The 1153433-nt window shown below is 43.7% G+C and overlaps 2 protein-coding genes and 1 long non-coding RNA gene across 3 annotated transcripts; 2 read left to right on the top strand and 1 right to left on the bottom strand.

The window, feature by feature from the left end:
- Positions 1-197150: 197150 nt before the first annotated feature.
- DNMT3A (DNA methyltransferase 3 alpha) lies at positions 197151-1003187 on the top strand. The gene is made up of 23 exons (XM_030198633.1): positions 197151-197268; positions 207515-207737; positions 415440-415544; positions 532764-533136; positions 616894-616940; positions 674915-675061; positions 814601-814813; positions 826162-826320; positions 831638-831745; positions 838073-838229; positions 843339-843485; positions 889347-889391; positions 907129-907208; positions 907604-907716; positions 937547-937730; positions 937966-938050; positions 950519-950664; positions 953337-953427; positions 968239-968387; positions 976799-976884; positions 982363-982432; positions 994312-994430; positions 1002333-1003187. The coding sequence occupies exons 2-23, from the start codon at positions 207666-207668 to the stop codon at positions 1002472-1002474; spliced, it is 2838 nt and encodes a 945-aa protein (XP_030054493.1). The 5' UTR covers positions 197151-197268; positions 207515-207665; the 3' UTR covers positions 1002475-1003187.
- Positions 355833-367611, bottom strand: LOC115467002. Its single transcript, XR_003941630.1, has 3 exons — positions 367600-367611; positions 357031-357037; positions 355833-355914 (listed from the first exon to the last, which is right to left on the bottom strand). It is a non-coding gene; the product is annotated as an uncharacterized LOC115467002 (long non-coding RNA).
- Positions 1003188-1032834: 29647 nt separating the features above from the next.
- Positions 1032835-1129214, top strand: LOC115467000 (DNA (cytosine-5)-methyltransferase 3A-like). The gene is given in 15 exon segments (XM_030198631.1): positions 1032835-1032933; positions 1033337-1033489; positions 1037375-1037419; positions 1046055-1046134; positions 1046890-1047002; positions 1056327-1056510; positions 1057383-1057467; positions 1074308-1074453; positions 1077465-1077555; positions 1088250-1088408; positions 1096385-1096440; positions 1096442-1096470; positions 1107617-1107686; positions 1125751-1125869; positions 1128416-1129214. Coding segments are annotated over 15 exon segments (1491 nt in total). The 5' UTR covers positions 1032835-1032914; the 3' UTR covers positions 1128558-1129214.
- The last annotated feature ends 24219 nt before the right edge of the window (positions 1129215-1153433 follow it).

Here is a 1153433-nt window from a genome sequence, read left to right as displayed (position 1 = left end):
ACTGTAGCATAAAGGACTTGGCTAGTGACCCACCTTTGAAGCTTTCCTGGCGCCCAAGGAAAGGACAGTAACACAATTCTGGAACAGGACACATCCAATCACACACACCATAATCACTATTAAAATTACCTGCAATACCTGTGTTCCTAAACTGGATAACCATGAGAACAGCCAAGAAAAATCCCAGTTGTCACTGTCCCTTTTAGTATGTAATTGAGCTACTGCCTCTTGTGCTTTAGCCACTATGGCATCCATCTCTGCGGTGTTGCCAGAAATGTAAGTACAACACTCATCCCCTATGAAAACGCACACTACTCTCTTGGCCATAAGCACATAATCTAAAGATGCTCTTTTGCAGGGCAACTAGCTGTAGCTGCTTGGTCCTTTCAGACAGTTGAGCAGCCCCTGAAAGATGTAATTCATGGCCTTTTCCAAAATGAAAGACAACCTTCTCACCATTGAACAATTTTAGCCACTCCATACATAGAGGGGGCCAATATTCAGACCGCAGGAGGCAGCCCGGCTAACTCCCACGGTTGGCGGTGATACCAGATATTCAATGCCAGGCCATTTCTGATGGACCAGCTTTGAATATCTGGTTTAATTTTGGCCAGTTTAAATTTAACTGGCGAAGCCAATATTCAGCGTTGGCCAAAGTTAAGTTTAAACCGGACAAAGATAGGCTTGGGTACCTGCTCAAAATAGCTGCAACAGAAATGCCCAAACACAAAATAACCCCAACAACAACAAAAACAGACAAAATAGTACATGGCAAATCCGCTCCTGACAAAAGGGCCTGTCATAGTTTGGCCCTGACAAATGACCCCCCCCCCCCCCCGACAAAAAGGCCTGCCTCTGAGTATTTTACCTGTTCTGCTCCTGCTGCTGCAACTGTGTGTCTTTCTGACTCCCACTGCTACTTTGAGCTGAAGTATGTCTCCCCTTTGCCACCCCAGTTTCAGTGCTCACTGTCCAGAATGTCTCCCTCTTCCTTCTGCCTGCCCTCTGCGGTCCAGCATCTCTCTTGTCCTTCCCTCCCCCCCCCCCCCCAACAATCCTCCAACGTTCCTGTGGGCCACCAGCAGCATCAACGAGGAAAACAAGCTGCTTTGGCCAGCTCTGGAAGCATTCCTTTTGTTGTGTCCCGTATCATCTGATAGAACTTACTATGTCCTCATAAACAGGACACAACAGAGAGAACGCTTCTGGGGCCAGCCGAAACAGCTTGTTGATGCTGCCGGTGGCTCACAGGAACGTTGGAGGATTTCTTGGAGGAGGGAGGGGAGATACCGGATGCAGAGGGTCAGCAGGAGGAAGAGGGAGAGACATACTGGACTATATTGGGAGGTGGGTAGGAAGTAAGGGCAAGAGATGCATTTCCAGACCATGGGAAGGGAAGAAAGGGAGAGAGATGCCAGAATGCAGGAAAGGGGTTAGTAGGATAGAGATGACAGAACATGGGAGTGGGGAGAGAAAGATGTTGCACTGGAGAGGGAGTTGAAGGAAGAGAGAGCTCAGATGAGGAAGTGGGAGATAGAGGGGCAGAACAGATGCTGGACTCCCAGAAGGAGGGAGGCAAGAGTTTTTACGACGGGCTGTTTTGTTACAGGGACTATTTTGTTACAAGGCTATTTTGTGTGGGCTATTTTGTCCAGGCTATTATGTCGGGGTGCTGACGGTTACATTGTACAATATAATCAGTTAGCCACTAAGTGCTGACTGGGAATATTAAGCGGGAGACAATCAGCTACCTCTCACTGAATATTTGTGGATAGCTGGTTAAGCGCTATTTAACTGGCCAGTAGGAAATGCCTACTGTAGCCGAATGTATTTATTTTATTTATTATTAGGATTTATTTACCACCTTTTTGAAGGAATTCACTCAAGGCAGTGTACAGTAAGAATAAATCAAACATGAGCAATAGACAATTACAGCAGTAAAAATATTCAAATAACAATATAAAGGATGGCATATGAATGTACACTGCTTCAATAGTCTTCAGACTTGCAGTTTTCTTTTACATTTAGGTATAGTAGGTATTTTTCTGTCTCTGGAGGGCTCATGATTAAAAAAAAATTACAAAGACCCTTAGGAGGATTTGAACCAGGGTCCCCTAACGCGTAGTCCAGTGCTTTAACCATTAGACTATTCCATATAGGTGTAGCTGTAGGCATTTTATAACTTAAATGTCCATAATTTCTGAAGTGGTCACAAAGCCCAGTATCCCTTGTTGGTTTCACATTTGGGGAAAGGAGGGGGACAGACAACACTGGGGGATTAATCAGTAAGAGCACTTTTCTCTAACCTGGACGTGCTAAGTACCAGTTCTAAATAACAAAAACATCTCTTCCCCTTCTGAAGTCAGAATTGGATGTCCATATTTTGGCCCCTCCCTAGTCTCACCCAAAACATGCCCAGACCAAACCCCCTTGCCATAAGGACGTACTGCAAGATGTCCATAAAATTTGCATTTGGACATCCATGTAATGTGGATGTCTAAATGCTGGTTTTCAGATGTGAAAAACATGAATCGAGCTTCTAAAAGAAGGGCCTTAATCTCCTTAGAATCTTGAGGACTTTCCAGGTTGATAGTTGCTTCCACCCTTTTTGTCTTTGGGTCATTCCCTCATTTCCAATGAGTTGTCCTAGGAATTCCTGCCTGAACTGGCATTTTTCTTTAATTTCAATCCTGACACCACTATTGTTTTGAAATACCTTCTTTTGCAGTTGGTGGTTATGTTCCTTGGGTTTGGTCCCATAGATTTCCATCTCATCCACATTGATTACTATGGAACTCTTTTACTAAGCTGCGTTAGTGGAGCTACATTACCACACGCTAACTGGTTAATCCATGGATACCGTGTAAGCCCTTGTCATTTATAAAATAGGTGGCAGTAAGTGCTCATGTACTAATTTTAAATAATAGCCACGTGCCAACATCAACATCAGTGCATGACCATTAATGCAAAAAAATGGACCCCCCCCCCCCCATTTTTATGGCTGCAGTGAAAATGGCCTTAGCACATGGGAAAGACCCACATAAGGGCATGCTAAGGCCACTTTTTACCACAGCTTTGTAAAAGAACTTCTGTACCAGAATGTGCAGCTATCTTGTGCTGGATTACAGGGCCGCCGAGATGGAGGGGGGGGGGCAAAATTTCTCTCCCTCTCCTGCTCCCAGGCCGCCGGCGCCGCAGTCCCCAGTCTCCACCTGCCTACCCTCAGCTCCCTCGACAGCCCCTTTCTGTCTGTCACCGGGCCCCCTGCATTTAAAAAAAAATCTCTAAATCAGCAGCGCAGCACCAAGTGGCAGATCGCCTCAGGCTTTCCCTCACTGTGTCCCGCCCTCATCTGATTTCCGTGAGGGCAGGGCACAGTGAGGGAAGGCCCTAGGCAATCTGCCACTTTCACACAGACGCATGGCGCTGTGCTGCCGATTTATAGATTTTTTTTAATGCAGGGGGTCCACTGGCAGACAGAAGGGGCCTGTCGAGGGAGTTGAGGGTAGGCAGATGGAGATTGGGGACTGCGGCGCTGGCGGCCTGGGAGCAGGAGAGGGAAGTGACAGCAGTAGCGATTGGGGGGGAGGGAGGTGACAGCAGTAGCGATTGGGGGTGGCGGGGAGGGCCTTGCCTTGGACTCAGCTCAGTCTCTCGGCGGGCCTAACCTCAGAAGTTGAAATTACACCAAATAGGAATCTGGAAGCAGTAACATCCACATGGAGTTATGAACATAATCAATATGACACTTTCCCCTTCTAATGACGTCTGCCAAAATCCACCAGCTGCATCAAGTTTGGAAACAACAGTTCCTTGTGTCAGCTTGGGTGTTCTCTCTTCTAGCATGGCTAGGATGAATTTCTCTTTTCACATTTTTATTAAGTTTTGTCAGGCAGATTCTTCTGTTTACTTTGGTCACTGGAATCATATTTGCACACCACTCATTTGATTCAGTTACTTTTTCAGTCGTGCCAGCGATTTCCTTGCATTTCAACTCTGCCTTGACCTTCTGTAGCAGTCGTATCGTGATATTATGGGGGATTATTATACTATAAGGTTCTGTTCCATGTTCTATGACCCCCTGCAAGAGTCCCATCATACTAAAGACATTAAAGAGGTAATTCCATAAAGAGCTGCCTAAAGTTAGCAGGCACATAATTGCTGGTATTCTAGTCATTTAGGGTCCCTTTTACAAAGGCAGGCTGAAAAATGGCCTGTGGTAGTGTAGATGTTTGTTTTGGGCATACACAGAATAATTTTTCAGCGCACCTGTAAAAAATGCCTTTTTAACATTTTTGCCAAAAATGTACATGCGGCAAAATGAAAATTGTTGTGCGGCCATTTTAGGTCTGGGATGCGCGGCAACCGGGCCATAATGACCTACATGCGTCAAATGCCACTTGGTGCGTGCCCAGTATGTGCATCCGAAAAAAATGTTATTTTTCATCCGCGTGTATTGGACGCGCGCCAAAAATTAAATTACCGCAAGAGCCACGCAGTAGCCGGGCAGTAACTCCATTTTGGCATGCATTGGGCACGCATTGACGCTTATGCAGCTTAGTAAAAGGGTGTGCATGTTGACTCATAAGCATTTAAATGACTAGCATAGAAGTCAAAACATATAGTTTGAAGGTGGGTGTCCCCATGAGTGCAGCACGGACAAACATTAGGGAAGGACACTGTAACAAGACTTCCTTAGGAGTCTCCAGGAGCCCTGAAGGAGCTGATACGAGACTGAGACCATTTTTCCTTGATTCTGCCTGTATGTAGTTGCTGTTGCTAGCTGGCCCATTTTTGCCTGAAGAATCCAAGTTTAAATATACCCCTTTGGCTCAGAACTTACATTCTAGTCTGGATTGACTTCTTAAGTAAGAGTGGAGTGCACAGTGAGTGAATTAACTCCAGCATGAGCTGGTCATGGCCCTGATATCCCTACAAACTGTTTAACTTACTAAAAAGTAATCCTCCCCAAGTATTTGGCCAAAAAGAAGAGTTACATCTGCATATGTTTTAAAAAGGTAGTCATTTGAGTTAGGGCTTTACTTATGGAATTAATGGAGTAATTGTCCTTAATCCTCCCATGTCTTACAAATTAAAAACAAAACAAAACACAACTGGTAGTTAATTGGCAGCAATTACATGTATAGTTTGTAAAATGATCCCATTAGGAGGGTCATTCTTTAACAGGGTTCTTCCTAAAGGTACTGATAATGACATCTATTTGAAGCATTTCTATAAAGAAAAGTAGGCACCTGTTTTCTTGACAGAATACTAGTGCAAGGAGCCTGTCACTTGCATGCACTAAGGCACAATTACATATATCATCCCTATAGCTGATAGAAATGCCTACACCTAGATATTAGCATAAACGCATCTAAATGCTAAAATTTCTTTCAATAATTTATGCACATTCTTGTACACTCTGGCCATGTTCTCTCCAAACTCTGTACACACAGACATCCACTGGCAAAATACACACCTCTGTAAGAAGTCATTGTTCTGCCCCCCCCCTCCAAACACACACACACACACACACACACACACACACACCTGTGTGTGACAAGTTTACTTTCAGTCTGTATTGTACTGTACTGACAGACTTAAGCTAATATAAGCTGATTCCTGATTTGGTCCTCTAACATCTATACTTATAGGTTAAATATTGCATGTGACCCCTTCTCGCCAGTCTCCTAGAGCCCTGCCTTGTTGACACCTCACCCAGGTAAAGTATTTGACCCTATTGATCGTCCAGAGCCCCTAGCATTTTGGGCAGTGCTCTGTATCCCTCTCCCTGGGGAGAAAATGTCTTGGCTTCCAGCATGGCAAGTAAGGTCACACAAGCCTCCTTCTCTCCTGCCCCTGCAAATCCATCACCTTTTCACTGGTTTGACATTCATCAACTTCAGCATTCATCTGCATATGCTCCTACAGAGACCCTGCAGCAAATTCAGCATCTCATCCTGTCAGTGGCTGTTGAACAATTAAATTAGACAGACTCATCCTGCCTGGACAGAACTCTGGTTTCAACCTTGTGCATACGCATACATTAAATTGCTTGTCTTTACTTATCTGTATTAAACATTTGGAAACTAAGAGGTTGAGTTTCCTCTGTGAATGTTGGACTGGTTTAGTTAATTGTTGAATATTGCAATGGGAAAAGGCAGTATGAGAACAGCATAGTTATTTATGCATGTGTAAGTGGCCACTTACATATGTAAATGACTAGAACACTCTCATTTACATGCCTTCCTACTGTCTAAAAGTAGGCGGCTCCTTATAGTATTACCCCCTATGGACTAGATTGTGTAAATGGTGCCCAAATTTGTGCATCAAAAAATGTGCACTGAGCGCTATCCTATAAATAGTGCTCCGAGTTGGGCATCATTTATAGAATAGCGTGTAGTGCCGGGATCCGTGCTTGATGATTTACACCAACTGAAACCTGGTGTAAATCCTTGTGCATAAATTAAGCGTGGATCCCCCAAATTCTATAATATTGCACACATCTTTAGTGAGGTCTTTTACAAAGGCGCGCTAGCTTTTTTAGCGTGCGCTAAGTTTTAGTAGATACTAAACGCTAGAGGTTGAAATAAATATATTCCAGTTTTATTAACATTTTAATGCACAATTTTATTGGTTTACAATCTATATGTTTACTTATAACAATATATTTTATGTCCAAATTTGAATACAAAATGTTAAATGCCTTTTTACAGTTTCTTAGTTGTTTATGATTGTTTCAACAGTATCTTTTACTTGTAGAGTTTACTGTTTGACCCCTGATGTAGACGCTCTTGAGCCGTGTCGGGTCTTTTATTCATCACAAATGAAGGCTGTTGGATTCATATCTCCAGTGGTGATTCGTCTTTGGTCAGCCTCAACTTTTTCCTGCTGTACTAAGCGTGTGCTTATTTTTAGCACACGCTAAAAATGCTAGGGTGTCTTTGTGAAAGGACCCCTTCATGAAAGTCCCTGACCCACCCATGTCCCTTCCATGGCCCCACCCATTTTAGTTACACCCTAAAAAATTTGCATTCAAATCTTTACAGAATACTGTGGAGCAAGATGCACATGCAAATCCAAATTGTTGACAACACCAATAATTGCTAAGTGGCTCATTAATCAATTCAATTATGTGCTCAAATTGGGCATGTGACCAGATTTGTGACCGTGATTTTTAGTGCCATTTATAGAATCCGGTCATATATGTCTAAATGCTGGTACTTAAACATATAAGGTGTGAATTGCCACTTCCGCATATAGGTACTGGCACTTTTATGTGGAAGCTGTCAAGCTGATGCTGCACTTTTTGTGAAGAAAAAAAACATATTTGCAAAATGGCTGCACCCACTGTACATTCTGGCAAATGCATGCGTACACTTTCCTCCCTTTATACATATTTTACAAAGGGTTCCATGTTCAGTAGAGCCTTTTGTAAAATATCACCAGAATCTTGTATGTCCCAACTTGGATATTCCAGTTCCTTCCTTAACATTCTATGCAAAATGGGCCTTCATGTCTGATCTGTGCTTCTTAACATTTATTTATTTATTTATTTTTACATAATCCCACATTAGGGTATGGAGGTATGAGGACATTCATGCTTAGAGGAAGTCTCTAGAAAGTAAATAGTCAAAGAGGTAGGATTAGTTGATGATTGAAGCTTATTTCTTTGAGGTTGCTTTTTAAACCTGTACCAAATTATTACTTCACCCACAGAGTGCTTCCTCAGATGGGCACTCATTAGGCTTCACTCCTTGCAGCTGGCCCCACTATGCTAACTTAAAGAACCACACCAGATGTTTTCTCTGTGATTCTTGTCTGTCTTCTTACATTGTAAGCTTCAAAAGCAGGGATTGTCTGTCATATGTGTCCGTAAAGTGCTGCTTACACCTGGTAATGCTAGACAAATGATAATAATAGCTCTGAAGAAGTCAGGAATGTAAATCCTTACATTCAAGGGTGCAGACAGTTTGTCCCTGGTGACTTGCTGCTATTCATTAACCCGCTTTCAGAGGTAAAGCAGGTGCATTGTATAGCTATGTGCTCTCCCTATCCTAAGCAAAATCCTTTCAGCAACCAAAAACATTTCTGGTCTTTCAGAATGTGTGCATAACTGGTAAACTTTGAACCCTAATAAGCATATTCTCTGCCCCTGCAGACAGGTGCTACTGATAACTCACTATTTATAGAAGACTACATTGGTTTAAGTGTTCTGTGGAGCAAAGTGTGTGGGGCTATGTGGAATCTAATATAATTCTATAACAAAGCAAAAATACTCACCCTGGCCCAGCTTTCTTTTACTCATTCAAATGTTTTTTTATATTTGGCACAGTTTACCTGGGCATATCAAAGAACTGTCTAATCTATAATGACTTTCTAATCTGAAAAAAACAACCCAGGAATAAACCCCACAATGACAGGTTTCTTTCCAATGTCATAAGAACATAAGAATAGCCATACTGGCTCAGACCAGTGGTCCATATCGCCCAGTTTCCTGTTCCAACAGTGACCAATCCAGGTCACAAGTATCTAGCAAATAGTAGCAAAGTTCCATGCTACCAAACCCTGGGAAAGCAGTGGCTTCCCCATGTCTGTCTCAATAGCAGACTATTAACTTTTCCTCCAGTAACTTGTCAAAACCTTTTTTTAAACCCAGATACGCTAACTGTTACCACATCCTCCAGCAATGAGTTCCAGAGCTTAATTATTTGTTGGGTGAAAAAATATTTCCTCCTATTTGTTTTAAAAGTATTTCCATATAACTTCATTGCATGTCCCCTAGTCCTTCTACTTTTCGAAAGAGTAAAAAATGAATTCACTTCTACGCCACTCAGGATTTTGTAGATCTCAATCATATCTCCCCTCAGCCATCTCTTTTCCAAGCTGAAGAGCCCTAACCTCTTTAGCCTTTTGTCATATGGGAAGAGTTCCAACTCCTTTATCATTTTGGTAGCTCTTTGAATCTTTTCTAATTCCTCTATATCAGTTTTGAGATACGGCGACCAGAACTGAACACAATACTCAAGGTGAGGTCGTACCATGGAGCAATACAGAGGCATTATAGTATTCTTGATCTTATTTTCCATCCCTTTCCTAATAATTCCTAGCATCCTGTTTGTTTTTTTGGCCATCACTGCACACTGGGCAGAAGATTTCAGCCTATTGTCTTCAATAGAAATCAAACAAAATAAAACATGGAAAAGAAAATAAGATGATACCTTTTTTATTGGACATAACTTAATACATTTCTTGATTAGCTTTCGAAGGTTGCCCTTCTTCCTCAGATCGGAAATAAACAAATGTGCTAGCTGACAGTGTATATAAGTGAAAACATTCAAGCATTACTATGACAGTCTGACAGGGTGGGAGGAGGGGGGTGGGTAGGAAGTATGCATGGGGACATCAAAGCATATCATTGATATTCTAACAGGGTGGGTGTGGATAGGTGAGGGGAGGGTGATCAACAGAGAGCCTATTGTCTACAACTACAACTAGATCTTTTTATTGGGTGCTGACCCCCAAGTTAGCATCTGGTAACTGTGATTTGGATTTTTCTACCCAACGTGCATCACTTTGCATGTGTCATTAGATTTCAGTATTTTCCCCAGTGTCATTAGCTATCAGGCACCAGTTAGCCTTGAAGATGTGAACTGTGGTTTAGAAGGTAGCGGCCTTTCAGGCAGAAATATTCTGCCTCTTGAGGGTATGCTCTAGCCAGCCCATGCCTAGCTTTGTCTTGTATTTCTGGTAATCATGGTTGTTCTTCCCTGACTGGCCTAGTTAGAAACCAGCTCAGGGCAGGTTTGAATATTTCTGCCCCACCTGTGGGCTTGTTTCCTGTTGCTTCAGTGTTGTTCTTGTCCAGTTGTTTTCTAAATAAATAAATACATATAAAATTAAAACAAAGCAAAATTAAATTTATAAAAACAGCAAGAAGCAAAATGAAAACCCTGCAAACAACACAGCAAACTAAATGAATTGATTTTTTTTTTGCCAGCACATCCATAAAGGAAAGTAGACGCCAACAGTCCTTTATAGAATAGGCTCTTATGGAATTGCCCTGCATGTGACATTCAACATATGTATTTTTTTCAAAATGCTACAGTCAGCATTTTAAGAAATGGGGTTCACTGCTGCCATTAAATATTGTTCCGCTTATTAGCAAATGGAGTATACAAAAAACATTAAAGTCCCAATAAGGCTATGTGTTGGCATATTGACTATACCAGGGGTATATAGACAGCTCAGTCTATATTCATAAATCTGGTGAATGGCTAAATAGCCAGCGAAAAACAACTGCACAAACCTGAATCCACATTTTAAAACCCCATAAGATATCTGTATATTATATGCATATCCTGAGACAAGTATCCGCATATGCAAACACATACTGGCCCCAAAATGGCACTATTTAAAATTGATATGGCTGCCATACAACTTGATAGTAATTAGAGGGAGAGATACCCAATCAGCAAATCATACAAAATACAAAATACAAGGGGTTCTCTTATAAACAGTAAGCAAACATGGAGAGTGTTCAAGGAGAAAAAGCCTCGAGAAGCTCCTAGATGTACATTACAATCTTGCAGGAGCAGGACTTCTTCATCATCGGTAAAATCCTCCTTTCATTTACAAAAACAGCCTGCTGAATAAATGCAATCCAAAATCAATTCACAGAACCTAGCTTTGGCTGCTGGGTCTCTTCCTTCAGAAAATCTATTTGAACAGACCGTGATCAACAGTGGCCATCGTTTCGAATAACTGCATCAGGATCACAGGCCAGAAGAATCTGTGGGAGAGAGAGAGATAAAATTTTCAAAAATGGCATTTCTTTTCATACCAAATCCTCCAGTCTTCTTTAATTACTTAAATTCCGTTAAAATAAGCCGATGGAGGCTGCAGAGACAACTTCCTGGAAATGGCAACCCTCTATAAAGGTCATGGTGGCCAGTCAGTAATTTTTTTTTAATTTAAGTTTTTATTACAAACAAGTAGTAAGAAACATATCAATTTAACAATTGTCACATATCAAATCAAGTTATAACAATATTTTTATAGAGTCACCAGAGATCTTAAACATTTGGGGACAGTAGGTTGTATGGCTGTCAATGTTGGGCTTCCACCCCCCCCCCCCAAACAAATTACATTATCCAAAAAATTATTACGTGCTGCAAGCAAATCAGGCTTGAACCAATGACCAACAGTGCTCTGAGTTGGTTTACAGGTAACTGTTTTTACCATTAGGCTACAGCTCTACATAGGTACTACTGAGGATATTGCTTCCTTGCTGCCACCAGGACCAGATTAACACCATATTGAGCCCCAGGGCTGTGCCAACACGGTAAATGGGGTAAGCATGGCAGGGGGGCGCCGTCCTCTGGGGGGCACCACCACACCATGCTTACCTCGCCCTCCCGCTCCCATTGCCCAACTGCCCGCCCTCTTCTCTCCAGCAAGATCCCTTTCCTTTTTTTTCTCCTTTTAAATTTACCTCAGTCCGGCAGCGCAGCGTCAGTGAAGGAGGCGGTGCTCCCGATGTGTCTAGCCTTCCCTTCGCTCAGTGTCCCACCTTCTTCTGACGTCAAGAAATGATGTCAGAAGAAGGCGGGACGCTGAGCGAAGGGAAGGCTAGACACGTCGGGAGCGCCGCCTATTTCACTGACGCTGCGCCTGTGCTGCCGGACGGAGGTAAATTTAAAAGAAAAAGGAAAGGAATGTTGGGGGGAGGAGAAGAGGGCGGGCAGTTGGGACATGGCAGCGGAAGTGCAGGGGAGAGAGGAGCATGGATGCGAGGGCAGGGTTCGTGGAAGGGAGAGAGGGGAATTGCTGGACAGGGATGAATGGAGGGGGCAGGGGACAGAGGAGCATGGATGGGAGGGCAGGGCTCAGGGAGAGAGGGGAATTGCTGGATAGGGATGAATGGAGGGGACAGAGGAGCATGGATGGGAGGGCAGGGCTCAGGGAGAGAGGAGAAATTGCTTAATATGGATGGATGGAGGTGGGCAGGGGACAGAGAAGCTTGGATGGACATGGATGGGATTGCAGGGCCCAGGGAGAAATTGCTTAATATGGATGGATGGAGGTGGGCAGGGGATAGAGGAGCATGGATGGGATTGCAGGGCCCAGGGAGAGAGGAGAAATTGCTTAATATGGATAGATGGAGGTGGGCAGGGGACAGAGGAGCATGGATGGACATGGATGAGATTGCAGGGCCCAGGGAGAGAGGAGAAATTGCTTAATATGGATGGATGGAGGTGGGCAGGGGACAGAGGAGCATGGATGGGCATGGATGGGAGGGCAGGGCTCAGGGAGAGAGGAGAAATTGCTGGACATAGAGGGGAGGGAAAAGAGATGAAGGAGATGCAATGAGGGAAAAGGAAGCGAGGAGAAAAACTGCACATGGATGAAGAAAATAGGCAGAAGCTGAGGACCAGAAATGAAGAGGAAAGGAAAGAAATAAATGGAAAGGAAGCCCTGGAAATGGAGTTAAGAGGACAGATAGCAGCAGAATCAGATACTGGGCCAGCATGATCAGAAAAAGAAAGTCACCAGACAACGAAGGTAGAAAAAAAATCATTTTATTTTCATTTTAGTGTTTGGAATATGTTCACTTTGAGAATTTACATCTGCAATCTTATTTTGCAATGTATAGCAATTTGTTTCTAAGAATATTGCTGACAATTCCTGTCAGTGTGGCAAGTGGTGAGCGATCATTTTCTTTCACGGGGAGGGGGGGGGGGCGCCAGAGACCCTAGGCACGGCCCTGTTGAGCCCTAGGCAAACATATTTGTGACCTCCCTCCTAACCAGGGTGCCCCATCCCCCACCATCATTTCACCTCTCCAGAAGTACCAGAGGAAAGTCCATAGCCTAGCTGTGGGTACAATAGCAGCAACAGTTTGTGAGTGAGCAATGGGACTATTCTAGCACATGCTTTGAATGGAGAGACTTAATAGGTAGACATGGAGAGCTGTCAAGTTACCCAGTTCCAGGAGGGAAATTCTGAGCCAGACCTGGATTTTTGCAACCCTATCTTGGTACATTATGGGACCTGAAGTGCTGATTTCTGTTGGTGGTATCACACTACAAATAGAATACTGACTTGGGATCTAAGTTGAAAAACATGACTGGCCAAAGAGTCTCCCTCTGCAATAGTGGGCTGGGAAGCTGGGCAAGTCATTTTCACTCTCTATTGTCCAACCTTTTCCTCAGTTGACAACAGACCCTTCATACTTCCCCCCCATTCTTTAGTCCTACTTTTCATCAATCTCCTCTCCTCCCCGCCCCAGAACACTCACTGGTTCCACTGGTTCTCTCCAAAGACCCTGTGCAGCCTACAGAGCTCAGTGTTGCGAGGTAGTCATGGAAAACCAAGTTTGTTTTGCTTAAAAAACGAGGCCAAAATAAGCAATTTCAGTTCAAAAATAAGCCCAATTTTTTTTGTGTGTTGTGATGTTTAATCATATGCTAAAACAGTCTTTTGTGGTATGTAGGAACATTCTCTTAAAACAAAAAAACTGGGAAATCACCCACAGAGATAATTCAATGTATAAACTACTAATGCCTGAAGCAGTCTGCTGAGAATGAGTCCTTAGTGTCTGAGGTTCATGAGTGGCTCAAGGACACTTGCAGCATAAGGCAAGGTGTGGTATAAGATGGCGCTCCTCCCCAGAGAGTGACGTGGGGACAAAGATTAATCCCCATTCCCTCCCTGCAACCAAAAATATTTTCCCATCCCCACCCCATCCCCGCAATCAAGCAGACTTTATAATTCTATTCCTTCACCATCCTCGCATTCTCCATCACCATCCCCACGTCTTAATTTTCTTCCCTGCATCTCCCCACTCAAAGCTGAAAGGGAGATTTTATGCAATTTTCTGGGTCTTTCAAGCATTGGAAATAAACAACTTATGCATATAGTTCAAAAGACAAATTACAAAGTCACCTGCTGATATAGTTCATTTTTTTTAATCCATGAAGAAACAGTAAATCGTTGATTTAAAAAAATGATGATAAATAGCTGGCTAGCTTGGCTTGGCTGGCATACTTGCTGGGCTGGCTGGCTTACTTACTTGCTGGCTGGCTTTCCTAGCAGGGCTTGGCAGGCTAGCTGGGCTGGCTTGGCTTGGCTAGCTGGCTAAGCTGACTTGCCTGGCTTGCTAACTGTCTGGTTTGGCTGGCTGTCTAGGCTTGGGTGGCTTGCCTCTTCGGGGCTGGCTAGCATGCTGGTTGGCTTGCTAGCTGGCTGGCTGGCCTCTTCAGGGCTGGCTGGCTTGCTGGGCTGGCTTGGCTGGTTTGCTGGCTACAAATAAAACTGGAATCATAACTCCAGTGGCTTGCTGGGTTGGCTGGCTAGCTGGCTAGCTGGGCTGGCTTGCTGGCCACAATAATACTGGGATCATAACTCCAGTGGCTTGCTGGGCTGGCTTGCTAGCTCTCTGTGCTTAGCTGACTTGACTCTTCGGGGCTGGCTGACTTGCTGTCCACAATAACACTGGAATCATAACTTTATAATATTCAGTGCTGAAACTAATTTTCCACAATTAGTTGTTAGTAGGATACGTAGGAACATAACATAAGTATATCAATTTCACGTTCTCTGAATCTATGTCAGTCAATCATAACGTCCAAGACATCATTATCATCAGTATTGTCTGCATTGTCGCAATACATATTTTAATTAAAACACTGCAGCATGCGGCTGGTTGGCATGAAGTTGGTAGAGCAAATACCCTGGCATTTCATTCTATAACAGACTTGCAATATTCCTGAAAGTGTTGCATTGTTCACGTGATTCCTTGTCTTAGACTTTATTATATTAAATTGAGAGAAGACCCTCTCAACATCTGCATTGCTGAGAGGCAGAGATAAGAGTGACAGAGCAAATAATGCCAACTTCCCATATGCACGCTTACCACTGGAGTTTTTGTAGTTGTAAGCGTCAGTCCAAAGAGCTTCCAGATTTGTGTCATTAGCCATCTTCCATTGCACTAGGCTGACCGATTTATACTGAATGTCTAGCAGTCAAATGTCGCCTTTGAATAGCCTACATAAGTACATAAGTATTGCCATACTGGGAAAGACCAAAGGTCCATCAAGCCCAGCATCCTGTTTCCAACAGTGACCAATCCAGATCACAAATACCTGGCAAGATCCCAAAAAAGTACAAAACATTGTATACTGCTTATCCCAGAAATAGTGGATTTTCCCCAAGTCCATTTAATAACGGTCCATGGACTTTTCCTTTAGGAAGCCGTTCAAACCTTTTTTAAACTCCGCTAAGCTAACTGCCTTTACCAAATTCTCTGGCAACGAATTCCAGAGTTTAATTACACGTTGAGTGAAGAAAACGTTTCTCCGATTGACAAGCTCAAAAGAATAAAGAGGCTGTTTTACTTGAGACAGTATTTTAGAAGGGCTGAAAGATGTCAACGATCTCCACAGTTTGATGTTCTGTGGGAGCCTGTTCAATATTTGCTTTGTGGCCTCAATCATGAACCCCATGCAACGGTTCTTTACATCCAGCACTTTGGTTTGATCGAGCTTCAGCTCTTGAAGTGAGAAATGGAAAACTGTTCCGAAGTCAACTGCTGATAAAGGTAGGAAAAGAGATGTGTCAGCCAGATTCACAACAGCAAGATCTTTGTCGGATGATGGCAGATATGCCAGGATCATGAACCGTGACACTAAAGAGCGAAAGAATCACAAAATCATTACCAGATTCCAATTGAAACAGCTTGTTAATTCTGTAAAACTGCTGCACTATTGGTGTCAGAAACTGCAGGTATAGCTTGTTGACAGGATCATTGTACATGTTTGACAAAAGCTCAGCATTATAACATTTCTCCTTGACTTTGCACAGGTTAAAGTGAAGTTTTAGTTCATCTCATTGAGACAGAACACATTCACAGCAGTTATACATAGACAACCACCTGGTGTTGGATAGTTGAACAAGTCTAAATGAGTCTTGTCCATCGTTTATTATCCTGTATAAGCTTGCATAATCTCTCTGTCATTGGGCACTGTGGGAAAACCAAGAATATGATCATCCGACTAAACACTCTAGATGCTGAGGCGATTTTTCTACAGCTTTGCTCTTGCATTGCTAAAGCAAATGGCACACGCGTTTAACCAGCTGTAATTCAGAGTTAGCTTGTTTTAGGATGGTGTAAACCGAATGCTGTTTGCCAACCATAACATTGCATCCGTCAGTTCCTATCCCAATACTCTTGCTGAAATTAGTGTTCAGCTTTCTCAGAAATTCCAGAACTGAAGAGGCAAGAGCGTCAGCTGTTTCATCTTGCAGATTAATTAGGCCGGGAAAAGAAGAAACAATTTTGCTTAAGGCCCTGCTAAAGTAGCTCACAGCAGACAAAAGTAGAGGCTGACTAAGGACGAATCACCACTGGAGATATATAGTCAGCCTCTTCTTTTGCCTGCTGTGATTCGTCGTCGTAGAGGGAGATGGCGAACGCCTCTATGGTACTATGTAAGCCACATTGAGCCTGCAAATAGGTGGGAAAATGTGGGATACAAATGTAACAAATAAATAAATAAAAATAAATAAAATCCCCTGCTTTGTTCTTTGGTTCTAAAGTAGCTCAGGACAACACAGAGTTGTTTTGTTGAACCTATGTCTGTACTCTCATCTGTAATCAAAATATATGATGCTTTATTGACATCATTCACAAGTTCTTCAAGTAAACAGGGAGCGATCACAATGCAAATTAAGGCCCTGCACTTTGTTCTGTGTAGCTTGATGTCTCTCTTATGCATAGCAGCTGTCAACTCGCATAAGTGATCAACAGTGGATATTGCACAGTGACAGGCTACAAAACAAGTGTAGTTCATTTCCTGCTGGTGCATGGCTGCATTCCATTTCACTCTAGTAACGCCATAATTTCTAAGTCACATAGACGAGCAAGCAGCTGAATTTTTCACGTGTTTGTCCATTTTTGTATATTGAAGGAGATTTGCATGATGTGTAAGAATTTTGCATCTACAAAACTTGCACATGGCCTTACAGTCATTGCCAAGATACAGCAAAAAAGCACCAAGAGCCTTCAGAAACGGGACACAGTTCCTTTAATTGTAGAAGTCAAGAATGAAGGGACCTTTTTGCTCTCAACGCATCAAGTAAATGCTTGACCAAGTGATTGGAAGCCTTTCTTACTTTATAAGAAAGAAGTTTGGTTGCTGTGCACAGTTTTCATTGTATGTCAGAATAATTTGACCCCTGACGCAGGCGCCGTGTGCCGAAACACGGCCCGTGTCGGGTCCATCTTTGAAACTTGACTTTTAAAGGAACTGTGTCTTGTTTCCGAAGGCTCTTGGTGCTTTTTTGCTGTATCTTGGACTTGTTCTGTGCTTTGGACCCACTCTGTATTGCTTACTGTCATTGCCGACAGCAGGTTGAATTCAAGCTTTTAATTCGCGATCCTCTTCCCATGCCTTGCAATACCATTTGCCATACTTAGACCATTCGTTACTTTAGTCATGGAGACCTGCTGGAGTTATGATCCCAGTGTTATTGTGGCACAGTAATAGTCCTAGTGCCTGTATAGCAGATGGGCTCTGCCCCCTTATAGTGCTCTTTTCTTCTCACCTTACGCTATATAGTATAGTGGCTTGGTGCTGACATTTGTCCGTTTTTTTTCTCCTTTACTGCAACGTTTGGTTTTCTGTCCCTTCAGGCTTGTTCTTTCAGCATTTCTCTGTCCCTGGAAGACATGCTGATGGGCTGATTCCCTATTTCAGTTATCACCTATGGCTAGTGCAGCAGCGTTATAGGTTCTATTACTGCATTCCTTCACTCTCCATGTGCAGTGGCTGTATTAGCCAGAGACCCTCTTCCCCTCACCATGTGGTACGATGCCAGATTAGCAGGCCACAAAGACAAGTCTTTGTCTCCTGCTGACTTTACCTGAAGAAAGAGCTGATGGGATGGGAGGACATATGAGAAGTGGAAAGACAGTGGTGAAGGCTGAAAGGAGCTATAAAAATGGCTACTGATCTTTATGTGAGCAGAGTAAATAAAAGCAAGAGAAAAAGGAAATTGATATGGGTCTCCAAACAAGTGGCTGAGAAAATAAAGGCAAAAGAATTGGTGTTCATGAAATACAGAAAAACTCAAGAAGAAGAACACAGAAAAGAATACCAGATGAAACTGAAAGAAGCCAAGAGAGATATACATCTGGCGAAAGCACAAGGACAAATGGCTAGAAATATAAAGACGGGAGACAATAATTTTTCCAGGTATTTAGTGAATGGTGGAAGGCTAAAAAATGGATTATGAGACTGAAAGATGCTGTGGACCACTATTTGGAGAGTGATGAGAGTACTAAGCAAATACTTCTGTTCTGTGTTCACAAAAGAAAATCCTGGAGAAGGACCATGATCAGCTGGCAAATGTACATATGAGAATGGAGTAGATATTGAAACATTCATGGAAGGAAGTGTTTATGAACACCTTGAAAAATTGGAGGTGGACAAAGCCATGGGACCAGAGGAGATCCATCCCAGGATATTGAGATATAGAGAAGTTCTACCCATTGGCTTATAAACTGGTGGTGTTGTGTAGAAATGGGAAGCAGGAAAGTGGCTAGTGGTGGTTTTGAAACAATTTCTCAATGTGGAAATTATCAAGCGATCATACTGTCTGGATTTAGAAGTTTTGGCTTGCCACTTGAGTAACTCTATGTTGCCAGCTCAATAACTTGTATCCTGTTTTTGCCTAAGTTTAGTGACTCTTTTTATGATCTCATTTTCCACAATTCTACCTTTTCTACATATAATCTTTTGTTGGGGGATTGTAACCTTCATTTAGAGGATAATGTTCCAGTACCTGAGGCAACACATGTGAAGGGTCATCAGTTAGATTTGGTTGCCCTGTTGGTCCTTTGATGATCTTTCGGATGAGACATGACTAGTTCTTTGTGTTCTGATCATTTATGCATTCTTTTGTACTTAATTGGAAACCGCTTCAGGTAAAGCAGTTGGTCAAAACCTACATAGTAGGGGGGTGGTTGAGTAGTCTGTTTTTTGGGTTAAATTTGATGAGTGTAGCAGAAATTGGGGTGTTTTTGATTTCACAGATCAATGGTGGGATTTAAGTAAAGAGATATTAGATGAAATTGCTCCAGTACGGGTGCGAACGAAACGGTCCAAGTATTCTGCCAAGTGGTTTAATGCTATACTTCACATGACGATGTGTGCTGCCATTTCCAGATTAATGACAAGAAAGAGGAAACGGCAGCACAAATCGTCATATGAAGTATAGCTCGACAAACAAACAGAAGTAGAATATCAGATGTCAATATGGATTTCCCTGAAGAAGCCCGCTGAAGTTTATGGGTGAAATGGGACCTGTTGGCAGCATAGATCATTAAGAGAGATAATTCAAAATAAGTTGGATATTTGACGTCTTGGCATTGATGCTGATATATATTATTTGTAATACTTGAAGTAAAAGATTGCAATATACAAGAGTGCGATATACAAGCTATACTCATTGAAAGTTTAAGATAAGAAAAGAGGAAAAGAAAACAAAATAGAGGGTTTTAAAGAGAGGCTGGTCAGCGAGTCTGTGAATACAATAATATTCAGACCGCCGATGTACAGAGGCATTTTCCTTCTTTAAAAATTCCTTTTCCTCAAGAAAAGAGATAATATGATTATTCAATTTATTCATTTTGAGAAAATAAAAAAATAATATATTTTGAAAAAATCTCCGTAGTTAAGATACAATTTATAATAAATGTACATAGTAGAAAAAAACCCACTGATTCGTTGTGATTGGTTTCAAATTGAGGTGGTTTAGTTCTTCAGATTTCTGATATTTGAGACACGACGTGTAACAGTTGAGATACTGAGGTCATGGAACAGTGCAAATCTGGCGCAAGCGTGTTACATGAAACAGAAAAAACAAGCAGACATAGTGCTGATGGAAAATGTGGTTGGAAGCAACAGTTAGGGGAACTCCAGAATAACAATTGAATGCCTGAACATAAGACATGTGAACATGTTTTAAGCCAAGTCCTCAGTGTGTATAAATATAACTGTAATTTCAGCAGAAGGGGGGGGGGGGGGGCAGATTTCTCTAACTGGTGAATCAGGTAGTGGCAGTCTTTCCCCCATCTAACCTTTTCTCTTTGCATTTGTCTTGCTTAACTTTGGATCTCTAACTTGTTTTATTTCTTACTCCTATCATAATAAACAAGTAATTGCTTATCACAGCTTTAATTATTTTTTTTCTAAGCTACTAAGTAATTTTGGTATAGTAATTTGTAAATAAGATTTTGGTATCCCTCAGTGGGTAGGTTTTTGCTGTTGGAAAGTAGTGTGGCTCCCTTTGGGGGAAGGCATTACTACCCCCTATCACTCACAAGCATTGTTTAAACCAGTTCGTGAACTCACTGACATTATGAATGTTTACTGGTTTCTCAGGTCCCAAAGCCGTCAGCAGTTCAACTAGCACATTATTTTCAGGAAGGTGTTGTCCATTTGGAGTCAGTCGGATGGTGTTTAGGAGGATGTTATTTCGTGGTGATAGAGTTTGGTCTGACTTTGGTCCAGTGAATGGGATGCATATGAATGTTCTTTATAATAAATATGTGAAATCTTACTGTTTGTTGGATAATTGCTCTCCTGCTGTAACGTGGGCGGCTTCACCAGGATTTTGACAGTTGCTTTCAACTGGATTGAGTCTCTATTATCTGTTGGACAGTTTCTGTCAGAGTGGGGAGATATTAATATTACTCCACTAATGAAGGATGCAAAGGGTTCTCGGGCTTTGGTCTCCAATTATAGGCCAGTGGCATCTATCCTACTGTGTGTAAAACTCATGGAGGGGATAGTCACTGCATAATTATCTTAATATATTGACAAGCATAACATCTTGCATAATACCCAATCGGGTTTTCAGTCTCTTTATAGTTTAGAGGTATAGTAGGGTCTCTGTTAGACACAGTGCATCTTTGACTGAGTGAAGGGAAGAAGGCTTTGATCCTTCAGTTTGACCTTTCATCTGCCTTTGATTTGGTTGATTTTGATGTATTACTGGGAATTCTCAACAGTATAGGTGTTATGGCTGAGTGTTATCTTGGTTTTGGGGCCTCTTTTGGTATCTAGATGGTATAGGGTTCTTATTGGATTGGACTCTTCAGAGAGTTAGAATATTCCCTGTGGATATCCCTTTTATCACCCTTACTTTTTAATTTGTATGTTCAATCTTTCGACTTTGCCTCCAATCGCTATGCAGATAATATCACTGGACTTCTTCCGGTGTTAAAACGCTCTGATCATTTGACAATGTATTAGTCCAAAGTTCATTGGTTGCCGGTGGCTGCTCATGTTGTTTTAAATTAGCCTGTTTTGATGTACTAAAGTATCTCATGGTTAGCTCCTTCATATCTAACAAATTGTTTGTTTTGTCCATTTTAATGCATGAGACCTGATCATTTAATCTGTTTCTTATCCATCTTTAAAGGGAAAATAAGGAAGAAAATTATAAATTCTTTAATATCTTCAGGCTCTCAAAGTGGGTAAAGATATACAGGCATCAAGCTATGGACATTTTACACATTGGCTCAAGACACATTTGTTTTTGAAGTTTAATAGAGAATGACTGTTAGCTTTTGCTATCCATGTACTTTGTATTTCTGGATTGTTCAGATTTATTGTTTGTAACCCGCATCAAACCATGAGACATTAAGGGCTATAAAAATAAACTTATGTACTACAGTTGCGGTAGAATTGCTGGACTTTGCAGGCCGTTCTTTCCAGCTGATTGTTCTTCAGGACCGAAAAACAAGCGTTACCGTTAATCATCAGGAATACCATTTTGTAGCATCACTGTGAGTTTAGGTATTTTTTAAAGATTCCATTTGTTTCTTGACTCTGCAGGGTGAATTGGTTAATCAAAGATCTTTTGTGCTGATGCGTAACTTGCACTGTATTAGCAGTATTTTTCAGAACAGCATTTTCGGCTTTTGGTACAGTTTGTTGGTGAGCTTGCTGGACTATTGTAATCTTATCTATTGAATTGTCCTAAGAATTCTGCGCTTGAGTTTGATTTTTTATTTTTAAAATTTGATCATATTTCAGCCTTTTATATCAAAAATGCACTGGCTGCCGATGCCAGCTCGAGTTATTTTAAAATGTTGCCATTTATTTTATAAGATCCTTTTTTGTTTGGCACCTTCTTATTTGGTGGATTGTCTGTTTTTGTCATCTAGATCTCAGAGAATCTGTAATTTGTTTACTTATCCTCCTATAAGAGGTAGGAAAAGGCTGAACTATGTAGAATATCAGTTGGCATTCCAAGTGACTAGATAGGGAAAAGAAATTTTGGGGTTGTTGTTAACTGCTAAGGGGTATTTGGATTTTAGAAAACATTTGAAAACCCATCTGTTTCAAACATTGTTTGTAGAAGGCAGTGATCTTCCGATAGGTGGGCTTTGGTTCTTTCTGTCTTCTATTGTAAATGTTTTTAACTGTATTTTCTGGTTATAAACCAGTGTCTTTACTGTAATCCACATTGAACTGCAAGGTATTTGTGGAATTTAAGAATAAAGTTATGTTATGTTATTTATGCTATGCTATGTTATGTTATGAGTTTAATGAATCCTTGGAGATGGGAGAGGTTCCATAGGATTGGAGAAGAGAAGATGGGGTCCCTCTTCACAAAAGTGGTGACAGAGAGAAGCAGGCACTACAGGTCAATAGCTTAACTTCAGTTATTAGAAAAGATATGGAAGCATTGCTGAAGAAAAGGATATGAATTTCCTTGAATCCATGGATTACATGATCCAGGCAACATGATTTTACCAAAAAGTAATCATGCCAAACAATGTAGGCATTGAATTCTTTGATCCAGAGAATTGGATTGAGGACATGTGCTAGATGTAGAGTACTTGTATTTCAGCAAAGCCTTTGACATGGTTCCTTACACGGAGGCTCTTGATAAACTTGACAGCAGTGGCCGTACCAGGGGGGCGGGTGGGGGCGGTCCACCCCGGGTGCACGCCACTGGGGGGTGCCGTGGCGCACGCCTGCTGCGAGAGTTCGCTAACTTCTCTCGTTCGCTGCAACTCCCTCTGCCCCGGAACAAGTTACTTCCTGTTCCGGGGCAGAGGGAGCTGCAGCGAACGAGCAAGTTAGTAAACTCACAGCAGGCGCGCGCTGCGGCACCCCCCCCCCAGCGCATGCACCCTGGGGGCTCTTTTGCAGGGGGGTCTTCACTGGGGGGGGTCCATGCTGCCGTGGGGGGGGGGCGCTGCACCGGGGCGGGGTGCCGCCCCGGGTGTCCACCCCCCTAGGAACGCCACTGCTTACAGGCTGAGTTAGGACCCAAATTGTAAACTGGATTAAGAAATTGGTTGACAGACAGAACGCCAGAGGGTAGTGGTCAATGGATTCACTTGGAGAAGGGAAGAATGAGTAGTGTAGTGTCTCAAGGATTGGTGATGGGGCTGATTCTGTTTAATATATTTGTGAGCGATATTGCCGAAGGGTTAGAAGGGTTTGCTGATGATACAATGATTTGTAATAGGGTGTAACACCCCAGAGGGGATCTGCAAAAGTTAGAATGGGTCTAGAATCGTTTGGCAGTTAAAATTTAATGCAAAAGAAGTGCAGAGTGATGCATTTGGGGAGTAGAAATCCAAGGGAGCCATATGTCCTAGGAAGTGAGAGGCTGATATGCACGACAGGGAGAGAGACTTTGAGGTGATAGTGTCCAAGGATCTGGAGTCAACAAAACAGTGTGACAAGGCTTGATGTAATCAGAAGGATGCATCGATAGAGGTGTAACCAGCAGAAGAAAGGAGGTATTGATGCCCTGTACAAGTCATTGATGAGGCCCTACCTGGAGTATTGTGTTCAGTTTTGGAGGCTGTATCTGCTAAGGGTGCAAAAAAGACTTGAAATGGTCCACAAAAGACTGGAAGACCTGAATATGTATACCCTAGAGGAAAGAAGGGGCAGGGGAAATATGATACAGACATTTAAATACTTGAAAGATATTAATATAGAAACAGCTCTTTTCCAGAGAAAGGGAAATGGTAAAACTAGAGGACATGAACTGAGGTTTCGGGGTGGTAGACTTAGAAATAATGTAAGGAAATTATTTTTCATGGAGAGGGTGGTTGATGTCTGGAATGCCATCCCGAGGGAGGTGGTAGAGACAAAAACGGTGATGGAATTCAAAAAGGTATGGGATGAACACAGAGAATCTCTAATGAGAACATGGATGGTATATATATAAAAAAAACTTAAATGGTTTCATGTGTGTGGATGTGTCAAGTGGTACTTAGATGGCAACTCCAGCTGTGAAGGCCAGTGACTGGCAGATTTGTATGGTCTGTGTCCCATATATGGCAATCTGGTTTAGGATGGTTTGGAAAGGGCTTAAATGGCAACTCCAGTAGTTGAAACGTAAGGACAGTGCCGGGAGGACTTCTACAGTGTGACAAATCAGTGGGTTTTAAGCCTGTAAACTGTATTATTTCTTGAAGTGTATTTCTCTATTTTGGCCAGCAGGTGGTGCATGCTGTTCCCTCTTTAGTTAACACAGATAAGAGGTAACCTGCTGTAATGTGGCCAGCTATTTTTAAAACTTGTTGTTCTGGGCTCTGATTGGCCCAGGAGCTCAAATTCATCTAGGGATTTTTCTCCAGTCTGAGCTTGGAAGTAGAGAGAGAAAGACCTCTTTACTGAGACCCTGTGAGCAGTTATATTCTGTAACCTGTGAGCAGCTATGTTTCCTGTACTTCTCAGGCACTATTCAGGTAGTGAACAAATGTTTAGATAGCTTTATAATTGATCCATATACAGTTACCTGTTATTATGTGCTGTTTTTGTTCCATCTGTTTTAATGATTTACTGTTCAATATTTTTATGACAGTAAACATTTTTAGTTTATTGCCTCTGCTTGTCTAGACTGATTAAGAATCCTGGTGGTTTGTGTGTTGGGTCTGTGAGTGCTTTCTGGGAACTGTGGGACTACTGGGAGTGTGGCCCTCAGTAGTCTGGATATCACTGGGGATAATTTGAGAGCGGGAGACTCACCCAGAGGCAGTTGATACCCAGTCAGTGGGAGGAGGGTGCAAATGTAGAGCACAAGCCGCAGGTGCAGGTGAACCTGAGCTGTGCTGGGGATAGACCTAAGTGGCCGTGGGGTAGCCCCAGGCGGGTGGCTAAACATTTTGTGGCATACGGTCTATGTCCCAGAAATGCCAGGGAAGGACTATGATCATATTCATTGTTGGTTTGGCCATGAATCAATGATGAGCGTGACTGCTGGGCAGACTGGATGGACCATTCAGGACTTTATTTGCCGTCATTTACTATGTTACAAGAAAACTTCCCCTAGTCTAATTGTTAGACTACAGTTTCACTCTAAGAGATGTCTCCTCTTACTATTATAAGTCACTGGCAGGGGAGCTGTCGTTTTTTCCAGAACTGCTAAGGTAAGAATAAGGTCAAAACTCTGTTATTTTAGGAGGACCACTAGAAGTCACTGCAGGTCTTTAAGGGAGCATAACCCCATGGTCTCTGCACATGTATTTGCATAGTTGGCATCTCATTATTACTTAAAGGGGTCATCAATTTGATGTACTGCCTTTCTGTGGTACAACCAAAATTGTTTACGTTTACTATATACAGGTACTTTCTCTATCCCTAGTGGGCTAACAATCTGAGTTTTGTACCAACTTGGGACAATGGAGAGTTCAGTGACTTGCTTAGGGTCACAAAGGGAATGGGTTTTGATATACTGCCTTTCCATGGTTATAATCAAAGCAATTTATGTATTACATACAGGTACTTATTTTGTACCTCCCTTCCTTCTCTCTCTCTCAGCTCTGGTACTGCAGGGTGGGACCAGAGCTGAGAGAGAGAGAGAAGGGAAAACTGAACTAAGTGCCGAGCCTGCACGCTTTTTACCGTTGCTGCTGCCATAACCCCGACGAGGTAAGTCAAGATGACTTTTAAAATTCAGAGGGAGGGGGCCGGGAACTCAAAGGGAGGGAGAAAGGGAGGGACGACGACTCTGGAACTCGGAGGGACGGACGACAACCCTGGAACTCGGAGGGGGGGGATGACCCTGGAACTGGGAGGGAGGGAGGGGGACCCTGGAACTGGGAGGGAGGGAGGACCCTGAAACTCGGACGGAGGGAGGGGGGGACCCTGGAACTCAGAGGGAGAGAGGGGGGGCCTGGAAATCAGAGGGAGGGGGAGGGAAAGGAGAGAGGAGAGAGGGAGGGAGGGGGGCCTGGAACTCGAAGGGAGGGAGGGAGGGAGGGAGGTGGGCCTGGAACTGGAGGGACTGGAACTGGGAGGGAGGGGGCCTGGAACTCGGAGGGAGGTGGAGGTGGACGAGGGAGGGAGATAGGGGAGGGGGAGAGGACAGGGGAGGGATAGAGGGAGGAGGGACAGGGAGGGAGGGACAGGGGAGGGGGGATGTATCACCTGTAAAAAAAATATTTCAGCACCCCAATCATTTTGATAAGTTGGCTCATATGCAGGGAACTATTTTAGATCTAGTCCTCATTGGAGTACAGGGCATGGTACAAGAGGTAACAGTGTTGGATCTGCTGGGAAACAGTGATCATAACATGATCAAATTTGAGCTGATATCTGGAGTGAAGTCACTAAGGAAATCTACTGTAGAGGCATTTAATTTTCAAAAGAGTGACTAAGACAAAATAAGGAAAATGGTTAAAAAGAAGCTAAAAGGATCAGCCGCAAAGGTTAGGACTTTAAATCAGGTGTGCAAGTTGTTTAAAAATATCATCGTGGAAGTCCAGACTAGTTATATTCCATGTAGGGCCGCCGAGAGGGGGAGGCAGGGGGGGCAAAATTCCCCAGGGCCCGGCATCCAAGGGGGCCCCACCCGGCGTTAGCATTACTCTGTGTGGCAGCGCCGCAGAGCAGAGTACTTCTTTCCTGCCGTGTCCAAACAGCCTCTTTGGACGCAGCAGGAAGGAAGGAAGGACTCTGCTCTGTGGTGCTGCCACACACAGGAACAGCAGAGCAATGCTAGCACCGGGCCCTGGGGAAGTTTGCTGTGCACAGTGACAGTCTGGAGCAGGAGTGCAGGACAAGTAAGTGGGGCGGCGGCGGGGCGAGTGGTGGGCCCTCCCAGAAAGGGGGTGGGCCCGCCTGGAGAGGGGAGTGGGCCCGGAAGGGGCCAGGCCCAGGGGGGTGTTTGCCCCGGGCCCTAATTCCATATATTAACAAAGGTGGAAAGAAGAGCAAATGACAGCCATCATGGTTAAAAGGTATAGTGAAAAAGGCTGTTAGAGCTAAATGAACATTCTTCAAAGAATGGAAAAAGGATCTGAATAAGGAAAATAAGAAGCAACATATAAGAACTGTCAAACTAGATGCAAAGATTTGATAAAGAAGGCTAAAAGAGAATATGAAGAAAATCTTACTGTAGAGACAAAAATTCATAGTAACATCTTTTTCAGGTGCATCAGAAGCAGAAAGCCTGTGAGGCAATCTATGGAACCTTAGATCATAAAGGACCAAAAGGGGCATGCAGGGAGGATAAGGCCATAGTGGAGAGATTGAATGAATTTTTTGCTTTGGTCTTCACAGAAGAAGATGTAAGAGATCTATTTGTAACGGAAATGGTTTTCAAGGGTGACAATGTGGAGAAACTGAAAGAAATCTCAGTGAACCTGGAAGACATACTGAGCAAATTGACGTTAAAGAGTGATAAATCACCTGGACCAAATGGTATACACCCCAGGGTACTGAAAGAACTCAAACATGAAATAGCTGATCTGCTGTTAGTGATCTGTAACCTGTCGTTAAAATCATCAGTAGCACCTGAAGATTGAAGGGTGGACAATGTAATGGCAATTTTTAAAAGGGTTCCAGGGGTGGTCAGGGAAATTACAGACTAGTAAATTTGATGTCAGTGATGGACAAAGTAGTGGAAACTATTATAAAGAATAAAATTACAGAATACATAGACAAACATGGTTTCATGGGACAGAATCCGCATGGTTTCAGCTAAGGGAAGTCTTTCCTCACCAATTTGCTTCATTTCTTTGAAGGTGTAAATAAACATGTGGCTAAAGGCGAGCCAGTTGATGTAGTGTACCTAGATTTTCAGAAAGCTTTTGACAAAGTTCCTCATGAGAGACTCCTGAGAAAATTAAAAAGTCATGGGATAGGAGGCAATGTTCTGTTGTGGATTAGGAATTGGTTATTGGACAGAAAACAGGCCATTTCTTTCAATGGAGGAGTGTGAATATTGGAGTGCCGCAGGGATCTGTTCTGGGACCATATTTATAAATGATCTGGAAATCAGAACGACAAGTGAAGTGATTACATTTGCAGATGACACAAAGCTATTCAAAGTTGTCAAAACACATGCAGATTGTAAAAAATTGCAGGAGACCTTAGGAAACGGAAAACTGGGCATCCAAATGGCAGCTAAAATTTAATGTGGACAAATGCAAAGTGATGCACATTGGGAAGAATAATCTGAATCACAGTTACCTGATGCTAGGGTCCTCCTTAGGCGTCAGCGCTCAAAAAAAAGATCTAGGTGTCATTGTAGACAACATGCTGAAATCATCTGCCTAGTGTGTGGCAGCGGTCAAAAATGCAAACAGGATGCTAGGAATTATTAGAAAAGGGACGCAAAATAAGGCCAAGAATATTATAATGCCTCTCTGTCGCTCCATGGTGCAACCTCACCTTGACTACTGCATTCAATTCTGGACATCGTATCTCAAAAAAGATATAGTGGAATCAGAAAAGGTTCAAAGAGAGCAACTAAAATGATAAAGGGGATGGAACGCCTCTCGTATAAGGAAATCTAAAGAGTTTAGGGCTCTTCAACTCGGAAAAGAGACGGATGAGGGGAGATATGATTGAGGTCTACAAAATCCTGAGTGGTGTAGAATGAGTAGAAGTAAATCGATATTTTACTCAGTCAAAAAGTACAAAGACTAGGGGACACCCCATCCCCGTAGGTTCTGTCTCCGACCCCACTCCGTGCCTGCAGGCCCTGTCTCCGTCCCCTCCTCATCACCACAGGTTCTGTCCCCATCCCGCCCCATCGGCTCTGTCCTCATCTGCCGAAGCCTTGAACACTTATGATTTTATATTTAAATCATATTAAAGTATAATAACAGGAACAATATGCTGTGCGACTGTTGTGTATAAATTACAAATAGAAAACAATAACAACAAGCAGCTATAATAACCCTCCTCCCCACCACCACCCTCTACCATTCCAACCACAACAATAGCTGATTTCTACTACCCTAAGGAATCCTATCCACCCTGTTAAAATGTCCAGGGGTGCAAAATACAACGCGTTCTGTATGCCCTAGAGGGGAGAAATATGCCCTATGAAGCACTATTATGATTTTTAAATCTGTGGATGAATAAGAAGTCAGCAACAATCTCAGGATTCAATCTAGCTCTCCCATCTTCCGCAGTCCTTCCTGCAATAGAAATGTCTTCTTAGAAGATGTGCTGGTAGCAGGATGTACAGGATCCCCCATGCAAATTTTGATAGTTCTGGCCAGCATGTTTGCTTGTTTTTTCCAAAAAAATCAAAATATCATTGTAGGCATCACTAAAACATAAATAATAGTCCAGATAAAGATAAAGAAGACTGTTTTGGTTGATGTATCACGGAGTGTTTTGCAACATATAAGCATTACATTGCCCCGGGGCTTGCATTGTTCTCTGCATCTGACACCAGTGCTCACGCCATCCTACGGATAAGATTGTCCCCTTTCAGACTCTACAAGAGCGCTTTTTGCTACGATCATACAGCTAAGTAGCCATTTCTTTTTATTGTTTTTTCTTTTTTTGTTAATTTTTGGTATTGGAATGGAGGTAGGGTGTGCGGTGATGCTGGAATGGTGTCTTTACATATCTGCAGCTTTCGGGTTGATGTAAAGCACCCAAAAAAAACTGAGCACAATTCACTATATACAAATACTGTTTTATTTGTGTACATTTGAGTTTATATTATTGTTTTTTTTTTTAAATAAATAATATATTTGCATTTTGGTTTCTGTTACATCAAGAGATTAAATTAAGGCTGTAAGATTTCAGTCTTCACACATATAGCCCTGGATTTTTTTTTTGTTTTAACATTTGTACACCATGATTTCCCACTCATGGCAGGCTCAATGTGGCTTACATATTATATACAGATACTTATTTGTACCTGGGGCAATGGAGGGTTAAGTGACTTGCTCTGAAGTGGGAATTGAACTCAGTTCCTTAGGACCAAAGTCCACCACCCTAACCACTAGGTCACTCCATATGATGCTCAATTTGTGTGCACAATTTAATTGAGTAATAAGCCAATTAGCACCAATAATTGGGCTCCAGCAATAAGTTATTGGCGTGAGGAGTTGGAGCTTCTATACTTATAAATAAGATTTTTGCCTGTTTCTGCTGAGAAATACCTGTTTGACTTGAATTGAGTATCTGAGTCCACATACTGTGTGTGGTCTCAGATACTCAAGAGGAGAGTATATGAACTGTAACAACCTTTTTCAGCCTCCTGGAAAACTTTCCAGTACCAGCTCACACCCAGAAAACAATATTATGTACCTGGCCCCCTCTCATGCTCTGAAGAGAACACTAGAGTGACCCCATAAAGGTCAGGGCTTTGCAGTTATTTACACACGTAGGTGGCCACATGTGGAAAAATGACTTTATAAAATTATTCCTACACTTGTTTTCATTTATTCCTTGATAAGCAACACATTATTCATCCCTGGATTACTTATGCTAGCATCATTCACTGTCTTTTTGCACACTGTTTGCCCACTGAAGGATTGCTTCTACATTATTGTGAAGCTTAGCTCTGAGTTTGGCCTGTTGGATGACTCAGTGCTATTGCCATGCGGAGGGACTTGAGTTTGGTTTCTAGCTTCACCAGGCCTAGGGCTGTTACAAAAAGAGCAATCAGAGCCCCAGTCAGAGTGAGGGAGTCATTGCACAATAGCAATATCTACTGACCAGATTACAGAGGTCCAGGGCGACTGTCATAGCAAACACTGGACTAAAGTAATTGGGTGAAATAAAATAAGCTGAAGGGAGGAAGATAGTTTCTGCAATTAGAAAACAAAATTCCATTCACACATATTTAATACAGTATTAGTTACTCCTAGAATAGCTAATCAAGAGTGAATACCTTCCAAAGAAGGATTATTTTTCACATTCACTTTGCAATGCAAATGCAAACAGAAAGTGAGCCTAATGGAAAGCTGCACTTGGTCTAAAATTATCAGCGTAGACAGAATGGTAATCGATGGTGAACAGAATGTGTTGTTTACATATAGAGACACCCACTTGGACTTTGATCTCTTAAAGCCTACTAATGGCAGAATGTGCTCTGTTTTTCAACCAGAAAATATAACAATAAAGGTGCAGCCAATGGATTAAGCTATCCTAGCAACATCTACCCTGAGAAACTTGTTATTTACTGTACTTGCAGATGAAAATGATGGGGGACAATTAAAGAATATCTTCAAGCACCTTAAAACAAAAATATGAATTACAAAGACACTGCTGGAAAAAGTTACATGCAAGCAAGTGTACAAACCAGTTTCCTTGTCTATTAGATTGTAAGCTCTTTGAGCAGGGACTGTCTTTCTTCTATGTTTGTGCAGCGCTGCGTACGCCTTGTAGCGCTGTAGAAATGCTAAATAGTAGTAGTAGTAGTAGTAGTAGTACTGTTGGCAGTTTGGTCATTAGAGAATATACTGTAGATCAGTGTTTCTCAACCCAATCCTCTGGCCACACCCAGTCAGTCAGGTTTTCAGAATATCTACAATGAATATGCATGAGATAGATTTGCATATACAAAGGAGGCAGTGCATGCAAGTCTCTCTCATGCATATTCATTGTGGATATTCTGAAACCCTGACTGACTGGGTGTGTCCTGAGGACTGGGTTGAGAAGCACTGCTGTAGACCACTGAGTGGCTGGTGGGCTGAGGACTGCATGGCAGTGGCCAGGGCCCACCCACTTAGGGTTCAGGCCCACCCAACAGTAGCACACGTTAGTGGTAGCTGGTGGGGATCCCCAGCTCCACCAGCTGAAGACCTTCCCCTGATGGTATGAAAAATGCTACTGTCCTTGATACTGTCACCTGTGCATGCTCAGTCTTCAGCGCATGCCTGCTGCAGACTGTCAAGGTGGAAAGAAGCGTTTTCTCACCAGCTGAGATATTTTTTTTGGGTGGTGGTGCGGGGGGGGGGGGGGGAGAAGAACACTTGGTGCCCACCCAAAATCTGTTGTCTGGCTACGCCCCTGCTGCATGGTAACTTGTCTGCCTGGTACAAAGATAGTGGTCTTCACATATCACCTATATAGGATTATAGAGAGTGCTGGGGATAGCCTGTCTGCACTGTTGTGGTATATGTGGGTATCAGAAACAAAGGAAGATGGAAGAGGCTTTTAGGTAGAAAATTGAAATCCAGAATTACCACAATAGCATTCTCAGAAATATTCCCCATTCCATGTGCAGGACTCCAGAGCAAGCTGGTGCAAGGAAGAGGGCTTTAGGGTTGTTAGGAACTAGGAAATATATTAGGGAGGGGAAGTCTATTCAAAAAGGGTAAATTCATCTTAACAAGGTTGGAACTTGGCTCTTTTAAACTACTAACTGAGCGAAAGTTGACAGATTCATAGGAGCACAATGGTTCAGACTTAGCTACCATCAAAGTATGTTAGCACAATGAGAAAGTAAAGTTACATTATCTTGATTAGATGCTGACCAAATTTTGGTTTTTGTTTTGACGCTGAAACCGGCCTGAAATCGGTATTCAGCCTTGTTTCAGTTTTAGCTGAAAATGCCGGTGAATTTTTGGCTGAAATGAAAACATTATGCTGTGTTCCCATGGCGCACTGTCTCTCCCCTCTCCCCCCCAAGGCAGGAGCAGGTTCCACTCCCTCGTCACTCCTTTCCCCCCCAGACCCACCCATAGGCCTACCTTACAGTTTCTAGTGGTCTACTGTCATATTTGGGGCAGGAGTGATCCCCAGCTGCTCCTGTCCATGCTAGCTCCACAACCTCTAGCGACAGTCTTATGAGACTGCCTTTGCAGGTTGTGGCAGCCATTTTAACAGTGGAAACAGCATGGGCAGGAGTGACTGGGGATTGATCTGGCTCCAACTATGCCACTAGACCACCCGCAATCATGTTAGTCCTAGAGGGCCCTAAGGTTGGAGGAGAGGGGTCGGGGGGGGGGGGGGTACTCCTGTTTGGGATCAGGGCAGGCTAGACTGGGTTATAGCACTGATCTGGGTCAGTAGCAGGCAATTTCAGCTTTGGACAATACTGAGCAGTGAATTTCGAGCAGTGGCTGCCAAATCTTTCTTGGAGGATCCTTAGCCAATCGTTAGGATTTCCACAATGAATATGCATGCAAGACATTTGCATGCAAAAGAGGCAGTGCATGCAGATCAATTTCATGAAAACCTGACTGACTGTGAGTCCCCCAGGACAGGTTTGGAAACCATTTATCTAAAGCATTAATAAGGCAAACAGGAAAAAGAATTTGAAAAGAAACTTGCCATAGAGACAAAAATTCTTAATGAAAACTTCTTTAGGTACATTCAGAACACTCTACTGTACGTGAATAGTGGTTAGGGTGGTGGACTTTGGTCCTGGGAAACTGTGGAACTGAGTTCAATTCCCACTTCAGGCACAGGCAGCTCCTTGTGACTCTGGGCAAGTCACTTAACCCTCCATTGCCTCATGTAAGCCACATTGAGCCTGCCATGAGTGGGAAAGTGCGGGGTACAAAAAAAAAAAATCTGCAAGCTCATTTCCAGTAAAACATAGCCGGTTAAGTGTGATATTCAGCCTTAAGCAGCTATGAAGACCACATAAAGATAAGACTGCATTTTATGTGGTCCTACTTATGCTGTTATCAACCATTTAAGTGCTGAAAATCGGCCGTTAACCAGCTAAGTGCTGACTCCATTCCCAGAACACTCCCACAATAACCAATTTTGGCTTGGGCACTAACCAGGCATTTTCATCGGTACTATCCGATTTGGTATCACTGAAAATGCCTGGTTAGTCCTGGACAGGCAATTTAAATGGCAAAAAGCCTCTCCTGGCTGTTTAAATCATTTTGAATATTGAGCTCAAAATGTCATCTTTTTTTTCTGTCCATTTTCATTTGTTAATGACATAAAACAACATGAATATGTTGTTGACATTTCTTATGTTCTTTCAAACAAGTGCACATCCCTAGAGCATAACTGATTTTGCAAAGGATTCCAACTTGCTGGCATTACAGCTGCTACAAAAGGACAAACACTGAACTCACCTGTCTTTTGGGACTGCTTGTGTTCATGGTGACTGCAGGATAGCTGAGTGCAGGTCCTTGGTTCCTTGTCATTTCTGTCCATGCAGATGTGTCTGTGCCAAACTTTTATTCCCTCACTGTATCTTATCCCTCTCATTTACCTCTCCACCCCCTTCCCTGCAAACCTCCTATCCACACCATTTCCCAAATCTTCTCAATCTGAATCCTTCTTACCCTCCATTTGTGTGTCCTTCCTGCCCCATTGTGTGTCGGTCTGGGTGTGTCCTGCATTCTCATAGTTCCAACTTCTGTGCATTTGTGAGTGTGATTGTGTCTGTCTGTGTTTGTATTTGTGTCCCTGGGCCTCTGGCTGAGTGTATGTGTGTGTATGTGTGATCTGCTAGATTATCAGTGGTGGGTTACACAGTGTGCTGGTGGTAGGAGGCAGGAGTCATGAGTAGCATGAATGCATGGACCATCCTGCATGAGGCATACAGAGAAGAGAGGAAAGCCACAGGGAGGCATCCCCAACACAGGATATATAGGCCAAGGACACAGTTCCTAGACTTCACAAATGAACAGTGCCTCACCAGATTATGCTTCAGTAACAATGCCATCTACCATCTGTGCCAAGAGCTACAGCTTTTCCTCTGCTGCACCATACATACACATGCGTACACACCTAAAGGTCACCACAGCCCTTGCCATTTTCAACCACTGGAAGTTTCCAGTCTGCACTGGATATCAAAGTGGACCTCAGTCAGTCTGCCATTTCTCATGGCCTTTCTTAGCTTTCTCTCACACTGTGCAGCACAAGCACCAACCTATGGCCTGGTGCTATGAAATGGCCCATTTTCCATCTATCCTGGGGGTCAAAGACACACACACATGCCCATTGAGCCCCCATGTGGGAGGGAGAAAGGCTTTTCACTCCCTCAACTTGCAGGTGGTCTGCAACACCCAGGGTAAAATAACAGGTGTCTTCCCCAGATTCCCAGGATCTTGTCACAATGCATACATTCTCTCACACTCTGGAATCTATGAGAGCAGCTAGATCACTGACAGTTGACTGTGTGGTAAGCCCTGTACTACCCCTCACTCACACCTCTGCTTGCATAAGTGATGAAGTCCCTGTGCCCTCACAAAGCTCAAACATATACCCTCATGCATCCTTGTAATTCCTGCTCCCAAAAGCTCACAGCCTCTTTCTCACCTTATGACTGTTTGCTTCTTTCCATCCCACACAAGTGATAAGGGCTAAAGGAAGTAGCTCATAACCCCCATAGTGGCAACCCACACTGATGCTAAAGAGCACTTTAATAGGCCCCTTGCCAGACCAGACCTATATCATCTAAAGGGCATTTGGTTTGCTCCAAAGCTGCTCTGAAACTACTTCTGGTGTCTGGACCAATCTAGAGCAGTTAGCTTAGCAGGATTTTTTTAAAAACAGTTTGGACAAAAGTTCCTACAAGAAAAGCCCATAAACCATTATGAAGATGGACTTGGGAAAATTCACTGCTTATTCCAGGATAAGCAGTATAAAATCTGTTTTTTCCTTTTTTGGGATCTTGCAGATATTTGTGATCTGAATTGGTCACTGTTGGAAACAAGATACTGGTCTTGATGGACCTTCGGTCTGAGCCAGTATGGCAATGTGATATTACAACCTCTTCCCCCTTCCCCTTTCCCATCCCCAGTTACACCCTCTAGCCCAGGACTTCTCAACCCAGTCCTCAGGGCACACCATGTTCCATTGTGTTTTCAGGATATTCACCATGAATAAACATGAGATTGATTGGCATGCACTTCCTCCTTGGTATGCAAATCTATCTCATGCATATTCATTGTGGATATCCAGAAAACCTGATGGGACTTGGTGTACCCCAAGGACTGAGTTGAGAAGGCCTTCTCTAGCCTGTGCAAATCTCTGCTTCTACCACATTCTGGGGTGTCTGTGCTCTCAAAGGAGCTCAGGGACACATCATCTGGCAGCCCAGCATGTCATGCAGCCTGATGGAAGTCAGGGAATGCCATGGGGCCCTCAGCTGCACTGGAGTGCATGGGCTAAGCCTGTGATGATGGAGGGTCACACAGCTGACTGCAGGAGCAGGCAGCAAAGAGGCTGAGTTGATGTCAGGTTGGATTTGAAGACCCACCTTCTCACTGGTGCATTCTGATGAGTGCCAACAGCTGGTGGTCTTCCTGAAGGTACCATGGAGACAGGTGGCAGGCCAGTGGAGTGGGTGGTCTGGTGGCACTGCTGGTCTCTCATCTCCTCACATAGGACCAGGACCTCATGGGTGAGGGATTGCATCCCATTCAGTATCTGTTCACTCAGTGCTATCTGTTTTTCTTACAGGGCAACCTGATATTCTATGAGTGCCAGTATTCACTCTTGGAGCTCAAACTTCCTTTCTCTTTAGATGAGAAGTTGTTAATTTTGCTCCATAACCTCTGCTACACACCTCACTGGTTCCTGGCTAATATGCTCTACATGCTGGTATTTCTCTCTGACAGCGCCTATGGCACATTCTGCTGGCTCAATGTTGTCCTCGGAAGTTGAAGGGGACAATATAACCACAGCTGACTCCTCATCTGCACCCTCCAACTCTAATGTCTCTAGCCTCCTCATTATGGTGCTCCTCAGGTGGCACATGATTTTCTTCTCCCGTTGATGGACCTCCTTTGTCTTTGGATGGGTGCCTATTGTCAGTCCTTTCATGGCTGCTCGAACCATTGCTTCATCTGTTGGTAAGGAAACAGTAACACACTATGAATATCTAATTGCCTTTGGTCTCTACACAGGGGTGTGCTGGTAAATTTTTAACAACAGGCTCTTTCTCAGGACGTAGCCAGCTCTGCAGTTGGAAGGGCCAGGGGTGGCCGGGGGGGGGGGGGGGGAGCAACACTTGCCTCTCTATCCTCCCTCCCTTCGTGCGGGCATGCTAGGCATACCTTTGCTGGCAGCCAATAAATGGACTGCCACCACTCCCAACGTCTTGCTCTGAGCAGCATGCTGGAACTTCTCTCACATGCTCGAGAAGTCTCAGCCTGCTGCTCAGAGCTGGAAACAAGGAGCGGGGAGCAGCAGCAGTCTATTTACTTGGCTGGCAGGGCTCAGCATCCCCACCAGCAAAGTAAAAGAGAATTCAGCAGGGGGCCCAAGCCCACATTTTGGGAGCCAGTTGTTAAAGTAGCCATGGAGGGCCCTACTTTAACAACCGGCTCCCAAAATTCTCAAAAAATTAACAACCGGCTCTTGCGAGCCTGTGAGAGCCTGTGAGAGCCTGCTCCAGCACACCACTGTCTCTACACCAGCATTCTTATTTGTTTCATCAAGGTTTTGGAACTTAGATGTCTGATCACTGCCTGGTAAATAGGAGGTAGTCTTGCTTACAGCAGTGATGTTTCTCTGTATCTCCACTGTTTTACTGATTTTCTCTATCATTTCTCTTCTTGATATTGTAGTTCCTCTATTTTTTGTTTTAGCGATATCGAAAAGTTGTAAACTGCTTAGATAGGCTTCTCCCGAGCAGTATATTATGTTAACAATAAACTTGAAACTTCTTCAGTCCTTTCCTGGAGGCACACCTACCCAGTGATAATTGTGACTATCCCAATGAGTAGATGTGCTCCTAGAAGAGGCTTGACAAGCACTGTCTCAGCACACTATAGAACCCAAGATGTGCCAGCCACAGACCCTCTCCTCTGTCTCTAACTATACAGAGCATGTGTCAAGATGCATATATCACATAATGTGATGGAGTACATGGCTGTAGCCTGCTACCTGGCCAAACAACAGTTATCATGTGGTCCCATACCATCCTACTCACCTGCATGGCCACTGGTCTGCAGCCCAGGGGTCTGTGCTGGGGTCACTGCTTTTTAACATATTTATAAGTGATCAAGAGATGGGAATAATGAGTGAGGTTATTATATTTGCTGATGACACAAAGTTATTCAAAGTTGTTAATCACAAGAGGATTGTGAAAAATTGCAAGAGGACCTTTCGAGACTGGGAGACTGGACATCCAGATGGCAGATGACATTTAATGTGAGCAAGTGCAAAGTGATAAATGTGGGAAAGAGGAACCCAAACTATAGCTACCATGTTTCCCAGAAAAAAAAGACTTCCTCCGAAATAAGACCTAGTAGCGATTTTGCTACATTTGTAAATATAAGGCCTCCCCCCGAAAATAAGACCTAGCAAACTTTTTTTTGCAGCAGGGCCGCCGAGAGCCGAACAAGACTGCCCCCCGCCCCCCACCCGAGGTCACCCCCCCACCTGAGGTCGCCGGGCCCCCCCTCCACCCACCCTCCGTCACTCCAGAACTAACCTTAAACTCCTTTCACCTTCGCAACGCAAGTTCCCACCAGCAAGCAGCAGCAGGGCAGACCTCTCCTTCCTTCCATGCCCCGCCCTCGCCTGACTGATTGTCTACTTCCATTCTCTTTTTCACTTCCCTTTCTTCTACTACTATGTAGACTGTGAGCCACCTAGCTGGCATCGCTAATAGGTGGGATAGAAAACACTGAATAAACTTGAAACTTGATAAACAGCAGAAAATCTGTTTTATTGTTCTGGGATATTGCCAGGTACTTGCAACCTGGATTGGCCACTGTTGGAAATAGGATATTGGGCTTGATGGACCTTTGGTCTATCCCAGTAAGGTAACTCTTATATTCTTATTAAAAACAATAAAACACTTTAACAATCAAACTTGTACAATGCACTTTGTAAAAAGAAAAGGTTTTAGCTTTCCAAGAAAGCTCATATAATCGGTTTCAAGTTTCACAGTCAAAACTACAGTATTCCATCTTATAGCTGCTTGGTAAGAGATTGTGGAAGATTTTTTTTTTCATTTTTTAATTTTTATGGAGGTACAGCAAAGACAGAGCAACAAGACAAAGCAACAGCTCCATAGTATAAAAGAAACAATGCAGCATATAACAATTGAATATAGCCACAAAACCTAACACCTTTCATTGAAGGAAAATTAAGTAACAACAAGAAAATTTATTTCAAATGTCTGAAGAACTAAACCACCTCAATTTGAAACCAATCACACTAATCAGTGGTTTTTCCTATTATGTAAATTTATTGTAGATTGTATCTTAACTATAGAGATTTTTTCAAAAAAATTTATTTTTTTATTTTTTATTTTTATTTACTCAAAGTTTTTTAATTGAATAATCATATTATCTCTTACTTGAGGAAATGGAATTTTTAAAGAGGAAACATGCCTCTGTACGTTGGTGGTATGAATATTATTGTATTCACAGACTCGCTGACCGGCCTCTCTTCATTGGCAAAAAAAACCCCTCTTTTTTTGTTTTCTTTTCCTCTTTTCTTTTCTTAAACTTCAACAAGTATAGCTTGTATTATGTAACTTGTGTATCACAATTTTTCAAAATACTGCAAATAATATCAGGATCAATGTCAAAGACGTCAAAATATCAACTTATCTTTGAATTATCTTCACATGATGATCTGTGTCTCCAACGGGTCCCATTTTGCCCATAAGTTTCAGTGGGCTTCTTCAGGGAAAACTATATTGATGTCTGATATTCTACTTCTTTATTTCTCGAGCTATACTTAACATGCCGATATATAAAACCAAAGAATCTCTGACGCTATCGCATTGCTTACAACTCACATTGCCAAATACACTGGTAAAACCTATTAGCTGTCAGGGTTCCATAAAGCAACCCGATATCTAACAGTTGATATTTTGACATCTTTGACATTGATACTGATATTATTTGCAACCCCTAACAAAAACTCTCCCGACTTAATAGCCACTGTCAAAACGGCCTGCCCTCAATATAGCCCCTGACAAATTAGACCCCCGACAAAAGGGCTTGATCAGGCTGCCCAGAATATGGCCTCTGACAAAGTAACCCAAACAGTAACAGACAGGGGGAGTCTGGGGAGAACTTACCTTGTGGCACACTGCAAGAGGATCTGCCCAAATCTACTTGTAGAGGATCCCTGTATTCGAGGAGAACTGATCACCAGCCAACCCCCGGAAGTCTTATGTCTGGCTTGTCTCTGCCACGTCCCGTCTATGCGGTAACAGGAAGTAGTAGTAGAGATAAGAGTTCTGGGTTCGGCTGGTGATAAGTTTTCTTCAAATACAGGAAGTCTGCTGAAGTCTTTGCTTTGAGCTAAAGTTTGTAATGCTAATTTTATAGGTAATAATGATAAAATTGATTTTAGATTAAGAGTTCCAACATAGTCTATTTGGGTAAATGCTTTTGTTAATATAAACAGACATGTTGGAACTCTTAACTAATACTAGTTTTATTACTATTACCTACAATACCGACAAGCTCATTGTCTGTAGCCACAGTTGTCTGAGGAAATAAAACCTTAGAAAGTGATCTAAGCATTGTGGTTGCTTATGTGAGCAATAAGGCTTACATTTTCACTAGTGTAATTAAATATCAGAATTATATTTCTCATGATATCATCTTTGATTAATACAGTAATATGCAATGGTAAGACTATGAAAATGATGACAATATTGTTTTGTTTTTTTAATTAGCATGTTGATGGAAGAATAGTTTCCTTAAACAGAACAGATCATGAATACCAGTTGGCAGCTATAGAATTTTATTTATATATGCTTTATACAATGCAATGCTGGTTGGAGCCTTTATCAGTGAAGATTTCACTTGCAGTTTATCATCTTTTTTGTGATGTGTTATTTTTTTCTAGGGGGCTATTTTGTTAAGAGGGCTATTTCATCTAGGGGCAATTTTGTCAAGGGTTATTTTGTGGGAGGAGTCATTTTGTCTAGGGCTATTTTATTCTGGGCCATTTTGTCAATGGCTATTTTGTCAGGGCTATTATGTCGAGGTGCCTTCCCTACTGAGAGAGCTTTCCCAAAGTACTGATGAGTGGGATGTTCCACTGGACAAGCATGGGAGAAATGGAAAGATTCTCTAAAGACCCTTGAACAACTGCATATCCAATTTACTTACAACCCTGCAGCCCTCAGTACCCGCCTCTCACAAAGAAATTGCATCTTAATTTCATCAACCAGCTGATGAAAGAATGGATACCTACCATCAACGTGCCATCAGAGAAACAGAACTGCAAATTATCAATGATAGCTTGGCAGTGGCGTAGCAAGGGCGGGGCGGTGGGGGCGGTCTGCCCCGGGTGTCCGCGGGTGGGGGGTGCTCCGTCGCGTCTCTCTCCTGCCACTGCCTGCCTTTTTTTTTTTTAATCCGTGCAGCCACGCAGGCAGCGCTTCGCGTCTGCCCTGCGTGTGCTGTGAAAGAAGTAAATCGTCAGCGCTGGTTTTGGGGCTTCCCTCGATGTCCCGCCCTCGAGGAAATAGGAAGTTACTTCACAAGAGGGCGGGACATCGAGGGAAGGCCCGAAGCCAGCGCTGGCGATTTACTTCTTTCACAGCAGCACACACAGGGCAGACGCGAAGCGCTGCCTGCGTGGCTGCACAGATTTTAAAAAAAAAGAAAAAGGCAGGCGGTGGCAGGAGAAGAGGGCTCTGTGGCTTCAATGGAGGGGGGGACGGGACTAGGTCAGGGGGGAGTTCAGAGGGGAGAGGGGGTGGGTGCTCAGAGGGGAGAATGGGGATTGGAGAGGGGGTGGGGGAGTTCAGAGGAGGGGTGCTCAGAGGGGAGAAGGGGATTGGAGAGGGTGGGGTGCTCAGAGGGGATTGGGGAGGGTGGGGGAGCTCAGAAGGGTACTCAGAGGTGAGAAGGGGATTGGGGAGGGGTGGGGGTGCTCAGAGGGGATAAGGGGACTGGGGAGGGAAGTGCTCATGGGAGAAGGGGTCTGAAACTGGAACTGGGGGCTGAAAAGGGGCAGGGGCTGAAACTGTGGGGACTGGGGGCTTTAAAGGGGACAGGGAGAACTGGCTGGGGCTGAAGCTCGGGACTGGTGAGAGAAAAGGGCTGGGGTTGAAACTAGGGGCTGAAAAGGGGACAGGGAGAAGTGGCTGGGGGCTGAAGCCCAGGACTGATGGGAGAAAAGGGCTGGGGACTGGTGGGATAGTGGGGCTGAAAAGGGTGGCAGGTGGGAGATGTGGGCTGGAACTGGAACTAGGTGCAGGTGGAAAGAGGGGGCTGAAAAGAGGGGGCAGAGAAAGGGGACAGACCCTGGATGGAAGGGGGGAGCGTGAGGGAGGGCAGACCCTGGATGGATGGGAGAGGGAGGGCAGACGGATCGAAGGGGCAGAGAGAAAGGGCAGATGGTGGGTGGAAGGGGGAGAGAGAAAGAGGGCAGATGGTGGATGGAAGGGGCAGAGAGAGAAGGCAGACACTGGATGGAAGGGACATTAGAGAGGGCAGACACTGGATTTCAGAGAAAGAGCGAAGACAGATGCTGGATGGAAGGAAGACAGTGAAAAGAAGATGAGGAAAGCAGAAACCAGAGACAACAAACTGTAAATAAAATATATATTTTTTTTATTTTTTTGCTTTAGGGTATAGTATTGTATCTGTGTTTATGTGTTAATAAATGTTTATAAATAGAACATATAAATAAGGTAATCATTTTATTGGACTAATTTTTAATACATTTTGACTTAACTTTCAGAGAACAAAACCCCCTTCCTCAGGTCAGGATAGGATACTATAACAGCACTATACTGTATTGACCTGAGGAAGGAGGTTTTGGCCTCTGAAAGCTAAATGTATTAGTCCAATAAAATGGTATTTTATTTTCTATATTTGTTTTATTTCTATTTGTTAATTTGTAAAGTGATCGGATTTGTTAGTTTTTTCAAATTTTATATTTTGCACAGTACTAGAGGACATTTTCTGTTTCTGTGGTGTTGCATTGTATGCAGAGTCTGGCATCGGGGGTTCAGTTTAATTTTTGTCTAAATAGAAAGTTTATGATTACTTATTCTATAGTGGATTAGGGTGTATCTGTGTTTGTGAAAAAGACATGGCTTTCGGTTGGCATTGACTGTGCAGGATCGACGATCTGTACTAATCTGTCTGGTTTCATTTTACAATAGGTGAATTGATGTTCTAGTGCTCACTGTAGCGTTTAAGATGCTTGTGTGACTTTTAGAAATGACTGCTTATGGTATGGTAGAATTGCGCTATAGGTCCTGAGTGTTTTGTATTCTCGGTATGCTTAGTACTGGATTTGGGGGGGGGGGGTGTTAAAAAATGACCAGCCCCGGGTGTCAACTATCCTAGCTACGCCACTGTAGCTTGGCACCATCTGATTACTTCAACACAAGATTTCCCTGGAAGACAAGGAACTTCTTCAGCAGAACCATCACTGAGTCAGCGATCCAAACCAAGAAGAGATGAGGACTCTGTGGACCACTGTCCACTCCAGAGACTCAAAGACGTTTCTCTCTCTTTTGTGTTGTTTGTTGTTTTTGTTGTCTGTCTGTCTCTCATTTCAGCTCCTGCAAGACTGCAAGAGAAGTCACCAGAGCAAAAGCAATTCAGAAACAAGCAAGACGTTGCCAAGTTTAAGTTTCAGAAATAATTGGACTTTTGCAAGCTTAATGTTTATAGTTTTGAGAAGATAAATGTTGGTATCTACTGATACCAGGCAGGGAGTGTTCTGCCCCCATATTCATGGAGGCAGGGTATATTGTGATGTATATTTAATATGAGTATTATTTGTATTTAATTGCATTGTTTGTGTAATAGATAGCACTGTGTATTGACTGCTTTTCCTATAGTTTGAAGTTCCTGTGAATGACTCCTTGTGAGCTTTCCCTATTGGCTGTTAGCTCTGTGCTAGGGCCAGTCCTCCCTTTCTGCCCCCCTGTGGGCTGTGAGAGTCCAGTCTTCCTAGAATGCTTTTGTGATCAGCAGCTGTTCTAGGGTCTGATCCCTCCTTAATCTACTGTAATTCCATCAAGATTTTTTATCATCATTCCAAGTTATCTCCTCGTCTACTGGTGAAGCTTCTGCTTGGGTATGGTTTATGCTGGCTGTTTAAGCTACACTATACTTTGTCTAGAACAAGTATACCTTGCCTAGAACAGTACACATTTATTTACAGATTTAACTGAGCTGGGCCTATGGTCAGGTGGGAATATCTTGAAAAAGTCCTTTCTGTTGCCTTGAAAATGTATATTGCAGAATTTGAGAAGCCCAGACCCACCCACAGTGATAGCATGGAAGAACAAATTATATAATTTATTGAAACTGGAGCATCAAGATGCTCAAAAAGGTTTCCCAAAAAGCTGGTGAACCTTTCAACAGACCTGGTGCTCTGGGAGAGACTGCCTTATAGGGCCCGCAGTTTGTTGCTAAATTTGTAATTTTTGAGCACTGGGGGTGAGCCGGTGAGGTAGGCTTTGGCACCCTTAAGCTTCAACCCCTTCCCACAGTGCCTCACCACCCTCCCCTTTAATCTAGCTCTGAAGAAGGGGTAGGAGTAGTAATAAAACTTAGCTAATGTTCCAGCTGACTTTCTAGCTGACATTTCATATTGTCCTAACAGTTCATATAGAAAAGAAAAGATCCTTTTGAGTTGCTGAGAGAAGACCTTATTCTATAAGAGTTAACACACAGTCCACCTTATAATCGAAAGAGAAAAACGCCTAGATTTCGACCCAAATCGGGAGATAGACGTTTATCTCACAAAAACGAATAAATCGGTATAATCGAAAGCCGATTTTGGACGTTTTCAACTGCACTCCGTCGCAGATGCGGACAAAGCTGATGGGGGCGTGTCAGAGGTGTGGCGAAGGTGGAACTGGGGCGTGGTTATCAGCCGAGGAGAGATGTATGCGTTAGGGCGATAATCGAAAAAATTAAGGCGTTTTTAGCGAACATTTAGGACACTTTTGTTGGACCCTTTTTTCACATGAACAGGTCCCAAAAAAGTGCACTAAATGACCAGATGACCATCGGAGGGAATCGGGGATGACCTCCCCTGACTCCCCCAGTGGTCACTAACCCCCTCCCACCACAAAAAATGATGTTTCACAACTTTTTATTTTCACCCTCAAATGTCATACCCACCTCCCTGGCAGCAGTATGCAGGTCCCTGGAGCAGTTGTTAGGGGGTGCAGTGGACTTCAGGCAGGTAGACCCAGGCCCATCCCCCCCTACCTGTTACAATTGTGCTGCTTAATGCTTAGTCGTCCAACCCCCCCAAACCCACTGTACCCACATGTAGGTGCCCCTCTTCACCCCTTAGGGCTATAGTAATGGTGTAGACTTGTGGGCAGTGGGTTTTGAGGGGCATTTGGGGGGCTCAACACACAAGGGAAGGGTGCTATGCACCTGGGAGCTCTTTTACCTTTTTTTTGTTTTTGTAAAAGTGCCCCCTAGGGTGCCCGGTTGGTGTCCTGGCACGTGAGGGGGACCAGTGCACTACGACTCCTGGCCCCTCCCATGAACAAATGCCTTGGATTTATTCGTTTTTGAGCTGGGCGCTTTCATTTTCCATTATCACTGAAAAACAAAAACGCCCAGCTCATAAATTGTCAAATAAAACATGGATGTCTATTTTTTTTCGAAAATACGGTTCGGTCCGCCCCTTCACAGACCCGTTCTCGGAGATAAACGCCCATGGAGATAGACGTTTTTGTTCGATTATGCCCCTCAGTGTATTACAATTTAAGTTTCAAGTTTATAGTACTTGATATACCACATAACAAAAATATCTAGGCGGTTTACTATAAAGTTAAAATGGTTAAAAGAAAAGAACTCCAAAAAAAAAAAAAAGAAAAAGAAAAGAACTCCATTTATCCAAATAGGAGAGAAGAGCATAATAAAATTATAGTTCTGCTATCTCAGTGCACTTATTCTCACTGAAAATATAAGTGGTATTTAGGTTTGATACTATTGCTAAAGATTGTGAAATGTGTTCATGTTATATTTTGCAACCTCACTTTTACTAAATCTGGGTATTTATCCTGCATTCATGTATTTCCTTCATCCTAAGAAACCAAATAAAATCTGTTTAAGAATCACCTCATTTGGTTGCCCAGTTCTTGAGAGAAACCATTTACACTCTCTTCTTACTTTTTATTCCAGCACCAGCCCTTCACCCCAGCCTCCAGGAAACATTAAGGGATTGCCCATAATAATAGTAAGGAGAGGTGGTGTCTTTGTTGTGCCTCACCCAGCAGAAAGGATTAGTGTCCTGAAGTGAAGGGAAGCCTGGAACACTGACTCCACCTTTGTTAGCACACAAGGACCATGTTAAGATGTATTTTTTTTTTACCTTCATGCCTTGAGGTCTTCCAGTCTCCAGATTTAACTAACATAAATAATTTCAGTGTCTCTCTATTCATCCATAAAATCAGAGCTGTTACTGATGATTTGTAAAGGAACTGGATGATAAAGCTGGAAAGTGCAGGTGTTTAAACAACACAGCATGGATCAGATAACAGAATAGCAGTGTTTCTTATTAAACTAAACTGGAACTGGTTCTTCATTTTTTCACATTGTCCTTACATTGGGACCTACTGACCTTTGTAAAATTCCCTAGTTAACTAGTTAACTAGACAAACATTGCAGGGATTTCAAGTTGCTGATTAGCTACCATACTTATGAACTCCAAAGGGTCCAATCGGATAAGTTTGGCCACAATGGTTGATCCATGAAGAAGGCAATATAATGCACCTATCAGCGTGCAAGTATTTGAATACATATTTTCTTTTTGATCCGAGTACAATGAACCTACCTTTGTGCAAATTAACTTTTTGTTCTCTTAGCAAATAAACAGTGGTCCTACTGATAATACCAAACTATGGTCCCATGGCACTTATTATAGTAATGTAAAAAAACATCAGAAAAATTAATCTGCAAATTGTAAAAAGAAGTCCCTGATGTTATTACTAATAATGCTATTTAATCTTTCATGCACTACTTCATACAAAACTGCTTTATAGACAGCACAGCCCTTACCAGGGGCAGACTGACCATTGGGACAATAGGGCAGTGCCCAAGGGCCCACAGCAATAGAGGACACTCTCCAGTAGCCTCCATCTAATTTAATCACTTTTAATAGGTGGTTAGGAGCTCATGGCCCTTATTGCCCAGATCACTGTCAGTCTAACCCTGGTCCTTACAATAGGAATAATTAGTATGATGGTGATTCATGCAGTGATAAAGACCCTGGCCTGCAATCTCAGAGTTTATGTTGTATAGTCTCATAGTACATGATGGTTTTCTACCACTTTGGGTAGATAAGCAGATCAATTTGTGTATTTAAACTAAACACAGCTCCACTCCATGTCTTTATTTGAACCTCTTAACTCTATTTTTATCACTGTGCTCTATTTCTGTATAGTACTGACCTCCATATCCACTGGTAGGCCATACCAAGTATCCACCACCCTTTCAGCAAAGTAATTCCTCATCGCCTCTGAATTTATCCTGTTTCTTGGTCTTGAATAGATTGTAAGCTCTGTCGAGAAGTGACTGTCTCTTACATTTTCACGCTAATTCTTTAAAAGTTACTACTAAATTTAATTGAATAATGAGCTAATTAGCTCTAATTGGCTTTTTAACAAGCAATTATTGGCATTAATTAGATTTAATTGAAATCTACGCACATAAATTTAGGTGTGGGATACACACCAAACTTTTATGTGTGAGTCAAAAAAGGGAGTGTGGAAATGGAAGGGTCATGGGCAGATCAGATGTATTCCTTTAAGTTATGCACATAGTTAGAAGACAAGGGCATCCATGCCTCAATTTACGCACGGTTATTTGCACCATGTTTTAGTTGGTGCAAATGGCCACACCTAAATTTAGGCACAATTTCCGGGCATAAGCGCTATTCTATAACCACACCTAACTTTAAGCATGTTTTATAGAATAGCACTTTTTCAGTGCCGATATTTTTGGCTCCATATTTAGAATTTACCCCTTTGTGTACAGTGCTGCATACATCTATTAGTGCTATAGAAATGATTAGTAGTAGTAGTAACATACAGGAAAGGAAGATTATAGTAGAAAAAGATCAGTTGGCTCATCCAGTCTGCATGGCTATTGTTCTTATATTTTGCTAAGGATATATCCTAGCTGTCAGCTATAGAGGTATAGGGAGTCCATTGTGTTTTCCACTATAATAAATAGATATTCCTATTTCAATGACTCTAATGGCTTCTGCTAGTTCTAAAGTCACCTACATAACATAAGAATACCCATAATAGGTCAGACCAAGGGTCCATCTAGCCCAGTACCAGGTTTCCAACAGTGGCCAATGCAGGTAACAAGTATACGGCAGAAACCCAAATAGTAGCAACATTCCATGCTATTAATCCCAGGGCAAGCAGTGGCTTCCTCATGTGTAATTCAGTAGTAGACTATGGACTTTTCCTCCAGGACCTTGTCCATACCTTTTTTAATCCAGATATACTAATTGCTGTTACCAATCCCAGGGCAAGCAGTGGCTTTTCTCCCTGTCTATTTCAATAGCAAAGCAGACTATGGACTTTTCCTCCAAGACCTTGTCCAAACCTTTTTTTAAACCCAGATATGCTAACTGCTGTTACTATATCCTCTGGCAACAAGTTCCAGAGCTTAACTATTAGTTGAGTTAAAAATTATTTCCTCCAATATGTTTTAAAAATATTTCCATATATTTCATTGAATGTCCCCTAGTCTTTGTACTTTTTGAAAGAGTAAAAAATTGATTCACTTTTATCCGTTCTACACTCAGGATTTTGTAGATCTCACTCATATCGTCCCTCAGTCGTCTCTTTTCCAAGATGAAGTGCTTAACCTCTTTAGCCTTTCCTCATATGAGAGGAGTTCCATCCCCTTTATCATTTTGGTTTCTCTTTGAACCTTTTCTACATAAGTACATAAGTAATGCCACACTGGGAAAAGACCAAGGGTCCATCGAGCCCAGCATCCTGTCCACGACAGCGGCCAATCCAGGCCAAGGGCACCTGGCAAGCTTCCCAAACGTACAAACATTCTATACATGTTATTCCGTATCCGTTTTGAGATACAGCGACCAGAATTGAACACAATATTGAAGGTGAGGTGACACCATTTATTTATTTAGATCATTTATACCCCACCTATTACCACATAAAGCAGCCCCTAAGCGGCTTACAATGAACTAAAGAAGCAGTTACAATGACAGTAGAAAGGGACCGGAGAAAGAAGGGAAGGGAAGGGAATATTAATACAATAATCAGATAAGTGGCAAGGAATGGAGCGATTCAGAGGCATTATAGTATTCTTGGTCTTATTTACCATCCCTTTTCCTAATAATTCCTAGCATCCTGTTTGCTTTTTTTGGCCGCCACCACACACTGGGCAGAAGATTTCTGCCTATTGTCTTCAATGACACCTAGATCTTTTACTTGGGTGCTGGCTCCCAAACTGGATCCTAGCATCAGGTAACTATGATTTGGATTATTCTTCTCAATGTGCATCACTTTGCATTTGTCCACATTAAATTTCATCTGCCATTTGGATGCCCAGTCTTCCAATTTCCTAAGGTCTTCCTGCAATTTTTCACAGTCCGTGTGTTTTAACAACTTTTAAATAGTTGTGTGTCATCTGCAAATTTAATCAGTTCACTTGTCATTCTGATTTCCAGATCATTTATAAATATGTTAAATAGCACCAGTCTCAGTAGCAATCCCTGGGGCAATCAATTATTCACCCTCCTCCACTGAGAGATTTGACCATTTAACCCTATCCTCTGTTTTCTATCCATCAACCAATTCATAATCCACAACAGAACATTACCTGCTATCTCATGGGGTTTACATTTTCTCAGGAGCCTCTCATGGGGAATTTTGTTAAACGCTTTTTGAAAATCTAGATACACTACATCAACTGGCTCACCTTTATCGACATGTTCATTCACGCCTTCAAAGAAATGAAACAAATTGGTGAGGCAAGACTTCCCTTGACTGAACCCATACTGACTCAGTCCCATTAAATCATGTTTGTCTATGTGTTCTGTAATTTTATTCTTTATAATAGTTTCCACTATTTTGCCTGGCACTGAAGTCAGGTTTACTAGTCTATAATTTCCCAGATCACCCCGGAATCCTTTTTAAAAATCTGCGTTATATTGGCCACCAACCAATCTTCAGGTACTACCAACGATTTTAACAAAACGTTACAAATCGCTAACAGCAGATCAGCAATTTCATGTTTGAGTTCTTTCAGTACCCTAAGGTGCATTCCATCCAATCCAGGTAATTTGCTACTCTAATTTGTCGATTTGGCTCAGTACATCTTCCAGGTTTACCAAGATTTCTTTCAGTTCCTCCACATTATCACCCTTGAAAACCATTTCTGGAACAGGCAGATCTCTTACATCTTCTTCCGTAAAGACCAAAGCAAAGAATTCATTCAGTGTCTCTGCTATGGCCTTGTCCTCCCTGAGTGCCCCTTTTGCTCTTTTATAATCTAATGGTCCCTCAGATTCCCTCACAGGCTTTCTGCTTCTGATGTACCTGAAAAAGTTGTTGCTGTGAGTTTTTGCCTCTGTGGTAAGTTTCTCTTCATATTCTCTTTTAGCCTTTTTTATCAATGCTTTGCATCTAACTTGCCACTGCTTATGTTGCTTCTTATTTTGTTCATTCGGGTCCTTTTTCCATTCTTTGAAGGATGTTCTTTTGGCTTTAATAATCTCTTTCACTTCATCTTTTAACCATAGTAACATAGTAAATGATGACAGATAAAGACCTGTATGGTCCATCCGGTTTGCCCAAAAAGATAAACCGATTTTACATGATATGCGATACTTTATATGTATACCCGAGTTTGATTTGTCCTTGCCATTCTCAGGGCACAGACCGTAGAAGTCTGACAAGCACTGTTCTTGTACTAAAAGTTCTGAAGCTAACCATGTTGGCTGTAGTTTGCTGTTCTGTCCATCTTTATAAATACATCTGATCTGAGCTTCCAAGATGGTATTTTTAAACAACATTCATGCCTGATTTAAAGTCCTAACCTTTGCAGCTGATCCTTTTAACTTCTTTTTGAACATTTTCCATATTTTATCATAGTTGCCCTTTTGAAAATTAAATGTCGCACAGTAGAATTTCTTTGTAGCTTTACTCCAGTTATTAGCTCATATTTGATCATGTTATGATCACTGTTTCCCAGCGGACCTAACACCATTACTTCTGGTACTGTGCCCTGCATTCCACTAAGGACTAAATGTAATCTAGCCTGCTCTTTTGTCAGTTCCTGGACCTGTTGCTCCAAGAAACAGTCATTTATTATATCTAGGAATTTTACCTCCATAGGGCTTTCTGATGTCACATTTATCCAGCCAATATTGGAGTAATTGAAATCATAAGATGTCTCCAAAGGGGTAAAAGTGGAAAACAACTCAATAACTACAAAACGTCCACTCTTTTCCAATGTGAGACAAAAGACAGACCACCAAAAAGTGAAGGAAAAAAACCTCAGTATATGACGAGCTAAACACACACAGCAAATAGCTTTTTTTTTTAATAGTATCAGCTCACATTAATCATTGTTGAAAGCTGATTTCACCAGGGAAAACAAAAAATATAAAGGTAGTCAAATCTTTAGCAATCACACTGGGAAAAATGTCAGCAGCATTTCAAACACAGCACACTACAATCAGATCATCTCAGTCACCAGGTCTCTCAGGAATACTTATCTTACTCTGCTGTAGAATTCTTGCAATCTCGACAGGAGTACCCTGTCTCACCATAAGGCATCTTCAGGGGATACTTCCAAACTGGAACACAGCTGCTCACAATGAAGCCACTCTATGGCTCAAAATGGCTGTGGAACACCAAAAGACACTGAGCTTTTGAACTCAGCATCATGATGTCATCAGAAATCGAAACATTCACTCATAGGAAACCTTTTCATTCGAGGGCAAAATTCAAGTCTTTAGGGATTACTAAAGTCATCATGATAGAGCACTTCAGAGTCTTTGAGGGGAGCACTCTGAGTTGTGGGTGGACTGAGATCATTGGAGCCGACTCTGTGGGTGCTGTGGGTGCTTGAGCACCCCCAATATTGAGAAAATTCCTTGTATGTGTCCAGGGAGGGGTCATTTCTATTGGGCTTAGCACCCCCAATAATTTTGAAAAGTTGGCTCCTATGACTGAGATCCAGCCCAGAGGGTGTGTGTATGGAATAAGTTGCAGAGGGAAATGTTTCTTGTGGATGATTGACAGTAGAGGTGAAGTTTAAAGGTAATAAAAGCTCTTGTCTGAGCACATGGTCTTTTGTTGCCTTCACCCCCGCCAGGACCCTAGGAGGAGAGGGGGTATCCTGGAAAAGCCAGATAACCTAAAGCTGAATTAAGGGGGAGTTGTTTCAGCCAAAGGAATTAACTGGTTGAGAAGAGTACTCTGGGTGCGCAAGGGGAGCCCAGCTCACGAGCAGGAACAGGAAAGAGCCTGTACAAGGCCAGAGGGTGCAGCTTGTTGAGGTGCAGCTCTGTAGGAGAGGACAGACAAGGAGGTCTGATCCTGGAGGAGTTTGCTGATGACAACCAATACTATCAGCATGTCCTTGGATTATATAGCCAGTCTGTAGATATTTCAGGATTGCTGTAAGAAAATCATTCAATTAGTAGAGGTAATGGTGCTGGGGCCGCTTGATAACAGTGATCATAATATCATCGGATTTGATATTAGCTTTGAAGTAAGTATACATAGGAAATCAAGTACATTAGCGTTTAACTTTAAAAAAGGAGACTATGATAAAATGAGAAGAACAGTAAAAAATAAAACTTAGAGGAGCGGCTGCGAGGGTCAAAAATTTACATCAGGCGTGGATGCTCTTCAAAAACACAATCCTGGAAGCCCAGGCCAAATATATTCCGCGTATTAAAAAAGGAGGACGGAAGACCAAACGACAGCCGGCATGGTTAAAAAGTGAGGTGAAGGAAACTATTAGAGCTAAAAGAAAATCTTTCACAAAATGGAAGAAGGAACCGACTGAAAATAATAAGAAACATCATAAGGAATGTCAAGTCAAATGCAAAGCGCTAATAAGGAAGGCTAAGAGGGACTTCAAAAAAAAGATTGCGTGGAAGGCAAAAACACATAGTAAAATTTTTTTTAGGTATATTAAAAGCAGGAAGCTGGTACTGGTATGCACAGTTATAGGCATTGATAATAAGGACCATCAAATAGCCCCTGATGCAGCCCTGCTGGGTGAAACACAGCCTGTGTCCGGCATTTTATTTTAGATATTTTAGATGTTTTTTTATCAATAAAATCTATTTTGGATTTTCTACTGATCTGCTGTGTTGTCTTCCATCTTGGAGTTTGCGGATCGTCTGCCTTGCTGTTTCCCGTGACAGCAGTATGCAGGTCCCTGGAGCAGTTTTAGTGGGTGCAGTAAACTTCAGACAGGCGGACCCAGCCCCATCCCTCCCTACGTGTTATGTTTGTGGAGGAAACAGCGAGCTCTCCAAAACCCACCAGAAACCCACTGTACCCACATCTAGGTATCCCCCTTCACCTGTAAGGGCTATGGTAGTGGTGTACAGTTGGGGTAGTGGGTTTTGTGGGCTTTTAGGTGGCTCAGCACACAAGGTAAGGGAGCTATGTTCCTGGGAACATTTTATGAAGTCCACTGCAGTGCCTCCTAGGGTGCTCGGTTGGTGTCCTGGCATGTCAGGGGGACCAGTGCACTACGAATGCTGGCTCTTCCCATGACCAAATGGCTTGCATTTGGTTGTTTTTGAGATGGACATCCTTGGTTTCGACAATCGCCGAAAATCAGAAACGTTCATGTCTAGGGACGACCAAATCTAGGGACGACCAAATTTAAGGATATGGACGACCCTGACGGTATTTTCAAAATGAAAGATGGACATCCATCTTGTTTTGAAAATACGGGTTTCCATGCCCTTTGCGAGCACGTTCAAATCAAAACTTGGACGTCCCTTTCGAAAATGCCCCTCTGTGTGCAATTCTGGTCGCCACATTTCAAAAAAGATATAGTGGAATTAGAAAAGGTACAGAGAAGGGCAACGAAAATGATAAAGGGGATGGGATGACTTCCCTATGAGGAAAGGTTGAAAAGGCTTGGTCTGTTCAGCTTGGAGAAAAGACGGCTGAAGGGAGATATGATATAGGTATATAAAATACTGAGTGCAGTGGAACAGGTAGCCGTGAATTGCTTGTTCACTCTTTCCAAAAACACTAGGACTAGGGGGCATGCAACGAAGCTACAAAGTAGTAAATTTAAAGAGAATCGGAGAAAATATTTCTTCACTCAACGTGTAATTAAACTCTGGAATTCGTTGCCACAGAATGTGGTAAAAGCACCTAGCGTTGTTTAAAAAAGATTTGGATAGCTTCCTAAAAGAAAAGTCCATAAACCATTATTAAAATGGACTTGGGAAAATCCACTGCTTATTTCTGGGATAAGCAGCATAAAATGCAGTGTACTGTTTTTGAGATCTTGCCAAGTACTTGTGACCTGGATTGGCCACTGTTAGAAACAGGATACTGGGCTTGATGGACCTTCGGTCTGTCCCAGTATGGCAATACTTATGTACTTATGAGATGGAGCATTATATTTATGGTATATAAATTTTTTGTTGTGTTCTGATATGATGTATCTTTATTTTTTGATTATATTTTATTATATTTGTTGACTTACAGTGGTGGAAATAAGTATTTGATCCCTTGCTGATTTTGTAAGTTTGCCCACTGACAAAGACATGAGCAGCCCATAATTGAAGGGTAGGTTATTAGTAACAGTGAGAGAATGCACATCACAAATTAAATCCGGAAAATCACATTGTGGAAAGTATATGAATTTATTTGCATTCTGCAGAGGGAAATAAGTATTTAATCCCTCTGGCAAACAAGACCTAATACTTGGTGGCAAAACCCTTGTTGGCAAGCACAGCGGTCAGACGTCTTCTGTAGTTGATGATGAGGTTTGCACACATGTCAGGAGGAATTTTGGTCCACTCCTCTTTGCAGATCATCTCTAAATCATTAAGAGTTCTGGGCTGTCGCTTGGCAACTCGCAGCTTCAGCTCCCTCCATAAGTTTTCAATGGGATTAAGGTCTGGTGACTGGCTAGGCCACTCCATGACCCTAATGTGCTTCTTCCTGAGCCACTCCTTTGTTGCCTTGGCTGTATGTTTTGGGTCATTGTCGTGCTGGAAGACCCAGCCACGACCCATTTTTAAGGCCCTGGCGGAGGGAAGGAGGTTGTCACTCAGAATTGTACGGTACATGGCCCCATCCATTCTCCCATTGATGCGGTGAAGTAGTCCTGTGCCCTTAGCAGAGAAACACCCCCAAAACATAACATTTCCACCTCCATGCTTGACAGTGGGGACGGTGTTCTTTGGGTCATAGGCAGCATTTCTCTTCCTCCAAACACGGCGAGTTGAGTTCATGCCAAAGAGCTCAATTTTTGTCTCATCTGACCACAGCACCTTCTCCCAATCACTCTCGGCATCATCCAGGTGTTCACTGGCAAACTTCAGACGGGCCGTCACATGTGCCTTCCGGAGCAGGGGGACCTTGCGGGCACTGCAGGATTGCAATCCGTTATGTCGTAATGTGTTACCAATGGTTTTCGTGGTGACAGTGGTCCCAGCTGCCTTGAGATCATTGACAAGTTCCTCCCTTGTAGTTGTAGGCTGATTTCTAACCTTCCTCATGATCAAGGATACCCCACGAGGTGAGATTTTGCGTGGAGCCCCAGATCTTTGTCGATTGACAGTCATTTTGTACTTCTTCCATTTTCTTACTATGGCACCAACAGTTGTCTCCTTCTCGCCCAGCGTCTTACTGATGGTTTTGTAGCCCATTCCAGCCTTGTGCAGGTGTATGATCTTGTCCCTGACATCCTTAGACAGCTCCTTGCTCTTGGCCATTTTGTAGAGGTTAGAGTCTGACTGATTCACTGAGTCTGTGGACAGGTGTCTTTCATACAGGTGACCATTGCCGACAGCTGTCTGTCATGCAGGTAACGAGTTGATTTGGAGCATCTACCTGGTCTGTAGGGGCCAGATCTCTTACTGGTTGGTGGGGGATCAAATACTTATTTCCCTCTGCAGAATGCAAATAAATTCATATACTTTCCACAATGTGATTTTCCGGATTTAATTTGTGATGTGCTATCTCTCACTGTTACCAATAACCTACCCTTCAATTATGGGCTGCTCATGTCTTTGTCAGTGGGCAAACTTACAAAATCAGCAAGGGATCAAATACTTATTTCCACCACTGTATTTGCCAACAAGTACTATTGGATTATGTGGGTAATAAAAATCTAATATAATAAAACGCACCGTGAACGTTCTGAAGACAACGTTCTGAAGTCACTCAAACACTTCCTGAAGGGTTCGTGGATTCATGGTGTGAAGCCACCCAGCCGTCTCTGCCCCGCCCTCGCGTCAAACGTCATGACGTCAAGGGTGGGAAAAAAAACGGATCGCGAGGGCAGAAAAAAAAACAAACAAACTGATCGCACCCACGCACGGTGCATTTTAGTATATTAGATTTACCTCCATGGTGGCGGTTCCGGCAGCGCAGCGTCAGGGAAGGAGGTGGCGCTCCCGACGTCTCTAGCCTTCCCTTCGCTGTGTTCCGCCTTCTTCTGACGTCAAGGATGACGTCAGAAGAAGGCGGAACAAAGCGAAGGGAAAGCTAGACGTCGGGAGCGCCGCCTCCTTCCCTGACGCTGCGCTGCCGGAACCGCCACCACGGAGGTAAATTTAAAAAGAAAAACAAAAGAAAAGGGATGTTGGGGGGAGAGAAGAGGGTGGGCAGTAAAGTTGAACAATGGGAGCAGGAGGGCAGGGGAGAAACGACAGCATGGATGTGAAGGGGGGGCATGGATGCGAAGGGGGGGGGGAAGAAGAGGGCGGGCCAGGCTGGGACATGGGAGAGAGAGGAGCATGGATGCGAGGGGGGGGTCATGGAAGGAAGAGAGGGGAATTGCTGGAAAAGGAAGAATGGAGGGGGCAGGGGACAGAGGAGCATGGATGGGCATGGATTGGGAGGGCAGGGCTCAGGAAGAGAGGGGAATTGCTGGAAAGGGAAGAATGGAGGGGGCAGGGGACAGAGAAACATGGATGGGCATGGATTGGGAGGGCAGGGCTCAGGGAGAGAGGGGAATTGCTGGAAAGGGATGAATGGAGGGGGCAGGGGACAGAGGAGCATGGATGGGCATGGATTGGGAGGGCAGGGCTCAGGGAGAGAGGGGAATTGCTGGATAAGGATGAATGGAGGGGACAGATGGGCATGGATGGATATGAATTGCAGGGCAGGGCTCAGGGAGAGAGGGGAATTGCTGAATAGGGATGAATGGAGGGGGCAGGTGACAGAGGAGCATGGATGGGCATGGATTGGGAGGGCAGGGCTCAGGGAGAGAGGGGAATTGCTGGATAGGGATGAATGGAGGGGACAGATGGGCATAGATGGATATGGATTGCAGGGCAGGGCTCAGGGAGAGAAGGGAATTGCTGGAGAGGGATGAATGGAGGGGGCAGGTGACAGAGGAGCATGGATTGGGAGGGCAGGGCTCAGGGAGAGAGGGGAATTGCTGGAAATGGATGAATGGAGGGGGCAGGGGACAGATGAGCATGGATTGGGATGGCAGGGCTCACACTCTCTCTCTCATATACAATGTCTTTCTGACTCTCACTCTCACACACTCTGTCTCACACTGTATCACATTCACTCTCTATGTGTCACACAGCCACTCACACACTCCCTTGGTCTCATACACTCACTCTCACAGAGAATCTGTGTCTCACACACACTCTCTCTCTCGCACACACACACACACTCTCTCTCACACTGTGTCTCACATACACACTTGCACACACTCTCATTCTCACACACACACTCTCTCACAAACACACTCACACCCAGACTCACTCTCTCTCTCTCTCTCACACACACACACACTCACACTTTCACTCTGTCTCTCACACAGTCACTCTCACATACACTCTCCCAAACATACACACTCCGAGGAAAACCTTGCTAGCGCCCGTTTCATTTGTGTCAGAAACGGGCCTTTTTTACTAGTCTTAAATAAATAAACAAAACAAGGAGTGTTTTCTTGGGATGGAGGCGATGGAGTTGGTGATTCAGAGACATCCCCCTGTTTTGAAACTTACAAGGTGTTCAGATATGTGCTGCTGCAGGCCTGATTCACAATACTCACACTGTCCACAAATACATGTAGTTGGCAGCAGTGCAACAGAAGTAAAGTGATAACTCTTACTCTCTAGCTGAATTTGCATGGGTCCAGGTCATCATACAGGACACGAGTCAGTTTTGATTTTGTTCTGCTCTTTGTAGGAACTTGTTTAAGTTTCCTGTGTTAGGGAAAGCAGAGAACACAAGCTGTTTTTGTAGAAGTCAAAAAATTATTTGACCATGAAAAAGACTTTCTTATTTAAGAAATGTCATGACGCCTGAGACTTTCTCCTGTTTATTTATTTATTTTTATTTATTTGTTACATTTGTACCCCACATTTTCCCACCTATTTGCAGGCTCAATGTGGCTTACATAGTACTGTAATGGTGTTCGCCAAGTCGGTTGATAACAAATACAAGGTTATATTGTTGTCGCAAGAGGTAGGTGTGTATCAGGCAACATGAGGGTCGAAGGGAGTGATGATTGTATATTGTCCAGTACAATCATTGGTTATGCTGTGTTCCTGGGTGTGGGGATTTATGGTGGATCGGTGGGGTAGGCCTTTTGAAGAGGTTGGTTTTTAGTGGTTTCCTGAAGTTTAGATGGTCTTGGATTGTTTTCACAGCTTTTGGGAGTCAATTCCATAGTTGTGCACTAATGTATGAGAAGCAGGATGCGTAGGTTGTTTTGTATTTAAGTCCTTTGCAATTTGGTGTAATGTAGGTTTAGGTATGATCGTGATGATCTGATTCTGTTTCTGGTTGGTAGATCTATGAAATTTTGTTTATTTTTTGTTAACCACTTTCAGCTGTATTTTATAGGGAAGATGGGATGTACAAGAGAAATGATTAGATTAAGTTGTATAAATAAAATTTACATGTATTAAAGAAATTGGACAACAATTGTGCAGCAAGGAAGGGATCTTTGCCAAGTTTTCTACATCCACAATCAGCACGTTAGTAAATGAGCTTCCTACAGCACCTGTGGGGAAAAATATCATGATAAACCTCATGTAGTTGGGGCACTAATCAACAAAAGCCAGTTCCAGGGCTATTATTTTTTTGTTTAGGGGCATCTTTTTAGTTGCTTGCCTAATTTCATTGTCAGATATTGGTTCCTCCAACTGCTTGCGCTATATAAATGAAAGAAAGAAAGGGATGTCAAGAAATTTTGCAAATCAACCTCAGAATAGTACTCATGGAAAAGCTGGGTTTATCTTATTCTGAAACACTGGTGAGTCATTAAAGACTGTACTTTATCTCTACTTTGTTTGGCTTTCAAATATTGAGCTAAAAGGTGCCAGCTTTTATTTCATTCATGATACTATATTGCTTTCTGGCAGAATAAAGGGAGCACGACTTCCTGCCTAAGCAACTAATTATACTTGTATTTCAGTTGCTGTAGCCTAAGCAATGTATTGTTCTTGGGTGATCTAATGTTCCTCCACAGATTTTTATCTCCTTATCTTCTCAAATCCTGCACTAGATTCTATGGGGCTGATATTGTGGGTAGAAGCTGCTCCTACCTGATTAAGTCTCCCCTCACTGGGCCCATAGCCAGAATTTCAGTGGCTTTATCTATGTAATACTACTAAAAATCTGAACAGACTGTCTCCACCCAATCCTGGTAGTGCTGTGGCGATCTGGGAACAAAGCCTGAGCGGAGTTTCCATTTACCTGGTTAAAGAGGATTTTCAGTTTATGAACTGGATAACTGTCCAGATAAAGTTAGGACAGCAGAAGGTACCAGTACCAGTCTCAAATTTATTTATTTTAAAACTTATTGTCAGACTTTCTAGGGCAACCTGGATTTGTGAGCCCTTGGGCCACTGCCGAGGAGCGGCAGGAAAACCACCCCAAACAGGAGACCAGGCAGAACTCAGATGGGCTGATAGGAGCTGCAGCTGATGTAGAGCAGACTGGAACAGGTAAGGCAGGAACGGCTAGGCTTCACCTGCGCTTGACCGCCAGAGGTTGAGCCCCCGGGTGCGGGCGGCTGGCAGGACTATGACTCAGAAGGGAAAACCCAGAACTGCAGGGTCCAGCAGGCGGCCAGCAAACAGACAAGTAGCCCAGGAAACCAGCAGGAACAGAGGCAGGCAGTAACAGTAGAATACTCCAGGAACCAAGTGGGGTCAGAGGCAAGCAGCAAATAGTAGAATACTCCAGGAACCAAGCAGGGTCAAAGGCAGGCAGCAAACAGTAGAATACTCCAGCAAACAGGCAGGGTCAAAGGCAGGATAAGAAGTAACAAGGTAGCACTGCAACAACTCTCACCGATGAGAAACTCATCAGACGACTTCTGTTGCAAAGGCAAACCAGAAAATTTCTGGGTGCCTGATAAAGGCAATCCCAGCTGAGGTCACAAATAAGGGTGAGGCTTGATTGCAGGAACAGCAGAGCACGGCTTGGCAAGATCCAGGAACGGACTAGCCTGGACTGGACCAGATTTCAGGATTTTCCCCCAGGCTTCAGGATTTACACATAGACTTGGCGTGGCTGGAGGAACACCAAAGCAAGTCCAACCGGGAACATAGTCACAATCGTGACACTTATATCCTGCCTAAATATCCAGTTGGGTTCCAGATAAACATCTTTTAAAGATGCAGTCTCCAGAATTGTTCACAATATTCTAAAGGACCTGTTTACTAAGGCGCATTAGCATTTTTAACACACCTACAATTAGCGCACGCACTAACCATGTAGGTGCCTATAGGGATATTGTAGGCATGTACACAGTTAATGCACATACATGGTTAACGCACGTTAAAAACATTAAAGTGCCTATAACTCGGTTTAGTAAACAGGGCCCTAAATGAGATCTCACCAGAGTCTTATACATGTGCATCATCACCTTCTTTTTCCTATTGGTCATTTCTCTCCCTATGCACCCAAGCATCCTTCTAGTTTTTGCTGTCACCTTTTCTACCTGTTTAGCCATCTTAAGATCATCACATATGATCACACCCAAGTCCCGCTCTTCTTTTGTGCACAAAAGTTCATCACCTCCTAAACTGTACCATTCCTTCCGGTTTTTGCAGCCTAGATGCATGACCCTGCATTTTTTAGCATTAAATCTTAGCTGCAAAATTCCAGGCCATTCCTCTAGCTTTGCTAAGTCCTTCCTCATGTTATCCACACCATCAGGGGTGTCTACCCTATTGCAGATTTTGGTATCATCTACAAAGAGGCAATCCTTACCAGATAGCCCTTCAGCAATATCACTTACAAAAATGTTAAAAATAACCGGCCGTGGGCAGTGGGAGGGTAAGAATTTCAGGGAAGTCACTAAGACAACAAAGGCTGGGATTACCAGCCTGGTGGGCAGATTTGGGAAGCACCAGCCCTATTGGGCAGGGCCAGGAGTTATTAAAATAGGTTGTATTGAGAAACTGTGGTCTTTGGGTGCCCACCCCCGCCGTGACCCATTGTACCGAGGGGGAAGTCCTGCAAGTAAAAGAGGTCTGCAGTGTGCAGTGACTGTAATCCCTGCCACAGGGCAGAGGGAGCCTGTGGTTGGTTCCCGATCTGGAAACAAGAAGGAGTGCCTGGGAGAAAAGACACCTTGGATAGAAGAAGTGGGAGCAGGAGAGTCTCACTTCTGTTGGTCTTTCTCTGATATTCAAAGCGATTCGAGATGGGACAGGGATAAGGAAAATCACGATGATATTAAGGCTGAGAATAGTTTAGTATTTAAAGTCTCTGTTAGAATTTCATATAAAAGCTGTTTTAGAATGTAGTTTAGCATTTAAAGTTGCTGTTTTAGATTTTACTATAATATCAGTTTAGAGTTTATCTAGCAATTAAAAGAAAGCCTCTATTTAGTGTTTATTAGGCCCATAGATAACTGGGTGGCTGCTGGATGTAAGCATCACTTGGTTACTTCCTGGTCTGGTACAAAGGTGGCAGACCTTACATATCATCTAGATAAGATTTTAGATAGTGCTGAGGAGGAGCTGGCTGTCTTGATACATGTGGGTAGCAATGATATAAGAACATGTGGTAAGGAGGTTCTAGAAGCCAAATTTAGAGCCAGATGCACAAAGGTCCCATTAAGGATCCGTCTGCGTTTCCAAATCGTTAAAAATTTACCAATTTAGAAACACAGAGGGATTCACTAAGACAATCGCGTGCAAACAGGCAGATTGGCAAAACCCGCCCGGTTGCCCGGTCATATCCTCAAAAAGGGGACATGTCCGGGTAAATCCGGACATACGGTAACCCGAACTCCGGTGGCAGTCAACAAAACACTGATCACTGCTGGTTGAATATTGGGCCTTAGAGTATTTAGCAATAAGGGGTCCTTTCACTAAGCTGTGCTGAAAAGTGGCTGGCAGTAGAGTTAGCGTGTGGGTTTCCCGCAGCCATAAAAACCCTTGTTTTCAATGGAAGCAGTAAATGGTCGTGCGCTAATAAAAACCTTGGCGCATGGCCATTTACTGTCTGAGCCCTTACCGTCTCCTGTTTAGGAGGCTGTAAGGGCTCTCGTACTACTCACACGATAATCGGGTGGCATAAAGCAATGTCCGTCTGTTGCTAATATATCTGAAAACGTTTTTGCTATGAGTTTTCACCTCTATAGCAAGTTTCTTTTCAAATTCTTTTTTTTTTTTTAATATTATTTTGGCTGTAATAGCTTCTTTCACCTCTCCTTATAACCATGCTAGCAGATGTTTGGCTTTCTACTGCTTTTTTTTTGAAACTTAGAATACAACTGGTCTAACATTCCAAGATGGTGTTTTTAAACAATACTTAATGTACCCCAAAAACATTTGTTTTGAAAATAAGGAACACACCCCACTGATGTCAATAGGCCCAGGGAACATGCAGGCTGAGCTGCAGCACCAGGTTGCATAGGCAGCATCCTGCCTGAGTTTAGTGTTGTGTTTAGCTCAGTGGGACTCATCACAGTAAGAGAAGGGCTGGGCTTTTGGATTTAGCTCACATTCAGGTATTTTCCTACTCCAGAAGGGCTTATGACCTAAGGGCCCTGTTTGCTAAGGCGTGCTAGCATTTTTAGCACACACTAATGCCAGAGACACCCATATATTCCTATGGGTGTCTCTAGCGTTAGCGCACGCTAAAAATGCTAGCGCACCTACAGTACAGCTAAGTAAACAGGGCCCTAAGTTTGTACCTGAGGCAATGAAGGGATAAGTGACTTGCCCAAAATTATGAGACACCACAGTGGGATTTGAACCAAGCTTCCCTGGCTCTCAGCCCATTGCTCTAATCATTAGGCTATTCCCGTGTTGGCTCCAGATTGCTTCTGCCTGAAGAATTGCACAATTCATCCACAGAACCTTGGATTAGTGTCAGGGGATCTACCCAGTAGGTCCTAAAGCTTACTGGCCCAGTATTGGAAGGGGCAAGAGATAATTAACCAAGGTCAAAACCTATCCTAGTCAGCAGCCAACTACTATGACCATCTCTTTCTCCTCCCCATTAACAAAGCCATTCTGCTAGGAAAAATTCCAACATAATAAAAAGCAAAACTAACTGATAAGATCTGAAAACTTCACAACCTTTTATTTACTTGAATTAACGTTCACGTGACCACTCCAGCTGCAAGAAGGATAGTTTGATTCTATTTGATGATTTCGTAGAACCAAAAATATGGCAGCTTAATGTTATACTGAACACACAGTTTGACTTTAATAATGTAGTATCAATGGCTAATCTGTTACATTCATCAGTCTGGAGATTATTAATGATGCTGAACATTCTTCTCACGCAAGTATCACTGCTCGGACCTGCAAAAACATGTTACACGATCATTTGTAGATTTGGTGCCTCAGTGTGTTGAAGAAACTTTGCTCCATTTATCAGCATTCATTAGCTCATCTTGGTTTGCAATGATTGCTTAAGCTGCTATGTGCCAAGGCCTACATATATTTTCCTTATGGAGTTGCTCTTGAATGCCAAACAATTCGTTTAGGGGCCCTTTTATTAAGTGACGGTCAAAGGGGGCCTGCGCTAGTGTCAGCGTGTGTTTTTGATGCGTGCTGAGGCCTTGCGGTATGTGAACCATTTACTGCACAGCCATTTCAGGGGGGAGCCCTTATTGCCACCCACTGAGGTGGCGGTAAGGGCTCCTGCGCTAACCTGATGGCAACCAGGCAGCGTGCAGCACTGCCCGATTACCGCCAGGTAAACACCGGCACTACAAAAATAGAAAATGTTTTTGTAGTGCCAGAAATGGCACGCATGAGAGGTGGGAGCTACCACCAGGCAGGGCCAACGAGAGACTGGGCCGGGCTCGGGGCAGGGCCGCCCCCGGGGCCCCCCCTGAGGTCACCGCCGCTCCCCCTCCCCCCCCAAGGTCGCCGCCGCCACTCCCCCCCTTCCACCACCGGGCCGGGCCACCTGCATTGAAATCACAGCGCCCCTCACCTCCATGTGAAAGCACTGCAGGCAGCAGGGCAGCAGATCGCCTCCCTTCAGTACTTCTTGTGTCCCGCCCTTGTGAAAGTTACTTCATATGAGGGCAGGACACAGGGAGGAAAGGAGGCCCGAAGGGAGGCGATCTGCTGCCCTGCTACCTGCAGCGCTTTCACACGGAGGTGAGAGGCGCTGTGATTTCAATGCAGGGGGCCCGGCCTGGTGGCAGATGGTCGACGACGGAGGGCGGGTAGGACTGCGGCGCCGGGCCCCCCTTGGAGGCCCGTGCCCGGGGAATTTTGTCCCCCCTGCCCCCCCCCCTCAGTGGCTATGCCACCAGGCTGTTGTGGTAGCCCAGTGGGAGCTCCTGTTTGGTCTTACCGTTGCTTAGTACAAGGGCCCCTTATAGTGTACAGAGCTTCAACAGAGGGCAACCTATTCTGATGTGAAAGGCAGATAAATTCATAAAAGATGATTAGGAGTGGCCTAATGGTTAGTGCAGTGGATTGCAGACCTGGAGAACCAGGTTCAGTTCCCACTACTGCCTGACAGCAGTTGGTTGAGATCCTGGGGAACCAAGTTCAATTCCTTCTGCAGACCTGTGTCCCTGGGCAAGTCATCTATCCTTAATTGCCCCAGGTACAATATATAACTTAGACTGTGAGCCCATTAGAGACAGTGCAAAGTACCTGTAATAGAAATTGTAAACCACATGTCCCCTCAGGGATCACGTATGATATATCAAACGCTAAAAATAAAAGATGATCTGTTAAACCGTTTCTAACATGGTCCAAGGCCCTGAATAACTTCTAAAGCTTCTGTTTAAACTTTTTGTACTTCCCATCCATAGTAACATAGTAACATAGTAGATGACGGCAGAAAAAGACCTGCACGGTCCATCTAGTCTTACCTTGATTTGTACCTGTCTTTTTCAGGGCACAGTCTGTCCAGCAGTATTTCCCGCCTCCCAAGCACCAGTCCCGCCTCCCATCACCGGCTCTGGCACAGACCCCGTATAAGTCTGCCCTCCCCTATCCTAGCCTCTCAACCACCAACCCCTCTTCCCCCCGCCACCCAATTTCAGCTAAGCTTCTGTGGATCCATTCCTTCTGCACAGGATTCCTTTATGCCTATCCCACGCATGTTTGAATTCCGTTACCATTTTCATGTCCACCACCTCCCGCGGGAGGGCATTCCAAGCGTTCACCACCCTCTCCGTGAAGAAATACTTCCTGACATCTTTCCTGAGTCTGCCCCCCTTCAATCTCATTTCATGTCCTCTCGTCTACCGCCTTCCCATCTCCGGAAAAGATTCGTTTGCGGATTAATACCTTTCAAATATTTGAACGTCTGTATCATATCACCCCTGTTCCTCCTTTCCTCCAGAGTATACATGTTCAGGTCAGCAAGTCTCTCTTCATACGTCTTGGAACGCAACTCCCATACCATCCTCGTAGCTTTTCTTTGTACCGCTTCCATTTTTGAAACATCCTTCGCAAGGTATGGCCTCCAAAACTGAACACAATACTCCAGGTGGGGCCTCACCAACGTCTTATACAGGGGCATTAAAACCTCCTTTCTTCTGCTGGTCACACCTCTCTCTATACAGCCTAGCAACCTTCTCGCTATGGCCACCGCCTTGTCGCACTGTTTCATCGCCTTCAGGTCCTCAGATACTATCACCCCAAGATCCCTCTCCCCGTCCCTGTCTATCATCCTCACAGTGATTCAATGTTTGTCTAGCTGTGAATCCACAGAACACACCCATCTGCCTGCTCTTCAATTGAACCCTCAATTGTCTATAACATTAAAAGCACCAATTGCTGACAGAAGAGAGCAGTAAAAATATATGCAACCCTCTGCCATTATTGGTGTTTTGCTTATTGCATCTTCTTGGTCCAATATGACCAAATACATTATTTTATTGTAAACTTTAGGAGCAATTTGCAGTAAAACTTTCACTGCAATCCAGTTAAAAAAAGATCAGATCAGATGCTGACATCTGACAGGGATGTGACACAAGACTTTGCAGTAGTCCTTGTCCACAAAATCAAAGCATTCTTTTATTTAGTCAACCTCTTTGTACTTGTAGAGAAATGGCTGAAGGTATTAATGACTAATGCTTTGAAGCTAATTTTCTTTAAACTGTGTTTCATACTGTTGGACATGATGTGGCCTTCATCATTTTTCCATTTACCTTAGATAGCTTTTGAAAGACAGAACAGTGTGTTCCATAATTCACCAGTACGTTGTCTGCCCCATAAGTGACCCTTTTATGGGTGGAGTCTGGGCGGATCATGGGCAGGACGCACATATAGCTCTGGAATCGAGGTGCAAGCATTTACTCCAGCTCTATGGCTACCATAAGTGTTCATGCCTAAATACAAAGGACTTAAATATAAATCAATATATGCATCCAGCTTCTCCTACGTCAGCTCACAACTGTGGAATGCACTAACAAAGGCCTTAAAAACAATGCACAATTTACTATCCTTCCGGAAGTTACTAAAGACCAACCTGTCCGAGAAGACATATCATATTGAGCCATCACAAATGACCTAACATCAAAACCTCATTAGAACCAGATGATACCGTATTCTCTACACCTGATTGCATCAATTAATTTGTCACCTATGAACATTAACACACTACCCCCTTATCTATTATGCCTGTAATGAACTGCTTATCCAATCTACTTTATAATTTACTTCTAACATTTATGAACTTTACTTTACTTTGTATTTCTCACTCTGGAAATGGCGATCGCCATCATGGAATAATGTAAGCCACATTGAGCCTGCAAAGAGGTGGGGTAATGTGGGATACAAATGTAACAAATAAATAAATGTGCATGTATTTACCTGGATAAGCTAGCATTCTGCAATGGAAAGTAGACACCTCCTTTCTTTTGTAGAATATGCTCCAATTATGCACCCTCTAGACCAGCCATTCCCAACCCTGTCCTTGTGGCACACCTAGTCCTATCGGGTTTACAGGATATCCATAATGAATATTCATAAGGTAGATTTGCATGCACTTGAGGCAGTGTATACAAATCTATCTCATGCACACCAGATCCACCAGATCTCCAGCCCCCGTGAACTTGTGTCGGGGGGTTGGAAGGACTGGAGGTCGGCCAAACCTCCAGACCCCATGTCACTGATTTGGGGTGAAGTTGTGGGGACATTAGGCCACCATGGCCTTGGTGTTTGGGGTCTGGTGGTCCCACAGACCTCCAGCCCCTATGTTTGACAGGTCTGGGCTTTTGACAAAGATAACAGCATGCATAATTTGCATGCTATTATCTCTGATCATAGGGGCGGTAATGCCCCCTGCTGTTCTAGCGCTATTTCTAGAGCACTGTTTGGAACAGTGCAGGGCTTTTGATCATCTGGGCATCAGAGCATTTGTGTCCAGCACCATCATCCTTGGCCAGAGAGGTACCAGTGATGCAGAAAAGCAGGATGAGGAAGAAGAGGTGATGGAGACAAAAGATCTGGCATTCTACACAGCTCATGTAGGACATCAATAGTTCACCTAATAGTTATTGGGTTGGTATGAAGATGTGCAGTTCGTAATCATTTTTCTCTACACAAAGTAAATATTTTGATAAATATTTTACAAATTATAAACTTTACAAAACAATCATTACATGCATTGTAATTTGCAGAAAGGGCAATTTAAATACACAGCAATTATTAATGTACCATCAGAATAAATTCTAGCTGAACAAGATATCAATTACATAATTTCTCACAGCTGTCAAATTGCATATGGCATAAACATATATGCCAGACTGGAATCTGTAACAGTGAGATTCTGTTTCATGAAAAGGATGAATTATTATATGGTACATAAGTGGTTCTTTTCCAAAAAAAATACTGGTGCACATGCCAGTCTGGCACAAACTTTACACAACTAGGCAATGGCGTAGCCAGACCTATCATTTTGAGTGGTCTCACAGTTAAGATGGGTGGGCCTTCCAAAATTCCCCTCCCGTTGTTCTGCATCTCTCTCCCTCTCCTCTGACCCCATATACAGTATTGCCCCCCCCCCCACCACTACCTCATCATCTTCGCTGGTGCAGCAGCAGCACAACTTTGTTGCCTGCGCTGGCCTCACAGGCTTCCCTCTGCTGTATCCAGGAAACAGGAAGTGATATCAGTGAGGGTGGGGTGCAGCAGAGGGAAACCTGTGGAGCAGATGCTGGCAGAGGAAGTGTGTTGTTCCTTTGCCGATGAAGATGCTATGGTAGAGCAGAAAGGGAGGGGGAGCTGCCGGGCCACAGGAGGGGAATGCCAGATCCAGGGATGAGAGAGAGCAGAGCGAGGTGGCTGTCACTGAACGTTTTTGGTGGGCCATTCAAGGTGGGCCTGTGCCCACCCAGGCCCACCTCTAGCTATGCCAATGCACCTATGGGCTCTTCAACTAAGCTGTGCTAAAAAGGGCCATGCACTCTGATTAGTGTGTGGCTTTCCCCATGCGCTGAGTCCACTTTTAGCACAACTGTAAAATTGCCACATTTCCATTTTTCTATTAATGGCCAGCATTAATTTCAAAATTGGCACGTGGCCATTAGCGCATGAGCCACGACATCTATTTAGTAGGCGGAAAGGGCTCACGCGCTAACCATGCACTCATTGGTTGGAGTACAGCAATGTAGCTATGCTAAGTGATTAGTGTTGGGCATGCCTACTCTCCACCCCCAAACATGTCTCCAACACTAAAAAAACCATAGTATTTTGTAGCTCGGGGATGTGTGCACAGATGCCTGAACTACCACAGGGCACCTGAGTGCGCTGCACGGTAGTTCATTTTGGCATATGGAAAGCATGCAATAGTGCTTACTGCCACTTAGTAAAAGGACCCCCAAGTAAGCTTTGTTTAGGAGTGCTACTTTTCACTGATAGTGAATATTTATCTATTTACAAAACCTTGAAATCTTGCGTTTCTCTTCACAGTCCTACAATAGAGATAGTATCCCCCAGAAATATGAATCCATTTATTTCCTTTTCTCTCAAACTATACAGCACAGCTCCTGTTTACTTATTTCTAGCCTTTTCCTACCTAAAATGTTTTTTAAAACATGCTTAGCATGTTTTAACATGGAACTTTTCTAAGTGCTAAGCTCATATTTAATGTGTCAGTAAAATAAGGGTATTTTTCTTTTTTCTTTTTGTTGTCATTAGTGTGTAGCAACTGCAAATAATTAACACAGGAGCACTTATCACCTCCTATTTAGGAGGTGCTAAAAGTATTTTTGAAAAATAAATAATGCACGCTTAGTGCACAAGAAATGGCAAATTACTGAAAAATGCTTTAAGGAGCTCAGGCGATAAGCATTTTTCCACACGCTGAGCCTTTTAGTATAAGGGCCCCTATATAACTACTGTATATGGCATGCATATGTAAAGGAGTTAACCCTAAAGTAGAAGACTCAGAATTATATTTTGATGCTACCAGATGACATGACACACTGGGGTAAATTGTTCAGTGGGAGAGGAACTGCATTAAAAAAATACAGATAACTTATCCTTACATTTACTCAGATTTTTACCAAAGCTATATGCTTCAAGTCTGAATGCTGAAAATGCAAGCATAACTTTATACAGATAAATTATCCATCTAAGTTATCCTTGCTATTTCTGTCAGACTTGACAGGAGCAACTAAATATCATTGCTTTCCATGAAGCTTTCTGGCCCTACCCTTGGCATACCTCTAATCTTTTTCTACTTTAAGGGGTTATTTTATAAAGTCACGTAAACCGCTCTTATAAACAGCAGCAGGCATTAAAGTACTAGTGATGAACACGCTTACTTGTACTGTAAGAATTACCGGGGGAGCGTTCTGGACAGAGAATAGGTGGAGTTGTAAAGTATGTACATTGATTATGAAATATGCTAACCAATGCCCATACTCTTCATCTGGATACTCATACTTACAGTGGCAGAACAACAGCAATATTCAGCGCCAACACCCATGTAGCTAACTAGGCATGTTGGATCGCATAAAAAGCAGTCCTAAGTTTGCCCGATTAGCTATTTGGGGGCCAGCACTGAATATCGGCAGGTACCCATATAACTTCCAGTACCGGCCAGCACGTTTCTGATGTCTTCTCCTTCCTTCCCTCCCCTCTGCCAGGTCTGATCATCACTCCATCCCTCCTTCACAAGTAAGCACCCCCCTACCACCCATCTCTTTACAAGTAAAGACCTCCCTCCCAGCTTCCTAGATAAGTCAAGACCCCCTCCCAGTTCCCCCCAACAGGTCGACTCCCTCTCTTCCTCCCCCCCCCCCCCGAGAAGTCATGATCCCCCTCCAAGCCTCCCAACAAGTCAAAAACCTTCCCTCCCAGCCCCTTAACAAGTAAAGCCCTCTACTCCCACCCACCCTCAGTCTTCAAAGATATTTGTGCTTAGCCTTTGACAGTCCTTATTTCCTTCATGTGGTAATGCTTTCTCACTACTACTGGACCCACACTAGAATGCATCCAGTGCTCTATGGATACCAAAACTGTACTTAGTGAGTTGCCATATAGCACTAGATGCATACTTGAAGGAGGTGCAATCTTTTGGAAGAAATAGGAGGTTGCTTTGGTTCATGGGACTGAGGGAAGATGGCAGGTGTGAAAATGAGTGTCACTGTATAATCGCAGATGATGGCACCACTTGACTTTTCCCTCTAGGCAACAGGACAAGAGTGTATCCACGGGTGAGCTTGAGTTGGCCGCCTGGGCCTATCCACCTTTGCCTCAGGCCCATCCAGAAGCCAGGTACAGTATCCATGTAGCTGGCAGGGATCCCCAAGCTCTACCAGCTGAAGAAATCCAGAGCTTGTGCCTCCAGTCAGTAAAATTCAGCCATCAGTTTCAACCATTTGAGCTGTCAATATCAACACCACAAGCATGCTTAGCTCAGCACATGCTCAGTTCTTGTGTGGAACTGAGCATGCTCACAGTGCCAGTGTCTGACTGCCACTCAAGGTGCTGCAACTAACTGCTGAGCTTTCTTCAGCTGGCATGGTTCGGGGATTCCCAGCCAGCTAAGTTACTTTCATTTTAAATTAATGGAGGAGCAGAGGAGGCAGAGGAAATGAGGAGCCTAGTGCCCACCCAAGTTAACGGTTGTCAACCCTGCTCAACCCTGCTCTCTAAAAAAAAAGCTCATGTCTGGCCACACTGTTGCTACTAGATTACTTGCCTCCCACTCACTGGCTGAAATGGTGCCAACACAAGAGTATATTTAGTGCTAGGGTTGGCGTTTCTAACTCAGAAGAGCCCTGGGAGAGGTTAAATGCAATCAGAATGAACACAAGAGATGAACTCTCCAAGCCAAAAAAAAGACAAACGGAACAAAAATGATTCTTTTTGAAAACACAGTTTCATTCAGCAGCAGAAATGCACTTTGTTTTTTAGAAGATAATTTAAAACACTTTGCTTTGATTTAGACTAATGCACTGTTTGCCTTGTACCCACAATGATCACGTGCTTCCCCCACAATAAGGGGAAAAGCAGAACACCCCCAGGGAAGGGAAGAAAGAAAGAAAATTGGAACAAAAATCACAACTGCACACACAGTCAATTGCTTTTCTTTGAAAAAAAAGTGAGATATTGGTGGTCACACCTGGTGCTTCTGAAACTTGGAGACGTAAATCTCTCATACAAACACATTTATTTATTGGGATTTATTAACCGTTTTTATGAAGAGATTCACCCATTGCTAGTAAACCTTCTGTTGGTTGGGACTAATACATGGAATGGCTGCCCTCTGACCCTGCATGTGGAGGAAGACTTTGGGATCTTTTACTAAAAATACAGTAAGCATGAATTAGTGCGTGGTACATATTAGAGCTGCACGAGAGAGCATGCAAATGCACATTCTAACTATATATCTTGGAATGGGACAGGAAATGGAAAGGTTATGGATGGGGAATGGGTGTAGACTGTACCTTGCAGTTAGTACACGGTAAGTGCATCAATGTTGTCACTGCATTTGTTGCATGGTAAGGCGGTCATTGTGATGTACATAAACCAGTACTTAAAAGTTTATCTTGCATTAATGTCTAAGTTCACATTTACAATGCCAGGATGTGCATGTTAAAACCCAAGCATGTGCAAATAGCAAGGGGGTGTGGTCTGGCCATGTTTGGGGTGGGATTAGGGCACGCTTAGAAGATACACATTTATTCCCCATTTCAGAAGGGAATAAATGCTGTCCTAACAGATCGGCATCAGGATTTCCACCTGCTACCAAGCATGTTTAGGTCTTGCAAACTGCTTCAAATGAGCAGCACTCCGCTGGAGGGGATTAGGGGAGGTTGCCTCCTCCAAGAAATCAAGCTGTCAAGTAATACCAGTATTTTTGTGACAGAGTCAGGAAATACACTTTTTATTTCTAAACTGGCTAAGATAAACATGTATGTGCCGGTTTTCAGATTTTCTATTTTTTTTTTCTAAAATGGATGTTTATACCAACCGCACTTGCAGCATAAATGCCCATTTCTCTGTATTTAGAACAGCCCCTATATCAGCAAATTCTGTTCTAAAATACTTGTGGAATTTGTATGTGTGTGTGTTTTGTGAGGATGCAGGAAATGTCCCCATATTACTGCACAAAATGTGGAGTTACTGTGTGATAATTTGGGCACTTACTATGCGGTAAGTGCAAACCTTTATAACATTTAGTAAAAGGGCCTCTTTGTATCACTTCTGGTTCATTGGGTCTGTGCTGAAATCATTGGTTTTATCCTAAATTAAGCTGACAGTTCCTCTAGACAGTGAACAAGGGTAGTTGCAGCCCAGTCTTTTTGAGAGTGGCAGGGTCTCCTCTACAGCCTCCCTTACCATCCACACCCTTCCCAGCCTTTTGTACTGTAAACCCCACCCTCCCTCTTATCCTTTGCCTTCTATCTTCTCATGTTCCAAATGTTTTACAGAAGACATTTCAGTTAATGAGAGTAACAGGCCTTGGACAGGACTCGCAGCAGTTTTACTCACTAACATTAAGGTATTTGACCAGAAGAGTATCCTTCTTCTGGTCAAATATAGTAAAGGGAACTGTGCACCTGACCCTTGCTTCACACTTTATTTTTAACAACTTCTCCACCCCATTCTAGAGTAGCTCAGAGATTTTTAAGTGTATCTCCTAGCAGAGGGTATTTTCTTTCCCCTCTTGAAATTGCAGTTTTAGCTCCTATTCTGAAAAAGCATACTTGGATCCCTTATTTATTTAATATCCCACATATCCCCATAGATCAGGTTCAGTGTAGCTAACAACTTATTGTGATTAACAGTACAAAGGTGATGCGGGATAGTATACTTAGTAGTAATAACAAAATAATGAGGATTGAGTATTTACATATGTAATATGGAAATGAATAATATATGAAAACATACTATGTTACCATGTATGTTACTATAGGCCAATCACAAAGTTGCCTTTGCTGAATCGGGGATATTCTATAAAGAAGGCATCAGCATGTGTGTAAGTGACTGGAATACTGCCATATATATGTGATGCAGTGCTTTTTTGTGCGGGTATGCGCCGGTACAGCATACTGGCACCTTTTTTGTGAGGTCCAGCTCACCTGCCCACTCCCTTCCATTCGTGCACCTGTGCTTCCTCCTTTGAAATCTTTTGTTTACCCCAAAGTCACGGCGAACCGGCAGTGAAAGCAGCAGGCAGGCAGGGCTCGACTCCTCTTCGCTTTCCCTTCCCTCTCAGCACGTCCCGCCTTCCTCTAATGTAATTTCCTTTCCGTGAGGGCAGGATGCGCTGAGAGGGAAGGGAAGCGACGAGGAGGCAAGCCTGCCTGCTGCTTTCACTGCCGGTTCGCCGTGACTTCAGGTAAACAGAAGATTTCAAGGCAGGGAGCAAGGGTGCATGAACGGAAAGTCGGGGAGCTGAGGGCGGACAGGTGGGGCTGGGGTTTGAACGATCTCGGGGGCAGGTGGAGGCTGGGGCGAGTCAGTGGACATGGAAGGGAGGGGAAGGATAGGGGCAAAGAGAATCACTGGACATGGAGGGGAGGGAAGGACAGGTGAGAGAGGAGAATTGCTGGACATGGATAGGAGGGGAGGGGAGGGGAGAGAGGAGAATTGCTGGACATGGATGGGAGGGGAGGGCAGGGAAGAGAGAATTGCTGGACATGAATAGGAGGGGAGAGCAGGGGAGAAAGGAGAATCGCATGGACATGGATTTGAGGGGAAGGCAGGGAAGAGAGAATTGCTGGACATGGATAGGAGGGGAGGGCAGGGGAGAGAGGAGAATTGCTGGACATGGATGGGAGGGCAGAGGACAGAGGAGACATGCTGGACATGGATGGGAGGGGAGGGCAGGGAAGAGAGAATTGCTGGACATGGATGGGAGGGGAGGCAGGGGAGAGAGGAGAATCACTGGACATGGATTGGCAGGGGAGGACAGGGGGCAGAGGAGAATCACTGGACATGGATGAGAGGGGAGGACAGGGGAGAGAGGAGACATACTGGACATGATAGTAGGTCATCAAAGAGAGATTCGCTGGACATGGATGGAAGGAGAAGGCAGTGGGAGAATCGTTGGACATGAATTAGGGGAGGGAAGGGGAGAGAGGAGAATTGTTGGACATGGGAGAGGAGGGCAGGGGAGAGAGGAGACATGCTGGACATGGATGGAGAGGAGGGAAGACAGGAAAGAGATGCACATGGATGGGAGAGGAGGGCAGGGGAGAGAAGAGAAATGCTAGGATGGAGAGGAGAGCAGGAGATAGAGGAGAATTGCTGGACATGGATGGATGGAGAGTTGGCGGGAGAGAGGAGAAATGCTGGACTTGGATGGAGGAGAGGGGAGAGAGAATTATTGCTTTATATGGATACAGGGAGGGAAGAGAGAGGAGAAATGCTGGACATGGATGGAGGAGAGGAGAGAGGAGAAGTGCTGGACATGGATGGAGGGGAGGAAAGAAAAAGAAGAAGATGCACATGGATGGAGATGAGGGAAAGGGAAGAGAGGAGAAAAACTGCACATGGATGGAGAAAATAGGCAAAAGCTGGATCCACGTTATACCTCCTCCAGTCAATTCCACGGAGGAGGACCCAGCTTTTATTATGGATGTAGGGCAAGAAAATGAAGAAGAAAGGAGGAAAGTAAAGAAATAAATGGAAAGGAAGCCCTGGAAACGGTGTTAAGAGAACAGATAGAGAGCAGCAGAATCAGAGTCTGGGACCAATATGGATAGAAAAAGGGAAAGGGAAATGGGACTTGATATACTGCCTTTCTGTGATATTTTGCAACTACATTCAAAGTGGTTTACATATATACAGGTACTTATTTTGTACCTGGGGCAATGAAGGGTTAGGTGACTTGCCCACAGTCACAAGGAGCTGCAGTGGGAATCAAACCCAGTTCCCCAGGATCAAAGACCACTGCACTAACCACTAGGCTACTCCTCCACCAAAGACAACAAAGGTAGAAAAAATAATTTTGTTTTCATTTTAGTGTTTGGAATATGTCCAATTTGAGAATTTACATCGGCTGTCTTATTTTGCACTGGGCATACTGGAGCTGTAACAGCTTACAGAAATTATTTATAATGAAAAAAAATCACGTTATTTTTTCTCCTATACTCAGGGCCGTGCCTAGGGTCTCTGGCGCCCCCCTGCAGACTATCAGTTGGTGCCCCCCCCCCATGAAAATGATCGCTCACCACTTGCCACACTGACAGGAATTGTCAGCAATATTCTTAGAAACAAATTGCTATACATTGCAAAATAAGATAGCAGATGTAAATTCTCAAAGTGGACATATTCCAAACACTAAAATAAAAATAAAATGATTTTTTTTCTACCTTTGTTGTCTGGTGACTTTCTTTTTCTGATCATGCTGGCCCAGTATCTGATTCTGCTGCTATCTGTCCTCTTAATTCCGTTTCCAGAGCTTCCTTTCCATTTATTTCTTTACTTTCTTCCTTTCTTCTTCATTTCTTGCTCTATATCCCCTGCCTCCTCCATTCATCCCTATCCAGCAATTCCCCTCTCTCCCTGAGCCCTGCATTCCATATCCATCCATGCCCATCTGTCCCCTGCCCCCTCCATTCATCCCTATCCAGCAATTCCCCTCTCTCCCTGAGCCCTGCAATTCATATCCATCCATGTCCATCTGTCCCCTGCCTCCTCCATTCATCTCTATCCAGCAATTCCCCTCTCTCCCTGAGTGCTGCAATCCATATCCATCCATGCCCATCTGTCCCATGCTCCCTCCATTCATCCCTATCCAGCAATTCCCCTCTCTTCCTGAGTCCTGCAATCCATATCCATCCATGCCCATCTGTCCCCTGCCCCCTCCATTCATCACTATCCAGAAATTCCCCTCTCTCCCTGAGCCCTGCAATCCATATCCATCCATGCCCATTTGTCCCCTGCCCCTCCATTCATCTCTATCCAGCAATTCCCCTCTCTCCCTGAGCCCTGCAATTCATATCCATCCATGCCCATCTGTCCCCTCCCCCCTCCAATCATCTCTATCCAGCAATTCCCCTCTCTCCCATCCATGCTCCTCTCTCCCCTCCCATCCATGCTCCTCTCTCTCCCCTGCCCTCCCGCTCCCATGTCCCACTGACTGCCGGCGCCCTCTTCTCCCCCCCCCCCCCCCAAGATCCCTTTCCTTTTTTTTTCTTTTAAATTTACCTCCGTCCAGCAGCACAGTGTTAGTGAAGGAGGTGGCGCTCCCGTCGTCTCTAGCCAGCCTTCCCTTCGCTCAGTGTCCCGCCTTCTTCTGACGTCATTTCCTTGACGTCAGAAGAAGGCGGAACACTGAGCGAAGGGAAGGCTGGCTAGAGACGTCGGGAGCGCCGCCTCCTTCACTAACACTGTGCTGCCGAACGGAGGTAAATTTAAAAGAAAAAAAAAGGAAAGGGATCTTGGGGAGGGGGAGAAGGGGGCGCCGGCAGGCAGTTGGGACATGGGAGTGGGAGGGAGAGGTAAGCACGGTGTGGCGGCGCCCCCCCAGAGGACGGCGCTCCCCTGCCATGCTTACCTTGTTTACCATGTCGGCACGGCCCTGCCTATACTAATATAATATTTTCAATGATGTCTGTTTATATACGCCATGGCTGGTATAAGGGATGTGGCTAATGTGGGTGTGGCTATCATAGGGGTGGAGCCATATGTGGTGACCCCGCCCATAATGAGTACTGGCACCTTTTTTTCTACAAAAAAAGCACTGTGTGTATGAACACACCTAGGCCTAAATTCTATAAATGGCGCCTAAAAAATCAGCCTGGAAAAAAATAGCACTTAGCGCTATTCTATAAATGGCACTTAAAGTTAAGTGCTGGTTATAGAATAGCGCGTCAATGAAACCTGATCTGCCCATGACAGTCTCATGGCCACACCCCCTTTTTGGACCCACACGTAACATTACGTGCAGATCCATGCCTAAATTTACAATTGTAAATTTTAATTAAATCCAATTAGCACCAATAATTTCTTAAGATCTCAATTAGCGGCGCTAATTGGCTCATTATTAAATTAAATTGAACACGCAAATTAGGTGCATGGAATAACAATAAATGTGATGACACATAGTTTGAAGACGGGCAAACACATGGGCAGAGTCTGGGTGGATTTGTTTGAAGTACAAAAGAACACATCAGCCACAATCTAATAATTCAAACAACACAGGACTATTTCAACATCATTCATCGCTATCCCACCCAAAACTGCTAAAAGCTCATGTTCATGTTTTCTTTCATTAACTTTTAGCTGTTTTGGGCAGGATAGCGACGAGTGATAAGTTGAATAGTCCAGAGTTGCTTGAATGATTAGATCGCAGCTGATTGCAAGTGAAGCAAATCTGTGTTTTATACAAACAGAAATTCTTCAGACTCCTGATGCAGGCCTAATAGCCGAAACATGGCCATGTCGAGTCATTAGAGGCAGGGGCGTAGCCACGGGTGGGCCTGGGCGGGCCTGGGCCCACCCATTTTCATCCCAGGCCCACCCAGCAGAAAACCAGCCAGGCAGCCACTATCCCTCCTCTGTTAGTTGTTGCGGCTTCAGCAGCGAACGAAGCAGCTCAGCAGAGAATGAAGTTGCAGCATCGGAAGATCCATGGCAGAGGAAATCAGCTGGGGATTCATTCTACTGCAGCGCGGGACCAGCCTCATACCCGCTAACAGCTTTGCAGCGTCCCGACTCCAAGTCCGCCCCTTAAGACACAAACTTCCTGTTTCTCTGTATCGGAAACAGGCCATTTGTGTCTTAAGTGGCGGGACTTGGAGTTGGGACGCTGCAAAGCTGTTAGCGGGTACGAGGCTGGTCCCGCACTGCAGTAGAATGAATCCCCAGCTGATTTCCTCTGCCATGGATCTTCCGATGCTGCAACTTCTGCTGAGCTGCTTCGTTCGCTGCTGAAGTTGTATGAGGGAAGGAATGGATGAGATCCTTGCCATGGGGAGGGATAGGTCATAGAGAGGGGGTACTGGGCATGAGGGAAGGAATGGGGGAGATCCTGGCCACACTGGATCACGGGAGAGGGGGCAAGAGGAAAGAGAGAAGTGACAGGAAGATGCTGGGAGGGGTGAAGGGTGGGGAGAAGAGAGGGAGCAGATGCTGGGCTAGAAGGGTGGAGGGAAAGAGACACTGGGAAAGGTGGAACCATGTGGGGGAGGCCAAGGGGGTGGCAAGGAAATGAACGCGAGGAGGATGGTGATTACAGGGGAAAGAAATACAAATGTTAATAATAATAATAATAATGGGGAATAGATTGAAGATGGAAGGGAATGGATGGCTGGGGAAGTAGAGAGATGGGGACTAGGAGAACTAGTGGGTGAAAAGGAAATGGAAATCTGACAGGTATCTGCAAAGTAAAACAAAGGAAAAGGGGTTAGGATAAAATTTGGGTGGACAGAGAGCAGAAAAGAAAAAAAAGAGAGGAAAGAGCTAAAATGGAAAGGTCAATATGTCAGAGGCAAGTGAAGTGAGGGAATGGAACAAGAGAGGAGAAATAGACAAATGGACAGAAGCTGCTTGAAGGAGAAATAGCAGAAAGATAGGAAAGTTCAAAGGAGAAACTGGATCAACATGATGGAAAAAGAAAATGACCAGACAACAAAGGTAGAAAAGGCATTTTATTTTGAATCTTAACTGAAATATGATAGCTTGAGAAATGTGCATAGTGGATGTCACTTTATTGTGTTCAGTAGAAAAAGACATATATTTCTATTTTTATTTCTCCACTGTTGCAGTATGGTATCCGGCTAGTTGCCAGCCACCAATTCCTGCTTGGACAGTTCCCTCCTAGGACGTTTCCCCAAGGTGGAAAATTCCCTCCTAGGTCTGTTCCCTCCTGGCTCGTTCTTACTGGCATGTAGTTTTGTCTTTTTGTGTTGATGTTTTGCTGGGGGGGGGGGGGGTTTCTTATGCATCGTATTTTTTTTTTATGAGGAGTGTCATTGCATGTCATGGATGTGTTGGAAATATTTTGTGTAAGTTTTTATATATAATATTTTATGCTCTGTATTAATTTGGATTTTGGCTTATTTTAATTTTTTTGGTGTGGTGTGGTGTGGCGTGTTAAAGGTAATATTTGAGTGTGTGTGGAGGGGGGGAGGGCATGCCCCCCCCCCAAAAAAAAACCACTATCTGGAAGAGGAAAGGGAAAGAGATAAATTTAAGACTGTGATGTTTCATGATTGTTAAGGGTGGGAATTATACTCCCTGGAGCAGTGGGAATTGTTTAGGTAGTAATTGTCCTAGGTGCGAACTGACCTAGAACCTGCAGTATATGCCAAGGTTCCCAGTTCAATTTTTGTCTACATATTTTTATTTCTAATTTGTGATCACTTGTTCTGTATTTGGTGAGGGTCTGTTGGTGTGATTGCAATGGCAGGTGGGGAGATTGGGGGGAGAAAGGGAGAAGAGGGAATTGGGGGGGGGGGGGGGACCTTGTTTATTTTCTGCCCTGGGCCCTAGCATGTCAAACACCAGTCCTGACCTTTGCTGTGGCTGGAGGGGATCCCTAATCCCCATAAGCTGAAGTGCTCCTCTGACGGCAGCCAAAACTTCCTTCTACTAAGCTTAGCAGGCGGCGGTAACTACTACTACTATAAATCATTTCTATAGCGCTACCAGTCGTACGCAGCGCTTCACATCCTCGAGTCACCAATAACTAAGCATGCCTTGGGTGCCAACATCAGTAGCTCAAGCAGCCTGCCAAGCTTGGTAAAATGGAGTTCTTCAGAGGAAATCAGCTCATAGTGCTTGGGGATCCTCATGAGCTAAAGTGTTTCTGTTTCTATTTTGAGTTGGGAGGTGTTGGGGGAGAGGTGGAGAATAGGGGGAGGAAGGAGGCAGGACAGAGAGAACATTTTGTGCCCACCCACTTTGGGCTCAGGCCCACCCAAAATTGGCTGTCTGGCTACGCCACTGATTAGAGGATAAGTAACAGGCTGTCCTTTGCAAAGGACTCAAATACAAATCAACATATGCATCCAGCTTTTCCTACATAAGCACATAACTGTGGAATGCATTACCAAAAGCCGTGAAAACAACATATGACCACCTAAACTTCTGGAAATCACTAAAAACTAACCTGTTTAAAAAGGCGTACCCTACCGACCCTACTTAAATACCTGAACCCCGCAACACAATGAAACCAAAGCACTTAATGGACTTAACATAACTCTTCCGCTCTACGGTTCCCTAATGTGTCTGTTCCACATGAACCTTATTCTGCCACAACATCACTTTGTATTTGGCAAATGCCTCTCTGGTACTATGTAAGCCACATTGAGCCTGCAAATAGGTGGGAAAATGTGGGATACAAATGTAACAAATAAATAAATACATCTCCAGTATCTTTGCCTGTTTTAGACCTATTTGTGCAGTATCCTTCTTCCGTGCTGTGGCCAGAGTCTGGGTGGACCTGTATGGCTGGTGTAAATGGTCGCACCTAAATTATATGCACCTAGGGGCCCTTTTGCTAAACCAGGTGGGCACTAATGTGTAGCTAATGCAACAAAAATGGCTTAACGCGGGACACACTAAAATGCTTGCTAAGCATAGTAACATAGTAAGTGACGGCAGATAAAGACTTGAACAGTCCATCCACTCTGCCCAACAGTCACACTCATTATCAATTCATGATTAAATCAACAGTGAATGTGATATTACAGTGGTTCCCAAACCTGGTCCTGGAGGCACCCCTGCCAGTCAGGTTTTCAGGCTATCCACAATAAATATTCATGTGAGTGATTTGCATACACAGCCTTCACTGGAAGGAATGTGAACAAACCAATTTAAAGTACATAAGATTGAAAAGTCCATTGAACCCAATAATTTATACCTCAGCTTAAAACAATAAATAATGCAAGATGATAAAAACATTAAAATTGTTCTAACTAAATAATGCAGTTAGCTGTAGAAATGAACATTGAGTCTGCAATTAGAAAACACGCTGGTAGATATTCAGCCAGTGACACTCGATGTTTATTTAAACATTGACTGTCACCAGCTAGATTAGCCGGGCAATGCTTATAATTGGTTTGTGTTTTATATACATTGTTTTATTTGATCCATTTATTTTATTGTTATGCTGATTTGACAGTGTCCCCTGAGACAGCCCTGTATCAGGTAAAACATTCTTAAGATTCTGACCTTCAATAAATGGTTTGGACCCTGATCACGTTCAATCTGCTGCTGTCTCTAGTCTCTGCTTTGTTTCTTGGAATTATGAAGGCCAAGACTTGTGAAAGCAGAAAAAGCCTAAATATTATTGTTTATTTGCTTTAAACATGTACAGTGCTGGCTGATACTCACAGATCAAACAAAAAAGAAGCAAAAACTGGGCCTTCAGGATTGAGAAAAAATGCAGTCCTTTAATATCATAAATACCCGACACGGGCCGTGTTTCGGCGTACAAACGCCTGCATCAGGGGTCTCCCAACATAGCTATGTTGGGAGACCCCTGATGCAGGCGTTTGTACGCCGAAACACGGCCCGTGTCGGGTATTTATGATATTAAAAGACTGCATTTTTTCTCAATCCTGAAGGCCCAGTTTTTGCTTCTTTTTTGTTTGCTTTGTTGTACTTGTATGCTGTTTTCCCTCTCTTTTGTGACTGTGATACTCACAGATGCCTTAGGAGAATTTTAGTTAAAGGAACACTATCTTCCGAAGATTTAAAAGAGGACTGCCCTGGAGGTTTGTGTTCATTCTCTTTTTTGCCTGCATTGGAACTGGACCAGCAGCGTAATTGAGACTCAATAAGGATATATTGAACTCAGCTGTGAATTTGACCTGAAACACTTTATTTGAAACTTTGATGACGGATACGTGTGGGGGTTTTTTATTACTTTTGAACTGAAGCGGCTGTAATGCCTACCAGCCAAGAGGGTTTAAAAGCCTAAAAATGTTCAGGAGTCTTGCTCCCTTGGATTAAAATTTGTGGTGAACTGACTGCTTAAAATACCATTGTGCACAACCCAGAGGATCCTCAAGGACACACCTGCCAGGAGAAGCCCATCACTGGGGCATCTAAGGAAGAAGCAACACTAAGCATGACAGTGTATAAACGTACTTGTACATTGGGAGACATTCCTGGGGGCATGTTTGCACAGGGAGTACACCTACATGCATATCTTTGGATTTCCTAAATTATATGCATAGATTTACTTTACATTGGAAAATTACCACAGAAAAATCAGTGGCACATTTGTGCACACACTTTTTCACAGGCAAATGTTTCCTTTTAAAAACTGTGCAAAGTCAGCATGCCAGAATTACCTGATATGTGCAGTTTGAACGTTTAATATTCACACTGAGAGAGATGTAACAAATCCTAGCTGTCACAGTTTTTTTTTAAATAATCTTTATTAACAAACACAAGAAATACTTATTCAGTATTGAAGGTCCTAGATTTCAAAAGAACTAGCTTTGCCAAGATGGGGGAATTTCTCAAGGAAGAATGAGTTGCATGGGAACAGCTGAAGGAAGTAGAACATCAGTGGGCAAAACTGAAAGGAGCTATTTTAAAGGTGACAAAGCTTTATATTAGAAAATTACATAAAAGTAAGAGGAAAAGAAGGCTGTTCTGGTTCTCAAATGTAATAGCTGAAAAGGTAAGGGAAAGGAGGTTAACCTTCATACATTACAAGATGACTCAGAAAGAGGAAGGCAGGCAAAAATATCTGGAAAAGCTAAGAGAAGCTGGAAAAACTGTCAGGAAAGCAAAGAGACAAATGGAAGAAAAGATAGCAAATATGGTAAAATTAGGGACAAACAAAAAAAACAGCACGACGGGCCTTTAAAAATGGAACACAGTTCTTTAATGAATGAGCCTTGACAAAAAGACCCGACATGGGCCGTGTTTCGGTGACTAGCACCTGCGTCAGGGGTCACAGTGATGACGTGGAAAACTTGGGGAATAACTCGAATATATTCCTCTACAATATATTATTCCTTACCCCACGTCTCATGTAGTAAAAGCTACAAAGCACCAAGGCACTTTCACTTTCTGTATCAAAATGAGACGTGGGGTAAGGAATAATATATTGTAGAGGAATATATTCGAGTTATTCCCCAAGTTTTCCACGTCATCTCTGTGACCCCTGACGCAGGTGCTAGTCACCGAAACACGGCCCGTGTCGGGTCTTTTTGTCAGGGCTCATTCATTAAAGAACTGTGTTCCATTTTTAAAGGCCCGTGGTGCTGTTTTTTTTGTTTGGACTTTAGTTTCTACTTTGTTCCCTCTCTTTTGTTATATAAAATTAGGGACAAGACATTTTTTTTAGATGTGTAAGTGACAGCAGGAAGTTCCATAATAGCATTGTGAGGCTCAAGGCTGAGGAGGAGGACTATATAGAAGCTGATAAGGATAAAGGTGAACTGCTTAACAGTTATTTCTGTTCTGTGTTCACAAATGAAAGGCCGGGGCAGGACTGCAGAAAACAAATGCTAATGGGGATGAATATATGGTAGACCTAGACCAATTCTCAGAAGATTGTGTTCAGGAGGAGCTAGCTAAACTAAAAGTAGACAAAGTGATGGAGCCTGATGGGATACATCCGAGGGTACGCAAGGAATTCGGAGAAGTTCTGGCAGCTCTGCTGTCTGAACTCTTCAATGCTTCCTTAGAGTCTAGATTGGTCCTGGAGGACTACTACTACTACTACTTAGCATTTCTATAGCGCTGCCAGGGTTACGCAGCGCTGTACAAGTTTAAACACGGGGAGGGACAGTCCCTGCTCAAGAGAGCTTACAATCTAACGGTAACAGACTACGTAGTCAGTGTAGGTAACAGGAATGGGGAAGGTGGTTAGGCGCCAAAAGCAAGGGAGAAGAGATGGGCCTTGAGTAAGGACTTGAAGATGGGCAGGGAGGGCGCATGGCGTAAGGGCTCAGGAAGTCTGTTCCAGGCATAAGGTGCTGCGAGGCAGAAGGGGCGGAGTCTGGAGTTAGCGGTGGTGGAGAAGGGTACAGATAGGAGTGATTTGTCCTGAGAGCGGAGGTTACGGGTGGGAACATACGGGGAGAGGAGGGTAGAGAGGTAATGGGGGGCAGCAGATTGAGTGCACTTGAAGGTCAATAGGAGAAGCTTGAACTGTATACGGTAGTGGATTGGGAGCCAGTGAAGCGACTTGAGGAGAGGGGTGATATGAGAGTATCGGTTCACGCGGTAGATAAGACGTGCGGCGGAATTTTGGACAGATTGAAGGGGGGATAGGTGGCTAAGCGGGAGGCCAGCGAGGAGAAAGTTGCAAAAGTCAAGACGAGAGGTAACGAGCGAGTGGACGAGGGTTCAGGTGGTCTGTTCAGAGAGGAATGGGCGAATTTTGCTAATATTATAGAGGAAGAAGCGACAGGTCTTAGCTGTCTGCTGGATATGGGCAGAGAAGGAGAGGGAGGAATCGAAGATGACTCCGAGATTGCATGCTGAAGAGACGGGGAGGATGAGGGTGTTGTCAACAGAGACGGAAAGTGGGGGAAGAGGAGAAGAGGGTTTGGGTGGAAAGATAAGGAGCTCAGTCTTTGCCATGTTCAGTTTCAGATGCTGGTTGGACATCCAGGCAGCGATGTCGGAAAGGCAGGCTGAAACTTTGGCCTGGGTTTCAACTGTGATGTCGGGAGTGGAGAGGTAAAGCTGGGTGTCATCGGCATAGAGATGGTACTGGAAACCATGTGATGAGATCAACGAGCCTAGGGAAGAGGTGTATATCGAGAAGAGAAGTGGTCCAAGGACAGATCCTTGAGGAACCCCAACAGAGAGCGGGACGGGGGTGGAAGAGGAGCCATTAGAGGATACTCTGAAGGTGCGTTGGGAAAGATACGAGGAGAACCAGGAGAGGACGGAGCCCTGGAACCCAAATGAGGACAGTGTGTCAAGAAGTAAATTATGATTGACGGTATCAAAGGCGGCGGATAGGTCGACGAGGATGAGGATGGAATAATGGCCTTTGGATTTGGCGAGGAACAGGTCATTGCAGACTTTAGAGAGTGCTGTTTCTGTCGAGTGTAGTGGGCGAAAGCCAGATTGAAGCGGGTCGAGGACAGCCTGAGAGGAGAGGAAGACAAGGCAATGGCTGTGGACAGCACGTTCAAGTAATTTGGAGAGGAAGGGTAGAAGGGAGATGGGGCGGTAGTTGGAGGGACAGGTGGGGTCAAGTGATGGTTTTTTGAGAAGTGGTATGACTACTGCGTGCTTGAAGGTGTCAGGGACAGTAGCAGTGGAGAGAGAGAGGTTGAGGATGTGACAGATTGAGGGGTTAACTGTAGGAGAGATGTTGGTAAGCAGATTGGTGGGAATGGGATCCGAGGAACAGGTGGTGCACTTAGAGGAAGAAAGAAGGCGAGCAGTTTCCTCTTCGGTGATCTCAGGGAAGGAGGAAAAGGAGGCCAGGTTAGGTTGGTTGAGGGAGTGGGTTAAGAAGTCACAGGGAGGAGAAGGCTTGGAAGTGAATTCAAGGTTAATCTTCTGCACTTTATCGCGGAAGTGGTCAGCTAGTGTTTGAGGAGAGAGTGGGGGGGGGGGGGGGTGGGAGCGGAGGGTACTTTGAGTAGGGAGTTGAGGGTGGCGAAGAGGCGACGAGGGTTGGAGCCAAGAGAATTGGTTAATTGAGAATAATATTCCTGTTTGGCAAGGAATAGGGAGGACTGGAAGGAGGATAGCATGAATTTGTAATGGGTGAAGTCTGATAGGGTGCGAGATTTCCTCCAGAGTCGTTCAGCAGATCGGGTGCAGGATCGAAGGTAACGGATGCAAGGGGTTAACCAGGGCTGAGGATTAGTGCACTTAGTGGGGCGAGAGACATATGGTGCTAGGGTATCCAGAGCAGTGGAGAGAGTTTCATTGTAGGTAGAGACAGCCGTGTCGACAGATTCAGAAGACGAGATGGAAGGGAAGAGATTGGAGATGTGAGAGGATAGAGTAGGGGGGTCGACAGCTTGGAGATTCCTGAAGGCCGTGGTTATGGTTGGGCGAGGTTGAGGGGGAGGGTGATGAAGTGTGAGGGTGATTAGGTGATGATCTGAGATAGGAAGGACTGAGGTGCAGAAATTGGAAGGTGAGCAGAAAGAGAAGAGAACGAGGTCGAGACAATGGCCATCACGGTGAGTAGGGGTGGTGGAGCATAGTCGGAGGTTAAAGGAGGATATCAGAGTGAGGAATTTAGAAGCGTAGGAATTGGATGGGTTGTCAACGTGAATGTTTAAATCACCAAGAATGAGGGATGGAGATGCGGGATCAAGAAAGACGGTGAGCCAAGCGTCGAAGTCAGTAAGGAATGAAGAGAGGGGCTTGTCAGGGGGGGCGGTAGATGACTGCAACTCTGAGTGGTAATGGGTAGAATAGCCGGATGGAGTGAGCTTCGAAGGACGAGAAGCAGTGAGACTGCGGTGGGAGGAGGGGTTGGAAACTACAGGAGGGTGAGAGAAGTAGCCCGACGCCTCCACCGCGGCCATCTGGGCGGGGAGTGTGGGAGAAGAGATAGCCTCCATGACAGAGGGCCACGACTGAGGCAGAGTCATCAGGGGAGAGCCAGGTTTCAGTTAGGGCAAGCAATTGGAGGGAACGAGGGAACGAGGACTGGAGAAGGGTGAATGTGGTACCTCTGCACAACAGTGGAAGTACAGAGGAGGTTGTGACGGGTCAATCTGAACTCAGTGGCGAGTAAACTAATGGAAACACTTCTAAAGCGGAGGGATGTGATGTTTCTTGAATCGAATGGATCCGAGGCAGCATGGTTTCACTAGTGGCAGGTCTTGTCAGACAAATCTGATTGATTTTGTTTGACTGGGTGACCAAACAGTTGGATATGGGAGGGGTGCCTGATGTGGTGTACTTGGATTTTAGCAAAGCCTTTGACACAGTTTCGCATAGGCAACTAATAAATAAACTGAGTGCCCTCAATATGGGACCTAAAGAGGGGCATAATCGAATGGGGTGCCCAAGTTTTCATGAGGGTGTCCTCGCAGGATGGCCCCGTAAAGGAGCAGGGCAACCCGTATTATCGAAACAAGATGGGCATCCATCTTTCATTTCAATAATACGGTCGGGGATGCCCAAATCATGAAATTTAGGTCAACCTTAGAGATGGTCATCCTTAGGTCGTTTTTGAGATGGTCGTCCCCGGTTTTCGGCAATAATGGAAACTAAGGATGCCCATCTCAAAAATGGCCAAATCCAAGCCATTTGGTTATGGGAGGAGCCAGCATTCGTAGTGCACTGGTCCCCTTGACATGCCAGAACACCAACTGGGCACCCTAGGGGGCACTGCAGTGGACTTCAGAAAAAGGTCCCAGGTACATAGCTCCCTTACCCTGAGTGCTGAGCCCCCCAACCCCCCCCCCCCCAAACCCACAACTGTACACCATTACCATAGCCCTTGGGGATGAAGGGGGGCACCTACATTTGGGTACAGTGGGTTTCTGGTGGGTTTTGGAGGGCTCACATTTACCACCACAAGTGTAACAGGTAGGGGGTTCTGGCAGCCAACAGGACTTAAGAGAGAACCTGGGCACTGAAGGGACAGCAGGAGAGAGCGTAATCTAGGCTGGACTGAGAACTAAGCAGACAGGGATCAGTTGGAATGAGGTCCCGGCCAAAAGACAAGCTTGGCAGTAAGCAGAAGACAGTATCAGGTTCAGACAAAGCTTCAGAATGAGCAGAGAACGAGAACAATCACACCTGAGCGCTCCACACAAAGTTGTAGCTGAGGCCCTGAACTTAGGAGTGACCCATCCTAAAAGGAGAAGGCGTCTGATGTCAAACCCAGGAAGGAAAGCAAAAAAAACCGCCCCCCCCCCCCCCCCCCCCCCGCGATAGCTAGCAGGAATGAATAGGGCGTGAACAGAAGCATTCAAGAAGGGAGGGACCCGGCGGAGAAAACCGCCGGCAACAATGAAACCCACAGTAAACCCGCGGTGGCAGAGAGAACCGCCAGCAGCAAGCGCAGCCTGCCACTGCATGCCTGCAACAGTTGAGAAGTGGCTAAGTAATCCTGCATCTGTTGTATCTCCCAAGTTCACGTGTGCTGCATGTGCTGTGTCTTCTGCGCCCCCCTGGTGCTGTGACAAAAAGGACCCCTATATTAGAATAAAGCTCTGACTTACTGGGCATCCCTCAGTTCAATGCATTTTGGTTCCTGCAGTGTAGACGTCTAATGGAAGAAACAAGATTGCAAGCAGAACTAACTAGAAATTACTGATTCATATACTACAATACATTTGTCAACAAAAGTAGAAGAAAACCCCAGTGGTGAAGCTATAAGTACCTTCCAGAGGACTGTGGTTTTCATGTTGCAGTGAAAACTTACTGTAACCCCTTAATTATAGAGAGTCAGGCCATTTTCTCATTAAAATAATGAGTTAATATGCTGTTAAATCATTTTAATGTGGGTCATTCTGTGATACTGTAATGAGGTTTTAGTGTATGTGGTCCAGTGAATTTCATAATGCAGAAAAGTCATTTATAGTGATCTTTAGAGTATGTTTGCTGTGGTGAAGTGTCATCTATTTCTATAAAAAGGTAACTCTCTGGAAAAGGAACTTGTTTCCAGAGGGAGATTCCCCCCCCCCCCCATTCTATAAATGACTCTTTAAATCGTGTTGCAAATTTAGGCATGTGCCCAATTCACGTCCACAATTTTATTGAATTACAAACCGATAATTGGGCCTTAACAATCAATTATCGGTCCTAATTGGCATTAATTAAAATCTATGTGTGCAAATTTACGCACACATAGATTTTAATTAATGAATAACTTTTATGTGTGGATCAACCATGGGTTGGTCATGAGTGGACCCAGGGACATTCTTGGAACTTATGCACATTGTTATAGAATAACGGGTATCAAAAATTAATTTAGGAGCAGGGATTTGCACCAATGTTTCTTTGGCGTAAATGGTCGCACATAAATGTAATCACAGTTCCCAGCAGTTAGCACTGTTCTATAAATGGTGCCTAACTTTGAGCACTGTTTATAGAATAGCATGTAGCGCTTTTCTTCGGTGCGAACCTTTTGGCGCTACTTATAGAGCGTAGTCCTTTATGCCACTCTTGGTTTTAAGACTTGTGTAGTAGTCAGATAAAATTCTGTTCAAGACTTCTGTGAGACCTTTGTTACCTTGACAACCAGAAAGTGATCCAGGCCATGTTTTGCTGAAAGACTGGATGGCTGAGTGCAGAGTAGGGGGCAGGGAAGCCAGGAGGTAGCTGTCAAATGCTTTTCTTTAACTGAGCAAGAACAAAAACTGAAGGGATATGCTGGGAATGAAAGGAGTCTGCTGCCTGTTTGTGAAATCTGCCTAACACACCCTCATGTTTCAATGTATTGTGGTATTTGCAGTCTCGTTACTTCCATCTAATAACCACTACCCAGTGGCGTTCCTAGAGGGGCTGACACCCGGGGCAGATCACCGATGCGCCCCGCCCCCCGGGTGCAGCGTGACACCCCCCCAGCGAAAGAACCCCCCCCCCCCGAGTGCATGCTGCTGGGGGGGGGGGGGGGGTGCCGCGCGCCTGTCCGCTTCGTTTGTTTCCATGCTCCCTCTGCCCCGGAACAGGAAGTAACCTGTTCCGGGGCAGAGGGAGCACAGAACAAACGTAGCGGACAGGTGCGCAACATCCCCCCCAGCGGTGTGCACCCGGGGTGGACCGCCCCCACCGCCCCCCCCCTTGGTGCGCCACTGCCACTACCACAACTGCCAGCATGCAGCGAGAGGGGAGGTCCAAAGGCCAGAGCTGATCTAGTTTCCCTTTCATAACTGGGTCACTTTGTTAATCTGTTGCTGCTTTTTATATGAAAAAGGGCAGAAATCTCATGAAATTCATTTCTAAAATGAAGCACATTAGGTTCTTATTTGAAGAGTACTAATTGCCTCACTTTTTTTTTTTAGTTCAAATGTATTTATTAAATTTTCAAAAAATATAATCAAGTATACAAAGTATACAAGTTTACAAAAACCAAAAAATAAACAATCATAGACAAGATATACAGGAAGTTCCATACATTGCAATATCACTAAATATGTAGTGCCATTTCAAAACGTTTAGAAATTGTAAGTTATACAGGTTCACTTATCATAAAATCAGACAAAAGGAGCAACAAGATCCCAAAATTTCACAGAACAAGTTCTTAATCTTAATTTTGACAAAATTTGGATACTTGGTCCCATGCTTTATGGAACAAATGCATAGAATTGTTACGTTCAGCTAAGATTTTTTCATATTTAAGAATCATACATACAGTAGCCCACCAAAAGCAAAAAGAAGCCAATTTATGGTTTTTCTAATTGTTTATAATAGTGGAGATTGCTAAGGCTAATAACGTGTCAAATAATTTATAGTTACACTTATGAACTGTTTGCTTTAACCCTGCAGAATGAAATATTATAAGATGAAATGTAAGAGGAAAACTCAAATGAAAAATAGCACATATTCTATCCCAAACTGATGTCCAGAAAGCTTGGAGATCAGGACAAGAAAAACACACATGTTCTAATGTACCTATGCCACTATTCATAGGCGCCCCGTATAAGAGGCTTGGGGAGGCTAAGTCTCCCCAGCCCAATTGTGGACTTCCGTTTTGTGACCCGCCCGCCCTCCGCGCGCATGTGTTATCTTTTTTACTTCTGTGGCAGCGACGTGATGTCTCTTCCATGGAGCATACGGAGGTAAGCTCCACCCGTGGCAGCGACGTGACGTCGCTTCCATGGAGAGTACGGAGGTAAGCTCCGCCCGTGGCAGTGACGTGACGTCGCTTCCACGGAGATGGAGGTAAGCTCCGCCCCCTTTAGCCTCCCCAAAACAGTTGGCTACCGACCGTCTATGCCACTATTACAAGACCAGCACAAGTTAGATGAAGCAGAATCCACCTTATGTTGTTTGACTGGGGTCCATAATGCTTTGTGTGCTAATAGAAAGAGAGATTGCAATATGGGAGCCGAAGCAATAGGTTTCATGTATTGCCTCATTTTTGAAGGAATGGACACATTTAGACATGTAAAAAAAGGTGAAGCCTCGGTCCAGTGTGTTCCAGTCCAGCGGGTTCCGGTCCCGTGGGTTCCGCTCCAGTGTGTTCCAGTCCAGCGGGTTTCACTCCTGTATGTTCCAGTCCAGTGGGGCCACTCCAGTGTGTTCCAGTCCAGTGGGCTCCACTCCAGTGCGCACCCGTCCGGTGCATTCCAGTTCCGTGTATTCCTGTGTAGAACTCCAGTCCGGGGTTCCGGTCCAGTCTTGTCTCACCTCTACCTTGAAGGTGATCTTGCCTGCCACTGCCGCTCCACGGTAGTGGCCCAAGGACTCACGAACCCAGTGCTCCCGGGGAAGAAGCCTGATAGTATGCCAAGGTCCTCGAGCACTCGACATGCACACAGTTCAAAAGAGGCGTGGTTATGGTGGGGAAATGGGTGTTTCATGGGCATTCCATAATTTACAAGTGTAGTTATAGAATATGACCCAGTGCACGTAAATCTACATGCAGGGATTTACACCACATTTTTGTTGGTGTAAATGGAGGCACGTACTTTTAGACGCTGCAATATCAACTAAGCGTGTTCTACATACTGCACCTAAATCTAGGTGCCGCTTATAGAATATGCTTAGGCAGAAATGTTTACCGTGCAGATTTTTTTGGCACCTTATATAAAATCTGGCCCTAACTGACTAATTAGTTTACATGCACATCTGGGATCCGCACCCAAATTTGGGTGACCTATATAGAATCCAGGGGACATTGTATTCACATAAAATTTACCCAGACAGAGTGGAAACATTCCAGAGGGTGGCATGGGAGTTAGGAGTTAGTATTTACATGCATACTTTATACAATATGCAGATGCATTAGGCTGGGAGATTTGAGTATGTTCAAGATCAGGTGGAAAAAAATATGCCCATTAATTCTCTGGGGTTAATTTCCAAGTGGAAGAACACACTCACTCTCGTTTCAAAAGTTTGCCAGTGCCTGCAGAGGAAAAAATCTGCATATACTGCTTACATGTGTGCACAGTTATAAAATTGCCCTCTGAGAGGACAATTTTTGAAAGCCATTTACTTAGATAAGTACCAATTTACTAGACTGTCTAAAATAATCCACCCATAACTTGCCTGAAAGTATGCGCAGATTTCCTTGGCATTTCAAGGGGGTGTGTTCAGGTCAGAGGAGAAAAACAATGCGTGTAGATTGCATTTTCAGATTTATATGCTATTTTCCATTGAGAAAGTATTGATGTTTATGCTTATTTACTGCTTTCCATAACACCTTTTGTAGTAATAGCAAAGCACTTTGCAGTGAATAACCATGACGAGGAACAGGAAGCAAACAGAAGATAAGGAAATAGAAAAGGAACTTCATTTAGTAATAACAGATTCAAATACAATTTCAAAGGGAAAGTGTATGCACACACATATGGTATTAATATTCAAACAATACAGTCAGCATTGTTTTTATAAACACCAGCCACAGCATTTAAATATCATATATATATATATTCACCAACTATCCATTGAGTTAGGTGAAATACCCATGCAGTGGCCTGGCAGTATCTGAATAGTGGCAGGGTAGTCTGTTAGAATTTTCAGCAGTACCACTGGACAGTGCTATCAATGGATAGTCAGTGATATTCAGCCTCATCTGGATAGCTATGCAAATTAATTAATGCTGCCCTGGCTGTTACAAAAAGGCTATCCTAACTTAAACTGGATGTCGGCTGAATATCACAGCTATCTGTAAAGCTGTGGTCTCTACGGATACTCAGCTCGACTCATGATATGAATGGGAACTCTGAATATGTGTATGATATTTAAATGCTGTGGCTGGTGTTTATAAAAGAATGCTGACTGTGTTGTTTGAATATTAATACCATATGTGTGTGCCCACATTTCTCTTTGAAAACTGTATTTGAATCTGTTATTAGTGAATTTAAAGAATTCAAGAAAATTCACGGATAGAGCACTTATCTATATAGCAGCTGCTGCTACAATGCTTTTGAATATCAGATCAATTCTTTCCCATGGACATTATCCCTCTACTTGTATAATCTTTCATGCACAAACACTGTAGTAAAAGCTCACGATTCAAAGTATTAAAAGCAGCAGCAATGTCAAGAGTGACTATCAGATAGTCCACACACTTATCGCCGCATCTCAAGAAAGATATAGTAGAACTGGAAAAAGTGCAGCGAAGGGCGACTAAAATGATAGCGGGGATGGGACGACTTCCCTATGAAGAAAGACTAAGGAGGCTAGGGCTATTCAGCTTGGAGAAGAGACGGCTGAGGGGAGACATGATAGAGGTATATAAAATAATGAGTGGAGTGGAACAGGTGGATGTGAAGCGTCTGTTCACGCTTTCCAAAAATACTAGGACTAGGGGGCATGCGATGAAACTACAGTGTAGTAAATTTAAAACAAATCGGAGAAAATTTTTCTTCACCCAACGTGTAATTAAACTCTGGAATTCGTTGCCGGAGAAAGTGGTGAAGGCGGTTAGCTTAGCAGAGTTTAAAAAGGGGTTGGACGGATTCCTAAAGGACAAGTCCATAAACCGCTACTAAACGGACTTGGAAAAATCCAAAATTCCAGGAATAACATGTATAGAATGTTTGTACGTTTGGGAAGCTTGCCAGGTGCCCTTGGCCTGGATTGGCCGCTGTCGTGGACAGGATGCTGGGCTCGATGGACCCTTGGTCTTTTCCCAGTATGGCATTACTTATGTACTTATGTACTTATCGAACCCTTAACATATGGAATCAAATACAGATAATAACAGGGTTTTAGTGTTATGTTTAAGGTAAAAAAAACTGGTAAAGATCAAGAACTCCACATTATGGCTGCCACTCAACGGGAAGTGCTTTTCTCTATCTGGTCCTATAATTGTAGTCTAACTTGAAAATCACATAGAGGGAGATTTTCGATATGACATCAAAATCCAAATTTGGACATTTTGCAGAAAATGACCAAAATTCCAGTAGCGAACATGGTCATTTCAAAACCAGAAAAACATTAACTTTTTGTTTTGAAAATGGCCATTTGCTAGATGTTTTTGGGCTCAGTGCATCTATCTTTTTGGACCATTAAAAAAAAAAAACATCCAAGGGAAAAATGCACAAAAAAAAGCCATTGGGATGTATGGAGGGCCAGCATTCTTAGTAGACTGGCCACACAGACATCCCAGCACAGCAGTGGGGCACTCTAGGGGGTCACTGCAGTGGACTTCATATAAAAGGTCCCAGGTACACATCTCACCATTGCCCTCTTTTATTGTATTGTGAGCCCTCCAAAACCCACCAAAGACGTGGAGGGGCATAATCGAACGCGAACGCCTATCTCCATGGGCATCTATGTCCAAAAACGGGTACGTGAAGAGGCGGGACAGACTGTATTTTTGAAAAAATGGACGTTTTCAGCTGGGCGTTTGGTTTTTTTTTTAGCGATAATGGAAACTAAAAATGCCCAGCTCAAAAACATCCTAATCCAAGCCATTTGGTCATGGGAGGGGCCACAATTCGTAGTACACTTGCCCCCCCCCCCCTGACATGCCATGACACCAACTGGGCACCCTAGAGATCAGTGCGGTGGACTTCAGACAACGCTCCCACATGCATAGCTCCCTTACCACGGGTGCTGAGCACCCAACCCCCCTCCCCTAAAACCCACTACCCACAAATGTACAACACTACCATAGCTCTTAGGGGTGAAGGGGGCACCTACATGTGGGTACAGTGGGTTTTGCAGACCTCCCATTTACCAGCACAAGTGTTACAGGTAGGGGGGAGATGGGCCTGGGTCCGCCTGGCTGAAGTGCACTGCGGTACCCACTAAAAGTGCTCCAGGGACCTGCATACACGCAGGCCTCTAGGACTTGTTGCTGCTATATAACATTGGCACACCAGTTTACACCTGAAGACTAATCTCTCCGAAAACGTTCTTTATTGGAATAAGCACGTTTACTCACAGTTAACTGCAGATCAGAGGTTGTGCCCCACTGGCAACGAGTCTCCGTGGTACTGAGATTAGCAGTAGGTCAGAGCTGGCAGAATGTTGTACAATGCCCTCTTTCAGCCACATTCAAGGTAAGAACTAAGTTCTGTAGCGTGGCTAACACGTGAAAGGGATCTAAAACTGGCTTACAAAAATGGCCACTACCTCATGAACTACCGGAAACAAAACAGGGCACACTCTGACCCAGTAAGCAGGGGGAAAAGCACCATGGGAGTAGAGCCTACCAACTACCAACATCGTGAGCAATTGCCACAAGCTAGTGGAATCGCGGAGCCCAATACCCTACACCCACCACAATGCATTGCTGATGTGACTCTGCAGTGCCCTTAACAGAAAAGCTGTCACACTCATCCGAGAGCCATATCAGAACCAGGGAAAGGCTGTCACAGGATAGAACACATTCTGCTGTCATGGAGGTGGATTCGGCATTTGAGGCTGGCATAGAGACTGGAAAAAAGTTATTAAAGTGGTTTTTTTTTGGTGGGAGGGGGTTAGTGACCACTGGGGGAGTCTGGGGAGGTCATCCCCAATTCCCTCCAGTGGTCATCTGGTCAGTTGGGGCACTTTTTTGGCACCTGTTCGTGAAAAAAAAGGGTCCAAAAAAAGTGACCCAAAATCGCGGTAAAAACGCCTTTTTTTTCGATTATCAGCTAAAGACGCCCATCTCTCCTCGGCCGATAACCACGCCCCAGTTCCGCCTTCACCATGCCTCCAACACGCCCCCGTCAACTTTACCCATTTCCGCGACGGATTGCAGTTGGAAACGCCCAAAATCGGCTTTCGATTATACCGATTTGGGCGCCCACAGGAGAAAGACGCCCATCTCCCGATTTGGGTCGCAATATAGGCGTTTTTCTCTTTCGATTATAAGCTGGCTACTGTACCCAACTATACACCACTATAATAGCCCTTATACCTAGACATGTCACCTATATGTGGGTACACTAGGGTTTTGGTGGGTTCTGGAGGGCTCACACTTTCCAACACAAGTGTAACAGATAGAGTAAGTTATGATCCTGGGTCCCCTTCTCTACAGTGCACTGCACCAACCACTAGGCTACTCCAGTGACCTGCTCTCAGCTCTAATAGAACGGGCCATAACTTCTGAAGCTGTCAAAGATGCTGGTATGTAATGTTTCTTTCACATCTTTGGGGGGTGAAAGGGAGTCAGTGATCACTGGGGGAGTAAGGGGGAGTCATGCCTTAATCCCTCCAGTGGTCATTTAGGGTTCCTTTTTGTGACTTAGTTGTGATCGAAACAGTTCTAGACCAAAACATCTAACTTTTAGCTCTGGATGTTTTTGCTGTGTTCCATTATGGCAGAAAAATGTCCAAGTTTTGGGAACGTCCACATCCCGCCCCCCCCCCCCCCCCCCCAACATGCCCCCTTGCAATTTGGATGCACTGCATTCAAACTACATAAAAAACGTCTTAAAAATTAGTTTTGAAAATAGCAATTTGGAAGTTTTGGCAAAAAAAACTCCTCCACCTACCGCTTTGTGCCACTTTATGGATGTTTTTCTGTTTTTATTTATTTATTTATTTATTTATTTATTTATAGCCATTTAAATTTTTACAAGTAGAGAAAACTTGCAATGAAATACAGAGAAAGTAACATTAAAGGAAAATCATTACACTTAAGTTGTAAAACTACTCTCTTCCTTAGACCACAAAAAAGAAATCAAAGCGGGGGGGGGGGGGGGGGGGGGTGGTAGAGTAAGGATAAGGAGATCACATATCTTGAAGAACAAAATGAGGAAAATGATTTTAACCTGCGTATTCCCACATTAATTATTAACTTAAATCAGTTGGTCCCATCGGTCCGCTGGGTAGCTTCTTCATATCGAAGAAAGTCCGTAGTTGATTTGGTTCAAAGAAAACATACTTATTGCCCAAGAAACGCACTAAACATTTGCATGGATATGCTAATAAAAAAATGCTCCTAAAGCCTTTGTTTCCTCTCTAAGGGCCAGAAACCGCTTCCTCCTTTCCTGTGTGACATTTGCCACGTCTGGATAGATCCATACTCTTTGTCCACAAAATGGTATCGAAGAGATTTTAAAATATAGTCTCATCACTGGGTTTAAGATCCTGTTTGAATACAAATGAAACAATGTTCCACGAGTGGATACTTCAGTCAATGAATCTTCTAACAATGCAGACAGGTCAAGGATCCCAGGTTCAGTTCCCTATGATTGAGGTAAATTCCCAGAATTTACAGGTTCCACTCCTTTTTGAGCGGGAAGTGGTAGATAATATATTTTATTACATGGAGGAATAGCTGATGAGGGAATTTTCAAAATTTCCCCTAAATATTTTTTAAAGAAACCCGGTAGGGGTCATTCCTGTTGATCTGGGAAAGTTCAATACTCTCAAAGTTAAGCGTCTATTATAATTCTCCATTTGTTCTATTTTCCGGTAAGTTGCCAATTTATCTTTTACCAAAGCGTTCGTTGTGAGTTTTATATTTTTAACCTCCGTCTGTGTCTGTAGAACTTGATTTGCTGTTTTGATTTTAACATTCTCCAAAGATTCAGTTAAATTGTCCATTTTACTTACAAGTAAAGTCGTGTCTTGGCCCGATTTAGTAACTGCAACCGTTAAATCCTGAATTGCCTTCCAGATGGATTCCAATGTAGCCTCCACGGGAGATTCAGACTCCAAGTTGGTATTCACTGTGGGTTTAGGAGCTACACCGCCGATCTGGATCCTGCTGTTAATGAACTCCATTTCAGCTCGTACTCCTATCTCACTCCTAAACAACGCAGGGCATGGTGGTGGGTTAAGTTCTGGAAACGATAGAGTTGTTTCTAGGCCCTGGAGAGTCGATGCTCCTTCGTCGACGCTCTGCACGGGACTCGCCAAACCAGCTGTCTGTGGGCGACTCGTCGCATAGCGGTCTAATGTAGTGTCTGACTGAATTTTTGTATGTGCAGAACTGTAAATATGTCACCTCTTGAAACTGAAAATTATGAGTAGAGTGGAATGGTTAAACATGATCAGTTGTTTACTCTTTCAAAAAGTACAAAGTGTACTGGACACACCAGAGATGTAGCCATGGGTGGGCTCGGGTAAGCCATGGCCCACTCAATTAGAGGACAGCATTCCATAGTGGTGCACCCTTAGCAGTAGCTGATGGGGATATTCATGCCTTGCCAGTTTAAGAATTCCCCCTTATGGTGTCGAAAACAATGCTGCCACCTTGGCAGTTGGAGGCAGCTCCCTGAGTTGCCAGCACCCGCACCCACACATGCTCAGTTTTGCACCATGATATTAATAAGTAGTACATTTAAAACAAATTTGAGAAAATATTTTTATTTTCACTGAATACATAATTAAGCTCTGCAACTTGTTGCCGGAGGAACTGGCAAAGTTAGCATAGCTGGGTTTGAAAGAAATTTGGACCGATTACTGGACGAAAAGTCTATAAACTGTTATTAAGATAAACCTGGGAAAATTCACTGTTTATGCCTGGCCGTAAGCAACACAGAATTGGTCTACTTGTTGGGATCCTGCCAAGTACTAGTGACTTGGATTGGCCACTGCTGGAAACAAGATAATGGCTTGATCAACCTTTAGGGATGTAGTTATCAATGTGGCCTACCATTAAGATGTCATATTTTACCACTAACTTATGCTATTCTAGCTCAGGTCCCATTTTATGCGATGAGACCTACTTAAATAATAATTGAGGTTAACAGTAAAAAAAAAAATAAGCCTTAATGGTAGCCCATATTGATAACAACCCCCTCCCCCTGTCTGACTGTATCGTAGGCTTCAGCGAAAATGGATTGTTAATAATAAAGAATAAGGGTGGATAAGCGATGGTAGATCTAAGGCGAGATGAGTTAAACGCAATAGAGGAGTCATCTAGTGGTTACAGCAGCAGCCTGCTATTCAGGGAAGCCAACGATTATGTCTTCCTGATGCTCCTTGTGATCCAGCAGATAGCCAAGACCTGTCGCTTCTTCCTCTTTAACATCAGCAAAATTCGCCCTTTCCTCTCTGAACACACCACCCAAACTCTCGTCCACGCTCTCATTACCTCTCGCCTGGACTACTGCAACTTACTCCTCACCGGCCTCCCACTTAGCCATCTATCCCCCCTTCAATCTGTTCAGAACTCTGCTGCACGTCTCATATTCCGCCAGAACCGATATACTCATATCACCCCTCTCCTCAGGTCACTTCACTGGCTTCCGATCAGATACCGCATTCAATTCAAGCTTCTCCTTCTTACCTACAAATGCACTCAGTCTGCTGCCCCTCACTCATAGGCGTAGTTTGACTGTTTCATTTGGGGGGGCAAAGATGGGGCGGAGCATATTAGCATATTAATTTGCATATATATATATATATGCAAATGAATATGCTAATATGGAGGAAGGAAGGAAGGGAAAAAGAGCTGCCTTTTTTTTGGGAATAACTATAATGAATATGTATGAGATATCAAGCCAGCTCTTTCTCCTTCCCTTCCTTCTTGCACTCCCTCTTCCTCTCCAGTAGTATTTCCACACCCCCTTTCCCATACTATGCCTGTGTTGACCTTAGAAATGCATAGTACTGCATTTCTACATATAGAGCCTGAGGAGGCAAAATGGCTGACAATTAACAGTAAATAGTTTCTTACCTTACAAAGTAATGTCTTCAGATGGGTAGTTAGTTCCATGAGCTACAGGAATGAACCTCACATAAATCAGAGTGCGCTGCTTGGTGATTATCTCAGTCTCCGATGTATTGCCATTTTATTTGGTGTAACAATAACAACAACGAATAAATAGTGAAAGAAAAAACAAAATTTAACTTAATGTAAACGCAGTCGTCTTTCTTTCCTGTTGGCATAAACATCCACAATCTTCTCTGGATCTAGCTTTGCTGTTAAGTCCGCTTCAATGTGAAGAAGAGCCAAAGCTGAAAATCTATCTTCTTTCATAGTTGAACGCATCCAATTTCTAATCCGTCTCATTGCTGAAAAACTTCGTTCTGATGTAGCTGTTCCAACAGGGAATGTTACCGCTAACTGAATGAGTTTGTAGTAGTTAGGATATATTATTGGAGTCACTTCTTCTTGAAGTCTTTCAAAGGTGACTGGAGTTTGAGAATTGTTAAGAATATGCATTTCTGCAGCCACTAGATTAGGATTTATTTTTAGAAGATCTCCATATTTCTGTAAGAGTGGATGGATGCCAGTTTTGTCACACCTTAAAACAGAGTCACAGGCTTCAGCAATTTTCATTGATTCTTTTGAGAATCGTCTGTCTAATTCAGAAACTATGGCATCTAAAACAGGGAAGTACAACTGCTCACGCCACCTAGTTCTTTCTGTGGTTGATGTAGTTTGTGTTTCATCTTTACTTAATGTCTGCTCTTTGTGTTCTCTTTGACCCAGAGTTGTTGTAACAAAGAAATCGGTAAGAGCTACTGAGGTTTTACAAGCTCTTTTTCTTTTTGTAGAATCCTCATCTGATACTGCAATGTTGTGACTTTGACAGAATGACATGATTTCTTTCCATATATCATTCCAATCATCAGCTTGTCTGCATTTCTCAAAGTGTGTTTTCAGTTTTTCTATGAGAGAGGAAGCTTTTCCAAGTGTGATATCAGTGCTCTGAAGTCCTTTATGGGCAACATGGATAATCTTCATTATGTCTTCAAAGATAATCAAACATGCAATGAATGATACCGTAGTCATGTGCTGATAAAGGCCACTTGCTTCCACAGACCACTTTTCACCTTTTTCTGTCAGATCTTTTAGACAATTCATGATGGCAGCATATTGTGTTTTAACTGCAAAAACACTTCTCCACTTATGTGCCCAGCGTGTTTCACTTGGTTGCACAATCTCTTTCTGCTTTAGACCTAATGATTTCTGCATGTCAATAAACTTTTGATGATTGGTCGGCTCAGCAAAGACAGAGTAAAGTTTATCAAGTACAGTTAGAAATCGCACAATACTACGATTTACTCTGCAGCATTCTACAAGCACTAAGTTGAGTTTATGTGCCATGCAATGAATGTATACTGCAAACTGGTGGTCTTCTTTCATTCGCTGCTGTACTCCGGTCACATGTCCTGACATAACACAAGCACCATCATAAGACTGGGCAACAATTGGAGTATTTTGCATACCACTTGTTTCTAAACCTCTCTTGATGGCAGTATAAATCCCATCTGCATTTCGGGAAGATGAGCAATCAATAAAGCATAGAAATCTCTCTTTAATCTGAAGTTTCTCTGCATATCTGATACAAACAGAAAGCTGTTCTGTCTTAAAAGACCTGGCCTCATCTGCCATTATCGCAAAGAAGCCTGTTTCATTCACTGCCTCTACAATTTGTTTGCAAACTAGATCTGCACAAATCTGAACAATTTCATTTTGAAATTCTGGGCTTGTGTAACTAAAATAACAGTCCTGCATTTTTTGGAAACTTGTATCATAGTTTGAAAAAAAATCACAGAATTCACGATAAATTCCTTTAAAATTGGAATCTCTTCCCTCTTCATGGCCTCGGAAAGGTAACCCAAGTTTTGAAAGTAATTTAATAATATCACACACCTTGCAGAGGTAATCCCTGTTTCTCCGGACTGCATTCTTATGACTCTCTGAAAGCTTTGCTGCTACTGATCCAGCCTTTTCACTCTGTTTGAAGCACTGCCACTTCTCCATGTTTTTCACATGTATCTGAGAAGATCCATGCTTTGTCAGTTTTTCTGAGATTTTCTTCCAATCTCGCACACCTGTTTTGATGAATGAGTCTTCAGCATAGGCTGTTTCTGCCTGGAAGTGTCGACAGGGAAAGCAGAATGCAGCATCTTGCTGGATGGAGTATTCAACCCAGGGGAATTTTGCATAATGGAAAAATGAATATGAACGGTTATACTTCCCAAACATTCTTTTCGGAAAATCATGCAGATGTGGTTGATTTGGTCCATTACATTTTTCTCCAAGGTCTGAAGCAGCAGCTGGGCTTCTTATATCAACTGTACTTGTACTCGGTGCATCTAAGGAGAGTAGCACTGATGTGGAAGCAGCCAGGACTTGCTCTGAAGTTGATGCTAAATGCTCATGGGAATCAAGAACTGGTAGTTCAGCACTTGCTTTCACAAAAAACTTTCTAATATCCATTTGCAAAGTCACAGTCACACCCTAAAAAAAACATTAATTTTGATGTCACTGTGGTAACAACAATATAAATTTAATTTTAATCTTTTCTATCATCTTTATAAACACTAGGCTTCCCAAGGCAGATTACAACTAGACAATTGCAAAATCACACCCTAAAAAAACTGGAGAGAAAGAGGGGTGCACCCAACCAAAACGGTGTTAGAGATCTGGCCATCTGGATTTATTTATTTTCTCCATGGGTAGGCAGTGCCTCACAAGATGGAGGAGAAATTCTCCTCCTTCTTGAAAGGCACTGCCTACCCAACAAAAATAGTGTTAAGTACTAGTAGACTAAAGATGGACCAATAAAGAACAACAACGTGGATGCAGGCAGCAGGTTTGCTAGAGCTAGGCATGAAGATTATTATTTTAAAAACATTTGAAGTCACAAGAAAAATCCAAGCTTTCATACAATATACTAACCTTAGATGGGATTAAAACAGAAATAATAATCCTTAATAATATAAGGCAATGCCCAAGTGGGAGGGCTCAACCTCCTCCATTTGAACGCCAGAGAGTGTACATATGTTATATCCAAGAAGAAGAACACAAACACTCTCTGCTGTTGAAAGAGAGAAAAGAACAATAACCCATCAAGATTGTCCCTCCCAAGGTGTTGGGTAGGGAAGGAATTGCTAGAAGTCTGGGCAACCCCTTCTTTGCCAAATGAACAGGTGAGGTGTGATTGATTTACTGATTGAATATTCTGCCTTATTGAAAAAGCATAAAGGCAGATCACAATACATACAATAATTTTGCTTAATAATGGGGCCTATACCTGAAAAAGTGACTTGTATAGTAAGCAGCTCTAATTTAATTGTACAACAATGAAAAGGATTACAATCATTAAGAGCTTCACTTCACCATCATTAGTGGAACCCTCCATTGCCCCATGTAAGCCGCATTGAGCCTGCCATGAGTGGGAAAGCGTGGGGTACAAATGTGAGCAAAGGGAGTGCCACTGTAGTACAGTTGAAAACATCTTAAAGTCACAAGAAAAATCCAAATCTCCCTCTCCTCCAACAAGATGGAGGCACAAAACCACACGTGCACAGGTTTACTAGGGCTGTAGAGGCATTATTATTTTAACATTATTTAAAGTCACAAGAAAAATCCAAATCTCCCTCTCCTCCAACAAGATGGAGGCACAAAACCACACGTGCAGGCAGCAGGTTTACTAGGGCTGTAGAGGCATTATTATTTTAACATTATTTAAAGTCACAAGAAAAATCCAAATCTCCCTCTCCTCCAACAAGATGGAGGCACAAAACCACACGTGCAGGCAGCAGGTTTACTAGGGCTGTAGAGGCATTATTATTTTAACATTATTTAAAGTCACAAGAAAAATCCAAATCTCCCTCTCCTCCAACAAGATGGAGGCACAAAACCACACGTGCAGGCAGCAGGTTTACTAGGGCTGTAGAGGCATTATTTTTTAACAATGATTTATAACTTAGAAGTAAAAAAAAAAAAAATTCTCCTCCCTCCACCTGGTTTGCTAGGGCTAGCCTAGCCATGAAGATTATTAAACATTTCAAATTCTTATTCTAACTTAGAACGAGTTACCAGAAGTCACAAAGAAAAAAATCCAAATCTCTCCTCTAACAAGATGGCGACGGCAGCGCGGGGGAGTGGAAAAAAAAAAGAGATTTAATGGTTTACCACATCTTCTTCCTTCCTTACTGTGGACGAGGCTCACTTCCAGCCAGCCCAGCACAAACTTAAACGAAGGAGCCAAGGAGGCTTGATGCAGGCAGCGGCGAACAGTAAACCACCAAACAGGCAGGCTCGACTCCCCTCGACTCCGTCCTTCCTTCGCTTCCTGCCCTCTCAGCGTCCCGCCCAACAGGAAATGACATCACTAGAAGGCGGGACGCAGACGCAGAGAGGGCAGGGAAGCGAAGGACGGAGTTCAGCCTGCCTTTTACTGCGACTTCGTCTTCGGGATGGACCAGTGGTAAGTCGTTGCGTTTGCTGTTCGCGTTTGTGTTTGGAGGGCACTGCCCCCCCTCGCCCCCCCCAGTCTACGCCTATGCCCTCACTATCTTTCTACCCTCATCTCCCCTTACGTTCCCGCCCGTAACCTCCGTTCACAGGATAAATCCCTCCTCTCAGTACCCTTCTCCACCACCGCCAACTCCAGGCTCCGCTCATTCTGCCTCGCCTCACCCTATGCTTGGAACAACCTTCCTGAGCCCTTAAGCCAAGCCCCCTCCCTGCCCGTCTTCAAGTCTTTGCTTAAAGCCCACCTCTTCAATGCTGCGTTCGGCACCTAACCCTTACCGTTCAGTGAATCCAGACTGCCCCAATTTGACTGCCCCTATCGGACCGACCGTTCACTTGTCTATTAGATTGTAAGCTCTTTGAGCAGGGACTGTCTCTCTTTGTTAAATTGTACAGTGCTGCCTAACCCTAGTAGCGCTCTAGAAACGTTAAGTAGTATCTTGGACAAGTCATTTCACCCTCGGTTGTTTCAGGTACAAGGTTAGGACTAGATTGATTAAAGTGTGTTAGTGCACATCAGTGCTCTTAAAACATCCTTATTAATAGATACCACTGCATAAAATGGAGCTTGCAGTAAATAACACACAGCAATGTTTCAACGTGCCAGTTGTGATCAACTCTCTGGCTACACTGTCTGATGTACGTCATAGCGGCAGCGAGCTTTGTCGCAGTTCCTGTCTTCCACAAGATCAGCATCCAGGAGCACCACAAGAATACAGAATCAGATTGTGGCAGAACACTGAATAGAAAACAAATGAACAAGCTGTTAAAACATTCTTCTTATTTCTTGATTTAGTTGTTATCATAGGTCAAACATCTGTTGATTTGTGGATTTTGATTTTAGTGAATGGTAGCACAGCAGCACCTTTTAGCAAATCTAACCCTGTTGCTAGATTTGAGCTACCAATGAAAAGATATAAGTGAAATCTAAATAAGTAATAATAAAATGAAGTACACATTAGGTAATGAAAAAGGAAAAAAAAGTTATCCACAGAGTGGTCACTTTGGTCATTGGAAAGCAAAGGCAGTACTGGGTGAACTTGTATGGTCTGTGCCCTGATCGTGGCTGGATAGATTTGAATGGGCAGGAATGGAGATTTTCAAGATCATCGATAACACCATCAAAAGTTTTAGAACAAGGACAGTTCCGGGCAGACTTATACGGTCTATGCCCTGAAAATAGCATGGATAAATCAAGATCAGGTATACATATATTTTATCAACTTATACCTTATTTAATGAGTTTACCTTCTCGGGCAGACTGGATGGACTGTACAAGTCTTTATCTGCCATCATCTACTATGATGCAACTGCAATCAGGTTCACTGTCTAAATCCTTTACGTGGACAGATAATAATTTAGTAAAGAAAGTGAAGACTCAGGCCAAGAGCATGGACCTCACTCCATCAGGAAAGGAATTGTGAAGATTCATCAGCTAAAATTTATGGTGCTAGTAAGCTTCAGGGTGGCAGAAAAATCTTACACGCCTGAGTCATCTTCTTAATCTCCTCTTGCCAATGCTCATATGGTGGCAGTATGGTCCATCAGCCAGGATGATCCCACAGGAAATGGAAAACACCACAGTTGGGAAGTCAGGCTAGGACAAGTACCACTTCCTTTTTCTGTAGCCTCCATTTGCTCCCTACCATTCATCTTAATTAGTTCAAGCACTTCATTTGGTGTGCTTTGCTGGTTTAGGGTGTTACTTGTTTAAATTACAAGACTGATGCTGATGGGTTTGGATTTTTAAATGCAGTGGGGCCAGTGCATTCAGATCTTATGAATATTCATTGTGGCATCATGAAAACCTGACTGGCTGGGGTGCCTCCAGGACCAGGTTTGGGAACCACTGCCATATGGCCTATCTAGTCTGCCCATTGATAAATCTACTCTCCCTTTCATTTCCTTAGAGATCCTATTTACTTGTCCCAAAATTTCATGAATTCAGATACAGTTTTCATCTCCACCACCTCCATCAGAAGGCCATTCCATGAATTCACCAACCTTTCTGTGAAGTATGTCCTTAGGTTACTTCTGAGACTATCCCCTTTCACCTTCATCCTATGCCCCCTCATTCCAGACCTTCCTTTCGATTGAAAGAGACTCACCTCCTTTGCATTTTGTGTCTATTTTGACTGTATTGTTTTTATTGTTGTACACTGCTTTGGATGGCTACACTAAGGAAGCAGTATAAACAATTTCTTAAATAAATTAACCAATAAAGTTCTGCATTTAAGACACATTGACTTCAGTAAAAGGGGGAGCTGGTGGAGTGGGAGGAAATAAGGGAAGTGGAAAAACAGTGGGCTAAACTGAAAGGGATTATAAAAAGGGTTACTGATCTTTATGTAAGGAAAGTAAATAAAAACAAGAGGAAAAGGAAACCAATATGGTTCACCAATTAAATCACTACAAAAATCAATGCAACAGAAGTAACATTCATAAAATACAGAAGATCACAAAAAAAAAAAGAAACACAAACAAGAATACCTTGTAAAACTGAAAGAGTCAAAGAAAGAGATCAGGATAGCAATACCATGGACAGAAGTAAAATGGCTAAAGATTGAAAGCAGCGTGTCAATACATTTTTTAGGTATATTGGGGAAAGAAGGAAGGCCAGGAGTGGAATTAGGAGATTTAAAGGTGCTGAGAGCAGATGTGTGGAAAGTGATGAGGGAAAAACAGAAATGCTCAACTAATATTTCTGTTCAGTATTCATGGAATTAAAACCTGGAGCACATCCTCAGAGGATTTGCAAAGATATATAGGAATATGGGGATGGTATAGATACAAACCATTCATATAAGATAGTGTTTATGAACAAGTCGTTAGTGAGACCACACTTGGAGCGATGGTGTAGCCATGGGTTGGCCTGGCTAGCAGGGGTCCAACCAGTTTCAATTTGGGACACCCAGCAGCACACATCATTAGTGTAACTGGCAGGGATCCCCAAGCCCCACCAGCTGAAGAGTCCTCTCTGAAGCCCCCCCCCCCCCCCCCCCGAGCTGTCTCAACCCTGGTGTTAAAGCAATTGTTACCTTCTGTTTAGTCTCCTATATTTTGATTGTCTCCTTTCCCAATTTCCTTTTTGTGGTCTAAGGAGGGATTTATTTTTATATGAGATATTTTTTTCCTGTATTCAATTATTGCCTGTATTCTGTTTTCAAGAGTTGTCTTGATAATTGTTTATAAATTAATAAATATAAAATTTTAAAAAGCCTCCATTCTGGATAGCCAACCAGATAAAGCTAGGACATCTTTTTTGGTTAGCAGACTGAATATTGCATTACCTCCACTTCCACCCACAAACCACCCCAACATTATCTGGAGAGTGTCAAGGCAATCTGTAAAGATATTCAGCAGTGCTATTCATATAATGCTGCTAATTAGCCTAGTCAGCAGTACTTATCTGCTAACCACAGGCCAACAGTTATTTAGCTTGACTCCTTAATTGGCTTGTCCTGGAAGTGCAGTTTTCTCAAATCCGCCATCTGACATTTACACAAAGCAGTGGTAAAACTGGCATTTACACAGGTAAATGTCAACATGTATACATGCAAAACCCTGAACAATGCCACTCTTTTTGGATTTTTCATTCACTAAAATAGCTGTTCCAGCGAGCCATACTCCAAAAATATATACTTAAGTACATAAGTGTTGCCTTGCTGGGACAGACCGAAGATCCATCAAGCCCAGCACCCTGTTTCCATCAGTGGCCAATCCAGATTACAAGTACCTGGCAAGGTCCCAAAACAGTACAATACATTGTATGCTGCTTATCCTAGAAATAAGCAGGGGATTTTCCCCAAGTCCATCTTAATAATGGCTTATTGACTTTTCTTTTAGGTAGCTATCTAAACCTTTTTTAAACGCCACTAAGCTAACTGCTTTTACCACATTCCAGAGTCTAATTACACATTGAATGAAGAAATATTTTTTCCGATTTGTTTTAAATTTTTTACTTAGTAGCTTCATTGCATGCCCCCTAGTCCTAGTATTTTGGAAACAGTAAACAAGTGATTCATGTCTACCTGTTCTGTTCCACTCCACTCATTATTTTTTAAACCTCTATCATATCTCCCCTCAGCCATCTTTTCTCCAAGCTAAAGAACCCTAGCCGTTTTAGCCTTTCTTCATAGGGAAGTCGACCCATCCCCTTTATCATTTTTGTCGCCCTTCTCTGTACCTTTTCTAACTCCAAGACATCTACTACTGCACTTCCTTACACTCACAGGCAGATGATCAAAAGCAAACGCCGGCACTAGAGGCTGTTAGCGCCATACTAGGGCTGGCGTTTGCTACCGACCCATGATCAGAGCCCTCGAGTATGTGAAACAACGCTCTTGAGGGCTCAGTGCAAGTAGCATGCAAATGCATGCTAATCAGCGCTTAACGCATTCATCCTCAATGATCAGCGACCAGCGTGCCAAAGATTGGGTCGCTGGCCGCGACAAACCCTACGCCAGCTCCAAGCTGGCGTTAGGGTTTGCAGATCATTGGGGAGGAATAGTGAGCCCTGTCCAGCATACATTTGCATGCTGGCAGGCCCCCATTCCCCCCAATGACATAAACCACCCCCCCCAGCGACAGGGGACTGGAGGTCCAGTGGACCTCCGGTCCCCCCGATGATCCCACACCCCCAGGTTCAGGGAGGGCTGGAGATCCAGTGGGTCCAGTGGGTCTTCAGCCCCCCCCAACCCCCCAGTAAATGGTCCCTGGTGGTCCAGTGGGCGCCGACCAAGTCCCCCCCCCAGCGACAGGGGGGCTGGAGGTCCGCTGGACCACTGGTCCCCCCTCTCCAACCCAACCCCCAGCATTGGCAAGGGTCCCTGTGTGATGGATCTGTCACTCCATCCGCCGCCCGCCCCCCTACCTTGGTTGGAGGAGGGATGCTGCCTGCCTCCCTCCTCTTCCTTCGACGCCGCAATATGGCGGCACTCAGCCCTGCCCAGCGCATTCTGGGATGCGCTGGGCAGGGCTACACCCCATATAAGGATGTCATTGGGGTTGCTTGGTCGGCACCCACTGGACCACCATTTGCTGGGGGGTTGGGGGGGGCTTGAGACCCACCGGATCTCCAGCCCTCCTTGAACCTGGGGGGATCGGAGGTCCACCGGACCTCCAGCTCCCATTGCTCGGGGCAGGGGTAGTCAGGGCCTGGTGGTCCCATGGACCTCCAGCCCCTGTGTTTGACAGGTTTGGGCTTTTGACAGCCCAGACCTGTCAAACAAGTGTGGGAGGATTGTGCTGAGCGCATGCTCAGGCACAATTCTCCCGCACTTCTACCCCATGATCAGAGATAATTGCGCTGCTTAAATTTGCATGCATTATCTCTGATCATAGGTCTAATAGCGCCTCGCGCTGTTCCAGCACTATTTTAGAGCGCTGTTTGAAACAGCGCTGGGCTTTTGATCATCTGGGCATCAGTGAGCCTTTTGTAAAGTACCCAGGAAATAGTGAACGTCCCAACTTAGAAAGCCCTTTTCTGAGCTAGATGTCCTATGCAATATTTGCCTTATTAAGTTCTATACAAAGGATCCTCTATATTTAGAATTCTCCAACATTTCATGCACTACCCTCAGCTTCTGCACTCTGCTTAGTAGCTCTAGTTAAATGTCACTCTGAAACAACTTTCAGACACTAGATGGGAGTACAGAATTGAAAAAATGAAAGATTTTAGTGGAAGCTTAGAGAAATAAAGTGCCAGAAGAATTCATGAAGGAAACAGAAATAAAGCACTAGAAGAGATTGATGAAGGAAAGAGAGGAGATTTGACTGTTCAGAGTGAAATGTCATTCCTTTTGGATGTGTTAAAAGCAGGGTCTCAACCTTTTTTGGTTTCCGTACCACCTTAACTAATCAATGAAACTATCACATCCTTTTCCTAAACCATGTGACCACTAGTGACTAGCGCTGGTACTCAAATGCCAGGCTACCCTTCAGGGGTGTGGTGATCAGACAATTGAAAAGGTACCGGTACTCAGTACCCCAAATACCCCCTCAAAAAAATCCCTGCTGTTAGCCAATAACAGTACAGACTGCTAACATGTCACTAAAATTTCAGTACCACACAGATATACTACCAATAACTGTCCTAATAACTATCTTCACTCTATCTAGAAAGTTTCAAAAAATTACCTCAGATTTCAAGACCCTTCTCTGCACTCCGATTGACCTCTTCCTGCACGTCTTGGGAGCGGGGGCACCACTGGTTAAGAACCCCTGTGTTATGATCTTTTAATGTTGATGCATTACTTGTTCCATGCTATGACATTCTGATGAAGATAAACATTTACATATGTGTGTGCATGGTCCAATATGTACAAAGCAATTGGGTTTGAATTAGTACTTATGAGACTGAAGGCCTTAGAATAGGAATTGGATATTCTCCCACATTTCAAGGACAAATGACACAGAAGTAAGAAGGACATGTTCAGCTAAGAAGTGGAAGATGATTTAACTAAATTGTTTCTTCACACACTGGTTGACATGACTGCAAGACCAAAACTTTGGCTTCCTCTATATCAAGGATGTCCAAACCCAGAGGGCCACAAATAAATCAAGTTTTTGCATATCCCTAATGAATATGCATGCTGTATATTTTGATAAGTCTCAAGTTACTTACAAATATATTTTTTTAAACTCTCACTTTTAATTACAAAAATTTGGTATTACCTCCAAATAATCAAAATGTAACACTAATAATATGTTTCCCCCACTCCTACCAAACATACAGTGGGGGAAATAAGTATTTGATCCCTTGCTGATTTTGTAAGTTTGCCCACTGACAAAGACATGAGCAGCCCATAATTGAAGGGTAGGTTATTGGTAACAGTGAGAGATAGCACATCACAAATTAAATCCGGAAAATCACATTGTGGAAAGTATATGAATTTATTTGCATTCTGCAGAGGGAAATAAGTATTTGATCCCCCACCAACCAGTAAGAGATCTGGCCCCTACAGACCAGGTAGATGCTCCAAATCAACTCGTTACCTGCATGACAGACAGCTGTCGGCAATGGTCACCTGTATGAAAGACACCTGTCCACAGACTCAGTGAATCAGTCAGACTCTAACCTCTACAAAATGGCCAAGAGCAAGGAGCTGTCTAAGGATGTCAGGGACAAGATCATACACCTGCACAAGGCTGGAATGGGCTACAAAACCATCAGTAAGACGCTGGGCGAGAAGGAGACAACTGTTGGTGCCATAGTAAGAAAATGGAAGAAGTACAAAATGACTGTCAATCGACAAAGATCTGGGGCTCCACGCAAAATCTCACCTCGTGGGGTATCCTTGATCATGAGGAAGGTTAGAAATCAGCCTACAACTACAAGGGGGGAACTTGTCAATGATCTCAAGGCAGCTGGGACCACTGTCACCACGAAAACCATTGGTAACACATTACGACATAACGGATTGCAATCCTGCAGTGCCCGCAAGGTCCCCCTGCTCCGGAAGGCACATGTGACGGCCCGTCTGAAGTTTGCCAGTGAACACCTGGATGATGCCGAGAGTGATTGGGAGAAGGTGCTGTGGTCAGATGAGACAAAAATTGAGCTCTTTGGCATGAACTCAACTCGCCGTGTTTGGAGGAAGAGAAATGCTGCCTATGACCCAAAGAACACCATCCCCACTGTCAAGCATGGAGGTGGAAATGTTATGTTTTGGGGGTGTTTCTCTGCTAAGGGCACAGGACTACTTCACCGCATCAATGGGAGAATGGATGGGGCCATGTACCGTACAATTCTGAGTGACAACCTCCTTCCCTCCGCCAGGGCCTTAAAAATGGGTCGTGGCTGGGTCTTCCAGCACGACAATGACCCAAAACATACAGCCAAGGCAACAAAGGAGTGGCTCAGGAAGAAGCACATTAGGGTCATGGAGTGGCCTAGCCAGTCACCAGACCTTAATCCCATTGAAAACTTATGGAGGGAGCTGAAGATGCGAGTTGCCAAGCGACAGCCCAGAACTCTTAATGATTTAGAGATGATCTGCAAAGAGGAGTGGACCAAAATTCCTCCTGACATGTGTGCAAACCTCATCATCAACTACAGAAGACGTCTGACCGCTGTGCTTGCCAACAAGGGTTTTGCCACCAAGTATTAGGTCTTGTTTGCCAGAGGGATTAAATACTTATTTCCCTCTGCAGAATGCAAATAAATTCATATACTTTCCACAATGTGATTTTCCGGATTTAATTTGTGATGTGCTATCTCTCACTGTTACCAATAACCTACCCTTCAATTATGGGCTGCTCATGTCTTTGTCAGTGGGCAAACTTACAAAATCAGCAAGGGATCAAATACTTATTTCCCCCACTGTACATAAAATCTCCACTTATCTTGTATGTCCACTCTGTTGGAATCCCCCAAATCTGCTCACGATATTCAACACTGTTATTCCAATGAGTCAGCACCTTCCCACTTGTGCAGAGGAAATAAAAATATATTTGGTACATCTTCCTAGTAGTCCAATTAATGCTGCTGATGTCAGTTCCAAAATCCTTACAATGTCTGTTTGCGCCACTGCAAGTCCCCCTATTTAATCCAAAGTGTCGTCAGTTTAAACCACATCTCTGATGGGTCTCTCCTCTTCCAGCAGCTCTAGTGAACTCTCTCTATTGCTGACGATTCCACACAGAGTGTCAGAAACTCTCTCTTAACTTTATACAGATACGGTCTCAACGTTGGCCATGTTTCGCTTAATGCTTCATCAGGAGACCACTCTACAAAACAACAAGACTTCAACCTATCTAACATTTAATATCACCTAATAATAAAAATAGTAATAACACATATCAACAACACATACCCACTTGAGGATCTCACTGTTTTCATAAGCGTCCATTGTCAAAAGACGTTAACATATGTGCAGTGGAACCTTCTCTTAAATTTTAGAGGGATTTATGTCATCAACAATAAGTCCTAATTAACCAATAGCAGACTCTAATCAACCACCTTGTTCAGACCCTTCAAAGTGGCTGTGTTCCACATAAAAATCAATCGTTGCTCTTGAAAAAACAATTACTTTGGACATAACCACCCCTAATGGGCTGTATTCGCATGAAGACCAAAACTTTCTCTATTTGTCCTTTCTCCTTGCTCCTCTGTTCTATTCCCTCACATATGTCTCTGACATATTTATCGTTCCCTTTTAGCCCTTTCCTCCCTTTCTATTCTGCCTTTCTGTCCATTCAAATTTCACCCTCCAGTTTTCCAACTCCTTCTTTTTACTTTTCACATATCTATCAACTTGCTATCTCCTGCCTAGTGGTTAGTGCAGTGGACTTTGATCCTGGGGAACTGAGTTTGATTCCCACTGCAGCTCCTTGTGACTCTGGGGAAGTCACTTAACCCTCCATTGCCCCTGGTACAAAATAAGTACCTGAATATATGTAAACTGCTTTGAATGTAGTTGCAAAAACCTCAGAAAGGCGGTATATCAAGTCCCATTTCCCCTTCTCTCAGTCCCTAACTCTCACATTTCTGATCTCACTTCTTCCTCATAATCCTATTCCCTTCCGTCACCCCCATTACCACATTTTCACCCTCTATACTCACCACTCTACTCTCACATATCTCCTTGACAACCTCTCTTGGCCTCTCCCACATGTTGATCAGTATTTCCCCGCCCTCCACCTTTGTAACTCAGCATCTCATCTCTCTCTCCTTCATTCAGCCCCATACTGTTGTAGCCCAACATCTTCCCTCTCTCTCCACCCCAATTCACTTATAGCTAAACTTCTCCCTCCCCCAATATTTGTAGCCTATCATCTCCCTGTCCCCTCTTCATTCCCCACTAAGGAATGGGACTTGATATACCGCCTTTCTGTGGTTACAAAGCAGTTTACATATTGTATATAGATACTTATTTTGTACCTGGGGCAATGGAGGGTGAAGTGAATTGCCCAGAGTCACATGGAGCTGCAGTGGGAATTGAACCCAGTTCCCCAGGATCAAAGTCTGCTGTACTCACCACTAGGCTACTCCTCCACTCCAATAGTGCAGCTGCTCTCCTTTCTGGACAACAATATAGCTTCTCCTTTTTTTCTCTCTCCTTCTCCCCCATAGTCAGCATCCCCCTCTCTACCCCTTTCTTCTCCTTCCCCTCATAGAATCTCCCCCTCTCTCCACTCCATTTCCTCCTCCCTCTCTCCCATTTTTCTCTTCTCTCCCAATAGTCAGCATCTCCCCACTCTTTCCCACTTCATATCTACTGTGCTTCCCCGAAAATAAGACATCCTCTGAAAATAAGACCTAGTAGAGGTTTTGCTGAATTGCTAAATATAAGGCCTCCCCCGAAAGTAAGACCTAGCAAAGTTTTTGTTTGGAAGCATACCCGCCCAGGGCCGGTCTTAAGCCGAGGCGACCGAGGCGGCCGCATAGGGTCTCGCGCTTCAGGGGGCCCCGCGCGGCACGCCTCAGTCAGCCTCCTTCGTCTCGATTCCCGGCGCTCTGGCAGTAATTAAATATACCTCCATTGCAAGCAGCTTGGCAGAGTCAGTGAAAACGCTGTCTGACGTCCCACCAGCCTTCCCTTCGCTCGTTCGTTCCCTCTCAGTGTCCCGCCCCCAAGGAAATGACGTCAGAAGAAGGCACTGAGGGAACGAACGAGCGAAGGGAAGGCTGGTGGGACATCAGACAGCGTTTTCACTGATGCTGCCAAGCTGCCTGCAACGGAGGTAAATTTTGCTAGTGAACTTAAATGTTTATCCATAGTGTGGCAGATTTTTTTTCCTCTTTCTTTTAAACATGGCTCTGACCTTGTTCAAACTCAGACTCCCTATGACATAGGCAGTCGATCAAAGTTTGCAACAGTTTGCTTGGGATGAGGTGCCGATCCGAAACTACAACAAGGGACAGCAGGCCTGCCCTTAAGAAATAATCCGTTCAAAAGGCAGCCATTAGCAAACGGAAAACCTGATCATGCCAACAGGAGGTGAAACAGGCTAGAGAGCTGTCTCCCAGGGTGATTTTTTTGCCTTACTGTGAAACAGCTGCTGGCAGGTTGGTCTCATCTCCATCCCATCCCCTTTTCACCTTAACATATCTGAGTAGCCCCTATGCACCTGGAAATCTCAGGGATCAGTGATCACCAATGATTCTGCTAGGTCTGATTGGTGTCATAGTAACATAGTAGATGACGGCAGAAAAAGACCTGCACGGTCCATCCAGTCTGCCCAACAAGATAACTCATATTTGCTGCTTTTTGTGTATACCCTATTTTGATTTGTACCTGTGCTCTTCAGGGCACAGACCGTATAAGTCTGCCCAGCACTATCCCCGCCTCCCAACCACCGGCTCTGGCACAAACATAGGTTTATGTCCCTAACCATAAATATATAATTTTAATAAATAAATGTATTTTAGTCAAGATGCAGAGATTTCAGGGAGCTGCCTGGATCGGAAAAGGAATGGTTTAAAAATTAACATTTTCAGTTGTGCTTTTTGATGGTTTGGGGTGGAGGAGTGAAGCTGAAATCAGAAGATGCCATCGCCCCTTTCTCCATTGCTGCTGGGTTTTATGTGAGTGATAGCTAGGAACTTACCCAGGTTGTGGTTTCCAGTTAGAAATTAGGACTGGTCAGCATGGACTAGGGGCCCTGCTTACTGGTCCTGGACAACCTGTACATGAGATTTTCATTCTTCTCTGGCTGCCAACCCTGCAGTTCGTTTCCTGCTTGGTGGGTTAGGCAAAATGGAAGCTGTGACTTGGAGTTCTGTAGTCCGGGATAAGGACAGGGGCAGGAGTGTTGTTCAAAGACAAGTTTTATGGCATGGTGTAACTCACTGCTTAGTGTTCTTAAGGTAGAAAAGATTAAACACAAATTTTGAAGGAAAATTTGTGACCTGTATATAATCTTCCTCTTCTCAAGTAAACCTATAAGTCATTTTGGATATAGGGGTATGTCCTTAAACCTCCTGTTTATCTTGACTAGAAATTCTTGATAGGATTCACAGTTTGTCTGGTTATGCTGGTTTGTGATGACAACTACTGTACAGTATATAATAAATGTTCTTTTTTTTTTTGTTCAACAATAAATGTGAATTCTTCTTCATGAAAAAATAAGACATCCCCTGAAAATAAGACCTAGCGCATCTTTGGGAGCAAAAATTAATATAAGACACTGTCTTATTGGGGGAGAAACAGGGTAGAATCCTGCTGTCTCTTCTCTCCACTTGTCCTCTTCTCCCTGTCCAGCATTTATCATCTCCCAACCAGTGGTTCAATATTTCTCCTTCTCCTCCTTCCCCACCCCACCCATTGGTTCAGCTGTTCTCCTTCTTCCCCCCACCCACCTTGGTCCAGCTTTTACTCATTCTTTACCTCACACCCACCATTGGTCCAGTTTTTACTCCTTCTTTACTCCATCCATCAACTAGCAGTCCATCTTTGCTCCTTCTTCACCTCCCCCCCCCACCCACCACTGGTCCAGCTTTTCTCCTTCTCCCCCTCCCACACCCCACCCACCATTGATCCAGCTTTTCTCCTTCTCCCTCCCTCCCCTACCTACTGTAATACCTATTCACTTACCCACCATTGGTCCTGCATTTCTCCTTTCCCCCATCCCCACTCACCATCAGTCCTGCATTTCTTCTCCCTCCCCCCCACCACCCTCCACAATCAGGCTTCTCTCCCTTTTGCTCCTTCTCTAATGCACAATGGCATCCCTCCCTCCGTCTCACCACCCCACCCCTCTACCTTTTCAAAGATGTCTTCTTGTTTTAGAAGTTGCTGACAGTGAGCAGTGATTCACAACGTGCTGCTCATGCCGACATCGGAGCCTTCTCTCTAACTTTCCCACCTGTGTGGAAACAGGAAGTTACGTCAGACAGAAGGCTCTGATGTTAGCATGAGCAGCTCGTTGTGAATCGTTGCTCACTGCCAGCAACCTCTAAAACAGAAAGACAGCTTTGAAATGGTATGGGGGTGGGGTGATGAGAGGGAGGAAGGGATGCCATCAGGCATAGGAGCCGACTCTATGGGTGCTGTGGGTGCTTGAGCACCCCAATATTGAGAAAATTCCTTGAATGTGTCCAAGGAACGGTTATTTCCACTGGGCTTAGCACCCCCAATAATTTTGAAAAGTTGGCTCCTATGCCATCAGGCATTAGAGAAAGAACAAAAGGGAGAAACCGACCGTTGGGGGGGGGGGGGGGAAGTCATAGCTGGTGATGTTACTTCATGAGCTCAAAAATGTGCTAGGATGCCGTTCCGTTCCATTCTGGCACAAATTAAGTCCTGGACTCCTGAGAGAATCTCTTGGGAAGGCTTCAGGACTTAAAGCCATGGAAGCTAAGAACCAGCACTAAGGGTAAGCACCTGTAGAAACCTTGCCCTGACTTGAGTGCTGGGAGCTTGCTGTGTTTGTGACTGCTGGTCTAATGAACATAAGGAAGTACCCTTTCTCAGGAGTTAAACTGGAATCCAGTGGGAGAAAAGAAAAGGTGACGATTAGAGTTTAATTTTGCTGCTAAGAAGCTTATACTTCAGTTAAATATTTGTTTGGCTTTGAAACCAGCTGTGTTATTTTTGCCTCCACACTCTGAGTTTCTGACATTGAAGACGTTTGTGTAGAAATACAATAAAAAGCACTTGTTTGGTTACTTGGAAAACCTGGAGTGGCTCATTTTACTTCCATTGACTGAACTCTGGAAAAGATTCTAGTGGTGATTAACAGGAACAGGTGCTCCAGTGCAGTGCTCCTCACTATCACCATCATAATATTCATTAGGGATATCCTGAAAACTGACAGGTTTGTAGACCTTCAGAATGGCAGTTAACTCTTTTACTCTATATCAGTTCATCATTACATTATATATAGGGTTCAAACAAAAAAACAGCACCACGGGCCTTTAAAATGGAACAAAGTTCTTTAATGAATGAGCCTTGACCCGACACGGGCCGTGTTTCGGTGACTAGCACCTGCGTCAGGGGTCTACATAAAATACAAAACATAGAAATAATATATTTTTAAAAATTGTTAACATATAATGAATAAAACCAAGAATTAAAAATAATATTTAGACTCATCAAGCATACATATATAAGCCTATATAAACACCTAAAGCATTTAATATTTTAACATTGCATTTAATAATTTAACATTCTCATATATTATTATATAGTAATTTGAAAATAAATGGATAAATAATCAAAACAAAAATGGTAATGGTAACTCACCACAGTGATGACGTGGAAAACTTGGGGAATAACTCGAATATTTTCATCTACAATATTCCTTACTTTTGTTTTGATTATTTATCCATTTATTTTCAAATTACTATATAATAATATATGAGAATGTTAAATTATTAAATGCAATGTTAAAATATTAAATGCTTTAGGTGTTTATATAGGCTTATATATGTATGCTTGATGAGTCTAAATATTATTTTTAATTCTTGGTTTTATTCATTATATGTTAACAATTTTTAAAAATATATTATTTCTATGTTTTGTATTTTATGTAGACCCCTGACGCAGGTGCTAGTCACCGAAACACGGCCCGTGTCGGGTCAAGGCTCATTCATTAAAGAACTTTGTTCCATTTTAAAGGCCCGTGGTGCTGTTTTTTTGTTTGGACTTTAGTTTGTACTTTGTTCCCTCTCTTATATTATATATAGGGTTACCATATGGCTCCAGAAAAAGGAAGACACATTGATCCAGTCCGGGTTTTGCTTCCATTGAACGCAATGGAAGTAAAACCCAGACTGGCTCAATCTGTCCTCCTTTTTCTGGAGCCATATGGTAACCCTAATTATATAGCTCTATTTGACCTTATGAAACACTGTAATAACCTTTACTTGTTGACTGATGCAGAAGGGCATTTTTGAAAGCAGGCATCCAGCTCATAATGTCCAAAATGGATGGCCATCTCACATGTATTTTCCAACAGGAAATACATCAGGATTTCCTGTTCAATATTTGCCTTGCCAAAAAAGAGGACATCAATAGCCATGCCCCCTCCCCACCCAGCCATGCCCTCACCTTCACCCCCATGCCACACAGTTACCTTGATTTCCCCCCCCCCCCCCCAAAAAAAAGCCTCCCTCACCCTCTACCCACTACTCCCTATCCACATTCCATCTATGATCCACCTCCCCTACCTTATCGTGCCCTGGTGATCTAGTGGCCTTTTCGGGGCAGGAAAGGACCCCACTCTTTCCTGCCCACCGGCGCTGCTTCAAAATGGCTGCTGAGACTTCAAGCAGTGTGACCTCGCCAGACTTCACTTTCAGGTGAGAAGGAGGACAGCAACCACTGGGGGATTAAGGAAGTGTCATGCCCATGCCAGTTCTGATCTCAAAATGGCTGCTGGGACCTCCTGCGGCAGTCTTGTGAGGCTGCTGCAGGAAGTCATGGTAGCCATTTTGACTGAGGAACCAGTGGGGGCAGGAGCGACTGGGGTTTGCTCCTGTCCAGAAGAGGCCACTAGACTATCAGGGCATTTAAGGTAAGCCTGAGGAGGGCCTTTGGGTGGTGGGAGAGTAGAGGTGTTGGGGTGGCCAGCCTGGCCCAAAAGGACCCACTCTTTGGCAGTGCTCGTGGTGGGTGGGGGAAACAGAGAGTGGTTACAGAGAAGGGGGTTTGGTTTGAGCTGAAAATGTATTGGCATTCTCAGCTGAAACTGAAGAATGACTGAACCTGGATTTTGGACCATTTTCCATGCTGGAGCCAAAACTGGAATTCGGTTAACTTCTAATTAGGGACAGGTCTGGGAACCTATTTTAGAAAGGCACATAGACACCTATATTGTCTCTTACAAAACAGGCATTTTAAAAATTATTTTAGATGACCTGTTATGAAATTATCCTCAATGTACATGTATCTACAAAATTGAATATTTAAAGTATGATTGATGGCCAAGTCTGTATAATTGCAGGATTGCGCTGGGAAGAGTGGGGTTGGGATAGTCATGGTTACTCATTTTAATTATGAAAAGTTTGATGGGGGGCACCTAGGGGCATGAATGATAACTGTGAGGTGCACAAGGCTGAAGGTTTGTCTATGGCACCTAATATCCTTGCACCAGCCTTGCTTGGAAATTCACTTTAATCATACCAATAGCATCCAATACAATTGGAATAATTTTTGTATATTACCACCACATTTCCTTGGTCTCTAATGCATTTGTTTGTACTTGAGGATCTTCTCTTTCTCCCCACATACTACAGAATAGTCACTTGGTACTGATACTTTTAGTTGTAAAGCTATTCATGTATGCTTCTCTTTTATTACAATATCTGCCATTCTTGCACTGAGCTTGGAATGTCCCAAGAATTCACAACTGCCTTCTCCACAATTCTGTGAGAGTCATTATCTCTGTTTTTCTGGCAAAGCACTGTTCTAGTGTTTACATAGCTTCCAGTGGATGAGAAGTACCACATTACTATACCTTTCCACACAGAGATTTTTAGACGTCAGCATGTTGCAACCAGTACTCTATGGTGTCCTGCATGGCTCAAATTTAGCAATGAGAACCAGAGAAGCAGATGAGAAGAACACAACCTGATATGCAGCCATTCTCCTCCTGTTCTTCCGCTTGTGTTGAGCGCCGTGGAGGGAGAGAACCCAGAGAAAATGAATGGAACTAGCTAGGCAGTGCACTCAAGGGGTAGGGGAGAGCTCATGGAGCAAGGAGCAAGACAGAGGAAATGAAAGAGACAAGCTGAGAAGGGACTGCCCATGGTTGCTGGGAGGGGTGTGTGTGCAAAAGTTACAGGGGACAGGAGAAAGAGGAGAGAAGGGGAGCAAACCAGGGGTGCCACTGGTGAAGTATGGGGATACTATGGGGTGGGGTCAAGTCGCAGGAGGAATGTGAACGATTACAGGAGGACCTTGCGAGACTGGGAGAATGGGCGTGCAAGTGGCAGATGAAGTTCAATGTTGACAAGTGCAAAGTGATGCATGTGGGTAAGAGGAACCCGAATTATAGCTACGTCTTGCAAGGTTCCGCGTTAGGAGTTACGGATCAAGAAAGGGATCTGGGTGTCGTCGTCGATGATACGCTGAAACCTTCTGCTCAGTGTGCTGCTGCGGCTAGGAAAGCGAATAGAATGTTGGGTGTTATTAGGAAGGGTATGGAGTCCAGGTGTGCGGATGTTATAATGCCGTTGTATCGCTCCATGGTGCGACCGCACCTGGAGTATTGTGTTCAGTACTGGTCTCCGTATCTCAAAAAAGATATAGTAGAATTGGAAAAGGTACAGCGAAGGGCGACGAAAATGATAGTGGGGATGGGACGACTTTCCTATGAAGAGAGGCTGAGAAGGCTAGGGCTTTTCAGCTTGGAGAAGAGACGGCTGAGGGGAGATATGATAGAAGTGTATAAAATAATGAGTGGAATGGATCGGGTGGATGTGAAGCGACTGTTCACGCTATCCAAAAATACTAGGACTAGAGGGCATGAGTTGAAGCTACAGTGTGGTAAATTTAAAACGAATCGGAGAAAATTTTTCTTCACCCAACGTGTAATTAGACTCTGGAATTCGTTGCCGGAGAACGTGGTACGGGCGGTTAGCTTGACGGAGTTTAAAAAGGGGTTAGATAGATTCCTAAAGGACAAGTCCATAGACCGCTATTAAATGGACTTGGAAAAATTCCGCATTTTTAGGTATAACTTGTCTGGAATGTTTTTACGTTTGGGGAGCGTGCCAGGTGCCCTTGACCTGGATTGGCCACTGTCGGTGACAGGATGCTGGGCTAGATGGACCTTTGGTCTTTCCCAGTATGGCACTACTTATGTACTTATGTGTATGTATGTGCCAAAAGGGGTATGAAGATAAAGGAGGGGATTCACAAGGAGCTGTGGGGAGAGTGTGTGTAGAGTTGGGATGGGTTTGAGAGAACTATGATAATGTGATTGCTGGGCAGGTTGAGAAAACTATGGTGGGGTTTGTGTCTGGATAGGGGGGCAAAGATTGACTGAGAACAATGGTGGGTGTGTGCTGGGGGGATCTGTGTGCGTTAAGAGAAGGTAGAGAGAAAGTTCATGGTGTTTTTTCAGAGAGTGGGGTTGACAGAGAGATATAGGATATAAGTGCACTGGAAGAGATGAAGGGAGAAGCTTAGGAAAGGTTTCAAACTTATAAGAGAGTGAAATGCTGGGGGAGTGGAGAATCAAGCCTAAGCTGCTAGACAGCATAGATGGTGTCTGTCCTGGGCATGGAAAAACCAGACATTTTTGCTGGAGGAAATCTATGTAAAAATATTACAAATAAAAAAATGCAGAATTAAAAAAAAAAGCTGCAGAATTCCCCCCAGGGGTGCAGCTTCTTCCATTCACTTCCTCTGGGCACCCTCCCTCCCTGAAGTTCAACACAAATGGAGAAGCAGGAAATTGTAGAGCCCCATGGTTCAAATTCAGAATTCGGCCTGGCATGTAGTCGTTCTTCTCCTGTGAACTAAAACTAAACAAAAATAAATTGGTGTTGTAGGCTTTGCCTATACCAGAGCTTTCAAAACTGCAGATCGGGACACCAGAGAAGCCTATTAAAGGTATTTGCAGTGCCTTGGGACATAGGATAACAGTGCCACCAATGCCTATTACTTGACCTACTATAAATGGCCAGCAAAGGTCTTTTGAACCATGGAATTGTGAACCTGTGCCTTTTTAAGTACTGTTGAATTTCTAGCATTCAAACATAGTAAGACTTCCTTATCTAAATGAAAGTTATTTTTTGTATAAGTGAATGTAACTCGCCTTGAGCTACTGCTGTAAAAGGTGAGAGCAAAATCTAAAATAAATAATGTTTTTTTCTTGAAAAAAAAGTCACTATACTGCTTTTACAGAATCAAGCCTCCAAGCACTTGTAAACTACTTACACAGAACAAGTAGGCTGCCGATAAAATAAAGAACAAATGTGGATTGAACAGCAGTAAAGAAAAAAGGAGTGTGGTTTTAAAGTGGAGGCTCCTTTGAATTGGGACAATCTGTTTATTTATTTAAAATACCTATAGCCCTTCTACTAACTATGGTTCTAAGAAGCTTATTATATAAGATACGAAATAATAAAGACTGCTGAGTCCAATGTACATCAAGATATAGAATAGATTTCCTAATGTAACCAATGGCTAATGCATTAAGAAAGTAATATTATAAGGGGGCACCCGGTTAAAGCACCTTTTAACAGGGCCGCCGAGAGACTGGGCCAGGCCCAGGGCAAGGCCGCCCCTGTAGCCCCCCCCCCCCCGAGGCCGCTGCGCCGCAGTACCCAGTCTCCACCCGCCCACCCCTGGCCCCGTTGACAGCTCCCCTCCGTCCACCACCAGGCTGGGCCCCCTGCATTCAAATCACATCACTTCACCTCCGTGAGAAAGCACAGCAGCAGCATATTGCCTCCCTTCAGGCCTTCCCACCCTGTGTCCCACCTAGTTTTACAGCGACTATGATATGGCCCCAATTTCCTTAGAGTGCTCCCACCACTCAGCACCATATTAATGGCACCTTAACACCCAGTTTCAGCTTGCATAGGGGTACCAGGTAGGGATGCCCTCTTTCACCTCTGCTTTTCACGATGGCCCTTGAGCCATTTGTTTGGGCGTTGAGGATCGTGGAGGGGATAGAGGGGATCACCATTGGTCCAGTGAGTCATAAAATTGCTCTGTATGCAGATGATACCATGTTGATGTCGTCTAATTTGCAGAGCTCTCTTCCTTCTTTTATGTCTTTATGCCAACAGTATATTTTTGTATCAGGGTATAAACTGAATGTATCTAAGTCTGTGTTGATGCCAATTAACCTCTCAGATTTGGTTGTTCAACACCTTCAGACTTTGGTACCTTTTGTGTGGCAATTCCAGGGCATGCGATACTTAGGGGTTACTCTCCCTCCTCGTGTCTCTTACCTCTAAGATTCACTACCCCAAGGCTCTGGACCTTAGTAAAGAAGAGCTCAATAACTGGCATCACCTCTACAAATTGCTAAATGTGAGGATAAATATGATAAAGATAAAGTGGCACCTTGTCTCCTCTATTTGTTTATGGCAGCCCCATGTCCTGTACCTGATCAATTGTTTGAAGAGCTGCACTGTAGAATTTCTAAATTCATATGGACGGGTAGGCCCCCCAGAATCTCTCTCAAGTCACTGATGCAGCCTGTTGCCAAAGGAGGCCTAGCCTTGCCAAATCTGAAATTATACTACTGGGCGGCAAATATACGCACTGGATAGCCATGGAGCAGTTAGCGGTGTTGCCTCAGCATATCAGTATTATCCCTTTCACGGATCTATCCCACACACTCCATCTCCTCACAGACTATCCTATTCCTGGGTCAACTGTGCAGGTTTGGAACCGGATTATTGCAATATTCAACCAGAACTTTCTTCTTTGATAGACATTCGAACTTCTTCTCTATTTTCTCTGATGCAGAGCTGTGGTACCTAGTTTGACTAGCTCCAGGCCAATGAGTTAATACGAGTGATTCATTTTCTATGGAATAGGTCCTTGCTCACAAGTGCTCAAATCATGGACTGCTGCTCGGTGCTCCCGAACCCTTTTGCCCTTTATCAGCTTCTCCATTTTCTAAACTCAAATCGGGCTGTTTTTACTCGGAAGTTGCATCTTATAGAATTCACACTGTGGAAGTCACCTAATTTGAAGGGCATTATCTCTTGCTTCTATCAAGTGCTATTGATTGGACGAAGTAGTCCTAAGGACTCATTTTACCAACAATGGGAAGCCGAGGTGGCCCAGCCCTTCCCAGAAGACAAATGGGGAAAAATTATCCTGGCCAACAGGAAGGTGGCTACAGCAGTTTCACATTAAGACTCACAATACAAGATACTACGTAGAGTATATATCGCTCCCTACAAACTGCAAAAGTTTAGTTCTGAGACCACCTCTCTATGTTGGAGACAGTGTGGAGCACTGAGCACATTCCGGCATATGTAGTAGGACCGTGCTAAGATTCAGTACTTATGGGACGCAATCTGGCTGGTTGGTGGCCGTATATCATCTGCTAACTATGCTCATAGTTATGAGTTGGCCATGTTGCATTTACAGATTGAGGACACAATTCAGATTCTGAATAGAACGCATCTTTTCTCTTTCTTACTTCTGGCAGCCCGACTGATCCTAGCAATGTGCTGGAAGCAACCATATCCTCCCCATGGTGCTAGAATGGATTACCAAACTTCATCATATTATTGAGGGAGAGAGGTTTCGAGCAATACTGCAGGGTCATCTGAACAGGTGGGAGAAGCGATGGATGCCTTTAACTACATTTTTTGCCTCATATTCTACCACCTGGGGATTCTCCTTGACTTAACATGCCCTGGATTTCACTGATGGGGTTTTTTTTTTTGTTATATTTGTACCCCACTCATGGCAGGCTCAATGCGGCTTACATGGGGCAATGGAGGGTTAAGTGACTTGCCCAAAGTCACAAGGAGCTGCCTGTGCCTGAAGTGGGAATTGAACTCAGTTCCTCAGTTCCCCAGGAACAAAGTCCACCACCCTAACCACTAGGCCACTCCTCCACTTTCATTCCTCTGTTGTGATCTGTATGTCTCTGCAGATAATTCCTCCCCATCCCTCTTTTTTTTCCCCCTTAGGGATCTATTGACACTTTGCTGAGAGGTGTTTGATACTGTGTTTTTTTTTTTCTTGTTCTCTTATTGTTGAAGTTGGACTGGCTGTTTTTCTAAGCCTTTACAGCTAGATATGGTAGTGTTCTTATTTTTGTGTGTTGTATAAAATAAAACTTTAATAAAAAGTGAATTATAAAAATAAATTTAAGTAGACTGCTATAACCCTTTGTTGCTGAATTCAATTTTTTAAAAAGTGTGCAAACAAAGGGAAAGGAGCTCATTTATACTGCCACCGACAGGGAAAAATCCTTTATATTTATTTATTTACTTGTTACATTTGTATCCTACATTTTCCCACCTATTTGCAGGCTCAATGTGGCTTACACATCGCCAAGTCCGGTATGGAAACGAATATGTGGCTGTTTTTCATCATCACTCCTACCCTTTATATTTTATAAATGAGTGCAAAAACAATATGGGCCCTGTTTCTAAGACGCAGTAGCGTTTTTAGTATGCATCTAAAATTAGCGTGTGCTAAATGCTAGAGACACGCATATATTCCTATAGGTGTCTTTAGTGTTTAGTACACGCTAATTTTTAGCATGTGCTAAAAATGTTAGTACGCCCTTAGCGCTGCTTAGTAAACAGGGCCCTAAATGTCCCAAATTAGAAATATTTCTAATAGTACACATCTTAAAATAACATGCTGGCTGGATGGATTTCATTAAGGATCTCTTTTATCAAGCCGTGCTAGTGGCTCCCGATGCAGTAATGCCAACAAAGCCCATTCACTTTGAATGACCTCTGTCGGCATTGCCACACAGGAATCACTAGTGCGGCTTGATGAAAGAGACCCTAAACTTGCAAGTTCACTTTCATCCATTATCAAAACCTCTTAACAGGCTATCAAACATAGTCAGCATACAATAGAGTCTTAGATCCTAATTTTATCCAGATAGTTATCCAGTCAGAGGACTGAAAATGGCCACTAACTGGAAAAATGGCAGGCATGAGCAATTTAGCGGGCCAAGATATGTTTACTAAGCCACGAGGCAGTCAGGGGTGTAGCCAGACTTCAGCGGGAGGGGGGACCAGAGTCCGAGGTGAGGGGGCACATTTTAGCCCCCCACCCCCGGTGCCACCACCCCCCCCCCCCCGCCATTGCTGAAACCCCCCGCCACCAACTTTGACCCCCCCCGCCATTGCTGAACCCCCGCCACCAACTTTGACCCCCCCCCCTGCCACCGACCTGCCCGACCCCCCCTCCCTTGCAAGGCTTCGTTCTGTTTTTGTGAGTCTGACGTCCTGCACGTACAACGTGCAGGACGTCAGACTAGAACAAAGCCTTGCGCGGGATTGGAAAGAAGAGGACCTCGGCTCAGCTGGCGGGGGTTGGGGTCCCCCGCCAGCAAAGGTAGGCGATGGTGGGTTGGCGGCGGGAGAGGGGGTTAGGTGGGTCAGTGGCAGGGGGTCCAGGGGCAAATCTACGGGGGCCCAGACCCCCGTGGCCCCATACTAGTTACGCCACTGGAGGCAATGCTAACACAGCCCATTCAAAGTTAATAGGCCGTGTCGGCATTAGTGTACTGACAGCAGCTAGCGTGACTTAGTAAACAAGGGAGTAAGCATGTTACAGGTGCTTCTGCCATTTCCTACACCTTATCCTTCATCAGTCACTGACATGACTCAAAAATTGTAGAGTTTGGTTTCAATCATGCAACATGTACAGAATTTCCAGGTGTGACTCATAATCCAATTCTATCACCAAGATGTTGTTCAAATATACCACTGCCTTTGGTAGTTCCTTGTTTTGGAGCAGAAGCCACCCCAAAAGGCAAGAAGGTGCCTGGTTGTTGTGTGGAAATTGTTGACAACTCCCCTGATTACTTAGGGGCCCTTTTACAAAAGCTTAGCATGTGCTAATGGATAATGGTGCATGCTAAATGCTGCAAGTCCTATTTTATACCTTTGGGCCATGTGGCACTTAGTGCACGTTAATGTCTGTTAGTCAGAGGCATAGCTAGGTGGGAAGCAAGAAGAGCAAGTGCTCCCCCAAACAAACTTTGAATAAAATGGCAACTATGTGGATCAGCCCTCCAGCTTCACACCAGGGGCGTATCTGGACTCCGGCGGTAGGGGGGGCCAGAGCCAGAGAGAGGGGGCACATTTTAGCGCCCCCCCCCCGCCGCCGCCGCCCCCACCGCCGAGCCCCCACCGCCACCAATGACTTAGTCTCTCCACCCCCCTCCCGCCGCCAACCCTCCCCCGCTGCCGTTCTTACTTTTGCTGGCGGGGGACCCCAACCCCCGCCAGCCGAGGTCTGCTTCCACCTGCCGCTGCCTTCAAAACTTCTTCTTCAGCCGGCGGGGGACCCCAAACCCCCGCCAGCCGCCCCGCGCTGTTTAAAATTCATCTTCGGCCTCCGTGGCCGTGCTGCTGGGATAGGCGGCGCTGTTGAAATCCACTTCGGAGTCTGACGTCGTTGTACGTTGTACGTGCTGCGACGTCAGACTCCGAAGTGGATTTCAACAGCGCCGCCTATCCCAGCAGCACGGCCACGGAGGCCGAAGATGAATTTTAAACAGCGCGGGGCGGCTGGCGGGGGTTTGGGGTCCCCCGCCGGCTGAAGAAGAAGTTTTGAAGGCAGCGGCAGGTGGAAGCAGACCTCGGCTGGCGGGGGTTGGGGTCCCCCGCCAGCAAAAGTAAGAACGGCAGCGGGGGAGGGTTGATGGCGGTAGGGGGGTCCAGGGCAAAATCTGCGGGGGCCCAGGCCCCTGAGGCCCCACGCAGATACGCCCCTGCTTCACACTGACACCTATTTTGCAAAAGGTCTGCTCCCTCTGACATCATAACCTGGCCATGCTTCATCCAATATTGCTGTGCTTCGAGAGCAGTAGGTTGAGAACCAGGGAAGCCAGAGTTCAAATTCTACTTCTGTCACTGGCACTAGTTGTGACCTAGGATAGGTTACTTTCATCTTCAAACAATAAAATTTCCACTGTAATTGTTCAAAACTGTTGTTGTTTTGTTTTTATAATTATATTTAACCTTTAAACAGTGTTACAGAAGGGGAAAAAGCCTCAGAATCCCAGGCCATTTACCTCTTGACTCAAGGGAAAATCATCTCATCGGCTAAAAAATACTTTCTATATATAAGCACACAAAGAAAATAAAGTGCAAGAAAACTTTTTATTTATCTTGTGAGTGTGAAAATAAATTTACACAATTGTCTCACTGATGGAGGCCAGCGTTTTGCTACACAGCTGCATCAGGGAGAGCACGGTAGAAATAGAATGCCCCACTAAAATATTATGGTCCTTTATCCTTGATGAAGCTATCTAGCAAAATGCTGGCCACTGTCACTGGGACAATTGTGTAGCTTTATTTTCACATGGAGAAGATAAGTAGAAAGTTTTCTTCCAATTATTTTCTTTGGGGCCCTTTTACCAAACAGCAGTAAAAAGTGGCCTTAGCTCCCGTATGTTGGTCATTCCCTCATGCTAAAGCTATTTTTACTGCTGGGGTAAAATGATTGATTTTCCAATTTTTAGTATTAATGGCCACACGTTAATTTTCCAATTAGTGTGTGGCCATTAGCAAGTGAGCCCCTCAGCCACCTATTTTGTAGGTGATAGGGACTCATGCACTAAACCTATGCTAATCAGATAGTGCATGGCAATGCCTACACACCAGTGGCGTAGCTATGGGGAGGCCTTGGGGGCCTGGGCCCCCAAAATTAGATCTGGGGCCCCTAGTTTGGCTGGCGGGGATCCTCAACCCCTACCAGCTGACACCTTTCTCCAGCGCTGTTCTCTGGGCATTGGCTGCCCTGCTGCCTCTTACATTTTGTGCATGCTCAGTATTAATTCTAGGCACCCTGTTAAAGAATTGCCCTTCATATGTCAACTGTAAACTCAGCAACAGGTCCAGCAGGCTGTCACTGTCTGCTATGACACTTAGCAGTAGCAAAGAACAAGCAATTAATAAGGTCTTGTATAAAGTCACACAGGAGTCAATATTTAGCTGGCATTGTCCCTGGCTTCAGTTAAGCACTGCCTCTGGTGTTTAGCTTAATCCATATATACAGTGCCATTATCCATAAAGGTTGTTGTGTTGACTATACATATTGGCAGGAATTAACTGCAATGGCACTATGTATTTAGTTTAGGCCTACTATTCAGCAGGAAAATGGAGCAGCAAACAACAAGCAACAGACCAAGACGCTTAGACGTTTTGGATTTTATCATCAGTTTTAAATGTTGTTGTCAATTAAAAGATCAATGTTATTTGGCACATTTAAGCATTTAAAATGGAGTCTCAGAGCTTTAAAAGCATTTTCACACACTATATCCATGTAAATTTGTGGTCTAAGGCAGTTTTAGAATGCCAGTTTTTGTTTTTAGTTGTTTTTTTTAACCTTTTTATTTGACAACCTTTGACCTCTGCTGAATATTTTTAAGCTAAAATCCTAAACAGTATGGCAAATTCTTCAGTTTTGCCTATGGAGGTGAAATATTGCTGTTCTCAATTGAAAGTGCTGTTTGACACAAAATGTCTGGTAACTATGAGTAGTCTTCCAAATCCTAATATTGTTTATCTGATTTTTATGGTCTTATCACTTTAGTTTTATGCAGCTCAGTCATTAAGAAATTTTATATACCTGTTTTTAGGCTGTTTTGGATGCACAATTGCAAATAAGGGGGAGGCCAATTTTAACCCCCTTTTAGGTATGTATCCTTTTTGGTGCTTTTTTTTGTTGTTCCTCTGTATTCAAAATGACTCTATCTGTGGTGAATGTAATGATGATGATTTGCCTAGTTATTGATATCACTCTAGTCTGCTGCTTTCTGCACTTTGAGTCCATATGCACTTTTTACACACTGATTGATGCAGTTTATTTTCTTGTTGTTTTGCATCATTTTCTTATTCACTTTCCTTGTACCATTTTTATCACAATATTTTCTGTCTGACCATTTTTATGGATATTATATTGGAATTTACTTTGAAATAATTTATTTGCATGTTTTATTGATTCTAATCTAATTGAATCGAATCATGAATTTGTAGACTGCACTAGTCCCAATGACAGGTTCAAGGCGGTTAACAAAATGACAATATGAGGAATTACAGTGAAATAAATACAAAGGATACAAATTAGAATTTATCAAAAAATGTTTTTTATGTAAATTTATATAATTTGTCTCTGAACAAATTTGCAGGGGAAGAGTGTTCCAAATGGAGCTTACACAATACGAAAACAATGCCTTGAGCTGGCGTTTAAGATAAATTCCCTTGATTGATGGAAATTTCAATAGAAAGTAATTACATAATCTGGAAAAAGAAAAGTACATATTAGAAAATGTCTGAATGAGTAAAATAGATGTATTATCATATAAAACTAGAAACATCAAACAAACTGATTTGAAAACAATTTGTGCCTTTACAGGAAGCCAATGGAGCTTTTGGTAGTAAGAGGAGATTCCGTCAAATTTTCTCAAACGAAAGATCAAACATACTGCTGTATTTTGAATCAGCTGCATTTTGTATAGTAGCTTGGCATTTAGCCCAATATACAAGGAATTACAATAGCCCTGAAGAGAAGACACCAAAATGTGATGCTGAAAAACACACAAAAAAATAAGCGCAGTTGCCTCATGAGAAAAAAGTACGTATTGTAAAGGGGCCCACTTCCTCCACTCTGGGTTGGGGCCAGCAGCCCTGTTAGGGTCACATGTTTCCAGCAAAGAACCAGACTTCCATATGGACTTAAGACCAAAGTGCTTTATTCTCAATTCAGTTCCACTCTCAAAATTGAAATGCAGTTCACAAACAGGGTTCAGGCCAGGTTCCAAACTCCAGCTGACATTCAGTTCCTTAACAGTTCAGACCCACTTCCTTTGCATTACCTTCCCCTCTCCCTCAGAAGGGCTTAGTCAAAGTTCAGCCTGCTGTTCTATACATCCCAATAATTCAACCCTTTCACAGTGTCTTCAAAGGAAACCATTACTTACATAGTAACATAGTAGATGACGGCAGAAAAAGACCTGCATGGTCCATCCAGTCTGCCCATGACAAACTCATATGTGTATACCTTACCTTGAATTTGTACCTGTCCTTTTCAGGGCACAGACCATATAAGTCTGCCCAGCAGTATTTCCCGCCTCCCAACCACCAGTCCCGCCTCCCATCACCGGCTCTGTTACAGACCGTATAAGTCTGCCCTCCCCTATCCTCGCCTCCCAACCACCACCCCCTCTTCCCCCCAACTGCTCCACCACCCAATTTCAGCTAAGCTTCTGAGGATCCATTCCTTCTGCACAGGATTCCTCTATGCATATCCCACGCATGTTTAAACTCCGTTACCGTTTTCATCTCCACCACCTCCCGCGGTGCCCTTTGTCCTCTTCACAGCACCCGGAAGACCCTGTACCAAACAGGGCTGGCAGCATTCCTCCTACCTCACAGCACCACACCCCTGTGGCCCCTCACACTGCCTTCATGTGCTGGACAGGGCTACATTTACCACTCCAGGGCAGCTTACTCTTCCCCCTCAGGGAAGATCCAGTGGCAGGCCCTTCCTGTCCTCCACCTACTCCATGGTAGCTTCTCTCTCACTCAGTTTCCTCTCCCTCCTGGTGGCTGGGAGCCACCCAGAAATCTCTCCCCCTCTCACAGCTGGAGGGAATTATATACCGGAGATGCAGCTAAAGGACTGAGCTTCACCTCCCCTTTTCCCTCAAGTGGAGAAGGGAGTAACTGGCTCCCCTAGCACTGAGCCACTGCTCCCCCTGCTGGGGTTGGAAATCCGTTCCACCCTTTTGGGGCTACCCTCCTCTCTCCTGCTTGTAAGGGCTTCTGGGAACCGTAGTTCAGGGATTAGCTGCTTCTCTGTGGGGCCCCGAATGATAGCTTTGTCACAGCATCCACAAACTTTTAATCTGTGAATCATAAGAACAGAATCAAGTATCACTCCCAAAACTCTCGATTCTTTCTCTACCTTTAAATTTTCCCATCTGCCAAAGGTATTAAAGTAGGAATAGTTAACAGGCAATTGGTAAACCAAAGAACCTTTGTCTTGATAGAGTTGAGTTCAAGAATATTTTCTGAAGCCCAGTATTAATTTTAATGATACAATTAGAAACAGAAGTAAAAGTATCTTCTAAGGAAGAATTAACAGGTGACAGCATCTAGATGTCATCAGCGTATGAAAATAGATGAATACCATCAGCAAAGGTATGAATATGTTATACAACATAGGGAAAGACCACCTCCTGACCTCGATGGTATTTTAATAGCGAGGAAGAAGTAATCAGGAGGAAAGCATTGTGAGAAGTAAACATTATAGCCATCTTTAATTTGTTTAAAATCTTTACTTTTGTTTGAATTTTCTGTTTGAAATGTGGTGGATATATGGGATGGAATGCTATAGCTAAGTGCCAAGGAACATTGGCAAGATTCCAGAAGATATGGCAACCCCTATCCAGGTCCTTATGGAGATTACTTCAGGGAGTTTTTCCAGAAGCAGGATGAAGATTTTCAAGATCTTGCACCATTCACACCTTGGATTTTATTAGTTTATGTTACTGGATTTTATTTTAATAGATTTGATTAGAGTTGAAGGTTGAAGAATTATAGCCATTCTTTAGCCAAATTTCAGTTATGCATCTGATCCATCTCCCTAATACAGCACCCTTCTTTGTATATTCTGTACTGAATAATATATATTTTATTTGAGGAGGAGCATAAGGAGGACCTCTTTATGTGTTTTCCCATGTGAGCAAATGTAGGATCCTTTGATGTGCTGGCACAGTTTATAGCTTGGTGTAAATTGGTCTTTTTTAACTTCAATTTGGAGTTTGCATTACACTAATTTTTGTTCCAGATGTGGTCAGAAAGCCAACAATGCAGAGCTGGGAATATCTCTTTCAGTACTTCATCTTCCTGGAGTAGTGGATGCAGGCCTTTTATGATTTTTCTCATTTTTTTTTCCAGCTCTGGATTGTATGTCACTAGTGTAATAACTCACGTCAAAGCAAAATGTGCAGCTAACTGGTGTTTGGGATTTCTTAGCGTGGTAGTTTCTTCCGCTCAGTCAGAAAGAATCTACTTCGAGCTGTGATTCCATAAGTCTTCATTCACATTCACATGTAGATTTTGCCTACATTTTATATCCTCATCCCAATTAGCCTATTTGAGTCATTATGGGGACAGTCCTTTGCTGAGGGCTATGCATGAAGGCTCCTCTCAGAATCCTGAAGTCATGAGCCCTCAACCCAGCGATTGGGCATCACTGTTAGATGGATAGGAGGTCCCCCTCCCCCAGGAAACTTTGAAAAATACCTCCGTGACATCCCTAGTCACAGTTGGCCTGTGAATGGAGTGAGTGGAAGACCTGACTTGGAAATTGAACCCAGGTCCCCCATATAAGAGCGCCCAACACTAACACTGAGCCAGCCCCAGCTAAGTTTTTGTTAAAATTCATAACAATGAAGACTCTGTCATCCATTCGGCAACTCACCTACTTCCTTTTCAATCATTTCCAGTGCAAGCAGGGACTGTGAACACACTTCCCAGATATAGGGGCCCTTTTATTAAAGCGCGTAGGTGCCTATGTGTGTCCAACATGCATCAATTTGGAACTACCGTGTGCCCCGGGTGGTAATTCCATTTTTTACATATGTCCAATACGCGCGTCTGAAAATATTTTTTTTATTTTTTACCATGTGGCGCTAACTGTGAGGTAATCGGCAGTGTATGCGCACTGACAATTACCACTTGGTTAATGCATGAGACCCTACCACTAAGTCAATGGCTGACGGTAAGGCCTCAGGCCCAAAATGGATGCATGCCAATTTTTATTTTGCTGCACATCCATTTTCAGCCAAAAAAAGGCCTTTTTTTCAGGCGAGCTGAAAAATGGACCTGCACACGTCCAATACATGCGCCTACAACAGCGCAGGCCATTTTTCGGTGCACCTTAGTAAAAGGACCCCATAAAGTACTATCACTAGCTGGAAACCATCTGAGAAATAATCACAGAAAAAGTTAGCCTTCATAACTAATATCATTGTCTAGTAATTTCCCTTCCAATTGTGTCTGCCTTCTAGAATGAAAACTTGTGTGAAAGTGTTTACAATTTCTGTTGTCTGTCATTGCTTAGTTTCAGTATTTTTAGATTGTGACAGAGAAGCATAGGTACAGACACTTCAGCTCTTTGTGGGTTTGTTTTAATTGTGAGTATTCTAGGGACATAAAATACCCAATGTACCTGAATGTACACCACTCCAATAGCCTTCAGGCTTGCAGGTTTCTTATATACCACCTGTATGCCCAAAGGCTATTGAAGCAATATTTTTTTTTAAATCTCTTAAGGGCTCACAATTTTTTTTAAAAAAACAAACAAAGACCTACAGGGGGATTTGAACCAGGGTCCACAGGCTTGCAACCCCATGCTCTAACCATTATGCAACTCCTTTATTCCACATGGAGACCTATTGAGAAACCAATTTTTAAAAAGTTTTAGTACCATGAACATCAATCCTGAAGCAGTCACAGAACTTTGATATCCCTTGCCAGTTTCACATTTGGGGGAGGGAAAGGCACAGCAACCACTGAGGAATTAAGGAGGTGACTTGTCTTAATCTCTCCAGTGGACAGCTGCTCCATCAGAGCACCTTTTTGTAATCTGGAAATGTCAGTACGAGGTCTAAATAACAACATTCATTTTTTGGACATAGTGGTCCCTTCCCATTCTGAAATCAGAGTTGGACCTCCATATTGTGGCCCTTCAATTATCCCACCCAAAACACCCCCAGACCATGCCCCCTTGCCATAAGAACATACTGCAGTTTTAGATGTCCATATCCCAGCTTTATAAAATCAGGTTTTGGATGTCCACGAAATATGGATGTCTAAATGTCAGGTTTCAGATGTCAAACACATGAATAGAGCTTCTAAAATAAGGGTCATTATGTGCCTTCTTCTTGGAAGGGTTTATCCTCTAGGGCTACCAGCTGGCTACAGATTCTCCTTACATTGCTGGATTTACCCTATTGCATGCAGGGACTTGTAGTTCTGATTTCCCATCTGCATTCCCTATGAAAACAAAGACTACAAAGGGTAGTTACTTACCTGTAACAGGTGTTCTCCGAAGACAGCAGGCTGCATATTCTCACAAGTGGGTGACGCTACGTCAGCCCCGGAGGATTTTAAAGCAAAATCTAAAAATCTCTTCTACGGCGTTCCGTCGCGCGAGCGATCGCACTGCGCATGTGCGCACACCTCTTCCCGCTCGCTGTGCAGACACGCCCCTCAGTTAAATCCAAAAGATGGAGGAGACAACTCCAAAAGGGGAGGTGGGAGGGTTTGTGAGAATATGCAGCCTGCTGTCTTCGGAGAACACCTGTTACAGGTAAGTAACTACCCTTTCTCCAAAGACAAGCAGGCTGATATTCTCACAAGTGGGGTATCCCTAGCTTCCAGGCTTACACAACACAACAAATAGTGGTCAATTGAGTCTCGCAACGGCGAGGCCAGAATAAAAATTGACCTGAAAGAAGAAACATCTAAATGAGTGTAGCCTGGAACAGAACAAAAGTGGGCCTAGGAGGGTTGGAGTTGGATTCTAGACCCCAGAGAAGTTCTGCAGCCCCGACTGCCCAAACCGACTGACGCGTCGGCTATCCTGCTGAAGGCAGTAGTGAGATGTGAATGTATGGACTGATGACCACGCCGCAGCTTTGCAGATCTCTTCAATAGTGACTGATCTTAGATGAGCCACCGACTCAGCCATGGCTCTAATTTTGTGAGCCGTGACATGGCCCTCCAGAGTCAGTCCAGTTTGGACAAGAATGAAGGAGATGCAATCTGCTAGCCAAGAAGAAATGATGCGGTTTCCGACAGCAACTGGCATTAAAAGAAATAAACAACTGGGCGGACCGTCCGAGAGAGCTCGTCTGCTCCACGCAACAAGTGCGCAGCTTGCTTTCGCCAGGGCTTGTAAGATGAGGGAGAAAGAATGTTGGCAAGACAATTGACTGGATCAGCTGGTACTCTGATACCAGCGCCAGTAAGAACTTTGTCTGCATGCGGAGAACTACTCTGTTAGATGAGAAGTAAGGTAAGGCGCTTGAGCTACTAGAGTCTGAAGCTCTCCGACCTTACGAGTTGAAGGAACAGCCACTAAGGAAAACGACCTGCCAGGTCCAATACTTCAGATGGCAGGAATCCAGTGGCCCAAATTGAGCTTGCAGCAGCTGGATGAAAACGACATTGAGACCCCAAGATACTGGATAAGGAGTGATAGGGGCTCTGACCGAAGCAAAAGAGCCAACTGTCAAAATTATTGGGGGTGCTAAACCCAACAGAAATAACCCCCCCTAGACAAATACAAGGAATTCTCTCAATATTGGGGGAGAAATAAACCTCTCATGAAGTGGACAGCTAAAGGCTGACCTTTTACACGTTGATGATAAGCTCTTATTGCACGAAGATGAATACTGACAGAGTTGGTCTTGAGACCAGTCTCAGACAGGTGTAGAAAGAACTGAAGCAAGGTCTGTATAAGACAAGAGGCAGGATCTAGGGCCTTGCTGTCACACCAGACGGCAAATCTCTTCCATGAAAAAGAATAACACCTCTTTGTGAGATCTTTTCTGGAAGCAAGCAAGAGTCGGGAGACACTCTCTGGAAGACTCAACGAAACCCACACTCTCAACATCCAGACCGTGTGAGTCAGAGATTGGAGGTTGGGATGTAGAAGTGCCCCCTCGTTCTGCGCAATGAGAGCTGGAAAACATTCCAACTCCAGAAGAAGAGGGAATCCTATCTGACGCAGCTAGAAAGGAGCAATCAGAATCATGGCTCCACAATCTTGCTTGAGAATCAGCAAAGTCTTTTCCACCAGATGTATGGGAGGATACGCATATAGAAAACCTGTCCCCCAAAGAAGGAGAAAGGCATCCGATGGTAGCCTGCCGTGAACCTGCAGCCTGGAACAGAACTGAGGGACTTTGTGATTGGACTAAGTAGCAAAAAGATCCACTGAGTGGGTATCTCACTTCTGGAAGATGTTTCGAACTATAGGCATGCTCAACAACCATGACTGTAGCATTATCTTGCTCAGCCTGTCGGCCAGACTGCTGTTTACGCCAACTAGATGAGTGGCTTGGAGAAAACATGCCGCGTTGGCGGGCCCACCGCTACATCCGCATGGCATCCTGACTCAGAGGGCAAGATCCAGTACTCCTTTGTTATCAAGTACATCACAATCCGATTGTTTGGTTGAATTAAAATAATTTGGTTGGATAGCCAGGAGGGATGCAACCTTTGTCAGCAGCTTTTGACTGAGTAAGTTGGACGGGACGCCTCAGAATCAAAATGGAGAGAATTAACCACCTCTGAGGGGAATTCAGAAGACTGGCGAACAGTTGGGTCACATCCTCTAGATACCCTAAACTTGATATCTCTGGGAAGCTAGGATGCACTGAGCGGATGTCATGTGGAAAAGTGCCATGGGAGTTACGTGAACTGTGGAAGCCATGTGTCTAGAAGTCTCAATATTTACTGTGCTGTAATCTGTTGAGACGGGCAATCATCGTGTTAAGGGAACACATGCACTCCCAGTCCATGAAGATACGCTGCAACAACAGCTAGGCACTAGGAAAAACAAGCTCTGGATGCAAAGAGAATATAAGTATCCTGTAAGTCCAGAGAGCATAACCAATCGTTTTCCTGAAGTATGGGAAGAAGGATGCCCAGGGAAAGCATCCTGAACCAAAATCTGTTTAGGCCCCTTATGTCTATGATGGAACGCAACCCACAAGGAAGGACCTGGAATAGAATCTCAACCCTTCTTGCCCTGGTGGAACGGGCTCGACTGCATTGGCGCTGAGAAAGGCGGAGAGTTCCTCTGCAAGCACTCACTTTTGATGGAAGCTAAAGGATTAAGCTCCCAATGAACAATGTGGAGGGTTTGATTCCCGATTGAGAATGTATCCTAACCGGACTATTTGAAAAAACCCACCGGTTGGAGGATAAAAGAAGTCACCTTTGGTGGAGAAAATTTAAACTTCCCCCCCGACAGGCAGGTTGGCCGGTACGGACATTTTTTTTTTTTTTTTTTAGTGGCTATGCTGAATTGGAGCCAGTCAAAAACCCCTCTCTGGTTCCTGCGGAATAGCTGCAGGGGCCTGATTAGGTGCACGCCGCTGACTAGAACGAGCGTGCTGAGGCATAGCCTGAACCGGCTGACGAGAAGTAGGAGTATAGGTACGACCCCTTAAGGCACAAGGAAAACTACTCTTCTGAACTTCCGAGATGAGGAAGTGTATGCACAGCATATCTACAATTTTCTGCTGAGTCTCTTCCTCCAGGTGAGAGGCACACAGTCATGAGAGTCTGCGCATCACTGTACCTAGAGCAGAAATCTAGGTGTTACAGTACATTACAAGTGTCGAAAATGCCCTTGGACAGGAACCTGCGACACACCGTGTGCTACCTGACCACTTGGTGAAAAGGTTTAGCCTACTCCGGTGGGAATGCTCGTAAAGATCTGGCAGGACTTAATTGTGGACGCGATCATGCCAGCCTGGTACGCCATTCTCCAAAAGAGGCTAAGGATGTATGCTCTGGCCCTAGGGGCGCCGAAGCAAGTTCTTAGAACTCCTATCTGTTCTGAGTGGCAGAAGACTCAGGAGAAGATGGTAGTCCAGGACCTCGAGCATCTGGGCATTGGGCTGATTCACAATCTCCACTGTAAAGTCAAGACAGATAGATCTAGAGGATTCTCAACAGAGAAAACCCCATGACCTTCATGTTCATCAGATGAACCATCATTGAACTGAGCTAACCACTCAAACCGAGCAGCTCAGATCCAAACGCGACCGATATGGAGGCGCGGTAAGGTCTACGACGGGGTCGAGAAGTTGCCCTAGTAGGCCGCGAACACCCCTACCAGAGGCAGCATCGGTGAAGGAGACCAGGTGAAAAGCTAGATGCCGCAGGAGGCGGTAGCGCCCATGGCATCCAATGGTATCCATGGTCCCGAAGCCAAGGACAAAATCTGGAAATGTAAGGGAATCGAAACCAGACTGCCAGATGACTTCCATAACAGAGATGTGACCGATGGTACCGATAGAACCCATGGCATCGACGGTACCGATGATACAGATGGTACCGATGACCCCCGGTACCAATGGTACCCATGGTACTTGGTACCGATGATAGTCATGATATCTGGTATCGATGGTACCCATGACATGTGGTACCGATGGTACCCATGATATCCGGCACCATCAGCACCGACGGTACCGATGGTACACATGGTACCGACGGTACTCATGACACCCCGGTACCAATGGCACCCATGGCACTGATGGTACCTGGTCATGATATCTGGTATCGATGGTACTCATGTACCGACGGTATCCATGATACCTGATACCCATGGTATCCATGGTACCGACGATACCCGATACCGATGGTACCCATGGTACTCGGTACCGATGGGCGATGATACCTGGTACCGATGGTCGATGGTGCCCATGATACCTGGTGCCGATGGTGCTCCTGGTACCGATACTCCTCGGTACCGACGCACCGATAATATTCGGCACCGACGGTACCCATGGCACCGATGGTACTCGGTACCGACGGCACCCATTGTACCGATGATACTCGGTACCGACGGTACCCATGGTACCGAAGATACTCGGTACCGACGCCGATGGTATCCACGGCACCGATGATACCCGGTACCGATGGCACTGTTGATACCTGGTACCGGTGTATCGACGTCCAATGCCAGGATACCTCCTTTTGATATTCGGCACCGATGGTACCCATGGCACCGATGGTACTCGGTACCGACGGCACCCATGGTACCGATGATACTCGGTACCGACGGTACCCATGGTACCGAAGATACTCGGTACCGACGGTACCTATGACACCCTGTACCGATGGTATCCACGGCACCGATGATACCCGGTACCGATGGCACTGTTGATACCTGGTACCGGTGTATCGACGTCCAATGCCAGGATACCTCCATAACAGAGGGAGCAACGCTCTCGGCACCGACTGATGTCTGAAGCCCGGATACCTCCATAACAGAGGGAGCAAAGCTCTGGGCACCGATGGTACCGACACCCGCTGATGCGCCCGAATGACCTGCCAAGCAGGAGGCGCCGAGGCAGGTGGAGACCTACTCGATGCATAACTATACCCAGCGTGCATCGGTCTCTGTCGGACTCCAGAATGATCTCCTTTGGGCATCCCTGGCAAAGTAGAATACGTCTCGTCTTTGAGACACTACTTGCGCTTCACAGGGAGATGATCCGGCCCAAGACACATCCTCCGATGCGCCCGAATGACCTGCAGAGCAGGAGGCGCCGAGGCAGGTGGAGACTCACTTCAAAGGTTACACCACTGATTTTGTGTCACCAGGTTGCCCATTCAGTGGCTGACCAGGGATGCACCTGCTTAGGTTCCTGTTTTTTTCCTGTGACATACACCTTCACCACTTGTGGGACTTAAGGACAGTGGTGTGCTGAAGCAGGCTCTCACAGCTCTGGAGAGCCATTTGTAAAGTTTTAATAAATGGACCTAAAAATGTGGGCTTGTTTAGTTTGCTGGCGAGAGAGAGCCCACAGATAACAATATACCAGCACTTTTATAAGAAAAAAGAAAAAGAGAAGCTTATATGCTTTGTTTTCCTTTCAGGCACAGCCCCTTGTGACTCTGGCAATTACTTAACTTTTCCTTGCCCCAGGTACAAAAAGTACCTGTAAATATAAGCCACAATGAGCCTGCCATGAAAGAGTACAAATGAAAAAATAAAGAACACCCAAAAGGGTAAAATAAAAAAAGAGATTTTACTCCGAGGACCTGAAGAAAACACGAAGCACTAACGAACTCCGTGTCTCCTCAGACGCGGAAAAAGAAAAACTGAGGGGCGTGTCTGCACAGCGAGCGGGAAGAGGTGTGCGCACATGCGCAGTGCGATCGCTTGCGCGACGGAACGCCGTAGAAGAGATTTTTAGATTTTGCTTTAAAATCCTCCGGGGCTGACGTGGCGTCACCCACTTGTGAGAATATCAGCCTGCTTGTCTTTGGAGAAGTTCATGTATGCAGCAAGTAAACCCAGGACTGGATCAACCCTGTCAGATGAATCTGGGGTCGTTTGGCAAGCCTACCATCCTTGTTCTCTGGTGAGGTTTTGCCTAGCCTTCTGTCATAGTGATTTTATGAAGGTTGAAGCATAGTTTCCTCTGAAACCCTGGAGAGATTGCAGCAAGTGCAGAGGGTAGAAAATGGTGTCTTCTGAGGTCTTAGATATAAGTCAGGAAGATTTAAGACCCCCCACCCATCTTTCTTTATCTAAAATCAGATTAAAGTAGCCACTCTGGATGTCTTGGCTTGCCATATAAATTCCCTGATGATGGTTTCATAATGGTTTTCATCCTATCTGGTGAGCCAAAGAGGCACTACCTGCATGGGATAAAATAATATGGGTAACAATAACATCACCATTTTCACTAGAGCTATTCTTCTCAGCATCAACAATGGTAGATCCTGCCATTGACAGCAAAGCATCCTGATTTTGTCTGTTATCCGTCACATTTTTTGTATATGTATTGAAAGCTGGGGCTTTCAATAAATCCCAAGGTGCTTCAGTAGGTTGGGCATTGATTTATTGTAATTGATTTGGAGCCCCAGGGACTCTATTATCATATTCATAATAGTGTTCAAGGTACAGCATGTTATCTGCATATAAACGAATGCAACATTCTCTTCTTACAATTTAAATATCCTTTAATCCCTTCTCCTGTTATATCTTAGCTGCCAAAGATTTTATGGTAACTAAAAACAACTACTACTACTATTACTTAACATTTCTAGAGCGCTACTAGGGTTACGCAGCGCTGTACAGTTTAACAAAGAAGGACAGTCCCTGCTCGAAGGAGCTTACAATCTAAAGGACGAAACGTCAAGTTTGGGCAGTCTAGATTTCCTGAATAGAGGTATGATGGTTAGGTGCTGAAGGCAACATTGAAGAGGTGGGCTTTGAGCAAGGATTTGAAGATAGGCAGGGAGGAGGTTTGGCGAATGGGCTCAGGGAGTTTATTCCAGGCATGGGGTGAGGCGAGGTAGAAAGGGCGGAGCCTGGAGTTGGCGGTGGTGGAGAAGGGTACTGAAAGGAGGGATTTGTCTTGAGAGCGGAGGTTACGGGTAGGAACATAGGGGGAGATGAGGGTAGAGAGGTAGGGAGGGGCTGCAGATCGAGTGCATTTGTAGGTCAGTAGGAGAAGCTTGAACTGTATGCAGTACCTAATCTGAAGCCAGTGAAGTGACTTGAGGAGAGGGGTGATATGAGTATATCAGTCCAGGCGGAAGATAAGACGTGCAACAGAGTTCTGAACGGACTGAAGGGGGGATAGATGGCTAAGCGGGAGGCCAGTGAGGAGTAGGTTGCAGTAGTCAAGGCGAGAGGTAATGAGAGAGTGGATGAGAGTTCGGGTGGTGTGCTCAGAGAGGAAAGGGCGAATTTTGCTAATGTTATAGAGGAAGAAGCGACAGGTCTTGGCTATCTGCTGGATATGCTCAGAGAAGGAGAGGGAGGAGTCAAAGATGACTCCGAGGTTGCGAGCAGATGAGACGGGGAGAATGAGGGTGTTATCAACTGAGATAGAGAGTGGAGGGAGAGGAGAAGTGGGTTTGGGTGGGAAGACAATAAGCTCGGTCTTGGCCACATTCAGTTTCAGTTTCAGGGTGACAGCAAGCAACATTGTCAGGTTCCTTAACAGAGCTCAAAGTAAGGGATAGGTCTGCCAATGAGCCGAATCTTGGCTGTTGGGTGCATATACAATATCTTCACCTAATGAACAGATTCTCCAGTGAATCCAAATTGATTGAGTCCCCCAAAAAGATATTGCCAAGAGATTTTGTCAAAAAGCTTTTTCAGCATCTAAATTAACAGTAGCTGCCTGTCAATCTTTACCTTTATATAACTGTAATGCTACCAGGACTTTATGCAGGTTCTTGGAAGCAAAGTTCCCCTGGAATGAACCAAACTTGATCTTTGTGGATAAGTGCCAGTAGAAAACTATTTAATCTATGTGCCAGACAGTACTGCCACCATAACTTTCAGATCCTGATTTAAACGCAAGATTGGCCTATAAGGCTCTAGTTGGTCCAACAGTGTTCCTGGTTTTGGTAGCACTATAATATTAATTTTAATTTTGTGAGGGTCCCAACACTTTCAAACCTAGCAACCCATTACATATCTCCTATATAGATATAGTCAAAATGTTGTAAAATTCTGGGCCGAGGCCATCAGGACCTGGAGTCTTAGCCAATTTAGAACTCTTAATTGCCACCTTATAAGAAATGATCAAACAAAAAGGGGAAGAAACAAAAATAATATGTGGCAATAGAGGATTGCCCCTGTGGACCATCATTAAAAGCAGGGCATGGTGGGTACTAGGTTTTCCTTACCTCAGCCTCTTCCTCCCCTTCAAAGCCAAAAGGGGAGGATGATTTTGAAGAAGGGGGCCCTATTCCTCTCCCCCTGCTGCCCCAGGGCTATCCCAGCTTCAGCTCCCCCAGCCACTGCTTCATGCTGGTGCCATTGGAGTTCCTCCAAGGTAGGCCCTGGCATCTGGGCTGGAGCATCTGTGGGCAGAAAAAAGGTTGCTACAGTGGAATCATTCTGAGACAGTGGCGTTCCTATGTACACAGAACTACAACATACAGAGATACACATCTCAGAGCAAGTTTTAAAGCAACGCATACTGGTCCCTTGGGGTCCAGTATAGGCAACCTAGATACTTTGGAGTGCCCTCTTTTAAGGTGTAACAGTTGTCCTTACAACAGAAACTGATTTTGTCCCTGACATAGGCACCTGTTGCCGAAACAATTCTGCAGCCATCAAAAGCTTCTTTTGGGCACATTTCATTTCATCACACGGATTACGGTTACCATATGGCTCCAGAAAAAGGAGAACAGGTTGAGCCAGTCTGGGTTTTACTTCCATTGCTTTCAATGAAAACAAAACCCGGACTGGATCAATGTGTCCTCCTTTTTCTGGAGCCATATGGTAACCCTAACATGGGCCATTTCTCTGTGAGATGGATAGAGTATGGAATGAGGTATCATTGAGGGTTTGAGGCTATCAGGACCAGGTTTTACTAAATAGCTACATCTTTGGAGATTATGTCCAGATTATGGGCTTCATCAATTCTCTAAAGCCTCATTTCTTTTTTTTTTTTTCTTTCTTTTTTTTATTTTATATTTATATTTTCACATAATAATCAAGAATATTCTTGCTAAAGAAAAGATACAGAAAAAGGAAAGAAAAAGATTAACAATATATCCACACTTATAGAAAACCTACATATAGAAATGCCTTTTTATACTACTACAGTTTTCACAACCCTTTGCTCAAAAGAAACCTGCCCTACTGGCAGGTACAAATCAAGGTAAGGTACAAATCAAGGGCAGACTTATATGGTCTGTGCCCTGAAAAAGACAGGTACAAATCAAGGGCAGACTTATACGGTCTGTGATGGAGATGGGAGGCGGGACTGGTGGTTGAGAGGCGGGGAAACTGCTGGGCAGACTTATACGGTCTGTGCCCTGAAAACGACAGGTACAAATCAAGGTAAGGTATAAACATATGAGTTTATCTTGTTGGGCAGACTGGATGGACCGTGCGGGTCTTTTTCTGCCGTCATCTACTATGTTACTATCCTGCTTATAATCGAACGAAAAAAACGCCCAAGAGTCGACCTAAATCGGGAGATGGACGTTAATCTCACAAAAACGAGTAAATCCATATAATTGAAAGCAATGTTTCAGTGCGTCCGTGTCGCTCGTACGTGGACGTAAAAACGTCCAAATAAGAGGCGTGTCGGGGGCGTGTTAGGGGCGGTGATACGACGTGGACGGGTACAACGTATAACGAATAGCGAAAGGGCTCTGGTTGGGCGGGAAGATGGGCGTAATATGATGGACCCGAAATAAAAGCGACCAGAGCAAGGAGGAAATCGTCTTTAGACCCATTAGCGATTGTGTGTAGTTGGAGAGTGGCGATATTGTTGGTGGAAGAGCTGAAGTGGTGGTTGCAGAGAGAAAGCCGAGCGTGTTGAGTACCTGTGACGGTCGTCTGTGTGCCCTGCCTCTTTTTGTGTCTTACCCTTTCACCGTTCCTTACTCCTACTCCTTTGCTCCATCGCCCCCTTCCCCTCCCCCTATCCCTCCCCATTCACTCTTCCCACGTGTATACTCTATTCCCTGACCTCCGTTTGTCTCTGTGTGCCTGTACTGTTTGGCGAGTGAGTGGCCAGAGGGCGTGGTGGCTGGAAGTGACAGATCTGTGTGTGTTGCTGTTTGTTTGACTACTAGTCCTAATACTTGCACTGGTGGTGGGGATATGGATGCACTTAATGCACTTGTGGCATGCATGCTACACGAAGAGGCCACCCACCGCAGGAGGTATTCACGGCCCCGAGTGTTTAGGCCCCGCACCACCTTCCTACAACTCACTGACCAGCAGTGTCTAACAAGGTTCAGGTTTGATAGGGCCACCATTCGTCAGCTGTGTGAGCAGCTGAACCCCCTCCTTCAGCCCCAGACACGTAGGAGTAACCCCATCCCTGCCCACCTCAAAATCACTTCCGCTCTCTCTGTCCTGGCCACTGGCAGTTTTCAATCCGTATTAGCTGCTAACACAGGCCTCACCCAGGCTTCTATTTCACACTGTCTCACCCAGTTCCTGGATGCCTTCATAACTCACACCTCACACTACATCACTTTCCCCACCACCCCCCAGGCCCTGCACAACAACATGGCCGCCTTCTATGCTGTTGCTAGATTCCCCTCGGTCATCGGTGTGATAGACTGCACACACGTAGCCCTCAGACCCCCCCGGGCACACGAAGCCACCTACAGAAATAGGAAGGCATTTCATTCTATGAACATGCAAGTTGTATGTGATGCCCAGGGGGAGATATTAGACGTGTGTGCCAGGTACCCCGGCTCCAGCCACGATGCCTACATCCTACAGCACTCGGGCATCTTCCGCAGGTTCGAGCGAGGGGAGTTCATTGGTGGATGGCTACTAGGTAAGTGCAACATGCATGTACCACCCATACTAGACCTCCTCCACTGGGCAACCCTCCGCCCTGGCTTCCTCCACCACAACCCACTATCCAAATCCCCCCGCCCCCCCTGTACCTGCTCCAAGCGATACACACTCATCTATCTCATTCTGCTTTTCCGCAAAGGTGACCGAGGCTACCCGCAGAGGACATGGCTTATGACCCCCCTGATCCACCCACAACCAGGGCCAGAAGAAACCTACAACAGGAAACATCGCAGCACCCGGGGGATCATTGAGCGCACCTTTGGTTTATTGAAAAACCGCTTCCGCTGTCTGGACCGGTCTGGAGGAGAGCTGCTCTACAGTCCAGAAAAGGTGGCCAAGATCTTTGTGGCGTGCTGTATGTTACACAATTTGGCCCAGCGCAGAGGACAGCCTCTCCCAGAGGAGCCACAGCCACCACCAGAAGAGGCCCCAGATGAGCTGGAAGAGGAGCCCCCTCCACCCCCAGCCCACAGAGCAGAGCTCAATGCCTACCAGCTTGGCGTAAGAGCAAGACAAAGACTCATTGAAACAAGTTTTAGGTGAATGTAAGTGAACATTTATTTTGTACATACAGTGCATATGTGTTTGGTCAACCCCACCACCACCACCACCACCACCCCCCTCCCACACCCACCCCCCTCCCACCAACCCTCACCCTACAGCATGTCCCATCATTTTCCCCTTCCCTTCCCCCGTCCCCTCCTACCCCTCCCACGCCCTTCCTTTGCAGCTGGTGCTGCATGGGAAGTCTCTTCTGAGCTGCTGCTCCCAGTGTCCTCCTCCGTATCCCCACGGCAGCCTGCGGCTTCGGCTGCACCGTGGAAATCGGGCCACCTTCTTGCTTCTAGTGGTCTGGCCACAGGACCCAGAATGGGAGCAGATTTCGCGGGTGCTGCAGGAGTGGGTGCGGAGGCTGAGGAGCGCAATGCCCACCTCTTAGCTGGTGGTTGCTGGTGGTCAGTGGAGGAGGATGTTGATGGCAGGGGCTGCTCCAGCAGCACGGGGGCTGGAGTAGGCGCGGTGCCCTGAGGGCGCAGGTGTTGGATGCTCTGCTCCAGCCGTCTCAGTTGCTGGAGCACCTCCTGGTGGCCTTCACGGTGCGCCTGGAGGAGTTCCTGGTGTGCTCGCTGCTGTGCCTCCAGTGCTTGGCGCTGCAGCTCCAGTTTCTGCTGCCGGTACTCCTCCAAGCGCACGTTGTGGCGGAGTAGCTCCGTGGCCAGCCGCAGGAGTTGCCTCCTTTGGCCAGATGGCCTCTGGCGGGGAGCTGGGCCCTCCTCCTCCTCCTCAACAAAGTCCTCCGGTGCTGGAGGTGCGGCCTCTGCTGGTGCAGGTGGTGGTGGTGGTGGCAGAGGCTGGACAGCTGGTGCAGGTGGTGGTGGTGGCTGGACAGCTGGTGCAGGTGGTGGTGGTGGTGGCAGAGGCTGGACAGCTGGTGCAGGTGGTGGTGGTGGCTGGACAGCTGGTGCAGGTGGTGGTGGTGGTGGCAGAGGCTGGACAGCTGGTGCAGGTGGTGGTGGACGCAGAGGATGCATAGCTGGTGCAGGTGGTGGAGGCTGGACTGCTGGTGCTGCAGGCTGTGGAGGTTGAGGCTGGACGGATGGTGTAGGGCGTTGGCCTTGCAGGCCACTAGGGCCGGCCTCCTCCGAGTCTTCACCTGTATAGCACAAGAGTGAGGAATAGTGTTGGTGCAAATAACCCACTTTTGTCTTTCAGCATTCATATACATTGGTATGTCCCCCAACCTGATGACCCAGCAAAGAGATGGTGAGGAGGAATGGAATTGACACGGGTACGAAAGAGAGAGCCCCGCAGGCAGCTGGGTAGAGGTGGTGGATGAGCAGCCAAGAGAAGGACACCACTCACAACGTTGTGCTTAAGCTGTTAGTTGTATAAATGTTAAATTGAACAACATTGCAGCATGTGTTGTGTTACTACTGACTTGCTAAACTGCATAGAACTGCTTTATGACCCCCATTACAGGCTCCTTCAGTTGAATGCATGTGGCCCACACTCAGTAGAGCACAGAGGTCACAGGAGGAACTAGGCACAGGTTGGTAATGGGAAAATAGAGGAGTAGTAGGGAAGGACGGCCCCCAAAGTTCTGCCACAGTAGTAACCTACACACACCCATAGGAGCCAACTGGAAAGTAGTATTGGGGGTGCTAAGCCCAGTGACCAACCCTCCTCCCTGCACAGCTACATGATCTTTCCTCATTATTGGGGGTGCTCACACACACACACAGCACCCACCCTGTCCACCCTGTCTGCTTGCTCCTATAACACACATGACCACTACCACTACTCAAATAGAGCTTACAATTAATTCAATAAATATGGGCACACAGGACAGGTAAGAGGAAACCCAATGACAACGGTTGGGATAGGGAGTAAGGGTAGAGAGCTAGGGAGTAGGGGTTACCAGGTCACAACAGCATCATAAAGGTGGGCTGTTAATATACATAAAGACAGCCAGAGATACTCCCCCCCCCCCACACCTACCTCCCTCCTCCTGCCCCCCACTCCTCACCTCCCTCCCCCTGACCCCAACACAAGTGTAGTGCAGCACAACAGATACCCCAACTGCATAATGAAACACCTACCTGAGTCCTCAGCCTGGCCCGAGGTGTCCATGGAGCCAATCCCGTGGATGCCCTCCTGGGGTAGGAGGGAGTACACCATCAGCTCCATTGGTGTAAGGTTGGCAGTGTCATTGCCTGGGGGATTGGCCCCCGCCTTCCTCCGAACATCCCTCCTCAGCTTCCGCCACTTCCTCTTGCAGTCCTCCACGTCTCTCCCAGCATGGAAGACAGCATTCAGGCTGTCCCGTACTGCCTCCCATTCCCGCTGCTTTACTGTTGCTGCCAGCCTCTGCCCTGTGGGAGCAAACAGACTCCGGTGCCGCTGTACAATTTCTTGCACCAGGAGCTCCACCTCTGCCTCGAGAAAATTACCCTTCCGGGTCGGCGGCATGCGTGGTGGCATTGTACCAATGGGGTTTTCGAAAATACGGAGTGGGCGTTTATATAGGCGCCAAGAACGCCCATTGAGACGGGGGAATAGGCGTTTCTGATTTGGGCGCTACTTTTTCAATTATACACATAATTCCTAAGCGTGCCCAGCTGAGATAGCGATTAGGAACACATGCTTTCGATTATGAGTAGATAAGTATGGGCGTCTCCACCTGCCTTCCCTTTCTTCATTGCCATTTTACCTGCCATTTCCTGCACTTAGACCTTGCCCGATGTTCGTAATAATCAGTTACAGGGTTTTACCCTCACTTATATGAAGGTATGTGTTTAGCAATGTATGCTTGGGTACACCTGTGTATTTAGGGGGGGGGGGGGGAAATTATTGTTGGCCCTCAGCCACCACGCCTTCCGTTTCCTGTCTTCCACATCCCCTGATGCTCCCTTTCTTTCTCCCATTCTCTCTGCCTAGTTGTAGCAGGCAGTGTGTGGGGGCCACGAATTTAGTACAGTCGGCCCAAATCAAACACCCCTCGGTGAGGGTCATTTCAATCAGGGAGATGTGCAGCTAATGTTCCAGAAGATAAAAGGCGCACTACACAGTCTTGAAACAGACGTTCATGGTAAGCTGTCATTTGTCTGCCACCTCTTCTCTTTGTGCTCATAGTCAAGGAGTGTGCATTCACTGTATGTATGTAGTCTGGAGTCAGATGTTAGGTAGCTCTCTTTTCACCAGGTTCCTGTGCACTGTACTGTGGGGTTGGCAGGTCCTCAGTGGTGTGGGCCAGCTGTTGGAGGTGCTGTATTGGTTCCCGGTAGCTTCCATCTTCCTTGTTTATGTGGTGTACCCCAGTCCCCATTTATGAAGTGGCCACCCATTCTCAAGGTCCATAGGCGGGGGAGGGGAGAATGATTAATGCAATGGATGTGTATAGCACATTATGGAACACCTTCCTAAATTGCTCCATAGGTAGTAGGGTAGGGAACATGCACATTACATTGTTTTTAATCGGTAGCCTGGACAAAATGATCGAGGTGGCTACAGGTAGTGCCACTGAGGCCTATGACGTGGTGGTGAGGGAGAGGGGTGTGTGTACAGGTACCAACCCAAAGTAACTGGTGGTGGCTAAAACCTGGTGGCTGCTGTGGCCTAGTGGTTAGAGCACCAGCCTTATAATCATAAGGTTGCTGGTTCAAATCCCACCTAAGGCAAGTCACTTCAGAGACAAAGTTTGACACAAACCCAGAATGCTTGAATGTAACACACCTTGATCGACTACTGGAGAAAGTGTCATCACAGCTGCAAATAATGAGCACCATTTTTTTGTGCCCTTCCCTAACACAAAGTATTACATTGCAACTGTGATGAAGTAACCATCCATCTATTGGGTTTCCCATTGTTTCCCTTTTGCTCCTCAGTATTATATACCATAGCTGATGTATTCAATGTGAAAATATGAGCCAGCTGTTTGTAGGTCCTTCTTGGCCCCCCCCCCCCCCCCCACCAATGTGGCTTGTGGGTACGGATATGTGTCCATCAGACAGCAAACACTGTGTATGTGGTACCTGGAGTTATGTGGAAGTGTGTACCTGGCAGATCACACCTGGTACACTATTAATCTCTTATTGATGGCACTCTGTATTGTGGGTCAGTATGGTGGAGGGGAGGGAGGAAGGGAGAGAGAGATGCTGGCTGGCCATTTTTATTCATGAACACAAATATCCATCCAGCCTCCCTGGCCCAACCCCCCTGCACATATGGCCATGCAGGTTGGAATGAACAGGTGGCGTTCTGTCTGGCCAACATTCTCAGACATACATCACCTTCTCATTCACACAGCACATTTAATGCTATGCATATTGCTGCCTCCTTCCTCTCAACTCAACAGCACCATTTGGTGATATGTAATGCACAAGGGAGACAAACACACACACACACCCTGATAGTTATATTATAACAGAAACATTTATTTCCCCCCCACCCCCACCCCTACAAAATAAGCCCCAACAATGCCCTCCTCCCCCCCACAACTCCCCACACACCCCAACAATTCCCTCCCCCACCCCCCACAGAACCCCCAACATTTCCCTCCCCCCACACACACAACCCCAACATTTCCCTCCCCCCACACACACAACCCCAACAATTCCCTCCCCCCACACACACAACCCCAACAATTCCCTCCCCCCACACGCACAACCCCAACAGGCCCCCCCTATTTAAATTAAGGGCGGCCACGCCCTCTTAGTAAGGCCCTCTGTAGCAGGGCAATGAGCAGCCCCAGCAGTACCCTTAGTGGGCCCTGGAGCTGCTCATTGCCCTGCCGTAGGGCTGTCACCTCCTGCAGCAGCTGGTGCTGGCCAACTAGAAGTTGCTGCTGGCCAACTATAAGTTGCTGCTGGCCATCTACCAGCTGCTGCAGGAGGCGCACCACAGTGGCAGGCCCAAAGGCTGGAGGTGGGCCAGGGGACACGGAAGAAGATGGCCCAGGGGATGGAGGTGGGCCAGGGGACACGGAAGCTGGCCCAGGGGATGGAGGTGGGCCAGGGGACACGGAAGCTGGCCCAGGGGATGGAGGTGGGCCAGGCGATGGCGCTGCAGGTGGGGAGGGGTCCTCATGAATGTCCTCCTCATCTATGATGAGGACTCCCTCCTCCGAGTCCTCCGAGTCCTCCTGGTGGGCCGCCTCCTGGCCTGGCTGCTGCTCCTCCTCCTCCTCCTCCTGGTGCCCCTTCTCCTGCTCCTCCTCCTCCTGCTCCTCCTGCTCCTATTCCTCCTCCTCCTCCTCCTGCTCCTCCTCCTCCTCCTCCTGGAGGTGGTGGCCCTCCTCATCCTCCCGCTCACCTTCCTGCTGGTGGAGCCCTGTGTATGTAAAAGGAGTGTGATTGAGATCAGTGCATACACCATGGCTTGCATAGTGCAGTAGCTGGGTGGCGTGAGGCAGGGGATGGGGCAGGGTGTGGTAAGGCGTAGCCTATGCCCATGGGGAATGAGCTGCATCAGATGACATGAAACAGAACCCTGGACCCTCCTCTGACACACACCACGCAGGACATGTTGCCATACCAAATTCATTGCTGACCAGCATGTTTGCATTGTGAGATGCAACGAGGGGTTGATGGGCAGTTGTTGTAGGAGTTATTGGGGGGGGGCAGTGGGAAGGGTGTTGAGCACAATTCTTTTATGTGATTTAGGCCATAACATGCAGTAAAAGTAGGGCCTCAGGCAGCTGTACCAGGACACAGTAATCAGCCACCACAATAAGGGGAATAGTAAAGTGTGGCATATCATCTCATTCATCTCGGGGGGATGGTCGGACGTTGCAAGCACGCTCATGGGAGAACCCCTGCAACCTGCATCCTTGATCTGGGACAGATATGGTATTACTAGGTGGCTATTAGGCACATGGGAAGTGATATTGTACAACACATTTGCTTTATTCATGAAATGTATGTAGTAATCTGTATACAGGTGTCCTGTTTTTGAATACTTACGGCGAGCCCTGAGGTGCCTTCGCACCGCCCGGATGACGTCGGGCCTCTCCCGCCTCACCCTGCGGAACCGCCTCCGCAGGGACTCGAGGTCCCGGTGGACTCCAAAGCGTCTGTAAGATATAAGTTTGGAGAGCAGGGGTCAGGGGTGTTGGTCCTTTTTGTCCTCTGCACACATTCATTTGCTATTCACATACCAGAGAGAGAGGGTCTACAGTGTTGGGGGGGGGGGGGCACCTCCATTGGTAGTGAATCATAGGAGCCACCTTTTTTCCATTTTGGGGGGTGGAACCCCCAGTGGAGATGACCCCTCCCTCCATACATATTTGATATTGGGGGTGGGGTGGTGAAGCACCCACAGCAGCCACCGAGTTGGTTCCTATGCAGATGATGCCAGAGAGGTGGGCATGAGGCCAGACAGTACCGTTTGTATACATTATAATGTATGCTTGTTAAACTACTTTATATGTGTTATCATGACCATGTTATAAAGTATGGTATAGGTTTCATTGGTCTCATGCTTCCACTATTCGGAGGCTCCAAAGAGGGGTTGGAAAATGTGGCCTTCACATAACTAACGAAATTGTCACATAACACTAATAGCAAATGTCACATACCTAACCTAACGAAATACATTCTTGTAGGGATGTGGGAATGGTGGTCGTTTCAATAACATACAGATTATTAGTGATTGTGCATGTTCCTATATTACTCATGATCCTTGCATGGACACTCCAGTTACTGCTGGTAACATTGATGACGGAGCTGTTATATGTGTAGGTACAGGAGGGGAGGGGGGTTGGGCCATAACCTTACCTCTCTAACCTTTCCCGGATGCGGGACCAGGCTCGCATGGCCTGCAGCCTGGGGGGCAGGTGATGGTGCTGAATGAAGAGCCTGTGCCGGTGCCTTACACACAGCCGCACCAGCATCAGGCTCTCCTCCTGCCGGAAGTTGGGTTCCCTTCGTTGTGCCATTTTTCCACGTGTTGGAAAAGAAGTGCCTTATATAGACGACCTTGCGTGAGGGACGTCGTTTCACGCACAGCTCCATATATGGATGACCATTCCATATATGGCCCCTATCAGCACGTGGACGCCCTCGTAAGCATAGACGTCTTTGACGTGCACATGCCTGCAGGAGTGTGAAACGTGGCTTCTATAGATGAGTATGACGCACCCCACCCGACCCTTTTCACATATACACAATATACATTTACTGCATGTTCAGTAGGTGTACAGTGCATGCAGATCCGCACATTCAGATGGGCACATATGATGAATGTATGGGTGGAGCAGCATGATATGTCTGTAGTTGACACATATATGCGTTCGTCATATATTTCCGTACCTGGATGGCCTGAACAACATGTACTGTACTTGCGATACACCTATGTACATTATTTTACACACCACGTGATTTGGTCGTTTGCACCTGCAATAGTCGACCGTGTTAGGGCGCCCAATTTAGTCACGCTTATGCGCTCGTCATTTGATTGTTTTCTTACAGGGATAATCGATTATCGAAAAACGCCCACACTATTTTTCCATTATACAGGTCTATTTTTGGACGTTATCGTAAGAACGCCCTAATTCGTACTTGGACGATCTTTCCATTTTGCCCCTCTATGTATATATCCATCATATTACAACGTTATATAAAAAGGAAATAAGTAATCTTTCTGATCTCTAGTCCACTAATAGTATGAGGGACAAGGCACAATACCATGAAAACTATTCACTTAATTAAGTAAGAAAAATAGAAGAGAAACTAGACCCTTTATACTTGCTACGGAGTAGATGATGTTATTAATACAGTCCTTGAGTCTAGAAAGGAGGTTAGATGTGCTGAGTCAAAAAATACATATTTAACCAAATTAACTTTCAGAACACATTTACAAGGAAAATTTAACCAAAAAAAAACTCCCAATTGTAATTCCCTAGGGCAAAGCTTAAAAAATAATTACCGCCGCTTTTGGGTTGTTCTTGCCACATCTGGAAACACTCTAATCTTATAGTTCATGAAAAGTTCTTCTCTGTGTCAGAAAAATTGCTTTAGAACCCAATCTCGATCGGGCTACAACACAAATGTTACTATTAATGTTGCCGGTTTAACACCCTGCTCATCCTCTTCAATCAGTTGTGTAAGATTTAAGGTATCAAAAGAGACATCACCTCCTTCCACCATAGGTTGATTAGTATCTTTCTTTTTATATGGTAACAAATAATATATCTTAGAAACTGGCAGATATGCATTTTCAGGAATCTTCAATATCTCCTGTAGGTATTTTTTAAAGGTAATGAGCGGAGCTATTGCTGGCTTTTTAGGAAAATGTATCAAACATAGAGTATTAGCTCTTTGTTTGTTTTCCAGATTTTCAATTTTATATTGCAAAAGTTTATTTTCTTTCATAAGACTCATCTGAGCTTGCAGAAGATTTTCTATTTTACCCTTATTGGGTTCAATATTTTTGTCAACAGTTTTAACTTTTGTTTCAAGTACAGTTATTTTTCCTAAAGAAGCCATAGAACATTGGCTTACTGAAATCAGTTTTTGTGAGAAAGAGGTTTCCAAACCCAGAAGGGCTTCCCATATAGTATCAAGAGTAATCTTCTGAGGTTTTTGAGGCAAATAAGACTTACTGAGAGCTATAGTTTCAAACTCCTTCCCCTCCAAGGATTGTTCCTCTCCTACCAATTTACAATCCAGCTTAACGCTGGGTTCTGCCTGTATCTGCACTTCCTGGCTGGAAAATGCTGATGCTCCTTTATCGTGACCTGCCTCCACTGAGCGGTGTCCTCCACGAGCGTCATCGCACGGGGGCTCCAGCGCACGCTGCAGGTCCAACGTCGACATAGGAGATGGACTCCGAAGATCTGGGCTAAGCAAGATGTCGACCTCAAGCTGAGGTAGTGGGTCTCCTTCCACCACTGCCTCCAGCAGCAAGGAATCTTGCCCTGAGATTCTTCCAGTTGCAGTGTAGCGGTCCATCGGTCTGACCCTCGGTGCAGCAGGTGTTGCGGGGCCAACACGCTGCTTACCCTTCCTCTTAGGCATACTGGTAAGAAAAACGCTTAAACTAGGAAAAAGATTGGGGTAGGAGAGAGAGACGCTTCTTGAGTTCTCTTCAAGAAGCCATCTTGTCCTCCTAAAGCCTCATTTCACCGACTTAAATACAGCCCTTGATTCTATTGCTACATAGTTAGCTTCATAGGGTATGAAACTCAACCTTACGAAATCTAAGGCAGTGTGAATTTCCAGATGCCCTCTTTTGCCAACGATTCATCCTCAGCACACTCCTATTTAGATTTTAGGAAAAACATCAAAACTTGGGGGCTATTTTACAAAGGTATGTAGGCGCCTATGCGCGTCCAATTGGCAATACTGGCCAGCTACTACATGCCCCGGGCGGTAATTCCATTTTTGGCGCACACCCAAAACACACGGTAGAAAATATTTTCTATTTTCTATCACAGGGCCCTTACCTGGCAGTAATCGGCAGTTGGCGCACGCTTACAACCCAGTTAGTGCATGAAACCTTACCGCTAAGTCAATGGGTGGCATTAAGCTCTCAGACCGAAAATGGATGCACGCTAGTTTTCATTTTGCTGCACATCCATTTTTCAGCATATTAAATAAAATCCCCCTTTTTACAGGTGCGCTCAGGAAATGGACCAGCGCATGTCCAAAATACGTGCCTACATCAGTGCAGGCCACTTTTGGGCATGCCTTAGTAAAAGGGCCCCTTGCCAGCTTATTTTTGAAAGAGAAGGCCGGCCATCTTCCGACACAAATAGGGAGATGGCCGGCCATCTCTTAAGGCCGGCGAAATCAGCATAATCGAAAGTTGATGTTGGCCGGCCTCAACTGCAGTCCGTCGCGGAGCCAGCCAAACTTCAAGGGGGCGTGTCGACAGGGTACAGAAGGCGGGATGGGGGCGTGCTTAAGAAGGGGAAGGGTAAGTTCAGAGGTCTCTGCTTATCTGGAGACAGTGGCAAATGGGGACTCCAGCTGGCTGATGGTTCCCAGGGCTAAGCTGCCTGATGCTGTGGGGACAGAACAGACAGCATAAAAGTCAGTTTCCCAGATGTTTAGGATTCTTGGCTGATGATAAGCCACCTCCCCTTCAGCAATGTTAAGGCAACGTTGAGAGTCCAAAATGGTGTCACTCTCCCCAAGAGAAAACTACCCAGGTGGAGAACTCTGAAATCCCATGGGGTATAGTAAAGGCAAAAGGATGGTGTGAAAAGGACCATGGACTCCAGAAATGAGAAAAGGAAACTTGATACTTTTTAAAATGTATTGATCGAAGACAGGTACCGTGTTTCGGCCTGGAGTCTGCTTCAGGATTCTTTTGATAATTAATTTTTTAAAGTAGCAAGTTTCCTTTTCTCATTTCTGGAGTCCATGATTCTTTTCCCACAATTCTTTTGCCATCATTCTCCCCAAAACATTTTCATGTGTGAGCCATTATCAAAACAAAAACGTTTATCCCCCAAACATCTAAGTGCCTGCAGCTGATAGATCTAAAGTGCCCAATAAAAACTTGCATCTTGGGATTTTCAAACCTCATAAGAATATAAGAATAGGCATACTAGGTCAGGCCAGTGATCCATCTAGCCTAGTGTCCTGCTTCCAGCAGTGAACAATTCCAGTCACAAGTGCCAGACAGAATCCCAAATAATAGTAGCAAGATTCATGCTACTGGTCCCAGGGACAAGCAGCGCCTTTCCTCATGTGTATCTCAATAGCAGACTATGGACTTTTTCTCCAGGAACTTGTCCAAACATTTTTTAAAACCCAGATACACTAACCGCTGATACCACATCCTGTGGCAACGAGTTCCAGAGCTTAACTATTCATTGAGTGCAAAAATATTTCCTCCTGTTCGTTGTAAAAGTAGTATCATGTAACTTCCTTGAGTGTCCCCTAGTCTTTTTACTTTTTTGAAAGAGTAAAAAATCGATTAACACAAGCCCCCCTGTTTACTAAGCCACGCTAGCAGCTGCCATGTGCTAATGCTGTCACAGCCCATTCACTTTGAATTGGTTGTGTTGGCATCACCACGCAACTTAGTAAATGGGGGGGGGGGGGGGGGTAAGCATTTTATAGACCTCTATCATATCCCCCCTCTTTTCCAAGCTGAACAGTCCTAACCTCTTAAGCCTTTCCTCATATGAGAGGAGTTCCATCCCCTTAATCATTTTGGTCACCCTTCTTTGAACCTTTTCTAATTTTTCCATATCTTTTTAAGATACGGCAACCAGAATTGCACACAATACTCAAGGTGTGGTCACACCATACAGCAATATAGAGGCATTATTACTACTACTACTACTATTTAGCATTTCTATAGCGCTACAAGGCATACGCAGCGCTGTACAAACATAGAAGAAAGACAGTCCCTGCTCAAAGAGCTTACAATCTAATAGACAAAAAATAAATAAAGTAAGCAAATCAAATCAATTAATGTGAACGGGAAGGAAGAGAGGAGGGTAGGTGGAGGCGAGTGGTTACAAGTGGTTACGAGTCAAAAGCAATGTTAAAGAGGTGGGTTTTCAGTCTAGATTTAAAGGTGGCCAAGGATGGGGCAAGACGTAGGGGCTCAGGAAGTTTATTCCAGGCGTAGGGTGCAGCGAGATAGAAGGCGCGAAGTCTGGAGTTGGTAGTAGTGGAGAAGGGAACCGATAAGAAGGATTTATCCATGGAGCGGAGTGCACGGGAAGGGGTGTAGGGAAGGACGAGTGTGGAGAGATACTGGGGAGCAGTATCTCTATCCCTTTCCTAATAATTCCTAGCATCTTGTTTGCTTTTTTAGCTGTCCCCACACTCTGGGCAAAAGATTTCAGCATATTGTCTATAATGACACCTAGATCTCTTTTTTGGGAGCTGACTCCACAGCCCACACTTGCAATTGCATCCAAAAAGAAGGCCCCTAGCAGGACATCCATTTTCAGTGATACTGAGATAGAGCTGCTAGTGAAGGAGGTAGTGGCACACCATGCCAATCTGTTTGCTCCCAAGGGGCAAACTCTCTGTGCGTACACCAAGCAAAAGGAATGGGTGACAATAGCCCACAGACTTAATGCCATCCACTACACAAATTGATATATAGAGGACATCAAAAGGAAATGGAGGCAGCTGAAGAGGTTTGTCAAGCACAAGGCTGGAGCCAACCCGCCAGATTTGTCAAGAGCAAGGCTAGAGCCAACCCGCCGGATGCAGACCTTGTGAACCTCACTCCTATAGAGCACATGGTGTACGGGGTCCTTCTCAAGGAGAACATCCAGGGCCTGGGAACCCAGGAAACCTCCACACAGGCTGTACAATCAGGTAAGGTTTGTGGAATAAAAATGTTCTGGCTGCTCTCTCTATTTCACCCTGTCTCCAGCAAGCTTGTACAGTGTGGGGGACTGATCGGACACCCATCTATACTACAAGTTCTCAGAGTGGTGGGGGGAGAAGAGGAAGGTTCAGTAGACTACAAGTAGAAAGGCTGGTGATCAGGGGCCATGTTCCCACAAATCAGCATGGAGTAGAGGTTAGTAACTAGGTTTGAGAGCCCTTGGATCACCAGTTCAAGTCCTGCTGTGTCTGTCATTTTTTTTTGGGGGGGGGCTTCTTCCCCTCCCCTTCCCCCTCAGTCCATCACCAATCTGTAGCTATTCCTGCTTTCAAGGCATCTGTGCTCACTCTGCTCTCCAGACCATCCCACGACACTATCCTTTTTCCTTTACTACCTGATTATGTGGCTGTCTGGCATCATGGTTTCTGAGGTCCATAGTGCACCATACCCCTTGGATCCTGCAGTGTAGAACATGGAGGCATACTTTGTGTGGTTGCATGACAATGGCAGTTCTCATCGCTTGTGGTATATGAGGGCACATGAAGTGATAGGTTCAGAAAGGCTGCAACAGACTGACAGGTTAGCTAGTGCAACAGACACATTTCTTCTACTTTCCCTATGCAGGCAAAGACTCTGAGTCAGAGGCAGAGGTTGGAACCAGCAGCCAGCAGGCAGTGCAGGCGCCTCAGGTGGAGAAGGGGAGTCAGTGGCAGCAAATGAAACACAGGAGGGTACTGTGCCAGCAGAAGAGCCCGCTGAAGACACCAGCCAAGAGCTGCCTGCAGAGGAGGAAGATGAAGATCAATTACTGGTTGAACCCACACACCCCCTGCCCAGAAATGCCAGGGGGTGTGTGGGCTGAGGAGCCAGAAGAGGAGACACAGCTAGCCCGTAGGGGACCGTCCAACCACAGGTGGTAGATTGTGCAGCTGGCCAACAAACTCCTGGCCCAAAATGTGCAGCTGGCTGACTACCTTTGCCAGAAGCTATAGCTTCTTCATGAGAGGGTTCAGGGTCAGCAGCAGAGGCTCCAAGCACAGGATGACTGCCTGCAGGTGCTACATACCATACAGCAGGAGAGTAAGAATGCTAGACACAATATGTGGTTGCAGCTTCCGGGGATCCAGCGAGATCTGCATGATTACACAGAGGCCTTGTCCAGCACATTGCTCACTCAGCAGGCATGTGACCCTCCCGGTGAGGCTAGAATTCCAGCAGCACCACCCTCCACACCAGCTGAAAGTGGCACCAGTACCCACACCATTCAGCCCACCTTCACAGCAACTTCTCAGCTCCAGCATCCTAGTGGGTGCAGCTGGGACTCATAGGACCCCAGGCCAGTGGGTCTATCTTGCAGCCAGGTCCCTCTGGGGCAGTATACACTGGGCCGGAATACCATGAGGCAGCAGAAGCAGCTGTATCTCTTGACGCCTCTGAGGGCAGTGGTTGCCCCATAGGGGAGGACTTGGACACTGTGTTTGCACCTGTAAGACCTGGACCATCCTCAGCAGCTAGAGGGAAGGTTGAGAGAGGTGGTCTCCAAAAGGGAGGGGGAGGGGGAAGGGGAGGGGGAAGATGAGGTAGGGCTGTGAGGCAAATACCATGTTGTGATGGTGTGTGCTGGGGGAGGAGGTGTGCTGGGGAGAAGAGAATGTGCTGGGGCAGTGGCGTACCAAGGGGGGGCGGTGGGGGCGGTCCGCCCCGGGTGCCAGTGGGTGGGGGGTGCTCCGCTCCCGCCGCCTCCTGTGGCCGTTCCCGCGGCGCCGCACATTAAAAAAAAACCGGCGAAGCAGCGTCGCAGGCAGCGCCCCTCGTGCCCTGCTTGTAAAAAAAAAAATCAAATCTCCTTCCTTCTCCTCCTCGTCTTGACGTCGACTCGGGCCTTCCAATCAATTTGATTGGAAGGCCCGAGTTGACGTCAAGACGTCAAGACAAGGAGAAGGAAGGAGATATGATTTTTTTTTACAAGCAGGGCACGAGGCGCTGCCTGTGACGCTGCTTCGCCGGTTTTAACGGAACTGAGGTGGGGAAGGAGAGGGGCAAAAGGGACTCAGGTGGGGGTGTTCAGAGGGGAGAAGGGGACTGGGGTGGGGGTCTCAGACAGGGGAGGGGAGAAGGGGACTGGGGTGGGGATCTCAGAGGGGAGAAGGGGAGGGGAGAAGGGGACTGGGGTGGTGGTGTTCAGAGGGGAAAAGGGGAGGGGAGAAGGGGACTGGGGTGGGGGTCTCAGAGGGGGGAAGGGGAGGGGAGAAGGGGACTGGGGTGGGGTGTTCAGAGGGGAGAAGGGGACTGGGGTGGGGATCTCAGATGGGAGGGGGAGGGGAGAAGGGGACTGGGGTGGGGATCTCAGAGGGGAGAAGGGAAGGGGAGGGGAGAAGGGGACTGGGGTGGGGGTGTTCAGAGGAGAGAAGGGGACTGGGGTGGGGGTCTCAGACAGGGGAGGGGAGAAGGGGACTGTGGTGGGGGGCTCAGACAGGAGAAGGGGAGGGGAGAAGGGGACTGGGTGGGGGTGTTCAGAGGGGAGAAGGGGGCTGGAACTGGGGGCTGAAAAAAGGGGCAGAGAGAGAGAGGGGACAGATCCTAGATGGAAGGGGGAGCGAGAGGGAGGGCAGACCCTGGATGGATGGGAGAGGGAGGGCAAATGGTGGATTGAAGGGGCAGAGAGAAAGGGCAGACAGTGGAGTGGATGGAAGGGAAAGGGCAGACAGTGAATGGAAGGGGCAGAGATAGAGGGCAGGTGTGGCTGGAAGGAGCAGGGAGAGAGGGCAGACATTGGATGGAAGGGACGGCAGAGAGGGCAGACACTGGATGGCAGAGAGAGAGAGAGAGAGTGAAGACAGATGCTGGATGGAAGGAAGACGGTGAAAAGAAGATGAGGAAAGCAGAAACCAGAGACAACAAACTGTAAATAAAATATTTTTTTTTTTTTTTTTGCTTTAGGATAAAGTATTGTAGATGTGTTAAATGTTTATAATAAAACATGTAAATAAGGTAATCTTTTTATTGGACTAATTTTAATACATTTTGACTAACTTTCGGAGAACAAAACCCCCTTCCTCAGGTCAGGATAGGATACTGTAACAGCACTATACTGTACTGACCCGAGGACGGAGGTTTTGGCCTCTGAAAGCTAAATGTATTAGTCCAATAAAATGGTATTATTTTACTTTCTATATTTGTTTTAATTCTATTTGTTAATTTGTAAAGTGGTGATTGGTACTTGTTAGGTTTTTTCAAATTTACATCTGCTGTCTTTATATTTTGCACAGTACTAGGGGACAGTTTCTGTTTCTGTGGTGTTGCATTGTATGCAGAGTCTGGCATTGGGGGTTCAGTTTAATTTTTGTCTAAATAGAAAGTTTATGATTACTTATTCTATAGTGGATTAGGGTGTATCTGTGTTTGTGAAAAAGACATGGCTTTCAGTTGGCATTGACTGTGCAAGATCTACGATCTGTACTATTCTGTCTGGTTTCGTTTTACAATAGGTGAATTGATGTTCTAGTGCTCACTGCAGTGTTTAAGATGCTTTCCTTTTCCTTGTGTGACTCATAGAAATTACTGCTTATGGTATGGTAGAATTGCTCTATAGGTCCTGAGTGTTTTGTATTCTCGGCATGCCTAGTACTGGATTTGGGGGGGGGGGGGGGTGTTAAAAAATGACCGGCCCCGGGTGTCAACTACCCTAGGTACGCCACTGTGCTGGGGGGAGTGCTGGGGGAGGTGTGGCGGTGTGCTGGTGGGAGGTGTGTGCTGGGAGAGGAGGTGGGGGAAGGGGAGGATAGGGTGGGGTTGGATAGAATAAGATATGATAAGCACAAATAAATACTGCACTGACCTTTACTGGAAATTGGTCTGTATAAGTCTTTGTCTGGCACAGACCCCCAGCTGGTATGGTCCCTGGTCAACTCTGTGAGTATGGGGGGAGGGGGTTTTCATCCTGCCTGCTGCTGCTGCTGCTACTGCTATGTGTTCTCTAGATGGGGCTGTCTTTGTTGCAGTACAGCATGCAACAGGCCATGAACATCTAGACAACCTTTTCTGCACTGTTTTTCAGCTGGCCAAAGGTGTGCTCAATGATGGTGCAGATGTTCTTGTGGCTCTTGTTATATTCCTCCTCTGCCTCATTTTGGGGGGTGATCAATGGGAGTCATTAGCCAGGTTCACGGGGAGTAGCTGTGCAGGGTACAGACATGGGTGTGTATTTATATTTGGACCTTGTGGAGTGAGGATCATAAGTATGGGATCTGGTGGCATATTTATGGAGGTAGGGTGGTGACATAAGGGGAGGAGTGGGTTAAGTATCCCAGTACTGCCTACCTAGGAGCCAGACGCCGGTGAGCTCCCTTCGGTCAAACCTGTGGTAGATTCCAGAATGCTGCAGGACATATGCATCTTGGTTGGACTCCGGGTACCAGGCATACACGTCCACAATCTCTCCCTGGGCATCACACACAACCTGCATGGTCATGGAGTGATATGTTTTCCTGTTTCTATAGGTCTCCTCATGTGCCCAGGGGGTCTGAGTGCAACCTATGTGCAGCTGATGATGCCAATGACTGAGGGGAAATGGTCTATGGCATAGAACTGAGCCATGTTTTTCTGGAGGGCATGGGTGGTAGTGAAGAATGTGGTATAGTGTGAGGTGTGGATGAGGAAGGCACTGAGGAACTGGGCAAGACAGTTGGAGATAGCAGGCTGGGTGAGGAAGAAGAAGAAAAGTGGGACGACAACCACGGACTCCAGAGATGAGAGAGATAACCTTGATATTCTAGAAAGATTTATTATTCAAAGACTCGACACAGTACTGTTTCAGCCTGTGGCCTGCTTCAGGAGTCTGTGAGAAATCAATGGGTAATAAAGTGTTCAAAATCATATCTTTTCAATGCAATAATACAAAGAGTGGGTCTTTAAAAAGACCTTTGTTGCAGTACACAGTGAAGTAGATGGTCTCGACGTCTCCTATTCGAACAGTCCGCATGTGTTTTAACAACCTTGAATAGTTTTGTGTCATCTGCAAATTTAATCACCTCACTCATCATTCCAATTTATATATCAATTATAAATATATTAATAGCACCAGTCCCAATACTGATCCCTGCGGTACTCCACTGTTCACCCTCCTCCATTGACAGAAATGGCCATTTAACCCTACCCTCTGTTTTCTGTCCAATAACCAATTTCTAATCCACACCAGAACCTTGCCTCCTATACTATGACTCTTTAATTTTCTCAGGAGTCTCTCATGAAGAACTTTATCTACTTCATTGTCTTCACTGACTGACAATGCCTTATTAGGTACTACTTTGATAAGGCTTCCACACACCACTGTGACCAGCTACAACCCCTCCTCCAGGCCAGGATATGCAGGAATAATCTGGTGCCAGTCCACCTTAAGTTAACTGCCTCCCTTGCCTTTCTTGCCACTGGCACTTTTCAGTAGGTGCCAGCCTCTTTTTCACAAACCCAACAATTCTACTCTCCAACTCAGCAAAATCACAAATGGATCCAAAGACAAGTTTGGTCTTGAGCTAGTCACTTTTAAATCAGGTATAATTCACTATGAGGTGCATAATTGAACGGGGCGCCCAAGTTTCCCTGAGGGCGACCTCGCAGGACGGTGCCGCAAAGGGGCGGGGAAACCCGTATTATCGAACAAGATGGGCGGCCATCTTTCATTTCGATAATACGGTCGGGGTCGCCAAAATTTCCACATTTAGGTTGACCTTAGAGATGGTCGTCCCTAGAGATGGTCATCCCCCATTTTCGATGATAATGGAAACCAAGGACTCCCATCTCAGAAACGACCAAATCCAAGCCATTTGGTCATGGGAGGAGCCAGCATTCATAGTGCACTGGTCCCCCTGACATGCCAGGACACCAACTGGGCACCCTAGGGGGCACTACAGTGGACTTCAGAAAAAGCTCCCAGGTGCATAGCTCCCTTACCTTGTGTGCTGAGCCCCCCCCCCCCCAAAAAAAAAAAAACCCACTCCCCACAACTGTACACCACTACCATAGCCCTTAGGGATGAAGGGGGCACATAGATGTGGGTCAAGTGGGTTTCTGGTGGGTTTTGGAGAGCTCACATTTACCACCACAAGTTTAGCAGGTGAGGAGGATGGGCCTGGGTCCGCCTGCCTGAAGTGCACTGCAGTACCTACTAAAACTGCTCCAGGGACCTGCATATTGCTGTCATGGAGCTGGGTATGATATTTGAGGCTGGAAAAAATATTTTAACATTTTTCTTTTAGGGTGGGAGGGGGTTAGTGACCACTGGGGGAGTAGGGGAAGGTCATCCTCGATTCCCTCCGGTGGTCATCTGGTCATTTAGGGCACATTTTTGTGGCTTGATTGTAAAAAGAAAAGAACCAAGTAATGTCGTCCAAGTGTTCGTCAGGGACGCCCTTTTTTTTCCATTATCATCCAAGGTCGCCCATATGTTAAGCACGCCCCAGTCCAGCCTTCGCTCGGCTTCCGGCACACCCCTGGGAACTTTGGTCATCCCCACAATGGAAAGCAGTTGAGGGCGCCCAAAATCGGCTTTCGATTATGCCAATTTGGGCGACCCTGGGAGAAGGATGCCCATCTCCTGATTTGTGTCGAAAGATGGGCACCCTTCTCTTTCGAAAATGAGCCATGTTTTTTCTTTTCAGCACATGCAAATCATTTTGCTATCTGTTATTGCGAAAATAAAAAAAAACATGCATCACGTAACATTGCCCATCTCACACTCCCAAAACGCTGACTCTCAAAACGCTTTTCTCTGGGCGAACATTGGACTTATACATTTTTTTGTTTGATTATATGGTTTAAATGTTTTCCTGTAAGAAACACATCCATCTGTTTGTTGTGCCATTTTTTGCATTTTTTTTTCTTTTGAAAATTAGACGCTTTATGTTTTATACCTTTGTTTTATGTTTATTTTCATATTTTTTAAAGCTGTCTTGGGTGTTTTTGTAAGGGTAGGCAACATATCTAAATCAAATAAAATCCTCTACCAATCAATAATCAGCAACAAAAGTAAACATTCATGTAAATCTATTACAGAATGGCTGAAGAAAGAGATTTTGACCTCCTTTTAAAAGCTGTGCTACCGATTAGTGATGTGCTGAATGCGAAGAATCCCATGGGAATAGAATGGGTTTCTTCGCATTCAGCACACCGCTAATTGGTAGCGCAGCTTTGTAAAAGGAACCCTTTATATTTTGAACTGGCAAAGTCCCAACCTAAAACCTATCAGAAAAGTTTATTTATTTTATTTATTTATTTATTTTTATTACATTTGTATCCCACATTATCCAACTATTTGCAGGCTCAATGTGGCTTACAGTGTTATTATGACGTTGTGGCAAGGCCTGAGTCCTGGAAGGAAGCCTTCAGAGGTAAAGGTTCTGTATAGAAGACTAGGCCAAAATTCTTCAACAGCTACAGGAAATGTTCAGTTGAAGTTAGTGCTACACATGAGGCTCTACCAGTTACTGAATGAAGGGTTCACATATATTACACAAGAATACTTATTGTTGAATCTCTTTGTTGCATAAATAATCAAAATATATTCCTTTGTATGAGTTACTTATTCAGTAGGTTTACTCTTCTCTGTCATGAGGGTTTAGATTTGGATCAAATCATGTTTTGATTATAAATTATGATAAAATATAGACCATCCTAGGGGGTTTACAGACTTTTTCTCAGCACTGTTTTTTTTTTTTAATGTAAAATCCCCTTGCCCAGGGCCTCCCTGACTGTTATGTGGCAAGGAGCCACACTTGAGTGTTGCAAAGTACTGATAGTCCTGAATATCAGTTTTCTTCAGTGGGTAATGGCTCATGCTGCAGGGCTCAAAGGGGATCACTCTCTCAGTTTCTCAGTAAAAGTCTTCACATACCAATTGTTGTTCCAAACTAAACAAGGTTTATGGAAGAATGAAACAAAGTTTCAGCAGTAGAAATATCAGTAAAGACAGCTGGTATAGTTCAATAGCTCAGAGTACTAAAAAGTAGCACGTTCAAGTGTTAAGGCAGCAAAATTCCCAATGCATAGATTTTACTGTCATTTGAAACAGGAAAACTGAGACATCCCTTGGCTTCCCTTGTCTCCTTCTCCTCATCAGAAACCTTTGAAATAATTTTTTCTCACAATTAAATTGAGAGCATGGATGCAGTCTCCTGGACAAATTCCTCTACCTTTTCACTCTGGGGATGAAAATTTCTCTGAGGCTTTGATCTTTCCTAGATCCATTCTGAACTTTGAGTCATACCACAGGTGAGAGACAACCAACCCTCTCTCCCAGCACAGAAGGAAAGCAATCTGTTCTTCTTCCAACTGGTTAGAGAGCCACAGCCTCCTGCCTCTCTCTAGCTCCCTGGATTATGTCACCCCCTCTAATGACTTCTGGAGTCAACTAAATAGACTTTTGGTTAGAAGGCTCTTCCCTGTAGGGGTGGGCTATGAGTATCGTACAAAACTAGCTATGCTTTCCTGAAACCTTCCATTACTGGAATCTTCCCAATTTATTGTATGGAGAAGCCTAATGGGCTTTACAGAAACAACACCAACTGGAGTACATGTACTCTTATTCCTGGAGCCCTAAGGAGTGCCCCAAGCCCCAGAAGCCTTAAAGCAATCCTTCCTTCTGTCAAAAGAATCCCTGGGAAACACATAGGTTGCATGATGTCCCTTCTGCTCCCTCATGCATCCTCTAGTCATGCTGTAATATGGAAGGAGGTTAAATACACATACACTCCCATGTGCTACACATGGTCTTATTTCTTTTCCAGAGGTGATATCGGTTATGTGTGTCACAGAAGAACAAGGAGAAGGACCAGGCACCTCATGATGAAGACAAGAAGTGAGGAGATGCTGTCTATTTCCAAAATATACGTGGAGGGGCATAATCGAACGCTTATCTCCATGGGCGTCTATGTCCGAAAACGGGTACGTGAAGAGGCGGGACAGACCGTATTTTCGAAAAAATGGACGTTTTTCAGCTGGGCGTTTGGTATTTTTAGCGATAATGAAAACTAAAAATGCCCAGCTCAAAAACGTCCTAATCCGAGCCATTTGGTCATGGGAGGGGCCAGGATTCATAGTACACTTGCCCCCCTGACATGCCAGAACACCAACTGGGCACCCTAGAGGTCAGTGCGGTGGACTTCAGACAACGCTCCCACATGCATAGCTCCCTTACCACGGGTGCTGAGCCCCCAACCCCCCTCCCCCAAAACCCACTACCCACAAATGTACAACACTACCATAGCTCTTAGGGGTGAAGGGGGCACCTACATGTGGGTACAGTGGGTTTTGCAGACCTCCCATTTACCAGCACAAGTGTTACAGGTAGGGGGGGATGGGCCTGGGTCCGCCTGGCTGAAGTGCACTGCGGTACCCACTAAAAGTGCTCCAGGGACCTGCATACACACAGGCCTCTAGGACTTGTTGCTGCTATATAAAATTGGCACACCAGTTGACACCTGAAGACTAATCTCTCCGAAAACGTCCTTTATTAGAATAAGCACGCTTACTCACAGTTAGCTGCAGATCAGAGGTTGTGCCCCACTGGCAACGAGTCTCCCTGGTACTGAGATGAGCAGTAGGTCAGAGCTGGCAGAATGCTGTACCATGCCCTCTTTCAGCCACATTCAAGGTAAGAACTAAGTTCTGTAGCGTGGCTAACACGTGAAAGGGATCTAAAAGTGGCTTACAAAAATGGCCACTACCTCATGGACTACCGGAAACAAAACAGGGCACACTCTGACCCAGTAAGCAGGAGGAAAAGCACCATGGGAGTAGGGCCTACCAACTACCAACATCGTGAGCATTTGCCACAAGCTAGTGGAATCACGGAGCCCAATACCCTACACCCACCACAATGCATTGCTGATGTGACTCTGCAGTGCCCTTAACAGAAAAGGTGTCACACTCACCCGAGAGCCACATCAGAACCAGGGAAAGGCTGTCACAGGATAGAACACATTCTGCTGTCATGGAGGTGGGTACGGCATTTGAGGCTGGCATAGAGGCTGGAAAAAAAGTTTGTAAAGTGGGGTTTTTTGGGGGAGAGGGGGTTAGTGACCACTGGGGGAGTCTGGGGAGGTCATCCCCAATTCCCTCCAGTGGTCATCTGGTCAGTTGGGGCACTTTTTTGGGACCTGTTCGTGAAAAAAAAGGGTCCAAAAAAAGTTACCCAAATCGTGGTAAAAACACCTTTTTTTTCGATTATCAGCTAAAGACGCCCATCTCTCCTCGGCCGATAACCACGCCCCAGTTCCGCCTTCACCACGCCTCTGACACGCCCCTGTCAACTTTACCCGTTTCCGCAATGGATTGCAGTTGGAAACGCCCAAAATCGGCTTTCGATTATACCGATTTGGGCGCCCACGGGAGAAAGACGCCCTTCTCCCGATTTGGGTCGCAATATAGGCGTTTTTCTCTTTTGATTATAAGCTGGATAGTAACATAGTAGATGACGGCATAAAAAGACCTGCATGGTCCATCTAGTCTGCCCAACAAGATAAACTCATATGTGCTACTTCTTGTATATACCTTACCTTGATTTGTATCTGACATTTTCCGGGCACAGACCGTAGAAGTCTTGCCCAGCACTAGCCCCGCCTCCCTAACACCAGCCCTGCCCAATCTCAGCTAACCTTCTGAGGATCCATTCCTTCTGAACAAGATTCCTTTATGCTCATCCCACGCATGCTTGAATTCCGCTACCGTTTTCATCTCCACCACCTCCTGCGGGAGGGCATTCCAAGTATCTACCACTCTCTCCGTGAAAAAATACTTCCTGACATTTTTCTTGAGTCTGCCCCCCTTCAATCTCATATCATGTCCTCTAGTTGTACCGCCTTCCCATCTACGGAAAAGGTTCGTTTGCGGATTAATACCTTTCAAATATTTGAACGTCTGTAACATATCACCCCTGTTTCTCTTTTCCTCCAGGGTATACATGTTCAAGTCAGCAAGTCTCTCCTCATACATCTTGTAACGCAAATCCCATACCATTCTAGTAGCTTTTCTTTGCACCGCTTCAATTCTTTTTACATCCTTAGCAAGGTATGGCCTCCAAAACTGAACACAATACTCCAGGTGGGGCCTCACCAACGACTTATACAGGGGCATTAAAACCTCTTTTCTTCTGCTGGTCACACCTCTCTCTATACAGCCTAGCAACCTTCTCGCTATGGCCACACTGTTTCGTCGCCTTCAGATCCTCAGATACTATCACCCCAAGATCCGTCTCCCCGTCCATACCTATCAGACTCTCCCCGCCTAACACATACATCTCCAGTGGATTTCTAATCCCTAAGTGCATCACTTTGCATTTCTTCGCATTGAATTTTAATTGCCAAACCTTAGACCATTCTTCTAGCTTCTGCAGATCCTTTTTCATGTTTTCCACTCCCTCCCTGGCGTCCACTCTGTTGCAAATCTTAGTATCGTCCGCAGAAAGGCAAACTTTACCTTCTAACCCTTCAGCAATGTCACTCACAAATATATTGAACAGAATCGGCCCCAGCACCGATCCCTGAGGCACTCCACTACTCACCTTCCCCTCCTCTGAGCGAATTACATTAACCACCACCCTCTGATTTCTGTCCATCAACCAGTTCCTAATCCAGTTAACCACTTCAGGTCCTATCTTCAGCCTGTACAGTTTATTCAAGAGCCTCCTGTGGGGAACAGTGTCAAAAGCTTTGCTGAAATCTAAGTAGATTACGTCCATAGCACGTCCTTGATTCAATTCTCCAGTCACCCAGTCAAAGAATTCAATTAGATTCGTTTGACACGATTTCCCTTTGGTAAAACCATGTTGTTTCGGATCTTGCAAGTTACTGGCTTCCAGGAAATTCACTATCCTGTCCTTCAGCATCGCTTCCATTACTTTTCCAATAACCGAAGTGAGGCTTACCAGCCTGTAGTTTCATACCAGCATAACATAACTTGAATGCAAGACCCGACATGGCCGTATTTCAGCAACAATGATGCCTGCATCAGGGGTCATGAAAGCTCTCAACAAGAATCATCAGCTAACCAGTCTCAATTTTCCAAACAGAAAATGGTAAGTCTTCAAGAATGCCAAACCAAATAATAATGTGAAAACGCAATCAAGTTTTGATGACCCCTGATGCAGGCATCACTGTTGCCGAAACACAGCCGTGTCGGGTCTTGCACTCGTTATGTCATGCTGGTTGAATAAAGCCTACTGTCTTGGAAATAGATAGCATCTCTTCACTGTTTGTGGTCTTCCGGTTATGTGTGTCAACCATAAGCACATAAGCATCACCATAATGGGACAGACTAAAGGTCCATCAAGCCTAATATCCTGTTTCCAAAAGTGGACAATCCAGGTCACAAGTACTTGGCAAGATTCCAAAACAGAAAAAACAGATTTTATGCTGCTTATCTCATGTATAATTAGTGTATTTTCCCAACTTCATCTTAATAATGATTTAGGAATTTTTCTTTTAAGAAATTATCCAACCCTTTTTTAAACCCTGCTAAGCTAACTACTTTTACCACATTCTCTGGCAATGAATTCCAGAGTTTAATTACTTGTTGAGTGAAGAAATATTTTCTCCAATTCATTTTAAATGTACTACTTTGTAGCTTCTTTGAGTGCCCCCTAGTCCTAGTACTTTTGGAAAGAGAAAACAAGCAATTCATATCTACCCATTCCACTCCACTCGGTATTTTATAAACCTCTATGATATCTCCTCTCAGCCATCTCTTCTCCAAGCTGAAGAGCCCTAGCTGCTTTAGCTTTTCCTCATAGGGAAGCCGTCCCATCCCCTTTATCATTTTTGTCACTCTTCTCTGTACCTTTTCTAATTCCATTATTGGGCTCATTTTCGAAAATGAAGGACGCCCATCTTTCAACATAAATCGGAAGATGGGCGTCCTTCTCACAGGGTCATCCAAATCGGTATAATCAAAAGCTGATTTTGGACATCCCCAACTGCACTCCATCACAGGGATGGCCAAAGTTCAAGGGGATGTAGCGAAGGTGGGACTTGGGTGTGCCTAACACCAGGACGTCCTCGACCCATAATCAAAAGAAACAAGGATGTCCCTGATGAACACTTGGATGACTTTACCTGGTCGTGTGTTTCTTAAGACCAAGGCACAAAAAGGTGTCTGAAATGACCAGATGACCACCGGACAGAATCAGGGATGACCTTACCTTACTCCCCCAGTGGTCACTAACCCCCTCCCACCCTCAAAAAACATCTTTAAAAATATTGATTGCCAACCTCTATGCCATCCTCAGATGTCATACTCAGGTCCATCACAGCAGTATGCAAGTACCTGGAGCAGTTTTAGTGGGTGCAGTGCACTTCAGGCAGGTGGACCCAGGCCCATACCCCCCCCCCCCCCCCCACCTGTTACATTTGTGGAGGAAACAGCGAACCCTCCAAGACCCACCAGAAACCCACTGTACACACATCTAGGTGCCCCCTTCACCCGTAAGGGCTATTGTAGTGGTGTACAGTTGTGGGTAGTGGGTTTTGGGGGGCTCCGAACACAAGGTAAGGGAGCTATGTACCTGAGAGCAATTTATGAAGTCCACTGCAGTGCCCCCTAGGGTGCTCGGTTGGTGTCCTGGCATGTCAGGGGGACCAGTGCACTAGAAATGCTGGCTCCTCCCATGACCAAATGGCTTGCATTTGGTGGTTTCTGAAATGGACATCCTTGGTTTCCATTATCACCGAAAATCAGAAACGACCAAGTCCAGGGACAACCATCTCTAAAGACGACCAAATTTCAGGATTTGGGCATCTCTGACCATATTATCGAAAAGAAAGATGGATGTCCATCTTGTTTCGAAAATACGGGTTTCCCCGCCCCTTGATGGGGACGTTTTGCGAGGATGTCCAAATCAAAACAAGGACATCCCTTTCGATTATGCCCCTTCACATCTTTTTTGAGATGTGGTGACCAGAATTGCACAAAGTATTCAAGGTATGGTCGAACCATGGAGCGATACAAAGGCATTATAACATTCTCAGTTTTGTTTTCCATTCTTTTCCTAATAATTCCTTACATTCTATTTGCTTTCTTTGCTGCCGCAGCACATTGAGTAAAGGGTTTCAACGTATCATCAACAATAACACCTAGGTCCTTTTCATGGACAGTGACTCCTAATGTGGAACTTTGCATCACATAACTATGGTTTGGGTTACTCTTTCCTATATGCATCAGTTTGCACTTGCTCACATTAAACATCATCTGCCATTTGGATGCTCAGTCTCCCAGTCTCATGAGGTTCTCTTGTAATTTTTCACAATTCTCTTGCAATTTAACAACTTTGAATAACTTTGTGTCATCAGCATATTTAATTACCTCACTAGTTATTTCCTCAGGAGTCTTTGTTAAATGCCTTTTGAAAATCCAAATACACAATATTGACCAGCTCACTTTTATCCACATGCTTATTCACCCCTTCAAAGAAATGTAATAGATTGGTGAGGCTTTTGAGCTTACTTTCGAAAGAGATCGCCGGCCATCTTCCGACACAAATCGGGAGATGGCTGGCGATCTCCTGATCCCGGCCAAATCAGTATAATCAAAAGCCAATTTTAGCCGGCCCCAATTGCTTTTCGTCGTGGAGCCAGCCAACCTTCAAGGGAGGGTACAGAAGGCACTACGGGGGGGGGGGGGGGGGGGACGAGGGCGTGGTTATGAGATAGCCGGCTTCACCCCATAATGGAAAAAAGATGGCCAGCTCAGACGAGCATTTCACCGGCTGCATTTGATCCATTTATTTTTAGGTCCAAGTCACAAAAAAGTGCCCCAATTGATCAGATGACCACCGGAGGAAATCGGGGATCACCTCCCCTTACTCCCCCAGTGGTCACCAACCCCCTCCCATCCAAAAAAAAAAAAATTTTGACAGCCTGTATGCCAGCCTGAAATGTCATACCCAGCTCCATGACAGCAGTATGCAGATCCCTGGAGCAGTATTTAGTGGGTGCAGTGCACTTCAGGCAGGTGTCCAGCCCCCCCCCCCCCCCCCCACCTGTTCCACTTGTGGTGGATAATGTTGAGCCCTCCAAAAAACCCCAAAACCCACTGTACCCACATGTAGGTGCCCCCTTCACCCCTAAGGGCTATGGCAATGGTTGTGGGGAGTGGGGTTTGAGGGGGATTTGGGGGGCTCAGTGCCCAAGGTAAGGGAGCTATGCACCTGGGAGCTATTTTTTTTTTAATTTCTAGAAGTGCCCCCTAGGGTGCCCGGTTGGTGTCCTGGCATGTGAGGGGGGCCAGTGCACTACAAATGCTGGCTCCTCCCATGACCAAATGCCTTCCATTTCGCCGGGTTTGAGATGGCCGATCCTGGTTTCCATTATGGCTGAAAAACGAACCCGGCCATCTCCTCTACACCCGGCAATCGATTTAGCTGGCCCCAACCGTATTTTGAAAATACAGTTGGCTACGCCCCCTTGCGGAGCCAGCCCCAAAAATGGCCGGCCATCTATTTGGCCGGCGCCATTTGATTATGCCCCTCTTTGTCTCATTAATCCATGCTTATGTATTTGATCTATAATTTTGTTCTTTATAATAGTCTCTACCATTTTGCCCGGCACCAAAGTCAGGCTCACCGGTCTATAATTTCCCAGATCACCTCTGGAACCCTTTTTAAAAATCTGCATTACATTGACCAACCTCCAATCTTCCAGTACCACACTTGATTTTTATAGATAAATTACATATTACTAACAATAGCTCTGCAAGTTCATTTTTCAATTCTGTCAGTACTCTGGGATATATATCATTTGGTCCAGGCAATTTGCTACTCTTTCAGTTTGTCAAATTACTCCATTACATCTTCCATGTTTACAGAGATTTGTTTCAGTTTCTCTGACTCGTCAAGTTTGAATACCATTTCTGGCACCGGTATCTCTCCCACATCTTCCTTGGTGAAGAGTGAAGCAAAGAATTCATTTAATCTCTCTGTTATGGCCTTTTCTTCCCTGATTACCCATTTTATCCCTCAGTCATCTAGCGGTCCAGCTGATTCTTTTGGCGGCTTCTTGCTTCTAATATACCTAAAAAAAATTATTATTTTTTTGCCTCCAACTCAATCTTCTTTTCAAAGTCTCTCTTTGCCTTCCTTATCAGCACTTTACATTTGACTTGCCATTTCTTATGCTGTTTCCTATTACTTTTAGTCAGATCCTTCTTTCATTTTCTGAAGGATTTTCTTTTAGCTCTAATAGCTTCCTTTAACTCACTTTTTAACCATGCTGGCTATTGTTTGTCCTTCCTTCCTCCTTTAATATGTGGAATATGTCTGGTCTGGACTTCCAGGATGGTATTTTGAACAGTTTAGGTTTGAGGGAAGTGCTACTCCTAGATATTTAAAGGAATCAACTGTCCATTTTAAGGGAAAATTGTCTCCCCAAAGACCTCTCATGTCTGGGTGTATTGCCATGGACTCAGATTCTCAGATTTATTTAAATTCACTAAAAATGAACTGTGAAAGAACCCTCATGTAGATGGATAAGAGGTCTATACAGCTTCCTATGCACTAGTACACCATCTGAAAAGGTCATAGTCTCAAGTTCCCAAGCCCCCCCCCCCCCCCCCCATGCCTGTTTTCCTATTTTATTCTCTTGAATATTTCTCAGCAGGAGTTCCAATGACAGAATAGCTTTGCTGCTTGCCCCACTGTAAATAGAACCCTGACCAGCTAAAACCATTTACAATAACCTCTGCCCTAAAGTTACAGAATTTCCATTGCTTTCAAGATGTTTCCACCTATACCAAATTTTCACAACACTGAGAACATATAGTCCCAGCCTTTCTCAGTGTCAAAGTTCACCGGTAATGGTGGGGTCCTTGCTCTTTTGCAGTTTCCAACCAAAGCTGTAATTTTGTAGATTTGTTGCATGATGCCCCTGTCTTAAAAACCCTAGTCTTGACTCAGGTGTAGCTAAAACTAATCAACCTGCCATGATCTTTGCCAGTAGTTGAAATTTAAAATTTAGCAAAGAGATAAGTCTATATGATTCTAACTTTAGTGGATCTTTGCTGCTTTTAGGAATTAAAGGGGCCCTTTTACTAAAGTTTAGCGAAGGCTAAATGTCATGAAGCCCATTTTATATAGGGGTTTCTTAACAGCTAGTACATGCTAAGCTTGAATAAAAATGACCCAAAGTGATTAGTAACTTATTTATATTGTAGGCAGTGTTGTTTGTCCAGTGGCAGAGCTGAACATTGTTTCCAGGCCCTTTAAAATTCACCCCTAAATTCATTTGTTTTTAAATGTGCTTCCTGCTTTAATAACTTTAGGTTGTCTTCCTAGGACAATGGCTCAGGTATTTTACAAGTCTTGGCCACGTAGAATAGTCAGAGGAATGGTATTTCTCTTCGCTGAGTCCAATTTGTTGATGAGTATCAAGTAGAGTTGTGCAGGCCAAGAAATTTAGTTTTGTTTAGTTTCCTGTATCATTTAAGTGATTTTATATTTGCATTTTTCATTTTTTTTTCATTTCACGGGCAATGTCATCAAAAGTGTACATTGTTGCTCGAAAGTGCGCCCTATTCATGAAATTTCCCCCAAATTCCCCCCCCCCATTTTTAATTATTAGGGCATACTGTTAATTAATACTGTGCAGTATTGATGACAGGAAAAAAAACATTTCTGTTTTTTTACTGTCATTTTGGCATAAAAACAGCTTATTTTAATTGTCTTTGCTCTAGGATGTAAAATGCATTGATCATTCTAGCCTCCTAAAATGCCTTCCACCACCCAATTCTCTAGCTTTGTATGCTTTTCACTTGGGAAACAGGCATGGTCTTTCCATTCAAACTCTGCTGTCTCTGTCCTAGATTGTGATTCCTGCTAAAGTTCATATGGAATAACAGAAATCTTTTATATAAATAAGTTTTTAGCATTAGTGCTTCTCCCAATATTTAAAGGATAAGCCAGCATCCTATAGCATATATATGTTTACCTCCACTAGAATGGGGTTTTTACTTACAGTTGCTCCGTTTTGTTCAGGTTTGTACCGCACTGTTTTCTTACGTCCAGTGTTCTGTTCCTTTAGTTACATTTTCATTTCCTTTCCTGTATATTCTCTGCCAGTTCTATATGGATTATTTGTTGTTTTCATTAACATTTATTGCTGCTCACCGCCACAAACTCCTGCTAATTTCCAAGCATCTTGCTTTTCTGCTTCATGAAACGTGTAACAGGATAACCGAAGCAGTCATCAACGAAGGTCACTGGGTACTTGTTTTGCTTTCATACAGGATTCCTCATCAGTCTTCACATATCACTGTGGATGATTTCTTGCAGATGCATGGTCCTCTTTCAGATATTTTTGGGAAGTGGGGTCTGTGTATCCTTTGCTTTTTACTCAAAATATATGTCCGTCACAATGACATCTTTTTGTCCTTTGTTAAGTTTGTTCTTGCAAGCACTTTTATGCCTTCTGGGTTTCTCTACTAAACACCTGTGTCATAAGTCAATGCACTTATTATAGCAAGCTTGAAAGTAACTTTAGCTTGTTCATTCTTGCAGATAAGTTTATACAGCTTTCATCCAAAACTCCTCAGGCTAAACTTCTTTTCTCTCCTTAATGGTGCATTCGATTCTTTGAAATTACACTGTAAGACCATTGTGAGCAAGGTGTTTCACCAACTTTAGACTTCTTTCTTGGTGTGGAAAATATAGGACCTATAACCTACACTCTCTACCTTCATATTTTTTCCAACTGCCAGAAAGATCCTGTCATTCATGCTGAAGGCAATTTCTGTAAAGGGCATTTCATCACTTATGTGGCTTGTTGTTCCTGAGTCAAATACAGCTTCACTCATATGCCTCCAATTTCTATATAGTGCGACTTGGTGTAACTGCCCATGAGTACATAAGAATAATACTGGGTCAGACCAATGCTCCATCTAGCCCAGTCCAACAGTGGCCAATCCAGGTCACAAGTACCTGACTGAAACCCAATTAGTGGTAACATTCCATGCTACCAATCCCAGGTGTGAGAGTGCAGGTGAAAGGGGATCTGGGAAGGCACGAAGAAAGGGGGTACAGGGTGCCCTTTTCATCTAGCCAAGGTGGGTAGTAATACCATACCATCACTGTATCCTGTGACTGGAATTCATGCTGTCTTGCCCTCTTTGTCATAAAAGAGCTTCTGTTGCTTCTGAGCCTTTTCTAAATAATCCCAGCCTAAACTAGGCATATTTTCTATTTTTTCCTTTAATTGCTGGATTTATTCTACTACTGAGCAAGCATGTCTGTCTTGTCCTGTTCATGCCTCTTGTACCACCTCCAAGAGGTTTCAAGGTTTTCAGTTGTACCTAAGCTTAAATGAGAAGAATCCAAGAGAAGCCTGGAAAACATCTCTAGCAGCAAACAGGATCAGAGTATCCCAATATTTTATGTTATCAATAATACATTTTTAAATCATTTGAAACAGGATTTGATTGAACTACTGCACAAGTCCATCGAGCTGAGGATGACAGGCCACGGTCTTCAAATGCCTGATCTTAATAACTTCTACACATCCTCTATGAGCTTTGCTAAGAAATTGGTCTCCTGGTCTGTCAGAAGCTCCCTAGGAAACCCAACCTGACAATATATAGCAAGCAATTCACGGGTAATTACCCGATCCAAGGTTGATCATAGGCGCAGCATAGTCAATCATAATGAGAACGTATTAATAACCAGCAGCACTGCAATCTAAAGGGCCTATAATGTCTACAACCACAAGGTCCATTGGCTGCTAAATTAAAAGGAGAGGAATTAGCTTTTCTCTGGGAGTTGTGGTGGCACTCTTCAACACTCCAAACAGGACCGACAATAGTCCTTGACCTCTTGGTAGATTCAGGGTCAGAAACATTGCTGTAAAATCTGGTCAGTGGTCCCATATTCCCAAAGGTAACCAGAGGGTAACACACACAATAACAGTAAATGACGGCAGATAAAGACCGGCACAGTCCATCCAGTCTGTCCAACAAAAGGTGGCCAGAGCTACACCCATATCTCTGGCCCCAGTCACTCATGATTAAATGCTGGTTGTCAAGTCTCTACCATGCCAACCTTATAGGTAGCCAAACAAGATGAGGATGAAATGTGGTTATAATCAAGACTCCAAGTGTTACTAACATGAGCCAGTGCCAACAAGATTTTTCTGAATATATGTAGTTCTACTAGTTGTCTATGCTGTCTTTATCCCTTCTTATCCTCTATGCATATAACAAATTATTTATTTTAACAAAATGAGGGTACTGCTTTCTTCTAATATCATCTTTCCCAACAACTTTCTCCAGATTTCTTGAAATTGTAGGTCCCCTGCCTATTTTTCCTGAAATAGAGGAAATCACTTTAAAACTTCCTCTCCTAAGACCTCTATTTTCCCTGGTAGAATCAAGCCTTTTCATTTCTCAGTTATCCTGAAAGATTTGCTTTTTCTAGTTTTCCTGGAGTCCTCTATTGCATCTTGTTTAGCAAACAGAAAGATCTTGCCCAACTTGAGCTCTTCTGCCTCAGAGTTAGAGTATTCTCAAGATCTAGTGGAGACCCGGTCATCTCTTGGAAATAGAATTCCTTCCATACCTAACCGGTCCCTTTTAAGAATTAATGGGAATGGTAGTTGTTCAACCACCACTATCTTTAGAAGATGAGTGCTCCCTTCCCAAGCTACTCCTAACTCATATGTAGGCTACTATCTCCATAACACACCTCACATCCACCGCAGTCCATGGTGCGACCGCACTTCGAATATTGTGTTCAATTCTGGTCGCTGCATCTCAAAAAAGATATAGTGGAATTAGAAAATGTACAAAGAAGGGCGACGAAAATGATAAAGGGGATGGAACGACTTCCCTATGAGGAAAGGCTAAAGCGGTTAGGGCTCTTCAGCTTGGAGAAAAGACAGCTGAGGGGAAATATGATAGAGATCTATAAAATAATGAGTGGAGTGGAACGGGTAGACATGAATCGTTTGTTTACTCTTTCCAAAAATATTAGGACCAGGGGGCATGTGATGAAGCTACAAAGCAGTAAATTTAATATGAATCGGAGAAAATTTTCGTCACTCGACGTGTAATTAAACTCTGAATTCATTGCTAAGCGGTTAGCTTAGTGGGGTTTAAAAAAGGTATGGACAGCTTCCTAAAGGAAAAGTCCATAGACCAGTATTAAATTGACTTGGGGAAAATCCACTGCTATTACTGGGATAAGCAGCATAAAATGTATTGAAAGTTTTCGGGATCTTGCCAGGTATTTGTGACCTGGATTGGCCACTATTGGAAACAAGATGCTGGGCTTGATGGACCTTTGGTCTGTCCCAGTGTGGTAATACTTATGTACTTATTTAAGTTTTCCTTCCTCATGCCTGAATTTTAGGCACTTCACTAGGGGCCCTGATATAAGGGACTGGTTACTTCCAGTGTCTAACAAAGCTTCCATTATGACCCCAGCAACCCATATCCCTCTTTTCGCTGACTTTTCTATCTATTCCTGACTAAAGGGTTGACCAATCCCTATCCATTAAATGTAACAGTCGATATGTGGACAATCTCTTTAAAAGTGTCCCTCTTCTACATATTTGAAACACCAATAATTGGGAGAACAAGGTTTCCTACTTTGGTTTTCCCTTATCCCCTCAGGTTTCCCCTTCAGTGGCTCCAAGGACTGAGAAAATCAGCAGTATTTCCTTGAGGCCTCAGACTCTTACTTGGGTTGTTTTTCTACACCCTTCCCTGAAAAAAGGCTTGGGGCTCTCCTTAGAGTAAATCTCTTCTTATTGTTCTCCTACCCTTCTGCTTCTATAATTTTTTCTGCTAACATGATTGCTTCTGCTAAACATATGGGGCTCTGCCAGGTGAGCTATAGCTTCAAAAGTCAGGGAAAGATATTTAACGATTGCTCTAAGACTATTTCTTTAGCTGACTGCTTTTCTGGTTCAAACCAGCAGGAAGTAAAGTCCAAACACTGTTGAGCCACTACTCTTGGCCAGTCCACTTTTTGAAAGGTCTTAAATCTGAACTTTCTTTGAAAACTTTCCTGTGTAAGGCATAACCTATCCAGAATAGCCATATTTATTTCATTATAATTCAATGCTTTTGTAGCATCTAGAGCCCTTTATGCAGGCTGAGCTTTCCCATTTAAAAATGGTGCCAATCTAATTGCCCACTGTTCCAAAGACCAGCCCAGAGACTCTGCAATCTATTCAAAAGTCACTAAAAATGCTTCAGGGTCATTTCTAGTCCCGGTTTATGAAGGTCAAACTCCAGGCCTAGACTCTAAGAAGGTCCCCTCAGTTTCAGGTGTAAGTCCCACCTTACTCTTTCATTAGGCCTCTCAACTATGTCTTCTGGCTAGAAGGTTCTGGATTTCCCTGGTATGAGCTTCCAGAAGCTGGATTAAGGACGGCTGCTGATAGGCATAACTGAAGATCCAATGCCTCTTGTTGATTCTGCAGCTGTTGCACTTCATAAAGGCCTCTGATGCCATGGTCCTGCAAAGACAAATCAGATCAATCCAAGCGTGGACCACACAGACTCCACTCCCTTCTCTCTTTGCAGCTAGTTCCCTCCCTGAGGTACCCTTACCTCCTACCCAACTTCTCACTGCAGTGTCCTCTGATACTCACTTAATCCTCCTGGTTGAGGTACATTTACCTTAGTTTTCTGGATTAGAGCACCTTCCCAGAGGTTTCCATGATCCTGGCTTCTTTCTACTAGTCCAACTGCATCTTCTCTCGGGTGGTTCTGTGATCCCATTCCTTACATCACTTGTAAAATTTCTACCATCTCCGCACTGTCACCTGCTGGCTCCTTTCTTGAGTAGAGTCCTCGAAACAGGCAGTTCCTCTTTGACTGGGAAGAAGAAAGTCTCTTATGCAAAAAAGCAATTTGTCCTTGAAGACCCAGTGACCTTCTCTGAACCCCACTTAGTTCTGAAATAAGTCCGAAGTATATGGTCAGGTATTCTCTGGAGGACCCAGCAACATCAAGTTCCTTTTCCTCAGAATCACAGTTCAAGTCAATAATAGTTCAAATACCAGTTCACAAAAATAAGAAAACACACACAGGAGTTCTCCTTTATGCTATACTATCAGAGACTTATTACCAACTTTCTTAATCAAGATTCAAGGTGAGTTGCATCTGTTAAATAAAAAACTGATACAATCAGCCAGGAATTAACACATGACTGTAAAATACAGATAAATAAAAGAAATCACAACCCCCCCCCCCCAACCTAGGAAACAAATAAGTCTTCAGAGCTTTCTGAAATAATAAATAACTACTCATTGAACGCAGCTCTGAATGAAGATTATTCCTATGATGAACAGTTGAGAAGAAAAAAGTGAGAAAAAGCAGCTTTAAATCTTCAAATTCTACAAACAGTGCAAAAATACAACCAAGAAATATAGGGTCACACCATAAAGTGGCCTGCCCACCTGCCTTCACCTTCATAGCTTCAACTGCCAGCTACCATCTCCCGTTGCAGTTATAAGTCATGCAAAGTCCAACAGAAAAACAATCTTTTATTTGATCAGGTCTTGGTCCAGTATTTTATTTATTTGGATTTTGCTCACACCTTTTTCAGTAGTAGCTCAAGGTGAGTTACATTCAGGTACACTAGATATTTCTCTGTAGCAAGAGGGCTCACAATCTAAGTTTGCACCTGCGGCAATGGAGAGTTAAGTGACTTACCCAAGATCACAAAGAGCAGCAGTGGGATTTGCACTGTCCATCTCTGGATGTCAAGACAGGTGCTCTAACCACTAGGCCACTCCTACTCTTCCACTCATAGTTTGCAGCTATGCTCTCTTCAGCCTTCCAGAGAGGAAGACCCAGGTCTGCTCTGACTTCTCTCTTTCATACGGCTGTAGACTCCTTCTCTGGGTTTTACATTAGGCCCTGAATGCATGGTCCTGCTTGTGTGCTCAGCCCATTCCAATTTCCTACCTTTCTCTCCAGAAATTGATTTTATGATTAGGGTTTCTTCCTAGCCCTCTTCTTTGCTTTCCTGTTCAGGGGCTGATTTTATATTTCTAGTTTTCATCCTTGCCTTTTCTGGAACTAACTGCCAATACCTTGGTGACAGAATATACACTATCATTGCAACTTACTAACCTTTTTTTTTTTTTTTAAGGAAATGCTAGTCACGCTTATCAATCAGGTTTTAGGGCTGGAATTAGTACAGACATCTCTTCTGTCTATGGTAAATAGAATTTCAGAGTTGGTATAGATTCAGATAGAGATATCATCATGGCCTCCTTAGATGCAGCATTTGACTTGTTGGATCATCAAATTCTGCTTTTCAAATTGGAAGCTATTGGGATGAGGGGAACTGTTTTGTGCTGGTTTCAGGTTGTTGGGTTTTTTTCTTGGGGGGGGGGGGGTTGACAAATTGATCCTATCAAGTTTTTTGGAATTCTACCCTCTCCCAGGCTTAACCAATGTTGAGCAAGACTCCCCAGGGCTCCATCTTGTCCCCATCTCTATTTAATTTCTTTTTTTTTATTCTGTATTTATATTTTGAAACAAAATATATAGCTTAAACCTGTTTAAAGAAACACAACGCACAGCGTTTGAGCATCCTGAGAAATTCCACAGAAAATGGGATGGGAGGCGGAGTTAAGATGGTCTCACGAACCTAAACGCTGATAGATCTGTGCGTTGGTTTTTCTGAATGCTGTTGCCTGAACCAATATGCTGCATACGAAATGGAAAGGAGCAGTGAAGCCCGTACCCTTCGTGATCCAAACTTCAATTCCTGTACAGCTTACCATCGAGTGATATATGCTCAGGACCTCTTTGAATGAATCCAGAGTTTGAGTGCCTGCTGCATAGAAAAACGAAGGAGCATCAAAAAGCTTAGGCCTGAAATATTCTATTTTCCCTCTGGCCTGCAACACATCCTCATGTCCAACAGAAGCAAAGGATGGTGTTCTGATGAAGTCAGCTGCGGAAGTTGCTGCCGGCATCTCAGTGGAGGAGGCCCAACCTTGCGTGGTAACTGCTGATGATCTCAGTGCCAATCTTTGACCCTGAGTAGTGTGACGCTGGATAGCATCTGGCGAGTTTTGACCAAGTTGGAGGCAACGATGTCTAAGACTTTGGCTGATGTTTCAGCCCTTGTGAGTAAAATTGAATTCTTAATGACTAATATGGAAAATGTTAAGCTTCAGTTCACAACACAGATTCAACAAGTAAAAGAAGATTTGAAAAAAAAACCCAAGAGGTGACTGATGCCTAGGAAAGGACAAAAAGATGATGCATAGAAAGGTTGAACAGTTGGAAAATTATAATAGGAGATTAAATTTACATATACTAAATTTCCATAATCTGAGAGGTATGGCTCCATTGGATATTCTGAAGAAATATTTGGAGGATGTTTAGCATTATTCCTTACAACATATTCACCCTATTAATAAAATTGACTTCTTGCCTGTTTCCTCTAATGCTGGAAGTAATAATTCTCAGGAAATAATTCAAAGGGAAAAACAGATATAGAACAATGATAGGGATTTAAGTAATTTAACAGCTTTTCTGGAAACTTCTGTAGTAAAAGTTGTGAGATGAGCAACCTTACTTGTAGCATTTGTTTTTGAGCAAGATCTGAATTCTCTTCTTCCTCTGTATTTTTTAAAATCTCTGGAATTGTTTTTTTGGTCAGAAAGTTTGATGTTACTAAGACAACTCAAGAAAGAAGAAAGGCTTTTTTAGCCATGCAACAACAAGTTAGAGAATTAGGAGAGTCCTTTCTACCTGAGTTATCCTTGCAAATGTGTTGCATGTTATGTTGGAGTCAAGTATAATTTTTTTGCGCTTGAACTAAACTCCTCTGTAGATATGGAGAGGTTATCAGTGGCTGTCACTTGATAGTTACAGATTGTAATTAGATGAGGAGGTTTGATTGTGTGGAGGAGTAGCCTAGTGGTTAGTACGGTGAACTTTGATCCTGGGAAACTGAGTTTAATTCCCACTGCAGCTCCTTGTGACTCTGGGCAAATCACTTAACCCTCCATTGCCCCTGGTACATAATAAGTACCTGAATATATGTAAACCACTTTGAATGTAGTTGCAAAAACCTCAGAAAGGTGGTATATCAAGTCCCATTTCCCTTTAATAGCCTTTCTTTAATTTTATCCACTTATTTGCTACTCCTAGGTTTCCTTACTCCATAACTTACTTATGATCTACAAAAAAAAAGAAAGAATTGTTTCTTTTCTTTACTAATAATCCAATTTGTTGGTTTTATTTCATTTATTTTTATCTTTGTATGTGTGTGTGTGCTTGTGCAAGACCTCCAAGTGGTTTTTTTTTTCATATGCTGGAGATATTTAACTTTTATATAGTTTTGAACCCTCTCAACCTGACTTGACACAATTTAATCATTGCCATGATGCTATTGCTACTTTGTTTGAGGAACATAAGCTTATGCTTTATGACTGGGGCAGACTGACCATTGGGACAATAGCACAGCGTCCGAGGGCCCACAACAGTAGGGGCCCACTCTATCCTAGTTTCCATCTAGTTTAATCACTTTTGATAGGTGGCTAGGGACCCATGACCCTTAGAGCCTGGCAGCCCAGATCAATGTCAGTCCACCCCTACTTTATTGTTAACTAGGAAAAAAGGCCCGTTTCTGACACAAATGAAACGGGCGCTAGCAAGGTTTTCCTTGGAGTGTGTGTGTTTTACAGAGTGTGTGTGAGAGTGAGTGTGTGATAGAGAGTGAATATGTGAGTGTGTGTGACAGAGAGAGTGACACTGGGTGCGAGAGTGTGTGTGTGTGTGAGAATGAGAGTGTGTGCCAGGGGCCCCCCTCCCTCCCTCCCTCCCAGTTCCAGGGGTTTCCCCCCTCCCTCCCTCCCAGTTGCAGGGTTGGCCCTCTCCCCTCCCTCCCAGTTTCAGGGTCACCCCCTCCCTCCCTCCCAGTTCCTGGGTCTGCCCGCCCCCTCCAAGTTCCAGCACACGCCCCCCCTCCAAGTTCCAGGGTCCGGCCCCCCTACAAGTGCCAGGGTCCATCCCCCTCCCTCCCACCCACCCAGTTCCAGGGTTGTTGCCCCCCTCTTCCCCCCCCCACTCCAGCCACCCTGCGATGTTTAACTGCAAAATTAGGGAGCTGTGTAGTGTAATAAAACGCACCTGCAACATTGTGAAGCTGACTCTGTGTCTTCACTGAAGTGAAGGGTTCGTAAGGTTCGTCATATTCATTAGTCTGTCACCATCTCTCTCGCCCCCGCCCTCGCACCTCTGATAGGTCCGCTGCCCTCAATGTCATCACGTTTTGATGCGAGGGTGGGGCCGAGAGAGATGGTGACAGACTGACGAATCTGACGAACCTTACGAACCCTTCACTTCAGTGAAGCCACGGAGTCAGCTTCAAAACGTTGGAGGTGCTTTTTATTATAGTAGAGATATGGAAACGACTGAGGCTATCTGGATTCTTTGTGGATCCGTGATGTCTATTATTATGGGATCTAGAATCCAAGACTGTCCCTTATCTTTGAAGGATAGGGTTAAGGTTTTATATACTGGATTCCCCTCTCCTTTTTGAATATTATGTCTCCTCTTTTGAGCATTCATCTTTTGTTTCTTTGTGGAAGTTCAAGGATGGAAGTTTGTTTGGGGGGGGGTTTGGGGGGTGGGGGGGGATTTGTATCAGGAAAAACTTCAGTGCCTTTTACTTGCCCTGATCTTAAACCACATGGATTACTGTAACTATTTACTGTTGAGTATAAAAGGATCATTATTGAAACACTTCGAATTATTCAAAATATTGTGGTTTGCCTTCATTATGGGGTTAATAAATATTCTCTTATTACTCCTTTACTTTACAACCAGCATTGGTTTCTAGTCACTATCTTTAAAGATTTTTGTTAATACTTCAAGGGCCTCTTTTACAAAGCCACACTACTGATTCCCAGTGCGGCAAATGAGAGGAAGCCCATTCAATTCCTCTCATTTGCCGCACGGGAATTGCTAGCGCAGCTTTGTACAAGAAGTCTCATGTTTTTATAGAAGACAGCCTCAGTATCTGGCTTCACTTTTATACCCTTATTCATCTGGTCGTCCCATTTGGTCTGGGTTAATCTGTTCTCTGTTCTTGCTTTGGTCATTTGTAGTGAAGCAGCTCAAAAGCCTGCTTCCATATAAACAGCCCCATACTTTGGAATAGATTACCTCCAGATGTTCGGATAAAAGCAAAAATGTAACAAATCTTTAAAAATGTGATTATTTCCATGCGCGTTTATTGACTACCTTTAAAAGTTGGGTCTTAACTAACTGACTTATCCTCTAGATACTGGAGGCTCAGACCTTACTGCTTTTGGCTGTTTCTTGTGTGGAATTTTGTTCAGAAGGAATGGATCCTCAGAAGCTTAGCGGAGATTGGGTGGCAGAGCCGGTGGTGGGAGTCGGGGCTCGTGTTTGGGAGGTGGGGCTAGTGCTGGGCAGACTTCTACGGTCTGTGCCCTGAAAATGGCAGATACAAATCAAGGTCAGGTATACACATAAAGTAGCACATATGAGTTTATCTTGTTGGGCAGATTGGATGGACCATGCAGGTCTTTCTCTGCCGCCATCTACTATGGTACTATGTTACTAGCACGCTTATTTTTGAAAGAGAAGGACGCCCTGATAGGGAAGCCATCCCATCCCCTGTATCATCTTTGTTGCCCTTCTCTGCACCTTTTTCAATTCCACTATGTCTTTTTTGAGGTGTGGCGACCAGAATTGAACACAATACTCGAGGCGCGGTCGCACCATGGAGCTATACAACAGCAGAATAACTTATTGTATTATAAAAGCTGTGCACAAATGTTTTAGACACACCCACATACTCCACCCATTTGTACACTCTTTGCAGATACATACTATATCACTCATGTTCTATCTTTTAAAATAGTGCAGAGTGCACATAGGCATGTAACTGCACACACCCACGTTATAGAATTGCCTTCACGTTTGTACTTGAGGTAATGGAGGGTTAAGTGACTTTTCCAAGATCACAAGAAGCCACAACATAGGCACCTACTTGAACTTCCTACCTAGGAGACTTGTTATAAAATTACCCTTTTTTGCTGATTTCAACAGATTGAAAATAATAGAAAAGTAAATACAGCACATGCAAAAGTTTAGGCAATGTTCCATTTGTTTCACTTCTACCTGTTTTTTACAAGTAATTAATAATGCCCACAAAATTAGTGGCTAATTAAGTCTTTAATTAGTCAGTTAAAGACAATTCTACAATGGAACAAATACTCTGATCTTTCTAACCTCTCAACTTGTGGTTATTGTTCTGTCTACTTTCAAATCCATAGGCTCCTCTTAGCAGCTATCCAGAAAATGAAGATAACTCGCTCTTAGAAAACAGGATAAAGATATAAAAAATCTCTCATTCAGCAATTTCAACTGTCAGAAATATTGTTAAGAAATGAGTCTATCTTGTTGGGCAGACTTGATGGACCGTACGGGTCTTTATCTGCTGGCAAGATCTGAATGATAAAGAAAATTCTTTAATAGCACTGCTGGAAAATGGAACAGATTTGCAAAACTGAACCCCCAGCTCATTGAAAATAACATGCTGAAAAACTGAGCTGAAACTGGAGTAGTTGTGGCCAGGTCCACAGTACAGCAAATCATTGCTTTTACACAGCAATGATTTGCATGGTAGAGTTGTCAGAATGAAACTTTTTCTATGACCTCAACACAAAAGTCATCTAAAGTATGCAAAGGAAACTCTGATAAGCCTAAACTTTTTGGAACAAAATTATTTGGACTGAATCACTGGTTAAACAAAAATGTAACTGTATGGCTACAATGATACAAGATACATTTGGAGAAAAAAAGAAGCATTTAAAGAAAAAAAACCCTTGCTGACCACTAAGCATAGGGGTGGATCTATTATACTTTGAGGTTGTGTAGCAGCCAGCTGCACAGAAAATAATATGCAGATTAAAAAATGGGTTCAGCTAAATACGAACATAAAGCTAATGCCCTACAGTCATTGAAAAATGTGAAACTGGAAAGAGGTTGAATATTTCAGCAGGACAATGATCTGAAACACACATTAAAATCAACCATGAAGTATTTACAGGAAAGAAAGATCAGTGCTTTGGAACAACCTCCATAGTCCTCAGACTTAAATATTATTTGAAACTTACAGTATGAGAAGATCTCAAACATGCAGTGCATGCAAGCAGAGCTGATATTTTTGAGCTACAAGATTCCTGCAAAGAACAGTGGGGGGAAAAAATTCCAAAAGCAGGAACAGAAAGAATATTAGCTGGCTGTAGGTAAAGTTTGAAGGCTCTTATTCCTGACAAAGATGGCATTACAATGCACTGTTTGAAAGGGTGTTCAAACCTGCCATATTCACGTTATCAAAGGAAGTGGGAACGGGAGGGGGGGTTCTTATTTTGAACCTGTGATACTGCAAATAAATAGTCATTATGCATTAAAATTTGCAGAAAGATCCTGTTATTAACTTTCTATGTAGAGGTTGTGTCAGTTTCTGTGCTCTTATGAATTAATTGAAACCTTCAGTGTGACCAGAGGTGCCTAAACTGTAACTCTATATGACTCATTTCTTCTCTCCTGCTCCCACATACTTAGTAGCTACATCTTTTCTTCATCTGAATAGTCATCAGGACAAGCTTCCTGGAAAAATAAAACACGTAAGCTGGGGCGGACTGACAGGGATCTGGGCCCCCGGGCAAAAGGAGGATCCTGGGCCCCTCCCCTGGGTCCCATATCCACCCCCTCCATCTCCCTGGATCCAACATCTTTCCCTCCCCCTTCCAAATTCATCATCTCTCCCTCTCATTCTTTCTCCCTTCCTCGATGCACTATCTCTGCCCCCTCCGCAGCTTAATGTATTTAAAGTACTTTGTTTAGTGTTTAAATTTTTAGATGGTATCTACCCTGAAGATGGCTTCCAGTTGGTGAACCTGTTAAAATTTAGAGAAATTGCTAGGAGTTGCAGTTTTACTTGCTGTTAGCTCTCCTGTCTGTCAGGGGTATACGACTGAAAACTGTTTTTTTCTAAATCTTTTTTGCTGCAGTACAATATTGGAATAAACTTCCTTCTGAGCTTCGACTATTAGATAACTATTTCTTGTTCCATAAAGCCCTAAAAACGTATATATTTACTTGATATTGGGGGGGGGGGGGTTAGTTTGGAATTTTGTACATTGTAACTCGCCTTGCATCTAATTTAAGAGAGCTGGCGAGTAATAAATCCCTATTAACATAATATAATATGTTAACATAACACAACAGCTTCACCATCTCTGCCTCTCTCTGCAGCTACACCATCTCTGCCCCTCCCTCCCTTCCCCAGATCCAACATCTCTCCCCCTCCCAAGGCCAGCATCTCCCCCTCTCTCCTCTCTGTTCTTGGATCTGGCTCTCTGACCTCGCATTTACTTCAAAAGTTCCTTTCTGCATACAGGGCCCTGGCTGTCTGCCACTGACCAGAACCTCTCCCATGGCCCACCCCTGCAGAAGCAGGAAGTTATGTCGGAAAGGGGCAGGCCACAACGGAGAGAAGGTTCCAGTCAGCGACAAACAGCTAAGGCCCTGTATGGAGAAAGGGACTTTTGAGGTAAATGGGGAGGGGTGAGAGAGGGGAAGTACCAGACCCAGGAATGGAGGGGAGACAGATGTCAGTAGGAATGTGGGGAGGAGGTATTGGGCCCCTCAGCTGCACTGGGCCCTCGGGCACTGTCCAATTACCTGAATGGTCAGTCTGCCCCTGCACTTGAGGTACCTCTATGGTCTTTCATAGTTTGCTGTGCCACCTGAGGTGGTCTGATTACATGCTTGCTTTTAACATGCCCATATTAATGCAAAAAGAACATAAGACAATTCATGCTGAGGTAGACCAAGGTTCTTCGAGTCTCTTGTCTCTGACAGTGGCCAGTCTAGGTCACAAATATCTGGCAGATCCCAAATGTAGACCTATTTTTCATAGCTCATTTCCATGGCTAAGCAATGGATCTCCTAAAGGTACCTGGTTAATCATTTTATTGACTTTTCCTTCAGGAACTTTTCCAAACCTCTTTTGAACTTTGCTATGTCAGCAGCCTTGACCATATCCTCTGGTAACAGATCCCACAGAGTAATTATGCACTGCATGAAACAACAACAACAAAACATTCCATGATTCATCTCTAGTCTGTTGGTCATTCATTTCATGGATTATCCTCTTGTTTTTGTTTTTTGTGCTGTTTGAATATGTTTATGTTTATTCATTTATAACCCACCTTTATCCAAGACAGGAAACAAAGCTACAAACATAATTAAAACATACACTACAAAAACAGTTAAATAACTGTTCCCTAAATAACTTTTCCACCCCACTCGATTTTATAAACTTCTATCATGTCCCCCTGAGCTATCTTTTTCTCCAAGCTGAAAAGCCCTAACCTGTTTAGCCTTTCTTCATATCTCCTTTATCATTTTTTTTTTACCCTTCACTGACATTTTTCTAGGTGCACTATATTCTTTTTGAGATTAGGTGACCAGAACTGCACATAACATACTAGGTGTGGTCACACCAGGGACCTATATAGAGGCTTAATGATAGTCTTAATTTTGTTTTTCATCCTTGTTTGGAAAATCCCTAACATTCTACTTACTTATTTAGCAGCTGAGGCATACTGAGTTTAAGATTTCAATAGATTGTCCACCATGATGCCTGGGGATTGGGTGAGGAGGCTCTGGGATGCAGGACTTGGGAGCGGATATTTAAGGTACCGCCTCTGGGGGAGCAGGGCCTTTTCCTGCTCCTTAGAGGTGGCTCTTTTCCCACCCACCTTCCCTGAAGGCCACAGGAGACTGAAGGGAGAGGTTTATATAGCTTGTGTCTAAGGGATGCAGCCAACATCACATCTTGAGGAGAAGGATGCCCGAGCTATGGGGCTGCAGCTCATCTGGCGATGATCACTTAGTGGTAAGCTAAGTGAAGAAGGGTCAGGTGACCCGGATTAGGTAAGGCATGGAGGACCATGCTTTACCCTTGCCCTAGCTACTCAAGGTGGGGTGGAAAGGTTGTAAGGTTAGTGAATTGTTAAGTATTTTAAGATAGCTTGAAAAATTGTGTTTTGACTTTTGAAATGTTAAACTTGTTAGGTTAATAAAACAAAGCTGCAGCCTATTCTATTTTACTATACTTCCTGTTGTAGTAGGGGTGCAGGTCCCAGCTCCAGGCGTTAATGTATTGTGGCCCTGCTGATCTGGAGTGTTACTACCATGTAATGTGAGTGTTAAACATCTGCTTTAGTGCTAACAAGAATATCCCTTAAATCTATAATCTTATGCCCCATTTTCATGCTTAGCATACAAAATTGCACATGCAGGTTATAGAACACTGCCAGTTGTGTGCATAACTTAAGTGTTAAATTAAGCGCTAATTGGAATTAATCAATAATTGACTATAACTGGATTTAATTTGTCCTAATTGCACTAATTTGCAATTAGGCATGTGACTGCACTTGGTATTTTATAACCTTGGCACATAATTTTTAGAGCACAAGACTGCCAGGGGTGTGGACATGGGAGGGGCATTGGCAGGTCAGGGGTGTGCCTAGGACTTACTAAGGTTATAGAATACTGTTAGTTTTATTTATTTATTACATTTGTATCCCACATTTTCCCACCTATTTGCAGGCTCAATGTGGTTTACATAGTACCGTAGAGGCGATCGCCAATACTGGTATGAACAAATACAGAGTGAGGTTGTGGTAAAGTAAAGGTCAAATATAGAAATCCTGTTCTAGATCACGCAAGTGCTGATTAGGAAAAGAAGGCAACAAATAAAGGAAAAACTGGGTTTTTCATCATTCAAACATCTAGCAAATATGATTAATATGAAAGCATCTCTCACCCCTTATCCTACATCAGGATCTTAATCATTGACCTAGGCTAAGTGCTCGTGCCTAAAGTTAGACATGTAACTGCAGACTTATGCTAGTATTGTATTGTTTAAGGTAACTTAAGCCACATCCACGAGCAAGAATGCAAAGCTAAATATTTGTAAGATGGACATATCTCAGTCACAACTATGCTCCTGAAGGAGCTGTTAGTGAAAAAGTGGCACTCTGTTGAGTTGTCCAATATGACTTTTTGGCATTTTTCAAGACGTGTCCTATTTTTAATATCCAAAGCACATATATTTGCTATACGAGAAAACTGAAAAACAGAGAAAAATTTGCTATAAATAAACCTGTTATATAAGGAAGTTTTTTTAAAAGACTGAAGAAGAAGTTTGCTTACCTTATAGACCCTCATCACAATAATGTAGAATGCTAGGCTACTGAAGTATTTTTCTTCCAGTTCATATTACTTGTCGTAGAACTATTGAGTATTCTATAACAGCAATTACAGACATAATATCATAATAAAATTTGCACTTAGCACATACACTTTAGGTGCTTCATTTTAGGTGACATTCTGAGAGTTAATAAGTTCATACATCTCCAATATATGCAGGCTCATCTGGGGGAACATTCATTGGGGATATCCAGGGGGAAAAATGATTTCTGTCCCTCTAAGATTGAATGCAGAATACTTGATATATGGTATGTTTTTTTCACTAAGGGAGAAAGAGCAGCGGGAAGTTGGCCATGGGCTCAAGAGACAAGGAAAACATTCTGATTATTCTTTAAAAGTCTGTATTTGTTGTAGAATTGACACAGTACTGTGTTTCGGCCACACGCCTGCCTCAGGAGTCTTCTAGATCTTACTCAATATGCAAAAATCCTGATGAACATTGTATTTTGGTGGTGATGAGAAAGCCTGGTCTTTAAAAAGATCTGGGTAATGTACAAGTGTTTCCACAGGAGGTAGTCGTGGTACCGAAAAGTAGCTACAGTGTTCATCAGGATTTTTTTGTATATCGAGTAAGATCTAGAAGACTCCTAAGGCAGACCTGTGGCCAAAACACAGTACTGTGTTGAGTCTTCAACAAATAAAGAATCAGACTGTTATCTCTTGAGCCCATGGTTGACTTACCACTGCTCTTTTTCCCTTGTGCATCATTTATGGGAATCCAGCATTCCTCCAACTAGGTGGATTTATTTTGAATGTTTTTTTTTATTAACTAAAGCATGCATTTCTCTTGGAGAATTGGTAAGCATAGTGGACCCTAGGGCACTGGTTCCCAAACCTGGTCTTGGAGGCACCCCTGCTAGTCAGGCTTTCATGATATCCACAATGAATATTCATGAGAGAGATTTGCATGCAGTAGAGGCAGTGCATGCAAATCTCTCTCATGAATATTTCATTGTGGATATCCTAAAAACCTGACTGGCTGGGGTGCCTCCAGGACCAGGTTTGGGAACCACTGCCCTAGGCGTTGTTGTCAGACTCCTGCTCCAGGATCCAGCATTAGAGGTGAGCATCCCATAAACTGTACCTTGCTGTATCTATAGATGCAGGAAGGTATTACTTTTTAACAATGGATGAGCACTAGGAACTGTCAAGCTCCAGCCTTTACTATGCAGCTAGGGGGCCTTTTTACTAAAGGGTCAGCACGTGGCAACAGACTTGCCAGGTGACAATGGAACTACCACTGGGCTACCTCAGGAGCCCGGCTTTAGTTCCTACCCAGCATGTGCCATTTCCAGCGCTATAAAAATATTTTATTTATTTATTTATTGCATTTGTACCCCACATTATGCCACCTATTTGCAGGCTCAATGTGGCTTACAGAGTGTTGTTATGGCATCGTCATGACAGGATCTAGATACAATCAATATTAAGCAGAAGATGAAGAGGGATAAGAGAAGGAAGGGTTATGTAGGGTGTTCTATTTTTGTAGCACCGGTGCTTACCCAGCGGTAATCGAGCAGCACGGGAGACCTTACTCTCACCTCAATGGTGGCAGTAAGTGCTCCCCTCCAAATGGCTGCAGGCATGGCCAGTTCTTTTCGAGAAAAAAAAAAGACAACCTTTAGCAGCTGCGGTAAAAGGGGGCCTCAGCGTGCGTCAAAAACACACACTGCTAGTGCAGGCCCCCTTTTACCGCAGCTTAGTAAAAGGACTCCCTAGTTAGCAAAGGTTAGCGTGGGTTTGTGTCTGCGCCGGTATTTTGTGCAGGGGAATCCCTTAGTCTGGAGGGCGCTAGGACCTGCCAGGCGCCGGTTTCTGCCTGTCCGCGGCTGGGTGCAGCGCAGCGCAGTGCAGTGCGAGCGGAGCTGCTGGAGGAGGCCTCGCCGGCCGGGGAGAAGGAAAGGAAAGGAAAGGAGGAGAGGAAGGTGGAGAACAGGGGAAGAGAGAGAGGAGGAGAAGCGAAGTGAAGGCGACAGAAGAAAAGAGAAGACCCCGGGAGATTTACATTGTCCAAAAGGTGCAGGCCTGGGACCGGCAGAGGGTAATTAGCGCTTCTCCCAAACTCTGCCGCCTGGCACGATCTCTAGCCCTTCAGATCGGAGGGAGGGGGCTACCTCCCCGGTTCCGATCCATGCACAGGTCTGGGTGGGGGGCTGGGCATGGACGGGAAAGCCTAGTATCCGTCATGGTTGCAGAAAAAAAAAACCCCGCTTGCAGTGGTGCTTTTTTTTTCTCCCGCTCTCCTAATTCTGCATGCTTAGAGAGAACGGTGCCTATCTCTATTCTGACGTTATATATCCACTCTTGCACATAGTGCCCTTCCGTGTTCTATTATTTTGCAAACATATTCTGGGGTGAAGCTGTTTGATTTCGTCTATATGCAGAGCCCCCCTCCCCTCCCCTTCTTGTTACATGCATGTACTTGAACTTGAGACAGCAGCTGTCCCTGGGGGTATGGTGGCTGGAGCTAGAGGAGGCCGTGGACTGGTTGAACTCTTAATACGATCATCGGGCACAGGGTCTGGCATGATCGCCTGGCAGACGAGGGCGGGGAGCGAATATCCTTAGCCGCAGTCCTCATATTTTTATGTCTACACGCAGATCATCTTTTGTAGGCGCCTCTTAAGTTTTTCTGAACTGCTGGATGTGTGTTTACTGCATTACACATTGAAAGTTCTTTGGTTATATTTGAATGCCTGAAAAAAAGGCTGGGCCACATGAGTTCAGAGCGCAAAAAAAATCTTAGCGAAAGGAAGCCACAAAATGGTAGAAAGCTTGGGAGGGGGTCTCAAAGTGAAGCAGGAATCGCTCTCCTCCTTTCTCCACACACACACACACAGCAGAATGGATGGTGTTATAGGAAGAGAGAGGCGGGGAGCCAGACCTGGACAGGCTTACGCCTTCAGGATATCCCTGACCCCAGGGGTGATGTTAAATATAAAACAGAGAAAACAATATATTGAAAATATGCTGGGGCCAAGGGCAAAAATTTGGGAGGAAGCCCCAAAACACACCAGCAGGGTGTGCTTCTTTCATATTCAGGTACACTTGAGTCCCTCTGGCATGGGGGCCAGGGAATCGGGATGTTGTCCTGTCTGTACCCCCTAATGCCGGCCCTGCTGAGCCTAGGAGCACGGGGAGGGCATTAGACAGGATCATTGGAGCCTCAGAGGGTCAGAGTGTCAGTGCCCAACTCATTGCTGCCGCGAATACTGTCCTTCCTGAGGATGCGGGATGGGTCTTCTGAGGGGGGGGGGGGGGGGGGGAGAGAGAGAGAATTGCCGCTGCAAAAGTTTGGGGTATGTTGCATGCAGAATTTCAGGCCCCTTGCTTCTGTGTTTATTTTAAGGAGGCGTATAGAGATGAAGGGGGGGGGGGTATTGTACGTTTCTGTTATATTTTCGCAGTCCATTTTGGACTAATAATGGGGAAGGGTGGTTAGTGTAGGTAGAACTGAGGAGGATAACCGTTCCATTTAATCGCTAGGAATGAGGGGGTGTATGTCTGTGTTTGGACGGATACAGTGAATATTTGTCTGCAGTGTGCTTATTTCTATACAGACTAGGAGGTGTTTAACAATCCTGGTGGCTTGATGCTCGCAGCAGGATTTTTTTTAACCAGCTGTGGCGATATATATGTGGGTGTATTTGGATTTGTGTACAGAATGTACATGTTTATCTATGTGTATGTATGGGCGTGTATTTGTTTTGTGTGCAATGTGTTTTCAGACATGTGTGTGTGTGGTACGTCTGTATCTAGGACTGTGCATGTCATTGGTTTATGCAAGGCATAACCCTCTTTAGCTATAGATGAAGATAACAGAAGGTGTTAACGCCTGTTAACGTATTTTTCCCTAAATATTTTCAGTGCAACCATTGTTTTCTACAGTTCATTACAATTGCTTGAATTAAAATAATAATAATAATAATAAAAATGCAGAACAGGGGTCTGGGGCGAGAAAGTGGAGGTCAGCAGTATAGTAACAGTTAAAAGCCCTGAACGGAAAACCCGTGGTTTTCCCCATAAATTTTCTCCTATAAATGGAATTCTCCTTGATTTTTCTTTTCGGAAAGAGGGAAGGAGACACACGTCTGTTTATGAGCTCTGTGGTAAGGCAGAAGAGGTGATGTATGTGTGGGATTGTTGGGGGGAGGGAAAGAGAAAAGGAAAGGGGTGGAATGTGCCGAAAGCCCTTAGGTAGGGTTTTTTTTTTTTTTTTAACACGATTCCGCTCATTCCTCCGAAATGCAGCGTCGAGAAGCTCTGTTTTTGTAAGGACGACAGAGACCTTTCCCTGCAGGTTGTAATTCCCCCCTCTGATTCGGATTATTAGCAGGGTGGAGTGTAGACATGTCCTTGAACGCCTCTCCCGTGAAGGGCATGTAAGGAAAGGCAGGCAGTGCTCTATAATGCAGGAGTGGAGTGGAATGGAGGCTGTAGCCAACCTGTCTCTTGCCTTCTGAATCACGAAACCAATAACAGTGCAAGGGAGGCTGGCTCTGCAAAGTGCGAGCAGTACTGTTGAGGTGTCCCCTGAATCTGTGCGATTTGCTTAGGTGGGCTTGCCTCGGCACACTTCTACAGACCATACCCCACTTTTCAACTCTGCCCCCCCCCCCCCCCCACACACACACAGAGATCTGTGACACTGTACTTTTAGCTCAGTTGCATCAACGTATTCAGTGCATTCTCGCCCATTACTGCAGGCTTGCCTTTTCGCAGCTTCCTGCAAGGGTCTGTCTACATTGTTACAGCCAGGACTTACAGACAGAACATTTGGAGAGGCAGAAGAGACAAGAGGGGAGTGGGGCACTGCATAGCAAGCTGGCATCAGAACTACCACGGAGGCGCATTTCTGCGCAAGTGCCATCAGACGCATATCGTCTTGTCTGTCATTCTGTCTCCCCCCCCTCCCCCCCAAATCCGGTGTTGCTTCTGAAATGCGCCCCGACTGTAAAGAAATGTGCACAGTTCAAACTGCGACTGTTTCCGCTCTGTGCTGGCTCGCAACAGCGTCCATTTTCCACACTGAGCCGAATTTATCATGGAGACAGAGTCTTTGCAGCCAGGCTGCAGTGCCTGTCCTTTCAGAGCAGAGGAAATCGAGAAAGGAAATTGCAGGCTAATTTTCCTCTCTGCATTGTCTTGAGAAAACATGGATTGGGAATCAGGAGATAGAAACCAAAGTGTTTGAAAATAGGTGCAAAACTTGAATAAATGCCAGTCCCCATTATACCAAAGAGGCCACAGAGCAACTGCTGTAGGGGTCTAATGTGTTGAGTGTTATGGGGAGATAACGCCTGGCCTATAGGGATCTTACATATAAAGGTCTTCTCAAACACCTCTGCACAAATCTAGAGGAAGTGATATAAATTATTTGACTTACTAATTATTTTAATAAATGATAAAGACATTTTAAGTAAATGGGGTTTGTGCCCTTTAAAATCTAGAACCTGCCGAATTGAATGGATCTGTAGCTGGCTGTGATATGTTGCTACTATCTGGGTTTCTGCCAGGTACTTGTGACCTGGATTGGCCACAGCTGGAAGCAGGATACTGGGTTAGACGGACCATTGGTCTGACTCAGTATGACTATTCTTATGTGTAGCCAGGCCACCTCTTACCTCCTCATTCCTGCCTTTATGCTGGCATCTTTGAATGGGAGAACAGGGTGTGTGCAGCTGGTCTGTGGCCCACAGAATTTTGTTGGTTTGTCTTTTACTTTTCGGTAGAATGTACTTTATTCATATTCCCCTTCTAGTAACTTGAACCCATTTAATAAAAGTAAAATTGCCTGTTTTGCTGCAATGCAAAAATAGCACCATTCCCCCCCCCACACACACACACTCTTTCCCCCCCCCCCTGATGTTTTAATGACATGTTTTACAACAAAACCACATTGCTGGTAAATAAAACATTATCATCTTTATTTAAAACCTCCTTTCCATCAAGGTAGTAGTACCCAAGGCAAGATTCAGATGTTCACACCAAAGTAGTATAAAATATCGGCAGACCTACATACTGCAACTCTCATATCCAATTTTTACCACAACCCCTATATACTATGTCAGGGGTTTTCAGTCCAGCCCTTGAGAATCTCAAACCTATCTGACTTTGAGGATATCGACAATGACTATAAATGACCTACAGTGGAGACAGTACATATAGCTCTACCCCATACAGGATATCCTGGAAACTTGACTAGAGGTACTGGAGGACCATCTGAAAACTATACACAACTTACCCAGATACTGTAGACTCATCCAGCTTACATCAAAACATCTAGATTCTATATGAAACTGCAAAGTCTCCCCTCACACCAAAGCATCCATCCTCTGTGCAACTAATCTTTCACCAAAGCACCAATATACTTCCATTATGTAAAACTATTTACACTATACTGTTAATAGTATAAATTATTTGCCAACAGCCTCCTAAATGCCCTTATTCAAAAATATATTTATCCGCATGTTACAAAAAAAATACACGAACCTGGAAGAGCCTTCATTTCTAAAGTTTTTGTTTTTTTTAATGATGGGGGTTCTTCCGTTCTAGCATTGATAGAACTGTAACAGTTCCTTTCCATTTTGCAGTGAAAATCCCAGCATAAAACGGAGAACGGGGGGGGGGGGGGGGGGGGGGGTGGAAAGACGTAGGCAGCTTATTTCAACCAACATTGCTCATTTTACAAAAGTCAGTGAGCTCTTCACCATGAGAAGTGGAGCTGACCTCCCCGTTTTGTGTTAACAGAGGGAAACGTGCTTTCAGTGTCTCTGTACCCATTCCTGTTACTCAGTTCAAGGCGTCCTAATGGGAGCTTTTTTCCCCTTCAAATACACTGTCCACAGAGAAGCCTGACATGCAGACAATATAGGTGACACATAAGGGGAGATATGCATAGCCTCTGCCACTGCTCCAATTATGCGCTATTCTGGGGTTAAATACATGCAGTGAGGTTTGCAGTGAGCACTGTTTCGCCGGGTTTTGTTTCGTTTATATTGTGAGACAGTCTTAAGTGTATACCGCTAAAATTGACTGCAACGGTATGTATTCGAGAAATCTTATCATTCACATATTATAAAACTAAGGACGATATTTCAAATGGTTGCAGAGGAGTGAAATAAAACAGATAACGTCTTTTATTGGTGTGCTCTAGACTAAATCCTTAGAGTTTTGAACTTTTTTTCACGCCTAAACTTTAAATGATAAGCTGAATATGTAACCAACAAATTCAAAAATTCTATTTTACTGTTTAACGAAGGCCAGGAAGTAAAAGAAAGATGAAAATTGTGAGTACTGGGAAATCAAATGATACCACTTCCTGTGACGTCTGGTATGATTTAAGTGGAGGTGTATTGTCTCTCCCTCCTGTCATCTCTAGATCTGCCCCCTCCCCCAACCGTGTGTTTCCTCTTTCAGCATTTGGCAGAGTTGGTGAGAGAAATTGATGCAGCTTGCTCCGAACCTTTGTTGCTTGAAAAGGAAAGTAACTTTCTCATCATAGTGGCCACAGCAATATGAAAGCATTTACTGTAATAGTGGAAGCTATGGAGGTGTACACACACACACACACACGATCATAGTATTTCTCCCTGCCCTAAGGTGTACCTGCTTCTGTAGTGTACCCTTGTAATCTGATGTACTGACCAAGATGGCTCCAAAGCAAAGTAACTTCGCATGAAAAGTTGTCTTTGCAGCATAACTTTCTGTGAAAAGTTGTCTTTGCAGCATCAGTGTGAAGCATCTTGATGGTAGGAGTGGGGAAGTTATACTATTAGCTCCTGGTTTGTCAGCAGTATGCCTCATCACAAGAAACCTATTTCCAACGCCTCTGCTGCTTTGCAGATCATCCCATACAGGTTAGACGAGGTGGGGGCTGTATGTCCTCTCCATGCCTTTTTGAAACAGTCTGTAAGGGTCACTGTGTTCTTAAATCCATGAGTAAGAGATAAGTGTTCTCCCTATTTTAAGCTGCGGTGCAGTGCGGTGATGTGTAAGCAGTGAGTCTGAATAAGTTTATGTAGGTGCTGGTGTGCTGTCAGACCAAAGCTTTCTTTAAATGCTGGCTTCGGGAGTTAGTAATTGCCACCTTAGACAACTGAGCTCTGACGGGCCCTTGAGGACTCTGTAGCTGTTTGATAGATACTTACTGTAGTTCTTTTCCAGACCAGGGCTGAGAAATCATTTTCTGAAAAGGCAAGCTCCTTGGTTGCTATCCTGGGAAACAAGGAGATCTACAGTTGGTAAGATAATTAGCATCAGCGATTTTATGTGCAACGTCTTTGCATAGACAGCTCGATTGTGTTTCTGTTATTGTTGTTTACCTAAACCAAACAGATCTGCTTTAATAAGTTGTGGTGGTGTACAGACACCCCTGTTAGTTTAGGTGCACAGTGCAAGGGGGGGGGGGGGTATTTCTGAACCCCACCAGTTATTTAACTAAATCGTTCTGTTATCATGTAGCCAACGTTTACACAACGTGGGTTTGCTGGCATGAAAAGGAGCTTAATGAACATCTGTTAAAAATAATAGGGTGTTTAAAGAACAAAATTGTGTGTGTTGCTCAAATGTTGAAGACATCTTTTCTTAAGAGAGGTAAGAGGTTTTATGAAGGAAAATGTTGGATCAGCTTCAAATAACAACATAATCTTTGAAAAATAAGATGATAATGAATCTGTAAACAGCAGTGCTTTTGGAAAATCCTGTTTTGGAAATTCTTTGCGGTCTCCGTGTTTCTTGAATTAAGTGGTTATGTTTAATCAGATTGGCCCAGAAATAACATCCTAATAGTCCTTAAACGGTAATATGTACTGTAGAAGTGGACATTATAGCTCTGCCTGAACATTCTCTTTTTTTTTTTAAGCTGATTTATTAGGAGAAAAACAGCCTGAGCATTTCAGGCTCTGCCTTCCCTATACATTGCAAAAAGCTTTTATTATATTACTTTGTTACTTCTTGAAATAATTTAATGCCTGGATTTGTAAAAATGTTTTTACTAAAACCCATATTTTACTAATACATTTTTCTTATGGCGATTTAGAATGAATGAGACAAAAAAAAAATAAAAAGAAGGAACGAGAGCGGAAAAGCTTGAGAGGGCAAACAGAAGAAGGACAGAACTTTCAGGATACTACCCACACCATATTGTTCCTGTATTTTTTTAAAGGGGGGAGTGGGTGACCTAAAAAAATGTGCTTTCAAATGGAGCTATAAGGTTTCCAAATAAAGATATATCATGGATATTCATTTACCTTATGCAGACTGACAGAAAGAAGCCCATTTTCAATATGATTAAACAAAACAAAACAAAAAAACCTGTGCATTGGGCAAGTGAAATGACTTCACAGCTGTTTGAGGTGCAAAAGATGCAAGAAACAAGAAATGTACTGCAAATGGAAAGCTGTAGAAAAGAAAAAGTTTTGCCAAGGACATCCTACCCCCATGGCTAATGCGGGCAGAATTTTCCATAGCAACAGGTGTTCAACCTTCTGTGACAGGCTGGCCCTGCCCTGAATGCGCGGGAAGAGGAGGGGGCGAAGGAGAACTGTGGCCGCGTGTCTGAGGGGGTGGGCGTGGCAGCCAGGGGCTGCTATGCAGCAGTCCTGGCCGGCGCGAGGGGTCTTGGAGCGCCAAGCTGATACTGATTGCTGAGATTTTAGGCGTGTGGGCGGGGCAGCTGTGCCTTTTCCCCGTAAATTCCTCAAAACTTAAGAACAACTGGGTGACATTTTGAATTTTGCACTGCATTAAAGCATTCTGGTTAGACCACTTGAATGCACCACAATAAAGATTAATAATTTATTGGACTAGTTTAATACATTTTTTACTAGCTTTCCTGAGAGATTATTAGATCAGCAGAGCAAAGGAAGGCAATACTAGATTCGCTGCCCACAGCTAGTCAAGAAATGTAAGGCCAATAAAAAGATGTCACTTTTACATTTTGGTTTCTATATATTCATATTTATTTCAGTACACTCAAATATCAATATAAAATGTGTACAGTAAATATTTCATGTGGTGGTCAGTTTCCAGTAGTTGTATGTTCAATGGATGTTTCACCTCTTGTTATTTCCATCTCCAGATGCTAAAATGATTAGTTGCGTGAGAACCTGCCTACTTGTGTGTATATTTCTGAGAGAATGTATGGATGTGAGTGTGCTTGTGAGAGTGGGATGTGCTATGTAGTAGAACGAATGTGTGCTAGGCCTGTGTGTGTGTCATACGTTTTGTTAGAACGAATGTCTATATGTGCGTTAGGGCCTGTATGTGTGTGTCTCGCGTTTTGTGTGTCTATGATACATAACATAGTGAATGCATAACATAGTGAATATCTCTGATGTCTGGGCTTTTGAGTGAACATAAGCAAATAATTTCTTGCACGCATTTTTGGCCCTCCCAACATTTGCCCCCCACATAATACATTCCCGCGGAGTAAGAAGCACGCAGCGCAGCAGTAGGATGGAGAGACAAGAGGAATGTCACAAGACGGCTCTTACGCGTAAAAGAAAGCAATCAAAAACAGTCAAATCACTGCAGTGCGGACATTTTCTTTTTGTTCTTTTATTACTTTGCTTTTTCTAAAGTGAAATTATTTTGAGAGGGGGGGGGGCGGTGGTGGTTTGTTTTTGGCGGGGTGAGCGGTCGCGCGGGGCCCTGAGCAGAATTCCCGCCCACCCGCTGCCTTTAGTTCTCCCCACTGTGAGGAGGGAGCGGCGTTGCGGGCCGGCGGATTCCTGCAAAGAGCACTCGTAACACTGAGCTTGGGAGGGGTTTGCACTAAGCTCATCTGCCCCCAGACCTCCCCAGCCCCAGAACCAAAAGTACCGCAAACAAAAGCAAACCAAAGAAGCAATTATTCATTTATAGTAAATATATATATGTATACATCTAATGAAACTAATAACATCAGCGCATTGATGTTGCTGTTGATTATATCTTTATCATTGGGGAATTTAAGTGGGGGTAATCGAGGAATGGTGTTGAGGGGTGGAAGAAAAGGAAAATAAAGGAGAGGTGAAAGAAAAAAAAAAAAGAGGACAAAAATGTGTTTCTGGCTCTGTGTCAAAACCCGCCATGTTCTGTATCCTTTAGCGAAGGCGACACCAGAGGGAAATTCAGCCGAGAGGAGACAGGGGGAGAGTATGAGTCATTGCTAGGTGTACACAGGCTTTTCATGTGTGTCCTTTTGCCATTTTTCGTCTCGGAGATAATATGTTGCAGGATAAAGGACAGAAGAAATCTCAGAATCAGGAGGAAGCAGGAAAGGAAGCGCAGAGACAAGGGCGCTGCTGTTAATAAGCAGACGACGTTTTTTGAAGGGGGGTGGGCGGGGGTGCAAGGTTCGCTTAAAACAATTTATTGGCCTCAATATCCAGACAGAAGACAGAAAACAAACATATAGTACTGTCTGTAAAAGGCAATTTTTGTAATGAAAAGGCAGCGCCTCCTTTGCCTGCTTGCAGCCTCTATAAACAGCCTTGTCTGAGGGGCGATCTATGCTTCAGCCTGTCTGCCCACGTTCATTTACTTTCTGTTGTCCCTTTACCCCCTCTGCCTGTACTGTGTCTTCAGGGCCTCCTTCTATCAACAATATGGGTATGATATCCTTTTTTCCGTCAGTCTCTGTTGAGCCGTTTCCTCCATAGCCTCCCCTTTGATACTGAGTCAGATTGTCACCATTTCCCTACCACTGTGACGTCCACCCTTTAGCCTCCCAATTTCTTTTTTTAATATCTTTCTCCTTCCCAGGCTGAATCTAACGGTTCCTTTACTTCATCTAGACTGGAATATTTCCTTTTCCCCTTCCTCTGGGTCTGACTGTCCATTGCTTCCTGAGTTGCGCACAGTTTCCTAAAGGACAAGTCCATAAACCACTACTAAATGGATTTGGGAAAAATCCACAATTCCAGGAATAACATGTACAGAATGTTTGTTCGTTTGGGAAGCTTGCCAGGTGCCCTTGGCCTGGATTGGCCGCTGTTGTGGATAGGATGCTGGGCTCAATGGACCCTTGGTCTTTTCCCAGTGTGGCATTACTTATGTACTTATATGCCCTGTAAAATAAATAAATAATCGTAATCATACTAATAAAGCTGCACCCCATGTTTTCTTCGGTCTTACTATTGAAAACTGAAAGGAAAGGAATTGGTGATCTAACAGTGCTGTGATGGATATGTTCAGGAGTGTTGGTTGCCTTGAGTTTGAAAGACATTGGAAGTAATTGAATTTGTTGGGAATCCCACCATCCTGATTTCATTTTCTTCTTCATCTTTTTTTTTTTTTTGTAGGTCAGAACGAAGAAGTTTGGAAAGAAAGCAGGGCATACAGAGAAAGAAAATCTTCCAGCTGGTGCTTTAAAATATATATATAGTTTTCATTTTATTTGTTGTTTTTACTTATTTTGAATATAATATAAGCTTTTAAGATAATCCTTTCTTCATGATGCCGTCCAATGGCACCATTGACACCAGCAGCCCCACTCTGGAGAGAGAAATTGTCCAGATACATACGGTAAGACACATTTTATTTTATTTGTTTTCATTTGACAGGAGAACAAATTCACTGACAAAAAAATTCTTCTTCTGTTCTTCCTCCTCCGCCCCACCCCCCCCCCAAAAAAAATAAAGGCAATTATTCTTTTTCAATTCTTGTGCTCTTTTCTTTCTCCACTTCTTGCAGGGTTCTTCTCACTCCTTCCCTCTTTCCTATTTTCTTTTCCCTTCTTCTTGATGCTTTTCTTCTTCCTCCTCTCTCGCTCTCTGTTGCAAAACGTTTGTTTTCCTTTTCCCCTGTATCTTCAGCTTTCTCTTATTTCTTTTTTTTTCTTCTCTTCCTCATCAGAAATGGAATGTGCAGGGAAACAGAATTCTGATCATGGACACAGTTTCTGGTGTTGCTAAAATAAGAGCAAGCCCAAGAGATGTCATGATTATTGATGGGCACAAGTTAGGACGGTGAAGCTTCTTTAGAGCAGGTGTGTAGTGAGAGAAGCCAGATCTGGTCTTTAGTCTGACAGATGAATGAGGAGGACTGGAACTGAGAGGGGTGATTTGCAGTAAGGCCAGAGCAGAAGGTACAATAGACCTCAGCTGAAATTTATCTTTTCCTTCACTCCTTGGCAACTAAGAATGCTTTGTTGAATTCTTTTACTGTATTTGATCCACCTTCTCCCCTGGAGGTGCATCAGTCTGGCACAATTCAGTTAGCCAGGTGATTACCAGTTTTCAGAAGCTTCTTCTCTCGATTCTATTAAGTGTCTGTAACACATGCATCTCATTCTCTACCACATCACTCTGTATTTGTTTCATCACCAGAGGCGGCTTACACCTCACGGTAATATGTAAGCCACATTGAGCCTGCAAATAGGTGGGAAAATGTGGGGTACAAATGCAACAAATAAATAAATAAAATAATCACTAAGAGGCCCTTTTACAAAGCTGCAGCAAAGCGTGGCCTTAGCGTGCCCTTATGCGGGTCTCTCCCACACAGGGAGGCCACTTTTTGCCATGGCTGGAAAATGGACGATTTTCTGTTTTCGGCATCCAGTCTTATCACCACCCATTTTGTGGGGAGTTAGGGCTCATGCACTAATCACACAGCACACAGCAATGTGGCTGCGATAACTGATTAGCACAGACACATCCACTCTTTACCCCCCAGACACACCCCCTCAGCCAAAAAATAAAATAAAATTTTTAGTGCATAGGTAGCGTGCAGACATCAGGATTTTACCATGGGACACCTTGGTGCACCCGTCCCCGGTAAGCCCTTTTATGCTGTGGTAGGCAGTGGTGACCCTACCATTAGGCCACCTGAGGCAGGGGCCACAGGCAGCACTCTTTTGGAGTGGCATCCACTCCTATGCCCGCCATGCTCTGGCACCCCCCCCCCCCTCCCTCACCAAATTTGCCTTTTCTTGCTTTCCAAAAGTCAGGGCGGCAGCAGTTCCCATATGTTACCCTGTCGCTGACCCCGTTTCTCTTACTGCCCGCCTCCATGATGTACTTCCTGTTTCGTGGGCTACAGTAGAAAGAAGAGGCCGGGGCTGGTGGCAGGGCAGCGTATGGGAACCGCTGCCGCCTCGACTTTTGGAAAGCCAGAAAAGAAGGTAAATTTGGGGAAGGAAGGGGGGGATGCCAGACTGAGGGGAGGGGTGTGGATTGTAGCCATCCCCTTGCCTCAGGCAGCAGACTGTCTTGAGCTGCTCCTGGCGGCAAGCATGTATTAGTGCATACCGCAGCATGGTAAAAGGAGGTTGTTGGACATTTTCTTTTTTCACAGTTGCAGAACTGGTTGGTATACAGTGAGGGGCATAATCGAACGGGGGCGCCCATATCTAAGGGCGCCCATCTCCGGGGACGGCCCCGGGAAGGGGCAGTGCCATCCGTATTATCGAACAAGATGGGCGGCCATCATTTGTTTCGATAATACAGTCGGGGCCGGCCAAATCTCAACATTTAGGTCAACCTTAGAGATGGTCGACCTAAATGTTGAGATTGCTGGACTTAGAGATGGCCAGCCTCGGTTTTCGCTGATAATGGAAACCGAGGCCGGCCATCTCAAAACCGGCCAAATCCAAGCCATTTGGTCGTGGGAGGAACCAGCATTTGTAGTGCACTGGTCCCCCTCACATGCCAGGACACCAACCGGGCACCCTAGGGGGCACTGCAGTGGACTTCATTAATTGCTACCAGGTACATAGCTCCCTTCCCTTGGGTGCAGAGCCCCCCAAATCCCCCCCAAAAAAACTCACTCCCCACAATTGTACACCACTACTCTTACGGGTGAAGGGGGGCACCTACATGTGGGTACAGTGGGTTTCGGGTGGGTTTTGGAGGGCGCACATTTACCACCACAAGTGTAACGGGGGGATGGGCCTGGGTCCGCCTACCTGAAGTGCACTGCACCCACTAAAACTGCTCCAGGGTCCTGCATACTGCTGTCATGGAGCTGGGTATGACATTTCAGGCTGGCAAAAAATGTTTTTAATTTGTTTTTTTTTTTAGGGTGGGAGGGGGTTGGTGACCACTGGGGGAGTAAGGGGAGGTCATCTCCAATTCCCTCCGGTGGTCATCTGGTCAGTTTGGACACCTTTTTGAGGCTTAGTCCTGAAAATAAATGGACCAAGTAAAGTTGGCCAAATGCTCATCAGGGCCGCCCTTCTTTTTTCCATTATCGTCCGAGGACGGCCATGTGTTAACCACACCCCGTCCCGCCTTCGCTACGCTTCTGACACGCTCCCTTAAACGTTCGCCGCTCCTGCGATGGACTGCAGTTGAGGGGGGCCAAAATTGCCTTTCGATTATGCTGATTTGGCCGCACCTGAGAGAAGGGTGCCCATCTCCCGATTTGTGTCAGAAGATGGGCGCACTTCTCTTTCGAAAATGAGCAGGAGGGTCTTTTAACTTCCTCCTAGGGAGAACAGACAGGTAGTCAAGAAAAGGTCAGGCTTGTGTAACTTTTTCCTTTTCTTTTTCTTTCAACCTCTCTAACCTATGTTACCATGAAGACTTAAGATTTTGCTACTGTTTAGGCAGTGTTTCCTCACCTTATCAAGCCTAAGACATGCCCACATTAATAAAAAATGTTATGCAGCACCCACATTCTCCACACAGCTGTCAGTGAAGATATGGAGAGGACACATATTGTTAAAAGAAAAGTTAAAGAAGTGCTGAAAGCCCTTCCAGAAGCTGGAAGGAATCAAAGAAGGAGGTTCATAGGGAGGAAGGACATGGAGGAGATGCTGTGTGCAGAGCATGTACTGCACAAAGCACAGCCCAGGTATTAATGCCCTGCACAGTGCCATTAATTTCCACCTCCTGAGGCTCATACTGCTGTTAGGAAGCAGAGCCATGTGTGATCACATGTGGTCAGGAAAGAGCACCCGGACATTTAAAAGCCACATCTGGTTCCTCTTTCCATGAGATGCTGAGAGCTCAGCCCATGTGCTATTCTGGATCAGAGTTTCAGGCAGTGGTGACTTTTCCTTTGGCACACCTGATTGGAACATGGTTAGGAGAGAAGTTAAACAGAGCTGAGTGAGATGGCAGGAACTGTGTAGAGCAGATCAGAGATGGAATCATGGCATGATGAAAGTAAGTTTTTTGCGATCAGTATTTTTGCAAGTTAAAAATAACATGATATGACATTTGGTATCCAATTTATTTTATTTTATTCATTATGGAAAACTGATATAGTTTGGCTTTAGTTAGCTGATGCCATTTTCAGTATCTGCAGGTTTTAATGCCTGAAATCATATTAAATTAGTCTGGGAGGAAGAGAAAATGGATGACTGAAGGAAATTGGTTCAGGGTTTCAAGATATTTCACCAGTTCAAATTTGGCTTTAGCCAACAGGGCCTTGGTCTTCTCTCCCAGTCCTCGAGGTCCACCAGTGGATCAGGTTTTCAGGATATCCCTCATGAATAATCATGAGAGAGATTTGCATGCCTACTATCGCCATTGTACACCAAATGTCTTTCATGAATATTCATGAGGGGTATCCTGAAAACCTGACTTATTGGTGACCGTCAAGGACTAGGAGTGAAGACAAAGCAATAGGAACTTAAAAAGATAGCCTATGTGAAGCGGTTGGTAGCTCAAATCCAGTTACCACATTACTTTAAAAAATGAATCTACATTCTCAGTTTTACACTGATACCATTGTTGGCACGTCAGCAGAGTCCAGATCTGGCACGGAGGGATGTAGTCAGCCATTTTGGGACGGGTCTGAACCCAAAGTGGGTGGGCATGAGAACCCCACCACTCACCCAGCATTTCTACCTAACCCCCCCACACATGTGATCAGGAATCTCTTAACTCCATTCCCCAACCTCCAGTATCTTTTACATCTTGTAGCTCTTTGCCTACAGTGAGAAGTGACTTGTACCTGCTGTACTCTGGCCTTTAGCCATAATTCTCACATAACTTCCAGTTCCTGGTCCCGTGAACAGGAAGCTGGGGTCAGAGGGAAGGTTCGGGGTCAGCACACAGTCACTGCTTACTACCAGTTAAGAACTGAAGGATTTAAAAGGTACCAGGATTTGGGAGTACTTATGTTCTTATGAGTTAAAAGACCCCCAATTACCTGGGAGGGAGGGAGAGTAGGGAGAGATGCCAGGAGTCTTCAGCTGGCAGAGCTTGGGGACCCTGACAGTCACATCATGGCTGTGCCGCTTCTGAATTGACCTGAGGTCAAATCAGGTGGGCCTGTGCCAGCCCGGGCCCACCCTTCGCTGCACCACTGTCACAGACATAGAGATCATGTTACCTTTTCACCCTGAAAGGTGGTTCTGTCTCCTCTTTCCCTTTTTCCTTCCCCATCCCCCTCCTAAATCAAGCTTGCACTGCTTCTGCCTGTGTTGCACCTCTTCTGTGGATAAAGTGAGGACTCCGTTTTCCAGTGCTGTCAGTCTAGCCCCTTTTGAGAACACTAAATTTACTATAAAAATAAATTCAAAACAGGAAGTAACATCAGAAGGCGGAAGCCAGCAGGGGAAGGCTCCAGAGTAGGCCTATAGGGCTCCTCCTATTGCTTCAAGGTAGAGAGATGTAGTGGGGAGGGGGAGGAAAACAAAATACAGGACCCACAAGGGGGGACAGTGCGGGGGGGGACAGGACTGGAGCTGAATGGGACAGAGGTGCTGGACCTGCGGGAGGGAGGGGGCTGGAGCTAAAGGGGACAGAGGAGGTGGATTCGCAGGAGGAGAGGGCTTGAGCTGAAGGGAAGGGCAGAGGTACTGGTCCATGGGGGGGGGGGGGGGGGGCTGGATGGGAAGGAGAGAAGGGAGAGAGGTGCCAGAGTCCCATGGGGGGGGGGGGGGGAGCTAGAGGCAGACGAATCTGATTGATTTTTTTTGACTGGGTGACCAAACAGTTGGATGTGGGAGGGATGCTAGATGTGGTGTACTTGGATTTTAGCAAAGCCTTTGACACGGTCCCACAGAGGTGACTGATAACTAAACTGAGTGCCCTCGGTATGGGACCTAAAATGACTGACTGGGTTAAAAACTGGTTAAATGGGAGGAGACAGAGGGTAATGGTAAATGGAGCTTGCTCTGAGGAAAAGGATGTTATCAGTGGCGTACCGCAGGGGTCGGTCTTTGGGCCAGCTCTTTTTAACATCTTTGTGAGTGACATTGTGGAAGGACTGTCTGGTAAGGTTTGTCTCTTTGCGGATGATACCAAGCTCTGTAATAGGGTGGACACCCTTGAGGGTATAGATGGCATGAGGAAGGATCTAATGAAGCTTGAAGAATGGTCCAAAAATTGGCAACTAAGATTTAATGCTAAGAAATGCAGGGTCATGCACTTGGGTTACAAGAATCCAAGGGAACAGTACAGTATAGTGGGTGAAGTGCTTCTGTGTACAAAAGAAGATCAGGTCTTGGAGGTGATTGTGTCTGATGACTTTAAGATGACCAAAGCTGCACCGCCGAGACCGAGCGGTGAAATGGGGTCAATGGGAGAACCTCAAGTGGATCCTTTGGAGGTTAGCGGCAGCCCCATCGGCTACTCAACTCCGGGAGGTTTGTCATCTGGTGAGAGGACGGGAGGCATTGATTCCTTGCCCTCCTCCCCCCAGGAAGTCTCACTCAGTGGAATCGGCGTGAAGAGTAGACCGTCAGCTGTTACTTTGGAAGCCCTCTGGGAAGTGATTCAGACTATCAATTCGTCCCTACTTCAATTAACTAACTCATTTAATTCTGAAGTTAAGGATTTAAAAGTATCTCAACAAACGATGGAATCGAGGGCGAAGGAGCAGGAAAGAAAATGTGAGTCAAATTTGCAAGAAATTAAGAACTTACAAACTGTTGTTGCCAATATGACAATTGAGAAAGATTTGACTCATAGAAAAATTGAATTTTTTGATAACCAACTTAGGCGCAATAACTTGAGATTTTTAAATTTCCCTAAGACTCCTCTAATATCACCTATGGAAATGCTGAAAAAATATTTCCTTGAAGTGCTTGGTATTCCTAAAGAAGCTATACCTACAATTATAAAAGCTTTTTATATTACAGGAGCTAGTTTAGCTCGAACAGAAGTTCCGGAATTGAATGTCTCACAATTATTAGAAACATCTTTAGAGACGATAACAGAGCGTACGACTCTCCTTGCTTCTTTTGCATTCGAGACAGATAGAAATCATGTTTTCAGACTATATTTCAGACCCAGGCCCACCCAATTTCAGCTCTGGCCCGCCCACCCACTCTTCCAGGGGCAGTGACATAAGAGACGGGAGGAGCCTGCAGAGCCAGCAGCCAATGCTTCGAGGCTGCCTGCGGTGCCGCGTTTTTTAAAAACATTTTTTCTCGTAGCGTTGGCGCTCAGCTCAGTCAGCTGAGCGCTTCTTCTTTTTGTAGCGCCAGCCCTGCTGCTCATCAGGAAAAGCAGCAGTGGCCGGCAATGGGAGCTGGGGCTGGTGGGCCTGAATCGGGAGAGGGAAAACGGATGGCAGGATGGGGAGAAAGAGGAAAAACGGAAGGCTGGGGAGAGAAAGAGGGAAAACAGATGGGAGGATGGCAGAGAAAGAGGGAAAACGGAAGGATGGGGAGAGAAAGAGGGAAAACAGATGGGAGGATGGCAGAGAAAGAGGGAAAACGGAAGGATGGGGAGAGAAAGAGGGAAAACAGATGGGAGGATGGCAGAGAAAGGGAAAACAGATGGAAGGATGGGGAGAGAAAGAGGGAAAACGGAAGGATAGGGAGAGAAAGAGGGAAAACAGATGGAAGGATGGCAGAGAAAGAGGGAAAACGGAAGGATAGGGAGAGAAAGTGGGAAAACAGATGGAAGGATGGCAGAGAAAGAGGGAAAACAGATGGAAGGATGGGGAGAGAAAGAGGGAAAACAGACAGAAGGATGGGGAGAGAGACACTGGATGGAAGGATGGGGAGAGAAAGAGGGGAGATGGATGAAAGGATGCAGAGAAAAAGGGGAGAGACTGGAAGGATGTGGAGAGAGAAGGGACACTGAACAGAAAAGGGTAGAGAGATAGACACGGGTTAGAAGGAGGGAGAGAGACATTAGATGGAAAGATCAGGAGAGAGGGTAGATGGGTAGAAGGATGGGGAGAGAAAGAGGGAAGACGCTGGATGGAAGGGTAGGGAGAAAGAGGTGACACGATGGAAGGATGCAGAAAGAAAGAGGGGAGACTATTGGAAGGATGGGGAGAGAGAGGGGAGACACTGGAAGGATGGGAAGAGAAAGAAGAGAGCTGCTGCATGGGGATTAGTGAAAGATTGGAGAATAAGAGGAAGGGGCATGGGGAGAACAAGGGTGAGAAAAAGATGAAAAGCCATAAGTAGATGAAGGAAATTAAAGAATGGATAGTAAGAATGAATTAAATCTGGACACAGAGAGAGGCAGAAAAATATTGAAGAAAGCAAAGAAAAAGGAGAGAAAAATGACAAATGGCCAGGAAACCCTGGCAGAAGAGTTAAGCGAAAACGAAGGAAAGCAGAATCTAGAGACTGGGAGCAATACAATGAGAAAAAGTAAATGGCCATACAACAAAGGTAAAGAAAATAATTTTATTTTTAATTTAGGATAAAGTAATATGGTGTTAATAAAGTTTCAGAGACCAATACTTCCTTCCTTAGGTCAGGAGAGGATACCGTAACAGCATTATACTGACCTGAGGCAGGAGGTTTTGGCCTCTGAAAGCTCACTGAAAAGGATTAGGCTATTAAATAAATTGTCTGAAATCTGATGCACTGAAAAGCAGCACTTTACCCTGTGTGACAAATGCATCTGAGTGTGACTAAATTTTGCTGGGGGGCGGAGGGGTACAGAGAAAATTTTGTGCCCACCCACTTTGGGTTCAGGCCCACCCAAAATTGGCAGTCTGGCTACGCCACTGCTTCAGACATATCGCAACCCAGTTTTTTGGATCAAAAATACAAATTTTTCCTGATCTCAGTAAAAAACTACTCAGAGGAGGAGAAGGGAATTTCTGGGACTTAGGTCTCGGGTTCTCTCCCTTGGTGGTACTTTCAAATTGAAATTTGCCTGTAGATGTATTATTTCCTTGAATACTGTATACTATGTATTTTTTGAACCAGATAAACTGCGGCAGTTTATAGTTGCTAAAGAAAGTGGTGGCGAAAGGAAGTCGGTCACACCAGAAGGGAGCTGAAACCGCTAGCAGGGAATGGTCTCTACCCTCATAATTGAACTGTTTAAAGAGTTCTTTTGAATTTGTGTTTATAATTTCCTTGTATCTTGACCAAATTATTGTGGACTAAGTAACAATATAATGTATATGCTGGAAGAGAGGTGGGAGAGAGGGGATATGATAGAGACGTTTAAATACCTCTTTGGTATTAATGTACAGGAGGTGAGTGTTTTTCAAATGAAGGGAAACTGGACTGAGAGGGCATAGGATGAAGATAAGAGGAAATATGCTTAGGAAGAATCTATGGAAATACTCTTTCACGGAAAGTTTGGTGGAAGCATGGAATGGCCTCCCGGCACATGGGATCCCTTAGGTCAGTGATGGCGAACCTATGGCACGCATGCCACAGAGGGCACGCAGAGCCCTCTCTGTTGGCATGCGCGCCCAGTCGCCAGGGCCGCCGAGAGGGGGGAAAGTCACAGGCAGCCTCGCAATTTGCTCTGCTCCTCTGCGTGCGTGCCGTGTGGGTGGTTGGTGTGGCCAGCGGCGCCATCCTATGCTGTACTACGGGGAGCGGGGCTAGTGCCTGCTGCTCTTCCTCCGGCTGGGTCGCGTCATGGGTCAGGAAGGAAGTGGAGTAGAGTCAATATGCCAGGAGACTCTGAATCAGGAGGCTCTGAATCAATCGTCAGATCTGGGAACGTCGATTGTTCCGGATCCCCAAGCAACAGTAGCGGGTTCATCTCTACCTGCGGGAGAGCTGAGTACCACGGAAAGTGAGCAGGAGGTGGTTTCTTCAGCTCAGGAGCAGGTATCTTCTCCACAATGTCCTTTTCTTTTTGCTAAGCCTTCTGAAGTGACCAAAACAGCCCTTACATATCACTTGCTTGACTTGAAAATTATATATATACAGTTCTCAGTTGCCCACTTGCACATTACTCCACAGTAACTCGGAGGGAGGGAGAGAGGGGACCCTGTGGAACTCAGAGGGAGGGAGAGAGGGGACCCTGTGGAACTGGGAGGGAGGGGGGATCCTGTGGAACTGGGAGGGAGGGGGGACCCTGGAACTCGGAGGGAGGGAGGACCCTGGAACTCGGAGGGAGGGAGGGAGGGAGGGAGGGAGGTAGGAAGGACCCTGGAACTTGGAGGGAGAGAGGACCCAGGAACTCGGAGGGAGGGAGGACCCTGGAACTCGGAGGGAGGTGGGGGGGGACGAGGGAGGGAGGTGAAGGGGTGACGAGGGGGAGGGGAGACGAGGGTGAGGGGAGGGGGAATGGCACTTTGCGATAAATAATTAGATTTTGGGTTGCTGTTTGGGCACTCGGTCTCTGAAAGGTTCACCATCACTGCCTTAGGTGAAGGAAGAGTTAGTGGTTGCTGAGGAAGGGCAGACTGGATGGGCCTTTTGGCTGTCTGCCATCATGTTTCTGTTGTCCCCTTAGTTCTTGCACAGCTTCTGCATGTGGTTTTGAAGTGCTGAAGTATACAGCAGATGGATATATACGAACAGAATTAGTGTTTAAAAGTAAGTACACTATGTACCTATATATGAAAATGCTAATTATGACAGATTGAAATGGGTATTTTTAAAAAAATGATCTTATATTAGAGTGGGTGGTTCAACAATTGTACTGAATCACGTTTCCCACATACCCAGAGTTTCTTTTCTCTTGCCAATATATTTGTCTGACTCAGCATTCATGGGTGCATGGAGCACCTGCAATGTGGCTGTTAAAAAACTGGGATTGAGACTTTTCAGTAAGCTTCCCTGCATGTTGGCATCTGCAGTAATAAAGGTCATCTATCTAAGAGATACATTCACACAAATCAGAACAGGCCATTACAACTTCTGTATCTGAGAAAAATCTGTACAGAGGGAGTTTGGGTAGATGACAGTTTATATAACCCAACTAGGACACTAGTGTTTTCTCAACAAAAATAGGGGAAATTATTTTGTGATTGAATGTGGTGTAAGTTTTGCTGCAAAGCAAAATTGGTACAGACTTTTAATGAACTGGTTTAATGGGGTGTGATTTATGAATGGATTCTCTCATAGGCACAGAAAGACAGAATGTCTTTAATAAGTACATAAGTATTGCCATACTGGGACAGACCATAGGTCCATCAAGCCCAGCATCCTGTTTCCAACAGTGGCCAATCCAGGTCACAAATAATTGGCAAGATCCCAAAAAAGTACAAAACATTTTATGCTGCTTATCCCAGAAATAGTGGATTTTCCCCAAGTCCAATTTAATAATGGTCTGTGGACTTTTCCTTTAGGAAGCCGTCCACACCTTTTTTAAACTCTGCCAAGCTAACCGCCTTTACCACACTCTCTGGCAACGAATTCCAGAGTTGAATTACACGTTGAGTGAAGAAACGTTTTCTCTGATTCATTTTAAATTTACTACTTTGTAGTTTCAAACAAATCTAATCAAACAAAATGAATTTAAAACGAATCGGAGAAAATAAACTAGACCCATAGGTATTAAGTAGGAAAATGGCTACTACCACTACTACTAATCATTTCTATAGCGCTACTAGATGTACGCAGCGCTACATGAAGAGACAGTCCCTGCTCGACAGAGCTTACAATCTAATTAGGACAGACAAACAGGACAAATAAGAGATAAGGGAATTGCTAAGGTGGGGATGATAAAATAAGGGTACTGAACAAGTGAGTAAGGGTTAGGCGTTAAAAGCACATAGACCTATGGTGAATCGATAGCAGTAATATTAGTAGTCTTACTAAAAGTGCTCCAAGAGGGGTAAATAGGAACTTGGTTTAATATCAGCTCCAGAGGTGACGCGTCCACTATCACATTGCCTCAGCTCCATATTGTAACATTTTGGAAGCACTCAAATTTTGCCACGAATTCTTCTGTGTAAGCTTAGCTTATGCCTAACTCTGAGATCAGAGCAAAGTGCCTTCTTCCTTTTAGTCAACGTATGTGTTTCCTCTGGAAAGTACCATTTGTCCTCTGGCTTATCAATGGTGTCACAACAATATCTTTAGCAATTACAGTGGAATTTTTGAACATGAAAGATTGTGGCACTTCCTTCTGAAGCCTCATAAGGTAGATTTAGTAGTAGCAGCATAGAAATCTTTGAAAGCTTCCATAACAGTTCGCTTGCCAGTGGAAAGATGTGTTCCATAAAATCTATAATTAAAAGGATATAAACCCTGGAATGTCACTTTACTCTTCAAGCTTGCTTTGTATGTGCTTGAAATCAAGAAACAGATTTGAAAACTGATAGTGCTTTTGCTTTGTAATGAGAATTCATAGGTTGCCGGCTTAACATTAAAGAGTGCTATTGTTGGCAGATTGGCACTGGAGTATAGTAGTTAGATTGCCAAAACTGGTGGCACTGAGTGATCTGGAGTGAGTTGCTCTATCTCATTGTCCACAACTTGAGTTGCAAGGTCTCTGGAAAATGAATCTTATGCAGAGTTTAGCAGTAAACCTGATAAGATTGAGTAGATGATGAAAAGCAACTGGAACATTTTAAGGATGGAGAAATATTTGAGAACCTGTTTGAACAAAAGTCAATATTCAGAAGAACAAATAATTGAGGAATCATTTGATGCTGGATCATTTGATCTTCTTCCCTTACTGAACTATTCACCAATTTTCTCCCTACACCAAGAGGAACCTTGCAGGAAGTACCTGCTGCCAGGGGCATAGCTAGGTGGGATGCAAGGGGAGCAGCTGCTCCCCCATACAGTTTTTAAATAAAATGGCGTCTATGCAGATCAGCCCTTCAGCTTTTCACTGACCCTTGTTTTACAAAAGGTCTGTTCCCCCTGACATCAAAATCTGGCTATGCTTCTGCCTGCTGCATGCACTGCTCCATAGGTAGCTGAGATCAACCTGACATCCACAGCAGGCACAGTCTACAATTTGTGTATGGCTAAATTCCCTTCAGAGGTGGGGAGGAGGCACTCAAACCTCCAGGCTAAGCCAAGTCTCTAAATTGCTTGGATCAGCTAATTCACCCCCCTAGCTATAACATCAGAGTTTTGACCCCTTAGAAGGGTAATACAAATCCTTCAGGGCTAGGTAGCTTTTCGTCTGGGAGGGTGAGTCTCCAAGTATAACATTCACTGTATTTCTATCTTGGCTCCTCTTTTTAGATATGAATATACATTTTTTATGTTTAAACAATTTTTATTGAACAAGCAATAAAACATTACAATCATAAGCCTTTGACAGTTGTTCAATTTTCCATTCCATCGACTCCCTCCACCCCCTTGGGAAACCCGAATCCCACATATATATTATATGTATAGGACAAGAATAACAAAATTCAAATATTAGAACAGCAAACCCATCAGAGCCTAAGTGGAGAAGGCCTGGATTCTTAGACCCTCCTCCATCGATACCTAGTAGTCCTATAAATTAAACAATTCTTACTAATCTGACTATCACACAATACCTTCACCAAACTGACATCCGTGAATATACATTTTTAAAGACAGACATTTTAGAAACTGCAGGGTCATATGTTTGTGGCATATCTTTTGATCCGGAGTTTTGTATGTCAGTGGGATAAACAGAAATTTTTTAAAGTATGAGAAACAATGGAATAAATACCCTGTTTTTGATTTTTGAAAAGGTTTCAGATTTGGTTAATCGTAGCTGTATGTGTATTTATTACTTAAGAGAAAGCAAGTAAGAGAACATTAACTAGGAAACTCTATAAATGTGCCTAACATTTGGTGTTAATTAGGTGCCCAGCTTTCTGTGCGGAAACACTTTTTAACGTATGCAAAATGCCGAAATGGGACTGAAATGGCAGATCGGCATGCAAATACACTTACACGCCCAGTTATAGGATAGCACCCAAGTGTATTCGTATATAGCAGCAAAAGGGGCATAGTTATGGGAGGTGCATGGGCAGGTCTGGGGCGTTCCAGAAAATTGCCTGCAGTTTTATACAGTACCACAGATGTGCACCAGGATTTACACCAAAACCTGGTATAATTCCTTGCGCCCAAAGCTGGGTGTGGAATTTGGCTTCAGCGCGAACACGTCCAGCCAAATAAATGTGTCCTATCAACAAAGGACTTAGTAATAATATTCAGTGGATCAATATGGTGGTATTTTTCCGTCTTAGAGTAAAAACTTAGATAAGCATACGGAGCACACCTTCTTAAGCATGGCTGTGACCATTGCATTCTTAATATTTACGATGGGCACTAATAATTATCAGCACTAATTGACATTAATAAAAAATTTACATGGACATTTTTAGGTGCCAGGATTCACGTGTAAATTTTACATACGGATCAAAAAATGGGGCAAGGCCATGGGAGAGGCATGGGCGGATTGTGGGTATTTCTGGAATTTACATGCAGTTTTATAGCCTAAAGGAGATCTTCCCATAATTTACTTGGTGTAAATTTCACCTCTAAAATTGGTGGCAGATCCTGGCACCAAACACTATTATATAAACAGTGCCTAACTCTGAGCGCGGTTTATAGAATAGCGCTTAGTGTGAAATTTTATCGGCGCCATATGTAGAATTTTGGCCATTATGTAGGTTCTCAGTCTCAACCAAAAGACAAGAGACCTCAGCACAGTTCCTACTTTTAGACCTTAGCCAGAAAGTAGATGTTTCACCCTGAGGGTTGATATAGTAGAAGAGAGACTTTTTTGAATATAAGAATTTTTGTGTCTTAAATCTATTTTGTATATTTGTAATGATGCCTTGCATTTTTAATTTGCTTATTTCTACATTCCAATATGTTGGTATACATTTAAACAAGCCTTTGTATGTTCCTATAGAGCATTTATGTACATATACCCTCTTATTCTATAATCTTTTGCACACAGTTTTATGCATAGCACCATGTTAATTGACAAATTATCTGCTAATTGGCTTAACACAAATTATTGTAGATAATTGGAGTTAATTGGTATCAATTGACACTAATTTACAGATAACTGCGTTATGGCACTTAGAATTCTCTAACCTCAGCATGCAAATTCTATAGCACTTAACTGCAAGGGGGTGTGGGCATGTGAGATACATGCATGGCTCAGGGGCATGCCCAGCATTTATGTACTAAGGTTATAGAATACCAATTGTTTAATGTGCAATTGTAACATTGTAAGCAACAGTGCCTAAATCTTGGCACATAAATGCTGACTTTTGCTGGTATTCTATAATGTCAATTACTTGCGTAATTGCTGACATAGAATTTGTGCTAAGCACGTAGCATCCTGGTACCTAACCTTAGGAGACCTGTACAGTATTACCCCCATAACCCCTACTCCACTTGATGGATGAACGCAGGTTTAGGGGGAGCTTAGAAGGTATTAAGCAACCCTTGCTCCAGGTGTCCTTGCCTAGCAGAAGGGAAGGCCCTTAGACTTTTGGGAAATCCTCTTGCTAAGTCCCAGCTGAACTTTTGGGATCTTGCCAGGTACTTGTGATCTGGATTGGCCAATGTTGGAAACAGGATACTGGGTGTGATGGACCTTCTGTCTGTCCCAGTATGGCAATGCTTATGTTCTTATATTAAAGATACCACACAGAAGGCTGTGGTTGTTCCTGAGGAACAAAATACTTATTTGGGTATTGGATACAGATGAATAACTTGACAAATGAATGACACCTTAGGATCTGGTGCAATCCATACATAAAATCAAAAGTCAACCAATCCAAAAATACACAATGTAGCTGTCGCACAGTAGGGGTTTCTTCACTATCAATACAGTAGCAAGACATTTGTTTGGGTGCCCTGAAACGGCGCAGGGAGCTTGTAAGTTGTACATGCAATTGGGAGTCACACCTGTTTTCCACCCATGCTCCGCCCCCTTGCATTTACACACTAAGGCAGTTGTGCACTTATGTTATAGAATACCATTGTGCACATAGCTTGTACTTCTGTGCATATGTGAACAGTATACATACATATGTGCTAGTATTCTATAACATACATGCACAATGGCACTGTTATAGAATGATGGGGTTTCTGTTCAGTAGAAGAGTTGTTTTCCTTTTCCTAATAGTACTGCAGATCTTGCTGAATCCCTTTTAGACAGAACTTCTGTGGTTAATTCCACTTGTTTGGCAGCCCTTCCTCTGACTTCCAATAGACGTGATTCTTTGATGATACAAACAAGCATATGCCACGACCTTTGCATACAAAAGTACACAGTGCTGGAATGCACTACCTAAAACCCTGAAAACCACGAACAATCTAACCTGCTTCCGCAAAGCTTTGAAAACGCATCTCTTTAACAAAGCTTACAAAAGTCTCCATCAATGATACAACTCTTCCCCCAATTCACCCAAACACATCTAAACACCTCTCATATAATCTACCCAAGCATCCGCCCAACTACCACCTCTCTTACCTCTGCTTTTGATCAATTGTATTTAAATTAGGCACTGTCTTTATCATAACCTACTCTGTAAGCCACATTGAGCCTGCAAAAAGGTGGGATAATGTGGGGTACAAATGCAATAAATAATAATAAATACATGTGGAGCATGGATCTACCCCTCCTTTCACCAGTTTTAGCCTCTGGTCTTCTCACAATTTAAGAGTTCAGTGAACTAAACTAATTCAGTAGCTTCAGTTTGCCCCTTTCCTGCAACACCATGGAGCATAGACACCAACATTTCAAAATGATTGAGGGTGCCAAACACAATACAAATTACCCTTTTCTGGACACAATGAAATAGCTTGCTCAGTGCTGAGGGTGCTCAGCATCCACAGACCCAGTGACACGTTGACACCTAAGCCCTGGAAGTGGGTGAAAGTAACAAAGGTCTGCAAGGGTAATCCAGTTATGGCAACAGTTGTAAATACAAGTTAAAATTGAATAGTTTTTGCCTTCCGTGGAAAATTTACTATTTGAGACCTCTGCTCAAAGCTTCCAGTTTATTTTATTATCCTGAACCATGCAATAACAATGATGATAATATAGACTGGAAACTGCAGAAGTAGTTCCTAATGAACTGCAGTTACTACTACTACTACTATTACTACAACTTATCATTTCTATAGTGCTACTAGATGTACACAGTTGAGCCTTGGCTGCTTCATTTTTCATATCTTTGCCATTGCCTCCCCTTACCACAGTTGTAAACTATGATTGTAAGCTAATATTAACAAAAAGGAACAGGAGAAAGCACTCTGCAATGTAAACATAGGCAAGAATGAACAGCAGAAGCGGTCCAGAGAAGGAGAGAACAAACATGGATTTGCTAGTGCTACATGCACTTTTATCGGATATCGACCCTTGAATAATGACATAATTCGGCCATGTTTTGGCAGAAAGCCTTCCTCAGGAGTCTAAAACCATATACAAACAAAGAAATAAATATTAGCCGTTCACTTTCTGCTACCCTGACAGTGTTCCTTTAACAGTAGTAGTAGCTGTGTCACTAGTGAGGCTGAGTCATGAATCTTCAAAGAAAGGCAGACACTTAGATAAATCTATTGTGAACTGCCTTGGGTGAATCTGTTCATAAAGGCATTTTACCACATTTTAATGAATAAATAAATGTTTCCCTTTGAGGGAGTTACCCCTGTGATCAGTTAGCTGGGACATGGGAACAAAATGGGTAACTTGGAAATATGGGTTACTGAGGTTTTGGTAAAGAGACAGATAGCTACCGTCAGTTGGAAAAGTTGCTGTGTGGACTGTGAAGGTGTGTGTGAGCAAATGAGAGAGAGAGAGAGAATGAGAACATGAAGGAGCATGAGTAAGAAAGACTCCTTTGATGCCAAAAAAATGGCAAGTGAGTAAACTATTGTGGTATGGAAATCTCATGTGGTCTGTGTTTTGCATTTGTTGCAGTTGATTGGTTTCTTCTCTTCAAGTCATCAAAGTGGTTAGAAGGGAAGGCCACTTTTCGATTGCCAGGCCTAGCTTGTGCTTCCCAGGAGATTCAAAGGAGTCAGCATTCACAACCCCTAGTGAAAGGGAGTCTCAGCCATTGTTCAACTTTACACCTAGAAGGTGATTCTCAAGGAAGGCGCCAATATTTAGGCTCCAAGAATGCACATAAATGACCAGAGTACTGACATATATGCAGGTACATATGCCCATATTCCCGCTATGCGCCATTCTATAAGATGGCATCTAAATGCAATGGTGCACAGTTTGAAGATGGGTGTATACATGGGCAGAGACTGAATAGAGCATGCAAGGGTTGCACAGTTATGTGGGTAAATTATAGAATATGAATAACTTATGCGCGGGCTGTAGCACGTCCATGGCTGGTGTAAGTGGTCATGTCTAAATTATACACATGCGGTTGTGATACTATGCTAGTATACTATAAAGGACAGTTGGTGCTTACCTTCCTTTCTAGAATAGAGTCCAAATAGGCATCTTCTTGGTGGGTAAAAATAGACACAATTATAGAATTCCTCTCATAGGAAGTAATTCTAGAATTGGGTGCCTGGTAGGAGCCAATTCCATAAAGGAACATAGGCACCGACATTCCTTTTTAGAATACTAAAATTACCATGAAAATATGTACCTGTAAGTTAGGTGCAAGCACTTATGCCAGCCAGAGAGCTGGTTTAAATACTTGCTCTTGTCCCAGAGATACATGTATAACTTATAGTCTAATTCTATAAATTATGCGAATCCCGCTCATGCTCTACCCAGATTCCGCTCATTTGTACACATACCTGTAAAAAAAACAAAAAAGAGCACTACAGTATGTAAGATAATGCATGTCTTTACAGAATAGTGCTTAGGCATAATTTTGTGCACACATATATGTCAATATGCCATTATTCTAAAGCAAAACATACGTAATCAGTGCGTACTTTATAAAACTACCCTGCTTGTGCCCGGAGACAGGGCTTCAGAAGGTTCTGTGGCCTGTGGCCCCTTGGCCAAGAACTTTCACTGCAGTGGCTGTTCAAGGCAAAATCCCTCCATTACCTCCTTGATTTGGGCACCTTAGCCAGGCCAAAAAAATAATAACAGCTTAAAAAAAAAGGATATCAAGCAAACAAGTTCCCAACTTGATAATAAAATATAAATATAACAATCACTCAACAAAGGAATTGAAGATACAGTTTTCCAGGAACACATGGCCTTACTTTGCTTTTAAAATCAGCTTACCTCAGGAAGGAGTACAGCACTTCCAGCTGTACTGTATAACTAGGTCTTATGATGTTAGGGTATTATTTTTGTCAAAGTTTAGAACCTGAGAAGGATTCAGAGATTAAAACAACAGCAACTCCCTATGCCTGCCAGTACAGAGGTTTCTGTGTTGAAATCACTTTGCTGCCATGGCTACCAAGAGCAGAAGGAAGTCACTGCTATTGGCAACTCTGAATCTAGTTGGTCTTCAAGCTTTGCCAAAAACAGTTCACAAAAATCACAGGCCCTCTATATGACTAAGAGATCAGTGGCGTAGCTACGAGTGGCCCTGGGTGGGCACAGGCCCACCAATTCTTGACTCAGGCTCACCCAACATCAACACCCCACATCAACATCTCTCTTCGAGGGTGTCCCGGCATCTGCCCGCCCATTGCTGAACCCCGTCCCTCCCCAGTGTACCTTACAGGCACCCTGGCTCCTGCAGTGATTCATTTATTGCTGCCTGTGCCAGCCCTGCAGGCTTCCATCGGCCGGGTCCCGCCCTCGCTTTCATTATTTCCTGTCTGGTGGGACCTGGCCGATGGAAGCCTGTATAGCCAGCACAGGCAGCAATAATTGAATCACTACAGGCACCGGAGACACCTGTAAGGTACACCAGGGAGGGATGGGGTTCAGCGGTGGACAGGCAGATGCCAGGATGCAGTGGAGGAGGAGAGATGTTCATGTCGGGTAGATGAAAAAAAATCTATAATTTTTAAAAATATCTCTGGGGATGGGGGCTGTGGAGTGCCATGCTGTGCCATGGAAGGGCCCGTGTAAGTTAGCTCTGGGCCCATCCAAAATATTGGGTCTGGCTATGCCACTGTAAGAGATATAATACTGTAACACGTAGATACCAACATGGAAAAAGGTGAAAGACTCCAGCTTAAGAAGTAAGATGTTCTTAGTTATGGCCCTTATACAGTGGAATAATTAAGGAGCTTTTTATTTATTTATTATATACTGCCTACATGCCATCATCAAAGCAGTGTACATCCAGATACAGTAGGCATTTTTCTGTTCTTGGAGGGTTTACAATCTAAGTTTTTGCACTTGAGGCAATGGAGGCTTAAATGATTTGCCCAAGATCGCAAGGAGCTGCAGTAGAATTTGAACTGTGTTCCCCTGGTTCTTGACCCACTGCTGTAACCATTAGGCTACAGGAAGGAAACAGATTTCATATGTTCCAAAAGTTGGCAAAGATCTGTTTCTTATGGGCTAAGTTAAATAATAGAGTTGCAGGTGGGAGGGGATGTCTGCCAACGCAGTATGATCATTGCGAAGGGCAGCTAAGGTCAGTTTTGTAGAGCATATATGTCTAAATATGCTTTAATGCTTTTCTGAATGTTTTATTTGTAAACCACCTTGATTAAACATTTTCATTGTTATTGGCAATATATAACAGTTTAATAAACATAGAGATACATGTGTGTAACAGAAAAACTTCCTAAGCTTCTTTTATTCCACTTTACTGTTCACATACAGCCTTTCTGTGCAATTGAAAACCAAAACAAAATTTTACAAGCTTGAAAGTTTTGAAGCTCATGCTCCAAATCTGACTCTGCCCTACAGTGTGGTAATGGAGGTTGGGTCTGCCTGTCCTTCAGTGGTCAAGCAGTGTCTTCTGCATTACTTTTAGGGGGAAGGACAAAAGGTCCTATCTTTAGGGGTCTGGGGCTCTTTCTCCACAGGAGTCCAACAGAAGGAGAAGGGTTGCAGGAGTCCAGGCGTTGGCACAGGGAGCAGCCTGAGAGCAGATGTTCTGAAGCCTGACTAGGCTATATTTATTTATTTATTGCATTTGTATCCCACCTTTTCCCACCTATTTGCAGGCTCAAAGTGGCTTACATAGTTTTGTAACACAATTATTCTTGGATGTCAGGTACAATTATTGTAGTACAGAGGTTAGTTAATATAGCACTGGAAGAGCTGATTTCATAAAACAGTTAGGGAAATCTATTGAAGGGGAGGTAGAAGTGGAAGAGACCCATGAGGGCAGGCAACTAGTGGTGTCCTTCTATGTTAAATTGTACAGCGCTGCGTAACCCTAGTAGCGCTTTAGAAATGTCAAGTAGTAGTAGTAGTAGTAGTGTTACTAGGATTCAGTGATCCACCAAAAGAAAAATTAAGTTGGGTCCCTATAACATCATGTAGGTTTTCATGCAAAGGGTAACGTTGATGGGGCCAGTTGCTGACAGTGATCATAACACAATGAAATTTCTGATATATTCACCAAGGGAGGATCTTAAGGAAAATTGCTGCAGTAGAATTTAACTCTAAAAAAGGGAGACTAGAATAAAAAGAGGACATTAGCAACAAAAAACCAAAAGGAGTATTTTTAAACTTAAAAATTTACATGTATCATGGACACTTTTAAAAATACTATTTTAAAAGCCCAGACCAAATGTAGTCCACGCATTAGAAAAGGTTGAAAGAAGACCAAACAACTGCCAGTGTGGTTTAATGGTTTAATGGTGAGATGAAAGAGACAAAACAAAAAATAACCTCTTTTAAACAATGGATAGCAGATCCAAATGAAGAAAATAGGAAAAACATCAACACTAAAACCATAACATAAAAACTAGAAAAAATAAGTTCTTTCTATCTGTTTTACTGTGGAGGACATTGGGGAGATGGCCCACACCTGAAGGAATGGAACTGAAGCAATTCACGGTGAGCCTGAAATAATAGCAAACTGACAAACTAAAGAGTAACAAATTGCCAGGACTGAATAATTTATACCACAGAGTTCTTAACTCAAAAGTGAAATTGCAGACCTATTACTACTGATCTGTAATCTATCATTAAAATCAACTACAGTATCAGAGCTCCAGTGGTGGTCCTGGAAACAACAGGCTGGTGAGCCTGATGTTGGTGCTGGACAAAACAGTAGAAGCTATTCTAAAAAACAAAAATACTCGCCATATGGATAAACTTGGCTTAAGTGAGGTTTTCCTTTGCCAATGTGCTAGATTTTTTAAAGATGTTGAAATGTGAATATTAGTGAGCCAATTAGTATAGTGTATCTGGATTTTCAGAAGGCACTGGACAAAGTCCCCCTTGAGAGACTCCTTAGGAAACTGAAAAGCCATGGGATGGGAGGCAGTACTGTATTTTGGATTAGAAACTGGTCATAAGAGAGGAAACAGAGAGTAGAACTAAGCAGTCCATCTGACAAAGGTAAATAGTGTTGTGCCTAAGGGATCTGTATTGGGATCACTGCTGTTTAACATATTTATAGGTGATCTGGAACAGAGAACAATGAGTAGGTGATTAAATTTGTAGGTACCACACAGTTATTCAAAGTTTTAAAATCAATAGTAGATTGTGTGGGGCTTCAGAAGAATCTTGTGAGGCCAGGGGATTGGACATCTAAATGATGAAATTTAATATGGACAAGTTCAAAATAATGCACAAAGGAGAAATAATCCTAACTGTAGGTACATGATCCTGGGTTTCATATTAGAAGTCTCCTCCCCCCTCTCCCACAGGACTATATATTGGTATCCTCAATGTGTGACTGCAGTCAAAAAAGCAAATAGGGATTATTTGGAAAGGAATGGAGAACAAAATGGAGACTATTATAAGGCCTATGTATCAATCCATGTTGCAATCATAAGTTGAGTTCTGCCTTTTCTTCATAGGGAGCCATTCTATCCCATTGCTCATTTGTCATATCCTTCTCTGTACCTCTTCCAGCTGTTGCTATTTATTATTTTTTTATTTGTGAGATGGGGTGACCAGAATTGCACACAGTACTCAAGGTGCAGTCACACTGTGAAACCATACGGAAGAATTATGATACGCACAGTGTTTTCAATTCCTTATTTCCTTTATGAATCATTTACAACCAGTGGCATAGCAACGACTGAATGAGCCCCAGGTAGAAAAATTAAGATGGTCCCCTATAAAACCACCTCTCCCAAAGTAGTGTGTGTGTGTGTTGGGGGGGGGGGGGAATCCTTTTAGAGCTCTAGTCAAGGAGCAGAAGGGGGTGGGTATAGAATGTGTGGAAATTAAGGGGTATCTGTGATACCATGTGTATTTGTGAATATTAGGGGTAGCAGTGTGTGCAGGACTGGAGTTTTAGAATATTGTGCGGGGTATACATGGGGTATTTATGGAGGTATGTAAGACAGTAGGGTTGCATGCTGTGTCTGTGCTGTGGGTAAGACACCTGAAGTATGGAATAGGCTTGGGGGCACAGTGGTAATGTGATGTGCAGGGGTGTGTGTGCGTGCAATCAAGGAGAGAGTTCTAGGGTATGTAGTGAAGGCATGAGGTAGGCCTAGTCTGAGAAGGACTTCTGAGGTGGTGACATGGGATGAGGGGTGTCTGAGGTGGGTGTGCAGGGAGGGGAGGTGTCCAAAATGGGACAGCAGGGTGAGTTTAGGAAATAATCCCCCACCATTTCCCCTTTCTCATGGGGCCCATAGAACATTTGTATGATCTGAGAATTGGGAGGAGGTGAGCATGTCACATACCTCTTACTTCTAGCAGTGCTGCTGCTGTGCCACCTTCCAATTCCAGTCTTACGATCCAAAGTAAGAATCTCATTCCTACTGTGTAGCAAGGTAGTGGTGGAATCACAGTGTAGAGCTGCTTTGCTACATCAAGACCTGGATGACTTCCCAGCATTGATGGAACCATGAATTACTTTACATCAGGAAATTCTAGAGGAGAATGCCAGGCAATCTGTCTGTAATCTGAAATTGAGCCAAAACTGGGTCATGCAGCAAGACAACATTCAAGTAAATCTAGTACAGAATGACTGAAGAATAACAGATTTTGTGTTTTGGATTTACCATGTCAAAGTTCTGTTCTAAATCATATTACAATGTTGTGGCAAGACCTGGCATGAGCTATTCATGCAAGGAAGTTCTGCAGTGTCACAGAGTTGAAAGTGTACTGTGTAAAAGCATGAGCCAACATTCCTCAAGGGTGATGCAAGAAACTAATCAACAGTTATAGGAAGCATTTAGTTGAAGCTATTGGTGCTCAAGGATGTACCACCAGTTACTGAATAAAGGATTCACATACTTTTTCAGCGAAAGATACTTAAGGGCATAATTATCAACATGGGCTTCCTTTAGGAACTATTAAACCACTGATTTGTGCTATGTTATTACAGGTCCCATTTTATGCAATGAGACCTACGTACTAATAACCTGGGTTAACAGTAAAATAACATGTATTAACAGTAGCCCATGTTGATAATTTCCCCCTCAGACACTTATTTTAGAAGCCCTGTTCACAATTTACATGTGGAAAAACCAAAAGAAAAAATCCTCCCGTAGTCAGGTCAAACAAGAAAAAAGGGGAATGGAAGGAGCCAATAGCCACAAGACAAGATGTAAAAACAGGCTCACTTTATTCACAAGTGGTCAATCTTCTTCAAGAACAAAAGATAGTGTACAGAAGGTGCTCCAATTAATACAAACGACCCAACACTGTAGTGTTTTAGCAAAATTATAGCCTTCCTCTGGGGTCCTATTATGAGGTACAGAAGAGCGTGTACTCTACCAAACAAACAGCATATGTATCACTTAAGCAAACTCTCATGTTGACTCCCTATGGTTCAGTTGTCACACCATTCTGTGGATCGAGACGCCATTCTTCACTTGCGGCCAGTTTGAAAGCTCCCCTGTGTCTTAGGCAACTGCACTAACCATTAGCGTACTCTTTTTGGGCAGTGCTCAACAGGAGGGATTAAGAGAGGTCATACCCTTAATCCTTTTTTATTCTCCCAGAATTGATTGTGCCAAATGATTGTGGGCTCTGAACTTATCTAGGAGCATTTTTTGACACTTATAAGTCTAGATTCTGATTTACCAACTTACACATATAAGTGCTGACATTTAGATATATATGTTGCCTAATTGCCTCCCTTGTATGGTAAACAGACCCCACCCAGTGCATTCCATGATGCACCAGTTGGGGCGGGGCACTGCATTTTGGAAATAATGGGGTCTGGAGGCAGGAGCGAGTGGCCATTGTTCATCACTTTCAAGGTATGGGGGCTGGGGGGCCCTGGGTTGGGGTGGGGGTCCTGCTAGACTACCTGTGCAATTTGTGACTGGGGGGAGGGAAGAGAAAGGGAGGGGAGGGGTCTTTCCAGGTGGGGACCACAGACCACCGATGCTATTTAACATATTTATAAATGATATGAAAATTGCAATGACGAGCAAGGTGATTACATTTGGAGATGACACAAAACTAATCAAGGTTGTTAAAACACATGTGGACTGTGAAAAATTGCAGGAAGACCTTAGGAAATTGGAAAACTGGGCATCCAACTGGCAGATGAAATGTAATGTGGACATTGCAAAGTGATGCACATTGGAAAGATAGTTACCTGATGCTGGTGTCCACCTTGGGGGTCAGCACCCAAGAAAAATATCTATGTGTTGTTGTAGCTAATACATTGAAATCTGCTCAGTGTTTGGCGGCGGCCAAAAAAGCAAACAGGATGCTAGGAATTTTTAGGAAAGGGATGGTAAATAAGACCAAAAATACTATAATGCCTCTGTATCACTTCGTGGTGCGACCTTGAGTATTGCGTTCAGTTCTGGTCGCTGTATCTCAAAAAAGATATAGCAGAATTAGAAAAGGTTCAAAGAAGAGCAACCAAAATGATAAAGGGGATGGAACTGCTCTCGAATGAGGACGGGCTAAAGAAGTTAGGGCTCTTCAGCTTGGAAAAGAGATGGATGAAGGGAGCTATGACTGAGGTTTACAAAATCCTGAGTGGTGTAGAATAAGTAGAAGTAAATTGATTTTTTACTCATTCCACAAGTACAAGGACTAGGGGACACTCAAGGAAGTTACATGGAAATACTTTTAAAACAAATAGGAGGAAATATTTTTTTACTCAACAAATAGTTAAGCTCTGGAACTCTTTGCCGGAGGATGTGGTAACAGCAGTTAGCGTATCTGGGTTTAAAAAAGGTTTGGAGAAATTCCTGGAGGAAAAGTCCATAATTGCTATTGAGACAGACATGGGAAGTAACTGCTTGCCCTGGTATTTCTAGTATGGAGTGTTGCCACAATTTCGTACTTGTGACCTGGCTTGCCCACTGATTGGAAAACAGGATACTGGGCTAGATGGACCACTGGTCTGACCCAGAATGGCTTCTCTTATGTTCTTATGTTCTAGCTTGGCAGTATTGTACAACATATACCACCTATAGGTACCACATACGGATAAGTGTATTCCATTGAGGTGGGTTATCAATATGGTTTTTTTTCAACCCAGCACTATCTTTATGCTCCACATCTGTCTGCTTTCAAAAGTTATTTTTCACATACACTTCATGCACCACACATAATGAATGCAGGTTTAATATTACTGTTAGCCCCACATTGCCCATTTTAACATGAGGTTGAGATGTTGTCTTTTTTATGTTCCTTTTAAGGTTTACATATTGGACAGAACATTTTTTACTTTCTTCTTTTAATAGAGTTATCACCAATCTTAATATTATATGAGATGGTTTCAAATATATGTGCATTTTTAACAAATGTTTGTCTATTACACACGCATGTTTTGTATGACCATGTTTGGGAGGCATGCTCAGTGCAATATGTTTTTCATGTGTACATAGGTTGTTTTAGAGTTTCATTTTATTTTACTGTAATTATTTATTCATAACTATGTATTCATACATTATATTTTTACGGTCTTGTGACCCCTGATCCAGGCGGCCTTCCACCGAAACACAGGCCCCTGTCAGGTCCTTTACCTTTTGGTGCCTAACAGGGGCGTAGACATATACTCAATTTTGGGTGGTCCTGGGTCCAAGATGGGTGGGCAGAACTCCGCCTTGTCCCACAAGTGATTTGGTCTCTTCTCTCTCAGCTGCGTGCCATATGGTCTCTCAAACATCCCCCCTCCCCCGCATACCTTTTAAATAGCAGATCTTTGCCTGCAGCGAGAAGCGACTGATACATACTGCTCTCACCGGCCCCACAGCCTTCCCTCTGATGCAACTTCTTGTTTCTGCATAGGCGGGAATACATCAGAGGGAAGGCTGTGGGGCCGGTGAGAGCAGTATGTATCAGTCGCTTCTCGCTGCAGGCAAAGATCTGCTATTTAAAAGGTATGCAGGAGGGACAGCTGTTAGGAGTTTTCAGCTGGTGGGGCTTGGGGATATCTGCCAGCCACATCATAGCTGTGCTGCTACTGGGTGGGCTTGAGCCCAAAGTGGGTGGGCCTAGGCCCACCCGGGCCCACCCTTGGCTACGCCACTGGTGCCTAATAATAAGTTTGCTTTGGATTTCTCTGGGCTTGAGAGTCTTGTGTCACCCTCTACTTCCCTTTGGTTCTTATTGCTTTTCATAGAGGGCATCTTCCTTTTTCTCTACGTGTGGTGACAAAGCTCTGCTTCCGGCATAAGAAGAATAGCTAAGTGTTTGATGCACTGCCAGCCTCTTTTTAAGCACACTCCAGGAAGCAGGAAAGAGGGAGGGAAAAGGAGGAAGTTTATTTACTGGATAGCTCTCCCCTAAGGCTACAGTGTTCTACTGGTTGCTACAGTGATTGTTACCTAATATATTTTTTTCTTTTTGACCCAGCATACTTTCTTGCTACTATTTTTTCTGGTTCTACTGAAAACAGGCTGGAATCTGGGTTCCCCCTCTCTTCCTAAATACACAGGTGCTGATGTTCAAAAGTACCGCTGTTAACCTCCAGGTTTGTGCACACATTATTGTGTGCAGAATGCTCAAATGCTTTCAGTGCAGGCGCTGAAACTAATAAGCATAGACCACATTTAAATGCAGTCATTAATTACGCCACAGCTTTGTTCCAAAAAAAAAAAAAATGTTACTCGTGTGTTTAGCATAGGAAACTTTTCACCAGGTTCAGGGCACTGTTAGAAAGCTTGGTTGTGCGGCACTCTTTCTCTCCCTCCAACCCAACCATCCTGCACCGGATTTCCCTCCCAGGGTCTAATGGCCTCCACCTCTGGGCCCCTTTTGAGCATCAGCCCCGACACTCCCAACTGCTCCTTTCTCCAAACCTACAAAACAAATGCTCTGGTGGTCTAGTGGCCCCCTCCCCCTCCCATGTCTGTCTCAATAGCAAATTATGGACTTTTCCTCCAGGAATTTCTCCAAACCTTTTTTAAACCCAGATACGCTAACTGCTGTTACCACATCCTCCGGCAAAGAGTTCCAGAGCTTAACTATTCGTTGAGTGAAAAAATATTTCCTCCTATTTGTTTTAAAAGTATTTCCATGTAACTTCCTTGAGTGTCCCCTAGTCCTTGTACTTGTGGAATGAGTAAAAAATCAATTTACTTCTACTTATTCTACACCACTCAGGATTTTGTAGACCTCAGTCATAGCTCCCTTCATCCATCTCTTTTCCAAGCTGAAGAGCCCTAACTTCTTTAGCCTTTCCTCATACGAGAGGAATTCCATCCCCTTTATCATTTTGGTTGCTCTTCTTTGAACCTTTTCTAATTCTGCTATATCTTTTTTGAGATACAGCGACCAGAACTGAACGCAATACTCAAGGTTGCACCACGAAGTGATACAGAGGCATTATAGTATTTTTGGTCTTATTTACCATCCCTTTCCTAAAGATTCCTAGCATCCTGTGCTTTTTTGGCCGCCGCCAAACACTGAACAGATTTCAATGTATTAGCTACAACAACACATAGATATTTTTCTTGGGTGCTGACCCTCAAGGTGGACACTAGCATCAGGTAACTATCTTTCCAATGTGCATCACTTTGCAATGTCCACATTACACTTCATCTGCCATTTGGATGCCCAGTTTTCCAATTTCCTAAGGTCTTCCTGCAATTTTTCACAGTCCACATGTGTTTTAACAACCTTGATTAGTTTTGTGTCATCTCCAAATGTAATTACCTTGCTTGTCATTGCAATTTTCATATCATTTATAAATATGTTAAATAGCATCGGTTCCATTACAGATCCCTGCGGCACTCTACTCTCCTCCCTTGAGAAAAATGGCCATTTAACCCTACCCTCTGTTTTCTGTCCAATAACCAATTCCTAATCCATTCCAGAACATTGCCTCCTATCCCATGACTCTTTAATTTTCTCAGGAGTCTCTGTGGAGGAACTTTGTCAAAAGTGTTCTGAAAATCTAGATACATTGCATCAACCGGTTCACCTTTATCCACATGTTTATTCACACCTTCAAAGAAATGAAGCAAATTTGTGAGGTAAAACTTTCCTTGGCTGAGCCCATGCTGGCCTTGTCCCATTAAACCATGTTTATTTATGCATTCCAAAATTTTATTCCACTATTTTACCAGGCACTGATGTCAGGCATACAGGTCTGTAATTTCCCAGATGGAGGCGTGGCCTAGTGGTTAGGGTGGTGGACTTTGGTCCTGAGGAACTGAGTTCAATTCCCGGCACAGGCAGCTCCTTGTGACTCTGGGCAAGTCACTTAACCCTCCATTGCCTGCCGCATTGAGCCTGCCATGAGTGGGGAAAAAGCACGGGGTACAAATGTAACAAAAATAAAGATCACCCCTGGAACCCTTTCTAAAAATCGGTGTTACATTGACTACCCTCCAATCTTCAGGTACTTCGGACAATTTTTGTGACAGGTTACATATTACTAACATCAGATTAGCAATTTCATGATTGAGTTCTTTGAATACCCTTGGACGTATGCCATCTGTTCCAGATGATTTACTACTCTTTAATATGTTGATTTGGCTCAGTATGTCTTCGAGGTTCACTAAGATTTCTTTCAATTTCTTTGCATCATCAGCTTTGAAAACCATTTCTGGTACAGGCAGATCTCTTACATCTTCTGTAAAGACCGGAGCAAAAAATTAATTCTGTTTCTCCGCTGTGGCCTTATCCTCCCTGAGTGCCCCTATTGCTCCTTTGTGATCTAATGGTCCCATGGATTTCCTTGCAGGCTTCTGCTTCTGATGTACCTGAAAAAGTTGTTGCTGTGAGTTTTAGCCTCTGCAGCAAGTTTGTCTTCATATTCTCTTTTAGCCTTCTTTGTCAATATTTTTCATCTGACTTGCCAGTGTTTATGGTGTTTCTTATTCATTCTTTGAAGGACATTCTTTTGGTTGTAATAGCCTCTTTCAATTCACCTTTTAACTATGCTGGCCGTTGTTTTCACTTCTTTCCACCTTTCAAATACATGGAATGTATCTGGTCTGTGCTTCCAAGATGGTATTTTTGTACAACGTCAATGCCTGATTTAGTGGCCTAACATTTGCAACTGATACTTTTATCTTCTTTTTAACCATTTTCCTCATTTTATTATAGTCGCCCTTTCAAAAATTGAATGCAGCTACAGTAGATTTCCTTTGTGGCTTCATTCCAGATAGCAGCTCAAACTTGATCATGTTATGACCTCTGTTGTCCAGGGGACACAACACCATTACCTCTCGTACTAAGCCCTACATGCCACCAAGGACTAGATCTAAAATGGAGTTCTCTTCACTTGAAAGGATGACCCTAAACTGACAATTCCTATCAGTATAGCTGTATCCAATGTTGCCCTTCAATGAACTGTTAAAGTTTTGGGAGTAATCTTAGATCAAAATCTAAATTTTAGGCCACAAATATCTACAATTGTATGTTCCTGTTTCTTCAAATTCTGTATGCTTTGTTCCATTAGACATCTATTTATGCAAGGAGCTCTTCATGTATTGATTCATGCTTTTATTATTAGTAAACTTGACTATCATAACACACTCCTACATTGCATCCACACTTCTGATTCATGACGTAGATCATTCAGAATTTAGTGGTAAAGCTTATCACCAACTCTTGTAAATTTGATCATGTGACTCCTTTATTGTATCAAGAACATTGGCTACCAGTTGCACATAGGATAACCTATAAGATCCTAGTACTTACCCATAAAATCTATCATTCAGAACAACTGTTACATCTCTCCCGATTTCTAATATCCTACACTCCCTCTCAGTCTCTTAGGTCATCACAACAAAATCATTTAATAATTCTTTCCAATCCCAGATTTTTAGTTTATTGGCCCCTACTTCAATGAATTCCAAGCCAACATCTCTAAGGCTGGAACTTTCCCACTCAACATTTAAAACAGCCCTAAAGACATTTCTATTTCAAGATGCATAACTTGCGTGAGTTATTTGGCTTTTCCCCCTGCCTTTAACCCTCCGAGGATCAGGACATCAGCTACCACCTTCTTGCCACCTGTGGCCTGTTTTATTCTTTTAGTACTTTGCCTATCTACTATTAATAATTGTAGTTCCCTTCTTGTTTTTATCTCAGTATTTTATTACTGTGTTGTAAACTGCTCAGATGGCTGGCTCATGGGCTGTATATCACGATGTAAATAAACTTGAAACTTGAGACTGTTGCAATCCTCGGTATTGATCCAGTGTGACCAAACCTTGAATGATGTGTGCTGTTCTGATCTCCACACCTGAAAAAAAGATAGAACTAGAGAAAAAAGTCCAATGAAGTCATTACAAGGATGTATTGGCTCCATTATGAAGAAAGACTAAACAGGTTGGGACTCTTCACCTTGGAGAATATGCCTTTATGTCTTAGAGGTTTATAAAATTATGTATGGAATGGAAAACATTAACAAGGAATGGTTATTTACACCATGACATAGTACTAGGAGTAGACAATACTCCATGAAACTTACTAGTTGCAGATTTATAACAAATATTTTTCAATTAATGCACAGTGGAATTTGTCATAAAATGTGGTTAAGTATAGTAGTATAGCTAAGTTTAAAAAGTCTGGAGAAGTTTCTGGAGGACAAGTCTATCAATAACAGGTAGCCTTGGGTGTCTCTCTTTCTTCTGGGAGAGGGCAATATGCAATGTGCTTTTCTATTGAGATCTGCCAGGTACTGTTCCCCAGATTCTATAAACGTGTGTGCTAAGAAAAGCTTAGCATGGAACTTTGCATGCACATTACAGCATAAAGGCATTTATGTGAGCAAATTAATTATTTAATTGGCTTTACCAAGCAATGATTATTAATTATTGCTGTTAATGTCCACTAATTAGCACTAATTGGCATTTTTGCAAGTATATGCCCTTAGTTGTGATGCTGTAAAGTCCATGCTCTAAATCCAGCGCATGCAATAGCAAGGTGGGAGAAGCATGGTGGGCCATGGATTAGCACGTGGACTTTATAGAATAGTAGCATTTACATGTCCAAGTGGCATCAAATTAGGCATGCCCATTTACGCCTGCCCTAGAGCAGGCGTAAGTGGGATTGCCTAAAGTTAGGTGCACCTCTCACACACATACTAGTATTCTATAAGGGCAATTGCATGCACAGTTGCCCTTATAGAATTCATTGTTAGCACATTCTGTTCTGGCACCTAAGTTGAGGCATCCTTTTGAAAATTTACTCTTGTATGTCCTGGTGGCCCAGACTGGCCACTGTTAAAGACAGGATGCTTGTCTCAATATGCCATTGGTCTGGCCAGCATGGTATTTCCTAAGGCAGGGATGAAATGGCGCCCCCAGCCCCCCAGCATCACGCCCCCCCCCACTCCTTCCTGCCCCCCCCCCCAGTCACAGTCTAGCATCTCTCCCCCTTCCATCCTGAGCCTACCTTCTTTTTTATTGCTGCTGTTTTCAAAAGTCGGAGGCAGCAGTGATCTCCATTCGCTGCCTTGTCGCTGGAACCGCTGTCTCCTCTGTACTGCAGCCCACCTCTGAGGAAGCAGGAAGTTATGTTAGTGAGGCAGGCCGCAGTACAGGAGACGCCGGTTCCAGCAGGACAGTGTATGGGGATCGCTGCTGCTGGCGACTTTTGAAAACCAAAGAAAAAGAGGTAGGTTATGGAGGGGCATTGAGCTAGGAAGGGGGAAACATGCTGCTCCATAATTAGTGCTGCCTGAGGTCCCTGCCTCTGTTGGCCTAATGGTAGGGCCGCCACTTTTCCCATCCCCCAACACACTCCTCCTTATAACAGTAGCTGTTGATATCACTCAAACTGCTGGATTCCTAAGCGTGGCGATAACATGAGTCTGGAGTGTGTTATATAATAGTATACACCACTACTTTTATCTCCATCATAATAGTATCTGTTCATTGATAATCTTACAAGGCTCACTGAAGGAACATGGTCTTTGATTTCGTGAGCAAGACAGGTCACATACAGAGATAATAATGCAGCGTTCCTTAAAGTACTTTCTAACAGCAATGAATCACATAAATTGCCATTCTTTAGGCATCTCGGTGAGTCACTCCCAGGCTTACAACAACCCGAGGGGGAAAAAAATGAAACAAGACAATAGAAAGGTTTAACAACTTGCCTTGGCTAAATATTCCTTGGGCATTTGCTGATCTAGCAGACATATATTTGGCATCCTGAGCACTGGTTAGTCATTTTGTTCTCTCAAGTCAGGTGTTGAACAATAGTGAGAAAAGGTCTTTTCAACAAGGTGGGATCATCAAAATTGAGTTGTTAATGAGACATTTTCAGTTAGAATTGGTTGGTCTGAGGTCACTATCAGGTTATAGCATGATGCTGGTGATGTGGCAGACTGCCTGTTGGAAGGAAGAAACAGAATTTCTCACCACACTGTCCTAGCAGCTTGGTAGAGAGATGTAAATCCTTCCCTTTCAGGACCTGATGGTTCAGTGAATCACTGAATGGATACAGTGTTTTTTCTCCTCTTATGTCACTGGGTCACATTCATGTCACATTAGTTTTAAGTGAAGGTCATTTTGCATGTGGAAACAGTTGGCTCATGAGAAATGAGGGTGTGATCTTTGACTAGCTCATAGTGGACGGATTTTGCACCTCTTGAGAAACCCACAGTAAAGCTGGCGATGTTAATTGGCAGTGCCTGTAAAGAAGCCAAGCAATGAATGGGCACAGGAATTCACATGCTCCCTTAACCCAAACCGCGGTCTAAAATGAGGACAAAGAGAAGCTTGCGCTACTGCTGTTTGTGTTGTATTGGTTCTGAGGATAGACAACTTCTGTTTCCATTAATGACTTGATCTGGTATCTTTTGTGAGCATTAGAATAGACTTGCAAAAGAAGTGACATGTCTAGCATTCTTGGTGTGAGAGGGACATTACTACTACTACTACTTATCATTTCTATAGCGCTACTAGACGTACGCAGTGCTGCACACTTGAACATGAAGAGACAGTCCCTGCTCAACAGAGCTTACAATCTTATTAGGACAGACAAACAGGACAAACAAGAGATAAGGGAATATTAAACTGAGGATGATAAAATAAGGGTTCTGAACAAGTGAATAAGGGTTAGGAGTTAAAAGCATCAAAAAAGTGGGCTTTTAGCTTAGATTTGAAGACGGCCAGAGATGGAGCTTGACGTACCGGCTCAGGAAGTCTATTCCAGGCATATGGTGCAGCAAGATAAAAGGAACGGAGTCTGGAGTTAGCAGTGGAGGAGAAGGGTGCAGATAAGAGAGATTTACCCAGTGAACGGAGTTCCCTGGGAGGAATGTATGGAGAGAAGAGTGGAGAGGTACTGAGGAGCTGCAGAGTGAATGCACTTATAAGTCAATAGGAGGAGTTTGAACTGTATGTGAAAATGGATAGGAAGCCAGTGAAGTGACTTGAGGAGAGGGCTATTCTCTGAGGACAAGCAGGCTGCTTGTTCTCACGATTTGGCCCAGGATCGGAAATTTTTGCTAGCAAAATCTCAAAAAATCTTCCAGAGTCTTCTGGCACGCACTGCGCATGCGCAGACCGGTTTCCCACCCGTCACGTAAGTAAGTCCTTCAGTGCTTTTTTCTCCACGTCTGAGGTGACACAGCTTTCGTTTTCGTTGTGTTTCTCTCGGCCCAGGAAGAGTCTCTGCGCGATTGTTTAGTTTTTTCTTTTCTTCTTCTTTTATTCTTTCTACAAAATTGAAAAAAACAAAACTAGAGTAGTTCCTTTATTTTCTTAGTTTTAGTCACTACTTTTAAGTTTCTTTTCTTTTTGCCGTGGCCGTTTTTTTTAGGCTGCGCGGTCGGGTTATTTCCCTTTTTGTGCCTTTTTAATTGGCATAATCGCATCCTTTAATTTCGCAGATGCCATTTTTCCGTCTATGTCATCGAGGACACCCAGTGGCTTTAAGCGTTGTACTAAGTGCAACCGGACCATCTCGGGTACCGACCCCCACGCGTGGTGTCTCCAGTGCCTTGGGCCAGATCATCTTCCAGCTGCTTGTAAGCTGTGCCCTTTGATGAAAAAACGGACCCAAGTGTCTTGGGAGGCTCAACGAGAAAAACGTTTTGCAGATCGGTCTGGTCCTTCGACGTTGGCATCGGCATCGGTACCGAGGTTGGCAGCGTCGATGTCGAGGGAAGCATCGACTTCGAGAGCACAGGTAATGGCTGCCAAATGACCACATCGCGCTGGGAGCAGTGAGGCATTGAGTGGGTCTCCACCTGTCTCGAGGCCTACTGCTATGCAGGCTCCCCGGGACCGCCCTTTGTCGGACCCGGCCCCGAGGAGGAGTGAGGATTCCACGTCCTCCTCTTCAGTACCGAGGAGTCTCGATGACGGGCGTCGAGCGAAGGCGAAGAAGCACCGTCATCTATCTCCTTCCATGCACGGTACCGAGAGCTCCGGGGAGCTGAGGGATTCGGCGCCGAGAGGACCGCTCACCCTCTATACTGGAGGTGCTGATGCGTCGGTCTTCTGGCAGCCTGGTACCGGCTCTCGAGCCCACACAGATTCTGCCACCGGCTCCTGCACCGGCCCCGCAGCCTTTTCCAATGGCAGCACTTAACAAGCACATCAGGGCCCTTCCAGAGCTTCTGGAGGGATTGCTGCGCCAGTCTGCTTCACTGCCAGGGTTGCTTGCGCCTTCTGCACCTTCGGTTGAAGCGGCATCTGGTCCTTCGCCTGGGGTGAAGAGGATTAATACACAGTTGGTTTCAATGGAGGTTTTTGACCAGTGATTAAATCATCACTAAAGAGTAACACTCTTACCCGGTATACTAAGTGTCTGGGTTGTCATTTCATGCAAATTCTGAGGTCTCCTCCTCCTTGACAATACGTTGTGTGAATCTGGTCTGTCCATTTAGTACTGAAGTGCTTACTTGTTTTGTTTGTGGACAATTGTGGCCATTATTTTTTGTAATAAGTGTTGTATGTCACAGACAGACAAAGTCCACAGGGAAGCCAAAAAGGAAAGGCACCCGTTTACCAGCTTCATATACCTATATTATTTTGTCTGCTGAGTAGACAGCCCTCTGATGAAAAGGGAATTACATTGTTGGAGCCCAGCTGTACTAGTAGTAGGAAAATGTGTGTTTACAGAGATTATGGGCAACATGAATTGTGGTTAATTATTAAATTTAACCCCCTGTTTACAAGGCCATGCTAGCGGCTGCCGGTGCAGTAATGCCAACACAGCAGCCGCTAGTGCAGCTTTGTAAACAGGGGAGTCAGTTTGCTTGCATTGTTTTTTCATTGTTCTGCTGTGTTATTCCATGAGTAAACAGGGTCTCGGAAAAAGTTTTTTAGTAGTCTATTAAGGCAGTGCTTGAAATAATTTGATATGGAATTGGTGATACTATTGAACAGGAGCAAGACCAATTCAGCCTAAAAGAGGTTTATATATGGAGTGCTGTTTATAATTGAGCAATAGTATTTTTTTTTTGTTTTTAGTTTTGTAACTCGCTTCAGACTTTATTGGTAAACCATGCAATTAATACTGGTAAATAAATAGAAATATTAATTGGCACAGAGGGGCATAATCGAACGGCGCCGGCCAAATAGATGCCCGGCCATCTATTTTGGCGGCGCCACAAAGAGCTGTCTGGAACCGTATTATCGAAAAATGCTGACTTTAAATCTTATTTGCTTCACAAAAACCTTTACTAATTCTTATGAAATGCTATGAAGCAGCTATTTTCAAACATAAAATAAAGTTGAGCACTTATCTTTTCCTTGCTTTTTAGAAATATTTTGTAAAAATTAAACATTATATTTCTATATTAGTTTAACTGGATTCCTCCTCATCTGTTTGGTGACCTTATGCTTTGGAGTCCTTTATGGTGATCCTCTTACCATTGTCTAAATTAGTAGGTGGCCACTAGCACTTGAGCCCTTACTGGTATCTATTTAGTAGGTGGAAAAGGCTCACATGCTAACCATATGCTAATCGGTTGGCATGCGGCAATGCAGCTGTGCTAACTGATTAGTGCTAGATATGCCTAATCTCCACACCACAAGCACACCCCCGGTGTATTTTTTAGCACTGAGGAAGCGTGCAAAGATGCCTGAACTACTGCAGGGTGCCTGAGCGTGCCCGGCAGTAGTGCATTATGGCGTGCAGGAAGCACATGTTAGTGTTTATTGCCGCTTAGTAAAAGGACCCCTAAGTTTGGCTGAAAATATGGCACAAATTTAGGAGCTTGGATTTTTTGAATATTAGTTCTATAATTCCTTGGTTTTATTTCTTATCATCAGTCCTAAAAAACCTTCTCATATGCTTTATATTATTTAATCATTCAAAAGTGCTCACCTCAAAATATATAAATTTTACCATTGAAACGCCCCATTCATGGCGCTTCCTTGGGTCCAAGGTCTGAGTGAGTGGACAGCCACTTCAACAGGCAGATTCCCTCAGATCCTTTCACTTCACAGTTGATGCGTGGTGCCTCCACCTGGGAAAAAGAAGTGGTTAGTGGGTTCAGAGACCCTCTTCTCCTCCCGGGAACTCAGTCTCTGCTTCAGTTCTCCTGTGGGATGCAAGCCCTTAGTCCCACGGCACTTTCCAAGATTAAATCACTCCACAGTCCAGTAATATATATGAAAAACAACTGGAACTTATATTAACTTCTGCAACCAGAAGTTCAGACAGTTCAAACCAGTGAAATAAATAACAATTCAATATAAATGACTTGATTTCCAAAAGTGTGGTCAATGTAGAAGGTAAATTTTCTCTTAATCTTAGTGATTAAATTTAATACTCATTGTATACTCTGAATTTCTTGCATTTGTATGAATATGAATGTAAATATTGAAAATGCATAAATAAAAGTAAAAAAAAAATAAATGACTTGATTTTAGTAGAGTATTTACAAGAATACAGATCAGAAATATATACACTTTGTACAATGCCTCTCCTTGTCCATCCCTTCCAATTGACAATCTAACCCACACGGGCTGTGTTGTTCCTGTGTACAGGTTCTGGACTCGGGTGCCCAGGTTCTACTATGAGATGGAATTCTCCCCAGTTCCCCATCTCCAGCTCCTGGACATGACTCCCTTGACCCAAGCTCCAGAGCTCCAGACAGTCTCTGTCCATCTGGACTATGACTTGTCTCCTTTTCTCAAATCCACAGGTTGTTAATTCTTAAACAGGGACTCCCCTTACTCCACACTGGTCTCTGGCAGGGGAATTTTGTACAGTCAAGAGACCATGTGCAAGCACATGGTAATCCTTTTATCACCTCTAACTCCTCCCAACATGTCACTCATCCCCTTTGCTTCACCATCTTGATGCATTTTATTTCCTAACCAGTCCCCTAAGGCTGGGCTTAGTTCCCACCCAGGGACCTCCAGGATATTCCCCCCAGTGACCTTCTACCAGGACTCTATCCGCTCAGTAACCCCATGCAAAGTTTATGCACTTAGATGCATTAGGTGCCAAATCCAGCACATGGTAAGTGCAAAGCTTGTGCAGGAGATGCACCCTACCTAAAATGGCTGCATAGTGTGGGTAATAAATATTTAAATAAATAAAAGTTTGCTGCACAGGTTATTTGCAACTGTATGTAGCACTGTGCAGGTCTACTCAAAAATAAATAAATAAAAACATTAAAAACTCCCACAGTAGCACCCTCAACATCTCTCCCCCCCCTAATCCGCCCTCCCTTTCCAAAGTCAGAACCCCCAACATCACCAAGATGTGATGCCCCTGGCATCCCCCTAACACCTGAATCCCCTGAGACATCCCCCCCCCCCCCCACAGAATTCAATCCCCATGGCATCCCGCTGATATGATCCTCCTTGCAACATCCCCTGATCTGATGCCACTGGCTCAAACCCATCCTCTGATGTCTAAAACCCTACTCTCAGGCCTAATATGATCCTCCTTGGAACATCCCCAGATCCGATCTCCCTGGCCCAAATCCTCTAATGTCTAAAACTCCACCCTCAAGCCTAAGCACCCCTCCTGAGACTGATCCCCTGTACCCTAAGACTAATCTGGGGGTCACCATTAGTAGTCCAGTGGAACAAGCGGGAATGCCCCCTCTCTGCTGCTTCGCGAGACTGCACCAGGATCCAAAATGACATAAATGTTTAGAATACTAGCATTTCTGCACATATTTGCATAAGTGCTGGCAGGGTGCCTAGGTGCTATCCTGCAAATCCCTACTTAACTTACAAAGCATGTATTTGCAAGGGGACGTACACAGGTAACTTACAGAGTTACACAAGTCCCTGCAACATCACCTAAACATTAGGTGTGCCAATGCCAGGTTACACTCGTTTTCTATAACAGAACCTCGATGCCTAGATTCTGTTGTAGAACAGGCTCCTATTGCCTGCCTTGGGGCACCTAAATGCAGGTGCCCAGTTATAGAATTGCCTCCACCCCCTTAGTGACTTGCATAAATGTAAAGGTAAAAGTTAGAGTTATGGATATGATATACCATCTTTTGTGATGCAACCAAAGTGGTTTACATGTTATATAGAAGTAATTTCTCTGTCCCTATTGGGCTCACAATTCTTTTTTTTGAGATTGGCCAGAGTTGGAGATAGGTGGCTGGGCTTAAGTGACCTTTGTTCTGATCCAGCATAGCATTTCTTATGCTCTTATTGGAGTGGAGGAATAGTCTAGTGGTTAGTGCAGCAGACTTTGCTCCTGGGGAACTGAGTTCCCGCTGCAGCTCCTTGTGAATCTGGGCAAGTCACTTAACCCTCCATTTCCCCAGGTACAAATAAGTACCTGTATATACTATGTAAACCACTTTGAATGTAATTGCAAAAACCACAGAAAGGTAGTATATCAATTTTCCTTTCCCTTATATTTTTATCATTGGATTGAGGGTTTTCAGAAAGCAATGAAGAAGCATATTTTTGCTGATGTTTTCACCACGTGTCCTAGGATATTGTTTATCTACGAAGGTGGAGACAAGCCTGTCAAAGATCTGAAAATCAGTAGAAGATTTATTTTTTTTAAATAGTCTTAGATATGGTGGCTCAGACTGTTGGCAACAGATTTGAACAGATTCAGCACCACAGTAAATATTTTCATTTTCTCTGTGACATCAAGAATCTGAAAGACATTTTTCAGGAATTGTGAGACTCCTCAGCAAGCTTTGACTGATGTAAAGTTAAAGCATGTAAACACAGATGGATTGGAACTTTGTGACAAACACACCATTTTAAGACCCTTTGTGAAGCCCAATTTGATATTAATTTATGTATTGAACTATGTACTTAGAAAGGAATTTGCCCCTGGGGCCAGCCTAGTAGATCAGTGGTAGTGTTCCGTGCTACCTTGCAGGAAAAGTTGAGTATGATTCCCAGAACAGAACTTTGCTACCCAGAAGGCTGGGGATTCCTTGTAGGTAGTGCTCCCTGAGTAGGAAGGGAAAACTTTGCCATCATTTAATTCATTAATTTGTTTGTTTGTTTGTTTATTTTCAGACTTGTATCCCACATTAATCCAAAGGGGTAACAATTAAAACATATATAAAATCTTATGAAAACAACTAGACAGATCACAAACACAGATTTCTTCATCATAAAAACTGTTACAATCACTTAAACATCTGAAAATATTTCATTTCTCAAAAAAAGCCTTAAAATAATGGGTCTTCAATAACTTTTTTAATTGTGGAATACTATTACATAATCTCAGATGACTTGGAAAGCCATCCCACAGAACTGGTCCAGCAACCGAGAAGGTTTGTGCTCTAGTGTCAGCATAATGAAAAGCCATAGGTGATAGTAAACACAGTTGCTGCAATCTCTCAGAATTCCAAGGAACGATTAGGATTATACAATTTCAGAATAGTACTAAAATATGCAGGAACATTTGCATAAACCCGCTGATGAATTAGCACAAGAACTTTAAACATAGCATGGTGCATAACAGGCAACCAGTGCAAATGTTTTAGAACAGGGGAGATATGTGCTGATTTCGATACTCCAGAAATTAACCGCGCTGCCGCATTCTGGATGACCTGCAGAGCCTGGAATCTAGCAGATGACAACCCTAAATACAGTGAATTACAGTAATCAATTTTTGCTAGGACCAGGCTCTGCACGATCATCCTGAAATCAGACGACGGAATTATACCCTTCAATTTACTCAATACCAACAAATAAGAAAAAAACAGATGAAATGACATTATCAACTTAGTTTTGCATAGAAAGATTTTCATCTGGGAACACCCCTAAATTTTGAACCACAGTTTAATAGTGACATCTAGCAGACAGAAGCAGAGATCATAGTTCCGTGCTTTAAAGGGAACATTGTAGTGTGACTTCTAGCCAAAAACTATCACTATAAAGGTTAATTGAAAAGGAGGAACAGGGATATAATATACAAATAAAATACCCTGAGTAGTTACAGATGATGGCTCATGGTGCTTGGTCCAAATAAGCTGGAAGGAGATGGAGAAGGAGAAGGAAGAAACTACCAGGCCAAAAAATGATAAAATGAATTTGTTCCTATTGTTGCCATTTCATATGGCAGTGGTTCCCAAACCTGGTCCTGGAGGCACCCCAGCCACTCAGGTTTTTAGGATATCCATAATGAATATTCATGAGAGAGATTTGGTGTTCTGATCTCATCCCATGATTTTCAGTATCACGTTTATGCTGATGACTCCCAGATTTACCTCTCCACACCAGAAGTTTCAGCAGGAATCCAGGACAAAGTATCAGTCTGATTGTCTGACATTGATGCCTGGATGTCTCACCACCATCTGAAACTAAACATGACCAAGACCAAGCTTCTTATCTTTCCCCCTAAACTCACCTCTCCTCTTCCCCCATTCTCTATCTCTAGGAATACCATGCTCATCCTCCCTGTTTCATCAGCTTGTAACCTTGGGGTCATCTTTGACTTCTCTCTCTCTTTCTCTGCACATATCCAACAGGCTGCTAAAACCTGTCATTTCTTTCTCTTTAATATCACCAAAATGCATCTCTTCCTTTCTGAGCACACTACCAAAACCCTTATCCACACTCTTATCATCTCTCACTTAGACTACTGCAACTTGCTTCTCACAGGTCTCCCACTAAGCCTTCTCTCTTCCCTTCAATCTGTTCAAAAGTCTGCTGCACGACTTATATTCCGCCAGTGTCGCTATGCTCATAGTAGCCCTCTCCTCAAGTCACTTCATTGGCTCCCTATCTGTTTCTGCATACAGTTCTCTTACTGACTTACAAGTGCATTCACTCTGTAGCTCCTCAATACCTCACCACTCTTATCTCTCCCTACACTCCTCCCCGGGAACTCCATTCATTGTGTAAATTTCTCTTATCTGTACCCTTCTCCTCCACTGCCAACTCCAAACTCTGTTCCTTTTATCTTGCTGCACCGTATGCCTGGAACAGACTTCCTGAGTCGGGACGTCAAGCTCCACCTGTGGCTGTCTTCAAATCTAGGCTAAAAGCCCACCTTTTTGAAGCTGCTTTTAACTCATTGTGTCATTCCCACCTTAAGTAATACCCTTGTCCCTTATATGTCCTATTTGTCCTGATTAGATTGTAAGCTCTGTCGAACAGGGACTGTCTCTTACATGTTCAAATGTATAGTGTTGCGTACGTCTAGTAACGCTATGGAAATGGTAAATAATAGTAGTAGTAGTAATAGAGTATTCATTGTAGATATCCTGAAAACCTGATTGGTTGGGGTGCCTGCAGGACCAGGTTTTGGAACCACTGGCATATGGCATTCTGCTGACATTGCTAATCACCAATGCATTAACAATCAATGATTTTAAAAGTGGTAAGAGTGAAAAACAGGTTGTGTGCTACTCCGATCTAAGAACAGATTGAGGGAGAAGGGAAGTGCAATACATTTAATTGAACATGATGTTACAATGGACATTGAATTAAGCTCATTCCCATAGGACAATAGTTATAACCTGAGTTGCTATAAAGTAGTGTGTCGCAAAGCAGAAGGAGATATGTTGCGAGCTAGCCACATATCTTGTTTTCTGTGCCATGGCTGAGTACACGAGTGCTTCTGCTGCTGGTGTCGCTAGGATTATGGCTGAAGAGTGGAGTGCTGGTGTTGCTGGAGCTGGCACTTCCACAGCAGTGCTCAGGCAGCAGAAATTAGTTGCGTTCCAACCCAAGATCTAGCAACATGCCACACTTCAACTGAGTTCCAGCAACACTAGCAGGCGTGTTGCTATACTCAGCCGTGGAGACACCAGCGGCAGGCGTGCTTCTGCAGAAAATTCAGACAGCACAGGTCTGAGTGCTGCTGCAGGAGTGTTGGGTCCAGCAATAGCAGTGCTCCATTTTTAAGCTGCGATGCTGGCGACATCAGCAAAAGGAGTGCTCCTGTACTCAGCCGCAACGTTACGAGTGGCAGGAGCACCCCTGAGGTCTTCTGCATACAAGAGGAAACAGCATGGGAACTTGGGGTCCATGTGTCTGCTGCATGACTGACATCTGTCTGATGCATCTTTTGTTGGTAGTGACATGAGAACTGCAACACCTGTATGGGCTCTAAAGTCTTGTGAAGCTTTTCTCTTTTTGAACACAGTGGCAGTGGCAGCAGTAAGACAGAGAGAGATGTTGGAGCACAGAGAGGAAGAGGGAGAGAGATAGGATGCTGCTATCTAACTAGAGAGGGGAGAGAGAGGGAAAATGCTGGCAGAGCAGGAGGTGGAGATTCTGGGCCACAGGAAGGGAGGAGAGAGTTTGGAAGTGCTGGGCTACAAGGGAGGGGAGTGGAGAAAGAGAGAAAGTGGAGATGTTGGGTACAAGGGAGTGGAGAGAGAGAGAAAAAGAGTTTGGAGATGCTGTGCTATAAGGAGGGATGAAGAGAGAGAGTGGAGATGCTGAGCTACATAAAGGTGCAGGGAGGGGGCAGGAAATGACTATGGTGGAAGAGAAAGAGGGGAAATTGTAGACTGTGGGGATGGAGGAGAAGGATAAGGTGGTGGAGAGATGCTGAACTGCAGGGCAGCATGAGACAAAGGGAAGATGCTGGACATAGTGGGACCATATGGAAGAGTCAAAGGAGATGAGAATGTTGATTACAGAGGATCAGAATGTGATAATGGGGAGTCGATAAATGTCAGAAAGGAATATGAGGCCAGGAAAATGGGAGAGCGAGGGAAGGTGGGCTAGGCAGGAGGTCAGAGAAGGAGATGGAAAAATTAAAAAGGTAGGTTACAGATAGATGAAAGGTTAAAAAGGAGACAGACTGGTGGGTAAGAAGGAAAGTTACATTTGAGTGCATAGAGAGGCAAAAAGAAAGAAACAGGAAAATTAAAAAGGCAAGATCAATATGTCAGAGTTGGATGTAGAAAGGGAATGGAAGAAATGGCAAATAGATAGCAAGTACTGGACAGTTATTTGGTTGACCATTCTCTTTTGCTGTTTTGTCTTCAGGAACTGGGCCTCTGTTACACTGTACTTAGCTGGTTTGTTTCTTATCTTCACAGTTGCTCCTGCCAGGTTTTGTCTGGGCACACTCTTTCTTTCACCTAACATCTTCATTGCAGAGTACTTTGTGACTTCTTATTAGCTCCCATCCTTTTCAGCATTTTTCTTGCCCCTCTCCCTTTACTTATTCTGTCCTTCAGCGGCAGTCCATACCTCTAGAATAATAGGGGTTAGATAGAAATAAGAAAGACTCGCTTAAGGAAAAATTGCACATAGAGTTAAAAAGGGTGCAGAAAAATGATCTCAACTAGAGTAAGAGTGGATAAGCAAAGGGAATCCAAATAGGATTTGGAGAGTCCACAGTCTCTGCGCTTAACAATAAACACCAACTTTTGCAGTTCTCTCCTTTGAGACAGCAGCCAGGTCCAACATGCTCTGCTGAGTGTTGGGAAGCCACCAAATAATGGAAATGGAATAGGGAAATGGAACAGAGGAGTAAGCAGTAGAGACAGGTGTGCACTGCAGGAGGTGAGGGAACAGTCAAAGGTGTCCGCCTAAAGCAGCAAAATTCATGTGCCAGCCTTTACAAATTAGAAAACTTTCCAGAAATTGTTTAATGTTAAACCATTACCTGGTGACAAGTAAAACGGATGATTAGGATCTTAATTACAGTTAGACTAATGCACTATATTCCACAGTAAAACTAAATGTTATAGTTTTTTTGAAAGTCTATTTAATTAAAAAGCACTATTTTGTATGTAATTGCTTAATTTTATTAGCTGCTATTTAATTGTATTAGTTTAGTTGCAGAATATTTCAAAGGTCAAAATGACAAAGAAGCCATTGCTGCAGAAAATTATTTTAATAGCACAGATGGATTGCAAAAAGAGATCATCTATGAAGGCAAAATACATTTTAAATTTAATGCTGAGAGATCAAAAACAGTCTCTGTGGGGAAAGACAATTCAGAGTAAAGCAACATAACCAGAATACAGCTTAAAAATATATCTATATCTGTATCTATCTATCAGGCATGTCTTTTCTACCTAAAAGATAGATTTTAGACACATGGGGCCCTTTTACTAAGCAGTGTTATAGGCGCATTAACATTTTTCTCCGAGGACAAGCAGGCTGCTTGTTCTCACTGATGGGTGACGTCCACGGCAGCCCCTCCAATCGGAATCCTTACTAGCAAAGTCCTTTGCTAGTCCTCGCGCACCCGCGCGCACCGCGCATGCGCGGCCGTCTTCCCGCCCGAAACCGGCTCGAGCCTGCCAGTCTTCTTTCGTCCGCACTCGGTACGGCTGTGTTTTTTGCCGTGTCGAGCCCCGGAGAGTCGACCTCGCGCGTCCGTTGTTTAATCGACGTGTTTTTTCTTCGGAAAAGTTCCAAAATAGTTCGGAAAGTACTCCAAAAACCCCCTTGGGTTTCGTTTGCCCCTTCCCGTACTTCCAGTCTTTGCCCCGGTAAGTTTTCTTTCGTCGTCGGGGTAGGCCTCTTTTCGGCCTCGGTCGAGATTTTCTCCCTTAAAGTTTTTGGTGCTCAAATTCGTCATTTCGGATTTTGATTTCGCCGGCGTGATTTTTCCGCCCATGACATCGAAGCCTTCCAGCGGCTTCAAGAAGTGCACCCAGTGCGCCCGGGTAATCTCGCTCACTGATAGGCACTCGTCGTGTCTTCAGTGTCTGGGGGCCGAGCACCGTCCTCAGAACTGTAGTCTGTGTTCCCTGTTACAAAGGCGGACTCAGGTAGCGAGATTGGCCCAGTGGAACGTTTTGTTCTCGGGCTCTTCGTCGGCATCGGCACCGGGGGCATCGAGTGCATCGACGTCGTCAGCGTCCAGACCTTCATCCTCGGCCGCCAGTGCATCGAGTGCATCGAGGCATCGGCCCTCTGCATCGGCGCCGAGACATCGGATAGCTGCATCGACGTCGGTGGTACCGGGACCTCGTCTGCTGATGTCGTCGGACGGTGGTGCATCGTCAGGAGTGCAGGTGAGGGCTGTCCATTCCCCTGCTGGTGGCGGTGAGCCTTCGGGTGGGTCTCCCCCTACCCTGAGGGCTCCTGCGGTACAGCCCCCCCGAGATCGACTTCCTTCGACCTCGGCCCCGAGGAAGCGACGGCTGGATTCTACGTCCTCCTCGTCGGTGCCGGGGAGCTCCGGTGACATGCTTTGGAAGAAGTCGAAGAAGCATCGACACCGGTCACCTCCCCGCGTCGGCACCGAGAGCTCTGGGTCGCCGAGGGAGTCGGCACCCAGCAGGCATCGGCACCGAGAGGACCGCTCACCCTCTGTTCAGGAGGTGTCGATGCGCTCCACTCTGGACAGCCCGGAACAGCCTCCACGCCCGGAACAGGTTCTGACGTCGACGCCTGCATCGACCCTCCATGCCTTTCTCTGCAGCCGCTCTGAACGAGAGCCTCCGGGCCGTTCTCCCAGAGATTCTGGGAGAGCTGTTGCGCCCTACCCCTCCGGTACCGGTGGTGCTTGCGCCTCCGGTACCGTCGAGCGTGGCGCCGGCTGGCCCATCGCCCGGGGTGAGGTCCCCGACGTCGGTACCGCGTGCGGTGCCGGCAGCGGCCACCTCCCAGGAAGGCTCCCCGACTACGTCGGCGGAGGGAGCTTCGCCGATGCGGGCGAGGGAGTCTACCTCTCGACGCCCCCATCGTGGACGTGGCTCCACTGAGTCGAGCCGGGCGAGGTTGCAGACACAGGTCCGTGAACTTGTGTCTGACACCGAGGGTGAGGCCTCGTGGGAAGAGGAAGAAGACCCCAGATATTTCTCTGACGAGGAGTCTGAGGGTCTTCCTTCCGATCCCACTCCCTCTCCTGAGAGACAGCTTTCTCCTCCCGAGAGTCTGTCTTTTGCTTCCTTTGTCCGGGAGATGTCTACGGCCATCCCCTTCCCGGTGGTTGTGGAGGACGAGCCCAGGGCTGAAATGTTTGAGCTCCTGGACTATCCTTCTCCACCTAAGGAAGCGTCCACTGTTCCCTTGCACCATGTCCTGAAAAAGACATTGCTTGCGAACTGGACCAAGCCACTAAGTAATCCCCACATCCCCAAGAAGATCGAGTCCCAGTACCGGATCCATGGGGACCCAGAGCTGATGCGCACTCAGTTGCCTCACGACTCTGGAGTTGTGGATCTGGCCCTAAAGAAGGCTAAGAGTTCTAGGGAGCATGCTTCGGCGCCCCCGGGCAAAGACTCTAGAACCTTAGACTCCTTTGGGAGGAAGGCCTACCATTCCTCTATGCTCGTGGCCAAAATCCAGTCTTACCAGCTCTACACGAGCATACACATGTGGAACAATGTGCGGCAGTTGGCGGGCTTGGTTGATGCTCTCCCCCCTGAGCAAGCCAAGCCTTTTCAGGAGGTGGTCAGGCAGCTGAAGGCGTGCAGAAAATTCCTGGCCAGAGGGGTGTATGACACCTTTGATGTTGCGTCCAGGGCCGCTGCTCAAGGTGTGGTGATGCGCAGGCTGTCATGGCTGCGTGCCTCCGACCTGGAGAATAGACTCCAGCAGCGGATTGCGGACTCACCTTGCCGTGCGGACAATATTTTTGGAGAGAAGGTCGAGCAGGTGGTAGAGCATCTCCACCAGCGGGATACCGCATTCGACAAGTTCTCCCGCCGGCAGCCTTCAGCATCTACCTCTACAGGTAGAAGATTTTTTGGGGGAAGGAGGACTGTTCCCTACTCTTCTGGCAAGCGTAGGTACAATCCCCCTTCTCGACAGCCTGCGGCCCAGGCTAAGCCCCAGCGCGCTCGCTCTCGTCAGCAGCGTGCGCCTCAGCAAGGCCCCGCGGCTCCCCAGCAAATGCAAGGGGCGAGCTTTTGACTGGCTCCAGCAGAGCATAGCCGACATCCAAGTGTCAGTGCCGGGCGACCTGCCAGTCGGAGGGAGGTTGAAAGTTTTTCACCAAAGGTGGCCTCTCATAACCTCCGATCAGTGGGTTCTGCAAATAGTCCGGCAAGGATACACCCTCAATTTGGCCTCAAAACCTCCAAATTGCCCACCGGGAGCTCAGTCTTACAGCTTCCAGCACAAGCAGGTACTTGCAGAGGAACTCTCCGCCCTTCTCAGCGCCAATGCGGTCGAGCCCGTGCCATCCGGGCAAGAAGGGCTGGGATTCTATTCCAGGTACTTCCTTGTGGAAAAGAAAACAGGGGGGATGCGTCCCATCCTAGACCTAAGGGCCCTGAACAAATATCTGGTCAAAGAAAAGTTCAGGATGCTTTCCATGGGCACCCTACTTCCCATGATTCAGGAAAACGATTGGCTATGCTCTCTGGACTTGAAGGATGCCTACACACACATCCCGATACTGCCAGCTCACAGACAGTATCTGCGATTTCAGCTGGGCACACGTCACTTCCAGTACTGTGTGCTACCCTTTGGGCTCGCCTCTGCGCCCAGGGTGTTCACAAAGTGCCTGGCTGTAGTAGCAGCGGCACTTCGCAGGCTGGGGGTGCACGTGTTCCCATATCTCGACGATTGGCTGGTGAAGAACACGTCCGAGGCAGGAGCCCTGCAGTCCATGCAGATGACTATTCGCCTCCTGGAGCTACTGGGGTTTGTAATAAATTACCCAAAGTCCCATCTTCTCCCAGTGCAGAGACTCGAATTCATAGGAGCTCTGCTGGATTCTCGGACGGCTCGCGCCTATCTCCCAGAGACGAGAGCCAACAACTTGTTGTCCCTCGTCTCGCGGGTGCGAGCGTCCCAGCAGATCACAGCTCGGCAGATGTTGAGATTGCTGGGCCACATGGCCTCCACAGTTCATGTGACTCCCATGGCCCGCCTTCACATGAGATCTGCTCAATGGACCCTAGCTTCCCAGTGGTTTCAAGCTGCTGGGGATCTAGAAGACGTGATCCACCTGTCCACGAGTTTTCTCGAATCCCTGTATTGGTGGACGATTTGGTCCAATCTGACTCTGGGACGTCCTTTCCAAATTCCTCAGCCACAAAAAGTGCTGACCACGGATGCGTCTCTCCTGGGATGGGGAGCTCATGTCGATGGGCTTCACACCCAAGGAAGCTGGTCCCTCCAGGAACGCGGTCTACAGATCAATCTCCTGGAGTTGCGAGCGATCTGGAACGCTCTGAAGGCTTTCAGAGATCGGCTGTCCCACCAAATTATCCAAATTCAGACAGACAACCAGGTTGCCATGTACTATGTCAACAAGCAGGGGGGCACCGGATCTCGCCTCCTGTGTCAGGAAGCCGTCAGCATGTGGCTCTGGGCTCGCCGTCTCGGCATGGTGCTCCAAGCCACATATCTGGCAGGTGTAAACAACAGTCTGGCCGACAGACTGAGCAGGATTATGCAACCTCACGAGTGGTCGCTCAACTCCAGAGTGGTGCGCCAGATCTTCCAAGCGTGGGGCACCCCCTTGGTGGATCTCTTCGCATCTCGAGTGAACCACAAAGTCCCTCAGTTCTGTTCCAGGCTTCAGGCCCCCGGCAGACTGGCATCGGATGCCTTCCTCCTGGATTGGGGGGAGGGCCTGCTGTATGCTTATCCTCCCATTCCTCTGGTGGGGAAGACTTTGTTGAAACTCAAGCAAGACCGAGGCACCATGATTCTGATTGCTCCTTTTTGGCCGCGTCAGATCTGGTTCCCTCTTCTTCTGGAGTTATCCTCCGAAGAACCGTGGAGATTGGAGTGTTTTCCGACCCTCATCACGCAGGACGAAGGGGCTCTTCTGCATCCCAGCCTCCGGTCCCTGGCTCTCACGGCCTGGATGTTGAGAGCGTAGACTTTGCCTCTTTGGGTCTGTCAGAGGGTGTCTCCCGCGTCTTGCTTGCTTCCAGGAAAGATTCCACTAAGAGGAGTTACTTCTTTCTGTGGAGGAGGTTTGCCGTCTGGTGTGACAGCAAGGCCCTAGCTCCTCGCTCTTGTCCTACACAGACCCTGCTTGAATACCTTCTGCACTTGTCTGAGTCTGGTCTCAAGACCAACTCTGTAAGAGTTCACCTTAGCGCAATCAGTGCATACCATTACCATGTGGAAGGTAAGCCGATCTCAGGACAGCCTTTAGTTGTTCGCTTCATGAGAGGTTTGCTTTTGTCAAAGCCCCCTGTCAAGCCTCCTACAGTGTCATGGGATCTCAATGTCGTTCTCACCCAGCTGATGAAACCTCCTTTTGAGCCACTGAATTCCTGCCATCTGAAGTACTTGACCTGGAAGGTCATTTTCTTGGTGGCAGTTACTTCAGCTCGTAGAGTCAGTGAGCTTCAGGCCCTGGTAGCCCAGGCCCCTTACACCAAATTTCATCATAACAGAGTAGTCCTCCGCACTCACCCTAAGTTCTTGCCAAAGGTCGTGTCGGAGTTCCATCTGAACCAGTCAATTGTCTTGCCAACATTCTTTCCCCGTCCTCATTCCTGCCCTGCTGAACGTCAGCTGCACACATTGGACTGCAAGAGAGCATTGGCCTTCTACCTGGAGCGGACACAGCCCCACAGACAGTCCGCCCAATTGTTTGTTTCTTTTGATCCCAATAGGAGGGGAGTGGCTGTAGGGAAACGCACCATATCCAATTGGCTAGCAGATTGCATTTCCTTCACTTACGCCCAGGCGGGGCTTGCTCTTGAGGGTCATGTCACGGCTCATAATGTTAGAGCCATGGCTGCGTCGGTAGCCCACTTGAAGTCAGCCTCCATTGAAGAAATTTGCAAAGCTGCGACGTGGTCATCTGTCCACACATTCACATCTCATTACTGCCTGCAGCAGGATACCCGACGCGACAGTCGGTTCGGGCAGTCAGTTCTTCAGAACCTGTTTGGGCTTTAGGATCCAACTCCACCCCCCGAGGGCCCTGTTTGTTCTGTTCCAGGCTACACTCTCAGTTAGTTGGTAAATTTTTTAGGTCAATCTCAGTTATGTCCTCGCCGTTGCGAGGCCCTATTGACCATGGTTGTTGTTTTGAGTGAGCCTGGGGGCTAGGGATACCCCATCAGTGAGAACAAGCAGCCTGCTTGTCCTCGGAGAAAGCGAATGCTACATACCTGTAGAAGGTATTCTCCGAGGACAGCAGGCTGATTGTTCTCACAAACCCGCCCGCCTCCCCTTTGGAGTTGTGTCTTCCCTTGTATTTGTATTGCTACATACTGGACTGGCAGGCTCGAGCCGGTTTCGGGCGGGAAGACGGCCGCGCATGCGCGGTGCGTGCGGGTGCGCGAGGACTAGCAAAGGACTTTGCTAGTAAGGATTCCGATTGGAGGGGCTGCCGTGGACGTCACCCATCAGTGAGAACAATCAGCCTGCTGTCCTCGGAGAATACCTTCTACAGGTATGTAGCATTCGCTTAAATGCACGTTAACCATGTACGCGCGTTAACCAGGTACGTGCCTACAATATCCCTATAGGTGCCTACATGGTTAGCGCATGGTTAGGCATGCTAAAAACAGCAACGCACCTTAGTAAACAGGGCCCACAGTTTCATGTCTAATTGATAGTAAAGAAATAACAGCTTGCAAAGATTTCTCAAACCACCTCTTGTTTTTAAGCTTTGGATATAGAGTCAACACATAGCAATGTCTCAAGGTGTACCACTTCTACTCATTTTGAGCACCACCTCATGTTAGTGGTTTAAAAAATATATATAACCAATCCTTCTACTGTGTAAGAGTAATTAAATTATTATTACTTAAGCAATTTTATTTTTTTTGCAAAAACATTGAATATACCTTGCTCATTCCAACATTGTCTTCTGTCAGAGGTGTTCAGTGAAACATTAATAAAACAGGCATAATAACATTTTCAAACATCCCCTTCATTCTATACAGGACTCCACTAATTCTCAATCTCTTTTCTCTGAATGGCTTTCCAACGTTTACAGAATACAAAATAATCAGATTCCTTTCTTATCACTTCAATAATGTGTTCCTTAACTGTGAGCCCACCCGAAAAAAGTCTGCATGTACGTAGTCACCAACCTAATCTTCATCAGCTAGTGGCAAAGTTAACAGAACTTGAATGTGAGATCTCAATGTTTCTTTTTTGGCAAATATTCTTTACTATTGTGCTCAAAAACAATGGGGATTCCTCTTGCAGTGCCCCGTGAACCTGGGATATAATGGTAGAACACATGTATCATATTTTGAACTACCTGCAGAATCTTTATCTATTTTTGAAGGAGCTTGATAACAACCTATTGCAGTAATCCAAAATGAGCAACACCAGAAGTTTATACCAATATTCTCAGATCTCCTGGGACAATCAAGTATTTTATTACAAATAAGCCTTGATTTGCAAAAGACCAAACATACCACTTTCAACGTATACCTTTTCATGGATAGCTGACTATCCACCATAACTCCCAAGTTCCTTACTTTTTGCTAATGCCATAGCCCTCCTCCCGAAACAGGAATTCCAGCCTGACCTATCAATCTCATTACATCCCAACACCAGTGTCTTAGTTTTATCCAAATTCACCACAAAGGAATTTTCTGGAATCATTCTTGCAGGATTGGAATTATTTTCCCTATTCTTAATATCACTGTCACATTGAATTCTTCATCTTTCTTACTCCTTATCCCTAATTGTATGTCATCAGCATATAATCTAACCATAATATCCAAGTAAAGGAAAAACATGATAGAAAGATATTAAATAATACCGGCACTTTCACTGGTGATGAAAACCATTCAAAAATCCTATTATCTGAATTTATTTGTAGTTCGTGATCCATGAGTAAAGTGGTGTGGTAGCCGAATTAGTCCACTTTTAAAGGTAGTAAATAAAAATAAAACAAAACATAAAAAATAAATAAAATGATACCTTTTTATTGGATTAATTTAATATATTTTTTGATTAGCTTTTGAAGGTAACCCTTCTTTTCTGATCTGAAGAAAGGCTACCTTCGAAAGCTAATCAAAAAATATATTGTTAGTCCAATAAAGAAGGTATCATTTTCTTTCCTTTTCTATGTTTTGTGTTATTTCTATTTATTACCTTGATCCATGAGAAAAGCTGAAAAACAATCCAACATCTGTCTGCTACAACCCTAGCATAAAAATAAATCATAACTAACCATGTCAGATGCCAAAGAGATGTACAACAGTTTCACAGAAAACCTCTCTCTCCCATCCATACCCCTCAAACTGGAATCTATAACCCACCTTTATCCAGAGCGCGGTACCAAATATACATTCATAAAATACATAAATCACACAGACCTAAAAACACAACAAAATATTACAATGAAACCTACTTCATAGTCCATAAGAAGGCAGCAAGAAGGTCTCAAGCACGACCTTAAACTTAACCAGCAGTAACATTCCAACTGAAACTGAACACTGAGAAAACACACTGCCTTATCCTCTCCTCTCAACATAATAAGTATAAACCCACAACAATAAGCACCCCAGGACACACCCTCCCTATCTCAGACAGCCTAAAAATACTCAGAGTCACACTCAACCGCAACCTTACTCTCGAGAGCCAAGTAAGCTCTGTAATAAAGAAAAGGTTCTATTCAATGTGGAAACTCAAACGAGTAAAACCTTTCTTTCCAAGGGAAACTTTTCGAAATCTAATACAATCAATGGTCCTAAGTCATGCAGACTATTGCAGCGGTATCTATGCGGGATGTAGAGAACAACTCACGAAAAAACTCCAGACCACCCAAAACACTGCAGCCAAACTGATATATATAGTAAAACCCGATTCGAAAGTGCCAAACCCCTCCGAGAAAAGCTGCATTGGCTCCCAATCAAAGAACAGATCATCTTCAAAATCTGCACTTTGGTCCACAAAATTATATATGGAGTAGTTCAAGGATACATGATAGACCTTATAGATCTACCATTAAGAAACAGTATAGGATCATCACGATCCTACCTAAACCTACATTACCCAAACTGCAAAGGACTTAAATACAAAACAACTTACGCGTCCGGCTTCTCCTACATAAGCACACAACTATGGAACAGACTCCCTAAAGCTGTGAAAACAATCCATGACCACCTGAACTTCAGGAAATCACTAAAAACCAACCTCTTCAAAAAGGCCTACCCCAATGATCCAATGTAAACCCTTCACCCAGCAACACAGCATGACCAATGATCATACTGGACAATATACAATCTTCATTACCTTCAACCCTGTACAACTACCTCATTCAATCACTATATAACCTTGTATTTGTTATCAATCGACCTGGCGAATGCCTTGATGGTACTATGTAAGCCACATTGAGCCTACAAATAGGTGTGAAAATGTGGGGTACAAATGTAACACATAAATAAATAAAAAGCCAGACACATCAAGTGTGCCATCAATTGACACTTAAACGCCAACAAATGGGTCTCATGTTTCAGTCCAGTTGGCAATTTATTGCATTCGAGAGGCCCAGCAATCAAAAAAGTTCCTTTTCTGGTCATATATAGATGAAAATGGTTCAAGGCAGGCACAACTAAATTGCCTTTAAAAGATTTTAAACCCCTTTATCAGAGAAAAGAGATGTGAACTTAACTGTCATTTTGGAAAATTCAGAAATTAGAGATAGTTATATTATTAGTGACTTTCGTCTTTGATTTAGATAGGAACAATGTTTTGAAATTGTATTTCCGACACATGGCTGATAGTTTTTTGGGTTCAAAGATTAATATATTTCCTGACATATCAAGGGAATCGCAGACTAGGAGGCGTGAATTCTTGGCTTTTAAGCCAGGAATCATTGCCCTAGGTGGGACCTTCCTAGTGTGATTCCCTTGTAAGTGTTTTATTTCCTTATTACTTATTTGTTGAACCTAAGAAATTACAAGAGTTTGTGGAGTTGAAGGAACAGATGAAGAACCCTCTGTAGCAACTTTCTTTAGTTACCACTGTACCGGCTGCAATTACCGATTAACCTTCCTCCCTCAGAAAATGTGAATTGTAAGATTAACCATTTTGAGTTTTTCTTATTTCTTTGAGATTGTTTTCCTGATCTTGGATCTCCCAATTGTGGACAATTATATGATATATATTGATGAGATAAAATGTTTTCTTTTTCCTTTATATTAATTTCTGTTTTTCCTTACATTTATGTGATAAATGTGAATGTAATTAAGTAAAATGATAAATAAAAAAATAATAATAATAAAAAAAAAAAGATTTAAACCCAGAGTTTAAGGATCCAGCTCAACAAATGAAGACTTTAAAATCTATCTTTGAAATTTGAGACAATATCCCCTCCATTCTATAATAGATTGGCTAAAGTTAGGTGCTAATCTGTGCATGTAAGTTATTGATTCTAGTACTTACACATGAAATTGTTATAGTGGAAAACATGAAAAAAGATCTGCAGAAGCTAGAATAATGGTCTAATGTTTGGCAATTAAAATTCAATGCAAAGAAGTGCAAAGTGATGCACGTAAGGAATAGAAATCCATGGGAGACGTATGTGTTAGGCGGTGAGAGTCTGATATGAACAGACAAGGAGAGGGGATCTTGGGGTGATAGTATCTGAGGATCTGAAGGTGACAAAACAGTGTGATAAGGCGGTGGCCGCAGCCAGAAGGATGCTTGGCTGTATAGAGAGAGGTGTAACCAGCAGAAGAAAGAAGGTGTCGATGCCCCTCTAAAGTCATTAGTGAGGCCCTACCTGGAGTATTGTGTTCAGTTTTGGAGGTCTTGCAAAGACTTGAAGCGGTGCAAAGAAAAGCTACAAAAATGGTATGGGATTTGCGTTACAAGACATACGAGGAAAGACTTACTGACCTGAACATGTATACCCTGGAGGAAAAGAGAAACGCGGGAGATATGATACAGATGTTCAAATATTTGAAAGGTATTAATACACAAACAAACCTTTTCCAGAGACGGGAAGGCGGTAGAACTAGAGGACAAGAATTGAGGTTGAAGGGGGGCAGACTCAGGAAAAATGTCAGGAAGTATTTTTTCACGGAGAGGGTGGTGAATACTTGGAATGCCCTCCCGCGGGAGGTGGTGGAGATGAAAACAGTAACGGAATTAAAAAATGCGTGGGATAAGTCTGTACCCTGAAAATGACATGGACAAATCAAGGTCAGGTATACATATAAAGTAGCACATACAATGAGTTTATCTTGTTGGGCAGACTGGATAGGCCGTAGAGGTCTTTATCTGCCATCATCTACTATGTTACTATGTTCCAGAGGCTTATCTGCCTCAAATGTTTTTCTCACTACCTTGAACTCCTTCTCTCTCTTACTGCCTTGGTATACTGGAATTCAAATGTCAGTACACAGTGGTAAAACACTTGACATGTTAATCCCCCTCTCCAGGCCCCCTACAAAACAGTATCCAAGATTTGTCCCTTTAGATGGTTTGATGACCTCACTACTTGACTCTAACTCAAGGCATAGCTGTCAAAAACTCATCTGAACAATTCCCCTCACTGTCCTCATTTCCTACATTAAAATTCTCAAGAGCGGAGTAGTGTAGTCAACAGGACACTTCCACAAAAGACCAAGTGGACAATGACAATTTAAAAATGTTTATTCCATAAAAGATTTCAAAAGACCCATAACCAACATTGGGTAAGAAGCTGCCTGTAATGTGGCCAAGTACTCCACCATCTCCATCAATGAAGACTCATCAGATCCTGGGTGTCTATAAACTACTCCTACAACCAGAAACTGTGGATTCCCTCAGTAAAGCCAGAGAGCAATAAGGATCTTATATTCATGAGCCTATAACTCCTAAAAATAAGCAGCACTCCCCTTCCCTTCCCTCAACAGCTGATTATTTCAAACTTTTGCATTCATTTAGGGGCATCCCATATGAATGGGTAAGTTAGAGAAGTGAGGATGGACATGGAAGTTTGTATATTTTGGGAAAGAGGAATAAAGGCAAGTATTCAAATGTGAGAGCTTTCATAAAGTTCAGCATTTTTACTTGATCAATATTTGCCCAGATGTCTCATCTGCTTGGCCTTGCGGCCCACTGTCACCTATCCAGCTGGAGCCATAACATCATATATCTTCATTTTCAGCAGTCCAGGTGTTTTTCCTTTCCTCTTTTTTTTTTTAACAAGCTTCCTCTCTTAATCCAGCCATAGCAGCACCAGTCCTCTGACTGAGAGGCACAAATTGTGGTCTCTTCAGGGACATAATCCACATAATCCTATTACTTCAAACTGTTCGAATTTTACCACTCCAGTTATAATTAAGTGTACTGCTACCCTTATCCTACTCTGTATTGCTCACTAGAAGCTGTAGTCCCATCCCCGGAGACTTATCAGCCTCATTGGGATTACTTCTCTCTATATGCCACTATATATTTGTCCCAGAGTTGTATTCCCTTTTCCGGAACCTTATCAGCTTCCTTGCACCTACTGTCACTCTATTTTCCACTCTGTATATATTCCCGGAGTTGGTACTCTCCTCTCCGCAACCTGAAAGCCACATTGAGCCTACTGCTATGCGGGAAAATGTGGGATACAAATGTAATAAATAAATAAATTAATTAATTAATGAACAAACATGGTGCAAGTGCACACTTGAGCTAGTCAGTAGGTTTTGTATTGTGCAGTGCCATCCCTCCTGGGTGCTGTGACTGCTGCCAGTGTTTTATCTCTGGACCCCGAAGGCATAAGCGAGGAAACCATGTACACAGCAGGCTTATCCAATTTCAGTCCTCGAGCGTGGCAAACAGCCCAGATTTTCCTGATATCCTTAATGAATATACATGAGAGACAGTTGCATACAGTGGAGGTAGTGGGCATGAAATGTCTCTTGTGCATACTTATTCTGAATATCCTGAAAAACCTGGCCTTTTTGTGGCCCTTGGGGACTAAATGTAGATAGGCCTGATACACAGAATTTGAATATAGGTTTCCTGTCAACCACATGTTAATATGTTGTGCTGCTACTGTTGCAGCCCCCAGTATTCTGCCTCCATTTTTTGACAGAAAAATAATTAAAACATTTTGAAATAATTTTTAATTGGATAAACAAGAATTATACTGTACCTATATAGTAATAGTTAATTATTATGTACTAGCAAAGAGTGACCTCCTCACTCCATATTTTAAGGTAATCACTGGATGCTTTGTTGAGAAACAGCTGTTTTCCAACTGGCTGCACCTAGTAATTGCAGTATGGCTAATTGCTAACAGGTGAAGGGCAGCATGCGCATCAGACTAATTCTCAACCTTTCTTCTGATGTGACACACCTGACAGACAACATTCATGTATGTGACACACCAAACATTATGATTCACAACTGAACAAAGCATGCCTAAATATTTCATTGTTTAACTGTGTTTAGTATGAATTTGTCTATCTCATATCAAAAGCTGTGTGCAGCACATCGTCCCAGATTTCTCACTTGTCATACAACAAGACAAATATATATTCAAATTCTGGTGTCACCTCAGTAACAGTGTCACAAAATCCCTCCACCTTTGTCCAGCTATGTTATTGTGCACCCTCAACCCTCGATCGCAGTATCACACAGTAGTTTATCTCCACTAAAATACACTGTGAGGAAAAGAGAAATTCATAGAATGTATACCAGAAAAAGAAAGTCACTAAACTATTCACAACAGCCTGTATTCTGCAAAACCTAGAAATCTGCAAAACAGCAGTAAACCTCAGTGGGACAGAGATGTGTATTTCTGGAGCTGGTCTGAACATCTTTTTTTTCAGCATGAGAAAAAATTTCTTGGGCTAAATATCTCAGATACTTGACTATGTATGCAACTCAGGAACTTGGAAAAACAGAGCCTAATATAACTTTACTGACAGAAACAAATAGACCATTTTATTTTAATTTTACTGGCCTGGCCATTTTCTCCTGTGCCTTTTGGATTCTAGCCCAAGCAGAACAGGCCTCTACTGGGGTTATGCTGTTCAAAGATTTTATTCACATCTACCCAAGAGGTTTTTCTCCCACTTTAATTATCTACAAATTCCATATAATGCAGTTTTCACAGCTGCAATTGTTGGCCAGGGACCAAATAACATGGCTTTCTCCACACAACCCAGTATGCCTGCACTCTGAATATGGCCTCTAGGTGTCACTGTGTGCAACGGTTGAAACTTCTTCCTCACTAGGGGTGCTGTTTATCTTGAGAAGCAGAAGCTTAGCTTAGGAATCAAATTGAGATCTCCTACATGACTGCTGCTAAGCCGGAATGCTTGCCCTAACAACTACATTTAAACCCTGAAGTGTATGGCATAACTAAAACTGTCAGAGCTACTTATACAAAGATATAAAAAAAAGAAGCTTGATCTAATCTCTCTTCTTCCCTCTCCATTGATTTCTTGTCCATTATACATCAATTTTCTATTTTTCTTTAGCATGTATTTTCTACACAGTTTTTCTGCCATTTCCACATAGCTGAGGGAACTATCCTTCCATCTCTTATCTGCCCTGTGACATCTGACAGCAGAACTCACAAGCTCTGCACACCTTATTCTAGAATCGTTTCTTCTCAGAGGTGACCAGATTAAGGGGCCCTCTGACTAAGCCACGTAGGCGCCTACACGGGCCCAATGAGCGCCAATTTAGAACTACCGCCTGGCTACCGCGTGGCCCAGGTGGTAATTTCATCTTTTTCACGTGTCCACTACGCGCTGACAATTACCACCCGGTTAACGTGTGAGACTTTACCGCTAAGTCAGTGGGTGGCGGCAAGATCTCAGGCCCAAAATGGATGCACGCCAATTTTTATTTTGCCATATGTCCATTTTTGGCCAAAAAAAAAGGGCCATTTTTCAGGGCACCTTAGTAAAAAGACCCCTATGTAAAGAAATTCACAGTGCTGTACAGGATCTCCTGTTTTTTAAGGTCTATGGGCTATGCCACATCCTAATAGTGATGGGGTTGATAGCTGTGTGCTACCAGTATATCCCCTAGCAACAAAAAGTGGGCACTAAACGATATATCCAATACACTCATGATGATCAGATATAAAGAAGGAAGGGAGAGAAGACTGGAAAATAACTAAGAAAACATAGAGGGGCATAATCAAACGTGAACGCCTATCTCCATGGGCGTCTATGTCCGAAAACGAGTACGTGAAGAGGCGGGACAGACTGTATTTTCGAAAAAATGGACATTTTTCAGCTGGGCATTTGTTTTTTTTAGCGGTAATGGAAACTAAAAACGCCCAGCTCAAAAACGTCCTAATCCGAGCCATTTGGTCGTGGGAGGGGCCACGATTCGTAGTACACTCACCCCCCTGACATGCCAGGACACCAACTGGGCACTCTAGAGGTCAGTGCGGTGGACTTCAGTCAACGCTCCCACATGCATAGCTCCCTTACCACGGGTGCTGAGCACCCAACCCCCCTCCCCCAAAACCCACTACCCACAAATGTACAACACTACTATAGCTCTTAGGGGTGAAGGGGGCACCTACATGTGGGTTTTGGAGGCCTCCCATTTACCAGCACAAGTGTTACAGGTAGGGGGGGATGGGCCTGGGTCCACCTGGCTGAAGTGCACTGCGGTACCCACTAAAAGTGCTCCGGGGACCTGCATACACGCAGGCCTCTAGGACTTGTTGCTGCTATATAACATTGGCACACCAGTTGACACCTGAAGATAATCTCTCCGAAAACGTCCTTTATTGGAATAAGCACGCTTACTCACAGTTAACTGCAGATCAGAGGTTGTGCCCCACTGGCAACGAGTCTCCCTAGTACTGAGATTAGCAGTAGGTCAGAGCTGGCAGAATGGTGTACAATGCCCTCTTTCAGCCACATTCAAGGTAAGAACTAAGTTCTGTAACGTGGCTAACATGTGAAAGGGATCTAAAACTGGCTTACAAAAATGGCCACTACCTCATGGACTACCGGAAACAAAACAGGGCACACTCTGACCCAGTAAGCAGGGGGAAAAGCACCATGGGAGTAGAGCCTACCAACTACCAACATCGTGAGCATTTGCCACAAGCTAGTGGAATCACGGAGCCCAATACCCTACACCCACCACAATGCATTGCTGATGTGACTCTGCAGTGAGCATAACAGAAAAGGTGTCACACTCACCCGAGAGCCACATCAGAACAAGGGAAAGGCTGTCACAGGATAGAACACATTCTGCTGTCATGGAGGTGGGTACGGCATTTGAGGCTGGCATAAAGGCTGGAAAAAAAGTTTTTAAAGTGGTTTTTTTTGGTGGGAGGGGGTTAGTGACCACTGGGGGAGTCCAGGTAGGTCATCCCCGATTCCCTCCAGTGGTCATCTGGTCAGTTGGGGCACTTTTGTGGGACCTGCTCGTGAAAAAAAAGGGTCCAAAAAAAGTGACCCAAAATCGTGGTAAAAACGCCTTTATTTCCGATTATCAGCTAAACACGCCCATTTCTCCTCAGCCGATAACTACGCCCCAGTTCTGCCTTCAAGACGCCTCCGACACGCCCCCGTCAACTTTACACGTTTCCACGATGGATTGCAGTTGGAAACGCCCAAAATCGGCGTTTGATTATACCGATTTGGGCGCCCACGGGGGAAAGACGCCCATCTCCCAATTTGGGTCGCAATATAGGCGTTCTTCTCTTTCGATTATAAGCAGGATAATGTTTTTAAACAAGTCAACACAATGGACTGGTAGTTAGCCTCCTATACTAGCAAGTGATAGATCTAGGTTTCTTCATGAAAAAAGTTTCATGTAGAATTTCATTTTGACTTAATGAATATGGTACATAAGAGCAAAAGAACTGTTATACTGGGTCAGACCAAAGGTCCATCAAACCTAATATCCTGTTTTTAACAGTGACCAATCAATGTTATCACCACCTAGCAAGATCCCAAAGAATATTTATAACTTGTGACTCATAAAGAATACAAAAGGGTTCCTTGGCATTTTTTCTATGGGAACTGCCATGGAACTGGATGCTTCTAAAGTAGCATATCTCATATCAGATTGACACTGAGGAGGTTTATTATATTCTATGTCCATTTGGGGGATAATTTTATAACAGTACATCTATATGAGAAGTGGTTAACAAGATGGTAGTAGAATGATGATGAGACACTAGTAGGGTGCATACAATTGCACAGTCACAATGTGGCCACGTTTTGGCAGATGCCTACATCAGGGATGTAGTTTCTACTGTATGTGCTGTATTGCCATACAGATAGTAATGACACCAAGTGCTAGCATCTGAGAGAACTTTTTAAGAAGCATAGTCTAGTTGACTGATGGCATCCTTGGAGCATGTTAGAAAGGATCAAGAGGCTTTGTGTACATTGGGAAAAGGATCGGGCGCATATTTTATAACCTACGTGCATACTTCATGATTCTAGCTGAGCTCTGCCCAAATTATCCCAGAAAACACGTACACCTGGGACGTATGACAGTACATGCTCTCTTATCACTGCATGTATTTTATATATGAGGTAATTTTATTAGAGGTGTTTCATGTGATTACAATTGAGCTTACACACAAAAAAAACCCGTTATAAGATTTTCCCCAGAGGGGGAAGTGGTTGGTAACATTTACATGCTGATTATGTACATAAATGTTTGGAATAATAACATTATTTGCGCACATTTAAATGCCTGAATTTCAGCTAAACATTATTCTGTAAATATGCACATACCTTACATAGTATGTACTGTACAAGTAAGCATATACATAGTCAGAGTCTGGGCAGAGCATGGTTGAGACTCACATTTATGTGCACAACTTATAGGATAATATGTTACTTGTGTGTCTCTAGCATTTAAGCATGAGCATTTGAACCAGATCTGTGCCTGCCATACATGCTCACGCCTAAATTATAACAGTAGCGTATCCAGACCTATTATTTTGGGTGGGTCCACAGTTAAGTTGGATGGACCCTCCCAAACTATCCCCCCCTCCTTTATCCTGCATCTTGCTCCCTCGCCTCCACCCCCAGGTCTAGCATTTGCCACCCGCGTCCTGGCAACTCCCTCCCCCACCAGGGTACCTCATCCATGAGTGGCAGCAGCAGTTCGCATCTGCTGCCTACTCCAGCCCCATAGGTTTCCTTCTGCTGCATTCTACCAGAGACAAAACAGGAAGTGACATAAGCGAGAGTGGGATGTGGCAGAGGGAAGCCTGCAGGACTGGCGCAGGCAGCAGATGTGTGTTGCTGCCCTTGCCTGAAATGGTGATGAAGTACACTGGGAATGGAGTGTTTTAAAGAAAGGGGGAGTTGCCGGGCCATGGGTAGGCGAGTGGGGGCAAATGCCGGATCCACATGAGGAGGAGAGGGAGAGAGGGGAAGCAAGGCATGCTGAATTGTCATGGGTGGGCCTGAGCCAAGAATGAGTGGGCTTGTGCCCACCCAGGCCCACTCATAGCTACATCACTGAATTATAGATGCATTTCTCCCCAGTTACACTGCTAGCCTATAAAGGAAAGTACATAAGTACATAAGTAATGCCATACTGGGAAAAGACCAAAGGCCCATCAAGCCCAGCATCCTGTCCACGACAGCGGCCAATCCAGGTCAAGGGCACCTGGCAGCTTCCCAAACGTACAAACATTCTATACATGTTATTCCCGAAATAGTGCCTACTTATTTTCCTTTATAGCATAGGTGCCACTTAGAATTCCTCATTAGGGTTGCCCAAAGTTAGGCACTGGGATGCAGCACACTAAGCGCAAGTTCCATATTGGCAATTGTGTGCACAATTGACATTATAGAACACTTGCATAAGTGTTCAGTTATGTGCCTAACTGTAGGTGTCAGCACTTAGCTCAATGGCTGGTATAAATGCTTTTGCCTAACTTCTGTCAGTTAAGTGCTTAACTGCTAGTATTCTGTAACGTGTGCACATAAGTGCTGGGCATGCTCCTTCTAGATCCACACCCCCTCACAGTTCCACACTATGGATTTTGCGTGCTAAATTTCTTGAATCACAACTAAGGTCAGTTACATACATAACTGCTAATTACCAACAATTAACACCAATGATAGCCAATAATTGGTTGTTAATGCCAATTAACAGCTAATTATTAAAGTATGTTATGTGCATAACTAGCGCTATTCTAGAACTCACACATGCATAGAATTGTGTGCGCACATTTACAGAATGAGAGGGATAGTGTTTATCTTTTGTAGAAGGAGCCCTTCACATTTTAACTAGGTAGACTACTAGACACCATTTTGGGTCAGATTCTATATAAGGCGCCTAAAAAATCCACACAGTAAACATTTCTAACTAAGTGTATTCTATAAGTGGTGCCTAGATTTAGTTGCGGTACGTAGAATATGCTTAGTTGATACTCCAGCACCTAAAACTATGCACTTCCAATTACATCAGTGAAAAAGTGGCGTAAATCCCTGCATGTACATTTACATGCACTGGACCATATTCTATAACTATTCGCGTAAATTTTGGAACGCTCACAGAATTCCCTTTTCCCCTCTCATTGCCACACCCCTTTTGAACTGCACACATTAGAATTTAGGCGTAGTTGAGTACAGAATGTGCTTAGCAAGTTGTTTGCGTAAATTCTAATTATTGCCAATTAGTGCTCATTATTGTTTGTTGGGTGCTGTTATCAATGCTGATTAACTTGTTAAACCAACTATGTTATGCATATAGCTATAGAATACACCTGGATTTACACGCAGATCTCTAGGCGCGCTATGCAGAATCCAGCAGTTTGGTGAAATATACTTAGTGCATCTGGCCCATAGATATTCATAATTTTTGCAAGTTCAGTCTCACCGCCAAATGCCTGGTGGTTTGTGGTATGCTTAGCACCCATCTTTACAGATGGTGACCTTCTCCTTTAGTATCAGATCTCTGGGAAAAATAAAGTTAATAATGTTCTGTTCTGATTTTGCTTTTACTCTGACACTAGCTCTTGTTAGGTAACAAGAAGGAGTTGCTATTCTAAAGAGTGGGAAAATCCCGGCCAATAAATATAGCTTATCACTGGACTTTAGAACCACAGTTCAACCATTTGAGGAATCAGGCCAGGTAGGCTGTGACTAGAGAAACTGGCATATGCTTTGAAATCTGCTAGCAAGTATGACCTAATCTGGGAGCACTGTCTTGGTTTTATGATGAACCATAATGGGTACTGAGTTCCTTCATTCACTGTTTAATAACATGCTTACTCTTTCTAGATTTATGGCTTTGGCACTGGTTGTGTTGCCTGCTGGTGCTGCTTACTGTATTTTGTCTTCAGATTCCTCAAATAAGGAGCTGGAATAAATATAGAGGAAGTTTTCATTAAAAAAAAAATTAAGGTGGCTTTATCTGATTGGGCGAGGGGAAGAGGGTTCAGTCTTCTTATTGTAGATAGACAAAAACAGCAGTGGTAGCAGTAAATTAAAGAACTGACTGAATTGTGAAAAAAGAGTGTTAAAATTGGTAATATTAAATGAAAGATTATTTATTTATTTAGCTTGAGTGCCCCACAATGTTAGAAAATCTAGCAAATTTAAAAGCAATAACAGATAAAAAAAAACCTCATAAAATCAGAAAACAGAATTACACAGCAACAGTAGAAAATAAAATTATTTATTTATATTTTGCTCACACCTTTTTCATTAGTAGGTTAGGTGAGTTACATTCAGGTGTACTGGATATTTCTCTGTCCCAGGAGGGCTCACAATCTAAGTCTGTACCTGAGGCAATGGAGGGTTAAGTGACTTGCCCAAGCTCATAAGGAGCAGCAGTGGGATTTGAACTGGCCACCTCTGGATTGCAAGACTGGTGCTCTAATCACTAGGCCACTCCTCCACTCCCTTTTACTAAGGTGTGGCCAAATGTGGCCTGCGCTGGTGTAGATGCGTGTTTTGGACACGCGCTGGTCCATTTCCTGAGTGTACCTGGAAAAGGGGATTTTTTTAAATGTGCTAGAAAGTGAACATGCGGCAAAATTAAAACTAGCGTGCATCCATTTTCAGCCTGAGACCTTAACACCACCCATTGATTTAGCATTAAGGTCTCACACGCTAACCGGGCGGTAAGCATGCAGCATGCACCAACTGCCGATTACCACCATGCCAAAAATGGAATTACTGCCCGGTGCATGTGATAGCCAGGCAGTACTGCCAATTTGACATGCGTTGGATGTGCCTAGGTGCCTACGTGCCTTTGTAAAAGGGTCCCTCAGTTTTTAAAAATCCCAATCCTGAACTGGAAATATTTAAAAAATTTATTTACCTGCTATTATTGGATTGAGATGCTTATTCATACAGCAGTGATATAATTCCAGACTTAACAAAGTATCACAGAGATGTGATGAGATGCTCAATTTGGAAGGAAACTTTCAGCCCATGAATTGTGGTACTTGAAAACCTGATTTTTCCATTTGAAATGTGTGCTACAGGCAACAAAATGCATCACAATGTGGAGAAGTGGTTAAAAAATCTTCAACAGAGACCCCCCCCAAAAAAACCTCCCTGTGGAAAATGGCTCCTATGTGGAGGGGCATTTTCAATATGACATTTAACTCCGATTTTGGATTTTTGTGAAAAATGTCCAAAAATCCAGTAGTGATCATGGCCATTTTCAAACCAGAAAAACATCCAGCTTTTTGTTTCAAAAATAGCCATTTGCTAGATGTTTTGTGCTCAATGCATGTATCTTTTAGGACCATTTTCGGGGAAAAAAAAGAAGTCCAAGGAAAAAATGCACAAAAACAAGCCAGTGGGATGTATGGGGGACAGCATTCTTAGTAGACTAGCTACATAGACATCCCAGCAGAGCAGTGGAGTATTTCTTTTTTTTTTTCATGTCTGTTGAAATGATCATTTCACCCCCACCCCCTTTTCATCAACCATCACTGGCTTTTCATTTCTCAATGCATTCAGTACAAGATCCTTACACTACACATTTATTTATTTATTTATTGCTTATATCCCACATTTTCCCACTCATGCAGGCGCAATGTGGCTTACAGAGAATTAAATTAAGAGTACAAACATCAGCAGTCCACCGTACCTTACATTTGTACCCCACCCTTTCCCACTCATGGCAGGCTCAATGCGGCTTACATATTGTATACAGGTACTTATTTGTACCTGGGGCAATGGAGGGTTAAGTGACTTGCCCAGAGTCACAAGGAGCTGCCTGTGCCTGAAGTGGGAATCAAACTGAGTTCCTCAGTTCCCCAGGACCAAAGTCCACCACCCTAACCACTAGGCCACTCCTCCACTAATCTTCGACTAGGTGAGGTGCTGGTGTTGAACAGTCCAACTTACAGATCATTTCCCCCACCCTTTCTGCTCTTACCTTCCCTATTATAACCTGACTCCCTGTTTTCAAATTTCCTAGCTATCCCTTTCAATTACATTGTAGTTCTTTTTCCTCTTTTTGTTTCTTGATATTTTCATTGATTATAAACCGCTTTGATTCTAGTTCTGAAAGGCAGCATATCATGTTTTTAATAAACATAAATGTAAACAAATTCTTTGGGGTTTGTTTGTTGTTTTTATTCATTGCCATTATTTATACACATTCAAGTGGCCTAACATCAAAGTCACACTGCTTTAAATTGCATCCCTAAATTTCAGCACATTCTTGCACACTGCAGTTGTATTCAAATACAAATGTGCTTGCAGGGGTGCTTTTCTAACTTTTTGTGCAATGAGCAATGCTCTGAAGAATTATTTACTGTTTTACTTCACTGAAGGCCAATCAGTTTGGGCTGTCCCTGATAAAAGTCTGGCTTGGCAAACCAAAACGAAACAGTCTTTGGGAAGATTTAACACATACTTTCTCTGGATAGAGTGCTTGGCTGTAACTGCATGCATGCCTGTTTAGGGAATTGCTTTAGTGCTACAAGGATTTTGCTACAAATGTTCAAATTGATTATGATTTTGTAAGTTTGTATGGGGTACCATTAACCTGTGTAACATTAACCTGTCTGTTTTTCTTAGATGATTTTAATGTGGACCTGTTATTCTGGATCTTTGATCTGCATTTGATTTGTAGAATAAACATGTTGATTCATTTCATAATTGCCAGTTTGGTATCCTGCAGTGTTGTAACTATGTGCTTTGTGTACCAGCTCTTGGTGGATTTACTGAAATAATCCAACTAAAAATAAAAGATTAATTAGTTCATTGCACTTCATTTCATGCTAACATATTTTTTTGTGGTAAGATATGTCAAACATACGGGGGCCCTTTTACTAAGCTGCATAGGCACCTACATGCACCCAATGCATGTACCCAATGCATAAGGGCTACCAGATGGCCCTTATGGTAAATTCATTTTTGACGCACGCCGGAAAGTAATTTTTATTTTCTGGCATGTGGCAGAAACTAGGCGGTTAATGTGTGAGACCTTACCGCTAAGTCAATGGCTGGCGGTAAGGTCTCAGACCCAAAATGGGCGTGCTCCAATTTCTACTTTGCCGCATGTCCATTCTCGGCAAAAATTTAGAAAAGGCCTTTTTTTACAGGCTTGCTGAAAAATAGATCTGCATGCACTCAAAACACGTGCCTACACTAGCGCAGCCCATTTTTCAGTGCACCTTAGTAAAAGGACCCCACAATGTTCAAAAGTGTTGGTGCCTAGCTTTGAAGTGTGGCGCCTAAACCAGCACCTTTGAAAATGGAGTAGGGTGAATGCCTTCATTCACAAGCACCTGTCTTCTTTTTCTTTTATATCCAACATTTCCCTCCCCCCATCCTCGACTCATTTCAGCCTTCAATCATGGGCCACAAACAGCAGCTCCCTCCAAAACCTTGATAAAACGGTTCCTACAATTGACCATGACCATGTGGATGGTCATTCTTTTAACAGGTGCCTAGGCTTTACTGCTTCACATTCAAAAATCCAATATTTTTCATGCCATGTTAACATTTTTACTGTGAAATCTCACATGTGTGAGGATTTGTGCTGATTTATAGTGGATCAAGTTCCAGTCACTAGACAGGGATGTTAACATGGCATGACAATATTGGATGTCTGAATGCAAAGCAGCAAAGCCTCCTGGCCTAGACGATAATATTGAGTGGAATAAAATTATCTAAAAGTCATGAGAGAAGCATTTGGTTTCTGTTTTTCCATGGCCACAGTGATTTATATATCTGGTCTATTGAATCCTTTTTACATGATTTCTGTGTCTTTATTGAGCCTTTTCTATTTTGACACATGCTGCGTAAACATTTAAAAATGTGCTTGGAAGCAAGCAATCTTGATTTTGGAGTGAGCAGCTAACAGTAATGTACACAGCAGGAGGAAGGTGGAAACTGTAGCGCACTGTTCCTTGAACGGAGGAGAAAGTGTAGCATGCTGACCCCTGAAGCAGGTTTTTCGAAACTTGATTGAGTTTATTTCAGCAGCTGCAGCTCTATTTGGAAACTGTGCAGTGGTTTAAATTGCCATTTTAAAAGGTCTTTGCATGACCTGGGATAAGTACTTTTGCTAAGCCTTCTTTGCTGTTTTTTAAAACTACCTTTTTGCTTGATGTTAATAACATTTTTACTGCAATATAAAATGGTCAGATTTTAAAAAATTAGAATAATGAGACTGATGACTAAAAGAGTAAGTTGTATTAAACAGCTTTTCAGTGGTTGTATTGGAGTTCTGTTTTTTGATGGTTCCATTTCTCTATCTTGATTATATATAGGGTATATTTGGTTGGAATCTGTTTTTAAAAGGCACCATATGCGCCTTTATAACTGCTCTTACTGCCAATACAAGGGTTAAAGTTTTTTCAATTAGTCACTTAATATAACAATCAAAAACATCCGCATCAAGTCCACATTCTTTCAACATTTCATGCCTCAAGTAGAGTTTCGTTGCTAATAAACGTGAAGTGAAGATTGGTTTTGTCAGCCATAATTGAAATTGGTGTTGCATTATCTTCATTGGACTATCAAACTATTTATAATGGATATGAGATAAGAGCAGCTGGACACAGAATATGGTTGGATTATATCGATGATGCCATCTGGAGATTTGATGCTCGTTGGAGTAGAACAATAGCCATTGAGTTTACTTCAGTATTACTGGAGTGAAGAATATCAAGATCTGTTAAAGATTTAAATGGAACTTTTCAAACTAATTAGACAACTAGTATCCAGTTGTTATACTGATTGATGTTTTGTGATGAACCCCATTTGAGATTACATCTGCTCTTGTTTTGATGTAAAATAAACAGAGTGAAGCATATTAAGTTTATATTGTGTTATGTATACAATATAATGATTATAGTAATAATTTAGAGAATTGAAAGGTCACATATGTTTTTGATTTATACCTACTCTGAGACAAATATAATAACGTGTGTGTGCTAGAAATAATACGTGCATATGTATATACCCCTAGATTCTAAATAGTGTGCCAAAATCTAAACATATTCCATAACAACATGTGTAACTTAACTGGCATAACAACCTAGGTTTTCCATGTGGCACTGAATAGCATTTGCACTATTTCTTCTGGCCTCTACAAGACTTTACGTCAGCCCTGTATATTCAGAGAGTTAAACCTGGGACTGCTAGTTATCAAAAAAACAAACTCTTAATCCTTAATCTCAATTCTTTTTTTTTAATCCAATTGATGACAACATAAAACACAAGTCAGTCGCTTACAGTTGTGTTGAGGTGGATTAGGGATTCTGTATATACAGACTGAATTTGTGTCTACAATGAGCCTCTCTCCAGAGAGAAAGAACTGTCAGTACCTAGTAATTTGGATATTGAAATCAACAGGCACAACAGCTGCACAGATAACTATAAGCAGCCACACATAGCAGTGAAAATTCACTATACCTTTCTACCCTGAGAGGATAAAAAACATGACTTTTTGCAACTGAGCCACCAGACTAGCCCAGCCAGCTAATTCCCCCTCACCCCGTTTTCATTGGTCTTAATTTTGTCAAATTAGCTGCCTGTTCTTTGTCTCTTTTAATAGTAAAATGGTGTGGTAGCCACATTAGTCCACTTTTAAAGGCAATAAATAGAAATAAACCAAGACACAGGAAAGAAAATAAGATGATACCTTTTTTTTATTAGACTAACTTATATAATTTGTGATCTGAAGAAGAAGGGTTACCTTCAAAAACTAACCAAAAAATGTATTAAGATGGTCCATGATTTTATAAAATTCTATCATATCCCCTTTCACACATGATGACTCTTTTCCGGACTGAACAGCCATAACCTGTTATCCTTTCTTCCAGTGGCGTAGTCACAGGTGGGCCTGGGTGGGCCAGGGCCCACCCACTTTGGACTCAGGCCCACCAAAAATTGTGACACTCTTGCAATGGCTGGTGAGTATTCCCAAACCTTGCCAGCTGAAGATTTTCTGTCCTTGGGCAGCCAGTGCTCTTCCAAATGTCAGCCAGCAGCACTTGCCTTGAGCTGACACGAAGACTGGCCCTTCTGCACATGCTCAGTTTTCACACATGCAAAAGCACTGAGCATGCATGGCCTGCCAGCAGCAGCATCAGTTTGAGGCAAGTGCTGCCGGCTGCCATTTGGAAGAGTGCTGGCTGCTCAAGTAGTAGTAGGAAATCTTCAGCTGGCAGAGTTTAGGGACCCCACCAGCTCAAGTATTTAATATTTGGGGTTTGTGGGCAGGGAGGGGTGGAGAGAAGAGCAAACTGGAGGGGCTGGTGGGGGGGGGGGATTCCATGCCCACCCACCTTGGGCTCAGGCCCACCCAAAATTGGCTATCTGGCTACGCCCCTGCTTTCTTCATAAGGGAGGTTCATTTTTGTTGGCCTTTTGTAAACTTCTTTTTAGTTTTGCTTTATCCTTATTGAGATAGGGGTGACCAGAACTGCACCCAGTACTGAAGATCTGGTCACAGAAGCACAAAAAAATTATCAGTTTCATTATCTATTCCTTTGACTAATTCTAATATAAACTATTTGCTTGTTATGGCATGTGGTATACTGGACTGAAAATGTTATCTTATTGTTCACAGTGACTCCAAGTTCTTTGCCTTGGATAGTGACTCCTAAACTATTTTATCTGTAGTTTGGATTACTTTTCCCTACGTGTATCACTTTGCACTTACATTTCACCTGCTTGAATAACAGAGTTTAAAATGTGTAAAGCCATCCATGACACGACATTTTTAGGTTCACATGAAAGTATTACTTGTCAGTAGGGCAGCCTCAGTCACTTCACCACTGTACCAAATTTATAATTCAAATGCACCACAAGAAAAACCTCACTCATTGGCCTTCACTCTCACTCTTTGGGATAGGTCACCCTTGGCACCACTGTATTCTGGTCCAGCCTCTTTCTTCCTTCCCCTCCCCTGGACCAGCAGCTTCCTTACCCCCACCCCTCACTGCTTCCAGCGAAAAATAAAAATAAAAGATTAAATAAAGCAGTATAAAAGTGTGGACCTACTGTTTAGATTGCACCACTGACGAGTCTGCTGGTCTCACTCCCTTCTGATGTGGGCTTCCTGTTTCAGAATGACAGAACTAGCACAGCCATCAGCAGCATGGCCTAGAGACAATGGTTCCACACATTAATGCTTTTTTTTTTCCTGCAGAAAGTGGCTTGGTTGGCAGGGGGCTAAGAAAGTTGTGCCACTGTGTTGGCAGGAAGTGGTGGGGAGTGCCCATCAACAAAGATTTCCCCAGAGCCCCATAGGTGGTTAAAGTGGCTTTAGTCTCAGTACGCACCATTGAGACAATATGCTATTGATCCTTCTCTGTTTTCCACACTCACCATTTAGTCTGTTTCCTGTCTTTTAACCAGTCTTTTTAATTTCTGAGAATTCTCTCAGAAGGGATTTTGTTAATTGTCTTCTGAAATTTGAAATACATCAACCTGCTCATCTCTATCCATGTTTGTTTATATCTTCAAAAATATTGGTAAGATCCATCTTCCCATTGCTAAACCATGCTGACATATTCCCATTAAGCCATGTGTATCTGTATGGTCTGTAATTTTGTTTTAGAAAAAACTTTTGTCATTTTGTTGGCACTGACATCAGGCTCAACATGTTGTAGTTTCCTAGATTACCCTGGAGCCAGGGACATAGCTACCATTGTGCGAACCCAGCAAAATACCCAGGACCACCTAATAGTTGGGTGTTGCTTGCAGTGGCGTAGCCACAGGGGGCTTTGGAGGCTTGCCTCCCCCCCAGTTTGGGTTTGGGCCCCCTCAAAGTCTGATGGTTTGGCTGCCGGGGGTCCCCAAGCCCTGCCAGCAGAAGCTTTTCTGTGGTGATATTTATCACTCTGTCTGTCCTGCTTTTCCCCTCCCCTATGTGCATGCTCAGAAGCTCCCACTTGCTCAATTTCACTAAAACTAAGCATATGCATAGGAGAGGGAGAAAGCAGGCAGCACAGAGGTGAGTATCGCTGCAGGAAAGCTTCTGCTGGCAGGACTTAGGGACCCATGCCAGCCTAGTTATGTGTGGTTGCAGCAGAGGTCAAGAGTGGCGGGGAGGCAGGGCAAAATGTGCCCCCACACACACTTTGGGCTTATGCCCCCTCCCAAATTGAGGTCTGGCTACACCACTGTTCACCTGCTGTTACACCCTTCACCTACCTGATCTAGCATATCCCCTTGCAGGTCCTAGCATTTCTCCCCTCTCCCCCCCCCCCCCCCCAGGACTGGTATCCCCCTGTGGTAATTGGCTGGCAGAAGCAGCACAATAAACAAACTGCCTACCAGCATTGGAGCCGACTCTGTGGGTGCTGTGGGTGCTTGAGCACCCCCAATATTGAGAAAAATCCTTGTATGTGTCCAGGAAGGGGTTATTTCCATTGGGCTTAGCACCCCCAATAATTTTGAAAAGTTGGCTCCTATGCCTACCAGTGTCACCAGGGCCTTTCTTCTGCCGCTCTTGCCCATAGGTAGTGCCATCAGAAAGGCAGGACATGACAATGTAAAGGTCCTGGTAGCACCAGTAGGCAGGCTGTTTATTGTGTTGCCTCTGCTGTTTAGAGAGATGCCAGGACCCACAGGGGGGTGGAGAAGGGCGAAACTGCACCTGCATGGGGGGACAAGAGGGGTTAGAGAGATGCAGGGGCAGAGGAAGAGAGAGATACCAGGCCTGTGTATGTGTGTGGGGGGGGGGGGGAGGCAGAGTCCCGTGGAAGAAAAAATGAGAGATAATGCTAGACCCATGGGGGTAGAGTGGAGGGAAGAGATAGAGAGAGAAACTAGAAAGGAAAGGGGGGAACAATGCTGGACCCTAGAGTAAGTAGAAGGTAAAGACAGAGAGATTGAGGGGGACCCACAAGACCTTGAGGGGAAGAGAGGGAGAGAATGATGCTAGACTGTTCAGAGGAGCAGGGAGAGGGAAGAGAGAGAGAGAGAGAGAGATGGGCCTGAGTGGGAGGAGGGGAAGAGAGAGGCAACAATCTAGATAAGTAAATCACTGAAGACACATCTCTTCAACAAGGCATACTACAATGATCTATAATAGGAATTTGCAGCACATCACCATTTACCTGTTATTCTGAACGTTATCTCATACCTGATTGCTTAATTCTATTATGTTATCCATGTTCTTTATGTAACACCAATTGTATCTTTTACTCTGGAATGGCGAATGCCATGACGGAACATTGTAAGCCACATTGAGCCTGCAAATAGGTGGGAAAATGTGGGATACAAATGCAATAAATAAATAAGTAGAGGGAAAGGGACACAGAGAAAAGATGGGGGGGATGGGGGCACATCTGTTCCTCATGTACTATGACTGATCAAGGGTTTTTACTAAAGCTTAGTGCACACTAATGGACATTAGTGTTCACTAAGTGTCATGCAGGGCTGTAGCTATGGGTGGGCCTGGGTAGGCTAAGGCCTAACCAAGCTTGGCTCAGGCCCACCCAGTCTTTTGTGACCCTTTTCATTCTCCCACCATGCAGCATGAGATCCCTCCCGTTGAACCTCGCCGGGTACGCGCTAATAAACAACCAAGGCAGAGGCCGGGACTGTGGCTCTCTGCCTGCCACTACTGCTTCCTGTGCCAGCCCAGAAGTTTACCTCAGAAGAGGCAGGACCAGCACAGGAAACAATAGTGGCAGGCAGAGAGACGAGGTCTCGTGCCTCTGCCTTGGTTGTTTATTAACGCGGACCCAGCGAAGTGCAACGGGAGGGATCTCGTGCTGCATGGCGGGCGGATGAAAGGGAAGAGAGAAACGTGGCGAGGGGAAAGTGGTGTGAGTGCGCCGCTGCTCCGGTTTATCCCATCTCATGAGGTAAGAGTGAGAGCCCCGGCGTTAGCCACCATGAGTAGCTTGGCAGTAATGGTCCTCGCCCTGTTCGGTTGTGTCCTTGATTTGTGCCCCCAGCTGGGCCCACCGTCCTTATCCCATTAGATGCTTGGTCTCCCAGGGTGCGGCCTCCTCCTTTTCCCTCGGTTCTCCACTTCCCGGGGGGGGGGGGGGGAAGTATGTTGGTGGGTTTCTGGGCAAGGATGGGCTCAGTGCCAAGATTAAAATAATAATTTTAAAAAAGGTTGTATGTTTTATGTTGGGTGGGGGTGGTCTCTGCAGCGCCCAAGATATGTTTTATATTTAATGCTGGTTTGCTTCAGGGTGGAGGGAGGGAGAGGTTGGGAAGAACTGAGTAGGTGCCAGACTACGGGGGAATAGGTAGAGGTAGAACAAGGCTGATGCTAGGCTACAGGGAGAGGTGGGGGAATTACGGTAGAGCTGATGCCTAGCTGCAGGGATAGATGGTGGGGAAGGGAAGGATAGGGCTGATGCTGGGCTATGTGGATGGATGGTGGAAAAAAGAAGGAAAGGGTAGGGCTGATGCTGGGATATGACCTATAAGTGCATTCACTCTACCGCTCCCCAGTACCTCTCCACTCTTGTCTCTCCCTATACCCCCCTTGGGTACCCCGTTCTTTGGATAAATCTCTCTTGTCTGTCCCCTTCTCCTCTACTGCTAATTCTAGACTCCGTTCCTTTTATCTCGCTGCACCTCATGCCTGCAATAGACTTCCCGAGCCTGTACGTCTAGCCCCGTCTTTGGCCGTTTTCAAATCCAGGCTAAAAGCCCACCTCTTTAACGCTGCTTTTGACTCCTAACCACTACTCATGTCCCCTGTACCCTTTTATCCTCACCTCTTTAATTCCATTACCTCTTAGTTGTTCTGTCTGTTTGCTTGTCCTATTTAGATTGTGAGCTCTTTGAGCAGAGACTGTCTTTTCATGTTTGGTGTACAGCGCTGAGTATGCCTTGTAGCTCTTTAGAAGTGATAAGTAGTAGTAGAATTGGGGGGTAAGGAAGGGCAGAGAAGGGCTGATGCCGGACTATAGGACAATTTTTAATTTTTGGTCCTCTATTCTGTAATTGATGAGGGTTGGTATGTGTTCTGCATGTGACCGAGGTGAGAGATTCTGCTGGCATGTGTATTGCTGCTATATATATTCTCCTCTTCCTTTATAAAAGTACTGCTGTTGGTATTCGTGTTCAGAATTGGTGTTAAGGAGCTTCTTTGCAGGCTTTAGTGTTACTTCATAAAGTACCTGGCAGTGAAGGAATTTTGTATTGCTATTATTGAGGTGCTAACAGAATTTGAATACATTTTTCCTATGTAATTATATTGCAGGCTCCTACCATGTGTGTTGAGAAGTTTGCCGTTGTAGTAGACTTATGTATGGTCAATTTTAAGATAAGTGATAATGTAATCATATTTAAAAATATCAATGTTCCATGAAATATGTATGGTTATGTTGATACAGGGCAGCTGTTGGGCAGACTACTTAGAAATCCATTATCAAGTGCATTATTTTGTAGTATCACAAGAAACACTACTATATACATACATAGTGCCCACCCATATTAGTTCTGGGCCCACCCAAAATCTCAGGTCTGGCTATGCGACTGGTGTCATGTGTCTCATAGGTATAAAATAGAATGTGTAGCATTTGCTTTGATAAAAGGACCTCTACATGATAGGTTGCAGGTAACTAGTAACAAATTAGCAATTGAATGTTTGGGTTCTTCAAAACTTTAGGCTGCATACCATCCTGTCCTGGTAATTTGATATTCTTTCATTTTACTGTATTATACGTTCTAGATTTAGAATAATTTGCTTTAGTGAATCCAAATCATTACTGTCAAAGAAGATTTCTGGCGTGGGTATGATCCAAACACCCTCCTCATTAAAGACTAAGGCAAAGAATTCATTTAGGCTTTTTGGTATTACTTTATCTTTCCTAAACGCTTCTTTTACCCTTTGGTCATTCAGGAGTCCAGCTGACCCCCTTGTTTTGAATGTATTTGAAAAAGATTTGGTATTAGTTTTGTCTCTACAGGAAGGTTCATTTCAAAGCCTTTCTTGACCTGTTTATTACTGTTTTACATCTAATTTGCCAGTGCTTATGCTAATTTGTAGTTTTTCTCATTTGGGTCTGCTTTCTATTTTCTTGAAAGATGCTCTTTTGACTTTTATTACCTGTTTCATCTCCCATTAAATCATACTGGCAATAATTTGCCCCCGATATTCAACGCTATTTAACCAATCAGCAGTAGCCACTGGCCGCTTAAATAACATTTAATCGTCTAACTGCAAATATTCAGTGGAAAATAACCAGTTATCTCTGCTAAATATTTGTGGTTAGTGTTTACCCCCAGATCCTATATAGTGTGGCTTGAGTTGCACGTGAAATTCAGGTCATATTCTGTATTACGCACGTAACTTAATTATCTTAACAAGGCAATGAGTGCCAATAATTGCCAATTAACAGGCAATTATTGACACTAATTGTCTTCAATTAGAATTTACATGCACAACTTGCTAAGCGTATTCTATAAAGTGATGCGCATAAATTCTAATGTGTGCTGCCAAAAGGGGGCTTGGCCATGAATGTGGAATGTGTGCATTGTGGGTGTTACTAAAAATTATGCGCATTGTTATAGAATACACCCGCTCCGTGCCTAACTTAGTCACCAGCATTTACACCAAGTTTTACTTGGCATAAATTCCTGCAACTTGATTTAGTCACATGGACAGGCCCTAGGTTTATTCTATAAAGCACGCCTAAATTTAGGAGCGGTTTATAGATTATGCCTAGGCGTAATTTTTTTTGGCACCATATAAAATCTAGCACATAGCAGCTAACTGGTGACATAGCCCGTTAGCGCTGATATTCAATGCTGGGTTTAGCGGTTAAATAGGACTACATAAATAGCAGTACTATCTTTAACCGCTAGGAACTTAACCAGCTAGCGCAGAATATTGACCTAACTGGTTAAGTTCCGGTGGCCAAAAGTGAAAGCAGATATTCATAGAAACAGAGAAAAATGTAGGCAGATAAAGACCATATGGCCTATCCAGTCTGCACATCCATGCCATCTAGTCTCCCTATCACTCCCTTAGAGATCCTATGTACTTGTCCCAAGCTCTCTTGAACTCAAATACTGTTTTTGTCTCCACCACTTCCACCGGGAGGCCGTTCCATGAATTTAACACCCTTTCCATGAAGTATTTCCTCAGGTTACTTCTGAGTCTATCCCCTTTCACCTTCATCCTGTGCCCCTTCGTTCCAGAGCTTCCTTTCAGTTGAAAGACTCGCCTCCTGTGCATTTATGCTGCATAGATATTTAAATATCTCTATCATATCTCCCCTCTCCCACTTTTCTTCCAGAGTATGCATATTGAAGACTGTTCCCATATGCTTTATAATGACGACCACTAACCATTGTAGTAGTCACCCTCTGGACTGACTCCATCCTGTTTATATAATTTTGAGGGTGCGGTCTCCAGAATTGTTCACTATATTCCTATGGCCCTTTTACAAAGGTGCACCAAAAACTGGCCTGCAACAGTAAGGGCATGTGTTTTTGGCATGCACTGGACCTTAATTGTAACAAATCTGGAAGAAAGGGATTTTTTTTAATTGGCCAGAAAATGGACATGTGGCAAAATGAAAACCAGCATGCATCCATTTTCGGCCTGAGACCTTACCGCCACCCATTGACTTAGCAGTAAGGTCTCACATGCTACCCGGGTGTTAAGCATGTAGCGTGCACCAACTGCCGTTTACCACTGGGTAGACGCCCCACAGTGGTCCTGGAGCTGCCATTGTGCTGAATCACTACACGTAGCCCTGATGAATGAGAAGTTCCTCCCCCCCCCCCCCCCCCCCAGCAGTAGCCACACCAAAGTCCTCATGTTTATATAAGATTTTGTTAATATCAGCAAGCTCCAAAGGGGTATAGATTTTTTGGTAGATATTTCCCCCTCCCTTCTCTGCTGTGAAGACAGCAGTAACAGCAGGTGGTGCAAAGGACAGAGTGTTATTTTTAAGTACAACCAAGAAAGAAGACTGGGTATTGTCCTAGAAGATACAGGCCTTAGTACAACCTAGGAATGAGTGGAGGTGTGCCCTGGTAGAGTCTTGTGAAATAACTCTTAATTTCAGTTGATCAGCTATCATTATACCGGACAAATCTGTGTTTAATTATTCTCAAGATGTTAGTCTTTATTGTGTACTTGCCAGAGGAAATAGAGGCATCAGGAAAGAGCAGTTGGCATTATATACTGAAGAGTTATCTATTGTGGAACATGAAGTGGAGGGCATGCAGCCAGCAAATTTTGCTTTGATTCAGGATATAAGTTTAACTCAGGGGCAATGTCTTCAAATGGGATAGTTCTGCGCATGCATAAACAATGATATGCGAAATATGATCTCATTCTCTCAAATTTACTGCTAACTTTTGTTGTACTTGCATCGAGGAGTTCATAAGATATAACACGTATAAGCAATCTCTCAAGGTGTGCTTGGAAATTATTTTAAATCACGCCTCTAGCATCCAATATGATGGGAAATATTTCTGTATCTTTCTATCACATTTGGTTGGCCTCTGTATTGATTAGTACATGACCTACAGGTGGCTTGAGGTCTTTCAAAATCAGGCAAGGGGCCATGACTTGAGACTGGTGAGTTCTTTTTCTTTGCATACCAACTTACTGGAGATTTGTCTATGCTCTTTGTATCCTTACTCTACCCTCCATGAACAATGTGTATTATCTTTTTCAGGAGGAGGAAAAGCTAGATAGATACAGGCATGGAATAAGAGGGTCCCTGTCAACTGCCTCTGTATAACCTAGATCATATGGGGCTTCTGGACAGATCTGTTCCAGATAAATATGATGTTTTTATAGGATAAGAATTTAATCTTAGTTTTTTTTCCACAATAATTTTTTTTTGTGTCTGGAAATATGGATCTTTCCTGATGTGTCTAGAAGCACACAATAGTTTTGTAAAGAGTTTGTTGCATTGTGCCAGGTCCTCAAAGCCACTGGTGCACAAATATGTCTTAGATATCCATGTAAGCTCTTAGTTAAGATTGAAGGAATTATACATATTTTTGATCTTAAGCAATTAAAAATATTTATCAGTTCTAAACAGAACTTTTGACCTGCGTAAGCTGTGGGAAGTTTCGATTTATAACCTGGGCTAACTTCTGTTGAACTGGTGATGGAGTTTTAAGTCATGGTAGGTTTATTTTCCTGGGTATAACTTTACTTTTTTTCCCCCTTTGCTTCTGATTATGCTTTTCTCTCCAGTTTGTGGGCTAATGTGTATGGATTCCACTAAATACTTTGGTATGGGTCTCATTTATTTTGTATAATTGAGGTCTCTAATTGGATTTCCTTATAAACTGATCTTGTCAATGTTTGCTAATTTAGCATAAATAAAAAGGTAGAAAAACGTTGATTTAAACTTAATGCTAATGAAAGACAGCAAATGTAGTTTAAATGTTGTCTCTGCCTAAACAAATTCCCGTGCCTGTCAGGGTAGTGACACCATACAAAGAATCAAACAGGTCATGATCTGAGGAGAGGAAGCTCAAACAAAATGAATCATGTACACTCCACTCATACTTTCTTTGATCATTAATCACCTGGATTACGGCAATGCTCTGGTTCCAAGCAATGAAATCTCCTTAATCAATACAGCTAATACAGAATACAACAGTTAAGCTATTATTCACAGCCAAGAAGATTGACCATGCAGCACTGAACAACTTTGGCTCCCTATCACATACAGGATTAGGTTGAAGGTCTTAATACTTACACACTCCCCAGTTTCCTATCAAGCTGGTCTTATCCTGTATCTTGTAGCAGTCCAGTCTACCCAACAAGATAAACTCATAGCATAAGATATGATGTGATACTACATATGCTTACTTCATCTTGATTTGCCCATGCCATTTTCAGGACACAGACCATAGAAGTCTACCTGGTACTCGCCTTATTCTCCAACTACTGAAGCTGTCATCGAAGCTCACTCCAGCCCATCCAAATCTCTCCAGCCATGATCAGGGCACAGACCGTAGAAGTCTGCCCAGCACTGGCCTTGTTCTCCAATTACTGAAGCTGAATCTGTCCAGCCATGATCAGATCAAAGACTGTAGAAGTCTGCCCAGCACTGGCTTTTCTTCTCAATTACTGGTGCTGCCATGTAATCACTGTTACGCTTCTCAATTACTGATGTTGCCATCTATCCTTCCATACAGAATCCCTTTGTATTATTCCAATGCATTTTTTAATCCTGTTATTATTTTTTTTTGTTACATTTGTACCCCGCGCTTTCCCACTCATGGCAGGCTCTATGTGGAAGGCAATGGAGGGTTAAGTGACTTGCCCAGAGTCACAAGGAGCTGCCTGTGCCGGGAATCGAACTCAGTTCCTCAGGACCAAAGTCCACCACCCTAACCACTAGGCCACTCCTCCACCACCTCCCATGGGAGGGCATTCCAGGCATCTACCACCCTCTCCATGAAAAAGTACTTCCTGACTTTATTCCTGAGTTGGCCCCCCTGCAGTCTAAATTCATGTCCTCTACTTCTACCACCTTCTCATTTCTGGAAAAGGTTTGTTTGTAGATTAATACCTTTCAAGTATTTGAATGTCGGTATCATATCACTCCTGTCTCTCCTTTCCTCCAGGGTGTACATCTTCAGGTCATTGAGACTCTCCTCATACATCTTGTAACGCAAACCCCATATTATTTTTGTCACTTTTCTCTGAACGGCTTCAAATCTTTTTACGTCCTTAGCAAGATGTGGCCTGCAAAACAGAACACAATATTCCAAGTGGGACCTCACCAACAACTTGTACAGGGGTATCAACACCTCCCTTCTGCTGGTTATACCCCCCCCCCCCCCCCATGCAGCTTAGCATCCTTCTGACCATGGCCAGCACCTTGTCACATTGTTTCGTCACCTTGAGATCCTCAGACATCATCACTCGAAGTTCTCTCTCTTGAGCTGTGCTCATCAATCTCTCTTTTCCTGTCTCATATATCTTCTTTGGATTTCTGCACTTCTTTGCATTAAATTTTAACTGCCATGTCTTTGGCCATTCTTCTAATTTTTGGAGATCTCTTTTCATGGTTTCTACTCGCTCCAGGGTATCCACTTTATTGACTATCTTTGTGTCATCCACAACAAGGCAAACTTTTCCTTCTAACCCTTCAGCAATGTCTCTCACAAATATATTAAAGAGAATCGTCCCCAGTACCAACCCCTGAGGAACTCCACTACTCACCTTCCTTTCCTCCGATGAATTCCATTTACCAACACTCTCTGTCACCTGTCAGTCAACCAGACTTTTATATGTCAAAATGTGTTCACTGTTTTTCCAGTGTTAAGCTGTGCTGCTATTTTGTCAGTCTCCACTGCATCCAGCATCAATTTATGCCACTGATTTATATCTAGCGGGTTATTCTCTCTGCATGTAATATGAATGCACTTCTGAGTTAGTGCCAATGTCAGGTCTTTGATGTATTTCTATGCAGTTGTCATTCCACTACTGAGCCCTGTTTGACATAGTTTTACAGACAGTTGTAAATTGTGTTCACTATTATGGTCAGCTTCCCAGTATTTAATTGCCAAAGTGTAAAGATCTTCTAGCAACTCTACAAATAATGCCACAGTGATCCCTCAACTGACCTACATTTCAAATACATTGGAGACTGAACAGTTCTCACCTTGTAACCCCTATGAGGAGTGATCATAATGCTATGGAGGGTTTAAATTGTGTTTTTTTTACATAGATTGGCAGAGCTAATTTAATTGCTGCTCTAATTTTTTCTTCATACCACTACCCTAAATGTCTTCCTTTAGTACCGCTAACTAGTTCTTTACTGTGTCCACTGTTTTCTTTTGTCTCTTCAATCAATACAATTTTATAAAACAAAGACAAGAACATTACTCAAGAAATTCATTATCTTGCATAAGGAGTCCAGATTTCTCTTTATCTGAGTGGTGCCTCCTGGGTCCTTGTTCTCCTTTGCCACAAATATTCAGGGACTGCATGTGAGGACTTGTGTTTGGGCAGGTGAGTTGGGATGTGCTCTTCTGAATGCTACTGGGTCATATGTGCCCTGTCCACATGTGATATCCTCTCCCTATCCCTTTCCCAGCCCCATTCCTATCCAGCTCTGGCGCATCTAATCAAACCCATGTGTGCCACTGTTTTGCATGGATTCAGTTTCAGAAACATCAACTTCTCTTACATATCCTATCTAATGCTCTCCTCCCTACTCTGCCTCTCTGTTGCCATTTATCTCTCTGGGGAGTGATACTTGCCTGTTGAATCTTTTTTGCAGCCTTTCCCAGGCCCTCCTCATTAGCAGGTGGTTCCTCCCCTGGCCAGGCAGAGGGAACAATTTGTGTTCCCATCCCAGTAACAGCCTGGCCTGGAGGAGGGTGTCAGCAGGTCCAAACGTCAGCAGTCTGGTGACAATAACCATTTTGCAAATGTCACCACACTTGCAAAATCAATGCATACATCGCATATTTCTGGTATTTGAATTCCAGTGCTATTAAATGTGTATATTTTGATACTGTTTCACAGTAGTTATATTATTTTCAATTTACTGTTTTCGTTTACCTCATTTATTGTATTTATGTTTATTCTTGGTTATTTTACTATTGTTATACTGTTAACAAAATTGTAAGTTTTATGTTAAACTGTACCTGCTGTACACTACCTTGGGTTAATCTCTTCATAAAAGCAGTTAATAAATTCCAGTAAATAAATAAAATAAATATATGCACATGCAGCAATGCACAGTGATCACTGGATGGCCCATCACATATAAGCATGTACATTTGTTACAGTATATGCGCCTCTTCTGTAAAAGTTGTGTTTGCCTGTGCACCCTTTAAAGAATACATGCATATTTTTTGGCGCTGCCCTTTAGGTGCCCTGTTTAACTGAGTGTTGTTTATATAATTGCCCTTCATGTATTTAATGTTGGGTCTGGGAACAAGTGATAAAATTTTGAACTATAATAAGCAATCATTAAATAATATGACTATGTTATGCAAATTAATTTTTGTGTCAGGTTCTTGTATTAATGTTTGCATAAATTCATGGGCATAAATGCAGAAAGACTACAGCTGCATTTCACTGAGGCTGAGTTAAGTTTTGCACAGAAATGTCATTTTACCTTTCATCAACTTTACTTTCACCTGCTGTATCAGAATTTGTTTGTTACACACCATTGTGATCTTGATCACATTGCACAGTTTTTGGGGCACACCTCACCAGTCAGGTTTTTGGGATATCTGTAATGTATATGCATGCGATAGATTTTTATACAACGGAGACAGTACATACAAATCTATCTCATTTGCATCTTAATTGGGAAAAATACTTTTTTTTTCAGAAATCAACAAGCAGAGTCAGATCAAGGGATAGTGGCTCCCTAAGCCAAATTGCATTGGCGGCACTCACCCCCACCCCATTACATTGCCTCTGGCATTCCCTCCCTCTATCCCCTCCCATGGGTTCAGTATCTCTCCTTCTCTTAGGCTGACATATCTCCCCTCCCCCAGTCCAGTCTCTGTTGCCCCCTCCTCTGCCAGACCCGTGGGAAAGGGGGGAAGGGGAGAGACTGGACTGGGGGGGGGGGGAAGAAAAGGTTTAACCTGTAGACCAGGTGAGCTCAGAGGCTGGGTACTTTTGCACTCTTAAGCACTGGCGCCTTGGGCCAGAGCCTCACCTAGTCCAATGGTTAAGCTGGCTCTGTCAACAAGTCTAAAGTTCTCCCTGAAGTCTTACAGAAAATGTGAATATATTCTCCAGCTCTGGAAAACATGCTTGCATTTTTAGCCAGCTTAATCAATAGCCCTCACCCAGAGCTTCCCAAACTGTGTTTTGGGATCTCAAATGAGGTCACACAATCTGCCTTTGGGGACACGACCTGGGTGAGCTGTGCATCATTATTTTGCATCTTTAGGGAGGGTCACACAATTTTATTTGGCCACAGTCATTGGGTAACAGCCACAAAAAGATTGGGAAGCACTGCCCTAACCACTAATGGGATGTTAGCCGTAAGTAATGAACAGAGGCATGAAAGGGAAGTGAAACATTTATTTTTTTCATTTATTTGTATTTATCACATTCTTGTTCATTAGTAGCGTACAGCAAGTGGCAAATGCATTAAGAGGGAAAGTTATCAAGCTACTTTATGGCTCTAAGTCATGTTATTTGCCCCTTAACACGTTAGAGAAACTAACATGACTTAAATTACCATAACACAGTGATAACTAAGTCAACATGGGCTGCATAGTAATGAGATGCAAAACATGCAAATGCATTTAAAGCAGCTAATTATTATGTAAATTCAATAATGTGACACATCCCTCCCCCATCCCCCAAACTGCACCCACAAATTTGTGTTATAACTGGAAAAATAACCTCAGTGAAACGTTGGTGTTATTTTACCATCCTAGGAGCATCAGGCCTCAGAGTGTAGCCTGATGCTCCAGAGCCGCATCTTAAAAGGGCTGCAGGTGCCCCGATCAGCATCCACAGTCCTCCTGATGACATCCCCCCCACCCCTTAATGGACCCACCACGACCCCCAAGGACCTATTGGCCCATACCTGGTGGTGTAGTGGGTCCCTGGGAGGAGAAATCCCCCATGCTTCTGTCCTTGCCAGTGCCACCTCCCAATTACAGATTGTAGTGGTGCTGTGCATCTCAAGGGGAAGGGGAAGACATCTTAATGTTGAGATTAACAAGTTAAATATTGTTTGCAATACCATTGGTTATAAAAGATTTTCCCAAGACTGCATCAGAGTTTGAGCATGAATGACTATAACCTGCACAGAGTGGCGAGTGCAGCTTCATCTTGTTGGGCTGAATGGATGGATTGTGCAGGTCTTTACCTGCCATCATTTACTGTATTACCATGTTACTGTGTAAATGCCTGGAATCTTACACCTAGTTTATTCTAGGGCTCTGCAGTCTCCAGACTTGAAAACAAACATTCTGTAATTCAAAATTCTAAACAACTGTATACGATGATTCTAGAGAAAATTGGAGTCTTTGTAGATTGTGTGGATACCTTTCATTGGCTCAGCATAAGAATTGCACTGAGATGATACTGTACATGAGCCTTCAGGATCAGTGAAGCATGGCACATCTGAAGAAGAGACCTGTGCAGTCTTGTGAGCTTGGGTGTGAAAGTGTCATCAGCTAATTCTGAATGCCAAGGTAGTGAAAGTTAACAAAGCCTGCAGAGTACAAAAATAAACAGCAGTGAAATCTAGTGGATATTAATGATAAGGAGAGTATAAAATGCCTCATTTCTTTATTCAGTTAATAAACAGAGTATTTAATGTGTTGAAAATGGAGCTTTTATGTTTTAGAGAATTTGATTGTTCAGTGATCTCTCACCATCCTCAGATTTATGGAGTAAGCATTCCTATTAAGAAGTCATTTAGGAATCTAGGAGTGGTTTTTGGATCATAAGGGTTCCTTTCAACTCCATATAGCTAAGGTGGCTCAAAATGTCTATTATAAGCTCCGTTTGGTGAAAGTATAAATCCCATTTGGAGGAAAGGCCCAGTGATCTGTTATGCAAACTCTAGTAATATGTTTTTTAGACTATTGAGGCTTTCTGCTTTAAGTTGCAAATTATCCAAAATCCGGTCATTCGAATACTGACTGGGCTTAGGGTAAGGGAATAAGTCTGCCCTGCTTTGATTAAGCTTCATTGGCTTTTTTTTAAATAAAAGAATACATGCAATTTACACTCCTAGTCCTGACATTTAGGAAGTAATTTCTTAAACCTTTTTGGCATGTAAAGGACTAGCTTCTGTATATCACGCCTAAATATTCGGCACCGAAATGAAGTTCGCTTACGTGTATTCTATAAAGGGCACCTTAATTTAGGCGTACTTTATAGATTAAGCCTAAATTTCTGCGCAGTTTATAGAATACACCAAGTGCCGGTCTACGCAACTAAATTTAGTCGCAGACAACTGCATAAATCGCGATGCCTAAATTATGTGCAGAGTGGGTGTATTCTATAACAATGTGCATAGATTTTAGAAACACCCATGACCCGCTCATGGCCATGCCCACTTTTCAACTATGCGACTTAGAATTTACGCACAGCACGTTATAGTATATGCTTAGACAGTTTTGCACATAAATTCTAATTAATGCCAATTAGTGCTGATAATTGGTTCTTAGCATCCAATTGTCAGCGCTGATTAGCTTGTTAACCAACTAGCTTATGTGCATTGTTATGGAATACGCTTTGATTTCCGCATGGAAATCTCAGCATGATATATAGAATCTTGTGGGAAATGCTGATTTATGCACATAAAAGGCCTCTACTTTATAGAGTAGACACGTACATGAGAACAGTTTGCGCATATGTATGTTCTTTATATGTTAATATTTTTATATTTGCTTTTGAGCAGGCATACATAAGTACATAAGTAATGCCACACTGGGAAAAGACCAAGGATCCATCGATCCCAGCATCCTGTCCACGACAGCGGCCAATCCAGGCCAAGGGCACCTGACAAGCTTCCCAAACGTACAAACATTCTATACATGTTATTCCCGGAATTTGTGGATTTTTCCCAAGTCCATTTAGTAGCAGTTTATGGACTTGTCCTTTAGGAAACCGTCTAACCTTTTTTAAAACTCTGCCAAGCTAACCGCCTTCACCACGTTCTCCGGCAACGAATTCCAGAGTTTAATTACACATTGGGTGAAGAAATATTTTCTCTGATTTGTTTTAAATTTACTACAATGTAGTTTCATCGCATGCCCCCTAGTCCTAGTATTTTTGGAAAGCGTGAATAGACGCTTCACATCCACCTGTTCCACTCCACTCATTATTTTATATACCTCTATCACTGTAGATTCCATACAGGGCTAGATTCAGTAAATAGCGCCCAAATTTGGAACCTGGGAAAAATTGACGCTCAATGCTATTCTATAAAGGGCACTCTGGGATGAGCGTCCTTTATGAATAGTGCATAGCATCAATTCCCACGGCTAAAATAAGGTGCCAGAACGTATGCCTTCTGAAACCAGGCTTGATTACTATAATGCGCTTTACGCCAGATATTCTCAGTCATCTTTAAAACGTTTACAAAATTTGCAGAATACAGCTGCAAGATCGATCTGTGGAAGACATATGTTTGATTATGTCACTCCTTTGCTAAAGTTTTGTTCCAGATTATCTGGTGGAGTTATTTACTGGAGGAACAATGGTTCGTCCCCTTAGATCTAAAGATCATTGTTTGCTGTAGTTTCCTTCTATAAAGTATGCGAAGTATAAGTCCTATCATAACTCCAGTTTTATCTACTGCTCATTGCAATAGTGGAACTCTCTCCCTTTGGAGTTGAGATTGGTTGAATCTTATTTATGCTTTTGTAAATTGTTAAAGGCTTCTCTGTTTTTCATTTATTTAATGTAATTTTGTGCTTATGGTATTGAGATAATTCTGATTGGTCTATGTATAACCATGTTTATTGTATTTTTTCCTAGTGATGGCCTAGTTTTTTAATTTAATTTGTAATTCGCATTGAACCTTAGTTGGTATATAGCGGAATATAAATTCTGTTGTATTGTATTGTATAAATCCTGGCATGCAAGTTGGGCACGAAATCCCTCCCCCCTCCAATTCTCTAACACTGTGCATAACTTTTGGGAACACCTATGACCTACTCATGCCCCTCCCATGTCCGCTTTTGGGTTGTGTTGATTGTTGATTGTTAGCAGCAAATTATTGAGAGTTAATGGCTCATTAAGTAATTTATGTGCATGCGCAACTTAGCATCGTGCTCTTTATAGAATCCGAGGGATAACGCTGATGTTGGGATCCAAGATATTTGACTGCGTTATAAGTGAATGTGCATTATATTGGGTCTATAGTGTAATATTCCTGCTGCTAAGTCATTTCAGTTGGCTGAGACACGAGCAGGCCTTCTCTTTGGCAGCCCTTTTCTCTGAATTAGCCTGCCAAATAATATTCAGCTTGAGACGAATCTCCTCCAGTTTCAAGGTTCAAGTTTATCTTTATTTTGGTATATATCATCTATTGGGAAAAGTCTAAGTGGTTAACAAATCAAGGGGTGGTATATCAAGTCCCATTTCCCTTATTTCCCCCTTTTTACTAATCCGCACTAAATAGTGGCCTGTGCTATTTTTAATGCATGAGTTTCCTGCTCGCTGAGGCTACTTTTAGTGTGGCTATAAACTGGCAGAAATTTATTTTTCTTCCATTAATGGCCATGTGCCCATGGGCAGAGAGTAGGTGTGCCTGTGCTAATTGCGTAGTGCGGGCATATTAATGGAGTAATGGTCAAACGCTAATGGGGAAATTAGCATGTGGCCATCACAAAAAAATGGCATGGCAGCCATTTTAGTGTCATACGGAAAACCCATGTGCTCACACCATTGCCAGCCACTTTTTAGCACAGCTTGGTAAAAGGACCCCTTGGATTGGTGGAATATAAATGTATTAAATAAATAAACCTAAAAGTTTTCCTTCACATTTATAATGTCACATTCTTCATACTGTAATCATTTTTGGAAAGCCGCAGGTCTAGGAGAAATTTCATGTGTTTCTTTATACCATACTAGCCGTTGAGCCCGTTAAAACGGGCTGGTGGGTCGCCACCCCCTCCCCGTGAGTTCGCCGCCCCCACCGCCCCTCCACCAGGCCCGTCTCTTCGCTATTCAACTTACATCTCTGCAGCAGGCAGAGATCAGCTGAGCTCCCGTCGGCCTTCCTTCTCTGTCTGTGTCCCGCCCTGTGTGACGTAACATCAGTGAGGGCAGGACACAGGCAAGGAAGGAAGGCCAACGGCAGCTCAGCTGATCTGCCTGCTGCGGAGATGTAAGTTGAATAGCAAAGAGACGGCCAGGTGGAGGGGTGGCGGCAGCGGCGACTCCGGGGGGGGGGGTAGCGGTGGCGACCTCGGTGGTTCCCTCCCCTTAGCGCAGTTTCCCTCTCTGTCCTGCCCCCCCCCCCCGTCATCTCGTACTGACGTGGGGGCGGGACAGACAGGGAAGTCTCTACTGCGCATTTGTGAGTGAGTACGGTCACTTGCCGTTTATATGTTTGATACACTGTCTGATAAGTTACTGATGTATGTTTTGATGCTTCTTAGACAGAAGAGTAATTGTTCATTTAGGGATTGATTCATCCTCATTCAAGACTTAGAAGAGTTTCTGACAAAAAAATAATTTGCCACCATGTGCAAATAGAAATAATTTTTACATCAATTTGAAAAATATTGCCAGGAGGCCTGCTTATCTCAGCAACTCAGAATAAAACCAATTGTCATGCTTAATACATTTTTTAGCTTCATCACAGTGTGTGTGAGTCCCTTTATCCCTTTTAGGGCATGCCAGTTGCTCTGCTGATGTCAGTGACATCTGGAATTGGGCGAGGAAGTTCCTGAAATAGAATCAGGTGGCAGTCGGCACTGTCACAGAACAAACAGAGAGGTTCTTTTACTAAAGCTTAGCTCGAGTTATCTGCAGCATGGCCCATAGAAATAAAATGGGCCCTGCTGCAGATAACTTTAGCTAAGCTTTAGTAAAAAAAAAAAAAAAAAAAAACCCAGAGAGACCTACAGGGTAGCAGGAACAGACAATAAAGGAAGGTGAAACATCAGTTGGCACAACATTTTGAGTAATATCAGGTTTAAGAAGATGGAGGCTTCTCTGGTGTGTGACAAGGCAAGCCCCAGAGATTCCCCAGTGAAGCAGTTGAGCCCAGAACCATGGAGTGGGAGAATTCAAAGGTTACATTGGGCTTACCGCCACTTAGTAAAAGGGGCCCTAAGTTATGTACATTGTTATGAAATACACTTTGATTTCCATGTGGAAATCTCTGCGCAATATATAGAATCCTGGGGAATATGCTAAAATAATAGATAATATAGAACATATTGTAAAAATCTCTAAAAAAAAAAAAAAAAAGACCAGTGGAGGAGTGGCCTAGTGGTTAGGTTGGTGGACTTTGGTCCTGGGGAATTGAGGAACTGAGTTTAATTCCCACTTTAGGCACAGGCAGCTCCTTTTGACTCTGGGCAAGTCACTTAACCCTCCATTGCCCCATGTAAGCCACATTGAGCCTGCCATGAGTGGGAAAGCACGGGGTACAAATGTAACAAAAAAAATACTCAGGGACAGCAAGTGTCCTGAAGGCTATAGAAATGGACACATGTCCAATTCTAAATTAAGTTCATGTGGAGTCACTGTATTATATTCAAAAATAGAATGTTGTTCTTCTCTTAAAAGAATAGAGTCTGCATCTCCCCCTCTCCATCTCTATTTGATAAACTTCAAAACAAAGAACTGCAAGTCATCAACAGTATGGTTCTTCAAATGTCAATGTTCAGCAAGTGGTGCAGAACTAACATTACGTGAGATATAGCTTCTTTGTTCTATAACTCGCGTTTTCACCCTATGCTTTGTTTTGCCAATGTACAACAGTGGACATGGGCAGTGAATCATATAGACAACTTGAGCAGTGATGCAGCTGCTGGAATGGTTTAACAGTCTGTCCCATGACTGGATAAATGAAAGTGGTGATGTCCTTACTATGTCTGCATACTGTGCAGTACCCACAAGGTACCCTCTACAGTACATGATGATGTATAACATCATCATGTATTGTAGAGGGTAAAGTGGAGGAAACCAATCTTTCCTTAATATTTCTGTTACGGGAAAAGGCTATGATGAGCCTTTTATTCTTGAAGCAGGCATGTGTTTTTAAAATATGTCAGTTCTTCAATATAATTTTCTTGATGTCCTGTGCAAGAGCAGAGAATCATAGGGTACAGATGACATCAGGTTGTTGTCTTATGCCTTTATGGGATAATAAACTCTTCCTGCACTGAGCACATTCTTTCTCTCGTCCTTTATTAATACACTCTTTTGGTTAGCCACGCTGGGCAAAATAGGTACTCATAGAACCTGCTCAACTGGAAACCAATGAAGCCATTGCAATAAAGGTGAAACATTCTCATATCGTGATGACTGAAAAATCAAATGCGCCACAGCATTCTATATCAGCTGTAGGGCTTTTATTTGACCAGCAGGAAGCCCCAGATACAATGCATTTAATTAGTCAAGACCGCTCAGCACCATATTCTGAACCATCAACCTAAAGTCCTCCCCCCGGAATGAACAACTTCACCTACTCAGTTTTAAAAAGGAGTGCTTAATCACCACACACACCTGTTGTTTAACACCCAAGCTTGCATTGGGGGCAACACTGAGAACAGTCACTTGCTGCACAACCAAGACCTCCTGATCACCAAGCACTACCGCTCTTGGGAAGCTAGGCACACCAGAACGAGAAACCACCATCACCTCCACTTTTCCTGCATTCAACACTAACCTATTATCCTCCATCCAGCTGGCCACTACTGCAAATATCATATTCAACTGGCTGACTGCCACATCAGAATAGTGAGTGCTCTACTAGCTCTTTTGTGAATAAGCACTAGTATTCTGTATATTTATTTTATTTATTTATTTATTTATTTATGCATTATTATATTCCACTATTACCCCAAAACAAGTTTTGGTTCAAAGTCTACATATGTAGTATCGCATCGTACCTTATGCTATGAGTTTATCTTGTTGGACACACTGGATCGACGGTATAGGTCTTTATCTGCCATTATCTACTATGTTACTAAGGAGCTCATTTTCAAAAGAGAAAAATGTCCCAAAAGTGGCATAAATCTGCATTTGGATATTTTCTCAGAAAAACATTGAAATTGCTACTGTCAAAACCAATTTTTAGACGTTTTTCTATGAAGTCCATGAGAAGTGTGTTCAAATCACAAGGGGCGTGTCAAGTGTGTGTTAAGGTTGGGATCTGGGCATTCCTAATGCTTGGACGTTTTTCAGCCATAATGGAACAAAACAAAACTGTCCAGGACTAAAACTAAGACGTTTTGAGCTAGACCTGTTTTTATAATGAATAAGGCACAAAAAGGTGCCCTAAATGACCACTGGAGGGAATCAGGGATGATCTCCCCTTTCTCCCCCAGTGGTCACTAACCCCCACCCCCCAAGAATGTGATTTAAAACATTACTTGCCAGCCTCAGATGTTATATGCAGGTCCCTTAGAACAGCATATGGGTCCCTGGACTAGTCTAGTGGTGGGTGCAGTGCACTTCAGACAGGTGGCCCATACCTCCCCCTACCTGTTACGTTTTTTTTTGCAAAACATCCAAAGTAATATAGCTTAGGAAATTGACCCCTGAGATTGTAAATCTACTGAGGCAGGAAAAATAACATCTTAACCTTTCTGTAATGGATCTTGATCTGTCTATGTAAAGGTGTGAGCTAAATATAAAAAAATAGAGAAAATTTCAGATTACTGCAAATAGATTCCTGTCCTATTTTTTGTGCTAATGTTTGCTTAAAATGAAATTTTGATGCAAACAAAACATTAACTACACATCACTGCGATATAGTTACGCTGCACACAAAAATATGTTTTTTGCCGTTCATAGACTTCGCCTTCTATATGAGAATTGATCTACTATAAATTATGCAAAAGGACAAAAAGAGCTTAGCCATTATCAGGGCTTCTAGCTTTGTGGCAGTTTAGAGTAAGAATAAATTCTGCAGCAGTGCACGTGGAATTCTGCAGCTGAAAACAGTTATGTGAATTTCACAAAATATGTTCCCTCTAACTGGTGAAAACATAAGTACATAAGTATTGCCGTACTGGGAAAGACCAAAGGTCCATCAAGCCCAGCATCCTGTTTCCAACAGTGGCCAATCCTCAAGGTCACAAATACCTGGCAAGATCCCAAAAAAGTAAAAAACATTTTATACTGCTTATCCCAGAAATAGTGGATTTTCCCCAAGTCCATTTAATAATGGTCTATGGACTTTTCCTTTAGGAAGCCGTCCAAACCTTTTTTAAACTCTGCTAAGCTAACCACCTTTACCACATTCTCTGGCAACGAATTCTAGAGTTTAATTACACATTGAGTGAAGAAATGTTTTCTCCAATTCGTTTTTAAATTTACTACATTTGTAGCTTCATCGCTTGCCCCCTAGTTCCTAGTATTTTTGGAAAGCGTAACAGACGCTTCACATCTACCCATTCAACTCCACTCATTATTTTATAGACCTCTATCATATCTCCCCTCAACCGCCTTTTCTCCAAGCTGAAGAGCCCTAGCCGCTTTAGCCTTTCCTGATAGGGAAGTCGTCCCATCCCCTTTACCATTTTCGTCGCCCTTCTCTGCACCTTTCTAATTCCACTATCAGGCTTATTTTCGAAAGAGAAGGGTGCCCATCTTTCGACACAAATCGGGAGATGGGCGTCCTTCTCTCAGGGTCGCCCAAATCGGCATAATCGAAAGCGGATTTTGGTCATCCCCAACTGCTTCCCGTCACGGGGATGACCAAAGTTCCCGAGGGCATGTTGGAGGCGTAGAGAAGGCGGGACTGGGGCGCGCCTAACAGATGGGCGTCCTTGAGCGATAATGGAAAAAAGAAGGGCATCCCTGACAAGCACTTGGCTGACTTTACTTGGTCCATTTTTTCTTACGACCAAGCCTCAAAAAGGTGCCCAAACTAACCAGATGACCACTGGAGGGAATCGGGGATGACCTCCCCTGACTCCCCCAGTGGTGACTAACCCCCTCCCACCTGAAAAACACTTTAAAACTTTTTTTGCTAGCCTCAAATATCATACTCAGGTCCATCGCAGCAGTATGCAGGTCCCTGGGGGGGGGGAGGTGTGTGTGTGTCAACGGAGGCATAGCAAAGGCGTGGACATCCTTCTTTCAAACATTTTCGACCTCCTGAACTATCCCCCCCCCCCCCCCCACTGGGACGGCCAAATTTCAAAGGAGTGGAGTGGAGAAGTAGCCTAGTGGTTAGAGCACTGGTCTTAATCCAGAGGGTGGCCAGTTTCAAATCTCACTGCTGTTACTTGTGATCCAAATCCAAATAAATAAGGAGGGTGTCAGAGGCATAGCAAAAGCATGGATGTCCTTCTCACATGAAACACCCACATTTTGGACATATTCAACTGCCCGTCGCAGGGACGGAGGCATAGCGAAGGCACCTAACACTTGGACGTCCTTCACCCATACTTTAAAAAGAAAAAAAGACATCAGGGAGCACTTGGACGTTTTCACCTGGACTTGTGCTTTTTGAAGGTTGTAGACTGCAATTTATTTAAGGTTGTAGATGGCTATTATACACGCAGCTTGTCTGCATGTATGAAGCCGTCTTTGGCATGCGCAGAGCAGCCACGCATAACGTTTGGCTGTTCTGCACTGGCTTCCCCTCCTTAGGAAGGAAATCATGTGCAAATGAGCTAACAGCGAGCAGCTTATTTGCATGCGATTTCCTTCATGCATGCCTGTTCCTTTCCGAATCACTAAGGGATCGGTAAGAGAAGGGCTTTTTCTGTTCAGTTAGTGCATCAGTTAGTCCACTGCAGTGCCCCCTAGGGTGCCCGGTTGGTGTCCTGGCATGTCAGGGGGACCAGTGCACTACAAATGCTGGCTCCTCCCATGACCAAATGAGTTGGATTTGGTAATTTTTGAGATGGGCGTCCTCGGTTTCCATTATGGCCGAAAACCGGGGACGACCATCTCAACATTTATGTCGACCATCTGTAAGGTCGACCTAAATGTTAAACTGGGCGTCTCCGACCATATTATCGAAACGAAAGATGGCCGCCCATTCTTGGTTTCGATAATACGGGTTTCCCCGCCCCTTCGCGGGGACGTCCTGCGAGGATGCCCTCAGGGAAAACAGGGCGCCCCGTTCGATTATGCCCCTCCACATCTTTTTTGAGATGCGGCATCCAAAATTGAACACAATATTCGAGGTGCGGTCGCACCATGGAGCGATACAGAGGCATTATAACATCCTCATTTTTGTTTTCCATTCCTTTCCTAATAATACCTAACATTCTATTTGCTTTCTTAGCCACAGCAGCACACTGAGCAGAAGGTTTCAATGTATCATCAACAATGACACCTAGATCCCTTTCTTGGACTCCTAACGTGGAACCTTGCATGTTGTAGCTATAATTCGGGTTCCTCTTTCCCACATGCATCACTTTGCACTTGCTCACATTAAACATCATCTGCCATTTAGATGCCTAGTCTCCCAGTCTCTTAAAGTCCTCTTGTAATTTTTCACAATCCTCCCGCAATTTAATGACTTTGAATAACTTTGTGTCATCAGCAAATTTAATACCTCACTAGTTACTCCTATCTCTAGGTCATTTATAAATATGTTAAAAAGCAGCGGTCTCAGCACAGACCCCTGCGGAACCCCACTAACTACCCTTTTCCATTGAAAATACTGACCATTTAACCCTACTCTCTGTTTTCTATCTTTTTCCAGTTTTAATCCACAGTAGAACACTACCTCCTATCCCATGACTCTCCAATTTCCTCTAGAATCTTTCATGAGGTACTTTGTCAAACGCCTTCTGAAAATCCAGATACACAATATCAACCGGCTCACCTTTATCTACATGTTTGTTCACCCCTTCAAAGAAATGTAGTGGATTGGTGAGGCAAGATTTCCCTTCACTAAATCCATGTTGTCTTTGTCTCATTAATCTATGCTTTTGAATATGCTCAGTAATTTTGTTCTTAATAACAGTCTCTACCATTTTGCCTGGCACCGACGTCAGACTCACCGGTCTATAATTTCCCGGATCTCCTCTGGAACATACTGCATATAGAAGGATTTCTTTTCCTGAATGGTTTTAAAAGTCATTATTTAAACATTTATAGATAAGCAAATGATATTGTATGTGACTATTAAATGCTATTCTGTTAATAACTTATTATACTATTAATGTAAATCTTAAGGGCAGGTAGATTTTAGGGGACAATATTCAAATCAATTCAAGCAGGCAGGAGAGACTCCTGCCTATTATAATTGCACTCCGTGGGCCAGCCAGCAGTATTAACACTTAACTGGGTGGTGCCACTAAACATCTGCACTAACCAGTCTTGTAAAATCCAGCCATTAGAAGGGTGTTCTAGGGCAGAGTCGAAGAGCAGTTGGCAGGTATGTGGGTATCAGTGATAGACAGTGCTGGTGTCCATATAGCTACGTGGGCAAATAGAACCGCACAAATAGCAGTCCTAACTTTGCCAGCTTGGATATGTGGGTGCCAACACTGAATATTGACTGGCACCTGCATAGCTTCCAATTTGCAGCCAGAATCTTGTCTGTGTTCCCCTCCCCCATCATACCCCCCTCAGGCCAGAATTGACCACTCACTGCCCCCACTATCCAAATACAGCACAAGAGATCAGGGTAACCATTTTGAGGCTGAAGCTGCATGGGCAGGAGCAAGTTAGCATCGTTCTTGCCCTGAAGGTAGACCTGGGGGGAGAGACATTTTGAGGGTTGGGGTGCTCCCGGAAGGCCTGCTCAACTTGGCAGAGGGAACCAGGAAGGAGCACTTTTCTTGAGGGGGGAATTAGAATCAAGGGCAGGGAGGGGAGAGGTTACAAATTCCCTGATGTGGGTCCCGACTGACTATCAACCAGGACCCACAAAAGTCCCTGCAGCCACCCAGGAGCAGTCCAGTCAGGCCCTGATATTCAATGTCATGCCTCGACATGGCCCAGCATTCAGTATCCAGTTCTAATTTAGCCAGCAAGGTTAGAAAAGACTGTGCTGAGTTATTTTTCAGATATTTTTTAAGAATCCTGAACTCTGGATTAATTCAGGAAGTAATTTTGAAAAACGTTAGGTGACAGGTACAGTTACACATATAACCTGCCATATACGCACAGCTGTTGAGTTTAGAAAAGGCATTACTTATTGTGTACACAGCGATATGCTGTCTATGAAGGGAAAGGAGGTGTTCTGGGCATTCTTTTCATAATAGAAATTACAGTCAAACTTGATGGTAGGATAATATCCATTAAGTTCCTCCACAAATTGGAGTAACTCAGCCAGTAGTATTCCGTAACAAAAATGTCATCTATGTAACTCCCCCAGTATACAACCTTATTGTACCCTGGTGTAGGATAACCACACCTGATTCACTTCTACCTCATTTCATTGAGCCTGCAAATAGGTGGGAAAATGTGGGATATAAATGTAACAAATAAATAAATAAAATAAATAATACACATATACATTATAGAATATAGATTACATCTTGGTACTTTTACCTGCTGGCATGTACACATGCTCTAAATCACATGTAACCCCTGACTAACTTGTGTTTCAAGACCTGGGGCATGGAGGAGTGCTTGATGAAGGAGATTCGCTCACCTCCATGAGTAGCAGATCCACCTCTGTAATAGATCTGATCAAGGCTACGTTCTTTCCTGCTATTGTGCATGCACATTTATGAGATATGTTTCGTATTTTCATCAGTGCTGCTATATACGTGTATATACATATATTTGACCTCACTATAAGAATTTAGGATACTACGATATTTAGAACAATTTGTAAAATCACAGGATAAACAGGTATAGAGCCATATTTGACCCCCATGTTAAATCACTTATTATTTGTGTGTGTATTTCAATAAAATGGCCCAGTCTTTTCAGCAAAATGCCACATGCACAGGTATAAGAACACAGAACATAAGAATAGCCATACTGGGTCAGACCAAAGGTCCATCTAGCCCAGTATCCTGTTTTCAACAGTGGCGAATCCAGGTCAAAAGTACCTGGCAGAATCCCAAATAGTAGGAACATTCCATGCAACCAATCCCGGGGCAAGCAGTGGCCTCCCCATGTCTGACTCAACAGAAGACTATGGACGTTTCCTCCAGGAACTTGTCCAAACCTTTTTAAAACCCAGATACACACTAACCGCTGTTACCACATCCTCTGGCAATGAGCTCCAGAGCTTAACTATTCACTGAGTGAAAAATATCTCCCCCTATTTGTTTTTTAAAAATTTCCCACATACAGTAACTTCATTGAGGGATCCTTTTACTAAGGTGTGATGAAAAATGGCCTGCGTTAGTGTAGACGCGTGTTTTGGGCGCGCATAGAATTATTTTTCAGCACACCTACAAAAAATGCATTTTTTAATTTTTGCTGAAAACGGACGTGCGGCAAAATGAAAATTGGGTCTGAGACCTTACTGCCAGCCATTGACCTAGCAGTAAAGTCTCACTCGGTAACTGGGTGGTAATGACCTATGTGTGCCAAATGCTACTTGGGGCGCGTCCAATACACGCAACAGAAAATAAAAATTATTTTTCAGTCACGCGTATCAGCTGTGTGCCAAAAATGAAATTATTGCAAGTGCCACGTGGTAGCCGCGCGGTAACTCCATTTTGGTGTGTGTTGGGCATGGATAGATGCTTACGCGTCTTAGTAAAAGGGCCCCCTGAGTGTCCCCTAGCCTTTGTACTTTTTGAAAGAGTGAAAATTCTATTTGTAAATTCTATTCTACACCACTCAGGATTTTGTAGACCTCAATCATATCCACCCCCTCAGCTGTCAGATATCTTTATCTAGTGCTATATATATATTCTAAAATCTTTGGCATTGGTTGAACATTTTATAAAGTGTTTTCCTACTTTTCTGCAACCTGACTTAAGTGTCGCTTTTAGTGCTTAGCCTACTTTTATATAATTATCCTCTCACAGCCCAATATACATGTATATCCAGGAAGATTTTCCAATAAATGGCACTTAAGTGGATAGTGCCACTGAATATTGTCCCTGACCACCGCGACACTGTCCGGTTAGTGCCAGAGCAATCCAGGGGCAGAGCTTGGGCGGAGCTGGCACGTAACCAGGTAGCACTGATATACAGTGGTGGAAATAAGTATTTGATCCCTTGCTGATTTTGTAAGTTTGCCCACTGACAAAGACATGAGCAGCCCATAATTGAAGGGTAGGTTATTGGTAACAGTGAGAGATAGCACATCACAAATTAAATCCGGAAAATCACATTGTGGAAAGTATATGAATTTATTTGCATTCTGCAGAGGGAAATAAGTATTTGATCCCCCACCAACCAGTAAGAGATCTGGCCCCTACAGACCAGGTAGATGCTCCAAATCAACTCGTTACCTGCATGACAGACAGCTGTCGGCAATGGTCACCTGTATGAAAGACACCTGTCCACAGACTCAGTGAATCAGTCAGACTCTAACCTCTACAAAATGGCCAAGAGCAAGGAGCTGTCTAAGGATGTCAGGGACAAGATCATACACCTGCACAAGGCTGGAATGGGCTACAAAACCATCAGTAAGACGCTGGGCGAGAAGGAGACAACTGTTGGTGCCATAGTAAGAAAATGGAAGAAGTACAAAATGACTGTCAATCGACAAAGATCTGGGGCTCCACGCAAAATCTCACCTCGTGGGGTATCCTTGATCATGAGGAAGGTTAGAAATCAGCCTACAACTACAAGGGAGGAACTTGTCAATGATCTCAAGGCAGCTGGGACCACTGTCACCACGAAAACCATTGGTAACACATTACGACATAACGGATTGCAATCCTGCAGTGCCCGCAAGGTCCCCCTGCTCCGGAAGGCACATGTGACGGCCCGTCTGAAGTTTGCCAGTGAACACCTGGATGATGCCGAGAGTGATTGGGAGAAGGTGCTGTGGTCAGATGAGACAAAAATTGAGCTCTTTGGCATGAACTCAACTCGCCGTGTTTGGAGGAAGAGAAATGCTGCCTATGACCCAAAGAACACCGTCCCCACTGTCAAGCATGGAGGTGGAAATGTTATGTTTTGGGGGTGTTTCTCTGCTAAGGGCACAGGACTACTTCACCGCATCAATGGGAGAATGGATGGGGCCATGTACCGTACAATTCTGAGTGACAACCTCCTTCCCTCCGCCAGGGCCTTAAAAATGGGTCGTAGCTGGGTCTTCCAGCACGACAATGACCCAAAACATACAGCCAAGGCAACAAAGGAGTGGCTCAGGAAGAAGCACATTAGGGTCATGGAGTGGCCTAGCCAGTCACCAGACCTTAATCCCATTGAAAACTTATGGAGGGAGCTGAAGCTGCGAGTTGCCAAGCGACAGCCCAGAACTCTTAATGATTTAGAGATGATCTGCAAAGAGGAGTGGACCAAAATTCCTCCTGACATGTGTGCAAACCTCATCATCAACTACAGAAGACGTCTGACCGCTGTGCTTGCCAACAAGGGTTTTGCCACCAAGTATTAGGTCTTGTTTGCCAGAGGGATTAAATACTTATTTCCCTCTGCAGAATGCAAATAAATTCATATACTTTCCACAATGTGATTTTCCGGATTTAATTTGTGATGTGCTATCTCTCACTGTTACCAATAACCTACCCTTCAATTATGGGCTGCTCATGTCTTTGTCAGTGGGCAAACTTACAAAATCAGCAAGGGATCAAATACTTATTTCCACCACTGTATAGGGAGGAAGTTGTCAGCGTGGGCTACTCTTAATTTGGGTTATTTTAGCACAGAATCTCATTGCATAAAATGAGAACCCGTGCTAAACTAACCCGACTTCTGGTATAACAACTTAACAGTAGCCCACATTGATAACTTCTCCCCTCAGTCCACTAACCAGTTAAGAAAGAGCATAAAGTTAAGGCAGCAGACAGGCTGAACATATAACTCCAGTGCTGAAAAAGCACTGGCTGCCAGTGAAATATAGGATACAGTGCAAGGTTTTGTCTGTTGTTCATCAAGTTTTGTATGGGAAAGCGCCATGGTATTTTATGAATGCCTTGCATGTTTATCATCCCACAAGGATGTTGAGATCAGAGGCTGCGATGCGGCTCAATGTGCAGATTATGGGTAAGGTCCGCTATGCTCGCACAAAAGCTTCAGCCGTTTCAGTGGTTGGTCCACTGATTTGGAACAAGTTAGCAGAACAGCTGCATTTATGTGCAAGTCGGTTCAATTTAGAAAGCTGTTAAAAACTGTTTTGTTTTGTGGAAGCTTTTTTTCTGAGGGATGTACATTATGTTATTCTGTAATGTTATCCAGTTTTAAGGTACAAGGACAGGATGTCAGAAAGATAAGGTATGTTTGGTACTAATGAGGTTGGTTGAGTCTTGTTTTTAATGTTTTTTTTATTGTGTATGTTTTGTTGTGAGCTCTTTAGGTTTAAATGTGTTATACATTTTTAAAATAAATATACCCAGATATTCAGTGCCAGAGACCCAGACATGGTCCAGGATTAAATATCTGAGCTTAATTCAGCCCACTGTTGACAGCGGCTGAATATTAGGTCCTCAATACTTAATTAATGTTCAGTATTCAAGCCCACTGCAAGGGTATTAGGCTTCCTAGGTAAACCTTTTGTTTTTTGCCCACCAAGATTTTGATAATTAACAGTTATGATCAGCCCCAATGCATTCCTCTCAAAAAGATCCTATAAAAATGCATAACTGGACATCACGAGGTCAATACTGAGCCAGTGACAATTAGAGTTTTTCTAAATGCTGACCGTCGCTAGCAAAGTTAGACCTGGATATTCAATGCTGGTGATGTCCAGGTACCAGCTTTGAATATCTGAGTACGTGCAGTCACCTGGAAGCTAACCGGGCACCAGCCGATGCTCAGACTGGTGCCCAGTTAGTTTGGTGAATAAAGCTAGGACACCCTTTTTGCTTACTCAGGACCTCTTTTACAAAGTCGCGCTACCGATTCTCAGTGTGGCAAATGAGAGGAAGCCCATTCAATTCCTGTGGGCTTCCTCTCATTTGCCGTGTGGGAATCGCTAGCGTGGTTTTGTAAAAGAAGCCCTCAACCAGTTAGCAGACTGAATATCACTGCTAACTAGTTAAGTGCGGGCTGCACCCAAGCTCCTCCCCAGCACTAACCAGATAATGCCTGGGTGGTCACAGGCAATATTTATTTTTTTATTTATTTGTTGCATTTGTATCCCACATTTTCCCACCTATTTGCAGGCTCAATGTGGCTTACATGGTACCGTGAGGCGATTGCCTTTCCGGTGTGACAAATACAGAGTGATATTATGGTATAATAAAGTGCGTGTGTGACAGACACATAAGGGAATAGAAAGGAGGGAAGCGTTAAGTTATGTCCAGTTCGAGTATTAGTATCGTGTTGCAGGATTCAGGTATTTAAGTTGGAATCGTTAGGGTGCCTTTTTGACCAGATAGTCTTTAGTGATTTCCGAAGTTTGGTAGGTCATACGTGTTTTCGTGGTGATTGGTAGGTGCGTTCCAAAGTTGCGTGCTTATATAGGATAAGCTGGATGCGTAGGTTGATTTGTATTTGAGTCCTTTGCAGCTTGGGTGGTGAAGGTTTAGGTATGAGCATGTTGATCTTGTTGTGTTTCTGGTTGGTAGGTCTATGACAGTAATACCCACTTAAGTGTCACTGGATATTGCTGGATGGCCAGCTCAGTGGGGTTTAGCCTGTTAAACCCTTTTGAATATTGACCCACCATACTTTTAAATATTTTAGATTCAGATAACATTACTGACATGCAAATTTTAAATGCATTACCAAACTAATACATTTTCTGGTTGGTAGAGATAAAAATAGACAGAAGGAGACAACTTACAAAGTAATAGTAACAACAGTAAAATAACGTTATATACAGAGAGGTCAGTAACAAGAAAAATTGCAAGTATTAAACTCTGTTTCGTGTATATACATAACGAACACAGTTTTCAAAAGCTATTAACCTGGGTAAGTGAAAACTATCCTCCCTCCCTACAGGTCCAAGTATGTGCTGATGGTTCTTTGTGTGCCTTTCTAGTTTTGTTGCTTGATTTGACTATAGTAGCTGTTTGCCGACCTCATCGAAGCTACCACCCTAGGTGATTGCCTGGTTTGCCTTATGGTTAAGCGAGCCTTTCGGCAGTCATGTTAAACTGCACATTATAAACAATACATACTTTTCATTAGTTCTACATATCCTAAGGGCCATAAGGTGATTTATTCTTCTATCAATGCAGTGATCCATCTAATTGCTATGAGAGGCCTGAAGAAGGATATCTAATTGGCAAGTCATATGTGGCCCACGGGCCAGCCCGTCAGCTAGATGAGTGGCAGAAATAAGAGTAGCCAGTGACAGCGTGGTTAGTATTGGGCAGGTAGGCTTGCGTTTCTCTGTACAGGATGTCCATTTAAAATTTCTGCCTTGTATATATTTGGGTTGCCTTTGGTTTATACACATCTCCTTAGATATCATGGTCCAGGAGTTAGTTGCAGTACTCAAAATAATTTAGCCACTTTAATACTATACAGATATGTTATTGCAGCAATTATAATTATAACAGTATAATATCATCATCATCTGTTTGGGAGTTTTTGGGTGCAGATTGTGTGTATTGGCTGCTTTGGTATATTTAATTGCAAGGGTTGTTTTTATTTTCAGGTTTTTTAAAAAATGTGTTTATTATTTTTAGTAGCTTGAGGTGAATTACATTTGCGTACACCACGTGTTGAGAAAAGCAATTTTTATTACTTACCACAATACAGATACAATCTATGATTTTCTCAATGGGAGAACGGAACTACTACACAACAAGTGTTCGCCGCCCTCACTTCTCCAAAGTAATACTCTGATCAAGCTGCTTATATACTAAATTGACAAGCTAACATCCCTTTACTTATGCAAGTACTTTCCACAGAGGTCCATACAGTTCTCCTTTTTCCCAGGATCTATTTCTCTTATGTTATTCCCTTAGGTTGTTAAACCACGTTATCTTGTTTATGAGGTTTTTATGACTTTCTTTCTCTGAAATGCCTGCACCCCTTTTGGTACTTCTCTTTTCCCAGAACAAAGGGTGTCTTCAGCATCTCATAAGTTTCTAAGTCACACAGGCTAGTTAACTGTTTATTCTTTTAGGCCCTGGTCTTAAGACTCATAGTTGTGCCCATATTCTACATTGCCATGCAGCCATTTCAGAAGGAGCACTTACCCCACACATTGAGGTGGCAGTAAGGCTCCCGCGCTAACCCAGCAGTAACTCAATTGCCACCATGCTGGGGGGTGGGAAGTATGCCGGGCTCCTGTGGTTTCCCAGCGGTAGCTCCGGATTGACGTACAATCCCATTGCCACACGCCAACCCTTTAGTAAAAGGGCCCCTAAGTGACTTGGCTAAGATCCAAGGAGCAGCAGAAGGATTTGAACTTGAAACTTGACTTCCCTTGTTGTTAGCCTAGTGCTCTAACCAATAAGCTACTCCTCCCTTGCTTATGTTTCACTATTGTTTCATGTTCCTGTTTTGCTAATTTTACATGCATCATTTTATTGTTCTTGCTTGTGCCTTGTTTTGAGCACTCAAAAGAGAAATCAAGTAATAAATATTTAAATTAAATAGATTTATTTTTTGAATGAATCATTCTTACTTTGCATCACCCATGCTACTAAAGAATGTGAGTTAGAAACAGCAAATTTCTGCAGTACTCTTGGACATGTCTCTGAGTGAACCTTCTCAAGCGTCTAATGAGCACATGTGGAAAAGAAAAATGGAGAGTAAATAAATACAACATTAGCTGATATTTTCAATAAGCTTTTTCTCCAGGCTGTTATGTGTTCTGTATTTGGGGGAAAACATTTATACATATTGGTACTGTGTACATAAAAGAAGCCATCAACATTAGTCAAAACATGCCATAGACGAGGGGTGTATGACAGCTTGTGCTGAAGTTGTATGAGATGTGTCTTCTCCTGAACAAACTGCATGTTACTGTCAGTGCGCAAATGAGAAATAGAACTCCTCATTACATGTGCCTTGCTGGAAGCAGACAGAGCTAATGCTTGAGCTCCCCTGTTACTACAATTTATATTGGTTGCACAGAAAATAGCCTTGTGCATGCTGTATTTTGATGCCATTCTTCAAACAGTTCATTTTCTTGCTAGCTTCTCTTCACTTTTTATTTATTTTCATATTTTACATTCTTCTATTTTTTATTTTTGTTACAGTTGTACCCCGCGCTTTCCCACTCATGGCAGGCTCAATGCGGCTTACATGGGGTAATGGAGGGTTAAGTGACACTTTTACTAAGCTGTGGTAAAGGGGCCCTGGGCTTGCAAAAGTGGCCATTTTTTTGCTGCATGCCAGGGCCCCTTTTACCGCAGTGGGTAAAAAAACACCCGTGCGGTAAGTTTTCACTTGCTGCACAGCCATTTCAGAGGGAGCCATGATCGCCACCCATTGAGGGCACTGCCCGATTACCGCCGGATAACCCGCTAGCGTTATTATTTTCCTGGAAAATCTGCTAGTGCAGGAAGAAATAGAATTCAGTAGCTGAGTTGCTGTTATATTACACAAACCACCTGACAACAATCTGGAAAAATAATTTTCTTTCAGCAAGGGTAAGAATAATCTGGTCTCTCTTCTTCCTCACTTCAAGGACTTGGGCAAGGTGTCCTTTCCTCCTTCCTTTGCATCTCTTCCTAACAAATACTGCAGTAGCACAGGGAAGAAAAATTCTAAAATCTCTCTCTCTTCAGGGTGTGGGAGGCAGAAAGGGAATTCTCATATAGGAGGGGAGAGACAGGAAAAGAGATTTAGTGCTGGACAGGAGGAAGATCGAGGCAGTATTATGGAGAGTAGGTGGACAGAGAGCAAATTCCAGGCCCTAGATTAATTCTTCTATAATCAGTTTGACTCCTGTGTCAGCAAGCCCATGAGCATCTGGTCAAAAGTTCACCAGTTCCAGCTGCTGGAAGTCTGTGGTGATAGACAGCAGAGAAGTTCAGACTAGTGCTACCTTAGCCTGCAGTCTCTCAGCTACAGCAGCAGGGGCAAAATGTCCATGGGTACAGCTGGTGCGATTCACTTAGGGGAAGGCTGGTGTTATGGGCTGTCAAACAAGGCAATTGCCCTGGGTTCTCTTGTCACAGGGGATCCCAAGCCTACTTCAAGTAGAAGAAAGCATTGACTACAGGTGGTCTTTGGCCCTCTCCTCAGTTTTTGCCCAAGGCCCCTGAATGTCTATCACAAGCCCTGCTTGGGGGGGGGGGGGGGGGGGGGGATAGCCATGGGTATAATGGTCCCATGAGCCAGAACTACCACATGAAAAGAACTAGCAGTTGCAGTCTATTTGGGGCTGCTGTTAGAACAAGAACTGCACTGGGGCACTTGTTTTCCTTGTTCTGCCACAGTACAGGACAGTACTGTGCTGCAGGCTATGAGCATATGGGGGAGGGATTAGTGTGGTTTCCCTAGGTATTCAAGAAACAGGTTTGTTTTCTAGCTTACCCTCTCCCTAAGTCACAGCTTGTTCCACTGTACATGCCAGAAAATCTGCCCTGTGTTTCTGGGGAGGGGTTTCAGTTACTGCATGCAGACATAAGTACGTGAGTATGACACAGAACATGTAAAATATCGATAGCTGTGTATAATGTTGCACCTGCCAGCCACCTCTGTACCGCACCCAAATCTCCAATATTTAACAGGAGATAGCAGTCCGCAATTAATGGCAACTGACAGGGACCTACAGCAGCTGCTCAGCAGTCTCCAGGTGCTACAGTCCTCTGGGTTACAGCATGGTGTGTCACAGATGCCTCTTCTAGTTTGCCATTTCTCTGACAGGCATCCCTCAGTAAATTACAATTATAATATCGCTGACAAAGAAAAGCTAAATGCTCAGGATCTCTTTCATCCTGCATGGCCAAAGCAGCATAGACACAAAACAGTGCTGCGTACGTCTAGTAGCGCTATAGAAATGATAAGTAGTAGTAGTAGTAGTAGTAAAAGGATGGGCAGGCCCATGTAGTCTACCTAATTTTATTCCTGATATATAGTCATAGACCCAAAATGATCTCTCTGGCTTTTCTTCATTTCTTTGCACCTAGGGATCCTCTTTTCTCAGTCCACGCTTCCTTGAATTTGGTTACTAAGGATGTACATTCAGTTTTCAGTTCTGAAAATTGTATGCAAATAAAGAACAATGCACTAAGGGGCCCTTTTACTAAGCCTACGCGCGCCCAACATGCACCAATTCAGAACTACCGCCCGGCTACTGAATGGCCCAGGCAGTAATTTCATTTTTTACGTGTGCCAGAAAATACATTTTATTTTCCAGAGCATGGCGCTAACCGAGTAGTAATTGGCATTGTACGCATGATGACGATTACTACCCGGTTAATGCCTGAGACCTTACCACTAAGTGAATGGGTGGCGGTAAGGTCTCAGGCCCAAAATGGATGCACGCCAATTTTCATTTTGCCGCACGACCCATTTTCGGTATAAAAAAAGGCCTTTTTTGTAGATGCACTGAAATATGGACCTGCACACATCCAATACACACATCTACATCAACGCAGGCCACTTTTCGACGCACCTTAGTAAAAGGATCCCTGAGTCTACTGTACAAGCACATAGCCACTCAATTAATACACATAACGGTGGCTAAAGGTGAGCCGGTTGATATTGTGTATCTGGATTTTCAGAAGGCATTTGACAAAGTACCTCATGAAAGACTCCAAAGGAAATTGGAGAGTCATGGGATAGGAGGTAATGTTCTATTGTGGATTAAAAACTGGTTAAAAGATAGAAAACAGAGAGTAGGGTTAAATGGTCAGTATTCTCAATGGAGAAGGGTAGTTAGTGGGGTTCCGCAGGGGTCTGTGCTGGGACCACTGCTTTTTAACATATTTATAAATGACCTAGAGATGGGAGTAACTAGTGAGGTAATTAAATTTGCTGACGACACAAAGTTATTCAAAGTCATTAAATCGCGGGAGGACTGTGAAAAATTACAAGAGGACCTTACGAGACTGGGAGACTGGGTGTCTAAATGGCAGATGACATTTAATGTGAGCAAGTGCAAAGTGATGCATGTGGGAAAGAGGAACCTGAATTATAGCTACGTCATGCAAGGTTCCACGTTAGGAGTCACAGACCAAGAAAGGGATCTAGGTGTCGTCGTTGATGATACGTTGAAACCTTCTGCTCAGTGTGCTGCTGCGGCTAAGAAAGCAAAAAACCGCCGAGAGACTAGGCCGGGCCCAGGGCAAGGCCGCCCCGCCTCCGCTCCCCCCGCTGCTGCCGCCCCCTTCGCTCCCCCCGCCGCTGCAGTCCCCAGTCTCACCTGCCTGCCTCCACGGCTCCGGGCCCCCTTCATTCAAAGCGGCAGTTGCAGATCACGTCTCTTCTGGCCTTCCCTCCCTGTTTCCCGCCCTCGTCTGATGTAACTTCTGGTTTCCGCGAGGGTGGGACACAGGGAGGGAAGGCCAGAAAAGAGGCGATCTGCGCCTGCCGCTTTGATTGAAGGGAGCCCGGAGCTGTGGAGGCAGGCAGGTGAGACCAGGGACTACAGTGCCGGCGGCCTGATCCCGGGCGCACTGAAGCCCCTTTTTACCACAGCTGGTAAAAGGGAAGTCTCGCTTTCCTACAGGAAATGGCCGGGCAGCAAGTAAAGCACTTGCTACATGGCCATTTCGGGCGGAAGCCCTTACCGCCACTCATTGAGGTGACGGTAAGGTCTTCCGCGTTAACCCAGCGGTAACCCGGCAGCACGCGCGGCATTGCCCGATTACCACCGGGTACACTCCAGTGCTACAAAAATAAATACACTTTTGTAGCACCAGAAATACACTTTTGATGCGCGCTAGGGATGGGAAGTAACTCTAGGCTGCTGCGGTAGCCTGGTAGTACTTCCTGTATAGTGAGCTATAAACCTGCGTTGGGCTTACTGCCACTTAGTAAAAGGAGCCCTTAATGTGGGAGCACTCACTGCCTCCTATTTCGCAGGTGCTAAGTGTTTCCATGTTAAGCTTGCATTATTTTTATTTATTTATTTATTTATTTATTTATTGCATTTGTATCCCACATTTTCCCACCTATTTGCAGGCTCAATGTGGCTTACAGAGTTTGGTTATGACATAATCATTCCATGATATCATTATCCTGTTAGTGCATACTAATCAGAACACACTAGCTGGATAATGCTTCCATGCCCATTCTCCACCCATGGTTGGCCTCCTTCCAAATAAAAAAAATTTTTAAATGTGTGACTAGCTCATGCTAATAGGCAAATTACCACAACATGCTTTTTTAACATGTTTTGTGATAATCCATTTTTGGTGCACTAACCCACTAGGGCTTAATGCCCTTTAGTAAAAGGATCACCTATGCATCTTTATAAAATAATAACCTAAGTAGGCATCTGCTTGTCCTGTTAAACACAGCATCCCCTTAAAAAATCACCCTCTTTCTTTTTATATCTGTTGCAGTTTATAAAAATAGAAGAACATTATTTTGTAGAGAGCAAGAAAGAACATATTATAGAAACATCAGATCCAAATATGTAGTAAATCAAATATTGATATATTATTTTATAAGTCCTTTTTCCAAAGCACTCAAACTGGGGAACAAAATGACTACAATAAAACATCAATAATCATAATAATTAGAGTTCATAAAAATACAAGAATTATTATTGGTGCAGAGCAGAGCTAGAATGCTTTACTTTACTACCCAACATACATAAATATTATGTACAAGTTCTGTATCACCTCAGTAACAGCAAGACAAGCTCCATCCACTGCCAGTAAACAACCCTGCAAAAAAGACATTCAGAACCTTACCATACCGTGCCATAACATTAACTCCCAGGACTCAACAGAAACAACCCTCCCTAGGAAAAGGTAGCACTGAAAATATTACAACAGCTCAAAAACAATAATACATCTCCTATTGGGAAAAAAGGACCAGTGGGACTACTACAGATGTTCATAAAGAAATCACACACTAGCAGAACACACTAGCAGAACACCTCACAGGCAGAACACAGGTAGACCTTCACCAAATAAGCCTAGGGACAATACATTAAAAACAAACACATAGATAGATAAAAACTAAAATGGAAAGCCCTAGAAATTGGATTATTTTAGCAGTGGGACCCTGAAGAAAGAAGCAGCAATGCATTTTGTCCTGTACAGAGTAAAATTCATACATTAAAAACAAACACATAGATAGATAAAAACTAAAATGGAAAGCCCTAGAAATTGGATTATTTAGCAGTGGGACCCTGAAGAAAGAAGCAGCAATGCATTTTGTCCTGTACAGAGTAAAATTCAATGATATAAGAAATGCACATTCCCAAAAGCTCGCATTAAAATATTATGTTTGCTCCCACAGTCCCTCAGTTCTTAAATTCTCAAATCCAACCCTTCATTTCAATAATTTTTATCTCTTAGTGTCCTCAGTTGTGCACATTACCAAGATTACTGAATGGCAATGGTTCCTGCACACCTTTCTTCATCGGTACACTTTATCCACCCTTTTTTTAAACTTATTTAGCACTATTCTTCACTTTTATATTTTTTAATTATCAATACTCATCTTTGAAAAATACATCAAGCTCAGGGGTTGATGTTACTGCCCGACATGCATGTTTAGCACTTAACAGGGCTGCTTCAAGGACTGCCCCCTACAAAAAATCATACACAAAAATTAACTTCAACGATATGGTGACAGAGACATATATTTAACTGCTCACATCACCCCACCGTTCTAAAGCTGACATTACAACTACTTAAAATGCAAAACTTCGTTTGATCCTTTTATTTTTCTAATCAAATTGGTTCTGGTCTCTTTTTCTTTCTGCGTTCCCTTGTTGGTCTTTTTCTAAGTCATTTTCCAAGGTCTCTTTTCCATTTTCTCTTCCAAGTGGAGGAGTAGCCTAGTGGTTACTGCAGTGGACTTTGATCCTGCAGAACAGAGTTCAATTCCTACTGCAGCTCCTTGTGACTCTGGGTGAGTCATTTAACCCTCCATTGCCCATGGTACAAAATAAGTACCTATAAACCACTTTGAATGTAGTTGCAAAAACCTCAGAAAGGTGGTATATCAAGTCCCATTTCCCTTTACCTTTCTCCCCTCCATCTCTCTTTGACAATGATCTTTCATCCAATTTCTTGATTTCCCTAGTCTGCTTCTCTATCTTTTCTTAATTTTTCAATCTACTTCTCTATCCACCTACAGCTAAAATGTACGCCTCTTCCCCTTTCTCTTTAATCTCCCTCTTATTTATCTACATATTTATGACATTTATATCCCACATTAAACATGAATTGGGTTGAAACCTGGGAGCATTAAAAATGTTTTTCCTGTGTGTAGATCAAAAGAGAAAGATGGTTTGTGAGAACTTGCTTCTTTTGTTTTGCGGTATATTATAAAAATGCACTTAATATTGTTTATTGAGAGAGATTCAATAATGAGGGCAGAAGTCCAGAGTCAGTCTAAATGTGCCAACATTTTCCAGTTCTGTGATATATATTTATTTCTTCTTTAAGTCTGTTTGGTTGTAAAAGATATGCTTTTTTTGAGGGGGGTGGGGGGAGTTCGTCTTTGTCTCCCGGCTGTGTGTTTGTATATAGATGAGTCCCGGGAATAATGATGGCTAAGGGAAAGCAGCAATAGAACAGATGGAGCTGAATGACACTTATGTTTTCCAAATGGTGATGCATAGCTTGATGAGATGTTCTTGTTATAAGACCTGAGTAAATCATTTCTTAGCTTCTTGTTTAAAATTAACCAAGGAGGAACAAATCTGGTGGAGGGAAAATGAGTCAGCATGAGTTCAGCAAACAAAATCTAGCCTTACAACTATTAGCTGGTTGATATTCAGCAAAAGTTAACCAAGTTGACACCAAGCTTCCTGATATAATTTGATAACAGCATTTTCTCAGTTATTACCCCAATGCGAGCACAATTATAATGTTAATTAATACGTTTTGGATGTTACTGAATTCTATATTCTGTCTCGCTGTATTTTCAGTTTTGGCACAGTATAAGTCATCACAAGAACAAAATATAAGAAAACCAATGGACTGCATTAGGGGCCTATAGCCCATTTAGTTATGTTTAAACAAATGAGAGATCTGCATGAAAGAAAATATTTATTTTTATTATTTTGACTTATGAAAACCACTTGTCCCTGAAACATGCTCAAAACAGAATAATCCATTTGTACAAAAGAAATGAGGTGAAGATGTGATTCCATGTGCCCCAATCAAAGGAGAGTTTAATTTTACTTCCAATCTTTATAACACCAGACTTCCCAAGGCAGATTACAACAGTTAAGATGAACCCATCAATAAACAGGATATCCTCACTGAAATTTGGCCATGCATTACTGTATGTATAGAACAGTGTAGAAAAATGAGCAGAAATTACAGCCTTTATTAGTGCTGTTTCCACCAGCTACAATAATTTTTGAAGCTGTTTTAGTGATATTCAGTTTTGATTTCATGATATTTATATCTACATATGGGAAGATTTCAAATAAACTAAAAAGCTGTGAAATAAGTTTTAAAAAATCTTTTGTCCTCCACCTTTTAAGGCACTGCCTATCCAACTTGTAATAATCTTTTAATCTTTTACTATTGTTTTCAATAGTGTTTGCTATTGTTTTGGGTGAACCTGTGTGGTGGCAAGCTGCCCCTACTGCCAGTAAGCTCCACCTACTGGCTTCAACACATATAATGGGATCGATAGCTTCGAACTGTCTCCTCTTCTCAATCTAACCTCCTTGGTTTTATCAATGTACCAGAGAATTGTTTCTATTGTTTGTTTGTTTTTAATAAGACAGTACATGGACAATGGGGAACTGAGGAACTGATTTCGATTCCCACTTCAGGCACAGGCAGCTCCTTGTGGCGATAATGGCTCCCTCTGAAATGGTCGCGCAGCAAGTGAAAACTTACCGCACGGGTGTTTTTTTACCCACTGCAGTAAAAGGGGCCCTGGCATGCAGCAAAAAAATGGCCACTTTTGCAAGCCCAGGGCCCCTTTACCACAGCTTAGTAAAAGGGCCCCTAAAGCCAGAATTCATGGGACAGGACCAGCTATGACTCCAAAAAAAAGCACAGTCCGTTCCAGGTGTGTGTTTTGCACCAATAAAGGTTTACGTAAAGTCTTTAAATATTTGGGGACCCTTTTACCAAGCTGCTGTAAGCACAAACACATAGTTACCACAGTTTAGAATGGCATTCTGCAGGGCGAGTTCAGGCGGCCCACGGTAAGTTGCAAATGTGCGCACACTACTCACATACTAGAATATAATTTTTATTTTTTAGCTAAGGGGGAGTGTCTGGGGGTGGAGAGTGGGCATTTTGCTCTAATCAGTTGTTGTTAGTGACCTCAGTGACAACTCGTTTCACAAGAGCAATCTAATCTGCATAAGACTCGCCTTACTCATCGGTCACAAAACCAATGTTCTACCCTTTAATTCCTTTATGATATTCAAAATATTTAAATGTTTACTTCCACAAATACCATTTGTACTTATTTTTACTAATATTAAAAAAAGCTTAGCTTTTGTAAGAGTCCAAATTGCAGATCCTCTGCCTAACATTTTACACAGAATATTAAGTAAACATTTGAGAGCAGTGGAAGGTACTACTACTACTACTACTACTTAACATTTCTAGAGCGCTACTAGGGTTACGCAGCGCTGTACAATTTAACAAAGAGAGACAATCCCTGCTCAAAGAGCTTACAATCTAATAGACATGTGAACGGTCGGTCCGATAGGGGCAGTCAAATTGGGGCAGTCTGGATTCATATCAGCAGGAGACCTGCTCGGCGCTCAGAAGGCACTGTCTCCTCTGCAGGTTCACTCATATTCTCAGGGAAGGCCTGTTCTAGTTTATTTAATTACCTTTATCATTTTACTTTCCGTTTTCCAGTGGGTAGTTGACATAAAGATGTGTTAGCTATCTGTCTAATTAAAATATGAAGGCCACCTATTTTCTGTACACCAAGGAGATAAGTTTATAAAGATTTTCTGCATTTAAAGTATGTTTTACACATGGAAAATGGCTTGTATAAAATTATATGGGGGCTATAAGCACATACAGCTATACCTGATGATAAGACTGCATGTACTTACGCATGCACTGCGCAAAAGCATACCTGTAGGCGCGGCTTGGGCCGTGAAGGGGCAGAGTTAGAGTTTACAAGTGTATATGTTTTTTGATTTAGTCTCACTTTGTAGCAGTATTACCATATGGTATGCAATAGCATGTACATACAAAATAATATAAAAAGAGGAGCCCGATGAAAGAAGTGCTATGCCACTGGGCAATAGAAATGTGGTTGCCTGAAAACTGTGGTTTTTACTGAGGGTATTCTTAAGAAAAAGTAAGAAAAAAAGTAAATCACTTCAGTGTACTGGTTAATAGTGTGGGTTTAAATCATTGCTAGCTATTTTCAGTCTTGGGTTTTGTACAATATATTGGCAATCAGGTACGCACCTTGAAGCAGCTGGGGCTTACAGCCTAGCGAAACATGGTCCGTGTAGGCAGCGGATCTGCAATTTGAACGCTTACAAAAGCTAATTCTACCCTTTTTTATATTAGGAAAAATAAGTACAAATGGTATTTGTGGAATTAAACATTTAAATATTTTGACCATCATAAAGGAATTAAAGGGTAGAAAATTGGTGTTGTGACTGATGAGGAATAAGGCGAGTCATGGGCAAGATTGTTCATTTGAACGTAAAGTCACTAACAACAACAGACTGTTATGTGTGCTGAGTGCTTGAATTTTTGTTAATGGCCATGCACTTAATGGCAACATTAGCACATGAGTACAGAAAGGCAGTGATCTGCAAACAGTTGCAGCAGGATACAACACAGAGCATTACCTCTAAAACCAAATTCAATCCTCAAACTCAGCACTCTCCAGACAGAGCAGCAGCACTTCTCCTTCCCAGTAATTCAGCAGAATCTGATTCGGGGGGGGGGGGGGGGGGGGGGAGTGTACATAGCCTGCACCAGGAGACCCAAAATCAGACTAGTACAAAGAGGCAGGAAAGGAGACACAGATACAATGGATGATCATGGAAAAGTGGGGCCCAGGGAACACATGTGAAGGTAGGGAAAATGATGATAGAGGTGCTGGATCATAACAAATTAAGTGAGCAGGTGAGATTGCAAAATATGCTGCATTGTATGTGTAAGTGGAGGAGTATACTGGGACCTTGGACAACTTGCCCACTTTAATGGGTGGGAAATATATGGGGATGAGTGGATGGGAGAAAACAACCTATTGGAGAAATATTTTTATTATATTTAGCTCACACCTTTTCAATATACTGCCAACATGCAACAAAGGGTCAACAAAATGGACCAGCAGGTCAACATTGGGCATGGGAGGGATGATTCAAGCAACATATTTATGATGTAATGTTTGGCAGCACCTTATCACCACCATGGGCACTGACCTGTGGGGTACCACAAGGATCTATACTGTCACCTATTCTGTTTAATATCTACCTCAATCCACTAGCAGAGCTGATTAGGTCAATGGACACTCAGTTCTACATCTACGCGGATTATATGCATCTACTCATACCCACTGAATCTGACTTACCTACAGCCATGAATAAACTGATTCTCCGAGGACAAGCAGGCTGATATTCTCACATGTGGGTGACGTCACGTCGGCCCCGGAGGATTTTCAGTAAAAAATCTACAGAAGTCTCTTCTGGAGCGTTCCACCGCGCGTGGCGCTCGAACTGCGCATGCGTGCACATAGTTTCCCACCCGTCGCACGGTCACACTCCTCAGTTCTTTCTTTTCCGCGTCTGAGGAGACACGGAGTTCTGTCAAGCGCTTCGTGTTTTTCCCAGCCTTCGGAGTGGAAGTTCTCTTCAAACGAGTTTGTTTTACCCTTTTGGGTGTTGTTTAAAAAAAAAAAAAAAAACCTTTACTCTCGTAGTTTTTTCGTTTTTCTAAGTTTCCTTTCTTTTTTCGTGCGACCGTTCTTAGGTCGCTCGACCGGGTATTTTTCCCCTTTTTTTGTGTGTCTCTTTTTCTGACACAGTCGCGTCCTTTGATTTTGCGGAGGCGATTTTTCCCGCGATGTCATCGAAGACGCCCAGCGGCTTCAAGCCATACGCCCGCTGCAACCGGACCACCTCTGGCACTGATCCGCACTCATGGCGCCTTCAGTGCCTTGGGCCCGACCATCTTCAGGAAAATGAAAAAGCGCACTCAACTTTCTCGAGAGGCCCAAAGAGAAAAGCTTTTTGGGTCCGGTACCTCGACGTCGGCGTCGACATCAGTACCGTCGATGTCAAGAGCAGCATTGGCATCGGGAGACCGGGTACAGGCTGCCAAGAGACCGATGCACACTGGGAGCAGTGATGCATCGAGCGGGTCTCCCCCCCGAGACCGACCTCTATCGGACCCGGCCCCGAGGAAGCGTGTGGATTCCATGTCTTCCTCACCGGTACTGAGGAGTCTTGATGATGGGTGTCGGGTGAAGGCCAAGAAGCACCGTCATCGTTCTCCTTCTCGACACGGTACCGTGAGCTCCGGGTCATCGAAGCATTCGGTACCTGAGAAGCGTCGGTGCCGAGAGGATCGCTCTCCCTCTGTTATGGAGGTATCGACGCGCAGGTCGTCTGGCAGCCCGGTACCGGCTCCCCAGCCTCTGCAGATTCTGCCTCTGACGCCCACACCGGCACCGCAGCCTTCCCCGACAGCTTCTGTAGATGAGCGCATCAAGGCTATTTTTCCAGATTTCATGGTAGCAGTGCTGCAACATTTGCGCCCGGCACCGGAGGTACCAGTACCTGCCGGTGGTGAGGTCGCCTTCTCCGGTACCGCTTCCAGTATCGGAGCCGGCTGCCTCCCGGGTCGACTCTCCATTGCCTTCGGTGGAGGAAACTTCACCGGAGTCTCCTGGGGAGTCGACTTCTTGACACCGTCATCGAGGTCACCGCACCTCTATGTCGAGACAGGCTCGGATCCGGGCTGCTCTTTCTGAGTTACTAGCCCCATCCGATGATGGCTCATCTGATGAAGATGGGGGTCATGGAGTTTTCTCTGCCGAGGATTCTCTAGGTCTTCCGTCTGATTCGACCCCCTCGCCTCAGAGACAGCTCTCCCCTCCGGAGAGCTTGTCTTTTTCATCTTTTGTGCGGGAAATTTATTTTTATTTTTTATTTTTGTTACATTTGTACCCCGTGCTTTCCCACTCATGGCAGGCTCAATGCGGCAGGCAATGGAGGGTTAAGTGACTTGCCCAGAGTCACAAGGAGCTGCCTGTGCCGGGAATCGAACTCAGTTCCTCAGTTCCCCAGGACCAAAGTCCACCACCCTAACCACTAGGCCATTCCCTTCCCTGTGGAGACTGTGGATGAGCCCAGGGCCAAGATGCTCGAGGTCCCGGATTATCCATCTCCACCTAAGTCTTCTACCACAGCTCCTTTTCACGATACACTCAGGGAAGTGCTGATGAGGAACTGGGAGAAGCCTCTTTCTTGTCCAACTATCCCCAAAAAGTCTGAATCCCAGTATCGGATCCACGGGGAACCCAGTTTCGTCCGGCCTCAGTTGCCTCATGACTCTGCGGTGGTGGATTCCACTCTCAGAAGAGCTAAGAGTTCTAGGAACTTTGCCTCGGCGCCCCCGGGGCGAGAACATAGAACCTTAGATTCTTTTGGGAGGAAGGCGTATCAGGCTGGCATGCTCGCTTCCAAAATTCAGTCCTACCAGCTCTTTACGAGCATTCATTTGCGGAACTCAGTGCGGCAGCTTGAGAGTTTGGTTGATGCACTTCCACCGGAGCAGACCGAGCCTTTTCGCCAAGTGGTCAGGCAGCAGAAGGCGTGTCGCAAGTTCCTGTCCAGGGGCATTTACAACACTTGCGATGTGACATCCAGATTTTCTGCTATGGGTATAGTGATGCGCAGACTCTCATGGCTGCGTGCCTGTAACCTGGAGGAGAGAACTCAGCAGAAAAATGCGGATATCCCTTGCCGGGGGGGATCATCTTTTCGGTGAGAAGGTCAAAGAGTTGATTGATCATCTCTATCAGCGTGATAATGCTATGGATTCTGTCTCCCGCCGGGTGCCTTCTGCATCCGTTTCCTCTTCTAGGAAGTTTTTTAAAGGGAAGAGAAGTGCGCCTTACGCCTCTAGGGGCCGTAAGTACACTCCTACTTCTCGACAGCCGGTTCAGGCTCTGCCACAGCAGGCTCGTTCTCGTCAACAGCGTGCACCTAAACAGGCCCCTGCAGCTCCCCAGCAAAAATCAGGGACAGGTTTTTGACTGGCTCCAGTTGAGCATAGCCACCATAAATGTGTCCATGCTGGTCGATCTGCCTGTCAGGGGGAGGTTAAAATTTTTTCACCAAAGGTGGTCTCTGATAACCTCCGATTGGTGGGTTCTTCAAATTCTCCGGTTAAGATACACCCTCAATCTGGAAACCAAACCTCCAAATTGCCCACCGGGAGTTCAATCCTTCAGCTCCCAACACAAGCAGGTACTTACAGAGGAACTCTCCGCCCTTCTCAGCGCCAATGCGGTCGAGCCCGTTCCACCAGGGCAAGAAGGGCTGGGATTCTATTCCAGGTACTTCCTTGTAGAAAAGAAAACAGGGGGGATGCGTCCCATCCTAGACCTAAGGGCCCTGAACAAATATCTGGTTCGAGAAAAGGTCAGGATGCTTTCCCTGGGCACCCTTCTCCCCATGATTCAGGAAAACGATTGGCTATGCTCTCTGGACTTAAAGGACGCTTACACTCACATTTCGATACTTCCAGCTCACAGGAAGTATCTGCGGTTTCGGCTGGGAACGCAGCACTTTCAGTACTGTGTGCTTGCCTTTTGCTTGGCGTCTGCGCCCAGGGTATTTACCAAGTACCTGGCAGTCGTTGCAGCGTCTCTACGCAGACTGGGAGTACATGTGTTGCCTTATCTGGATGATTGGCTGGTGAAGAGCACCTCCCAGGCAGGAGCTTTACAGTCCATGCAGATGACTATTCAAGTGCTGGAGCTACTAGGGTTTGTCATCAATTACCCAAAGTCCCATCTCAACCCAGCTGTACGAAGACAGCTTGTGCCTACCTTCCCGAGCCAAGAGTGGACAACCTTCTGTCTCTAGTCTCCAGGGTTCAAGTGTCTCAGCAGATCACGGCTCGGCAGATGTTGAGACTTCTGGGGCACATGGCTTCCACAGTTCATGTAACTCCCATGGCACGTCTTCACATGAGATCGGCTCAGTGGACCCTAACTTCCCAGTGGTTTCAAGATGCAGGGAATCTAGAAGATGTGATCCAGCTGTTCATCGACTTTCGGAATTCACTTCAGTGGTGGACAATTCGATCCAATCTGGTTTTGGGATGCCCATTCCAAATTCCTCAGCCACAAAAAGTGCTGACGATGGATGCATCCCTCCTCGGGTGGGGAGCGCATGTAGATGGGCTTCACACTCAAGGAGCTTGGTCCCTTCAGGAAAAGCGTCTTCAGATCAACCTCCTGGAGTTGCGAGCGATCTGAAACGCTCTAAAGGCTTTCAGAGATCGGTTATCCAACCAAATTATTCTGATTCAAACAGACAATCAGGTTGCAATGTACTACACAAACAAGCAAGGGGGCACTAGATCTCGCCCTTTGTGTCAGGAGGCCATGCAGATGTGGCTTTGAGCTCGTCAACACGGCATGTTTCTACAAGCCGTTTATCTGGCCGGTGTAAACAACAGTCTGGCCGACAGATTGCGCAGGATAATGCAACCTCACCAGTGGTCACTGAACATGGCTGTTGCCAGGAAGATCTTCCAAGCATGGGGCACCCCCTCGGTGGATCGTTTTGCCACTCAATTCAATCAGAAGGTCCCTCAGTTCTGTTCCAGACTACAGGCCCATGGCAGGCTAGCGTCAGATGCCTTTCTCCTTCATTGAGGGACAGGCCTTCTGTACGCGTATCCTCCCATACCTCTGGTGGGGAAGACTTTGCTGAAACTCAAGCAAGACCGCGGAACCATGATTCTGATTACGCCTTTCTGGCCACGTCAGATCTGGTTCCCTCTTCTTCTGGGAGGTGTCCCTCCTGAAGTACCGTGGAGATTGGAGTGTTTTCCAACCCTCATTACTCAGAATGAGGGGGCGTTCTAGGTCCCTAACCTCCAGTCTCTGGCTCTCGGACGGCGCTGGATGTGAGAGCTTAGAATTTGCCTCCTTGGTCTTTCTGAGGGTGTCTCCCGAGTCTTGCTTGCTTCCAGGAAAGATTCCACTAAAAGATGTTACTCTTTTAAATGGAAGAGGTGTGCCGTCTGGGCTGTGACAGCAGGGCCCTAGATTCCTTTTTCATGTCCTACACAGACCTTGCTTGAGTACCTTTACATTTTTCAGAGTCTGGTCTTAAGACCAACTCCGTAAGAGTTCACCTTAGTGCGATTAGTGCTTACCATCAACGTGTAGAAAGTCAGCTTATCTCTGACAGCCTTTAGTTGTTCGCTTTATGAGAGTTTGCTTTTGTCAAAGCCCCCTGTCAAACCTCCTCCAGTGTCATGGGATCTCAATGTGTTCTCACCCAGCTGATGAACCCCCCTTTCAAGCCACTGAATTCCTGCCATCTGAAGTACTTGACCTGGAAGGTCATTTTCTTGGTGGCTGTTACTTCAGCTCATAGGGTCAGGTGAGCTTCAGGTCCTAGTAGTTCATGCTCCTACCTTAAATTTCATCAAAACAGAGTAGTTCCTCCGCACGCACCCTAAGTTTCTTGCCAAAGGTGGTGTTGGAGTTCCATCTGAACCAGTCAATTGTCTTGCCAACATTTTTTCCCCGTCCTTATGCAAGTCCTGGCGAAAGCAAGCTGCACACTTTGGACTACAAATAGCATTTGGCCTTTTACTGTGAGTGGACACGCCCCTACAGACAGTCCGCCCAGTTGTTTATTTCTTTTAATCCCAACAAGAGGGGAGTTGCTGTCGGGAAACGCACCATATCTAATTGGCTAGGAGATTGCATTTCCTTCACTTACGCCCAAGCTGGGCTGACTTTAGAGGGCCATGTCACGGCTCATAATGTTAGAGCCATGGCTACGCCAGTTGCTCATCTCAGGTCAGCCACTATTGAAGAGATCTGCAAGGCTGCGACGTGGTCATCCGTCCACACATTCACATCTCATTCAGAGGCGTAGCCAGGTTTTGAGGTTAGGGGGAGCAGACTTTTAGGCCCCGTTTGGTGTCGGATAGGCAGCAGTGCCGATGTTGTTGCTTTGGTGCCATGGCTGTGACCAGCAATGATTTAACACAGACTGCCTCTGCTGTGTCCTGCCTATGAGGAAAACAGGAAGTTACATCAGGAGGCCAGACACAGCAGATGTCCAGACTGTGGGAGCAGTGCAGCCGGTCTTCTTAACTAGACGTAAAAAATATTTCAAATTCTGACCATCACCCAGGGACAGCACACACACTCCTTCCACTACTAGACACTTTTTTTAAATCAGATGGGCTTTTGTTTGTATGGTGACTCTACAGGATGTGGAGACCACTAGTCTGAGCATTTTACTTTGGGTGACAAGGCCACCAAGTCAGCCCTTGCCCAGAGCCTTCCTTCAAATAGGGCCAGATACTTTCTGAAATAACACAAATCCTGAAGATGACACTCAAAACCTATTACTGAAAACTAACACACCATAACGCCCTAACCCACCTATGAAAAGAAGGATAAGAAATATTATACTGGGCCTTAGAGCACCAATACACCGGCTACTGGGAAACTGGAACAAGCTAGACCTTTCCTACACAGACACTATATGCTAGCACAGGGGTGGGCAGCCTCAGTCCTCAAGGGCAGCAAGCCAGTCAAATTGTCAGGATTTCCCCAATGAATATGCATGAGATCTGTTTGCATGCACTGACTCCATTGTATACAAATAGATCTCATGCATATTCATTGGAGAAATCCTGAAAATCTGTCCACTCCTGTGCTAGCAGAATCCTTCATCTCAGAATATGGACAGCCTCTTTCACCTGTTATAAAATAGGGGACCCCAAAAAAAACCTGCAGACAAAACCTGAAATGGATACCCTCAAGAAAGCCAGACTCTTTAAGCAGGGCAATATTGATAAGAGAGAAGCAGAAATTAATTTTCTCCTGTACTTGTACTTTATAAAATACATTTAACAAAGCAGGCACATCTCAGTCCTTAAAAGTATTAAATAAAAAACATTTTTTTCTACCTTTGTAGTCTGGGATTTTTAATTTTCTAATTAAGCTGGTTTCCATCTCTTTTCCATGAGTCAGTCTTCTCCAGAATTCTTTTCCAGGTTGATCTTTCCATTTTTTTTGTTACATTTGTACCCCGCGCTTTCCCACTCATGGCAGGCTCAATGTGGCTTACATATTGTATACAGGTACTTATTTTCTGTACCTTTCTTGTCTAGCCATTTACTTTTTCTAATTGTGTTGGTCCCAGTCTCTTGATTCTGCATTCCTTTGTCTTCTCTTAACTCTCTTGCCAGGGTTTCCTGTTCATTTGTAATTTTTCTCTCCTTTTCTTTGTTTTCTTCAATTTATTTTTCTGTCTCACTCTCTGTCCAGATTTAATTAATTCTTACTATCCATTCTTTAATTTCCCTCTTTTTACTTAATCTACCTATCCCTTTTCATCTTTTTCTCACTTTTGTTCTCCCCATGCCCCTTCCTCTTATTCTCCAGTCTTTCATTAACTCTATCCTCTCCCCCTTTCTCTCCCCATCCTATTAGTGTCTCTCCCTCTCTGTGCATCCAGCATCTCCTCTTTCTCTCCCTAACCTTCCATCCAGCACCTTCCCTCTTTCTCTCCTACCCTTACATCCAGTGTCATCCCTCTTTCTCTCTCCATCCTTCCACCTATTAATCTCTCCCAATCCTTCCATCCATTGTCTCCCTCTATCTCCCCTTCCTTCTAGACAGTTATCTCTCTACCCTTTTCCATTCAGCATGTCTTCTCTCTCCCCCCCATCCTACCAGTGGCTTTCCTCTTTCTCTTCCTACCCTTCCATCCAGCGTCTTCCCTCTTTCTGCTCCCTCCTTCCAGCATTTTCCTTCTTTCTCCCTCCTTTCATACAGCATTTCTCCAGCTAAGGTCTCCCCCAGTTTCTCTCCAGCAGCTTCTCTCTCTTTCTCCTGCCATTTTCCATGTCCCCTCCTTCTGTTCCCCATCTTTCTACTCATCTCTCTCTCTCTCTCTCTCTGTACCCCTCTTCCATCTAGCATTTTTCCTCTTTCACCCTCCTTTCATCCAGCATTTCTCCTCTTTGTCTCTCCATCTGACCAGTCAGGGTATCACCCTTGTTCCCCTTTCTTCTCCCCAGCAGCCTGTCTCTCCCCTGCTCTTTTCCATGTCCCCTCTTTCTCTCCCCATCTCTCTCTGGCTCTCCCCTGCTCTTTTCCATGTTCCCTCTTTCTCTGGCTCTCCCCTGCTGTTTCCATGTCCCCTCTTTCTCTCCCCTGCTCTTTTCCATGTTCTCTCTCCATCTCTCTCTCTCTCTCTCTCTCTCTCTCTCTCTCTCTCCCCTGCTCTTTTCCATGTCCCCTCTCTCCCCATCTCTCGCTCTCTCTCTGTACTCTCCAGCGTCCTCTTCTTTTTTTCTCTCCCCTCTGCTCTCTCGGACTCCCTTCCCCTACCAGCCACGTTTCCTCTCTCACTCTGGACCTCTGAAGCAGGAGCAGCAGCAGCGTCAACACAAGAAGAAAAACAAGCGCGGGGCCGCACCGCTACAGGCATGCGCTGTCGGCTCTCCCATCCTCTGCCCCACTGACGTCAATTTTCCATTCCGGGGGCAGAGGACAGGCAGAGCCGACAGCGCATGCCTGCAGCGGCGCGGCCCCGTGCTTGTTTTTCTTCTTATGCTGGCTGAACTGAAGTGGCGGCTCGGCAAAGCGCCTGTTTTTGTTCCTGCCGCTGCTCAACAGAGAAGCGGCATGCAGCAGTGGAGTTCAGCAGGAGACCGGGATATGACCCGCTAAAGCAGGATGCAGGAGACTTGGCAGGGCTGTGCATTGGGCGGGACTGCCCTGGAGGACTCAGACAGATCAGCTGACGTGCAGCGGCGCAACTTTGACCGGCGTCGTCATCGAGCGAGGCACGCTGAGCGCAGCTTCAAATTTCAGCGGAACGAAGGTGGAGATGTAGGATCATGGATGGGCGGGCCTGGAGGGAGGGAGGCAGACAAGCAGAAAGCGGCACAAACCAATTAGTGAAGGGCAGGTCAGGGATGGGAAAGCAAGCTCGCGGTTCCTTCAGGGACTGGAAAGGCACTTAAATGGCACATAGGCGCCATTTTCTTTGAAAATCTGTTTGGGGGAGAAACCACTCCCCCTGCGCCCCACCTAACTACGCCACTGATCTCACTACTGCCTTCAGCAGGATAGCCGACGCGACAGTCGGTTTGGACAGTCGGTGCTGCAGATTTTGTTTGGGGTTTAGAATCCAACCCCAACCCTCCTAGGCCCATTTTTCTTCTGTTCCAGGCAGCACTCTCAGTTAGATGTTTCTTGTTTCAGGTCAATTTTTGTTATGTCCTCGCCGTTGCGAGGCCCAATTGACCACTGTTTGTTGTGTTGAGTGAGCCTGGGGGCTAGGGATACCCCACATGTGAGAATATCAGCCTGCTTGTCCTCGAAGAAAGCGAAGTTTCTTACCTGAAGCAGGTATTCTCCAAGGACAGCAGGCTGGATATTCTCACAAACCCTCCCACCTCCCCTTTGGAGTTGTTTTTCCGTTTAACTATTGGATTCAACTGAGGAGCGTGACCGCGCGATGGGCGGGAAACTACGTGCGCGCCACGCGCGGTGGAACACTCCAGAAGAGACTTCTGTAGATTTTTTACTGAAAATCCGGGGCCAACGTGACGTCACCCACATGTGAGAATATCCAGCCTGCTGTCCTCGGAGAATACCTGCTTCAGGTAAGAAACTTCGCTTTACCTGTCTAACATCAATTCAAGAATGGGCAAAGTACAACAAACTTTGCCTGAACTCAAGTAAAACCGAGCTTCTCTGGATCCCTAACACAAGTACCTGATATCAAAATCTCTTTTGGGAAGTATGAACTCGCCTCAAATCACAAGTCAGGAACCTTGGAATACAGTTAGATTCAACACTTATTCCCCAAATCAAAGCAACCTTCAAGAGCTGCTTCTACTATTTGTGACAACTACACTGCCTCTCTCCTTACATCGAGAAGGAAAACTTTATCTCAGTTGTACATGCCATGATAACATCAAGACTGGATTACTGTAATGCACTCTACAATGGTCTGCACCAGCTCCAATTGATTCAGAACGCTGCAGCATGACTCACAGGAGGTTGCAAGTGACATGACCACATCACACCATTTTTCAAAAACTTCATTGGCTACCAGTACAATACAAGGCTACATTTAAAACTCTATGTTTGATCTTCAAGGCCCTTAAAGAAAATGGCCCCAAGTACTTGAAGAATAGGATGACCCTCTACACACCTCCAAGGACACTAATGGACTCCCAAGGGGTATCCCTAACCACATCCTCTCCAAATGACATTACACGATATGATACCCGCAAGCGAGCCTTCTCTGGAGCAGCTCTCACACTCTGGAATGTACTCCCTGAAAGGCTTCGCTTAACATAAGACTATCTATACTTCAGGAAGCAGGTGAAACCTTGGCTGTTGAACCAGGCCTTTAATGGAAGACCTAGCTGAGATAACATTTAATCATCTCTCTGACCTCATGTGCAACTTTCTTTAAATTAGTCACCTTATTTTCTAACTCCTCTGACCCTCTTACCTATCTATATGTTCCATCTTTGCTTATACCCTACACTGTCTATTAAAATGCTCTATTACATATCATGTTGACATTGTAAGTAGTATACTAGCAGGCTTATTTTCGAAAGAGAAAGATGCCCATATTTCGACCCAAATCGGGAGATGGGCGCCTTTCTCTCATAGGTGCCCAAATCAGTATAATCAAAAGCCGATTTTGGGCGCCTCCAACTGCAGTCTGTCGCGGGAACGGACAAAGTTGACAGGGGCGTGTCAGAGGCGTGGTGAAGGCGGGACTGGGGCGTGTTTATCGGCCGAGGAGAGATGGGCACGCTCGGCCGATAATGGAATAAAGAAGGGCGCCAGAAGCGAGAATTTGGGTCACTTTTTCTGGACCCTTTTTTTCACGAACAAGTCCCCAAAAAGTGCCCCAACTGCCCAGATGACCACCAGAGGGAATCGGGGATGACCTCCCCTGACTCTCCCAGTGGTCACTAACCCCCTCCCACCAAAAAAAAGAACTTTAAAAACTTTTTTTTGTCCAGCCTGTATGCCAGCCTCAAATGTCATACCCAGCTCCATCACAGCAGTATGCAGGTCCCTGGAGCACTTGTTAGTGGGTGCAGTGGACTTCAGGCAGGCAGACCCAGGCCCACCCCCCACCCCCACCTGTTACACTTGTGGTGGTAAATGTGAGCCCTCCAAAACCCACACGAAACCCACTGTATGCACATGTGGGTGCCCCCCCCTTCACCCCTTAGGGCTATGGTAGTGGTGTATAGTTGTGGGGAGTGGGTTTTGGAGGGCTCAGCACCCAAGGTAAGGGAGCTATGCACCTGGGAGCAATTTGTGAAGTCCACTGCAGTGCCCCCTAGGGTGCCCGGTTGGTGTCCTGGCATGTCAGGGGGGCCAGTGCACTATGAATTCTGGCTCCTCCCATGACCAAAGGGCTTGGATTTGGTCATTTTTGAAATGGGCGTTCTCGGTTTCCATTATGGCCGAAAACCGGGGACGACCATCTCTAAGGTCAACAATCTCAACATTTACGTCGACCATCTCTAAGGTCGACCTAAATGTTGAGATTTGGGCGTCCCCGACCGTATTATCGAAATGAAAGATGGATGCCCATCTTGTTTCGATTATATGGGTTTCCCCGCCCCTTTGCGGGAACATCCTTAGAGATGGGCGCCCTTAGAGATGGTCGTCCCCCTTCGATTATGCCCCTCCATGTGTGAAGACTACACACAATCCACCTAATTCTATAAAAGACACCAAAAATTGCATGCACAAATGTGGATACATGGCCAATTTGGGTGCACTATTTAATTGAATAACAAGCTAATTAGTGCCAATACATTTAGCTGGCCTTTACACACGTAAATGTAGGTACAGGATCCACACCTGAATTTTACACGCAATCTGAAAAAGGCTGTGTGGAAATGGGAGGAGCATGGGCAGAACGGGGGCGGTCCTAGCATTTACGTGCCTTGTTATATAATAAGGGGGGGATATTGACTAATTTAGGCACATACATTTACACCATGTTTGGGCATGCAATATAATTATTTAATGAGCCAATTAGCGTCATGAGACTACATCAGCAAGACGAGTTGCCCTGTCTTGGCTGGGTCAGAATTTTGAATCCTATAGCACATATTCAACAGTGGTGGCGCAATCTTTGCATGTTTTTTTACTTTGGTTTTGGTTCACGGTCCACATAACAGAGGACTCTGGAGGAAGGCTTGAAAGGTGAAACACAGCCTATATTGAGTCCAGGCTTCTCTGGGACTGTGTATTTGGATTCAGGACTTTGTATGTATACGATTGTGGATAAAGATCATATTTACTGACTCCTTGGATCATCCTTGGTCACTTCCACGCCTGTGGTTTTTCATTTTAATTATTAAGACCTGGCATGACTGGAAACAGTCCTGGTTTTACCTCGCTGCATGTATCCTGATCTGGTGATGCTTTTCTTACACCTGCACAGGACTGACACTGTTTCCTGTGTGATGTTCTTCTGCTCTGCAGGGTAGGCTGCTTCCTCCTGCTGCTCTTGAAATGGATTGGACTCCTGATCCTATTTAATTAGTTACCAGAGCTCAGTCCTGTCCTATTTTGAGCCCTCCACCCACCACACAATGTTATTATGTTATTATGTGTTCATTTAATAAAGATCTAGCAGAACTAGAAAACATACAGAGAAGAGCAGCAAACATGATTAATAGTTGGAACTGCTCACTTGTTAAGAGGCTAGGGCTTTTCAGCTTGGTGAAAAGACGACTAAGAGGGGCTATGATAGAGGTTTAGAAAATCATGAGTGATGTGGAACAAGTTAACAGAGAATTGATATTGAACCATTCCTAATAGCACTAGGATTAGGGGATATTCCATGATTTAAAAAACAAATTTAAGAAAGTGCTTTTTCAGTCAACACATAATTAAGTTGAGGAGTTTGTTGTGGAAGGATGTGCTCAAGATTAATAGCATATTAAGGGTCCAGACTTGTAAGGTGGAACCTCTACCTCACACTCCATCCCACATTTATTTATTTATTTATTTTGTGACTTTTATATCCCACATTACCCCAAACAAGTTTCAGTTCAATGTGGCTTACAATAAACAGTATAGGATACATAACAAAGAATAATGCATAAGAAAGTAATTTGTTGTAAGAATCCAATTTTACAATACAGTATTATAAACATACTTGGATAGCTATGGATGTTTAACATTTAGAAAATCTATTATGATTGAGAAATTGTACATGAAGCAAAGAGAAAGTTAATGGTAAATAGAGTAATAACCAATTCAGATAATAATTAATTGCTTGAGATATGGTCATTCTTTGTGAGGGTTTGTTTGAATAGGAACTATTTGAGGATTTTGCGGAATTTAGTATATTCCTGTATATTTCTTATTTTGGGTGGTAAGGAGTTCCACCATTTGGTTCCTAGGTACCAGAGTGGAAAGTTTTGTAGATCCCTTTTTTGCAATTTGGGAGGTGTAGTCTGAGATAGTTTCTTGCCTCATATTTAGTGTTTCTTTGAGGTAAGTTTATTAATGGTACTATATAGTCTGGAGTTGTGCCATTTAGTATTTGAAAGGTAAGGTACATAATTTGAAGGTGATTCTCGCTTTGATGGGAAGCCAGTGTAATTTGAATAATAAAGGGGAGGCACTTTTAAAACAAAAGATTTTGTATATGAACCTGGCTGCAGTGTTTTGAGCTGTTTGGAGTTTTTTCAACAGGTACTCCTTACAGCCAGCATATATGGCATTACAATAATCAAATTAGGATAATGTTACATACATAAAATCTTATGAATCATGACAGGGAACCATTTCTGTTTTAATTCGGAAGTTATCACCTACATTATTATTTTGTAACATTTGGATTGTGACGTTATCCTACATGAGTGCAGTTTTAATAGTAGACTAACACACTTTAAATCTTTATTTATTCTCATTGCAAAACAATGAACAATCTCCCCAGAGTCAGTTTCCCTTGCAAGTAATATATTAAGGTAGTAAATGGCAGATTATAAAAAACAACAACAAAAAAAACACCCTACTAGCCAGGCTGCTCCATTATTTTATCCCCATAACTAAGAATACCTCTAACCTGCTAGCCACTGAGTGTGACCACCAGCAAAAGTTCACCCTATCTTTTCATCTTCCTGGGCATTCAACCTTCTTAAGTAGAACATACAAAATAAAGGACAGTTCTATAACTATTTGACTATGGTTACAAGCCCCTTGTGTACATAAATGCATAGAAAAGTATCTCTTAGCATGTTAGTACTCCAAGCGCTATTCTATAAGGGTGTGCATAAGTACTATAGTGCATAAATACAGGGGGGACTTCAACTTACCCCAATTCCTAAGGACCCGAAGAAAAAAGCAAATATCAGTGCTAAACTACGTCCGTTGCTTCTATCCCGCTTCTAATTAAAGTAATGGAAAGTATAGTCACTAATTAGCTTACATGTTACTTGAAAAAAATTCAATATTCTTCATGAATCACAATCTGGTTTCCGCACCCAACATAGCACTGAAACAGTTTTGATTACTCTGTTGTCCAATTTTAAAAAAGCAATCTCTGTTGGCAAAAATATACTTCTGCTGCAATTTGATTTGTCCAGTGCATTCGACATGGTTGACCATAACATCCTTATCAGTATATTAGATAAATTCAGTATCGGTGGCAATGTACTTAGTTGGGTCAAGGAATTCCTATCTTCCAGGACTTATCAAAGTCAAGGTGAACTCCACTATTTCCCCTCCTTGGAAGCCCATCTGGGTGTTCCGCAAGGTTCTCCATTATCTCCAACGCTCTTCAACATAATGATGATTCCTCTCGCAAATGCATTATCCAAGCATGGCCTCAATCCTTTTATTTATGCTGATGATGTACCATATCCATTCCTTTTAAGGTCCTCTTTGTCTGAAATTTCTGGCACAATCCAAAACAGTTTTTCCATTATTGAATCCTGGGCAAATGTGTTTCAATTTAAACTCAACAAGGATAAAACTCAATGTATTGTTTTTTCTTCACAATATAACAAGTCAATTCCCAAAGAACTGGTTACTCCTGATTATACCCTCCCAATCTCGAACAGTCTGAAAATTCTTGGGGTCACGTTGGTTAGCCATCTGTCACTTGATAGTCAAGTTAAGCAGATTATGAAAAAAATGTTCTTATCATTGTGGAAGCTTAAACGCATCAAACAACTCCTGCCAAGAGATATATTTCGAACCCTGATGCATTCATTGGTGCTAAGCCACATCGATTACTGCAGTGGGTTGTATGCTGGCTGTACACACTATATTCTGAAGAAGCACCAGACGGTTCAAAACACCGCGGCCAGGCTTATCTTTGGAAAAACTCGCTTTGATAGTGCGCGGCCTCTCCGTGAGCGTCTTCACTGGCTACCCATCAAAGACCGTATTGAATTCAAAATCTGCGCCTTAACACATAAGATCATTTACGGAGAAGCACCAGTTTACATGTGTGATTTGATAGATTTACCTCCCAGAAATTCATCGGTGTCATCTCGTACTTATCTCCTGCACTATCCTTCCTGCAGGAATCTAAAGTACAAGACAATCTACGCTTCTTCCTTTTCATTCATCAGCCCGCACTCCTGGAATGCTTTGCCGAGACTACTGAAAGAGACATCGGATCACCGAACATTTAAAACATTACTAAAGACTTATTTGTTAAGTACAGCTTGTCCCAAAGACCTCATTACTTTTTAATCCCCTATTTCCATTTTGACTGATTTCCCGTTTTTTGCCTTCTGTCTGCTTCCCTTTTCTTGTTCCTGTTTTCCTATCCGTATTCTCCTATTTAGCTGCTTTTGTTACTGTATTTGTTAATTTTCTATAATTATTATATCCTGCTGTATTATGTTTTGATGTATTAACTTTGTTAGCCACATTGAGCCCATACTAGCTGGGAAAATGTGTGATATAAGTGAACTAAATAAATAAATAAATAAATAAATAAACTTTTGAGTGACTTCTGGTCTCATTGGCCACTAAATCAAACCATACAGTCTGATGATTAATGGTACTCAGGTACGCACCTACCCAGCCAGCCATTAGTAATGTGTTTTCCCTTCAGAAGAACTATTGCCTCTTTCCTTGTGGGTTTCATTACCATGTGTCTGAGGAGGACCTTGTGAAGAGAGTCCAGGATCTCTCTTCTTCTGACCAGTTATGCAGACTGGTTGAACTCTCTCCTACCAACACCACTTCTCCCTTTTCCATTGTTTGGATGTCCTCATCTAGATCTCACTCCAGTTCTTCCATCTGTGTTACATGTCTGTAAACCACAATGGCATAGTAGGATGTATCATCACCACTTTCTAGAATGATCCAGAGTGTTTTTTTTAACATAGAAAGCTATCTCTTCTCTTTTTCTGCCATTGCTATCCTTTCTGAACAGATTATAGCATGGTTTATTGAATTCATTAAACCACATCTCGTAATTGCAGTAATATGGTATGACTGCCTCTGCCATAATAGCTTCCAGATCTGGAACACAGATTATGAGAATTTATGCTCATAGCTTTCCAGCTGTTTTTCCTCTCTTTTTCTATATTCTCTAGCATTAGGTTATCCTGTTGGTTGACAGTATGATCCATGCTATTTGCATTTTCTTTCTACTGTATTAGTTAGCTTCTTGGGGATGACAGGTTGATTCAATGGGCATCCATCAAATATGTTTATTTTTTAGTTTAAAAACTGGCAAGGGTATGAAGTGGATATGTCTCCTAAGATCTTTTTCCTCCCATATACAGATGTAGGCCTATATGGCCCCCATCCCCCAACATACTGACCCCCCCCCCCCCCCCAGCAGAGACCTAAGTTCTCCCTTGATTTTTTTAACTCTGTACTACTGTGACTCTATTTCTTGCCAGATCATTGGTCTGCAAGTGCAATATAATGTCCCCTTCCAAGCCTTTTTTTCTTTACCTATAATGCTAAGGATCCATTTAGTGTTGCTGCTAACTGATGATCCTGATAGGCATTTTAACTTTCTCTTTCCCTTCAAATTTATTCCTGAGTTAATTCTTTGATAGGAGAGTTTTTTGTTCTTATGAGATCTTTCTGCATTTTCAGTAGGTTTTTGTAAATAGAGCATATCATTCTCTAACTCTTTTGTCACTTTTATGGGGTTTTTTTTTCTGAAATATTGTTTCCTGTGCCTTGAAAGTAATTTGTATGGGTGTAAGCTGAGGGGGATTCATCAACATTACATGTTCTATATTACCAAAACCCACCGCACCTCATCAGTTTCCAGGTTTTGGGATCTTTTGTCAGAGGGGGAAGCAGATTTTCTGGATTTTATATGTGGAGGGAAGCAAGTCTAACTGGTTTATGCATTGCAGAGAACTTAAAACAGATGGTTCAAGTTCCAAGGTTCCAAATTGACTGCCTAAGGACTAAAGCCCCACAGTTGTTGCAGCTAATAAATGCCATTGTGTGATATCTTGTTATCCTTGGAATAGTATATTTTATTTATCTTGGAATATCATTAATAATTTGAGACTCCCAAATCCTTTACTTTTTCCTTAGTTTCATTCAACAAAGTATTAGAGAGCTTCTACCTTGTCCCCTGGAAATCTATATGGGAAAAACAGAAAGTAGGATGGATGAATGTGCCATAGGTGGATGGGACTCTTAGTGAAATACAGCTCTCTAAATATAAGTGTCTACTAGGCCAATAGAACTGAGCCATTATTAAGATGGACTTGGGAAAATCCAACAGCTTATTTCTAGGATAAGCAGCATAAAATCTGTTTTACTGTTTGGGGATCTTGCCAGGTACTTGTGACCTGGATTGGCCACTGTTGGAAACAGGATACTGGGCTTGATGAACCTTTGGTCTGTCCCAGTATGGCAACGCTTATGTGCTTAGCTTTGTTAGCTAATTTGATTAGTAAGACTGAAACAATACCAGTCAGGCAGATTTAAAATTAAAGGAAGATCTCTTTGCTATTTACCTGGTAAAACATCTTTTAAAAATACATTGCAAATACTAAACAAAACAATACAATACAAAAAGAAAATACATTGCAAAATATCAAGCATAGCTGTTTAAAACATTACTGGGAATGGAGGTGTAGCCTAGTGGTTAGGACAACTGGCTAAAAACCAGGAAATTCAGGATTCAAATCCTGTGTCTCCTGTTGGTTCTTGTGATTTTCAGCAAGTCACTATGTCCTCCAGTGCCTTAGGTTTAATTAGATTATAAGTCTACTTTGGCAGAGAAATAATTGTGTATCTGATTGTAGCTCATTCTGAGCTCAGACTTGAAAAGTGCAAGGATAATAGCATAGTAGATGATGACAGATAAACTCATAGCATAATATATGGTGTGGTACTACACAGGGATGTAGCCAGACTTCAGCGGGAGGGGGGTCCAGAGCCCGAGGTGAGGGGCACATTTTACCCCCCCCCCCCCCCGGCGCCACCGACCCGCCCCAGCCATTATCGACCCCCCTGCTGCCGCCAACTTTGACGACCCCCCCTCCCGCTGCCAACCCTCCTCTGCCGTCGTCTACCTTTGCTGGCGGGGGACCTCAATCCCCGCCAGCCGAGGAGGTCCTCTTCTTCCCGCGAAGGCTTTGTTCTGTTTCTGACATCCTGCACATTGTACGTGCAGGACGTCAGACTCACAGAAACAGAACGAAGCCTGGCAGGACGTCAGAAACAGAACGAAGCCTTCGTGGGAAGAAGAGGACCTCCTCGGCTGGCTGGGATTGGGGTCCCCTGCCAGCAAAGGTAGCCCACGGCGATGGCGGGGGAGGGTTGGCGGCGGGAGGGGGGTCGAGAGGGTCATCGGCAAGGGGGTCCAGGGCCAAATCTACGGGGGCCCAAGCCCCCCCTGGCCCCACGCCACTGATACTACATATGTGTACTCAATATTGATTTGTCCCTGTTGTTTTCAGGGCACAGACCGTAGAAGTCTGCCCAACTCTGGCCTTGCTCTTCAACTACTGAAGTTGTCATTGAAGCCCTTTTTGTAAAGCTTAGCATGCACTAAGTGCCACGTAGCCCATAGGTATAAAATAGGACATGCAGCATTTAGCATGTGCTAATTTTGTTAGTGTACACTAAGCTTTATTAAAAGGGCCCCTAAATCTTGAAACCTGATTTGTAATTGCTAAATGAACCAAGGGAACAAAAGGCCAGAAATGTCCCTCATTTGTGATCAGCCACTGAAAAAGGGCCAACTAAGGGCATCTTTTACTAAGGCATGCTCACGTTTTTAGCGCAGGCTAAAATTGTGGGTGTGCTAAACGTTAGAGATGCCCATAGGAATACATTGGCGTCTCTTAACGTTTGGCGTACCCACAATTTTAGCCTGCACCAAAAAACGTGAGCACGCCTTAGTAAAAGACCCTCTAATACTTTATTCAGTTCTTTTAACCTGAGGTTTTGCTAGGACAATAGAATTTAACTTTTTGAATTAACTCAGTTTGTGAAACAGAAAAAATACCAAATAGACAGCATTAAAATTAAAGAAAAATCTCTCTGCTATATCCAAGCAAAGCAATTTAAAAAGAGGGAAAATACTGCAAATACCAGCTGTTATTTCTGAAGTAAACAGGGAAGGAATCCTTAATTAAAATCTACTGGATATTTCCAAAGACCAATATGAGCCATTCTGAGAGAAATGATTCTGAGCTTGATGCACCACAGGTTTAAGCCAGCAGGACAATTCATAGATTCTTATTTTAGAAATGATCATTTCAGTAACAAAATATTTGTATTTATCAGTGGCGTAGCTATGGGAGGGCCACAGAGGCCTGCCCCCCCCCCCTCCAATTGCTTTGGTGCAGCATGGGTAGGGCATCACCATTTTGAAGATGATATGCTGAGGCAGAAGTGAGAGAATGTCACTACTGCCTCCTTTAAAGTACGGGTCTGAGGGAGGCCTGGGCAAGGAGTTCGAGGGGGGGGGGGGTCCCCAAGAGATACCAGGGACATTTTTGTATGTTAGATGAGGTCAGGCTAGCGGGAGTGAGAGGGAGAGAAGGGAGCCACTGAACATCAAGGCAATTTAAGGTATGGGGTCTGGGGGGACAGGGCAAGGGATTGTGAGGTGGGGGTGGGTGTCACTAGACACCAGGTACTTTGGAGGTGCAGAGGAGGGGAGCTACTGGACTGCTGGGGTGAGTTGTTTTTTTTTTTAATATTAGGACAAGGGGGAGTCAGGAGAGGTTGGACAGAGGGAAGGGAGGTCAGGGACAATGATTGCCATCAACATTTTTTTAAAGTTGTCACCCTTTGTGTTGGTACTGGAGCCAATCACTGTTTGGGCACTGATAGGAAGGGTGACATTTTGCAGTGAGCTGTGGGTTACTGTTGTGATTTTAACATGGTGGTAATTTGCATGCCCACTGCTTATAGCTTGTTATGGTAGTTTTTGAGCAATAGTTTCACAGTAGAACCGTGTGCTGAGCTGGCTTTCTGCATGGGCCCTTTAGAGCCTGTTCTAAAATACATGAAAAAAAATGGACATTTATACTCTGGTTACAAGTGGAATGAACACCATTTTTAGAAAAATAAATGTCTAGAATATCAGTGGGTCAAAACAGGAACATTTATATTAGCCATTTTAAAACATAATGTTTATTTTCCTGATATTGTCACAGAGCCTGTTATCCCTTGCCAGTTTGGCTTTTGTGGGGGGACATCAAACATTCCCCTAATCCCTGTAGTAGAGTGCACTTCAAAAGGAGCATTTATCTGCAACCTAGAGGTACTAGGAAGCAGGTGTAAATCCCGATGTTGATCTGTTAGAACACAGACATTCATTTCCCTTGTGAAATGGAGAGTAAATGTTCATTTTTTATGCCCACCATAGTAACATAGTAAATGACGGCAGATAAAGACCTGTACGGTCCATCCAGTCTGCCCAACAAGGTAAACTCATTTTACATGGTATGTGATACATTATATGTATACCTGTTTGATTTGTCTTTGTCATTCTCTGGGCACAGATCGTAGAAGTCTGCCCAGCACTGTTCTTGTACTAAAAGTTCTGAAGCTAATGTCAAAGCTCCTTAAAATTTACACTCAAGCCCATCCATATCTGTTCAGTCACGATCAGGGCATAGACCTTAGAAGTCTGCCCAGCACAGGTTTTGCTTCCCAAATACCAGTGTTGCCACTCCGCTAAGATTCTGCAGATCCATTCCTTCTAAACAGGATTCCTTTGTGTTTATCCCACGCATGTTTGAATTCCATTACCGTTTTCATCTCCACCACGTCCCGCAGGAGGGCATTCCACGTATCCACCACCCTCTCCATGAAAAGCGTATGCCCAAAACACATCCAGACCACACTCCCTTTCCATTTGCATGTTCTTCAGTTTTACATGTGTATATACCGGCTTTGTAATATCAGACATTGATGCAAGGTAAATGGTTAAGAGCAGGTTTATGCACATCTAAAACACAAATGATGCTTCTAAAACAAGAACCTATATGAATGTTTTATCATATTATCTCTCTTTGCTCTTCTCTATTGTATATATCTAGATTATTATGCCTCTTGTCATAATTAACAAGTAGGCAAATTAATTGCTGCCTCTGGTGATTCAGTGGACTTTGTGATACACAAAATATTTGTTTTCTAGCATCTAAAGTATTGTATCTGAATCTGTTATTTGTATTCTTGATCTCATTCCATGCATGATGTGCCATATGATATGAGCAACATTTACACTGTATAAATGTAGATTCTGGAAAGCAAACAATGACCAGGATCAGCTCCAGAGCAAACATCATTTGCCATTATTTTGAAATAACCCACTCAGCAATTGGAACACACAGATTAACTGAAAAACACATACCAAGTTCTCTTTAGATAAAAAATTTATTCTCTTTGCAGCTAGAAAGATAGGATCTGATGGCTGATATACTTCTGGGGCCATTTTCATTACTTTCCCTGATACTGCAGATAATGTTTGATCTCAGGGGGGAGAGGGGAACGGGGATTGCTTTGCTTCCCTACCACCAAGGATCCCATCTCAGACCTTCTGGAATTATGTTATTGAGTTTGCTCCTGCCACTTCCACTGGAAAGCTGTTTCATGCATCCACCACATTTTATCTAAAGAAATACAGTAAAGTTGATTATCCAATGTAAACGGGACTGGCAGGTTGTTGGATAACTGAAAAGTCGAATAATACAGAAAAAGTGAATAAGAGATAAAATAGAAGTGTTTTAAATGCATGTTTTGAAAGAGGAAGCAGTAAAAAAGAGTTTAAAACTTAGGGGTCTGTTTACGAAGCAGCATTAATGGTTGTTCATGCTGTAGTGCCGACACAGCCCATTCAAAGTGAAAGGGCTAGCATATGCATAGCCGCTAGCACAGCTTAGTAAACCAGAGCAATGTGCCCAAGAATCTTATCTAGCGCTGCTACTTTTTTATTAAAGGTGATGCCAGGAAAGAGAAAAAGAAACCCGCGCGCATCTCAATGACAATGTTGTGATGTCACCGAGGTATATCAGATAACCCAGAACATCAGATAAGCGAAGGTCGAATAAGCGATACTGTACTGTAGCTCCTTATATTACTTCCCAGTCTGCCCCCAAGAAATATTTGCCTTTGCTGCATTATTTCTACCCTCCATGTATCATTTCTTTCTTTCTGGTATTTCAGGTTAGGAGAAAAGGGAGAGGTTTCTGTCTCTTTAATTGTGAATTCATATATTAGCTATAGCAGCCCTTCTCGCCATAGAAGAACTGCATATCACCCTTTGTGATAAAGGCTTTTCTTAATCAGAAGTTTTCATGTCTGCAGAAGAGACTCTTATTTTCTTGGATGTCACAATTAAACACAATAGTGAAAAAAATAGCAAAATCTTATTTTTATTGCCTTTTTCTCCCATGGCATGTACTCCCACTACATGTAGCTCCCTTACCATGTCTTCACTTTGAAGGGAGACTGTGGTTACATATCCATTCTCAAGAAGGAAGAAAGATTTGCTTTTTGGCCCCGAGTATGATGATCTTATTAGTAGTGGGGACTTCAGGATGAAAGTAGGCTAGTATTGAAACAGGCAGGACTGCAGGAGAGGGCACCCAAGGTACAGCAACAGGGTGAACCCTCTGGTGCTGGCAGCCACCAGGCTTTAGGTGCACAAAACTGGAACCAAAGGTGTGGTAGAGGACACAGGAAAACAGAACACACAAGCAACTAATGAAAAAACAAGGATAGGTACAAGGCTAGATTGCAGCAAGGAAACAGGATCAAGAACAAGACAGAGACATAAGGAATCCAGATCGCGGCAAGGAAACAGGATTAGAAACAAGGCAGAGACATAAGAAATCTGGATCTAGAATGCAGCAAGACCACAACAGGATATGGCTAGAGAGGTAAGAACAAAGCATTGCTTTGAAGGTAAATAAAGTCTGATCATGTACACATATCTACAACAAGATGGCCACCCAAGAGGAAGAGAAAGACAAGATACAGGTAGGAACCACTACACCGATTAGAATAAAATGGGTGCCAGTGGTAAAGGTAGTACACAACCCAACCTGTCTTCCTGCACATGTGAGACCAAGACCCATGGAGTCAAGCATCCTGTATCCAACAGTGGGCAGTGTGGGTCACAAGTACCCAGAAGATTCCAAAAAATAGATCTATCTTCTCATAGCTGTTTTCCAGGGATGAGCAATGGCTGTCCCAAGTCTATTTATGGAATATTTTACACGGCACCTGTCCAAACTTCTTTTGTACCCCATTATGTTAGTCACCTTGGCCACATCCTCTAGCAACAGATTCCACAGCTTGATTATGCACTGCATGAAAAAAAATTTTTTTCCATGTTTTGTTTTCAATATAATGATCATGTCCTCTTGTTTTTGTTTGAAAAGTGAAACAACTGTTTTTCCTGTTTAACCAGTCCACCCCCACTCACGATTTTTTTATTTTTTATTTTATTTTTATTCATTTATATATTACACAACTCAAAAAGAGATGATACAGCAACTGGAAAATACTAACAAACCAATTATCCACATTAACATTAGGCTGAAATAAAATATAACACTTTCGACCATTATAATAAGGCAAGCAATTATGATCCAAGAAAATGAAAATAATCATATTAATATACTTAGGAAAAAATACTAGTTACTGCTATCCAGCTATCTTCCTCCAGCCTATCATGCAATGTGCTATCTGTTAGTTGACAATTACATTTACCTCTTCTTTATAACAAAAATTCTTCTGTTTAGGATCAAAAAACTGAAATTGCTTAGATTGAAACAATACTCGACATATGCAAGGAAATTTAAGTACAAAATTAGCCCCTAGAGCCAGAGTCCTCGGACACAGCCAAAAAGGCCATGCGCCTTTTCTGTGTTTCTCTAGACAAATCAGGATAAATTCTTATTTTAGATCCTAAGAACAGAGAGTCTGAGTCAGTGTCTAAAGGAAAGTCTCAGAACAGCATCTCGATCCATCTCCAGGGCAAAAGAAACCACCAGAGTAGTTCTCTGAGTAATAACTTCTAGTGAGGATTCTAAAAAAGATGTCAGGTTCATACAGAGGGGCATAATCAAACGCGAACGCCCATCTCCATGGGCGTCTATGTCCGATAGCGGGTATGTGAAGAGGCGGGACAGACCGTATTATCGAAAAAGATGGGCGTCCATCTTTCGTTTCGAAAATACAGTTTAGACGGACCAAATGCCATGGATTTGGTCCCTTCTGAGATGGGCGGGTTTTTTTAGCGATAATGGAAACTAGAAATGCCCAGCTCAGAAACATCCCAATCCAAGCCATTTGGTCGTGGGAGGGACAAATGTACAACACTACCATTTCTCTTAGGGGTGAAGGGGGCAACTACATGTGGGTACAGTGGGTTTTAGAGGCCTCCCATTTACCATCACAAGTGTTACAGGTGGAGGGGGGATGGGCCTGGGTCTGCTTGCCTGAAGTGCACTGCAGTACCCACTAAAAGTGCTCCAGGGACAGGACTTGTTGCTGGTGTATAACCTTGGCACAGCAGTTCACACCTGAAGACTAATCTCGCTGAAAACGTCCTTTATTTGAATAAGTACCTTTACTCACAGTTAACTGCAGATCAGAGGTTGTGCCCCACTGGCAACGAGTCTCGCTGGTACTGAGATTAGCAGTAGGTCCGAGATGGCAAAATGGTGTACAATGCCCTTTTTCAGCAACATTCAAGGTAAGAACTAAGTGCTGTAACGTGGCTAACACATGAAAGGGATCTAAAAGTGTCTTATACAAATGGCCACTGCCTCATGGACTACTGGAAACAAAACAGAGCACACTCTGACCCAGTAAGCAGAGGGAAAAGCACCATGGGAGTAGAGCCTACTAACTACCAACATCGTGAGCATTTAACACAAGCTAGTGAATCACGGAGCCCAATACCCTACACCCACCACAATGCATTGCTGATGTGACTCTACAGTGCCCTTAACAGAAAAGGTGTCACACTCACCCGAGACCCTCATCAGAACCAGGGAAAGGCTGTCAGAGGATAGAACTCATTCTGCTGTCATGAAGGTGGGTTCGGCATTTGAGGCTGGCATACAGGCTGGGAAAAAAGTTTGTAAAGTGTTTTTTTTTTGTGGGAGGGGGTTAGTGACCACTGGGGGAGTCAGGATAGGTCATCCCCGATTCCCTCCAGTGGTCATCTGGTCAGTTGGGGCACTTTTGTGGGACTTGGACCTGAAAAAAAAGGGTCCAAATAAAGCGGACCAAATTCTCGTTAAAAACGCCCTTCTTGTTTTGATTATCAGCTAAAGACGCCCATCTCTCCTCGGGCGATAACCACGCCCCAATCCCACCCTTGCCACGCCTCCGACACCCCCCGTGATCTTTGTTCGTCTCTGTGACGGACTGCAGTTGATGATGCCAACAATCGGGTTTCGATTATACCGATTTGGGCGCCCACAGGAAACGGACGCCCATCTCCCGATTTGGGTCGAAATATGGGCGTCTTTCTCTTTTGAAAATAAGCTGGACCATCTCCTAATTGGGGTTGAGAAGTTCCACCAACTGATTTTATATTACTTTGTAAATATTGTGCCCGAACTATAGGAGGCAGTGAGTCACTTGGCATCCCTAAAATTTCAACCAAATATTTCTTTATCATATCTACTGATGTTATTAAAGGTGGTCTGGGAAAATTGGTTAGTCTCAAATTGAGTTTTCTAGATTCGTTCTCCAAATATTCTAATCGACGAAAGGTAAAATTCCTCTCCCTAAATGAGACTTGTCCCAAAGTTTCCAGTGTTTGTAATTTTTTATCTAGTTGTTTCACTTCAGAAGATTATTGGGCAGTTGTCTGTGCCTGAATAAGGACTGCTTCAGACAGTACCTTAATTTCAGCAGTATTTTTAGTAGTCAATAATTGCAAAGAACATTGTAAAGTAAATGTCAAATCCCAGAGTGACTCCATTGTCACTACGGCAGGTTTTACTGAAGCCCCCAAAGAAAGGACAGGAGGGGTAGCGTTAAGAATCTGGTTCAGAGTACTCACTATCTGTAAAGGCAAAGTTTGTACAGCAAGTTGTTCTTCCACCAAGCCATTCTTAACTGTTTCTCTCGGCATGGGCAGGTTCCTTCCCTGCGCGCTTGGCTCCGCTTCATTTGGAAGCTGAGCCGCAGGACTTATTTCCATACCATTCCCTCCTGGCTGTGGGGGAGCTGCACGCTGGACGGGGATCAGAGAAACCCCGTCGACACTGCTGGCCAACGCGGACGTGTTGGCTCCGATAGCAGGGGAGGAAGCTTATCTGGGTCCAGTCGTCAGCCCAAACTGTTCCAGCGTCGGCTGCTGTGAAAGATGGGTCCCGGTGGGGGATTGAAGGATAATCCTGCACCTTTCCTCTCCTTTTCCCCATCACACAGGGGGTTCAGAGACCTTTCGCAGCAGTAGTTTATAGTATGTCTGGGTACTTCTGAAGCTGTAACCCACTACGCCACCATCTTGGATCCAAATCCCCACTCACGATTTTATAAACTTCCCTCTCTACTGTCTTGTTCTCCAAACTGAACAACCTTAACCTGTTTAGCATCTCTTCATAAGGGAGCTGTTCTATCCCTTTTAATAACTCTTCTCTAACCTTTTCTAGTTCCTCTATATCCTTTTTGAGATGGTGTGACCAGAACTGTACAACAGTACTCAAGGTGCAGTCATACCAGGGAACTGTGTAAAGGTATAATGATATTCTCAGTTTTGTTTTCTATCTCTTTCTAAGTAATCCCTAGCATTCTATTTGTATTTTTAGCAGCTGTGGCTCACTGGGCTAAAAATTTCAATGTATTGTCCACATAGGCACACGGTATAAGAGGCTTGGGAGGCTAAGCCTCCCCAGCCCAACCGCTGCCCCTACCCCGCGAGCTGCAGGCTTCCGAATCTCGGCCGCTCTCCAGCCACGTAGCAACGCCAATCATCTCCCGTCTGCCCTCAGCTGCCTGCATAGCTCCGCCCTTGTATTTCCTGTTTCCGCGAGGGCAGAACCATGAGTCCGGGCCTGGTCGCTGTGTTGCGTGGGAGGGCGCGAGCCATTGAGAAAAGGTTCTATCTGGTTGAAAATCGTCATGAGACGTTGAAGGAAGGTTCCATCCAGTTCAAGGTGCACCAGACACAGCGGAGAGAGAGGAGGAAAGGTCGGCTCGGAGACAGAGACAAGACGCGGCTGGGGGGTGGGGAGCGATGCAGGGCCGAAACGACAGATGGGACAGAGGGAAGATGATGATGCAGGGCAACAGGGGCTTCAGGATGGATCAGCAAAACCATACTCCAAGGAAGTAGCACCAACAACACCAGGAGCAGGAGGAGATGGAGCCTCACTCCCCTTCCAGTGGGCAGCAGGCCTCTATTGAGAGCGTCAATGAAGGTCTCACCATTGATCTGACAAACTTCCGAAAACCAGGAGAGAAGACCTATACACAACACAGCCACCTCTTTGTAGGAAATCTGCCCCCAGACATCAATGAGGAGGAGCTACGCAAGATGTTTGAGAAATATGGCAAGCCAGGAGAAGTCTTCTTCATCCATAATAAAAGTTATTGTGACTTATTTTTATTTATTTTTTCTGAGTGTTATCAGACAATTATGGATTTAAGCTCCACCTCCAACCCCGCCCCCTTTAGCCTCCCCAAACAGTTGGGCCACCGACCGCATATGATTTTCCACAATGTCTCCAAGATCTTTTCCTTGTGTGGAGACTTCTAACTCAGAACCCAGCTTTTTGTACCTGTAGTTAGGATGGCTTTTCCCAATGTGCATCACTTTTCAGTTGTCCATATTAAATTCCATCTGCAAGACCTCAAAAGTCTCTTTTGATTTAATGAACAATTTTGTGTTGCCCACAAATTTGATCATCTCATTTGTCACTTTTTCCTTCAGATCATCTTTGAATATGTTAAACAGTCCAGGTCCCAGTACAGATCCTTTAGGACTCAACTAGTGACCCTCATCCATGTGAATAACCAGCCATTTAGTCCTGTTCTTTGTTTCCTGACTTTTAGCCAGTTTGCAATCCAGAAAAGAGCATTGACTATCGACATGACTGTTTCATTTTCTAAAGTCTCTCATCAAAGACTTTGTCAAATGCCTTTTGAAAATCAAAATACACTATGGAGCTTATTTTCAAAACATATAGACATCTCAAAATACCCAAATGGACGTCCATGTACTTGAAACATCAAAATTTTGATTTTACAAAGGCAGAAAAGGGACACCCAATACTGCAGTACGCCCAAATAGCAAGGGGGTGTGTTTGGGGTGGGACAAGGAAGGGCCCAAAATCAAGACGTCCAACAGCGATTGCTGAATGGGAAGAAATGTCCAAGTCTAAAAAGAAGGATGTCCTAAGTTAGAACTGTTTCAGTCACATCTAGTTTACAGAAAGGTGCTTTGATTGAGCAACTGACCACTGGAGAGTTTGACACCCCCTTATTTTAATCCTCCAGTGGTTGCTGCCCCCTCCCTCTTCTCTGAAAATTTTACTGAGAGGGGATACACTAAGCTTTATGACAACTTCAGGTATTATGGGCATTCCTAGCAAAGCCGGAAGCAAGTTTGAGGAGCAGCCTCGTGTTCCTGGAGGGCTCACAATTACAAAATAAAAAAGTTAACATGGAATTTGAACCTGGGTTCCTTGGTTTAAAGTCCACTGCACTAACCACTAGGCTGCTCCTCTGCTCTGTTGGTAGGGCTATGTGCCAGATACACATCCTTGTCCCAGCCAGTGGCGTAGCCACAGGTGGGCTTGGGTGGGCCAGGGCCCACCCACTTAGAACTGAGGCCCACCCAACAGTACCACACGTTTAGCAGTAGCTGGTGGGGATCTCAAGCTTCACCAGCTGAAGACTTCCCCCTGATGGTAACGAAAATGCTACTCTCCACGATACCAGCACCTGCACATGCTTAGTTTTTAGCAAATGCTTGCTGCAGACTGCCAAGGTGGAAAGAAGCATTTTCCTACTAGCTGAGATTTTTTTTTGGTGGTGGTTGGGTGGGGAGGAGGCACTTGGTGCCTACCCACTTCTTGCCTAGGCCCACCCAAAATCTGTTTTCTGGCTACTCCCCTGGTCCCAGCTTTTTTGCCATTCATTTGTTGAACTTTCCAGTTAGTAAAATGGCTATTAATGCTGAATATCCACTGCACACATACGTCCATCCATGTGGGATAGACAATTTTTTTTTTTTAACGTTATAAGGTGAATGTCTCTATTCTGATTTGGACGTCCTTTCAAAAATGCTCCTCTATGGATCATTTTACCAGACATCAATTTTCCTGACTGCAAGTTTTGCCTGTTTGGTATGGCTATACTGTATGTATTTCCTTACTGTTTTACTTTGGAGTTCTTTTTTCTTATTGTTTGTTTTAACTTATACACTGCTTAGACCTACTCATTAGATGATATAGCAAGTGCAAAACAAACCATAAACCATATCAATATCACCTGGCTTGCTGTCATCCACTTGTGCTACTGCAATATCTTCTGTCTCAGCTCCAAAGTCTACCTGTCCCAAGTGTTTTATGCTGCTTCACACTCCAAATTCAAATTCCAGACAGTGATCTCAAAACATTTCTTCTAGAACTTACAGCGTCTCTAAGAAGTCATCAGTGAAGCTAAAAACACATGGATTCACTGTGTCTGGGACAAACTATGTGGCATAGATGTTACACCCTTTTGGCTTGATAATGTATTGTAAGCCACACTGAGCCCGCAAAAAGGTGGGAAAATATGGGATACAAATGCAATAAAATAAAAAATAAAAAAATAAATAAGAGCTGCTCATTTATCTTCTAATGCCAAAAGTGCTCATCTTTGCTTCAGAGTTTTCAGTATAACATTAAAATAATAGATCAAAAAACGCTTACAATGATAAGAGATTCTTGCTAAGTTTCATTAATATATATGAAATCATACAATGAGCAGCTCATGCCTTCCAAATCAGGATGGCAGAAAACGTGGATTTTTATCTTTCACTTTGATAATGTTTTCTGGTGTTTTCTTACACATCGTTCAGTGGTTCGCAAGCCAATGTTGCTTGGCAGCAGGAGAAACCAGCTTCCCAATAGATACTGAATGATGGCCTGGGAGTTAATTAGGCAAAGGTAATGGGAATTGTTTACATGGATGAGACAAGTTAGGCACAGTATCCTAGGGAATAAGAGAAAGGAAAAGGAGGAGTTAAGCACAGGGACTGTCAGCCTGGAGCACCCTAATGAAGGTCTGGTCATGAGAAGACTGGATTCTGAACCTCATTCAGAGAGAACAGAGTGAAGCTGCTGCCTTCTGAGAGTCCCCAATGGGGAAGAGTCTTGAAGTTGGAGCTAGTGGAACATAGGGAAGCACCAAACAAAATCATCTACCAACATGAAGGGATAAGAGCACAGAAATTCTGCTGCCACCTACTAAGAAATAAGGAGATCCACAGGGCAAAATCTTTGCCTCAACATATTCACCAAGTTCAGGAGGAGGAGAGAGCTACAGAGTAGAAGGAGGCAAGAGATAAAGAAACAACAAAGGCACCATCATCAGGAGTGAGGAATACTTTGTAGTTATATTTTTTCAGTGAGAGAGTGCAATGTTGGAGTTTGAAGTGCATGAAACTATGCAAAGGAGACCTAGAACGTTTTATTTGATTAAACGTTATGATAATTGTTTCAATTATTTAAATTGATTATATATAGTTTACCATTTACTTTTTATCTTCTTTCATACACAACTATTCGTTATTGGAGTGTCCATTAAAGGGAGTTTTTATTTTATAGACAAGTATTGCCACCCGTATTCCTTGCTGTGCATATCAACATTCCATCCTTGTAGAGGGTAGAAGTGTAAATTAGGCCATAGACACCACAGATTGTTTATGTACCTACCTTTGGAGTAACTCTCAGCCCCAGTACTTAAGAGGGCTGGTACAATGAGAAGGGAGAAAAAGGTGAATGACTATGCAAAATAAAATTAAAAAATGTATTTATTTATTTATTGTGCATTTGTATCCCACACTTTCCCGCCTATTTGCAGGCTCAATGTGGCTTACATTATTCCATAATGGCGATCGCCATTTCCGGCATGAGGAAATACAAATTGGCATTGCATTAAATGTTCATAAGTGAACAAGTAGATTAGTAGTCAAGTATAGAGAATTTATTATCGGGATAAGAAATAGAGTGGTGTAGCGTTAAAGTTCATTCGTGACAAGTTGGCAAGTGCAATTTGAGAGTAATTCTATAAGGGGATGCTTGGATTTAGGTGCTAGGAAAGCTTCTATTTGAAGTCTATTCTATGAAGAAAAGAAGGCACCTACTTTTTGTACAGAATGCTAGAGTAAGTCACCTTACACACACCTACATCGCAGATGCAGGCATTTCTGTAAAGGCTCACGCCTAGATTGCAAAAGAACACATGCAGATTATAAAATTTTATATGTGTATATGTAAATGTACACCCCACCCATGCATTGCCCAAACTCCACTTGCAAAGTGTATGCCACTGTGTCTTGGCACATGCTTACACTTTACAGCTGGAAAATGATCATTCATACATACATGTGTCCACATACACATAAGCAACTAGAATACCAGCATTTACATATGTTCTTGCTACCTAAATCTAGGCATCAATTTATATAATTTCCCTTAAAATGCATTAATCAATGTTAATTAATTCAGCAGTGTGCTTTTTTCCATTACTAAACATTGACTTTGGAACAGCCTTCCTGTAGCTGTTAGATTACCCAGCTTTACAAATCCATTGAAGACTCACAGTATTTATATTGCCATGCACAGCTTTCTGGAGTATTCCTGCTAGCAGTTGCTGATTTTTTTTTATAAAAGGCAAATGCTCATTATTGTTTGTTTTTAATTGATTTATGTTCAGTTGGATGTTGATTTTCTATGATCTGTTATATGGGGGGGGGGGGGGGGGGGGTTGTACTGTGTTTGTGTTATGTTGATGTAATCCACATATGAGATTATTGTGCTGGAGTTTTGGAATATAAATATGTAACCCCCTTTTTTGCACACCTGGGTAGCTGCCTGGTGTAAACCTGGGAAGGTGGGTAGGAGTACACATCAAATTTGTTAGTTTGGGACCAGGATTTATCCTGAGAGGCCACAGCAAACTGCCTCAGACTTCTGTTTGCATGGTGTAGTGTGTAGGGTGGAGGGGAGAGAAGAACAAAGAAAGAGGACCAAATTTTAGGGTGGCCAGTGTCCGGATTTCAGTTGCATGGTATTACTTTCTTTCCCCTGTCCATGAGCCTGGCAGAGTAGTCAATTTTTTGCCAAGATGCAACTAGGCAGCCAATTTGCAAACTCCAATGTGGAAACAAACAGAGGAGATCAGTAGTAGCTACAAACAAATCTTTATTGTAGAATTTCAGCCTAATGTAATGCCTGACAAAGGCCGTTTTTCGCCCACAGAGGGGCTGCATCAAGGGTTATGAGGTGTATATACTGATCTTCACTGCCAAATGATTAATGCCCTTGGATGTAGCACCATAGTAGGTTAAAAAAAAAACCCCAAAAACAGCACAGTCACTACACAGTGATCAAAATGCTCTCCAGGAGATGGCAGTGTGCTCACAGACACATGTCAATAAAGATTTGTTTGTACCTACTACTGATCTGCTCTGTTTGTTTCCAGAGTAGTCAATGTGCCATATTCTGTCAGTGCCTTAAAGGTGTGAGGGTTAAAGGCAGTGGTGTGCTGGAGCCGGCTCGCACCGGCTCGCAAGAGCCGTTTGTTAAATTTTCTGGCATCTTGCGACCCGGTTGTTGGCCCGTGCGAGCCGGCTCGCCTCCGCTCCCCGCCCCGCAAATCCATCTTCCGTCTGCCCTCTGCTCCCCATAGTAGCCCTGCTGGTTTCCTTTCTGCGCTGCCGCCGCCGTCCTGCCTTAAAAAAATTAATTTTCCCTCGAGGCGCGCCAGCGTTGAAGCGAAGGCAGCAGGCTCAGCTCGATTCCTGCCTTCGTTCCGTTTCTTCGCATCATGGCTCCGCCCTTGCACAAACAGGAAATATGTCAGGCAAGGGCGGAGCCATGATGCGAAGAAACGGAACGAAGGCAGGAACCGAGCTGAGCCTGCTGCCTTCGCTTCAACGCTGGCGCGCCTCGAGGGAAAATTAATTTTTTAAAGGCAGGACGGCGGCGGCAGCGCAGAAAGGAAACCAGCAGGGCAACTATCGGGGAGCAGAGGGCAGACGGAAGATGGATGACCAGGGGAGCGGAGAGGGCTGGAAGATGGCGGAGAGGGCAGGGGGGGAGACGAGGATTGCTGGACATGGGTGGGTGGATGGAGGGCAGGGGAGAGGAGAGGAGGGTTGCTGGACATGGGTGGGTGGGTGGATGGAGAGGAGGGCAGGTGGGAGAGGAGGGTTGCTGGACATTGGTGGATGGAGGGGAGCGGAGGGTTGCTGGACATGGGTGGATGGAGGGCAGGGAAGAGGAGGGTTGCTGGACATTGGTGGATGGAGGGGAGAGGAGGGTTGCTGGACATGGTTGCATGGAGGGGAGAGGAGGGTTGCTGGACATGGGTGCATGGAGGGCAGGGGAGAGGAGGGTTGCTGGACATGGGTGGGTGGATGGAGGGCAGGGGAGAGCAGGGCTGCTGGACATGGGTGTGTGGATGGAGGGCAGGGGAGAGGAGGGTTGCTGGACATGGGTGGAGGAGAGGGAAGGGAGAGAGAAGAAATGCTGGACATGGGTGGATGGAGGGCAGGGGAGAGGAGGGTTGCTGGGCATGGGTGGATGGAGGGCAGGGGGAAGAGGAGGGTCGTTGGACATTGGTGGATGGAGGGGAGAGGAGGGTTGCTGGACATGGGTGCATGGAGGGGAGAGGAGGGTTGCTGGACATGGGTGCATGGAGGGCAGGGGGGAGAGGAGGGTCGCTGGACATTGATGGATGGAGGGGAGAGGAGGGTTGCTGGACATGGGTGCATGGAGGGGAGAGGAGGGTTGCTGGACATGGGTGGAGGAGAGGGAAGGGAGAGAGAAGAAATGCTGGATATGGGTGGAGGGGAGGGAAGAGTGAGGAATGAGATGAGAAGAGGGAAAAGGAAGAGAGGAGAATAACTGCAAATGGATGGAGAAAATAGGCAGAAGCTGAGGACCAGAAATGAAGAAGAAAGGAGGAAAGAATAAATGGAAAGGAAGCCCTGGAAACGGAGTTAAGAGGACAGATAGCAGCAGAATCGGATACTGGGCCAGCATGAGCAGAAAAACAGTCACCAGACAACAAAGGTAGAAAAAAACTCATTTTATTTTCATTATAGTGTTTGGAATATGTTCACCTTGAGAATCAGGTGCTCAACATTAAAAGTTTATATTTATTTACTTATTTATGGCATTTTATCCCACATTAAACATGAATTAGATTGGAACCTGGGATCATTTAATAGTTTTTTCCTGGAGAGAGTAATGCATTGCCCCCCCCCCCCCCCGGCTATAGTCAGCTCTGCAATTTGGGGGGGGCGCAGAGGTGGACGGGGGGGGCAGAGGTGGACGGGGGGGGGGCCCCGAGGTGGACCAGGGAGAGAGCCTGTTGTTAAAAATTTACCAGCACACCACTGGTTAAAGGAATCACAACCACCTATGACCCCCCCCCCCCCCCCTTGCCTATGAGGGACTGACTAGATATCTTAAATTTCAAGGCCATCAAAGCTTTCTTTTCAACCCTTTCCAGGCAATTATTTATTGTTCCCTAAATCCCAATAGTTTGAGAGATTAACCTTTAGGAAAGAATGAATTAAGGAAGCTCATGGAAGGGTATCACACAGGACACATGAAATACCAGTCGGCCTTTGCTCCATGTTCAGTATGTTTTGTGGGTACAACTGTGATAGGTATTAAGTTTGTGGCTTGGGGGGGGGGGGGGGGGGGGGGGGAGGGGGGAGAAGGGATGCAGTTGAGCACATTGTCATTATTTAAGCACCTCCCACTTAACCCTGCATTTGGCAACACCATTACCTCAGCTTCTCATTCCCCAGCCGGTTTTTTTTATTTTTATTGACTTACCCCCCTCAATAAAACAAGAAAAAGTTTTGGGTACTTCCTGCTTGCCCATTAGGCTTGAAACCATCACTAATACTAGCAGCTAACGATTTACTCCGCCTCAGACCACATGTAAAGCCCCAGTGCTAGAAAATCATGTGCTCACCTTCGGGTCTTCTGAATGAATCTTTGCATTCAGGTTTAATAGTTAATACCTTCATTACCATTGCATTTAAACAAGCAGTGTACTAATGTCTACACAACTCTTTGTGAATAATGGCTCCCAGTCGTCTACTGATATGTTCAAACAATACACCAAAAAAGTAGACTTCAATGTTCACTTCTAAATATATTAGATATTCAGCTAGGAGGAAAAGGTCTCATAAATCATTGGGATATGTCACTATATAGTGATTTAGATACCTTGGGGCACATGTTCTGGCTCTGCCCTCTGGTGCAGCTCTTTTGGGGAGCTGGCCTTTCCTCATTGCAGTCACAGTGGGGATGCTCTGTGGTGTGTGAACCTTTGATACTATTTTTCAGTTACAAATTTACAGGGACGCCGCCTAAAGGTTTTAAGAGATATGTGCAGTGGACAATTTTATTTGGGATTACAACGATTCTGAAATCCTGGCGGTCAGACTTAATGCCACCTCTTGCATGTTGGCGTGCACAGATGATTCAACAATGCGGCCTGACAGATGCCGAGTGAAATCGTTGGACAGCAAGGAGGGAGTAGAGTTTCGCACGTTATGGGAACCGTTGTGGTTAACTATGCCCTCTAGGGCACGAAATTTCATCTTGAACATTTAAATAGCTCACAAGTGGATAGAGGGAGGGTGGGGGAGATTTCTTTTAGTTGGAATGGTTGGAGGGTAATGTTTCTTGTATACCTTAATTCAACATTGCTGTATTGGTTTGGAAGTTTTTTGCTCATATTGGTGTTCTATTTCGATGCAATTGTTGCCAATAAAAATGATCAAACATAGTGATTTAGATATCAGCAAATCCCTCTGGTGATTGAAGTAATCATAGACCAAAAAACCCCTCCTTCCTCGATTTGTGCTATATGTGAAAAAACTATTATGTGTGAAAAAATTTTCTTTTTATATTTAACAATAATGAAACCAAAATGACCAACAGTTTAACAAAAACAAATATCATCCCATTTATCTGAGAGCGTAATCGGTCCCGACAGGCACCTGTTTCTCTGCTGCTTTTTCAATCAACTTGTGTTAGGGAATGTTACTGGTTGTCTTGCTGCATTCTTCTGTCGACACAACTCTTTTGTGCACTAACCTTCTTTCTGCATAGGGATGCCATCATAGTAATGTGGTAACATAGTAAATGAGGGCAGATAAAGACCTGTGTGGTCCATCCAGTCTGCCCAACATGATAAACTCATTACACATGGTATGTGATACTTCATATGTATATCTGTCTTGAATCATAGTGAAGAATTTGCACCGTGCTCTGCACTAAAGTGCCCTTTTACTAAGGTGCGGTAAGCACTAATACATGCTTACCACAGGTTAAAATGCACTATCACGGGGCGTACTCAGACGTCACACGATAGTTTTTGCATATGCACTTGCTACCCACGCACTAAAAAATAAAATGTATATTTTAGCACTGGGGGCATGTTTGGGGGCAGAGAGTGGGTGTGGCTATGCTAATTGGTTAGCATGTGGGCATTGTCATGCATTGATTTGTACAGGACTTGCACGTGGGCCCTTACCACCTACAAAAGAGATGTCATATGTGCTTGCGTGGTAATGGCCACACGCTAATGGGAAAAAATCAGTCAGGTCTGTTTTCAGGATATTTACTGAAAATGCAGGAGATAAATTTTGTGCTTTCTCTCTCTTTTAGGTATTATTATTAGACAGAACTGCTCACTTAGTTCCAGATCTCTCCGATGCGGGAAAGGGATACTCCATGTCAGGCCCAAGACATGCTACTTCTATTTAGAGCAGGGGTTCTCAATCCAGTCCTCAGGACACACCAAGCCAGTCTGGTTTTCAAGATATCCACAATAAATAGGCATGAGAAAAATCTGAATGCATTGCCTCCATTGTATGCAAATCTATTCATACATATTCACTGTGGGTGTCCTGAAAATCTGACTGGATGGGTGTGTTCCATGGACTGGGTTGAGAACCCCTGATTTAGGTAGACAGTCCAGACAATGCAGTGGTCTCTCTAAAGGGCTCTTTTACTAGGCTGTGGTAAAAGGAGCCCTGCGATAGTGGCCGGGGCTCTTTATGCCGCAGAGGGTAAAAAGGCTGAACAAAAGACATGGCCATGCAGTAAGTTTGCTGTTTTTTTGCATGGCTATGTGGGGGGGGGGGGGGGGGGGGGGACACTTACCCCCGCCCATTGAGGTGGAAATAAGGGCTCCCATGGTAACCCGGCAGTAATTGGGTAGCGCACGGCACTGCTTGATTACCTTCGGGTAACCCCTAGCAAAAATATTTTTTGAATATTCCCGCAGGTGCCGGAAACGCCACGTGCTGGGGTTGGAACTACTGCTGGCGCCCGCGTTGGGACGGTGGTACTTCCGGATTGCCAAGCAGTAAGCTCCTATTGGGCTTACTGCCGCTTAGTAGAAAAGGCCCCTAAGTGAATTCCTTTTAGTTTGAAAGAAGATATATTTTGTGTACAAAAACCAAAAGTGGTGGGAAGCCCTTATGCACGACCATGAATTCCTGATAACAGAATATACTGTAAAAATTGTATAATTTTAGTCCATCAGGCTGTGCAATTGAATATAAATTTTATGTATGAAAGAAGTGCCTCTATCAGATGCATAACGTGCCCAGGTGGCAGTGACAGGGTATAACTCTCATGGGACTGAATGTTAGTGATAAACTGTTCCTTCTGGCTAAAGCACACTGATGTACTTTGGAACTCTGACTCGCTTGAGTAAAGCAGTTTCCAGAGTTGGGAATATGGTTTTATTGTCATCTTTTTAGACTGAAATAAGCGTTGTTTTGATCAGAAACTCAACTGGAATTTAGTAAGAGCTTAAAACTCAAACAGATAGTAAGATAGTGAGGGTAAAATGCCTGAGAAGAATTTGAACCTGCTGAGGTCTGTACTTAGCTGCATTTTACTCTCGAATGAACAACAAACTGGAATGTATCTTACTCATACTAATATTTATTTATTATTTATTTAATTTCTTTTATACCACCTACAAGCCTGAAAGCTATCAAAATGGTGTACATTCAGGTACAGTGGGTATTTTTCTGGACTCACAGTCTTAGAGGCCCTTTTATCAAAGTACAGTAAGCATTAATGTGTGCTTACCGCAGTTTAAAATGGTGTAACGTGGGGCACATTGAGGTGTCCCACAGTACTTGTGACAACTGTGCATGGTAACAGCATGTCTGGGGGTGGAGAGCGCATGCTAACTGATTAGCACGTGCTTCGCATGTGAACCCTTACTGCCTACAAAATGGGTGGCAGTAAGGGTCCACGCAGTGGTGGCCATGCACTAATACCAGCATTAGTCTGTGGCCATCAACGTAGAAAATAGAAAATTGTCCATTTTTCGGCCGCAGCAAAAAGTGGCCTTAACTCACGGAAAAGACCCATGTAAGGGCATGCTACAGACACTTTTTTGCCACGGCTTTGTTAAAGGGCCCCTTAGTTTATACCTGATGCAATGAAGAGTTAAGTGACTTGTTCAAGATCACAAGGAGCTGCAGTGGGGTATATAGCACGTTGAAATCTAAATCACAACTATGGACAGGGGTGGAAAATTCTGGGCATCTAGCTCACCACAATAAAAAATTTACTGGTGTCCAGAACTGCACTAATTGAAATGTAGATCACTCTACTGGCAGGACAGTTTTACATGTGTTGCCAATATAATGCATGTGGAAGGTAATTCTATAACAAGGTGACCGCTAGTTATGGTGCCTCCTATAAACCTATTAATAAGGAAAAGTGACAACTTTTTATATAGAATATTAGCACAAATGTTTGAAAATGCACATACATTAAGATGTAAATGCACGTATGGCTGGTGTAAATTCCCATGCCTTGATGTTAAAACATATGCAGCCAGAAAACACATGCAAATGACTAGAATATCATTTGCAAATAATTGCTTATGCATCTTCTTGCTACCTGAACCAAGGCAGCTTCTTGGATTACTCCAAAGTGGTTTGCACCAAGTTAGAGACAAAGGGCCCTGTTTACTAAGCCGCGCTAGAGGCGCGTTAGTGCTTTTAGCATGCGCTAACCATTAGCGCGTTCTAACTGTGTAGGCACCCACAATATTCCTTTGGGCGCCTACACAGTTAGCGAATGGTAATTTTGTGCACGCGCTAAAAACGCTAGCTCATCTTAGTAAACAGGGCCCACAGCCACAGCTATAGGAAACCCCAGTGTCTGCTGGCACAGAATGGGGTAAACCTGAACAAAGCAGGGAAGGTCAGAGAAAGGCTGAAGGGAAAAGAGGAAGGGAAGTAAAACCAAAATAGAACAAAACGTAAAAATGAGCCAAAAAAGTAAAATAAACAAAACAAAACAAAAAAAACATGAACCTAGAAAAAAAGCAAAAATTAAATTCTAAGCAAAAGAAATGTTTCCCATGCTCTTACAGCTTTTGGCTGGCACCCAGTTTTTCTAAATATTTTTCCACCCCTAATTGTAAAAATGCCAAAACTATTTTGCGCCAAATCCTTTACATTACCACAAGAATACCACATCATAATATGCCAAATCCATCCATTTATCATAAGAATGCCATATTATGATCTGCAAAAGCCTGAGAATTACCATAAAAGCAGCACTGTTACGTGCCAAATTCCTAGAGCCATGAGTATGACTGGCACTTAAATCATACTGCACTTAGCTTAAAAGCTCTGAATGTGGCACTGCTAGTGTGTTCCAGATTGCTCTCTGTTATTGCATTTCCAGAGCATGACTGTGAGAAAGAGTCTGGTCGGGCTTATTTGTACTTTTTTCCTGGTGGAAACATGAGCCAGCTAAACTTCTTTTTTTTTTTTTTTAGAAAAATACTACTTGCAAAAGTATTTTGATTACATTGCATAAATGTTGTTTCAAGGCCTGCACAGATATGAACTCACACAGATGCATACGTACATACATATAGACACACATATATTAGCATGTACATAAGAATACACTAAAAATAATGTGTGGTGTGGATAAAGATCAAAATTCAGAAAAGAAAACAAAAATCCACATGATACGAAATGACAATCAGGGAAAAAGCCTCAAAGAGCTTAGAGACTATAAAATAGGTCTCAACAAGCTAAATGGACACAATGGTCCTCTCTTCATCATAGGCAAAAAAAACCTGAGGCCACAGCTATGAAAAATCTATTCGCTGTAGCCAAAAAACGCTTTATTTAAATATAAATTTTTCTTTTCAAGTTAACAGATTTTCAATGCATTGAACACTACACTAGGAACACAGAAAAATATCCATAAATAACTGGTTCATTTATCTCTGTTCAATGTTCTCAATCAGATGCTGCTCCCGCTAGCGGGATAAGTGAACCAGTTAGAAGTTAATATATCTTTTGTAGTTTCTGCCCATATCAAGAGCCCTCAGTGGTTGGCACATGTGAAATAGGACACCCTGTAAGCACAGAGAAGGTTCAGAAACTCTGTTAGGCCTGTGAATGATGGTGTGGATGGGTTCTACATTCAGTTACTTACTGTGTGTTATGGGCAACCTTTCCACTGGCAGTTTCAGGTGAGCAGGCCCCATTTCAGCAAAAGTTAAATCAGAAGCTGGAAGGGGGTAATTAGACTTTCTGTATATGTAGATCCAGTTGGTATGACTGGAGGAGATAAGTAAGGGAGGCCTGGGTTAGAGAAAAAAAAGAACAGGAAATACTTAATGCCACACACTTGTATTAAAAAAAAAAATCTTCATGATTTCAAAGGAAAATGATGAAGGGGTCTGATGGTAACAATGATGATAGTCATTACAAATACAGCCATCTCTATGTTACAGTTCACATTTCACAATGAAAAATCTCACCTGTTAAAGAACCAAGCAAAGGGAAAGAATTTGTGAAACAAAAGTAAGTAAGGGAGCACCAAGCTGTATTTTACTCTATTGGTTGCCCAGGAGAGATATCATGTGAGCAGTGAGTGCCAGATCTCAGCTAAGAAAGAGCTGCACGCTTAAAGGGATTGGGGAGCTGCCAACCTGCTTTCCTGCACTTTTCTGCCGTTCCACAGGGAGTTGGAAGACAGTCAAGTATGAAATATCCCTGACTGATTTTAGTGTATTACGTCTAGCAAGCAGATCAACCCCCACCTTTCTCTCTATATTCTCCCCCTACATGGCCTCTCTCCTCACTCTTTCTTTCGTCCCCATCCATTTTCAAGGCCTCTCTCTCATAACCTACAATGTGGTGTTCAGTAAATACAGAGGCATTACTACTAAAGCACCTTCCTCACTGGTCTTAGCAGTGTGTTTGAAGTTTCCTGTTTTTATTGTATTCTAAGGTTACTAAAGATAATTACACTTTTTCATCTTTAAACTGGTTTAAAGTGCAGTTTGTTGGAGACAATTAAAATGTGTAAGGCACTGTAACACCATAGTACCCAAATTACACCTTTCTATCTTTCTTCATAGTTTGCGCCAAAACTAACAATGTGAGTTTCGTACTTGGCCATTTTCTTAGCTGATCTTGTCATCTTTCTGTTCTCTGCTGTGATCTTTGTTTAGTTAGAAGCAGATTTTTCTCTGGAAATGGGTGAGGCAAGGTTTAGATCTGCAAATGCAGCAGGGTGTCAGCAAACATAGAGTACAGAAAACTGACCACAGAAGATCAGCTAGAGCTCAGTAATGGAGAATCCATGTGCCAGAGAGCTCATTACACACACATACTAGAGACTGATGTAAGCTGTGTGTAAGAGTCACTCCTTAAACCTCCGTGCGCAGAGTTTCAAAACACAAGTTTACAAAGATGTTTACGTCCAATGCAATAAAGTTGTAAGCAAATAATGTGTGCAAAAAAGTGTTGAACACAAGCGCGTGCAACAGTCGCCATGGAAACATGTACAGTGGTGGAAATAAGTATTTGATCCCTTGCTGATTTTGTAAGTTTGCCCACTGACAAAGACATGAGCAGCCCATAATTGAAGGGTAGGTTATTGGTAACAGTGAGAGATAGCACATCACAAATTAAATCCGGAAAATCACATTGTGGAAAGTATATGAATTTATTTGCATTCTGCAGAGGGAAATAAGTATTTAATCCCTCTGGCAAACAAGACCTAATACTTGGTGGCAAAACCCTTGTTGGCAAGCACAGCGGTCAGACGTCTTCTGTAGTTGATGATGAGGTTTGCACACATGTCAGGAGGAATTTTGGTCCACTCCTCTTTGCAGATCATCTCTAAATCATTAAGAGTTCTGGGCTGTCGCTTGGCAACTCGCAGCTTCAGCTCCCTCCATAAGTTTTCAATGGGATTAAGGTCTGGTGACTGGCTAGGCCACTCCATGACCCTAATGTGCTTCTTCCTGAGCCACTCCTTTGTTGCCTTGGCTGTATGTTTTGGGTCATTGTCGTGCTGGAAGACCCAGCCACGACCCATTTTTAAGGCCCTGGCGGAGGGAAGGAGGTTGTCACTCAGAATTGTACGGTACATGGCCCCATCCATTCTCCCATTGATGCGGTGAAGTAGTCCTGTGCCCTTAGCAGAGAAACACCCCCAAAACATAACATTTCCACCTCCATGCTTGACAGTGGGGACGGTGTTCTTTGGGTCATAGGCAGCTCCTCCAAACACGGCGAGTTGAGTTCATGCCAAAGAGCTCAATTTTTGTCTCATCTGACCACAGCACCTTCTCCCAATCACTCTCGGCATCATCCAGGTGTTCACTGGCAAACTTCAGACGGGCCGTCACATGTGCCTTCCGGAGCAGGGGGACCTTGCGGGCACTGCAGGATTGCAATCCGTTATGTCGTAATGTGTTACCAATGGTTTTCGTGGTGACAGTGGTCCCAGCTGCCTTGAGATCATTGACAAGTTCCCCCCTTGTAGTTGTAGGCTGATTTCTAACCTTCCTCATGATCAAGGATACCCCACGAGGTGAGATTTTGCGTGGAGCCCCAGATCTTTGTCGATTGACAGTCATTTTGTACTTCTTCCATTTTCTTACTATGGCACCAACAGTTGTCTCCTTCTCGCCCAGCGTCTTACTGATGGTTTTGTAGCCCATTCCAGCCTTGTGCAGGTGTATGATCTTGTCCCTGACATCCTTAGACAGCTCCTTGCTCTTGGCCATTTTGTAGAGGTTAGAGTCTGACTGATTCACTGAGTCTGTGGACAGGTGTCTTTCATACAGGTGACCATTGCCGACAGCTGTCTGTCATGCAGGTAACGAGTTGATTTGGAGCATCTACCTGGTCTGTAGGGGCCAGATCTCTTACTGGTTGGTGGGGGATCAAATACTTATTTCCCTCTGCAGAATGCAAATAAATTCATATACTTTCCACAATGTGATTTTCCGGATTTAATTTGTGATGTGCTATCTCTCACTGTTACCAATAACCTACCCTTCAATTATGGGCTGCTCATGTCTTTGTCAGTGGGCAAACTTACAAAATCAGCAAGGGATCAAATACTTATTTCCACCACTGTACATCGTGCATGCGTTAGTAGCAGAATCAATATTCTCATACCTTATTGCACATATAATTTGCCTTCAGTTTAGCCTCCCGTCGTGTTATTCAGCTAGCGTGCCCTGATTAGTGCGCGCTAACTGGATATCACAGACTTAACCCAGGAGCACTTACCACCTCCTAAATAGGAGGTGGGAAAGAGCTGCTATGTTAAATCTTTGCAGGTATGCACGTTAATGGCAAAAAAAGGGGGGGGGGGGAGAATGTTTTTTTAAAAGTGCCATGTTGAATCTGGGCTTAGCGTGTGGGGAAAGCCTCATGTTAAGACACACTAAGCCCAGATTCTAACGTCCTTTAGTAAAAGGGCCTCTAAATTACTTAAGCTATTGAAGCGGTGTACATTCAGGTACAATAGGTAGTCGTTGCACGCTGTCTTCTTGTGTGTTAAACTTATTTCTGTATTGGTCAGCAGTAACAGTGCAGAAAATTATGCTCAGAACCCATGCTGAATTCTGTGACGAGCCTTCAGCATTTTGTACATCAGCCTACAAATAGCTGAAGTGTGGCTGGTGGGAGTAGTCCTGGAGGAGAGAAGGAGGTCAGGGGGTTAATGAGGGAGCTGGGGGTGAGAAGTGAAGGGGCACAGATTAATTAAAACTGAAAATGCCACTTCTCCCAAATGACAGAGTTGAGCATAAATAAAACCCTTTCTCAGGCTGAATTATTTGGCTGGCAGGCAGTCTGGGTGAGGGTGTTGAGGAGTTGCTTCCCTGCCTGTGGCATCATCTTTCTGTTCTCAGAGCTGTCCTAGAAAAAAAGCATGCTGCTGCACTAACAGAGCCTAATGAGCCCTTCAGGGAGGACTGCAGGCTGCAGCTTGCACCCCACCATTCTCAGCCTGTCCCTGGCCCCTCAATCTTTGCCTCAATCCACTCCGGAAAACGAAAAAGGGTCTGTGCTGTTAAACGGGTGGTTTTCTCATCTTCCTGCACGTCCCTCCCTCTCCTTTCAGCAGTGTTACTCAGTTTGCCTTTGCAGTGCTGTAAGATAAAAAAGATTTAAAAAAAAAAAGCTGGGCAGCTGCCAACTCTGCCAATACATTAGAAAGCAGTCTAGAGAAATGAGATCTCTCTGGCTCTCCTCCTGCCTATTTTTACTTTCCTCTGTCTCTCTTCTCTCCTCTGTTCCTCCCCTCCCCCTCCCTTTGTCCAATCTCCTTAGTTCTTTCTCAGTTCCCTCCCTCCTCTTCTCTTTTCATTCTGCTAGCTTCTTCTGGGTTTCACTCTTCTGCAGCTTGTCCTTTCCTCAGTCTCTCAATGTCCCTTCTTCCTCTTTCAGCTCAGCAATGTTTTTTTTTTTTCTTTTTAGCTCATCAGAATTTTTTTAAATACAGACATAAGCTCATGATTGCCCAAGGCTCTCCTCTCTTGAAAGAAGGGAGGGGGGCCACTTTTTTTTGGGAAGTGATCCAAAAACAGACTCATGTAGGGTAGAGGTCGCAGCGCGTATAGTACAAAGACCAGATAAGCATACTGAGCACAAAATAATTTCTTTCTCAGAAAATACAAGCCATATGAAAATGACTGAATTCACATTTTATTGTGAAAGTAAACATTGCTTTCTGAAATTGGGTGGGTCCTGTGCAGTGTTCTTAGCTCAGGTTGTACTCTATTAGCACTCTTAACAGAGTAAGTGATGTCTGGCGTAGCTAGGGGGGGGGGTGCAGGGGGAGCGGTCGCTCTCGCAAACAGATTTTTAAAAAATTGGCGCCTATACCGTTCTGAACCGGCGGGGCCGGGACATTTTTTTTTTTTAATTTGCGCTTTCTCCCCTCCCTTCCCACCATTCCACAGCACGCCTCCCTCTCCAAGCCCAACACCACTCTCTGTTTTATTTGTTTGCTATTATTTATAATGGACTTGCCATTGAATAATCTATTTCTGTTTAGGATCTGCTGTTAGAACTGTGGTATTTTATTTATTTCCAGCCCTCTTTGCTTTTTTGGCATAAGATATATTAAACTACATAGCATCAGAGATTGTTCTGAGTGTCATTGTTTAGCAGAGGATCTAGGTAGGAAAGCCACTTAGAACATTCTTATATATTGCAGCTATTGTATAAGGGCAACATACGTTCCTATGTGTTGTTACAAAATAGCCTAGTGGCCATTTAAATTGTTTTGAATACCTGCTCCTGAGGGTATATTTTATTTTGTTACATTTGTACCCTGCACTTTCCCACTCATGGCAGGCTCAATGCAGCTTACATGATGGGGCAATGGAGGATTAAATGACTTGCCCAGAGTCACAAGAGACTGCCTGTGCCTGAAGTGGGAATCGAACTCAGTTCCTCAGGACCAAAGTCCACCACCCTAACCACTAGGCCACTCCTCCACTCAACAAGAACCAGTGCATATATAAAAAAATACATGCTGCCCGATATTCAGGCAGTGGTGGACAGTGCTTTGAGTGCCCGCTGCTGGCATTGAATCTGGATATTCAATGGCAGGCTGTTTACAGCAACCAGCATGGAATATCTGGGTTTTTCAACGCTGGCTAGTGCACAACTGATTAATTCGATATTCAGACTTAACTGGTCATGGCTTAGCGGGCAAAGTTGGGCCTGCTTTTTATGCAACCTTATTTGACTGCTAAGTCTGGCTGGTTAAGTTCAGAATGTTGGGATTTAACTGGTCACGCCTCCGGAACACCCCCAACATGGCCGGCTTTATTTTCGGCACTAACCAGGCATTTTCAGTGGCAAAAGCTGGTGCAATTCTGCTGAAAATAGCCGATTGTCTGCAGAGATGCAAGTTAACCAGTCACTGTCCGTTCCCAGCTGGTTAACTCGTGCTGAATATTGGCCACACAGAGTCCAGAAAAAGCAGGATCCCTTACATAATTGTAAAATACTTTGCGATTGTTTAAACATTTAATATGACTTTTCAAAATACCTTTATTAGGAAACTCCCCTAGCAAATGCTTTGCATCGTATGCCTTATTTTGTCGCAAAAATTTAATCACAACTTTATCTTCTTCGCTAAGCACCATTTTGCTAAAACGGATCTTAATGGTCACTTCCTGAATAATGTCATTTTGAAAACAGGGATCATGCAGTTTTTACAGCATGTTACAGTAACACCTGTTAATAACAATAATACATTTTTTTTATAATAGTTCATTTGTTTTTGGGTTATTTGGAAAAATGTTCGGAGTCTAATTTTTTCCAGACACAGCATATATGCATAAGTGTCAATCCCGCTCTTGCGATACCTGTTCTCTGCCCCTTGTGAATACCCATGCATACATCAACAAAGCAGGTGCTGTGTTTTCTGAGCACTTATTTTCATGCACATATTACTCCAGGTAATTTTGTAAGTGCCCACATGAGCCTATAACATGCTGTTTTTACATGCTTATAAAATTGCCCCCATATTTTTTCTTTAATCAGTTATGGAACAGAGTGACCTTTTCCACTCTCTAACTCAATGAAGGTTTTTATTGGGCAAATGAGTTGCCAAATTAATGAGTCTGTCATGTAGAATCAAATTAATTTTCATATGCAACTTTTGATCTGGCTGTAAGATTGGAAAACAAAAAACCTGCTGCCCATGTGCTGTAGTGGAAGATAGGCCCTCTCAGTTCCATTCTGAAATATCTGCTCAAATTGTTCAATTGGTTTTCTGAAGGTCCTAAACACAAAGAATTGAAGGGAAAGCCTGAAATCAGCTGAGTTGTCAAATAGTAGGGAAAAAGCACAGAAATGATAAGGATCTTAAACCTCATCCAAGCTGCCCAATTTCACTCTTAGGGGCCCTTATACTAAGCTGAAGTTAAAAGTGGTCTAGGCACATGAAATTGGTGCGCACTAGGCTATTTTTTTTACCATGGCGGGAAAAAGGCCTTTTAAAATTAGTGTGCGGCTATTTACTGTCTGAGCCCTTACCACCACTTATTTAGAAGGTGGTAAGGGCTCTCGTGCTACTCAGGGGCGTAGCCAGACTTCGGCGGGAGGAGGGTCCAGAGCCTGAGGTGAGGGGGCACATTTTAGCCCCCCCCCCCGCCGGCGCTGCTGACCCACCCCCGCTGCCATTGCTGACACCCCCTGCCCGCCTGCCATTGCCGACACCCCACGCCGCTGCCAGCATCACCATGAACAACTTTGACCTCCCCCTGCCGACGACTCTCTCGACCCCCACCTGCCTACCCCCGCCGTTGCCTACTTTTGCTAGCGGGGGACCCCAACCCCCACCAGCCAAAGTCTTCTTCCTTCGTTTGGTTTCCGAGTCTGACATCCTGCACGTTGTACGTGCAGGAAGTCAGACTTGGAAACCGAACGAAGGAAAAAGACATCGGCTGCCGGGGGTTGGGGTCCCCCGCCAGCAAAGGTAGCAGACGGCGATGGCGGGTTAACGTTGGGTTGTCGGCGGGAGGGGGGGTTGAGAGGGTCGTCGGCAGGGGGGTCCAGGGCCAAATCTACGGGGGCCCAGGCTCCCGTGGCCCCATAGTAGCTACGCCACTGGCGCTACTTGTGTGGTAATCAGGCAGCGGGCGGCAATGTGGCCATGCTGCTGGTTACCGTTGAAAACGCCACTGTGGTAGAAAATAGGAAATTATTTTCTACTGCGGGAAACTGCGCGCACGCTAACTTTAGAACTACCACCGGGTCAATTTGGTATGAGCTATCTGCGCAGTAGCCCTACTGCATTTTAGTAAAAGGGCCCTTTGTGCATATCCATAGATAAATGCTAGCATGCCTTTGTAGAAGGACCCCTAAATGACAGAATAACAGGTGATTTTTCGTGCCATTCATGTCAAAATGATTACTTTTCTTCACACATGTTGTCTTTGTTATGAATGCTGGGACACAATTTAGGTGGCAATTCTATAAATTGGTTCCTCATTTTAGGTTCCACAGAGGGGCGTGCCCATGGCAGCTTACCTCAATCCCCCATGGATGCAACCTTGTAAATTAGGGAAACCATCTCAAAGTTGGGCAAAAACTATTTTCCTGTAATATTTTCCCCCAAATTCAGGAGGGAAGAGTGCAATGAATCCTTTTAACTTCCTAAATGTGAGCATGTTCCATCTGCCCTGGTATTCTGAGCAGTGTGTGTAACTGTGGTTAACTGTGAGGGAGATAACTGAAAAATAACTTGTCTTATTTTTATGAGCACTGACAAGCATAGTTTGAGAGTTAAACAGTGGCAGATGGTGGTGCTTTCAGGAAATGACAACATCCAATCGTAGGAAAGAAGTGCTGAAAATGATGTAGATAAGGACCATAAGCCTTAACCAAGCTGCCCAACTTCACTCTTTGTGCATAACCTTAGACCTCAGTTGATTTCAGGCTCTCTCTTTACTACTTTATCTTTAGGAACCTCTTTGTTTATCCCAAGCTCTTTTGAACGTGATTACCTTTTTGGGAGACCATTTCATGAGCCCACCAACCTGTCCCTGAAGAAATATTCTGTGATGTTGTTCCTGAGTCTGCCTCCTTGGCATTTCTTGTTCTAGAGCATTCTTCCCTCTGAAAAGCGTTTGCGTCTTGTGCGTTGTTTATAGCTTTGATGATCCCACTCCTGGTACAGTCATCATAAGTCCTAACATAGCTGTAGTCTGTGAAAAACAGCAGAAGACATCCAAAACATCACAGTCTTGGATATCAAACCAAACTCCTAGCATTAATGTGGGTGTCAGGCAGCTATTGGGTGGGATTTGTTGTATCACAATCTGGTTATCATAATGAATTACTTTGGTAAAATCTGGGTGTAAATCCTTTGAATATTATCATGGTCTTGGCTGTTTGTGCCTGACTTTGTCAAATTGCATTAATCTAGTCTGACTACAATTTAAACAATCCCACCTGGTAGTAAATCTGAGTAGATTAAATATTTATAGTCTGTTGTTTCATTCTTTTAGCGCATAAAAAGCAGATTACAAATTAAGAGGCATATTTACTAGAGTGCTGTAAGTTTTTGCACTTACCACATCTTAACTTCAACTTCAAATGAAAGCGTAGTCACTAACATTTCAAAATGATGGGGTATACCAAACATAATATAAATTGCCCAACCCTAGACGCAAAGAAGGAGCTTGTGTAATATGGTGTTCAGTACTGACTGGAACTCAGAAAGCTGGGAGGGTTCCCCATTCCTGTGTTACCTGAGGGTGAGTTATTTCATACTGCATGTGTGCCTGCTGGGCTACATGCCACATTTCAGCAGTGCAGAAGCATTCTTTTTCTGGCCTCCGCATGAGGGTTCTTTGTTCATCTGCCCCTTCTATCCCTAGTAGAGGAGTAGCCTAGTGGTTAGTGCAGTGGACTTTGATCCTGGGGAAACTGAGTTCAGTTCCCACTGCAGCTCCTTGTGACTGTGGGCAAGTCACTTAACCCTCCATTGCCCCTGGTACAAAATAAGTACCTGAATATATGTAAACCGCTTTGAATGTAGTTGCAAAAAACCTCAGAAAGGCTGTATATCAAGTCCCATTTCTCTTTCCCTAGTATCTCTCTAAGTAAACACTGGGCAGGTAGGTGCAGCCTTTGTCCCCTTTCAGAGCCTTTGAAAAGGCTGGCTACTGTTTGTTTAAATTGGAGGGGAGGGAGGCTGGTTGTGTCAGCATGATAAGGGAAGGGAGAGCCTGTCCTGTTCTCATTTTATAGCAGTACTGGGGAGACTTTTAGAGCTGAAGGAATGCGTCTGCACTCCAAGGGTGGGGGGTGAAAGCATTTCAGACAAAACTAACTTAAACCCCAGTGCTGTGAAAAGCTGATGAGACAGGTTTCTTGATGGAATTGTGCCTCTGGAAGAGCCAAGCTAGGTGTTGCAGTCCCTTTCAGGATTCATGTACTGTGCAGTGAGGAGGAGGTCTAATGTACGGGAAATACAGGACTAGAAGACCCCATTCAACTAGGGCTAGTGCAAGAATATTGTGCTCTAGGAGAACCCTTGCCTCACCCCCCCCCCTAAAAAATTAAGTTTTAGCCTGTCAGACTCCCCCCCCCACACACACTGATCAGACTCCCCCCCCCCCACCCCACACACACACACACTGATCATTAAATTCCACAATCAAGATCATTCCATAACAATTCTATAAAAACACAGAATTGGATATCATACTTTTAAACACCAAACTTTGTGGCCTTTTACTAAAGTGTGCAAAAATCTGAGTTTAATGCAGGATTTTAGTAAGTGCTAAGCCCAGATTTACTGTGGCACTTTTTTAGGGCATTTTCCATTCTTTGAATTTCGTCATGTGATAATGTTTGCATTAGTGCCCAGTACCTGTAAAAGGTTAACGCAAGAGCCCTTCTACTTCCTACTTAGGAGGCATTAAGTCAAGTGCTCCCACATTAATGCCACATTAGCCAGTTAGCACACGCTAATATGAATGCCCATTCTCCACCCATGTCATGCCTCTTCCAAGAAATATTTCTGAAAAATACCTAACGTGTGAGTTAATGCACACAGACAGTCACAATACCACAAAGCACTTTAATATGTTTTGCAGAAGCCTGTTTTTCCTGCGCTAAGTTTGTATTAGGGCTTGACACCCTTTAGTAAAAGGGCCCTTTTGTTTTGTGTGTGTGAAAATTACTCCACAGAAACAATACTATAGGTTCTATACCACTGGTTCCCACACCTTCCTACGTATTGGTCTTGCCTTCAGCTGGGCTGGTGGGTACTCGTGAATCACTTGTTTGCTCTTTAAAAAAAACTACTAAGACTAGGGGAAACATAATGAAGCTACTAAGTAGTAAATTTAAAACAAATTGGAGAAAAGTTTTCATTCAACGAGTAATTAAACTCTGGAATTGGTTGCCAGGAAATGTGGTTAAAAAACAGTTAGCTTAGCAGGGTTTAAAAAAGGTTTGGATAATTTCCTAAAAGAAAAGTCCATAAGCCATTATTAGGATGGACTTGGGAAAATCCACTGCTTATTTCTAGGATAAGCAGCATAAAATCTATTTTACTGTTCTGGGATCTTGCCAGGTACTTGTGACCTGGATTGGCCACTGTTGGAAACAGGATACTGGGCTTGATGGACCTTCATTCTTAATATGCATACAGTGGAAATACAGAGCATACCAATCTCCAAAACAAGCAGCAATGTTTCCAAAAGTCCTATGGCCTTAGGAAATGTTAAAATGACAGTAGTTAGGATTTATTCATAACCTTTGCATGGTTCCGGTGCCCTTTTTGCTGACTAGCATGCCAGTGAATTAATATGGAAGGCATGCTAATGCCTGAATATCTTTAGGGCCAAGAGAAGGAAGGAGAACAGACCCGTACACAGGAAGTACAATTATTATACAGATAGGATATTTTAGCTGGAAACTTGCACCAGCATTGAACAGTGGCATAGCAAAGGGGGGGGGGGAGGGGCAGGACGGGTGGTCCGCCCCGGGTGTCAGCTCAGGGGGGGTGCTCCCTGCCAGCTCCCCCCCCCCAGGGTGCAGCATGATGACACCCCCTCCCGACCCAGTGCTTACCCTCCTCCGTCCAACCAGCTCCCTACCATTAAAAAAAAATCGGAATCCGAGGCGAGGCGCAGCGCCTCGCGCCTGCAAGTAAAAGAAATGTGGACCATCTCATTGGGCCTTCCCTCGCTCTATCTGTCCCACCCTCCGCTGACGCAACTTCCTATTTTCGCAAGGGCAGGACAGACAGAGCGAGAGAAGGTCCGATGAGACGGTCCACATTTCTTTTACGTGCAGGCGCGAGGCGCTGCGCCTCACCTCGGATTCCAATATTTTTTTAAAGGTAGGGAGCTGGTTGCACGGAGGAGGGTAGGCACTGGGTCGGGAAGGGGGGTGTCGATGCACCGAGGGGGGGTGTCATCGTGCTGCACCCGGGGGGGTGCAACGGCGAACCGCCCCGCCCCGGGTGGCAGCCCCCCTTGCTACGCCACTGGCATTGAATATCCAGTTTTAGGTTTGCCACTAAAGCTTATGCAATTAGGTGCAGTATTCAGCCCTTGACTACATAAGCTGAACTGCTTAAAGTTAGGCCTGCTATATATGCAGCCCAAATTATGTGGTTAACACAAGACTACCTCTACTTCAGGAAGCAGGTGAAAGCTTGGCTCTTCAACCAAGCCTTTAAAAGAAGAAGTAACTAACTTGTTAGTCTCACTCACACACACAAGGATTGACTCAGGCTGCACATACTGCAGCGGGACATGTTTATCCACTCCTACCCTAGCTGAGATAATATTTAACCATCTCTCTGACTTCACGTGCAACTTTCTTCAAATCAATCACCTTACTTTCTAATTCTTCCTACTTTCTTACTCATCTATATGTTACAACTTTGCCTTACCCCTCACTACCAATTATAATGTTCTAGTACATATTGCAAGTAGTACACCATGCCATACTTTGTATTGTTCGAATATTTTTACTGCTCTAATTGCCTATTGCTCATGTGTTTGATCTATTCTTACTGTACACCGCCTTGAGTGAATTCCTTCAAAAAGGCGGTAAATAAATCCTAATAAATAAAAATGTGGTCAAGAGCTGAATATCAGTACTTAATCACATAAGTGCCATCTCCACCCCCGGAACACTCACAAGTTAGCCAGTTTTGGCACAGACACTAACCACATATATTCATTGGCACTTAATGGTTAAGTGCCATTGAACATCAGTGGTTAGCTACAGACACGTGATTTAAATGGGCCAGAGCCTCTCCTGCCCGCTTTAATTGTTTTGAATTTCAGCCATAGAGTTTAACCCCCACCCCCCCAAACAAACAAAATGTACTGCAGTTCCAGTGCAATAAGTTTTACAATGTGGTTATACCAATACTAAGCTGTAATCACTAGAAATATTTGCCACTAGCTGCTGTAACCCCAGTCCTGGCAGCTGTTTCCTATCCAGTCAAGCCTGGATATTTAATTCATATGACCGGGTACTGACCATTTGGGTCTAATTCTTCCAGCAGTGGTAAACATTAATAAAAACGCTTACGACTGCCAGCTGAATATTGATCGATATGTTTGGACATAAGTTAAAAAGTGTGCATGCATAGTAGACTTGTCACTAATGCACATACTACATGCCAGCAACCCACACTGTGTAATGATAACATGCACATTTTTACATGCACAAGAGACTGGACTTCAGATACAACATGCCTTGGCGCTTTGTGTTTAAAAACTAGCTGGGTTATATGGAATGAAAAGTACACACACATTTTTGTTGTGTTAAAAATATGACTTAACAGAAACAGATCTGTTATGAAAGTAGAATACAGCAAAACTAATGCAGATTCTGGTAACTGCTGTTACTGCTAACTGTAGCTCCAGAGTTTACTTACAAGGTACAGGCAAGGTCTGGTGCTTATGTTGGTGGATTTCTTCTTTGTTCATGAGAAAGTGTTCACCAAAACTGAATCATCATGAAACAAAGAGGGCTGTACAATAAAGTGTATTCTCTCTTTGGCTTTAGTCCAGTGCAGATCACTTGCACATGAACCCTGCAGCTTGTGAAAGTAAATTGATTATTGTGGTTTTCCTCTCCCTCCCCCTTACTGTGCCTGGTCTCTTTGTCAGTGGTCTTCTATTTCCCTTGTCCTCTCCAGTGTTGAAAACTCTGTCTTGGCATCTTCAGTATGCCTGTCCCCTCTTATATTTGCATTACAACTTTATCCCCTCCCCCCTTTTTCTTTCTACATTTTTGTCTTTTTCTGTTTCCCTTCAGTTTGTCTGTTGTCCGTTTTTCTATATATATATATTTTTTAAGAATGTGTAGATATGTGAAAGTATTTTTCCTTAGGCTGAAAAATTTGGCACACAAAAACAAGGCATTAGTAGTACTGCAGGAAGCTACATTATTCAAAACTTCTATGCTACTAAATAATGTGGTGCTTTCACTTGAGTGTGGAGGTAAAATATTTAGATGCTATTATGGATTCATATTTAACTATGCTGTGTTATATTAATTCTTCTGTTCAGAAACATTATTTCAAATTAAATATTATGCCACTTGAGACCTTACTTGCCAGTGTCAGGCAGATTACTACAGTTTGGCTCACAAAAGTGACAAGGGCAGATAAGAAACACAATCGGATCAACAAGAACATACTTAAACCTCCACTACCCCAACTGCAAAGGACTCAAATACAAATCAACCTATGCAACCAGCTTTTCCTACATAAGCACACAACTATGGAACGCACTACCAAAAGCCGTGAAAACTACATATGACCACTTAAACTTCCGGAAATCACTAAAAACCAACCTATTCAATAAGGCATACCCTACGGACCCAACTTAAATGCCTGAACCCTGCTACACAAGCAAACCAAAGATTGTAATTGGTCATATCATAACTCCTCCTCTCTATAATTCCCAAATGTGCCTGTAACACATGAACCTTATTCTACCTCAACATCACATTGTATTTGTTCATACCGGTCTTGGCGAACGCTTTACGGTACTATGTAAGCCACATTGAGCCTGCAAATAGGTGGGATACAAATGTAACAAATTATCAAGTATGTGTATTTTATATCACAGTATCTCAGAGAAGGAGAGGAAGACATCTTAAGGTTGATAGCAAGTGAAATGTTGTCAGCAACTTAGATACAAAAACTTACACTGTGAGCCTATTAGGGACAGAGAAAGTACCTGCATATAATGTAAACCGCTTTGGTTGTACCACAGAAAGGCAATATATCAAATCCATGACCCTTTTACCCCTTTACCCTTTGTTGATGATTTTCACATGGTATTTCTTGCATTTGTTGTTTCCTTGACTTGATTCTGCTAACTCAGTTTTAGTTGGCCTTCTTAAATCTGCTGTTAAGTCCTTACAGTTGGTAGAGAACTCCTGGGGATATTGCATTTTGATCATATTACTGCTGGCCTTACACAACTTCATTGGTTTCCAGTTGGTTATCAAATACAATATGGGCTGTTGATGATGCACAAAACCATCAGTGGGTCTTTAGCCCCTTCCAGCGGCTTTGTTGTTGTAGCCACATGTTTCTGTTATACCCATATAGTCTGGTTTATGTCATTCTTATGTGGTACGATCAATGTAAAGAACCTATGTAAAAACCAAGGTTCGTGAAAGAGTTTTTTTTCAGTGGTAGCTCCTATCATTTGGAATTCCTTGCTGCCTGATGTAAGAGATGTGACATATCTTCTTGCTTTCCAAAGGAAAGACATTTTTCTTTGCTCAGGCATCTAATTGTGGTGGTTGAATTTCAGTTATATTTTCTTTTAGCTGTGTATATGTTTTATGTCTTGTTTTAATTATAGATGTTTACTGTCACCTGCCAAGGTCAATATGGATCATGCAGGATATACATGCTTTACAAAATAAGCTTCTCCTTAGTGTGTGTGTGTGTGTGTCGAGGGAGGAGTGCATATAAATGTGTGTTTCTATGTGTTTGTTCATGTGTGTGCATGTGACAGTGTAATGCTAGAAATGAGTTTGTTATAGTAATTTGGGATGGGGAGTAAATCTACGTGTGAAAAGTGCCATCAGGAAATTGTGCATGCTTTTAAAGATGAACTTAAAAAAGATGAAAGGGTACAGTTTGTGGTATTTGAAAGCAGCAGAAATTGTTCTATGTCTTCCTCTGCTCTGCACCAGCAGCAGCAGCACAACAGCAGACTCCATTTCCATCTTAGAAAATGTCCCCGGGCTGCCGGAAAACACAATTTACATTTCACTTCTAATCTTGCTATGTTTTCTGTGATTAAACAAAGTATAAGATACCCTACCATGATTATATACTAACCCCAGCCCTCTCTCAGTTGCGGTTTATCTTCTTTTGGATTTAGCTCACACCTTTTCAGTAGTAGCTCCTTGAGATATTCAGGTAGAATAGGGGTTCCCCTATCCCTTAAACAGTTAATGCATGAATTAGTATGCATTGTTACAGCAAGAGCTCAGTAACTGTTACCGCAGTGGTGTAAGAGTGTGCGCTGATGTGCGCATTAACTGCATTCTGTGTTAAGGGGGCAGGAACAGGGCAGGTTGTGAGTGGATAAAGGGCATAGGCTGCACACTGCTGTTAGTACATGGTACACACCTCGAGTATTGTGTTCAATTCTGCTCGCCGCACCTCAAAAAAGAGATAGTGGAATTGGAAAAGGTGCAGAGAAGGGCGACAAAGATGATACAGGGGATGGGATGCCTTCCCTATCAGGGTAGGCGGAAGAGGCTGGGGCTCTTCAGCTTGGAGAAAAGGCGGCTGAGGGGAGATATGATAGAGGTCTATAAGATAATGAGTGGAATGGAAAGGGTCAATGTGGAGCGTCTGTTTATGCTTTCCAAAAATATTAGGACAAGGGGGCATGCAATGAAGCTGCAGTGTAGTACATTTAGAATGAATCAGAGGAAATTTTTCTTCACTCAACGCGTAGTTAAACTCTGGAATTCGCTGCCGGAAAAGGTGGTTAAGGCGGTTAACTTAGCGGACTTCAAAAACGGGTTAGACGGCTTCCTGGAGGAAAAAGCCATAGAATGTTATTGAATGGACGAGGAAATACAGTATTTCTAGGATGGGCGGGACAAATTGCTTGTTCTTTTGGCCGCTGTCGGTGACAGGGTGCTGGGCTCGATGGACCCTTGGTCTGTCCCAGCATGGCGATGCTTATGTACTTATGTACTGTCACTTGTAAAGTTAGCGCACACGCACTTAACTTCTCCTCATGAGAAGGCAGCTGCTTCTCTTCTAATTGCAAACAGTCCTAACCAGGGGCAGCCCACTAATTTTATTTATTTATTTTATTGCATTTGTATCCCACATTATCCCACCTATTTGCAGGCTCAATGTGGCTTACAGAGTTTTGTTATGACATGGATATTACATGGATATTTGGGGGGGGGGGCTCAGAGGTAGACTGAGGGGGCAGTGTATTCTCCCCCCCACCATGCGTTCCCCCCCCCCCCCCCCCATGCGTTAAAAATAATACCTTTGCTGTCAGAGATACTGAAGCCAACACTACAGTGGGTACTAAAATATCAGTGCATCTACTGGAAAACTAAACAAACCTAATAACTACAGATTGATCCTACACAGACATTCAGTGCTAAAAGAATACCTGATCTCTTTCACACACACAGAACCTCACCAAGTCTAAGTAATCAGAAACTAAAGACAGAAATATGTAGACAAAAATTAAATTGAACGCCTAAGAAGCCAGACTCTGCACACAATATAACTAGATAAAGAGCAGCAGTGATGCATGTTCCCCTAAACTGTGCAAAATATAAAGAGAGCAGGTGTAAATTTCAAAAATTGACATATTCCAATCACATTTCAAATTAAGAAATGGAAAAAAAATAAGGAAAATAAAATGCTACTTTTATATTGGATTAACTTAATTATATAGTATACTGGCCTTTCTTGAGGAAGGAGGTTATGGCCTGTGGAAGCTAGTCAAAAATGTTTTTAAGTTAGTACAATAAAAAGGTTTCATTATTTTCCTTTTTTTTTATTTAACAACCTTTAGAGTAGATTAACACAGCTACCACACTACTTCATCCTACATTAAAAATAAAACTCTATTTTTTTACCTTTGTGGTCTAGCCATTTAATCTTTCTAATTGTGTTGGTCCCAGTCCTTGAATTCTGCTCCACCCTCTGGTACATCTCAATCTCACAACCGTTCCAGAAAATACCTTATTTATACCAGTAACAATTATTTCCTCTATTCTTCCTGCCATCTCCTCTCACAACTCTTCTTGTGCTTTAGCTTCCCTATTAGTCACTTTCCCTGTCTTAGGATGTAGTAGGGCAATACTCTAAATATTACACCAGGCCCTACAGCTATTGTTGTGAAACTAGAATAAGCTGGAGATCTACAGATCCCCACACAGGAATCCACCTCAGTCACACATGCAGAATAAGAGACCATCAGTTAGATGGGGGGGGGGGGCCTGAGAGAGGGATGGGGGGGGCCGAGGCCCTCATAGCTATGCCACTGGTCCTAACATATGGTGAAAAACATTTCATTGTAGCAAAAGAGGACCTGCTGGGCACAACTCTAACAATTACCGCATAGCTTTTGCATTTACTGCATGTTAAGTTTTGCTGTTAATGCACAGTAAGCGCAAACATACTACTTAACATTTCTAAAGCGCTACTAGGGTTACGCAGCGCTGTACAATTTTAACATGGAAGGACAGTCCCTGCTCAAGGAGCTTACAATCTAAAAGACAGGTGTACAATCTAAAGACATGTGTACAATCTAAAAGACAAGTGTAGAGTCGATCTGATAGGGCATACTATATTTCTCGGAAGGTTAGGTGCCGAAAGCAGCATTGAAGAGGTGAGTTTTAAGCAGAGATTTGAAGATGGGTAGGGAGGGGGCTTGGCATAGGGGTTGAGGAAGATTGTTCCAGGCATAGGGTGAGGCAAGGCAGAATGAGCAGAGCCTGGAGTTGGCAGTGGTGGAGAAGGGAACTGAAAGGAGGGATTTGTCCTGTGAGCGGAGGTTACGGGCAGGAACATAGGGGGAGATGAGGGTAGAGAGGTAGTGAGGAGCCGCAGACCGGGTGCATTTGTAGGTAAGGAGGAGAAGCTTGAATTGTATGCGGTAAGTGATCGGAAGCCAGTGAAGTGACTTGAGGAGAGGGGTGATATGAGTATATCGGTTCTGGCGGAATATAAGACGTGCGGCAGCGTTCTGAACGGATTGAAGGGGGATAGCTGGCTAAGTGGGAGGCCGGTGAGGAGTAAGTTGCAGTAGTCAAGGCGAGAGGTAATGAGAGCGTGGACGAGAGTTCGTGTGGTGTGCTCAGAAAGAAAAGGGCAAATTTTGCTGATGTTGAAGAAGAAGCGACAGGTTTTGGCAGTCTGTTGGATATGCGCAGAGAAGGAGAGTTTTTGCTGCAGTTTTGCTGCAGTTTTGTGAAAGAGCCCCTAAATTTGTTCCTGAGGCAATGCAGAATTAAAAGACTTGTATAAGTTCACAAAGAGTGGAATTTGAACCCCGACTTCCCTGGTTCTCAGCCTGCTGTTCTAGCTACTAAGCTACTCCTCCCTCCCTGAATCTCTGGCTGAGAAATTCTGGTCAATATTCAGCTGGCGACGGTAAGCATTTTTTAAGCGCTTACCATCCCCAGCTAAGTTAGACCCAAATATTCAATGCTACGCCATTGTGGGGATCAGCAATGAATATTCAAGCCTGACCAGATTGGAGGCAGATGCCAAACTGGAGGACTCGCATAAGGGTTTCTGTTCAGGTTCCCTCCCTCCGCCCCCCCCCCCCCCCCATGAATTTGATCCTCTCAGGTTGGGGGGGTTTCCATGTTGGGGCAACAAGGCTCTTGGGGAGGTGGGGGAAAGAGAGAGAGATCAGATTCAGGGGGCCTTTGTTCATTGGGAGAGTTGTGAGGGATGGGAACAATTGGACTCTTTAGGCCACCACCCAGAAGTTATCCAGTCACTGGCCAATATTAGTGCTGGTGTCCAGCTATTTAACTGGGCAAAGATAGGACCATGTAAAACACAGTGCCATCTGCCCAGATAGCTATCTGAACACTAGCACTTAATATTGCTAGTACTATGCCAGCTCTGCCCAGACTCCACCCCTGGACTGCGGTTCAACCCTAAATATTAGAGGGTAGCCGACCCCCAAACCAGTTTAACTGGGTAGGAGCCTTTCCTGCCTGGTTAAATTCCTTTGAATATTGACCCAGTTGTGTACAGAGTAGTTATAGTAGCTTTCTGTTTTATAGCTGAAATGGTTCTACACCATTAACACTTTTCTTCATTCCAAATGCATTTAAAAGTTCCTTCTACAGTTTTTTGTCATTGTTCCTCAGTATGCCCTCTTTGCCTGTCTTATCGCGATCACATCTTCTAGCACTTTCTTTTGCTGAAAACACATTAGTTGTTTGTGCGCTGTTAAAACTTTGAGCTGTTTGAATGTCTCTAAGTATGCACATTAGGGTCCTTGAGTCTCAGTTGGCATTATTAGATCTGTTATTTATCTGTTGTTAGACCTTGCAGGCTCAGGAAATATCACATCCTGGGGTTTATAGGAAGGCAGGACCTATGCACAGACAAACTAGGCATATGACTATATTCAAAGTCAAGAGGGGCCCATAGATCTGTTAATTCTCCCACCTGAGAATGTGGGATACTTGGGGCCAGGGTAGAGTTACCAATCAATGGTTTTGATTTAAAGAGGCCAGTCAGTCACTGCCAGAACCTTTGAATTGGCAATATAATTGCTGATATGCCACTGATGGTCAGCAGTAGACATGTGCTAGTTCCCTACTGCATTTTGTATGATTCCAGTTTCTCCTTAGACACTGTGAATTGATATCTGTCCCACCTCACTGCCTGTCTCTACTTCTTCTCCCTGTCTTCTTGCACAGACCTTCATTCCATCTTTAGTACCCTTCCGTAACCCCTCTCTCCCCCCCTCCCCAGCTTGTCTCCCCAAAGCAGCCCAGAGAAGCTACAGTGCTAATCCTGAGTATTGCAGGGGATACTGAGTGATTAGCACCGGAACTGCACGCATGTTAATGTCTGTAGCGTGCCATTCTTAAAATGGACTTGGGGAAAATCCACTGCTTATTTCTAGGATAAGCAGCAAAAAATGTATTGTACTGTTTTGAGATCTTGCCAGGTACTTGTGACCTGGATTGAGCACTGTTGGAAACATGAGGTGCACCTGTCAGAGATAGGCAATGATCTGTTTAACAATGACCTGCAAGAAGCCGTGGAAAATGTGCTCTTATAACAGGCAGCATCTGACACAGGACAGAGACAAACCTTTGCGGTCGCAGCACATTAGTCTGCAGCTGGTAGTGGGGGAGCCCGGGGCAAGTCCGCTAAACTACCCCGGGATTGTGGTGGAAGTACCTGAGCCAGAAAGGAAATCGATGGCCTAAGAGAAGGATATTGCTACAGAGGGGTGCCCTGTAGTCAGCGCCTGTGTACCCTAGAACAATGGAGTGCTCACACTTGAGCCGGTGCAGGGTGGGGCCACCTTGCTTCATGGCTGGTTCTACCCCCCCCACCCCCACCCCCACTTCCACCACCACCATGCAAAACATAACAGAGGACCTTGCTGGATAGCATGGTGGGCCTACACAAGGTTTTGATCAAAGGTTCCAGATACTGAATTGTTTGAAATGACATGTTGATGCATTTAATAAAGCTGCGGCCTAATATTTACCATCAATGCAATTGTGTGGCTAATTATCTCTCCTGGGAACCTATCTGACGCCTGTTGAGGCGGTTGGATAATTGGGAAGCAGAACTGGCAGGGCTAAGGATAGGTCACAGCTGCCTATACAGGACTTAGCCCATGCCCAGGATCTAGAGTGAAAGACTGATAAGGAGGAGAGAGGCTGCTGACCAACTTGAAGAAGAGGAAAAGGCACCTTACAGAGGATTAAGGGGTATAACAACCATCCAGTCTGTCAAGAGGTGCGAAAGATGTATGAGAATACAAAAAAAAGAGAGTGCTATGCAGAGGAAAGAAAAAATTATAAATCCACTGAAACTTTTGATACTTTTTGCAACTATTTCACTTTATTCTTATGGACCTATATTGTTTTCTTATCTCTTCTTTTGTATCTATTTATACATTTTTGGAGAGCCCAATAAATGGCCATTTTATCATAATGTAGAACAGCTTCCCTTCTGCTTTTTTCCATGTGACCTTGTTGTGCCTGACCATAACTATTATGATAAAACCTGCTATTTGGGGGCCCTTTGTGCATGCTGGGAAAGGATTTTTAGGGAGTTATACAATTTTGGCCACAGAACCTACTGAAATTGTGCACCAGCCTTCAGGGGTTCCTCAGCCCCACTGATCTGAGAGGTCTGCCAAACCATGAATGGGGGTCATAGGTGGGGTGGGGGGAGAAGGGATTGACAAAGTGAATAGGGGACCATAAATGTATGCTTGCCTAGGGCCTTACATACTTTTGGTGTAAAGACATCTTTTGGCTCTTTGTCATAGTCTATTTTAGGGGTACAGTAACGGGGGCTTCTGTGCTGCAAAATTTATAAGGAGCATGAACACTATGGTAACAAACCTGAATATCTGCTGAGCCAGTTCAAATACTTTTCTGCAACTTGATATGTAGCAATTTATGCAATTGAGGAATTTTGCAGAACAGAGTGAACTGAGCCATGAATCAAGTAGAAATCCCAGAGCAGCAGGCTAGATATGCCAAATTGTATTCAGTGTTTTGTTTTTATTACAGGAGGGAAGCAGGTTCAGGACCTGTCCTCTAATGTTGGCCTTATGGTAGAGTTAATTTGCATGCAGTTCTTCACAGAGAGCCCTACAAGTTTCTAAATCAGGAACAGATATTGGTGGTCAGATACTCTAGTTGGTGCATTGATTACAAAGGGGACTTAAGTTCCTGGTCAATCACACCAAGAAAAAAAAATGGGGGTGGGCATTTCCTATAAGTAAGGTTGCTTTACAGTAATGGCCCTACAGAAGAGTTTGAAGAAGTGAGCATGGTGAATTTTTTTTTTGCTGAGTAAATGCTTTTCAAGAGTGGGATTCTCCTAGATTTTTGAGTACCTATTACCCCCAAATATTTGTGAATTATACTAGAGCAGGGCTTGACAAGTTTTATTTGATTATGAGTCCACTAGGGACAGAGAAAGTACCTGCATGTAATATATGTAAACCGTTTTAGTTGTACCACAGAAAGGCAATATGACAAATCCATGACCGTATCCTATCCTACCCTAATTTGGAAGCCATGTTTCTTGCAGCTCCCTCCTCTGAAATTTGGAAAGAGGGGGATCTTTTCTGAGGTGTGCTGTAGCTCATTAAGAACCTGATATACTGAGGTTTTTATTCCATGCTCTGCCTTTATGAAAGAGCTTAGCACCTCAGGTCTTTAATATGCATCTGCACCACACTGGCAGAAACCAACAGGCTTCCCCCGCCCCTAAAGTATGTCTCAGAAACATAGGTTTATCCTCCTGATAGCTGTGCCTGAGGAATTTGCTTCTTGGGTTCACCTGTCACCATGCCTGAGGCCTTATCAGTCTGTTTGGAGTAGTGGTTCCCAAAGCTGTCCTGGGGGAACCCCCAGCCAGTCAGATTTTCAGAATATCCACAATGAACATTCATGAGAGATTTGCAGGCACCTCCTTCACTGCATGCAAATTTCTCTCCTGAAAACCTGACTGGCTGGGGGTTCCCCCAGGACAGGTATGGGAATCAGTGATTAGGTGACATGAGACACTGCCCCTAATTTGTCTGCCTCTCTCCCCCTCGTCTCCCCTCCTGTCCTTAGCCAGACTGCCTTTTTCCCAATCATCTCCTCTTTCATCATCAACAACTTTGCCTCTCTGGCCCAGATGCATCAACCATACGTAAAAAAATCTAAAACGTTAAAAGTCCTTAATGAATTTGAAAAAACGAAGCATTCACCAAAAAAACAAGTCGCACATGTTCGGTGCAGTATTGAAAACTACAATGTATCAAAGATTCGTAATCCCTGTCGGTAATCGGCCCCTAAAGCATGCACAGAGCAGCCAAGCATTATGCTGGCTGCTCTGCGCATGCCACAAACGTCCAAAACAGCAACAACAAAAAACACAAACACGTGGCTCCCCGCTTCCCCCTGCATCAATACAAAAATAAACATACAGTGGTGGAAATAAGTATTTGATCCCTTGCTGATTTTGTAAATTTGCCCACTGACAAAGACATGAGCAGCCCATAATTGAAGGGTAGGTTATTGGTAACAGTGAGAGATAGCACATCACAAATTAAATCCGGAAAATCACATTGTGGAAAGTATATGAATTTATTTGCATTCTGCAGAGGGAAATAAGTATTTAATCCCTCTGGCAAACAAGACCTAATACTTGGTGGCAAAACCCTTGTTGGCAAGCACAGCGGTCAGACGTCTTCTGTAGTTGATGATGAGGTTTGCACACATGTCAGGAGGAATTTTGGTCCACTCCTCTTTGCAGATCATCTCTAAATCATTAAGAGTTCTGGGCTGTCGCTTGGCAACTCGCAGCTTCAGCTCCCTCCATAAGTTTTCAATGGGATTAAGGTCTGGTGACTGGCTAGGCCACTCCATGACCCTAATGTGCTTCTTCCTGAGCCACTCCTTTGTTGCCTTGGCTGTATGTTTTGGGTCATTGTCGTGCTGGAAGACCCAGCCACGACCCATTTTTAAGGCGGAGGGAAGGAGGTTGTCACTCAGAATTGTACGGTACATGGCCCCATCCATTCTCCCATTGATGCGGTGAAGTAGTCCTGTGTCCTTAGCAGAGAAACACCCCCAAAACATAACATTTCCACCTCCATGCTTGACAGTGGGGACGGTGTTCTTTGGGTCATAGGCAGCATTTCTCTTCCTCCAAACACGGCGAGTTGAGTTCATGCCAAAGAGCTCAATTTTTGTCTCATCTGACCACAGCACCTTCTCCCAATCACTCTCGGCATCATCCAGGTGTTCACTGGCAAACTTCAGACGGGCCGTCACATGTGCCTTCCGGAGCAGGGGGACCTTGCGGGCACTGCAGGATTGCAATCCGTTATGTCGTAATGTGTTACCAATGGTTTTCGTGGTGACAGTGGTCCCAGCTGCCTTGAGATCATTGGCAAGGTCCCCCTTGTAGTTGTAGGCTGATTTCTAACCTTCCTCATGATCAAGGATACCCCATGAGGTGAGATTTTGCGTGGAGCCCCAGATCTTTGTCGATTGACAGTCATTTTGTACTTCTTCCATTTTCTTACTATGGCACCAACAGTTGTCTCCTTCTCGCCCAGCGTCTTACTGATGGTTTTGTAGCCCATTCCAGCCTTGTGCAGGTGTATGATCTTGTCCCTGACATCCTTAGACAGCTCCTTGCTCTTGGCCATTTTGTAGAGGTTAGAGTCTGACTGATTCACTGAGTCTGTGGACAGGTGTCTTTCATACAGGTGACCATTGCCGACAGCTGTCTGTCATGCAGGTAACGAGTTGATTTGGAGCATCTACCTGGTCTGTAGGGGCCAGATCTCTTACTGGTTGGTGGGGGATCAAATACTTATTTCCCTCTGCAGAATGCAAATAAATTCATATACTTTCCACAATGTGATTTTCCGGATTTAATTTGTGATGTGCTATCTCTCACTGTTACCAATAACCTACCCTTCAATTATGGGCTGCTCATGTCTTTGTCAGTGGGCAAACTTACAAAATCAGCAAGGGATCAAATACTTATTTCCACCACTGTACATGAAAAAAGGATCTGGAGGGGGCAAAGGTGCTCATCAGAAGCGTCCAGTATGGACGGCCTTGCCCCCCCCCCCCCCCCCCGAGGTCGCCACTGCTCCCCGCTTCCGCTCGTATAAAATAAAAAATTAAAACAAAACTAAAAAGTTTAGCAGCCCCGGTCCCCCTCCCTTCCTGTCTCTCTTTGTACTCCTTCTCCTATAGCCCTGCCCCCCTGAGCTCGTCGCCACTGCTCCCCCCCTCTACCGGACCCCCCTTCTCCTTACCGGCCTGAGCAGCGCCTCTCACCTCTGTGAAGGCGCTGCATGGGATGGAACAGCTGATCGGCGATCACTGCTGCCTCCTCCGACGTCTCTCTGTTCTTCCTGGGCCCGCCCTCCTCTGACGTTAGTTATCTACGTAGGTAACTTACCTCAGAGGAGGGCGGGCCCAGGAAGAACAGAGAGACATCGGAGGAGGCAGCAGTGATCGCTGATCAGCTGTTCTTGCCCGTGCAGCGCCTTCACACAGAGGTGAGAGGCGCTGCGTGGGCCGGTAAAGCGGAGGGGGGCCGGTAGAGGGGGGAGCAGCGGCAACGAGCTCAGGGGGGGTGGGGCACGGGGGCGGAGGATGCCAGGAGGTGGAGCTATGGGAGGAGTACAGAGAGAGACAGGAAGGGAGGGGGACCGAGGCTGCTAAACTTTTTAGTTTTGTTTTAATTTTTTATTTTATACGAGCGGCAGCGGGGAGCAGCGGCGACCTCGGGGGGGGGCAGGGGCAAGGCCGTCCATACAGGACGCTCCTGACGAGCGCCCTTTCCCCCTCCCAGTCCTTTTTTGATTTTGTTTTCGTTTCATTTGTATTGTATGCAGAGGGAAGCGGGGAGCCACATGTTTGTGTTGTTTATTTTGTTTTTCAACTTGCCAGCTTGGAATTTTAAGGTGCAGGGGGAAGCGGGGAGATGACAGCTCAGGCCTTTATGACTGCTCTGACCATACGTTTAATATGTTGCGGTAAATGATTCATTGTAATCGTCGGTATTGTTAGTGCATCCCTAATCGCCCACATTACAATGGTAGTTACTCTTTTGTATTCCGTTTTCGTTAGCTGCTTGCTTCGTCGGAAAAAGGCCTTTAATGCATGCAATGGTTAGGAATTTCTTTCGTTAAAGGGTTGTTAGAGGGTCGTTAAGGTTTAGTGCATCGGGCCCTCTGTCCTTCACATCTCCCCTCTCATCCTCAGACACTTTGCTTCTTTCTCCCTCACATCTCCCCTTCCCATCCTCAGACAGTTTGCCTCTCTCTCCCCCCTCACATCTCCCTCCCCTGTCCTCAGCCAGAAACGAAAGCCCCTTAACAAGTACTCTCAATTCTTCTACAGAGTGTTCTACTTTAGAGAGATTAATAACCACCAGATCTTTCATTGTTGTGATCGTGTGTGTGGTCAATCCTGTCTATCCTGTTGATTCATTCTGTCCAATTTGTCCGACTTGTCTACTCTGTCAGTTTGAAGTTGACGTGCATATCCGCTCCTCCCTCGCCCTCAATGACCTCTGGAACTTCTGTTGTCTTCTAAAAAAAGCTCCCTAGATCCAGATGAGCTGTCAGAACTTAGGACCATCAGCTTCAAAAGACACCGTAGACTTTACATCTTCTTCCAACCAAAGATATATCGTTTTTTTTATCATAATCATCTTCATCTCATTTGAATTTCTTCACTTTCTTCTTATGTAAATCCATGCGAAAATCCTCCAATTTAAGTTTAAAATCTTTAAGCTGCTTATCAAAATCTTCAACCAAGATTCCTGCCTTAAAAGCTGTTACTTTTGTGTATCAACACATTTCTGCAAATTTTCCTGAATCTCATTTGTCTTCTGTATAATCAACACCATCAAGTCTATGGAGCATTTGTTAAGGATTCCGGCCCATTTAGCAAGAAAGTCTATCATCGAGAAATAGCTTGGGAGCCTTCACTATACACAAACCATGAGGGATTAACTCACGTTTACAATAGTCTAAAAGGGTAGCACCATGTAAATCTGCAGTAATAATAAGTCTCTTAGAATCATTGAAGCAATCTTTCCACGTAACTGCTCGTGCATCATCAACATCAACTTGAAAAGTAGAAGGACGCTGTAAGACACCAGTAATAAAATCAGTAGAGAAGCTAAACCCTGTTTTCCATGATTGGGTAGTCATCCTTCTTTGTGTATTAGTTTCAACCAAATAAGCAAAATATGAAGGAAGTTAGCTACTCACATTTCATTGAAATATCAAAAAATCTTCACCAAACTCAAAACAAGTATATATACGGTAGTGCAAAATCACATAGAGGAAAAAGCCTCAGCAAACCCTGATCATTTTATCATTTGGTCATTGCTGGGTTTAGCTGCAATCACGGGCATTAAAAACCTCCAGTGATAATTTATTATAACTTTCAACAACTTTTAAATAATTTTTTAGACATTTTTAAAGAAACAACACTTATCTTAGTGTTTAAATACCCCTCTTCTTTACAGCGTGGGAAAATCAAAATCGATGGCCAGCATTTTGAAAAAAATTGCGTCAGGGAATAGTGGAATGAATTGGAGCACCTTCAAAAAGAAAAGAAAAATTAAAAACATATTCCAAGCACACACTAATTATTATGTCAATACATACCATACTTTCTTAACTTGCTCAGCACTACTTCGCTGTTGCATATGGGCTAAAATCTCAAAGATGGTGCCCAAAATTTCAAATAGACGCCAACAGAGAATCCACCAATCATCAAAGACGGTGGGGTCACAGCACTCATATTTTAAAAAAAATGGTGCCATTCAATTTTACCATTCAAACCATTAGGTTCAAGAGTGTTTAATTTGTGATTCCACCACATCTCTAATTATAACAGGTCTCCATCTGTCTCCACCTCTTATGCGGTATCACGTGATCTACAATCATACATTTGAAAAAATAAAAATCAGGATGAAATTGTCCGCAATGACTTGCCAAACATGTATCTTTTTGTGTAACAATCTTGTCTTCCATCATTCAGATTTTAAAAGAACGTGAAGTTTGCCCGTCACTGGCTTCCTATCCGTTTCCACATACAGTTCAAACTCCTCTTATTGACTTATAAGGGCATTCACTCTGCAGCTCCTCAGTACCTCTCCACTCTTCTCTCCATACATTCCTCCCAGGGAACTCCGTTCACTGGGTAAATCTCTCTTATCTGCACCCTTCTCCACCACTGCTAACTCCAGACTCTGTTCCTTTTATCTTGCTGCACCATACGCCTGGAATAGACTTCCTGAGCAGGTACGTCAAGCTCCATCTCTGGCTGTCTTCAAATCTAGGCTAAAAGCCCACCTTTTTGATGCTGCTTTTAACTCCTAACCCTTATTCACTTGTTCAGAACCCTTATTTTATCATCCTTACCTTAATATTCCATTATCTCTTGTTTGTCCTGTTTGTCTGTCCTAATTAGATTGTAAGCTCTGTCGAGCAGGGACTGTCTCTTCATGTTCAAGTGTACAGCACTGCGTACGTCTAGTAGCGCTATAGAAATGATAAGTAGTAGTAAGTAGTAGTAGTAGTATATACTTTATCACAAGGGCAATGAATGCAATACACAACATAAGAAGTAAGACAAGTAGTTTGAAAGTAAAAATGTCTTCATCTGTATCCTGTTGTTGTCTATATTTCAGTAGCCACTCTCTATCATTGTTTTTGGCACGCCAGTAATTTATTTGCTAAACTTGTGTCGTGCATTATACAAGTTCAGCAAATAAATTAGTAAAGATTTTTAAACAACATTGGAATGTTATCAGAACCCTGTCAGGATTTAACAACAGTAAGCTCCATGTGGCTTTTAGTAGGGAAAGAATTTAAAAGAACTATTAAGTCCTTTAGATATTTATTCTAGACAAAAGTTGTGCGTCCCCTCAGTTGTGGGTTACACTTCATGTTCCTCCTGCTCTATGTGTGCTTGGAATACGTTTTTAATTTTTCTTTTCTTTTTGAAGGTGGTCCAATTCATTCTGCTATTCCCTGAAGCAGTTTTTTTGTTTAAACGCTGGCCATCGTCAGTGGCAGATTTGATTTTCCCACGCTGTAAAGAAGAGGGGCATTTATATACTAGGAGTCCTGTTTACTAAGTCGCGCTGTAGGCATGCTAGTGGTTTTAGTGTGCACTAAAAATTAGTGCACGCTAATGCTACAGACACCCATTTCCTATGAGTGTCTCTAGCATTAGCACATGCAGATTTTTAGCGCACACTAAAAATGCTAGCGCACCTTAGTAAACAGGTCCCTAAGCTAAGTGCTGTTTCTTTAAAACATTTTTAAAAAGTTGTAATAAATTATCACTGGAGGTTTTTTATGCCCATGATTGCACCTAAATCCAGGATTGACTGAATGATAAAATGATCAGGGTTTGCTGAGGCTTTTTCTTCTGTGTGATTTTGCACCACTGTAGTTAATATGCAAATGTTTTGAGTTTGGTAAGGATTTTTTGATGTTTCAGTGAGATGATTACATCTGACATTTTGAGAGGATCAGCCTTCAGAGTGTTGTTTATGTGAATCTGGGAAGGGGGTATGAGAGGAGGAGGTAGAGGGTAGAAGATGCAAGGATATAATTTAGCAAAACAATGCCTTCCTCTCCTGCCCTGCTTCCTCTTTACCTCTGTAACATCATGTTCAACTTACTCCTGAGGGAATTCTGTGAAAAATTTGAAAAATTATCTGTAATGTTTTTATGTTTTATTTTTTATTATGAACTCTTTTTCTTTTCTTTTTTTTTTTCATGTAGAATTCCCCCATCATAAACGTATGGCTTCTTAATGCTCCAGGCCTGACATACCACCTGCTTTCTCCTTCCTCAGGCTTGACTCCCCAGCTATCTTGAATCCACATCCTAGACTTGATTTCCCTCTCCCATAACTGTGACAGGTTGAGTTCCTAGTGTTCTCTGCCCTTTTTCCAGAGAGGACACCTCTCAGATTTCTCTTCCTCATGCCCCAGCAAGACAGTTATCCCACAGTTCTCTCTCCATCCCTCTTTCTCAAACACTGCTCCAGGTGCACACACATCCATATAGCTCTCTCTTTCTTTTCCTCTCCTTCTCCCCAACAAACACACAAACCCATAGCTCTCGCTCAACTCCCCTCTACTATACCCGCCCTTGCTTTCTCTTTATCACCACCTCCATATAATACTCCCCCAATGTATATACCCCCTCTTATAGCTCTCTCTCTCAATCAATATCTCTTCTAGACATCCCCCTTATAGCATACACCCTCCAGAGCTCTCTCTTAGTCATCATGCCTATCAAGCCTCCTTAGTTCTCTCTCAGTGATAACCCTTCAAAGCTGAATCCCCCCACATGCACATTCCTTCCCCCCTCCCTCACACACAGGCACCTAGTTCACCTCCTTCCCATAGCAAACAGATACCCAATGGTCCCCTCGCCTAATGTATATCCTCTCCCAACACACAGATATTCAGCTCTCTCTTGTCCTGCTGTATTCCCTTCTCCCCACTCCCCCCCCCCCCAAACACCTAACTCTCTCCACTGCTGCTGCTAAACTCCCCACTCCCAGCTCACAGATATCCAGCTTTCTCACCTTATGATGAGCTCCCCAGCCCCGGCACACAGAAACCCAGCTCTCTTCACCCCCCCCCCCCCCAATACTTATGTGCACGTGCAGACAGCCCTAGTACCCCTGGCCCAGCACTGAACACCAAAAGCAGAGGAGGCAAACAGCAGCTGCATGTCAGACCAAACCCTCCTTCTTTGCCACTTTGGTGTTAAATGCAAGATTTAAACTGCACAGGACACCACAGAGTTCACGGTTCAAACTTTGCATTCAGCGCTGGGTGGCAGAGGAGGAGGACACTGCCTGATGCACAGCAACTCACTTCTTCTGCTTGTGGTGGTCAGCACCGGGCCAGAGCAAGGGAGTACGTGTGCCCGTCTGCATCAGGGATGTTGAAGAGGGGGGGGGGGGGGGAGAACAGAAGGTGACAGTAGGAGGGCAAGTTGAAAGGGGGAGATTGTGTGAGTCACCACTGCCTGCTAAGCCCTGTGCAAAATTTTGTACTTGCCCCACAGAGTTATGCACAGAAGGTAGGTTCAGTGCAAATTCTGCTAAGTACAGTAATGCAGAATTTCCACAGGAGAATCAGAGGCATGTGATGGTATCTAAAGATCAATGGTAGAGAAGATCTAGTCCTCCTGGTTATCTGGGTATCAGTTCACTTGGAATTTCAGTATATAAATTCATATACCTAAACCAACACCATCTCTTTTGTCCTCTCCCACTATGTCCTTTGTCCAACCTGATAAATATACAGTGTGGATATCCTGGAAAGCAGACCAAAAAGGAAGAAATGTTCAAGCCTAAAAAGAAGGATGTCCTAAGTTAGACCTGTTTTAATCTCATCCAGGGTACAAAAAGGTGCTCTGATTGAGCAGCTGACCACTGCAAGTATAAAGCATGACACTTCCTTAATCCCCAAGTGGTTTCTGTCTCCTTTCCACTCCCCTGAATTTTAAACTGAAAATGTGTGTGCACCAGGCTCTATGACAGCTTCGCCCATTCTCTATCTCTGTGGATACTACTCTCATCCTCCCTGTCTCATCAGCTTGTAACCTTGGGGTTATCTTTGACTCCTCTTTCGCTTTCTCTGCACATATCCAACAGACTGCTAAAACCTGTCATTTTCATTATAGCAACACCAAAAGTCATCCCTTCCCTTCTGAGCACACTACCAAAACACTTTTCCACACACTTACAACCTCTTGGTTAGACTACTGCAACTTGCTTCTCACAGGTCTCCCACTAAGCCATCTCTCTCCCCTTCAATTTGTTGAAAACTCTGCTGCATGACCTATATTCCACCAGCATTGCTATGCTCATATTAGCTCTCTAATTGGCTCCCTATCTGTTTCTGCATACAATTCAAACTCCTCTTATTGACTTACAAGTACATTCACTCTGCAGCTCCTCAGTATCTCTCCACTCTTATCTCTCCCTACACTCCTCCTCGGGAACTCCGTTCATCGGGTAAATCTCTTTTATCTGTATCCTTCACCTCTACTGCTAACTCCACACTCTGTTCCTTTTATCTTGCTGCACCATATGCCTGGAATAGACTTCCTGAGTCAGTACATCAAACTCTAGCTCTAGCCATCTTCAAATCTAGGCTAAAAGCCCACCTTTTTGAGGCTGCTTTTAACTCCCTAACTCCTATTCACTCGTTCAATACCCATGTCTGTTTTATCATTTCCACCTTAAGTAATTCCCTTATCCCTTATTTGTCCTGTTTGCTTATCTTGATTAGATTGTAAGCTCTTTCAAGCAGGGACTGTCTCTTACTTGCTCAGTGTACAGCGCTGTTTACGTCTAGTTGCAGTGGCGTAGAAAGGGGGGGGCGGTCTGCCCCGGGTGCACGCCGCTGAGGGGGTGTCGGCTCCGTTGGTTCCCTGCTCTCTCTGCCCCGGAACAGGTTACTTCCAGAGAGAGCAGGGAACCAGCGGAGCCGAAGCAGCTCCCAGCGACGTGCACTCGGGGCGGAGCGGCCCTCCCACTTGTCCCCTTTCCTACGCCAGTGGTAAGAATGCGCTCTGGGGGGGGGGTGCGCTGTGCTGCACCCGGGGGGGGGGGTGCGTCGTGCTGCACCCGGGGGGGGGATGCGCAGTGGCGACTCACCCCGGGTGTCAGCCGCCGTCGCTACGGCACTGTCTAGTTGCGCTGTAGAAATGATAAGAAGTAGTAGTATGGGCATTCTTAGCAAGCAGATCTGTTTCTAGTCCATGTACCTATCAGTATGACTTATTTGTAACATATTTCATTAAAGTATATTTTTATAGATTTTTCCCCATGTGTTTTGGAGGTTTTTCATTGCATATGAGATATGTATCTTGTTCGCTTAGAGCTCCCATCATAACTGTGCCAACTCTTTCCACACATGAAAAATGTGATGCCTCTAATTGTTAAAGCTGTGGCCCCCTCTAGTGGCTCGATATACATATTCATGCCACTAATGGTATCATATACCTAAGAGAAATTTTGTGAAAAACATTGGAAAAAAAACCACTTTCCTTTGTTTGCCTTCCTGACTTTAGGCTGAGTTGTGGCTGTAAGGTAGCTAAGGGTACTGGAGATCACATGATCATAAAATAAAAAAAGAGGCATGAGGCGTAGGATAGAGAAATGTATGAAGGTACCTTCCCTCACATTCTGGTACTCAGCTTTGCCCACATAGTTTGTGGTGGCCAAAAAAATTCTAACACCACTTCTATCTCATCCTACATTAGCTGAAACATTGTAAGTTGGAAGAACAGTTCAACTATGCTGTACTATTTATTTAACACAGATCAGGGCCATGTGTTCCAACCCTAGTGAGAATAGAGGACTAGCCTAATGATTAGCGCAATCACTTAAACCTCCATTGCTCCAGGTACAAAGCTTAGATTGTGAGCCCACTAGGGACAGATAATTTACTTGTATGTAATATGTAAACCGCTTTGGTGGTACCACAAAAAGGCACTATATCAAATATATTCCCCAGACCTTTATGTTATATCCACCACAGAAGTACTTCAAATTACTTAATCCAGTTCTGGCAAGTTCCAAACACCAATCAACACTCTACAATCTCTTTGTCACCTGGAAGAATAGTTGAACTATGCTGTACTATCTAACATAGGATCAGGGTCACATATTCTTACCCCAGTTGGAGTGTCACACACTTTGCGGTGCTAAGTTAGAAAGCTCCAGGAGAGGATAGAAGGGGAGGAGGAGGGTTCAGCTGGGCAAGGGGACTAGAATAAAAGTAAAAATGAGAGGAGCAGAAGTTCATTAGGTTTACGTGATTGCTTGGAGTTCTTCTGTTTCACAAGGCATTTGGTTGTATTCAATTCTGTTGTGTACTTCTGTGGCATAATGCTTCAGTATATTGGAAGCAGAAGGTGGTGCATGCATCTGATTCAATGAATAGATACTATGGTTGTAATTCTGTGACTTTCTTCAACTCAATAAAGATATTTTCAAAAAAAAAAAAAAAAAAAAAAAAAGAAAGCTCCAGGGATGGATGCACTTCAGTCTCCCATCAAAATGCTCTAGATCAGGGGTGTCCAAACTTGGTCCTCGCTAGGTCAGGTTTTCAGGATTTCCCCAATGAATATTTATGAGATCTATTTGCATGCAATGGAGGCAGTGCATTCAAATAGATTGGGGAAATCCTGAAAACCCGAGATTCAGGGAATTATTTCATAGGGTTGAAGTGAAAGTGATATTTTATTTTAATCTAAACGGCTGAACAATTTCTGTCATTGAGGAAGAATATTCAGCTCTGTGCACTGCATAGGTCAGGGAATGAAGGGCTTTAGGTTGCATGATAGGTTTATATTACTGTAGCAGACCTTCAGTAGGGAGCAATGAGGCTTAATTACATCATCTTTGGCAAGTAAATCTCCTGACACAAGAGTGCCATTATCAAGAAACTATGTGAAAAAGCAAATAAATGATGTAGAATACTAACAGAGGCCATCATTACATAATAAGAAAGTAAAGTGAATTAGAGTGGAGGAGGGCTTTGTGCTCCAAGAGAACATTCAGTAAAAGTCAAAAACACTATTTATGAAAGCTGATTTACCCACACTCAAAAACCTGGAGAGCAACTGTTGTAAAACCTGCAATACAGTAAAAGAAAGATGTTTGTCCTGGCTTCAAAAAAACATATTTCTATATTATCCTGCCATTACCTTTTACCTTCCCCATCTCTACACAAGATATGCTTTCTTTCTAATTCCAATTGTACCTATACGTATTCCATTTTGTAAACTATCTTGATTTGTTTGTACTAACCAAGGAGAGGGTATATAAATAAGTGTACACTAGAAGGAACCAACCTAAATATTTCTTTAACACCTTCTACTTCACCAACAGATCTGTCCACAGATACCGACTGGCCCAAATACACGCAGGCCTTTAATTCAGCTCCCAGAATGCCTCAGGCCCACATATACTGGCTTTAGCCTGTGACAGAAATAAGTGACAGCTAGAGCACTGCCACAGCCATGCAGGACCTTCAGCTTTATATCAGAGCGATTTTTACACTTTAAAATCTTTTTCCTTTTTTACATTTGAGAAGTAATTACAAATGTACTGTATCAGATATCATATAACACTCCTGTACTAATTAAGGCAACATTCCCCTGTATATAAACACCAGCTAATATTTTTCACTGCTGCTTTTTTCAGTGGACATGGCAGTGCTTGCCTTGGAAAGACCACTTTGGCTTGCCCTAAGACCTAGAACCTTTTCTACAATATACTCTCCATTCCTATAAGGCAGGTCTTCTCAACCCAGTCCTCGGGGCACACCAAGTTCCATCAGGTTTTCAGGATATCCACAATGGATTTGCATGAGATACATTTGCATGCACCTCCTCATTGGTATGCAAATGTATCTCATGCAGTGGCGTACCAAGGGGGGGGGGGCAGTCTGCCCCAGGTGCATGCCGCTGGGAGGTGCCGCGGCGCGCGCCTGCTCTGAGTTCGCTGACTTTGCGCGTTCGCTGCAGCTCCCTCTGCCCTGGAACAGGCGCGTGCTGCGGCACCCCCCCCAGCGGCGTGCACCCAGGGGGGGTCCGCGCTGCATCGGGGGGGGGGGTGCTGCACCCGGGGGAGGGGTTCCGTGCTGCATCGGGGAGGGGGTGCTGCACCCAGGGGAGGGGTTCCGCGCTGCATCGGGGGGGGGGGGTGCTGCACCCGGGGGGGCGGGGCGCCGCCCCGGGTGTCCGCCCCCCTAGGAACGCCACTGATCTCATGCATATTCATTGTGGATATCCTGAAAACCCAATGGAACTTGGTGTGCCCCAAGGACTAGGTTGAGAAGCCCTACTATAAGGGATACTCAAAGTCATAGAAGTTTTCATATAGCCTTTTCCCAAATCTGTACCTTTCTTCACTCAATGTGTAATTAAACTCTGGAGCAGTTAACTTAGTGGGGTTTAAAAAAGCTTCCTAAAAGATAGCTTCCTAAAATAAAAGTCCATAAACCATTATTAAAATGGACTTGGGAAAATCCACCGTTTATTTCTGGGATAAGCAGCATAAAATATATTGTACTGTTTTGGGATCTTGCCAGGTACTTGTGACCTGGATTGGCCACTGTTGAAAACAGAACACTGGGCTTGATGGATCTTCAGTCTGTCCCAGTATGGCAACACTTATGTACTTACTGTGTATTTTCTTAGCAAACTGACTGTGCTTCGGCATGATAATCTGAAGAATTTGGAGAATACATGGGCTCCTTTTGCCAACTGGGCTGGGAGGAAACTTCCAAGAGGGAAAAGAAGGCCGGCGAGTTGCCTGTCGAGCAGCTGCACATTACATGGCGACTGCCACACGGGAGCTCCTTGGCCCACGCTGTGCTTCTCTTCTAGTTTTCCCGCCAAGGAGTGACATCAAAGGAAATCCCAGCAGGGATTGGCGGGGAAGCCACCGAGAGGGTGGGCCTTGGGCCAGCGGTGCGAAGCGCCGAGGAGGTTAAGAGGCCTCTTCATCGGCAGGCATTGCAATTGCTTCCTCTTCATCGGTAGGCATCGCTAGCATCGGGATCACTTCCTCTTCATTGGCAAGCATCACTCCAGAAGGCAGCAAAGACAGCTATACACTGCGGTACATCAAGAACAGCAGCACTGGAACATCAAAGCTGTGAGCGGCAGAGAGCATTAATCTCCTGAGGAAGCATGGCTGCATGTGTCTGAGATCCTTCCAGACCCTGGAACAGTGAAGCGACCTAAGGCTGAGAGGAGGTAGAGAGTTCATGTCCCTTGAAGCAGGGAAGCAGCTGCACCCTGGAGCCTGGATAGCACGTGGCAGTGTTGCTGAAAACTATGGCCAGCAGCAGGAGCTGGATAACTTGAATCCCTCAGGTACAGCAGTTTTCTAACTTTGGTCGACAGAGCCAGAGCACTGGGGAGGGACCTGGCAGCAGAAAGCTAGAGTACAAGCTGCATTTCCTTTCCAAGTGGCTCCTGCTGATCATATTTGAATCTCAGTAGTCTACCGTTGAAGATCAAGAGACTGCCATTGCCACGTGGGCTCTCCATTATGTTTCAGCAGCATGCCACGTTGGACCAAGACCAAAATGCAACTGCTGACCCACAACCCTGTTTCAGCTTTGGACTCAACAAGGTGCCCAAACGTTACATTGACTCTGCCGATCTCCCACTTCCTTGAGTGACGGTATCCCCAGCTGTGGGTTCTTCACATTGCCAGCATACAGCTCTGGCAGAACACGAGAATGGAACTAACCACATGGAGGATACCCACCAATCACCAGGCATCCAAGACGGTGAAGTAAAGGAGCACCTGACAAAGAACAATGAACAGCAGCGCACTGGAGCACAGCTACCACCAAGGGCTGGACCTCTGACCTCACCCACCTGCTCACTACCATCTACTTGCAACAACACAGATAAAGTTACATGTGGCAATGAACCACAAGAGGCTGAAGGAAGTGCACTCCCCTCATGTTGCCATTCAAGGAGCCCTGAACCACCGCCTGGAGCAGACTCCAACACCGGGATATGTGGATCACAATCTCGCACCAGGCACCAGATATCCCAGCCTGGTACTGTTCAATGCTCACCCATGACCAGCACTAGGTATCCCGGGTCAGGGTCCTCCTCTAGAGGCCGCAGAAGCGGGTGTAACCCCAGGTACCATGGATCTCAATCCGGAGCAGGATGTCACAGATCCAGAGCATGATGCTACAGATACAGGAGCAGCGCAGGGCACTATAGATCCAGATCAAGCACAAGGAGCCGCTGATCCGGGTCATGCTATGGACATCGCACATCCAGGTCCTTCTGCAGACATCAAAGATCACATGGATGACACAGATCCCGGTCCACATCCCGGAACAAACGACACGGATACAGAGCCAATAGGGGATGACGTGGACACACAACCAGAGAGGACTGCCAAGGACTCACATCCCGCACCAAACATGGCAGATCTAGAGCAACAGTGAGTAGCAGGTCTTAGACTTAGGTCCTTGGATGGGTCGGGAACTGAGCACCACACACCTGGACTTCCTGACAAGTGGCTCTGTACAGCTGAACTACCAGATCCACAGAACACTCATGATGCTCCTGCAAGCACCTCAGGAGTTCACTGCACCACCGTGGAACAACCACCCACTGGATTGCCAACAGTTGGCAACACTGTGCCTCAGGTTCCCAGTGGGCTTCAGACAAACAATCCTGGCAATGCTTGTACAACTAAAAAGAAGAAAAAATGTAAGAAGCATAAGCGCTCACACCAGTCTAGTTCCTCTTCATCCTCCAATTCTTCCTCATCCTCCTCCCCTTCCCCCACCTGAGAGCCCCATGCACAACCCTCAACACCAGCATTGACATGCTCTTATGGTGTCCCACCAGAATGTTTGTGGCAAAAAGTTCCGAAATCCCTGTGGAAGAAGGTGAAGTGATAGGAATACTTTGACATTTTCAAAGTGGTGGAGGGCAGGCGCAGGCATAATGCCAAAAAATGCACCAAGAAGGGAGGCTTACCAGCGGATCATAACAAGATGATTCCCCAAAACCTTGCTTCTTGGGTACTGTCCTATGCACGCATGATGTGCATCATATGCAGAAAATGGCCCGACCAAATCGATCCTATGTTCTACTACCTCGAGAAGGTTAATAAGCATGTACCGAGAACACAAGAGACACACCTGGCTTGCATACGATGAGCACTTCAGGAAACAGGATGCTGGGCTTGATGGACCTTTGGTCTGTCCCAGTGTGGCAATACTTATGTAAGATGGAATCCAACCCTAACATAGGCTAGGACATGGATGATGGAGGGCTGTGGCTAAGGAATGTCTTCACACGAACCAGAGGTGCATCTGGATATTCCTCCTTCATTAGGACACCGCAGTCATGAAAAAAGCAAGGGAGGCCTACCACACTGGTCTAAGGCGTGTGCTGGAAGTACAACAGGGGTACCTGTGCGTCGCTTGTGGTGCTCTGCCTGCCCTCATCATATATCCAAAGAATAACCCACCAAGACAGAAGGGCCTCTCAAACCATGATGCTTTTGATAATGCGCCCACTCTGGTCTTTTTTGCAGCTTTGCGCATTGGTGAGGTAACTATACAATGTAAATGGTGTACCAGAGGAAGACTGCACCTGGATGACATTTCCATTAAACAGGATCAAGTCTGCATTCACATCTCCAGGTCAAAGACAGACCAGGATGGAAAAGGTCACACCATCACTTTACACTGTGTTCTGAACCTACTGACCTGCCCACTGGCCAACCTCCGATCCTACCTGAAGACTAGACCGCAAGGGGCCAGCTCCTCTTGTTGCACCAGGATGCCAGCCCACTCACTAAGTTTCAGTTTGCAGCAATCTTTTGCAAGGCTTTCCAAGAGGTTGGCCAGAGTACTGCAAACTACGGAACTCACTCCTTCTGTACTGGTGTGGTTACCATCGCATCCCAACATAGGCTCCTCTCTCAGGCGATCAAACAGCTGGGCAGCTGGAGGTCGGCAGCATATCGCACCTACATCAGACCATCGGGGCTGGAGTGCTCAGCACAGCATGCATCACTAATTGCTCCCTTCATTTTACAGGCATCATGGTGCAGTGACAGACGGTATGAATCATTGGACACTCTTATATTAAGAATGTTAGCAAGGAATAAACAGCGGGGAAAACAAGATGGCTGCCTGAAGGGAGCATAGCGAAGCAGCTCCGGGACTCGTGCTGATCTTACCTTAAATAAAAATAAACTGTATTTGCTATATGCCTAAACAGAGGGGTAGACAACGGCCAGGCCCTGAGGCACCTGTCTCCCCAACTGTAGGGCCCATGGATTGTTTCGCCATACCAGGACCTTTGGGACGCTGTGAATCTTTGCTGCGAGTGGGAACGGAGAGAGGGGAACCGTCCTCACAGATTGAAGCAGACATCTCTTTCAGCCCCGAGATAAGGCAACCGCCTCCAATGCCAGCTGTTGAGCAGGGATCATCTGAACAGGGTCTCATGCCTTCCGAAGCGGTGGCAGTATTCCCTACAGCAGGGTCAGACCCTTGCAATCGACTGCAGAATGCCCCTGCAAAGGTAGGTGGGATTCAGCGTGGCGACGGTGTTTCTGATGTTAAATCTAAGGAGAAGGAGTTGAATATTTCTAGAGACTCCGAGACTGATTCAGTTTCACTAAGTAAGTCCTTTTTTTCTTCTAAACCATCAACCATAACCCTGGAAATAATATGGGAAGCCCTTTTGGCTTTAGAGTCATCTTTCTCTCAAAAATTGATCATGCTTTTGCAAAAAGTCCAAATTCCTAATGAAAGTATCTCAATTTTGGAAAAACAAATTACAATAATTGAAGAAAAGACTGAGAACAATGTTAAAGATATAAAATTATGTCAGCAAATGCAAGCTAGTATTACAAAGGAAAATAAATGGTTGCAGAATAAAATTGAAAATCTAGAGATCCAACAGAGATCAAAAACTTTGCGAGTAACAAACTTTCCAAGACAAGAATCAGTTGCACCTTTATTGACTTTTAAAAGATATATGTTTGAAATTTAAAAAATACTGGAACAAGCTTGTCTACCAGTTTCAAACATTTACTATTTACAACCTTATAAAAAAACAAAGGCTGATCAGCCTAAACTTGAAGGAACTGAAGCTGTTTTTCAACCTTTAAATCTTACACAAATAATAGAAGAAGACAATTTGGGTTTAAAATCGGCAACGCTTATTGTTACCTTTGTATTACAACCAGATAGGGATTGGGTACTTAAGCTACTTTTTCGACATAGACAATACATTTTCCTAAATTATAAAGTTAGAATATATCCAGATATTTGTAAAGCAACTCAAAAGAGGCGTCAAAGTTTTCTTAAATTACGCTCTTTTGTATTTCAGCTGGGGAGATTATTTTGGTTGCATTTTCCCTGTAAGTGTGTAGTAAAATTGAATTCTGTAAAATATATATTTTTTTATCCTTTACATTTAAATTCTTTCTTGGAATCTAAGAAAGAAGTAACCCCATCTCCAAATTCAGAAATGGTTTTGACATCTACACCTTAATCTGTAATAGTAATAGTCTTGTGATTCTCCCCTTAGGTCTCTGATTAATATATTGTGACCATATTCTTTCTTATTTCTGTACAAGAATGTTCTTGGAGTTGTAATATTAAACTCTTAATAAAAAATAAAAAAAAGAATGTTAGGAAGCGCTTGGTGGCCCAGCCCCAAGGTGTACACCTCGGTGTGGACATGAGAGATACCACCGTCACATGGCTGGGGGTTCCAGGTATGCGATGGCACCAGCTCCTCCCCTTCGTCCGGACACTGCTGGACACCTCACCCTCCCACCTTTCGGATGCCTTGATCATTCACCTAGGGGGCAATGACATTGGCCAGACACCCTGCAGGCATCTGATCGTGATGGCGAAGTGTGATCTCTTTGAATTGTCTGTTCGAATGGACAAAACCTTGCTTCTCTGGTCCGACATTATCCCTCATCTGCAAGGGGATGATTCCAGGTTGTAGTCTAGAGGCGTAAATAAAGTGAATTGTCAAATTGGATTGTAGACAGAGCACCTCGATGGAGCGAAGATCTGGCACAACTGGGCATCCCCTCTCATCCTAGGAAACTTCAGGCAGGACACAGTTCATTTTTCTGAAGTTGCAGAGGACCTGCTCATCAACGACTACCAGGAAGCCTTGGAAAGGCATTGCTAATGGGGATGGGGGGACCCGGGAAAGGCTTCGCAACCCTAGGTTATGTCAGAAGCACCTGAGCCTAGGAACTGCTAGAGGTGCTGGAACAGCGGGCAAAAGAGAGTTTGGACGCTTGAGCCGAGGACAGAAACACTCACTAGTGTCAGACTGATCACCTAGTTGGTTCTAACAGCTGGTGGAGTGTTAGTCCGGGGTGCAGTACAAAGCAGACATACACGAGGCCACACTGAAGAAGGAGATATTGCTGGCCGCTACATGGACCAGTGAGCCATGCTTCCTTGCTTCTTGGTCAGTTATTGTGTGTCTTTTATACAGTGGGGGAAATAAGTATTTGATCCCTTGCTGATTTTGTAAGTTTGCCCACTGACAAAGACATGAGCAGCCCATAATTGAAGGGTAGGTTATTGGTAACAGTGAGAGATAGCACATCACAAATTAAATCCGGAAAATCACATTGTGGAAAGTATATGAATTTATTTGCATTCTGCAGAGGGAAATAAGTATTTGATCCCCCACCAACCAGTAAGAGATCTGGCCCCTACAGACCAGGTAGATGCTCCAAATCAACTCGTTACCTGCATGACAGACAGCTGTCGGCAATGGTCACCTGTATGAAAGACACCTGTCCACAGACTCAGTGAATCAGTCAGACTCTAACCTCTACAAAATGGCCAAGAGCAAGGAGCTGTCTAAGGATGTCAGGGACAAGATCATACACCTGCACAAGGCTGGAATGGGCTACAAAACCATCAGTAAGACGCTGGGCGAGAAGGAGACAACTGTTGGTGCCATAGTAAGAAAATGGAAGAAGTACAAAATGACTGTCAATCGACAAAGATCTGGGGCTCCACGCAAAATCTCACCTCGTGGGGTATCCTTGATCATGAGGAAGGTTAGAAATCAGCCTACAACTACAAGGGGGGAACTTGTCAATGATCTCAAGGCAGCTGGGACCACTGTCACCACGAAAACCATTGGTAACACATTACGACATAACGGATTGCAATCCTGCAGTGCCCGCAAGGTCCCCCTGCTCCGGAAGGCACATGTGACGGCCCGTCTGAAGTTTGCCAGTGAACACCTGGATGATGCCGAGAGTGATTGGGAGAAGGTGCTGTGGTCAGATGAGACAAAAATTGAGCTCTTTGGCATGAACTCAACTCGCCGTGTTTGGAGGAAGAGAAATGCTGCCTATGACCCAAAGAACACTGTCCCCACTGTCAAGCATGGAGGTGGAAATGTTATGTTTTGGGGGTGTTTCTCTGCTAAGGGCACAGGACTACTTCACCGCATCAATGGGAGAATGAATGGGGCCATGTACCGTACAATTCTGAGTGACAACCTCCTTCCCTCCGCCAGGGCCTTAAAAATGGGTCGTGGCTGGGTCTTCCAGCACGACAATGACCCAAAACATACAGCCAAAGCAACAAAGGAGTGGCTCAGGAAGAAGCACATTAGGGTCATGGAGTGGCCTAGCCAGTCACCAGACCTTAATCCCATTGAAAACTTATGGAGGGAGCTGAAGCTGCGAGTTGCCAAGCGACAGCCCAGAACTCTTAATGATTTAGAGATGATCTGCAAAGAGGAGTGGACCAAAATTCCTCCTGACATGTGTGCAAACCTCATCATCAACTACAGAAGACGTCTGACCGCTGTGCTTGCCAACAAGGGTTTTGCCACCAAGTATTAGGTCTTGTTTGCCAGAGGGATTAAATACTTATTTCCCTCTGCAGAATGCAAATAAATTCATATACTTTCCACAATGTGATTTTCCGGATTTAATTTGTGATGTGCTATCTCTCACTGTTACCAATAACCTACCCTTCAATTATGGGCTGCTCATGTCTTTGTCAGTGGGCAAACTTACAAAATCAGCAAGGGATCAAATACTTATTTCCCCCACTGTATGTGGGCCGGGGGTGAAGATGTGTGCATCCTGCCTATGTTAAAGAAGGCTGGTGAGTTGCTTGGTGAGCAACTGCATATAACATGGCAGCTGCCACATGGGAGGTCCCTGGCCCGTGCTGTGCTCCTCTTCCAGCTTCCCCGCCAAAGATTGACGTCACAGGAAATCTCAGCAAGGTTTGGCAGAGAAGCTGGGCAGAGTGCAGGCCTTGTCCCAGCGGCACAAGGAAGGGGCATAAAGAGCCACTGAGAAGGTGAAGAGGCCTCTTTGTCAGCAGGCATTGGGATTGCTTCCCCAACCCCCCTCCCTGGACACTCACCTGGGCAACAGGTGAACATTGTTATTCCTAGGTAGTCCAAACTGTTAGAGAGCATTGTCTATTATGCTCCCATAAGAAACATAGAATAGAAACATGATGGCAGATACAAGCCAAATGGCCCATCCAGTCTGCCCATCCTCTGTAACCCCTAAGTCTTCCTTTTCCTCAGGGATCCCACGTGCTTATCTCATGCTTTCTTAAATTCTGACACAGTCCTCGACTCTATGATCTCCACTGGGAGGCCATTACTGTATTGATACATTTGTTAGTTGCCTTCTCATAAGTGAGTTTGTACATAGTTATATGCATTGTCACAGCTGCAGAGGCACCCAAGCCTAGGAACTGCTAGAGGTGCTGGAACAGCGGGCGAAAGAGAGTTTGGATGCTTGAGCCGAGGAGAAGAACACTCACTAGTGACAGACTGATCACCTAGCTGGCTCTAATGGCAGATGGAATGCTAGACTGGGGTGCAGTCCAAAGCAGATATACACGCGGCCATGCTGGAGAAGGAGATATGGCTGTCTGCTGGAAAGGCATGGCAGGGAGAAGACATCTGCAACACAGAACTCAAAGCTCAGGTGCTTCCTAGGGGTTATTTTAATGTGTATTATTAAAGCTGTGGTCATTTATTTCCAAAACTTGCTTCTTGAATAGTTATTGTGTGCCTTTTGTATGTGGGCCAGGTGTGAAGGTGTGTACTGTGCAGCCTTCCTATGTTATGAGTTATGAAAAGAAACTAAGAAGAACTATCAGGACAAACGGGTATTTGTAACGTCTGTTAGCGGTATTTTGTGTAGACTACTGTTTAGTAAGCCAAAATGTGAGGGGAGAGAAAGGGTAGGGAATTGAATTTACGCAATTTAGAACATAAGAGTTAACCCTACTGGGTCAGACTGAAAGGTCCAGCTAGCCCAATATCCTTTTTCTTCCAGTAGCCAATCCAGGTCATAAGTACCTGACAGTAGTGGCATAGTAAAGGAGTGGTGGTGGACCACCCCAAGTGTAAAACAGCATGTGCGAAGGAGGCCTGGCCTGCGGGTGTGCAGTTTTCACACATGCGTTTTTTGCTAGTGAATGCTAGGGTGGAGGGGGGGGAGGGGAAGTGAAGGCAAACAGTGGTGCAGTAAGGGGGCAGGGATTCCGTCCTTCCCCTTCACCCTGGGCATTGTCCTCTCTCAGATGGCTGAACAAGAACAGAGACTAATCACAGTTGAACAGCGTTAACTAAACATGAATCCCAAGTCTATAATCTTCAGGGTGTTGTGACTTTGTCTGTGAAAGATAGTTTATCTGTTCATGTGAAGCTAGAAGCACTTGAGAATAGACATAGGGATAAAATGTTGAGACTGTTTAACTTTCCAGTAACACAATTTGGGTCTCTTTTATCAAGCCGTGCTAGCAGCGTCCAGTGCGGTAATGCCTACAAAGTCCATTCACTTTGAATGGCCTCCATTGGCATTGCCGCATAGGAACTGCTAGTGCAGCTTGATAAAAGAGGCCCTTTATCTCTTCTTTAGAGCTTTTAAGATCTATGTGAAAGAAGTGTTAGCTTATTCAAATTTTGATTCATTAGGAGTAGTCAGTGCTATTTACTTGCCTTCGGTCCAGGGGCATAGCCAGACAACAGATTTTGTGTGAGCTTAGGCAAGAAGTGGGTGGGCACCAAGTGTTCTCTCCCCCCCCCCCCCCCCCCAAAAAAAAAAAATATCTTAGCTGGTGGGAAAACGCTTTTTTTTTTTTACTTTGGCAGTGCAGCAGGAATACGCTGAAAACTGAACATGAGCAGGTACTGGTTGTGTGGAGAGTAACGTTTTCGTTACCATCAGAAGGAAGTCTTCAGCTGGTGGAGCTTGGGATCCCACCAGCTACCACTAAACATGTGCTACTATTATGTGGGGCTGAACCCTAAGTGGCCCACCCAGGCCCACCTGTGGTTACGCCACTGCTTCGGGCAAGAAAGTGACTCATGGAGAGGGAGAGCTTGATCAAATTGCTTCTCCAGATAGCCTAGATATTTCTAGACTTCTGGAATCCTCTCAGGCATTAATTTTCAAAAGAGCCACATTGGTTATGACTCTTCAATCTGTTGATCAGAAGCTCTCTCAATCCTCAAGTATTATTTTCCTAAGGGGCCCTTTTACAAATTTGTGGGAGGGCTAACATGCAGGTAGCGTGCACCAAATCAGCACTACTGCTAGGGTAGTCATGCGCCCAGTGGTAATTCCAAGCTTGGCGCACACCAAATCCCGCAGTAGAAAATATTTTTCTATTTTCTATCGCGGGGGCGTTCCCGGCAGTAATCAGCAGTGTGGCCACGTTGGCATGCGCTGCATGGTTACATCATGGGTTACATGTGAATCCTTACTGCTAAGTCAATGGCTTGCGATAAGGGCTCAGGCCATGAATAGGAGCATGCTAGTTTAAATTTTTACGCATGCCCATTTCCTGGCCCATTAAAAAAAATAGACTTTTTCCCAGCCGTGGTGAAAAGTGGCTCACTGCATGCCCAAAAGATTCACCCACACTAATGCAGGCCACTTTTTACTGCGGCTTTGTAAAAGGACCCCTAAGAAATCTGTTTTATTTTATGTTTCCTGATGTGGCTAGAAGTACTCAGTTGCGAAGGAAAGCCTTTCTTAGCCTAAAACCTAAGGTTCAGGCTATTGGAGGGACTCTTTCTAAAATATCCTTGTAAATGTCATGTCACATTGGGTAACAATCAATATGTTTTTAGGCAATCTAGAGGGGCATAATCGAACGGCACCAGCCAAATCGATGACCGGCTATCTTTGGGGCCGGCGCCGTAAGCGGGCGGAGCCAAGTGTATTTTCGAAATATGTTTGGCTCTGGCCAAATCGCTCACCGGGTTTAGAGAAGGATCGCCAGATTTATATGAGATAGCCGGCTTCGTGTTTCAGCCATAATGGAAACCGGGCCCAGCCATCTCAAACCCAGCGAAATGCAAGGCATTTGGCTGTGGGAGGAGCCAGCATTTGTAGTGCACTGGCCCCCCTCACATGCCAGGACACCAACCAGGCACCCTAGGGGGCACTTAAAAAATAAAAAAAAAAATAGCTTCCAGGTGCATAGCACCCTTACCTTGTGTGCTGAGCCCCCCAAATCTCCCCCAAAACCCACTCGCCACAACTCTACACCATTACCATAGCCCTAAGAGGTGAAGGGGGGCACCTACATGTGGGTACAGTGGGTTTTGGGGAGTTTTGGAGGGCTCAACATTAACCACCACAAGTGGAACAGGTGGGGGGGGGGGGGATGGGCCTGGGTCCACCTGCCTGAAGTGCACTGCACCCACTAAGTACTGCTCCAGGGACCTGCATACTGCTGTCAAGGAGCTTGGTATGAGATTTCAGGCTGGCATACAGGCTGGCAAAAAAAAGTTTTATTTTTGTTTTTTTGGGTGGGAGGGGCTTGGTGACCACTGGGGGAGTAAGGGGGGTGATCCCCGCTTCCCTCCGGTGGTCATCTGGTCAGTTGGGGCACTTTTTTCAGACTTGGTCCTAAAAATAAATGGACCAAGTCCGGCCGGCGAAATGCTCGTTCGAGCCGGCCTCTCGTACCCACGCCCCTGTCCCGCCCCCATCCCGCCTTTGCTACCTTACCAACCCTTGAAGGTTGGCCGGCGCCACGATGAAACAGCAGTTGAAGCCGGCCAAAATCGGCTTTCGATAATACCAATTTGGCCAGGATCAGGAGATCGCCAGCGATCTCCCGCTTTATGTCAGCGATCCCTTTCAAAAATAAGCCTGCTAGTCAGCTAGAATTATTTATTAAAGAAAAGTCTGAAGTATCTGATAATATGTGATTTATTTAGATAATTTTGGTTTGGCTGATGAGCTTAGATTAAAGAGAGTCCACTAATATGTGTTTTATTGCCTGCTTGATATTGTTTTAGTAGGAATAAATAGGTGAAGACCTTTTCCTTTATTTCATTCTATTTGATTGAATTTTTTTCCTTCTTTCTTTGTGGAATTAGCTTTCTTCCTCATGACCTGGACTTGATGAATTTGTATTTCTTTAATGGTCTGATTTGTTATCAGACCTAACTTTCTTTATAATTTCCCCATTTTCTTGTATACATATGTTGTATGTTAAAATGATATAACGCACAATTTAAAAAAAACAGATCTAAATGTCATAATGAAGATGTGCTTTCGTCATTTACAAACTCTTTATCATGGACAGAGGTTTCAGATATATCCAGATGTAACCAAGAGTACCCAAGAGAGGATGAAAGCCTTCTTTGCTATGAGAAAGGATACTTTAGGTCTGGAAGCAACATTCTTACCCCTGTAAATATCTGGTGGATCTATATATGTTTCTTTCCACCAGAACAGTTAAAAGCTTTTTACATAATATTGTTTTGGGCTGATATATTGGACTTGAGTTGGGTGATATTATGTTAAGTCATTCTTTCTTTTATTTATTTATTTATTTTTTTCTTTTCTTCTTCTGTGATCTCCTTATCTTTTCTAGCAACTCCCTCTCCTGATTGTGGTTTAAGGAATGGTTTGATAATATTATTCTTTGAGTGGGTTTAAAAAAGGTTTGGACAAGTTGCTGGAGGAAAAAATCTATAGTCTGTTATTGAGATGGACATGGGTGAAGTCATCGCTTGCCCTGGGATTGGTAGCATGGAATGTTGCCACTATTTGGGTTTCTGTCGTGTACTTGTGACCTGGATTGGCCACTGTTGGAAGCAGGATACTGCGCCAGATGGACCATTGGTCTGGCCCATTATGGCTATTCTTGTGTTCTTTTCTTTGCTTCTGTATTAAGTGGATACTTGTATATTTCATAAATAAAAAAAAAAGACAGAAAGTAAAGAGAAAAAAGCAAAGTGTTTGTGATTGAAGGCTCATGTACCATAGTCCAGCAGAGCTAATTTCCAATTGAAATGCAAACCCAAAAGGAGCAGAATGAAAAAGCCAGGCCAAAATTAGAAATAGTTCAGGCCAAAAATAGAAATTAAACTGCCTGATATTCAAAACGATTTAGCCAGCCCACTGACTGGTTAAATCGCTTGGTCGGGGTTAGCTGCTAATATTCAGCAGCACTTAACCAGCTAAGTATTGCTGAATATCGTGGTTAGCACCAAACACAAAGCCGGATATCTTGGGGGCGTTCCAGGGGCGGAGTCAGTACTTGGCAACTTAATTTCCGATATTTAGCGCTTAAGCGGCCAGGGTTAGTGCATAAATGGAACTATATAAATGTCTGTCCTAACTTTATGTGGTAATCCATGATGAATATTGACTGAAGCGGCTATGTGTTAACCAGTTTAAAAATAACTGGATATTCAAAGTCAAAGCCCACACAGATCCCAGCTTTGAATATCTGAGAATAATGCCGTTGGCGGTGAGTAACGGCTGAATATTGACTCAAATTAAACTAGAAGTTAGTTTATGTGTTAAAATCTAATCCCAATTGACAAAACAGTCGCAAATAAATCGTGCACTCTGTGTGCTCAAGAAGTGGAGAAGCTTATGAGCAGTGAAATTCCAAGAATAAACTCATGTTTTGTTTTGTTTTTAATTTCAAACCACGAGTTTACTCTTGGAATTTCACTGCTCATAAGCTTCTAAACTCATGGTTTGTTTGTTTTTTTATTTCAAACCACGAATTTACTCTTGGAATTCCACTGCTCATAAGCTTCTAAACTCATGGTTTGTTTGTTTTTTTATTTCAAACCACGAATTTACTCTTGGAATTTCACTGTTCATAAGCTTGTGCACTTCTTGGGTGAACGGAGCACAAAATTTATTATCTGTCTATATTTGTGATGACCAATTTATCAAGTGGATGACCTTATTTGATTTAAGAGGCTCCTGACACAGGCCTCATCAGCCGAAACACAGCTGTGTCAAGTCTTGATTCTCCTTCAATAAACTGTTTTATCAATTGGAATGTTGTCCACCTTTTCTTGAGTCATCTTTGCTGTTTTGCTACACATCGAAAATCTAATCCCCAGCATGTTGTGGTCCTTGTGCTAATTCTCTCTATCTGCCTTGTGTTCATGAACAGGGGGAAGAGGAACCGAATGGGAACCGTGACAAGCAGGAGGCACAAGGAAATGGCACCACTGTGAAGAAAGTGGGCCGGCCCGGGAGGAAGCGCAAAACCCCACAGGTAAGAACATCCATATGCTTCATCAGCAAGATGATTTATGGCACTGTGTGTGTAGATCAGACCCCTGGAAAGAGTTTAACTGTTTGGTGTATTAAAGTCAGATTTATTTCCTGGGAATACATGTGAGCACTGGTTGCTCTTACTCCTTCAGGGAGTCGGGAAAGGTGCTTATAGTTACTATTGAATAGCAGAATCTATAGAAAGCTTTTGTTTATTTTTAAGAAAATGGAATTATGACTGTATATGAAAGCTATTCGAGTGGACAGTAGCTAGGGTTGAAGCTTTGAAACTTGTGCTAATTCAACTGGCTTTCAATGAAACTTGTAAGTTCAGAGCTGCTGCCTACTGGACCAGTTTGTGGAGAGAAAAATTATGCGCAGCTTCAGGTATTATGGGTGTTCTTAGCAAAGGAAAAAGTAAGTCTGAGGAGAAGCCTAATGGTTAGTGCAGTGGAGTGTACACTGAGGGAGCCAGGTTCAAATCCCACTTTAGCCTTTTTTTTTTTAATCGTGAGCCCTCTAGAAACAGAAAACTACCCACTGTACCTAAATACATAAGCCACCTCCAAGCCTGAAGGTTATTGAAGTGGTGTACATTCAGGTACAGTATGCATTTTTCTGTTCCTAGAGGTCTCCCAATTATAAAAGAGTTGGGATTTAAACCTGGATCCCTTGGTTTAAAGTCCTTTTCATTAATCTCTAGGCTGCCCCTCTGCTCTGCAGGGATGTCTGTGTGGCCATTTTCATGAGAATGCTGCCAGACAGAAGTCCTTGTCCACTGCTTTTTTGCCGTTCATGTTGGACATTCCAGTTTGTAAAATGGCTGTTCATGTTGGACCTGCTCGGCACACGGACGTTCATCTCACTTATTTTCAAACAGGAAATCCTGACATATTTCCTATTGGAAAATACATGCGAGATGGATGTCTTTATTCTGACTTGGACATCCTGTTGAAAATGCCATCCTACTTGTTTTGTATAACCTGTTCTGGATCTCAGCTCCCACAAAAGTGCTATCTAAGCTCCCAGAACATTTTTCTCAACCTCCCTCCCCCCCCCCCCCCACTTCACTTCCTGTTTGCATGCTTTTTTTGTTGCAGCAATGGGTATAAGATCTGTATTGTATTTCATCAGAGCTTTACCTTAATGATGCCAGAACAGGTTTATTTTATTTTACATATGTTGTGAGGGAACTGCTGCTTGTTTCTGTAGCAATGGTTCCCAAACCAGTTCTGGGGAACCCCCCCCCTCCCCGACAGTCAGGGTTTCAGGATATCTAACAAATGTAATTCATGAATATTCATTGTGAATTTCCTGAAAACTTGACTGGATAGGGTTCCCGTAGAACAGGTTTGTGATGCACTGATCTATAGATTACAACTACTTAACATTTCTAAAGCGCTACTAGGGTTACGCAGCGCTGTACAATTTACATAGAGGGATCTTCTGTTTTAGTTTTGCTTTCTTGCCTCTCCTACACCTGTGAGATGCAGGTACACTGTCTCTAAGTAGGTGTCTTGGGATGAAGTACTACCTGGGTCAGAGTGACAGAGAGATGTTCTGATGTAGTATCAGCAAGAAGTTAAGAGGTGAGCATTGCAGTATCTCCTAAAGCCAAAAGGTAATGGGGACAGGTCAGAGGGAGAAGGAGAAAGGTGATACTAGAACAGTGACATGGAGTAGGGTACCAGCTGAAGCAGAAAGACCGAATATTTGACAGTGAGGCCTTGTAGCTTCATCTTAGCAGAGCATGCTTCCAACTTCTTGCAGACTATCATAGTTACGTGGTTATATAGTAGATGATGGCAGAAAAAGACCTGCACGGTCCACCCAGTCTGCCCAACAAAATAAACTCATATGTGCTACTTTTTGTGTATACCTTACCTTGATTTGTGTCTGCCATTTTCAGGGAAAATAAAAAAGGTGGGAATATAAGCCAGGCTATCCAAAGAATGGAACCAAATTATCTTTTAAAAAACCAAAGTTTAATAATTTCCAAACAAATAGTAATGTAACAATCACACATTAAAAATGACTCGACACAACGTTGTGTTTCGGCCGAATAGGCCTACATCAGGAGTCTATAAACATAAACAAACAATAAATAAATAAATTAAGCATAAAAAAAATAATAATAATATACAGCAAAAATTATACTGAAAGAGGAACATATATAGATTATCAAAAAGATCAAAAAAACCACCACATAAATGCAAGAAGTAAAATTCTATTAGCGTAAAGCCAATTGAGAACTATACATGTATATATATATATATATATATATATATATATATATATATATATATATATATATATATATGCCAAATAATATGTTAAACGAACATACTAAGGAAAGGAACATTAAATAAAAGAAGCAAAAAAATGTAAAAAAATGATGAAACCAAGAAACAAATTGAAATATACATACATGCGGATAAAGGAAAAATTAACCTTATTCATCAAGTTGAAATTGAATATAACACATCAAAGGAATCTCAAAACACAGATAAAAGATTCCAAAGATCTGCAGATGAGATCTTAAAAATGGTCTGTAGAAGACAGAGAAAAAAATTTTAGAAGACAGAAAAAAAAATAAAAAAAGTCCGTATAATCACGTGTGTGATTAACATTCACGAGACAATAAATATGTTTAACCGTTTGGTCACGCCAAGCAATTTAAATGAATGAATAGAGGAGAGCCAAAGAAAAAGAGTCACGTGGTCTATCTATTTAGCCTTTTTTCAGCACTGGTCCGTGATTGAAACACAAGACTAGCTGAAAACCACAAGATTAGCTAAAAGTTAGTTAGAGAAGAAACCACGCACTACATATTAATAACAGAAGAAACCGCGCACAGATAAAATAAAAATGTTAAAACGCGGCAGCGCTAGAGGCGCGAACCGCATGCATTAGAAAAGGGACGCGAAACACATACCTTAAAAAAGACCGTTTCTCAAGTGGACCGTCTGTCGCAGTGATCTCAGCAGTTATAATAAAAGTAAAAATGAACTGCAGGACAATTTAAATAGCCAGAAGAGCGCGAGAAAAACGCGCGAAAATAAAACGACGCTGATGTCAGCTAATCCAAAAAGTGAAACTGAAGCGCTGTGTACGGCATTTATATGGTGGTTTTTTTTATCTTTTTGATAATCTATATATGTTCCTCTTTCAGTATAATTTTTGCTGTATATTATTATTATTTTTTTTTTTATGCTTAATTTATTTATTTATTTATTTATTGTTTGTTTATAGACTCCTGATGTAGGCCTATTCGGCCAAAACACAACGTTGTGTCGAGTCATTTTTAATGTGTGGTTGTTACATTACTATTTGTTTGGAAATTATTAAACTTTGGTTTTTTAAAAGATAATTTGGTTCCATTCTTTGGATAGCCTGGCTTATATTCCCACCTTTTTTATTTTTCATTTCACGCCTCGTGGGATCTATTGAGTTCTCCACTTTTTGTGGATTCTCTTTTGCCATTTTCAGGGCACAGACCGTAGAAGTTTGCCCAGCACTAGCCCCGCCTCCCAACAACCAGCCCCGCCTCCCACCATCGGCTCTGCCACCCAATCTCGGCTAAGCTTCTGAGGATCCATTCCTTCTGAACAGGATTCCTTTATGTTTATCCCATGCATGTTTAAATTCCGTTACCGTTTTCATCTCCACCACCTCCCACGGGAGGGCATTCCAAGTATCCACCACTCTCTCCATGAAAAAATACTTCCTGACATTTTTCTTGAGTCTGCCCCCCTTCAATCTCATTTCATGTCCTCTAGTTCTACCGCCTTCCCATCTACAGAAAAGGTTTGTTTGTGGATTAATACCTTTCAAATATTTGAACGTCTGTATCATATCACCCCTGTTTCTCCTTTCCTCCAAGGGTATACATGTTCAGGTCAGCAAGTCTCTCCTCATACGTCTTGTAACGCAAATCCCATACCATTCTCGTAGCTTTTCTTTGCACTGCTTCAATTCTTTTTACATCCTTTGCAAGGTACGGCTTCCAAAACTGAACACAATACTCCAGGTGGGGCCTCACCAACGACTTATACAGTGGCATTAAAACCTTTTTCTTCTGCTGCTCACACTTCTCGTTATACAGCCTAGCAACCTTCTAGCTACGGCCACCGCCTTGTCACACTGTTTCCTCGCCTTCCGATCCTCAGATACTATCACCCCAAGATCCCTCTCCCCGTCCGTACATAGCAGACTCTCACTGCCTAACACATACGTCTCCCATGGATTTCTACTCCCTAAGTGCATCACTTTGCATTTCTTTGCATTGAATTTAAATTGCCAAACCTTAGACAATTCTTCTAGCTACCAAAGATCCTTTTTCATGATTTCCACTCCCTCTCTACCATTCAGTTCTGGCTTGATATTTACCTTAGAATCAAGATGGAAGATCAATTTGGCATTATTATGGGAACTGTTGTCTGATACGTGCACCATTGTCCTCTCATTGAACAGCTATAATTTCTGCTATAGTGTCTGTAAATTTGTCCTGTGCTGTTTCTTCATTGAGCTGATGATGAGAGGATAAGTCTCAAAAGTTTGTCAAACATAACTTTATACTGGACTAAACTAATCTTAGCTGCCCTTTACTCCAGTCATACATCCTTGGTTGACCTCCCATTCCACCTACATTGCTATCCTTTAATGTAGTCAACAGGAAATAGGTAAGTCTTAACCAGATTTTGGAACTTCTTATAATCTTCTTCCATCCTGACCTCCTTAGGTAACTCATTCTACCTACCACACACAGGACATGACTGAGAACATCTTATGTGGAAATAAGGATCCATAGACAAATTGTAGGTGATATATTGTTTGTTGAGGGTATGTATGTCTAAAATTGAGATGTGTTTTAAAGTCTTTATGAACACTTTATTTGTAATTGTTGGTATCGTATAAAGAATTTTAATAAAGATAAAGGAGCACTCTTACTGTAAGTTTTACATTTTATAAGGAAGCGTTAACAACTGACATGTCCTCTGGTTCTCACATATAAAGGAGCAGTTAGAAGGATTAGAAATTTGCATGAAGGCATAAAAATTGTTTAAAAATGGCATCTTGGAAGCTCAGATAAACTGTATTTTACAAAATAAAAAAGGCCAAACGAAGACCAATCATCTGCTATGATGGCTATTGTGAAAGAAGGTATTGAAGTCAAAACAGCATCCTGTAAAAGTAGGAACAAATAAGGAAACTGTGAAGCATTGGCAATGTAGAAGTAAAATGTTCATAAGCAGACCAAGTGAGACTTGCTAAAGAGGCAAAAGCTGATCATAAACAATTTTTCAAGCACAGTAAGTATACAGCTTCTGTACTTAGGTGCTTGTACATCATAAACTTACCCCCTGATATCCAGCCTACAGTGGGTAGCATTTTTTAAGCACTAGCTGCCATGGGTTTTAGCACTGGGCTGTACACGGATACCAGTGCTAAATATTTATATATAGAACAGCTGCCAGCACTTATCTGGGTACCAACAATATACAAACCGATACTTGGATATCCATCGGGATAAAGTTAGGGCAGCCTTTTACCTGGATAGTTATCCAGTTAGCACAATATCACCACTAACCAGGTAACTCTCCAGCTCTGCCTTAGCTCTACCCTTGAACCACCCCAATACTAACTGGAAGTGCCAAAGTAGTCAGTGTTAATTATCAGTGGCATTATTTGGATAATCCTGCTGAAACTCCATGGCTGCCCTGCCTGCCCATAGTGAGTGGCACTTATTCAGGTAGGAACTGTTCCTACTTGGATCAATGCCACCAACGATCAACCCCTAAGGTTTTTATTTCCCAGCTAATTAGGGGTTATCTGAGAATGCCCAAAAAATCTGTGTTTATCAGTGTTTGTACAATGTAGGTATTATTGCTGGGTATATTTTCCAGTTGAATCAATTGTATACATTTGTGCAGTTAAAGAGGCATCAGCATGAAAAAGGTACAACAACAGAAAGGAAGATCCAAAGCAACCAAGGGACGATGTGAGAGAGTCCCAACAAAAGTGATACTTTTTCAATATTTATCCACACATGGAGGGAAAGAGACAGAGCCACACATAAACATGAGAAGAGACATACAGAGAGAAATAGGCACAGTCAGAGAAAGACACAGACGGAGGTGGAAAAACACACAGAAGGGAGATATAACTAGAGTTCTTCTTAAATATTTGCAGTCTCAACATCACATTTGAAGATAATCAAAATTATCCATTAACCCACACTTTACCCTGTTTTCCATTGTGTGTCCTGCCTTGATTATCTTCTGAGAGTAAGGAGTGTCCATTATATGACTCAGTACATCTGATATGTGCTATACAAATCATGATAATAATAATAATAATAATAGACACAGACTCAGGGAGAGAGTTACACACAGGTGGAGATAGACAGAAGCAGACAGAGACACAGATGGAGACCAACACAGGCAGTGGGAGGTAGGGCAGACACACAGATGGAGAGAGACAGATAGTGACATAGATGGAGGAGGAAACATAGATGAAGACTGACACAAGCAAACAGAGACACAAGCATGGCGGGGCAGATAGACATACACATAGTGAGAGAAATACAGGGCTGTTAATATAAATTTAGAGAAGGAATTTCTTCCCGCTTTTTTTACCTCAACTTTCCCTCTTCTTGTGTATCTTTGAAAAATGTTTCTAAACATTGTTTCTTACCTCTCACTCCTCAGAAGCTGAGTGAGCCAGTCAACCACAGAGGCAGAATGGCATCGAAAGCCACTTGTACTTTCCAAATGGAGTCTGAAAGTTGGAGGTTACCTGCTTTGTTTATCTAACTTCACTTGCCAGCAGGGGCGAAGCCACACTTCGGCGGGAGGGGGATCCAGAGCCCGAGGTGAGGGGGCATATTTTAGGCCCCTCCCCGGCGCCGCCGACCCCCCTGCCATTACTGACCCCCCGCCGCCACCACCACCAACTTTGACCCCCCCCTGCCGACGACCCTCTCGACTCCCCTCCTGCCGCCAACCCTTCCCTGCCGTCGCCTACCTTTGCTGGCAGGGGACCCCAACCCCCGCCAGCTGAGGTCCTCTTCTTCCTTCGTTCTGTTTCGTGCAGGACGTCAGACTCATAGAACAGAACGAAGCCTTGCGATCTGCAGGACGTCAGACTCAGAAACAGAACAAAGGAAGAAGAGGACCTCGGCTGGCGGGGGGTCCCCCGCCAGCAAAGGTAGCAGACAGCGACGGCGGGTTTGCGTTAGGAGGGGGGTCGAGAGGGTCGTTGGCATGGGGGTCCAGGGCCAAATCTACAGGGGCCCAGGCCCCCGTGGCCCCACATAACTACGCCCCTGCTTGCCAGAACCTATTTTTGCTTCTAGGACAGAAAATATTATGGCCAGCTTGGCAGGATCTCTTCTTATGGGTGGGTACTGGATGGTGTCAGCACTGGAGTGCTCTATTCAAGTCTTTGAGATTAATGCTGATTCTCAGGTTACCTGGTTTCCTGACTACAACCATGCTGCTGATTGATTTCAGTTGGCTTAGTAACGTTCTTAAATGCTCCCAGTTTTTCTAGCCTGTTTGTGGGGGGTTTTCCCCCCAGTTCTTTGTTGAACTGGTTTGACAGTGGGGTCCTCCTCAGGTAATACCTGGAATAAGTCTCCATGGCCGGACATGATCTCATAGGTGAGAGGAAGCTACAGAGCTGAAGCTGTGTGCACTGGGCTAAATATGACCTTCTTTACATTCAATGTTAGCAGTCTCATTTCCTCCCATCTGTCAGCTGACAGAAGTGGCTTGTACACTATTGCACAATTTGAAACTGTAGTAAGCTTGCCTTTATAGGTGCAGTGTCCCATAGAAGTAGGGCTTTTTTTTGAGGGGGTACTTGGGGGTACTGAGTACCGGCACCTTTTCCATTGTCTGCTAAAATTGACCCGTGGACCCCAAGTTTTAATGAAAGAGCTCAAGCTCTACTCACCAATTCTGCTTTGTCATAGGTTCTGTAACTGGTTGCAGGGGACCTGGCTATTGTGGGGTGGGTCCCTCAGTGATCACCCCACCCCTGAAGGGTGGCCTAGCATTTGAGTGCCGGCACCTTTTTTGCTAGAAAAAATTCACTGCATAGAAGGCAGCATATAGGAGCCATCATACCATTTTAGCTTGGCTGTATTCTTCTGCTTTACTCTTCTTGCTTTTACTTTTCCCATCTTTTGCTGTCTTGCAGTAGTTCTTGTATGCCATAAGACTGATTGTTGTATTAGTCTCTTTGGCATAAGAGTTTTGTCTGACAGCTTTTCTGTGCTCAGGTTTAGTCAGGGCTGGTGTCTGAAACTGAAGGAGGCATAGCCTAACAGAAGATTTGAGGCGGAGCTGCTCCACACATTTCTGCCCTGGTTTCCATAATGTCAAACACTGGCCCTGGGTTTAGAGGCATGAACTATTGCATTCCTATGCTGCACACCTTACTTATGGGCTTTATGGAAGTGAAACCAAATTCTTCAAAAGTGTTTTTTTCCCCCCCTGCATCTTCCACTGTACAGAACAGATGTGACTGACTCTTAGTACTAAGAGCAGCAACAGTGCAGGAGCTCCGGCAGTTATATAAGGCAGTGAAGGTAATTAACCAAGTCAGCTGCCCGCACAGTATTGATCTCTTTTAGAAATAGAGTACAAGAGTGAGGAGGTCTAAGGAAATGAAGGAACAGGATAGAAAAGAATGAGTCCATATGTGATAAGGAACTGAGGATAGGGACAGGGGAGGAGTTTGCAGATAGGAGCGGAGGAACTAAGAGCATCTTTGGGTTGAGGAACTGGGGAAGATAGATGGTGTGTCTATGTTAAATCTGAATGGAAGGAGTGAGGTAGAGAGCAGCAGGAGAGCGGGAGTCTCAAGATGAGACTCCTCTGTGTACAACAGTAGAGTCAAATTGTGACTGAAACTCAAGGGAATATTCTTGAAACACGTACTGAACTACTATGCTCTCTGCCAAGAGAAATCCTTTTTGCTGTTTTTTTTTTTAATAAATATTTGAGAAAGAAGAACAGGAGCAAAGAGGAAAAAAGGTGGCTAAATAGGGTCAAGGGGTGGGAGAGGAACCTGGGACCACCAGGTGTACTCTCTAAAGCTGACACCACAGCCAGACACCTACAAGTTCTACAGAGCTGGCCGAACCAAAACTGGAGCAGCACCACAGCAGAAACCAGGAGGATGAGGGACACTGTCTACCACCTGCTGGAGATAGAGATATACTGACTGACCAGGAAGAATACTGTTTTATAAGACAGAGTTTAGTTCAGTTCTCTCTATCTCCACTTGCTGGTAGATGGTCACAACCCACATGTCTCTGGATTCATCTGCTGCAGACGCTAAGGAAGTCTGGTGTTGTCTATGGTCATATTATGGTACTGGCCTGGTAGCAGGATATGGCATATTTTGCTGCAATAGCTGCTGTTTCCTTACTTACTCTTTCTCCTACATTTCAGTCCATCTCCCTGCAATATTTTTGTCTCATTCTGCTCTATTTATGTCATCTCTGCACACATGCACCTTTCTCTTGGCCTTTCTTTACTGTATTTCAAGCTGTTTCTACACACAAAATCTCTCTGCCTGTCTTTACTACATCTGCCTCAAGCTCCTTCTCTGCCCCTTGGATGCCCTTGACTTAATTAAGCAGCTTTGAGAAGTTCAGGGCTGTCACTCAACGCCTATCTGGCTTGGTGCTGACACTTGCTTTTCGATCAATGCATTCTTTACATTATGGAGCATGGCCAATTTAGGTCAGCTGATCCACATGTGATTTTTTTAAAGTTTTTTTTTTCAACGTGTATTTATTTTAATGGAGCAGGACCCACATCCCACATCTTAAGATTATCAACTGACATATACTCATGACATTCAGAAATGCATCTGTCTATATTATTAAGGCTATCATGATATGTATAGCATATATCCAGTGGAAGCAGCACTGCACAAAGATGTGTAATGGGTAGTTCATATTCCTTGGCTTGTGCTCTAATTCAATCAAAAAGTTAAGACAGCCAGGCAAGATGAAGCTCAGCTGTTACTATGATAGTCTAAGCAAGGTCATCAGGCCCGGTGGTATATGGAGAATCAGATAAAAAAATGGCAAATGAGCTGCTTAGAAAGGCAGTGATATAAAGCTTGGACTGAAGAAGTATTGAGCCTGCACAATTAGTAGCTAAGCAATTATAGACTGGCAGTGAATAAATAGGAAGGAGGCATTTTCTCAGTGAGGATTCCGTCCTCTTCTTCCCATCTATGAGAGAAGTTTTGTATAGTTCAACAAAGTGTAATCAAGCAGCAGTGTTGAGCAGGCGTGCACAACAGCTCATTACTAAGAGTCCCATCCCTTCACCATTATCACTAAATATGGAGGGATTAAAAGAAGGCTGGGTTGAAGTTAGTGTTTTTAATCTCTGGACAGTATACCAGCAGATAAATACATCTTAGGTTTGTAATATGGGAGGAAAAATAAATATCACCATGTATGTCCTGTGTAATATCCAGAGGGAACCCAGGAAGGGAAGTCACAAACCTGAAGGGGGAAGAGACAGAGAGAGACAGGAAGCCTTTCCTGAAAGGAAGAAGGCTAGTTCTCCAAGAAGGGGTTGGAGACAGAGTTCTCCTCCCAACAGCTGTGGCAGGCAGTCCCGTTAGCCAAGAAGGGAAGAGAATTCATCCTGAAGCAGACATTGGTGCTGAGCCTCATTATAGGCATCCACAGGGAATAGTTGGAGCCTGAGAGGAAGAGGGGGAAGACAGTCCCAAGGGCTAAACAGTCTCTATTCTGTAGAAAAGATGTTTCCACAGGCTGTACTGACTTTTTAGCATTGTGATTATGGGACCTATACTGGAAGACTATCATTGTCCTAACAACATCTTGACCCCTGACACATGCATTTGCCGAAACATGGGCCGTGTCAGGTTGTACTGTTCTAGGCAAAGTACAGTATAGCTTAAACAGTCAACTTAAACCATCCCCAAGTAGAAGATTCACTAGTAGACTCTCAATTCTTAAGCAAATCTTTATTGTAGTACTCATAATAAATAAAGAAAATCCAACTTACAGTTCAATTGCTTAGAAGAGAATTGTTGCCTTCTGAACAGAGAGGCTGTATCTAGCCATGCCAAAGGCAAGGGGATGGCCAGAACCTCATCCCAGCTGAGAGTAAAAGTTATGGCTCTCAAAGGATATAAGGGGTAGAAACTCAGGGTAAATAAAAGGGGAATGACTTAGGGAGATGGTGAAAATCTTTTGATGAAATACAGTAGATTAAGGAGGGATCAGCCCCTAGAACAGCTGCTGATCACAAAAGCATGCTAGGAAAACTGGGCTCTTTCACATAGCCTGCAGGGGCAGAGAGGGAGGGCTGGCCCTAGCTCAGACCTATGAGCCAATAGGGAAAGCTCACAAGGAGTCAATCACAAGATACTACAGTTCTTTGGGAAAGTCTCTCAATAGGGATCTTCCTTGAATGGTGACTAGAGCCACAAACCCCAGTACAGACTATTGACTGTAGACAAGACACCTCTGCCTGTGTAGTGCATCTCTTGGGTGGAGACCTGAAAGATAAAAACGTCCCTCTTTTGATCCCAATAAAATCCAAGGCTTCCCAGCAGCAGAGGGGTGTCTACTGTTAGATCTAGATCCTTTAAATTTTTGACATGATCCTCTGGAGGAAATGCTCTCATTACTTCTAGACTGTTGGATGCGATTTTATGAAGTCTCAAATTGACCTCTGCCAGCATTGTTTGTGTTCTCTTTAGCAAGTCAGTGGTTTCATCTGCAGTAGCTAATTACTTCACTGTCTACAGTAAAGTCTCTCTCAGTGAAGCATCTGGCATCAGTGCCATATTCTGTTTCACCTTTTTGGGCTGCCCTAAGCCTGTTAGTTGCTACTACAGGTGATAGACTGTTACCAAAGACATTAACTCTCATTCTGTATTCTGTGATCTCCTGGTTGATATCATTGTCACGGTACCACATGAATCTCAAGTAGTTTCTGTAGTCTGGGTGCACGACAAAGCAGTAGAATGTTTGCTAGATATCTGCTGTTATGGTGATAGTCCTTTCTAAAGCGAATCAAGACTCCTAATAGGCTGTTAATCAAGTCAGGCCCAGAAAGTATCATATTGTTGAGTGTTGCCTCCACTGCATGCAAATCCATCTCATGAATATTCATTGTGGATATCTTGAAAACCTGACTGACTGGAGTGCCTCAAAGACCAGGTTTGGGAATTACTGGGTTAGACATCAGACAAAGGGCTTTCAATCTCTAAACAATGTCTATTCAAATCCCCGTGATATGAAGTACATTACTTAGGGTAATATTAGATACATTACATCTAAGCTATGCCTTCTTCAGTGACTGAATCCATTATTAGACCTGACTGGTTTTAGTACATTGGTTCAAGTACTGGTATTATCTTTGTTGGACTACTCTAATTCTCTTTATGTGGGTCTCTTGAAAGCGACAGTAAGACTGATCTAATTAGCACAAAATGCAGCTGTTCATATTAGTGGTTGTGGCCAGTTTGACAAAATTACCCTAAGTTTGGTTAATTTGCCCTGACTACTAGTGGTTTTCTGGACCCATTTCAAATTACTGGCTCTATTGTTCAGGGCTTTACCAAATAGAGAATCCCTTGGAGTTACATTACATTATTTATTAATTACCTATCAACCAGCACATGACTCACTGTCAAGTCAGCATGAAGAAAATTGTCTCTTTACTGTTGTCCCCCCCCCCCCCCCCCCCCAGTTACAGGTACTGAAGCCTGGATATCCTTGCTAACTACATCTGTCTAGAGTATAATTTTATTAACTTTCAGAAGTAACTTAAAACTTCTTTTGTAAAACTGGCTTTGTAATGGGGATACTGGAGTGTTCTTGATGTAAATGTAATATAACTTTTAATTGTCTTTGTTTTGTTTTTATTTACATTAGAACTGTGAACTTTCCTTAGTGTGGTTTAATATAGGTGGGTTTATGTTTGTTTATTTAAGATTTTCTACACCCACAAACTTGTACAGGTCACGGTGATTTACAATATAATAAAAGTATAAAAAGTATAAAAAGAAAGGAATGCCAGTAAACCTAATAGAAAAGAAACTAACTCAATCACACAGAAAAATTGTACAGCGCTCTTCTAAAGGACATCTTCAAAATTCTGTTTAAGTACCTTACAATGAGCATCTCAAAAAAGATATAGTGGAATTAGAAAAGGTAGAGAAGGGCACAAAAATGATAAAGGGGATGGGACAACTTCCTATGAGAAAAGGCTAAAGTGGCTATGGCTCTTCAGCTTGGGCGTCTCAGCATTTACCGCCAACTGATTTTTACCATGAGCTAAAAACGCTACCATGGCTTACTAAACAAACCACAAAATTAGGACTAATAGACAGAATATATTTATGTTTCAACATTTTTATTGATGGTACAACAGGATTAACAGTCCGCAATCTCAAAATACAACCAGTGAAAAACAAAACAAACTGAATAATGGCAAGATGAGTACACCATCAAAGTGTTAACATTTTCTCCCCCCCTACCCACTCCACATCCAAACCCCCTGTCCAAGTTTAATATTTGTGTCCTAGTGTAGATCCCTATCTCCTTCCCTCTTCCTATCCCACCTCCCTCCCCGCTGTTATCCCACCCACCCTCACAAATCCTGCATGCATAATCCAATCCTTATGGTTCTATTCTCTCTGGGGTATCCCATGGCAACCTATTAAGAACTTGACTGCATTCTCTTGGAGACACTTTATTTAAATATTGCTAGACAAAATATATTTATTTGAAGTCTGAACAAAGAACCTGAACAAAGAAAAATGTAAATAAAATGATAAAATTACCATATATTATAATGTAAGTTTTTATTTTGAAGCTGGAGTCAAAGTTGGAACATTTTTACCGACTCTGACGCCAACTCCAACCATAATTGCTTCCGATTCCAACTCTGACTCCAACTCCACAGTCCTGATTTATTTGATTAACAGTGGAGAAAGATCACTTCCTCTAGTACTGTCGGGCCTCCTTAGCTTGTTTTGTATCCAGGGCTTTTTTTGAGGGGGTACATGGGGGTACTGAGTACCGGCACCTTTTCCACTGTCTGTTAAACTTGACCCATGGTTCTCGTATTTTAATGAAAGAGCTCAGGTTCTACATACAAATTCTGCCTTGTCATAGATTCTTTGACTGGTTGCAGGGGTCCTGGCTATTGTGGGGTGAGTCCCTCAATGATCACTCCACTCCTGAAGGGTGGCCTGGCATTTGAGTACCGGCACCTTTTTTGGTAGGCAAAATGCACTGTTTGTATCCTTCCATTCAGTTTTTGTTCCTTTTTCTGAGCTGACAATTTTAAGTGGCACAAACCTTTATATTTGATTCCACTGGAAAAGATACACAACAAATAGTACCTGTAGAATGAAAACACTGATAAACACTAATTTTTGTACCCTCAAAGCACCCTTACTTAATTGGAAAATAAACACCTAAATTCAACAGTTTATAAACACCTAAGAATAGAAACCCTGTTCATAGTGTATGTGGCAGCTGGCACTGAAGATAAGTCTTGTAGAAGTCTGGTAGCCTTTCCTTAACCTGTAGTGCAGAAGAGAAGCTCTTGAAGGGATCGACAGGATGGAGTGAGGGCAAAGCACAGTAATTGTTCCCACAGCAAGAAAAATAGCACCAGCCCTGGCCTATTGCTCTGATTTAGCTCTTCAGGTAGACCCAGACAGTTGTAACCATTTACTGGTAACAGAGACAGAAAAAAAGATCCTCAGGGGAAGGAAAAGCATGTGCCAAAAGTGTAAGGCTAGGATTAGCTCAATTTTAAAGAAGGCATCACTTGATGTGAATGATCAGCCATTATCAAGCTTGTCTCTTTTTAGCAAAATTAATTGAGCTAGTGCACAGCTGAATGATTTTATTGTTTGGTCTAATGTGCTAGATGACTCACAGTATGGCTCTCATGCTGACTGTGGCACAGAGTCATTGGTGGTTTCCATATTAGATTAAATATGTAAAAGTCTTGCTGCTGGACATGTTTTTCTACTGTTGTTTTTGGATGTCTCCACTGCATTTGATACCGTGTCATTCAGTTATGATTGCAAGACTTGAGCTGTGGCATAGGTGTGGAGATGCTCTTTTGGTTTCAAGTCATCTCGAAATAATTGACAATGACAGATCTGAATGGCAGGTAATTATTCCAAATGGATGTCCTTGGATGGTGCTTCTCAAGTTCATCACTGCCATCTGTTTGATTTAATTTCTACATTAGTCTGTTACGTCATCTACTGTGTCGACTTTGATTTATGCTGCTGATGATGATATGATATTTATCTCCTTGCGAACAGTTTACCAATTGATTTTTCTCTCCTCTTATTTTGCAATGATTAGTTGAATTTCTAAGAATAGCCTAGTCTTGAATGCAGTTAAGGTAGTTGCTCTTGTTAATGATCCTTTTATGAGCCTTGATTGCCGGATAAATTGATTTTGGGAAATATGACAATCTCAATTGTACAGGAAGTTGCTTACTTGCCACCAGATTCTATATAGGTCACCCAAAGATTCACACGTAAACTAACTGGCCAGTTAACTGCTACTAATCAATTATTCAGATTAAAAGGACCAACTCAATGTGCAGGGAAACATAAACCATAGAAACACTATCCCAGCATCTATATGCTACTTAACAATTTTCACCAATGCCCTAAAGCTTATGAAAATCTTTACCACATTTTTAAATTTTTGTTGTGGATCCTCAAGCTTGGCTAGCTGCCCTTTCGTCATTTGATCCAATTTTTAAAGAATTATATGTATAAGCTAGTTAGCTTTCAATCTTGGAGTCTCTGCCAACATGGCCAGGTTTCAATAACTTAATCAGGGTAGAGGTCTGAATCTCATCGCTGTAATACTTCTTCCAACAGCAGGAAGCACAGACAAGCTAGTCTTCCTTGGTACTTGCCTTATTTACAGTAGAAAACCGCCTTTCAAAACAGTCTGTGCTTATTTCAGTAAGCAAGGAAGGAGCAGTGCTGACCCTGGGTGGAAGAGAGAGAGGAAATTCAAGTCCTGGATGGGCTAAACCAAATGTCTGGGCTGGATTTCCAGGATCTACAGGGGAGGGAACAAGAAGGTTGGAGAAAACAGGAGACAGGACAATGTCAAAAAGTTGAAGCCACTTTGGTTAATCTCTATTTCCCTCCCCCCCCCCCTCACACAGCCGTCATTCAAGTACACTAATAACAAACCAAACAGACCTATGAGCTGCTGCATTCACGTTGTCGTTCTTTATTGCTGGTAGTATATTTATTTGATCCCACTTATATTTTAAAACATGCCAGCTTGTGCAGCATACGGATGTACACAGAGGAAGTATAATAATGGAATAACTTTTCATAGGTAGAGTAGTAATCCTATATAATAATTCTCACCTCCAACAGGATGTGCTTGGGACCGTGCCTGCTGGAAGTGGTCTGCTAGGCAGGCACACACTGACCTCAGTGACATCAGTGACAGACAATTTGGCAAAGCAAAAGAATCTGAGTGCTGGCCATTAGGACACAGGGTTGATAGGAGAGTTTTAAAAGACTGAAGGAACCGAAAGTGTTAAACGGGGGGCGGGGGGGGGGAGTTCTGAAGGACTGAAAGACATGAACATTTGGAAAAGGAAAACAATCTGAATGCTGGCCATTTGCACACAGGGTACATAGGACAGTTTTAAAAGACTGAAGGAACCAAAAGTGTTCGGGGGGGGGGGGGGGGGGGGGCAAATTCTGAATGAATGAAAGAAATGAAAATTTACGAGAGGAACACAATCTGAATGCCGGGCATTTGTACACAGGGTAGATAGGACACTTTTTAAAAAAAATGAAGGACGTGAAAGTATTACATCTTGGGGGAGGGGTAAGGAGGAAAGCGGTGGGGTATCCGGATACTGGGCGTTAGGGCCACGGGGGTACATAGACTTTTGAAAGCCTTAAGGAACCTAAAGTGTGGGAAGGAGGAGGAAAAGGAGGGGAGGGAACGGGGTGAAGGGCATTAGGAACAGGGGAGGGGGCCCTGTCACACACTCTCATTCTCACACACACACTGTCACACTGACAGTCTCACTCTGTCACACACCCGCACATTCACTCTGGCTCTCTCTCTCTCAAACATACACACTCCCAGGAAAACCTTGCTAGCGCCCGTTTCATTCATTCCAGAAACGGGCCTTTTTTACTAGTTTATTATAAATCATAATCAATGTGTCATTTGGAGGTGCTGGGTATAGGGACTGCCTAGCATGTGTTGTATTCGTGCAGAGGCAGGGGCATATCTGCGTGGGGCCACTGGGGCCTGGGCCCCATAGATTTGGCCCTGGACCCCCTGCCGACGACCCTCTCCACCCCCCTCCCGCCGCCAACCCGTCGTCGCCTATCTTTGCTGGCGGAGGACCCCAACCCCCGCCAGCCGAGGTCCTCTCTTCCTTCGCAGCAAAGCTTCCTGTTCTGAGTCTGACTCAGAATTTAAAACTGAAGGAAGCTTTGCTGCAACGGAAGAGAGGACCTCGGCTGGCTGGGGTTGGGGTCCCCTGCCAGCTTTGCAACGGAAGGACCTTGGCTGGCGGGGGTTGGGGTCCCCCGCCAGCAAAGGTAGGCGACGGCGGCGGGGGAGGGTCGTCGGCGGGGGGTCAAAGTTGGCGGCGGGGGGAGTCCGGCAATGGCGGGGGGGGGGGGTCGGCTGCACCGGGGGGGCTAAAATGTGCCCCCTCATTCTGGCTCTGGCCCCCCTCCCGCCAAAGTCCAGATACGCCCCTGGTGCAGAGATTTTCTTTCTCCTGGTAAAGGACCGCTAAAACAGACATCATGTTATCAGAATCGGTTGCTCAACATTCAGAGTTTCTTTTTATTTATGTACTTATTTATGACATTTATGTCCCACATTAAACATGAATAAGGTTGAAACCTGGGAGCATTTAAAATCTTTTTTTTTCCCTGTGCCTAGATCACAAGAGAAAGATGGTTTGTGGCAATTTGCTTCTTTTGTTTTGTGGAATACAGTGATATATTATAAAAATGCACTTAATATTGTTTATTACTACTGTTTAAAAGAAAGATATTAAATAATGAGGACAGAGTCAGCCTAAATGTGCCAACATTTTCCAGTTCTGTGATATATATTTATTTCTTCAAGTAAGTTTTCACCAGCATTTTCTTAGTTATTACCCAAATGCGAACACAATTATAATGTTAATTACTAAGCTTTGGATGTTACTGTATTCTATTATTCTCTCACTGTATTTCCAGTTTTGGCACAGTATAGGTCATCCTTCTGACTAGTAATGCACTCAAGCTTGCAAATAATCGATTTGAAACTCCAAAATCACAGTTTCACACTACCTGTGTATAGGATACAAGAATCCGTTGTCACCCACAGTTCAATGCAAATCTTTCAGCATCTAAAGTGGAGAAAAAAAGGGGATTCAGTAACGCCACCCAACCAGCCCAAGATAATCGGACTATAAGGCATGGACCCAGCGCAGCATCATCTAACCCCCCCCCCCCAAAAAAAAAACTCCACACTATCAAATGTCCAAAAATATAAAAAATGGACTTAAAATATCCTGAGGGTAGACAATGAATATATCCCTGTATCAAAAAATTGAGCTCACAGAGTATATCTATCTCAAAGAATATATTAATATTTTCAGCTTTACAATATGCTACTATGGAAAAGCTACAGATTACTTATCTTGACTCCCAATATAATGGTGTCGCACACACGATCTGTAGCTGAATCGTAATCCAACAGGGAAGTCCCCGTTTCGCTATCGCTGCTTCAGGGGTTTAACACGCTTGTAAAGACTCTAAACTTGTTCTCGTCTGCTCACGCTCAAAGACATCTACACACTCCCATGTCTCATGTGCTGTACTCCGAAGACGAGCCTGTAACTGACTCACATACGCCTTCAATTTATTCATTAGTAACGTAAAGCTCCACCTTGCCTGTGAGCCAATCTGAGAATATCAAAAAGAAGCCACGTCATCATTTGAACCAACCAATCCCACAAGAGTACTTGTATACTGGGCAGTCTTCAATCAATTCAAAAAAATGCAGCCCATTCCACTTTATGTTTCAATATTTTATTGATGACTCAACAGAACAAAATCACATTCCATCTTGTAAACATATCAAACACAATACTGAACACTAAACAATAAAAAAACTAATGCTTAGTTTAGTCATTCAACTTTTATCCATTTTCTCCCCCCCCAAACCCTCCCCCCTCTTTTTATTAGTATATACCTTATCCGTTAATACTTCTGATCATGCCCACCCTCCTAATCAGTGTTACTATGCCCACTTCTTCAATATAGACAATGTTCCACTCCCTTCCCCATCCTCCCCCCCCCCCCCCAACCCCTCAGGGAGCCATTCCGTAACATTTTATTGAATAAAAAGGCAGGAATTCCAAAATGTCCCATCCCTAGGAAGTCAAGTTCAAAAGCATACTGCGCCCCCTCGGGCTCAACTTGTTAATATATCCATTCCAAATTAGCATAAAGTTCTTTTTCTTTTTGGGGGATCCTCGCGCCTCCCTGGCCTCCCAGGTTGCTAACAAATGGAGTTGATTCCACCAGTGCCAATAGGCTGGAGGATCCGAGGAGACCCAGTATTGTAGTATTGTTTTCTTTGCTACTAGACATACCTTCCGACACCAGAGCCTTGCCTCTTTTCCTTGTGTCCGAAAGGCTGGTTGCGTATCTAAGATGTAATGATCCCAAGAGCCTCCTATCGTCCCTCCTAATATAATACTCATATATGCCTGTATCCGTCTCCAGAAGGCTCTTACTTTTGGACATCCCCAGAATGCATGATAAAGTGTATGTGGTGTACCATTGCATTTGACACATCTGTCGGTGTTCCTTGGGTCAACATGTGCAAGTTGTCTAGAAAAATAAGCTCTCATAATTCCTCAATACCCACATTCCCACAACCGCTCATCCACTGTAATGGCTGGGATCCCCTTCAAAGTAGCCCCCACATCCCAGTTCCTTACCTGTCCTCCTGAGTCCCTTTCCCACTGTTGTTTAAGGGTCTGGAAACTTTTAGGTGCTGACATTTGTACTAATTCCCTATGAAGAGCCGACACTGTTACACCTGTAGCCTCCAATTTTTGAAATAGTCCCCGCACTTTCTCTTCTAGTTTCCTTTGAAGAGCTGGCTGGTGCAAACTTAAAACATAGTGTTTGACCTGGGCATATGCAAATCTATCTCCCCAATGGGTACCCAGCTGGTTTTGCAGCCTCTCATATGTCATAAGCTTCCCGTCCTCATCCAATATACAGGTATGTTCCACTCTGGAGATACTCCGATTCTCCCATCTAAGAAAGGACTCATTTTCCCGACCCGGGCCAAAATTCAGGTTCCCCCTTGTAGATAGAAACCCCGAAACGTCAGCCTGTCCCCCCAAAAGTTTCGCTAACCCCCTCCATGTGCCCCTAAGCGGCTGCAGTAGCACACAATGCTTAAGACTTGACTGGAGGTGTTGTCGTTCCTGATGGAGCAATGTTAAGGGGTCATAAGGAGAGAAATATTCCTGTTCAAGCGTTAATGCAGTATATTCACTCGTTTGGCCCACCCAGTCTCCTATGGCCCATTCCACTTTAATGTTTAATCCATCCAGTTCCATGGTATTGAAGTAAAAGATCCATTTCTGCTCTATTTGTCACAATCGACGGCTTAAATCACCCCTTCTTTGTGTAGGTTGTAAATGTTCCAAAACTGTGCATCGTAAATCATCAAACACATATTTAGCTGTTTCGCAGTGGTTGACCATAGGAGCTTCGCGTTTCAATAACTTCAAGTACGAACGATGTTCCATTAGTCGTGTCTTTAAAGGTCTTGTAGTTTGGCTAATGTAGATCAAGCCACAGGGGCACTTAATTAAATATATCACTCCCCTGGTCTCACAAGATATCATCGATCTGAAAGTGCATTTTTTTTCTGGTTTTAGGGTGAATAAAAGCATCTCCCTCCTCCATAATGTGGCATACGGAACAATGGCCACATTTTTTATGAAATCCTCTTGACATACTGTTCTTCTTCTCAGTCCAAATATCATTTGGACTCAGCATATCTCCTAGATTGCTACATCTTTGATACGAAAACAAAATATTAGACTTGGCCAAAATCAGATGTGTTTTCAATATTGCAAAGTGTTTCTTGATGTTTTGACTTAACCTGGTAGTATGCGTATTATATTTGATAACAAACGGTATTAGATCTTCTTGTTGTTGAACTGCTTTGTATTTCAAAAGTGCCTCTCTTGGATTGTGCCATGCTTGTTTGGCTGCTTTTTTAATGATGTTATTAGGATATGTACTCACTCTGCTGCTCCCCAGTATCTCTCCACACTCGTCCTTCCCTACACCCCTTCCCGTGCACTCCGCTTCATGGATAAATCCTTCTTATCTGTTCCCTTCTCCACTACTGCCAACTCCAGACTTCGCGCCTTCTGTCTCGCTGCACCCTACGCCTGGAATAAACTTCCTGAGCCCCTATGTCTTGCCCCATCCTTGGCCACCTTTAAATCTAGGCCGAAAGCCCACCTCTTTAACATTGCTTTTGACTCGTAACCACTTGTAACCACTCGCCTCCACCTACCCTCCTCTCTTCCTTCCCGTTCACATTAATTGATTTGATTTGCTTACTTTATTTATTTTTTGTCTATTAGATTGTAAGCTCTTTGAGCAGGGACTGTCTTCTATGTTTGTGCAGCGCTGCGTATGCCTTGTAGCGCTATAGAAATGCTAAATAGTAGTAGTAGTAGTAATATCCTCTTTGTATTAATTTATGACTTACAGTCTTGATGCTCCGTTTGAATTCTTGATCTGATGAACAAATTCTCCGATGTCTTAAAAACTGTGCAAACGGGATGTTTTGTTTCATATGTGGAGAAATGACAGTATAGGTCATCACAAGGACAAAATATAGGTGAACCAATGGACTGCGTAAGGGGCTTATAGCCCATTTAGTTATGTTTAAACAAATGAGAGATCTGCATGAAAGAAAATATTTATTTTTATTATTTTGACTTATGAAAACCCAGTGAAAGAAGAGTTTAATTTTACTTCCAATCTTTATAACACCAGATTACACCAATATGAATCCATCAGTAAACAGGATATCCTCACTGATATTTGGCCCTGTATTACTGTATTGTATAGAACAGTGTAGAAAAATGAGCACAAAATACAGCCTTTATTAGTGCTGTCTCCATCAGCTACAATAATTTTTGATGCTGTTTTAGTGATATTCAGTTTTGATTTCATGATATTTATATCGACATATGGGATGCTTCTGGGCAAGTCACTTAACCCTCCATTGCCCCAGGTACAAATAAATACCTGTAAGCCGCATTGAGCCTGGCATGAGTGAGAAAGCGCGGGGTACAAATGTAACAAATAAATTAATTAATTAATTAAAAAGCTGTCAAATAAGTAAAAAAAAAAAATTGTCCTCCAACTTTTAAGGCACTGCCTATCCAACTGGAACAGCTTTTGACTTTTTTCAGATGGACCACATATAGGCAGTCCATTATTTCTAATAATGTTTTACTACTGCTTTCAATAGCGTTTGCTATAGTCAAGCTCTGCCTACAGCTTGGAAGCTCCACCTGCTGGCTTCAGCTCATATAATATTTTCAAAGCACTTTGGGAGGCTAAGTTCCATAGGTTTCTATGGAACTTTGGGAGGCTAAGTGCTTTGAAAATGAGCCTGAAAATGGACTAGATAGGTTCACTTGGAGCCCAACCAGGATATACTCCACCGCTTCCAGGTTCCAACCAATAGGTGCGTGGAATCCTGTATAACAGCAGAGCCTTAAAAGAGAAGGAGAGACTGGCAGGAGGAGGCCCAGCCAGCTGCTGTTTCAGGAAACCATACTGGGGAGGAGATAGGCACCTCTTGAGAAGGTATTTCCCCTTCTGCAATTGCTTTAAAAATGTCTTTGGAGTTGTTGGACTGCAGAGGCATCTCTTTGGGCCAAACTCCTTGGCTGCTGTTTGTGCCTGAGGGAAGGAGTTCCATAGCTGGGCTGGGAAGGGCGAGGTATAAATATTCCCACTGGGCCTCTTTGCCAAACCCTGTGGGGCAGGGCAAAGCCCTGGATTGCTCTGATTGTTTGCCTGATTTTGAACTCTTGCACCGGAAAGGCAGTAGTTATGACTGCTTTAACTTTCTACCAATGGGGACATTGTTTACAAAAGGAACAAGAAGTGAGAACAGCCTCAGCTGGGATTTGGGCTGGGTTTGTTTTTTCTTTTGTTGGCAGCTGTGAAGACAGCAGGAGCTGGATTGCGGACTGTGCGTTTTTGTTTAAGCAGGCAGGATTTGGGGCCTGCTGAGTTTTTCTGTTTGTTGCTGCTAGGGGGTCATGGGGAGGATTGGGTGGAGACCTCCTTCCTCTTGTTCCTAATTTTTGTTTTGCCCCAAGAGGGACATGAGGTTTACTAGGGGCAGGGGTTTTTTGCTGGTTAAGAACATGAGCATGGTTTTGGGGCTGTTTTAGACTGGAATATGTACTTTTTTTATTTGGATTTTACTCACACCTTTTTCAGTAATAGATCAAGGTGTGTTACATTCAGGTACACTGGATATTTCTCTGTCCCAGGAGGGCTCACAATCTAAGTTTGTACCTGAGGCAATGGATCCACTATGCCACTCCTCCACTCCACTTTATTTGGTCTGGATGAACTGTGCTGCACACTCTTGGCCCTGTTTCTTGGGCCCTAGCCTATTTGTTTAGCCTACTGTAACACACCCGCTTGGGTTTGTATTTGTTTGAGAAGCCTGCTGTTCTCTGACTGAGGGCTAACATTGTGAACTGAAGCCTTATTATTTGTTCTGTGCTAATAGTAATGGCTTATGGACTTTCCTTTTAGGAAGTTATCCAAACCTTTTTTAATCCCAACTAAGCTAACTGCTTTTACCACATTCTCTGATAATGAATTCCAGAGTTTAATTACACATTGAGGGCTTCTTTTACAAAGCTGTGCTAGCGATTACCGCGCAGAAAATGAGAGGAAGCCCATAAGAATAGAATTGGCTTTCTCTCATTTGCCGCACCAAGAATCAGTAGCGCGGCTTTGTAAAAGAAGTCCTGAGTGAACTCCGATTTGTTTTAAATTTACTACCTTGTAGCTTCATTGCATGCCCCCTAGTCTTAGTATTTTTGGAAAGAGTAAACGAGCGATTCACATCTACCCATTCCACTCCATTCATTATTTTATAGACCTCTATCATATCTCCCCTCAGCCATCTTTTCTCCAAACTGAAGAGCCCTAGCTGCTTTAGCCTTTCCTCATAGGGAAGTCACTTCATCCCCTTTATCATTTTCGTCACCCTTTTCTGTACCTTTTCTAATTCCACTATATCCTTATTGAGATGTGACCAGAATTGAACACAATATTCAAGGTGCAGTCGCACCATGGAATGATACAAAGGCAGTACCCTTCTCCACCACCGCCAACTCCAGGCTCCGCTCATTCTGCCTCGCCTCACCCTATGCTTGGAATAAACTTCCTGAGCCCTTACGCCAAGCCCCCTCCCTACCCATCTTCAAATCCTTGCTCAAAGCCCACCTCTTCAATGTTGCTTTCGGCACCTAACCTTTATACCTTTCAGGAAATCTAGACTGCCCCTATTTGACTGACTGTACATTTGTCCTTTAGATTGTAAGCTCCTTTGAGCAGGGACTGTCCTTCTATGTTGCTGCGTAACCCTAGTAGCGCTTTAGAAATGTCAAGTAGTAGTAGTAGTATTATAACATCCTCATTTTTGTTTTCTATTCCATTCCTAATAATACTTTACATTTTATTTGCTTTCTTAGCCGCCATTGCACACTGAGCAGAGGGTTTCAGCATATCATCAACGATGAAACCTAGATCCCTTTCCTGGTCGGTGACTCCTAATGTGGAACCTTGCATCACATAACTGTAGTTCGGGTTCCTCTTTCCCACATACATCACTTTGCACTTGCTCACATTAAATGTCATCTGCCATTTGGATTCCCAGTCTCTTAAGGTCCTCTTGTGATTTAACAACTTTGAATAACTTTGTGTCATCAGCAAATTTAATTACCTGACTAGTTACTCCCAGAGTAACTAGTGAGGAATTAAATGGGTCAACATATGGGCAAGCTTTATCCATCTTTAGACTAGTGGCATGACTATGGATAAGGTACAGATCTTTTCCCCAAGCTCAGCATAGACTCAGCAAGCAAACAGAAAACAGAGACAGTAAGTCCAAAGTATTTCTGGTATTTCATCAGCCACACCTGTGCAGCACTGGTGCTGTCAGAGGGAGGGAGGTTGCTGAGTACTGGCTCCCTGGAGAGATTTTTTTGCACAGTTAATAGAGGGAAAAGGGAAGGTGTCAGTTGTTTGTCTGTGGATATACTTATTGGGGGGGGGGGGGGGGGGGGGGAATGCAACAAGCCTTGCCGGGCAGACTTCTATGGTCTGTACCCTGAAATGGCAAACTGTTACTATGGGGCTCATTTTTGAAAGAGAAAAACATCTACAAATTGGCATAAAGCATCATTTGGATGTTTTTCTCACAAAAACATCCAAATCAGTATTTTTGAAACCTATTTTTAGGTGTTTTTCTATGAAGTCCATCAGAAGTGCGTTCAAATCACAAGGGGGCGTGTTGGGTGCGTTTCAAAGGTGGGATTAGGGCATGTCTAACATTTGGTGACTATAGCAATTCACAAGTGAGGGATGTGGCATTAAGGGAGCATATTGGTTAGACTATGGTTAGAACAGTAGGCTGAGAAACCTAGAGTTCAAATCCCATCTTGTGATCTTGGGCAAGTCACTTAACCCTCCATTGCTTCAGGTATAAACTTAAATTGTAAATCTACTAGGGACAGGAATAGGCTGACTGTAGCAGAATGCAGCTTGCTTAGAGCTACTATTTATTTAGTTAGTTATTGTTGGCCGCGCTAGCTTGTTTTAGGGGCAAACTGGACGGTTCCTCTTTAGCAGCTCACTCGGCTGTGGTCCGTTTCCTACGCAGGGCTCTTCGGCTTTGGCTTCCTCTGCGGCAGCCATGCCAGGCGTGGCATTTGGATGTGGTACTGCGAGCCCTCGAGGCACCACCATTTGAGCCGTTGAATAAGGTTTCTGAGAAGGATCTAACACTTAAGACAGTGTTTTTGGTAGCCATTGCTTCGGCTAGGAGGATTTCTGAAATTCAGGCTTTGTCTCCAGAGATCCTTTTTTGCAGTTTTCTGAAGCAGGGGTGTCGATTTGGACAGTGCCGTCGTTTCTACCTAAAGTGGTTTTGGCTTTCCATGTCAATCAGGTGGTTTATCTTCCGTCTTTTCAAAGAGAGGATTATCCGGGGGAGTTTGCCTCGCTACGTTTCCTGGACGTGCGGAGAGCCTTGTTTCGGTAGTTGCAGATCTCTAACGAGTTTCGACACTCGGATCATCTCTTTGTGCTCTTGTCGGGATCAAGAAGAGGTGAGGCGGCTTCTAAGGCTTCCATTGCTCGCTGGATTAGGGAAGCCATTGGAGTGGCATATCTGCTACAAGGGCGGGCGTCTCCAGTGGCCCTGAAGGCGCATTCTACTCAGGCACAGATGGCTTCTTGGGCGGAGGCGTAGGTCTTATCTCTGGAAGAGATTTGTCAGGCGGCTACTTGGGCATCCCGTCATACTTTTGCGAAGCATTACAGGCTAGACGTGTCTACTTGGGAGGATGCTAGTTTAGGGGCGGGAGTGTTGGCGCGGGGAGCATCAGCTTCCCACCCTACTTAAGGAATGCTTTGGTATATCCCACTAGTTCCTGGATTCATCTGCTGCAAGTGACAAGGAAGGTAAAATGATGTCTTACCTGATAATTTTCTTTCCTTTAATGCAGCAGATGAATCCAGGATCCCTCCCTAGTTCAGCCAACGGTTTTTTCATTTTCCACGCAATGTGGCTATTTTTTCCTTCCAGGTTTTCTTTTGCAGAGTTCAGACAGATATGGGAACACGGAAAGGATTCCGATTTCTGGATTAAGTTGCAGTTATTTCGAAGTTCTTATTTGGTTCTCTGTTTTTCATAGTAAGGATGGTTTCTGGTTGTTATTGGTTTCATATTTTTGGCCTTGGCAAATGCTTACGATTGACATACTAACTGAGGAAGGAGCTGACTGTCTGACATCACTGCCTTTAGTTTGTTTATCTCTAACTCCACCTGCTGGTAAGCGGACTTAACCCACTAGTTCCTGGATTCATCTGCTACGTTAAAGGAAAGAAAATTATCAGGTAAGACATAATTTTACCATAGAGATGGTGCACTGCACTGACCACTACACTACTCCAGGGACCTGCATGCTGCTCTAATAGACCTGGCTTTAATATCTGAGGCTGTCATAAAGGCTGCTAAATCATATTTGTATTCACATTTGTGGGGGGTGGGAGGGAGTCATTGACCACTTAGGGGTATTGAAGGTCACTCCTGATTCCCTCAAGTGGTCATCTGGTCATTTAGGGCACTCTTTTGTGCCTTATTCATTTTAAAAACAGGTCTAGCTCAAAACGTCTTAGTTTTAGTCCTGGACACTTTTGTTTTGTTCCATTATGGCTGAAAAACATCCAAGTGTTAGGAACGCCCAGATCCTGCCCTTTACACGGCCCTGACACACCCCCTTGTGATCTGAACGCACTTCTGACGGACTTCATAGAAAATGTCTAAAAATTGGTTTTGAAAATGCAGATTTATGCCACTTTTTGAACGTTTTTCTCTTTTGATAATGAGCTCCCGGCCTAGTCTCACATGATCTTTCTATAAAACCTTGCAATCCCTACTGTTTAAATGACTGAATACTTTTGTGTCATCAGCAAATTTGACTGCTCACTCTCACTGCTATCACTGGATTATTTATGAACATATTAAACTACACAAATCCCTGTACAGACCCTTGAGGCACTCCACTAATGACCCTCTTTCATGTGAGTAATTGACCATTGATTCCTACTCTTTGTTTTCTGTCTTTTAGCCAGGTTGCAATTCACAAAAGAGCATTAACTCCTATCACATGACTCTCCTATGGAGGCTCTCATGAAGAGCTTTGTCAAATGCCTTCTGAAAATCCAAGTACACTCCATCAAATGGCTCATTCTTATCCACTTGTTTGTTTACACATTGAAAGAAATCTAATAAGCTGGTAATGGGAAAAAAAATTCAACCTCCACATACTTCTTACATGTGTGCACTTTCTCACATGTATACTTCTCATGCTATGTAACACAGATTCCCAAGATTGTCGAGAGATCATGATACATACCATACTGGTACATTTATATCCAGGACTGATTCACACAGGCCACTTGTAGCACTACTAGATACAGTCAGTATAGTTCTCTGCACACCTCATGTACTCCCCACACACAGCACCTCCATCTATAGAGCTTCAGAAACAATAACAACGTTCATGCCCATAACATCTATATCCATCACCATTTGATGCTAGAGTTAGAGTTATTGGCTGCTAAAATGTGGGATCCACAGGAGGCCTCTAACCCCTTCCTAACAGCAACCACTAAGATCCCTTTCCCCCAAAAAAGAGCCACAACATTAACTGGGCATGTAAGAATTATAGAATATGATGTATTTACAAAAAGAAAAATAGAAATTTTCATTGTTAAATGCAAATATATGAAACGTAGCACAATTGTCACAGAATTTCAGAAATTTGCCACAGAATTGTCTAATTCTTGCTATAGAAGAAAACCCACCCCCTTTCCCATCCATGCAAAATCTGCCTTCTCAGCCTTCGTATTATTTCTGTTGTCTCTGTGGTTTGGCTTTTGCAGCCAGACTGACAAAGACAGAACCTAGTAAGATGAATTACGTCTGACAAGCCAAAACAAAAAGATGGAATGTCAGCACATTGAGTGTTATTGTTATTTATTATTTACAAAGCAACCTCAATGTGCGGTCTTATTCAGAGTAAGCAAACTATTCCACAAGAGCCAAAAATACAACTGCATAGGGTGTTGCAAGCCCCTGCTTTGCCTGTCTCTCACTAAAAGCCAGGGATGAACAATATTTTTAGGCAGGGCCTCATCACTCACTCTTGCTTGCACTAGAGATCAGAGGGATTGAGGAGTGGAATAGTCTCTCTTGGAGCTCTGAATGGGAACATCCTCCCCCTGTTGCACAGTAGAGGCAAGAGCTTGCAACCTGATTGACTGGCCACATGCCTTCACCCTGCATCAGCCTCTTGGTTCCTGCTGGCCACAAAGACTAATGTTGCTTTTACTCATTGCTGCAGCCTGAATTCTGGTTCACTGTTGTCACTGTCTACTCATTGGAAAGCAGCAAACCTGAAAGTTGGGCTGCCCTGCTGTAATGAATACGTTGATCATCATCATAGTAGACTGTCACAAGTATCCAGAGGGCTGTATTTTCTGTTGACTTTAGCCAAATAGGAGGCTTCTGGATTATAAAGCTCCTTCTCATCAGAGAGATTGTCATGCAGTAGTGCACCAATTCATAAACATGTTCATGCAGCAGACTTTGAAAGAGCTGCAGGTGAGGTCAGTGTGGATATTTGTCTACCACCAGCTGATAGATAAGCTGATGTAGAGGTTTGGCTTGATCCTTAAACACATGCTGAAATATTTTGTAATGGCAGAAAACTGTCCTATCAGCTATTTGTAATTCAAGTGGCATCCCAGGCATCTGCTAGATTTTCCACTTTTGAGCTGTCTTGTGGATAAAAAAAAACTATGGGAATTTTCTGGATCTGCTCAGAAAAGCCCAGGAAGGGTAGGCAAGCACTTCCAAACCAGTACCATACTGATCCCTAGAATTCCAGAGATGATCATCCCCAGTGGTCAGTTTTCTTTCTTGACTTAATTCCTTGTCCCCCACCCCAACCCCCTTTAAGAGCCTAATACTATATTTTGTAAGAGCTCTAACCTTCATGGTCTTGAAGTAATCAATATATGTTGTGATTATCGAGTGGATAACAGTTGTTAAGGGGCCCTTTTACTAAGCTGCAGTAGGCTCTACGCGCATGCTGCATGCACCCAAATGAGACTACCACCAGGCCAGCGCGCCCTCCTGGCAGTAATTTCAGATTTGGTGCATGCCTATAACGCGTGGATGAATTATTTATTTATTTCCTCCTGTGTGTGTGCTGGTTCTGGTGCTAAATAGCACTTGTTGCGTGCCAACTGGTCACTGCGCGTGTAGCACATGAGCCTTTACCGCTTGATCATTGGGTGGTGTTAAGGACTCAGGCTGATTTTGGGTGCATGCTGGTTTCATTTTTACTGCAGGCCCTTTTCTCATCCCATTAAAAAAAAGCCATTTTTTTGTAGGTGCGATAAAAATTGACCCGGCGCGCGACCAATACACGCGCCTACACTACCGCAGGCCACTTTTTACCACAACTTAGTAAAAGGACCCCTATATTCTTACCACTTATTTATTTATGACATTTGTACCCCACAGTATCCCAAATAAGTTTGGGTTCAATGTGGCTCACAATCAAGTAGAACAATTGACAATATATTCAAGTTACATTAGATATACTGTCAGAAACTTGAATTAAAGCAATGCAATTAACAACATAGAATGCAGCAGAATCAACAGGAATAGTACATCTTAAAGACTATGTAGTGAAACAGTTATTTTTGTCAATGAGAGATGATCTTACCAAGTGAGATTTTAGCAATTTGCAAAATATGAAATAGTCAGTTGTTTGACATAATTGCTTGGGAAGAGAGTTCCATCTCTTAGTGCATTGGTAAGAGAATCCAGCATTATGAATTGTTTTATATTGGAGTTTACTGCAATTTGGGAAATGGAGAACGAGGACGTGTCTAGCAGATTTCAATGCATTATGTTTTGGCAACTCATTGATGTTCTGCATGTAAGATAGAGATAGGCCATATATGATTTGGTAAGCAAATACACATAATTTGAATGTAAAGCATGCATTTATTGGAAGCCAATGTAATTTTAGGAGTAGGGGAGTCACTTTAGAATATCAGGGGGGCCTGAGTACAGGGCGGGCTGCCGTATTCTGGGCTGCCGTATTCTGAGTAGTGATGTTTTTAGTCCAGCAAAGATTTAATTACAATAGTCAAATTTAGATAGTACCAATGACTGCATTAAGGATTTGAAGATTGAACTTGGAAGTATGGTTTCAGTCTTTTTAGTTTCCATATCAATTTGAAGACATTGGATACTACTTTGGATACCTGAGGTTCAAGTGATAGATGTTGATCAATAGTTACTCCAAGGATTTTCATATTGGACTCTAATGGATATGTTATCAAAGTTCTTGGTTTGTGTTGGATGATAAGGATTTGTTAATATCAGGAGCTTAGTTTTTTCTCTATAGTTTCAATTTGAAGTTATTGACCCAGGTTTCCATTAGATCAAGACCTGATTTGATTTTGATCAGTTGTCATGAGTCTTAGATGAAAAAACAATGTAGATTTAAGCACACTGGGCACATTTTCCCATAGATAAGACCTATGAATAAACCCTCCTCAGGTTTACCACAGTATGTAATGAGGTTAACAGGTCACTTATGTGTGAAGGCCAAGTAGGCACCTATTTAAAGCCTATTTTGCAAAGTCACATAAGTACCTATCGGGCTCATTTTCAAAAGAGAAAAACGTCCAAAAGGTATAAATCTGCACTTGGACATTTTCTCACAAAAATATCCAAATTGGTATATTCAAAACCAATTTTTAGACGTTTTTCTATGAAGTTTGTCAGAAGTGTGTTCAAATCACAAGGTGGCATGTTGAGGGCTGGATCAGGGCGTTCCTAACACTTGGACATTTTTCAGCCATAATGGAACACAACAAATCTGTCTAGGACTGAAACTGAGATGCTTTGAGCTAGACCTATTTTTATAATGAATAAGGCGCAAAAAGGTGCTCTAAATGACCAGATGTCCACTGGAAGAAATCAGGAATGACCTCCTCTTACTTCCCCAATGGTCACTGACCTCCCACCCCCCAAAACTGTGATTAAAAACATTACTTACCAGCCTCTGTGCCAGCCTCAGATGTAATACTCAGGTTAATTAGAGCAGCATGCAGGTCCCTGGAGTAGTCTAGTGGTGGGTGCAGTGCACTGTAGACAGGTGGACCCAGGCCCATACCTCCCCCTACCTTTTGATGGAAACTGTGATCCCTCCAAAACTCACCAGAAACCCACTGTACCCACATATAGGTGCCCCCTTCTCCTATAAGGGCTATGGTAGTGGTATACATATGTACATAAGTATTGCCACACTGGGACAGACTGAAGGTCCATCAAGCCCAGCATCCTGTTTCCAACAGTGGCCAACCTTTTTTAAACCCCGCTAAGCTAACTGCTTTTACTACATTCTCTGGCAACGAATTCCAGAGTTTAATTACACGTTAATTTACTACTTTGTAACTTCATTTTGTGTGTCCTAGTATTTTTGGAAAGAGTAAACAAGCGATTCACGTCTACCCATTCCACTCCACTCATTATTTTCTAGATATCTATCTCCTCTGAGCTGTCTTTTCTCCATGCTGAAGAGCCCTAGCTGCTTCAGCCTTTCCTTATAGGGAAGTCATCCCATCCTCTTTATCATTTTCGCCGCTCTTCTCTGTACCTTTTCTAATTCTACTATATCTTTTTTGAGATGCGATGACCAGAAGTGAACACAATATTTGAGGTGCAGTCGCACCTTGGAGCAACACAAAGACCTGTTCTGGGGTGTTGCATTATCCTCATACAGTGAAAGTCTGAAATAATGATATATTTTTAGGAAAAAGCTTTGCAAATTCTTTAAAAGGAAAAGAAATGGGGGATTACCAGGAAGAGGAAAATACATTTAAAAAAGCAATGTGCTGAGTGAACATTTGCATAAATTCAGCTAAGGTTCAGGAGAGATGAGTCACAAAGTCAGCAGCTTCAGTATGATGAAGATTCAGGACTTTATTATATATTTATGATGCTGCCAGTGAACTGATAAAGCAGGCAACCCACATGTTTTAGATGTTCAGGAGACCCTCAAGCTGCCTGCTTCTCCTCCAGGATCTTCCACCCAGTCTCCTGCCTAAGATTCTACTTTCTTCCTCCATTTCCTTCTCAGACAGCAGCAGGAGTGGAGGATGCTGATAATATGTCTTAAGAAGAGAGATGATAGAGTGAATACAGGAGTAGCCTAGTGATTAGTGCAGTGGACTTTGATCCTGGGGGTTGTGGGATTTGGGTGGGTCTTGGGGGGGGGGCTCAGCAGACAAGATAAGGGAGCAACAGTGAGATGTGTACCTGGGAGCATTTATTTGAAGCCCACTGCAGTGCCCCCTAGGGTTCTCTATTGCTCTCCTGGGATATCTGTGTGGCCAGTCTACATTCCAATGGCTTGATTTTATGTGTTTTTCACTTGGACAGGTTTTTTTTTTTTTTTCAAAAATGGCCCAAAAAGATAAACAGACAGAGCACAAAAGCAGATAGCAAATGACCATTTTCGAAACCCCCCCCAAAAAGATAGACGTTTTTCTGTTTTGAAAATGGCTGTATTCCCTTCTTGAATTTTGAACATTTAAACGTCATATCAGAAATGCCCTGCCGCATGTCTTTGTAAACTTACCCCTGCTCAGAAGCAGGTGTAAATTTTCATGTATAAAATATGCATATATTTTGTAAGCATCATGTATAATTTGCAGCTCTGCTTGAACACACCCTCAGCTGAGTTCTATGAAAGTACCTTCATTGTTGTCATTGTGCATACTTTGACACGCATAATCCATGGTGTAATTTTTCAAGAAGCCTTTAACATGGGTAAAACAAGGTTAACACATGAAAAATCCTTTATACAAATAACACCCCCCCCCAAATTTGTCCAGAACCGACAATAAAATAATTCCTGTCCCATGTCCACTTCTAAATCCTGGTGGATACCAAGGACAGTTGAGTCATCTGTATATCGCTTCAACAGGGAAAAATACACACTCAGCAATCTACTTTAAAAAAGTGATTTTTGTGTTGCATCAAAGAAGTTATACATACTTGTGTTGCTGAGTGTATTTAGGCCTAATAGTCCTACTAAACCTCTTCTGCCTGTTTTGTGGAGTAGTTGAGTCTGATTGTCCTTGCATCCACTCCAATCTACCACGGGACCTCTCTGTGGATGAACTGGGCTAAACTTTGCTATGAGAATATCTTACTGAGGTGTCGAAACCTTTGCCAGATTTTAGCCAAATCCATTAGGAAGAAGGCCCCTTATAGATGTTCAGCGGACCTCTCAGGTAGTTTATTTTATTTATTTATTTATTTAGTTACATTTATATCCCACATTTTCCCACCTATTTGTAGGCTCAATGTGGCTTACATAGTACCGGAGAGGCGTTACAGACTCCGGTGTAAACAAATACAAAGTGATGTTGTGGTAAGATAAAGTTCATGTGGCACAGCCACACTAAGGAATCGTACAACGGAAGAGTTGTGTTATGTCCATTACATTCTTTAGTTTTGTTGTGTTGCAGAGATCAGGCACTTATGTTGAATTGGTAGGGTATGCCTTTTTAAACAGGTTAGTTTTTAGTGTTTTCCGGAAGTTTAGGTGGTCGTTCGTAGTTTTCAAGGCTTTTGGTAATGCGTTCCACAGTTGTGTGCTTATGTAGGAAAAACTGGACGCATAAGTTGATTTGTATTTGAGTCCTTTGCAGCTTGGGTAGTGCAGATTTAGGTACGTTCATGTTGATTCGGATGTGTTTCTAGTTGGTAGGTCGATCAAGTCTGTCATGTATCCCGGAGCTTCACCGTAAATAATTTTGTGAACCAGAGTGCAGATTTTGAAAGCAATGTGTTCTTTGATTGGGAGCCAGTGTAGTTTTTTGTAAAGGGGTTTTGCACTTTCAAATCATGTTTTTCCGAAGATAAGCCTAGCTGCCATGTTTTGAGCGGTCTGAAGTTTCTTTAAGGTTTGTTCTTTTAGTCCCACATAAATTCCATTGCAGTAATCTAAGTGGCTTAGTACCATTGATTGTATCAGGTTGCGAAATGTTCCCCTCGGGAAGAATTGTTTCACGCATTTGAGTTTCAACATTGAGTGGAACATTTTCTTTGTTGTGGATGTCACTTGGCTCTCTAGTGTTAAGTTGCGGTCCATTGTAACGCCGAGGATTTTCAGGCTGTGTGAGATAGGGAGGGTGTAATTTGGGGTGTTGATAATTGTGGGGTTATCTGCACTGTGTAGGGATGAGAGGATGAGACAGTGTGTTTTTCTTTGTTTAGTTTTAGTTGAAATGCATTTGCCCAAGAGTCCATGATGTTCAAGCTGATCTTGATTTCATTGGTGATTTCTGTCAGTTTAGATTTGTAAGGAATGAATATTGTGACATCATCTGCATAGATGAAAGGGTTAAGACCTTGGTCAGATAAGGACTTGGCTAATGGGGTCATCATTAGGTTGAAGAGGATCGGTGATAGTGGTGATCCTTGTGGTACTCCGCAGTCTGCTTTCCACGGTGATGATATGTTTGAGTTTGATTTTACTTGATATGTTTTTGTGGTTAGGAAACCCTTGATCCAGCTAAGTATGTTTCCACCAATCCCGAACTTATCTAGTAATCTTATTAATATATTATGGTTTACCATGTCGAATGCACTAGACTTGTCGAATTGGAGGAGGAGGAGGTTTTTGCCTATTGCTATTTCCTGCTTGAATTTGGCTAGGAGACTGAGTAGTACTGTTTCTGTGCTGTGGAGGGGGCGAAAACCTGACTGTGATTCGTGTAATATTGAGAATTTGTTTATATAATCTGTAAGTTGTTTGGCTACCATGCTTTCCATCAGTTTGATTGACAATGGAATGGATGCTACTGGATGGTAGTTAGTGATTTCATTTTTTTTCCTTGGTGTCTTTTGGTATCGGTGTGAGTAGGATATTGCCATTTTCCTTAGGGAAGAGACCTTGCTGAAGCATGTAGTTTATGTGGGATGTGAGGTCTGCTATGAAGCGGTCAGGGGCGGATTTCATTAGGTAGTTGGGACAGGTATCTAGTTTACAGTCAGTGTTGGAGAACCTGCTGATCGCCTGTGCAACTGCATTGACGGTAAGGAGGGAGAATTTTAACCAGGTTCGGTCAGCTGGGTATTCTCCAGTGGTTGGGTCCAACTCATTAAGGAAGATTTCGATGTCAGTGTTGTCCTGAGGTAGCATGTTGTGTAGGTTTGCAATGTTTTCATTGAAATACTTAGCAAGATTGTCTGCAGATGGGATGTCTGTATTCGATGTAGTGACCAAGTTGGTGTCTAGGAGTCTGTTCACGAGTTGGTATAATTTCTTCGTATCTTTGTAATCTGTCCCTATTTTAGTTTTATAGTATGATTTTATTTGTACTTTCTTTGTGATTGTTTCCATGTGTTGAGTGTATGTTCATCTTTTGTTTTTCTCCATGCTCGTTCGAGTTTCCTGGATTGTGTTTTTAGCTTTTTCAGTTCATCATTGAACCATGGTATCGAGTTATACTTACGTGAAGTTCTTGTTCGTAAGGGTGCTATTTCATCTAGTATGCATTTGCATCTTTTATCCCATTCCACGAGGTAATATATGGAGGCTGTTTGTGCTGTCCATTCATTGTTGTATATCTGTTGCCAGAATGTTTTCGTGTCTACTTGACCTCTTGTGCTGTAGGATGTGTGTTCTTGTATTTGGTGTAATCTCTTCTTCCGCCAGTGAATAAATTTAATTTGTAGTTTTTTCTCTATAGTTTCAGTTGGAACTGAGGATGACCTCAGAGGCAGTTACACAAAAAATGTTTAGTAATGTCTGCGGTCGAAATGTGTAACTGTTCTCCAATTCCTTTTCCCAAGTGCAGAGATTGAGCATTCATGCAGAATAAAGTTTCTGACAAGCACACTAATAACACTCTGAGAAAGAAAGGAAAAAGAGGCGATAAAGTGCCAAAATAGATACAGTAGCAAGGATATGAAATTGATGAGGCAGTCTATAAAAACAAATAAAACTACTCGCAAATAATATTACAGATTTTTAAAGTATTAGTAGGTCCTGGTCTCCTCTGAGATGTGCATTATCCCATGTTCTCTGGCATCTCTTTCACACATTGTCTGCTGAGCAGGTTTTGTATTTCTCTGCTCTGTAATAAGTGCCTTCTTTCTCTGCCTCCCTTGTAATACTCAGACTTTAGGGCAAAGGCTACGCCCTGATTTTTATCTTCTCTCTCCTGCTATGTAGAGCTGTAGCTCTGTTCTCCAAACGTACCTCTGTTTATGATTTTCGGCTCTGTGTATCCCTGTGCTTTCCTCCTTATGGATTTAGCAGGTCAAGGTTTACCCAGGATTTGGACCCTACCTCCTATTAATGCAAGGATCAAGTACTCACCAGATCCCCCATTCTTCAGTTTCCAGTCCTTTCCCTGTAAGCACTGTAGGCTAATGGCAGCTTCTCCTTTTATCTTTCTCTTCTGAGAGCAGGACCAGATCCTTTGATCTGTGCATTAGGGGACAGCTGTATGTGAAGCTGGCAACCCCTGGTTCTTCTTATTCTCATGTGAGAACCTGCATTTCTTTTTCTCTCTGAGCCCCAGGGGGCAACTGTAGACCAAAGTGGCAACCACTGTGCTTTCTCATTCTCCTCTTAAAGCAGTAGAAATAGAATAAAATAAAACATGAAAAAGAACATTCTTTTCCATGTTTTATTTTATTCTATTTCTATTGATTACCTTTAAAAGTGGACAAACACGGCTACCACATCTCTCCTCTTAAAGCAGAGAACCAAGGCTCCAGTGGGCCCCAAAGTGGGAACCCACCTTGTGCAGTTCTATATCTCTCCTTGCTGGATCCCTCTGGGGTGAGGAAAGCAAGACTCCTTCCTAAACTCTGGGTTTTATGCTTCGTTTCTGTTGGGCAGTTTCCCCAGAATAGGCCATCCCTTCATTAGTTTTTACTGATACTATTCTGGAGGAGCGACCCAGAATGTTCCTCCTTCAATTGTATATACACCAAACAAATGTATAAATGTTTAGAATAATGGCATATACATGAGTATATATGCACATGTGTGTACATGCCAAAATTCTGCCTAAGTACTGTTCTATAAATACATGCATATTTTATAGAGTGTATATTTTACAGGTAGGCGAACACACAGGAGAAATCTGGGAAGAGCATGGGCAGGACTCACACTTATCTTACAGAATACTTTAAGTTGTGCATGTATCTATGACATTTAGGCTTGAGCACTATGGCTGGCGTAAGTGCTCACACCTAAATTGTCACCTGTTACGTTAGTATTCCATAAAGGAAAGTAGATGCCTTTAGGAGTGGAGCAATAGCCCACTGTTCCCTCTAAGCTGAGCGTGAGTCCTCCAACTGCATTGCTGCCGGAAGGTGTGTGTGGGGGGGTGCTTCAATATTGTGTTTTCAATCACCAGGGGCAGGCAGGTTCCCTGGAGTCCTGCAGAGCTGGCCTGTCCCTCACTACTGAACATAAGATAGTGCAACAGCACCCCCCCACTGGATATACTATAGATGAAGGACTCCTGCTCAGCTTAGAGGGAACAGTGTAGTAGCGTAATGGTTAGCGTGGGGGGAAGAACTGGGTTCAATTCCCACTGCAGCTCCTTAGGACCTTGGGTAAGTCACTCTTCCATCGTCCAAGGTACAAAAAAAACCCCCTTCCATTTGGAGCCAACTGGTGACAGAGAAAGTACCTGTATATAATATGTAAAGTGCTTTGGTTCTTCCACAGAAAGGTGATATATCAAGAATCTAATAATACAGTAATAATTTATAGAAGAAGAACATATATATAGGTCACTTCCAGCGATCAGCATCGAATATCCGGGTTTTCACTGGCCAGGTAGCGCATGACCGGTTACGCTGATATTCAGCACTAACTGGGCATCGGCTAGCACATAAAGATAGGACCACATAAATAGTTGCCCTATCTATGCGCTAACCCTGCCCGGTCAGTGCTGAATATCGGAGCATAACTTTGACCCGCCCCCCCCGAGATAGCCGGTTCGTGGTTATGCACTAACTGCGAATATTCAGCAGAGGTAACTGGTTACCGCTGAATATTCGGGGATAACCGTTGCCTAACGGTTAAATTGTTTTGAATATTGGGGGGAAGAAGACTAGAAAACACACATCTCCCCCCCCCCCCAGAAACGTACACGTCTCCCACTTGTTTAACTTTTGTTACTGCGTATCCACAGAATTTAATTTTTAAAACAAATCTGTCAAAAACTTGGAAGCTGTAAAGTTCAGAAATATTTGCTTTGGATTAAGCTCTAACAGGAGGAGAAATTTGATATGCACATTCCAAGACTTTTTGGATCTGGGAAACAACAGAATAAATGTGAAAAACTGAGCAGTTTCTGACTCTCTCTCTTTTTTTTTTTTTTAACTTTCATCTGTCTCAAAAACTCAATTTTTCTAAAACTTGGCAAAGGGATGGGAATTGGCACTAAATCCTGTCTGCCTATTTTTTGGGGAAAAAACACACACACCAGACATTTTGGTGAAATGCCAATTAAGAAAAAAGTAGCTTGGAAGTGACTTCACAGACATTACTATGGTACTACCAGTGTTCCACCATAAAATACTTGATATATATCCATGTGGTTATGCCCATCCATTTCTCAAACATGTTTCTTCTGAAACTGCAGTGCTGTTCTGTGATCCTTGTAAGGCAATATTGAATTTCATCCTTCTGTTTAGAAAGCATAAATTTGCTCTTTCATGAAATTGGGCAGATTGGAGGTCCACTGTATTTCCAGCAGTGTGTTTGCCTGAGTACTTCTGTGGTTGTTTTCTGTCCAGAGAGAGAAGGAAATGGATGCAGATAATGGAGAAGCCATTGATTTCTCAGTCTGAATGTTTTTGCAGAAGATCGCTAGCTCTAAATTAGACTAGTGATGCTCTCCCCATTTCGTAAGGATTTACATATGCTACTTTACCCTAATAGCACTGGTTGAGGAATGCACTGTTAATGCTGGAGGTAGGAGGGATAAGGAGCCCACAGTCCAGTCAAAATCTCTACAGGAAACAATTTGGCAACTCAGCAAATGTTTATATTGACAATTAACTAAAGCTACAGTGAAAGTAGAAAATGCAGGTAGTGCATTTGAGTACCAGTTGCACTTATGATGGTGAACTAGACTTTAGTGAATAATTGACTAAAGTGATTGAAAAAGTGGTTTTGAATAAACTGCTTCAGTATGTTGATAAGAAGCAACTTTTAGATATGAAGCAGTATGAGTTCAGGAAATCTCATAGTGTAGAATTTTTGTTATTATCTATGATTGATGAACTGCGGGTGGGTTTGGACCAAAGCATTTGTTTCTGTCTTGTGAGACTAGATATTACTTTAGCTTTTAATATGATTGATCATTGTCTTCTCCTTGAAGTATTATTTAGTTTGGGTATAAGAGGAAAGGTGCTATCACGGTTTAGATCATATTTTCAAAATAGATCTTTTCATGTGGAGATTCAGAATGTCTGTTCTGATCTTTTTAACATTACTTGAGGGGTGCCACAGGGTTCTCTCCTGTTGACAGTACTTTTAATTTGTTTATGTCTTCTATTGGTCTAGTCTTTCAAGAACTATGGGCCCTGTTTACTAAGCCATGGTGTAGGCACGCTAGTATTTTTAGCGTGCACTAAAAATTAGCACAAGCTACGCAAAAGACACCCATATATTACTAACTTTTGCATTAGCACATGCTAAAAACGCTAGCACACCATAGTAAACAAGGCCCTAAATGTATCTTATAGATTGTATGCAGATGACATATAGATTTTCTTTCCTCTTGATAGAACTGCAGTTAGCAGTTTGTTTTGATAAAATACAAGAGTGGATGTTGCCTAATACGTTATCTTTAAATCTATCGAAGACAAAACATTTGTATGTATGGAAGTTTGTTGACCCATTGTTACCAACAATGATTGATTACCAAGGTTTAATATTTATTGTTAAATTCTGGATTTGGAATTTAGAAGTGATGTTTGATGCTTGTTCGATTACACAAAATCAGGTAGATACAGTTATTATGTCAGCCTATTTTCAGCTTCATATGCTGAATAAGTTAAAAAATATGATTCCTGCCTCTGATTTCCGCATGACCGTACAGAGCCTGGTATTGTCTAAACTTGATTTTTGTACTTGTATTTAGGCTTACCATTAGCTAGACTTCAGGCTGTGCAGGTCATGCAGAATGCAGTGGCACAAATGATCACTGGAGTTTTTAGGTCAACAAATATTACTCCAATGTTAAAATATCTTCATTGGCTACCTGTTACTGTTAGAATCATGTTTGAGGTGTTGGCTCTGATCCACCAAAGAGTTTATGCAAATGTGCCAGTGTATTTTTGTAATGCCTTAAAAATGTATCAACCTACTCAGTTTTTACGTTTTGAAAAGTCTTGGCAGTTGTGTTTGCTATCAGCAGTGGCATACCATTATGCTGAAACTAGGTTACATGCCTTTTCTGTTGCTGGTCCTGGTTTGTGGAATAGCTTTCCTGGCTATATATGTTCTAATGTGCAACAATTTAAGAGTTTATTGAAAACTCACCTGTTTCTAAAAACTTTTTTAGAAGGATGACAAGTAAGGGGATTTCTCTATTCTAATTGTTCAGTTTTGTGTATTGCCAAGAGATACTTTTTTGATGCTAGTAGTTTGATGCTTGATAACTTCATTCATTGTATTTGATTGTAATGTTAATTTATTTATTTATTATTTATTTATTTATATTTCTTATTAACAATTCCAAGAACAAATCTTGTACAGAAATAAGAAGATTATATTCACAATCTTTCAACAAGAAAGGAGCAACTAATAGAACGCATTACCCAAAGCCGTGAAAACAACGTATGACCACCTAAACTTCTGGAAATTACTAAAACCTAATCTGTTCGAAATGGCATACCCTACCGACCCAACCTAAATGCCTAATCCCTGCAACACAAGCGAAACCAAAGAGCGTATGGACAAAACATAACCCCCCCCCCCCCCCCCCCTCTCTACGATCCACTATTGTGTCTTGTACACACGAACCTTATATATCATCACTTTGTAACTGTTAGACCGGAACTGGTGATCGCCAATTCGGTACTATGTAAGCCACATTGAGCCTGCAAATAGGTGGGAAAATGTGGGATACAAATGCAACAAATAAATAAATAGAAATAATTATCTTGTAATGAAAACAGGATATAATCATCTCATGTTAGTCCACTAAATTGGGAGAAAACAAGGCACAAAAAGCAAAAATACATGTTCTAAATTCTCAATCAGAGACTTAGAAGGGAGGTTTACAGGATTATATTATTACAATTGAGGTGTAGTTGTTATAACTGTTTCTGGGCGCAGAGATGGAGTGATTACTTTCTTAGAATCCAAGAAAGTTTTCAAATGTAATGGGTCAAAGAAAATATATTTCACTGAGTTTATTTATTTATGCATATTTATACCCCACTTTTTTCCACATGCATGTGGACTCAAAGTGGCTTACAATGTACCGATAAGGCGATTGCCAGGCCAGTGGGTATACAATTACAATACAATACAGACGTTCAAATATTTGAAAGGTATTAATCCGCAAACGAACCTTTTCCGGAGATGGGAAGGCGGCAGTACTAGAGGGCATGAAATGAGATTGAAGGGGGGCAGACTCAAAAAAAAAGTCAGGAAGTATTTTTTCACAGTTTCACAACACATTTGCACGGGAAATTCAACCAAAATAATCCTCCCAATTGAAACACAATGGGGCGCAATTTAAGAAAAGTTTGACGTCTCTTTTATGTTACTTTGGAGACATCTGGATATATTCTTATTTTGGAATTAAGAAACATTTCTTTTCTATGCCTGAAAAATTGTTTTAATATCCAGTCCCTATCTGGTTGTAATACAAATGTAACAATAAGAGTTGCAAATTCCAAACCCTCATCTTCTCCTTCTATAACTTGTGAGAGGTTCAAGGTCTCAAATATCAATTCACTCCCTTCAGAATCAGGTAGCCCACCTATAATTGATTTTTTTATATGGTTGTAAATAATAAATGTTTGAAATTGGTGGACAAGCTTGTTCTGGAACTTTTAAAATTTCAAACATATATTTTTTAAATGTCAGTAACGGTGCAACCATTTCTTGTTTTGGAAAGTTTATAACTCGTAGAGTCTTTGACATCTGTTGATTTTTTTTTAGGTTTTCAATTTTTCTTTGTAACCAATTATTTTCCTTTATAATATTTGCTTGAACCTGTTGAAATGATTCTATATCTTTAGCACTTTTCTCAAATTTTTCTTCAACATTTTTAATTTGTTTCTCCATTTTTGAAATGGTTTCCTTAGGGGTTTGTGCATTCTGAGATATTAACACCAGTTTTTGGGAAAAAGATGTTTCCAATGTCAAAAGGGCATCCCATATTGTTTCCAATGTAATAGTTGAAGGTTTAGGAAATAAAGAAGACTTACTCAGTGATAGGGAAATATTCTCAGAGTCCACAGAAGCAATCTCCTCCTTCTCAGCAGATTTTCCTTCCAAAACACTGTCGCCATGCTTATTACCGCCCTTCCCCATCGGGACGTTCTGAAGTCGATCGCTGGAGTCTGGCCCTGCTGCAGGGTCTACTATCCCCGCTTCGGAGGGTGTGAAACCCTGTGCAAAGGCTTCCTGCTCGACAGCAAGCATTGGCAGCGGAACTCTCAATTCTGGGCTGAACGAGGTGTTAGTATCAAGTTGTGAAGATGTTTCTCCTTTCTCCGTCTCCTCCAACTGCAAAATATCACAGCCCATCTGTAATCCCGGTATAACGAAGCGGTCCATCGTCCCGACTACGGGGGAGGCGGCTGCCGCAGGACCTGGCCTTTGCCTGCATCTCCGTTTAGGCATTTTAAGGTAAAAGTTGTTTGAAGAAAAAGTAAAGTAATTTTGTTTGGATTCAGGAGTTGCTTCGATATGCTCCCTTCAGGTCACCATCTTGGATTCCTACCCTTGTAAAGTTAATTTATTATGACTGTTTGCCTTGTAACCTGCCTTGGTTGAAGGCGGAATATAAATGTGAAAAATAAATAAATAAGATAGAAAGAAGGGCAGAGGGGAAAGAAAACGAGACACAGGCACACAAGCAGACATAGACACTGCTGCATGACCTGCTCTCTTTTTACTGTCAGTCATTCCACTAGCAGAAAGGAGGGGGTGGGATTTTGTGCAGTGTCTTGTTCCTTTAGCGATGTCTCCTGGTGCAATTGGTAGGTGACTTGCCTACAGCACCCATAACCTGACTTCAAATTCCACACAAGGATTTCTGTCAGGCAGCCAGCTTCTGGCCATCTCAGCCATCTATTTAAACCATGCAGCAAAATGGTGTCCCACTGATAAATGAACATTTGTTCCTTGTATAACAATCGTGAAGAAACATCGCCCCCACGTGGAGCAATGACTTGGAGAATGACAGCAAATTTTAAATCGCACAATGTGTGCTTGGCATTACGCCAACATTCCACCAAAGCTGCTTCAATTCTTCCAGTTCGTAAAGAACTTAAATGTTCGGTGATCCGATATTTGATAGCTCTACGAGTTTGACCAATGTAGTATTTAAGACAAGGGCATTGAGTGCAATAAATAACTTGAGCTAAGTTGCAATCTGTGTGCCCTTGTTATTCAAAAGGTTTGAATGTTTTAAGTATAAATAAATAATCAGTTGTCAAAGCATAGGAATAATAAATACAATGTCCCCATGAAAAATGGTTATAAATTGATCAATCATGTATATCTTGCTCAAAGTTTCTTGAAAACAGTTTATCCAAATTTCATCTCAGATCACCAAAGTGGCCCAAATGGCCCCCCAAACCTGACAAATATACCTGGTAGCCAAGTAAGATCCTCACCCCTCAAATTTTGGTGACTCAAGTGTTCCCCCTGAGTCCTGACCCCACACATGTCCCCAGTGGCCTTTGGCACACCCAGGTCCCCATGTCCCTGCTCATAAGAATATAAGAATAACCACACTGGGTCAGACCAATGGTCCATCTAGCCCAGTATCTTGCTTCTAACAGTGAACAATCCAGGTCACAAGTACCTGTTGTGGAGGAGAAGCAATGCTCCCTCAGTTCTGCCTCCATCTTGAAAAATGGAGGCACCTGATCCTGTGCAGTGTATCAGGATATACTGCATGAATCAGTAAATAAACTAATCTTTGGCCCCACCCCAAGCTGATCCTGTGTTGGACAAAATATTGATGGGACCATTCCACTACCTATGGAGCAAAGAACATCCATTACTGCCACTGTGCCATCCCTTTTGAAGCAACATGCATGTATATGGCTTTTCATTGGGAGCTGGCCTCTCTTTGGCATGGGTATTTGGCACCATCATAATCTGGCACCCTAGGCGATGTTTCTTCACAATTGTCATTCAAGGAACAAAAGTTCATTTATCTGTGGGATACCGTTTTGCCACATGGCTTAAATAAGGAAACTGAATGGCCAATAGGACAAAAATGCTTTGCAATTTGTTAATTGACATTTCCATATATCATTATGCACACACCATTAACGTCATGATTTCTGCTTCCTCCTTTTATTTTTCTTCAAGAGCAGATAGTTTTTGTACTGAAAACTTAGAGATGGCTATAAGCTACAGTGCGGCGCTGTTTGGGTATGTGCACAGCATGGAATTGACACTCCCAGCCATATGACAGACCTAATAACCCTTCCGACGCGTAGCATCAGCACAGAATCAAGAAATTATCTCACACTCCACTTCCCCAACTGCCAAGGATTGTGATACATATCAGCTTACTCATTGAGTTTCACATATCTATGTACAAAGAAATGGAACTCACCTTAAAAAACATGAATAACTACCTGATCTTCCACAAACAAGTAAAAGCTTTCTTCTACGAGGACTCGGGGAATCGCCAGTCTAAATATCTCAACTAATAAGTTCCTTGTCAACCTAATCTTCGCCATCAACCTGAACTCAATCCTTCTTTCCATGAATTAGAATTTAACCATCAATTAAAAATACTCAACCTCACTGAAAACCTTTGACATACCCAAGTTCCTTGTTAACCTGATCTTCGCTATTAATCTGAACTCAACCTTTTATCCACGGACAGGCTACTAGCAGCCAACTAAAACATTTACCTTCACTGACAGTTCCCGACATACCCAACCTCCGTTTCTCATCTACATGCATCTAATCACAGATGACCTAAAACCAGCGACACATTTCAGCTTATCAAATGTAACTACCCTAATTATGTTTGTAAGCCACGTTGAAACAATGTAAATAGGAGCATGTGGGATATAAATGCTGAAATAAATAAATAAATAAAGCTAAAAATTCTTGTCACTTTTTTTTAAGTACAAGAATGTGGCAGTGTGGCTCTTTGGCCATATGCAAGGTTTGTAAGTAAACCAATAGCTTTATCAAGTTCAAAGTAAGGATTTTCCAAGTCTGTTCTCTCCACAGGCTAGATACTGAAACTAAATAATTGCTTCTTTACTATAATTTCTTTGACCTCCTTCCTTGACAGGCTCCACAAGTCAGTCTATGCTACTTTTCCCTCTTAATGGTTCTTGCAGCCTGTCCTGGACATGGCTTCCACCCAGTGGCGAACCAAGGGGGGGGGGCGGTGGGGGCAGTCCGCCCTGGGTGCACGCCGCTGGGGGGTGCCGCGGCGCGCGCCTATCAGCTGAGTTCGCTAACTTTGCTAACTTCGCTGCAGCTCCCTCTGCCCCGGAACAGGTTACTTCCTGTTCCGGCCGGGGCAGAGGGAGCTGCAGCGGTTAGAGAAGTCAGCGAACTCAGCTGACAGGCGCACGCCGCGGCACACCCCCCCCCCCCCCAGCGGCATGCACCCGGGGGGGTCATTTCACCAGGGCGGGGAGGTGTTATTTCGCCAGGGGGGGGCCGCGCTGCACCCGGGGGGGCGCATCGGCGATCGCCACTGCTTCCACCACAGGTTTAATACACAATCACTTCTCCTCAACACCAAGGTTCCTGTTGTTTGTCTCAGACACAGCTTCACAGGTTTAGTCAACACTCACCCTCTTAAGGATTTAAGGAAACTTGTTCTACCTCTCTGAAGACTCTGCTTCTGGAAAACACAGGGTATCAATATCTGCTGAGGGCCGCTCCTCTTCCCTGGGCTCTTCACAGGTACTGCAGCCAATGGGAACATCCTGGGACGATTCCTTCACGCAGGGCCTCCATGTTCTGTTCTGTTCTGCTCCGGAGCATTTAACCTCCTTCCTGCCTGAGCCCTTCCCCCCTGACCCAGCAGGTTAGCGCCACTTACCCTAAAGCAGCATCAGTGAAGGAGTATTCCTAGGGAAACCTGCCTTAGTACCACTCGCTCCCTCACAAAGGGCAATATTGAAACTATTATTTATGTTTAACTAATTTTTTTTCATAATATGCACATTTGTAATGACTGAAAAAGTTGCCATGGTAGAAAGCAAGTAATGAGAAGCAGAAGAACATGAAATCTACACACTCCTTCCCTTCCATCATCATTTTTTAGCTCTGCCTCCTGTTTAAGTACAAATTAAGTTAGGGTTATTTGACCTCTTTAGGAAACATTTTTAAGTCTGGTTAGTCAAAATGGAGAATTGATTTACTTAGGTTGCTTGGCTGCATGATTGGTTAAGATTTCATTACAAAGAAAGCTTAGAAGAGGGTTGTCTATAGTATTTGCTTGTCAAACTACTATCATCTTTTTCTTTCTCAGTATCATGTCACCCCCAAAAAATCTTTTGTTATTACTAAATGTACATTCTCCTTAATTCTTATACTTCTCCTATGTATCTCTTATTATGGTTGTTTGTTAAGATACTACCATGTTATATCATTATCATGTACCAAAACACGTCTGCCATTACTAAATGTACACTTCCTCATGTATTCCTACTATTCATGATGTATTGTAAGCCACATTGAGCCTGCAAAGAGGTGGGATAATGTGGGATACAAATGCAACAAATAATAATAATTATTATTATTAGGTTTCAATTTGCTGTTTTGAAGTTTACCTCATTTGTTGTATTTATGTTTATACTTGGTCATTTTACTATTATGCTGTTAAAAAAATTGTAAGTTTTATGGTAAACTATACTTGATGTATACCACCTTGGGTTAATCTCTTCATAAAGGCAGTTAATAAATCCCAATAAATAAATAGACTTTTACAGAATGAATTAGGGAAACAGCTAGCAGGATTACCTGTCTCTGCCCATTTTAATGATGTCTGGAAGATGATTTTAAAACACTGGTTTGTATTAAATGTGCATGATGTATTTCATGAATCTATTTTGCATCTCAGAGGCCGGCTAATTTAAGAGATTGATTAATGCATAAAGCAATAGTCAGCAATAGAAAAACCTTTAACTGAGCATTTTAAATGTGGAAATTGTGTTGTCTGTCTAAATGTATTGGAGTTAAAAGGGTTTGTAGCTCCAGGTTCACAAAATCAGTTTTCTTTTAGATTGAAACAATTTTTATTGAAGAAGAATAATAAGCAATCTCCACTGAGCAAATATCATCATTGTTCAACATTTTGAATTATAACCCAGACCCCTACAAAACAAACTTCCCCAAACTATTGTTCTCCAGATAAATGTTTGCAAGAGGCTTGAACTCTTATAGCCTCCCCAACTAGTACAATAGAGGCTTTTATACTAATAGCTTCCCCCTTCCCTGACCATCCTACACCCTCTCCCCCTACCCAGTCAGAGTTTGAAGCCAGATTAGCACCTACTGATCTAGGAGGAATCTCCTCCAGCTGGTTCAAAACAAAACTTTGTGCCCTTGGAGAAAGCACCAGAACATACGTATCCCAAGTCAGCAAAATGTTTGCTGTTTGAAAGAATGTTTGCATTATGAAGTTCCATCAAAAGAAGTTCATGCAGTTTATTCCTCCATTGCCAATAGGAGGATGGCCTATCCTTCACCCAGCGCTGTAAAATGCACTAATTTCCCACAAGCAAGTCCTTTGTCCCCCATTTTACATGCTCCTTTTTCCTTGGACAACTTCTCTCCTAGTCCCTGTCAAGCACTGCCACTCTATCTTTGATGTTGCTAGTGCGATGTTACTGCAGTGGAAGGTATGATGTTGGTGTTATGCCGATCCCCTCTTATTGAATCTCCTACTGTAAATGTTACCCCATTCCATTGACTGAAGTGCAATTCAAATACACATCCATTTCATGAAGTGGAAAGGAAAGTGCAACGTACTTCCTTCCCTGTTCAGAAGGGCCGATGGTAATTGTTAAAAAAATAGCACAAGAGATATTTCTGGTGTTTCAAGATGACTAAAAACATACCTGGCCTGTCTAAATAGATCTCACACCCTGCCCATGCCCTGCATCGCATGCAGCAGCTGCTCAATGGTTAACTGACAAAGAGCCATAGTGAAGAGAGGGAGAGAGATAAGGGACAGCACCATCACAAGCACCAGTTCACCCATCCCCTTCTTCTCCTCCACCTGATTATTCCAGGCCAATTACAAGGTCACCTGGGCAGGGAAATAACGTATGTACCTGAATTTGTAACTCTCATTGAGCTCAGATTTGGAAAAGGTAAGTAATAAATGTAAAATCCAAGTCCGTATTTCTTACAGAGAAAGTAGTAATGTCTCTTTAAAAGCACCAAGGTTGATTGCTGGTACCTTTTGGGAGCTCTAATGGGACTTTCATATTCCTTGTAAATGAAAACAGTAAAAGGACATAAGACAGCATGGCACAGTTCTCATTATTTTCTATGGGAAAGAGGAAAATACATTTGACAGTTTTTGCCCCCTAGAAAATAATGTGCAGTGCATAGAAAAAAGAGGAGGCAGTACAGATGTACTCCTTGCTGTGGGTTGGAGGAAATGTATTGACGTTTGATGTCTCTGGGAGGCTGCGCTGACAACCCTTTGTTAGCTGATTTTGAGGTAAAGCAGAGGGTACCTCGGATATTTCTTTTCACACTATAAAAAATGGTGTTTACAGGCCTAAATATCTACAAAATATAACCTTTTTATCAGTTGCTGTTTGGGAAAATTCAAATGATTTGGTTCTATTCACCAAGCAAGGCCTAAAACAGCAGGAAAAGGGGTGACTCAAACTTATAGTGCGTATTGGAGGTGAGGATGGATTCCAGATCCTCTGATTTCATAAAGCTAAGCTCATTATAACTCTCTGCTGCCAGTACTGGCTATAAATTGTGGCAATATCAGCAGTGGAAGGGCACAACTGGCCTGGCTGTATTTAAATGTAAAGCACTGCAGGCACTCCTGGGGGAATTCTGCACTTCTCAAGCAAAAGTCTGCATAGGTAGTGGCAGCAAAGTCCTCCCTCCCTCCCTCCTTACATTGGTCAAGAGGAGGAGGTGAATGAACATGGAACATAGACAGAACATAGGGAAAATGAAGGCAAATGAAGACTATCCCCCAAATTCTCTAAATGGCAACTAAAGTTGCATGTGCAAATCAGCCAATCAGGGCCAATAGTTGGCTACTAACAACCAATTATTGACATTAATTGTCCTTCATTAGGATTTACGTGCATATCGTATTCTAGAACGATTTGTGCATAAATCCTAACGTGCATAAATTTGGGGGGTGTGGCTAAGGGGCATTCCAAAATTTTAGGTGTGTAGATACAGAATTCAGACAAATCGTGTCTAATTTAGGCACCGGCATTTGCCAGCGCCTAAAGTTAGACGCAGTTTATGCCCTAAGCACTATTCTACAAAGGACGCTTACCCTTTATAGAATAGCGCTCAGTGCATACAATTTTTTGCTCTGATTTATAAGCGTCTCTTATAGAATTTACACCCATATGGCCTATCCAGTCTGCACATCCATGCTAACTACTATCCCTTCCTCTCCAGAGATCTTATACGTTTGTCCCAAGCTTGCTTGAATTCAGACGGAGTTTGTCTCTACCACCTCCATTGGGAGGCCATTTCATGAATGCACTACACTTTCCATTAAGTATTTCCTCAGGTTCTCCTTCATCCTTATGCCTTTTCATTCCAGATGCCGTTGAAAGACACTTACCTCCTGTGCATTCATGCCATGGAGATATTTAAACGTCTCTATTATATCTCCCCTCTCCTGCCTTTCTTGCAAAGTATACATATTGAGTCTGTCCCCATATGCTTTATGTTGAAGACCACTGACCATTTTAGTAGCCATCTTGGCCCTAATTGTTCCATTGAACTATGCAGCTATACAGAGATTCACATAGTTCAAAGCAACAGTTGGACCCAGGACAGTAAAGAGTAGAACAAAGTCCAGTATGCAGCCATTCACCATCTCCTCTTACTGTGCGCATCAGGAGAGAAAGGGGTGCTGGAGAAAGTTGAAGGTGAAAGGTGGACTGCACTGTAATGAGCTGAAAATCTAGGGGAGTATGCTATGGAGGGGGGGGGACAGAAAGCTGTGAGAGAGTGCTGGGGTGGGGAGTTCCAGCAAGGGGATGCCATGGAGGGGGTAGAGAACAGCTGAAGAAAGCTGGAGAAGGTGTGTGTCATACTGGGGGAGGGCTTGAGAAAATGGGAAGGGATGTAAGACATGGGGATTATGGAAGAGCAAGCTGGATGTGTGGAATGGGGATTGAGGAAAAAGTAGGAGATGTGAGGAAATATGGGGGTGAAAAAGGAGAGGTGTGAAGTATATGCCTGGAGTGGGGAAATTAAGGAGAGGTGAGAGTATGATTCTGAGGGGGAAGCCTTGAGGAAAGAGAGAACTGGGGATCTTGCTGAGAGTTAGGGGGAGAAATGGGAGGGGCAGTGAATGCTGAGGTGCAGGGAAGGTCGAATTGTGGAAGGCAGAGAGCTGCTAGAGGATAGAGAACAGGCAAACAGAGAGGGGATAGGGTAGGGGGAGAAAACTGGGAGGTGTTTACCCTGGAGAAGGAGAGACAACGCTAGGGGCTGAACATACCAAGGAAGGGGAGGGGGTTTAAGCTAAGAGAGAGAGAAAGAGAGAGCCCCTGCCCCCCCCCCCCCTCTCGGCGGCTATGACACTGCTGGCTGTATTCCCATATATTCAGTGCTGGGTCTGGTCCGGGCACTGACATTGAATATCTGCTTGTATGTTGCCAGCTAAAATGTATGCTGTGCAATATTCAGCCCTGAACTGCACAAAGATAGGACTGCTTTTTATGTGTCCCAATTTATGCAGTTATCTTATGCTGAATATTGGCAACTGCATAAGTGCCAACTGTGCCTCTGAAACACCCACAGGTTTACCACAGATATTCAGCAGCACTGACCGGTTAACTGCCACTGAATATGCTCTGTTAGCCCCAGACAAGTGATTTAAATGGCCCAGGCGCTGCGTACGTCTATTAGCGCTATAGAAACGATAAGTAGTAGTAGTAGTAGTAATTATATCCGGTCTTTCTATTTAATTAATTGCCTTAGCATGTCACTGGTGTGGCATGTACAGTGAGAATTACTGTGTCATCGATGTTGATTCTGTATCTCCTAGAAATTACCTTAAAAGCAAGAAAATAATTTATATTCTGTTAATAAATAATCAAAATGGTCACTCTCGGCTGATGTTGAGTTTTGAGCATTTTCTACAGATAAGTCTATTTTTATTTGTTACTTTTGTATCCCACATTTTCCCACCTATTTGCAGGTTCAGTGTGGCTTACATAGTACCGTAGAGGCGTATGCCGGCTTCGGTAGGACAGATACAATGTGATATTGTGGTAGAATAAGGAACATTGGAACAAACACATTGGGAATCGTCAAGCGGGAAAGTTTAGTAAAGCCATTACGTGTTTTGGTTTCATTGTGTTGCCGGGTTCAGGCATTTATGTTGGTTCAGTAGGGTATGCCTTTTTGAACAGGTTAGTTTTTAGTGCTTTCCAGAAGCTTAGGTGGTTGTACGTTGTTTTCACGGTTTTTGGTAATGCGTTCCACAGTTGTGTGCTCAAGTAGGAAAAGCTGGATGCATAGGTTGATTTGTATTTAAGTCCTTTGCAGCTTGGGTAGTGGAGATTTAGGTAAGTTCGTGTTGAACTGGATGTGTTTCTGGTTGGTAGGTCAATGAGGTCTGTCGTATCCCGGGGCTTCGCCGTAGATAATTTTGTGAACCATGGTGCAGATTTTGAAAGTAATACATTCTTTGATTGGTAGCCAGTGCAGTTTTTCACGTAGGGGTTTTGCGCTTTCAAATCGCGTTTTTCCAAAGATTAGCCTGGCTGCCGTGTTTTGGGCTGTCTGAAGTTTTTTAAAGATTTGTTCTTTGCAATCCCGCATAGATTCCGTGTAACTGTGATACTTTCAAATCCAGGCTCTGAGTCTCTACACTGCATTGGCCACAGTCTTCACAGCGTAAAACTCCAGATGGTTGCATTGGTATTTACAGTCCAGAAGGCATGTACCTTTCACATCAGTTGTTTCCCCAATATCTTTTTCGTGTTTAGGAAAAGGGGATTTGATTTGATATACCGCCTTTCTATGGTTACAGTCAGAGCAATTTATATATTACTAGTAAAAGAAGCCCGTTTCAGAGCAAATGAAACGGGCGCTAGCAAGGTTTTCTTCGCCAACACCCCCCCTCCCTCCCTGGCCAACCCCTTCGTTGTTCTGCCATTGCTCCGCCCTCGAGGGCGGGGCCTGGAGCGATTTCCCACCCCCCCCCGCCTCCCTGCCTCCCTCCCTGCTAATTCCTTTGTTGTTCTGCCATTGCTCCGCCCTCGAGGGCGGGGCCCAGAGCAATTTCCCACCTCCCTGCCTCCCTCCCTGCCAACCCCTTCGTTGTTCTGCCATTGCTCAGCCCTCGAGGGTGGGGCCTGGAGTGATTTCCCACCCCCCTGCCTCCCTGCCTCCCTCCCTGCTAACCCCTTCGTTGTTCTGCCATTGCTCCGCCCTCGAGGGCGGGGCCCAGAGCGATTTCCCACTCCCCCGCCTCCCTGCCTCCCTTCCTGCCAACCCCTTCGTAGTTGTGCCATTGCTCCGCCCTCGAGGGCAGGGCCCGGAGCAATTTTGGTGGCTTCACCACCACGAACCTTCGAACCTTTTTGAAGGAAGTCAGAGCTTGGCTTCACTGACGTCAGTGTCCTCAGAACGTTGAGGGTGAGTTTTATTATAGTAGATATACAGATACTTATTTTATATCTGGAGCAACAGAGGTTAAGTAGTCACAAGGAAATGGGAATTGAACCCTGTTCCCCTGCTTCCTAGGCCACTGCACTAACCATTAGGCTACTATTCCACTTTCACTGCTTCTGAAAACATTTTTATGATAAAATATAAATTGCTTACACCCTTTGAATAGCATAAGCTTTATTTGCTTTGGGATTTTTCCCACTGTTATATCAATGACTTAGGCAAGTTGTTCCTTCTAAATAACATTTATGGAGTTAAAATTCCCTTTTCTATGGATAAGTCATCTGAGGCCTCTTGTGAACCCATATCGATAATCCTGCTCAGCCTTTGTTCTATATATCTTAACAAAGGGGCCCTTTTACTAAAACTTAGCATGTGCTAAATGCTGCACATCCTATTTTCTTCCTATGGGCCATGTGGCACTTAGTGCAAGCTAATATCCATTAGTGTGTGCTAAGTTTTAGTAAAAGGGCCCAAAAGTAATTGCTCCTTTTGACAGGAAGCTGTAGGTGCAAGTAGTCTATCCTGACCTCCAGAAAATCTCTTAACATTTTACGTTTGCTTAAAGATAGTTTTGTGTTTTGTTTGGAGACCTGCACTATCTTATTTAAAAAGGGGTGGCGTATTAATTGTTTAAACATCAGGGCTACCAAATGGCACTAGTCATATGTGGGGAGGGGGCAAATAAGGTTAGTGTCATCTTCCTGTTCGACATGGTGGTCCACTATACTTTACTAACACCTCACGTGGGTTTCCATTTCACACAACACACTATAAAGAATGAGGCAGGGTTACTGTGAGAACTGTAAGTACATGTGGCACTTGTGAAGTGGCACTAAACCTTTTAGTCAGATGGGACGGGTGGCAAAGCTCCTTACACCAACCCTGCCACAGAAGGAGGTGAAATGCCAGGCAGAGGAAAGACTGAATGATATACAGGGAGACTAGAAAGCAGAAAGAAATGATTTAAGCAAATTTGGTTCCCTCAACACCTACATATAGACCTACAAGTGAGAACAGAAAGGAAATGATGCAGTTCTTGAAAACACACAAATACACATTCAAAAAGCCCTCACCAGATGGGGGAATAGGTAGTGGAAATATGCAGAGGAAGTAACTGCTGGGACCTACAGAAAGTCAGAAGCGTGACAGTAAGAGAGGAACAAAAAGAAATCTACACGACCCTTAAGGCAAAAGATCATTTCCCAAAGAAGCATTATTAAGTTGTAATATGATGGTAAGATAAACCTACTGCAATATTGATTTGGAGCTATGAGGGTGTCAGTATACACATGTAATGATCTTATGTCTTATGATTGAAACAGTTGCTTTTACACATGCATGCCAAAAAGCAGGGTTAATCAAGTGACCGAAAAGGCAAGGATCCTTTGCCTAAGAGATCTAAAGAGTGCATAAAATAGTCACTAATGTGTTCATTTTAAAAGCACATAGATTTGCAAAGTTGTGTTTCAGTTAATCAGGGTTTTCACATGGAGCAATAAATCTTTTTATTTTCTTACTGTACATCTTTTAAAAGTTAGAATGTCATATGTCCTAAACACAGGTAGATTGGACTATGCTACTCCTATAAAGAAAAGATGATCAACTGTAGATTAAAATAACAAGTATTTTAAAAAATTGTATAGTAAGAAGATGACTGAAATAAGATGGTGAAATTATAAGTTTGTCAGTACCACAGGGTCAAGTGAAATGTCTGCTAGGTCTGTGTGATCTTCTAAAGTCCTAATACTTTATGTATAGACTGAGTTCAAGTGTAGGAGTGTCTTCTGATTATTAGTTTTGAAGCATGAATGCAGTTTTTTGAGTACACATAGAATTTTTCTGTGTGATTCTGATTAGCTTTCTTCCCCTGGATATGTTAGATCTGGGATTGGTAACTCTCATATCTGTCTGTATGCTGCCTTTAGACTCGATGTGTGTCATCCCTCCACTAATTCTGGACTTTTCATCTTATCGGGAATTGTTATTTGTAAAACTTGTCCTGTTTTATTGGTTGTATGAACTTGATAATGGAATTTTTTTTGTCTAATGTTAGCAGTTTGAGTTTATATATGTGATTTATAAATGTTCTTGCTTAGAACAGTGATGGGTAGTGTATAAATGCTTTTCAATTAAATTTACAATCATTGTGTAAAAACATTATTAAAAAATAAGTAAATGTTAGATTTAATGATAGTCTAAGAATGCTGCAATACTAGCTCCCATACATCTAGCAATCACACATCTCAGATGCTAGTTTTCTTTCATTCATCCACAGTTTTTCTCCTACAAGGTAAACGGCTTGAAAAGGAGACATATTGCCTTGCAAAAAAATTCACACACTTGTACATTTTTTATATTCTGCTGTCTAAAAACTACAACTCAGAATACATTAGAGTTTTTTTTCACTGATCTACTCTACATTGTCAACATGAAAGAACAATTATGGAAATATTCACAAACTAATTAAGAATAAGAAAGCATGAAATATTGACTATACAAGTCTCCACACCCCTTAATTCAATACTTGGTGAAAGCTCCTTTTGCAGCATAACAGCCATAAGTCACTTAGGATAAGTGACTACTAACATTACACAGTGAGTTGATGCAGTTTTTGCTCATTCTTCTTGGCAGAATATCTCAGGCTCTTTCAAATTGCCTGATTGCCAGTGGACTGCAATCTTCAAGTCTTGCCACAGATTTTCTATTGTATTCAGGTCTGGGCTTTGACTGTGTCATCGGAGAACACTCACTTTCTGTTTCCTCAGACACTTCATTGTTGCTTTTATTTTGTGCTTAGAGTCACAGTCCAGCTGAAAGGTGAATCTTCACCCTAGTCCCAGAACTATGGCAGACTGGAAAAGGTTTCCTTCCAAGATCTGTGTGTAATTTGCACTATCTTTCCCTTGATCTTCAGAAGCCTCCCTATTACCCCAGCTGCAAAACATCCCCACAAGGTAATGCTGTCACTACCACAGTGTTAACAAGCTGATGTGCTGTGGTTGTTTTACATACATATCGCTTGACATGGAGATAAAAATTTCCACTTTATTTTCATCAGCCCATAAAACCTTCTCCCACATGCATGCAGTGTTCTCCAAGTGTTTCTTTGCAATACTATGGGCACATTATATGGCTTTTCTCTTGCCACCCTCTCATATAGGCCATGTTTGTGGAATAGTCTTGAAATGGTACTCAACATTCATCTATTCTCAGCCAGAGAGCTCTGTAAACCTTTTCAAATAATCTTAAGCCTCCCAGTGACCTTCCATAGCTGTTTCCTTTACCTAAGGCTGCTGAAATTGGAGGGTTGGATTGAGATGGTGTTTTGATCACAGTAGTGCAGGGAAGAATTTCTCCAAGGGCAAAGTAATCATTTGCATTACCCGACAAAGCTTTCTATGGAACAGGTAGTAATAGAAAGGGTGACACTGATAAGAATCCAGGAAAGGGGCAAATGCCCTCATCTTGCCATCCCTACCCCCCCCCCCCCCCCCCCCCACACACACACACACACACTCATGTTTGATGATGCCAAACTATTTCCACTACAAAGTAAATGGACCTGATGTCCCAAGGGATATGCAAACACTGAAATTTTCTTGTAGACTTCAGTCAGTTTATACATTTGTATAACTTCAGTGGAGGAGTAGCCTAGTGGTTAGAGCACTGGGCTGGTCATCCAGGCAAGCCTGGTTTAAATACCACTGCTGCTACTTGTGTTCTTGGGTAAGTAACTTAATCCTCTGTTGACTCAGAGTAAAATTACATTGTGAGCCCTCTGGGGATAGGAAAGTTACCTGAATGTAACTAACCTTGAGCTACTATTCAAAAAGGTGTGAACACAATCCAAATAAACTCTTCATCCCAGAATTGTATGATTTCCGCATGTTTACAAGTTTGTTTCAAATTCACTTCCTACAACCAAAACAGGTTGATTGGTCATCCAGTAGTCAAATCAGTTCAGCTACCATGATAGAGGATACAGTTGTGCTCTTTTTAACTTATTATGATTCTTGTTGAGACAGTTTTTAGAAAGGGAGCTAATTTAGGTTTGCTGTGAGGAAGGATATTAAGACAGGAAAGCAAGATATTTTGGTTATGGGTTCCATCACCATTTGCTTGAGCAGAAACCCTTAAAGAGTATCAATGATCTCTCTACTATTACTGATTCTGCAGATGAAATATTCTAATATACATCTGGCAAGTTAAAGTCTCAAACTAACAACACTTCCCTCTTCATTCCTAAATTTTGGATGTCTTCAGCCAGATTTCTGTTCAGTTCCTTCAATTCCACGTCTGTGTATATGAAACTGTCATTGCCACAGTGTCTGCTTCTCCAAAGCCCCCAGCATTTTAGTTGCTTTGCTGGTTTTACTTGAAGAGCTACTCCTCCCCATTTTCTGTCATCTCTGTCCTTTTTGGAAATCACAGTGTATTCATATCTCATTTACAAGATTCAAAGAACCATTTTTTGCAATACCAGCATTATCTTAAGTCTGCCTTCACCATTATAGCTCTGGACTATGACCATTTTTCCTCATAACTTTCCATCTATTTCCCTTTGGCTTGCTGATCCTCCTAGTCTCTCTTTCTATCCCATTGGTGCAGAGTGGACTGTTGCACTGATTTATTTTATTTTCCCTACTGTGTTTATGTGTTTGTTGGGTGTAAAATGTCAAATACATCAATTCCCATCTGTCATCACAGTCTTCAAGTTTAAACACCTGTCAACATATGATCTGAATTTATTGCTTAGGATTCTTTTTCCTGCCACATAAATATATAGCCATTTATTATTTCAGTACCTAATATATCTAAATCCTTCTCTTTTTAAACTGGGTTTCAAGTCATGTGACTTGACACTTATATGTTGATGTCAGCTATACAACATAATGGGGTCATTTACTAATAGTTAATGTGTGCTAACTCTGTTAACATGCCTTATTTACCACATAAAATGAGTCTTGTGATAAATAGATACTGGTAGATGATACCTGTAATGCCCTCCTGCTGGAGGTGGTAGAGATGAAAACTAACGGAATTCAAAATGTGTGGAACAAACACAAAGGAATCCTGTTTAGAAGGATCAGATCCAAAGAAGCATAGGGAAGATTAGGTAGGAAAGCCAGTGCTGGGAAGACTTTTCTAAGGTCTGTGCCCTGATCGAAACTGAGTAGACTTGGATGGGCGCTTTTCAGGGGCTATGACAAAAACTTCAGAAATTTTAGAACAAGGACTGTGCCAGGCAGACTTCTACGGTCTATGCCCTAAAAAAAGGCAAGGATAAATCAAGAAAAGGAATTACATATGTTATATCACTTCACACCATAAATAGTGAGTTTATCTTCTTGGGCAGACTGGATAGACCATGCTGGTCTTTATCTGCCGCCATCTACTATGTCACTATGTTAACAGAGGGAGATTGCTAACTGTTAATTAATGGCCTCATAGTCTTTTGTTTCTCTTTCTATGAATAAGCAAAACCTCTGGAAAGGTTATAACCTTTAGTTTCATTTAATCATCCCTTTTCTAAATAGCCTTTTCAAATGAACACCAAGGCGGGTACATCAATCTAGTCACATAATTCCAGCAGTGGGGAAGTGAGGCCAGTGCCAGACAGCCTTTTACAGCCTGTAACCAGTATATGGCAAGACAGATCAGGATGGGCTGCAGTGGACTTTGATGGCTACTCCAGCAGTTGGGAAGTAAGGCCAGTGCCAGGCAGACTTTTATAGTCTGGATCAGGATCAGGTATGCGTATTTTATACCACATTCTTACTGTATGCTGTAAGTACGGCTGCTGTGTATCTCAGGGGAAGAGGGAAGGACATCTTGAAAGTGAAACGTAGCAGTTAAAATGTTGTTACTAATACTATTGTATTATTGGTTCAATCATGAATTGATAATGAATGTGACTGTTGGGCAGACTGGATTGTCCATTCAGGTCTTTACCATCATTTACTATGTTACTATAAACAGATGCCCAATGACACCATATGCCAAAGCCCCTGCCAAACAACTGCAAGGATATAGGAAGCAACTGGCATAGGTTCCAGGAGACAGACGTAAGGGAAGAGGAAGCACAGTACTGGGACTATTTTCTCACAGATGCAGGGATGGGCGGTCACAGATGTCAAACTTATGGAAGTATAATTCTCTTTGGTATATGGGTACAAGAATACAAAAGACAAACATCTCAGATGGATCCTTCATGCCATAATACCATTGAAACAGATGTTCATATTTGTCAGTAGTTCCATCATTTAAAACCCCAAATGATGTAAAGAGTACACAATTTAAAATAAATAGTTCCAATTGTGCCTATAGCTATATCATACATGAACTGTATGAAGCAGGTATCTGGATGCACATACAATAACAGTTCAGCAACACTTCCTGTACCAGAGCCATCTTGGTAGGTATTTCCCAATATAATCCTCTGTTTGGAGACTCAGATTCATGGGACTATAGCTCAGTTATGCATTTTTGTTGAATCCAAAGAGTACGGGGATGGGGAGACTATTATACAAGGCCCTATGGGCACACCCACTTAGTGATCACTACAGACCAATCCTGATTTAGGGGGTTCTTGGAAAAAACTCCACAGCACACTTTGGTGTACTGGTGGAGTGCCACAGGGATCTATACCGGGATTAGTGCTATTTAATATATTTATAATGATCTGGAAATTGGAACAAGTGAGGTGATTAAATTTGCAGATGACACAAGGTTGTTAAAACACATGAGGACTATGAAAAATCGCAGGAAGACCTTAGGAAACTGGAAGAATGGACATCCAAATGGCAGATTATATTTAATGTGGACAAATGCAAAGTTACCTGATACTAGGGTCCACCTTGGGGGTCAGCAATCAAGAAAAAGACTTAGGTGTCGTTGTAGATAATACGTTGAAATCTTCTGCCCAGTGTGCGTCGGCGGCCAAAGAAGCAAACAGGATGCTAGGAATTATTAGGAAAGGGATGGTAAATAAGACTGAGGATTCTATAATGCCTCTGTATCGCTCCATGGTGCATCCTCGCCTAGAGTACTGCATTCAGTTCTGGTCACTGTATTTTAAAAAAAAGATATAGCAGAATTAGAAAAGGTTCAAAGAAAAGCGACCAAAATGATAAAGGGGATGGAACTCCTCTCATATGAGGAAAGGCTAAAGAAGTTAGGGCTCTTCTGCTTGGAAAAGAGACGACTGAGGCAGGGGTGTAGCCAGACCTCGCGATGGGAGAGGGCCAGAGCCCGAGGTGGGGGGGCACATTTTGGTCTGTTGCTGCCCCCCCCCCTCCGCCACTCCTCCTCCCTCTGCTGCAGCTTCCTGTTGTTGAAAGGGCAGGATGGGTCAGAGAGGAAAGGCCTGCTGCATGCCGGAAGCAGCCAGCGAGCAAGGCTGCCACCGGTGCTGCATCACCACAGACTTCAGGAAAGGTAACAAAGAGCACGCTGGTAGAGCCGGGAGTAGGGGGAAAGATGTCGGACCGTGCGGGGGGGGGGGGGGGGAGAGGGAGGGAAGGGTGAGGCATAGACACGGGGGCAGCCTTGGGGCCCTGGGAGAATGAGAGAAGCGTGGATTCTCGAGTTGTCTGGATTTGCGGCATCCAGACTTCTACTGTATTGAGTGAGGTAGACTGCACCGGGCATGGGTTACAATCATAGAGACAAAAGTGTGGGGGGTGGGGGAGGGAGCCAGCACGGAGTCGCAGATAAAACCCTGGACATCTTTCTGGGCAGACTGGATGGGCCTTGCTGGTCTTTATCTGCCATCATTTACTATAGAGATGCAAGTTACTCAATTCCAGGCTGGAGATTTTGGGACAGTTCTGGATTCCTGACCAGTTAATCCTGGTGCATGATGGGATTTACAGCTTTGATTTCAATGGGTCAGATCAGGCACTACAAATCCCACACAGCTTTGGGATGTAAATTTAAAACCAGGACTGTCCCAGAATCTCTAGCCTGAAACTGGGTTACGTGGAGGGGCATTTTCGAAAGGGACGTCCAAGTTGCGATTTGGACGTCCTTTCAAAACGGCGAAATCCAGGGGCGGGAAACCCATATTTTCGAAACAAGATGGAAATCCATCTTTTGTTTTGAAAGTACCATCAGGGACGTCCAAATCCTTAAATTTGGACGTCCCTAGATTTGGTCGTCCCTAGACATGGACGTTTCTGACTTTCAGCGATTTTTGAAACCAAAAACGTCCATGTCAAAAACGGCCAAATGCAAGCCATTTGGTCATGGGAGGAGCCAGCATTTGTAGTGCACTGGTCCCCCTGACATGCCAGGACACCAACCTGGCACCCTAGGGGGCACTGCAGTGGACTTCATAAATTGCTCCCAGGAACATAGCTCCCTTACCTTGTGTGCTGAGCCCCCCAACCCCCCCCAAAAAAACCCACTACCCACAACTGTACACCACTACCATAGCCCTTACGGGTGAGGAGGGCACCTATATATGGGTACAGTGGGTTTGTGGTAGGTTTTAGAGAGCTCGCTGTTCCCTCCACAAATGTAACAGATAGGGGGGGTATGGGCCTGGGTCCGCCTATCTGACGTTCACTGCAGTACCCACTAAAACTGATCCAGGGACCTGCATGCTGTGTCATGGACCTGAGTATGACATCTGAGGCTGGCACGACATATTTTGAAAGATGTTTTTTGAGGGTGGGAAGGGGTTAGTGACCACTGGGGGAGTAACAGGAGGTCATCCCCGATTCTCTCCGGTGGTGATCTGGTCATTTTGGGCACCTTTTTGTGCCTTAGTCATAAGAAAAACAGGACTGGGTGAAAACGTCCAAGTGTTCATCAGGGACATCCTTGTTTTTTTCGAATTTGGGTCAAAGACGTCCAAGAGTTAGGCACGCCCAAGTCCCGCCTTCGCTATGCCTCTGACACGCCCTCTTGAACCTTGCGACGGAGTGCAGTTGGAGACATCCTAAATCAGGTTTCGATTATACTGATTTGGACGTCCCTGGGAGAAGGACGTCCATTTTCCGATTTTTGACCCACCCAGTCTTCTCAATTTTTTTGTCTTCCTCTTTGATTCATTCCCATTCTGAGCAGATGAGCAAAATAGTTTTATACTTCCTCCAGCACCCATAGCCTCTAAGTCATGTGGTGTGGCTAAGTCATGCTTCGTTTATCTGCCCCTTATTATATTCTTTTCACCTTGCTGGACGATACCTGACTTCAATGATCCTGCCATCTTAAATCCAGTTGCAAGAAATTAAAGGGGGGGGGGGATTTATCCCACATTTTTCTCAGTTGTAGATCAAGGTGAGTTATAATCAGGTACTGTAGGTATTTCCTGTCCCTGGAGGGAAATTCCTCAACGCAAGCAGCGTCCTCGGGCTGCGCGGGGTCCCGTCGACACGCACACTTGACTGGCACAGCCCTGAGCTATGTGTGTGTAGTTCTTCTCTGGCTGAAGGCTCCTTGATTGCTTTGCTTCCATGCTCCTGGGTCTGCTCTCTCTGTGCCTGGCTTCCAGGCTCCTTGATTGCTTTGCTTCCACCCACCTGGGTCTGCTCTTCCTCTGCCTGGCTTCCCTTGCTTCTCTCCTATTGGTCTTCTGGTTCCTCCTTCCCCTGCTCTTGTCCTATGGTTGTGCTCCTTCTCCCTGCTGGTCCCTGCTGATGACAGACGCCAGCACTTTATCAGCTGAGCTCTTCCTGGACTCCATGCTTCAGCTTCTACGTTGGTAGGTGTTACTTGCTCAGTAGTGTGCTTCTTCTCTACTTTGTCCCTCATTGCTGACTTTGCCTGTACCTGGATTACTCTCTTGCTGCTGCCTGCCTACTGACTTTGCCTGTACCTGGATTACTCTCTTGACCTGCTGCCTGCTTACTGACTAACCTGTGCCTGGATTAATCTCTTGCCTGTTGTTTGCCTATTGGCATTGCCTATACTACTACTACTACTACTACTACTTAACATTTCTAGAGCGCTACTAGGGTTATGCAGTGCTGTACAGTTTAACAAAAAAGGACAGTCCCTGCTCCAAGGAGCTTATAATCTAATGGGCGAAATGTCAAGTTGGGGCAGTCTAGATTTCCTGAATAGAGGTATGGTGGTTTGGTGCCGAAGGCGACATTGAAGAGGTGGGCTTTGAGCAAGGCTTTGAAGATGGGCAGTGAGGGGGCCTGGCGTATTGGCTCAGGGAGATTATTCCAGGCATGGGGTGAGGCGAGGCAGAAAGGGCGGAGCCTGGAGTTGGCGGTGGTGGAGAAGGGTACTGAAAGGAGGGATTTGTCTTGAGAGCGGAGGCTATGGGTGGGAATGTAAGGGGAGATGAGGGTAGAGAGGTAGGGAGGGGCTGCAGATCGAGTGCATTTGTAGGTTAATAGGAGAAGCTTAAACTGTATGCGGTACCTGATCGGAAGCCAGTGAAGTGACTTGAGGAGAGGGGTGAGATGAGTATATCGGTCCAGGCAGAAGATAAGACGTGCAGCAGAGTTCTGAACGGACTGAAGGGGGGATAGATGGCAAAGTGAGAGGCCAGGGAGGAGTAGATTGCAGTAGTCAAGGCGAGAGGTAATGAGAGAGTGGATGAGAGTTCGGGTGGTGTGCTCAGAGAGGAAAGGGTGAATTTTGCTAATGTTATAGAGGAAGAAGCGACAGGTCTTGGCTATTTGCTGGATATGCGCAGAGAAGGAGAGGGAGGAGTCGAAGATGACTCCGAGGTTGCGGGCAGATGAGACGGGGACGATGAGGGTGTTATCAACTGAGATAGAGAGTGGAGGGAGAGGAGAAGTGGGTTTGGGAGGGAAGACAATAAGCTCAGTCTTGGCCTTGTTCATTTTCAAGTGACGGTTGGACATCCAGGCAGCAATGTCGGATAAGCAGGCCGATACTTTGGCCTGGGTTTCTGCAGTGATGTCTTGTGTGGAGAGGTAAATCTGGGTGTCATCAGCATAAAGATGATATTGGAAACCATGAGATGAGATTAGGGAGCCCAGGGAAGAGGTGTAGATTACTCCTCTGCCTGCTGCCTGCCTGTTAACATTGCCTGTTCCTGGATTACTCCCTTGGCTGCTGCCTGCCTATTGACTTTGCCTATACCTGGATCATTCTCTTGCCTGCTGCCTGTCTGGTCGTTAAATTCCCCACCCCGCTTCCTTATGTGTCTCGTAAACCCTGCAGGCCGCCCACACCTAGGGGCACAACCTCTGGGGAATAGCGTTCAGCGCAGGTGGACCCAGGGGTTGTCCGACCGCCAAGCAGAACCTGGTCCAGGTACGGGGCTCAGCAGCGCTATATTTGATAAAAGAACTCAAGTCTGACACAATCTAAGTATGTACCTGAGGCATAGGAGGGTTAAGTGATTTGCCCAAGATCATAAAGGCCTGTAACGGGATTTGAACTGGGCTTCCCTGGTTCTCAGCCTGCTGCTTGAGCCATTAGGCTACTATTCAAACTCGCTACATTTATGCAAACCTTATGGATTGCCGGAATAATAAAAACAAAATTATGTGGTAGTTTTACTTGGATTGTTACATTACAAAAAATATCCACACAAATCTGAAATATTTGTGCAAGTATTTTGTTTCAAGGCAAAAGTAGACAGAGGGCCCAATATTGAACTTTGGTGAGCTGGCTGTCCATCATTATTCAATCTCCGGGCAATACTACAGAATATTGCTTGTGACTGCCCAGGCGACATCTGGGCAGTGGAGGGGCGGTCCATAGATGAAGCTGGGGAGGAGCCAGGAGTTATATGGGTGCTATTGCCGGTGCCTGTATAACTAAGCAACCAGATAGGATTACGCAAAAGACTGTCCTAACTTTGGCCACTCAGCTATGTGGGGGGGGGGGGGGGGAGGTTAGAGGGCAGCACTGAATATTGGCTGGCACCTGCATAACTTCTGGGTAGTAGCCTGACTATTCCTCTATCCTCCTTCATTTCCCACCTAAACATCAGTGTACCCCATCCCAACTCCCCCCAAGAGCACTGGCCCCTCCCTACAAGATCTTCTCCCCCAAGCATTGCCCCCAACCTGACTTTTCCGCATGCTTCCCCCTACTTCTGAAGTTCACTATCCTGTAGACCTACCTTAAGAGTCTCTTGTAGTCTAGTGTAGGAAGGACAGGAGAGATCACCGTGATGGCTCCAGGAGGTGGGGGGGGGGGGGGGGGGGTTGGCCCTGACAGATCCCCTTATGCAGGTCCCAACTGATATTCAGCTGGGACCCATATAAGTGTCTTATGTAGATCTCTGCTGAATATCGGCCAGGGCCCACATAACTGCTGGCAGCTAGCACTTGTCCAGTCATACCCACGTATTCAATGTCAGTGCCCAGACGTGGCCCAGCATCAAACATCTGAGTCTAATTTAGCTAATGATGGTCAGCGCTTAAGATCGCTCACTGGATATTAACTGGATAGTTTAGAGAATGCTTCCAAAACCATGCTCTAAAACTATATTTGTTAACATATGTGCAGTACCTTTACCTGAGTATACTGTGGCAAGTAATCAAGAAGACTACTTACTGCTACTACTACTACTACTATTTAGCATTTCTATAGCGCTACAAGGCGTACGCAGCGCTGCACAAACATAGAAGAAAGACAGTCCCTGCTCAAAGAGCTTACAATCTAATAGACAAAAAATAAAGTAATCAAATCAATTAATGTGTATAGGAAGGAGGAGAGGAGGTTACAAGTGGTTACGAGTCAAAAGCAATGTTAAATGGTTGAAACAGCATTCTCTCCATGAAAAAAGAGATGATGATGTCCCTGTATAAGATTCTGGTGAGACTTCATTTAGAATATTATATACAAATCTGGTGACCACACCTTCAAAAGCGGCACACACTTATAGAATTACCCCCTTAAAGGGTGATATTCAAAGGCAGTATTTTCAATCTTTTTATAGTTGTGACCCCATGATAGTAGTCAAATAAAACTGTGTGACACGCCCCCCCCCCCCCCCCCCCCCGGAGGTGCAGAATAATGATGCACCTATAGAGAGCCCACCCAGGAGTCAGTCCAGAGGGCAGCTACTAAAATGGTCAGTGGTCTTCGTCATAAAGCGTATGGGGATTGACTTAAAGATCTCATTATAAATATTTTGGAAGAAAGGCGGGAGAGGGGAGATATGATAAAGATGTTTAAATATCTGCATAACATAAATGCACAGGAGGAAAGTCTCTTTCAACTGAAAAAGGAAGCACTGGAATGAGGGGTAATAGGATGAAGGTGAAAGGGGATAGGCTTAGAAGTAATCTGAGGAAATACTTCTTCACGGAAAAGGTGGTGAATTCATGGAACGGCGTCCCAGTGGAGGTGGTGGAGATGAAAACTATTTGAATTCAAGAAAACTTGGGACAAGTACATAGGATCTCTAATGGAGAGGAAGGGATAGTAGATAATATGGATTTGCAGACTGGAAAGGCTGTATGGTCTTTATCTGCCTTCATTTTTTTATGTTTCTGTTACTGTTTGTTTTTATGTAGCTCACACCTTTTCAGCAGAAGTTCAAGGCAGGTTATATTCAGGCACAACAGTGTGGCTATTTTAGAAGCTCTATTTCTGTTTTGGATGTCTGAAAATTGACATTTGAATGTTCATGTCGCATGGATGTCCAAATTCCAATTTTATAAAACCAGGGTATGGACGTCTAAAACTGCAGTATGTCCATATGGTAAGGGGGCATGGTCTGGGCATGTTTTGGGCAGGACTAGGGAGGGGCCAAAATATGGGCATCCGGCTCTGATTGCAGAAGGGAAAGGGACATCTGTGTCCAAAAAGATGAGTATCCATATTTTTACCTGGTATTTGACACATCTAGGTTACAGAAAGGTGCTTCGATTGAGTAGTTTTCCACTGGGGAGAATATGGGAAGTAACAACATGTATTTTTCTATTCCTGGAAGGCTCACAATTTAAAACATTAAAAAAAAAAGAAATTTCCAAACAGCTACAGTTAGAATTACACCTGCAACTTCTGGTTCTCTGCTCTAGATCGTAGCTGGGTGCCCTAACCATATTACTCCACATGGAAATCTGAGTGGCCATTTTTATTTATTTATTTATTTGGATTTATTAACTGCCTTTATGAAAAGATTCACCCAAGGTGATGCACAGCAAGAACAGTTTAACATTAAAATTATAATTTTTGGTGGTGGTGAATAACAGAACAGGTTGATATTTGGAATACACGCTTAGCTAAGACCTTAGAGAAAATGGCACCACTAAAAAGGGCTTATGCCTCACTCACAAACGCTCACTTTGGTTTTCTCCAGAACTTCGGATCCTTAAGCGCAAAGTATGGAAACTGGAAAGGAGATGGTGTAAATCTCGCCTGAATGAGGACAGGCTAAACTGTAGGAAACACATGACAAAGTACAGCCTAGCCTTAACAGCAACCAAAAAGCAGTATTTCTCCTAATGCATTGAACAGGCTGCCAATTCAACCAAGCACCTGTTCGGGATAGTAAACAGCCTACAGAACAGCAAGGTGATATTAAAAAAAAAAAAAAACTGCAGCTCTGTGTCTTCTCTGCCTTGTTTCCCAGAGCTTGAGAGTACAAGCATTGTTACAAATGTGGAAGATGTTCTTCTGAGTACACAGAATGGTATCAGAGAACGAGAAAGTGTGTGTTTGTATACAGATGTACATTACTATATTATGGACAGATAAAGCTGGAGGATAAATTATAACACATACCTAGAATGATTTTCACAAGGAGAGATAAAGTGGTATATGTGTGATAACTTGTAGGTGGTCACAGATGCCATTACAGTGAGTATGCCTGCACTTGCACCTGCTTCATCCTTTTATTTCTTGATTCTTTTGTAAAAACTGATTCTACTCTCCTGTCCATCACTACTAGTTTTGAGATTTTGTTTTTAACTTTTCTTCCCTTTCCTCAGAATTGTTGTATGTCCATCTGGCAGGGCACCTCTTGAGTTAGCAGGAATGTCTATGCAAGGGCAGTCATTCCCTCTTACCCTCAGGCCTGAGTGCTAGAGCTCCCTAGGTTTCTGTAGCAGTGACTGAAGATTATTAACTGAGGAGTTACAGAGTAACCAGGGCCATAACCTCTTTGTAGTCAGGTTTTTAGCCGCCTGCACAAAATCAAATAGAATGTAAAGATAATGTTGATAGTGGCCTGGCTGGTGCTGTGGTTTCCCAGCTGTTTGTGATGGCCGGTGCCAGGATTGTGCATGCCAGAGGAAGTGGGTGTGTATGCCAAAGGGATCTCAGCCAGCTACAAGACAACCTCAGTGCACAGGCTCTGTAAATTGCTTGCATTCTTTGCAATGAGTAAGGAAAGAGCTGAGCACAGTCCTACAGCTTGGGGGGGATCTTTACATCTTTCTGGAGTCTTGAGGGACATTGTGGACAGTACTGATTAGCCACGGAAATGGTCTGAGCAGAAACCCAATTACTAACTGGACAGAGTACAAGAGAAAATTAAAACCAGAGACCTACCAAATATAAACAAAAGCTCCAGCCAGAGATTACTGCTTAGCTGCAGCCCAGGCAGGAAGTCAAAATCATCATCTAAAAATAAGCCACTTAATTTCTACACACCAGTCTCTTCTGTGTGAGCCAGATGGTGCATTAGGCTGTGCAGATTGAAATCCAAATCTCCCCTCTATTTAATGCCCACCTGATGGTTGGTCAGATTCTCAATAAAGAGTTCCAACTGTAATATGGAAACCAGAGAGAGAGCCACCAGGACTGTACAGCCAGTTAGAGATTGGTGTGTCTCCTATAAATGCATACTGCAGCTATTAGTGTGTAATGAAATGAATGCTCTTCATTCTGACAGGATCTCAAGTTACCACTTTGACTGTATCTACAGAAAGGCTGTATATCAAGTATGGAATAAACATGCACATAAAGTAGTACTGAATATGAATGATGCTATTATTACTCTGTAACTTTGGTTGAGAACTGAGGAAGAGAGAGCAGAACTATGCCACTTCCCTTTAATACTCAGTATACAAAAAAAATATTGAAATTCTGATGTCACCTCACAATCAGGCACTGTGACACAGCACTCAAGAACGTATGTAACAAACCAGCTCTAACAAAACAGCACTTTGGGGTCCTTTTACTAAGCCGTGGTAAAAAGTGACCTGTGGTAGTGTAGGCACACGTATTGGGTTCGCGCTGGGCCAGTTTTTAACGCATCTACAAAAAATGTAGTTTTTTTTAATGGCACAGGAAAAGGGCCTGCGGTAAAAATGAAACCAGCGTGCACCCAAAACCGGCCTGAGCCCTTAATGCCACCCATTGATCTAGCAGTAAAGGCTCACATACTACATGCGTGGTGACCAGTTGGCACATGCCAAGTGCTGATTGCCACTGGAACCGGAGAGTGTAGGAGGAAATAAATAATTCATCCAGGCATTATGGGTGCATGCCAAATCTGAAATTACCGCCAGGAGGGTGCGCTAACCTGATAGTAGTCTCATTTTGGCACGTGCTGCTCACGCGTAGAGCCTACCATAGCTTAATAAAAGGGCCTCTTAAAGAGCAAAATCCCAACCTATGAAAAGGCAGCACTGAAAATATAACCAGTTTTTATTTGAAACTTGATTGTTCTGGGCTCTGATTGGCCTGGAGTTTTGAAAATTACCCAGCAGTGACTGGCTGTTGCTTCAGTCTTAGCCTGGAAGAAGAGGGAGACAGATCTCTTTGTAAAGGCGCTGTGAATAATTATATGTCCTGATCTTCACAGGTACTGTTTAGACAGTATATAGATGTTTAGTTTTCTAATTGATCCATTTTTCAGTTACTTGTACTGTTTGCTATTTGCACATTTTTGTCCACTGTTCGATATTTTTATGAGAATAAACACAATTGTTTGTTCTGCCTGTCTGGACTGATAAAGAATACTGGTGATTTGTGTGTTGGGTCTGTGAGTGCTTTGTGGGAACTGAGGGACCACTGGGAGTGTAGCCTCTAGTAACATTGAAATCACTGGGGATAATTTGGGAGCAGGAGACTCGCCCAGAGGCATTTGTAACCCAGTCAGTGGGAGGAGGGTGCTACTGTAGAGCATAAGCGACAGGTGCAGGTGGACCTGAGCTGTGCTGGGGATAGACCCTCTGAGTAGCCGCGGGGTAACCCAGGCGGGTAGCTAGGTGTTTCGTGACATCCTTATTGAGAAACTACATGCTAACAGGATACCTTACTGCAGTAGCATGCAGAACACAGACAGACCCCTACCAAATGCAGAATAAAGGACCACGAATTAAAAACAGAAACAGACAGAAAAAAACTGAACTGGAAACTCTAAGGATCCATACTGTTTGCATTACAACACTGGAGAAAAAGAAACAGAAATGCATTCTCTCCCGTACTCTGCAAAATATAAACAGGGATTCTACAATATCTTCAGGACTTACTTTGACAGAAATGAAATGTATTCACTATATATTCTCAACGTCTGCTTCCCCCCCACCAAATAATTTGTTTTGAGGAAATAGCAGAAGTAAGTGGTGCCTTTCTTCCCTATTGAGTGCACTCCCTCCAGCTCACCTCATTGCAGTCCTCAGCACTCTATCCTCCCCACCCCATCCCATCCTAATATGGCCCTTTCACTCTGCTTCATTCCACATTTCTTCTCTCTCCTCACCCAGGAGCAATATTCTTTCTTCCTCCTTCAGTTCTCAGCTACAGCTCCTCCTCTTCTCCTCACTCCCTCCATTCTTCTTCTCACTTCTTCTCTGCCCTTCACTATCTTTACTCCCTCTCCCATACAACCTTCACATTCTCTCCTCTTTCCTCCCACTCACTGTCCTCTTCTCATTTCAGTCCCCAATATGACTTGAAGTCACTTCTGCTGCCTCCCTCCACTGCTGTCTCCTGCACCCTAATCAGGACCTAAGACTAGTGGCGTAGCCAGAATGTAATTTTTGGGTGGGTCAGTGGGTAGGTTGGGTGGGCATGCATTTCCTGTTCCCTTCTCCACCCCCCGAACCCCTCCCCACCCCACCCCGACATCCCATCTGAGACCTCCTGCATGACCCGGTCCCCACCTGCCTACCAGCTCTATGATCGACAAGCAGACGACCCTCATCTTCCACCCGGCACCGAGCCTTTAAAAAAAAAACCCGGAGAAACGCCTTGCGTCTGCTGTGTGCTGCTGTAAAGCAAGCAGCAAATCGTCGCGTCGCGTCGGCCCTCCTTCCTTTACTGTGTCTCGCTCTCGCAGAAATAGGAAGTTACATCAGAGGGCGGGACACAGTGAAGGAAGGGCTGACGGGACGAAGCAATTTGTGATATCCTGCTTGAAAAGTAATCTGACCAGAGACAATAAGAATATCTCCAAAATCCAAGAATTTTTGTTGTCCTTTCTGTACTCTATAAAAGTTGTTTTACTGTTATTACTATTGTGTGTATGTGTGTATATGCATATGTTTTCTCTGTGTCTTTTTAAAAACTTTTTGACCACTTTGGAGTAAATGTTCAAATGTTTAGTTGGGATCTACATGTTTAATATTAGGAATTTATGAAGATTTACTGAACCCTCAGAAGTGGATTTTCAGCCCCATTAATTAATGTTTTTGTGTAGTTTTAGCCAGCATATAAAAAAAAAAAAAGGTTTTTTTGAGTGTGGTGGAAGGGTGCTGCAGGGTTGAAAACTATTTGTATATATTTAAATTCCAAAAATCACATGTTTATTCAACATGCTTATACTTTACTTATTTTACTTATTAGGATTTGTTTACCTCCTTTTTTAAAGAATTCACTCAAGGTGGTGTAGAATAAGAATAAATTAAACATAAGCAATAGGCAATTTCAGCAGGAAAAATATCCAAATAATAATACAAAGTATGGCGTGGAGGGGCATAATCGAACGGAAATGCCTATCTCCATGGGCGTTTATCTCTGAGAACGGGTCCGTGAAGGGGCGGGCCGAACCATATTTTCGAAAAAATGGACATTTTTGAGCTGGGCGTTTGTTTTTTTAGCGATAATGGAAACTAAAAATGCCCAGCTCAAAAACGTCCTAATCCGAGCCATTTGGTCATGGGAGGGGCCAGGATTGGTAGTACACTGGCCCCCCTGATATGCCAGGACACCTAGGTCAGTGCGGTGGACTTCAGAAAAAGCTCCCACATGCATAGCTCTTTTACCATGGGTGCTGAGCTCCCAACCCCCCTCCCCCAAAACCCACTACCCACAAATGTACAACACTACCATAGCTCTTAGGGGTGAAGGGGGCACCTACATGTGGGTACAGTGGGTTTTGGAGGCCTCCCATTTACCAGCACAAGTGTTACAGGTAGGGGGGATGGGCCTGGGTCCACCTGGCTGAAGTGCAGTGCGGTAACCACTAAAAGTGCTCCAGGGACCTGCATACACGCAGGCCTCTAGGACTGGTTGCTGCTGTATAACATTGGCACACCAGTTGACACCTGAAGACTAATCTCTCCGAAAACATCCTTTAATGGAATAAGCACGTTTACTCACAGTTAACTGGAGATCAGAGGTTGTGCCCCACTGGCAACGAGTCTCCCTGGTACTGAGATGAGCAGTAGGTCAGAGCTGGCAGAATGCTGTACAATGCCCTCTTTCAGCCACATTCAAGGTAAGAACTAAGTTCTGTAACGTGGCTACCACAGGAAAGGGAACTAAAACTGGCTTACAAAAATGGCCACTACCGCATGGACTACAACAGGAAACACAACAGGCCACACTCTGACCCAGTAGGCAGGGGGAAAAGCACCATGGGAGAAGAGCCTACCAACTACCAACATCGTGAGACTGTAACACAAGCTAATGAAATCACGGAGCCCAATACCCTACACCCACCACAATGCAATGCTGATGTGACCCTGTAGTGCACCCGAGAGCCACATCTGACCCAGGGAAAGGCTGTGACAGGATCGAACACATTCTGCTGTCATGGAGGTGGGTACGGCATTTGAGGCTGGCATACAGGCTGGAAAAAAAGTTTGTAAAGTGGAGTTTTTTTGGTGGGAGGGGTTTAGTGACCACTGGGGGAGTCCGGGGAGGTCATCCCCGATTCCCTCCAGTGGTCATCTGGGCAGTTGGAGCACTTTTTTGGGACTTGTTCGTAAAAAAAAGGGTCCAAAAAAAGTGACCCAAAATCGCGGTAAAAACTCCTTTTTTTCGATTATCAGCTAAAGACGCCCATCTCTCCTCGGCTGATAACCACATCCCCAGTTCCGCCTCCGACACGCCCCCGTCAACTTTATTCGTTTCTGCGACGGAGTGCAGTTGGAAACGCCCAAAATCGGCTTTCGATTATACCGATTTGGGCGCCTTTGCGAGATAAACGTCTATCTCCCAATTTAGGTCACACTATAGGCGTTTTTCTCTTTCGAAAATAAGCAGGATAGTACGCTACATTACAATGTCAACACAATGCGTAATAGAACATTTTAATAGACAGCATAGAGTATAAGCAAAGAAGAAACATATAGATAGGTAAGAGAGTAAGAGGAGTTAGAAAATAAGGTGACTAATTTAAAGAAAGTTGCACATGAAGTCAGAGAGAGGATAAAATGTTAGCTAGGGTAGAAGTGAATAAACGTCCTGCTGCAGTATGTGCTGCCTGTGTCACTCCTTGTGTATGTGAGTGAGATAATTTTATATAGTTTAACACTGTATAAGCAAAAGTACATAAAAAGCTGATATTGAAATGCAATGTATGTGGTACCTCGTGTTTCAAAATCATCTGGGTTTGTGCTAGCTGGAAAATACTGACATCCTATTGAAGTTAGGGCAAATATTCCACAGGGTGCCTTTTTCAAACTGTCTGCTTTAGAACAAAGTCTATGCGTACATATCTACAGACTCTGTACAATTCCCAAAGAGAAAATAGGCTATCCTTTCATTTTGGAACTTGCCACAGATACAAAACACACACGATCACTTGCATATGCTTTTTTTGTATGGGTAGAATTTTGCTGAAAATGTAGGGGTGAAGATTTAAGAATGCCATCTAAATCAAGCCTTATTTATATTCTTTCTTCTCTCACATGGAGAGTAGAATTCATTAAAACTGTTTAAAAACTATACAACAGGAAATATGAGGTCAATTACAGAAGTCATTTACTTGAAAAAAAAATAGGCTGTCTGAAAGCTGCCCATTCTCTTTGCGTAAGGTACATATGGGGATCAGCAACACAAGTATTCTTACCCTCAGCAAAAAGAAGGTAGGTGGAGGGTAGGGTTAGGTCATGGGAAGCAATGATGCATGTAAAAATCTTTAAAAGGGGCATCCATGTTAGTTTTTTTTTTATCATGAAAGACACCGGATTTAGCTGTATGAAGATGAAAACTAATCTAATCTAATCTATACATTTACTATCCGCCTTTTCCCACTTTGGTTCAAGGTGGCTTATATATTAAGAAGCCAGTATAAATTACAAAGATTTTACAATAGTAAATCTGCCATAATTAACTTATCAAAAAATGATATTCAGGATTTTGTCCTAAAATAATATTTTAAAAAGGAAAGATTCCAAGTGCCTACAAAAAGAGCAGTATGAAGATTGCAGTCTAATTTGCTACATGCCTGAAAAGAACTGTCCCAAACAAGTTTATAACGAATACCCTTCACGAAAGAAAAACTAAGCAAATATGAATTCCAATAAAGGGAGATCAGGGCTGGTGCTAGACATGATGGGGCCTAGGGCAGACGCTAGGGAGGGGGCCCCCCAAAGCTTGCCTGCAAATTGTCCCTCTTTCAACTTCAGGTAGGTATGGCGGCCCAGGGTAATTGCCCTGTTTGCCCTCCCCTAACACCGGCCCTAATGGAGAGCTGCTAAATGATAGAGATGTTCTGGGGAAGAACTTTATAAGATTTGAAAGATCATACAAGCTACTTTGAAGGCAATCTGGGCTTAGATGGGCAACCAGTGAAGCTGAATCAACCTCATGAAGAAACTTGCTAATATACAGACAGACATCTCCTTCCTATCTAAGGGCAAACAAGAAGATATGATCCCTAAAGAATTTAAGATTCATAATCTTCTAAAATCCACATAATATACAAACTGTGGAGACAGATTGTGCTACACCCTCTCCAGAAAACTAGTCAATCGCCTAATCACTATGCATCTGACGAAGTGGACTCTGGCCTTGAAGGCTCATGCCTCAATAAACTGGTTAGTCTATAATGTGCCACCTGTTTCGTCAATGATGCATGAGGTTTGCATTTTCAAAATTGTGTTTATTATTTTTTATAGAAAAAATACCCACAAAAAAAGCAGATGCAAATCACTGTAGGCACTTTTTTCCTGAGCAATTTTCAAAGGAAATCTCTTCTCACTTTGAGAACTGGTGCAGAGTATCTATTGACTTTATATCTGCTCAAGCAGTTTTGAAAAATATTGCCTAAATGGCAAACAAAAAGAAATCCACACTCTACTGGCTCCCGGTGCAGTAAAGCAGACAAAGCCCATTCACTTTGAATGGGCTCCATCAGCACTGTTGCACAGAAACTGTTAGCGCTGCTTGATAAAAGAGGTTCAAGGGTTTTCTGACTTCAAGAACGTACCAAGTTAAAGCTAACTCCACTATTTCTGCACCTTGGGAGTCTCATTGTGGAGTACCCCAAGGATCTCCTCTCTCTCCAACCCTCTTCAATCTGATGTTGACCCCTCTGGCGAAAGCGCTTGCCAAACAGGATCTCAACCCATTTATTTATGCGGATGACATAACCATTTGCATCCCTTTCAACTCTACTCTGACAGAGATCTATGAGAAAATTGAGGCTAGCTTTTCCATCATAACCTCTTGGGCAAATGTATTTCAATTTAAGATAAATGACGACAAAACACATTGTCTTCTGCTTTCATCTCAGCACAATAGTCATTCCTACCTCACTTGATGTCAATGCCTTGAAGCTTCCCATCTTAAAAAGCCTGAAAATCCTTGGGGTCGAGCTAGACAACCACCTGCTTATGGACAATCAAGTGAAGGTTGTTGTGAAGAGAATGTTTTTTGCAATGTGGCGGCTGAAGCGTATCAGAAATTGCCTGCCTAGAGATCTCTTCCGTACTCTCGTTCACTGGCTGGTCCTTTCTCACCTGGACTACTTTAGCGGGATATACGCTGGCTGTCATGATTATTTACTAAGAAAGCTCCAGACAGCCCAGAACACGGCTGCTAGATTAATACTAGGCAAATCACGCTTTGCCCATGCACAACCATTGTGTTTCGATCTGCACTGGCTCCCTGTCAAAGATCGCATCATCTTCAAAGTCTGCTCTTTAACGCACAAGATCATATTCGGAGAGGCCCCAGAGTACATGCTCGACTTAATCGATCTACCCCCAAGAAATGCTTTGTCGTCATCGCGCAACTTTCTCTGTCTGCACTATCCCAGCAGTAGGAAAGTCAGATACAAGCATAAGTTTGCTTCGACTTTCCCGTATACCAGTGCAAAGACTTGGAATGAACTGCCGAAGCAATTAAAAGGGATATCTGACCATCAGTTATTCAAAAAGTTCTTAAAGACATTCTTATTTGCAAAAGCCTATTCCCTACCGAACCCCACCATTTGACTCTCCTGTTGTTGGTTGAAGAGGGACTCTGACCCAATGGCACTTGTTGAACAGTTTACCCTTTCCATGTCTTTTCTGTAAATTCTGTCATCCTATGTTTTACCTTTCTTTTACTGTAATGTTTCCTGAACTACTGTAAGCCACATTGTGCCTGCGCTTGTGGGAAAATGTGGGATAGAAATGCGCTAAATAAAAGAGGCTCTAAATGAAGGTCACAAAACAGTCAAACTTAAACACATCATCACATTGTATAAGACAAATCATGTAAGCAACAATCCTGTTTACCAAATGACTGGGACTGGGATATCATAAAACAAAATTATGTATCACTAGAATGCACCTAACCGTGGATAAAAAAACCTCAAATCCCAAGATCTCAAAATTGCTAAAATAGCTGAACAATTCAAGATTTTTTAAAACTGTGTCCACTTATTATCATCAGTTTAAACTATCCATCGGCTGCCACTCTCTTAGGCAAGACAAGATCTTGTTCCTTCAGAGTCTGACCTCCAAATATTTAGTGGTATGGATTGTGGCTCAAAACACTTTTCCCTACCTCTTTAGGTGAGGACACTTGACTGAGGGAGTCTGACAAACTAGTGAAATTCTATGCTTTCTCCATTACAAGACCATTTTGATTCCACAACAGAGACCAGAAACCTAGGGTAGGCTTCCTGGGCAAGGTCAGGAGCAATTTGACACGTAAGGCAATGCTGGTAGGCCTGTTCCATGGTGTGATGTAGTGTATGGCCTCTGTTAAGGGCCTTTTTACAAAGCGGCAGAAAGCCCAATGCGGGCTTACCACACACTAATCTGGAGCTACCGCCGGCCCAACATGGACGCAGGAGGTAGTTGCAGCCCCAGTGTGCGCCATTTCTCTTGCTGGGGAAAATAGGTGTAACCCAGTAGGTTATATTTATTTTTTTATTTTTACCTGGGGTCCGGCGGAGGCTCTGGGCTCCCAGATTGTTGGTGGCCAGTGCTGTGACTCCAGAAGCGGTTCTGGACTTCCTGCACAGAAGTGCGCTGTCTGTGGCTTGCCCCAATGCTCTGAGTGTTGGATTTGGGGGGTTTTTTGAGTGGGGTGATGCAGCATTTAATTTGAGTTTTGACAGATTTATGATAAAAGTCTGTAAATATATTTAAATGTGTGTTTAAACATATAAAAAAATACACTGTATGTATAGTTTGATGGCACCAACGATTGTAAGATATTTTGATCTGATTGAACAGAAATTTTATGGGTTTTTGTCTAAAAATATAACATTTCTATTATTTCCTATGGAAAGTTATTTTCCAAAATGGAGATTGTGAAAAAATGTTAATTAGTGTCCATGAGGCAAACACCCTGTGTTCTGACACCTTATTGGCCAGCAGAGGTCAGCTGGTGACTCAGAGACCCAGTGTCCCTTGGCAACAACTTACCAGGAAGTGGAGGAGGGGCTGAAGACACTGAAGAGGAAAGATGTGTTTGGGAGAGCTCTGAGTGCATGACAGGATTTCTAGGCAGAAAAGTATGTGAAAGTAAGTTTGTCTTTGAGCTTTGAATCCTTGAGTGCAGGTGAAGTGAGCTGAAGGAGAAAAGTGTTGGATTTGAGCAGAGAAAGAAAGTTCTAAAACTGATGGGTTTTTTGTGCGCTGTTTAAGTGTCTGAAAGGGAATTTCTCTGCTAGTGTTTAGTGCTGAAACACTGAATGCAGGTATCATGTCCCCTACCTCAACGCAAGCGGTGTCCTCGGGCTGCGCAGGGTCCCATCGACACGTATACTTGACTGGCACAGCCCTGAGCCATGTGTGTGTACTTCTGTGGCTGCAGGCTCCTTGATTGCTTTGCTTCCATGCACCTGGCTCTGTTCTCTCTCTGCCTGGCTTCCAGGTGCCTTGATTGCTTTGCTTCCACCCACCTGGGTCTGCTCTTCTTCTGCCTGGCTTCCCTTGCTTCACTCCTATTGGTCTTCCAGTTCCTTCTTCCCCTGCTCTTGTCCTATGGCTGTGCCCCTTCTCCCTGCTGATGTCAGACGCAAGCACTTTATCAGCTGAGCTCTCCCTAGACTCCTTGCTTCGGCTTCTACTTTGGTAGGTGTTACTTGCACAGTAGTGTGCTTCTCCTCTACTTTGTTCTTCGTTGCTGACTCTGCCTGTACCTGGATTACTCTTGTGTCTGCTGCCTGCCTACTGACCTTGCCTGTACCTGGATTACTCTCGTGTCTGCTGCTTGCCTACTGACTCTACCTGTACCTGGATTACTCTTGTGTCTGCTGCCTGCCTACTGACCTTGCCTGTACCTGGATTACTCTTGTGTCTGCTGCCTGCCTACTGACCTTGCCTGTACCTAGATTACTCTTGTGTCTGCTGCCTGCCTACTGACTCTGCCTGTACCTGGATCACTCTCTTCCCTGCTGCCTGTCTGGCCGTCACGTTCATCACCCCGCTTCCTGCTCCATCTCGTAAGCCCTGCAGGCCGCCCGCACCTAGGAGCTCAACCTCTGGGGAGCAACAGTCAGCGCAGGTGAAACCCGGGGTTGTCCGGCCGCCAAGCAGAACCTGGTCCGAGTACTGGGCTTGGGAGCGCTCTACTTGGTACAAGAACTCACAGGTCTGACAGCAGTTGAAGTGTGCTGAAGGTGAAAGGTGTTGGATTTGAACAAGAGAAAGAAAGAACTAAACTGTTTTTTTGTTTGTGTACTGTTTAAAAGTTTTGCAGTTAAGACTGTGGTGGAGAGACCCTGTGCAAGGTTGTGTAAAACAGGTTTATGCAAGTGGATTATTCCCAATTAAGCCACTAGGAAAACTGGTCAAGCTTAAGATTGGGCTTGCAGTATGTGTGTTCTGCATGGTCTGCCGGTGCATGAGTGTGGAAGATTGTATGAGTTTGGAGAGACCAAGTTGCTGTGGGCAGTGTGACTACAAGATCCAATGAAGAGTGCCCTTCCTTAGTTAGGGAACTCAGTACAAGAACAGAGAAACTATTTAAGGATATACAATTATTATTTTGTTAGTTAGCAAGCCACAGTTATCCCTGAATCCCAGCTAGTAGTGTTCTTGCTGTTAGTCAGGAAGGAAGGTATTTTTTGTTGATTTCATTTAAAGGGTGAGGCAGTAGGTTCCTGTACTGAAAGAGAAGATCCTGAGCTCCAACATATAAGCAAGGAGAAGAAAGAAGAATCTCCAAAAAAGGCCAAAGATAAGTCTTCACTCCTATGCAAAAAGGACACTGAAAGGTCACAGTTTAATCTGATTTACCTGTTGTAGACACTGAATCTGGGTGTTCACACCTAAAAGACAAAGTAATTCAAAATAATTGATTCTTGAGACACACACTATAAAGGAAATTTATAGATTGAGGGAGAACAAATAAGATACTTGGGTTAATACTTAATCTGTTGGTTTCACTGTTGTTGTTGTTGTTGCTGTTGTTGTTGTTCTACTACTGCACCTGTTAGGAAAATTTCTGTTATTAGTTTATGTTTAAATGTTTTTTTATGTTACAAAAGAACCTAATGTGTTAAGAACATCACATTTTCCATACCCCAAATTGAGTTTAAATAAACCACTAGTAACTTGTACTTACCATCTGTCTGGTTACTGGGTCCTAAAATCCTTTTAGTTTTCTTTCCTCTCCATGGTCTAGGACTTTGGAGGCGAGGTTAGCTTGTCTCCAAGCTCAGAGGTGAACTGCAGGCTTAAGGTATTCGGCCACAGGTAGTAGTAGAGCTTGCAGGGCCTTCTGAGATGAGGAAGCTACTTAGGGCTGTATTTTTTAGCGTGGCGCAAACCCAGCAGTAATTGGGCAGAGCCATGTGCCACCCGGTTACTGCCGGGTTAGCATGGGAGCCATTACCACCACCTCAGTGGGTAAGTGTGCCCCCTGGTATGACCCAACGGTAACAGCAATCTTACTGCATAGCCATGGCTATTTTCAGCCCTTTTTTACCCGCTGCAATAAAAAGGGCTGCAGTGCATGCTAAAAACAGCCCCCACTGCTAGCACAGGGCCCTTTTTACCGCAGCTTAAAGATCAGGCATGATCAGGGTTACCCTATGGCTCCAGAAAAAGGAGGACACATTGATCCAGTCCAGGTTTTGCTTCCATTGAAAGCAATGGAAGTAAAACCCAGTCTGGCTCAATCTGTCCTCCTTTTTCTGGAGCCATATGGTAACCTCAGGCATGATCATACACAGTTAGGGCAAGGTGGCGGTGGCTGGGTCCAGATATTGGGACCTCAGTTAAAGGGTTGTAAAATTAGAAAAATGGAGGGGGGGGGGGCTGTCAGATTTCTGAACTTTGGAAATAGAGGCCACATGACTGCAGCAGGGAACATGTGCTGAGGAGTAGAAGGCTGTGGGCTGGGCCTGAGGTTGCTAAGCAACAGCAGCCTGTGAGAGACAAACAGCTGCTGTTGTCTGACAGAGAGTAGAGAGCCATCAGTGCTCCTACTGCACATTAAATACTACTACTACTACTATTTAGCATAACAATTATATTTTTAAAAAACACAAATGAAAGGAAAGCAAAGAGTTTTAACATCAGTACCTGTGAGAAGGTGAGCAGTAGAAAAAGGTGTTTGATATACTGAAATGATATGTTAGGAAAATTACAAAGAGTTTAAATTTATAGAAATTTTCAGCAGGTCTATGGGAAGTAATTAACCTGGTGGGTTTATTTATTTTTATTTATTTATTTTTTGTTTGTTACCTGGGTTCCGGGTGATCCTGGTCCATTCTGGTGGGGGGGATCCTGGCCCAGACGGGGTAATTGGTGGCCAGTGAGGTGGCTCCGGAGGCAGTCCTGGGCCTCCGGAGCACAGCCGTGCTTTCTGACCAAGGACCGCTATTTCCAGGTTGGGTGCGCTTTACAGAATGGCCGGTATCGGCCTCTGTTGGAGGCACTGTGCATTTGCGCTTTCTCATGCATGCGCAGTAGTCCAGGACTGGCACTAGGCCCGAAATGAAGCCAAGGCCTCGAATTTTGGGGTGCCCCAGCAGGAGTTCTGTGGCTACCGCGGTAATTCGCAGTGGTTGGTCGCTGAGAGACCTCCAGGACCCGGACTGCTGGTAGAGGTTGAGCTAGGACCCTTCTGAGGACCAGGTAAGGGGTCTAGTGGCCCAAGAAATTGTTTATTTTTTAAATGTATTTTTTTGGTCCTGTTGGGCTGGCATTTAAGGAGTTAATTTTTGAGGGATTCTAATACTAGGTTTAAGTCCCTGGGAACCTCTTTAGGTGGCCTAGTATTTTGAAACTATTTGAAAAAAATTATTTGGGGGGTTAATTTGGGAATGGAGTGGATTATGGCACCATGCATTGTGTTGGAGAGAGGCAAGCCCTACAGCAGCAATAATTGTGTTTAAGCTTAGCATGGTACTAATAGCGCTCCAGTGCTAACAAGCCTTGTTGAGTTCTGGTCAATCCTTTTGTATGTGCTTGTCACTATGGAAACAGTGTGAAGGGTGGGACACCACAGGACTTGTCAACATCAGGGTGGCTGCTGTCCAGCACTGTGGTACTGCAGAACTGGATTAAGGCATAGCAGCAGCAGTGGCACTCTGGTGCTTTTCAAAATTTGGTGCTGAAAAAAGTTGTCTATGCCCAAATCTGGGCCAGTCTGCTAGAAAGAGCATTGACTGTGATATCTGTTCTATCTTCATAGGTCAATCTAATAAACTGTGGGAATCTTAATACACACAGCTTAGTATACTGTTTTCTTCACATTTATGGCCACCGTAAGCACTAAGGAGATTTGTACACAAGATAACTGTGCACAAGTACTGTTTATTTAAATCCAGTGGTAATGAAAGTATTTGTTATTAAACACAGATGCAAAGAAGTGTGTAGAAGATCTGAAGGCTAAGCACACGATTTTCTAATACTGATCTGAGGAGGAGGAGTAAAAAGTTGGCTTGTTCTTCTGAAGCTAGCTTTAGTGAGAGCTTTATGTCAGATTCTTTTCTTTTGTGTCAGCATAAACTATCACAACTTATTTTCTTGTTTCATTGAAAGGGATAGGTGCACAATCTAGTGAATAAAAAAATGCAGGGGGTGAAGAGCTAAGGTGATCATGTCACTAAATGTGGGGTTAAGGGGGAGATGCCATGGCTGTGAAAAGATGGGCAATGAGCTTGGCTGAAGAAATTTACAGGATATCATACCATTCCTTTTCATGCACAGCAGTATCTCCAGCAGGTAGTAGATGGTCACTGTGCAACTCTTGGTTTGGATTTGACTTTTAACATCTGAATTAATTGGTGACTAGTTTATCAGAAGTTAGGGGACAGGATCAGTGAACTTCTGTGGAGAAGGGCAGTTGAAATTGCAGTATAATTGGTTCTTTGGGGGTATACTTGGAGATGCTGAGCCCCTCCCTACCCCTAATAAGAATATAAGAATAGCCATACTGGGTCAGACCTATGGTCCATCTAGCCCAGTACCCTGCTTCCAGCAGACCAATTCAGGTCACAAGTACTTGGCAGGAACCCAATTAGTCGCACCATTCCATGCTACCAATCCCAGGGCAGACTATGGACCTTTAATCCAGGAACTTGTCCAAACCTTTTTTTAAACCCAGATGCACTAATTGCCATTGTCACATCCTCTGGCAATGAGTTCCAGAGCTTAACTATTCTTTGATTGAACAAATATTTCCTCCTATTTGTTTTAAAAGTATTTCCATGCAATTTCATTGAGTGTCCACTTGTCTTTGTATTTTTTGAATGAGTGAAAAATCGATTCACCTCCACCTGCTCCACACCACTCAGGATTTTGTAGACCTCAATCATATCCTCCCTCAGCCATCTCTTTTCCAAGCTGAAGAGCCCTAACCTCTTTAGCCTTTTCTCATATGGGAACAGTTCCATCCCCTCTATCATTTTGGTAGCTTTTTTTTTTAAAGCCTTTTCTAATTCCACTGTATCTTTTTTGAGATAAGGCGTCCAGAATTGAACACAGTGCTCAAGGTGGCTCAGAGGCATTATAACATTTATGGTCTTATTTTTTTGGTGCTGGGCTGGCTTGTATGGTCTGAGTCCCACATATAGACCATAATCGAACGGGGCGCCCAAGTTTTCATGAGGGCATCCTCGCAGGACGGCCCCGTAAAGGAGCGGGGCAACCCGTATTATCAAAACAAGATGTGCGTCCATCTTTTGTTTCAATAATACAGTTGAGGACGTCCAAATCATGAAATTTAGGTCGATCTTAGAGATGGTCATCCTTAGGTCATTTTAGAGATGGTCGTCCCCGGTTTTCGGCGATAATGGAAACCGAGGACGCTCATCTCAAAAATGACCAAATCCAAGCCATTTGGTCGTGGGAGGAGCCAGCATTCATAGTGCACTGGATCCCCTGACATGCCAGGATACCAATCGGGCTCCATAAGGGGCACTGCAGTGGACTTCAGAAAAAGGTCCCAGGTGCATAGCTCCCTTACCTTGGATGCTGAGCCCCCAACCCCCGTCCCCCCCAAAACCCACATCTGTACACCACTACCATAGCCCTTAGGGATGAAAGGGGGCACCTACATGTGGGTACTGTGGGTTTTGGAGGGCTCACATTTACCACCACAAGTGTAACAGGTAGGGGGGGATGGGCCTGGGTCTGCCTGCCTGAAGTACACTACACCCACTACAACTGCTCCAGGTACCTGCATACTGCTGCAATGGACCTGAGTATGGCATTTGAGGCTGGCATAGAGGTTGGCAAAAAAGTATGTTTAAAGATTTGTTTTGAAGGTGGAAGGGGGTTAGTAACCTCTGGGGGAGTAAGGGGAGGTGATCCCTGATTCCCTCCGGTGGTCATCTGGTCAGTTTGGGCACCTTTTTGATGATTGGTCGTGAAAAAAAAATGAACCAAGTAAAGCCGCCCAAGTATTCATCAGGGATGCCCTTCTTTTTTCCATTATTGGCCGAGGACGCCCATCTCTTAAGCACGCCCCAGTCCCGCTTTCGCTACACTGCTGACACGCCCCCATGAACTTTGGTCGTCCCTGCGAAGGAAAGCAGTTGAGGGCACCCAAAATTGGCTTTCGATTATGCCGATTTGGGCGACCTTGCGAGAAGGACGCCCATCTCCCGATTTGTGTCGGAAGATGGGCACCCTTCTCTTTCAAAAATTCACCCAATAGTGATCCAGTTTAGGATGGGCTGGAGAGAGCTTTTACAGAAACTCCAATTATTTGGAATGTGAGGACAGTGCCGGACTGACTTTTACAGTTTGTGTCCCGCAAATGACAAGACGGATTAGGATAGGCTGGAGTGAGATTTGACAGTAACTCAAGTTTGCCCACTGACAAAGACATGAGCAGCCCATAATTGAAGGGTAGGTTATTGGTAACAGTGAGAGATAGCACATCACAAATTAAATCCGGAAAATCACATTGTGGAAAGTATATGAATTTATTTGCATTCTGCAGAGGGAAATAAGTATTTAATCCCTCTGGCAAACAAGACCTAATACTTGGTGGCAAAACCCTTGTTGGCAAGCACAGCGGTCAGACGTCTTCTGTAGTTGATGATGAGGTTTGCACACATGTCAGGAGGAATTTTGGTCCACTCCTCTTTGCAGATCATCTCTAAATCATTAAGAGTTCTGGGCTGTCGCTTGGCAACTCGCAGCTTCAGCTCCCTCCATAAGTTTTCAATGGGATTAAGGTCTGGTGACTGGCTAGGCCACTCCATGACCCTAATGTGCTTCTTCCTGAGCCACTCCTTTGTTGCCTTGGCTGTATGTTTTGGGTCATTGTCGTGCTGGAAGACCCAGCCACGACCCATTTTTAAGGCCCTGGCGGAGGGAAGGAGGTTGTCACTCAGAATTGTACAGTACATGGCCCCATCCATTCTCCCATTGATGCGGTGAAGTAGTCCTGTGCCCTTAGCAGAGAAACACCCCCAAAACATAACATTTCCACCTCCATGCTTGACAGTGGGGACGGTGTTCTTTGGGTCATAGGCAGCATTTCTCTTCCTCCAAACACGGCGAGTTGAGTTCATGCCAAAGAGCTCAATTTTTGTCTCATCTGACCACAGCACCTTCTCCCAATCACTCTCGGCATCATCCAGGTGTTCACTGGCAAACTTCAGACGGGCCGTCACATGTGCCTTCCGGAGCAGGGGGACCTTGCGGGCACTGCAGGATTGCAATCCGTTATGTCGTAATGTGTTACCAATGGTTTTCGTGGTGACAGTGGTCCCAGCTGCCTTGAGATCATTGACAAGTTCCCCCCTTGTAGTTGTAGGCTGATTTCTAACCTTCCTCATGATCAAGGATACCCCACGAGGTGAGATTTTGCGTGGAGCCCCAGATCTTTGTCGATTGACAGTCATTTTGTACTTCTTCCATTTTCTTACTATGGCACCAACAGTTGTCTCCTTCTCGCCCAGCGTCTTACTGATGGTTTTGTAGCCCATTCCAGCCTTGTGCAGGTGTATGATCTTGTCCCTGACATCCTTAGACAGCTCCTTGCTCTTGGCCATTTTGTAGAGGTTAGAGTCTGACTGATTCACTGAGTCTGTGGACAGGTGTCTTTCATACAGGTGACCATTGCCGACAGCTGTCTGTCATGCAGGTAACGAGTTGATTTGGAGCATCTACCTGGTCTGTAGGGGCCAGATCTCTTACTGGTTGGTGGGGGATCAAATACTTATTTCCCTCTGCAGAATGCAAATAAATTCATATACTTTCCACAATGTGATTTTCCGGATTTAATTTGTGATGTGCTATCTCTCACTGTTACCAATAACCTACCCTTCAATTATGGGCTGCTCATGTCTTTGTCAGTGGGCAAACTTACAAAATCAGCAAGGGATCAAATACTTATTTCCACCACTGTACTATGTTTCTATGTATATTTTCCATCCCTCTCCTAATAATTCCTAGCATCCTGTTTGCTTTTTTGGCCATTGCTGCACACTGGGCAAAAGATTTCAGCATATACTGTCTTTTTCTTTTTTTTGATTTTATAGAAGTCTTTATTGAACATTGCAAAATCAATACAATAACCACTCAATGCAAAACAATATACAATGGCACACTTCTACGCAACCTTTCCATGAGTGTGTAACAGTAATACCATCCATTTGTTAACAATGTTAGAATAAACACCAATTCTACTTCAAGTTTTTTAAGTTTTAATACTTGTAACTTCCCCTATTCTACTCCCCCTCCCCTCCCCCCACCTTCCTGAGTGCTCTGAACTCAAACTAGTTAATCGGAACATTTTTTTAGAAAGGGTTCCCATACCCTTTCCCATGTAGGCAAAGTTTTGGCTCTCTCAGCAGTCAGTCTCTCCATTTCACATATGTATCGCACCTTGGTGTTCCACCTCACCATTGAGGGTACCGATGGTGACTTCCAGTGTTGTGCTAAGTTCAAACGAGCTGCATGCAGGGATCCTCTCAACAGAAGCCACTGATCTGACGTAAGGCCTATTGGTCGCTGCCCAAGTAAGAAAATTAAAGGATGCCACCTTACAGACTTGCCAACCCACTTCTATACTGTCTTTTTCTTGAGTGCTGACTCCTAAAGTGGACCCTAGCATCCGATAACTGCGATTCGGATTATTCTTCTCAATATGCATCACTTTGCATTTGTCTACATTAAATTTCATCTGCCATTTGGATTCCCAGTCTTCCAGTTTCCTAAGTTCTTCCTGCAATTTTTCACAATCCGGCTGCGGTTTTAGAACTTTGAATAGCTTTGTGTCATCTGCAAATTTAATCACCTCTCTTGTCATTCCGATTTCCAGATCATTTATAAATATGTTAAATAGCACCAGCTCCAGTACAGATCTCTGTGGCACTCCATTATTCACTCTCTACTCCCCCCCCCCCCCCCCCCCCCCCCCCGAGACTCTCTATTTCCTCTTATGCCTTCTCTATTCTGACAGCAGTGCCTGAAAGGAGAGTTTCGGCTGTCTCTGAAGACATTGTTGATAAGCACTGTGCCTCTCCAGCAGATAGTGATAGTTGATCTGTGCTGCTCCTGGACTGTTTGTCTAAGGCAGCTCCTGACCCAGCTGGAGATACGGGTGTCAGTTGAGCAGAGGTGTACCCAACTTGAGGTTTTAAGTTCCATTACAAAAAAAAAAGGCATAAAGCTATTGAATTGTGCCTGGAGCAGGGGTGATACTCAGAGGAGTCTGAGTTCTTCTCTCCCACCCCTTCGCTGCCCATCCCTTGTTCACCACTGTTTTCTCCTTTTACCTTGGAAAGGGTTTAACTAATTGGATGGGAAATTGTTATGAGGAAGCATTAGCAGAGCTTTACACTCTGCAGCATTTGTTCCAGGCTACAATACGGGTTAACAAAAATAGGTGGGAGTTTGTACTTGCACCAAAAGGAGTGATGTTTTCCTATTTTTTTCAATAGTACGGAAGGAGCTGGTGTCAGAGGTCAAGTGTTTGGGTTGACAGCAGAGCTTATTTCAGAATAGCTAGGCCGAAGCACCAGCCTTTACTATAGGCTCAATCCAGGCACCTGAGATATTTTTCAGGGTGCATTTATGGATGCAAGCCTCCACAGAGGGGATGACTCAAGAGTTCTCTCCCCTGCTGTTCTTTGTATCTTCAGGCAAGCAGGAGCCAGGTAGGCAAGTGCAATCTTTGAGGTTTAATACCCAGACAAAAGCAAAGCTGGAGAGGTTCCCCAAGTTAATATGAGCTGCAGATGGCATCATCTGCTTATCAGAGTTCCTCTCTCTTCTCCATTCCCTCCCAGCTAGGGGAGCAATAATGGGAATCGCCTGCAGAACCAGCTCTCTGCCTCTCTACACAAGTGAAGCTTGTAATTTTGAAACACTAACATTACAGATTGATCTTTCTGTCCTGAGAACTGCAATATAGGATGGGGGTGGAATAGGGGATTAATGGGGTAAAAAGGCGCAAATAATCAATTAAAGGATGTTTGCTTTTTTAAAAAGGGCATAGAGATTAGACCAAACCTTTTCCCATTTGTCCCTGTTTTTCACTGCCATTCTTTCTCATTTCTCTGTTTTACTGACTTTCCTTTCCTGCCCCCTTCTCTTTAATTCCCCTCTTTTATTTTTTTTCAAATCTTGTTTATTAACATTTTTGTCTAGTTACAAATAGCTTCTTACAATAAATGGTTTTATCAGTGATACAATGTAACAGTTCTCTTACTTGACTAACACATGGTATGATAGCCGTCCTCTTCAATCCCCACCCCCTTCAGGAATTCAGTATGCGACTACGTGCTGTTGGGGTGAGAGAGTCCCAAAATGGAGTCCATGTCTTGCAATACTACTACTACTACTACTACTATTTAGCATTTCTATAGCACAAGTCCCCCTTTTTTTAAGATAAGTCCGGATTGCTCCTGCGTTCCATTGAACACATGTGGATCATCAGTGAGCACCACTGAGCCACCGTTGGTGCTTCCAGACTAAGCCAGAGCTGTAGAATCGCTTTTTTTGCCATAAGGATTGATTGCTTTAAAAAGGCCTTCAGGCGTGCTGGTGACCTTCCTGGAAATCTGAACCAGTTGAATGTTTCGGGGAGTGATGCCAAGTGACCTTCCATAGCCTTGAAACATGTAAAGCCAAGTCTTTCCAAAACGCATTCACTGGGGGGCATGTCCAGAACATGTGTCCCAAGTGGGCTCCTCCACCATCACATTTGGGGCAATTATCAGAGCTTCATTGGATAGACCAAAATGCTCTGCGAGGAGAAATATAAAGTCTGAAGGTAAACTTAAATTGTAACTCCCACCAGCTGGCATTCTCTGTCAGCTGGTATATCTTCATAAGGCTGGTTCATGTTTGTTCCTGGGTAAGGTGAATGCCTAAGTCTGTATTCCATTGCTGGGTCACCCTCTCGTAGTCATGTTGCTTTGTAGAGTCTCTGAGGTGTGAGTGGAAGAATTTAAAAGGGATACGTGATTGCGCATCAAGCCCAAGCATAGAGTTATAACAGTCCCAGGTTTCTATTGCCAGTGAGCTTATTGGCAAAGATTGAACATAATGTCTTAGCTGCATATAGGCAAAGATATCTTGCTTGTCCAGTTTATACTTCCCACAAAGGTCTGAAAAGGCTTTTATTGTTCCCTGTTCTGATACCACATTATACAGGTATTGAATTCCCCGAGATGCCCATCGCTGAAAAACCTTCGAAGTGCTGCCCACTGGGAAGGAGGGGTTCCCTCTTGTGGGTAATAAGGGAGAAACTGAATTGCTCAGAGAAAAAAATTTACATAACCAGCGCCACGTCTGGCACAGAGGTCGGAAAATGGGAGAAACTGGATCCAAGTTCGCTGCTTGGCCCGCTGGGGCTTGGAGCCAATAGGCAAAGTGTAGAGGTTCAAACCAGCGGGTCTCTGAGGGGGTGTTAGAAAAATATTGGGAATTGTGAAACCAGTCCGAGAGATGGCGCATACAGCCAGCCACTGAAAAGAGGCGAATATCTAACAGTCCCAAGCCCCCCTTGTCTCGTGGTAGCGATGCCCTCGAGATGGACATGCAGACCCTTTTCCCCTGCTAAAGAAATTTGTTTAGCGGTCTCTGCAGCCATCTCTTGTCTTTATATTGTAAAAACAGGGGTAATGTTTGAAAAGCATATATCCAAGTCGGAAACAGAACCATGTTATATAGTGCCACCCGTCCAAGTAGGAAAATAGGTAAAGATTGCCAACCTGTAGGGCCGTCACCACTCGATTTTTTAAAAATTCCATATTTATTGAATAGAATGTGGATAAGTCCACTGGGATTTTGACACCCAGGTAAGTTATCCTGTGCAAGGCCCATTGTAATGGAAATATTCCCTCCCGATTTATGGACTTCTGTAAATTGAGTACAAAGCCTGAGAAAAACCCGAACTCATCAATGACTGACAATAATCAAGGCAGTGAGCTCTGAGGGTGTGTTAGAGTTAAAAACTAGGCTGGAAGCAGCACTCCGTAAATATCCGGATCTGCCACCATAGTGCGCAGTAATGGTTCCAAATACAGCAAAAATAGCAAAGGGGAAAGAGGGCATCCCTGTCTCGTGCCTACCTGGACATCTCATTCCCCTCTTTTCTAACAATTTTGATCAGTTCTGTTTCTTTTTATGAGCGACATTTTATTATGGCATTTAACCTTCCCCTTCTGTTAATAATTATTGAGTAGAGTGGGATAGTTCATTTGTAGGGGTTTGTAGAAGGTGGGGAGGCTAGGATGGGAGAAACAGTGAAGGACTTTGTTGGAGAGTTTCTGGTGCAGCAAACTGATGTTCTGTTATAACGCATACATTATTAAAGAATACATTGGTTCTTAGTGGTTCGACAAGGTTTTATTTGCATACCCCCAAGGGAGCAACCAAGCAAGCTAGTTGGAACTTGGTAAATCATTTTAGGGGTTTGTTTCAATCTCATATCCTCCTCCCAAGAAAGATCTATCATAAGAACATAAGAGTAGCCATATTGGGTCAGATCAGTGGTCCATCTATTCTCCGAGGACAAGCAGGCTGCTTGTTCTCACGACTGGGTTGACGTCCACGGCAGCCCCCACCAACCGGAACAAAAACTTCGCGGGTGGTCCTGCACGCAGGGCACGCCCACCGCGCATGCGCGACCGTCTTCCCACCCGTGCGCGACCGTTCCCGCTCAGTTTTTTTCGATTCCGTGCTGAGGAGAGACGTGTTACCGTCTCTCTCTTGGTCAGCCCCGGAAACCGGATCGTGGCCTAGCCGCGAATTTTCTCTTTTGTGCGCATTCGCGCTTCTTTTCTTTTCTTTATTTCAAAAAAAAAAGTTTTGTTTGTCCCCTCATCGTCTTAGCGCGGGGGCGCTTCGTTGCGGCCTTGTGGCCGCTCGGTCGTTTCTTTTTCGGGTGTGCTTTTCACCGCCACCATCAACGACTTTGACTTCGCCAACGCGATTTTTCCGTCGATGTCCTTGAAGGTCCGGAGTGGATTCAAGAAGTGTGGTCGGTGCGGCCAGCACATCTCGCAGACCGATACTCACGCTTGGTGCCTCCAGTGCCTTGGCCCGGAGCATAATACCAAGACGTGCACCTTGTGTCTCGGATTGCGAAAGCGGACACAGGTGGCGAGGCAAGTTCGTCGGGACCAACTTTTTGGAACTTGCGCCGGCCCTTCGACGTCGACGGCATCGGTGTCGACGGCCGGGTCTTCGGTACCGGTACCGATGTCGAAGAAATCGACACCGACAATGGCATCGACCCCAGGAGCACAGGTACCGTTGGCCCACCAGACCTCCGGCGACGGCGGGGGTGGGCCGGGGGGTTCTACCTCCTCTTCATCTCTGCCACCGAGCGTCGATGATGGGCACCGAAAGAAAACAAAGAAACATCGGCATCGGTCGCCCACGGCTCACGGGACTGCTAGTTCCGGCGCCTCCAGAGATGGATCGACACCGAGGAAACGGGAGTGCCAAGAGGAGCGTTCCCCCTCGGTCGAAGAGATGTCGCTGCGTCAGTCCATGGGTGCTTCGGTACCGTCTCCTGGACCCGAGCAGCTTCCGGCACCGGCACCCACTCCAGCCCCCCTGCCTTTCCCGACAGCGGGCCTCGACGAGTGCCTCCGAGCCATCCTTCCAGGGATTCTGGAAGGGCTGATGCGCCAGGCCTTGCCGGCTCCGGGGGTGCTTGCGCCCCCAGCTCCGTTGATGGAGGCGCCGGCGTGCTCCAGCGCGATGCCGAGGCCTCCGACACTGACGCCGCTTGCGGTACCGGTGTCAACCGCCACGCAGGTGAAATCCCCGTCAACGTCGATGGAGGGAGCTTCATCCCCGCCAGCGTGGGAGTCCACCGCTCGACGCCACCATCGAGGACGTGGTTCCTCGCAGTCGAGACGGGCCCGGTTCAGGTCTGAGCTGCAAGAGCTCATGTCCGATACCGAGGAAGAGGCCTCGTGGGGGGAGGAGGAGGACCCCAGATATTTCTCCTCAGAGGAGTCTGAGGGCCTTCCCTCCGACCCCACTCCTTCACCGGAGAGGAAGCTCTCGCCCCCTGAGAGCCTCTCCTTTGCCTCCTTTGTCAGGGATATGTCTATATGCATTCCCTTCCCCGTGGTCTCTGTGGATGAGCCGAGGGCTGAGATGCTCGAGGTCCTCGACTATCCATCACCACCTAGAGAGTCTTCCACGGTACCGTTGCACAATGTCCTCAAGGAGACACTGCTTCGGAACTGGCAGAAGCCATTATCTAACCCCACCATTCCCAAGAAAGCGGAGTCCCAATACAGAATCCACTCTGACCCAGAGTTAATGCGGCCCCAATTGCCTCATGACTCGGCGGTCGTGGACTCTGCTCTCAAGAGGGCACGGAGTTCGAGGGATACCGCCTCGGCGCCCCCGGGGCGGGAGTCTCGCACTCTGGACTCGTTTGGGAGGAAGGCCTACCAATCTTCCATGCTCATGACCCGCATCCAGTCGTACCAGCTCTACACGAGCATCCACATGCGGAACAATGTGAAGCAACTGGCGGACCTGGTCGATAAGCTCCCTCCGAAGCAGTCCAGGCCTTTTCAGGAGGTGGTCAGGCAGCTGAAGGTGTGCAGAAAGTTCCTGTCCAGGGGTATATATGACACCTGTGATGTGGCATCTCGAGCTGCGGCCCAAGGTATAGTAATGCGCAGACTCTCCTGGCTGCATGCCTCTGACCTGGACAACCGCACCCAGCAACGACTGGCGGATGTCCCTTGCCGGGGGGATAACATTTTTGGCGAGAAGGTCGAGCAATTGGTTGACCAACTACACCAGCGCGAAACCGCCCTCGACAAGCTCTCCCACCGGGCGCTTTCAACATCCACCTCTACAGGTGGACGTTTTTCCCGGGCCCGGCAGGCTGCTCCCTATGCCTACAGCAAGCGTACGTACACCCAGCCGGCCCAAAGGCCTCCTCAGGCACAGGGACAGTCCCAGCGCACTCGTTCCCGTCAACAGAGTGTGCCCAAGCAGCCCCCTGCGCCTCCACAGCAAAAGCCGGGGTCGGGCTTTTGACTGGATCCATGGGAACATAGCCGCCATCAAAGTGTCCGTACCGGACGGCCTGCCGGTCGGGGGGAGGTTGAAAGCTTTTCACCAAAGGTGGCCTCTCATAACCTCCGACCAGTGGGTTCTCCAAATAGTGCGGTGCGGATACGCCCTGAATTTGGCCTCCCTGCCACCAAATTGTCCTCCGGGAGCTCAATCCTTCAGCTCCCATCACAAGCAGGTACTTGCAGAGGAACTCTCCGCCCTTCTCAGCGCCAATGCGGTCGAGCCCGTACCACCCGGGCAGGAAGGGCAGGGATTCTATTCCAGGTACTTCCTTGTGGAAAAGAAAACAGGGGGGGTGCGCCCCATCCTAGACCTGAGAGGCCTGAACAAATACCTGGTCAAAGAGAAGTTCAGGATGCTTTCCTTGGGCACCCTTCTCCCCATGATTCAGAAAGAAGATTGGCTATGCTCCCTGGATTTAAAGGACGCTTATACTCACATCCCGATACTGCCAGCTCACAGACAGTATCTCAGATTCCGCCTGGGGACACGGCACTTTCAGTATTGTGTGCTGCCCTTTGGGCTCGCCTCTGCCCCACGGGTGTTCACGAAGTGCCTCATGGTGGTCGCGGCGTATTTATGCAAGCTGGGAGTGCACGTGTTCCCATATCTCAACGATTGGCTGGTCAAGAACACCTCGGAGGCAGAGGCTCTCCGGTCCATGCAGTGCACTATTCACCTCCTGGAGCTGCTGGGGTTTGTGATAAATTACCCAAAGTCCCATCTCCAGCCAGTCCAATCTCTGGAATTCATAGGAGCTCTGCTGAATTCACAGACGGCTCAGGCCTTTCTTCCCGAAGCGAGGGCCCACAACCTCCTGTCCCTTGCTTCCCAGACCAGAGCGTCTCAGCAGGTCACAGCTCGGCAGATGTTGAGACTCCTAGGTCACATGGCCTCTACAGTTCATGTGACTCCCATGGCTCGTCTTCACATGAGATCTACTCAATGGACCCTAGCTTCCCAGTGGTGCCAAGCCACCGGGAATCTAGAAGATGTCATCCGCCTGTCCCTCAGTTGTCGCAATTCGCTGCACTGGTGGACCATTCGGACCAATTTGACCCTGGGACGTCCATTCCAAATTCCGCAGCCCACGAAAGTGCTGACGACGGATGCATCTCGCCTGGGGTGGGGAGCTCATGTCGATGGGCTTCACACCCAGGGACTGTGGTCCCTCCAGGAACAGGATCTTCAGATCAACCTCCTGGAGCTCCGAGCGGTCTGGAACGCACTGAAGGCCTTCAGAGATCGGCTGTCCTATCAAATTATCCAAATTCAGACAGACAATCAGGTTGCAATGTATTACATCAACAAGCAGGGGGGCACCGGATCTCGCCCCCTGTGTCAGGAAGCCGTCGGGATGTGCCGTTGGGCCTGCCAGTTCAGCATGCTTCTTCAAGCCACATACCTGGCAGGTGTAAACAACAGTCTGGCCGACAGACTGAGCAGAGTCATGCAACCGCACGAGTGGTCGCTCCATTCCAGAGTGGTACGCAAGATCTTCCGAGAGTGGGGCACTCCCTCGGTGGACCTTTTCGCCTCTCAGACCAACCACAAGCTGCCTCTGTTCTGTTCCAGACTTCAGGCACATGGCAGACTAGCGTCGGATGCCTTTCTCCTCCATTGGGGGACTGGCCTCCTGTATGCTTATCCTCCCATACCTTTGGTGGGGAAGACTTTACTGAAGCTCAAGCAAGACCACGGCACCATGATTCTGATAGCGCCCTTTTGGCCCCGTCAGATCTGGTTCCCTCTACTTCTGGAGTTGTCCTCTGAAGAACCGTGGAGATTGGAGTGTTTTCCGACTCTCATTTCGCAGAACGACGGAGCGCTTCTGCACCCCAACCTTCAGTCTCTGGCTCTCACGGCCTGGATGTTGAGGGCGTAGACTTTGCTTCGTGGGGTCTGTCTGAGGGTGTCTCCCACGTCTTGCTTGCCTCTAGAAAGGATTCCACTAAAAAGAGTTACTTTTTCAAGTGGAGGAGGTTTATCGTTTGGTGTGAGAGCAAGGCCCTAGAACCTCGTTCTTGTCCTGCACAGAACCTGCTTGAATACCTTCTGCACTTATCAGAGTCTGGCCTCAAGACCAACTCAGTAAGGAATCACCTTAGTGCGATTAGTGCTTATCATCATCGTGTAGAGGGTAAAGCCATCTCTGGAGAGCCTTTAGTCGTTCGATTCATGAGAGGCTTGCTTTTGTCAAGGCCCCCTGTCAAGCCTCCTGCAGTGTCATGGGATCTCAACGTCGTCCTCACCCAGCTGATGAAACCTCCTTTTGAGCCACTGAATTCTTGCCATCTGAAGTACTTAACCTGGAAGGTCATTTTCTTGGTGGCAGTTACTTCAGCTCGTAGAGTCAGTGAGCTGCAAGCCCTGGTAGCTCATGCTCCTTATACCAAATTTCATCATAACAGAGTAGTGCTCCGTACTCACCCTAAGTTCCTGCCAAAGGTGGTGTCGGAGTTCCATCTTAACCAGTCAATTGTCTTGCCATCATTCTTTCCCAGATCGCATGCCCGCCTTGCTGAACGTCAGTTGCACACATTGGACTGCAAGCGAGCGTTGGCCTTCTATTTGGAGCGGACACAGCCCCACAGACAGTCCGCCCAATTGTTTGTTTCTTTCGACCCCAATAGGAAAGGGGTCGCTGTCGGGAAACGCACCATCTCCAATTGGCTAGCAGATTGCATTTCCTTCACTTATGCCCAGGCTGGGCTGGCTCTTGAGGGTCATGTCACGGCTCATAGTGTTAGAGCCATGGCAGTGTCGGTGGCTCACTTGAAGCCAGCCACTATTGAAGAGATTTGCAAAGCTGCGACGTGGTCATCTGTCCACACATTCACATCTCATTACTGCCTACAGCAGGATACCCGACGCGACAGTCGGTTCGGGCAGTCGGTGCTGCAGAATCTGTACCCGAATTTATTCTGGTCAGGCTGCACTCTCAGTTAGTTGTTCTTCGTAGGTCAATTTCTGTTATGCCCTCGCCGTTGCGAGGTTCAATTGACCTGGGTTCTTGTTTTGAGTCAGTCTGAGAGCTAGGGATACCCCAGTCATGAGAACAAGCAGCCTGCTTGTCCTCGGAGAAAGCGAATGATACATACCTGTAGCAGGTGTTCCCCGAGGACAGCAGGCTGATTGTTCTCACCTACCCTCCCTCTTCCCCTTTGGAGTTGCGTGTTTCCTCATTCTTTTGCTTGTCATTCAACTGAGCGGGAACGGTCGCGCACGGGCGGGAAGACGGCCGCACATGCGCGGTGGGCGTGCCCTGCGTGCGGGACCGCCCGCGAAGTTTTTGTTCCGGTTGGTGGGGGCTGCCGTGGACGTCAACCCAGTCATGAGAACAATCAGCCTGCTGTCCTCGGAGAACACCTGCTACAGGTATGTATCATTCGCTGCCCAGTATACTGTTTTCCAAACAGTGGCCAAGCCAGGTCACAAGTAGTTGGCAGAAACCCAATTAGCAGCAACATTCCATGCTACCAGTCGTGGGGCAAGCAGTTGCTTCCCCATGTCTGTGTCAATGGCAGACTATGGACATCTCCTCCAGGAATTTGTCCAAACCTTTTTTTAAACCCAGATATGCTAACCGCTGTTACTAAATCCTCTAGCAAAGAGTTCCAGAGCTTAACTATTCCTTGAGTGAAAAACTATTTCCTCCTATTTGTTTTAAAAGTATTTCCATGTAACTTCCTCAAGTATCCCCTAGTTTTTGTACTTTTGAAACAAGGAAAAAATCGATTTACTTCTACTTGTTCGACACTACTCAGAATTTTGTAGAGCTCAATTATATCTCCCCTCATCCATCTTTCTTCCAAGCTGATGCCCTAACCTCTTTTTGGTTTTATTCACCATCCCTTTCCTAATAATTCCTAGCATCCTGTTTGCTTTTTTGGCCACCGCCACACACTGAGCAGAAGATTTCAGTGTATGAGTGTAATCAGTGGCGTTCCGAGGGGCGCTGACACCTGGGAGCAGATCGCCGATGCACCCCGCCCCCCCGGGTGCAGCGTCCCCCCGTGCAGCGTGACCCCCACCCCGGCGAAAGAACCCCCCCAGGTGCACGCCGCTGGGGGGGGGTGCCGCGCGCCGGTCAGCGTCATTCGTTTCCATGCTCCCTCTGCCCTGGAACAGGTTACTTCCTGTTCCGGGGCAGAGGGAGCAAGAAAACGAACGACGCTGACCGGCGCGCGGCACCCCCCCCCCCAGCAGCGTGCACCCGGGGCGGACCGCCCCCACCGCCCCCCCCCCCCCCTTGGTACGCCACTGAGTGTAATGGAAGTGAATTTTAAAAGATTGTTTTTCAACTCTGTCTTTGACCGAAAGTAACTTTTCATGTAAATATAAAAAACAAGTTGGGATGCAGAAGATAAGACACAGCTCTAACTAATTTGGTGTGCAAAGAGGTGGATGGCACTTGTTTCCCAGGTCCAGCTTGGCCACCTAGACTTGGGAAAGCATGTGACCACGTTCCCACAGACCTAAGCAGAAGCATTCTGTAACTCTCCTTAGCTCTGGACATGAGCTAAGAGTCTAATAAAAAGGGAGGGCTTGTCATAGCAGAGTGGGAGCTCATCTGTGAGTAACGTACGTACTGTACAGAGGGTCTGTTCCTGGTCAGAAGCTCCTAGCTCTCGCTGTGAACCGCCCCCCCCCCCCCCCAGCTGATGTTAAGAGCCTGGATGATGGAGACCAGTGATGATTGTATGTATAGTGATGTAATTATTGTTTCTTTCCTGGTCTATGAACTCTTTGCATTGCTTATATGTAGAGACCAGTGATGTAATGATTGTTTATGATTCTTTCTAATCATTGTTTGTATATATGCTAATCATTGTATATACCTTAATCATTGTAGAATTTAGCTCTTCTAATAAAGGTTTCATTTACTTATCCAAAAGAATCCACGGTAATTATTGAGTAGTCTGTGTTAGTGAGACAGGCTGTAGATCCATAGCAGTTCAATGAGGAAGCTCGTATGATTGAAACAGGTGGCTCCGTTGAACCTCTGAAAAGATAAGTTCCCAGTTTTACTATTTCCCCGTATTGTTTAAATGTTATGTTGACACTTATTTTTGAAAAATCTTTTAAGGAAAAATATATAAAGAATATTTTCAATAAATTGAGAGTGGCAGGGAGGTTTTTCGACCAATGATTGGCCTAGTGGTTAGGGTGGTGGACTTTGGTCCTGGGGAACTGAGGAACTGAGTTCGATTCCCACTTCAGGCACAGGCAGCTCCTTGTGACTCTGGGCAAGTCACTTAACCCTCCATTGCCCCATATAAGCCGCATTGAGCCTGCCATGAGTGGGAAAGCGCGGGGTACAAATGTAACAACAGGTATTTTTCCTCCATGAGTACTAAAATATTAAGCTAGTATGGGTGAACATAGATATGTTTTGTGATTAGTGTTTATTGATTAAGAATTTATTGAATTTGTGGCTCCTCATTGGGTTTGAGATTGGACTTTTTCAGGTTTTTGTGTGGGGATATCTATGTAAATGCATTTACATACGCAAACTACATATATAAATTGAATGCAAATTTATCCATCCATTTTGGAGGCAAGTGTCCTCCTTGACCATCCTTGCACAAGTCTTAAGGTTTGCCTAGGGTGCCTAATACCATTGTACCAATCCTGCTTAAAACCTTTAAACGGGCTGGTCAGGAGGATCAGATTCTTCTTTCTGTATCATCATACATGTCATTCCATAGTCACCACAATACTTAATGTCACTAGCTTTGTTGTGCTCTGTTGAAGATAACAAGTTGAAACTCCAAAAACACAGTTTTCAGTCATTATTCTTAAATCCTATTCACAACAGTAACTAAGTTATATGGTCTTAAAGTCCAAAATGCAGATACTTTGGAGAAGCTCAGCATTAAATGAGGGAAGGTGCCTGCTACTATCTTACATTTACGAAAGTACTTATTAAGGTTTATTACAGCAATAACAAGCATTATTTGCTCCTTAATGCATGTTAAGTGGCAATAACATACATTATATTACCGTAACATACATTAATTTAAAAGCTATTGCATGATACCTATAAATGCATACAAAACATCTCATTATTATGTAAATCAAATAATGCAGCTAATGGTGAGCACCACAAGCTGCATTATATTTCCTGCCTGGGAATACAAGTTATCTTGGCACTTACACGCGCAAGGTGAATGTAGCTGCATTACCCTGAAGCTGATTTAGATAAACTTGATCAAAGAACCAGGAAATTGCCTTACATCTGTGAAATGATATTGATAGATAAAATATACCAAGAATCAAAGGAGGCAGAGGCCTATTACAAGTGAAGTAAGCTGTAGAAGACGAAAAGCATGGCCTGAATGATTATTATTGCAAAAAACAAAAATAGAACATAAAAAGGGAAAGAAATTTAATGTAGATTCAATAGCTCGAAAGAAAAACCACTGTATGGCCAATATATAAAACATAATGATGAACAATGTGATAAAAATCTATCATAGCAATGGCTGAAAATTGGAGCACTTAAAAAAACATACTGAAGGATTGATCTTAGCAGCCGAAGAACAAGCTTTGCTTGCCAAGAAATGTTATTAAAGTTAAGTTTGAAAAAATTTCAAATGACAGCAAATGCTGATTATACAGAATCAAAGGTGAAACTGTAGACCATCTAATCAGTGCAGTGCCTGTAGCAAAATAGCCCAAACTGACTATAAATTAATCCATTGGAATCTTTGCAAAAAATATGTTTTTACTGTATTAAACAACTATTGAGATCATACCACTGAAAATATTGTAGAAAATGAGCAGGCCAGGATCTTGTGGGACTTTAAAATACAAACTCAGAAGCACCTGGAATACAGCATTCACAGTAATAGAAAAGATAAATGTATGGTTTATAGATGTGGCACTACCTGATAATAGAACTGATGAAAAATAGCTGGAAAAATAACAAAATACAATGATTTACAAATTGAAGTGGAAAGACTTTGGAGAAGAAAATCGACGGTAACAACAGTTATGATTGGAGCGCTTAGACAGGGTTGTCCAACCTCGGTACTCAAGGGATGCAATCCAGTTGGGTTTTCAGGATTTCTCCAATGAATATGCATGAGATCTATTTGCATGCACTGCCTCCATTGTATGCAAATAGGTCTCATGCATATTCATTGGAGAAATCCTGACAATCTGACCTCATGAGGGTCAAGAGTGTTCACCCCTGTCTTAGAGCAATACTGACTGGACTCTCAAAATACCTGGAAATTTTAAATTTACAATGCATAACCCAATCATGAAAAACTGCCCTACCCTACATTTTATGCTGATATTGCTATGATTCCCAAGTCCTTGAGTAGAATGTGAGGGTCAAGAGTGTTCACCCCTGTCTTAGAGCAATACTGACTGGACTCTCAAAATACCTGGAAATTTTAAATTTACAATGCATAACCCAATCATGAAAAACTGCCCTACCCTACATTTTATGCTGATATTGCTATGATTCCCAAGTCCTTGAGTAGAATGTGAATTAATAGAGTTAAAACCACTGAATATTGGCTGTGATGTGCCACACATGAAGAGATAAAAAAATAATGTTTGAATAGCACTACGAGATATGTGTGTGACACGTTACAGAAATGTGTAAGAGAGCGTCTATGCTCCGTGGAGCTTACAGTGTAGTTAAAATACATAGACAAGAGACACAAGAAAACAAATGAGTCTCTGAATTAAAATGTCAAGACCATGACAATAAATGTCTAAAGCAGGTTTCTAGCTGTGATTGAGGAAGGTACAATTTTTCATTTAGTGATGCTGTAACATGTGAGGTATCTTAGAAGTTAATTTGAGAAAACAACCAACCAGTGGAATAAGTGAAGAATTTTTCATAGTAGGATAGCTTTGCACTTGAAAAGCAGTTTCCAGTCCACACCTAGCTGTTCTTTCACAGCTAGTTTAAACACTTTTTTTTAATACCAGGGTGTGTGGATGGGAGGGATTATGAGAGAAGAAAGTGAAACTGCTTACCTGTAATAGGGGTCCCCTTAGACATTAGGCAAATAACTGCACACTGCAGTGATGGTGACATACCAACAAAGCTGCAGTCAGAGTTGCTCTCCTGATGATGTGGAAGCCTTTAATAGCTTCCACAGATGCACAGGACTTCCTGTGCTGATGAAATTGCTCCTCCTCCTCAGTCCATGTGTAACCAGGTAGAAACTTGTGTGGTCCAGGGAAAATGAGAGTAGGGAAGTGTGTTTGCATTACCACAATATATCTGGAGAAACCCCAGTTACAGGTAAGTAACTTCACTTTCTCTATCAGCATTCATACAGATGTCTGCATACTTCACTGGTGATTGCAAAGTTGAGGGTTGCCATTTTGATCTGGTGACTATAGGTTTGATAGGTATTGGTCTTCTGTCTCCTCGATTTTATTAGGCTGTAAGTGCCAGGTGGAGCTGTACTGAGAGTTTTTAGTCCAAACTGTAACAGGTGCAGAAAGTAGGAGAAAATCTCCAGGATTGGACATTGGAATGGGTGCTGACCATTTGCAGTGCACAAAGTGAAACCATTTGAGGTGGTAAGACTTCCTAGTCAAGGATTTCCTTGAGGCCAGAAGGATTTCTGGAACTTCATCAAAGACCAGAAGTAAGAAATTGTTTCGCTCTCAACATCCATGCCATCAGGGACAGAGATTTGAGATTTGGCTATAAGCATTGACTCTCTTATTGGGGACAGTAGACCAAGTTGGCTGCTAGTTATATTGGTTGATTTTCTGCTAGGGCAATGAGACAGGGAATCCAAATCTACCTTGGCCAGGAGGGTGCTATAGAGGGGCATAATTGAACGTCGGCAGCGAAATAGGTCACCGGCGATCTATTTTGGCGGTGGCGCAACAGCTGGCCGGAACCGTATTTTCGAAAAAGATGGCTGGCCATCTTTTTTTTTCGATAATACGGTTTAGCCCGGACAAATGCCAGAGTTCGCCGGGTTTGAGATCGCCGGTTTTGTTTTTCAGCGATAATGGGAAAAAATGCCGGCCATCTCAAACCCGGCGAAATCCAAGGCATTTGGTCATGGGAGGAGCCAGCATTTGTAGTGCACTGGTCCCCCTGACATGCCAGGACACCAACTGGGCACCCTAGGGGGCACTTCTAAAAATTTTAAAAGAATACACAAATAGCTCCCAGGTGCATAGCTCCCTTACCTTGGGTGGTGAGCCCCCCAAACCCCCCCCCCAAACCCACTCCCCACAACTCTACATCCTTACCATAGCCCTTATGGGTGAAGGGGGGCACCTACATGTAGGTATAGTGGATTTGGGGGGGGTGTGGAGGGCTCAACATTTAGCACCACAGGTGTAACAGGTAGAGGGGAGATGGACCTGGGTCTGCCTGCCTGCCATTAAAAACTGCTCCAGGGACTTGCATACTGCTGTCAGGGAGCTGGGTATGACATTTGAGACTGGCATACAGGCTGGCAAAAAAGTGTTTTATTTTAATTTTTTTAGTGTGGGAGGGGGTTGGTGACCACTGGGGGAGTATGGGGAGGTCATCCCCATTCCCTCCGGTGGTCATCTGGCCTAAGAAGTGGCTATTGTGTGCATTTGATGTGGAATAGGTCCCGTGAAGTAGAAAAATTGGCATTTCTTGTGCTGTATTGCAAACAGCTTAACGAGAGGAAGGCTGCATCAGCTATTACAGAATTGAATACCCATATGTGAGGTTCCAGTTTGTAACTTGGTTCGTCTGCTATTTGGTATGGTTACCTGGGAAGTGCATGGCCTACAATGAAAACTTGAGTGTTGCCAGGTGCCAAACTTGAGTGCTTCTATGCTCAACCTGAAGGAGCTTGAGCCCTTCTAATATTACATACTAGTATTCAGGTGGCAATATTTTATGAGAACAGTATGCCCTGAAACCCACTTCTTGAAGGTTTAAAGGGCATGAATTGATGTGAAGTAATTTCTCTTGATTTGAACATTAAACATGAATATGCGAGTATTGTAGGTGTGTTCTCTATCTGAACTTAGAGGCATCTGTGACAAGAACAAGGTCGTGCTGTGGCCTTTGGAATGGGCATCTCATTCAAAGATTTTCAGCCTTCTGCCACCGTTTCAGAGAGGCATGGATGTGTGGTGTGATGGCAGCTTTCTTGGATTATGGTTGGTTGTTTTGATTCTATTGGAATTTTAGGTACCACTGTAGCAGAATCATGAATATACTCACAAATACAATGACATGAACCTGTGCTGCCATATGCCCTAACATCTTGAGCACTTGGTGAGCAATGGCAACACACATCCTGTAAGAGTTGCTGGAACAGTGATTGAATGATGCATACCCTGTACTTTGGGAGAAATGATTTGCTCTTCCTTGTACTGAGCTTGGCTCCTATGATGATCTGTATTTAGGTCAAGGTGGATTTTCTCTCCTATATAAGAACCACCAGGGAGGTGAGTGTCTGTTTGGAAATCTAAAAAAATTATGCATTGTTTGAAGTGAAATGAGCCAGTCATCCAGGTATGGGAAGATGAAAAGACTTTGTTTCTGGAGATGTACTGCTGCGATTGCCAGGTAATGAAAGGTCAGAAGGGAGCAGTTGGTATTGGTCACTAAAGGTTAAGCATAGATACTTCCAATAACTGGGATGGATTAGTGTAAGGTTGTAGGCATCTTTAAGGCTGTGTTGTTTGAGAAGGGACAGAATGGATGTCAGAGAATTAATTCTGAAATTTTCTGTCTTTATGAAGAGGTTGAGCTCCCTCAGATGTTGGGAATGAGAAAGTACCTGGAATAGAATCTTTGGCCCTGTCACAAGATAGGAATCTCCTCAATTGCTCTTGCTTGTAGGAGCAATTGAATTTCCATGGCTAGAATATTTTTAAATGTTGATCTGGGTCAGAGTGCACAGCCTGCAAATGTCTGTTTGGATGAAATGAGAGGAAGTTGTTTCTATAGCCTTTCTGAACAATTCTTATTACCCATTTGCCTGATGTGATAATGGGTTGCCAGGCCTCTCTAAAGAATAAGAATATTTCCCTCATCAGAGGGTGGCCAAAAAATGGAGACATTTTTAAGAATAAGTGAGTTCTAAGCAGGTTGCTGCTTTCCCTCTTGTCATAATAGATAGGCTAGTAGGACTTGGAGGCCTGCCATTGCTGTGGCACTCTAGCATACAGTTTGAATCGTGTGCAGGAGATGTTAAGTTGGAGATACAGTAACTGGAATTAATGCCTATTGTATATCTGCTGGTTTTTGCATGAGGATGAAGATTAGTCAGGTTGCAGAGTGGGCAGTTCTTGAACAGTGGAGCAGTGGTTCTTCATTTGAGGCGGTGTCCTTTACTTTGTCCCTTTACTAGGCAAGATGCATCTTCCAGTCAATCGTGAAGATCCCATGGAGGCTGGATACCCACAGCCAGGCACTTCTAAGTGCCTCAATTGTAACTGCCAAATAACAATAACAAACCAGGGTGCTAAATGCCAAGTATCAAGAAGGACATAAGGAACTTCCTCAATACTCAATCAACTGAAAACAGTGTATGTCTATGGATAGATTGAAAATATAAAAGCTACTAAATATATCCAGAAAAACAACAGGAGAAATTCTCAGAATAATAACTCACCCAAGCAGAATGCCCCCCCCCCCTTGAGGTCAAAGGCTTTTCTTAGAGAGTGGATAAGTTTCTCAATCATTGTATCTTAACGCTGTTTCTTCCAATGTCTTCCAAACGCCAACAGACTTTTACTGGGAGGATCCTGTTAGTGTCCGACACCGCAGAGTTTCAAAAGTATCTTCATCAGGGACCCGGATTCAAGCTGCCACAGCCTGTAACCAACAGTAAATGTTTTTCTTGATATATTTGTTATCTTTTATATTTTCAATCTATCCATAGACATAAACTGTTTTTAGTTGATTAAGTAGAGGACTATCCTTATATCCTTCTTGATACTTGGAATTTAGCACCCTGGTTTGTTATTTGATCTTTAGTATACCAGTGGTATTATTGGGAATTATACATTATCAATTTTGTTCTAGGCTGTGCGTTTGGTTTGCTATTCTTATAAAAAAATTCAAGCGAAGTTAGAAGAAGAAAATGAATCTTTATTTCTCACTAGCAACAGCACAAGAAATACTATTGGCTCTTGGCATTAGTAGTTTTACAGAACAGTGTCTAACAATAGGAAGGAACGTTTTATTCCTCATACAAAGGTTACAGAACAGAGAGAAAGAAAGGAAGGAAGGAAGAAAGAAAGAATCTTAGCTATAGAGAATTAGTTCCTATCCGGGGGGAGGGGGGGAGAGAGTACCCCCCCCCCCTGGAAATAGGCTGATACAAGGATATGAAACTCTCTTGCCATCAGGACTATTTCAGAGCAGTGTTGCCAGGTACTCGGCCCCGAAACCCGCCCAAAAATTTCACCCCCCCACCCCCGCCGTCATCAACCCCGCCCCCGCCGTCATCGCCTCCGCAGTCATTGACTCCGCCTCCGCCGTCATCGACCCCGCCTCTTCTGTCATCGGCCCCACCTCTTCCGTCACCGGCCCCGCCTCCTCCATCACCGCCCCGCCCAAAATGTCACTAGCCCCGCCCATAACATCACTAGCCCCGCCCAAACCGGCCCGAAAAACCGCACAAAAACCACCCAAAAAGCCCAAAAACCAGCCCAAAAAAACGCGACCCGCGGCGGACAAAAATTTCCCACTGCAGGTTGCGGAAAACCGCCCAATTGGGTGGGAAAACCGCCAAATTGGCAACCTTGTTTCAGAGTCTCTTTACATGAGCAGTTACTTATATTCTCCAAAGACAAGCAGGCTGATATTCTCACAAGTGGGTGACGCCACGTCGGCCCCGGAGGATTTTAAAGCAAAATCTCAAAATCTCTTTACGGCGTTCCGACGCGCGAGCGATCGTACTGCGCATGTGCGCACACCTCTTCCCGCTCGCCGTGCGGACACGCCCCTCAGTTTTTCTTTTTCCGCGTCTGAGGAGACACGGAGTTCGTTAGGGCTTCGTGTTTTCTTCAGGTCTTCGGAGTTAAATCTCTTTTTTATTTTTTCATTTGTACTTTTCATGGCAGGCTCATTGTGGCTTATATATACAGGTATTTTTTGTACCTGAGGCAAGAAAAAATTTAAGTAATTGCCAGAGTCACAAGGGGCTGTGCCTGAACAAAGCATATAAGCTTCTCTTTTCTTTTTTCTTGAAAGTGCTGGCATATTGTTATCTGTGGGCTCTCTCTAGCCAGCAAACTAAACAAGCCCACATTTTTATGATCCATTTATTAAAACTTTACAAACGGCTCTCCAGAGCTGTGACAGCCTGCTCCAGCACACCACTGTCTTTAAGCCCCACAAGTGATAAAAGGTGTATGTCACAGGAAAAACCAGGAACCTAAGCAGGTGCATCCCTGGTCAGCCACTGAATGGGCAACCTGGTGACACAATATCAGTGGTGTAACCTTTGAAGTGAGTCTCCACCCGCCTCGGCGCCTCCTGCTCTGCAGGTCATTCGGGCGCATCGGAGGATGTGTCTTGGGCCGGATCATCTCCCTGTGAAGCGCAAGTAGTGTCTCAAAGAAACGAGACGTATTCTACTCTGCCAGGGATGCCCAAAGGAGATCATTCTGGAGTCCGACAGAGACCGATGCACGCTGGGTATAGTTATGCATCGAATAGGTCTCCACCTGCCTCGGCGCCTCCTGCTTGGCAGGTCATTCGGGCGCATCGGCGGATGTGTCTTGGGCCGGATCATCTCCCTGTGAAGCGCAAGTAGTGTCTCAAAGTAACGAGACGTATTCTACTCTGCCAGGGATGCCCAAAGGAGATGCCCAGAGCTTTGCTCCCTCGGTTATGGAGGTATCCGGGCTTCAGACATCAGTCGGTGCCGAGAGCGTTGCTCCCTCTGTTATGGAGGTATCCTGGCATTGGACGTCGATGCACCGGTACGTCGGTACCAGGTATCATCGGTACCATGGGTCCCGTCGGCACCGGGTATCATCGGTACCATGGGTGCCGTCGATGCCGAGTGTCATCGGTGCCATGGGTGCTGTCGGTACCGGGTATCATCGGTGCCATGAGTGCCGTCGGTACCGAGTATCATCGGTGCCATGGGTACTGTCGGTACCGAATATCACAACTACATTGGTACCATGGTCGGTGTCATGGGTCCCGTCGGTACCGGGTATCATCGGTACCATGGGTCCCGTCGGCACCGGGTATCATCGGTACCATGGGTGCCGTCGATGCCGAGTGTCATCGGTGCCATGAGTGCTGTCGGTACCGGGTATCATCGGTGCCATGAGTGCCGTCGGTACCGAGTATCATCGGTGCCATGGGTACTGTCGGTACCGAATATCATCGGTGCGTCGGTACCGAGGAGTATCGATGCCAACTACATTGGTACCATGGTCGGTGTCATGGGTCCCGTCGGTACCGGGTATCATCGGTACCATGGGTCCCGTCGGCACCGGGTATCATCGGTACCATGGGTGCCGTTGATGCCGAGTGTCATCGGTGCCATGGGTGCTGTCGGTACCGGGAATCATGGGCACCATCGGCACCAGGTATCATGGGCACCATCGACTATCGGTACCAGGTATCATCGCCCATCGGTACCGAGTATCATGACTGCCATCGGTACCATACTATCAGGTATCGTCGGTACCGTGGATACATGGGTATCAGGTATCATGGATGCCGTCGGCACATGAGTACCATCGATACCAGATATCATGACCAGGTACCATCGGTGCCATGGGTGCCATTGGTACCAGGTGTCATGAGCACCGTCGGTGCCATGTGTACCATCGGTACCGTCGGTGCTGTTGGTGCCGGATATCAGGGGTACCATTGGTACCACATGTCATGGTTACCATCGGTACCAGGTATCATGGGTACCATCGATACCGGATACCATGACTATCATCGGTACCAAGTACCATGGGTACCATTGGTACCGGGGTCCATCGGTACCATGTGTATCATCGGTACCGTCGGTGCCATGGTCTAGCAGTCTGGTTTCGATTCCCTTGCATTTCCAGACTTTGTCCTTGGCTTCGGGACCATGGGTACCATTGGATGCCATGGGTGCTACCGCCTCCTGCGGCATCTGGCTTTTCACCTGGTCTCCTTCACCGATGCTGCCTCTGGTATGGGTGTTCGCACCCTACTGGGGCAACTTCTCGACCCATATTAGCCTCCATATCGGACGTGTTTGGATCTGAGCTGCTCTGTTTGAGTAGTTAGTTCAGTTCAATGATGGTCATCTGACATTACAGTGGAGATTGTGAATTCCAATGCCCAGATGCTAGAGGTCCTGGACTACTATCTTCACCTGAGTCTTCTGCACTCAGAACAGATAGGAGTTCTAAGAACTTACTTTGGCGCCCCCAGGGCCAGAGCATACATCCTTAGCCTCTTTTGGAGAATGGCGTACCAGGCTGGCATGATCGCATCCCAAATCAAGTCTTGTCAGATCTTTACGAGCATTCCCACCGGAATAGGCTAGACCTTTTCACCAAGTGGTCAGGTAGCACACGGTGTGTCGCAGGTTCCTGTCCAAGGGCATTTTCGACACTTGTAATGTAACACCTAGATTTCTGCTCTAGGTACAGTGACAGACTCTCATGACTGTGTGCCTCTCTCCTGGAGGAGGAGACTCAGCAGAAAACTATAGATATGCTGTACATACACTTCCTCATCTTGGAAGTTCTTTAGAGAGAGGAGTAGTTTTCCTTGTGCCTTAAGGGGTCGTACCTATACTCCTACTTCTCGACAGCCGGTTCGGGCTATGCCTCAGCACGCTCGTTCTAGTCAGCGGCGTGCACCTAATCAGGCCCCTGCAGCTATTCCCCAGGAAACAGAGGGGTTTTTGACTGGCTCCAATTCAGTATAGCCACTAAAAAAAAAAAAAAAAAATGTCCGTACCGGCCATTCTGCCTGTCGGGGGGGGGGGGGAAGTTTACATTTTCTCCACCAAAGGTGACTTCTTTATCCTCCAACCGGTGGGGTTTTTCAACTAGTCCGGTTAGGATACATTCTCAATCTGGAATCAAACCCTCCACATTGTTCATTGGAAGCTTAATCCTTTAGCTTCCATCAAAAGTGAGTACTTGCAGAGGAACTCTCTGCTTTTCTCAGCGCCAATGCAGTCGAGCCCGTTCCACCAGGGCAAGAAGGGTTGAGATTCTATTCCAGGTCTTTCTTTGTGGGTTGCGTCCCATCATAGACATAAGGGGCCTAAACAGATTTGGTTCAGGATGCTTTCCCTGGGCATCCTTCTTCCCATACTTCAGGAAAACGATTGGTTATGCTCTCTGGATTTACAGGATACTTATACTCTCTTTGCATCCAGAGTATGTTTTTTTCCTAGTGCCTGGCTGTTGTTGCAGCGTATCTTCATGGACTGGGAGTGCATGTGTTCCCTTAACACGATGATTGCCCGTCTCAACAGATTACAGCACAGTACATATTGAGACTTCTAGACACATGGCTTCCGCAGTTCATGTAACTCCCATGGCACTTTTGCACATGACATCCGCTCAGTGCATCCTAGCTTCCCAGTGGTATCAAGTTTAGGGTATCTAGAGGATGTAACCCGACTGTTCGCCAGTCTTCGGTATTCCCCTCAGAGGTGGTTAATTCTCTCTATTTTGATTCTGAGGCATCTTACTCAGTCAAAAGCTGCTGACGAAGGTTGCATCCCTCCTGGCTATCCAACCAAATTATTTTAATTCAACCAAACAATCGGGTTGTGATGTACTCGATAACAAAGGAGTACTGGATCTTGCCCTCTGAGTTAGGATGCCATGCAGATGTAGCGGTGGGCCCGCAATGCGGCATGTTTTCTCCAAGCCACTTATCTAATTGGTGTAAACAGCAGTCTGGCCGACAGGCTGAGCAGGATAATGCTACAGTTGAGCATGCCTATAGTTCGAAAGACCCCTCAGTGGATCTTTTTGCTACTTAGTCCAATCGCAAAGTCCCTCAGTTCTGTTCCAGGCTGCAGGTTCACGGCAGGCTACCATCGGATGCCTTTCTCCTTCTTTGGGAGACAGGTTTTCCGTATGCGTATCCTCCCATACATCTGGTGGAAAAGACTTTGCTGTTTCTCAAGCAAGATTGTGGAGCCATGATTCTGATTGCTCTTTTCTAGCTGCGTCAGATAGGATTCCCTCTTCTTCTGGAGTTGGAATGTTTTCCAGCTCTCATTACGCAGAACGAGGGGGCACTTCTGCATCCCAACCTCAAATCTCTGGCTCACACGGTCTGGATGTTGAGAGTGGGGTTTAGTTGAGTTTTCCAGAGTGTCTCCCGACTCTTGCTTGCTTTCAGAAAAGATTTCACAAAGAGGTGTTATTCTTTTTCATGGAAGAGGTTTGCCGTCTAGTGTGACAGCAAGGCCCTAGATCCTGCATCTTGTCTTATACAGACCTTGCTTGAGTTCTTTCTACACCTGTCTGAGTCTGGTCTCAAGACCAACTCTGTCAGTATTCATCTTTGTGCAATAGAGCTTATCATCAACGTGTGAAAGGTCAGCCTTTAGCTGTCCACTTCACGAGAGGTTTATCTCTCCCCCAATATTGAGAGATTTCCTTGTATGTGTCTAGGGGAGATTATTTCTGTTGGGCTTACCACCCACAATAATTTTGACAGTTGGCTCTTATGCTTCGGTCAGAGTTCCTATCACTCCTTATCCAGTATCTTGGGGTCCCAATGTCGTTTTCATCCAGCTGCTGCAAGCTCAATTCGGGCCACTGGATTCCTGCCATCTGAAGTATTGGACCTGGAAGGTCGTTTTCCTTAGTGGCTGTTCCTTCAACTCGTAAGGTCGGTGAGCTTCGGTCTCTAGTAGCTCAAGCGCCTTACCTTACTTCTCATCTTAACAGAGTAGTTCTCTGCATGCAGACAAAGTTCTTACTGGCGCTGGTATCAGAGTACCAGCTGATCCAGTCAGTTGTCTTACCAACATTCTTTCTCCCTCATCTTACAAGCCCTGGCGAAAGCAAGCTCCGCACTTTTTGCGTGGAGCAGACGAGCTCCCTCGGACGGTCCGCCCAGTTGTTTATTTCTTTTAATGCCAGTTGCTGTCGGAAACTGCATAATTTCTTCTTGGATAGCAGAGTGCATCTCCTTCATTTTTGTCCAAGCTGGACTGACTCTAGAAGGCCATGTCACGGCTCACAAAATTAGAGCCATGGCTAAGTCGGTGGCTCATCTAAGATCAGTCACTATTGAAGAGATCTGCAAAGCTGCGGTGTGGTCATCAGTCCACACATTTTCATCTTACTACTGCCTTCAGCAATAGCCGACTCGTCAGTCGGTTTGGGCAGTCGGGGCTGCAGAACTTCTTTGGGGTTTAGAATCCAACTCCAACCCTCCTAAGCCCATTTTTGTTCTGTTCCAGGCTACACTCATTTAGATATTTCTTCTTTTCAGGTCAATTTTATTCTGGCCTCGCCGTTGCGAGACTCAATTGACCACTGTTTGTTGTGTAAGCCTGGAAGCTAGGGATACCCCACTTGTGAGAATATCAGCCTGCTTGTCTTTGGAGAAAGAGTAGTTACTTACCTGTAACAGGTGTTCTCCGAAGACAGCAGGCTGCATATTCTCACAAACCCTCCCACCTTCCCCTTTTGGAGTTGTCTCCTCCATCTTTTGGATTTAACTGAGGGGCGTGTCCGCACGGCGAGCGGGAAGAGGTGTGCGCACATGCGCAGTACGATCGCTCGCGCGTCGGAACGTCGTAAAGAGATTTTGAGATTTTGCTTTAAAATCCTCCGGGGCCGACGTGGCGTCACCCACTTGTGAGAATATGCAGCCTGCTGTCTTCGGAGAACACCTGTTACAGGTAAGTAACTACTCTTACTCTTCCCATCACAAAGGACCACCTCATATATCACCCAATCAGCAATCCTGCAAGTACATAGGAGACCTGTGATAGGGCCTTAGTGTCTTTGCCACACCTCTGCTTAGTAACAAACAGTTGGGATGTCATGACAACGGGGGGTCTGGTCAGTTTGTTTGCAACAAGACAGTTGGTTGGAATGTTATGGCAATGGTCTTGTCAGTTTGTGGTCAGCCAATTCCTGTCTTGTAACTATCAGTGGAAACTTACAGGAACACAAACAGAAAAAAGCAGACCCAAAAGAAAAGGCCAGAATATTCCAGAATAATTGTAACTGCAGCAGCTCTTAATGTACTGTAGAGTGGATCAGCTTGAAGCCATGCACCACATTGTGAAGAAGTGGAAGCAGCTGCATATGGAACTCCCTAGGAAGGGACTCTGAACTTGAGATTGCTTGTTTATTGTAGCAATGAGTAGTAGTAATGCATCATTTGCAGTTTGAGCTGCAGTCCTAGAGCTGAGTATTGCTGCTTGAAAGGCCTTCCTGCTGATCACCTCTAGGATCATCTTATCTTTGCCCAGTGGTGTTTCAGACTGAGACTTCATGTTTTAGCTCTTTTAAGAGCTGCTTCTACCATGACTGACTAATGGAGTTGTGGTCATTCATGTCCTGGAGCTGGAAGCATGCTGTATTGATGCATTTGGATGTAACCATAATGGAGACTGATGCTTGCCAGATTTTGAGTTGCAAATGTTTAAAAACTTGATGGACTAGGAGGACTGTAGCCCTTTTGGTTTGTTTCTGGCTGTAGGATAGCTTCAAAATTCTGTTTATTCTAAGGTTTTGGAAATCTTTTGCAGGAATTTTGGATAGGACATGTCCTCAAGCTGTCCTTCAGTGGGTTGGTCTGGGGATACCCATAAGTGCCTTGCTGGCTAGGCAATAAATGTCAGTTACCAGCTTCAGAGAAGGCTTCCATAGAACAGAGCAGTGAGGATTCCCAGCCTTTCTAGAGAGCATGGAAGTGCTATACTGCTAGAGAGACTGATAGGCAAGGTGCAAAAGAGGGAAGCTGAGGCAAGTGTGATGTAGTCAGTGTAGAATTCATAATAGTGAAGGAACCCTGTTGCAGCGTGTTAACATATTCTTGTGTGAGCTTTTACATTAGCTGTATCAGTAGCCCACTAGATTTTGTCTGCTGTGCAGAGGTGATTGGCAAAAGGGTAGACATTGTGCACTAGAAGTCCTCAGCAGCTGGCCCCCTAGAGCACTTGGAGGCTGAACAGTTTTTTTCCATTTCTTCTGAAAGTGCTGACCTCTTGGAGTTAGTGGAACTGACTAGGTTCTTGGCCACAAAGCCTTTGTGCAGCGGCAATAATGCAGTCAGTGAAATCACTGTATCACTGTTTCTATATTTTCTTCAGTGGGATGAACCTCTTAACCTAACACTGCTGCTGCTACTCTGGTGTATCAAGAAGCAGGGAAACTCCTTCAAGCTCATTAATAGTCAACATGGGTGAAAAACATTGGTAGCTTGGCATTTTGTGGTATGTGCACATCACTGGCAGAGTTCTAGTATCTGGCCCTCCAGAATACCAATAGCAAGCCCACAATATGAAACGATATTCTTGAACTTCAATTATAATTGTCACTTTCCAGCTTTCTCCACCCACCATCTAATCAGCAGCCAGCAGAAATATGCAGGTCCCTGCTTTATTGAGTATTATTGACAGCAACATTGCACTGAATGCAAGACTGTGAGCTGACGTACTCAGTCCTTATAGTAGCCCACTCCTCCCTCCCATGGATCTCTTATGCAAACAAGAATCTTACAGAAAGAGAGAGGTGGAGCTTCTATAGGACTGAGACTGCACCAGTTTGCAGTTCTCTTTGTGTGCTGTTCCATAACCCCTTGATACTTTTAAACACAGTGGATATTCAGCACCGGTACTGAATATCCAGGTATAGGGCAGCTGCTGTACGTTATCCAGATACTACTGATATTCAGCTGGATAGCTCAGGACAGCAAAACAGCCGGCAAACTTTTGTCTCTGCCCCTGGACTGCCCCAGCACTGTCTGGACAGTGTCAGTGTGATCTGTAAAGACGTTCAGTGGTGGCATCCAGATAATGCCAATGGAACTTATTGATTGGCTCTGGTAAGCAGCACCTCTCCAGGTATGAATTGTTCTAGGTGAAAAACACTGAATATTGGTCCCTGTATCTCAAAGATTTTTGGGTTGATATTCAGAGTGATTTAATAGGCCTCCTGCCCAGTTAAATCACTTGTACCTGCCTATCCACCAATATTCAGTGGCACTTAATCGAACAATATCACTGAGTATCGGCACAAACTGCTCCTGCACTGAACAGTTAGTGGGCCACTGGAAGACCTTGAGTGGAGCCGGTACTTAACCAATTAGTTGTGATATTCAGACTACTAACTCAATTAGTTGTGATATTCAGACTGCTAACTAGTTAAGTAAGCAGCTAAAATAAGGACAGCTGCTAAGCCAATGGTTCCCAAACCTGGTCCTGGAGACACCCCAGCCAGTCATGTTTTCAGGATATCCACAATGAATGTTCATGAGAGAGATTTGCATGCAGTAAAGGTAGTGCATGTAAATCTCTCTCATAAATATTCATTGTGGATATCCCAAAAATCTGACTGGCTGGTGTGCCTCCAAGACCAGGTTTGGGAACTACTTCGCTAAGCTAACGAAGCACTGATCATATCGGCCAATGTCCAGTTAACTTCTGGGTAGTGGTTGAGGGTTTTCTGCTACCCCCTCCCTCCGTCCGATCCTGATGCCTTTACCCCCGCAGACCCTCAGGCCTACCTGTGATATTCCTGATGGTCTAGGGTATCCTACAGACAGGAGCAATGCCCACTGCCTGTCTTGACTCCTGGCCTCAAAATGGCCACCATGACCTCACTAGAACTGCAAGGCTGCTGCTAGAGGTCACGGTGGCCAATTTGAAGCCTGGAGCCATGATGTGCAGGTACAATTGGGCATCACTCCTGCTTATAGGACCCCCCAGACCACCAGAGGTATTACAGATAGGCCTGGGGGGCCTATGGAGAGTGGAAGTGTGGGCCTGTTGGGGGGGGGCTCTACTTTGGGGGTGGGGGATAGGATCAGGGTGGAGGGAGAAGGATGGGGTGAGGGCACATGCTTCACCTTATGCAGGCCCTGGCCGATATTCAGTGGGCTCCTCATAATTGTGTTATATGGGTCCTGGCTGAATATTGGCTGGGATCCACCTAAGCTCCAGCAGCCAGCACATGTCGGCATAGTCCTGGATATTCTATGCCGGTGCTGGGACATGGCCCAGTATTGAATATCCAGGCCTAATTTTGCCCACACTGGTCAGGGCTAACCCCCCCCCCCCCCCCCAAATGACTGCTACCAGCTGATTATTGCTTAGCTTAAAAATGTTGCTTAAGGAATAATATTTCTGATGGATAGAGAAATGTATATATTTACTTTATATCAAGAGTTATATGTATATAACTCTTGATATAAAGTAAATATACGTCTTTATATCATAAATTAAGAAGGACACACACACACATATGTCTGAGTCATCCATCCAAGCAAGCTTCTTTGTGGTTATTGGTCTATGCAAATTGTAATAGAGCTGGAATCTCATGTTAAGTTATGTATTCTTTACTGTTCTGACCACTAGATTATACATCTTCTCTGAAGCTCATTTCACCATCTACTTATTTCTGTCTGTTTATTAGGTGCAAACCATTGAAACATCCAAAGATATTGCCTCAGTCCCAAAGTGCCAACTCTCTCAGAATAGCAGCTCCCTGGAACTCATGCACAATGGAGACCTTGAAAAGGATAGTGCCCAGCGGAAAACAGAGCGTCACATCCCAGTCAATGAAGAGGATGAGGAGGACTGTGCTGAACTGGGTCTGAAGAGGAGGCGGAGTTATGAGGATGAGACAGATAGTTTCCAGGGGAGCGAAACAGGACGGTCCATGGAGAATGGCTGCTGCACTCTAAAGGATGGACATGATTCTGTACAAGTGGATGAAAGTGACCTGATACCTGCTACCTCTCAGAAGAAGAGAGGAAGGAGGAGACTCTCAGAAATGTCTGACAAAAGTAAGACTCTTCAGTTTCAATGGCATATGTACAGTGTTTCTGAGGGTGGAGAATGTTGGTGGGTCCTGAATGAATTGGGGAAGATACAGTCTGGGAAAAAACTAGCAGCGCTGGAGGGACCATTAACTGTATAGAGGAGGTCCATTCCCTAGGCAAAAAAAGTTTTCATTAACTTTCTTTGAGCTGCACATCATGATCTCTTATTCTAAAACTTCCTTTCTGTTGGTGTTTCTTCTGCATTATAAAGGCCTTTACAGTTATTGAATATCTCTATCACATTCCTTTCTCCTTCTCTCTGTGGAATACATATTAATCAGGCCCTTTTTTTTGTTTATGTTCTGTGATGTCTCAAACTATCCAAAGAAACTTAAATGGTCTTTAAAAAAATAATCTTTATTTTTATTTGATTTTAAATATGCTTAAATTTGTGATGTAGGTACTCAGAACTATGAAGCATAACCAACAGTGGATGAGCTTTCATTTTACAACCATCACACCTCCTGAGGATTATAATTAATTTGTGTGTCCTACACACCATGGTTGTCAGTCCATAAGATCTAGCTAAATATCTTGACTATCTTCAGTAGATATACTGGTAACAGACCAAAATGTGTAAAAAAAATGTTACTGATCTCTTGTTGATAATAGTTCTCCCAGGAGGTGAAGAAATAAATCCACTGTGGAAACTCCCACCTGACACAAGTAACCTGGAGACGTATTTTCAAAGCATTTAGACTTAAGGTTACATAGAGGAGCATAATTGAAAGGGACGCCCAAGTTTTGTTGAGGACGTCCTTGCAAAACGTCCCAATGGAGGGGCAGGGAAACCTGTATTATCGAAATAAGATGGTCGTCCATCTTTTCTTTTGATAATACGGTCGGAGACGCCCAAATCTTGAAATTTTGGTCGTCCTTAGAGATGGTCGTCCCTAGACTTGGTCGTTTCTGATTTTCGGTGATAATGGAAACCAAGGACGCCCATTTCAGAAATGACCAAATGCAAGCCCTTTGGTCATGGGAGGAGCCAGCATTTGTAGTGCACTGGTCCCCCTGACATGCCAGGACACCAACCGGGCACCCTAGGGGGCACTGCAGTGGACTTCATAAAATGCTCCCCGGAACATAGCTCCCTTACATTGTCTGCTGAGCCCCCCAAACCCCCTACCCCCAACTGTACACCACTACCATAGCCCTTATGGGTGAAGGGGGGCACCAAGATGTGGGTACAGTGGGTTTTGGAGGGCTTGCTGTTTCCTTCACAAACGTAACAGGTAGGGAGGGGATGGGCCTGGGTCCACCTGCCTGAAGTGCACTGCACCCACTAAAACTGCTCCCTGCATACTGCTGTGATGGACCTGAGTATGACATCTGAGGCTGGCAAAAAATATTTTGAAAGATGTTTTTTGAGGGTGGGAGGGGGTTAGTGACCACTGGGGGAGTAAGGGGAGGTCATCCCTTATTCTCTCCGGTGGTCATCTGGTCATTTCGTCCACATTTTTGTGCCATGGGCGTAAGAAAAACAGGACCAGGTAAAGTCGTCCAAGTGCTCATCAGGGATGCCCTTTGTTTTCCATTATGGGTCGAGGACGTCCATGTGTTAGGCACACCCACCCAAGTCCCGGCTTCGCTACGCCTCCGATACGCCCCCTTGAACTTTGGCCGTCCCTGCGACGGAAAGCAGTTGGGGATGTCCAAAATCGGCTTTCGATTATACCGATTTGGATGACCCTGGGAGAAGGACTCCCATCTTCCGATTTGTGTCGAAAGATGGGCGTCCTTCTCTTTCAAAAATGAGCCTGTTTGTAGCCTATGGAACTTTATTTACTAAGCTGTGGTAAAAGGGGGCCTGCTCTAGCGTGAGTGCATGTTTTGAACGTGCGCTGAGGTCCCCTTTTACCACAGGGGGTAAAAGGCTGTCTTTTCTTCAGGAAAAGAAATGGCCACGCAGTAAGTGAACCACTTGCCAATTTCAGGGGGAGCATTCTAAACCAGCGGTAACCGGGCAGCAGACAGCGCTGCCCGATTACCAACGGTTAAGCACCGGCACTACAAAATTGAAAATATTTTTGTAGCACCAGAAATGGCGTGCTGGGGGTGAGAACTACTACTGGGCTCCTGCGGTAGTTCTGAATTGGCGTGCAGCCCCTAAGTGATTTGAAAATGACCAAAGCTTCCTTCTTCCAAATAGTATTCTCACACATAAAACTTATAAATATCCAAGCTATCATTCTTCACAGTATTCATTCTTTCAAACAGTAATCCGCAAAGCTTTCCAATGTTATTCATCAGCCATATGAATCGCTCAAATAGCTCCTGAACCCCGACATGTTTCCATGGTTTGCTCACTTGCATCTTCAGAGGATTCTAAAAGAATGAAGTTAAAATAATATTCTGTTCATCTATACAATACCATCATCACTGAAATATCTTGTGAACATATATATCACCTCTACTTCAATCATTTAACCCGTTGAATTTTCATCTTGAATCGAAAATAACAGAGAGAAAATCTCCAAAAATGGCACCAGATAGCTTCTGATGCCAGCACATATGCCCATCGTAATTTAAACCCTTTAACAGATGATCTATTTCTAAATATTTAAAGCCAAAATTGAAACCTGTTAAAGATGTATGTTTAACACTAAAGTTATATTTAATACAAAGAGGGGCATAATTGAACGCGAACACCTATCTCCATGGGTGTCTATGTCCAAAAACGGGTACGTGAAGAGGCAGGACAGACCGTATTTTCGGAAAAATGGACGTTTTTCAGCTGGGCGTTTGTTTTTTTTAGCGATAATGGAAACTAAAAACGCCCAGCTCAAAAACGTCCTAATCCGAGCCATTTGGTCATGGGAGGGGCCACGATTTGTAGTACACTCGCCCCCCTGACATGCCAGGACACCAACTGGGCACCCTAGAGGTCAGTGCGGTGGACTTCAGACAACGCTCCCACATGCATAGCCACGGGTGCTGAGCCCCCAACCCCCCTCCCCAAAACCCACTACCCACAAATGTACAACACTACCATAGCTCTTAGGGGTGAAGGGGGCACCTACATGTGGGTACAATGGGTTTTGGAGGCCTCCCATTTACCAGCACAAGTGTTACAGGTAGGGGGGGATGGGCCTGGGTCCACCTGGCTAAAGTGCAGTGCGGTACCCACTAAAAGTGCTCCAGGGACCTGCATACACGCAGGCCTCTAGGGCTTGTTGCTGCTATATAACATTGGCACACCAGCTGACACCTGAAGACTAATCTCTCCGAAAACGTCCTTTATTGGAATAAGCTCACTTACTCACAGTTAACTGCAGATCAGAGGTTGTGCCCCACTGGCAATGAGTCTCCCTGGTACTGAGATTAGCAGTAGGTCAGAGCTGGCAGAATGGTGTACAATGCCCTCTTTCAGCCACATTCAAGGTAAGAACTAAGTTCTGTAACGTGGCTAACACGTGAAAGATATCTAAAACGGGCTTACAAAAATGGCCACTACCTCATGGACTACCGGAAACAAAACAGAGCACACTCTGACCCAGTAAGCAGGGGGAAAAGCACCATGGGAGTAGAGCCTACCAACTACCAACATCGTGAGCATTTGCCACAAGCTAGTGGAATCACGGAGCCCAATACCCTACACCCACCACAATGCATTGCTGATGTGACTCTGCAGTGCGCATAACAGAAAGGGTGTCACACTCACCCGAGAACCACATCAGAACCAGGGAAAGGCTGTCACAGGATCAAACACATTCTGCTGTCATGGAGGTGGGTACGGCATAGAGGCTGGAAAAAAAGTTTTTAAAGTGGGTTTTTTTTGGTGGGAGAGGGTTAGTGACCACTGGGGGAGTCCGGGGAGGTCATCCCCGATTCCCTCCAGTGGTCATCTGGTCAGTTGGGGCACTTTTTTGGGACCTGTTCGTGAAAAAAAAGGGTCCAAAAAAGTGACCCAAAATCGCGGTCAAAACGCCTTTTTTTCGATTATCAGCTAAAGACACCCATCTCTCCTCGGCCGATAACCACACCCCAGTTCCGCCTTCACCACGCCTCCGACACGCCCCCGCCAACTTTACCCGTTTCCGCGATGGATTGCAGTTGGAAACGCCCAAAATCGGCGTTCGATTATACCGATTTGGGCACCCATGGGAGAAAGATGCCCATCTCCCGATTTGGGTCGCAATATATGCGTTTTTCTCTTTCGATTATAAGCAGGATAGATAACCATTTGACCTCCTTATTTAGACTAGCTGGATAAACAGTATTCCAGTCATATTACTAATAACCAAAGGGCCTTGTTCATTATCATTTATCGTTTATTCATTTACTAGACCGTCACTTATTACAAGGTAAATCAGAACGGTTTACAATATAAAATAACATTAAAATAATATTAAAACAGTAGAAAACACACTCTGAAATCCATTGGTGATAGGAAAGCACTACAAAAAGACAACATATATGCAGATTTCATAAAACTATAAAACTGTTGCTGGTATTTCTGAGTAGGATCTTCAGTTAAACTCAGAAAGATATATTACAAACTATATCTACTTTGGTTATTAGTAATAATTACTTTAAGTTTGAGAATAGATATTTTTTGTAAACAAAAGGAGTAGCTATAGGGGCCACAGTGGAAGAATAATTTGTTTATACATCTCGGTGTTTTTCTAAGGTCTTAATATGGAAAAGATTTATTGACTATATTTTGTTGGTCTGGACTGGGGATCAGGACACTTCAGGATTTTTTTTGACTATTTGAATAGTTGTGATCCAAATTTGTCTTTCACATCCCATGTAGGGGGATTATTCATAGTGGATTTTTTAGATATTCACATACAGTACAATGAAGAAGAATTCATCACATCCACATATAGATAGCCGGTTGACCATTACAAAAGTTATCATCCATGTAAGTTACAAAACAGTATTCCTCGGGGTCAGTTCTTGCGGTTGAAGAAACTGTGTAATAAAAAGGAGGATTTTCAGAAATATTCTTCTGAGACATCAGTTAGATTTAAAAATGAGGGTATCCTCATAAAATTATACGTAAAGCATATAAAAGAGCACACAATGCCCACAGGCACTGGCTATTACATGCATTATCTGATAGGGAAAAGAATATATCCAACAGAGCTTCAGTTTGTGTTTTACTATATTCTAAATTTTTACCACATTTTGATACCTTACCTCATTTTGCATATACTAGAGGAAGACATTTGGGGGAAGAAATTAGCAATATAACCCCATCGACTATAAGGACAAAAGGCAAGTTGAAATCTTCCAGCAATAGCACCTCCCCTTTCATTCCAAGCTTATGGATATCTTCAATCAGATCCTTGTCCATGTAGGTATAGGTTCCAGTTTCTCTTTCCAGGAGAATCCATATTGCTTCTTCTTTTCCTAGGTTCCTTGTATTTTTTGCACAGTGGCACAGGAATCAGAGGGGATATTAGTAGTACTATCCCCTTAATTCTGTAAAAGTTGCAAAACATTACGCATGCAGATATGGGCATGCGCCCAATTGGCGTGCACATATTAATTAATCAGTTAATTAGTATCAATAATTGGCTTTTTAACAAGCAATTATTGGCACTAATTAAATTTAATTGAACTTTAATATATAAATTTAGTTGCCTAAATTTTACACACAATTTGAAAATGGGGTTGTGTAAATGAGAGGGTCATGGGCAGAATGTGGGCATTCCTAAAATTAACATATGTTGCTATAGAATAGCAGGGATATGTGCCTAATGTAGGCAATATATTTGCACCACATTTCAGTTGATGCAAATGGCCGTGCCTACAGTTAGGCGCGATTTCTGGGCATAAGTGCTATTCTATAAACCGCACCTAACTATAAGTGCAGCTTATAGAATAGCTCTTTTTTCAGCATTGATATTTTTTGGTGCCATATGTGGGATCCAGCCCTATGTGGTTAATTGCAACTGAATATCCAGGGACAGCCTACCGAGTGAAATTTAAGTGGGCATGTTGGAAAATACTTTTCACTACCTTATCTATATTAGCTTATGCTCTCTCTTTCTTATTTCCCGGGAAGTGAACGCCTACAAAATGTTGTTGCCTCTTGCCTAGTACTATATGCAGATCGAAGGATATATGATGACAGCCCAGTTAATGGGTATCTACAGCAGGCTTTGCATATAACATAGAAAACAGAAAAGTGGCAGAGAGGGCTGGTTTAATCCATTGGACAAACTAGGCAGTCACCTAGGGTGGCAGTTTCTAGGGGCAGTGTTCTTCAGTACAAAGCTCAGGGGCCAGTGCAACCCCTGGAGACCTCTGGGGTGGCCCTCATCATTGTGGCTTTTTTTTCTGCTTCTTTCTGCTCTCTACCTAATTTCATGAAAGAAAGGAAGAAGTGGATGAGGGGAAGAGCCGCATGCTTGAAGGACAAGGCATTTCTCAAAAGATGAAGAGAATGCTTTTGGAAATGCCCACCTCTTTGAGGATACGCCCAATAAATATTTGAATGAGGGGTGAAGAGGTGGATGTCATTGACACCTGCTAGTCATCAGTGTTGTGATCCTGCATGGGAAGATATTTGGCTGCTCTCCTTCAGCTCATTTGGATCCAAAGTGACTCCATCTTAAAAATTAGCAAAGACCACTGTTCTAGGGGGAGAAAACAGCAGTTTCAAAATAATAGGTTGTGATAGAATGCAAAGAATCATTAGCATCTACTATTATCCACAGCGACAGTGAATAATGGGTGAATAGGTTTTTAAATGGCCCCCTATCATCACCACCCTGGAATGATATCCAATTATGTATTTTTATAGTATTATTCTGGGAGGGGTGATTGAGTTTAACAATTAGAATCTTAGGTCTTAAAGTTAAGTAAGGGGTCACAATTTGAAGATTTACCTAGGAAATCTAATACTTATATGCTGGCCCCTTAAATAGTAAAAGATTTAAGCAGGTCCTGGAGCTAATCTCTAATGGACAGTGACTGACACCACTGCCAGTCAGGTTTTCAAGATATCCACAATGAATATATACAAGACAAAATTACATGTATGCAGAGCATAAATGTTCTTTAATTTAGCATGTGCATTTTCATTGAGCAGTACTTTTACTAAGCCTCAATAAAAAGTGGCCTGCAGTAGTGCAAGAGAATCTTTTGGGTGCGCACTGGGCTATTTTATATCACGTCCAGGAAAAAGGGCTTTTTTTTAAGGGGTCTGAAAATGACATGTACTAAAATTGAAGCCATCGCGCGTCCATGTTCGGTCTGAGACCTTACCGCCACCCATTGACCTACCACATGCCAACTGCTGTTTACCGCCAGATAAGCAGCCAGTGGTAGAAAATAGAAAATTATTTTCTATTGCAGGATTAGGCGTGCGCCAAATTCGGAATTACCACCAGTTCACACACTAGCCGGGTGGTAGTGCCGATTTGGTGCACGCTGTACACACGTAGGCCCTTATGCAGCTTAGTAAAAGGGCCCCTGAATATCCTGAAAACCTGATTGGTTCTGGGTCTCCAGGAGAGGTTGAGAAACTTTTGCTGCGATGGACATTCAGATGCATTGAAATAATTGAGGAGGCTGACAAGTCACTGATTACAACCCAGAGTAGGGTAATGGTCAGGTGGGTTAGTAAAGAGAATCTAACAAGTGTGATCACAGAGAAAGAAGTTAAATGTGAATTAAATATAACTGGTGTTGATAAGAGAGCAATGTCATGAGGAATTGTAAATGTCAAGGAGCACTACCCTTATAAAGTGGTGTATATATAATGAAGATAGGTGAGGTGGGCATTAGTGAATTGGACTTGTCCAAAAGCTTCAAAGTAAATTTGATGCAAGGAGGGTGTTGTTAGGAGGTTAAGGATAAGTCCCCTAGGAAACAGGGACGATGTGGTGGGGTTTCCCTATTCTCTAAACCGCTAGCTGTCAGTGGAAGGAAGGAGTAGCTTCAACGGCAGGGATTGAAAACTCAGGCAGCTAGAGAGGAAGAAACAGAAAGAAGGGAAAAGAAGAGCCAGAGGAAGAGCCTCAGTCCATGGAGACAAGGCCTCAAAACACAGACACTGTGGAAAGGCCTGAGGATATGGATATTACAAAGGAGGACCTTGAAATGGAGAAGTTCTTGATTGCTTCATTTGGCTACCAGTTTTTGTTTCCAGTCTTAGACATTGTGATTTATTGTGCCCAAGGCAGCAGCAGGCGGGCCAGTGTGTCATGTAACACAGCAAGGAAGGTAGCTGCCCCAGCCCTGGTGGCTAAAGACAGGAAAAAGTCAGGGCTGTAGTTTTTCTTTGGGGGTTTTTGATTACAGGAAAGAAAGTTTTGGGACAGAACAAAGTTGTGGAAAAGAACATTGATTAACAGAACTAACGGGAGTAGAGATTTTTAAAAAGGGGGTGGGGAAAGGCCCTACTGGAGCCCCCAAGCCTTGCCCTACAAAGGACTAATGAAAGGGGATTTCCCCTCATTTTTCTTCAGAGCTTGGGGGGATTTGGCAGGAGAATCTAAATGACAAAGAAAGAGACTGTATAGGATGGAGTATGGAAGCATCTTGCAGGAGTACGGCAGAGGTAATTGATCTACCTTAGCTAAGGGTGTGTCTGATGTTTGAAACCCTAATAAACATCTCTGTTGATTAGAAAAGGAAATTTGTAAGAACTGCTCTTTAGTACATTATGGATATTGAGGAAACACGATGTAAGCCGAGCTAATCCGCGCCAGAAATGCCTTGCCCGTGACAGTGTGCATACATGGATGTTGCATTTGCACATATATAGTCTGTTTGTATGAGGAATTAAGCGCTTATTGGCTATAAGAATTTGTATTTATGGATGTGGAGGAAATTTTATAACAGGTCACATAGGTTGAAAGACCAAGTAGGTGCCTATTTTGGTGAAATTTTAGAAAGACAGATAAGCACCTCTATTTGTTTATAAAATTGCTTCACAAAACCTGTAGAAATTGTGGCTAAAATGCACGTGTACTTTTTGGAATTGGTGTAATACACCTGAATATGCAACTAAAGTATGCACATAGATGCAAATTTATAAATTACTTGTATAACTGTGCACTTTCACTAAATTACATTCCTGAACATGCTTGCATGTGGATCATATAAAAATGTGTGTCTTCTTGTCATAGCACATACTCTCCTAGGCTGCGCAATTTGGTTTGCTATTCGCTAAAACACTTACGAATTCTATCAAATATTATAGAAAACATTGTACAGGAATTAGAGAGAATTAAAAGTCTTTTTAATTACTCACCCACCATCACAGCATCAGACATCAGTTTCATGTTATAACAAACTTACAAAATCTAACATCAGTACCTCTGGTAATTATAAATAATTAAAGATATATGTGCATTGTTATTGTTCCGTTTTATATTTAAAAAATTTCATATTAATCTCAATCTACATGTTGATCAGTGTGTACATTTGTTTCAATTTCAAACTTCAATATTCATATTCTTTTAAAGTCCGTTATGTATGTTTGATCATTGTGTACAATTGTTTGAATTTTAAACTTCAATATTCATATTCTTTTCAATTTCGTTATACATGTTTGTTTATGGTTATTTCATGATCATTTTATGATTTTTTCATCCATATAGTATTTTATTTGACCCCTGATGTAGGCGCTTGCATGCATCGAAACACGGCCCGTGTCGGGTCCTTATTTTACTTATAATAATAAAGACTGTTGGACTCAATTCTCCAGTGGTGAATCGTCTTTAGTCGTAAGAAAAACAGGTCCAGGTGAAAATGTCCAAGTGCTTGTCAGGGACGTTCTTCTTTTTTTCGATTATGGGTCAAGGATGTCCAAGTGTTAGGCCTTCGCTACGCGACGGAGTGCAGTTGGGGATGTCCAAAATCGGCTTTTGATTATACCGATTTGGACGTTTCTGTGAGAAGGACGTCCATCTTCTGATTTATGTTGAAAGATGGGCGTCCTTCTCTTTCGAAAATGAGCCCAAAAATGTGACATTGCAATACAGAGCAGATGTTTAGATATTTTAATGGAAAAGAAAACTGAATAATAAAAATTTAATGTTCATAAAAATATGCACCAGGATGCATTTGCTGGAGTGTACAGTGGGAACAGCCATTTTCCCAAAAAACATGTATTTGGGATTTTATACATATACTAGCCGTTGAGCCCGTTAAAACGGGCTGGTATTTGGGTTTTTGGAGGTCGACGCTGCCCCCCCCCGCGTGGTCACCACCGCCGCCACCAGTACCCCCCCCCCACGAGGTCACCGCTACCGTTCCCCCCCACCCACCCTCGGAGTCGCCGCCGCCAGCCCTCCACCTGGCCCAGGCCCTCTCTCCGCTACTGAACTTACATCCATTCGCCGGAACGCAGCAGGGCAGATCAGCTGAGCTGCCGTCGACCTTCCTTCTCTGCCTGTGTCCCGCCCTCGCTGACGTTACATCACATGAGGGCGGGACACAGGCAGGGAAGGAAGGCGGACGGCAGCTCAGCTGATGTGCGTGCTGCGTTCCAGTGAATGGATGTAAGTTCAGTAGCGGAGAGAGGGCCTGGGCCGGGTGGAGGGCTGGCGGCGGCGACACCGGGTGGGGGGAGCGGTAGCGGCGACCTCGGGCGGGGGGGAGCGGTAGCGACCTTGGCGGCTTTGCGCAGTTTCCCTCTCTGTCCCGCCCCCCATCATCACATATTGACGCGGGGGTGGGACAGAGAGGGAAGTCTCTACTGTGCATTTGCGAGTGAGTCGGTCACTCGCCGTTTATATGTTTGTTTTTTAAATGCTAGCAAATACATATTTATGTGCTGGATTTTGTAAAACTACAAGTACAAGACAACCTAATTAAGGAGCCTAGTTCCGCACATTATATTTTTAGCTCTTTAAGATAGTTTTTCAAGACAAAGAGAAAAAAAACTAATTGCCACTCGCTCACTCCTCAAAACCAAAGGTATAAACAAGTAGCTTCTTCACACTTATGTGTGATTCAGAGGTATAAATGCTGATTTGGGAATTGAAATATACACGTGCTTCCCTTCTAAAATGAGAAGTACGCATATAGTTTAAGAATCCATCCACACCATGTGAGAACATACCCCTTTGAAATATGTGTGTGCTTTACATATGCACGTGTGGGTAGTAGGTTTTGCTACTTACACGTGTATACCCATTTACATGTGTAAACTAGTTTTCTATATATGTAAATACTGTCTAACTTTTATAAAATGACCTCCAAAGTGTGTCTTTTTTCCATCTCGCACACCTCTAATGAATGGGCTGATCTTATTCTGATATTGTTTCTAATTTCTGCATTGTGACACAATTTACAGTGTTCTTTCTTGAGGTGTGACAGTCATCAACTGCTGGGAATAAATACCAGGGGTTTGCAGTGGCGTAGCCAGACTGCCAATTTTGGGTGGGCCTGAACCCAAAGTGGGTGGGCACAAAATTTTCTCTCTACCCCCCTCCCCCAGCAAAATTTAGTCACACTAATCAGATGCATTTGTCACACAGGGGTAAAGTGCTGCTTTTCAGTGCATCAGGTTTCAGAAAATAATTTATTTAATAGCCTAACACCCTTTTCAATGAGCTTTCAGAGGCCCAAACCTCCTGCCTCAGGTTAGTATAATGCTGTTATGGTATCCTCTCCTGACCTAAGGAAGTATTGGTCACTGCCCCTGGAGTAAGACCCCAGTGGAGCGCAGCGACGTGAGAGGCGAGAGGAGCGGCTGCAGAGCCGACAGCCAATGCCTGATGGCTGCCTGCGGTGCCGCACTTGCTTTTTAAAAACATTTTTGGTTGTTTAATTAGCTCTTTTTTGTTTTTGTAGTGGCCGTTGCTGCTCAACAGGAGAAGCAGCAGTGGCCGGAAATGGGAGCTGGCGCCGCTTGTTTCGCGGAAGACTTGGCAGGTCTATGTTGGGCGGGCGGGCCTGGAGGTAAAGTGGCTGGGTCTGGGCCCGTCCAGGCCTGCCCTCCCTCCTTGATCCAGAGACTTTTGCTGACCCCTGAGGAGCAGACTCCACCATTGGATGTTGTCATAATGAACACTGACATTGGTATGGAGATAGCATTGCTGCTGAATGAATAGGGACCATTGCGGCAAGTGCAGAGTTTCTTGACATAGTGTGGCAGCAGGAGAGGGTGAAACTGGCGATGCTACTGGGTCCTAAAATTTTCATTCTGAAGCTGCAGCTGAGGAAGAGTTGGAGCTGAGCTTTTCAGCCTCGACAGGGACACTTGGTCAATGAAGACCTCAGGAAGCTGTATGGAAGTTTCAACCTGATAGACCCCAAAATTTACCATGGAAAAAGTCTGAAAATGTTTGGGATAGTCTGTCTAGTTAGCAGTTTCTTCAGATAAATATAATAAAATGGGAGTGGAATTTAAATTTTTGTAAAACTCAAGTGGTTGGCATGGAACAACATAAAGCTTATTTTCAAAGCATTTGGATGTCTCAAAATGCACAAATGGACTTCCATGTGCTTGAAACATTCAAATCCGATTTTGCAAAGGCAAAAAAGGGACATCCAATAATGAAGTATATCTAAATAGCAAGGTGGTGTTTTGTGGGCATGTTTTTGGCAGGACTAGGGAAGGTCCAAAATCAGGATATCTAACATCGATTACCAAGCAGAAAGAAACATCCAAGCCTAAAAACAAGAACATCCTAAATTAGACCTTTTTCAGTCAGGGTCAGGGTGCTCTGATTGAGAAGCTGACCACTGGAGGGATCAGTGGTGTAGCCAAGGGTGGGCCCGGGTGGGCTCAGGCCCACCCAGTAGCATCACACCTATGATGTGGCTGGCAGGGATGCCCAAGCCCCACCAGCCAAAAATTCCCAACAACTGTTCCTCCTGCATACCTTGTAAATAGCAGATCTTCGTCTGCAGTGAGCAGCAACTGATACTGTTTGCACTGGCCCCACAGCCTTCCATCTGATGTAAAAAGGAAGTTGAATCAGAGGGAAGGCTGTGGGGCCAACATGAGCAGTGTGTATTAGTTGCTGCTCGCTGCCGATGAAAATCTGCTATTTAACATGTATGCGGGGGAGGGGGATGTTTGAGAAACCATATGGCATGCAGGCAAGAGAGGGAGAGACCAAATCACTTGTGTTACAGGGCGGAGTTCTTCTGCCCACCCATCTTGGGCCCAGGCCCACCCAAAATTAGGTGTCTGGCGGTTGCTGTTCCTCTCCCTCTTCCCTGAAAATGAAACTGAAAGGGGATACCAGGCACTATGACAACTTCAGGTATTATGTGCATTGATAACAAAGTAGGACAAGTCTGAGGAGTACCTTAGTGGTTAGTGCAGTACACTTTAAACCATGAGACCCAGGTTCAAATCCCACTTTAAGCCTTTTTTTTTTTTTTTTACTGTGAGCCCCCAGAAACAGAAAGATACCTACTGTAGCTAGGATTAGTTTTCACAGAAAGGAGGCTAGTTGGAAAACAAAGAGGAAAAAGAAACTACTATGGGTTACAAGAGAAGCAACTGAAAAGGCACGGAAAAAAGGTTAGCATTCATAAATTACAAGAGACCACAGAAAGAGGAAGACAGGCAACAGTAACTCTCAAAGATAAGAGAAGCTTATCTTATAGTTTGGAAAATGAAGGTGCAAATGGAAGAAAAAAATAGCTAAAATGAGCAACAGGGTTTTGCCAGCCTGCCCATTTGTCCGGGTTTGTGAGTAGGCTGGCTTGCAGGTGGGCAGGCTGGCTTGCAGGAATGCAGGCGGGCTAGTGGGTGGGCCTCAGGGTGCCCTCCCCTCACATACCTTAATGTGCCCTAGTGATCTAATGGCCTCTTCGGGGCAGGAAAGAACCCCGCTATTTCCTGCCCAGCGCTGCTGCTGACTGCTCACTGCCGACACCGCTTCAAAATGCCTGTTGAGAAGGGCGTGGCAGAGCGTGGTGGGGAGGGGGCAGGGTGAGGAGTGGTGGTGCATGGTGGGGGAGGAACAGGGGCATGGTGGGGGTGGGGCAGGGTTGAATTTTGTGTCCTTTTTTTTTGTCATGGCAAATATGGTAACCCTAGGTGGATGTGTGTTTCTTTGCAGTTGGGTCCCTGCTTCAAAATGGTGCCAATCCAGTCTGATTGGCCCAATAGTATTGAAGTTTGAGCTTTTGGAGGGAAATATAAAACCATGAGTTAAGGAAGGATGATTGTCTTTCCTCTTTCAGAGGGAGTCTATCAAAGAGGAGTTGTAAAGCTGTGCTGAATGGGTACCCCACTTTGGGGCCCACAGGAGCCTTGACTCCCTTCTCTAGGGACCAATGAGGAGGAGACTCAAGCACATGGGTTGTCAGCTTCGTCCATAGCTGTACCCTAGTGCACGTTTGAGGAGAGAGGTGTGTTCCCAGAGAGACTGAACTGATCAGGGGTTGTCACTGATCCATAGCTGTCCCCTGGGGCACAGAATGCCCAGAAAGAGGAGAGAGCTGGTCATTGGGAACACCTGATCCTGAGCCTCTGCTGAAGAAGGCTGAAGAGTGAAGTTGCTACCACAAGACAGTACTTGTTGGAGAAAGGACCTAAGAGTTGAAAGCAGTGGAGCTGGTGAGTGGTGCCTTAAAAGAGGGGATATCAATCTGCCTATGGTTCTTAACCAAGGAAATATAAGCACTGGGGAACATAGAGACACAAAGGAGAGCAAGAGTGAACAACAGGGGAGTTGGAGCACAGTATAGAAACACTGTTTCCATATAAATGAAAGGGAAAGAAACACATTGGGGGTAATGCTCAAAATGTTGCCTAAATTTAGGTACCAAGATGATCCACGCTAACCACGAATTCTATATTGGCAATTACATGCATAATTGCTGTTATTAGAATACTAGCATAAGTCCACAGATACATGCCTAACTGTTGGTAGTTAGGTGCTTAACTGCAAGTATCCTAGAACCCGTGTGTAAGCACTAGGCATGCCCCTGACCAGCCCATGCTCCACCCAGGTCACCCCACACCACACACGTGCAGTTGTGTACTGTCCCCCCATTATTAAGCCAGCGGCAGTCAGCATTTTTTAAAATGCTGAGCATCATTGGATAAATTAACTCCCAATATTCAGTGCTGGGCCATGTCCGGGCACCAGCACTGAATAACGGGGAATACTTTTGGGTGGATAGGCTGCTGAAGCTTATGTGGGCCTGGCTGATATTCAGCGGTCCACATAAGAAAGTTATGCGAGCCCCAGCTTAATATCGGGGGACACATATAAAAAAAAGTTCTTGTCCCCCTAGATTCCCCTCCCACCCACCAGTCATTATCCCCCCCCCCCCCGACAAGATCTGTAGGTACCCCCACTCCCACCCACAAGTCCTCCCCCACCTCCCACCCCCCTGGTCAGGATAAGACCTCTACTGGGACCAACCTGACCTCCCTGGTGTTCCAGCGGGGCATCAGGGTTAGGAGTGAACCCCCCTCCATCCTACCCTTAGTAACAGCTTCATCAAAATGGCTTCTGTGACCTCTTGTGACCTGGATTAGCCACAGTTGGAAGCAGGATAGTGGGCTAGATGGATCATTGGTCTGACCCAGTATGGCTATTCTTATGTTCATAGTAGAGAATCCCAGTTTTTCCTTTCTTCGGCCACAAACCTCTTCAGCATTTGCTTGAGAGTGTTATTGAAGCGTTCCACCAGGCCATCTGTCTAGGGATGATAAATGGACGTCCGCAAGGTATTTACTTTAAGCAGGGCACACTCTTCATGACCCTGGACATAAAGATAATACCTTGCCAGTCAGTATTTCAGTGCAAATCCCCATACAGGCAAAGACTTCCCACAGAGCATTGGCCACCATGGTAATTTTCATATTACACAGGGCAATAGCCTCTGGATAGCAAGTGGCATAGTCCAAAATGACCAGGATAAACTTGTTGCCAAGGGTGGTTTGTTCTAGGGGTCCCACAAAGTCCAATGCAACCCTTTCGAACGGAGTATTGACAGTGGGCATGGGCACGAAAGGTGTAGGTGGAACCCTCACAGGACTACTCAGCTGGCAGGTTGGGCAGGATGGGCAAAAGAGCTCAACTTGCCTGAATACACCCAGCTAGAAAAACCGTGCTAAAATCCATTCCCGGGTCTTCTCCTAACCCGTGACCTCCTAACAGGTGACTGTGGGATAATTGCATGACCTGCCTACTGTAGGGTTGAGGGTCTAACAGTTGCTGTACCTCTTCCCCTTCCAGGGGTCCCTTGTTCACCCTGTACAACAAGTCACTCTTCATACTTTAGAGGGGTCCTGGTTGTCCACTGGTTTCCCCGTCTACTGTAACAACCCTAGCTTGTGCTGCTCTAAGTGACTCATCCTCTGACTGTACCCTTTTAAAATTCCCTGTAGTTCCTTCACTGCTCCATTCGGGTAGATCATCCAAAGGGTATGGGATGTTCAGGCTGTCGTCTTCCCCCAGCTCTGGTTCTCCAGCTATTGCAGTTCCTAAATTCAGAGAGCAACGCAGTTTCTCTAACCGCCGCTGAGAATGGGGTTTAGGCAGTTTGGGGTTTTTGGTATACAAGTCAGAGTCCTCCAGCAGGAAGATCCCAGGGAAAGAACAGTAGCACCAAATTTGGAAAATCCCAGCCCAGAACTATTGGGTAAGGTAGCCAAGACAAGATGGTTACTTCCAGCTGAGGTTGCCCCACAGGTGTTTTGAAGGATACTTGATCTGTAGGATACTGCCTCTGCTCAGCATGTATGCAGTGATGTTGCTTGGTCGGCTGCCACCCGGGGCAGATTGCCGCTGCATTCCCTATGGGTGCAGCGGCGTGTGTCCCCCCCCCCCCCCCGAGTGCATTCTTACCTGCTGGGGTGGTGCAGGGAGCAGCCGAGCGGCTGTTGGCTCCACTGGTTCCCTGCTCCCGCTGCCTCAGAACAGGAAGTAGCATGCACCCGGGGCGGACTGCACCCATCACCCTGCCCTCGGTACACCACTTCATGTACGTATTGCAAGGAATTAGAAAAGGTACAGAGAAGGGCAGTGAAAATGATAAAGGGCATGGGACGACTTCCCTATTAGGAAAGGCTAAAGCAGCTAGGGCTCTTCAGCTTGGAGAAAAGATGGCTGAGGGGAGATATGATAGAGGTCTATAAAATAGTGAGTGGATTGCTTGTTTACTCTTTCCAAAAATACTAGAACAAGGGGGCACGCAATGAAGCTACAAAGTAGTAAATTTAAAATGAATTGCAGAAAATATTTCTTCACTGAACATGTAATTAAACTCTGGAATTTGTTGCCAGAGAATGTAGTAAAAGCAGTTAGCTTAGCGGGGTTTATAAAAGGTTTGAATGGCTTCCTAAAGGAAAAGTCCATAGACCATTATTAAAATGGACTTGGGGAAAATCCACTGCTTATTTCTAGAATAAGCAGCATAAAATGTATTGTACTATTTTGGGATCTTGCCAGGTACTTGTGACCTGGATTGGCCACTGTTGGAAACAGGATGCTGGGCTTGATGGACCTTCGGTCTGTCCCAGTATGGAAATACTTATGTACTCGAGAGCGCAAGACCAGCATTTCTCTTTTTTCCACGGTGAGGAGAAGATGCATTCATTTACACTCCTTACAGCTGGTTGGGACTTCGGTCTTTTTGTGCCTTCCCTTTTCTTTTTTACAACTCTCTTGGGATTTGTATTTTTTTTTTTTTGCCTCTTTTTAAAGTTCTGTTGATTTTACTGCGTTCACTAAGCCATGTTTAGTCATGGGCTTCAGTTGGGTTTTTCCCTCTTCTTTTTCCTGGTGCTCTCTAGTGCACTCATTCTAGTCAACAGCATGTGCCTAAGGCGCAGGCAGCTCCCCAGTCAAAGCTTTTGACTGGCTCCAGCAGAGCATAACTTCTATAAAAGTGACCATCCTGGATTACTTGCCAGTCAAAGGGAGCCTGAAGTTTTACCAGGAAAGGTGGCCCCTTATAACCTCTGCCCGGTGGGTTCTTCAAATAGTCTGTCCCGGTTACACCCTGCATTGATACAAAGACCACCAGATTGCCCACCAAGAGCACATTACTTCAGCTCTCAGCACAAGCAGATACTTGCAGAGGAACTATCCACCCTTCTCAAGGCCCATACTTCCTTGTGCAAAAGAAAACAGGGGGGATGCGTCCTATCATAGACCTAAGGAGCCTGAACAAATTCCTGGTGAAAGAAAAGTTCAGGATGGTTTCCCTGGGCACTCTGCTTTTCATACTTCAGGAAAATGATTGACTTTGCTCTCTAGACTTAAGGGATGCTTATACTCATATCCTGATACTTCCAGCTCAAAGGATATGTCTTCGGTTTTGGCTGGGGACACACCTAGTATCGCGGGTTGCCTTATGGCCTCACGTTAGGTCCCAGAGTTTTCACCAAGTGTCTTGCAGTAGTTGCAGTGTCACTACACAGACTGGGAGTCCATGTGTACCTTTCACAAAACGCCTAGCCACCCGCCTGGGATTACCCCTCGGCCACTTAGAGGGTCTATCCCCAGCACAGCTCAGGTTCACCTGCACCTGCCGATTGTGCTCTACACTAGCACCTTCCTCCCACCAACTGGGTCACAACCACCTCTGGGTGAGTCTCCCGCTCTCAAATTATCCCCAGTGATTTCTAGGTTACTGGGACCACACTCTCAGTGGTCCCCAGAAAGCACTCACAGAGCAACATACAAACCACCAGGATTCTTTATCGGTCCAGACAGCAGAGTCAACAAACTAAACAGGTTTATTGTCACACTGGAACAATGAACAAAAAATGTGCAATCAGCAAAACAATAACAGGTAACTGAAAAAGGTTACAATTATAACACTACTACTACTACTACTTAACATTTCTAAAGCGCTACTAGGGTTATGCAGCGCTGTACAATTTAACATGGAAGGACAGTCCCTGCTCAAGGAGCTTACAATCTAAAAGACAGGTGTACAATCTAAAGACAAGTGTACAATCTATAAGACAGGTATACAATCTAGAGACAGACAAGTGTACAATCTAAAAGACAAGTGTAGAGACAATCTGATAGGGCATACTATATTTCTCGAAAGGTTAGGTGCCGAAAGCAGCATTGAAGAGGTGAGTTTTAAGCAGAGATTTGAAGATGGGTAGGGAGGGGGCTTGGCGTAGGGGTTGAGGAAGAGTGTTCCAGGCATAGGGTGAGGCAAGGCAGAATGAGCAGAGCCTGGAGTTGGCAGTGGTGGAGAAGGGAACTGAAAGGAGGGATTTGTCCTGAGAGCGGAGGTTACGGGCGGGAACATAAGGGGAGATGAGGGTAGAGAGGTAGTGAGGAGCCGCAGACCGGGTGCATTTGTAGGTAAGGAGGAGAAGCTTGAATTGTATGCGGTATCTGATCGGAAGCCAGTGAAGTGACTTGAGGAGAGGGGTGATATGAGTATATCGGTTCTGGCGGAATATAAGATGTGTAGCAGCGTTCTGAACGGATTGAAGGGGGGATAGATGGCTAAGTGGGAGGCCGGTGAGGAGTAAGTTGCAGTAGTCAAGGCGAGAGGTAATGAGAGCATAGACGAGAGTTCGTGTGGTGTGCTCAGAGAGGAAAGGGCGAATTTTGCTGATGTTGAAGAGAAAGAAGCGACGGGTCTTGGCTGTCTGCTGGATATGGGCAGAGAATGAGAGGGAGGAGTCGAAGATGACTCCCAGGTTGCGGGCAGATGGGACGGGGAGGATGAGGGTGTTATCAACTGAGATAGAGAATGGAGGAAGAGGAGAAGTGGGTTTAGGTGGAAAGACGAGGAGCTCGGTTTTGGACATGTTCAGCTTCAGGTGGTGGTTGGACATCCAGGCAGCAATGTCGGATAAGCAGGCCGATACCTTGGCCTGGGTCTCCGCGGTGATGTCTGTTGTGGAGAGATATAGCTGGGTGTCATCAGCATAAAGATGATACTGAAAACCATGAGATGTGATCAGTGAGCCTAGGGAAGAGGTGTAGATTGAGAAGAGAAGGGGTCCAAGGACAGATCCCTGGGGAACTCCAACAGATAGTGGGATGGGAGTGGAGGAAGATCCATGAGAGTGTACCCTGAAGGTGCGCTGGGAAAGATAAGAGGAGAACCAGGAGAGGACAGAGCCTTGGAACCCAAAAGAGGACAGTGTGGCAAGAAGTAAATCATGATTGACAGTGTCAAACGCAGCAGATAGATCGAGGAGGATGAGGATGGAATAGTGGCCTTTGGATTTGGCGAGGAACAGGTCATTGCAGACTTTAGAGAGTGCTGTTTCTGTCGAGTGTAGAGGGCGAAAACCGGATTGAAGTGGATCGAGGATGGCATGAGAGGAGAGAAAATCAAGGCAGTGACTGTGAACGGCGCGCTCAAGTATTTTGGAGAGGAAGGGTAGGAGAGAGATGGGGCGGTAGTTGGAGGGGCAGGTAGGGTCAAGTGATGGTTTTTTAGGAGAGGTGTGACTACGGCGTGCTTGAAGGTGTCAGGGACAGTTGCAGTGGAGAGAGAAAGGTTAAGGATGCGACAGATGGAGGGGGTGACAGTATGGGAGATGGTGTTAAGTAGGTTGGTGGGTATGGGATCGGAGAAACAGGTGGTGCATTTCGAGGAAGAAAGAAGGCGGGAGGTTTCATCCTCGGTGATCTCAGCAAAGGAGGAGAAAGAGGCCATGGTTGGTTGGTTGTTGGATGGGGCTACAGGCTGAAGAGGAGGTGGTGGCTTGGTAGTGAACTCAAGGTTGATCTTTTGCACCTTGTCGCGGAAGTAGTCAGCCAGTGATTGAGGAGAGAGTGAAGGGGGAGTGGGAGCGGGGGGCACTTTGAGGAGGGAGTTCAGGGTGGTGAAGAGATGACAAGGGTTGGAGCTGAGAGAATTGGTCAATTGGGTGTAATAGTCCTGTTTTGCAAGGAATAGGGAGGAATGGAAGGAGGATAGCATGAATTTGTAGTGAAGGAAGTCTGAATGGGTACGAGATTTCCTCCAGAGGCGTTCAGCGGATCGGGTGCAGGAGCAAAGGTAACGGATGCAAGGGGTCAGCCAAGGATGGGGATTAGTACGCTTTGTGGGACAGGAGGTGGCTGGAGCGAGGGTGTCTAACTAGACATTTGCTTACTTGTTAGAAAAGTACTTGGGAAGATCAGGATATATAACTGTTTGTTTACTGAGCCTCAGCAAAGAGATTCTGCTCTCTTTTCTTCCTGGCTAGGACTGAAGCAACAGCCAGTGCTACTGGGTAATTTTTCAAACTCCAAGCCAATCAGAGCCCAGTCAACAAGTTTTAAAAGTATACTACTGCTTGCTTCCTGCTTATGTTAAAGAAAAAGAACATTCAGTTCCCTATAACTGCTTTACATTATAGCAAAGAAACACCACCTGCTGGCCAAATAAGATAAATACATGTCAAGACATGATTAAGGCAGGAAAATATACAATACATTTTACAGACTTAAAACACTGTTTCTTCACAGTACCCTTATTTCAATGAATGGCTGATGAAGAGCACATCAAAAGATGGTGCTCAGGAGTCCATGCAGAGGACTATTCGTGCGATAGAGCTACTAGGGTTCGTTTTAAACTGCCCCAAGTCCCATCTGCTCCCTATCCAGCAATCGGAGTTCATTGGAGCTCTGCTAGATATTCAGCCAGTTCAGGTTTTTCTCTCTATGGTGCGGGCAGACGCTTTTGTTACCCTCGCCACTCGAGTCCGAGCAGCTCAGCAGGTTTACAGCCCAGCAGATGTTGAGCTTGTTTGGTGTTCATGTGACACCTATGGCATGTCTTCACATGAGAACTGCCCAGTGGACCCTAGATTCTCAGTGGTGTCAGGCCACGGGGAACCTAGAAGATGACATCTGAGTTCCGCCAGAGCTGGTTCAGTTTTTACTCTAGTGGACAATTCGGTTCAACTCTGGAACTCTCATTCTAAATTCCACAGTCCACTAAGGTGTTGGTTATGGATGCATCCCATCTAGGGCGGGGAGCTCATTTAGAAGGGCTTCACACACAAGGAGCTTGCTCAGCCAGGAAACAGATCTCCAAATGAACCTTCTGGAGCTCTGTGTGATCTGGAACCCTCTAAAGGCTTCCAGGGATCAGCTGAACAACCAAACTGTGCTCATTCAAACAGACAGTTAGACTGCCATGTACTACATGAACAAGCAGAGAGGCACCGGATCATGCGCTCTGTGTCAGAAGGCCATCTGGATGTGGTGTTGGGCGCACCAGCATGGGATGCTCCTCAATGCCACTTACCTGGTGAGAAAACCCGACAGCCTGGCTAGGTCATATAGCTACACAAGTAGTCCCTCAGCATGGGTGTTGCCTGCAAAATGTTCCAAGCGTGGGGTAGCCCCTCAATGAATGTCTTTGCCACTCAGTCCAATCACAAAGTCCCTCAGTTCTGTTCCAGGCTCCAGGCCCATGACAGACTAGCTTTGGATGCCTTCCTCCTTCACAGGGGATGAGGACGTCTGCATGCATATGCTCCCATTCTTCTTGGGGGGGAAGACTTTGCTGAAACTCAAGCAAGACCGCGGGACCATGATCTCAATCCCTTCTTACTGGTCCCATCAGATCTGGTTCCCTCTTCTGGAGTTATACTCCAAAGAACCATGGAGACGGGAGTGTTTTCCGACCCTCATCACGCAGAACGAGGGATCTCTTCTGCATCCCAACCTCCAATCTTGGGCCCTCACAGCCTGGATGTTCAGAGCTTAGAATTTGCTTCCGTTTTTCTTCCTGAGGATGACTCCAAGTCTTGCTGGCTTCCAGGAAAGATTCCACTGTTATTCTTTCAAATGGAGGAGGTTTGTTGTCTAGTTTGAGGGCAAGGGCCTAGACTCTATTTCTTGCCCTGCACGGACCCTGCTTGAATACCTTCTGCACCTCTCCGAGTCTGGTCTCAAAACCAACTCTGTAAGGGTTCACGTCACTGCAATTAGTGCTTATCATCAACGTGTAGAGGGTAAGCCCATCTCTGGACAGCCTCTAGTTGTTCACTTCATGAGAGGTTTGCTGTTGACAAAGCCCCCTGTCAAACATCCACCTGTGTCATGGAACCTCAACATCATTCTCACTCAGCTGATTAAAGCTTCTTTTGAACCACTTGATTCCTGTCATCTGAAGTACTTAACCTGGAAGGTCATATTGGTGGTGGCTGTTACTTCAGCTCACAGGGTCAGTGAGCTTCAGGCCTTAGTGACAGATGTACCTTATACGAAGTTTTATCTTAAGAAAGTAGTCCTCCACACGGATCCTAAATTCCTACCTAAGAATGTGTCGGAGTTCCATCTGAACATCAACAAGTGAAGAGTCCAGTGTAAATGTTTAAATAATCAATACAATGTATTAAAATTCCAAATATTCCTTTATTCTCAAATATTATCTTCTTTTATATATAAAAAGTAGTTGAGCATTTAGCTATGGCTCGACGGTGGCCAAACCCGTTTCACTTTACATGCTTCATCAGGAACCGTGCATCAACTTTCTTATAATATCAAACAAGATAGTATCACATATTTTTGTGATCACATTGCATCTTATCAAACCCCAATTCTTTCATGCAGCGTTCTGAACCAGTCAATTGTCTTGTCATCATTCTTCCCTCGATCTCATGGCCATCCTCGCAAAAGTGCAGTGTACACCTTGAACTGCAAGCGAGCATTGGTCTTTTACTTGGAACGGATTAGGCCCTACAGACAGTCCATCCAACTTTTTGTGTTTCTTTTGATCCCAATAGAATGGGGGTCACCATCGGGAAACGCACCATTTCCAATTGGCTGGCAGATTGCATTTCTTTCACTTATGCCCAGACTGGGCTGACTCTTGAGGGTCCTGTCAGGGCTCACAATGTCAGAGCCATGGTTGTGTAGGTAGCCCACTTGAGGTCAGCCTCCACTGAAGAAATTTAAAGACTGCAACATGGTCTTCAGTCCACACATTCACATCTCATTACTGCCTTGAGCTGGATACCCAACGCGACAGTCGGTTTGAATAGACAGTTCTGCAGAATTTGTTTGGGGTCTAGAGTCTATCTTCACCCTCCTAGGCCTGTTTTGTTCTGTTCCAGGCTGCACTCTCATTCAGATTGTATATAGTTTCAAATTAATTACTTTTTTGCCCTCGCCAGTGCGAGGTCCAATTGACCACTGGTTGTTGTTTTTGGTGAGCCTGGTAGCTAGGGATTCCCATATGTGAGAATTATAGGCCTGCTTGTCCTCGGAGAAAGCGAAGATACTTACTTGTAGCAGGTATTCTCCGAGGACAGCAGGCTTTATATTCTGACATACCATCCCACCTCCTCTTGGAGTTGTCTCCTTTTTTTTAAAATGATTTATATTGTACTGCTGGTCCTGCGCTATCACGGCTGGTGGGAAGGCACTAGCGCATGTGCGGTGGTGCGTGTCTTGCGTTCAAAGAACTATTTTAAGAATGTTACAAACTCCAGACTGGCAACACGGACCCATGTTACCCATATGTGAGAATATAAGACCTGCTGTCCTCTGTGAATACCTGCTACAGGTAAGTATCTTCGCTTTACTGAAGATTCTGCAACAGGCAGTTCAAATCCTCTTTGGAATATACAGTCAATTTGTAATCCAATGATATCAGATGCAAACTATAAATCCAGAGTCAAACTTAGGGATATGGTGTATCTTCTGAAATGCAATTTATAATCCTACAGTATATGCATATTTACAGCTCCTCTTGTCCATACCCATTTCTTCTAGGTGAAACAACCCAAGGCTGTGCCTGCAGCATTTGTGCTCCCTGTCTGTCCACACTCTCCCCCAAAGGCTGCAACGTGGTCTTCAGTCCACACATTCACATCTCACTACTGCTTTGAGCAGGATACCCCACACGACAGTCGGTTTGGACAGGCAGTACTGCGGAATCTGTTTGGGGTCTAGAATCCAACTCCACCCCCTTAGACCTGTTTTCTTGTGTTCCAGACTGCACTCTCACTTAGTTTGTATATGGTTTCAGGTTAATCTGTGTTATGTCCTCATCGTTGTGAAGCCCAGTTGGCTTGGTTGTTGTTTTCAGTGAGCCTGGTTGCTAGGGATTCCCACGTGAGCATTATGGCCTGCTTGTCCTCAGAGAAAGTGAAGAAACTTACTTGTAGCAGGTATTCTCCGACGCCAGCAGGCCTTATATTCTCACAGACCCTCCCATCTCCCCTTGAAGTTGTTTCCTATTTTTTTTTTCTATGTTGTAGTATTGTACTGCAGTAACTGCTCTCTCGCGGCAGGAGGGAAGGCACTCGCATATGCGCAATGGAGTGTGTCTCATGCTCCACAAAGCTCTTACTAGCTTGTTATAAGCTCCAGACTGGCAACATGGGACCGCGTTACCCACTTGTAAGAATATAAGGCCTGCTGTCCTCGAAGAATACCGGCTACAGGTAAGTTTTTTCACTTTACAGTTTGTTGCTTGACAGGCAGTGTAACTTCTGCTATCACTCTCAACCAGTGTGCCCTGAATTCAGGGAACAAGGAGAGCTAAGAAGAGATAATGCTGAACAGCAATAACGGGTGATGGGTGATAGATGTAAAGGTAGTACAGGTAAATTGTAGAGGGTAAAAAGTAAAGGGTAAAGAGACTTGGTGGAATTAGCGATTTTTGGAGGCATGCACAATTTGCTAGGTCAGAAAACTGCTACCACCATGCTGCTAAGGGAGAGAAGAAGAAGGACAGGCACTATAAATTCAGCATGTTAGAAGGCAAGCAGCCAATAGGAAGCCTCCTATAAACCACAGGGAGCTGTGCATGTGCTCTGAAGGAACCCATCAGAGAGAACTACAGACATAGAATCTGTAGTTCTATTCTATTTACAGGGCTTTTTTTGTGCCGGTACACACTGGTACGGTGTACCAGCACCTTTTTTCCCTGGCGAGTCCTGCACCCTTCCTCTTGCTCTCCTCTTCCCTGCGACCCTCCTTACTTTTTTTAGTGACTCAGCAGTGCGGTTCAGCGATTAAGAGAGGCTGCCGGCGTCGGGACCTTCCCTCTACGAGTCCCGCCTATGCAGAAACAGGAAGTTGAAACAAAGTAGGCAGGACTCACAGAGGGAAGGCCCTGATGCCGGCAGCCTCTCTTAATCACTGCACTGGCTGATCCTGGGGTGGAGGCCCGGACTTTCAAGCAGGCAGGCAGTGGGACAAGGAGGATGGGCGGGGGGAGGGAGAATTGCTGGACATGGATAGCAGGGGAGGACGGCGAAAGGAGAATCGCTGGACATGGATGAGAGGGGAGGGCAGGGGAGAGAGGAGAATCACTGGACATGGATGGCAGGGGAGGACAGGAGGCAAAGGAGAATCGCTGGACATGGAGGGGAGGGCAGGGGAGAAAGGAGACATGCTGGATTTGGATGGGAGGAGAGGGCAAGGAAGAGAGAATCACTGGACATGGATGAAAGGGGAGGGCAGGGGAGGGAGGAGAATCACTGGACATGGATGGCAGGGGAAGACAGAGGGCAGAGGAGAATCACTGGACATGGATGGGAGGGAGGGCAGGGGACAGAGGAGACATGCTGGATATGGCTGGGAGGGGAGGGCAGGGGAGAGGAGAATTGCTGGACATGGATGGCATGGGAGGACAAGGGACAGAGGAGAATTGCTGGACATGGGAGGGAGAGCAGGGGAGAGAGGAGGCATGCTGGACATGGATGGGAGGTGAGACAGGGAAGAGAGAATTGCTGGACATGGATGGGAGGGCAAGTGAGAGAGGAGAAATGCTGGAAATTGATGGAAAGGAGAGCAGAAGAGAGAGGAGAATTGCTGGACATGGATGGAGGGGAGGGCAGGGGTGAGAGGAGAATTGCTGGACATGGATGGAGTGAAGGACAGGGGGCAGAGGAGAGGAGAATTGCTGGACATGGATGGATGGATGGATGGGTGGACTGGGAGAGAGGAGAACTGCTGGACTTGGATAGAGGAGAGGGGAGAGAGAATTATTGCTGGATATGGATACAGGGGAGGGAAGAGAGAGGAGAAGTGCTGGACATGGATGGAGGAGAGGAGAGAGGACAAAAACTGCACATGGATGGAGAAAATAGGCAAAAGCTGGATCCACGTTATACCTCCTTCAGTCAATTCCACGGAGGAGGACCCAGCTTTTACTTATGGGTGTAGGGCAAGAAATGAAGAAGAAATGAGGAAAGTAAAGAAATAAATGGAAAGGAAGCCCTGGAAACGTAGTTAAGAGAACAGATAGAGAGCAGCAGAATCGAGACTGGGACCAATATGTTCAGAAAAACAAAGTCACCAAACAACAAAGGTAGAAAAAAATCATTTTATTTTCATTTTAGTGTTTGGAATATGTCCAATTTGAGAATTTACATGTGATGTCTTATTTTGCACTGGGTATACTGGAGCTGTAACAGCTTACAGAAATTATTTATAATGAAAAAAATCACAAGTTATTTTTTTCTCCTATACTGGTATAATATTTTCAATGATGCCTGTTTATATGTGCCATAGCTGGTATAAGGGGTGTGGCTAATGTGGGTGTGGCTATCATAGGGGTGATTCCATAGGTGGTGACCCCTGGTACCTTTTTTCCTACAAAAAAAAGCACTGCCTATTTAGAGGCACAGGGACTAAATCTGGCTATAACAATGTCCAATATATATATATATATATATATATATATATATATATATATATATAAACAAGCAATCTGCCTCATCTGGACTATTGCATTGTGCTTTATTTAGGGTTAAGCTGTAGACATTTAAAAATAACTTCAGTTTATACAGAAAACTGCTCTGAGATTGATTTTTAAAGTAAACAAGTTCACTAGCATCTCTGTGTTTATGGTAAGGCTACACTGGCTTCCAGTAGCTGAACATATTTTGTTTAAGGCATTCTGCATATTACATATGGTTCCATTGCTTAGCTATTAGTTAACATGATTTCCTAGAAATGTAATTGGACATTCCTCTAGACTGCGGGATACGCTTATTCTTAGTCCCCCTGCTTTTAGTAAAATACTTTTTTGAGAATAATCAATACCATTTTTTCTGTTACTTTTATTCCTGAATAGAATGCTCTTACATGGGTTATTTGAGTTGAACCGAACTATCTGAATTTTCGCAAGAAGCTTAAAACACTCTTATTTGAACTTAATTTCCTCTTGATTAATTATGTTGGACTAATATTTTGAATTTCCATTTTTCATGTTCACTTTGTATTTTCCTTTTTAACTGTATACCTTGTTGAACCCTAATTTAGGGGAACCAGTGGTTTAGAAGTGTCGATTGACATTAGCACTGCCTCCATGAATATGGGGGCAGAACACACATTCGCCCATAAATAATTCTGGCTTCCACTAGAAAAATGTACAATCTTAAATGGTTTATCATCTAGTAGGATAGAAAGGCCCTTTTCCTGTCCTACACAAAAAGTGCTTGAATACCTTCTACATCTGTCTGAATTAGATTTGAAGACCAATTCTATTAGGGTACACCTTAGTGCCACTGGCGCCTACCACCATCATGTAGATGGTAAGCAAATGCAAATACAGCTCCTTATATTCCTTCTAGGCATATTACAATAATGTAACTAGGCATACTTAGGATGTACACATAATATAAAATATTAATCAGATACTGAATAGAAAGCCTCTGCAGCGCTTTCCCAGAACTAAAAAAGAGAAGGTTAGGCTGATTCTAAAAATTTCTAGAATAAGTTTTCAGTTGTCTAAAAAAATATAGTTATTCTGTTTCTCAAATCTAAAGGTAAATCATTCCTTAGTAAAACAGACTGATAAGGGAATGAAAAAAACATGTATAGTTTATATTTAAGATCCCTAATGCTTTGAAACAATCTTACATTCGAGATGATCTCTCAGTAAATGATAATATCAGCAAACCCATATAAGATGGAACCAGACCATATAGAATCTTAAAGATCATACATCCCAATTTAAAAAAAGAACTCAAGCTTCAATAGGCAACCAATGCAAGTGCTTCAAAAGAGGAGAAACAGAATCAAGTCTTTTAGCATGACATAATAAGCAGGCTTCTGTATGTTGTAAAGTATGCAACTGAATCCTGTTTGGTTCATGCAGAGCTTCCTTCTATTGAAGTCTCCCCTGGAGACTCCTGCAGTGTCATGGGACCTCAACTTGGTTTAAACCTTTCTGATGAAAGCTCTTTCAAGCCACTAATTATCTGTGAACTTAATATCCTTTTTCAGTAAGTGAGTGAGCTCAGGCTCTAGTATCCAGGGCTGGAGCAAGCTATAATTAATTGCGCTCTGTGTGACTCACTCACCATGGAACCCTCAACCAGTGTTGTTCAAAGTACTAGGTCAAAGTATTTAAGTAAAAGTAAAAATAAATGTATATTTTAATACTTAAGTAAAAAGTATAGTAAAGAACACATTAAAAAATGTACCTAAGTGAACGTTTAAAAAGTTATTGCCTAATTATAATACTTTTAGAGTGAAAAGTAAAAGTAACACAACTACAATGAATGCAACTATTGTTAATGTTTTTATCCTAATAACTTTACTGCTCTACAATTCAATTCACTTTGTTTATAGAAACATGATGGCAGATACATAACATAGTAACATAGTAGATGACGGCAGAAAAAGACCTTTATGGTCCATCCAGTCTGCCCAACAAGATAAACTCTTATGTGCTACTTTTTATTTGTACTTGTCCTCTTCAGGGCACAGACTGTATAAGTCTGCCCCACACTATCCCCACCTCCCAACCACCAGCCCCACCTCCCACCAGTTGGCTCTGGCACAGACCGTATAAGTCTGCCCATCACTTTTCCCTCCTCCCAACCACCAGTCCCGCCTCCCACCACCGGCTCTGGCACAGACCATATAAGTCTGCCCATCACTATCCCCTCCTCTGAACCACCAGTCCCGCCTTCCACCAACGGCTCTGGCACAGACCGTATAAGTCTGCCCAGCACTAGCCCCGCCTCCCCCCACCGGCTCTGCCACCCAATCTTGGCTAAGCTCCTAGCCGAATGGCTCATCCAGTCTGCCCATCCACAGTAACCACTATTCCTCTTTCTCCTAAGAGATCCCACATGTCTGTCCCACACTGTCTTAAATTCAGACACAGTCCTCGTCTTCACCACCTCCACCAGGAGGCAATTCCACATGTCCACCACCCTTTTCCATGAAATCGTTTTTCCTTAGATTTCTGCTGAGCCTAACACCTCTTAACTTCATCCTATTCCCTCTCATTTCAGAGTTTTCCTTCATTTGAAGGAGGCTTACCTCCTGTACATTAATGCCACAGAGGTATTTAGATGTTTCCATCATGTCCCCTCTCTCCCGCCTTTCTTCCAAAGTATACATATTGAGATCCTTAAGTCTGTCCCCATACACTTTATGACACTGACCAATTTTGTAGCCGCTCTCTAGACCGACTCCATCCTGTTTATATCTTTTTGTAGGTGCTGTCTCCAGAATTGCACACAATATTCCAAATGGAGCCTCACCAGAGACTTATACAAGGGCACTATCACCTCTTTTTTTCCTGAGTGGCCATTCCTCTCACTGTGCATCCGAGCATCCTTCTGGCTTTGAACATCACCTTTTCTACCTGTTTGGCCACCTTGAGAACGTCAGACACAATTACCCCCAAGTCCCTCTCTTCTTTCGTACACAGAAGTACTTCACCCCCTATACTATACCATTCCTAAACTACATTTTAAAAATAACTGTCACTCATGTGAATACGCTTGTGAGTCTTTAATCCAGCACAGCTAAAAAGGTGTTCAACAACTGCACTGTCAGGAAGTTGGCAGTTTAGTCTGATAAAAAGTTCCTTCAGATCAGACCAGGCTAAAAAACTACTAATGTCTTCTGACAGGGTCTTCAGGTGTTGATCAAGGGAATCTCTCTCTGAAACACAAACACTTGACTTCCATAGAGCAAGGAATGCTTTGTCATTGTTGTTATCATCTGCATTAGAAGTAGTGCTGTATAGCTCATCACTTGCATCTTCATTTTCATTAATTTCATCATCCTGTCCAACTACAGAGAAGGCTTTCAGAAAGTTGAAATCATTGTTATTGTTTTAACAGTTTTTCATCTGATGGCAAACTGTTTGAATATCTTTGAGAACTGATGTAAGAACATTAATCCCCAAATTCTATAAATGGCTATTTAAATTGTGCACACAAATTTGTGCATGCAATTTACCGTATTTTTCGGACTATAAGACGCACTTTTTTCCCCCAAAATTTGGGAGGAAAATGGGGGGTGCGTCTTATAGTCCGAAGGTAGATTTGCTGGCTGGCTGGCTGGCTGGCTGGCCGCCCGCCCTCCCTCCGAGTTCGGGATCGCCCTCCCCCCGGCCCTGTCACCACTTCAATTCTCGGCGGCCATTTTGAATCTCGCCGAGACCGTCAGGCTGCATACAGGAGGATGGAGAGCAGCGCGCTGGGCAGGAAAGAGGGGGCTCTTTCCTGCCCCGACGTCACTAGACCACCAGGGAAGATCGCGTGACGTGAGTACGGAGAAGTGGTGACAGGGCCGGGGGGGAGGGCGATCCCGAACCCGGAGGGACGGATTCGGACAAGACGCACCGGAGCACCTAGGTTTTAGAGGAGGGAAAAAGGAAAAAAAAATTTTCCTATTTTCCTCCTCTAAAACCTAGGTGTGTCTTATGGTCCGGTGCATCTTATAGTCCGAAAAATACGGTAACTGAATAATGAGCCAATTAGCAGCAATAATTGGGCCCTAAAAGCTATTGGTGCTAATTGGCATTCATTTAAATTTATGTGCACGGCTGCAAAAAGGGGGCATGGCCATAGGAGGGTCTTGGGCGGATCAGGGGCATTCCTGCAATTTATGTTATTGAATAAGGAGGATCTGTGCCTAATTTAGCCACTAGGATTTACACTAGTGTTCAGTTGGTATAAATGCTTGCGCCTAAAAGTAGTCATGGATCCCGACACAAAGCACTAGTCTATAAATGGCGCCTAACTTTGAGGGCCGTTTATAGAATAGAGTTAAGTGCTTTTTTTTGGCACCATTTATAGAATTTGGTTCTGAAACTGAACACCAAAAAAACACACTGCCTCATCCTCTCCTCTCCATATAACAAATACAAACCCACAACCATAAATACTCCAGGACATACTGTCAGGGCTCTCACCCAGTCTCTGAAATTGTGAGCCCTTGGGCCACTGCCAAGGAGTGGCAGCGGCAGGCAAATCACCCAAGCAGAAAGCAGTGCTGAACACAACAGGCAGGGACCACAGAATATAACTAGAAGAGGCTTTAATAGTAGACAGTAACAATATCCAGTAGCACAGCAAAGTCAAAGGGCAGGCAGCAAACACGGGTAATCCATAAACTAACCAGAGTCTTTTAGGCAGGCAGAAAGCAAAATCAAAGTCCAGGTCCAGGCAAGGGTCAAACACACAGGAAACTTACAGAGCAGGAACAAACCAACAGGAACTCAGGATGACCTTTGATACCAAGGCAAGCAAGGCTCACAGAAGCTAATAAGCCCCTCAGCAGCTGACCCACAGCTGCAGTAAATCACCAGCCAAGTAAGGTTGCTGTTCCAGGACAAACCAGCAGAGCAAGTCTGGCAACCTGGAAAATCCGGACCGGACTCACTGAAGTCTGGAACATGGAAGACAGCAGAAAACAGTCCATAGCAGCCACCAGTTCTGGCCACCAGAGGGCAAGGAGAGCACCCACATGGAAAACAGTCACAAACGTGACACATACCCTCCCTACCTCGGACAGCTTGAAAATACTCGGCATCACACTCGACCGCAACCTTACCCTAGAGAGTCACGTAAACTCTGCAACAAAGAAAATGTTCTATTCAATGTGGAAGCTCAAACGATTAAAACCTTTCTTCCCAAGAACGACCTTGCAATACCTAATACAATCAATGGTCCTAAGCCATGCAGACTATTGCAACAGACTCTATGCGGGTTGCAAAGAACAACTCATAAAAAAACTTCAGACTGCCCAAAATACAGCAGCCAGGCTGATATTCAGCAAAACACGCTTCAAAAGTGCTGAACCACTCAGAGAAAAGTTGCATTGGCTCCCAATCAAAGAACGGATCATCTTCAAAATCTGCACCGTAGTCCACAAAATCTTATACGGCGTAGTCCCAGGATACATGACAGACCTTATAGACTTACCAATAAGAAACTAAGTCAGATCGTCTAGATCCTAACTAAACCTACACTACCCAAATTGCAAAGGACTGAAATATAAAACAACTTACGCATCCAGCTTCTCCTACATAAGCACACAACTATGGAATGGCCTCCCAAAAGCTGTGAAAACAATCCACGACCACCTGAACTTCAGGAAATTACTAAAAAACAACCTTTTCAAAAAGGCCTACCCCAACGACTCCACGTAACCCTCTTCACCTACCAACACAGCATATCTATGATCAAACAGGACAACACACAATCTTCACCCCTTTTGACCCTCCACTTATACCTCATTCGTGTTGGATTATTTGTAGTAAATAATTAGCAGATTTTAGTACACACAGCTTCAGCTTTAGAAATGTTAATTTCTTTCTTCATCTCTCTCTCATTCACCCCTGAATAATTCACTGCTGAGTCACTTTAAAGTTGAAGTAACAAAACATCTGTTTACTCACAGTTTGCAGTTAGATTATAATCAGACAGGCTTATATTTACATATTACTATACATTTGTCTTATCAGCTCCTTCCATGTGCTTAGATGGTAATGGATGCTCACACCACCATAGATCCTCTCAGGTTAGGAGAGATCATGAGCTCCATGTGCTCCATGTGCTGCATGTGCTGCATCTGCCCCCACAGGAAGTTGCATAGCTGTGTGACCTCTCTAAGTAATTTACATCAGAGGTCACAGAGTAATCACAGAGAAATAATAGGTGACAGGCAATGCATGTAAAATACAATTACATTCCAACAAACCCCTTCTCATGCATAACTGTCATGCAATTATTTATTCATACAAAGTCCAAGCTTTATACGCAGATTCACAAAATGTTCTCTGGGTAACGGTTTGGTCATGATGTCAGCTGTCATCTCACTGGTGTGACAATAGTGTAGACTGATGACCCCTTCTTTCGCCAACTCTCGCACGTTGTGGTATTTCGTTGCGATGTGCTTGGTGCGTGACTGAACCTTGTCATTCTGTGACAGTCGGATGCAGCTCTGATTATCTTCCATTATCTGGATTGGTCTCTGCTCAGCTATTCCGAAATCCAGCAAAATTTTTTCAATCCACATCAGTTCTCTGCACGCTTCCGATACGGCCACGTATTCAGCTTCTGTAGAAGACAAACTCACAATACTTTGTTTATGACTGGCCCATGAAATTTGTACATTTCCATACATAAACACATATCCACTTGTGGATTTATAATCAGAATGATCCCCTGCCCAATCTGAATCACAGTAACATATTAGTTTTGGATTACTATTGGCTGAAATCTTTAATTTACAATCAATGGTACCCTTTAAATACCTTACCATCCTTTTAACTGCAGTCCAATCTGATTTGGTAGGTGAGCTGACCCTTCTGCTCAAAATTCCTACTGCATTTGCTATATCAGCCCTGTATGTGGTAGCTAGATATAAAAGCTTACCTATGGCTGATCTATATTGGATGTTATCTGGTAAAGGTTCTCTTACTGTTTCATCCTTCAGAAAATCAGTGATCATGGGAGTGCTTACAACTTGGGCATCTTGCATACCTAAACTTTCAATAAGCTCATTTATTTTCTGCTTCTGGCTTAGAAGATAAGAACCATCATTTTGTTTCTCAATTTCTATACCAAGATAGTATGACACATTACCAAGTTCTTTTATCTCAACATTGAGGTTTAAATATTTTACAATGCCCTTGTACTCTTGCTCACTTTCGCTTGCAATGAGCAGATCATCAACAAAAGCCAAAATGTATGCATATTGTCCATTTGTGCACCTAGTGTACAAACATTTATCTGCTTCACCTTGCTTAAATCCTAAATTTGTCAATATTTCATGCAATTTTTCATTCCAACATTTTGCACTTTGCTTTAATCCATAAAGACCTTTGTTTAATTTACACACTAGCTGTCTTTGTTTTGTATTTATGAAACCTGTTGGCTGTTCCATGTACAAGTCTTCAGTTATATCTCCGTGAAGAAATGCTGTTTTCACATCAATGTGTTTGACTTGCATGCCTTTTGAGACTGCAATGCTCAGAAGTGTTCTGATTGTCGTGTGTTTCACTACAGGTGCAAACACTTCATCAAAATCTTCTCCATATTTTGAAGATATCCCTTTGCCACTAATCTGGCTTTATACCTTTCCACTTTTCCTTGTGCATTCCTTTTTAACTTGAATACCCATTTGCATCCTATAGCTTTCTTGCCAGGAGGTAATTTTGTAAGAATCCAAGTATTATTTTTATCCAATGCATCAATTTCTTCTTGTGCAGCTTTATGCCATTCAGCAGCTTCTTCTGCTGGCATTTTCTCAATCTCATCCCATGTTAAGGGCTCTTGAGCTTCTGCTGACTTTGTTAGGTAAGACAGTCTTGGGGGTGGAACACCTTTGTTTTCCCTGGATGAGCGTCTGACAACAGGTTGGTCTGACCTTTCCGCATCCTCTAAATCTGAGAGTCCTTCTCCAATTGATTCCCCTTCTCCAACTGTACTGTCTTCTTCAATGATCCTTTCTGTGTCTGCTTCCTCTGCCTGTTCCTCGTTAGATACAGATGAGTTGCTTTCAGACATCTGCCTTGGTATGGCATTTATATACACTGGCATGTCTATTATTGTTCTAGTTTCATATTCTGGATGATAAGGCTCATCTGGGATAATCCAGCCTTTATCAACCCTTTTGTTTTCATCAAAATATGTAACATGTCTTATGCCAACAATGCCAGTTTTCAGATTCAAAATTCTATATCCTTTGTGTCCTGGAGTATAGCCAACTAAAATGCCCCTTTCTGTTGTGGAATCCAGCTTATGCCTTCTTTGCTTTGGTACATGAGCATATGCTGTACTTCCAAATGTTCTTATGTGTGACAGGTTTGGCTTCCTACCATGCCATGTCTCATGTGGTGTGCGCTCAGCGCCTTTAGTTGGCATTCTGTTTTGTAGGTACACTGCTGTGAGAATGGCTTTCCCCCATAGTCTTTTAGGGAGATTGCTATCTGACAGCATACATCTGGTCATTTCCACAATTGACCTAAATTTTCTCTCTGCAACAGAATTTTGCTCTGGTGTATAAGCTACTGTTGTGATATGTTGAATGCCTTCTTGTTCTAGAAATGTGCGCATGCTTTGTGAAGTGAACTCACCACCATTGTCGGTCTGAAGAACCTTTGGTTTTCTTTCAAATTTATTGCTCACCATGGCTACGTATTTCTTCAGCATGTCTGTGACTTGACTTTTCTCTTTCAGCAAATAGGCCACACAATATCTAGAGAAATCATCCAAGAATATTAGCACAAATCTGTTATTTCCCAATGATGGGATATTAAACGGTCCACATAAGTCACTGTGTATTAAGTCCAGCACTTTATTACTCCTATTTCCTGTGTATGCAGGAAATGAGGGTCTCACACCTTTTTGAGTAACACAGTCTATGCATTTCTCCATTTTACCAGCATCTGCACTTATCTGAATGCCTGTGGCTAGTTGCCCACTGTGAAGATCCTGGATCACCTTAAAATCACGATGTCCCAGGCGGCGGTGCCAGATTTCCAGACTACATTTACCATCATTCTTCCTTACTTGCGCCATATGTGAGGCTTCACCTGAAATGTTCAGCTTATAAACATCATTATGCATAAAAGCTTCAGCATACACTTCATCATTTTTAGAGATTGTGCACTTACTGTTTTCAAAATGAATCGCAAATCCCTTCTTATCTAATGTAGATACACTAAGCATATTGCAAACTGCTTGGGGAATATACAAGACATCACTTACAGGAATTTCTTTAACTTCATTAGACACTTTGCATTTTAAGAATCCAATACCTTTTGCTTGGATCTTAGCAGTCCCTGCGTTTGCAGTTTTAAGAATTCCTTCTTCTGGACACATTTCCTGAAAGAAATCCTTACAATTGGTTAAATGGCATGTGCTCCCTGAATCCAAAATCCAAGTACTTTCATTTGAATTATTATTTACCATAGTCAAAGATTTTTCTGTCATTAGAAAGCCCTTGTGTTTATCTTTGTCCTTCATACATTTCCTGGTTTGAAAATTCTTTAGTTCCATTGGCTTAGGTGAGCTAGAGGGAGTGTTTTGTGTTTCCTTACACCATTTAGATACATGTCCCTCCTTTCCACATGAGTAGCAAATCAGCTTGCCCTTGGGTGGAGTTTTCCCATAGCTCCGCCTTCCTCTGTTCTTTGCCAAGAAATTTGTTTCATTTCTCTCTGACTTGCTTTGAGAACACATCTCCTCAGAATCATTTATTATGCATTCCTGCCTTAGTTTTGATGTTGCCTGTTCAAAAGATTGCCCTTCAATGGCCTCATTTACAGACCTAAAAACATCAAACTTCTTTGATAGTGAGGTAAAAAGAAATGCTCTTTTCAATGCATCACACATGGGAATTCCTGAAAGTTCTAACTTTTGAAATGAAGACATAAGATACATAATGTGATCATTACATTTACTTTTATCCCTTAATTTGGTTTCATTCAACTCTGCCAGCCAAATTGGTTGCTGCTTTGCATATGTAGTTGCATACATAGTTCTCAGTTTATATAAAATGTCCTTTGGTGTATCTTTTCCCTCCACTAATATGGCTTGTTTCTCTGAGAGAGCTTCCAAAAGCATGCACTTCACATAATAGTTTGCATTGTCCCATTCAGCCATATTTTCAGCTGTTCTGTCTTGGTCTAAGCATATATTTAATCCTTTTGCTCGAAGGAGACATATGAATCTTAGTTCCCACTGCCGATAATTAAACTCAGTTAATTTAGGCACCTTGAGAGAATAGAAAAATGGTGAATTTCTTCCCTCAGCCATTTTCTTAGCCTTCTGTCTGCTGTGTGGGGGGAGAGAGAGACAGACTGAATCTTTCCTTTAAAACTTAAGAGAAAAATGTGGCCTTTTTTTCTGCCTGGTAATATTTCTCTTCTTTTTCAATTCCTGGACCCTGGGCCCATAACCCTTTTGTTGGATTATTTGTAGTAAATAATTAGCAGATTTTAGTACACACAGCTTCAGCTTTAGAAATGTTAATTTCTTTCTTCATCTCTCTCTCATTCACCCCTGAATAATTCACTGCTGAGTCACTTTAAAGTTGAAGTAACAAAACATCTGTTTACTCACAGTTTGCAGTTAGATTATAATCAGACAGGCTTATATTTACATATTACTATACATTTGTCTTATCAGCTCCTTCCATGTGCTTAGATGGTAATGGATGCTCACACCACCATAGATCCTCTCAGGTTAGGAGAGATCATGAGCTCCATGTGCTCCATGTGCTGCATGTGCTGCATCTGCCCCCACAGGAAGTTGCATAGCTGTGTGACCTCTCTAAGTAATTTACATCAGAGGTCACAGAGTAATCACAGAGAAATAATAGGTGACAGGCAATGCATGTAAAATACAATTACATTCCAACAATTCGATCACTATACAACTATGTATTTGTTATCAACCGACTGGGCAAACGCCTCTGACGGTACTATGTAAGCCACATTGAGCCTGCAAATAGGTGGGAAAATGTGGTGTACAAATGCAACAAACAAACAAAACAAACAAATGTGTGAGAACCTTTCAGTCTTAAGGCCAGGCAATCAAACTTTCTCTCTAAAGACTCTTCCAATCCAGTGGACAGTAACCCCAATGTAAAAATTTCCATGGGATGATCAGCAGTCTATTGTATTAGAGACCTGTGTCTGTTCACCAAGAATTGCAACCAGCTGCAGCTTCATCTCTACTCCAAAGTGACCCAACTCATCACTGTTCTATGTGGCTGGAGACTAGTAACCAATTCAAGAAACACAGACAACTCCATTGTTTTCTTTGGCTATATTGACTGAACAGCAAAACTTAAGATGACATGATCCACTATTTATGTGATGAGATTTGCAATAGCAAAATCCTGTTCCAGGTTTTGCTGTTTCATTTGATATTACTAAGGAAACATCATTTATGTCTTGCTTTTGCAATCCGTAGATTCCTCTTGGATGGTTACTTGACCCAGCAACCTACCCTTCTACTTCCTTCTAGCTTAAGGCAGTATTTTATAGTATAACTAGCAGACCAGAGAGAAACAACAGCACAAACCGAAGAGACCCAAAAGGATTAGTGTAGTGGGCCTCAGAAGGAACAACAAGGCAGAGCCCAGGGTCAGAGGAAGTAAATTTTATTATCCCAGCTGACACAGCCCATGTTTCAGCGTGTCTGCGTCTGGGGTCAGATATGGATCCCAAAGGTACAATGACATGTTTTGTGCATGTGACCAAGGTGCCGTATTCTGTTAGTATGTATTTTCTGTGAGATATTCTGCTAACATTTAGTTTCTAGGTGGGAAGTTATAGCAGTCTGATTTTCCAGTAGGGGCTATATTGGTATTCTAGGGTACTGCCTTTTCATAGGTAGAATTGTTATTATTTGAGTCCTGAACGTTAGTTCTGTTTTATTATGCCAGGTTTTCCATATGTGTGAAATGTGTTTGTTTTTTGCAGGGTTTGGTTACTGGAGCTCCGTTTCTCTTATGCCAAGTTTGTGAAATAATCATAGAACGTATATACACGTGGCAATTTTTTCTTCTGAGATGGCAACCCTAGTGCGGACAGTGGGAGGGGAGAAGGGTACGACAGTGGGTGTGGTAAGGACTAGGGGTGGTGCAATGGAGCAGCATGGGGCAGAGAAGGTGTCGGGTTTTTCTTTGGCAAAAATTGGCAACTCTAGTGTGATCTGTGCTGGTCCATAGGATTGCGTATTAATGGTAATGTTGCTGCAGTATAGAGAGATGCATGGGAGCAGGGATAGCAGGATTCCCGCAAGTACCAGGTCTGTGGGGATCCCACAGGGATGGACCCAGGTCCACACGAATCCCACGGTGGTGGAACCCAGGTCCTGCGTGATCCCTGCGGAAGTGCCTTCCCTCTCCCAAGCCGCAGTGTGCCTTCCCGGCACATACCTCAAGGACAGGAAAGATCCCCACTCTTTCCTGCTGCCACTGATCCTCTCTGCTGTTTTAAAATGGCTGCCGAGACTTAGGGTTACCATATGTCCGGATTTATCCGGACATGCCCTCTTTTTGAGGACATGTCCTGGCAACCGGGCAGGTTTTGCCAGCCTGCCCGTTTGTCCAGAAGTCCGGACAAACGGGCAGATTGCTAGCCTCCCCTCCCCTTACTTACTACTGCCCTGGTGGTCTAGTGACCTCTTCCACCTTCGAGGCAGGAAAGAGCCCCCTCTTTCCTGCCCGGAGCGCTGCACTGCATGCATCCTTCCTGTTGGTGATCTCGGCACCGATTCAAAATGGCTGCCGAGAGTTGAAGTGACCCCGCGAGACTTCAACTCTCGGTGGCCATTTTGAATCAGCGCCGCGATCACGAACAGGAAGGATGCATTCAGGGCAGCGCTCCGGTAAGGAAAGAGGGGGCTCTTTCCTGCCCCAAAGAGGTCACTAGACCACCAGGGCAGTAGTAAGGTAAGGGGAGGGGGAGTGACGGGGTGTGTGACGGGAGGAGGGGAAAATGTGACAGGGGGCGGAGCGAGGGCGTCAAAGGGGACAGGGCAGGGTGTGAAAGGGGGCGGGACGGGCGTGAAAGGGGCGGGGTGGGCGTGAAAGGGACGGAGCATGTGTCCTCCTTTTGGGGGGGACAAAATATGGTAACCCTACCGAGACTTCCAGTGGCAGCCTCATGAGACTTCCGCTTGAAGTCTTGGCAACTATTTTAAAAAAGTGGAGACAGCAAGAGGATCAGCAGCAGGGGCAGGAAAGAGTGGGGTTCTTCCCTGCACCAAAGAAGCCACTAGACCACCAGGGTGCTTTGAGGTATGTGCTAGGAGGGCACCTAGGGCCGGAGGGGTGGTGGATGAATGGAGTCGGGATGATGTCAAAAAGTTGAAGCTAATTAGGCCAATCTCTGTTTCCTTTGCCTTGCACAGCTGTCATCGCTGTACACTCAAAACAAAGCAAGCAACCCTATGAGCTGCTGCATCCACGTTGTCGTTCTTTATTGTTGGTGGCATTTTTATTTAATCTTATATTTTTCAAACATGCTGGCTTGTGTAGCATATAGATGAACACAGAGGAAGTATAATAACGTAATAATTTTTCATAGGTAGAGTAGTAATTTGATATAAATTGTAATCAGTTTGGAGGGGCTGGTAATAGGGACACCCTACCACTGTTATATTCGCGCAGAGATTTTCTTTTCTCCTGGTAAAGGGCCACTAAAATAGACATGTTATGAGAATCAGGTGCTCAACATTCAGAGTTTCTATCTATTTACTTATTTATGACTTTGATATGTAAGCTGCATTGAACCTGCTATGAGTGGGAAAGCACAGGGTACAAATATAAATAAAATATTAAACATGAATTAGGTTGAAACCTTGGAGCATTTAAAATCTTCTTTTGTTCCTGTGCCTACATCAAAAGAAAAAGATGGTATGTGGGAACTTGCTTCTTTTGTTTTGTGGATTTCAGTGGTATATTATAAAAATGCACTTGTCTTTTTTATTACTACTTTTTCACAGAGAGGTATTGAATAATGAGGGAAGGGCTTCCTTCATGCAGAAGTTTTATACATCATCAGTCTAAATATGCCAACATTGTCCAATTCAGCACACAATTAGCCGGCAAGTTCATACAAAGTTAATTATGTTCAGTAGAAAATAAATGTGATGACTCAGGTTGCTTTCTGTGTGAATATTCCATCACGGTTTCATTATTATCAAGTATTACATATTAAGGGCATTTACTTTAAACTTTGTGTAATTCATTTATCCAGTCCTTACATGCACATGGTTTTGTTTTTTAAACCCTAAGGGTGGTTGAACAATTAGGTATAAACTGTGTTGTTTTTTACTTTACTTGTTTTGGAATTTGGACTGCTTTGGATCCTATGCTGATCTGCACATCTGCTGACTTAGCAGAGTACAGAAGAAAATGATTTATATTACTTATACTAGTATTTTTACTGCTTATAGCAGTGGTTCCCAAACCTGATCCTGGAGGCACCCCTACCAGTCAGATTTTCAGGATATCCACAATGAATATTCATGTGATAGATTTGCATGCAGTGGAGGCAGTGCATGCAGATCTCTGTCATGAATATTCATTGTGGATATCCTGAAAACCTGACTAGCTGGGGTGCCTCCAGGACCAGGTTTGGGAACCACTTACTTATAGAATCTGGCTTTCTTGAGGGGGGGAGGGGTCAAGGTGAGTACGACACAGCAAGGGCAGAGCGGGCCAGGAGCTTGGATGGAGGAGATTACATGCTACAGGGATGGGTGAGGATGGGATAGATTCCCTCGGGGACGGGTTACATTCCCCATGGGGATGGATGGGTTAGATTTCGGTGGGGAGAGGTTAGATTTCTGTCCCTGTACAACTTTCCACTGCAGTAGCACTCACAGTTTGCCCTTTCCTCTTCTTCCCCATATCACAGAAGATGTTATGTCCCTACTCCTACTCCTCTGGGCTCCATGGTAGGGCCCAGCTGTTATCAGGCCTTGGGCTCCAGATGATGGCATCACCAGCAGGGGGTCCGCTGCAGTGCCTGCCCAAATGGTGGAAGGTAGGATCCAGGCCCGGTGAGATGTCAGCTCCAAAGACTGCGCGGTAGGGTATCAGGCCTCAGACCCCAGATGAGGCATCACCAGCAGGGGGTCCACTGCAGTGCCTGCCCAAACAGCGGGAGATAGGATCCAGTCCCAGTCAGATGTCAGCTCTAGCATGGGTTTAATTTAAAAATCAGGCAGAAAACCTGTATGCTTTTTATACAAGTTCTCTTTGGACAATGTTGCTGTTCCACAGGCTGCATGCAGGCTATAAAAGCTATTGAGCAGATATATATATTGTTTAAAAAGTGCATGGTGCAGGTGAAACTAACTTTTTCCATATTTTTGCCCTATTTATACTCTCTCCTTCAATCTGGGCCCCAAGTAGTTTGCAGCAAAAATCAACTGATAATAATAAAAATATATATTCAATCAGTTGGAGCTATACAGCACTGTTCCACATAGATTTGCTATATGGTGAGAAGCCACAATACACAGTTCACATATGTATGCCCACAACTCTGTCATGAAGAGGAGCAGGGGGTGCTCTTTAGGTGATGTAATACAAGCTATAAACAACCTAGCTCTTGCAGATTTCACTGTTTCTTACTGCTACTGTTGAAGTGCCTTAGCAAGCAGCACTGATCGGAGCTACAGATACTGGCTGCTGTTTCCGGTGCATGTCTGTCTTCTTTCAGCCCTACTGTTTATTGTTTTGTGGATTTATATTCTCTTTCTTAGAACTGGGACAGTGAAGTGGTGCAGAGCAGGCATAGGCAATGGCAGGAAATGTCAGCTTGAGAATAACAAATGATGGTATAGCAATTACAGTGCAGTAGCAGGAAGCAAACATATAAAGGAATCACCAATCTGTCCGTTTATTCTCAGAAACAACAAGGAGGAGTGGCCTAGTGGTTAGGGTGGTAGACTTTGGTCCTGGGGAACTGAGGAACTGAGTTGATTTCCACTTCAGGCACAGGCAGCTCCTTGTGACTCTGGGCAAGTCACTTAACCCTCCATTGCTTCAGGTACAAATAAGTACCTGTATACAATATGTAAGCCGCATTGAGCCTGCCATGAGTGGGAAAGCGCAGGGTACAAATGTAACAAAATAAAAAAAACTGTATGTAAGGTTTATGTTAACATCATAAGATGCTAATTTGATGGTCCAGAATGATCCATGGAAAAATTAGGTATTTCCTTTTAAATGTTATGCAGATGATGTAATAGTTCTTATACCTATTCACTTTTCTTTGTCATCAGAATCTACTATGGGGGGGGGGGGGGGTCAAGTGATGGTATCAGCCTGAGCAGACGCCTGACGGTTCGGCTCCTGTCCCATCATTTTCCAAAACTTGTCTAACCGACAGAATCTGCCTAGATTAGCTTCTAAACTATGGGCACGAGACTCCAGATATCAGGTGGAGGTTTTTGGTGCGGCAACTGTGCTCTTGTGGAGCTTCTGCGGGATGCTGGTGAAGACACCACGGACTGGGCGAGAGATAGCTCGGCTCAGAAAAAGATGGCATCTCCGCCTCCTTTTCAGCAACCAGTTACTCTGCCTACAGCTTTGCAAGATGATACAGTGCAGGTGTCCATGAGGTACCTGTCACAACTACTAGACGATAAACTTGCCAAACTACATGCTGGAATGGAAGAGTTTAAAGACAGCATCGCCAGCCATGCGGAGGAGCGTATCTCTGCCAAAGAGGACCTTGTGACTGAGGCGGAGAGCCAAATTGGAGAGCTGCAGGCTCGAATACGAATTCTTACAGATAGAGTGGAAGATCAGGAAAATTGAGGACGCCGGAATAATCTCCGCATTATTAGAATACGTGAGACAGTGTCTGATGCTGAGCTAAGAGAATTAAACCAACAAAAACCAAAGATTACTGCTGTTATATAGTCATGAATTCAGGCTGCCGCTAACATCTAATTAGCAACTTTTTATATACTTGTACATGACTACTATTTTTGAAATTTTTAAGGAATGCCCTCAGAAATTTCCACTCATAAGGCAATATCATTTGTTTTGTTGAGTGGCATAGCACAACTTTCATAGGGCCACTCCTATTTTTTGTGTGAGTGCTATAGTGTGAATGAAACAGTGCTAAAAAAATGCAGTGCTCAAAAAATAGAAAAACGTGACCTTATCTTAAAATGTTTCTTAAAGGATTCTCATCCAGCTTGCGAAACTTGCTTGCTGTATACTTCTTAGTCATCAAATGTACTAATTTGAACGGCTTGGGAAGCCGTTCAAATTAGTACATTCGATGACTAAGTAGGCACTTTTTCTGCAGGATTTGTGCTAGTATTTTATAAAGATAGATTGCACACATACTGGTAATAGCCCAATTCTCAGAATGAACTCTATTTACACTATTCTGTTGCTGCTCATTTAACCAATTTGTAACACAGTGTATTTTCAAAGCACTGAACTTACAAAGTTACATGGAGGTGCATTTTCGAAAGAAACGTCCAAGTTGTGATTTGGACATATTTGCAAAACGTTGAATTTTGGGGGCAGGGAAAAACCTATTTTTGAAAAAAGATGGACGTCCATCTTTCGTTTCGAAAATACCATAAGAGACGTCCAAATCCAAGGATGTCCCTGAAATTTGGACATCCAAGTAAAAAACGTCCGAAAGCAAGCCATTTGGATGTGGGAAAAGCCAGCATTTCTAGTGCACTGGTCCCCCTAACATGCCAGGACACCCTAGGGGGCACTGCAGTGGACTTCATAAAATGGTCCCAGGAACATAGCCCCCTTATTTTGTGTGCTGAGCCCCCCAAAACCCACTACCCACAACTGTACACCACTACCATAGCCCTTAAAGGTGAAGGGGGGCACCTAGATGTGGGTACAGTGGGTTTGTGGTGGGTTTTGGAGAGCTCGCTGTTTCTTCCACAAATGTAACAGGTAGGGGGGTATGGGCCTGGGTCCACCTGTCTGAAGTGCACTGCAGTACCAACTAAAACTGCTCCTGGGACCTTCATGCGCTGTCATGGACCTGAGCATGACATCTGAGGCTGGCACGACATATTTTGAAAGATGTTTTTTGAGGGTAGGAGGGAGTTAGAGACCACTGGGGGAGTAACGGGAGGTCATCTGGTCATTTGGGGCACCTTTTTGTGCCTTATTCATAAAAAAACACATCCGGGTGAAAACGTCCAAGTGTTCGTCATGGACGTCCTTGCTTTTTTTCGATTCTGGATCAAAGACGTCCAAGTGTTAGGCACGCCCAAGCCCTGCCTTCAGTACGCCTCCGACACGCCCCCTTGAAATTTGGACGTCCTTGCGATGGACTGCAGTTGGAGACGTCCAAAATTGGTTTTCGATTATACTGATTTGGACGCCTCTGGGAGATGGGCGTCCATGTTCCGATTTATGTCGGAAGATGGACGTCCTTCTCTTTCAAAAATGAGCCTGAAAGTAATCTATGAAACTTTGTAACTCTAAGTGCTTTGAAAATGAGCCCCTCAGTCACTTTAGAGCCCATACCAATGGTGTTCAGTTTATTTATAAGTCACCTGTCTAGAATCATGTCACAGGCTTTGCTGAAATCTAATTATAGCACATCTAGCCCTCTCAATCCAACTCTCTGTTTACCCAATCAAAGAAATTAATCAGATTCATCTGACAAGACCCATCTCTGGTAAAAACAATGCTGCCTTGGATCCTGCTCACTGGATTCCAGAAACTGCAATATATTCTGTTTAACAGTGTTTCCATTCATGTACTCACCATAGAGATCAGACTAACAACCTGTAGTTCCCAAACTCCTCCTTACTTAAGTTTTTGTGGAAAGGATCAACATCAGCCATCTCCACTCTTTCAGGATCACACCTGACTCTAAAGAAGCATTAGAAAGGCTAGACAGTAGAACTGCCAGAACTTCCCTAAGCTCTCTGAATACCTCAGAGATATCTCATCTGATCCCATTGTTTTATCTACTTTTAATTTATTTAGGGCCCGATGCACAAAGCTTAGCATGCTTGCAACGTTTGCTTTAGACTGGTTGGAGCAGGTCTAAAGCAAACATTATTTAGCATCTAATGCACAAAGGGGTTCTGCATGGCTTTAACCATTTGCCGTAGTTGCTAGCGTAATCCAATGCAAATGTATTACAATGAGCTCATTAGTTATTAAAGTGAGCATTCTATGTGATGCACAGACGTTTCCATGCGATGCACAGAAAGGAGCACCTACCTTTAATATACAAAATTTTCCTACAGGTCTGGAGCTCTAGTTGTGTAAGGGAGCACTCTGCTTGCATTTTTCAATAGCAAAACTTGTCCAAGAGCAAAGAAGCTTAGAGGGACAGAGAAACAGACAGCCAGTTGGCCGGGGAAAGCCCCTATAATGTTGGCTGGGGTGGGGGCTTTCAGCAAGGAGGAGATTTTTTTCAATAGCAAATCAGTGTGGGAGAGCAGAGAACAGCTTAGGGGCCAGAAACAAGCAGACAGTCAATCGGCTGGGGAAAACCTCTATGATGGTTTATGGTTTATTAGTGCTTAATATACTGCCATACTTAACTGGTAGTTCACAGTGGTTTACAAAATGAAAACAATATATTCATCAAAGGACGGCTCCAGCAAGGGGCGGGGAAACCCGTATTATCGAAACAAGATGGGTGGCCATCTTTCATTTCGATAATATGGTTGGGGACGCCCAAATCAGCAAATTTAGGTCGACCTTAGAGATGGTCGTCCCCAGGACTTGGTCGTTTCTTTTTTTTTTTAATTATTTATTTATAGTAATTTTTTACATCTCTTTACAAGTCATTCACTTGTTAACAGCAACACAGCATTAGAAAATATTAATAAGGAAAATTACAAAAATAAATATATATATACTTTAGCTTTCTTAGACCACTTTTAGAGGGACGTGAGAAAGAAATATAGGAGTAGCTTAGGAAATTCTAACATATTTAAGACTACATGTGGAGACTCTGCTTATTACTTATCCAACATTATTTTAGTCTTTTCAAATCTTAAAAAACTTTTAATTGTTCTGGTGTATAAAACATATACTTAGTATCTCCTAATCTTATCGAACATTTACATGGATAAGCAAGAAAAAAATGTGGCCCCGAGATCCAACACTTGCTGTTTCATAGCCAAGAAAATCTTTCTTCTTTCTTGAGTCACTTTAGTAACGTCTGGATAAATCCAAATTTTTCCACCTCCAAACAGTTCTTTAGAATGTTTAAAATAAAGTCTTATGATGTTGTTAAGGTCTTGTTCAAATACAAAGGAGACTAGTAATGTAGCTCTCTCTGGTGCATTATCTATCGATTGTTCCAGAATTGCAGATATATTATTCAAGTCAATATTTTCAACTTCGGGTCTGGGTTCCCCATCATTTTTCCCAGGTCTTTTAGGAAGACCTGTTAATCAGAGGAATAGCATTCAGAGGAATTTTTAAATTTTTAAATTTTTAAATTTTTAAATTTTCAAACAAGTACCTTTTAAATAAGTCTACAGGTAATGATCCCGGTACTTTTGGGAAATTCAAGATACGAAGGTTCAAACGCCTATTATAATTTTCTATCTGCTCAATTTTTCTATGAAGAGCCAGTTTATCTTTAACCACTGTTGAATTAAATTCTTGTAATTGCTTGATATCATTTTGAATCAAATTGACCCAAGATGATAAATCTTCCTTCACTACTTCCACTGCTTTTACCATATCTTCAAATTTGAGAGACAAAGCAGATATCTCACCTGAAGACTTTTGAAGAGTAATATCCATTTCATTCAGTTTAAACCAGATTTTTTCGAGGCTTATCTCCGTGGTTGTTCCTGAGGCTCCGATTAAATCACGGGCCTCTATTTCCAGATGTTTCTGTTGCGGCACTAGGCCCGCACCAGAGAGCTCACCATCTACACTTCTGGTAGCGTGAGAACTGTCTCCAAGCGCCGCTGTTAACGCTGGACACGGAGGGATGTTGGATTCTGAGGGCGGGGATAGAGATGTTTCCTGACCCAGCAGGGGTTCCGCTCCTCCGGCTACCTCCGCAACGGGCCCTGCCACCCCCAGTTCCCTTGAAGAGACTCCAGCGAGGAAGCAATCCAGGCTTTGTTGGACCGGAGAGGAGGTCGAGGTAGGCGGGGGAACAAACCTCAGCGTTCCTTTTCTTTTGGTATGAGGCATCTTGATTCAGGAATTAGTTTTAAAAATCCAACAGGAGCGAGGTCACGTGATGTCGTGCTAAGAAAACGGACTTTGGTTGTGGGAGCTCCCGGTCCCAATCCCCAAACTCGTCTGCTACCACGCTTGTTTAAATTACCCGAAGACTAGAATAGGCGGGGGAACGTTTTGGGAGCGAGTTGGTGGCTCTGGAAAATTGATACCCGCTCAGATGACCACAAAAACGGCCTGCCGGGATAGAGACAAACCAACACAAAGTGAAACCAAGATGGTGACTGGCAACGGCGAAGGCCTGTCCTCGGTGAGCTCCGTGTGGGTGGCCGAGATTGTTACAGAGGTCACTCACACTACAGATGCTTCGTTGGACAAAAAATTACAAAACCTCGCAGCGAAACTAGATAATGTAGATGGAAATGTGAAAGCGCTGAAGGGCGAATTTACAGCATGCACGCAGCGCGTCTCTGATCTGGAAGACAAACTAAAACAGCTGGAAGAACTAACGGAGACCCTGCAAGGCAAAGTGAAAGCCTTAGAGGAGAAAACAGACGATATGGAGAATCGCTCACAGCGGGGAAATCTAAGGCTGGTGGGGCTGCCCGAGTCTATTCCAGAGGCTGAGCTGGGAGGCATGGTGGAAAAATGGCTGACAACCGCCTTAGGGCTGCACCAGTGTACAGGACCCCTCAGAATTGAAAGAGCGTGTCGTCTCGGGCCCCGCAGGCAAGCAGAGGATCAGCCGCGGTTGGTCATGTGTAAAATTCTAAACTATGCGCATAAACTAGAAATTTTGACTGTGATTCGGGCGAAAGGACAGCTACAGTTTGAAAATAAAAACATCCTGTGTTTTCAGGATTTCTCCGCCAGAGTATCTAGTCTGCGGAAAGCGTATGCACCAATTTGTAAGGAGCTACATGTTACGTCCCTTACCTGTTCGACACTCCTCCCGGCTAAGTCATTCCTCAGCTCTGTCCAAAAGGGACAAGGTTCAGTCTTAGGAGGGTCTGTTTCAGTTTCCTAAGTCTGGCAGCCGTCATCTGGCTTGGAGCAAGGGCAGCAGCCATCTTGGCTAGCTCAGGAGGGGGCAGCCATCTTGTATAAACGAGAACAGGAAGGAACTTCATATTTGGTCTTGTGAGGATCTCCTATGGGGGCAGCCATGTTGGATTCACCTGAGTTTGGTTTGCTCAGATTGCTTCACTATTTAAAGCACTGCCTCCAGGCCTTCATTGCTTCGGCCTCAGTTGTTCTGAGGAGTTGCTGTGGAAGTGCTGTTCACTGACTATTCTTCTGTTCCTGTTTACCTGTGCACCGGACCTTGGCTAGTTTTCTCGGATTACGCTTGTTTCCTGCCTGCCTTGACCCTGGACTGATTTTGACTATTCTTTGCCTGTCAGAGTACTGGTTCTGGACTGTGTCTGTTTCCTGCTATCCTGGTTAGCGGCTGTGCAACCCCGCCGGTTCCAGAAGTCCTGGTGGCCGCCTGCAGCTGGGAGCTCAACTCCCGGTGAATGGTGGTCGCTTTCCAGGTGAAGCTAGGGGTTGTCTGGCTGCCTGGCTGAGTGCGGTAGCACTCCATCTCTGCCGTGCTCTGTCAGGGCACAAGGGCTCACTACTACCGGGTCATAACACTACATCAGCGCCATATACAATTTGCGCTCCTGAACCCAGCCCGACTGAAGGTATTGCAGGATGGCAAGGCGCAAGTGTTCGACACTCCAGAAGCAGCGAGGGTGCTTTTCTTTTTTTTTATTTTTTAAAGATAATTCTCCGAGGACAAGCAGGCTGCTTGTTCTCACTGATGGGTGACGTCCACGGCAGCCCCTCCAATCGGAACTTCTCTAGCAAAGGCCTTTGCTAGTCCTTGCGCGCCAATGCGCACCGCACATGCGCGGCCGTCTTCCCGCCCGAACCGGCTCGTGTTCGCCAGTCTTCTTTTGTCCACGCTCGGGACAGTCATGTTTTACGCCGTTCGCACCCCTTAAGTTGACCCTCGCGCGTCTTTTGGACTTTCGCTATTAAAAATAAATAAATAAAGGGAATTGGAGAAGGACCTTTTCGGTCTTTATTTCCCTTCCCGTATTTCCAGTTTTTTGCCCCGTTAAGTTTTCTTTCGTTTTCGGGGTAGGCCCTTTTGAGGCCTCGGTTCGAGTTTTTTCTCACCCTCTTTTTGGTGCCTTTACCGCAATTACGAGTTTTGATTTCGCCGGCGTGATTTTTCCGCAGCTTCAAGAAGTGCACCCAGTGCACCCGGGTAATCTCGCTCACTGATAGGCACGCGTCGTGTCTTCAGTGTCTGGGGGCTGGGCACCACCCGCAGGCCTGTAGTCTTTGCGCCCTTTTACAGAAAAGGACTCAGGTAGCGAGATTGGCCCAGTGGAACGTGTTGTTCTCGGGCTCTTCGTCGGCAACAGCACCGGGGGTATCGAGTGCATCGACGTCGACAGCGTCAAGACCTCCGACCTCAGCATCGGCAGTATCGGCTGCATCGAGGCATCGACCCTCTGCATCGTCGGTACCGAGACATCGGAAGGCTGTGTCGGCGTCGGTGGTACTGGGACCTCCACTAGTGCTGATGTCGTCGGACGATGGTACTTCGACCGGAGTGCAGGTGAGGGCTGTCCATTCCCCTGCTGGTGGCGGTGAGCCTTCGGGTGGGTCTCTCCCTACCCTGAGGGCTCCTGCGGTACAGCCCCCCCGAGACCGACCTTCTTCGGCCTCGGCCCCGAGGAAGCGACGGTTGGATTCTACGTCCTCCTCATCGGTACCGGGAAGTTCTGGTGACATGCTTCGTTTGAAAAAGTCAAAGAAGCATCGACACGGGTCTCCTTCCCGCATCGGTACCGAGAGCTCTGGGTCGCCGAGGGAGTCGGCACCCAGTAGGCATCGGCACCGGGAGGACCGCTCACCCTCTGTTCAAGAGGTGTCGATGCGCTCCACCTTGGACAGCCCGGAACAGCCTCCGTGCCCGGAACAGACTCTGACTTCGACACCTGCATCGGCTTCTATTTCTTTCTCCACAGCCGCCCTGCACGAGAGTCTCCGGGCCGTCCTTCCAGAGATCCTGGGAGAGCTGTTGCGCCCTTCCCCTCCGGTACCGGGGGTGCTTGCGCCACCGGTACCGTCGAGTGAGGCGCCAACTGGCCCCTTGCCCGGGGTGAGGTCTCCAGCATCGGTGCCGCTTGCGGTACCAACTGCGGTCGCCTCCCAGGAAGGCTCCCCGACGACGTCGGCGGAGGGAGCTTCGCCGGTGCTGGCGCGGGAGTCTACCTCTCGACGCTCACACCGTGGCCGTGTTTCCACGGAGTCGAGCCGGGCACGGCTTCAGACACAGGTTCATGAACTTGTGTCTGATACCGATGGTGAGGCCTCGTGGGAGGAGGAGGAGGACATCAGATATTTCTTTGACGAGGAGTCTGATGGCCTTCCTTCTGATCCCACTCCCTCCCCTGAAAGGCAGCTTTCTCCTCCCGAGAGTCTGTCTTTTGCGGCCTTTGTCCGGGAGATGTCTACGGCCATCCCCTTTCCGGTGGTTGTGGAGGACGAGCCCAGGGCTGAAATGTTTGAGCTCCTGGACTATCCTTCTCCACCTAAGGAAGCGTCCACAGTACCCATGCATCATGTCCTAAAAAAGACATTGCTGGCAAACTGGACCAAGCCTCTAAGTAATCCTCACATTCCCAAGAAGATCGAGTCCCAGTACCGGATCCATGGGGACCCAGAGCTGTTGCGCACTCAGTTGCCTCACGACTCTGGAGTTGTGGATTTGGCCCTAAAGAAGGCTAAGAGTTCTAGGGAGCATGCTTCGGCGCCCCCGGGCAAGGACTCTAGAACCTTAGACTCCTTTGGGAGGAAGGCCTACCATTCTTCTATGCTCGTGGCCAAAATCCAGTCTTACCAGCTCTACACGAGCATACATATGCGGAACAATGTGCGGCAGTTGGCGGGCTTGGTGGACAAGCTCCCTCCTGAGCAAGCCAAACCATTTCAGGAGGTGGTCAGGCAGCTGAAGGCGTGCAGAAAATTCCTGGCCAGAGGGGTGTATGACACCTTTGGTGTTGCATCCAGGGCCGCTGCTCAAGGTGTGGTGATGCGCAGACTCTCATGGCTGCGTGCCTCCGACCTGGAGAATAGGATCCAGCAGCGGATTGCGGACTCGCCTTGCCGAGCGGACAATATTTTTGGAGAGAAGGTCAAACAGGTGGTAGAGCAGCTCCACCAGCGGGATACCGCTTTCGACAAGTTCTCCCGCCGGCAGCCTTCAGCTTCTACCTCCACAGGTAGACATTTTTATGGGGGAAGGAAGACTGTTCCCTACTCTTCTGGTAAGCGTAGGTACAATCCTCCTTCCCGACAGCCTGCGGCCCAGGCTAAGCCCCAGCGCGCTCGCTCTCTTCAGCAGCGTGCGCCTCAGCAAGGCCCCTCGGCTCCCCAGCAAAAGCAAGGGACGAGCTTTTGACTGGCTCCAGCAGAGCATAGCCGACATCAATGTGTCAGTGCCGGGCGATCTGCCGGTCGGGGGGAGGTTGAAAGTTTTTCACCAAAGATGGCCTCTCATAACCTCCGACCAGTGGGTTCTCCAAATAGTCCAGCAAGGATACACCCTCAATTTGACCTCGAAACCTCCAAATTGCCCACCGGGAGCTCAATCCTACAGCTTCCAGCACAAGCAGGTACTTGCAGAGGAACTCTCCGCCCTTCTCAGCGCCAATGCGGTCGAGCCCGTGCCATCCGGGCAAGAAGGGCTGGGATTCTATTCCAGGTGCTTCCTTGTGGAAAAGAAAACAGGGGGGATGCATCCCATCCTAGACCTAAGGGCCCTGAACAAATATCTGGTCAAGGAAAAGTTCAGGATGCTTTCCCTGGGCACCCTTCTTCCCATGATTCAGGAAAACGACTGGCTATGCTCTCTGGACTTGAAGGACGCCTACACGCACATCCCGATACTGCCAGCTCACAGACAGTATCTGCGATTTCAGCTGGGCACACGTCACTTCCAGTACTGTGTGCTACCCTTTGGGCTCGCCTCTGCGCCCAGAGTGTTCACGAAGTGCTTGGCTGTAGTAGCAGCGGCGCATCGCAGGCTGGGAGTGCACGTGTTCCCCTATCTCGATGATTGGCTGGTGAAGAACACATCCGAGGCAGGAGCTCTACAGTCCATGCAGATGACTATTCGCCTCCTGGAGCTACTGGGGTTTGTGATAAATTATCCAAAGTCCCATCTTCTCCCAGTACAGAGACTCGAATTCATAGGAGCTCTGCTGGATTCTCGGACGGCTCGTGCCTATCTGCCAGAGGCGAGGGCCAACAACTTGTTGTCCCTCGTCTCGCGGGTGCGAGCGTCCCAGCAGATCACAGCTCGGCAGATGTTGAGATTGCTGGGCCACATGGCCTCCACAGTTCATGTGACTCCCATGGCCCGCCTTCACATGCGATCTGCTGAATGGACCCTAGCTTCCCAGTGGTTTCAGGCTGCTGGGGATCTAGAAGACGTGATCCACCTGTCCACGAGTTTTCTCAAATCCCTGTCTTGGTGGACGATTTGGTCCAATTTGACCCTGGGACGTCCTTTCCAAATTCCTCAGCCACAAAAAGTGCTGACTACGGATGCGTCTCTCCTGGGGTGGGGAGCTCATGTCGATGGGCTTCACACCCAAGGAAGCTGGTCCCTCCAGGAACGCGATCTGCAGATCAATCTCCTGGAGTTACGAGCGGTCTAGAACGCTCTGAAGGCTTTCAGAGATCGGCTGTCCCACCAAATTATCCAAATTCAGACAGACAACCAGGTTGCCATGTATTACATCAAGAAGCAGGGGGGCACCTGATCTCGCCCCCTGTGTCAGGAAGCCGTCAGCATGTGGCTTTGGGCTCGCCGTCAGGGCATGGTGCTCCAAGCCACATACCTGGCAGGCGTAAACAACAGTCTGGCCGACAGGTTGAGCAGGATTATGCAACCTCACGAGTGGTCGCTCAACTCCCGAGTAGTGCGACAGATCTTCCAGGTGTGGGGCACCCCCTTGGTAGATCTCTTTGCATCTCGAGCCAACCACAAGGTCCCTCAGTTCTGTTCCAGGCTTCAGGCCAACGGCAGACTGGCACCGGATGCCTTCCTCCTGGACTGGGGGGAGGGTCTCCTGTATGCTTATCCTCCCATACCTCTGGTCGGGAAGACTTTGTTGAAACTCAAGCAAGACCGAGGCACCATGATCCTGATTGCTCCCTTTTGGCCGCGTCAGATCTGGTTCCCTCTTCTTCTGGAGTTATCCTCCGAAGAACCGTGGAGATTGGAGTGTTTTCCACCCTCATCACACAGGATGAGGGGGCGCTTCTGCATCCCAACCTCCAGTCTCCGGCTCTCACTTTGCCTCTTTGGGTCTGTCAGAGGGTGTCTCCCGCATCTTGCTTGCTTCCAGGAAAGATTCCACTAAGAGGAATTACTTCTTTCTATGGAGGAGGTTTGCCGTCTGGTGTGACAGCAAGGCCCTAGATCCTCGCTCTTGTCCTACACAGACCCTGCTTGAATACCTTCTGCACTTGTCTGAGTCTGGTCTCAAGACCAACTCTGTAAGGGTTCACCTTAGCGCAATTAGTGCATACCATTACCGTGTGGAAGGTAAGCCGATCTCAGGACAGCCTTTAGTTGTTCGCTTCATGAGAGGTTTGCTTCTGTCTAAGCCCCCCGTCAAACCTCCTACAGTGTCATGGGATCTCAATGTCGTTCTCACCCAGCTGATGAAACCTCCTTTTGAGCCACTGAACTCCTGCCATCTGAAGTACTTGACCTGGAAGGTCATTTTCTTGGTGGCAGTTACTTCAGCTTGTAGAGTAAGTGAGCTTCAGGCCCTGGTAGCCCAGGCCCCTTACACCAAATTTCATCATAACAGAGTAGTCCTCCGCACTCACCCTAAGTTCTTGCCAAAGGTTGTGTCGGAGATCCATCTGAACCAGTCAATTGTCTTGCCAACATTCTTTCCCCATCCTCATTCCTGCCCTGCTGAACGTCAGCTGCACACATTGGACTGCAAAAGAGCATTGTCCTTCTATCTGGAGCGGACACAGCCCAACAGACAGTCCGCCCAATTGTTTGTTTCTTTTGATCCCAACAGGAGGGGAGTGGCTGTGGGGAAATGCACCATATCCAATTGGCTAGCAGATTGCATTTCCTTCACTTACGCCCAGGCTGGGCTGGCTCTTGAGGGTCATGTCACGGCTCATAATGTTAGAGCCATGGCAGCGTCGGTGGCCCACTTGAAGTCAGCCACTATTGAAGAGATTTGCAAAGCTGCGACGTGGTCATCTGTCCACACATTCACATCTCATTACTGCCTGCAGCAGGATACCCGACGCGACAGTCGGTTCGGGCAGTCAGTGCTTCAGAATCTGTTTGGGGTTTAGGATCCAACTCCACCCCCCTAGGCCCATGTTTTATTCTGTTCCAGGCTACACTCTCAGTTAGTTGGAAAAATTGTTAGGTCAATCTCAGTTATGTCCTCGCCGTTGCGAGGCCCAATTGACCATGTTTGTTGTTTTGAGTGAGCCTGGGGGCTAGGGATACCCCATCAGTGAGAACAAGCAGCCTGCTTGTCCTCGGAGAAAGCGAATGCTACATACCTGTAGAAGGTATTCTCTGAGGACAGCAGGCTGATTGTTCTCACAAACCCGCCCGCCTCCCCTTTGGAGTTGTGTCTTCCCTTGTCTTTGTCTTGCTACATATGGGACTGGCGAACACGAGCCGGTTCGGGCGGGAAGACAGCCGCGCAAGCGCGGTGCGCATCGGCGCGCGATGACTAGCAAAGGCCTTTGCTAGAGAAGTTCCGATTGGAGGGGCTGCCGTGGACGTCACCCATCAGTGAGAACAATCAGCCTGCTGTCCTCGGAGAATACCTTCTACAGGTATGTAGCATTCGCTTTTAATATACATAATATTCAAACAAGAATAGTAATACACAATTTATGAAATATCATAAGGAAATAAAATAAAAAGAAATTAACACACTTCCATCGTCCACAATTTAACAAGAAATGATCTAAGAATTTAGGAAATTATCAAGCTATGAAAAAACCATGCTTTTAAACAAATCTATTTAAATCAAAGACTGCTCCTTGCCCTGTGAACTCACTCCAAATTGCTATACAGTGTTACATTCAGGTCTAAAGTCTCACAACAACACTCTCTTTACTTTTAAGAAAATTATCCAACTGATTAGGTTCAAAAAATTGATATTGCTTAGTGTGGAGTAATATCCTACACACACAAGGAAATTTCAAAACAAAATTTGCTCCCAGGGCTATTGCCCTTGGACACAAAGCAAGAAATGACTTACGTTGCTTTTGGGTTTCCCTAGATAAATCTGGGAAAACCCGTACTTTTGAACCTAGAAATAAAGAATTCAAATGTCTTAGGGAAAGTCTGAGAACTGCATCTCTATCTAATTCTAGTGCAAAGGTCACCAACAAAGTGGTTCTTTGGGTGACCACCTCCAAAGAAGATTCCAGGAAGGACGTTAAATTCATTGGATTTTGAGGGTTGAAATTTTCTGGGACTTGCCCAGTACCTTGAATATAATAATTCCACATCACTCATACATTTACTCACAGGAATATGTACACCATATATCTCTGTGTCTTAACACTGCCCTTTAAGCTTCCCATTGTCTCTTTCCAACGTTTCAATGTTGATGTCCCATTGTTATATTCTTAATGATACTTCGATGGTTTCACAAAACTTGTACAATGTAACCTATAACCAAGTTATAACAAATGTATTTCCATTATTCATATCTTATTGTAAGCCACACTGAGCCCGCAAAGAGGTGGGAAAATGTGGGATACAAATGCAATAAATAAATAAATATGCCCTTGTAATCGGTGGCAACGAAGTCTCGGGCATTCCCAGAATATCAACAAGATATTTCTTAACCATTTGTACAGGTGATATAAGAGGTGATTTTGGAAAATTTATAATGCGTAGGTTAAGTCTCTTGGATTGGTTTTCCAAATATTCCATGCGCCTAGAAGCAAAGTTTCTTTCTTTAATTAAAAATTGTTCCACAAGTTCCATTTTTTCAACTTTTTGAGAGAGGCTTTTTAACTTCAGTCGCATGAATCTCATTAATTTGTATTTGTTTTAATGCAGCTTCAGCTAAAACTTTAATAGTTTCTGTGTTCTTTGAAATAGCTGATTGTAAAGTTGAGAGAGTTGTGGAATTTAGGTCCCAAAGTGACTCTAAGGTCACTACAGCAGGTTTTTCAAAATTCCTCTCATTAAATACCAGGGGAGACGCTTGAACAGCTTGTTCCAGGATACTCACAAGTGCATAATCTGCCACCGGAGCTGGTTTCTGCTCTGGCTCATCAGGTTGTTCAGGAGATGATCTTTCTGCCTCCGTCAGGTTCCCTCCCTGCTCGCTCCCTTCACCTCTTCGGGCAGGTGCTGCAGGACTTGACTGGAAGCTCTCACTTCCTGGTTGAGGAGGTGCTGCACGAAAGACAGGGCTAAGGGAAGCCCCGTCGCCACTGTCGGTCAGCGCAGAAAAGCTGACGCCAGCTGCAGGAGTGGAAGTCAACCCGGCACCAGACGCTATTTCGAAGCGTTCAAGCGTCGGCTGGGAGAGCGGAGGTCTACCGCCAGGGTCCGAGGAAACATCCCTGACTTTCCCTCGTTGCTTGCCCATCTCAATGACGGGTAAGGTAGCTCTCTCCAGATCTGCTGAGCGCAACTTAGAACGCGTCTGTTAGCGCTAGGTCAGACCGTCGCCATCTTGGATCACAGCGAGGGTGCTTTTAAAAGGATAGACTGCATGATTGGGCTGAGAATTAATTGACTGAGATTTGTGCCAAATGTGGAGAGGGAGATACCGGAAACAGATAGAGAAACAACGCTGGAGACATCTACTACAGTGGGGAGAGTAGAGACATGATTTTGGAGGCTATTTTGCAATCGGCTGCAGTGGATGGTACAACAGAAGAAAAAGTTACTCTGCAACTCTATTTAATACTGCAGTGCTGGACTAAAGGCATTGATACAGGTAATATATGGGGCAAGTGAAACAGATATGAGAGGTTGGATGTGTGAAAATTTGATCCAAAAAAGAAAAATAAGTTGCTTATGGGGGAGTGAGAGTGGATGGCAATGAGTGGATGAAATACCTGATGGATATGGATAGCAAGGGTATTGAAAGGAGGGGAAGAAGGACATGAAAAGATACATGCATATCGGAATGGGTTATGCAAAAGTGGTAAATAAGTAGCTTAATATGAAATGTATATGCTCTCAGTAGTAATATGTAAGGATACTAAAGAAGGAAGGCCTAAGTTCTGTAGCGCTCTAGAAATGTTAAGTAGTAGTAGTAGTAGTAGTTCTGTTACACATGGTTAATTGTATGGGCAAACTGTTACCGAGGGGAGGGAGAGGGAACAGGGGAGATTGGATGTATGAGATTTAAGGAAAGATGGGGTATGAGACGGCTACGGGGAGGGATAACGGGTGGATATGAGTGGCTAAAGTGAATGCTGAGTAATATACGGTGTTGGAGTTGTAAAGGGGGGAGTGGGATATGAAAAGGTATTTACCAGTTGAAGTTGATATAATAAAAGTAACATTTACCATGTTCAACACAGAATGTGTATGATCAGTGCTTTTTTTGTGCCGGTACGCGCCGGTACAGCGTACCGGCACCTTTTTTTCCTGCCGCCTACTATCTGTTCCTGCTGCCCGTCGAGATCCAGCGCCCCTGCCCCAGCTGCCCACCCTCTTGGCTTCCCGACAGCCCTGCTGCTTTCCGGTCCAAACCTCCCTCCCCCCCCCCCCCCCCCCCCGCGACGCGTTTCAATCTTTTTTTTTTTTTTTTTTTACGTGCAGTCACAGCGCCGGCATTGCTGAGAGGACCAGGCTCGCCTCCTCCTGCCTTCCTTCCCTTCGCTGCCTCTCAGTGTCCCGCCTTCCTGTGATGTGTTTCCTGTTTCCGCGAAGGCGGGACACTGAGAGGCAGCGAACAGCGAAGGGAAGGAAGGCAGGAGGAGGCGAGCCTGGTCCTCTCAGCAACGCCGGCGCTGTGACTGCATGTAAAAAAAATAAATAAAAGATTGAAACGCGTCACGGAGGGGAGGGGGAGAGGTTTGGACCGGAAAGCAGCAGGGCTGTCGGGAAGCCAAGAGGGCGGGCAGCTGGGGCAGGGGCGCTGGATCTCGACGTCGGGTGGGGAGAAGGTCTGATATGGGGGCTGGATGAATGGCAGACCCTGGGGATGGGAGAACAGGGCACATGCTGGGCGCTAGGGGTTGAGGAGAGAGAAGGATATTTTGCTGGGGCTGGGAGAAGAGAGCTGATTTAGGGAGAAGAGTCTGACTCTGTGGCTGGGAGAAAAAGGGACCAAGGACAGACGCTGAGGTTTGGGGCTGATCTATAGAAAAGGGTCTGATGCTGGGGCTGGAGGGCAGAGGAAGGAGGGGACATACTGGACATGGATGGAAGGGGAGGGCAGGGGAGACAGGATAATCACTGGACATGGATGGCAGGGGAGGACAGGGGACAGAAAAAAATTGCTGGACATGGATGGCAGGAGAAGACAGAGCAGAGAAGAATGGATGGCAGGGGAGGACAGGGGGCAGAGAAGAATCGCTGGACATGGATGGGAGGGGAGGGCAGGGGAAGGAGGGGACATACTGGACATGGATAGAAGGGGAAGGCAGGGGAGACAGGATAATCACTGGACATGCCTGGCAGGGGAGGACAGGGGACAGAGAAGAATTGCTGGACATGGATGGCAGGGGAGGACAGGGGGCAGAGAAGAATTGCTGGACATGGGAGGGAGGGCAGGGGAGAGAGGAGACATGCTGGACATGGATGGAGAAGAGAGCAGGAGATAGAGGAGAATTGCTGGACATGGATGGATGGAGGGGTTGGCGGGGAGAGAGGATTATTTCTTTATATGGATACAGGGGAGGGAAGAGAGAGGAGAAATGCTGGACATGGATGGAGCGGAGGAAAGAAAAAAGAAGATGCACATGGATGGAGATGAGGGAAAGGAAAGAGAGGAGAGAAACTGCATATGGATGGAGAAAATAGGCAAAAGCTGGATCCACGTTGTACCTCCTCCAGTCAATTCTGCAGAGGAGGATCCAGCTTTTACTTATGGATGTAGGGCAAGAAATGAAGAAGAGGAAAGAAATAAATGGAAAGGAAGCCCTGGAAACGGAGTTAAAAGAACAGATAGAGAGCAGCAGAATCAGAGGCTGGGACCAATATGGATAGAAAAACAAAGTCACCAGACAAGAAAGGTAGGAAAAATCATTTTATTTTCATTTTAGTGTTTACATCTGCTGTCTTATTTTGCACTGGGTATACTTGGAGCTGTAACAGTTTACAGAAATTTTTTATAATGAAAAAAATTATGTTATTTTTTTTCTCCTATACTAGTATATTTTCAATGATGTCTGTTTATATGCGCCATAGCTGCTATAAGGGGTGTGGCCAATGTGGGTGTGGCTATCAGGGGTGGAGCCATATGTGGTGACCCCGCCCATAATGAGTACCGGCACCTTTTTTTCTACAAAAAAAGCACTGTATATGATTATCATAGAAGCTTATTCAGATGCTAAATGCGGAAGGCCTACGTTATGTTAAGAATGGGCCGTACTAGGGGAACATTATACCTGTCGAGGGAAGAGGGAGGGATCGGGAGACCCACCACATGGACCTCTGTCCATCGAGAGTAATGGATGGGATAGGGAAGATAAGGGGGGGTTTGGGGAGAGAGGGAGGGGAAGAGGGGCGAGAGCACAACACCAAAAGAAAAGAGGTCTGCAGAAGGGGAGGGGGAAGGAGAGGGGAAGAGCAAGTCATCAAAGGAATCAGGTTGTTGTTGTCTGTGTTGTTTGTTTCATTCTTATTCTTGGAGGGGGGGAGAGAGGGAGACTTTGAGGAGAAGGTTGAGTTTGGGGGCTGCTGGCTGGGACAGCTCTCGAGCAGTGCAGATATTAAAGATCGGGGATAACATTAAAGTGGGTAAAATAACATGAAGGAGATTAAATTTATATCCTGGAACGTTAATGGAGTGTCCTCGCCGATTAAAAGGAAGAAAATATTGAGAGACTTGAATAGGCATGGGGCAGATATTGCATTTCTGCAGGAGACCCACCTCTCAACAATAGAACATCATAAATTTAGGTGTTGGTGGGTAGGTCAGGTAGTGGAGGTACCTGCAGTGGGGCGTAAAGCGGGATTAATGGTTTTGCTGAGGAAGGGGTTAGATATAGAGATACAGCAGACATGGAAAGACCCACAAAGTAGATTTCTCATGCTCAAGGTGATGCTTAATAAAACACCTTTATTATTATGTAATATATATGGCCCAAATGTCTATAATCAGCAGTGGGTGAAGAGACTAATCAGTAAAATTACTATGTTGGGAGACCTTCCTGTAGTGATGGGAGGAGATTTTAACATGGTGCATGATACATCACAAGATAAATCTAGTACGACAGTAAGGGAAGACAACAATCCGGACAAGGGCATTAAAAGGATATGTTCCAGATTGGAGATGGTGGACATATGGAGAACATTACATCCCAATGAAAGGGACTATACTCATCTTTCTAGGGCCCATGGAACGCAATCTAGAATAGATTGCTGGCTATTATCTCGGGAACTTTTCTCTAAAGTAGGAGAGGCAGGAATTGGATGCTATGGGTTATCGGATCATTCATTTGTATGGTATACACTAGAATATGGGGTAAGGAGGGACCAGCAATATATATGGAGATTCCCCCTGAGATTCTATAAAGATCCTTTGTTTAGAGACCATCTTTTGAAAACATGAGAGGAATATCAACACCATAACGCAGAATTTCAACAACAATCAATATTATACTGGGAAGCAGCCAAAGCTGTGTTAAGAGGGGAAATAATAGCATACTCTTCCTTTCAAAAGAAAACAAGAGATAGGGAAATTCTGCGTTTAGAAAAACAAGTGAGTAATGCGAGAATCCAATATGGGAAAAATTCTATGCCCCAGAGACGTACACTATTATTGACCCTTCAAACGAGTTTAAATGAGCTTCTTCACGAGAGAGCAATAAAATCAGTCAAGTATTATTAATACCAATTATTTTTACGTGGTAATAAGGCTGGTAAGCTATTATCGTGTCTGATAAAACAAGAGGGAGGCTCAAGAATTATTACACAAGTGAAAACAGAGGGCAGAGGGTTGGTACGCAGTGATAGAGATATAGCGGAAGTGTTTAGCAAATATTATCAGAAGCTATATGGCAGACCATCTAATGAACCCATGGAAGGGGATATGTATTTAGATAACCTGCAATTACCAACTTTGAGCGCAAGGGAAATCAATAAGTTGAATAGAGAAATAACACTAGAGGAGGTAGAGTTGGCCATTAAACAAAGTGCACTGTATAAGGCCCCGGGCCCTGACAGATTCAGGGCAGAGTTTTATAAATTGTTATCCCCTTCCATTATACCGACATTGCAAGCATATTTTTCGCAGTTTATAATAGATGGAAGGGTACCGCAATCGCTTCAGTTGGCACAGATAGTGTTGCTACTGAAGCCAGGGCAGAATCCGGAGCGAACATCTTCATATAGACCAATATCATTGTTGAACATGGAACTTAAACTCTTTGCTGTAATCCGTTGGGTTGGTCGTGAGCCCTTGGGCCCTGGCCGAGGCCAGCAGGGCGCCGACCCAGGCCAAGGGGAGACCGACCCACCACCGCACACCCCAGCTACACAATACCCCCTAAGCTACCCCTCCCCCCAGTCCCTCAGGAAGAAGGGAAATAGGCATACAGGCGGGCCTCGCGGCCGAACCGGAACCCACGCAGACAGAGCCACTCGTGCGAGCCTCACGGCTGAACTGGAACCCAATCACACACAGGGAGGGGTGAAAGAACCCAGAGGGCCCCAAGATGCCAGACACGCGCTGAACACCAGCAATAGGGCAGAGGGGGAAACAAAGGACCAGAGCGGGCCACGCCCACGCAGGGGACTAGCGCAGGACAGGGGAACTAACACAGCAACCCCCTCCCCACCAGGGTAGGAGCCCCAGGCAGAAGCCAGAGGAACCAAACACAAAGGAAGGCAGAAAGCCTTTGCCTCAAACCCACTGTAGACAGAGGCACACAGAACATAAAGGGTTAAGCTTGTAGAGCCAGCAGAGAGAGAGTGCCATAAATCAACAAACAATCAGAGAGAATGCTTCCCCTCCCGAGAGGGAGTGGGGCCCATCCAAACAAACACACTGGCAGAGGCAGGAATACAATACACACAGTACACAAAGGGTTAAACTCACTGAGCCAGCAGGCCAGGACACTGGGAAGAGAAATCCTTAAAACAAACAAACAAAGGAGAAGCTCTCACTCAGCCCAGAGCCCCAGAGGCTGAGCAATGCCCAGCCCCCGCTAAACAAACGAGCAGCTGACCCTGATTACAGAGCTACGCACACACACACACACACAGCAGCAGCTAACCCAGAGGGAAGGAAAAGAATACTCTAAATCAACACAGATCCCTGTCAGAACCTAGAGCACGTTCTGAGAGAAACCTATCAGGCTTTCCTGTTACCACCAGATAAGTAACGCAAAAGCAGAGAAACTCTTCAGCTGCAGGCTAAAGTACTATCCCCTGACGTCAGCACAACCCCTGGCAGCCAATCAGAAGAGACGTCCCCCCTCCCCCTCAGCCAAACCGGCAGAATCATAACATCACCCCCCCTTCAAGGGCCCCCCCTACCCCGTCCACGAGGTTTAGGTTTGTGAGGGAAAAGGCGATGAAACCGTCTGACTAGGATTGGCGCGTGGACATGAGTAGCGTCCTCCCAGGAATTGTCTGCCGGTCCATATCCCATCCACGCAATGAGATACTGGAGATGTCCCCGGAAGCGCCTTGCATCCAAGACATCCCGGACTTCGTATTCCCCCTGGGAGGCTGAGATGGCTGGACTAGCAGGCAACACGGGCAAAGCCCCTTTTCTCAGAATCACAGGCTTCAGCAAGGACACATGAAAGGTGTTATGTACCCGTAATGTAGGTGGTAACTTTAGCTGATAACAGACCCGATTCACTTGCCTCACAATGGGATACGGGCCCACAAATCGAGGTGCAAAGCGGGAGGAGGGAATCTTCAGACGAAGATTACGCGTGGACAACCACACCAAGTCGCCAGGCTGGAAGTGCGGTTTCACTCTGCGAGACCGATCCGCTTGGCGTTTCATACGAGTGGAGGTCACTCGCAGCGCTTTCTGAACTGATGACCAAATTGCTTGGAGCGAGGTCACCGCATCAACCGCTGCCGGGACATCCAAGTTGGTTTTCAAGGGGGCTGGTATCCGCGGGTGTCGTCCATATACGATGTAAAAGGACGACGCGCCCGTGGCCGAGCTCACTCGGTTGTAATGAGCGAATTCTGCCCAAGGCAGCAGCTGACTCCAGTTGTTGTGGTGCTCATTGACATACATCCGTAGGAACTGCTTCAAGCATTGGTTCACTCGTTCTGTTTGGCCATTGGATTGTGGGTGATATCCCGACGAAAAGTTCAGCTTTACTTCAAGGGCCCGATTCAGGGCTCTCCAGAACTTTGAGACAAACTGTACTCCTCGATCAGAGGTAATAGATTCTGGCAGACCATGGAGACGAAAAATAGAGCTGATGAAATACTGTGCCAGCTTCACCGCCGAAGGAAGGGTAGGCATGGGTATGAAGTGGGCCATTTTAGAAAACCGGTCCACCACTACCAAGACAACTGTGTGCCCTTCAGAGTTAGGCAGATCCGTAACAAAGTCCATGGCAATGTGGGTCCACGGTCTCTCAGGTACCGGTAAAGGCATCAGCAACCCCTGGGGTCTCCGACAGTCAGCCTTATGCTGGGCGCACTCAGGACACGCAGCCACAAACTCCTGCACATCCCGATCAAGTGAAGGCCACCAATACTGCTGGGAGATGAACCGCTTGGTTCCCAGGATCCCGGGATGTCCTGCCATTCGAGAGGCATGCCCCCATTGGAGTGTCTTTTCTCTCAGCCGGGGTGGCACAAAGGTCATACCTGCAGGTACTGCTAGCGTCATCGCGGGCACAATGACATCAGGTTTAATTACATACTGCAGGGGTTCTTCCTCCAGGTCAGCCTCCATGGACCTGGAGAGGGCATCTGCCTTGATGTTCTTCTCCGCTGGACGATAGGTCAGAATGAAATCAAAGCGGGAGAAGAATAGTGCCCACCGGGCCTGGCGAGGATTCAGCCTTCTCGCTTCTCGTAAATAAGTCAGGTTTTTATGGTCCGTGAACACCGTGAAGGGCTCCTGCGCCCCTTCCAGCAGATGACGCCATTCTTCCAGGGCCAATTTAATGGCTAATAGCTCCTGATCCCCGATGGCATAATTCTTCTCGGCAGGGGTATACTTTTTAGAGAAGAATGCACATGGGAGAAGTTTCCCACTGGGGTGGGCCTGGGACAGCACTGCTCCTACGCCAACCGATGATGCATCCACTTCCACGAAAAATTTATTTGTCGGGTTGGGATGGCGCAACACTGGAGCTCCAACAAATGCCTGTTTCAGATTCTCAAAGGCCTGACACGCCTCAGGCGACCAGTTGCGAGCGTCAGCGTTCTTCTTAGTCAAGGCAGTAAGAGGGGCAGTCAGGGACGAGTAATTCCAAATAAACTGCCTATAGTAGTTGGCAAAACCTAAGAAGCGCTGTAGAGCCTTACGCCCCGTAGGTTGCTGCCAGTGCAGGATGGCTGTCAGCTTACTGGGGTCCATACGCAGCCCGTGGTTAGAAATGATGTACCCCAGGAAGAGCAGTTCGGAGCGATGGAATTCACATTTTTCCAATTTCACATAGAGGTGGTTCTCCCTCAACTGCTGCAATACGGTCTTCAGGTGCTCCTGGTGCTCTTCCTCAGCCCTTGAAAAAATCAAAATATCGTCCAAGTAGACCATCACAAACTTATACAGGAGATCCCTGAAGATGTCATTCATGAAGGCTTGGAAGATGGCTGGAGCATTAGCAAGTCCAAAGGGCATTACCAGATATTCGTAATGCCCGTCGCGGGTGTTAAACGCCGTCTTCCACTCATCCCCCTCCTTGATCCGCACAAGGTTGTAGGCGCCCCTGAGATCGAGCTTGGAGAAGATCTGGGCCCCCTGGAGGCGGTCAAACATCTCAGAAATCAAGGGAAGGGGGTATTTGTCCTTCCGCGTGATGGCATTGAGTCCCCTGTAGTCAATACAGGGGCACAACCCCCCATCCTTCTTCTCCACGAAGAAGAATCCAGCCCCCGCGGGTGATTTAGAGGGCCGGATGAAGCCTCGAGCTAGGTTCTCTCGAATATACTGGGACATGGCTTCCGTCTCTGGCCGGGATAGGGGGTATACGCGGCCACGGGGAGGTTCAGTGCCAGGTAGTAGCTCTATGGCACAGTCATAGGAGCGATGAGGAGGCAGAATCTCTGCTTGCTGTTTGGAAAAAACATCTCCAAAGGATCTGTAGGGCCCCGGTAACATAACATTGGCTCGATCCAAAGGAAGCGTCACTGGGGCTGGCGAGACCTTATCCAAACAGACCTTCTGGCAGCCCGGGCCCCACGCCGTCAATTCACCCCGGGCCCAATCAATGCAAGGGTTATGCAGGCGAAGCCAGGGTAATCCCAGGATTATGGCCTCAGTGGCCGACGGAAGGACGTAGAAGGAGATAACTTCTTTGTGTAAGACTCCTACCCGTATGGTCATAGGCACGGTTCTGGAGCGGAGAACTCCCCGAACCAGTCCCCAAGCCGCTGAGACGGTGATGGGCTGAGGTAACTCCATCGTAGGAATTTGATGAACCCGCACCAGGTCCGCGCTGATAAAGTTGCCTCCCGCCCCCGAGTCAACTAGCGCCTCAAAACAAGGGGTATCCTTAATCGCCAGTAGAACTGGCACCAAAACCTGCATCCAAAGGGAGAAGGACTTTGGCCCTGACCCGGTCTCCCTAGCCGGTATCAGGGCTGCTGGTTTCCCGACTTCTTTCTCTTCGGGCACTCACGGACAAAGTGCCCTTTCACTCCACAATGCAGGCACAGCCCCTTAGAGCGTCTCCGCTGTCTCTCCTGGGCCGCCCGGTCAACCTGCATAGGTTCAGACCCATCGGGCACACCCAGCGACGGGGAAGCAGGGCTCTTGTGCGAGCTCCTCGAGTTAGCCCCTGCAACCTGCTGACCAGCGCGACGTTCACAGGCCCGCTCCCTGAACCGGATGTCCACCTGGGTACAGAGACGGATGAGGTCATTCAGATCTGAGGGCAGCTCCCGGCCTGTGAGTTCGTCCTTAATGTTGGCCGAGACACCATGCCAAAATACCGCAGTCAGGCTTGGGTTATCCCAACCTAGCTCTGCGGCCAAAGTCCGAAACTGGATGGCGTACTCACCCAGAGAGAGTCGCCCCTGATGTAGGTTCAACAGCTGAGTCGCCGCCGAGGAGGGCTTCCCGGGTTCCTCAAAGATGAGCCGAAATTGTTTCAAAAACTCTGCCAAATTATCCAGGAGGGGATCCTTCTTCTCCCATAAGGGCGAGGCCCAGGCCAGAGCGGGGCCTGCCAGTAGAGAGATAATATAAGCCACCTTCGCCCGATCCGAAGGAAAATCCCGGGCCTGCAACTCGAAGACAATTTGGCATTGATTGAGGAACCCCCGGCAGGTCTTACTGTCGCCCTCGTACCTCGGGGGCGTAGCCACCCGAATCCCTCGGCCACATGCGTGGGAACTAGGCGGAGTAGCTGCTGGCGGGACCTCCGCAGCCCCCGTGACAGTCAGCGAGTCTACCCGTTGAGACAGTGCGTTCACGACTCCCGATACCTGTTGTAGCTGAGCATGCAATTGCTGGAGCAGCTGCATGGGGGATGGATCGGTCGAGCTCATGGCTTTTGCATTCTGTAATCCGTTGGGTTGGTCGTGAGCCCTTGGGCCCTGGCCGAGGCCAGCAGGGCGCCGACCCAGGCCAAGGGGAGACCGACCCACCACCGCACACCCCAGCTACACAATACCCCCTAAGCTACCCCTCCCCCCAGTCCCTCAGGAAGAAGGGAAATAGGCATACAGGCGGGCCTCGCGGCCGAACCGGAACCCACGCAGACAGAGCCACTCGTGCGAGCCTCACGGCTGAACTGGAACCCAATCACACACAGGGAGGGGTGAAAGAACCCAGAGGGCCCCAAGATGCCAGACACGCGCTGAACACCAGCAATAGGGCAGAGGGGGAAACAAAGGACCAGAGCGGGCCACGCCCACGCAGGGGACTAGCGCAGGACAGGGGAACTAACACAGCAACCCCCTCCCCACCAGGGTAGGAGCCCCAGGCAGAAGCCAGAGGAACCAAACACAAAGGAAGGCAGAAAGCCTTTGCCTCAAACCCACTGTAGACAGAGGCACACAGAACATAAAGGGTTAAGCTTGTAGAGCCAGCAGAGAGAGAGTGCCATAAATCAACAAACAATCAGAGAGAATGCTTCCCCTCCCGAGAGGGAGTGGGGCCCATTCAAACAAACACACTGGCAGAGGCAGGAATACAATACACACAGTACACAAAGGGTTAAACTCACTGAGCCAGCAGGCCAGGACACTGGGAAGAGAAATCCTTAAAACAAACAAACAAAGGAGAAGCTCTCACTCAGCCCAGAGCCCCAGAGGCTGAGCAATGCCCAGCCCCCGCTAAACAAACGAGCAGCTGACCCTGATTACAGAGCTACGCGCACACACACACACACACAGCAGCAGCTAACCCAGAGGGAAGGAAAAGAATACTCTAAATCAACACAGATCCCTGTCAGAACCTAGAGCACGTTCTGAGAGAAACCTATCAGGCTTTCCTGTTACCACCAGATAAGTAACGCAAAAGCAGAGAAACTCTTCAGCTGCAGGCTAAAGTACTATCCCCTGACGTCAGCACAACCCCTGGCAGCCAATCAGAAGAGACGTCCCCCCTCCCCCTCAGCCAAACCGGCAGAATCATAACATTTGCAAAGATATTGGCCAATAGAAAGGCTAGAGTGCTACCCGACTTGGTGAGTGAGCAACAGGTGGGGTTTGTGGCAGGGCATACGGTAGCACACAATATGCGGCGGCTCTTGCTTTCAATGGAATATGTGGAGACAGCCAGGATACCATCCCTCTTGGTTAGTTTTGATGCTGAAAAAGCATTTGACCGCGTATATTGGGAGTTTTTGTTTACGGTGTTACGGAGATATGGGTTTTCCGGGTATTTTTTAGAGGCCTTACAAGTGTTATATCGATCCCCTAGGGCTAGGGTATTGGTTAACGGAGTGTTTTCCCCTGAATTCGACATACATCGTGGAACTAGGCAGGGGTGTCCACTTTCCCCTATGCTCTCTGTATTAACAGTGGACCCACTAATTAGGGAAATCATGAGTAATGGGGAGATTCGAGGAGTAGAAATAGGGAAATAGTACATCTAGTAGATCCCCAGAGGTCATTCCCTATGTTAATGGAGTGCCTAGAAGAATATGGGGATTACTCAGGATTTGCGCTGAACTTAGATAAAACTATAGCGATGCCTACAGAGTATGCAGTAAGAGCTGGATGGGTGGGAACCTTCCCAGTAAAGTGGGAATTCAACTCCTTTAGATACTTGGGAATCCAATTATTCCGAACCACTACAAGTCTGTATAGAATAAATATGGATTCTCTATTGGAACATTGTAAAAGTATATTAACCCATTGGCAAACCTTGCCTCTTTCGCTGCATGGACGTATTCAATTATTTAACATGGTATTGTTTCCCAAGTGGTTGTATATTATTCAATTAATGCCTTTTAAGGTATTAAGGAGAGATCTTAAAAAGCTGCAGAGAATGATTACCTTTTTTTGCTGGGCGGGAAAAAACCCAAGAATGCAGTTTAAGTACTTAGTAAGGGCATGGAAGTATGGGGGAGCGGGCATCCCAGACTTAGGCGATTGGATACTGGAACAAGACAGATATACCCCGAGAGACTATGAAACAGGATACTATGCTCCTTGGCACATCTTCTCCCTATTGCACTGCCCGCAAAAGTCACTTCCGAGAGAGCTGAGACAGAGTAGGTTGTTGAGAGCAATGAGACAGACGTGGAAATTTTTGTTTCGATTGTTGGGAGGACAGGCCGATATATCTGACCAACTCCCAATTAAAGGAAACTTGTCTTTTGCTCCGGGGAATGACAATGCGAGTTTTACTCGGTGGGCGGCCAAGGGGCTTATATTATTACAACATGTATTAGATGACAATGGTAAGATGCACACATGGGAGGTACTTCTGGTAGCAGGGAAGGTAGAGGGTAGAGATGTGATGGCCTACATGCAATTAAGTCATTATATAGCATCGTTGGAACGAGAGGCCCTGATCCCGTCGTTAGGAAATAAGATACAGGGCTTTTTTGGAAAATTTAGAGATGAAGGTCTTTCGATATCTGGATTGCATGCAGCAATCCAGAAGAACTCGCAGGAAAGGATGTTTAAGGACTTGGTTGCTAGATGGGCCCCTGAATTGGGTGTGAGGCTGAACCCCTTAAAGTTAATAAAGAGAATACCAGAAATATCAGTTAATGCAGTCCTTAGAGAATGTCAGTTTCATGTAATCCACCGAGCATACTTTACGTAAGAACACTTATTTAAAATAGGGGCATTAGATTCACCGATATGCCAAAAATGCAAACAGGGAATAAACTCTTTCTACCATTCATTGCGGGAATGCCCTCACACTCAGACTTTTTGGAAGGCAGTGTGTGGGTATCTGCAGAAATTAACAGGCTGTGTAATTCCACTATCTCCACAGGCCATATTATTAGATTTATTATGAAGCATACCATTTACCTACCAGAACATATACATCACTGCTGAGGAAGGCAGGGATTTGGGGGAAAAAAGTAATCTTGGGAGTGTGGGTAGGGGAAGAAACACCGTTCTTTTGGACATGGAGAAATAAGCTGCATGCTTTGATGATTTTTGAGCATCGATATGCAAAATGCACACCTAAGAGGTGGAAGTTATTTCAAGGACTATGGGGTGTATATATTGACTCCCTCCCACACAGATTGCGAAGTATGCTACTCAATACTGGACAATAGTTATACAGATCAGGCAGGGACACTCTGAAATGATATTTAGGATGTCTAGGATGCTACGAGTGCTCTGAGGGATAGAGGAGGCTTCCCCTTTTGCCTTTCCCTTCCCCCTCCCCTCTCCCTTTTTCCTTTTTTTTTTTCTTTTCTTTTTCTCATTGATAATATTGTGGTATGTCTGTTGTTACATTAGTTAGGGATGTAAGTGTTAACGCTGATGACTTGCAGGTGGGTGGAGGGGGGAGAGAATAGAAAGTGGAAGGCGGGCAGGGTACAAGGAACCTTAATTAGATAATTGGATGGATCAAAGGTTAAGGGGGAAGACTAGGGACGGTCCGGGAGGGAGGGAGGAAATCATATTAGATCAGTGGTAATATTCGCAGAGTGATAACCAAATGTTTGACTGAATCTTTCCCTACATTTCTTGGCCAAGGGCCCATGGGGTTATAAGAGTCCAGACCCTGTGGGCTGTGGAAGGGGAGATATGAGATCTTGAAAAAGGGAAGGAGTGTAAGAGAACACTCCTGGATTATGTGGTTTATTGGTGGTTAACATAAAAAGGTTTACGGCAATGTTATATGGTTAAATTTAGTAAAACCGTCAAGTATAGGAAACGGGTGGGGGGAGGGGGGATTACGAATTTTTAAAAAATTGATGGCTATATGTAATGCTGTTTCTCCGAGGACAAGCAGGCTGCTTGTTCTCACTGATGGGTGACGTCCACGGCAGCCCCTCCAATCGGAAACTTCACTAGCAAAGTCCTTTGCTAGCCCTCGCGCGCCCGCGCGCACCGCGCATGCGCGGCCGTCTTCCCGCCCGAAACCGGCTCGAGCCGGCCAGTCTTCTTTTGTCCGCACTCGGTACGGTCGTGTTTTCGCCGTGTCGAGCCCCGGAAAGTCGACCTCGCGCGTCCAATTTGTTTTGAACGTGTTTTTTTCCTTCGGGAAAGCTTTGTCCTAGTCGGGAAGTGCTCCGGAAACCCCCCGCCGGGTTTCGTGTAAATCCTCCCCGTACTTCCAGCTTTTTTGCCCCGGTAAGTTTTCTTTCGTCGTCGGGGTAGGCCTCTTTTCGGCCTCGGTCGAGATTTTTTCTCCCTCTAAATTTGGTGCTTCAAATTTCGCCATTTCGGCTTTTGATTTCGCCGGCGTGATTTTTCCGCCCATGACATCGAAGCCTTCCAGCGGCTTCAAGAAGTGCACCCAGTGCGCCCGGGTTATCTCGCTCACTGATCGACACTCGTCGTGTCTTCAGTGTCTGGGGGCCGAGCACCGCCCTCAGAACTGCAGTCTGTATTCCCTGCTTCAAAGGCGGACTCAGGTAGCGAGACTAGCCCAGTGGAACGTGTTGTTCTCGGGCTCTTCGTCGGCATCGGCACCGGGATCTTCGAGTGCATCGACGTCGTCAGCGTCCAGACCATCTTCCTCGGCCGCCCCTGCATCGAGTGCATCGAGGCATCGGGCCTCTGCATCGGCGCCGAGACATCGGATAGCTGCATCGACGTCGGTGGTACCAGGACCTCGTCTGCTGATGTCGTCGGACGGTGGTGCATCGGGTGGAGTGCAGGTGAGGGCTGTCCATTCCCCCGCTGGTGGCGGTGAGCCCTCGGGTGGGTCTCCTCCTACCCTGAGGGCTCCTGCGGTACAGCCCCCCCGAGATCGACCTTCTTCAGTCTCGGCCCCGAGGAAGCGACGGATGGATTCGACGTCCTCCTCGTCGGTGCCGGGGAGCTCTGGTGACATGCTTCGGAAGAAATCGAAGAAGCATCGACACCGGTCTCCTCCCCGTGTCGGCACCGAGAGCTCTGGGTCGCCGAGGGATTCGGCACCCAGCAGGCATCGGCACCGAGAGGACCGCTCACCCTCTGTTCAGGAGGTGTCGATGCGCTCCGCTCTGGACAGCCCGGAACAGCCTCCACGCCCGGAACAGGTACTGACGTCGACGCCTGCATCGACCTCTCAGCCTTTCTCTGCAGCCGCTCTAAACGAGAGCCTCCGGGCCGTTCTCCCAGAGATTCTGGGAGAGCTGTTGCGCCCTACCCCTCCGGTACCGGCGGTGCTTGCGCCACCGGTACCGTCGAGCGTGGCGCCGGCTGGCCCATCGCCCAGGTTGAGGTCCCCGACGTCGGTACCGCGTGCGGTACCGACCGCGGCCACCTCCCAGGAAGGCTCCCCGACTACGTCGGCGGAGGGAGCTTCGCCGATGCGGGCGAGGGAGTCTACCTCTCGACGCCCCCATCGTGGACGGGGTTCCACGGAGTCGAGCAGGGCGAGGTTGCAGACACAGGTCCGTGAACTTGTGTCTGACACCGAGGGTGAGGCCTCGTGGGAGGAAGAGGAAGATCCCAGATATTTCTCTGACGAGGAGTCTGAGGGTCTTCCGTCTGATCCCACTCCCTCTCCTGAGAGACAGCTTTCTCCTCCCGAGAGTCTGTCTTTTGCCTCCTTTGTCCGGGAGATGTCTACGGCCATCCCCTTCCCGGTGGTTGTGGAGGACGAGCCCAGGGCTGAAATGTTTGAGCTCCTGGACTATCCTTCTCCACCTAAGGAAGCGTCCACTGTTCCCTTGCACCATGTCCTGAAGAAGACATTGCTTGCGAACTGGACCAAGCCATTAACTAATCCCCACATTCCCAAGAAGATCGAGTCCCAGTACCGGATCCATGGGGACCCAGAGCTGATGCGCACTCAGTTGCCTCATGACTCTGGAGTTGTGGATTTGGCCCTAAAGAAGGCTAAGAGTTCTAGGGAACATGCTTCGGCGCCCCCGGGCAAGGACGCTAGAACCTTAGACTCCTTTGGGAGGAAGGCCTACCATTCCTCTATGCTCGTGTCCAAGATCCAGTCTTACCAGCTCTACACGAGCATACACATGCGGAATAATGTGCGGCAGTTGGCGGGCTTGGTTGATGCTCTTCCCCCTGAGCAAGCCAAGCCTTTTCAGGAGGTGGTCAGGCAGCTGAAGGCGTGCAGAAAATTCCTGGCCAGAGGAGTTTATGACACTTTTGATGTTGCGTCCAGGGCCGCTGCTCAAGGTGTGGTGATGCGCAGGCTCTCATGGCTGCGTGCCGCCGACCTGGAGAATAGAATCCAGCAGCGGATTGCGGACTCGCCTTGCCGTGCGGATAACATTTTTGGCGAAAAAGTCGAGCAGGTGGTAGAGTCTCTCCACCAGCGGGACACCGCATTCGACAAGTTCGCCCGCCGGCAGCCTTCAGCTTCTACCTCTACAGGTAGACGATTTTTCGGGGGAAGGAAGACTGTTCCCTATACTTCTGGCAAGCGTAGGTACAATCCTCCTTCCCGACAGCCTGCGGCCCAGGCTAAGCCCCAGCGCGCTCGCTCTCGTCAGCAGCGTGCGAATCAGCAAGGCCCCGCGGCTCCCCAGCAAAAGCAAGGGGCGAGCTTTTGACTGGCTCCAGCAGAGCATAGCCGACATCCAAGTGTCAGTGCCGGGCGACCTGCCTGTCGGAGGGAGGTTGAAAGCTTTTCACCAAAGGTGGCCTCTCATAACCTCCGATCAGTGGGTTCTCCAAATAGTCCGGCAAGGATACACCCTCAATTTGGCCTCACAACCTCCAAATTGTCCACCGGGAGCTCAGTCCTACAGCTTCCAGCACAAGCAGGTACTTGCAGAGGAACTCTCCGCCCTTCTCAGCGCCAATGCGGTCGAGCCCGTGCCATCCGGGCAAGAAGGGCTGGGGTTCTATTCCAGGTACTTCCTTGTGGAAAAGAAAACAGGGGGGATGCGTCCCATCCTAGACCTAAGGGCCCTGAACAAATATCTCGTAAAAGAAAAGTTCAGGATGCTTTCCCTGGGCACCCTTCTCCCCATGATTCAGCAAAACGATTGGCTATGCTCTCTGGACTTGAAGGATGCCTACACACACATCCCGATACTGCCAGCTCACAGACAGTATCTGCGATTTCAGCTGGGCGCACGCCACTTCCAGTACTGTGTGCTACCCTTTGGGCTCGCCTCTGCGCCCAGGGTGTTCACAAAGTGCCTAGCTGTGGTAGCAGCGGCGCTTCGCAGGCTGGGGGTGCACGTGTTCCCATATCTCGACGATTGGCTGGTGAAGAACACATCCGAGGCAGGAGCCCTGCAGTCCATGCAGATGACTATTCGCCTCCTGGAGCTACTGGGGTTTGTGATAAATTACCCAAAGTCCCATCTTCTCCCAGTGCAGAAACTCGAATTCATCGGAGCCCTGCTGGATTCTCGGACGGCTCGCGCCTATCTCCCAGAGGCGAGGGCCAACAACTTGTTGTCCCTCGTCTCGCGGGTGCGAGCGTCCCAGCAGATCACAGCTCGGCAGATGTTGAGATTGCTGGGCCACATGGCTTCCACAGTTCATGTGACTCCCATGGCCCGCCTTCACATGAGATCTGCTCAATGGACCCTAGCCTCCCAGTGGTATCAGGCCGCCGGGGGTCTAGAGGACGTGATCCACCTGTCCACGAGTTTTCTCGAATCCCTGTATTGGTGGACGATTTGCTCCAATTTGACTCTGGGACGTCCCTTCCAAATTCCTCAGCCTCAAAAAGTGCTGACCACGGATGCGTCTCTCCTGGGATGGGGAGCTCATGTCGATGGGCTTCACACCCAAGGAAGGTGGTCCCTCCAAGAAAGCGATCTACAGATCAATCTTCTGGAGTTGCGAGCGATCTGGAACGCTCTGAAGGCTTTCAGAGATCGGCTGTCCCACCAAATTATCCAAATTCAGACAGACAATCAGGTTGCCATGTACTATGTCAACAAGCAGGGGGGCACCGGATCTCGCCCCCTGTGTCAGGAAGCCGTCAGCATGTGGCTCTGGGCTCGCCGTCAAGGCATGGTGCTCCAAGCCACATATCTGGCAGGCGTAAACAACAGTCTGGCCGACAGGTTGAGCAGGATTATGCAACCTCACGAGTGGTCGCTCAATTCCCGTGTGGTGCGACAGATCTTCCAGGCGTGGGGCACCCCCCTGGTGGATCTCTTCGCATCTCAAGTGAACCACAAGGTCCCTCAGTTCTGTTCCAGGCTTCAGGCCCACGGCAGACTGGCGTCGGATGCCTTCCTCCTGGATTGGGGGGAAGGTCTGCTGTATGCTTATCCTCCCATTCCTCTGGTGGGGAAGACTTTGTTGAAACTCAAGCAAGACCGAGGCACCATGATTCTGATTGCTCCCTTTTGGCCGCGTCAGATCTGGTTCCCTCTTCTTCTGGAGTTATCCTCCGAAGAACCGTGGAGATTGGAGTGTTTTCCGACCCTCATCACGCAGGACGAAGGGGCTCTTCTGCATCCCAACCTCCAGTCCCTGGCTCTCACGGCCTGGATGTTGAGGGCGTAGACTTTGCCACTTTGGGTCTGCCAGAGGGTGTCTCCCGCATCTTGCTTGCTTCCAGGAAAGACTCCACTAAGAGAAGTTACTTCTTTCATTGGAGGAGGTTTGCCGTCTGGTGTGACAGCAAGGCCCTAGATCCTCGCTCTTGTCCTACACAGACCCTGCTTGAATACCTTCTCCACTTGTCTGAGTCTGGTCTGAAGACCAACTCCGTAAGGGTTCACCTTAGTGCAATCAGTGCATACCATTACCAAGTGGAAGGTAAGCCGATCTCAGGACAGCCTTTAGTTGTTCGCTTCATGAGAGGTTTGCTTTTGTCAAAGCCCCCTGTCAAGCCTCCTACAGTGTCATGGGATCTCAATGTCGTTCTCACCCAGCTGATGAAACCTCCTTTCGAGCCACTGAATTCCTGCCATCCGAAGTACTTGACCTGGAAGGTCATTTTCTTGGTGGCAGTTACCTCGGCTCGTAGAGTCAGTGAGCTTCAGGCCCTGGTAGCCCAGGCCCCTTACACCAAATTTCATCACAACAGAGTAGTCCTCCGCACTCACCCTAAGTTTCTGCCAAAGGTTGTGTCGGAGTTCCATCTGAACCAGTCAATTGTCTTGCCAACATTCTTTCCCCGTCCTCATTCCTGCCCTGCTGAACGTCAGCTGCACACATTGGACTGCAAGAGAGCATTGGCCTTCTATCTGGAGCGGACACAGCCCCACAGACAGTCCGCCCAATTGTTTGTTTCTTTTGATCCCAACAAGAGGGGAGTGGCTGTAGGGAAACGCACCATATCCAATTGGCTAGCAGATTGCATTTCCTTCACTTACGCCCAGGCTGGGCTGGCTCTTGAGGGTCATGTCACGGCTCATAATGTTAGAGCCATGGCAGCGTCGGTAGCCCACTTGAAGTCAGCCACCATGGAGGAAATTTGCAAAGCTGCGACGTGGTCATCTGTCCACACATTCACATCTCATTACTGCCTGCAGCAGGATACCCGACGTGACAGTCGGTTCGGGCAGTCAGTTCTTCAGAACCTGTTTGGGCTTTAGGATCCAACTCCACCCCCCGAGGGCCCTGTTTGTTCTGTTCCAGGCTACACTCTCAGTTAGTTGGTAAATTTTTTAGGTCAATCTCAGTTATGTCCTCGCCGTTGCGAGGCCCAATTGACCAATGTTGTTGTTTTGAGTGAGCCTGGGGGCTAGGGATACCCCATCAGTGAGAACAAGCAGCCTGCTTGTCCTCGGAGAAAGCGAATGCTACATACCTGTAGAAGGTATTCTCCGAGGACAGCAGGCTGATTGTTCTCACAAACCCGCCCGCCTCCCCTTTGGAGTTGTGTCTTCCCTTGAAGTGTATTGTCTTGCTACATACTGGACTGGCCGGCTCGAGCCGGTTTCGGGCGGGAAGACGGCCGCGCATGCGCGGTGCGCGCGGGCGCGCGAGGGCTAGCAAAGGACTTTGCTAGTGAAGTTTCCGATTGGAGGGGCTGCCGTGGACGTCACCCATCAGTGAGAACAATCAGCCTGCTGTCCTCGGAGAATACCTTCTACAGGTATGTAGCATTCGCTATTTCTGAAGTGTTATACCACTAGGTTCTGTAAAATTGTATTGGCATTGCCATGTTACGGTGGACATGTACTTTTTGCTTTGTCATCAATAAAAACCGTTGAAACATAAAATTCAACAGGAGCCCGGCATTCACTCACTAAACGCCTTCACACTGCCATCTTGACACGCCCCCAGGACTTGGTTGTTTCTGATTTTCAGCGATAATGGAAAGCGAGGACGCCCATCTCAGAAACAACCAAATCCAACTCATTTGGTTGTGCAAGGAGCCAGCATTCATAGTGCACTGGTCCCCCTGACATGCCAGGACACCAACCGGGCACCCTAGGGGTCACTGCAGTGGACTAACTGATGCACTAACTGAACGGAAAAAGCCCTTCCCTTACCGATCCCTTAGTGATTCGGAAAGGAATGGGCATGCATAAAGGAAATCACATGCAAATGAGCTGCTCACTGTTAGCTCATTTGCACACGATTTCCTTCCTACGGAGGGGAAGCCAGTGCAGAGCAGCCAAACGTTATGAGTGGCTGCTCTGCGCATGCCAAAGATGGCTTCATACATGCAGACAAGCTGCATGTATAATAGCCATCTACAACCTTAAATTGCTATCTACAACCTTAAAAAAATATAAGTCCAGGTGAAAACGTCCAAGTGCTCGTCAGGGACGTCCCTGCGATGGCAGTTGAAGATGTCCAAAATGTGGATGTTTCTGTGAGAAGAATGTCCATGTCTGCTATGCCTCTGACATCCCCTTTATTTATTTGGATTTTGGATCACAAGTAGCAGCAGTGGGATTTGAACTGGCCACCTCTGGCTTGCAAGACCAGTGCTCTAAGCACTAGGCCACTCCTCCACTCTACTCTGCTCTACTCCCTTGAAATTTGGCCGTCTGTGTGTGTGTGGGGGGGGGGCAGTTTAGGACGTCCAAAATGTTTGAAAGAAGGATGTCCACACCTTCGTTATGCCTCCGCTGACACACACATACCTCCCCCCAGGGACCTGCATACTGCCCCTCTCCCACAGGGACAGCCAAATTTCAAGGGAGTGGAGCAGAATGGAGGAGTGGCTTAGTGGTTAGAGCACCAGTCTTGCAATCCAGAGGTAGCAGGTTTTAATCCCACTGCTGCTACTTATGATCCAAAATCCAAATAAATAAATGGGGTGTCAGAGGAATAACAGGCATGGACATCCTTCTCACAGAAGCATCTAGGCATGGATGTCCTTCTCACAGAAACATCCACATTTTGGACATCCTCAGCTGCCATCGCAGGGACGGAGACATAGCGAAGGACGTCCTTCACCCATACTCTAAAAAAAAAAAAAGAAAGACGTCCTTGATGAGCACTTGGACGTTTTCACCTGAACTTATATTTTTCTAAGGTTGTAGATGGCAATTTATTTAAGGTTGTAGACGGCTATTATACACGCAGCTTGTCTGCATGTATGAAGCCATCTTTGGCATGGCATGTTAGTTGAATTACTGAGCCTTGATTGTCTTTCACAATGGGTGGTGACAGGGTTACTATGCTCTTATTCCAGTGGTGGTGGTGGTGGTAGTACGGTTTCTTTCAGATAGCATGGGTTCCCTGAATGCTGAATACTTACTTCTGTGAATAGGTGAAGGATAAACCCCTGGGTGGGTGAAAATTCCCTCACACAAATAGCACAGAAGTACTACTACTATTTATCATTTCTATAGTGCTACAAGGCAGCCAGCAGCCCATTTTTGCAGGGGCCTCGGGAAGGACTGTGGGGGGGGGGGGGGGGGTCACCCATTCCTCTCTGCTCTCTCTCCATACCCAAGTTAAAAATGTTACCTTTTTTGGCAGGGATGCCCAAGCCCTGCTAGCTGAAGAGCACCACAGCCTGAACCTCTCCCTTCATGTATGTGAACAGAGCATGAGCAAGGAGTTCCAGTATCGGCAGCTGGAAATCAGAGCTCTTCGACTGATATGGCTTGGACATCCCTGTCAACTATTCAGGGAACTCCAGTTTTTGGGGGCCCAGGCTCCCAAGGCCCTCTCCCCGTGGCTACAGGGAGAAGAGGGCGCTCACCAATATCACTGCTTGCAGCCTTCAACCCCTTCCCTGAGTAGGATTTACAGATGATAGCAGCTTCAATCTTTGTTCTTAGCTGACCAGGATGTAAGATCCAGTGTCCCTGTGACCAGTTCCTCTGCCTTAGATGGAAAGTGGTGGATCAGACTGATCTCTCTGAACAGTTTCAGCCAAATGAGAATGCTTGAGTCTCTTATTTCAGGCTCTGGGGGACTCTGCTTAAGACACTGGCAGTCCCTGCATAATTACTGCTCCTACTTCTCTCTTAATTCCTTGTTCAGGGAGCTAAGCTCCTGGCAGACACATAGGTGGGGTTCTCCACTCACTGCACTTCTATATCCTTCTTAGCTGGATTCCCTCTAGGAGACAAAAGACATGACTCTCTCCTTGTAATTGGGTTTTATATACTTTCCTCCAAAACTCCTGTTTGAATCCTATTGACACTTCATTTTTGGAGCAGGGACCAAAATGCTCTGTTTGCAACTGCAATGACATAATGTTTTGACAGCCTGCTACAGGTACAAACTCCACTTCACTGTGATAAGAGTCCAATTACCTTTGCTTCCAAAAGCAGTTCAATGGATTTCTGTTTGTGCAAATGTATGGGGCTGGTTTTAACTTGCTGTATTTATGTTTATACTTGTACATTTTACTATTGTTGTACTGTTAACAAAATTGTAAGTTTGATGTTAAACTGTACCTACTGTACACCACCTTGGGTGAATCTCTTCATAAAAGTGGTTAATAAATCCAAATAAAATAAAATATACAGCTACGCAGTTCAAGTAAGTAGTTGAGCTCAGGCCAGCAGAGGAGGAGGAACAGGTCTGATGTGCATCCATGTCTTTCTTATGCCACATGATCCAGGAGGGCAGATTAAGTGTGTGTGTGGGAGGGAGGGGTTGTACAAGCAATCAGTGGGCATGTGCTGCAAGGGATAGGGATCAGAAACCTGACAAATTTTCTGCCTTCTGTTCCATATGCAGAATTCTGTGCAAATTCTGTATTACACTGTGGCACAGACTTTCCCCAGGAGTAACCTATGATTAGGCAGAACAACAATTATTACGCTGAGCCCTAAAACAGCAACACACTTACTACAGGTAAAATAGAATAAATGTGACTTCTTCAGTTCTCTACTGAGAAACTTCAACAAGGGATCACAAATTAGAAATAAGAAGACAAAAATTGAGCTGGGAACCCCAAGAAGTTAAATTAGGTATATAGTTCAACACAAGAGAAAACAGAAAGGCATTTCCTTTTCTAATGAACACAATACATAGAAATCTGCAATGCACATTTCCCAGCTCTAACCTATTTCAGTTAATAAATTAAAAATAACACTTTTTTTTCTGCCTTTGTTGTCTGGATGTTTTATTTTTCCATTATTAGTCCCGATTTCTCTTTTCTGCTTTCCTGTCTTCTGCTACTTCTGTTTCCACCGGCCACTGTCCATTTATTTTTACTTTCTCTTCCTCTCTTATCCCATTCCCTCACTACACTTGCCTTTGACACATTGATCTTTCCCTTAAAGTTCTCTCCTCCCCTTTTTTCCTTTTTGCTGCTCTTTTCACTCAGATTTCACCATCTCACTCCTTTTTACTTTTCATCTACCTATCAACTTTCCATCACATTCTGTCACCCCCTAGCTCTCCCATTTCTCAGCCTCCGATTTCCTTTCATCTACTCCCCATTACCAAACTTCTGCCTTCTGTAATCACTATCTTCTTCTGATTCATCTCCTTGACAACCTTCCCATGGCCTCTCTGACGTGGTCCCACCATTACCAGCATTTCCCCTCCCTATCCCTCACACCACCCTTGTAGCCCAGCATCTCCTTCTTCTCTCCTCTTGAAACCTAACATCTCTCTGCCTTTTTTCTCTCCACCCACAGTATCTCTCTGTCTCATCTCTCCCTCCCACCCACCTATCTCTCATCTTCCTCCATCATTCCCTTCCTTCCTTCTGCCCCCTCCCAACATCTCTCCCTCACTCCCTTCTGCTGCCCCTCTAATCCCTGACATCTCTCCCTTCCTTTTGTCCCCTTCCCAAGTCTGACATCTGTTCCTCCCTCCCTTCCACCCCATTCCCTGAAGCCATTGTCCACCATCCCTCCCTTCCAAACCCAACATCTCTCCTTCCCTGCCTCCTGTTGGCAACATCTTTTCTCCTGCCTGTTGTCCAACAGGACACACTCTCTCTCTCTCTACCCCCCCCCCCCCCCCGAGTCTCATTGTCCAGCATTTCTTTTCCAACAACCCTCCCCTTCCACGAGTCCAACATCTCTCCTTCACAAGACAATCTCTCTCTATCTTCCTCCATGATTTTTCGTTCACCCCCCTCCCACACACGTATTTCAGGTTGCTCCGCCTTTCCCTTTCACTCCGCCACTGCCGCAGGCCTTGGCATCTTCTCTGTACTATGACCTGCCCCTGAGGAAAACAGGAAGTTATATCAGAAGCCATGTTGCAATTTGGAGAAGACGCCGAGGCCTTCAGCAGAGCAGCTTATGTGAATTGCCTGGCTACCACCCCAGTGACCCTTAGAAGGCAAATAATGGCTTAAGGGGGAGAGGTGAGATGCCGTAGTGGGGCATGGATATAGAAGATGGAAGTGAGGTGCTGACAGTTGAGCGGGAGTGGGGGGAGCAGGGCAGGAAGATGAGCAACAAGGGCAGCAAAATGCTGCATATACAGCAAGTATTGACTCTTGTGTCTTCTCACTGCTCATTTACTGCTCTTCTTCTGCCAACAGTGATGCCGCTCCTGAAAGAGTGCCGCCTGAGGCCTGTGCCTCACTTGGCCTCATTATAGGACCATCCCTGCTTATCACCTTTACCCAATGATAGACTTTGATTATACCCATTAGACTGTGATGCTGTCTGCTGCAATTCCAAATACTTGCTGTTGTCTGACATATCTTTCTCTCTGTTTTGTTAGGTAAAGTGGAGAAGGAAGACTCTGATTGTCAGTCCCTGAAAACAGAGGCAAGTATCTCAGTGGCCTCCAGCAGTCTTCCTTGTTTTGCTTCTTTTCCTGTCAGTTCATTTATTTTTATTATTTATTTTCTTCTTTTGTGTGGTGCATATACTAATGCAGACTTGAGCTCAAGGTTTCCAGAGTAAACCATAAGACCAGGTAAGAGGAGAAGGGAGTAACGTGAGGTCCATTATTGTGGCAGTCTCTCTTGACTCTGTTGGGGAGTGAGGAGAATGAGGATGGGGAAGAGACAAAGAAGGAGACTGCAATTTTGATTTTCATGTCTTTATTTGTCCATCTGCCTTGCATGTGTTATGTGAACAAGATGTCTTGGACATAGATTGATCACTCATTCCTTATTTTATGACTTTGCTGCATTCTTTTTAGAATTTCATACTCGTTGTCTTTTTATTTAGGTCCAAATGTTTCTTTTTTGTTTCTGCCGTACCCTTCACAAAAGGCAATGGACACAAAGCCCAATTAAGCCAGCCATACAATTCATCAAAGTTGGAAATGGGAAAAGACCACAAAAGTCCTGGGTGTAGCAGGTTCAGGTTAGAGATGTGGCCCACAAGAATTTGCCCAGTTTGCCTTTTTTTTTTTTTTTTTAAAGCTTTATGCCTAATCACAGAATAAAGCAGATTAAGGCATGTACTCGCCTGGTCTTGGGCTTGTAGCAGGTCATATTGTTACCACATTGTAGATGTTTCTTTTAGTCTAGTTGCACTCAGTAATTGCTGTAGTGCCTCATTCTGTATTAATTAATAATTAAAGAGAACTAGATTTTGGTAGGCAGCACTCATTGTGTGATTCATGGACAGATTGCCAATGTTCTATGTTTTAACTTCAGTGTCCTGTACCAATGAGGGCTCTTGTGGAGTAACTGCAGTGCTGTATAGTAGGCAGAGGTGATATGCAGAGACCAAGTCCTGCTAGTTCCAGTACAACAAGGGTCATATACCAGAAAGACATTTTGGTTTCTTTAAGTTCCAATGATAATTATGTCATTATTAAGAGAAGTACATCAGTAATACAGTAACAAGTTATATTAAGATAGACAGTCACTGTATGGTCCCTTGAGTGTGGCACTGAATCCATGAACAGCATGTTTGTGATATATGTAATAGGATGGGAAGAAAACAAAGATCTTGGTTGCTTCAGCCATACTAGTTTTCAGTTATATATACATTTGTGGAGCCATATGGAAAACTCAGTTGTCAGAGTTCCTTGATCAAAGTTTGGTTCTCATCTCTTGTTTCTGTTCTTGTGATTAGCTGGATCAGGAAATGCTGCTCTTCATTGCACTGAGAGCCATATATTGATCTTAGGAGATACCTCATGACTGACTAAAGTTAATTTTTTTTCTTGTGTTTGATAGTTTTCTCCTGCATTTTTAATCTTCCAAAACAATTGGAGCTGCCTTTTATTGGCCTTCAACACCAAGGGCCTTCATTCAAAACTACTAGTGAATTTCCCCCCTCCTTTTTTTTTGTATCTTCCTCTTAACAAAATGTGGCTTCCTTCAGAACCCAGAGCTTACTTGTGCCCCCTGGGTGTTGCTGTTGAGTGATAACCACAAAGGCTGAGTAATAGAAAGATCTGCCCTGGGAGTTGAACCCATGTCCTCAACATAGCAGCATAGCCACTGGACCCATTCATTTAACATTGTTAAAAGAGTTGCCTTCTCTTTTCTTGGACAGAGTAAATTGTTGCACTAAAGGCCACTTAAGAGTATCCAGGAGTTGTAGGAAATGAAAGTAGAATTAGGGGTCATGCATATGTGTATCTGAGTGCGCCGAAGAAACGTGCTCCTTTGTGCGCTCCTTTATGCACCTCCTGAGTGCCCTGAGTGCCCGGTCCGTTCTTATCATAGGTAAGCCTCATTCTATACTTCTGTAACTCTTTTCTCTGATTATTTTCTTAGTTCTGTATATGTGTCTTCACCAGCCCATCCCAGTGTTTTGTGGACACCACCCTCAGCAGAACCCTAGAGCACCTTCTTCTCCTTTATCTAGACAATTAATTAACTTTCCCACTCACCACTTCCTCCCTTTCCCCTCAATCCCACTTTTCCACTACAACTAGGCCTTCTCAACTACCATTCGATCCGCAACAAATGTTTCTTAATCCTAGACCTTATAACAGAGTATCGCTTAGATATTCTGTGTCTAACCAAAACTTGGCTCACTGACTGATACTTCTTATTTAAATCAGGCGGTTCCTCCAGACTACACCTATCTCTATCATAATCGCCCAAACCATTGTAGTGGAGGTCTCACCATTATTTTCTCACCTAGATTTAGCTACTTTCAACATAACATTGCCCCCCCACCCCCCCATCGAGGCCCTTCATTTTCACCTTTCAGATTCCACCTCTGCTGATTTCTTACACCTTTGTCACCCTACTCCTTTGTCTGCTGCCTCTTTTAACTATCTTTGCTCACTTATCATTGATCACTTTCTTAATAACGTGCATCCCATCATCTTAGGGAACTTTAATATTTATATAGACAATTGTACTTCCTCCTACTCCTCAGACCTCTTTATCTTAATTTCTGATCTTAATCTCACTAAACATGTGATCAGTCCTACCCACTGTGATGGTCACACCCTAGACTTAATTCGATCACTCGTAAATGATACCAAAGCTCTGCGTCTGGCTTTGGTTCGACCTATCCCCTGGTGAGACCATTTCTTTATTTTATTTAATCTCACAACTTCTTCCTCACTGACTGTCCCATTAAATAAGACATTTTCCTCCAGGGACTTTTCTGAAATCACGTCATCATCTCTTTCTGTACATCTTCATTTAGATATTTCCTCTTTCAATACTTTATCTTTAGAAGAGCAAATTGCACACTAGAATTCTGACTTAAAGGAGGTCTATGATTCCCTGGCCCCCTTAACTGTACACAGCTTTTCCTATCCCAGTTGCCCCTCTGATCTGCATCTCCATAAAAAAACAATTGAGACAGGCAGAAAGAAAATAGTTATTTCTCTCTACCAACTCTTCTTTCCTTGCCTTTAAGGCCAGTGCTCGATCTTATAAAACAGGCTATTACTACCACCAAAAAAAAAACTATTACTCTGCTAAAATTACTAAAGCCCCCAATACAGTGATTCTATATAAAACCCTTAAGACACTGACTACATTTAGAAATTCTCAAGCCACAAGGACTAACCCAGCCCTCCAGCACAATTACTTGCAATGCATTTTGAATCTAAAATCCTGATTCTCTAAGGCCATCTTCTATTACTTCACAGCCCCCCCCCCCCCCCCCCAACCTCTATCCTAAGTTCTGTACTAGCACTCTATCTAACTTTCAAATCCCTACTATGGCTGACGTCTCTAAAATACTGTCCCAAATGCGATCTACCGCCACTCTTCTGTATCTCCTACCTTCAACTCTGATTAAAAAAATATCAATCTATCTTTCTCCCCTTCCTTCATTCTGTGGTTTCATTGTCGCTTACCACTGGACTCATGCCTCAAGTCTGGGAAAAATGCTATTACTTATCCTAAAATCAAAGATCCCAAACTGTCTTTCAGTGACCCATCAAACTACAGGCCTATAGCCAACCTTCCTTTTCTTGTCAAGATTGTTGAAAAAATTGTTCATTCTCAACTTACTGATTTCATTATTCAAACCAGTGTCCTGCACCCAAACCAGACTGGATTTTGCCAACATCATAGCACTGAACCAGCATTACTAGGCCTCACCAGTATTATTCACTACTTCCTGAATACGTCTAAACCAGTAATTCTCCTTTCCCTAGACCTTTCCACAGCTTTTGACTTAATTGACCATTCTATTCTGCTGTCTCGCCTACTCTCTAAAGGAATCACAGCCAATGTCCACCAATGATTCCTTTCCTACCTGGAAAACAGACAATACACTATCTATTCCAACGACACTCATTCCACCCCTTTTCACCTTGCAATAGGCGTCCCCCAATGGTCTATTCTTTCTCCTTTTCTCTTCAATATTTTCCTGGCTCCCCTCCTTATACTAGCACAGTCCATCGACTTAACTACTTTTGTATGTGCAGATGACATTCAGATCCTCTGTGCAATAGATATTTTGTCACTTAACACCCGTCTTAAGCAAATTACATCATGGCTTACAGAAAATAAGCTGGTTCTTAACCTAGACAAATCTAAAGTTATTTTGTTCTCCCCTTCTTCGGATCACTTCTATCTTCTCCTATTCTTCCTAATGGTTGACTTGTATCTCAGGTTCTTTCTACGCGCATTCTTGGATTAATTTTCAATTCCACACTCACCCTTAGTGAGCAAATTTCCAAAGTTGTTCAACTTTACTTCTATAAATTACATCTCATTAGATCAGTCCAACCTGTATTACATCCTTCTGCTATCAACATCCTCATACATTCTCTAGTTACAAAAATAAACTACTGCAATTCTCTTTATCTTGGACTCCATGTCAAAGATTGTTACCATTTACAGTTGGTCCAAAACACTGCCATCAGAATCACCTACCATCTTAAAAAATATAGTCATGTTACTTGTCACCTTAAAACCTGTAAAGGGAGGGTCCGCTTCCTCCTCTTGGGTGGAGCCAGCAAGCCTGCAGGGCTCCCAGGGTTCCAGGACAGAATGCTGCTGATACTGGGACTCAGGGCCAAAGTATTTTATCAAGGCAATTTCATACCAAAAATTATAACATGTTCTTCAAAACAAAAGGTATAGCCCTCTTAATATAGTCTTCAAAAGAAAAAGGTACAGTCCTCATAATATAATCTTCAAAAGAAAAAAAGGTACAGTCCAGGTCCCTAAATCCCTCAGCAAATGCTCAGCTCCTCAAGACCTCAGTTCTTCTATTAGGTCATTAGCTTTCCCTTCCCCCTCCTTCAGAAGGGTTTAGTAAGAGTTCAGCACACTTCCAATATAGCACACCGGTTCACAACAAATCTTCATGGACAGTCTTTGCACATCAAACCAATACCACAAATCACCTGCCTCTTTCACAGCACAGAGGGAACCCTGTAAGGAGCAGGGTTGACAGTTTCTCCCACCTCTCAGCACCACACCCGGTGTGGCCTCCTCCACTGCCTTCAAGTGCTGGGCAGGGCAACCTTTGAATTCTCCCACTCCATGGTAGCTGGCTCCTCTCCCTTAGGCAGCTCTAGTGGCAGGCTACTTCCTTCCTCCACATACTCCATGGAATCTCTCTCTCCATTCGTCTCCCCTCTCTCCTGGTGACTGAGAGCCTCCAAGAAATCTGCTCTCCCCTTCTCACATCTGGGGGGAATCATATACTGATGGTGAAGCCAGGGAAACTGAGCTTCATCCTTCCCTCTTCCTCTAGTGGGGAAGGGAGTAACAGGCTCACCCTGCCTCGAGCCATTGTTCCCCCTGCTGGGGCTGGGCATTCATTCCATTTTTTTAGGACTACTCTCTTCTCTCATTCTTGCAAGGACTTCTGGGACCCGTAGTTATGGGCTCAACTACTTCACTGGGGAATCTCTGGGGCTTGCCTTGTCACAAACCTCCCATTGGTTACCCGTCTCACACCGCATCACATATAAGATTCTCTTGCTAATCTTCAAAACCCTCACTTTCTCGGAACCTCTTTACCTCTCATGATACCTCACTCCCTATTTTCAAACTCGCACTCTCGGATCTGCTTAACTTAATCTCCTCACCATTCCCACTCATCTTAAAAATTTTCATGAACATAGTAGACACACCATGTTCTCATTTCAAGGTCCTAAACTATGGAATTCCCTACCGTCTCATCTCAGACAGATTACCTCTTTGCCACTTTTCAAAGCCAAGCTTAAAACATTTTTTTTCAAGATGAGTATTCTTAGCTGCTCCAGATGAGGCAACGTGTACCTGGTAAACCTGTTTCCCTCCCTTGCTGTTTTCCCTCCCCTATTCTTGTCTATTTTTACATTGTAGTTCAACTTTACCCCTTCTGTATCATGTTTGTCTTTGTTAGTATTTTCCCCTTTCTCTTTTTGGTCATCCTGTTGGGCGAGATAGTAAATGTTTAATAAACTTGAAACTTGATCCAGGATTCTGTGGGTCAGAGTGTGTATATATAAGCACCCTGTTTTAGAGAGAGGACCACAGTGCTTGTTTACACAAACTATGGTGAGTTTGTGGAATATTCTAGCTATGGAAAGAATAGAAAAACCACTGTGTACATTCAACTTCAGTTAAGCCAAATTCTTGCAGGATAATTGAATGTACAGTAACTAAGAGGGCCAGATCACTGCTCATCTGTAGCTCTCTGTGCAGCACAAAATAGATGTGTTTGTGACTCTAAACACGGCAAGTAGTTTAAATCTCTGGATCTGCCCTTTTTGTTTGCGTCTGCTGCACCATTATGTTTTTTTTCCTATATTGCTCTGCTTTATTCATGGGCATACCAGTAATAGTTGTTTCCAAGTGAAGGGTAGTCAGTTTCTTTCTACTTCTTTTGAACTTTCAGCTCTGTAAGAACCAGGGCAGGGATTCAGCACCATGAACCTTGATTTGGACGTACCCAGGGATTTATTTTCCTTTATTTTTTTTTTCCTGTCTCAACTCATGTAGCCCAGTCATTGCATTGTCAAGTCTTGTCATTGCAGTGACAAGTCTTCTGCCAGGGACCATGCAGCTCCTCCTGGACCCTGCAATCATGGGCCTATCCATTGAGCCTGCAAAGAGGTGGGAAAATGTGGGATACAAATGCAATAAATAAATCCAGGTACTAGGTGTCACAGTTGCACAATGGCTTTGACTTTCTCCTTACCAGAGTCTACATGAACTCTGCCTCTACAGCATTATCAGTCTGATCTGACCCAGAGAGTGGAAGGCCTAACCCGGGGATTAAACTCATGTTCTTTGCATGTATGTGCAAAGCATTGCCACTGGGCCATCAGGCCAACCCAATGTAGCATCATTTTACAAATTTCATAAAGCCAAATACTAAGTGAGCTTCTCTTTCAGTATTTACAATGCAAAAAGTGATTTTAGGAATGTAATAAAGCATGTGTACTAGAGCCAACCATTAGCAATAAGAATATTACATTAGAAATAAGGATGTTTGAAGAACCCAAAAGTGAAAGAACTGAATTAAATAGAAGTTTTTAAGGCGACAAGCCAGGTGCAATTTTTCCAGGAGCACAAGGAGAAAAGAGTGAAGTGGCACTGTACTTAGTTTTGCTGGTATATATTAAAACAGGTAGGTTATATTGGTGATATAGTCTCTGTATTCAAAATTAAATCCATATTGGGATAAAATAGCTACAGACCTATTTAATGTCATTCATGTATTTTAACAGAGGAGATAATTTTTTACATTGAAGGGGTGATGGTGATCACTTAAAATCAGCATGAGTTGAGGAACAACAGACTCTGCCAGACCAGTCTTATTGATTTTATTCCAAGAATGTGAGCTGTAAGCTGAATATGGCTAAATGTTTGATATGGTTTGGAAGACAATTTTGAGGGCCAATCTAGTGCATAAGAGTGTTTTACCTGCAGAAATGAGCTATTTGAAAACTATCCATCTCCAGGTTTAAGTATAGAGTAAATATTGTTCAACAACATGCATAATTTTATCTGCATTTAATGGAGGCATACCAATGGTGGCATTAGGGCATATATTGAAACAACATGCATAATATTGTGTTTTTAAAAATACATGCGTTTACTCAGAAATAGTATCCCTCTCCCCCTCCCAAAAAAAAAAGATAGAAATGTTTGCAGATAATTCACTTTGAAACTTTTCTAAGGTAAAAGTATCTGTACACTTTGATTTAATACTCCTTAGGACAGATTTTCAAATTATGGGTCAGATGTACTAAGAATTTCCCTATTGATATTGAGGGCCTGATTTTATAACAGCATACCTATGTGAGAGATCCAAAAAGGCACCTATTTTAGCCTATTAGATATAGAGGGGCATAATCGAACGCGAACGCCTATCTCCATGGGTGTCTATGTCCGAAAATGGGTATGTGAAGAGGTGGGACAGACCGTATTTTCGAAAAAATGGACGTTTTTCAGCTGGGCATTTGTTTTTTTTAGCGATAATAGAAACTAAAAACGCCCAGCTCAAAAACGTCCTAATCCGAGCCATTTGGTCGTGGGAGGGGCCACGATTCGTAGTACACTCGCCCCCCTGACATGCCAGGACACCAACTGGGCACCCTAGAGGTCAGTGCGGTGGACTTCAGACAACACTGGCACATGCATAGCTCCCTTACCATGGGTGCTGAGCACCCAACCCCCCTCCCCCAAAACCCACTACCCACAAATGTACAACACTACCATAGCTCTTAGGGGTGAAGGGGGCACCTACATGTGGGTACAGTGGGTTTTGGAGGCCTCCCATTTACCAGCACATGTGTTACAGGTGGGGGGGGGGGGTGGGCGGGCCTGGGTCCACCTGGCTGAAGTGCACTGCGGTACCCACTAAAAGTGCTCCAGGGACCTGCATACACGCAGGCCTCTAGGACTTGTTGCTGCTATATAACATTGGCACACCAGTTGACACCTGAAGACTAATCTCTCCGAAAATGTCCTTTATTGGAATAAGCACGCTTACTCACAGTTAACTGCAGATCAGAGGTTGTGCCCCACTGGCAATGAGTCTCCCTGGTACTGAGATTAGCAGTAGGTCAGAACTGGCAGAATGGTGTACAATGCCCTCTTTCAGCCACATTCAAGGTAAGAACTAAGTTCTGTAACGTGGCTAACACGTGAAAGGGATCTAAAACTGGCTTACAAAAATGGCCACTACCTCATGAACTACCGGAAACAAAACAGGGCACACTCTGACCCAGTAAGCAGGGGGAAAAGCACCATGAGAGTAGAGCCTACCAACTACCAACATCGTGAGCATTTGCCACAAGCTAGTGGAATCACGGAGCCCAATACCCTACACTCACCACAATGCATTGCTGATGTGACTCTGCAGTGCGCATAACAGAAAGGGTGTCACATTCACCCGAGAGCCACATCAGAACCAGGGAAAGGCTGTCAGAGGATAGAACACATTCTGCTGTCATGGAGGTGGTTACGGCATTTGTGGCTGGCATAGAGGCTGGAAAAAAAGTTTGTAAAGTGGGGGGTTTTTGGTGGGAGGGGGTTAGTGACCACTGGGGGAGTACGGGGAGGTCATCCCCGATTCCCTCCAGTGGTCATCTGGTCAGTTGGGGCACTTTTTTGGGACCTGTTCGTGAAAAAAAAAAGGGTCCAAAAAAAGTGACCCAAAATCGCAGTAAAAACGCCTTTTTTTCGATTATCAGCTAAAGACGCCCATCTCTCCTCGGCCGATAACCACGCCCCAGTTCCGCCTTCACCACGCCTCCGACACGCCCCCGTCAACTTTATCCGTTTCCGCGACGGATTGCAGTTGGAAACGCCCCAAATCGGTGTTCGATTATACCAATTTGGGCGCCCACGGGAGAAAGACGCCCATCTCCCGATTTGGGTCGCAATATAGGCGTTTTTCTCTTTCGATTATAAGCAGGAAAGTCTATTAGATAAAAGCATAGGTGCCTATATGTTTTTTTACAAAATAAGGTCCCAGATCCAGCCCCAGTAGTGTACAAATGCTTTATACCTGTTCCAAAGCAGGTGTAAATGTGTATGTGTACTCTTCATATGTATTCATGTATTTTAGAAAATATACACATACATCATAATGCTGCCCAAACTATGCCCCTGTGTTTATAAATTGTATATGTGTAAGTATGTGCCATCTTGCAACATGCAACTTATATACACACAAATATACCACTGCATAGTTCTATAAAAGGCCTTTTCTGCATGTAAAACAAACTTTACACCTGGAAAACTCTTCATAAATTACTTTCCCAAAGGCTGCTGCATTAAGTTACACCTGTTCCAAGAAACGAGTAACTTTATATTTGTATGTGTTAGTAAGAATCAGCACTTATACCAGTCCTGCCCACACGCCACCCAGTCTCAATCCATGGAAAAACACCTACATATATGCTACATAAAAGTGGGTGTTGTTTTACTATTACCTGCTTGTGTACACGAGCAGTTTTGTAATTGCCTGCTTGAATGTGTAAAACACTCAAGTCGCTTATAAAATTGCCCTTAAAATAGGGAATACCCTTAGTATATGTTTGTGCAGCGCTGCGTACGCCTTGTAGCGCTATAGAAATGCTAAATAGTAGTAGTAGTAGTAGTATATCCGAGTATAAGGAAATAGGAGATTACTATCATTCAGCAGTAGGTATAAAATTGGCTGAAGGGCACACGCAGTCATAGGTGCCAGTGCTGTGGGTGCCTGACACTCCCAATATTTTTCCCTGTAAGTCTGTAGATCTGGGGTAGCAAGCACCATATTTCTGTTTCCTAGTTACTGGTCCCGCCTCCCCTTGCAGCCTGTTGACTGCCTGTGTCTATTCATTGCCCCAGGTATAAAAACTTAGATTTTGATTCCTCTAGGGACAGAGAAAGTACCTGCATATAGTTGTGCTATAGAAATGATTATTACTAGTAGTAGACTGCAGGGGGAGAAGGGAGTTGCTGTAGCCTAGCAGCTGTCATTGGGGAAGTGCAGCAGACACTGACTTTTATTGGCATGGCAATTTTACCTATGCTGCCAAAATAATACCTATAGCAGTTACGGTAAAAAAAAAAATAGAGAAGTAGTGAGAGAGGAATAAAGGGGAGTAGAAAGGGGTGAAGGGAATGGAAAGGGCTTACTGGTAGGAAGAGACAATACTGCTCTGAAATGCTAGAGGAAGCAGAAATTAGCTGTAAAAAGAAGAGAGGCTGGGTGATGGGGACAGGGACTGATAGCAGAGCTGTGGGAGAGGAGTAAAAACAGGCTGTCAGGATCAGAGAGGGCCTCAGCTGTGTGGGGGGGGGAAGGTTGTTAGCAGAAGGAGACATGATTTGGGAGAGGTAGGAGAGCAGACAAAGGGGGATGCAAGCTGCTGACGAAGAGGAGCTGAAAGAGAGAGTAGCTGTGTGGGGCTGAGAAAATAGTAAGTGAGGGAAAAGGGGGTCATGATGGAGAGAAGAGACATGAAGGTGGGAAAAGGGTGAGAAGTGGAGGAGGGAGTAAGACTAGAAGAAATTGAGATGAGAGAAGCTGTAGCGAGAAACCATGGAGAGACAAATATACATGAAGGAAAGAGAAATTATGATGACATGGGAGGAAGACTGGAAGAGAATCCTTAAAAGAAGGAGTGTGAGAGCAGAGAGAGAAAACCAAGTAGAGACAGAGGACTAAAATTAAACTACAGACACAAAGGTTGTAAAATTGTTTACGTTCTTAGTAAAGATTTCTGTGTCTGCTGGGCTGGGTAAATGGTACAGAGTAGTTGTATTTTGCTCATTATCTCCAGCCCTGTAGTCACCAGAGTTGATATGTTATTTTACTGGAAGGACATGGGGTAGCAGGAGATGCCATGGTCTGAAAAGTATCTTTTAAAATTGCTTTTCTTTAGCAGCTCTGAAATGCAGAGACCTATGATTGAGTCTCAAATTGAAAGGGGAATAGAGAGTAACACCATCTCCCTTTTTTCACAAAAATAAAACGGTCATTCCCTCGTTACATCTTATCAGAGAGAGTGATGTTGGACTAATGGGGCTTGTTATTCTGTATCAGCCCAAAGAACTAGAATGGCAGCTGCAAGAAGAGGTTACAGGAGAGATGGGTGGAGTTTGGATAGGGGTAAAGGGTTCATTGCACTCCAAATATATGTGTTCTTGATTTAGTTTCCCTCTTGGCTCAGCTACTAAGCCCTGGCTTTCCGTTCTCATTCCCAGCATAGCTCTGCTACATGCTAGCTTTTGAGGTGTGCTATGTGGCTGTGCAAGGCACTATAAATAATGGGAGTACTGCTATAGTGGTGTGCCACCCCCATATCCTTCCACATCATGTGGGCCAGGCATAGGCGGTTGGTGACTCAGACGTTTGGGAAGGCCAAAGAGGGGTGGAGCAAGTTAAAATCCTGGAGTGGGGGGTGACACCATGTCAGCAGTAAATGGACAGCAGGTCACCTTTGAACACAGCAAGGAAGGACCCCTCTACTGTGTCACTCTGGCATATTGTTAATCAACACAGAAACCTACAAAAGTCACTCAAGACCTATAAAGCAATTCTCTACCATACCATATAATACTAACTTCCAGGACTTGCACAACAAAACCCTACTTGGGGAAAGACAGCACTGTAAACATTACAATGGGCAGTAGAACATCAATACACCTATTGGGAAAACTAAATAAGTCGGCTTAGTACCAGTCATTTCATGTCTTTTTCACACATGCAGAATACAGATAGACCCTCAGCAAGTATAGAACGAGTAACAACAAACTAAAAATAGAAATAAGTAGACAAACTGAACCCCCAGAAATCCAGACTCTGCATATAGTGCAACACCAGAGAAAGAGAAAAAGTGATGCATGCCCTCCTCTACTGTGCAAACTAAAAAGGCAACAGATGTCATTTTCTAAAACTGATACATTCCAATCACTATATTACAAATTAACAAACAAAAATAAAACAAAAATGGAAAATAAGGTGATACCTTCTTATTGCACTCATTCAATATATTTTTTGACTAGCTTTCAGAGGTGAAACCCAACTACCTCAGGTTAGATTTTTGACCTTTGAAAGCTAATCAAAAATATATTGCATTAGTCCAGTGAAAAGGCGTCACCGTATTTTCCAATTTTTGTTTTATTTTACTTTATTAACCTTTAAACTGGTCAAACAGTGCTATAACACTACTTCACCCTAAATTAAAAATAAAATTATTTTTTCTTCCTTTGTGGACTGGCCATTTAATTTTTCTAATTGTGTAGTCCCGGTCCCTGGTTACTGCTTTCCTTTCATCTCTTTTTTCCAAGGTCTCCTGTTCAATGGTTCTTTTTCTCTCCCCTCCTATCTTCTTCAGTTCCAATACTACATCCATCTCTGACACTGATCTTTTTCTTTCATCTTTTTTCTATTTTTCTGCTTCTGTCCATTTAATTCAGTCTTACTAGCCAGCCTTCAATCTCCCTTATCCACTGCATTCATCTACAGCTTTCCATATCTTTCCCTCATCTAGGCCCTCCCTTCTTCCCCAGTCTTTCATTTATTCTTCCGTTTCTCTTTCTACCATCAAACATCTCCTTTGTTTCTCTTTCCCCTTGCAGCATTCATCTACAGCTTTCAGTATCTTTCCCTTATCTAGGCCATCCCATTCCCTCCCATATTCCCCAGTCTTTCATTTACTCTTCCGTTTCTCCTTCTACCATCAAACATCTCCTTTGTTTCTCTTTCCCCCTGCAGCATTGCCCCATCTATCTCTTCTCCCCCATCCAGCATTACCCCATTCTCTTTCTCTGTATGTCTCTTGTCCCCCATCCAGCATTACCCTGTCTATCTCTCTCTTCTCCTTATCTAGCCTTATCCCATCTCTCTTCCCCATCCAGCATTACCCCATGTGTGTCTCTCTCTCGTCTCATCTAGAATTTCCCTTCCATCCAGCATTACCTTCTCTCTCTCTCTCTTCTCCCCATCCAGAATTAACCCAACATGTCTCTCTCTTCTCCCCCTCACCTAGCATTACCCTATTTCTCTATCCTGTCCATTACCCCTTTCTCTTTCTGTCTTTTCTCTCTCATTCAACAATACCTTGTTTGTTTGTCTCTCTCTCTCTCTCTCTCTCTCTCTCTCTTTCACTATCTCTTCTCTTCCATCCAGCATTACCCCATGTTTGTCTCTCTCTTCTCTTCATCTAGCATTGACCTATCTCTCTACCCCATCCAGTCTTAACCCTGTTCTCTCTTTGTCTCTTCTCTCCCATCCAGCATTACCTTCTCTTTCTCTCTCTCTCTCTGCCTCTTCTTCCCCATCCAGCATTACCCTCTCTCTCTTTCTCTTCTGCCCCATCCAGCATTACCCATTCTCGCTCTCTCTCTCTCTCTCTCTTCTCCTCCATCAAGCATTACTGTTCTCTGTTTGTTTGTTTGTTTGTTTGTGTGTGTGTGTCTTTCTCTTTTTCTTCTCCTCTATCATTACCTCATCTCTTTCTCTGTTCCCCCCTCACAGTCCAGCATCACTCGCCTTCTCTTCTCCCCTGCTTCCCTTCCACTCACCCTCTTGCAAGTGCAGGCCCAAAGCAGTCAGCAGTAAAAGCAATGCAAAGACACACGAGACCAGTTTCCTCTGAGCGCCGCTGCTAACTCTGCCGGTCACGTAACTCTGACATAGGAAATTTACATCAGATGGGCATAGCTAGCAGCAGTACGCAGAGGAAACAGGTCCCATGTGTGTTTGCATCGCTTTTACTGCTACTGCAGTGGTAGTGCCACCAACCTGAGAAGATAACAGTCCCAGCAGGAGAGAAGGGAACATGACAGTTGGGGCTGGGGAGGCTTATCCTCCTCAAGATTCTTATACAGGGTGCCTGTGGGGCCAGGGAAAGAGGGAAGTACCACAATTCAAATACTGTGTACAATTCTGGGCACTGCATCTAAAAAAAATATATAGTAGAATTAGAAAAGGTACAGAGAAAGACAACGAAAATGATAAAGGGGATGGTACTACTTCCCTATGAGGAAAGGCCAAAGCAGATAGGGCTCTTCAACTTGGAAAAGAGATGGCTGAGGGGAGATATGATAGAGGTCTATAAAATACTGAGTGCAGTGAAACAGGTAGAGATGAATGCTTGTTTACTGTTTCCAAAAATACTAGGACTAGGGGGCACGCAATTAAGCTACTAAGTAGTAAGTTTAAAATAAACTGGAGAAAATATTTCTTCACTGAATGTGTAATTAAATTCTGGAATTTGTTGCCAGAGAATGTTGTAAAAACAGTTAGCTTAGCAGGGTTTAAAAAAAAAGTTTTGGATAGTTTCCTAAAAGAAAAGTCCATAAACCATTATTAAGATACTAGTGAAAAAGGCCCGTTTCTGACAGAAATGAAACGAGCGCTAGCAAGGTTTTCCTCGGAGTGTGTATGTTTGAGAGAGTGTGTGTGAGATTGAGTGTGTAAGAGAGAATGAATGTGCGAGTGTGTGTGTGTGACAGAGAGAGAGTGAGACTGGGTGCGAGTGTGTCCGTGAGAAAGAGAGTGTGTGTGTGAGAATCAGTGTGTGCCAGGGGCCCCTCCCTCCTCCGTCCCAGTTCCAGAGTCCCCCCTCCATCCCTCCCTCCGTCCCTCCGAGTTCCAGGGTCATCCCCCCTCCCTCCCTCCGAGTTCCAGGGTCATGCCCCCTCCCACCGAGTTCCAGGGTCCCTTCCAGTTTCAGGGTCCCTCCACCCTCCCTCAGAGTTTCAGGGTCCCCACCCTCCCAGTTCCAGGGTCACCTTCCCTCCCTCCCTCCCAGTTCCATAGTGCGCCTCCCAGTTCCAGGGTTCCCCTACCAGTTCAAGGGTCTCTCCCCCTCCCTCCCAGTTCCATGGTCCTGTCCCCTCCCTTCCTCCCTCCGTCCAAGGTGCTTGGTGGTGGTGGTGGGGGGGGGGTTGCTATTTGCTGTCAACCTAAGGAGACACTGCTTCTTGCGTCCAGCAGCTCAGTCCTGTCAAGACCCACAGGCAGCTGGAGCTCCCCATACTCTTTCAGTGACACACATTGACAGGGAACGGCTGGATAAACTGTTTTAGTGATAGTAGTTTAGATTTCATGATATTGATATGTACAGATGTGTAGCTTTCAAATAAATGAAAAAGGTGTGCAGTAAGAAAACAAAAACCTTTTGTCCTTTACCTGTAAAGGTGCAGTTTATCCAGTAGAAACAGCTTTAGACGTGTTTCAGATGGAAGACGGGAAAAAAAACGACAATGTGTATCAGCAGCTCGTAGGTGTGCTTGGTTTTGGGTGTATGGGAATGACGGCTGTGTTGGGGAGTGGAAATAGAGATTAACCAATGGGCCTCCTTGCTTACATTGTCGTTGATTGGGTCAGTTCCACTCGTGTGTAGTAATCATCCTGCTGCATGGCCAGAGTCGGAGAGGGGGGTGCAGCTGAACGGTGAGCGAGCGGCTGCGGGAGGGTGGGTGAGGGGGAGTTTGGGCGAGGGGACGGGGTGCAGTGGCAATTTTGTTTGGTTTTGAGTGAAAACGACAATGTGTATCAGCAGCTCGTAGGTGTGCTTGGTTTTGAGTGTATGGGAATGACGGCTGTGTTGGAGAGTGGAAATAAAGATTAACCAATGGGCCTCCTTGCTTACATTGTAGTTGATTGGGTCAGTTCCACTCATGTGTAGTAATCATCCTGCTGCATGGCCAGAGTCAGAGAGGAGAGGGGGGTGTGGCAGAACGGTGAGCGAGTGGCTGCAGGAGGGTGGGTGAGGGGGAGTGTGGGCGAGGGGACAGGGTGCAGTGGCGATTTTGTTTGGTTTTCAGTGTATGGGAATGACGGCTGCGTTGGGGAGTGGAAACAGAGATTAACCAATGGGCTTCCTTGATTCGTTGAGTGTGTTTGCTCCGCCCTCGACGTCATCACGGTGTGACGCGAGGGCGGGGCAGACACTCATGGCCAAACCGGATATCTCGGCCGCCTCAAGTTTCCGGCTTGAGGCTTCATTCGAACGTTGGAGGTGCCTTTTATATATAGAGATACTTGGGGAAATCCACTGCTTATTTCTAGGATATGCAGCATAAAATCTATTTTACTGTTTTGGGATCTTGCCAAGTACTTGTGAGCTGTATAGGCCACTGTTGAAAACAGGGTACTGGGCTTGATGGACATTTGGTCTGTCCCAGTGTGGCAATGCTTATGTTCTTATGAAGTGGAGAGATAATGGTGCTGGAAAGAGAATGGAGGAGAAAAAAGGGAATGTTAGGTAAAAGGAGAAGGAGGGATGTTGTGGTGGAGTCACCACTAATAAATGAGGGGGTATTGTGCCAAAGCTGCTACCACCGAATGAGGTGCCAATTTCCATTTTTGCATAAGGCACTAGAATCAATGCTAACTCAGCAACCCAAGCCAACTACTTTGTGAATGCTAGAGTTTTAGCAGGTGGGCTGGCACACAGTGTGGGTTGATATTAATGCGTGCCTTTGGGTTCATTGATTTCCTGCTGAGCATGTGATCTTTGGGTTTATCAGTCTGAGGGCAGAAAGCACCACATGCAAATATGGCTCTGGGGGCTGTGGAGCAACTGATTGCTGAGCTTCCAAGGTTTGTGCATGCATGTGATGGAGCAGCTCACAGAGCCTTTCTGAATGTGGAACTGCTGTTATATTTCAGTCTGTGAGTTCCAGATATGAATGGTGTTTGGGGCTCTGGGAAGGGAAAGTAGGAATATAATCCTTGCCAGGAAGTGTGGGGATAAAAAAATTTGAAATGTGAGATGAATCTGCTTAGGACATAGGAGGGATGGGTGAGACTAGCCTGCAGGGCAGGGGCACTGACCAAGGTGGAGTGAGAGGGAACCTAGTGGGGGGGAGGAAATAGTAAGGGGCAAGGCAGGTCAGGTTAGGAGAAAGTAGGGATAAGTCATAGAGAAATATAGAATGGGGGAGAGGAGTAGGTACCTCAAAACAAATGTCAAACTATGCATTAGAAGAAAGAATTGAGGGAAATACAGAATACAAAGATGAGAGGAAGAAGACATTAAGGAGGGGAGGGACTGAGAAAGATGTGGGGATGGTCTGGGGGAAAAGAAAGTGTATGATGTGCACAGGTTAGGTAGGGAAGAGGGTCTACTAAGGACTGAGTGAAAAGGGGAGAATGTGAGTTACATAGATGGACCAGGGTGAACTGGATGACATAGCGTGAGTGTGGTATAGATGGGCTGGGAGTACTACTACTTATCATTTCTGGTAAACAGTGGTGATGAGTTGGAGGTGGGGAGGAAGAGAGACTAGTGGGACTTGCAGTGCTTCCTCTATCATTTCTTTTACCCACAAGTCCTCCCTTGAGTGCACCATCTGCTGTGCTCTTCATATAAAGACAGCCTGGTCAGTTGTGTTCAGAACTCACCATGCTTTAATTTTCTTTATATGGACTTGGTATTTTGTTCGAAGTTGAGCACCCCAAATCATTTTGAGAAGTTGTCTTCTCGGCACTCAATGGATCATAATTAATGGCTGGAAAACAGCCAAACACAATCTCAAAGGGTCGTGCAAAGGATAAATGTCAGCAATAATAAACAGGTGGGAAATACCCTCAGAAACCAAGGTCTCTGCCAAGGTCTGACCAACAGGACACTGATCTATATAATATTTTTGTGCCTGTGATCTTGTCTCTTTCATAGGGCATATCTTCCCACAGGTTTTCAAATAGAACTAATCACTCTGTGACTAATAATTCAAAACATTGCTGAGTACAAAAAACTTTCCAAGCTACAGCATGGCTTAAGTAAATAAACTTAGCTTTCTCATGACTGGCTTGATACCCCACACTCCAACTGGTGACTTTTAATCTTATTCAACGGGGCCCAGATCGTTTCACCCACTTCAGGGCTTCGTCAGGAACCATTCAACTTGAGCATGATTATTATAGGGGTATGAATCTAAAAACAAAAAAGATTTTTTATACCTCAGATAGTTCAAAACAAACATCACATTCACACACTTAACATTCTGACAAACATTTACAAAATCCCAAATAGAAAATAGAAAAACCCACCCAACCCCAAGGCACTTACTTCTAGCTGACTACACTTCTCTGAAGGTCAGCACTAAACTACATTCATATTCCTAAAGCTTCACAATATAAAGACTTTGTAAAACGGCAGCCAAGAAACGCTAGCTCCGTTGAAGCCTCAGCTGTGTCCCATATACACATAAGTATCGGTTAACCAGTACTCAAAAGGACAAACCAGAAATCCAGAAAACTGCCACCACAAACAGCGGTTCTCCGATTGTGAAAAGTATACACATACCAAATTATCTCAATTATATTGGAAGATACTGAAAGATATCACACAGGAACCTAAAATACTCACAAGATTGCTTGATTTCTAAGCTCCTACAGATTCGAAAACCTCTCCAGCACCCACCCGATGAAATAGTGCGTTGCTGACGTCATCACGCTACCACGCATTCAGCGTGTTCACGATAAAAATGCCCAAATTACAACACACGTTGATTAGATAAAATACTACTTGTTCAGCGCTGCTGTACATTATCCACTGCCCAAATAAGTGTTTTAAATAAGCAATGTGGAGTTTAGATGAAAAGCTAGCTAAACGTCAAATACACGCAAAAGTGCAATGACATCACCACTCCAGACCCCCGATCAATGTTGCATTAGATCAAAGGAACGTGCATGCATACAACAAAATACTGTCACCCAATGGACTGGACACTAAATAGAGTCCAGCAAATAAAAACTCCAAAACCTTTGACTTAAAGCTCTCTGATGGTAAAAAACAATAATACATTAAAAGGATGCTAACAGATGTTACAGGTATGGAAAACTATATCAATAGAAAGCATTCCATTCTATTGAGCTATTAAGACCATTGGGCTCCATGGTGTTTAAAACAAAAATCCATCGGGTTTCTTTTCTTTGGAGCAGAAGCTTATTGTTACCACCCCGAGGGAGTAGTTCAACTCTGTCTATAGTCAAACAACGCAGATCTTCAAAGGTATGTTTGTACGTCAGGCAATGTTCAACTAAGGGCTCTTTTAAAACTGATCTTCGTAAATTCGATTTTTTTTTTTTTATTGGTACCCCGCACTTTCCCACTCAAGGCAGGCTCAATGTGGCTTAGGTACTTATTTGTACCTAGGGCAATGGAGGGTTAAGTGACTTGCCCAGAGTCACAAGGAGCTGCCTGTGCCTGCAGTGGGAATCGAACCCAGTTCCCCAGGACCAAATTCCACCACTCTAACCACTAGGCCACTCCTCTGATAGCCTAAACTTTAACATCCTAGTTGTCATGCCAACATTATTACAAGGGCAAGTGATGGTATAGACAACAAAGTCAGTAGAGCAATTAGAGAAATGCTTGAGCACAAAGGTAGTATTCGTTGCAGCATTAAAGAAAAATTTGGTTTGCAGCATTATTTTACAACTCTGGCACTTGCCACATTTAAAGTGACCAGACACTGTCTTTGATGATCTTCTTGATCTGAAATTTGCAGGGCTCAATCTTTCTTTTAAATTATTTGCTCTTGAAAAAGCTATCCTTAATCTTTTTTGTCCAAAAAAAGAAGACTGTAAAATGTCCCATCTGTGTTTCAAAATACTCGCAATATATTTGCCTTCTTCGTTGTAATTGAGAACCATAGTGATGGTATCATCATCTTTTTCTCGAAGGGAAATGGTAGATAACAATAAGTCTCTGTTATTGTATTTAGCCCTGCGGTAAGCTCTTTTTAGTAACGTATTAGAATACCCACGCTCCTTCAATCTAGCCATCAGATCTTTAGCCTGCAATCTGAACGTTGAATCATCGCTACAAATCCTCTTAATCCTCAAGAATTGGGAGAAAGGTAAATTGTCACGCATATGTTGGGGATGACAACTACTCTGATGTAAAAAAAGTATTTCATTCAGTAACCTTATGATGTACCTTAGTGGAAAAACCTTGTAATCGATACTTCTACATCCAAAAAACTGATGTTAGTGCTTGATAGGTTGCTACTGAATTGAATGTTGTCATTGCAACTGTTTAGCCAACGTACAAAAGAGTGAAAATCCTCACAAGAGCCCCTCCATAAAACAAAAATATCATTGATATATCTCCACCAACAGTGTATCAAAGGGCAAAACGGGGAAGATTCCAACCACTCCTCCTCAAATTGCTCCATATATAGATGGCAACTGACGGCGCGAAGGTGGCACCCATCGCCACCCCACTCTTTTGTAGATATAACGTTCCATTGAACAAAAAATGGTTCTCCCTTAGTGCCAACTGTGCTAATTTGATAAGAAATTCTGTGAGGATTAGATGTGGTCTCACTCTCTTCTCCAATACACTCTTGATGACAGATAAAGCCTCTCATTGAGGAATAGAGGTATATAGCGATGCCACATCCAAAGTTGCTATCATAAAAGTCAAACCTTCCTCAATATCAATAGATGCCAATTTTTGCAGGAAGTGTGTACTATCCCTGATGAAAGATCTAATCTTTGGCACTTCACTTTTTAAAAATTCATCAAGGAACTGAGACAAAGGTTCCAAAACAGACTGTTGGGCGGAGAGAATAGGTCTACCTGGTGGCTTGGTGAGATGCTTATGCACTTTTGGAAGAAAATAAAGAACAGGTGTCACTGGATTGGGACAACAGAGGAATCTTTTATCCCTCGAAGTTATGAACCCCTGCTTCAGGGCCTCATCCGTTATTCTATTGATGACTGATTGCAGATGTTTAGTGGGATTCAGGGATAATTTCAAATAATTTGAGGTATTTGTCAACTGCCTCAAACCTTCATCAATGTACTGTTGTTTGTCAAGAATGACAATTGTGCCTCCCTTTTGGCAAAAAAAAGACCTCAGTGTGAAAGTCAAGATTGTCATTGGGCAAAGTGAACAGCTCACTGGGCATGGTGGGATTTCCCTTCCAAAGACAGCTGGCCTGGTGGCTTCCCCCTCTGACGATGTGATCAACCCGGCTACTTATTGCATATTTGCCCTTTAATTCTATAACCTTAGCACCTAAATGTAAGCACCATTTTTGTACTAAAGTTATAGAATACTAGCACACACACATAAATGCTAGACTTGTTCTCATCTGTATTTATGATATAATTGCAAAAGTCGCATGGGGGGAAATTCTATCAATCACACTCAAAAATGGGCACCAGAAAAGATCAGCACTAAGCATGATTTTATAAAAAGTATGTGCCCTTTATAGAATCATGCTTAGCACTGATTCCCACATCATAACTCTAGGCATCAGATTTACTCCTGCTGAAACCTATTGTAAATGCTGTCATCCAGCTTGGGTGTGTGGACCCCATATTCTGTAAGTACATACACAACGTTTTGGAACATCCCTGACATGCCTGTGCTCCTCCCATGACCACACTCCTTTTCAGATACATGCTATGGGAGTTAAGTGCTCAGCCTTATAGCATCACACAGCCAGAAGCATGAGCAAATTCTAATGGGTGCCAATTAACCTCAGTAATTGTTTAGCACCCAATTATTATTCAATTAATTTGCATGCACAGCTCAGGAACACAAACAAATTTGGACATTCAAATCTGGGTTCCATAAATAGAATCTGGGGGATAGTGCATAAATGCAAGAGAGCATGAACAGGGAAGACATGTCAAAAATTTGTGTATGCAGGTTACAAAATACTTACATTTACACACTGAAGTGCTACATTTAGGCACACACATTTGTGCTATTGACATGGCATACGTAGGCACGCCTAAATGTTAGCATGTAAATGCTAACTTATGCTAGTATTCTATAATGAATCTGGGCACCCAGATTCCGCTATAGAATTCCTGCTCAAGTTGCTGCATTCTGACGCCTAAATTATGTCACACTTTATAGAATTGACCGCTTAAAGTGACTTCTGTAACCAAAACAAAATCTACTTCCTCTGGTGGCATCTCTAAACAGAAATATTTGAAGAGGCAAAAGAGGGGGCAAACCAAAGTGATATTCTTGCACATCACAGCCCTCCACAAAAAAAGATTCTGACAGTATTTTATATATAAGTAAACTCCAAGTCAGTTTCGGCCTCCTAGTAAAACTATCAATGGATACTTCTTCCTGAGATTGAAGTTTGGAGTCTATGTTGAATGGGACAACATATCAATATAAAGGGAAGTGAGACTTGACATACTGCCTTTCTGTGGTATTTTTTGCAACTACATTCAAAGTGGTTTATGTATATACAGGTACTTATTTTGTACCTGGGGCAATGGAGCACTTGCCCATAGTCACAAGGAGCTGCAGTGGGAATTGAACCCAGTTCCCCAGGATCAAAGTCCACTGTAACTAACCCAGTGGCATAGCCAGACTGCCAATTTTGGGTGGGCCTGAACCCAAAGTGGGTGGGCACAAAATTTTCTCTCTACCCCCCCCCCCCCCCAGCAAAATTTAGTCACACTCAGATGCATTTGTCACACAGGGTAAAGTGCTGCTTTTCAGTGCATCCGATTTCAGACAATTTATTTAATAGCCTAATCCTTTTCAGTGAGCTTTCCGAGGCCAAAACCTCCTGCCTCAGGTCAGTATAATACTGTTACGGTATCCTCTCCTGACCTAAGGAAGGAAGTATTGGTCTCTGAAACTTTATTAACACCATATTACTTTGTCCTAAATTAAAAATAAAATTATTTTCTTTACTTTTGTTGTATGGCCATTTACTTTTTCTCATTGTGTTGCTCCCAGTCTCTAGATTCTGCTTTCCTTCGTTTTCGCTTAACTCTTCTGCCAGGGTTTCCTGGCCATTTGTCATTTTTCTCTCCTTTTTCTTTGCTTTCTTCAGTATGTTTCTGCCTCTCTCTGTGTCCAGATTTAATTCATTCTTACTATCCATTCTTTAATTTCCTTAATCTACTTATGGCTTTTCATCTTTTTCTCACCCTTGTTCTCCCCATGCCCCTTCCTCTTATTCTCCAATCTTTCACTACTCCCCTTTTCCATGCAGCAGCTCTCCTCTTTCTCTCCCCATCCTTCCAGTGTCTCCCCTCTCTCCCCCCCATCCTTCCAATAGTCTCCCCTCTTTCTTTCTGCATCCTTCCATCCAGTGTCACCTCTTTCTCCCTACCCTTCCATCCAGTGACTTCCCTCTTTCTCTCCCCATCCTTCCACCCATCTACCCTCTCTCCTAATCCTTCCATCTAATGTCTCTTTCTCCCTCCTTCTAACCAGTGTCTCTCTATCTCTCTACCCTTTTCTGTTCAGTGTCCCTTCTCTCTCCACATCCTTCCAGTCTCTCCCCTTTCTCTCTGCATCCTTTCATCCATCTCCCCTCTTTCTCTCCCCATCCTTCCATCCAGTGTCTCTCTCCCCATCCATCCGTTTTCCCTCTTTCGCTGCCATCCTTCCATCTGTTTTCCCTCTTTTTCTTCCCATCCTTCCATTTTCCCTCTTTCTTTCCCCATCCTTCCGTCTGTTTTCCCTCTTTCTCTGCCATCCTTTCGTCTGTTTTCCCTCTTTCTCTCCCTATCCTTCCGTTTTCCCTCTTTCTCTCCCTATCCTTCCGTTTTCCCTCTTTCTCTGCCATCCTTCCATCTGTTTTCCCTCTTTCTCTCCCCATTCTTCCATCTGTTTTCCCTCTTTCTCTCCCCATCCTTCCATCTGTTTTCCCTCTTTCTCTGCCATCCTTCCATCTGTTTTCCCTCTTTCTCTCCCCATCCTTCCATCTGTTTTCCCTCTTTCTCTGCCATCCTTTCATCAATTTCCCCTCTTTCTCTGCCCATCCTTCCATCCAGTGTCTCTCTCCCCATCCTTCCATTTTTCCCTCTTTCTCTGCCATCCTTTAAAAAGATTTTAAATGCTCCCAGGTTTCGACCTAATTCATGTTTAATGTGGGATATAAATGTCATAAATAAGTAAATAAATAGATAGAAACGCTGAATGTTGAGCACCTGATTCTCATAACATGATGTCTGTTTTAGTGGCCCTTTACCAGGAGAAAAAAAATCTCTGCACGAATATAATAACCTGCCCCTCCAAATGACACACTGATTAAGATTTATAACAAACTACTTCCTCTGTGTACATCCGTATGCTGCACAAGCTGGAATGTTTGAAAATATAAATGAGATTAAAAATAAAAATGCTACCAACAATAAAGAAGAACAACGTGGGATGAAGCAGCTATCGGTTTGCTTTGTGTTGAGCGAACGCAGAACGACCCCTGCACGAGGAAGGGGAAACACAGATTAACCTAAGTGGCTTCAACTATTGACGTCACTTCATCTCCTGTTCTCAATGAATCCTCTTTGCCGGTAGGTGAGCTTAACGATGAGAAAAAATGTTTTAAAAAAAAGTGCGGCACCGCAGGCAGCCTCGAAGCATTGGCTGCTGGCTCTGCAGGCTCCTCCCGTCTCTTACATCACTGCCCCTGGAGCGAAACTGGGGCAATGACGTAAGAGACGGGAGGAGCCTGCAGAGCCAGCAGCCAATGCTTCGAGGCTGCCTGCGGTGCCGCGCTTTTTTTTAAAAATTTTTTCTCGTCGTTAGCGTTGGCGCTCAGCTCAGTCAGCTGAGCGCTTCTTCTTTTTGTAGCGCCGGCCCTGCTGCTCAACAAGAAAAGCAGCAGTGGCCGGCAATGGGAGCTGGGGCTCACGCGGGCCTGGAGGAAAAGTGGGTGGGCGGGCCAGAGCTGAAATTGGGTGGGCCTGGGCCCACCCAGGCCCAACCGTAGCTACACCCCTGAACTAACCACTAGGCTACTCCTCCACTCTACCTTGCAACCCTCAGTTCTGTAATATACTCACCACATTCCCCCAACAATGGAGTTAGGACATTTCCCCTTATACCTCACTGTACAAAATATATAAATATGTAGGGGCATTTTCGATATGATGTCAAAATCTGATTTTGGACGTTTAGCGAAAAATGTCCAAAAATCCAGTAGTGAGCATGGCCATTTTCAGACCAGAAAAATGTCTTAACTTTTTGTTTTGAAAATGGCCATTTGCTAGATGTTTTTGTGCTCAGTGCATCTATCTTTTAGGACCATTTTAATAAAAAGAAAACAAAAAACATCCAAGGGAAAAACACACAAAAACAAGCCATTTGGATGCATGGTGGGCTAGCAGTAGAATACCCACATAGACATCCCAGCAGAGCAGTTGGATACCCTAGGGGGCACTACAGTGGACTTCACATCAAAGGTCCCAGGTACACATCTCACCATTACCCCCCTTATTGTGTATGGTGAGCCCTCTAAAACCGAACAAAAACCTAATATACCCAACTGTGCACCACTACAATAACACTTATGCGCCTGCAGGTGTCACCTATATATAGGTACAGTAGATAATTAGTGTTTTTTTGGAGGGCTCACACTTTTCACCACTAGTGTACCAGTTAGAATGGGATATCGGCCTGGGTCCCCTTCTCTACAGTCCACTGCACTGACCACTAGACTATTACTGGGACCTACTTCCTGCTCTAAAAGGAATGGCCATCATATCTGAAGCTGTCATAAAGCCTGGTATGTACTATCACATCTTAGGAGGCTGGCAGGGGTTCAGTGACCACTGGGTGAGTAAAAGCGTTTTGCTTTAATCCCTCTAGTGGTCATTTAGGGCACCTTTTGGTCACTTAGTCATGATTGAAACAGGTCTAGCCAAAAATGTCTTAATTTTGGCCCTAGACTTTTTCATTCTCTTCCATTATTGCAGAAAAACGTCTATCTTTTGGTGCTGCCCATGTCCCCCCCCCCCCAAAAAAATATGCCCCCCAACATGCCCCCTTGAAATCTGGACGAATTGTGGAGCAAAATGTCAAAAATCGAGGTGTCAAAAATTGCAACAATGTTTTTGAGAGAAAAATGTCCTCCTGCCTCCTTATGACCTTTTTTGGATTTTTTTTTTTTTTAAATGAGCTCCATCATGTCAGGAACAACACACATTCCTCTGTGAGACACTTGGTAAAAGTCTTGCTGCTTGGTAAAAAGGCCCCTAATTGTGGCCCCCTGACTCTTCTCCCATTCACATTCTCTGTCCACTCTGTCCCAAAACTTGCTTCTGGTACTACTTCCATAATAGTTGTTCTGATTTCTTCCTGCATCATGTACCTCTCTGTAAATTTGAACTGTGTACTTCCCAAATTCTCACACTTTTTTCAAGACTGATGGGTGAAAGAATCAGGGTACTGTGCAGGTCAAACTCACTAATACTGTTCCAGAGACCAATAAGCCTCCATAGAAAATAAATGGTGAATTATAAAACTGGAGTGAGGACCAGCTAGAAGAGGCTGAGGGTAGAGACAGGATGGTGAAGGCTACTGGTGGAAATGGGAACTGAGACTGGTTAGGGTTCAGAGTGTAGAGTTGCTGGGAAGAACATTGGGGGGGGGGGGGGGATAGGTAATGATAGGCTGGGAGACATGGATAGAAATGGACTTAGAGAAAAAGAGTGCGGGGAAAGTCATAGACCTTGCTATGGGGTGGCACGGGATACCTCCCAAAAATAGCTTGCCACCCTTTGTCACCCCAACCAGAACAAACACTACCTGTAAGCTGGTCTGACTGGAGCTGCAGCTGTGGTACCAGCCACGGGTTGCAGACTCGCAGAGATCCCTCCTTCTTCCTTCCTACAGCTGCTGGGCCTGCACAATTGAAACCTGTGTTTGAACTGCGGGGTTTTGTTACTATGGAGCCCTACGCAGTTAAAACATCATTTGTTCCAAAGTTCAAACTGATAATGTTTGAACCACGTAAGGGTCTGAGTCACAAAACCCTACAGTTCAAATACAGTTGTCAATCGCACAGGCCCAGCAGCTGTAGGAAGGAAGGAGGGACATGTATGAGTTTGCAACCTGTGGCTGGTACCAGGGCTGTAGCTCCAGCCTGACCAGCTACTAGGCCAAGTGTGTAGCCACGGAAGGGAGCCATAGGTACCTGTACTCGGGCCCCCGCAGTCAGCAAGACCACCGTGATGGGGAGCAGTGACAAAACTCAGCAGAAAGGCTGGAAGTTAAAATTAGAACACAGCTTAGGGCCTCAGCCTTTGTGTACACTGAAGGAAGGGCGTGTCCCCATCACTCTAACAGACACTATACCACCAGAAGGGATTGGGGGTGGGATGGTGGGAGATGCCAGACTACTAAGGAGGATAAAGAGAGAGGAAGGGAGAAGTGGACTGTTCCTGAAAAAAGGGACTGGGATCTGCTGGACTGTGGGGGGGGGGGGGGGGGGGAGGGAGAGAGAAGAAGAAGAAAAAAGAGATGAACAGGAAATCTCGACTTGCTGGACTATGGAGGAAGACAAGGAGTGAGGAAAGGCTGACCTGGAGGGATGAAAAAGAGATGGAAAAGGCAGATGGATGCTGGATTATGGTGATGGAGGGAAAAGCAGACAACATGGGAAGATGTTGGGCTGTGATGCTGGATTAGGAGAAATGGGAACCATGAGGAAGAGGCCATGAGGGTTTTGCAAGGAGGTGAATAAGAGTAGGGTGAAAATAGGCTTTGGGAGGTAGTAAATGGGGGTAGTTGAAGGCAGAATGAGGGTTAAGAAAGTGACTAGAGGGAGTGACCAATAGGGAAGGAGCTATGGAGGAGAGACACAGAAGTAGGTGAGGGCTAGGTTACAGGCAAGTACAGAGGGTAGAAATGTGGTAATTCAGAAAGAATGAAAGAAAGGAATAAGAAGCTGGGGAAGGAGTGAGTCAGGGAGATGAAATGGAAAGCTGATAGCTGAAAAGTAAAAAGAGGGACATTTAGAACTGGAGGGTGAGAAGGAGTCTGAATTTTGAGTTGATAGAGAGGCTTAAAAAATGAAATGGAGGAAAAAGCTGAAAGAAGTTGTTCAGTGTCAGAGAAAAAAATACTCAGACAACAAATGTAGAAACAAATATTTTACTTTGAATGTATTAACTGGACTGTGTTGCATTGCTGTACATGCAGAGTCTGACTTTGTGAGGTTTCCAGTTCCATTTTTGCCTTTATATCTGCCACTAATTTGTGGTTCTGTGTTCTGAAATTGCTGGTGGACTGTCTTATTTGCTTGTGTGACTGAGGTGTGCTATTCTTTCTAGCAAGTAGTTCCTGTGTAGTAATCTATAGCAGTCTCATTGGTATGGGGGTTCTAGGACCTGGTATAATATTTGCATTGTTGCCTTTCATAGGTACTGCATGGAATACATTAGTGCAGACCTGCGTTAATGCGTACTGCACAATAAAACCAGCCAAAGCGGTAGAAATCCTACACTAGCTGCTTAATTTGGGTAGGGATGGTGAGTGGGAGTGGAAAGTGAGGAGGAGAGGAGTGGTCATTGGTGACAGCTAGTTCATGGGTTGGTACTGCATGCTAGCAGTCACAACTGCCAGTAGCACAGCTACGCTTACCACCACCTTAAGAGGAGGTAGCAAGTTCAGCTGTGGTACAGGCAGTCTGGTAGCACGACTACTGAGCAAGTGGTGGAGATCTCTGCCCCCACCCCCGTCCCCAATCTGATTCCCCAACCCCCAGGTTCCCTTATCTCTTCTTCAGAATCCTGATCTTCCCAGTGTCTTCTTCAAGACCCCCAAACCTGACTCTCCAATAAGCCCTTCCCATAACTGAAGACCTACCCACAGGTTGCCAAGAAACCCTACCCCTACCCCCTAACCCTCCTACCACTTCTTGGACTTACTCAGAGGTGATCTCTAATAGTCTTGTGAGTGAGGATGAGAAAGGGTCCCCCTTTGCTCCCACCCCATCCAGCTCCTGGTAACAAAATGGCTGCCATGACCCCTAGAAGACATCCTTTTATGTAAGAAGGCAATATTCCAATATTCCACCTAAGTGCTGTTCTTTAAATACCCACCTATCTTGCACAGTGTGTATTTGCAAGGGGGTCATAACACAGGGTAGAACATGGGCAGGACAGGCAGGGCTCTCACATTCATAACTTACAGAATGTTGAAAGGTATGCACATTGCTGCCACATCTAGGTGCTCAAATTTATATCAACTCTATGGCTGGCATAATTGCGGGCACCTACATATTAGGCAAGTCGATACAAAATTATGCTTGTATTCTATAACAGAACCTAGACACCCAGTTATAGAATTGCCCTCCCATTTTCTCATTTGCCCAGTTATTCTGTCCATATTGCTAAGGATACTTCTTATCTGCTAGCTGTACGGTTTCATCACCTGCAAGATATCTCTCCTTATCCAGGGCAGTCTTATTATCTTCCTCATTTTTACTCCACCATCTGGAGCAGGTGAATATACAGAATCCCATCTTAGTCCTTCCAGTACCCCATATTTCCATGTTGATCCTGAAAGCTCTATAATAATCTAAATAACCAGCAATACCAACAAAACTACAGCCCAAACATCCCACCTCCTAAGTCCACTGCACAGCTTGGCAGACAGACCCAGATCTATCTGACTGCCTGCATTTTCACTAGGTCTTCTAATTGTTTCTGTACTTGTCTTGCAGACTACTCGTCAGACCCGGCTGATAGCTTGTCTGTCATCAATAAAGGGTGGACATAATAAAGGAGACATACGTTCTTACATATGCTGAAAGTTTGTACAAGAAAGGAAAGGTGATTTACAGCAGACTTAAGTACATTACTCAGGTATATCAATATATCAGCAAATATTTGTTGGCAATCTCCTCACTCAAGTAGCCACAAACAGTTCAAGGAGGCATTATCTAATGTTCAGGGAAACCTAGATGTCATCACCTTCACTGGGAAGGACTCTGCACTCACCAACTGGTGAAATCTTGAATCACCCTGAATCACATGAACGGTGGATACAGTCATAATAACACTCACCAGCTTGAAAAGATAGCCAAAATGTATCAAGTTAGTGGCAAGTATAATGGTATAGTTGGACTTTAGGGAAAAGTGCTGATGCAGAAACTTTAGATGGCTGCCATATGTGTGGTTGTGGAATATTTGTTTTTTTTAATGTGCTACAGATGCTTCCTCTGGATTACCACATAGTTAGGCAATTAGAAACTTGGTATTGATGGACCTCTGGTCTCCCTTCAGCCTAACCAACTATGTAATTATGGAATATATCCTAGTCAGATCTGACCACACATTCAAGAAAAATGACATACTTTTAAACCTAGTAGCCAAAGAAATAAATGCATTTGACAGGCTACTATAACTTAGTTTGAAAATAAACCTGAATTTTATAGCATTATATGCTGACTGCTGAGTCTGCTACAATGCAGTATAATTCAGCTTTATTAAAAATGGGATTTGAAGAGACTTACCTATTAAAACTGAGTAGCATTTGGCCAGTACTTTTGATAGAGCACTAGATAAGATGAATATATATTTTTTAATAAAATCTGTTCAGCATCTAATTACAGTAGTTGCCACTGTACAGTATACTGTACAGTACAACGGATAGAAAGCAAGTGGTGAAAGTATGAGTTATAGTTAAGGCTTCTGATCCCAGATGTTTATAGTTTGGAATTTTATTGGTTTATTTTTGAGAAAATTGGATTCCTTCCCGGGGTCAAAAAATAGGTGCTTATCAGTATATTTGTGTTTAAAAAAATACATTTTTAGTAGCTTTTAAGTTGGATTCCATTCAGTGATCCAGTTTTTCCAGTGCCAGTCCTCCTTCTCCAAGCCCCAGCAACATCATCAGCTGCCCCCTTCTCAAAGCCCCAACAACAGTATCAGTCACTCCTTCTCCCAGCCCCCCACAAATCAGCAACAGCCACCCCATATCTCCTGCATCAGTCATAGCCCCCTCTCTCCCAACCCTTTGCATCAGCAACAACTTTCACAGCCCCATGCATCAGCTCCCTCCTTCCAGTCTCAGCAGCAGCTGCCCCCTTCTACTGCCCCTTTAATAGTCTTCCTTCTACCCATCTCCTACAGCAATAGGAACTTCTGCTCTTACTCCTACTGCTCTCTGCTGTTCGCCAGCTCTGCTGCTGTTACTAGAAAGCCTTCGAAACGCAAGCCTGTTCTCATGTTTCAAAGCCTTTCTAGTGCCAGCAGCAGAGCTGGTGAAACAGTAGAGAGCAGCAGGAGTATAATAAGAGCAGAAGCTCCCGCTGCCACTGAGGGAATTTCCATAGTTGCCAGCTCTGATGAATTACTTGGCTGTGACAAAAGCTGCCAGGAAACTCATTGGAGCCGAGGAACCAGCTAATTTGGGGGATGTATTTGATTATAACCAAATACCCCATTTTATCTGAGTTTTTCAGTTATAACAGAAAATTAGAACCCCCTAGTTATGATATGCAGCTATAAGGAGGAAGGAACAATGGAAAGAGTGATAGATTCCTGGAAGAGGTGGTGGAGACAAACTGTAACGGAATTAAAAGAAAAAAAATAGTGGGACAAATGCAGAGGATCCCTAGTGGCAAGAAGATGTTAGTGAAGCACCGGATACAATGCATGGCCCATAACAGCAGTGTTGTGATAGTTCTGTGCTTCCAAGAAGGCACTAGTGTAACCTATACAGAACCCTAAGTATCAGTGGTAGAGCTGAATTGAGCCTTCAAGAAAGCATGGGGCTACATTTGTTACTCTTGGGGGGAATTTTGCGCAACTGCACTTTTCAGAATTTGGACAGATTTTTCCCAGGGCACAAAATATACTCTTCCTGTGCAGAACTGAAGTCAAGCTGTGGATGTGGAGCTATGGTTCACATAGAGTACTGCCGCAGTGTTCCTGCGCAGCTCTTTGAGGGTTATATCATCATGGTACTGAAGTCTTGAGCTCTTCTCATGAGCCTTTGAGAACCACACAGGATTTTTAGGACCTTTCTGATTGTACACTGCAGGAGCCATGGTATAGCTTGGTGCCATGGACTTCTTGTATCTGTAGCACGGAGAGCCGCATTGTTCATCAGTGATGGTGCAGATAGAGATAGAGTTCAGGGAGAGAAGCTGAGGAAGGTACTTATTAGGAGACCTAGGGTCCAAAGAAAAATGGGAGAGGAAGCAGTGGATAAGGAGCCGGAGGACATGAGTAGAAGGGGAGATCAGCTAGAGGTGATGGGGTGGGAGGAAGAGCTAGAGAGACGAGGTGTAGGAGGTATATTGAGAGAAAAAGCTGGGGACAACAGAAGATAACAGGACCAGTGTGGAAGGGAAGATGAGATGGTGGAGGTTGTGTATGTAGGGGTGGAATAACTGAAAATAATAGAGGGCAAGGGGAGATGAGATGGGGTAAGGGATGTGTGGGGTGGAGGAGGACAACAGAGGGTAAGGGATGTGTGTGGAAGAGATTAGATTGAGAAGACAGTATTGGAATGAGAGTAGGAGATGATCTGGGGGAGACTGGATAGGGGTGTAGTGTGGTGTGGTTTGAAGAACCGGAGGAGGTAATGTGATATGCTTGGGAGTGGGGGTAGATGAACTGAGAGAGAGAATGTTGAAGGGGAGGTAATCTGGGGGGGGGGGAGAGAGACAGTGTTGAAAGTGGAAGACAGTGTGTGTATATGTAGGGGGAAGTGATCTACTGCCTTAGGGCTTCTAGGTTTCACATATTTTCATTGGGCAATCTGTGGAGCCCCGGAGAAATTGTAGGAAGCACTAATTTTTTTTATTTTTCCGGCTGCTGACATTTGTAACAAGGAGTATGAACACCACTGTGTTGCTGCAAGAATCCAACACTGTCTGCAAGTCAGTTTGCCTTGGACTCAGTGGATTACTGAAATAAAAATTCACTGAAAGCCAGAAGGCCCAGCTATGGTGCACTATTACTGTACTCCTGGCGAAAATCTGCACCAAAACTTGAAAATTTTGCATCTTTGAGTAAGAACTTTTCAGTTTAGAATTTTAAATTAATTACTTTCAAAGATAGTGGTTATACTGTATTATTTTTTGGTTTATTTAGCATTTACTATACCACCTTTTGTAAAATACATCAAAGCAGTTTGAGCATATTTTAATAAATATAATGCAGATTTATAAAATATTGTGTATAGAATTTGTACTGTTCTGAGCAGAATTCCCACAGGAGTAATCTACATGCAGATGCAGTTACAACCTCAAAGAGCAGTGGTACCAAAGAAACTAGAGTCAGAACGCAAACTCTAGTGAGGATGGAGAGCTGTATCTTTTTTACAACAGTATAATTAACCTTGGTTGTTGTTGGGGTTATAAAAAAAAAATATGTGATGATAAGACAAAGAAGGGGGCTTAGGTTTTGGCTTAAATATTGGTTATGTAAGAGCATGTGGTAGAGGCCATTTCCATGGCAGATTTTGAAGACACATGGGACAGATGTGGAAGACAGTAGTGGGGAAAGGATTAAGAGGTCAGGTAAAAGACATGAAGTTTTGAGTTGAAAATGGGAATTTATGTTTGCATCTCAACTGAGCAGACTTTAGGAACCAAGTGCCTTCTCTCTCCATATGTTGTATGGGTTAACAGTTATTGTTTCTGGTTATTTGTGGAGCAGTACTAATTTAGTTAGCGTTGTATCAATCTGAGAGTCAGGCTTCATAGTATTTCATCTCAACTCTACTACTGACTATCTGAGACACCTCAGTAACTCAGTGTGAGTGAAGGTTACAGTCACTGATATGTGCTACCACATTAGCATGTGCTAATACCATTATGCATTTTATTTTCTTTCTGGTCCCTTTTTATGCAACGGAATCTGGTCGCTAATAACACGTATTAACAGCATTAGTGGTTTGTACCTGTAGCTTTTAGTTTGCCAGATTATGGTATTTATATATTTTATTTATACGGCTTCCTTATTCTGGGTGCCTCATGAAAGAAAACCATCACATTTATGTAGACGGTATAAAAGTAGATTACAAAAAAAAGCTATTGTGGTTTAATTGAAAGAGTGTTTAAGTCTTCATTTGAGGGAAGATAAAGCAGAAATATTCTGAATGTCAGCAGGAAGATGACTGCAGAGGAATGGCGCAAGTACCAAGAAGACCCAGAAGTGGGAAGGAGCGTGTCCAGAACGTGCTAAAGTAAGGAGAGTGTGGTTGGGACCTAGGTGGAATGAAGGATGATATATAAAAGTAGGAGTAGAATCATGAATACATTTAGAAATGAGCAAAATTTTATACTAGCAACAGTACTTAAAGGGGGCTAGTGGAAAGCTTGAAGTATAGGGGTAGCATTAAGGGCAATGTAAAAGACTGAGATGATGATCTGCAATATTATATTATATCTTCCTGTTTGAGAGAGTAATTTTTTAACTGGTTGCCAGGATTGAGAGAGCAATAAAAGTCTCTTCTCAGCCTATTTTATAAAGAGAAAGAGTAAATATATGTCCGTGCAATACATGCGATTTCATAAAAGCCATTCTCAGAGGACAAGCAGGCATAATATTCTGACATGTGGGTGATGTCATTTACGGAGCCTGGTGTGGACACTGCCATAGTGTACTGTCACTTTAAACTTTGAGGTAGTGTCCTCTCCTTGCATGCACAGTTGCCTTCCCGCCTGGAGCTCAAGTGCAGGACCAACAGCCCATTGTTTTCCATGGAGCAAAGAGGTTGTTTTTCTGATTTCTCCTCAGCGCATCAAACTTTTGCCTTCTGCTACCTTTCCTTTTTCGGGATATTTTTTCTTCATATTCTTCTTTTTATATTAATTTTGTTCAACTTATTCATTTTTATAATTATTTTTTTCATTTTCAGCCTTTGGGGCCTCTGAGCCCTTCTTTTACCCAGAATATATCAACTGTTTTTGGGTACATGACTACTCGAGTTCCCCGGGCCATTGAGCCTTTTGACCTTGCGTCAACTGTTTATTCTTCCATGTCAACAAAGGTGCTGAGTGGCTTTAAGAAGTGTACTCGATGCAATAGAACCATCTGAGGCACTGACCCCCATAACTGGTGTGTTTAGTGCTTGGATCCAGAGCACTGGGACATACAGTGTAGCCTCTGCCTGTTCATGCAAGTGAGAATGCTTAAAGCCCACAGAATCCAGCGCAAAAAAACGTTTTGGTTCTGCATCGACATCACTCTTCGCATTGAGCAAGGCTGGAGATTTGGTACTTGATGCATAACCTGCATTGGCATCAGCATTGACATTGGGCACACTGATACAACATCGAGAGGGTATGACATCGGACTTGACCGCATAAGAGCTCTACGTCCTCTTCTTTGGCGCTGCATGCATCAAGAGACCTGCAGCATAAAAAAACTAAAAAGCATCACCATCATTCTCCCTCTAGGCACTCTCCCAACATCTCCCCTGCATCGACATCCTCTATGCATAGGAAGCATTCATGGCGCAGTGACCACTCTCCTTCTCTCCAACTAATTTCTCATCAAGAGCCTTTGAGGTCTTCCAGATCTCCTGTGCCTGCTCAGGCTATAACTCAGGCTGCGTCCATATCACTTTCTCAGGCTGGTACCAATGCCTACTCTACAGGAGGAAATCTGGACTATGCTCAAAGGGGAGCTCTTGGGGCTACTGCATATGCAGTTTATATAGGCTTACAAGGTGCTTGAGCCAGCCTCGGCCTAGCCCATCAAAACATTGGAGAGACAGTCACGGAAGAGGTACTGCACACTGGCTTGGTATCAACCGTCGGGGGCAGCACAAAGCAGACTGACTCATGCGTTGACATCGGCAGAGCATCTTTCTCCAGCCTCAGAGATTCATCTGTCTCGACGCAGAGCTGACACTCTCTTCCATGTACTTCCCAAGAACAGTACTTTGAAGAGTCAGACTCTGACCTCTCCTCGAAGATAGAACAGTACTCACAGGACGTCTTATCTGAGGAGTCCTATGGCATTACATCTGGTCCTTCTCCGCCACCTGAGAGACGTAAGTCTCCAGAAAGTATATCCTTTCCTAGCTTTGTCCATGAGATGGCCCAAACTATACCATGCAAATTGGAGACAGAGGAAGAAATTCATTCAGAACTCTTTGAGGTTCTCCATTATGACTCTCCTCCTAGAGAAGGAATCACTGTTTCATTTCATACTATTATGAAAAATACTCTGATCAAAAACTTGGAGACTCTTCCAACAGTTCAAGTTGCTCCAAAGAAAATAGATACAATACAGGATACAGAAATGCACTGGGTTTGAAATAAGCTCAGTTACCCCATCAAGTCTCAATGCTAACCAATCATGTATCAGATTATTAACTTTATTTCACAGTTTACTTAAACAGTTTAACAGTTTACTCGCTAATACAGAGTACTCTCTCCTTTGCAGACTTACTTCCTCCTGAAAAGGCTGATGAGTTCCTCAAAATTCACAGGAAACTTCTAGATTGTCATAAATAACTGGTAGGACAAGCCTTTGATGTTTTCAATCTCCAACCTGAAATCTGCTGTCCAAGAGCATCTAGCGGATGTCCCTTATCATGGAGAAAACTTGTTTGGTGACAAAGTTGAAGAAGTGTCCAACCAACTTAAAAAGTATACAGATAATAGAAAGACTTCTGCCACCTCTTCTGCTTCTAGAAGATTTGCAGGAGGTTTCTGATGCTCAAATTACTTTACGTCTAGGTGCTGTTACACCTGCACTACACCTCCATATCAAAGGACTACTCCCCAATGTTCACATGACAGTAGCAGGGACAAAATCCACAGACTCCTTCTCAGTCTAAACAGCAACCCAGTTTTTGACGCCTTCCTTGAGAGCATTGCCACCATCCAGTTGTCCGTGCCAAGCAACCTACCAGTAGGAGGCAAACTTATATTCTTTCAACAGAGGTGTCCCCTCATAATGTCTGATGTTGGGTACTATGTATCATATTGCATGGTTACACTCTGTGTTGGTAAAAAAGACCTCCAGACCATCCACCAAGAGAGTCTCATTTCAACTCCATCCAAATGATAGTACTTCGGGAGAAGCTCTCTGCCCTCCTCCGGAAGAATGCAATAGAAATAGTTCCTCCACCAGAGAAGGGTCAAAAGTTTTACTCCAGGTACTTTCTCGTATCAAAAAAGATAGGGGGAGAGTACGACTAATTCTTGCGAGATTTAAACAAGTTGCTACTCAAAGATCAGTTTTGCATGGTTTCCCTGGGATCACTTCTCCCCATGATCCAACTCAATGACTAGCTTTGCTCTCTAGATCTGCAGAAGCCATACACTCACATACCTTATTCTCCCTGTGCATAGAAAGTTTCTGTGCTTCTGCTGTGGGACTGCATTATTAGTACAAGTCTTACTGTTCGGCTTGGCTTTGGCTTCAGCTCTGGCTCCTCGAGTCTTCACAAAATGACTGATAGTGGTAGCTGCAATGCTCTGCACATGGGGCATACACATCTTCCTCTACCTTGATGATTGATTAATCAAGGCAGCCTCCCAAGAAGCGGCACAGACTTCAATTTTGTCCGCCATAAAACCCCTAGAACTCCTCGGCTTTGTGATAAATTACCCCAAATCATATCTTAAACCTGTTCAGACTTTAGAGTTCATCTGGGCTCTTCTAGACACTACTCAGGGTCAAGCCTTCCTCTCTCAGCTGAGAGCAAACAACATAATGCATCTTTCTGCCACGGGTGAAGCGTGGGGATTTCTGATTGCTGATCTTTGGATCGGCACAAGGGCTCACTCCATTCCTGGACATTGTGACAGATAGCTGAGGCCATGAGCTCGTCAGATAAACCCAACTATCCTGATCTTGCACAGATGGTGTAGCAACAACAGTCTCAGCTGCATCAGTTATCGGGAGTTCTTCAAGATGTCTGTTCTCAGTTCTCGGCTATCCGAGCTCAGCAGCGGGCTGTACTTTCACAAGCAGCTGCATCTATCTCCAGTTCTGCAGGTATGGTGCTTTGGGTTCCTGAACCGGCTCACTTTCATGGCTCTCATGCGGCCTGTCGGGGATTTCTTAATCAATGTTTCATGCACTTTGAGCTCCAGCCCATGTCTTTTCCCATGGACCGCGTTAAGATGGTTTACATTATTTCTCTCCTTTCTGGGCAAACCCTGGCCTGGGCCTCTCGCCTGTGGGAGCAACAGGATCCCATCCTTATGAATCTGGGACTTTTCTTCAGCGCTTCAGGATGTGTTCGATGAACCTGGACGCCCCTCCTCAGCGGCCAGTGACCTTCTCCTGCTCCAACAAGGGAACCTTTCCCTGGGAGCCTATGCCATCTGCTTCCGGCCTCTGAATGGAACCAAGAAGCCCTTACTGCTATGTTTTGGCTGGGATTGGCCGAGCGTATAAAGGATGAACTGGCAGGATGAGAGAGGCCTACCACCTATGACGAACTGATAGCTCTCTGTATCTGAATCGATGTACATTTCCAAGAAAGAGCACAAGAGCGAGCCACTCGGAGGCGGCCTCTTCGCCTAGCCCCCCCCCCCCTCCTTCCAACAGCCCCTACTTCCTTCACCAACTCCAGAATCACCACTGGAGAAATCTGATGAACCCATGATGGTGGGGCGTTATCGTCTATCGGAACAGGAGAGGACCCGTCGGCGACTTAATAATCTTTGTTTCTACTGTGGACAAATGGGTCATTTCCTCAACAAATGTCCTCAGAAGTCGGAAAACGACTAGGCCTGGGATCCTCAGGGAAGGTGTTCCTGGGCCAAGCTTCTAACCTCCCCAACTCATTGTTGACTTTTCTGGTTTCCCTCCAGCGGACTGGAATTACCATTGAGACTGTTGCCCTCATTGACTCTGGGGCGGCAGGTAATTTTATCAGTGCTGAGCTTCTGCACCAGTATGAGATTTCTATGCAGTCCCTGGACACAGGGTTACAGTTCACCTCAATCCAGGGAGAGGTTCTCTTTGGAGTGGTTTCTCAGATATCAGTTCCTCTTTGCCTCCAACTGGGAACCTTACACTGTGAGTCCATCCAGCTCCTGGTCTTGCTTCAGGCCATTCATCCTACTGTGCTGGGGTTCCCTTGGCTTCATCTGCATTCACCTAGCATTGACTGGGGAACCGGTGACATTATCAAGTGTGGTCACCATTTGATACACTTTTCAGACACACTTTTCCTGCTTGGCACAATTGTTAGCTCATTCTTTTAATGCTATTGTATTGGATTGTTCAGCTCCAGTGTACATTGCTTTACTGTTGTTGGCTGAGTTGTTATAATTGACTCCTGAGACAGGAACATCGAGTCCTTTTTGACTGCTTTTAATAAACCACTGGTTTGGAACTTCATTGGTCTACCCCCTTCTTTTGTTTTTTATTTCTGTATTGTGACTGTTGTTTGGGGGTTTCTTCTACTTTTTTCCCTGCTTAATGGGATTAGAGCCATATATGGATTTAACCAAGGGAAGTCATTCTTCACTAATCTGCTACTTTGTTTTGAAGGCATCAATAAACCTGTGGATAAAGGTGAGCAGGTTGATGTGAAGGGCAATTCTATAAAATGGGCATCCACATTTACGTGCATGTTATGCACATAAATGTCTAGAATACTAGCACATATGCACACATACCCACGTAAGTGCTAGCAGGATGCCTAGGTGCTATTCTGCAAATACCTGCTTAACTTATATTGTGTGTATTGCCGAGGAGGAGTTACACAGAGGTAGAGCATGGATGGGACATAGGCGAGGCTCCCACTTATATGAGTAACTTACAGAATTCAATAAGTTGCTTACATCCCTACTGTATTTAGGCACCTGCACATATGCCAGCTGTTTGACTGATATGACTGCTGGCACTTAAATGTTAGTTGCACTGATACCAAGTTACACTAGTATTCTTTAACAGATCCTATGCATCTAGTTTCCATTATAGAATAGGCTCCTACTGTGTGGCCTTGAGGTACCTAACTGGAAGGACCCACTTATAGAATTGCCTGGATATTCAGAAGGTATTTGTCAAAATCCCTTATGACAAACTCCTGAGAAATTAAAAAGTTGTGGGATAGGCGATAATGTCCTATTGTGGATTAGGACCTGTTTAAAATAGAAAGTACAGCAAAATGGTCAATCTTCTCAATGAATAAAGGAGAATAGGGAGTGCCTTAGAGATCTATATTGGGACCAGTGCTTTTTCATTAATGAGCTAGAAAAGAACACAAGTGAATTGATCAAATTTGTAGATGACACAAAATTATTCATTAAAAACTATTAAATCCCAAGCAGATTGTGAGAAGCAGCATGAGTACCTTGCAAGACTGGAAAACTGTGCGTGGGGCTTATCGCTGTACTCTAGAGAGATTTTTTCTAATCTTATAATTTTTCTATTGTATTGATTTTTCATGCATATAACAATGCTTTAACAGTTGCTTGAAACCTCAGAGGTGATACTATAAAACATTTGGGTCAGTATTCATCTACCTTAATCAAAGCCTTTTTTTTTTTTTTGTAATACCAGCTGTGGGTGATCAAAAATATTGGATATATCCAGTTAAAGCAGTCAGTGCCAAAACTTATCCGGACAGTGGCTATATTCAGTCTACTATTCAGATAACTTATCTGGATAACTTAGGACAGTATTCTACCTGCCATAAGTTATCTATGTACGTTACAAGGATAGCAGACTAAATATCAACATTGTTATAAGTTCTAGGTCTGCCCTAGCTCTGCCCATACTCCACTCTAGCACTCTCTGCACAGTGAAAAGGCAGTCTGTAAGGATATTCAGAGGCATTATCCGGATAGTGCCTCTAAATATCCTGGTCAGCATCACTTATCCATATGGCAGGGCCTGTTTTTCAGATAAGTGTTTTTGAATACTGACCCAGCTGCTACTGTTTGAGTCAGTTGATAACTACCAGGATTATCAAATAATGGAGGTTCTGCTTGAAAAGTTCAGTAACTGTAGACAAAAGATAATAGCATTATTGTACACAATCACTTGTAGTGGTCTATATTAGACATCATGAGATAACACAAGATCTCTAGTGATTACGCTATGATAAGAGGTAATACAATATTCTTGAACATGAAATAAATTAGATGACATAACTGAGAAGAGGTGGTTTCCAAAGGAAACATGATATAATATAAGAGCTCTTGTAATAACACAGGGTATTTGCAGCTGGAGACAGAAACAACTTCATATTGCCTGTGCTATTGCCAGTAGATTGTGGAATACATAAGATAAGTTGAAATATCTTAGCAATAAACACATCTATAATAAGTTTATAGTCATGAGCTGGTGGTTGCTGCTAGATATAACAAGATTCTCTATGATGATTTCATTCTGCAGTAGTATACTAGACTAGTTTATTGTTCAAGGGAAAGTATAATTTCAAAATTAGTTCTCATAAACTCTATCCAGCAGTATGGCGAATCCTTATAACCATAATTGTGCTGTGGTCATAGGAGGTAGAATAAGCTTCTTTAGTTCCTCAAAAGTCCATGTTGCTATAGTGCTTCTCTGAGAGAACAGGATGGGGGCAAGTGTGTTGGGGATGGATAGAGTCATATTTGGAATATGACCTTTGTTCTGTGTATCAGCTTTGGGCTTATCTTTATTGCAGCATCTTCTTATCTGTTCTTCCTCCTCATCCTCCCACTCACATTGCTAGAATCCATTTTTGAAAAGGGGGAGGGCACAGAATTCAGAAGTTGGGTGTTACCTGTCACTATCCCACCTGAGGAAGACTAGCTGCCTCAAAGTGCAAGCAAAGAGAGGTGAACCTGTATTATACACATCTCATTACATTCTAGTACATGTTGTGCTGGAGAATGCACTGTCAAAGGAAACAGTCATGCTATTTTATGAAAAGAAAACTTTTAGGTAGTTTGTGAGTGCTTTCTATGTGACTTCCAATCATATTTGTCATTAGAGATGTGCATGGAAAATTTTTAGTTCATTTTCAGACTTATTTTTCCCAATTTTTGGACATTTTTTCAGTTCATTTCACATATTCTTGATAATTAAAAATTTGTAATGTTAATTCAAAGGTAACGCACATTCCTTAGCATCCATACCAGACCAGTCCAGGACTATTGGGTTATGTCCATTAACCAGCAAATGGAGACAGAGAAAGAAAGTAGTTCTTTGTGACTTAACCTTTAAGGGTATCGTGCAGCCATATAATTTCAGTATTTTTCTCTGTCTCCAAGCAGGTAGTCGATGGACTGTGCAGATCCTCCATGGAGTTCTCATCCAGCTCCTGACCCAGAGAGTATCTGAGTGTCAGTAGAGCAGAAGGGTACCTGATGGATGGGTTTAACTCCCTTTTTAATTAGCCTAAAGGCAAAGCTGAAGCTGGGTGACACTTGGGTGCCAAGTCCCTCCCCCCCTCAGTGCTGCAGTTAATGAGGAATTTTACAAAGCTGAAGGTTGAATGCATTTTGTTGTGAGACAGACATCTTTGTGGCAAAATTTTATTCTTCAAAGTTTTACACTGACCATTAAATGTTATCTTTCTCAAATAGGTAAGTAAACCTTTCTTGAGCCCCTTTAAGGTGGCTTCTCTTTTGTGCCTATCTCTTTAACAGCCGACAAGAAAATGGGAAATCTCGCCTTCAGAAACTTTCATTTCTTATTTTCTTTAACTGACCTGGCTTCATTTGGTAATGATTCCTTTCAGGTCCACTGTTTTAGTCGGGCTTTTTGTCATCAATGATATAACTCTGTGTCAAATGCCTCATTTTTTCCTCGCCATTGTACAGGCATCGAGTCACACATCAATCATAAACAGTCAATTTTAAATAGTACTTATCTTGCAAGAACTCTGCTTTTGCAAGATAAGTACTGTTTAAAATTCAATATTTGATTGCTTATGATTAACGTACAGTGATTGAGAAGGTTGCCTCCCACATCACAATTGGTGATTTTAAGGCACAAGATACTTTTTCTGAGCACTTATAATCAATTTTATTGATGTTTATAAAGTTATAGAGTATATCTATATATTTATATTTAAATATCTATCTTTCTGTCTATCTATATAATATAATATATATACATATACATATATATATATATAAACTAATAATATATATATATGTTTAAGATATTTGTGTAACCCAAATCTTACAGCAAATGTTTGATTCTAGGTATAAATAAGGAAATTGAAATTAATATTCTCCCAGTTTAAATTTGGAAGCAACATCTACAGCAGTAATGCAATAATCAGTTCTATGACACACCTGTGACAGTGGCATCCTCTATAGCACCGCTGCAGCAACAGTCAGGCCTTTGGCACAGCAATACTGCCCTGCAATTGCAAAAAGGAGCATGTGCTTCAATAAAGATAGGCACTTGCTTCTTTTTGCCATTGCAGGATAGTATGGCAGTAGATGGCTTTATAGAGCAGCTTCAACACTACACATTTCTAGAGCAGCAGTAGCCAGCTCTTGATTTCAGCGGCAGCAACAATCAGCTCTGTGGTACAGTTGCACCAGCACAACAGCTACCTCTGTGCCATAGCTATAACAGTGCACGTCTGTTTGGCATGGCTGCAGCAGTTCCCAACTTTATATCACAGCTGCAGCATCCATCAGCTGTCAATATGTCACATCTTGGGAACCACACTGCATACCTCACCAGCTATTTAGTTCAGTTACAGTGCCTTTCTGTATATTACAGGTATAGCACCTAGAGATTAAGTATACTGGTGCTGGCTAAAGGATACAGTAGCACCAGCCAGTTGTACAGTCATAGCGGCACTGGCCCGTATTTTGTCTCAGGGTTGCAGTTTAGCTGTTTCTTACTCCTGCTGTAGCCACTTGTGCCACAGCTTCCCCTGACCAGCTGTATGGCGCGTCTGCCCAACACTTTTTTATTTGTTTCCTCAGGTATCTTCCAAGCCTGGAAGTGCTTTGCTTACTGGTCAGCAGGTACTGATAAACTTTCTGGGTTTTTTTTTCCTCCTCCTAACAGAGTTTCTGGGAATAAGGAAGATATTTGCCTTGCAGTTAATTCTTCTTCGTTTATTACTGAAATGTTTTGCCTACTTTAGCCTGAGTCTAGACAGGCATGTAGATGTCCGCTGCAGGTGGCCTTCTTGCTTTTATTCCATCCTCTATTTTTTTCCCATATTTGGGGATTCCTACCAGGCAGAGCTTTACCTTTTGAGGTAATACTTCTTGGCAGCTATAGTGGAGAGTGGCTAACAAGCATGGGTGTAGTTTGACCAATTCATTGGGGGGGGGGGGGGGGGAAGGTGTGGCTTGGTATATTAGCATATTTATTTGTGTACACACATCTCATACATATTCATTATGATTATTCAAAACACACACACCAGACTAAAACACTGCATATGAAGCCAGCATATCAAAACAGTGAAGATATATATTTTATTAACAAGTGAGCCAGCACCATGGGAAATTTCTTTCATTATGCCCACTCTCACATTCACACAAATTAGCAAGGAAAGAGTTCACTTTCTCTCTCCCCCTCCCTAGGCACATCTCAGTTCTTAAAAAGTATAAAATAAAATTTTTAAAAAAAATTTATTTTCTACCCTTTCCGTCTTAGCATTTTATTTTTCTTATTGGGCTAGTCCCAATCTCTTTGACTCTCCATGTGTCAGTCTTCTCCTAAAGCAGTGGCTATATATTTGAAAGCTAATTTCTTATTTTTCCATCGCTGTTTGCAATGTTACAAGTGATAATAAATATATTTATCAGTAGTAGTTTTAGCTATAATTTTTTTTAAAAGGTGACTAAAGAAGTGTAAAACCCAGGAGAGTAAATGATTGAGGAGTATGAGACTGTAGGTTGTGGCTTGGAATGGGATGTCCCACAAGAGGCCTAATAGTCCGTTTTAAATCCATGTTGATATTCTGATACTCTCCTGCGGTTTAGAAGAATCTTTTGATTGTGTGCCTCCATGAGAGAGAGTGGGTTTTTGTTGATCACTCACATTGGTTTTTGGATTAGGTATATTTTGAGAGTTACATTATTTATACTCCTGAATTTGATTCACGAATATTCAGCAGGAAATAACCGGCTATCTCCTGCTGAATATTCACAGATAGCCAGTTAAGTGCTATTTAACCAGCCAGGAGCCATTCCTGGCCAGTTAAATAGTACTGAATATCAGGCGGTAAATCCAGTATGGCCCATTCCACATGGGTTCTATTACCAACTGCTGGAACATTTCACCCAGTAGAGAATCCAGGATCTCTCTACTTCTAGAAGACCCTGCAGTAGGGATACCCCAATCAACATTTGGCTTATTAAAATCAACTATTAATAGTACTTCCCTTTTTAGAGCTATATTTTCAAAGCTATCAAGTTACCCATTTCTAGGCTGGAGACTTTTTGTCCAGTCCTGGTTTTGAACTTACTTTCCCATAATGCATCAGGATGGGGTGATCAGAAATTGAAGGCTGACCTAAAATCTCCAATCTGGAACTGGGTAACTTGGAGTCTCTGCATTCTGAATGTCTTCGATTAAATTTCTTTCCAATTCTTCTGTTTATGAAGGAGGCCGTTTTCTCCAAGGACAAGCAGGACATCATTTGCCACATATGAGTGACATCATTTGATTGTGCCCAACACAGACACTACCCAGCATTCTGGTTCATTCTGAAGCTTTTGGTAACACTATAATACATATGCATGGGTTCCTTCTCTCCCCCCCCCCCCCACCCCCGATGTGAAGTTGTAAACAAACGAGGCCAGCAGGTGTTGATGCCCCTCTACAAGTCATTGGTGAAGCCCCATTTGGAGTATTGTGTTCAGTTTTGGAGGCCGTATCTTCTTGCTAAAGATGTAGAAAGACTGGAAGCGGTGCAAAGAAAAGCAACAAAAATGGTATGGGATTTGCATTGCAAACCGTACAACGAGAGACTTGCTGACCTGAACATGTATACCTTAGAGGAAAGGAGAATCAGGGGTGACACGATACAGTCATTCAAATATTTGAAAAGTATTAAGCCGCAAATGAACCTTTTTCGGAGACGAGAAGGTGGTAGAACTAGAGGACATGAATTGAGGTTGAAGGGGGGCAGACTCAGGACTAATGTCGGAAGTATTTTTTCACGGAGAGGGTGGTGGATATGTAGAATGCCCTCCCGTGGGAGGTGGTGGAGATGAAAACAGTAATGGAATTCAAACATGCGTGGGATAAACACAAAGGAATCCTGTTTAGAAGGAAGGGTTCCATGGAATCTTAGCGGAGATTGGGTGGCGATGCCGGTAATTGGGAAACAAAATAGGAGCTGGACAGACTTTCTACGGTGTATGCCCTGATTGTGACTGAATAGATAGGGATGGGCTGGAGTGTAAATTTTAAGGGGCTTCAATGTTAGCTCCAGAACTTAGTACAAGAACAGTGCTGGGTAGACTTCTACAGTCTGTGCCCTGAGAAAGGCAAGGACAAATCAAACTCGTGTATACATATAAAGTATCACATACCATGTAAATGAGTTTTGTTGGGCAGACTGGATGGACCGTACAGGTCTTTATATGCCGTCATTTACTATGTTACTATGTTAGTTTTTCCATGGAGCAGAGAACTTGTGTTTCTGCACAGCTCTCCTCAACACTTCTTTTTGAGACTTAGGTGCCTTCCCTCGTGGTATGCGAGACCTTTTTTTCTTTTTCTTTTTTCATTTTTCAATTTCTCTTTCCATATTTTATTATCTTAGGGGTCAATATTCAGTCAGCGGCGTTGTTATTCTCGGGTATTCATAGCTGGGATCTGTGCAGGCTTTGGCTTTGAATATCAGGTATTTTTAAGCTGGCTAAAACCTTGCCACTTGCCAATATTCATCACTTAAGCGGCCTTGGATTACCGCATAAAAATAGGACAGACATTTATGCGGTACCATTTATGCGCTAACCCTAGCCACTTAAGTGCTGACTCCGCCCCCTGAATGCCCCCGTTTGGCGCTAACCGTGATTGGCGCTAACCGTGATATTCAGTGGCACTTAGTTGGCTAAGTGCTGCTGAATATTAGTAGCTAGCCCCCACCAAACGATTTAACCGGCCAGGAACTGGCTAAATTGTTTTGAATATTGAGCAGTTAGTGTTTGTTGGCCCATTTAAGTTTTTTCTTTGTTTTTTGCCTGCGACTCCTTCTGCCGTCTTAGGCCTGAGTGCTCCATTGGGTCTTATTTCTTTATAAAAATAAAATAATTGGGCCATTTGATCTCACTTTTGCTATTTTTCCTCTGATGTCCCTTAAAACTCTTAGTGGTTTTAAGAAGTGTACTAGGTGCAGCAAGGTTATCTCTGTGACTGACCCTCACAGTTGGTGCAAGATGTTTTGGCGCTTCTAAGTCTGGTTCATTGATTCAGCTTCAGAGGTATTGGTCCCCATGACTGCCAGAGCTGCATCAGACACTGGTGGCCCAATATTCAGACCAGTAGCCAGGCTGCCTCCCGCAGTCATTGCTGAGCCCAGATATTTAATGCTGAGCTGTTTCCGGTGACCAGCATTGAATATCTGGTTTATTTTTGGCTACTAAGAACATAGCCAAGTCAACATTAAGCACTGACTGGCTAAGTTCATAGCAGCCAAAGATAGACCTGGTATTGATGTGTCCATATTTGGCCGCTAAACTTAGCCAGCAATACACTGAAAATCAGTGGATAGCTGGTTATATCGTGTGATATAACCGGTTTAGCGCTAACTGGGAATATTCAGCAGGATGCAGCCAGCTATCTCATGCTGAATATCGGCAGAGAGCTGGTTAAGTACAATTTAACCAGTCAGGTGCTGTTCCTGGTGTTCATCTCCAGCCAGTGAGGGGAAGAAGCTCTTCTGGTATCCAAGAAAAGAGCTGTCCCTAGACACTCTCATTTGGAGTCTGGATACAAGTCTAGTAGACCAAGGCGGACACAGACTCAACCCACTCAGGAGGAGTATTTTGCTGATTCTGACTCAAACTGCTCATGGGCGTCTGAGGTAGAACCAGTGCAGATCTCAGAGGAGGGTTCCCTTGGTCTTCCATCAGACCTGTCCCCACCTTAGGAGAGAAGAAAACCTCTACCAGAGAAACTTTCCTATGTTAACTTTTTCAGGGAGATGGCTAAGACCATCCCATTTGATTTGGATATTGAAGATGAGGCCAGGGCCGAGATATTGGATGTCCTTGACTATGAAGATTCTCCTAGGGAAGCCCTGACAGTGCCCGTACACAGCATCCTTTGGCAAGCACAGATGAAGAATTGGGAGACCCCTCTCTCTACACAGCCAGTACCTAGGAAGGCAGACTTTGTCCAAAAGGCTTGTGGATTTGAGAAGCAGCAGCTGCCTGACCACTCTCAAGAGTGGTTGAAACAACTCTCAGGAGAGCTAAGAGTTCTATAACCCATGCCTTTATGCCCCTGGAATGAGATGCTAGAACCTTGGAGTCTTTTGGGAGGAAGGTTTATAAGGATTCTGTGCTAGTGTCCTTCATATTGGCCTGTCAGCACTGCAAGAGCATCTACTTGCAGAACTTGGTAGTGGAGTTTGCAGACTCTCTACCCTCAGACAAGGCTGCAGAACTTCATGCATTAATAGCCAAACAGGAGTGTCAAAAGCACTGGGCTCAGGCTACCTACAGTATGCTGCTTTTGATGTGGCATCCAGGTTTTCTGCATTAGGTATTGGCATGTGCAGACTCATGTAATTAGGTGTCTCAGACCTAGAACCAGCGGTTCAGGAAAATCTGGTGGGCATCCCTTGCCGAGGTAACAGTCTTTTTGAGGACAAAGTAGAGGAGGTTGCTGACCTCATCAAGAAAAGAACTGATATCATGAAGTCCTTCTCTTGGTCCACTCCATCTGTGGCCTCCACCTCTCAGAGGTTGTCAGGTAGAACCCACAGGAGATCATACTACTCTGAAAGGCGTAGATGTACTCCTCTGGCCTGCCCTTCCCAACAGTCCCAGGGGCTCCACTCCAGACCTAGGCAGCAGAGGCCCCAGAAGGCCCAGCCAGCTCCCCTGTAAAAGCAAGGGACGAGCATTTGACTGACTTCAAAAGAGCAGAGCCACAGTAAAAATAACTGGATGGCTTACTTGTGGTAGAGAGGATGAATTTTTTCCAAGCAAGATGGCCCCTTCTAATCCCAGACTGGAGGGGTTCTTCAAAGGGTTACACTTCAAATTGGCAACAATTTTCTCCAACTTGCCCGCCACAAGCATCAAAATTCAGCTCTCAGCATCAGGCCTTGTTTGCAGAGGAACCCTATTCTCTTCTACAGGTCCATGAGGGGAAGGGATTCTATTTCAAGTACTTCTTTGTGCCCAAGAAGACAGGGGGATTCTGTGCCATCCTAGACCTAAAGGCCCTGAATAAACATCTGGTCAAAGAAAGATTCAGAATGGTCTTCCTGAGCACCCTCCCATGATTCAGGCAAACAATTAGCTATTCTCACTGGACTTGAAGGATACTTACACTCATATACAGATACGTTCATGTCATAGAAAGTATCTCACAGATTGCGAGTAGGGAAACTACCAGTATCAAGTTCTGCCCTTTGGCCTCATGTCCACTCCTTGAATTTTCACAAAATGCCTTACCATAGTCACAGCGTGTCTATGCAGGCTGGGGATGCATGTGTTTCCCTGTTTATATGATTGACTGGTCAAGAGTACATCCAAAGACAGAGCTCAGGAATCAATACAAAGAACTGTGTGAGTGTTGAAGCTACTAGAGTTTGTTATAAACTACCCAAAGTCCCATCTCATTCTAGTTCAACAATTGAAATTCATTGGAGCCCTGCTAAACAAAGGTGCAGGCCTTCCTGCCAAATGCAGAGAGGAGCACTTTGATAGTCATTGCTTTGGCAGATCTGCCAAAGCCAGCAGGCCACAGTTTGACAGATGTTGAGGTTCTTTGGTCACATGGCCTCTAAAGTGCATGTCATGCCCATGACACATCTCCATTTGAGAGAAGCTCAGTGGACCCTAACTTTCCAGTGGTGTCAGGCCTCAGGGAACCTAGTAGGCATCGTCTCCATTACTCCCAAACTGAAAGAGTCATTCTTGTGATGGACAGTTTGGTCCAATCTGGTTATGGGACTTCCAATCCAAACTCCTCCTCCACACAAGATGTTAACAAAAGAGGCATCCAGCCTGGCCTGGGGAGCTCATGTAGATGGGCTCCACACCCAGGGTTGTTGGTCTTCTCTGGAGACTCAAATTCACATCAATCTCCTAGAGTTGAGAGCCATTTGGAATGCATTTAAAGGCTTTCAGAGATCGGCTGCTAAACAAAATAGCACACATCCAAACAGACAATCAGGTTGCAATGTACTATGTCAGAATAACGAAGAAAAAGCACGTAGGACTCAGGAATCGGTATGGAAAGTGATCTTTTTGAGAGACCCAACACGAGCCGTGTTCAGCAAATACCAGCTTCAGAGGTCATAAGAATAGCCATACTGGGTCAGACCAATGGTCCATCTAGCCCAGTATCCTGTTTCCAACAGTGGCTAATCCAGGTCACAAGTACCTGGCAGAAACCCAGATAGTAGCAACACTCCATGCTACCGATCCCAGGGCAAGCAGTGGCTTCCCCATGTCTGCCTCAATAACAGACTATGGACTTTTTCTCCAGTAACTTGTCCAAACCTTTTTGAAATCCAGATGTGCTAACCACTGTTACTACATCCTCTGGCAGAGAGTTCCAGAACATAACTATTTGTTGGTTGAAAAAATATTTCCTCCTATTTGTTTTAAAAGTATTTCCATGCAACTTCATTGAGCGTCCCCTAGTCTTTTCACTTTTTGAAAGAGTAAAAAATTTTATTTACTTCTACTCATTCTACACTACCCAGGATTTTGTAGACCTCAATCATATCTCCCCTCAGCCATCAGCTGTGATTATCATTCCAAAGGTTTCAAATGAGTGTAATCCAATATATTCAATAGGGGAAAATGAAATGAAGTATTAATACACCAACTTTGCTATCAATTACATTCTTGAGATCATTGTCATAGGGGGCAGTCTTTCTCCTTTGTCTGCTTTGTAGATTCCTTGGTACCTTGGATCTTCTTCATTCCATAGTGAGATATAAAGGTAAGGAAGACAGTTGCTTCAACTATGAAGAGTATAGCATGATGACCTGGAAGGTTTTGCTCCTGGTGGTGGTCACTTCAGCACCAGAGTTAGTGAGCTTCAAGCCCTAGTAGCTGATCCACCTTATAGAAAATTTCATCATAACAGAGTGGTTCTTAACACTCATCATAAGTATCTTCCAAAGGTGGTGTCAGATTACCACCTTAATCAGTTAATTTTTTTGCCAACATTTTTCCCAAACCTTCATGCCCATCCTGGCAAAAGTGCACTGCACACTTTGAACTGCAAGTAAGCCTTAGCCTTCTTTCTGGAGCAGCTAAAGCCCATAGACAGTCTAGCCAGCTTTTTGTTTTCTTTGTCCCAAAGACAAAGGGGCAGCCATCAGAAAGCATCCTGTATCTAATTGGTGAGCAGGTTGCATCTCCTTTACTTATGCATAGGCTGGGCTGACTCTAGAGGACCATGTCACAGCTCACAATATCAGAGCCGTGGTTGTGTCAGTAGCTCACTTGAAGTCAGCCTCCATTGAGGAGATTTGCAAAGCTGCAGCGTGGTGTTCTGGCCACAGATTCACATTTCATTATTGCCTTGAGCAAGATTCCTGATGCAATAGTCTGTTCTGCAGAATTTGTTTGGCGTCTAGAATCCAACTCTACCCTACTAGGTCCATTTTTATTCTGTTCCAGGCTGCACCTATACAATGGGATTGTATATATTTTCTAGGTTAATTGGTTCCCGGTTGACCTTGCCTGTTGCAAGTCCCTATTGTGCATTCTTTGTTGTTTTCGCTGAGCCTGGTAGCTAGGGATTCCCATATGTGGTAAATGATGTCCTGCTTGTCCTTGGAGAAAGTGAATTTACTCACCTGTAGCAGGTGTTCTATGAGTACAGCTGGACACATTGCTACATACCCTCCCTCCTTTCCTAAGAGTTGTATTCCTTAAGCTTTTTCATTACACTGCTGGTCCTGCATGATCATGTTGGGCAGGAAGGCACCCACACATGAGCAGTGCAGCGCTACCAAAAGCTTCAGAATGTACCAGAATGCTGGGTAGCATCCATGCTGGGCTTCATTGGATGTCCTCAGAGAACACCTGCTACAGGTGAGTAACTTTGTTATATCACAACAATGTAAATACATTTTCCACTCCTTCTTTCTATATTGACCCACAGTGATTCTTCCTTATCCTGTGGGTTCTGCAATTGTATGGCTTTAATATTATCTTTAACATATAATGCCACCCCCTCCCTTTCTTCCTACCCTGTCTTTCCTGAACAGATTATAGCCCAGTATAATTATATCCCAGTCATGGTTCTCTGTGAACCATGTCTCTGTGATCACCACTAAATCCAAATCAACCTCATCCATCACAGCCGCTATATGCAGAACCTTATTTCCCATACTCCAGGCATTAAGATACATTACTTTCCAGATTTTGCCCCTTTTTCCCATTTGTGTAGAGGTATTTAATGCTTCATTTACCTGGGGGCTTTAATAACCAAGCACCAACAATTCTAAGCCAGTCTGATGCTGAAGATGCTTCTTCCCTTCTTTGATAGATGGACACCATCTCTGCTCAACAGCTTTTAGAAAATCATCCCTTGGTCCAGATAGACACCATCTGTGCAACTGTGCAGCCATGTGTTCATCTCCAAGAACTTCTTTGGGCACTGCTTGGCTGGTCTGGTATGGACACTGAGGAAGGAAAAAATTTTTTACCTGATAATTTTATTTCCTTTAGTTCTTCCAGACCAGTCCAGAAACTCACCCTGCTTGAATTTCTTTGATTTCTTTTTTGGACAGATTCCAGGGCTTCTATTTTCTAGCTTCATCAGTCTGCTACATCTCACACACATAACTCAGACCCCGATGCACAAAAACTCAGGTGCTGTAGAGAAACACTGTGTCAGAATTATAGACCAATGCTCAACACTAACAACATGCAAATTAAGTGCACACTGTTAGTTTTGAGCATTAGTCAGTAAAAGGGTCCGAGCATTCCTGGCGCTTGCCCATAACCCACAAGAGCTGTGCGGTAGGTACAACTCTTGTGGGCATGTCCAGCGATGATTGGACCCCTCCTGACCCCCCCATACCTTTAAAACTCCCTGGTGGTCCAGCAGACCCCAATCCTGACCTCCCAAAAAACCTTTGAAACCTCCCTGGTGGTCCAGAGGATCCCTCACCCTCCCTGTACCCCCCATGACTAATCCCTGGTGGTTCAATGTACCCCCTCTCGAGCCATCCTCCCCTGCGCAACTCAGAAAAATCTGCAGTGGTCTAGTCTCCCCCCCCCCCCCTACATACCTCTTGTGTGAGTTTAAGGGCAGGAGCAACACCTACTCCCTCCTCCTCCTCCTTTGGGCCTGCCCTTCTCAAAATGGCAGTGCCTAGCCCCTGCCCAGTGCACCCTTTATTCGTGTAGGTATTTCTGATTTGTGACACTTCATATTGTCTGTTCACTGTTGTCAAGTGATATAGTCATGAGTACCATTGCATGGCTATTCGAAATACTGAACATACTATGGCTATATGATACCCTTAAGGGGCAAGTCCAACTACTTTCTTTCTCTCCATCCGCTGATCAACGGACATAACCCAATAGTTCTGGACTGGTCTGGTAGGACTAAAGAAAAGAAAATTATCAGGTAAGACATAATTTTTCCTTAAATTGATTTATCATGAACTAGTTGTTTTTAAGGCAGTTAATGAATGTACAACCCAATATGTCATATTGCCTACTGAAAATGGAATATGACATTCAGATTTTGTTCTTTTCTCATCAGAAAATTTGCTACTATTGGGTGTTGAAATTTTCTCTGAAAATGCACATCCTGAGTTTCAAACAGTACTTTAAACAAGAAGAAAAATGTGTCTACCAAAAAATGGAGTAATAATTCATAAACTAATCAAATGTGAAAAGGGTAGTTAGAGCAGCCACAAAGTTTTATAAAACAACTTTTTTATTGCAGAAAATTCTAAATAAATACTGATTTCCATTTGTCCCTTATCAATAGAAACCTTGTGCATGTTTTAGTCCACCACCTTAGTCTACACCACAACAGTCCTAACTCTTTCAGCTGTTTTGCCATGGCATCCTGGCCTTTTTCAGTGTTTTGGTGAACTCTCAGGTTCAAGTACTAGAATCCACAGGAATAATATTGAAATTACTAGGGACTAGCAGAGCTATCCTTGCAGCACAGAGCCTTTAGCTGGGTGTAGGTGTTATGCTTGAAGTAATGGTGTATTTCAAGGGGCAAGATAGAATGAACTCCTTCTTTCACATCAAGTCTGTTTCCAAAGAAAATGCAATCGTGCCCAATCTCTAGCTCTTTGAGCCTTTCTAGTTTATTTGTATCAGTTGCAGCAATATGTCTGTTGAAGGAAGAACAGACTTAAAAATCTGTAGAAAATATAATAAATGTGAAAAGGTTAATTCATGGTAAAAACTGAAATTGTTCAAATTAAGCATTATCACAGATTCCATCTGGAGGTTTAGGGCAGTTACAGGAAAAACCCAGGTAGAATTTGTGTGGCCTCGCCCTTAGCAGTACCTGTCAGAATTCCACACCAAGCCAATCCTAAGTGAGATTTCAAGTCTATTCCTGGTTTCTTAAATCAGTCCCAGCAAAAATAAAAAGCTCTAAAGGGATATACATACATACATCAGTCATTTCATTTCAGGTCACTCCTTTAGGACATCTTTGATCTGTTTTTCTTTTGCCCAGAGGAAGACAAGATATTTTAATTCATGGTTTATGGTATTATGGGACTTTTAATCTTATTTTATGAATACAGGTGCTGAAATTCCAAACTGCCTTGAGTTGGGTGTTATAAAAAAAGCAAAAACAGGAATTATTTACATTTCATAAGTGTTCCAGTACTACCAGCTCTCTCCAGTATGTCAGGAACACTTTCAGACAGTCCTGATTTTTAACATCAATAAACTGGTGTAGGACCTATATTCCTGCATTTCACAAAGAGTTTGCAGGCCTACAAGGCCCACTTTGCGAAGAGGTATACATAAGACTGGTTCAAATTGTTCCCAAGGAATTAGAGATAGTTGCCTGCTCTGCCTTGTTTAGCAGATCTGGTTCATCAGTGTTACTGTCACAAAAATTGTATTTAATTTAAGTCTTGATTAGATTTTTATCTAACTGTGCTTTTTCTACTTCAACCAGTGTTGGAATGAAGTCCTCCTAAAAATGATGAACTGAAGCCTCAACAAAGTCCTTTAGTGTCCTTTCCTGTCCAGCACCTAGTTGTCCTCATCCTTCCTCTGAGGTTCTGAAGGAGTCATCTTCTCTAATTTAACACAGCCTTGCCCATTTGATAAATCTGGATGATCCTCACTTAGGTGTCCTATCCTGTGGCCCTCACTGTTAGATCAGAGATCAACCATATCTTATTCTGTAAATATAACTCCAACACAATCACTGAATTACATTTTAAGACTGAACATATAAAGGAATTTGTACTACTAAACTGTTCTTCTAGAAGGGAACAAACTGTTAGGTGCTATCATTGCTGCTGCTCAGAATGCCAAAGAACGATGTCATTTGCTGCACTACCAGTTGTTCCTTTGGAATAACTTGACAGTTACACTTTAAAATATTATGGAAGTATGCTGATAATTCGCTAATTTATAATTGCAGGCAGTTTTAAAATTTTACAGCCAATAGGCAGCACTGATTTAATGCACAGGAAAGATGGTTATGAGGTAACTACTGGTCAACAGAAGCCGATTGAACTAATCCTCGTTTCCCCCCATTGTATCTAGAGACATCTAGTTTTGCTTTTCTTAGTAAAACTGATACTACAAGTCCAGAGGTAGAGCAACTTGACCCTGCCAACCTGGAACCATCTAGTAATATGTTAAATGTTTTGATCAGGGATAAAATAGTATAGTTGCTGTGCTAATCCACCTGCTTGCACAAAAAAAATAAAGGTTAATAAATAAAAACAAAAAATGTATAAGGTGATAAACCTTTCTTAGGCTCATTTTACTCTGATAATGTCACCTATTGGGGATGGTCTGACCATCTGTCTGTTTTTCCTGTCCATCAATACACATAGGTTTGCACATGCACAAACAAATGTATGTATAAAGCAGAGCAGAAGTTGAGAGAAGGAAGCAGCAGGGAGGCAGGGAGGTCAGGCTCCACCACCCAAAGAAGGTGAGCAAAGTTGGCAGTGGGAAGAAAACTGGTGCCACTGGGACCTCAAACCCCATAGCACAAGAAGAGGAATCCCTGCCATTGTGGCTTCAAATAGTGCAGACAGGGATGGAGTGTGCAACAGGGAGAAGGGGAAGCCTTCTTTGGATCCTTAGAGACATGTGGACTGGGGCTACTGACCACAGAAAAATTGTGTGTAGTATGCCAGAAGGGACGTAGCTCTAATTAGCACAAGAAATTGTCTAGGCTGCAGTGAGAGGAGAGAAGGAGGAAGAGCAGAAGAGGGATGGGAAGTAGGGGAGAATGGAAAGTGGAGGGAAAGGTGGAAGTAGCATGGGAGAGGAAAGAGGAAAGGAAATAAGAATACCCCCAAAACACACATTCCTACACTCCCCCAAACAAGTTGGCACCCCCATACTGCACACCCATAAGACACTTACTGCCCCACCCAACATTTCAACTGTCCTCAACATCTTTCACACTCCACACATATATATAATTAATATTCACCACCAATCCTTACACAGACCCTATATACTTCCACCCAATCCCAGTAACCTTCCTGAGACACGCTTTACTGTGTGTCTCCCTATGAAGTTCCCTACACAGTCTGCATACAGAGCAAGAGGCCATTGTGTCACATTGTAACTGTGTAGTTTTCAATCTGAATTATACTAGCACAATAATTTTCTTGTCTAGCTTTCGAGAACTAATACCCCCTTCCTTAGGTTACAACAGATTGAGGGGGTCTTTTACTAAAGATTAGCTTGAGTTATCTGCAGCAGTGCCCATAGGAATAAAATGGGCCCTGCTGCAGATAATTCAAGCTAATCTTTAGTAAAAGACCGCCTAAGCAAAAGATAACATATATATATACTTTTTAAAATTATTATCAAGGTCAGGATGTGTTATTTTATTTAATTCAATCCCTATCCCTTGTAAAGTCTGCTGTGTATCAGGACTGTAAATTCCTGATGCAGAGGACAGAGTTTAAAAAGAACCCACCAGGACTGACCCAGTCTAAATTACCAAGGACCGCAAAGAACTTGTTCACATGCTCTAATGCCAATTTAGGTTTTCATTTCTTTTTCCAGAAAAATCAGGAACTTGTAGCCTTAAATTCCTACACAAAAGATCAGGTCTATAATTTTAGAAAATTTTACACCAGCTTGTGTCTGATGACCTTGAGCCACGGGTCATGATAAGTCTCAGAATACCATGTGACATGAATTTTTAAAAAGCAGATTTAGACTTCAAGGGCTTGATTTACTCAACTTTTTTCCCCACACAAAGAATGGGGAAAAAACCTTAGTGAATCAGGTCCTAAATCTCTCTGAATTAAAAATAAGTTGGTAAATTGTTATATTTCAGAGTTCTGCCTAAATACATGCCTCTCCAATGCCCCACCACAGAAAAAAAAATGCAACTCCCAAAGAATTGAAAGACGGAGTGATTCGATGCAGTTCAATGGTGTATTGATTTTCTTTCTAACTGCCTTTGAGCAGGGATGTCGAGGTCGGCTGCGCGGAGGGTTGGGCTGGGAAACCAGCCTGCGTCAGAGACCCCTGCAAAGACTGTCCTTCCAGGCTGGGGACCCCTATTACATCAGCAAGAGGAAGAGAGATGAGTGGCTGGCCAAATGGAAAAGGGAGGTAAGGACTCAGATTCTGACTTGCACACTGGCTCACAACAAGAGGTCACCCAGTTTTACAGGCTTCCTTATTTGAAGTTTCTTCTTCTCTTTTTCTTTTTTTTTATAAATAGCTAAGCTTGCTTTGTCTATGCAAAAAAAAAGAAGACAGGAGAAAAGTATGTCCTGCCATTTTCAAAAACATGATAAATAAAAATGCTGTACTATTTGTGTTCTGAGTAGTGATGGCTGGCGAGGTATTTAAAGTGCCTTGCAAAAAGTCTTCACACCTTTGTATAATTCCCATTCTGCTATCTAAAAAATACAATTCAAAGTAAGAGGTTGCTTCATTGATCTACACAGCATACGCTACACTTTCAATGTAGAAATGTTTAGTTCAGGGAAGGGATTTAGTTCACTCCTTTCAGTTGTAGCTCAAGGTGAATTACATTCAAATAAAGTAAGTATTTTTCTTGTCCCCAAATGTAGGTGATGTTAAATGACTTGCCCAAGATCACAAGGAGCTGCAGTGGGATTTGAACCAAGCTTTCCTGGTTCACAGCCTGCTGCTCTTTTGGGCTGCTCCTCCACTCCATAGCAAACCCAGATTGGCTGTTTCCTAAAATTGCCTTAATGAAGTCCATAATAAGTTAAATAGAGCTTACCTGTGCCCAGCCACAGTAGTTGATTTGATTTTGAATACTCCTGAATGAAAAATCAAGCCGTTTCTAGTATGTGACATGAATTTGAAGCAAAGGTTAAACATACACGGGTCAATTTTCAGCGGACAGCGGTCAGCATTTTTGTAAACACTGACCTTCGCCGGCTAAATTAGCCCCAGATATTCAGTGCTGTGCAATGTGTTAAACAGTGGCCAGGACTTCTTAAGTAGTCATCCCTTCTGATTCTCCCTTCCTACTCACCCAAAACCATGCTCCTTCTGATGCCCCCTCCCGTCTGGTAAGGAAAGAGCCCCTCCTTACCCCTCTGGTTCCGATAGCCCTCTCCCCCCCCCCCCCCCCGGCCTTAACTGGGATCCCTAGTGGTCCAGTAGGGAGGGAGGGCAGGAGCAAAGTTTACTCATTCCTGCCCCTAGCAGCTGCTGCAGCAGTAAAATTGCTGCTACAACCTCTGGTTTGCAGCTTTGTGGTACTACCCCACTACCAAGTACCGTGAGGCAGCCGCTAGAAGTCGTAGCAGGCATTTTGCTGCTGCTACAGCGACTAAGGGCAGGAGTGAGTAGGCTTCTGCCCCCACTGAAGTACCAGGGTTCACAGGTAGGCCTAGGGGGGGCCCATCGGGACCAGGGGTGGGAGGGGGGTTTTCTTCCTTGCCAAGAGGATTGTTAGATTAGAGGAGGGGGATTGGAAGGAAAAGGGCTGTTTCCGGTGGGTGGAAAGAGGATCGGGGGGACATTCTAGGAGGAAGGGGATCAGAAGGGCTAACTACATTAAAAATGTATGCAGGTCACAGCTGATATTCAGCTGGAGCCTGCATAGCTAATGGGTGAATTTAGGACTGCTTTGAAGCTGTCCTAAATTTGCCTGGTTAGCTATGCGGGGTGCCGGCACTCACATAACTACGCTGTACCACCCTTGACCTGCCCACTTTAAACAGTCAGAGCTGTTGTTCAGCAGCATTACTCAGTTTAGTACTGTTTAATATTGGCAGTTGGGCAGTCCCAAGCGATTTAAGTGGACAGGAACCTCTCCTACCCATTTAAATCACTTTGAATGTTGGTCCAACAAAATACGGAATTACTGAAAATATTCTGAGATAAAGTTATTCAAATGTACAAACTGTAGGAAATGTATTAGAAAAATCCATTGTGCTTGAACATCCCTTGGGTATAGTCAGATCCATCTTTGTAAAGTGGAAGTAGTTTGTTACCACCAAGACATTGCATCGATCAGGTCACCTCTCCAAAGTCAATAGCCATGGTTAAGGAAACTGCTGAGGAAAGCCGTTCTACGGCCTAAGATTACTTTACAAAAAACATACTGAGACTGGGGAAAATATTGATTGTTCAAGATCATTCCACAAATGTGGCCTGTATGGGAGGATGACAAGAAGAAAGACACTGTCAAAGAAAAACTATATGTAGGGCAATTCTATAACAGAACGCCTGGTAGGAGCCTGTTCTTTTGGAACATAGGTGCCTACTTTCCTTTATAGAATACTATTCTAACCAGATACATACATACTTAACATTTAGGCATGAACACTTACTGAGCTGATGTAAATGTTCATGCAAACTTGATATGCTGCCTAATCTGGCAAGTAAGTCTATGTGGTGTACAATCTAACAAGGTTAACAAATGAAAAGGAACACCATTCAAAACAGGACAGAATTCAGGCAGACACACAAGAACAAACATAAACTACAAATCTGAATAATTTGCGTCTAGCTACATGATGGAGCCCAGCACCTGTTTACTGAAGGCCTGAGAAAAAAATGCATTGTAAGTAAAACCTTAAATTTCTTAAATGATTGCTCAGCACAAATAAAGAAAGGAAGGTCATTCCAATATTTAGGCACTAAGAAGAAAAAAGCCAAGTGGCTAGTGAATTACCCATCTGTACACTCTCCTTGCAAATTTGTGCTTTGTAAGTTAAGTGGGTATATACAGAATTGCACTTAGCTAGAATTTTGGCATTTATGCATGTACATGCACACATATGTGCATACATGCCACTATTCTAAACACATGTAATAGGCATGCATTAGCCCCTATGTTATAGAATTCCCATAATATGCTGCATAGCGTTTCAGACACACACATGGAAACACCGCGCACATGTGGGAAAAGATTTTGCGGTCTGATAAGACCAAAGTAGATCTGTTTGATCTCAATTCTAAGTGATATCTGTGACCTGAAACAGTCATAGCACATCACCCTTCAAACACCATCACCACACTAAGCATAGCGGTGGCAATATTAAGTGGTGGGGATGCTTTGCATTGCAGGAACAGGGAAGCTAGTGAAGACTGAAGGAAAGATGGATGGTGCAAAGTACAGGTAGATCCTAGAATCTGCCTAAGTCATGGGACTGGGGAGAAGATTCGCCTTTCAGCAGTGACCTTAAGTACAAAGCAAAAGCAACAATGGAGTGGCTCAGGAAGAAGAAAAGTGAATATCCCTTACATGAATCCAATAGAAAATCTAAGGCAAGACTTGAAGACTACAAACCATAGACAATTCTCAGCCAACCTGATAGAACTTAAGCTATTCTGCCAAGAGGAATGTGCAAAAACTGCATCATCCCACTGTGCAAAGTTAGTAGACACTTACCTTTAAACATCTCATGGCTGTTATTGCTGCAAAAGGGGCTTCCACCAAGCATTGGATCACGATGTGTGAAGATTTAGGTAATAAAGACTTTTTGGTTTCTTTTTTCTGAATGGCAACAAACCAGCAGATTGATAGTAAAAAGGATCCAGTTTTATTCATCAGATAAATGCTGAAACAGATAAAAACTGAAACGCTCGACGCTGCCATATTTCACCATCTCAAGGGCTATGTGAGGGGCTGTATAGAAACCAAGAAGTGTGATACTGTTGTGTCGCCTATTAGTTAAAAGCTGTCTCCTGTGTATTAGTAGTTCATAGTGATTCTGCGTTTATGTAGTGAGAAAAACTGGATCCTTTTTACTATCGATCTGCTGGTTTGCTGCCTTTATTGGATCTTGCAGATCGTCTGCCTGTTTGCTTTCTTGGACCTTCTTTTTCTTAATTACATTTTGAATAGTTCTGTAATTGTAACCTTCTCTGGGAAAACATGACTAAAGTCATCAGAAACAGCCTCTCCAAAAGTACTTAATAAAAACGCTTTGAGTTCATTTTTATTAACAGGTGGTTAGAAAATCATAGATTAGATAACATACAAGGCATAGACCCATGACATGAAAATCTGCCACTCAACATTTTGTGTCCGTGACTTTAATCATGTTTTCCCAGAGACAGTCACAATTGTTCTTTCATGTTGAAAGCACAAAGCATGTGGTGTAGGTAATGGAACAAACTCCTATTTAATGCATTTTTAATTATATTTTTAGACAGCAGAATGTAAAAATGCAGAAGAGTATGAATACTTTTGCAAGGCATAACAACTAGGTGGGTAAGGTCATGGATGTACTGTAGCCCTTTATTACAGGACAGGATCCTATTTCACCCTCCCTTTTCACAGTCTGTTTGGGGGAAGAATTTGCTATACTGGAAGCAGCAGTAAACTCTTAATTTTGGCTACGATAAAAGAGCAGAAACAATCTCAAAGCAGTGGTGGCCATTGGGGATCCAGTCTAGGGCCATTGGGCTCAGGGAGTACACGGCAAGCAGTGAGTTGGGAGCTCTGCAGTGAGATGCAAAGTTCTCCTCTAGGAGTCTTTTTAGGGCCTGATGACTCATGGAGTTAGCACAAGTATAATGGCAGGCAGCTCAGGAGAGAATGATCCTGTTACACTGGTGTGTGGAACATTCTTGCCAGTTGTTTATCCACTTCAGGGCCCATTTTGCTGTACACCAAATTGGGTGAATCTCTTCATAAAAGCGGTTAATAGATCCCAATAACTAACTAAATAAAATTTGATCAGATCACAATACACATAAGACAGAAAACAGCTACACCTTCATGAGGGGGCCCCCTCTGCTCTGAGTCTACTGCTTCTTTGCATAATTCCCTCAGTATGCAAAAGATGGTTCAAGGCAGGCATCAGAGACTCTAAAGACCAGAGGTAGTAGGGTGATTGAGGAGTATGGAGACTGAGAATGCTCATTTCCTCTGGGCAACCAGGCATGTTGATGGCTGCATCCAGCTGTTGGGTGTTTGTGCACAGTCCCTTGGATCGCTGTAGTGAATTATAGCTGAGTCAGACTGCAGAAAAAAAACATTATATCATCATAGTGTGAACTTCAGAATCTCTGTTCACAGCAGTGGCAGAACTTGAATAGTAGCTCCTGTGTAAGATATTGTAACAGGCTTTTCTCTTCCCCAGTAGCACACAGCCTTCTCTCTCCCCATCCCTCCTCTGTCTCCCTCTCCGGTATCTTATTCCTCCTTTATTTTACCCTGCTTCTTTATGATCAGTGTAGTATTTCCTTGCTTCTACAACTAGAGTTACACCCTTCTCCAGACCAATATGTGTCCCTCTTTCCTACCATCAAGTCTCTCCTCGATTTATGAGCAGCTTCCCTCAAATCTCCTAGAAATGTAAATCCTCTCCATGGACAAACCCCCATCCTCGGTAGTACATTTTCCTCAATATAATTGTAGCGTAGGGGAAATTGTAGCCCTGGAGGAGGAACACTGAAAAAATATGTAGAAAAGATAAATCAAAGTAAACAGTTTCTAGTGGACAGGGGAAGCAAAATGACACCGAAATGTTTACAATGCTCAAAAAGAAATAATTCCTACCAAAAGAATAGTTTTATATAAAACGCCTTTATTTGGTGAATCCCGCAAATAATTTATGTAAAGGGAAAATTAGGTAAATACAAAATGTCAAGGTATTAATGTCAAGATCCTGAGCATACTCCTGTAAATAACTCCTCCTTAGGAGCCCAGGTAGGACTCTCCCTGTTCTTCAGAGTCCCAGGTTGGACACCCCATCTCCTTTCAATGATCCTGCATGATATATTCATAGAACAGTTCTCAAAAAAACCACAAAACCTTCACAGTACCCTAGATAGCATTAGTACTAGTACTTTTTGGTCTGTCAGTAGAAAACAATATCCCAGAAACAGCCTCAAAAGTATTTTCTCTAGGGAAATATAAAAATGAGAAAGTTACTCTCCTCCCTTAAATGTAAACATTAGGAATTCCTTCTAAATATGTGCTCAGAATACATCAGGGAGACTCACACCATAAAGCTGGATCTCTCAGGGGGCAGAGCTGGGATTCACTTAATTTGACCCACTCACCTCTTGAGATAAATAGGAATAATTCCTCTCTGGCAGCTGGGCTCTGGTAGGCCCCTTTCACTGAGTTCCTCTGCTTACCCTGCTTCTAGGAAACTCCTTACAGACAGCATTCTCCAAACCCGCCCCTGTTCTGTCAGCCTTCTCTTTTTATCTCCTCCTCCACCTTAGGTTAGGCCTAGTCAGCTTTCTCTAACTGATCATCAGAGACGCAGCTCCCCCTCCTCCTGTAACGGAAAGCAGTTGGAGACGTCCAAAATCGGCTTTCGATTATACCGATTTGGACGACCCTGTGAGAAGGATGTCCATCTTCTGATTTATGTCAAAAGATGGGTGTCCTTCTGTTTTCGAAAATGAGCCCAATAGTCTTGCAATTGTATTCCCTCTACTGCCTCAACCATTTTCACTAAAAATGAGATGCTGGCAACCGGTCTATAATTAGAACAGAGACTAGGGTCAGAATTAGAACCCTTTAGCAGTGGGGTCCATAAAATGTGTCCCAATTGTTAAGGCACATTTCCTTCCAACAAAAGTTGATTAACCAAATTGGTAAGCATAGGTAAGAATTTTCATCAGCCACAGAGAAAGAACTCCAGATCCGATCAGCAGATGTTCCTGAAAGATGGTTTCCATCAATAACTTCTATCACTAGTCCTAGTACTACAGGTCCTGGAGAACTTCTCTCATTCTGCAATTCAGATTGTATTTTAGAGATCTTTTCTTGAAAATATGTCACCAAATCATCCTGAGTAATGTCCAATTTTAAAACTGGTTTCTCTAAAATATCTTCTTTAGACGAGACGTTTCCCTAAAGAAATTAGACTCTCGGTATCAGCTTGGTGTTGTTCACCATTATTAAGGTTAGCCTATACTTGCATAAGCAACTCAAAATTGTAGAAAATCATTTGAGGTAATCTAATCTAAGATGCTTACATTTTCCAGTTTGTCCCTTATTATCTGCTGAGATATTACTGAGGAAATATTTCAAAAAAATATTGGTTTTGTTTAATGCTGATTCCATTTTGATTTCTAAATGTTATTATCTGCCAAACAGAGTATTGGAATCACAGCAGTGGGGGAGCATGATGTTTTGTCATCTCATCCTAATATGATGGAGAACTTGACCGCATTTTTAGAGAGTTCACAGGATGATATTACTCAACGCTCTACCCTGCTGGTTTGTTTTGCCCTGGATGTAGATAAGGTAATGGTTTTGAAAGCTTATTTTAAGAAAAAAAGATTAAGGGCCCAGTTTACTAAGCTGCGCTATAGGTGCGCTAACTTTTTAGTGCGTTCTAAAAATTAGTGTGTGCTAACGATAGAGACACCCATAGGTGTCTCCATCATTAGTGTGCGGTAAAACGTTTGCACACCTACAGCGTGGCTTGATAAACATGGCCCTAACGTTTTTGTGGATGTAAAATACAGATATTTCCAGATGTTTCTAGAACAACCCAGGCAAGGTAAAAACAGTATCTTCAGTTTAAGTCAAGAGTTTTGGCTCTAGGGGTTATGTTTTTCCTAAAGTTTTCTTCCAAATGTTTAATTTATTTTCCTGATACTCGATTTGTCTTCTTTAAACCAGATCAGCTAGAAAGGTGCTTGTTAGGGAAGTTAAGTAGTCAACTTAGGGTGGTGGTTGTCTTTAAGATTGCCTTAGGATAAAGTCAGGAAGAATGATGTTGTTCAGAATTTTCTCTATTGCTTTTGTGTTTTACTTACGCCTTTTCTGTTTTTTTCATGACATTAGCACTGTCCTCCTTCATGTGATGTGAACTAATACATTTCTGAGTGCATTTGTACTTAAATTGAAATTTAAAAAAAAACAAAACTTGGTCCTCTAAAGGAGAGGCCAAGCCTCTAACCAACTTGAATTGTTCTTTAGAGGAATTGCCACTATCAATTATCTTATTTGATATTTGAGTAGTAATGCTTTTTCTGCATCTGGATTTTTTTTAATTGCAATTTAAAATATGCATTCAAGTCAAAATGCATAGTAGGAAAAATAGAACTAATAAACAGAAAGAAAAAGTCATCAGCTAACAAAAAAAAAATTCAAAGTCTAATCCATATCATGGAAATCAACTGTTGGCAACTGGAGTACAAAAGTAATAAAGGAAAACATAAAAAGCAGTACAGGCTAACACATTATTATTAAGTCTTCCAAAACAACAGACAAAAAAACCTAAACAATTTCCTTTTCTTTTAACTTATCCACCAGAAAACTTTGCAATTGAACTGGATCCCAAAATGCGTAATTGTTATTTCCATGGTTGACAAAACATTTACAAGAAAAATTAAGAAAGAAAGATCCGGGGGGGGGGGGGGGGGGTCATGTGATGCCTGCTACCTGAGAGGTAGCAAGAGAGAGTGGCTCCTCCGACACCCGCTGAAATCTGCTTTCAAAACCAAGATTTACTTCAGACTCCCGGAGTATAGGATTAACTCTCCTCTGTCATTCAGGACCCTCTTGTGAAGAGTGCAGGGGGTTGGGGATCATGGCATGCCCACAAGGGCACAAAGAAGATCAAAGACCCCGCGTAAGACAGGCTCTTGCAAAATGGTGGAGCCTCACCTAACTCAGAATCAGAATCTGATTTTGTTACAGCTAGCTGATTGGGCACAAGAGATATCTAGATCAGTCTTGGCAGCGCTGAAGGATCGTCTCATTAAACTTCAATCAGTGGTGGATGAGATCAACGAAAAATTTGACACGCACTCGCGGAGACTTTCAGAAGTGGAACAACGGGTCTCAGCTAGAGAGGATGAAGCACACGCCATGGCGTCTCAAAGAGCTGCACTGCAGAAGGAGGCAGGGGAAATGCTCAAGTGCATCGAAGAACAGAAAAACCGAAGCAGAAGAAATAATTTAAGAGTGGTTGGCTTACCGGAATCAGTATCAGATACTCGCCTATATCAGTTTTTCAATTCATGGTTGCTGGACGATTTGGGCCTTGAGGGGGGAAGAAATGTTTTTTGTTGTGATCATGCACACTGCATCGGAGCTAAAGGAGAACCCAACACTAAACCCAGAACGGCTATTGCCCATTTCATTAACTGGATGGCGAAAGAATGAATTCTGAAGGCGTTTCATGCTAAGGATGTTCTGGAATATGAGGGCCATCGATTTCTCCTTTTTAATGAGTACTCAGCGAGGATCACCGTGCAGCGCAGAGCCATGGCACCCACGTGCACGACGCTTCATAAGAAGGGAGTGCGATTTGCCTTACTATACCCTGCAAAATTACGCATCTGGCAGGGGGGGAAATCGGTGATTGTTCAAGATGCTGTGGAGGCCAAAGCTTTTATGTTGAAGTTAAATAATACTGAACAAGGGGATAGGCTAAGTGATGTCCCCTGAACTGAAAACTGTGCGTTGAAGGGCTCATACTTACGCAGGGGCAACGCTTGTATACTGGACTCACTTTGAGGCTTATTTTCAAAGCACTTTGGGAGGCTAAGTTCCATAGGTTTCTATGGAACTTTGGGAGGCTAAGTGCTTTGAAAATGAGCTTGCATATGTACTTACTACTTTTAATACATTTACAATGTCTATTCCATCTCTTGGACAAGAAACTTTGTGACCAACTGTTCATGTAACGACGAGAGGAGGCTCTGGACTGTTGTAGGAGGTGATATGGGATGCTTTTGGGCGATACCTGAACTTTTTCTTTACTATGCATGTCATGGGAGTTTCACTGAAATTATTGAAGATTTCTATATCTTTCTGGAAACGGTACAGGAATCTTGATATTTAGGTTGTGGTGGGGGGGTGGATTCGGGTGGCTGCCTCTTGGTTGGTCTGTGGTAGGAGTAGGATGTGGAATGTTCTGGGACAAGGGGAAGGGAGGAGGGGGTGGGGAGGGGGGAGGAGTTTGAGGCGGGTGGTGTGTGTGAAGATGCGGTGTTTGTGGATGTGGGTGTGCATGTGCATGTGGTAGGAGGGCGGGGTATTTGCAGGGGAGGGCAGAAGAATGCTAGAAGATAACTGGGCTTTGGCAGGGTTCTAGGGAGGGGAGAATCTGGCGGAAGGGTTGCGATTTTTGATACTTGACATGTTGGTACTTAAGTTAACGGTGTGGATGTGGGGCCATAGCGGGTTGTTCTGAGAGACCTGTGGGGCCTCATTCAATTCTATACCCTCTGTTATTTCCGTCTACACTAGTAAACATGGTTAATTTAAAAATATTGTCTCTAAATGTTGATGGTATACATTCACCTGTTAAACGGACAAAGCTTTTATCTTGGCTAAAGAAGGAGGGGGCTGATATAGCGTATTTACAGGAAACCTACTTGTCTCATTCGGAACATCAGAAACTGAAAAGGGGATGGGTAGGGGAAGTGGCGTACTCCTCATATAATAAAAGACAGAGAGGAGTGGCTAAATTGATACACAAACAGCTGCCGTTTCACATACATAAAGCTATACAAGATAGGGACGGCAGATATATATTTGTACTAGGGGAACTATGGGGTCGACTCCTCCTGTTCTGCAGTATTTATGGGCTAAATGTCTATTCGCACAAATTTGTTTCTGAACTAGTAGCTAAAGTGGCACCCTATTCTAATTATCAGCTTGTTTTGGGGGGTGACTGTAACACGCTAGCGGACCCATTGGTGGATTGCAAACCCCCTAAACCACATATGGGGAATACAGATACACGAGGAGTTAACTTTTTGATCTCTAGGCTGGGAGTGATAGACATGTGGAGGATTTTTCACCCTCATGATAGGGAGTTTACATTTTTCTCATACCCCCAGAATGTATACTCGAGGCTGGATTATTTGTTATTGACCCAACCCTTATTCTCGCAGGCTACGGTAGCCAAAATCCTCGATGTCGCTTTCTCTGACCATTCTGCAGTCACAGTTACTATTTCCTTTACTGTGGATACAAAAGACAGGGTGTGGAAATTTTCCCCATCCCTGTACAATGACAAAGCTTTTCACAACTATTTGAGGGAGAAGTGGATGGAATATCAGTCTTTTAATCACATGTCAGATATAGAGAATGACACGGGGACAAAGTTTGTCTCTGTCCCAGCCCCGTCCCCGTGGGTTCTGTCTCCGTCCCCACCCCATCCCTGCTGTTTCTGTCTCAATCCCCACCCCGTCCCCGCAGGCCCTGTCTCCGTCCCCACCCCGTCCCCGCAGGTTCTGTACCCGCCCCCGTGGGCTCTGTCCTCAACTGCAGAAGCCTCGAACACTTATGATTTTATATTTAAATCTTTTTATTAAAATATAAAAAGGAAAAATATACTGTTGTGTATAAATTACAAATAGAGAACAATAATAACAATGAGCAGCTATAATAACCCTCCTTCCTCCTTTGGTGATTTCTACTACACCAAAGAATCCTACTTCACACTGTTAAAATGTCCAGGGGTATAAAATACAACCCGTTCTATATGCCCTAGAGGGGAAAAATATGCCCTATAAAGCACTGTTACGTTTTTTAAATCTGTGGATAAATAAGAAATCATCAACAATCTCAGGATTCAATTTAGCTCTCCTGTCTTCCATAGTCCTTCCTGGAATAGAAGTTGTCTTCTTAGAAGATGTGCTGGTAGCAGGATGTACAGGATCTCCCATGCAAAGTTTGCTAGTTGTGGCCAGTATGTTTGCTTGTTTTCCAAAAAATCAAAATATCTTTGTAGGCATCACTTAAGCATAAATAACAGTCCAGTTCATTAACAGGCTTCAAAGTAGAAAATGACATGGAGACAAAGTTTGTCCCCTGTCCCCTTCCCTGTGGGCTCTGTCCCCATCCACACCCCGTCCCCGTGGGATCTGTCCCCACCTTGTCCCCGCGAGCTGTGTCCCCATCCCCATCCCCGTGGTTACTGCGGTTCCCCGTTCTCGTGTCAATCTCTAGTCAGATGTGGGCTCTGTTACTTATTGGGAAGCATCAAAAGCGGTTGTGAGAGGCCACATAATAGCATACACATCATCTCAGAGGAAGAAGAGAGAAGCAGAGCTTCTGAGTCTTTCACAGGAATATCAACGGATTCGTAGGCAGCACGTGCTGAGAATGAGTGACAAAGTCAAAAGACACATGGTGCAGCTTAGGAGACAAATTGATACACTTTAGGACCAGAGGGCAGACCAGAAAGAGAAAATTACTTCCAGCGCTTTAAATTGTTTAAATGGGGTAGCAAAGTGGGAAAGTTGTTAGCTAATCTAGTGAGACCGTCACGCAAGAAGCAGGTTGTCACTGCTATAAAAGATGACAGCGGGAAGGTATATACATTAGAGTCACAAATCTGGGATCAATTTGTAAAATTTTATAGCTCCCTATACCAAGCACGGGACTTTAATTCAGAGGATTGTGATGCCTTTTTCAGGACATAATATTGCCGACCCCCACAGATGATCAGAAAGACCTCTTAAACTCACCTATATCAGGACAGCAAATTAGATCAGGCATTAAATCTTTGAAACTAACAAAGGCCCTGGGACCAGATGGGTTTGGCCGAGAATGCTACTGCATATTATCCGATTCAATTTTGGGAGCCATGTATAATGGGCTGGTGCAGGAGGGAGTGGGTTTATATCAGAATCTGGCTCACATTGTATTAATACCGAAGCCGGGTAAGTCTGCAGCTCAAGTGGGTTCTTACTGACCTATTTCACTTTTGAATCAGGATGTCAAACTACTGGCGGCTATACTTGCCCGCCGTTTAAATAAAGTAGTACCTACCCTGGTACACAGGGATCAGGTGGGATTTGTACCTGGCCGATATGCCTCAATGAATCTTATTAAGGCTATGTCAGCTATTCATGAACATCGAGGAAAGGGAGGCCTAGGAACTGTGAAGGGGCATAATCGAACGGAAACGTCTATCTCCATGGGCGTTTATCTCCGAGAACGGGTCCGTGAAGGGGTGGACCGAACCGTATTTTCGAAAAACATGGACGTTTATCTTTTTTTGAGCTGGGCGTTTTTGTTTTTCAGCGATAATGGAAACCGAAAGCGCCCAGCTCAAAAACGAATAACTCCAAGACATTTATTCGTGGGAGGGGCCAGAATTCGTAGTGCACTGGTCCCCCTCACATACCAGGACACCAACCGGGCACCCTAGGGGGCACTTTTACAAAAAAAAAAAAAGGTAAAACAGCTCCCAGGTGCATAGTACCCTTCCCTTGGGTGTTGAGCCCCCCAAATCCCCCTCAAAACCCACTGCCCACAAGTCTACACCATTACTATAGCCCTAAGGGGTGAAGGGGGGCACCTACATGTGGGTACAGTGGGTTTGGGGGGGCGGTTTGGAGGGCTCCCATTTACCAGCACAAGTGTAACAGGTGGGGGGGGATGGGCCTGGGTCCACCTGCCTGAAGTCCACTGCACCCCCTAATAACTGCTCCAGTGACCTGCATACTGCTGCCAGGGAGGTGGGTATGACATTTGAGGGTGAAAATAAAAAGTTGTGAAACGGCATATTTTGTGGTGGGAGGGGGTTTGTGACCACTGGGGGAGTCAGGGGAGGTCATCCCCGATTCCCTCCAGTGGTCATCTGGTCATTTAGGGCACTTTTTGGGGCCTTATTCGTGGAAAAACAGGGTCCAGGAAAAGTGCCCTAAATTCTCGCTAAAAACGCATATTTTTTTCCATTATCGCCGAAAGGCGCCCATCTCTGATCGGCCGATAACCACGCCCCAGTTCCGCCTTCACCACACCTTCGACACGCCCCCATCAACTTTGTCCGCATCCGCGACGGAGTGCAGTTGAAAACGTCCAAATTCGGCTTTTGATTATACCGCTTTATTCGTTTTTGTGAGATAAACGTCTATCTCCCGATTTGGGTCACAATATAGGCGTTTTTCTATTTCGATTATAAGCAGGATAGTGGGCCTGGATATGAAAAAGGCTTTTGATAGCATTTCATGGCAATACCTTTTTAGGGCCTTAAAGAACTTTGTTTTAAGTGGGACATATGTAGACTGGGGGGAAGATGCATCAACAAAACGTAAAACAACTGAAAACATAAAAGTCATTACCGTTTTAGAAAAAACGAAGGATGCACTAAAAAAAAAAGACGCACATGTTCGGCGCGGTATTCAAACGTTGGATGCATGAAAGTATCGTTAATCTGGTGTAATCTCCGCCAGCGGTATAGGAAACGCATGCGCACAATCGCCAAACCTATATCGCCTTGCCCGAAGACAACGCGCCGCTCACCCCCATTTCTCAATCAGCTGATATCAGAGAGTGCAGTTGAAAGCGTGCATCACAAAAATCGCTAAACGCACTGTGATTGGCTCAGAGACTTCCAGGTCTCTCAGCTGAGTGAAGCACGGCCAAAAAGGAAGTTTTTATTATTTGGCCAAAATGGAAGGCTATTTTTGGCCAAAATGGAAGGCTATTTTTGTGATGGATGATTTCAACTGCACTCTCCGATATCAGCTGATTGAAAAACGGGGAGGTGAGCGGCACGGTGTCTTCAGGCGGCGTATATGACATACGTTTTTGACAATTTTTCGATCCAGCGCAGCCCCAACGAGAGGTACAGACCTCTCGTTAGCTTTCCCATAGTTTTCCAGCATTAGGACAAGCGGTAAACTTTGATGCATCTCATTTCAATAGGGTTTCTACACAATTTGCTCATCTGCATTCCGTTTTCATTTGCTGCTACCGTCGTCGGAAATTCGGCTTTAATGCATGCCAGGGTAGGAAAACTGTCCGTTAAAGGCTTGTTAAAGCCTCGTTTAGTTTAGTGCATCTTGTCCTGGGTCTCTGCTCTTTACACCTCACCTACAGCACAATTGGTGATTAATGGTAACCTCACAGACACCTTTTCATTGCACAGGGGACCGCATCAAGGATGCCCTTTGTCCCTACTTCTTGCTAGCTATTGAACCTTTAGCCATTAAAATTTGGAGCAGTGACCAACTACAGGGTGTGATTGTGGGGAATAAGGAGGCACGCATTAACTTCGTTGCTCTATATTTCCCATGCTCCCAGGCACCTGCCAGAGGCACTTAACGTAGTGAAGTCCTTTGGGGACTTGTCAGGCCTCAGGGTCAACTGTTCAAAATCAGAACTTTTGCCTTTGGCGGGGGGGGGGGGGGGGGGGGGAGGCGCTGCGGCTCCTCAAATCTCAGCCCTGCCTATTCTGCCCTCAAGGGGCCCCATGCGTTACTTTGGGATTTTTCTCAGTACTAACCCCACTGTTTTTTATAAACATAACGCATGTGAGCCAATAGAGAAAATTAAGCGCCTTTGTGAGACATGGAAAGATTTGCCCCTGTCACTAATGGGGTCCTGGTGAAGATGATTATACTCCCCAAGCTTTTATACCCGTTACAGGCAGCGCCTATCTGGATTCTAAGGAAAGATGAACGTCTTTTTCGTTCTTTTATATGTTCTTTCATATGGCACTGCAGGGGGGTGAGGATAGGGCATCAAAGGCTAATTCACAGTAAGGAATTAGGGGGCCTGAACCTCCCTGATCTCAGATTGTATAACATAGCAGCCCTTATGCAGTTTATTTATGAGGGGATCACAGGGGTACATTGTTTCTCTCCACCAGGGTGGATGGAAGAGTGGGGTCATCCATACTCTGTTGTAAATCTTTTGCATATGCCACCTAATAAACAGCCTCAAGTGGCATCTAAGTTGGGGTTTCTTAGACCTTTGAGACGGGCCTGGGGTTGGTGGAGGGGGCGACAGGGGAAAACACCAGATGCCTCCCCTTTCTTGGGTCTTACTGGTAATGCAGACTTCCCAGCGGGATTGGGGGCCTCAGTGTTTAGGAATTGGAAGGAGGGGGGTTGTACTAGTCTAGATCAGATGCTTGAAAAGGCAGAGGACTCCTTTCTCAATCTTGTCCAAGTCAAAGAGAAATGGAACTTATCGAATCACCACATGCTACCCTTTCTACAGGCAAGACACTATTGGTCTACATTGAGGACTCGCTTTGGCGATTCATGGGCATATGGCGAACTAGACCTTATGCTTCTCCGAGTACCTACGACATTGAACAAATTAGCCACTTGGTATAGGATCCTGAAAATGTCGGTGCCTGGGGATGGCTTAGAGGGTTTGCTGCAGCAATGGAATAGGGATCTTGGCCTGAAATATACGCACCCACAGTTCTGTACACTTTTTTCCACCCTATATGAAATGGTTAAATCAGCAGATTTGCAGGAAACACAATATAAAATATTACACAGAGCGTACATCTCAAGGGCAAGGGGGGTTGTGATAGGGCTCTGGGAGCCTGATACATGTAGCAGGTTTCAGAGGGATAAGGGTACACTTCTACATGCATTTCTGGAATGTCCTGGCCTCTCCCTCTGGAATGAGGTGATTAGTCTGATCAACAAGGTAGTACATAAGGATCTGGAGTGGGACTATGCCACTCTACTTCTGGGAGACCAGACTCTTTTACTCACACAGGGCCTCACCCAGCCCCAAAGATGCTTTGTGTATTTGTCCTTACTGTTGGTACGGAGGACAATTTTACAGTTCTGGATGACTTTGGACAAAATTCCGTATGGATGCTGGATAACGAAAATGAGAGAAGTGGGCAAGCACGAGACCATATACCTCAAATCCCTTAGACTAGATAATACAGTATGCCTTGCTCTGGATACGCTGCCTGGAATTGTTAGATCTTTAAGGATTTGGAAGGGGAGGGGGATTTCTTTTCTTTCTTTTTTGCTTCTTTTTCTTTTCCTTTAGTATGTGCGTGGTGAGCTAGCATGGTGGAGAGGATTCGGAGGATGATTGTTGCGGATATGGAATGGGTGTACGTGGGGCGGGGATGTATGCCTAGGGGTGTGTTGGGGGGGGGTTCTCTTGAAAAGTCAATGCAGAGCTATTCATGGTTATAAGTTATGAGACTGGCACTTTTTGTTATTGCTCTTGTACAGTACTTGTTGGTATGTTGCGCTGATTGTATTTTTTCTGCTTTTTATGACGATTATAAAACAAATTAAAAAAAAAAAGAATGATCCCCTGCTTCAAAGACCCTAGGCTTTAGTTGCAGAAATGCTTTTCTATGAAGTTGGGTTTGTCTTGCCACATTAGGGAATACAGTCACTACTTGACCACAGAAATGTGCCTGTTGATTAGCAAAATAAAATTTCATAATAGAACTTTTTTTCCTTCTTGTAAGAAACACCTCTAATAAAGCAGCACATTTTAATATTACATCTTTAGATGCCAATTGGTCTAAACTTCCCTCTGCTCCCAATCTCTTAACCCCTCTGAGAAGGTTGTATTAACAGGAGAAATAGATTCAACCTCAGGGTATTTCAAAACATCTCTTAGGTACATCTTAAATATTTCCAGTAGAGACAGATAATGAGTAAGAGGGAAATCAAGAAAACACAAATTCCTAACTCTCAAAGCATTCTCTACAATCTCCATTTGAGAATGAATCCTTCAAACTAGAAGCAGCTGTTGTTTGTAATATGGTAATTGAAGATTCACATTTTTGCTGTAAATTCTCAAGAACATTTAATCTAGAATCAAGATTCTGAACAGAGTCCTGAGTAAATCTAGAAATTTGAGGTAAAACTTGCTGAATGAAAGTATTAGTCCACATTACCATGTGCCATATCATATCTAACAATACTTGAGAACCCTATAAGGAAGATTTAATTGGATCCCCAATATCTTTATTTGAAGAAGCAATGATTCAGGAAAAGAAACAGCATTTAACTGAACTGCACCAACTGAGGTCAGATTATTGGGGTCCAGCCTAAGAAATGTGTCAGGAATAAGCTTGGCCTCTGACTCAGCGGAAGACATTACTTTCCTGTCTGATGGTGAACTTGGCTGAGGGGGTGGAGTCTTCCCATGCAAAGACAAGGAGGCTTCAGCAGGAGAAATATCACCCAAAACTGATGGAGATAAAGGATTGGAAAGAACCTTAACATGTTGATCCATCAGACCTTTAGATATAGCAGCAGATCTCTTTGCAGCAACTTTCCTTTTCCCCATTGGAATTAAGGATAATCCCCTGCTCCTGGCTCCTAAGGGGTGGGCACGCCCCTTTGGGCACACACCCTTGGCTGTGTGCCTGCAGCCGCATTCTGTGGTAGAACGCCAAAGATAAGGTGTCAGGCAGGACCCCTACTCTGATGTCAGGCGTCCGATGGTGACTGCAGAGGTGCCCGATCTGCTTCAGCCCGAACAGCCTACTCCTCCAGGTCAACAATGGTTCCAGTCACTTCACAGTAGAGCACGCCAAAGATAAAGCATTTAGTATGGCCCTACTCTGATGTCAGGCATAGAGAATGACATGGGGAGGGGGACCCACAGTAACCGTGGGGATGGGGTGGGGGCAGGGACAGATCCCATGGGGATGGGATAGCAATGGGGACAGAGCCCATGGAGATGGGGATGAACTTTGTCCCCGTGTCATTCTCTACTTTGATGCCTGTTAATGAACTGGACTGTTGTTTATGTTTGAGTGATGCAGACAATGATATTTTGATTTTTTGGAAAAACAAGCAAACACACTGGGCAAAACTGGTAAAATTTGCATGGAGGATCCTGTACATTCCTGCTACCAGCACATCTTCTGAGAAGACAGCTTCTATTGCAGGAAAGACTGTGGCAGACAGGAGAGCTAGAGTGAATCCTGAGAAAGTTGATAACTTATTCATCCGCAGATTAAAAAATCATAACAGTGCTTTATAGGGCATATTTCTTCCTCACTAGGGCATAGAGTGGGTTGTATTTTGTCCCCCTGGACATTTTAACAGGGTGGATTAGGATTCCTTGGGGTAGTAGAAGTCAGCTATGGTTGGGGTTGGAAGGGTAGAGGGTGGTGGTGGTAGAGTTATTATAGTTACTCGTTATTATTGTTTTCTATTTGTGATTTATAAACATCAGTTGTATAAAATATTGTTCCTTTTTATATTTTAAAAGATTTAAATATAAGTGTTCGAGGCTTCTGCAAATGAGGACAGAGCCCGTGGGGATAGGGTGAGGCAGGGGCGTAAGCCAGACCTCAGCAGGAGGGGGGGGGGCTAGAGCCCGAAGTGAGGGGATACTGTTTAGGCGCATCCCCCTGCCGTGACTCCCGCCGCCGCAACCGCAACCCCCCCCCCCCCCCCCGCTGCCCCCCGCCCCGCCGCCGCCACATCAGGTACCTTGTTTGCTGGCAGGGGTCCCCAATCCCAGCCAGCCAAAGAGTCTTCTTCAGCGCCGGTCAACTCCAGTGCCTTCGTTGTGGGATCATCTGTTTCTGACGCCTTAGGTCCTGCACAGTGCATGTAGCCCCGTGCAGGACATAAGGCATCAGAAACAGATGATCCCACAACGAAGGCACCAGAGTCGACCAGCACTGAAGAAAACTCTTCGGCTGGCGGGGATTGGGGACCCCTGCCAGCAAACAAGGTACCTGATGCGGCGGGGGGTGGGCGGCGATGGCAGGGGGGTCAAATATAGAGGGGGCCAGGGCATGCCCCCGTGGCCCCACGTAGCTATGCCCCTGGGGTGAGGATGGGGACAGAACCTGCAAGGACGGGATGGGGACGGGGCGGAGACAGAACCTGTGGGGATGGAGACAAACTTTGTCCCCATGTCATGCTCTAGTCAGGCGTCTGATAGTGACTGCAGAGGTGCTTGCTCTGCTTCAGACTGAAAAGCCTATTCCTCCAGGTCAACAATGGACCCAATCACTCCACAGTAGAGCGCCAAAGATAAAGTGTCAAACAGAGCCCCTGCTTTGACATCAGGCATCTGATGGTCACTGCAGAGGTGCCTGCTCTGCTGTGGCTTGAACAGCCTACTCTTCCAGGTCAATGATGGTCACCCTAGATTTCTTTTTTATATAGTCTTACCTGTTGTTTCCAAAGATATTTCATCTCATCTGTTTGTCTGATATGCCATGCTGTTTCTAGTTTTCTAGACTCTTTCTTCCTTTGCTTCAGCTCCTCTGTATACCAAGAATCTATAATAGATCTTGGTTGAGGATGTTGATGGAGTGGGGCCACCCTATCAGGACAATTTCAAAAGATTAATTCTCTCTTTTTAGCAAGGTGGTTGAGGAGGGTGACCCTGACTAAAAAAGTTGTTCTTCTGTTGCTAAACACATTTGTGGGAGATCAATCTTTCCTCTTGAAAGGATCATAACTCTCTTTCTAACGTGGAAATTTTTTACTTGTAGGTACAGTATAAAATCATGTACAAAATGATCTGACCATAAGGACGTACAGATAGCCCAGTGATCTACTAATACAGATTGCATGGAATTAGACGATATAATAATTTTGTCTAGTGTATATAGAGTAAATACCACTTAACCCTTCTAAAATGACTAGAATCAGGCACATAAGAATCCTGTGCAAAACGGTTTGAACCTATAAGCTTTAAACAAGGAAACCATATAATTAGTTATGTTCTGGCCTGTAGTTCATGAGTTTCAGTGCTTTGTGACCATTCTTTAATCCAGCAGTTTGAAGCTGTTTTAATATCAGTAGGAAGTGACGTATGCAAGTGGTATGTACCTGGGAGGAGTTTACACTTAGCTGAGGGGTGGTTATTGGATATACCTTCTGTTAAGATTGAAAAGAAAAACAGTTCTTGAAGTTAAGGCTTTTTCTATGGTGGGCCCTAAACTGTAGAACTCATTTCCCCAGGAGTCATGGATTGAGATTAATTTGATGACCTTTTGCAAGAAATGGAAGACATCTGTTTTTGGGTTTAGGATGGGGGGATGAATCTGGAAGTAGGATGGCAGGGAGATTTTTGGGTTTCTGCCAGGTACTTGTGACCTGGATTGGCCACTGTTGGAAACAGGATACTGGCTTAGATGGACCATTGGTCTGACCCAGTATGGCTTTTCTTATGTTCATGAGATGGATTTGTAGGAGTCCCACTGGGGAAGCTTCTCAGTTATGTTTCATCAGATATTTATTTTTCTATTGTTTACTGTAAATGTTATATGTAAACTTCAGGAAGGCAGTATATAAGTGTTTTATAAGTAAATAAATAAAGCATACATTGAAACCTGAATGTATAAATTATAATTTCCATAGCTGTAGTATGACCTCATTGAACTCCTGACCTATGAGCTCGGCAACCAATTTTAAACTAGTTTTGTTCTGCACAATGTAAAATGTCCAGCCTCTTGGAAGACAGAACCAAGGAGCAGGGTGAGGGAGTGGCACTTCCAAAAACTACAGGGAAGATGAGAAAATCTTGATATGTAGTGTTTATTGTTTATTAAAATACTATCAACAGACTCAACATGGCACCGTGTTTCGGCACGTAAGCGCCTGCCTCAGGAGTGGTGGTATTTGGGTGAAAAAATTCTGTACATTAAACATCCACGAGTGTCATAAAGAGGACACTGCAATAGCAGTGCTAAACGCAACACGTGAACCTCAGAAAAGCTTTAGGCAGTTCCTCTTAGAAAGCATTTTAAACTGGCTTAAAACACACTGCAAGAAAGAGCATTTTCAGCTGATAGTTTCAGCATGCTTGTCTGACATTGCTGTCTGGATGTCTCAACGCCACCTGAAATTAAATATGACCAAAACCGAGCTTCTCATTTTCCCCCCAAAACCCACCTCCCCGGTCCCCCCGTTTTCTATTTCTGTTGATGGCTCTCTCATTCTCCCTGTCTCCTCAGCTCGAAACCTTGGGGTCATCTTTGACTCTTCTCTCTCCTTCTCTGCTCATATCCAGCAGATTGCCAAGACCTGTCGTTTCTTTCTTTACAACATCCGTAAAATCCGCCCCTTTCTTTCCGAGTACTCTACCAAAACCCTCATCCACACCCTTGTCACCTCTCATTTAGACTACTGCAATCTGCTTCTTGCTGGCCTCCCACTTAGTCACCTCTCCCCCCTCCAGTTGGTTCAAAACTCTGCTGCCCGTCTCGTCTTCCGCCAGGGTCGCTTTACTCATACTACCCCTCTCCTCAAGACCCTTCACTGGCTCCCTATCCGTTCTCGCATCCTGTTCAAACTTCTTCTACTAACCTATAAATGTACTCACTCTGCTGTTCCCCAGTTTCTCTCCACACTCGTCCTTCCCTACACCCCTTCCCGTGCACTCCGCTCCATGGATAAATCCTTCTTATCTGTTCCCTTCTCCACTACTGCCAACTCCAGACTTCGCGCCTTCTGTCTCGCTGCACCCTACGCCTGGAATAAACTTCCTGAGCCCCTACGTCTTGCCCCATCCTTGGCCACCTTTAAATCTAGACTGAAAGCCCACCTCTTTAACATTGCTTTTGACTTGTAACCACTTGTAACCACTCGCCTCCACCTACCCTCCTCTCTTCCTTCCCGTTCACATTAATTGATTTGATTTGCTTACTTTATTTATTTTTTTGTCTATTAGATTGTAAGCTCTTTGAGCAGGGACTGTCTTTCTTCTTTGTTTGTGCAGCACTGCGTACGCCTTTTAGCACTATAGAAATGCTAAATAGTAGTAGTAGTAGTAGTAGTAGTAGTGATAGCACAGTATACTCTATGTGGTTAAAGCAGTATTCTGGGGCAGACATGTGAGCTGGAACATTTCTGTCAGCTGCTGCAGTCTGGGGCCTAAACTGATTTGTTAATATAATCATTTAGTAAGTCTAATTGCAAGCAAACAGGTTCTTCTTTCTCTCCCTCTTCTCCTTGTTTCCCCCACCCTACCCCCATGTTACTTATTGAGGGGATTTCGGTATGTTATTAGTCTCTCTCTCCATTTATTGTAAATCCTTGATTCAGCCAACACACTGGCTCCATCAGGCTGTCTCCCCTTCTCCTTTACTACTACCTCCCCCCTCCACCTTTCTAATCAAGTTTCCCTAGCAACCAGTCCTTGATGCTGGGACTTCCAGGCCAGTCTATTTTTAGAAGCTGCACCTATCAGTTTTAAAAAGGCTTATCCGGGTAACTGTTTGCACAACAACCATGGTGCTGAAATATTGTGGGGGAAGAACAGAAGAGAGGTATAAGATGCTCAGCCCTGTGCTCTTACCCCCCCCCCCCCTTGCCCCCACCCCATACGTACCCCTCCCTATACATCAGTAGGCACTTCCACTTGAATGCCTCACACTTTAATGCTTTTGTCATCGCCTGCTGCTAGGAGCCTGACAAGATGTGACAGGCTTAAATAGTAAGAAACAGTACCTGTTAAATTACTATAGCACCAACTACAAATTTTAGATTTGTAAGGGCTACAAAATAAATATCAGAAATATTGTTTTTTTGGAGTGCTCTCAATGTACCCTCATGCAGAGCTGACAAGTTGTGGCTAAAAGTTCCCTCCTGCAATTGAGTAGGTTGGCAGCTCTGCTTCCTGGAGTCTGAAATGTCTGTTCAGTCTCCTCTTTTCCCCTCACACACGAATACCAAGAAACACATTGTGATATTTTAATTTTCCCTGTTAAAAGACAGCAGGTTTTCTGTTTGTTTGTTTGTTTGTTTGTTTGTTTGTTTATTTATTTATTTATTTTGCCTTGGGGGGAAATCTTGATTAATCCTGACTGGAGGTTAGCAGGGATTCTGACATTAGGAGCCACCGAAAAACCTGAGCCAATTTTTTGTTAGGTGCAGTAAGACTAAGAGGCTCTTTTACAAAGGCGCAGTAGGGCTGCCGCGCAGGTAGCATGCACCGAAACAGCACTACTGCCAGGCTCTCCCAGGTGCCCAGCTTTCTGATTTTGGTGCATACCGTTTTCTGCGGTAGAAAATATTTTTCTATTTTTAGTGCGGGGGTTTTCCCAGAAATAATTGACAGCGCGGCCACATTGGCGCATGCTGCCTGATTACTGCCAGGTTAGCGAGTGAGCCCTTACAGCCTACTTAATAGGAAGTGGTAAGGGCTCACACGGTAAATGATCAGGCACTAATTTGGAAATTAACACCCGGCCATTATTGCAGTAAACAGAAAAACAGTAAAAACAGTAAACAGAAAATTGGCTTTTTTTTAGCCATGCTAAGAGGTGGCAGGAGTGCATGGGAAAACCATGCGCTACAGCTATCGCTGGCCACCTTTTAGCAGGCCTTTGTAACAGGATCCCTAAATGGTCCAAAGCCATTAGGGCTCACATGAGCATAAAAAAAGGAGCTCACTATTTAAAAATAACAATATAATTTGAAGCAAACACATTTCAATTGTTTCTTGAATCATTGTTGTCAATTTTTAATAGTGTTGGCAGGAGTCTGCTTCCAGTAATATCACTATAGATCATATTTGGTCATTGCCTCTCAGCATACTGCAGTGATGGCTCTTTTTGTCATTTGTTTTGTTTTGTTTTTTCTTTTAGAGTGCTGTAAGATGTAATGATTGCTTTATTGCTCCCCCTCCCCTTCTTTTTAATGATAGAACAGGAAAGATATTATTAAAAGACAGACAAAGGTGATGATAGAAATACATTTCTTATTGTAAACATGAAAATATCAATAAATTTCAAAAGAAAAAAAATATTAAGGGGGAATTCATCAAGGTGCAGTACAAGGTTGCCTTATACAGCACCTTGATTCACTGCTGAATTCATCAACTTGTGGGATCTCAGTACTACAGGTTGGTGAATTCTTTTTTTTTAAAAATAAAGCTGCTTATGAACCACCTCACGAGCAGCGTTATTCCAGCAGCCCAGGAGCATCGGGCCACTAAAGTTGCAGACTGATGCTTTCAGAGCAGCAGAGTAGATCTCTCCCCCCTCCCCCAGCAGCAGACCCCCCCCCCCCCCTCCTCCCCTCACAACAGCAGCCCTGAGAACATCGGGCCACGTCTTTGCAGTCCTATGCTCCCAGGCAGTGAAATCTTTTTACTGTGATTTTAAGGCCCTAACACAACTTGTGGTGTATCACCATAAGTCGCGTTAGGATATTTGCACAGTGATGTGATGCAGTACATGCATTTTGTAGGTGGTAAGGGCTCATGAAAACATAAGAATAGCCACACTAGGTCAGACAAATGGTCCATCTAGGCCAATATCCTGTTTCCAAAAATGGCCAAGCCAGGTCACAATACCTGGCAGAAACCCAATTAGTAGCAACATTCCATGCTAGCAATCCCAGGGCAAGTAGTGGCTTCCCCAAGTCTGTCTCAATAGCAGACTATGCACCTTTCCTCCAGGAACTTGCCCAAATCTTTTTTAAACTCAGATACGCTACCTGCTATTACTATAACATCTGGCAAAGAGTTCCAGAGCTTAACTATTCATTGAGTGAAAAAATGTTTCCTCCTATTTGTTTTAAAAGTATTTCCATGTAACTTCATTGAGTGTCCCATAGTCTTTGTACTTTTTGAAAGAGTAAAAAATCAATTCACTTCTACTCATTCTACACCACTCAGGATTTGTAGACCTAAATCATATCTCCCCTCAGCCGTCTCTTTTCCAAGCTGCAGAGCCCTAACCTCTATAGCCTTTCCTCATATGAGAGAAGTTCTGCCCCATTCTCAATCCAACGCAGACATGGGTAAAGTTGACGGGGGCGTGTCGGAGGCGTGGTGAAGGCAGAACTGGGGCGTGGTTATCGGCCAAGGAGAGATGGGCGTCTTTAGCTGATAATCGAAAAAAAGGTGTTTTTACTGCGATTTTGGGTCACTTTTTGTGGACCCTTTTTTTTTCATGAACAAGTCCCAAAAAAGTGCCACAACTGACCAGACGACCACTGGAGGGAATCGGGGATGACCTCCCCGGACTCCCCCAGTGGTCACTAACCCCCTCCCACCAAAAAAACCCCACTTTACAAACTTTTTTTCCAGCCTCTATGCCGTACCCACCTCCATGACAGCAGAATGTGTTCTATCCTGTGACAGCCTTTCCCTGGTTCTGATGTGGCTCTCGGGTGAGTGTGACACCTTTTCTGTTATGCGCACTGCAGAGTCACATCAGCAATGCATTGTGGTGGGTGTAGGGTATTGGGCTCCGTGATTCCACTAGCTTGTGGCAAATGCTCACGATGTTGGTAGTTGGTAGGCTCTACTCCCATGGTGCTTTTCCCTCTGCTGGGTCTGTTTTGTTTCCGGTAGTCCATGAGGTAGTGGCCATTTTTGTAAGCCCGTTTTAGATCCCTTTCACGTGTTAGCCACGTTACAGAACTTAGTTCTTACCTTGAATGTGGCTGAAAGAGGGCATTGTACACCATTCTGCCAGCTCTGACCTACTGCTAATCTCAGTACCAGGGAGACTCGTTGCCAGTGGGGCACAACCTCTGATCTGCAGTTAAATGTGAGTAAGCGTGCTTATTCCAATAAAGGACGTTTTCAGACAGGTTAGTCTTCAGGTGTCAACTGGTGTGCCAATGTTATATAGCAGCAACAAGTCCTAGAGGCCTGTGTGTATGCAGGTCCCTGGAGCACTTTTAGTGGGTACCGCAATGCACTTCAGCCAGGTGGACCCAGGCCCATCCCCCCTACCTGTAACACTTGTGCTGGTAAATGGGAGGCCTCCAAAACCCACTGTACCCACATGTAGGTGCCCCCTTCACCCCTAAGAGCTATGGTAGTGTTGTACATTTGTGGGTAGTGGGTTTTGGGGGAGGGGGTTGGGTGTTCAGCACCCGTGGTAAGGGAGCTATGCATGTGGGAGCGTTGTCTGAAGTCCACTGCACTGACCTTTAGGATGCCCAGTTTGGTGTCCTGGCATGTCAGGGGGGCGAGTGTACTACGAATTGTGGCCCCTCCCATGACCAAATGGCTCAGATTAGGACGTTTTTGAGCTGGGCGTTTTTAGTTTCCATTATCGCTAAAAAAAACAAACGCCCAGCTGGAAAAACGTCCATTTTTTCGAAAATACGATCTGTCCCGCCTCTTCACGTACCCGTTTTCGGACATAGACGCCCATGGAGACAGGTGTTCGCGTTTGATTATGCCCCTCTATGTGTTTTTGCCTCCTACACAATCTTTTTTTCAAAGTCCCTCTTTGCCTTCCTTATCAGCGCTTTGCATTTGATTTGACATCCCTTATACTGTTTCTTATTATTTTCAGTCGGTTCGTTGTTCCATTTTCTGAAGGATTTTATTTTAGCTCTAATAGCTTCCTTCACCTCACTTTTTAACCATGCCGGCTGTCATTTGGTCTTCCGTCCTCCTTTTTTAATATATGGAATATATATTGGCCTGGGCTTCCAGGATGGTATTTTTGAACAGCATCCATACCTGATGTAAAGTTTTGACTCTTGCAGCTGCTCCTCTAAGTTTTTTTTTTCACCGTTCTTCTCATTTTATCATAGTCTCCTTTTTTAAAGTTAAACGCTAGCGTATTGGATTTCCTGTGCATACTTACTTCAAAGCTAATATCAAATCTGATCATATTATGATCACTGTTATCAAGCAGCCCCAGCACCATTACCTCCTGCACCAGATCATGCACTCCACTAAGCACTAGGTCTAGAATTTTTCCTTTTCTCGTCGGCTCCTGTACCTGCTGCTCCATAAAGCAGTCCTTGATTTCGTCAAGGAATTTTATCTCCATAGCATGCCCTGATGTTACATTTCCCCAGTTAATATCGGGGTAATTGAAATCACCCATTATTATTGTGTTGCCCAGTTAGTTTGCGTCCCTATTTTCCTTTAACATTTCTATATCCGTCTGTTCATCCTGACCAGGCGGATGGTAGTACACTCCTATCACTATCCTTTTCCCCTTTACACATGGAATTTCAATCCATAGGGATTCCAAGATGTGTTTCCTGCAGAATTTTCAATCTATTTTATTCAACACTCTCCTTAACATACAATGCTACCCCTCCACCTGTTTCCAGTAACAGTCATTTTAGGTCACAGACATTAGGCAGGATCCCAAAAGGTAGCTAGATTCCATGCTGTTTACCCCTAGAAATAAGCAGTAGATTTTCCAAAGTCTTCTATAATGATTTAAGCACTTTTCCTTCAGGAACTTGTCCCAGCCTTTATAAACCTATTTACATAGGTTTTACCACATTCCTATTTACATCTGCTTTTACCACATTCTCCAGCCATAAATTCCAGAGCTTAATTATATATTGAATGAACAAATATTTTCTCCAATTTGGTTTGACAGTTATTTCCTCTCCAATTTTAGTGCTTAACTATAACAATGATAGTAATTGATTTTATATAATTGATTAAGGTATTTCCCAATCTTTCTAGACCTACACAGACTTATAGGATCATCTACACATCTTTACCAGCGAGGAGAAACCATCTATGGTGCTCCTATGTTCTGTGCCCTGGGAATGCCTGAACAGAGGGCTCAGTAACATTACCAATGTTTCCTCATATTGCTGTCACTAGTTGATGACATGAGCGACTCGCTCTTTAAATTCCCGGTAGTATTCTGGGTGTGTCTCACAGCCGGCAGCTTGAGGAAGGTGCAAGTCTTCCCTCAATGAGCCCCTTGGAAAGCCACCAGAGGAGTTTCTAAAAGATTCTGGTGTTTGTTGGTGGACCAAAATGACTGTCGTCATTGGTTTGTTTAATCTTTATAGATTTTATTATTCTTTTTATGGTTGAATGTAGTAAATATGTCCCTAGCTGGAGGGATAATTTTAAGACTGAGTAAAGCTGCATCTCTATACAATGCTAGGTGTTCACTTTATATCCCATCAGTGTTCAGTATCCAGCTCACTATTGTCTGGACTATTGGTAGATGTTTGTTCCATGATGAATAATTTGTGATCATACATGATTTGGTGTTAGATATGATTTAGATATGTTGTTGATTACTGAAGCCTGGCTATCCTTAGTGGAGGAGATTGTTCCCTCCACTTTTTTCCAAACAGGGTTTTGTTTTTACAGTTGTCCAGAAGTGGCAATGATTGATTGCTTGAGCTAAATGGTCTCAGCAATGTCTTCTAGTGAATATATCAGAGAATATTGAGGATTTATTACTGTGCCTATTAGGTAAACAGTAGGTGAGTATTGTATGTACCTTCTGGGGTTTGTTCTGTTTTAATCAATTAAATATATTTGAACTATTATTCTTGCTATCTTGTAATTTTACATATCTTTTGCTAGTGGGGAATTTTAATGTCCAAGTTGATAATGCCAAGGAAAGAAGGGTGGATTATTTTTTGTGGGTTTTGGAAGATTGTGGATTGTGTCAACTGGTTAATGTTCCCCCACATATTGGGGGCCACATCCTGGATCTAGTTTGTGGTTCCTTTAGTATATGTGGCGAACTTAATTTGGTGGTACAAACACTATATTCATTTCCGTGGTTAGATTATTTGTAAGTTTGTTTTTCTTTTAATATGGGAACAATATTGTGGAAGGGAAGTGTGGATAATAGGAAGGTAAGAAAAAAGGGGTTGGTGGAAATGTATTTATTTTATTTTATTTATTTGTTACATTTGTATCTCACATTTTACCACCTATTTGTAAGCTCAATGTGGCTTACATAGTACCAGAGAGGTGTTTGCAGACTCTGGTGTGAACAAATACAAAATGATGTGGTATGATAAAGTTCATGTGACACAGCCACATTAGGGAATCGTAGAACGGAAGAGTTGTGTTATGTCCATTATGTGCTTTAGTTTGGTTGTGTTGCAGAGATCAGGCATTTAGGTTGGATCGGTAGGGTATGCCTTAGTTTTGAGTGATTTCCGAAAGTTTAGGTGGTTGTACGTCATTTTCAAGGTTTTTGGTAATGCGTTCCACAGTTGTGTGCTTATGTAGGAAAAACTGGATGCGTAAGTTGATTTGTATTTAAGTCCTTTGCAGTTTGGGTAGTGCAGATTTAGATAAGTTCGTGTTGATTCGAATGTGTTTCTAATTGGTAAGTTGATCAAGTCTGTCATATATCTCGGGGCTTCACCGTAGATGATTTTGTGAACCAGGGTGCAAATTTTGAAGGCGATGCATTCTTTGATTGGGAGCCAGTGTAGTTTTTCGCGGAGGGGTTTTGCGCTTTCAAATCGCGTTTTACCAAATATAAGCCTAGCTGCCGTGTTTTGAGCAGTCTGAAGTTTCTTTAAGGTTTGTTCTTTGCATCCCGTATAAATTCCATTGCAGTAGTCTATGTGGCTTAGTACCATTGATTGTATCAAGTTGTGAAATGTTTCCCTCGGGAAGAATTGTTTCACGCGTTTGAGTTTCCACATTGAGTGGAACATTTTCTTTGGTGTGGATGCCACTTGGATCTCTAGTGTTAAATTACGGTCCATTATAACGCCGAGGATTTTCAGACTGTCTGAGATAGGAAGGGTGTGATCTGCAGTGTTGATACTTGTGGGGATGTCTGCGCTGTGTTGGGATGAGAGGATGAGACAATGAGTTTTTTCTTTATTGAGTTTTAGTTGAAATGCATTTGCCCATGAATCCATGATGTTCAGGCTGAGATTGATTTCGTTGGTGATTTCTGTCAGTTTGGTTTTGTAAGGAATGTATATTGTGACGTCGTCTGCGTAGATGAAAGGTTTAAGGCCTTGGTTGGATAAGGACTTGGCAAGTGATGATATGTTTGAATTTGATTTTACTTGCCTGCTTATTTTCGAAAGAGAAGGACGGCCATCTTCCGACACAAATCAGGAGATGGCTGTCCTTCTCCCAATGCCAGCCAAATGAAAGCCGATTTTGGCCGGCTTCAACTGCTTTCCGTCGTGGGGAAGGCGAAAGTTCAAGGGGGTGTGTCGGCAGGGTAGCAAAGACGGGATGGGGGCGTGGTTAAGAGATAGCTGCCCTCGGCCAGTAATGGAAAAAAGAAGGGCGGCCCTGACGAGCATTTGGCCGACTTTACTTGGTCCATTTTGTTTACGACCAAGCATCAAACAGGTGCCCGAACTGACCAGATGACCACTGGAGGGAATAGGGGATGACCTCCCCTGACTTCCCCAGTGATCACTAACCACCTCCCAACCTGAAAAAACAACTTCAAAAAGTTTTGTCTTTTTTTTTAGAATAGTCCTTTGCTATGCCTCTGTCCCTGCGACAGCAGTTGAAGACGTGCTTCCCTGCAATGGCATGAGTAGCAGCAGTGGGATTTGAACCAGCCATCTCTAGATTGCAAGACCAGTGCTCTAACCACTAGGCCACTCTGCTACTCCTGCACTCTATGCCACTCCGTTGAAATTTGGCCATCCCTGTGAGGGGGGGGGCAGTATGCATATCCCTGGGGGGAGGTATGTGTGTGTCAGGGGAGGCATAACGAAGCAGTGGATGTCCTTCTTTCCAACATTTTGGACGTCCTCAACTGCCCCCAACAGGGATGGCCAAATTTCAAGTAAGTGGAACAGAGTGGCCTAGTAGTTAGAGCACTGGTCTTGTAATCTAGAGGTGGCCAGTTCAAATCCCACTGCTGCTACTTGTGATCCAAAATCCAAATAAATAAAGGTGTCAGAGGCATAGCAGGCATGGCTGTCTTTCTCACAGAAACATTTTGGACATCCTCAACTGCCCTCACTTCCCCTCCTTAGGAAGGAAATCGTGTGCAAATGAGCTAATAGCGAGCAGCTCATTTGCATGCAATTTCCTTCATGCATGCCCATTCCTTTCCAGATCAGTAAGGGAAGGGCTTTTTACATTCAGTTAGTGGGACTAGTGCACTACAAATGCTGGCTCCTCCCACGACCAAATGCCTTGGATTTGGCCGGTTTTGAGATGGCCGTCCTTAGTTTCCATTATCGGCGAAAACCGATGCCGGCTATCTCAAACATGGTGATCTCAACATTTATGTCGAGATTTGGCTGGCCCCAACTGTATTATCGAAAAAAAAGATGGCCGGCCATCTTTTTCGAAAATATGGTTGGCTCCGCCCATTTGCAGAGCCGGCCCCGGAGATGGCCGCCCACGGAGATGTCCGGCGCCGTTCAATTATGCCCCTCTTGGTATGTTCTTGTGGTTAGGAAGCCCTTGATCCAGTTAAGTATGTTTCCACCAATCCCGAACTTGTCTAGTAATCTTATTAATATACGGTTCACCATGTCGAATGCACTAGATATGTCGAATTGGAGGAGAAGGATGTTTTGCCTTTTGCTATTTCCTGCTTGAATTTGGCTAGAAGAGTGAGTAATACTGTTTCAGTGCTGTGGAGGGGGCGAAAACCTGACTGTGATTCGTGTAATATTGAGAATTTGTTTATATGATCTGTAAGTTGAATATTGATATTGAAGTTTTTCATTATTATTGGAAAGTAGTTGAGTGGGATGTGGAAGCTATATCTATGGATGCTTTGGTGGCTGACTGGTGGGGGAAGGTGGAGGGATTATTGGATGAGATTGCACCTTGAATAGTTACAGTGGTGGGTTGAACTTGGAAACAACCTTTGGTATTCAATAGAAATGGAAGAGGAAGATAGAAAGAAGTTGGAGGGCCTCCCCTACAGAGGATAATAAGATTTTATAGAGAAATGCAGTAAACAACTATGGAAGAGCTATATATAGATCTAAGAGATTGTGTCTCATTTTCAAAAGAGAAAAACGTCTCAAAAATGGCATACAGTGGCATTTAGACATTTTTCAGAGAAAAACATCCAAATTGCAATGTTTGAAACTTGTATTTGAGACGTTTTTCTCTGCAGTGCCTCCAAATCACTTTGAAGCGTGTTGGGACATTATTTGGACATTCCTAAAACTTGGGATTTTTTTCTACCATAATGAAACAAAGTAAAAACATCTAGGGCTAAAAGTTAGACGTTTTAATCTAGACCTGTTTCAATCACGCCTAGGTCACAAATAGGTGCCATAAATGACAAGATGACCACTGGAGAGCTTAAGGTATGACACCTCCCCTTGCTCCCCCATTGGTTACTGACCCCATCCTACCCCCAAAGTTATGAAAGAAAGAACATACCAGCCTCTATGACAGCTTCAGATGTTATGGCCAGTCCTATTATAGCAGCAGGCAGGTCCCTGGAGTACTCTAATGGTCGGTACAGAGGACTATAAAGAAGGGGATGCAGGACCATATCTCACTCTAACTGGTACACTTGTTGTGGAAAGTGTGAGCACTCCAAACCCCACCAAAAACCTACTGTACCTACATATAGGTGACACCTGCAGGCATAAGGGCTATTGTGATGTACAGTTGGGTACAGTAGGTTTTTGGTGGGTTTTGGAGGGCTCACCATACAATATGAGGGGGTAACGGTGAGATTTGTACCTGGAACCTTTTATGTGATGTGCACTGCAGTGCCTCTTTGGGTGCCCCACTTCTCTGCTGGGATGTCAGTGTGGCCAGTCTACTAAGAATGCTGGCCCTCCATATGTCCCAATGGTTTGTTTTTGTGCGTTTTTCCCTTGAACTTTTATTTTTTCAAAAATGGTCATGAAAGATAGATGCACTGAGCACAAAACATCTAGCAAATGGCCATTTTGAAAACAAAAAGTTGGACGTTTTCTGGTTTGAAAATAGCCATGTTTGTTACTGGTTTTTTGGACATTTTTTGTAAAACGTCCAAAATCAGATTTACAAATCATATCGAAAATGCCCCTCCACATTTTTTTAATTTAATTAAGTTCTCTATGAATGACAGTAAGGAATTATTTGGTGTATCGAATAGATTAGTTGTCAGGAGTGAGAAATAGGAGGGATGTGCTGTGGGGAAAGAAGTATTGATTAATTTCTTTGCGGTCCTTTTACTAAGCTGCAGTAAGCGCTAGTGTGCACTTACCACAGCTTAAAATGGCTTACCACAGGATGTCTCTGGGGGCAGAGAGTGGGCATTTCTGTGCTAATCAGTTAGTACAGCCACATTACTGTGCGCTAGCTGATTAGCATGGGATTACCATGTGAGCTCTTACCATCTAAAAAATAGATCTCGGTAAGTGCTAATGCAGTAATTTTTATAAATGGCCCCACATTAATGGCGACAGCGTATGGTTATTAATGCAAAAAAATAAAATAAAACTGGCCATTTTACTGTTGCAGTAAAAATGGGCTTAACAAAGAGGAAAAACCCACGTAAGGGTGCGCTAAGGCCACTTTATACTAAAGGTTAGTAAAAGGACCCCTTTGTTTCTAAGGTCCATAGGATAAGGGAAGAAAAATTTTCAAGTGCAGAGTGGATTGTATTCAAACAATTCTGTAGCATTTCAGAAGCATTCTATCAATAAGACATTGAGTTGTTTTTCTCCATCTTCTAAGGTTCAGTTCGCTTTTTTAAATTATTAGCCACTTTTTTAAAAAGTGTCTTACTTTTTGCCCTTTGGATCATGGAAAATGCTACCTGAAGACTTATTACAGTCTTTTGTTGAGATTGTTTGTTATAAGAACATAAGAATAGCCTTACTGGGTCAGACCAATGGTCCATCTAGCCCAGTATCCTGCTTCCAGCAGTGGCCAATTCAGGTCACAAGTACCTGACAGAATCCTAAATAGTAGCAAGATTCATGCTACCAATCCCAGGGCAAGCAGTGGCTTCCCCCATGTCTGTCTTAATAGCAGACTTTAGACTTTTCCTCCAGGAACGTGTCCAAACCTTTTTTAAACCCAGATACACTAACCATTGATACCACATCCTCATGCAACGAGTTCCAGAGCTTAACTATTCATTGAGTAGAAAATATTTCCTCCTGTTTGTTTTAAAAATAGTACCATGTAACTTCCCTAGTCTTTTATGTTTGCTCGTTGTACACCACTAAGTATTCTGTAGAGCTCTATCATATCCCACTTAGTCATCTCTTTTCCAAGCTGAAGAGTCCTAACCTCTTAAGCCTTTCCTCATATGAGAGGAGTTCCATCCCCTTAATCATTTTGGTCACCCTTCTTTGAATCTTTACTAATTCTGCTATATCTTTTTTTAAGATACTGTAACCAGAATTGCACACAATACTCAAGGTGTGGCCACACCATGGAGTAATACATAGGTATTATAATATTCTTTGTCACAGGGTACTAGGAGTTCTTAGGAAAGGTATAGAAAATAAGAACTCCTAGCATCCTGTTTGCTTTTTTGACCACCGCCACACAATGGGCTGATTTCAGCATATTTTCTATAGTGACTCCTAAGGTAGATCTTAGCATCAAGTAACTATGATTTGGATTATTCTTCCCAATGTACCTCTCTTGGCATTTGTCCACATTAAATTTCATCTGCCATTTGGATGACCAGTCTTCTAACTTCCTAAGGTCCTCCTGCAATTTTTCCCCAATCTACACGTGTTCTAACAATTCTGAATAGTTTTGTGTCTACAAATTTAATCACCTCACTCATTGTTCCCATTTCCACATCATTAATAATTATTTTAAATAGCACCGGTCCTAGTACAGATCCTTGGGGCATGCCACTATTCACCCTCCTCCACTGAGAGAATTTCCTATTTAATCCTGCCCTCTGTTTGCTATCCAATAACCAATTCCTAATCTACAATAGAACATTGCCTCCTATCCCATTACTCTTTCATTTTCTCAGGAATCTCTCATAAGGAACTTTATCAGACGCTTTCTGAAAATCTAGGTACACTACATCGACTGGTTCTCCTTTATCCACATGTTTATTCACTCATTCAAAGAAATGAAGCAAATTGGTGAGGCATGACTTCCCTTGGCTGAATCCATGTTGACTCTGTCCCATTAAACCATGTTTGTCTATGTGTTCAGTGATTTTATTCTTTATAATAGTTTCCACTATTTTGCCAGGCACTGACATCAGGCTTACCAGTCTGTAATTTCCTGGATCACCCCTGGATCCCTTTTTTAAAATGGGCATTACATTCATTCTCCAATTTTCAGGTACTATGGGTGATGACAGGTTACAGATCACTAACAGCAGATCTGCAATTTCATATTTGAATTCTTTCAGTACCCTAGAGTGTATACTGTCCAGTCCAGGTGATTTACTACTCTTTAATTTATCAATTCGGCTCAGTACATCTTCCAGATTCACCAAGATTTCTTTCAGTTCCTCTGCATCGTCACACTTGAAAACTATCTCCGGTACAGGTAGACCTCTTACATCTTCTTCAGTAAAGACCAAAGCAAAGAATTCATTCAAGCTGTCTGCTATGACCTTGTCCTCCCTGAGTGCTCCTTTTACTCCTTGATGGTCCCACGGATTCCCTCACAGGCTTTCTGCTTCTGATATACCTGAAAAAGTTAGTACTATGAGTTTTTGTCTCCGAGGCAAATTTCTCTTCGTATTCTGTTTTGACCTTCTTTATCAATGCTTTGCATCTAACTTGCCAGTGCTTATGTTGCTTCTTGTTTTCTTCATTCAGATCTTTTCTCCATATTCTGAAAGATGTTCTTTTGGCTCTAATAGCCTCTCTTTAACCATGCTGGCTGTCATTTGCTCTTTTATTCCACCTTTATTAATTCATAAAATGCATCTTGTCTGGGCTTCCAAAATTGTATTTTTAAATATAACAACAGCCATACTGGGTCAGACCAGTGGTCCATCTAGCCCAGTATCCGGTTTCCAACAGTGGCCAATCCAGGTCACAAGTACCTGGTAGAAACCCAAATAGTAGAAACATTCATGCTACCAATCCCTGGGTAAGCAGTGGCTTCCCCATGTCTATCTCAATAGCAGAATAAGGACTTTTCTTCCAGGAACTTGTCCAAACCTTTTTTAAACCCAGATACACTAAGTGCTGTTACCACATCCTCCGGCAATGAGTTCCAGAGCTTAACTATTTGTTGCATCAACAAATATTTCCTCCTATTTGTTTTAAAAGTATTTCCATGGAACTTCATTGAGTGTCCCTAGTCTTTTTACTTTTTGAAAGAGTAAATTGATTCTCTTTTACTCACTCTACACCATTCAGGATTTTGTAGACCTCAATCATATCTCCCCTCGGCTGTCTTTTTTCCAAGCTGAAGAGCCCCAAACTCTTTAGCCTTTTCCTATATAAGAGGAGTTCCATCTCCTTTATCATATTGGTCACTCTTCTTTGAACCTTTTCTAATTCCGCTATATCTTTTTTGAGATACGATGACCAGAATTCAACACAATACTCAAGGTGAGGTCGCATCATGGAGCAATACAAAGACATTATAATATTCTTGGTATTATTTATCATTCTTTTCCTAATAATTCCTAGCTCCCTCTCTGCTTTTTTGGCTGCCACCACACACTGGGCAGAAGATTTCAGCGTATTGTCTACAATAACACCTAGATCTTTTCTTGGATGCTGAGTCCTAAAGTGGACCCTACTATCAGTTAACTGTGATTCAGATTATTTTCCCATTGTGCATCACTTTGCATCTATCCACATTAAATTTCATCTGCCATTTCGATGGCCAATGTTCTAATTTCCTAAGATCTTACTGCACTTTTTCACAATCCGCATGTGTTTTAACAACTTTGAACAGTTTTGTGCCATCTGCAAGTTTACCCCCCCTCCCAAACAAAGCCATGCTACGGCTGCTGGTGCGGCAAATTCCGATACAACCCATTCAAAGTGAATGGGCTGTGTCTGCATTACCACGTTGCTTTGCAAAAGGGGAGGGGGGAATAATCACCTCACTTGTTCCAACTTCCTAGAAGGGATTACTGTGTGGAACTGTCGCAGTGTACTATGGAAGTTATGTATGTGGGATTACTATATGGGAGTGTTACAGTGCACACTGGGAGCTGCAATCCTACCTAGGTGAGATTACTGTGTGAGAGTGTCACAGTGCTCCTCTGGAAGCTGTAGTCTTTCCTAGGAGGGGTTACTGTGTGGGAGTGTCACCATAATAATTTTTTCACAGAAGTACAGTTTTTAAAAATCCATCATTCACATGTTCCTGTTTTGTGTGGTGTGTGGTATTAAATACTATCGTATTGATTTTAATGTGTGGGTTAAATCAGTGCTTCTGTTCTATGTATTTCATTTTTCATGTGCTCCATGATTTAAACTGCCTTGGTGTTGAATTTTAAAAATGACAGAGAAATGAATTAAACCAGTGGCGTAGCCAAGGGTGGGCTTCAGGCCCACCAAGTAGCAGCACACATATAATGTGGCTGGCAGGGACCCCAAGCCCCACCAGCCAAAAACTACCAACAACCTTTTGCTGCTGGTGAAAATCTGCTATTTAAAAGGTATACGGGGGAGAGGGGATGTTTGAAAGACCATATGGCATGCAGGCGAGAGAGGGAGAAACCAAATCACTTGTAGGACAAAGCGGAGTGCTGCCCACCTACCTTGGGTCCTGGCCCACCCAAACTTGGGTGTCTGGCTACGCCCCTGAATTAAACTAAACTAAATGCATAAATTAAAGTATTGGATGTTTATTGATGGTTGCTACTGATGCCCTAAGAGTAATTTATATTGCTATGAGATGGCACAAAGTGGCAAATGCCACCCCCCCAAAAAGGCTTGCTATCCCAGTTTCAGCATGTGTGTAGTTTGGGGGGAAAGAAGCAGAACAGGGTGCCTTACTCCCTGCCACAGCATCTTCTCTCTCTCTTTCTTCCCTGGTCTCTCACTTTTCTTCCCCTACTCCTTTTGGGTTTAGAATCTCCACTCCCTATCATGGAGGATTGGAATCTCTCTCTCTCTCTCTCTCTCTCTCTCTCTCTCTCCCTTTCTTTATCTTCCTGGCAATCCTCCAACCTTCCCATGGGTCACTGGCAGCGTTAGCAATGAAGGAAAGCCGCCTTCGGCCTGCCCTGAAAGCCTTACCTCTACTGTGTCCCACCTTTTCTGATGCAAATTCCTGTTTCTGCAGAGGTGGAATTCAGCAGAGGGATGACTTCTTGGACCAGCCAAAGGCAGCCTTTCTCCATCTCTGATACTGCTGGTGGCCCTGGTGTCTTATTTTGCTAATTTAAATGTGGGGATGGAGGAGGGAGGGGTGTTTGATGTGGTTCAGAAATGTTGCGTCAACTTGATCCTCGCCATACATAGCTTGTCCCGTTGTTGCCATCCCAAATATTTGTCTAGAGATGCCACTGATCAGCACTGAAAAGTGGGCAGTTATAGGAGCTGGCACAGCCTTAGAGGTTGTCTCAAGTATGCATATTGAGCAGCTCTGAGATTTATGTCAGAGGTTCTGAAGAGGAATTCTCCCCTGAACTCTCCTTGAATGCCAACTTTTTCAGATTTCATTCACAGTATGGCTGTCAATTTTCATTCAATTGCAAATTGGGGAAAATCCTAGGGCACCATTATTCAAATATCTGGATGCCTCAAAGGAGTTGGTGATAATGCCTTTCCACCCCCTCTATCAAGTGGAGCACAATAAATCCCATACTCTATCCTTCTGGTGGGTAATAAGTAGACACTAAATGCTATGCCCAAGCACTTGAGGGATTCATCTGGTCCCAACTGTCACACCAGTCTGTCATGGTCAAATCTACATTGAAATACACCAACAAGTCTAAGCAGCACACCTCAGTGCCTATAGGATGTGAATGTCAGACCTTGGATCATTTTGGTAGAAGATTAGGACATATTCTATTGACTGTTAGCCTAAGCTGAGGAATGGAAGAAGCACCATATTCATTTAGCATATTATACAGTAGCCCAGATCTCACAGCCCTGCTATCTCAAGTCTGACCCGGGCCACAAGCTCAGTCACTACCAGGTGTATAAGGGGGCCACACACACCATACAATTCCAGTTCACTTGCAGTCAAATTTGGGTCAGTGGTCTGGAATAGATATCCGGAGCTTTGGAAGCTCACAAGGAACTCTACAGTGCTACTTCACACTTAGTCTGGGAACAAGTGCTCTCACTCGCGCACCAAAAATCACACTGCATTTCAGCAGTTTGATAAAGTGCAAACTAACTTTACTGGAACTTCTGCAACCAGCAGGTAAACTTTTCTGAACCTCTTTATGTACATTGTCCATCCAAGACTATTCATGATAATCTTAGCCACTCCACTCTGTTGTGAGCCCTTGGGCCACAGTTGGAGAGCCAGGTGCAGTAGCACCAGCAAGCTGAGCTACCTCCCAGAAACAAGGAAGAGACTCAACAGGAACTAAATTACTATAGCAGAAGTAAGGCAATGTCATCAGTGCAGGGGTGCCTCCGAAGCATGAGCAAGCAAGAAAGCTAAAGGGGAGACACCCCATAACATACACAGAGCCTCAGGAAGCTGCACACACAGAAGCAAGGAAGTGAAACACAAATCCACTCAGACAATAACTAGAACATGTCTCAGGAACCCGCTCATACAATAGTGGGAAGGCATCACTGAAACCAAATCGGCATTCCTTTTAGGTTTGGGTGGTTCAAGGTGCAAGAGCTCGGTGATGTAGACAAGATTCTTCGTCTGGTTGCTCTTGGATGGAGACCAGAAAGGTGAAGATGTTCTCTTTTGGGTCCCAACTCAGGCCAAGGATGCATTGTAGCAGAGGTGTATCCACTCCCAAGTCTAGGTTCTTCAAGTGTCTAGCATGGTCCGCTGAGGGGGACGCTTTCAACACAATGATGATGTGGAGACGATTTTGTGGAGCCTCAGAATGACTTCCACTAATATCATCTGTGTTCTTTTTAGCAGGTGGATGGCTTCAGTTTCAGTGGGCAGGGACTTCAACCCATCAACCACATATTTATTTATTGCATTTGTATCCCACATTTTCCCACCTATTTGCAGGAACATAGAAGGCTGTCTCTTTCAACTGCCTGGCATCAACACCATACTCCTTCTCTCTTTCTTGTGCAGTTCGTTGGAGCTCGTAGGTCGCCACTGCTGGTGATTGGCTGTTCCCAAAGACGTGAACTCGCATTCTATATTCAATGACATCTCCATTGATGTCGTTGTTGCGGAACCAAAGGAGCCTTAAGTAATTCCTATAGTCTTCGTGGACAGCAAAGCAGTAGAACATTTGCTGAATGTCGGCTGTTATGGCAATGGGCTCTTTTCTGAAGCGGCTTAAGATCCCCAGTAGACTGTTGGTTAAGTCCAGTGAGCAGCACATTGCTCAGCGAGGTCCCTTGTAACTGGGCGCTAGAATCAAATGCGATTCGGATTTGCTCTGGTTTCTGTGGGTGGTATACCCCAAAAGGTGGGTAAGCACCAGCACTCTTTGTTTTCCTTCAGAGGTGGGGCAAGCTGTGCATGGCCGTTGGCTAGCATGTTCTGCATGAAGGCCATGGAATGCTGTGTCATCTCTGACGTGCTCTTCAAGCTTTTCTGCAGTGAGGCAAGCTGGGAGAGGGCATGACTTCTGTTTGAGAATTGAGGCTTGGGATTATGGAATGGGAGCGGTGCCACTCAGCTGTTCGACTTGTCTTTACTGAACTCTTTGTGTATGTTATTCAGGAACTCTTTATCTTCTATGGAGAAGGCAGGTTTGTCGTCATCCTTGGTGGTCTGGAACACTGAGCTTCCCAGGTCTGCTGAGGAGACTGTTTTGTAGTGTGTTGGGTCAATTCTCTGTTCCTTGTACATGGGAGCCTCCTTGGTGGTTAGATGGTTGGTACATGGCTCGAACAGGGAAGCAAGCCTGCTTTCTAGGACATTGGTGGAAAGTACATTGACACTCAACCTTCTTGTTCGATTGAGGCAGACGTTGCCCACTATTGTCCAACCCAAGTTGAGTTGGTGTGCATAGGGGGCATCACGTGGACCCTTGCATGATTCATGGATATCCAGTAGTTCAGGTGCATCTCTGCCCACCAAGAGCAAGATCTCAGTGTCTGGATCCAAAGGTACAGTGGTGGAAATAAGTATTTGATCCCTTGCTGATTTTGTAAGTTTGCCCACTGACAAAGACATGAGCAGCCCATAATTGAAGGGTAGGTTATTGGTAACAGTGAGAGATAGCACATCACAAATTAAATCCGGAAAATCACATTGTGGAAAGTATATGAATTTATTTGCATTCTGCAGAGGGAAATAAGTATTTAATCCCTCTGGCAAACAAGACCTAATACTTGGTGGCAAAACCCTTGTTGGCAAGCACAGCGGTCAGACGTCTTCTGTAGTTGATGATGAGGTTTGCACACATGTCAGGAGGAATTTTGGTCCACTCCTCTTTGCAGATCATCTCTAAATCATTAAGAGTTCTGGGCTGTCGCTTGGCAACTCGCAGCTTCAGCTCCCTCCATAAGTTTTCAATGGGATTAAGGTCTGGTGACTGGCTAGGCCACTCCATGACCCTAATGTGCTTCTTCCTGAGCCACTCCTTTGTTGCCTTGGCTGTATGTTTTGGGTCATTGTCGTGCTGGAAGACCCAGCCACGACCCATTTTTAAGGCCCTGGCGGAGGGAAGGAGGTTGTCACTCAGAATTGTACGGTACATGGCCCCATCCATTCTCCCATTGATGCGGTGAAGTAGTCCTGTGCCCTTAGCAGAGAAACACCCCCAAAACATAACATTTCCACCTCCATGCTTGACAGTGGGGACGGTGTTCTTTGGGTCATAGGCAGCATTTCTCTTCCTCCAAACACGGCGAGTTGAGTTCATGCCAAAGAGCTCAATTTTTGTCTCATCTGACCACAGCACCTTCTCCCAATCACTCTCGGCATCATCCAGGTGTTCACTGGCAAACTTCAGACGGGCCGTCACATGTGCCTTCCGGAGCAGGGGGACCTTGCGGGCACTGCAGGATTGCAATCCGTTATGTCGTAATGTGTTACCAATGGTTTTCGTGGTGACAGTGGTCCCAGCTGCCTTGAGATCATTGACAAGTTCCCCCCTTGTAGTTGTAGGCTGATTTCTAACCTTCCTCATGATCAAGGATACCCCACGAGGTGAGATTTTGCGTGGAGCCCCAGATCTTTGTCGATTGACAGTCATTTTGTACTTCTTCCATTTTCTTACTATGGCACCAACAGTTGTCTCCTTCTCGCCCAGCGTCTTACTGATGGTTTTGTAGCCCATTCCAGCCTTGTGCAGGTGTATGATCTTGTCCCTGACATCCTTAGACAGCTCCTTGCTCTTGGCCATTTTGTAGAGGTTAGAGTCTGACTGATTCACTGAGTCTGTGGACAGGTGTCTTTCATACAGGTGACCATTGCCGACAGCTGTCTGTCATGCAGGTAACGAGTTGATTTGGAGCATCTACCTGGTCTGTAGGGGCCAGATCTCTTACTGGTTGGTGGGGGATCAAATACTTATTTCCCTCTGCAGAATGCAAATAAATTCATATACTTTCCACAATGTGATTTTCCGGATTTAATTTGTGATGTGCTATCTCTCACTGTTACCAATAACCTACCCTTCAATTATGGGCTGCTCATGTCTTTGTCAGTGGGCAAACTTACAAAATCAGCAAGGGATCAAATACTTATTTCCACCACTGTATGAGCTGGTTAGCTATGGGCCTCAAGTGAGGATGATTCCAGGCAACCTCCAGCATGGGAATCTCATCCTTATCGTTTGGCATCTAGTCACATTCGATCAGTGTGGGTAACCGTGACATGGTACTGCCATCCATGCCTCTATCACATAGCTGCTTGCTATTCACCCTGACACTTGTATGACCCCTGCACAAGTTGTGATGCTATATGAGGAGTAGTTTTGGTGGATATCAAACAGGTCGTAGAATGCTGATCTTGTGAGGGACCTCTTGCTCTGCTCATCTATGATAATGTACATTTTGACTGCCTTGTCAGGCCATCCTTCAGGATACACTTTGGCCAGGCATATCTTGATACAAGATCTCCCTTCGCGGTTTCCTTTACACACCTTTGTGCATTTCAGAAAGACTTGGAGTGTTGGTGCCCTTCCTTCCTCAGCCCTTGCCTCAAATGCAGCTACTTCTTTCTCTCGCTGGAGCGCCTCTGTCCTAATGTCCAGCTCAGTTCTTTCATGCATAACCTCATCCTCCTTCTTTGCGGCCTCGACCTCCATCTCAGCTCTTTTACATATAGACTCGGACTCCATCTCAGCTCTTTTGTATGCAGCCTTGGCCTCCCTCTTGACAGTCTCAGCGTCCTTTTCAGCCATTTTTAGCTTGAGGGCTGTTTTTTTTAATATAGTATTTTTTATTGATAAGAGAAAACTCACAATCGCAGAACTTGCATGTGTCAGTTACAGGTATATGCATTGAAAAATACAGTAGAGGTACCAGGTACAATACAAAGTGCATCTGACACAAGACCTCCAGCATGCTAGTATCTCCCACCCTCTCTGGGACACCCCGGAAATGAACACTACTGCGGCGGGTTCTATTTTCAAGGTCCTCTAATTTGAGGGCCACCTCTTCTTGCTGTTGCTCCACTTGAAAGAACCGAGACTGAAGAAGCTCAAAATCTTCACCATGTGCTGCTAGGCATTCCTCTGTCTCCTCAACTCAGCGCTCAAAATAATTTGCCCCTCCAGTGAGTCCTGCAGTTCCGAACAAACCAAAGTTAAATCGGACTTCAACTCCTGAAACCAAGTGTGCATCTCCAATTGGAAAGACGCAAGTTCCAAAGCCTGAGGGGCCAGAGGATCTGGGACTGCCACACCATTAGCTGCCATCTTGGAATCTAGTTGTGATCCCGACAACTGGCGCAAACTCACTGAAGATTTGAAAGCAATTGTTCACTGCCGGGCTGACATCTGATTTCCAGGGACTGGGCAGTATTCAAACAACCGGAGCACCGATATCTGAATCAAAGAACAGGTAACTCACATCTTGCACTCACAATAGCCCCGGAGCACTAAGCTCAGGTTCCCATTTAGATTGGTGACATCACTTCTTCTATCCCAGCCCCCTTTCTAAGCCTCCCCTGGACCTTGAACGAGGCAGGAGTGATTCCCACTCGCTCCTGCCTCCAGGCCATCATTTCCAAAATGGAAATGCTGCTCTGCATGGTGCATCCTGGGAATGCACTGGGCTGGGCCAGTCTGCCATATAAAGGAGAAGAGGATGTTACCAGTGGTGTACCACGGGGATCAGTCCTTGGCCCGGCTCTTTTTAACATCTTTGTGAGTGATATTGTGGAAGGGCTATCGGGTAAGATTTGCCTCTTTGCGGATGATACAAAACTCTGTAATAGGGTAGACATCCATGATGATGTGGATAGCATGAGGAGGGATCTAGGAAAGCTAGAAGAAAGGTCCAGAAATTAGCAGCTAAAATTTAATGCTAAAAAAGGCAGGGGCATGCACTTAGATTACAGAAACCGAAGGGAGCAGTACCATTTTGGAGGAGAAGTTCTTTTGTGCTCGAAAGAAGAGTGAAACTTAGGGGAGATCATTTCTGTCGATCTTAAGATGGTCAAACAGGTAGAAATGGCAATGGCCAATGCCAAAAATTTGCTTGGGTGCATAGGAAGAGGAATGGACAGCAGGAAATAAAGAGGTGATAGTGCCTCTGTATAAGTTTAGGTGAAGCCTCATTTAGAGTAGTGTGTACAATTCTTGAGACCACACCTTCAGAAAGGTATAACCAGGATGGAGTCAGTCCAGAGGGCAGCTACTAAAATGGTCAGTGGTCTTCATCATAAAGCATATAGAGACGAACGCATAGACCTCAATATATATATATACTTTGGAAGAAAGACAAGAGAGAGGAGATATGATTGAGACATTTAAATATCTCCGTGGCATAAATGTGCAGGATGCAAGTCTCTTTCAAATGAAAGGAAGCTCTGGAATGAGAAGGGATAAGATGAAGTTGAAGGGGGATAGACTCAAAAATAGTCTAAGAAAATACTTCTTCACAGAAAGGGTGATGGATGCATGGAACGACCTCCTAGTGGAGGTCGTGGAGACGAGGACTGTATCTGAATTCAAGAAAGCAAGGGACAGGCATGTGAAATCTTTTAGGGGGAGGAAGACATAGAGGATGATATGGATGGGTTGACTGGAAGGGCCATATGGCCTTTATCTACTGTCATTTGCTCTGTTTCTATGTTTCTAAATTCCTTTATATGGCACATTGGCCCCACCCAGTGTATCCCAGGATGCACCGTGCAGGGTAGGGGCCACTATTTTGGATTCCTAAATTTAGTATTTTGCATAAATTTTAGATTACATTTTTTTCTATGGATTTTTTTTCTTTACTTCATTGATTGCATGATGGTGGTTTTATTTTACTATCGAAATATTATCTCCACATCCCACTCCTGTCCCATTAATATTTGTAAGCTCTGGTGATTGGGGTTGGCTGCTGTTAATTTAAGGTAGCAGCTTGCCAATACAGCATTCAGTGCCCTCTACCACCCAAGAAAACTGCCTATACATTTTCTCTTAAGAGGGTCTGTATTCCAGGAGCTTATTCTGTTCCGAACAGTCAATCTCATAAACATATTCATGCTGATGGCTTCAGCCTAAGATCTGCAGTCCCTGCTGGCATCAGATGCATCAGCTGTTTCTTTGCTGAAGTCTCATGTTCAGCTAAAACTGAACAAAAGCATAAAACATATTATTCACTAATTGCTGTTATTAATTGTAATAATTTAATATCCTGTTATTGCTGAGGTAGTGCAGGATGGTCCCTTTATTGCCTTAGTAGTAAATAATTCCTGCCAGCATCATCTTTTAGGAACATAATCTGCATGGCAACAAAAAGTGCCTTCTCATTCTGTTTCTCTGGCAAGCCATTTTGTCCTCTTGTTTCCTGTCAGTCCCAGTCTGTCCTCTGGCACTATACAATCAATATAGAGTAGACAAGGGGAGGGTAGCTCTCAGACATATCACAACCTGTCAGGAGGAAACATCACCCTCCCTTCCCCTAGACACTTAATTAACTGTTTTTCATCTCCCAGTGGGATTATAATTATCAAACTATAGCTTTAGGGCAGCTCCCCAGTGCTGGAGCAGGAAGCAGCATAGCAAGAGATGCTGTACAGTAAGGAGGGCCAGTACAGGAGCCTACTTGTAACAAAGGAGCTGCATCCCCATCTCACTGTATACAGGGATTTATAGCTTTGATTTTCTTTTAATAAAAACAAGAATGCATGTATTCAGAACTCAGAAATTGGGTTATAAGGTTTATCAAAAATCAAACCAAAAGGGAGTATAATCAGCATAAACTGACCCCACCATAACGTAATTTCTCCAAAATAGGGGCAATAAAAAAAAATTAGGAATGTAAATATCCTCTAAATATAATTGCAGTGAATAAATTATATGTCTTATAAATGTGACACGTGTGCTCAGATAAAAGTGCCAGTGTTCACCAACAAATGCAGACAGCTTCAATGTATTATATCACCATAGCACACAAGTCCAAAAAATTAAACAAACAAATCCACCAATCTCCTACAAACAGAATAATCACTTTATCTTTGAACTTGTAGATAGTGTCAATCACAAAGCAAAGTCTATAGCCTGCACCACAAGATGTTCTAGGTGACAATTTAAAATCTGATTAAATCTCAATGGTGAAACACAGTCTTGTGAAAAGAGGGAGCTGACAGTTTTTAAATTGTCACCCAGAATGTCATGTAGTGCAGGCTACAGCCTTTGCTTTGTGATTGACACTATCTACAGTTCAAAGATAAGTGATTATTCTGTTTGAATGAGATTGTTTTGGTATTTTTATTTAATTTTTTGGACTTATTTGCAATTATCTCTCTATATAAAAGGCAACACCAACGTTCTATGAAGCCTCCAGCCGGAAGTGTGAAGGGGGAGAGATATCTGTTTCCCCATGACTGTCTTCCCCGCCCTCTCTGTAACACAAACAGTCAGTGAAGGAAAACACAGCAAAGCAGTGAAGGACTCAGAGGGGGGAGGGGAGAGAGGGCAGAGGGCAGAGGGCAGGGGCACACACACTCCCACATGCACACAGAAGAAAACCTTGCTAGCCCCCGTTTCATTTGCATCAGAAACGGGGCTTTTTTACTAGTGATATCATATATTGAAGCTGTCTGTACTTGGTGAGCACTAGCACTTTTATCTGAGCACACAGGTCACATTTATGAAATATATAATATATTCATTGTAATTATATGTAGAGGATATTTACATTCCTAACAAATTTTTTACTGCCCCTATTTTGGAGAAATTGTAAGGATTATCACAGCATCCTGAAATATTGCCAGCCTTAGGATTGCCTACTCTCCAGGAATTCAGGTTCAACCTCCAATGCAGTGCTACAAGCAATCTTACCCCCCACCCTTTAGAAAGCCGCACTAGCAGCTGCTTTGCAGTAATGCTGACATAGCCCATTCAAAGTGAACGGGCTATGTTGGCATTACTACGCGCCTTTGTAAAAAGGGGGGGGGGGTTAACTAGGGAAGCCTCCTTGAGAATTCTTAAAGACTGATTTATGATGAATTACCTCCCTCCTCTCATCAGCCTCTCACTAGTTTGTGGTTTTAATCAGTATTTTATTGGGTACTTTACTTGTACACAGCATACAATACACAAAAATAATGGGATTAGATAAACAATGTAATTTTAATAAAGATAAGGCAGATATCAACCCCCTCTCCCTCTAATCAATAGAAAGGAAAAGACCATATATATAAACCTCATTATTCTATATATGATAACATAGTAGGTGATGGCAGATAAAAACCTGTATAGTCCATCCAGTCTGCTCAACAAGATAAACTCATTCTTAGAGAGTGTGGTTCAGTCAGTGTTTGCATGTCAACATTTATTTATTTATTTATTTATTGTATTTGTACAATAATAGAGTACAATAATAACAGTAATAGAGCTTATAATCAGATATCCCAAGATTGTGGTTATATATGGGACTAATGTAGTCCAAAATTGCTTGATCATCGAGCAGCCCCAGAAGGAATGATAAAAAGTGTTACCTTCCCTGTGGCATTAAAGATAAATAGGGGACGGGAAACCATTCGCTTTGTACAACTGCTCCTGAGTATAATATGCTGTATGTACTACCCTAAAATAACGTTCCCTAAGCTCTGCACTAATAGCTAGCCTAGGTATACTTCTGATATTAGGCAGCGTAACCCATTCTCCCAACTTCACCCCAAAATCCGGTTCCCATTGTTGTTTCACCTCCCCATGTCTTTATCTCTTTCCAAATTATATAAAGCCTTATAGAGCCCAGAGATAGAGAAGTTGAGTTTAAAGATTCCAGTAAAAAAAGTTTTTATCTGTTTCCCTATACGTAACTTCAGCTGCTCTGCATTCAAGGTCCCCATGTAATGTTTTATCTGACAATAAGCTAAACTGTCCCCCCCATCTAATTCCAATGTGCTGTTGAAGCATCTCAAAGGATATTACCGTCCCATCTTGGTTGAGTATGTGCTACATCAAAGTTATTACCTTCCTCCCTCACTCCAAGAATGCTGGATTGTCCAAACATAGTGTAAACGTCGGGTTCCCCCTCAAAGAAATTTGATCAGTTATCAAGATCCCCTCCTAATTTGTGTATAAGCACCCTCCACCCATTTCTCAATGGTCTAAATAATATACTACTGCCCAAATTATAGGGAAGCTGACCATTGGGTGTATGCAACAAAGAATGGAAACAATTTGGGGCATAGTCAGGGGTGTGCTGGTAAATTTTTAACAACAGGCTCTTTCTCTGGACGTAGACAGCTCTGCAGTTGGAAGGGCCACTGGGCATAGTAAGCAGCCTCCAGCGAAGTTGGAGTAAATTTTTGTGTATCCATCATCCATTCATTTTTATGATGTAATAAACATATTATGTTATATAATCGTAGATTTGGCAACCCCAGTGCTTCCTGACTCCAATTGCCTAGCATCATCTGCAGTTTCAATTTCGACTTCTTCTTTGCCCAGCAAAATTGAGACAGCAGCTGATTAAGGCGCCTAAGGTCTTTCTGCCAGAGCCAGAGTGGTAAGACTTGAAGCATATATGATAGTCACCTAGGAAAGATAAACATATATATAAGGCTTTTTCTACCCATTAACCTCATAGAGGCATATTTTCAAAGCACTTTGGGAGGCTAAGTTCCATAGGTTTCTATGGAACTTTGGGAGGCTAAGTGCTTTGAAAATAAGCCTCTTAGTCTCCATTAATTTTGGAACATTCAGAGAGTAAAGAGGACGAATAGAGGCAATAATCCATAACGTTTGGCAGCACCTCATCACCACCATGGACACTGACCTATGGGGTACCATAAGGATTGATACTGTCACCCATTCTGTTCAATATCTACCGCAAGCCACTAGCCAAGTTGATTCAGTCAATGGACACTCAGTTCTACATCTACGCGGATAATGTGCATCTACTCATACCCATTGAACCTGACTTACCTACAGCCCTTAATAAACTGATTACCTGTCTAACGCCAATTCAAGAATGGGCTAAGCACAACAAACTGAACTCTGTATCCTGGCCTGCATATGAATACAAGGATCACAAACAGAGGGGTCATGATCTAGCCCAAGGCACTCAATGCACCAATTGTGAGGACATTTAGCGCACCACTTGAAGCCACTGGGAGCCTTTTGGGATATCGAAAAAAGAATTTTGGCTAAATTAAACTCCTCAATCTTGAACAATTAAAAAAGGGGAAGCATTCAAATTGAGGTCAGGGCTGTGGCTTAACTGCGCAGCCACTAGCAAAAAAATAAAATAAAACCAAAAAAGTAAAAAAAACTAGAGAAAAAATAAGAGGAAGAGAAAAGAGGAGAAATATATATAAAAAATGAAATAATTGCCTGCAGGGAAGGCACTTGAGTGACAAAAAAACTTTTGAAAAGGGCAGCCTGAGGAGACTATTGGGCTCATTTTCAAAAGAGAAGGGCACCCATCTTTTGACACAAATCGGAATATAGGCATCCTTCTCCCAGGGTCGCCCAAATTGGCATAATCGAAAGCCAATTTTGGGCGCCCTCAACTGCTTTCCGTCACGGGGACGACCAAAGTTCCCGGAGGGGCATGTCAGAAGTATAGCGAAGGCGGGACTGGGGTGTGCTTAACACATGGGCGTCCTCGGCTGATAATGGAAAAAAGAAGGGTGTCCCTGACGAACACGGCCGACTTTACTTGGGCCTTTTTTTTACGACCAAGCCACAAAAATGTGCCCTAAATGACCAGATTACCACCGGAGAGAATCGGGGATGACCTCCCCCTGCTCCCCCCAGTGGTCACTAACCCCCTCCCACCCTAAAAAAGAAATGTTAAAATATTTTTGCCAGCCTCTATGCCAGCCTCAAATATCATACCCAGCTCCATGACAGCAGTATGCAGGTCCCTGGAGCAGTTTTAGTGAGTACTGCAGTGCACTTCAGGCAGGCGGACCCAGGCCCACCCCCCCTACCTGTTAAACGTGGTGGTAAATGTGAGCCCTCCAAAACCCACCAGAAACCCACTCTACCCACATCTAGGTGACCCCCTTCATCCCTAAGGGCTATGATAGTGGTGTACAGTTGTGGGGAGTGGGTTTTGGGGGGGGCGTTTGCAGGGCTCAGCACACAAGGTAAGGGAGCCTGGGAGCTTTTTCTGAAGTCTACTGCAGTGCCCCCTAGGTTGTCCGGTTGGTGTCCTGGCATGTGAGGGGGGCCAGTGCACTACGAATGCTGGTTCCTCCCACGACCAAAGGACTTGGATTTGGTCATTTCTGAGATGGGCGTCCTCGGTTTCCATTATCGCCAAAAATCAGGGGCGACCATCTCTAGGGACAACCATCTCTAAGGTCGACCTAAATGTGGAGATTTGGGCGTCCCTGACTGTGTTATCAAAACGAAAGATGGCCGCCCATCTTGTTTCGATAATACGGGTTTCCCCACCCCTTCACGGGGACGTCCTGCGAGGACGCCCTCAGGAAAACTTGGGCACCCCGTTCGATTATGCCCCTCCACGTGAATGCATCCTGTCAGCTCCATGGAAAAAATAGACTGAGGGATCCGCGCTCGAGAATCGGGCAGGAAGACACCAGGGCATGTGTGGTGCGACGCTGCTAGAACTTTCTCTAGCCCTAGTGATTTACCGTCCAAACTGGGGCTCCATTGGATGATATCACCCACATCCTATATAATAAAACACACCTCCAACATTCTGAAGCTGACTGCATGGCTGAGGCATTCCTGCTATCCATCTCCTGAATTGACATCACGTACTTCCGGGTTCGTCAGAAGCAGAAGTGACCAACCACACGAGGTTTCTCGGCTTCAGAATGTTGCAGGTGCATTCTATTAAATATGATTGGTCAGTTCCTTGAAGCACAGCCAGAGCTCAGTGTCCTGCACAGTAACGCTCAGACACCAGAGAGGGGGGGGGCTGACCCCAGAGAGAGAGAGGGAGGGAGGGAGGGAGGGAGGGGGGAAAGGTATCTCTGTCACACACACACTCTCACACACACTTTCTCTCTCTCACAGTCAATGTCTTTCTCTCTCAGTCTATATCTCACACTGTATCACATTCACTCTCTATGTGTCACACAGAGGCATATTTTCAAAGCACTTAGCCTTCCAAAGTTCCATAGGTTTCTATGGAACTTTGGAAGGCTAAGTGCTTTGAAAATATGCCTCACAGTCACTCACACACTCTCTTGGTCTCATACACTCAGTCTCACATAGTCTGTGTCTCACACACACTCTCTCTCTCTCTCTCGCACACACTGTATCTGTGTGAAACACACTCTCTCACACTGTGTCTCACATAAGCACTTGCACACACTCTCATTCTCACACACTCTCTCTCTCTCTCTCTCTCTCTCTCTCTCTCTCAGACACACTCGCACCCAGACTCACTCTCTCTCTCTCACACTCTCTCAAACATACACACTACGAGGAAAACCTTGCTAGCGCCCGTTTCATTTGTGTCAGAAGCGGGCCTTTTTTACTAGTGTGGGAATAATGCGGCCTGCTTGTCCTTGGAGAACATAAGATTCATAATGTATCTTACAAGCCTAATCCGGTGCTCTACTGGGAGATGGCAAAGCTGTCCTACGAGGGCAGATTATCAATTATATGAGCCATGTCAAAAAGATGAGAGACCATGAAACCTTGTGGTTAACACATCAACAAAGACTTGATTGGCAGCAATTTGGGGATATGCATAATATGGCCCATAAACAACATCTACTAACCTTACAAACAGCTTTAAATGAACTGATACATCAGTGGGTGATAAAATCCATGGGCCAATTGTTATCTACACAGGAAGGTCAGAAAATAAATGTTGACCTTACAAAGTCATCTAGGAGATAGGGTTCACATGGAAAAGAAATATGCAATATTTCTTGGGATTACTATGCACACTTATGTGCTCCAGCACCAGAAGAGGGATTGTAATACAATATGTATTTACCCAAGCCTGGTAGCTATGTTTGATGGTTCAGTCCACCTCCTCTGGTTTTATAGGGGCAATCAAAAGGTCCCTGTGAGCTTGGGTAAGATTAGGCAGATCCAAACCAAATTTATAGAGCAGAATTCTATAAATGTTTGGGGGAAGAAATTGTGCTTCCTCTTGCAAAGATGCTTAGTACAATAGTAGACACAGAATCTATACCAGAATATCTCATACTCTTCCAGAATCTTATCATCTGATCTCACTATTGAACTATGAAGTTAAATTACTTGCTAAAGTCATTTCAAATCATCTAGCAGGAGTGCTTCCTTTGATAATTCATGACTCACAGGTGAGTTTCATCCATGAATTATCAGTAGCAATAAATGTGAGAAAAATTTTAACATCTTTGGAATTTAGAGATTGTGGGAGGAAGCCTTCTTTGCTCATAAACTTTGATGCAGAAAAGGCCTTTGACCGCATTCATTGGGACTTTTTATTTGCCACACTGAATAGATATGAGTCCACAGGCCGTTTCATGTTAATAATAAGAGCCTTGTATTACTTGCCAAGAGTGAAGATTTTAGTTAATGGACTGGGGACTGAGAGCTTTTATTTTATCACCTTCACCTTAATATTCCCTTGTCTTATTTGTCCTGTTTGTCTGTCCTAATTAGATTGTAAGCTCTGTCGAGCAGGGACTGTCTCTTCATGTTCAAGTGTACAGTGCTGTGTATGTCTAGTAGCGGTATAGAAATGATAAGTAGTAGTAGTAGTAGCTTTCCAATAAGTCAGGGAATGAGACAGGGGTGTCCGTTGTCACCCCTGCTTTTTCTGTTGTCGCTAGATCCCCTCATAAGGGACATTCATGCTAATCCGGATATACAGGGCATACGGGTTAGACCCCACTGCTTTAAACTGGCAGCTTTTTCAGATGACATTGTGATACAATTAGTAAGTTCACCAATATCCTTAGAGGTGTTCTTGGACTGGTTTCAGGGATACGGAGACTACGTAGGTTTTCAGTTAAATTTTGCAAAATTGGAAGCCCTGGCATCATCAGGACAGATGATAAGGATATGGGGGAATTCTTTCCACTGCAATGAAGTGGCCTAGTGGTTAGAGCACTAGTCTTGCAATCCAGAGGTGGCCAGTTCAAATCCCACTGCTTCCCCTTGTGATCTTGGACAAGTCACTTAACCCTCCATTGCCTCAGGTACAAACTTAGATTGTGAGCCCTCCTGGGACAGAGAAATATCCAGAGTACCTGAATGTAAATCACCTTGAGCTACTACTGAAAAAGGTGTGAGTAAAATCTAAATAAATAGGAGAGTTTCAGTATCTTGGAATTCAACTTTATTTATTAGGATTTATTTACCGCCTTTTTGAAAGAATTCACTCAAGGCGGTGTACAGTAAGAATAAATCAAACATAAGCAATAGACAATTACAGCAGTAAAAATATTCAAATAACAATACAAAGTATGACTTAGTATACTACTTACAATGTCAACACAATACATAATAGAACATTTTAATAGACTGCGTAGGGTATAAGCAAAGATGGAACATATAGATAAGAGGAGTTAGAAAATAAGGTGACTAATTTAAGAAAGTTGCACATGAGATCAGAGAGATGAATACATGTTATCTTAGGTAGGGCAGGAGTGGATAAACATATCCTGCTACAGTATGTGCAGCCTGTGTCACTCCTTGTGTGTGTGTGAGACTAAGAAATTAGTTACTTCTTCCGTTAAAGGCCTGGTGGAAGAGTCAAGCTTTCACCTGCTTCCTGAAGTAGAGATAGTCTTCTGTTAAGTGGAGCCTTTAAGGGAGTGCATTCCAGACTGTGGGGGCTACTCCGGAGAAGGCTCACTTGCGGGTATCACATCATGTAATATCTTTTGGAGAGGGTGCACTGGTTGGGGACTGGGTGGGATTGCCTATAAATCCTGGTGGAGACTTTTTATTTTGTTGGCAAAATATGCAGCAAAATCATTGCAGTTCAGTTTAGACTGGGCAGGCTAGTTCTGTCGTGGAGGTTGCAGTAGGTTGTTTACTATACTGAACAACTGCTTGGTAGAATTGGCAGAAAACCAAGGTGAGCGTTTGTGAGTGAGGCATAAGACCTCTGTTAGTGGTGCTATTTTCTCTAAGGTCTTGGCTAAGTATGTATTCTAGATATCAACTTGTTCTGGTACTGTTGTTGTCTTTTCATGGATGAAAAGACAACAACAGTACCAGAACAAGTTGATATCTAGGAAATTCTCAGCGGTCAGCTTTTTTTTTGTCTCTGATCGCTTTCCAAAATTTGTTTCAGGTGGTCACTTAGGGAGAATTTAATTATAAAATGGTCTGACCATGATTGTTATGTAGGTGTTTGACCTCTTGTACTTTTGCCTTCTCTTTAGTTGGTGGGGATTATACTTTCCTCTCCCACACACCACTGGGATGCTCGCATGGTCTTTGGGACCAATGCACATTTTTTGTGTCAGAAGCTAGTTAGGCAAAATTTCAGTGGGTGGCACTTTAGTCCACTCTGTGGAGTTCTCCCTTTAGCAATCTTACTAGTTGGCAATGCAGGGTTAAGGCTTTAAATGATCTAAAAGAACATACCTTTGTAAAGTTGTAAATTCAGACCAGGCCTGTGAGATCAAAGGCTTCCAGCAATAGAGAAACAAATGGCTGTACTTAGCACTTCTAAGTGAAATTTCTTTGCAGAGGCGTTGAATAGTTGCCTTTAGTTTTAAGGAATCTAACAGATTCAGAAATTTAGAAATAGATTATACAGTAAAAATAAAATTTTAACTCATGGATTGCAGGTATGAATTTTAGAGTTTCTGCTTCTGATATCCTTGGATGGTCCAATTGATGCAGGTTGCTATAGGCTTTTTCTTTGTTGTCCAGGAGGCGGGTTAGATATAAATAAGGATCCAGCTCCAATCACAGGGCATGAGGAGAGTTATTTGTAATGTGAAGGGAAGATAAAATGTTCCTTTCTCCAGCCAAAATAAATGGAAGAATTTCAAAGTAAAATTTAGGACTGGTACCTCAACACAGACTGGCCAGAAGTCAGTAAAAGTTTGGGTTGTAAATAAGCAGAAAATGTCATTATTTAATCTAAGTTGCAGAGCCTGATGTGAAACCAGCCACCCAGCCACTTCAATGAACCAGCATTCTTAAAATGCTGCCTGCTCCATGGCCCTACAGTTCATTGTTGGCTAGTGACTCATGCAGTCTAACTAACCTTAAATCGCTCCTCCTGTACCTGTTTTCCAAGTTCTCAATTTTTTCTTCCAGCATTGCCACAGTTTGCAAAATTGTGCCCATGAGTTCTCCACCACCCAAACATGGTCTTCCAGCTTGATTGTTCTCTGTTAGACTGCAAAATTTCTGCCCATATCATCGAGCTTTCCCTGTAAGCATTCCAGCTTGCTATCAATAGGGAGTAGTTTCCTGTCTGGGATCGCCTCCATTGCTACCGTAACTTTGGTGGTAACCACCACAACCCATGCTGAGCTTACCAATGTCCTGCCATCTTGTCCTTCATGAGTTTACTGAGTTCTCTGTCTTTTTTCATTGTTTTTATCGACATCTTAATAGGTAAATTGGCTTTCACCACTCCAAAGTGCAACTGACCAGTTCCCATGTCTGAGTTCAAATTGGGGGTTATTTATCAGCTCAATGGTGGTGTTTTTAATCAGGTGGCAGATTCGCTGATCAGTAACCTCTCGTGTGCATAGCGTCACCCAATATTTTGTTTTTAATCACTAGGGATAGATTGATCCTTTGCAGTCCTGCAGAACCTGCCTGTCCCTTGCTATTGAAACATTCCCTGTAATTTCTATATCACTCAATAATTTAAGTAGTATATTATAGTGTACTGAGTCAGATTGCAACAATATCATTTTCTGGCCTTTGGATAATTGCAATCTTCTTTCTACCATTAGTGTTTCTAAAAGCTTTCAGTGCTGAAACCATTCTGAAAGCCTGACAGAGATGGATGACACTTGAGGTAGTTGACACTCACCAGTTCCACTGCTTTCAGCCTTCAGTCCCTTCTCTGATTGGAATTTACAGTTGTCAGCTGCTTCAGCCTTTGCTTTTCTCCGATGTTGCCACGGAACTACTGCCGGCCCAATGCGGGTGCTGGCGGTAGTTCCGCCCCCACCGCGTGCCATTTCCATCGCTATGGAAAATTGTTCCATATTTTATACTGCAGCAGGTACCCTGTGGTAATTGAGCAGCACCTGGTTAGCGCAGGAGACCTTACTGCCACCTCAGTGGGTGGGCGGTAAGTGCTTCTCCTGATATGGCCGCATGGCAAGTGTGAACTTAAACCACATGGCCATTTCTTTTTTCCACCTTTTTACCTGCTGTGGAAAAAGGGGATTCTGCAAGCGGCAAAAATACATGCTACCACTAGAGCAGGCCCCTTTTACTGCAGCTTAGTAAAAGGGCGCTTAAGATTTAGGATCCAGTCTCCCCATTACCAGACCTTCTGTCTTAGGGCTCTCTAAGAGACAGTTGTGGATCAGCCTGACCTCTTTGAGGTCAAACATTTATATCTGTTGGCTTGGGCTCCAGGAGACTACTGATTAACAGACTGGAAGCCCTTGTGCTGTTATTCCTCCTTACTTCTCCGTCAGTCCTTTGAACAGGGAACTAAGGCTCTGGTGTCCCCTGGATTGGGTTTTCCACTTACTGTTCTTCTAACATCCTTCTTAGCTAGACTTCCTCTAGGAGAGGAAAAATAGGTTTTTTTTCTTGTTCTTAGGTCTTATACTTCGCTCCAAAAGCTTATGGTTAATTCCTATTGGATCAGACTCTCTTACTGATACACTTTGACTGGCACCTTTTTCTTCTGGAGCAAGGGCACAGAATGTTCTTTATGCAACTGCAATGACAGAACATGTGGAGGGGCATAATCGAACGCGAACGCCTGTCTCCATGGGCGTCTATGTCCGAAAATGGGTACGTGAAGAGGCGGGACAGACCGTATTTTCGAAAAAATGGACGTTTTTCAGCTGGGCGTTTGTTTTTTTTAGCGATAATGGAAACTAAAAATGCCCAGCTCAAAAACGTCCTAATCCGAGCCATTTGGTCATGGGAGGGGCCACGATTCGTAGTACACTCGCCCCCCCTGACATGCCAGGACACCAACTGGGCACCCTAGAGGTCAGTGCGGTGGACTTCAGACAACGCTCCCACATGCATAGCTCCTTTACCACGGGTGCTGAGCCCCCAACCCCCTCCCCCAAAACCCACTGCCCACAAATGTACAACACTACCATAGCTCTTAGGGGTGAAGGGGGCACCTACATGTGGTTACAGTGGGTTTTGGAGGCCTCCCATTTACCAGCACAAGTGTTACAGGTAGGGGGGATGGGCCTGGGTCCACCTGGCTGAAGCGCACTGCGGTACCCACTAAACGTGCTCCAGGGACCTGCATACACGCAGGCCTCTAGGACTTGTTGCTGCTATATAACATTGGCACACCAGTTGACACCTGAAGACTAATCTCTCCGAAAACGTCCTTTATTGAAATAAGCACGCTTACTCACAGTTAAGTGCAGATCAGAGGTTGTGCCCCACTGGCAACGAGTCTCCCTGGTACTGAGATTAGCAGTAGGTCAGAGCTGGCAGAATGGTGTACAATGCCCTCTTTCAGCCACATTCAAGGTAAGAACTAAGTTCTGTAACGTGGCTAACACGTGAAAGGGATCTAAAACGGGCTTACAAAAATGGCCACTACCTCATGGACTACCGGAAACAAAACAGACCCAGCAGAGGGAAAAGCACCATGGGAGTAGAGCCTACCAACTACCAACATCGTGAGCATTTGCCACAAGCTAGTGGAATCATGGAGCCCAATACCCTACACCCACCACAATGCATTGCTGATGTGACTCTGCAGTGCGCATAACAGAAAAGGTGTCACACTCACCCGAGAGCCACATCAGAACCAGGGAAAGGCTGTCACAGGATAGAACACATTCTGCTGTCATGGAGGTGGGTACGGCATAGAGGCTGGAAAAAAAGTTTGTAAAGTGGGGTTTTTTTGGTGGGAGGGGGTTAGTGACCACTGGGGGAGTCCGGGGAGGTCATCTCCCGATTTGGGTCCCAATATAGGCGTTTTTCTCTTTTGATTATAAGCAGGATAGGCAGCCTGCAAATCTCTCTCATGCGAAGAACATATTATGAGCGTGTTCTACCCTATTTGTTACCAGGTAGATCACTGAGATCTCATTCTAACTCCAGGTTGGTAATACTTAAAACTTCACAAATTCATTGGGAATTTACTCATATTAGTGCATTTGTTTGGTTTGCACTCAAACTTTGGAATAAGTTCCCTATTTATATCCAAGCTGAGGAGTCGTTGAAAAAAAAATTACAAAATGTTATTAAAAAACTGCTTTTTTAATAAAGTGTTTGGTACACAGGGCCAGAAGTGATAGGGCTGACTACTGAAGACTACCTGCAATATATATATGATTGATGTGTAGAGTCGATGAAGTAGATTCTTTCCTATTTTATTGATGCAGTTCCTTTAAGAGTAATTTTATTCTATATTTTGAACTGCCATGATCTGTTAAAGTCTGGCAGTATAGGAAATTTTAATAAACCATAAACCTTAAAATTCATTGTGGATGCCCTGAAAACCAGGTTGACAAGGGCTATTCCAGAATCAGTTTGCGAAACACTGGTATGGACCACTAACAAGGATCACCAGAGGAGCCCATATCACAAGGGGCAAATTGAGTCCCTAGCATAAATGGATGTATCATGAAAGATTAAGTAACTTTTACTTTCTGGAGGATGAAAATCCCCATGTAGCCATATTTGAAAGTACCTATGTAGTTTTAGAATTAAAGACCACAAAATAAAAATAAAAAATTATTTGGAAGAAAAAATAGTTCCACTTTTTAAGTTTTATTTATTTATTTTTATTTTCCAATATTTATAATCCACTTTAAATCCAAAGCGAGGTTCAATAAAACATACATAAAATCAATACATAGAAGTTAACCATTAATACTGACAGAGGCCCTCTCCAACTATCAATAAAACTTATACTTTAAAATAAGAGTTGATGGAGGCTAGGCCTACCTTTTGATCACATGCAAAGTGAATTGGAACTATAAATCCATATTTATATTGAGGAATAACTTAGCAAGTCATTGCATATCCATTTACCTGGAATCAGCTGATCACGTAAGCTTAGTTCCCGCCTCCTCCTGAGATTTAAGTACTCTTCCTTGGCAGTATATTCTAATCTCAGGAACCATTTTAGATACAGCATTTGAGGAACTGGGAGCTACAGTGGCAAGCTTTGTCACCCTCTAAAGTTTCAGTCATATAATTGTTTACTTTATTAATAGATCCAGTAATTTGTAGATGTCAGCAGATAAGAACCATAGTCTGCTTGCTCATTGCCTTTCCTTGCTTTTACCACCCTACCACTCTCTGCAGTAACATATACCAACTGTCAGTTGTAGAAACTTAACTGCATGCAGGGTGTCACTGTAACCTTTATGCAATTAGCTGAAGAGTTTTACTGTGCTGTTTTGCCACTCAGGCTAAGGTGCTCTGCTATAATAGTTCGCACCTCCAACGTTCTGAAGCTGACTCCGTGGCAGCGTGGCAGTGAAGCCGTGTAGTGTTCGTAATCGCACTCCAGATCACTGCCCCGCCCTCGAGGGAACTCTGTGGTTTTGCTTCTTTTTCTGCAGTTCCTGTGGTCCCACCCTTCTGCAAACAGGAAATGAGGGTGGGACCACAGGAACAGCTGAAACAAGCAGCATCTGTACTTGCTGCACTTCAGTGTTGCCGGACGAGCAGGAGGTAAAACTTTTTAAAGAGCAGCTGCCACGTACGAAGGGCTGGGACACCCGCACACGTCCTCCTTGTTATCGGAGGCAACAGAGACAGAGGGAGGGAGGCGGTGTCCGGCGGAAATGGGAGGGGGGGCGCGGACATCAGAGGAGAGGGGGGTCCTGAGACGAGAGGGGGAGGGGTGCTGCGACGACAGGGGGGAGGGGGTCCTGAGACGAGGGGGAGGGGTAGAGGAGGGGGGAGAACATTAATGGCAGAAGGTCATTACTTTGCTAGCGCCTGTTTCATTTCAATGAGAAACGGGCTTTTTTTACTAGTGTTATAATAAAGTGTATTGAAGCCTCCCACTCTTCTGTGTTGTACTACTTTGCCACTTTTCCACTAGAAGCTTAACACAAGCATTATTGTCTCACCTTTTGGATGTGTGGACAGACATATCTATTTCAAGTCCCAGGCTCTCTCCTTCCATTTATAAACAACCCTCCCCCCTTCCTTTCACTGTCTCCATCTCTCATTGGGGGGAAGTTATGAGTATGAGCTAATACTAAGATGTGTTATTTTTGTTAGACCCAGTTATTAGTAACTAGGTCTTGTTGCATAAAATGGAACCTGTGCTAAAATAGCCCAAGTTAGTGTGTAAAATAACACATTTTAACATTAGCCCACACTGATAACTCTTCCCCCCCCCCCCCCCGCCCCAAACTTGTTTACTATTGTTAGTGGGTTATTTCAAATATCTATAACCATTACAGTAACAAAGCATTTCCTCTAAACTTCCTTCCCTTCAGTTTCATTTGTGACTCCTGGTCCTAAAGGGATTGATATTTAGCTGGTGGTGGTCAGTGTTTCTTCAAACGCTGACCACAAGGAACTTCCAGTTGACAGCCATGGTGGCAAGATGTAACATAGTAACATAGTAGATGACGGCAGAGAAAGACCTGTACGGTCCATCCAGTCTGCCCAACAAGATAAACTCATATGTGCTACTTTATGTGTATACCTGACCTTGATTTGCATCTGCCATTTTCAGGGCACAGACCGTAGAAATCTGCCCAGCACTAGCCCCACCTCCTAACCACTAGCCCTGCCTCCCCCACCAGTTCTGCCACCGAATCTCCGCTAAGCTTCTGAGGATCCATTTCTTCTGAACAGGATTCCTTTATGTTTATCCCATGCATTTGACGCATGTGCCTGAGTGAGCTCCGTGAAAGGACCCCTATTGGAACTGTAACAACCCCCGTCACAAAAAGTGAAGAAATGTATGCCGCGAAACCCACAAAGCCAGTGCAGGATGGCGGAAAGGCTGGAGATGGGGTTCCCTTGACCTATAGGCTGCTGGTGAGCCCTCAAAAGCAGCTTGTCGAGCAAGGTACAGCTGAAGACAAGGTGCTAGCATGACTTCAGCAGGAATTTTGGGAGCCAAATTTAGAAATTGTGTAGCAGGTCATAGCACACTTGCAGGAAAAACTTGGGGCCTTCTCAGAGTACCTGGACATGATGGAGGCAAAGGTGTTGGAAATGGAGGAAATGGGCTGGAGACAAAAAGATAATTTGTTCATATTCCAGAGGCTTGAGGAGTTGCAGGATCAAATAGAGGAGCAAGAGAACAGAAGCCAGCGCTCAAATTTAAGAATTGTTGGGCTGCTGAAGCACTATGAGGGGAATGCTCCAGTTATATATTATATACAGAAAGTACTGCAAACTTGTTTCCCCTCAAACATGGCGTCTCCTCCTTATGAAGCTGAAAGTGCACACAGGGAGCTAAGGCCCAAGCCTGATCCATCGATGCTGCCACGGGCCATGATTGTCAAGTTACTCTGATTTCAAGAAGCAGATCAAGTGCTGCACCAAGCTAGACGACACAAGGTTTGTAAGTTTGACAGTGTAGATTTGTGCATATTTCTGGACCTAAGTCTTACCACAATGAGTAAGAGAAAGGAATTATGGCCTTATAAAGAGGCGTTTCTGGAAAATGGTCTGCAAGCCAGACTCTAGGATCTGGTGCATCTGGTAGTCAACCCTGGGGGTAATAAAAACATTTTCTTAACTCTGGTGAGGCTAAGGCCTTTCTTAAATTGATATCTAGTGGCTCATGCGCTAGTGCAAATGCTGGGAGCTCCAGGCTCTTGAGGCAGAAACTGGGTACTGGGAGACAAACTGTTAGCGTCAGTTCTGAAAAATAATCCGAAGGCTTTATCTAAGCAAGATTTGCTTTTGGCTGCTGTGAGCCCCACTGAGGAGAACAGTGCAAAGGAGTTTCCAGTTGGACTTGGAACCATGGGAGGGATATCTCGTCACAGGTCTGCTTCCACCAAGGAGAGTGATTCCACAGAGGATGAAGAAATGCCTGTGGCGCACTTACAGGAGGCATCTGGAAAGGACTGCCATAAGGACTAATGCACAGAGGGGAATGTGGGGACAGATCTGACTTTATCTGTATTTATATGGTTTAAGAATGTTATTATGGAACAGTGGTCTTCAATTTAGGGTACATTTGAGTAGAGGGGGGTAGTTGACATAGTTATGATTTGGACGAATATTAGTAAGCCTGGGGGTGCTGGAAGTTTGATCAGATAGTGGCTGTGATGTGTGTGTGGGCAGCGGGAGGGGGCAGGGTGTGAGGGAGAGGGAGTGGGGTGCACAGAATGGTAAATATATGGGTGGTTTATAGATTGGGTAGAAAGGTGAAATATGTCCACATGTGCAGCAACTTTACTGTTCTACAGTTGAGAAGTGACTATTAGGTGTTTGGTGGGGAAACAGGGCTGAAGGTCCAAGAATTTTCTAAGGGGTGGGTGTTATTGACTGGGGGGGGGGTGAAAGGGTGGCTACTACAAAATAAGAGGTGTGAAATGGTCAAGGGGGTTCTTAGCAAAACCACTCAATAATCCACAAAAGATGAACTCCAGTATAACAATTTTATACAGCAAACTTAAAAAGAAATAGGGAAGGAAAAGCCTCAGAGTAGCTCGAAACACAGTTTTACAGAGCTATGGCGGTCAAAAGAGAATCTTACTTCATCATTGGCAAAACCTTCCCACAAATAGAGTGACTTCATCCAAAATGCACACTATGCAAAATATCAATGCTCAAAGAAAAATCACTTATCTCATGGCCACCAGAGGACAAATAAATCAGATAGTAAGCGACTCCCAACTTGTTTGTGAAGCTGTGCACCCCACTGGGTGTAAATGTGACTGCTACAAAGGGCAGATATTAGCCCTGGGGGAGTGGAGCTATTCTCCTGGATGCCTGCTCCTTAGCTGAGCATCATGTGATATTTTCTATCCAAATTAATTAAAGCAGATCAAACTGGCTTTGTAAAGGGCCAGTCCCTGGGTGATAATGTACACTGAGCTATTGAGTTCCTGCTGCATACTAAGGTCACAAGTATGGCGTTAGATGCTGAAAAGGCATTCAACTGTGTCGAGTGGCCTTTCCTTTTTAAGGTGCTGGAGAAGGTAGGCTTGGGTGGTCCTTTTGGGAAATGGGTTCAGGCTCTATATTTTGAACCCAGCAGTAAGATTATAGTTAATGGAGTCCAATCTGCAGAGTTCTATCTTCATCGAGGGGTGCGTCAGGGTTGTCCCATTTCCCCTTGCCGTTTGCCTGGCCATAGAGCTGCTAGCCATGGCAATACATCAAACTGGGGCTACTCATCCTATAGTCGGGGGGGAGACCCATAATATTCTGTTATACACGGGTGATACCCTTTTGTTTGTGTGCTGCTTCCCTTGCTAGAAGAGCTGCACACATTTCGCATACATTCAGCTTTTAAATTAATGCAGATAGGAGATCATGTGACACCATGTTCGTGAGAAGCCGCTGGTGAGAGCTTCTCTGACCCCCGAATTCTCCCTCCAAGTCTGTACAGCGGATCGGCTCCCCCAATCGCACTAATTTTTGATCAAAAACTCAGTGGGACACAGTTGCACCCGAGTTGAGGTATTGGATGACAGAATGACGGCGAGAAATATGAATAAAGAGAAGAGCAGGGGAAGGGAAACAGAGGACAAGATGGCAGCTCCCGCAAGCCCGGCGGGCCCCTCAGTGTCTTCCACCTGGATTGCTGAAATAACATCGGAAATGACTACTGTGCTAGAGGACTTATTAGAAAGATGCATGACTCCGATTGTCACTAAGATGGAGAGGTTGCATACTCAATTGGAAGAATTGGCTAGAGAATACGTGGCCTTTCAATCGCGCACGAGTGCCCTGGAAGATCGAGTCTCAGCAGCTGAGGGATCGCAGGACAAACTAAGGGCCCGAGTGGAATCACTGGAAGAAAAACTAGATGACTTAGAAAACCGATCGAGAAGAAACAACCTACGGTTAGTGGGATTACCTGAGTCAATCATGGACAGAGAACTGGGAAGTTTCTTGGAGGCTGGCTCACAAGAGAACTACAACTGCAAGATGGCCCTGGGGCTTTATGCATGGAGCGAGCACATCGAGTGGGAACACAACGCACCAACGCACCCAGACCAAGAGTGGTAATACTGTGGGTGCTAAACTTTGCCCATAAGCAAGCTATCTTACAACGTATTAGATCGGGTAAGACTTTGATCTATGACAATAAAAAAGTCCTGTGTTTTCAGGATTACTCTTCCATAGTGGCAGCGAAGCGCAAGACTTTTGCTTCTATTTGCTCAAAACTGTTCTCTATGAAGGTCTGTTTCATGCTGATGTACCCGGCCACTCTTAAAGTTACCTACAAGGGGACGACAAAGATATATGAGTCAGTGGAAAAGGCGTGAGAACTAATGGCACTACTTGAAAAAGAGGACTCTGAAGCTGAACCATCATAAGATGGGCCACGAGGACTGACTATGTGGTTTGATACAGTACACCTAAATGAGGAAATAAGCGAGGTGAACTGTGTTGAAAATCAAGAATAGCGGTCTCACTGGTCTATAGAGAACAGAAAGAGAGGGTGCAACACTCCCACAAAGCAGAGGAATGTATTATAGAAACAAGAGAGAAGTAATCTGCAAGGCTATTGTGAAGCATGAATGTACAGAGATTGAAATGTGTGTTGTTTTTCTTTGTTTCTTTTATTATTATATTTTTTTCTAACTTTTTCTCGGTTAAGGGAAGGTGGGAGATGGGGAGCTGGTATAAGGTGCTTTTGTTATAATAGGAGGGAGAATGGGGAGGCATTAAAAGTGATGGTTCCCGACAGGGGAATGTGGTTCGAGGGGGGCAAAGGGTCAGGGAGGAATAGGAAGAGGAGGGAACAGAGGGGAGGGGGAAGGAGGAGGAATCCGCTATTACAGGGTTGGTCAGGGGTCAACTGGGTGATAGAAGAAAAGAACACGGTTTGTTGGTGGGAGAAGACCATGTTATATTTTGTTGCTCTCGAGGGCACGGATGCCTGGGAGGGGCGCTGGCTGGGATGCCCCCTTAGGCAGCTTACTAAGTATCTTGTCTATACAAATCAAAGTAGGGTATACACAAAAAGTAGCACATATGAGTTTATCTTGTTGTGCAGACTGGATGGACCGTGCAGGTCTTTTTCTGCCGTCATCTACTATGTTACTATGTTACATAAAGCTTGGGGAAAAGAGTGTCCTATATGGTGAAAGTTGTAACTTGGAATGTAGGAGGGATTAACTCACCTATTAAAAGGTCAGAAATCTTACAACAGCTGCAGAGACATAGAATAGATAATGTGCTACTCCAGGAGACACATCTCAACCAATTGGAACATGCTAAATTAAAGACTTGGTGGGTGGGAGAGTGTGTGGCAGCTGCAGCCTTGGGGAAGAAAGGGGGAGTTGCATTGTTAATTAGAAAAGGGGTGGCAAAGTCTGTAAAACCTGTATGGATAGATGGAGCGGGTAGAGGCCTGCTGGTGGAAGTGATTGTTAATCGATATAAATTATTCTTTTGTAACTTGTATGCACCTAACCAGTATGACAAGGTTTTCTACCAAGAGGTGGTTAAGAGGTTACTGCCCTACCAGCATAAGGCCTTAGTAATAGGGGGAGATTTTAATACAGTGTGGAACCCTTATATGGACAAATCGGAGATGGGGCGAACAGCATACTACCATGCTAATAAGGGGTTACATTGTATTGGCCATCTGTTTGACTTGGTGGATGTCTGGCGAGTGCTGTACCTGATGGATAGAGATTACACTCATCTCTCGAGGGCAAACTCCACGCAGGCCCAAATAGATTATTTATTACTATCATGTCAACAGTTTGGGACAGTGTTAAAAGCAGAGATTGGCCCTTACGCTATATCAGATCATGCCTGGGTGAATATGGAGTGGGGGGGTGGGACCAGCAGCGGGGGGTACATCTCATTGGGTATATCCCCTAGAACTTCAATCTGTCAAGCTGGTTGTGAGCCCTTGAGCCTAGGCCGAGGCCTAGTATAGCTTTTAGGCCAAGGCCTAGGATGGACCGAACAGGTACTATATGCCACCCCAGATACCAAGCCCTGCAGACACACACACGACCAACTTGCACTACCAGAAAGGGGAAGAACCCACTTGCTCAGAATACAGTCATATGGGCTTCATGGCCTAATCAGAACTGAGTCAAACCCAGGGAAGGGAGAAAAAAAGACGAGGGGTCCCCACGGGGACTAGAGCACCAACACACTAAGTTCACTAAGGACACAAGGGAAAAATGAACTAAGAGAGGTAACTATAGGAGACACGTCAGGCTGTACCCCACAGCACACAAAGGAAATGAGGGACTGAGAAATATGGATACAGAGAGCAGAGACCCCCAGCAGACAGGAGAGGAAAAAGCCAGCAAAAAAATAGAGAGCCGGGCCTGAGACGCACTCTGTTCAGAAAGAGCAGTACACAGTAATAGCGAGGGTAGTGACAGCAAAAAAGAATTAAAACAGTCACAAGGGAAAGACTGCTCCAAACACTCAGCTGCCAGAGGCAGGCAAAATACTGCTGTCAAAGGGTTAACCACGCTCTGAACACACAGCTGCCAGAGGCAGGAACACTGCGGACAAGGGTTAACGTAAACACAGGGAAGAACAAACAAACAACCCCCACGGAAAGAAACAAAGGTCCCGAGTCTGCCACAAAGACACAACAAAATGCAAACACAGCACAAAGGGTAACTCCAAGGGAAACAAAACAAACAACCTGGAACAGAATGATAAACGAGCTTACCACAAAAGCACCACAGTCAAACAGAGGAAATCACAGGTGAGGGAAGAGGGGTAATCAGACACACGCTGGAAGCAGCAAGCACACTGAGACAGAGCAACAAAGGGCTACAGCAAGGAAGGAGAAAACAAACTCCACAACACACAGAGCAAAACCTCAAACAGCGCAAGGTAAGTCTTCAGCAAAAAACAAAGGGCAATGCCAAAGCAAGGGTTGTAGGAAAGGGTAAGCTTAAGTAGATCAGACTGACGTCACCTCAGCCCAGATGGGCCAATCAGGAACAGTTCCAGGCATTCCCCTGTCTGACTAGCAGAGTTACACAGAATCATAACACAAACTAATCTGGCTTTTCATGAGAAACTCTTAAAGTATTGGGAGCAGTTGTACATTGTAATGAAAGTCATCAGGGGGAACCGCTATTATTCTGGGAAACTCAAAAGCGGTGTTAAGAGGGGAAATCATCAGCTATTCACACTTTGTGAGGAAAGCAAGAGATAGAGAGACATTGCATCTGAGCACACAATTGTGTAGGGCCTGGAGGCAGTATGGATGAAGTCAAGATGAGGGACATAGACAACAGCTGCTCTTGGGCCTACAGACAGCACTTAACGAATGTCTACATGGAAGTGCCCTGAAATCTCAAGTCTATTATAAGTACCAGTTATATAAACAGGGTAGCAAGGCAGGACGTTTACTGGCCAGACTGATTAGGCCACAGGGTGGGACTAGGAAAATTATAACACTCAAAGATGGCACGGGGAAGACTGTGCACTCAGATAAAGAAATATGTGATATTTTTTATAATTACTATAAACAACTCTATGATATTCCCAGCAGTCAAGGGCTGTCAAGCCAGTTGTATCTGGAGAATGTTTCTCTGCCCACACTTAAACAAAAAGATATAGAACTTTTGAATTCTCCTATCCAAGAAGAAGAAGTAGAAATAGCCATAGCGAGTAGCCCATTACTCAAAGCCCCAGGTCCTGATGGATTTCGGGCCGAGTTTTATAAGCTTCTGGAGGGGACAATCATACCAACACTTACAAAATGTTTGAATCACATTGTAGACGAAGAGTCACTTCCCAGTAGTCTGACACAAGCGCAAATAATTGTGTTACCTAAACCAGGCAAGGATCTTTCAAAACCGGAATCATATCGCCCCATATCCCTTCTGAATTTTGAAGCTAAGTTGTTGGCCAGGATTATGGCTAAACAAATGGCTCTATTCTTGCCACAACTGGTTCATGAAGCACAGGTGGGGTTCATGGCTGATAGGGCCATAGCCAAGAATCTTTGGAAAATATTGGCTTCACTGAAATATGGGCACAGATGTAAAACCCAGTCAATACTCAGTTTTGACGCAGAAAAAGCTTTTGACAGGGTCAAGTGGGATTTTATGTTTGACACATTGAAGGCGTATGGGTTCTGAGGAAGATTTCTGTCGGGTGTGAAGGCGCTGTATTCTGCCCCTAGTGCACGAGTGTTGATTAATGGCCTGGACTCCCCAGATTTCCCTATACTGAGGGGAATGAGGCAGGGGTGTCCTTTGTCACCTCTATTGTTTGTATTGACTTTAGACCTCCTGATTAGGGATATTGTAACTAATGAAGCCATAGGTGGTATCCAGATAGGTGCACAAGGCTTTAAGATAGCAGCCTTTGCAGATGATCTTTTCGTTTATCTCACGAACCCACAGGAGTCTTTGTCAGCTTTACTGGATACATTTAGAGAATATGGAGACTATGCAGGTTTTAGATTGAATTTGATAAAATCAGAGGCATTAGCCTTCTCTCCGCAAGTGCGACAAGGATGGGGCCAGACTTTTCCTTTATGGTGGGCGAAAGACTAATTTAAATATTTGGGCATAAGACTATCTATGGATGTCCAACGCTTGTATCCCCTTAACATAGAACAGCTTCTGCGGACAACTAAAATCCAATTAAATAACTGGAAGGCATTACCGATATCCTTAACGGGTAGGATCTGCCTCCTGAGAATAGTCCTATTCCCGCGATGGCTCTTTGTTTTGCAAACATTGCCCTTAAGGGTGCTTCGTAAAGATCCGGGCACCCTTTATACGCTGTTTATTTTTGTTGGGCAGGTAAGAAACCAAAGCTGCGGTTTAGGGTCATGTTAGGGGATAGGAAGGGAGGGGGGCTGGGTTTGCCTAATATGGCCTTATATAATCAGGTGGTAGTTCACAAACATTCACACCAATAGACTTAGAACATGCCCTTTTTTCTCCTTATAATTATTTCTCATTATTACATCACCCTGCTAACCAGTTGCCTAAGCACTTGCACTCTTGCGTGTTGCTTAAGCCCATGCATGAGATGTGGAGAATACTATTGACAAAGTTGGGGGGTTGCCCTCGGGTGTCCGATCAGCTGTCCATTAGGGGAAATGTGGCATTTGAGCCAGGACTGGAGAATCCAGTGTTTAGAATCTGGGAACAAAAGGGGATTGTGCTGTTGGAGGATCTGCTAAATGGTGAGGGAAAGTTGCTCTCCTACAAGCTCGGATAGGGGTCACATTGGGGAATCGGTTCGCTTATGCGCAGATAGGCATTATGAAGCCTCATTGGATAAATTACGACTAGGTCTTAAAATGGGAGGGTGAATTCGTCAGTTTTTTCAAGAGTTATTAGAAGAAGATCTGTCGGTTCAAGGACTCCATAAATCTCTAAGAGAGAGGCATCCCGAGACTTTTCTGCTCTGAGGGCACGCTGGGAAGGGGAGTTAGGAACCACTTTGGTGAACTGGGATGTAGGAGCCACTTTGCAGAATATTCTGACATTAACGTCAGATGAAAACCTGAGAGAGTGCGGGTATAGGTTGGTACTACAGGCTTATATAACAAGGGGGCAGTTGGCACATATGGGGGGGACTGAGGGGAATGCATGCACTAAATGTGGACAGGTTCCACATTCTTTTGGTTGTGCCCCCCTATAAGAGATTTTTGGAAACAAAGTTGTTTTTGATCAAATTGTTGAGGGTAATAATGCAAGGCTCGCCAGAATAATTTGTTTTGGATAAACCGCATGCTTTCTACCCGCTGTCGCAACCTGATAGTCTTTTATGCCATAAGTTATGCATGGTAGCACGGAAATGCATTTTACAATATTGGACGTTATGGGAGGCACCATCCTTTTGGCATTGGAGAAACCTGGTACATTTATTAGTAACATGGGAAGCGCGGGATGTACAGGGGTCTCCTAAACATAAACATCGTTTTATACAAATTTGGAACTCCTACCTACAGCATTTAAGTCCTCAAGGTCGAAGTCTTGTTCTTAATCTGATCCAGTCCTAGTGAGAAGGGGCATCTGTAACTTGGATTCCTCATCTCATTGGAAGGGAGGGAGATTTGGTTTATCAGATAAATCTTTGGGGAGCAAGGGGAGGCGGGAGAGGGGGGAGTTGGAAGGGGGGACTGGGAGGGGATTGAGACGGTATGGGAGGGAGAGGGGAGTTGTTATTACATTATTTAAAAAGGAACGCTGCAGGGGGGAGGGGAACCAAAGTAGTGGGGAAGAGGGGGAAAGTTGGGGTGTTTGGGGAGAAAGATGTTTAATTGGTTCTTTCTATGGAAACACTTGTATGGATTTAATCTTACAATGATAAAAGTTATTTACTTATAATGTGACCATATGAATATATCTTCAATAAATATGTTGAAACATAAATTAATGCAGATAAAACTGAGGCCCTGTTGTTTAATACCACAGTGGCTGAGTTGGGATCCCCGTTCCCCTTTCAGTTAGCATTCCAAGGATTTAGTCATCTAGGGGTTAGATTGATGGGGCAGATCACAAATCTGTATAAACTTAACTATGTCGCTCTACTAGATAATGTGCAGAAAGACCTGGATCACTGGGGGAAGCTATCCCTAATGTGGTGGGGAAGAGTGGCTGCACTAAAATTGATTCTTTCCAAATTTTTTGTTTTTGTTTGCACGGCTGCCAATTTCTCTTCCACAATTATTTTTCTCTCTTTGGAACTGAATGATGGTTTCCTTTTTGTGGCAGAGAAAGCAGCCCAAAATTAGCAAGAAACAGTTGATGCAACCTATGGCACAGGGAGGGGTAGGTCTCCTGATATGAGACAGTATTATAGGGCAGCAGTACTTAAGGCGCTGAAAGATTTTCATGACCAGCCGAACCAGGCTCATTGGCCCGAATTGAAAGAGAACTTGTGGCACTACATACCATATTTTACTATTTAGGGCCTGAGATTGTTCCGCAGGGTGGGGAGGAGTTTGTGGGAAAGGTTGGTCACCCTTTTTTTGGTTCCATTAGATAAAGTAATGGAGGCAGTGTAAGCAGGATTTGGAAGTACAGGGCCAACTTCACCCACTAAGCCAGCTGAAGGATTACAGTGCAGTGATGACTCCCTGTTTTTGTTCCCTTCTCTCAAAATTGCAGGGAATTGGGTGGTCCTAATGTGCTGATTTGTTTGAGCAGGTCACCCTGCTATTATTACAATAGTTGCGGGATCTGACAACAAATGTGATACCATTTTATCAATATCTTTAGATGTAAGACTTACTCCTTGGAAAGGATGCTAAAAGAAATCTACATAGAAAGCTGTTACAGTTGGAGGTGGTGTTATTTAAAGGGGAGGATGAAACTAAATTGCTATCAAGGGTCTATTCGGTCTTGGGGGAGGGTCGTCACCATTGTTTTCAGATTATATTACAGTGTGGGAGACCTGGTTCAGGGGTCCCAAATGTGAAGATTACTAGAAGACAGCACACGTTTGTATATGCATAAATGTTCAGCTTTTACAACATATAAACAAATGCAATATCAATTAACAAACAGGCTATACTGGACAGCAGTTAAACAAGCCTGGGTCTCCTTAGGGGGAGGGGCAAAGAGACCTGTGTTGGAAGAACTGTGGAGAGAAAGGAGTGTATGGACATATACGGTGGTCATGTCTAAAAGTTCTGGTTTTCTGGGGAGGGGTGTGGGATGAGATATTTAATTGGGCTGCAATGGACTGGAGGATGACGCTGGAGGTGTACTTAATAGGGGCAGGGGCATAGACAGACACCCAATTTTGGGTGGCCTGAGCCCAAGATTGGTGGGCAGAAGAAGTCCGCTTTGTCCCACAAGTGATTTGGAGGCATATTTTCAAAGCACTTAGCCTCCCAAAGTTCCATAGAAACCTATGGAACTTAGCCTCCCAAAGTGCTTTGAAAATATGCCTCCTAGGTCTCTCCCTCTCTTGCCTGCATGCTATATGGTCTCTCAAATATCCCCCCTCCCACCAAACACACATACCTTTTAAATAGCAGATTTTCACCGTCAGCGAGCAGCAGCTAATACATGCTGCTCATATTGGCCCCACAGCCTTTCCTCTGATGCAACTTCCTGTTTCCGCATAGGTGGGACTACATCAGAGGGAAGGCTGTGGGGTCAGTGCAAGCAGTATGTATCAGTCACTGCTCACTGCAGATGAAGATCTGCTATTTACAAGGTATGCAGGAGGGACAGTTTTTAGGAGTTTTCGGCTGGTGGGGCTTAGGGATCCCTGCCAGCCACATCATAGGTATGCTGTTACTGGGTGGGCCTGGGCCCACCCAAGCCCACCCTTGGCTATGCCACTGAATAGGGGTGTTTGACAGAGAGGGTTTCGCCACTGATCAAGAATGGTTGGTGTTGCACCTGGGTAACAGTTCTTTTTCAGGCAGTACCAAGTCCCCCTCTCACTTTATGCTGAAGGAAAGTCTGTTGCAGTTGTTACATTCTTCCCCAGGTGTCACCAGTTCCCCTGTTGATCACTTCTCTTTATTCCCTTTGAATTCTTTCCTCCTCTTTCAATCCAAGCAGACTTGGGGTGACTGTTACCTGCAATCTGCAGCTGGACAGATGAGAGACAGCACCCTAATGCACTGGGCCCCAAACATGTGAGCTCTGTCAGCCTCTCCTCACTCCTCTTTGGAGGAAGACGACACTGGGTGTCATCTTGCCTGCCCTTTTATGCTTCCCTCCAAAATGTGCAAAGAGACTCCTCTTTCCCTTTAACTGACAGGTAGGCCCTTCCCCACTCCCCCCCCCCCACCCCCACTGCATCATAATGTCCAGAGCTCTACACAGGAGCAAGGTTAGAATGTTCATTCTGTAAGCCATAGAAACACACAGAACAAAACTCAAAGACTGTAAATATAGAATAAAGAGTGGAGAAACAGATGCAACTGTGGAGTGAAAAGATTGGTGAAGGGAAGGAAAAGAGCAGGGGCGTAGCCACGGGTGGGCCTGGGTGGCCCTAGGCCCACCCAGTTTGGGTTCAGGCCCACCCAGCAGTGGAGGCAGAGGAGCGGAGGGAGCAGGCTGAGCTCCGTTCCTGCATCTGCCTCCCTCTCCCAGACGCTGCCTACCGCCGCCATGATCGCAGGATCTAACTCCCTCCATCTCAGCACTCATCAGCAGCAGCGCCGGTAGCGAATCATACACGCTGCCTTCTTCTAACCCGGAAGCGTCTTCTCTGCCGCGTCCAGCCCCAGCAGAAACAGGAAGTTCTGATAATGGGGGCGGAACGTGGCAGAGAAGACGCTTCCGGGTTAGAAGAAGGCAGCGTGTATGATTTGCTACCGGCGCTGCTGCTGATGAGTGCTGAGGGAGAGGGAGGTAGACCTGCGATCGTGGTGGCGGTAGGCAGCGTCTGAGAGAGGGAGGCAGATGCAGGAGCTCAGCCTGCTCCCACTGTAAATGTTTTGGGGGAGAAGAGGGTGGGCAGGTGAAATTGAATGGGAGGGAAGGATGGAGCCTGGAGGGAATTGCAGGGGAGAGAGGAGAATCGCTGATGGCTGGAGGGAGGGGACAGGGGAGAAAATAGAATTGCTGGGTATGGATGGATAGAAGGGGGCAGGGGCAAGAACAGAATTGCTGGGTATGGATGGATAGAAGGGGGCAGGGGCAAGAACAGAAATGCTGGGTATGAATGGATAGGGGCAGGGCAGAGATGAGAATTGTTGGGTATGGATGGATGGAGGGGAGAGGAGAGTTGCTGGACATGGGTGGATGGAGGGCAGGGGAGAGGAGGGTTGCTGGACATGGATGGATGGAGGGAAGGGCAGGGGAGAGGAGGGTTGCTGGCATGAATGGATGGAGGGAAGGGCAGGGGAGAGGAGGGTTGCTGGACATGGATGGAGGAGAGGGGGAGAGAGAAGAAATGCTGGACATGGATGGAGGGGATGGAAGAATGAGGAAGGCGAATAGATGAGATGAGGGAAAAGGAAGAGAGGAGAAAAACTGCATATAGATGAAGAAAATAGGCAGAAGCTGGATCCACTGGACAGCCGTCTGCAGAGGACCCAGCTTTTACTTACGGTTGTAGGGCAAGAAATGAAGAAGAAAGGCGGAAAGTAAAGAAATAAATAAATGGAAAGGAAGCCCTGGAAATGGAGTTAAGAGGACAGATAGCAGCAGAATCGGATACTGGGCCAGCATGATCAGAAAAACAGTCACCAGACAACAAAGGTAGAAAAAAAATCACTTTATTTTCATTTTAGTGTTTGGAATATGTCCACTTTGAGAATCAGGTGCTCAACATTAAAAGTTTATATTTATTTACTTATTTATGGCATTTTATCCCACAATAAACATGAATTAGATTGGAACCTGGGATCATTTAATTTTTTTTTTCCTGAAGAGAGTAATGCATTGCCTCCCTCCCCCCCAGGCTCTCTCCCCAGCTATAGCCAGCTCTGCAATTTTGAGGGGAGGTGCACAGGTGGATGGGGGGGGGGGGTGCAGAGGTGGACCGGGGAGAGAGCCTGTTGTTAAACATTTACCAGCACACCACTGTCTAGTGCCCACCCATCCAACCTGTTGGCCCACCCAAAAATTGACTTCTGGCTATGCCACTGGAAAAGAGTGCAACAAAACCTGAAAGGATTAAGAAGAGAATATGATTGAGGGAAGAAGAGATTTCAATTTGAGAGTTAAAAAGGGGAAGAGGGGCACAAACATTTTATGGGGCAAAAAGTATGGATATTTCCTGATTTTACTAAATGTTCTCAAGAACGGAGAAAGACATTTCTGCCAATGAGCCAGCAGGTGGAGCTAAGTTTATGTTAAGATTTCCTTGTAAATGTTTTGTGACATTTTCTACTCATAAGTGTACCTGATCTGCTGAAAGTGTTTCTGGATGCTAAGAAGATAGAATCTCCTGCACCTAGTAGTGTAACTTTGTAACATCTGCTAGCTTACATTTAAGATATATTTGAAATCTCTCAAGTATTTCCTTCTATTTAGTTAATTGCCCTGGCTTCATGGGTTTATTTTTCTTTCTTGGGGCTCTCCTCTTTTGTTGATTATTGAGTGCTATTATTTTCCTCATATGTTTGTCTTTTCTTGTATTGCTGAAAGGTGTTTTTCCTTTAACAAGCTTATTGTTGCTTGGAATATTTATCTTTTCAATTTTCTAAAAAAAAAAAAATTAAAAATAAAGGGGGGGGGGGGGGGGGGGGGGGGAGAAGCAGCCAAGGGGAGAGACTGCAGCAAAGAAAGAAAAAGAAATGGCAGAGAAAGATACTGCACCAAGGAGAGAAAAGACTAAACAAGAGGAGAAAAATATAGAAAAACAATAATAGGAAGGAAGAAATAGTAGCAGCAGCGTTTGACAGTTTAGCCAGATGAAGAAATCAAGAGTGGGAGAGGCTGATATGAAAACAAAGAAGATAATGTACTGCAGGACTATATAAGGTTTACAGGAGAGAGAGGAATTAAAGAGGCCCAGCCCAATGCTAAGGAACTGGGTCACATAACTGGGATTGCAGTTCTTAAGATCAGGCATTCTTATGGAAGGCAGGGGGTGAGGAATAGAAGGAGAAGGTAACCTGAGGAGGAGCAGAATTTAAAAATAGTCTAATTCCTGGTGAACAGCAGGGGTCCCTTGGAAGACATAGATATTGGACTAACCCGGGTGGGGAGTCACGTTGTGCAGTGGACAGAGGCCTGGAGCAGGACAGCAGAAGCCCCATACACCACTCCAAATAATTAGTGATGAGGGGTGGACAGTGGCCAGGGCACAGGTATGGGCTTGTCACAGCAGCAAAGGTGATATCTCAATTGCACAACAAAGAAGGAGGGTGCAACTTTGAATGAACACTGCTTCGATAGCTTTCAGGCTTGTAGGTGGTATATAAGAAAATAAATAAATAAAACTAAATATCATTTGAATAGGCATTTATTATATTCAACCTAAGTAGAGGAGTTTGGTAGCCGTGTTAGTCCACTCTTAAGGTTATCAATAGAAATCAAACAAAATAAAACATGGAGAAGAAAATAAGATGATACCTTTTTTATTGGACATAACTTAATACATTTCTTGATTAGCTTTCGAAGGTTGCCCTTCTTCGTCAGATCGGAAAGAAGAAGGGCAACCTTCGAAAGCTAGTCAAGAAATGTATTAAGTTATGTCCAATAAAAAAGGTATCCTCTTATTTTCTTTTCCATGTTTTATTTTGTTTGATTTCTATTATATTCAACAAAATTCAAATTTACATCTACTCAGCCTACAACAAGGATGGTCTGGGGACATAGATCAGTTGTATGATCATTTACTCAAGCCAGGTTAGGGCTCATCTGGGGAAAGCAGGAAACAGTTTGCCTGGCATCTTTATGTTTACTGAACCAGAGTGGGGTGGGGGTGGGGGGTGAATCTGGGGAATGAAATAATATGTGGGAGCATTTACTCAGATTACAAGAAAGGTGATCTGGGGAAGGTATAAAGAAAGGGACAGATTACAAGAAAGGTGATCTGGGGAAGGTATAAAGAAAGGGAGGCATACAGCATGAAGTGGCTTGTACTCAAGGCCGTTAATGGCAGCATTAATAGAGCAGGATGTGTAATAAATACAGATATTAAATAGATTCAAGTCACACCAATTAATTTCATCCCTTTTGGGCCAGTGGGATCTGAAAAAAAAAGCTTGTTTCTTTTTATGATATGTGTTGAAATGTTCTAAGCTGCTGTGGCCATATTTCCCACAAAGAGAAATATGATATATTAGTATGTAATATGTCAATAAAGTTGTAAGAGTTCCCTGTTATAATGAGTGTGCTATGTCTGTTGGGGAGAGGGGATTTAGCAGACTGACGGAGTGTTGTGTGCCTGGGTTAAGGCAGTAAAACAAAAATCAGGGGAGGGGGCAGATCAGGCGACCCTCAGGGGGAGGAATGCTGGCTTCGGCCTAACACCTGGTAAGCCTTTTCTCGGCTGAGAGGTGCCCAGCTCTACCAATGGCTGCCTTTCAGCTGCTGTGGAGGACTTGCAGCTCATCTGCATATCCTTTACAGCCTTCTCAGGGGTGACTCCCAGGCCCACTCCGATCCACTCAGGGCCTCCGTTCTAGGTGCCCAACGCTCCCACCAGGTGCGGTGGAAGACTTGCAGCCCTTCTGCATTTCCTCACAGCTGTATCCGGGGTGACTCCAAGGTCCACCCCGATATTCCCAGGGCCCCCGCTCCAGGTGCCCAGGGTTTCCAGGTGCTTTTTGGCTAGGATCAGGCGACCCTCAGGGGGAGGAATGCTGGCTTCGGCCTAACCCCTGGTAAGCCTTTCCTTGGGTGAGAGGTGCCCAGCTCTACCACCGGCTGCCTTTCAGCTGCTGTGGAGGACTTACAGCTCATCTGCATATCCTTTATAGCCTTTTCCGGGGTGACTCCCAAGTCCAGTCTGATCCACTCAGGGCCTCCGCTCTAGGTGCTGCACGCCTGACGGCACGTGGGGCATTTTTCTCTTTACATTTATTTTTCTCCCAGTTACTACTTATGGCTCCAGTACACTTTTTCTTCTTGGTACTGGCCCTTCTTAATCTGTTTCTCCATCTGAAACCACTGTACACTGCAGGAACACATTGTCCACCCTCTGTATTCATCATCTCATCATCTCTTTTTTCCTTTTCCTCAGCTCTCAACCTTCAACATTTCCTTCCTTCCATTCATCCATCTCCTTTCTTTCTGAGTACATCTTGCCTTCGTCGCTGTCATCATACCTCTCCTACTCTTCTTGTGCTCTCCGCTGGGGACATTAATCCTAATCCTGGTCCTCCACATCAGCTTTCATCCTATTTGTGCAGGTCAGAACGTGATATCGCCAATCTAATTTCTGTTCCTCTCCTCCCCCCTTCTTCCCTGCCTTTCTCTTGAGCCCTGTGGAATGCCCGCTCTGTCTGTAACAAACTTTCCTACATCCATGACCTCTTTATCTCTCGTACTCTCCATCTGCTTGCCCTAACTGAAACTTGGTTTTACCCTGAAGACTCTGCTTCAGTCGCGGCCCTATGCCATGGAGATTATCTTTTCTCCCATACTCCTCACCCGGTTGGCCGCGGAGGTGGTGTCGGGTTACTACTTTCACCCTCTTGTAGATTTCAACCTCTTCTTCCACCTCAGTCTCACTGTTTTTCTTCCTTCAAAGTCCACTCCATCCATCTATTTGCTCCTCTGCCTCTCCAAGTAGCAGTCATTTATCAACCCCCTGATAAGTCCCTTTCTTCCTTTCTTACTGACTTTGATGCCTGGCTTTCCTTCTTTCTTGAATCTTCATCTCCTTCCCTCATTCTTGGCGATTTTAACATTCATGCTAATGATCCCTCTGACTCTTATGCTTCTCAGTTTCTTGCTTTAACATCCTCTTTCAATCTTCAACTGTGCTCCACTGCCCCCACTCACCAGAATGGCGTCTTGATCTTATCCCATTCTCAAACTGCTCACCCTCCAGTTTCTGTGCCTCAATTCTTCCCCTCTCTGACCATCATCTGATAACTTTCACACTTAAACACTCTCCTCCCCAGTCCCATCCAATCTTAACCAATACATTTAGGAATCTTCAGGCTATTGACCCTTCTACTCTGTCCTCCAGTGTTTCAAATCTCTTCTCTACCTCTATCCTGCTTATTTTCGAAAGAGAAGGGCGGCCATCTTCCAACACAAATCGGGAGATGGCCGGCCTTCTCCTAAATCTGGCCAAATCGGTATAATCAAAAGCCGATTTTGGCCTGTTTCAACTGCTTTCCATCGCAGGGCCAGCCAAAGTTCAAGGGGGTGTGTTGGCAGGGTACCGAAGGCGGAACGGGGGCATGGTTAAGACTTGGTCCGCTTCGGCCGATAATGGAAAAAAGAAGGCCGGCTCTGACAAGCACTTGACCAGCGTTACTTGGTCCATTTATTTTTAGGACCAAGCCTCAAAAAAGTGCCCCAACTGACCAGATGACCACCGGAGGGAATCGGGGATCACCTCCCCTTACTCCCCCAGTGGTCACCAACCCCCTCCCACCCCCCCCAAAAATGTTAAACATTTTTGTGTCAGCCTCTATGCCAGCCTCAAATGTCATACCCAGCTCCATCACAGCACTATGCGGGTCCCTGGAGCAGTTTTTAGTGGGTACTGCAGTGCAATTAAGGCAGGCAGACCCAGGCCCATCCCCCCCCCCACCTGTTACACTTGTGGTGGTAAATGTGAGCCCTCCAAAACCCACCACAAACCCACTGTACCCACATCTAGGTGCCCCCCGTTACCCTTTAAGGACTATGATAGTATTGTACAGTTGTGGGTAGGGGTTTTGGGGGGCTCAGCTCCCAAGGTAAGAGAGCTATGCACCTGAGATCAATTTGTGAAGTTCACTGCAGTGCCCCCTAGGGTGCCCGGTTGGTGTCCTGGCATGTGAGGGGGACCACTGCACTATAAAAGCTGGCTCCTCCCACGACCAAAGGTCTTGGATTTGGCCAGGTTTGAGATGGCCGCCATTAGTTTCCATTATCGGCAAAGACCAATGGTGGCCATCTCTAACGCCGGCAATCTCTAAGGCCAGGCCAAATGTTGAGATTTGGCTGGCCCCACTCGTATTATCGAAACGAAAGATGGCCAGCCATCTTGTTTCGATAATACGCTCCATGTTATCCAAGTCTGTCAATGAGGCTGTCTCTTCCTATAATACTATTCTCTCGTCTGCTCTGGATACTCTCGCTCCTCCCATTCCCCGTTCTGTAAAACGTACCAAACCCCAGCCTTGGCTGACCTCTAGAATCCGCTACCTACATTCCTGTGCCCATTCTGCCGAACACCTTTGGCTGAAATCCCATGCCCATGCTGGCTTCATACACTTCAAATTCTTGCTGACCTCCTTCCAGTCTGCTCTTTTATTTGCCAAACAAGACTATTACATCCAGTTGACAAATTATCTTGGCTCAAACCCTCGACGTCTCTTTTCCACACTGAACTCTCTCCTCAACGATCCTTCACCTCCAAACCCCCCCTTCACTCCCCCCTCCCCCCCCCCAGACTCTGGCTGAGTACTTTCATGAGAAGGTTCACAAGATTAAACTTGAATTCTCAACCTGGTCACCTCCACCTCTCCGTCCCTTAGTCCATTCTCTCAGCCCTCCAACCCCTGCCTCCTTTTCTTCCTTTTCTGAAATCACTGAAGAGGAAACTACACATCTTATTTCCTCCTCAAAACTAACTACCTGTTCCTCTGATCCTATTCCCACCCATCTACTTAACACTATCTCTCCTACTGTCATCCCTTTTATCTGTCATATCCTCAATCTTTCACTTTCCACTGCGACTGTTCCTGATGCCTTCAAACATGCCGTAGTCACACCACTCCTTAAAAGAACTTTCATTGGACCCTACCTGTCCTTCTAACTATCGCCCCATCTCCCTCCTCCCTTTCCTATCCAAGATACTTGAACGTGCTGTTCACCGCTGTTGCCTTGACTTTCTTTCATCTCAAGCTATTCTTGATCCACTTCAATCTGGCTTTCGCCCCCTTCATTCAACTGAAACAGCGTTTGCTAAATTCTCCAATGATCTGTTCCTGGCCAGATCCAAAGGTCTCTATTCTATTCTCATCCTTCTCGATCTGCCACTTTTGACACTGTTGATCACAGCCTACTCCTTGATACGCTGTCCTCACTTGGATTTCAGGGCTCTTTTCTTTCCTGGTTTTCTACTTATCTCTCCCAGCGTACCTTTAGTGTATACTCTAGTGGATCCTCCTCTACTTCTATTCCACTGTCAGTTGGTGTACCTCAAGGATCTGTCCTGGGACCTCTTCTTTTCTCCATCTATACTTCTTCCCTTGGTACTCTGATCTCATCCCATGGTTTTCAGTATCATCTTTATGCTGATGACTCCCAGATCTACCTCTCCACACCAGAAATCTCAGCCGAAATCCAGGCCAAAGTATCAGCCTGTCTGACATTGCTGTCTGGATGTCTCAGTGCAATCTGAAACTAAACAGGACCAAGACTGAGCTTTTTATCTTTCCCCCCTAAACCAACCTCACCTCCTCCCCCATTCTCTGTTTCTGTGGATAACACTCTCATCCTTCCTGTCTCAGCTCGTAACCTTGGGGTCATCTTCGACTCCTCCCTCTCCTTCTCTGCATATATTCAGCAGCCTGCTAAAACCTGTTGTTTCTTTCTCTATAATATCACCAAAATTTGCCCTTTCCTTTCTGAACACATCACCAGAACCCTCATCCACACTCTTATCACCTCTCGCTTAGACTATTGCAACTTGCTTCTCACAGGTCTCCCACTTAGCCATCTCTCTCCTCTTCAATCTGTTCAGAATTCTGCTGCATGACTAATATTCCGCTAGTGTCGTTATGCTCATATTAGCCCTCTTCTCAAGTCACTTCACTGTCTTCTTATCCGTTTCCGCATACAGTTCAAACTCCTCTTATTGACCTATAAGTGCATTCACTCTGCAGCTCCTCAGTACTTCGCCACTCTCATCTCTCCCTACATTCCTCCCCGGGAACTCCGTTCACTGGTTAAATCTCTCGTATCTGCACCCTTCTCCTCCACTGCTAACTCCAGACTCTGTTCCTTTTATCTTGCTGCACCATATGCCTGGAATAGACTTCCTGAGTAGGTACGTCAAGCTCCATCTCTGGCCGTCTTCAAATCTAAGCTAAAAGCCCACCTTTTTGATGCTGCTTTTAACTCCTAACTCTTGTTCACTTGTTCAGAACCCTTATTTTATCATCCTCACTTTAATATTCCCTTATCTCTTGTTTGTCTGTCTTAATTAGATTGTAAGCTCTGACGAGCAGGGACTGTCTCTTCATGTTCAAGTGTACAGTGCTGCGTACGTCTAGTAGCGCTATAGAAATGATAAGTAGTAGTAGTAGTAGAAAAGGCTAGTGACATAGGCAGAACTGGAATACTTAAAGCAGAGGTTCTTATACTGAAGCTGGCCTCCCTGGGGAAGCTGGGGTATAAACAAGTAGAAGCATAAATCACTTCTCTGTGGGCTTTTCTTTATTTTAAGAAGTGTTTGTAATAAGTTAGAAAAATTGTCACCACTTGTGTAAATTCTTCACTTTCACAAAAAGAGACACCTGGGTAAAGAAAGCTGCAATCTCAATTAATGTTTATTTTATACTGTTGTATTCCTCAGCACGTGTTGCACTTCAAATGTAAACCCTCTTTTTGGCTTGTGCACCAAGTTTTCATCAGCAGATGTAGTGAGAAACAATTGTATCAGAAGCACACAATTTTCTGGCAAAGAAAGAAAAACAGCTTGCAAGAAAGTAAAATGAGGACAGAGCTAGAGATTCCCAGAAAACAATCAGGAAGGAGCACATAGATTTGCATGAAATGGATCCAATGATGTCTGTGCCTCTGTGGGTGCTGTGGTGGAAGACCAGTGTGCTATGCATCTTGAACAAACATCTGGAAACAAAACACCCTTCCATTTAAACTTGCAGGATTTGTCCAGAAGAAAGCTAGAGGTCTCTAGAGAGCAAAAGAAAAAAAAATGTCAAACAGCAAAGTGAAATGTAGAAGGGACTTAAGTGTGGATGCAAAGAAAATTGAGATTTGTGGAGAAAGGGGCTGAGAGCCTTTGCTACAGAGGATGGCATTCAAGAGGCCACAGGGAGCTGGCAGATTATAAAAAGAGGAATACTGAGTATGAGGACAAATAAGAGAACACTGAGGGACCTAAAGACATGGAGAGACCAGAAGACAGGTAAAGCAGAGGAGCACAGGGAGATAGAGGAATCAGTGCAACAAAACAAATGCTAGACTGTTTTTTATTGTAGGGTCTGTGCAAATACTGACCCTTTTGGATTGGTAATACAATGCAGTGTAGAACTCCCTACCCCCCCCCCCAAACAATTGCATGCGAGATCCCATTCCATAGCTTTCCTTTCATTGTACGGGTGGGGGGGGGGGGGGGGTATTTTTTTTCTGCAGATTATACTGTGATATTTGGTAGAACTAATCACATCTGACTTCATACTATTTTTCCTTTCTGATAGCTACAACTATCTACCCAAGAAATTTCAGTATACCTTAAAATTTAAGGTGGCTGGTTGTAGTGTAGTTTTCATTCTACTTTCTTCTTTCGTTGTTTACATAATTCTCTCCCTTCTTTTACTCTGCACAGCACTCTCAGGATTTCTCTTTGAAGACCAGGGGTAGTATTGCCATGCTTTGCCACGAATACTTTGAAGACTTGTGGAAAACATATACTGCCTTCTGTTAGTCTTTCTTTTCAAAGGTTGTGCAGCATTAATTAAACAATGGTTCTGTATATCCACACATACATCTCCTTCTTCTGTGTCTGTGATCCTATTTTACTTTTCCTCCTGATTTTTGGGTCAGTGATTTCTCACATGCTGGCAAACTTGTTCTCCAAGGACAAGCATACACAAGGAAGTGGGAACGGAGGAAGGCTAGACAAATCTTAAGAATACAATTGAAATGTATTACTTAAAATATGTATACATAAAATTAATGCCCCAAAATTGTATAAAACAATACACAATGATATAAATATACTAAATTCAGTAATATACATTAAAAGTAATGTCAATATTCAAGACTCGAGATGGCGCCGTGTTTCGGCATGTAATGTGCCTGCCTCAGGAGTGTTTGTATTGCAAGCTCTGTGTCAAATGTAAGTGTAGTTCCAAAATGGATCAAAGGCCTCTGATTTCGCTGGCAGTCCCCAACCTCTGCCAGCCGAAGCTGGAGAAACGCTTCAGCTGGTGGGGGTTGGGAACCCCCAGCCAAACCAGGGGCCCTGGATCCATTGGGAGGGGGCCAGGACCCCCGTAGCTACGCCACTATTTGCTTGACTGTCAGAATATACTTTGAGCCTGGTAGCTAGTGAGTCCCATTTGTGAGAATATCATACCTGCTTGTCCTCAGAGAAAGCTAAATTACTTACCTGTAGCAGGTGTTCTCCAAGGACAGCAGGCATATATTCTCACAATTCGCCCACCTTCCCTTGGAGTTGTCTTCTTAGCTTTACTATACTGCTAATCCTGCTCTTGCACGTCGGGCAGGAAAGCAAAGATTTAAAGTGGCAGTATACTTTGACAAGTGTCCGCACCAGGCTCCATCGGATGACGTCACCCATTTGTGAGAACACATGCCTGCTGTCCTCGGAGAACATATTCTACAGGTGAATAACTTATCTTTCCCTTGAACTGAGCTTTACAAGGGTTTTTCCTTCCTCTATTGGATCCTCTTGCACAAAGATTCTCTCCCATATGGGTATCTTGTCGTGCTCCAGGTTGGTGATTTCTCTCTCCATCCGTCTTCTTGTGCTTGTAGACCAAGTTCTTTGATTTTGTTGTCCTTGAAAAAGTGGTTTATATTTATTATATACAGGTTTATACATTTATTATAGACAGGCTATTTTGCTTGGAGGTAAACTATGGTCTTTCATTATTTAAATTATTATATTCCAACTTGGATACTGTGGGTTTAGCAGAGGGATGCAGACTGAAAGCTGACAATCCCCAGTGGCCCTCACTGGTTCACATTCATACAACCAAACTTGAGGTTTCAGTTTTGGCTTTGTTGAAAACCAACTACAAAATTCAGTTTTAGTCAGCCTGTACAGTCAATAAATGAGTGCCTAGCTTAGATGGGGGATGGAGGGTAAATATGACTTTGGAAGGCAATGGCAAACTACCCTGCCAGAAACTATCTCAAGTGGTAGCCCCCATATGTCATTTGCAACATGGTACTTGTATACAGAGGACTGGGGAGGGGGTGACTCTGGCTGATATAAGGTTAGGCAGAACGATTGGAGTTGCTGTACTAACAGGGAATGCTATCGCAAAATGGTTTGCACTCCTCACTTACTAAGGTGATATGTTCTTGCTGTCAGGAGCATATTGGGTTAATGAGAGTCTCAGAGACTGCAATATAGACAACTGCCTAAAGGGGAATTACTCCTTCTCTTCTCCTGCCTATGGATTTCAAAATCTTAAATTTGGTTCTGCAAGGCTTCCTCTTGAATACATGAAAGCTGTCCAGCATGTATGCAGTGTCCCTATTAAACCAGCCCACTACTACTACTACTACTACTATAACTACTACTTATTTCTAAAGCGCTACTGGACGTACACAGCGATGAACACTTGAACATGAAGAGACAGTCCCTGCTTGAAAGAGCTTACAATCTAATCTCAGGACACACAAACAGGACAAATAAGGGATAAGAGAATTAATAAGATGAGAAAGATAAAACATACAAGCATACTGTACAAGTGAATAGGGTTTATGAGTTAAAAGCAGCATCAAAAAGGTGGGCTTTTAGCCTAGATTTGAAGACTGCCAGAGATGGAGCTTCACGTAGTGGCTCAGGAAGTCTATTCCAGGCATATGGTGCAGCAAGATAAAAGGAATGGAGTCTGAAGTTGGCAGTGGAAGTGAAGGGTACAGATAAGAGAGATTTACCTAATGAATGGAGTTCCCAGGGAGGAGTGTAGGGAGAGATAAGAGTGAAGAGGTACTGAGGAGCTGTAGAGTGAATGCACTTGCAAGTCAATAAGAGGAGTTTGAACTGTATGCGGAAATGGATAGGGAGCCAATGAAGTGACTTGAGAAGAGGGCTAATATGAGCATAGTGACACTGGCGGAATATAAGCTGTGCAGCAGAATTTTGAAAAGATTGAAGAGGAGAAAGATTGGCTTAGTGGGAGACCTGTGAGAAGCAAGTTGCAATAGTCTAAGCGAGAGGTGATAAGAGTGTGGATAAAGGTTCTGGTAGTATGCTCAGAAAGGAACGGATGAATTTTGGTGATATTATAGAGAAAGAAACTACAGGTTTTAGCATTCTGTTGGATATGTGCAGAGAAAGAGAGAGAGGAGTCAAAGATAACTACTACTACTACTTAACATTTATAAAGCGCTACCAGGGTTACACAGCGCTGTACAATTTAACACAGAGGACAGTCCCTGCTCGAAGGAGCTTACAATCTAAAGGACAAAAAAGTGCAGTCAATCAAATTGGGGCAGTCTAGATTTCCTGAATAGATGAATAATGGTTAGGTGCCGAAAGTGACATTGAAGAGGTGGGCTTTGAGCAAGGATTTGAAGATGGGCAGGGAGGGGGCTTGGCTCAGGGAGTTTATTCCAAGCATAGGGTGAGACGAGGCAGAAAGGGCGGAGCCTGGAGGATGAGGGTGTTATCGACTGAAATAGAGAGTGGAGGGAGAGGAAAAGTGGGTTTGGGTGGAAAGACAACAAGTTCGGTCTTGGCCATGTTCAGTTTCAGGTGGCGGTTGGACATCCAGGCAGCAATGTTGGATAAGCAGGCCAATACTTTGGCCTGGGTTTCCGCAGTGATGTCAGGTGTGGAGAGATAAAGCTGGGTGTCGTCAGCATAAAGATGATATTGGAAACCATGAGATGACATCAGCGAGCCCAGGGAAGAGGTGTAGATTGAGAAAAGAAGGGGTCCAAGGACAGATTCCTGAGGAACACCAACAGAGAGCGGGATGGGGGGGTAGAGGAAGATCCATGAGAATGTACTCTGAAGGTACGGTGGGAGAGATAAGAGGAGAACCAGGAGAGGACAGAGCCCTGGAATCCAAATGAGGATAGTGCAGCAAGGAGTAGATTATGATTGACAGTGTCAAAAGCGGCGGATAGGTTGAGGAGGATTAGGATGAAGTAGTGACCTTTGGATTTTGCAAGGAACAGGTCATTACAGACTTTAGTGAGTGCCGTTTCTGTCAAGTGTAGAGGGCGAAAACCGAATTGCAGCGGATCGAGGATGGCATGAGAGGAGAGAAAATCAAGGCAGCGGCTGTGAACGCACGTTCAAGTATCTTGGAGAGAAAGGGTAGGAGGGAGATGGGGCTAGGTTATGAGCTGATGAGACAGAGAATGGAGGAAGAGAAGAAGTGGGTCTAGGGGGAAAGACAAGAAGCTTAGTCTTGTTCATATTTAGTTTCAGATGGTGGTGAGACATCTAGGCAGCAATGTCAGACAGGCAGGCTGATACTTGGGCCTGGATTCTTGCTGAGATTTCTGGTGTGGAGAGGTAGATCTGGGAGTCATCAGCATAAAGGTCATACTGAAAACCACGGGATGAGATCAGAGCACCAAGGGAAAGAGTATAGATGGAAAAAAGAAGAGGAGGTCCCAAGACAGAGCCCTAAGGTACACCAACTGATAGTGGGATAGAAGCAGAGGAGGATCCGCTAGAGTATACACTAAAAGTGTGATGGGAGTGATAAGAAGAAAACCAGGAAAGAACAGAGCCCTGAAGTCCAAGTGAGGACAGCATATTGTAAAGGGGGGGGGGGTCCGCTTCCTCCTCTTGGGGGGAGCCAGCAAGCCTGCGGGGCTCCTAGGGTCCAGGACAGAATGCTGCTGATACTGGGACTCAGAGCCAAAGTATTTTATTATTAAGGCAATTTCATACCAAAAATCATAATATATTCTTCAAAACAAAAGGTACAGCCCTCTTAATATAGTCTTCAAAAGAAAAAGGTTCAGTCCTCATAAGATAGTCTTCAAAAGAAAAAGGTACAGTCCTCATAAGATAATCTTCAAAAAAAAAAGGTACAGTCCTGGTCCCAAAATCCCTCAACAAACGCTCAGATCTTCTATTAGGGCATTAGCTTTCCCTTCCCCCTTCTTCAGAAGGGTTTAGTAAGAGTTCAGCACACTTCCAATATAGCACAGCAGTTCAGAACAAATCTTCATGGACAGTCTTTGCGCATCAAACCAATACCACAAATCACCTGCCTTTTCACAGCACAGAGGAAACCCTGCAAGGAGCAGGGTTGGCAGTTTCTCCCACCTCTCAGCACCACGCCCGGTGTGGCCTCCTCCACTGCCTTCAAGTGCTGGGCAGGGCAACCTTTTAATTCTCCCACTCCATGGTAGCTGGCTCCTCTCCCTTAGGCAGCACTAGTGGCAGGCTACTTCCTTCTTCCACATACTCCATGGAATCTCTCTCTCCATTCGTCTCTCCTCCTCCCTTGTGACCGAGAGCCTCCAGGAAATCTGCCCTCCTCTTCTCACAGCTGGGGGGAATTATATACTGATGGCAAAGCCAGGGAAACTGAGCTTCATCCTTCCCTCGCCCTCTAGTGGGGAAGGGAGTAACAGCCTCACCCTGCCTCGAGCCATTGCTCCCCCTGCTGGGACTGGGAATCCATTCCATCTTTTTAGGACTACTCTCTGCACTCATTCTTGCAAGGACTTCTGGGACCCGTAGTTCTGGGCTCAACTGCTTCACTGGGGAATCTCTGGGGCTTGCCTTGTCACAGTATCAACAAGTAGGCAGTGATCAACAGTGTCAAAAGGAGCAGATAGATCAAGAAGGATGAGGATAGAGTAGAGACATTTGGATCTGGCCAGGAAAAGGCCATTGGAGACTTTAGCAAGGGCTGTTTCAGTTAAGTGAAGAGGGCAAAAGCCAGACTGAAGTAGATCGAGAATAGCTTGAGATAAAAGAAAGTCAACACAATGGCGGTGAACAGCACGTTCCAGTATCTTGGATAGGAAAGGGAGGGGAGGACAGGTTGGGTCCAATGAAGGTTTTTTGAGGAGTGGTGTAACTACGGCATGTTTGAAGGCATCAGGAACAGTTGCAGTGGAAAGTGAAAGATTGAGGATATGACAGATAGAAAGGATTACAGTAGGACAGATAGTGCTAAGTAGATGAGTAGGAATAGGATCAGAGGAACAGGTAGTCAGTTTGGAGGAGGAAAGAAAATGTGCAGTTTCCTCTTCAATAATTTCAGAAAAAGAAGAAAAGGAGGCAGGGGTTGAAAGGGTGTTGAAAGAATGGACTGAGAGAAGGAGAGGTGGAGGTGACTTGGTTTAGAATTCAAGGTTAATCTTGTGAACCTTATCAATGAAGTACTCAGCCAGAGTCTGGGGAGAAAGTGAAGGGGGAGCTGGAGGTGAAGGCACTTTGAGGAGAGAGTTCAGTGTGGCAAAGAGACACCGTGCGTTTCAGCCAAGAGAGTTTGTCAGCTGGATGTAGTAGTCCTTTTTGGCAAGTGAACGAGCAGACTCGAAGGCAGTCAGCAAGAATATTAAATGTATAAAGTCAGCATGGGCACGGGATTTCAGCCAAAGGCGTTCGGCAGATTGGGCATAGGAATGTAGGTAGCAGATTCTAGAGGTCAGCCAAGGTTTGGTACGCCTTACAAAATGGGAAATTGGAGGGGCGAGAGTATCCAGAGCAGAGGAGAGAATAGTATTATAAGAAGAGACAGCCTCATTGACAGACTTGGATAACATAGTGGTTGACAAGAGAGGACAGAGTAGAAGAGTCAATAGCCTGAAGATTCCTAAATTTATTGGTGGAGATTGGGTGGGACTGGGAGGGGGAGAGTGTTTAAGTGTGAAAGTTATCAGATGATGGTCAGAGAGGGGAAAAGCTGAGGTGCAGAAACTGGAGAGTGAGCAATTGGAGAAGAAGGTAAGATCAAGACAGTGGCCATTCTGGTGAGTAGGGGTAGTGGAGCACAGTTGAAGATTGAAAGAGGATGTTAAAGTGAGAAACTGAGAGGTATAAGAGTCAGAGGGATCATTAGCATGAATGTTAAAATCCCCAAGAATGAGGGAAGGAGATGATGGTTCAAGACAGCCAGGAGTCAAAGTCAGTGAGAAAGGAAGAAAGGGACTTAACAGGGGGTCGATAAATGACAGCTACTCAGAGAGGAGTGAATAGACAGATGGAGTGAACTTCGAAGGAAGAAAAGCAGTGACACTGAGGTGGAAGAAGTGGCTGAAATCTACAAGAGGGTGAGAGTAGTAGCCCAACACCACCACCGCGGCCAACCAGGTGAGGAATATGGGGGAAAAAAAGGCAACCTCCATGACACAGGGCCGCAGCTGAAGCAGAGTCTTCAGGGCAAAGCCAAGTCTCAGTTGGGGTAAGCAGATGGAGAGTACGAGAGATAAAAAGGTCGTGGATGTAGGAAAGCTTGTTACAGACAGAGCGGACATTCCACAGAGCACATGAGAAAGGGAGAGAAAAAGGGGAGGGGAGAGGAACAGAAATTAGATTGGAGACATCACTTTGTGACTTTCAGGAATAGGATGAGAGCTGATGTGGAGGACCAGGATTGCCAAGTCGCCAAGGTACTGGGTGCCATGTGATTATAGGGCTCTCATATGCTCCAGGTAAACAGGGCAGACTGAGCCCATAGCTACTAACTTAACTCCAGCAGGGACGTTTTAGATTTTTGATGCATTGTGAGATCATCAACACTAATTTTAATTTGTAGAATTAAGGGAGAAATTATCAACATGAGCTGCCATTAAGATATGTTGTTTTACTGTAAACTCCAGTTATTAGTAACCAGGTCTCATTGCATAAAATGGGACCTGTGCTAAAATAGCACGAGTTAGTGGTACAATAACAGTAACCCACATTGATAACTACACTCTTAGAGACTACAAATACTGCACTGCATTGTGGATAGAAGTTGAAAACCAGCCCCCCCCCCCCCCCCCCCCCCCCGATATTCAGCACTATTTAACTGGTCAGAAGCGGCCGCTGACTGGTTAAATAGCGCTTTTGCAGCTAACCATGAATATTCAGCGGGAGATAACTGGTTATCTCCTGCTGAATATTTGTGATTAGCAGCTACCACTAAATTGGCTATGACACCTGACTTATCCGGTTAGGCGCAGATATTCAGCACCAGACCAGATAAGATTAGCGGTTAAATCAGACTGCAAAAAATAGCAGTCCTGTCTTGAACCGCTATAACTTAAGCAGTCAACCGACAGATATTCAACCAGCGACCAACACACATTCAATGCCGGTCGCTGGAAATGGCTCAGGATTGAATATCCAGGTTTAATGCCAGTGGCAGGCAGTCAAAGCACTGCCTACCACTGACTGAAAATCGAGTTCCAGGAATAGCCACACTAGAACTGGGTAAATTGGCAGCTATGTGAGCCAGTCCTGGTTTTACCCCATGGGAAATCAGAAGTATAAATCCATTCATGGAGTGAGGGTAAACATAACGTAACATAGCATATTATCTTGACTTGTATCCCTCTCCCACCTTTCAATTCTAAGCGGATCATAATAAACAAAGAAACCAGAACAATCCTCTGAGAATAACATAAGCCAAGTAAAGAAAAACTACAAATCAATCCCACAATACAAATTTCTTAAATAAAAATGTCATAACCTTCCTTCGAAATGAAAGATAGGACAGATAAGGCAAAAAGATTCCAACAAAATCCTTCCAGAGTCTAGCAGCTTGGAATGCCAGAGATTTCTCAAAAAGCATTAATCGCTTTTTACCCTTGGCAGAAGTAGGTCTGTATGGTAATCCTTCTTACTCCTGGCCCACCCTTCTTAAAATACTTAGGGGCCCTTTTACTAAGCTGCGTTAATGAGTGAACGCAGTGTTACCAGCATGGTAGACAGTAGCACAGGCTCATGCTACTGTCACAGTATGTGTACTGCACTAAAACAGGGGCCTTTGCATTAAAAATGCTGCATTAGCTGCCTAAAGAGGGAGTGGGCGGGGTCTGGTCATGAGAGGAGTGGGAGGATGTTGGCCAGCTGTAACAGCTAGCGCATGGGTTTTTACTGTGAGCTGGCTGTTCCAGCTGCCAATAGTGAAGCTGAACTTAGTGCCACCTCAAGAGAAAGAGGTAAATGCAGTTGCATTACTGGCAATCCAGTAGCGCAGTGCACTCTCAAGGGAGGTATGGTGGGACTGATTCCCAATCCCCTGCAGCCTCTGATACCCTCCCTCACACAGCTTCTGATTACTCCTGAATCAAAGCTCTGCCTCCGTGAAAAGATCCATCCTCAACAGCAAACGCATCCTACCCCAGATCTCCCCTGGGGCTTACCTGGGAGTCAGAATTGGTAGTGCAGTGGAGCCAAATGGATCCTCCTTTCCTGTCGCCCAGGTAAGCACCTAACTTCAAAATGACGCTGATGAAACCTAGCATTAATCTCATGGTACTGCTGGCATAACATGAGATTACATCTAAGGGGTCATCAGTGTCTCCCGGCCCCACTGCACCACCAATTCTGAATTTCTGACCCCTGCATTCCCAGGGGGGATTGGGAGAGTGGGTAGAGGGTGGGGGCAGTACTTCAATTTGGGAGGATCGGAGAGTGCAGTATTAGTGCAGGGGGTGGACTGAGAACTTCTTGCACTGCCCCAGCTACTGTCTGTGCCACAGTTAGCACTGGGGCTGCATTATAATGTAGTTACATGCCTGGGCCAATAGTGCAGAGGGCCTTTGCTATCAGCCCTGCCATGTAATACGGTACCCCTGTACCTGTCAGCCCTTTGCAATAAATGCAGGACAGATGCAGGGCATGGCCCCTGTATTTACTGCACAGTAATTTTGTTATTATAACCTTTTATAAAATGTATTGTGCCTTATTAATTCTTAGAAGGCACTATCAGCCATAATTAAGAGGACATATTTTCAGTATACTTTCTGGATTGCAATTTTTGAATATTAGAACTAATTTGTCAAATAAATATAAAAATAAAACCCCAAGAAGAAATATTATATAACTTTAGACTCTTTCATTCTCCTTAATCCCCTCCTCTAGATATAAGCCTTGCCACACAGCTATTCCCACTTCACAGTTCCCCTTAAGTTAAAAAAAAAAAAAAAAAATCCAGAAATGTCACCGGTTCTCTTATTTGTTTCCTTCTTTTTCCCTTTTAAGTTTCCCCAATCCCAAGACCACCCTTTTCCCCTTTTGTTATTCTTTTTTCACTGTCTGTATTAAAGTTTGATTTATCTGTAAGTATGATGTACCAGTGGATCCTGCTTTGCATTGACAGTATTGTTTACAGATGAATGCCCTTCAGCCTTTTTCTTGTGCTTGAGAGCAAAAGGGATTAATTTTCTAACAGTGCCAGTGCAAGAATATTAGGCACCCTAGGCAAACATTCAGACTTCGCAATCTCCTCCCCCTCCTACACACACCCCAACACCACCTCTTCTAGAATAATCTGGGTAAATGGAACGTCTGACAGTTGCTCACCCTCCCTGCCACCAAATAAAGAGGCTAATAGTTCATTGACTCCAGTGCTCAAAACTCCAGCTCTGTTCCATACAGTGCCAGAAAATAGCACCAGAATAGCGCAGCAAAACAACTTCCTAATGCTCAACGCTAATGGTATGCAAATATAGGTGCACTGTTTATTTTATTTTTTTGTTACATTTGTACCCCGCGCTTTCCCACTCATGGCAGGCTCAATGCGGCGGGCAATTGAGTCACAAGGAGCTGCCTGTGCCGGGAATCGAACTCAGTTCCTCAGTTTCCCAGGACCAAAGTCCACTACCCTAACCACTAAAGTTAAGGGGGAACACTGTGCCTCGGGCATTCGCACAAGAGCTGTGTGGTTAGCAAAGCTCTTGTGCTCGTGTCCAATCCAGGAGCAGAAGAACCCTGCTTGGTTGCCATTGATCCTCGGTATTAGGGGTGGGGGATGAGAAGGAAGTGCACTGGCAATGGTTTGACACCCACAGTGGCCTGGGCGGCAGATCTCTGCCTCCTCGGAGATTAGGAAGTGCCATTAGTGTTGTGCTTTACTGGCTGACCCTGCACTCGTATTTGCAAAAAACATGAGGAGCTCTGGCGTCTGCATTTCTTGCCAGTTCCTGGAGCTTGGAGACCTTACTGGGCGGAAGCGGATCAGTGCGGGCCCATGGCCCTCGTTACAATGCTGCAGGATGGGGAAGGGTTCATCAGGTTCAAACGCTTCTCCTTCTTCTTTGGACACCCTAATGCCAGCTCCAAGCTGGTGTAGGGTTTTCAGCAGTAAGGGTACCCTTGTGAATTGCACTGTTCTCTGCGCATCGGAGCAAAATAGGAAATGAGCTAATTTACATCCTTTTGACTAAATTTGCATGTGATTTGTGATGTTTCTTTGCAAGCTTGTTTCCCGAGGTGAGGGCTGCTGAGCATTGTGCACTGGTAAACGCAAGTGCTAGTCCGGCGCTAATGGCTTCTAGCACCCACGTTTACTTCTGAGCATGGGAGCCTGAGTTTATGTGGCTGTTGGTACCTATTATTTTGCTTTGACTGCTGCCCAGTCTTGCCTAGTGCTTGGGTCAGCTGATGTGCCTACTAGATAGGGGCACAGAGATAGTAGTAGCCTTACTTATACCACTGCAGCGCACCAGGGGTAGAAAGTGCCTGTCCTGCTTTTCTACCTCTCCAGTGCAGAACTGCCAAGGGGGTCCAGTTTTTGAGAGGGAGATTTCTAGAACTCACCCCTGGCCCTACATAGAAACAGAGAAAAATGTAGGCAGATAAAGACCATATGGCTTATCCAACTCACCAAATGCAAATCTACAGGAAGATTATTCCATAAGCAAACTGCTAAAAATAAAAAAGAATGAGAGAATGAATCCTTAAATCTCACATATTTAACCATAAGGAAAGCTAAGAGCATTAGATTACAACTTCTAGAATGTATATTTAAACTTAAAATTTTTACCAGTTGAGTTAGACCTCAAAGGTCAAGTACCTTCTAAAATCTTAAATACTAGTCACAACACTTTAAAGTTGATCCGAGCTTGTACCAGAACCCAATGTAACTTTTGTATAGGAGTTACATAGGCACCTCGAGACTTCAACAAATCAGTCTAGCAGCTGAATGCTGAATTAGTTAGATTTTATGGCTCAACTTAGAAGTTATACTCAAATACAGAGAATTACTATAATCAAGTAAGGCTAAAATCTAAAGTTGCACAATCATTCTAAAATGGTGCCGCAGAACATAAGAACGCAGCAGACACAACTGCTTCAACTTGTAAGCTCTCCAAATCAAACTATTAATGTGGACCTTCTGGGCCAACTCCATCCTGTTATCTTTTTGAATGTGCAGTCTCCAGAACTGTACACAATATTCTAACTGAGGCCTCACCAGAGTCTTATACAGGGGCATCATCACCTCCTTTTTCCTACTGGCCATTCCTCTCCCTATGCACCCAAGCATCCATCCTACCTGTTTAGCCACCTTAAGATCATCATACACGATCGATCGCACCCAAGTTCTGCTCCTCTTTTGTGTTGAAAAGTTCTTCACCCTGCCTCAACTCCACCTCCTGGCTCCACCCCTTGGCACACTTCAATCCTGTGGGACCAGTCTCACAATAGGAGCTGCAGCTCTGATCATGAAACTGGTCCAGCAGCAACAGGAGATGACATCTTATTAATGCATCTCCTGCTGCTGATGGAGGGGGAGGCTGCTGAGCCAGTATTCTTGGTTCCCCAATGGGAGTGTGGGAGTTTCACTTCTGAATGCAGGAGACTTGGCAGTTCTGCCAATGACAAATTCAACATTTTTTTTCTCATGAAAATATTAGCAAAACAAAAGTCAGCAAACTATATATAAGGTGATATCTTTTTATTGGACTTAGCTTAATACGGGTACATTTCTTGACTAGCTTTGGGTAGGGTGACAAGCCCTTAGGTCAAACAGAATAAGCAGGTCAGCGTAAAAAAAACCCCAAAACAAACCACTTGTTAGCAAATGAGAGTTGATGCATAGTGATAAGGGTGTAGCGATAACACAATTATCTGTAGTTGTGAGTTTGAAAAACTAAATCTTTGGTAAGGCCTTTCAAAGTAGGTCTGCAGCGTTTCGTCACTTCAACATCAATTGCCTGTGTTTGTTAACTTTTTATTTTAGATTTTTTGGGGGGAATTAATGGGGCTACTACTACACTAGCCAGAAAAGATTGAATGAACTACTGCTCCGTCTGCCTTTTGGGTAAAACCAGGACTGGCTCAGCCTATCCTGATGGCGTGGAGCCAGCTGGTTATCTTAGAAGAAAAAGAGGCACAGAGGTTTTGAGGAAAGGTTTACAGCCAATGTACAGTCGCAGCGAGAGAGAGCCTTGGCGCCTCGCCAGTCTGTGTGCAAGCCCACCCTGCCCCTTGTAGCCAACCAGACAATCCAGCTCGAGTCACGTGAGCCTGAGTTCCTAGACAAAGAACATTTTCAGGTCCCCTTCCCCCTCCCCCTCCCTCCCAAAGCTGCAATATCCAGAGAGAGAAGGGGAGAGGGGGGGTGAGAAAACACCTGTGTGGATTGTACGTGGCCTGCAGCAGCAGCAGGGTTTATGGGTATGTCCTTAACCTTCCTGGATTCTTATTTTAAGTGGAGCAGCAGGGAAAGATGGTGGTTGCTTTTGTTTACTGTGTGCAGGGAAACTGAGAGAGAGAGCGGGAGAGAGTGCATGAGTAGGCAGAGTGCTGACTAAGGAGTTTTTTTTTTTTTTCTTTTTGGGTGGTTAGAGGGAGCTAGAGTTGCAAAAGAAGCCCTGCAGTCTGCAGATCTGTGCTGGTTGGCTCTTCCGCCGAGAAGGGGGCTGTGCGCTATCTGAGCAGCTACCTCTGGGGAAACCTTTCTCAAAAATGCTCCTGAGTTTAGGACCTCTGCCGCTCTAAATTTTCAAACACTAAAAAAGTTTTATATGAAAAATAAAGGCTTTGGGAGCAGGGAAGGTAAAATTGCATGCACTTTAATAGAGGCAGTCCTAGCGAATAATGGATTTTGTTTTATTTACAGTTTTCTTAGCCACAAATTTCTGTTCTTTGTAAAGCGGCATCTGATATCGAAAGTGGTTTTCTGTTACCCCCCTTGGTGGTTTGTGCTTTCTGGATTTGGCCCACTTTTTATGTATTTTTATTTATTTATTTTTAAACTGGTATTATGCTTGTGTTCTCCCGTTTAGACTCTGCTGGTTCGGGTGTTAGAAGGGCTGGTGATAATCGCTATACCAGTACTTTGTGAAGAATAAGGCTTTTGGCCTGTGGAGCAAAGTCGGGGAGGGAACAAATTGCAGTGCAGAGAGAATAGAAGCTGTACCGGTTCTGAGAAGTAGGAATGAAGATATATATATTGTTAACTATAAGAGGCAGAGTTCTGGCTCACACCAGGACCTTGCTTTGAAAGTGGCTATAACGATTGGTCATGATCATCTAGTCCAGATGTTGAAACTTAGGTGGTTCCATTGATGTCTGTGCTTTACAACTAGGCCAGCAGCAATCTCAAGGACCCTAGCAGAGGAAGCACATTGACATTGTGGGGAATAGATTATAAACTGAATTCTTAAGGTTACATTAGGAAACCAGCCATGGAAGAAATAGAAGAAAAAAGTGATGCTATTAGTTATATACCGCCAGCCCGCAAAGCTACGGTAGTTAAGTGTGTTTGAAGATTCTGTAGTACTCCTTATATTCTTCCAGTGAGTAGGAGTCTGATAATCTCTACTGGACTATAATTTTGTTTTGAAACAAGTAGAAACTTTGAAGTAGTTGAGCTTTTCATTTTAAAGTATCAAAGTGGTTGGAATTGCCCAGATAATTTCTGAATGACATGTGGTTTGCTTTTCTTGGCCTTGTTGTAGGTTCATTCCTAAGTTTACCAGTGTCGGTTGATCTTGGGCAAACGTCCTAGTCATTTTGCTTCATTGGTCCACAGTTTATGCATTTCTTAACCACAAAGTGGTACCCTGCACTGACATTATAAATATACCATAAATTGCCTGCATTAAAAAAATTGCATTATTCAAAAATGTTGGAACCAAGCATTATTTAAAATTAAAATACCTTCAGACTCCTTGCCAGTTCTGCAGCTGACTGAGTGCGAGGTAATGGTTTTAAAACTAGATAGCACAAGTCCCTTAAATACTGTCAACCCAGAGTGTGTTGCTGACTGAAGTTTGTTATTTAAACCAAGTTTTCCCTCCCCACCTTTCCTTTATTGTTCACATTTTTAATTAAAATTTTAGAAAAACTAAATAAACAATTGGGAGAAAACACTATATTCAGCATCCTATTAAACATTTATGCTGAAGATATTGTTCAATTGAATGACAAATGCCTATAATTTTGGAGTATAAATTAGTCTTTTCAGTTGCTTGAAGCTCATTGTTTAATCAAGCTAACATTATTCCACCAAAAAGTGCTGTTTAGGGTTATCACCTGTTTGCAATTTGCAAGGACCATCTGGATACCTATGGAAAGAAGAATATTTAAAAGCTTTGAATTGCATTATTAGAAAAATCAGGGTGAAGCGATCTCAGAATGTCTAACGATAATTCCTTTTCAAATGATTTTCTGAATTATTTTTCAAATCTCTAGACACAAACATAGAAACATGACAGCAGATACATCCAGTCTGCCCTTTCTCAGTACACACTAACTCCTCATTTTCGTAAGTTATGCTATGTGCCTGTCCCACGCTTTCTTAAATTCCGACACAGTCTTTGTCTCCACGACCTCCACTAGGAGGCCATTCCATGGGTCCACCACCCTTTCCTTGAAGGATTCCTCTTAAGCTTATTTCCTCTTAACTTCATCCTATGCCCTCTCATTCCAGAGTTTTCCATCATTTGAAAAAGGCTCACCTCCTGTACATTAACGCCATTGAGGTATTTAAACGTCTCATATCTCCTCTCTCCTGCCTCTCTTCCAGTATATACATGTTAAGGTTCATGAGCCTATCACTATATGTTTTGTTTTATTAAATTTTATTTATCATTTTACTTAATTACATTCACATTTATCACATAAATGCAAGGAAAAACAGAAATTAATATAAAGGAAAAAGAAAACATTTTCTCTCATCAATATATATTATATAATTGTCCACAACTGGGAGATCCAAGATCAGGAAAACAATCTCAAAGAAAATAAGAAAAACTCAAAATGGTTAATTTTACAGTTCACATTTTCTGAGGGAGGAAGTTAATCGGTAATTGCAGCCGGTACAGTGGTAACTAAAGGAAGTTGCTGCAGAGGGTTCTTCATTTGTTCTTTCAACTCCACAAACTCTTGTAAGTTCAACAAATAAGTAATAAGGAAATAAAACACAAGGGAATCGCACTAGGAAGGTCCCACCTAGGACAATGATTCCTGGCTTAAAAGCCAAGAGTTCACGCCTCCTAGTCTGCGATTTCCTTGATATATCAGGAAATATATTCATCTTTGAACCCAAAAAACTATTAGCCATGTGTCGGAAATACAATTTCAAAACATTGTTTCTATCTAAATCAAAGGCGAAAGTCACTAATAATATAACTCTATCTGTAATTTCTGAATTTTCCAAAATGTCAGTTAAGTTCACATCTCTTTTCTCTGATAAAGAAAATTTTAAGGGAAATATAAATCACTTTAGACACCAGAAACAAGGTGGCTATCAGAAAGTATTTGCAAAATATCAGAGAAATATTTCTTCAACAGTTCAGTAGCTGATATATAGGATGATATAGGAAAATTTATCATTCTCAAGTTCTTTTTCCTTAATTGGTTCTCCAGAAATTCCAGTTTTTACAAGAAACATGGCTGTCCATTACCAAATTAACTGATTTTCATAGAGAAACCATTTCCGTAGTCAAAGTCTCTATTTTTATATCTTGGACTTCCACTTTGTTAGATAAGTATTAATATAAATTCTTTAACTCACATGTTTATTCCTGAAAAATTTTAAACATCTGAAGAAGAGTTATTCACACTCTGCAGCACTTCCCATAGTACATCCATTGTGACATTATTGGCTTCACCAGATCCAATTTCTCCACAGAACCGCTCCATAACACTATATGTTTTATGAATGAGACCACTTACCAATTTGGTAGCAGCCTTCTGGACCGACTCCATCTTGTTTATATCTTTCTGTCGGTGCAATCTCCAGAATTACACGCAGTACTCTAAATGGATCCTCACCAGAGACTTATACAAGGGCATTATCACCTCTTTTTTTTCCTGCTGGTCATCCCTCTCCTTATGCACCCAAGCATACTTCTGGCTTTGGCGTCGCCTTTTCTACCTGTTTGCCCTCCTTAAGGTCATCAGACACAATTACCCACAAGTCCCGCTCTTCTTTCATACACAGAAGCACTTTACCCCCTATATTGTATTGTGCCCTTGGATTCTTGTAAGCCAAGTGCATGATCTTGCATTTCTTTGCGATAAAACCTCGAGTCTGCCAGCAGACGTTGCTAGACACTAATCCCCCTCGTCTCTCCTCCTTTTCCATGGCATCCAGAAAATCCAATCAAGAAATATGATTGTGATATCCTAACAGCTAACAAGGGTGTATTAATTGATTTCCAAAAAAACCCGAACCAATCTGTTTCAAATGTCTCTTGTGGTATCTGATAACCAAACCTTTTGTAAGCTGATGGGCAATTTATAAGCTCTGTTTCTCAATGTACAGTAAAAGGTGGAAATAACTTTACCTTTTACTAACTAAAGTTTGTGTACACCATCAATCTTACAGTCATATACAATGGGTAAATTGCTACCATTTAGATATATATTAGTACATTTTATTTCTGTATAGGAAAGAATTTGACCCTGATCAATCACGTTTTAATGTCCATATCAGATAACATTTTAAATTTTGGATTACTACTACAGTATCTAGTTCTAACAAAGGTGCTTTAATACTGATGAAGAATGAGTGATTTGTAAGATTTGGAGAGATTTGCATAGATACAAACAGGAGATCAGGTTTTAGAAGAGCTTGTATCAGTAACCAGGAGGGTTTTGTTAATAAACTCGTATCTTCCATTAACCAATAAGCACCATATCTTGCCAAAGAGGCCTTGTTTCAAGTTCTCTGTAGTGTGCATCTGTATACCCCATACAGTTTTTTTTTTTTCTCAGGCAGTTTGTAAATAGAATGTATAAATAAGAGTGTTCTGGTTTGATTACTCATAGATTATTATTTTCTTTTAAGGAAAGATTTTTTTAAGTTCCTAAGACAGAGTATTCATATACAGATGAATCTCTTGATGTCAAAAAGAAAAACAGTCAAAGGCATAAAAGCCTGCAAACTGTATCAAAACAAACATACCCCCTGTTTACCACATACAATTTGTAGTTTATCATCACTAGTGTTACTATTGTTTACTTATACGTAGGGGCTCATTTTCAAAAGAGAAAAAAGTTTTAAAAGTGGCATAAAGCAGCATTTGGACGTTTTGCTTGCCAAAACGTTCAAATCGCTATTTTTGAAATCTATTTTGTGGATGTTTATCTATGCATTTTGTCTGCAGTGCGTCCAAATCACAAGGGGCATGTCAGGGGTGTGTTGTGGACGGGATTAGGCTGTTCCTAACACTTGGACGTTTTTCTGCCATAATGGAACAAAATCAAAATGTCCATGACTAAAATGAAGACGTTTTGAGCTAGACCTGTTTTAATAACAACTAATCCACAAAAAAGTGCCCTAAATGACTATGAGGCATATTTTCAAAGCATTTAGCCTTACAAAGCTGGGGCTTATTTTCAAAGCACTTAGCCTTCCAAAGTTCCATAGAAACCTATGGAACTTTTTAAGTCTAAGTGCTTTGAAAATGAGCCCCCAGATGACCCCCATCCACCCCCCCCCAAAGATGTGAAAGAAACAGTACATATCAGCCTCTATGACAACTTCAGATGTTATGGTCATTCCTGTTAGAAAGCAGGTCCCTGGAGTAGCCTTGTGATTGGTGCAGTGCAGTATGGAGACAGGGACCCAGGCCCATAATCCACGCTGTTACACTTGGGTGGAAAGTGTCAGCCCCCCTAAACCCATCAAAAACCTAATGTACCCACATATAGGTGACACCTGCAGCCATAAGGGCTATTGTAGTTGTCACAAAACGATTAGCCACCCCCTGGGGTTAACCTGCAGTCACTTAAAGGGTCTATCCCCAGCACAGCTCAGGACTGCCTTCACCTACTGCTAGTGCTCTACAGTAGCACCCTCTTCCCATATACTGGGTCACAACCGCCTCTGAGTGAATCTCTCGCTCTCAAGTTAACCCCAGTGATTTCTAGGTTACTGGGGCCACACTCCCAGTGGTCCCACAGTTCCCAGAAAGCACTCACAGACCCAACACACAAACCAGCAGGATTCTTTATCAGTCCAGACAAACATGGCGAACAAACAGTTATGTTTATTCTCTTTAAAATATTGAACAGTGGAGCAAAATAGTGCAAATAGGAAATAACAGATAACTGAAATTTGGATCAATTATAACACTAACTAAACATCTGTATACTGCCTAAACAGTACCTGGGAAGGTCAGGATCTATAACTGTTCATAGAGCCTCAGCTGTGTCTCTCTTTTCTCCCGGGCTAAGACTGAAGGCAAAACCAGTACGGTCTAAAGGAAATGAGCTCCTGGGCCAATCACAGTCAACAAGATTTAAAAGTATACTGCTGCTTGCGTCCTGCTTGTATTAAAGAAAAAGAACCTTCAGTTCCCTGTAACAGCTTTACACAAAGAAACACCACCTGCTGGCCAAATCGGAGAAATACACTTCAGGACATGATTAAAGCAGGAAAATATCTAATACATTTTGCAGGCTTAAAACATACTGTTTGTTCACAGTAGTGGTGTATAGTTAGGTACAGTAGGTTTTGATGGGTTTTTGAGGGCTTCCCATACAATATAAGGGGGTAACAGTGAGATGTGTACCTGGGACCTTTTATGTGAAGTCCATTGCAGTGCCCCACTGTTCTGCTGGGCTGTCTATGTGGCCAGTCTACTAAGAATGCTGGCTCCTTCTACACCCAGTGGCTTGATTTTGTGTGTTTTTCACTTGGACTTTTTTTTTTTTCCAAAAAGGGACCAAAAAGGTTAATGCACAGAGCATAAAAACATCTAGCTAGTGACCATTTTCGGAAAAAAAGATGTTTTGCTGTTTTGAAAATTGATATATTTGCCACTCGTATTCTGTACGTTTTGAGCAAAACGTACAAAGTCGGACTTAGACATCATATTGAAAATGCCGTTTCATAGTAGATGATGGCAGATAAGGTCTTCCTAACAGTCTTGTTCATTATCAATTCATGGATAAACCAACAATAGGTGTGCTATAAAATACATATATTTAGTTCTGATCTTTCTTTAACATTTTTGGGACACAGATGATAGAATCTTTGTCCCAACTACTGGAGTTGCCATCGAAGCCCACTCCAACCCATCCTGTTCCATCTTGCCCTATGTGGGACACAGACTGTAGAAGTCTCCCCAGCATAAGCCTTAGTTCCTATCAGTGGGAACTGCCATCTAAGACTCCTGGGCATCATAACAAATGAGCATACATTTAGTCATACTCTGTTATCCCATGTTGTCACGGTTGTGGCCGTGCCCTTATGTCCAGACGTACTGTTTTTCTGTATCTAGCTCTGTGACCTCTCCAGTCTGCCTTTTTACCTGTTGTTGTTCTTCCTGTTAGCCAAGCCTCGCTTTGATCTCACTGCTTCTGCTTTATTTCCTACTTGTGACATCATCAGCCTACTCCTTCATAAGGACCCAGGGAGCTTTTCCTGTGTTGCCTTTGCAACAGGTCAGTTTTTCTCCTTTTCTTGTTGTACTGTTATTTAATTCTGAGGGAACTGGTCTTCTTGTTAAGCTGTGTTTCTGGGCACAGCCCTGAGCCCTGTGTGTGTGGTTTTGGTTTGAATCTGTATGGATTACTTTCCTGTTAAGTTTGCTCTCAAGCAAAGCCCTCTTCTGTTTCCCTGTGTGTGTGTGGTTCTGGTTTAAACCTGTATGGATTACTTGTCTGTTAACTTTGCTTCTAAGCAAAGCCCTGTTCTGTTTTCTGTGTGTGTGGTTCTGGTTTGAACCTGAATGGATTACTTCCTTGTTATCTGTTTCCTTGTGTGGTTTCCCTTGTTACCTTTCAGAGAGCCAGTTGTTGCCAGCCCAGCTGCTTTCCTTGATTACTTTGCTTCCCCAGCCTAGCTGCTTTACTTGATTACCTTGCTTCTGAGCAGCTGTGTGTGCTCTGTTTGCTGCCTGCCTTTCCTACCTGGCTGTGGGTGCTGGCTGAGTTCTGGTAAGAACATTGGTTATTTTTCCCTTTGTTTGGTTTAAACCTTTGACTGCAGTGTAAGCCCTGCTTCTGACATGTTTTAGAAGCAAGCCTTCCCTTTAGCCTGCTAAAACTCTTTGTCTGCTGTGTTTATCTCCTGATTCTTGTGAGCATTGCTCCTTATCTGATTTGTGTATGTAAAGGCAGCTTTCCCTGTTTGCTTGCTTTTCCCTTTGTCTCTAGTGTCTGTTATTTGACTCTGTGGCACAGCCTTGTGTATTCCTATATGTGGTTTCCCTTTACTCTTGAGTGCTGTGTGGCATTGCCTTGTATATTCTTGTGAGTGGATTCCCTTGACCCTTGAGTGCTGAGTGGCACAGCCTTGTGTATTCCTATAGGTGGCTTCCCTTTACCCTTGAGTGCTGTATGGTACAGCCTAGAGTGTTCCTATGAGTGGCTTCCCTTTTCCCTTGAGTGCTTTGTGACATAGCCTTGTGTATTCCTATAGGTGGCTTCCCTTTATCCTTGAGTGCTATATGTACAGCCTAGAGCGTTCCTATAAGTGGCTTCCCTTCAGTGCTGTGTGGCACAGCCTAGTGTATTCCTATGAGTGGCTTCCCTTTTTCATTGAGTGCCTGGTGGCACACCCTTGAGTATTCCTTTGAGTGGCTTCCCTCTTCCCTGAGTGCTGTGTTGTACAGCTTAGAGTGTTCCTTCAGGAGTGGCTTCCGTTATCCTTGAGTGCTGTGTGGCATAGTCATGGGTGTTCCTTTGTGTGGCCTTGTCTTGAGTTTCCCCTGTGTGCTTCCTGTTTGAGTTCTCTCTGTGAGGTTTCTGGTCGTGTTTGAGTGGGTTGTTTTTTCGTTTAGCTGTGACTACTAGCACAGCTTTAAGCGGTCTCTCTGTGTGGCACGTGTGGGCCGTTCTTCCGTTAGCTGTGTCTACTAGCACAGTCCTGTGCATCCTCTCTGTTTGATTCTGTTTGAGTGGGTGGTTCTTCTGTTTGCTGTGACTACTAGCTCAGCCTTGTGCTGCCTGTGTGGCACGAGTGGACAGCTCTTCCGTTTACTTGGGACTACTAGCTCAGCCTTGAGCTATGTTTGACTTGGTTAGGATTATTCGTTTATAGTTGTGGTTCTAGCTCAGCCCTGAGCTACCTCTCTGTGTGATATCTGACTTGGTTAGGACTATTTATTTATAGCTGGGGATCTAAGCCCAGTCCTGTGCTGCCTTCCTGTGTGGTTTTCTTATCTTTTACTTGTGGTTTCTACCATGTGAGTCTAAGTGGGGTTGTCTTTTCCCCTTCATTTTCTTTGTGCCTGTGTGTAAGATCTTTTGACCCCTTATTTGTGGCTCTGTTTAGTGCAGTGTGTTTGCACTGCTTGCGTAGTACTTGCTCAAGAGATTCAGTTCTATTTCTTTTCCCTTCCGTCTGGTATGATTTGGTTCCAGTTCGGCCGTGAGGCCCGTACGCTTGGACTCTGTACGAGTGGGTTCCATATCGGCCTTGCTGAGTGGTCTATCATCCTTTTATGGTAGTGCTTGTTGCTTTTCTTGAGTGTGCTTTGCCGTGTCTGGTATCTTGTTTGTGTTCAGTGCCTAGTTCGCCTCTGCTCTGAGCCTCCCCAGAGGACTTGTCTGCTGCAGCCTGGCTGCAGCCGAAGGGCTCACCATCCTGGGTTCCGTGACACATGCATTTTTGAATTCTGTCACTGTTTTTGCCTCCACCACCTCCACTAGGAGGGCATTTCAGGCATCGACCATCCTCTCCATGAAAAGGTATTTCGTGATATTATTCCTAAGCCTACTATCCCACAACCTCAGTTTGTGTCCTCTATTTATGTATCTAATTTCAAAAAATGTCTATTCCGCACTATCCCAAGTTCTAGGCAGATTACAAATCAACATACACAATTTAAAACAATAAAACCCCTCAAAAAGAATACTAAACAAATTTTAAAGCAATAAAATATTCAGTTCAGTGGAATACATGAGGTCAGATGATTTGAACCCAAAGGTCAGCTTAGATATTAATTTCCCAAAGACAACAAAAACATTTTGGCAAACAAGCATGTTTTCAGTTGTTTCTGAACATCATCAATGAGTCAATTTCAACTTCCATTATTTTGGGCCAGCTACTTGAAAGATAGTAGAACTAATTCCAAGTAAACTAATTGTTCGAAAACTTGGAATAGCTAACAGATTTTTATCTGAAGATCTGAGTTCTCGTGCTGGTTTATAAATCTTGAGTGTAGAAGACAAAATTGAAGGAGCTGCCTTATTCAGCACCATTATAAATAAGTGTTAAAACTTTGAATTAAATTCTGGCTTGAGATTGGAAGCCAATACAAAGATATTAGCACTGGTGTTCTATGTTCTGTTTTAGAAGTTTAAACACAAAACACTGCAGCTCTTTTTGCTATCTGTAAACTTCACAAAATGCAGTTTGGGAAACCAAGCATTAACACATTATTGTAGTCTAAGTGTGGGAAAATAATACTCTGTAATGCTGAGTGGAAATTCATAAAAGTCAGAAAATCTCTGAAGTCTGCAAAGCTAAGTTTATACAAAATATTTCTAATGACATCCTTCAGATGGTTACGCATAGATAATATAGTGTATTTTTAATACACTGTGAGCAGGATAGCCGAAGTGCTACATTAGACAAGTGGAGGAGGAAGCAGGAGGAGAACTTTCCTCCCAGGGAAAGGGACCACAAGTCCCAGATTCTCCCTGGAAGAAAAGTTCGCCCTCTGGTGGAAAAGAGCTCAGTAAGAGATCAATATAGGAGAGAGAACTGCAGTCCCCAGAAACCACCAGGGCAAGGTAAAACCCATGACTTACAGGAAGCAGAGTGGGAAGGGAATGATTGGGAAATGAGTTCCAATCAAAGTGATGAGCAACAGCTGCAGGAGGCAGGGGCAATAGAAGCTATGGAGTGGGATAAGAATGAGGGGGATAGGCAGAATGGGGAGGAAGTAGAGCTGATGGACGTCTCCGCTCTAGCTCGAGCCTCCAAAAGAAGGGTAAAAGCTTTATGCGTTAGGTTATTACCAGACCTGTGTAAAAAGGGGGAAGAAGGGATACAGTTTGGAAGGAAGCTGTTGAAGAGCTTGGCTGTCAAGCTATCTAGGCAGACTGTAAGGAGCACTGCTAAGAGATTGGACTGCAATAAGGGAACCAAAGGACAGGCTACAGGGGTTTGAATGTCAAGATTACTGTGGTGCCTGAAAATCTCTGCGTGCAGCGGTATTGGGCATTAACTGTTACTTTAAACCAGGAGAGGTGGAATGAAGCTGTGTTAGCACTACCAACGCGGAGCAGGGTTGTGTCAAGTGGTTTTCTGGAAATAAACTGATTAAAGAAAAATTGGCTTGGAGAATCTGTCAGTGCCTTCTGGTTTTGTTACTGAACCCCTGATAAAAGACAGACAGCACAAGGAAAGGCTCTACTATCGTTGAGTAAGAAGGCTAGGAAGGCCTTCTGATCACGGCATAGGACTTCACCTACTCCCCAGGGAAGCAAGCCAAGCAAGAGTCGCCCAGGCCCCAGCTGGAAGGGAGACCCAGGGTGGCAACATCCAAGGACCAAATTTCTTTGTGATGGAGATGAGCAAACCATCAAAAAATTTAGAGGACAATCAGTAGACTGTTCTTGTCAAAACCAGAACCTGTGTTTTGGCAACTCACTTTTAGATTGAGTCTATTGACAGTCATCCATTTCTGGATCAATGAGTGGGACATGTGTTAACACTGATTCAATAGTCTTCTATAGGAAAACATAATTGTAAATCATCTGCACACAATTTATAGTTCAAACCCAAACAAAATAATAACTTACAGAAGGGAGTCATATACAGATTTAAATGGGATTACAGATAAAGCTGGACCTTGAAAAACACCTGAATTGACACACATCCAAGAAGAGCTGTCTATCCTGGTCTTAATTTGTTGGCAAATTTCCAGGTAAGATTCAAACTTAAGACAAAACCTTTTCAGAAAGCCCAGAATTTCCTACCCTTTTAATCAAAACTTGATGGTTCACAGTGTCAAATGCTGCTGACGCATCTAAAGTGACCATAAAATATTGTGTTCCAATATCAGACTCAATTTTAATGGTATCCAAGACAGAGACCAGAAGTTTCAGTGTTATGTTTTGGTTGAAATGCAAACTGATGCTTATCTAGTAAGTAGTTACTATTATAAACTCCTGAAGTTGTTGTAATACTACATTTTCAAATACTTTAGCCAAAAATGGTATTGAAGATATTGGGCAATAGTTGGTTGGAATTTTAGCATCTAATTTCTCACGCTTTAATGAAGGTGTGACAGTAGATATTTGGGTACTACACTTGCATTCAAGGATCGATTCACCCTCAATGCTGAGGTTCTATGAACAGTTATATAGGATTGATTCACCCTCAAGTGCTCCCTGCTGCATGGCCACGTGGTAAGAGTTATCTTGCCACATGACCATTTTTTTTTTTGGGGGGGGGGCTTTTTACCCACTACAATAAAAAGGGCTCTGGCGTGTGGAAAAAACAGCTCCTGCCACTACTGCTGGGCCCTTTTTCCCCACAGCTTAGTAAAAGGACCCCCAAATTAGTAATTGATGTCACAATGTTTACCTTCATATCTTTAAATACAGATATAAAACAAGGATCAAGTTTACAGTATGTATTGTTTAAGTTGAATATAATTTTTGACATTTGTTTTGAATAAATTAGAAATCTTCCCATTTTATTTCAAAATTAAAGTCTGAAGTGGTGTTTGGCATCCATAATTAATTAAACTTACTAGTAATATGTAAACTTTTAGAAGAAAAAGCAGTGGCAAATGTTTGAGCAGGAATATCTAAATTCTTTGTAATAGTAGAGTTGATCAACTGTTGACTATAACAAAAAGATATTTGGATTCTATTAAAGATGTATTTGTTTTCATAAAAATTCTTTTTAGCAGATAGTATTAAAGCTTGAAGGACAATTCTACAGTTGTTTAAGACCAGGAATATAGAATTTTCGCCACTCATGCTCTACTTGTCTTAGTTTTTGCTTTTGCTTTTTCAATGCAGAGGTAAACCAAGCAGCAACATGCTTTCTTGATCTATATTTCTGTTTCATAGGTGCTATTTGGTCAAAAGTACTAGCCAATGTAGATTTTTTTGACCTTACCATTATCTTGGACAGATCATTTTTCCTGTAAGCTGGAGGAGTAGTCTAGTGGTTAGTGCAGTGGACTTTGATCCTAAGGAACTGGGTTCAATTCTCACTGCAGCTCCTTGTGACTCTGGGCAAGTCACTTAACCCTCCATTGCCCCAGGTACAAATGAGTAGTAACTGTATATACTATGTAAATTGCTTTGAATGTAGCTGCAAAAACCACAGAAAGGCAGTGTGAAGAAACAGTGTGTTTTAAGCCTGTAAAATGTATTGGATATTTTCCTGTATTATGTTCTGAAGTATATTTCTCCTATTTGGCCAGTGGATGGTGCATGTTTATGCTTAAAGCTGTTACAGAGGACTGACTTCTCTTTCTTTTAGTTGGCACACAGATAATAGGAAGTGCCTATAATGTAACCAGTTTTTATTTGAAACTTGACTGTTCTGGGCTCTGATTGGACTGGAGTTTGAAATTACCCAGCAGATGCTGGCTGTTGCTTCAGTTTCAGCCTGGGAGGAAAGAGAGATCTCTTTGCTGAGGCTCTATGAACAGTTATATGTCCTGACCTTCCCAGGTACTGTTTAGACAGTATATAGATATCTAGTTAGTTTTCTAATTGATCCATTTTTCAGTTACTTATTACTGTTTGCTATTTGCACTTTTTTTTTTTGCCCATTGTTCCACTTTCTGAGAATAAACACATTTGTTTGTTCTGCCTGTCTGGACTGATACAGGAACCTGGTGGTTTATAATAATTTCAGATCAGGACACTCACCCAGAGGCGGTTGTGACCCAGTTGGTGGGAGGAGGGTGTTAGTGTAGAGCACGAGCAGCAGGTGCAGGTGGACCTGAGCTGTGCTGTGGTAGACCCTCTAAGGGACTGCGGTGTAACCCCAGGCGGGTGGCTAGGTGTTTCGTGACAGGCGGTATATCAAGTTCTATTCCCTTCCCCCTTTTTACATTGTTGCCTCGGTGACCTTCACCCTTAACAAGTACAACATAATCACTTTTTTTTGGTCCCAGCTTGACCCATCTTCATGTCCCCTACTTTCTATATTTTTCCCTGATAATTTTATCACCCTCTCCCTGGATGATCAAGCTTGAACCTGGAATGAGGCCATCACCACTGGTTAGACACGTTTGCACTCCTGCTTGACCTAGTTACCTCCTGGATCCATAAACTTTTATGTTTCAATCAGGGCCTCCTTGCCCTTAAGCATCGCTTACACAGGGCAGAACACCTTTGGTGTAAATCCCGCTCTCTGGATTTACTGCTAGTTTATAAGTCGAAACTGTGTTCCTATAATTATCACCTTAGGAAAGCTAAAAAAAGGACTGTTTTTCGAGTATGTTTACTTCTTCAATGAATCCTTCCAAGCAACGTTTTCTGATTATTTCCCAGCAAACCAGTATTCCCACCTCTGCATCTATATCAACAATCCCTTCTTTGGATTCTCTTGCTCGATTCTTTATTTCCAAAGTTAATGACCTTCGTAAAACTTTACCTGCCCTTTCCTTTCATAATCTGACACTATTGTAATTCCCTTGCAGCTTTCTAACCCAACCTCACCTGATACTTCATCATCTACTTGGCCCTTTTTTACCTTACCATCCTTGACGGCTCTCTCTAAAACCTTCACATCTATGAGAGTGACTTTTTGCTCAATAGATCCGCTTCCACCATCATGGTAAAAATCCCAACTCTCAAGGTTTACTTCTTTTGGTTCTCAATATGGTCTTCAGCAGTCTTATCAGTTGGATCTTTCCCTACTCTCTGGAAACAAGCCGTTTGCCTACTTTTGAAGAAACCCTTTCTTGACTCTTCTATTTCATCTACGTTTTGCCCAGTTTCCAATCTTCCTTTTCTCTCCAAGATTGCTGAGAAGGTAGTCTATTCTCAACTCCTTTCATACACTAATCAAGCATTGGTTCTTCATCCACGCCAGGCAGGCTTTTGTCCATCTCATAGTACAGAGACTGCCAAAACTGTTTCTTAGTGATCTTCATGCAGTTTTGGATAAGGATAACATTGTACTTGTGGTTGACCACTCACTTTTACTAACACGTCTTGCAGATATTGGATTGTCTAGTACTGTTCTTAATTGGTCTTCTTTTCTTATCTCAATCTTTCTCTGGACACATCAATAGTAACTACTCCCAATCCTACTCCCTCACTGGTGATGTTCCCCAAGGCTCGATTCTGTTTCCCCTATTCTTCATTATCTTCATTAGTCCCTTAACAACACTTATACAACAGCATAACATTATGTTCTTCTATGCAGATGATATTCTACTCTGGTTCTCAACCTCTCCTGTTAATATTGATCTTGAACGTTTCCAGTATTGTTGTCTGCTTTGGCCTCCTGGCTGTCATCTAACAAACTATCACTTGCTGGGTATCCGGTGCACTCTCTCCTCCAAACCTTGTTCTGGTTCTTTTTGGTCAGCCAGTTGCTCTAGTGACTACTTTTAAGTACTTGGGTATCTGGTTTGATAGTTGACCTTTATGAAACTTTTCTGAATTTGTTAAATCCTGTTTTAACACTCTCTATACACTTTGCTTTCTCGTAATTTCTTGGATTTTTGAACATTGCATACAGCCTGTCATTCACTTATTTGTAAGCTAGATTATTGTAATTCAGTGTACACAGGTATCTTTCAGGCTTATTTTCGAAAGAGAAGGGTGCCCATCTTTTGACACAAATCGGGAGATGAGCGTCCTCCCAGGGTTGCCCAAATCGGCATAATCGAAAGCCGATTTTGGTCATCCTCAACTGCTTTCTGTCACGGGGATGACCAAAGTTCACTGGGGTGTTGGAAGCATAGCGAAGGCTGGACTGGGGCATGCTTAATACATGGGCGTCCTTGACCGATAATGGAAAAAAGAAGGGTGTCCCTGACAAACACTTGGCCGACTTTACTTGCTCCTTTTTTTTTTTTTTTTACGAGCAGGCCACAAAAATGTGCCCTAAATGACCAGATGACCACTGGAGGGAATCGGGGATCGCCTCCCCTTACTCCCCCAATGATCACTAACCCCCTCCCACCCTAAAAAAATTTTTTACAATTTTTTCCAGGCTCTATGCCAGCCTCAAATATCATACCCAGCTCCCTGACAGCAGTATGCAGGTCCCTGGAGCAGTTTTAGTGAGTACCGCAGTGCACTTCAGGCAGGCGGACCCAGGCCCCCCCCCCCCCCCCCACTACCTGTTGTGTTGGTAAATGTGAGCCCTCCAAAACCCACCACAAACCCACTGTACCCACATCTAGGTGCTCCCCTTCATCCCTAAGGGCTATGGTAGTGGTGTACAGTTGTGGGGAGTGGGTTTTGGGGGGGCTCAGCACCCAAAGTAAGGGAGCTATGCACCTGGGAGCTTTTTCTGAAGTCCACTGCAGTGCCCCCTAGGGTGCCCGGTTGGTGTCCTGGCATGTGAGGGGGACCAGTGCACTACGAATGCTGGCTCCTCCCACGACCAAAGGGCTTGGATTTGGTCGTTTCTGAGATGGGTGTCCTCGGTTTCCATTATCACCGAAAATGGGAGATGACCATCTCTAAGGACGACCATCTCTAAGGTCGACCTAAATGTTGAGATTTAGGCGTCCCCGACTGTATTGGTAATTAAATTAATGGAAAGCATGGTGACTAAACAACTCACGGAATACCTGGACAAGTTTTTCCATTTTACATGATTCACAATCCGGTTTTTGCTCCCTCTACAGTACTGAAACTGTATTGTTCACCCTTATGTCCAAATTTAAACATCTAATTGCTGGTGGTAAAAGCATACTTCTTCTTCAATTTGACATGTCCAGTGCATTTGATATGGTTAACCATGACATCTTACTACATCTTCTTGATTATTTTGGGATTGACGGAAATATACTTAACTGGATTAAAGGCTTCCTTTCATACAGATCATACCGGGTGAAATTGAACTCAATTTTATCATCTTCTTGGAAAGCAGATTGCGGAGTCCCCCAAGGTTCGCCATTCTCTCCAACACTCTTCAACATAATGATGATACCATTGGCCAACGCCCTATCCAATCTAGGTTTAAACCTGTTTATTTATGCTGATGATGTCACAATTTATATACCTTTTAGTCAGGACCTGGCTGAAGTTACCAGCTTAATTAGGTTAGGCCTGAGTACCATGGATGCATGGGCTAATTCATTTTATTTGAAACTGAATACTGAGAAGACTCATTGCCTCATCCTATGTTCTCAACATAATAAATATAAACCTACCACTTTAAATATTACCAACTACTCTCTCCCCATTTCGGATAGCCTAAAACTACTTGGAGTTACAATTGATTGGCACTTGACCCTGGAAACCCAAGTAAACTGCACCACAAAGAAAATGTTTTATTCAATGTGGAAACTTAAACGTATAAAACCTTTCTTTCCACGAGATGTTTTCTGCAATCTAATACAATCAATGGTATTAAGCCACTTAGATTACTGCAACGGAATCTATGCAGGTTGCAAAGAATATTTAGTCAAGAAACTTCAGACCGCCCAGAACACAGCGGCCAGACTGATCTTTGGAAAATCTAAATTTGAATCTGCCAAGCCCCTTTGTGAAAAATTACATTGGCTTCCCATTAAAGAACGTATCGCCTTTAAGATCTGTACCTTGATTCATAGGATCATTTACGGAGAAGTTCCAGATTATATGCTAGATCTGGTGGATCTACCACCCAGAAACAGTTTCAATTCCTCCCGATCCTTCCTAAATTTACATTATCCAGATTGCAGTGGCCTGACGTACAAATCTACCTACGCATCCAACTTCTCCATAGGCACACAAATGTGGAATGCACTGCCTAGAACCCTAAAATCAACCCAGAACTATCTAAATTTCAGAAAACTGTTGAAGACCACCATGTTCAAGAAGGCATACCTTACAGACCCAACCTAATGTACTTCCACCTGTTTTTTCAGCATAATCCATGGACTTTTTTACTATCTTTTGTTATCTGTTGTTGTTTTAAATGTTACCATTATGCTAATAACCTACTACTACAATGTTTAATTTACTTTCTGAACCTTAGCCTACCCTACATTTATGTGTAAGCCACATTGAGCCTACAACTAGTGGGAAAATGTGGGGTATAAATATATTAAATAAATAAATAAAATTATCAAAGAAAAGATGGCCGCCCATCTTGTTTCGATAATATGGGTTTCCCCGCCCTTTCGTGGGGACGTCCCAGGAAAACTTGGGCACCCCATTCAATTATGCCCCTCTTTGTCACCTTAAGCAATTACAAACAGTTCAGAATATAGCAGTCAGATTACTTTGCAAGCTAAAAAACAGATCACATCACCACTTTTCTTATTCTTTGCACTGGCTACCCCTCAACTATCATATTAAATTTAAAGTTTTTGTCTTAACCCATAAAGCTCTTTGTTTAGGCCAACCGTCTTATCTATTTTCTCTCACTATACCATATACACCCTCCTATCATTTGCGTTCACTTGATTTGAACCATCTTGTTCTGCCTAATCCAAAGTCTGCTCATTATGAATCTATTATCACCAAAATTATGGAGTGATCTTCCACCAAATATTTGCTCTGAACTGTCTTTTGCCAAGTTTAAAACTCTTTTTAAAAACATATTATTTTAGACTGGCTTATAAGGTCCCATTGAGATGCCATTTCTCGCTGGCCCTCCTTGGCCCTTTCCTCAGTAGTGCAATGTGTTGGTTGAGACGCCTTGAGTACTCTGTTGAAGTAGAATTAACCTATTGGTCAGATTTCACGTGTTCTTGTGTGTCTAGAGTCTCACTTCCATTTTAACAAATGGTGTGCCTTTTCTTATATTTGCATATTGTTTTAGATTGTAAACCACTTAGTACCAGGTCTAAGTAACAACATCCATCCTTTTAGGTTCGAATGTCCCTTTCCTTTCTGTGTTCGGAGCTAGATGTCCATGTTTTGGGCTCTCTGCAGCCCTGCCCAAAACACTCTCAGACCACGCCCCTGTACTATATGGATGTACTGCAGTGTTAGATGTTTATATCCTGCCTTTGTAAAATTGGAATTTGGATGTCAGTGCAATATGGATATCTAAAATGCTAGTTTTCAGAGGTCTACAACAAGAATACAGCTTCTAAAACCACCTTAGTGTCCTTAAAGGAGAAAGGAGGCAGAGATTCTGATGATTAGAACACTGAGTTGGGATCACTTCTTGGTATACTAGTTTAAACATGCAGTCTGTCTGAGGCTGTGACTGTTGTGGTTTTAGCTGTGCTGCGGTTCTGGTTTATAGTCTTGTAGTAGGTGAACCACAGCAGATTACAATCCAGTTGCATTAATTCAGCACATTTCATTACCTTATATCGATAACCAAAAAGCCATGTTAAAAACCAGTACTGGTTGTACTAAAGTCCTGATATGGATATTCTCAGGAACACAATGGGCCCTCAGAGAGGACTTTTAGAGTGAGTTACTTGGGAAGTGGATGGGAAACTGCAGGTTGTGCTACTTAGGGGATTGCTGTTCAGGCTATCCTAAATGAACATTCTTTACACTTTTGTATACAGTGGCTCCAGTTTATGGTTAGTTTGCATATTTTTGTTATTCTGTACACCAAGGCTGTTTGTATCACTTGTTGGACTAGTGGTCAAAATATATGAGTTGGGAAGAGGGAGGAAATAGCAAGGTACCATTGCTCTGGATAACTGCTGGGCCTTGCCTTTAGGGAGTGACCATTTACTGCTAACAACTGATGAGGAACAGGAGTTGAATTCTAAGGAGTGAACCTGGATATACTGTATACCTCCTTAATCCAAGTTCTTGAGTGCAGCCAATAGTTCAGGTTTTCAGGATATCCCTAATGAATATGCATTAGAGATTTGCAGTCTTACTAGTCCTATTAGGGATATCCTGAAAATCTGACCCGTTGATTCTTCTCATGGACTGGGAGTGAAGACCACTGATATAAGTAGTTCTAGTTGGTGTGTAGAAGTATGAGGTGTCCTTAGGTTCTTCTATTTTTTAAGAATGGATTTGGGTAGGGGAGGTAGTAGTGGTGGTGTTTAATAGCTTTTAATGTCCTTTAGATCTGTGTTTTTGCTTTTGTAAAATAAATTTTGATAGTAGTGAGTTGTCATTACCCTTTGGCTCTTAGAACAAACATGCCTCAATTTAAACATTTACACATAAGAAAAGATACATTCAAGCAAACACTTGAGTTCAACATTTTACAATATCATTCCCAACCCAAACTCCTCCTCCTCTCCCAATCCTTTGGGTTTTGATTTCCTTTTTATGCATATCGATGTATTACAAAAGAATGACAGATTAATAGAATAAAGTTCCTACAAATACGAAGCCCCCAAGGTGAATTACAGTATAATAGAGTAAGTAGAGAGTTCTGACTCCTGTAGCTCCTCACTACCAAGTAGAATAGCCCAATCTATCTACCTTCCCACCCTTCCCAGTCCTTCTTCCAAACCAACCCACCCTCCCGAGATGACTACACAAGAAGTGTCCCTGGAAATGTCTATAATTATAGATGGAAGTAAGTAAGGACCAGACCGCGCATGCAAAGAGAGATTTTGTGGATATGGCTCCCATATTGACCAAAACCATTTTTTTTATGCTTAACAGTGAGGCAAGCATTATGAGCCTCTCACATCATTTTTTTTTTAATTTTTAGAAGTCTTTATTAATAAATGATACAAAGTATCTGAAACATAATACATTATGCAAATCGGGTTACATGTCCTTTAAATAGGCCAAAGTATTCTCAGAGATACACGATTATACAATACAGAACATAGTAATAATTTCTTTGTATATCAAAAGGAAAAAAAAAATTCTTGCTGTATTGAGATGTCAAATAAAGTATTCAGATTTATGATTTCAAAACTTCACTTTTCCAGTGTTTTCATTTATGTTACTAATCCCTTCCTCATAATCTCTCTGATCACCTGTATACCCATCCCACCCTCCCTCCCCTTCCCACCCATCCTTCCGGCACAACCTAAACAAAGAACTCTAGTCAAATTATACATGAAGAAGAAAAGGGTCCCAGATCTGATGCCATCTGTCTAGTTGATTACGCCTCTCCGCTAGAAGCCTTTCCATTTCACAGGTGTGTCTCAATTTTTGGACCCATCTAGTGATAGGCGGAGTCACCGGCCGCTTCCAATAAGCAGCAATTATTATTCTCGCGGCGGTTATAGCCTGTCCCACAAATTTATACTGAGTACTAGAAAGACTCACCGCTCCCCCAAAGAATAAAAAGAAAGTTGGGCTCCATGGCATTGGGCTGCCCGTCCACCCCTGCAACCTGCTATGAATCGATCTCCAGTAAGCCTTGACCTTCTTACAGGTCCACCAGACGTGACCAGCTGTGCCCCGCACTCCACACCCCCTCCAGCACAGCCCCGACAGTGTAGGGTAAATACGCTGGAGACGTTCAGGCGTCAAGTACCAACGGTACAATAACTTCACCGCATTTTCCTTAAAGGGCACATGAGACGACACCCTCATCACTGCCCGCTCAATCCTCTCCCATGTAGCCTCCTCCATTTCCATGCCCAGCTCCCTCTGCCAACTCTTCCTATGAAGTGTGTAGTTCAGGGATTGTCTATTAATAATGCGATAGAGGCGGGAGACCAGCCCAGTAGTAGTGGGTGGACCTTCACAGATAAGCTCTAGTGCAGTTTGTTCCCTAGCCATAACCTCCCGAACTGCCCTTGTCTTAAGAAAGGAGGCCAGCTGAAGATAGGAATATCGATCAGACCCCACTATCGGGAATTTTTCAAGAGCTGCAGGATAGGACAACAGATTCTCACCATCGAATAGCTGACCCCACATTCGTAAGCCCCCAGTGTACCATCTTGTGAATACTCCTTTTGTCGTTCCAGGGTAAAACGAGGGGTTGTAAGCTATGGGGGACAGACGAGATAGTGTTGTGCGTCGGTGTAGGAACATGCTATCCCAATTTGAAAGGGTGACGTATATTGATGGACATAGTCCTGTCTCCAGAGACCTAAATGAGCCCGGAATCCACATAAGAGCCCCCAGTGACCTATCACCTAGAGTATATTGTTCAAGCTGTACCCACTGCCTATCTGGGTAGTCCTGAAACCATTCCACTGCTGCTCGTGCCTGGACTGCTCTATAATACCAAGCCAAATTGGGTACACCCAGCCCTCCCCTCTCCCTATCCTGGTAAAGAACCGTGCGTGCCAATCTTGGACGCTTCCCTGCCCAGATAAAGTGCATTATACGATCCTGTAGCATTGATAAGAATCTTCGTGGCATGTTAATTGGTAGAGCCTGAAATAAATAGAGTAGGCGTGGCAAGACGTTCATCTTTACTGCTGCTATTCGACCAAACCATGAGAGGGCAATATCCCCCCATTTACCCAAGTCATCTATGAGAGCCTCAGCCAACCCTTTATAATTAACCGAAAAGAGGTCCGAGAGGTCTGCTGTCAAGTTAACCCCAAGGTAGCGAATGCTCTTACCCGCCCATCTGAATGCATAGGAAGTCTTCAGTGATTCCCTGAGCTCCGTCGGGAGGGTTATATTCAAAACTTCAGATTTGGACATATTAACTTTAAATCCCGACACAGTCGAGTATTCCTCTATCTCCCGCAAAAGCCCAGGGAAAGTGGTCAGGGGGGTTTGTGACAAATAACAGGACGTCATCCGCGAAAAGGGCTAATTTATGAGTTCTCCCACCCATGGTGAGTCCTGATATATTTGGATTATTTCTCAACCTGGTTGCAAATGGTTCCATTACCATTGCAAATAGTAAAGGGGACAAAGGGCAACCCTGTCTAGTGCCTCTATGTAAGGGTATCATCCCTGAGTTACCCCCATTTACCCGAATACAAGCTTTAGGGGAGCTATAGAATGCTTGTATCCATCCACAGAACTGTGGTCCTATTCCAAAGGTCTCCATCACCTTATACATGAATGGCCAATGCACCCGATCGAAAGCCTTTTCGGCATCCAAGCTAAGGAGGCATAGTGGTCTCTTCATTTTCTTAGCCAGATATATTAAATCGACCACTCTCCTAGTGTTATCCGTAGCTTTTCTATAAGGGACAAATCCCACCTGATCAGGATGGATAATAGCTGGGAGCAAGGGTGCCAGGCGATTGGCCAGGACTTTAGCTAGGATTTTGACATCGGCATTTAGAACGGAAATAGGGCGGAAGGATCCACAATCCTTATGGTCTTTATTCGGTTTGGGCAGTACCGCAATCCATGCTTCCAACATGGAAGCGGGCAAAGACTCCCCCTTCCCAATCAAGTTAAATAAATCGGCTAGCAGTGGGGCCAGCTCAATGGTGTATTTCTTGTAGAATTCATTGGGGAATCCATCTAAACCTGGTGATTTACAGGAAGGTAAGTGTTGGATAGCTTTTTGTACCTCAACTGGAGTGACCGGTGCATCTAGGGCTGCTCTTTGCTGACTGGTTAAAGAAGCCAGTTGACTATCTGCCAGATAATCCAAGATAGCGTTTTCAGGTGGGTTAGTCTCCTGCGCATATAATTTCTGATAAAATTCACTAAAGCGCCTCCTTATGGCCTCAGAAGTGTTCAGCAATTCTCCCTTCGAGTCCCTGATATGAGGGACCGTTCGGTCCACTCTTTGCCTATGCAGTTTTATAGCCAGGAGTCGACCTGCCTTGTTAGTAAATTCGTATGATCGAACTTTGTTTCTGGATTGTAGCCAACTTAGCTGTTCGGAGTAAATAGAGTCAAGATGGAGCCTCTGCCCACGCAACTCTTCCAAAACAGCCTGGGAACCGCCCGACTTGTGCTGTGCCTCCAGGATCCTAATCTTTTCCAGGCACTGCGCCAGCTGGGTCCTACGAACCCTCGCTCGCCTACTAGCTATCTGTATAAAGTAGCCTCTTGAGACTGCCTTCATAGCATCCCACACCACACTGAGGGGAGGGCCCGATTCCATATTTAACTCCAGGTACTCTTTCAGGACCTTCCTACACCCCTCCACCACCTCCCCCTCCAATAATAGGTCTGTGTTAAGTGTCCATCTTTGGTCTTTAACCTCTGCTTTGATAGTCGGTAAGACCACCCAGACTGGGGCATGGTCTGAGATTGTTATACTGCCAATTTCAGCTTTCGGGCCCCTCTCTGCTAGTGTGACGTCCAGGAAGATGTGGTCGATTCGAGAGTATGACTTATGTACAGGAGAGAAAAAAGTATAGTCCCTGGTTGTCATATGATTCAATCTCCAAACATCCAGGGTACCCAGTGAGTGGACCAAAGAACCCAATGCCAATGAATCCCTAGATGCCGGATGTTGAGGTCTCCCAGATCTATCCACCCCAGGGTCCATAACTTCGTTAAAGTCACCCCCCATAATCAAGGAACCCCTGGTGAATGTGGCGAGTATGTTTTTCACCTTAGTGTAAAAAGTTCCCTGGTGTTCATTAGGGGCATAAATCGAGGCAAGTGTGAGATCTACCTGATCCAGAACAATTTGCAAAAGCAAAAAACGCCCTCCCGGGTCCCGTCTGATTTTCTTTATTTGGGCCGAGATTGTTTTATGAAACAGGACTGCCACCCCACGTTTTCTGGAATCGTCGGCAGAGGAGGCAAAGAAGGCGCTTGGGTATTCTGGATGAGCTAACAGCCTCTCATGTGCCCTGCGGAAATGAGTCTCCTGCAGTAGTACAATATGCGGCCTAAGCAACTGCATCTCTTTGAAAAACTTCTGCCTTTTCTGGGGCATATTTAGCCCCTTGACGTTATATGATAAGATTTTTAAGTCTGTATTCATTACTGAGGTGTTACATCAGCTATTTTTCCCCCCACTAGGTGGGGTCCTTCCACTTCATGTCTTTGTGCTATCCAGAACCAGTTGTGCTCCCATCCATCCCTAGCCCTCCCTCCCCCCTTTGATAACCCTCCCCTTACCCATACCCACCCCATCCCCCCCTGTCTAACACCGACTAAAGGGATCAAGTCCCAATAGTGGGAAGCGAGGAAATAACACACCCGCATCCAGGCAACCCAGCCCCCCCTCCCCCCCGAATTCCTATATCATCACCAAAGTCATGGACCCAACTTGAGCAACCATGGTCACCCGTCCATTTGCTGGGACCCTGCCCGTTATCCATCACCTTACACTTCCCCTCCTCTTAATTTCTTATAACTATGCAGCTTTATACACAATATACCCCACATCCCTAATTGCAATTTCCTCTATTGGCTATAAAGTTAAGTTTCAATTATGCATAAGATAGCATTAGTAAACAGAGTACAGTGCATTCTCAAACTTGAGACAGAGAGTATTATCAACAACTCTCTGCAAAGTTACCAACCAGGAGAACAATTTCAGCCAATTTACTTCTGGCCAAATTCAGGTTTCTTCCACGGCCACTTTTCTTTTTGGAATATTCCTTTTAGGAGTGGCAGGAATCCTTTGCCACTTTTGAAGCTTTGTCTTCGTGGCTGGAGCCAAGGCGCCTGGTGGTTTGATTGTCTGTACCAGGCCTGCCCCATGCAGGGATTTCCAAGCTTCTGTCATCGATGTAACTCTCATCTTGACACCCTGAAGTGAGTAAATCAAGGAAAAAGGGAAGCCCCATCTGTATGCAATCTGCTCCTTGGCCAAGATGTCCAAAACTGGTTTCATCAAACGTCTTTGTTGCAAGGTGAACTGTTATAAGTCTTGATAAACAGATATATGGGCCCCGCCATATTCCAAGTTGGGCCTTTTCCTGGCGCAGTTGAGTAATTGTTCCTTTGTTTCATACCTATGAAACCGGATGATAATGTCCCGTGCTCTGTTTTCCTGCCGCTGGCCCAGGGATCTATGTGCTCTATTGATCTCAATCTTTACCCCTGCAGCGTCGGCCCCCAGCAAACTGGCACACAATGTCTGTACAATTTGAATAACATCCTCTGTCTCTCCGCCCTCAGGGACTCCGCGGAATCTAAGGTTGTTTCTCCTTCCCCTGTTTTCAAGATCATCAAGTTTGTAGGTTAGATCTACATGTTTTTGATCTAAGGTTTGGAGATTGGTCTCAAGTGTTTGTATGGATTCAGAGTGCTCTTCCAGCTTAGTTTCTACCTCCTCAACTCTGTTCCCCAGCTCGCGGAGGTCAGAGCTCAGCGACTCCATTTTATCCAGAATCTCATCTTTCGATTTGTTTATATCGGCTTGTATACCGCTCAAGATCTGGCGAAGTTCGCCTGAGATTCCTTTTTTAATATGCGGTTTCCGCGATTCCGCTAGTGAAAGCGCTGAGTCAGAGTCGGAGGGAGAGACCGGCGCCATTACCTCGTGGCGCTTCGCGGTTTTGGCCGGTCCGCCGCCAGCTGACTTCTCCTGCTCTTTAGCTCGCGCCGAAGACGCCTTACTCATCCTGGTATCAGTGAGGAACAGCGGGGAACACTGCAGGCAGTTCCAAAAAGGTTGGTGATGGCTTTTTATAGCTTTTGTAAGTATCGAGGAACGGGAGCTAGAACGCTAGGCAGCCATCTGCTTCGGTGACGTCCAGCCTCTCACATCATTAAAGCATTGAATGCATTATGCCATTGCCAAAAATTCAGTTCTGCATAATGCATTTTCCCTCCATGGTACTAGCCACAATGCTCTGATTTTTCAAATAATAAACCCAGTGAGGAAGGTACTAGGGCCCTGATGGCGAACCTATGACACGCGTGTCAGTACTGACACGCGTAGCCATTTTCAGTGACACGCGGCCGCATGTGGCCGCATACAGAGAAGCAGCGGAGTTCCTTGCTGACACCCGGGGCGGATCGCCGATGCGCCCCCCCTCCCCCCCGGTGCAGCGCGACCTCCCCCCCCCGGCGAAATCACCCGGTGCATGTTTACCCGCTGGGGGTGTGCCGTGTGCACTCCTATTGGCTCCCTCCCTGCTGCTCCCTCTGCCCCGGCTCCTCACTTCCGGCCGGCGGAGCAGAGAGCAGCGGAATGCCGTGGGGGACGCATCTCTGAGGGCCCTGTGATCACCATTACCAGCAACCATCATCCAATCTACTGTTCTGGGGTGTCGTGGATTTGTAATTGACCACCATTACTGAGATAGGTGAGGGGGAGGCTGGGAGAGGCGAGGGCATGTGCTATGGGTGCCGTTTCCCGCCATTAGAAATAGCGGCAGCCATCTTAATTTACATAAGGTGGTCAGTTAGGCTAGTTAGGGCTAACAGGCTATCTATAATTCTATCTTCTGTCTCTGCCCCCCTGATGGAGAACTCAAAAAATAAAAAACCAAGGTTAAGTAAAGGAAGTGGTAGTAGCAGTAGCCGACCCTTTCAAGAGACATGGACCGAGATGTATGGCATTATAGAAAAAAATGGCAAATCATTTTGCGTTCTATGTACTGAAACGGTAGTAAGCAGAACGTGGAATATAAATAGACATTTTGAAACTAATCATTCCCAGCTCTTGAAAAAAAGTGAGGATGAACGGAAGGAATACATTTCCAGGCAGCTACACTTTTATAAGAGCCAATCTAAGTCCATCCTTAAATTTGTAAAAGGTTCTACAAATTTAACATCTGCAAGTTTGAGCATTGCTCACTCCATAGCTCAGCATGGAAAAGCACTCAGTGAGGGAGAATTTATTAAAGAAACTCTCCTAAGATGTGCACCAGTTCTATTTCACGATATGCAGAATAAAGATGCAATTATTAAGAGAATATCTGAGTTACCAGGAAATTTGGAGTGCCTGGATCCGATTACCAGACACTTTTAGCACCCTGAAAAATATAGCAATGGCTTTACTCACAATTTTTCCCTCTACGTACTTTTGTGAAACCTTATTCTCAGCGTTAAATAATATCAAAACCAACAAAAGAAACAGATTGACAGATGAAGTTAGTAGCGCTTGCTTGGGCTTGAAGTGTACAAAATACCAACCTTCAATTGAAGATTTAGCCAATGAAATTCAGCAACAAAAAAGTCACTAATAGGCAGATTAGTTAAAGAATTCCTCCTCCCCCTCACTTATCTTAGTTCATGGCACCCCACACAAGTTAAATAATATCAAGACCAACAAAAGAAACCGACTGACAGATGAACAAAGAAGTCACTAAGTAGGTAAGTTAAATAATTAGTTTTTGGTTTATTAAATACAGTTTTATATTACAATTATACATTTTTGTTATTTAAACTATAAATATCGCGAAATTATGGTTTTTTTCTCGAAGTGACACACCACCCGAGTTATGCTCGGTTTTTTGGCGAATTTTGACACACCAAGCTCAAAAGGTTGCCCATCACTGTACTAGGGACTTATGGCGTATGTTTACCAAGAATGTCAATAACTGATGCCAAAATCTTTTTATAAGATTGCAAGACCAGAGAACATGAGACAAAGAATTATCTTCTGTACCACATTTGGCACAGAGAGGGGAATTCACATATCCAGCATAGTAAGCATGTTTTGTTGAAAAGTAAGCTCTGGTCATATTTCAAAAGTGCCATTCTCTATGAACAGCACTATGTACCACTAGTGGGAGTTGATTTAGTGTTTTGATAAGATCATCAACTCTGAACTAATACCTAGCTCAGAATTCCATTTGTCTACTATAGATTCATATTTCTTCTTTGATATGATATGATATGAGAGCAGCCAAGGATTTTTATAAATTAGAAACAGATACTTGATACTGGCCAATAGATGTGAAAAGAGAATGAAAAAGATCAGAAATTACAGTAGCACAATTGTTTTTGAGCAGCTGAGAAACATAATGGGCCACCTACAGATACACAAAAATATCACCAGGTAGGATACCTGTGGTTTACGATATTAGATTAAAAGGCTTCAAAGTGCCCACCTCTGAAAGAAAATCTGCAACATGTAGACAACCACTCTGTCCCCTAGAAAAAACAGAAATGTCCATGCCAGGTATAAAATCCTGATTATTCAGAATAGGCAGATAGTCAGTACTAAGTGAGTTTTTAAAAAAGACAAAAGGGTCTGCCAAATAGCATACATGGACTTAAGGAAAACATTTTGTTTGAATCGTTGTGTTAGAGAACTCCTAGGTACATGCAGTAAAAAATGTGGGTGCAAATGCTGAAAAGAATCCCATTCCATGAGCCAAGGAGTAAAATCTTAAGCCGCCATTACCCAATCCTTCAGATGTCAAATTTTATATTATAAAGACACATATTAAGGAGATCAAACCACCACTTGCCCAATTCCCATACAAAAACTCCAGCTGAATCTTAGGTTTCTTCCCCTTTCAAAAGAATGTCATGAACACTCTATTCAAAAAGCATAGATCATGCCATGTGACCCAGATTGGAACATGTTGGAGTGCATACAACCAACGTGAGAACAGTGTCATGCAATATAAAATAATCTTCCCTTATAAGGATAATGGAAAGGAATTCCAAATTGCTAATTGTTGTTTGGTATACTGTATACTGTAGAAGAGATTCAATATTGTAAGAATACAAAAATTGAGGATTAACGGGGAGTTGTATACCAAGATATCTAAATACATCCGTGGCTCATCGTAATGGAAAATGTCCCTCCCAATCCTTTTGGAGATAAGGGGATGTAGGTAAAGCCTCATATTTACTCATGTTAATCTTGAATCCCGAAAACTCTCCATATTCTTTAAGACAGTAATACTGGAAGGAATGTAGTAGGATTTGCCAGATGAACCAAATGCTGAGATTTTAAATTTGATGCGTCCCACAGCGATGCCTGTGATTTCTGGATTGGCCAAAAATCTCTCTGATCAATGGGACTAAGGTCAGCACAGACAAGAGAGGTGATAAGCGGATGTCTTCTATTAATGGCTAACAATGTAGACATGGATGCTTGATAAAGCGTGTGTATGGCATCACCGAATCTACCTACGATACCATATTTAACAAAGACCCCACACACAGACACCCAATCCTCTTGATCAAAGACCTTTTTGGCATCAAAGCTAATAAGCAAAGATGATTCCCTTTGAGAATGGACTGCCTCCAACGTAGTGAGAATCTGTCATATATTTATAACTGCATAATGGCATCGTACAATTACCATCTGTGGAATGGCAATAAATGTGGGGAGGTCCTGCGCCAGCCTTTTAGCTAGCACCGTAGCCAATAGTTTAGCATAGCAACAAAATAGATATAAATGATTCGGGTAGGGTGGGATCCTTGCTTAGTTTAGGAAAAACTACATTCCAATCTTAGAGCATCAGGTAAGCGTTTAGCATCTACATTCTCATTAAGCAGTGCAGTGAAAGGTTTAGCAATGTCTAATATCAAGAGCTTAAAACTCAGCTCTATAGTCATTAGGGTGATATCCAACCTAACATACTTTTCTAAATCCTGTGTTACTGGATAAACACCCACATGTATAACACAAAATGACTCATTTATTGCTACTTTTGTACACAAAGAGAGCAAATACAGTGAAAAACAATAACTGATCCATTATATCAGCTATATAAAAAATTAGTTCCCCCCAGATAAATACGTCACAAATTGGTCTATTGCAGAAGTTGCATTGATGAATAGCATCTATGAAAGTCCCATTACCCAGAGCAATGGTGCAGTGAAGGCCTCTCCCCCCATACATCAGGGAAGAGGGCAAAACTTATAAAAGAGATGAATTCATCATTAACAATCAAGCCAGCCCGCGTCAAACACTGTTCCAAGGAAAAAAATACCTAAACTCGTAGGGGAAAAAACCTCCCAGTAACACATGTCCTGTCCCAGAATATAGCAGTCAAATCTTGGTTATATATAAAAGTAAAAAGTAAGATACTTGGGCAGTAGGTTGTCTCTCAATCCGAGTCTCCTGGCTAATCAAACTAATGAGAAGGTGTGCATAGGACACCTTTGAGGGTGTATAATATAAGGAGGATATGATCCAAAATTGCATATATTGATTGAGAATGAGAGATAAGGTAACAACAAAACCAAGTGCCCGGAGTATTGCTAATAATCCAACAAGTCTCCCACAGGATCTTCGCAGCTATAAAGCACATCATGGTGAAAGCATCACAGAAAATCAGAAGCAGTTCCTTGTCAGATAATCTCCATATCGCATAGTAGCCATAGCTGCCTCTGTGTTGGGCCTGGTTTCAGTGTAAGTTAAGCCCAAGCTTCCTCTACTGAAGACAAATATTGAGTCTCACCAGCATGATGGATCCTCAGCTTGGTAGGATATAGAAAGGCAAATCTGATGTGTAGCTCCACAAGTTTAGTGCACACCAGAGCAAAGGCCCTGTGTTGTTCTGTTATCCTTGCAGAGTAATCCTGGAAACACAGTACACTCTTGTTATAAATCAGAGCGGTCCCTGACCTGAGAGCCTGCAGTATGGCTTGGATTTGGTCGTTTCTGAGATGGGCATCCTTGTTTCCATTATCGCCGAAAATCTGGGATGACCATCTCTAAAGTCGACCTAAATGTTGAGATTTGGGCACCCCTAACCATATTATCAAAACGAAATATGGCCGCTCATCTTGTTTTGATAATATGATTTTCCCCGCCCATTGCTGGAGCTGTCCTGCGAGGGTGTCCCTTTTGATTATGCCCCTCCATGTCTCGCTGGCTGAAAAACAATTGCATTGGTGTACCTTTTGAAAGGCCGACACATACTGGAGGTCCTGAAGGCTCATTCTACTAGGGGGCAGGCAGCCTCATGGATGGAATCCAGTTTGTTCCTGTCACAAGAAATTTGTAGCACTGTGGTCTGGTCTTTGCATTCCTTTGTGAGACATTACAGATTGGATGTTCAGGCCATTCAGGACACTGTGTTTTGGCACGGATGTTGCCTGTAGGGCTCTTGGGGGCCCACCAATTAAATTTAGTCCTCTGGTATCCCAGGATTCTGGACCAGTTTGGAGGGATGCTAAGGAAGGAGAAATTTAAGCCTTATCTGCTAATTTGCTTTCCTTTAGTCCCTCCTTACCAGTCTAGAACCCACCCATTATTTAGTCTGTTATCCAGTATTGGTTCTGTGTGCATGATCCATTGTTTTTGCAGCACTGCAAGGGGTGGGGTTTGCAATAGTTTGTTTTTCAGATTTCTAATGTGATGTATTTTACCAAAAAAAAAAACCATGAGGTTCACTTAAGTTGTTCATTTTATGTGTGTGTATGGTTTTCTTCTCATACGTTGCGCTTAAGTCTGTCAGGTGCCAGCTAGTTTGGTGTGTTCGCTCACTGACTCCTTCCTAGGACAGTGTGGGGGAGAGGGGAGAGAGAGAGTAGGAGATAGAACAGGGTTATTCTTGCGTTTGCTGCTTTGTTGCGAAATACCGACACCCTGAGGACTGCACAGGCTATTTTTGTAGGCATACTAAAGAGTCAAAATATCTCAGTTTCCACCTGCTGGCATGAATGCATAACCCAGCAGTCTAGACAAGTTTGGAGAGACTAAAGAAAAGCAAATTAGCAGGTAATTCAATTCTTGTATACCGCTAATATCCCCTTTCCAAGGTTCAATGCTTTTCTCATTCTAGGTGAGACAAAAGCAGATAGTGTTAGTGTAAGGTATGAGAAACAGACAATTTTAAAAGGAAAGGATAATCGATGATACTGGGAAGTAGAAGTCATTATGGATTATTATGAAGCAGTCTTTGGGAAGAGAAAGGTTTTTAGCCTTTTCATGAAATTGAGGTAGCTGTTTTCTGTTCTGATAGGAATAGGTAGAGAGTTTCATATTTTGACTCCCAAGTACGGGGAATGGAGAGCTGAAAATCTTCTGATTTCGAATTGTCTTTTGAATTGTTGATGCTAGCATTAGTAGTTGTTTCAGTCTGTTAGATGAGACCAGATATAGTGAAGCGGTCTTAGTCAGCAGTTCAGAGGTGAAGCTAAGATATGAAAAACTAAACAAGCAGCTTTGAACCTGAGTCTTTCTGCAATGGATGGGAAGCCAGTGCAGTTTGTTTAGGTGTGTTGAAACACTAGTATTTCTATTCAATCTGTATATGTCTTGCAGCTGTATTCTATATGATTTGCAGTTTTTTCTGATATTGACACAATACCGAGAAATAGAACATTACAGTAATCCAAGTAAGGTAAGACTAACATTTGGACTAGTAGTGCGAAGGCTTTTTGATCGAAGAATGGTCTGATTAGATGTAGCTGTCTCATTATGAATAGTGTTTTCTTCCATAGCTGTTTTGAATAGTGTTTTCTTCCATAGCTGATTAATATAGGAAGAGAAGGTGAGAGAAGAATCAAGCAAAGATCCCTAAAACTCTGGTTTCAGATTTGACTGTAAAGCTTAGACCATTGGACAAATATATTGATGATGGGACCTCAACTCCCTGATATTGGAACCACAGGACCTTGATTTTTTGCACATTCAGTTTGTTTATTGGTCAGGGCCCAGGTGCTAACAGCAGTCATACCATAACATAGGCAACCGAGACCCCTCGGGCCTAAGAGTATTCGTGATATTGCATAATAACCACGAGACACATGGTATTTTCTTAACATGGCACAACTTGGCCGCAGCTTTATTTTAAAAACAAACAACGTCATAAACATCCTAACCCTGGGTATACACAAGCCAATCACCTTCAGGCTTAGTAGCCAACCCAGTCCGCCGTCATAGCAAGACTGACCAATCGTAAACGGAGCTCCTCGCCGTACAGCAAGGGAGCTCAACCGTAAGCGCAGCTATCCCAGCTGCCTAGCTTACACCATCAGGCTTGGGTACCCCGCCAGTAGCCCAGGGTAGCACCGCTTGCTCCGCCCGGACGCCGGAAAGAGGGCGTCCGGGCTCGGCCGAGGGGTTTTTAACCCCCTTTATTTCCCGCCCTTCTCAGCAGGGAGCGTCTCGCGAGGTGGGAACTGGCCCATCGCGCCTCGCTCGCTCCCCTGCTGTCTTGGGGCGTGCAGGCCTGTTGGGGCACGGTGCCATGTTATTGGCGGCTCCGTGCAGCCGAGGGGCACTGAGCCTTGCTTTTCGCTACAGACTAGTTGAATCTTTGATGCTGTTACTGGTAAGAGAAGCAGGATGTCATCTGTGCAGGGTAGTAGTTGATTATGTTCCAGGTGTATTGAGGCAAGGGATGACATAAAGAGGTTGAACAGGATGGGTGAGAGTGGAGATCCCTGCGGGACCCTGCAGTTAGTAGACCATTAGTTGGAAAGTTGGTTGTTTTGCTTGACAGAATAGCTTCGATTTGAAAGAAATTCGCTGAACCATTTGAGCACAGTCCCTGTTATTCCTATGTGATCCTAATTTCTCCTTTGCTGACTGCTACTTCTCTTTAGTTATGGTGGTACTGTCCCTTTTTCAATTGAAAATTGTGGTCATTAGTTTGGGCGCATATCTAGGATGAGTTCTTTCTGAATGAGAGTACTATAGAGACACCTAGCACAAGAAAAAGAGAGGAATTTTAACATGATCAGAGCCATAGGTTTGTTGCACAGAGGGGATGTTTGTAGGCAGTGGTGTGCTGGTAAATGTTTAACAGGCTCTCTCCCCGGTCCCCCTCTGCGCCCCCCCCCTCCCAAAATTGCAGAGCTGGCTATAGCCGTGGAGAGAGCCTGGGGGGGTGGCAATGCATTACTCCAGGAAAAAAAAATTAAATGATCCCAGGTTCCAATCTAATTCATGTTTAATGTGCGATAAAATGCCATAAATAAGTAAATAAATATAAACTTTTAATGTTGAGCACCTGATTCTCAAAGCGAACATATTCCAAACACTATAATGAAAATAAAATGAATTTTTTTCTACCTTTGTTGTCTGGTGACTGTTCTTCTGATCATGCTGGCCCAGTATCCGATTCTGCTGCTATCTGTCCTCTTAACTCCGTTTCCAGGGCTTCCTTTCCATTTATTTCTTTCCTTTCCTCCTTTCTTCTTCATTTCTGGTCCTCAGCTTCTGTCTATTTTTTTCATCCATGTGCAGTTTTTCTCCTCTCTTCCTTTTCCCTCATCTCATCTCCTTCCTCACTCTTCTCTCCCCTCCATCATGTCCAGCATTTCTTCTCTCTCCCCTGCCCTGCATGCACCCATGTCCAGCGACCCTTCTCTCCCCCTGCCCTGCATGCACCCATACCTAGTGACCCTCCTCTCCCCTGCCCTGCCCTCCATGCACCCATACCCAGCGAACCTCCTCTCCCCTGCTCTGCAGGCACCCATACCCAGTGATCCTTCTCTCCCCTGCCCTCCATCCACCCATCTCCAGTGACCCTCCTCTCCCCTGCCCTGCATGCACCCATACCCAGCGACCCTCCTCTCCCCTGCCCTGCATGCACCCATACCCAGTGACCCTCCTTTCCCCTGCCCTCCATCCACCCATGTCCAGCAGTGACCCTCCTCTCCCCTGCCCTGCATGCACCCATACCCAGCGACCCTTCTCCTCCCCTCCATCCATCCACCCCCTCCCGAGTTGTTCAGCGAATTCTACTCCCTCCCTCCGGATCCGGTCCCTCACTTACCTGACTCTGAGTCACCCTGCCTTGTCCTTCGAATTCTTCGGGGCAGGCAGTCTTGCCTGCCTGCTGCCAGTGCTGACTCTCCCCCACTGCCGGATCGCGCTTCAAAGTGGCCGTCGAAACTTACAAGGACGGCCTTCAAGACTTCAGCAGAAGTCTAGGCGGCCATTTTTAAAGCGCAAAATGGCAGTGGGGGAGAGTCAGCGCTGGCAGCGGGCAGGCAGGACTGCTTGCCCCAAAGAATTTGAAGGACAAGGCAGGGTGACAGGTGGGTGAGGGACCGGATCCGGAGGGAGGGAGGAGAGCCGGCTCGCGCTTTTTAACAACTGGCTCGCAAGTCGGAAGAAAATTTAACAACCGGCTCTTGCGAGCCGGTGTGAGCCGGCTCCAGCACACCACTGTTTGTAGGTCACTTCAATCTACCCAGATGTGAACTTCAGATTAGAGTCCTCCCTAACTTACACACTTGTATTGCTCAGAGAACTCTTCAATTTGAAGAGGCCACTTGATGAAAGGCTTTGATTTGTCTTTTACTGACATGTGGAAGGCAATTGTTATTGACCTTGTAGTAGAATGTTTTTAGGATCTTGTGCAGGGCTTGACAAACCTGTCCTGGGGATATCACATCCAGTACATGCAAAATAAATCATGCATATCATTGTGGTTATCCTAAAACCCCAATAAGATAGATTGGGAAACCCTGATCTAGTGTACAGTGTGGTTTACATTTGGCTTTGGACCTGAATCCAAAATACTAAGACAGAAGTCTTGGACTTCAGGAGGGCTGACTTCCAAATGATGGGTGAATATGTAGAGAGGAAACCTTATAGAGAAAGCAGCAAATCTCTGTGGAAGGCAAATTGATGTGACAGACAAGAAAAAGACCAATATGGCTTTCTAAGTAAATAGCAGAAAAAATTTTATCAGGAAAAATCAAGAGAAACAGAGGAGATAGATGAATAAATGCCAAAATAGAAGAAATCTGTCTAGTCAGTAAAAGGAAAAGAGAAAAAATGTTGTCTACTCATCAAGGGAAGACATACCGGCTGGTAAGATCACCGTTTCTCTGATGTTTGTTTGGTGTCTTATCCACTCCAAATTTTAAGGATATTTTAAGGGTGTCTCTATTCTGGGGGTTGAACTTCTTGTACAGGTATATAAAGAAAAGGAGAAATTCCAAAGGGGGATCATTAAAAGGAGAAAGTGGCATTACTAAGGAAATTGAAAAAAAAAATCAAAATAAAAAGAGGGAAAACAAATATGTAGCTCCAGGAGACATGCAAAGTAGCATACAAAATAAAAAAAAAATAATTCTAAGTACATATTCTATGTGGCTCTCTAAAAAGAGAAATCTAACCCCTAGATACCCCCCCTGATATTCAAAGCTATTTAGTGGAGAAGTAGCCTAGTGGTTGGTGCAAGCGGACTTTGATCCTGGGGAACTGAGTTCAGTTCCTACTGCGGATCCTTGTGACTCTGTCTAAGTCACGGCTCTCTATTGCCCCGGGTACAAATAAGTACCTGTATATACTATGCGGGCCACTTTGAATGTGGTTGCAGAGCCGCGGAAGGGCGGTATATTAAGTCCCATTCCCCCTTTCCATCTTAACTGGCTGAACATGGATACTGACCAGTTAAATAGCATATTGGCACCTAACCACGGTTGTGGAAGCATTATCTACAGCCCTGAAAACTATTGACGAAATAACTAACTTTCGCAAATCTTTGAAGACACATCTCTTCAACAAGGCCTACAAAGAGAACCCATAACCTTACAAAACTACCTACCAGCTCACCCAGCTATTAAAGTCCACCTTCTATACTATCCTGCCTAATACCCTCCTTCTCACTACGCTTTCTTAAACTTTGTACATTACGAATTGTATCTGACATCCTGGAATGACTATGTCATAACAAAACTCTGTAAGGCACATTGAGCCTGCAAATAGGTGGGAAAATGTGGGATACAAATGCAATAAATAAATAAATAAATAAATTTTGCATAGGACATCTAAGTAGGAATTTAGATATTTACTTTTTCACTTATTCATCTGTTCAGTACCCTTGTATGTTTTTATTATTCCCATAAGAAATAACTCCCTAATCCATTATTTGTCCTGTTTGTCTATCTTGAATGGATTATAAGTTCTACTGAGACCGAAGATGCTATAATGCCTAAATATCGCTCCATGGTGGAACCTCACTTTGAGTACTGTGTTCTGTTCTGGTCACTGTATCTCAAAAAAGATGCAGTGGAATTAAAAAAGGTTCAAAGAAGAGCGACCAAAATGATAAAGGGGATGGAACTCCTCTCATATTGTGTTCAATTCTGGTCACTGCATCTCAAAAAAGATATAGTGGAATTAGAAAAGGTACAGAGAAGGGCGATGAAAATGATAAAGAGGATGGGACTGTCTCTTCATGTTCAAGTGTACAGCGCTGCGTATGTCTAGTAGCGCTATAGAAATGATGATTAGTAGTAGTAGTAAGTAGTAATGGGACGACTTCCCTATGAGAAAAGGCTAAAGGGGCTAGGGCTCTTCAGCTTGGAGGGAAAATATGATAGAGGTCTATAAAATAATGAGTGGAGTGGAATGGGTAGACGTGAATCACTTGTTTACTCTTTCCAAAAATACTAGGACTAGGGGGTACGCAATGAAGCTACAAAGTAGTAAATTTAAAACAAATCAGAGAAAATATTTTTTCACTCAACATATAATTAAACTCTGGAATTCATTGCCAGAGAATGTGGTAAAAGCAGTTAGCTTAGTGGGATTTAAAAACGGTTTGGATAGCTTCCTTAAAGAAAAGTCCATAAGCCATTATTGAAATTGGGGAAAATCCACTGCTTATTTCTACGATAAGCTGCATAAAATGTACTGTTCTGGCATCTTGCCAGATACTTGTAACCTGGATTGGCCAGTTGGAATCAGGAGGCTGGGTTTGATGGACCTTCGGTCTGTCCCAGTAAGGCAATACTTATGTACTTATACTAGTTTCCACTATTTTGCCCAGCACTGACGTCAGACTTATTGATCTGTAATTTCCCGGATCACTCCTAGAAACCTTTTTAAAAATTGGCGTCACATTGGCCACCCTCCAATTTAAAGGTACTACAGACAATTTTAACGACAGGTTACATATTACTAACAGCAGATCAGCAATTTCATGCTTGAGTTCTGAGAGTACTCTTGGATTCATGCCATCTGGTCCAGGTGATTTACTATTCTTTAATTTGTCGATTTGGCTCAGTGCATCTTCCAGGTTCACCAAGATTTCTTTCAGTTTCTCTGCATCGTCATCCTTTAAAACCATTTCCAGTACAGGCAGCTGTCTTACATCTTCTTCCGTAAAGACCGAAGCAAAGAATCCATTCAGTTTCTCTGCTATCGCCTTGGCCTTTCTGAGTGCCCCTTTTGCTCTTTCGTGATCTAACAGTCGTACGGATTCCCTCGCAGGCTTTCTGCTTCTGATGTCCCTGAAAACGTTGTTACTGTGAGTTTTAGCCTGTGCAGCAAGTTTCTCTTCATATTCTCTTTTAGCCTTCTTCATTTGCATCTGACTTGCCACTGCTTATGTTGCTTCTTATTTTCTTCATTTGGGTCCTTTTTCCATTCTTTGAAGGATATTTGTTTGGCTGTAATAGCCTCATTCACTTCACCTTTTAGCCATTCTGGCTGTCATTTTCTCTTCTTTCCACCTTTGCCAATACATGGAATGCATTTGGTCTGGGCTTTCAAGATGGTATTTTTGGAGTCAATGCCTGATTTAGTGTCCTAACCTTTGCAGCTGATTCTTTTAGGGATCTGGTTCTCTTCGCTCTGCCTCCTGCGTCTCTGCTGGACTTCACACACATTTGAAATAAGACTTTCTCCAGGCTCCAACAACAATTCTGCAACAAAAGACTTCTGTTTCAGCAAGGATCTCCTTCATCACTCCACCCAGCAGCCTCTATTGAAGTAAGAAGACTACCTACAACCAGGGGCGTAGCTACATTTGAGTGAGCCAGACAAAATGCTGAGGGCTGCACAAAGTGTCTGAATCTGGCCATGTGTCAAAATCTATGGAAAACAGCAAAGTGATTTCTCTCCAGCCCTGAAATAAAGTGGAGATTAATCACATTCAGCTTGCAGTTCTTCAAAAGGTCGCCGCCACGCACTGAGCTGAAGATTTCACTGTATTATCTACAACGACACCTAGATCTTTTTCTTGAATGCTGACCTCCAAGGTGGACCCTACCATCAGTTTTAACAAAATGAATGTGAGTGAAAGGACCTCAGAGGACACATTAGAAGCAAGAATACAAGAGAAACTGCAATGTAATGTAATGATGGCATCATGAATTGAAAACCACTTCTGATAAGGATCAAAGTAACAATACTGCAAACTGCTGAACAATATCACAAAGCAAAATCTACAGTAAATTGTCTGAGAACAATTAAAAAATGACATAAGAGCAAAATACCATAATGCATAAGAAGGAAAAGCAACTTACATTTTAATAGCTTTTTGTATGCATGTCAAAACGTTTTAGCACAGATGTCCCCTACAAGTGTTGAGGGGACAGATAATGAGGACTTCCAGAGCAGGACAGAACTTCATTGCCCATCTCTTCAAGAAACCCAGCGTACAATCTAACAGCTGCCAGGACCACCACCTGCCAGACAACCAGCCTACAATTCTACCCCAACCAACAGCATAACGCCCTTGTTAACGAAACCTCCTTGTCTCCAACCATTGAACAGCGTCTGGAGCAACAGAGCTCTGCGCCCAGGACATCATGAACAGGTCCAGCAAGGCGAATGAAGCTCCGAAGAAACAGCACAGGATGCAGAAGCAGGACGAAGCTGGTGGCAGGCTTTCCTCTCCGACGGAGTCAGCAGCGCAGGAGGCAAGATGGCGGACCAAACGGTCGCCTCCACAGCACCAACTGTCGGGGCTGTCCAGGCCAGAGACCTCTTCCACTGCATCTGCCCGGCCAAAGAGAAAGAGCCAGGGAACAAGTCCGACAGGCGGCCAGGAAAACGCGAAGGCGGCGGGCTCCCTGACGGATGAGATGACGAGCAGGGGAGAGGCAACATTGCTGCACCCAGCGGTCAATGATTGGGCGGCAGCGACAGGGGCCCAGGCAAACAAACAAAAAAATTGCCGTTTAAGACAAGTAAGGGTAGGGTTAAATGGTCATTTCTCTCAATGGAGGAGGGTGAACAGTAAAGTGCTGCAGGGTTCAGTACAGGGACTGGTGCTATTTAACATATTTATAGATATGGAAATCAGAATGACGAGTGAGGTGATTAAATTTGCAGATGACACAAAACTATTCAAGGTTGTTAAAACACGTGCACACTGTGAAATATTGCAGGAAGACCTTAGGAAATTTGAAGGCTGGGCATTCAAATGAAATTTAATGTGGACAAATGCAAGGTGATGCACATTGGAAAGAATAATCCGAATCATAGTTGATGCTAGGGTGCACCTTAGGGGGTCAGCAACCAAGAAAAAGATCTAGATGTCATTGTAGATAATATGCTGAAATCATCTGCTTAGTGTGTGGTGGTGGCCAAAAAAAGTAAACAGGATGCTAAGAATTATTAGGAAAGGGATGGTGAATAAGACAGAAAATGCTATAATGCCTTTGTATTGCTCCATGGTGCGACCTCATCTTGAGTACAGCATTTATTTCTGGTCGCCGCATCTCAAAAAAGATATAGCAGAATTAGAAAAAGTTAAAAGAAGAGCGACCAATGATAAAGGGGATGGAATTCCTCTCATATGAGGAAAGGCTAAAGAGGTTAGGGCTCTTCGGCTTGGAAAAGAGATGGATGAGGGGAGATATGATTGAGGTCTACAAAATCCTGAGTGGTGTAGAACGAGTAGAAGTAAATCGATTTTTTTATTCATTCGAAAAGTACAAAGAGCAGGGGACACTCAAGGAAGTTACATGGAAATACTTTTAAAACAAATCAGTAGAAATATTTTTTCACTCAACAAATAGACAAGCAGTGGAACTCTTTGCCGGAGAATGTAGTAACAGTGGGTTTGAAAAAGGTTTGGACAAGTTCCTAGAGGAAAATTCCATAGTCTGCTATTGAGACAGACATGGGGAAGCAACTTCCTGCCTTGGGATTGGTAGCATGGAGTGTTGCCATGATTTGGGTTTCTGCCAGGTACTTGTGACCTGGCTTAGCAACTGTTTGGAAAACAGGATACTGGGCTAGATGAACCAATTGGTCTGACCCAGTATGGCTACTCTTATGTTCTTATCTAAAATTCAAATATGAAACCAGCAGCTTTGGGGAAAGATTATGCCCTGCAGCTATGTCTTGAAAAAATTTAAATGCTGCCTTCCAATGTGTATTTCAACTCTATCAATAAAAACATAGCTGCTAGTTTTATTCTTCAACCAGTTATATAAAACCGTATCAGACTGTAATTTTTCATTGCTTGTCACAATTTTCATGCTGTTGGGAACAGTAACGCCTCCAAAGTATATATATGTATGGGCACTGATGGTATTCTTGTCACTTAATATTCAGTGAGGAAAGCAGCTTCAAAATCCAACAGGGATTACCTTTCTTATTTCTTTCATTTTTACAAATATTTTGCCAAAAGCAAGACTGACAAAATACATTTACTATTAGTATATATTCCAGATAACTACTGGAAGACTTGAGTTCGTTTACTAACACTTCAACATTTGTGTGTGTGTGTGATCTCCAAGGTGAATGCAGGTATTGCTCCTCAATTTGGAATGTGTGGCAGAAGAGGAGCAAAATTCTCTTATCAGTTGAAGACAACAGCCATGTCATAGAATCCATATATGATTTCCCTGCTGGCCACCCTATGTAATGGAAGCAACTGTGTCCTCTCTCAAGCTTTTGTAAATGTAACGAGATTTAGATGTGTATATCTCTAGACCAAAGGTTCTCAACCCAGTCCTTGAGACACAGCAAACTAGTCAGGTTTTTAGGCCATCTACAATGAATATGCATGAGATAAATTTGCATACAGTTGACTTGGTGCTCTAGACTGTAGTCACCTACCTACAAGGAAGTACAATATGGTTTTTTTTTTCTAAAAATTAACCTTTTTTTGTGGCATTTCAGAGCACATTGCGCCACCACCCCAGTAGAAAGCATTGCATACATGTTCCTAACAGTTAAAAGTAATTAATGCTATATATCACTTATTTTTATTTGTTCTCTTGGCAGGCTGAGAAGAAGCATAAATTTGTTGCAGTCATGAATGCAGTAGAAGAAACCACAATAGTGGATCCTCAGAAAGAGGAGGAAACAAGCCCCCCTGCCTCACAACAACTTACAGACCCAGCATCTCCCACTGTAGCCACCACCCCTGAGCCAGTGGTGGCTGATACAGTAGACAAAAATGCCTCCAAATCAGTGGACGATGAGTCTGAGTATGAGGTAAGGAATTCAGATAACACTATCTTCTCCACTGTGACAACAAATGAGTTTAAGGTATAGAAGTGAGGTTGTTAGCTAACATTCCAGAAGGACTGAGATGCTTGGTGTGAGAGGCTAGCAATAGAAAGCCAGGTGATGAGGGAGTGATAAAGGGATCACCCTTGTGTAATTCAGACTGGGGCAACTGCCACGAGCTCTGTGCTTCAGGCGGCCTCACATTTTGATTCTCTCCTGATGGCAGGAGGAGAGCTGCATTTTTGTTTTGCCTCTCCCTCGGCAGTCTTTAATGTGAAGTCTGAACCATGTGGGGCCTGTAGTTTTGCAGGACCCACTGATACTGCATGTTCATTCATCATGTTGAATCTCACAGAAACAGATGAAGGTTAGAAGTGCTGCCCTCAGAGAGAGGGACTATTCAGGACATTATGAGGCAGATGCAGCAACCAAACGTAAAAAAATCAAAATCGTTAAAGTCCCTAACGATTTTTAAAAAACGAAGAGTGCACCAAAAAAAAAAGTCACACATGCTCAGATCGGTATTCAAACGTACAATGTATCAAAGAATCACAATACACATCGGTAATCGGCCCCTAAATCATGCACAGAGCAGCCAAGCGTTTTGCTGGCTGCTCTGCGCATGCTGCAAACGTAAAAACAAAACAAAAAAAAAGCCACAACAAATACACGTGGCTACCCGGTCAGCAAAATCCAAAAACAAAGGATCGGGAGGGGGCAAGGGCGCTCATCAGGAGCGTCTTGTATGGACGGCCTTGCCCCCCCCCCCCCCCCCCCGCTGCTCCCCACTTTCCGCCGCTCCCCCCCCCCCCCCCCCCGAAAAAGCAAAATGCTAGCTGCCCCGGTCCCCCTCCCTTCCTGTTCCTGTGTTCTGCAGAGCTAACTCCGCCTCCCGTCATTCTTTCGCCCCGTGCCCCGCTGCCCCCCCTGAGGTTGACTACGCCGCTCCCCCCTCCACCGAGACCCCCCTCCCTATTAACGACCCGAGCAGCGCCTCTCACCTCTTTCTGAAGCGCTGCACGGGCAGGAAGATCTATTGTGTTGGTTGTAGAGTCTCCATGACGTCTCTTCTTCCCTGGCCCAGGCCCCGCCTCCTTCTGACGTAGGTTACTTACGTCAGAAGGAGGCGGGGCCTAGGCCAGGGAAGAAGAGACGTCATGGAGACTACAACCAACACAATAGATCTTCCTGCCCGTGCAGCGCTTCTGAAAGAGGTGAGAGACGCTGCTCGGGTCGTTAATAGGGAGGGGGGTCTCGGTGGAGGGGGGGAGCGGCGTAGTCGACCTCAGGGGGGGCAGCGGGGGCGGGGCACGGGGCAGAAGAATGACGGGAGGCGGAGTTAGCTCTGCAGAACACAGGAACAGGAAGGGAGGGGGACCGGGGCAGCTAGCATTTTGCTTTTTCGGGGGGGGGGGGGAGCAGCGGAAAGTGGGGAGCAGCGGGGGGGGGCAAGGCTGTCCATACAGGACGCTCCTGATGAGCGCCCTTGCCCCCTCCCGATCCTTTTTTTATTTTTTTTATTTGATGTGTTTGCTGACGTCCTTTGGACCAATCACAGCGCTTTTAGCTCTGCTAATGCGCTGGGATTGGCTCAAAGTTTGTTTATTTTTTCACTTAATGATTTTTCCTGGCACAGAGCTGTCCTAACGAGAGGTCCAGACCTCTCGTTAGTTTTCCTGCCTTTTTCCTGCGTAAAGGCAATCGGAAAAGGTTAGTGCATGTCGTTTCAATGGGGTTTTCACACTAATTGCTCATCTCCATTCCGTTTTCGTTAGCTGCTGGCTTCCTCGGTAAAAGCCCTTTGATGCATGCAACGGATCAAATTTTCCTCGTTGGAGGGTCATTAAAGGCTCATTTAGCTTTAGTGCATCTGCCTCTATCTCCCTAAATATATAATCTTGTATACCCATTGTTGTGCTTAGCTTGTAAAATTGCATGCGCAGATTACAGAATACTTCTAGTTAAGTGTGTAGCTTAATTGTTAAATTAGGCACTAATTGGTGTTAATTGGCTGTAATTGCAGTTAATTGGCGCTATATTGGCACTAATTTGCAGTTACATGTGTAACTGTACTTTAGTCGGTATTCTATAAGCTGAGTATGTAATTCTTTTAACACACATCTGGTAGGGAGTGTAAACATTGGAGGGGCATGGGCAGGTTGGAGCGCTATGGTTATAGAATACTATTAGTTGGTCTGAGCATTTACACCAACCATTGAGCTAGCATAACTGCTTGCACCTAAAGTTAGGCGTGAAATTGCAGACTTACCCTAATATTTATTCTATAACAGCAATTACTTGTTTAATTTCCATTATAGAATTCAGCTTAGCACATACACTTTAGGCAACCTTTTGAGAATTACTCCCAATAGCTGGAGTGCTGGAGAAGAAAGATAGAATGTATGGCAGTTGTGTGTGTGTGGGAGGGGTGGTGGAATTGGTGAGGGGTGAGAGAGAGATTAGTCTAATTTGCCAGGGGTCATGTAGCCACCTTGGGTTGGTTTTAAGGTAGTACCCTAGCAACAGAAGAACATGCAGTGCTAGGAGGAACCTTAGAGATCTCTACAAAAAAGAATCGAGTGACACAACCCAGAGTTCAGAAGTCTGACAGGAAAGATAAAGAAACACTGTTAAAAACAAACTACAGTACATGTTTTATATGTACCTTATTAGAGATTGCATATAAAAATGTTGTAATCTTGGCTGTTCCAAGGCATTCCCCCATGGAACCATAGAAATATTCAAGGATACATAGGAACCTGTAATAGCCTCAGTTCCAAAAGTTGCAGAGCTGGGGGGGGGAGGGACAAGGCAGGAAATTACTGACTCTACCCACACAGAAAGAACTGCTCTCTTTTTGCAGACAGAGGGCCAGATGCACTAAACTTAACGAGCCATTAACGAGCAAGTAGTAAACCCTGGCATGCACTAAAGATTTTTTTCCGACGACGGTAGCAGCTAACGAAAATGGAATGCAGATGAGCAAATTGTGTAGAAACCCTATTGTAATGAGATGCACTAACCTTTTCCGATCGCCTGGAAAATCTAACGAGAGGTCTGTACCTCTCGTTGGGGCTGCGCGGAATAAAACTTGGCCCAAAGTAACAAAAAAAAAATCGGGGAACAATAAACGCTCCGCTTCAAAAAAAATGTCGTCATCCCCCCGCCCCCCCCCCCCCCCCCCCCGTTGCCCCCTCGCTATAATAAAAACGTCTTTTTTGGCAGTGCTTCACTCAGCTGAGACCTGGAAGTCCCTGAGCCAATCACAACACGTTCAGCTGAGCCAATCACAGCGCGTTTAGCTTGGCTGAACGCGCTGTGATTGGCTCAAAGACTTCCAGGTCTCTCAGCTGAGTGAAGCACTGCCAAAAAAGACATTTTTATTATTGCCTGGGGGGGGGGGGGGGAATGACGACCAAAGTGGACTTTTTTTTGGATGGACGTCCTCAACTGCACTGTCCTCTGGATCGAGCAGCGTCGGAGGGGGTGAGCAGCGCGGCGTCTTTGGGCGGCACAGGGAGGCGTATTTGGCATGCGCAGAGCAGCCAGCATAACGCTGCCCTCCCTCCCTGGCTGTCTCCCACAAACACCCTCTCCCCCTCTTCACTCAACCTGTTGATGATATCAGAAATTATATAAACCAAAGGAACATCCAGAAATGGAAACTATTGAAAAATACTTGTCATCTATTGACCTACCAAGATTAAGGGCTTCTTTTACTAAACCGTGCTAGCGATTTGAAGCCCATAAGTAACATAGTAGATGACGGCAGAAAAAGACCTGCACGGTCCATCCAGTCTGCCCAACAAGATAAATTCATATGTGCTACTTTTTATTTGTACCTGTCCTCTTCAGGGCACAGACCGTATAAGTCTGGCCAGCACTATCCCCGCCTCCCACCACCAGCTCTGGCACAGACCGTATAAGTCTGCCCAGCACTATCCCCGCCTCCCAACTACCAGTCCCACCTCCCACCACCAGCTCTGGCACAGACCGTATAAGTCTGCCCAGCACTATCCCCGCCTCCCAATCAGCCCCGCCTCCCACCACCGGCTCTGGTACAGACCGTATAAGTCTGCCCAGCACTATTGAATGGTCTTCCTCTCATTTGCCGCACCCGGAAATCGCTAGCGCGGCTTAGTAAAAGAGGCCCTAAGTGAGGAAGACAGAGCAGTAATAGATCAAGTTTGCATCTCAAAGTACCAGAACCTATTCTATAAAGGAAAGTAGGTGTTTACTTTCCTTCATAGAATACCAGTATAACCAGGTATATATGCATACAGAAGCGGATTTAGAAAAGATGTACAAATCAGAATTGAGATGTGTATGTTGGGACGTCTCATGTTCTGTTAGTATTTTAGAACTGGATCTGCTGATGTAAAGCCTGTTCTAAAATACTTGCTGATATGGATGTTTATGCGCTGGTTACATGCAACAGGAGCATCCATTTTAGAATCTTAAAGGACTAAGATATCAATGGGTCAACGTGGACACAAAAACAGCAACATGAAAGTTTGTGCCAGCCATTTTAGAAACATAAACATATATGTTCCCCCAAGCTTAAACGTCGGAATTTCCAAAAGAAGCCACGGCCATTTTTTTCAATGTGAGAGACTATCAGGCTCATTTTCAAAAGAGAAAAACGTCCAAAAAGTGACATGTCTGCATTTGGACGTTTTTCTCACAAAAACGTCCAAATCAGTATTTTCAAAACCTATTTTTAGATTTTTTTCTCTGAAGTCCATTAGAAGTACGTCCAAATCTCAAGGGGGCGTGCCAGAGGTGTATTCAGGCCGGAATTTGGGCATTCCTAGGACTTTTTTCAGCCATAATGGAACAAAACAAAAATGTCCAGGACTAAAACTTAGATGTTTTGAGCTAGACCTGTTTTTTATAACGAATAGCTTCAGTGGGAATTGAACCCACTTCCCCCGGATCAAAGTCCACTGCACTAACCACTAGGCTTCTCCTCCACTCCACACAAAAGGTACCCCAAATGACCAGATGACCACTGGAGGGAATCAGGGATCACCTCCCCTACCCCCCCCCCCCCCCAGTGGTCACTATCCCCCTCCCACCCCAAAAAATGTGATTAAAAATATTACTTGCCAGGCTCTATACCAGCCTCAGATGTTATACTCAGGTCCATCAGAATAGCTTGCAGGCCCCTGGAGTAGTCTAGTAACGTTGCAGTGCACTGCAGACAGGTGGACCCAGGCTTCTATCTCCCCCTACTTGTTACACTTGTGGAGGAAACTGTGAGCCCTCCAAAACCCTCCAGAAACCCACTGTACCCACATATTGGTGCTCCCTTCACCTGTAAGGGCTATGGTAGTGGTGTACAGTTGGGAGTAGTGGGGTTTGGGGGGCTCAGCAGACAAGGTAAGGGAGTAATGGTGAGATGTGTACCTGGGAGTATTTTATAAAGTCCACTGCAGTGCCCCCAAGGATGCCCTATTGCAGGAGCGGAGCCAGACACCTAATTTTGGGTGGGCCTGGACCCAAGATGGGTGGGCAGAAGAACTCCGCCTTGTCCCACAAGTGATTTGGTCTCTCCCTCTCTTTCCTGCATGCCATATGCTCTCTCAAACACCCCCTCCCCCGCATACCTTTTAAATAGCAGATTTTCACCGGCAGCGAGCAGCAACTAATACACACTGCTCATGTTAGCCCCACAGCCTTTCCTCTGATGCAACTTCCTGTTTCCGCATAGGTGGGACTACATCAAAGGAAAGGCTGTGGGGCCAGTGCGAGCAGTATGTATCAGTCGCTGCTTGCTGCAGGCGAAGATCTGCTATTTTCAAGGTATACAGGAGGGACAGTTGTTGGGAGTTTTCGGCTGGTGGGGCTTAGGGATCCCTGCCAGCCACATCATAGGTGTGCTGCTACTGGGTGGGCCTGGGCCCACCCTTGGCTACGCCACTGCCCTATTGCTTTCCTGGGATGTCACTTTTCCACTATTCTACCTGATGCCAAGCTTTCTGTTTGTTTTATAACATCTGAGCCTTGTGTCTATTGTTTATCAGTAGATTTGGGCTTTGAATTCAGATCTATAGATAAAAAGGAGGTCTCATTACATGTATCTAAATACCAGAGTGCTATTTTTCCATACTTCATAGCAAGAGTGTACATTCCCTAATTATCTGTCCCAATGCAACTGAAGCTTTTACCTCCTCACTGCATGTAAATGGTTTTATCTCTGTGTGGATTCTCTGATGCCGTGTGAGGCTTTCTTTCCAAACAAAGCTTTTGCCACACTCAGGACTTGTAAATGGTTTCACTCCTGTGTGTATTCTCTGGTGCATTGTGAGGTTTACCTTCAGACCAAAGCTTTTACCACACTCTATACATGCAAATGGTTTCTCTCCCATGTGGGACTCTGATGCACTTTGAGATTTACATTACAACCAAAGCTTTTACCACACTTAGAACATATGAATGGTTTCACTCTATTGTGGATTTTCTTGTGTATTTTGTATGTTTTGCATTTGGACGTTGTTTGTTTGAAAAATGGACCAAATAAGAAAACGTTTTTCCAAACAGCATTTTCAAAAGGAAAAGATAGACTTTTTTTTTGCTTTTTTTTTTTTTTTTTTTTAGAAAATGACCTTCTTTCTTGTTCTGATTTTGGACATTTTACAAAAACATCCAAATTCAGACTTAGACGTCATATTCATAAATGCCCCTCATGCACTTGAGGAAAGATAGACGTTTTTTTTTGTTGACAATGACCTTGGTTCCTGTTCTGAATTTGGACGTTTTTGTAAAACATCCAAATTCAGACTTAGACGTCATATCAAAAACTTCCCACTTTGTTAGCTGCAGTAAATTGAACCTCTTCCCTGAGGAAGGTGCAAAACCTGGCCATGTCAGTGGAGGTTCTCACACTATGAAAAACAGCTGCAAGTTAAGTGGTGTTAGTGATATCTGCTAATTTTGATTTTTTGGACTGTTTCTAAATAATAATCAACAAATGCTTTCTGTTAATTATAATGATATATGGATGAGTGAATTAATTTGAAAATTTTAGAAAAATATGGATTGATGAAAATTTGCACATCGTTGCTCTTGAAATTCCTTTGAAAGTCTGGATTGGTCAACAGCAAAGGGAGAGAGGCTCTCAGATCTGAGATTTTCTTACAAAAGCAACCAGCCAGGTAGTCGGTAGATGGCATTAATTTATTATCAGCTTTTCCGAAAGGATGGGCTCCACCTTAACCAGGTTGGGACCAGGCTGCTGGCATCGGCATTTAAAAAGGAGATAGAGCAGCTTTTAAACTAGAAATGGGGGGAAGGCCTACAGTCGCTTAAAAGCGCATGGTTCGGGATAAGGTATCTTTCAAAGATATCACCAAAACAGGAAAGATAGGGTATCCTGATAGTGAGGTTACAAAAGAGACCGTAATAGATCAGGTGTCGCTAAATAAAAATAAAAATCAGACAAAAGATTGCAAATTAGTACTGTCAAGTACTAAGCATGATGTAAATAGGAGCAACAAACAGTTTGAAATGTCTATATGCGAATGCCAGGTGCCTAAGAAATAAGATGGGAGAGTTAGAATATATTGCACTAAATGAAAAATTAGATATAATAGGCATCTCTGAGACCTGGTGGAAGGAGGCTAACCAGTGGGACACTGTCATACCGGGGTACAAATTATATCATAGTGATAGGGTGGATCGAATTGGTGGTGGTGTAGCATTGTATATTAACGAGAGCCTTGAATCAAATTCTGCAGGAAACAAAACACTTCTTGGAATCACTGTGGATTGAAATTCCATGTGTAAAGGGGAAAAGGATAATGATAGGAGTGTACTACCGACCGCCTGGCCAGGATGAACAGACGGATGCAGAAATTGCAAAGGAAATTAGGGACGCAAACAAACTGGGCAACACAGAAATAATGGGTGATTTCAATTACCCCAATATTGACTGGGTAAATGTAACATCGGGACACGCTAGAGAGGTAAAATTCCTTGATGAAATCAAGGACAGCTTTATGGAGCAGCTGGTACAGGAACCGACGAGAGAAGGAAAAATTCTAGACCTAGTCCTTAGTGGAGCGCATGATCTGGTGCGGGAGGTAATGGTGCTGGGGCCGCTTGATAACAGTGATCATAATATGATCGGATTTGATATTAGCTTTGAAGTAAGTATAGATAGGAAATCAAATACGTTAGCGTTTAACTTTAAAAAAGGAGACTATGATAAAATGAGAAGAACGGTGAAAAGAAAGCTTAGAGGAGCGACTGCGAGGGTCAAAAATTTACATCAAGTGTGGATGCTGTTCAAAAACACCATCCTGGAAGCCCAGGCCAAATATATTCCTCGTATTAAAAAAGGAGGATGGAAGAGCAAACGACAGCCGGCGTGGTTAAATAGTGAGGTGAAGGAAGGTATTAGAGCTAAAAGAAAATCCATAAGGAATGTCAAGTCACATGCAAAGTGCTGATAAGGAAAGGTAAGAGGGACTTTGGAAAAAAAGATTGCATTGGAGGCAAAAACACATAGTAAAATTTTTTTTAGGTATATTAAAAGCAGGAAGCCGGCAAAAGAATCAGTTGGACCGCTAGATGACCTAGGAGTAAAAGGGGCGATCAGGGAAGACAAAGCCGTAACAGAGAGATTAAATGAATTCTTTGCTTCAGTCTTCACCAAGGAAGATTTGGGTGGGATACCGGTGCCGGAAATGGTATTCGAAGCTGATGAGTCGGAGAAACTTAATGAATTCTCTGTAAACCTGGAGGATGTAATGGGGCAGTTCTACAAACTGAAGAGTGGCAAATCTCCTGGACCGGATGGTATTCATCCCAGAGTACTGATAGAACTGAAAAATGAGTTTGTGGAGCTATTGTTAGAAATATGTAATTTATCCTTAAAATCGAGCGTGGTACCGGAAAATTGGAGGGTGGCCAATGTAACGCCAATTTTTAAAAAAGGTTCCAGAGGAGATCTGGGAAATTATAGACCGGTGAGTCTGACATTGGTGCCGGGCAAAATGGTGAAGACTATTATTAAGAACAAAATTACAGAGCATATTCAAAAGCATGGATTAATGAGACAAAGTCAACATGGATTTAGTGAAGGGAAATCTTGCCTCACCAATCTACTACATTTCTTTGAAGGGGTGAACAAACATGTGGATAAAGGGGAGCCGGTTGATATTGTGTATCTGGATTTTCAGAAGGCATTTGACAAAGTACCTCATGAAAGACTCCAGAGGAAATTGGAGAGTCATGGGATAGGAGGTAGTGTTCTATTGTGGATTAAAAACTGGTTAAAAGATAGAAAACAGCGAGTAGGGTTAAATGGTCAGTATTCTCAATGGAGAAGGGTAGTTAGTGGGGTTCCTCAGGGGTCAGTGCTGGGATCGCTGCTTTTTATCATATTTATAAATGACCTAGAGATGGGAGTAACTAGTGAGGTAATTAAATTTGCTGATGACACAAAGTTATTCAAAGTCATTAAATCGCGGGAGGATTGTGAAAATTACAAGAGGACCTTACGAGACTGGGCATCTAAATGGCAGATGACATTTAATGTGAGCAAGTGCAAAGTGATGCATGTGGGAAAGAGCAACCCGAATTATAGCTACGTCATGCAAGGTTCCACGTTAGGAGTCACGGACCAAGAAAGGGATCTAGGTGTCGTCGTCGATGATACGTTGAAACCTTCTACTTAGTGTGCTGCTGCGGCTAAGAAAGCAAATAGAATGTTAGGTATTATTAGGAAAGGAATGGAAAACAAAAATGAGGATATTATAATGGCTTTCTATCGCTCCATGGTGCGACCGCACCTTGAATATTGTGTTCAATTCTGGTCGCCGCATCTCAAAAAAGATATAGTGGAATTAGAAAAGGTGCAGAGAAGGGCGACAAAAATGATAAAGGGGATGGGACGACTTCCCTATGAGGAAAGGCTAAAGCGGCTAGGGCTCTTCCACTTGGCGAAAAGGCGGCTGAGGGGAGATATGATAGAGGTCTATAAAACAATGAGTGGAGTTGAACGGGTAGATGTGAAGTGTCTGTTCACACTTTCCAAAAATACTAGGACTAGGGGGCATGCGATGAAGGTACAATGTAGTACATTTAAAACGAATCAGAGAAAATGTTTCTTCACTCAATGTGTAATTAAACTCTGGAATTCGTTGCCAGAGAATGTGGTGAAGGCGGTTAGCTTAGCGGACTTTAAAAAAGGTTTGGACGGCTTCCTAAAGGAAAAGTCCATAGACCGTTATTAAATGGACTTGGGTAAAATCCACTATTTCTGGGATAAGCAGTATAAAATGTTTTGCACATTTTTGGGATCTTGCCAGGTATTTGTGACCTGGATTGGCTACTGTTGGAAACAGGATACTGGGCTTGATGGACCTTTGGTCTTTCCCAGTATGGCAATACTTATGTACTTATTTATCAAAGATAACTCCCCAAAAAGGTGGAGTCTAATGGAAACTTAATGACACTGGGTATATTAAAGAAAGCTACTAAATAATAAAACATTTGATTTTTTTTCTTGTTCAACTTCAATTTAAAAGTTGATGCACATGTTTCTAAAGTATCCAGACCATTTTATGTTTTGAATTATATTTCGAATGTCTTCTTCAAACGGGATATACATTGTTATATTATCAGAATGCATTAGTGGGATGAAAACCACAACTGTAAAGTTTCTTCCCCAAAGAAGCTATCATTATGTTGAACAATATTGGCAAAATGGGGGAGCCCTGTGGAACTACACCTCCAGGGTTCCAAGCAAATGACAGTGCCCCCTTCATTTTCCATTGATAGGATCTACTTATTAGGAAGCCCCTAAACACTCAAGCACAGCTTCTCTGAAGACATAATGTACACACAGAACTAATTTCATGTATATTAACCTGCAAATTAATGTTTGCTCAGTTGAATTCCATTCTTTATAAAGTTCTAACACGTGTAATTTTTTGGAGTGGAGGAGTGAGTAGAGTACAAGCTGCAAACAGGGGAGCCAGGTTCAAATCCTGTTGCCATTCCTTGTAGTCTTGGCCAAGTCATTTAACCTTGCATTCTCCGAAATACAAACTGTATTGTGAGCCCTCAGGCGACAGAGAAATAACTAATATACCTGAGTGTAACTCGTCTTGAACTACTACTCAAAAGGTATTAGCGAAATACAAAATAAACTCATGCAATGAGAAAGGCCAAACTATAATCGCATATAGCAGTTTGTTGCAGGAATGGGTCAGCCAGCTTGAAGAGGTACCTGGAGAGGAACATGCTTAGTAAACAAATACACTTTGAATTACTGAATAAAAATGAATAATGTCCCTTTTTTTCTTCTTGTTTTCTCTTACCAGGATGGGCGTGGGTTTGGCATTGGAGAGCTTGTCTGGGGAAAGCTGCGTGGATTCTCCTGGTGGCCTGGGCGCATCGTGTCGTGGTGGATGACTGGCAGGAGCAGAGCTGCTGAAGGAACACGCTGGGTCATGTGGTTTGGAGATGGCAAGTTTTCTGTGGTAAGCAAGATAAGCTGGTAAGCTTGTGGTGGTAGTGTCTTAAAAACGTTCATAAATGAAACGAGAATGAAATGGTAAGGAGCATGAGAGTGTTGCACTCTCTTTCAGTTTACCTACAGAACAGGGCCTGCAAGGGAGGAGGGCGTCTAGTACCAGATAAAACCTTGGTGAGATTATTGTGTACGGAATGTAAAATTGAGGAGACATTGTTACTGTTTGCTACCTAACTAGAAATATAAATAACTTCTTAATAGGAATAAAGTGTATGAATGTTTTTTATGATATTTCCCATTAGTAGTTGATGCCAAACTGTAGCCATTTAGCACATCACTTTACTTCCTCATGCCTCATTTTATAATGTCTGTAAGAATATAAACCCTCTGAAAAGCATTTCACTGTTCATACTAACAATGGCTTAAATAAGAGACCCTTATTTTCCTTTTCATCCTTGCCAGACCAGTCCAGATGGAGATGGACCTAAACTGGCTTCTGTATATAGCCTGGTGCAGCTAGAAAGTCAAGTAGGATTCTCTATCTCCAGTAAATGGACAGACATATGGATTTGTGCATCAATGGCTCCAGTGGTAGAAGCTGTGGCGGGTCTACTTCCATGGTGGAAGCCAAGGGTCAGGGCCTCTTACTTAGCTCCAGGAGTTGTCTTTCTGCTTTGAAGCTGGTCCTCTGCATATAGGCAGGCTAGTTATTGATTGCAGGTTGCTGATAAGCTCCAAAAAGACTGGAAAAGGCACGGTCATTTTATTTTAAATGGGAGACTATGGGGCTTGTTTTCGAAAGATAAGGACGTCCATCTTTTGAAATAAATCGGAAGATGGACGTCCTCCCAGGGATGTCCAAATCGGTATAATCGAAACCCGATTTAGGACGTCTCCAACTGTACTCTGTCGTAAGGACGGCCAAAGTTCAAGGGGGCGTGTCAGAGGCATATTGAAGGCAGGACTTGGGCGTGCCTAATACTTGGACATTCTTGACCCATAATCGAAAAAAACAAGGACATCCCTGACAAACAGTTGGACGTTTTCACCCGGACCTGTTTTTGTTACGACTAAGGCACAAAAAGGTGCCCGAAATGACCAGATGACCTCCCGTTACTCCCCCAGTGGTCACTAACCCCCTCCCACCCTCCAAAAAACATCTTTCAAAATATATTGTGCCAGCCTGTATGCCAGCCTCAAATGTCATACTCGTGTCCATGACAGTGCATGCAGGTCCCTGGAGCAGTTTTAGTGGGTACTGCAGTGCACTTCAGACAGGCGGACCTATGCCCATACCTCCCCTACCTGTTACATTTGTGGAGGAAACAATGAGCTCTTCAAAACCCACCACAAACTCACTGTACCCATATATAGGTGCCCCCCCCCCTTCACCCGTAATGGCTATGGTGGTGGTGTACAGTTGTGGGTAGTGGGTTTCAGGGGGGGGGGGCTCAGCACACAAGGTAAGGGACCTATGTTCCTGGGAGCAATTTATGAAGTCCACTGCAGTGCCCCCTAGGGTGCCCGGTTGGTGTTCTGGCATGTCAGGGGGACCAGTGCACTACGAATGCTGGCTCCTCCCGCACCCAAATGGCTTGTATTTGGCCGTTTTTGACATGGACGTCTTTGGTTTTGAAAATCGCCGAAAGTCAGAAACGTCCATGTCTAGGGATGACCAAATTTAAGGATTTGGACGTTCTTGACAGTATTTTTTGAAATGAAAGATGGACGTCCATCTTGTTTTGAAAATACGGGTTTCCACGCCCCTGGATTTTGCTGTTTTGCAAGGACGTCCAAATTGCAACTTGGATGCCCCTTTCGAAAATGCCCCCCCCCCCCCCGCGAGGTTCATTTTCAAAGCACTGTGACTTTCGTATATGCTTTCAAAGTTCCATAGGTTACTATCAGGCTTATTTTTGACAGAGAAGGATGCCCATCTTCCGACATAAATCGGGAGATGGGCATCCTTCTTTCAGGGTCGCCCAAATCGGCATAATCGAAAGCCGATTTTGGGCGCCCTCAACTGCTTTCCGTTGCGGGGACGACCAAAGTTTCTGGGGGCGTTTTGGAAGCATAGCAAAGGCGAGACTGTAGCATACTTAACACATGGGCATCCTTGGCCAATAATGGAAAAAAGAAGAGCGTCCCTGATGAACACTTGGCTGACTTTACTTGGTCCTTTATTCTTACGACCAAGCCACATAAATGTGCCCTAAATGACTAGATGACCACCGTAGTGAATCGGGGATGATATCCCCCTACTCGCCCAGTGGTCACTAACCCCCTCCCACCCTAAAAAATAAAAAACAGTTTTTTTTGCCAGCCTGAAATGTCATACCCAGCTCATGACAGCAGTATGCAGGTCCCTGAAGCAGTTTTAGTGGGTGCAGTGCACTTCAGGCAGGCGGACCCAGGCCCACCCCCCCTACCTGGTAAACTTGTGGTGGTAAACGTAAGCCCTCCAAAGTACCCACATCTAGGTGCCCCCCTTCATCCCTTAGGGCTATGGTAGTGTTGTACAGTTGTGGGTAGTGGTTTTTTTTGGTGGGGGGGTTGGGGGCCTCAGTACCCAAGGTAAGGGAGCTATGCACCTGGGAGCAAGTTGTGAAGTCCACTGCAGTGCCCCCTAGGGTGCCCGGTTGGTGTCTTGGCATGTCAGGGGGACCAGTGCACTACGAATGCTGGCTCCTCCCATGACCAAAGGGCTTGCATTTGGTCGTTTCTGAGATGGGCGTCCTCGGTTTCCATTATCGCCAGAAACTGGGGACGACCATCTCTAGGGACGACCTAAATGTGGAGATTTGGGCGTCCCCGACCGTATTATCGAAATGAAAGATGGATGCCCATCTTGTTTCGATAATACGGGTTCCCCCCCCCCTTCGCGGGGACGTCCTGCGAGGACGTCCTTAGGAAAACTTGGGTGCCCCGTTCGATTATGCCCCTCCACGTAACTTTGTAAGTCTGAAAATGAGCACTTATATCTAGGGGAAAACTATTTTTTTAATGTGCAGAAATGCCTGATATTTGTGTAAACTTAGGCATATGCAGTTTGTGTCCTCATAAATTTACCTAAACTTTGCAGACATGTTCCTGGAGTTAGGATTGGGGAGAATCAAGCTTCTATGTGTATATGTTTATAAAATACATGTGTAAAATTAAAATAAGAAACTGCTTTTATACTAGATAGCAGGTGTAAATGTGTGCATTTAGTTACCGTGAATTAATTTTTAGAGGGTAATTTGTGAATGCTTTTCCTCTGAAAACCTCTGTACCTCAAACATGTTCTAAGGAAAAGTGTATGCACGTTTTCTTTAGAAAATTGCCTCACCGAAACTACGTGCACACATTTTCAATTGAATGTTCAAAAGTATCTACACAAAATTTGAAGTATGCATGTATGTCCAAACCTTTCTCATTCCGAGTTAGTATTCATGAAATGGCGTTAGGTGCATATTTCTATCAAGCTTTTTTGTTCAAGGCAGTTTGCTTATTACACCATATTTCTATCCTGCTTATTATTGAAGGAGATTGCTGGCCATCTTCCGACACAAATCAGGAGATGGCTGGCTATCTCCTAAACCCGGCCAAATCGGTATAATGGAAAGCCGATTTTGGCCGGCTCCAACTGCTTTCCATCGCAGAGCCGGCCAAAGTTCAAGGGGGCGTGTCGGCAGAGTAGGGAAGGCGGGATGGGGGCATAGTTAAGATAATGGAAAAAAGGCCAGTTCGGACGAGCATTTGGCCGGCTTCACTTGGTCCATTTATTTTTAGGACCAAGCCTCAAAAAAGTGCCCCAATTGACCAGATGACCACCGGAGGGAATCGGGGATGACCTCCCCTTACTCCCCCAGTGGTCACCAACCCCCTTCCACCCAAAAAAATAAAAATAAAAAACATTTTTTTTGCCAGCCTCTATGCCAGCCTGAAATTTCTTACCCAGCTCCCTGACAGCAGTATGCAGGTCCCTGGAGCAGTTTTTAGTGGGTGCAGTGCACTTCAGGCAGGTGGACCCAGTCCCATCCCCCCCCCCTCCACCTGTTACACTTGTGGTGGTAAATGGGAGCCCTCCACCCCCCCCCCCAAAACCCACTGTACCCACATGTAGGTGCCCCCCTTCACCCCTTAGGGCTATGGTAGTGGTGTAGAGTTGTGGAGAGTGGGTTTTGGGGGGCTCAGCACCCAAGGTAAGGGAGCTATGCACCTGGGAGCAATTTTTGAAGTCCACTGCAGTGCCCCCTAGGGTGCCCGGTTGGTGTCCTGGCATGTGAGGGGGACCAGTGCACTACAAATGGTGGCTCCTCCCACGACCAAATACCTTAGATTTGGCCGGGCTTGAGATCGCCGGCATTAGTTTCCATTATCGCCGGAAAACGATGCCAGCCATCTCTAAAGCCGGCCCAAATGTTGAGATTTGGCCAGCTCCGACCGTATTATTGAAACGAAAGATAGCCGGCTATCTTATTTCGATAATACAGTCGGGCCGCCGCTTTACGGGACCAGCCATATAGATGACCGGCGCCGTTCGATTATGCCCCGCTATGGCTCCACTGCTTAGCTAGCAATAAATAGATTTTTAGAAATCACATTTGGGCATTCCTCTAGGTTAAGCTTATTCTTTGTCCTCCATCTTTTAGTAAAATACATTTTGTGAGCATAATAAACACTATTTTCTTGGTTATTGTTATTCCTGAATGGAATTTTCTCCCATTTGCTATTTGAGTAGAGCAGAACTATTTGAACTTTTGTAAGATGCTGAAAATACACCTTTTTGAATGAGGTTCTATTTCCTCTTACTATTATGCTGTATCAGTTTGTGAAATTCTTACTCTTATTTGTGTGTGCGTTGGAATATTACTGTTTAACTGTACACCGCATTGCAACCTATTCAGGGGAAACAGCGGTTTAGAATTGACATTGACATATATTCTGGGAAATGTTATAAGAAGCATTTCTATTTTATGCGTGTAAATGATGTTTACAACCCTTAGAATAACAAGACTCAGGCTCCCATTAAGTAACTGACTGGAGGTTAAAAAAAAAAATAGTCCTTTCTTTCTTGCCTTGGTACTTTAGCGGTAATATCTTCTCGATTTAAAAAAAAAAAAAAAAAGATTCTTACCAAACAAGTCATTTGGGGGGGGGGGGGGTCTTTTATTAAATCTTAGCTCGAGTTATATGCAGCAGGGCACAATTTATTCATGTGGGCCCTGCTGTAGATAAGTTGAGCTAAGCTTTAGTAAAAGACCCCCCAAATGACTTGTTTTGATTTAATATATTATGTTCTTTAAACCTTCCTAATTCGTTTGTTCTGTTTCTTCCTACAGGTTTGTGTGGAAAAGTTAATGCCCCTAAGCAAATTCACCACTGCCTTTCACCAGGCAACCTACAACAAGCAACCCATGTACAGAAAAGCTATTTATGAGGTCCTTCAGGTAAGAGCATCTTCAGAAGTACTGACTTCCATGAACAAAGCCCTGAATCATTATTATGGGAAGGTTAAGACCCCTAAGCATTCAAAGAGGGAAAATAACAGGTCACTGTTGTAGTGATCATATAGTTTCTCCATGGAACAGGGTAATACAGTCACACTTGGTAGCCTTCTTCACGGGCTACTTGCCTGGACATGCTCTCCCTATCTTGACAGTGAATGTTTTTGAACCAATCGTGAGAGTGATGCTTCCCACTCTGAGTACGTCCTGTATTCCTTCAGTTTTTCCTTTTCTGTGCTTTACTATGGATATGTCTTTCAGGAATAGAAAAGCTTTAATTTCTTCTCCAGCAATTATAAAACAACCTTGTGCCAGCCCAAAGGGCCTTTCTAAGGTACCGGCAAGTTTAAGCGTTAATACTGCTATTATTGTATCAGACCGGAAGGGCTCCTCAGCAATACTGAAGAGTCCAGGCACCACTGCATGAATCCCTTAGGGTTTTTTAATTTATCTGTTATCACCTGCAGTGCAAATTTCTGTAGAGAAGCCTGTTAAGCAGCATAAACATTCTGCTGTGTCAGAAATAGCAGTAGCCTCAGCCTCATCTAAATGCTCAAGCCTCATTCAGCTCAAGCTGAAGTGTTATATCAGCTGCCACAAAAGAAGCTCAAAAAGGTGAGCAAAACTAAACATAGTCAGAAACAGTGCCGGCACCTGACTTCTCCTCACAGGCTGCCGCTGTACGCGCATCACAAACTGCCTCTCCTGATTATATTACCGCAGCCACACTAGATGCTGTTTTGTTCCCTCTGCATCTTTTTCAGAAAGTACTTCAGCAACCTGTACCACAGCCTTGCTTTATAGCACCTTATTTAAGTGCAGTCTCCCTTCCAATGCCACATTCACTGTCTCCAGCACCATCAGTGAGACCAAGAAGCCCATCTTTATCTTCACAACAATGTCACCTTTCTCCCTCAGATCCTATTGAGGTATTTTTCTCTAAGGAGGTACAGCTAATCTTTCTAATCAACCAACTACTTCCTCAGCTACAGAACACCACTCAGAACCTGCTAAGCCTGACATTCCTCCAGAAGATGTCAACTATAATACATTTTATCCAAATGCTTCTCAAAGAATTAGCTTTAGGGGCAGAAGCTGCCACCATTAATAGAAAGGACTTCCAAAGTATATTAAAATCTATAGCCTCCCCTTCAGGGCCAATTGCAGTTCCCATTTGTTCAATTCTGTCAAGACTGCAAACAAAGGTTTGGCAAAACCCCTATACACAGTAGCCTTATCTCGAAGTGTCTTGAAACTAAATACAAAGTTCAGCTCTCCCCAGGACATGAAAAAGCTCAACTTCCGCATCATTCAGTGATTTTTGAGGCAATTATTAAAAAGTCTGAATCTTTGAAATCTAATCCCCGCTTCCTTCCTGGTAAGGAATGAAGACTCTGGATGTAGTAGGCAGAAAAGTATTTGCATGTGCAATCCTGGCATTAATAATTGCTGCTCACCAGCTCCAAATATTGCATTATAAACACCCTAAGATTTACTCTGCTTTAGAAGCTGTATCCTCACCTCTTCCGGAGCCGTTTTCAAATTTTCTGTCTGCCATGGAGGAAATTACCTTCCACCTCATTACTAACACCTATGACCTCTATGATACTACATCTTGTCTTGGTGCAGTTTCCATTGCAGCGAGAAGAATAGCATGGCTTCACACCTCAGGTCTGAGGGATGACCTCCATGATAGATGGTGGAGATAAGTTAAAGATTCTGGCTCTCAAGTTAAGGGTGACCACTCTACCTTCAAGGATCTTTCTAATCCTCCTTCAGATTCCATTCTTCTTACAAAAGGTGGATTTAGTGTAAGCATTATCGGTACCAATCTTCATATCACGGGAGGTTTCAACTGTACTCTAGACAGCCTCAATCAAGACAACCCCAGTAGACATGTTATCAATGTTCAAGGCTTCGTGAGAGGAAGTCCAAGGCCACTTCTTCTAACACTATCCCAAAACCGACTCTTGAGTTTTTGACATTCTACCTCTAGGAGGTTGCATCACTCATTTTTACCGCAACTTGCATGCAAGTTACTACAGATGAATGGGTCCTTGACCTAGTAAAGTATGGTTACAAACTAAATTTTCACCAGATTCCTCCAAATTTCCACCCTTCTCCCAACACTCATATGCCATCCCAATCAAAATTGCTATTCCAGGAGATTCAAGATTTCTCTCAGTGAATTCAGGAGAGCTGATACACCACTTACAAAGGTTTCAGGGGTTCTAATCCTGTTATATTTTTTAATCCTGAAAAAGTCAGGAGGCCTCAACTCATCAAACAAGAAAAATTCTGAATGTATTCTCTTTAGACTATCCTTCCACTGGTACCTCAAAACAACTGGCTGGCAACCTTAGATTTAAAGAATGCTTATGTACATAGCCCAATCTATCCAGCTCATTGGAAATACCTCAGATTCACTTTTGATCATCTTCACTTCCAGTGCAAGGTTCTCCCATTTGGCCTTTCATCTGCGCCCAGAGTGTTTACCAAAACTCTGGCAGTAGTAGCTGCCTATTTCAGAAGGAAAGGCATTTTTGTCTTTCCCTACTTGGATGACTGGTTTGTCTATGGGCACACCAGGAACGATATGCTTCAGGCTCTCTGCACAACCATGTCCCTGCTAACTTCACTGGGATTCAATATCAACCATCAAAAGTCCAACCTTACTCCATCCCAAAGTATCCAGTTCATAGGAACAAATTTGGACACAATACAAGCTCAGACCTTTCTTCCACAGGAACACATTCATGATATTCAGATTCTTGCAGAGAAACTACTCAGTTCAACCATTTGTACCACCAGGTACCTTTTGAGGCTTCTAGGTCACATGTCAGCAACGACAGTAATGGTTACTACAGCAAGACTCAGAAAGAGTAGGCTTTAAAAATACAGTGGGACCAAAGCAAATGCCACTTGTCTCGCAGAATTTGTTTTGACTGCACAAATCAAACAGTGCTCCACTAGTGGTTCATGTTTCCAATTTAACAATAGGAGCACCCTTCCATCCATGGAGATTATTTTAACTACATATGTCTCACCTCATGACTGGAGAGCTCGTATTTCAGGATTTTTGCACCCACAACCACATTTGCTCACCTCCTCAAGGGCAAAACCATTTTTCTCCAAATAATCAGGTTATAATGTTCTATTTGAACAAGCAGGGAGGGATGGGATCCCTACCCCAAAGTCTGGGAGCTTATCACATTTGGATCACCCTTGTAGATCTGCAGGCATCTCTTCAAGTTTCTTACATTTTTTTTTTTTTTTACATTTGTACCCCGCGCTTTCCCACTCATATCAGGTTCAATGCGGCTTACATATTGTATACAGGTACTTATTTGTAATTTTTGTCTCTCTGGGTGTACATCCACATCTTCTGACACAGTAGAATGGCAAACCCCAAAAAGCTGGCCCTGACAGCAAGAAAACGGAAGGGGTTGCTCGCTGCCCACTTTAACAGTTGAGAGTGTACTTAAGGCCACCAATAAACAGTCTACCCAAAAATCATATTCCCTGAAATGGAAGAGATTCACTATTTGGTGTGTACATAACTTCAGTCCTACTTCCATCTCTATACAGACTCTTTTGTCTTATTTACTTAGGGCCAGATGCACTAAACTTAATGAGCCTTTAACGAGCCATTAACGAGCAAGTAGATTACCCTGGCATGCACTAAAGGCCCTTTTCCGATGACGGTAGCAGCTAACGAAAACGGAATGCAGATGAGCAAATCGTGTAGAAACCCTATTGTAATGAGATGCACTAACATGTTCTGATTGCCTTAACGCTGGAAAATCTAGCGAGAGGTCTGTACCTCTCGTTGGGGCTGCGTGGGATTGAAAACTTCATAAAATGTAACAAAAAAAATAGGGGGGTGGGGAAGGGAAAAACAGCCAAGTGCTCGTCATGGACGTCCATTATGGGCGGTCTTCACCCGAAAAAACGCCCAAATGCACTCTTTATGGCCGGTCTTCACTTAAAAAAAAACCCAAACAAAACCCACCCTTAAGCTTTATTAAGCTCCGCTTCAAACAAGACATCCATTTTGGGCGGCCTCCCCTCCCCCCCCCCCCCCCCCCCCCCCCCCCCGCAATAATAAAAACGTCCTTTTTGGCCACCCTTCACTCAGCTGAGAGACCCGGAAGTCTCTTAGCCAATCACAACGCTGTGATTGGCTCAGAGACTTCCGGGTCTCTCAGCTGAGTGAAGGGCGGCCAAAAAGGACGTTTTTATTATTGTGGGGTTGAATGATGTCCAAAAAGGAGCCTGCAGCAGGCCGTGGAGGGGGTGAGTGGCGCGGCGTCTTCAGGCGGCACAGGAGGCATATTTGACATGCGCAGAGCAGCCAGCATAACATTTTGCTGCTCTGCGCATGCTCGACCGGCCGATTGGCCAACTGTTTAGCGATGGAATAGAGAATGCAAGTGAGCTGCAACAAGCATCTCATTTGCATTCCCTTTCCTTGATGCATAGCCGTTCCCTACCGATTTGCTATGGAATCGGGAAGGGAACAGCTCTTCCGAGGACTTTAGTGTAACTGGCCCTTATCTTTCCAACACTGGATTAAAACCTTCCTCTATTAGGGTCCATCTGGTAGCAATTTCTGTTTTTTTTTTATCTTTATTTATTAAATTTTTAAACATTGTTCCAAAGCGAACTGGTAGCAATTTCAAATCACCATTCCGAGTCCATAAACCGCTACTAAACGGACTTGGAAAACTGCAAAATTCCAGGAATAACATGTATAGAATGTTTGTACGTTTGGGAAGCTTGCCAGGTGCCCTTGGCCTGGATTGGCCGCTGTCGTGGACAGGATGCTGGGCTCGATGGACCCTTGGTCTTTTCCCAGTATGGCATTACTTATGTACTTATGTACATATGAGTCACAGATCATGTCAGTCTCCTCTCATCCTTTGCTTCAAAAATTTCTAAAAGATTTAATCCACCTTCAACCACCAGTCAAACCTCCACCTCCTTCATGGGATTTGAATCTAGTTCTGTCTCAATTATTACATCCTCCCTTTAAACCTTTGGCCTTAACTTCCTTCCTTCCCTTTGGCCTTAACTTCCTTCCTTCCTGTTCCATGCAGAGAGCATAGTTGCATACCTGTAAAGGGTATTCTCAATGGACAACAGAATAATGCAGAAACATCTTCCCACCCTCCATCCCCACAAAATGAGGCACAACAGAGGTAAAGTGATCAGAAGCACATAAATCTACAACACAGCAACGTACACAGGACTTCAGTGAGTAGAACACTCTGTAGCTTTACTGATCCTCATCCTTGCCTAGACTGCAAATTACATCCACATTTTCTCCCAACTTTTCTGTTGCACCTTGGCTACTCATGGAGCTGAAGGAATACAAGACCTACTCAGAACAAGAAGCAGTCATTCTCCATGATTGGTTCAAAAACAGTTACTGTCAAGCTAAGGAGAGCACGTCTCAGCAGGCAGTCTACGGAGGAGGCTATTAAGAATGTCTGAATTATCCTGTTGTCCACAGAGAACATTCGTTATAGGTAAGCAACTATGCTTTCTCTTCATGTGGCTCAAGCTGAGGCAGTCCTAGTTTACCTCATTGAGAATACTTTGAAGGTCATTTCTGTGACTAAAACAGTGTTTTACATGCATAAATTGGCTTTTCTAAAATTGCTGTTGTGATGTGCAGATAAATATGCAGATAACAGCATGTATGAACATAAGTGTACCTGAACCGAGTAGAGGTGTTCCCTGGGTTGCGAAAGGTTATCATTTATGTATATATATATGTATTTCATACAGCATATTCATAATCTGGGAACATTTTGCATGCCACAGAGAATGTGTAAATATAAGTACATAAAATCCCCTGGGGTGTAGTTTTGAAAGCGTAGGTTCATTCATACTTTCATTTTGAAAATTCTCTGTTACTCGTACAGGTAAAAATATATATGTACTGTTTAGGCGTCCATTCAGTTGTAAAATTACCCCATTGTATGCAAGGAGATGTAGTCCTGCTTTTTATGTAATTCAGTAGGGAATCAGAACTTCCTCTCTGTGCATGCAGTGTAAATTAGAACTGACATAGCTGGTCCCCAGTGACCTGAAGATATATGATAATTCTGCTCTTGACAGAGAGAAACCTCTTAGTATATACCTTGGTGATTCTTAGTCATACAAGTAGAAGTCCCATGGCCTGTGCTGTCGCTGAGTGACTCCCTAATGTCTCCAATTTATCAATAGGATTAGAAATTAATTTGTGGTTTATTTCTTTTCCAGGTGGCCAGCACACGAGCACTGAAGAATTTTCCTGAAATCTCCGAGAACGACGAGACAGATACTTCCAAAGCAGTGGAAATTCAGAGTAAGCAAATGATTGAGTGGGCAGTAGAAGGATTCCAACCAGCTGGCCCGAAATGTTTGGAACCACCAGAAGGTAAGAAAAGCTCAACCAGTGTCTGCTGCAACCACGACCAGATGTGATTGGCACAACCAATGCCTTTAACTAGTAAAGAAACTCCTAATTTCCCCACTAACTCAATTCATTTTAAATTGTATTACTAGGAATATGGTTGTGTGGTTGCCATATTTATTTTAAAGGTACAGTAATAAATAGAAATAAAACAAAAGAGAGGAAAATAAAGTGATATATTTAGTACTGGACTAAATGCATTTTTTGACAAGGTTTCGAAGGCACTGCCTTATTTTATTTTTCTTTTTATTACCTTAGTGGAGGAAATGTGGGTTGGGAGGGAGGGAGGGAACAAGAAGGGTTCAGTCTCAAAATAATTTGAAAACTTCCATTCCATAGCATCCTATCAGACCAATGAGTTGTAAGTTTGAGTCTGTAACTCCATTGTTAACTGAATTATATTGGCTACAGCCAGAGTTCAGTTCAAGCTGTGTGCTATCATTTTAAAGATCTTAAACGGGTACTCTCCTTTTTATATTTGTAATTGGGCAACTCTTCTTCACAATAATAAGAAAAACTCATAATCGGATGTTTTTACGTTTTCCATCTGTAAAGGGACGCAAATCCTCTAAAATGTTCAGTTTTTCTATTCATTATCAGGTTAAGTACATAAGCATCGCCATGCCGGGACAGACCAAGGGTCCATCGAGCCCAGCACCCTGTCTCCGACAGCGGCCAAAAGAACAAACAATTTGTCCCGCCCATCCCAGAAATAGTGGATTATTCCCAATTCCATTCAATAACCTTCTATGGCCTTTTCCTCCAGGTAGCCGTCCAACCCTTTTTTAAAGTCCACTAAGTCAATCGCCTTAACCATTTTTTCCGGGAATGAATTCCAGAGTCTAACTACGCGTTGAGTGAAGAAAAATTTCCCCTGATTTGTTTTAAATTTACTACACTGCAGCTTCATCGCATGCCCCCTTGTCCTAGTATTTTTGGAAAGTGTAAACAGACACTCCACATCGACCTGTTCCATTCCACTCATTATTTTATAGACTTCTATCCTATCTCCCCTCAGCCGCCTTTTCTCTAAGCTGAAGAGCCCCAGGCACGTCAGCCTTTCCTCATAGGAAAGTCGTCCCATCCGATGTATCATTTTTGTTGCCCTTTTCTGCACCTTTTCTAATTCCACTGTATCTTTTTTGAGGTGCGGCGACCAGAATTGAACACAATACTCGAGGTGCGGTTGCACCATGGAGCTTGTTGCCAGCATCTTTACGAGTTATAAATGATTATTCATTGTTTCGTTAATACCTGGTTGTTTAATAAGCATTTGTCCTAGGGTTTTGTTGTTTTGTTTTTTTTTGGCTTGAATTTAATGTAATTGCAATTCTTGGATTTACTACATCCAATTTTGATATAATGTAATCTGCACAGAACTTTAAAGGTAGTTGCAGAATAAAAACAAAGTGTAATATAAGATAACGGTCAGAGAATGAAAATAGTTCTCAAGCTGCATAGAATGTTCGGTATTTCTCTCGGGCATTTTCGAAAGAGAAGGGCGCCCATCTTCCAACACAAATCGGGCGTCCTTCTCTCAGGGTCAGCCAAATCGACATAATCGAAAGCCAATTTTGGGCGTCCTCAACTGCAGTTCATCGAGGGGACGACCAAAGTTCACAGGGGCGTGTCGGAGGCGTAGCGAAGGCGGGACTGGGGCGTGCTTAAGAGATGGGCGTCCTCTGCCGATAATGGAAAAAAGAAGGGCGTCCCTGACGAGCATTTGGTCGACTTTACTTGGTCCATTTTGTTTTCACGACCAAGCCTCAAAAAAGTGCCCAAACTGACCAGATGACCTCCCCTTACTCTCCCAGTGGTCACCAACCCCCTCCCACCCTAAAAAAAAAAATAAAAATTTTGCCAGCCTCTATGCCAGCCTTAAATGTCATACCTAGCTCCATGACAGCAGTATGCAAATCCCTGGAGCAGTTTAAGTGGGTGCAGTGCACTTCAGGCAGGCAGACCCAGGCCCATCCCCCACCCCACCCCACCTGTTACACTTGTGCTGGTAAATGTGAGCCCTTTAAAACCCACCCGAAACCCACTGTACCCCCATGTAGGTGTCCCCTTCACCCCTTAGGGCTATGGCAGTGATGTACAGTTGTGGGGAGTGGGTTTTGGGGGGAGTTTGGAGGGCTCAGCACCGAAGGTAAGGGAGCTATGCACCTGGGAGCAATTTCTGAAGTCCACTGCAGTGCCCCATAGGGTGCCCGGTTGGTGTCCTGGCATGTCAGGGGGACCAGTGCACTACGAATGCTGGCTCCTCCCACGACCAAACGCCTTGGATTTGGTTGTTATTGAGATGGGCGTCCTCGGTTTCTATTATCGCCAAAAACCGGCGACGACATCTCTAAGGTTGACCTAATTGTGGAGATGGCGTCCCAGACCGTATTATCGAAACAAAAGATGGCCGCCCATCTTGTTTGATAATAAGGGTTTCCCCGCCCCTTCACCGGGACGTCCTTAGAGATGGACGCTCTTAGAGATGGTCGTCCCTGTTCGATTTTGCCCCTCTTTGTCTTCCAAGCGGGTGTTGGGCAAGCAGCCCTGCTGCTGACCTGGTTTCTAACTAATTTCAGTTGAGCTTTGTCCGCCCTTTTGGGGTGTTGTGTTTCAGAGCCAGTTTTATGCTGAGTCTCAGTTGACTTGCGAGTGCATGTGGCTTGTCTCCTGAGCCAGCTTCTCAACTGTTTTTCAGTTGAATGGAGTTGCCTTTTTGGCTTGTTCTCCTGAACCAGCTTCAGCCTCTCGGACTCCACAGTGATGGGGTTCTGGTCTACTCTTTGCAGCCAGTGATAGGGGGATGCCCAACTTTTACGAAGAGTGGACCAAGATAACGTCAGACCAGTGGTTCTGGATATTATTCAGACCAGTGGTTCTGGATATTATTGAAGAAGATTACAAATTAGACTTCAACTATCCCATCGCAGATTATTTCTTGGAATCCCCATGCAAAGCCTTGAACAAAAGGAGGGCAATTCTTGCCACCCTCCACAGCCTTCGCACCTTAGGGGCTATTCTTCCTGTTTCCCCTCAAGAACAAGGACAGAGCTGTTATTCCATTTACTTTGTGGTTCCAAAGAAAGGAGGTTCCTATTATACTGTTCTCGACTTTAAAGCGGTGAGCAGGTTCCTTCAAGTCAAGCATTCTTTGAAGGATGTTCTTTTGGCTCTAATAGCCACCTTTTAACTATGCTGGCTGTCGTTTGCTCTTATTCCACCTTTGTAAATACATGGAATACATCGGGTCTGGGCTTCCATGATAGTATTTGTAAACAATGTCTATGCCTGATTTAAAATCTTTTTAGCTTTTTCAACCATTTCCTTATTTTATTGTAGTTTCCCTTTCAAAAAGTAAATGCTGCTACAGTTGATTTCCTTTGTGACTTCAGTCCAGATATTAGCTTAAATTAGATCAAGTTATGATCACTGTTTCCCAGCGGGCCCAACACCATTACTTCTTGTACAGTGCCCTCTATTTCACTAAGGACTAGATCTAAAGTAGCTCCCCCTCTTGGACCAGTTGCTCCAAGAAGCAGACATTTATTATGGAGTCTAATGTGGAACTTTGCATCATGTAGCTATAGTTTCGTTTCCTCTTTCCTTCATGCACTTGTTCACATTAAATGTCATCTGCCATTTGGATGCCCAATCTCCCAGTCTTGTAAGGTCCTTTTGCAATTTTTCACAATCCTCTTGTGATCTAAGAACTTTGAATAACTTTGGGACTCATTTTCAAAGCACATAGACATCTCAAAATGGCAAAATAAAGATCCATATGCCCGAAATGTCCAGCTACCCTAGTACAGAGTTTGAGAATGTCATTGACTGGGTTCTGGATTCCTAGTACATGATTTGCTGCCAGTTGACTAAGGCTGGCACAGGACCAGAAGTTTTTCATCAAAAAATTGTTTGCTAAAGCCTATACAGAGGAACAAGTCTCTGAATAGCATGGGGCTTGAGGATGGTGTTGAGGTTGGATAAGACAGCGAAGAATATTTTAGAAGGCTTATCATGGTCTTGACAAGATTGGAAGAATAATTTTTCTTTGCAAGTTATACTTGACATACATAGTCAGGCTTTATGCCCATAAATAACTATAATACTTCAGGCAGAAGGTACTTACTCCATTCACTTTTCACATCTGCTGTTTAGGTAGATGTAGTCCTGAATGATGCCAAGGGTGTCAGTGTTTCACAGAATAAGAATAGGAATGTGTTTGTTCCAGCTCATCAAGGATACTCTGCAAAATAGTATTTTAGCTAGCAGCTTGCTTGACAGGTGGCAGGGAGTCAAAACTAGACTGAAAAGCCTGACATGACTGCAAGTATATCAAAATTAACCTGTTTAAAGTTACATGTAGTAACAATAATAACCTCTTTGCAGCTAGATAAGGTAATCCCATGCTGCAACTCAATACGTGGTGGTCTGATCAAAGCACTGAGATATATGTAAGTGCATCCAACTGGATCGAGGATAAACCTGACATAAAAATATAATCTAGTGTATGTCTTCTTACATGTGTGGACATTTGGACAGTCTGGCAGAAGCCTGCTGCCTCCTTAACAGCCAAAAAATCTGTTGCTGTCCCTGTTTGGGATCTTCATTATGGATATTAAAGTCGCCTGGTACTATTAAACTGGGGAATTGTGTGTACACCTCAATAATGGAAATAAGTGACATATAAAGGTTTATGAGGAGATTTCAGGTGATAAAGGAACAGAATATTAGATTGTAGGCGCTTGGATCCAGATAAAAATGGATTCAGGATAGGCAGGAGCTTAAAAAGGAATTGGCTTGCATAGTATTTGTTAGCCAGCAGCACTGCAGGTATTTTTCAAACAATTTGGCCTCCCTATTACCATATAATAATGTAATAGTTCTATTAAACTTACATACTTTTATGACTAGTTGGGCTAAAAAAAGGAACATGTAGGTAGATACATTAAGTAAAATTCTGTAGCTCCTGTTGCTGTTTGACTCGTTAGGATTAGCTGTATATTACTTTGCTTTCCAATCTCAAGACATTTTTACCATTATTGTGACTATCCCTGGTTTCTTCATTGTGTACAGAGGAGCGGAACCCCTACAAAGAAGTTTACACAGAGATGTGGGTAGAGCCTGAAGCGACTGCTTATGTCCCACCTCCTCCAGCCAAAAAAATGCGGAAAAGTACAGAGAAGCCGAAGATCAAGGAGATCATAGATGAACGTACTCGAGGTGGGAACACAGGGGATGCTAAATCACATGAAAGTAATTTGGAGAGAGAAGAGCATTTGTATTAGATTTGTGTTATTTGGGGAATGGAAGGTGGAGACTGGTTGGTTAGGGTTTACTAGTACAGAGAAAGATACTGATCTGCCAGTTTTTCTATTTATTTATTTACTTGGTTATTTAGACTGTTCAAACATAATCCCCAAGGTGGGTCACAATTTCTACATCCTTAATTAAAACAATACAATCACAAGCAACATAAAACCCCATTCTTAATCCTCATAGGCCAACAAACCATGTGATCACTTCTCCTGGATCATCCTTAATTATTCCCCACTAAACAGATTGTTATTTAACCTTCTAAATCCAGCCAGAATGAGTTCCTGGTAAAGCACTAGTAGTAGTTTATTCTACAGTACAAGAACTCCCAACAGAAAAGCCACAGTCATTGTAGCTACTATCCATATGACCTTCAGCCCTGGAACTGTCAATAGGAACTTACATTCTATAGGTAAGAGCCTATTTGGAAAGTACCAACATACTTTATCCAACAGATATTTTGGCCCCATTCCATACAGTACTTTAAAAGCTAAAGTCAAGGACTTAAATTGAATTCTCTTAATAACAAGGAGCCAATGAAGTTCAACTAAGGAGAAATTTGTTCTCAAACTCCTACTGTCTCAGGACCCATATTGCTGCGTTTTGCAATCCAAAATAAAGAACATTGTAATAATCAAGACAAGAACTAATTGTAGAATACATCAATTTACTAAATATGTATTCCTCAAATCCATGCTCTTATTTTTCTCAAGAAATGATAAAATGAACTATGCACTACTGCAGATATTTGGTATTTCACTGTCAACCATCAAGCTCCACACCTAAATTTCTCACTTTGCCTTTGCCTATCACCTGTACTCTTTTCCTAAAAATTACTGGTTGCTGTGAATCAGATATTATGAATATGAAAAACATTTACTATGTTTCTCCATGGATCAGCAGGCATGGAATTCTCACCTGTGGGTGATGTCATCCATACATACTGCCATAGTTCACTGTCACTTGAAAACTTTGAGGCAATACCCCAAACACACATGCACGGGTTCCTTCCCGTGTGACGCTTGAGCGTGGGACCAGCAGTCTAACGTTTTCTGTGGAGCAGAGAAGTTGGTTTTATAATCTCTTCTCAGCACATCAGACTTTTTTCTATTTTGGTGCCTTCCTTTTTTTGGGACATTTTTCTTAATATTTTTTTCTTTGTCTTTGTTAATTTTAATCACTTTATTGATTTTTTTTTTAACTATTTTTCATTTTTTGGCCTTAGAGGCCTCTGAGCACTTCTTTTGACCGGGAAGCATTGACCATTTTCGGGTAAGGAACTTCTCAAGCTCTCCAGGCCATTGCCTTTATGAGCTTGCGCTGGCCATTTTTCCCTCCATTAGAACGAGTGTGCCGAGTGACTTTAAAAAGTATACTCGATGCAATAGGACCATTTCAGGCACAGATCCCCATAACTGGTGTGTTCAGTGCTTGGGTCTGGAGCACCGGGACATACAGCTTGGCCTCTGTCTGTGCATGCATACGAGGACACTTAAAGCCCGCAGAGTCCAACATGAAAAACTTTTTGGTTCTGCGTCAGCATCGAGCATGGCAGGAGATATAGCACTGGATGTGGAAATCATTAGCATCAACATTGGGTACACCAATGCAACATTGAGAATGTCCGATATCGGACTCCATATTGCGACTGTGTAAGGACTCCACGTCCTCGTTGATGCCGTGTGAATTGAGGGACCTCCAACGTAAATACTTTAGTATCACCATCGTTCTCCCTCCATTCATTCTGCCAATACCTCCCCTGCATTGACATTCTCGTTGCACGAGGAGTGTGCATGCTACAGTGACCGCTTTCCATCTCTACAACTTATTTCTCATCAAGAGCCTTCAAGGTCCTCGAGGTCTCCTATGCCTGCACAAGCTATAACTTGGGCTGTGCCCATACCGCTTTCTCAGCTAATACCATTTCCTACAGGAGGAAATACGGACTATGCTCAAAGAGGAGCGCTCAGGGCTACTGCATAAGCAGTCTATTCAGGCTTACAGGGTGTTAGCACCAGCGACAGTGCAGCCTGTACATACATCAGAGAGACGGTCAAGGGAGAGGTCCTGCATACCGGCTTGGTATCGACCATCGGGGCACCACGAACCCAACCAATGCAGGCATCAGCAGAGGAACTTTCTCCAGCCTCGGAGACTCATCTGCCTCGATGTTTTTCAACACAGAGCTGACATGCTAGTTGACACATTCTTCCACATACTTCCCAAGAATAGTACTTTGACAAGACACTCTGACCTCTCCTGGAAGACTGAGCAGGACCCACATGACTTCTCAACTGAGTATATCCTTTCCTGCCTTTGTTTATGAGATGGCCCAAGCCATACCTTTCAAATTGAAGACAGGAAGAACCTCGTTTAGAACTCTGAGGTTCTGGTTTATGACTCTCCTCCTAGAGAAGGAATCTCTGTTCCAATTTATACAATTTTGAGTACTATGATCAAACATTAGGAGACTCCACTAATAGTTCAAGTTGCTTAAAAGAAAATTGATACAATGTACAGCATACAGAAATGCACTGGGTTTGAAAAAACACAGTTACCCTATTATTCCTTAGTTGCGGAATCTGATTTGAAGCTTACTCTCAGTTCAAGATCTCGTGCTTCTACTCAAGCTAGAACATAAGACTCTTTTGGCAGGAGAACATTTCAAGTTTCTATGCTAACCATCCACATTTTAGATTATCAACATTATTCCACAATTTTTACTTGAAGTCTCTAATACAAAGTACTCTCTCCTTTGCAGACTTCTTTCATCTTGAAAAGGCTAATGAGTACCACAAACTTGACAGGAAACCTTTTGATTGTCATAAATATCTGGCAAGAAAGGCCTTTGATACCTTTGTGGCAAAATGGTGAATTTTTCAGCATATGAATTATAAGAATGTTTCCTGAAGTTTATGTTTGGCCAGCAGGTGGTGCATATTTTATGTTTAAAGCTGTTACAGAGAAATGACTGTTCCTTCTTTAGTTTAACACAAAGAGAAAGTAACCTGCAGTGATGTGGTCAGCTACTTAAAAAAAAAATATTGTTCTGGGCTCTGATTGGCCCAGGAGCTCAAATTCAGTCTGGAAATACTGGGTTTTTCTCCAGACTCAGTTTGGAAGTAGAGAGAGAAAGACCTCTTTACTTGAGACCCTGTAAACAGTTATATTCTGTAACCTGTGAGCAGCTGTATTTTCTGTACTTCCCAGGCACTATCCAGGTATTGATAAAATGTTTAGATAATTTTATAATTGATCCTTATTCAGTTACCTGTTATTTGCTTGTTATTTTCCATCTATTTTTATAGTTCATTGTTCAATATTTTTTATGACAATACATTTTTAGTTTATTGACTCTGCTTGTCTGGACTAACTAAGAATCCTGGTGGTTTGTGTGTTGAGTCTGTGAGTGCTTTGTAGGAACTGTGGGACCACTGGGAGTGTGGCCCTAGTAACCTAGAAATCACCGGAGATAACTTGAGAGTGGGAGACTCGCCCAGAGGTGGTTGTGACACAGTCGGTAGGAGGAGGGTGCTAGTGTAGAGCACATGCCCAGGTGCAGGCGTAACTGAGCTCTGCTAGGCATACACCATAGGGTTAGCCCCAGGCTAGGCATTTTGTGACAGCTTTTGATGTCTCTTCTCTCATTTCCGTCTTAGGAGTAGCAATGCAAGTCTTTCCTGGCTCATAGTTTCCAACCTCGAATCTGCTGTCCAGGAGTATCTAGCAGATATCCTTTGTAATGGAGACAACTTATTTGGTGATAAAGTCGAGGAAGTTGCTAACATAATTAAAAAATATGCAGACACTATTACAACTCTATTCAGGCCATGGCCTTTTGTCGCCTCTTCTTCTAGATGATTTGCAGAAGGATTTCTGCACTCTAATTACTATACATTTAAGTGTCATTATATTCCCACTCATCCTCCACCTCAAAGGACTACGCTCCAGTGCTCACATCCATGGCAGAAGCAGGGATAGAAGTCACAGACCCCTTCGCAAGTGGGGCATACATGTCTTCCCTTACCTTGACAACTGGTTAATCAAGTCAGCCTCCCGAGAGCCGACAGAGAATCGATCTATCTACCATACGTCTCCTTGAATGCCTAGGTTTTGTAATAAATTACCCCAAATCACATCTTCAGCCAGTTGAAACCTGAAGTTCATCGGGGCTCTCCTGTACACTACTCAGGGTCGAACCTTCCTCCCTCAACCGATAGCAGACAACATAATGCATCTTTCCGCTAAATTTTCCAGATCCACCCAAGTATCTACTCATCAGATGCTCCGCCTACTCAGCCACCTGGCTTTAACAGTCCATGCAACTCCATTGGCTCAGCTCCACTTCAAAATACCTTAGTGGGTGTTTTCCTTTCAGTGGTCTCAAGCCATGAAGTTCCTTTCAGCCTGTTTTTGAGTTACTCTACAGCTACGCCACTGAACAGTGTTGGATGGGTCCCCAGAACCTCTGCCAGGGACTTCCGTTCCAGCCCCTTCCACATCATAAAGTTCTCACCACTGATGCCTCCATGGTAGGTTGGGGTGCTCATCTTAATTAATGGTCTCCATGCACAGGGATCTTGGTCCCCAGAGAAAAAAAACGATATCATATCAATCTTCTGGAATACCCTCAAAACTTTCCAAGATTGCATCCTTGATCAGATAATTCTCATTTGCAAGGACAACAAGGTTACAGTGTATTAACTGAACAAACAAGGAGTAACAAGTTTTTACCACCTCTGTCGACAAGCAATCTAGATATGGACTCAGCAGCATCTTGAAACATCTCTATAAGAGCTGTTTAGCCGGCAAACAGAATGCCGTGGCAGCAAATTGACCACGAATGGTCCCTCAGCATGCCTGTGGCTTGTCGAATATTCTAGCAGTAGAGGACCCCAGCCATAGACTTGTTTGCTTCTCCTCAGGAACAGCAAGCTTTCCTGCTTTTGTTTCAGAATATATGCTCCCAACCATGTAGCCCCAGATGTTTTCCTGCTCCGTTGGGCAACAGATCTTCTATATGCTTTTCTCCCACTGCCTCTTATTGGAAAAATTCTCAAGCTACATTGAGACCAAGTGACCATGATCCTAGTTGCACCATACTGGCCACGTTAAGTTTGGTTCCCTCTTCTAGAGTTATCATCCAGGGAACCATTGAGGTTAGGTCTTTTTCCAACCCCTAATAACACAGAACAAGGGGTTCCTCCTCCATCCAAACCCTCGCTTTCTGGCCCTGATGGCCTGGCCTTCACTGTCTGGCCTTGACAACATAGACTTACATTCCTTTAACCTTCTAGACGGAGTCTCTAAAATACTTCTAGCCTCTAGGAAGCCACCTACACAGATACATTACCATTTCAGGTGGAGAAGATTTTCCCTCTGGTGTACAGCCAGAGCACTTGACCCTGCTAGGTGCCCTCTTCCTTCTGGACACAAAACTAACTCAGGCAGCGAACACTTGAGTGCCATTAGCACTTTTCATTCTAGGTTTGATAATAAGCCACTTTCTGTTCATCCCTTGATAGTTAGATTCATGAAAGGTTTATTTCATACCAAACCTTCTATCAAACCACCTCTTGTGGCATGGGATTTTAGTGTCATCCTCGCAGCTCTCATAAAACTTCCATTTAAATCCCTTCATTCCTGTTCTCTGAAGTTCCTCACATGTAAGGTATTATTCTTAATGGCACTTACTTCTGCCAGAAGAATAAGTGAAATCCAAGCCCTTGTGACAGATCCACCTTACACCAGGCAGTACCATGACAGGGTTTTTCTCCGAACACACACCAAATTCCTCCCTAAAGTGGTATCGGAGTTCTACCTCAATCAGTCCATTGTACTTCATGTCTTCTTTCCTAAGCCACACTCTTATCCTTGAAAGGCAGCACTGCATACCTTAGACTGCAAGCGTGCTGCTTTTATCCTTGAAAGACAGCACTGCATAACTTAGACTGCAAGCATGCTCTAGCATATTATCTGGAACATACAAAACCTCACAGGAAGTCCTCCTAGCTTTTTTCACCCTTCAACCCTAACACCAAACGTAGTATTTCGACTTGGCTAGCTGTCCACGTATGCTCAGATTGGGCTGACCCTTCAAGGTCGTGTCACTGCTCACAAAACGTAAGAACCATGGCGACCTCAGTAGCCCATTTCTGCTCTGCTTCCATTAAAGAAATTTGCAAGGCAACAATGTGGTCTTCCATCCACATCTTCACTTCTCTCTATTGTCTGGAGCAACATTCTAGGCAGGATAGCCAGTTTGGACAAGCAGTCCTGCTAAATCTTTTTACTACTTGAATGTCAACTTCACCCTCTGGCCATCAAGGCCAAGCATCTGGAGACTTAAAGCTTATCCTATCTGTCTTCAGCTCACTAGTTTAAAACAGGAGCTCAGCAAAGTAAAGCAGGAATTGAATGCACTTAAAGCAACTTCTAGGACTGCACAAAATCATACTGCACAGAATCATACCAAATTCTCACCACTGCCTCAAAGGATAAAACCACCTAAGAATAGATGGTTCACAGTAGGCTCAGGCAGGCTTCGTTATGTGACACAGAAACATCCGCCCTCACAAGTGTTGCCCCTACAGAATTCTTTTGGTCCATTACAGCACTGTGATGTTCCTGAAAATAGAACTGAGGCGGAAGAAAAAGAAAAAGCAAGGAAGGTGGAACAAAAAGATATGAAGGTACCCAAAGAGAAAAGACACCCCCAAATCACTAAAATTGAAACACATACTAGGAAATGTAGATGGAAAGCGATGACCACAAATGCTCACAGTCTAAGCAATAAAGTTCATGACCTTCAAGCCCTGATGTTGGAGGCAGACTTGGACATAGTTGCAGTCACGGAGACATGGCTCAGTGGTTCCCATGAATGGGATGCAAACATACCAGGCTATAATCTTTTTAGGAAGGATAGAGATGTTCGTAAAGTGGGAGGAGTAGCTCTGTATGTGAGAAATGATATCACAGCAACTGAAATGACAGGGAACTGGGGAAAGGAAGAAGCAATATGGATCACCTTAAAAAGAGAGGATAGAACCTCTGTCCACATTGGTGTTGTCTACAGAACCCCGACACAATTGGAGGAACTAGATAAAGATCTGATCGCAGATATTCAAAAGTTGGGGAAGAAGAGAGAGGTGCTGTTGCTGGGAGACTTCAATCTGCCAGATGTAGATTGGAAGGTTCCATCTGCGGAATCGGAAAGAAGTGGAGAGATCGTGGATGCTTTTCAAAGTGCTCTGCTCAGACAAATGGTGACGGAACCCACGAGAGAGGGAGCTGCTGGATCTGGTACTCACAAATGGGGATAGTGTGTCAAATGTCCGAGTGGGTGCCCACCTGGGCAGCAGTGACCATCAAATGGTTTGGTTTGATATGATGGCTGAAGAGGAGGGTGGCCACTCAAAACTCAAAGTCCTGGATTTCAAGCGTGCTGACTTTAGTAAAATGGGGGAATACCTGAGGAAGGAGCTGATGGGCTCGGAGGACGTACGAGAAGTGGAAGGGCAGTGGTCCAGGCTGAAAGAAACTATAAATAGGGCCACAAACCTTTATGTAAGGAGAGTAAATAAAAGCAAGAGAAAAAGAAAACCGATATGGTTCTCCAAGCAAATGGCTGAGAAAATAAAGGCTAAAGAGTTGGCGTTCCACAAATACAGAAAAACTCAAAAAGAGGAACACGGAGAGGAATACCGGATGAAACTGAAGGAAGCCAAGAGAGATACGTCTGGCAAAAGCGCAAGCGGAAGAACAAATGGCTAGAAAGGTAAGGAGGGGTGACAAAAATTTCTTCAGGTATATTAGTGAAAGGAAAATGACTAAAAAGGGAATTGTGAGACTGAAAGATGCTGCGAATCGCTATGTAGATAATGATGAAGAAAAGGCAAATTTGCTAAATAGATACTTTTGTTCTGTTTTCACAGAAGAAAATCCTGGAGAAGGACCGCGATGGACTGACAAAAGTACATATGAGAGTGGAGTGGATTTAGCACCGTTCACGGAAGAGAGTGTGTATGAACAACTAGGAAACCTAAAGGTGGACAAAGCCACGGGACCGGATGGGATCCACAGATATTGAGGGAGCTCAGAGAGGTTCTGGCGGGTCCGCTTAAAGATTTGTTTAATAAATCCTTGGAGACGGGAGAGATTCCGTGCGATTGGAGAATGGCGGAGGTGGTCCTTCTTCACAAAAGTGGTGATAGGGAAGAAGCTGGAAACTACAGGCCGGTAAGCCTCACTTTGGTTATTGGAAAAGTAATGGAAGTGATGCTGAAGGACAGGATAGTGAATTTCCTGGAAGCCAATAACTTGCAAGATCCGAAACAACATGGTTTTACCAAAGGGAAATTGTGTCAAACGAATCTCATTGAATTCTTTGTCTGGGTGACTGTAGAATTGAATCAAGGACGTGCTATGGACGTAATCTACTTAGATTTCAGCAAAGCTTTTGACACGGTTCCCCACAGGAGGCTCTTGAATAAACTGGACAGGCTGAAGATAGGACCGGAAGTGGTTAACTGGATTAGGAACTGGTTGACGGACAGAAACCAGAGGGTGGTGGTAAATGGAATTCGCTTGGAGGAGGGGAAGGTGAGTAGTGGAGTGCCTCAGGGATCGGTGCTGGGGCCGATTCTGTTCAATATATTTGTGAGTGACATTGCCAAAGGGTTAGAAGGTAAAGTTTGCGTTTTTGCGGACGATACTAAGATTTGCAACAGAGTGGACACCAGGGATCTGCGGAAGCTAGAAGAATGGTCTAAGGTTTGGCAATTAAAATTCAATGCGAAGAAATGCAAAGTGATGCACTTAGGGAGTAGAAATCCACAGGAGACGTATGTGTTAGGCAGGGAGAGTCTGATAGGCACGGACGGGGAGAGGGATCTTGGGGTGATAGTATCTGAGGATCTGAAGGCGACGAAAGAGTGTCACAAGGCGGTGGCCGTAGCAAGAAAGTTGCTAGGCTGTATAGAGAGAGGTGTGACCAGCAGAAGAAAAGAGGTTTTAATGCCCTTGTTTAAGTCATTGGTGAGGCCCCACCTGGAGTATTGTGTTCAGTTTTGGAGGCCTTACCTTGCTAAGGATGTAAAAAGAATTAAAGCAATGCAAAGAAAAGCTACGAGAATGGTATGGGATTTGTGTTACAAGACGTATGAGGAGAGACTTGCTGACCTGAATATGTATACCTTGGAGGAAAGGAGAAAGGGGTGATATGATACAGACGTTCAAATATTTGAAAGGTATTAATCCACAAACAAACCTTTTCCGAAGATGGGAAGGCAGTAGAACTAGAGGACATGATATGAGATTGAAGGGGGGCAGGAAGTATTTTTTCACGGAGACAGTGGTAGATACTTGGAATGCCCTCCCGTGGGATAAACATAAAGGAATCCTGTTCCGAAGGAATGGATCCTCAGAAGCTTAGCCGAGATTGGGAGGCGGGGCTAGTGCTGGGCAAGATTTCTACGGTCTGTGCCCTGAAAATGGCAGATACAAATCAAGGTATGGTATACACAAGAAGTAGCACATATGAATTTATCTTGCTGGGCAGACTAGATGGACCGTGCAGGTCTTTTTCTGCCATCTACTATGTTACTATAATATTGTTGGTAGAATACTATAAAACATTCTCAACAAGATTGCTAGCAGTAGAAACTTTGAACAGGTATTTAAAACCCTCTTCCCAATTCTCAATGGTATAAGATTCTCCCAGATCCTCTTCCCATTTGGAAACATACTCCTGGAGAGGAGTAGTCAAAGTAATAGCTAGATATATTCCGCCAGAACCGATATATCACCCCTCTCCTCAGGTCACTTCACTGGCTTCCGATCAGATACCACATTCAATTCAAGCTTCTCCTTCTTACCTACAAATGCACTCAGTCTGCTGCCCCTCACTATCTTTCTACCCTCATCTCCCCTTACGTTCCTGCCCGTAACCTCCGTTCACAGGATAAATCCCTCCTCTCAGTACCCTTCTCCACCACCGCTAACTCCAGGCTCCGCTCATTCTGCCTCGCCTCACCCTATGCTCGGAACAACCTTCCTGAGCCCTTACGCCAAGCCCCCTCCCTGCCCGTCTTCAAGTCTTTGCTTAAAGCCCACCTCTTCAATGCTGCGTTCGGCACCTAACCCTTACCGTTCAGTGAATCCAGACTGCCCCAATTTGACTGCCACTATCGGACCGACCGTTCACTTGTCTATTAGATTGTAAGCTCTTTGAGCAGGGACTGTCTCTCTTTGTTAAATTGTACAGCGCTGCGTAACCCTAGTAGCGCTCTAGAAATGTTAAGTAGTAGTAGTAGTAGTAGATATAGACGAGTAATACTGCCCTCCCCTCGAGCCTGCTCCAGCAATGTTTCTTTTAAGCTTAGCTCCCCCCTAGCTTTACGTTGAATATAGTCTTGAATCTACCGATACTGGAACATCTCTCTCGGGTCTACCCCGTATTCATCCTGAAGGTCTGCAATACAAATTTGCCCTGTACAAGAGTGCGCATGCCACTTCAAGCCCATCGTTTTTATACTGGGTCTCAAAGCCCTGGGACAAAGAAAGGAGCAAATTGCACAGCTGTTTGTAAGTGATACATTCTCTTTAGAAAAAACTTCCCACATATCATATACCAAGTATGTAGAGGATGGCTAATTCCCAGTGGAGTTGCCCTAATTATTTTCAAAAGTTTTCTTATTGGGAGCCAAGGAACCGCCCACAAGGGAGTGGAGCCCATTCAAGCCTGTTCCCAGCAAATCCGTTTCTTTAAACTGCCCTGCTGCCAATTAGTCACAGGTTTCATTGCTTGACCCACCCTAGGAAGGCACCTCCTCCAGATATATGCAAAAACTTTGTGGTTTAGCAGAGCCAAAAACCATTGGGGGCTAGGCAGAGGAAGTGCCATAAATATATAAAGAAGCTTGAGTAATAGCATCATTTTAACCACTTGGATCCGTCCAGGAAACAGTTAGGCCTTCCCAGTGGTCTAATTCATCCATTAATTCCTTAAGTTTGGGGGGAAATTAGCTTTATTGTAACTCAACTAAATTAGCTGTAATATGCAATCTCAAGTATTGTTTCTGGGCCCACTGGAAGGTAAACTGCTGCCCCAGATGAGTCACCTCAGACTTGGTCAGATTAAGGTTTAGAATTTCTGACTTACTTATATTGACTTTAAAGCCATATACCTCTCCATTTTGAGCTAACAGTATGAATACTTGACGGAGCAACTCCTCAAGGTCCGTCAAAGTCAAAAGGATATCATCTGCGACCAGCATAATTTTATGTTCAACATCACCCCTAGCCAACCCCCAAATACCTGGCAGAGCCTACACTACCTGTGCCAAGGGCTTTATGGATATTGCAAACAGGAGAGGTGACACTGTGCTCCCTTGTTGGGTGCCATGATGCAATTCAAAAGGCTTAGTATAGGAGCCATTAATTATTAAACTGGACAACAGAGGTGTATAGAGCAAGTGTACCCACACAAGAAAACAATCCCCAAAGTCCATCTTATACAACACAGAAAACAAAAATGGCCAATATACCCTATTCAGCATCGATTGATAACAAGACAGTGCGTGTATGATCCATCTGAGCCTGCTGAATTAAATGTAATAAAGACCTAATATTATTATCAAAGGTTTGTCTACCAGAAATAAACCCAGCTTGATCCTCATGAATCAGCCACAATAAAACCCGCTGTAGTATGCAGGCCATAATCTTAGTAAATATTTTATAATCAGTGTCAAGTACTGATACGGTCAATAAGACCCACAGTGGGCTGAGTCCTTCCCCGGTTTTAACAGCATCGTCACCACTGTGAGATGCCAGGAGTAGGGTAGCTTCAAAATCCCATCAAATGCTTGAAAGACTTGCTGCAGCAAGGGCGAAATGCTGACTAAATATTTTATAGAATTTATTGGAGAAACCATCCAAACCGGGGGCTTTATTATGGGGTAAGTTCTTAATGGCCCCATTGAGTCTCCTCTAAATCAATTGGTTTAGATAATTGATCAGCCTCTCCTGCTGTTACGGAAGGGAGAGTGATACTCTCAAGATATGTGGAGATAGCCTCCTGCTGGGGCTTATGCTCAGGCCTATATACTGTCTCATAAAAGTAAAGAAACCGATCGTATATCACTTCTGTCATAGTAGAGGTTACCATATCCTCATCAAAGATTGAAAATATATAATTGTGTTGCCTCTGTCACTTACGTTTATTTGCTAATAACCTACTGGCATGATTTCCAAATTCGAAATGTTAATTTCTAACTGTTTGTAACTGTTCTGTTATCTTGGTCATTTGCAGCCCATTGAGCGACAGACACAAGGCATATAACTGCTTAGTGCACACCTTATTCATGCCATCATGTTTCAGTATCAATTCCAACTGTTTCAATCTGCTGATGCGGGGCTGACTCCTGTGCCAAGCGGGCTCTCCAAAGATGGACTTGCAGAGCTATAACTCAGCCCTTCATAACAGCCTTAAGGCCCTCCCAAAGAGTAAGGGAGTCTATATTATCAACATATGTTAGGGGTCTAGCAAGATAGCATCATTCAAGCTCCTATATCACTGCCCCACATGGTCCCCTCGCAAAAAGAAGGTTAGATTAACTGGCGCATGATCAGATCATCTGTGGGTTTGTATAGTAACTGATTGCATACACCACAACAGGTCACAGTCATTCAACCACAAACCAATGCACGAGTATGTCGTATGCAATGGGGAAAAGTAAGTAAAATCTCTTTCAGTTGTATGCTTGTGCCTCCAAAGATCAAAAAGACCCCATTGGCCCATTAGGCGTCTAAGATGTTCCCTGTCTTTGCATGCATATTGTACTCCTGTGGCACTATTGTCCAACTTGGGATCAATTGTAACATTAAAATCGCTACCTAAAAGCAAATGCCCATTCCCATAATTTAGCAGGATGTGGTCCAAGCAATCCAGGAAGGCAGCTTGCCTCTCATTAGGAGCATAAACACACCACAATGTACACAGACTATCCCTTAGCAACAGTTCGACCAACAGATAACAGCCCTCCTTGTCCGGAGACACCTTTTTTATCTGTCATGGATAGGTCGCTGAAAGCGCTATCAAGACCCCCTGGTCATATTCTTCGAACAGTTAGAGGCAAAAAATTATATATATTGGGGTATTTCCCGTGGGCAGGTTTTAAATGTGTCTGTTTCTAAGACAAAGCAGCAAACAGGGAAGGAACCTCTACAGAGCAGACAGTCAAACCAAAGTGTTCGAAACAAGGACCAGCCAATGCAAGGGAGTGTTGCTTAGGATATTTTATTGAAGGCACCAGACAACTTGGCCCAACACGGGCTGTGTTTCAGTGGAAACAGCCACCTGCCTCAGGGGCACCAAAATTGTTTTGAAAGACAAAGATTACTTTTGTGACTGGTACAAAAAGAACTTTTGTGACTGGTACAAAAAGAAGGTGAGCACAGCAGCAGTATCAAAGAATAAGATGCCAAGAGAACGCAGAAAATAATCTCAACCTTGTTTCCACTTTGTCGTATCAGCTTCTTAAATATAAGTGTCTTTTGGCAGGAGTATTCAAACTTCTTACATTTAAAGTAACGCAGGTTAGATTAGACATTCCTTAAATATATCAAATTAATCATCATTCATAACAAGAAACCCATACACACATAAACCCTTCCCGGCATTATAAATTAAATAAAGCAATTTATTAATTAAAAAAACACCACTGTGTCCCAAGAATAGCCCAACCCCCCCCCCCCCCCCCCCCCCCAATCTCCATTCCATCGTATAGTTTACGCTTGTTTCACTTGCCTTCATTAAGTACTGGTAAACTATCTACTGTCACAAACAGGGTGTTCTGGTTTGCTGGTCCTTGTTTATGGAACACCTTGCCAATTGATTTGCATAATATTTCTAAGTATCTATATCCTTGAAGACCTGGCACTTGAAATTGAGCTATGGTTTAGATCTTTGTCCATGATTATTTTTGCATATTGCTTTGTGCCTTATTTTAAATATTTCTGTTTTGATGGGTTGAAGATTTTTTTTTTTACTATATTTGCATTTTAATGACCATAAATCGCTTTAATCCCTTGTAGTGAAAAGCGGTATATAAAGTGGCTAATCAGGTGGCAATATCGCCCCCTGATGGACCGCACATGTAACTGGATAAGCAGATGAATCATCTACTAATACATTCCGAGGTCTCCCATCATAACAGCCCTGCTAGCAATGCCTCCCCCCCCAATGCCAAGCTCCTGCAACCAAAAGAACAACAAGAAGTGATAATCGACTGTATCAAAAGTGGCAGTAATACCTAACGTCACCAATAGCATATTTGCATCCTGAGCTATCCACAATCTAATATCATCCAATATGACAACCAGGATAGTTTCTGTGCTGTGATACTGTCAAAAGCAGATTGAGAAAAATCCAACCTATTTCATCTTTAAAACCTTATAACTGTGGCCTGGCTGTACCTCATTCCCTTGGCTACAATTGTAAAAGCCTAAAAATTCTAATGCATTGTTTTATTTAATTTATTAGTAGGGCTTCATTTCGAGTATTGCTATTAACTTTGCAATTAAAGGTATGTTATTTATTTTTGTTCCCGCTGTAACTCCTTGTTACTCTGGGACTTGCTTAGAGTCGCAAGGAGCTACAGTGGAAACAAAAATAAATAACATACCTTTAATTGAGCAAATCAAAATGCAGCCCTAAAATAATTAAATACAAAAAGTAATGAACGATAAGAAATACAAAGTACAAACTGAAAAATTATAAATTAAGGGCCCTGTTTACTAAGCTGCACTGTAGGTGCATTATCATTTTTAGCACACTCTAATGCTAGAGACACCCATAGGAATATATGGGTGTCTCTAGCGCTAAATTTTAGCGCGTGTTAAAAACACTAGTGCGCCTTAGTAAACATAATCTAAAACATCATTCAGAATAGCTATAAACAACCTTACAGTTTTCAGAGGCTACTTCAGAAAAACAAGCCTATTCAAATAGGATTCTAATTCTATTCTGTTCAGGATATTTATATCCCGCTACTATCAATAAAGAATATAAGCAGGTTACATAAATTCAAAAAATACACTGAAAAGTTAGGAAGACTTACAAAATTAATCGTTCAGATGTTTTTAAAAAGATAAGTTTTTAATCCCTTGGTAAATAAGCAGAAACCACATGAATTTGTGTAGGTATAGAGTACCACAGTTTACTAGCCTGGAAAGAAAAGGAGCCTTCATGAACTTTATTATACCAAACTTTCCTAACATATGAAAAACCCAACAGCAAGTAGAATAAAAACGAGAATTTTCTCGAAGTGCTGGATTAGCTATCAACTTTGGAAGAAGAGAAGAATAATTCCACTGTAATATACTAAATACATTACAAGCAGTCTTAAAAACTATCCGAGCAGAAACTTGTAACCAATCTAACTTTCTAAGCAATGTTGTTACAAGATCATATCATGAACAGCTATACATCAATTTGGCTGCATTATTTTGCAATAATTGCAACCTGTTAGTTAATTTTGAATTTAAACCACCATATAAAACACTACAAAAGTCCAGCTAAGGTAACATAATAGCCTGAACCAACATGCAAAGATGTTCAATAAAAAAAAGCAGATCTAATCGCTCTTAATTGATGTAACTTAAAAATATTTTCTTGCTCAGATAGCTTATCTGTAAATCCATCGTCAATTGTGTATCCAAAACAATTCCCAAAACTTTAAAAGATTTCTCAAACTACAGTTGTTCTCCAGAGGCTATGGTCACACTACGAGGAACTAAAGAGGTATCATTACAATAATATACCAACTTAGTCTTAGCTGCATTGAGTTTCAAAAGATGAAAATTAGCCCAAGAGTGGATCAAAGCAATACAATCAGAAATAAAAGTTTGTAATATAGAGTGAGGCCTGTAAGCAAGAGTGCACTCAAGATCTGCCTCCTATGTAGGTTTCCGGTTACCAAGGAAACCTTGCAAGGTAAGGGGCGCAGCCAGGCTCATTGATCTCACACTGACTCATTTCTGTAGCTCAAACATCTGTGTCAGCATCACCAGGCCAGGGACCATTGAAAGTTTTTGTGCTAGGACTTGTGTGGAATTTATGCCTGTAGAGAATGATTTGTATCCTCTCATAAACAGAGAAACCACACGAGTATGGAAGCTCCCACTTTTAAAGAACAAACAGTACAAATTCAGAGCTTCCAGGTTACTTTACTTCCAGGATGGAGACTTTTTGGCCAATCCTGGTTTTACAACCTAAAGCAGTAAGGTATTTGTAGTCCTAGTCCCAAATTCTGCAAATTGAAAACAGTGTTGCAGGTCTCATAATGCATCAGGAATCCAGGACAGGCCACAAGTCTCACTCTTGGAATCTAATAGTTTAACAGCTCTGAAAATTACACTCCCAATCTAGAAGTAATTTTACATCTGCCCACATGGGAGAAAAATTAATATGTATTGCTACTTTTCAATCTGTGTGCTTTTACAGATTTCCAAAGGGAAGTGAAAATTATCACATGAAACATACCTGTGCATATTTACATCTGCTAATTTGTGCAATTTTTTTAGTTAAAATAGACATGTATTTATGATTTTTTAATTTTATTTTATTACACTTGATATATTACCAAAGGGCCTGGGAGAGGCATCTATATGGTTTTTATAAATATTTTGTTTTATTGAGAACTACTTTGGGAGGAAGTTATCAACATGGCCTACTATTACGATATGATGTTATTTTACTTTTAACCTCAGTTATTATTTACTAAGTCTCATTCCATAAAATGTGAACGTGCTAAATTAGCATGAGTTATTGGTAAAATAACATGTTTTAATGGTAGGCCACTTTGATAACTACACCCCTTTGATTGCCTCAGTGGCGTAGCAAGGGGGGGCGGGAGGGGCGGTTGGATGGAAGAGGGTGGGCACTGGGTCGGGGGGGAGTATGTCATCGTGCTGCACCCGGGGGGGGGGGTGCAACGGCTAACCGCCCCGCCCCGAGTGGCAGCCCCCCTCGCTACGCCACTGGATTGCCTTATTAAGCAAAGAAAGAGTTAGAAAATGAAATTAAACTACTTTAGAAAGTGCAGAAAGGTGCTCATGGTTTGAAACTGTTGCCTAGCATTACGCCCCCCCCCCCCCCCCCCCCCCGAATATCTCCATCTACAACAGGTTAAAATATATAAAAAAAAAGCACTACATATACACTTTTACCTGTGTGTTGAAGGGCAGTTTTATAAAAGCCATTTTCTTCGTGTCCATACCAGAACAGTCCAGATCATTGGGAATAGTTATGTCTGTTGACTAGTGGATGGAGACAGAAAAAGACAACAAAAGTACAAAGAGGCGGCGATCTGCAAATAGCATACAAATGGAGCAGACCAGCAGGTGTAGCAGTATGAAGTTTATTAAGCACATGCACCCCAGAGTGGCCATGTTAAAAGGCTGCATCAGGGGTAAGACTGTCAATTCAGACATATAAAGCAAATTTAAAAGATTAACCAATACATAAATCAAAACAGTGTACATAAAAATGTTTTGTGTTATATAAATTAAATTATGATAGAATCATAAGACTATGAAACTGTAAAAATAGAATACATAGACAAAGTAGTTAATCGTTAATCATAAATAAAACAAAAAGCAAAAAACTATATAAATGCAGTTGTGTGGTGTGGTTTATTAGACATTGAGAGGCTGTGCTATTTTTCACTCTTATTGTAAATTATAGTGGAATGTGTGCAAGAACAAATATGCATATATGTGAGGTTTCTCTTTGCATGAGAGGGTGAAAAGTTGACTAAAATAACACATACAGGGGATTTTAAACACGCCTTCCCGTAGTAATATTAATGTGTCCACAAACCTAAAAGTAGTAAAACATTGTTTTTCAAAATACGCATAATTCTTATCAAAGGAATTCCAATCAAAAGACTTAAAAGCATAGTTAAAAAGTAAAACGTTCACAATTAGCATGCTTTGTTTCCAGAGTAGCACTTCTTCACAACCCAGTTGAGAAATGCATGATTACACCAAAAAGGTTATGTCACAAGTTTTAAAACCAGTTTTTAAAATTCTTTGAAATCAGTCAAAACCAAAGGTTTAATAGTGAAATGACTTTCTAGAAGGTGACTAGAGTCTATTAATGCACAAAATGTTAAAAAGATCTCGATTTTATGCATTTAAAATTAAAAATGGGTTGTTTCTGAAAATTATTTAAACATTTGAAACCAATGATGGGATTCAAAAGAGCCTTGTTTGCTGACCTAGAATCACTAAAATTTGTGCAAAAGTGCTGCTAAAATCACTGGACAACGCTAAAAATGTCAAAACATCTTATGGTTCCAGCAGCCAATTTCTATGTGTTCAAGTGATGCAAATGATGTCATCAGAACCAGGAAGCACTGCAAACAATGGGAAACATCAGATGTACACTCAGAATCAAATACTGAAAAACTATGAACTATAACATATAAAAGCCTAAAAATCTGAAAGTTGACTGTGCATATTATACTCAAATGAGTTAAAATTAGGTGTTATATGTAATTAAAATAATTGCTTTGTTGAACACACAAATAATTCAGGGGCCCTTTACAAAGCGTCAGTAAGCCCGATGCGGGCTTACCACATACTATCCCAAAACTACCGCTGGCCCAACGCAGCCATCGGTGGTAGTTCTGGCTTAAGCATGTGCCATTTCTGGCACACCGGAAAATAATTTTAAATTTAATAGTGTGGCGCTAACACGGCGGTAATCAGGCATTGCTTCATGCTGCTGGGTTACCATGCGAGCCCTTACCTCCACCTTAGTGGGTGGCAGTAACTGCTCCTCCCGTATTGCCACTCGGTAAGAGTACTCTTACTGCATGGCCATTTTTTTGAGGGGGGGGCTTTTTCCCGCAGCTTAGTAAAAGGACCCCTCAATGTATAAATAAATAAATTACAGATAAAATGAGACTAAAAAGAACATCTATTTATCTAAAACTTTCACTCAAACAAGATGTATGCATGGCCATCTTTCATTACAACTGTGTTTTTAATAGTCATAAAATTATAAAAACACTGAAAGATCTCTTTCAGGATTAAGAACATTTGGTGGCGCAGTGTTAAATCTAAATATGAATCTTTGTTCCTCCTGCAAAAGCAGGACTCGATTAACATCTCCTCCCCTCCAATGAACCTTGACATTATGTAATACTAAAAAGCAGAGATCTTCAAACTTTGTTGTTTAAGAACCATATCTTCTACAAGTGATTTCTCCATGATTTTCCTTTTCACAGCTCTTCTGTGTTCAATGATGCCTTATTAAAGATTCTTAAAAGTTTTTCAAATAAACAGAAGTTTACATGGACATATAGCTGCATAAACCACATGTTCTGTTCTGCAGTTGTAGAAATGTCTTAATTCATATTTCTCTCCAGTAACAGAATGTTGAAAAGTCTTGGTTTTGAGATTAACATGACAGAGGGAGCAACTATGGCAGGGATAGTGTCCTAAAATAGCATCTCTTTTCCATTCGTGGCATGGGTATCGCTGATGGTGCTAAAATGTCTTAAATTTTTCTCTCTCTTGAAGGCTACAGATAAATCTTTATCTGCAAAATGTGGCATTGCCTGAATGATGTGCCTGTGTGTAAGTATTTGTATAATGTTATGTGATAGATGGTCTACAAACAACTGCACCGGGACAACAAAAACCGGTGAGAGGGAATTTTTCCTATTATACGGAGAGAGGGGTCCCATGAACAGTCAAAACAGGAACACAAACACAGACAGGCTTTAGAGATGAGATAAATTCTTCAGGCCCCAAACCAATTTTAGAAAAGGTATTAACTTATCTGACTGTACACTTAATGAATCTGAGATCTCGGTTCTTGACAAACGGATGTTCTTTCTTTCAGCCTCTAGGTACTGTGCTCCAAATGCTAGGGTTGACCTGTTTAAACTTACTAGAAAATTATGCACTGTTTTTCTAATGAATCAATTCCCAATACTGATATGTCTGTTGTCAGCAGAAAGAGTGCCAGGCATCCCCCAAGCACTGCTAACCCATTGATAATCACCTTTGAGAAATTGTTTTTCAGAGATATTGAGATGTTAGAAAATAGGAGTTAGCGCCTTTTTCAATTTAACTAAAGAAGAAAAGAAAGCTATTGATTCACTAAGAGTGACCCCCAGTATTGTTGTTAAACAGGCAGATAAAGGTGGGGTTGCTATGAATAAGGATGATTATATTGGGGAGATTAACAGACACATTCAGGATGTTAACTTCTATAGAGCCCTTCAGGGTGATCCAACCCCTGTGAGAAAACAAAATGGACTCTTTGTTAGAAATTGGTAAAGCTGCAGAATATTTGACAGATAAGGAATATAAGGGCCCTTTTACAAAAAGTGTGTTAGGCGCTACGCGCATAAAGCGCTTGCCAAAACGAGACTACTACCAGACTACCATGCCCCCTCTGGCGCTGTTTTCAGATTTGGCACGCACCCATACTGCCTGGATGATTATTTATTTCCTCCCATGTTCGTCATTTCTGGTGGTAATCGGCACTTGGCGCGCACTGACCAGTCACCACATGTATAGCGCATGAGCCCTTACCGCTAGATCATTGGGTGGCGTTAAGGGCTAAAGCCGATTTTGGGCGTGCGATAGTTTTAGTTTTACCTCAGGCCCTTTTCTTGTCCCACTAAAAAAGCCCTTTTTTGCAGATGCGGTAAAAATAGGCCTGGTGCGTCCCAATATATGCGCCTACACTACCGCAGGCCACTTTTTACCATGGCTTAGTAAAAGGACTCTGTAATTTTCTTCATTTTCCCTTTCCAAAGATACTAGTAATTATAATATTGCCTAAAATCCACAAATCACTCACCTCTCTACTAGGAGACCAATTGTCGAAGCGATTGGTTCAGTGTTAAACCCCTATCTATTTTTGTGGATAAATTTCTGAGGCCATTAATTCCCCTTATCCCTTCATATATGCATGACTCTATTCATATAATCAATGTCTTAGATGAAATTAAAGTGGCAAGTGATGTTATTTGAGTAGCATTGTACATTGAATCATTTTATACTAACATCCCTCAAACTGAGCCATTGGATATCGTGAGAAAATCATTACTATGCAGAACTACACATTTGAGAATACCTACAGAATTTATAGTGAAGTTAGCAACCTTGGCATTGAGGGAGAATTATTTTTGAAGGGAGGTTCTATAAACAGAATAAAAGGTACATCTATGGGAGTCACTATGGCCCCCCTCTATAGCTAATTTGTATATTGCTAACTGAAGATCAATTTCTGATAATCCATATGAAAACTATTTTTTTTTTTTTTTTTTTTACATTTGTACCCTGCACTTTCCCACTCATGGCAGGCTCAATGCGGCTTACATGGGGCAATGGAGGGTTAAGTGACTTGCCCAGAGTCACAAGGAGCTGCCTGTGCCTGAAGTGGGAATTGAACTCAGTTCCTCAGGAACAAAGTCCACCACCCTAACCACTAGGCCACTCCTGTACTATAGTGAAAATATATTGACAATATTTTTTTGATTTGGGATGGTGTTTTTGATGAGCTTTTAGCAATTCATGACTGGCTGAATACAAGGCTCACAAACTTGAAATTTGAGAAGTTTTAGAAGAAGTGAGCTTGCTTTTTTAGTAGGGCTGTACATTAAGGGAGTCTTTTACTAAGGTGCGCTAGCGTGTTTAGCATGCACTAAACATTAGGAACGTCCATATATTCCTATGGACGTCACTAACGTTTACTGCGCTGTAAATATTAGCGTGCTCTAAAAACGCTAGCGCCTTAGTAAATGATGCCCTTAATGCATTAATGATGCCCTTAATGCATGTTAATATCTCACTTCCTTGTTGCTTTCTTTGTGGGCTTAACTGGTCTCTCTACACTAGAACATGAAGAGACAGTCCCTGCTCAAAAGAGCTCTAATCAGGACAGACTAACAGGATGGATAAGGGAATTACTAAGGTGGGAATGACAAAACAGACATGGGTACTGTACAAGTGAATAGGGATTGGGAGTTAAAAGCAGCATCAAAAAGGTGGGCTTTTAGCCTAGATTTGAAGATGGACAGAGATGGAGCTTGATGTACTGGCTCAGGAAGTCTACTCCAAGCATATGGTGCAGCAAGATAAAAAAAATGGAGTCTAGAGTTGGCAATGGAGGAGAAGGGTACAGATAAGAGAGATTTACCCAATGAATGGCGTTCCCGAGGAGGAGTGTAGAGGGAGATAAAAGTGGAGAAGTACTGAGGAGCTGCAGAGTGAGTGCACTTGTAAGTCAATAAAAGGAATTTCAACTGTATGTGGAAATGGATAGGGAGCCAATGAAGTGACTTACTCAACCTAAGGAAAAACAGAATAACGCGGTATGCACCCTGTTATAGGACCATATATCGACTGACATTAAACAAATACTTAAGAAATATTGGCATATCATTTTTCAGATAAAGATTTACCTGTAGCTGTCCAGAGAGAGAAAAATTTAAAGGAAATTTTAGCACCTTGAGTGCTGCCCATGTCACAAATGGAAAAGAGAGATAATATTTTAGGACATTATCCCTTCCATAATTGCTCCATTTGTCAAGATTTTTCAACATTCTGTTTCAGGAGAGAAATATGAATTAAAAAAATGTCCCAACTGCAGAACAGAACCTATGTTGTTTAAGAACCATATGTTGTACAAGTGATTTCTCCATTATCTTCCTTTTATAGCTGCATAAACCATACGTTTGATGATCTCCGCTTTTCAGTATTATATAACGTCAAGGTTCATTGGAGGGGAAGAGATGTTAATAGACTGCTTTTGCAGGAGGAACAAAGATTCATATTTTAGATATAACAGTGTGACACCAAATGTCTTAATCTTGAAGCAGATCTTTGAGGGACCCTTTTACAAAGGTGTGTAGGCACGTACATGCGTCCAATGCACGTCAAATTGGCACTACCACCCAGCTACCATGTGCCCCGGTGATAATTCCATTTTTGGCATGCACCCAAAACACGTGGTAGAAAATATTTTCTACCTCAGGGTCCTTACCCATCGGTAATCGGCAGTTGTGCGCTGCATGCTTACCACCCGGTTAGCGCGTGAGATCTTACCGCTAAGTCAGCGGGTGCCGTTAAAGTCTCAGGCCGAAAATGGATGTACACTGGTTTTCATTTTGCCACATGTCCATTTTCCGGCACATTAAAAAAAATCCCTTTTTTTCCAGGCGCTCTCAGGAAATAAACCAGCGCATGTCCAAAACACGCGCCTACACCAGCACAGGCCACTTTTGGGTGCGCTTTAGTAAAAGGGCCCCTCAGTGTTTTTATAAGTACATAAGTACATAAGTAGTGCCATACTGGGAAAGACCAAAGGTCCATCTAGCCCAGCATCCTGTCACCGACAGTGGCCAATCCAGGTCAAGGGCACCTGGCACGCTCCCCAAACGTAAAAACATTCCAGACAAGTTATACCTAAAAATGCGGAATTTTTCCAAGTCCATTTAATAGCGGTCTATGGACTTGTCCTTTAGGAATCTATCTAACCCCTTTTTAAACTCCGTCAAGCTAACCGCCCGTACCACGTTCTCCGGCAACGAATTCCAGAGTCTAATTACACGTTGGGTGAAGAAAAATTTTCTCCGATTCGTTTTAAATTTACCACACTGTAGCTTCAACTCATGCCCTCTAGTCCTAGTATTTTTGGATAGCGTGAACAGTCGCTTCACATCCACCCGATCCATTCCACTCATTATTTTATACACTTCTATCATATCTCCCCTCAGCCGTCTCTTCTCCAAGCTGAAAAGCCCTAGCCTTCTCAGCCTCTCTTCATAGGAAAGTCGTCCCATCCCCACTATCATTTTCGTCGCCCTTCGCTGTACCTTTTCCAATTCTACTATATCTTTTTTGAGATACGGAGACCAGTACTGAACACAATACTCCAGGTGCGGTCGCACCATGGAGCGATACAACGGCATTATAACATCCGCACACCTGGACTCCATACCCTTCCTAATAACACCCAACATTCTATTCGCTTTCCTAGCCGCAGCAGCACACTGAGCAGAAGGTTTCAGCGTATCATCGACGACGACACCCAGATCCCTTTCTTGATCCGTAACTCCTAACGCGGAACCTTGCAAGACGTAGCTATAATTCGGGTTCCTCTTACCCACATGCATCACTTTGCACTTGTCAACATTGAACTTCATCTGCCACTTGCACGCCCATTCTCCCAGTCTCGCAAGGTCCTCCTGTAATCGTTCACATTCCTCCTGCGACTTGACGACCCTGAATAATTTTGTGTCATCGGCGAATTTAATTACCTCACTAGTTATTCCCATCTCTAGGTCATTTATAAATACATTAAAAAGCAACGGACCCAGCACAGACCCCTGCAGGACCCCACTAACTACCCTCCTCCACTGAGAATACTGGCCACGCAATCCTACTCTCTGCTTCCTATCTTTCAACCAGTTCTTAATCCATAATAATACCCTACCTCCGATTCCATGACTCTGCAATTTCTTCAGGAGTCTTTCGTGCGGCACTTTGTCAAACGCCTTCTGAAAATCCAGATATACAATATCAACCGGCTCCCCATTGTCCACATGTTTGCTTACCCCCTCAAAAAAATGCATTAGATTGGTGAGGCAAGACTTCCCTTCACTAAATCCGTGCTGACTTTGTCTCATCAGTCCATGTTTTTGTATATGCTCTGCAATTTTATTCTTAATAATAGCCTCCACCATCTTGCCCGGCACCGACGTCAGACTCACCGGTCTATAATTTCCCGGATCTCCTCTGGAACCCTTCTTAAAAATCGGAGTAACATTGGCTACCCTCCAGTCTTCCGGTACTACACTCGATTTTAGGGACAGATTGCATATTTCTAACAGTAGCTCCGCAAGTTCATTTTTTAGTTCTATTAATACTCTGGGATGAATACCATCAGGTCCCGGTGATTTACTACTCTTCAGCTTGCTGAACTGACCCATTACATCCTCCAAGGTTACAGAGAATTTGTTTAGTTTCTCCGACTCCCCCGCTTCAAATATTCTTTCCGGCACCGGTGTCCCCCCCAAATCCTCCTCGGTGAAGACCGAAGCAAAGAATTCATTTAATTTCTCCGCTACGGCTTTGTCCTCCTTGATCGCCCCTTTAACACCATTTTCGTCCAGCGGCCCAACCGACTCTTTGGCCGGTTTCCTGCTTTTAATGTATCTAAAAAAAATTTTACTATGTATTTTTGCTTCCAACGCTAATTTCTTCTCAAAGTCCTTTTTTGCCCTCCTTATCTCCGCTTTGCATTTGGCTTGGCATTCCTTATGATCTATCCTGTTACTTTCAGTTGGTTCTCTTCTCCACTTTCTGAAGGATTGTTTTTTGGCTCTAATGATTTCCTTTATCTTACTGTTTAGCCACGCCGGCTGACGTTTAGTCTTTTTTCCCTTTTTTCTAATACGTGGAATATATTTGTCCTGAACCTCCAGGATGGTGTTTTTAAACAGCATCCACGCCTGATGCAAGCTTTTTACTCTGCGAGCTGCTCCTTTCAGTCTTTTTTTCACCATTTTTCTCATTTTGTCGTAATCACCTTTTCTATAGTTAAACGCTAGCGTACTTGATTTCCTAGTTTCACTTCCTTCAGGAAATCAATTTTATGAGTAATAACACTGTAGTAATAAGAGGGCCATGCATAGATCTTGTTAGAGTGTAAATTTTAGATGGATTGATGTTCTTTGAAGTCTCATTTTATCTGTAATTTATTTATTTGTGTTCAGTGCAGCACGTATTTTAATTTCATGTAGCACTTCATTTTAACTCATTTGAGTGTAATATGTATGTTCATCTTTCAGATTTTGAGGCTTTTATATGTTATTTTATGGTTTTTCAGCTTTTTAACTTGATTCTGAGTGTATATCTGATGTTTCTCCGAGGACAAGCAGGCTGCTTGTTCTCACTGATGGGTGACGTCCACGGCAGCCCCTCCAATCGGAACACTTTTCTAGCAAAGTCCTTTGCTAGTCCTCGCGCGCTGATGCGCACCGCGCATGCGCGGCCGTCTTCCCGCCCGAACCGGCTCGTGTTCGTCAGTCTTCTTTTGTCCGCGCTCGGTACGGTCGAGTTATGCCGTTCGCGCCCCTTAAGTCGACCTCGCGCGTCTTTTTGGCTTTTTTGCTAAAAGGGAAAAGGATTTCGGAAGAAGGCCTTTTCGGTCTTTTTCCCCTTCCGGTATTTCCAGTTTTTGCCCCGTTAAGTTTCTTTTCGTTTTCGGGGTAGGCCCTTTTGAGGCCTCTGGTCGAATTTTTTTCTTCCCCTCTTTTTTGGTGCCTTACCGCAATTACGAGTTTTGATTTCGCCGGCGTGATTTTTCCGCCCATGTCATCGAAGTCTCCCAGCGGCTTCAAGAAGTGCACCCAGTGCGCCCGGGTAATCTCGCTCACTGACAGGCACGCGTCGTGTCTTCAGTGTCTGGGGGCTGGGCACCGCCCGCAGACCTGTAGTCTTTGCGCCCTTTTACAGAAAAGGACTCAGGTAGCGAGATTGGCCCAGTGGAACGTTTTGTTCTCGGGCTCTTCGTCGGCATCGGCACCGGGAGTATCGAGTGCATCGACGTCGGCAGCATCAAGACCTCCGTCCTCGGCCGCGACTGCATTGAGTGCATCGAGGCATCGACCCTCTGCATCGGGGCCGAGACATCGGAAGGCTGCGTCGGCGTCGGTGGTACCGGGACCTCCACTTCTGCTGATGTCGTCGGACGGTGGTGCTTCGACTGGAGTGCAGGTGAGGGCTGTCCATTCCCCTGCTGGTGGCGGTGAGCCTTCGGTTGGGTCTCCCCCTACCCTGAGGGCTCCTGCGGTACAGCCCCCCCGAGACCGACCTTCTTCGGCCTCGGCCCCGAGGAAGCGACGGCTGGATTCTACGTCCTCCTCGTCGGTGCCGGGAAGCTCCGGTGACATGCTTCGTCCCAAGAAGTCAAAGAAGCATCGACACCGGTCCCCTTCCCGTATCGGCACCGAGAGCTCTGGGTCGCCGAGGGAGTCGGCACCCAGTAGGCATCGGCACCGAGAGGACCGCTCACCTTCTGTTCAAGAGGTGTCGATGCGCTCCACTATGGACAGCCCGGAACAGCCTCCACGCCCGGAACAGACTCTGACATCGACACCTGCATCGGCTTCCACGTCTTTCTCCACAGCCGCTCTGCACGAGAGTCTCCGGGCTGTTCTCCCAGAGATCCTGGGAGAGCTGTTGCGCCCTTCCCCTCCGGTACCGGGGGTGCTTGCGCCACCGGTACCGTCGAGTGAGGCGCCGGCTGGCCCCTTGCCCGGGGTGAGGTCTCCGACATCGGTGCCGCTTGCGGTACCGACTGCGGTCGCCTCCCAGAAAGGCTCCCCGACGACGTCGGCGGAGGGAGCTTCGCCGGTGCGGGCGAGGGAGTCTACCTCTCAACGCTCCTGGACTATCCTTCTCCACCTAAGGAAGCGTCCACAGTACCCATGCATCATGTCCTAAAAAGGACATTGCTGGCGAACTGGACCAAGCCACTAAGTAATCCCCACATTCCCAAGAAGATCGAGTCCCAGTACCGGATCCATGGGGACCCAGAGCTGATGCGCACTCAGTTGCCTCACGACTCTGGAGTTGTGGATTTGGCCCTAAAGAAGGCTAAGAGTTCTAGGGAGCATGCTTCGGCGCCCCCGGGCAAGGACTCTAGAACCTTAGACTCCTTTGGGAGGAAGGCCTACCATTCTTCTATGCTCGTGGCCAAAATCCAGTCTTACCAGCTCTACACGAGCATACATATGCGGAACAATGTGCGGCAGTTGGCGGGCTTGGTGGACAAGCTCCCCCCTGAGCAAGCCAAGCCATTTCAGGAAGTGGTCAGGCAGCTGCAGGCGTGCAGAAAATTCCTGGCCAGAGGGGTGTATGACACCTTTGATGTTGCGTCCAGGGCCGCTGCTCAAGGTGTGGTGATGCGCAGACTCTCATGGCTGCGTGCCTCCGACCTGGAGAATAGGATCCAGCAGCGGATTGCGGACTCGCCTTGCCGTGCGGATAACATTTTTGGAGAGAAAGTCGAGCAGGTGGTAGAGCAGCTCCACCAGCGGGATACCGCTTTCGACAAGTTCTCCCGCCGGCAGCCTTCAGCTTCTACCTCTACAGGTAGACGATTTTTGGGGGGAAGGAAGACTGTTTCCTACTCTTCTGGTAAGCGTAGGTACAATCCTCCTTCTCGACAGCCTGCGGCCCAGGCTAAGCCCCAGCGCGCTCGCTCTCGTCAGCAGCGTGCGCCTCAGCAAGGCCCCTCGGCTCCCCAGCAAAAGCAAGGGGCGAGCTTTTGACTGGCTCCAGCAGAGCAGAGCCGACATCCAAGTGTCAGTGCCGGGCGACCTGCCAGTCGGAGGGAGGTTGAAAGTTTTTCACCAAAGGTGGCCTCTCATAACCTCCGATCAGTGGGTTCTTCAAATAGTCCGGCAAGGATACACCCTCAATTTGGCCTACAAACCTCCAAATTGTCCACCGGGAGCTCAGTCTTACAGCTTCCAGCACAAGCAGGTAATTGCAGAGGAACTCTCCGCCCTTCTCAGCGCCAATGCGGTCGAGCCAGTGCCATCCGGGCAAGAAGGGCTGGGATTCTATTCCAGGTACTTCCTTGTGGAAAAGAAAACAGGGAGGATGCGTCCCATCCTAGACCTAAGGGCCCTGAACAAATATCTGGTCAAGGAAAAGTTCAGGATGCTTTCCCTGGGCACCCTTCTTCCCATGATTCAGGAAAACGATTGGCTATGCTCTCTGGACTTGAAGGACGCCTACACTCACATCCCGATACTGCCGGATCACAGACAGTATCTGCGATTTCAGCTGGGCACACATCACTTCCAGTACTGTGTGCTATCCTTTGGGCTCGCCTCTGCGCCCAGAGTGTTCACGAAGTGCTTGGCTGTAGTAGCAGCGGCACTTCGCAGGCTGGGAGTACACGTGTTCCCATATCTTGACGATTGGCTGGTGAAGAACACATCCGAGGCAGGAGCTCTACAGTCCATGCAGATGACTATTCGCCTCCTGGAGCTACTGGGGTTTGTGATAAATTATCCGAAGTCCCACCTTCTCCCAGAAGCCAACAACTTGTTGTCCCTCGTCTCGCGGGTGCAAGCATCCCAGCAGATCACAGCTCGGCAGATGTTGAGATTGCTGGGCCACATGGCCTCCACAGTTCATGTGACTCCCATGGCCCGCCTTCACATGAGATCTGCTCAATGGACCCTAGCTTCCCAGTGGTTTCAGGCTGCTGGGGATCTAGAAGACGTGATCCACCTGTCCACGAGTTTTCTCAAATCCCTGTATTGGTGGACGATTTGGTCCAATTTGACTCTGGGACGTCCTTTCCAAATTCCTCAGCCACAAAAGTGCTGACCACGGATGCGTCTCTCCTGAGGTGGGGAGCTCATGTCGATGGGCTTCACACCCAAGGAAGCTGGTCCCTCCAGGAACGCGATCTGCAGATCAATCTCCTGGAGTTACGAGCGGTCTGGATCGCTCTGAAGGCTTTCAGAGATCGGCTGTCCCACCAAATTATCCAAATTCAGACAGACAACCAGGTTGCCATGTATTACATCAACAAGCAGGGGGGCACCGGATCTCGCCCCCTGTGTCAGGAAGCCGTCAGCATGTGGTTCTGGGCTCGCCGTCACGGCATGGTGCTCCAAGCCACATATCTGGCAGGCGTAAACAACAGTCTGGCCGACAGGTTGAGCAGGATTATGCAACCTCACGAGTGGTCGCTCAATTCCCGTGTAGTGCGACAGATCTTCCAGGTGTGGGGCACCCCCTTGGTATATCTCTTCGCATCTCGAGCCAACCACAAAGTCCCTCAATTCTGTTCCAGGCTTCAGGCCCACGGCAGACTGGCATCGGATGCCTTCCTCCTGGACTGGGGGGAGGGTCTGCTGTATGCTTATCCTCCCATACCTCTGGTGGGGAAGACTTTGTTGAAACTCAAGCAAGACCGAGGCACCATGATTCTGATCGCTCCTTTTTGGCCGCATCAGATCTGGTTTCCTCTTCTTCTGGAGTTGTCCTCCGAAGAACCGTGGAGATTGGAGTGTTTTCCGACCCTCATCACAGGACGAAGGGGCGCTTCTGCATCCCAACCTCCGGTCTCTGGCTCTCACGGCCTGGATGTTGAGAGCGTAGACTTTGCCTCTTTGGGCCTGTCGGAGGGTGTCTCCCGCATCTTGCTTGCTTCCAGGAAAGATTCCACTAAGAGGAGTTACTTCTTTCTATGGAGGAGGTTTGCCGTCTGGTGTGACAGCAAGGCCCTAGATCCTCGCTCTTGTCCTACACAGACCCTGCTTGAATACCTTCTGCACTTGTCTGAGTCTGGTCTCAAGACCAACTCTGTAAGGGTTCACCTTAGTGCAATCAGTGCATACCATTATCGTGTGGAAGGTATGCCGATCTCAGCACAGCCTTTAGTTGTTCGCTTCATGAGAGGTTTGCTTTTGTCAAAGCCCCCTGTCAAGCCTCCTACAGTGTCATGGGATCTCAATGTCGTTCTCACCCAGCTGATGAAACCTCCCTTTGAGCCACTGAACTCCTGCCATCTGAAGTACTTGACCTGGAAGGTCATTTTCTTGGTGGCAGTTACTTCAGCTCGTAGGGTCAGTGAGCTTCAGGCCCTGGTAGCCCAGGCTCCTTACACCAAATTTCATCATAACAGAGTAGTCCTCCGTACTCACCCTAAGTTCTTGCCGAAGGTTGTGTTGGAGTTCCATCTGAACCAGTCAATTGTCTTGCCAACATTCTTTCCCCGTCCTCATTCCTGCCCTGCTGAACGTCAGCTGCACACATTGGACTGCAAGAGAGCATTGGCCTTCTATCTGGAGCGGACACAGCCCAACAGACAGTCCGCCCAATTGTTTGTTTCTTTTGATCCCAACAGGAGGGGAGTGGCTGTGGGGAAACGCACCATATCCAATTGGCTAGCAGATTGCATTTCCTTCACTTACGCCCAGGCTGGGCTGGCTCTTGAGGGTCATGTCACGGCTCATAATGTTAGAGCCATGGCAGCGTCGGTAGCCCACTTGAAGTCAGCCACTATTGAAGAGATCTGCAAAGCTGCGACATGGTCATCTGTCCACACATTCACATCTCATTACTGCCTGCAGCAGGATACCCGACGCGACAGTCGGTTCGGGCAGTCAGTGCTTCAGAATCTGTTCGGGGTTTAGAATCCAACTCCACCCCCCTAGGCCCATGTTTTATTTTGTTCCAGGCTACACTCTCAGTTAGTTGGAAAAATTGTTAGGTCAATCTCAGTTATGTCCTCGCCGTTGCAAGGCCCAATTGACCATGGTTGTTGTTTTGAGTGAGCCTGGGGGCTAGGGATACCCCATCAGTGAGAACAAGCAGCCTGGCCTTTGCTAGTGAAGATTCCGATTGGAGGGGCTGCCGTGGACGTCACCCATCAGTGAGAACAATCAGCCTGCTGTCCTCGGAGAATACCTTCTACAGGTATGTAGCATTTGCTTTGTCTTGTGATGATTTTTTCATGATTTAGTTATTTATATAGTGCTAAATTTTATGTACACTGTTTGGATTTGAGTTATGTATTGGTTTATCTTTTAATTTGTTAAATATGTCTGAATTAACAGTCTTACCCTGACGCACCCTTTTAAGGCAAAACATGACCGTGTTGGGTGCTTCTGCTTAATAAACCTCATACTTCTACACCTTCTAGTCTGCTCCGTTTATATGCTGGAGACAGAAAAAGAAAGAAAGTAGTTCCTTGTGAGTTGCCCCTTAACAGTTTTCTCTTCCACATCGTTTGAGGGGCCAGTACCCCTCCCCCCCCCCCCCCCCCCCCACACACACACAACATCATCTTTTACACACCCCTTTCCCCTTCCAGACATGCAGTTCATGTGGGAGGACAATGCCCCCCCCCCCCCCCAAACTAGGTTTCAACCTAATTCATGTTTAATCTGGGATCTAAATGCCATAAATAAGTAAATAGAAAAATACAAAATGCAGTTCATGTGGGGTGGGGGGCAGTGTTCCCCCCATATCCCCAAGCTAGGTTTCAACCTAATTCAGCCCCTCAAAATGACACACTGATTACGATTTGTAACAAATTACTATTCTACCTATGAAAAATTATTCCATTATTATACATCCTCTGTGTACATCTGTATGCTGCTGTAAAAAAAAAAAGCACCACCAGGACATATGGGACCCGATACAAGAAAGAAGCTACAGGCTAGGAAGGGTGGGAAAAGTCCTTGGTGGGAACTATTCCCTTAAATGGAAATTGTCCCAGGAGGAATTGTCATAGGTGGGATTTGTCTTGGAGGGAATTGGTGGGTGGGAACTGTCCGGGTGGGAACTCACCTGATACCGTATATATATGCCGCACATATCAGTCAGTGACTATTTTCTGTGGCTGATAGGTCAGACCACAATTTACTTTGTTTTTGCTGGGTAAGATTGACCTGTTTTGGTTTCACTATTTGGCAGTACTTCAGTTCTCCACCCCATCAGTCCATTTTGATATTTCTGTCCAAGTCGGGAGGAACGGAGTTCGCAGTTTACTATGGCTTTCCATAGAGCATTTCCCCCTTAAGTAGCAACATTAAAAAAGGAAAAGAAATTCTAATTTTGTGAATTCTCGACTGTTTCCTGACTTTGAGTATATGGCCGAGCATGGATGCTGTTCAAAAATACCATCCTGGAAGCCCAGGCCAGATATAGTCTGTGAATTAAAAAGTAGGATGAAGGAAGCTATTAGAGCTAAAAGAAAATCCTTCAGAAAATGGAAGAAGGATCCAACTGAAAATAATAAGAAACAGCGTAAAGAGTGGCATCTGAAGTGCAAAGCGCTGATAAGAAAGCCAAAGAGGGACTTTGAAAAAAGATTGTGTTGGAGGCAAAAACATATAGTACATTTTTTTTTAAGGTATATTAAAAGCAAGATGCTGGCAAAAGAATCGGTTGGACCGCTAGGTGCCCAAGGGGTAAAAGGGGCACTCAGGGTAGACAAAGCCATAATCCAGCATGGTACCGGAAAATTGGAGCGTGGCCAATGTAGCGCAGATTTTTAAAGAAATGTTCCAGAGGTGATCCGGGAAATTATAGACTGATGAGCCTGATCTGGGTGGCAGGCAAAATTACAGAACAATTCAAAAGCATGGATTAATGAGACAATGCCAGCATGGATTTAGTGAAGGGAAATCTTGCCTCACCAATCTATTACATTTCTTTGAAGGGGTGAACAGACATGTGGATAAGGTGAGTCGGTAGATATTGTGTATCTGGATTTTCAAAAGGCATTTGACAAAGTACCACATGAAAGACTCCAGAGGAAACTGGAGAGTCATGAGATAGAAGGTAGTGTTCTATTGAGGATTAAAAACTAGTTAAAAGATAGAAAACAGAGAGTAGGTTTAAATGGTCAGTATTTTCAATGGAGAAGGGTAGATAGTGGGGTTCCCAGGGGTCTGTGCTGGGACCATTACTTTTTAACATATTTATAAATGACCTAGAGATGGGAGTAACTAGTGAGGTAATTGAATTTGCTGACAACACATAGAGGCATATTTTCAAAGCACTTAGACTTACAAAGTTCCGTGGAGGGGCATAATCGAATGGGGGCGCCCATCTGTAAGGGTGGCCATCTCCAGGGGCGGAGTCAACCGTATTATCAAACAAGATGGGCGGCCATCTTTCGTTTCGATAATACGGTTGGGGCCAGCCAAATCTCAACATTTAGGTCAACCTTAGAGATGGGCAACCTAAATGTTGAGATCGCCGGACTTGGAAATGGCCGACCTCGGTTTTTGCCGATAATGGAAACCGAGGCCGGCCATCTCAAATCCAAGCCATTTGGTCATGGGAGGAGCCAGCATTTGTAGTGCACTGGTCCCCCTCACATGCCAGGACACCAACCGGGCACCCTAGGGGGCACTGCAGTGGACCTCATTAATTGCTCCCAGGTACATAGCTCCCTTCCCTTGGGTGCTGAGCCCCCCAAATCTTCCCCCAAACTCACTCCCCACAACTGTACACCACTACCATAGCCCTTATGGGTGAAGGGGGGCACCTACATGTGGGTACAGTGGGTTTCCGGTGGGTTTTGGAGGGCTCACATTTACCACCACAAGTGTAACAAGTAGGGGGGATGGGCCTGGGTCCGCCTACCTGAAGTGTACTGCACTCACTAAAACTGCTCCAGGGACCTGCATACTGCTGTTATGGAGCTGGGTATGACATTTCAGGCTGGCATAGAGGCTGGCAAAAAATGTTTTTAATTTTTTTTTTTGGGTGGTAGGGGGTTGGTGGTCATCTGGTCAGTTTGGACATCTTTTTGAGGCTTAGTCATGAAAATAAATGGACCAAGTAAAGTCGGCCAAATGCTCGTCAGGGCTGGCCTTCTTTTTTCCATTATCGGCCGAGGGCACCCATGTGTTAACCACGCCCATGTCCCGCTTTCGCTATGCCTCCGACACGCTCTCTTAAACTTTGGCCGCTCCTGCAATGGACTGCAGTTCAGGCAGCCAAAATCGGCTTTCGATTATGCTGATTTGGCCGCACCTGAGAGAAGGGCGCCCATCTCTCGATTTGTGTCGGAAGATGGCCGCCCTTCTCCTTCGAAAATAAGCTAGATAGTAACCTATGGAACTTTGTAAGTCTAAGTGCTTTGAAAATGAGCCCCAAAGTTATTCAAAGTTCTTAAATCGCAAGAGGATTGTGAAAAATTGCAAGAGGACCTTGGGAGACTGGGCGTCTAAATGGCAGATGACATTTAATGTGAGCAAGTACAAAGTGATGCATGTGGGAAAGAGGAACCCAAATTATTGCTATGTAATGCAAGGTTCCATGTTAGGAGTCATCAACCAAGAAAGGGATCTAGGTGTCGTCGTTGATGATGCGTTGAAACCTTCTGCTCAGTGTGCTGCAGCAGCCAGCAAATAGAATGTTAAGTATTTTTAGGAAAGGAATGGAAAACAAAAATGAGGACGTTATAATGCCTTTGTTTCGCTCCGTGGTGCGACCACACCTTGAATATTGTGTTCAATTCTTGTCACTGCATCTGAAAACAGATATAATGGAATTAGAAAAGTGTAAGACAAGGGCGACAAAAATGATAAAGGGGATGGGACGTTTTCCCTATGAGGAAAGGCTAAAGCGGCTAGGGCTCTTCAGCTTGGAGAAAAGACGGCTGAGGGGAGATATGATAGAGGTCTATAAAATAATGAGTGGAGTGGAAAGGATAGACTTGAAGCGTCTGTTTACTAGTGCTGTCCGATTTAGTCAAAACATTTTCGATTCGGTACGATTTGATTCAATCAAAAAAATTGGTTTTTCGATTCAATTTGATTCGATTTAACTTGATTGAAATAGTGAGGCCTACATGCTAATATTATAAAACACAGGTAAAAAAAAACAGCAGCAATTGAACAAAGGCAAACTTTATTGTGAACACGCCATGCAGTGTTACATCATGTAAAAAGTGAAGTTTGGTCAAGTCCTACATCTTGCAGTTTTTATTAAGAATAATCATTTTGTCCACTTTGGCTGGTTTAAGACAACTGCGTCTTGCAGCTATAATTTGTCCAGAAGCAGAAAAAATTCTTTCTGAGGGCACAGAAGTGGCTGGCGTACACAGAAACATACTGTTCTGCAGATGCAATTGTAGCGGCTTCCTCAAAAGCCTGCAAAACATAAATGAGTTTTTGGGCAAGATCATAGTCACGTTCAGCAGGTGCACCTTTCTTTGTGATTTTATTGTTGCTGCTCAAAGCTAAACCATTGGGTTGCTTGCCCCTGAAACATGTTCAAAACAAATTAATCCATTTGTGTATCTAAAAGGTAAACTTCTACAAAACAGATAGAAGATGTGATTCCGTGTGCCCCAGTGAAAGGAGAGTTTAATTCTACTTCCATTTAATTTCAATATATTCCACCAGGTTTCCAAAGGCAGATTACAACAACAGTTAAGATGAACCCATCAGGAAACAAGATATCCTCACTGAAATCTGGCCAACTGTATTATATAGAAGAACAGTGAAGAAAAATGAGCACAGACTACAGAGTTTATAATTACTGTTTCTACCAGCTACAATAATTTGTGAAGCTGTTTTAGTGATACTCAATTGTTATTTCTTTTCTTCTCCATCTTTTAAGGCATTGCCTATCCAACTGAAACAGCTTTAGACTTGTTACAGATGTGAACCAACAATAAACAACGGCAACGTGGAAGCAGTAGCTCATAGGTTTGCTTGTTTTGATCATATGGCAATGACATCTGCACCAGGGAGTGGACACACAGATTAACCAAATTGGCTTACTTGCTTACAGTGGACTCGATAGGCTCACGTCCATTTCTGTCTATTAACCCTCCATGCTTCGCTTGCTTGGCTTGACTGCTGGTCGCGCCCCCTGATGTCAGTTCCTGTTCCGGCTGCATGCCAATAGAGAAACTTTCTTACCTGTGCCAACAATAGAGAGACCTTGTGCCCTGCTATGGTAAGTTTATCTTCTCAATGCTGCTGCTTCTCTCAGCAGTTGCAGTGGCTTCGGTGACAGCGTGAGGGAAAAAGGGAGGGAAGCAGCGACAGCGACTTGGGTGACAGTGGGTGAGAGGGAGGGAGGGAGGTGGGGAAATCCTGAATCGGGACTCCCGATTCTTTTACAAAATGAATCAATTTGAATCAATTCTTCCAAAATGGATTGACGAATTGATTTGAATCATGAATTGGACAGCACTACTGTTTACTCTTTCCAAAAATACTAGGACTAGGGAGCATTCAATGAAGCTACAAAGTAGTAAATTTAAAACGAATCAGAGAAACTTTTTCTTCACTCAACATGTAATTAGACTCTGGAATTCATTGCCAGAGAATGTGGTAAAGGTGGTTAGCTTAGCGGGGTTTAAAAACGGTTTGGATAGCTTCCTAAAGGAGCAGTCCATAGACCATTATTAAAATGGACTTGGGGAAAACCCACTTCTTATTTCTAGGATAAGCAGCATAAAATGTTTTGTACTTTTTTGGGATCTTGCCAGGTATTTGTGACCTGGATTGGCCACTGTTGGAAACAGGATGCTGGGCTTGATGGACCTTCGGTCTGTCCCAGTATGGCAATACTTATGTACTTATGTCTGAATATGGCACTCATTCACACCAGTCAGTCAATTGTCATTCTCATTGGTCTCCCTTCTTTACTCTCAGCGAAGGGTGCTTCTTAATTTTCCTTGGTTGTCATAGATTTAGATAGTGAAGCACAGTGGTTTTTCAGCCCCTGATAGATTTCTTATATTTCCTTCTCTGGATATTCAACTTCTCCAGGACTTCCATTGTAGTTACAGTATTCCCTTCATGGATGTGCTTTTGTCTTAAGCTATTGCCTTCAAAGACATGTTGGGTTTGTTTGTTTGTTTGTTTGTTTGTTTGTTTGTTTGTTTGTCTGTGCATCTCTTCCACACCTTTTGTCTTTTCAGAGTCCTTTTGATTGCTCTCTCTACTAGGTACCAATGGAAAGCACCTCAAAGGCTATTCCTGTTTATCTATCTCTCTCTGTCAGTTATTTTCTTTTTTAGATGGGGGAGATTAATAATGCGTTTATTTGCAAAATTTGTTCTCCTTTTTGAATGTTTAGATCTTTTAGTCCTGCCCTGTGTTGGAGACACTGCTTTGTTACATCCTACTTGTCTGACTGGTCTGATAGAATGGTATGGAAGGAAAAGTAGTATCTTTCCTGATAACTTTCTTTCCTTTAGTCCTATCATACCTGTCCAGAATCCTCCCTGGTTGGTGTATAAAATGGGTTTATTCATTGGTTAATTTTATTTTGGTTATGTGCTATATTTCTCAGAGGGCAAGCAGGCCCAAAGTATTCTCACATGTGGGTGACATCATCCGACAGAGTCTGCTGCAGACGTTGCCTAACATTCATAGCTTTAGGAAAGTTCTGGCAGTGTCCCACCATTCATATGCAGGTGTGTTCCTGCCTGACACATAAGTGCGGGACTTCAGTCTCTTTTCTGTGGAGCTAGGAGGACACGTTTTTGTGGTCACCCTTCAGCACATATTTCCTTCACATTTCGAGTGCCTTCCCATGCGTGTTTAGCACTTTTTGTTTTGTATGTTTTCATCAGTATTTTCCTTGGGTTTTTTGCCTTCTTTATTATTTTCTTAGGTTTTTTTGGCCGTTCAAGTTTTCTTTAATTTTTTTACAACTTGTTAGGCTTGCTTAGGCCTGAACACCACCCTCGATTTGGATTTTCCCCCTTTATTCTGACCTTCAAAATTTTGGCCACTGTTCTTTTCTCAATATCTAAGAAAACCCCCAGTGACTTCAGAAGATGCGCCCAATGTAATTGGGTGATCTCTGCCATGATCCCACACAATTGGTGCATTGGGGCCTAATTTCTAGGTTGATTCTTGTTTTCTGTGTTTAAAAATGTAGTTGAGGACATAGAAGGTGTGTCAGGTCAGGCAGGAGAAACTTCCTGGCACCTCGAAGGCCGGTCCATCAACAATGGCACCAGATGCATCGAGCTCAATGGCTGCCAAGACTACATCTGCTACTGGGAGTGTAATGGCATAGAGGAGGTCTCCACTTCCCTTGACATTGGACACTGATAGCAGACTCCGGGACCGGTCAGGTTTAGACCTGACACCGAGGATACGTACGAGTTTGCCATCATCTACTTTCGGCACCAAAGTACCACATTGCTGTGCTTTGAGAGAAGCCTAAGAAGCATCAGCATCGATCCTCATCGAAGCACGATGCCAGGAGTGCCGGGGCATCAGAGTCGCCGGTCCCCGAGAAGCATCAGCACTGGGAGGATCACTCCCCCTCTTTAGTATCGTTTATCATTTTTTTAGACTTGATATACTGCCTTTCAGCCAGACAACCAAAGTGGTAAATAAAATCAAATGAAATAGAAAGGAACTCCATTGCTTAAAGGACAGAGACAGGAAGAAAATGGAAAGAAAAAGGTTCTCTGCCGTCTACAACATTCCACACTACCCCAGAGAGCTCTGCGGGAAGACTAGTGAAAAAAGATAAGTTTTCAAAGCAGAGCAGAATTTGGTATATGTCTGCTCTGCTCGTAGGTCGAGAGGTAGCGAATTCCAGAGTGTAGGGGCCTGAAAGAAAAAAGCAGAGTGCACAGTGGCAGAACAGAAGGCACATGGAGGCGTTTATGGAACAAGAAAAGAGGAGAGACAGGAGGGGGACTCGAGATGGAAATGGAAAGCCTAATGAGCCAGAGGGAGGACTTTATGATGAATATGGAACGAAATTGGGAGCCGGTGATGGTGCATGAGAAGTGGGGTAACATGGTCGCGATTGTGAGCGTGAGTAAGAAATCTAGTGGCTGTGTTCTGAACAGATTGTAGATATTTAAGAAAGTGAACTGGCAGACCTAAATAGACAGTGTTACAGTAGTCAAGGTGGGTGGGGGAAGGAACGGAAACACAGACAGATCTGATAAGACAAAGAGAAAAGAAACAGCCTTCTGCTTCCAGTATGACAGCAGTTCCTCTCCAGGCGCTGACCCGGCTCCCCAGCCTTTGCCAATGCCTTCTCTCAATGAATGGTACTAAGCCATGCTCAAGGAGGATCTGGCGCAGATGTTCCAGCTGCAATCTGCTCAGGCATTGAGGGTACTTGTGCCAGCTACAGATCAGCCTCAGCTCCTTCTTGAGACCCAGGCTTTGCCTGTTGAGCATTCTTTGACACCGGCGCCTCGACACCAGGAGAGGAAGCTTCCCCATAGTTGGAGAGCAGAGCTGTGCCTCGGCGCCTACCAGGGTGTGAACATGGTACCACTGAGCTGAGGCAGGCACAGACTCATTTGGACCATCCTGAGTACCTAGAGGAATCTGACCTGGACCATTCATGTGAGTTGGATGAGGATCCACATTACTTCTCAGATGAGTCGTCTTATGGTATCCCTTCTGTCCCCTCCCCACCACAGGAGAAGCGTAAATCTCCATCTGAGAGTCTCTCGTTCACTAGTTTTGTGAAGGAGATGGCTTCGGCCATCTCATTTAATTTGAAAACAGAGGAGGATTCTAGGGCTTGAGATGTTATCAGCCTTGGACTATGAATCTCCTCCCAGGGTGGACGTCACGTTCTGTTACACCGTATCCTGAAAGACACACTGCTGAAGAATTGGGAATATTTCTTATCTGTGCAGGTTGTACTGAAGAAAGTGGATACACAGTATTGTATCCAAAAGGCTCCTGGATTTGAGAGTGTGCAACAGATTTGAGAGTGTGCAATGGCCACACCACTCTCTGATGGTTGAATCTGCTCTCATGTGGACCAGAAGCTCCAGGATTCCTGTCTCAACGCCCCCAGGTAGAGAGGCTTGGACTCTGGACTTGTTTGGGAGAAAGCTTTATCAGGCTTCAATGTTTATTGCCCGCATCCAGACCCACTAGCTCTGTGAACATCTAGTTGAAGTCTCTGGCTTGAAGTGTGCTTAGTCTCATGGACTCTTTCCCTCAGGAGCAGACCACAGAACTTCACCAGTTAGCCAGAAAGCAGCTGGAATGCAGGACGTATCTGGTCAGGAGCACCTATGATACCTTTGACATTGTGTCCAGACTGCCATGGGTGTAGGAATGTGTGGACTCTCATGGCTACGTGACCTGGAGCCAGTGGTTAAAGAAAGGTTAGCAGCATTCCCTGCTGAGGAGACAGTCTTATTGGGGACAAGTTGGAGGAGGTAATTGACCTCATTAAGAGACATACTGTCACCATTCAGCCCCACTCTTGGCACCCTCCAGCTCCTCTACTAGGAGGTTCCCAAGCAGATTGAGATGCGCCACCTTCCTGCTCATCCCAGCAGTCCCAGTCCTGACAGTCCTGTCCATGTCATCCTAGGACTCAAAAGTCCCAACCAGCTCCCCAGTCAAAGCAGGGGAAAAGCATTTGATTGGCTACAGGAGCGCGTAGCCACAGTCCAAGTAACTATCCTGGACGATCTTCCAGTGGGAGAGAGGCTGAATTTTTCACATCAAAGGTGGCCCATTGTAACATCTGACCTGTGGGTTCTACAAGCAGTCTTTCTCAGTTACACTCTGCATTGGCATCAGAGACCACTAAATTGCCCACTGAGAGCATCATTTGTCAGCTCTCAGCACAAGCAGGTACTTGCAGAGGAAATCTCTGCCCTTCTCCAGGCCAATGCTGTCAAACCCATGTCACCAAGGGAAGAAGGAAAGGGATTCTAATCCAGGTACTTCCTTGTGCCCAAAAAGATGGGAGAATGTTATCTCATCCTAGACCTAAGGGTCCTGAACAAATTCCTGGTCAAATAAAAGTTCAGGATAACTTTGCAGGGTACCCTTCTCCCCATGATTCAGGAACAAGATTGGCAATGCTCTCTGGACTTTAAAAATGCCTATATTCACATTTTGATGCTTCCCAGGCACAGGAAGTATCTCAGATATTGAGTAGGGAATAACCACTTCTAGTACTGCGTTCTGCCTTTTGGCCTTGCATCAGCTCCCAGAGTATTTACCAAGTGCCTAGCAGTAGTCACAGCGTCACTACGCAGACTGAGAGTCTGTGTTTCCCTACCTAGACAATTGTCAGATCAAAACCACATCACAGGAAGTAGCATAAGTGTCTATGCAGATAACTGTTTGAGTGTTAAGGCTACTAGGGTTCATTATAAACTAACCCAAGTCTTACGTGCAACCTGTACAGAAATTGGAATTAAACGAGCTCTGCTTGATACAGTGCAAGCTCAAGCTTTCCTACCACAAGTGAGAGCAGATGCCTTGGTGATTTTTACTTTGCAAGTCCACAGCTGCAAGCAGGTCACTGCTGAGCAGATGTTCAGATTGCTAGGTCACTTGGCCTCCACAATGCACGTCACTCCCATGGCTCGCCAACTCCATTTGAGAGGGACCCAATGGACTCTGGCTTCATAGTGGTCTCAAGCAACGGGGAATCTAGTAGATGTCATCTGAGGCCCTCCAGAATGAGTTCATGCTCTACTCTGGTGGATAATTTGGCCGAATTTGACCACAGGACCTCCTCAAAAGGTGTTGACAACGGATGCATCCAACCTCGTCTGGGGAGCTCACGTAGATGGGCTTCACACCAAAGACATGGTTTACTCAGGAGACAGATTTTCACATTTACCTCCTAGAGCTAAGGGCCATTTGGTACGCTCTAAATCGTTCTCATTCAAACCAACATCCAGGTTACGATGTATTATGTGAACAAGCAGGGGAGTATGGAATCTACCCCTTCTGTGAGGAAGCGGAGGAGATGTGGCAGTGGGCCATCCTTTAAGAGATGGTTCTGTGGGCCACGTACCTTGCTGTCAAGAAAAACAACCTGGCAGACTGACTGAGCAGGGTGATGCAACCTCACAAGTAGTCTCTCAACCTTGTCATAACCTGCAACATCTTCAAAGAGTGGGACACTTCCTCAGTAGATCTTTTTGCTACTCATCACAACAATAAAGTCCCTCTGTTTTTGTTCCCGGCTCAGATCTCACAGCAGACTAGCGTCAGATGCCTTTCTGCTCCACTGGGGGAAGGATCTTCTGTATGCGTATCCTCCCATACCTCTCAAAGAGAAAACTTTACTGAAGCTCAAGCAAGATTGGGGAATGATGATACTAATTACTCCATTCTGGCTGAGACAGATCTGGTTCCCCCTTCTTCTGGAGTTGTCCTCCAAATAAACATGGAGACTGGATTCTTTTCAACCCTCATCATGCAGAACAAGGGGTGTCTTCTGTACTGCAGCCTCCAGTTCCTGACCCTCATGGCCTGGATTTTGAGAGCATAGAATTTCAGTCCTTAAGCTTGCCTGGGGTGCCTCCACAATCTTGCCTGCTTGCAGAAAAGATTTCACTATAAATGATGGAGGTTTTTCATCTGGTGTGAGAGCAAAGCCCTAAATCCTCTTACTTGTCCTACACAAAAACTGAATACCTCCTGCACCTCTCTTAGTCTGGTTAGAAAATCAGCTCTGTAAGGGTACACCTCAGTGCAATCAGTGCTTAGCATCTACGTGTGGGGGATAAACCCATCTCTTTAGAGCCTCTATTTGTTCAATTTGTGAGAGGTTTTCTGTTGACAAAGTCCCTAATGAAACTACCTACTGTGCCATGGGAACTCAACGTCATCCTCACCCAGCTGGTGCCACTAGATTCCTGTCATCTGAAGTATATGACCTGGAAAGTTGTATTTTTGGTGGCAGTCACTTCAGCTTGCAGAGTCAATGAGCTTCAGGAACTTGTGGGTGATCCACCTTATACTAAGTTTTATTATAGCAGAGTAGCTCTTTGCATGCATTCTAAATTGCTTCTTAAGGTGGTATCTGATTTCTATCTGAACCAGTCAATTACATTTTTCCCAAAACCTCATGCCCATCCTGGTGAAAGTGCACTGTATACCTTGGAGTGCAAGCGAGCTTTGGCCTTCTGTTTGGAGTGGACTGAAACCCATAGACGATCCACCCAGCTTTTAGTTTGTTTTGACTCAAACAAGACAAGAATAGCCATCGACAATCACACTCTTTCCAATTGACTAGCAGATTCTATCTCCTTCACTTATGCCCAGGTTGGGTTGACTCTTGAGGGTCATGTCATGGCTCATAACATCAGAGCCATGATTACTTTGGTAGCCTACTTGAGATCAGCCTCCATTGAGGAGATATGCAAGATTGCAACATGGTCTTCAGTTCACATATTCACATCTCTACAGTCTTGAGCAGGATATTCAACACCCCCCCCCCCCCCCCGGCCCATTTTTGTTCTGTTCCTGGCTGCACCTTCACAACTATATTTTCAGGTTAATTGACTTTGAGGCCTTGACATTTCGTGTCCCTATTATCCTAACCTTGTTTTTGGTGAGCCTGATAGCTAGGGATTCCCACATGTTAGAATACTTTGGGCCTGCTTGTCCTCAGACAAAGCAAAGTTACTCACCTTAGAAGATATTCTAGTATTCTTACATACCCTCCTGCCTCCCCTTTGAGTTTTCTTCTTGAGTTATATCATCAGACTGAGGTACCCGAGCTCGTGTGTCGATCGGGAAGGCACCTGCACATGTACGATGGGACACTGCTAGAACTTTCCTAAAGTCAAGCACGTTAGGCAGCATCCACACCAGGATGCATTGGATGAAGTCGCCCATGTGTGAGAATACTGGGCCTGCTGTCTACGAAGAACATCTGCTATAAGTGAGTAACTTTGCTTTTTTAGATGTCACTGATTCTGCTTTTAAGTTTTTTGTAATCTATTGTATGTTACATGTCTCCTGACTTGGTGAAATATCTGTATGTTAGTAGAGTAAATTCCTCACTAGCTGGTAAGGTTATGAACTGATTGAGACACTTGGTCTCAAAGCTTCTCTATTGGCTATCAGGCAGATTTTGAGCACTATTGCTTGGCTGTTTGAAATACTGAACATTCTATAATAACCTTAAAGCGCGAGTCACAAGAACTATTTTCTCCCTCTGTCTCCATCCACTGGTAGAGGGGCACAACCCACCTGTCTGGACTGGTCTGATAGGACTAAAGGAAAGAAAGTTATCAGGTAAGACATAACTTTCCATTTTCAAAAACCAGCTGAGTGAGTAAGATAACCAGGTAAGCCAGTTATCTTAGAACAGTTACATAGCTGCACATATCGGAGCATCCATAAACCTGGTAAAATCAAGGAGCAGGTAGATTTTAGGATTGCTGCATATGCATATTCAAATTTCTGTTCTAGTAGCACCTTGTACCCAGCCTCTTTTTTATGTAGCTAGATTTGTGTGCCTTTTCAATTTTAATAGCAGAAATTTAGCTTTATGGAGGTGCCTCATTTTTAACTGTTTACATTAGTGATTCCTAAACCTGTTCTGGAGGCACCCCAGCTAGTCAGGTTTTCAGGTTATCCACAATGAATATTCATGAAAAAGATCTGCATGCAGTGGAGGATCTCGGAAAGATCTCTGTCGCTGGGAAGTTTTAGAAGCAGATTTAAGTATCTGTCTGGTATAATTTAGGTGAAATGATGCAGGATACAGATGCTTTTCCTACGTATATAAAAAAGTAAAAGTTGATGTAATGTAGCATGTGCTATGCTCTGAACTACTGTATAGCAGAGACAGGTGCCAATGAGGTTTTGTGGCTAAGATAATTAATAGGAGATTGGGGTTTTCATGGCAGTCATTTTCTGGCCCACAGTATTTGTATGTAAGTGTGTTTTAATTAAACACTACAATAAATTGCACTTTCATTGTGGTTTTAATTGGTGTCTTATACAGAGTAGAATTTGAATGAAGGGTAGATGCTTTTATTTGTTGTGCACACAGGTGAGTTTTGTCTTTGGATGATGTCTGTTAGCAGATGATTTCATTAGCTGTTCTTAAAATAGGAAATTCAGTTGAATTTTTATTTATTTATTTGCAAAAGAATTTTTTATTCAATACCACGTCAGTAATATAATATACACACACTCAGCCAACCGGCTGCACAGTTGTACAAACAATGCAAACTTCAAGTCAACCTTATTCTAAACATTGGTGATTTTCTCCCATACCTCCCACCCTCCCTCCCCTCCCAATCCCCCTCCCCCCTCCCTCCCCCCTACTTTCCCACTCAATTCAGTTGAATTTTTATTGTAAATAGGATCAAATCTGTATTGCCAAAAGAACAATTTATTTTGTATTTACTTTGTTGAGGTTTTTTTTCTTCTTCTCTTTTTTTTTTTTTAGAGAGACTGGTCTATGAAGTTAGACAAAAGTGCAGAAATATTGAAGGTAAGTAACCACATCCTTTTTTGCTTTTAAACATTCTCTTAACCTAGACATTTCATTGAGAGGGAAATTTCACTTCCCTTGTTTAAATGTCCCTTGCATGAGACTTTTGTAATTGATGTGTCTGTAGAGTCTCCAAAACATACATCCAGTCCTAGGCATTTCAGTGGCATAGGTAGTGATGTTTCTATAATATCAATAAAGAATTCTTGGGTAATCAAGATATAAACAACATGAAGACAAATTTTATACAGCAGGACGAGACCACTGTTGGGCACAGCTTTTCATTTTTGATGCTGAAATGGAAAGTAATTTTGTTTCTCAGTTGGAAATAAGCAATAGCAGAGCTGGGAGGTTGCAGAAGTGTTTTGTATCTGGGGTGCTACAACCCCAAAAAACTTATAAAGTAGGATTCTCCCAAATTTCACTAGCTCAGAACAGTTCTGGTCATCAGTATTTCTAGCCAGTGCTTCCAAGTAACAGCTTCTCTTGTCTTCTGCATACCTGTTTCTGTTACTTATGCGCCATTCTGAGCATGACATCTGAAAAACTGCACTAGTGCTACAGCACTAGATATTTAGTGTTCAAATTCTGTAACAGGATATGGGCGCCAAGATTACGTTATAGAATACTAGGATAAGTCAGTATCTATGCACCAACATTTAGGCACGCCCACTAAATGCCATGTCTGTGGCAGGTTTAAATGGGAGCACCTAAATCTTGCACTTTTGCACATAAATGACACTATTCTATAACATGTGCATAATCGTGGGAGATTCTGATGCTCTGCATACATGAACACACACCCCTTTCATTTTTGCACTGTGCAAATTGCAAACTAAGATTATAAAATAACGCTTAACACTCAACTAGCATTCACGCACATAAGTGCTAGTATTTCATAATCTGTGTGCACAAATAGCGCAAACATATAGGTGCTCATGTTACAGAATGAGGGAGTTAAGGGAGAATTCTATAACTGGGTGACAAAGTTAGGCACCTAGGTGCAATGCACTGAGTATTATTTCTATAACAGCATCTGGGTGCCAAGATTCCATTACATAATACTAGTAAAAAAGGCCTGTTTCTGAACACAATGAAACGGGCGCTTGCAAGGTTTTCCTCGGAGTGTGTATGTTTGAGAGAGTGTGTGTGAGAGTGTCTGTGTGAGGGAGAGAGAGTGAATGTGCGAGTGTATGTGTGTGACAGATTTAGACTGGGTGCGAGTGTGTTTGTGAGAGAGTGTGTGTGTGAGAAAATAAGAGTGTGTGCCAGGGTCTCCCCCTTCCTCCGAGTTTCAGGGTCTCCCTCCCTCTCTCCGAGTTTCAGGGTCTCCCTCCCTCCCAGTTCCCCGAGTTTCAGGGTCTCCCTGCCAGTTCCAGGATCCCCCCTCGCTCCCAGTTCCAGGGTCGTCATCCCTCCCTTCCTCCCTCTCTCCCGTCCAGTGCCAGCCCCCCTCCTTCCGAATTTCAGAGGGCTCACTTACCCAGTTGGGGTTCCCTCCCTTCCAGGGCCAGCCCCCCTCCTTCCGAATGTTAGAAGTCTCACTTACCCAGTCGGGGTTACGGCGGACAGCGGCGGCAGTGGTAAACAGTGTGCAGACTCGGCCCGTCTCTGTCTGTCAGCTCTGGTCCTGCCCTCATTTCCTGTTTCCGCAAGGGGGGGACCAGAGCTGACAGAGACGGGCCGAGCCTGCACGCTGTTTACCGCTGCTGCTGCCGCCGCCGTGCACCGTAACCCCAACTGGGTAAGTGAGACTTCTAAAATTCAGAAGGAGGGGGGCTGGCACTGGACGGGAGGGAGAGAGGAAGGGAGGGAACCCCGACTGGGTAAGTGAGACTTCTAAAATTCGGAAGGAGGGGGGCTGGCACTAGACGGGAGGGAGGGAACCCCGACTGGGTAAGTGAGCCTTCTAAAATTCGGAAGGCGGGGAGCTGGCACTGGACGGGAGGGAGGGAGGAAGGGAGTGACGACGACCCTGGAACTGGGAGCGAGGGGGGATCCTGGAACTGGCAGGGAGACCTTGAAACTCGGGAAACTGGGAGGGAGGGGGACCCTGACACACGGAGGGAGGGAGATACTGGGGTGTGTGAAATATGCGCGAGGCAGTTGGGGGGGGGGGCAGTGGATCAGCTGTGAGGTTTTTTTCCCCCCGGGTTCTGTGAAAGGTGACTTCAGCCTGGCTTTGGAGCCTAGCAGACCAACTCAGCCATGAACCCAGGCAGCAAGATTAGAACGTTGGAGGTGAGAATTATTATATAGGACTAGTGTAAATCGGCATCTATATCCCTACAATTTGGTGCACCTACTTATGCTATGTCAATAACAAGCATAATAGCAGCACTTTAGCACATAACTTAGTATTCTGTAAATTATGCATAAGTGGGAGCTCCACCCATACTTGTTCATACTCTTTCCTTGTGTATGGTCCCTCACAGTTATGCAGTAACAGAATCATGCATCTAAATTAGAGAACAGTGCTGAGAATGCACATAGTCACTTAGTGCACAAATGAGGACATTAGGGAGTAATTCTATAACAGTTCACCTTCTTTTAGATACCAAGAAGGTGCCTGGTTGGAAGCTATTCTATAAAAAAAAAAAGTCTGTTTCTAATTTTCTTTGTAGAATACTAGCTTGGCAGGGCAAATACAAGCGTTAGGCTGAGCATTTATACTAGCCATAGATGTGGTGTAGATGCTCACTCCTAGAATGCCACAAAAAAAACGGCTTAATTGTGCACCTCACCTATGCTGCACCCAGATTCTATTCATGTTTATTACACCCACCTTCAAACTATGCACCATCACATTTAGGCGCCAGTTTATTGAACATATATGCCGGTATTCTAGTCATTTACGCACATTATTTTTACCAAAATATAGGTTTTTTGTTATAGAATTGCCCTCTTAGTTTTTCTAATTTGTTCTTACACTACTGAACTGCTGGGACTTTTTAACAGCTGTTCCTCCTCATCCTTTCCTATTGATGATCTATTTATTTAATTCTCTGGAGATCAGGACTTTGTAGAGCCATGCTCTCTGACTTTTATGCCACTGGCAAGTGTTTTTCTGGATATACAGACCAGTCAAAAACTATGGTTATGCCCCCTTGTCAAGAGATAGAGGCAGAGACTTCAAGATTGGGATGGCATCATTAGTATAAAGAGTGTAGCAAGAAACATATGTCTATTGCTCCAGCAGATGGTGCAGGTAGTCTGGTGCAGTAGTTTTTCGTATTTTTTTCTCAGCTTTTGGGCTAGATTCCCTGAGCCTTGGGCTACCATCCTTGACACTGTGGTTGAAGTCTTGCTGTGGGACTCCTAGAATCTGAGCCACATCCAGACCACAGGTTAAGTTACAGGAAGGCTGTTAGTTCCTCTTCATTGGCCTGGAACCTCAACCTATGTGCCTTTGCTCTTTGTGCTTGGCTGCGTCAGGGCCATCCCTCCCTCGTGCTCTGTAGAAGGACATTGGTGGGTAATGCTGCTTCTACCCTAACAGGAAGTACATAATTTCAAGACAGGAACATGGGGGGCAGGACAGCAGGTTGAGGCACAGCATTCTTGGCAGGCCTGTTGTAGTTGAACTCAGTCAGCTGATTCTGTCTCTTCAGGGGCTGGGGGAGGGCTGCATGTTTGCAGCTGTGCTGGTGCAGTGCTGTCTGGATGTCGTGTTACATAGGAAGTTGCAGGGAATGGCCAAAACTCTCCCAGGTTACAGGAGCACACTTTTGTGGAAGTCTCCATTCCCACTGTTGAATTAAGTTCTGCAACAATGTCAGCTGTTTTGTTCCCAGACCTCATTTTGGACACATGGTCTGAGGAAAGCAGGTTTACCACATTGGGAGGGGGGGGGGGGGTAGCTAGAAGAGGCCTCCTCCTGTGCTGGAATTGGGCTCCAGGGGCATGGCCAGTGGGAAATAGTGCTGGGGTTGAGGACAAAGGCCACGGGCCCTGGAGGTGGCAGGAGCTGCTAGCCTGTCCAGAGTTCCCCCCATTCTCCTTGGTGGAGGATATTTGGGGGCAGATGAGTTTTCTAAGGATGAGTTCCTCTCCACGGAGTCCTCTTCAGAGTCTGGAGTGGTCTTTCCTGACAAGGACTTTCCATCCCCAGTAGTGCGCTTGTTTCAGAACCAGGTATTGGTCGTCCTTTGGATTCCCCTGGTGGTGGTGGAGTCTGCCTCACAGGTGAACTCTATTATGGACGGCCTGAAGGGGCATCAGAAAGCCTCCACGAGGCTTTGGTAAGATTGATGCTAGCAGAGTGGGAGACCCCAGTTCTGGTTCTCTAAGGGACAAAACTGATGAATAACCTTTACCTTCCTTCCTCAGGTTGACTTAGATGGCAGTCACTAGGAAGACCATAATTTCAATGAAGGGCACTATGACCTTTAAGTTAGTCCATGGCTGTAAGATTGAGTGGCTTCTTAAGCACCTCTTTGCCCTCTTAGTTTTAGGGGTATAGGCAGCGGCTTGTGGTGGTTATGTGGCCTGGGTTTTTCTACATTGGGTCCTGTGGCTTCCTCTGTCAGTGGATATGGCCCCTTTTGAGACAGGGGTGTTTCCTGTCATATTTATTGTATGATTTTATTCACATCTGTTTGCACTTGCTGGCTTCAGGCATGGTAGCTCATAGATGGCTATGGCCTAGAAACTGATCAGCTGATGCTGCCTCTAAGCATGCCTTAGTAAACTTCACTTCCATGGTTGTCAACTGTCTGGCAAGGATCTGAAGTAGATTGTTAAGGATCTTGGAAAAGGCAGGCATCATTGACTCCTAGAAGATAGGATGTGATCCTCTATGGTGTCTGTGCACAGAAAGGCCAGACCTTTTGAGTGGTAAGTGTGCTGGGTATCTCAGGTTCCTTAGCCTTTCTCAGCCCTGCCAGAGGGGTCAAAGGCTCTCAGTGAAATTCTTCAGGTCCCCTCCATGTTGGAATTGGTGGTTGGCAGACTTCAGCTATTTTACCAGGAGTGGACCCTTATTATTTCTGATTAGTGGGGTCTGGATTTGGTTTGGTTGGGCTGTGTGCTCAAGTTCACAGAACTTGTTTTGGACACTTTTACAGCGCCTGCAGTTGCTTAGCTCCATGGCAACGACCCTGGAGGTTGTTCCATGGACAAGGGCCTATATGTGACTTCCTCAGCATGCTCCACTGTCACATTGGTCCCCACAGTCTCACCTTTTCAAGATTCAGCTCTTCCTGCTGGCATCCATTCGGAATCACCTAGAATGGTGGGCAGTCCCACAGCACCTCTTGAGGGGGAAGTTCCTTTGACCCTACTAGATTGGACTGGGATCATCACTTACATGAGTATCAGAGGCCCAGGACCCAGAATTTTGACAGTGGCAGGGGCGTTGGTTGACCAGGAGGCTAAGTGGTCAATAAATTGCCTGATTACAAGAAATATTTGGCTTGGCTTGCTTCATTTCTTCCTTTCATGGTTTAACGATCCATGTGTTGTTGTTATTATTATTATTAACATTTGTATAGCGCTGCCAGACGCACACAGCGCTGAACATCCAACATAGAGAGAGACAGCCCCTGCTCAAAAGAGCTTACAATCTAAAAATAAGACAGACAGACAAAACAATTAAGGACAAGGGAAGTACTGGGTGAGAAGGGAGGGCAAATTGAGTAGTGGCTAGGAGTCAAAAGCAGTGGTGAAAAGGTGGGTTTTTAGCATAGATTTGAAAACAGGTAGAGATGGAGCTAGACTTATAGGCTCAGGAAGTCTATTCCAGGCATAAGGTGCAGCGAGGGAAAAGGAAGGAAGTCTGGAGTTAGCAGTAGAAGAGAAGGGGGACGACAAGAGAGATTTGTCCAGTGAGCGGAGTTCACGGGGAGGAATGTAGGGAGAGATGAGAGTGAAGAGGTAATGGGGGCTGCAGAATGGATGCATTTAAAGGTCAGTAAGAGAAGTTTGAACTGTATGCGGAAGCGGACAGGAAGCCAGTGAAGTGACTTGAAGAGTGGGCTAGTGTGGGTATAACAATTTTGGCGGAAAATAAGTCAACAGCTTTGGTGCATGTCAACAAATCAGGATCTCCCTAGAAGTAGATGGGCAAAATTGCACCGGCTGGCACTCTCAATTGCCCATGCAGTGGAATTCTGCAATGTTGAGGCGGACTTTCTCAGCTGGAAGACATTGAACCTGTGGGAGTAGGAGCTCAGTCCGGCAGCCATCTATTTGGTGGTGGAGGACTGGGAAGTTCCAGTGTTTGACCTGATCGCAACTTGCCAGAATTATAAATACTCTTGGTTCTTTAACTGGAGGATGGAGACCAGGTTTGTGAGGCTAGATGCTCTGGGGCAGTATTGGCCTGAACTTCATCTTTTCCCTGGCCCCAGGTGATTTGCAGGATTGCCAGGAACTGGTTTCTGGTCATTCTGTTCATACCAGATTGGCCTTGCTACCCATTTCAACTTGTTGGTCCTTTGTGACCCTTGCTGAGATGACGATCTTCTTTTCCAAGGGCCAATTCTCATAGAAGACTCAGTTCCCAGCTTTTACGACTTGGACCTTGAAAAATGGCATCTGAGAATGAAAGGGTTTTCTTTAGTCATTGCTACACTGCTGTCAATGGTCACCAAGAAGACCACAATTCCAGTGAAGGGCAGTATAGCCCTTAAGGAAGCCCATGGCTGTAATATCAAGTTGCTTCTTAAGACCACGTCTCTGGCCTTTGTCAGGATCTAGATGAGACCTGGTGCTCTGGCTGGGGGTGTACCCCTGGCAAGAAAACATTCCACTCATTTTTTAATTCTTAGAATGGTCTGGATTAGGAGCTGGTGCTTAATTCACTCAGGTTCCAGTTGGCAGCACACACCTGCTTTAGAAGCAAAGTTGGTGAGGCCTCTATTGCTGCCTAGCCGGACGTAGTGAATTTCATGTAGCACGTTAATAGATTTGACCCCCACTTTGGGCAGTGGTGCCTCCATAATATCTCATTTTGGTGTTGTCATCCCTTGCTGGGTCCCTTTTTGAACCCGTTCGGTGGGCCTTCATGAAAGATCCCACTTTTAAAGCTGTTTTCCTTGTGGTAGTCTGTTCATCTAGAAGAATTTTGGAGCTACAGGTGCTCTAGTGAAGGGAACTTTTCAGCCTTCTCTTTTTATATTGCATCACTTCATACTATTTCTTCTTTTCTGCCAAAGATGGTTCAAGATAGTAGAGATTATTATAAAGAAAGTACTGAGCATAAACATAGGCATGGATTAATGAGAGAAAGCCAACATGGATTTAATCAAGGGAAATCTTGCCTCAACAATCTACTACATTTCTTTGAAGGTGTGAATAAACTTGTGGATAAAGGTGAGATGATCGATTGTGCATCTGGATTTTCAAAAGGCATTTGACATATACTTCAGGAACAACTCCTGAGGAATTTGGAATCATGGAATAGGAGCTAGTGTTCTATTATGGATTAAGACTTGGTTAAAAGATAGAAAATAGATAGTAGGGTTAAATGGTCAGTATTCCCAATAGAGGCGGGTAGGTAGTGGACTTTCCCAGAGATCTGTGCAGGGACCACTGCTTTTTAACATAGTTATAAATGAACTAGAGATGAGAATAACTAGTGAGGTAATTAAATATACTGTTGACACAAAGTTATTCAAAGTTGTTAAATCACAAGAGGATTGTGAAAAATTGCAACAGGACCTTATAAGACAGGGAGATTGGGTATCCAAATGTCAGATGATATTTAATGTGAGCAAATGCAAAGTGATGCATGTAGCTACATGATACAAGGTGCCATATTAGGATTCACCGCCCAAGAAAAGGATCTATGTGTCATCATTGATGATATATTGAAACCCTCTGATGAGGGTTGTGAGCACTTCCCACGCCGCTTGGCTGTGCTTCGCCTCCCCCAGCCCTGGGCACAACTCCAAGCCAGGTTCTCTAAGTAACACTTGATTACTTGGCAATTCAAACAGTAGCAAACAAGTCAGATAACCTCCTGTATTTTATTGAGAGCAGTCTCTTCCCTGGGTTATATGCCTCTCCGTGCTTGGTACATAGCAACCCAGCATGCTTACAGTTTCAACTTCGCAACAGAAAACAAAAACAAACTCTTTTCCATCGGGCATGAACGCAGCCTTCAGCCCCGCAGCCCAAGTCCTTTAAACCCGGGGCAAAAAGTTCCAACACTTTACCCAGCAAGAAAAAAAAAAGGTTCCCAAAGTTCATTCACAAAAAGTTCTGCTTCGCACTTCCAGCTGAAGCCATCCAAATCCTCCCCTCAGAGCAACCTGAGGAAAGGGGACCCCCTCCCATTCATACCAGCCAATAACTCCTGGTATCCTCCCCAAGGGTCACGCTTGAGCCAGGGCCAGGCGGAAGCTACTTCTCCAGGGAACCCGCTCAGATACTTCTCTGGGCTTTCCTCTCAATGTATTGGATGAACTGGTTCATCAAGGTTGCTAACAGACCCTTAGCCTGCCCCCTTTTTACCTGGGCTAAAGCCGAAATATCCATGGGCTCTACCCCTGTCCCTTCAACAACCTCTTTGGCCTCTGCAATCACCTCCTCTGGTAGCCACTCCATAGGCTCTATCTGCCTTTCTTCCCTCTCCAGCTGCTCCCAGTCTTTATTCTGAGCTCACTCAAAGGCTTCCTGTGCCTCTCCCCTGGGAACCTGGGAGTTGTAGTTCGGTTTACCCTCTCTAGTGGCCTCTGGGAGTCTGGGGCATTGCAGCGCTGGTTAGCTTTCCTACAGGATTCAGGTGATCCTTCCCGAGGATGCTGGGATTGGTAGTCCCTCCATAGTTCCCAGCCATGCTCTCCAGCGCCCCAGTCTGGAGTTTCGGTTCCTAGATCTGCCTAGCCCTTCACATGTGTCACAGTGTGCAGCAGCGTCTAAGAAAGCAAATAGAATGTTAGGAATTATTAGGAAAGGCATGGAAAACAAAAAAGAGGATATTATAATGCCTTCCTATCACCGCATGGTATGACTGCACACCGCATCTCAAAAAGATATAGCAGAATTAGAAAAGGTACAGAGAAGGGTGACAAAAATGAAAAAGGGAATGGCACAACTTCCCTATGAGGAAAGGCTAAAGAGGCTAGGACTATTCAACTTGGAGAAAGGACAGCTGTGGCGAGATATGGTAGAGGTCTACAAAATACTGAGTGGAGTGGAACGGGTGGTTGTGAATCGCTTGTTTACTCTTTCCAAAAATACAAGGACTAGGGGGCACGCAATGAAGCTACTAAGTAGTAAATTTAGAACAAACCAGAGAAAATATTTCTTTACACATCGTGCTATTAAACTCTGGAATTTATTGCCATGGAATGTGGTAAAACTTAGAGTTTAAAAAAGATTTTGATAATTTCCAAAAATAAAAATCCACAAGACATTATGAAGATGGACTTGAAACATGATGACAAATAAGAGCCAAATAGCCCATCCAGTCTGCCCATCCTCAGTAACCACTAACTGCTCCTTTTCCTAAGAAATCCTACGTGCCTGTCTAGAGGCCATTCCTTGTATCCACCACCCTTTCCGTGAAAGAGTATTTTCTTAGATTCCTCCTAAGCCTATTTCCTCTTAACTTCATCCTTTGCCCTCTCATTCCAGAGTTTTTCTTCATTTGAAAAAGGCTCGCCTCCTGTACATTGCCACTGAGGTATTTAAACGTCTCTATCATATCCCCTCTCTCCCGCCTCTCTTCCAGTGTATACATGTTGAGGTTCATATGCCTGACCCTGTATGTTTTATGACAGAGACCACTGACCAATTTTGTAGCCACCCTCTGGACTGACTCCACCATGTTTACATCTTTTTATAGGTGCAGTCTCCAGAATTGCACACAGTACTCTAAATGGGTCCTCACCAGAGACTTATACATGGGTACTACCACCTCTTTTTCCTGCTGGTCATCCCTCTCCTTATGCACCCGAGCATCCCTCTGGCTTTGACTGTTACCTTTTCTACCTGTTTTGTCACCTTAAGATGATCTAGCAGAATCACCCCTAAGTCCCACTTTTCTTTCATATACAAAAGCACTTCACCTCATATCTTGTACCGTTCCCTTGGATTTTTGTATCCCAAGTACATGACCCTGCATTTCTTAGCATTAAATCTTAGTTGCCAATTATTCGATCAAGTTTCACTAGATCCTTCCTCATGCCATCCACACACTCTGGGGTATCCACCCTATTTCAGAGTTTGGTATCTTCCATGAAGAGACAAACTTTACCAGACAGTCCTTCCGCAATATCACTCACAAAGATGTTAAAAAGAGCCAGCCGAGGACTGATACCTGCAGTACACCATTGATAGCATCCCTTTCCTCAGAGCAAGCTCTATTTACCACTACCCTCTGTCTCCTTCCATTTAACCAGTTCTTAACCCAGTCAGTCACTTTAGGTCCCATACCAAGGGCACTCAATTTATTTATCAGTCGCCTATGCGGAACCGTGTCAAAAGCTTTGATGAAATCCAAGTACACCACATCTAGTGCCCCTTCCACGTCCAACTGTTTGGTCACCCAGTCAAAGAAATCAGTCAGATTTGTCTGACATGACCTGCCTCTAGTGAAGCCATGCAGCCTTGGGTCCTGCAGTCCATTCGAATTAAGAAACCTCACAATCCTCTGCTTTAGACGCTTTTCCATTAATTTACTCACCTCTGAGGTCAGACTGACAGGTCTGTAATTCCCAACGTCCTTCTGCTTTTGTGCAGAGGGACCAAATCCGCCCTTCTCCAGTCCTCTGGGACCACGCCATACTCTAAGGAAGCATTGAAGAGATCAGACAGCGGAGCCACCAGAATTTCTCTGAGTACCCTCGGATATATCCCATCAGGCCCCATTGCTTTGTCTACTTTTAGTTTAGCTAGCTCTTCACAAAGACTCTTCTGAGAATTGGTCCTGGTCTACCACACATCCATCCTCATTAGCATTTGTTTTTTGCAGTCCTAACCCTGGCCCTTCATCCGTGAACACAGAACAGAAATGATTGTTAAGCAGTCCAGCTTTATCCTTATCAGTTTCTACATATTCTTCCCACTCAGCTTTGAGTCTCACAATTCTATTATGGCACTTCGTCCTGTCACTTAACGAATCTGAAAAATATCTTTTCCCCCAATTTTACCATATTGGCTATCTTTTCTTCCATTTCCCTCTTTGTTTTCCTGACAGCTTTTCCAGCTTCTCTTAGCTTTTTCTGGTATTTTTGCCTTCTTCATCTTTCTGAGTTGTCCGTTTCCTCTTACTTTTATATAATTTTCTAACATAAAGATATATCGCCTTTAAAATAGCTCCTTTCAGTTTTGCCCACTGATGTTCTACTTCCTTTTGCTGTTCCCATCCAACTAACTCTTCCTTGAGAAATTCCCTATCTTGGGGAATTTTGAAAACTAGGACCTTCAATCTTAAATAAGCTCTCTGCTCCTATGTCTTAATATTAAACTACACCATTTGGTGATCACTAGATGCCAAATGATCTCCCACTGTAACATCAGAAACATTCTCCCCATTTGTAAGCAGCAGATCTAGAATAGCTCCATCCTGTGTTGGTTCTGTTACCCACTGCTGGAACAGTTCTTCCTATAGAGAATCCAAGATCCCTTTGCTTCTAGATGACCCCATAGCAGAGACACCCCAATCGACTTCTGGCATATTAAAATCACCTATCGATAGTACTTCCCCTTTTCTAGCTATCTTGTGAATGTCTTCAAATAAGTCTGTCCATTTCTTCTGACTGTGAATGTGCCCTGTATATTACACCAGTGTAAATACACTTTCTTTTTCCTCTTACCAGTTTAACCCACAGTGCTTCTTCCTTTCCCCAATATGTCCTGCATTTCTGTCACTTTAACCCATTGGTGTCCAATGTTCCCATAATAAGCCATATGGAAACAGATTGATGGGAACATTGGACACTAAAGGGTTTAATACTATTCTTAACATATAATGCCGCCACTCCACCCTTTTTCCTAACCTGTCCTTCCTGAATAGATTATAACTAACTATAATCTATTCAGGACTTGGGAAAATCCACTGGGTAAGCAGCATGAAATCTTTTAAAATATTTTTTTGCATTTTGCCAGGTTCTTGTGACCTGGTTTGGAAACAGGATATTGGGCTTGATGGACCTTCAGGTCTGTCCCAGTAAGACAATGCTTATATTGTTATGTTCCTTGATGTTAGGACCATCACAGACACTCCATAAGCTGGAGACTTATATGGTGTAATATAGTGCTTCTCTAGTACTTGGAGGTCTCTAATCTTTTTTTCAGTTATTAGATCATTTTGTCCTTTTATCGTCTTCTCAAGGGACATGCAGCCTCAAAGTTTTTGATTGCACATTGGACTAGGTTGATTATTGAATCAGCACACATTCGTTGGAGAAAAGAAATAAAAAGATTCCTCAGGACATTATTGCTCACTCTGTTATTAATCACAGGCTTCATCCTGGGTTAAAGCAGGGGCCATTGCCCAGAAGACACAGGGCTGCAAAATGGTACTTCCTCCATTCTTTTGTCAAACATTATAATCTTGATTTTTGGGCTAGGTGGGACAGTATCTTGGTAGGACATTCCTGGAAGGTCTTCTACCCTGTCGGATTAAAGCTCTGGTACATTCCTTAAGTTTGAACTGGTCTATTAGGATGATAATGGTGAAATTTGTTCTTACCTTTGCATTTCTTTTCCTCGGGTTCTTCTGAATCATTCCAGGACCTGCCTCGGAAGGCTAAGGGATTCTGTTGACTTCTGAGTTAGATCTACCACCTGTCTTGTATATAGTCAATTCTGCAAAGATAGGCCGGGGGAGGGGGGGCCTTGGTTCTGGGTTCAATTTGGTTCACTTGTTTTTTTCCTTAAATTGTTTTGGTCTCTCTGTTGAGTGACTTTGACATTGGCATACTGGAATGTTCCTGGCTGTACCACCTGTTAACACTGATTATGTCATCAGGATCTTAGAACATAAGAATAGCCATACTGGGACAGTCCAGTGGTCCATCTAGCCCAGTATCCTGCTTCCAACAGTGGTCAATCCAGGTCACAAGTACTGGCAGAAACCCAGTTAGCAGCAACATTCCATGCTACCAATCCCAGGCAAGCAGTGGCTTCCCCATGTCCATCTCAATAACAGACTATGGACTTTTCCTCCAGGAGCTTATGTATGTACAGGAATAATATTTATGAAAATAAGATCTTTTTTTAAACCCCAATAAGCTAACCGCTCTTACCACATCCTCCGGCAGTGAGTTCCAGAGCTTAACTATTCTTTGAGTGAAAAAATATTTCCATATAATTTCATTGAGTGTCCCCTGGTCTTTGTACTTTTTGAAACTGTAAAAAATCAATTCACTTCTACCCTTTCTACACCACTCAGGATCTTATAGACCCCAATCATATCCTCCCTCAGCCATCTCTTTTCCAAGCAGAAGAAAACTTACCTCGGGAGGAGTTCTACCCCATTTATTATTTTGGTCGCTGTTCTTTGAACCTTTTCTAATTCCGTTATATCTTTTTTGAGATACGACGACCAGAATTGAATGCAGTACTCGAGGTAAGTTGCACCATGGAGCGATGCAGAGGCTTTATAATATTCTTGGTCTTATCTCGCATCCCTTTCCTAATAATTCCTAGCATCCTGTTTGCTTTTTTGGCTGCCGCCATACACTGGATATAAGATTTCTGCGTATGGTCTACAATGACACCTAGATATTTTTCTTGAGTGGACCCTAACATCAGGTAACTATAATTTGGATTATTCTTCCCAATATGCATCAGTTTGCATTTGTCCATGTTAAATTTTCATCTGCCATTTGGATGCCCAGTCTTCCAGTTTCCTACGATCTTCCTGCAATTTTTCACAATCTGCAAGTGTTTTGACAACTTTGAATAGTTTTGTGTCATCTGCAAATTTAATCAACTTACTCGTCGTCCCGATTTCCAGATCATTTATAATCATATTAAATAGCACCTGTCCCAGTACAAATTCCTACGGCACTCCACTATTCTCCATCCTCCATTAAGAAATATGGCCATATAACCCTACCTTCTCTTTTCTGTCCAATAACCAATTCCTAATCCACAGAAGGACATTGCCTCCTGTCCCATGACTTTAATTTTCTCAGGAATCTCTCATGAGGAACTTTGTCAAAAGCTTTCTGAAAATCTAGATACACTGCATCAATTGGCTCACCTTTATCCACATGTTTGTTTATGCCTTCAAAGAAATGAAGCAGATTGAAGAGGCAAGACTTCCCTTGGCTGAACCCATACTGACTCTGTCCCATTAAACTATGTTTGTCTATGGGGTTCATTTCCAAAGCACTTAGACTTACAAAGTTCCATAGGCTCCTATGTAACTTTGTAAGTCTAAGAGCTTTGAAAATATGCCTCTCTATGTGTTTCATAATTGTATTCTTTATAAAAGTTTCCACTGTTTTCCCTTGTACTGAATTGAAGCTTACTGGTCTGTAATTTCCCGGATCACCCCTGGAGCCCATTTTAAAAATCGGTATTACATTGGCCACCCTCCAATCTTCAGGTACTACGGACGATTTTAATACTAACAGCAGATTAGCAATTTCTTGCTTGAATTCTTTGCGTACCCTTGGATGTATACCATCCGATCCAGGTGATTTACTACTCTTTAATTTGTCAATTTGGCTCAGTACATCTTCCAGGTTCACCTAGATTTCTTTCAGTTCCTCAGATTCACCCTTGAAAACCATTTGTATTACAGGTAGATCTCTTACATCTTCTTCCATAAAGACCGAAGCTAAGAATTAATTCAGTCTCTCCACTATGGCCTTGCCCTCTGTGAGCGCCCCTTTTGCGCCTTCATCACATAACGGTCCCACATATTCTTTCACAGGCTTTCTGCTTCTGATGTATCTGCATCTATCTAGGGGGACATAACTCATAGGTCTGGATTGGTCTAACAGGACTCAAGGAAAGAAAATTAACAGGTAAAAACAAATTTCACCTTATTGAGAGATATATGGATAGAACTGGTCTGTGATGCAGGTTAGTTTACAAAGTTTGGATATCTGAAAAAAATGTGATCTGTTAGGACCACTCCCATGGTATATTCCTCATGTAGCTGAATGGCAGATTTTTATCTTCTAGCAATATGTCTTTCTATGCACCATTCATGACATTCTTCTGAATCTTTCAACTACCTTGTTGCATATTTATGTGACCCTGAGATCGTTGAATATCATACCAAAATCTTTCTGTTTAACACACATCGAACCTCCACTGACTATCTTTACCAGGATTTCTCTGCCCCAATTACATTAAATCTAAATAAACCAATCAAGCTTTCTTAATTATGGCTCTCTTTTTCCCCATCTGGAATATTCACTCTGTTGCAAATCTTTACACAATTTGCAAACAGGCAAACCTTTCCTTGTAACCATTTTGCAATAATATGTATGAAAATATTGAACAGGACTGGCCTTAGAATTTATCTGTATGAAACGTTACCAATAACCAATTCTTTAGCATGAACTTTACCGCTGCCTTCTCTTGGCCATTATCTGACCAGCTTCTATTTAGGTGACTGCTTTAGAACACACTTCAAGGCAACTTGGTTTATTTAGAGCTTGCTGTAAGGTGCAGTGTCAAATGTCTTGCTGAAATGGATTTCATGTCCATTGCATGTCTCTGAACATGTTTGGTCAACCAGTCAAAAATATCTAATGAAAAAGTATATCCTTTAGCTTGCTTGTTTGACTTTTATTTCTGTACTCATGAAATAGCACCCCACCTGCCACTGCTAATATTCTGAAGCACTTGTTTTCTTCCTAGTATTTGCTAAAAGTATTCTAACCTAATTGTATTTGGTTTATAATGTTATTATTGACTAGTCCAAAAACAGTTATGGAGTTGAAAGTTTGGGGGGAGGGGCAATGTCTGTGATTGAATACAATTCATTTCTCCTCACCTGGAATTCTGAAATATACTTGGACCCTGCTGACCAAATCCTAGTGGGCTCTGTGGTATAGGATCTGTTTGTATATGTGGGGGTGGTTGGGGGGGGGGGGGGGGGTTGTCCTAAAGTCCACTTGCTTGGAGTGAGTGGATTTTCTCAATGAGCTAGGCAGCAGCATATTTGGTGTAATCAGAGCCCTATCAGGAGGAAAAATCTTCAGCACCAGTAGGGCCTAAATGAGCATGTTTGTCTTCATCATGATTTGAGACTGGGTTTGAGATTTGGAGAACAGAGAGTTGCAGCAGAGTTTGAGAAGAAAAGAGAGCGAAGTCTGTGACAGGGAATTGGAAGAGGAGAGCACTGCATATGGGTACTGTAGAAGCTGGAAGTGGAAAAGGAGAGTGAGAGGGTTACACAAGAGAAGAGTGTATTTTCAACATTCTTTGCCATCTTCCTCCCTCTCAGCCTCCAAAAAAATAAAGTATCTGATGGGAAGTAGTACATGGTGAGTGTATTTTGTCCCCTGTGAGTAGGTCCTGGAGGAATTTTGAAATGTATGTTGAGAGATCATTAAGAAATCAAAGGCATAAGCCAGTCAAGCCCATTCATTAGGTTGTGCCCAAAACTTAGTCAAAAAAAAAAAAAAAGTGATGTTTTTTAAACTTAGTCCTTTGAATCACACATTCATGGTTTCCATGGCTACTCCGTTTCTTACATCACTATAGAGACAATTAAAGTGAGTATACTATTACTTTGAAAAGTGTATTATAAATGTGGAATGGTCTTTTTCAACCTAGAAGTGATTCTAAAGAGCAAATATGTGATACAGTATGCAGTAAAATGGCAAGTTATTGTTTCCAAGCTCAAAGCAGGTCCTGCTTAACTGCAGCGTAATTAAAACATACAAATAAGTGTGTACCACATGTCCCATGTGACATCAGAAGTTTCTCCCTGAGTGTCACAAATATCTGAAAGTTAAATTAAGTCTCCTCCACTTTTGCTTATATTCTTTTAAGGTGTTTTACATTTAGGTACAGTAGGTATTTTCCTGTCCCTGGAGTGTTTACAATTTAAATTGTGTCTTAGATAATGGAGGATTAAGTGACTTGCCCAAGGCCACAAGGAGGAGCATCAGTGGGATTTGAACACTGGCTTCCCTAGTTCTTACCCCTCTGATCTAATCATTAAGCTACTCAAAAGCTTAACAGATTTTTAACGTAACATTTTGGAGTTTCCATCTACTGTTTATCATCATAACTAAGCATTAACAGTTGAGTTATGTGAATCCAAGCCCAAGTATCTGATATCGTTTTGTAGATTCAATTTTTCACAGTGTGTATCACTGCATGGATGTTTATTGTGTGTGATCACTTTAAAGAATAGTGTACTTGTTACTTTTGTGACCATTTATGACCTTCTAGCAAGTGTTTTTTAAATATCACATTGTATAACAATAATAAAGTGCCTGATTGTTTCAACAGTTTAAGGCTATCAGGCCTGTAATATAATGGAAGCATGGTGGTGTTTAATCTTTGGAGAGCTCATGTTACCTTTGTGGGTTTTCCAGCTCAAAGCAGTCCATAATCAGAAGTCCCAGCCTGTGATCAAAGCATTGTGTAAGAACTTTATAATATATGAAAACTTCAGACTGGCCTGAATCTCAGCACAAAGGGAATGAGTTTGGTGATCTCTGCATACCATAACAGAGTTAAAACAAAGATATTTCACGCCAGTCATTGAGGTTTCTTCAGTATAGCTTTCTGAGATACCTCCTCCATTTGAGTGACACCATTTCATATGTCTGTGGTTTCTTCTTCTTTCTTCCCCTCTCTTCAGATATCTGTATTTCTTGTGGAAGTTTGAATGTCTCCCTGGAACACCCTCTCTTTAATGGAGGAATGTGCCAAAATTGCAAGGTAGGACTGGTGAAAACAACACTCAGAAGAAATTGAGGAGGAGGCAGAGAAGTTGGCAAGAAGAAAGGAAGAAACCTGAAGGAAAAGAGGGACATGCAAGATGGTGGGAAGTAAAATGGGGAATGAGGGAGGAGGAAAGGGAAAATGTAGAGGAAATGAAGGATTAAAGGAGGCTAAGAGGGAGCGAGAATATTGACATATTTCTGAATAATTTTAAGCAACAAAAAACATTGGTTTGGAAGGTTAAATTCTAGGACTCACCAGATTGTTGCCATGGAGTCTGTTTCCCAGCCACCTTAGGGCAGGTAGGTTTGTCCCATTAGAAACTACCACCCCTTGCTGTAGCGGATACATAGTAAAGCCTTTCTTATGCTGGGTATTGTGTTTCTCTGCAGAACTGTTTCCTGGAGTGCGCATATCAGTATGACGATGATGGTTACCAATCCTACTGCACTATATGTTGTGGTGGGAGGGAGGTACTTATGTGCGGAAACAATAACTGCTGCAGGTGAGGGACAGCCATAATATATTCTTTCCCTCTTACACACTTTATTGTTTTCCTGTTTTTTTTTCTTTTTCTTTCCGTTCTTTTTCATAAAACTTTTCATCCTCTTTATTTTACTCTTTTAATGGCATTCTTTCACTTCTTTTGGAATTCAGATGATGAACATTAGTTTGTAATCATTGTTTTAAAATCTGCTGTTTAAAATGTTCCTTTGAAGCACTGACTGCTGGAGTGATCCTTGAAACTAGACTGGCAGGCCCGACTTCAGTGTCTCTGTCCCACAGACTGTTGTAGTGGGGTAACTTTTCACTGGATTGATAGTCTTTAGAGAGGAAGTCTTTTATCTGGCCTTATGAAGATTAAAGTTTTCACACACATTCTTGCATTGGTTCTCAAAGATATTCAAACAGACTTTGCCATCAGATGAAAATTTGTTAGAATAAGAACAGATAATGATTCTAACTTTGTGAAAGTATTTTCTGTAATTGGACAGCATGACAATGATAACGAAGATGAAGAAGCAAATAAATAAATAAAACTAGGCCTTGACCTCATGGAATCTTGGGCATCTGAATTCAGATTGAAACTCAGAAGGGACAAAACAAAATTTCTGGTCATTACTAACTCGTACGATTCCACTTCCTTCAATTCATTTACCGTTGATCAAACTTCCTTTCCTATAGAATCCACTCTGAAGATCCTTGGTGTTATCATTGATCATCAGCTCACGTTTGACCATTTCTCCCAGGTCATTTCCAAGTCATCCGCAGCCCTCTGGAAGCTTAAGTGCATCAGGCCCTACTTTACATCTGGAACCCTTAGACTACTGGTTCAATCTCTAGTTCTCTCACAGTTGGATTACTTTAACACTATATACTCAGGTTATAAGGAGCAGGTCCTAAAAAGACTCCAAACTGTACAAAACACATCTGCTCCATTTATTTTTAAAGTATCCCGTTTTGAGCGAGCCACTCCTTTATTAATTAGATTACATTGGCTATCGATTAAAACCAGGATCTCATTCAAGCTATGTACATTTGTATTCCAGATATTGCATGGACTGGCTACAGATTATATGAACCATTTAATAGAAATATCTTCACATAATTCCTTCCTTGGAACCAGAGACCCTCTCATACTTCGTCAACCAAATTTTAAAAGCATGATATATATTGAAAACTTAAGTTCATTTTATTTCTGCTGATTTCTCCTATATTGGAACCAACTGTTGGAACTCTCTCACAAAATCTATTAGATCTCATCCTAACTACTTACAGTTCTGAAAATTGCCAAAAACTAATTTCTTTTCAAATTAATTCCAAAATTTGTTGCATTAGTTAATATAACAATAACCAGTTGCGAATCTATCAGTATGTACACTATTTGTAGTTTATTTGCTAATCTGTTACTCTTGGCCACTTCATCATACTACTTCACTATTGTTGAAATTCAAACTGTGTATTTTTAATGTAAACTGTAAGCCACATTGAACTCGAGCTTGTTTTTGAGATAATGTCATAAATAAAACGAATTAGGTGGCACTACTAATGCAGATGATAATGATAAAGCATTCTTTGCTATATAAAAGTCAAGTGTTTCAGACAGAGATTCTCTTGATCAATATCTGCTGACCCAGTCTGAAGACATCAGTAATATTGCATCCTGGCCTGATTTGAAGGAACTATCAGACTGAACAATCCACCTCTTGCTACTGCAGTTGTTAAACACCTTTTTAACTGTGTTGGATGAGTGATTCACAAGTGCACTCGCATGAGTGACAGTCATTTTCAAAATTTAGTTTTACAAGAAGCAAAGTGGATTGAAATAGAGCACTAAAGTTGTTGAGATAAATACATTAACAATAATTACATCCATAGTAGTTGTAGTACATACATTCACTTAATGCTTCAAAAGTTCTGAATGGTTAACATAGAAGAAGCCAAGGCAGACTCTTGAGAATTAATACTGAATAAATTTCTAAAGAGCTTAGTTTTCAAATTTCTTTTGAATTGATAAAACTGTATTTGGAAATTGACATAAGGAAACAAATATTTCCAAAGTGTTGGAGCTTGAACAGCTAAACATCTGTTATATAGAGTGAATCTCTTAATTCCCTTAATGGATGGTGAAATGAAAGGTGAGTTATAGCTAAATCTTCTATCCTATTGTTGAGCAAAAATTCCAAATGGTTAAGGAAATAAGGGTAATTCCCATTAAAAATCTTGTATAGTATACATTCTCCGAGGACAAGCAGGCTGCTTGTTCTCACTGATGGGTGACGTCCACGGCAGCCCCTCCAATCGGAAACTTCACTAGCAAAGTCCTTTGCTAGCCCTCGCGCGCCCGCGCGCACCGCGCATGCGCGGCCGTCTTCCCGCCCGAAACCGGCTCGAGCCGGCCAGTCTTCTTTTGTCCGCACTCGGTACGGTCGTGTTTTCGCCGTGTCGAGCCCCGGAAAGTCGACCTCGCGCGTCCAATTTGTTTGAACGTGTTTTTTTCCTTCGGGAAAGCTTTGTCCTAGTCGGGAAGTGCTCCGGAAACCCCCCGCCGGGTTTCGTGTAAATCCTCCCCGTACTTCCAGCTTTTTTGCCCCGGTAAGTTTTCTTTCGTCGTCGGGGTAGGCCTTTTTTCGGCCTCGGTCGAGATTTTTTCTCCCTCTAAATTTGGTGCTTCGAATTTCGCCATTTCGGCTTTTGATTTCGCCGGCGTGATTTTTCCGCCCATGACATCGAAGCCTTCCAGCGGCTTCAAGAAGTGCACCCAGTGCGCCCGGGTTATCTCGCTCACTGATCGACACTCGTCGTGTCTTCAGTGTCTGGGGGCCGAGCACCGCCCTCAGAACTGCAGTCTGTGTTCCCTGCTTCAAAGGCGGACTCAGGTAGCGAGACTAGCCCAGTGGAACGTGTTGTTCTCGGGCTCTTCGTCGGCATCGGCACCGGGATCTTCGAGTGCATCGACGTCGTCAGCGTCCAGACCATCTTCCTCGGCCGCCCCTGCATCGAGTGCATCGAGGCATCGGGCCTCTGCATCGGCGCCGAGACATCGGATAGCTGCATCGACGTCGGTGGTACCAGGACCTCGTCTGCTGATGTCGTCGGACGGTGGTGCATCGGGTGGAGTGCAGGTGAGGGCTGTCCATTCCCCTGCTGGTGGCGGTGAGCCCTCGGGTGGGTCTCCGCCTACCCTGAGGGCTCCTGCGGTACAGCCCCCCCGAGATCGACCTTCTTCAGTCTCGGCCCCGAGGAAGCGACGGGTGGATTCGACGTCCTCCTCGTCGGTGCCGGGGAGCTCCGGTGACATGCTTCGGAAGAAATCGAAGAAGCATCGACACCGGTCTCCTCCCCGTGTCGGCACCGAGAGCTCTGGGTCGCCGAGGGATTCGGCACCCAGCAGGCATCGGCACCGAGAGGACCGCTCACCCTCTGTTCAGGAGGTGTCGATGCGCTCCGCTCTGGACAGCCCGGAACAGCCTCCACGCCCGGAACAGGTACTGACGTCGACGCCTGCATCGACCTCTCAGCCTTTCTCTGCAGCCGCTCTAAACGAGAGCCTCCGGGCCGTTCTCCCAGAGATTCTGGGAGAGCTGTTGCGCCCTACCCCTCCGGTACCGGCGGTGCTTGCGCCACCGGTACCGTCGAGCGTGGCGCCGGCTGGCCCATCGCCCAGGTTGAGGTCCCCGACGTCGGTACCGCGTGCGGTACCGACCGCGGCCACCTCCCAGGAAGGCTCCCCGACTACGTCGGCGGAGGGAGCTTCGCCGATGCGGGCGAGGGAGTCTACCTCTCGACGCCCCCATCGTGGACAGGGTTCCACGGAGTCGAGCAGGGCGAGGTTGCAGACACAGGTCCGTGAACTTGTGTCTGACACCGAGGGTGAGGCCTCGTGGGAGGAAGAGGAAGATCCCAGATATTTCTCTGACGAGGAGTCTGGGGGTCTTCCGTCTGATCCCACTCCCTCTCCTGAGAGACAGCTTTCTCCTCCCGAGAGTCTGTCTTTTGCCTCCTTTGTCCGGGAGATGTCTACGGCCATCCCCTTCCCGGTGGTTGTGGAGGACGAGCCCAGGGCTGAAATGTTTGAGCTCCTGGACTATCCTTCTCCACCTAAGGAAGCGTCCACTGTTCCCTTGCACCATGTCCTGAAGAAGACATTGCTTGCGAACTGGACCAAACCATTAACTAATCCCCACATTCCCAAGAAGATCGAGTCCCAGTACCGGATCCATGGGGACCCAGAGCTGATGCGCACTCAGTTGCCTCATGACTCTGGAGTTGTGGATTTGGCCCTAAAGAAGGCTAAGAGTTCTAGGGAACATGCTTCGGCGCCCCCGGGCAAGGACGCTAGAACCTTAGACTCCTTTGGGAGGAAGGCCTACCATTCCTCTATGCTCGTGTCCAAGATCCAGTCTTACCAGCTCTACACGAGCATACACATGCGGAATAATGTGCGGCAGTTGGCGGGCTTGGTTGATGCTCTTCCCCCTGAGCAAGCCAAGCCTTTTCAGGAGGTGGTCAGGCAGCTGAAGGCGTGCAGAAAATTCCTGGCCAGAGGAGTTTATGACACTTTTGATGTTGCGTCCAGGGCCGCTGCTCAAGGTGTGGTGATGCGCAGGCTCTCATGGCTGCGTGCCGCCGACCTGGAGAATAGAGTCCAGCAGCGGATTACGGACTTGCCTTGCCGTGCGGATAACATTTTTGGCGAAAAAGTCGAGCAGGTGGTAGAGTCTCTCCACCAGCGGGACACCGCATTCGACAAGTTCGCCCGCCGGCAGCCTTCAGCTTCTACCTCTACAGGTAGACGATTTTTCGGGGGAAGGAAGACTGTTCCCTATTCTTCTGGCAAGCGTAGGTACAATCCTCCTTCCCGACAGCCTGCGGCCCAGGCTAAGCCCCAGCGCGCTCGCTCTCGTCAGCAGCGTGCGAATCAGCAAGGCCCCGCGGCTCCCCAGCAAAAGCAAGGGGCGAGCTTTTGACTGGCTCCAGCAGAGCATAGCCGACATCCAAGTGTCAGTGCCGGGCGACCTGCCTGTCGGAGGGAGGTTGAAAGCTTTTCACCAAAGGTGGCCTCTTATAACCTCCGATCAGTGGGTTCTCCAAATAGTCCGGCAAGGATACACCCTCAATTTGGCCTCTCAACCTCCAAATTGTCCACCGGGAGCTCAGTCCTACAGCTTCCAGCACAAGCAGGTACTTGCAGAGGAACTCTCCGCCCTTCTCAGCGCCAATGCGGTCGAGCCCGTGCCATCCGGGCAAGAAGGGCTGGGGTTCTATTCCAGGTACTTCCTTGTGGAAAAGAAAACAGGGGGGATGCGTCCCATCCTAGACCTAAGGGCCCTGAACAAATATCTCGTAAAAGAAAAGTTCAGGATGCTTTCCCTGGGCACCCTTCTCCCCATGATTCAGCAAAACGATTGGCTATGCTCTCTGGACTTGAAGGATGCCTACACACACATCCCGATACTGCCAGCTCACAGACAGTATCTGCGATTTCAGCTGGGCGCACGCCACTTCCAGTACTGTGTGCTACCCTTTGGGCTCGCCTCTGCGCCCAGGGTGTTCACAAAGTGCCTAGCTGTGGTAGCAGCGGCGCTTCGCAGGCTGGGGGTGCACGTGTTCCCATATCTCGACGATTGGCTGGTGAAGAACACATCCGAGGCAGGAGCCCTGCAGTCCATGCAGATGACTATTCGCCTCCTGGAGCTACTGGGGTTTGTGATAAATTACCCAAAGTCCCATCTTCTCCCAGTGCAGAAACTCGAATTCATCGGAGCCCTGCTGGATTCTCGGACGGCTCGCGCCTATCTCCCAGAGGCGAGGGCCAACAACTTGTTGTCCCTCGTCTCGCGGGTGCGAGCGTCCCAGCAGATCACAGCTCGGCAGATGTTGAGATTGCTGGGCCACATGGCCTCCACAGTTCATGTGACTCCCATGGCCCGCCTTCACATGAGATCTGCTCAATGGACCCTAGCCTCCCAGTGGTATCAGGCCGCTGGGGGTCTAGAGGACGTGATCCACCTGTCCACGAGTTTTCTCGAATCCCTGTATTGGTGGACGATTTGCTCCAATTTGACTCTGGGACGTCCCTTCCAAATTCCTCAGCCACAAAAAGTGCTGACCACGGATGCGTCTCTCCTGGGATGGGGAGCTCATGTCGATGGGCTTCACACCCAAGGAAGGTGGTCCCTCCAAGAAAGCGATCTACAGATCAATCTTCTGGAGTTGCGAGCGATCTGGAACGCTCTGAAGGCTTTCAGAGATCGGCTGTCCCACCAAATTATCCAAATTCAGACAGACAATCAGGTTGCCATGTACTATGTCAACAAGCAGGGGGGCACCGGATCTCGCCCCCTGTGTCAGGAAGCCGTCAGCATGTGGCTCTGGGCTCGCCGTCAAGGCATGGTGCTCCAAGCCACATATCTGGCAGGCGTAAACAACAGTCTGGCCGACAGGTTGAGCAGGATTATGCAACCTCACGAGTGGTCGCTCAATTCCCGTGTGGTGCGACAGATCTTCCAGGCGTGGGGCACCCCCCTGGTGGATCTCTTCGCATCTCAAGTGAACCACAAGGTCCCTCAGTTCTGTTCCAGGCTTCAGGCCCACGGCAGACTGGCGTCGGATGCCTTCCTCCTGGATTGGGGGGAAGGTCTGCTGTATGCTTATCCTCCCATTCCTCTGGTGGGGAAGACTTTGTTGAAACTCAAGCAAGACCGAGGCACCATGATTCTGATTGCTCCCTTTTGGCCGCGTCAGATCTGGTTCCCTCTTCTTCTGGAGTTATCCTCCGAAGAACCGTGGAGATTGGAGTGTTTTCCGACCCTCATCACGCAGGACGAAGGGGCTCTGCTGCATCCCAACCTCCAGTCCCTGGCTCTCACGGCCTGGATGTTGAGGGCGTAGACTTTGCCTCTTTGGGTCTGCCAGAGGGTGTCTCCCGCATCTTGCTTGCTTCCAGGAAAGACTCCACTAAGAGAAGTTACTTCTTTCATTGGAGGAGGTTTGCCGTCTGGTGTGACAGCAAGGCCCTAGATCCTCGCTCTTGTCCTACACAGACCCTGCTTGAATACCTTCTCCACTTGTCTGAGTCTGGTCTGAAGACCAACTCCGTAAGGGTTCACCTTAGTGCAATCAGTGCATACCATTACCAAGTGGAAGGTAAGCCGATCTCAGGACAGCCTTTAGTTGTTTGCTTCATGAGAGGTTTGCTTTTGTCAAAGCCCCCTGTCAAGCCTCCTACAGTGTCATGGGATCTCAATGTCGTTCTCACCCAGCTGATGAAACCTCCTTTCGAGCCACTGAATTCCTGCCATCCGAAGTACTTGACCTGGAAGGTCATTTTCTTGGTGGCAGTTACCTCGGCTCGTAGAGTCAGTGAGCTTCAGGCCCTGGTAGCCCAGGCCCCTTACACCAAATTTCATCACAACAGAGTAGTCCTCCGCACTCACCCTAAGTTTCTGCCAAAGGTTGTGTCGGAGTTCCATCTGAACCAGTCAATTGTCTTGCCAACATTCTTTCCCCGTCCTCATTCCTGCCCTGCTGAACGTCAGCTGCACACATTGGACTGCAAGAGAGCATTGGCCTTCTATCTGGAGCGGACACAGCCCCACAGACAGTCCGCCCAATTGTTTGTTTCTTTTGATCCCAACAAGAGGGGAGTGGCTGTAGGGAAACGCACCATATCCAATTGGCTAGCAGATTGCATTTCCTTCACTTACGCCCAGGCTGGGCTGGCTCTTGAGGGTCATGTCACGGCTCATAATGTTAGAGCCATGGCAGCGTCGGTAGCCCACTTGAAGTCAGCCACCATGGAGGAAATTTGCAAAGCTGCGACGTGGTCATCTGTCCACACATTCACATCTCATTACTGCCTGCAGCAGGATACCCGACGTGACAGTCGGTTCGGGCAGTCAGTTCTTCAGAACCTGTTTGGGCTTTAGGATCCAACTCCACCCCCCGAGGGCCCTGTTTGTTCTGTTCCAGGCTACACTCTCAGTTAGTTGGTAAATTTTTTAGGTCAATCTCAGTTATGTCCTCGCCGTTGCGAGGCCCAATTGACCAATGTTGTTGTTTTGAGTGAGCCTGGGGGCTAGGGATACCCCATCAGTGAGAACAAGCAGCCTGCTTGTCCTCGGAGAAAGCGAATGCTACATACCTGTAGAAGGTATTCTCCGAGGACAGCAGGCTGATTGTTCTCACAAACCCGCCCGCCTCCCCTTTGGAGTTGTGTCTTCCCTTGAAGTGTATTGTCTTGCTACATACTGGACTGGCCGGCTCGAGCCGGTTTCGGGCGGGAAGACGGCCGCGCATGCGCGGTGCGCGCGGGCGCGCGAGGGCTAGCAAAGGACTTTGCTAGTGAAGTTTCCGATTGGAGGGGCTGCCGTGGACGTCACCCATCAGTGAGAACAATCAGCCTGCTGTCCTCGGAGAATACCTTCTACAGGTATGTAGCATTCGCTATACATTTAGACAAGACCCATGCCTCTATAGGCAGCCTTTGAAGTCCAATAAAACATGGGGAGATCCTATCCTTTTTCTGTAGAGAGAAAATCTATCTGACCACAGTATTTTGGATAGTTAGCAGCCTTCGGATGATATTCCTTGGCGCTGCTAGATAGACAAGACTATAATAATCGATTTTGGACAACAAAAGTGACTGGACCAACAGTCTGAATTGTACAGATTCAAAATATTTGCTTATATGTCTTAGGTTACGAAGAAGGGAAAAAGCACTCTTTGTCAAAGCATTAAGCTGCATTTCAAACGAGTTTGGTCAATATATACCCCTAAGATCTTCTCACTGGGGAAAACGTAAATGTAGTTTGGTCGACCAATATATGGTCCACAGTTGGATCAGGATTGTTATCAAACAATAAAGACTTAGTACTTTTACTTTTTACTCAAAAAGTATTATATTAGGCAGTAACTTTTTTACTTTCACTTAAGTAAATTTTTTAATATGTTCTTCACTGTACTTATACTTAAGTATAAAAATATTTACTTTTACTGAAGTACTTTGACCTAGTCCTTTGAACAACACTGCTGACAGATACTTCACACTCTGTGGACAACTTACAAAGGATGAGACAGCATTTAAATTTACTTGTAATTGATTAAAATGTATTTTGGAACGCTTGAATTGCTGCCAGTTCAAAGTCTATTACCACAGAAGCTGGTTTAAGGTCTAGTTTCAGAGACAGCAGTGACTGCAAGAAACATAACATAGTAACATAGTAGATGACGGCAGAAAAAGACCTGCATAGTCCATCCAGTCTGCCCAACAAGATAAATTCATATGTGTATACCTTACCTTGATTTGTACCTGTCTTTTTCAGGGCACAGACCGTGTCTGCCCAGCAGGATTCCCCGCCTCCCAACCACCAGTCCCGCCTCCCATCACCGGCTCTGGCGCAGACCCTCGCCTCCCAACCACCAACCCCTCTTCGCCCCACCTGCTCCGCCATCCAATTTCGGCTAAGCTTCTGAGGATCCATTCCTTTTGCACAGGATTACTTTATGTATATCCCACGCATGTTTGAATTCCGTTACCGTTTTCATCTCCACCACCTATGTTACTATGTTATATTAGGCAATAACTTTTTTTACTTTCACTTCAGTAAATTTTTTAATATGTTCTTCACTATACTTATACTTAAGTATAAAAATATTTACTTTTACTTAAGTACTTTGACCTAGTCCTTTGAACAACACTGCTGACAGATACTTCACACTCTGTGGACAACTCACAAAGGATGAGACAGCATTTAAAGCTACTTGTAACTGATTAAAATGTATTTTGGAATGCTTGAATTGCTGCCAGTTCAAAGTCTATTACCACAGAAGCTGTTTTAAGGTCTAGTTTCAGAGACAGCAGTGACTGCATGAAACAGTTATAGACTCACTCAGACCTTGCATGTAACAGTGCATAGACAGCTTGGAATACTCTCCATCTCTGAAACCATGAACCATATACAGTTGATCATATCCTCTAGGACAGACTTTGAAAGTAGGAATTCCAAATCAGATGTGAAGATGGCCATGTTGTCAGTTTGAGCACAAATGAAGGTTTGACCACTATGAGTTTACGAATAGACAGAGATATCTTCTTGATCACTGGATCCTTTCTGGTGATGGCACTGAAAATTGTTGGCACGTGTTGATTATTTGGGAAGAATGTGTGCAGCTGTCTAAGGCACATTCAGGTGTAAGTTCAATGATCAGTCTTGTCGATTATTTGGATGACTCTGCTCTCCATTCCACGTTGGCTTGTACTTTCAGGATCTGAAGTTGCCCATAGATGACCATGTGGTTATGCTCACCCATTTCAGAGATGATGTTGTCTTGTATGTGAGCATGAGCCTTGCACGATCTCTTCTTACATCACCACAGTCTTTCCCATTGCTACAGGCAGAATGCTTTGTAAAGCAATAACCTAAAACTACCAGCTTTCTTGTTCCTTTCTGAGATGTAATCAATTATGACATCCTTTAACATTATTTTAACAATCCAAAATATAAGAACTTAAGCTAGTTAGCCTTACTACATGAGTGAGAATGTAGAGAGTCGAGGGGCTATTTATATTGGTGTAATAACTGCAGTCATCAGTTTGATTAACTTAAATTGAATCCTATAAAAAATTGTTAACCCAACAAGTGAAGACAAGATAAGCCTTTGATTTGTTTGCTCAGCATCATTTGTTCTTCAGGGTCTTTTTTAAAATGTCCATTGGTTCCATTGTATTGCAGTGTATTGGATTCCTTATGAATTACATTTTAAACTGGTTTTGTTTGTACAGCACTCTTTATTCTGTACTGGTCTAGTCTTTGATTTAACATGTTCAAACATTCTATTTCAGGTTTTTTAATTTTTAGGTGACTTTTAAAGTTTTCAATCACACACAGAAAAGGGTGCATTTCACTTCCTATTTTCCAAACTTCCTTCCTTCCTTCCTTCCTTTCTTTCTTTCTTTCTTTTCATAAAAAGATTGAATTTACAAAATTTTAAATTCAATGCATTAAACCATCTGCAAATAAGAGCCAACTTGCCCTCTAGCTCTTCCACCACTCCTCCACATGGAATATACAAAATCTCAAGGAGAGAGCACCATTCTACATGTAGGCATAACAAGTGTGTAGGCCTAAGCTCTAGCATGAATTAACAGGCTTTATCAGGATTTATCCTTGATTGGAATGGTCTGTCATGATATTGGTCCCACTGGCAGTGCTTTCTTTCTTTCTTTCTTTACAACATTTACTAACCCACTCAATCTCAGGAAGTTTTTGGTGGCTTACAAAAATAACATACACAATTAAATCATACATAAAACTTTAAAACATAGTACAAGAACAACCTATTCAATGTTTTTTTAAAATTATCTTTTGTTTTAATATTATTTTTATAGTTTTCAAAATGATATACAATATCCAAATAGTATCACAGTACCAGGAAACAAAAGAAACTCAGAAAAATACAGGAACTTAATAATTCAAGAAGAAATTCTAATTTTCGTCCACAATAAGAAGTAATCGGATCCAAGATAAAGGAAATAAAGAAAAAAAAGATTAAATACTTATAGGAGATACGTCACTCCCACCTATTTACTTCAACCACCTACTAACAGTGAACATTAGGAACTACATTTTAACATGCTCTTCTTCTCTGGCATTCAAAAATTCTTCTAGTTGTTAGGCTCAAAAAATTGAAATTGTTTACCTTCAAACAATATTATACAATTACAAGGAAAACGTAAACATAGTTAGCGCCAGGAGCCTGTGCTCTAGACTGCAGGGCTAAAAAGGCCTTACGTCTTGCCCGTGTTCCTCTTGCTAAATCAGGAAAGACCCTTATTTTTGAACCCATAAACAATGATTCCATGTTGAAAGAAAAGATTTAATACAGAATTACGGTCAGGTTTAAAGGCAAAAGTCACCACCAATGTAGTCCTTTGAGTAATAACCTCCAAAGAAGATTCCAGAAAAGCTGTTAAGTTTAAATCTCCTTCACTTCTGGGTTGAGCAACCACACCATTGGGAATCCCAGGGTTTAGACTATACTGAGCCCTGGTGATAGGTGGTAAAACATCAGAGGGCATTTTTAAAACTTCCACCATATATTTCTTAAACTTTGGGAAGTTCAAGAGTCTCAAGAGTCTCAAGTCTTTTAGATTGATTCTCCAAATATTCCAAACGTCTTGCAACAACATTTTTTTCCTTAATTGAGGTTACCTCCAAACTTTCCATAGTCTGTATTTTAGACTTAAGGGAATCAGCTTCAAGGGCTAATTGGCCTGTAGCCTGAGCCTGCACCAAGACAGCATCAGAAACAGATGTTAAATCCTTAGTATTTTGTCTTGTAATATCCAGAAGCAAAGTTTGCATATTACCAATGGCGTCCCAAAGTGACTCCAGTGTCACTACGGCTGGTCTCACCAATGTCCGCCTTAAATCAGAAGCGTTTCGAGTAACAACTTGAGTTAAAGAGTAAACAATACCTTCACCATGGATCTTGTTGACATGCTGGTATTCCACACTGGAACTGTATTCACAGTCGAAGTCTCCCCTGAAAGAGCAGGATTCTCCCCAAGCTGGGTCTCCAATGCCGTTTCGACTTCAACTGTGGATCTACTTCCTGGTTGTAGAGGAGCCGCACATTTAACAGGGCTCAGAGAAGCCCCCCTCAAACTACCTCCTGAGGTTCCTGCCTCTGGAGGAGGTGAAGAAGTAGGAGGGGAAGAAACTGGTTGCACTCGAAAGTGCTCAAGAGTTGCCTGCTTCGTCGGAGGTATGGAGCCCGGGGGGGGGCTCATGGTTCTTTCCCATTCCGCTCTAATGAGCCCGAACGAGCAGCAACACACAGAGCAACAGATAACCGCCAGGTCCAACACTCCTCACAGCGCCATCTTGGATTGATCCTTTTTTTTTTTTTTAATTATCTAATCCACCAGTTCTGTTTCAAACACATCTACCCCAGAAACAAGTTCCCACTATTTCTTCTTTTGTAAAAAAAATAAAATAAATACAAATAAAGATTTAATAGAAAAGATAAAACAAAAGCCAGAGCCAGAACTAAAACCTCTCCATCGAGCTTCTTTCATTCTGTACCATATGCTTGTTGGAACAAAAAATTCTTAAGTTCTTTCTTAAAAGTAGACATACTCTGAGTTGCTCTTAAAGACACAGGTAAACAATTCCACAAGATTGAACCAATCACCTTAAAATTTGTTTTGCAATATTTTTCCAGTCTCACATCTCTAAAGAAGGAATTTCTAGCAAAATTTGTGAAGACGATAGTTCTAGATGGTCTATAAGGGGCCCTTTTACTAAGATGCGTAGTGCGCTCCAAATTGGAGTCACTGCTCGGTTACTGCGTGGCCCTTGCGGTAAATTCAGTTTTGGCACGTCAGCTACACGCGTAGACCATTATTGCCCGGTTACCACGTGAGACCTTACCGCTTGGTCAATGGCTTGCGGTAAGGTCTCAGACCCAAAATAGACGTGCAACAATTTTCATTTTGCCTCACGTCTGTTTTCGGCAAAAAAAAGGGCATTTTTTTAGGTACGCTAAAAAATAATTCTGCGCTCACCCAAAACATGCATCTATACTACTGCAGGCCATTTTTCAGCGCACCTTAGTAAAAGGACCCCTAAATTCTTAACAAAGTAGTAATCAGTGGTGAAACAGAATCAGTAAGAGCTTTAAGCACCAGCAACAACTCCTTATACTTGATCTGTTGTTCAATGAGTAGCCAGTGCAATTATTGTAGTAGTGGTGAAATATGGTTGTAACATGAGCAACTTGAACACATCTAGCTACTTAATTTCCGTGTAACCTGTAGGGCCCTGTAACCTGTAGGGCCCTTAGAATATTCCTTGGTAGTCTCACTAACAATCTATTACAGTAATCGAAATGGGAAGTAATCAAACTTTGAATCACAGTTGAAAAATTGAAAGCAGTAAGCAAGTCTTTAAGTCTATGAACTTGTCTCAATTTACAAAACAATACTGGAATGATTTTCAGAATCTGAAACTTCATACTCAATGAGGAATCCAAAATAACTCCAAGATTTTGAATTTTATTCACAATAGGAGTTGAAACATCACCCATCTTAAAACACTCAGGGATATCCTCAGAGGGAAAATGTGACAACAGAAAAATTTGTGTTTTGTTCAGAATTAACCTTTAATCGATTACCTCTCATCCACTTCTGAATTGCATTCAAGCATAAACATAGTAACATAATAAATGACGACAGATAAATACCTGAACAGTCCATCCAATCTGCCCAACAAGATAAACTCATTTTACATGGTATGTGCTACTTTAAATGTATACCTGAGTTTGATTTGTCCCTGCCTTTCTCAGGGCACAGACCGTAAAAGTCTGCCCAGCACTGTTCCTGTACTAAACATTCTGAAGCTAATGTCGAAGCCCCTTAAATTTACACTCCAGCCCATCCATATCTATTCAGTTACGATCAGGGCGTAGATTGTAGAAGTCTGCCTAGCAATGGTTTTGCTTCCCAGTTACCGGCGTCGCCACCCAATCTCTGCTAAGGTTCCGTAGATCCATTCCTTCTAAACAGGATTCCTTTGTGTTTATCCCAAGCATGTTTGAATTCCATTACCATTTTTATCTCCACCACCTCCCGCGGGAGGGAATTCCATATATCTACTACCCTTTCCGTGAAAAAATACTTCCTGACATTACCCCTGAGTCTGCCCCCCTTCAACCTCAATTCATGTCCTCTAGTTCTACCACCTTCCCATCTCCGGAAAAGGTTTGTTTGCGGTTTAATACCTTTCAAATATTTGAATGTCTGTTTCTCCTTTCCTCCAAGTTATACTTGTTCAGTCGGCAAGTCTCTTGTACGGTTTGCAACGGAAATCCTAAACCATTTTTGTAGCTTTTCTTTGCACTGCTTCCAGTCTTTTTACATCTTTGGCCTCCAAAACAACACAATACTCCAAGTGGGGCCTCACCAACGACTTGTAGAAGGGCATCAACACCTCCTTTCTTCTGCTGGTTATACCCCTCTCTATGCAGCCTAGCATCCTTCTGGCCACAGCCGTCGCCTTGTCATATTGTTTCTTCACCTTCAGATCCTGGGACACTAACACCGAAAGGTCTCTCTCCTGAGTCGAGCGTACTAAACTCTCCCCTCCTATTTGGTATCTCTCTTTTGGGTTTCTGCACCCCAAATGCATCACTCTGCACTTCTTGGCATTAAATTTTAACTTACTAGTTCTATAGAAACCTAATGGTTCTTTTAAAATCTTAATTCAATTGACCCAATTGTGTTATTAAATGTATAATACTGCTCAGTATCAGGTGCCTAGTTGTTGAACTAATGATTAACTCCTTTGACTGCACCAGCAAGCACCATCACAGCACTATGGATCCCTTCCTCCCTACCAATTTGCTGTAGATTCTTGTGAAATCGTATACTATTCCCTTATCAAACTATTATGTTCATCTCTATAGTACATTCATTATATTACATTATCGACAGACTAGTTTTAGAGAGAAGGTCACTTATCTCGCGGGAGGCTGTTGTTACTTCTCTGATGTCCCGGGTTGACTGACGAGATCATCTGCTCATCTTTTTTTAATTGTTTTTCTTACTGCTCGTGAAGTGCTCCCCATAACCCTCCATGCAATTAGGTGAATTCTCTGTCACTTTGTCCTTATCGTTCCCAACATGCCTGCATGTTTCGCCATAATGCGTCGTCAGGAGAACGGATGACTAGAAATAAAACAGATTTATGTTTCTTCATGCACTACTACACATTGTTCACACTGTTTATTATTCAACTCAGTTTTCCATAATTCCTTATTTATTTACTTACAATTTTCGGCGGCTCAGTGGTGTGGACCAACTCACAGTCATGCCCCAGGTTGGTAAGACACCGGTACATGCGCGGTTTCAATTCATTTCCCCGCCCCCAGTTTAAATCCCCTAGAGGTGCGTTACCGCCCATCAATCTATTTCGTTATTTAACCCCTTCGGGTCTGTGGTCTGCCAGCGGAAGATATATTGTGCTTCCTTCCACAGAAGGCTAGTAGTGATATTGCCCCCATGTATGGTTGGTTTAGTTGAGCCAGTACTACAAACAGAAGATCTTTCTCATGATGTTTTTAATTGTTCCCAATGGTTGACCAAAGGCGCCTCTTTTTTATGTGTTCGTAGATTGCTCAAGTGTTCCCCTATACGCTGCTTTATCTTTCGTTTGGTCTGGCCTATATACCATTTCTCACAGGGGCACTTTATACCGTAGACTACCTGTGCAGATTCACAGTTAGTCTTTCCTTGTAGTTCTACCTTACACCTTGTGATAGGGTGTATTATCGTTTTCGTAACCCATGCAAATTGGCAGTAAGAGCATCTGTTGCATATGCTACTACTACTACTACTTAACATTTCTAAAGCGCTACCCGGGTTACGCAGCGCTGTACAATTTAACAAAGAAGGACAGTCCCTGCTCAAAGGAGCTTACAATCTAGGACAAAAGTGTGGTCAATCAAATTGGGCAGTCTAGATTTCATGAATGGAGGTATAATGGTTATGTGCCGAAGGCGACATTGAAGAAATGGTCTTTGAGCAAGGATTTGAAGATGGGCTTGACGTATGGGCTCAGGGAGTTTATTCCAAGCATAGGGTGAGGCAAGGCAGAAAGGGCGGAGCCTGGAGTTGGCGGAGGTGGAGAAGGGTACTGAGAGGAGGGATTTGTCCTGTGAGCGGAGGTTACGGGTAGGAGTGTAGGGGGAGATGAGGGTAGAGAGGTATTGAGGGTAGAGAGGTATATGCTGTGTCCCCTATCTCCATTTGGAACTAGTGCATCCTCTTGTTTTGATAACATCTCTCCCGGATTCTGTGCCCTGGTGTAGTCAAATCGAGGTTCAATATTTATACCGTGTAGGTGCATCATGGGCCAATGCTTTTTTATGATCTTTTTAATTTGGGACGCTCTTGGGAAGAATGGCAACACACAGATGACACTCGTGTTCTGTACTGGAGTAGCGCACTGGGATTACAAAAGCCAGTGTCTATGGGTGTTGGTCGCTCTTTTATATGCCCTTATGTAAAAATCTATTTCGTAGGTCCTTAGTGTGTTGGTGAAAATTCTCTTTTGAGTAGCATAGTTTTCTTACTCTCAGGAACTGCCCTATGGGTACACCCTCGTTTTGTGCTCTAGGGTGAAAACTGGTATAATGTAAAATGGAATTTGTATCCGTTGGTTTGCGGTACAATTGGGTATGAAAGATCCCATTATGTATTGATATATGTATATCTAAAAAATTAACTTGATGAGTTCGTATGTTGACCTCGAATTTAATGTTCGAATCACATTTGTTGAGGTAATCACAAAATCGAGTTAACGATTCAACATCACCTCCCCATACAAGAAAAACATCATCTATGAATCGTTTCCAACCAGTTATGTGGGCTTTGTACGGTGAACTGTATACATGTTTCCTCTCATACTGTGCCATGTACAGGCAGGCCACGGTAGGTGCTACTGTGGCCCCCCTTGCCACGCCTCGTGTTTGCAGGTAGAATGATTCTTCATATTGGAAGTAATTCTGTACGATTACCTTTTGAGCCATCTTGTTCAACAGTGCAATTTTATGGTGCAAACTTTCCAACTCCTGTAGGTGTACATCTATTTATTCCAATGCTTTCTGTTGGGGGATCATGGTATATAAAGAGACCACATCCATGGTGACTAGTATTACTGGTGTGTTCCCTATCAGTAGATCATCCAGCATTTTAATGAGGTGTGCCGAATCCCTGACATATGAAGGAATGTTCTTCAAAATGGGTTGTAAATGAAAATCTAAAAATTGTGATAGTGGTTCATTAAATGAACCATTACTCGCTACTATGGGTATTCCAGGTGGTTTATGTAGCGTTTTGTGAATTTTGGGTACAAATCTGATCCATGGAATTATCGGGTGTTGACTCATCAAGTATTGAGCTTCCGTGGTTGAAATCGTACCCTCCATTGTCGTCTGTTGTATCATGGTCTTTATTTCCAATTGATACTGATGTGTCGGGTCCTCGTCCAGTTGGATGTAAAACTGCATGTCCCTCAATTGTCTATATGATTCTTCCCTGTAGGCGGTAATGTCCTGGATTACTACCGCCTCTCCCTTATTGGCCCTATGAATGATTATACTCATGTCCTGTTTTAATTCTTTTATTGCCTGGGCCTGTTTTTTTGTTAGATTGTTACAAATGTATCTGGATACTCTCTCCATGTTTTCTATGTCTTTTAACACCAGGCGTTGGAAGGTCTCAATCGCAGCATCTGGAGGGCCTGGGGGCATCCACGTGGACGGGATCTGATATTTTGATTGAAACGATGGGGTAGTGGGTTCTGTTGTTGATGTATCTAGTGATTCCTCACCAAAGTGTGCTTTTAGTCTATGCCTCCTAAAGAACCAATATAGGAATTGACGATTCGTGAATTCATCATAAAACGTGAAAGGGACAAATGGTAACCCTAATTGTAAAACCTCTGTTTGGGGGGTGGTAAGGTTCTTAGAGGATAAATTATATATCACTCTTTCAGTGTCCGCTGCTGTCAGCGTTTTTTGCCTGATCTGGTTTGGGACCTCGCCGGTTCTTCCGTTGTACTTGTGGTTTCTAAAAAAGGTGGTGCAGTGTGGGTAATATCCCTCTTCTCATTTTGATTGGGTCTGCTTCTTGTATGATCTATGTTACCTTCGGAGGATTCGGTTGATGTATTAGCGCATCCTACTCGCCTCATCCATTTATATCTTCTGGAACGTCTGTTGGTATCCATCTACAGGTACACATATCCTTTTGTGTAATCCATCTCATCTCTCTTGTATTTTTTTTGTGCTCTGATTTCCTGTCAGTATTTTTCAGTAGTATTGTTGGGAACAATTAAAACATCATGAGAAAGATGATTTGTAGTACTGGCTCAACTAAACCAACCACACATGGGGGCAATATCACTACTAGCCTTCTGCGGAAGGAAGCACAATATATCTTCCACTGGCAGACCACAGACCCGAAGGGGTTAAATAAAGAAATAGATTAATGGGCGGTAATGCAACTCTAGGGGATTTAAACTGGGGGCGGGGAAATGAATTGAAACCGTGCATGTACCGGCGTCTTACCGACCTGGGGCATGACTTTGAGTTGGTCCACACCACTGAGCCGCCGAAAATTGTAAGTAAATAAGGAATCATGGAGAACTGAGTTGAATAATAAACAGTGTGAACAATGTGTAGTAGTGAATGAAGAAACATAAATCTGTTTTATTTCTAGTCATTCATTCTTCTGACGACGCATTATGGCGAAACATGTAGGTATGTTGGGAACGATAAGAAGGACAAAGTGACAGAGAACGCACCTAATTGCATGGAGGTTATAGGGAGCACTTCACGAGCAGTAAGAAAAACAATTTTAAAAAGATGAGCAGATGAGCTGAACGTCAGTCAACCCGGGACATCAGAGAAGTAACAGCCTCCCGCGAGATAAGTGACCTTCTCTCTAAAACTAGTCTGTGGATAATGTAATATAATGAATGTACTATAAAAATGAACATAATAGCTTGATAAGGGAGTAGTATACGATTTCACAAGAATCTAAAGCAAATTAGTAGGGAGGAAGGGATCCATAGTGCAGTGATGGTGGTTGCTGGTGCAGTCATAGGAGTTAACCATTAGCTCAACAACTAAGCACCTGATACTGAGCAGTATTACACATTTAATAACACAATTGGGTCAATTGAATTAAGATTTTAAAAGAACCATTAGGTTTCTATAGAGCTAGTAAGCAAATTAAGAGAGAAACCGAACAATAATAGATCCCCAGGGTGCATTAATGAGATATTAAATTTTAACTGCCAGACCCTCGATCATTCTTCTAACTTTTGGAGATCCCTTCTCATCATTTCTACTCCCTCCAGGGTATTCACTCTATTGACTATCTTCATTTCATCTGCAAAAAGGCAAACCTTTCCTTCCAACCCTTCAGCAATATCTCTCACAAATATATTAAACAGAATAGGCCCCAGCACTGACCCCTGAGGAACTCCACTGCTCACCTTCCTTTCCTCCAAGCGGATTCCATTTACCACCACCCTCTGCCACCTGTCAGTCAACCACTTTCTTATCCAGTTCACTTTTGGTCCTAAGTTCAGCCCTTTCAGCTTATTCACAAGTCTTCTGTGGGGGACCGTATCAAAGGCTTTGCTGAAATCCAAGTCGATTACATCTAGCACACCTCCTTCATCCAGTTCTTTAGTCACCCAGTCAAAGAAGTCAATGAGATTCGTTTGGCAGGATTTTCTTTTGGTAAAGCCATGTTGCCTTGGGTCCTGTAACCCGTTAGCTTCTAGAAAAGTAACTATCCTCTCTTTCGGCAGCGACTCCATTATTTTTCCTACCACAGATGTGAGACTTACTGGTCTGTAGTTTCCCACTTTTTCCCTGTCTCCACTTTTGTGAAGAGGGACCACATCCGCTCGTCTCCAATCCCACGGGACCTCTCCCGTCTCTAAAGATCTATTAAATAAATCTTTAAGGGTCCCGCCAGGACCTTCCTGAGCTCCCTCAGTATCCTGGGATGTATCCCATCCGGCCCCATAGCTTTGTCCACCTTCAGATTCTCCAGCTGTTCTTCCGTAAACGGCGCATTATCCACTCTATTCCCAAATATTCCTTCAGCAGCCAACCAGGGTCCATCTCCAGGATTTTCCTCCGTGAATACTGAAGAGAAGTAATTGTTTAGCACGTTTGCTTTATCCTCATCACTCTCCAGCTTATTAAAAGTTGTTTCTACTCATTGTTCAATCCGAACCAAAAACTAAATATCATCATCATCATAATTTGTATTGTAAGTCTAAGCAATTCAGCAATTGACAGGGGTACACAAAAATGTTGAATAAAACAGCAGATAAAGCATTCCTTGCAGAACCGCATATCTCACTGGATTAGCTGCAGCCTTCATCACACAGAATTTTCTATTTTCTAAAAAAGAATGAAACCAACATAACACTTGACCACTCAATCCAATACATCCTGATTTATTAAAATTTGATGATTGACTGTGTCAAATGCTGCAGATATATCTAAAGTGATACGAAAATACTGACTATCGCTATCCAATCACGTCTTCACTTTATCCAGCAAAGAAATTAGAAGAATCTCAGAGTCGAGATTCTTTCTCAAACCAAACTGATGGGGGTCTAGCTCATTGTTTTTTTTTTCCAAGAATTCTAGCAATTGATCATAAGCTAACTTTTCATTGATTTTAGCAAGATAGGGTAAAGAATAAATCATCCTATAATTTTCTATTAAATGAGGATCAGATGCTGTATTTTTCAAAAGAGGTCTAACTGCAGCTATTTTTAAATTCTCAGGTAATCTACCTTCTAACAATGATTTATTAGTAATGGTCTCAATAGACTCAATTGGAACACTTTTTAATGTTTTCACAATAGACTGGTGGCAAGAGTCAAATATACAAGGTGAAGTCTCTTGGCTCTCAAAAAAGCCAATTACTAGTTGAAATTCTTTCCACAGTGGACCATTTTCCAGTGGACAATTTAGTTCAATAGGTAAATTTTCAAGTTCAGATTGAGAAATTATGTTTTGAACTTTGTTTAGAAAACTAACTTCAAAATCCTCAACATCCAATAAATCATCAATCATATCATTTTGTCTATGCCATTTTGTCGTGGAACAAAAGAAAACAGATCAGTAATAGATGTGCTAAAAACTTTTCTCCGAGGACAAGCAGGCTGCTTGTTCTCACTGATGGGTGATGTCCACGGCAGCCCCTCCAATCGGAAACTTCACTAGCAAAGGCCTTTGCTAGTCCTCGCGCGCCCATGCGCACCGCGCATGCGCGGCCGTCTTCCCGCCCAAACCGGCTCGTGTTCGTCAGTCTTCTTTTGTCCGCGCTCGGTATGGTCGTGTTTGCGCCGTTCGCGCCCCTTAAGTTGACCCTCGCGCGTCTTTTTGACTTTCGCTTCTAAAAAAACAAAAGGGATTTCAGAGAAGGGCCTTTCGGTCTTTTTCCCCTTCCCGTATTTCCAGTTTTTTGCCCCGTTAAGTTTTCTTTCGTTTTCGGGGTAGGCCCTTTTGAGGCCTCGGGTCGAGTTTTTTCTCCCCCTCTTTTGGTGCCTTACCGCAATTATGAGTTTTGATTTCGCCGGCGTGATTTTTCCGCCCATGTCATCGAAGTCTCCCAGCGGCTTCAAGAAGTGCACCCAGTGCGCCCGGGTAATCTCGCTCACTGATAGGCACGCGTCGTGTCTTCAGTGTCTAGGGGCTGGGCACCACCTGCAGGCCTGTAGTCTTTGCGCCCTTTTACAAAAGCGGACAGGTAGCGAGATTGGCCCAGTGGAACGTGTTGTTCTCGGGCTCTTCGTCGGCATCTGCACCGGGAGTATTGAGTGCATCGACGTCGACAGCGTCAAGACCTCCGCCCTCGGCCGCGACTGTATCGATTGCATGGAGGCATCGACCCTCTGCGTCGTCGGGGCCGAGACATCGGAAGGCTGCGTCGGCGTCGGTGGTACCGGGACCTCCCACTAGTGCTGATGTTGTCGGACGGTGGTGCTTCATCTGGAGTGCAGGTGAGGGCTGTCCATTCCCCTGCTGGTGGCGGTGAGCCTTCGGGTGGGTCTCCCCCTGCCCTGAGGGCTCCTGTGGTACAGCCCCCCCGAGACCAACCTTCTTCGGCCTCGGCCCCGAGGAAGCGACGGTTGGATTCTACGTCCTCCTTGTCGGTACTGGAAGTTCCGGTGACATGCTTCGTTTGAAAAAGTCAAAGAAGCATCGACACCGGTCTCCTTCCCGCGTCGGTACCGAGAGCTCTGGGTCGCCGAGGGAGTCGGCACCCAGTAGGCATCGGCACCGGGAGGACTGCTCACCCTCTGTTCAGGAGGTGTCGATTCGCTCCACCTTGGACAGCCCGGAAAACAGCCTCCACGCCCGGAACAGACTCTGACTTAGACGCCTGCATCGGCTTCCATGTCTTTCTCCACAGCCGCCCTGCACGAGAGTCTCCGGGCCGTTCTCCCAGAGATCCTGGGAGAGCTGTTGCGCCCTTCCCCTCCGGTACCGGGGGTGCTTGCGCCTCCGGTACCGTCGAGTGAGGCGCCGGCTGGCCCCTTGCCCGGGGTGAGGTCTCCAACATCGGTGCCGCTTGCGGTCGCCTCCCAGGAAGGCTCCCCGACGACGTCGGTGGAGGGAGCTTCGCCAGTGCGGGCGAGGGAGTCTACCTCTCGACGCTCACAACGTGGCCGTGTTTCCACGGAGTCGAGCCGGGCACGGCTTCAGACACAGGTTCATGAACTTGTGTCTGATACCGATGGTGAGGCCTCGTGGGAGGAGGAGGAGGACATCAGATATTTCTCTGACGAGGAGTCCGATGGCCTTCTTTCTGATCCCACTCCCTCCCCTGAAAGGCAGCTTTCTCCTCCTGAGAGTCTGTCTTTTGCGGCCTTTGTCCGGGAGATGTCTACGGCCATCCCCTTCCCGGTGGTTGTGGAGGACGAGCCCAGGGCTGAAATGTTTGCGCTCCTGGACTATCCTTCTCCACCTAAGGAAGCGTCCACAGTACCCATGCATCATGTCCTAAAAAAGACATTGCTGGCGAACTGGACCAAGCCTCTAAGTAATCCCCACATTCCCAAGAAGATCGAGTCCCAGTACCGGATCCATGGGGACCCAGAGCTGATGCGCACTCAGTTGCCTCACGACTCTGGAGTTGTGGATTTGGCCCTAAAGAAGGCTAAGAGTTCTAGGGAGCATGCTTCGACGCCCCCGGGCAAAGACTCTAGAACCTTAGACTCCTTTGGGAGGAAGGCCTACCATTCCTCTATGCTCGTGGCCAAAATTCAGTCTTACCAGCTCTACACGAGCATACACATGCGGAACAATGTGCGGCAGTTGGCGGGCTTGGTGGACAAGCTCCCTCCTGAGCAAGCCAAGCCATTTCAGGAGGTGGTCAGGCAGCTGAAGGCGTGCAGAAAATTCCTGGCCAGAGGGTATATGATACCTTTGATGTTGCGTCCAGGGCCGCTGCTCAAGGTGTGGTGATGTGCAGACTCTCATGGCTGCGTGCCTCCGACCTGGAGAATAGGATCCGGGCAGCGGATTGCGGACTCGCCGTGTGGACAATATTTTTGGAGAGAAGGTTGAACAGGTGGTAGAGCAGCTCCACCAGCAGGATACCGCTTTCGACAAGTTCTCCCGCCGGCAGCCTTCAGCTTCTACCTCCACAGGTAGACGTTTTTATGGGGGAAGGAAGACTGTTCCCTACTCTTCTGGTAAGCGTAGGTACAATCCTCCTTCTCAACAGCCTGCAGCCCAGGCTAAGCCCCAGCGAGCTTGCTCTCGTCAGCAGCGTGCGCCTCAGCAAGGCCCCTCGGCTCCCCAGCAAAAGCAAGGGGCGAGCTTTTGACTGGCTCCAGCAGAGCATAGCCGCCATCAACGTGTCAGTGCCGGGCGATCTGCCGGTCGGGGGGGAGGTTGAAAGTTTTTCACCAAAGGTGGCCTCTCATAACCTCCGATCAGTGGGTTCTTCAAATAGTCCGGCAAGGATACACCCTCAATTTGGCCTCCAAGCCTCCAAATTGCCCACCGGGAGCTCAGTCTTACAGCTTCCAGCACAAGCAGGTACTTGCAGAGGAACTCTCCGCCCTTCTCAGCGCCAATGCGGTCGAGCCCGTGCCATCTGGGCAAGAAGGGCTGGAATTCTATTCCAGGTACTTCCTTGTGGAAAAGTAAACAGGGGGGATGCGTCCCATCCTAAACCTAAGGGCCCTGAACAAATATCTGGTAAAGAAAAAGTTCAGGATGCTTTCCCTGGGCACCCTTCTTCCCATGATTCAGGAAAACGACTGGCTATGGACTTGAAGGACGCCTACACGCACATCCCGATACTGCCAGCTCACAGACAGTATCTGCGATTTCAGCTGGACACACGTCACTTCCAGTACTGTGTGCTACCCTTTGGGCTCGCCTCTGCGCCCAGAGTGTTCACGAAGTGCCTGGCTGTAGTAGCAGCGGCGCTTCGCAGGCTGGGAGTGCATGTGTTCCCTTATCTCGACGATTGGCTGGTGAAGAACACATCCAAGGCAGGAGCTCTACAGTCCATGCAGATGACTATTCGCCTCCTGGAGCTACTGGGGTTTGTGATAAATTATCCAAAGTCCCATCTTCTCCCAGTACAGAGACTAGAATTCATAGGAGCTCTGCTGGATTCTCGGACGGCTCGTGCCTATCTCCCAGAGACAAGAGCCAACAACTTGTTGTCCCTCGTCTCGCGGGTGCGAGCGTCCCAGCAGATCACAGCTCGGCAGATGTTGAGATTGCTGGGCCACATGGCCTCCACAGTTCATGTGACTCCCATGGCCCGCCTTCACATGCGATCTGCTCAATGGACCCTAGCTTCCCAGTGGTTTCAGAGTTTTCTCAAATCCCTGTATTGGTGGACGATTTGGTCCAATTTGACTCTGGGACGTCCTTTCCAAATTCCTCAGCCACAAAAAGTGCTGACTAGGGATGCGTCTCTCCTGGGGTGGGGAGCTCATGTCGATGGGCTTCACACCCAGGGAAGCTGGTCCCTCCAGGAACGCGATCTGCAGATCAATCTCCTGGAGTTACGAGCGGTCTGGAACGCTCTGAAGGCTTTCAGAGATCGGCTGTCCCACCAAATTATCCAAATTCAGACAGACAACCAGGTTGCCATGTATTACATCAACAAGCAGGGGGGCACCGGATCTCGCCCCCTGTGTCAGGAAGCCGTCAGCATGTGGCTCTGGGCTCGCTGTCACGGCATGGTGCTCCAAGCCACTTATCTGGCAGGCGTAAACAACAGTCTGGCCGACAGGTTGAGCAGGATTATGCAACCTCACGAGTGGTCGCTCAATTCCCGTGTAGTGCGACAGATCTTCCAGGTGTGGGGCACCCCCTTGGTAGATCTCTTTGCATCTCGAGCCAACCACAAAGTCCCTCAGTTCTGTTCCAGGCTTCAGGCCCACGGCAGACTGGCCGCGTCAGATCTGGTTCCCTCTTCTTCTGGAGTTATCCTCCGAAGAACCGTGGAGATTGGAGTGTTTTCTGACCCTCATCACACAGGACGAAGGGGCGCTTCTGCATCCCAACCTCCAGTCTCTGGCTCTCACGGCCTGGATGTTGAGAGCGTAGACTTTGCCTCTTTGGGTCTATCAGAGGGTGTCTCCCGCATCTTGCTTGCTTCCAGGAAAGATTCCACTAAGAGGAGTTACTTCTTTCTATGGAGGAGGTTTGCCGTCTGGTGTGACAGCAAGGCCCTAGATCCTCGCTCTTGTCCTACACAGACCCTGCTTGAATACCTTCTGCACTTGTCTGAGTCTGGTCTCAAGACCAACTCTGTAAGGGTTCACCTTAGTGCAATCAGTGCATACCATTACCGTGTGGAAGGTAAGCCAATCTCAGGACAGCCTTTAGTTGTTCGCTTCATGAGAGGTTTGCTTCTGTCTAAGCCCCCCGTCAAACCTCCTACAGTGTCATGGGATCTCAATGTCGTTCTCACCCAGCTGATGAAACCTCCTTTTGAGCCACTGAACTCCTGCCATCTGAAGTACTTGACCTGGAAGGTCATTTTCTTGGTGGCAGTTACTTCAGCTCGTAGAGTCAGTGAGCTTGAGGCCCTGGTAGCCCAGGCCTCTTACACCAAATTTCATCATAACAGAGTAGTCCTCCGCACTCACCCTAAGTTCTTGCCAAAGGTTGTGTCGGAGTTCCATCTGAACCAGTCAATTGTCTTGCCAAAATTCTTTCCGCGTCCTCATTCCTTCCCTGCTGAACGTCAGCTGCACACATTGGACTGCAAGAGAGCATTGGCCTTCTATCTGGAGCGGACACAGCCCAACAGACAGTCCGCCCAATTGTTTGTTTCTTTTGATCCCAAAAGGAGGGGAGTGGCTGTGGGGAAACGCACCATATCCAATTGGCTAGCAGATTGCATTTCCTTCACTTACGCCCAGGCTGGGCTGGCTCTTGAGGGTCATGTCACGGCTCATAATGTTAGAGCCATGGCAGCGTCGGTAGCCCACTTGAAGTCAGCCACTATTGAAGAGATCTGCAAAGCTGCGACGTGGTCATCTGTCCACACATTCACATCTCATTACTGCCTGCAGCAGGATACCCGACGCGACAGTCGGTTCGGGCAGTCAGTACTTCAGAATCTGTTCGGGGTTTAGAATCCAACTCCACCCCCCTAGGCCCATGTTTATTCTGTTCCAGGCTACACTCTCAGTTAGTTGGATAAGTTGTTAGGTCAATCTCAGTTATGTCCTCGCCGTTGCGAGGCCCAATTGACCATGTTTGTTGTTTTGAGTGAGCCTGGGGGCTAGGGATACCCCATCAGTGAGAACAAGCAGCCTGCTTGTCCTCGGAGAAAGCGAATGCTACATACCTGTAGAAGGTATTCTCCGAGGACAGCAGGCTGATTGTTCTCACAAACCCGCCCGCCTCCCCTTTGGAGTTGTGTCTTCCCTTGTCTTTGTCTTGCTACATATGGGACTGACGAACACGAGCCGGTTCGGGCGGGAAGATGGCTGCGCATGCGCGGTGCGCATGGGCGTGCAAGGACTAGCAAAGGCCTTTGCTAGTGAAGTTTCCGATTGGAGGGGCTGCCGTGGACGTCACCCATCAGTGAGAACAATCAGCCTGCTGTCCTCGGAGAATACCTTCTACAGGTATGTAGCATTCGCTTTAGTGATAGAGTTGCCAACAAATATATACTTGTGGGCAATACACTTGTTAGTAGCTCTATTATTAAAAGTTTTTAGCATATCTATTTCTGATCTGCTTTCTTTTGTTCCACTTTGGAATTTGCGGATCGTCTGCCTTACTATTTCTTGGGGCCCTTTTTGCCATTTTGTCTTCTGACATTGTCATCATGCCAATTTCTCCCATGACATTTTGTCGTCATGACATTAGGTCTGTGACATTTTGTCATGGAACCGATTTTTAGGATCACACTTAGGCCTTTGGTCCTAATTTTAGGCCTTTTAACTCAGAACAGCTCTTCTTGCGTAAGAGGAACTCTCTGGTTAATATTCAGCTGGTGTTGGTGAGCGTTTTTTAAACACTGACTGCCGGTGGCTAGGTTAGACCTGGATAGTCAGTGGCGGGTAATGTCTGAGCTCCAGCATTGAATATCCAAGTCAGTGGTGGTACCTGGAAGTTATGATATTCAGAAGGATTTTACAGAACACAGAAGTTGCATTAGCAGGAACATCACCCATAGTTGAACACTAGAACATTCACAACCACACTATTGGAGATCTAAAATTTCTGGTGTATAAGGTGCTTCACAAATCCTGGAGGGGTGGTGACATAGATCAGAATCTTTTGAGGGAAGAACAAAAAGCAATTCACCATCTCAACACACTCACACCATCATGTCTTAATTCTGAGATTGATCTTAGCCCCTTTTTATAATTTATCCTTTTAAGAAACATATCCGTTCCTTATTATAACCGGTCACTGACCTTATCCGGTTATTCTTATCTGGTTTAATTTGTCATCACACACAGTAGCACCATTCGGCACCTCATTAATATTCATCTGTAGATCAATGGTCACCAGCATCTGATGACAGAATTTCTGAATGCTGCCACATTTGGTGGGATTGTTCTGTGGGTGAGTGTTTGCTCTTTGTTGTATTATTTCTTGTCTTGAACGTTTACACATTTTTAGCTTGCTCATTTCATTTAACCAGCGCCGGTCCGTTTTTTAAGTTAGGTAAAGCTAAGGTTTTTCACTCAAACCGGGCTAGCATAGTAAAATTCCGGTTAGCTTTTGCTTCGCATAACCAGTTAAGACTAATCGGTTAGTTCATATCCAGGTTTTGATCTTGCTAATCTGTTTGCGCAATAGAGCTTCTAGATTCCTAACATAGATAGTATGGACTTATTTTATTAAGAGAGTGTTTATTCTTTCCCTTTTAGAGTCTGGAAGTGAACGCATGCTGAACCATATAAGTTTTTTATAGACACAGTGGTGGCCAGGCTTTTTATCTTTTTCTTTATTTATTTTCACAGTTTGGTAGCTGTTGTTTGCTGAACAACCCATATGTTCCATACCAAGACCAGCTATCACATAGAGGTGGGGGATATCATTATGATATCAGCTTAACATCATTCTTGATACATATATCACTATCACACAACTATTAGAATTATGAGTTTCAAATCAAGCAACAATGTAAATGCCTTCATAGGTATTGTTCACATACTAGAAGATGTTTTTATCTATAGCAGTTTCAAAAATACTCGTTTAATATATATTTGTGTGTCTCATATATTATAAGTTTATGCACTAGTCTGGTGTCAGCAATATGCCTTATGGTTTATCCATACACTCCATATTATTCATTATTGTACTGAATTCATCTATATATGCCCTACATGGACATCGGTTGTCATACACTTTTCTATATATTTTTAATCTTGTGTTTTGAAAAAAAAAAGTTTTTCTGTGCATTATGGTTTTTTCTTGTATTTATAATAATATATATACATGTTCTTTATGTGCATCCTTGTGACCTCTGAAGCAGTGATGCAGGCAGTTTGCCGAAACACAGGCCCATGTTGGTTCTTCTTTTTGGTGCCTAATAAAGACTTCAATTTTGAATTCTCCCATCTTGATCGCCACGTGTCTTCCTCTACTCCCCTTCAGTTCTTTACTGCTCTCCATAGAGGATATCTTCTGCTCTTCTTCATGAGCATCTGATATGTTTCTGGCTCCTACTCTGTGGTAAATTCTGTGTATTAAGCATGTCTGTTTATTTTTTTCATTCATAGGTGCTTCTGTGTAGAATGTGTTGACCTATTGGTTGGACCAGGTGCAGCCCAGGCAGCTATTAATGAAGATCCCTGGAACTGCTATATGTGTGGCCACAAGGGCATTTATGGTCTCCTAAAGCGACGAGATGATTGGCCCTCCCGCTTGCAAATGTTTTTCGCCAATAACCATGACCAAGAATTTGTGAGTATTTGAAAAACCTAGAGAAAAAGGATGATAAGGTAGGACCTACTACAGCTTATGTTCGGTTACAAGACCGCCAGCCAGCATCAGTATATGAATGGTGACTGCCATGCCATAAGTTTTAATACAGAAGTGGGATTTGATGAATTGAGTTTTCTAAGAATTCACTATAACTGGATTCACAGTAGCCCACTGAGCATACCCTAGACATTTGTTATTTTGTTTCCTTTTCAAGGATCCACCAAAGCTTTACCCTCCAATCCAAGCTGAGAGGAGGAAGCCTATCCGAGTGTTGTCTCTCTTTGATGGCATTGCAACAGGTAGGTTATTTGATAGCACATTGGTATTCCGAGTATATGGGACTGTGAAAGAATACAACTTGGTCATTAGCGGGTAGAATTACTATTGCTGTCCCTGTAGTCTGCCCTAAGATTTCCAAGTGATTCCAGGTCATAAGGGACAAGCTGAGCCAGCCTTGGTTTTGTCCCATCACATACATATATGAATTTCTAGTTTTAATTTTCTTAATGTAGAGAGATGTGGTAGTGTTAGTCCACTTTTAAAGGTAATCAATAGAAATAGGTGGATTCAGTTTTTTGAAACATTTTAACTTTTTTTTAGTACAAATCTATTTTATTAACTTTTCCATGTTAACATAAATAGCAATCAATTCCCATACCTCTTCCTCCTCTCCTAACCTCCCCCTCCCCATCCCTTAATCATTTAAGTAATCAATGTTCAAGAGAACACTTTTGCACTAGGGTGCCAGCTTCATTACAAATGTTTTGAAATTTCTAAAAACGTCTTTAAGCAAGAACTATTGATCAAGGCCAACAGACATTCCATCTTTAGTAATTGCTGCATCTGCATAAACCAGCTTGAAAACATAGGGAGGACAGGTCCTACCCAGTGACTAAATATACATTGTTTTATAGTCAAGCAAACGTTGTGTACAAACAGAATATCAGCTGTACAGCCTAACGAACAGCCTATCATGAGGATCTAACACACACTTCTATTGGAGGCAATAGAGTTAATATCTAACAGTACAGATAGAAACTAGAAGACTCGTCTCCGTAATTCAGCATCACTGGATGTACATACTGTCCTCAAATTATACACTTCAAGCATATTACCTTACTCAATCACTCCAGCTCACTATGCCCTATTAGGGTGCATAAATAGTCGGTACATAACAATAAGATGCAACTCTCTCCAAACTACAGTCTCAACCACTTCTGTAACACTTGCTATACGCGCACAAAAGTCATCCACACCCCACTTCACATTCATTTCAATCTGCCACATCTGCATCACAGTCAGATGAAAGCTATTCTCCCACAAAACCAATTAAGTGGTAATACAACCAAGAAACTTATCCCACTCGCACAGGTTGCCTCATCAAAACCCTAAGAATGTACTTTGGAGGGACTGGCAAGCAATTACCCATCTCTGGCCAAGAAACTGGTACAATTGCAGATAACCAAAGAAATCCTGATTCAGCAGCTCAAAATCCCCCTGTAATTCTGCAAATGACTGTCACCCCCCTCATTCTCAAAAAAGTGTCTCATCCTCCAAAGCCCCACTTTGATTCCAGTTATCATAAGAACAAAAGAATAGCCATTCAGGGTCAGACCAATGGTCCACCTAGCCCAGTACCCTGCTTCCATCATTGGCCAATCCAGTACCTGGCAGAAACCCAATTAGTAGCAGCATTCCATGCTACCAATCCCAGGGCAAGCAGTGGCTTCCCCCATGTCCATCTCAATAACAGACTATGGTCTTTTCCTCCAGGAACTTGTCCAAACCTTTTTTTAAACCTAGAAACGCTAACCGCTGTTACCACATTCTCCGGTAGCGAGTTCCAGACCTTAACTATTCTTTGAGTACTCTTTTGTACTCTTTGAAAGAGTAAAAAATTGATTCACTTTTACCCGTTCTACACCACTCAGAATTTTATAGTCCTCATTCATACTTCCCCTCAGCCGTCTCTTTTCCAAGCTGAAGAGCCCTAACCTCTTAACCTTTCCTCATATGGGAGGAGTTCCATCCCCTTTATCATTTTGGTTGCTCTTCTTTGAACCTTTTCTAATTCCACAATATCTTTTTTGCGATACAGCGACCAGAATTGAACGCAATACTAAAAGTGAGGTTGCATCATGAAGTAATACAGAGGCTTATTTTGCATCCCTTTCCTAATAATTCCTAGCATCCTGTTTGTTTTTTTGGTGCTGCCATACACTCGCCAGAAGATTTCAGTGTATTGTCTACAGTGACACGTAGATCTTTTTCTTCAGTGCTGACTCCTAAGGTGAACCCTAGCATCAGAATACTATGATTTGGATTATTCTTCCCTGTGTTCATCACTTTGCATTTCATCTGTGTAGCTGGGTTGCCCATCCAGGACCCAGCCAGGCTTGACCCTGCTTAGCTGCCTCTTCCTCCACATGACTGTTGTCTTCACTCCACAGCAATCTGGCTCCTCTGAGCCTTGGCTCCAGGCCCTGGTGAACTCCCAGGACTTCCTCCTCCCTCCGTTCCTTTTACAGAGGCACATTCAAAGCCCAATGTTTATAAGTAAGAGCTTTTATTTTCTTGCTTCAAATCAACAAAACACCCTTCACTCCAGGTTGTTTAGGCTAGCAGCCCAGAGCACAATTCAGGTTCAACACAGTCCGTATAACTTCAAACTCAGGTTCAAAAATAGTCCATATAACTTCACTTCACTTTAGCTCAGATTACTTCACTTAGGGAACAGTACAATATCAGAGGGAAAAACCCAATAGCTTGGTAGGTTGCAGCCCAGACCTTTTTAGTATGAAACCGTTTACACAGTCTTTCTTGTACCTTCTTACAGCACGGTTACACAGCTTTATTCCCACCTGGTTCAGGCTGGGGTTTCTATTGTGCCCAGCTCTCTTTCTCTCCCACAGGCTGCACCTGTTTCCTCTTTAGTAGAGATTTCCCCCAGTGCCTCAGCCTCCTCCTCCGGTCTTCCACCAGTCTCTCCAAGGTACAGCTAGCCACCCTCTTACAGCAGCTTTTTGGGTTTGAGCCAGGGCTCCATCTCCATCTGTTCCTCCCCTAGTCCTTCAGTAATCTCCATTTTATCCTCCTCTTCAACTTCCCCCGCCCCCAATCTCTCCAGCTGGCCCTCATCACCTTCCTCAGAGACCATTTCCCAATCTTCTATCTCCTCCCCTAACTCTTGCACAGCCGGGTGGGGAAGAGAAGGATTCTGGGACTGGTAGTTCCTCCCCTTCTTCCTTAACCCAGCCAACCTCTCTGCCTCCGGTAGCCCAGCTTTCTGAATGTGGGTGTTGTGCACATGAGATCTGCCCCGTTGGGTTTCCCCGGCTCCCTGTACCCCTTTTCTTCGTGCCTTCCCGGATCCCCTTTCACCTGCACTCTCACATCTGCCATTTGGATGCCAAATCTTCCAGTTTCCTAAGTTCTTCCTGCAATTTTTCACAATCCACACGTGTTTTAACAACTTTGAATAGTTTTGTGACATCTGCAAATTTAATCACCTCACTCGTCATTCCGTTTTCCAAATCGTTTATAAAAAAGTTAAATAGCACCGGTCCCAGTACATATCCCTGCAACATTTCACTGTTCACCCTCCTCCAATGAGAAAAATGGCCATTTAACCCTACCCTCTGTTTTCTGTCCAATAACCAATTCCTAATCCACAGAAGGACATTGCCTCCTATTCCATGACTTTTTAATTTTATCAGGAGTTTCTCATGAGGAACTTTGTCAAAAGCTTTCTGAAAATCTAGATACATCAACTGGCTCAACTTTATCCACATGTTTATTTACGCCTTCAAAGAGATGAAGCAAATTTATGAGGCAAGACCTTGGCTGAACCCATGCTGACTGTATCCCATTAAACCATGTTTGTCTATGTGTTATGTAATTGTATTCTTTATAATAGTTTCCACTATTTTGCCTGGCACTGAAGTGAAGCTTACTGGTCTATAACTTCCCTTATCACCCCGGAACCCTTCTTAAAAATCGGCATTACATTGGCCACCCTCCAATCTTCAGGTACTACGGATGATTTTAATGGATTTTTAGCAAATCAGCAATTTCATGTTTAGTTCTTTCAGTACCGTGGGGTATATACCATCCGGTCCAGGTGATTTATCACTCTTAACTTGTCAGTTTGGCTCAGTAGGTCTTCCAAGTTCACCGAGATTTCTTTTCGTTCCTCAATATCATCACCTTTCAAAACCATGGAGAGTTCCATTCCTGGGAGGAGCTTCCCATTCTCGCAAATTGGAAGATAGCCTGAGGTCCTGGATGCTTGCCCCACCCTGTTACACATATAAATCCAAGCGCAACATGTAGTCCTGACCAATAAACTTTGCAGCTCCTGCCCGTATGGACATGGGGCCACATTGTACATTGTATATGTCAGTGAATAGTGTTTTACTTGTACTTCCAACTGGACATCGGTAAACTCAGATTTATTCTCCTGCCAGCCCTTACCAAAACACAATTAGCAATTAACATTTTTTTATTTTAGGCTTGGATTTTTGATTTAGGCTGTGAACTGTAAGGCTGTTTATAGCTATTCTACATGCTGTTTCAGATCCTTTAATTATAATTTTTCAATTAGTATTTTGTATTTTTTATCTTTTCATTACTTTTTATTCTTTAATTTTTTTAGGGCCACATTTTGCTTAAAATTTGTAATCGTGATTAATCGCTCAATTTAAGTTGTAGGGTTTTTTCCCCCCACAGCAGCTCCTTGTTACTCTGGGCAATGGAGGGTTAAGTGACTTGCCAGTAGTCACAAGGAGCTGCAATGGGAAAAGAATACCATTAAGCATGATTGAAATTTTAATCGAAATGCAGCCTTAATTTATTTATTTAAAAACTTATACTCCGCTTAAAACTAAGCGGCTTCCAATAAAACATACATAAAATAACAAACCAAAAAAACTATTATCTTCAGTTAATAGTTATAACTGAGATAGAAAAGCATCATCTTACACATCAGAAAAAGCTTGTAAAAACAAATTTATTTTAAAGATTTTTGTACACTGCTGCAGAGATGGACAAAAACGAAGATAACCTGGAAGCATGTTCCATAGTAAAGGACCTGGCATGGAAAATGCATTTGCCTTTGTTTCAACTAATGGATCTTATTCAAATCTGGTACAGACACAAGCCTTTCAGTATCAGATCTCAATTGATTGCCTTATAAAATTGTACCCCTTGTTTCAAGTACCTTGGTGCCAATATAAACCTTGATATATCACAACCAAACTTTTGTACTAAATCCTATATATTACAAGCAACCAGTGTAACTGTTTTAACTTCAGTGTAATATGTTCAAACCTCCTAAGTGCTTTAACCCATGATTTCGCAATCTCTGAATAGAGGACATTACAATAATCCAATCTAGTCAAAATCAAACATTTCACTACAATCCTAATATCATATGTACTTAACATTGGTTTTAGTTTGACTATCATAAGCAAATAAAAAAAACAAGACCTCACAACTTGTTCCTGAAATGACAGGCAGGCATCATTTGCTGTCTTACAGGTACCAACACATCACACAGCTTATATCTGGGAAAGATCTCATTGTGTTGCCTATTATCACTGTTTCAGTTTTCTTCAAATTCAACAATATTTATTATTTTCCATCCACACCTCCACACAATCCAAATAACTTTTAGCTCTTTCAGATATTTCTGATTGAAAGGGGGAAAAAAGGATACCTAGCTTGCATCTCATCAAAAGATTTCCTAATGATTACAAATATAAATTAAACACGAAAGCTGATAGTGCAGAACCTTGTGGTGCTTTCATTGAAATTGGGTATTGACGTGACACTTGATCTTTAACTCATACTTGCATCACTCTATCATTCAAGTATGACTGGAATCAATTATACACAGTCCCCTGTACATCTAACTGCATTAACTTCTTTAAAAGCAATTTGATATTTCCAGTGTCAAACGCAGAGGATTCATTCAGCGATACCAAACAGTACATTTTCCTATCATCTGTCCTTCTTGAAACCTCATCCACTGTTGAGACTAATAGCATTTCAAAACTATGGGCTTTTCTAAATCCATGTTGGAATGGCATAAGTCCCTGAACACATTCAATTAATTCTTTCAACAGCTGCAAAACAACCTTTTCTATCACTTTCCCCCACCATGGGTAGTACCGAATTGGGTCTATATTTGTTAGCTTGTGTGTGATCTAAAGTAATAGCAACAGTGAAGCCATTGCTGAAGGTTAACTTGAACATCTGGGGAAAAACCCTAGAACTCAAAGACTTATTCACAATATACATCAATGATGGATCTACAGAATCTCCAAATTGCCTAATAATCAGTGATGAACATGGATCAGTTATGGACTCTGTTAGTCTCATCCTTTTTATAATGAAGATAATCAGTGCAATATCAACCTGAAATTGCTCCTAGATATTATTAGACAGTATTTCATTACCATCTACCCCTATATCAACATCCACCGCTAAACTTTGTCCTAACTGTTCCATTTTATTCACTAAAAAGTGAGCATTACCTTTGGCCCCTATCACCGTTACTATCATTTCCATGACATAAATATTTGACAGTCTCAAATTCCGTTGGTCTGTTGATAGCAGTCTGAATTTGTTTGGTTTAATAACCATTTCGTTCCATATAACATACTGCCAAATATTCTGTCAATTTTAATTGGTATGTCTCACAATCATCTATATGTTGTGTACACCTCCATGAACGCTCTGCCTTTTGCAATTCCTGTCTCAGAATTAAAAATCCTTTAGTATACAATAATCCAACCCTCTTTTAACAGTCGTTAAGGACTCAATTCTGCGAATGGCACTTAGAAAAATTAGCACTAAGCATGCAATTCTATAACCGGCGCTCAGAATTGGGCACCACTTATAGAATAGTGTTTGATGCAGTGATCTGATTTATATCAACTGAAAACTGGTAGTAAATTTTCACGCCTAAATTAGGTGCGAATCTCTCTTATTGTGTAACACCACACTCAAATTCCAGGAATGCCCCTGATCTGTCCATGGTTGCACCCCCTTTTCTGATCTGCACGTATCCCGGAGCCTAAAGATGTGTGCATAACTTTTACATTATTGCCAATTAGTGCCAATTATCGGCACTAATTGGCTCATTTGTCAATTAAATTGGGTGTGCGCTCATTCCTAGTTACTGTATACTAATCCATGACCACATTAGAGAGACTGTCTTTTCAGTACAAGGACTTCATCTCTGGAATGCTCTCCCCCGTTCTTTTGTAGAATCCAATCTAGCTCTTGATAAAGGAGGAATCAGCAGTCAGTTCTGATCAGTGATAATAGGGTTCTTAATGGACTATAGGGAATTAAAAGATTAGCTAAATATTCAGGGCATTCAAAGTAGAGCACCTTCTGTGTTGAAACTAGAATCTTGTGTTTCTTAGATAAGTACAAGGCAATCAGTGATCCTTTCTCAGTGTGACACGATGGAGTCATTAGGCTCCAATAATAAACCTAATAGCTACATTTTGAATGGAGTTCAGATGATTGATGATGTATTTGGTAGTCCATTAAATAAGGAGTTACCATAGTCCAGCCTGCTGACAAATAAAGCATGTACTAGTTTATGTAATGACGATCTATTGATAATTGAACTAATTGGCCTAATAAAGGGCAAGGCTCCAAAGCAACTCCTAATTATTGATGAAATATGTGATTCAAAAGTCAGGTGCGAGTCCAGTGTCACTCCTAGAACATGGCCCCAAATCTCTGGACAGTATTAGGATTTGGCAAATAATCAGTTATCCATATGGTTTTTAGGTCTAGTTGGATTTTCTTTAAGTGATTTTCTGCTAGTCAGAAAGCTATACAACAAAGATTCTTATTAAATGTTGTAAAGTCTAGATCAGGGTTGTTAAAGATCGATCCTCGAGGGGCCGCAATCCAGTCAGGTTTTCAGGATTTCCCCAATGATTATGCATGAGATCTATTTGCATGCACTGCCTCTATTGTATGCAGATATATCTCATGGATATTCATTGGGGAAGTCCTGAAAACCTGACCTGATGAGGGCCAAGGTTGGACACCCCTGGTCTAGATAATTTAGGTCCATATACGTGATCAACGGAATATTGTCAGCAAAAATTGAGTGGAAACACCAAGTTCCTGAGTTAGTATCCATCTAACAGCTCCCTGAGGAATTCCTCCATCTTCACAAAGTTAAGGGTTTTTTTTTTAACGCCTAGAATCGTCACTTTATTCTCTTCATATGTGTCGTAATATTCAGCCACACTGTCCGGTGATCACATGATGCCAGATAATCACCCACTATAACATCAGAAATGTTCCCTCCATTCATAAGCACTAGGTCTAGTGTGGTCCTATCGAACGTGGGTTCTATTATCAATTACTGAATCTCCCTACTTCTAGATGACCCTGCAACAGGGCTGTCCCAATCAACATCCGGCTTATGAAATAATCTGTTAGGAGTACTTGCCCTTTCAAAGCTACAGTATATTATGAATGTCTTCACTTACATCTCTGTCCACTTCTTCTGCCAGTATATCACATCAGTGTAAATAGATTTTCCATTCCCTCCTTCCAGAGTGACCTCTGCTGAGTACTAGAAGTAGACTGGTGTAAACTAGGGGAAGAAACATCCAAGATGGACCCTTTTAAAATCGTTTGGATATTCGCATTCCTAAGGCACGTTAAAATCATGCCCAGCTTCAGTACTAATGAACAATGTATAACAAGGTGTTAACAACCTCATACCTGACAATCTGAACCCAACTAGAAGGGTTGGGTCCAGTGAGGACATAGTTGTATTCAAGGACCCAAGAACTCTACAGATGTCTTCCATGGATGATATTGTAAATTCATTCCATGCCAGAAGGCCATTGCAAGGAGGCTGAGTCAAAATGAGGCTAGCAAAAGTCCCCAACTGCATGTTCATGAACAAATAATCCCCAAACTCCTGAGAAGACAAGCATTTTCAAAGCACTTAGGCTTTGTAAGTCTGTGCTTTAAAAATGAGCCCCAAAGCATTCCTGGAAGCAAACACCACCAGTTCCCTCACCATGGTGCAAACATAAGAAAATAGTTCTCATGGGAAATTCAGTGAAGAATGCACTGGCCTATATTCCTGCAACTTCTCGGGATAATCATTATGTACCATGGAATCTTTAGTGTACCTCCAGTGCCTCTCTGTTCTGTGCAATAGCCTCTTATGGTCTTGTAGATCAGAGCTATACCAAGGAGCACTATATTATCACACAGAGCTCTGGAAAGTGTATGGCTTGTGCTAAAATGATGTTCTAGTGTTGCACAACAGTAACAAAGGATCAGATTCCTACAGTGTTAAGCAAGGAACTAGCTTGGCCAAAAAGGCCTCTTTATTAAATTTCTTGAAAAAGCGCTCCCCAAAATTACTCCCGCACTCTTGAATCCTGAAAAGGGGCAGAAAACCAGGAGACATCAAGTTTGTAAATGGTGATCTGACCCTGGAACTGGAGTAGGGCAGTAGAAAATAATTAGAGAATTAAGATAGAAAGGTAATCCAGAATAGAAGGCTTGGAGGGGCATAATTGAACGAAAACGTCTATCTCCATGGGCGTTTATCTCTGAGAACGGGTCCATGAAGGGGCGGACCGAACCGTATTTTCGAAAAAAATAGACGTCCATGTTTTATTCGACAATTTGTGAGCTGGGCATTTTTGTTTTTCAGCGATAATGGAAAATGAAAGCGCCCAGCTCAAAAACGAATAAATCCAAGGCATTTGTTCGTGGGAGGGGCCAGGATTCGTAGTGCACTGTCCCCCCTCACATGCCAGGACACCAACCGGGCACCCTAGGGGGCACTTTTACAAAAACAAAAAAAAAGGTAAAAGAGCTCCCAGGTGCATAGCACCCTTCCCTTGTGTGTTGAGCCCCCCAAATCCCCCTCAAACCCCACTGCCCACAAGTCTACACCATTACTATAGCCCTAAGGGGTGAAGGGGGGCACCTACATGTGGGTACAGTGGGTTTGGGGGGTTGGACGGCTAATAAGCATTAAGCAGCACAATTGTAACAGGTAGGGGAGGGATGGGCCTGAAGTCCACTGCACCCCCTAATAACTGCTCCAGTGACCTGCATACTGCTGCCAGGGAGGTGGGTATGACATTTGAGGGTGAAAATAAACAGTTGTGAAACGGCATATTTTGTGGTGGGAGGGGGTTTGTGACCACTGGGGGAGTCAGGGGAGGTCATCCCCGATTCCCTCCAGTGGTCATCTGGTCATTTAGGGCACTTTTTGGGGCCTTATTCGTGGAAAAACAGGGTCCAGGAAAAGTGCCCTAAATTCTCGCTAAAAACGCATATTTTTTTTCCATTATCGGCGAAAGGCGCCCATCTCTGATCAGCCGATAACCACGCCCCAGTTCCGCCTTCACCACGCCTTCGACACGCCCCCATCAACTTTGTCCGCATCCGCGACGGAGTGCAGTTGAAAACGTCCAAATTCGGCTTTCGATTATACAGCTTTATTCGCTTTTGTGAGATAAACGTCTATCTCCCGATTTGGGTCACAATATAGGCGTTTTTCTATTTCGATTATAAGCAGGTTGATATTCCAGAGTCAAAATTTTATACAGGATTTTAACTGCTGTATTTTGTATTAGTTGAAGGTGTTTTAAATGTAAGAGAGGCACACTTGCTAGTAGAGAGTTACAGTAATCAAAGCGATTTAGGACCAAGGCTTGTACTTATATCTTGATAACAGATCTAGTTAGAAGAGGTCTGATAGATCTCATCATTGTATGAAAACAAGCAGGCTATAATTCTCACAATTGGGTAACGCGGTCCAGCGTTGCCCAGTCCGGAACTTATGACAAGGTTTACAAGAGCTTTGTGGAGCACGACACACTCTCCACCCTCATGTGCGAGTGCCTTCCTGCCCACCGTGAGTACGGTTACCGCAGTTTTTCTACCGCACTGAGGAGTGGCTGCTTTTGTGGCGGCTCTTCATGGTCCGGTCTGGAAGAGCTTCTTCTTGGTACCTTTCAGTGTGTTTTTCCAGTTTTTTTGGTGTGCCCTTATTCAGGTCCTCTTTTTCTTCCGGTATTTTATTGCCAGAGCCGGTGGTGGGAGGCAGGGATAGTGCTGGGCAGACTTATACGGTCTGTGCCAGAGCCGGTGGTTGGGAGGCGGGGCTGGTGGTTGGGAGGCAGGGATAGTGCTAGGCAGACTTATACGGTCTGTGCCCTGAAGAGCACAGGTACAAATCAAAGTAGGGTATACACAAAAAGTAGCACACATGAGTTATCTTGTTGGGCAGACTGGATGGACCGTGCAGGTCTTTTTCTGCCGTCATCTACTATGTTACTATGTCTTTGAAAGGCAGCATACACAGGGGTGGAGCATGGGAGGGATATAAGTGGGGCACTTGCTTACAAACATTACTTACAGAATCCTGTAAGTTACACAGGTAACTAACTGCCTGCGCTTAGGTGCTCACACATCTAAGCGTTAAGTGCATATATATCCAGTTATGCTAATGTTCTATAAACGAAAGTAAGCGCCTGCTTTCCTTTATTGAGTCGGCTCCTGCCGCTTGACTTCCAGATGCCTAATTTTAGGTGCCCTGTTATATAGAATTGCCCCTTATATTCTAAAATAAATGCAGGGTCATGCATTTGGGTTGTAGAAACCCAAGGGAGTACTTCTATGCATGAAAGAAGAGTGGGAATTGGGGGCGGTTGTTTCTAATGATCTTAAGGTAGCCAAACAGGTAAAAAATGTGATGGCAAAAGCCAGAAGAATGCTTGGGTGTATGAGGAGAGGAACGGCCAGCAGGAAAAAAGGAGGTGGGAGAGTGTAGGAGTAGCAATGGGACTGGGTTTGATTCCTGCTGCAGCTCCTTGTGACTCCGGGCAAGTCACTTAACCCTCCATTGCCCCAGGTACAAAATAAGTACCTGTATATATAATATGTAAACCGCTTTGATTTTAAGTACAGAAAGATGGCATATGAAATCCCATCCCCCTTTCCTTTCCCTTATATGATAAAAACATGTAAATACCTCCATGGCATAAATGCACCGGAAGCAGGCCTCTTTCAGTTGAAAGGAAACTCTGGAACCGGAGGGGGCATTGTTGAAAATGAAAGAGAATAGACTCATTTGTAATCTAAGGAAATAACTTCTTCATGGCAAGGTGGTTGATAATAGAATGACCTCCTAATGATGGAGATAGAGACAAGAAGTATATCTGAATTTAAGAAAGCATGGGACAAGCACAGAGGATGTCTAAGGGAGAGGAAAAGATAGTAGGGATTAGTGGTTGGTATGGATAGGCCATATAGGGGGTGGGGGTTGGCAATTCTGTAACTTGGCACATAGTAGGAGCCTTTTCTGTAATGGGACCTAGGTGCACAGGTTCTGTTGTAATAGACTACTGGAATAACCTGGTATTGATACATCTAACATTTAGGCATGCATACTTAAGTCAGCTATAGAGTTGGTGTAAGTTCAAGCACCTAAATGTGCAAACCCTACCTATGTCCTGCCTACGTTTGATTATCTGTATTATTTCTTGCAAATATGCAGTATGCAAGATAGGCGCTTATTCATAGAATAGCACTTAGCTGAAATATTGGCATGTACATGCGTATGTGTAAAAATAAGTGGAAATATGCTAGTATTCTAGTTAGCACCTAGCTTACAGGACTGCCCTGATGGTCTTTATCTGCCATCATTTCCTATGTTTCTATGTTTGTACTTTACTTTCATTCTGTGGCAGGTCTTCTGGTGCTAAAGGACCTTGGGATCCAAGTGGACTGTTACATTGCCTCTGAGGTGTGTGAAGACTCCATCACTGTGGGAATGGTGCGACACCAGGGCAAGATCATGTATGTCGGCGATGTGCGGAATGTGACACGCAAACATGTAAGTGAAAGCTTCCAAAATTTCTATTCTACTCAGTGCTCACTGTAGGAATTGGTAAATCATTTTCTTCAAGGACATGCAGGATAGCAAGTTCTCACAGCATGGGTAAATTCACCAACAAAGCCCATGCAGGAAGCTACTCCCGTTTAATGATACTAAAAGCTTTGGAGCTGCCTTACTTTGCATGTGTGCATTTCTGCCTCCTGCTGTCACTGCTTTTTCCATAGAGCTGATCAGTCCCATATCAGCAGAGCCCATCAAGACTTCAATTAGAAAAAAACATTAACTTTTGTAAGCTTTTTTGAATCAGTTATGCTGCTGTCATGCTTTACCTGATAGTGCCTTAGGTTTTTGGCCCTTTAAACTTTCCTTTATCTTATATGCTTAGCCTGTTGTTTGATTTTGCATTAACTATTGTTCCAGACAACTTGTCTCAGAAAAAAACTCCCAGTGGCTTTAAGAAGAGCACCCTGTGCAACAGGACCATATTCATTACTGATACCCTTACCTGGTGTGTGCAATGCCTAGGGCCCAACTATGAACCCGCTCACTGTAAATTTCTTTACAGATGTCCAAAAAAGATCATTGTAGTTGTGAGAAGCAAAGATTTTTGGTGCTATTAAGTCCAGTCCTTCAACTTCAGATCAGAAACATCATGTGTCCCAGAGCGCCTCAGATGCTGAGGATGCATCAACATTGAGAGTGCATAGGTCACCCTCAAACATTATGAGGATGGTTAGATGCTATTGGGACCATTCATCTTCCAAGTCCAGCCCAAAGAAGAGGAAGGATTCATGCTTGATTTCATCAAAACTGAGGGTTCTGGATGCCAGGCGGAGGCTGGTATACATTGACATCACACCTCATTGGAGCACAGCGCCACGAATACTGAGGTGCCGAGGCACCAAGATTGCCAATGTCTTCAAAGTTCCCCTCCCCCCTTCAACATAGGGACCATGAATGCTCCTTGGTATCAGAGGACTGTATCCACCTCCAGGGTCCAGTGATTTGGTATCCAGTACTCCTCAAGTATTCTGCAGTGGGTATTGGCGACCTCTGCGATTGGAATTGGCACCTGGAGACCTGCAGGGCTCCAGGCCTCAGATTTCAGATATGACATGTAAGAGAAGCTTGCTGATGTTCCATGCCACAGAGAGAATCCCTTCAGGTATAAGTTTCAAAGAAACGGCTACACTTATCAAGCAGCACATTAATATTCTTAAGGCACTTTTCTGTCTCACTTCTTAGTCTGTCTCCTCTTTTAGGACATATCAGAGTGAAGGGCAGATAAGGTCCTATGATTCTCAGTGGTGTAGGTACCTTCCTCCCTCCTGCTCTTCCCAAACAAAACAGGGATCTCATCCTAGGCAGCAGAGGGCCCAGACATTCTAAACACCTCTGCAGCCAAAATCTGTGGCAGACAGTCTACTGATAAGAGAGAGGCTCAGATTTGTTGTAAATTGATGGTGCCTTCTAACCTTTGAATAATGAGTTTTAAAGATCATTCAACTATGATATGTACTTCTGTTTGAAAAGCTACAAAATCAGCCACTGAGAACATGTTGGTCAAGCTCCCAGCATCAGGAAATTATTACCAGGAAACTCTCTTTCCTAATGTGATCAAACACAAGTTGTCCACCAGGAGAAAAAGATAATGCACTTTACTCTTAAGTATTTCCTGATCACAAAGAAGGCAGTGTGGGTTTGCGCCCCATCCCAGACCTAAGGGCCCTGAACAAGTTTCTAGTAAGGGAGACGTTCGTGACGATTTTCTGGACAACTAAATCCCTTTCCTCCAAAGAGGATACTGGTTGTGTTCTGTGGATTTAAGGATGCTTATACTTGCGTAGAGATGCATCCCAATCTCAGATTTGTTATAGATAAGCACTGCTATTGGCCTTGCATAAACTCCTTGCATATATTTGCAGACTGGGAGTGCACATCTTTCCCTATTTGGACACACTAATTTACAACAGCAGCCATAGATAGATGTCCTGAACTGAAGGCATAAGCCACAGTAAATTAAAGTAGGTATGGCTTGCTACCAAAGAGGCTATGAGGCTCATTTTCAAAGCACTTAGACTTACAAAGTTCCAGAGGTTACTATGGAACTTTGTAAGTGTACGTGCTTTGAAAATACACCTCTATTATTTTTAAGGCAAATAAAGGAAAGGAAATAACTTCATTGTCTTAATATTTTTCTCCAAACAATCACTTCAGCAGCATGTATCAGTAGAGTTCTGTTAGGAATAAGACCTAACCTCAGCTGATTGCTTGGCAGAGATGTTTAGTTTTGTAAAGATAATGGAGCAGATTATGTTGAAATGAATGAAGTGAGGCTGGAGGGAATTGTACTCATAGGTCCAGAGACTCTGTTTGCCTGGGGAAAATAAGTTCTGAGGGAAGAAAATAGATGGGGAGACTGGAGAATGAATGAAGACAGAAACAACATGGTGCAGAAAGAGGGATGGCTGAAAGGGCAGGATTTAAAATATAGAACAAATCTGAGCACAGCTTATGCTAAAGCACAGTTGTAATATGTGTCACACCATTACCTTTGAATTAAAATAAATTAGATGGAAATTCTTGTATTTCAAAGCATAGTCAGAATTAGAATGTTGATTTCTATATCATTTTGTATGTAAAGCTGTAGTGATTATCTTCTTTTGCAGATATTTGAATGGGGTCCTTTTGACCTGGTGATTGGAGGGAGCCCATGTAATGATCTGTCCATTGTTAACCCTGCTCGGAAAGGCCTTTTTGGTAAGTACATAATTTCTATATGGTACTTCCATATCGTACTGGCAGCTTATGAAACTACGCTTGAGACTCACAGTATCAGTAATGTTAAAGTATTTCCTGAAAATTTCTTTTCTTGGAGCCAGTAACTGGCCTGAAGAGTGTGAGCAAGTTTTGAGCAGTCATCTCCATATGTCCAGGAATCAATTTTCAGCCAATGCAGTCATCAGTTTAAGTTAAGCACTGGTACATATTCAGTGCCGTTATGTGCATAGGTAGCAGCACTAAATATACTTATTGGCCAGTGACTGTGTCAGCACTATCCATTTAATTTGAGTATCTCTAGGTAGTATGTGTCACGTTTACAAAAAGCAGGAACTAGGTTTGTGAGCCCTTGGGCCACTGCCGAGGAGCGGCAGTGGCAGGCAAAACCACCCCACACAGGGATAAGGCAGAACTCTAGACTTTACCTGCACTTGACCATCGTTCCTCAGGAGTTGATCCCCTGAGTGCAGGTGGCCGGCAGGACTTACCGGACAGGGCAGGAACTGGAAACCAGCCGGATACACACACGGTCTAGAATACACAGGGAGGCTAGGCAGAATACTAGACTAGGACTCTCAGACAGACAAGGGACAGAACTGAAAGCTGCAAGCAGCCACTGAAACAGGGAACACATACAGATAGGCAAGAGATAGAACTGAAAGCTGCAAGCAGCCACTGAAATAGAAACACAGGCAACCTAGAACTAGACAAAGACATACAAACAAGAAGCAAGACTAGGAAACAAGCAACAAAGTACAGGAAGCTACACAAAGACTAAACTAGAATCAGGCAAGAATACAGACTATAAACTGGACTAGGCAGAAGTGCAGCAAGCACCAACAAACCAGGGCCTTAGGCGATGCAAGGGCAAAGCAGAGAGTTTCCAAATGGCTAATAAGCCCAGCAGCAGCTGAGATTCAGCTGCAGCAATCAGCAGGCTCAAACAAGCCAAGCAAGTCTGGCAGGCCGGAAGATCCGGACTGGACTGAGCTGAAGTCTGGAACGGGAAACAGCACACAGACAATCCAATGCAGCCACCAGGTCTGGCCACCAGAGGGCAAGAGAAACACAAACCAAAACACAGGCAGAAAGCATTCTGAAGCACAGAGAGGCTTAACACACACAGATGCAGTAGAGTGAAGAAATCAGAGCCATGCTGGAAGCAGCCAGCACATGGAGACAGAGACAGAACCAACTCAGAAAGACCAGACAGAAGCCAGCTTAGAAGCTGACCGCCAGAAATAAGGTAAGCCTGAGAGGGGTCACGACCACAGATGTGACAGTATGTCCTGAAAAAAATGATTCTACAAGGCCTATTTAATAGTTAGAGGTCCCCAACATGCTCAGGTTTCTGTATGAAAAAAAAAAAACTTAAATAATGTGCAGGCAAACCCACATATGTGGCTGATAGATTCATTCCACTCATCAATGGAGAAAGCAAAGTTGGTTTCTTTTAACAAGGATTCCCTGTAGAGAGTAGGATAAGTGAGACACACATACCCTCGCACCATTTCAGAGAGTAGCATTTTAACTCTCTCTAATAAACAGAGGGGACTCTGAGAGTCAGCAGGTGCATAAGGAAGGTCTCTACATTCTCAGAAAATCCTAGACTTTTCCAAGTTCTGAGAGAGATGTTTCATTGGATGATGTCACCCTTTTGTATGTCTGATGTGCTTTGCTATCTATGGTAAGCAACTTGTCAGTTGTTACATACAAGCAAATTTGCTATCCCAAAACCAACCTATTACTAGTGTGTTGGCATTGTGTCCAAACACGTTTCTCCCATGACTGCTATATCTTAATCTTGCTTTTCTTACACACCTTCTGCTTCTCAGTCACAGGCCTTTTTGCTACTCAAAATTCAGGATAACAAGTCCCAGGAAGCAGTAGCCCACGTTGATAACTCCCCCTCACCACCCTTAGGGGTGATTTCTATATATGAAGCCGAAAATATCTGCACTAAAAAATGTGCTTAAAGTTAGGCATGGACCCATGGTTTATAGAATAGCACTTATGCACAGGAATCATGCCTAACTTTAGGCACAATTCCAGACCGTATCTGTCACAGATGGCAAATAGTAATTAATTTTATTATGCAGGAGACTGCAATAGTGTGATCTCTTCCCCCCCACTATAACAATGATAGACTTATAATCACCCCGACGCTGATGTGCCAACTAATCTTCCAACAATATATTTTCAAAATTCTTGGTGACCTCAGCGATGCCATTTGCCTGTGTCTTCACACTTTTGCAAGATAATGAGCACCCACCTCCTCAACAGTTCACTCAATTAAACAAGCTTAAATTTAATTTATATATAATTTTAACGTGATTAAACCATTTTGGTACTCATCTTAAATAGTTGTCAGACAGGGGACATAGCGTCCAACATGCATGTTTCGCCTCCACAGTCTGTCTCAAGAACTGTCCCCTTTAGCCGTCTGTAACCCCAGCTCAGCTTTCATTCAGGGGGAAAATTCCCCCCCCCCCCCCCCCCCCCCACTAAAAATCCCCTGCTAGGCACAGCCATTTGCACTAACTGAAACATGCAAATCTTTTCGCCTAAATTAGGCAAGTATCCCCATTATTCTAAAATTACCCATACAAATTTTAGGGACGCCCCATTCCTCCCATGACCCTGCCATTTCCGCACCCCCTTTATGAATTCATGCATGTATTTTAATTAAATTTAATTAGTGCCAATAATTGCTTGTTAACAAGCCAATTATCTGCACTAATTAGCTCGTTCAATTAAATTGTGCGCCCAAATTTACACGTGCAATTTTTAATGACTTTCATAGAATTTGGGGGTTAATGCCTAAATACACACTTAAGGTTATAGAATACTACATGCTGGAATTTACACTCACCTCTTTTTAGAATACGTCTTGGAGAAATGCGTGCGTAAATTCCAATTATTGCCGGGTAGTTTTGATGATTGGTAGTCCCGGTCTCAGACATCTTAAAAATTCTGGGAGTCACAATCGACTAAAATCTCACACTTGAAGATTATGCGAAAAATACAGCAAAAAAAATGTTCTACTCAATGTGGAAACTTAAAAGAATCAAACCTTTCTTCCCAAGGGAAGTATTCCGCAGCCTAGTACAATCAATGGTGCTAAGCCATCTAGACTACTGCAATGCCATTTATGCTGGATGTAAAGAGCAAATCATTAAGAAGCTTCAAACCGCTCAAAATACAGCAGCCAGACTCATATTTGGGAAAGCGAAATACAAAAGCGCCAAACCCCTAAGTGAGAAACTACACTGGCTCCTACTAAAAGAACGAATTGCGTTCAAAGTTTGCACCCTGGTCCACAAAATCGTTCATGGGGAAGCCCCGACCTATATGTCAGACCTTATAGACTTGCCTACCAAGAATGCAAAGAGATCAGCACGCACATTCCTCAATCTTCATTACCCTAACTGCAAAGGTCTAAAATATAAATCCACATAAGTATTGCCATACTGGGAAAGACCAAAGGTCCATCAAGCCCAGCATCCTGTTTCCAACAGTGGCCAATCCAGGTCACAAATACCTGGCAAGATCCTAAAAAAGTACAAAACATTTTATACTGCTTATCCCAGAAATAGTGGATTTTCCACAAGTCCATTTAATAATGGTCTATGGACTTTTCCTTTAGGAAGCCGTCCACATATGCGACCAGTTGCTCATACATCTGCACACAGCTATGGAACGCACTACCGAAGGCCATAAAAATAACACAAGACCTAACTATCTTCCGAAGGCTACTGAAAACAGATCTGTTCAAGAAGGCATACCATAAACACCCATCTTAAACACCAAAAATAAGACTTTACACGACATAGACATAATTGAAATCTTATCACTTGACTGATCAACCTCCTTACCACTAATGAATAAGCATAACCACTTCAATCTCTATGTCGAATATGGTCTCTCCATAGTCGATGACATAAAGAATGATACAACCCAACTTCGTACTCAGGAACGTTCATGTATTACTATAATTTATTCTTCCAATTTCTTACTCAGGAACTTTCATGTATTACCATAATTTATTCTTCCTTAACATATATATGCACATGATATATATATCTATACCATGATCTGTTCATGTATGTTACGTTACATGTATGTTACCATGTATGTATGCAACTTAACACATTACCATTTGTAATTCTGTTACCCGGAAATGGCAACCGCCATTACGGCAAATGTAAGCCACATTGAGCCTGCAAATTGTTGGGAAAATGTGCGATACAAATGCGACAAAAAAATAAATAAATCAGCCAATTGTCAACACTTATGAGCTCTTTAATTGAGTGGTGCACGTAAATTGGCCATACTCACAGTTTCGTATGCTACTTGGCATGACATATATGGAATCCGGGGGATTATGAGCATATTTAGGACCCAAAATATTGCGTGCATCATATTTTCAAGGTGCTAGTATCTTTGAAGGTTTTAAATTAGTGTTTAACGCTGTTGACGTGATAATACCATTCTAACCATTTACAATGTTGTGAATATTTGGCCTAGAAATGACACTAATATCTTTAAAGATTTATAGGCAATAAATATGATAAATTAATTCACTTAAAAAGGATTATAGAATACTAGCATTTATACATGACTGTAACATTTACATGTGTACATGCCAGTTGGGCATTGAGCGATATTGTACATGCTTTGTGCACAGTTGCAAGAGGGTGGAGCATGGGCAGATCTTAGACTTACACATATAAGTTATAGACTACTATAAACTACTCACTCAAGTGCATACTAACATAATGCCTGCTTTTCACATGGCATAAGTGATAGCACCTTAATACTGGTGCACAAACGCCGACTTATGCTCTATTCTGTAATGGAATCTGGGTACCCAAATACTGTTGTAGAATTCACATTCATCACCTTGCATTTTAGCTCCCAAGTGTGGATGACCTTTACAGAATTGAGCCCTTTGTAACTTTATAAAATACTGGTTATTGGACAGAAAACAGAGGGTAGGGTTAAATGGCCATTTTTCTCAATGGAGGAGGGTGAACATTTGAGTGGCGCAGGGATCTGTACTGTGACCAGTGCTATTTAATATATTTATTTATTTGGTGAGTTAAATGCAAAGGTAGACCTGATAAAAGAAGAAATAGCTGAAAAAATGACTGTTATTCAAAAGAATGTAGATTCTTTACAAGAATTTAAAATAAATGTGGTGAAAGATAATGTTGAACTTCGGAGACGAATGGAACAAGTTGAAAACTTTAATAGAAGGTTAAATCTACGTTTATTGAACTTTCCCAAACTCCTAGGGATTACTCCCCTAGATCTATTCAAGAGTTATTTGAATGAGGTGTTGAAAATGCCTCTGGAAGCTATGCCGCCTGTTAATAAGGTATATTATATTCCTATTCCTAAAGGAGAGATTGGGAAAAATCAAGAAGCTCAACCTACGAATATAGACCCTGGAAATATTTCAGCTATACTTGAACAAACACTTGACGAGACAACAGAAAGATCTACATTGATAGTGTCCTTAATATTTGAACAGGACTTAAACAACATAATGAAACAGTACTTTAAGAATTTAAAAACCTGTTTTGGGGGTATTAAAGTACAGATTTTTCCTGATGTTACAAAATCGACTTAGCAGAGAAGGAAAGCCTTTTTGGCATTGAAATCAAGAACTATTGAGATAGGAGGGATGTTTTTCCTGGCCTATCCATGCAAGTGCCTTGTAAGACTGGGTCAGGTTAAATATTCATTTTTTTCACCTGATGCCCTTAAATCTTTTCTGGATTCTAAACAATTGTAATATTAAGGGAATATTACGCCACCTTATTATTTTTGTGAATTATTGTTATATGTTCCCCATAACTCTTTTCGTCTCCTCCAATAATGAGGTCTAAGGAAGCAAAAATTACTATATTAATTAAGAATTCAGATTATTTTTTTTTTGAAGTAGGTTTTACTTCTGTAAGATGTTTTCTTTAAGGAATGTTATTATTTCTGTATAAATTGTACTATGGCTGTATTTCAATAACAAGTATATTCTTGTTAAATGTTTAAAACTTAATAAACAAATTGAAAGTAATATATTTATAAATGATCTGGAACATGGAACGATGGGTAAGATGATTAAATTTGCAGACAGGGCTGGCCCAAGGCAAGATGCCACATGAGGCGGAGCTAACATTCCCCCCCCCCCTGCCCCGGCTGATGCTGCTGCCCACCCCATTCCAGATGCCTCCCCCTCCCGAGCCGATATGCTACCCCTTTCCTACCTCTAGCCCGTTCACGGCGTTTACCTCGTCATTTTCCAAACCTGGGAGCAGCAGCAATTCCTCTTCCCTTTACTGCGGCTGCCTGAGCCTCTGACAAAACAGGACGTTTCATCAGAGAAGCGGCTGTAGTAAAGGGAAGAGGCAGGTGCCGGCGGCATGGCAGCGTATGGGAATTGCTACCGCTGCTGGGTTTGGAATGTGATGAGGTAAAACACCATGAATGGGGAGATGCCGCTCTTGAAGAGTGCCACTTGAGGCCCCCGCCTCAGGTGGCCTAATGGTCGGGCCACCCCTGTTTGCCACCCCTGATGCAAGAGCGCAAGGACTGTGAGCTGACAAGGTTAAATCCCATCTTTGGCATCTGACATCATCAGGGACACAGCAATGCTGGACGCTGCAGGTCCCAGGATGGGCAGCTTCTCATGCTGCATGCCAGTAGCATGATCCAGAATCGGAGTCACCGTAGGACTGTAACAATTGGTGGCTTGTCTTGAATGTTGGATGTTTCCCTTATGTTGTATATGTTTTTCTGAGCTGGCTTCTGTTTGTTAGCTCTCATTGTGTTCCACTTGTTCAACTGTATATTGTAGATAGAGGGGGTGGGGGGTGTTCTTTCTTTCTTTCTTTCTTTTTCTTTATTAGTTAGTTGGGTGAAAATGGAAACACTAGTAAGGTGGACACATACTTCTGTTTGTACTGGGAGTTTGATATTGTCTTTTTTTTTTTTGCTTTATTGTGTTTGTTTCATGAGTGCAGGGATAAGAACCAGCTCTTCATCATAACTCCTTGTTTGTGTATTATGTACTTGTTTCATGCTGTGTTCTCACCTAATAAAACATGATTTAAAAAAAATCCAAATTATATTTTAAAGAACAGCACTGGATTTATCACTTGAATACTGTTAACTCCGAGTGGGTTAAATGCAGAATTAGAGTGGATGACGCTGATCTAACCAGGCTGTGGAATAGGCTTTATGGACCATGTAATCACCTTTGAAAGGCCACTGCCAGTTTTTGTTCGTAACTCTATGGAGGAATCAGACAATTGAAAATGAGTGGTACATCAAATAAAGATACATAATTTTTCATAAATGTTTATTTGCGGATGAGTTTTTAAAAAGTTATTTGTATTTTATAAAAATCAGCATATGCATCTGTAAGCCTTTATAAAGTAGCCCATCCAAAAACTGCCACAAAGTTACACTTGCTTTGAGACGAGTAATTTTGTTTGTGACACGCTGGTGGAAATCCATTATACTTGGCATTCCCAGGGGCAAAAAATGGGCTTATGCATGTATTGCATAAAATTAGCACTATATGGGCAATTCTGTACCTGAATGCCTGCATTTACATGCCCCTTGGGTGCATAAATTTACAGAATATGAGCCAAATAAGTATACACTTACCTGCGAAAGTGGTAACAGGATGCATAAGTACTACTCTGTAAGGAGACATAAGTTGCATAGCATGTAAATGCAAGGGGGATACCCATGGGTAAAGCATGAGCAGGGCTCCCACGTACATGTGTAATTTCAGAACTGTAAGTTACTTATGTCCATGCTATATTTAACTCGCTACAGTTACTCCAAGTTTATGGATAATGTAATTACGGGTTTGTAAATGTAAGGCATGCTGCCACTGGGTTATCTAGGATTCTGTAATGGAATCTGGGTGCCCTCCTCAGGCCCCCAGATATAGAATTGTCCCCTATGCTTTCTAAGCATCTATCTCTATGCATAAAGGGCTGAGCACATAAAGGGTTAATTCTACAACAGTGCCCATGTGGCACCTATTTTATAAAGAAAAGTAAGCCCCTCCTTTCTGTTGTAGAATGTTAGCACAAGGTGAAGTATGTGTTTATGATTTAGGCTCAAGCACTTATAGAGCATAGAGTTGGTGTCATTGCTCACACTTAAATGCCTGAGATACTCACATAAGTTATGTGTTTTTATAAGTTACACATATAAATGTCAGGCCTGTCCAGGCTCTACCTATGTGCATTCCAATCTGTGAAATATGCTCTATGTAAAATATGTTCGTATTTACAGAATAGCACTTAGGCTTGTTCCTGGCACATGCATATATGCCAGTATTCTAAGCAGCTGCATGCATAATTGAATTACTCCAGAAATGCTGTTTTACATGTGCAAGCCTCTTATATAATTACTCTTTGAAGGGCAACTACAGATGCCATGTTTTATACATTTAAGTGCTGACTTTTTGCCACTTTCAGAAACAGTATAATGAAGCTAGATGTACCTGTGATCTGATGAATTAGACTGTGTTTTGTTCTTGTTAGTCTATCAAGATTGACTTGTATCAAATGTCAACGCCATTGCTTGACGCTGCATAAAAAATAGCTATTTGGAGATCACGTGAGGCGATGAGCTGAGCAGACGTGCTCCGCTGCAGCTCGAGAGCCCTCGCCCCGTAACTGCGAAAATACTGCTAAAATAAGGTTTGCAGCTTGGCAACTGGACCTTGTGTGACTTTATGGACAAATATATCAACAAGTCCCCAGTAGGAATGGCGCTGCGCACTGGAAAAAAGGAGAAAGAGAGGAGCATATTGCCTACCCCAGATTTCAAAATGGCGGGCGCTCCGCAACAGGCTGACCAGGTATTCTCTGCACCGCAACTCGAACAACTAACCGCTGCTGTAGCGAGAGCCTGGCAGCCTAAGTGGGAGGCAATGGAACAAAAACTAGATGCCTACCACACGAAGCTGGAAGGATTGGAGACCCGTATGGAAGACCTCGAAACAAGGGTCTCGGCCCTTGAAGACGATTCGCAGGGCTACAGTGTAGACCTTCGCGAGTTTAAACAGCAGCTCCAAGAACATATAGATAAATTAGAAGATCTTGAAAACCGTTCCCGGAGGAACAACGTCCGAATCATGGGCATATCAGGGAATATACCGGACAGAAATTTAGTGATGTGGCTCACATACTGGTTAAACAAGGAGCTGGCCCTGTCGGATTCCCTCGGGCCTCTAGTAATTGAACGCGCGCACCGCATGGGACGTAAAAACAAAAACCAAGCGAGACCGCGAGTGATAGTAGTGCGGATGTTAAATTACCAGCATAAATGGAAATACTGAATGGTTTCAAGATCCGCAGAGGAGATCTAATGCACGAGGGCCGACAAGTTCTCATGTTCCAGGACTACTCGGCAGGAGTCCAGGAGCAACGAAAGAAATTTCACCACATATGCTCGGCACTGGCCCAGAAACAAACTCGCTTCATATTACAATACCCAGCACTGCTGAAAGTCTCAATTCAAGGACAATGGTGCACTTTTAAATCCTCAGAGGAGGCAAAAGTTGGATTGCAAGAACAAGGAATTATTGAAGGAGATTGAGGACAATATTGACAATTGTCAGGGACCAGTTGTTAAAGTAATCAAATTGCAGTAAGTAAAGAATATAAATGTTACATGGGAGGGAGGGCTCCCTGCCATTCAGGTGATCTTCAGCCGATACCAGGCTTGCCTGGAAGATGGCCAAGGGCTGGTTAGAGAGGGGGGTGGGATAGGGGGGATGGAGATTCGGGGTTACACTTATCATGAGATCTGGAAGGTACCAAGAGTTCAAATATGTTTTTAGCTGGGGTCAAACGGGTCCGCAGTTGGTTAATTGGGCAGAAAGGAAAGGTGAGCGGCATGAACGAATCTGGAGCTGGGGGGACCCCGTAGTACCTCGGGGGTGGAGAAGGACTGGAGCGACAAAAGGTAAATTTGATAAGGACAGAGAAGCCCGAAAGGATGACTACTAGGATAATATCCTGGAACATAGGAGGTATTAGTTCCCCAATAAAAAGATCTAAGATTCTAACAGCACTAAAACGACATAAAGCCGATATAGCGTGCTTACAGGAAACACGTCTTACAGATAAAGAACACCTTAAATTGCAAAGACTATGGGTCAGCGAAGTGTTTGCGGCCTCACCCCAGAGTAAGAAAGGGGGAGTCGCAGTGTTATTCCGGAAGGGACTTCCATATAAAGCAACGGATAAAGGGGACTTTATCTTACTCAAAGTGTGGTTGTCAGGGAGAGACTTAACGCTGCTGGTTCTCTATGGGCCTAATAATTATGATGCAGCTTTCTTTCAACCTCTGGCCGGGAAATGTTTGCAAAGTGGCGGAGGAGAATTGATAGTAGCAGGAGATTGTAACGCAGTAATTGACCCTCGACAGGACTGTTCCAATATTAAGGCTTCTGAATACCGAGGGACGCGAGCTAGAGAGTTCCAAGCGTTTAATCAGACCCTGGATTTGGTGGACCCGTGGAGGATACATCACCCAGGAGATAGGGATTACACGCATAGATCAAGGGCCCATGGCACATTTGCCCGGATTGATTATATCTTGTTAGCCCGCTCTATATTTCACCTAGTAGAAGCAGCAGCTATTGGTCCCGAAGAAGTAACGGATCACGCACTTGTGTGGGTAGATTTTAAACTTGCGATTAACCCTAGGGGGGGGACAGGGTGGAGATTCCCAGCCCATTTGTACCGGGATCCACATTTGCGGACACAGGTTCAGAGGGGCTGGGCACACTACATAGAACATAACAGAATCCATGCTGACCTCCAGCCTGAACTGTTTTGGTCAGCTTCCAAGGCAGTATTGCGAGGCGCCATTATATCATACTGTAGTATTAAGAATAAAAAGAAGGCAATAAGCATCCTGAGGTTGGAACGGCAGTTACAAAAGGCCAAAAGAGTACACTTACACCATCCTACGCCTACCACTTTAGAAAATTTAAAAGTTGCACAGGCACGCTAAACAATCTGTTGCACGAAAAAGAAATGAAATCGGCCCTAATTTATAAATACAAATTGCAGCGGTTCGGTAACCGGTCAGGTAGAATGCTGGGGAGACTAATTAAAAATTCAGGAACCCCAAGAGCAGTGACTTCACTAAAAGATTCTAAAGGGAACCTCATCACTGATAGTAGGAAGATAGGACAGGCGTTTACAGAATACTTCACAACCTTATACCAGGCAGGACCACCCCCTAATAACCAGGCAATACAAGAATATTTAAGCCAAGCAGGCCTCCCTAAGTTAACGGGGGAGCAGTTAGAGAACCTAAACAAACCTTTAACAGTGGCTGAACTGCAGCAGGGGATCAAGTCTCTAAAACTATGGTCAGCACCGGGCCCGGATGGGCTATCAGGGGAATACTATAAAATCCTGCCAGGGGAGGCTCTGGCAGCACTACTGGAGTACTATCAAGAGGTTGTTGAAGAGAGAGGTTTCCCGAGATATGCTAACACAGCGTTGATAACATTAATACCCAAGCCCGGGAAACCTCTAGACAAAGTGGAATCTTACAGGCCAATATCTCTGCTAAATGTTGATACAAAGCTACTGGCAAAAATGATGGCAGAGCGGCTGGCACATTGCCTGCCAACATTAATAGGTCCAGAGCAAGTGGGGTTCGTGAGAGGTCGCCAGTCTGTTCACAATGTTAGAAAAACCCTGCTAGCCATAGCAGCCAGTCAGCAGGCTGCGACACCCACCTTGATCTTGAGTCTGGACGCCGAAAAGGCCTTCGACCAGGTCGGGTGGGAATTCCTGTTCCAAACACTAACAGTGATGGGTCTGGAGGGATGGTTCATGAACGCAGTACGAGCTCTTTACAGTCAACCTCGGGCTGGAGTGGTAGTGAATGGTGTTAAAGCATCGGAGTTCCAGATTGGTCGTGGAACCAGACAGGGCTGCCCTCTGTCCCCATTACTGTTTTTGCTGTCTCTGGAACCACTGATGCGGAAAGTCCTCTCAGCTCCAGATCTCCAGGGGGTCACTTTGGCGGGTTATGACATTAGAATTTTAGCTTACACAGATGACTTGTTAGTGATAATACGGGAGCCCTCTAAAACTCTGGGAAAGTTGTTAAAAATTATTGAACAATACAGGGGTCACTCTGGCTTTTGATTAAACCTGCACAAATCTACAGCGCTCCCGGTCTTCCCGGAGGTATGTACAATGTGGCCCGGGATGTTTCCACTGCAATGGGTGCAGACTTCCTTAAAATATCTGGGAGTGTTTATTCCTATGGACTTGTCCAAGCTCTATGAGGAGAATGTGCGGCGGCTATTGCAAGATACCAGCAAACAGCTGCTAGCTTGGGGACACTTACCACTTTCCCTAATGAGGCGGATTGCCTTAGTCAACATGGTCATAGACCCCAGGTGGCTATATACATTCCAAACTCTCCCACTTTTTCTTAAGAGGGTTGATGAGCGAAAGTTAATAAAGATGGTGCAAATCTTCCTATGGAAAAAGTTACCCACAAAGGAAAGATATTCAACATAAAGGGATCTTTCACTTGCTCATCTTCCAATGTGGTATATATCATTTAGTGTAAAAAATGTAACGAAGGATGCTATATTGGAGAAACAGGCCAGATGCTTAAGACAAGATTCAATTTGCATAGACATCACATGAACAATACAGCCATTAGGACCCCCACCCCAGTGGGACAGCACTTCACAGAACCAGGACACTGTACCAGTGATTTCACAGTGAGAATACTGAAAGGTAACTTTAAAACCATACAAGAACGTAAGACCTTTGAAGTCAGAATGATTGAATATTTTAACACCCAACAGAAAGGACTTAACAAGGACTTGGGGTTCCTAGCCCATTATAAACCATAAAGCTGTATGTCTCTGTTGATCACCCCACCCCTCACCTACCCACACCCATCCTGTTAGAATATCAATGATATGCTTTGAAGTCCCCATGCATACCTCCGACCCACCCCCATCCTCCCACCCTGTCAGACTGTCATAGTAATGCTTGAATGTTTTCACTTATATACACTGTCAGCTAGCACATTTGCTTATTTCCGATCTGACGAAGAAGGGCAACCTTCGAAAGCTAATCAAGAAATGTATTAAGTTATGTCCAATAAAAAAGGTATCATCTTATTTTCTTTTCCATGTTTTATTTTGTTTGATTTCTATTGATAACCTTAAGAGTGGACTAACACGGCTACCACACTCCTCTACTTATGGAAAAAGAAAAAGCCTCGCCTCCCCTATTCCACACTGAGTACGGAGGTTTGGGTCTCTTAAACGTGAAGTATATGATTGTGGCCAGTGATATGTGACACATAAATGATTGGTTCAGGGAAACCCAAGACTATACGAATACAGCAATTGAGATGCAGTTATACTCAGGAGTCCATTTCAGTAGCTACTTGCACATGTCGCAGCTCCCGATACCATACATTCTGCGGAGAACAGGAATAATGGGGTCAGTGAAAGCTGTATGGAAATGGATTTGCAAGCTTCATAGATTCGCGGCAAAAGTTACCCCGTACCTGCCAATATGTGGGAAACCAGCCTTCCAACCTGGAATTCTTTATCCAGCATTTCAGCGATGGAAACGGAATGGGATGGTGTATCTACTGCACGCAATTACCCTCAAGGGGAAGCTCAAATCTTTCCAAGAGTTACAGATCGAGTTTGCATTGCTCCCGTCAGATAAATTTCACTATCTGCAGTTAAAACACTATGTACAGTCCCTATCATGGGAGGAGCTAGCTGAGGATGTTCAGGAGGAACTAGCCTCGGCTTTTTCGTTAGCAGCGCAGCAAAGGGTCCCACTTAAATTTCACCACAGACATATTAGCGATACTGCTGAAGAACTAGACTACGATAAACTGCTAAACATGTGGAAACAGGACATACCAGTAAATCTGACGACATCCCAGTTTAAAACACACATTCTAACAATGCGTAAGCATTCTGCCATGGTTTCGCACTGCGAGACACAGTATAAAGTGGCGCTCCGTCTATACATTTCCCCAAGAAGAGCTTTTCATATGGGACTCTCTCCTTGGGGGGAGTGCCCCAAGTGTGGAGAAACGGGAGCCACCCTGGGGTACATGCTTTGGGCATGCAGAGGTATAATCCGATACTGGACAGACTTGATTCAATATATCTCAGGAATTTGGAAGGCAAAGTGGAAATGATGCAGGACTATTGCTGGGACACCCAATACTCATACATCCAGTACCAACGGGACTCACAGCGTTTGTGCACAAGTCCATCATAGTAGGTAAACAAGTGATCTTGTCAGAGTGGATATCCCAACATTACCCTACACTCTCCCAGTGGCGGGCAAGCATGATAACACTATTGAGGATTGAAAGAATGGGAGTTTTGGACTTTAAATCTAAAATGGGATTACAATTTCAGAACACTTGGAGCCCATTTCTTAACACACTGACCCCGGTGGCTAGGAGCAGACTATTGAATATCTAATGGTACCGCAAAGGTTTATGTAAAGGGTTTTTGGGGGGGAGGGATGGGGAGAAAGGGGGGGAGGGGGAGAGGTGGGGGGTAGGGGTTTAGTTTAGAAGGATGTTGAAAGAAAAGAGTTATGTTTATCATGTTTATGTATTAACGCATTTTCTTTATGCAATAAAAAGATTGAACATGAAAAAAAAAATAGCTATTTTTCATAGGCAAATCCTGATGGTCGTTCTGTCTGTCTGTCTCTTGTCTAGAAGGGACTGGTCGCCTCTTCTTTGAATTCTACCGCCTTCTCCATGAAGCCCGGCCAAAAGAGGGGGATGAGCGCCCGTTCTTCTGGCTGTTTGAGAATGTGGTGGCCATGGGAGTAAGCGACAAGAGGGATATTTCACGTTTTCTTGAGGTAGGACAGTGTTATTAATCAGCCAGTCAGTAGATCTCCTGTATAAAATCCCTGGGGTCTAAACTAAGGATGAGGTATCCCACAGTGCACTGGCAGGAGGGCAGAAAGAGCATGTTTGGAAAGGTCTACTAAGTTGTTGTGAAAGATGAGTATTGTTTTAATTTGTGGGAGGAGGTGTGAAACATGACATCCTGACATCCAAAGCTCCCTTTTGAAATAATTTTATGAAGTCATGTCTACATAACATGTGTTCTCATGTTCCAGTTTTATAAAGTCGATTACACACCTAATTGACTTTTGTAAAATATTAGCATAGGTGTAAAAGAATGCGCTCTTGCAGGTGGTGTAATCATTGGCGCAAATTGTATGTACATACGTCTGCAAATTAAGGAATTTTATAATCTGTGCACTAAGAGCTAGATTCTATAAAACAGTCCATGACCACCTGAACTTCAGGAAATCATTAAAAACCAACCTCTTCAAAAAGGCCTACTCCATTGACCCCACGTAAATCTCTTCACCCGGAAACACAGCATGACTATGATCGTACTGGACAACACGCAGACCTCATCCCTTCCGACCCCTCACATATACACTATTCAACCTTGTATTTGTTATCAACCGGCTGGGCAAATGCCTTTGATGGTACTATGTAAGCCACATTGAGCCTGCAAATAGGTGGGAAAATGTGGGGTATAAATGCAACAAATAAATAAATATGGCGCCGAAAACAGCACTAATCTATAAGCTGCGCTTAAAGTTAGACACAGTTTATAGAGTGGTACTTATGCCTAGGAATCATGCCTAACTTTAGGCACAGCCATTGCACCAATTGAAACGTAGTGCAAATGTGCGCACCTGCAATAAGCATGCCTCATTAGCCCCATTTTTCCAATTGTGTGTAACTTTTAGGTGCAGATAAGCCAATTAAATCTAATTAGTGCCAATAATTGCTTGTATACATGACAACCCCCCCCCCCCCCCCCCCCCCCCCCCCCAGTATTTGTGCATGTTCTTAGCATTTTATAAGGTGGCTCCTTATAAAATTAACTCCTTTGTGTCTACAGGTAGTGTAATATGTTATTGGTTTTTGAAATTCCTGCATATGCAATTTCAAAGACAAGGAAGGTGAACTTGTACATTTTTGCTCCAAATATCTTTACTTGGAATTCTTTGCTTCATGCAGACAGTCTTATCTTTGGATCCCAAATCATTTTAGGTATTGTAGCCTCACTATCTTCCACATTATTCTCAAAAGGAACTGCCCTCTCTGTCCTAGTGTGCACATACATTTCCAGCCTCCCATATAAGCTGCAACTTTTGAAAGTATGAAAATACTAAAGGCCTGGATGCAGGAAAATGTATTACAGTGTATGGTATTAAAGAGAACCTTCAGTGATTTGCTATAATGTTATATTGCTGGCATTCAATCCTCTTGCTCTCCCTTGAGTCTGCCCCCCTTCAATCTCATTTCATGTCCTCTCATTCTACTCTCTTCGCATCTCCGGAAAAGGCTCGTTTGCGGATTAATACCTTTCAAATATTTGAACGTCTGTATCATATCACCCCTGTTTCTCCTTTCCTCCAGAGCAGTGGCGTAGCCAGACCTGAGATTTTGGGTGGGCCCAGAGCTAATATGGGTGGGCACGCACTGTCTAAATAAGTTTGAGTAGCGTCTCTTGGGATCCTACAAAATAATGCCTTAGAATTCACTTGATGCCCAACAGCTGCCCTGCATCAGTATAACCACATACATACTTAATGGAAAAATTGATATTTTTAAATATAATTACATTATCCCACAATCTCTCCACTGCAAAATGCTATACACAAACTTGTGCAAAAACACACTCATATCCTTACTAAACCATAACAGCACTAATTCCAAGGACAGGACGAGCTACAACCTTATGCTTGAAAAGGCAGAACTGTTATTACACTAGGCTCTAAAACACCAATACACTACCTCGTGAAAAAAAAAAAGCAAAACAAAAAGGGCTGCAAATACTACACGCTATCAGAATACTGCACCTTGATCACACATGAAAAACACATGATACAACAGACATGACACAAGGAACTAGAAATCAAAAAATATGAAGGCAAAATACTGAACTGGAAAGTTAACTCAAGAAGTCAGACTCAGCATGCAGCAATACCAGAAAAATTGAAACTTACATGCAAAATATCACAGATGTACATTTCCAAAAGCTGACATATTCCAATTAATAAATTCTGAATAAAATACTTTTTTCTACCTTTGTTGTCTGATCTATTTGCTTTGGTCCCAGTGTCTTCTGTTTCATGCAGTGTCTTCTTTCCATCTGATATTTTTTCTCTCACCATGTCCACCATCCTCCTGTGTCCTATGTGTCCTGTCTACCATCTGTAGCCCTGTCCCTAACCTTAATCGAGTTTCAGTATCTGCCCTCAACGTGTTCCAAACCAGCCCTTAAACTCAGCAGTTTCCCCTTGATCCATATCCAGCATTTCTCCTTACTCCCCTCCATCCATGTGCTTCTACTTCCTCTGTCTTCCCTCCCCTCCATCCTTGTCCAACATTTTTCCTTCTCTTCCCTGCCCTCCACTCCATCCATTTCCAGCATTTCTCCTCTCTTCCCTCCCCTCCATCCATGTGCATCTCCTCCCTGACTTCTCTCCCTTCCCTCCATCCATCCAGCAACTCTCCATTCTCCCCTGCTCTCTCCTCCATCCACCCATATCCAGCAAATGTCCTCTGTCCCCTGCATTCATCCATCCATGTTCAGCAATTCTCCTCTCTCCTCTGCCCTCCCCTCCCCTCCCCTCCATCCATCCATACCCAGCAAATTTCCTCTCTCCCCTTTCCCCTCCATCCATCCATGTCCAGCAATTCTCCTCCTTCCCCTGCCCTCTGCTCCGTCCAGCAATTCTCCTCTCTCCTCTGCCCTCCCCTCCATCCATCCATCTCCAGCCAATTTCCTCTCTCCCCTTTTCCCTCCATCTAGCCATGTCCAGCAATTCTCCTCCTTCCCCTGCCCTCCGTTCCGTCCAGCAACTCTCCATTCTCCCCTGCCCTCTCCTCCATCCAACCATACCCAGCAAATTTCCTCTCTCCCCTTTTCCCTCCATCCATCCATGTCCAGGAATTCTCCTCCTTCCCCTGCCCTCTGCTCCATCCAGCAACTCTCCATTCTCCCCTGCCCTCTCCTCCATCCAACCATACCCAGCAAATTTCCTCTCTCCCCTTTTCCCTCCATCCATCCATGTCCAGGAATTCTCCTCCTTCCCCTGCCCTCTGCTCCATCCAGCAACTCTCCATTCTCCCCTGCCCTCTCCTCCATCCTTCCATCTCCAGCCAATTTCCTCTCTCCCCTTTTCCCTCCATCTAGCCATGTCCAGCAATTCTCCTCCTTCCCCTTCCCCTGCCCTCCGCTCCGTCCAGCAACTCTCCATTCTCCCCTGCCTTCTCCTCCATCCATCTCCAGCAAATTTCCTCTCTGCCTTGCCCCCTCCATCAATCCCTGTTGTCTGGCAATTCTCATCTCTCCCCTGCCCATCCTGTTTATTTCAATCCCCTTCCCCATTCTATCTGGCATCTCCCCTGCCCCCCCCTCAAAAGAACGACAACGTGGATGCAGCAGCTCACAGGTTTGCTTGCCCTGTGTTTTGAGCGAACGGCGATGGCTGTGCGGAGGAGTGGAAAACAAATCGCTTCTTTCTGGCTGGCTCACTTCCTCTCCCGAAGTTGCAGCGTAAAAGCAGCAAGCAGCGAGCCAGTCTCAACTCCGTCCTTCGCTTCCTGCCCTCTCTCTGTGCCGTCCCGCCTTCCTCTGATGTCATTTCCTTTCAGGCGGGCGGGACGCTGAGAGGGCAGGAAGCGAAGGACGCGGAGTCGAGACTGGTTCGCTACTTGCTGCTTTTACGTCCGCTGGCCGCTGCGGGCAAAAAAACGAAGTCTTCATCGTCGTCGTGGTAGGTGAGGGTCCCAAAAGACTGGGCGGGCCCAGGCCGAGATTGGGTGGGCCTGGGCCCACCCAGGCCCACCCATAGCTACGCCCCTGCTCCAGAGTATACATGTTCAGGTCAGCAAGTCTCTCCTCATACATCTTGTAACGCAAATCCCATACCATTCTCATAGCTTTTCTTTGCACCGCTTCAATTCTTTTTACATCCTTAGCAAGATACGGCCTCCAAATCTGAACACCAGGGGTCTCTGGTGCCCCCCTGCAGACTATCAGTTGGTCCCCCTCCCCCCCCCCCCCCCCCCCCCCCCCCCCGTCTCGCTTCTTCATTAGATGTTTCTCCATTGCTACCTGTCTTTCCTTTAGACTGAAAACTACAGGCCCAGCCAGACCTGACAAAAGGGTCTACCACACCCTTCAATGTCAAGCATATACTAGAAAACTGTAAATTAGCTTACACAGGAAAGCAGTTTAAAAAAATAAACACAATTCCTGCTGTTTCTTAACACTGCTCCCCAGAAAAAGCACTGCCTTTATAAAGAGGCTTTTCACTGGGACTTAGCCTATTAAAAACTATTAGCATAATTAGGAATGGCCAGCCCTTGTAACTGCAGAGACCTAAGCTTTGATTATGCATGTTCCTGTCTTTGTTACAGTGGGGGGGGGGGGGGGGGTCTCTTCATCTCATTTACACAGTCTGACCTCCCTGGCTCACTGGGAGCCCAGTCTCTTGGAGACTGCTATACATTGCAAAATAAGATAGCAGATGTAAATTCTCAAAGTGGACATATTCCAAACACTAAAATGAAAATAAAACGATTTTTTTCTATCTTTGTTGGCTGGTGACTTTCTTTTTCTGATCATGCTGGCCCAGTATCTGATTCTGTTGCTGGTATCTGTCCTCTTAACTCCGTTTCCAGGGCTTCCTTTTCACTGTATGTATCCCTCATTGATAAGTCTCTGACTCTAAAGTTTAGCAATTTCATTAAAGCAAAATGTATTTTCACATATCACAAACTCTTCCTTTCCAAGCAGAATATTTTATATAAAAACAAACACACAAAAAAAGCAATCAGATTTTTACTTACCAGCTATTCTACACTATACGTCAGCTAAACTTCCTCTTTGAACCTCAGCCAATTAAATGGATTTTAGTTGTAGCTATGATAATTTTGTACACATCATTGCAGTCATGCCCTCCTCTCAGTGTACATGCTCAAAAAACAAAAACTTTGAACCACTTACAGATAACAATTACACTATTTATTTTTTTTTCTCCCCAGTCTCACTTGTACACCTGCCTCCAAACCTGTTCTCTTTAATTTGAATGTTGTTCCAGCTCACCCTGAATGAAAGTTGTTCACACACCAAAGCCATAAATAGCTGCTGGTTGTACTCTTTGAAGCATAGCAGAGCAGCGTGTCTGTCTCAGCACTGCTGGGCTACCTTCACTTCCTGATGTGGGAAGGGCAGGGGAGAGAGGAGAATCACAACTTAAGGTAAAAGATTTTGCAAGTGAGTGGCGCCCTCCGTGTCAGCACGGCCCTGCTGAACACAATACTCCAGGTGGGGCCTCACCAACGACTTATACAGGGGCATCAAGACCCCCTTTTTTCTGCTGGTCACACCTCTCTCTATACAGCCTAACAACCTTCTGGCTACGGCCACCGCCTTGTCACACTGTTTCGTCGCCTTCAAATCCTCAGATACTATCACCCCAAGATCCCTCTCCCTGTCCGTACCTATCAGACTCTCACCGCCTAACACATACGTCTCCCGTGGATTTCTACTCCCTAAGTGCATCACTTTGCATTTCTTCGCATTGAATTTTAATTGCCAAATCTTAGACCATTCTTCTAGCTTCCTCAGATCCTTTTTCATGTTTTCCACTCCCTCCGGGGTATCCACTCTGTTACAGATCTTAGTATCATCCGCAAATAGGCAAACTTTACCTTCTAACCCTTCGGCAATGTCACTCACAAATATATTGAACAGAATTGGCCCCAGCACCGATCACTGAGGCACTCCACTACTCACCTTTCCCTCCTCCGAGCGAATTCCATTAACCACCACTTTCTGGCGTCTGTCCGTCAACCAGTTCCTAATCCAGTTCACCACTTCGGGTCCTATCTTCAGCCCATCCAATTTATTTAAAAGCCTCCTGTGGGGAACCGTGTCAAAAGCTTTGCTGAAATCTAAGTAGATTATGTCTATAGCTCGTACCTGATTCAATTCTCCTGTCACCCAATCAAAGAATTCAATGAGATTCGTTTGGCATGATTTCCCTTTGGACTCTAACGGGTCCTTTTACTAAGCTGTGGTAAAAAGTGGCCTTAGCGCACCATTACATGGGTTATCCCACACGCTAAGGCCATGCTGCACAGGGCTCCCTATTCCTCCCCCAGTGTTCTGCAAACCCTAATGCCAGCTCTGAGCTGGTGTAGGATTTACAGTGGTAGCAGCGCCCTAGTTTGGCTCGCGGCCCGCTGAGCATTGGGGAGGAATACAGATGTCCCTGTTTTGCACACATTTGCATGCTATAAGTGTTTACAGTCGGCGAGCACGTTGTTATACTCGCTATCCAGCTCTGATCCTGGAGCGTAAGCAAACACGGGTTCTAGTCCAGCGCTAATGGCCTCTAGCGCCCGTGTTTGCTTTTAATCATCTGGGCCTAAGTGACTTGCTCAGGATCACAAGGAGCTGCAGTGGGAATCAAATCCAGTTCCCTATGTTATCAGCCCACTGTGGGTAATCATTAGGCTATTCCTCCATTCATATGCTGCTGCGGTGTTGGAGAACTTGATCCCAGGGCACTTTTTTTAAGTTAAAAAAAATTATATATAGATATATATTTCACTTATTATTGTAAAAAAATAAAGGTCTCGATATTCAAAGACAATTAGCCAGATAATGGCATCTGTTAACCAGATAATTGCCCTAGCCGGTACTCCTTGTTGATTTTCAGCAGCATTGTATGCATAGTGCCGCTGGAGATCATTACACACCTCCCTGGCATCATCTGGATAGTTATCTGGAGAGCAGTAATAAGACTAATATCCGGATAGCTCTCTGGATGAATTTTGGATTGCCCTTTTTGCTGTCCTAAATTTATCTGAATAGATGTCAGGATGGGCCTTTTTTGCTCTCCTAAATTTGTTTGGATAACTGTCTAGAGATTGTTGCTATCCAGATAACGGTAGCGCACTCTGCTCTATACAACATAATAAATGATGGCAGATAAAGACCTGAATGGTCCAGCCAGTCTGCCCAACAATCACATTCATTATCAATTCAAGATTAAATCTGCAATGAATGTGATATTATATACTTGGTCACAAAAGAGAGGGTAAAACAGCATACAACAGAAACATAAAAGCAACACTGGGCCTTCAGGATAGAGATAGATGTCGTCCTTTAATGTGTAAATGACCCAACACGGGCCGTGTTTCAGCGCACAAACGCCTGCCTCAGGGGTCTGACATAAAAACACACAAATATAAAAACAAAAATATAATCATAAATACATACTACACATATATTTAAAAAAATCACCATCCATAAAATAGTATAGTAAACATCAACCATTTAAACAGATGAACAGTAAAAATCACAATCAAAAAAAGTTTTTTAAAAATACTACAGATTAATTACTAAACATTAAAAATTATATAAAATATGTTTTAAAAATTAAAACAGAGTAAATGAGGACCAAAATACTGTACAAGAATGTCACTATAGTCAACCCAAAGGGATCATAGTGAAACCAAATCATCAAATAACTGCCATAAAAATAATATATAAATAAAAAAATATATAGACATATTTATAGCTGCCATATAAGAAAAGCATTGTATTTATTTATTTGTTTAGATTTTTGCTCACACCTTTTTCAGTAGTAGCTCAAGGGTACTCTGGATATTTTTGCACGCTATGGTATAGAATACCTCTGAGGACACAGCACTAATGCATGTAACTGTAACAGTCATGTGTAAGTGCTGGTATTCTATAACATACATGCACAAATTGATTCCTAACTTTAGGCAAGCTGTTTTAGAATGAGGGGGTTATAGTCACTGTTCCCCCTAACTAGGTGGGAGTCCTCCACCTGCATTGCTGCCAGTGTGGGGTGGCACTTCAATACTGTGTTTTCAATCAAGAGGGACAGGTATGTTCAATGGATTACTGCTGAGCTTGCCTGTCCTTTACTATTGAAAATGTGATAGTGAAACAGCACCCCGCACTGGCAGCACTGTAGGTGGAGGACTCCCGCTCAGCTTAGAGGGAACCGTGGTATATAGTATGGTCTCTGCACCAGCAGGCTTGAGAAATCAAATTAGGAGTCATTTCCAGCCATACAGGCAGCATGATGCACACCTGCCCAGTCACCAGGTGACCTACCAACTCATTCATTTCTAATTCCCATCAGTTCAAAATAACCTTTATGAATATGTCTGTTTTCTTTCACAGTCCAACCCAGTAATGATTGATGCCAAAGAGGTGTCGGCAGCACACAGAGCCCGCTACTTCTGGGGTAATCTTCCCGGTATGAACAGGTTGGTGAGAGCATGGTGAGAGGAAACAGTTTGGGGCTTTGGTATGATTAGATGGGAGACCAGTAATCTCCATCAGTACTCTGCTTGGGCATGTCATTTCTCATGTCACATCTCTTTCTCTGTGGCTAGACAACATTTGGTGGCACCAACAATTCCTTCTAACGCACTTCTGTCTGAGATTTGTAGTTGTACCTTTTACCTTTGTTATGTTACATTATAAGTCCCTGCCTGCAGTGGGTATGGCTGTCAATATGTTGATTTTATTTGGAACATAGTAGTGGCACTAGGGCTTTAAACTTTGCTCTCCATTTCTAAGGAATCAGTACCAGGAAATTGTCTTTTTTCTGCTCTATCAAAGAAAATTCCCCAGATCTGCAGCAACAGATTAATGTTAGCTACACATCACTGTCTACTTTCAGTTGTGATTATATAGGAGTCGGGATCTTGTTTCCTCTAGGTCAAAGTAAAGTGAGACATACTTCCTCTGCGCACCTATAAAAGTAAGACCCATATTCTACTTTTTTTTTCATGCTGGATGGGTGAAAAGCAACAGGGCCAAGAAAATAGATGGAGGGAGGGGATGCACTAAGTGAAAAGCTAGGGGAGTACAGCACAGCAGAAACATTCAAAAAAGGTCGAAATGAAACAAAATGTAAAGACAGTATGACTGAAGCGATGTGGAGGGAGCTTAGCAGATGCAAATATATATGGAAGAATAATATAAGTTACAATGACTAATATGGGCATCAGAATGAAAGAGAAGCAGAATAAAACCTGGCTACGCCTCTGCATCCAGGTACCTAATTAGATGCACCCAGTTATGGAATTGTTACTCCATGTGTCCAGGCTATAAATTATAGAAAAATGTAAGCGATCTTTTTACTAAAGTGTGACAAGATTTTCCACGTAAAGTATTTCATATGCAGAAATTGTAAAGGCTTGTCGATAACTGTTGGGAGTATGCCCAGCAGTGGCGTTCCTAGGGGGGCTGGCACCCCCCGATGCAGCGTGGACCCCCCCCCCCCCCCCCCGGCGAAAGGACACCCCCCCCCCCCCCCCCCGCTGGGTGCACACCGCTGGGGGAGAGGGTGCCGCGCGCGCCTGTCCTCTGTTGTTCGATGCTTCTTCTCTGCCCCGGCAGAGAAGAAGCATGGAACAACGGAGGACAGGCGCGCGCGGCACCCCCACCCCCCCCCCCCCCCCCACCCCGGCGGCGTGCACCCGGGGCGGACCGCACCCACCGCCCCCCCCTAGGAACGCCACTGATGCCCAGTATGTCCTTTGCATTAATTGTTCTGAAATGTTCTTTACCACATGTTAATACAGTTCACAAGTTGCATGGATGCACTTGCCTATATACTAGGCTACTCCTCCACTTTACATGTAATTTCTCCATCAGTGCATGTTATTCATTGGCCCATCTTCTCCCTATCATTGGGATCACCCCTACTGTTCAACAATGAATGCATTTTTTACAACAGACTCATTGGATAATAAAACTCCAGTCTCCATGGGAAAAATACTTTTCTTACCTGCAGAAAGGGTTTTAATTATTGCCCTCACCATCAGTATGTACAGTATGAGGGTAATTGTATAACATCACTTATGTGTGAAAGCCAAGTAGGCGCCTATTTCAAGCCTATTTTATAAGACACATAAGGGTCCTTTTGTTAAGTTGCACTAATGATTATCGTCTGCTAAATGATAAGACACCCATTCTATTCCTATGAGCATCTTATCATTTAGTGCTTGCCAATCATTAGCGTGCGCTAAATCTATTAGTGCACCTTAGTAAAAGGACTCCATAGGTGTATAAGGAGGAAGTTCTATAAGTGGGTGCCTCCTTTTAGGAACTCCAATGCTATGTGATGATAGCCTATTCTCTAATGGCATCTTGGCACCCAGATTCCTTTATAGAATATTAGTGTAACCCAATATTGGCGCACTTTATATTTAGACACCCACAGTTACATAGCCATAGGCTTGTTGTAACTGTGGGCACCCAAATACAGAAAGGCCATACGTATCTTACTGCATTCTATAAGTTGCATGTGTAAGTGGCATCCTCTCCAATGCTGTGCCCCTCTTGCATTTATGTGCTGTGCCACTTACACATGCTCTTACAGAACAGCACTTAGGTGTTTTACTGCATAACATGCATAAGTGTACATTTACCCGTGAAACTGACATGATTCTCTACATTTATTCGCTCAAGAGGTGCATAAATAGGGTGCCCTGTTATAGAATCGCTCTTTGTGTCTTTCTAAAATTATCCCACCAAAACCACAGAAATTATGTATAACAGAAACCGCAGGCATTTATGCCTGCTCAGAAGTAGGTGTAAATGTTCAACATGCATAAATCCGGACTCTACCCCACATTCTGTTAAATTCCGCACCTGAACACTTCTAAACCTAAGTCACTGCACATGCTTATATGGCACATGAGGTAATTATATTAAAAGAAAACCTTTTATGAGTGTAAAACACTTTATAAAATTGCCCCATATATGCATGTTGATCATGTTTTGAGTTTGTTAATAAGGGACCAGGCCACTAGCTTCAATTCAAAGTAGACCCACTCGCATTGCTGTCTTTCAGATTCATGAAACTTTATAGATTTGTATGCGTGTTGCCAAAGTAGTAATAGAGGTTAGAATTTTAAAAATATGTACATATGTGCATAATAATAAAATAAATTAAAAGATACAGCAATGTCAAGAACATAAAATAATTCTAGTGATGCTCCTTAATATTTCTTGTCATTCTGAGGGTATTTCTCAAAATGTATTTACCAGCCTGACTATTTAAATGGTAAAAAGATGTTTTGAAAATTGCCAGTTCTTTTGCTCTTATTGTTTTGGAAGTATTCCCTGGGCAAGGCTAGGTGCAGAAAAAGAAACAGGTACAAAACTGTCTGGGTACTTTTTCTTGAGCAGAGATTTGCACCCTTTGAGAGCTGATGAAGAATCCAAAGATGAAAGCATCTGCAGATTTTACATCAGAATGCATACATTTGAAAGTGACTCACATTATGTTTCTGGTCCAATTCTGGGAAACATTACTGTACTTTGCTCTTCTAGCAATAGTTTCTCTGAGGAATATACAGAGTGTAACTCCTGGTTGCCCAGTGAGCATCAGGGCAGATTATTCTAAGTATAATTAGGACTGGTTTGTTGGGTAAGAGGCAGTAAGCTGAAAGGCCAGAAAACACAGCAGATCTACTCATTCGGAACACTTCTTCCATCCAGTAAATAATTCCAGGCCGGAAGGTGCAATTCCACCCAAAGGGGTTTACTTAACTTGGATGGAAAAGGTTTATTCCACACTTAGTCTTTCTAGTGGTGGTAGTAGTAATAGTTCTGGTGAATCTTCTGCTTCAGAACGGGCTCTTTTTAGAAAACCCTATATAACTTTTCTCTCTCTAAACCAAGTTTCTAGAAAGGGTGATTTTAGTTAGATATCTCTCCCAGCGTACCTTTAGTGTATACTCTAGTGGATCCTCCTCTACTTCTATCCCACTGTCAGTTGGTGTACCTCAGGGATCTGTCCTGGGACCTCTTCTTTTCTCTATCTATACTTCTTCCCTTGGTACTCTGATCTCATCCCATGGTTTTCAGTATCATCTTTACGCTGATGACTCCCAGATCTACCTCTTCACACCAGAAATCTCAGCCGAAATCCAGGCCAAAGTGTCAGCCTGCCTGTCTGACATTGCTGTCTGGATGTCTCAGCGCCATCTGAAACTAAACATGGCCAAGACTGAGCTTCTTATCTTTCCCCCTAAACCAACCTCTCCTCCTCCCTCATTCTCTATTTCTGTGGATAACACTCTCATCCTTCCTGTCTCATCAGCTCGTAACCTTGGGGTCATCTTCGACTCCTCTCTCTCCTTCTCTGCACATATTCAACATACTGCTAAAACCTGTTGTTTCTTTCTCTATAATATCACCAAAATTCGCCCTTTCCTTTCTGAGCGCACTACCAGAACCCTCATCCACACTCTTATCACCTCTCGCTTAGACTATTGCAACTTGCTTCTCACAGGTCTCCCACTTAGCCATCTCTCTCCTCTTCAATCTGTTCAGAATTCTGCTGCATGACTAATATTCCGCTAGTGTCGTTATGCTCATATTAGCCCTCTCCTCAAGTCACTTCACTGGCTTCCTATCCATTTCCGCATACAGTTCAAACTCCTCTTATTGACCTATAAGTACATTCACTCTGCAGCTCCTCAGTACCTCAGTCTCCACTCTCATCTCTCCCTACATTCCTCCCCGGGAACTCCGTTCACTGGGTAAATCTCTCTTATCTGCACCCTTCTCCTCCACTGCTAACTCCAGACTCTGTTCCTTTTATCTTGCTGCACCATATGCCTGGAATAGACTACCTGAGTCGGTACGTCAAGCTCCATCTCTGGCCGTCTTCAAATCTAAGCTAAAAGCCCACCCTTTTGATGCTGCTTTTAACTCCTAACCCTTATTCAATTGTTCAGAACCCTTATTTTATCATCCTCACTTTAATATTCCCTTATCTCTTGTTTGTCCTGTTTGTCTGTCCTAATTAGATTGTAAGCTCTGTCGAGCAGGGACTGTCTCTTCATGTTCAAGTGTACAGCGCTGCTTACGTCTAGTAGAGCTATAGAAATGATAAGTAGTAGTAGTAATGATAACATATGGAGCTGGGCTCTTTGCTGCTGCTGGTAAACACTTCTGAAAGCTGATCTCTTTACTGATGGGATTCACTACTGAGATTCTCTATGCTGAGGTTTCTCCTAGATAGATGGTTTCCACAATTCCTCTCCATTCTTTTCCTGTGCAGGCAGTGTGGTGGTCCAAAGCACTTGCTTTGTTAGTCATCTGTTCTGCTTGCTTAATGGTGCAGTGGCCATGGAGCCAAAACAAAAAAAAAAAGACCAGACCACTCCCATGGGCTAGGGTCTTATTGAGTCCCTCAGGTTCCCTCTGCCGTTACTAGTTGGAAGAATCAGCCTGGTTCTAGAAACTTCAATAACTTTCCATCCAAAGGTTCACACCCCTGACATAGAGGAGAGATCACTGCCAAGCTGTCTCTGAAAGACAGAATCCGTATGCCCTACACAGTTTTTCTTGCTCATTCTTTTATAAATGACCTTTGATTTTTTTTAATGCAAGCTCTGGGAAATGTGGCATCTTTCTATTTTACATAGTACAGGAGGAAATGCATTTGTTTTTATTTTTCCAGTGTTGCAGTAGATGCAAACTCTGACTTCTTGGAGTTTTTGTTTTGCCTATTTGTATTTTCAATTTGTGCTCGATTAATATGCATTTTCTTTAAGATCTGTGTTTAAATAAGGTGAGGCAATTTGCTTTGTGGATTCTTGTTGAAATCTATAGCAGTTCAGCTAGTTTGATGTTCCAGAGCATAACAGCCCATTATAATATCTTTCTTTTTCATTATAGTATTGTAAAATCTTGATAAAATTCTTTTTTCCCCCTAGGCCACTGGTATCGACAGTCAATGATAAGCTTGATCTACAAGACTGCCTGGAGCATGGCAGGCTAGCAAAGGTGAGTAGACAGATCACACAGCATTATTCAACCATTCCAGAACTAATTCCTAAGCAGGAGTGGATCTTGGCAAAAATATGACTGAGGGAAAGGGGACTTGAGGATGCAGAAGGGAGAAATCTCTTCCTCTCCCACCCCCTCGGAGTCTCAGACTCCCATCTTTCTTCTGACCTTACTTCTGAGACTGTGGTTCCTGTTTGATAAAGCTCCTTGTACAACAGGCTTCTCCAAATACCTGACTGCCCCCTTATCTACTTTCTAAACAGATTTCACTTTTAATTATCATAATAATAATAAGCTAAATCACTGATAATTGGATGTTAACAACCAATTCTCTGATGACATTCAAGCTGCGTTATTCTCACATGTGGGTGACATTTTCCAATGTAGCCCAGTGTGGATGCTGAATCACTAGCACTAAAAGTTCTAGCAGCGTCCCACTGCACATGCGCTGGTGCCTTCCTGCCCTCAGTCTCTTTATTCTCTGTGGAGCTGAGAGGACGCGTTCGCGTAGTCTTCTCTCGCTGCGCTTTTCAAAACATTTTTTCACTATTGCAAGTGCCTTCCCTTGTGGGTAAGTTCTCATATGCTTCTCCAGTTTTTTTGGCTTTTGTTGCTTTCCTTTATTTTTTTGCGAGAGGCTGCACACTTAGACCATAGCCCTGACTTCAGTTTGAACATTCCCCTTTTTTAATTGTAGAAGAGTGAGGAGCTTAATTTATCTGAAATTCTTTTTTCTATGTCCTAAAAGGCTCTCGGTGGCTTTAAGTGGTGCGCTAAATGTCGCTGTGTTATTTCATTCATGGACCTACACAACTGGTGCATGGGGTGCCTTGGGCCAGGTCATGACCCCTCTGTTTGTGATCTTTGACTTCATATGCAGGGCAGGACACAGAGTGCGATTGGCTCAACAGGACAAGCTTTTTGGCTCTTCGAAAGCCGGACCATTTTCTTTGGCACCGGCAGCATTGACCTCCATGGCTGCTCCAACACCAGTAACCACAACCACTGGGAGTGCACTGGCATCGAGTGGGTCTCCACTGCACTGGGGCATTGGACTCTCCAATACCTAAAAAGTGCCAGCATCGAGAAGAGCGCTCCTCCTCCTTGGCAAAGGTGCTGGTGCACCAGTCATTAAGTGGTCAGATCCACATCACCAAGGACTTGACAGATAGCCTCCACTCGGCTCCCATGCCTTTTCCCTCCCATGTCCTAGCTGAGCGGTTCCGGAGCATACTCTGAGAGGAGCTAGAGTAGTTGCAGGGAGCTTCTGCTTTGACATCGAGGGTGCTTGTGCCCTCAGTGGAACAGCCCCAGGCACTCGCTGAGACACCACCAATGCCAGTGCCCAGAACATCGACGATGGCACCTCACAGAGTGTCGTAGCCAAGGCCTGAGCAGGCAGTACCCCCTCTAACACCTGGAAAGTTTCCCTGTAGTCTGAGAGAAGGGCTGCACCTCGACGCACCTAGGAGTGTAAGCATCATTCCACTAGATCGAGGCCAATGCAGACTCAAGTCTCTTGATTCTCAAGAGGAAGAGGAGTCTGACTGGAACCACTCATGGGTATCAGATGAGGGATCCCTACTGATCCCTCACCTCCTCAGGAGAGAAGAAAATCTCCTCCAGAGGTGCTCTCTTTTACTGGTTTTGTCAGGGAGATGGCTGCGGTCATATCATTTAATTTGGACACAGAGGAGGAGCCCAGGGTGGATATGTTGTCTGTCTTGGGCTATAAATCTCTTCCCAAAGGAGGGGTCACTGTGCCATTGCACCCTATCCTTAAAGATGTACTGATGAGGAATTGGGAATCTCCCCTCTGTAGCACCCAAGAAGGTAGACATGTAATATCATATCCAGCAGGCTCCAGGATTCAAGAGGGCCCAGTTGCCTCACCACTCTTTGGTAGCCAAATCCGCTCTCAAACGAGCTAAGAGTTCTCAGTCTCATGCTTCGGCGCCCCTGGGGCGAGAGTCTAGAACCTTTGACTTGTTTGGAAGGAAAACTTATCAGGCCTCAGTGCTGTTTTATATAACAGCCCTCTATGCTAATCCCATGGCACAAATGGTAGTTAATGGGTAGCCGACTTTAGAGCCCCTTTCGTTTGTCCTATGCTTGAAACCTTTACTGATCAGGATACACACAGACCAGGGAATTAGGGGGGGGCAGGTAGCAGGGACTGAGCTTAACCCATTGTGGGAACATTGGGCACTAATGGGTTAAGGTGGTAGCATTTGTGTATGATCTTTTTGTGATCCTTTCAGACCATCAACCTTTTTTGGTTTCCTTGTTGCAGTTATTTCACGAGTTTGGACGTATTTTAGGTTTTATATTGAATCTTTCTAAAACTAAAGTGCTTCCTTTGTTACCAGAGGTCCGGGCTACTTGGATGGGACCCTTTCCTTTTTCTTGGGAAGAAAAGGAGGGGCTATGGTATCTAGGTATGTATCTCCCATTAGATTTGTCTCTATTGTATTCCCACAATATTTCTGTTCTCTCTGAGGATACCGCCCAGAAGTTGCAGATGTGGTGGCATATCCCCTCTCGTTATGGGGTTGAGTTCACCTGTTTAATATGATCCTAGTGCCCAAGTGGCTATATGTTTTTCAGTTATTACCACTATACTTGAGCCAAAAAGATGAGAAAGCGTTATATATAACTGTTGCAACAGTATCTGTGGCAGGGGAAGAGGCCTCGACTGTCCATGGAGGTATTGCAGAAGCCGAAAGCACATGGGGCATTGGACTACTTAACATTCGATATTTGACAGTGGCATGAGGGCACCTCAATTATTGGTATCAGTAATGGGGTTAGAAACGAATATTCATATTAGCCATATTGTACATGCCACTAAACCATTACCCCTTTGAATTATTAAACGAAGCCCACTTCTGTCCACTAGTCGAGTGTGGCGCTGGCTATGCAGGTGACATAACTTCTTAGCCACTGACATCCCTTATTTGTCTATTTGTGCAAATCCAGCAATACATATTAAATGTGATAACAGAGGAAGGCAAGGTGAAGAGAGTTCTCTCCTTCTCCATCTCATTATTTTGCCTACGTGCAGCTGCATCATTATATATCTTCTTTGCTTTGGACTGATCTTACAGAGAATGAGCAAGATACTTTGGCTGAGGCGTTAACCTTGGGTTCCCTCAGAGAGTGCCTTTAACTTCTCATCATAGATATCTTTTAGACTCTACTCCAGATATTGATTATGCTAAATTAGCAGCTGCATGGACCCTGGACCTTGCAAATTCTTTTTCTCCACAGGTGCTGCAATCCTTCTTGGAACATTTGCACAAGAAGCTGGAGAACATTCTCCATAGAGAAACTTTATATAAATTTGCTTTACAATTATTCATCTCACCTCACCTCATCTCTTAGGGCGCATAGGGCAGGTTTGCAGACTTGGGGATATTGTCTGAATTGTGCACACCAAAGTGCGAATTGGGCCATATGTTTTGGAAGTGTGTCCATTTCTTATCCTTTTGGAGGGCACTACATGCATACTTATTGACCTTGTAGAACTGTGCCATGAAGATGGACTCTCTCATTCTTTTTGGATACTATCCCCCCAGTATTCAGCCGGCAGTGGTCAACATTATTTTAAACGCTGATCACCAGCTAAATTATTCCCGATATTCAGTCCGGGCACCGGGCCTTATGCAAGGCCGCCGCTTGTTTCTTTGTAAGTCAGCAAGGCAACAAGATAAGAGGTGAATTCTCAAGGTGTGGATCACATCAGATTCCCCATCTTTTTGGGGCTGGCGGAATATGCTACACCAACATATGCTGTAGGAGAAACGGGAGTTAAGCACCTCTCTCTAGCAAAAGAAGAGTTTTTTTTATTGGTCTGGGATTCTTATATTTTTTCTCTCTCCCCTAGGGCTCGTAGTTTTATTCTCAATACTTTATAGAGACATAGCTTCAGGGTAATAGAGGAAGGCGCTGGGACATTCCCCCTTTTTGGGGGGGGGGGGAGGGTAGGGTTGCAGTTTCAGCAGTTGGACATCCTCTGGCTCTCTTGGATGGTACAGAGGCTATAAGAACCCAAGCCTGTCTCCCCTGCTGGGGGTTTCTTCTTGCTTTATAATGGGTGTTTGCTTCCCATGAGGAGTGTCCTTCTTGGTTATTCGGTACTAGTGGCAGCTTTGAGCATATTAAAGATTAGAAGGGAGAGAGGAGGGTAGGATGATTGATGAAGAGCAAAGTAAGCTTTTTCATTGGAGTCTTCAGTTTGTCTGTTTTGCCTCTTTAGGGTTTTCTCGTTTTGTTTGTAGTTTGACTCACTACCCTTTCAGGTATAGTGCTGTTCTATATTTCTTATATTTCAATAAAATGTTTTCTCTAAAGGGAGGGGAGGGGAGGGTTGGGGTTGTATATAGTCCAGTGGATCATTTGTTGAATCTCCTGTCCACACTGTTGTTGGGTTTGCTTTTGTTTTGTTTTTGTGGGGGGGGGGGGGGGGTTGTGGCATTTTTTTCTCTCTTGCTATTGAAATGTTATATATCTTTGAATTTTCAATAAAAAGGTTTAACCATAAAATAGGGGGGGGAAAAACCTATACCAGATCAGGATTGTGTTCAATTCCAGTGCTAAGTTTCAAGGAATCTCACTCAGCAATATGCTGCTTTCTGGGCCTGACATGATCAACAGCTTATTAGGAGTCTTTTTTCATGTCAGAAAGGAACCCATCGCCATAACAGCAGATATCCAGCAAATGTTATGTTGCTTTGTTGTACACCTAAACTACAGAAACTACTTGAGATTCCTGTGGTACCATGACAACAACATCAACCAGGAGATTGTGGAACACAGAATGAGAGTTCAGATCTTTGGTAGCAGTCCATCACCTGTAGTAGCAACCTATGGACTTAGAAGAACAGTCCAAGAGGGAGAAAGAGAATATGGCATGGATGCCCGATTCTTCATTGAGACTTTTACATTGATGATGGTCTGAAGTCCTTACCCTACCATTGAAGAAGCCATTTACTTGTTAAAGAGAATACAAACAATGCTGGCAGAGGCCAATCTGAAATTTCACAAAATCGCCTCCAACAGTCCAGAAGTAATGAGAGCATTTCCTGCTGAGGATCATGCTAAAGATTCAAAGGATTTAGATCTAAAGGTAGACACCCTCTTCAGAGAAGCCTTTGGATTACATTGGGACCTGAAGAGAGACATTTTTACCTTTCAAGTCTCCACTCAAGAAAAACATACAAGCAGAGGTGTCTTGTCCACAGTCGGTAGTCTGTACGATCCACTAGGGTTTGTGGGTCCTGTCACCATTCAAGGAAGATCCTTACTGAGGGAGCTTTCCCAAAGTACTGATGAGTGGGATGTCCCACAGTCACCAGAAATATGACAAGAATGAGAGAAAAGGAAATATTCTCTAAAGACTTTTGAACAGCTGCACATCCCATACGTGTACATCCCTGCAGCACTCAGCACTGCCTATCACAAAGAGATCTGCATCTTCTGAGATGCTTCTGAAAAAGCCATAGCGCCAGTGGCCTACTTGAAAGCTACAGATGCAGATGGGCTGTCTCATGTGGGATTCATCTTCGGCAAAGCCAAGTTGACACCACAACCCAATCATACCATTCCATGCTTAGAATTGTGTGAAGCAGTGCTGGCAATAAAGATAGCAGAAATGGTACTAAGTGAAATGGACATTCAAATAGACAGTCAATTTTTACACCGATAGTAAAGTCGTCCTGGGCTACATCTACAACCAAACCATGAGATTATACATGAACATTAGCAACAGAGTTGAGCATATACAAAAATCAACATGACCAGAACTGTGACATTGTATGCCAACTAACCAGAATCCAGCAGATTATGCCACCAAAGCTGTGCAAGCATCACATCTAATAAAACCCACGTGGTTATCAGGACCAGATTTTCTTCTGAGTGGAGGACTAGCCCAGTGGTTAGTGCAGCGGGCTTTGATCCTGGTGAACTGGGTTCAATTCCTACTGCAGCAGCTTGTGACTCTAGGGAAGTCACTTAACCCTTCATTGCCCAAGGTACAAAAAAAAAGTATCTGTATATAATATATAAACTTCTTTGATTGTAACTACAGAAAGGCGGTATATCAAGTCCCATGCCCTTGCTCCCCCTGCCCCCCCATCCTTTCCCCTTTAAAACCTAACTACACATCTTCAGCTATGGAGAACTCCTTTGAGCTTATAGTCCCTGAATTCGACAAACAGATCCATCCAGAGATTACTGTTCTTGCCATCAACATTGTGTTCTTCATATCATCGATCAGCTGATGAAAGACTGTAACCACAGAAAGGCAGATATATCAAGTCCCATCCCCTTCCCCCCCTATCCTTCTTTCCCCTTTAAAACCTGACTACATGTCTTCAGCTATGGAGAACTCCTTTGAGCTTATAGTCCCTGAATCCAACACACAGATCCATCCAGAGATGACTGTTTGCCATCGACATTGTGTCTCTATAACATCAATTGGCTGATGAAAGATCAGACACCTATCACCAAACTGCTATCAGTCATGCAGAACTGCAGATCATCAATGACAACTTGGCACCACCTGGGAACTAACACCAGATGCCCACAGAAGACAATGGACTACTTCAGAGTCATCTCTGAGCCAGTGATCTGCATACACCACGAAGAAACATGAACTCAAGAGACTTTTTCTCCCTTTTGTTTTTGTTGTCTGTCTCTTTTCAGGTCCTGCGAGACTGCATGATCTGAACAGCCGAGAACTTGAGATAAAGAGATGTCAAGATCTAGCTTTATTAATGGACTGCATGCCTGTAATGTTGATAGTTTGGTAAATTAAATAGTGCTCTCTACCGATACCAGATGGGGAGTGTTCTCGCCCCCATTTGTATGTTGGCAGAGAATTGGGTCATTCCCGTGAACTATAAATCCCTGTAATCCCATAGTTCCCTGTGATAGGCTCTTTCAGAGCGCATGTCCAGCTCCCTGTGTCTTTTGGGACTCTTTCTTTTATCTTGCTTTGTTCTCTGTGCATTCTGGGCTAATCCCCCCCCCCCCCCCCCTCTCCATCAGGCCTGTAGAGTTGGTGTGCAGCATATCTCCTCTGTGAACTGAAACTGCCTATGATATATTTTACTATTCTGGTTTAAGCTGCATGCCAGTCACACCCAGTGAGAGGGCAGAACAGTCATACAAAAGATTTTTTGCCTTCTGACCTTAGGTTGGAGTCTTCCAATACCAAATTGAGGATTGGAATTAAAACATTATTTTGGGGGAAAGCATTAGGGCCACAGTTAATAACATACATTAAGGGAATAACACACAAATTTTGCCCAATGTGCATTAAATGGCAAAAGCATGCATTATTTACTCTTAATTCATTATTTGTTTAGCATAGCTTAGGTAGGTAAAGAAATAATAAAATGCAAAGCATACAAATGCATGTACAGCAGCTTATTATGCAAAATGAAAATCACAGCTTGTGTTTGAGCTCACAAGCTGCATTATTCAGAACACTGGGCTGCTAATGTGAGGCTGATGCTTCCAGGAGCCCTGAAAGGATTGGCTCCACTTTAACTGGGATGGAACCAGGCTGCTGACACTTACATTTAAAAAGGAGATACAGCAGTTTTTAAACTAAAATGGGTGGTGGGGGGGGGGAGCTGATATTCACCCAGGAGTTTGGTGAGGAGTATCCTTGAAGGATACTATTGAAACAAGACCTTTAGGGAATCCCGATGCAGAGGATTCAGTAATGGTGAAAGAAAGCCAGGAATGTTCAGTGGGAGAACAGAGTAAAGGATGCAAATTATCCCCATTAACTTCAAAGAAACCTGTAGATGCAAGGAAAACAAAAGACAATTTAAAATGTCTATGTAGAAATACTAGAAGCCTTAAAAATAAGATAGGAGGTAGATATAATAGGCATTTCAGAGACCTGGTAGAAAGAGGACAATCAATGAGACACTGTTTTAGCAGGGTACATAAATATCACAATAATAGACTGGATCAAATTGGGGGGGGGGGGTTCACTATATGTTAGAGGGAATTGAGTCAAAAAATAAACATTCTACATGAAACAGATAGCAGTATGGAATCTTTATGGATCAAAATTCCAGATGTGAAGGAAAGGAATATACTGGTAGGACAGAACGAACAGACAGATGAAAATATGTTTACAAAAATTAGGAAAGTTGGCAAATTGAGCAACATTATAATAATGATTTCAATTATCATAATATTGACTGGATAAACATTACATCAGGGAGTGCTATGGTGATAACGATATCTAGATTAATAAATGACAGTTGTTCTTGGAGCAACTGGTCCAGGAACCAATGAGAGGAGGAGTTATTTTGGATTTAATTCTTAGTGGAATATGGGGTGCATAGTATGAGAATTAACGGTTTTAGATCCGCTGGGAAACAGTGATCATAACATGATCAAATTTGAGCTGATATAAGATTTATTTAATAGATCTTTAGAGACGGGAGAAGTTCCGCGAGATTGGTGACAAGGGAATGTGGTCCCTCTTCACAAAAGTGGAGACAGGGAAGAATTTGGAAACTACAGACTGGTAAGTCTCACGTCGGTGGTAGGAAAAATAATGGAGTCGCTGCTGAAAGAAAGGATAGTTAACTTTCTAGAAGCCAACAGGTTACAGGACCCATGGCTTTACCAAAGGAAAATCCTGCCAAATAAATCTTATTGACTTCTTTGACTGGGTGACCAAAGAACTGGATGAAGGACATACGCTAGATGTAATCTACTTGGATTTCAGCAAAGCCTTTGATACGGTCCTCCACAGAAGACTCGTGATTAAGCTGAAAGGGCTGAACTTAGGACCAAAAGTGGTGAACTGGATAGGAAACTGGTTGACCAACAGGTGGCAGAGGGTGGTGGTAAATGGAATCCGCTCAGAGGAAAGGAATGTGAGCAGTGGAGTTCCTCAGTGGTCGGTGCTGGGGCCTATTCTGTTTAATATATTTCTGAGAGATATTGCTGAAAGGTTGGAAGGAAAGGATTGCCTTTTTGCGGATGACACGAAGATAGCCAGTAGAGTGGATACACTGGAGGGAGTAGAAATGATGAGAAGGGATCTCCAAAAGTTAGAAGAATGGTTGAGGGTCTGGCAGTTAAGATTTAATCAATACAAAATAACTGGGGTAACAAATTCTGTCCTGGTTTCACGGATCAATCAATTTGCTTTCAAAATAGAAACCCTTGTTTAATTTTTTTCAAATTTTTTCACATGCTTATCAAGTACTACTAACTCACATACACACCCACGACTCTCGGAGAGTCGTGGCTGGGAGACTGTCTCACCGCAGATTTTGTGATTTCCCCTGATGAAGCAACACCGTTGTGAAACACAGCTAGTGTTGGGAAGATCATTAAGACAATCATGAAAGTGGTTGAGGAGAAATTTGAAGAGGGAAGGATCATTTTATGAATACACGAGTGCACTTTCACAATTTTTCTGTTTTCACTCCGGTATATGGATTACAGCTAGCATATGGACTATAACGCACTGTCACAAATAGTGCCCCAGAGAACCGTCTCCAGATAAGTATTTTGAAAATTGGAACTGATTGCTATACATGTGTCAAAATTTTGAAAAAAAACTTTTTATGCTCAATCTTGGAGGTAGGTAGGGACACAGTGCAGTGATGTTTGAGTGATTAACGTATTAAAAACTCAACTATGCGGAGTGATGGCTAATACGCACAACTGAGCACTGTACTATTCATCAGTATATTGATTATGTATGTGAGTTAGTAGTTATTGATGAGCATGTGAAAAAATTTGAAAAAAATTAAACAAGGGTTTCTATTTTGAAAGCAAGTTAAGATTTAATGCCAAGAAGTGTAGAGTGATGCACTTGAGGTGCAGAAACCCAAAAGAGAGATACCGGATAGGAGGGGACAAATTAGTAAGCTCAACTCAGGAGAGAGACCTTGGGATGTCGGTGTCGGAGGATATGAAGGTGAAGAAACAATGTGACAAGGCAACGGCTGTGGGCAGGAAGGATGCTAGGCTGCATAGAGAGGGGTATAACCAGCAGAAGAAAGGAGGTGTTGATGCCCCTCTACAAGTCGTTAGTGAGGCTCCACTTGGAGTATTGTGTTCAGTTTTGGAGACCGAATCTTGCTAAAGATGTAAAAAGACTAAAAGCGGTGCAAAGAAAAGCTACAAAAATGGTATGGGATTTGCGTTGCAAACTGTAAGAGGAGAAATTTGCCGACCTGAACATGTATACCTTGGAGGAAGAGAAACAGGGGTGACATGATACAGACGTTCAAATATTTGAAAGGTATTAATCCGCAAACAAACCTTTTCCGGAGACAGGAAGGTGGTAGAATTAGAGGACATGAACTGAGGTTGAAGGGGGGCAGGCTCAGGAGTAATGTCAGGAAGTATTTTCTCACGGAAAGGGCGGTTGATATGTGGAATGCCCTCCCACAGGAGGTAGTGGAGATGAAAACAGTAATGGAACTCAAACATGCGTGGGATAAATACAAAGGAATCCTGTTTAGAAGGAATGGATCTACGGAATCTTAGTGGAGATTGGGTGGTAACACCGGTAACTGGGAAGCAAAACCAGTGCTGGGCAGACTTCTACGGTCTACGCCCTGATCGTAACTGAATAGATATGGATGGGCTTGAGTGTAAATTTAAGGGGCTTCAGCGTTAGCTTCAGAACTTTTTAGTACAAGAACAGTGCTGGGCAGACCTCTACAGCCTAAGAATGGCAGGTGGAGGTGAAATTGATTTTTCAGGGACACTCAATGAAATTGCATGGAGATACTTTTAAAACAAATTAGAGGAAATATTTTTTCACTCAAAGAATAGTTAAGCTCTGGAACTTGTTGTCGGAGTATGTGGTAATAGCGGTTAATGTATCTGGGTTTAAAAAAGGCTTGGAAAAGTTCCTGGAGGAAAAGTCCTTAGTCTGTTAATGAGATGGACATGGGGGAAGCCACTGCTTGCCCTGGGATTGGTAGCATGGAATGGTGCTACTAACTGGGTTTCTGCCAGGTACTTGTGACCTGGATTGTCCACTGCTGGAAGCTGGATACTGGGCTAGATGGACCATTGGTCTGACCCAGTATGGCTATTCTTATGTTCTTATGACCAATGAGAGGGAGAGAGTGAGTTGGACCAAGGAGAGAGGGGGCTCAGAGTGAGAGACGGAGAGAGGTTGGCCCCAGGTTTGGGGGTGCAAATGGAAGATAGAAGAAAATGGAGAAGCTGGACATGTGGAGGGACAGGGTACTGTTTTTAGCCGTCCAGGTAGATTTTAATATCAGTTTTAGAATCCTTGCTTTATTATCTTATTGTACTCCATGTTTGATTTGTGTTTCTGCTAGCTGAGGATCCTGAATACAGACCAAATACTAAAATAGCACCTAAAATAGTTGGGGGGAGAGACTAAAGCCTTATGGAAAGGACTGTAACATTTTCAGAAATACTACCTCAGTTTTGTCCTTTCAGACCATCTTCTTCAGCCACATATACATGCTAGCAATAGAAGCAGCACTTAAGCACATGCTGTCTGCTGCAGTGAGGCAGTCTTGCAGTCTACACACGTGATACCATGAAGCTGGTCTCACAGCAGCAGAAGGTGATGTGCATTTAATCTCTGTTTCTGCTGCCAGCTCAGGAAAAAGAGCAAAAAAGGAGCAGCAGGAAGGCAAAGTTTGTGTTGCCGCAGCTTGGTGGCAGGACTATGAGAGATGGCTTGAAACTGAGGTGAAAAAGGGAGGGAGGCATTTGTCACGTACCAGTGCCTGTAGTTGGAGGGAGCAGATGGAAGCCATGACACCTATGACCAGTCACCAAAAAACAAGAACCTAAGAGTTAATGCTGATACAAAATGGTTTCCTTGTGTTTTTCAGTTCAGCAAAGTGCGAACCATCACTACTAGGTCTAACTCAATCAAGCAGGGCAAAGACCAGCATTTCCCAGTTTTCATGAATGAAAAAGAGGACATTCTGTGGTGCACTGAAATGGAAAGGTAAGTAGCTTGCCACACAAGATTTCTCCACTTATTGTGTTCTATGTAACCTGGTGCAAAGTCCATGGGTAAAAATCACCTCCAGACTTGGTGTTTAGGTGCTTAGTTTATTCCTGTCTATTAGTCCTGCTAATGGACAGGAATAAACATGTTTTTTAGAAACATAAGGTGTATTGATTTTTCAGTTGCTACACAGTTCAGTCATAATCAGGACGTTTGTAAACTGAGGGGTCCTTTTACCAAACTGCGGGAAAAAGGGTCCTTCACTAGCAGAAGAAGCTGTTTTTCCCATGCACCAGGGCCCTTTTTACTGCAGCGGGTGAAAAAGCCCCCAGAAACACATGGCCACGCGGTAAGAGAACTCTTACCGTGTGGCCATGTGACGGGGAGCCTTTACCGCCACCCATTGAGGTGGCAGTAAGGGTTCCCGCACTAACCCGGCGGTAACCGGGCAGCTCACGGGGATGCCTGGTTACCGCCATCAAGCCATTTCTGGGGTTTTTCTTTTTCCCCAAAAATGGCGTGCAGGGCGGGTCTACCGCCGGTGGCTGCGTTGGGCCAGCGGTAGACCCAGAAGAATGATGGGCTTACCGCTGCTGTCTGTAAAAGGGCCCCTACATGCCTAAGTGGAAAGTCTACAGGAAAAATTTCCCTTTGAAAATTGGCTAGGAAAAAGTACACACACAGCTTTGCATTTCTTTTCTTATTGAATCTTTCTTTGGGTAAAATTACACATGCACCCATGGAAAGCCAAAAACATGCACATAATTACAAACCTCACCCACAGGAACATCTCCTCTCATTGCAGGTAACATAACAATAATTACATGTGTAATGGTACTGTGCATGTAATTTAATCTACAGGTTGTTTTCAAAGACCCCATTTCTACACATATAAGGGTTTTGAAAATTGCTTTGCTTCAGATCATCCACATCTTGAGAAGTTATTTATCATAAATAGGAATGATAAATATTTTGACTATTAACCATATTTATATATTTACATTTTAAAAGTAAATTTTATACACCCATACTTAAGGTGTTTTAAAGATATTTAGTGCAAACATAAAAATACAATCTACCACAAACAGCTAAAAAAAATAAAATACACAGGACAACCAGTCCAAATTCTGCCCCAGCCACCACTTTTAATATCCAAAGATGGAGACCATAATCCAGAAAAGCTAAGAGACTTACCTGTAGCAGGTATTGTCCGAGGACAGCAGGCTTCTTATTCTCACAAGTGGGTAGACGCCAATCCGCATCGCCTGGTCCGGCATTATGCCATAGAAAAAAAATAGAGTTTTTGAACAGCGTGAATGTGACTCCCTCAGTTTAATACTAAAACAAAAAAAAACAATTAAAAATATGCAAGGGCGGGATTATGAGAATAAGAAGTCTGCTGTCCTCAGAGAATACCTGCTACAGGTAAGTATCTTCGCTTTCTCCGAGGACAAGCAGGCTTGCTTATTCTCACAAGTGGGGAATCCCTAACACCCAGGCTCACCCAAAACAACAAACATTGGTCAATTGGGCCTCACAATAGCGAGGACATAACGCAGATTAACCTGAAGCTATATACAATCTGAATGAGAGTGCAGTCTGGAACAGAAGAAAACGGGCCTAGGAGGGTGGAGTTGGATTCTAGACCCCAAACAGATTCTCCTATAAACTCCAGTTGTTGAACAGGGTAGAGATAGGACTTGGGGTAGTTTATAACGAATCCTAGTAGTTCCAGCACCCGAATAATCATCCCATGGACTCCCGAGCACCGTCCTCCGAGGTGCTGTTCACCAGCCAATTGTGGAGATATAGGAACACATGGACTCCCAGTCTGCATAGCGACGCTGCGACTACTGCTAGACACTTAATAAGACCCTGGGAGCTGACGCGAGGCCAAAAGGCAACACGCGGTACTGAAAGTGATATGTTCCCAGCCAAAATCGAAGATACTTCCGGTGGGCTGGAAGTATTGGGATGTGAGTATATGCATCCTTCAAGTCCAGAGAGCATAGCCAATTGTTTTCCTGAATCGTTGAGAAAAAGGGTGAACAAGGAAACCATCCTGAACTTTTCTCGGACTAGGAATTCGTTCAAGGCCCTTAGGTCTAGGATGGGACACATACCCCCCCCCCCCTTTCTTTTTCTACACAAAGTACCTGGAATAGAATCCCTGCCCTTCTTCCCCTGGTGTAATGGATTCGACCGCATGGGCCTTCAGAAGGGCAGAGAGTTCCTCTGCAAGCACCTGCTTGTGATGAGAGCTTAAGGAATTTGGAGGTCTGGCAATCAAATTGAGGGTGTATCCGAGCCAGACTATTTGAAGAACCCACCGGTCGGAGGTTATGAGGGCCACCTTTGGTGATTAAAGTAACCTCCCTCCGACCGGCAAGTCATGTGGGACGGACACTTTGACTGCGGTTATGCTTTGCTGGAGCCAGTCAAAAAGCTCGTCCCTTGCTTTTGCTGAGGAGCAGCAGGGGCTTTAGGCGCACGCTGTTGACGTGAATGAGCACACTGGGGGCTGAGTCTGAGCAGGCTGGCGGGCCGCAGGAGTGTACCTACGCCTAGCGTAGTAACAGGGAGCACTCCACAACTTACCCAAAAACCTCCTAGATGAAGAGGCAGTTGTAGAAGACGCCTGGCGGGAGAGAGAAGATATGGTATCCGTATGCTTCTCGATTTGGTCTGCGACCTCCTCAACCTTCTGTCCAAAAAGGTTATTCCCCCCCCCCCCCCCCCCCCCCCCCCCGCTAACCTCTGCTGAACAGAATGTTCCAGGTCAGAAACACGCAGCTATAAGAGTCTGCGCATTGCTATACCTTGGGCAGAGATCCTGGATGCCACGTCAAAACTGTTGTAAGTGCCCCTGGACAAGAACTTGCAACACATCCTTTGCTTCTTGACTAACTGGCGAAAAGGCATGGCCTGCTCTGGAGGGAGCGCATCGACCAAGTCCAACATCTGCCTTACCAAATTTCGCAAGTACACGCTCATGAAGAGCTGGTATGACTGGATACTGGAGAGGAGCATAGAGGCCTGATAAGAATCCAGGGGGAGCTGAGGCATAGTCCCTAGGACTCCTGTCTCTTTTGAGAGTGGAGTCCACCAACATGGAATCTTGAGGTAACTGGGACCTTACAAATCTAGGTTCACCGTTGTCTCGTTTTCAAAAGCAGGAACTAGGATCGTGAGCCCTTGGGCCACTATCAAGGAGCGGCAGCAGCAGGCAAAACCACCCTACACAGGGATAAGACAGAACTCTGACAGGGATAGCTAGACTTCACCTGCACTTGACCACCGTTCCTCAGGAGTTGAGCCCCTGGGTGCAGGTGGCCGGCAGGACTTACCAGACAGGGCAGGAACTGGATACCAACTAGGCTGAACAGGGTTAGGACTAAGGGTCAGAGGGGAAAGGAATAAACCTGGGCAGCTAGGCAGGAAACTGGGCTAGGACTCACAGACAGACAATATTACACTAAGCAGGAAATGGACAGGCTTTGAGGGTCAGGACTGAAAGCTGCAAAGCAGCCACTAAGAAAGGAAACACAGACAGGTAAGAGACAGAACTTAAAGCTGCCAGGCAGCCACTAAACAAGAAACACAGACAACCAAGAACAGACAGAGAAATACAAACAAGAAACAAGACTGGGAAACAAGCAATACAGTACAAGATAAACTACACAAAGACTACACTAGAATCAGGCAAGAATCTGGGACAATAAACTGGGCTAGGCAGAAGTGCACAGAGCACACCAGCATACCAGGGACGTTAGGCGATGCAGTGGCAAAGCAGAGAGTTTCCAAATGGCTAATAAGCCCAGCAGCAGCTGAGATTCAGCTGCAGCAACCATCGGGCAGCTACAGGTGCTGTGCAGGCACAAACAAAGACAAGTCTGGCAGCCTGGAAGATCCGGACTGGACTGGGCTGAAGCCTGGAACAGGTAGGAACAGCAAGACAGTCTATGGCAGCCACCAGTTCTGGCCACCAGAGGGCGAGGGGAGCACAAACCAAGAAGCAGGCAGAAAGCATACTGAAGCATAGAGAGGTTCAGCATACACAGGTGCCGCACAGAGGAGCAATCAGAGCCATGCTGGAAGCAGCCAGCACACAGAGACAGAGCTAACTTAGAAAGACCAGACAGAAGCCAGCTTAGAAGCTGACCACCAGAAATAAGGTAAGCCTGAGGGGGGTCACGACCACAGACGTGACAACCGTGGATCCAGTACTGGGTATCAATCTTCTTGGGGACCACAGGGACAGACAGAGGGGGCGCCCAGTTCCGTACGAGGACTGCCTTGAGTAGCTTGTAGAAAGGAGCTATCACTGCCGCCTTAGGAGGGAAGTTATAGTGCAGGACCTCAAGCATCTTGGCCCTGGGCTCATCCTCCACTTCTACAGGGAATGGAATGGTATCAGCCATTTCCCTTACAAAAGATGTAAAAGAGAGGCTCTTGGGTAGAGACAGTCTCCTCTCAGGTGGAGGGGTGGGCTCAGAGGCGATCCCATAAGACTTGTCGGAGGATAAGTACCTGGGATCCTCTTCTGATTCCCATGAGCACTCGTCTTTGGTGTCAGATAAAACCTCTCTAAGGGATGTCAGAGATTGGTTCCCGTCTTGACTCCGGTGAAGCTTCCTCCACCGATGTTGAGGGGATACCGGCCTGGGTGGCAATCGACACCGGAGTCGCAAGCGGCGCCGGCACCAGAGGCCCCATCGCAGGCTGAGGGCATGGCAGACGCAAGCACCCCCGATACCGATGCACATCACTGCATGAGGCCATCCAAAAACTCAGGGAGCAAGGCCCGGATGCGCTCATCGAGGGCTGACCGGGCAAGACTGTGGCATCGGCTGGGGCACAGGTTGCAGAATTGCTGAGGCTGAGCAGGATCTCGGCTGCTTGGAGAGATGTGCATCGGCACCTCCTGGTTGAAGGGCAAGCGGTCCTCCCAGTGCCAATGCTTCTTGGGTGCCGAATTCCTCAGCGCCCTGGAGCTCCCGGCACCATGGCTCAAGGGAAGACCGGTGATGGTGCTTCTTTGCCCTTGCCTGATGCACATCACCCATGCTTCTCGGTGCCGACGAAGATGACATTGAATCCTCCCATCGCCTCGGGGTTGGGTCCGACGATTGATGGTCCCAGGGGGCCTGCATAGCAGGAGGCCTTGAGACAGAGGTGGAGACCCACTTGACGCCTCACTGCTCCCAGTGTCGCGGGGTCTCAAAGCAGCCATGTCTATCATGACTCATGATGTCAGTGTGAAGCTCAACGTCAATGCTTACATTGAGCAACTGGACCTGGCTCCAAAAATCTTCTTGCATTGAGCCTCCCAGGAAACCTGGGTCCTCTTCTTCATACGAAGGCAGAGGTCACAGTTGGCAGGGCTCTGGTCAGGCCCAAGGCACCGGAGACACCAGGAATGGGTGTCCTTCTCAGAGATGGTCCGGTTGCACCGGGTACAACTCTTGAAGCCACTTGGGGTCTTCGTGGACATGGAAGGAAAAACTTCACTGGCCAAATCAAACGATGAAATGGTGCCTGAAAAAAGGGCAAAGGCACAAAAAGAAGAAACCCGACAGGGGCAGACCTAAAAACAGCCTACACCGAAAAAGAAAGAAAAATTAAACGTGGGTCAAACCACTAGCTTTTTTTTTTTTAAAAAAGAAAACAAAGTGAAAAAACGAAGAAAGGCACAAGGCATTCAAAAAATAAGAAGAAATCGCTCTAAACCGGGCGTGTGAGGAGACACCACTAAAAGCAGCTGCTCCTTACGCAGAAAAAGTGAAACTGAGGGAGTCACGTTCACGCGGCGGGCGGGAAGGCACTCGAGCATGTGCGGTGGAGCGCGGTTCACACTTTTCAAAAGCTGTAGTTTTTTCTATGGCATGCCGGACCTGGCGATGCGGATCAGCGTCTACCTACTTGTGAGAATAAGCAAGCCTGCTTGTCCTTGGAGAATATATTATTCCACCCCATTATTCTCTATGCCCTTCCCTTTTTCAGTTGTTGTTTACTTGTAAGCACTCCATCTCTTCCCCATTCTTCCAAAGAGGTCAAAATTTCTGCCACTACAAGCCTCAAATCCTGGAGTCTACGCTCCATCGTATGTTTTATCCTGTGAAATCCCTAGACAATTTCCAGATTTTATACCTGTGCTGCTGTTTCAATATCCTATAGGATAACTTCTTCAGGACCATCAATTCCCAAGGGTGATTGATTAACTTAGCATAACTCCTCCTCACCTGACATAGATCTCTCTCTCTCTCTCTCTCTCTCTCTCTCTTTCACACAGATATACCCACACTCCATTCCTTTAGAACCACACACACACTCACACCCCATTCCTTTTATATTGAGTCCATAGGAGCCAGCTTGCTAATTCCAATGAAAATGATTCCATCTCTGGATACAGTCAAAGAATCTGCTCAGTACTGGGGGTGCTCAAGCACCCACAGAACTGGCACCTGTGTCTGATACCATCTTTGCTGTTCACCTCTCTTCTCACCCTCTACATCTCTATTCGCTCACCTCCTTACTCCTGCTAATTCACACTCTCACCCACCTCCTTGCCCTCTGCTGAGTCACTCCCTTTCAAACTGCCAATGGTCATCTTCTCCCACTACTTTCTCCACCCAACAACCCTGTCTTGATCCCTTTCCCACTTTACCCTGCTGATCTTCCTACTAGCAATCTGAGCTAACAGAAGAAAGAACTGGGTGTGATTTGTCTGGTCAACTTTTTGCAGTTTTGTACTTTTTATAATGGAGCCTATGTTTGTCTTAACCAGTAAATCTACAGTGTTCCTAACTTTGCTGTTCTGTGGGAAAGGTGGTTTCAAAGTTATGAAGCCACAACTGCAATAAAGGGGATGAGGACTGTATGTTATATTGTAAAAGAAAAGTGCATGGCTAGTGTTGAAAAATTTCCTTTCATGAAGAGAGAATAACTGTGCGTTAAAGATGAATTGTGTAAATGTGGAAAAGAAATTAGATGCTTTTGCATTTTGGGCACATGCAGGCCTTGCATTCCAGCAGTTTCTCGTGTACCAAAACATTTTAAAACATGGATCACGTTTTCCAGTTTTGTGAGTGCTGAGATTTTCCCCTTTGATTTATAGCGAGATGTGGTGAATAAATGTTTGAGTATAAAGATGCAGTAGTATAAAGGTGGAAGTGTGGGTATAAATTTTTCAGCTTCCAGTCAGCCTTCCCAAATAATTATTTGCCTTGGTCTCCTTTCTATTCTCATATTTTGGAATTTACATAGACCTTCTGTTCAGTTACTTGCTATTCATATATTTGGGCTTTGTTTAGCAGTTATATTTTTGTAGCGCCAGATATGATGGCGCGCCAGGGGTGGGAAGTACTGCCGGGCTGCTGCGGTAGCCCGACAGTACTTCCTGTTTAGCGAGCGGTAAGCCTACATTGGGTTTACCGCCGCTTAGTAAAAGGGGCCCTATATCTGCTAAGCAAAGCCCAAATACGTGAATAGCAAGTAACTGAACAGATATATATATTTATTTTTGTAGCGCTGGAGTGTACGCGGCAGTAATCGGGCAGTGCCGCATACTACTTGGTTACCGCCAGGTTAGCACAGGAGCCCTTACCGCCACCTCAATGGGTGGTGGTAAAGGCTCTTCCTCCCCCCCCCCCCCCCCCAAAAAAAAATGGCCACGCGGCAAATGCTTTACTTGCCTCATGGCCATTTCCTGCAGGAAAGAGAGACTTCCCTTTTACCCGCTGCAATAAAAGGGAGTCTCAGTACGTGTCAAAAACACACGCCGACACCAGCACAGGCCCCCTTTTTCCGCAGCTTAGTAAAAGGGACCCAAAGTTGGCTATATAAGGTTTAAACAGAGTTTGTTCTCAGTTTTTACCAATGCTCTTTCTCTCCCTACAGGGTGTTTGGCTTTCCAGTCCATTACACAGATGTGTCTAATATGAGCCGCCTAGCCAGGCAAAGACTCCTGGGGAGGTCCTGGAGTGTTCCTGTTATTCGCCACCTGTTTGCACCCTTGAAGGAGTACTTTGCCTGCATCTAATAAGGGACAAAGAGCGCAACTGTGGAGCGAAACAATATAAACCACCACAAATGCGCGCACACACACACATGTATACACATACACACATATACATTTCCTGTATTTTAAATGTTCTTTTATCCTATTTAAACAAGGGGGTATTTTTTGGTTTGGGTAAAACTTTTTAAAATGTTGATGTATTTTATCATGGGAAGATAATTTGGGGTTTTTTGGTTTGTTTGTTTTTTTTTTTTGCTTTTATGATGTTAAGTTGTACTGGAGACAAAAGCTTTTACCAACATAGCAGTGCTATAAAAAAAGGAAAACATAAAACTAAAGAAAAGCAAAAAAAAAAAAACAAAACAACAAAATATGAGGGAAAATAGAAAAACAGAGAAAAGAATATACATAAATATATATATATATATTTTGGTTCTGGCTGGTGAAATATGAGCACAAGCAGGAAATACAACACCATGAGGAAAGATGGCAGGCCTGATGTATGCTTCCAGCTGCCAGGACTGCTCTGTTTACCAGCACCATGCACCGGTAATCACCGGGGGAGGGGGGGGGGGGAGAGAGAAAGACAATATTCACAAACAAACATACCAGGGAAACAAATATATACAGAAATCACAAAACATCTTTTTTAAAATAGTATTTCAGATATCTAACGTGAATCAGTTTTTGAAGAAACCAGTCCTTACCTCTTGTTTACAGTTTTTATCTATATATGTGTCAGTGTGTGTGTGTGTGTGTATATATATATATATATATATATATATATATATATATATATATATATATATATATATATATATACACACACACACACCTACGTGTGTGTGTGTACATACATACATACATATACATATATATATATATATGTGTGTGTGTGTGTGTGTGTTTGTGTGTCAAGGTACTGCAGTTACTGTATAACAGTTCAATTTCACAATGGTGCTTATCTGCTAGTGAGATGATTAAAAACATCAGCTTCCTTATTGCCTTATCAATAGAAATATCATGAGGGGTTTAAAATAAAAAGAAATAAACACACAGCTAAAAGGTGCATATGGAGGTCACACTTTGGGAGGGAGCTGGGAGGAAATAGTGTCCTGGTAGGGATGGGTGACAAGGCAGTGTGACTTCCGTTTTCAAAGTGATGCAATAACCTTTTATCCATTTTCTGTTTTTACAGTAAGGGGTCATTATGATGGTAACTTGCACCCCAGTCTCACACCTGCCATGCATTGACAGTCCTCTCAGAATTCTTTTTTATTTTTTATTCTTTTTATGGTCAAAATATTTTATATGGAAATTGGGGGTGGGGTGGGTGAGAGGATTTATATGCATCGCAAAGAATGGGAGGCATGGGGACAGGTTAGGGGGCAAGAATAGGTCAGTAAACTGGTGCTGCTTCTTCTCCCTGTGCCTGCGCATGATGTCTGCTCTGTGTATGTTACTGTAACCCCCCCCCCCCCCACCCAGCCTCCGTGCACATCAGGCATTCACAGCCACACAGGGTCAGCATGGCAAAGCGATGTTTTTACTCAACTCCAGTTCAATACAGGCTGCATGTCTTCATACGACAAAGTAGCTATTGACATCTCTTTAAAGTTTTTTTGTGTTTAATTTTATACATATTTGTTTTGTTGAGATGTGTTTTTGTTGGGAGTGGGATTTGAGGAGGAGACATTTTTTTCATCCTGTTTTGTTATGGCTAAAATGAGAAAAAAATACGATTTTAGTTTTCATTGCTAGGGGGTGGGAAGGTCATGACCATGACATTTTAGCCCTTTATTTTTTGTTTGTTTGTTTTTAATATCAAAATCAACCCTTCTTCCTACTCTAATACCTACTCTTTTCTCTCATATCACATGCAGTCTGACTCAATATAATGTACTCTGTCTCACTAACCTTCAGTTTCTAATTGGGTTTCCTGTTATACTCTGGAGAGGGGTGGATGTGTGTACTTTCGTTTCTTCTTTGTATATATAATGTGAATTTTTCTTTGTTCTAGTGCTTGATTGAACTAGGGCTGTGCAGTTTGTTTTTGCTGCTTTGGGGGTTTTTTTCATATTTTGAACTCCCACTGGAAAAAGCTGTAAATTCAACACAAATCTTTTTTTATATCATTTTTTGGTTGTTTTTTATTTTATATATATCTGCTGTTTTTAAAACTTTGTCCCAAAAAAATATATATTGAGAGAGTGTTCTTTTGAAATTTCTCTCCCAACAGGTTTAGGATGTGAATCTCACTGGTGTTTTATGGTGACTTGAAATATCATACAGTTGACATTCAGCAATTGTGAATGAACTACCGCTAAATCATTTTCATTCCCTTGCACCAGCAACGGGGATGATAAATACAAAGCATGATTGTGTCCTCCCCTTTCTGTGATTCTTAGGGAATTGCAATAGGAGCCAGCGGTTGGAGGCAAAGTCATGTGTTCTTCTGTAAACCTACCTTTTATATATTTATTGGGGTTTTTTTGTTTTGTTTTTTTTAGCTAAAATAAAGATGTGTGAAACCCTCCCACGAATGCTCACTCCTGGGATTTCTGTATGTTGAGAATGTGGCTTCTAGGTTTCATCAGTTCACGCCCTTTTACAAGCAGAGTGAAAGCAATCAGACTGCCTGCCATCAAGAAGTGTGGACCCAGTCCTGGTCATTGTTTGAAACGCTGAAAAGATTTTCATAAAAGCAAGAATAATAAGGCACTCATGGACCTGCATTTCCTGATGGCTTGGAGTTATACTACTCTATAGAAAACCTTTGAACACGGCATTTTTCTCTATAAACTTTGTATTTGAGTTGATATTTTTGACACATCACATGCCCTGTTTTATGCAGATTCTTGATTTCATTAACTGGCACCCTGTTAAATTCATTTTCAGAACATCTGAATTATAGGTCCCATGGAAGAGTGCAGGATGAGAGTTTAAAGAAACAGTGGTTGGATGTGCCTATGTCTGGTGATATGCAGGCACTTGGTAACTTCACCAATACTAAGTTCAGTTTAGATAGGGTCTGTAAAGAAAGGTTAGTGTGCTGCTTATTTGCTGTTTATTCACCCCCACAGTACTTAGATAAAACCAGATATGTCTTATTTTTCCATCCAGATGAGCTGCATACTAATCCAGGAATTAGTGTGCTATAAGAGATTCAGTTGGAATGCTTTGTGAATTAGCACCAAGATATATGTCTGTCTTCAGTTCAAATTGTAGCTAAGATTGTAACAAGTAAATGTCATTCCTATCTGCTGGTAGTTATCACTCAGGTTAACTCAGAGGCTGTTGCCCAATCCTGGACTTTGTGCATTTAAATGCAAGGAGTGTTCTACTACTTCTTTATCAGAGCTGCAATTCCATGCATGTAGTGAGGAGCAACAACAGCAGTGGCTCAGACTATTCTGGTTAGTCTGGATTGAGGTGGCAAGCCTACATGGGTGTTGGGTGACACATCTAAATGAGTTGGTTACCTTAGTTCAATCCACATTGGACAGATGCCATAAGTCACCTAAACCATCATCACTCTATTTGGCATCCCTAGAAGTGTTAGAGTGGATAAGGTTTGACTGTCTGCCTGTCTGAGTCATAAAAGTGATCCTCCAGAACAGGATGGGGCAAGTCAGTAGAGCAGCATGAGAATGTTTGTACTGTCCTGTGCTCTTCTCTTCTGTGGATAAATGGAAGACTTCAATTTCTAAGACTTTTTGATATGAGACACTTTTTCACCGGCAATGATCATTAAGACTGTGGTAGCAGCTCACTTCTCCCCTCATGTGATTGGTCACTAGTGATACTCGAGAACACTGCAGAGAAATTTCTATGTTACAGATCAGTATTTTAAAAAGGAAATCAATTTTTTTTTATCATAAGTGTTTTTAATATTTGACAGAGAAAATACATTTGCATGTATTGGACTCATTGTAACAAACACAAAAAGGGACTGGGCTAGCGCTAACCCTTTTTATGTTTGATATCTGAGAAAGGCTGCCCTGGCAGGGCTATCAAGCAGGAGAATGGCATTTATCAGTGCTGAGATTTATAAAGCTTTTAATTAGCTTTATATATTTGGTTTGCAACATGGAGCAGATATAATATTGATGATGGTGTGTCTTGAAGATTGTTTGAACCTCTTCAGTATATGCAATCCTGTAGTTTTGCTCTCCCGATACTATTGCAGCTATAATGTAAACAGACATACATGTCCATGCCCGTGTTCTGAAAGCATGAAGGTGCATAAGAGAGTACACATAATTTAAATTTTCTGTAGCCACTCCCGTGGACAGCACTGGATCTCATCTGATTTTATTTTATTTTTAACACAAGCAGGGAATATAGACCACTATTGCCCATGCTTGCCAGAAGTGCCTTAACAATTAATGCTAAAGCATTGAATCGTGCACAGGAGTAAACCAGTGAAAACAAAAAACTAAGTTGCTGAATTTGTGACACCTCCAGACAAGTGCTAGTTTTGCAGTGGGGTGGTGTTGACCTTGCAACAGCAAAAATCTGTGTATTGGATTAGAATTCCTATGGGATTGAAATAGCTATCAGAAGGGAGACATTGAATGATGATGCAGACTTCTCCCTTGTACTTGTTTGTTTCTGGAAAGTCTCTACTTGGATTTCAGTTTAGTATTGTCTCTTCCTACCTATGTAATTTATCACCTCCGAACACCTAGCTTCCAATTAATCAGTCTTCATTCTTGGTTGTGGGGTTTGACGTGTATGTCTTCAATGGGAGATGAAATAGGAAGGTATGCATAGAATTCTCCGTTTCCTGTAGGTTTTGCCTGCTCATTTCATGTTGACTGCCATAAAATAAAAATAGACTCAAAATGTTTGCAAGTACATTAAGGATATGGTAAACTTAAACCATACCTTCAAGAGTGTGTGTTACACTGAGCATTTTAGTGGCCACAGGAGAGCAGTATTACATCGTATGGTTGCAAAAGCTATCCTATAAAATTTAAATGGCACTTGCAGTAGTTCTGAAAAGCGGGGGAATTTGTCAGATTTTTTTTATAGCAGTTTCTGTCTTGGTTGTATGGACCCTCTTTTTCCTAATTTTTGGATCTTTCTTCATTTTTTTTTTCTGGCTGTATTTTTGCATGTCATTGCAATAAAAAGTACAGTTGGATTTCTAGACTAAATTACTCCCCTTTCCAAATCCAGACTTAGGGTGAGCTATAAATTCAGATACAATTGCTGTTTCCCTGTCTTGAAGGCTTACAATCTAAGTTAATATTTCTGGCAATGGAGATGAAGTGACTTGCTCAAGCTCACAAAGAGTATCAGTGAGAGAATCTACACGCCCTAGGTCCACAGCTTAGTATTCCTATTTTCCATTTGCTGTGATGTCTATATGGATTTGCAGAGAAGCACATCAGTGTCCCGTCACTTTAGACCCTCCCGTTCTAATGAATCTAGGTATTAAAAGATTTCAAAAGAAAAAAACCCTTGGATATGAATTTCTTTTTAAGATTGGATGGCTGGTCTTGTTAGAATAAAGGGTTTAAAACTTAAGCCTGTATAATTCAGTCAGCATGAGAAAATATTGCTTTCATCTTAGATATTACAGTTCTGTGCTCACTAGCTTTAGAAGAGCAAAGAACTATACAATTGGCTTTAGAAGACTTTCCAAAAAAGACAAATCCATGTGAGACTTTGAGATTTCAAGTATTTTTTCAATATTGTAATAGTTCATTTTGAAGACATTAGTATCATAGTTTCTAATGTGTCAGTACATTACAACAGATATTGCTGGAAATCTGGGTATCTCAGAAAAATATTGTAGAAATACCAGTACCGAATATTCTCAGAGAACAAGCAGGCCTTCAGCTTCTCACAGCTGGGTGATAGCAGCATTGACCTCCATGGCTGCTCAGACTTCTCCATCCATTGGGAGCACACCGACATTGATGAGGTCTCCACCTGTCTCGGCATCAGGCACTGATAGCAGGCCCTCGGACTGGTGAGCATTGGACCCAACACCGAGGGCGCACATGGGTTGTTAGGACCGGGACTCTTTGCATCGGAAACAGCCCCCAACAAGCACAAACAGTTTTCTTCAGCGCACGGTGCTGGGAACACCGGAGCATCTGATCCCCCGATACACGAGAAGCAGCAACACTAGAAGGAGTGCTCCCCCTCTTTGGAAGAGTTGCCAGTGCGCAAGTCTTCAAGCGGCCAGGTCCACGCTACCAGTTTCGCATCGATGCCTTCTCAGGTTGCCTCTCGCCTGGCTTCCATGCTTTTTCCCAATGCCTGCCTTCGATGAGTGGTTGCAAAACATGCTAAGAGAGATGCTGGCGCGTTTACTACAGGGGTACACATCTGGGTGACTCAGACCAGACAATGTAAAATCTAAAGATACAGTGGAAGGAGAAAACCAAAGAGCTATAAGAAACAGCAGATTTCTGTCATGGTCTCCAAGTTGTTTACATCGTATTGCAGTGCACCTATTTGTTCTACAGATGGCACTAAAATTTTGACAGACGACTGAAATCTGGAACTGTTGGGCAAAATATTTCACTTATAAATTTCTGCTCCAGCATGTCTTTAGATATTCTGAATGAACATCCTTCAATGAACAATATTGGTAAAGCTAAACTGACATTTTTGCCTTGGATCAGTAAAACCATCAGCCAAGCTTTGCTAGGGAAATATCCAGGATCAGATGGCATACCAAGCTAGATTTTTAAACAAGGAGTTGATTACATGCTCTTAATACTCGTACAGCTCTTTCAGTATATTTGGAACACATTAATCTCTATAAAAGGAAGGACTAAAAGAAAATCAGCTGCAATAACCACTGAAATTCCTCCGCTGTCCATCCCAGCATGGTGCTGAAAAAAAGTAATAGAAGAATGAAACAATTTCTGACATTTTCTAGACTCCCAGTGTAGATTTAGACCTGGCCATGGTGGTCTTGGGCAGGCAGATGATGATGTAAGCACAGAAGAACATGGTCTTCGCAAGCTCAAAGCAACAAAGAACACAGCAAAGATGACACAAAAAATTAAAACATATAAAAGAAATACATTGCATACACTATTGAATAAAAAGACACAACCAAAAAGATATTTAACTTAAAAATATTCAACAGAATATGCAATGTATTTCTTTTATATGTGTTTTAATTTAGAACATTATGATTCCTGAGGCAGGCCGGTTGGCCGAAACACAGCAGTGTCAAGTCACCTCGAGTTACCACATTGTTGTGGACTCACCAAATAAAGTGGACTTTTTATACTTGGCCAGGCAGATTCAAGAGAAGTGCTTTGAGAAAATTCAAGAACTATATGAGTCTTTAAACCACAATGCTATGTGAAAATCCTCTAGACTGACCAGACAATATTTCTATCAGCTTTTTTCACATCGGGATGTTGGCCAAGGTGCAGGAATGTGGTGAATGCTCTGATCTCTCTCCAGTTTCAAACAACTCAAAGCAAAATTCAGTTCTGGTGCTAGCACTTTTTGCTGTTCCTCAGGATGTACCCAGATGCCTTCTAGGATATGGATTGGTTTGTTTATATTCAGTCGCATGCAGGTGGTGACATCTTCAATATGAGACCCTCCCCTATGGGCTCACTATAAGGTGGTGTAATCACTAATTAGAGACTTGTTTGTGGATGATTGTACACTAGGAAGCCAGTCACTGAGGAGGTCATAGATCAGAACACGCAGGTAGCCAGGTGCTTTGAACTCACTGTCAACCTGAAGAAAACATACAGAGATAAGACACCAGCCAAATCTATCAAAAGGCCTATGACAACCCAGCATTTTCATCATGAGTGGTCAGCTTATATAAATGTATTGCCAAGGCAAGCATCTCATTTGGTAGACTATCTTTATGGAATGAGAGGGAAGGTGACTGTTTCAAACATGGTGCACCAGGCAGTAGTATTGTCAACTACTGTATGAATATGTATGTTAGATTGGGTGTCTCGGACACCTCAGGCAATTTAAGCAATTCAAGTCAGTACTTCCTGAGAGTCATGTACAATATAAGGTGGCAAGACAGGATCTCCAACACAGATGTCTTTGTAAGGTGCCACATTTCTAGCACAGAATGGTAGTAAAATTTCAGTTTCAGTGGACAGGCCATGTCATAAAGTTGGAGAACACCAGAATCCCTAAAACTGAAAAATTGGAACACATCACAGGAAAGGTCATGTCTTAGATTCAAGGACACCCTCGAGAACAACCTTAAATTTTGAAAAAGAAACCTAACTGTATGGCTTTGGAAAGGGTTATATGTAAAGTCAGCTCGGCCATTTGGCAATCCAAAACTTGGAAACCAATCATGTACTAACAAAACAGCAAAAGGATGAGAAGAACGGCCAACGCTGCAGCTCCATCAACTGCAGGTTTCACCTACATCACCTTTGGTCTCATTTAGCATTCAAGGACTGGTTTTATGCCACAATAATGCACACAGAAATTTAATTAAAGGCAGTTGCTGAAAGCTGATAGACAAGTTAACTGTATTACAGATAATATGGATTCACTTAACATTACCTATTGAAAATTGGTGTGGAACGTTCTGCATTATTTCCTGATTTAACAGTTAATATAAGGTAAATTACTGTGCATTACCTGCAAGGCATGGTCCACACTCATTCCACCACCTCATTCCCTACTATGCAGTTAAGGTGGAAATTAGCACATGCTATGTTAAATCACAACAGGAACAGCGGGTTCTAATTCCCACATTAACTGCTTAACATGCTGTAGTAAAATACTGTCCTCCTCAGAACCGTTTTGCCAGGACTCCATCATGAAGTCCAGACTCCCAGTTCAGAATCTGATATATAGTGACAAGAGTTTGAGAATACATTTAAGAACTGCCAATGCCTATTGATTTAATATAAATTATTTTTCCATATCACATTTGCATATGTTCTAAATAAATTGATTACATTTTTAGATTTCTTTTCATTGAAGGAAGCCTAAACATTGAAACAGATTAACATTGTAAATATTATGTTTAAGATGGCTGGAGGTGTGATATTGTGTGTCTTTGAACAGAGAATAAACTAAGCTGTCAGATATGGTATGTGTGGCAGTGCTGTGATTACAGCCCACAACAAAAATCAGGAGGAAGGTCCTTCCAACTGTGCAGCACAGGCAACTAAATACTCTGGCTGCAGCACTGAAGTGGGATCTGACTATCTGTTGAGATCTGCAACCATAGGTAGCATGCCTCTGCCTGGATGGCTTCTCTTTCAAGTATATGGTAAGACGTAGTTGAGTGCCAGTATTTGCAAAAAGCCATATACCAGAAAAAGTGATCTCAGGCAAGCTAATACCCAGTTGTTTAAAAGCATTTAGGGGATCATTTAGTAATGGGTAGTATGTGCTTTCTGCTACATGGTCCATAGAAATAAAAGAAGGCCTGTGGCAAATGTATATGAATCCCGTAGTTCTGCTGTTCTAGTGCTATCAACAACAACAAAAAAATCATTTGGAGTCTATTTTAAGAAAGGTTTTCACCCAGTTTGTGCCTATTGGGAAATGTTTTGTTAATAAGGTCCCTTTATTCTACTTCTGTCTCCACCCAATGCTCCAGAAGTCTTACATCTACTAGCAGTTAATACTGATTAAACCATCATTGGCATTAAACATTACAGAGCACTGCTTTTGACTTAGCACTCTTCCAAAAGTGGTTTGCAGTTTCACATCCATTATTGTAAGGAACTTTTTTTTTTTAATATTATTTAAAAAAAATGTTATTCTAGCTCTCTGACACATAGCAGCTAAGCAAGTGTGCTCACATTTTAAAATAAAGAATCAAAGTGATACTTGCAAATCTGTGCTTGTAATGCTTTCAGAGTGGAAGATTCATTAGTTGGTTTATAGGGGGAAGTACACCAAAAATATTATCTTCTGTTTTGCATAAATTGACACCCTGTCTTTTCCTGTACTGTCCCCTTTTTGCTGATTTTTTTCAAGTCACTTTAAATCATCTCCTAAATTCATGATGAGTTCTGCGCATTATAGGCAGTGAGTTCAGTGTGTTTATGGAGTTTGCAGTGTTGGCAGTCACTTTCTGTGATGATGATAAGTGATGAAAGTGGCATCATATTCAACTTTCCCAGTAATTTTCAATAAAGCACTGCCCTTTTTTTCAGCAGGCAAATCCTTCATCCACTTCCATAACTTCACCTTTTTCTATACAACTTACTGCACTTAGGCAATTGGAATCCACCAGTGCTCTCTCCCGGTGCCTAATGCTCATGTATACCTCCTTCAACAGTAAGCACTGTGATGGCACCATATGCAATGCATTATGGGAATTTTGAGATGCTGGAAACTGAAATAGCTGTCTTCCTGTCATCATTTGATTGCTTTCAGTGTTACATGTTTGTCAAATGAAGCATCAGCAAATTCTAGCACTTCCAAGCAGATTGAAGACTGAGTAAGAACTGTGCTTTTATGCTTTATAGTAGATATACTGCCCTTCAACATAAAATAAATGAAGGTATATATGTACTGTGAGCTTCCCATGATTTTTATAGCAGAGCTCTGAATGGTATAGTCTCTGGCATAGTGCACCAAACCAGTGCTTTATATCTCACAAAAGCTCTGGCTCATGGAGTTTTGATCGTATGTTACAGTTCATTGTGGAATAAGAGGTGTGAGAAATATCAACCAGTAAAAATCCTTATTTTGCATTAAAATATTTTGGTTTCTGTTCCAAATTTGGGCACAGATTGAACAGTCATTTGCTAGAAAATAAGCTGCTTTAAAGAAGAAATATGTATAGCATTGTGAAGGGGGAATTCAGAGCCTTCTAGTAGTAAGTCTTTGGTTCCAGTGGAATAACTTGTTTTTCAGATACTAGCCGATTAATATCCAGCCACAGTTTTGGATTCTTTGGAAAGCAGTTCAGCAATGCAAAACTCTAAATTCTTTGCAATTCAGATAATGAGTCCATAAGATGATTTTAACCAGTAGGCATGAACTAGAAGCCACCTAGCTGATAAACAGAATCACCCTTAAAGCCTTATTTTTACACACATTTATCAGTGCTGAGAATCCTTAACTGCCAGCAGTGCATTCAACTGGGAGCCAAGGTGCACTGAAAACAGTAGATTTTATTATGTGGAAAAAATGTTTCTCCTTTTATACAGCTTAAATACTTTCATAAGAAGAAAAACTCTTTGTGTTGGTCACAGGCAGCTGAATTTTTCAATACTCTCAAACTTAGGCTGCATTGTTTATCCTCTCTGTTCTCTAACAAGAAAATTGGGGTGTAAAAATTTAGCAACTACTGATAAAGCAAATATTCTCAAGCTGCAGAATATGCCTGGGTTGCAAGATTACATTTGCATAAAAAATGGGGAATAGAATCCCATGTGTGTCCACCACAGCTTCATCTCCCAAAATAAAACTTTGGGAAATTTACTAAAGTTCACACAGAAAATTGAACATCATAGGATTTTAAAGTTGCATATAATGCATAGTTGATAGTGAATCAAAATAGTCATGGTGACTTCTTGTGGCACATTGTGGCCTGTCACCAAACTGTAGCATCTATCTCTCACATAGAAGGACTGATTTCCTACAAACTATTATGTTTTTGTTTTTCATCTTGGCCAGATTTTAAGGTTGTTGTTTTCCTTTCTTTTATCGAGCTCTTCCAGTGTTTCATTATGGAAAAATAAGTACACACACACACACACACTAAAACACATTTTGAACACCATAATGTTTTTCAAGAGGTGCTGAACCATGAATTTGAACACAGAAAAACTTTTAATACATTTTCAGTGATTATTTTTCATTTGCACAGCCCTAAGACTAAAATGAAAAAAAAAATGCCTGAATTCCTTAAAATAAGAAGAGGTAGTAGGCGATTCAAAAAAGGTGCTAAACATTTTATTAAAAATATATATTGTTAAATTAAATCTGCTGTCTGGACAATGACTGTTTTTTGGTTGTCTTGTAGTGGAGTTCTAAAGAGCACTATTATTTTACTCTTATATATTATTATTATTATTATTACAAAGTAAAATTTAAAAAAAGGCATTTTAACTTTGTACTTGAAAACTAAAAAAAATATGAAAGATTTCATGTGTTTTAGCCTAGCATTGAAGTAGTTGGTGCTTTACATATTTGTGAAAATCATGTATTCATAATGGAGGAATAAACTATTGTAGAGAATTGGATAATCCCTTTTACTGTTACATATGATGGCTCATGCTTTATTCCCTGGTAGCAGACTCTGTTTATTCCAACATTCCATGCAGCTATAGCAATGTATATCTTTACTCCTTTTTTTTTATTTTGGTTTAAAAAGTTAAACCTAATGGTTCCCTCCCCCACTTTCTTTGGTGTTCTAGCATACTCTTCAGCCGCAATGACATGCATGTTTTTTTTTTTTTCATTTTGGGGTTATTGGGGGAGTTTTATGTTGTTTTGTCCTTTTTTTTAAGGGCTGCTTCAGTATTTATTGACAATGTACATTTCACAGTACGGTTGCTGGGGAAGGGGGAAGCAGTAATGGTGAGGATTGTTGGAGGGCAAGGGGGGAGATGAACCCTCCGCCCCCTTCCCTTTGGCATTCTGTTGTATCTCTGTGTAATAATGATTGCTTGTGACATAGCTGTTTATGAAATAAAGAGGTCAATGTGTGGAGCAGGTGTACCACTCTGTTCGTTCACCTTCATCCCATTTTTGGTGCCCAGAAAAAAAAAAGCTCCTTTCTAATGTACTTGTGCTGGAGAACACTTGAATAAATGTACTGTTTTGTGCAAAAAAAATATATTGTCTCCCATTATCTGAATTCTAATTGCATTTGTTTATCGGAAGTAAAGTACTCAAAAGTCCATCTAAATTAGATCATATTTTTTGTTTTTCTGTTAAAAAAAAAAGGTCATGTCTAAAAACTAGATTTCAGCAGGATGTTCTCTCTTGCTTCTTTTTTTTTCTTATGATAGCATGGTAATTTTGTACTGGAAAAGAGGTTTTGTTTCAGCTTATCTAATTCTGCTTTTAGCTGCAGCATGCCTTGGTCACTATAGACACAGAAAAGGAAAAGGTCATGTACACTAGAGAATGACACTGGGACAAAGTTTGTCTCCATCCCCGGCGGTTCTGTTCCCATCCCCGCCCCGTGGGCTCTGTCCTCATCTGCAGAAGCCTTGAACAATTATGATTTTATATTTAAATCTTTTTTATTAAAGTATAAAAAGGAACAACATGCTGTGCAACTGTTATGTATAAATCAGGGGCGTATCTGGAATCCGGCGGTAGGGGGGGCCAGAGCCAGAGAGGGGGGGCACATTTTTGCCTCCCTTCCCCCCCCCCCGCCTCCACCCCCCTCCCCGCCGTCAACCCTCCCCCGCTGCTTACTTTTGCTGGCGGGGGGCCCCAACCCCCGCCAGCCAAGGTCCGACCTGCAGTCTTCATATTTCGTCTTCCTCCGTGGCCATGCTGCAAGGAAGTAACGCTGCAGTGCTGATTCGTTGAATCCAGTTCGGAGTCTGACGTCGCAGCACGTTGTACGACGTCAGACTCCGAACTGGATTCAACGAATTAGCATTGCAGCGTTACTTCCTTGCAGCATGGCCACGGAGGAAGACGAAATATGAAGACTGCGGGTCGGACCTCGGCTGGCGGGGGTTGGGGCCCCCCGCCAGCAAAAGTAAGCAGCGGGGGAGGGTTGACAGCGGGGAGGGGGGCCAGGGCGAAATCTGCAGGGGCCCAGGCCCCTGTGGCCCCACGCAGATACGCCCCTGGTATAAATTACAAATAGAAAACAATAATAACAGTGAGCAGCTACAATAACCTTCCTCACCACCACCCTCTACCCTTCCACCCCCAACAATAGCTAATTTCTACTACCCCAAGGAATCCTAATCCACCCTGTTAAAATGTCCAGGTCTACAAAATACAACCCGTTCTATATGCCCTATGAAGCACTGTTATGCTTTTTTAATCTGTGGATGAATAAGAGGTCATCAATAATCTCAGGATTCAGTCTAGCTCTCCTGTCTTCGACAGTCGCAATAGAAGATGTCTTCTTAGACGATATGCTGGTAGCAGGATGTATAGTATTCCCCATGCAAATTTTGCTAGTTGTGGCCACCATGTTTGCTTGTTTTTCCAAAAAAATTGTCTGCATCACTCGAACAGGCTTCAAAGTAGAAAATGACATGGGGACAAAGTTTGTCCCCGTCCCCGTGGGATCTGTCCCCATCCCCGCGGTTACTCCGGGTCCCCGTCCCCATGTCATTCTCTACTGTACACAACTTTTTGAGAGATCAATGTGATGAATTTTGGCATATATGGCTGTTTTTTTTGCAGTCAGCTAAACTTTATATTTATCATAGCTGCAAATTATATAATGACCTCTTGGCTCATCCTCTCTGCCTAGTTGACTTGGTGTACCAGTACTCTCATCACTATCCCTTGCCTGTACTCCACCACCCTTTTTATACTCCTCTTTTTAGGTAGGCCCTCTTATATTACTTGTTCCTCATCTCTATTACTTTTTCAGACCTTACTCATTCCTCCATCCATTTTCTCATGCTTTCCTTTTACTTCTGGCTCTAGGGATATATCGCCCACTGGTTAAATCAGCAGACTGAAAAGCAGAGAAGGATTCAGTTTCCACTACCACACTTTGGGATCCATTTACTAAGCCGTGGTAAAAAGTGGCTTAACACACCCTAACACAGGTTTTTTTCCTACACATTAAAACTGTTTTTACCACAGCCAGAAAATGGCTGATTTTTCCATTTTCTGAATTAATGGCCATGTGCTGATTTTGCTATTAGTATGCAACCAAATCCAAAAGTAGGGGTGAACCAAGAAAACTCTTGCAGCCAGACAGGTAGCATACTAATCCTTATTTGGCACCACTCATGTATCAGATGTGTTTTCACAGTACACACCCGTCTGCCTCAGGTGTCACTCAACACAGGATGAATTAATAATGAGTTGGTGCAAGATGAAAATGACTGCCAAAATCCCCTGCTTCAGCTAAGACAGAATCAGCAGCCTGTCACCTATTTTGTAGGTGGTAAGGGCTCACACACTAATCCCTTGCTAATCAACATGTGGTAATGTGGCTATGCTAATTGATTCACACTATCATGCCCACTCTCCGCCCCAGACATGCCTCTCAGAGAAAAATAAAGAAAAATTTTGTAGCATGTGGTTTGCGCGCAAACAATAGACTTTTACTACAGGACACTTCAATGTGTCCCATGGTGAGCCATTTTAAGCTGCCGTAAGCATGTGCTACCCCTTACCACAGCTTAGTAAAAAGAACCCTTTGTGACCCTGGATAAGTCACTTCACCCTCCATTGCCTCAGGTACAGCTTGTATTGTAAGCTCTCTGGGAATATGGAAATGCCTATTATTCCTGAATGTAACTTACCTTGAACTACTACAGAAGTGTGACTGAAATACTAAATACAATAATAAATGTTTCTTCCTTTCCCATTGTCATGAAACACCTAGGGGCTCATTTTCAAAGCACTTAGCCTTCCAAAGTTCCATAGCACCCTCCTGGGGTTACCCATTGGCCACAGAGGGACTATCCCCAGCACAGCTCAGGTCCACCTGCACCTGCCACTTGTGCTCTACAGTAGCACCCTCCTCCCACCAACTGGGTCACCACTGCCTCTGGGTGAGTCTTCCACTCTCAAATTATCCCCAGTGATTTCTAGGTGACTGGAGGCCACACTCCCAGTGGACCCATAGTTCCCAGAAAGCACTCATAGACCTAACACACAATTCACCAGGATTCTTTATCAGTCCAGACAAAGAGGCAATAAACTAAATTGTTTATTGTCTTTAAAAATTGAACAGTGTGCAAAAAAATGTGCAAGGTAACTGAAATATGGATCAATTATAACACTAAACATTTGTTTACTTTCTAAAAAGTACATGGGAAGATCAGGACATGTAGCTGCTCACAAATTATCAAATGTAACTGTTTACAGGGCCTTAGCAAAGAGATCTGTCTCTCTCTCTCTCTCTGGCTAAGACTGAAGCAAAAGCCACTACTCTCCAAATGAAAATGAGCTCCTGGGCCAATCAGAACCCAGAACAAGAAAATTTCAAACATATACTGTTTCTTGCTTCCTGTTTGTGTGCTAAAACTAAAGAAAGGCACATTTGTTTCTCTGTAACAGCTTTACAGCAAAGAAACACCACCTGCTGGCCAAATAGGAGAAATACACTTCAGGACATAATGCAGGAAAATACCCAATACATTTTAAAGTCTTAAAACACACAGGGGTCCTTTTACAATGGCGTGATGAAAAATTGCTCGCGCCAATCCATTTTTCAGCACGCCTGTGAAAAAAAGTCTTTTTTGCCGAAAATGGACATGCGTTCATTTTGGGTCTGAGACCTTAATGCCAGCCATTGACCTAACAGTAAAGAATCCGGGCGGTAATGACCTACGCATGTCAAATGCCACATGGCGTGCCTCCATTACGCACATCCAAAAATAAAAAATATTTTTCAGACACCTGCCAAAAATGAAATTACCGCAAGAGCCATGTGGTAGTCGGGCGGTAACTCCATTTTGGCGCGCATTGGGCACACGTAGACGCTTAAACAGCTTAGTTAAAGGACCCCACTGTTTCTTCACACCCATCATGTGCTCTAATAATTCAGTTTTTGGTATCCCAGTCCACCATCCTTGCTTTTTCATCCACCATTCTTGCGCTTTAGAAATGATAAGTAGTAGTAGTAGTTTCCATCTGTCCTTCTAGTTCCCCCTGCGCATTCCTCTTCTCTCTTTTCACTTGGCATATGGCAGAAAGAGCATCAGTAAACCAGCAGTGTATGGACACAATAAAAGCAGGTACGTCCAGTCTCTATGGTTACACTACCTTTCTGTCCTCCATTTATTTCCTGTTTGGAAGTAAACGTGCTGGTGAAGCAGAGAAGGAGCAGCCAGAAAAATTAGAAATGTATGCTTTTGTGACTTAGAGGAAGAACAAACCTATGGGATTGATTGGCACCTTTTGGAATGCAGTTCACCTGTTGTCAACATCACTCCTTTTCTTATCCTTGCCAAGTGTAATGCAGTGAACTCATTTTCAACTGTGGTCCTAAACATTCTTGCAGTCTGTCTCTTTTATGGCTACTCTATTGATAAATTATGCAACACTTTTATCCAAAGAATTTTAAAATGAGGGTTTTCTTCTAAATATGGAAAATTATTTAATAATGAGAAGGTAAGCAGACTAGTTTTGCATAGCCTGTAAAGAAGTATGCAGGTTAAAAAAATCATAAAGGGGTTAGAACACCTCCCCCTTAGGGCCCCTTATACCAAGATGTGGCAAAATGGGGCCTGCGCTGGCATTGGCGTGCGTTTTTGATGTGCGCCGAGGACTCGTACCGCAGCTGGTAAAAGGTGGGTCTTTTTTAAAGAAATTTCGGGGGGGCGCCCTTATCGCCATTCCAGGGCTAACCCAGTGGTAATGATTACTGCTGGGTACACTGGTGCTACAAAACAAAATATTTTGTAGTACCAGATATGACGGCATGCTAGGGGTGCAAAGTACCGCTGGGCTACTGCGGTAGCCTGGCGGTACTTCCTTTTTAGTGAGTGTTAAGCCCGCGTTGGGCTTACTGCCGCTTTGTAAAAGGGGCCCTCAGTTCTTTTTTCTATATTGTTTCTGGCCTTTACAAAAAAATTCATTTGGGTTCATCAGCTGTTCACACTATTTCCCAATAGCATGTACAATTCTTCAATAGCCCTGTTGAAAAATAGTATGCGCTATTTCCAGTGTAAGAAAAAAAACACAAAGTTTGTTTCTTTTTCTGATGTTTTGTTTTAAAATGATATGGAATGACATAAAATATGTCATCTGACATATCCAATGCTGTTTCAAATAAATACACATCCTTAATAGTCAGTTTCACTTTTGTCCTCTCAGTGGAGAAGTCAAGAAAATGTGGGACAAGCATATAGAATCTCTAAGGGGCAGGAAGGGATAGTAGGTGGTAACGATGGTCAGACTCGATAGGCTATATATCTTTCATTATTTTCTGTTTCTATCATGATTCTGTGCCAAAAGTCAGGAACAGAAGCAGAAAGCCTGTGAGGGAGTCATTTGGGATTGTGAGATCATCAAGGAGTTAAATGAGTATTCATGAAGGACAAGGCTGTAGTGGAGAGACTGTGTGGCCCTTTACGAAAGGGCTACCGTGTGGCATAAGAGCCGGCGCTGTGGGTGCTTGAGCACCCCCAATATTGAGAAAATTCCTTGTATGTGTCCAGGGAGGAGCTATTTCCATTGGGCTTAGCACCCCCAATAATTTTGAAAAGTTGGCTCCCTATGCTGTGTGGCAACCCGGAACTACTGCCGGCTTAGCGCACTGGAAAATATTTTTGGAATTTTTACCACAGTGTTAACCTGGCAGTAATCAGGCAGCACCGGGTTACTGCAGGAGCCCTTAATGCCACCTGAATGGGTGGTGGCAAGTGCTTCCCACCGCATAGCCACAAGTTAATAATAATCTTACCACATGGCCATTTGGGGAGGGGGGGGGGGTTACCCACTGCGGTAAAAAGGGCCCTGGCACGTAGGAAAAACAGCCCCCGCCGCTACCGCAGGGCCCTTTTTAGTGCAGCTTGGTAAAAGGACCCCTAAATGAATTCTTTGCTTCAGCCTTTACTGAGGAAGATGTGCCAGAAATGGTATTTAACAGTAATGATACAGAGGAGGTGACAGAGATCTCTGTGAACCTGGAAGATATAATAAGCCAAGTTAAAGAGCAGCAAATCACCTTGACTGGATGTTATACACCCCAGGGTACTGAAAGAACTAAAAAAATGAAATTGCAGATCTTCTGTTGGTGATCTTTAACCTGTCATTAAAAATATCCATGGTAACTGAAGATTGGAAAGTGGCCAACATAATGCTGATTTTTGGGTTTGAGGGGTTATCCAGGAAGCTACAGAGCAGTAAACCTGCTGGTCAAAATGGTAGAAACTATTTTAAAGAACCTTACTGAACTCATAGACCAACATGGTTTAATAGGACAGAGTCAGCATGGATTCAGCCAAAGGAAGTCTTGCTTTACCAATTGGCTACATATAAGGTGTGGATAAAAGTGAGCTGGTTGATGTAGTATACATAGATTTTCAGAAAGCTTTTGACAAAGTCCCTCATGAGAGATTCATGAGATTATAAAGCCCACATTGAGCTATTATGACAAGTATTGCCAGTAGTTAAGGAAGGGTAGTTTATCAGCTGGGCTTAGTAACAGCTTAACTGAATAGTCCCTGGCAGGTTCTGTTGGGATCTAGTTGATAAAGGGAGCTTTTTGCAGATGTTACTATACTTTCAGCCAGTCCATTCAGTTTAAAAACATAAGCAAAGCCATGCTGAGTCAGACAAAGATCCATTGAGCCTAGGATCCTATCTTCAACAGTAACAAGTCCAAGTCACAGGTACCCAGATGATGCTAAAAAGTAGATCTATTTCTTTTAGTTCAGTTCCATGGATGAGCAATGGCTTTCCCAAGTCTACCTGGCTAATAATTTTGTGTGGACTTTCCCTCCAGAAACTTGTACAAACCTTTTTTGAATCCCAGTCACCTTGACCACATCCTCTAGCAACTGATTCCACAGCTTAATTATTTCAGTGATATGTTTAAATCTGCTGGTCATTACTTTCATGGTCTCTTCCTGTTTGTTTGGTTTTTTTTGTGTTGTTTGAAAGGATCAACATCTATCTCATCCTCTCTCAGCTATCTTTTCCAAGCTGAACAGCCCTAACCTGTTTAAGCTTTCCCCTTTTATCAATCTTGCACCCTTCCCTGAAACTTTTCTAGGTCTGCTAGAATTTTAATCTCGATACAGGGGTGCCAATATATTTCAGAAGAGATGTGGCAACCAGGAGTGCACAAAAAGAGAATAATGGTGTAATTCACCTCTCAGTTACTGAGGCTGAGGGATAGTTCTGAGGCCTGTGCACAAACAGTTTAGGGGTGTCTGTGGCTAATACTTGTCAAATCTCTCAAAACCCTTCTCCCTCAATGTACACAGACTGTTACAGGGTCCCCTAATGGCAACCTTAGAAACTAATAATAATAATAGACTATGAGCACAAATGCTCAACGTGTAGGTAACAAAATGCCTGATCTGGAAGCCCTGATGGACTTGAATGGGATATCACCATACCTGGATATAATTGATGTAGGAGAGAGAGAGAGAAGCAGAAAAGGGGGAGCAGTGGTGAAAATGCAAGTGGTGTGGGCAAAGAGGCGGCACTGTGATAGCCTTTGAAAGAGAAGATGGCACTTCCATCCTCACAGGTAGTCTACAGACCTCCAACTGAAAAATAAGAACTGGACAGGGATCTGATCAATGTTATCATAAAAGTGGAAGTGAAGGGAGAGGTTATAATACTGGGCAACTTGAATCTACCAGATGTGGATTGGAGTATCCCATCTGTAAATCTAAAGAGAAATAAAAAAAGATTATGGATGCTTTACAAGGGGCTTTGTTCAAGCAAATTGTGGCAGAATCTCCTGTCAATGATGGATTTAGTATTCATGAATGGAGAAAATGTGTCTATTGTCCAGGTGGGTGTGGAGGGGGGTTAACAGGGGCTGAGTATATGTCTAAGTAATACTCACACCTGGCCCCTAGGCCCTGTAGCTCTGTACCTGCCAAAAATGAGGCTAGTACTATTCTGTACAAATAAGATGTATAAATGGCAAAAGGAAAAAAATTCAGCTAGCAATAATACACTGAGCAATATAATTCCTATACTACTGCTAATGATATCTTAGGCAAACAAAAGGGTAAGCGTAATGGTATTTGATATAGTATCTAACAGAATAGCACAAATGTACCAAATTGATCTTACTCAGCACAACAGTAATAGAAATGCTCCTCCCTATACCAATAGTAGAAGAATCATAAGCCTTATGACCTTTTAGTGTCAGCTCTAAGTCTTGGAATTCAGTAACCAATACTGTCTGCATAACCTTTGTAAACAGTCTTTATGATTGGTTACATTGGAGACAATAGATGCTGACAGACCAATCTGGGAGGTACTCTCCATGTGGATATCTGAGAGACCATAGCTCTGATTTGGTATGACAAGAGTTAATTCTGGAATGTTTTGTCTTGACTGGTAGTGCTGCACAGGTAATGGTTGGTTTCTGGCACTAGTTTCAGGACAGTTTGATTCAGTACACAGCAGGGGAATAAATATGCGGTCCATGATCTTTCACACAAAAACAGGCTGGATGGGAAATTGCTGAGTTAAGTCCATAATGATGTGCAAGCATCAACATTCAATCTTGGACTGGTATAGTTTGGTTCTGTGCTGCACATAAAATGGTGGTCTAGGCTACATACCCCACAGATGCCCAAGGGCATATGTGGGAATAGAGTAGGTACTATACCATTTACAGAAAAAAGTGTTTTGATCACCTTGCAAAACTAAAAGTGGACAAAACCATGGGTGCAGATGAAGTACTATACATCCTGGGATACTGAGAGGTTCTGGCAGGTCCCTCTAAGTAAGTTGTTCTCAAACCTATCCTGGGAGACCACCAGCCAATCAGGTTTTCAGAATATACCTAATGAATGTGCATAAGACAGATGTGATGCCACCTCAGTATATGCAAATATCTCTCATGCATATTCATTAGGAATATCCTAAAAACACAACTGGCTGAATGTACCTCAGGACAGGTTTGAGAACCACTGCTGTAAAGGATGTATTTAACAGATCCTTGGGAGAGGTTCCATGGGACAGGACAAGGGCTGAGGTGGTCCCTCTTCATAAAAGTAACAGAGAACAGTAGGAAACTACAGGCTGCTAAGCCTTACTCTGGTATTAGGAAAAGTAATGGAGAAACTGCTGAAGGGGTGTAAGATCAAAGACAACATGGCTTACCAAAGGAAGATCATGCCAAACAAATCTGATTGACTTCTTTGACTGGGTGCTCAGAAAACTAAATGGAGGGCATGCGTTGATGTGGTCTACTTCGATAGGCACAATAGCTTCAAGGACAAAAAGGAAAATGGGAGATTCTTTTTTAGTTCAATATTTTTATTGACTTTGAATTACAATACAGAAACAGCAACAACTCTTAAAGGATGACAAGTTCCTCCTCTTTTGCAGCCACCTCCTCCTACATTCTGACAAGACATATAGCATTCCACCACTCAGTCATACTCAACTCAGAATTACTTTTTCATTCAGACAAGATTGATTGAATATCAATTCCCATAAGCATATAAAATAATTTAGCTATGTTCACCGCAGATCATGAGGCAACACAGCTGATCTCAAAATCACAATCCTTTCACTAAGATAACCTGAATACCAAACACACACACTGAACCTGATCCCAAACCGGCTCAAATTAGAACAGCCAAACAATATATGAAACAAGGATCCCACAACAGACCCGCAAGACTACATCAGACCTATCCCCAAACAACTTTGATACCCTCAGAGGGGTCCAGAGCATGTACATAGAAGAGTGATTTTGTAATCAAAGCCAACAAGAATGGCCTACATACTCTGGTCCAAACATACTCTCAGAAGGAATCAGAAAAACCTCTCCTCAAATCATTCTCCTAGACATGTTCCAATGCTCTGCACCTAAATGCACCCTTAAGCTTAACCATTCTGTTTATTGCAAGTACCCTTCCAGCTATTCCAACAATCTTTAAACACCAATCGTTGTACTCTGAATCCCCACTCCCGGAGCACTGCAGACAATGCCTCACTTGCAACCATTGACAGCAATGCCTAGCCTCCAAGCCAAATTCATTCTTAACCTCATCAAAAGTCCAAAGACTCTATACCGAACAAGCTTTTGTACAAACCAGATACCCCTGCTCTGTCACTCAGGTCAACTAAACACTCTCCTGAATTTGCAGCATCAAATTAAACCAAATAGAAATACAATCCAACCCTTGCCATGACATATCCAAACATTGTGCCAAATACTTTTAAACCTTTGGCACACTCACCGAAAGTAAATCGCCAGAAACCTGCACTATAAACATACTCCGTAAGGGAAATGGGTTAGCAAGCACCCTCTCCAATTGCAACCACCTAGGCACATCTAGTTTTTGGATCACCCTGATCCAAAACCCAGACAGCAGCAGCCCCCAAATATGCATAATCATACAGCTTAAAGTCTGGAAAATTAACTCCCCCTCTGGATTTTAACAATTTTAACTTCCTTAATGCTATTCCTGGCAGCTTACTACACCACAAAAATTGCACAATCTTAAATTCCAGAGCCTTAAAAAGGGGAATCTGGGTATAGAATTGGTACCATACTCATAATTCAATACAATGGTGGCCATTTTAACAAAGTGTCATCTACAATCTGCTTCACAGCATCTCTATTGTACTCCAAAGAACTCTCAACTACGTTTACCATTTCAGACGCGCCCACAACAAAGGTGAATCCTCCAAATGCCGTCTTGCACATGCAAATTTCCCCTAATTAATTTTATAACCTCAAATTATAGGAAACTGCTCTATCAGCACTAACAACGTAGGTAAAGGCTGAACATGTAAGTAAAACAACAAATCATCCGTATAAGCAGACAATTTACAGGTAATCCCTGCACATTGCACATCCACCTTTTTATTGGGTAGGGATAGAAAAATAGTGTATTAATATTAAAAAAAACTGCACTCCTAAATTTGCAACCTATTTTCAGCCAAACTTAGGAACCTAAGCTTTCAGCTGAAAATTCTTCTTCATTTAAGAGTTAAAAATTGTGCTTATAAAATTTAGGCCTCCAGTTCATTTGCCTAGATTTATGAGCCTCGCACTGGAAATCAGTGCTAAGCTGCTAACGGTTTTCCCTGCCCTAAATCCACCCCTGTTACCACCCACTTTTTATGCTCTTAAATTTAGGAACTTAGTGACATTTTCAGTATAAATTTAGGTACTCAATCCTAGTAAATGTTTTAAGAGACCAATTTAAGAGGATAATTTTCAGGAGCATAAATTGTTGAATATCTGGCCCCATAAGGCAAATCCAGGTTGATATTCAGCCTGTGGCAGTCATTTTTTTTATTGCTGATCACTGCGGTCAAAATTAGCCCTGGACATTCAATGCTGGGTTATGTCCAGGCCCCAGAACTGAATATCTGGTGGTAATCCATTTTAAGCTGACTGCCTAGTCATATGAGAATTCTGGCCAATATTCAGCCAGAGTCTGCGTAAGGGAATCTGGCCAGTTCCCAATCCCCCCTCTCTCTCTCTCTCCCTCACTCCCAGCCCCTGTAACATCAACAGGGCTTCCTCCCTCCCCATGGAACTATGTAAGGGGGTCTAGGCCGTTGTCTACATAGCTGTAATACAGAGCTTGGCTTGACAACCTCCTGCAAGAACAGAGCCCAATGCAGGGTGAACTTTAACCTGAATTCACTCATCAACTAGAATTGGACTACTTAGCTGATGTCATTGTTTGCACAATCACTGTGCACTGAACCTCTTGTACAGAGACCAGTTTGACCCTGCCACTCCGGTACCTGGGTTTGGGAACATTCCTGAATTCCAAGAACTGCATATTCAGTGATGTAAATGTAGTTTCTAAGGTCTGAATGTTCAGAATAAAGGGAGTAGCTTGCTTATCTTCAAAAATAAGGCCTCCACAAGAACCGTACAAAGAAGGAGCTGGAAACCAAGAAAACGAATTGGTTTTTCCATTCAACCTGAATTACCATCATTTCAGGCTTCTACCAGCCATTCTCTCCGCTGCTGTACTACCAGGGATCTCCTGAATCCAGCTGCTCTTCTAGTGTCCTGCACTGTCATCACCTGCTACCCTCATCTACAGCCAGGTTGTATGCCAGCACTATTATTGCTAAAGGGTAATAATAAGAGGCCTGATTTCAGGGCCTAGTCCAGAGTTTGTGTGTTCACGTGGATAAATTTTTGGATAAGAATATCTGTCTTTATTACTTCTTCCTGAGTTACCTCGCATTTCTACATAATTCGTAGAAGCTAGTTATTCATGTTTGTTCTTTGGTTGTAAATAAACAGCCTTTATTTTTATAATAATTGGCCTGTTTCCTTGCTTGTCAGTTCCAGGAGCAATAGAACTTGAATTCAAATAATTTATGGGTCAGGGTTTTAAAGAATCCTGATAAAAGCTACCATTACTCAATTTGCCCATCCCACTCCCCGCCACCCCAACCCCCCCCCCCCCCCCCCCCCAGGTCTACCTGCCCAGTTCTTTGCAGAGGAAAGGGCAGGAGTGATGCTCACTTATTCCTGCCTTTTGTGGCTGTGCCTTCAAAATGGCTCCCACAACCTTTAGGGGCAGACTCACAGTACTGTGAAGTACCACAAGATTATCACTAGAAGTCACAGCAGCCATTTTCAAGGCACAGCCGTGACAGGCAGGAACAAGTGGGCATTGCTCTTGCCCGTTCCTCCACTAGACCACCAGGAACAGGCAGGTAGGTCTGGGGGGCTGAGGGGTGGGGGGTTGGTGGTGTTCCAGGAGGGAGGGAAATCAGAAGGGGGCACAGATAGGAGGCATATTTAGGACTTCTTTATATGCGGTCCTATATGCCCGCTTAGTGATGCGGGCACTAGCCTGAATATTGCCGGCACCACATAACTGCCAGCTCCCCCACAACTCCTCCTCCTGACTTGCCCACTTCAAACATGGTGGGGCAAAGCCAACATTCAGCAGCACTGTCCGATTAAATGACACTGAATATCAGCAGTTAGACAGCACAAGCCTCTCCTGCCCACTTCAATCGCTTTGAATATCGCTCGGATTGTTTTTAAGGAGGGCCAGATGCACTAAACTTAACGAGCCAGCAACATGGTTTTTAAACTGGTTCTAGCCAGTTTAGCACGCAAGTAGTAAACCGGGACATGCAGAAAAGGGTCCTCCGAGCCATTTTTCTGTCACGGTAGCAGCTAACGAAAAAGGAATGCAAATAAGCTAATTGCTATTATAATGTGAATGCGATGCGATGCACTACCGTTTCCGACCCCATGCACAAAAGCAGTCCCTACCTTTACCGTGGAATTTTTTAAATTTTTTTATTCATCAATTTAATTTTACACGCTTAACATGCAATTGAAATACATTGCATAACTTGAATAATAAAAATAAGAACAAAATTAACTATGAATATCAAGAATTACGGGCTCACACATTAGCCCTAGGAAAAAACAAGTTATACAATTAATTAGACCACAACTAAGCAGTAAAAGGGGGGAGTGATTTAGATAATAGGAGATCTCAAAAGAGGAAAACAAGAAACTTTGCATATATGGCCTGGCCTATATATTCCCTTTATATCTTTTATAACCAGATGATATCACTTACTCTATAGGTTTAATGGCCAGTTTTTTCATTTCTAAAAATGCTTTAAGATGTTCTGGCTCAAAAAAGGTATACTTAACACCCATATATTTAATCAGACATTTGCAAGGATATGCAAGTAAATATGTTGCTCCCAACGCTCGGGTCTCCTCTCTAAACAACAACATTTTTTTTCTCCTATCTTGGGTTGTTTTGCAAACATCAAGATATACCCATACTCTCTGACCACAAAAAGTTTTCATAGCATTTTTAAAGTATAACTTCAAGACTGAATTCAAGTCCTGTTCAAAAACAAATGATATCAATAAAGTTCTTCGTTGATCTATTTCAGAAAGAGATGTTTCTAGGATTAATGATATGTCCAGCTGGTCATGAGAGTCCGAAGGCAGATTTCTCACATTGCTTTTTTTATCGCTATCCCGCAGATCAGCTTGCAGTGGAATTTACCGTGGAAATTTTAACGGGAGGTGTGGACCTGCTGGTTCTTCATTATTGCAAGTAGGAGAAGGGGAGAAACAAGGCAGGGAAGATAGAGCACAAAAAAAAAAGTATACCAGCTTACACGCAGTTTCTTTGCATGTATGAAAGCCGTGTCATATGTTTCTTTTTCAAATGACATTTTACTGGCAAGAAATTGGGGAGGGGGGGCAGTACCGAAATGTAAAGCATAAAAGTAATGGTGACTTACCAAAAATGCAAGGAAAATAAGGGTCCATCAAAGAAACAGCGTCTGTGGGAAACGGGCTTGGTTCCCCCCCCCCCCCCCCCCCCCCCAGCTGTTCCTGCTGCTTCCTTCTATTGGCCGGCCAACATCCTAGAACACCCATCTCCCTGTGAACTGATTGGATCTGAACTTCCTGGTGTCCCTTTCCACAGAGAGGGGCTAAATCAATTGGACAGCATCAGCCTGGGATGTCCCGTCCATATTACCGGAGGACAGGCAACTCAAGCTATGCTCGTAAGTCTGTCACATTCTTAAGTTGCACAGTCCGCGAGCTTGGGACTACGTGCATGTCCTGGGCTCGAGGACAGCCATGTTGGAGGTGATTCCTTGGAGGTGATTCCCTTACAGCTCTCCCTTCTCAGCAGATGGTCACTGATCTCTCAGGACTATCAGCGTTGCCTACTGTGGTTTCCTCGAGCAAGACTCGGCTTGTCTTATTTGCAACTTGTGCAAGCTCTTCAAAAATATTTAGGGAATATATCAGATTTGACAGATGAGTGGATTTTGGAACTTTATTATAAAAACATTGTTAGCAGGTGGTTATCTGACTTTGCATTTTTATACGTTGCTTGCTGATGACAATAGGCGTTTAGGGGTGGAAATGTGTTGGGAATATGATGTTGATTTACAGCTAACAACAGCAACGGAATAGCCTTTGGGTCTCTATTATGACTATTTTCAAAGCACTTAGCCTTCCAAAGTTCCATAGAAACTAAGTGCTTTGAAAATATGCCTATGACTCATTCAGTCTCCTAGCCATGTTCTCAGGGGTTAGCCATGGTCAGTAGGGTTGCCAACTGAATCCAGAGTCACCTGATTTGTTGATCCAGTCCTAGTTTTACCCAATTAAATGCAGAGGCTTGCACTTCTGATTTACCATTGCATTCCCTAAGAAAAGCAAGACTACAAGTCCCTGCATGCCAGGGGTGAACCCAAGACTGGATCAACCCTGTCAGGCGAATCTGGATTCAACAGGCAACCCTAAATTGGTAACCTACCTGTTACAATTTCAAAACGCACCTCTATTGTGTGTGTGCCAGCATATCCACTGAGTATTGTTAGCACACGCCACACTGTGGAGGCCTGACAACTCATACAAGGCAGTCATGGTGTGCTGTTGTTTTGAGTATCCCTACTCAGACAGTCCAGGACGTGAGACGGCTGACTGCCTAAGGTCTGCACCATCTCCCAGAGGAGAGTTCATTGCCAGAAAATGTGGTAAAGGCGGTTAGCTTAGCAGAGTTTAAAAAAGGTTTGGACGGCTTCCTAAAGGAAAAGACCATAGACCATCAGAGGTACTTGATGGTCTCCTTCTCACCAGGGTTCTCTATGTATACGCTGGCTATCGGTGAGGTCCATGAACTGTTTTCTAGATCTATATATCTGCTGAACCAGACTTCTCCCTCTCCTCTTCATCTGTGCCTCTGCAGATTGTGAAATGCAGGAGCTATGATACGGACAGCACTCATGCTTTCTCCAGCAGCCATACAGAGACACACACATACTTTTATACGGGGATGGTATGGAGGGTCAGGGAGGGGAGTAGTGGTGGGGGTAAGACAGAGAAGGTGAGTGGGGACAGAGAAATGGACACAGATGGTGCAGGGAGAGGCCAGAAGAGAGTACAGTGGAGTAACAAGGACAGAATGCAAGTGAATAGGTTGTATAGTGCACTGAGGCATACACCTAAATTCCAAATCACATTTAAAACAAGGCAACAGTGTCTGAAACACAGCCAACTCTGGTTGCTGTGACTTGCAAGTACAAATTTCAACGCAAAATTCAAACGTCATTAGACTGCACGGTGGTCCCCAGTTCCACACTGAAAAATAAAGGATACTCTGTAAAATAATATTTCCACTAGTAGCTTGCATGTCAAGCAGCAGGCGGTCAAAACTAGAGGGAAAAGCCTGACATTTGGTTGCAAGTGTATGAAGATTAACCTGCTTATGTTTTCATGTAGTAACAGTAATAAATAACCTCTTTGCAGCTAGACAGTCCCATGCTACATGTCAATAAGTGGTGGTCTGACAAAAGCACTGACATATATTTAAGTGCATCCAACTGGACTGAGGATAAACGTGATATAAAAATGTCCTCTTAATTGTGTGGGCATTTGAACAATCTGGCAGAAGCATGCTGCTTCCATAAGAGGCAAACAATCTGTTGCTGTCCCTGTTTTGGGATCCTCATAATAAACATTAAAGTCCCCTGATACTATTAAACTGGGGAACTGTGCGTACACCTCAATAATAGAAATAAGTGTCCCATACAGCATTACCAAGAGATGGCAGGCAACAAAGGAAAATAAAATTAAAATGCAGGTGCTTGGCTCCAGAGTAAAATGGATTCAGGATAGACAGGAGCTTAAAAAAAAAGCATTTATTTTATTATTGGAGTACTAGCATACAGCACAGCCATATTGCCACCATTCCAAGTATCCTGATGTTTAAAGTGAAATTTGAAGCCCGGTGCAGCTATTTGTATCAGGAAGACCTTATCCCTCAGCCTCAACCAGGTTTCAGTAATGACAAAAATCGAACACTGATATTTCTGTAAAATGTTGTGTATTAATAAGCCTTTGCTTTTGATGACTCTTACTTTAAGAAGCCCTAATCATCCTATCCTAACTGGTAAATGGTGTAAAGGGTAGCGAGTTCAGTTTAGTATTACCAAAATAATCAGTGTTATTACCAACAGATGAGCCTAGAAGCACCAAGGATTAGAAAACAGGCTATCTTGAATGACTGGAATAGCAATGTGTTGCACAAGGCAATGTAGAAAGCACAGGTGAAACAGAGCAACAAACTATATCAGATGTGTAGTGGAGCTGCTGCAGGTAACACAACCGCGCACCTTTTGCAATGCAACAGATGAGTTTAGTTAAATCAGAAGGGACCGCTGACATCACCTCCAGTTGAGGGTGGGGTGTGGCCTGTTAGACCAATAATGGCGATGAAACAAAAATGGTTTTTTCAACGTCTATATAGACAGTGCCGACGAATTCATTCTGATTATATTAGTGATTATCTCACTATCTCTGTGAGTTCTTTTTCGGATGAATATTAGTATAAGCCAGCTTTGAAGACCCCTGAGGAAGGCCTTTGGCCGAAACATGGACCGTGTTGGGTCATAATAAATTATATTTTTTGGCTTTTACATTTGCGAACTCAGTCTGGTCTCTCTGGATTGCTCCCGTTTATTTTTGTTTCATTGCTGTCCCTTTACGGGAGATTTTGGACTCTTCTTTGTGTCGCTTCTAGACCAATAATGGCAGCAGGGAGCAAACAGAGAAGCTCTGGTCTGGGGAAGCTTGACAAATCGAGTAAACACAAGTAGCAGGGAATCAACAGAAAAGCATTTGCAGTCCCGACCCTAACCCAGCCCCACGTCTGGGAATGCTTTCGTTCAATGCAGGTGAAGCATGCGTGTTGTGGCGAAGCATGCTTACTTTTCCATGCAGGGCTGGAGGGCATTTCCACTGCTAAAGTACAGTTTTTAACTGCCTTTAGGCACTTCCCTTTAAAAATTGGCTTGCATAATATCTGTTTACCAACATGCACTGCAGATACTTTTCAAACAATTTTGCCTCCCTATTATCATATAATAATGTAATGGCCTTATTAAACTTACATACCTTTTATGATGACTAGTTGGGCTTAAAAAAAAAAAAGGAACATGTAGGTTAAGCAAAATTCTGTATCTCCTGTTGCCGTTTGACTCGATCAGGGTTAGCTACACATTGATAAAAAGAGCTTTGCTTTTCAATCTTGATTTTTAGCATTATTATGACTGTCCCTGTTCGCTTCATTTTGTACAGAGGAGCGGAAACCCTATAAAGAAGTTTACGCAGAAACGTGGGTAGAGCCAGAAGCGGCTGCTCACGTCCCACGCCCACCTCCTCCAGCCAAAAAACCGCGGGAAAGCAAGGAGAAGCTGACGATCCAAGAGATCATGGATGAACAGACTCGAGGTGGGAACACGGGGGCTGCCTGATCACATGACATGAAAGTAATTTGTGGAGAGGAGCCGGGCATTTGTATTAGATTTGTGTTATTTGGAGAATGGATGGTGGAGGCTGGTTGTTTAGGGTTTACTACTAAGTTAGCCACTTTCTTTTATTCCAAAATATTTAATCAGGTCTTCATTTAAGGATTGTACTTATGATTTTTCTGAAACATCACCAATCTCTGATCCAATCCCTGCTGATAGGATTTGGATTAGGATCTGTTTTATTCTTTATTTCACAGGTACTCTAAAACACATTGTATTTTGGACCCTTGTCTCTGCTGACCTGTCTTTATTTGTTTTTAATTTTCTATTTGACTGGTTTCAGCATCTCCTTAGACAGGGGCTTTTTGATTAGAAGTTAGGTGAAATAATAATTACTGCTATTATTAAAGATCCTGAACTCTCTTCTACTTTGGTCTCTAATTATCGTCCTGTGGCATCCATTCCATTATTTACCAAAGTCATGGAAGGTCTGCTTTGTCATCAACTTAATGATTATGTGATGAAACATGATACTTTATATCTGTCCCAATCCGGAATTATATCTAGTTATAGCACAGAGACAAGAAACATCTGTGATTGATAGAATAAGATCTTTTTTGTGTAAAAATGATGAAGTACTTTTGCTACAATTTGATTTTAACATCCGCCTTCAATCTAGTGGATCATGATCTGTTTATTACAGAATTTAGTGAGATTCGAATTGCTGGTAATGTCTTGGCATGGTTTAAAAGATTTTTGACAACTAGATCATATAGAGTACGACAGGGTGGAGAATTTTCAAATAGATGGAGTAATCCTGGTGGAGTGCTCCATGGTCCCCCATTATCTCCCGTTTTATTCAATGTTTATCTTCACAGCTTAGGTATTGTACTGAGGCTGGTTTCTCAATTTATAGCTGTGCAGATGACCTATCTGTAAATTGTTCCAGTCATTTCCACTTTAAGACAAGAATTATTTAAAGTGTAGGGCTGTCTTGACTTAATAGGTGCTGGATGAGCAGATTTAAACTTAAACTTAACACCGGAAAAACAAAATTCATATTATTTGAAAATAACCCTGCTCTTAATTTGGACCATATTCTCATCAATCAAACTAAATACTCTCTTTGCTGTATGATTACAATTTTGGGGGTTCATTTGGATCAGACACTTTCAATAGATTATCAAGTCAACACTTTAATTAAAAGCTCTTTTTTGTGGATGAAGAGACAAAGGAGAATTAGAAAATTTTTTGAAGTAGATCAACTTAGGGCTAGGTTTACTAAGCGATGCTATGGGCGCGTTAGCATTTTTAACGTACGTAAACGGTTTGCATTCGTTAAACGCTAATGCGCCCATAGAAATGTATAGGCGCATTAGCGTTTAACGCGCCTTAAATTTACAAGCGCGTTAAAAACGCTAACGCACCTTAGTAAGCATACTCCTTAGATTGTTAGTACAGGCTTTGCTACTCCCTAAATTATTTGAGAGCCACAATGCAATTAATTAAAAAAACTTTAAACTATTCCAAACACTGCAGACTAATTTTTTCTTTACAGAAATTTGATAGAATTTCAGTCCATTATCTGAAGCTGCATTGGTTGGTGGGTGGGGGTGGGAAAGCCGAGAGTCACCCAGGAATGCATAGTTTGCTGTGGAGTATCCTTGAAGGATACTATTGAAACAGGATCTTTATGGAATCCCCGTAGGTTTCAATAATGATGATGAAAGAAAGCCAGAAGTGTTTAATGGGCGAACAGAGTAAAGGATGCAAATTATCCCCATCAGCCTCAAAGCAGCTTGTACATGCATGGAAAAAAAAAAACAAAATTTGAAGTGTCTCTATACAAATGCTAGAAGCCTAAAAAAATAAGATGAGAGAATTGAAGTATGTAGCACTAAACAAAGAGCTAGATATAATGGGCATCGCAGAGATCTGGTAGAAGGAGGACAATCAATGGGACACTGTGTTAACGGAGTACAAATTATATTGCAATGATAGAGTGGGTCAAATTGGAGGCGCGGTTGTACTATATATTATAGAGGGAACTGACTCAAAATAAACATTTTACATGAAACGGATAGCAGCATGGAATCCTTGTGGATAGAAATTCAACATGGGAAGGAGTATACTGGTAGGGCTGTACTACTGTCCGGCAGAACAGAATGAACAAACAAACAGTTGACAGATAAAGAAATGTTTACAGAAATTAGGAAAGCTGACCAATTGGGCAATGTTATAATACTGGGTGATTTCAATTACCCCAATATTGAGTGGATAAATGTTACATCAGGGAGTGCTGGGGAGGTAAAATTCCCAGATGTAATAAATGACTGCGTCTTGGAACAACTGGTTTAAGAACCGACAAGATGGGGAGCTATTTTAGATCTAGTCCTTAGTGGAATGCAAGGTATTGTATGAGAGGCAACCTTTGCTGGATCTGTTGAGAATCAGTGATCATAACATGAACAAATTTGAGCTGATACCTGGAGTGAAGGCACTAAGGGCCCCTTTTACCAAGCTGCAGCAAAAGGGGGCCTTCGCTGGCATCGGCATATGTTTTTCTCATGCGCCGAGGCCCCATTTTACCATAGCGTGTAAAAGGGAAGTTTCTCTTTCCTGCAGGAAATGGCCGTGCAGCAAATAAAGCACTTGCCATTTCAGGGGGAGCCCTTACTGCCACCTATTGAGGTGGCAGTAAGGGCTCCCACTGTAACCTGGCGGTAACGGCGGCATGCGGCACTTCCCGATTACCACCGGGTACACTCCACCGGATATGATGGCGCGCTAGGGGTGGGAAGTACTGCCAGGCTGCTGCAGTAGCCCGGTAGTATTTCCTGTATAGTGAGCGGTAAGTCCGCGTTGGGCTTACCACCACTTAGTAAAAAGGGCCATAAGGAAATCCAGAGTAGAAGTATTTAGGTCTGATAGGACTAAAGGAAAGAAAGTTATCAGGTAAGACATAACTTTCCTTTTTGGAAAACTGAGTAAGATAAGCAGATAAGCCATCTGTGAACAGATTTAGCTGAACATATCAGAACGTCTATAAACCTGGCTAAATCAAGGAGCAGATAAATTTTAGAATTGCTGCATATGCAGCTGGGTTTATATAGCTAAATTCAAAATTTTGCTCTAATAGCACCTTGCACCCAGCCACTTTATGTAACTAGATTTGTGTGGCTTTTCAATTTTAACAGCAGACATTTCGCTTTTTGGATGTGCCTCATTTTTAACTGTTTACATTAATGGTTGCCAAACCTGTCCTGGGGCTCCTCAACTAGTCAGATTTTCAGGATATCCACAGTGAATGTTCATGAAAAAATCTGCATGCAGTGGAGGTGTCTCTGGGAAGCTTTAGAAACAGAGTAAACGTATGTCTGGAATAGTTTAGGTGAAGTGATGCAGGAGACAGATGCCTTTTCTATTTTATTTCCTTTGTATATAAAAAAATAAAAGTTGATGTAATGTAGAGCATGTGCTATGCTCTGACGGGACTGTATACCAGAGACAGGTGCCAGTGAGCTTTTGTGGCTAAGGTAATTAGCAGGGGATAGGGGTTTTCATGGCAATCATTTTCTGGCCCACATTATTTGTTTTTGTGTTTTAAGTAAACAGTGCAATAAATTGCACATTCATTGTGGTTTTAATTGGCGTCTTACACAGAGTAAAAGGCAGATGCTTTTATTGTTATGCACATAGGTGAGTTCAGGCCTTTGGATGATGTCTGTTAGCAGATGATTTCATTAGCTGTTTTTAAAGCAGGAAATTCAGTAGAATTTGTATTGTAAATAGGATCAAATTTCTATTGCCAAAGAACAATTTATTTTGTATTTATTTTTTTGTTTTTTTGCTCTGTTCTTTTTAGAGAGACTGGTCTGTGAAGTTAGACAAAAATGCAGGAATATTGAAGGTAAGTAACCATATCATTTTTTGCTCCTAAAAGTTCTCCTAATCTAGACATTTCATTGAGAGAGGGAAATTTCACTTCCATTGCCTAAATGTCCCTTGCATGAGACTTTTGTAATTGATATGTCTGTAGAGTCTCCAAAAGATACGTCCAGTCCTAGGCCTTTTCAGTGGCAGAGGAAGTGATGTCTCGCTTATCATATCATATCAATAAAGAATTCATGGGTAATCAAGTTATATAAACCACATGAAGACACATTTTAAACAGCAGGACGAGAACATTATTGGGCACAGCTTTTCATTTCTGATGCTACAGTGGAAAGTAATTTTGTTCCTCAGATGGAAATAAGCAATAGCAGAACTGGGAGGTTGCAGAACAGTTTTACATTTCTTACTCTGCCCAGTACAAAAAAAAATGTGTCTGGGGTGCTGCAACTCAAAAAACTTATAAAGTAGGATTCTCCCAAATTTCACTAGCTCGGAACAGTTCTTGGTCATCAGTATTTCTAGCCAGTGCTTCTCTTGTCTTCTACACACCTGTTTCTGTTACTGATGTGCCATTCTGAGCATGACATCTGAAAAACTGTGCTAGTGCTACAGCTTTAGATATTTAGTGTGCAAAATTTGTAACAGGAAATGGCGCCCAGATTACGTTATAGAATACTAGGATAAGTCATCATTTACGCACCAACATTTAGGCACACCCACTAAATGCCATTTCTGTGGCAGGTGTAAGTAGGTGCACCTAAATGTTGCACTTTTGCACATAAATGACACTATTCTATAATGTGTGCATAATTGTGGGAGATGCCCATGCTCTGCATACATGAACACAAACCCCTTTCATTTGCATGCTAAGATTATAAAATACTGTTTAACACTCAACTAGCATTCATGCATATAAGTGCTAGTATTTCATAATCTGTGTTCACAGGTGCTCACGTTACAGAATGAGGGGGTTAGAGGACACAGGGCTAGACTTAGTGATTGCAGGGCCCTATGCAGAACAGTTCAGTGGGGCCCCCACCCCTTGTTGACAAGATGTGTTTAAATTTTTTTTTATTTCAAATAAAGACAAATCAAGCAAAACTTGTACATATGAGGAAAGGCTAAAGAGGTTAGGGCTCTTCAGCTTGGAAAAGAGACGGATGAAGGGAGATATGACTGAAGTCTACAAACTCCTGAGTGGTGTAGAATGAGTAGAATCAAATCGATGTTTTACTTGTTCCAAAAGTACAAACACCAGGGGACACTCAAGGAAGTTACATGGAAATACTTTTAAAACAAATAGGAGGAGGAAATATTTTTTCACTCAATGAATAATTAAGCTCTGGACCTCTCTGCTGGAGGATGTGGTTAGCGGTTAGTGTATCTGGGTTTAAAAAAGGTTTGGACAAGTTCCTGGAGGAAAAGTCCATAGTCTGCTATTTAGACAGACATTGGGAAGCAACTGCCTGCCCTGGGATTTGTAGCATGGAATGCTGCCATGATTTGGGTTGTTACCAGGTACTTGTGACCTGGCTTGGCTACTTTTGGAAACAGGAAACTGGGCTAGATGGACCATTGGTCTGACCTAGTATGGCTACTCATGTTCTTACGTGAAAACATGTAAGAGGACCTTATGAGACTGGGAGACTGAGCATCCAAATGGCAGATGACATTTAATGTGAGCAAATGCAACGTGATGCATTTAGGAAAGAGGAACCAAACTATAGCTACATGATGCAGGGTTCCACATTAGGAGTCACCACCGAGGAAAAGGATCTAGGTGTCATCGTTAATGATACATTTAAACCCTCTGCTCAATGTGAAGTGGCATCTAAGAAAGCAAATAGAATGTTAGGAATTATTAGGAAAGGCATGGAAAACAAATTATAGTGCCTTTGTATCACTCCTTGGTGCGACCGCACCTTGAATACTATGTGCAATTCTGGTCACCGCATCTCAAAAAAGATATAACGGAATTAGAAAAGGTACCAAGAAGGGTGACAAAAATGAAAAATTGAATGGCACAGCTTCCCTATGAGGAAAGGCTAAAGAGGCTAGGGCTCTTTATCTTGAAGAAGAGATGACTGAAGGGAGATATGGTAGAGTTCTATAAAATACTGGAGTGGAATAGGTAGATTTGAATCGCCTGTTTACTCTTTCTAAAAAATACAAGGACTAGGGGGCACACAATGAAGCTACTAAGTAGTAAATTTAAGACAAATCAGAGGTACTTCTTCACTCAATGTGTTATTAAACTTTGGAATTCATTGCCAGAGAATATGGTAACAGCAGTTAGCTTAGCATGGTTTAAAAAAGGTTTAGATAATTTCCTTAAAGAAAAGTCCTTAAGCCATTATTAAGCAGGAAAATCCACTGCTAAATCTGTTTTACTGTTTTGGGATCATGTCAGGTTCTTTTGACCTGGATTGGCCACTGTTCGAAACAGAATACTGGGCTTGATGGACCTTCAGTCTATCCCAGTAAGGTAATGCTTATGTTGTTATGTGTCACGATTTTGGTCGTGACCCCTCTCAGACTCACCTTATTTCCGGCGGTCAGCTTCTGAGCTGGCTTCTGTCTGTTCTTCCTGAGTTAGTTCTGTCTCTGTGTACTGGCTGCTTCCAGCATGGCTCTGATTACTCCACTATACTGCACCTGTGTGTGTTAAGCCTCTCTGTGCTTCAGTCTTGGTTTGTGTTTTTCTTGCCCTCTGGTGGCCAGAACCGGTGGCTGCCATAGACTTTCCAGACTTTCTTTCTGGCCCTGTCCAGATATTCCAGCCCTCCAGACTTGGTTTGAAGTTTGGCAGCTAGCCTCACCTGTAGCTGCCTCATGATTGCTGCACCTGAGTTTCAGCTGCTGATGGGTTTATTACCACCTGGAAACCTTCTGAGTTTGCCTTTGTATTGTCTAAGGTCCCTGGTTTGTTGGTGCTTTGTTGCACTTCTGCCTAGTCTGATTTCTTGTATAGTTTCTTGTCTGATTCTAGTTAGTCTGTGTGTAGTTTAGCTTAGGTTTATTTGCTTATTTCCCTAGTCTTGTTTCTGGTCTGTATTCTTTGTCTAGTTTCTGTTAGTCTGTGTCTCTTGCTTAGTGGCTGCTCTGCAGCTTTCAGTCCTGCCTCTTGTCTGTCAGTATTTGTACCTGTTTCAGTGGCTGCCTGGCAGCTTTCAGTCCTGACTCTTTTCTGTCTGTGTTCTGGCTTAGTGGCTGCTTTGCAGCTTTCAGTCCTGTCTCTTGTCTGTCAGTATTTGTACCCTGTTTCAGTGGCTGCCTGGCAGCTTTCAGTTTCTGTCCTTTAGCTTGTCCATTTCCAGCTTTGTGTAGTATTGTCTGTCTGTGAGTCCTAGCCCAGTTTCCTGCCTTGCTGCCCATGTATATTCTTTTCCCCTCTGACCCTCAGTCCCTGTTCAGCCTAGTTGGTATCCAGTGCCTGCCCTGTCCTGTAAGTCCTGCTGGCCGCCTGCACCCAGGGGCTCAACTCCTGGGGAAGGGCGGTCAAGCGCAGGTGAAGTCTAGCTGTTTTTGTCAGAGTTCTGCCTTGTCTCTGGGGTGGGGTGGTTTTGCCTGCCACTGCTGCTCCATGGCAGTGGCCCAAGGGCTCACGAACCTAGTTTCTGCCTTGAAAACGTGACATTATGTTCCTTGATGTAGGACCATCACAGACACTTCATAATCTGGACATTCATATGGTGCTTCTCTAGTACTTGGAGGTCACTAATTGTTTTCAGTTTTTGATCTTTTTTTGTTCTCTTTAATGGTCCTCTCAAGAGATATGCAGCCTCAAAATTTTTAATTGCACGAACCTAGTTTCTGCCTTGAAAACGTGACATTATGTTCCTTGATGTAGGACCATCACAGACACTTCATAATCTGGACATTCATATGGTGCTTCCCTAGTACTTGGATGTTACTAATTGTTTTCAGTTTTTGATCTTTTTTTGTTCTCTTTAATGGTCCTCTCAAGAGATATGCAGCCTCAAAATTTTTAATTGCACATTGGACTAGGTCGACTATTGAATCAGCCTACATTCGTCAGAGAAATAGAAAAAAAATCCTCAGGACCTTGGGGCTCACTCCATTATGTCACAGGCTGCATCCTGGGTTGAAACGGGCCATTGCCCAGAAGACATGTACAGGGCTGCAAAATGATGCTTCCTCTATTCTTTTGTCAAACATTCAAAATCTTGATGTTTGGGCTAGGTAGGACAGTATCTTTGGCAGGATATTCCTGGATGTTCTTTCACTTTGTCAGATTAAAGCTCTCTACATTCCATAAGTTTGAACTAGTCTATCAGGATAATAAAGGTAATATTTGTTCTTACCTGTGCATTTCTTTTCCTTGAGTTCTGCTGGATCATTGCAGAACCTACCTTGGAAGGCTAAGAGATTCTGAAGATTCCTGGTTTAGGTTTGCCACCTGTCTTAAATATAGTCAGTTCTGGAAAAATAGCCCTATGGGGCCTCTATTCTGGGTTCAGTTTGGTTCTCTTGTTTTTTTCCCTTTAAATTGTTTTGGACTCTCTGTTGAGTGACTTTGGTATTAGCATACTGGAATGTTCCTGGCTGTACCACCTGTTATACTGATGATGTCATCAGAATCTAACTCTGCCTCCATCTGCTGATAGGGGGACATAACCCATAGGTTGGGACTGGTCTAACAAGACTCAAGGAAAGAAAATTAATAGGTAAGAACATATTTCATCTTATTGAGAGATATTGAATTGGTCTGTGATCCAGGTTAGTTTACATAGTTTGGACCTGAAAAAAATTAGATCTGTTGGGACCACTGGTATGGGAGCTGAATGGAAAATCTTTATCTTCTAGCAATATGTCTTTCTGTGCATCATGCATGACATTCTTCTGAATCTTGCAACTACCTCGTATATTTTTGCTACCCTGAGATCGTTCAGTATCATCATACCAAACTCTTTCTGTTTGACACATATCAAACCCCCACTGACTGTCTTTACCAGCTGTCCAGGATTTCTCTGCCCCAATTGCATTAAATCTAAATAAACCAATCAAGCTTTCTTAATTATGGCTCTCTTTTTCCCCATCTGGAATATTTACTCTGTTGCAAATCTTTACACAATTTGCAAACAGGCAAACCTTTCATTTTAATCCTTTTGCAATAATATGTATGAAAATATTGAACAGGACTGGCCCTAGAATTTATCATATGAAACTTTACCAATAACCAAGAGAAGGCAATGGTAAAGTTCTGCCTTCTCTTGGCCATCATCTGTCCAGTTTCTAATTTAGGTGACTGCTTTACAACACATTTCAAGGCAACTTGATTTATTTAGAGCTTGCTGTATAGAGCAGTGTCAAATGTCTTGCTGAAATCTAAGGATTTCATATTCATTGCATGTCTCTGATCACGTTTTGTCAACCAGTCAAAAAAATAGGTATCTTGCTTGTTTGACCTTTATTTCTACAGACATGAAAAACACCCCACCTACCACTGCTAATGTTCAGAAGCACTTGCTTTCTTCCTAGTATTTGCTAAAAGTATTGTAACCTAATTGTATTTGGTTTATAATGTCATTATTGACTAGTCCAAAAATAGTTATGGAGTTGAAAGTTTGGGTGGAGGGCAGTGTCTGTGATTGAATATAATTCAATTCTCCTCACCTGGAATTCTAAAATATACTTGGACCCTACTGCAGTGGCGTAGCCAAGGGTGGGCCTGGGTGGGCTCAGGCCCACCCAGTAGCAGCACACCTATGAAGTGTCTGGCAGGGATTCCCAAGCCCCACCAGCCGAACATTCCTGTCCTTCCTGCATACCAGCCTTCCCTCTGATGTATTCCCGCCTATGTGGAAACAGGAAGTTGCATCAGAGGGAAGGCTGTGGAGCCAACATGAGCAGTGTATATTTGCTGCTTGCTGCCAGTGAAAATCTGCTATTTAAAAGGTGTGGGGGGAGGGGGGTGTTTGAGAGACCATATGGCATGCAGGCGAGAGAGGGAGAGACCAAATCACTTGTGGGACAGGGCGGAGTTCTGCCCACCCATCTTGGGCCCAGGCCCACCCAAAATTGGGTGTCTGGCTACGCCCCTGCCCTGCTGACCAAATCCTGGTGGGCTCTGTGGTATAGGATCTGTGTGTATGTGTGGGGGTGGTTGGGGGTTGCCCTAAAGTCCACTTGCTTGGAGTTAGAGGATTTTCTCAGCTAATCAGCAGCATTTTTGGTGTAATTAAAGCCCTAGCAGGAGGAAATGTCTTCAGCCCTAGTAGGGCCCAGGTGGAGCGTGCTTGTCTTCATCATGATCTGGAGAACAGAAAGCTGCAGAAGGGGTTAAGAAGGAAAGAAAGAGAAGCCTGTGAGAGGGAATTGAAAGAGGAGAGCACTGCATACGGGTACTGTAGAAGTTGGAAGTGGTAAAGGAGAGTGAGAGGGCTACACAAGGGAAGAATGTATTTTAAACATTCTTTGCCACCTTCCTCCCTCTCAACCTCCAAAAAAAAAAAAAGTATTTGATGGGAAGCAGTACATGGCGAGTGTATTTTGTCCCTGGTCAGTAAGTCCTGGAGGAATTTTGGAATATATGGTGAGAGATCATTAAAAAAAAATCAAAGGCATTATCCAGTCAAGCCCTTTCATCAGGTTGTGCCCAATACTTAGTCAAAAAGCAAAAAAGTGATGTTTATTAAACTTAGTCCTTTGAATCACTCACTCATGGTTTTCATGACTACTCCGTTTCTTACAACACCGTAGAGACAATTAAAGTGAGTATAGTATTAGTTTGAAAAGTGACGTCAGACGTTTCTCTGAATGTCGCACATGTCTGAAAGTTAAATGACGTCTTCCCCACTTTTGTTTAAATTCTTTAAAAGTAGAAAATGCAGTGCTCAGGCCAGGCCCCAGCAGTATGGAAGCAATCACAGTCTGGGTCTTAACTGCTTTTTGAAGTGGGCTCAGTGGTCAAGGACTAGATGTGGACAGAGGGCCTGGCAGATTCCTGCATTACAGAGAATCAAGTGACTTGGCCTTGGTTTTGGGAACCCTGTTCTGTTTAGTAGTCAGAAAGGGGACTTGCTCTCTCTCTCTCTATATATATATATATATATATCATATTTTAAGTTCATCAAATTCAATATAGCTAGTGAAATCACTGGAAAAACGTCAGCATATTTTAATAAGAATCCGAACAGCAGTCAGTCTTTTGGCACTGCCTATTTCAGGGGGTGCAGAAAGGTCAGATCTCTCTGATGTTGTACATATCAGCAACCATTTCAGTCACTAGCACAGAATAAAACAACCCAAATGGAGTGATTTTATCTGCAATGTTGATATATTTGGATGTAGTTCATACCATTTCAGTAGCAGTTTATGGTGAGTTACATTCAGGTACATTAGGTATTTTCCTGTCACCGGAGGGTTTACAATTTAAATTGTATCTGAGACAGTAGAGGATTAAATGACTTGCCCAAGGTCACAAGGAGCACCAGTGGGATTTGAATGCGGGCTTCTCTAGTTTTTATCTTCCCTGCTCTAACTTTAAGCTGCTCCAAAGCTTAACAGATTTTAAGCTTACCATTTTGGAGTTTCCTGCTATGTTTTGGCTTCGTTTATTAGAATTTGCTATACCACCATGACGAACTGGCATCTCTAGGCAGTTTACGATAATCAAAATAGAGTTAGAAAAAGGAAAGGAACTACAAAATTGGCAGGAAAATGGACAGAATAGAGATGCAGAGAAATGAGAACAGTAGTGAGGAAGGGATAGAAGGGGGTAGGGCAACAGTGATCCACCATAGTAATTCAATCTAGGGTGAAAGCTTTATTGAAGAGCCAGGTCTTTAGTCTTGATTTGAAGTTTTAAACAAGGTTTTAACACAGATGTCTAGTGGAAGTGAGTTCCATTGAGAAGGGGCGGCAAAGAAAAAAGTACGATGACGAGTAGATTCTAACTGGGCAAATTTGGGGCCAGGTAATACTAGACAATGATCATTTTATTGAGCGAGGAAGACAAGTTGGTGAGTAAGGAATAGTGAGGGAGGAGAGATATTGGGGTAGGCCTAGCCTATGGGACTTAAATGTGAGGACTAATAATTTAATCATAAAAGATGTCTACTTACTATGACAGCCTAACTTATACACACTTTGTGATTGGATATTTTTATCTTTTTAACCCGTTGTTAGCATTGTCATTTTTGTGTCACCACAGATTTTTTTTTTTTTTTTTTACAAAACATAGCACTCTTAATCATTTTGGACTTGTACTTCACTTGTTTTAACTTGTTGGCACAACATTTTGAGGTATATTTAGTGTAGAATGTGTTTTAATCAGTTTTTTGTACTCTTGGGATTAATTATGCATGCATGGGCATGTACACTGTATATAAGTTAGGCAGTCATAGCAAGTTTGTTTTCTCACTTGTACAAATGCACCCAGTAGAAGGAGTATGCCTTTTTATTTTCTCACTTAACTGTATAATGCATGAAAACTTCAGACTGGCCTACATCTCAGCACAAAAGGAATGAGTTTGGCGATCTCTGTATACCATGACAGAGTTAAAATAAAGATATTTCACATCAGTTATTTGGGTTTCTTCAGCATAGCTTTCTGAGACACCTCTTCCATTAGAGTGACACCATTTCATATGTCTATGGTTTCTTCTTCCTCCTTCTCCTCTATTCAGATATCTGCATTTCTTGTGGAAGTTTGAATGTCTTCCTGGAACACCCTCTCTTTAATGGAGGAATGTGCCAAAATTGCAAGGTAGGACTGGTGAAAACAGCACTCGGAAGAAATAGTGGAGGAGGCAGAGAAGTTGGCAAGAAGGAAAGGAAGAAACCTGGAAGAAAAGAGGGGCATGCAAGATGGTGGGAAGCAAAATTGGGAATGAGGGAGGGGAAAAGGGAAAATGTAGAGCAAATGAAGGATTAAAGGTTTAAGAGGGAGCGAGAATATTGACATATTTCTGAATAATTTTAAACAATGGAAAACATTGGTTTGGAAGGTTAAATTCTAGGCAGGGCCGCCGAGAGGGGGGACAGGGGGGACAAAATTCCCGGGCTCGGGCCTCCAAGGGGGGCCCAGCGCCGCAGTCCCACCTGCCACCGGGCCCCTTCCACCCGAACCCAGCATGTCAGACGCACAGAAGCCCTGCAGAGTACAGCGAAGATCAGCTGAGAGGAGCGCGTCTGTGTGGGCCGTGCACGCCGGAGTCAGAAGACAGCACTTCTGCTGGCAGGGGTTCGGGTGGAAGCGGCCCGGTGGCGGAGGCGGGTGGGACTGTGGCGCTGGGCCCCCCTCAGGGAGGGCAGCGACAACCTGGGGGGGTGACAGTGGGGCGGGGCCCAGGGGCGGCCTTGTCTCAGGCCTGGCCCTGTCTCTTAGCTGCCCTGATTCTAGGGCTCAACAGATTGTTGCCAAGGAGTCTGTTTCCCAGCTACCTTAGGGCAGGTAGGTTTGTCCTATTAGCCGATACATAGTAAAGCCTTTCTTATGCTGGGTATTGTGTTTCTCTGCAGAACTGTTTCCTGGAGTGCGCATATCTGTATGACGATGATGGTTACCAATCCTACTGCACTATATGTTGTGGTGGGAGGGAGATGCTTATGTGTGGAAACAATAACTGCTGCAGGTGAGGGACAGGCATATATATTCTTTCCTTCTCTCATATTTTCTTGTTTTCCTGTTTTTTTTTTCTTTTTCTTTCCTTTCTTTTTCACGATACTTTTCATTGTCTTCATTTCAGCTCTTTTAATTGCATTCTTTCACTTCTTTTGGAATTCAGATAATGAACATTAGTTTGTAATCATTGTTTTAAAATCTGCTGTTTTAAAAATGTTCCTTTGAAGCACTGACTGCTGGAGTGATCCGTGAAACTACATGCTGGTAAACCTGACATCAGTGTCAGGTGAAATGGTAGAATCTGTTATAAAGAACAAAATTACTGAACACATGGGCAAGCTTGAGACCAAGTCAATATTGATTCAGCCAAGCGAAGTCTTGCCTCACAAATTTGCTACATTTTTTTGAAGGCATGAATAAACATGTAGAAAAAGGGGATCTAGTTGATGTAATATATCTAGATTTTCAGAAAGCTTTGGACAGAGTCCCTCATGAGAGACTCCTGCGAAAATTTAAAAAACCATGGGATATGAGGCAGTGGTCTGTTGTTTAGCAGGAACTGGTTGAAAGATAGAAAACAATGAGCAGGGTTAAATGGCCAATTCTCTCGACAGAGGAATGTGAATAGTGGATTTGTATTGCGACCAGTGCTGTTTAACATATTTATAAATAATCTGCAAATGGAAATGATGAGTGAGGTGATCAAATTTGCAGATGACACTAAACCGCATATGAGCTTCATAAAATTGCAGGAGGACCTTGGAAGGCTGGAAAACTGGGCATCCAATGACAGATGAAATTTAATGTGGGCAATTGCAAAGTGTGCACATTGGGAAGAATTATAGCAACAAGATTCTAGGTTCTAGGAAAAGGATTTAGGTATCATCATGGAAATTACGTTGAAATCTTCTGTTCAGGTGTGATGGCAACCAAAAAAGCAAACAGAATGTTAGAACTTATTAGGAAAGAAATAGAGAATAGAGCAAAGAATATCATAATACCTCTGTATCACTCCATGTTGAGACTGCACCTTGAGTTTTGGATACAATTCTGGTTGCCACATCTCAAAAAAGATGTAGTGGAACTGTAAAAAGCACAAAGAAGTGCAACCAAAATGACTAAGAGTATGGAATGAGTTTCATATGAGGAAAGGCTACAGAGATTAGATCTTTTCAGCTTGGAGAAAAGACAGGTGAGGGAAGATATGATAGAGGTCTATAAAATCTTAAATGGAGTGAAACAGGAGATGGTGGAGATGAAAACGGTAATGGAATTCAAAAATGCATGGGAGATAAACACAAAGGAATCCTGCTCAGAAGGAATGGATCCACAGAATCTAAGCGGAGATTGGGTGGCAACACTGGTAATTGGGAAGCAAAGCTAGTGCTGGGCAGACTTCTACGGTCTATGCCCTGAAAATGGCAAGGACAAATCAAGGTCAGGTATACATATAAAGTAGTATATACAAGTTTATCTTGTTGGGCAGACTGGATGGACCGTACAGGTCTTTATCTGCTGTCATCTACTATGCTACTATCCTGCTTATTTTTGAAGGAGAAGGGCGGCCATCTTCCGACACAAATCAGGAGATGGCCGTCCTTCTCCTAAGGCCGGCCAAATCGGTATAATCGAAAGCCAATTTTGGCTGGCTTCAACTGCTTTCCTTTGCAGGGCCGGCCAAAGTTCAAGGGGGCGTGTCGGCAGTGTACCGAAGGCGGGATGGGTCGTGATTAAGAGATGGCAATCCTCAGCCGATAATGGAAAAAAGAAGGCCGGCCCTGACGAGCATTTGGCTGACTTTACTTGGTCACTTTTTTTTCACGACCAAGCCTTGAAAAGGTGCCCGAACTGACCAGGTGACCACCGGAGGGAATCGGGGATGACCTCCCCTTACTCCCCCAGTGGTCACCAACCCCCTCCCACCCAAAAAAAAAAATTAAAACACATTTTTTTGCCAGCCTCTATGCCAGCCTCAAATGTCGTACCCAGCTCCATCACAGCACTATGCAGGTCCCTGGAGCAGTTTTTAGTGGGTACAGCAGTGCACTTCAGGCAGGCGGACCTAGCCCCCCCCCCCCCCACCTGTTACACTTGTGGTGGTAAATGGGAGCCCTCCAAAACCCACCCGAAACCCACTGTACCCACATCTAGGTGCTCTCCATTACCCTTTAAGGGCTATGGTAGTGTACAGTTGTGGGGAGTGGGTTTTGGGGTGGTTTTGGGGGGCTCAGCACCCAAGGTAAGGGAGCTATGCACCTGGGATCAATTTGTGAAGTCCACTGCAGTGCCCCCTAGGGTGCCCGGTTGGTGTCCTGGCATGTGAGGGGGACCAGTGCACTACAAATGCTGGCTCCTCCCATGACCAAATGGCTTGGATTTGGCCGGGTTTGAGATGGCCGCCATTAGTTTCCATTATCGGCGAAAACCAATGACGGCCATCTCTAACGCCGGCGATCTCTAAGGGCAGCCCAAATGTTGAGATTTGGCTGGCCCCGACCTTATTATCGAAACGAAACATGGCCGGCCATCTTGTTTCGATAATAAAGTCGGATACGCTGCTTAACAAGGCCGTCCCTAGAGATGGCCGCCCTTATAGATGGGCGCCCCCGTTCGATTATGCCCCTCTATGTAATAAAAGAACGTTACCTTGAAAAGCTTGTAGACCTCATTGCTTGACACTTGCATGATGGTTATACACTCACTCTATCTCGATGCTGGTTATTTGGCGGCTGTGGTGCAAGGGTGGAAGTGTGTCTTGCTCCAGGGGAGAAAAACAACTTATACTAGACCACTGTCAGGCTTATTTTCGAAAGGAGAAGGGTGCCCATCTTCGGGAGATGGGCGCCCATCTCCCGAGGGCGCCCAAATTGAAGCCGATTTTGGGCGCTTTCAACTGCATTCCGTCGCGGAGACGAACAAAGTTCACGGGGGCGTGTCGGCACAGTAGCGAAGGTGGGACAGGCAGGCATGGGAGTGGTTAACAAATGGGCGGCTTCAGGTCATAATGGAAAAAAGAAGGGCGCCCTTAGCGAGAATTTAGGTCACTTTTTTGGACCTTTTTTAGGTCCAAGTCCCAAAAAGGTGTAGGTGCCCCCCTTCACCCATAAGGGCTATAGTAATGGTGTAGAGTTATGGGTTTTGGGGGGATATGGGGGGCTCAGCACCCAAAGTAAGGGAGCTATGCACCTGGGAGGTTTTTTTTTTTTTAATTTTTAAAAGTGCCCCCTAGGGTGCCCGGTTGGTGTCCTGGCATGTCAGGGGGACCTGTGCACTACGAATCCTGGCCCCTCCCACGACCAAATGCCTTGGTTGTTCGTTTTTGAGATGGCCGCCTTCGGTTTCCATTATCGCTGAAAACCGATGCCGACCATCTCAAGCCCGCTCATCTCTGGCATTTGGCCGGGCCCAACCGTATTATTGAAAGAAAAGATGGCCGCCCATCTTTTTCGAAAATACTGTTGGGACCGCCCCTTCTCGTAGCCTTTCCCAGAGATGGGCACCCTTAGAGATGGGCGGCCCCTTTCGATTATGCCACTCTGTGATTGGTAGCCAGTTTAGCTACTGCCAAGTGACAAGACAATGCTGAAACCTAGAGAGCGTTACACACTGAAATCTAGAATGAGTCTCGAATGTTATCTTTGACATGAGGTTGTCAATGGAGTCTCAAATTAATTATCTTGTTAAATCTTATTTCACTGATTTGCAACTTATTTATACTCTTTGGCTTTACCTATCACAGACTAGCTTTGTGATTGTTATGTATGCCTTTGTTTTTTTCCACATTGATTGTTGCAGTGTGCTTTACATGGGATTGTGATCAAAGCAACTACTTAGGCTTCAGCAGATACAGAATACAGCTGCTAGGATTTTGACAGGTTTGAAGTTGTATGACTATGAAGCGTACTTTCAAAGCACATGGAGGCTCATTTTTTAAACAGAAAAATTCCCAAAAAAAAAAAGGACACAAAGCAGCATAAGGACATTTTTCTTGCAAAAAGTCCAAATCACTACTTTTGAAACACATTTTTAGATGGGGTTTTTTTTATGCAGGTCATCTGCAGTGTGTCTAAATCACAAGGTGTGTGTCGGAGGTTGATTTGGGCATTCCCACAACCTGAACATTTTTCTGGAACAAAATGGAACAAAACAAAAATGTCCAGGGCTAAAGCTGGATGTTTTAGTCTGGACCTGTTTCAATCAGTGGCGTTCCTGGGGGGGGGGGGGGGGGGGGGGGGGGGGCGGTAGGTGCAGTCCGCCCCGGGTGCACGCTGCTGGGGGGGTGCCGCGCGCGCCTGTCCTCCGTTGTTCCATGCTTCTTCTCTGCCCCGGAACAGGTTACTTCTTGTTCCGGGGCAGAGAAGAAGCATGGAACAACAGAGGACAGGCGCGTGCGGCACCCCCCCAGCGGCGTGCACCCAGGGGGGGGGTGTCCTTTTGCCGGGGGGGGGGGGGTCCGCACTGCACCCGGGGGGGGCGGGGCGCATCGGCGATCCGCCCCGGGTGTCAGCCCCCCTAGGAACGCCACTGGTTTCAATAGTGACTTAAGTCACAAAAAGGTGCCCCAAATGACTAAATGACTACCGGTGAGATTAACAATGCTGCAAAATCCCAACACACAGAGTATCCCGATAGCGAGGTTGCAATAGAGACCATAGTAGACCAGGTGTCTTTAAATAAAAAGCAGGCAAAGGATTGCAAATTAACACTATCAACTGCTGAACAAGATGTAAATAGGAACATCAAACATAGTTTGAAATGTCTATGTGAATGCCAGAAGCCTAACAAATAAGATGGGAGAGTTAGAATATATTGCACTAAATGAGACATTAGATATAATAGGCGTCTCTGAGACCTGGTGGAAGGAGGATAACCAGTGGGACACTGTGATACCAGGGTACAAATTATATCGTAGTGATAGGGTGGATTGAATTGGTGAAGGGGTATCATTCTATGTTAAGGAGGGCCTTGAATAAAATAGATTGAAAAATCTACAGGAATCAAAATACATCTTGGAATCCCTATGGATTGAAATTCCATGTGTAAAGGGGAAAAGGATAGTGATAAGAGTGTACTATCGTCCACCTGACCAGGATGAACAGACGGATGTAGAAATGTCCACTGATTAGGGAGGCTAACAAACAGGGGAGCACAATAATAATGGATGATTTCAATTACCCCGATATTGACAGGGTAAATGTAACATCAGGGCATGCTAGGGAGGTAAAATTCCTTGAGGAAATAAAGGACTGCTTTATGGAGCAGCTGGTACAGGAGCCAACAGAGGAGTCCTTGGTGTAGTGCATGATCTGGTACAGGAGGTAATGGCGCTTGGGCCGCTTGATAACAGTGATCATAATATGATCAGATTTGATATAGGCTTTGGGGTAAATACACACAGGAAATCCAATGTGTTGGCATTTAACTTTCAAAAAGGAGACTATTATAAAATGAGAGGAACGGTGAAAAAAAAAACTTAGAGGAGCAGGTGCGAAGGTAAAAAATTTACATCACGCATGGATGCTTGATCAAAAATACGATCCTGGAAGCCCAGGCCAAATATATTTCATGTATTAAAAAAAAGAGGAATGAAAACCAAACGGCAGCCAGCATGCTTAAAAGAATGAGTTGAAGGAAACTATTAGCGCTAAAAGAACATCCTTCAGAAAATGGAAGAAGGATCTGACTGAAAATAAGAAGAAACAACATAAGAAATGGCAACGTGCTGATAAGGCAAAGAGGGACTTTGAAAAAAAAAGATTGCGTTGGAGTTAAAAACACATAGTCATTTTTTAAGGTATATTACAAGCAAGAAGCCGTCGAAAGAATCAGTTGGACTGCTAGATGACCGAGGGGTAAAAGGGTCACTCAGAGAAGACAAAGCCATAGCAGAGAGATTAAATTAATCCTTTGCTTTGGTCTTCACAGAGGAAGATTTGACAGAGATACTGGTGCCAGAAAATATATTCAAAGCTGATGAGTCAGAGAAATTGAATGAAATCTCTATAAATCTGGAAGATGTAATGGCACAATTTGACAAACTGAAGAGTAGCAAATTGCCTGGACTGGATGGTATTCATCCCAGAGTACTGATAGAATTGAAAAATGAACTTTCGGAACTGTTGTTAGTAATATCTTTAAAATCAAGCATGATACTGGAAGATTGGACGATGGCCAATGCAACACCGATTTTTAAAAACGGTTCCAGAGGTGATCTGGAAAATTATAGACTGGTGAGTCTGACGTTGGTGCCAGGCAAAATGGTAGAGACTATTATAAAGAACAAAATTACAGAGTATATTTAAAAGCATGGATTAATGAGACAAAGCCAACATGGATTTAGTGAAGGAAAATCTTGCCTCACCAATCCTTTACTTTTCTTTTCTTTGAAGGGATGAACAAACGTGGATAAAGGTGAGCCGGTCAATATTGTATATCTGGATTTTCAAAGGCATTTGACAAAGTGCCTCATGAAAGACTCCAGAGGAAATTGGAGATTCATGGGATAGTATGAAGTGTACTATTGTGGATTAAAAACTGGTTAAAAGATAGAAAACAGAGAGTAGGGTTAAATGGTCAGTATTCTTAATGGCGAAGGGTAGATAGTGGGGTTCCCCAGTGGTCTGTACTGGGACCGCTGATTTTAAAAATATTTTTAAATGATCTAGAGCTGGGAGTAACTAGTGAGGTAATTAAATTTGCTGATGACACAAAGTTATTCAAAGTTGTTCAATCGCAAGAGGATTGTGAAAAATTACAAGAGGACCTTACGAGACTGGGAGACTGGGCATCTAAATGGCAGTTAACATTTAATGTGAGCAAGTGCAAAGTGATGCATGTGGGAAAGAGGAACCTGAACTCTAGCCACGTAATGCAATGTTTATTTTTATTTATTTGTTTGTTGCATTTGTATCCCACATTTTCCCACCTCTTTGGAGGCTCAATGTGTCTTACAATACATCAAGGATATGGAAATAGGAAGATAATAGTCATTTGGTATTACAAAAGGATTTTGGGTTACATGGTAATGGAATACATGATAGTAATATAACAGAAGGCATTATTAAACATTTCTGGATATATGTGGGGAGTTTCTCATGTGTTGATCTTTGTGGTATATCTTGTCAAAGAGATGGGTCTTCAGTTGTTTGCAGAAGTTGGTCAGTTCATAGATTGCTTTTAGGTTGCGTGGCAATGCGTTCCAGAATTGCGTGCACATGTAGGAAAAGGTTGATGCTGCATTGATTTGTATTTTAGACCTTTACAGTTGGGGAAATGAAGATTAAGGAATGTGCGGGATGATTTCACATTAGGAGTCACAGACCAGGAAAGGGATCTAGGTGTCATCGTGATACATTGAAATCCTCTGCTCAGTGTGCGGCGTCTGCTAAGAAAGCAAATAAGATGTTGGGTATTATTAGGAAAAGAATGGAAAACAAAAATGAGGACGTTATAATGCCTTTGTATCGCTCCATGGTGCGACCGCACCTCAAGTATTGTGTGCAGTCCTGGTCACTGCATCTTAAAAAAGATATAGTGGAATTAGAAAAGGTACAGAGAAGGGCAACAAAAATGATAAAGGGGATGGGATGACTTCCCTATGAGGAAAAGCTAAAGTGGATAGGGCTCTTCAGCTTGGAGAAGAGACGGCTGAGGGGATATATGATAGAGGTCTATAAAATAATGAATGGAACGGGTAGATGTGAATCGATTGTTTACTCTTTCCAAAAATACTAGGACTAGGGGGCACACAATGAAGCTACAAAGTAGTACATTTAAAACAAATTGGAGAAAATATTTATTCACTCAACGTGTAATTAAACTCTGGAATTTGTTGCCAGAGAATGTAGTAAAAGCAGTTAGCTTAGCGAGTTTTTAAAAAGGTTTGAATAGCTTCCTAAAAGAAAAGTCCATAAGCCATTATTAAAATGGACTTGGGGGAAATCCACTGCTTATTTCTAGGATAAGCAGCATAAAATGTATTGTGCTGTTTTGGGATCTTGCCAGGTACTTGTGACCTGGATTGGCCACTGTTGGAAACAGGATGCTGGGCTTGATTGACCTTTGGTCTGTCCCAGTATGGCAATACTTAAACAGGACAAATAAGGGATAAGGGAATTAATAAGATGAGAATGATATAACATACAAGGGTATTGTGCAAGTGAATAGGGGTTAGGAGTTAAAAGCAGCATCAAAAAGGTGGTCCTTTAGCCTACATTTGAAGACAACCAGAGATGGAGCTTGACGTACTGGCTCAGGAAGTCTATTCTGGTCATATGGTGCAGCAAGATAAAAAGAACGGAGTCTGGAGTTGGCAGTGGAGGAGAAGGGTACAGATAAGAGAGATTTACCGAATGAATGGAGTTCCTGGGGAGGGGGGTGTAAGGAGAGATAAGAGTGGAGAGGTACTGAGGAGCTGCAGAGTGAATGTACTGGTAAGTCAATAAGAGAAGTTTGAACTGTATGCTGAAATAGATAGGGAGCCAATGAAGTGACTTGAGGAGAGGGCTAATATGAGCATAGCGACACTGGCGGAATATGTCGTGCAGCAGAATTTTGAACAGATTGAAGAGAAGAAAGATGGCTTAGTGGGAGACCTGTGAGAAGCAAGTTGCAATAGTCTAAGCGAGAGGTGATAAGTGTGGATAAGGGTTTTTGGTAGTGTGCTCAGAAAGGAAAGGCAAATTTTGATGATAATATAGAGAAAGATATAAGAGGTTTTAGCATTCTGTTGGATATGTGCAGAGAAAGAGAGAGAGAAGTCAAAGATATCCCCAAGGTTACAAGCTGATGAGACAGGGAGGATGAGCTTTAACATAACAAATAATAAAAGAAACAACGTGAAATCGGAGAACATCCATAATTCAATATGACCCTACTTTGACATAACATTCCAAGATAAACTATAAAACTTAAAAATGCAATCAGTAAAAACTCTCTCCCTGGACACTGCTGAAGTTTTCCCACACTATTCCTATCCATAATTTTAACCTGGTGGAAAAAGCCATGTTTAGATGTTTCTTCCGACACTGGCTTTAGTTTGTTTTCATTATGATCTTTTTTTCATGAAGGCTGTTTCCCATTTTGGCTTGACAATAATAAGCACTGTATTATACATGCAAACTTTTCAAGTAGCCTTAAGTGATGATTCTGTTAACAGGAATCCTTAGCTAGATCTAAGGTTTCTATTTGGACAATACATCATAGTTTTTCTGCTACAGAAACAAAGTGACTCCTCCAGTAAGGCTTTATATGTCAGCATTTCATATGTTTCAAGTTCCTACTCTGTGGTAAATTCTGTCAATTAAGGATGTCTGCTTATTCTTTTCATTCACAGGTGCTTCTGTTTAGAATGTGTTGACCTGTTCGTTGGATCAGGTGCAGCCCAGGCAGCTATTAATGAAGACCCCTGGAAGTGCTATATATGTGGTCACAAGGGTATTTATGATCTCCTAAAGCGACGAGATGATTGGCCCTTCCGCTTGCAAATGTTTTTCGCCAATAACCATGACCAAGAATTTGTGAGTATTTGATAAACTTAGAGAAAAAGGATGACAAGGGTAGGACCTCCTACAACTTATGTTCAATTACAAGACTGCCAGTCAGCATCAACTATGAATGGTGACTGCCATGCCCTTCCTAGTTTTCCAGAGTGCCTCAAGTGACCTAATATGGTAGGTTGGAGAAACATTTTAATTTGTTAGAAAACTAGATATTGCTAGTAGGAAGAACATTTGTTGTTTGAAGCAAGTGGTTCTCATACGCGATCAAAGCATGTTGCCTCTGTAAAAGGCCCTGACATCAGCTTAATTGTCAGTGGCGTTCCTAGGGGGGGGGCGGCGGGGGGGGGGGGCGGTCCGCCCCGGGTGCACGCTGCTGGGGGGGGGGGGGGGGGGGGGGGGGGGGGGGGGGGGGGGGGGGGTGCCGCGCGCGCCTGTCCTCCGTTGGTCCATGCTTCTTCTCTGCCCCGGAACAGGTTTGTTCCGGGGCAGAGAAGAAGCATGGACCAACAGAGGGCAGGCGCGCGCGGCACCCCCCCCCCAGTGGCGTGCACCCGGCGGGGGGGGGGATTTCCTTCGCGGGGGTGTCCTTTGGCCGGGGGGGTCCGCGCTGCACCCGGGGGGGCGGGGCGCATCGGCGATCCGCCCCGGGTGCCAGCCCCCCCAGGAACGCCGCTGCTAATTGTACATAGAATTTGAACCCAGACATCTAGCTTCAAAGCAGAGGTCATTACTGTGGATACACAGGCCAGTCCTGTTCCTACCGATATGAATACATTTGAATACAGAAGTGGGATTTGATGAATTGAGTTTTCTAAGAATTCACTATAACTGGATTCACAGTAGCCCACTGTGCATACCCTAGACATTTGTTATTCTGTTTGCATTTCAAGGATCCTCCAAAGCTTTACCTTCCAATCCCAGCTGAGAGGAGGAAGCCTATCCGAGTGTTGTCTCTCTTTGACGGCATTGCAACAGGTAGGTTATTTGATAGCACATTGGTATTCCAAGCATCTGGGAGTGTGACAGGATACAACTTGATCATTAGTGGGTAGAAGAACTAATGCTGTCCCTGCAGTGTGCTCTAAAAATTTCCAGGTGATTCCAGGTCATAAGGGACAAGCTGAACCAGCCTTGGTTTTGTCCCATCCCATATATGAACTTCTAGATCTAATTTTCTTAATAAAAGCAGCATGGCAAAGCCAGTTTCAACTTGTTTGAAGTAAACTGGAGTTAACTGATTTTTATTATGTAACCTTGGTTGGCTAGTGAGGAGGTCATGGTACTATTCCATCTATGCCCACTGGAATGCTATATAAGCTGTGCTTCTGATTTTTAGGTGTTTATAAATTAAAGATTTTAATTTTTAAGGAATTAGGGAGTTCTTTTACTAAACCGCGTAGGCGCCTACGCACGCCCAATGCGCATCAGTTTGGAGTTAACGTTTGGCTATCACTTTGGCCCTTGCGATAATTTTATTTTTGATGTGCATCTGGTACGCAGTTATTGTTTTGTTCTTATGGTGGTTAGTGTATCTGGGTTTAAAAAAGGTTTAGACAAGTTCCTGGAGGAAAAATCCATAACCTACTATTGAGATGGACATGGGGGAAGACATGCTTTCCCTGGGATTGGTAGCTTGGAATGGTGCTACTAATTGTGTTTCTGCCAGGTACTTGTGACCTGGATTGGCTACTGCTGGAAGCAGGATTCTGGGCTGGATGGACTATTGGTCTGGGTAGATAGTGTAATTTTTGGAGTAGTGGACTCATTCAAATAATTTTTTTTCCGAATATTAGTCTAGCTGCTGTTTTGTGCGGTTTGTAGTTTCTTTAATGTTTGTTCCTTGCATCCTTCGTAGATTCCGTTCAGTAGTCTAGACCGTGGTTTGGACAAATGTGCGGAATACGTCATTGGGGAAATCGTTTTTTTTTTATGTTTCAACATTTTTATTGATGACAAATAACTTATAGACATACAACAACTGACATGAGTAAATTGCCAACATCCTTTCATTCACCAGAAGAAAATTTGAAAAAATTCCTGCCATCAACCTTGTATTTTAACAATTTTCTCCCATCCCCCCGAACCCACCTTCCTCCCCTCCTCAGGTATGTTATTACTTCAACAGTTAAGTAATGATGTCAACATACAATACTAATACATTTCCTTACAGCGTAACCTATCAACATGAAGTGCGTTGATACATGGTTAATATAACAAATAAACCTTGTTAACAGAACCATAACTTGTCCCTAATCTCCTTAACCCAGAACTCTTCTTCCCCCTTCCCCAAATCCTCTCCCCCCCCCCCCCCCCCCCCCCAAGCACTGCTCAAAACTCCAAATTCCCTTCATGGGGAAATAGTTTTTTTATACGCTTGAGTTTCCGCATCTTGGTGGTGTTTGTAACCTGCTTCTCGAAGGATAGATTACGGTCAAAGGTAACTTCTAGAATTTTTAGTTTGTCTGCTATCAGGATGGGTGTACCCATGGCATTGATGTTTGTGAAGCATTCAGTATTGTGTGGTGGTGTTGGTATTAGGCAATGTGTTTTTCCCCTGTTCTGTTTTAGTTTGAAAACTGAGGCCCAATTTTCCATGGTATGTATGCTGTCCAAGATTTTGGATGTAATTTTTGATATGTTCTTCTTGAAAGGGATGAAGATTGTCACATCATCAGTGTATATGAAGGGGGTTGTAGCCTTGTCTGGACAATGATTTAGCTAGGGGTGCCATCATTAGATTGAATAGTATTGGTGAAAGTGGTGATCCTTGGGGTACCCTACATTCAGCTTTCCATGGGACAAAGGTTGTGGAGTTCATCTTTACTTGGTAGGACCTGGTGGTTAGGAATCCGTTGAACTGTAATAGAAGGATGTTTTTCCCAACTGAGATTTCTTTTTTGAATTTTGCTAGTACTGTGATCAGTACCGTTTCTGTGCTGTAGTGGGTCCTGAAGCCTGATTGGGAGTCGTGTAATATTGAGGATTTGTTTATGTAGTCAACTAGCTGGTTGGCCGTTATACCTTTCATTACTTTGGTCATTAGAGGTATGGATGCTATTGGCCTGTAGTTGGATGTATCTTTGATGTCCTTCTTGGTAGCCTTTGGGATAGGAGCGAGTAGTATGTTGCCATTTTCTGTTGGGAATCAGCCTTCCCTAAACATGAAGTTGAGGTGGGAGGTAAGGTGAGCGATGAATCGGTCTGGGGGTGTTTTAGAATGTAGTTGGGACATGTGTCTAGCTTACAGTGGGCAGCGGAGAATTTCCTTACTGCTTGTGCGACTATCTCTTTTGTGAGTTGGGGGAAGGTCGTCCATGTTCTGTCCACTGGGATTTCTTCGAGGGGATAATCCATTTCGTCTATAAAAATGTCCTAAGTTATATTTAGCTCTTTCTTAGATTGAGGATCTTTTCCTCAAAGTGTCTGGCCAGTTTATTTACTGAAGGGGGTTCAACGTTTGATTGTGATAGTGGTTTGGTATTTAGTAGGTTGTTTATCAGCTGGTATAATTTTGTTTTGTCTCTGTAGTCTGTGCCTACCTGTTTTTTTTATAGAACTTCAATGTGGTCTGTCTTATTTTGACCTTACATCTGTTTTGTGCTTCCTTTCATGTGGTTCTGTTGGTTTCATTCTTGTTTTTTAGCTAGGTTCGTTCTTGTCTTCTGCAGTGTGATTTTAAAGCTTTCAGGTCCGTATTATACCAAGGGGTTGTTTTATGATTTCATCCAGTTTTATTTTTCATGGGTGCTATTTCATCTAGTATGGTTGTTCTTCTGTCCCATTCAGATATGATTTCTATGGAGTCAGTTGTTGGTGACCATTGCTTTTCATATAAAGCTGTCCAAAATTTGGTTAGCTCAACCTAACCTTGCACTTTGTATGGTTTTATTGTCTGTGGTGGTCGGGTCCCATGTTCTTTCCAATGGAGGGTCAAGATTAGTTTTTAAAGTGGTTTGATCAAGGAGTTTCAGTCCATCTGAGATCCCGTATTTTGAAATCCATGTCTGGAGAGAATCTGTAAGTGAGTAGGTGTAGCATATGGCCTTTGATATGGGTTTCGGTCACTGATGGTCTATGGAAGTTCCATAGTTGAAGTAATTTGTGGCAGTCTTTGGAGCTATTATTGCTCTGGTCTTCTAGGTGTAGATTGATATCTCCTATAATCATTCTATTGGGGTTGTCTATACATGTGTGCAAGAAATAGCAAAAGATTAAAATTACAATCAATCATGAGTTTACCATAAATGCTAACAAATTAGGTATTGACTGTTAAGTATTTAAGAAATAGAAAAGTTTCCAGATCCTTACAAAATACCAAGTAATTGATGAGTACACGAATCTCTGACATTAAAGAATTCCATACTGATACAGCTTGGTAATGGAGAGAGGAGTCAAATAATTTTCTCATTTTGCTTTACCTCACCGAAGGGTAACATAACAGCATCTGATTATGAGTTTTGCCCTCTGGAATTTTATGTAAAAAGTTGACCAGATCACTCAGATATGAAGTTGGTATCCCATACATAATTTTTAAAAATTACTAGAGAATTAAGATGGAAAGGCAATCCAGAATAGAAGGCTCGATGTGCCAGAGTCAAAATTTTGAACTCCATATGGCAAGAGACAGGTAGTCAATGTTGCTCAAAGAGTAGCAGTGTAGTATGATCTTGATATCTACCACTGTACAGGAGTTTCTGCTGTATTTTGTATTAATTGAAGGTGTTTTAATTGTAAGAGAGGTACACCTGCTAGTAGAGAATTACAGTAATCAAAGCGATTTAGGACCAAGACTTGTAGTGATATCTTAACAGCAGATCTAGTTAGAAGATGTCTGATAGATCCGATCATTTTAAACACATGGAAGGAAGATTGACTATAGAAGAGTTATGTCTGCTTATTTTCGAAGGAGATGGCCAGCCATCTTTCAACACAAATTGTGAGATTGCCAGCCATCTCCTAAACCCAGCCAAATCAGTATAATCGAAAGCCGATTTTGGCCGGCTTCAACTGCTTTCCGTCGCAGGGCCGGCCAAAGTTAAAGGGGGTGTGTCGGTAGGGTACGGAAGGCGAGACGGGGGCGTGGATACGAGATGGCCGGCTTCGGCCGTTAATGGAAAAAAGAAGGTCGGCTTTGACGAGCACTTGGCCGGCTTCACTTGGTCCATTTATTTTTAGGACCAAGCCTCAAAAAAGTGCCCCAACTGACCAGATGACCACCGGAGGGAATTGGGGATCACCTCCCCTTACTCCCCCAGTGGTCACCAACCCCCTCCCACCCCCCCAAAAAAATGTTAAACATTTTTGTGCCAGCCTCTATGCCAGCCTCAAATGTCATACCCAGCTTCCTAACAGCGTTATGAAGGTCCCTGGAGCTGTTTTTAGTGGGTACTGCAGTTCACTTCAGGCAGGCAGACCCAGGCCCATCCCCCCCTACCTGTTACACTTGTGGTGGTAAATGGGAGCCCTCCAAAATCCACCACAAACCCACTGTACCCACATCTAGGTGCCCCCTTCACCCATAAGGGCTATGGCAGTGGTGTACAGTTGTGGGTAGTGGGTTTTGGGGGGGTTTTGAGGGGCTCAGCACAAAAGGTAAGGGAGCTTACATACCTGGGAGCTTTTTCTGAAGTCCACTGCAGTGCCCCCTAGGGTGCCCGGCTGGTGTCCTGGCATGTAAGGGGGACCAGTGTACTACAAATGCTGGCTCCTCCCATGACCAAATGTATTGGATTTGGCCGGGTTTGAGATGGCCGCCATTAGTTTCCATTATCGCCGGAAACCGATGGCGGCGATCTCTAAGGGCGGCCCAAATGTTGAGATTTGGCTGGCCCCGACCGTATTATCAAAACGAAAGATGGCCGGCCATCTTGTTTCAATAATGCGGTCGGGTATGCCGCTTTACGGGGCTGGCCATATAGATGGTTGGCCCTGTTCGATTATGCCCCTCATGGGGTATAAAAGAAAGCTCACTGTCTGAGACAACACCAAGTAAACATGCAGGTGTTTAAGGCAAATATTTTTTTATTGCAATTCAAGCTCTTAATAATCCTTCAAAAGTTTCAATTGCAAATACAGCAAAACAAAACAAAAAGGCAAAATTAAACAAAATTAAGTGTTCTTATTTTAATTCCCACCCCTTCCCCCATAACCCCCCTCCCAAAACATCCCAAATTCCATTGAAGCACTCGGGTCTACTAACTGAATTTCGTATTCAGCACAAGACAGCTGTCTTGAAAAGAGAATACAATTAAACATCCAAGTCATTCAACAGAACAGATCGAATCCACAATCGAATCCACTTTGGACGAGCATCCAAATTTCAGCCCCAGACTTTAAGAAATTGTTTTTTAGCCAATTGGCCTTGGAGCTCCACAGAAAGACGTTCTGTTCTCAGCAACTCAAATAATTGGTTGCACCATTGGGTGAGGATTGGCGCAAACGGTTATATCCATTGTGCAGGTGCTTTTAAAAGAATTCTATTACCTCTGATCTCTGAGAACTTCAGGGGAACCAAACAGGCTCACTGTTTTGAGGACTGAACAAAAGATCGTGGGAATGAACCCACTGGCTAAGGTTTGTCAAAGTTTTGTTACATTGGACCTGGCTTTACACATGAGGTGGTCTTGTATTTATGTCCCCCACCCCTCCACTTAGAGTTGTGGGTAAGTTAAAAGTGGGCAATAGACTTCATTTAGGCAGAATGTTGAGGTGCCTCACTCAATGAGAATACTGGCCTTGGGATCGAGAAGGCAAAATTCAGTGACCTGGGATCACTGGAATAGTTGTGATACAAGGCAGATTGTAGGTACTAAAATAAGGGGTTGATAATAAGGAAAGTCAAATTCACACAACTGGAAAAACTATATCTCTTCACGTCCTCAAGCCATTCGAAGGAGAGCCCAGCTGCTACTGAGCTGGTTTTTATAGATCACTTCTGGGTCTCTGCACATTGTGGTGGGTGTTGGGTGGCCTTGGGCTATGCTGAGATGCTCAGCATGTCTGGACCACAGGTTCTCAGGAACTGCTCTAGCATGTTTTATTAGTCAGACCAAGGTCCACTGAGACTAGTATCTGATCTCTTACAAGTCATAAGTATCTGGAAGATCCCAAAAATTAGGTTCAGTTTCTGTAATTCATTTCAAAGGCTAAGCAATGGCTTTCCTAATTCTATATTACTACAAGGTAACAAGTACTGATTACCTCCTTTAAATGCTGATCCTTTTATTCTGATTGGACAAAAGTCTCCACTGTTTACTACCTTAAATCCGTTCTGGTGAAAACTGAGTTTGGATTTGAAGATACATTTTAGAGCGCTATGGGAGAAGAAGGTGGGTGTAGCTTTATAGTACATAGTAGTAGATGACGGCAGAAAAAGACCTGCACGGTCCATCCAGTCTGCCCAACAAGATAACTCATATTTGCTGCTTTTTGTGTATACCCTACTTTGATTTGTACCTGTGCTCTTCAGGGCACAGACCGTATAAGTCTGCCCAGCACTATCCCCGCCTCCCAACCACCAGCCCCTCCTCCCAACCACCGGCTCTGGCACAGACCGTATAAGTCTGCCCAGCACTATCCCCACCTCCCAACCACCAGCCCCTCCTCCCAACCACCGGCTCTGGCACAGACCGTATAAGTCTGCCCAGCACTATCCTCACCTCCCAACCACCAGCCCTGCCTCCCAACCACCGGCTCTGGCACAGACCGTACAAGTCTGCCCAGCACTATCCCCGCCTCCCAACCACCAGCCCCGCCTCCCGATCTTGACTAAGCTCCTGAGGATCCATTCCTTCGGCAAAGGATTCCTTTATGCTTATCCCACGCATGTTTGAATTCCGTTACCGTTTTCATTTCCACCACCTCCCGTGGGAGGGCTTTCCAGCTCAGTTGTTGGCTAGTCCTTGACAGAGGAGGAAGTGCTGCCGGAGGCTCTGCCAGTACCAGGAGGGAGGGGAGCGGGGCCTAGCTCCTTCCCCAGCAATGAGGAGGGTCCCTGGGGAGAAGTCCTCAGGAAGGTCCCAGGCCATGGGGCCTACTGGGGCCAGGGACCAGAAGGCCCGGAGGAGAAGCTCTCTTTCTGGATTAGCCCCAGAGAGGAGGGAGAGGAGTCCTGTGGACCTTAGAGTGCAGAAGTCCAGGGGTGGAAGCCGGATCGTTACCCCCTCCACGACTCAGCTGCTCATGGAAGGTGAGCGTGAAGAATGTGGAGAGGGGAGGAAGTTGGTAAAGACCCCTGAAGAACTCTCTAAGGGGATGGTTGGAGAGGAGAGAATGGAGGTGAGCCAGGAGCCTCTGCCTGTTCCTGATCAGGTAGAGAGCGAGGATGGCTGGTCAGAGGAGGAGGAAGAAGAGGAGGTCCAGTTAGAAAGCTGTGATCCAGAAGACACGGCTAAAGGCGTGGTAGAGAGGGTCAGAAAAATCAAGGCCCTGGAAAAGGAGTGTGCAGAGCTGGGGAAGAAGCAAAAAATGGCTAAGGCTTTGAGCAAGTTAGCCCCAGCTGAACACAGGAAGGCTTACAAGAAGGAGGAAGTCCGACTGGTAAAACAGCTCCAGCAGAAAGAGAAGCTGTTGGGCTCCTTAAAAAAGGGCAGTGATAATCCCTTGAGGGAGCTTTATTTGAATCAGGAAAGAATGGCCTCTGCTTCTGAACATTTGTGTCCAGAGAGAGAAGTGTGCCAGAAAGAGGCTACAGTGTCTATGAAAGCAGGAGAAAAGGCAGAGTCTGGCTCTGCTTGTATGTTTAAACGTCAGCCTGTAACAGAGGACTTGTCAGGGTCTGATAATCAAGCTACTTTAACTTTTATGAAGGCTTTGGCAAGCCAGCCAGATGTACTCACTGTGGAAAAAGGCTCCAGACAGGAGGTGGTTGGACTTGGTTCTGGTGTCTTTTCAGAACCTGTGATACCACCTAAGGGACAAGAATCTGAAACAAGACAGATTCCTAAACTGGTGCACATTGTAGAAACTGAGAAAGGAGACTTGGGAGACAGTCTGCTTTCCAAACAGGTGTTAGTAGAAACATCCAGTAAGGAGGAAAGCAGTTTACATGTTAAAGGAGTGGATACAGCTTGTGCAGAGATGGCAGGAGGACTGCAGTACTCTGGAAGGCTGGCTCAGGTGCAGCCAGTTGACTCTCTGATTGCAGCAACCGATTTTTCTCAGTCAGGTGTTCAGCTTGCTGTGCAGCCAGGTTCTGAGAAGCTACGCCCCAGAGGGTTGGATGGACAGGAGTTCCTATCCAATCAGGAGGAAGAAGGGGGAAAGCCTAAGGTGAAACTAACTACCAGTCTCCTGCAAGACCTGCCTGTGTGGAGAGGACAGCATACAGACAGCCAGCAGGGGTCAGAAGATGCTCTGCAGACAGAACTAAACACCAGATCTTCAGCCCAGGCCTGTGGGGTATTGCTGCAGGATAAGGACAGCTCTGTAGAGGGATTGAGTTTGGACTTGGGGGGGAGGGTTGCTATGGATAGAGAATGTTTGAAGGAGGGGGGCATATCTGATGTGATAAATATGTGTATTGATAAGAGGGGGGAGGGGGTGAAGGGGAATTTTCTGAATTGTTACATTTGTCTGTTGGGGAAAAGGGAGGTGGGGATCAAGGGGGAGGGGGCACGGCACAGCAGGGGGGGGAGGGTGAGGCACGTGAAGGGATAGCAGGGGGGCAATCGGAGGGGGGGACGGTACGAGATGGGCAGGATGCACTGAGTTCAGGGAAAGGTGGGAGAGGGCGATGGGGGCAGGGGGCTAAGTCCTTTGCTGCTGTAGTAGGTAGTGGGGGGAGAAGAGAGGGGGGAGGGTTTCCATGGGGTGGTAGGGCGGGGGCAGGTTTTGGGGAAGAGGGGAGAGGTCGTGGGCAAGTACCCAGGAGGCGGAATGTGGTACAAGTTAGATGGGTGGGGGAGGGGGGGGATGCCTTCCAGGGACACAGTATTGAGGTTGGTTTTGGGGCTAGGGTTTATCCCAGAGGACCTTTATGCATGCATACATCCGGTGAACATCCCGGAGTACGATGTCAGTTTCTTGACACAGAGAGGAATGGAGGTCTTCTGGGAGAGGTATGAAGGGGTAAGGGGGAGAGGGGAGTGGAAAAATTATAAAGTGGTCCCGATCAGCAGACCTGACCTGGTGCAGGTGACTCTGTTGGTGCGGAACGAGTCCATTTCAGGGGCAGACCTGGCTTTCTGGTTACAGAGGTATGCAGAGTTGAGAACTCCATTGACTAAACTCCCGGACCCCAGTAGGGTATGGGCGGGTGGATGGGGGGCTTTGGTTAAATTAAATCAAGTGGGCCAGGTGATACAGCACATTCCCTCAGCAGCGTTCATAGGGAGGGACAGAATTTTGTGCTTCTATAAAGGACAGCCGAGGCAGTGTTTTAAGTGTGGGTCCTTTCGGCACTTTAGCATGTCCTGCCCAGTAATGCAGTGTGCAAAATGTGGGGCCAAGGAGCATTCCACGGAGGATTGTACCTCCATTAGATGCAATCTTTGTGGGGGTCTGGGGCACGCATTTAGAGATTGTCCGCAGGCTTCTCATAATGGGGGAGAGGATGGCACGGGAAGGGATAGTCAAATGCAGGAGGGGGGGAGGGGAGAGGAGGGACAGGGGACAGGGGTCCAGGGTACGGATGGTGTGGAGGAAGAGTTGACAAGTCAGGGGGGGGAGAAACGGGGGGTAGCTCAGAGGCAGGAGGGTGAGGACGAAGGATGGTTACGGGTCTCAAAGAAACAAAAGGGAGGAAAGGGGAGGGGGATGGGGATGCGGGTAGCTGCTGGGAGGGGGTTAGGGCAAGGGATAGAGGTTGGGAATAAATGTAGGGGTTTGGAAATAGAAGGAAGGGAGGAGGAGATAGTAGAGGAGGGAAGAGGGGATAATAGAGGATGGCAGGAGGGGGAAGGAAGCAGGCAGGAGGCAGTGAGGGAGGGAGGGGGAAAGGTGAGGGGTAGGAAGAAGGGGGGAAAGGTTAGGATGGAGGAGGGTTGCTTGGAAGAGGGGGGGATATGGAAGTTGAGAGTGTGGAGGGGGAAGGGGGTATAGGAAGGGGAGAAGGGGGGAAGAGGAAATCTGGAAGAAATAGTGTTTTTCAAGCAGTAGATAAGGGGGGGGAAGGGTCGGAGGACGAGAGAGAGGGGGAGGAGGGTGTGGAGGAGGGGGAGCGGGGAGATGGTTGTGCCTTAGGGGGAGGGGGGGTTGTAGGTGAGGAGAAGAAGAAGAAGGGGAGGAAGAAAATAAGGGGGGAGGGGGGAAGGAAAGAGGGGATTTTTGAATTTGGAGTGAGGGACTGGGCGGAGGAGGAAGATGTGGGGGATGGTAAGGTACAGGATTTAGGTGGCAGGTTAGAGCAGAAGGAAGGGAGGAAGAAGTCTGTGCAGGGGAGGCGTTTCTCTAGATAGAGGTGATGGCGGGAGTGCTGTTATTCTTTGCCACGCTTAATGTGGCCAGTGTCTCCTCCCAGAGGGCGAGATGTGTGGCCTTCGATGGCCTCTCTGCTATACAGGCAGATTGTTTCTTGATTCAGGAGACGAGATTGCAGACATTGGATGCTGTCAGGCAGGCGAAACAGGCATGGAGATGGGGTCCTTCAGTTTGGGGGCTGGCAGGGGAAAGGTATGGGGGGGTAGGTATTTTGTTCAAGACACATAAGGTGGTAATTCAACGGGTGGTGGAGTTAGGGGTAGGGAGGTGTTTGGTGGTGGATGTATTATTGCACGGGGTGGCTTTAAGAATTATTAATATCTATGGGCCCCAGAGTAAGAGGGGGAGGTCACTGTTGTTCGGGAAAATCAGGCCATATCTGTATACGTCCCGTCAGTTGGTGTGGGGAGGGGATTTTAATACGATCCTGAGGAAAGAAGATAGTGGGGGTAGGTCAGCACAGGTGCGTTATGATGGGGTGAGGTTGGCAGGGATCATGAAGGGAGCAGGGTTGGTGGACGTGTTTTTGGAACATTTTGCAGGAAGGGAGGGTTTTACGTTTTCCAGGGGTAGTTGTAGAAGTAGGATAGATAGGTTTTTGGTTCGGGGAGGGGCATGTGGGCAGGGGCCTAGACTGGTGGAGGTGGATTTTTCAGATCACAAGTTGGTGTTAATTAAGTTAGGGGGTGCGGGAATTCACAGGTCAGGAAGGGGTATGTGGAGACTAAATTTAAAATGGCTAAGGGAGGGGCCGGTACAGAGGGAATTTTTGGAGTTTCTGATAGATCAATCGTCTTTACAGGGTATTTTTTCATCTCCAGGGGATTGGTGGGAGGAAGTGAAACGGCGCACGAAGGTCTTTTTCATACGTCAGGCGAGACGGGAGGGACGGGAGGTAACCCGGTTAGGGATGGCATTGAAGAAGAGGAGAGATAATTTAATTTCTAGAGGGGGGAGGAGGGAGGATATAGAGGTGGTGCAGTCAGAAATGGAGAAGGTGCAATATAACAGGTACGCCTCTTTGGTGTACGAAAGGGATTTTGGGAAACTGTTGAGCCCGGATCCTTTCGTATGCTGCAAGGAGAGAAGGGAACATAGGATAATAGAGGGGTTAAAGGATGAAAGGGGGGTCATCAGAGATTCAAGGGAAGGGATCCTGGGGGTGGTGGAGGATCATTTTGAGCAGTTTTTTTCTGATCAGAATTTGGACAAGGAGGTCATGAAGAAGTATGTAGAAGGGACCCCGGGGGTGGGAAACTGGGGGCCTCATCTCCAGGTTCTGGAACAGCCCTGGACGTTGCAGGAAGTGGAGGAGGCCATTGGGGCCTTGCGGAGCAGGACCTCGCCGGGACCTGATGGGCTCCCAGCGGAGTTTTATCAGGCGTTCAAACACCAGCTGGCTCCAATTTTGTTGGAGGTCTGGGAGGTGGCACGGAGGACGGGTTCCTTGCCAAAGTCTTTTTCAGAGTCAGCACTGGTTCTCCTTAGTAAAGGCAAAGATTCTCGGCTTATGGCTAATTGGCGGCCTATAGCATTGTTAAATAGCGACCGGAAGGTTTTTGCGCATATGCTCTTAGCTCGGATGAGACAGGTATCTGGGGGGGTGCTGGCGATCTCACAAGGTTGTGGGGTTCCGGGCAGGGGGGTGTTGGAGGCACTGGCATGGGTACGGGAGGGTCTGGAGCGCAGTCGGGAGGATCAGAAAGGGCGGTTACTGGTAGCCCTGGACCAGGACAAAGCCTTCGATAGGGTACAGTGGGATTTTTTATGGGAGGTGTTAATTCATTATGGGTTTCCAAGGGGATGGGTAGAACAGCTTCGGTTATTGTATACCAATGTGCGGTGTTTTCCATTGGTGAATGGCTGGAAGGGGAAGGATTTTGGGATTACGGCAGGAGTGCGACAAGGGTGCCCCTTGAGCTCTCTGCTGTATACCTTTGCCATTGACCCATTTGTGCGGCGTTTGGAGTTGAATGGTGAAGAGGGATTGCAAGGAGTGGAGGTGAGCAAGGGGAAGCAACTACGGGTGGTGGCCTATGCGGACGATATTACGGTCTGGGTAGCAGATAAGACAGAAGGCAGGAAATTGCAAGGGATGATTTCAAGGTATTCGCAGGCGTCAGGATCGCGGGTGAATTATCAGAAATGTAAAAGCTTATGGGTGGGACCGGCAGGGGCAAGGTTTGAATTGGAGGGTGGGTTCCCACAGGCTACAGAGAGGATAAGGGTTCTGGGGATACAGTTTGAGGCAGGGGACTATGGATTGATTAATTGGAATCAGAAGATTGAAGAGGCAAGGGCAAAGGTAGAGAGGTGGAAGGGCTGGAGGATGTCGATGGCAGATCGGGTTCGTTTGATCAAATCCCATGTAGTGCCAATGTTTTTATTTTTAAGTTACATCTGTCTGTTACCAGAGCGTTGTTACACGGCACTTTACAGTGTGTTTTTTCAAATGCTATGGGGTAACCGGATGAACCCAGTCAAAAGAAACATCACATACTTGCCAAGGAATGAGGGAGGGGTAGGTATGGTTAACCCAGTGTTAGTTTTCAGTTCTTTGTTTCTTCAATTTAATTTGGGTCGGGCAGTAGATCAAGAACCCCCGGGGTGGGCAGAGAGTGTTATTCAGTGGTGGAAGGAATATTGGGTCCCCTGGCTGGGAGGGGGGAGGGTGAGGGTTTTGAGGAAAGGCTTTCCGGAGGGGGTAGGGTATTATCGGACCCTGGTCAAGTTAGTACGGTTGTGGGGTGTTATGGTAGAGGAAATAAAGGAAGGGAGGAGGGAGGTTTGGGTGGAAAGGGTGCGCACTCAGAGATTTTCCTCTCCACTGGTACTTAGGGATGCTCCTGGGCCGGTATTGGAGCGGGGTTTGCGGTTGGTGTCATCAGAAAGGATCCCACACAAGTACAGGGACATTGCTTGGCTGTCCTTGCATGGAAAGCTATATGTAAGGGGAAATCTGAAGGACAGGAACATGAAGGACCGTGACTGTCCGAGGGGGGAATGTGTTGGAAAGGAAGAAACCATGAACCATTTTTTAAAGGAATGACCTTTTTCCATTCAGGTGTGTGACAGAGTGGCTTCTCTGTTACAAATTCCCAGTTTTCGATCTTACACCTACGCGGATTGGGTTTATGGGAGACAGCAGGGGAAAGGGCAGCTGGAGCCGGTAACGGGGTTTCTGATCTCTGTTATTGTCAGGTTCTGTCTTTGGATGGCGCGCTGCGGGGTTTCCCTGCGTCAGGAGTACAGGTCTGTTGAGGGGGTCAGTTGGGATATAGTAAGGGCGGTCCAGGAGGTAGCACGGTGGGAAAGGGCGGAGGTAGGGATTGGTAAATTTTTTATTTGGTGGAAGCATGTTAAGTTAAAACTGTCATGATTTTTTGGTTTCAGGTGGGTATTGGTTTTATTAGGGTTCCCGGGTAGGGGGGGGGACTTGTGAATATGTATATAGTGGGCTGATTTGTATTTATGTATTTTTAATGTACGGTTGTCTATTGATTTCCGTCTCTATAAATAAAAGAGTTCTCCAAGCATTCACTACTCTCTCCGTGAAAAAATACTTCCTGACATTTTTCTTGAGTCTGCCCCCCTTCAATCTCATTTCATGTCCTCTCGTTCTACCATCTTCCCATCTCCGGAAAAGGTTCCTTTGCGGATTAATACCTTTCAAATATTTGAACGTCTGTATCATATCACCCCTGTTTCTCCTTTCCTCCAGAGTATACATATTTAGTTCAGCAGGTCTCTCCTCATACGTCTTGTAATGCAAATCCCATACCATTCTTGTAGCTTTTCTTTGCACCGCTTCAATTCTTTTTACATCCTTAACAAGATACGGCCTCCAAAACTGAACACAATACTCCAGGTGGGGCCTCACCAACGACTTATACAGGGGCATCAACACCCCCTTTCTTCTGCTGGTCACACCTCTCTCTATACAGCCTAACAACCTTCTAGCTACGGCCACCACCTTGTCACACTGTTTCGTCGCCTTCAAATCCTCAGATACTATCACCCCAAGATCCCTCTCTCTGCCCATACCTATCAGACTCTCCTCGCCTAACACATATGTCTCCCGTGGATTTCTATTCCCTAAGTGCATCACTTTGCATTTCTTCGCATTGAATTTTAATTGCCAAACCTTAGACCATTCTTCTAGCTTCCTCAGATTCTTTTTCATGTTTTCCACTCCCTCCCGGGTGTCCACTCTGTTACAGATCTTAGTATCATCCGCAAATAGGCAAACTTTACCTTCTAACCCTTCGGCAATGTCACTCACAAATATATTGAACAGAATCGGCCCCAGCACCGATCCCTGAGGCACTCCACTACTCACCTTTCCCTCCGAGCGAATTCCATTCACCACCACCCTCTGGCGTCTGTCCGTCAACCAGTTCCTAATCCAGTTCACCACTTCAGGTCCTATCTTCAGCCCCTCCAGTTTAACTTCTTTCACAATAGTAATAATGTACAAGATGATCCAGTTGAACTCATAGACCAGGTTTGCTCATACATACACCAACTCTATGGCTGGCATAAGTGTCTACACCTAAGCGTTAAGCGCATATATATCCAGTTACGCTAGTACTCTATAAAAGAAAGTAAGCACCTGCTTTCCTTTATTGAGTAGGCTCCTACCACTTGTCCTCCAGATGCCTAATTTTAGGTGCCCTGTTTTATAGAATTGCCCCATTTATGCAAAATTAAATGCAGGATCATATATTTAGGTGTAGAAACCCAAGGGAGTGGTACAGTATAGAGGGTAAAGTACTTCTATGCATGAAAGAAGAGTGGGAATTGTGGATGATTGTATCTAATGTTCTTAAGGTAGCCAAACAGGTAGAAAATGTGATAGCAAAAGCCAGAAGAACTTTTGAGTGTATATAAGGAGAGGAATGGCCAGCAGGTAAAAAAAGAGGTGGGAGAATAGAGGAGTAGCCTAATGGTTAGTGCAGTGGCCTGAGAACCAGGGGGACTGGGTTTGATTCCCATTGCAGCTCCTTGTGACTCTGGGCAAGTCACTTAACCCTCCATTGCCCCAGGTACAAAATTAAGTACCTATATATAGTATGTAAACCTCCTTGATTGTTACAACAGAAAGGTGGTATATCAAATCCCATCCCCTTTCCCTTTTTCTTATATGATAAAAATATTTAAATACCTCCATGGCATAAATGCACCAGAAGCAAGCCTCTTTCAGTTGAAAAGAAACTCTGGAACCAGGGGAGTGTTGAATGATAGCGAAAAAGATTAGACTCAGTTGTAACCTAAGGAACTAACTTCTTTACGGCAAGATGGTAGATGCATGGAATGACCTCCTAATGAAGGTAGTAGAGATGTGAAATATATCTGAATGTAAGAAAGCATGGGACAAGCAAAGAGGATATTTAAGGGAGAAGAAAAGATAGTAGGTATTAGTGGTTGGTATGAATAGGCCATATGGGAGGTGGGAGGAGACAATTCTGTAACTTGGCATATGGTAGGAACTTTTTCTGTAATAGAACCTAGGTGCATAGGTTGTGTTATAATAGACTATTAGCATAACCTGGTATCAATACATCTAACATTTAAGCATGCACACCTAAAACAGCAGTAGAGCTGGTGTAAGTTCAAGCACATGAATTCAGAAGCAATGTGCATAACTTACAGTATTCTGTAAGTTATGTGTATGCTTCCTTGTAAATATGCAGTATTCAAATTGGCACATATTCACAGAGTAGCACTCAGGAGCATAGCCAGATGGCCAATTTTGGGTGGACATGAGCCCAAGGTGAGTAGGCATGGAATTCACCCCCCCCCCCCCATTCCCCCTCTGGTTTGCTCCTCTCTCCACCCCTCCCTGCCCACAAACCCCAAATATTAAGTTCTTGAGCTGGTGGGGATCCCCAAACCCTGCCAGCTGAAGATGTCCTCCTCGAGCATATAGCACTCTTCCAAACGGCAGCCGGTAGCACTTGCCTCAAACTGAAGCTGTTGCCGGCAGGCTGTGCATGCTCAGTGCATTTGCATATGCAAAAACTGAGCATGTGCAGAAGGGCTGGTCTCCGCATCAGCTCAAGGCAAGGGCTGCTGACTAACATTTGTAAGAGCGCTGGCTGCCCAAGGAGAGAGATTCTTCAGCTGGCAAGGTTTGGGGATCCTCACCAGCCACAACAAGAGGGTCACAATTTTGGGTGGGCCTGAGTCCAAAGTGGGTGGGCCCCAGCCCACCTGTGGCTACGCCACTGATAGCACTTAGCCGGATTATTGGCATATACATGCATATTTGTACACAAGTGCAAATACACGAGTATTCTAGTTAACGTTAGCCCCTTGCTTATAGAACGGCCCTGATGGTCTTTATCTGCCATCATTTTCTATGTTTCAGTGTTTGTACTTTACTTTTCTGTGGCAGGTCTTCTTGTGCTAAAGGACCTTGGAATCCAAGTGGACTGTTACATTGCCTCTGAGGTGTGTGAAGACTCCATCATCGTGGGAATGGTGCAACACCAGGGCAAGATCTTGTACGTTGGCGATGTGCGGAGCGTGACACGCAAACATGTACGTGAAACTTCCATAATTTCTATTCCACTTAGTGTTCACTGTAGGAATTGGTAAATCGCATTCTTCATGGACAGGTAGGATAGCAAGTCCTCACAGCATGGGTGTACTCACCAATAAAGCCCATGCAGGAAGCTACTCCAGTTTAGTTTCCAACAATTTTTTATTAGTGGCACAACACAAATAAATTGGAATTGAACATTTTAGATGTTATCTTAGTCAACATTGTAAACAGTTCGGCATAACAGCATCAATTTTTTAGAACAAAAAATATGACCCAACCCTCCGCTGAATATCCTCCCCCAACCAAAACCATCCTAAACCTTACCATCTAACATCCCACATCTCCCACCTACGCTTCAAGGCTATATAATTTTTTTGAGGTTCCCTTTTTTGGCTAAAGATTTATGGAGCCCCGATATGGTCAACTCCACATCCACTGTTTCCTGGAAAAACTTTCTTACTTGGGACCCAAGGTGACACCCCAAAAATGATTTATCCAGTGTTGCAATATAGTGCTTAATTTGGGCATACGCAAAGCGATTTTCCCCTTGTGATTCCAATCCGGGACTGCAACTCTACAAAATCTATTAAGTTCCCCTCTCCCACCAACAAGTGCTGTAATCGAGTAACTCCTTGCTTCTCCCAGTTAAGAAACGTAGGATTATCTATACCCGGCTCAAAGGTAATATTACCCCTAATGGTTAGTTGATCAGATACAAGTGAATCCCCCCCCCCCCCCCCCCCCCCCCAAATCTCTTCACCAGTAGCTACTCCAGTTTAGTGATACTAAAAGCTTTGGAGCTGCTTCATCCTGCATGAGTGTATTTCTGCTTCCTGCTGTTGCCGCTCTTTCCATAAAGTTGATCAGTCCCATATCAGCAGAGTGCACATCAAGACATGTTTTTTTATCTGATTCAGAATTAACTTTTGTAATGAATCAGTTTTGTTGCTTATGCTTCACCTGATAGTGCCTTAGGTTTTTGGCCCTTTAAAGTTTCTTTGATCTTTTATGCTTAGCCTAGAGTAGGCCTCAGTTGAGGACCTTGGGCTTTTAGTCAGGATTTGTTCAAAAGTCAAGTTGTTTGATTTTGCGATAGCCATTTTTCCAGATAACTTGTCCCAGAAAAAATACTCCCAGTGGCTTTAAGAAGATTTCCCAGTGCAACAGGACCATATCCGTTACAAATACCCTTAACTGGTGTATGCAATACCTGGGGCCTGACTATGAACCCTATCACTGTAAGTTTTGTTTACAGAGATGTCCAAGAAAGGTCTTTGTAGCTGTGAGAAGCAAAGAGAACAAATTTTTAGTGCTGTTAAGTCTAGTGCTTCAAATTCAGCATCAGAAACATCAGTCTCAATGTGTCCCAGAGTGCCTCAGATGCTGAGGATGCATCAGCATTGAGAGTGCACAGGTCATTCTCAACATTGAACATCATTAGAGGCCATTGGAACCATTCGTCTTCCATGTCCAGACCAAAGAAGAGGAAAGATTCAACCTCGATTTCATCAATGCCAAGGGCTCTGGATGCATTGACATTGCACCTCATTGGAGCACAGTGCCAAGAACATTGAGACACTGTGAGGCACCAAGGTCACCAGCGTCCTCAAAGAGCCCCCCCAGCATGCCTGCAAAGTTACCGATATCCTCCTTGGTATCAGAGGGCTGCATCCCAAGGTCCAGAGATTTGGCATCCAGTTCTCCACAAGTATTCTGCAGTGGGTACTGGCGACTTCTGCGATTGGTATTGGCACCTGGAGACTTGCATGGTTCCAGACCTCAGATCTCAGATATGACATGTAAGAGAAGCTTGCTGATGTTCCATGTCATGGAGAGAATCCCTTCAGACATAAGTTTCAAGCAGCATGTTAATATTCTTAAGGCACTTTCCAGTCCCTCTTCTTAGTCTGTCTCCTCTTTCAGGAGGTATCAGAGTGGAGGGCAATAAGGTCCTATTATTCTCAGAGGTGTAGGTACCCTCCTCCCTCCTGCTCTTTCCAAACAAAATGGAGATCTCGCTCTCATCCTAGGCAGCAGAGGGCCCAGATCATAATTAGTCTATCATCCTGCCAATATTTTTTCCTACGCTTCATGCCCTCAAAGGTAGAAGTACACTGCATACATTAGATTGCAAGAGAACCTTAGCCTTCTACTTGGAACAGACTAATGCCATTAGAAAGTCCACTTAACTTTTTGTTTCTTTTGACCATAACAGGATAGGGGTTGCCATTAGCAAATGCACTCTATCCAGTTGGCTAGCAGATTACATGTATTTATTTATTTATTTTGCTGCATTTGTATCCCACATTTTCCCACCTATTTTGCAGGCTCAATGTGGCTTACAATATAATACAACTACAATCACATTGATGAAATAGAAAATCAGAGTATATATAACAGATAAGGTGCATAGGAATATTATGGTAATCATATTAACGGAGAAGAATTTCAGAATTATTGCTGTTAAGGTTCATACGAAAAATTATGTTGATTAAGAAGTGGGTAAATGGATGACAACATAGCATAATGATATCAGGACAAGGTATAATTGTCAGTAATTAGGATAAATGGATAACAACATAACATAATGATATCAGGACAAGGTATGATTATCAGTAATTAGGGTGTAAATAAAATAGGCAAAATAAAAGAGTTCCAATATACATTGTGTCTGGTGTAGTTTAGGAGTCAGATCGTTATGAGGAATCCATTTTATATACTTTTTTGAACAGTAGTTTCCGGAAGGTCATCAAGTCGCGTGTTTTTCTTATAGTGGTTGGTAATTCATTCCATCGTTGTGTACAGATGTATGAAAAGCTAGATGTATGTATTGATTTGTATTTAAGTCCTCTGCAATTGGGATAATTTCCTTCACTTATGCTTAGGTAGGCTTAACTCTTGGTTTCATGTCAGAGCTATGGCGGCATTGGTAACCCACTTGAGATCTGCCTCCACGGAGGATATTTTTTTTAATATGTAAAGCTATTATGCTTGTCTTCTGTTGCAGATATCTGAATGGGGTCCTTTTGACCTGGTGATTGGAGGGAGCCCATGTAATGATTTGTCCATGGTTAACCCTGCTCGGAAAGGCCTTTTTGGTATGTATATAATTTGTATATGGTACTTCCATATTGTGCAGGCAGCTTATGAAACTATGTTTGAGACTCACAGTATCAATAATGTTAATATATTTCCTGGAAATTTCTTTTCTTAGAGACAGTAACTGTGGCCTGAAATGTGTGCAAGTTTTGAGTAGTCATCTCATACTCATATCCAGGAATCAGTTTTCAACCGGTGCTGTCATCAGCTTAAGTTAAGCACCGATGCTCAACTTAATCCATATATTCAACGCCATAGGAGCTAGCTCTGTGGGTACTGTGCGTGCTTGAGCACCTCCAATATTGAGCAAGGTCATTGAGTGTGTCCTGGGAGAGGTAATTTCCATTGGGTTAAGCACTCCTAATAATTTTGAAGTTGGCTCCTATGTTCAGTGTCACTATATGTCAGCACGATCCATTTAGTTTAGGCATCTCTAGGTAGTATGTCCTGGAAAAAATGGTTCTACAGGGCGTATTTAATAGTTACCTCTCCCCAACATGCTCAGGTTTCCCCTAAAGAAAAAAACCTTGAATCAAATAATGTGCAGGCAAACCCACCTGTGTGGCTGACAGATTCATCCCACTCATCAATGGAGAAAGCAAAGTTGCTTTCTTGTAGCAAGGATTCCCTGTAAAGAAGGATAAGTGAGACATACATACCCTCGTACCATTTGAGAGAGTATCATTTCAAAGCTGTTGAGAGTCAGCAGGTGCTTAAGGAAGTACTCTACATTCTCAGAATATCCTAGACTTTTCCGAGAGAGCTGTTTCATACCAGCGAATGATGTCACCCTTTTGTGTGTCTGATATGTTTTGCTATTTATGGCAAGCATCTTATCAACTGTTACATACAAACACATTAGCTCTCCCAGACCCAGTCTGTTACTGGCTTGTTGGCATTGTGTCCAAACAAGTTTCTTCCATGACTGCTGCATCTCAGTTTTGCTTCCTTCCCAGTCACAGGCCTTTTTACTGCTCAAACCAAGATAAGTCTCAGAAAGCAGTAGCCCACATTGATCACTTCCTCCCCTTTAGGGGTGAGTTCTATATGACGCCCATAAAATTGGTGCTGGAAAAAAGCGCTGTTCTATGAACTGTGCTTAAAGTTAGGTGTGGTTTATAGAATAGCGCTTATGCCCAGGAATCATGCCTAACTGTGTGGCCATTGTAGAACCTGAAACGTGCAAATCTTCACACCAAAATTAGGCCTGTATCCCTATTATTCTGTAATTACCTGTGTGAATTGTGGGAACACCCCCATTACAATCATAACCCTCCCATTTCTGCGCCCCCATTTTTGAACTCGCACATAAAACTTAGGCGAGGGTCCCGTTTCTAAATTTATGCACATATATTTAAATTAAATCTAAGTAGTGCCAATAATTGCTTGTTAACAAGACAATTATTGGCACTAATTAGCTCATTCAATTAAATTGTGCACGCAAATTGGATGCACGCCCAAATTTGAGTACATAGTTTTTAGCGATTTTCATAGAATTCAGGGGTTAGCGCCTAAATGCACACTTCTACTACTACTACTACTACTATTTAGCATTTCTATAGCGCTACAAGGCATACGCAGCGCTGTACAAACATAGAAGAAAGACAGTCCCTGCTCAAAGAGCTTACAATCTAATAGACAAAAAATAAATAAAGTAAGCAAATCAAATCAATTAATGTGAACGGGAAGGAAGAGAGGAGGGTAGGTGGAGGCGAGTGGTTACAAGTGGTTACGAGTCAAAAGCAATGTTAAAGAGGTGGGTTTTCAGTCTAGATTTAAAGGTGGCCAAGGATGGGGCAAGACGTAGGGGCTCAGGAAGTTTATTCCAGGCGTAGGGTGCAGCGAGACAGAAGGCGCGAAGTCTGGAGTTGGCAGTAGTGGAGAAGGGAACAGATAAGAAGGATTTATCCATGGAGCGGAGTGCACGGGAAGGGGTGTAGGGAAGGACGAGTGTGGAGAGATACTGGGGAGCAGCAGAGTGAATACATTTATAGGTTAGTAGAAGAAGTTTGAACAGGATGCGAAAACGGATAGGGAGCCAGTGAAGGGTCTTGAGGAGAGGGGTAGTATGAGTAAAGCGACCCTGGCGGAAGATGAGACGGGCAGCAGAGTTTTGAACCGACTGGAGAGGGGTGAGGTGACTAAGTGGGAGATTATAGAATACTAGCACTTATACATGTGGCTGTACCATTCACGTGTGTACCTGCCAGTGGGGCATAAAGCGATATTCTACAAGCTTAGTGTGCAGTTGTAAGAGAGGTGTACATGTGGGCAGAGCATGGGCGGGTGTTACACTTACACTCATAATATTATGCCTGCTTTTCACGTGGCATAAGTGATGGCACCAAAAATATTGCTGCAAAAATGCTGACTTATTGTCAGACTTGTGAGTTCTTGTACCAAGTAGAGAGGTGCTGAGCCCAGTACTCGGACCAAGTTCTGCTTGGTGGCCGGACAACACCGGGTTTCACCTGCGCTGACCACCATTCCCCAGAGGTTGAGCCCCTAGGTGCGGGCGGCCTGCAGGACTTACGAGACGGAGCTGGAAGCGGGGTGGTGAACGGATCGGCCAGGCAGGCAGCAGGCAAGAAAGTGATCCAGGTACAGGCAAAGTCAATAGACAGGCAGCAGGCAGGGGTGTAATCCAGGAACAGGCAATGTCAACAGGTAAGCAGCAGGCAGGGGAGTAATCCAGGAACAGGCAATGCCAATAGGCAAAAAACAGGCAATAGAGTAATCCAGGCACAGGTAAAGTCAGTAGGCAGGCAGCAGGTCAAGTACAGGCAAAGTCAGTAGACAGACAGCAGGTTAAGAGAGTAATCCAGGTACAGGCAAAGTCAGTAGGCAGGCAGCAGGCAAGAGAGTAATCCAGGCACAGGTAAAGTCAATAGGCAGGCAGCAGGCAAGAGAGTAATCCAGGTACAGGCAAAGTCAGCAACGAGGGACAAAGTAGAGAAGAAGCAAACTACTGAGCAAGTAACACCTACCAAAATAGAAACCGAAGCATGGAGTCCAGGAAGAGCTCAGATGATAAAGTGCTGGCGTCTGACATCAGCAGGGAGAAGGAGCACAACCATAGGACAAGAGCAGGGGAAGGAGGAACCGGAAGACCAATAGGAGAGAAGCAAGGGAAGCCAGGCAGAGGAACAGCAAACCTAGGTGGATGGAAGCAAAGCAATCAAGGAGCCTGGAAGCCAGGCAGAGAGAGAGCAGACCCAGGTGCATGGAAGCAAAGCAATCAAAGAGCCTGCAGCCAGAGAAGAACTACACACACATGGCTCAGGGCAGTGCCAGTCAAGTATGCGTGTTGACGGGACCCCGCTCAGCTCGATCACGCCACTTGCATTGAGGTAGGGGACATGACACTTATGCTCTGTTCTATAATGGAATCTGGGCACCCAAATACTGTTATAGAATTCATATTCAACACCTTGCATTTTAGCTCCCAAATTTGGGTGGCCTTTATAGAATTGAGCCCTGTGTATCTTTATAAAAAACCAAGGGTAAGCCAGCAGAAATCACAGATAGACTGAAGCAGTGGACTGTTTTCTAAATATAATTACATAAGTAATGCCACACTGGGAAAAGACCAAGGGTCCATCGAGCCCATCATCCTGTCCACAACAGTGGCCAATCCAGGCCAAGGGCACCTGGCGAGCTTCCCAAACGTATAAACAGTGTGATAAAGAGAATTGAGAGGGGTTGGTTTGATATTGGTTTTTTATATTTCCTAACATTTTTGGCAGGATTGTTTATTTCATTTTTTATTTTAGTTACATTTGTACCCCATGCTTTCCCACTCATGGCAGGCTCAATGCGGCTTACATGGGGCAATGGAGGGTTAAGTGACTTGGCCAGAGTCACAAGGAGCTGCCTGTGCCTGAAGTGGGAATTGAACTCAGTTCCTCAGTTCCCCAGGACCAAAGTCCACCACCCTAACCACTAGGGCACTCCTCCACTCCTTCATAAATTGTCATCCACTCTATTTCTGCATTTAAAGCACTCGGAGTTGCAGCATTCAAGCAATAAATCCAGTGATATTCTTTATAATTTAAAAATGTTTCCAAATTATAAAGAACAGCACTGGATTTATCACTTGAATACCTTAACTCCGAATGGGTTAAATGCAGAAACAGAATGGATGACATTAATCTAACCAGGCTCTGGAATAGGCTACGTGGACCAAGTGATCGCCTTTGAAAGGCTAAAATAAAGCTGTTGCCATTTTTTTGTTAGTACAGTACAGATTATTCGATGTAAACAGGACCATCCCATTGTCGGATAATACGGACAACACTGCATAAACCCCTCAAACAATGCATAAACAAAAGCATAGAGTTCCCAATTTTCAAAAATTGTTCTAAAACAAAGGTTTTTTAATAGACAAAAATGTGATAGTGTCACCAGAGGGTCTGTTGGATATGCCAGATGGTCGAATTACAAAAGGTCAGATAATGAAGACTGTAATGTAACTTTATGGAAGAATCAGCCATTTGAAAGTGAATGGTACATTAACCCTAGAACGCATGACGTTAAAAATATACATATTAACGTCATGGGGGCCTTTTAGGCCCCCATGCACATAATGTAGAAAAACACACTTAAATAACTTTCACAAGTTTATTTCAAAATTGCTCAATAAAATATGAATAGTGGACAACATTTTAATTATAATTTTTCACAGAATACACCAAAAAATCTTTTTTTTCCCAAATTTCACGCAAAGACATGAAAACACACAAAAATGCATAGAAATCTATAGCAAACTAGCTGCAGCTACATTTTTATTCTAACTTTCTTTTCTATTATATTAGTCTTCCAAACAATTCTGACATGTTATTTTTTCAGAAGAGTGTTCTTTGCAAACAGTTTCCTTACAAGTGGAACAATATCGCTCAGTTTTCCTCTCTATGTTTCTTGGACACATGAAACAACGCTTTCGTTTTCTTTCTCCTGGCTCTGGAGTAATCTGAAACTGTACGCCACACCGTTTCATTGCTTCTTTAGTTTTCTTTGGCAAGCATTTCAAGTCGCTTCGCTCTATCATGTGAGGTATTACAAGTTCATGACAAAGGTCCTTCAAGAATAAGCGTCTCCTGTCCTTCCTCTGTGCATGAAATTCAGGATGAGTTTCTGTATAAATAATGAATGAATTTAGGGCTGCTACATCAAGCATATTTGAAAATAGTACTACAGGCCATCGTTTTGTTTGCCTCTTACACGAATATTCTCCCACCATCTCATCCCTTTATCTACACCTCCTTTTGTTGCATTGTAATGCAGGATGATTTCTGGTTTCAATTTTTGGTTATTGCTGTCAACACTGCAATCGTGATGCATGGTACTGAGTAAAATTACAGATTTCTCCTTCTTTGCCTTGTAAGATACCAAAGTCGCTTTGTTATTGAATCCAAAGACACTCTCATAAAGTGCTCGCTGACGATTGTGTTTGAGTGCTGCTGGAATTTCTCGTCTGTTTTTGCTTTATAGTACCAACAAGTGTAATAGCTTTTGCAAGCAGAAAATTGCCTAGTTCAACATTGGTGAAATAATTGTCCATGGTGATGTTTCTACCTGATTGAATATTGGAACAGCAAGAGTTTTGACTATTTCAGACCCCAGATCCTTCTGTACTGGTGCACCAACCTCTTTGCCACAGTAGATTACGCCATTTATGCCATAATAATTGCAGAATCACACATCCAGAAGATTTTTATACCGTACTTGGCTGGCTTGCTGGGCATGTATTGTATGAATTTGCAGCGTCCTCTGAACGGTACAAGTTGCTCATCTACAGTAACATTAGTACTAGGATTGTAAAGTTTTGTGCAATTTTTGATAAATATGTTCCAGATATAACTGATAGGGGCTAATTGGTCTGTTTCAAACCTCGCTGCACGAGTTCGCTTATCATCAAAGCGAATGATCCTTCTAATTTCCTCATATCTGCCCACTGACATTGTCGCCTTATAGTGTGGATCAGAAAGTGGGTCCAGAAATAATTCTCGTATTGGGACATCATACGATTTTGACTCCCTGCCAGCAGGAAAAGTCCATATATGCATAAAGTTCCTCTTTTGAGATATTTTTCCAGGACTTATTTTTGCTGACGCGATACGTCTTCCTTCTAGGTTTGAACATAATAGGACCTCTTCTGCAATATTGTCAGAAAAATAAGTACAGAATACATCTTTAGGGGTAAAGTAACTGGGACTTCCCACAGCTCCTTGAGCCTGTCTCACAATATTGTGTATTGAGTACGTCCGACTAATGTAGGATTACTGTCCCAAAAAACATTTGTTTTGGATGTTCTACTTATCACTTCTTGAGGATCCACTAGATTCACTTCTTCATCATCAGAAGAATCACTGGATAAGGATGTTTGATTAGCTGGTGGCAGATATTCTTCATCAGACAAAGATAGTTCACTTTCATCATCGTTTTGAAACATAATCGCTTCAATCTCTTGGTCAGTCAGACACTTGGAGGAAGACTGTGCCATTGCTGACTAGATGTTAGAAAATGAAACAGATTTCCTCTCAACAGCTTATCTTATCACAGGTCCTTCAGCAATTAGCTCACAGTGTATGCTGTCCTCAGTGTTCAGAGGACCTGAGGTGATGTCATGGCCTTATCACTCCCTCCAAAAGTCACATGACATCCTCACATGTTATTATCCACACCCTGGCCCCTCCACCAGCATTACTGAGTACAAATAAAGTAACTTGAGACACAAACACTTCTGAGAACATGATAAAAACAGCGGGGGCCTAAAAGGCCCCCAATTCGTACAGATGTAGTTTTCACCAAACAAGCATTGTTACACCATAATGCCTATGAAAAAAAATTATATGAACAACTGGATATTATCAACAATGACATACTTGAGTAATACCTTGAGTTTCAAAATTCTAACTAAAGTAATTTTGCAGATAATAGCAAAAATGTAAGCATGGGGGCCTAAAAGGCCCCCAATATGCGTTCTAGGGTTAAATAATGATACAGAATTTTTCATAAATGATTATTTGTGGATGAGATTTTGAAAATGTATTTTATAAAATCAAGCATGCACATCTGTGAGCATTTATAAGTACCCTACCCCAAAGCTGCCACACAAGTTACACCTGCTTCGAGACAAAAGTAATTTTGTTTGTGACACTCAGGCAGAAATCCATTATACTTTGCATTCCCTGGAGAAAAAAATGAGCTTATGCATATATCACATAAAGTAGCAGTATACAGGCAATTCTGTACCTGGATGCCTGCATTTACATGCCCCATGGGTACATAAATTTACAGAATATGAGCATTTATGCAATAATTTACTTTACCTGGTAGCACGGGTGCATAAGTACTGCTCTGTAAGGAGACATAAGTGGCATAGCATGTAAATGCAAGGGGGGGTACCCATGTGGTAAAGCATGAGCAGGATTCCCATGTACATGTGTAATTTCAGAACTGTAAGTTACTTATGTCCCTGCCACATTTAACTGACTGCAATTAACCCCAAGCCTATGGGTGATGTAACTAACGGTTGCGTAAACATAAGGCATGCTGATACTGGGTTCTCTAGGATTCTGTAGTGGAATCTGGGTGCCCTCCTCAGGACCCCAGATATAGAATTGCCCCCTATGCTTTCTGAGCATCTACCTCTATGCATAAAAGGCTGAGCACATAAAGGGGTTAATTCTACAATGTGGTACCTATTCTATAAAGAAAGTAAGCCCCTGCTTTCCATTGGAAACATGACGGCAGATGAGAGCTAAATTATCTATCCAGTCTGCCCATTCACAGCAACCACTATCTCCTCTTTTCCATAACAGATCTCACGTTTTCTTAAATTCTGACAAAGTCTTTGTCTCCACCACCTCCACTGGGTGACGATTCCACTCATCTACCACCCTTTCCATGAAAAGTATTTCCTTAGATTACTCTTAACTTCATCCTATGCCCTCTCATTCCAGAGTTTTCCTTCATTTGAAAGAGGCTCATCTCCTGTACATTAAGGGAAGGGAAAGGGAAATGGGACTTGATATACCGCCTTTCTGAGGTTTTTGCAACTACATTCAAAGCGGTTAACATATATTCAGGTACTTATTTTGTACCAGGGGCAATGGAGGATTAAGTGACTTGCCCAGAGTCACAAGGAGCTGTAGTGGGAATCGAACTCAGTTCCCCAGGATCAAAGTCCACTGTACTAACCACTAGGCTACTCCTCCACTACACAAAGGTATTTAAATGTCTCGTATCATATCCCCCCTCTCTCTCTCCTTTCTTCCAAAGTATACATATTGAGAGCCTCAAATCTGTCCCCATACACTTTATGAGAGAGACCACTGACCATTTGTAGCCACCCTCTGAACAGACTCTATCCTTTTATATCTTTTTGTAGGTGCGGTTTCCAGAATTGCACACAGTATTCTAAATGGGTCCTCAACAGAGACTTATACAAGGGCACTATCACCTCTTTTCTTCTTACTGGCCATTCCTCTCCCTAAACACCCGAGCATCCTTCTAGATTTGACCATCGGCTTTTCTACCTGTTGGCCACTTGAGATCAGCAGACACAATAACCCTCAAGTCTCGCTCTTCTTTCATACACAAAAGTACTTCATCCCCTAAACTATACTTTCCCTTGTTTTTTTTGCACCGTAAGTGAATGATGAATGACCCTACATTTTTTAGCATTAAATCTGAGTTGCCAATTGCTGGACCATTCTTCAAGCTTTGCCAGATTCCTTCGCATGTTATCCATGCCCTCTGTGGTGCCCCCACCCTATTACAAAGAGTGGTATCATCTGCAAAAGGCAAACCTTAACAGATAGTCCTTCGACAATATCACTCACAAATATGTTAAAAAGAGCCAGCCCAAGGACTGATCCCTGCAGTGCACCACTGATAACATCCTTTTCCTTGAAGCAAACTTCTTTACCACTACACCTCTGTCTCCTTCCACTTAACCGGTTTTTAACCCAATCAGTCCCTTAAGCTCCCATACCGAGGGCACTCAGTTTATTTATCAGTTGCCTATGCCGAACCATATCAAAGGCTTGCTAAAATCCAAGTACAACCACATCTAGCGCCCCTCCCATATTTAGCTGTTGGTCACCCAGTCAAAGTTTGTCTGAAAAAACCTGCCTGTAGTGAAACCATGCTATCTCGAGTTCTACAGTCCATTCAATTCTAGAAACCTCACAATCTTCCGCTTTAGAAGTGTTTCCATTAGTTTACTCACCACCGAGGTCAGACTAATAGGTCTGTAATTCCCAACCTCCTCCTTCCACTCTTGTACAGAGGGACCACATCTGCCCTACTTCATTCCTCCGAGTCCACTGCAGACTCTAAGGAAGCATTGAAGAGTCAAAACTTGCCCCTTTTTTTGTGCAACCTCAGATGTATCCCATCAGGCCTCTCGCTTTGTCTATTTTTAGTTTGGCTAGCTCCTCACAAACACAGTCTTCTGAGATTTGGTCCTGGTCTACTGAACATCCATTCTCATTAGCATGTGTTTTCTACAGTCCTACCTCTGGCCTTTCATCTGTGAACACAGAATAGAATAATTGTTAGCAGTTCAGCTTTATCCTTATCAGCTTCTATATATTCCTCCCTTCACCCTTCAACTCACTCTGCAATTTTGGTATTTCCTCCTATCACTTACATATCTAAAAAATGTTTATCCCCCAGTTTTACCATACCGGCTGTCTTTTCTTCCATTTTTATCTTTGCTTTCCTGACAGCTTTTCCAGCTTCTCCCGGCTTTTTTAGGTATTTTTCCTCTGACTTCCTCTTTCTGTGTCATTTTGTAATTTATGAAGGCTAACCTTTCTTCTCTTACCTCTTCAGCTACTACATTTGAGAACCAAAGCGGCCATCTTTTCCTCATACTTTACATAGTTTTCTAACATTAAAGTTTGCCGCCTTTAAAAGAGCTCCTTTCAGTTTTACCCACTGCTGTTCTGCTTCCTTCAACAGTTCCCATCCAACCAACTCTTCCTTGAGATATTCCCCCCATCTTGGCAAAGTTAGTTCTTTTGAAGTCTAGAACCTCAGTCTTGAATAGCCCGCTCCTTATGTGTCATAATGTTAGCGTAAGGGCGAAGTATGTGTTTATGATTCAGGCTCAAGCACTTATGGGGCATAGAGTTGGCATCATTGCTTACACTTAATGCCATAGATACTTGCATAAGCTATATTGTTTTATAAGTTACACGCATAAATGGTCAGGCCTGTACAGGCTCTACCTATGTGTATGCCAATCTGTCAAATATGCTGTAAGTAAAATATATGCATATTTACATAATTGCACTTAGGCTTGTTTCTGGCACATAATGCATATATGTCAGTATTCTAAAATGTACATGCATATTTGCCATGTAATGTTAACACCCACTCTAAGAATTACTCCAGAAATGCCTGTTCTACAATGTGCAAGCCTCTTATAAATTACCCTCTTGAAGGGCAACTACAGATACCCTGTTTTAATACAGTTGATTTGAGGGCTGACTTTTTGCTACTTTCAGAAACAGTATAACAAAGCTAGATGTACCTGTGATCTGATCCATTAGACTGTGTTTTGTTTCTTGTTAGGCTACCAAGATTGATTTGTCACACTATTGATGTTTGATGTTGCATGAAAATAGCTATTTTTCATAGGCAAATCCTGAGGGCCCTCTATTCCCTCTCTCCAGTCTAGAAGGAACTGGTCGCCTTTTCTTTGAATTCTATCGCATTCTCCTTGAAGCCCGGCCAAAAGAAGGAGATCAGCGTCCATTCTTCTGGCTCTTTGAGAATGTGGTGGCCATGGGAGTAAGAGACAAGAGGGTTATTTCATGTTTTCTTGAGGTAGGACACTGTTATTAATCAACTAGTTGGTAGATCTGCTGTAGAAAACTCCTTGGGTGTAAACTAAGGGTGAGGTATCCCACAGTGCACTGGCAGGAGGGCAAAAAGAGCGTGTCTGGAAATGTCTACGAAGTTGTTGGGGAAGATAAATATTGCTTTAATTTTGGGAAGAGGTCTGAAACATGACATCCAAAGCTCCCTTTGAAGTAATTTTATGAAGTTGTGTCTACATGTCATGTGTTCTCATGTCTGAAAATCAAGAACCCAGCCTCACACCAGCTGCGTAGAAGTAGTGTTTACCACTCACACTGTTAACAAATGTTCCTGTAGCCACATCTATTGATGGAGAAAAAAAGCCTCAGTTAGCCACCCAACCAGCCTGAACATGCAGACTATAAGGTTTGAGCCCGGCTTACCATCATATGGCTTAGAAAAAAAACTCCATCATACACATACCAACTCCAATATTATCATCCAAAATACTTAATTTCTTTAGCAAGGTATGTGTGTCTCAATATTAATCCAAGCAGTGTGTATGTCTACAGCAATTATTTGATATCTCTTTGATAGATTTCATATATCAAATGACTGTTATCTATTTCCAGCCCTGGTGTACCCTTCAGATACCACTTAGCTTTTAATCCAGTTGCTGTAGTGCTCTGTTCCCATCAGTATCACCAGCTGTTCAACCTGACGACAGGGAGGCCCTCATTTCGTTATTGCTGCGTCAGCGGTTGTACAAAGGTCTCCAAATCTCTAATTATACAAATATTTGATCACACATTACTCTGCTGTACCCTGAGAATCCATCGAGTAGGTAACCAGTGAGGTATGTGTTCTCATGTGCCTGTTTTACACCTGTTTTATAAAGTCAATTACGCACCAAATCGACTTATAAAATATTAATGTAGGTGTAAAAGAATGCACTTTTGCAGGTGGTAGCACTTAAACCAGTTCCACAACTGGTTGGCACAAACGTTGGCACAAAACTTTATGTACGTAAGTCTGTAAATTAAGGAATTTTATTATCTATAAATACGTGGCACCAAAAAAAAATCAGTGCCGAAAAAAGTGCTACTCTATAAACCACGCTTAAAGTTAGGTGCGGTTTATAGAATAGCACTTGCACCCAGGAATTGCGCCTAACTTTAGGCACAGTCATTTGCATCAGCTAAAACATGGTGCAAATGTACATAACCACGTGCATTAATTGTAGGAACACCCTATGCCCCCTGTTTCCGATTATGCATAAATGCTAATTAAATCTAATTAGTGCCATAATTGTTAAAAAACCAATTATTGGTGCCAATTGGCTCGTTAGATAAATTGCATTTGCAATTGGGCAACAATCCACGTTTTCCCAGGCTATGCTGGCAGGAGTACTACATGGAAGTGATTTGTTGTGCATTTTGGACAGTATCTTTTGGTATAGCACCTTCACAGTATCAGACTATAGCTGTCTCCACAGTTTATCTTTCACTTGCTGTCCTTTATGGCACAGAGTGTATGTGACCCCCCTGAGGCAGGCAGTTTTCTCCTCCGAAACATGATCCCATGTCAGGTCCTTTTATCCAAGGTGCTTTTCCAATAAAGACTTATCATCTATTTATTTGGCTGCTGGAGGTTATTTGGTCCACCCCCTACTTTGCTTGTTTTCTCAGTGTGCAAATTGTGCGCACACCCAAATTTGCACACACAATTTTTGCCAACTTTTATAGAATTACGGAGTAAGTGCAAACTCTTCACACACACCACCCCAGCTCTGACCCTGTCCACCCCACAGTGACATAAGTACATAAGTATTTGCCATACTGGGAAAGACCAAAGGTCTATCGAGCCCAGCATCCTGTTTCCAACAGTGGCCATCCAGGTCACAGATACCTGGCAAGATCCCAAAAATGTACAAAACATTTTATACTGCTTATCCCAGAAATAGTGGATTTTCCCCAAGTCCATTTAATAACAGTCTATGGACTTTTCCTTTAGCAAGCCGTCCAAAACCTTTTTAAAACTCCGCTAAGCTAACCGCCTTTACCACATTCTCTGGCAAACGAATTCCAGAGTTTATTACACGTGGAGTGAAGAAAAATTTTCTCCGATTTGTTTTAAATTTACAGTACGCACCATAAACTTTGCAAATACTTAATGCCAGTCAGTATTTTATTGCCATTTACACAGTTGGTGGTTGCTTATGTGCATACATGACTAAAATACCCCAGCATATGTGCATATCTTAGCACCTAAAGCTAGGTGGCTCCTTATAAATCTTAATCCCTTTATATCTACAGCTGGTGCAATAAATAGTTTACTGGTTTTTTAAATTCTTGCATATAAAATTTCAAAGACAAGGAAGGTGAACTTGTACATTTTTGCTCCAAATATCCTTACTTGGAATTCTTTGCTTCATGCAAACAGTCTTATCTTTGGCTCCCAATTCATTTTAGCTGTTGTAGCCTCACTATCTGCCATATTATTCACAAAAGGAACTGCTCTTTTGTCTCAATGCGCACATACATTTCCAGCCTCCCAAATAAGCTGCAACTTTTGAAAGTATGAAAATACAGGGAAATGTATTACAGTATATGGCATTAAAGAGAACCTGCAGTGATTTGCTATAGTGTTATATTGCTGGCATTCAAGCCTCTTGCTCTCCCTATTGCAAGAATGTCTATCCATAGTCCTCGAGGGTTACCAAAAGGTCTGTTTTTTTCATTTTATGCGTAATGAGCATGCATTACATTATTGACATGTGCTGCCTTAATTGTGTGCAAATATTCACACACAGACTAATTAGGGGTAGATTTTTAATTGAACCAGTTTAGGGGGTAGGTGACTGGGAAGGGGTGATAGGGGACCTGAGGGTAGAGAGGGGGGAGGGGAGGGGTAGAGATCAACGGGAACCACAGGGGGATAAGTGTTGTTTTAAATGGCTCTTCCTCTGTACCTTCGGTCACCCCATTTCCATGGGGATGTAGAGTAGATCTCTGAGAGACGCAATCTGACACGGAGGCAGATGGAAGGGGTCAGAAGGCTCATCTTAAATTTAAGACCCAGGACCTCGGCTATCTGAGTTCTAGTATCTATGTGTATCTTTGGCCACATATTGTCAAACATAATATGTTTGAGAACAGGTGTTAGTTTCTATTGTGAGTGTGTAGGTGCATTGAGGGAAATAGATGTAGATGCAAAGAATTGATTCAAAGACTGAAATAGATAAAGATAGAATAAGTCTTTATTCTTACCGAATGAAACTCCAATCTGTTACAGACATCAGTCAAATTCTCAGTTCATCCGACCGTAGCTTCGCTGACAGTGACAGGCGTTGGGGAATAACTCCGACTTCTACCCAGATTTGCACCCTTATATAGCAAATCTCCCCAATACAACTCTATGGAGAGATACTTTTTTCTATTTCTGATTCATGCTCAACCACAGTCAGGTACCCACCTCTCCTTCCGTTAGTTATTGCAAATTATTGTGTAATTTCCTTTTTTGTCAACAACTCCTTATATGAAGATATCCTAATATGGACAAATCAGTTTTATATCATCTTGTGATCTGGGTGCCATCTTATAAGGACAGACTCCTCTTATGAACCAAACTTTTTTACCATTTCTGCCATTAATTCCTTCATCTTAACTCTTACACTGAATTGAAAGTTGTACTAGGTTTCAATAAGACTCACTAAGCAGTCCTGACTCTTGCAGGCTCTCAGCTATAAGGCCATCATCTGATTTTCAGGCCTAGTCAGTGCTTTTCAGCAGTTTAGGCTATAGATTTCGGTCCACCACTATTCCAGTAGGTGGGTCTCACATTGGACACTATTAACAGTTGGAAGGGAGAGGAGGGAAGGGAAGGAGGGGGGGATAAAGAAAGTTTGATAATGGAATGTATTTGTTTGATATAACGGATGATTATTACATAGTTGACTTGTAGTAGTTTATATATTTTGTGGAAAATCTCCTCTGAATTGTTATCAAAATAATGTTGTAATACAAAGTGTAGGGAAAAGGGGGTAGAAGGGAAGTTAGGGGAGAAAATGTTAAAAGTGAGGGTTGTTGTTCAGTAAAGTGTTGGATTTATACAGCATGATGCGTTTGTGAAAAGTTCAGTGAAATATATTGTTTTGGAGTAACATGCTGAAATATCAATAAAAAAAATGTTTAACATAAATTGAAGCAGTTTATGGTCCCTGAAGGATTGCAGTCTGAAAACCCTGCACTAATAATGTTTCAGTAAGTCTAACAGGTCCTTTTACTAAGCTGCAGTAAAAAGTGGCCTTAGCGCAACCCCTTTCACGGGTCTTTCCCACCCACTAAGGCCATTTTACTGCAGCCCTAAAAAGGCTGATTTTTCTTTCTTTTATTTTTTTGTATTAATGGCCATGCGCTAATGCGTGGGCATTTTAAAAATTATCATGTGAGCACTGACCACTACCCATTTTGTAGACAGTAAGGGCTCAGCAGTATTCCTTCATAACCAGTTAGCGCGTGCTAATGTAGAGCACTGGTTAGCGCAGGAACACCAACGCTCTGCTCCCTGACATGCCCCTTCAAAAAGAAATTTTTTACTACGTTGTTGGTGTGCACAGATATGGCAGTTAATTGCAGGTTGCCTGAGTGTGTCCAGTGGTACGCAGTTTGAAGCCGTGTTAGGTGTACAGTTGCACCTTAGTAAAAAAAAAATTCCCTAAGAGAGCAGTATATTAAACACGGTTTCAGACTCTTGGTGCTTTATGGAATTTTGCAAAGGATTATGGAATGGGTGGAGAGAGAGATGAAGATTATCTGTTGAACTGCCTTTGGATTCTGCAGTATTTTCCAGCTTGGTGACTGTAAGAATATTGTCCTGCTTATCCCAATACCTGTGTAAGCTCTGTCTCTGTAATACTCCCATCCCTGAGCAGTTGGAACCTAGAATCCAGCCCGATCTCATCTGACTATGAGGGGCATAATTGAAAGGGACACCCAAGTTTTGTTGAGGACGTCCTCGCAAAAATGTCCCAGAGGAGGAGTGGGGAAACCCATATTATCGAAAAGATGGGTGCCCATCTTTCATTTCGATATATGGTCGGGATGCCCAAATCTTGAAATTTTGGTCGTCCCTAGACTTGGTCGTTTCTGATTTTTGGCGATAATGGAAACCAGGACGCCCATCTAAGAACTACCAAATGCAAGCTATTTGATCGTGGGAGGAGCCAGCATTTGTAGTGCACTGGTCCCCTGAAATGCCAGGACACCAACCAGGCACCTAGGGGGCCCTGCAGTGGACTTCATAAAATGCTCCCAGGAACATAGCTCCCTTACCTTGTGTGCTGAGCCCCCCAACCCCCCCCTAAAACCTAGTACCCACAACTGTACAACACTACCTTAGCCCTTATGGGTGAAGAGGGCACCTAGATGTGGGTACAGTGAGTTTCTGGTGGGTTTTGGAGGGCTCGCTGTTTCCTCCACAAAACGTAACAGGTAGGGAGGGGGAGTGGGCCTGGGTCTGCCTGTCTGAGTGCACTGCACCCACTAAAACTGCTCCAGGACATCTCCGAAATGATAATTCTTATAAGAAATAATATAAAAAGAAAGGAAAAAGAACAGTGAAACTTCATCTAAAGCTAAGTGCATTGAAATCATAAATTGAATAATGGAAATTTAAGCTATTGGGTCAAGGTAAAAAGTAAAATATTAAAGGATTATGGATCAATGACGAATACATGCCCACCAGAACAAACTGCCTGCTCATATATGTAGCTTGAATGGTGGTGACATGGTTTATCTGATGGATCCAATACTCCAGTACCCTTTAAGTATTATGTAAAGGATATTGATAAGGAGTAATTGGAGCTGGGTAGTGATAAGGATGGATTCATGAGAACCCCCCTCCATTTAGCATAATATTGATACTGTTTAAAGTAGATAATTATTTGTTAACTTCCAGTTATCGGCACTGATTGGCTTTGTTAACCAATTTTGTACACACTAATCAGAATACGCCCCGATTTGTGTGCGCAACATTAGTCGCACTATATAGAATCGGGGGGATAGTGCAGCACTGAAATCCACAATACAGCATTTAAAATAAGAAAGCAAACTCTTGAGCAATAACAAATGAATATAACCCTCCACAGACCCCCTCAAAAACTCCCCTTACATCCCCTCCCGATCCCCTCCTATCAGAAAGAATGCAAAACCAAGGAGGTTTAATAAAACAATATAAACCTCACAAGTTTCCTATTGTTTTCAATAGTATCTGCGAATGTTTTTGGTCACTCAATATGTTGGCAAGTTCCTTCTACTGGCGTCAGCCCACAGAATAAGCTCATGCCGTTTCCTGTCTTATTAAACCTCCTCGGTATTGGTTCTCTAATTTTGCAGTCCTCCCAGCCAAATCTGTGAACAGGAAGCAACAATGACAGCAGTGCATATACATATAAGGCACAATGCTATAAAGGATGCCACAACTGAAGCACCAAGATGCAGCATGCTAATACAATCATTCTATAATCTTGCTCGCAAATGTATGCTAAAAAAGGAGGGAGTAGGGAGAGTTGCTCTTCTCAAATACCGAAGGAGATGTGTAGATGGATAGGAGTCTTTATTACAAGTCATCAAAGAGCAACTCGACACAGCTGCTGTGTTTTGGCGCCTAAGCGCCTGCGTCAGGAGTCTTATGATGTAATGTCAATGTTGAAAACAAGATATTCCTATCTAATTTTGTATATGAAGTTGGTAACAATAAAACCCAGGATAAATAATGAAAACTTTGCGGACTGCCAGAGCGGTCTGAATGAGGTACGTAAGGAACTAGCACACCTCCACCTTGTGTGGCCTTCCTTTGTTCGCAAATGTATGCACCTGGACTAGATTCTATATATCACACCTAAAGAATCGGCGCCAAAACAAAATACTAAATTCGGTGTACTTTATAGAATAAGCCTAATTCCATGCGGTGTATAGAATACACCAAGTGCCTGTCCACGCGACTAAATTTGGTTGCGGGCAGTTACGCCAAGTAAAACTTGGTGTAAATGCTGATACCTAAATTACACACGGACTGGGTGTATTGTGTAACAATGCGAATAGATTTTAGAAATGCCCATGACATGCCAATTCCACGCCCATGTCAACTATGCAACAGGATTTACGCACATCACATTATAGAGTACGCTCAGAGTTCTGCACTTAAATTCTAATTAATGCCAACTAGTGTCAATAATTGCTTGTTATGTGGAATTATCAGCACTGATTGGCTTGTTAACTGTATAACCTTGTTAACTCTATATGAGCGGAGGAGTAGCCTAGTGTTAGTGCAGTGGGCTTTGATCCTAGGGAACTGAATTCGATTCCCACTGCAGCTCCCTTGTGACTCTGGGCAAGTCACTTAATCCTCGATTGCCCCTGGTACAAAATAAGTACCTGAATATACTATGAAAACCGCTTTGAATGTAGTTGCAAAAACCTCAGAAAGGCGGTATATCAAGTCCCCATTTCCCTTTCCCTATAAGTTGGCATGCACAAATCCGAAAAATGACTGGATTTGCACGCTCAAGTCACACTGTATAGAATCCAGGGGTATGTGACTTTGCGCGCCAGTGTTATAGAATACCACAGAGTACACAGTTAGCACTAACGTAACTGTAGCAATCATGTACATAGTGCTAGTATTCTGTAACTTGCACGCGCAAATTACGTGCCAAACTTTAGGGAACCTGTTATAGAATGAGAGGGTTACAGTGTGTTTTCCGCAGTACTTGCAAGACCAACAGGCTTCAAAAACCAAATTGGGCAGCATGATATTATGTTATGTTAAGATATTATTGATGTTTGTAATAGCTGGAATGCCCAGTTTTTATGATTGTTATCCGCCTTAAAACTGTGAGGTTATTGCGGAATTTAAAAATAAAGTTATTTTATGTATGATGCAGTCACCAGTCGTTTATAATTCCCAGCGGTTCAAAATAATCTATATGAATAATGTCTGTTTCTTTCACAGACAACCCAGTGATGATTGATGCCAAAGAGGTTTCTGCAGCACACAGAGCCCGCTACTTTCTGGGGTAATCTTCCCGGTATGAACAGGTTGGTGAGAGGAAACAGTTTGGGGCTTTGGTATGATTATATGGGAGACCAGTAATCTCCATCAGTACTCTTCTTGGCATGTCGTTTCTCATGTCACATCTCTTTCTCTGGGCTAGACAACATTTGGTGGCACCAACAATTCCTTCTAACGCACTTCTGTCTAAGATTTGTAGTTGTACCTTTTTCCTTGTTATGTTACATTATAAGTCCCTGCCTGCAGTGGGTATGGCTGCCAATATGTTGATTTTATTTGGAACATAGTAGTGGTACTAGGACTTTAAACTTCACTCTCCATTTCTGAGGAATCAGTACCAAGGAATTGTCTTTTTTCTGCTCTGTCAAAGAAAATGCCCCAAATCTGCAGCAAACAGATTAATGTTAACTACACATCACTGTCTACTTTCAGTTGTGATCTTATAGGAGTAGGGATCTTGTTTCCTCCAGGTCAAAGTAAAGTGAGGCCTACTTCCAGGGCCGCTGAGAGGGGGGACAAAAGTCCCCGGGCCTCTGGAGGGGGCCCGGCACCACCGCAGTTCGGGCCTGCCCGCGTCTGTCGCTCCCGGAAGTAACTTGGAACTAACCTTAAACGCCTCCTTTCACCACCTTCGCAACAAGCAGCAACAGGGTAGGGCCACTCCTTCCTTCCGTTGTCCCGCCCTCGGCCTGACATAACGTCCGCGAGGGCGGGGCACAGAAGGAAGGAGAGGTCTGCCCTGCTGCTGCTTGCTGCGAAGGTGGTGAAAGGAGGCGTTTAAGGTTAGTTCAGGGCCCGGCCCGGTAGCGGGTGGAGGGGGGGCCCGGCGACCGGGTGGGGGGGGCCCGGCGGAGATGACGACGATGACTTCGGGTGGGGGGCCCGCGGGGGGCAGCCTTGTCCCGGGCCCGGATCTGGCTCTCAGCGGCCCTGCCTACTTCCTCTATGCATCTATAAAAAGCAAGACCCATATTCTACTTTTTTTCATGCTGGATGGGTGAAAAGCAACAGGGCCAAGAAAATAAATGGAGAAGAGGATGCACTAAGTGAAAAAAAATAGAGGAGTACAGCAAAGCAGAAACATTCAAAAAGGGTTGAAATGAAACAAAATGTAAAGATAGAATGACTGAAGCGATGTTGGAAGGAGAAGCAAATGGCAAATACATGTGGAAGAATAATATAAGTTACAATGAAATAATGTGGTCATCGGAATGCAAGAGAAGCAGGAGAATATATATATTATGGCATATTTTTTCAGCTAATCCCCCTATTTCTATAAAGTTGGGTGCATAATTTTGTGAGTAGCATGCAAAATTGCATGTGCAAGTTATAGAATAGCCTTTTCGTTTGAAATATTTCTCAAAAGGGAGGCAAAATATCAAAACTCAATATAAATTTTGCCTAAGTCCGTCAATGAGAAGAAATCAGACCAGCAAATGTTATAATTTTTAATAATAAAACCTCAACAACCTGGTGGGAGCCATAGAAACTCCTCGAATCCCAAAATGGCCTCTTATCATAGGTTTTAGCTCTAGTTGGAAAAAAGAAGTCATAGAAAACAACTCACAAAGGAGAAAAAAGTGCCACCCCAATAAATCCAACTTGGCTTATTATAATTATTGAAAATGCTGGTCAGATCACTACTCACTGAAGCAAATTATGGATTTAAAAAACTAACTCGGAAAATTATCAAAAGCAAGTCTCTTAAAACAGCTGTGCATAGCAGACATTAGAGCAAACCATTTTATCAAGTTCTGAAGGACTAAATTCACCATCGGGTATAATCCAAAATTCTTCAGTGTTGAACACAGGACTAGGGAAGACACTGTCAGGACAATTATACTAGGGGGCATTGGCCACGAAAGGAAGCCACATGGCCTATCAGTCAGTTGGAAATGAGGACCATGCATTTGGTGCTAGAGACCTCTACCCTTCTGTGACAAAACAGTAGGTTTTTAAGCCTGTAAAACTGTGTTATTCTTGAAGTGTATTTCTCTAGTTTGGCCAGCAGGTGTGCATGTTTATGTTTAATGTTGTTACCGAGAAATGACTGTTCCCTCTTAGAAATGACTGTTCCCTCTTAGTTAACACAGATAAGAGGTAACCTACAGTGATGTGGCCAGCTATTTTTGAAACTTCTTGTTCTGGGCTCTGATTGCCCCAGGAGCTCAGATTCATTTAGGAAATACTGGATTTTTATCCAATCTCAGTTCAGAAGTATAAAGAGAAAGACCTCTCTACTGAGATCCTGTGAGCAGTTCTATTCTGTAAACTGTGGTCAGCTATATTTCCTGTACTTCCCAGGCACTATTCAGATAGTGAACAAATGTTTAGATATTTTAAAAAAAAGTACCTGTTGTTAAAATCATCTGTAGTACCTGAAGATTGGAGGGTGGCCAATGTGACGCCAATATTAAAAAGGGTTCTAGGGGTGATCTGGGAGATTATAGACCAGTAAGCCTGACATTGGTGCCAGGCAAAATAGTGGAAAATATTATAAAGAATAAAATTACAGAACACGTATACAAACCTGGTTTAATGGGACATGGAGGGGCATAATCGAATGGGGTGGCCAAATTTTCCTGAGGAACGTCCTCGTGAAGGGGCAGGGAAACCCGTATTATCGAAACAAGATGGGCGGCCATCTTTCGTTTCGATAATATGGTCGGGGACGCCCAAATCTCAACATTTAGGTCGACCTTAGAGATGGTCGTCTTAGAGATGGTCGTCCCCAGTTTCGGCGATAATGAAAACCAAGGATGCCCATTTCAGAAATGACCAAATCCAAGCCCTTTGGTCATGGGAGGAGCCCGCATTCGTAGTGCACTGGTCCCCCTGACATGCCAGGACACCAACCGGGCACCCTAGGGGCAATGCAGTGGACACACCACTACCATAGCCCTTATGGTGAAGGGGAGCACCTAGATGTGGGTACAGTGGGTTTGTGGTGGGTTTTGGAGGGCTCACATTTACCACCACAAGTGTAACAGGTAGGGGGGATGGGCCTGGGTCCACCTGCCTGTAGTGCACTGTACCCACTAAAACTGCTCAAGATACCTGCATACTGCTGTGATGGACCTGAGTATGACATTTGAGGCTGGCATAGAGGCTGGCTCAAAATATTTTTAAAGATGTTTTTTGAGGGTGGGAGGGGGTTAGTGACCACGGGGGTAAGGGGAGGCCAACCCCAATTCCCTCTGGTGGTCATCTGGTCAGTTCGGGCACCTTTTGAGGCTTGGTCGTAAGAAAAACAGGACCAAATAAAGTCATCCAAGTGCTCATCAGGGACGCCCTTTTTTTATTATGGGTCAAGGACGCCCATGTGTTAGGCACACCCAAGTCCCGCCTTCGCTACACCTCTGACACGACCCCATGAACTTTGGTCGTCCCCACGCGGAAAGCAGTTAGGGACGTCCAAAATCGGATTTCGATTATGCCCATTTGGGCGACCCTGTGAGAAGGACGCCCATCTTCCAATTTATGTCGGAAGATGGGCATCCTTCTCTTTCGAAAATGAGCCTGTTAGCCAGTCAGGTTTTCAGGTTTACCACAATGAATATGCATTAGATAGATTTGTATACAGGGAGCCTACAATATATGCAGATTTATCTCATGCATATTCATTGTGGTAATCCTGAAAACCTGACTGGCTAAGTGTGCCTCTATAAAAGAGCTGAGAAGCCCTGTACTAGAGGGCTGATCTTAGGACCCAAAGTGGTGATATGAATTGGAAACAGAGGGTGGTGATAAATGGAATCCACTCAGATGAAAGGAAGTGAGCAGTGGAGTGCCTGGGGGTCGGTGCTGGGGCCGATTCTGTTTAATATATTGTGAGAGACATTGCTGGTGGGTTAGAAGGAAAGTTTGCCTTTTACGGCTCACATGAAGATAGCTAATGGAGAGGATACATTGGAGGGTGTAGAGCCATGAGAAGGGATCTCCAAATGTTGGAAGAATGGTCAAGGGTCTGGCAGTTAACATTTAATGCTAAGAAGTACAGAGTGATGCACGTGAGGTGCAAAAATCCAAAAGTGATGTACCAGATAGGGGGAGATTGATAAGCTTGACTCAGGTGAGGGACCTTGGGGTGGTGATGTCTGAGGATCTCAAGGTGGTTAAAAAATGGGACAAGACAGTGGCTGCAGCCAGAAGGATGCTAGGCTGCATACAGAGGGGTATAACCAGCAGAGGAAAGGAGGTGATGCCTCTGTACAAGTCATTGGTGAGACCTCACTTGGAATATTGTGTTCAGTTTTGGAGGCCGTATCTTGCTAAATATGTAAAAGGCTGGAAACAGTTCAAAGAAAAGCAACGAAAATGGTATGCGGTTTGTGTAGCAAGACATATGAGGAGAGACTTGATGACCTGAACATGTATACCCTGGAGGAAAGAAGAACCAGGGGTGATTTGATACAGACATTCAAATATTTGAAAGGTATTAATCCACAAACAAACCTCTTCCAGAAATGGGAAGGTGGTAGAACTAGAGGACATAAATTGAGGTTGAAGGAGGGCTGACTCAGGAATAATGTCAGGAAGTATTTTTTCACCGAGAGGATGGTGGATACTCAGAATGCCCTCCAGCCAGGGGCGTAGCTACGAGTGGGCCTGGATGGGCCCAGGCCCACCCAGTTTTGTCTCAGGCCCATCTTCACCTTCTCCTACCCCCGCCGTAGCGCTGCCTCCTCTCCTGCACTTCACGGTCTCTGTCTCCCACCCTCGCAGCAGCGCTTTCAATTTGCTATCAGCGCTGCCTGCCTGACAGCTGACAGACGCGGCGCGACGTCCTCCTGCTCCGGGGCCTTCCCTCTGCCGCGTTGATTCAACTTCCTGTTTACGCAGGGTGGATTGCACGCAGCAGAGGGAAGGTCCCAGAGCAGGACGTCGTCGCTCCGCGTCTGTCAGCTGTCAGGCAGGCAGCGCCAATAGAGCGCTGCCGTGGGGGTGGGACGAAGACCATGAAGTGCAGGAGAGGAGGCAGCGCCACGGTGGGAGAAGGTGAGTGGAGGCAGCGCCGATAACTTGAAATGTGCTGGACCGTGTGTGTGTGTGGGGGGGGGGGGTTGTAGTGCCCACCCATCCAACCCGCTGGCCCACCCAAAAATTGTCTTCTGCCTATGCCACTGCCTCCAGCGGCAGGTGATGGCGATGAAAAGTGTAACAGAATTTTAAAATGTGTGGGATAAACATGCAGGAATCCTGTTTAGAAGGAATCTATCTAAGAAACTTAGTGGAAACTAGGTGGCAACACTGGTAATTGGGAAACAAAGCCAGCACTAGGCGGACTTCTATGATCTGTGCCCTGATCGTGGCCTGGATAGATATGGATGGGCTGAACTGGAGCTTTTCAAGGGCTTAGATGACATCTTCAGAAGTTTTAGAACAAGGACAGTGCTGGGCAGACCTCTATGGTCTATGCCCTGAAAACAGCACAAACAAATCAAGATCAGGTATACATATGTTGTATCACCTCATACCTTTATGTAATGAGTTTATCTACTCAGGCAGACTAGATGGACTGTACAGGTCTTTATCTGCCATCATTTACTATGTTATTATGTTATATGTAATTTCTCCATCAAAGTGTGCATGTTGTTCATTGGCCCATCTTCTCCCCATCCCTGAGACCACCCCTACTGTTGAGCAATGCATATATTTTTATTACAGACACACCAGTTTCCATAGGAAAAATACTTTTCTTACCTGCAGAAACGGTAGTAATTATTGCCTTCCCCATCTGTATGTACAGTATAAGGGTTATTTTATAGCATCACTTATGCGTGAAAGCCAAGTAGGCACTTATTTCAAGCCTATTTTATAAGACACATAGGGGTACTTTTACGTTTTTAAGTTTTAATCAAAATTTGATATAACGCCCTTTCTTGGAAAAGGTCAGATCAGTGAACAATATAAAAACAATTCAATAAAGGTAGAAAAGAACTCCATTAATGACAGGAAAGGACACAATCATCAAGAGAGCATTCAATCTCTAATTAAAATTACAATCAAGAGAGAGCGAGAGAGGAAAAAAACCCAAGTTCCTATGCTTCGTGGGTTGTGCTGTGCAGACAGGTCATAAATCATATTTTAAGGTAAAACATTAAAAGCTAAATGGAAAAAAATGTTTTAAGTAACACTTTAAAGTGAGTAAAGGAAATCTCTTCTCTGATACCTAGGGGCAAATTATTCCAAAGATATGGGACCAAAAAATAAAAGCCTGACTTACTAGTAGTGTCGTAGCAATCATGCCTAGGGGAAGGTAGAACGAAATGATAGGAGTCAATGGATGAAGTTCACAGGATGGGTTATAGGGGATGATTGAAGAAAGATATAAGGGCTTACCAGTGTACAGGACCTTGTAGGTGCCTCCTTTAGAAACTCCAATGCTGTGTGATGAGAGCCTATTCTCTATTGGCATCTTGGTGCCCGGATTCCATTATAGAATATTAGTGTAACCCAGTATTGGCGCACTTTATATTTAGGCACCCACAGTTATGTAGCCATAGGCTTGTTGTAACTGCGGGCACCCAAATACAGAAAGGCCATACATATCTACTGTATTCTATACGTTGCATGTGTAAGTGGCATCCTCTCCAATGCTGTGCCCCTCTTGCATTTATGTGCTGTGCCACTTACACATGCTCTTACAGAACAGCGCTTAGGTGTTTTACTGCATAACATGCATAAGTGTACATTTACCCGTGAAACTGACAAGATTCTCTACATTTATTCGCTCAAGAGGTGCATAAATAGGGTGCCCTGTTATAGAATCGCTCTTTGTGTCTTTCTAAAATTATCCCACCAAAACCACAGAAATTATGTATAACAGAAACCGCAGGCATTTATGCCTGCTCAGAAGTAGGTGTAAATGTTCAACATGCATAAATCCCGACTCAACCCCACATTCTGTTAAATTCCTCTCCTGAACATTTCTAAACCTAAGTCACTGCACATGCTTATATGGCACATGAGGTAATTTTATTAAAAAAAAAACCTTTTATGAGTGTAAAACACTTTATAAAATTGCCCCATATATGCATGTTGATCATGTTTTGAGTTTGTTAATAAGGGACCAGGCCACTAGCTTCAATTCAAAGTAGGCCCACTCGCATTGCTGTCTTTCAGATTCATGAAACTTTATAGATTTCAACACACAATTTGTATGCGTGTCGCCAAAATAGTAACAGAGGTTAGAATTTTTAAAATTTGTACATATATGCATGATAATAATAAAAATTAAAAGACACCGCAAAGTCAAGAACGTAACACTTTCAGAATGTTGGTGATGCTCATTAATTTTTCTTAAAAACAAAAGAGAAGAACCATCAATCCCCATGAAGGGACAGGACAAATGGACAAAGTAAGGAGATGAAGACACTTTATGGAACCAGTATACTTTATTTCATCCAGCATGGCCATGTTTCGGCAACACAGTTGCCTGCGTCAGAGGTCTGAGCACAAATGGCTGGCAAATAATAGACAGTATGCACAATCAAAATGAAACACAATGAGCTTCTAATGGTTTCATTTTGATTGTCTTTTGCGTATTGGAAAGACTATTGATAGGATCACTGTGCATAAGTATATACTGTCTGTCATTGCCAGCCTTTTGTGCTCAGTCCCCTGATGGGGAGGCAGTTGTACTGCCGAAAAACAACCGTGTCTGATCAGAATTTCCTGGATGGAATAAAGTCTGCTGGTTCCATCGTCTCCTCACTTTGTCCATTAACATTTCTTGTCATTCTCAAAATCTATTTACCAGCGTGCCTAATTAAATGGTAAAAAGACTTTTTGAATATTGACCATCCTTTTGCCTACATTGTTGTGGAGGCATTCACTGGGCAAAGTTAGGTGCAGAAAAAGAAACGGGTGCATATCTCTCTGGATGCTTTTTCTTGGGCAGAGATTTGCATCCTTTGAGAGCTGATGAAAAATCCACAGATGAACGCATTCGCAGATTTTACATCAGAATGCATGCATTTGAAAGTGGCGTATATTTTCAGGCTTTAAAACCATACAAGAACGTAAGACCTTTGAAGTCAGAATGATTGAATATTTTAACACCCAACAGAAAGGACTTAACAAGGATCTGGGGTTCCTAGCGCATTATAAACCATAAAGCTGTATGTCTCTGTTGATCACCCCACCCCTCACCTATCCACACCCATCCTGTTAGAATATCAATGATATGCTTTGATGTCCCCATGCATACCTCCGACCCACCCCCATCCTCCCACCCTGTCAGACTGTCATAGTAATGCTTGAATGTTTTCACTTATATACACTGTCAGCTAGCACATTTGCTTATTTCCGATCTGATGAAGAAGGGCAACCTTCGAAAGCTAATCAAGAAATGTATTAAGTTATGTCCAAAAAAAGGTATCATCTTATTTTCTTTTCCATGTTTATTTTGTTTGATTTCTGTTGACAGGCTTATTTTCGAAAGAGAAGGGCTCCCATCTTTTAACACAAATCAGGAAATGGCGTCCTTCTCCCAGGGTCGCCCAAATCGGCATAGTCGAAAGCCGATTTTGGGCGTCCTCAACTGCTTTCCGTTGCGGGGACGACCAAAGTTCACGGGGGCGTGTTGGAAGCATAGCGAAGGCGGGACTGGGGCGTGCCTAACACATGGGCATCCTCAACTGATAATGGAAAAAAGAAGGGCGTCTCTGATGAGCACTTGGGCGACTTTAATTGGTCCATTTTTTCTTACGACCAAGCCTCAAAAAGGTGCCCGAACTGACCAGATGACCACCGGAGGGAATTGGGGTTGACCTCCCCTTACTCCCCCAGTGGTCACTAACCCCCCCACCCTAAAAAAAACTTTTTAAATATTTTTTTGCCAGCCTCAAATGTCATACTCAGCTCCATGACAGCAGTATGCAGGTCCCTGGAGCAGTTTTAGTGGGTGCAGTACACTTCAGGCAGGCAGACCCAGGCCCACCCCCCCTACCTGTTACACTTGTGGTGGTAAATGTGAGCCCTTCAAAACCCACCAGAAACCCATTGTACCCACATGTGGGTGACCCCCTTCACCCCTTATGGCAATGGTATTGTTGTACAGTTGTGGGGAGTGGGTGTTTTGGGGAGTGTGGGGGGCTCAGCACCCAAGGTAAGGGAGCTATGCACCTGGGAGCAATTTGTGAAGTCCACTGCAGTGCCCCCTAGGGTGCCCGGTTTGTGTCTTGGCATGTCAGGGGAACCAGTGCACTATGAATGCTGGCTCCTCCCATGACCAAATGGCTTTAATTTGGTCGTTTCTGAGATGGACGTCCTCGGTTTCCATTATCGGCAAAAATCGGGGATGACCATCTCTAAGGTTCACCTAAATTTCACGATTTGGGCGTCCCGACCGTATTATCAAAACGAAAGATGGACGCCCATCTTGTTTCGATAATACAGGTTTCCCTGCCCCTTCGCGGGGACGTCCTCAGGAAAACTTGGGCACCCCCTTCGATTATGCCCCTCTTTGTTTCTGGTCCAATTCTGGAAGGCATTACAATACTTTCCTCTCCTAGCTATGATTTCGCTGAAGAATACAGAATGTGAGCATCAGGGCAGATTATTTTTAGTATATTTAGAACTGGTTTGTGGGGCAAGAGCCAGCAAGCTGGAAGGCAAGAAAACACAGCAGATACACACATTCAGTATACTTCTTCCCACTCATTCAATACACATTTTCCATCCACAATAAATAATTCCAGGCCAGAAGGTACAATTCCAACCAAAGGGGTTTACTTAACTTGGATGGAAAAGGTTTATTCCACACATTCCATATCATCTGCTTCAGAAAGGGCTCTTTATAGAAAGTCCTTTATAACTTTTTTTTCTCTAAACCGAGTTTTTAGAGAGAGCAGTTTTAGTTAGATGGTAACATAGGGCCCTTTTACTAAGCGGGCCAAAATGGAGTTACCGCCCGACTACCATGTGGCTCTTTCGCTAATTTCATTTGTTGCGCATGTCCGATACATGCGTCTAAAAATATTTTTATTTCAGGCGTGCGTAATGGACTCGAGCCAGGTGGCATGTGGCGAGCATAGGTCATTACTGCCCGATTACCGCATGAGTCTTTACCACTAGGCCAATCGCTGGCGGTAAGGTCTCAGACCCAAAATAGACGCGCAGCAATTTTCATTTTGCCGCACGTCCATTTTCGGCAAAAACATAAAAAGGCCTTTTTTTTACAGGCGGGCTAAAAAATGGATCGGCGCACGCCCAAAACCCGTGCCTACACTACCGCAAGCCATTTTTCATTGCGCCTTTGTAAAAGGACCCCATTGGGAGCTGGACTCCTTGCCCCTGCCGATAGACAGTTCTGGAAGCTGATCCCTTTCCTATTGGGATTCACTACTGAGCTTCTCTGTGCTGAGGTTTCTCCTGGATAGATGGTTTCCACTGTTCCTCTCCATTTCTTTTCCTGTGCAGGCAGTGCATGTGTCTGGTTTCTGTCCAAAGCAGCAGGAATCAATGCAGCAACTGATGTTTTTACTGTTTTTTCACTCCTTCTGTCTCCTGTGCTCTGCTTGCTTAATGGTGCTGTGGTCAGGAAGCATTAAAAAAAAAAAAAAGACACCACCACTCCCATGGGCTAAGGTCTTATAGTCCCACAGTTTCCCTCCACAGGGATGTCTCCTCCTACTGCTGTTACTAGGTAGAAGGACCAGCCCTGGTTCTGGAAACTGCAAGAACTTTCCAAGTACAAAGGTTCACACCCCTGACACTGTTGTGGGTTATAGAGATCACTGCCAAGCTGTCTCCGAAAGACCAAATCCATGTGCCCTCCACAATTTTTCTTGCTTTCTTTTATGAGTGACCTTCGACTTTTTTTTTAATGCCAGCTCTGGGAAATAAGACATCTTTCTATTTTACATACTACAGAAGGAAATGCATTTGGTTTTATTTTTGCAGTGTTGCAGTAGATGCAACCTCTGGCTTGGAGTTTTAATTCAGTTTTTGTTTTACCCATTTGTATTTTTAATTTGCGCTCAATCAATATGTATTTTCTCTAAGGTCTGTGTTTGAATAAGATGAGGCATTTTGCTATGTGGATTCTTGTTAAAATCTTTAGCAGTTCAGCTAGTTTGATATTCCAGGGCACAAGAGCGCATTATAATATCTTTCATTTTCATTATAGTATTGTAAAATCTTAATAAAATCATTTTTTCCCTCTAGGCCGTTGGTATCGACAGTCAATGATAAGCTTGATCTACAAGACTGCCTGGAGCATGGCAGGCTAGCAAAGGTGAGTAGACAGATCACACAGCATTATTCAACCATTCCAGAACTAATTCCTAAGCAAGAGTGGATCTTGGCCTAAATATGACTGAGGGAAAGGGGACTTGAGGATGCAGAAGGGAGAAATCTCTTCCTCTCCCACCCCTTCGGAGTCTCAGACTCCCATCTTTCTTCTGACCTTACTTCTGAGACTGTGGTTCCTGTTTGATAAAGCTCCTTGTACAACAGGCTTCTCAAAATACCTGACTGTCCCCTTATCTACTTTCTAAACACATTTCACTTTTAATTTTAATAATAATAATTTTATATATATATATATATATATATATATATATATATATATATATATATATATATATATATATATATGTCAATATTAAAAGCCATGTATCTTAATTATGGGTACCATTATTCAGATAAATGGTTTAGTCCAGCCTTTCTGAGGATATTCAGCAGCATTGTTTGGGTTGTGCTGCTGAATATTCTTATAACCTACCTCGGCATTATCCGGATAGTGCCAAGGTGATCTGGGGTAGAGGTTGGGCACAGTTATGAGGTAGTGGCGATATTCTGTCCCTTAACCAGATAACTCTCTGAATATAAATAGGACAGCAAAAAGCCTGTCCTAATGATTATCTAATTTGCTGTCTGAATAAGGAGTACCTGTCAAACTGAATCCAGATATTCAGTTCCAGCTACTATCCAGATGACTGAATTAAATCTAGATGTTCTATTTTACTATGCAGACTAGCATGACCGCCCGGCTGAATATTGACCCAATAATACTTATAAAACTATTGAACATACAAAGTGCTGTACAGTGAGGAATAATATTCATGTATAATAAGTCTTTGCCTCAAAGATCCTAAAATCTAAGTGGGTGTCCAAGAACATATGACATGTCAGTGGCAAGAGCAGACTTGTAACTGTGGCCTGCTGATTTCTCAGCCCATTGCTCAGACTACTAGGCCATTTCCTCCCCACCTCAGCTGTGTAGATTCACCTACAGTAACTTCTGTCAAGCAGCACCTCCTGCTGTTCCATTACTGAAACTGTCATACAAGATAAAATGGGGTGGGGAGAAGGTTGATGTGGACTGTGGTGGGAGGGGGAGATTAGAAGACAGGAAGAGTGGAGAATTAATGAAAGACTGAGGAATAAAAGACTTGGGAAGGAGATAGATGCACTAAAAAGAGAGATTGAATGGTAAGGAGGAGAAGTGAAATGTGGACAGAGAAGCAAAAACAATAAATGGAAGAAACGGAAAGAGATCAGTGTTAATTTTAGAGCAGAGGTAAAGACAGGAGAAGAGAGACAAAATGGGCAGGAGACCCTGGAAAAAGAGTTAATAAAAGACAGAGGAAAATAGAAACCAGAATCTGGAAGCAATGCAATTAGAAAAATAGAAGCCCAATATTCAAACGTTTTATACTCCTAGGCTTGAGAGTTATGCTCTTAAATTGGCCTCCTAGAAAATTTATTATGGCTGAGTGCCAAACCTTACACTCAAACTTTCACTCCTAAATTTAGGAACATGAGTGGCACCTGGAGTGGATTTAGGGCAGGGAAAATAGCTAGTAGTATAGCTTTTCAGAACTAAGAACTATATTCCATATATGGCACCTGAAAAATAGCCATCGAAAATATTTCCGCCTAGGTATATTATGTAAACCACACCTAGATTTAGGCTATGCCTGCGCCTAACTCTAGATGCATCCATTTACGCCAGGTAAACCTTGGTGTAAATACCAGTGCCTAAGTTTGGCATGGAGCAGGTGTATTCTATAAACCTGCATGTAGGTTTTCAGAAAATCCCTGGCCTGCCCATTCCATACCCATGGCCATGCCCCTTTTTGGCGGCACATATTAGAATTTAAGCTTACTAGCAAGTTGTGCACATAAATTCTAATTAATGCCAATTTTAGTTTCAATAATTGCTTCTTAAGTGCCAATTATCAGCGCTGATTGGTTTGTTAAATAATTAAATTACATGTGCAAATCCAGAATATGAACGGATTTGTGCGCACAATTTCAGTCATGCTATAATATACGGGGATAAGGTTATAAATTAGGCACATAAATCTAGGCAAATGAATGGCTGGCCTAAATATTTGTAAGCATATCTATAAGATGGCAAACAAATGGAGCACAATAGACGAAATAGTCCAAAATAAATTTATTAAAGTTTAACAAACCAACAGTGCAGGAGACAGGCTATGTTTCTCCCACATATCACTGTGTCAGGGGCTACAATCAAAAATAAATACCACATATTATTACCACCAAATGGCACATATGTAAATATGCAAATTAAAAAATATATATGCAAATCATAAAACAAATCAATAAAAGTATAAAAAACATGACATGCATGAACATTAAAAGAAGATACTCAGAATATATAAATAGAAGTAAGTTTGTACAACATGTCTACTAAATAAAATTTGTTAAGAGTCACCATGCATACCAAACAGTGCTGAAAACTGAGCACATCCCAACGTGGTGTACACAAAGAGTACCACCACCACCACCACAATACAACTAAAAAAAGGAAAAGAAACCCAAAATTAGTCTTCGAAAACATGTTCAATCAAGATATAAGCAACAAACCAGAAGATGGCAGCAAAGCATTAAAAACGTAAGAAAGTATAAATCTTACAAGCACAAACCATGTGATAGTAGTGTCTTCATTGAAAGCAAAAGCAGCATCTTAGTTGAAAACAATTATAAATCGCTGTTCGATCAAAGGTCAAGGCATAAAAATAATCTTAACACAATTAAATTAAATATATATGAAAAAATTATATATATATATATAAAGACAAATATATCATGTTTGCTTTATGAATAAAACAAAAAAAAGAAATAAAAACATAAAATGCACAGTGACGCTCAGTGACACACTACACGGAAGAAAGTGCCAAAAAAATCAATGCTATTAATGGACAAAATGAGAAATCCCACATAAATCTCATATAAATCAAAAGCTTGAGATAATATTATTAAAAAGGGAAATAAAATCATATTAAAAAATGAAGACTCTGACGTCAATGCGTTTGTCACGTTGTTCTCCTGGGAAGTGGAAGTGAGCCCTTGAGTGACTACCCAAAGGGTGATCTAGGCAGCAAACAAGAGAGGCGTCGGTATCCAGGCAGAGGTCAGGTCAGGCAGCAAACAGGAGATGCATCGGTATCCAGGCAGAGGTCAGGTCAGACAGCAGGCAGGAGAGGCATCGATATCCAGGCAGAGGTCAGGTCAGGCAGCAACACTCGCAACACAGAGGCAGAACCACAGCGGAAGACCAATACTGAGGCGCTGAATGAGACGAGAAGTAGGAGGTTTAAAGGGAAGGCGTCTGATGTCAGATCTCCACCCCTGACTGTAAAGACCCGCACAAGACACACAGCTGAGAAACCCAGCCGAGAGCATACCCCAGAGGTGCGAGGACCACCAAATGGCCCTGGACAGGGCCTAAAACCAGACCACCAGAGTCCACCTGCCACCAGAATGGCCATGCCTGCGCACACCGGATGTCAGTGGAGCGGGCCACCTCTAAGCGTGTCATAAGTTTGCAGTGCGCAGTGGAACATGGCGGGAGTCAGCAGTGCATGATGGAGCCGGTATGTGACAGTACCCCACCCTTTATTCCCTGACCTGAATCCTGGGAAGTCCCAAAGCAATGCAGGAGCATGCACATTCGTCACAGGTTCCCCGGGTGTTATCCTCTGGACCGAAACCTTTCCAGGAAACTAGGTAATAAAATGCCCCCTACGCTGTTGGGAGTCCAAGATGTCTTCCACCTCAAATTCAGGGTCTGCCGTGACAGCTGGCGTACGCCTGATAGACTGATTTGTGTGTCATCTGGAAGCACAACATGTGGCTTAAGCAGGGAAACATGGAAGGCATTAGAGATGCTCATAGTAGAGGGAAGTTGGAGGCAATAGGTTACTGCTCCTATGCGATAGGAATAAATTGAGGAGTGAATTTTAAAGAAGGCACTCTGAGTCAAAGTTATTTAGTACTGAGCCACACTTCTTCTCCTGGTTGAAAACGGGAGCTGGTCTTCGTAGTTGATCTGCTTGAGGTTTGTAGGTTATGGTTGCACATTGCAGGTGGCACTGCACCTGGTTCCAGATTTTGTGCATGTTGAGGGCAGTCTGGTGGGCCGCGGGAGTGTTGGATGGCACTGGAATGGGCATGGGTAGTCGTGGATGCGACCAAGAACGGCAAAGAAAGGAGACATATGTGATGATTTATGAAGATGATTGATATATGCGAATTCTGTCCATGGGAGCAAGGATGACCTATCATCCTGAAGTTTAATATACAAGCGGAAGAAGGTCTTTAAGATCTGGTTCAGTTTCTCAGTCTGTCCATTGGTTTGCCGATGGTATGCAGATGAAAAGGCTAGTCACACTCCCAAATAGGATCATAGTTGTCGCCAAAAATGAGAAGTGAGTTGTACTTCATGGTCGCTAAGAATACGGGTGGAAAGCCCATACATGCGGAAGGTATATTGAAAAAAGCTGTGAGCCAGACCAATGGCTGAGGGAAGCTTTCGCATGGGCATGAAGTGGGCCATTTTAGTAAACCAGTCCACTACAACCCACACGACAGTGGAGGAAGGTCCATAATGAAATCCATGGAGATTTCGGTCTATGGCTCATTAGGTACCGGTACTGGTTGGAGATGACCCCAAGGATGGGCATGGAGAGATTTGTATTGAGTGCAATTAGGACATGACAGAAGAAAGTGTCGAACATCTCTTGTCATGTGTGGCCACCAAGAATAGGAAGATATCTGGTGCAGAGTTTTCTTGAAGCCAGGATGGCCTGCCAAACGAGTGGAGTGACCTCAGTGCATCCCTTTCTTCGTGCCCAGAGGGGAACGGGAGTTTTTCCTAGAGGAATGGAGAACTGAGAGAGTGCTAGGATTTTGGTAGGGTCTACAATAAAGTGTGCTTCTTCAAGTGGTTCTTCGTGACCAAATGACCTTGAGAGGGCGACTGCCCAGTTGTTCATTTCTGCTGGTCGGAAGGTCTGCTGAAAGTTGGACTGGGCAAAGAAAAGCAACCACTTAGCCTGATGAAGGTTCAGACTCTTCGCCTCTTGGAGGTAAAGTAAATTTTTGTGGTTGATTACTGTAAAAGTATGTAATACTCCCTCCAAGAGATGTCTCCATTCCTCTAAAGCCATCTTAAGGGCCAGAAGTTCCCAATCTCTGATCGTGTAGTTTTTCTGGGAGGGAATACATTTCATGGAGAAATAAGAACATGACTGAGGGCACCCTCCTGAATGGTTTTGAGAGAGAACTGCTCCTACTCCTACCGAGGAGGCATCCACCTCCAGAATGAATGGCCAAGTAGGGTCCGCATGTTGCAGCACGGGGGCAGTGAGAAAGGCCTTTTTTAAATCCTGGAAGACGAGGAGAATCAAGTGATGTGGTGAGCACAGCAGTGGTGTACTGCTGTAGCTCCAGGACCTCTACCGCCTCCCCCCCATTTCATGTCTCCAGACAATTGTTACAGATGTTGTTTATTCTAACATACCATAATGTCAATATTTCTTACTTGGACTGTATTTTTCTAGTGTAATTTCTATACTCGGGGGAGGGTACCTACGTCAAAGGTGTGACTCTACTTTACCCGGCAAGATTCTTGGCTGGGTAATGATTTGGGGTATTATTGGGGTTTCTGGGTTATTGTGGGGATGTTTGGAGGGGGGCAGGGAGGTTATACTACACACACATACACAGTAAGGCTCTCATGTTTTTATTTCCACTGTTGATGCTTTTTCACAATTTCATATGGAATGGGAGTGAGGTGAGGGCAGGACACCCCGTTTCCTTTTTAGTAGTGGAAAGGCTGCTAAATTACCTATGTTTTTCCCTATTTTGTGATGACTAATACGGGAACCCAGATAATTACCTGGAACATGGGGGGCATTACTTCACCAGTTAAACACTATAAAATACTCTCTGCTTTGAAACATCATAAAGCAGATATTGCCTGTCTTCAAGAAACTTGGCTAACTGACTTAGAACATCTTAAGTTGCAAAGGGGATGGTTAGGGGAAGTGCATTTCACTTCGTCTGGGATGTGCAAGGGGGGAGTGGATGTTCTCATTCAAAAAATCCCTGGCCTGTACCACAGAACTTCTTTGTAAAGATGGGAAGGGCCGTTATATTTTATTGAGGCTGTGGTTGCAGGGGAGGGAATTATATCTTCTAATCATCTATGGGCCGACTGCACTAGATAGCTCCTTCTACTCCTCCCTGCTGAAACAATTATTGCCGTATTCTGGGAAATCCTTGCTAGTGGTAGGGGATATGAACCTTCATTTTCATGCCCATCTTGATAGTTCTGTGCATTTGCCTAGGGGGCTCCCCCTCACCCTGGTTCTCACATACTTTCTTCTTTTTGTACATCCCTGGATTTGGTTGATGCCTTGCGGCTTCTTCATCCAGAAGTCTGTGATTATATGCAGAGATCTCGGGCCCATTATACACTGTCCAGACTAAATATTTATCTTTTCCTCTATGTTTAATTGTGTAACAGAGGCTACAATAGATCCTGAGGCAATATCAGATCATTCCCCAGTATGAGGTTGGAGACTTCCTGTCTGTCTGGTGCATAATGAGGAATTCCTCTTTTATTTACAAAAGTGTTGGACAGACTTTCTTTTCCATAACGAGCAGCATATAGGCCAGCCAGAGCTATTTTGGAGCACGGCTAAAGTGGTGTTACATGGCCATATCATCACTTTTATGGTAGCAGGTCGAAAAAGGTTTACTACGAATATTAGACATTTAGAGGTACAATTGAAGCACACGAAAAGGACATATATACAGACACGTTTGCCTTCCAATAAGGACAGTTATGTAACAGCACAAGCTATATTGAACACCCTTATACATAAGCATGCTGTAGCTGGGTCGCCCATCCAGGACCCAGCCAGGCTCAACCCTGCTTAGCTGCCTCTTCCTCCACACGACTGTTGCCTTCACTCCACAGCAATCTGGCTCCTCTGAGCCTTGGCTCCAGGCCCTGTGAACTCCCAGGACTTCCTCCTCCCTCCCTCCGTTCCTTTCACAGAGGCACATTCAAAGCCCACTGTTTATAAGTAAGAGCTTTTATTTTACGACTACTACTACTACTTGACATTTCTACAGCGCTACTAGGGTTACGCAGCGCTGTACAATAACATAGAAGGACAGTCCCTGCTCAAAGGAGCTTACAATCTAAAGGACAAATGTACAGTCAGTCAAATAGGGGCAGTCTAGATTTCCTGAAAGGTATAAAGGTTAGGTGCCGAAAGCAACATTGAAGAGGTGGGCTTTGAGCAAGGATTTGAAGATGGGTAGGGAGGGGGCTTGGCGTAAGGGCTCAGGAAGTTTATTCCAAGCATAGGGTGAGGTGAGGCAGAATGAGCGGAGCCTGGAGTTGGCGGCGGTGGAGAAGGGTACTGAGAGGAGGGATTTGTCCTGTGAGCGGAGGTTACGGACGGGAACGTAAGGGGTAATGAGGGGCTGCAGACTGAGTGCATTCAAATCAACAAAACACCCTTCACTCCAGGTTGTTTAGGCTAGCAGCCCAGAGCACAATTCAGGTTCAACACAGGCAAATTCAGGTTCAAAAACAGTCCATATAACTTTAAACTCAGGTTCAAAAACAGCCCATATAACTTCAAACTCAGGTTCAAAACAGTCCATATAACTTCACTTCACTTTAGCTCAGATTACTTCACTTAGGGAACAGTACATTATCAGAGGGAAAAACCAAATAGCTTGGTAGATTGCAGCCCAGACCTTTTTAGTATGAAACAGTTTACACAGTCTTTCTTGCACCTTCTTACAGCACGGTTACACAGCTTTATTCCCACCTGGTTCAGGCTGGGGTTTCAATTGTGCCCAGCTCTCTTTCTCTCCCACAGCGCCAGACCTGTTTCCTCTTTAGTAGAGATTTCCCCCAGTGCCTCAGCCTCTCTCCTCCAGTCTTCCACCAGCCTCTCCAAGGTACAGCTAGCCACCCTCTTACAGCAGCTTTTTGGGTTTGAGCCAGGGCTCCAATCTCCATCTGTTCCTCCCTTAGTCCTTCAGTAATCTCCATTTTATCCTCCTCTTTCAACTTCCCCCGCCCCCAATCTCTCCAGCTGCCCTCATCACCTTCCTCAGAGGCCATTTCCCAATCTTCTATCTCCTCCCCTAACTCTTGCACAGCCGGGGGGAGGAAGAGAAGGATTCTGGGACTCGTAGTTCCTCCCTTCTTCCTTAACCCAGCCAACCTCTCTGCCTCCGGTCAGCCCAGCTTTCTGAATGTGGGTGTTGTGCACATGGAATCTGCCCTATTGGGATTCCCCGGCTCCCTGTACCCCCTTTCTTCGTACCTTCCCGGATCCCCTTTCACCTGCACTCTCACAATGCATATCGTAGTAGCATTTATCATAAATATCGCTTTAGCCCTATGGCAAACAAATCTGGTAAATTATTGGTGAGCCTAGTTAAATTGTGGGTTGGTTCATGCACTATCGCCTCTTTACATGATAAATCAGGTACAATAGTTACTAGGCAAGATCTTTGTTAGTGGGCGCTTCTAGCTCACTTCCAACACTTATATGCGCTACAACCACTGAGTGACTCATGGGTGATTGAGACATTTTGGTGGGCTATGGTCTCCCTAACTGACCGAGGAAGATTCTGCGGCCTTAAAATTCACCCGTATCAGCTAAGGAACTGCAACAGGATTAAAGAGCTTAAAATCTCAGCTCCTGGGGCAGAATGGGTTTCCAAAGGAATTTTACCATCTTATGCAGCAGCAGGTACTGGGATCATTGCTTGACTATTTCAGGTAGTAATTCATCTGGGGTATTTCTGCAGCATGAAAATATGGCCTTCTCATCTTGCTCCTCAAACCTGATAAGCTGAAGGAGGACACTGATTCCTATCGTCCAATCTCACTGTTGAATGTGATATTACGTTATTGGCGCGAGTGTTAGCTTCTCGCTTGAGTGCAGTTTCCTCCCCACGTTGGTTAGGCCCGGGCCCAAGTCGGTTTTGTGAAGGGAAGGCAAATCTGTTCTGAATGTTAGAAAGCTTCTGTGGCAATGTCTCATTGCCGGGCTTTCAATGTCCCTGCGCTATTAGTCAAGATGCAGGCGAAAGCCTTCGACCAAGTTAGATGGCAATATATGTTCCAAGTTTCTAGATTGGATGGTGATCCAGGGCTGGTATTGAGAAGTGATATGTGCACTTTATACTTCCCCTCGGGCTCAGCTTTTAATTAATGGGACAGGAACATCAGTTTTTTTCAATATTTCGGGGGTACACGTCAAGGTTGCTCCTTATCTCCACTCTTTTTCATCCTCTCTTGGAGCCACTTATATGGAAATTAAATGCTGCACCTACTGTGGGTGGGTAGATCTCGTGGGGCTTCAGATAAAACCGATATTCTATGCAGATGATATCATGGTGACCCTCACCCGACCTTTGGAGTCCCTTCGTTTGCTGCTTCACATAATAGAAGGTTTTGACATTTCTCAGGTATTTCTATTAATTAAGGCAAGTTTAGGGCCTTACCCTTGAGTCTGTCAATCTGCGATTCATAGGTGGGCCCATTTCCATTGACATGGGAAGGTGTCGCTTTAAAGTAGCTGGGAATTTTTCTGCTCTGGATCCTAGGAAGCTTTACTCTTTTAATGTTCCTTCTCTCTTAACGGAGATTAGGAGGAAGCTGCACCTCTTGAGGGCTTACCCATTATCATTATGGGGTTGAGTGCACTTATTTAATATGATTATGGCCCCCTAAGTAGCTACATCCCTTCCAGATGCTTCCCCTTTTTCTCTGAAAGAAGGAGGAGAAGAAATTGGAGCATTACATACAACAATATTATGGCAAGGTTAAAAAAAAAACCGGTTGTCCCTCAGCATCATGCAGACACCAAAGGCCATGGGGGAATGGGTCTTCTCAGTATACATTACATGACTGTAGCATGTGAACATGCGCCACATTAATGACTGGTCAGGGGGATGGAGTACTTTTCGGTTACATCCATTGAACGTAATCTAATTTCTGGGGTTCATGTCAACCACATTCTGGAACTAAATTGCCACAGGGAACATTTTTTACATTTCCTATTCTACGGTCATCTAGAGAGATGTGGCATTGGCTCTGTCGCCCAGTACCATTTTTCGGCAATGGTGTCACCTTTCCTTTCACTTTGTGAAAACCCAGTCTTCCCACCGGGGCAAGGGGAACAGTGTTTTACTCTTTGGGCTAAAATGGTATAGTTTATTCATTACAGTTTTTAATGGAGAGGGAAAGCTGAAGTCCTTTGCTGAACTGGACTGACTTGACGGAGAATGTGCAAGAGATGCTTTCGGAGGCACATACATTGGAGCGCAGAACCGAGTGCCATTCACTTTTCATCACCAGCACCTGAAGGACACCACCCCGGATTTGGATTATTCGCATCTTTCTACTAATTGGGCTCAGGAACTCCAAGGTCCCATAACACCGGATCTTATTCAAATTTGTGTATTGCAGTCCTTGAGGAAAGTTGAACTCTGTTGAATAATGAGAGATTTGGTATGAATTTGTATTGCATTTATACATCTCCCCCCATAGAGCTTTTAGGGCCTCTATAGCCCTTCAAGATAATTGTTTGAAGTGTGGGCATAACTTAGCAACATTAGAACATATGTTTTGGTGTTGCCCGTTATTGCTTTCTTTTGAAGGGATCTTTTTCGGGCTGTTTGAGGCTTATTGGCATTGCACAGTAACAACTGACCCCAAGTTATTATTTGGTACACCTCCTTGCATAGCTCAGATACCACCTGGCTTCCACCATTTTTTTTTTCAGCAAGCCATACTCTGGGCTAAAGAGAATCCTTTTAGAATGGAGGGAAGCAACATGGCTCTATGGTGCACACTGTGTGTTCTATGTTACTGCTACAATTACGTTTAGATACCTATTAGGGGCTTACTTTTCAGGCTACTTGGGAACCACTCTGGTTGACATTACCAATCCAAGCACGTAGTCATTTACTGAATTTCTAAAGAGTGTGGATTGATGGGAAGTTTATAAGTGTGGGAGCCTGTGTGTGTGTGTGGGGGGGGGGGGGGGGGGGGGGGGGGGAAAATGGGTCTTTTGTCTGGGATAATAGTTATGTTTTCCTTCCTTTGTTCTAACTTTGTTCATGCAACAAACTTAATAAAAAATGATTTAAACATAAATCCTGGAAGGCCTGGTACACTTCTGGCGACCAATGTTTGATATCAGCTCCCTTTTTAGTAAGAGCAGAGGGGCTGCAGTTATAGAGTAATGATCTATAAATTGTCTATAATATAATTGGCAAAGCCTAAAAACTGCTGTGGGCTCGGAGTCCATTGGGTTGGGACTATTGTTGGATCGCTTGGGTTTTGCATGGATCCATGTGAAAACCGGCTGATGGTATTATATATCCTAAAAAGAGTATTTTCTTCTGATAGAAGGAGCGTTTCTCCCACTTGGCATAGAGATGATTTTCCTGGAGTTGCTAGAGCACCTCATGGACTTATTCTGGATGTTCCACAGGAGAAACAGAGAATGTTAGAATATCATCCAAGTATACAATCACATGTGAATACAGTAGATCTCGAAAGATGTCATTAACAAAATGTTGTAATACTGCAGGCGCGTTACAAAGGCCAGACAACATTACAAGGTATTCATAAAGCCCATCGCAGGTGTTAAATGCAGTCTTCCTTTCGACCCCCTCCTTAATCCGTATTAGATTATAGGCCCCCCACAAATCCAGTTTAGTAGAGATGGTGGCACCTTGTAATCTATCAAACAGCTCAGGAATTAGAGGGAGGTACAGATTCTTTATGGTAATGGCATTAAGACCCCGATAATCCATACAGGGACGAAGTCTCCCATCTTTCTTATTGACAAAAAAGAATCCAGCCCCTTAAGTGCAGGCAGCCAGCAGGACTTGCAAAGTCTCAGTCAAAGTCCAGGCAGAGGTCAGGAGAGGCATTGGTAACCAGGCAGGGGTCATGTCAGGCATCAAATGAGAGAGAGATGTTGGTATCCAGGCAGAGGTCAGGCAGCAAGCAAGAGAGGCGTCAGTATCCAGGCAGAGGTCAGGTCAGGCAGCAAGCAGGAGAGACATCGGTATCCAGTTAGAGGTCAGGCAGCAGGCAGGAGAGGTGTTGATATCCAGGCAGAGGTTGGTCAGGCAGCAACACTCACAACACAGAGGCCAGAACCACAGGAGAAGACCAATACTGAGGCTCCGAATGAGGCGAGAGGTAGGAAGTATAAAGGGAAGGCGTCTGACGTCAGAGCTCCACTCCCTGACATCAAGACCTGCCCTGAGATGCCCAGCAGAAAATCCCAGCCAAGAGCGCGCACCAGAGGTGCTGGGACCACCAAATGGCCCTGGCCAGGATCCAAAAACAGACCACCAGAGTCAGCCCGCTGCCGGAACGGCCGGGCCCGCGCGCACCGGAAGTCAGCGGAGCAGGCTGCCTTCAAGCACAGCGGGAGTCGGCAGTGCGCAGCAGAGCTGGTACGTTAGTGTTCCACAAAGGGAGCAATGTGTTCCAATCACAGTGTAACTTATAAAGGACTGCCCTGAAAACAAGCTGTATCCAGTTTAGAACAACTAATATAGTGCTGATAGCTTAAAAACTTGAAGTAATTGTGAAATATGCATGGCTACTATTGCAAAAAAACAAATGTAACCAGAAACAAAGAATATCTTCAATAATGGGACAACTATTAAAGAGGGGGACAGAAATATAAAACTATAGAAAAACTGATAAATCAGTTTCCATATTTAAACCACCAGGGGATAGTGTGCCTAAATCAAAAAGAAATCTTTGTTCCATTTTTAAAAGATTAATATCCAAAGGACCTCCTCTCTATAACCTCTTAATAATGGCAAGGGCACAACATTTAAAATATTCAAACTTATGTCCATTAGCAATCGCATGTTCTACCATAGGTTTTTCTTTAATCCTTCTTTTTATAGCACTCTTATGTTCCATGATTCTAATAATCAACTTTCTTTTGGTCTATCCTATATATGCTAGCCCACAGGGACACAGGGCAGCATAGACCACAGTCAGTCTTACAATTAGAGAAGTGTTTCAAAACCACTTGTTTCCCAGAAGATGGTATCATAAACACCTTAATTTTCAAATTATCACAACAAAGTGACCAGCTGGCAACCTTCTCATGTCAGTCCTGCCCCCCGGTAAAGCTGATGGTACAGGTAAATCTCTCAAATTTCTCTCACATTTGTATGCTACCATTATATCCTTTTGCCTTAAAAACGTTATTTCATCAAAATCAGATCTCACTGTATAAGTGATGGAATCAGGAGCATAATCTTTTCAAATGTAAAAACTGACTGTAAGGGAGATTATTTTTAAGAGAAGAACTGTGACAACTTAAAATTCAAAAATTTATTAACATCAGTAGGTTTACGATAAATGTTCATACAGAAAATCTTACTCCTAATTTTATTACTGATATCCAAAAAAGGAATACCCTCTGTGTCGTAACTCGTTTGAAATTTTAAGTTAGTATCACATTGGTTCAGTCATTCATGAAATCTTTTAAGTTCAAAAATTGGCCTCTTCTGTATCATGAATGCATCATCTATAAACCTCCTCCACATGTTCTTTGAAATCATGAGCAGAAAGGAATTGTTTTTCAAACTTGGCCATATAAAGATTAACAATTGAGGGGGCCATCGTATATCCCATGGCTGTCCCTTTAATCTGTTGGTAAAACTTACTATCAAATGAAAAACAATGCTTCATGAGTGCTATAGTAGCCAATTCAACTACAAATTCAGTTAGAATTCTCATCAAAAAAATCTCTACTTGATAATGTGTCTCAGCTAATGTCAACTGCTTCTTTCTGAAGCACATTAGTATATAAATTCTTGATATCTAATGTAACTAAAACCATATCTGTATAGTCCTTCAAGGCTTTCCTCTGTCTCCGCTGCTTTTCAATATTTTTTTAATGATCTTTAAGCCTCTTGTTACATAACAAGAAATTCATTCACTATATTTATGCAGATGACATTTCAGTCGTTATACCATTTGACTCCATTTCTGTAATAGATTCTATCCTAATTCAACAATGTATGTCATTAATAAATAATTGGATGTTTGATTATAAGTTAAAATTGAACACTGAGAAAACAAAATTTATTTGTTTTGACATGCATCCAGAGACGATTCCAAAATCTATCACTATTAACCAAGTTACCTTTAAATTTTCTACAGTTATTAAATTGTTAGGAGTGTTTATTGATAGTGCTTTAACCATGGAAAAGCAGGTCTCTTCTTTAACAAAGAAATGTTTTTTTCCCTAGTGAAAAACTGAGATGCATGCAAAGTTATTTTGAACAAGATCATTTCAGAATACTGGTTCAGTCTCGTTTAGTCTCTCATTTGGATTATTGTAATCTGGTATATTTAGGATGTAATAAAAGCTTGGTGAGGAGACTACAAACGTTACAGAATACAGCAGTTTGAATGATTTTTGGATTGTCCAAATTTGATAGGATCACGTCCAGTTATTTATCATTACACTGGTTGCCTATTGAAGCTAGAATCTATTTCAAATTGGCTTGTGTTCTCTTTAAACTCCTACGTGACTTGGCACCAGACTATCTATATCCACATTTTTTTATTTATTTATGCTTTGAGAACAGGACATATTGGTACTGTAGGTTATCCTTTTCCATCATCAAAAGGTAAAAAGAGATTACACCTCTTCAAATTAGGGTTAGCATTTCAAGCAGCAAGATTATGGACTATGATTTCACCTATATTTAAATCTTCTCAGTCCTATATTCTTTTTAGGAAAATTTGAAAACCTTCTTATTTCAGAAATATGTATCTCACGCTAATTACTGATCTTACAATTTTTTCTTATTTTTTTTTTACCCGCGCTTTTCCCACTCATGGCAAGCTCAATGCAGCTTACATGGGGCAATGGAGGGTTAAGTGACTTGCCCAGAGTCACAAGGAGCTGCCTGTGCCTGAAGTGGGAATTGACTCAGTTCCTCAGTTCCCCAGGACCAAAGTCCACCACCCTAACCACTAGGCCACTCCTCCACTAGTATTCCCAGTTAAATGAAACTGGCTTCTTTAAAATTATAACCCACTTAGAACTGTGAGGTAATAGCGGGATATAAACCTGATTTACCATTACCATATCAGTACTGCATGTCATGATACTCAGGGTGTTAATGATATCGGCTGAATCGCGAAAATAAGATAGAATCTTATTAATGAAGTATGCAAAATGTATCTATAAAGATGGATAATGTTTCAAAAAAGTGATCCTTTTAGCATATACAATACATCTACCAGGAGGTGAGGTCAATGATTTGTGTATTTGAGGGAGAATAAGAAATCAGCTTCTTTCTGAGTGATATATTGGGCTTCTTTGCTTATAGTGATAAGTCTTAATTTCTTCCTTAAGTTAATGCTTAGGTTCAGATTTAAGTTCTTTATAAAACAACTTATCCTCAAGTTGTCTATTAATCTCAGCTATGTAGATAACCTTATCCATAACAACTACTGCTATCCCTTTATCTGAAGGTTTATTAATGATGCTGTTATCATTATGCAATGTCTTTAAGGCTTCATTCTCCTCCATTGTCATATTGTAAAATATATATTTTTTTAACCACAACATTCAGTCTCAAAAGTCTTAACACTTGAGTGTCAATTTCTGTCAAGGCCCTATGAGAAATGCTATAAACAGTGCTTAATATATTCTTTCCTCATTCTGTATTGTTGAAATCTCCCCCTTCTTCTCCCAATAGCCTCTTCCTCTTCCTCCGCTGCTGTTCAAGCCTGTCATATTTTCAATAAAATGGTTGTCTGTAGTGGACTTCCTTTTCCATAACTGATTTAGTTGAAAAACCTGTCTCTCTATATTAGCCCGGGGGAGGTGTAGTATACAAAGATGCTGAGGGATCAAATACTTCATCTTGATCACTTCTCGGTCTCTTTTTCTTCCACAGCATATTAGGACTCTGTGATCTTTGCTTCTCATTATTAGCTAAATTCACATTGGAGGATTTCCCATTTTGGCCAAAGAAATGTTTTCTCTCTTGTATATATGGAGGCCTGGTTGAATACCCATTCTAATTAAAATTACTCCTCTTCTGATTCTTATCTTTATGCCAAGGGTATATATTAACATTCTTATAACCTAGGTCGTCTCTCCTACATTTTTCAAACTTCAGTAGTCTTAGATGTTTCTCAAATTGTTCACTACTTTTTAAAAAATCTGCATATAATAATTCAAAACATGTATCATACTCTTTGAGAAACACCAGTTCTTTGTGTAATTCTTCCTTAACCTTTTGCTCTTTCTCCTTACAAGTCTTAATAATAAGAATCATTAGATCCAATGAGCATTTATTGAGAATCGCTTCCCATTGTAACATAAATACATTATCATCATTAAACATGGTCGGAGGCTTATTCATACGCAAACCTCTGGGGATCCATTTATATCTACAGTAGTCCAATAATGATGATCCATGCAGTTCAATCCACTTACACCTTTTTCCCAGTTTAACAGATTCTTTCCCGTGTACAAGATAATCTTCCAACTCTTGTGCTTCTTTGAAAAAAGGTTCAGATGGTAGGAGGCTATTCAAATAGTCCTCTTTGAAACTTCCAAGGTGAGAAAGACATGATACCTTCTAAGCTCATAGTTTAATCACTTTTTTGGAGATTTAGGGTTATCACGATAAAAATGTTGATTAGCACCAGAAGTGCTTGGTGATATTATATACAAAAATTGGAGAAGTCCTATGATCAAGAAACTTGTCTACCCTTAGAAGCGGGTTTTACTTTCGAGTGACGCTTCGCTTGGATGAGTTAACACTCTGAGGACCTCACCTGCATTACAAAAAAAATTCCTCTTTATCATAGACTTCTTTATAGGTTTTGAAGCATTTTGGGGTCGGTCCTCTCACAATCCTCCACCAGATTGCACTCTGGTTGGTTCTGTGTTCTATGATACCTTCTAAGGCAGGTTTCAAAATGCCCAACAGAGAAGGACCAAGAAACAACACAGAGGAGAGATACTGAATATGGTAGGAAGATAAGGACACTGAAAGGACAAATGCTGAACATGGGGGGAGAATAGGGATAGGGACAGAGAGGAGATGCTAGACAAGACAGATAAGGGATACGGAAAGAAAATGAATGGTGGACACAGAGAAGAATGTCAACACGACAGAGACACTGGAGAGAGAATACGAAAAAAAAAATGACAAAGCAGAAAAGAGATACTGGGATCATAGTAATGCTCAGGCAACAAAGGTAGAAAAAGGGTACTGTTTTTAGTCCCCCCCCCCCCCCCCCGGGTAGATTATAACATCAGTTTTAGAATCCTTATTTTATTATCTTATTGTACTCCATGTTTGGTTTGTATTCATGATAGCTGAGGATCCTGAATACAGACCAAATACTAAAATAGCATCTTTGTAGCACAGGGCGATTTCTAGAAGTTGAGGGAGGGGCTAAAGCCTTATGGTAAGGACTGTAATGTTCTTAGAAGTACTACCCTCCGTTTCTTCCTTTCAGACTGTCTTTCCCACCCCACTCCCCACCCAATGATCTTATTTTCACCTTCCTTCCTCTTTTCCCACCCCTTTCGCACTGGATATTTCTTCTTCTGGGGAAATTGACAATTTATTGCCTTTACAGCCACATACACATACCACAATAGAAGCAGCAGTTAAGCACATGCCCTCTGATGCAGAGGGGCAGTCTGCACACTTTATTCCACAAAACCGGTCTCACAGCAACAGAAGGTGATGTTCACTTAAGCTGTTTCTGCTGTCAGCCCAGGAAAACAAGCAAAAAAGGAGCATCAGGAAGGCAGGATTTATGTTGTCGCAGCTTGGTGGCAGGACTGTGGGAGATGGCCTGAAAGTTTAAGGGAGCAGATGAAAGCCACAGCTCCCATGACCGGTCACCAAAACCAAGAACCTAAGAGTTAATGCTGTTACAAAATGGTTTCCTTGTGTTTTTTCAGTTCAGCAAAGTGCGAACCATCACTACTAGGTCTAACTCAATCAAGCAGGGCAAAGACCAGCATTTCCCAGTTTTCATGAATGAAAAAGAGGACATTCTGTGGTGCACTGAAATAGAAAGGTAAGTAGCTTGCCACACAAGACTTCTCTACTTGTTGTGTGCTATGTCCAAAAATGGAATTGGATTAAAGTGTCCTTTGGGAAACCTGGTGCAAGATCCATGGGTAAAAAACACCTCCAGACTTGGTATTTAGGTGCTTAGTTTTATAATTGCTTTGCTAATAGACAGGAATAAATGGTTTTTGTTTGTTTGTTTGTTTTTACATAATCTGTATTGATTTTTTTCAGTTGCTACACAGTTCAGTCATAATCAGGACAGTTTGTTATTAAATGGACTTGGAGAAAAAACACTATTTCTGGGATAAGCAGTATAAAATGTTTTGCACTTTTTTTTGGATCTTGCCAGGTATTTGTGACCTGGATTGGCCACTGTTGGAAACAGGATGCTGGGCTTGATGGACCTTTTGGTCTATCCCAGTATGGCAAGACTTATGTACTTATGAATGCCTAAGTGGAAAGTCTGCAGGAAAGATTTCCCTTTGAAAATAGGCTAGGGAAAAGTACAGACACAACTTTGCTTTGCTTTTTGTATTGAACCTTTCTTTGAATAAAATTACACATGCATCCATGGAAAGCCAAACATATGCACATAATTGCAAACCTCACCCACAGGAATGCCTCCTCTCATTGCAGTCAACGTAACAATAATTACATGTGTAATGGTACTATGCATGTAATTTAATCTACAGGGCAAGTCACTTAACCCTCCATTGCCTCAGGTACAGACTTGGATTGTGAGCCCTTCTCGGACAGAAAAATATCCAGTGTACCTGAATGTAACTCACCTTGAGCTACTGCTGAAAAAGGTGTGAGCAAAATCTAAATAAATAAATAAATACAAGTTGAGTTTTCAAAGACCCCCATTTCTATACATATAAGGGTTTTGAAAATTGCTTTGTTTCAGAACATCCACACCTTGAGAAGTTATTTATCATAGAACAGGAATGATAAATATTTTGACTATTAACCATATTATATTATTCCACCCCTTAGTTCTCTCTGCCATTCTGTTTTTCAATTGTTAAATACTTGCAAACACTCCACCTGTTCCCCAGCCCTTCCAAAGAGGTGAAAATTCTGTCACTACAAGTCACACACTCACTCTATACCTCTATTCACCCACCTCCTTTCTCAGCTGTCCCCCACCTGGTCCTCATCCCTCTCTTGAAACCCACAATGATCCATGTGTTCCTAATATCTTACTCCTGCTAATTCACATTCTCACGCATCTCCTCGCCCCCTGCTGAGTCACTTCCTCTGAAACTGCCAATGGTCATCTTCTCCCACTCCAACCATTCTCCTCCCAACTTAACTCTATAAGTCCTGATCCCTGTCCCACTTTGCTGGACTTCCTAGTAACAATCTGAGCTAACAGGAGAGAGAAGAGGGTGTGATTTGTCAGGACACCTTTTTCTTTTTTGTACTTTTGTAAGGGAGCCCTTTGTCTAACCATTGTCACTACAGTGTCCCTAACTTTACTGTTCTGTGGGAAAGGTAGTTTCAAAGTTGTGAAGCCATGACTGCAACAAAGGGGATGAGGACAGTATGTTCTTTGTAAAAGAAAAGTGCATGGCTAGTTTTCTTGGAATTTTTCCTTTTATGAAGCAGGGGCGTAGCCAGACAGCAGATTTTGGGTGGGCCTAGTCAAGAAGTGGGTGGGCACCAAGTGTTCTCCTCCCCACCCCACCCCCAATGCGATGAGGCCAGTATCAGCAGCTTAGGACGCTTAGATTGCTGAAGTGGAGGGCAGTGTTTTCAGCACCATCAGGGGGAGGTCTTCAGCTTGTGAAGCTTGGGATCCCCACCAGCTAGCACTAAATATGTTCTGCTGTTGGGTGGGCCTGAGCCCTAAGTAGATTGGCCCTGGCCCACCTAGGCCCACCTGTGGCTACGCCACTGTTATGAAGAGGGAACAGATGTGTGTTAAAGATGAAGAATAGATTGTGTAAATTTGGAAAAAATGAGATGCTTTTGTGGAGGAGTGGCCTAGTGGTTAGGGTGGTGGACTTTGGTCCTGTGGAACTGAGTTCGATTCCCACTTCATGCACAGGCAGCTCCTTGTGACTCTGGGCAAGTCACTTAACCCTCCATTGCCCCATGTAAGCCGCATTGAGCCTGCCATGAGTGGGAAAGCGCGGGGTACAAATGTAACAAAAAAATAAATTTTGGACACATGCAAGCCTTGCATTCCAACAGTTTCTCGTGTACCATAACATCTTTAAAAATGGATCACTTTTTCCAGTTTTGTAAGTGCTGAGATTTTCCCCTTTGATTCATAGGGAGCTGTGGTGAATAAATATTTGAGTATAAAGATGCGGTAGTACAAAGATAGAAGTGTGAGTATAAATGTTTCAGCTTCCAATCAGCCTACCCAAATAATTATTTGCCGTGGTCTCCTTTCTACTCTCATATTTTGGAATTTACATAGACCAATTCATTTACTTGCCATTCATGTAGATGGGCTTTGCTTGGCAGATATAGTTGTCTATATAAGGTTTAAACAGAGTTTGTTCTCGGTTTTTACCAGTGCTCTTCCTCTCCCTGCAGGGTGTTTGGCTTTCCAGTCCATTACACAGACGTGTCTAATATGAGCCGCCAAGCCAGGCAGAGACTCCTGGGGAAGTCCTGGAGTGTTCCTGTTATTCGCCACCTGTTTGCGCCCTTGAAGGAGTACTTTGCCTGCATCTAATAAGGGAGAAAGAGCACAACTGTGGAAAGAAAAACACAAATGCGTACACACATGCACAGGCTGCATGTCTTCATGTGACAAAGTGGCTATTGACGTCTCTTTTCAGTTTCATTTTGTGTTTAGTTTTTTACATATTTGTTTTGTTGAGATGTGTTTTTGTATGGAGTGGGGTTTTAGGAGAATTCTTCTCATCTTGTTTTGCTGTGGTTAAAATGTTAAGGTTTTTGTTTCATTGCTAGGGTGAGGGCAGGACGTGACCATGACATTTTGGTCATGTCCTGCCCTCCCCTAGCAATGAAAACTAAAGTCTTTATAGTTTTGTTTTTAATCCAACTCAGCCCTTCTTCCCCTCTCTCCCTCCTCTAACACCTTCACTTTTCCCTCGTATCACATGCAGAAAGACTCAATATAATGTAGACTTGCATGGAAATTTGTACCCTGTCTCACTAACTTCAGTTCTGATTGGGTTTCCTATTGTAATCTGGAGAGGGGTGGATGTGTGTACTTTCATTTCTTCTTTGTATATATAATGTGAATTTTTCTTTCTTCTAGTGCTTGATTGAACTAGGGCTGTGCTGTTTGTTTTTGCTGTTTTTTTGTTTTTTCATATTTTGAACTCCCTCTTGAAAAAGCTGTAAGTTCAACAAGCAGATCTTTTTAAATCATGTTTTGTTTGTTTTAATATATATATATATATATATATATATATATATATATATATATATATATATATATATATATACACATAGAGAGAGAGAGAGCTGCTGTTTTTAAAATTTTGTCCCAAAACAGAAAATATAAAGAGAGGGTGCTCTTTTGAAATTTTCGCACATTGTCTCTCCCAGCAGGTTTAGGATGAGCGCTCAGGATGTGAATCTCACTGGTGCTTTATGGTGACTTGAAATAGACAATTGACATGCAGCAATTGTGAATGAACCACCACTGCATCATTTTCATTACCTTGCACCAGCAATGGGGATGATAAATACAAAGCATGATGGTGTCCTCCCTTTTCTGTGATTCTTAGGGAACTGCCATTGGAATCAGCAGTTGGAGGCAAAGGCATGTCTTCTTCTGTAAACCTACCTTTTATTTATTTATTTTAGCTAAAATAAAGATGTGTGAAGCCTCATATGAATGCTCATATTTTTGTATGCTGAGAATGTAGCGTCTACATTTCATCAGTTCACACCCTTAACACTTTTACAGGCAGAGTGAAAGCAATCTCACAGCCTGCCATCAAGAAATGTGGACCCAGTCCTGGTCATTGCCTGAAACACTGAAGAGATTCTCATAAAAAAAACAAGATGAATAGGGCACTCATGGACCTGCATTTCCTGATGGTACAGCATTTTTCTCTATAACCCTAGTATTTGAGTTGACATTTTTGATACATCACATGCCCTGTCTTATGCAGATTCTTGATTTCATTAACTGGCACCCCGTTAAATTCATTTTCAGAATGAGATAAAAGTGGGAGGACGACCAAGAATTCCAAAGGCTGAGAAGATGTATAATAATACAGATGTTTATTATACCTTAATTAACATCTTTATTATTATACATTGTTTTGTTGTCCGTGGGATGTCTAGAGTTCTCCATCTTTTGACGGATTTCTTTCCTAAATTCATTTTCAGAAAATCTGAATTATAGGTCCCACGGAAGAGTGCAGGATGAGAGTTTAAAGAAACACGTGGTTGGATGTGCCTATGTCTGGTGATATGCAGGCACTTGGTAACTTCACCAATACTAAGTTCAGTTTAGATAGGGTCTGTAAAGAAAGGTTAGTGTGCTGCTTATTTGCGGTTTATTCACCCCCACAGTACTTAGATAAAACCAGATATGTCTTATTCTTCCATCCAGATGAGCTGCATACTAATCCAGGAATTAGTGTGGTATAAGAGATTCAGTTGGAATGCTTTGTGAATTAGCACCAAGATACATGTCTGTCTTCAGTTCAAATTGTAGCTAAGATTGTAACAAGTAAATGTCATTCCTATCTGCTGGTAGTTATCACCCAGATTAACTCAAAGAGGCTGTCGCCCAGGCCTGGACTTTGTGCATTTAAATGCAAGGAGTGTTCTACTACTTCTTAAACATATCAAAATGCAACTCCATTCCTTACAATTAATGCTAAAGCATTTAATCATTCATAGGAGTAAACCAGTGAAAACAAAAACTAAGTTGCAAAATTTCTGACACCTCCAGAAAAGTACTTGTTTTGCAGTGGGATGATGTTTATTTATTTATTTATTTATACCCTGCTCTTTCCCGCTTGATAGCAGGCTCAGTGCGGCTTACAAGCTATGGTATAAAGTATCACAGAGATAACACAAAGTATGGTACAAGGTATGGTACAAAGTATCACATAGATACATAAAGTATGATACAAAGTATCAAGAGATGTTCAAGTTAAAAGAGTAGAGACAACGGGGAGAGATGTTGGGGAGAGGATTGGAGGATGGGTGGTGCTAGTGATGTGGAATTAGGTTCGAGAATTAAGTTGGGTTGTTTGGGTAAGCTTGTTTGAAGAGGTAAGTTTTCAGCAGCTTTCGGAAGGGTAGGTGTTCATTGATTGTTTGGATGTGTCGTGGTATTGAGTTCCAGAGTTGGCTGCCTATAACGGAGAAGTTGGATGCATAGTAGGTTTTGTATTTGAGGCCTTTGCAGTTGGGAAGATGAAGATTGCGATATGTTCGGGAAGATTTGGACCTATTTCTGGCTGGAAGATCGATCAAGTTGGTCATGTACCTTGGAGATTCGCCATAGAGAATCTTGTGGATCATTGTGTGGGCTTTGAAACTTATGCGTTCTTTGATAGGGAGCCAGTGAAGTTTTTCACGAAGTGGTGTTGCACTTTCAAATCGTGGTTTGCCAAAAATGAGTCTGGCTGCTGTGAGAAGGGCAAAAAAGGATATAAGACCCGAATAAGACAGAGACCCCAATTTGACTCAGAGACATGACAGTTAAAGCGTCATAAGAATGATACACCTCAGAGAACTCAGAAGGCCATGCATAAAGAAACCCTAGTCTAACCCCAATCAAGAAACTATAAGAAATGGAATTATACCAAAACTAGTATAGTCTATATACACCCTTTTTATCAGAGATGGAAATATGCCAAAATACAGAGCTTCAATTCTGCACAACATGCAGAACCATAGCCACTCTGAGCATAAAGCCGGAGGGAGTCCGGCGAACCTCATAGGGCTGCCCTGTGGTCTTGCAGCAGCAAAAATTTCTGTATCGGATTGGAATTGCTATGGGATTGAAATAAGCTATCAGAAGGAAGGTGTTGAATGAAGATGCAGACTTTTCCCTTGTTTTTCTTTGTCTCTGGAAAGTCTCTACTTGGATTCCAGTTTAGTATTGCCTCTTCCTACCTTATGTAATTTATCACCATTCTTGGTTGTGGGGTTTGACCCGTATGTCTTCAATGAGAAATGAAACAGGAAGGTAATCATAGAATCTTCCGCTTCCTGTAGGTTTCGCCTGTTCATTTCATGTTGACTGCCACAAAATAAAAATAGACTCAAAATGTTTGCAACTACATTAAGGATATGGTAAATTTAAACCATACCTTCAAGAGTGTGTGTTACAGTGAGCATTTTAGTGGCCACAGCAGAGCAGTATTACATCGTATGGTTGCAAAAGCTATCCTATAAAATTTAAATGGCACTTGCAGTAGTTCTGAAAAGTGGGGGAATTTGTCAGATTTTTTTGTAGCAGTTTCTGTCTTGGTTGTATGGACCCTCTTTTTCCTAATTTTTGGATCTTTCTTCATTTTTTTCTGGCTGTATTTTTGCATGTCTTTCGAATAAAAAGTATAGTTAGGTTTCTAGATTAAATTACTCCCCTTTTGAAATCCAGACTTAGAGTAAGCTATATATTCAGGTAAAATTGGTGTATCCCTGTCCTGAAGACTTGTAATCTAAGGGCCTCTTTTACTAAGCCGCGTAGGCCAAATTGTAGTTACAGCCCAGTTACCGAGTGGCCTTTGCGGTACTTTCAATTTTGGTGCGTGTCCGCTACGGGCGTCTGAAAAATATTTTTTTATTTTCTGGCCTTTTTTACAGGTGTGCTGAAAAATGATTCAGTGCACCCCAAACCCGCGCCCTACACTACCACAAGCCATTTTCAGCACACCTTTGAAAAAGGACCCTTAAGTTAATGCTTCTGGCAGTGTTGATGAAGTTACTTGACCAAGACCACAAGGAGTGTCGGTGAGAGAATCTTCTCTTGCTCCAGGTCCACAGCTTAGTATTCCTAATTTCCATTTGCCAATGTGATGTATATATGGATTTGCAGAGAAGCACATCAGAGTCCTATCCCATTCTAATGAATCTAGGTATTAGAAAAAATCCCATGGCTATTAATTTCTTTTTAAGATAGGATGCCTGATCGTGTTAGAACAAAGGGTATAAAACATAAGCCTGTATGGGAGAAAATATTGCTTCCATCTTAGATATTACAGTTCTGAGCTCACTAGCTTTAGAAGAGCGAAGAACTATAAAATTGGCTTTAGCAGATAGTGTCTGAGATTTAAAAAAAAAAATACAAATCCATCTGAGACTTTGAGATTTAAAATATTTTTTCACCATTATAACATTTCATTTTGAAAAGCTTACAGTTCGTCAGTACGTAATTTCAGAATATATTCAAACCACACAAATAACCAACTATAATCATTTTACTGTAGTGTTTCAAAAAACTACACTATAAGACCCTTAGACATTAGTGTTATAGTTTCTAATGTGCTTCAGTATTATTGGAAGAACTTAGAATTTGCCCTTACAACAGATGTTGCTGGAAATCTGAGCATCTCAGAAAAATGTTCTAGAAATACCAGTACCGAATATTATTTGATTAAATCAGGCCCTTACATAAAATGGCATCACTGAAACATTTAGAGAATTTAAACATAAAGATTTAAGAATTACAGCATAAATTGGCTGCACAGCTCCCAAGCTCCAACGCACAGATACAGATTATGAATATTGGAGCAAATTTTTTATGTGATCCACTCTATAAATATAGATGATCTTAGCTTAGGTAAAAGGAGACATCCCAGACTGGTTTGTTGAAAGTGACACATATATCCGCCTATTTCACAGTGTGTGCACTGCGTACAATTACCCAGGAAGAAAGGATAGCTACCTCCAAGTTGAGCACATTTATTGTTTCTTTCTTTCTTTCTTTCTTTCCACATTCTTGTATCCCACTGTTATCCAAAAACAAGTTTCGGTTCAAAGTGGCTTACAAATTATGTTCTAGTTGATAGTTACAATCTTTGTGTTACATTTCACATTTTGTATTGATACTTATGGTGTTGGTTTACAATTTTCTGTTTACATTGGTTGTAGGTGATAGTGATGATTTACAATTTCTGTTTGCACGTAAAGTTGATTTATGATTTGTATTTGGGATGGATGACAGTGGCTAAGTTATTTATAGTAAAAAATTTTAAAGAGGTATGTTTTCAGTTCTTTTCTAAAGTTGAGATACTTTGTGATGCTTCTTGTGATCTTTGGTATTGAGTTCCACCATTTGGAAGCCAGGTAGTTGAAGCCAGCCGTGTAAATAGATTTCTATGTTATATTTCTACAGTTGGGTAGGTGAAGAAGTAGGTAGCTTCTGGTTTCCAGGCTTGCGTTTCTCAGGGATAGTTCAGTCATGTCTGTCATATATTCTGGTGGCTGACCAAATAATATTTTATGGAGGATGGTGCTCACTTTCAATATCAGTCTTGCCTTGATTGGTAGCCAGTGTAGTGTTTCGAGTAGGGGGGTAGCTCTTTCGTGTTTTGTCTTCTTGAAAATTAGTCTTGTTGCTGTGTTTTGGACTGTTTGCAGCGATTTCAGTGCGCTTTCCTTACAACCCACATATGCTGCATTGCAGTAATCTAGTTGTGATAGTATCGTCGAGTGTACTATTATCTGGAATGATTGTCTTGGAAAGTAGTCTCTGATCCTTCCCAGTTTCCATAGTGTTCTGAAGCATTTAGTTGCTGATATTTGACTAGCTAGTGTTAGGTGTTTGTCAAGACTAATTCCCAACATTTTTAACTGTGTTTCAATTTCATATGTTCAAACCAGTCTATGAAAATCTAAAGAAACGGTGGAAGGAGAAAACCAAAGAGCCATTAGAAGCAGCAGATTTCTGTCATAGAAGTTGTCTACATCATATTGCAGCGCAGTTCTGGACTTTCTCTTACCACTTTTCTCCCCCATTGATTAGGTCTATCTTCCCTTCCAAGGACGCAATTCATATTACCTGCATACTATTAGGCCTCCCATTATTTTAGATTGAATATGACATAAAGCCTGCACATAGAAGTTGTTCTTAAGTCCATTAGGTACAAATTTACCAATGTAAAGGACCAACAATCAATGCATCCCACCAATCAGGCACTTTGCCCCTGATTATCTCCCCTCTTATTGGTCATGACAGTGGGGTTTCCATCCATTTGTAATTAGCCTTATTTAAACTTGTTGGCAGGCATCTCCTATAGAGACAACAGCACTCAGAGGGCCCCTTTTACTAAGCCCAATGCACGGTAATTTCATTTTTGGCACATGTCCGCTACACGCATCTGAAAAATAGTTTTTATTTTCAGACGTGCATAGCGGACGCGCGCCAAGTGGCATCTGACGCGTGTAGGTCGTTACCGTGCAGATTCCTTACTGCTAGGTCTATGGCTGGTGGTAAGAATAGACACGCAAAATGGACGCACAGCAATTTTGATTTTGCCGCACATCAGTTTTCAGCAAAATTTTAAAAAAGCATTTTTGGTACATGCGCTGAAAAATATTTCTGCGCATGCCCAAAACCCGCACCTACACTACCGCAAGCTTTTTACCGCAGCTTAGTAAAAGGACCCCAAAGACATCAAACGTGGTGTGAAACCCCATGGCACCTAAAGAGGGCAAAGGGTGTTAACAGTGACATGAATCCTCCAGGCTACCGTGAGAGGGGTAAATCAGCACCAACAGTAGCATGGAATGCCCCCCCTTAAATTACCAGGAGAAGAGCAAGCAGAACCAGTACTGGCATGACGACCCCAAGTCCTCTGAGCACGGTGAAAAGAAATACTAATAGGGCTAGGTAAGATTAGACGTTCATGAGGACATATTAAGAAATATCCACAGACAGATTTACCTGAGATAATTTGACAGCAAGAGTGTAATTTCTCTTGCACTACCAGAAAGATTACATGAAAGGACTTGAGGCCTTCTCTTCAAAAAGAAATTTGGAATGCAGCCTTAATGTTCATCTGTACTGTGCCAGCCTGGCACAAAGGTGTTTATTGACCAATTCCAAACACAATTTCAGAGACAATAGTATTGTAACATTAAAAAAAAAAATGGTACCTTTTCAATTGCTGGAGTGAAAGAGTGGCACCAGCTTTCATCTTCTTTAAAACTACTAACGGACTCTGTTGCCTTTAAGAGACAGTTAAAGACTAGCTTAGCTCAAGTTAATCTGCAGCAGTGCCCATAAGAATAAAATAACAGATAACTCGAGCTAAGCTTTAGTAAAAGACCCCCTATCTTATTTGCAGAAACATTTGCGAAAACCAGAATTTGAACATTATACAGAACAATAATAATACTTGCACAATGAACAAAACACCACATTTAAAACAAGAGTAATGGGGCAGCTGATCACACACAGCAACAGCAGCTAGAGTGGCATAGGATTACTATATTTGTGGACACAAGAAAGAGGACACAAAAAAATAAAAATGGTTGCTACTTTTGCTAAAGAACTATTTAATCATAGCAAATGTGTAGTGTGTACCACAGCCAAAAAAGCAAATAGAATGCTAGGAATTATTAGGAAAGGGATAGAAAATAAGAGAAAGAAAATTATAATGCCTCTGTATTGCTCTGTAGTGTGACCACACTTTGAGTATTGTGTGCAATTCTGGTCGCTGTATGATATAGCAGAATTAGAAAAGATTCAAAGAAGTGCGACCAAAATAATTAAGGGGATGGAACTCCTGTCATATGAGAAGAAGTTTAAGAGGTTAGGACTCTTCAGCTTGGAAAAAGAGACAGCTGAGGGAGGACATGATAGAGGTCTACAAAATACTTAGTGGTATAGAACGGGTAAATGTAAATGGATTTTTTCACTCTTTCAGAAAGTACAAAGACTTGGAGACACTCAAGGAAATAAAGTTACATGGTACTACTTTTGAAATGAATAGGAGGAAATATCTTTTCACTCAACAAACAGTTAAGCTCTGGAACTTGTTGCCAGAGGATGTGGAATCAGTGGTTAGTGTATCTGGGTTTAAAAACAAGATTTGGGCAAGGTCCTGGAGGAAAAGTCCATAGACTGCTATTGAAATAGACATGCGGAAAGCCACTGCTTGTCCCTGGGATCAGTACCATGAATCTTGCTGCTATTTGGGATTCTGTCAGGTACTTGTGACCTGAATTGGCCACTGCTGGAAGCAGGATACTGGGCTAGATGGATCTTTGGTCTGGCCCAGTATGGCTGCTATTATGTAATTATTAGTTAATGGACACACATCAAACAGCGACTGACATAGTAGACAATAATCTACTTTTCAAAAATGTCCGGATTTGAATTTGACTGAGCTTAAGCCAAAGCATACTTATCGGAAGAGCAGATGTCCTTCAACAGCTAGGCTGGCTTATGAGAAACGTGTGACAGTCTTTGCATGAGATACGCTTAACGTTGTGCTGCACGAACAAAATTCCTGTGACAGATTCAACCAGCAGAGATAAGATCAGCAATGCTTTTCTCTCTCTTTAGCACCCCCGTGTGTCCAGACTGACTAGTAGGCCAGAGATGGGTTTTCTTATTATGTGGGTAGGTGTGTTGGTCATAGATATATAAAAGAAAAAGAGGATATTTTCCTACAAATTAAAAAAACCTGAAGGATATATCTTATGTATAGAAGTCCAAAAGGAGGCCATGTTCTCTTACAAGAGGAAGTATGGTAACCCTAGAGTGGCATGAACAGGGTAAGGCACCAAACGTGGAGCAAAGTACAACAAACAGTGACATGAACAGCTCAAGACATTAGTGCTAGGCAAGGAGTATACTTGTTATGTTCATACGTCCTATGGTGTTTGTTTTTAAGTTTGGCGGTCTAAACACCCCAATGGAAACAGGACAATGGAAATGCAGCTAATTATATTGGGTAGCAGCAGCCCTTACAACAGTACAACAGGGCAGTAAAGTTGAACCAAGAAAGTAGGGAAGATAGTGATGAGGCACGTAGAGGTGAAGAGGAGGTTTTTCTCCTTTTTAAAAAACCTTTTCTACAATGGGTTAACAGAATCAACTAGAATCAAAATTGTAGGCTGGGTAGTGGCAGGAAAGCCAGGAAGAAACACAGGTTTCAACACCAGAAGCAGAAAGGCGCAGGAGAGGAGGAGGTTTTACTCTTTATGTTTTGTACCATGATGCATCACTTCATACATTTCTTGATTAGCTTTCGAAGGTTGCCCTTCGTCAGATCGGAAATAAGCAAATGTGCTAGCTGACAGTGTATATAAGTGAAAACATTCAAGCATTACTATGACAGTCTGACGGGGTGGGAGGATGGGGGTGGGTCGGTGGTATGCATGGGAACATCAAAGCATATCATTGATATTCTAACAGGATGGGTGTGGATAGGTGAGGGGTGGGGTGATCAACAGAGACATACAGCTTTATGGTTTATAATGGGCTAGGAACCCCAGATCCTTGTTAAGTCCTTTCTGTTGGGTGTTAAAATATTCAATCATTCTGACTTCAAAGGTCTTATGTTCTTGTGTGGTTTTAAAGTTACCTTTCAGGATTCCCACTGTGAAGTCACTGGTACAGTGTCCTGGTCCTGTAAAATGCTGACCAACAGGCGTGGGAGCCCTACTGGCACCAGTATTGTTCATGTGATGTCTATGTAAATTGAATCTTGTCTTAAGCATCTGGCCTGTTTCTCCAATATAGCATCCTTCGTTACATTTTTTACACTGAATGATATATACCACATTGGAAGATGAGCAAGTGAAAGATCCCTTTATGTTGAATATATTTCCTTTGTGGATGACTGTGGGGTCCTGTGAAATATTTTGGAATAGTTTGCAACTGGATAAATTACAGGGAAGTGTGCCCTTCTGTTCCTTTTCAGTCTGTGATGGAAGTTTACTTCTGATTAGCTTCTGAAAGCAAATGAACAAACTTTTGGAAAAAGAAACAAAAGTGAACAGTCATCTTTACTTTCTGATAATCTGCAAGGAAAATGACATCATTCCCAAAGGACTGAGGATCAAAAATCCTTTGGCTACTACTTACAATTCTGACTATGCAGAGAAACTCTGCAAACGCACTAGTCAGAAACTAAGAAATGAACTTATACATCAACTCTACAAGAAAAAAAGAATAATACAAACCCAAAGGGATGTAATCATGAGGAACATGGAGGAATTACATCCACACCTTGTCAACCAACTTAAAGAGGACCTACATAACATCCAGGGAGAAAAACAATACATTGCTATCTGCAAAAAGGAAATAAAGCTATATTCTCTTCTTCAAAATCAAAGAGAGAGAAACTGCTTATCCTTGAATAGCTATAGCTCTGCAGAACCAACATCCCCAGACACCTTGGAGACACTTGGATACACATCTGAGGCATGTGAAAATCAGAGCCCAAACAAACCAGGGAAATACTGATCACACCTTTACAGATGCAAACCAAATGGGGATAATAAACCTCTCGAACCATCAATTATCACAGCACGAGGTCTCTGTGCTCTCCAAAGGGCTCTCATTCTGCCCATCCAGGAAACTAGATGAAATCCAACTATACTCAGACCTAGAAGAATTCTTTACAAAAATGCGCCTTAAAACACATTTCTATAATAAAGGGACACCAAACAGACCGGAATACAGTCTTAAACAAAAGAACACTTATTTCACCCCACAGGAGGGACAAAACTACAAGCTGGATAATTACATAGAAAGTTTCATATATAGGGTGAAATCCCAACTTTCCAACAAACAAAAGAGAATCCTGTACAATCTTACCCCAACCAGAAAGAGCGGCCATAAGAACCCTACAAACTAACGAACGTATTATCATCAAACCCGCAGACAAAGGAGGCGCAGTGGTAATTATGGACATACAAAAATACATTGAAGAGGGGCACAGACAGCTCTCAGACAATAAATACTACAGGAAACTAACTGAGGACCCCACACAGGATTACACAAAACAGCTGAAAGACCTTATCAAAACATTTCCTACACAAGCGCAACCTCACCTGAAGAAACTCATACCAAACCAGCCTGCTGTGGGCACATTCTACATGCTACCCAAGATCCACAAACCGGGAAACCCTGGCAGACCAATCATATTAGGTATTGGCATACTCACGGAAGAAATATCTGGATTTATAGAGGGAATTCTGAAACCTCTCGTACATAAAACTAACAGCTTCATACAAGACACCACAGACTTTCTGAATAAATTCTTTCTGAATAAATTGAAAAATATCAAGCAACTACCACCTAACACCCTTCTGGTCACGATGGATGTAGAATCACTATACAGCAACATTCCACATGCGGATGGCATAGCTGCATGTGGAAGACTCCTAAAAAAATCCACACTGGACCATCAATACTCACCAGAAACTATTACAAAATTAATCAAATTCATTTTAACTCACAACTACTTCCGCTTTAACAATGATATCTATCTACAAATAATGGGAACTGCGATGGGCACCAGGACAGCACCCCAATATGCCAACCTTTTTATGGCTGAGCTGGAAGAGACATTTCTGAATACACACCAGACCAAACCTCTAAAATACTACCGGTACATCGATGACATTTTTATGATTTGGACGGAGGATGAAGAAACTCTGAAACAATTTTATTCTGCCTTCAATACGTACCATCCTACAATCAGATTCAAAATTGACTACTCCCCAGAAAAAGTCAATTTTTTGGACACCACGGTCTCAATCAGTGATGGCTGTATACAAACATCTATAAACAAGAAACCCATAGACAGATGCAGCTACCTCCACAACTCCAGCTTCCATCCTTCACATACAAAAAGATCCATCATTTACAGCCAAGACACAAGATACCACCGTATCTGCTCTGACCCAGGGGACAGAGACAGACACCTTAAAAGCCTGACTGCATCCTTCAAACAGAAAGGCTACAACCCCAAAATAATCTCCAAGAATATTGCCTCCTCCCTCAAAACACCCAGGGAGAATCTGCTACAGTACAAGGAGAAAAAATTCACAGACAGAATCCCCCTTGTAGTGACATACAATCCAGAGCTGGAAAAACTGAGGAAAATCATAAGAGATCTACAACCTATTGTAACCCTATGGGTTAAAGTTTAAAAAAAAATTACCTGGCTCCTTCTGGATCTGATGTGGAGACAGTGAGCAGTGCAAAGGCTTGTGATGGGCTTGTGCTATGTATGACATAGACAGAGTTCCAAATGTTACTGTTAGGCAGTTGGGAGGTAAGGATAGAGCAGAGCAGACATATGTTAGCTGTCTGTCTCTAGCTTTAGTGAAAATCTGTTAAAAAAAAACAGATTTGAGAGGGTTGGGAAGGTAATGGTTGAATGTGAAGTGAGTGCCTGTTAGTATTAACTTAAATTAAAAAGCCAGACGCGGATAAAGGGCTTTAGTGAGAGACTGGGTTACCTGACAGTTTGAGAAAACAAAATATGAGTTGCATCTAAATCCTGTTAGTGTAATAATATTAGTTATAAACTGACAAAGTAGGTTTTTAGTTTGATAAAGCGCTTATTTCATATATTAACATAAGTGCTGATAGGATTAAAGTCTGTTTAATTTGATAAGGAGTATTTAAGCTGAGAAGTTTCATTAGAATTGTGGAACACAATTCTTTGAAGAAAAAGGTATTTGTACACTATATTGAGGGGACAGAGGTATATAAAAAATTGGAAGCAATTTTACTTTTAAAGAAGTTTATGCTTCCAGTGATTCTAGGTAGAGCTTCACATTCACTTAATGGTTTTTTTTTTTTAAATTAATGGTGGGAGGGACAGAATAGGGAAACTCAATTATATGTTTTTTTAAAGGGACAGCTAGTTAGGAAAGTGTTTAAAGTTTGATGAAAATGGGTTATTGCCTATCAGTCAGGGATTAGGGTTTTCTATTATTGATTTAATTAAAAGCTTAGGATAGTAGGTACAGTCCCTGGCCAGGGATCAACGTGACAACTCATCAAATGGTACCCACCGTCCACGGAGAAAGAAAAGAAAGAAAGCTGACACAGTCAAACTTAGAAAAAGTATCCTTTTGAGTATCACAAAAGTAAGAGAGAATGAAGAGGACAGAATTGTAGAATATATACTTACCTGAGATCCGTCTGAAGAGGAACCTGGAAAGAAAAATAAACAAAGGATCAATTCTTGACAGTACACCATTACTAAGCTAATTTAATTGCATGCATGTTTGGTTTAGGAGTTAATTGAAGAGATACTTATCTGATATTGATATTTTTCTGGACAAAGAAACCTGGGGAGGGAATAGAAAACAAACGTTAGAATTTTCTGTTGTTAAACCTTGTGAATGTTTTTTTATTAGGTAATTGAAAATAGGGGGTATTAGGAAATTTAAACACAGAATTTTAGGTGTTAGAATGTTTCTGTGAATAGAGTCATTAGTGAATTCTTATTATTTGAGCTGAAGTTTTTTTTTTGTTTAAATAAAAATTCTCTTAAAAAAAAACATTTCCATCTTGATCTGATATTTTTTTTTTGTGTTGCTCCCTCTGTTCCTGAGAAATTTCCTGAGTGCCTGGCTCGACTACATTAAAGAGGCACTCAGACTTCCTTGTTCGGAGGTTAAATTTTCAGGAGGGGGCGGGGCTTACACAAAATGGCGTAGTCGGGCAGGATTGAGCCTCACTTTGTTATTTATTTAAACAATGTGAAGCTGGGGAAGTATATATATATATATATATATATATGTGTAAGAAAAATGTTATTGCAATATTTACCTTGCTTATTTTAATATTGATTTGTAAAGATAATTGTTCATTTTACTGTGAACCAATTTTGGTGAGCATTATTCTGAAAGAGTTAATTTTAGAGAAGGGGAATTCTGCTTTCTGATTGGTGCTTACACACCTGGTAACAGAAAAGGAAGATGGAAGAATTGCAGCGTCAGATCGACGAACTGAGGAACTCCATGGAGGGATGGAGGCAAGGTGGGTCAAGTCAACAACCCACCACTGTAGTAATACAGAAGGAAAAGAATATTCCAGATTTTCATGGATTTCCATCGCGCTCAGGAGATTTGAGCGTGGAAGAATGGGTGGAGACAGCTAGATCTGCACTCAAAATTCTCAGAGTACCAGCCGAAGACCAACTTGAAATCTTAAAGGATAACATCAAGGGACAAGCTAAAGACACAGTAAAGTACATGGCCCGAGAGCGGGGAGAGAATGTTGAAGGTGTATTTGAGCTGCTGACACAAGTGTATGGGGATAAGGTTCCCTTGGGCCTAAGAGTAAAAGAGTTTTACGAGCGGCGACAAAGAGATAAGGAGACCATCAGGGGTTTTGCCTACCAGTTGCAGGAAAAATTGGAAGCTATACGGACCAGAGACAGGACCAGAGTGGGATGTCCGGAGAACGTGTTAAAGGAGCAGTTTTTACTAGGGCTGAGAGATGATACACTGAGGCGAGAAATGACCCGTCGGTGGGAGGAGAATCCGGACATCAGGTTTGTGGATCTAATGCAAGCTGCTATCCGCTGGTCAGAAGAGGAGCGTATGCCAGAAGTGGGGTCTTCTGGAGTGAGACTCTTACAGCGGGGTCGGGAGGAAATGCCTGGACAGTCCACTGCAACAGAGACAGGAGTACTGGTGTCAGCTTTAACTGAGATAACAAGACTACTTGGACAGATGGGGAAGAAGCAGGAGGAATTGCTGGAAGGACAGAGAAAGGAGATGGCGTGCCGAATGGATGAGAGACGAGAGAAATCTTTCCCTTATAGGAGTACAATTCAGAAACCACCTGCCCGTGATCAAAGAGGGTTACTAATATGTTACAGATGCCAGGAACCGGGGCATATAGCCCGATTTTGCCAAAGTGAGCGGAGAGTGACATCTGGAGTGTCACAAGCTGGAAATTCAGAGGAGAACAATCGGCCATCCACAAGTGCTGGTGTTTCTAATTTTGAGAGAAAAGGGAAAGCACTAGTGAAATCCGCACATGAGGGGGAAGCACAGATACCCACTGTAAGAGTGCAGAGTGTGCAAGAGAAGAATTCAGAAACCAGTCGGGAAAGTTTCAAGGACAGAGCAATCGGAAGTAGTCCGATCTTAACAGTGTCCTTTGGAGGAATCAAGACGCAATGCATTGTAGACACCGGATCAGATGTCACCACCATCGTGGCAAGCCACTTTTATAAGTATTTTGACAACATGAACCAATTACAAGACGCGAGTTGGATCACTTTAACTGCGGCAAACGGTACAGACTTACCGGTGTTGGGGTGTATTGAGACCACTGCGGAATGTCTGGGACAGAAAGTACCATCCTGTTGCATTTTTATAGTACGTGATAATTTGAATACTAGCAAAACTGAGAAAAATTGTATCCCGGGCATCTTAGGAATGAATGTGTTACAGTTCCTGGAAGGGTTGTTTAGAGATCTGTCACAGCTATCGCCTGAAACAAAGCATACTGGGGTTACACGCATTTGGCATGATATTACCCAGAAGAGAAAATTTGAAGAACATGACCCTTCAAGAAGACTAGGGTTCATCAAGATGATGGGCAATGAGAAGCATATCATTCCACCGTTATCTGAGAAAAGTTTTAAGGGCCAATGTCACAATGTGAGGGGAATGATCGCATGCACTAGGATGGTGACCGCTGGCAATGAGAAGGATGGGGCAGAGACCCCCAGTAGTAAGAACAAGGAAGAAGGACACCTCAGCACTGAGTATGGTGAGGTGGGGACCCCAAAGAGTGATGGGAAGGATGGTGAAAAGGAGACAGAAGGAAGGGCGCCTAGTGCTGATAAGGAAGGGGAAACTGGGGTAAAAACTGAAGAAAAAGAAGCAAAGGAGAAAGAAGAAAAGAAGGAGGCAAGCAGCGAGAGCAGTGAAGGTGAATTCAGCAGCGATGAGGAGAAAGATGAAGCAAAAGCTGATGAAAAGGGGGCTGAAAACTCTGAAGGGAGCACAGAAGGCAGTCCAGGAACAGCTGCTGCAGCAGGGGATAAAGCGAAGCTAGAGACCCCAGGGGCCGGGACTGAGGTGGAAGAAACCACCACGGAACCAGCTACAGTGGGAGAAAACAATAAAGAAATTGAAGAGAAGTTAGAAGTTGCTTGTGACCTGGCTAGAGAGTCTTCTGAATATAATGGATCGAAAGTGAAAAGAGCATACGATCAGCATGCCTGCGGACAGATACTGGAACCTGGTGTGTGGGTGCTAATCAGGAGACAGAATTTTGGGGGTCGCCATAAGTTGCAAAACTTATGGGAGAAAGAACCCTACATAGTGATAGAAAGAGTGGGAAGTGGTGAGAACGTATATAAGGTTCAAACGCGAGATGGAAAAGAAAAGATTCTGCACAGGAATCAGTTAAAACTAGTGAATTGGGATATCACTGAAAATATCCGAGATTTAACTGATGGTACAAACATTTCCAAGAATGATGAAAACTCTCCAGTAATTGAACAATTATCTCAAATGTTGAGTGAGATTAAACCCAAGGATACTGAAACAAAATGGCTTATAATCACTCAAGAACCTGTGGCTTATAATTTTGAAACAGAGGAGGGTGAAAGTGAGACAAATGATAATTTAGGTATGCGGGTTTCTAAGAGAGAAACAAAAGGGAGAGTTCCTAGATTTTTGTCAGAACATTACATTATGTAATGACTGATAAATTTAGGGATTAAGAAAAGAAAATTGAAAAGAAATAGTTGAAGGTTGAAGATGAATTGGGATGATACAAAGTTAGTGAAATGAAAAAATGTTTATTTAATGATAAAAAAAATGTTTACTACGTACATTTTTTTTTCTTGGCTAGCCCGAATGTAACCCTATGGGTTAAAGTTTAAAAAAAAATTACCTGGCTCCTTCTGGATCTGATGTGGAGACAGTGAGCAGTGCAAAGGCTTGTGCTGGGCTTGTGCTATGTATGACATAGACAGAGTTCCAAATGTTACTGTTAGGCAGTTGGGAGGTAAGGATAGAGCAGAGCAGACATATGTTAGCTGTCTGTCTCTAGCTTTAGTGAAAATCTGTTAAAAAAAAACAGATTTGAGAGGGTTGGGAAGGTAATGGTTGAATGTGAAGTGAGTGCCTGTTAGTATTAACTTAAATTAAAAAGCCAGACGCGGATAAAGGGCTTTAGTGAGAGACTGGGTTACCTGACAGTTTGAGAAAACAAAATATGAGTTGCATCTAAATCCTGTTAGTGTAATAATATTAGTTATAAACTGACAAAGTAGGTTTTTAGTTTGATAAAGCGCTTATTTCATATATTAACATAAGTGCTGATAGGATTAAAGTCTGTTTAATTTGATAAGGAGTATTTAAGCTGAGAAGTTTCATTAGAATTGTGGAACACAATTCTTTGAAGAAAAAGGTATTTGTACACTATATTGAGGGGACAGAGGTATATAAAAAATTGGAAGCAATTTTACTTTTAAAGAAGTTTATGCTTCCAGTGATTCTAGGTAGAGCTTCACATTCACTTAATGGTTTTTTTTTTAAATTAATGGTGGGAGGGACAGAATAGGGAAACTCAATTATATGTTTTTTTTAAAGGGACAGCTAGTTAGGAAAGTGTTTAAAGTTTGATGAAAATGGGTTATTGCCTATCAGTCAGGGATTAGGGTTTTCTATTATTGATTTAATTAAAAGCTTAGGATAGTAGGTACAGTCCCTGGCCAGGGATCAACGTGACAACTCATCAAATGGTACCCACCGTCCACGGAGAAAGAAAAGAAAGAAAGCTGACACAGTCAAACTTAGAAAAAGTATCCTTTTGAGTATCACAAAAGTAAGAGAGAATGAAGAGGACAGAATTGTAGAATATATACTTACCTGAGATCCGTCTGAAGAGGAACCTGGAAAGAAAAATAAACAAAGGATCAATTCTTGACAGTACACCATTACTAAGCTAATTTAATTGCATGCATGTTTGGTTTAGGAGTTAATTGAAGAGATACTTATCTGATATTGATATTTTTCTGGACAAAGAAACCTGGGGAGGGAATAGAAAACAAACGTTAGAATTTTCTGTTGTTAAACCTTGTGAATGTTTTTTTATTAGGTAATTGAAAATAGGGGGTATTAGGAAATTTAAACACAGAATTTTAGGTGTTAGAATGTTTCTGTGAATAGAGTCATTAGTGAATTCTTATTATTTGAGCTGAAGTTTTTTTTTTGTTTAAATAAAAATTCTCTTAAAAAAAAACATTTCCATCTTGATCTGATATTTTTTTTTTGTGTTGCTCCCTCTGTTCCTGAGAAATTTCCTGAGTGCCTGGCTCGACTACATTAAAGAGGCACTCAGACTTCCTTGTTCGGAGGTTAAATTTTCAGGAGGGGGGCGGGGCTTACACTATACTCCAGGAGGATGAATTACTGAAAGAGATATTCCCATCCCCACCAGTACTGGCCTTCCGACAGCCACCCAACTTAAAACACAAGCTAATCAGAAGTAAACTTCCATCACAGACTGAAAAGGAACAGAAGGGCACACTTCCCTGTAATTTATCCAGTTGCAAACTATGTGAAAATATTTCACAGGACCCCACAGTCATCGACAAAGGAAAGATATTCAACATAAAGGGATCTTTCACTTGCTCATCTTCCAATGTGGTATATATCATTCAGTGTAAAAAATGTAACGAAGGATGCTATATTGGAGAAACAGGCCAGATGCTTAAGACAAGATTCAATTTACATAGACATCACATGAACAATACTGGTGCCAGTAGGGCTCCCACACCTGTTGGTCAGCATTTTACAGGACCAGGACACTGTACCAGTGACTTCACAGTGAGAATCCTGAAAGGTAACTTTAAAACCATACAAGAACGTAAGACCTTTGAAGTCAGAATGATTGAATATTTTAATACCCAACAGAAAGGACTTAACAAGGATCTGGGGTTCCTAGCCCATTATAAACCATAAAGCTGTATGTCTCTGTTGATCACCCCACCCCTCACCTATCCACACCCATCCTGTTAGAATATCAATGATATGCTTTGATGTCCCCATGCATACCTCCTACCCACCCCCATCCTCCCACCCTGTCAGACTGTCATAGTAATGCTTGAATGTTTTCACTTATATACACTGTCAGCTAGCACATTTGCTTATTTCTGATCTGACGAAGAAGGGCAACCTTCGAAAGCTAATCAAGAAATGTATTAAGTTATGTCCAATAAAAAAGGTATCATCTTATTTTCTTTTCCATGTTTTATTTTGTTTGATTTCTATTGATAACCTTAAGAGTGGACTAACACGGCTACCACACTCCTCTACCATGATGCAGAAATGTAAGCAGGGTCTCAGTTGCAATGTACTAATACGGTTACCTGCTACTTACTGCTTTATTTATTTAACAGGATTTATATTCAACTAATCTTAGAGACATCCTAATCTGAAATCCCAAACTGAGGTATTGCTCTATGACTAAGTCCCAAAACCTCACTCTTTTTACAATTTAAAGCTGACCAGCTGTCTCCACACCACCTTTCAGTTAAACTCATAATATGAGACCGGCATCATGTCTCACCCCAGTTCTCCTGCAGACGTATTGCGATCTGTATATCATCAATATAAACTTAAGATTCAGGAATGTGCCTACTGACCTTTTTGTGTTCCTGGTTGGTAGGTCTATGAGGTCTGACATATAGACCAGGGCCTCGCCGTGAATGATTTTATGAACCAGGGTGCAGGTTTTGAACACAATACGTTCTTTAAGTGGGAGTCAGTGTAGTTTTTCTCTTAGGGGTTTGGCGCTTTTGTATTTTGTTTTTGCAAATATGAGTCTGGCTGCTGTGTTTTGGGCAGTTTGGAGTTTCTTAATCATTTGTTCTTTGCATCTGGCATAGATTGCATTGCAGTAATCTAATTGGCTTAGCACCATTGATTGTACCAGGCAACGGAATATTTCCCTTGGGAAGAAAGGTTTTACTCTTTTGAGTTTCCACATTGAATGGAACATTTTCTTTGTTGTATTTTTTGCATGGTTTTCTAGTGTGAGATTTCGGTCAATTGTAACTCCGAGTATTTTCAGGCTATCTGAAACAGGAAGGGTGTAGTCTGGGGTGTTTATAGTGGTGGGTTTGTTCATGATATCACAATATTGTGATGCGAGGATGAGACTTTGTGCTTTTTCTGCATTAAGTTTTAAGTGAAATGCATCTGCCCATTAACTCATAATTTGGAGGCTGTGTTTGATTTAATTTGTGATTTCTGTTAGATCATGTTTGAACGGGATGTAGATCGTGACATCGTCTGCGAAGATGTAAGGATTAAAGTCTTGGTTGGATAGCGATTTGGCTAGAGGTGTCATCATTAGGTTGAAAAGGGTCGGTGAAAGCGTTGATTCTCGGGGTACTCCGCATTCTGGTTTCCATGGTGATGATGTATTCGAATTTGATATCACTTGGTATGTTCTTGCGGTTAGGAAGCCTTTGAACAAACTAAGTACACTTCCTCCAATCCCGAAGTATTGTAGGATGTTTAATAGTATTTTATGATTTACCATGTCGAACATGCTGGATATATCGAATTGTAGGAGGAGTACACTATTGCCAGTTGCAATTGCCTGTTTGACTTTGGTTAGGAGAGTGATTATTACTGTTTCGGTGCTGTGGTTGGATTGAAATCCTGATTGAGATTCATGTAGAACTGAGAATTTGTTTAAGTAGTCAGTTGTTTTTGTTGTTTTTGTTACATTTGTACTCCGCGCTTTCCCACTCATGGCAAGCTCAATGCGGCTTACACGGGGCAATGGAGGGTTAAGTGACTTGCCCAGAGTTACAAGGAGCTGCCTGTGCCTGAAGTGGGAATCGAACTCAGTTCCTCAGTTCCCCAGGACCAAAGTCCACCACCCTAACCACTAGGCTACTCCTCCACTTTGGTTTGGTTGCTATACTTTCCATTAGTTTAACTGCCAGAGGAATAGATGCTACCGGGCAGTAGTTGGTTATGTCATTTGCTTTTTTCTTTGAGTCTTTAGGTATTGGGGTGAGTAGTATGTTTCCTTTATCCTTAAGGAAGAGTCCATGTTGTAACATGTAGTTTAGGTGTGACGTGAGGTCTGCTATGAAGCGTTAAGGGGTGGATTTTATTGGGTTGTTAGGGCATATATGCCCAGTTTGCAGTGGGATTTGGCGAACCTGTTAATCGCTTGGGTGATGGTTTCATCGGTAAGTAGAGTCAAGTTTGTCCAGATTCGGTCTGCTGGATATTCATCAGGGATTGGGTCCAGACAATCAATGAATTTTTTGTGGTCGGTGGTATTGAGTGGTAGCATGATTCGTAGCTTTATAACTTTCTTGTTGAAATATTTAGCAAGGTTGTCTGCTGATGGGGTGTCTGTGTTGGTTGTGGTGACCAGTGTGGTATCTAGTAGTTTATTTACGAGTTGGAAAAGTTTATGCATGTCTTTGTAGACTGGCCCTATTTTGGTTTTGTAGTGTGACCTTTTGGTTTGCCTTATTGCATATTTGTATTTTCTACGTTCATGCCCATAAGTGGTGCTAGTATTCTGTAATCTTTGCATGCAAATGACATGTATATTTAGGTGCTAAGATTATAGAATAAGGGGGAGAGTGTCCCTGTCAGAAACTGCAGAAGAGTCACATTTCAACCCAGTTATCTTGTGGGTTACGAGTGCCCCAAGAAGCCATACTTACCTTTCTGGCACTGGAGGCAAGAGTTGTCATCAGTAGCATAAGATTTCCCCCCCCCCCCCCCCATGCTTCCAAACAAACATTTCAGAAAAATTTCAAAGTGAAAGGTTCAAGGAGGAGGAGAGTTTCATTCTTTGAAGATCTAGAAGTCCGCAAGAGCAGGGTGCTTTGGTCTACCCTTCGTCCTATGATCTCCATGATCCTTTCCCAGTGGCATAGCCAGGCCCACCCACCCTGTAGCAGCACACATATGATGTGGCTGGCAGGGATCCCCAAGCCTCACCAGCTGAAAACTCCCAACAGCTGTCCCTCCTGCGTACCTTGTAAACAGCAGATCTTTGCCTGCAGCGAGCGGCAACTGATACATACTGCTCACACCGGCCCCACAGCTTTCTCTCTGATGTATTCCTGCCTATGTGGAAACAGGAAGTTGCATCAGGGAAGGCTGTGGGTCCAACATGAGCAGTGTGTATTAGTTGTTTCTCGCTGCCAGTGAAAATCTGCTATTTAAAAAGGTATGCGGGGGAGGGGGATGTTTGAGAGACCATATGGCATGCAGGCGAGAGAGAGAGAGAGAGACCAAATCACTTGTGGGACAGGGCAGAATTCTACTGCCCACCCATCTTGGGCCCAGGCCCACCCAAAATTGGGTGTCTGGATATACCCCTGCCCCCACCCCTCTGTGGTTGTCCTATCACCTGGCTGGTAGCTAGCCAGGCCAATCACAAAGGGGCCTGATGGTCCTCCACACAGAAGCTGCTGAGCCAGGTTGGCCCCCATGACAGTCTTTCAGCAGCAGTAATTTCAGAATGCCAATGTGTGACCTAAGAGCTGGGCTTCCTGCTGCTAAGAAAGTCTATATACGGGGCAGCCCATGGCTGGAGTTGTGAACATGTGCCAGCTCATTGGTCCTCTACTAGCTTTCTGTCATTACTGCTTTGGCATATGGTGATGGGGACACAGATAGGCTAGGCAGTAGAAGATAAGAAAGAATCATAGATGAACTAAGGAGCAGGGTTGTAGTAGGTTTGTAGGCAAACAGGACGCTGTCTTGGGACCTCTTTTCTTCTCACTATAATTGTTCCCTTATTGCTCTGATCTCCTCCCATGGTTTTCAGGACCATCTTTATGCTGATGACTTCCAGATCTACCTCTCTACACCTGGAATTTCACCTTAAATCCAGGCCCACGATTTAGCCAGCTTGTCTGGCATTGCTGCCTGGATGCCCCACTGCTATCTGAAACTGAATATGGCCAAGACTGAACTTCTTATCTCTCCCCTAAACCCACCTCTCCTCTTTGCTATTCTTTGTTTCTATGGATAGTACTGTCTTCCTCCTTGTCTGATCAGCTCACTTTTGACTCCGCTCTCTTTCTTTCCCTGCATAGATCTAGCAAACTGTTAAAATATATCATTTATTTCTGTATAACATTGCCTACATTTGTCCCTTTTCTGAATATACTACCAAAACCCTTGTACGCTACTGTAATCTGCTTGGTGTAGCAAGAATTAGCAGCTGGCTGCAGGACTTCACAAAATGTGGCACACACAGGTTGCAGGTAAAAGTCAAAGCACTTTATGTACAGAAAGAGACATTGTCAGCCCTGTTTCATCAGAGGCTTGATACTTCTAATAAAGTCTCTTCAAGCATATTCAGTTTTAGTAACCTGTCCTTGACATGGCTCCACTCTTCAATATGTAATAAGCTTTCTCAAGCATAATCACAGTTCCAATAACCTGTTCCTGACATGACTCCACAGTTCCAATAGCCAAGGGATAATTGACCTACCTTGACTGTCTTCAGTTACCTCTCGCACAATCAAGGTTATTTCAAGGTTATCTCTATTTCATTGTCAGCCTAAAGTACAACTGTCAAGGTGGACTACAATTAATAAAATCAGTAGGTAGAAAGGAACTCCAAATCAACAGGACAGAGAGAAAAAAAGTAGGGGAGAGAGAAGGGCAGGGAAATTAGCTGCATGCTACAATCCACAGACTCTAAGTTCTTTATACTCCAGAAAAGTAATGAGCTGAAAACAGACCTGAAAAAAATATGTCATTTTAACATATCACAGGACTGTGATAGCATGAACTGTTACTGTTGATGTCCAAACACTATGCTGAAACTTTTTCTTTTTTTTTTTTCCTGTTGGTGAGCAGATATGAAGAAAAACATGCTAATCCTGATCAAAGACATCTCTTTTGCTGGTGGAATGAAAAGGAGATGTTATAAAAGCATCAGAAATGAGTTCTGTGAATTCCAGGGCAATACCCTTGCTGTACCACCTCCACAGCCCACTAGTCAGAGGTGATGCAGGACAACTCATGGTATAACAGGGAGAGACTCCTACCCAGGTGCATCATCGAGGGGCCTCACTGGGATCCTTACTAGGGTCTGTGGAGGATGACAGTTCAGCCTCCCTCACTCTCCATGCTCCCTGAAAGGGCACCTCCTTTTACAGTTTGGATGCTGTCACAAGATCTGAGAGGTGCAGCCCCCAAATGAAAGCAGCCCCCATCCTTTGCCCTGGACCTGATCCCTAAAGCACAAACCACACAGGAGACACTGCAGTCTAGCCTCTCCCAGGTCATTCACAGCTTCTTCAGGTCTTCCCCAAAGAGTAGATGGCCCCTAAAGGGCAGCTTACTCAATCATGATTTGAAGGCCATGTTGACTGCCCAGTACCAAAGCCACAGCTGCATCCAAACTACTACCATCAAAGCCCCCGACTGGGAGGAGATGTGGATGAAATCATAGAGGATGACTGCCAAGAAGACCACCACTGGCTTCAAATGTGCAGTCTCCAGAGACTCTGGAAGCTGGTGTACCCAGCACAGGAGGGTGCAGGCCATGTGGCCCCAACATATGGAGGCCTGTACCCCCAAGGCTGAATAGGTGAAGCTTGCTTCAGTATCTGCTCCAGCTTCTGTCCTGGGTGTCCCTTCAACT

This window comes from Microcaecilia unicolor, chromosome 3 (assembly GCF_901765095.1).
Source record: "Microcaecilia unicolor chromosome 3, aMicUni1.1, whole genome shotgun sequence".
NCBI classification, from domain to species: Eukaryota; Metazoa; Chordata; class Amphibia; order Gymnophiona; family Siphonopidae; genus Microcaecilia; species Microcaecilia unicolor.
Note: the sequence above shows the minus strand (reverse complement) of the source record. Positions and strands in the feature narration are given on the sequence as shown.

What these genes read in the sequence shown, in the direction of transcription:
- DNMT3A (XM_030198633.1), top strand. Translation starts at nt 207,666, where the DNA reads ATGATGCCGTCCAATGGCACCATTGACACCAGCAGCCCCACTCTGGAG. An exon ending in GGAAACAATAACTGCTGCAG is followed by an intron (nt 907,717 to 937,546) that starts GTGAGGGACAGC and finishes TTTCATTCATAG; the next exon opens with GTGCTTCTGTGTAGAATGTG. An exon ending in TGCTCGGAAAGGCCTTTTTG is followed by an intron (nt 953,428 to 968,238) that starts GTAAGTACATAA and finishes TCTCTTGTCTAG; the next exon opens with AAGGGACTGGTCGCCTCTTC.